Raw genomic sequence first — 1132411 nt, forward strand, 5'->3', positions numbered from 1 at the left:
TTTTGACATAACAAAAATTCATTTTTAACTTAATCATTTTTGGTCGTTAGAATCATCTTCCGAAAACATAGCTTCGTCGTCACACTTTTTTTTATTAATGAATGCTTGTTGCTCTTTTTGTTTTGATAAACTTTTTAAGTCTCGTCTTCCTTATCACTTTATTTTTTATCATTTTTGGGTTTTTCTTCTTCTTCGTCTTCATTTTCATCTTTATCATTATCCTCCTTTTTTGTTAAATTATGAATGATATTTTCTGTGCAAAACACTTTGTCATGTTTTGTACTAAATTTAAAGAAACATTTTTGGATAACTAACCGCAAATGCTCATTTTTACATGGATATTTTGCATCAAAAACATGGAATGAACTGAAACATGTTCTGAAGGCATCTAACAAAGAAGACAACTTGTAAAATGTTTTACCAATAGAAACATAAAATCCGCTAATTCTGCTTTGGGTCCAATAACAATTATCTAGGGTTGTACCGTTAAGTTATAATTATGCGTAAACTCAGTACGCTGATGCCTAAGGTCCTCTATATTACTCACAAGCTAAAAGTCAAAATTCAATTTATAATATCGAATAAACAAAATTATTAATCAGAATGGAATTTATTAGCTCATAAAATGCAAACTTACTGCTGTGTATTGGACAATGCTGTTAAAGCATTCTGAATAAGATACTTTCAGTCTCTTCCCAACTGTTTGCTCTTACTTTTTAAAACTACCTTAGATGGTATTAAATGACACAGGGGTTCTAACTCTGCTGCAATGCAAATATCTGTAATAGAATACATAATTAAGTCTTGATGTATAATATGCAGAAAATGATGTCGGATGGGCGATGGATGTACATCGGGTCTTAGCAACGATCCCGTTTAGAGAACAATAGTGCTTACAGAGAAATTTCTTACAGAGAGAATCAAGGTAAGTGTAAAATATGTTTGGTGTCTAATGATATATAATATATTAATAAGAAACATAAAAAGTGAAATGTTACATGAAAATTAAAATATAAAACATGTGAAAGTGGGACGTGAAAAAATGTAACAATAATATGCGTTAATAATAAAGACGATTTCTATGAAAATTCTATGTGGCACAAAGAAGGCTCTTGTGTGATGTTAATAATTTAACCTACCTGCCGATTCATTTGGAGTATTTCTTAACTTCTTCAGCTTTTTAGCTGTTTTATTTTTATTATTTATTTCCGTTATTTCTACTATTGATTGTACAAAACTTGAAAAACTTTCATTTGTTATTAACTGATTTGCCAAATTTAAGCTTCCAAAATTGGCATTTATTAAACAATGAGCCTCTGGCTGCCGTAGTATTTTCCAATTGTTGAAAATGTCTTCCAGGGAGAAATCATCTCTACGAATCATCTGCATCCTTCTGTTAAAAGTAACTTTCCAATGCTCCATAACCGTATCTAACACAGCACATTCATTTGCATGTAACCATCTCATACTATGATCTACATTTGCAAGAGTTGTTATTAATTTCAGCATTAATAGTTTATATGACTAATAGTACATTTCGATACAAGTGTCGTATGAGGCACATTCTGGCACGGCGAGGTTAAGCACTCGAGCGTAGCAAGGGTGCTTACGCCGTGCCGGAAAGTGAACATACGACTCGATTATCGTACAATATTTTATAGCACTGCTTGATTAAATCCGCCAAGTCACGCAAATTTGTAGCGTATGTAGTTCTTTCTGGTAGCGTAAGGTTAGCGCACGAGCGTAGTGCGATATAGACGGTGTCAGAAAGGGATACTTACGCCACGGATTTAAGTCACTCAATACTATAAATTTAATTCTATTTGTTACCTTCATCAGCGTCTACTTCTATTGGATCATCTACTTTATCAGCTAATTTATGAATTTTTAATTGTGGTTGCAGATTTCTCCATTTTATCGGTATTTTTCCTGTAGATAGTATCGATTTATGCTCTGCATTATCTTATTTCGTACAGGTGATTTGTATGAGTCTTCAACATTTCTGATGAAAAAGTTTTACAAATGTTTTATCCTACACTTTTGAAAATTGTATTCGTTGGTCTAATCAACAAAAATTATTTATTTATGTAAAAAATTAAATAAATATATGTAAAATATAAGGCTCTTCCGTATAGCGGTCGTGCCTAAAAACCCTGGCATGAAGTTTACTTACTTTTTTGTGTGACGTGACAAATTTCTCACCACAATATTACCTACTTTCGACCTATTTCTTTCGGTAAGAAATTGTTTTATTTTGTAGTTTTCCAAAATAACTATTCCTTTGCTTGATTCATTTAATGTTTCTTCGATTAGTGACAACAAATGCTTTATTACGTCTGTATCAAAGATTTCCTTTGTGGTATTTATTCTTCTTTTTTTGGCCACGGGGACTTCACTGCCAATTAAGCAATTAAGCAAAACGTAAATATAGTGCAGAATATATAATATTATCATATTAAGAAAATTAATTAAGATTACATTTTCTCTCTTTTTTTCAAGCACTTCCTTGCATTTTTGTCGAAGGATTATCGTGTATCCTATTGGTGGGATCAACTCAGAAAGTTCACTATCGTTTATTAGCGGAAAAAGATCGACACTAAGCTTATGTTCTTGAAAAAGCGGTAAAAGTATTTATAAAAGCAATTACTATAATTAACACTTGATAAATGAGCAAAGAACTTACTGATAAAATTATCAACGAATTTCGTTAAATCCCAATCACATGGCAATTTTTTCATTTTGTCTTTATCAGTTTGAGACATTTTTGCAAGTTATATACTTCTGCGGTTCAAACAACGTGAGTACACACTCGTAATTTAGTCAGTACGTACACGGAGAGAAATGTATCACTAAAAATTTCTATATTTTCTCCTAATCGGGAGACAAACTTAACCTATGCAGAAAATATAGTATGTTTGTGTGAATATTTACTATACATTCATCAAAAATTGCTATACCAGTATAGTAAAAATTGCACTACGCTTTGACTCGCTGTGTTCCGTCAGTAAAAAATTACCGACAGAGCTGAAAAATTCGTCTTTACTCAAACCGATGACAGGAATTCGCCTGATCACTTACTGCCACTAGGGGGCGACTCGTAAACTCCACTTGCAAGTGACGAAAAACTGTTCGGTTAGTATATAAGGAACTTCCAGATCGGAACATAATATATAAAATATAAATGCGATTAGTCTAGCGATGCGTTGATAGGTTGCAACATGTATAATAATTAGATTACGATGTATGTAAATTGGGATATCATGAAATTCTATGCAATGCGGCTTCAAGATTAAATGTAACAAATAAATAAATGAAAATTCGCCTGCAACACCCCACAAACACAAATAAGAGAATATAAGCACCAACAGACCATCCATAAACATCAAACATAAACATATGCGGTACAGTAAAAATTGCTATGTAGTATAGTAAAATCTGGTGATCTGAAATGTCACTATACCGTATACTAAAATTTAATATAAGTCGAGTTTGTCTCCTCGTTACTATACAGTATAGTAATTTTTTATGGAAATTGTAGGAATATTGAGTGATACATTTCTCTCCGTGTAGCAGCGGATAGCCACAACAACAGTAAGAAAGCGGCTATGTTTTTCGTAGTGGGCATGAATAAGATGTAATTCTTAACTGTAAACTGTAATATTTATTGACTTTCGTTCTTGACTTCTCAGTTGCGTATGTGAGAGCATCGCGGAAAGTACTATTTTGTTTTGATCGCTCACCACTGAGCCACTGACGGGCTACAGCATCGGTACGTACGCTATTCAATAATAAAGTCAAAAGGTTGAGTGACAGTTGCTTATACAAGCTTTGTTAATATGAGAAGAGAGACGCGGAATTTTTAACGTACAGCGTGGTATTGCATGTTCACATGGAATATACCTGCCATGTGCGAACTGCGAAAACCATAGCCGCCGTTGGTCGCATATACGCATTCACATGGTAGAAATCCAGGTGAGTGAATTAAACGCACAGTATCACTATAGAGCGTTGTGTGAGGCGTGTATATGGTCCGCGATATATATATATATATATATATATATATATATATATATATATACGTGTATCGCGCGACTCTTTTCATCTTGAAAAGCCAACGATTTAAATTACAAATTTCAGATTTTTATTTTACTTTCAAATATAAAAAACAGCAGTTTTATGATATTTTAATGTCGAGAAACGTTGTGGTTTTTTTTAATTGTCGGTTATTATTTAATAGAAAATGTTAGAATCCGTTTAAAAACTATCACGTTCAGAAATATTCATAACATTTTTCATTGTAAAGTTCCAAAATAAAGCTACTCGTTATGCACCTATTTTATTCTTTACTTTTCGTGATCCAAGAGGATTGTTTATTTTAAAATCATCGTTATATAATAAAATAAGTAAGATTATTTTTCCTTCATATCGAAGTTCTATCGACTTATATAATTCACTGTTGAATACTGATTCAAAACGAGAACTTTCTTTACAGGTAGCAATATTATTCAAAATTTTTTGCAGTACATTTGGTTGTTGTAAAAATTTTGCTAAAACGGATTTAACCGATATAAATTGTAATGTATCGCGTGTAATAGTCGGTAGAGTGACTCCTTGGAGCGTTTTAATACCATGGTTGTAATTTAGAGTTATACTTTGAGGCATTATCAAGGTGCCTTGCTCTTCGAAATATTTAAAAGCTTGATGCTCCGATTTAAAAGTTGCGATTGCATTCTTTACGACTTTTTTTCTCACTTCAATATCCGTTCCTTTACAATTAGAAATGAAGTACGATATAAAGGAAGAATTGTAGACCCTACTCACAGTATCTAACACATATTCTACTGTATTTCTAGTTAAACCTGGTTTAACATATGCTTCGCCTGCAACGAGTGAAACATGCTTATAGTCACTGTCCATAAATTTTACAATATCGTCTAAATTTTGCGGTTCCGAAGTCAATACAATTGTGAAACTTGAAATATCGTTTTCGTGAAATTCAGTGTCCGTAAGATCTGAATTTCCATCTATTTCTACATTATTTTCGTCGATTTCAATGTCCAATTCTACATTACATTGTTCGTTATGAGACTGATTTGCAACTACGCTGACATCCATGCAGTGATTACTCAAAAAATGTTTTCTGTACGCATAGATGCGTTAAAACTTCCTACCACAATTAAGATATTTACAAATTACTTTCAGTCTAATAAGGCTACTGTGATTATTTCTTACGTAAAACAAAAACTCTGCTTCAGGGTCCAGTATTTTCTCGCAAAATAGACAATCAATCATTTTAACAAGATAAACTCCTTCAAATTTTTCTAAGACGATTTTCATTAAACATCAAAAAGAATGTTTTCTCTGGGACCGTATTCTGCAGGCTATATGTGGACCAACACTATGTGGTATCGAAGACATAACTTGTCGCGACGAATGTCGTATAGTTTGTCGTTCACATAGCTCATGTGATGTCTTTTTGACAATCGACGCGATGACGGTCATGACCGTCACGAGTAGATCGCAAGTTAATAAGTTTTCGCGCGCCAATATGAAAATACGACAAATAAACTATATAATTTAATTATTAAAGAAGTAAACTTTATTAATGCAAATTAATACATGAATACATTAACTATTCTTAACTATTATTAATATAAATTACCAGAAAAATCATGTTAAAAAAATCAGTCCAAGATACAAAATTTTGTTAAAGTCGTTTAAAATTCTTCGCGTAGAAATATGAAAATGCGCGTTAGCTTTTCATCTTTTGAATAAGGAAGTAGGTATTTTGATTCATATTTTGTTGTATATGAAAATGCGCATTAGCTTGTCATCTTTAGAATAAGGGAGTAGGTATTTTGATTAATATTTTCTTGTAAAAAAATTATTCCATGCCTTTCAATAATACCTATGTACAGGCAACTTGTTTGACTCTATAGGAAGCCTTAAAAAGGCTTATGTATATGGTCATACATAAATAAAATAAATAACTAAATACTACAAATTCTGATTAAAAATAATATGTCAAAAAAATAACCATTGTGACAACAGGTGGGTAATCCTGAAGAAACGAAGCCATATTAAAATACGCTGAAGACAATTCCCAAACAACAGTATCCCAGATTGCCGGATTGCTTTTGTGATCATCACAAACATCTTCGTAGCTGTGCATAAACGTGTCGATGTAAATCAATAATTGGAAAATCTTCTAACAAGTACTTTCTCTTTTTTTGTTTTTAAATATAAGTAACACTTCCACTCTAAATTATAAATTTAAAACCTAATGTATGAAAAATCAGATCAAGTCGGATCAGTCGTACGAATGCACATATCTTGCATTGGTGTGACGAAGTGTCATTCCTTGAAAATGACTGTACTGGTGGTGATTTTGATGTTCGTGGCAGATGTTGCTGCAACAGTATAGACGGCTGTGAGTCTAACGCATACATTTCTTGCAAAGGTGCGAATGTCTGTGGTATTGATATAGATTTGAACTCTTGCAAATTATTGGGCAACTGCAGTACTTCAGTATGTGCTGATTTTGATGTTCCTGTCAGCACTTCTTCTTGGTAATGTAGCAATTAGATGGGTGCTTCAGTGCATAGTACAGTACTATTCAATGGTACAGAGTTAACTATGTTGCTATTGTTTTGTTTATTTTTAAGCTGATTAGGAAGCTTGTACTGAATATAAATCTCAAACGCCTTTTGATGATAGTCAGTGAGATTGCAACATTCCACACGACTAAGATTACTATTCTTCTTGCACAGCAAGATTTATTTTTTGTATTTAAATTTCTGTATTTTTTGTTTTGTTAAAACAATAGGGCCAGTGTTGCTGTGCTGGATCTAGGGCCAAAGTCCTCAGACATACAGCGCTTCTTGAGTTTGTGGATGGAATTCTTGCAAAGGTGCGAATGTCTGTGGTATTGATATAGATTTGAACTCTTGCAAATTATTGGGCAACTGCAGTACTTCAGTATGTGCTGATTTTGATGTTCCTGTCAGCACTTCTTCTTGGTAATGTTGCAATTAGATGGGTGCTTCAGTGCATAGTACAGTACTATTCAATGGTACAGAGTTGACTATGTTGCTATTGTTTTGTTTATTTTTAAGCTGATTAGGAAGCTTGTACTGAATATAAATCTCAAACGCCTTTTGATGATAGTCAGTGAGATTGCAACATTCCACACGACTAAGATTACTATTCTTCTTGGCATTCGTCAGAAGATTATTCCGTGTCTGTAAAATAAATATATATGTATATAAATATTACAGTTTAGAAAATGTATTATGTAATTTTGTATGTGAGAGTAGGAGTTAAAAAAGAAGTACTGGAAATAAATACTACTATAAATATTACAGTAGCATATAATTGCTCCCCTCTTAAAAAAGTAATACGACAAAAGTGAAGAAATATTATGACAGTTGTCAACTTACTCTTATCCACCCAAGGGAATTTTTCATATTGGCCTTGTTGCCTTTATTGTTAAGTTCAGTTGTGATTTGGTTGACAATGTCATCATTGGACATGACATCATTTTTTTTTTCTTTTAACATACCAAGAGCACTTCAGTATTTGTAACCAATGCTATACGCTTTATAAAAAATACAATATTATTATAATTAAAGTGATTAATCTTAGTACACACTTTGCAGACTTTGCACATTTTACAGCGCCGATAATCTTTGTTTAGGAGTTTTAGATCGTTTGAATCAGAGCGCAATCTCATGAAAGTATCTTTTTTTGGGTGGGATATCTTCTCCCTGACATCAGGTGTATTGGACACTAGTTGAAGTACGAAGTGTTAAAACACTTATAACTGCTTCTCTAAACTTATATATGTAATCTTTACCTATTGTTATAAATATCAAAGGTACAAGTATTGAATGACATCGATACAGCATCCAGTATATTGTAAGAGTATGTATAACAAATTGTTGGGCCAGTGCGTATAACAATGTATTCCCACTATCAATGTCTTCCGTAATATCTGAATCCTTCTTCGATGTCAGGAGTGACAATGGAAACGTTCAAGTACCTAAATTTATGTATTAGAAAAAGAGCACATACGTTTATACACAATTGTATTTCAACCATCAACATCAGGACAAGACTTACTTGACATAAAACAGCGGATCAGCATCGCTGAGGACCTTCTCGTTGGCTTTAACAAGCTGCTTGATTTCGACGTTTATGAAGTAATTGAAGGAATCGATGTGCTGCTTCACTAGACCCAATTCTTTCCATCCACAAACTCAAGAAGCGCTGTATGTCTGAGGACTTTGGCCCTAGATCCAGCACAGCAACACTGGCCCTATTGTTTTAACAAAACAAAAAATACAGAAATTTAAATACAAAAAATAAATCTTGCTGTGCAAGAAGAATAGTAATCTTAGTCGTGTGGAATGTTGCAATCTCACTGACTATCATCAAAAGGCGTTTGAGATTTATATTCAGTACAAGCTTCCTAATCAGCTTAAAAATAAACAAAACAATAGCAACATAGTCAACTCTGTACCATTGAATAGTACTGTACTATGCACTGAAGCACCCATCTAATTGCAACATTACCAAGAAGAAGTGCTGACAGGAACATCAAAATCAGCACATACTGAAGTACTGCAGTTGCCCAATAATTTGCAAGAGTTCAAATCTATATCAATACCACAGACATTCGCACCTTTGCAAGAAATGTATGCGTTAGACTCACAGCCGTCTATACTGTTGCAGCAACATCTGCCACGAACATCAAAATCACCACCAGTACAGTCATTTTCAAGGAATGACACTTCGTCACACCAATGCAAGATATGTGCATTCGTACGACTGATCCGACTTGATCAGATTTTTCATACATTAGGTTTTAAATTTATAATTTAGAGTGGAAGTGTTACTTATATTTAAAAACAAAAAAAGAGAAAGTACTTGTTAGAAGATTTTCCAATTATTGATTTACATCGACACGTTTATGCACAGCTACGAAGATGTTTGTGATGATCACAGAAGCAATCCGGCAATCTGGGATACTGTTGTTTGGGAATTGTCTTCAGCGTATTTTAATATGGCTTCGTTTCTTCAGGATTACCCACCTGTTGTCACAATGGTTATTTTTTTGACATATTATTTTTAATCAGAATTTGTAGTATTTAGTTATTTATTTTATTTATGTATGACCATATACATAAGCCTTTTTAAGGCTTCCTATAGAGTCAAACAAGTTGCCTGTACATAGGTATTATTGAAAGGCATGGAATAATTTTTTTACAAGAAAATATTAATCAAAATACCTACTCCCTTATTCTAAAGATGACAAGCTAATGCGCATTTTCATATACAACAAAATATGAATCAAAATACCTACTTCCTTATTCAAAAGATGAAAAGCTAACGCGCATTTTCATATTTCTACGCGAAGAATTTTAAACGACTTTAACAAAATTTTGTATCTTGGACTGATTTTTTTAACATGATTTTTCTGGTAATTTATATTAATAATAGTTAAGAATAGTTAATGTATTCATGTATTAATTTGCATTAATAAAGTTTACTTCTTTAATAATTAAATTATATAGTTTATTTGTCGTATTTTCATATTGGCGCGCGAAAACTTATTAACTTGCGATCTACTCGTGACGGTCATGACCGTCATCGCGTCGATTGTCAAAAAGACATCACATGAGCTATGTGAACGACAAACTATACGACATTCGTCGCGACAAGTTATGTCTTCGATACCACATAGTGTTGGTCCACATATAGCCTGCAGAATACGGTCCCAGAGAAAACATTCTTTTTGATGTTTAATGAAAATCGTCTTAGAAAAATTTGAAGGAGTTTATCTTGTTAAAATGATTGATTGTCTATTTTGCGAGAAAATACTGGACCCTGAAGCAGAGTTTTTGTTTTACGTAAGAAATAATCACAGTAGCCTTATTAGACTGAAAGTAATTTGTAAATATCTTAATTGTGGTAGGAAGTTTTAACGCATCTATGCGTACAGAAAACATTTTTTGAGTAATCACTGCATGGATGTCAGCGTAGTTGCAAATCAGTCTCATAACGAACAATGTAATGTAGAATTGGACATTGAAATCGACGAAAATAATGTAGAAATAGATGGAAATTCAGATCTTACGGACACTGAATTTCACGAAAACGATATTTCAAGTTTCACAATTGTATTGACTTCGGAACCGCAAAATTTAGACGATATTGTAAAATTTATGGACAGTGACTATAAGCATGTTTCACTCGTTGCAGGCGAAGCATATGTTAAACCAGGTTTAACTAGAAATACAGTAGAATATGTGTTAGATACTGTGAGTGGGTTCTACAATTCTTCCTTTATATCGTACTTCATTTCTAATTGTAAAGGAACGGATATTGAAGTGAGAAAAAAAGTCGTAAAGAATGCAATCGCAACTTTTAAATCGGAGCATCAAGCTTTTAAATATTTCGAAGAGCAAGGCACCTTGATAATGCCTCAAAGTATAACTCTAAATTACAACCATGGTATTAAAACGCTCCAAGGAGTCACTCTACCGACTATTACACGTGATACATTACAATTTATATCGGTTAAATCCGTTTTAGCAAAATTTTTACAACAACCAAATGTACTGCAAAAAATTTTGAATAATATTGCTACCTGTAAAGAAAGTTCTCGTTTTGAATCAGTATTCAACAGTGAATTATATAAGTCGATAGAACTTCGATATGAAGGAAAAATAATCTTACTTATTTTATTATATAACGATGATTTTAAAATAAACAATCCTCTTGGATCACGAAAAGTAAAGAATAAAATAGGTACCGTTTATTTCTCACTAATGGGTATACTGCCAGAATGTGCAAGTCGAGTAGAAAATATATTTTTGTTTTAACTACACAAATATGTTGATCACAGAGATTTCGGTAATAAAATAATTTATATAATTATTATCCAGGAATTAAAAGATTTAGAAGATTCTGGCGTTTTGATCAAGTTGAATAATGATTCAGTACAAGTGTACTTTCCATTATTTGTTATTTTAGGCGATATATTAGGTCTAAATACTAATTTAGGATTTTCTAAAGGTAGTAATGCAAATAATCAATGTCGGATATGCGATGCACCTAAAAATTTAATTCAACAATCAACCGTAGAATGTGAAAAGTCATTACGTATGCTTACAAACTATAAAGAAAAATGCCATAAAAATCAAAACGATGGTTTAATAGAAGAATGCGTATTTCATGAAATACCACACTTTAATCTTTTCGATCATGCTATTCTTGATGCAATGCACAACTTGAACGAAGGTGTATGTAGATATACATTGGGCTTTATTTTGAATCGTATGATATATAATGAACAAATGTTTTCTCTCGATTTTTTAAACTCAAGACTTTCATATATTAATTATATAAATCATGTAAATAGTGTACCTGCTTTGACTGAAAAACAAGTAAAAGACAGTTACTTAATCGTATCATCTGAAATGACTTTTTTAATTGAAAATCTTGGTTTGTTGATTAGAGATCGCGTAGCAAAAAAAGAATGGAAACTGTATAGGTTATTAAATAATGTGCATAGTTTATGGTGTATATTTTAATGATAACATTTACAAAAAATTACAAAATATTATTACTGAACACCATAAATTATATATGCATTTAAGTGGAAAGAACCTAACAATAAAATTTCACAATTTGCTTCACTTAACACGTATTATGAGGTATGTGGGCCCACCACGTTATCTGAGTTCTCCCCGATTCGGAGGGTGTCACAAATGGTTCAAACAGTATGCTAATGTTTTAACTAGTCGCACAAATCCACCGCGCTCGCTAGCACTTAAAAATTAATTGTTATCATCATATAGATTATCATTAAATCAGGGAGTTGCTAATAGATTAACAGTAGGAAAACTCACAAGTAACATAGAAAACTTAAGTAATTTCAATGATCTTGATCAAGAAATAAAAAATAATTCTTTAAAAAATAGCACCTTTGCAACTTCGGTCAGAGTAAGTTGTACACTATACAAAGAGAACTATGTTATTTGTTTACAAAAAGAAACTATGATCGAATTTGGAGAAATAAAATGTATTTGTATCAACAGTGATAATGTCATTTTTCTTTATTATAAGTTGTCTTGTACGAAAATATGAAGAACATTTGTGAGCATACTGTGTTCAGGAATCAAAAGATGTAGGTATAATAAACCAACAGAATTTAGATATATTCTTGCCTACTGTAATCAACGAGTTTAGCGATGGATGCCAATATGTAACAGCAAGAATGTATTATTACAACTAACGTTAAAAGTGATGTGAATATGTGCATTTTAATAAATATTCAAACGAGTAAAAAATAATCTATTATTTCCTTAATGTTAAACCAATGCGAAACCAATTATCATGGCCGAATTTCTCACTAAAATCCGGATAGAGTTGTTAATCATCGCTAGATTCAAACTTATTTTGCATGCGGTTTCAGGTAAAAACCAAAATATGTAGTAAACATTGCTAAAAGCAAATTTGTTTGCAATATTTGCATGAGGTGCTCGCCCTTGAAACGGTCGCGACTTATCTCGGTCCTGTAGTAATTAAATTTATGTAAGAATACAAAATCTATTGATTTTAATATCTGAAAAGTCGCGAACATTTACTAATCTGCGTCGTGATTCTGACAACAGATTAAATAGAAAGATTTTAAATTTTTATAATAATTCTCAATTATGATAGAGTGAAGGTTAATCGCAATAAAGAGATTTTTGTTCTTTATAACAAAAATAAATATATTCAAATAAATAAATAAATAAGAGAATATTGCGTATATCTTGCATGTATTCTAAGTATCACAAAAATTAAATGGGTAAATCCGCTTTGATTTTTACAAACAAAAATAAAGAGATACGCGTTTAAGTTGCGTAATCTGATTTGAATCGTATTGTTACAAGAAGAGATTTTATGCAGATACGCTTAAATTTGCGTTATCTGATCGTATACGAAATTTTACAAGTTTAAATTAGGTAACGAAATTTTTCTAAATTATTCTATATACATATATACATGGTGTGTTGCGCGCTCTCCCTCTTCTTTCGGTGTTGCTGCTACCGCCGCTCGCTGGCTAGTGGCGCTGCTGAAATTGCGCTGTGACACTATTAACTTCTATATTGGTGTTCTGATTTTTCATAATACAAAAAAAATACTTATCATTACTGTTGGTAAGGTATTTTGGCTTATTGGAATGTTTCCTAGCTGAACTATGATTTCCAACAAAAATATTAGTAAAACGGCTGCTTATTTTTATAATATGTGAGTGTATAATCCACAAATGCTGAAATCACGTTTTTCTTCTACAGCCCGAAATGTGTTTAGACCGTTAAGTTAGCCGCAAGATCTGTTAGGACCGTAAAGTTGGCCGCACGGCTATATACAGATGGTAATTGCTTTCTCAAAAAATATAATAATATATTATTACGGTACTTAGAATTAAGAGGTTGCCGGTGCATACTCACGTTCCGGAGCAGTAACAGTTACTAGCTTGCCAGGGTAGCCGATGACAAGGTTCAGGTTGTTTTCGGTGTCTTGGTATAAAAATCATTTAAGTACGGTGTCTAGGTGTACAGGCAGGCCGATGACGATGTCTAGGTATTTCGCCACGTGGTTTTTGATGTCTAGATGTAAAAATCATTTGAACGCGGTGTCCAGGTGTACAGGGTGGCCGATAACGAGGTCTAGGTGGAGCGCTCCATGGTTTTTTGTGTCTAGATGTAGATATAATTTGAGAGTGGTGCATATCATAACAATCAGTGATTTCATGTTAGTAATAAAAATGTTACAAAGAAGCTGCAGTCGAAAGGTGCTAGTATTATATTACAACACTAGCGCGGTGAAGCAGTTTCACCATCGTGGGGACGTTAACGCCCGAGCGAAGCGAGTCCTCACGAGGGTAAAATTCCTTTACCCGCCTAGTATCGTACGATATTTCATGACACAACGTGCGTAAACCGAGATTTAGCGAATGCATTTTTGCACGAGCGTGGCATAAATCGTGGTTTACGCCACGGCGTGTCATTATGATGCTTATATTTTATTTTTACAACGTCGAATATGAAATACTCAAAAAAATTACTGAAAAGAATTGAAATCTCTAAAAATAATTAACTTCTAAAAAAGTAGAAGGTTAGGCATGTTTGATATATTCCGCAACGAAATCACAGATAGAAAAGAACTGAGATAATATAACCAAATACCACGGGGTGAACTACCTAGACGTCGTCATCGGCCACCCTGTACATCTCGACACCTTCCTCAAATGATTTTTACAGCTAGAAACGAAAAACCACGAAGCACTCCACCTAGATTTCGTCACCGGCAACATTGTACACCTAGACACCACCCTTGAATAATTTGTATACTAATAAATTTATTGCACAGCTTTCAAACCCCTATGTTTCGTAAGATATTAAGGTTTCAATATTTTGTTGAAAATTTTCTGATTCTTTATATCTCTAAAACAATGTAGTCAAATGTATTAAAATTTCATTCGGTGATTTTCCATAAAAAAGTTATCTGCTGCTAAAATTTTAAACGATTTTGTCGAGTGGTTTTCAACTAAAGAGCTAAAATGTAAAAATCGTTTTCTCGAAAATTGCGCGAGCGACCAATCTAATGAATAGCCTGTTGTTTTTGATAGTTAGGTTGATTAGGAACACATGTAAACATGCGTGAATTTCTGTGAAAAAAATTGACGACAGTGTTCGTATTCTATAATAAAAAAAACAAAGGGGTCTGCAAACTGTTGGACATTGAACCATCCAAAACTTATATTAAATTATGTATCCAAAACCGTCTCATACATTAGCAAGCAGATATATGGATATATTAAAACAATATTTTATTTATTGGACCAATAAATTTAGTTGAAGGAAGCTACGTGCCAAGGAATTGACAGCGGTTTTTTAAACCGTTTTTTTTTTGAAAATTCGTTAGTAAATTTTTAAAAAACACCTTTTACAAGGTAAAATGTTGGCAACTAAAAGTTTCGTACCCATCCTCACCATTATGTATCTTACTATATTATAATTATGATTTCTCCTCTAAAAAGTTATGCAATCCTTAAAGTTTTATATAAAATGAAAATTCGCTTTGTGTTTAAATGATTCTTCTATAAACTTGTGAAAAATTTACTTGATTTTCTTATATTTATGATTTTGCTCATTTTTTGCACAAGATGATTTGGTTTAGTTTTAGAACATTCAGATTAGATGTGAGAGAATCATGAAACACAAAGTAGATTTTCACCTTGAACTTATAGTGAGATTCTTCTTGGAGTAAGTAATGATTTTTGTCAGTGTGCTGATTTTTAACACTTGACATTTTTAAAACTGGTTTCACTACATTCATTAGCGTATATTGATGAGAATACAGAAAAACTTTTGTAAGCTATAAACATCAAAGAATTTCTCTAAGGATCGCATAACTTTTTAGAGGAGAAATCATAATTATAATACAGTAAGATACAGAATGGTGAGGATGGGTACAAAACTTATTGTTGGCCAACGCTTATCATGAATATTAGCCAACATTTAACCAACGATTCGGGAAAATTTTAAAGTAGTAATTTAAGGTTATGAAATTTTAATACTATTATAGTGATTTATAATTTTGGTTTGTGATATACCTATAATAAATATATAGAATATGCTAAGCTCTTGATGTCTACGTGAATGTTCACCGTGAGTGTTGTTCAGGTCACGCGGAACTCTCAAAAATGTTGTCCAGGTGTTTATTATGGGAAAAAATGTTAGGCTTAGTAATGCGCTTCGTGGTTTGCGGTGTGTAGGTATAAGTTCTGCTCGAAGATGATGGACATGTTACCCGCGAGTTTCGTAGACGATGTCCAAGTCTCCAAGAATCTCAGCGGCTAGTAATGATTCCTATACCCAGTCTAGTTCTGAGTACAAATCGCAGTTTATTAGTGAAATATAAAATTAAGAAAATTTTATACACTTTATTTTATATTATTTTCCTTTCGTCGAAGACCTAGACATCGTCTACGAGAGACCCGAGAGTTTTGACGTGCTCATTATCTTCAAACAGAACTTACATCTGCATATCGAACGCCACGGAGCGCGCCAACTAGATTTCATTTTTTTCCTCCGCTGGACACCTGGACATCGTCAGCGAGAGTCCCGGGTAACGTGTTCGTCATCTTCAAGAAGAACTTACATCTACACATCAAAAGTCACGGAGCGCGCTACGTAGGTTTCCTAAATCGAATCTAACATCGAACGAGTATTTCAAATTTAACCATCTGTTTACCAACCGAACCGCTTGTAATGTGACGAAATAAGCAGATTTAAGGGTAACTGTTGGTTAAACCGTTGGCCAAGTCGTTCGGATTTGGCCAACCGATAGCGAATCAGTTCTTTACGTTTCTACCAGGCTATATAATAGTTAAAAGTTTAGGTTTGATTCTTGCAAAATCTACTACACCTGCACTAAAATGCTTCAGATAATACTTTATGCACTTTGTCTTCAACGAGTTTTAATAACTTTATTTGTAATAAGAGCAGTCGTTTTTTGAGTTATTGTTGAAAAACCACATTTTGACCATTATTATTTTTAATAATAAATAAAAAAAGTATTTGACAATTAGAAAACCAAATTATTTGTAATAAGCTGCTCGATTACAACAATATCCAGTTGAAAAATTTTAGGGACAATGCCAGGAGTTACGTTTTTGCAAAAACTGCTTCTATGCAAAAATGCGTCAGATAATAATTTATGCATTTCAATATTTCAAGCAACTTTCTATCACGATGGTTTTTTTGTAGGTGCAGTAGTTTTTGAGATATTTTCAATAAACCATGAATTAGCCGTTATTATTCGTAATAATAAACAGAGAAAGTATTTACTAGGAAGAAAACAAAGTTATTTTCAATAAGCGCTATAAATAGAGCCATAGCGAGTTTAAAAATCCAGGGGACGATTAAAAAAGTACAGAAAGGAAGCTGGCGTCTGAATTAGTATATAAGTAAGACTTCTCTATCTATATCTACTGAATTTCGATTGGAATATAGACTGTTCTGCTGCTCAATCAGCTCAGCTGGCACTGAATGATTATCTTCCGGGAATAAGAATATTCTGGAACTACAGGCGGTTTTCTGCCAGTGTCGGCTACTAAGCATGGGCTTCAAAAATTGTATGTCACTGCATAGCATATGCATATTCGACCCTTGCAGCGATAAAGAAACAGCCGCAAGCCGTGAGATGAGAAAAAAACTCGTGCACTCGCGTTCCGCGCAGAGTGTTTACTAGCATTAACTGATCAATTAACCTTTTAAATTAAATTAAATTTTTAAATGTTTAGTTTAAATGTTTAGTTATGTTTAGTTTTTATAAACATTAACGGTAAACATTAGCTAAGTAGCGTACGTACGTACAAACATGAATATCTTTTAATTGATGTGAAAAAAAATAATTTTTTTTTATACATTAATTGTACAAGATTATATGTATAAAAATGAAAAATAAAAATGATCAGATGTGGTCCAGCCCTATCGAAAATATACAGCTGTGATTACAGCTGTAACTACAGGTCAAATTTACATCTGACGAAGATCAGGAGTTATTCATATGCAAAATTGGTTTTAATCAATTAATCTTGGTATAAAATCATTGTGAAACTGTGTATTATCGGATAAAAGAAATATATTTTCATGAAAATTTCGAGTTGGTTGAAAGAAGGTCCCGAAAATTTCCTGAGCCAAAAAATTGAATAATATGTCATATTAATCACATTTAGAGAATCCTAAATCCATGTAGCTAATATGGACAAGCACAGAAATAGTGTTTTCACAAAAATTTTTGATAGTTTGACCAAAAAAATACCAGAAGGCATTCCAGACGATTGTCAATGGATGTAACTAATTTAATTTGGAAGTCCGCAAAATATATAGGTTTCAAGTCAACAATAGCTCTAAAAAGACAATACTTATCATTTGTCCTCAAGCTGCGTTATGCCAGAGGAGATAAAGGTTTTTTTTTGTTTAGGGAATTAATTTAAAATTATACATAATAAAGAATGGAAGTATCTTTTATTAACAATTTTATTCACAAACTAGTATTTTAGCAAATTTGGTAATGGACAAATGTACATGTTATCGTATATATTCATACAAATGCAAACTACTTTTATAAATGTTGTTTGCACCATTACATTTATTTCTTCAATTTTATCAACAATTTGGAATTTATTATATTTGTTGCTAAAAGTAGGATGCGTATGAAGCACGTTAGAAATGGTTATTTCAGCATCTGTTTGATCATCAACAACGAAACACAGAATTCGTATGAATGTATCGTCGATTAGTTGAGCTATAGAATCATTTGATCGCTTCTTTTCCTTCATCGCCGTTTGATACAAACATGAATTTTGCACCATTTTTGCGTAGAACATGGCAGTCTCTGGTAAATTAAATTCTTCAATAATACTATGGCCCATATAAGAGCCTGTACCGAAATATGTTCTACCATTCATTTCTTGGAAATTCTTAACTCTGGCTGAAAGAATATCATCGCAAAACGTCGTGATGGTAGCAGAAGCACGTGGATAAACACGTTCTTGTATCAATAAGATGTGATGTTGAAGGTTAACGTATCGACAAATTTGCTGCGTAATTCCCCTGACACATTTCGTGGCTCTTAAAATATAGTGATTTCCTGCCTCAAACGAAAATGTTGAATGAGCCCATAAGCGCCCCCAATCGAGAACGCTGCGACCGAGATGCAACAACTGATGGACATTGTACGTCATCGCTTTAATTCCGAAATATTGTTGAGTTTTGTCGACGAATTCATGTCTGCTTCGTTGAGTTCTGCAATGGTAATATTTTCTTGCAAAAGTATGTACAAACTTTCAACAAGAAGCAGCCAATGATAAAACCTTTCTTTACTCAGTATATGTGAAAAAATTGGAACGCTATAAAACAACGCGAAGTTTTCGCGCTCGCGTGCACTCCAATTTCCTCTGCTACTGAATCGCCGGGTATAACGAGCGTTTTGATTGCATGCAGTAATACTCATCATGATGGAATCAACTTCTTTAATTTGATTTGCATTCATTGTTTTAGCGTAATATTCAGTGAAATGCTTGATTACTCCTTGCAGAACGCAGTGTAAATAATCAGGCACAAATCCAAATACAACATCGAAATGCGTTAGAGTAGCTAGAGGTGATGGCCCGATGACGCCATTAATTGGATCATCCGGTGTTGCTGTAAGCATATCAGTTCTCATACTTCCTGCATTTCGAACTTCCGGAGTACTTTCCAGTACGGGATATCTCATGCTGCCTTCGGCCCATACACCAGGATGCTTGCACCAACTATATCCACATTTGCCATTAAATTGATGAATTCCTTGCGCACCACATCGGGCTGGTGAATCTACAACGCATAAAGGAACATACAATCTAATAGAGCGTTCTTCACCTCTTATAGTAGATTTAATGCCCACATGATTTAGTCCATTAACAACATCGACAAACGGATTTAGAAATGCGTTCATGTCTGGTTTTTTGTTGGAAAACCATAAGCCGCAGGTTATCAATTTTTTTGTTCGAACTTCAACAGAGAGTTCATTGATCATCAAAAATAATGGCCAAAGAGTACAATCTGTACATTCAAATTTTCTTGTTCCATCGAAAATTACTATTCCAGTTGCATAATTTTTTTTTCATCTTTCGGCAACGATGCTTTGAAATGACGATATGCATTACTATCGTAAATATCGCTAATGTTATTATCGTCACAATTTCTGTCGCTAACAACATAATCATAATGATCCTCGTAAATATTCAGTAATTGAGCTATCTGATGTTCTGTATTTATTATGACAAAAAAGCTTACATTAGAAATATTTTACAAATCTAATTTTTCATGGCAAACCGAACAACTTTGCACAGATTTGACATCCTCAAATTTTCCGATATATGCTGAGCAATTCGTACAGACAGCATGAAATTCAGCATTGCCTTGAGGATTCAATAGCTTATCCAACATATAATGGGTATCAGGTAATATTGGTTCTGAAAATTCTCGATTAAACATTTTAAATAAATTTGTCATAGCGCTGACAGATAAACTATTTACCAAACTAAATTATAGAAGCATTAAAAATAATTCCCCTCTAGTTTTGTCCATTGGGATATCAATAGGCTCAAAGAATTCTTTACTTTGCATGAAATCCTCAAGAGTTCTAAATTTGTTATTGAATGTTCCATTAGCATTTATTCCTTCATCATGCTCTAATACTTCTTGTATACAGTCGTGCATTTCAGCATTTGCGACGAATCCCTGTGAAAGATAAATAGTTCATGTTAATACCGATTATTCCGAACCTTCTATTAGTCCCTTACAGACATATACAGGTGAATTATTTCAAATTATTTGGAATTGTGTTTTGCAAGAAAGGCTATGTCAAGGATGCTGTTTGGGTTCGCGTGTGATACTAAATTTCCGGGGGTCTAAATTACACAAACCCAAATACCATCCCTTTTGATATGACCGATTTGGTTTAAGTTATTATTGCACATGTGTCGAAGACAGGGAAGAGACTGGCACAACATTTTTATTTTCGGACAATAAACTAGTAAACAAATAGAATGTCGGGTGTATTGCTATGATTTTTTTATACCTATGTCTATATTTCAATAAGACGAAAAATGTCGTCCCGTGTACTTGAAGAGTAACTTTATAAATAGACTAATAACGTTATTCACATGATTCAATGACTATTACTACGTTACATGAGGCGTCTAGAATGAACAACAGTCAAATCAGAATCACAGCGTCCATACTACACACGAGGACCTGTATCTAGAAAACGATAAAAGATTATTTATTTTTCAACTTTACGATACAGTAAAACGGTATTTTTGCAACACGAAGTTCGACATTATGACTTTATGACCATCCCAAATGTTCCTTGAGAAAATATCCAACAGCATGAGTTTTTAATACAAAATTAAAAATATATTATGTACATTAATAAACTCAATCGACTACATAACAATTGTTATGCAGTGACAAAAGATAATGAAACCTATAACAAAACTGTACATTCATAGACATGATCGATTTTGTAATCGCACCGGTTTTCGCGCCCTATTGCAGACAAATAATTTTTTTAACTTTCATTTATAGAGCACACGTAGCAGTTGTCCTATATTATAAATCAGAATCACTCGATTTTTTTAATATTTAAAATGACTTAACGGTTTTTCATACTAGATCCCTCACGTAATCGATGTACAAAACTGAAATATATGATTACTTTAATTAATTCTGACGTAGGAGGTGGTTCATTTTCTGACAATTCTTTTAATGGTACTGCTGTACAACGATCATCAACTTCAATCGGCAGATTATTGTCTGATTCTTCTCTGATTTCAAACTGAAAATGAAAAAATGTTCATTTCGACACAATCTAAACGTATGTATTATATTCTAACATAAAATACTAATTTGTGAAATAATTTATCTACCTGTGTGTGTGTGTGTGTGTGTGTGTGTGTGTGTGTGTGTGTGTATGGTTATCTGTGAAAGCAAGAAAAAATATTCTGTTAAACTGTGAATAAGCACAAGTTGTTATAGATTTTCCTGAGTATTTGGAAATTTTTTCCATTAAGTATCTGTTAATTACAAAGTATCAAAGGTGGCAGTTTCAGCAATTTTTGTATTTTATGCCTATTTATACTATTTTATGACGTACAGATGTATTTTCCGGTTTTTTCATACGTGTTAAGAGTAGCTGAATTGATTGTTTTTAAACACGGCAACCACGCTCTTCCCTATAAAAATTTACCATGTGGTATGCCACGTGACACGCTGACCACTAAAATTAGATTGATTTTTCACGTGACTTGTCACAAGATTTGTCACGTGATAACTGTTAGCAGTCTGTCACGTGATGTGTTGCCGAGTTTGAAAACATATGTCACGTAACGAGTTGCCGATTTTTGTAACACGTTACACCATGTTTCATACAGTCACGTCGTAATAGATCACGTAACATATTACGTAATAAATCACGTGTTTAATCACGTAACATGTTACATCGCGTGTCATATAGTCACGTAACATTCCCCGCTAATAGCCGAAAGTGTAATTCGGATTTATCAACTAAAAATCACAAAGAATTAAAGTTTATCACTTTTAATTGCGTTATAAGCAGTTGAAAATGATTTCAATGATTTGCATTAAATACGATCAAAAATGATAGAAATTAGCTTTCATCAAAATATGACTCATGGTGATTAACAGCTATAAGATGTATTATTTGCGATTTTAATACTGTATATTAAAAACGATTAAAATGATTTCAATTATATGAGATTAGAAACAATTTTATTTGACTTATCATTAAGTACGATTAACTAACAAACAATCAAATATAATTAATCTTTATTACTTTTAGTTATAATATAGTCTTTTAAAAACGATACGATTACTTTTGATTTATAAACCTGACATTGCCGCATAACTTTCAGCGATTTCAAGGACATTACAATAGATTATAATAGATTAAATCAAATTGTTAGTGATAATGCGGATAAAAAATGATTAAAATTAATGCTAAAAATAAGCATTAATTGCTATACGATTAAAATGTATTAAAATTGATTCTTCTAAAATGATCAAGAGGATTAGAAGTATAAAGAACGATTAAAATGTGATTAAAATTAATCAAATTTTATCGCTTTTAATCTGCAGCTATTAGCAGGGTTATGACACAATACGTGGCACGTGACAAGTAAGGTTGTATTTCATAAGGTCACGTAATTTGTGTCATAAAGTAATGTGACAAATCATGTGATATGTCATGTGACGTGTCACGTAATATGTTATGTGACATGTCACGTGATAATCTTTATGAATATTATTATAGAACATTTAATTAATTTTACAATTATGCATGTAAAATTAGCAAAAAACCTATTTAATTCTCGGATAATTGGTAAACGACGAATTATTAGAAATCTACTAAATAAATGTAAAAACATCAAATTTAACGTTTTCAGAAAAGCGAGCAAAAACAGTCATTTAAGTCCCTATTAATAGATACGAAAAACTTGAAAATGGACGTGCTTGTCTCACAAAAAGTTATTAATAATTGAAATATAATATTTTTAATTTTTTGTATTTTGTAATAATTAGCGATTTAATTCAGACGCGCTCCTTGAGTATTTATTACAATATTTTTCCAATTTTTATTTTAAATGGATAAATTGTAGAAGTAAATGGATAGAAATTCGTGTACTACCTGTCAGAATACAATATTCTAGAATTAAAAAAGTTCACTTTTTGAGGTTAGAAAGACTACACAATTGCGAGTTGCATTTTCTTATAATAAGATATGCCTTAATTTTTGAAATATTTAGTAATTCATAGGGTTTAATTTTTGAGGTTACTAATTTCAATAAACATAGACATCGCTCACAAAATCAATAGTCAATCACAGATCAAATATAATGTTGTGAATGAATTTTTTGAATATAATTTCATGAATTTTCTTTTAGATAAGTTTATTTTTTCAATTGCTCATAAACAGGTAATAACTTTTTTTAATTATCTTATTTTGAAATCACCACACACAGACTATAATTATGTGTTTCCAGCATACGTTAAGTTGTGCTCTTCGATGATCAGAAATAAAATGATACGTCTACGGAAAGTTAAATTATTAAGATTATGAATTTTGACTTTCGAAGAGATGTTATACCTGGTATACGGTATCACAGAAACTGTTTTAAAATTTGTACAGTATTTCTAAATTTATCATCAAAAAAATATATACTATAACACTCGGTTTATACTTTTCTACCGTGTTATAACCAGGGCCAGAAGGGCCCTGTTTATTGTAAATTAACGTCGGGCGTGCAGAAGGCACGGCTCGGCCGACTCAGATCATCGCGGAGGCGGCGAAGGTCGGGTCGTAAGAAATAACACACGAGAAGTTTAAATAAGGAAATGTATTTCGATTGTACTATACACGGAGGTGCAAACGCCGCACACTTCGACGAACGATAAAGAGAGACGAGAGATATTACCCCGTCGACGTGAGAGAGTGAGAGTGCAGGTACTTACAACTCAGTAGTGGCAGTAGTACTTGACGCAAGCGGACGTGGTCCAGTCTCGGACGTGGAGATGCAACAGTTCGGACGGGCGTCGCAGCGGCTCGTCGGTAACGCACGGACGAATATCGTTCGCTCTCGAGATGCTCGCAGGACTCACAACAAACCCGCGTATAGTACAGAGAAGCTAACTCGGACCGGGATCCGGAGCATGCGCAGTATCCTGCTCCGCTGCCACGCTCTCATTGGCGCTCCGCACTCGCGCGCAGTTTGAAAAAGATGGGGGGCGGGGCTTTGCGTCAGCCGTTTTTCGGAAGGACCGAGTTCAAGCCCCGTGAACGGAAAATTTTTCTTTTACTCTTTTCTGTTAGTTGATATTCTAATTGACGTGAAAAACTCTTTGTGTACTAAAAAAAAAAAAACAATTAGAAAGCTACACAACAATTTTCACATAGGGATATACATCAGTAGGTAGCATATATCCAAGCAAACTCCTCATGACTATGGAAACATAAATATCTAAACTCTATAAAGCCTAAAAACTTAAATATCTGTTAACAAATCATGTTTAAGCTTAAACAAACCCAATTTAAACAAACAAGCCACCCCACCCTCTCGATAAACATATGCTACTTTCAATCTTTTTGCTCCAACGACGTTCGCGGCGGCGCGGTCTACGTCGTCGCTTAGTAATCTTATGCTCCCGTGTTCGAGTCCGATACCCGGCGATTTTTTTTTTTATTTTTTTATTTATTAACAATTAAATATGTTTACGACGGAAAATTTATATCCTTTTAAAAAGCGATCAGTAGATAAATTAGAAACAATTAATATATAAAATTCTTAGTCATTTCAAAATTATTATTGATTATTAAAGTTGCTAATTTAATTTTAAGAGGGTCATGCATGTATTATATTTTGTATATTGTATATTTTTTAAATATAAATTTACTTTGTTCTAGATAGATTAGAAGCAGAAAAACGGAAATTAGTTTAAAATTAATAAATAGTAATATAAATACATTTTTCATTTATTTTAGATTATCGTATGACATGATGCGATAATAGATTCTATTTGGAAGTGGTATTTGTATAATTATTTAATGTAAATTCGATTGAACATTGTATAAGTTTCTTTTGTAAAATTGATAAATTCTTTTTTTTAGCGTTTTGTATTATTTATTGTTTAGACTCATGAACTTATTTTTATTATTATATACAATATTCTTCAGTCGAATTTACATCAGGGCGAAAAAGACTCTTTTTTATCTCTTGCTATTATTGTATACATTTTTTCTGTCGACGAATTTTAGCAGGAGATTTTTAAGAGTCTTTTTCGCCCTCCGTGGTGGACTCTTTGCGCAAAAAGGCTCGTTTACTGTGCTCTTTTTTATCAATATTCTAAGCATTAAAGTTTTATGAAAGTAATGAAGCTTTGGTTATTAGAAGATTGTTAAAAAACATGTTCGTTATTGAGACTTTTGCGTTTAAGATTGGAGGCAAGTAGGGAGGAGCGTGGAGGAAGGCGGAGCTCCTTTACGTGGTAAAGTAAGGCTACTGGCGAGGCTTCCACGTTTATAAATAATCCCAGTTGTAAATATTTTTTTTTAATATTGTAAGCAGTTTACCATGTCGTTTAACTGCTTGCAATAAAATATAAAAATTAATATTAATAAATAGGATAATTTATATAAATCAAAAAGCAACGCGCATGTGGCAGTACCTCCCGGGTTGTGTGGAAAATTGCCAATATTATATTTATTTTATATTTTATATTTCATATTTATAAATAAAGTGTAAATTTAATGCAGTGTGTGTAATATAAAAAATTGTTAAAACTATAAATTTATTTGTTAATTTTAATCTTGCTATTTAATAACTAAAAAACTTGTGGTTGTTGATTTTATACTAAGAATTTTATAAGAAAGTAGAAAAAAAATAAAAAAAAAATCGCCGGGTATCGGACTCGAACCCGGGAGCATAAGATTACTAAGCGACGACGTAGACCGCGCCGCCGCGAACGTCGTTGGAGCAGAAAGATTGAAAGTAGCATATGTTTATCGAGAGGGTGGGGTGGCTTGTTTGTTTAAATTGGGTTTGTTTAAGCTTAAACTTGATTTGTTAATAGATATTTAAGTTGTTAGGGTTTATAGGGTTTAGATATTTATGTTTCCATAGTCATGAGGAGTTTGCTTGGATATATGCTACCTACTGATGTATATCCCTATGTGAAAATTGTTGTGTAGCTTTCTAATTGTTTTTTTTTAGTACACAAAAAGTTTTTCACGTCAATTAGAATATCAACTAACAGAAAAGAGTAAAAAAAAATTTTCTGTTCACGGGGCTTGAACGTCCTTCCGAAAAACGGCTGACGCAAAGCCCCGCCCCCCATCTTTTTCAAACTGCGCGCGAGTGCGGAGCGCCAATGAGAGCGTGGCAGCTGAGCAGGATACTGCGCATGCTCCGGATCCCGGTCCGAGTTAGCTTCTCTGGACTATAGTAGCAGCGCGAGCTACACGTGTGGATAGCGCAGCGAGACTGACTCTAGTCGCGGCTCTCCCGGCCGTCGGCACATCGTTGTCATATCTCGCCAACGCTGTGCGGCCAGGCGGCAACCGCGCTACCTATGCTCTCACTCTCTCTGTCTCTATCTTGCCTCGTCTCCCGTTCTCGCTCGTTTCGGCGCTCGTTGGCAGCTTGCTGAAACAATAATCTTATTACAATTAGTACATGATTAGCCGTTAGACATTTGACGTGCACTCGGCCGTCACAATACTTTTACAGTTTTAGAAACAATTTAAATAATTGCACTCGATTTCACAGAGAACAACCCTATATACATATATAGTTTGTTATAATATAATATAATTTATGATTTTTTACATCATGTACAACATCGGCATCAATGTTTGTGTAGCAACTTTACCTTGAGTCTGGGGCAATTTTTCAATATCACAATTAAAATTATAAATAATAAAAATACTACACAATCATATTAGCTAATTCTATAAATAATTAAAATATGTAATTTACTTGTATAGAATTAGATGCACTATACTTCAGCTGATCAGTTTCGTCATTACTGTTATTAATCCCTGGTCCCAATTGAATATTCGAGGCTACATTATGCCTTTTCAGTGTCTTACGTGGTACGGGAACATCGGACTCTCGAAAATATTTTTTATATGGCACACGATGATCAGCCATTAGGATTATTATAAAACAACCCTTTTTTAAAATAAAAAACACTTTTTTCACTAAAAAACGTAAGGCCGGTGAGGCTCGATGAAAGTAAACAAACACGTTTTAAGAGCATAGACTTTGAGACTTAGTTGGAGAGTGAACTCACATATGAGATGAAAGCGTTCCGCTGGAACTGGAACGGTAAATTCCACGTTCCGGTAAGATTGTTAATATATATATATATATATATTTATAAATAATATATATACGCTATAATTTTAAGTAGTTTAAAAATTATTACATACACATATACGAAACCACACATATTTATATATTATACGTGCCTATGTTCGGTCTCCTCCTCGCGCGAGTACGGATATATATATATTCATATACACACACATACATCATCTCTTAAAGCATAGCATAGAGCAGGTCAAGGAAAGTCTTTAACATTTTTTTTATAAATAAATAAATAGTTGAAATCCATCTTTGAGAGTAATAAATTCAGAAAATACTTACGGCTTTGGGACTGATTCTCTATAATTCGTGCAGCAATAAGAAAACAAAAATAAACTGCTGATTCTTTGTTATTTTAAGCTTTGAGGTTCTATTTTGTATTGGCTTTTTTAAATGTGTTTAGCTAATCATGGAAATGTCTCAAAAAATAACATTTACTCACGCTCACGTGAAATTTATAAAAGAACCAGACAGAGCATGGTTTGTTCATCTTGACATGATAAAAGAGTTTGAAAAAGATTGTCCCAAATATGTCAATGACTTTTTACAAGATAAGTGGTATCATGTTAAGTGGTACGATGGTAGTGTTTGCAAGCGTGTTATCGTCAGAGCACAAATTTCATCTCTAATAGGTAAGTATTAGTATTATTTTTATTATTTTAGCTAGGCTTATGAGACAAAATTTGATTATTGACGTTTCTGATTTGCAGCTAGTGGCCAAGAAGAGATAGAAAAAATTATAAAGTCACGTAGTCGATTTGCCCCGCTTACTCAAATGGCAGATTTTGATAGTTCATCCTTTAATACTTCCACGGACGATGAAGAGACAATTGCCAGCGCAGCACCGAAGGTCAGATCCCTAATTTTGCTATGTTTTCGATAATCTGTTCTTGTTTTGCTTTCAATGTTTAAGTCATTGATAGATCAGTAGGGCAGATTAAGGCAGTCTTGGACACGGATCAATCTTAGCCATACCAATAATCTCTCATTTAGTGGCCAACATGGTAGCTTCATGCTATATTGGTTTTTGGTAGCTTTACCTTTTCCAATAAAATCACTCTTCCCTACATGTATTTTTCTCTTTGGCATAGCAAATATTTGTCAATTCTTCTCTGTTGAAACTATTGACATAAACTTTTAAATCCGATTTCATGTAAAAATTTGGAACTGATACATGTAAATTTTTACAGGAATCAAAAAAAAATTGTAAAACTTAACGCTAAATTCTACATAAAAGTATGCGTCAAGATGAGTATGTAAATTTGTACGTGAAATTTTACATGTAACCTTAATTACATTATAACCTTACTTAAACATACCGTATATGATTTGCATGATAAAAATTGAAACAATTATCAATAATAATAATAATACATTATGCAACAAGAAATGAAACGAATAATTGCAACGGGTTAGAGTTTCATGTAATTTGGATAATTCATAAAAAAATTGTTTTATTGTACGATAAATTCTTATAAGACAAATGTAGATACTTGTAAATGAAAAAATATTTTAAGCGTGGCGCAGAGTTACAATGAGGTTTTTAGTGTTATATATTGCATTTTCTAAATCAAAATAAGCAGTATATGTTACAAAAATTTGTTTTTATAATTCTATGAATAATTAGCGTTGAAGTTGTTTTAACATTTATATACAAAAAATGCAACCATCATGCCTTAAGGAGGTATTACCGGTATTGGTAGCTATTCAAAACAAAGTCCACTTTTATTTTCTCAAATATATGTGGGATATACTTAATAATAAAAGTTACATAAGTCAGGGTACGACAAATATTGATTTGAAATTCACATTAAACGATTTTATTTCTCAGAATTATGAATAAAAAGTTTCACAGTAACTGATTTCACTATTTTTTTTTTTTTTTGAGGTTAAGTGTACATTTCTTAACTTTTATTTGTTTATTGCTACGCTCACAGGTTCCAAACCATTTTTTACAAGTACTCAAGTTATTCGTTAGTTATTCAACTAATGTTCTTTCTCAGGCTCCAAAGTTTCACTATACTTAAACTCAGTATTTGTTATAGTAAAATCTACTTATATGCCGAATTTTATCATTTTCTGAACCGACAATCTGTTACGGGTAGGACCTACTTTAAAAATCATTTGATTTGGCAACTTTTACAAAAATGTCTGAATTCTGCAATTTTAATATATGGCTTAATTTTGCATTGATGGCACCTTATGGACTCCAAATTTTTTTTGGGTTCTGTTAGGGGTATGACAAACTCATACAAAAATGTTCCCTGTTGGAAAAAGTTGATTAGTCGATTTTTGAACAATTTTTCCACATGTTGGTGTGGAATAATGCAATAGTCCATAATAAATAAATATAAAAATATACATGCACACACACACACACACCCATGTATATATATATATATGAATGAGCTCCTCCACGCCCATACCCCCACCTCATTATATAAGAGCATAATCATCAACATGGTTATTATAAAAACCATAACATCTAAATGTGGAGCTATAATTATCTGGAATACCTGACAATTATTATATTGGCATCTCCCCTAAGAATAACGGAAGATCGCAGCATCGCAGCATGGCATCACATGATTGATCCCAAGATTCGCATTCGCCTGATTTATTACTGGAAAAATAACGCCAAATCGTCATGTGACAAATCACATGACTAATCGCGCGATTTTTCTCTCCCGGGTATGCATATTTAAATTAATTATGACAATGTATGGTCAGATGAGATTTTGGCACGAGATCTCACGTGCGATATAGCAATAGGACAAATAGACATTTCTAGCGCATTTTTGTCAGAAGCTTTCGAAATAAGAGGACATATTCTCTCCAGCAGAATAATGAAACTCATGCATCGCAAGCTTAATATAACAAAACTAGATATTATAAAAAATAATTATTTACAAAAAAGGCTGTAAAATGACATACAATGTTCTTTAATAAATTAAAATAACGTTTCTTTGTAATGATGTCTACAAAAAGTTAATGAAGTTTTATCAGTATTTTTTGCCAGTCGAATTTTGCTATGCGCACATTTGCTGTGCCATTTCCCTTAGAAAATTACAAACTTTCTGTTGTAAATCCGTACCCACTGGTTTAAAAGGCCTGAAAATTGACAGAAAACTTTGTTTTTAGTGATTATAAACACGTACAAACATAAAAACGACTGGAGCATAAAAAAATAGTAAAATGATACGTATTTTTGTTACAAATCTGCATGTAGACTTAAGCTGTTGTGATCGTGTGAATCTTGTGCAAATCATATATGGTACAGTTCTATGCAAAATTGATGTATATAATCTTCTAAATTTTTCACGACAAAAATGTTCAAATTGGAGGTTTTATTCGGATGATAATATCGTTTTTATAGGTCAGAAAGGATAGTTTTCAATTGAGGGGTCGGATCGCGAAAGGGTGTACTGCATTCATAATTCTAATAATTCAGCAATCATTTTTAAAAATTTTTTGATTACTTCGCGCGGTAAACGGGCGACCCTCAGTGAGGCCGATGGATGGAAAAAGGGAAAAATTTAAGCTTCATGAGAAAAAATCATTCAATAAGGCCCTCCCCGCAGGAAAATGGTCGTTAAGTAATGTATTTTGAGGATGCGAGTCCCCCAGAACGTACCTCAAAGCTAGTAAGTACCCCATAAACTTAAACCAATTTTTACGAAATTCGCTGATTTTAGTATATTTCCGTTACTCATTACTTTTTATTACAACATTTTTTAAAGAATATAGTTAGATTTTATCTTATTTTATGCCAGACCAATGTTATTTTTTAAATAATTATATACGAAAATCAGCAATTGTCGCAAAAATTGGTTGAAGTTAATAGGGTACTTACTAGCCTTACTTTTTGGACCCATCGGCCACACTGTGCGACCGTATACCGACAGAGAGTTACCTTACCGATATCGGTATCATTTATTGTTTGATAATGATTTTCGAAATTCCGGGAACAAATGACCAAAGGTAATATATGTCCTACCACCATACTAAATTTGAAGTCGATTCATTTAGAATTTCTATATCAGCCCCGTGTTCAAATTGGCCTGGTCTTCCCAACATATGTTTTCCATTCGGGAATACCTCTTATGTTACTTATTGAACTTGTAATTTCCAGAAAAATGAAAGCACTATTTTGAAGGAAGCAAAAAGAAAGAATGCAGAAATAACCATTCATAAGATGAATTCTAATACGTTGTTGCAAACGAGAGAAGAGCTGACTTTTACCGCACTCGACAACAATAATAAAAATTCGGAGAAGAAAACAAAAAAAGCGATGTGAAAACGTCGATGCCGAAAAAAGTTAGTTTATGTATTCAAATAGTAAGTTACTTAGAGCATGGCGCTATAGGCTAAAAAAAGCAGCTAATGCAGATAAAATCTAACAGAATGGGGCTCAAAAACAAGCTAAGACCGGGTTAGTGAATGGTATTGCGCTCGGGAGTCGATATAAAATATTAAGTGTAAATATTGTTTAGTTTTTTTCAAGACATCAATTAAAATCAAATGAAATCAGAAGCTATCGTTCAATGGCTTTATTAATATATTTTGATGCAGCTATCGGTGTTTACAAACAAAAATATTTTTTATTTGAAAGAGGTGCATATACTCTCTTCTGACAATTAAGTTCTAAAAGTGTGAGCTCCCTTATTTCCAAATTATTGGATACAAAATAAACTCCTATGTGATTAATTTACATTAAATAGGACTTGTCCAGTTTTTTACTCCGATTCTGTCAAATTTTATCTGGATCTATGTATTCCTAACTCTTTGCAATCTCTATCCGGATTTCCTTTGAACGTATTTTGCGTTAAATCAAGCATTGGCGTCATGATATCTAAAGCCAAACTAACTCTAATGGCATTTCATGTAATCAGGGTTGCTCCATCTCGTTTCTTCTTGTTCGTGAGCTGTCTCTTACGACTCACTATTTAATTCTGACACTACTTTAAATCACTTAGAGCTCATTGGTATCATTCATGTGTTTACAGGAAAGACAACCTTTGGCAGACATAAGCAATCAACCAAAAGCTAAATCGCTAACCAAATTTTCTTTGATAACACCCATGTATCCGTCGTTAGAACCTTTGCGACAACTAACACCGTTCTCATCGCCACTTCGCACAAGCATGCAGGTCGGTCCCAAAGGTCGAGCTGCAACATGCGATTTCGATGGCGAAGGTAATGTGGGATCGCAATTAAGCTTGCAATCGTCGCCTCGTCGAAGTCCATCGAAAGCACACCCGCCATTGGTGCTTCACTGCCGATCGAAATCGCATTCCTCATCGGTACCTCAATGGAGCCATTTGCCATCAACGCCTCGTCTGAGCCCATCGCCAAACCAAAGTCTCTCTCTATCACATTCTAGGAGTTCGCGGTCACGGTCACGCTTTAACAGTTCACGCTCAACATGATCCGACTCCTCCGTGCTCTCAACCTGCACCGTCTCTTACGCGCCCTCAACATGTACCGTCTCCTACGCGCCCTCAACATGTACGGTCTCCTACGCGCTCTCAACATGCACCGTCGCGTTCGCGCTCTCAGCGTTCACGGTCCCGCGCACATTCGCGTTTTAGGCGTTCGCGATCACATTCGCGCTCTAGGCGTTCGCGGTCTCGGTCACGCGCACGCTCTCGACGTTCGCGGTCATGGTCACGCGCACGCTTGCGGCTTTCGTGGCGTTTGCGGTCATGTTCGCGCTCTCAGCGTAGATACAGATCGCGAACTCCACCGTGGAAGAGATTCGACTTCAGAAGAAAAGTTTTGAGCTCATCGGATAGACAAAATGAAGGTATATATTTAAACATTTAATATAAGTATATGCAAGTATTAAATTGTTATAACATTTTTGAAAAAATCCGAGGATATTTCTCGTCCCATAAAAATCGTCAGGCATGATTGGGAATAATTTCTCACAAAATTTTTATTTTCTAACGATTCATTACTCCTTATTGTTCAAAAGAATATAATTTTTGAATGGCACATAAGTAACATGAAATATTGTCACAGATGCAGCGACCTACTGGATTATTCTCAAATTTTGGAAACCGAGATTGTATAAGATGTACGCAAAGCGAAACCTTTTGAATACTCCAGGTATGCAAATGAATGTTTTAGATGTTTGTATGAAATAGTCTTGTGGAAATAGTTTTTGACAAAAAATTGATATGTTTGATATTAATTTTAGAAGAAGCAGAAGCACATCGGCGTTATAAAATATTTGATGAAGGAAAGGTATTGATCCCGTGTTTGTTAGTTATTCATAACATTTACGATATGTCAGAGTAAATAAAACATTACAAAATTTGTTTGCAGCGCATTTATTTGGGACAGGGTATTACTTCACGAGTAGATGCTTGGAGAACGCTGCGAACTACAAAACCATTAAGCACTTTTGCTGCGGGGGCAGCTCAGCTGATATGGAAAAAAGAGTTGCCGTATTTTTGTTTGGACCTCAAAAAAGTAAAGAAAATTGTTTCCGGAGAGAAGTCGATTCAGCTTTTCTGTCCAAATAAGTTAGAATTATTTTTTGGTGAGATATATACGTACAAAGTAGTTAATATACATGTATACATCGACTACTTTATTATATATATATATTATATTATATCATATATTTATCAATTTAACAGGTCTGTGCGCAGATTATATACATAATACAAGATCGTATAAAAATTATCCCATTGATAAAAGGCAGTATTTGATGAATGCATGTACGACAGCTTTGACTTAAAAAGTTAAATATGAAGGAAGTTTTGAAATAGAGGTTCAGAGTAGGCGTACTTAAAGCCTTGTTCAAAACTAGTTTGGCGATGATCATTGAGATAATCCAAGATTACAGAATAATATATGTTGTTAATAACAATGAGTTTATAATAAATATAATTAATATATAAATAAATCGATATAAGTTCGTTAAGAGTATTGTGTATTTTCACGTAAAAATGTTTGTGATAATATTTCAATTGATTAATAAATGAAACCTATATATTTAAATATAAATTTGTTGTAATTGATTCTTAATTGATCGGCCGCATATTAAAATGAGACCCAATTAAGTTTAATCCAATACTGCTACTCACAATCAGTATTAATAGTTATAACTTATACTACACCGTAATACAATTAATTTTTTATACTTATACTCTGCAATTAACGTTCTTTTATCCGATTATACGTTCACATAGTTTTATGATTTTCTACCATGATTAATTGATTAAAACCAATTTTGCATATGAAAAACTCCTGATCTTCGTCAGATGTAAATTTAACCTGTAGTTACAGCTGTAATCACAGGTGTATATTTTCGATAGGGAGATTACATGATGCTGGGGATAATCATGATAAGAAACATGAAAGAGATATGATATACATATGTTCATCACAATATATTTCAGTAAATAAGTTGACATTTCTGATCTTTATAAGATATATACACCTAGTGCTTTTATTCGTAGACGAAGTCTCGTCTTCCTGAGAGTCATCCTGACACCTGGGCATCGTATACGAGATATGACAGATATTTGACGATAATTTTAATTGAGATCTTGTACTCTTATTTGTAGATGATGTTCCGTCGTCCTGGGAGTCGTCCTGGCACCTGGACATCGTCTATGAAATATGACAGATATTTGACGGTAATTTCGATCGATATCTGATGTACTCGTTTGTAGTTCACATCCCGTCATCGTGAGAGTCTTTTTAGACCCAAAGTATATATTTCATTTCAAACTATAATAATTAGTGATAAATTTTGGATTGTAGTATAAATAAAACTAGCTCTCTGGCTATAACAGGGTTGAGACTATTGTATTTATTAGATATAGATGTTCTGATAAAAACACCCTCATTTAAATTTTTTTATTATACTAAATAATTGATTCATTATTCCATGTGCTATATTTTAAATAAACAATTGACATAAAAAAACGGTATTTTTACTGGTAAATTATCTATTTTGTTCACTAAATTTTAATGTGAAACACGTTTTAATTTAATGAAATATTGAAAATTATTATATTGTCCAATAAAATATGTTAATGAAATGTTTAAGTATGTTAATATATATTAAACAATATGAATATGTTTTTATATGCTATTCATTATCACTACATATTTAAATCAAATAAATATAATAATGGATTTGTCGACCTGTGTAAATATTTTTTACTATGAATAACATAATTTATAATTGGAAATAATATAAAAAATAGTTAAAATCTCACACTTGAATAATAATGATAAAATTTATGATCATAATAACACATCCAGTATCATAACTAATATATGTAATACATTTTTTGATATCTTCATCAAGCAGTTATTATTATTGTTATTTATAAAAATGACAATAGCAATAATTCACCAAAAAAAAAAAAATTAATTCGTTGTTATGGTATATATTTAGGAACAATAATGGCGATAACTTAGCCAAACAATTTGTATACTGGTATTATATATTTAGACTTTATAAAAGCGATAAGTCAGCCAATCGATTTGTATATTATAGTATTATGTATTTAAACCTTATAATGGCGATAACTTAGCCAAACAATTTATTTATTAGTATTATTTGTTTAGACTTTATAATGGTGATAACTCAGACAAACAATTACCAGTATACATAAAATTTATTTAATTCTTTTTATTATTTAAAAATTTAATTGATTTGAAAAAATGTCCGAGTATACTATGTTTTTTGTATATATTTTCGTATTAATATCTAATTTCGTTCGTTTTTTTATCGTCTTATAAATCGCCATTGTGTTTATAAATAAACTTTTTAGAAATAATTTAAAGTTATTTCTCGATGTCGCTCTCGATTCCAGCTTCGTCAAAAGATTAACCTTGAGATTTATTTATAGTCATATAGCAAAACTTTATCTTATCGTAAATTGCCCTGTTATTATACGAAACGGTATTTCATTTAATGATGAACTCAGATTAATTTGTGACAATAAGATTTTACCAGAATACTTACCAGTTATGATTTCTCCAACTAATACAATTTTTTTATATTTTTAAGAACCATTACAAAGGCCGCCATCGATATCTAAATTTCTTAAACAACTGTTTATTGCCCCTTTTTTCAAGATTAATTTATGTGGTAGTAAAGCATTTAGTGACAACTGATTCAGAAATTCAGTTGATATTGCGTTTACAAGATTGTAATCATTTTCACTTTTGATTTTATCATCAAAAGACAAAGCTTTTTCGATCAATTTTTAATATATTGGGATTTAGAGTTGATAAAATTACTTTGTTTCTTAAAGATAAATCATTTGTATCAATTTTATGACCAAAAAGTTCTGTGATTGAATTGAAAAATAGATTATTTGCTGTTGTACGATAATCTATGATACATTTATGATACTATAGATTTAATTATTTTAAAAGGAATTATATATTATTCTCATTCTAAAAGTCAATGAAATGATAACCATATACTTGAATTCAACAACATTTTAAAATTTTACTCGATTTTTGATATGCAATCTACAGTTAATTTTCAGAGATTGTCTAATATTCAACCTATAAATAGACATAAAGAATGTATGCGAAAACTTTTTTCTAGTTTAAGTACAAACAGACACTGGATTTGTTTTTGGTACAAAGACAATTTATTACGAATTTTTGATAGTATTAACAAAAAATGTCGTGATGATGATCATTAATTTTTATTGATAGGCTGTTTCCAAATAAAGATAATTTACGCATATCTTTTGAACAAGTACAGTATCAGACAAACTATTATGATCACGGTGTTTTTGCTATAGCATTTGCAGTCGCTATTGTATTTAATATTTGCCCATACAATGTTCAATTTAAACTGCGAGAATATTTGATTAGAATGTATGATACATTAACTTTATAATTTTTTCCAATACATCAAGCGAACGAGGATAATACCACGACATAGAGAAAGAACCGTTCGGCGATTGATACGCCTATGTTACACGAAAGATGGGCGAAATGAAACGCACGGAACCTATGGAAGCAGAAACGATGGAAAAAGTAATCGATCGGCTGTTTTCCACACATCCCATCAGACTACAGGCAGAAGCGAAATACAGGCAGACAAGATACCTCCTTTCCCAGAAGGCGAACTTATCGCGGCAACTTGGTCCCTCAAGAGCGTTAGGGCACCGGGATTGGATGGCATCCCTGCGAAGGTGCTCAGGATCGTCGCGTTGCAGTAGCTTAGGCTGCTCTTGGAGATGTACAACCAGTGTCTAGTGCACGAAGTTTTTAGCTCGCGGTAGAAAAGAGCGAGACTGTTACTGATTGAAAACCCAAAAAAAGAAGCAGACGAGGACACCTCTTATAGACCACTGAGTCTCTTAGACACAATGGGAAAGACGGGGGAAGCTCTGGTTAAACCGCTAATACTAAGCACCGTACGCGAAGCAGGAGATCTTTACGATAAGCAGTGTTCCGGATAGAATCGAGCGAAAGAGCGCAAAGATACTGAGAGCGGCGAATTAGAATAGCGGGCGTTCCTCCGCGGTTAAGTCGGCATCGGCATGGATCGGCAGTGCGATCCATGGCTGTCTGGCTATCCTGTTGGTGGTCAGACCACCCTCAGACTGTCTCCGACCACAAGGAGCTTGCTCCGCGTTACTGAAGGTCACCTCTGCGCGGGGAGTAAAAATATGCCTAAATTAGTATAGTTCTCGCGCTCGGTTATCTTCGGGTTCCTTCGGCGTCGCGATTTAGCGATGAGACGCGCGATCAAGTGGAGAGACTGATCGACATGAGTAAGTCATCTCAAGCTCTTCGACCGAGATATATTGTCGCGAGCAATTAACATTCGTCTTTATCCCGAACAAGCAGTATGGCTTTAGAAAAGGGCGATCGACCATAGATGCTATTAGAGAGGTAACAGACACGGCAAAGAAAGTAAAAGAAGTTGGACATGCTACTAGAGATATCGTTATTCGGGTAACGTTAGACGTAAAAAATGCGTTCAACTCGGCAAAATGGGCGAAGAAAAAGACTTATAAATGCAGAAGTAGCACAGGGTTCGATTTTGGGGCCGAACTTCTGGGGTATCTTGTACGACAGGCTTCTAAATCTCAAAATACCGGAAGACTAGGTGGACCAAACTTCCAAAGGCTAGGTGGACCAGGACCCTTATCAAAGATGTAGGCCCGTGGGTCGACAGAAAGTGGGAGGACGTCAATTTTTATCTTACACAGTTTCTCTCCGGTCTCGGGAACTTTAGGAGCTACCTTTTCGCGATGAACAAAGTCGCAACACCGGATTGCAAATACAGCGGTGATGAACGGACAACGAGACACACGATTTTTGACTGCCCACGCTGGGTAATAGATCATCAATAAATAATTGATTTGATTTTTGATATAGCCAATACGTATCATTTAAATTTAACTGTCACATTAACCTTGAAGTGTGTTCAACTGTATACTGCGTTTAATATTTATTCAAATGTACATTTTTGAAAATGAGATATTGATGTGATTTTTAGTATTAGATACACTCAGAATTGTACATAATTTTTAATATTTTGATATTTCAACACTAAAATGTGTGTTTTTTTTTATGTAGCGTAGGCAGAGCAAGCTCTGCACAAGTGGCCCTTCGTCACCGGATCCACACAGGTACTATCTTTGAACAATACTTTCATGGAGCCCGTTAACTAGCCTAGTTGGCTTCTCCTTTGAAGTTTGACATTTCCATACATCCCCTATCCACCAAGGTAATTAGGAGTTCAGGATCAATCTCGTCTTCTTCACTCTGTATCGTCCAGCCGTCTGCTTTCTGCAGCATCGATCTGAGGAGCACTTAGAGATACTTAACCCTAGCTCCTACGTTCCTCTGCATCGGGCAGGGGAATGAGAGCTCTGTGACCTACGTCCCTCTGCATCAGTTCAAGGAGCGTTTCGTATCTACTACCTAGTGGCCTTTGTCTAGCATCAGTCTTACTTAGCTGTTTCGCCTTGTCCTTCTTCGTCATTTCTAACCTTCTCTTTGTCATTTCTAACCTTCTTGAGAATGGTCCTTACGTAGTTGTTTACTGCGCACCAGCTATCCTTTGACGCTAGCATAGCTGTCATCATTGACTCAGGGGTCACCATAGCCAGAAGGTAACACTCGAGTTCTTCTCGTTTCATTTCGTATCGCGAACAGTCACAGAAGACATACTTCGCATCTTCGTTTGCTTTCAAACATACTGGACAATTTGGATTGCCCTCTATCTTGAAGCGGTGTAGGTAGGCTCGAAAGCACCCATGTTCGCTCAAAAACTGCGTAAGGTAGTAATCCACATCTATGTGTCGTCTATTGGTTCAGCCAATAATACGTGGTATGAGGCGGTGCGTCCATCGCCCTTTTCCACTGGAATCCCATCGTCTTTGCCACTCCGCTAGGGTTTGTTTCTTCTCGGATTTCCAAACTTCCTCTTGAGTATTGTCACCACGCCAGCTTTCTTCCGTGCTAAAAATAGCCCATCTAAGTACATTAAAATCGATAAGACATCTTATTGAATTGAATGGTAATTCTTAATCGCCATTTTCGCATTCAAACTAGATTAAATTTGATAGGGTCAATAGAAGTCGATTTAATTCTATATGAAAAATAATAATTAAAATAAATAGATGGAAAACAGCAATTAAAATCCATTGATTTCTCTATAGATTTCAATCGATTCCCATTGACCCAATCTAATTTAATCGAGTTTTATTGCAAAAATCGTAATAATGACTTCCCTGGCGAGAAAAATCACGTGATTTATCACACGATTAAACACGTGATCAGTCACTTGAATACTCACATAATTTTTCACGTGACTATTTGGCGTGATTTCTCACGTGAGAAATCACTTCAGAAATTACTCAGAAAATATAATTTGTTTTAATTAAAATAAAATTATTTTGTTTTAACTAAACAATTATGAAAAATAGATTTGTTGATAATCCAAAAATTGAAGGCAAAAAAAAACGTTGCCCTAACCGAGGATTGAACTCCGGTCCTCAACTTCACAATCCATTATCTTACTGCCTGAGCTATTTTTACTTGCCCTAATGATGAATCTCAGTAATCTATCGTTTACGTGTATAGACTATCTGCTGCTAATTGATAAAATAAGGAAAATAATTCCATTAATAAAATATAAAAATCTAATTGAACAATTGAACATAAGTTTATTTTGCGTTTTCATCTTTATAAATTAGAATAATTCTTCTATGCATAAATAATATAATGTTAATATCAAATTTAGATTATAAATATCAATCTTAACTTTGAAAATATTATAAATCTTTTTAATTTTTATCTTGAAGTATATGTGTAAACTGTACAAAGTTATAAATCAAACATATTTTAAGTAAAAACAGTATGGAATTTCAATACTTACAACAGCACAAATAGCTCAGGCAGTAAGATAATGGATTGGGAAGTTGAGGACCGGGGTTCGATCCTCGGTTAGAGCAAATTTTTTTTTAATTTTTTTGCGGTCAATTTATTTGGATTATCAACAAATCTATTTTACATAATTGTCTAGTAAAAATAAAATAATTCATTTTAATTAAAAGAAATACTTTAATTTTATGAGTGATTTCTGACGTGATTTTTAACGTGATTTATCACGTGAGATATCATGTGATAAATTACATGAGAAATCAAGTGACTATTTACGTGATTGATCATGTGATAAATCACGTGATTTTTCTCGCCAGGGTTACCATTCAATTTGATAAAAGGTCTGATCGATTTCTATGGACTATTTTTAGCAGGATTTCGCAACATTTCGTTTTGTTGCTAGAAGGTCAATAGGCGGCATACTTGAGATAACGCACAGTCCATCTTCTGATACTGTTCGGTATGCAGAAGCGAACCGCAATGCACTTCTCCTATAAACTGTTGGCAGCTTTCGTGCATAGGACTGCACCAACATAGTGTCTGCCCATATTGGGGAGCTGTATAACATAATTGATATAGTTACACTGGATACGATTAACCTTCGACCATGCGTTGGTCTACCCACATTTGGCATTAGTCACGATAGTGCAGCACCGACTTTTGCTGCCTAATTGCTCACCTTCTCGATATGCTGCTTAAACGTTAGTCTGGCGTCTATTGTGATTCCCAGGTACTTAATGGTGGGCTGGGAGTCTATTTCGTGTCCGTCCACTGTCAGTGGCTAGCAAGCTCAAGTCCAGTCTGCTTTAGCCAATCGTGGGTTATACCTACTGCCTCGTTAGCTTTGCTACTACCACTACTACAATGTCATCTACAAACCCTACAACCGTTGCCCCTTCGGGTAGCTCTAGCCTAAGTACTCCATCGTACATGATGTTCCACAATAATGGGCCAAGCACTGACCCTTGTGGGACCCCTCCGGTTACTTGATAGGTTTGTGTACCGCATTTTGTGTAATGCAAAAGGGTTCTGTCTTTTAGGTAGTCAGACATAAGACATATGCGGGTACCTCTTCATCCGTAGTGCCTCGCGTATCTTGCCCAAGCTGGCTGAGTTAAACGCATTTTTAACATCTAGTGTAACAATAGCACAGTACTTTTTGGCTCCTCCTTTCCGTATCTTCCCTTCTATCGCAGTTCTAGCGGTGTCGACTACTAAGCTTACGGCGTCATAAAACTAAATTATTGACGTTTACTAAACCATTATAATTAATCAATTTAAATCTTTAGTAATATTGCATAAAAGAAAAAATTGTTTGTTTCATCTCATTAGAAATTGTATTAAAACGATTAAAAATTACATTAACATATTTTATACAAAAGAAAATAAATTTTTAATATTTTATTTTTTTAAAACATGCTCCATACAAAAATATGATAAATATTATGTCAGCCGCTATCGAAGCAAGCATTTTTGCCAGTTTTATTTAAATATTTAATATCAATATTTTAAACGATCTTAAGAAAATTACATATGTGTTTGTTTTAGGATTGGCTATCTCTTAAAAATATTACAAAAAATGTTTGGCAAATATTTTAAAATGATTTTCAAATATTTTTTGCATTATTTTTTAGAGATGTTTTCACCCTCAGACAAAAAATCTTGTGGAAATGTTTTGGAAATTTGCTTGGAATGATTGCAAAAATATCTTATATAAAAAAAAATGCTTAATATTTCAAAAAATTTTCTTTGCTATTAGGGATTGTTTTATTCATTATATTAGATGTAACATAGTATAATTTTATTTAATGTATGCATTATATGTGAACAAAATGTACTTATAGGAACAATACATTAGCTGTTGTATCAAAATAAATTTGTTGTAAAAAGTATTGTAGGGTTTTACGTATGTTATGTACAGCGGATCAATATTATCGTAAAATGTCAAGAATTTTCGTTGCTGGAGGTCATTACTAATCATCGGTTGTTATTAATAGCGATAATACTGTTAGTACTAATTCTACTGCTTCTTCTACTTCTGCTATAAAGCCAGCGACTTCTATGATGAACAGTAATAAGAAGAATGAGAACCAAGCATCGTCTGCAGATGACACTTTCGTAATAACACCAAACCGACTATTAAAGCAGACTGCTGCAGCGCTTCGGTAAAATTCAATCCTACATCCAATTTACTTGAGTGTCTTGACGGCCTCGCTTTCAAGACGTAGATACGCTTTCATTTCTACTGCTGCATTTAAAGCTTTGGGGTAAAACGTACACGGAGAAAAATATTCTGGAACAAACTCAATCAAATTTTAATATACTGCATAATTTTAATATAAATATATTTTAATATACTATATAATTTTAATATCCATTTTCGATTTTCGTACATGCTACGCAGCTGGGAGAAATCGAATTTCGCACACAGAGTGTCTTAAAAAAATGTCTTTACGATCTTCTTTCTATAAAATTTACTATGTAGTATAGTAAAATTATATTTTTGCGTAAAAAATTTCTCTTCGTGTACAAAGTATTTTTATTGCATTCAGTACCAAACGTAGTATAATCTTTAAACTGGAAAATATTAATTTTGTTTATTTGATCGCTCCCCTAGTGAAAAAAATCAGATGATAATCATGCCAAAACGTCAGCTGATTATCAGGTGATTTCGGCTCAGTATTTTTGATAAAGCTGATAGTTATAAATATGCGTTTATGTGAGATAAAATGTTGATAATAATCAGGTGATAATCAGGTGATAATCATTCAAAATTTGTAACCTTTCATATATTTATTATAAGTTGTTTAAAATAAGTAAAATTTATAAATTTCAAATAATGAGGGCCAGTACTGGTGTTACCATCAGGATGATAACACAAAAACTTTAGCTGTGAGCTCCAATATTTTTGTTTTTCAATAATTTAATTTAAACAAATTTTTTTTTAATTGCTTAAAAATAAAAATTTTGGAGCTCACAGCTAAAGTTTTTGTGTTATCATCCTGATGGTAACACCAGTACTGGCCCTCATTATTTGAAATTTATAAATTTTACTTATTTTAAACAACTTATAATAAATATATGAAAGGTTACAAATTTTGAATGATTATCACCTGATTATCATCAACATTTTATCTCACATAAACGCATATTTATAACTATCAGCTTTATTAAAAATACTGAGCCGAAATCACCTGATAATCAGCTGACGTTTTGGCATGATTATCAGCTGATTATCAGTTGATTGTCATCTGATTTTTTTCAGTAGGGTCTTAGCTTCATTCTTGAATTTTCTTTCTTTATTTTTTTATCATTAGATCTAGATGGTAATTTTTCAACACTAATTATATTTCAAAAATTATCGGAAATTAGTACTTTTAATATGTCGATGTATTAAAACGAAATCTGTTTTGAATTATTATTAAATTAGTTTTAGTACAACATGCATGATTTTCGTGCTTTTCCTATTATTAAAGGAAGATGAGTTGTAGTGTAGCGCAATATTGGATCAGAGAGCAGCCATATTGCTGAGCATGAAATATAATTGGTGGATTTAAGTCAGGATTTTATTTAGGATGTAAATTTATTCTGTATAATACATTTATTTTATATGAACGACAAAAGTCACGCGCGTGTTTATGCGCGCTTACCAAAATAATGTGCAGAGATCTATGCATAGATCTATGTACAATTTTTCCGTATAGGTGAACTTCTAGTTAAATTGAAAATTAAAATAAAAGTAACTGTTAACTGACGAAAGTTTAAAAAAAGAAATTGGTTATATTGAAAAGAGAAAATTTTCCAAAAGTTTTGAAAATGGCTCTAGATAGTATGAAAGATGACAAAGCCACCGTCATAAATGGATTCACGGCTGCTGGGCTTATGTCATTTGATAGTCAAGCTATAGACTATGCTGTTATGCAAAAAAGAGTAAAATCTAAAAAATATCTTGAAACTACGATAACTGGAAATGAGAAACAAGCTCCAAACTAAACTACTGAAAATAAAGAACAGTTAGTGCAACTTTTTGAAAAAAATAATCCTGTTGACTTGCTGCAAGAATTTCATGAAGCTCTAGAAAATAGAACATGGAGTGGAGATGGTAAGAAAAAAGCTCTTTTTGAGTACTGGCTTAAGATCAAGAACAAATCTCTCAGTATATATACAGAAGTATCTCAAATTTCTTACAATTAATTGACTCAAAATTAAATTTTGATTTTATATTTAATTCAATTTATTTATAGATGATATATACACATTTTTATGATGAATTTTATGTAAAAGTGATTTTACGATAGCAATTATTTAGAATTGTTAATTCTTTTTTAATGCATTTATAAATTATGTATATAATAGTTTACTAAGAACCGAGCCTGAGAATCAGCGTAAGTGGAAACTCAAGTAATCAAACTTATATACTCTCGTCTTATTTGGCTAATAAAGAGCTGACCGAACACATCGACGCTTTTAATAACACTGGCTAGACTGAAAATAATCAAATGTTTTAATAGTGCTCTATAGCTCTAAAACAACCTTTAAATTACGGATTTATTATCAAATATTTTAAATAATAAATGATTGCAGAGTATTCTTTATATTTTTCCGCACGTTGGATGATTCCGTGTTTTTGTAAATAATTATTCTGAAGAGATGAGAGAATTATTCTGAAAATTGTTGATATAAAATTAATCTCAACAATTTCTTTATTTGTTTTAGCTTTCTCTTCTAAATTAATAATCGCTCTTAAAACTTGTAAAATATAATAAATAATAATGTATGATGAGAATATAATAATTGTTCTCTGACCATCAAGAGCTTCTTCCTAAGGAAGAAAGCAAAAGGTGGTTAAAGAACAAAAAATTTCTTTACGATCTTCTTTCTATAAAATTTACTATATAGTATAGTAAAATTTAGTATCGTCAAAATTTATTATTTTGTGTCGGCGAAAATTCTACTACACTGAGAAAACTAGATATTAAAATTTACTACAAACACATTAAAAATTACTATATTTGATAGTAATGCCAGGTCATACTTGTTTTATAGAAAATTTTAATACAATAATAATAATTTTTAATATAAGTCCAGGAAATTTTACTATATAAAATAGTAGAAAGTCTTTTTAATAGTTTTTAATATTCAATTGGTTATAATTGAACTATATAAAATAGTAAAAAGTATAAAAAATACGTATAAAACATAAGTATAAAAAATACGGAGCAGCGTGTTGCGGCGCGAACATCGACTTCGTTCTTACGTAGGTCAAGGATCGACGCCGTACGCGGACACGTGCACGCCAAAGCAATTGGAGGATTCTAAAGATTTTACTCAGTGTAAGTACATTTTGGATACATTATAATGCAAAGGAGTGTCGGGTTTTTCATTTTTTATAAATATTGTATGGTGTCATTAACTTGCATCATCATAAAATCGAATTTAACTTGGGCCTGTATCCTAATCTTATTTCCTTAGTTTTTTTTTCATGTGTTCATTGCATATCATAGGTAAGAGGTGATTTTATGTCCTCTCCCTTATCATTTATGCGTGCTTGACTGCTTATACAGTATGGCAGATGAAGGTGACGGTCAGGTAACCCTGATGTAAGCGGGCTAGTCGGGGTGGTCTAAAAAGGTCGGTGAAGAGAAGGAGGCACGTGTGCTTGTTGCGACATGCAGCTCGCTGATGTCAGTGGAGTTCGCTCCTTGGAGAGCGGAGTGATGAAGAGGCCTGCTGTAGAGCAGGCGGTGAGGAGGTAGGCAGGCCGAAAGGGCTTGCTGAGGCTTACCGTCCTTGGCTTCTTCGTTGCCTAGAGAGCGGACACTGCTCGGACCTCTCTAGGTCGACTCTTGGATCGAGTCTGGACGAGGGGGTGGCCGCCCAACCCGGTGTAGGTTGCAACTCCCAATTTACAAAGGGGAAAGTGAACGCCACCAAGGCCATGGGTCCCGGAGGAGTCTTCTCTTGACCAAGGGTGCTCTCCCTAGGGGGAGTAGCATTGGAACCTTGAGGATCTCATTAGAGGTGATCTTCGATTTGCGACGTTGTCCTGGGAGTCTGGGAGCAGCTGGCCTTCGATTCGTCGGCGATAGTTTCCCTGGTGGCGGCCTCCTCTTCCGAGGGGAGATGGTGATGCTCCTGCGTCGTGCTGTTTGCGCAGACTGCCTGGCCGCTATTTTCCGACTGACGATTTGTAACTGCGTTGTCGGATTTGTGGCTGCCGGAGTCGGGGTTGTCCGATGGTAGAGACGAATGTCCTGGAGCTCTGGATCAGTCGTGGGCTGCACAGGGATATCTATCAGCTGTAGATGTTCGGGCCATTCGGCGTTCAACACGTCGGATGATGATCCTGGGGTGTGTGGCCTTGACCCAGGCGGTGGAGTGGCGGGCGGCGGCAGATCCGTTTAAGCACTGCTGTGTCGGCGATCTGGTGTGGGATCGGTCTGGTGGCGGCGTCGGCAGTGGGAGGCTTCCGATGCTGGTGTCGCTCTGAGATGAACGATCGGTTGGACTCGGCAAGCAACAGGTGCAACAAGTTGCGCTCGGCCCTCAGCTCCTGAAGAGTTTCAAAGGTCGGCATCGATGTGCGCCGAATTAGCGCTGAGAAGTGCTGATTAGGAAAGGGGGAAAAAAGAAGTACACGAAGTATTTTCTTTTTAAAACAAAAATCAGATTTATTGCGCTAGAGTGTACTGTGCAAGTAGCCTAGGCTCCGTTGCTGCCACTCAGACGCGGTCTGATGCGGGGTGGGAGAGGTGCCTCGGCCTGGAAACCGGCCCGCTTATATGCCCTCTAAGGCGCTGCTCCTCTTTGGGGATTACGGCAGCCGCCTGGCGGCCGCGCGTGGTACTAGCGGCGCTGTGGGCGCGCCGCGGCGCTGTCGAGCGGGTTGCCGGCATCCAGGGGCTTGTGCGAGAGAGCCTGCGGGTGGGTTATAACAACCCGTCTAATGTCTGTGAGCATGTACATTTACTCAATTTTATATAAATAATCTAATCTTTATTTGATATATTTCTTTAAGGATCAATTTGATGCTGAGTTTGAAGTAGAAGCAAAAGTAGTAATAGAGCAAGAGAATCCTGAAGGTGGCTCGAGGTGCACAAGAAAGAGAACGAGGAGTTGGTGCTCGAAGACAGGAAGATCTTGTACGTGGTGCTTGAGGTGCACAGGAAAGGGATCCTGAAGGTGATGCTCAAGGCATAGAGCAGAAAGATAATCAACAAGGGGTTCAATTACAAATAACAACAGTACGTATGAAACTATTAATTATTATCATATTATATTACCAAGAATTATTTTTAATGAGAATGTTTCTTATCTTAGGGACTAAAGGAATATTTACAAAAGCGGACTAATGGAAAGATAATTTTTAAAGAATATAAAAGAGCTCAGACAAGAGACTGCCTCTAAAAAATAATGTAAAGTCCATGCTTGTACGAGAAATGATTGCTCAAGAGCGGAATTACTTACTAAGAAATGTCAATGCTGACCAATGTTTGGATAGATTTGTGTAGAGATGATTGATAGTTAAAAAATCACTCTCTAGGTTAGTTTCATCAAGTATACAATGTGTACTAAACCATTCTCTGTAATAATTCCAAAGAATGGCTGATTTTCAGTAAATCATCCTTTGTTCACATTTTTCAAAATCAGCTATACGATGAAACTGACCAACCACCAACAAGTATTTCATCGAATAGCTCATTTCTGAAAATCATTTATTTGGTTGAATTGGACTCTTCGGATAGCTGATTTGTGAAAATCAGTTATTGAGCTCATCACATAGCTTATTTCTGAAAATCTTTTATTTGATTGAACTAGAATAATCGAATAGCTGATTTGTGAAAATCAGTTGAGTTGATCAAATAGCACATTTTTGAAAATCTTATTAGATTGAATTGAATTCATCGTATAGCTGATTTGCAAAAATCAGTTGGATGATAAAAGTGAAGCATAATTTTCATGTATATTTTTTTCAGAATAACAAGAGAACGTTTCGAGATACTTGCTAATGAGATTTGCAGTATCTTTATACATGAACATCCAAGTGTGTACTTCACAGCATCTGTTAAACAAGGCGAGCAGATTTTAGTTACCAGTGGTAAATTGTGGAACCACTACAACTACTCAAAGTCGGTTCTGCGGAAAGCCAATTTGCTAAAAAATTTGAAAAGAAATGGACCAGCAAATCTATTAGATGCTGAGAAACTTGAACAAATAAATGGTGAGTAGTTTTTTTAATTTCCGATATGCTAATCTTAATTTTTGTATTCATCAATATTATTTTTCAGAGAGTGATAATATCAATTGGTTGTCTAAGCACCTGGAGCCTTGGGAAGAAGTACATAGGAAATGGACTGAGTCATATGCTGAACGGAGATCATTGTTAGTCGAAGCTAATCTATCAGTGTACGAGTACATAGACAAGTTTGCATGCTTAAAAGTGCAACGAGCATATGAATTGGTAAACTACTAGAATAATTAATAATTGAATGAATTTTTTATTGGCTTATAACGCTATTTAATTTAATATATTTTGTTTTAGTTTCATATTGATTTCAAGTTGATGTATCCGGACAAACAACAAATTACTATAGAACAATGGACAAAAATTAAACCTGTTTTAATTGAAAACTTAGCTTCATGTGGAGTTAAGGGGTTGGACAAATCTGTTTTAATAAATATCCTAAAAACTAGAGAATGAGTGCAGGTTAAAAAAATAATATAATTTAATTGATTTTTAATTATATTATTATTTATTTTGGCTTTTTTTAACTTTTAAAAAAAGAAGATTTTATTATATTATATCTACTATGCCATTTAATCAAACCGAAAAGAAATAATAAAAGGACTAAAGAAGCAGCTGAGAACGGTGATCCACCTCGAAAATTAACGTTTCAAGAGCGTCGAGAGACGTTTATTTTAAGAGTCGAGGTAATTTTGTTTTTACATAAACACACGCACAGACGGTAGGTAGATTGTACTGTCACATAGCAAGTGCAAAACTACAACTGAAGATATACATACAAGTATGTACAAATCAGTATTTTTACTGATAAAAAATTCTATTATAGGTATCCAACGATATTCGACCCAGGTTACTGGATTTAAAACAACGGTACATGCAGAGTCATGAAACATTCCAGCCGGTAATCTTTGCAGTTGGCGAAGTGTTAAGAATATCAAGTTATTCGAAGTCAAGACGGCGTTAAAGGCATTGGATTTGGCGTTTCATGTGTTTTTTAGTTTAGATTGTAAATACCCAAAAAACTCCGAAACTATTTGGGTATTTTTACAACAAATATTGTATAATATAAATCTACAATTCGATAACATTACTTTAGAAGTCAAAGGTCTTATAGCATATATACGTGGATTGTAAATTTGTTGTCGAATATAGATGAAATAACGTGTGATACTTGCGAATGTTTGTTCGAAAATTATAAATCACTTCTTGACCATGTGACAACGTATCATAAAACATCTGATACTTTTCTTTGTTTCATCAAAAATTGTAATCGAATTGGTCTAAGAAAACATGTTTTACGTAAACATAATTCGCTTCTTATAAGTAAAAACGTAGATATTCAAGAATCAAAAGATCAAGCGATCTGTCAACCAACGGCAGCTTTATTTCAACCTCAATCTGAACATGAAATGATCCATCAACCAATGATAGCTTCATTTGAAAGTGAATCTAGTGATAGTGAATCAGAAGAATCCATAATTTATGATTCATCTGATGAAATTGATATAAAACCAAATTGTTTAATAAGCAAAGATCTTGAAGAGATTGTTATAAACTATAGTGCGAAAATTTCAAATTTTAAGAAAATGCCAAGGAAATATGTAAATGATATCATAAGTGAAACTAAAGATTTACTTAGAGGTATTTTTAAACTTTTAGAAAAAGAAGTCGTACGAGAAGTTGATAAAAAAATACAGAGAAGTCAAAAAATGTTAGTACGTTATTAGGTAGTTTTTCAAATTGCTTGGACATTATAGACTCAGAGTTTAAAAGGTTAGAGAATTTCCGAAGTCTAAAAACGTTTATAGATCCTCAGAGTTATCACATTGGTGAACGAGAAGAATATCGTAATGTAAACTCGATTCAAACCTTGATTCACATTCCGATACATGCCCAATTTATTCCGTTAAGACTAGTTTAAAAAAAATTTTTTGAACTGCCAGGATTATACGATCAAACTATTGAGTGCATGATGTGACGGCCAAGTGCACGTCAAATGTCTAACGGCTAATTATGTACTAAATGTAATAAGATTATTGTTTCAGCAAGCTGCCAACGAGCGCCGAAACGAGCGAGAACGAGAAACGAGGCAAGATAGAGACAGAGAGAGTGAGAGCATAGGTAGCGCGGTTGCCGCCTGGCCGCACAGCGTTGGCGAGATATGACAACGATGTGCCGACGGCCGGGAGAACCGCGACTAGAGTTAGTCTCGCTGCGCTATCCACACGAGTAGCTCGCGCTACTGTATACGCGGATTTGTTGTGATTCCTGCGAGCACCTCGAGAGCGAACGATATTCGTCCGTGCGTTACCGACGAGTTGCTGCGACGCCCGTCCGAACTGTAAATCTCCACGTCCGAGACTGGACCACGTCCGTTGCGTCAAGTACTACTGCCACTACCGAGTTGTAAGTACCTGCACTCTCACTCTCTCACGTCGACAGGGTAATAACTCTCGTCTCTCTTTATCGTTCGTCGAAGTGTGCGGCGTTTGCACCTCCGTGTATAGTTACAATTGAATATATATTTCCTTATCTAAACTTCTCGTGTGTTATTTCCTACGACCCGACCTACGCCGCCTCCGCGGGCTCGTGTAAAAACACGTGCATGATCTGAGTCGGCCGAGCCGTGCCTTCTGCACGCCCGACGTTAATTTACAATAAACAGGACCCTTCTGACCCTGGTTATAACACGGCAGGACAGTATTAACCGAGTGTTATAATGAAAACATTACAATCAAACAGTAAAATTATAAGCAATTTAGTGCAAGCCGATTATTGGAAAGAAAGAGCGTTAACGTTTGGAAATAGAACTGTACTGCCTTTAATTATGTACTTCGATGATTATGAAAACAATAATCCCTTAGGTACTCATAAAGGAATTGTAAAAGTCGGTGCAGTATACATAAATATACCTGTTTTGCCACCAGAATATCAATCTAAAGTCGAAAACATTTTTTTGTTCATACTTTTTAATACACTCGATAGACAAGTTTTTAAGAATCCCATCAGATTCAGTAAAGTAGTAGAAGAGTTAAATTGTTTAAACAATTTTGGAGTGGAAATTGAGTCATCTCATGGTCTAAAAAAAATTTACTTTGAATTAGTTTTATTTGTTGGAGACAATCTTGGACTGCATTCTATACTTGGTTTAATGTAAAATTATTTTGTCATCATTGTCTTACAACACAGTCTGAAAAAAACGATATCTTTAGAGAAAAAGAATGTAAACTTCGTACTAAAGAAAACTATGATACACTTTTAGCTTTAAATGATCAAAAAATTTCAGGCATAATAGAAACTTGTGTTCTACATGAGATTAATCATTTCCATTTAACACAAAACGTTGCTGTTGATGCTATGCACGATATTTTGGAGGGAATCTGTAGATATGATGTAGCGTTCTTACTCCAAAATTTTATCGACGATAGGAAACTTTTCACATTAGAAGTATTAAATATAAGATTACGTGGATTTGATTTTGGAGGACGATATAATGTAAATCATCTAACAGAATTGAATGAAAAATCTATAAAAAATGGTTGCGTCGTTATGTCGTCTTCGGAAATGTTACATTTAATTTAATAATTGGTGATTTGATACCAACTAATGATGAATACTGGAATATGTACTTACTATTAAAAGAATTAGTAAATATTGTAATCAGTGATATTTTGCATCCATCAACATATAAAGTATTAGAATCGGTAATATTTGAATATTTATCAGTAAGTAAAAGTCTTTCAAACAAATTTAAGCCAAAACATCACTTTCTTATTCACTACCCGATATCTATGAAATTGTTTGGTCCCTTATGGAAAATTAGTTGTATTCGCTTTGAAAGTAAAAATCAAGATGGTAAAAATACATCTCAAAGTACGACAAGTCGTGTGAATATTACTAAAACAATTGCGATGAAGCATCAACTAAACTTAGGTTGTAGATTTGTGACGATGAAAGTTAGCCAGCCGATATTTAAATCAAATTGTTATAAAAACAAATTCATTGCAGAATTAGTAGATTACAAGAAAATTTTTAATTTAATTCTAAAGAAAAATATTGTAAGCGTTAAATCGGTTAAATACTACGACAAAATAATAAAAACAAATAGTGTTTTAGTTGAATTTTCGTTTTCAGGGCCTATATTTCATGTAGTTCAGGAAATTATTGTTGGTGAATCGAAATTCATTTTTATTACAAAAAAAATGAAGGATTGTTTTTATAACGAACACTTTCAAGCTTACCAAGTTTTTAACGTTAATGAATTTGATTGGGCGAAAGTAGACAGCGACTTATTATTATATTAATAAACTATGGATCTAAATAAATAAGGTTTTCTCAATGTATTCATTTTTTATTTTCATTTGTCAAATATCCTTTTCCTAATATATACATACTTGCAATTTCGCGATGATAATTAAATTTTGTCATGATATCAGATATATAAATCCTACACCTAGGTGGCGTCGTGTCTAACTCTTAACTCGCAAGCGGTGAAAATAATGGACGATTACTATATAAGAAAATTTCCGTACATCTTCGACAGCGTAACACATGTAAGCGACTTTATCATATGCGTGCGAATTAGTTAGGTTAGGTTATAAATAGGGCTATAAACTGCGAGCGTCATCGAAATCTCCATGAAACCTGATCTGTGTGAATGAATTTGTGAAAAGTGCGAAAAGGCGAGTGCCCATTGCGAGATGAAGCAGGCATAAAATAATAAAATCAACCCTAATTTTTTCAAATTTCATTTATTCAAAAAAAAAAAGAAAAAAAATGTACTAACTTATATAGTAATTTTCAATAGGCATAATTTTTACTACATAAAATAGTAATTTTTAATAGAAAGCAAGTATGACCTTCCATTACTATATTATATAGTAATTTTTCGTAGGTTTATACTAAATTTTACTACATAGTTTTCTCAGTGTAGAACGATATCATCCTACGTACGGAAGAACCTGCACAGAAAACGTCGTAACTCTAGCTAGAGCGAAAGTTGGCGAGCAGATACGATATCTCGATGTCTGTTCTCTATACCCATATATCTGTAAAACGGGTATCTTTCTGATCGGGAATCCAAAAATATACGTCAGAAAATATGTGTCGCGAGCTGGTCGGCGATAATTTCGAGCTTTTCACTAAAAACGTCGAGGGCCTTGTGCAGTGTGAGATACTTCTACCGCGCAATTTATTTTATCCGGTATGACCTTTTAAACTGCATAATCGCTTACTTTTCCCGCTGTGTTGCTCGGAAATTATGAATCAGGGCGACTGAGATCACAATAACGAGAATGATTGTATTTTGTTGGGTCACGTTAGAAACAAAGAAAGTGCTAGAATACGGTTATGTACCAAAAGCAATAACGGTTATTTGGCAGTATGAGATTACAAAATACGATCCGGCAATACGTACTGGCGGCTTATTCGCAAGGTATATTGCGGGGCAATCTACCGCAAACGCATGTGAATTGATCGCGAAAAGAAATGTTGGAATTTGTCACGAATCCCGATGTAGTAATCTAAAATTTTCTCTCCGCAAGCGGTACGATTATGTACTATACATTTACGTATAGCGATGAGTTAAAATCCAACTCGCCTTGCACTGACGTTGTCATCGCCGTACATACGACAGCGCAAGCACGATTTATTCTGCTTGATTATCTAATTAAATTGGACGAGCGTGTTTTGTACTATGACATGGACTTGGTTAGTTTTAATACTAAAATCGATGGCTCGTACGGGTATGAACCGCCTACGGGGCCGTATTTGGGGCAGCTTATGGACGAGTTGGAAGAATACGATCCTGGGGCCTATATAGAGTGTTTTACCTCTGCGGGTCCTAAATTTTATGCATACCACGTGTAAAAGAGCGATGGAAGCATTACAGATGTTTGTAAAGTAAAGGGCTTAAGGCAAAACTACGAGAATGGAGAAAATAGTGCATATAGTGCTTCACTCACGACTGAACTGTGTAGCCACTTTATTTTTTAAAAGTAGGACCTACAACAGCTAAATTGAATAATTTAATAAAATTTTTTTTAAATATTTAAAATTTTTTCATAATTTTTCTACTTTTTAACATTTTTTCAAAATTTTGCGGGAATAATGGGTTTGTTTCCCGCATTTTTCGAGAATAAAGAGTTTATTTCCCGCAAATTTACTTTATTCCCGCATTTTGCGAGAATAAAGTTCTTTGCGGAAAAAAGAGGGAATAAAATGCTTCTTTAGTCCCGATTTTCAGGGAATAAAGTGGCTATTATAGTTCAGTCGTGAATAAATTAAATTTCGGCAGTATAGTTAAATTGCTTAAAAAGCATCACAATATGAACAGTATTCATCACAATGATGAATACTGAGGATTCAGGTGGTAATACCGTAACGAATAATGTATTGCGCCAGACAGCTATACACGAAGTAATATCTGTTAACGAAGAGATTGTAGTGCTAAAAAAGAGACGCTTTGTTAATCCGACAATATCGTATCCCAAAGGTTATGAAAAAAGTAAACTGTTTTTCATGATACGTGCACGAAAAATGCCACTTTCTATGCATGTAAAATGAATAAAAAATCGAGTTTTTCTTAGCAGCGGGAAACGGTGGTTATAGAAAAATGACAATTTCAATTAAGAGAAAATTATAACGTCGAATTACCTTTTCTGTAGCGAGGCCAGAGGTCAAGTGACTCGAGCGCGTGTGGCGCTGCCCTTATAAGCACTCGCCCGAGATTACCCCTCTCTGGGTTTCGTTTCGTAGAAATCCCCGATCGCTTAGCGATCATGTCACCTCCGAACCACTGCCTGTTATCACGTCAGCCTTTCGGCCCGAGCCCTGACATTGTCAGCAGGTTCCTGACCCATTTTTCCTAATTTTGAAAACCAGAGATTTTCCGCCTGGGAAACCACCCTCGCGAGACTACAGCTTTTGAGAACCATACGTTCTCTCGGCACGGCATGGTCTGTCTCGCAAGGGTAAATTTTCCAGATCACAGAAAAACCTCGGGTTTTCCTGGCACAGCACGGCATATTTCTGGCGATGGCTCGGAGCGCATTTTCCAACGTGGATTCCCCCGAGTTCCTGGCGTCGCTTTACATAGTTTTCAAAATATTAGCAAGTGGCGCGGTATCGCCACGTAGGTGAGTTTGAAAAGCCTGCGGCGACTGCGACACTATTTACTTCTATATTGGGTTTTCAAATTTTCAATTTAATAAAAACAAATATTTACATTATTGTATCTAAATTTTTTTGGCGTAAAATCATATTTGTATGCTTAACTATGATTTCCAATCGATATATTGCCAAGAATGCAGCTTTTTTTACAATAAACAAGCATGTCTTAATAAAAATGCTAAAATCCGTTTGGAATTCTTTCGCCCAAATGTTCAGACCATGAAGTTGGCTGCACACGGCTAGTGTTAAGGCCGTGAATTCAGCCGCACATATTGCTTTCCCACATACTTATACAGACCAGTGGGATCCCTGATGTGATCACACATATACCGACCAGCGGGACTACGGATATTATTTCATTTTTTTTTAATTTAATATCAAGTGGCGCGGTAGCGGTAGCCAGGGTAGCCGATGACGACGTCTAGGTAAAGTGCACCGTGGTTTTTTTATGTCTACGTGTAAAAATCATTCAAGGAAGGTGTCTAGAGGTACAGGGTGGCCGATGACGACGTCTAGGTAGTGCGCTTCATGGTATTTTGTGTCTGGATATAAAAATCATTCAAGGCCGGTGTCTAGGTTACAGGTTGGCCGATAACGAGGTCTAGGTAGTTCGCCCCGTGGTTTTTGGTATCTAGGTGTAAAAATCACTTGAATGCGGTGTCTAGGTGTACAAGGTGGCCAGTGACGAGGTCTGGGTGGCGCGCTTTGTGTTTTTTTGTGACTATATGTAGAAAACATTCGAGGAAGGTGTCTAGAGGTAAATACCGGCCCGATTGAAGGGTGTTTAGCTCCCAAAGCTGAAAGTCTATCTGCTATTTCGTTACCCCTGATCCCGGTGTGCCCTGGGACCCAAAGCAGCCTGACCTTGTTGTTGTGAGCGGTCAGCTGATTTACAACCACTTTGCATTCCCAGACCAGTCTGGAGGTTGTCCTATGAGCCATAAGTGCTCTAAGTGCCACCTGACTGTCTGAACAAATGGTGATAGTTCTATCCCTTGCGCCGAGTTCAATGTTCCTCTGAGCGCCGGTCAGTATAGCGTCTATCTTGGTCTGAAAGACCGTAGCATACTGCCCCAGAAAAAAGAAGGTTCCCCTTCCATCCCTTCGGCAGTAGTACCCCGAACCAGTGCCAGTCTCTGCCCAAGAGCCATATGTGTATCAGACGTCCCCCGTTCCTGGTAGACTGTCCTTGCGGGCCTTCTATTCCTCTCTCGTTGGTATGACGACCCCATATCTTCTTCCAAAGAAGTAGCGCGGGATCATCATATCAGTTTTAATGGGAAATTCCAGCAAGAGACCCACCCGGGAGCCGGGTGTGCCTCGTGCCTTGTGTCCATTGTCCATACGCATTAAGTCTCTGCGCTGCCTTAGCAGCCATCCAATGATAGTAAAATAGAGTGGTTCAATTTTCACAAGGATTCCAAGTGCCTTAGTAGGCTTGGTCCTATAGGCCCCTGTCGCCCCCTCAGCACCTGTCCCCTGAGTTTCTTTAGTGCTGCCCTAGCACTCACCAGCTCCGCCCTTGGCCACCAGACCAATGCGACGTAAGCCAGACGGGGTACCAGAAAAGCCTTGTATAACTACAGTTTAATCCGGGGACTTAGTCCCCATGTACTACCGAATGCCCTGCGACATGTCCAGAGAGCCGCCAGGAATTTATCGCACTGGGCCGTGAGATGCTTTTCCCAGGTCAACTTTTTATCCAGAACAATGCCAAGGTACTTAGCTAAGTCCTTTGCCTGTAGGACGACTCTAGAGAGTTTGGGCGCTCTGTAGGTATCTAACTTGTACTTGCGGGAGAAGATCACCATCTCGACTTTATCCGGGTTAACCGAAAGTCCCGTCAAGCAGCACCATCTCTCCACTTTCCTTAATGCAAGCTGCATGGTGTCCATGACTGCGCCAATTTCGCTTCCTTTTATCAGTATCAGGAAATCGTCCGCACAGGCTTGAGCATAGCAGCCCCACCCATTCAGCACTTCCAGCAGCCCATTTGCCACCAGGCACCAAATGGTGAGCGACACCACCCCGCCCTGCGCGCATCCCTTACTGATTTTGCCGGAGACCATTACGGTTTTGAGACTCGAGATCACAGTCTTGCGGGTGAGCATACGCTGAAGCCATTTTATTAATGGCCCGGACATCCCATGCAGTCCTGCCTCTTTGACAACTGCTTTAATAGAGGTGCAGTTAAACGCTCCCTCTATGTCTAGAAATACTCCCACCATTAGCTCCCCCCTTTTCAGCTGCTCCTCAATGCGCCAAACCGCCGAGCGTAAGGCAGTCTCTGTAGAGAACCCTGCCCTGTACGCATGCTGGTTAGGGTAAAGAGAAAACACGGTTAGGATATCGTCTTCAATAAATCTATCTACCAATCTTTCTATTGTCTTGAACACAAAGGAGACTTATAGGTTTGTAATCCTTGATGGTAGTGTGACTTGGCTACCCTGTCTTGGGAATAAATACAACCTTGGCCGTTTTCCATATTTCAGGTACATGAGCCAAAGATACACTTGCTCTGAAGAGCTTTACCAAGGGACCCACTAGTTATTATATTCCGCAACGAAATTACAGATAAAAAAGAACTAAGATCAATCAAACAAAGTCAAGTTTATAATATAGCGCGGCAGCGCCACGAAGGCGAGTTTGAGAAGCAGATGAAGTCGCAGCGCCCTCATGTTTTTTATGCCAAACTATGATTTTCAACAAATATATTGATAAAAACAGCTACTTTTGATATAATACACGAGTGTGTCATTCATAAAATGCTCAAATCAAATCAAAAAATGTTAGGACCGATAAGTTAGCCGAAACAAGTGTTAGGACCGTTAAGTTGGCCGCACACCTATATACAGATGGATATTGCTTCCTCATCGGTTCTCTGCATGCTCGCTCACATGTAGTTTTTAGTGTCTAGCTGTAGAAATAATTCGAGGGCGGTGTCTAGGTGTACGGGGTGGCCGATGACGAAGTCAAGGTGGCGTGCTTCCTAATATTTTATGTCTATTTAAATACATCATTCGAGGGCGATGTCGAGGTGTACGGGGTGGCCGATGACGAGGTCTAAGTGGTGCGCTTTGTGGTTTTTTTGTGTCTAGGTGTAGAAAGCATTCGAGGGTGGCGTCTAGGTGTACAGGGTGGCCAATGTCCAGGTCTAGGTGGCACGTTCCGTGGTTTTTTGGTGTCTAGGTAAATAAATCATACGCGGACGGCGTCTAGGTGTGCGGGGTGGCCGATGATGAGGTCTAGGTGGTGCTCTCCGTAATTTTTTATGTCTAAGTAAATAAATCATTCGAGGACGGCGTCTAAGTGTACAGGGTGGCCGATGACGAGGTCTAAATAGTTCGCACCGTGGTTTTCAGTGTTTAGGTGTAGGAATAATTCGAGGACGGTGTCTAGGTGTATAAGGTGACCGATGACGAAGTCTAGGTGGTGTGCTCCGTGGTTTAAAGTGTCTAGTTAAATAAATCATACGAAGACGGCGTCTAGGTGTACAGGGTGGCCGATAACGAGGTCTAGCTAGTACAGGGTGATTTCATAGTGATAAAAATGTTACAAAAAATCCATGGACGGAAAGTGCTAGAGATGCTTATATTTTATTTTTAGAAGAAATATGAAATACTCAAAAAAAATATTACAAAAAGAACTGGAATCTCTAAAAAAATTAAATTTTAAAAAAGTAAAAGGTTAGGCGAGTTTGATATATTCCGCAATGAAATAACAGATAAAAAAGAACTGAGATCAATCAACCAAAGTCAAGATTTTCGTGGTAAGGATTTTTTTTTGTTCAAACGTTCGCTGTAACGTTTTGAAGCAGCAAGTCTTGCACCTTGCTCCAAAGTCTGAACGCTCTCTGAACTATCTCTTTTACTTAAAGGAATTTTGTTTAAAGCACGTTTAAAATTTTCACTAATTGACAATACAATGGGATTACTTATAAATTTAGACGGAGTGTCAGACGATGCTATAAAATTAGCAAGTTGAAATCTTCCAGCAGGTTCTTCATCTGTTGCCTTGCTCTGAACAGCATCATCCACCAAATCTATAATATTTGACTAAGGTATAACTTTATCGTCGATGCTGACTATACCCGAATTATCCCATTTGATACGGTGAGGTACACTTGATTTCCAATGTTTAAGCAATAAACGAGCTTTCCTCACAGAACCCTCAGGTATAATTGTCAAAATTGCCTCATCAGACAATGGATTCAGTGTGTCCTCATTTTCAATCCCTACACCACCAGCAGCAGCATTACCATCGGATAAAAGTTCTTGACATTCTAAAATTTTAAAATTAAGATACCTTCTTAAAATGTGTAAATACTTTTGACAGTTTTCTCTCTCGTCTGGAATACTTTTTGAAAAAAGTATATCGTGCATCTCAGCATCAACACGTGATAAGTTATCGCATTTTGTCTGTACACTCGGCTGTTCCAATCCATTACTCGATTCATCTGGCTAATGTTGTTGTTTCATTACACGTTCATATGTTCCCTCCGGTAAAATATCATTTTACGTGCATGTTCCATACTTAACTTTTAGAACTACCGAATAACTTTGACACTAGTGCGCCAATTATAGGTGCAAGTAACATAGGCAAAAAAGCACCACCGTCTTGAATAATCACCCGTTTCTTCTTCTTCAACGCTTTTTCATTATTATCACTGCTCATATTCAATAATTTACGCAAAATGTATTTATGTTTCTTCAATCTTGACTTGTGAGAATTTTTAATTTTTATGACACCTTGTAACACATTTAACGCACACTCACATATACTTTTGATGAGTTTTTTGTCCGCTGAGCGAATTAAGGCTAAACGTTGCTGTCCGTCAGCGTGACAAAGAGCATTCAATATTGCTACACGCTTTCTTGTAAAATGTTTAGGTAGACAGCCACACTCTGTATTGTCAGCATCAGCAGCAGCACCACGCTGTCTTCTACCTATTCTCCTTCTAACTTTGTCCTTGTTTTTCTGCTTTGATGCTTTCCCCGCCATCGTTCTCCTCAGACTAATGTTCAGTTATACTACGATCTACTTTTATCGAAATTTGTTTTTCGGTAAATACACGTAGCGCAACCTATCATCGGGAAATATACAGGTTCTGAAACGAAATTCTTTGCCAGTCGACTGTTTTAAATCCTAAATAGCGTAATAGAGTAGCATACAATCGAAAGTTGCATTACACATAAGCGGTAGATGCTTAAGAAACCGTTTGAAAAGTCGGTTTTACCACATCCCATAGGACCACTTACAATACAAGTGAACAAGTGCTTGAAACGCGTATCCATTTTAGATACACACTAGCCAAAATTACAGATACACATAAGCGGACGGGCGGTGGCGACGCGGCGCGGCACACGTAAAAATAAGCCAATTTTACGTGTGCTGAATCACAAGCTGTTATTTCCGCTATTCAAGCTGATAATCGCGAGCAATAAGCTAAATAACACCGCGAATAAGCTGTATTATGCGTTAAAATAAGCTAAATTTCCATAAGAAGCGTTCTCTTCGATGACAGGAGCTATACTGATGGTAAACATATGTGTGAGAAATCTTATAAATGAAAAATAAGTGAATTATATAAAAAATTTCTGTTAATTTATTTACAATAGAAAGATACTAAAGTTAATTATTCTTATCCAAATCGTAGCGACTTACGTGACGTAAGGTATCGTCGTTTTTTTAATACAACACAACATGTCTTTGATTCATCACGCGTTACAACCTCATGTGTTTTAGTTATTTGATAGCTTTGAATTTCAATCGTATTTTACTACATTCACCGTTTATTTTTTCAGATTCTTGATCTTCGTTGACAAAGGCATCGTTGATCAAATTCTTAATGCTTTCAAAATTAATTTTTACACCGTTTGAGAAATTTAGTGAGATACCTATTATTTCACAACATTCAATTTTATCATTTTTATTGGGCGTTACAGCTGTGTAAGCGTGAAACTTTGGTCCATCTGAAACCAAATTATCTATATACGTATTCTCACCGTAGCCGCAAAGTTCATCTGTCATATCACCTAATTTAGAACCGATACAAGGTTGATACTCATCCGGAGTATCATTATGCAAATTAAATATACAGGAATCTGTGTCGTAATAAAGAACTCGATTATCTCACTTTTCCAAGTATTCATACAGTTTTAAACGTGCTTGAACTGTGGTATACGCTGCAATTACGTCACTAGTATGCGGTGCAGGCGTTACAGCTTCATCTCTATATTGCCAATTTACGTATAGTATCTCATCGTTTATTGCAAGTAAATCAATTACCTCTCTCTCTCTGGACAAGTAAGAAGTTTTAAAAGAGATTCACGTGATTTTACTACTTCAGTTTGCTTCAAATTACTTCGTTGTCCGAACTTGCCCCAAAATGAGTTTAAGCATAGTTTAGCAACTGCACGTAAACCTGCAATTTTTCTATGTTATTTTTATCTAAAATCATACCCTCATCACGTTTGTACTGTTCTATATATTGCGATTTTGTTGTTTTATCAGTGCACCACGAAGGCCAGCCGCTAGCCTCTTGTTTAATTTTTAAAAATGTATTTACATATTCAGCAAAAAGACCAACGGTACCGTTAACTTGATTATACCAAGTTACCTCATAGTGCCAAACTATGTAAATTTTCATAACACTATAGCCAAGTTCTACAGCTTTACGCAACTCATCGACAACCCAAGTACCCGTGAATTCCCGCATTTTTGGGTCCTCGTGATCGCAATCCGACTGCTGCATTTCTTCACAACAAGTACGACAGAGAGCAAAAAGAAGCCGTGCATTTTAATTGGTAATAGAGGAATGTGTAAACTACGTGGTGGTTAAATGCTGCATTTAACTAAACCCTCGATATCATTTAGGTTGTTATTTTCCCCATGCGTTAATTCATCGCACTTTCTATCAATCAATATTCGCGAATGTTTTACAGGAAACTTTCCTCTCTTGCATACGTACGGATAAAAAGAGCATATATCGTATATTGAATTTTTTCATTATTGTCGATCTTATACTCAGTAACTAGATTCTCAGTTATTCATCAAAAAAAAAAGCATCGCGAGGGTTCAACATTACACGACTCATAAGTGAATGATACGTTACATTATCGTTGATTTCGCGATTTTCCGATTTTATTCGATCAAAAGTACATTCCCACATCTCTCGAACCTCGTATCCTATAGATTTTATTTTTTTCTATTTTTCGACAAGTATTTTCATAAGCTTCATCCATAGTTTTTTCGTAAGCCATTGTTTTATCACTTCTTCTATCAAAACAAATTGGACAACCGTGCGTGTAACACCCTTGGTATTCAAAGACAACACCTTTATTATTATCATCATTCGCGTTTTCGGGCGGTAAAAACCCATCCACGCGAAATCCTTCAGGTAACATAAATTAACGCGCTCTTCCGGCGTGCACGATTTCCCGACCAATCTCACGTTCACACTGTACTATCCATTATAATGATTTTTGCGAATGCTTATCAGCATGACGATATCCGGCTGTAGAAATAATACCTATAGTCTTTTCGCGTAAGAAATTTTTTCTGTATAACAGAGCATGCTGAAGCTATTGTCGTAGCCTCTGTAAACGGACAAGTATTGCCACATTTAACGAAAATTTTCCGAAATGCTATATACGAAAGTCAAAAAAGTCAATAAAATTTCTACATCTATACGGCAATATTCGACAATTTCTCGTTTAAAATCAAATTCATAATTATAGCGATTCTCCTCATACCAAGCAAAAAATGCTTCTCGCTCTGCTGCGGACATCGAATTAGGCGCGTAGAAAGCTGCATCGGGTAAGGGGCCAATATAATTTTGATTATCTAGTGTATTAAAAAGATGCGGAAAATAACCCTTTTTACTAGCTGGAGGTAGAGCAAAAGCTTGAGGAAGAGCGCTCAACTTCATATGAAAATAGTTTAAACTGTCAATAAATTTCATTTGTCCGCATTGAAGCATAATTATATTTTGACCGTTCAAAATTACATTTGGTACTATTTTTGTATTTTCAACGATTTCTCGCAAAATAAATTGCGCATCGAATCCGCGCGAATTGTGAGCAATGCAGATAATTTGACCGAACGATGTTTTCTCGTGAACAGTCAATCCCACCAATTCTCTCACAGGATCGTCTCGAAATATATATTCACGTACCCCACACGTATGACAAAGTACATTTATATTTTGCTCTAACATACAATTATCACAAACCTGCTGCACGATACACGGATTTGGGACATGAATTTTTATAGAATCATGATCTCGGTAAGAGGAATCTTGCCGAGTCTCAAAATCATAGAAAATGAATAAGTTCTTCTTCTTAGGAGTTTTCCGAATATTACTAACGTTAATTTCACGCCCGATAGGTTCAACGTAACATAACTTGTTTACGTTATATTTTTTGTGACATAAATTACACCAATTACCACATTCATGCTTCGATTTAAGAAGATTAATCCGTTTACAACATTTTGTACATACCTTTACAATGTCACATACTTTTTTGTTTTTCTTTTTATACGAACCGTCGTTTTTATGGTTTTCAAAACATACCCGACCTAAAAAATCTCGGTTGCAATCATTACATTTTATTAAATCAACGCCGGAATTGCACGGCGGTGTACAAAAACACATAGAGCATTTCGCTGTACACCGTGTTCATCTACGTAACGATAACTCCTGTTACAATGATCGCAGAAAAATCTGTTACCCGCTGCACCGGTCAAGTTTAATATCGTATCAAAATGGCTTAAGCGAGCATCGTATAAAATATATATTATATCATATGAAACGTCATTTAACATTCGCCTACCGTCATAAAAAGGCGGTTCACCATTTCCGAAAGATGCACTATCATAAATTATAATTGCAATATTCCGCTCTGCATAATAATGTTAAAATGCCTCTATCTCGGGCATTCCGCAACCGTTTAAAGGGATCGCTACGTTTGCGGTAAAAAGCAAATGATTAGCACGACTTTTTGCAGACAGCGTCTTCCATCTTTAACAGTTTTCCAAATTTCATGCTCCTCGGGCCTATCGGATTTTTTATAGGTTATAAATGCCTCTCCGACAACTAGAGCTCTAGGTAAGCATAGGTTATCGTTGTTACAAATAGAAACAATTCATCTCTTGCTTACTGAATTAATACTTAACGTTTTACCTCGCTCGCCGATCAGTACGTTAACTAAAGTTACGGTTAATATAAAACTTTCGTCTATTTCAAAATCAGCATTACTTTGCGATAATCCACTAATTAAACCCCCCAGATCATTGTAAAGAAAGTTGTTGACTGGACATAAAGATAAACCGCCCGGGCCACGCGCGAAATTAACACTTCTAACAGAAATACCAATCATGTCGTTTTGATTAGTTAAAGAAATTAAATATGCATAAATGTGGTGTATTTCTAATTCTAACCAAATGATAGGATTAATATTTTCCTCTGGCAGAGAATGTATTTTTAACAAAAGTCGCCTGCCATCTAATCTATACTTGGCTACATAATGAGTCTCATGACCATGTATAATAAAACGCTCACCGGGTAGCCGAATAACGTTTTTTGCTCGACATTCATTTCTTCGTCATCTCTATGATCCTCCTCCTCTTCTTCAGCAGTCTCCTCCTCCCCTTCGCCATTGAGCTCCGTCAACTAGGCGGGTAACTTTAAAAAATCGATAATTATAAAATATACATAATTGCGGATCCGTTAGCAGAGTTTGCAAACGCAATGCAAAAAACTGCGGAACTTTTAGTTTTTTTATAATAAATAAAAAACTTTTTCCGCTAAGATAAAGTAAAAAAAACAGTACTCTTACAAATTAAGCATCTCTCGTGACTAAAAGTTGTATGAATCGTTAGCAAAATAATTGCGGATTATGTAAATAGTCTCGTCGATATGAAATTCGCAATAATTATTTAATAAATCAAGAAAGATATTTTTCCATAAGCGAAGCTGCGAAGCGTGAACTCGGTCATGAATCGTCACGTCTAGAGTCTAGACTCTATAGTCACATCCAAGCAAAAAGTGGCTACTTAATCTTAAATTCAATAAATTTTGTTAGTATTTCTTTACAACAAGTTTTACAAGTGAATAATTTATATAAGTGATCTATATGCTGACACAATGAGCTGAGGTATCATCGATATGCTGTCCCAATGAGCCAAGGCATCATCGATCAACCCTGTTGAAAATAATAACTTCATTTTATGACGTCATTGACTGACGTCATTAAATGACGTTAAATGACGTCATTATATTGCTTCATTTGACGCTACAAATTGGAACCTTTTATGACGTCATCATTTTCAACAGGTTGTACTTCTAAATACTCTTAAATACTTCAAAATTGATAAAATGGTTGCCTATATAGGTGCTACCATCCGGATGGTAGTACGGAAAATGGGGGCTAACGCCAAAGAAATAATGTTTTTTAAATATTTTTTGTTTAATAAAATAATTAAAAATTATTAATTTCTTGGCCATTAGCCCCCATTTTCCGTACTACCATCCGGATGGTAGAACCTATATAGGCAACCATTTTATCAATTTTGAAGTATTTAAGAGTATAAGTATTTAGAAGTTTAAATAGAACAACCTGTTCATATTTTTCAGTCCCATCATGCAATAGGGAAGCAATAAAGCATCGTAACTCATCCATGAAGAAATTGTACGTGCTCCAAATGATTAAAATAGAGATTTCAAACTATTATTGAGCGTCAATGCATGCCTAAGAAAAAGGATGACAAGATGCGTAATTGTATATCTCAATTTTGGACAACGGATCTTATATTTACAAAGTAATAACATAAGTTTTTTATTTTAATGTGATATCATGCTGAATTTATCGAACAAATTGTCTCCTAAAAAGACGGAGTGAAGAACAGTGTGCTTTAAAGCTTCGCGGTAAGTCTCTAAAGCTCACCCAGTAACTTAAAAGCTCTTAATTTTTATTTTTATTTTATTGTTTTTTTTCAGTGATGTCTGTTAATCCTGTAAACTTACCTGAATTACATCACAAGAAATTAGAGGAATGTTGGTGTTTGAAAAGAATTGTACTTCTAAATTGTATTATTAATTTCAAGGTTTAATTAATCTCTGTGTAGTGGAACAATAATAATTAATTTTGAATTCGAATAATGGATAACAAGTTTTTGCATTACATTTTATTCATATTAAGCTGATCAAATTATTATCTCTTGAAAGATAGGGTTTGGAATCTTCGAATAAGAGATGTATATAAAATTACGAATATTTTACAAAATAAAAGTTTTATTTAACATATCTTACACATAAATTTTGGTTTATTCACACACATATATATTGTATACATATAATAATATTAATGATGTGTCAGAACTTTGTCTCCTATTTAATGTCTATTATACGTAGTCTTGGTGCAAACCAACATTCGTTAAAGAAGAAGCTGTTATAAAGTCTATTGAAAATGTTATGCCGAACAGAGTGAAGCAAGAGAAATAATTTATTAAACATCTTGAATGTATATTTTTGGATAAGGTCATCAATAACCGTATACAGTCGTATACTAGTTTCAGTAATATTTGTGGACAGAATGATCTTTCTTGTAGGTTAGGTCTGAATACTTTTTTCTGATCGCTTATGTGCATCCTAATTTCTTCATTAATTTTTTTCCCTCTTAGTAATAATATCGTCACATCCTGGTGAAAACACCAAAATAAATTCCATAGGTATTTGCTATTTACAAGTTATTTTTTAACTTGTTTTTTTAATTAAGTTTTTAACAATAGCTTATCTGAATGCATAAGCAGTAGCAGGTCCCCTGTGGGCAGAGCTGTGGGGTTACTGTTTTTCTTGTACTTGTACAGGTACGTGTTCAATATAAATTACAAGAGCTGCGTTTATTTGAATTTTAGGATTTTTTATATATGTTGCCTTTACAGATACATTATCAGAATCATCATATTTTGACCACTTCCCTTCTACACTTCTAGAATAAGAAATATAATGTCATAAAACATTGTCTCCTATAGGTTCTTGAAATTCAACGGGTCCAATTAGTATGAGTGACTTTTTTTCCATAGTTAATGTAGGTGGTATCTTGTCTATTGAAAGCTTACATTGATTAGTTCCATTATCTATCAACTCCACATCCAGAAATAGAATATGTTGAATCTGCACTTGAGAACTCGATAATTTGGTTTCACACTGACCACACAAACTGGTTTGTTTTTCCAAGCTATTATAAATATTTGTTGGTAAATCTTGATTTATTTCTTTACAACTTAACTTAACTCGATTAAAATGTTGGTAAGTACTTATGTGACAGATTGAGCATTCTATTATGTTTGAGTCTTTGATTTTCTGTTTCATATATTTTATTTAAAAATTGAATCCTGGATTTGTACAATTGAGTAAGATTAAGAGTAGACACATACACGTGAAGAATGTACATGAACTCTGTTTGTATCTCTTCCATCACATAATTCGTAATGCTGTTAATAAAATCTTGAAAATGTTGTATCTCGAAGAATGCTGTGGTCAAAATTTCTAAAATACAGTCAAATACACATGAAATTACAACGGATTTTTTCTTTTTATCTATTTTTTTGGAGGCAAGTAATCTGTAGTTTTTAATAAGTTGACGATGTAAAAACTTTCTACTAGGCTTCTGGACTAATAGATCTATTTCTTGACATGGTTGCAAATATTTACGTCTTGCTTTTTTAAATTCTTTCCTATTTTTTACTTCTGGCATACTAAGTTTATCATTTGAGTTTTCATTTTCACAAATTGATTTTTCATTTTTATCATCAAGATTTGTGTAATTAGCTGGTTCAGAAACTAAATTTGAAAATGGCTTTTGTTCATACAGGGATTCACATACTGAATCAATAATTGTATTAATATCAGTACTATCATGTTCAAGAATATTATTTTCTTCTTCGTCGCCTTCAACTGATGTATCAAGGTCACTGTTTGAGCTGCAATCTGAATCATCAGGCTCATCACAAATTGTTTCATCATCTGCAATATCTGCACTCTGTTTATTTTTACCCTTCCAGTTTTCTTCATACTTTAAGTAAGAGTATTCATAGCATACTTCTTTTACCTTTTCTTTTTTCTCATGAATCATTAAAGTTTTAGCTATTTGCAATTGCTCATCAGCATGATTGATATTTTTAAATAAGTACTGATCTATCGAACTTAATCCAGAAAGGTGTTCTTGAAACCCTGCTTTATATTGTTCTAATAATGTAATAAAGTTGTCATTGATACAATGATCATCGCAAGGCAAATCATTGAAAACGTCAGATCATACCACAAATTGCAGACAAAGCTCTATTATAGACTTACAAAAATTTTCATTATAAAAGGCATTTCTTTCATTTTTGGCTGTCTCAGAGACACTCGAGACCTGATTTTTTGCTTTTATAAAAATGCCTTTAATATAATCAAGAATCTCTTCACATTTGTTATACTTTAATTTTAAAATTGTTTTCTGGATCCATGATGCTTTTAAATTCACTTTCCATGCATATCAAATTATTTTTCTGGTATATTGAATCGATTTTTAGTTCACAAATTTTTGATTGTATGTTTGAAAAGCTAGAACTTGTACTTTTAGTTTGAAATTTACTGTACGTGAGAATAAATATTTTTTCCAAAAGATTTTCAAAATCATCTAAATTTTTTGAAAACTTAATAAAATAACACAATAAATATAAAAATATTTAATAGTGTCTAGTTTCACATTGGTGACACATTCCCACTGCATAACTTTAACACGCATAACTCTCTAATGATAGCTTTGTGGAAAACATCGTTCTGAATTGATAATAAAAGTTTTTCTGTATCAGCTGTTATTGTTGCATTACTGCTTTGTGAGCAAGAATCAATTTCATTGTTAACCGGTACGTGATTGATTTGCAAATCTCGTAAAATCTGGCTTCTATTTTGATACACATATTGTTGTATGTTTCGTACATTGATCTTCTTTTCATTGTCACTTTTGTGTCTATTTAAATTTTGACAAATTAATGTCCAAACTGGATCACTCTCAGTCCTTACTTTACCAATATCATAAAAAAGTTCGTGTTTTCGTAGCTCTTCCAATCGTTCTTTGTACGAAAATAACGGCTTTGGTCCTCTCTTACCCATTTCTAAATCTGCATATAAAGATGTGACGAGACAAGAGTCTCGCACATATAAATATACATGAGGACGGCCGTGATAAACGTAAACATGCGCAACGAGCGAATACACACGACGCGAAATGGGCGCGCGCGCGCAACATTCACAAGGCGAGTCCGCACGAAGCGAAGCGAGCGCGCGCGCGCAACAACCGCAAGGCGAGTCTGCACGAGCGCGAAGCGCGACAGCCGACGAATAGCTTAGCAACGACGCGCCGTACGCGCTCATACGTATCCGCACCGTGCGCCTTTATAAGGCGGACAGCGCAACACGGGACAGAGTTCTACTCGAGCACCACTCCAAGTAGCATCGTGCGCACACGTTACTACAGGGAACAGCGAGAGATAGATCTGCGCCGACGAAGTCGTCTCGTGAGCACGCGTGACGAGTTGGTAGACGAACCGAAATCCGTACCTCCGAACCCCGAAACTCCGAATTGCCGTCGTGAGCACACGAGGCAACCCGGAACACCCGAGCGACATCGAGCCTCGTCTACGTGAGCACACGTGACTATACCCGGTGCCACCGTAAAAATCCTAACCAACAAAGCCAGCCTTACGCCGACATCTCACGACTCGCTTTATATCTGTGCGCACACAGGATAAAGAGAGAAACGAGACGAGCGACGAAGATTTGTGAAGCCGTGCGCACACGACTTCATAAATCCGAGGGATAACCTCAAAATCCCGTTACACTATCCTGGCCGCTACTGTGCGCACACAGGGCGGTCGAGATTATTGTTACGCAAGTCACCCGGATCGGTGTAGCCGACTGAAATCCTAACCTTCAAACCCATCACCGATCCGCCATACCGTCACCGTACCGAAACACCGTAGCCGTAACCACCGACTCATTGTTATAGCGAAGTCGCGTAGATATTTTCGTAAATTGTTAACAGCGCTAGTTTAAACAATTCCATTTGTAAAGGCGAAATATTCTTAACCAAGCGCATAATTGATTTCTGTTTCAGACGGGATTTAACAACTGATTCCCAATCACTATTATCTATTTACGGAAATACATTTTGTTAACATTAAAAACATAAGAACAGACTCTTTTATTGCCCCTTTCCTCAATCCAGATCCTGGAACCGACTGACTGTCCAACATCCTGGGGAAAGTTGAACCGTTACAAAGATAAACACTACTTTCTATCTAGTTATGAAATATTACATCGATTTAAGCGAGATTATAAGTCATACATATATTGAAGCTTCACTAACAAATATGTACGAAATCGCGGGATCGATTCTTAGAACACACCAAAGTCGGATTTCTATGAGGCTACAAACTCGTTAGCTGACGGTAAATGATAATGATATTAATGACCGCGATGTAAATGTTACAAGGATTTTATCAGAGACTCTAGCGGCCGAAATTGTTACTATAATACACACGTCTTCATCGGAAAAATGAGTGTGTTCACAAATTACATACATACCTATCGTTGATTGTGCCTTGGTCATGGACGTCATCTAGATTCTTGATGCATGTATTTACAGCTAGGTCTAATAATCAAAACTACTCATGAGTTGAAAAATTCAAATACGATTGACGTAAATTGATGTAAATAAGATTAACAACTTTTTTAAGTGTTACAATCGTTAAAAAGAGTTCATTCGATTCTAGGATGAATATACGTATTTTCTTATAAGGATGCCTCGAAAACCTGAAAAAACACCTGAATTTCTAGAAGAAGAGTTAAAAATGTTTCCTATTTTTAATAACAAAAGAGAATTAAAAGGCGAAGATGACTCAGTATGGAAGGAGATAAAGAAAACACTGGAGTTAAAAATGGCTGCTAAATCAATTTATTTATACGTTTATAACAATCGTCATGGATGCAAAAATAATTAACAAAATCATTGTTTTTCCCTGAAGCCAGTAAAGCAAGCAATCAAGAGAAAGGATGCATTGAGCACAGATCCTGATTTCATTTGTGAAGAAAAAACATTGAACCCTTATAACTGCGAAACTTTAGAATTCAAAATAGTTTTACCTGCTACAGACATTTTTCATCATGATTTCAGTAAAAAGAAAGGATGGCAACATACAGTTAGATCTAGCATAATTAGTGAAAAACAGTTACCTTGTGCATTTGGAATTAAAACCGATTATTTAACAATTGACAGGTGCTTCAAATTCAGTGGATTTTGTGGTGACTGTTTATCAAGTATCAGGGCAGAAAGTTGTTCAATTGTTAATCTTAGAGAAAATATTACATTTACCATAAAAACATTTTCTACCTACTCGATTCCGCATACAAAGAAGTCTAAGCTTTCAGAACCCAGAAGAACAAAAGTAAAACAAATTTTACTAAATAAAAAAGCAATAGAACATAGAGAAGATGAACTAGAAAAATTGGAAACAAATTACGAACCACCAGATTTAAATACAACTGAGACATTAAGAAAAGCCAGACAAGAAGCAATTGATGAATATATTGAGTATAAACAATTTAAAGGCTTGTCTATGTCTAAAAAAGAATTTAGACTTTTTTGTAACTTTCGAAAATTATGTTTTAATCCGTTTTATGTTTGGTATTGGTCTGAAAAGCAGGTAGAGCTATGGAATATTTTACAAGATCAAGATTTACCTTTGTCGTTTGAACTGGCAACTTTAAGTTTTAACAGTATGACATACAAAACGTATAACTGGAGTTGTTACAAAATTTTATTGAATGAGCCTGAAGATTTGCCTGATTGTTATTATAGAATAGATGTAGCTCATCTATTAAATTCAGTGCGATATTGAAAATGTTTCAAAAACTCCAATCCCAATATTATAAGTTTTTATTTAAGGTGTATAGGTTATCTTAGTCAAGTAGATTCAATTGAAAAATTTGTCGAAGTCATCACATCTATTATCATTGCTTCTAACAGTACAGTAATTGATGATAACTCTGAAGGTTCTAGAAGAAAACCATTACTAGTTAATTTGTTTAAAACTTTTAAAAAAGAGTTGGATGATTTAGCATTACAGGCAGTTGATGATCATAGTATTTCTATAGCTGAAGCCAAAGATGCATTTGACGATGAAGATGATAATGAGTATATCAATGAAAAAGACTCATTAACATTATTTATTGACAACATTTTTGAAAAGGGGTTATCCCCTATCTTGTTCGACAACTAAGATCTCTGAAAAAGCTAACTTCTATTATTGCCCAGATTTCATTCAAAATTTAAAAATTTTATATTATACATTCCCTTCATGGACAAATACTATGATGAGTTATTTTGGTTGTACGAATGAAGTCGCAACATCTGCTAGGTCAGAAACTCATTTTAAAAATGTTAAAATGCGTATACCCTATCCGATTTCAATACCAAAGTTCTTGCTTAGAGATCGTAAGAAAATAAAATCATTGATAAATTTTGCATTCGTGGACCTACCTACAGATAGGGATGGAAAAGAAACAAAAAGATTTCTCACTAGTTTTGAATTTAAAGGACTTATGCATCTCTAGTAGAGCGTATCCAATTACTTCACCTCAGAATGCAGAAATCATAAGTAATGAAACATATCAAAAAACAGATTTACTTAATTTTACTAATGAAACTAAATTAAAACCAGAACCTGAACTTCAAAGCTTATTGCAAGATATCGTATATACTAAATTTGAACAAAAGAAAAATATACTTGATTCTACTATCGATAATACAACAGTTTCATCATTAGAACTATCTAATGAACATATATGTGACTTTAATAAAGAATATAATATCAGTACGTCTTCACCTACACCTTTCACATGTGATAATAGCATTTTCGAAAATCGTAACTTGATTTTAAATGGCTTAAGGTTTCCGCATAAAACTTACAATATAAATAATGCAGTATTGACCCTGAAATTTGTAAACACTTGCCCATTCGACAGCTTATTTGAAATTTTCGTTACAGCATACGTACAAAATAGCTATTTGACAATTGATGTCAATCGTAACTAAGTTAACAATACTTCAGGTTTTTTAAAAGCCATTGTTGATTATGCAACCAATTTTTACACAACAAGCTTTCTGTATGAGTATAGAGCCAAAATTTTACATTCTGCATATAAAGATCAGCCGAGCTATTCTCAAAGTGTGATAAAATGCCAAGATAACATTATAAGTGCTTTTGCAAAATATCTAGAATCGTTTCCTAGTACTCTAGCGCAAAGTATTTGCAGCACTTGCAAACTAAGAAATACTGAAAATATTTATTCTTTCACTTTGTCATCTGAACAATTCTTTGATATTGGCATCAAAAATCTTGAAAATTTTCTGAGTGATTGTCTTAATGATAAAACTATGTACTGCAAAAAATGTCACATTAAAACTGCTGTAATAAATTATCATTTAAAGAGTTATATAGCAATTGACGTAAAATATTTACACGAAGAAAAAAATAACTTAATTTTTCAACGAAATGGAAGACAAATTTTATCCTTTAAAACTGATCTAAATGAAATACCAATTGAGACAAAATTGAAAAATAAAACATATGAATTGAAAGGCATTGTTTGTTTTGAAGGAGATTCACCACTCCAAAATAATGTACTTGTACATTATAAAAGTTACATATTATTACCCTCTAAGATTTGGGTTTTATTTGATGGCTTAGTTAGAGAAATACAATTTACTAATGAACCACAAAAAGAAAAAATCAGTCTCACAATTTATGTTAGAATTTAAAATGTAGTATTTAAAAAAGGTAGAATTTATAAAAATAAACCTCTATAGTACTGAGGTTCAGCAATTACAAACATTTGTTCGTATTTATCAACGTAACAAGTTTAATTTAAAAAATATTGAATAGTGATTACGTTATCATTAAGAGAGAAATAAATTCACTGCATATAGAGGTTACGTAAATGTAATAAGCTATACAAAAAAGATACTACCCTGTTAAACAGATCTAATCCAAAAATGTACATTTAAGATGTTTCATAAATGAATCTTTAAAATTCATTGATATATTTTTATATACATCTGTGTAAATAGACTGAAATTCGTACGTAAGATATGTTCATTATACTATCTGTTCTATTTTTCTTAAATAAATTGTTTGTTTTGTAAAATCTTTGTTTTTTTATACAGCCTTTATTCCAAGATTCCAAACCCTATAGAAATAAGATATATTGCAAAAACGTATTATACATTGTTTAAATGTGAATTGTATAAAAGTGCATTTCTTAATCTTGTCTTGGTATGGTTTTACTTCATAGTACAACTACAATCCTCATCATGTCACATGGAAGTATATGTATCCCGAGCAATTCTATTTTAATGAATTTCATTTTTATTCACACTTTATGCGTACAGATAAGAATGGCTTTGACGTAGAACATGATGGAGCTGCAAGGCCAAATGTGTCTTGCAGGCTTATAGCTAAGTCTTGTGATATTCTAATCTTTAAAACATCGATCTCCTTTAATTTCGATTGGATTAGGTGTTATTAAGTGTCCCAAATATGATTTCTGATTCACTATGATTTTCTGTATAACAAGCAGTTTCTTTCTCGTAAACCTTTAATAGCGATATTGTTTTAAATAACAGAACAATAAAAAAAGAAACTGCTTATTTATTATCATTACAAGAAATTGAAAAGAAAAAGCTTTTGAGATCCAACTCTATGTAGGCTCTACGGAACTTACATGCATCTGTACACTCTTGTCGAATGAGAGAGAGAGAGAGAGAGAGCAGGCTTCCTCAGCAGTATGTCGAGCTCTTCTTTCGGAAGCTAGCGCCTTGGAGGCTGCACGTTGTCTTCTTTTGTCAGCTATTCGTCGCTCCAGAAACGACATTGTCTGTTTGTCCTGTTGTCGAGCCGCGACTAACCTGTATAATCTGAAAGAGTACAAAATTAGTCAATGATTGATTGTTTATAATTTTTGAGTTACGTAAATAATATTACTAATTTCAAAAATAATATACTTGTTGAATATCACCTTATGCTTGTTGTTCACCATTTAATAAAGTGTTTTGAGATCGTAGTTCTTGTTCAGCCTGTCGACTTGATTAAAAATATGATTTTAGGCGTTTAATATCTGCCTTAAGCTTGCGACATAATTTTGCAACAATTAAATACATTATTTCTGCTGCTTAAATTCATTACTGTTGCTTTTGTTGCTCAATTATTATCTCAGTCACTGCTTTTGCTTGTGGTACTTTTCTTTCTCACCGGTTGTTTGTTTTGTTTGACATATTATTGCTTCCTTCAACATTATTCCATCTTCTGCCGACTGAGCCATTTGATTGTCCTTAACAGAATTATGTCCTTTGACCAATTCGATTTATTTTTTTCTACTTCATTAATGTCAAAATAGTTTACACAATTGCAAAATATAATTAAAATTTATGAGATTTTAAAATCATGCTAAAACTATTTTTATTTCAACTGATGATATGATTACTCACCTAATTCTTTTTATACGTTGTATTAAATCATTGGAAGATACAGTAGTACCATTTGTGTGTGGATACTTTTCTAAAAATCCTATTCCAATTTAAGTATCTAACAAAGTGTTCATAATTAATAGTCTAATAGATCGACAAAAATTATTTTGTAAGTATTTGTACTCACCTGACATTTGCTTAATATTGTTCGGTAATGTCCGGGCTCATCGAAACAGCGTGTAAATCACTTATATAATTTATTTACTTGTACAACATAAATAATAATAAAATAATCGAATTTTAGGTTAAAGTACCGTGTTTATAACGCTTTTCGGTTGCACCATAATATATATATATATATATATATATATATATATATATATATATATATATATATATATATATATATATATATATATATATATATATATATATATATATATATAAGTATAGACGAGTGACGATTCTTTCATACAGAGAGATGGACCGTTGAGACTGTATAGATCACTATAAATTATTCACTTGTAAAACTTGTAAAGAAATAATAACAAAATTTATTGGATTTAAGGTTAAGTAGCCACTTTTTGCTTGGACGTGACTATAGAGTCTAGACTCTAGACGTGACGATTCATGACCGAGTTCACGCTTTGCAGCTTCGATTGATTAAATAATTATTGCGAATTTCATATCGACGAGACTATTGACATAATCCGCAGTTATTTTACTAACGATTCATACAACTTTTTGTCTCGAGAGATGCTTAATTTGTAAGAGTACTGTTTTTTTTTACTTTATCTTAGCGGAAAAAGTTTTTTATTTATTATAAAAAAACTAAAAGTTCCGCAGTTTTTTGCATTGCGTTTGCAAACTCTGCTAACGGATCTGCAATTATGTATATTTTATAATTATCGATTTTTTAAAGTTACCCGCCTAGTTTACGGAGCTCCCCGACATTTGCCAGAACGAGCGAAGCGAGTGCTGCTGCTCGGGGGGCAGGCATCGAAAACACATGCAAAAGTCAAATATAAAGAAATAAACACTGACTCGCAACACCGATAAATCCAAAGCGGCTTTAAGGTTATATACACTAGCTATAGTACGGATCAGCAGACGACAACGCGAAACGCGAAATCGCTAGATTTATCGAGTGACCAGACGAAGCGAGCAGTTTGAATAATTAACTGCTACTTTAGAGCACTTTAAGAACTACTCACAGTAATTCCGAATTAAAACATTCACGTACTAATTTTGATATGAAAAGTTAGTTGAATCATGTCAGCACAACATTTCCTATCAGGGAACATAAACTAACAACTGTAGCACTCATTGCAATTTTATAATGGCGCGCGATGCACACTGCACACTCTGATGGTACGTAGCTTGGAGAAATTGACAAAAATATCACGGTTGATATCAACCTTGATATCAAGGTCGATACTACCTTGATTGAACCTTGATTTCATCTTGATATCAACCTTAATTTCATCTTGATCGAAAAGAATATCAAACGTGAATTGCAGGTTCAACAGCATAAATGTTGATAATGCATAAAAGGCATCGATTGTTAAAATTTATAATCTATACGAACAACAATTTAAGAACAAAAATTCAAAATAGCTGATCCAAAATGGCCGACCACGGCATGCGTTTTTGTACTATATGGCTCTGAAAATTTGTTTCTTGTCGTATTTTTATTAATAGGAAAGTACACAGAAATAAACGACAAAGCACATCAGTCCTAAGGTTTTTAGAGTTACTGAACACGAAACTGATATCAGATTTGCAAAATTATTTATTTAAACAATGTTGTTGATGCAAATTATTGCAAAATTGAGAATTGAACCAACATTAGTGTTATTCTGGGGGTTTTGAAGGTCGCTGATCACGAATCTGATATCAGATTTGCAAAATCATTTGTTTAAACCATTGATTTTACATAAATTATGGCGAAATTCACTCTTTTACATACGATTCACAAAGAGTATCAAATATATACCGTTTTTGGGGTTGCTAAGCACGAATCTGATATCGGAATTCCGTTTTTGTGGTAAAAAAAATATTAGTTAATTCATATTGATAATTTTTTTATTTTAAAACTCTATTGGCACATCGGAAAGAGGCAAGGATAAAATGTAAGGCCAAAATTGTTCAACTAACGTTCTCCACGCGCCCTTTTTTTAAAAAAACATTCACCAAAAGACTACGTTGGAACATCGAAAGAAGGCGAGCAAAGTGAGGAATAAATCTAAACCCAAAATACTAAAACCAAAGTACCCCACGCGGCCCAAGTAAAATAATTTATTCGAACTACACCACGACACATCGAAGGAAGGCGAGCTGAGCGAGGAATAAATCCAAAACCAAAATGCGTAAACCAAACTACCTCACGTTCTCCAAGTTTAATAATTTATTTAAACTACACCTCGCATATCGATGGAAGGCGAAAAATGCAAGGAGTTAATCTAAATCCAATTACCCTATACTCTCCAAGTTTATTAATTTATTTAAACTACACCTCGGCACATTAAATGTTTCCTTACTTCGATGTACAGCGATGTAGCATAAATAAATTATTAAATTCTGGGAGCGTCTTGTAATTAAGTTAATGCACCTTAGTCTTAGATGTATAGACTACAGATATACTGAAACTGCGCTCCTAATGAAACTAGCAAGTGAGGGTTTATACGGCCCGTAAGCGCTGACAATATACAAGTAAATTATGCTTTTAATATTGTTATCTATGAAAGTCTATCAAGTTCACGAATTATAGCGAGTATATACTTGAGTAACGGTGGTAAAATAACATTTGTCATTTACACCATTATTCCACTGAAAATTGCGACGCGTGCGGAAATTTTTTTAAATTTTTGCGAAGTATATTTAAATGTTAGATCATATAGTGACAGTGGCGCATGGGGTATTTCGCGGTGCGTAGTGTAGGTGAGTTTGAGAGCGCTCGTTTCAAACGCCACCTCCAATTTCACTCGCCCCCCTTCGATATGCGGTATATTTTTGAAATAGAAATATTTTCCCGCAGAGAACTCAAGACGCGTAGTGTTCCGGACGTAATCAAGGGCTACTAGGAATAAGGGCAGTGCGACGTATTAATTAATATTTACTTTGCCTAGTATTAGTTTAGCAAACGTTTTTACGCCACTCGATTCTCACATGCGCGAATCGACAAGGCGATTCGTGGCTTCAGGCCAATACGGTTAGGAGTGATTTTATAATCATTCCTAGACTGCCACGACCCCCTCTAGGAGTTTTACTCCGCGGATTTTGAGGGTCACTCTCAGTGCGGAGAGGCCAATGGGCCAATCTGTGACTGCCAGGCTAGAGAGTCGAGTGGTGGGAGGCGTTCGCACGTGTATATGACTTATACGCTTATAGATATAGATATAGAGGAGAGCGCGCATTGCTTCGAGTGCCTTCGGTAGTCCTCGGAAAAGCACCTTTGTTTTAGTGGGCCCGGGTTTTTCGGCGGCTCGAGTGCTCGGGTCTGCAGGGGCGCGAGTCTGCGACGCGTTGTCACTTCGCTCTAACTCCTCATCCAGTTAGCTCGAATCCTAAATTCATTTACGTTTTATCACTCATTTTTTAAATTAAGTTCTTTTAAGTTTGCGTTTTAGTTATTTTTTTATTTTGCGTAGTCTATTTTCTCGTTTTTGTATTAAATTTATAGTTAATTTCAATATATTTTATAATTTCATAATTATTTGTTTGAGTCTTATTTATTGACCTTTTTACTTGACTTTATTAACTTTATTCCTGAACACGTAGGGTATCCTATTTCAATTATTTTAAAAATACTGTCATTGTTGTAGTTCGCCTCCCTTGGATATGCCGGCGTATTTTATTAAGTAATATATTTTTGCCTTAAACATTTGCGGCAAGTGGAGTAGGCGGGTGCGGAAACTTTTGTTTTAAGCGACGGTTTGCTCTCGCCCGGCTCTCTTTAAGTTCTTTCTATTATCTGTCTATTATTGTTACTGCGCTATGTATATTTATAATACTACCGCATTCTCATACTGGTGATTTAGTATAAAATATACACAGTCTGTAATAACATATACTTCTTTGAGCAAATAGCATGGAAAATAAAATATTAATGTCATGAATTTTGGTTAGTGATTTTGTATGGTATATATATGATATTTCTTGGCAGAAATAGTGTATAGTGTAGATATTTACAGTAGATAAGTTTTGTTTTACAATTTACGTAAAAAATAAAATTTTTCATCGGACGAATATTTTGTTATTTTTTTTTTGCAGGTTTTAACCCAGGCTGGACCCCTTAAATTTAAATTAGCAATCATGTGACTTAATCCTTAATTAAACACATATATTTTTTGATGCGCTATTATGAATAAAAACTATGTTTATAAACTTGCCTTTGTTTGATTTATCACTGAAGTAAAACCACGGATTATTTTGCCGTAACATATTTGTATAATGTTATTTGTAGACTACAGAAACTTGTGGGAAAGCGATACCCGATGACTGCACTACAAAAACTTGTGGGAAAGCGATACCCGATTAATGCACTACAGAAACTTGTGGGTAAGCGATACCCGATAACTGTACTACAGAAACTTGTGGGAAAGCGATACCCAACTGTATTACGCATAATAGCTTGTGCGGCCAATTTCACGGTCCTACCACTTTTGGGCTGAAGCCAACTTCACGGTCCTACCGTATACTGAAGAAAAAAGTAGAGATACTCTTTTGAGCATTCGTGATATATTCACCCGTTTATTATGAAAAGAAACAGCTTATTTAGAAATATTTTCGTTCGAAATCATAGTTCAGCCTAGAAAAGACTAATAGCCAAAAAAACTCACGAACAGTAACAATAAGCATTTTTTTCTGTATCACGAAAAATCCGAACACGAATATAGAAATAAATAGTGTCACGAGCGCCGCGGCTTCATTTGCTTCTCAAACTCACTTTCGTGGCGCTACCGCGCCACTTGATAATGAACGTGGAGGTTGGCGAGCGAAGCGAGCAGGGGGGGTACCGCCCTAGTTTTATATAAATATAAATGCGATTAGTCTAGGGATGCGTTGTTAGGTTGCGACATGTGCGATAATTAGCTGCGATGTATGTAAATTAGGTTATCATGAAATTCTATGCGATGCGACTTTCGTTCTTAAGCTGCGAGATTAAATATAACAAATAAATAAATGAAAATTCTCCTGCGACACCCAAGAAACACAAATAAGAGAAATAGCACCAACTAACGACAAAATAAGAGGGCCAAATATATTTTTAAAAAGATTTAGTATCCATAAACTTTAATATGCGGTACATTAAACATTGCTATGTAGTATATATAGTAAAATTTGATGATCAACTGAAATTTTGCTATATCGTATACTAAAATTTTACTATACCGTATACTAAAATTTACTTCAAGTCGAGTTTGTCTCCTCGTTACTATATACAGTATAGTAATTTTTGATGAAAATTGTAGGAATATTTAGTGATACATTTCTCTCCGTGTAATATTCAAAATGCACGATTACGAGTATGGTTTTATTTAGTTTCGAAACTACAATATTCCGTTTGAGGCAAAATTTATTATTATAGATTTTATCTAAAGTAAATGTGCATAATATACATAAATATCAATAGATTTTTGTTTAAAATTTATTGTAATTGTATATTTTATTTTCCATGCTATTTGCTCAAAGAAGTATATGTTATTACAGACTGTGTATATTTTATACTAAATCACCAGTATGAGAATGCGGTAGTATTATAAATATACATAGCGCAGTCACAGTAGCGATAGCGCTGGATGAGAACACGTGAGCAGCCTCAAACGTTGTCGTTTATTAAAAATTTTATTATTTTTATTAAAAAACGTATTAGTACATTATAATTGTACATTATAATTGTAATGTATTTTCTTTTATTATTAATGCATAAATATAACAAAACTTCTATATTAAAATGAAATGTATCGTCATATCTAAAATAAATTTACACTTATGCGGGTGGGATGTCAGTTATTAATACAGTAGGTCTCGAAATAGATGAATTTTTAGCTTATGCGACTAAAAAATTATTTATTAATCGAAAGAAATAGTAGATTTTTGTCTCAAAAGTGAGAAATCATTTAAAAATGTATTTCTATGGCATAGTAATGCATTAATATAGTAGTAAAAGTAGAACAAGTAGAAAAACTTTATAAAATTATATTTGAAGTAAAACGATTTTGATATTGGATCACTACATAATGTTGTAGGAAGCTACGCGCTAAAGAATTGGCAGCAGTTTTCCAGAATTTCCAATTACGATATCTATTAGATCGAGTAACAAATAGATATTATGTTTTATCTAGTTTTGTTTTTTATTTTTATAAATTTGCAATAACAATATCTCTGAAGTATAATAACATACGCATTAGTTTGATTCTAAAATGAATATTCTGGTTTATTAATTGCGAAAAATCTTTCAAGGCTATGAAGAATTGTCTGCGTTCTAACAATTGAATAGTTTCTTGCAATATTATCTATAATCCATTCAAAGTATTCAAGAAGCAGAGCAGGGGGAAATTGTAATAAGGGAGAAGAGAAAGGGATAGAGGAAACAAATTTTTCAATCAGCATTCAATTGCACACGGCTTTGTTCGCTGTAGTGACGCTTTATTGCAGACTCAGACAACTTGCTCTTCTCCGTACGTGTATATGATGCCGACATACCACATAGCTAACATTGTGTCACGAAGTCTTGACGGTATATTGTATTACTAAGCATCCCTCGTACTCCCCACTAGAACATTCCAGGATTATGACGATACTACTCCCTAAAAGGGCAACTGGCATTAACACGCTTTCTTTTATTCGTTTCAATTATTCCTCTCCATAATATTTGTGCTATGTTTGTGCTATATGTTGCTATTATTGCTGATATTATTTATTTGTAAAATTCGTACAAAGTTTGCATCGATAATTAAAATAAATGAAGTGCTTAATAATTGAGCACATATAGATGAAATTTCAAATTTTTCATACAAGTTTTTGTTGTATTTTTAAAAGACTTTTTAACGTTTGCAGCAGATTATTACGAAAGGTAAAATATAGCTAACAGGAACTTTTAAAATTTTCTAGAGGATAGGGTAAGAGTAAGTAAGATGGTCGGGATCTTTCACAAAGCCGTGTCAAGTGACTACCCACACAGTATGAAATATTTCAATGAAATATTTCGAAATATTTCAGTGAAATATATCCACGGAATATTTCTGAAACCTTCCAGTAATATTCCATAGAAGAGATATCAACCGACTCAATGGAAATATTTCGTGAAATATTTCAAAAATATTCCATAAATATTTTGTTGGAATCTATGAAATTCCTTTTTAAATATTTCAATATGTTCTTTAGGAAATCTTACATAAATATTTCATAAAATATTGCTCAGAATTATTTACTTAATAATACACTGAAATATTTTGCGGAAGATTTTTGGAATCTTTTTTAAACATTTCTTTGGAACTTTTGTAACGAATTTTTAAACATTTATCAAAAAATTTATGAAATATTCCATAGATATATCTTGTAAACTTTTACATAATTATTTCTTCATTATTACAATGGAATATTTCTTAAAATATTTATGAAATAATTCTTTAATATTTTATTGGAACTTTTCAAATAAATTTTGGATATTTCTTGAAATATTTCAGGATTATTCCATAGATATGTCTCGAAAACTATCATGTAATTAGTTCGGAAATATTCCAATGGAACATTTCTTGAAATACTTATGAAATAATTCTTTAATATTTTATTGGAACTTTTAAATCAAAGTATGAATATGTTTTGAAATATTTCAGAATTATTCCATACATATGTCTCGCAAACTATCATGTAATTATTTCGGAAATGTTCCAATGGAACATTTCTTGAAATATTTATTAAATAAATCCTTAATATTTTATTGGAACTTTTAAATTACAGTTTGAATATTTCTTGAAATATTTCTGAATCATTCCATACATATGTCTTACAAACTTTCATGTGATTATTTCTTCAATCTTTCTTTAATATTTTTTAAAATTTTTTTGAATTATTTGAAGTCGCGACTCCATGAATACGTAATTTTTTATATATTAGTGAATGTGTAAAAGCCATATGTCGTCAATGCGTCATTGGTTTATGTAAACCAGTACATATATTTTTTATAAAAATCGTATATCGAATCGTGTATCGAAAAGCCCTTTATTTTAACGCTAGCTGCCTGCGCATGAATTCACACTGGATCAATTATGTGTTTGTACCTGCTGTCAAACTATGGAGTTATTCTTTATATTCAAAAACAAAAGGGGTTCGAATTAACGAATTAACAGTTTATCCGCTTACATGATTTCAATTATTTTTCGTATAATTTGATCCAAAAGTTTAATATTACTAACATTAACTAGTTTACGAAAGCCGATGGCGTAAAAGCAAAGATACAAACTGTTTGTGTATTTACTATAATTATATATATAAAATAAGATATATTCACGGTGTCGTGGTACAGTCGCCGGACACAATAACTTTGCTTTACGCGCCACAACATGGCGGCGGGTCTCTTGTTGATTGGGCTTTCAATAGTCAAATATTTCTGAATCATCATTTCACTAATAACTTATAGTGATTATTAAACTTAGAAACATTTCAGAAGTGTTTCTCAAATCTAGGAAAGAAATATTTTATGAAAGCTTTCTTGAATGTTCCGGAATTATTTTACTGCAAATTTTCCAGTAAATATTAAACACTGAAATAATTCAGAAATAAATCAGAAATATTTTAAAGAAATATGTTACGGAAGCTTGCTTAAATATTCCAGAATTATTTCAAATACAAATCCCAGGAGACTGCGTGCCACAAAATAATAAAGAAACATTTCAGAAATATTTCAAGGAAATATTTCATGAGAGATTTGCAAGGCGGGACATTTTATGAAATGATATTATTGCAGTAATATTTCTGAAATATTTCGTGAAAAATTTCAGAAATATTTCTGAATTCTTTCAAAAAATATTTCAATATAGGAATTCGAGGGACATAACATTATTTCAGAAATATTTCGTCGAAAGATTCCTGGAAGATTTCAAATATTTCGTTCCAATATTTCCGAAATATTTCGGAAATATTTCATGCTGTGTGGGTAAAAACACTTATTTATATAGTGAAATGTCATGAATTCTGGTCAATGATTTTACAAGGTATATACATGTTTTTTCGGTAAAATGTTGTATATTTTATATTTATATGGTGTATATTTTATATAATTTTCAATATAAATATTTTTTAAATTACTTCAAATAACACACTTTTTGATAAGAAAAATATTTTTTTTTTGTTTTCTGCAGGATTAGTTTAATTGTTGATCCATGGCGGATTAACGTATTCGTCGCTGGGAAATTAGTCACAACGATCATAAGAACTAAAACTACACCTTTACAACACTTTATATTTAATTTTTCTTTTTCCAGCAAAAACTTAGTAAGAGTAAGATTTTAGATTTATAAGAATATACTTTAGAGACACCTTTTGAGATGTTTGGAATTCAAATCACGTGCTTTTAGAAAACATACGTATGCATGCGTGCATGCGTGTGTGCGTGTGCGTGCGCGTAAATGTATACTGTATTTTTTTTTAATTATTGCATCAATACCAATATAATTCAATATTTATTTACATTATGGATTTCGAAAACAAGATTAGGACGGCCATGGCGTCATATACCTGTTTTTTGACAGTACCCCGTTGAAACGATCAACGTTGAATCAATGCTGAATCAAAGTTGAATTAGTTCGAAAACGCAACGCGTGGATTTAGCGTTGATTTCAGACTGAATACAGTGCTGGATTTCAGGGTTCAATCAGAGTTGAAATAAATAATTATAAAAAAACAGATCGCCGAGACCTGAGCTCGAACCCGAGACCTTTTGAATAGTAAACAAATGACTTGACCACTTAGCCATTTCGACACTTACATTTATATCTTATAATGTAACATAAACGGAATCCTATAAAGAATAACCGAAAATTAACCTACTCTATCATGATTTTTATAATAATACTCGACTAGACCCTCGACTGGACCTCTCTGTGCACTCGGGAAGGTACCCAACTTCGAGACTATTTACCACCTATAGGTTTCCGTGTATGTTACATTATGAGATATACATTGCAAGTGTCGAAATGACTAAGTGGTCAAGTCCTTCGTCTATTAATTAAAAAGTCTTGGATTCGAGATCAGGTCTCGGCGGTTTTTTTTACAATTTTATTTCAGCCCTGATTGAACTTTGAAATCCAGCACTGAATTCAGTTTGAAATCAACGCTGAATCCACGCTGCGTTTTCGGACTAATTCAACTTTGATTCAACATGGATCCAGCATTGAATCAATATGGAATCAACGCTGATTTCAGACTGAAAGCAATATTGAAATCAGCATTGATTCAACGTTGGTCGTTTCGACGGGGTAATGATCAATCTGAGTAGTCCGATTAACACGGGGCCTGTGTTATTTTGTCCGGTGACTACATCGTCGCTCCTTACGAAAAATAGAATGTTTCAAATCCCTCTTGAAGAGTAGTACTTTTCACTTTTCGCCGCGAAAAGTAGCACAGGTCAAGCTTTTGCCACAAAGACTAGCATTTTTCACAAGTTTGCCGCGAAGACTAGCACTTTTTACGGAAACACTATAGGTTTTAGGGCTTTATGCTTAAAAAATTGATAATATTTATGAACGCCAAAGTGGTACATACTAACATTCACATGCAGAGTCAGCTAGTACAAAAGTTATTAAATTATCATAAGTTTTTCTCATACTACAAAAAGCATTAGTTTGAGCCATGAAACATATTATTTTTTGCAGCAAACAACGAAACGTACTAGTCTTCGACGCAAGTTCTGAAATCTACTCCTATTTGTCGGGACCGACGACATGTACAAGTGAAATTTTCTTGTAACAAATGAATTTTTTTTCGTGCCAATATGGTCGTACGTTTCGCAAGTTCCAATAATAATTGTCATTCTTTTGAAGTTATGAGTTTATATTAATTCTTAAGTAAATAGGCAGGTGTTATAGCTTATAGGTTAGCGTTAGCGCGATTGCGCAAAACGCACTTCTCAGCATTAAATTTGCAAATACAATTATTTTTATTCATTTATTAATAAAGGAAAGTGGCGCTGGTAAAAAAGGTACTTGAGCAATTACACGGAGATAAATGTATCATTAAATGTTCCTACAATTTTCATCAAGAAATACTATACTGTATAGTAACGAGGAGACAAACTCGACTTATATTAAATTTTAATATACGGTATGGTAATTTTTTAGATCACCAGATTTTACTATACTACATAGCAATTTTTACTGTACCGCATATCAAAGTTTACGGATACTAAAGCTTTTTAAAAATATTTTTGGCCCTTTTGTTTTGTCGCCTCTTGATGCTTTTTCTGTTATTTGTGTTTGTTGGGTGTTTGCAGGTGAATTTTCATTTATTTATTTGTTACATTTAATCTCGAAGTCTCATCGCATAGAATTTCATGATATCCTAATTTACATACATCGCGAGCTAAGTATTATACATGTCGCAACCTATCAACGCATCGTTAGACTAATCGCATTTATATTTATATATAAGGTTCCGATCTGGAAGTTCCTTATATACTAACCGAACAGTTTTTCGTCACTTGCGAGTGGAATTTACGAGTCGCCCCCTAGAGGCAGTAAGTGATCAGGCGAATTCCTGTCATCGGTTTGAGTAAAGACGAATTTTTTAGCTCTGTCGGTAATTTTTTACCGACGAAACACAGCGAGTCAAAGCGGAGTGCAATTTTTACTATACCGGTACAGCAATTTTTGATGAATGTATAGTAAATATTCACACAAACATACTATATTTTCTGCATAGGTTGAGTTTGTCTCCCGATTAGGAGAAATTATAGTAATTTTTACTGATACATTTCTCTCCGTGTATGTGCAAATTCACGACCGACAGTACACAACTTGGGTGTTGGTGGTTGCAAATTTCAAATTGAGAGCACGCCTACCAGACCAACTTCTTTTGGTTCTTTGGGTTACCTGGAGTGAGAAAATTCCCGCTTGCATCACCTATCGCTTGCCAAACTTTTTGCGGGGCAGTTGAAATTCTCTTATGGGAATTTAACACGGGGAAAATTAACGAAAACCAGAAAATTGTCACTTTTTGTCTGGAGACGCAATCCAAAAATGTATTTTAATAAAATCAAAGTATTAAAAAAAAAGAATTAATTTCAGGGCTGGTAGGTTAAAAATGATTGCTTAGGTCAAAAGTTGTCTAGGCTTAAAAATGGCAAAAAATCACGATTTTTTACGAAAATCAGCGATTTTTCTTATTTTTAAAATCCTTATAGATTTTGATCCGAGCAGTCAATTTCGACGATCTGGGGCTCAAATTGTAGCTCTTTTCTTCCGCTTTCGGTTTGAAAATTTGGATTAACATTTTTATTTTACGATCAGCTATACCCTGGTAGAAATTGGCCGATTTAAAATGGTGAAAAAGCTAAGAACTTGGTGTAGTTTTCTTTGTCAGTTCTTGTTACAAGATGTAACGCTTTTTATCCTAGTTCTTTGGCAGTTCTTAGATCGAGCTGTTTTTGAAAAGTAATGCCCAAGATAGTTGGTCAAATGACAACGTTAACTTGGCTCGGTTGGCTAAAGCGCGCGGCTATCCTTGTGCAGGGCTCGGGTTCGAGTTCCCGGTCGCTCGACATTTTTCGGATGATTTTTCGCATGCAAATCATTATTCTATATACTTTCATTAAAAAAAATCTTGAATACAAGCCTGCTAGTAATGATTTTCCAATTCTAACCTCGAATCGCCATTAACCACGTGCACCTGTGTCTTATTATTTCACCAACTATCTTTGGAAGAAAATAGTTAAGAATACTTAATCTAAAATCTGCTAAAGAACTAGGATAAAAAGCGTTACATCTTGTAACAAAACTGACAAAGAAAACTATCAAGTTCTGAGATTAACAACCTCAGAACTTCTAAATAACTTGGATACCCTTTCCACCAGGGTATATATGACGATGAAAACGGCCAAAAACATCCATAATTGATAGGCATATATATAGCTAATCGTAAAATTGAAATGTTAATCTAAATTTTTTTAAAGAAAACAGAAGAAAATGTCTTTAATTTGAGCCCTGGATAATTAAAATTGGCAGCTCGGATCAAGTTATAAGAATTTTAAGAATAAGAGAAAAATCGCTGATTTTCGTCAAAAAAACATCTTACTCTTCGTGACTTTTTACTATTTTAAAGCCGAGACAACTTTTGACCTATAGGCAACTATTTTTAACCCACTAGCCCTAAAATTAAAGTTCTCTTCTGATACTTCCATCCTAGTCATACACGTGTTTGGATTACGCCTTCAGACACTGAATTAATAAAGTTGAACCATGGCTAATTTTCGTTAATTTTCCCCAATGTTAAATTCCCATAAGAGGATTTCAACTGCCCCGCAAGAAAGTTTGGCAAGCGATCGGCGATGCACGCGGAAATTTTCTTACTCCAGGTAATCCAAAGAACCAAAAGAAATTGGTCTGGTAGGCGTGCCCTCAATTTGAAAATTACAACTTCCAACATCCAAGTTGTATACTGTCGGTCGTGGATTTGCACATATATTCGACTTGAGCAGTTTTTTAATGCTTTAAGCAGTTCCAAATATTGCTTACATCAAAGGATATGACGATTTTAAACTACAGATAAATTCATTTTTATCTAATTTTTCTTATGATTTTTAAGTACGTAATTAAAGGTAAGTAATTTCAACTGTTTACATAGCTGAGTTGAGCAATTGAATTCCTATCATTTAGTATTTGTTTGTTGTTCCTGATAACATTATTTGCCGGCTGGAATAGGATAGGTAGTTATATACACGCGCTGTATGTAGACTAAAGTCGGGCGGTTTGTTGACAATTTTTCTACATATTGACGTCAGAGCTATGACTCATCGATACTCTCCTCGCTTTAATTTATGTATCAGGTGTGTGTATACGTTGTCTAGCTGTTGGGTATCTTCTTAATCGAAGCAGTAATCGATTTTATTTATGAAATATCTAGAAAAATTTCGTATGTGATCTCGTTATTACGTATCTTTAAAATTGTTCTATTATTGAAATAAACGTTATTACAGTAGTATACGTATTGATATTCATAATTGATTAATTTTTCTTTTGCTAACATTGAAGGGATGTCGTCCCAAAAAATATTGTTTTTCTATTACATAAAACTTTTTGAATAAAGTTTGCAAATGAAAAACCGAGTCTGTAACGTCGTAGTGTTAAGTTTAATGAATCATTATTTTTTTTTTTTTTTACGTGGAATTTGGAACTCGAAAGTTCATCGCCTCATCTACGCAAGCCTTCCACGCTGCCCTATCTTGTGTCAACCCCACCCAAGATGCACCTCTCCGATCGACACCCACCCGTCCTATTTCTACTAGATCCGCATTTACGTTGTCCTCCCATCTACTTCTAGGTCTACCTAGAGGTCGCGTTACCATCGGCCTGCCCTTCATGACACGCGCTGCCGTACGGTCGTCCCCCATTCTCGCTACGTGCCCTGCCCATCCCAATCTGCGCGATTTTATTATTCTGTTAATATTTGGTGACGCGTACAGATTGTGTAACTCATCATTGTGTAGTCTCCTCCATTCCCCGGTTTCCTCATCTTTCTTCGGCCCGTATATTTTTCGCAAGACTTTATTTTCAAATACCCTAAAACGGTTGTTCCCCTGCTTAGTGAGAGCCCACGTTTCGAACCCGTACAGAACCACCGGTAGTATTATTGTCCTGTATATTCTTATTTTAACGTTTTTAGACAACAGCCTCGACTTAAGTAAATTACTCACGGCGTAGAAGCAAGCATTACCCGAATGGAGTCTCTTATTTATTTCGACATTAATCTCGTTTCTATCATTTATGGTCATACCCAGATACCTGAATGAGCTAACCTTTTCAAAAGTAAAGTTCCCAACTCTGAGATCTTCCTCCCCTCTGCAGATGCCTAGCTTATCCACAATCATGTACTTTGTTTTTGATTCACTCATTTCTAACCCTGTATACTCCACCGCTTTTATGAGGATTTCTGCGTTTCTTGCTACCGTTTCCCTACAATCCCCCAGTATATCCAAATCATCTGCGTAGTCTAGTATCTGCGTTGTTCCATTAAGCGTTGCGCCCAGCTGGCTAACCTGCATTTTTCTAACGGCATACTCTAACGTTAAGTTGAACAGCACCGTAGAAAGCCCATCCCCTTGTTTTAAACCATCGCGTATCATGAAGGGTTCTGATACATTACCGCCTACTCGGACCTTTCCCGTGCTTCCGTTCAGACATATTTGAATTAATCTCACGAGTTTTTCGGTACACCGAGAAGTACTAGAATTTGATACATTTTGCTTCGCTTAATAGAGTCGTACGCTTTTTGAAAATCTATAAATAGTTGGTGTATGGTTTCGCAAAATTCCCACTTTTTCTGTAACAACTATCTTATGGTAAACATTTGATCGCTCGTCGATCTGTTGCGCCGAAATCCGCACTGATAATCTCCTACTATATCTTCCGCGAATGGAGTGAGTCTAGCTTGTATTACGTTTGACAGAACTTTGTAGCACGTTGCTAAAAGTGAAATACCCCTATAGTTATTGCAGTCTGTCTTATCCCCCTTTTTAAAAATCGGTATAATGATAGATTCCTTCCAATTTTCGGGTATTGTTTCATTTTTCCAGATGGCACATACTAGTTTATAGATTTTGAAAGTGAGCTCGACGCCCCCATATTTGAGTAACTCATCTGGTATAGAGTCATTTCCCGCGGCTTTGTTGTTTTTTAGTTTTTTAATCGCGGCCTCTACTTCTTGGTAGCTCGGTTCCTCCACGTGGGGTTCAGCAGTGTGAATTTCGTCCCCTAATTCTTCGCTATTTTCGTGCACGTTTAATAATTTATCGAAATAATTTTTCCACAGCGACAGTAATTCGTTGTCATTTGTTACGAGGTCCCCGTTTTCGTCCTTCATCAATTGCGCTCTACTCCTAAAACCCTTTCTGTTGGCGTTAATCCCTCTGTACATTACGCGGGGGTTATTTTCCTTACTGTTAGTTTCTATTCTCCTAATAAGATTCTTTTGATACTCCCGCTTCTTATTTCTGTAGATCGCGCTCGTCTGTTTCCTAACGTTAGAATACTCTTCTACGGTCCTATCGCTTCTATTTTGTAAGCTATCTAATTTAGCCTTTTTGCGCCTATCAAACCAGAGTTCGCACTCTTCGTCAAACCATGATTTGCTCTTTGGCTTTTTCTTTTTACCCGGTACTTTGTTCGCGGCCTCTTTTACCGTTTTTTCGATGTCCCCCCATAAGCTATTCGGTTCGTCATTCCCCTCCGGCGATGTGTTTGCTTCTTCAAGTGCCTGAAACCTGTTATTAATTTCTATCTGGTACCTAATTCGCTCTGTTCTATCTCGTAGCTTCTCAATATCGAAGCTTTCTACCTTGTTTGCTCGCTTACTATTTTGATTCGCTACTAGTCTAGCTCTTAATTTTGACTACTACTAGGAAGTGGTCCGAGTCGCTATCTGCCCCTCTGTAAGCCCTTACGTCAAGAACGTATGACGTCTTTTTTCAATGAGGAAATGATCAATTTGGTTCTGTGTGGCCCCGTCCGGCGATGTCCACGTTGCCTTGTGTATGTTCTTGTGCTTAAAACACGTAGTTTTGATTATAAGATCTTTTGCCGCCGCGAAATTTATGACCCTAATACCGTTATCATTGCTGGCTTCTTGCAGGCTTTCCTTCCCTATAGTAGGCCTAAACATTTCCTCCCTACCTATTTTAGCATTGAAATCGCCTAATACTATTCTTGTGTCGTAAGACGCGAACTGGTCGATTACCTGCTCTAAATTTTCGTAATAGAGATCCTTAGCTTCTTCTTCTTTGTCCTCCGTAGGACAGTGTACATTAATAAATACATATCTATACCATTCATCTTCGATAATGATGTACGAGAGCCTATCATTGACGGATTTGTAACTTTTAACCGAATGTATGATGCTTTTGCTTACGAGAAATCCGGTACCTAGAGATCCCCCACTCCCGGCCCCATACAGGTACGTGAAGTTACCCGATGCTAGTACTCCGACATCTGGCCACCGCGATTCCTGTATTGCTACTAAATCTAGATTGTACCTATCAGCTTCCTTTACGAGTTCTTTAAACGCACCTGCTCTGTATAGACTGCGAACATTCCAAGTTCCGACCCTTAAGTCCCTTTTGGTTCGGATTTGATTTTTTTGAGCCATGATGTTATGTTAAACCCGCGCGCTTCGGATCCTGTTCCGATCGCAGGTGAGTTCACCGTTCTAGAGGTGATAACCCCCATACCTCTCTAGAACTAAGTATGAGAGCTTTCCGACTTTGACGAGGACAGTGTCAATTCGTCGTCAGACACACTACGGTTTCATTCTCGCATCCTAACGCCCCCCTGCAAGGCAGCGCACCTTCGCTGGCATCGTTACCGCGTAAGACCAGGTGACGAATCATTTTACACATCCCCTTTCGGGGCAGTTGCCATCGCTCCCTCATCCTCCTCGGCAGCAGGATTTTTGCCCATTTTTGTAATGTGTGATGAAAGAGATAGATTGAGAGATAAGAGATAATGTGAAGTGATTTTGTTGTTGTGGTGCTTGCGTAGTGTTTCTAGATGAATGCGTTCGACAGTGTGGGCTCATCACACCCACGCCTGTTCCTATCGGCTGTCCGCGGCTGCTTATTGAATTTATTCGCAGCTAACCTCTTTCTCAGGGGCTGTTCCTCTATCCGCAACCTAAGGACGCGCTGTGTAGTGGTGATAGGCACCCACCCGTCCGATCTGGACGACAACGCCCAAGACCCGCTTAGGGTAGCGGCATTGTAACAGTAATGAATCGTTATACCAAAAGAAAATTTCAATCAAACTTTTTGCTTTTCTAAAATCTTGGAAATACGAACAGGTGTTTACCCAACCTTAAAATTACGCCAACCTTAAAATCTAATTTATTTATTTATGACCATATACATAAGCCTTTTAAAGGCTTCCTATAGAGGCAAACAAGTTGCCTGTACATAGGTATGGCACAATAATTATACAGATAGCTTAAAAACTAAAAACTAAAATTAATCTTTTCGTACTGTTCTTTTTTGTACTTCCCTGGTAGAAATGTTCAGCAGTTTATTAGCAGTCACTGCCCAGTTCAGATTGAACTGGGCAGTACGTTCAGCAGTGAGTCGCCAGTCGCTGTGCCTATTTCGTCAGATTTTTTAAACAGTCACTGGCCAAGGACTGGGGAATCAGACTTGAAATTATAACTAATGACAATTGTGCGTTTCTTACTATTTTTAGCATTGGAAATTAATATTAATGAATTATAATCAAAAGAAATAATCTAAAATATGTTTTTTGACAATGTTTCAATGTAAACTTCTAGTATAAAAGCTATGTGCTAACCTAACCCTACAGATCCATATATGAAAGTATGTACAAGTATGCGGTACTGACTGACTTTGTGTTGTGTAAGTGCAAGTACTGTGTAAAAAGTGTCATCGATGTGCTGAAAGTCACCAATGATGAGGTTTTTAACAGATATTTCAACCTCATCAGTATGCGAGCCAGTTTAAGTTAAGCAATACAAATTAAGTTGCAAAATTTCAATGCTCTAGGTATGATAGTTTTCAAATAAGAGCAAAAATAAAACTGTGAAACAAGTAATCGAAACCAATAAAAATTTGATTTTGCTCTCATTTGTAAACTATCATACCTAGAGGACTACAAATTTGCATCTTAATTTGTATTGGCATGTTGAAATAATATATTTAATTAAATTCATTCTAGCTGATATGAATTCGTCTTTCATGTATATAAACCCACCTGTATATTTTGCCGCCAAAGCCATAGGGTTCAAGATCAAAAGCCGAACCAAGATGGTTAAGTAAAAACTGACATGGCAGCCAGTTTTTAAATAATTTAACAAGTCTTCACACAAAAGAACTGACATCCAACTTTAATATCATGGATTTAGCATGATAATGACAGATTTGGACATTCACAGTAACTAGCTCGCATACTGATGAGATAAAAATATTTGTGCAATTCACTTTGCAGACCTCATCAATGGTGGGCACATAGCTGACACTTTTTTATAATTGACACTTAATCAACAATGATTGAGTCAGTGTAAACCATATCATTTTTAACATTGACTGAGAATGTGAGAACTGCGTGTGGTGTTATCTGTCATTCTGCTGTATAGCATAGCAGACAACATATACAACCTGAATACTATATGTGGTATATACTCTTATATGTATGTGTGTATGGTTAGGTACTGATTGTGCTGCTATATGAGTATAAGTAAGATATGAGCAGGCAGCCTGTACCACCTGTAGTATACACTACGTAGCATACTAGGTTAGGTTGTTACTTTTTGCCTCTTTAACACGTACACTGTGCGTGAACTGATCCACGGTATCGTGACCAAATCCATGACCGCCGCGTTCTCATGAGAAGTAGCCTTTAAAAAAAGATGGCGACTATGAGATTGACTGAAAGCAGAACGCGAACTATAGAATTCAGTCCCGTAAATTTCAAATATTCAAAATTTGAGCTTTGATAGATTTTACAAGTATTTTCTTTAAAATAATTGCAAAATATTAATTTTTAATTGTTATACGTGTAATATGATATAATTTGAATAAAAATAAAACATTACTTCAATAAATTCATTGATTTTATTTTTAAATTTATTTCAATCCTTTTATAAAACATGAAAAAGATGTGATGATAAAAAGCATTACACAAAGTAAAAAAACATTCAACATATTTCAATAAATATCATGCGGTTTACAATTACAATTAGATGTAATAAAATAAAATAATAATGAAGGAACTTTATGTAGACTGTGCATATCAAAAATATAGTCTGCGTATCGAATACAAAGTTTGGTCATCATAAGGAACTACAGTAACTACTGCTTCGACAACTTTCTAAAGCTATTACAATAAAAATTTACAATACATTACTTATATAAGAGAAAATAACATGAATTAAAACTTGGAAACTTTATAACAAATCTTGGAAATCTTGGCATGATTGATGATGATCAGACTTTGTATTCGATAAGCAAACTATTCACTTGATCTTTGAAGTTTCCCTCTACTGTAACCAGCATACGTATACCAGCTGGGTATAATGTTCTATGGACTTGGCTGCACGATACCAGTATACGCAAACTGGCCTCACTGTAACTGTATGTGTTTTTGGAATCTAAAAAGAGTAAAAGAGAATTAATGTGAGAATTGGTATTATAAAATGTAGCTTTCATACTTTAATGATTTATTGTTACCTTGAATCATCATGATGTTAAAAACAGTTGTAAACTTTTCAAAACTCTATGATAATTATGAAGTGATTTCATAGCATGCCAATTTCTCCATAGAACATTATACCCAGCTGGTATACGTATGTTGGTTATTATGCCAAGATTTCCAAGATTTGTTATAAAGTTTCCAAGTTTCAATTCATGTTATTTTCTCTTATATAAGTAATGTATTGTAAATTTTTATTGTAATAGCTTTAGAAAGTCGAAGCAGTAGTTAATTCTAATTGTAATTGTAAACCGCATGATATTTATCGAAATATGTTGAATGTTTTTTTTACTTTGTGTAATGCTTTTCATCATTACATCTTTTTCATGTTTTATAAAAGGATTGAAATAAATTTAAAAATAAAATCAATGAATTTATTGAAGTAATGTTTTATTTTTATTCAAATTATTACACGTATAACAATTAAAAATTAATATTTTGCAATTATTTTAAAGAAAATACTTGTAAAATCTATCAAAGCTCAAATTTTGAATATTTGAAATTTACGGGACTGAATTCTATAGTTCGCGTTCTGCGTTCGGTCAGTCTCATAGTCGCCATCTTTTTTTAAAAGCTACTTCTCATGAGATCGCGGCGGTCATGGATTTGGTCACGATACCGTTGATCAATTCACGCGCAGTGTACATTTGAAAAATTATCACAATTATTTGAGTAAACGGTAGATTTAAGTAGATTTTTAATTAAAAATAATTTTCGTTATTAAATATGGTTTGATTGCTCTTATTATACCTGTTTATTCGTATAATAGATTTGTATAAATTATACTTGGCAGTTCTTAGCCAGTGACATGTACTTCGTACTGGCCAGTAGCACTGGCCAGTTACTAGTCTGCTCACCAGTTTCGCTGCTCAATTTTCTACCAGGGTTATAACAGAAGTTAAACTAGTGTCTCTAATATTTCTTATGAAATCCTTTACTTTATTTTTATAGTTACTTTTGTAACTGTTAACTCTTTGAGATCATTAGAGAGTAAATTGAAAATTTTCACAGCCATGTAGTAGCTGCTTTTCTTACTTATAGATTTATTAATTTTTAGCAATGATATACTCTTTTTCCTAGTAGTTTTCGTATTTTTACTATAAATATCACTTAGTTTCCCATAGTGATATGTTATTACTTCAATTTAGAACAAATGCCTAACTGTTAGTGGGGAATTTTGTGTTTCAAAATGATTTCTGTTAATAATTTTTAATAACTTCTTTTGTACTCCTTGAATCGAGTACATACAATTGTTATATGCCCCACCCCAGGCAATTGTTCCATAATTGACTAGGCCCTGAAAGAATACATAATAGATCATCATTAAGATTTTTCTATCCATTATACTTTTAATTTTTGCAAAGACAAAAATTAAATATCTTATTCTTTTTACAATGGAATCAATGTGTATATTCCATTTCATATTGTAATCGAAATGCAACCCTAAATATGTATGGCTTTCAACCCTATTTATAAAGTTGCCTCCAATTTTAATATTTATATCCTCTGGAACACTATCACAGTAGTTGCCATAGCTTCTGTATACAGTTTTATTTACATTTAACGATAGTTTATTTAAAATCAGCCATTTGGCAACCTTGCTAAGATCAAAATTCATCTTGTCCTGTGCTGCCGACCACGAGTCATCACTCGAGATGATGACTGTGTCGTCTGCATAAGACATTATAGAGTCTTTTAGAATATCTATCAGTAGGTCATTTACATATAGGATAAAAAATAAAGGACCTAAAATGGTTCCTTGCGGAACACCTATGGAAATATCTTTGTATTCACTTTTGAAATTATTTATCTTAACGCATTGTTTCCTACCTGATAGATATCTAGTTGAGAGTTTTAAGGCACATCCTTTTATTCCATATCTTTCCAACTTATCCAATAATATTCTGTGATCAACAGTATCAAAAGCTTTGGCTAGATCTAAAAATGTCGTTATTATTGGTTTACTTTTGTCTAGACTTTTGTATATAATATCCGCAAGACGATCAAGCGCATATGTTGTTCCTCTGCCTCTGACGAAACCAAACTGTCTCTCTGATATAATATTATACACTATAAAATTGAAGTCTGTTGTGTATAATTTTTTCAAATATTTTAGCTATATTAGAAATCAATGATATTGGGCGATAGTTTGCCATATATGTACAATCTCCAGACTTGTGAATTGGTACTATATCAGCTCGTTTTAGCGCATTCGGCCAAATCGATTGCTGTATACTTATGTTAAAAATATGTTCCAAGGGTTTTGCCAGAAACATAGCAATGCACTTGATTGTACTTGCATTGATGTTGTCTACCCCACCAGCTTTTTTCTTTATTTCGCTTATTACTAGCTCCGTGAACTAGGCGGGTAACTTTAAAAAATCGATAATTATAAAATATACATAATTGCGGATCCGTTAGCAGAGTTTGCAAACGCAATGCAAAAAACTGCGAAACTTTTAGTGTTTTTATAATAAATAAAAAACTTTTTCCGCTAAGATAAAGTAAAAAAAACTACTCTTACAAATGAAGCATCTCTCGAGACTAAAAGTTGTATGAATCGTTAGCAAAGTAATTGCGGATTATGTCAATAGTCTCGTCGATATGAAATTCGCAATAATTATTTAATAAATCAAGAAAGATATTTTTCCATAAACGAAGCTGCGAAGCGTGAACTCGGTCATAAATCGGTCATGAATCGTCACGTCTAGAGTCTAGACTCTATAATCACGTCCAAGCAAAAAGTGGTTACTTAACCTTAAATCCAATAAATTTTGTTATTATTTCTTTACAAGTTTTACAAGTGAATAATTTATATAAGTGATCTATACAGTCTCAACGGTCCATCTCTCTGTATGAAAGGATCGTCACTCGTCTATACTTATATATATTAATTATGGTGCAACCGAATAGCGTTATAAACACGGTACTTTAACCTAAAATTCGATTATTTTATCATTATTTATGTTGTACAAGTAAATAAATTATATAAGTGATTTACACGCTGTTTCGATGAGCCCAGGCATTACAGAACAATATTAAGCAAATGTCAGGTGAGTATAAATACTTACAAAATAATTTTTGTCAATCTATTAGACTATTAATTATGAACACTTTGTTAGATACTTAAATATATTGGAATAGGATTTTTAGAAAAGTATCCACACACAAATGGTACTACTGTATCTTCCAATGATTTAATACAACGTATAAAAAGAATTAGGTGAGTAATCATATCAGTTGAAATAAAAATAGTTTTAGCATGATTTTAAAATGTCATAAATTTTAATTATATTTTACAATTGTGTAAACTATTTTGACATTAATGAAGTAGAAAAAAACAAATCGAATTGGTCAAAGGACATAATTCTGTTAAGGACAATCAAATGGCTCAGTCGGCAGAAGATGGAATAATGTTAAAGGAAGCAATAATATGTCAAACAAAACAAACAACCGGTGAGAAAGAAAAGTACCACAAGCAAAAGCAGTGACTGAGATAATAATTGAGCAACAAAAGCAACAGTAATGAATTTAAGCAGCAGAAATAATGAATTTAATTGTTGCAAAATTATGTCGCAAGCTTAAGGCAGATATTAAACGCCTAAAATCATATTTTTAATCAAGTCGACAGGCTGAACAAGAACTACGATCTCAAAACACTTTATTAAATGGTGAACAACAAGCATAAGGTGATATTCAACAAGTATATTATTTTTGAAATTAGTAATATTATTTACGTAACTCAAAAATTATAAACAATCAATCATTGACTAATTTTGTACTCTTTCAGATTATACAGGTTAGTCGCGGCTCGACAACAGGACAAACAGACAATGTCGTTTAGCTTCCGAAAGAAGAGCTCGACATACTGCTGAGGAAGCCCGCTCTCTCTCTCTCTCTCTCTCTCATTCGACAAGAGTGTACAGATGCATGTAAGTTCCGTAGAGCCTACATAGAGTTGGATCTCAAAAGCTTTTTCTTTTCAATTTCTTGTAATGATAATAAATAAGCAGCTTCTTTTTCTATTGCTCTGTTATTTAAAACAATATCGCTATTAAAGGTTTACGAGAAAGAAACTGCTTGTTATACAGAAAATCATAGTGAATCAGAAATCATATTTGGGACACTTAATATGCTACAAAACAAAAATACTCATTGGGAAAAAAGTTTGACTGCGGATACTCATATCAAACTGGATCTGTTTTCGGCTCTTGGTGAAGCTAAACGTAAGTTAGAAATTAAGGAGAGCGAGTATATTTTTGCCATTGATAAAAGAAATTAATTTAACTTTATAAATATTTGAGTTGACTAATTTACTGTTATTTTTTATTTAGGCCTAATCCAATCGAAATTAAAGGAGATCGATGTTTTAAAGACTAGAATATCACAAGACTTAGCTATAAGCCTGCAAGACACATTTGGTCTTGCAGCTCCATCATGTTCTACGTCAAAGCCATTCTTATCTGTACGCATAAAGTGTGAATAAAAATGAAATTCATTAAAATAGAATTGCTCGGGATACATATACTTCCATGTGACATAATGAGGATTGTAGTTGTACTATGAAGTAAAACCATACCAAGACAAGATTAAGAAATTCACTTTTATACAATTCACATTTAAACAATGTATAATACGTTTTTGCTGTTACAATGCCGCTACCCTAAGCGGGTCTTGGGCGTTGTCGTCCAGATCGGACGGGTGGGTGCCTATCACCACTACACAGCGCGTCCTTAGGTTGCGGATAGAGGAACAGCCCCTGAGAAAGAGGTTAGTTACGAATAAATTGAATAAGCAGCCGCGGACAGCCGATAGGAACAGGCGTGGGTGTGATGAGCCCACACTGTCGAACGCATTCATCTAGAAACACTACGCAAGCACCACAACAACAAAAACACTTCACATTATCTCTTATCTCTCAATCTATCTCTTTCATCACACATTACAAAAATGGGCAAAAATCCTGCTGCCGAGGAGGATGAGGGAGCGATGGCAACTGCCCCGAAAGGGGATGTGTAAAATGATTCGTCACCTGGTCTTACGCGGTAACGATGCCAGCGAAGGTGCGCTGCCTTGCAGGGGGGCGTTAGGATGCGAGAATGAAACCGTAGTGTGTCTGACGACGAATTGACAGTGTCCTCGTCAAAGTCGGAAAGCTCTCATACTTAGTTCTAGAGAGGTATGGGGGTTATCACCTCTAGAACGGTGGACTCACCTGCGATCGGAACAGGATCCGAAGCGCGCGGGTTTAACATAACATCATGGCTCAAAAAAATCAAATCCGAACCAAAAGGGACTTAAGGGTCGGAACTTGGAATGTTCGCAGTCTATACAGAGCAGGTGCGTTTAAAGAACTCGTAAAGGAAGCTGATAGGTACAATCTAGATTTGGTAGCAATACAGGAATCGCGATGGCCAGATGGCGGAGTACTAGCATCGGGTAACTTCACGTACCTGTATGGGGCCGGGAGTGGGGGATCTCTAGGCACCGGATTTCTCGTAAGCAAAAGCATCATAAATTCGGTTAAAAGTTACAAATCCGTCAATGATAGGCTCTCGTAAATCATTATCGAAGGTGAATGGTATAGATATGTATTTATTAATGTACACTGTCCTACGGAGGACAAAGAAGAAGAAGCTAAGGATCTCTATTACGAAACATTAGAGTAGGTAATCGACCAGTTCGCGTCTTACGACACAAGAATAGTATTAGGCGATTTTAATGCTAAAATAGGTAGGGAGGAAATGTTTAGGCCTACTATAGGTAAGGAAAGCCTGCACGAAGCCAGCAATGATAACGGTATTAGGGTCATAAATTTCGCGGCGGCAAAAGATCTTATAATCAAAACTACGTGTTTTAAGCACAAGAACATACACAAGGCAACGTGGACATCGCCGGACGGGGCCACACAGAACCAAATTGATCATTTCCTCATTGAAAAAAGACGTCATACTAATGTTCTTGACGTAAGGGCTTACAGAGGGGCAGATAGCGACCCGGACCACTTCCTAGTTGTAGTCAAAATTAAGAGCTAGACTAGTAGCGAATCAAAATAGTAAGCGAGCAAACAAGGTAGAAAGCTTCGATATTGAGAAGCTACGAGATAGAACAGAGCGAATTAGGTACCAGATAGAAATTAATAACAGGTTTCAGGCACTTGAAGAAGCAAACACATCGCCGGAGGGGAATGACGAACCGAATAGCTTATGGGGGGACATCGTAAAAAACGGTAAAAGAGGCCGCGAACAAAGTACCGGGTAAAAAGAAAAAGCCAAAGAGCAAATCATGGTTTGACGAAGAGTGCGAACTCTGGTTTGAAAGGCGCAAAAAGGCTAAATTAGATAGCTTACAAAATAGAAGCGATAGGACCGTAGAAGAGTATTCTAACGTAAGGAAACAGACGAGCGCGATCTACAGAAATAAGAAGCGGGAGTATCAAAAGAATCTTATTAGGAGAATAGAAACTAACAGTAAGGAAAATAACCCCCGCGAAATGTAAAGAGGGATTAACGCCATCAGAAAGGGTTTTAGGAGTAGAGCGCAATTGATGAAGGACGAAAACGGGGACCTCGTAACAAATGACAACGAATTACTGTCGCTGTGGAAAAATTATTGCGATAAATTATTAAACGTGCACGAAAATAGCGAAGAATTAGGGGACGAAATTCACACTGCTGAACCCCACGTGGAGGAACCGAGCTACCAAGAAGTAGAGGCCGCGATTAAAAAACTAAAAAACAACAAAGCCGCGGGAAATGACTCTATGCCAGCTGAGTTACTCAAATATGGGGGCGTCGAGCTCACTTTCAAAATCTATAAACTAGTATGTCCCATCTGGAAAAATGAAACAGTACCCGAAAATTGGAAGGAATCTATCATTATACCGATTTTTAAAAAGGGGGATAAGACAGACTGCAATAACTATAGGGGTATTTCACTTTTAGCAACGTGCTACAAAGTTCTGTCAAACGTAATACAAGCTAGACTCACTCCATTCGCGGAAGATATAGTAGGAGGTTATCAGTCCGGATTTCGGCGCAACAGATCGACGAGCGATCAAATGTTTACCATAAGACAGTTGTTAGAGAAAAAGTGGGAATTTTGCGAAACCATACACCAACTATTTATAGATTTTCAAAAAGCGTACGACTCTATTAAGCGAAGCAAAATGTATCAAATTCTAGTACTTCTCGGTGTACCGAAAAACTCGTGAGATTAATTCAAATATGTCTGAACGGAAGCACGGGAAAGGTCCGAGTAGGCGGTAATGTATCAGAACCCTTCATGATACGCGATGGTTTAAAACAAGGGGATAGGCTCTCTACGGTGCTGTTCAACTTAACGTTAGAGTATGCCGTTAGAAAAATGCAGGTTAGCCAGATGGGCGCAACGCTTAATGGAACAACGCAGATATTAGGCTACGCAGATGATTTGGATATACTGGGGGATTGTAGGGAAACGGTAGCAAGAAACGCGGAAATCCTCATAAAAGCGGTGGAGTATACAGGGTTAGAAGTGAGTGAATCAAAAACAAAGTACATGATTGTGGATAAGCTAGGCATCTGCAGAGGGGAGGAAGATCTCAGAGTTGGGAATTTTACTTTTGAAAAGGTTAGCGAATTCAGGTATCTGGGTACGACCATAAATGATAGAAACGAGATTAATGTCGAAATAAATAAGAGACTCCATTCGGGTAATGCTTGCTTCTACGCCGTGAGTAATTTACTTAAGTCGAGGCTGTTGTCTAAAAACGTTAAAATAAGAATATACAGGACAATAATACTGCCGGTGGTTCTGTACGGGTGCGAAACGTGGGCTCTCACTAAGCAGGCGGACAACCGTTTTAGGGTATTTGAAAGTAAAGTCTTGCGAAAAATATACGGACCTAAGAAAGATGAGGAAACCGGGGAATGGAGGAGACTACACAATGATGAGTTACACAATCTGTACGCGTCACCAAATATTAACAGAATAATAAAATCGCGCAGATTGGGATGGGCAGGGCACGTAGCGAGAATGGGAGACGATCGTACAGCAGCGCGTGTCATGAAGGGCAGTCCGATGGTAACGCGACCTCTAGGTAGACCTAGACGTAGATGGGAGGACAACGTAAAAGCGGATCTAGTAGAAATAGCACGGGTGGGTGTCGATCGGAGAGGTGCATCTTGGGTGGGGTTGACACAAGATAGGGCAGCGTGGAAGGCTTGCGTAGATGAGGCGATGAACTTTCGAGTTCCAAATGCCATGTAAAAAAAAAATAAAAAAATAATACGTTTTTGCAATATATCTTATTTCTATAGGGTTCGGAATCTTGGAATAAAGGCTGTATAAAAAAACAAATATTTTACAAAACAAACAATTTATTTAAGAAAAATAGAACAATTATTATAATGAACATATCTTACATACGAATTTCAGTCTATTTACACAGATGTATATAAAAATATATCAATGAATTTTAAAGATTCATTTATGAAACATCTTAAATGTACATTTTTGGATTAGATCTGTTTAACAGGGTAGTATCTTTTTTGTATAGCTTATTACATTTACGTAACCTCTATATGCAGTGAATTTATTTCTCTCTTAATGATAACGTAATCACTATTCAATATTTTTTAAATTAAACTTGTTACGTTGATAAATACGAATAAATGTTTGTAATTGCTGAACCTCAGTACTATAGAGGTTTATTTTTATAAATTTTACCTTTTTTAAATACTACATTTTAAATTCTAACATAAATTATGAGACAGATTTTTTCTTTTTGTGGTTCATTAGTAAATTGTATTTCTCTAACTAAGTCATCAAATAAAAACCAAATCTTAGAGGGTAATAATATGTAACTTTTATAATGTACAAGTACATTATTTTGGAGTGGTGAATCTCCTTCAAAACAAACAATGCCTTTCAATTCATATGTTTTATTTTTCAATTTTATCTCAATTGGTATTTCATTTAGATCAGTTTTAAAGGATAAAATTTGTCTTCCATTTCGTTGAAAAATTAAGTTATTTTTTTCTTCGTGTAAATATTCTACGTCAATTGCTATGTAACTCTTTAAATGATAATTTATTACAGCAGTTTTAATGTGACATTTTTTGCAGTACATAGTTTTATCATTAAGACAATCACTCAGAAAATTTTCAAGATTTTTGATGCCAATATCAAAGAATTGTTCAGATGACAACGTGAAAGAATAAATATTTTCAGTATTTCTTAGTTTGCAAGTGCTGCAAATACTTTGCGCTACAGTACTAGGAAACGATTCGAGATATTTTGCAAAAGCACTTATAATGTTATCTTGGCATTTTATCACACTTTGAGAATAGCTCGGCTGATCTTTATATGCAGAATGTAAAATTTTGGCTCTATACTCATACAGAAAGCTTGTTGTGTAAAAATTGGTTGCATAATCAACAATGGCTTTTAAAAAACCTGAAGTATTGTTAACTTGGTTACGATTGACATCGATTGTCAAATAGCTATTTTGTACGTATGCTGTAACGAAAATTTCAAATAAGCTGTCGAATGGGCAAGTGTACAAATTTCAGGGTCAATACTGCATTATTTATATTGTAAGTTTTATGCGGAAACCTTAAGCCATTTAAAATCAAGTTACGATTTTCGAAAATGCTATTATCATATGTGAAAGGTGTAGGTGAAGACGTACTGATATTATATTCTTTTTTAAAGTCACATATATGTTCATTAGATAGTTCTAATGATGAAACTGTTGTATTATCGATAGTCGAATCAAGTATATTTTTCTTTTGTTCAAATTTAGTATATACGATATCTTGCAATAAGCCTTGAAGTTCAGGTTCTGGTTTTAATTTAGTTTCATTAGTAAAATTAAGTAAATCTGTTTTTTGATATGTTTCATTACTTATGATTTCTGCATTTTGAGGTGAAGTAATTGGATACGCTCTACTAGAGATGCATAAGTCCTTTAAATTCAAAACTAGTGAGAAATCTTTTTTTTTCTTTTCCACCCCTATCTGTAGGTAGGTGCACGAATGCAAAATTTATCAATGATTTTATTTTCTTACGATCTCTAAGCAAGAACTTTGGTATTGAAATCGGATAGGGTATACGCATTTTAATGTTTTTAAAATGAGTTTCTGACCTAGCAGATGTTGCGACTTCATTCGTACAACCAAAAAAACTCATCATAGTATTTGTCCATGAAGGGAATGTATAATATAAAATTTTAAAATTTTGAATGAAATCTGGGCAATAATAGAAGTTAGCTTTTTCAGAGATCTTAGTTGTCGAACAAGATAGGGGATAACCCCTTTTCAAAAATGTTGTCAATAAATAATGTTAATGAGTCTTTTTCATTGATATACTCATTATCATCTTCATCGTCAAATGCATCTTTGGCTTCAGCTATAGAAATACTATGATCATCAACTGCCTGTAATGCTAAATCATCCAACTCTTTTTTAAAAGTTTTAAACAAATTAACTAGTAATGCTTTTCTTCTAGAACCTTCAGAGTTATCATCAATTACTGTACTGTTAGAAACAATGATAATAGATGTGATGACTTCGACAAATTTTTCAATTGAATCTACTTGACTAAGATAACCTATACACCTTAAATAAAAACTTATAATATTGGGCTTGTAGTTTTTGAAATATTTTCAATATCGCACGGAATTTAATAGATGAGCTACATCTATTCTATAATAACAATCAGGCAAATCTTCAGACCCATTCAATAAAATTTTGTAACAACTCCAGTTGTACGTTTGTATGTCATACTGTTAAAACTTAAAGTTGCCAGTTCAAACGACAAAGGTAAATCTTGATCTTGTAAAATATTCCATAGCTCTACCTGCTTTTCAGACCAATACCAAACATAAAACGGATTAAAACATAATTTTCGAATGTTACAAAAAAGTCTAAATTCTTTTTTAGACATAGACAAGCCTTTAAATTGTTTATACTCAATATATTCATCAATTGCTTCTTGTCTGGCTTTTCTTAATGTCTCAGTTGTATTTAAATCTGGTGGTTCGTAATTTTTCTAGTTCATCTTCTCTATGTTCTATTGCTTTTTTATTTAGTAAAATTTGTTTTACTTTTGTTCTTCTGGGTCCTGAAAGCTTAGACTTCTTTGTATGCGGAATAGAGTAGGTAGAAAATGTTTTTATGGTAAATGTAATATTTTCTCTAAGATTAACAATTGAACAACTTTCTGCCCTGATACTTGATAAACAGTTACCACAAAATCCACTGAATTTGAAGCACCTGTCAATTGTTAAATAATCGGTTTTAATTCCAAATGCACAAGGTAACTGTTTTTCACTAATTATGCTAGATCTAACTGTATGTTGCCATCCTTTCTTTTTACTGAAATCATCATGAAAAATGTCTGTAGCAGGTAAAACTATTTTGAATTCTAAAGTTTCGCAGTTATAAGGGTTCAATGTTTTTTCTTCACAAATGAAATCAGGATCTGTGCTCAATGCATCCTTTCTCTTGATTGCTTGCTTTACTGGCTTCAGGGAAAAACAATGATTTTGTTAATTATTTTTGCATCCATGACGATTGTTATAAACGTATAAATAAATTGATTTAGCAGCCATTTTCAACTCCAGTGTTTTCTTTATCTCCTTCCATACTGAGTCATCTTCGCCTTTTAATTCTCTTTTGTTATTAAAAATAGGAAACTTTTTTAACTCTTCTTCTAGAAATTCAGGTGTTTTTTCAGGTTTTCGAGGCATCCTTATAAGAAAATACGTATATTCATCCTAGAATCGAATGAACTCATTTTAACGATTGTAACACTTAAAAAAGTTGTTAATCTTATTTACATCAATTTACGTCAATCGTATTTGAATTTTTCAACTCATGAGTAGCTTTGATTATTAGACCTAGCTGTAAATACATGCATCAAGAATATAGATGACGTCCATGACCAAGGCACAATCAACGATAGGTATGTATGTAATTTGTGAACACACTCATTTTTCCGATGAAGACGTGTGTATTATAGTAACAATTTCGGCCGCTAGAGTCTCTGATGAAATCCTTGTAACATTTACATCGCGGTCATTAATATCGTTATCATTTACCGTCAGCTAACGAGTTTGTAGCCTCATAGAAATCCGACTTTGGTGTGTTCTAATAATCGATCCCGCGATTTCGTACATATTTGTTAGTGAAGCTTCAATATATGTATGACTTATAATCTCGCTTAAATCGATGTAATATTTCATAACTAGATAGAAAGTAGTATTTATCTTTGTAACGGTTCAACTTTCCCCAGGATGTTGGACAGTCAGTCGGTTCCAGGATCTGGATTGGGGAAAGGGGCAATAAAAGAGTCTGTTCTTATGTTTTTAATGTTAACAAAATGTATTTCCGTAAATAGATAATAGTGATTGGGAATCAGTTGTTAAATCCCGTCTGAAACAGAAATCAATTATGCGCTTGGTTAAGAATATTTCGCCTTTACAAATGGAATTGTTTAAACTAGCGCTGTTAATAATTTACGAAAATATCTACGCGACTTCGCTATTACAATGAGTCGGTGGTTACGGCTACGGTGTTTCGGTACGGTGACGGTATGGCGGATCGGTGATGGGTTTGAAGGTTAGGATTTCAGTCGGCTGCACCGATCCGGGTGACTTGCGTAACAACAATCTCGACCGCCCTGTGTGCACACAGTAGCGGCCAGGATAGTGTAACGGGATTTTGAGGTTATCCCTCGGATTTATGAAGTCGTGTGCGCACGGCTTCACAAATCTTCGTCGCTCGTCTCGTTTCTCTCTTTATCCTGTGTGCGCATAGATATAAAGCGAGTCGTGAGATGTCGGCGTAAGGCTGGCTTTGTTGGTTAGGATTTTTACGGTGGCACCGGGTATAGTCACGTGTGCTCACGTAGACGAGGCTCGATGTCGCTCGGGTGTTCCGGGTTGCCTCGTGTGCTCACGACGGCAATTCGGAGTTTCGGGGTTCGGAGGTACGGGTTTCGGTTCGTCTACCAACTCGTCACGTGTGCTCACGAAACGACTTCGTCGGCGCAGATCTATCTCTCGCTGTTCCCTGTAGTAACGTGTGCGCACGATGCTACTTGGAGTGGTGCTCGAGTAGAACTCTGTCCCGTGTTGCGCTGTCCGCCTTATAAAGGCGCGCGGTGCGGATACGTATGAGCGCGTACGCCGCGCGCGCCACCTGGCGCGTCGTTGCTAAGCTGTTCGTCGGCTGTCGCGCTTTGCGCTCGTGCGGACTCGCCTTGCGGTTGTTGCGCGCGCGCGCTCGCTTCGCTTCGTGCGGACTCGCCTTGTAAATGTTGCGCGCGCGCGCCCATTTCGCGTCGTGTGTATTCGCTCGTTGCGCATGTTTACGTTTATCACGGCCGTCCTCATGTATATTTATATGTGCGAGACTCTTGTCTCGTCACATCTTTATATGCAGATTTAGAAATGGGTAAGAGAGGACCAAAGCCGTTATTTTCGTACAAAGAACGATTGGAAGAGCTACGAAAACACGAACTTTTTTATGATAATGGTAAAGTAAGGACTGAGAGTGATCCAGTTTGGGCATTAATTTGTCAAAATTTAAATAGACACAAAAGTGACAATGAAAAGAAGATCAATGTACGAAACATACAACAATATGTGTATCAAAATAGAAGCCAGATTTTACGAGATTTGCAAATCAATCACGTACCGGTTAACAATGAAATTGATTCTTGCTCACAAAGCAGTAATGCAACAATAACAGCTGATACAGAAAAACTTTTATTATCAATTCAGAACGATGTTTTCTACAAAGCTATCATTAGAGAGTTCTGCGTGTGTCCATTCACAATTTTCGACTGGTCATCAGAAGCTACAGATTTTCTTTCAGATTATTTCTCAAAGAATACACCGTCGATTTTTGGAAAAATGGGATCAATTTGTGAAAATTTTGTTACGCCGGATGGAATAAGTAGTGATAAGATATTCCTGTATTCTCTTGGAACTGCAATAGCTGATGAGTTCATTGCAATATGTCAATTTTCCTCTGAGGAAAGCTCATATTTATTGATATATAGATTTTTCAGTGAATGTTGTAAAAGTGGTTTACGACCACCAACAAAATTGATAGTAGATTACAACGCTAATCATTACACTGCAGCCAATTCGGTGTTTAACGTAAACCTAACCTATGAAAGGTACTTAGTGAAATGTTTTTTATATCTGAAATACAATACAAGTAATTCTGGATTGCCAAAATGTTTAATAAAAGCTAATATGAGGCTTCTCATCCTAAAAGTTATGCAGTGGGAATGTGTCACCAATGTGAAACTAGACACTATTAAATATTTTTATATTTATTGTGTTATTTTATTAAGTTTTCAAAAAATTTAGATGATTTTGAAAATCTTTTGGAAAAAATATTTATTCTCACGTACAGTAAATTTCAAACTAAAAGTACAAGTTCTAGCTTTTCAAACATACAATCAAAAATTTGTGAACTAAAAATCGATTCAATATACCAGAAAAATAATTTGATATGCATGGAAAGTGAATTTAAAAGCATCATGGATCCAGAAAACAATAATTTTAAAATTAAGTATAACAAATGTGAAGAGATTCTTGATTATATTAAAGGCATTTTTATAAAAGCAAAAAATCAGTTCTCGAGTGTCTCTGAGACAGCCAAAAATGAAATAAATGCCTTTTATAATGAAAATTTTTGTAAGTCTATAATAGAGCTTTGTCTGCAATTTGTGGTATGGTCTGACGTTTTCAATGATTTGCCTTGCGATGATCATTGTATCAATGACAACTTTATTACATTATTAGAAAAATATAAAGCAGGGTTTCAAGAACACCACACTAAGATCTTAGCGGAAAAAGTTTTTTATTTATTATAAAAAAAAACTAAAAGTTCCGCAGTTTTTTGCATTGCGTTTGCAAACTCTGCTAACGGATCCGCAATTATGTAAATTTTATAATTATCGATTTTTTAAAGTTACCCGCCTAGTTCACGGAGCTCCCCGACATTTGCCAGAACGAGCGAAGCGTGTGCTGCTGGTCGGGGGGCAGGCATCGAAAACACATGCAAAAATCAAATATAAAGAAATAAACACTGACTCGCAACACCGATAAATCCAAAGCGGCTTTAAGGTTATATACACTAGCTATAGTACGGATCAGCAGACGACAACGCGAAACGCGAAATCGCTAGATTTACGGAGCTCTTATTACTCTATGTATTTCACAAACATTAGTTGCTGGTATAAATATGGATTCGCTATTTCTTGCTGGCAGTCTTATTTGATCATCACACTTATTATTTATTTGGTTACTTAAGTCTATTCCAACTTGATTAAAATAATCATTAATTTCATTCGCTATATTTGTCTTGTTTACTATTTTTTGATTATTTACCACTATACAGTGAGGCGATTGCATTTGTTTGTTGCTTTTGCCCATTTTACTGTTTATGATGGTCCATAGCTGTCTTGGATTATCGCCACTTCTTCTAATCTCATTGTTTTCGAATTTGTATTTAGCATCTTTTATTGTTTTATTCAAATTTTTTTTTAAATTTTTATATTCATGCTTTAGAGTTATATTTCTAGAATTTTTTTTCCATATATTATATAGATTTTCTTTATTTTTACACGATACTAATATTGCTTTAGTTATCCATGTTTTCCTAGGTAATTGTTTATTCATAGTTTTTTGTTACAAGTGGCTTTTCCAACACAGCTATGTATCATTTTTATTAGTTCATCCAAAGCAAGATTTAGATCCTGCAAATGCAAACATGAATTCCATTCTATTTTCTTTGCATAATCCTTTAACTTTCTATAATTAATACAATTTTCTATCTTTTCTTGCTCATTCTGCACTTTAAGCTGATCGATACTTATTACAAGCGGATAGTGGTTGTTAAACGGAGTACATAGTTTATAAGATTCAATGTTAACGTCTCTAGTCTTTGCAAAACGATTATCAATACAAGAACCCGATTCGTTATCTAGAGAGGGTCTTGTTACACCCCTATAGTACGGAATGAATTCCTGTTCAAAGAAATTAATTAAGAATTCCTGACTTATTGATATTGCACGTATATTATTATTTTGTACATTACTTTCTATTATATCTATATTGAAATCTCCTATTATACAGTGGTTTTTGGTTCTAATGTGTTTTGATAGAAATTTTTTTACACTATTAAGAAATTGTGTTTTGGGAACATCATGACACCTGTACATAGCCGAAACTCTTAATGATTCACCTGATTGAAGCTTAAGATCTGAGCTAACAACACTCAATTTATCAATTACTTCTACTTTAGTTTTTTCATAAATATTATTTTTAATATACATAAGGACACCATCTTCCCTATTAATATTACTCTCGTTGTAGCGTAATTTATACCCATGTAATTGATAGAAATGAGGGTGCTGTACGATCCATGTCTCCGTACAGATTATCACACATGGCTTTTTTGACATACTTTCTACCAATGGTTCTAGTTTTTCAAAATTTGCATTGAGACTTCGTATATTCACACATAAAATTAAATTTTTCTTCTTCACGATTTTCCTGATTTGAGTTCTCTGATGTTTTCTACTTCACACTCTGCCTTGCATACTTCTTCAATGTTAATATCCTTATCCATGGTTAATTTTTGTTTCTTCCTTTATTTGGTATATTATCGTTGAGTGTGTTAATCGAGGCTGTTGACATCCCGATATTTCTCCATCCCGCTGCTTTAACTGTCGTGGCCCCTGCCATGCCGCCATATCTTGGTAATATAGGTTGCATTGTATAGTCGGTAAAGTCAATAAACTTTCTTATCTTGGCTTGCAAAATTTTGCATTCGTGGCTGTCTGTTGCCATATATTCTGTCTTGTATTCTGTATTGTATTTACTATTACTGTATATACAATTCGGACATTTCATTATGTTTCCTTGTCTTTCACACTCTCTAGTTGTATGGTTGTCCGTACACTTAAAACAGATAGGCCTCTATTATTGCATTTCAGACCATTATGTCCAAATCTGCCACACTTGAAGCATGGTTTAATATTGTAATAATCATAAACTCTGCAATTTTGATATCCTACAAATAGTTTATTATTGCTTTCTCTGACACTTTGATACAATTCTGCTGGCCAATTAACGATGTTTGCAAGTTAGTCTTGTTGTTCTTATATGTATGTAGAACTATACATTTTTTTGAAAATTTACTAAAGTTTCTTTCATTTATATCTTCTTCCAATTTTTTATCATCTAGGTTTTCAAAATTATTAATTCCAACTACTTTTACATTTGAATTTTCTACTTTTTCTTTATTCACTTCACATTCATCAGCTAGTTTTTTCTTTAATATGCTAAAAGCTTTACTTGTACTTTCTTAATTCAAACAATTAACAATCACTTCATCCTTTTTCTTGTGAACTTTTTTGGTCTGAATTGTCTTATCCTTATTTGATTAGTGTGCTACAAACAAGTTTATCTGATCAATGGTTTGTGCTGATTTGTTTTTTATTATTATGCTAGGTACCCTTTTTGACCTGGTACTAGTTTTTAAATAAGACAAAAGTTTTATTTTTCACTGTATTTGTGTCACTTTTTTGTTTCTCCAGTAAATCTCTTAGCATCTTGTTTTTTTTTCTGTTAATTCTTTATTTAGTTCTCTTAACAGTGAATTTTCTCTTTTCAAACTATTCTCATATACTTTTCCTTCTTCTTTATCACTGATGATTTCTAAATTATCGAGCAATTTCTTTCAAGGTTCCGAGTTATGGTTTGATTTTATCTGAGCGACTATATGTTTCGCATCATTATTCAGCGTTTTTTTACTTATATTTGAGGTTAGATCTAGATCATGATGTTCGTTGCATATTCCCAATACACTACTTAATTTAATCGCACCATCTAATCTTGCAAAATCACTTGTGTGCTACACACTTTCACAAATTAGACACACAACTGTTTTCACTTCTATTTTATGATCACATTTGTAATAAATTGTCGCTTGAGCACACGACGAGCCTGCGCTCGTTTCCGCCATGTCGTCGATTTAACATAAAACTTTTCAAACAAAGCTTGCTAATAAAAAACCGAGTCTGTAGCGCCGTAGTGTTAGTACACTTTTTCGATAAAGAATGATTTACAAAAAGTGACCAGGTCATGAAACATTTCACATAAATTACATATAAGTATAAAATAATAATAAATATTTATGTTTATGTGATTTTTTTTTTGGTAGTTGATTAGAAATAAAGTATATGTGTATACATATATCAAAAACGCAGTAAGCTTGGGCCAGATGTGTCGGAAGCTGTAAATTATAATCTTTTTATAGAAATATGGCAAATATTTTATTTGTATTTATAATCTGAATTATTTTTTTAATCATATGCGCCACATAGATACATATGTATGTTTTACATATATCATTGGTACAAGATTTTCGATATTATCGATATCGAATTCATGTACAACATATCGTAATAACTTTAGTAAAAGATTTAATATTTAAATAAAAACAAATATTTGTCTTTTCCTTAGTGGCTTCTACGAGTGACAGATGAAGACTGGCATACGTTTGACTTTTCACTACTGTCGCCTTTGTCTTTCGCGTCGTCTGCATAAATCACCATAAACCATAAACGACCAAAAGTGTCTAGGTTAACGAATTAACCACTGCTTGAATCTTGGCTTAAATCTTGTTATTGATGTTTATTGATTTTTAGTAATAGAGAACTTAGGTGGGAAATTCTATTAAGTCCGACATGTAGAATAATTCCGATCATTAATCTACACGTATTTTTCTTGTGTGTGTTTGTGTGACGTCACAAATACGGTCGCGTTATCCTCTTACAGTATAACTATTTGTTCCGTGCAAATCGTTGGAGGGATGGACTGGCGCTACCAGGGCGCCACCAGCTTCAAACAAAGCGAATATCAGGCAGAATTTCGTGATCATATTTGCGCTTTGTCTTAATTGAACTTGCTGATGTACTTAGGTTGGTTGGTTTTTGGGGGTTTAAGCTTTTTCTATTAATTGTCGTCGGCTAAAACTCGTTGTACATGGGATAGTTAGGTTTACGAGCTTAGCCATTTGGAATTGTTATTTATAGATTGTTGATTTGTTGATTTTAGTGTTGTTTATTTTTTAAAAGTTGTATTTTAATGGATATTTTTCGTTTTTTTATAAAATTTATAAAAAATTATGTTTTTATCGATATTATCGATTTGATATGATATTCTTCTTAACGATATCCAAACGATATTAAGATGCCCGATATTTTTCGAGATCGATATCGATATTTGCTTAATATCGTATCGTATCGATATCGTGAAGCTTGTTACGTAAATATACCGTCCGCCATACTAGAAGCGTGAATATTCAAAATAAAAGAATAAAATCTATTTGCTAATATAACTGACAATCTTTCCTCGATGTTTTTCCACATGAATCCGAGAGTCGCACTTTTACTGCCTTTACGATCCTTTTTGCCACCCGTCATAAAACGTACGCAGGGATTTTCCCAAGCGCACTAATCCTTAGGACCTCAGCACCCGAGCCCTCTGCCTGCAGCACATCTGGGTCCTTACCCCCCCCCCCCCCCCCGCTTTCTCTCTCTCTCTCTCTCTCTCTCTCTCTCTCTCTCTCTCTCTCTCTCTCTCTCTCTCTCTCTCCCAAAAACTACTTGGTGTGCAGCCGAGGATGAAGCTGCTTGGATCTCAATCTACATCTAAGCTTCCACCCGGAATGATCTACCTTGTCCCGTACTATTTCCCGTACACACTTTTAATGCGGCCTATTGTCGGTCTCAAGCCCGAAGAAAACGCAGAGAGAAAGTGTTGTTAATAATTGTAAAATCGTCCTCATTTAACAAATCATAATCGCGCGCTTGAAATCGAATTATAAGTACTAAAGACGAAACGAACCGACGTTATATTCCCGGACGCGGAACGCGGGAGGAAACCAGACGTTTCAAACTCTAGGCTTAGCGCGTAAATACCCGCCGCCAATTAAAATCGAATCCGAGCTGGCGATCCGAGGAATCGTAATCCACAAAAATTAACCGACCCTTCATATTAATCCGCGCGGCTACACACACACTCTCTCTCTCTCTCTCTCTCTCTCTCTCTCTCTATAAGAAAAAAAGTAAATTGCTCATTAAGAGAGAAAGCCCCTCGCGCGCTACTTTCTTTTCACATCCCGGGAATCGAGGGAGAGGCGCAGGCGACACCGCGTGATTGGAGCATCGTCGCCTTATTTCATCTTCGAGTCGTTGGGGGATACACAGTACGAGTTATATAGTATGTGCTATACAGGGACGAGGGGTGCAGTATGTGAGAAAAAGACAGCGGCGCCCGCGTTCTCTATATGAAGTTCCTTGCAGTAATTAAATTCTCCGCGAGTAAACTCAACGACAGATATTGCACTGACCGCGCGCGCTTGTCATTGATGATTGAGCCCACGTGTCCGTCTCGGGCGCCTGCGGCGCCTTTGACTCCCACTCGTGCTCAATCATCCCCGCTTGAAAAAGCCAACTTTCGCCCCTAGTTGTGTAATGTACTATTGTATGTATTTTATGTAAAGATTTTAAACTATTAGATATAAAATTTCACATGCACGAATAAAATTGTAAAACTTTACGTAATATTTCAGATAAAATTTTACGTAAAGATTTACAATTTAATTGATTTATGTAAAATTGTACACGAAAAAGTTCAATCTGGTGTGAATATTTTTAACAGGGTATCATTACAATCCCTAAAATGTTTTATATACACAAATCAATGGTCATTAAAATTCAACATTACTGTTTGCTGCAGCAGATCAATAAAAGTATTCGAATGAAACTGACTAGTTTTATGTAGATTATGCAATGGACGAATCTAAAAAATTGATCTGTTTCATAAAAATACGAATTTCTTCTATACAGCATGGTCAGTATATTGAAAATATCATCCGATAACACAACCGGTAATTAGAAAAAGAAAAAAGACGATGTTTCCTCTCATCATCAAGTCTTACCCCATTACAGTTTGATGAATTTATCAACAATATCAAGTGGCGCGGGAGCGCCACGAAGGCGAGTTTGAGAAGCAGACGACGCCGCGGCGCCCGTGACACTATTTACTTCTATATTGGTATCTCGAATTTTCAATTAAGGAAATAAATTATTTATCATTCATGTACCCAGCTAATTTTGATAAATGTTTATACTGGTATGCCAAACTATGATTTTAAACCAAAATATCAGCAATAAACCAGCTTTAACATAATAAACAAATATGCAGGTGAACAAAAATGCTGAAATCACTCGCTTAATTTTTCTTCAGCCCAAAAAGTGGTAAGACCGTTAAGTTAGCTGCGTGCAGTTTTACCGAGTGGTTAGACTGTGAAGTTGGCCGCACAAGCAATGAATTATAAATGTGTGCTCCGTAGTATTCGGTGTTTTGGTGTAAAAATCTTTCAAGGAAGGTGTCTAGATAAATAGGGTGGCTGATGACGACGTCTAGGTGGTGCGCTTCGTGGTTTTTGTTGTCTAGGTAAATAAATCATACGATGACGGCGTCTAGGTGTACAGGGTGGCCGATAACGAGTTCTAGGTAGTTCGCGCCGTGGTTCTTTGGTGTCTAGGCGTAGAAATAATTCGAGGGTGGTGTATATCAGAACTATCAGTGATCTCATGTTAGTGATAAAAATGTTACAAAAAAGCTTTGATCTAAAGGTGCTAAATATGCTTATATTTTATTTCTACGACGTCGAATATGAAATACTCAAAAAAATTTACTAAAAAGGATTGAAATCTCTAAAAAAAATTAACTTTTAAAAAAGTAAAAAGTTAGGCAAGTGTCGGTATATAGGGATCCGGACGCGATAAGGTGGCACGAAATAAAGAAGCAAAGACAGAGTATCAAGTAATAGAGCGTAGCGTAACTTTATTATTAAAGGTTAAACTTAGACAGAGCGGGACAAGAGCCGAAGGCGTGCGTGCAGCTCGACTATCTCGTAGAGAGTGAGGCGGCGAGCGGAGAGCGCCGCCGAGCTCAGCGCCGTATCACGTGGTTTTTGGCGGCGAGCGCTTCTAGAGTCGCTGCGACGCGAGGGATCTGCCGTCGGTGTCGGGGGAGATCGTGCACATATTCCAACACTCCCTCCCGATTGTCCTCGACATCGTTTCCAGGCTGACCCTTAGTTATTCTGTAACATGAAAGATCTGTTAATTTCCTAGCAATAATCTGGATAATTTGTTATGGCTATCAGAGGGCAAAGGCTTGGTAAAGATATCCGCTCTTTGCTCCTTTGATTCTATCCATTCTATTTTTACATAATGTAACTTGACACACTGCTTAACATAGTCCTCATACACTCCAGCCATGTGTCTCAACTTATTACTTCCATCCATCTTTGTGCAAGCGACTGCTGCTTTATTATCACACCATAAGATGATTGGAAAGTATGTCATTTTTGGAATCACTTTCAGAGATAAACTTATGCTAATTGATTCCCTACAAGCATCACCCATTGCTACGTATTCAGCTTGACAAGTTGATAAAGCTACGTAGCTTTGCTTGTGGGTTCTCCAGGCTATTGCATCTCCGTACAGCGTAACTACATGTCCGCTTGTCGTGAGCGAGTCTTTACAATCTGCAAAACTTGCATCTGAGAATGTTTCCATTCCGTCCTTCAGGCCTTTGTAGGTCAGCTGCCAATTCTTTGAGTAAGCAATGTACTTGAATACTCTTGTTACCATTTTCCAGTCGTGTTCAGTCGGATTTTGTTGGTGTCTGCTTAACATATTGACTGCGTATGCCAAATCTGGCCTGGTGCCGGACATCAAGTACATGAGAGATCCAACCACTTCTCTGTATCCACGCTGGTTTATAGCTTTGTCATTTGTTGATTCTTCCTCTCGTTGTTTTCGTTGTCTGTTCAGCACTTGATTTGTTACCATGGGGGTTGATTGACTTTTAGCTTGTGCATATCCAAATTTCGTTTGCATCTTATTTATGAATTTAATTTGGTCCAGTTTTATGGTCCTTTCCTTACTGTTTCTTGTTATAGTGATTCCCAAGAACTCTTTAGGTTCACCCAGGAATTTCATATCAAACTTTTTACTCAGTTCTTTCTGTATTTCTCTCATCTTTGGCTCGTCATTGCCTGTCAGCAATATGTCGTCAACATACAGCAGCATGATTATGCGGCTTTTGTCTTCGGCGTATATGAACAGGCATGGATCTCTACTGTTCGCTTGGAATTTTAGTTGTTTAGCGAATTCTGAAAAGTGTTCATTCCAATTCTTTGGACTAGTTTTCAAGCCATAAAGAGATTTGTGAAGTTTCCAAACTTTCGTTTGTTTCTGATTTTCGTATTCTTCAAAACCGTCTGGTATTTCTAGAAATATATCCTTTTTTATAGGGCTGTGAAGAAACGCTGCTTTTACGTCCAGTTGCCACAGCACATAGTCGTGTTTATTAGCAATAGTCAGTACAGCTCTTACTAGTGCAAGTCTTGACACTGGTGCGTACGTTTCACAAAGATCATACAAATTTGAATCCTTAAAACCTCGTATGACAATTCTTGCTTTGTAGTCGGGGTATTTTGTTCCACTGTCTTTACGTTTGAATACCCATCTCGAATCCAGGATGTTTAACTTTTTACCGTCGCAGCTAGTTCTACTGACTACTTCATATACTCGGTTTTTCTGAAGTGCTTCTCTCTCTTTGTTTATGGCTTCTTGCCATCTATCTGCTTCTGGTGATGATACAGCTTCTCGGTAAGATTTTGGATCCCCATTAATACCTGTCAGTAGTGTATACAATTCATATTCACTTAGGCCTTCAATTTTATCCTGCATTTTTTCTGATTCTGACGTACCAAACGTCATCAGTGCATCTGGGTCGTATATGTTTAGACCTTCTGTTTCACCCTGTGCTTCTTCAGCTGATACAATTTTCTTACTTTGAGTCTGCTTCCGAGTCACTGGTCTGTGATTTATTTTTGAAATAGGTTTCATGGCTGTTTTCTGATTTTCTTTACGTGGTCTACCCTTTTTCTTGGGTGCCTTAATCACCACTTCCGGTTGATCTGGGCTTTCTTCGTCGAATTCAAAAAGCCAGGTTTCTTTATTCAGAATATCGTTTGTTATTGTCCAATTCTTTATATCTTCGGGCTTGTAAATATCTCCAAATACTTTGCTTTCGATGAATTGCACGTTCCTGCTTTCGTATACTTTACCATCTTCTGGGTTTAGTAACAAGTATCCTGTGTCAGTATATCCTACTAACACTGTTTTATTCGAGAGCTTATCGAACTTAGTTTCCTGTTGTCCTTGGACCTTGGTAAAAGCTACACAACCAAATCTCTTAATCTGATTTATGTATGCTTTTGATTCTGGGTTGATCATTAGCAAAGGTGATTTAAGACCAATGGACTTGTGAGGCGTCAAGTTATATAGGTAGGCCGCTGCTTTTACAGCCAGATCCCAGGCATTTGCTGGTAGTCTAGAATCGTACATTAGGGCCCTGGTGATTTTCTGTATGGTTTGATTGTAGCGCTCTGCTATGCCGTTTAACTGTGGAGTGTATAGACAAATTGTTCTGAGTTCAGCACCATATTTATCCAATACCTTCTGTGTCTTTCCACTGGTAAATTCTGTTCCTTGATCACAGTCTAGGTAGCAGAATTTTTCATCTCTTCCGCATATATTTCTACATTTCACGACGAAGTCATCTATGCATTCGGCGGCGTCCGACTTTTGCTTAACTGGGTAGGCCATGGCAAAGCGTGAATAATTATCTACTAATACAACTATGAACCTACAGCCTTTCGGATGGGTAGCCGGTGTAATCGGTCCCATAGTATCAGCACTGACCCGTTGCAATGGTTTCTTGGCCATCTCTTTGTTATTATCGAATTTCGGTCTATTCATTTTTGCTACTTTGCATATTTCGCAATCTTTCAAACACACACCATGATCATTTTCTCGGAATTGTTTAATGTCGGGGTATAATCCTTTCAGAAGCTTTATTTTATTCAGAGCCGTATGTCCTAATCTAATGTGCCATAAATTAATGGTATTTATTATGGTAGATTCGTCACCGTTTTCTTTCCTTTGATTTGCTGAATCTATGACTGGCTTTTCATCAGCGAATGTCACCTTTTTCTTAACAATCTTTTCATTGCTTTCATGGGCAATTAGCGCACCCGAGGGCATCTTTTGTATGTTATCTAATTTTGGCTTTAAATCGATTATCCAGAATGGATTCTCAAACTTTCCTTCTAGAATCTTTTCTCTCGTATTTGGTTCGTAAACGTTTATCGTTTTGTTATCTAAATACACGCACAGGCCCTGATCTGTAAAGCGTTTGAGTGACAGCAGGTTTTTTCTCACATTTTCTGCGTATACAACATTATCTAGTTTTATTACGTTACCGTTAGATAGTTCGAATTTAACTTGGCCTTGATTGGTTGCGGTTATGTTAGATCGTTTGTCTTTATTGGCACAGCCTATTACGCGCTCAGTCTTTTCGTGCAGCTGAGTCAATATGAATTTAGAATTTGTCATATGATCTGTCGCGCCTGAATCTACGATAAATTTTTGCGTCTCGTCGTCCCATTCATTCAGACTCACATTCATGCATACTGAATCAGTATTGGTCGTACCTTTTGCAGGAGTGCCAGGTCGTCTGAAAGGTGACTTTGATCGAGATCTGCTATGCTCTCTCCTCTGCTTTCTCTTTGGAGAGATACTTCTGTTGCGATCAGTCGCTCTCTTTCGTGGTGGCCCTTTCCGTGGTTCAATGCAGTCTACGGCGATGTGCCCGAACTTATTGCAGTTAAAGCACTTAGGCTCGTCGTGCTTGCAGTCCTTGGACAAGTGCGCCGTGCTACCACATCGCTCGCACCGTTTGTTGGGCCTTTCCCTACTTTTGGGTCTTTCATCAGAGGAACGGTTTCTTTCCTCTGCGAATCCGAGCAGGGCTGATTTTTCTGGGGTTCTCTGCTTCGAGTTGTCAATCTGGAAAATTAAATCTTTTAGTTCATTGTAAGTATATTTCCTGCCCGTACCATGGCTTGAAACGTTCTCTGCCGTAATGATCTCTGGGTAGGCTTGCTCTACTGCGTTGAACAGTAGACTTTTCTTTGCCGTATCGCTCATTTTTTCTATGCCTTCATTACTTTCATACTTTCTTACGAGGTCTTCAAACCTCAAGCAGAAGTTAAAGGCCGTTTCTTTATCTTTGTTGAGCTTTAAGTTGAAGAGTCGTTTCTGGGCTGTATGAGCATTAATTCTCAATTCATTCTTTTTAATTTCTTTAATCTTATCCAGTAATTCAACTGGATCTTTTATGTTCATCGTGTATAGGTGATACTTATCATCAATTCTGTTCAGAATTATCTCGCGTATGATATTCTTATCGTGTTCGAGTTCATCTGGACAGATCAGACTTTGATTGTTCTTTTCGAAGACGTAGAACAGTTTTCGCGACTTTAGCTCTGAGAATAAGAAATCCTCAAAGGGGGCAAATTCCGAATCTAATTTTAACTTGTACATTCGCGTGATGTTAATCTGTTTCAATTTTGCGTCATTTATACTCGTGTTACCTGAGTTCATTGACTTGAACAAATTCAGCTTATTCAGTTGCGTTAAGTCTTGATCAGAAAAACGTCTACTTACATTCAAATCGTCGAGCGCGATTCCAAGACGTTCGGCGGATTCAACGCGCCAATCTTTATATGGCGACTGTTCTCTCCTTACTTCATTTTTCTCGTTCCATTCGTACGAGTCGGCCACTAGTGTGGACGAGCACCTGGGTTCAGCAGGTCCGAACTCCCTTGGTCCAGGAGCCAAGAGCGTGAGCGGATTGCGGTTTGCTGGTCGAAAGCCACGTCCGCGTCCTCGTGGATGCAGCTTGATCGGTTCTGCCGGGCGTGTACAGCTGACGATGCTTGGCTTGTTGTTGGCTGAAAGAGTTGGCTTCTCCTGCCAATCTTTTACTGCCTGTCCATCCTGCCCTCTGAGCTTCAGACTATCAACGGACCTCATCAGTTGCTGTACATCTCCGCTGATCTTGGTTGTGAACCTTTCGAAGTTTTGATTCATCTTAGCATTCTCCTCCACGAGGGACTTCATTCCTTCTACCAGCCTTTCGCTGAGCTTGACTTGAGTCATGGTGCTCTCACGCAACAGCTTGGTGATCTCATTCATGCTGTATGTCTGGTCGTCATCCCTGGGCGTGGACGTAGTGGCTCCTGCTCTCCCTGCGTCGCTGTAGTGGCTTACGGGTCCTCTCAACCCTACCACTCGATCCTCTGTAGCTTTCAACACTTCCAGGAGTCTGGCTGCTTCTTCCAAACTGAGGATGTTCATGTCTGTAAATATACAAAAAACGTTAGTCTGCGGTTGAGAGGATACCCCTGCAAAGCTCCCTATACTTTGTGCACAAGTATCGGGCCACCTTGCTGTCGGTCCAGTCACTTTTCGACAAAGTTCCCAAACCGACTTAGTCTCTTTTTGCGGAATGTGTGCCTAAGCACGGCTCCCACAGTCCGAGACCCACTAAGCACGAGAGCAGGTTTGGCAGATCTGTGTGAGGGTCTAGTTTTTGAGCGTGGGACAATGACTAAGTATCTGTACGTGCGCACGTACCAAGTCACATTCGTGGGTTCGTGTTAAACCTCTCACAGATCCGCACAGACTTCGTGTCGTACGTTACGTTGGCTAGTAGCCCGTCAAACTTTCCGTACAAGTGTAGACTTACATATAAATATTGTTATTTATGACTTTACTTCATTACCTAGTTGGAGTGTTTCATCCCTAGAATTCATTAACCAAACGCCTCCGCCGTAGAGTTGAAGATAGAAACTCTCATTTGGTTCTTTGTCCTTCAGGTCGTAGTACTCCAGAATCTTGGCGCGTATGTCATCCCAGTCAGTACTTGTGCTACGTGCTGTCGAAAGATTTTGTAATTAATATTCAAACTTAATTTATTTTGATAAACCAGAGTCGTTGTGTTGAATTAATTCTTCGCTTAATTTATTGCAGAGTGAGCTCGCGCACCAGCAGCCCCACCTGCGCGGTGTCTGTAAACAGTGCAGCTCGCAGGCAGACTTACACTAGATGCGAAAGCCGACGTTCGCGTTTATCGCGTTAAATTTCTTTATAGATGATTTTCTGCTAGTTTAATACGTTAAATGATTGCTTAGTTTACCCATGCATCAGCAGCCCCACCTGCGCGGTGTCTGTAAACAGTGCAGCATGCAGGCAGACTTGCACTAGATGCATAGGTGTGCGTTTAAGAAATTCAAAAATTGCCGCGCAACAAGTGAGCGGTCACGTGAATTCGTGTGCGCTTGCGCACAATCTTGTATTGACTTCGCTTTACGTTTGAGTTGACTCAGCGCGAACTTTTTGTGCACGTATGTATGTGTGCGCGTCCGTGTATCGTTTCCGCTACGTGTGGTTGTAATGACCGCAACTCTCCCTCCGTTTTCATGCACGCGCGTGTTAACCTATTACGAGCCAGGTTAAACTAGCGTCGTCTTTTTCTGCGTGCGCCTGAACTTGCGCGTCGTCGTCGTGAGCCGAGAGCGCGGCAACGGCGGCTCTCCCTCCGTTCCGTATAGCTTACGTGCAGGAGAGAGATGAGGCGGCCATGTTGGCTCGGTTGCCTAGCAACCCCCCTTTCTTTCGCCTGTTGCTTCGTACCGGGAATTTTTACCGCGCGTTTCTGTTCGTTTGAACTTCTCGGAAATGCGTTTTTGTTTTGGTCGACTTTCTTTGTTTAAGCGCGTTCGGATTTTCGAGTTCTGACAAGCCGAACTGATGCAACACTGATTCGCGCCTTTCTCTTTTCCGCGATTTTCGCGCCTTTTCTTTTCTAATGCGGCTTTTTATCTCGCGATTTTTATTTTTCACTTCACTTTTCTTATACACTCGCGTACCGCTGATTTTACTTCACGAGTTTCATAAGCACGTTTTTATTTTTATGCGTACTTACGTGCAGTTTGCGGGTTTGCCCATTTGTAGGATTTTCCGGCCATCGTGACTTTTGCCTTTGTTTTGTTCACCGTTTACCAGGGAATCGAGTGCTGACCTTCAGGCTCTGGACAGCGGGGCGTGTTGCTTGTTGGCTGCGTGACTTCCTTCTTTTGTCTCTCAGCTTAGGTCGTTCTCGTGTCTTTGTACAGGTGTCAACTCGTCTCGACTTCTCTTGGCTTTTCTTCTATTTTTTTTTTTTTTTTTCGTGTCACTTTTCACTAATTCGCGCAGTGGAAGCGTGCTGGGCCCATAACCTGTCGGTATATAGGGATCCGGACGCGATAAGGTGGCACGAAATAAAGAAGCAAAGACAGAGTATCAAGTAATAGAGCGTAGCGTAACTTTATTATTAAAGGTTAAACTTAGACAGAGCGGGACAAGAGCCGAAGGCGTGCGTGCAGCTCGACTATCTCGTAGAGAGTGAGGCGGCGAGCGGAGAGCGCCGCCGAGCTCAGCGCCGTATCACGTGGTTTTTGGCGGCGAGCGCTTCTAGAGTCGCTGCGACGCGAGGGATCTGCCGTCGGTGTCGGGGGAGATCGTGCACATATTCCAACAGCAAGTTTGATATATTTCGCAACAAAATTACAGATTGAAAAGTACTAAGATCAATCAAACAAAGTCAAGTTTATTATATTTAATCGTGATGAAGCAAGGAACAACTCTCAAGATAATTACTACGTAACTTGCCATGCCCGTTTCATTGTACTTATGGTGTTTGTATAACGTTCTAATACATAAAAGGAAATTTTAGTTGTTCACCAATAAACAAAATTAAACGGGCATGGCAAGTTACGTAGTAATTATCTTGAGAGTTGTTCCTTGCTTCATCACGATTAAATATAATAAACTTGACTTTGTTTGATTGATCTTAGTACTTTTCAATCTGTAATTTTGTTGCGAAATATATCAAACTTGCCTAACTTTTTACTTTTTTAAAAGTTAATTTTTTTTAGAGATTTGAATATCTGCATACTTTGTGTGTGTATGTACTGTGTCTATGTGTGTGCATGTATGCGTGTTCATCATCGAACCTTTAAATATCGGCGAGTGCCTTATGTGAAAAGCAAAGCGTTTCGCTTTTAGCGATGTTTTTAAGATGATTTTTCTGGTAATGTATATCTTTAAAAAAAATTAACTTTAGAAAAAGTAAAAGTTTAGGCGAGTTTGATATATTCCGCAACGAAATCACAGATAGAAAAGAACTGAGATCAATCAAACAAAGTCAAGTTTATTATATTTAATTGTAATAAAGCGAGAAACAATCTCTTAAGATAATTACTACGTAACTTGCCATGCCCGTTTCATTTTGTTTATTGGTGACCCTGCTAAAAAAAGTTAATAGAAATTCATAGAAATCAATAGGATTTTTTATCGACTTTGAGTCTAACTTTTAATACCATTTTTTGCATTAGACCTGGATAAAACGCGATAACATCGATATAAGTCGATAAAATTCTATATGAAAAAATGATGATGATTCTATATGAAAAAATGATGATGATTCTATATGAAAAAGTGATTTTTCACATAGAATTTTATCGACTTATATCGATGTTATCACGTTTTGTTAAGTTCTGATGCAAAAGATGGTATTAAAAGTTAGACTCAAAGTCGATAAAAAATCTTATTGATTTCTATCAACTTCTATTAACTTTTTCAAGCAGGGGAACAACTAAAATTTTCTTTTTATGTATTAGAAGGTCATACAATCACCATAAGTTCGTTGCGGAATATATCAAACTCGCCAAACCTTTTACTTTTTCTAAAGTTAATTTTTTTTAGAGATTTCGATCCTTTTTAGTAAATTTTTTTGAGTATTTCATATGCGACGTCGTAAAAATAAAATACAAGCATCTTTAGAACTCACTGATTATTCTGATATACACCACCCTCGAATTATTTCGGCACCGAGACACCAAAAACCACGGTGCGAAATACCCAGACCACGTCATCGTCCACCCTGTACACCTTCCTCGAATGATTTTTATACCTAGACACCAATAACCACTAAGCGCGCCACCTAGACCTCGCCATTGGCCGCCCTGTACCTCTATATTAATAATTATTATAAAAACACTTCTGAAATTTCCATTATTTATCTTAGAATATTCATATAAACTATATAAAGTGATAAATATAATTATATTTTATGTATGATTTGATTAGGTGTTCGAAACGTGCAACAGCACAAATAGCTCAGGTAGTAAGACATTGGATTGTCAAGTGGAGGACAGGGGTTCAAGTCTTAATAAGGAAAATTTTTTTCTATTTTTTGCGATTTATTTATTTGAATTATCAATATCATCAACTATTTTATAATTATTTAGATGAAAAATAAACAATTTATTTCAATATAAACAAATATTTAAGTTTTATGAGTGATTTCTGACGTGATTATACACGTGATATATCACGTGATAAATCACGCCAAATAATCACGTGATATATCATGCGATTAATTACGTGATTTTTTCGCCAGGGGCTCCGTTTGCTTCTTAAACTCGCCTTTGTGGCGCTACCGCGCCACTTGATTAATAATAGTTAAGAATAGTTATTGTATTCATGTATTAATTTGCATTAATTAAGTTTACTTCTTTTATAATTAAATTATTTAATTTATTTACTTTATTTTTATGATATATTTGGTATGAAATATCGTATTAAAGGCTATTCTCATATTGGCGCGCGAAATAGTATATTACGATACTAGTGTCGCAAAGTAGTTTCACCCTCGTGGGGACAATATTGCCCGAACGAAGGGAGGGTGATAAGTCCCCACGAGGGTGAAATTCATTTTCCCCCCTAGTATCGTACGATATTTTATGAAACAACGTGCATATACCGAGATTTAGCGAGTGCATTTTTGCTCGAGCGTGACTTAAATCGCAGTTTATGCCACGGCGTGTCATTAAAATTGTAATTGATAGCGATATTTACACCGTTACAAACAAATTAAACCCAAAAATAGAACTACATATTGCGTCATTTATTTTATCTTGTGAAATAGATCTATAAACCTCTTACTTCTTCTGAGTGCTTTTGTCTTACTTCGTTGCTGCTTTGAGTTACTGTATGAATCGCATCACATATCTATGTCTAAATTATAAATTATAATCTATACCCACTCCATATCTTACTCCATGCTTTACACTGCAATATTGGTAATATTGGAAGGAAGGAAAAATGATGGAGTATGGACCGGAGATGATCATTGAGGGAAGAATATACATTTAAATCTGGCGATCAACTTCAATCCTTGTTCTTATACACCCTAGTAGAAATAATTGGGTGTGCCAAAGTATGCTAAAGTGTGTCAAAGTGTGCCAAATTGTGCCAGTGTGCCATACTGTGCCAAAGTGTACCAAAGTGTACCAAAGTGTGCCAGTGTTCAAATTCGGAAATTTGCTGCACTTTGGCACACTTTGGCACATTTTGACACACATGGGTTTTTCGGAAACAAACATCTCTTTTTTGACAAAGGATGGCACAGTATAGCACAGTTTGGCACGGTATGGCACAGCATGGCACACTTTATTACACTTTGGCACACTGTGGCACACTTTGGCACACTTCGGTATACAGTGAGATATATCCAGCCGCCCGCGCGCCAAAACATTGCCACTGCACGATGCCGTCATATCGACGGCACGCGTGGAGCTTGAAGTCCCGCAGTTATAGAACGTAACAAGAACCCATGGGCCCCCAAACCGCAAGGCTCGGCACAATGACGGCAACACGACGACATTCATGCCGCACGCGAGATTGCCAGGTGCCCCGGCTTTTGACCGTCATATGACGAGCATGTGCCAGAGCGCTGTGCCCGCACGCAATGCTCAGGGTACGCTACATTCGTGCTGCAAATATGCGGGCATTTTGCACATTATATGCGCGCATTGTGCCGGCATTTTGCAAAATGAAATTTTTATTTTGAGCACGCGCACCGGCTGTATGCGGATTTATTTTTGTTATTAAAATTAAAAATAAACTATTATTAATAAAATAATCAAAATTTATTTCTGGAATATACATATTAATAAATGTAATACATAATAATTACAATAATTATATATCAAAACACGTATTTGAATTTTTTCTTCCTGTTAATTGCTTGCTCATAGTCCTGCTGCCTATAGTCCTTTGGTTCCTGTAAAAATTCAAAATACAAATTAGTAATTTATAAATAGATATTATTTAAAATATAATGAGAAGGATTGTATACATAATTTCCAGTCTGTTGAATGAATCAGGTTTGATAAATTCATTTTTTTCAACATTTTTTAAAACTGATGTATCGTACAGACTTAAAATTTTGTGTTGAAGCCCTCTGAGTGTATTCCAATTCATATCTATTCTTTCATGACATTACACCAAGTAGAAGGTATACTTTTATGAAAACCAGTGTCGCTAACGGTACTTTTTTAGTACCAGATCCACCTTCTGCTTGGTGTAATTTAATAAAAGAATAGATATAACTCAGAATATACTCAGAAGGCTTGCATACAAAATTTCAAATCTGTACGATACATGAGTTTTGAAAAATTAAAATGTTCAGCTTAAGAACATTGAAAAAAAGTAATTCATGAAAAATTACCCATCGTACAAACTTAATGAAAAGTGCAGATGTTTACCTGAAAATGAAGAACAGTGTTCCAAGGATAATTGAACCGAGGATACGGTTTCCTCTCCTCTGATGATCCTTGAAGCACTAAGGTAGTAGTTGCAGGTGTATGTACCTGCAGAAAATAACATAAAATAATTAGTTTTTTGAAAGAAGAAGGTGTATCTGGTACTCAAAAAGTGCATTTTCCGGGAGCACTTCTGATAAAAGTGTATCTTCTGCTTGGCGTAATCTTATAAAAGAATAGATATGATTAAGAATACACTTGGAGGGCTTGCATATAAAATTTCAAATCTGTACGATGGATCTGTTTAGTAAAATTAAAATTTGGAGATTAATAAATGTTGGAATTAAGAAATTTATGAAAACTGATCTATCGTATAGACTTGAAATTTAATATGCAAGCCCTCTGAGTATATTCTAAGTCATATATATTTTACCTGACATTACACCAAGCCGAAGGTGCATCTGGTACTCAAAAAGTGCATTTTCCGGGAGCACTTCTGATAAAAGTGTATCTTCTGCTTGGCGTAATCTTATAAAAGAATAGATATGATTAAGAATACACTTGGAGGGCTTGCATACAAAATTTCAAGTCTGTACAATGGATCTGTTTAGTAAAATTAAAATTTGGAGATTAATAAATGTTGGAATTAAGAAATTTATGAAAACTGATCTATCGTACAGACTTGAAATTCAATATGCAACACTTCTGAATGTATCATGATTAATAAATGACATATTACAAAAATTATTACTTACAATTATAAGGGTGATTGCCTGATGTTATTCGTCTTATTGATTCTGCCGTTGTCCTTGCTACTCCTGAAACGAGAAAAATTTTCAAAAAGAAACATTTATAACAAGATAAAAATATAAATTGATGCGATTATACTTATCTTATTTCAATGTTTTCCATGTGTAAGGGACCTCGTATCCTTGCCTTGTCGATGATTTAGAAGAGGGACCTGAAAAAATAAAATTCCATTTGTCGTGATTTGTATATTATTTTTTAGAGTGAGTGAGAGGGGCCCCTGTCCTCGCCCCTCTCGTGTGAGGCTCAACCACAGCAATCAGCCCCTCCAACGCTCGTTAACATTTTTTAAGACTACATTAAATATGAAATATAAAAAAAGTTAAATGTAAAAAATGTGAACGAGCGTTCAACCTGAAAAAATATTAAATTAAATGCATAGTAATGTAAATAAGAAAAACCCATTAATCTGCAAACATGTCTTGCGTCTCGTCCTCTTGGTACTCTCCGCGGTCGTCCTGGCCTCTGTAGTTGTTGTGGTCCTGGCCTTCTCCTCCGTAGTACACGTCCTGGACTTCCAAAACGTCGTCGTGGTCCTGGTCTGCGTATTTTTCATCGTCGTTCTGACCGCCGTAGCCGCCGTCGTCGTCCTGACCGCCGTAGCCGCCGTCGTCGTCCTGATCGACGTAGACGACGCCGTTGTCACCGTTGTCCTGACCTTCGAAGTTGTCCTCGTTCTGGCCTCTGTAGTTGCCGTGGCCCTGGCCTCCTCCGTTGTAGTCCACGTCCTGATGACCTTCCAAAACGTCGTCGTGGTCCTGGTTTCCGTAGTTGCCGTCGTCGTTCTGACCGCCGTAGCCGCCGTAGTCGCCGCCGTTGTCACCGTTGTCCTCGATGGGAGCTACGTTGTCGTTCCTCTCCAGTTGGTCGTTGCGTTGCTGCCACTGTTGCTGGCAGGGCCTTCGAGGTTGTGGTTGCAACGCGATAATATCCTCATTGAAGGTTGGCTGTTTTCTCTTCCTTCTATAACCCTCCTTAGCACTTTCCAGGGCCTTTGTCATGGCCACGGAAAACTGATCCTCTGTCGGCTTCGTCAGCGTGATCGGGTTTAACGGCATAGCTTCTGTAAATATATAATATAAATTGTTAATTTGTAAAATAAATAATATTTGTAAGAAATTATTCATACCTGCGCAAGCTTTCGCGAACTTTGTGCTCTTCAAAGCCATCAGATGGTCGTTCGTTTTGGAGCCGTGCCATGTCAAATTCCTGAAGAGGTCCTCGTCGATAATAAAGCAGTTCTTGATGAATTTAGCTGCTGTATCCGTTGGGTTCAACCCTTTTATGTAGTCGAGGTAGTCAACCTGCAAACAATCAATTAATTAAGTAATAGAAAAAAAAAATACAAATGAAAGTTTAGATTCAATATATGTACTTACAAGGTGTCGAAATTTCTCTTCACTGCAATTGTCAAAGGCTACGAGGTCAGCGGTTGACTTGAAAGGAAGGGAGGCAGGTCGCGTTGTTGCCCTTCTGTTATTATTCCTGGTAATATTAGCCAATATCTCGTGCATCGATCTACAAAGATCAATTAATTTTCAAACCTACTACAGTATATATTTGAAAATATAACGTAGGATTGAAAATCATTTTACCGAGCTACTTGCTCCACGCTCTTGATGCCTTGTTTGATGTCACTGAAAGTAAAACATGTAAATTAATCAACTTTATAATGATTAAATATACGATTAAAATGAAATAAAAGTAATACGTACCTGGCAGTTTTCTCCAAGTTGGCGAGTCTGGTATTCATAGCGCTGTAAATTAATAATATATAAGTTAATAATATATATATGAAATAGTTAAAAAAAATGGAGTTATTATTAGATATATTAAATTATTGTTACGATAGTATTTCACGTACTTGTTTGAGCCTTCCAACTTGGCAATTTTTCGATTTAAAAAGCTGAAAATGAAATTTATTATTTTATTAGGATATACAGCGGTAAATAATGATATCGAATCTTACTCGATTTTGCTGTTGAGTTGTTGGATCGCCACAGAATCCTGCTGCACCACTACATTTTGTCTCGCTAATGATTGGCCGCGGCTCTGATCACGAGACGTTGATGCTGTAAAATAAATAATAATAATATTACAATAAATGGACAATCTATCTATACAAAGAATATTATAGTCGTATAAAATATTTTTAAACGCGGTTGAAATTGCGTGAAAGATTGAGATGTCGATGATGGTCGTGCTGGTGCTGTTGGTCGTGCTGCTACTGCTGGTCGTGGTCGGTACGGTCCAGGCGTCTTGGAGATCAATGACTGGGATTGATAATTGCTCGGTTGAGCTGTCGACTTGTAGCGTTGACCTTTTGAAGAAGGTGCAGGTTTAAAGCCTTCTTTGAGGGACTGCATACTTCTATTCAAATTCGCAGCAGCTTTGCGAGGAGAAATAGAACCGGAGTTTTTCGAATTCATCTGAAATATTGATGGATGATAATAATGGAAAAAAAGTAATTGACATTATTATGAAAAATATGGAATAATGATAGAAAAGGAAATTTTATAACCGAGCGGATAGGATTTTAACTACGGTGCAATACGTTGAAGAGATGCGATCGTCAGCTGACCAGTACGGCATTCTGAAACACTTGTCAACCACTCGTTCGAGTTTGACAATAGTTATTTGACGATTCAGATTAGAACAACGAAAAATTCCAACCAAAGAGGAGCTACAAGGAAGATCAAAAATATCCTCAATGTTGCTAAAAAGATTGATTACCAGATGACATCCCTGATCTTTTAATTCGATGACATTTCTTATGATGCCTATCGAACCATCGTCCAGCATGACCGTACTATCTTTTTTTATAATTGATAAATGAGTCGAGCCTTTTACAACCTTCTTGTACTGCATGCATTCTCCACAACCAAGAATAAGAGGACCTCTCAAATGATTGGAAATATAACTTAAGTGACCTGGATCGACAAATTTTTTGGATGAAGTGCGGCAATTTTCAGCCAGTCTCCTGGAAATTTGCTGCAAATGCTGATCGTTCTTACGACATAATTTCCGACAAAAGGACATGTTATTCTCGTACGGAAAAGCGGAGAAATTATCCAAAGGACCATAACGTTTTACGTCATCTGGTAAATGCAACAATGTGTGAACATTGTACGAAAGAAATTCAATGCCGTATACATCCGAGGCAGTCTCCACGAACAATTTGATACATTTTTCAGCAAAATCAATGGACTCCATAGAGACAACCGGATTTGCGAGGATTCGAATTGCTGTACTAAGCAGAATGAAATGCTTGTACATAGCAGGGTTCATAAGTCCTCGAAAAATTACTGGACCACTGTAGAGAAGAATCTGACGGTACTCGGTGGCTTTAAACTGGCCATGCCTTAGAATATTGACAGGCTTCCGAGCGAAATCCGACGGACAAAAGTTTTTCACGTGCTCCAGTCTATTATCCAAAATTTGTAGACTGCACTTATCAGCGATTTTTGCTGATGCAATAAATCTACCGTCGATCAATCCTTGTAAAATTTTTTCCATTACACCGATACATACCTGGTGCATGTAATCGAAAACCGTGCTACCAACTAAATCAAATGGAAGATTAGCGAGAGCGCAATCTTCATCTTTGTGATGATCTAAATCTAATTTAGAACGATACTCTTCATCCGTGCGAAGTCTGTGATCTGTCCCCCTGTAAACCATAACACCAGCTCTAACGTGTTCACCCCTGACCCAACACCTTGAACAGGGTGCTCGTGAATTATGGCTACGATGTCCTAGAGTAAAAGCGCGAGCAAGAGCGTCAGCGATGAAGCATCTTAAAACAACTTGCTTAATTCCATTCAAGAAATTCAACCCATTACGAATGATGGAATCGACTTCGTCAACAAAATATTGAAAGAAAATTAAGGCACTCGTGGGTTTGGATGAACCTTTGAATATTCCAATTGTTTGTGGAGCACTGCCGGAAATATTCGCCACCCTGATCTGTATCGGCCACATTAATATTTTTCCATTTTTATCGAGAGATGCCTCATCGGTGCTGAAGTCAATTTCAAGAGCACCAGCTGGATGCAAACGCAAAGAAGTGGACGATATAATTGAGCAAATGGCCTCCTGGACGCCCAAGTGCAAATATTCTCCTCCAGCTACTTTCTTTATACAAGCCGAATGAGCTGGCGTGCGCAATATCGTTCTAGGATCCACGTGAAGCCCAGTGAAACAAGCATGACTTTTGAGGAGTCGCAAAATAGTTCCAGCTTGCTGATGGTTGATGTTATTCTCTGTGAATAGTGTACGTAATTTAGCTTCGAACTGCTCCACGTTCTCAAATCCTACGGATGAACAATCTGATAAACGATCAGATGAAGAATCAACATCCCTCACATCATCGAAAAGAGAACGAGAATCGTTCGATACTATAGAAGGAGCCCTAGCCACCGCCTGCTGCTGCTCCTGCTGCTGCTGCACATCATCATAACGATCAGCATGTAATTCAGGAAGAAGCGAAGCAAATCCTAAATCGCTTTCAAGAGCAGGCTCATCTACGCCTGGCAAACTGTTTGTAAAATAATCCGATCGTGCTCTCTGCATCAACCTATTTATACGAGCTCGATGATCCGGCGTACAATCGAATAAATTTTTTCTCGAACGAATACCTTCGAGCCGGTACATTTTTCGTACCGTTAACACAATGCAATATGAACGCAATATAATTATAAGAGAATGAGCAACTTTATGATGGTATACAACCGAATGAGTCGAGATCAATCCAGAAATCGGTAGTACCTCTCTACCGCTGTCTGTTGCTCAAAAAGTCCAGAAGCTGTACCTACGAAACAAAATACATTGATATAATGACAGTTTCTTTCAAATAAAATAAACAATTTATAAGTATCAACACATAAATTCTAGTACCTTCAATATATAAATTTGAATTTTACACATTTTATCCACCGTAGAGACTTGAAATTAAGTATGCAAGCCCTCTCACTGTATTCTGATTTATATATTTTCTATCATGACATTACACCAAGTAGAAGGTATTCTTTTATGAAAACCAGTCTCGCTAACAGTACTTTTTTAGTACCAGAACCACCTTCTGCTTGGTGTAATGTCATGAAAGAATAGATATTTCTTAGAATGCACTCTGAGGTCTTGCATATAAAATTTCAAGTCTGTACGATGGATCTGTTTCAAGATATACAATTTTTTCATCATATTTTAGGTCAACATTTGATTTCTTTGAAACAGGCTCATCCAACAAACATGAAATTGTATATTCAAGCACCCTGAGTGTATTCTAAGTTACAGATATTCTTTCATGACTTTTCATTTTACACCAAGGAGAAGGTAATCTTTTATGAAAACCAGTGTCGCTAACGGTACTTTTTTAGTACCAGATCCACCTTCTGCTTGGTGTAATCTTATAAAAGAATAGATATAACACAGAATACACTCAGAGGGCTTGCATACAAAATTTCAAATCTGTACGATGGATGAGTTTTAAAAAATTAAAATTTTGAGCTTAAGAACATTTAAAAAAAAATTCATCAAAAATTACACATCGTACAAACTTAATAAAAAATGCAGATGATTACCTGAAAATGAAGAACAGCGTTCCAAGGATAATTGAACCGAGGATATGGTTTTCTCTCCTCTGATGATCCTTGAAGCCCTAACGTAGGAGTTGCAGGTGTATGTACCTGCAGAAAATAACCAAAAATAATTAGTTTTTTGAAATCAATGAAAAAAATAAGATTTCTCATTTTGCTATAAAATAAAATACAATTAGTATAATATATATTGATCTTTCATATCTTTACACCAAGCAGAAGGTGTATCTAATACTTAAATAAAGTATTTTTTGCGGAAACGCTTCTGATGAAAGTTGACCTTCTGCTTGGCGTAATCTCATAAAAGAGTATAAATGAAGTAATTTGTTAATAAAGATTGTTTTTTTAACTTACCTAAAATGTTAATAAAAAAATCCTTCCAGCGCAATTTAGCCCAGGAGATGGTGCTGTGCCCCTTGAAGCCTCTTTTTCTGGATCCTTTGGAGCACATAAATAAACAAATTTGTTATTTTTCTTAGCATACACGACCACGTGTAACAACTTTCGTACCTTATCGTAGAAGTATTTGGAAAAGCAAATTCCTACGAAAAAAAGGAGATTAAATGGAAATAAAAATTATTAATATATAATAAAAAAAAATGAAAAATAATATTGAAAAATGGAATAAGGTTATCGAAAGAATTTCGGCAAAATTCAGCGATTATACAGCAAGTCAATCTTCTCTCGTAGCAAGACAAAGGAAGAGTGAATTCAACAATGCCCTTATAAATTTCGTTTGTTCAAAAGAAGTGAATAGCGATCGGTCTATACATATATCTATAGTAAGCGCATCGTAATGAATATTTGGTTTGTTATGAATATTTGGTTGTTATCGATAGGCTTACATGGTTATTAGAATGTCTTTATGACGCACAAAAATTATTTGACATATTCTGGTGCATATATGTGAAAATTAACCTAGATACAGTATTTATTTTTAGCTTGCTCATCGCTGAGCAGTCTGTTTTAATAAGCGCTTCAATTTTCTTATATACTATCAATCTAACTGTAAATGGTTATGTATTATACAAGTTATATTGTCAAAAGTATAAAATTGAAACGGACTTAATTGTATTTGATTATGTATTAGGGCGTTGTCCATGATAGTACGCAGCTTGGCTTATTCGTAATTGATAATCATAGTTATAGTTAAAATATAGAGCGGATAAGAATTTTCTTTTTTTTTTTTTTTTTTTATTCTTGATTCCGCTCGGCGCGTTTTCTCTCTCGTGAATACCTGCTCATCTGCTCTAGCATAAGGAGAGACCCTTGCTGTTTGACAAAGCGATTTATTGCTCCGTTCGAACGCCGCCGATAGATTATACAGCCGATTGTGATTATGATAGCTATAGATATTACGGCTGAAGTTAAGGACCACCCGAAGATTGCAGTTGTGCTGCCCAAATTTTCGAGCTCGAGGGCGGTCGCCTTCCTGTGCGCGATTTCACGTGCTTTACTTGCGATCTCGTGTAATCTCGCCCCTGCTTTTAGGTTTTCTAACTTGACCCCGTGCAAGCTTTTTACCCGATTCGCTGCTTCGGATGCGATTGCGTTTCTGAATTCCGCTTCGGCAATTTCTGATTCGTTTAGAAGCTTAATTACTTCGGATACATTAAACTCTATAGTTTCGAATTTTGATTGATTTGAGTTAGTCGAGAAAGCGCGGGACGCGGTTAGGCGAGCGTTTGCTGTATGCGCTGCGCATCCGGGTTGCAGTTCGAGTATGCCTGCACCACTTATTTTCGCTGCTACGTGCTCGGATCGCAGGCATTGGATAAATATATCTTCCGGTGATTTGGCGGAAAATATCCACGAGTTCGCTTTATGCAGTCTCAACCAGAAGGTATCTCTCAACTGCCTGAATCTGATGTCGCACACTTCGGGATTGGAGACTTGTCGACCCGACGCGATCTTTACCTCGCAGGCGGCATTGCTTCTTATTTCCCGCACTGGCTCTGGGTTTACCGCGATCATTAGCTTGTCGAGCCTTCGAAGGCTTGTTACCTCTTCCGGTAATAAGGGCATGTAAGTGCGATTTGACTCACTAACCGCGAAGTAGTTGTACTCTGGCCAGATGTAGGCTGCCAGATAAGGAATATTAAAAACTTTTTGGATTGCCGGTAGCGGTGACGCTTTGAACAAATTGTATCTCTGAATGTCGAGTAACGGTATTGCTATCTGATAGATTAAACATCCGTCTGATAACAACACCGTTAATTTGGAAATCTTCATAATAGGAATGATTGCAGACCCTTCCTCCGGCATCGGAAATCTGGCATTGGTTACGGAGTTTGCGACGGTTCTAGCTGCGTCTCGAATTGTATCTGGGGGTACAATGCGCGGATGCACCATTCCTTTCGCTGCGAATAAGATTGCATCCGTCAGGACTTCCGAGTCTAGGCTAAACTGTCTGAGTGCATCCCTCATTTCTGCTATTGCGTTTAGAGCCCCCAATTCTCTGAAAATAGAAGCGGTCTTGTCTTCTAAAACTTCTACGATAGCCTCTAGTTTGCCTACTCTATCGCCTAGGTCAGATAGCTCGCGTTCGACGACCTCCGTCTGCTCAGCTAATAGCGCCGCTGTTTGGCGCGTATCGTCGGCTATGAGTTTAATTGATGCCTGAATTTCTCTCTTGTCGTCCTCATCTAGGGTCCCGTATAAAAATTTATGGATGGAACCGACGAAGGGGAGTAGAGATCGGCGAGCGCGATGCTGCTCTCCGTTTGCCGCGTTGACGAGCATCAGATCCAGGACACGTTCCGCTTGACGCGTGACTGATGTCGCTTCCTCGATTAGACTTGAATTTTGGCCCCTAGGACCGCATGCTTGTACGACGTTCGAAGCTGCATTCACCAAGACTGCGCTTGCTTGGAAGATGGACGCAAATCCGTCTTGTGAATGATTTTCCAGTCTGTGCTGGAAGTCGCTAGCGGCGCGATCTTTTCTGTGATCAAGCCCAAGTTTTCTTTCAATAAATAGATTGGCTGGTTGCGGTTCCTTTCGGCGCTGTCGTTTTCCGAGTGGGCGCGGGTACTGATCGCTCTGAAAAACGAACGATGTTTTTGACCGATTTTAGTTGGAAAAATAAATGTACCGCTTGGCTCACCGGGCTGTTTTGATGGCTTCACCGTTTTTTTTTTTTTTTGTTTAGGTGTTTAAATAATTTTTGCGTAGTACCGCGCACGCCCGGTGCCGCGCAAAAAAAAACGGTAAAAAAAAACAACTATTCCTCGGGCTGTTCGTCGAAGCTTTCCGACCTAGTTGCAAGTTCACTCGGCCGGTGAATTTTATTAATGTGTACGGTTTTTACTATTTCACCGTTTTGGATTTTTACGTTGTTCGTTGCTCGGTTGATTTTGATTACCTCGAAGGGGCCTTGGTATTCGGTGGCAAATTTACCCTTTCTGGGTTCTTTTAACAAGAATACCAACTCACCCTCCCGGAAATGTTTCATGTTTAGCTTTCTGTCGTAATAATGTTTTGACCTGTACTTTGACTGAACGAGGTTCATCGCCGCCGTTGTTTGGAGTAAGGTCAAATTCGACGTCATATTATCTATATATTCGTTGTAGGACAATACGTTTGCAGCACGAGGAAAGCTCGATGGAGTACGCGGCTTAAATCCAAACAGCAACTCGTGCGGTGAGTAGCGAGTACTTTCATGCTCGGTTGAGTTGTATGCGTGCTGGCACAATGCAGTCCATTCATCCCACTTGTTGATTTTCTTTACGTATTTGCGCAAGTATTCGGTTAGAGTGTGGTGCATCCGCTCTATGGACCCATTTGACTGCGGATGGTATGCCGTCGTGCTGAATTTCTCTATACCGAAAATTGCAGCAAGTTTTTCCAATACTTTATTTTGAAAATGGGTTCCCTGATCAGTTACGATGGCGGCTGGCGGCCCAAACACGCATATTACCTTTTCAGTCAATACTCGCGCTACTTCTTTCGCGTTGGCGTGCCGAGTTGGAGTAAGGACTATGTATTTAGTGAGCATATCCTGAATTGATAAAATATATTTATTTCCCTTGTCCGACGCCTCCAGGGGCCCGTAAAAGTCCATGGCAATCTGATCGAAAGGCATGGCCGGAGTATTGCTAATTAGCATTGGCAATCTGGTTTTTAATCGCACTAACTTGTTAGTCATGCAAGTCGGACAGCGGGCGACAAATTTCTTTATGTCTTGCCGCATGTTTTTCCAATAGAAGTCGTTGGCGATCTTCCCGTACGTCTTGCTCACGCCGTGATGGCCGCCCATAGCTGCCTCGTGGTATTGCTTGATTACTTTATAGCGCAAATTCACCGGTGGTACTGGCAGGTTATCTTTATACAGTACGGCAACTATTTTCTCGTTTGCAAATAAGTTATCGAATAACTCGATGCATTTGTCCCATTCGGCTTGAGTTAGTATTTCGAGATCGCGGATTATGGCGAAGCTGTTAATGTTTTTTGACCTCAGCACGTTTTTGAGCGTACGTAAGCATTTACGGATTTCCGCTTTTAACGGTCAGATGTCTATGTGCGCTTTGATGTATACGCCTACCAGAGCCAACCCTTGACACGATGTTACGTTTATTTCTCCGACTTTAAATCCTTTATTTTGCAATTCATCGCTCTTTAGGTAACCCCTTTCGATGAGGGATCTCTGGACTTCAGTTCCTAAATAATCGTCCGCCGAGACCAAATACACCATATTCTCTCTATACCGATATGGGTGTACGTTGTAGGATTTCAAGTGTACAAACGGCGATATCACTTGCCCGTTAGCTATCGCCCATGGTGGTTTCTCGCGTGGCGGTCTCGCTTTTGCGACGACGCACTGCTTAAGTTTGTTGCTACTGTCGAGTGCGTCTTTGATCACAGCAGCCGCGATCGCGTCGGTACGCCCATCGCCCCTGTTACTAGCGCCGATGTCGCATGCCGAGACAGCTGCTGCGTTTGTCTGCAGCGGACCGTGTGGGCTTTGCTCGTTCGGCGACTCATTGGGCTCTTGTGCAGGATACACCTCGTCCTCGGTTGGGCTTCGCTGAGGATTGTCAGCGGGAGGTTGACACGCGCTACTTCGTTGATCGCCGTGATTGTTCGGACTTGCTCCTGGTGATGATTCGACAGGCGATTGATTAGCGATCGATTCTTGATTGCTTCCGCAGCGTTCGCCCTTTTCGTTATCTTCGGGCTCGCGAGTTTTGCTTTGATTGTCTATCACCCATCCTTTAGGTTTTCTATTTCGTTTTCTTCCGAGCACTGGGGAGCGTGGCATCTCCTCATCGCTGTCGCCCGAGGGCGAAGGCGCGCGTCGTATCTCGGGTAGTTTGGCGGTGCGTTGTCGAGCCTTCACGCGGTCGTATGGCGTAAAGTGTAGTCCCGATAGAATTAAATGTGCCACGTCGGTAGCGCCGTCCACTACGAAATGACAGATAATGCGTTTGCTCTGTGTTACGTCGTAATGTATGCACACGTTCATTTTAAAGGCATGCGCGAAGAGGAACGCGCAGTCGATGTTTCCGTATTCGGACTCAGAGCGCAAAATCCTTTCAGTTTCGGTCGGTTCTCCACAAGCGTGAAGCATTGGCGACTCGAGGAGGAGCTCTCTTAACTCGGTCGCTGATAGATGCAATTTTGCTAATTTTATTAAGGAGAAGAACAGGCAATTACCGGCGGGAGAGTTTGGAATGTCGTCCGAGCGCACCAACTCGACCAGTGGTTCTGCACAACGGTTTTTACGTATATATGTTTGTATTAAAACGTTCCCCGAGCTGACGGAGGAGTTCTCGTCTGATGGTTCCGGCTTCCTTTCATAATTCCTAGATATCCCTTCGAAGCTTTCAGCTGGGCCGACACCCTCGTAATCTGAGAGTGTGCTGGAATTCGCGGTACCGATGGCTTGGTATTCGAGCTGCTTTGTAGGGATCAGATTCTTCTCTTTTCTGGGGCCGAGTTTGTTTTTGTCGATAACTGCTGGACCAGCATTCAGCTTATCTTTAGCATTATTAAGATTTTCAGAGCACCCCCCGGTTCTTGGTATACTGCAACTCGGAGCGACGGTTGATTGCCGCTCGTGCACCAAAATCTGTACACCGTTTTTTCCATTAACCACCTGTCCTTCTACGGTGATCGCCAGTTTTCTCTTGGTACCGTCGCTTCCCCATGGCCAGCTTGCCGGCATATTAGATACCTTCTTAGTGCCTAACAGCGGTTCTATACGGGGCGACCCGATCGACATGCTCTATCTTGCGGATTCGTCCGACGAAATATGCCGGTCCGTGCTTACGTTCGATGAAGCTTTGTTTACCGGGGATCTAGCTTGACTCGAATTGCTTGCCGAGAATTTAAAGCTCTGCAGAGATTCTAAGTCTGCATGCGTTTTTCCTGAGGGCGGTGCTGCTCTCTCGGTATCGCTGCTACTAGATGCACTAGGTTCGTATAGCTCTGTTGCTTTTGCGCTTTGTTTCGCACTGCGAGTTACGGGGCCTGCTGGCTCGACGTAGCTTAAATATTTTTGAAGGTCGGGAGGCAACTTTACGCCACCCCTGCTGCTTGCAGCGACAGAGGTGCATATCGATTGCATCGATATGTCTGAGTCAGATGTTTCGTCAATTAAGCTTTCGTTGACTTCACGCCGGCCAATTTTCGCTGCCTCGCAGAATTCGATCGACTCTCTTAGAATACTTTCGATGCGCTTGCTCTCGTTTGGTCCTAAGCGATACATGTTTTTTCCCACCTGCTTGATGACCACGCACGCCAAAATGCATTCTACGTTTATTTTTCCGCAATAATCGCGTCTGTACGTACCTTTACAGTCATCAATCTCAGTTAACCAGCGCAGATTCACAACCTCGTCGCCGTCGAGGACGTCTAAGAGTATGCGGCCTATATAAAAGCTATTTTCGACGTTTCTTATCGCTAAGTATTCGCCCGCCTTGTAGATCACGCGCTTCGGCTTGCGCTTCGCTCTTATACGCGTGCTTTTGTTTGAGCTTGCTGAACTGGTTGTCGACAATTTTATTTTACGATCTTTATCGATACCTTGCCTTTTTATGGCGCGAGTCCGAAATATTCTTCCCGGAGGGGCACCTGCTTCTTCATCGGGGCTTTCTAAGATTTGCTTATTGGCCAGCTTGTATAACTCCGCTCGAGGAAGGTCCGGATTAATTTGCCCCTCCGTGATCACCGGATTTCGCGAAAGAGCATCTGCGTTGGCATTCTTTTCGCCGGGGCGATACACTATGTCAAAATCATAACCGACCAAGGCGGCTTTGAGGCGATTAAACCTCAAGTCCGGCTTTTTAGTGTTATGAAAATGCTTCAAGCTCTCGTGGTCCGTCACGACTGTGAACTTCCTACCGTACAGATAATAGCGGAATTGCTCTTTTGCAAACACTATTGCCAACAGCTCCTTGTCGTATATGGGATATTTTAGTTCGCTGCCTTTCAAGCAGCGTGAAGCGTAGGCACACGGTTGGTCTGCGCCAAGTTTTCCCTGGCTCAGAATTGCGCCGAGGGCCCAATCACTGCTGTCTGTCGTGACAATGAAAGGCTGCGACATATCGGGAGCTTTAAGCACTGGTTCTTTCGACATGAGTTCTCGCAATATGTTGAACGCGGTCTCTTGTTCCTCGCCCCAGACAACCCTCTGAGCGTGTTTTCTTTTAGGGCTGGCGGAAATCGAAATCGATTGCTTTTTATCGGTTTGTCTGACTTAAGTACAATCTTGTGTTTAAGCAGGTGCGTAGCTGGCAGTGGCTCGCCGTCTAGCCCAAACACTCCTGGAAAATCGCTGATGATTTCCCGTATATAACCGATTTCCTCGTCGTTGCATCCCTCCAAGTCTGCCAGTTTTAGGATTTTTTCGACTCGTTCTATTCTAGCTTGTTCGTCGGCGAGAAGTCTTCTATTTAGGGACTCTACCTCCTTATATTTTTCGACTTTCTTACTTATGTCGAACATTCGCCGCAGATTTGCCGTGAACTTGGCGGTACTTTCAGCTGAGCCGTCCCCATCGGCCTGATACAGCGGATTTTCTTCCATTGTCTCGCACTCGAGAAGCTCGATTACTGGGTTTGCTATCGAAATTTCTTCATCGCTAGTATTGATACATTCCGCATAGACTCTGCCGTTTCTGTTTTCGGCTACGAAATTACCAAAGAGGATGTCGGGATGGATATTTGTTATGGGCACCCACCCGACTTTCACGTCGCTATTTTTGACGCGAGCTCCGATTATCATCTTCACCCTTGGGGGTATCGTCACACGCTCATCAGACTCGAACGGAATTTGCTCTTTGCCGAGTCTTAGGCATTGGTCGGCTGCATCTACGCAACCTCTGTGCGCGTCTATGATGTCCCACCCAATGATTCCCGAGTTTTCTATAGGGAAGTCATTGGGCACTATGTGGACGTTGCAAGCCAACCCTTGCAGTTTTATTACTGCTTGGCCCAGCGTGTGCGATGCTCCTGGCGTTACGCCTTGGATCTTGATAATTTTGCTCGTGTCTATAGGATAGCATGCCGCTAATTTTCCTCTTTTTAAGACGGAGATGTCCGCCCCTGAGTCCGCGTAGAATGTACCTTGTCCCTCTTTTAGCTGAGGGCTATTTAGTTTAACGATTGGAGGTTGTCTTCCAGCTAGTAAAAATCTAACCTTAGCAGTCTCGAACCTCTCGTTTAACGCGACTTCGGATTTTTCTTCAGATTTTGATTTTATATTCTGTTGGGTTTCCACTACCATTGGATTTTTTGTGGGGTGATTATTAGTTGCGGCTTCGTTCACAGCTTTTTCTTTTTGACACTCGTCGCCTGGGGAACGTGGCGAGCGTCTATCTAGTTTAAATTTTTGCCGTGTTCTGTTGCGTTGTCCGGGCTATTATTACCATTTTTCTGCTTGTTGTTATTTTTATTATTGTAGCGGCGATCCCTGTTGCCATTCTTTTTAGGTTTGCGAGGGGGCCGCGAGATCATTCCGTTTTTTGCATGAAACATCAGCGTACGACAATCTTCCGTATTGTGCGTGTCTGTTTGGCAGTAACCGCACATTTTCTCTGCACCTTGCTGATTCTCCTGCGTGGTACTTGTTTGTGGCGGTGGTTCGTTGACAGTCTGTGCTGATTTAGGAAGAATTCCCTCGCTTAATAATAACCGCAGTTGTGCCACCGGATCTACAGGACTCACGATGTTACTAGGCGCGTTTCTCGTACCCTGTTTACCTTCGTATTCGATGGCGAATGTTATTGCTTGGTTTAACGTTTTTGGCTGCTTAAGCTGTACCAGGAAATTGAGCGGAGACTTTAGGCCGAGTAAAAATTGCTCGAGGGCTTCGATGTCTGCTTGCTGTAATTTAGACGCCCTATCGGATTCGGATATGTCCGGGGCACATCCTATAATTGTTCTCAACCTATTATATAATTTTTCGGCACGCATGCCGTAATCGTTTGCCGATTCTAATACGCCCTGTTGAAGCGTGCGAATTTCACCCTGTATTTGGTGGGCGACGCCGATGTTCGCGAAATGTAGGGTCAGATCTCGCAAAAATTCATCGATAGTTTTATAACGGGCTGTTCGTGAGCGATATCCCTCCGTGGCCTTTCCTTGCAGCCTATTAGCGACGTGCATCAAAAGGAACTCCTCATTTTCGGGTCCAAACTTCTTTTGCACTTTGCGGACCGCGTTGCAAAAAATTGACAGATTGTCGGGGTCTCCGTCAAAGTAAGGTACGTAGCTAGCCGCTTGGTGAAAGGTCATTCGCCTTACGGCAGCCTCTGCAACCGAGGGATGTACTAGTTCGGCTTCGCTATCCTCGTCATCCGAATACTTCTTTTGACGAGAGGGATGGCTATGCCTGGATTTGTCTCGGCGCTTGCGACTTGCATCGCTTTCACTCTCGCTGCCGCGCCTACGCTTATCGCTTTTTAATTTTCTATCTTCGCGCCTGTACCTATCGCGATTACCGGACGCGCTCCTGTCCTGCTTTGGTCGATCGCGCTTTCTATCCTCGTCGTCGCCGTGCTTGCGCCGTCTCTCGTTATTTTTGTCCCCGCGCTTTCGATATTTATCGTCGCCATCCCTTTTGTTACCGCGGCTGCTATCGGTATCACTACGCCGACGACGACTGTTGTTGCTGTTGCCGCTATGTCGGCTGTACTCGTCGGACTCGCTGGACGCACTCGCGCTTCGACTGCGCTGGACTCGCGTGTTTCTCGCGCTTGTCCTGCCTGGCCGGCGGCTGTACTTCTCCCGGTAGTTAATCGCCCGCTGCGCGTCGCATTTGCCCTCCGCGGGAGCTAGGGTATAAAAATTTACTTCGCGACAGTTGCTGCGGGTCGGACTACTGCGCAAGCTAATCCGTGATTTGAGTTTCGGCGCGTACTTCACTCCGGTTACCCGTGGCGCGCCTCGGACCTCGCTATCACTCGGGTAGGCCGTTCGCTGAATCGGGCGGCTTCTGCGCCTATGTGAGCGAGACTCTCTGCGGAGATAGCTGCTCGTATCTGAACAGCTGCTTGACTCGTCCGACGGAGAGCTGCTTCGCTTCCGCAGGTCTTTTCCGCGAGCTTTGTGGCTTGCGCAGCTGATCGCACTGAGCTCGAGCTCCGATTCGAATTCTAATTCGCTTTCGACGATGGCCTTGTGCTGATAGACATGCAATCGGTGATCTTTGCTTAAATTTGGGATCGTCGAGCCGGCGTGGGCAACTCGCGGTTTCCTCGGGCTAGAAATTTTTTTTACTGCTGCCGTTGGTAGGCAGGCGTGCTCTTGGACACGATTTACGCACCGGGTTTTGCGCTCATCCTTTCGCGTGGGAATTCTGCTACTCACTGAGGACCTCCTGCTCGAGCTACGGCTCAAAACCATTTGCTCGATTAATTCTTTCACCTGTTCGATAGTGACGCCCTGTCTCTCACCCGGCGCCTGGGTTGCAGATTTTTCGAATGTGCGTGGGCTATATGGTAGTGTCTCTGGGCATGCCGGTGCTGAGCCTTGGTCGATCGCTTCCTGCTCTGCAGTGGCTGTGATATTTTTACCGCTGCTGGGAGTTGGCCCCCCCCGCGATTAAATCCGCATTTTTCCAAACGATGTTTTTAATGCCCATTAAATTCGTCATTCCGTTCTGACATCGCTCGTTAATAGCAAGTCGCTCGGGCACCTCCAACGGATTCCCCATATCGCCGAAAAAATTTTCGCGAACGGTGTTCTCGCTTAAGCATAGATTGCCTAGCCTATTTTCCAGGCTCTTTAATTCATTTGGCTGTGCCGCGCTTCCGAGCTTCAGCGCGCAGTTATTTTCATCGTTCGGGAGTATGCTAGACCGTAGCATAACGCTGTTTTCTCTGAGGCCTTGTTCGGGACTCTCTTCGTCCGATAATTCCGGTTTATCGGTGTACCGGCCCTCATTCATGCGCTTTTCTATTGCGTCCCTTTGAGATGCCGTCCAACCCCGTTTCGATCGACCAGAACAAAGGTGGTCATTGCACGCGCTGCTGGAGTCGCTGACCGGGGACCTTAACGCAGTCGCTGTGGCTCTTTGCGATCTGGGCGACATTTTTCGCGTAATTCTAAAAACCGCTCTAGCCCGTTTAAACTGCTTTTTTGGTCCGGTGTTCGGCTGCATTCTCTCTTCGGTTTTAGAGCTTTTTACCGCTTGCCACGCCGCGTGAATGAGGCCAGACGGGGCCATGTTCGCTGCGTTACGCGCACTCAGTTTATGCTAAAGACTCCCTAAACTTACGCAAAGACCCGGAAATGATAAAACAAAGTAAACAAAATGCGGCTGTACCGCGACCTACCCGGAAGCCAAGCTACGTAAAAATATCATGGACAACTTACATTGCGATGATAAGCACGAAGGTTGGGCGCATGATGTCTTGATGGTGGATGTTATCTGCGAGATGTTGTCCGATGGATCGCGCTCGCCGACGGCTAGTCCGCGCCTGCTATTGAGCGCGCGTGGTGGCTGCTTCCGTGGTTGACCCGCGCACCGACGGCTGGTCCTCGGTGGCCCAGATAGGATGGTGGCCAGTTGGCTTCGCTGAGGCCCAGGTAACGCACGCCGGCGGGTGTCCGGTGCTGAGGCCGTTTGACTGATTTTCTTCAAAGTCACACGGGCGAGTTGGAGCCACTTTTTTTTGTGACCTCAGCTTCCTTTTCGTGGAGCCCCGAGTTTTGTTTTTGGAGCTTTGGCGGCACGAGGCTTACGAGCTTCTTAAGATTCTTGCGAATTTACACTCGAATATTCACAAGCACTGCTTATCGTTCTTTCTTTTATTTAGACTCGGTAACCGATTAATTTAAATCGATTGCAGGTGTCGTTTTTCGGGGCCCCGCTAAGGGATGCCAGATGTGACGGGTGATGACGGGGTCCTGCCCCAAAGACAACGACTGACCTTGCTCTAGTAAACTTTATTGCAGGTTGTGAGCTCCGCTCGCGAGCTCTGCCGCCGATCAACTGCCCGCTTTGCCATCGACGCGGCTCGTCGACGGTTAGCGGTCGCACGCGCGAAGGTGCAACCCGATGCACCTTTGCCCGTGCGAACTCTCCGAGTCCGCCGTTCTCTGCTGACGGAGCATTGCATGCGCCGTCGGCAGCGGCGACCCGAGCCGTCACCGGAGAGCCTGGGGCTCGTCCGTGACACTATTCCTCGATTAATGCTGCACCTGCAAAATTTACATACATAGTATTAATATAGAAATGAAACAATGATTTGTTATACTATTAATTAGACCTACTGTTTCCTTGCCTCGAGTACGTCGGTTATCCTGTTGCTGCTACTGCTAATACTGCTGATACCGCTACTGCAAATAAATTGCAAGAAGCTGAGACTGAACTTTAAAGATAAGTTTATAAAATAAATAATACTTATCTAATAATGACGACTGCAATGATGACAACTGCAATGATGACGACTCCAATGATGACGACTCGAAAATGTGCAGTTGAAATGCTTGAAGACGATTCGATGGTTCTTGAATTTTTTTGTAAAGAAAAAAACAGTTAATATAATGTCATTGATATCGTTGAAAGCCATAAAAGAAAAGAGCCTATCAACATAACCTCGAAACATGACTTATTGAAAATTATACGTCTTCTTGAAAATCACACTGCTTCTGGGACGAAGGATTCGACACGTTATAAATAATCACTTGTAATAATTAAAAATTCTAGTTTTCGTGTATTTTGCTACTACAAAACATGACTCCGAAATGAAACTGCATCGATCATCACGGGGAGTAGACGATAGATAGAGAGATAGAGAGAGGAGAGAGACAAATATAACAGACAGATTGATGGCATCCTCGATATAAATAATTATAGTTGAAACTAATCACAATACGTTTATATTAAATAAATAACGCATTTTTAAAAAATATACGCGATTATTATCGCGCATCAAAAGCAAAATGTCGGTACATTGGCGTCAAAAAGCGGAAAAAAATATTATATATATATATATATATATATATATATATATATATATATATATATATATATATATATGGATCAACGCGGCATACGTTCCGAACATCCGTGTCGCCAAAATGCCGACCCCAAATGCGCGACCCCCAGATAACAGCGTGCTCTGAAAATGCTGAAAACGTGCCGGCACGAAATGGGCACGCATGACGGTCCACTTGCATCCGCACATGAAAGTCATATGACGAGCATATGACCGAGCATTTTGCTTGCTTCCGTGGTGGATCTGTCCAGCACGGGTGCCGATAAAATGCGAGCATAATGCCGTTCGTATGCAGGCATTTTGCGCGCATGTTCCCGATTTCGTGGACGCGTATTTTTCGCACGGCACGGCATGCTCCTCGTATGCAGGCATATGCAGGGGTTCGTGCGGGCATAATGCGAGCACTTTTCCGGAAAATCCGGAAATGCGTGCTCGCATTTACTGGAGGCCGAGCCTCGCAAATAAATGATCGAGACAGATGAGGATTGTAGGTAATTAATATGTATGATTTATTAAAACATTAATATAAATAAATAAATACAATTGAAACAATAAAACTATAGCGCAGTACAAATATAAAAATATAACAATGATATCGAATAAAATATACATAACAATTTTTGAGCTTTGATCAATCTAATATAATGATAACAAGAATAATAATAATATTAATAAACGAACAATATTAAATAATAATAAAGCAGTTGAAAATTGGACGACTCCTGGAGGCGAGGAGAACAATCGGCACACTTCCTTGTTATTATTGTTGACTTTGCTGCTGCCGCTGCAAATAAATATAAAACAGATTTAAATTTGTAATTGAATAAATTATAAACGCTAGATAATATACTTATCTATAAAGATAATCCTAATTTTGACGCATATTCCTGGCTGCGCTTCTGATGGTGCTTAAATTTAAAAATAAAAATAATGATTAATATTTTTGGGTGAGAGGGGCCCCGACCACCGCCCCTCTCCGTGAAGCTCGACCACAGCATCAGCTCCTCCGACGCTCCCTGATCTTTTTTGATTTAAAAATATACAAAAATAATAAAGCACTAAATAAATAAATAAATAAATAGAGATATAGAAATATTAACAATATCTATACATCTTTGAAAAGTAAAAGATCAGAGAGCGTTGAATAATATTTGTAAATAGATTATTAAAATCATTTAGAACAAAAAGTCCCTGAAGCATTTTTGTTCCCAAGTCACTGGATTTTGAAAAAAATTACTCTATACCAATCACATGTTTATACCATCATCTTTCTCTATCTCAAGATCTATTGACTTTAGAAGAAAAATACTTGAGGGACTTTTTATTCTAAATCATTGAAATAATCTATTCGAAAATTTAAAATGATTCTAGACCTCAAATTAAAAAAGTTCAAAATGGCTGCCAATTGCCAATGAATGAAGTTTTTCAAAAAATGACATTTTCAATAATTCTAAGAGTACTTATAGGTTGATATTGTTATTCTAAACAAAAAAGACCTCTTTCAATTTTGCTCTACATTGAATAGATTTAGAGATAAGTTCACATTTTGTATCTCAGTTATAGTCATTAGCGTAGAGTCACTTTTATCTAAATACGAGTATGGATCTCTAGGCAAAGACTAAAAAATAACAGAGTTAATCGAATATATATGATTTATCTTGTTGTACATGATTTATCTAATATATGTTCAGAATTGAAACACAATGGTTTATCAAAATCAAGAAACCCGGGTGCTGCCTTTCTGGTAAACATGTATTCAAGATGCATTGAAATAAAATGTGGCACGGTAATAAGTTGTGTAATTACATTTGAAAACTGTGTACAAAATTTGATATCTCTATTTCAAAAATTAATGACTTTTTACTGACATCATGTCTGCCCAGAGATCATTATTGTCAATAAAAAGTCAATGATTACTAAAATAGAGATGTGTAAATTTGCATACATGTTTTAAAAGCAAATTTACAACTAATTACCATGATACATTTTATTTTAATGCAATCTACATATATGCTTACCTGAAAAGCCACACCCGGCTTTTTTCTTTTTGACAATAAATTGAAACATGATATATCATATGAAGTCTTATATCAACTTTTGAACTGTACAATGTAATAAAATGTTATAAAGAAAGTCTCAGATGTTAAGATATCTTGTATAACACTATATCTTACAATTCCTTGTCGAAAAGGCAAAAGCCGGGTGTGGCTATTCAGGTAAGCATATATGTAGATTGCATTAAAATAAAATGTATCATGGTAATTAGTTGTGTAATTACATTTAAAAACTGTCTACAAAATTTGACATCTCTATTTAAAAATCAATCACTTTGTATTGGCAATATGGCTCTCCAGAGATCATTATTGTCCAAAAACCATCTATTATTATTAAAATAAATATTTATAATTTTCTACTGATACTTTAACAGTACTTTGAAAAGTAATTACTGTGATACATTTTATTTAAATGCATTCAGAGCAGATGTTTATCTGACAAGCTACACCCGGGTTCGACCTATCAGACTTAGACTTTGAAAATGTTTTATCATTAAAAATCTCTTACTAGCTGGGACTTTGATAAAGAGAAGTTACTTGATTTTAGTAAATAAATAAACATCCTAGCTTACTTTTTGCTATTCCAACTATATTGGTGAGTACGGTGAGCTGAACCTGTCGAAGTACCTCAGAAGAAAAAAGAAAAAAGCCGGGTGTGGCTTTTCAGGTAAGCATATATGTAGATTGCATTAAAATAAAATGTATCATGGTAATTAGTTGTAAATTTGCTTTTAAAACATGTATGCAAATTTACACATCTCTATTTTAGTAATCATTGACTTTTTATTGACAATAATGATCTCTGGGCAGACATGATGTCAGTAAAAAGTCATTAATTTTTGAAATAGAGATATCAAATTTTGTACACAGTTTTCAAATGTAATTACACAACTTATTACCGTGCCACATTTTATTTCAATGCATCTTGAATACATGTTTACCAGAAAGGCAGCACCCGGGTTTCTTGATTTTGATAAACCATTGTGTTTCAATTCTGAACATATATTAGATAAATCATGTACAACAAGATAAATCATATATATTCGATTAACTCTGTTATTTTTTAGTCTTTGCCTAGAGATCCATACTCGTATTTAGATAAAAGTGACTCTACGCTAATGACTATAACTGAGATACAAAATGTGAACTTATCTCTAAATCTATTCAATGTAGAGCAAAATTGAAAGAGGTCTTTTTTGTTTAGAATAACAATATCAACCTATAAGTACTCTTAGAATTATTGAAAATGTCATTTTTTGAAAAACTTCATTCATTGGCAATTGGCAGCCATTTTGAACTTTTTTAATTTGAGATCTAGAATCATTTTAAATTTTCGAATAGATTATTTCAATGATTTAGAATAAAAAGTCCCTCAAGTATTTTTCTTCTAAAGTCAATAGATCTTGAGATAGAGAAAGATGATGGTATAAACATGTGATTGGTATAGAGTAATTTTTTTCAAAATCCAGTGACTTGGGAACAAAAATGCTTCAGGGACTTTTTGTTCTAAATGATTTTAATAATCTATTTACAAATATTATTTTGAAGGTAGCAATAGGTAATATTTGTTATTTCAAGCAAGAAAGGGCTCTTTCAATTTTCTTGTAGAATCAAATTAATGATACTCACTGACATTCTAAATTTTCTTGCAGATATTAATTTATTATTCTTTTTACATAACGATTTTTTTTCTTCTCATCACATATAACGTAATGCTATCCTTTTCTGCCATGTACATATTTTAATGCATGTTTACGTATGTTTATGCAGCGGTTCCAGAATCTTATCTGCCAACTACATTCTTCACGTCTTCTGTACACGACTACGTTCTGCTGGAAAATCAAGTTTTCACGGTACCTTCACTGGGACGTACGAATTTATTATTAGTTTCTATTAGTAATAGTAGTAATTGTAATAAGTAGTATTGTATCGGACGTTATTTGAATATCGCGATGTATAGGGTTCGAACATTCCGTTCGAGGAAAGCTTTAAGGGATTGCGTGCCTCAACATAGGGCTCGCGTTCAAAGAATTCTGAAAAGAGCTTCCGAAGAACGTTCTCTTCCAAGTTTTTCGAATAATTCTTCGAATGTTGAAGCAATCGCACGTCTTCCTATCGATTGCCCATCTCCTGACATTTCTTATGTCTCCGATTCGAGCGAATCTGGTGCGAATGAGGAACAAATGTTAGCTGCTGCTTCTTGTTACGGACGGCGGGTGGTCGAGGGTGCTCTCCGGACACGGAGAAGGAAGAAGAAAGAGATGCTGTTCGAGCTTTATTCGACGCTTGAGCTCCTCTCTTAGTCGTGGTCGCCGGTAGACTACCCGCTACGCCGTTGTCGCGACTAGGCAACGGCTAGCGATCCCACGTGCAGAAGTGCATCCACTGCACTTCTGAGCGTGAGAAACGCAGGCGACGGCGTTCCCCGCTGACGATGCAGGACCATCGTCGGCTTTCGTCACCGGAGAAGCCTAGTGCTCCTCCGTTACACGCCCTTGGGCGCGCGGGTGACGTCCTCGGCGCCCTCAAAAAACAGGGTCGCCGGCGGAGCCGTGCGTGCGTTGCTTGAGTGTGTAAGGCGACGGGGCGCGCTGTCGCGCGCTCCTCGCCTGAGGGTATATGTATGTGTACATGTTTTTACTTCTTTTTTTTTTCTATTTTCTGGGATGCCAGTGCTTGAGCACAGCGCATTAGAAGCGCATTGGGTTTCTAAATCCTGCTGACTCCGTAATGTCAGTTCTCTTTGTTTTTCTCTTAAAAAAAAATCTGTTAAGCGTTGATATGTGTGCGTATGTGTGTGTGTGTGTGAGTCGGCGCGGATGTTGTCTTTCGACAGCCGCTGCTGTCTCACAGAGTTTTTTTTTTAGAGGCGGAGCTCGATACATATTTTTTTTTTTTTTTTTTTTTTTTTTTTTAATATTAGTATGTTTACATTTCTTAATATAGTTATAAGCCTCATGGCGTACTTGCATTCGCCACTTACGGTATTGCCTTATAAGCTATAACATAGTGTGTTTACATTTATTAATATAATTATAAGCCTCATGGCGTACTTGCATTCGCAACTTACGGTATTTCCTTATAAGCTATAACATTCTAATTTGTAGGATATGGCATATAAATGTGTATATTTTGTTATTTTTCTTATTATAACCTACATGCATATATGTATATATAACAAAATTGCGCGTTATGCAGCGCATCATATCGCTTGGATATTTTTCTTGCCATAGCGGCAGCTTGGCTATTTTGGCGAATAGATTATTCTTATAGAAATAGAGGCACGCGTTATCGGCCCGCGCGATAAAACTCCAGAGCTCCGTAGCTCCGTTCGTGCTTGCTTCGCGCGACGCGGCGTTACCGGTATTTGGGTATTATATTTTGTATTAAAATTTTAATTTATTGTTTTCGGAAAAGTGGCGCGCGTTTCTTTGTCCCTGGCCGTTTCGCGCGTTCTTTTTTTTTTTGTTTTTACACGAGGGCCCTGAAGGGGGGAGAAGGGAAGCTATTGCGCGTTCGCGGCTTCGGCGGCCCTTCTACTGGCTGACAGCTGTGCAAAGCTGCGTGCGGCCTCCAGTTGCATGAGGTCGCGCTGCTGGCGCGCAAGGTCGCGCATGGGTTGCTGAGCACGATAGCGCATGAAGCACCATACTGCGACGACGCAGATGAGTACGATGCTCAACGAGGACCAGGATACCCAGCTCAAAATGCCGGTGTGTCCGCTTAGGTCCTTGAGTTCGAACTCTGTTTTCTTCCTGTAGGCAATGTCACGTGCTCTTGCCGTAATCTCGCGCAAGCTCTCGCCTGCTTTCAAGTTGTCGAGGTCCGAGCCGTGCGCGTTATCGGCGCGATGCTCGGTGCCGATAGCGATGGCTTGCTTGAGATCTGCCGCTGCGGCAGAAGACTCGTTTACATGTGCCCATATTTTGGACATGTTGAATTGCAAGGCGCCGAGAGATAGCGTCTCTAGCTGCTTTGTTATTATATGAGAGGCGACCAGGCGCGCACTTGCCGTGTGCGCTGCGCACCCCTCGCGGAGTTCGAGGACTCCTGCGCCGCTTATCTGTGCGGTGACAAGCTCCTTTTTTGGGCACTATATGTAAATATTTTCCCGTTCTCTGGCTGAATACACCCAGGTGTTAGCTCGGTGTAGGCGCAGCCAGAATGATTCGCGTAATCTTTTTAAGCGGATGTCGCATACCTCCGGGCTTTCTATCTTACGGCCCGCGGCGACTTTGATCTCGCACGATACGCTGTCACTGATCTCGCGCACTGGTTCCGGGTTGACCACAATCAGTGTGTCCTGCAATTTGCGCAATTTGCGCACTTCTTCTGCAGGGATCGGAAGGTAGGTGAGATTTGACGTGCTTATCGCAAAATAGGTGTGCACTGGCCATATGTAAGCGGCCGTGTGAGCACTATTAAGGATGCTTTGCACTGTGGGTATCGGAGATGCCTTAAAGAGATTAAATTCCTCGACATCTACCAGCGGTATTGCAATGTGATAAATTAAGTATCCGTTGGAGAATAGGATTGCCACTCTCGATATTTCCATTATCGGAATGACGGAAAAATCGCCCGGAGATAATGGAAATTTCGCGTGAGAAAGTGAATCCTCTACCGATTTCGCCGCTTGGGCGATCGTCTCCGGCGCTAGGATTTTTGGGTGAATCAGACCCTTGACTGCAAATAGTATTGCTGTATTAATCAGCTCGGTGTCGGCTTTGAACTGCAATAGAGTTGTCTTAATGTTCATTTCGACATCCAGGCTATTAATGTTGGCGAGGTTTTTGGCCGAATTATTTTCCAACACTACTGCAAATGATTCAAGTTTGCGCATCCTCTTTTTCAAGTGTGATAACTCGTGTTCAACTATTTCGGTCTGATTCGCCAATAACGCGGCTGTCAGACGAGTATCTTCTGCGATCCTTTGCACTGCCGCTTGAATCTCAGCTTCATCGGCTTCCGTTAGTGTACCGTATAGCCATTTGTGGAGTGAGCCAATAAAGGGTAGTATGGCGCGGCGCTCCCGTGGGGCTTGGTGTCCGCTGCTATCCGTTTGTATCAATTTTATAACGCGTTCAGCCTGCGCGGTGACGGATTCGGCTTCTTTGATCAACCCGGCGGCATCGCAACGCGGATGGCATGCTCGAGCGGCGGTTGACACGCGATCGACCAAAACTTTACTCGCTTGGAAGAATTCGTTCAGGTCGATTTTTTCTATTAACTTCCAGTTAGTACTGGATGTTGAGAGGGGTGCAATCTTCTCGGTGATCAACCCCAAGTTCTGTTTTAACTCCTGCACGAAACGCCCTGGGCTGTGGACCTGGGGAGTTTCCTCGATCCCTAGCACGCAGGCTGCGCATAGCCTGCAATTAATGGTAAAAGCACCTTATATCTATGTTGCTGAAATGAGCAGCTGGCTTTTGACGCGCTGGGAGTGTCTTTCATTTATTCATTTTTAAATCTTGAGGTTAGGACGTTGTTTTTTTTTTGCGCTACGCCCGGGGGCGCGCAAAAAAACAGGAAAAAAAACGTCCTAACTTGCACGGTCGGAATCCGATAAGTCTGCGTTTCTTGCTAGCTCGCTCGGCCGTTCGATTTTGTTGACGTGCACGACTTTTGTTATCTCGTCGTTTTGCAACGTCACGTTATTAGTCTTGCGGTTGATCGCAATTATCTCGAAGGGCCCGCGGTATTCTTTAAGGTATTTGTTTTTCTTGGGCTCATTTATCAGAAAGACGATTTCGCCTTCCCGAAAATGCTTCGAGTTTAATTTACGATCGTAGTAGTGTTTTGACCGATACTTGGATTGCACCAAGTTCATGGCCGCCGTCGTTTGCAGGGCCGTGAGATTGTTTGTCATCTCGGTCAAATAATTGTTATAGGACATATCGTCGCTGACTCGGGGGAAGCTGGATGGCGTTCTTGGCTTGAAGCCGAAGAGCAGCTCGTGCGGCGAGTACCGAGTGCTCTCGTGCTCGGTACAGTTGTATGCATGCTGGCATACGGCCGTCCATTCATCCCAAGTATCGGCACGTCTTACATACTTCCGCAAGTACTCGGTCAGCGTATGGTGCATACGCTCGATCGAGCCGTTTGCCTGCGGATGATATGCCGTAGTGCAAAATTTGTTTATTTTGAAGATCCTAGCGAATTCCTCCAGAATTTTATTTTGAAAATGGCTACCTTGGTCCGAGACCAATGCGGCAGGTGGTCCAAAAACACAAATAATTTTCTCCGTGAGAATTCGCGCGACCTCGTCCGCATTCGCATGCCTTGCTGGCGTTAGGACTATATATTTTGTGAGCATATCCTGCGCCGACAAAATATATCTGTTCCCGTGTTTGGAACGTTCCAACGGCCCATAGAAATCTATGGCGATATGAGCAAATGGCATCGATGGCGTGTTGCTGATAAGCATGGGTAGCCTAGTTTTTATTCGGACCAGCTTATTGCTCTGGCACGTTGGGCAGCGAGCGACAAATTGCTTTACATCGGGGCGCATATTACGCCAATAAAAATCATTGGCGATTTTGCTGTATGTTTTATTTTTGCCCCGATGCCCTCCCATTGTTGCCTCGTGATACTCTTTAATGAGATTAAAGCGCTCAGAGACTGGGGGGGCTGGCAAATTATTTTTGTACAGAATTGCAATTAATGCAACTCCGGCAAAAATATTGTCGAATAACTCGACGAAGTTTGTCCACTCGGATACCGTGAGCATCGCCAGATCTCTAATCAGAGCTATGCTGCGGATATTTTCCTTTAATATAACGTTTTTTAAGGTTTTTAGACATTTTCGCAAGTCGGCGCGAAGCGGCCGATCTTCGAAGTGATTTTTGATATATACTCCGAACAGCTTAAAATTCCTGCAGGCCGTAACATTTATCTCGCCCAATTTGAACTCGTTTTCAGTCAAATCGAATGGGTTTATATATCCTCTTTCGCATAAAGCTTCCTGAATTTCGGTGGACAAAACTCCGTCGGCCGAAACCAGGTAAACTAGGTTTTCCTTGAAGCGAAAGGGATGTTCGTTGTAGCTCTGCAAGTGAACGAAAGCTGGGGGCTCTTGACCGTCCGGGCATGCCCACGGCGGCTTTTCGCGAGGAGGTCTCGCTTTTGCTACTGTGTAGCGCTTTAATTTGTCATTTTTAACAGCAGCTTCTCTAGCAGCTGCGGTGCGCTCGTCGTCGGACGATGCTGCGTTGTCGCTGCTGGCGCTGCAGTTATTTATCGCTGATGCTGCCCTGCTATGTGTTCGCGGTGTGGCCTGCAGCGACTCATTGCCATCGGTGCTTGCCCTGCTCTGACCTTCGGTGGCGCTCAGCTGGGTGCTGTCTGGCGCTGCCGGCTCGAGCAGTGGCGGGCTGTCTTCGAACGGTGCAGCTGCCGATGGAAAATCCAGGTACTCATACGACATTTGGTCTGCTTTCGACTGTGCTGAATGATTTTCCTGCGCGGCGAGCTCCGCGGTTGATGCTGCTTGGTCCGGAACGACCGGGGGCACAGCTGCGGGCGACGTAATTGCCGAGCTTGCGACCTGCTGGCCGCCGAACTTGCCGGTTTTACTATGCTCAGCTGCCGGTGGTGAGGTGGCGCGCCGATTTTTCTTCTTCGAACGCTTTTTCAACCCGAAAACTGGCGATTTTGCTCGCCCATCCTCGCTTCCGCTAGAAGGCGAGCGGCTTCGCCTTGGACTTAGGCGTTTCCTTTGCGCCTCGGGGGTTTTTTGGCGAATATAGGGCGTGAAATGCTGCCCTAAGAGATTTAAATGGATAGTGTCGGTTGCGCCTGGCACTAGGATGTGACAAAATATTCGCTTGCCCCCAGGGAGGTCGTAATCAATGCACGCATTCACTTTGAATTCGTTCGCGAATATGAATACGCAATCTATATTGCCGTATTCAGAGCGAGAATTCAGGATTTCGTGTGCCAAAGACGGCTCTCCGCATGATCCGAGCCATGGGGAGTCTAGCAACATGCGCCTCAGCTCCGTAGCCGATATACTCAGCTTCGTAATTTTTATGAGCGAGTAAAACAAACAATTTCCTGGCGGAGCACTAGGAATCTTGTTTGAGCGTCGCAGTTGGGCGAGAGGCTCAGCGCAGCGCTTTTTGCGAATATATACGCATATGCACGCGTTGCCCGAGCTTGCTGACGAATTTTCGTCAGACGGCTGCGGGCCGCGCTCATAATTCCGCAGTATTCCCGCAAAATCCTCGTTTGGACCCACTGACGAGGGGGGGGGGGGGGGCGGAATCATTGCCGGGTGTGTCATGCACGCGGCTGATTTTGGCGGTGATACGACGGCTGGCGTAAGGCTGCCCGTCTCGGGTGCTTTTTTGCCGCTCTCGTTGCGACCGTTCTTGGAGCTGTTTTTTCCGCTAGGCGCACTCGCGTTACCCGCAGCAGTCTCTTTTTCCGAGCTGACTGGGCTTTTGCTTATCGCCATGGCGTTGTCTTTCCTTGCGGACAGCTCGCGCGCGCGTGTACGCTGCTGGGAGTTTTCCACTCGTGCAGGTATTATTTTATCCTGTGGCGCGACGCTTGAGTTTAATTCCCAACATTCGATGCGGACGCCGCCTTTTCCATCGAAGTCTTTCCCTTCGATATTTACCCTTAGTTTTTTCTTGGTTTTATTACCTGACCATGGCCACGTTGAGCCTGACTTGGGTCCCGGCGGCTCAGCTAGCGCACTCTCAGCACGCGGCGCGTTGCTGCTATCGCGCGGTTGGCTGGCTTGAGTGGACGCCGGCATTTGAAATTCGGCAGCCGTAGGACGCAAAGGGCTTTTAGTCATTACGGGTGGTTCAGGCGTGACGCGCGTCTGTGGGCTCTGCGGAGGGCTCGGGCTTCGCGAAAAAACCCTTTGAGGGAAAGAGAAGATCTGCGGCTCGTCGATCACGTTTGCGATTTTTCCCGACGGCGAGATCCGTATGCTTTCCTCGCTGCTTGAATTGCCCAATTCGCGCGATTTTCGCGATACTGTCATTTTTGTTTTTTCCGACCCGCGAGTTTTTCGCTCGGAGGGCCACACGTATTTTGCAACCGGGCGCAACTCCAGAGGGAGTAACGAAAATCCCGAAGAGCTAGAAAGCGCTGATGCTACCGACTTCATTGATTGGTCGGAATCCGAAAATTCGGCTGCAACTGCCGAAATTTCCGGAGGCTTCGGAGCTGGTGCGTCGGCGATAAATTCAATGGCTTCGCGTAAGATTGCGTCTATGCGCGTAAGTTATATGAGCCGTATTAGTCGTCACTTATTCATCGCTTGTTATCGATCGCCTTCTGCATGCCGTATCGATCGCTTTGGCTTCTCGAGATCTGCAACAATAAGGTGTTTATGTTGGCACATACGGCGAAGCACGCATCGAGCACGCATGGAGAACAATGGAGGAAAGATTAAACAAACAAAGTTACAAACCTTTTAAAAAGGCTCTTGCACTGGTAACGAGTTAGTCTCTGTCGGGTTTCCAAGCTGTAAAGACGGATTAATAAATCTGAACAAATCCATATTCAATTTATTTAATTACTTACCTGCGAATCTACGTACGCTCTGCAATACGTACACTTAACTGGCGCTGCGGACAGGATACTGCGAGGCTGCTGAATCGAGATTCTCCTCCAATACCGTGACGGAAATCATCAGAGAGGAAGCGGCTGGTGTTTCAACCCCTTCGTCGCAGTACTTTTGGGACGTCAAGTTTGAGGCCCACCTTCGAACAGAGATTCACCTGGAATCATCAAAGAAGAGAGTAAGTCTTTGAAATTCCCTATTCACCTATCTTTACCTTATCCCTAAATACGACTGATTTGAGAGCAAAATGGCGCAGCAAATCACAGTGGAACAATTTAAATTGAGGTTAGCCATATGGCGTGACGCGATACCAATTTATGAAGGAGGAACAAAGCTCCTTTCTCACTTTCTCCAAACATGCGATAAATTTGTTGAAAATTTAGTCACTGCAGAGGAAGCATTAAATACAGCGCTATTTGCGTTAATTAAATCAAGAATTCGCGGAGAAGCTTTAAATTTAATAGTCGCGAATGATCCAGCAACATGGAATGATTGTAAAAATCTCTTAATAAATAGATATAGCGATCCCAGCTCGGAGGACCTGCTATACAATAAACTTAGCTCTTGTTTTCAACTATCGAATCAAAATTATGAAAAGTATGCTGATGAAATTAAACAACGTTTAAATAAGCTAAAAGAACATATAAACTTAAACAATCAAGACCGTAACTTGATAAGTATGAAGATTGGGTTTTACGAAAATGTTGCGAAAAATACGTTTATAAACGGAATAAAAGAGCCGTATCACACACATCTTACACATTTCGAGTTGGCGGATATAGAGGCTTGTCTGATAAAATGCAGAAAGCTTGACAATCACGAGCAACAAGCTGCATGTTTAAATTTCGCGAGACAACGCGAAAGTAAACCAAAAACCAATAATGTAAACAATAATTCAAAGGGTACAAGCCCGTTTATGAATCAGAGAAATAATAGTCCGTTCAATAACTCTGGAGCAAATAAAAGTCCGTTTTCATTTGCACCTAGACCCGCAACTGCACAAAATAATTTTGTACCGACATTTGCAAATAATTTCGGACGACCTATTCAGCAAAATCGACCGACACCGATGTCGATTAATACCAGAAACACCAATCGGCCAAATAATAATCAGAGCAACCGGTCAAATAATTTTGTCCTTCAGAATAAATTCTTTAGGAGTACCGGACCACCGAATTTCATTTCCGAAGAGTTGCATTATCAAGAGGAGCAGCAACCGGAGGAAGATGCTTACAATGAGGAGCAAGAAGATATTAACGTGAATGACGACAATTATGAAAATCAAGAGAATTCAGAAAATGAAAATTTTCAACGGGATTCCGATCCAACCGAAGAAACATAGTAAATTTAAATAACATAGGCAGTTCGCCCGAACTACCACACATAATAACTACAAATCCATCGCTTAAAATACTAATAGATTCGGGAGCATCATCATCGATTATTAACCCTAAAGTAGCCTACGATTTATTTTCAAATTACGTTTTTCCATATAAATTCGAAATTAAATCTTTGCATAAAATAACGCAAGGGACACATGCACTCACCTTTCCGATTTTGCAAGAGTTAGGTGACAATACACCAATTACATTTTTAATTGCTCCTTGGCATTCTACATATGATTGTCTAATAGGTCACAAGGACCTACAAAATTTAAAAGCAAATATTAACTATAGAACTCAAATATTTAGCACACCGAGATTTGAAATTAATTATTTAAACAATATGCCGGATAAATGTAAAATGGTTATACTGAGCAATCATCAAGAGACAAAAGTGCAAATCCGAACGGAACACATGAATGAAGAGGAAAAGGAGAAAATTATAGCTTTGTGTCAGAAATTTAGAGACTGTTTCTATAATGAGTGTGAAAAATTAACAGCCACAAATGCAGTCACACATAAAATAAGGACAAAGGACGAAAATCCGATTTATGTAAAAAGTTATAAATATCCATATCACCTGAAGGAGGTTATTCAAGATCAAGTGGGAAAATTATTAAATGACGAAATTATTCAATCAAGTAATTCACCTTATTCATCACCTGTCTGGATAGTACCCAAAAAGCAAGATGCAAGTGGAAAGAAGAAATGGAGAATGGTTATTGATTATCGTAAGTTGAATGATAAAACCATTGAGGATAAATACCCATTGCCGAGAATGGACGATATTTTAGAGAATTTAGGAAAATGCGCATATTTTACAACATTAGATCTAGCACAAGGATTCCATCAGATACCAGTTGATCGAGATTCAGTAGAGAAGACAGCATTCACAGTAGAAAATGGACACTACGAATACCGTCGTATGCCCTTTGGTTTAAAAAATGCACCAGCTACATTCCAGCGATTAATGGACAAAATTCTCAGGAAATATTTACACAAATTTTGCTTTGTATACATGGATGATATAGTCATATTTTCAAAATCTCTCCAAGAACATCTACAACATCTAAAATTAGTATTTGAAGAACTTCGGGAATACGGTTTGAAAGTGCAATTAGATAAGAGTGAGTTTTTAAGGAAAGAAGTACCTTTTTTGGGACATATAATTACACCAGGAGGAATTAAACCAAACCCAGATAAAATCAAGGCCATCGTAAAATATCCCATCCCAAGGACACAAAAAGAAATTAAAGCGTTTCTAGGATTAACAGGGTTTTATAGAAAATTCATAAAAAACTACGCTAGAATATCAAAACCACTAACGAAAGCGCTTAAAAAGGAAGAAAAAATAAACATAGAGGATAGACAATATATAGAAGCATTCAATAGACTTAAAGAATTAATCGTCAATGCACCAATACTAGCTTATCCAGATTTCACAAAAATGTTTACTGTCACAACTGATGCGTCAAATGTCGCTATTGGTAGCGTTCTATCGCAAGATAAACACCTCATATCATGTTTTTCACGAACCCTGAATTCAGCTGAGCAAAACTATTCGACCATCGAAAAAGAACTACTAGCTATAGTCGAGGCGTGTCGACATTTTAGACCATACATATACGGGAGGAAATTTACAATCGAAACAGATCATAAACCACTAACCTGGCTCTGGTCTTTAAAAACACCAAATTCACGTTTGATTAGATGGAAAATAAAATTAGAGGAATATGATTATGAGATTAAATACAGGAAAGGAAGTGAAAATTATGTAGCTGACGCCTTAAGCAGAATAGAAATAAATAATCAGGAAGAGAATGATGACTCACTTTCAATGATTCCTCAAGTCTCGGATATAACATCGCGCCGAATCGAGGAAGTGGACGAGAGCCCCGGCGATGATCTAGAAACAGCTCACACTGCTGTAGAAGATCCAGTGTTTTCATTGCCTATAACAGACAAAAATATTCATGCATTTAATTATAGCATTATAATAAAATCGGGAAGGGACTACAATGTGAAAGTAAATAAAGATAAGCTCAAGATTCAGTATATGGTAAAGATAAACAAGGATGAAGCTGAAACACAATTATTAAAATTTCTAAATGAAAACGTAAAACCAGACAAACAATACGGGATTTACTTTACGAATGATGATTTGGAAATGATCGCTTACAGAGTACTGCTAAAACATTTCAATGAAAAACTAAAGTTGATTAAAACTAACACTTATACACCCGTAATAGACAAAAATAATTTTTTGAAGAAACTTGAGGAATATCATAATAGAACCCATAATGGAATTCAAGAGAGAATAGCCCATTTTAAGAAAGAGTTATATACACTAAATATGGATAGGCTCGTACAGAACTATATTAACCAATGCGAACTATGCTTAGAACACAAATATGAGAGAAAGCCTTACGAAACAGGAAGGTATGGACCCATTATCGCTAATAGGCCCTTACAGCACATACATATGGACGTTTTTCATGTTGGAAAAGAAAAGTTTCTGACAATTATTGATATATTTTCGAAATACGCTCAAGCTTATCATCTACTGGATGGGAATGCTATAACAGTATTAAACAAACTGAGGCATTTCGCATCACATCACAATTTCCCAGATAAAATTACTACGGATAATGGGAGTGAATTTAACTCTGCTGTATTTAAAGAATTTTGTCGGATACACAAAATCGAATATCATCAAACTACAATCAATAGACACACGTCAAATGGACCAATAGAGAGATTACATTCAACTTTAAGAGAAAAATTAAGTATTTTAGTCGATAAAAATCCTCGAGAAACAATAAAGAATCATATGACTACAGCAATCCTAATATATAATCAGAGCATTCATTCATCAACAAATTTTGCACCGTTTACTCTACTGTATGGACCATATGAGGAACTGCATAAGCATGTCATCGAACCTGGAGTCGACATAACCGAGGAATATAATGAAATACGGAAAAATGAAATTTTACCGTTCTATGACGAATTGTATAAAAGACAGAAAGAGAAACAAAAATTACCTAATGATTCAAATAATGAGTTGGAAAGTAGAGAGGTATACGTTAAAACCCACCAACAGCAACGAAATAAAATCGCACCCCGTTATCAAAAGTTATTAGTTAAGAAACAACAAGGTCCCTCATTGGAATGTTATATACACGGACAACCACGTCGTTACAATCTAAAGAGCGCAAAGAGATTAAGAAAAACTTCTTCTTTGCAGAAAAATGATGACGATCCTGGGGATGGCGATGATTATGGCCATTTCGACGATAACCGTAAAAAGTGATGAAATTAATCCTGATGCGACACACTTTGATTATCAGCAAGGAGTTGGAAGAATTATAGAAAATTATCATTACGTACATTTCTTCATAAACACATCGTCGCTCAAACGCACCTATGGCAGAATTTTGACTGACTACACCATATTATCCTCAAGAAAAGAACTCAAGAACTCAAGTCTATTAATGGAAGCAAGATTATTATGTCAAGAAATCTATCAAGATCTGCAGGAGATAGCACCATTCGGTGGAAGAAGAAAGAGAGGATTAACAAATGGAGTAGGAAAGATGATCAAATATATATTTGGAAATCCAGATTCAGATGACTTAGAAAAGATTAATAATTATTTAGAAAATTTTGAGAAACAACAAAATGAAGATATTTCGGTTTTGAATAAATCTATAAGTTGCATGAATCAAATTAGCAGAATGATAAATAGCAATACTGAAATAATTAACAAAAACTTACGGAATCTTATGAAAACTCTTAACGATCAAAATACGCGATTTGAATTAATTGAGACAGTTGTAACTCTTATTGTGCAGGAGCAACATTTTCTAAATCTATTAGGGAAAATAAAAAGATCATTCGTTTTCATCGATGAAAAATTTAATTTGGAAATATTAACCCATGAACAAATACTAAGTATAAAGACACATCTATTAGAACTTTATTCCCAAAAAGAGTTAATATCACATTATCATAATTTGTTAGACTTTCGATTTGCTCAGGGATCAGTCGTAACTATCCATGATTCCATAATTTATACCATAAAAATTCCTATCCTAAATTCCATTGAATTCTCCCTTTTTCAAAGACTTGCTATAATTAACCGAAATAACCAGACGGAGATCGTAACGATACCGTGGAAGCTGGATGGCTCGATAATAAAATTATTTTCAAGAAGATGTCAATTGATCTATCAGAGCGACTATGTATGCTATCAAATCCTCGCAGAAGACGCAAAAACAATAACAATTTCAATAAATGCGCCTCTAGCATTGGCGTATCCACTCCTAAACAACTTGATACTGATATCCAGTAATTATAAAACAGAAATCGAAAATAACAAGAACAAGGAAACATTTTTTGGAACAAAAATCTTTGGAGGAAACAATCTGTTGATACAGGGACATAGGGTGGACGACAATCTCGGAGAACTTAAGGTGTCGGAAGTTCAACCATTGATCATCGAGAATCATCAACGGAGATTCGAACCGCTAAAAACGCAAGCAGTACCTACGATGGAGACACCAAAATTCACAAAATTCGGAATCGAATTCCATACATCAATAGCGTCATTTATAATTGTCATGCTGATTCTAATAATTGGAATAATTTTCATTATCTATAAATATAAATGTAAAAACAGGGGTTCATGTAAAAGCAGGAGTCCAAACGGGAGCCCACAACATACCGAGATAACAAATAACGAGGACGTCATTCAACTTGGGCATGGAGGAGTTATATGAGCCGTATTAGTCGTCACTTATTCATCGCTTGTTATCGATCGCCTTCTGCATGCCGTATCGATCGCTTTGGCTTCTCGAGATCTGCAACAATAAGGTGTTTATGTTGGCACATACGGCGAAGCACGCATCGAGCACGCATGGAGAACAATGGAGGAAAGATTAAACAAACAAAGTTACAAACCTTTTAAAAAGGCTCTTGCACTGGTAACGAGTTAGTCTCTGTCGGGTTTCCAAGCTGTAAAGACGGATTAATAAATCTGAACAAATCCATATTCAATTTATTTAATTACTTACCTGCGAATCTACGTACGCTCTGCAATACGTACACTTAACTCGTACGTTCCGCGGCGCCCAGCAGATAATGATTTTTGTCGAGCCGTTTCAAGGATGCGCTGGTTAATATGGAATCAAACCAAACCGCGTCGCGGTAATCCGGCGCGTACATGTGTTTTAGATTTTTGGTTTCCGTAAACCATTGAACAGCGATTTTTTCGTCGCCTTGGTGAACATCGTGTAACGCGCGACAGATGTAATATCCGTTGAACTCGTTTCTAACCGCCACGCACTCGTTGCGCTCGTAAATTAGTGCGTTATCTTGCCGAGGTTTTTTGCTTAAACCGCGATTTGATGCGTCGCTAGAGCTTGATTCAGACACGCGTTCTTTCTTTCCCGCCTTTTGGTTTTGCTTTTTTACGGCGCGTGCACGGAAGACTCTTCCCGGAGGGGCACCTGCTTCTTCGTCAGGGTTTTCCTTTACCTGCTGGTCAGCGAGCTCGTAGAGCTCGTAGCGCGGCAAATCCGGGTTTACTTCGCCTTCTGCTAGTACCGGATTGCGAGAGAGCGCGTCGGCGTTCGAGTTTTTAATGCCCGGCCGATACACGACGTCGAAGTCATAGCCGTTTAGCGCAGCCTTGAGCCTATTAAAGCGTAGGTCTGGCTTTTTGGACGTATGAAAATGCTTCAATGGTTCGTGGTCCGTTACCAAGGTCCATCTTCTGCCGTATAAATAAGGCTTAAACTGCTCTTTAGCAAAAACAACGGCAAGAAGCTCTTTATCGTACGTCGGATAACGTAGCTCGCTGCCCTTTAAGCAGCGCGATGCGTATGCGCACGGGTGGTCCGCGCCTATTTTTCCTTGGCTTAAAATTGCGCCAAGGGCGTAGTCGCTCGCATCCGTCGTCACGATAAAAGGTTCTGATAAGACTGGTGCTTTCAAAACCGGCTCCTCCGCCATTAATTTTCGGAGATTTTCGAATGCAGTTTTTTCTGCTTTCCCCCATTGGAATTTTATATCTTTTTGTAGGAGTTTGAATAGGGGATATGCGATTTTTGAAAAATCGGGTATGAATCGCCTGTAGTAGCTAAACAAGCCGAGAGCTTGTTTTAGCTTTTTGGCGTCGGTGGGCGTCGGGTAATTGGCCATGGCGTGAGTTTTCGCCGGATCTGTTTTGATCAGACCGCCCCCGACTATATGCCCGAGCACTTGGGCCTCTTTCTTCAGAAATTGGCATTTCTTTGGCTCGACAGTCATATTTGCTTCGAGTAGCCGCTTGAGCACTCGTCGCAGACGCTTATTGTGCTCGTCGAATGTCCCGCCGAATACCATGAGGTCATCAAGGTAGATTTCGACTTCGTCGCCCTGTAAGCCCTTCATGGCTAATGACATGGCGCGAGTAAACGTTATAGTTGCTTCCTTCAGGCCCATCGCCATCCTGTTGAATTGCAACAGCTGGTTGCCATGGTTGCCGTCGGGAGCGTAAAACGCTGTAAGGTGCGCCGAGTCGGGATGCATCTCGATCTGGTGGTACCCTTGTTTGAGGTCCATGACGGTTATAAAATTAGCCGTCGCGAGATGCTCCAAAATGTCGCTTGTGAACGGGAGAGGGTGGCAACTTCCCTCTGTTTCCTCGTTGAGTCCTCGAAAATCAGTTACTAGCCGGAATCGTTTGTTTCCGCTGGCATCTGGTTTTTTCGGGACTATCCACAGCGACGACGAGTAATTAGAGTTAGAAGGCACCACGATGTTTTGCTCGCGTAGCTTTGCTAGCTCGCGAATCATGTGCTCCTTTATAGCAGGCGGGAAGCGAAAGCGGTGGTTCCTTATAGGCCTGTTTGATTTCAGCATTATTTTGTGCTGTAACAGGTGGGTCGCGGGAAGAGGTTCCCCTTCGAGCCCGAACACACCGGCGAATTCGTCAACGATTTCGCGGATTATGTTTTTCTCCGCTTCGCTGCATCCCTCGAGGTCTGCTAAACTCATAATTTTGTCGACTCTGGCGCGCCTTTTTTCGGCGTTCGACTGCAGCTCGCGGTTGAGGTTAGATACCTCGCGATATTTTTCATTTGGGTTTTCTGTGCCGAATAAGCGTCTTAAGCTGGCAGTGAATGTGGCGACATTTTCGGCTGAGCCGTCCTCATCGGCCTGGTATAGCGGGTTAGCGATTTCTTCGCATTCGAGTAACTCGACCATCGGGGCAGATATCGTTATTTCAGAGTCACTGACGTTTATGCACTCACCGTGCACACGGCCGTTCCGATTTTCGGAAACGAAATTGCCGAATAATAGGTCGGGGTGAAGGTCGTACAGTGGGACCCACCCGACTTTTACGTCGTGGTTTTTTAGAGGTGCGCTGATGGCCATTTTGACACGCGGAGGGATTGTGATTTTTTCGTCAGCCTCGAAAGGTAGGTGGGTCGCACCTAGCTTGAGGCTTTTGCTGAGCACATCGACACAGCCATTGTGCTTGTCGATTACGTCCCAGCCGATGATTCCTGCATTTTCTATCGGGAAATCATTTTTTACCACTTGTACACTGCAGGGTAATCCATTTATTTGGATTTCTGCTTGGCCAAGTGTGAAGGCTGTGCCTTCGGTCACTCCCTGAATTTTCACTATCTTATCAGTGTCGATAGGATAGCCCGGTGCCAATTCCTCGATTTTTATTACTGAGATATCCGCTCCCGAATCGGCGTAGAATTTGCCTCTGCGTTTTAACATTTGCGGGCAATCTACAGCTACGATCGGCGGTTGCGTACCCGTGACGATGAATTTTATGCTAGTAGCCGCTGTCAGCTGATATTCGTCCTTCACTTGCTCGGCGTTTTTACGCTCACTACTTGAGGATTGTAGCGAACGTGTTTTTAGTTTAAATTATTTTTGTTATTTTTGTCGGCTTGCTCTCCGCTCTCTTGGTTACGACCATTGCTGTCGCTAGAGCGGTCACGCTTGCCTTTTTTGTTGTTGTTTTGGGAGTCTTTCTTGTTATACTTGCGGTTATTATTACTGCCGCGATTGCTAGCGCCGTTGTTGCGATTATTGTCGCCGCCACCTTGATTATCATCGTTGGAGTAATTTGGATTTTTGATCAATTGCAACTCGACATGCCGGGCTATTGTCTTACATTCGCTAAGCGAATGGTTATACTTATTGCAGTACGGACAATACTTCTCGGGGCCATCGCCCGAGACCGGTTGTGGCTTTGGCGAGCTATCTGCAGCGCCTCGCGCGCCGTTGTTTGGCCGAGCTTGCTCAGCCTTCGCACGACGCACCTGCGCCTGCCCATTTTCGGGGCCCAGCGAGGTGCTCAGGGCTCCTCGACCGCTCTGTTTAGCCTCGAAACCGATTGCCGTGGTTGTCGCGGCTTTCAGGCTGGTCGGGTTTTTACCTCGCACCAGGTGGTCTAGCGGTGCCTTGAGGCCGAGCAAAAATTGCTCTAGTGCATCTTCTTGAGCTAGGCGCTCGCGCAGTCGCCTTTCCGCTTTGGATAGGTCTGGCGCCGATTCGATAATCGTCGAGTAACGATTGATTAGTCTCTCGACGCGCAGACCGTAATCTCCTGCTGGCTCCGCACTGCCTTGCTTGACAGCGCGAATCTCTGCCATTATCTTGTCCGCTACGCTCACATTTGCGAAGTGTAGGGTCAAGTCGAGCAGTAGGGCTTCCACGGAAGTGTAACTTCCGATGCGCGTGCGGTAGCCCTTGGTTTTTTCTCCTGTGAGCTTTTTTGCGACATACATTAGGATGTAGTCTTCGTGCGCCGGGTGTGATTTTAACACGTTGCGCACTGCTCGGCTGAACAGGCTGAGATTGTCTGGGTCTCCGTCAAAATCGGGCAGACTCCCGATCGCCTGGTTAAATGACACTTTCGGGGGGAGCAGATTTTTCTCGCCCTTACTCGTGCCGCTCCCAATTTCATTTTTGTTTTTCTTTATGCGCGGGGTTTCGGGACCCTTGTCGCCGTCGTCCTCGTCGCTCTCGCTCTCGTCGCTGCCATCCGACGGATCATCGTCAGGGTCATCTGACGGTGGCCGATTATCGCCGCGGCGCGGCTGCCGACGTGCCGGGTTTCTGGCAGCGTCCTGCTTCCGATTACCCGGCTTGTCCGGCTTTTTTCCCTTGCCGTCTTTATCAGACGGATCTGATTCCGGATCGTCGTCCGACGGGTAGAAGCCGCCAGCGTATGCGTGACGTTTATTTTTATTCTGGCCCGTCGTACCGCTTGACACCTCGCGCACTGCGGTTCGGGCTGCTGCTTCGGCCTTGGCCCGTATTTGCTGCGCCGTCTTTTTATGCACGAGCTTTTCGGCGCGAGTCCCGCCGTTTCGCCGCGTTTCCGTGACCGCTTCGATGTCAGACTCGGTGTCTGCCGCGCTGTCGCTGCTCGAGGATTCTGCGAGTTCAATGAGCTGCGCGGTTTTGGGGTCTCGATTTTTCGTCGGCCGCCTGTCGAGACCTGCCGATTCTTTGCGCGCCGGTGTTTTGCCCGAGGAATTCAGGTGTACGGGCTCTTGGCGCCGCGGCTCCTGACTCGTCAGCTTTCGACTTGGCGGCGTTTGAATCGGCATGGTGCTTGCTAAGCTTGATTCGCGAATTTCGCGAAGGATGTCGACTTGCTTTCCGACTTCTTCCCTTATCGCTTCGTGCACGTTAAGATTTTTCGCGTGGCTGGGCCCGGCTCTACTATCGATCTTTTCCGCCAAGCTGTCGATCTTTGCTGACAGCTTTGCCTCGATAGACTCCATGTGCTCGGACAGGGCTGCGAAATCCGTGCCACCCTGGCTGCTTCTGGCGGTGCGCGCGCTCCCGGTTACTGTGCTCGCTACGCTGGCGGTACGCGATACTGGGCGCTCGGATGCGTTGGAGAGCCGCCGCGTCTCTTTCACAACAAGAGCTGGACCGTACGCACCAGTGCTCCTTGCTTGTCGCTCGGGCGCGCCCCTTTGCAATTCGTTCGCGAACGCGTTTGTGTTTTTATTTAACTGTCCCATCGTATTTGGGACCGATGTGACCGGAAACATGAACGGGGGAAGCGGGTTTAGTGTGCTGGCGAGGTTATGCTGGTTAGCGCCAGCTCGCGAGAATCGCGCAAAAGCTCCTTGCTTACTGCGCTCAAATTTTCCGCCGGCTGGATTGCTCGGCATAGGCAGCAAAACCTTTTGCGACTTTCGCTTAAATCCGTCGTTCGGCGCGGTGGGGAGCGGCGTGCCCGCGTTAGGGGCGCTCATGGGGCGCATGTCGGTCTTTAGATTCCATGCCGCCAGTTTTTGATTTAACCCGATCCAATCGAGGCCGCTGGTTGGTTTTCTTTGTGTCGTCGGGACCGCACGTGCTCCGTCCACCGAGTCTACGGGGCTAGGCGCGACTTGTCGCTCGAATTCGCCGCTTTCGTCCTCCGTGCGACCCGCGGATTATTAGTATGTAAATCAATAATTTTATTTATTCGCTTTACAGCTTTAATGTTTTCGCGGTCTAGGCTTTCGCGGCTCGCTGGGCGAGATTTCGTCTTGAATGTTTTTCTTCTGGTTAACATCGTTCACGAGAGAGAAAGACAAAAAGAAAAATTCTTATTCTGAAGATTTTACTCGACGCGAAATGTATTGCGGCGCTCGCGAGAGAAACGAAACACTTTTTTTTTTATTTTCTCGAATAAATCGCGACGCGTACTCCCGTGTAGCCAAGCTGCTCAAGAATAATTGGCAAGAAAAACTTACATTAGAAGAACGCTCGGATTCATCGTGAAGTGTTGCTGCTGGGCGAAGACCTGGGCTGGCAGAGCTGGCTTGTGGAGCTGGGCTGCTGCTCGCGCCGGGGTCTGGTTGCGCGCGCTGTCTGCTTCCTGCGGCTGCTTCGCACGTCAGCGTCTGGTCCGCGCTGACGGCTATCGTTGGCCCAGGCGGGCTTTGTTGGCCGAAGGTCGACTTTGAGGCGCACGACGTGCGTTGATTTTCGTGTTTTCTGTTTGTTTTTGTAGAGCGGCGCGTATTTTTAGGCTGCTGCTACGGCTGGTTCACCGCCGCACCGGAATTCGATCACGTAGCGGAGGCAATGGCTCGCTGCGTTCTCTGGCCTTCCTGGTGCTAGAACGATCGGTGACCTGTGCGCTGGTGAAGATGTGGTTGCCCGGTTGCTCTGAAGGAGTTTTTCGATTTCCTGGGCAACTTCTTGCTCGAACTGCTGGAGCTGAGGGCGTCTCACCAGTGCACTAGACTTTATTTGCCGCCGTCTATCTCGTGGACGGAGTCCTGCGGCTGGCTGTTGGCCTTGATGATTTTAGCCCGGACTAATTATTATTCCGAGCCTCGGCGACCGAAATTTTTGTAAAAACGATCTATTCGTTGGTAAACTCAACGAATAGTTTTAATATTCTCCGCACTTTACGTTTACTGTGTCGGAGACCCACAAGGGATGCCAGAATGTTACGGACGGCGGGTGGTCGAGGGTGCTCTCCGGACACGGAGAAGGAAGAAGAAAGAGATGCTGTTCGAGCTTTATTCGACGCTTGAGCTCCTCTCTTAGTCGTGGTCGCCGGTAGACTACCCGCTACGCCGTTGTCGCGACTAGGCAACGGCTAGCGATCCCACGTGCAGAAGTGCATCCACTGCACTTCTGAGCGTGAGAAACGCAGGCGACGGCGTTCCCCGCTGACGATGCAGGACCATCGTCGGCTTTCGTCACCGGAGAAGCCTAGTGCTCCTCCGTTACATTCTTCATCCGTTATAGTTAATGCAAGTGCTTGCGAGAACGCTGCGAGTGAGTGCGATTCAGTTGAATCAGATCGTTTCGAGAGCGTTGAGGATTTCGAAGAAAAGTTGGGTATCCTTTTTGCCGAGGAGAATCTGACGCACACTCAGATAAAAGCTGTTTTGCGATTGTTAAAAAGTCACGGGTGTTTCTCCAGCATGCATATAGATCCGAGAACTGTTTTGAACACTCCGAACGTGAGTGTGTCTCCGGACCAAGTTGCTGGAGGAGAGTATCTTCATCTAGGTGTAAAGCAGGCTTTACTGAAAATCGTTTCTTCGACTCCACCGCATATGCGAAGTAATCATATCGAAGTAGATTTTAACACAGACGGAGCTTCCCTCGATAAAGTAGGTAAAATTGTCTTATGGCCAATGCAAATTCGAATAGCGAATTTTCCAAATAGCTTTCCAGAAATAGTTGGAATATTCAAAGGTACAGCGAAGCCATCGAGCGCGTTAGATTTTTTTCGGTCGTTTATTCTAGATTTACTGGAGGTTCTTCGAAACGGTTTCGACTTCATGGACGAGAGTTACCATGTTGCCTTGAGATGCTTTATCGGTGATGCTCCAGCTCGTTCATTTTCGTTGGGCCATCGTAGTCACGGTTCCAAGGCTCCTTGCTCTAGGTGTTGGGTTCGAGGCAAAAACATACGCCCAGGCGTTATGGCTTATTTTGGGAGTAATCATATGCCTCGTACGAAAGAGGAATATATGTCGAAATTGGACGTGGATCATCATAGTGTAGGAATAGATTGTCCTCTAGCTGATTTGAATCCTTTTGTCGACTTGGTCAAGTCTACGGTGTTTGATTACATGCACCTTGTATGTCTGGGTGTAATGGACAAAATTTTTGCCGGTGTGATAGACGGCAGGTTCGTCGAGTCAGTCAAAATCTCCGACCCAGCTGCTATACGAGTCCTCAATGATCGTCTGGAGCAAGTGAAAAAATACTGCCCGCAAGATTTTGCTCGTAAGCCGACGAATATTGAGAAGCATGGGAAATTTAAGGCCACCGAACAACGGCAGTTGCTTCTTTATACTGCTTCTGTTATTTTGAATGGTTTGGTTAACCCCGCTGTTTACCAGCACTTGCTTCTACTTCACGCGTCTATGAGAATTTTGACTAATCCTGACGTTCATTTAGAGTCTGTCGCTTTCGCTGAAAAATGCATAAAGATCTTCGTCGAAACAGCTCCCGATGTATACGGCGTTGAATTTCTATCGTTCAATTGTCACGCTCTTTTGCACCTTGCTGATGATGTCAGGGCTTTCGGACCTTTAGATTCATTTTCAGCTTTTCCTTACGAAAGCAATATGAGCTATTGCCGAAAATTATGTAGAAAGCCGAACCAGCATTTGCAACAGATTGCAAACAGAAGGGCCGAAAACTGCAAGACAGCATCTTCCAAATACATTGATCCAAATGCTTTGAAATTCGTTGGTCAGCATGCGAGAGGTCCTACACCGCCAATCGATGGCTTTACGAATTACATTCAATACAGAAAAGTTGTCACCGGGGCCATTCACTTGTCGATTCTTCACCCGGATTAGTACCATTTGTCTCAGAGACGCATCCATCTGTGTTATTCAAAATATTATTAAACACGATGGATGCTGCTATCTTGTCGTCAAAAGTTTTGCCAAAGTCGAAATTTTTTTTAATCGACCCTGCAATTCTTCCTTACTGGGTGTTTTTCTTTGCTCTATGATGAGCACAGAGGCAAAAGTTATCACACTCGATCAAGTCTCGGACAAATGTTTTAGAATGCCATATTGGCCTGTAGACGCTCGAAGGATGGATCGGTATTCTGACTTTTTTGTAGTCGTTAAAATTTTGTCCACTCATTGTCCAGTCGATTAATTCGTTCTTGTAATAATCGTTGTTGCTGTTCCGATTATTCTTATTATTATTATTATTACTATACTACTATTATCATTATTGTTATAATTTTTATTATTTCCAAAAGCAAAATGAAGAAAAATCCCGGAGCGTCGTCTGTAGACTCGGCATTAAATAAAATGTGCGGTATGATGCCTTCCGATACGCACAGTTTCTCGGCACCCGCACTCGCTCAGCCATCCACGTCATCCGCGCATGACAAAAAGAAGAAGAAGAAGAAGAAGAGTAAGGAGGTGGACAAAGAGCGGCCGAAAGGACCATCAAAGAAGCAACCTTCAAAGTCACAGCCATCGGACAGACCACACTCAAACTCGCCACAGTTATACCCACGACGTTCAGCCTCACAACAATTACACAAACAAGACTCAAACTCACAGCAAAACTCACAATTACACGCATCACAGTCATCCTCACAAGATCCATACGAGAAACACTCAAACTCACACGTAAACTCACAAGACCACGCATCACAATTATCCTCACAAGAACAGAACAAGCAACACTCGAACTCACAGCTAAACTCACAATTACACGCATCGCAATCACCCTTACAAGAACCGTACAAGCAACACTCAAACTCACACGTAAACTCACAAGTACACGCATCACAATTATCCTCACAAGAACAGAACAAGCAACACTCAAACTCACAACGAAACTCACAATTACACGCATCGCAATCACCCTTACAAGAACCGTACAAGCAACACTCAAACTCACACGTAAACTCACAAGTACACGCATCACAATTATCCTTACCACAATCAGGCAAAGAACGATCAAACTCACACATAAACTCACAATTACACGCATCACAATCATCCTTTCAGCAACCGCAGCATTCAACGCAAAAAAAGCCAAGAAAAGAAACAAACGTGCAGCAATCGACACAGCTTCAACGTAAGAACATTTTCAATGTTATAATAATAATATTCTTTAATTGTTAATATTAATTTTAATTATACTTTAACTTTTATAAATTTAATAGCATGCACTTCAACTGAACCACGTAGAAACGTAACACCGTCAGCGCCGATAACAGTCGATCTGTCGAAAATTTTGGATAGATTAGAGTGAGTAATAATTCAATTATTTATTTTCTTTTTTTTTACAATGAAACAATATTGAATACCTCAAACTCGAATTTTACAGTTCACTTAACCGAAGAATGGTTAAAATCGACGGCAACATAACGTACGTATTCTTTATTCATCATTTTTTTATTGTGTATATTTATTTATTGTGTACTTCATTTATAGAGCCACGAACGCGAGAATGGTCACTTTGGAGAAGGATATGAAGTACATATTACCAAATGAATATTGTTATTGACATTTAAAGTTATATCTTATTTCAATTTTTAATTTTCAGATTGGTGAAAGAAAGTCTAGCTCGAGTGGAACAATTAGACACGTATGTAAAATATTTTTTATTTTTGATATGTATTTTAGTTGAAAAATAATACAAATATTATATAACCATTCGTTTTCCAGATCCATAGACAGAACGCTGAAGGGCATCGCCAAAAAGCAGAACAGAAAGGCCGTACCTCGTCCTTCCTTCCTGCCCTTTAAAACGTCAGCGGATATTCTGGCGTTTAACTATGCCAGTGAGGAGGACTACAACACTCTCGTAAGTATCAAAATTATTTATTAACCTTAACACACATTAATAATATAATAATTTTAATCAAGTCATTGAATATATTAAGGTGGAGTATCTAAGCAGCCAAGGTGGCGCGAATTTCACTGATTCAGCGGCCATATACTTCAGGGAATGCATCGTCATCGACCAAGATATTTTCCGCAACGTCACCTGGAGTACTTCCAAAGCTGAAGGTACAATGGCCTTAAAGGACACACGCTTTGCAAATGCTTGTAAAGGTACGCAACATATCTGTATTTCATAAATTTCATTCTTTGCATTATCTTAAAAATGTTTCATTTTTCAAATGTTTTGCAGATTCGATGCCAGCGGACAAGACGACCTTGCGAGCACCCGAGCCTACTGATTTCAAAGTGGCTATGATGAAAGCCTTGAAAAGTGCCAAGGAAGCTTTTCGGCGCAAAATGAAGCGACCTGCGGATAATCCTATTGAACCACCGCCGCCGATACATCGTCCGCGCGTTGTCTTGGCATCGGACCTAGATGAGGAGCAAGACGGAGAGCAAAGCGCCGGCAGCGAGGACGACAACGACGAGGAGCAGGATACCGAGAGCAAGAGCGGGACAGACGACGAGAGCGGCACAGAGAGCGAGGTGGACGATGATGATGCTGGGATCACCGACGGCGAGATCAGCGACCAAGGCGACGACAACGATGATGACCACACAAAGCGTGACTACGCCTCCGATGCCTCGGAAATTTTTAATAATTTCTAATTTCTTTTCAAATTTTACTTCTTTCTTTTCTTGTGCTTCTTCTTCTTTCTCTTTATTATTTCACTATTATGCTCTTTGATGTTTTAGTTTTTTCAGTTGTTCATTATTTGAGTTTATTTTCTAATGGAAATGTCAGGGAGCATCAGTGGGGTTTTCGCGTGGTGGAGGTCTTCCGGTTTCTAATTACTTTCATAAATACTGTTGCTCATTTCTTCTTCTTTCGCTTTACTATGTTTTTGTTCTATTAATTAATTTGTTTTCAGGTCTATAAAAATACACATGGTTGCCTTTCATATTATTCTAATTATTAATTATTGTATTAGTGCACATGTGAATTTTTGAACGCTCTCTGATCTTTTACTTTTCAAAGATGTATAGATATTGTTAATATTTCTATATCTCTATTTATTTATTTATTTATTTAGTGCTTTATTATTTTTGTATATTTTTAAATCAAAAAAGATCAGGGAGCGTCGGAGGAGCTGATGCTGTGGTCGAGCTTCACGGAGAGGGGCGGTGGTCGGGGCCCCTCTCACCCAAAAATATTAATCATTATTTTTATTTTTAAATTTAAGCACCATCAGAAGCGCAGCCAGGAATATGCGTCAAAATTAGGATTATCTTTATACATAAGTATATTATCTAGCGTTTATAATTTATTCAATTACAAATTTAAATCTGTTTTATATTTATTTGCAGCGGCAGCAGCAAAGTCAACAATAATAACAAGGAAGTGTGCCGATTGTTCTCCTCGCCTCCAGGAGTCGTCCAATTTTCAACTGCTTTATTATTATTTAATATTGTTCGTTTATTAATTAATATTATTATTATTATTCTTGTTATCATTATATTAGATTGATCAAAGCTCAAAAATTGTTATGTATATTTTATTCGATATCATTGTTATATTTTTATATTTGTACTGCGCTATAGTTTTATTGTTTCAATTGTATTTATTTATTTATATTAATGTTTTAATAAATCATACATATTAATTACCTACAATCCTCATCTGTCTCGATCATTTATTTGCGAGGCTCGGCCTCCAGTAAATGCGAGCACGCATTTCCGGATTTTCCGGAAAAGTGCTCGCATTATGCCCGCACGAACCCCTGCATATGCCTGCATACGAGGAGCATGCCGTGCCGTGCGAAAAATACGCGTCCACGAAATCGGGAACATGCGCGCAAAATGCCTGCATACGAACGGCATTATGTTCGCATTTTATCGGCACCCGTGCTGGACAGATCCACCACGGAAGCAAGCAAAATGCTCGGTCATATGCTCGTCATATGACTTTCATGTGCGGATGCAAGTGGACCGTCATGCGTGCCCATTTCGTGCCGGCACGTTTTCAGCATTTTCAGAGCACGCTGTTATCTGGGGCGAAAAAGCAAAAAAATTAAAACACTAACGGGGATCGAACCCTGAACCTTTCAGTTAGCAGGCTGACACTTTACCACTCGACCACGAACACTTGTTACAAGTCATGGACAATTGTGTCCTTATATACTGCGAGTAGCTGTTGACCCCAAAATGCCCGGCACGCGATGTTATCGGGGACGCGATGTTATCTGAGGGGTCACGCTTGCTGGCCGCTCGTGCCGTCATTGTGACGTCCCCAAGACATCTTTCGTTGGAATTTTCAACAATTTTTTTTTCCTGCCATTCGGGAAGTCATAATGTTGACATTTTGGCGGCACAGCGTGCCAGCACGCGTGCTCACATTGCGACGGCACGAAACTTTGTCAGAATGACGGCCATGAGTGCCAGCTGTATGACACCGGTACGAACGAAGGCAAAATGTCGGCATTTTGCGGTCACGCCGTGTTGGCACTCATGGCAGCATATGACGACATTTTGAGGAGCTACATGACGGCATTGTACCTTCGACCCCTGTTCAAAATTTATTAACATTTGGTGCTGTCAGAGTACTGGCAGAATGTCAGCTCGAAATTCCAAATTCCCGCAGAATGCCGGCTTTGTTGGCTGCGAAATTTAGAAAATTTTCGGTCGCACAATTCATGAAATAAGGCTTTTCAATGTATTCTATTGTTCAGGCGGTTGATTTTGTTAATTTGGGCTATTATTTATTCACCGGACTTTGTTCGTTGTCAATTTTCACTAATCATATTATTATGACTACTCTTTCATAACTACCGAATTTATAGCAGCCTGCAGGTTTGGCGTCTATACACGAAATAAGCGGCGAATATCGATGTTGTTATCGCGTTGATAATAATTCTGGTTATTGTTTATTACGATTACTTGCAACTTTATTATAATCACGGAGACATCAACAAAAATGATGGTGTTGTGGTCTATGTAAATAAAAATGTTAAACATACTAACGAAATCATAGCTATAGGTAAGCTTAAAATATTAAACACTACTATCCCTGTAAATAATAATAAACTACTTGAGATCTCATCCTTATATAGATCACACGGACTGAGTAGCATAGAATTTAATCAGAACCTAAAAACTTATCTAGAACATAAAAAAAAAGCAAAAAACCATATTATAATCGGTGATTTTAACATAAATATTCAAGACTATAATCATGTAAGCATGGAATTCATGAACAACCTTCAGGAAAAAGGTTTCCTCCCAGGTTTTACTAACACCACCAGACCTAAAAACATAACTACAAATGAAGGAACTTGCATTGATAATAATTTTGTCAAAACTGATTTTCTACGTACAAAATCACTAACTCTCATGACGCCCATTACCGATCACTACTCACTTTTCCTAGAATTAAAAAATGGAGTATTAAAACAGAATAAAAAAGAGTCAGAAGGAGATATATACTATTACAACTATAAAAAACTATATAACACTGCTAGGCAAATAAATTGGTCAAAATTTAAGAATACAAATGATGCAAATGAGAATATAAACGAAATGATAAAAGAAATCCAATATTGCGTGGAGAGTTCGAAATATAAAAAACCAAATCTGCGGAAATCCAAACAAACCTCCAGGAAAGACTGGATAACAAAAGCGATTCTAAATTCCTGTAATACAAAAGAAATACTTTACAACAAACTCAAACAAAATCCGAATAATGAAGAACTAAAAGCAAACTATAAACATTTCGTTAAAACACTAGATAAAGTTATTAAAGAAGCGAAAATCGAACATGAAAAAAAAACAATTGAGAAAAATAGTGATGATCCCAGAAAACTCTGGGCCTGCATTAATAGCAAGATAAGCAAAAATAAAAATAAAACAGATACTACTATCAGTCAACTAAAAACTGAAAACAATACTACAATAACCGACAAGAACGAAATTGTCAACAATATGAACCAATTTTACTGCAAACTTGGAGAAATATTGAGCAATAAAATAACTACATCAAGAAATAAAAAACTAGAATTACCTAAAACCAATCCAAAAACAATCTACATCAAGCCAACCAGCGAAATTGAAGTTATAAAAATAATAGACTACATGAAACTTAAAAAAGGTGGTATTGATAAAATAAGTGCAAAGGCACTAAAAACTATAGCTACTATTATTGCAGATCCCCTTGCCCACGTAATCAATCAATGTATCGAAATGGCAATCTGTCCTGATATATTGAAGGCAGCTGAAGTGATACCAATATACAAAGCTGGGAAAAAAAACGAAATGGGAAACTATAGGCCTATATCACTAATATCAAACATTGCTAAAATCTTCGAAAAAATTATACATAATAGAATAATAGAATTTATATGTCAAAGTAAAATATTAAGTAAAAATCAATATGGATTTAGAAAAAACATTGGAACCAAGGATGCATTAAACACGATCTCAAAAACAATATATGAAAACCTGGATCAAAGTACACCGATAGCTATTACATTTCTAGATCTAGCAAAGGCATTTGACACTGTCAATCATATACTACTTCTAGACAAGCTTTATGCATATGGTATAAGAGGCAAGGGGCACCAACTTATTACAAGTTACCTAAACAATAGGAAGTAAAAAGTAAGAATAGGTTCGCATACAAGCGAATTCAAAAATGTAAATACCGGCGTCCCCCAAGGTACGATACTTGGCCCTTTGCTATTTATACTTTACGTAAATGACTTGCTAATAAATATGTCAGAAAACTCCATAATTTCTTATGCAGATGACACTGCAGTAATAACTACTGGGAAAACTTGGTCCGAGGTTGAAGTAAAAATGAACAAACATCTCGATGATATCTCTACATGGCTCAGGCTAAATAAATTGACACTCAATGTTCAAAAAACAGTATACATGACTTTTGGAAATTACTGCATTAGTGTGCCGAAAAAAATTGAATTTAAAATTAATAATGAAATAATAAAGAGAGTAGAAGAAACGAAATACCTAGGCTTAATTTTTGACACGAACATGAGATGGGATAAACATATTGAATAACTTATAAACAAGACAAGATACCTTGTTTTTATCTTGAGTAAAATCTCCAAATTCATGGACACAACTACTCTAAGAATAATTTACTACGCATTCTTTCATAGCCTGATTAACTATGGAATAGTTCCGTGGGGTGGTGCGTATCAAAATAACCTACAACTGTTACAAGCGGTCCAAAAAAGAATCATAAGAATTATAAACAAAAATACCTTTCAAAGTGTTAACCCACTTAACCTTCAACAATTATTAGCCTACGAAAGCCTACAGTACCACTACAATAGCCTCAAAGATCAGTATACCAAATCACCAAGCATAACAAGGAAAAAGCTAATAATCCTACCGAAGTATGCTAAAACTATTAGTACAAAAACCAGCTACATTAAAGCTATCAACATCTACAATAATCTACCAAATAATCTCAAAATCATAGATTTACGGAAAAAATCAAACATCAAGAAAATACAAGATTGGTTGAGAAATAATGAGTGAGATAAGTACCCCCACTACAATTGATTGCAAGCAACTTAAATCATGGTTCTTAGAGATGTCCAATCAGGAGCATGGTGAGCAACAGAGAGTAATATCTTCATTAATACAGGATTTAATGCAGCGCAGAAATGATATGAAAAGTAATAGACAAAAAATTGAAATAAATTCTGTTTACTTAGATATTAGAACTTACATTTGCGCTAAGGGCAAATGTAACTCTCACAAAATACGTAAACATCGACGCATCTCCAACTACAACTATAAAAAAATGATTTTAACATATCAGAATATTACAGATAGTTTAGACAACATAACGAATGAAATAATAAATACCTGCATGGTCAAAACTACAAAAAATAAAGCAAATATAAAATTCATTAATTTCGTAAAAGCAACTGCAAATGAATGGGATGATAACAAAAACGTAAACACTGAAAAATACAAACCAATAGAAACGGTCTTCTCTATGATAGATGAAATATGGCTGAAGAAAATAGCAACAAAACAAGGAGTAGAGAAGCGATGGCCGCACCGGGCCTAAAAATCACAGAATCAGCCAGTCTCAGAATGACGTATGGCGATATCAACTATCTAGGATTCAACAAAGCTTTTTTCTATTTTGATAGAGGAATACGAGGAAAACAGCTTTTTAAGAACTCAGTGTCCTCACTTAAATTACATTCACCCTACAAAGACATAGTAATCATAGATGATATTGTTTTTCGTCAGACTGTAAATGTGACTCATCTAATCAGCACAAAGAAATGTTTCCACACTATAGAGTTACCTGTGCTGTCGGACTCACATGCCCGGCTAGACTCACCTCTACAGAGAAACTGTCATACATAAGAGAAAAAATGCAACAACGGACAGATTTATGACAGCAAGACAAATGTTAGTTCGGAACTGGTGAAATTGTGAAAGCTGTGAAAAGTGCCATGATACAAAGTAGAAATTTTAATCTTCAAATGTTTTTACCGTTAAACAACATCAAATTATAACACAAAAGTATAGAATCTTAGAATCGTGCAATATAATCTTATTTAATGTGATATTTAATGTCGTCGTAGCATTACTGGTTTAAAAGACAAAAATATAGAATCATTTACGAACACTTTAGAAAATACCAACTAATAACTTATTTTTTTATATACAACTGTTAAATGGATTATATGTCATTGTTAATTTTTTATGTAAATACTAATATTATATACTGTTATCAGAGTTGGGGCGAATAGAGTCCAGGGACTCCTGTAACCCAACCTAGGTTAAGTGTGAATGAAAAGGATGGTATGATCTACGTCTGGAAGTCCGACAAGGATTTATGCTATTCCTACGTATGAATGGAGGCTGGACTGTATGTAGTATGACTGGAGGTTATTGCTGTAAAGCAATAACTAACCAGTATTTATATGTATTCTCGTTATCACTGTTATCCGGACCTGCGAACAGGAAATACTGTTTTCCTCTGCAGGATTTGCGGCGTTATAGTGTGTTATTGTGTGAATAATATCAACTCTGTATCGGATGCAAATGTTTGTAACTCTGGAGTTAAATAAATAAATAAATAAAATCAACAGCTACTCGCAGTATATAAGGACACAATTGTCCATGACTTGTAACAAGTGTTCGTGGTCGAGTGGTAAAGTGTCAGCCTACTAACTGAAAGGTTCAGGGTTCGATCCCCGTTAGTGTTTTAATTTTTTTTGTTTTTTCTTAATTTAAGTGCTGAGCACAATGCCGTCATTTCCGTGTCCCGGAGCAGGGGTACCTGGACGTCACGCGTGGCCCATTCCGTGCAGTCTCCGTGCCGTCATTTGGCCGACATCATGTTATCAGAAGGGCGGGGAATTTATTAAAAAAAAAAAAAAATTCTAGCGTCGGTAAGACTTGAACCCGGATCCTTTGGGTTAGTAAGCTGAAGGTCTACCACTGAGCCACAAGTACAAGTTAGTTAATACAAAAATTTAAACTCATGTACTTCAAGCAGCTTTAGATACTTAGTACTTTTACAATATTACTTAACAATTGCCCGTAATTGCCTTAAAGCTGCTGTCCGCCGTAAATGTTGGAAAAACATGCCTCAATAGAGGAATCCGTCGGGAATACAAGTTTTCTAGATTTCGTGCAAAAATTTTCTAAGTCCTCAATTTCCGAAAAACCCATGTGTGTCAAAATGTGCCAAGGTATGCCAAAGTGTAATAAATTTCCGAATTTGAACACTTTGGAACATTATGGCACACTATGGCACACTTTGGCACAATGCAATCCATTTCCACTAGGGCATCTACTCTAACCTACAAATCACCAGCAAAGATAAAACAGAGTACACATCGAACCGAGGGTCAACTTTTCGCAATCATACAACTCAAGATTATAAATAATCATTATACCAGATTAAAATTGGTAATGAGCACATACAGGACTATTTTAGCTGTCCTGTAATAGCCAGAGAAGAAAAAAAATGCAGGAATTCTACCTTTCTGCCCTTGAGGCATAATGTACAGTTATTTAAAAAAACAGAAAATTTTACAATAATGCATGTCTATATTTATAGTCAATAATGTTAGAAGATATAAATTAATAAAAATAAGCACAAAATATGCTTCTAACACCAACCTTTATCTTCTGTACTCGAAGACACTTATTTGGACATTTTAATGGAGGAAAGGTAACAAAATCAAAATCTACGGCCGATTGCATAACATATTATGCAAGTTAAAGCAAAAAAAATTATACATAGTTTTTTTAAATACAATAACTAATTTATATAGTAACTGTTACAACTCACCATTTTTTATTGAGGCTCTTCTTTGACGTAACACGAAAATAAATATTTATGGAAAATATATTCAGACTTTTTATTTACTCTAAAATCAATGATAAATAAATATATAGTGTATTAGTTACAAATAACTTAATAATAGATAAAACAAAAAAAAACTGTTGAAAACTGAATGTGTACATTATTATTTTTTCTTAAAATTAATCATATTGGCAAAAATATTATAATTACTTTTGCACCATTGAGTGTTTACTTAAATATTTTATAGTTATATAAGATAAGATTTTATAGTTCTATTGGAATATTGGACTGCATTTGATACTCGCGCACACACATATAGCAGTCTAAAGTTACATTATTAATATTAGATCGATTTAGTTATGCTTCATTCTCTGTATTAGCATCTCCTTCCATAATAGGCACAATCAAATTATCTCTCGACATCAAATTATATTTAGTTACAAATGCAGTGAACCTGTTGAGTATGATATTTTTAATTTATAAATAATCTTATATATTTTGAAAATCTAGAAAGACTTGTTTTTACAAAATTTACATACCGACGACATAAATAAGTTTCATTTTCAAATTCGTCAAATATTGTTCTATGGTGAAAGTAGGCATGGGAAAAAATTCTGTAAACTCTGCGACAAACTGAACCAAGTTTAGCTACGGATGATTCTTTTATACTTACTCTATTAAAATTTAAAGAATAAGACATTACAAAACTTTAACAAAATACAATTCAAGCTTAAATGATTACCTGCTGGGAAAGTATTTGTTACTATTTAATAAACATGCAGCTCCATCTAATGTATGCCTGGTGTAATCAATAGCAGGACATTCTTTTGGTGTTTTGTGTGCCGCACACAAAAATATCCATTGTTCTGTAGCTGTCATTTGTGTGCATGTTTCAGGATGACACTCCTCTTGTAGCCGCACAGCCAATCCATTTAATTCCATGCAAAATTGTCGAAGATGTTCGTATTTCCAAACACCTTCATCTTGTGATTCTGGCATAGTCAGTATCAGATCAATGTTTGCTGGATCTCTTCGGATAGTTTGTTGAATGTACTGTTGAACAGCTAATGTGCTATCCATTTCTTCAAAAGGTTCATCTGGCCACCTATTAAAATCCTATAATGAAATAATCACTGTATAAAAGTTGTATAATAAAATTACCTGTAAATCTAACATCAAAATGCAGTAACCTTAATGAAAACAATATAAAAGTTCTTGACTGATTATTAGATCGTGTAATAGAGCGTTTTTGAATGTAATATAGATGTTTAAACTATAACATCAAAGTTTTAATTGTTTATGTGAAATTATTTTATACCAACCTTAGCTTTTGTACCAGGTCTAGTTCTTCTTATAACTGGGGATCCTTCGGCCATTTTCATCTCGCTTTTTATTTCTACAATTGATTTATGCAAATATATATGAATATAGAATGTTTTTGTTGAGTGTTTAAACCATACGTATCTTAATATAGACAACCAGAATTCAATAAGAGCAAGATGAATCAGAACAGTGAAAAAGTTAAAATTATGGAAAGCACAAATGAGGCTAGAGCAATAACAAAAAATATATTCTTAATGTAGCTCTTAAACTTGCTTGCACCTGTGGAATGCACAGCACTATAAGTATTATTATTAATTTAAAGCTAACATATGCGTTTACTTGTTTTGTGTTGCTTATTGCTAATTGCAACGTAATAGCGATTATAGTGAAATAGCTTAATCGACGTAGTACTAATTATATATATATTGAAAAGTCCAAATCCTGCTTGGTAGCGCTGCGGTCATATACTTATAATCGAAAGATAGAAAGGCCGTGACAGCTAAAAAAGCATAGAGCACAACCACAAGGCACAACGGACTTGTGTGGCGCTGGAGTACGGAAGCGCCTAACTGCAATGTCACGACACACGCCAGCTTGTCTACAATGCGTTGTTCCCTTGTTCTGTGAGTTCCGTTGCGTTGTGCCGTGTTTTTTTGCTCTGCACAGAACAGAAACGTTGTTTCCAATCTATTGTTGCAGTTCATGTCCGTACTATTTCATTTCAAAATTTTGTCAACAAAAATGTTAAAAGAAAAATCAATTGCCGTGCTAAATGTATTAAGCTTATTGATAGATTTAACAAATTTCCACAACAAGATAAAAGATAAAAAGATATGGAGGTGGTGCGGGGGTGAAGCCACATTAGCAGGCTATGTTTAGAGACAAATGGGGTGCGCACAGTTATTTATTTGCTTAATTTGCTTTAAATGGCCATGAAGAGTTCTTTTCGATTCATTTTCACTATTTTCAGCTGCCTTTTTGTTGACAAATTTTGAAATGAAATATAAGTACGGATATGGGCTGTTCAGTTCGTTTTATTCGTTCAAGTAGTGTAGGTGTAAATTTAGGCTTTTTGAATTTCGCGCCGCTGCTCGCTCTCCGTTGCGACGTTGAGAGCGCGCGCGCATGCGTCGAGTTGCGCGCCGCCGGCCCCGCTTGCGAGCGCGCGAAGGGCCCGCGCGCGCGGATTCCTGTTCGGACTGCCTAGCGCTTCGCACGTTTGGCTTCCTTACGCTTTTCGATTTTTTTTTCTTCTGACGGTGAGCCAGTGACGTGTTCTTCTCAGAGCTATCACTGTTCACCTCGTTCTGCGCCGTGTTGGTAGTGTTTAGCGGAAAATTCGCGATCGCGTCGTTCGCGTGTGTGTATTTGTGCGAGTGTGCCGCGAGGCGATAGTCTTAAGGTTTGTTGGCGAAGGTGTCCACGTGTTGTACGTGACTCCTTCGGGGCGAGCGAACAGCGGCAACACCCCTTGTTGCCCTCGTGCCAACCGTCTGGCTCCCCGAGACGTCGGGGCGCGCTTGGTGCACGGTTGCGGACCATCCTTTCGCTCCCCAGGCCCGGCTTCCAGACCTCCAGGACCAGGACGGAAGCAGCGGCGGACTACGACGAGGCCTGCTCAACGCCCTCTTCAGCGGCGGTTTTTGCGTTCGTCTTTGCGGTAAGAGAGCTCTCTCTGCGTGCGGAAAAGGTACCTCGCGTCTTTGCGTTTGCGTGCGTTCTTTCACTTGAGTTTTTTCTCTTTTAGAGTCACTGTTCTCTTTCTTTTATTTGTATAGTTTCCCTTTCCTTATTTTCAATAAAGCTTACACTTGCTGAGGCTTTTCCCTCTAAACCGTGAGGGTTTTTACGCCAAAGCAAGTGCTTTTTGTGTACCGCGAAATCGTGTGTTAATTAAAAAGAACCCTTCACTCACTCAACCCTTTCCTTTTGTTGGAACTCACTCTGAGTTCTTTCATTCGTTCTAAGATTAATATTCATGGGCTATAACAAAAGATTGGAAGCAACGTTTCTGTTCTGTGCAGAACAAGAACACACGGCACAACGCAGCGAAACTCACAGAACAAGGGAACGGAACGCATTGTAGACGGTCTCCTGTGCATCGTTGTGTGTTCTATGGCTCTCGTCTTAATAATTAATTTATTCAACTATTTACAATCTTAGAATGAACATATCAATTTGTTTTCATGTGACTTTTTTCATTTCAATTATTTGTGTTAAAATGTAATTATTTTTCTTCCAATTTTGATCTTGGATTACAATAGGTTAGGACGACTACGAGAGGCATAGAACACACAACGATGCACAGCGCCACAAAAGTCCGTTGTGCCTTGTGGTTGTGCACTATGCTTTTTTAGCTGCCACGGCCTTTACGGCCTCTGGTGCTATTCACGCTCCCTTCCATCTGTATTTTTTTCTTTTTTTTGTAGATTTGGAACGGTTGTGTTCCGTTCCTCGGCTGGACCAGAGGTCAATTCGCCGACCCGACTGCTTTTTTAATGATTACCAGGGAAGAGCACCTAGAAGTTGGTACCCGAAATTAATTATCAACAATATGACCATATCTAATCGATAGCGCATAAAAAATGCATTAAGAATTTACAAGTGAGACGGTTGCGCAAATTTTGGTTTTGAAGAAAAATCAAAAATTCTTCCGGGGGCTGGGGTTTCTTATATTTCTATAGTTACCATATTAATAAAATAGTTATAACACTATAAAAATGCTAATCAATAGATTTTTGCATGCGCAATCAGCACCCGTAAACGGTTAAAATTTTAATATAGTAGTTTGAGGCGTCGGGGCTAGGCCAAAAAATCCTTGGTGCGCATGCGCGTGCAAGGAATTCGGCAGTCGGCTGCAGCGGAGTATATCTTAGTGTATAGCTGCAGACGTTATACGAAGATATCGCGTCTGTAGCTGCTGATGCTGATGCTGCTGCTGATGCTGAGACTTCTAGTGCGCGAAGGTAATTATGTATTCATTATTTTCTAAATCTTATCGAGACGTATTATTTTCGTATACAATATAATTTATCCGAAATAGACGCGTATGATAATCTTAACCTCTCTTATATTTTATGAAAAATGTATTTTCATTTATGAACCATCATACTTTTATTTTTACAAAAGTAATGGATATTTCCCTGCCTCTAACTCTCTAAGAATAGCTAGAAGATTACATAATCAAGCTTTGATGTTCTGTGAAGATGGGATACCATTTATATTCTCTATATCATTTCCTCATGGCACTGTCTTGGTATACTCCCAACCGTGTACCTGTGCACAGTACAATGTACATGGTACGGAGTAAACAATTTTATGGTGGCTTCGGTGCACAATATACGGTAAACACTCTGTTTGTCAGAAAATCTATGTACCATGTACTTTGTGTAGTGTATAAAGGTACACGGTTGGGGGTACCTAGACACTGTTTATCTTATTAGAAAATGACCAGGTAAAACTGTGTCAGGACTACAATGATAAAGTAAATTGTATTTTATAGGTTCCCCAGTTTATTCCTATCGACTGGATTATCAATATGAGGGAAGAGAGCCAAGAGGACGTTGAAACAGTATGTACTCAACTCAGAAGGATATGTAAGAAAGCGACCAATCAGTCAAGGCAAGATTCTGGCAGTGGATAAACGATCAACCCAATCTTTCATAGTTCAGTGGAAAATGGTTTGCATATGTCTGATATTGACTGTTTACTTAGGGAGCAATATGATGTCGAACTAGACTTTCATCATAGTATTGTATTAGATGGAGGAATTAGAGAAGGAATAACGTGAGATATTTTTAATAATAATGTGTTAAATTTTAAATTCCCACATTTTATTTTATTCATTGTTTAATGCATTTTATTTCATCTACAGGCTATGCGTGATAGGAAAAAGTTAACTCGGCAGCAGCAAAAAGGCTTGATGAAATTTATCCCACCCAATATGAATCTTAACGAGCTTGGTCACACAGTGGCCTATGGCTTGATGCGCAATAATACTTCATGGTTGCATTTAAATTTAACTAGTATATTCTGGTGGATCAAAGGTGATGCTCACAACGCTCTAGAATGTGCCCGAAGAGATGGCATTCAAGATGAAAGTTTAAACTCCATTTTAACAAGTCGTGGACAATCCTGTATGCAAAGAAGTGGTAATGAGTCAATACTTTCCTGTGATATTATGTCTGAGAGACAGATGTTGGCGCAGAAATTCCAAATTGATTTCGGTGTTAGTTTGCAAGTTTTGAAAACCGTTGAAAACCAGGCTAAAGAAATCACAAGGGGTTAGTAGACAAGTAATAATTTTTAAAAGAAATAATTTTTAGAAAAATTTTATTTTTGTTTAGTTTGCAGAAAATTTAGATCATTTTAGTAAAACTCCAGATTATACAAAATTTTCCACTGTTTTTATGGAACCAACTGGTAGACCAAAATACCATAATTTAGAAATAAAGGTCATCATCAGAACCTTTTGAAAAACCAGATTGGCCATCTGAGTCTTATTGTGAAAGTTTAATGCCTTTTTTTCTTGACGTAAAGCAGTATGTGCCAGTGTACTTGCCACCTGAAAATAATAGCTATGTGTAAGTATTTCATGTATTTACTTACAAAATCATAAGAAGTTTTTGTACGTTTGTACATTTTTAGTTTTAGTTTACTTTTGAGCAGTAGACAGTGTTGTAGAGTTGAATAGAGTTTTTATTATGTTGTTGTCTTGGATAATTTTTAAAACATTTGTTGACTCCTGGCTGTTTTACCGATGACTTTTTAAGTTTTTCATCTCTCATAGAATTACATGATAATTCCAACAATCTTTCTTGCATGATTGTCTTTTTTGTCAGTTGCATTCTTCTTTCGGATTCTGATCATGAACTAACGGGTATACTGACCATCATTCTTTTTACCTCTTTCAAAGGAGATTGTTCAATACTCATAACTCTGCTATTGTCAGATTTTTCATTTTGCAATAATAGATATACATTACCGAATCATCATCATAATTGACACATTGACTAGGCGATGAAAAACAATGAATATCTCTATTTATCAAGTTACAGAAAAGTTTATTTTTCATTTAAATGCAATTGACAAGTTTAATATTAAAATTTTTATACCTGAAATTTTGAGGATTTTTTGCCAAAAACTTAAAATCAGGTGTAGTGTAAAACACCCTTAAATTTAATGTCAAATCTGTTTTATCGACAATCGCGGTGTACATTCTGTATTGATATAGCAGGCATCTGAAACAGTCGGGATTTCAAACTATACACATCTTCCATTTACGAAAGTAAGTACTAAGTATATGAGCAAGTATAAAAAGAGAATGGTACAAAAAACATTATTAAAATGTGATTAAAATGAACGAATCTATATTTTTTATTCATCGATAACAAGTGCTTAGTGTTAAGGTTAGGATCTGGATTTCTTCAAACCCCGCGCTCGCGTCTTTTGTTTTAGTTATATTTTTACAAAGTGCATGATTATCCTTGTGGCACATGCTGCTCATTATTCAAACAATTGAGAACAAATAAAACTTGCTTTTCATCTTTTCAAAACACCACTAATTTGCTTTTGATTTCGTCCTAAAAGTAAATGCTTCTATTTTAAGATTGGTAAAATCAACAATTGATTCTATTCGCTTATTATAGTCATTTGTTGATTGTGGACTGACATTTAGTCAGGATCAGTATAACGATTACAATCTTATTATCAAATATTTCCTAGCCATAATAGATATTTTTCACTCAACGACCAGTCTATCGAGTCCCAGAAAAGTCTGACTGCTCTGCATACTCATCGTGTAACTTCATCAGCAGCAACCTTGGTGAGCATCGCTTAGAGGGTGTCAACAGCATGGAAATTGATCACTGATTACCGATCCAAGGATATCTTCAAGTAAAACTTGTGTAATCGAGTGAGTAATAATGGCACTATACGTATACTTCAAGTGTATTTTTTTAAATTCTTGATTCTCTACATCATTCTCAATATTTTTTAGTATATCATTTTAATACTTTAATTATTAAATATAAATCAATTAAAATAGTTGCACAGTTTGTAATTTATTCTAATGTCTTTTTGATAGAACTACTATAGTCTTGGCATGTGGACACCGAGTCTCAGGATTGTCTGGCGAGTGCATACACATCTCATCGCAGGGCTTCGTGGTGCAAACTGTATACTGTCTTCAATCTTCAAAAGTTCTACAAGGGCATCGATCAAGCTGGCTGGTCAACTGCTTCAAATAAAACATTTTCACTTGGGTAAATTACAATATCTTTAAATTTTTTGTTTCATCTTCCCCTTACAGTTGTGATAACTTTGGATTCTTCATGAATGAGAGAAAAATCATCATGTATCATCCCAATCTCAAACTTATAGGCTCTACTATGAAATATACTACTTGAATCTAAATTGTTTTTTATTTTTCTAGGATTGACTGGATTGCTTGGCATACGTTTCATTTTGTCTACTAAATTTCTAATTGATTGATTTGTCAGAAACAATCTGCTCAGTACATGCTCGAGAAACTGTAACAAAATTTTTGCTCTAGTATAGCTATCGCAGTCTGACGTTGAAAGTTCGTATCCTGTATATTACAAATATTACAATCATTCTTCGCTCTGTCTTCACAAATCTCTCAGCAAATCTCTCAAGGTGAGTAAACTTTATTTTATACTGCTACGGTTATTAGACTTAAAAAGTTTATCCCCTATATAAATGATGTATGTACTTCTGATTCAGGGACCAGTTTGATCAAATTGTCATCATGGAATCATCCAGTGGTTCTGAATCTGATAACGCAAAAGACAGTGATTGGGATAGTGACGAAGTGACGGTGATACCACACTAAAAGCAATAGAGTTTGACATAGAATTAGACTTAAAATCGTGGGACAAAATTAAGCCTATACAAAAATTATACAGAGATAATCGTATTTATGATAAACTAAAAGGAGATTGGACTGATATCGTCGCTGACAAAATGTGGAGATTGTTAAAGAAGTAAAAGATTAAGATAATACAATAAATGAATCAAAAGAAATAAATTATGATAAAAACGAAGTAAATGCTGAAGGAAATTCAATTGATGATAAGAACGTAGTAAATGCTGAAGAAAATTTGTTATGTGACAAAGAATTTTATGATCAAAATGAGTCTGCTTTTCATCAATATCAAGAAAACGAACAATGCAATATTCTTGATGCCACTCCAAGTTTGGAGAGTGAATTTCCTGACAGTGCATCTCATTCAACACCTGTACAAACAAATCGTAGCCCAGCATCTGAAAATAATAATTTTCAAATTCAAACTGAACCGAAAATAAGTACAGAATGTGGAAATGACTATTATAATTTGATTGCAGTTAAATCAGATAATAAAGACTTGCACAACTATAGCGTTGAAAATGCAATTATTTTGTGTAGCAATTACATTGCTTTGGATGTTGAAAAAGTATTTGAAGATGCTTACGATAATAGAGAAACTGTTTCAATAGATAATATTATCCAATCTTCCCGATATTTTCCAGCACAAGTAAAAATTCAGGGCAAAACTTGTGATTTAATAGGTCTTGTAGGTTTTACTCCTGTAATCCAAAAAACAGGCAGCCACTACATTAGTTATATTCTAAAGCAAAGTTACTGGGAAAAAAGAGATGGCTTAAATCCAGATGTCCAGCGCATTTCGCTAGAATGCTTAAGGGTTTTCATAGCTCTGATTGTTTATGTTCAATCATCTTAACTAATATATATATACAGGGTGAGTCATTTTAATCTTTAATCTCAATTATCTCGTTGGCAAAGCATGCCAGCGAAAAAAGTTTCGGGTAAAAGTTTTAGGATTTTTCCCTGGCTATCTGATGATGACCTTGACAATGTCATTGAGCATGACCTTCAAGGTCATTTGAAGGTCAAGTCGATTTTTTCAAATAGAAACCCCTACTTTTGGCACCAGAAATGGAAAGCGCGGGAAATTTTACGTTCGAACATGTGATTTTGGATTTTCAAAAATAAATTCTTCAATAATATTTTCATTTTCTTCACTTTTTGTTTCGTATTTCGATGTTTCATTATATTCTACTTTAGTTTGCAATACATCATCGGTTTCAATCACAAAATAGTGATCAATTGTTTTGAAATACTTATTTGTAACTAATGGTGAACAGGAACAACTATGTTCTGACAAAATAATTGCATTTTCAACGCTATAGTTGTGCAAGTCTTTATTATCTGATTTAACTGCAATCAAATTATAATAGTCATTTCCACATTCTGTACTTATTTTCGGTTCAGTTTGAATTTGAAAATTATTATTTTCAGATGCTGGGCTACGATTTGTTTGTACAGGTGTTGAATGAGATGCACTGTCAGGAAATTCACTCTCCAAACTTGGAGTGGCATCAAGAATATTGCATTGTTCGTTTTCTTGATATTGATGAAAAGCAGACTCATTTTGATCATAAAATTCTTTGTCACATAACAAATTTTCTTCAGCATTTACTACGTTCTTATCATCAATTGAATTTCCTTCAGCATTTACTTCGTTTTTATCATAATTTATTTCTTTTGATTCATTTATTGTATTATCTTAATCTTTTACTTCTTTAACAATCTCCACATTTTGTCAGCGACGATATCAGTCCAATCTCCTTTTAGTTTATCATAAATACGATTATCTCTGTATAATTTTTGTATAGGCTTAATTTTGTCCCACGATTTTAAGTCTAATTCTATGTCAAACTCTATTGCTTTTAGTGTGGTATCACCGTCACTTCGTCACTATCCCAATCACTGTCTTTTGCGTTATCAGATTCAGAACCACTGGATGATTCCATGATGACAATTTGATCAAACTGGTCCCTGAATCAGAAGTACATACATCATTTATATAGGGGATAAACTTTTTAAGTCTAATAACCGTAGCAGTATAAAATAAAGTTTACTCACCTTGAGAGATTTGCTGAGAGATTTGTGAAGACAGAGCGAAGAATGATTGTAATATTTGTAATATACAGGATACGAACTTTCAACGTCAGACTGCGATAGCTATACTAGAGCAAAAATTTTGTTACAGTTTCTCGAGCATGTACTGAGCAGATTGTTTCTGACAAATCAATCAATTAGAAATTTAGTAGACAAAATGAAACGTATGCCAAGCAATCCAGTCAATCCTAGAAAAATAAAAAACAATTTAGATTCAAGTAGTATATTTCATAGTAGAGCCTATAAGTTTGAGATTGGGATGATACATGATGATTTTTCTCTCATTCATGAAGAATCCAAAGTTATCACAACTGTAAGGGGAAGATGAAACAAAAAATTTAAAGATATTGTAATTTACCCAAGTGAAAATGTTTTATTTGAAGCAGTTGACCAGCCAGCTTGATCGATGCCCTTGTAGAACTTTTGAAGATTGAAGACAGTATACAGTTTGCACCACGAAGCCCTGCGATGAGATGTGTATGCACTCGCCAGACAATCCTGAGACTCGGTGTCCACATGCCAAGACTATAGTAGTTCTATCAAAAAGACATTAGAATAAATTACAAACTGTGCAACTATTTTAATTGCTTTATATTTAATAATTAAAGTATGCGACGTTGCAAACGGACGTCCACCAGGGAGAGAGCGAGTAAGAAAGTATTAGAGAGAGAGAGAGAGAGAGAGAGAGAGAGAGAGAGAGAGAGAGAGAGAGAGAGAGAGAAAGGGAGAGAGAGAGAGAGCGAGTAAGAAAGTATTAGAGAGAGAGAGAGAGAGATCCAAGAGTGAGGCGAGTGTGGTGCGGGCACACTAGAGAGAGAGAACTCGAGAGACCAGGGTGTTGGTGTGCAGTGCGGGCGCACACCAAGACGTCTTCTGCGTGAGGCGTCTGGCCAGCGCACGCGAGAGAGAGAGAGAGAGAGAGAGAGAGCAGTGCGAGGAGACGCGTGTGCGTGAGATAGAGACAGCGCGAGAGAAAACCCTATAGCTGCGCGGCTGCAGCAGGTCGGGCTTGCCACAAGCGGGAGGCATAGCCCGCGCGCGCGAGAGAGAGAGAGAGAGAGAGAGATAGAGAGAGATCACACTGGCCGCGCGGCGACCGGCGAGAGCCGAGTCGAGCGCGTATTTGTGCGAGCGAGGCCGCGAGCGCGTACCACGTGACACTACAGGCTACAGCTTGGGGGCTAACGTGCAGACGCGAGAGAGAGAGAGAGAGAGAGAGAGAGAGAGAGAGAGAGAGAGAGACAGCCGTCAGCGGACTGGACCTGGGCCTGTGGCCCGCCGTCTGCTGCACGAGCGTGGCTCGTGTTTGAGCGTCCCAGCGTAAGCCCTGCGTGGCTAAACTGTGCGCGGGAGGCACTACAGCCACCGTGTTGTAGGGAAGGGCTGGGCGAAATACATGTGCAATAAAACTTAACCATTGTGTGTGATCATTTTCCCCTCTCCCTAGCGTTCTCTCAAACGTGATGATCGCGGTCAAATCCTACGTTTAGAAAAATCCTACTGCATGCGAGGCTCGAGGTGTTGCGCACCTGTGTTGGGAGGCACAGCGTCGCAATTGGCATCCCTTGTGGGGAATTCGTGATCGCCGAGGTGGAGAGGAGGAGAAATTGGGAGTGTAGAGAGCGTGCGTGAGAGTGAGAAAGCACGATGAATCGAGCGGCAAGTAACGAAACACATGCAGCCGTAATGCAACGGCTGATGCATAGCTCGCGCGAATTTCGCGCGATGAAATTTAAAATCGGCCGTTTGTCAGAGTACGAACTCGATGAAGAGCTCGAGGCCAGAGGTTTTGGCTTGCGTGGCTCTGCTGAGGTTCGTCGCGATCGATTATTACGCGCGTATATTTCGGAAGCCAACCCGACTTTGGACGGAGTGCCGTGGTATGAGTGGGATATCGAAGGCGCGAGAGTTGCGATATCCAACGAGGAAATAGAGCGGCGTATTTTGGGAGAAATTCCACCAAAGGAGGGAAAGAAGAGAAGGGTAAACAATGACAACCCGGTAAGGTTGATCAATCCACGTTCTAGCGAAAGCGAGAACGGAGGAGACGATCACCGAAGTGGTGTCAATTTAAACGTGCCACCGAGTACGGCAGTGGCGACTACGACGTCGTCGAGTGTAGTCACCTCACGGGCTGGAGCGGCCCTGGTGACTGCTACGGCGGCGCTATCAGGACGACCGATTACCTCAGCAGTAATTGGAAACTTGATATCGCCTCCTACTCCAGCACCGCGTGGCTACCGGTTTGAGAACCGCATGCCAGTGAGACATCCGGGAGCGTGGGAGTATTTCTCTGCTCGAATAGTACGAGGTATAGGCGAATCACCTATTGCCCGACCGGGACTCAGAGAAATTCCGAGCAGAGTTCCTGTCGCTGAAAGCCGACCTCCGCTAGGAAGAGAGCGGTGGTATACACCATCGACCACTCTAGCGGGAGGAAATGTTTCTGCGACAGCCAACTGTAACGAGCAGAGAAATGAGGAAAGTTCGCCAGTAAGCTCAAGAGCGGGAAGAAGTTCGGCTGAAAGCGATAGAGAGAGTGAGAATCGGTATCGGGAAACGAACGAACGCTTGAATGAACGCGTGACTCGTATAGGGGAACTCCGCGCGAACGGAATGACCTACGAGCAAGCCAGAGAGAGGGCCCTTGAAGAGGAGCTCGAACTTGAAGGCCATCGCGTTTTCAATCAGGTGATGAATGAGTTCGATATCGAGGTAGAGGAAGAAGAAGTGCAACGACGGCATCAACGCAATCTCCAACAAGTGTGTGAAGAAGCATGGAACAAGGCGTGCCAAGTGATTCGCCAGCAAAACAGTTTGCGTAGAGAGGAAGAGATGAGATCGGAAGGTCTCCGACGAACCTCGACGCAGGCTATAAAACGGCCAACATTGCAGTGTCCGAGGTGGGGGAAGGAAAGAATAGCGGAGCCCGTTAGTCAGTCAGAGAACCAGAGAGAAGAGAGAAAATTGTTCTTCGACAGAACGAGGCCAACCGACAGGAGTTCGGAGAGTCAGTCGGAGGTCCCTCACACGAGCGAGAGTCGCGCGAAGAGGACCAGGAGAAGCGAGCTAGGGCAGGCAGGAAGGAAAGAGGGTGCCGCGAGAGTACGAAGTCCAAGAGGAAGCTTGAGTCTATTGAGCGGCAGCGACAGCGAATTCGAGCATAGCTCGAATCATGCGTCGACGGGAAGACTCTCGGTGATAGGTTGTCGGAACGAGAGGATGGACAGCGCCCGAGATATCACCAAAAAACTCAAGGACTGGGGTTTCCAGTTTTCCGGCGAAGGACGAAACGAGGACCCAGAAGAGTTTTTGGAGAGGTTAAGTGATTGCCGAAGAGGTACTCGAGTTTCGGATATCGATTGGATAAACGTGTTGCCTTGTATTTTCCAGGGCGAGGCGGGCCGTTGGTTCCGAGCCAAAAGAGAGAAAATTCAGACGTGGACGGAGTTTTGTCGAGAATTCAGGCACCGCTACGTTACTGAATATAACAGGGAAGATTTAATGGAGGATTTGAGGAGGAGGACGCAACACAAAGGTGAGAAAATCACGACGTTTCTCGCCAAATTTGAGTACATTGTGTCACGCTTCCATCGACCCCCATCCAAAAGAGAATTGTTGCAGATAGCGTATCGCAATATTCTACCCGAGTATCGGAAGGCTATCGGTGATAAGCTCATTGATAGCTTGGAAGATCTCGAGAAGTACGGTCGCCGGTGGCAGAAGCAGCGAGACTTGGACAGTCGATATGCTCCGCCATTGCCAGCTGAGAAGATACACGTTCCCGGCGCGGCATATACAGGAGGGGTGACTAAGCCCAAGGTCGCTGCAGTCGAGACGGTAGACAAGGAGAAAGAAAGTGAGGAGACTCAGAAGAAGGGCAAGAAGTCGAAAGCTAAGAAAGCTACGATTTCAACGTCCGCTTCTGAGTCGGAAAAAGTCGCGAGCGCAAGTACTAACGTCGGCTCTGGTAATAAATCAAAGTCGACGGGAAAAGATGCTGCATCAAGCCAGGATTCGACCAATAAACCGAAGGGCGGAGGAAATCAGCCACGCACCGGAAGGAATCCAGCGGCGGGGGCGGGTAAATCGCCCTTAGGACCAATCAACGTGAGCGCGGGAGAGTTTCTCGGCGCGTGCTTCACGTGTCACCGTGTAGGCCATCGCGCCTCACAGTGTCCCGAAGTAGTCTGCTATAGATGCAGAGAGAAGGGGCACACCTCGAGGAACTGCACAACTCCTCCGACGGCGCATACAAATTCAACTCCTGCGCACTGGATTACGGACGCTCCTAAGACCCATTGTCAGTGGTGCGGACGAGAAGGCGTCACTTTACTCTCGTGCCCCGACTGTCGTGTGATAACTACAGCTCTGGGAAACTTGAAGTTGGGGGCCCAGAAATAAAGAAACCGGCGCCCCCAGAACAAGGAAGAACGGGAGGAAAGGAGATTAGAGGAGTTACGTTCGCTCAGCCACTCGTGAAGCTCGACGAAACCGAGAGGAAAGACGAGGAAGAAGCGCGTCGGTTTGCCGAGTTGAGAAAGGTTGAGGAGAAGGCCACGAGGTTACTGAGCGAAAACGAGAAGGAAGAGAGGAGAAGGTGGGACCTGACCGCAGTCCAATTAGACATTAGAGGCTGCCAATGGTTCAAACCGTTAGGAGTAGAGAAAGAGAGCGACAGACGGAACGCTGCGAGTAGCGAAAGACTTCAAAGCTCGCCGAAACCGCTTTTTGTACCAGGCATTAGCACGAGGGAAAGTGCGGATGAGGGAGAAGTGGTGGCCGGAGCAAACTCGGAAAATAGAAATTTCCTATCAGTGAGCCTAGGGGGGCATGTGTATCAGGCACTGCTCGATCCTGGGGCAACTCTATCGTTGATTGGTCCAGAAATCGCCGAGAGATTTCGGGAGCGGTTAATGAAGAGCACAACTAAGCTCGGCACAGCCACGGGGCACATTCACTCAGTGCTTGGAGAATTGGAGATGATACTCGATATAGGAGGTAAAGAACAAGCTATATCTTTCAAAGCCGCACCGTCGCTCGAACAACCAATGATCCTCGGAATGGATTTTTGTAAGAAGTTCGATTGCGACGTGCGACTGGGAAGAGATTTGTGGCGTACGGAAGAGGGCGAGTGGCGACCATTTGCTGATACAAACAACAAAGAGGAAGCTACCGTGTACGCGGAGTGTGCCGGCCTGTCGACTATCACGGAGGAGGAGCGTGCGAAGGTGAGAAAGCTAGTGGAAAATATCCTTAAAGACCAAGGCTCATCGATAGGACTCACGCATCTTACGGAGCACCATATCGAGCTGATGGATTTCACGCCGATTCGGTATAAGCCTCGGCGTGAATCTCCAGCAAAACAGCAAGCCGCGGTCGAGGAAGTTGAGAGATTGTTCCTTGAAGGAATCATAGAGAGATCGGCGAGCGATTATACGAGCGCACCTGTCATGATCCGCAAAGCCGACGGAACATGGAGGTTTTGCGTCGATTATCGAGATTTGAATCGAGTCACTATTAAGGATGAGCATCCAATCCCTAATATGGACTCGATTACAGATAGGCTACGCAGTGCTCGGTATCTATCAAAGATCGACCTGAAGCAATCCTATTACCAGATCACGTTGTCGCCAGAGAGCAGGAAGTATACGGCTTTTTCTGTGCCGGGCTTGGGCCTGTGGCAGTTTAAGCGTATGCCGTTCGGTCTGTGTAACGCGCCCAGGACCCAACAGAGATTAATAGATGCTTTGTTTGGGCCTGCGTGCGAGCCAGCAGTGTTCGCCTACCTCGACGACCTGGTGATCGCCACGGAGACTTTCGAAGAGCACCTAGAGTGGCTCGAGTTTGTCCTGAAGCGACTTACGGGCGCGGGGCTAGTCGTGAATGAGGAGAAGTGCGAATTTTGTTGTTCACAGATCAGGTGGCTGGGTTTCTTATTGGACAAGGAGGGACTGCGTCCTGATCCCAAAATGGTAGAGCCAGTGAAAAACTTTCCGGCACCGAAAAACGTCAAACAATTAAGACGATTTCTGGGTATGTTGGGCTGGTATTCGCGCTTTATCGAGCGCGAATCCGAGCTCAAAGTCCCGCTCGTCCGACTGCTGCGAAAAGATCAGAAATGGGAGTGGGGAGATGAGCAACAAGAGGCTTTTGAAGCTCTCCGACACGCGCTCACCGTGGCCTCTGTACTTGCTCGGCCTGATTTTACAAGGCCGTTCAAAGTGCAATGCGATGCCAGTGGCGCAGCTATCGGGGCCGTTCTGACTCAAGACGATGACGATGGCGAGCACCCGATAGTGTATATTAGTCGTGTACTAACTTCTGCCGAGAGAAATTACACGACGACGGAGAAAGAATGCTTGGCAGTGGTCTGGGCTATCAGAAAGCTGAGGCCGTACATTGAGGGATACGACTTCAGCGTGATAACAGACCACAAAAGTCTGCAGTGGCTGAGGAATTTGAAAGATCCCAGCGGTCGCCTAGCAAGATGGGCAATTGAGTTGCAACAGTGGCAATTTGACGTGATTTATTGAAAAGGTGAACTAAATCATTTTCCGGATGCGTTATCCCGAAGCGACGACAATAGCGAGGACGCTGTTGCCGCTTTTGAGGAGGTACAAGATCCGGAATATTTAAAATTGCGAGAACAAGTTGAAAAATTCCCGGAGAAGTACCAAGGATGGCGTATCGAAAATGGAGTGCTTTATCGTTGGCACAAGGATGCCTTGCTGGACCCAATAACACACCGCGAGGAAGCGTGGAGATTGGTAGTGCCGGAGGAACAGAAGGAGAGAGTAATAAGAGATGCACACTGTCCGCCTTCCTCGGGTCACTTGGGAATAGAGAAGATATATGACCGAGTGGCTCGAGAGTACTATTGGCGAGGAGCCTATCACAACGTGTACAAGTTCGTACAGTCGTGCGAGGAGTGCCAAAAATATAAAACGGCGCAAAGCGGAGCGAAAGGGCTCATGGGACGGCGAGTCGTCGAGCGGCCTTGGGCCATCGTCGCAGCTGATCTCATGGAATTTCCTCCGAGCAAAAATCGATTCAAATATCTAGTCGTGTTCCAAGACTTGTTTACACGCTGGATCGAATTGAAGCCGTTGAGGAAGGCGGATGCGAAGTCAGTAGCCAGAGCGTTTGAGGAGTTGATTTTATTCAGGTGGGAAACCCCTGAATATTTTTTAACCGATAACGGAAAGGAGTTCGACAACCAACACTTGAAGAAGGTGTTGGAAGTCTACGGTGTGAAATATATCACCACTCCGCCTTATCATCCTCAGGCAAATCCCGTCGAGCGTACGAATCGCACGCTTAAAACGATGATCGCGATGTAGGTAAAAAACGATCATCGCGACTGGGATTTGCATCTCCACGAGTTTCGCCATGCCATTAACACGGCGACGCAAGCTTCTACTCGAGTCTCTCCTGCGTTTCTCAACTACGGGCGACATCCTCGTCCGGTGTTGAGTTTGCGACGGGAGATCGAGGGAGGAAAACCCATGGAAAGAAGGGAGCCAGATGAGTGGGTGGACAGGATGAAGAGATTAGATATGCTGCGAGATTTGGTGGGGAAATACACGAGCGCTGCAACCGAAAAACAAGAACGCGTTTATAACAAGGGACGGAAAAACGCGCAATTTCAAGTAGGAGATGAGGTCATGCGAAAGACCCATGTCCTATCCGACGCAGCCAAGAGTGTTTCTAAAAAACTAGCTCCGCACTGGGAAGGCCCGTATGAGATTGTCGAGGTTAAATCCCCGATAGTCTATGTACTAGGCTACAGTGACGGAAAATCGCGACGGTTGACAAAGGCTTACGTGGATGAACTTAAGCGCTGGGTCCCGCCGCGAAAGGCTAAGCAAAAATACTAATTCATTTGTGTTTTTAGGATGAAGCGAGCAGAGGACGAGAGAGAGACGGTGCCGACCGGCCCGCCACCGACCAACATTGCACCGCCACGACCGACGTTCGCCCAGGTAGCAAGATCACCAGCAAGACTGCCAACGCCAGCAACGTCGTCGACGCCTCTGCAGGTTTCAGGGGCGGGGATAAGCAGCCTGAGAATCGGCGCGACCACACCAAGGCTGCGCCTGCGCCAATCCACAGCTGGACTGATGACGAGGCCAGCGAGCAGCCAGCAGCGAGATGGGAGCAACGAGGAGAGGCCAAGGACGGAGACGATCACAAGACTAAGCCAGGCGATCTCGACCGGGGCAATTCCCCGGCGTTTGGGCTTAATCCGAGAGGAGGTCGCGAGAGAGAAGGAGAGTAGGATTCGGATGGAGAGGCAGAAGCCATCCGCCGAGTCACGAGGGAAAGAGAGCTCGGAGGCAGAGGAAAGCAGACGGGCGCAGAGGGAGTTGGAGTTTTACGTCGCCAAATCTCCTGTTGTTCCCGCTGCCGCCCCTACTCCGAGGGGCCAGACCAGAGTAAACTCGGGCGGGGGTCCACCGACGAAGAAGAGCAGGAAGAATAAGAAGAAGAAGAGCAAAAATCCTCCTCAGCTCACGAAAGAAGATTATGTCTCGGCATATCTGTCCAGCTCGGACGACGATGAGCCGGGTTCGCCGATCAGAGGCTTCTTCGGCGGTGTCTATTCTGGAACGGCCGAGATAGATTGGGACAACTGGTCCGATCCGTCATCAGGAGGAAGAGAACCAGACACCGGAAAACAACGAAGACGAGAGGAGCAACAAGGAGAGGAAGAGAGAAGTCGGCGAGAAGAAATGGAGCAGAGAGGAAAAGAGGCCAGAGAACGAGAAGAAGAGCGGCGAGCCCGAGAGGAGGAACAACGACTACGCGAGGCCCGCCAGTGCTGCCGCAGCAGAGGAGAGAAAGAGAAAGAGCGAGAAGGAGAAGAAGGGGAGAGAGAAAGCTTTTCGACGAAAGTCGGAAGCGAGGAGACTACTCGGTCTCGTTGTCGAGTGACAATGAGAGCCAAGAGAGATCTTCGAGTTTGTGCTCGAGTGAGAGAGACAGTGTGTGTACTGTGATCGCGAGGTGCAAACGGACAGGTTACTTGCGGTTGTCCGAAAGGACGATAGCAGGAACCGCGGCCTGCGCAACCTCCAGCACAGTCAGTGACGTGGCCGAGGGAGATGTGTTGCGAGCAGGCTCGGGCTCAAGCATAGACGTCAGCGTAGACAGCGGCTATGCGAGCCAAGTGAGTGTCGATCGCAGCGAGAGAGACGCTCGTGTGAGAGAGTTGGAAGAATGCGGACTCACTCTTGAGGATGCGAGAGCTCGAGTCTTTGAGGAGGAGCTTTCTGTAGCTTGGCGAGAAGCTTACGAGGAAGCCCTCCTGGAAGCTCGAGCGAAGCTGCGGGACGAGTTAGCCACGCTAGAGCATGAGCGGCGGCTGCAACGAGTCCGTGAGGAGGCGAGGGAGGCGGCGCGAGAGCAGGTACGGGTCGAGGCGATAGAACAGACGCGTAAAATGGAGGAAGAGCGAATAGGGCGAAAGCCATGTTTGCGAGCCCCAGTCAAAACGACTGATTCAGTTCGCCCAGCTGGGTAGAGCTACTCTAGACCAGCTGAGAGGCAGACCGTCTGTGTTCACGAGTGATATTGGTGACGCGGACAAAGAGATGCTAGAGCCAGAGCGCGAAACGGTGCGACGCCGCATCTCTTGGGGCAACTCTGGAGGTCGGCCGAGTATGCAACGGAGCTGTGTGAGCTCGGGTGAGGAGTCGGAGGAGGAGAATGGACAAGGAGAGAAGAGTGCAGAAGAGGAGTCGGAGGAGGAGAGTGAGAGGAGAGAGAAAAGTGCGTCGAGAAAGAGACGGAGACAGAGAGGTTTGCTGAGCAGTGACAGCGAGCTCGAAGTTAACTCGAGCTGCGAGTCTAACTTGCGACGTTGTACGTCGCAGCCGAGCAAATCGCGTGTTGTTGTTTGCGCGGCAACCTCACTCGATGCGAGGAAGAAAAGGCGATCGGTTCCAGCGAGGCCCGCGTTTTCTCGGACGCGAGCTACGTCCCGGGAATTCGTGGAATTCGCTGGCCGACGTACCCAAGGGGGGAGCTCGCCGGTTCGAGCTGGCGCGAAACGAGCAGCCAATTAGCACTTCTCGCGCCTCGCGCAGCTAATCGGGCTACGTTATCAGCCGGGCCCGACGGACGACGGCGAGACGCCGAGCGCGCGCGGCAGAGCGGCTCGGCAGTTCCTTTCCGAGCCTTGTCGATAACACTTCGACGTGACGAGAGCGCGCGAGAGGGAATCACGAAAAGAGTGAGAGTGAGAGAGAGAGAGCAGCAGCGCCACGACCTGGACCATCGCCCCGAGGAAGAGATCCCTCCCCGGACACGACCGTCCAGCCGTTCAGCCAGAGGAAGGAAGCCGGAACGGGAGCCAGGCCTTCATTCCCCTGTCTGCAGAGAGAGAGAGAGAGAGAGAGAGAGAGAGAGAGAGAGAGAGAGAGAGAGAGAGAGAGAGAGAGAGAGAGAGAGAGAGGAAGAGCGAGAGAGAAAGCGTACGGGAAGCCAGCACCTCCTGAGCTAGCGAGGCTTCCACTGGGGGACGAGAGACTGGTGTTCGTCTCTCCTACACCAGGTAAGAATTCTTGGGTTGCTCGGGATACTCTCGGTGCGAGCCATTAGGCCGCCGAGAGAAGAGAGAGAGAGAGAGAGAGAGAGAGAGAGAGAGAGAGAGAGAAAGCCGCGGGTGTGTACGAGAAAGAGTGAGCGAGACGAGAGAGCGGTGTACGGTGCGGGCGTACACCTCGACGTCATCTACGCGGGGCATCGGGCCAGCGTGCACGAGAGCGGGAAAAGAAGAGAACAGCGCAACGTAGAAGGAACGCGGGAGAGTGTGTGTGTGCGAGAGAGAGAGAGAGAGAAGCATCGGGGCGTCCGAGAAATCCTCGCTGCTCGGTAGCAGCAGGTCGGGCTTGCTGCCAACGCAAGGCAAAGTCGGTGCGCGCGAGCTCCGAGAAGAGCGGGAGAGAGTAGAGAAGGGAGGGGGTAGCAGATAGCTACGCCGGCGTCGGTTCAGGCATCGCCAGGCCGGGACCGCTGGCGCGAGCTGTTAGTGAGCGCGCAGATACGTGTGTGCGTGCTTGAGAGTAGAGAGGGGGGACCGCGTTGGTTCGGCCGACAACGCTGCCGTGAGCGCGCGCTGTGCTCGCGAGTATACGTGCGGGAGAGAGAGAGCGCGTCGGCCGTGTCGCTACTAGAGCGGGTCGCGCCGAGCCGAAATTCGGGTGTGTGTGAGAGAGAGAGAGCAGACGGGTCAGACTGCGCGAAGTCAGAGGTGAGAGCTTCGAGGCGCGCGCGTGTATATGAGAGTAGAGGTGTGACGGCGAGCCCTGCGTGGCTATTGTGTGTGGGCGGCTACGGCCACCACGTTGTAAGGAAGGGCTGGGATAAATATACGTGCAATACAATTTAATAAATTGTGTGATTACTTCCTCCTTCTTTCCCCCACGTTCTCCCAAACGTCGGCGATTACATTAAATCCCGAGATTAACGAAAAATCTTGGCGCGTACGAGGCGTCAAGTGTTGCGCACCTGTGTTGGGAGGCACAGCGTCGCAAACTCAGCGAACCTAACGTCATCCGAACGCCGGAAAAGATCAGCCGACTGGCTCAGGGCTTTTGAGTTCCTGAAGCATTGGGAGCTCCAGTTCTCGGGCGAGAGTGATCACGAGGAGGCGGAGGAGTTCTTTGATCGACTGTGTGAGTGCAGAGTAGCGTTAGCGGTGCCAGACCGCGAGCTTCTAGCGGTGTTGCCGTGCATTTTCAAGTTGCAGGCAAGCCGCTGGTATCGGGCGAAGAGAAAGAGCCTGCGAACATGGGAGATATCCTGCCGGGCCTTTCGTCGCCGATACATGGTTCCGTATTGTCGGGAGGATTTGGAGGAAGATCTGCGCAAGCGAACGCAGCACAGAGAAGAGCCGAGGAAGCTAGCCGTCACCAGGTCCACGAGAGTCAGGGAGGCGCCGGCGGGAGCACCGACGGACGTCCACCAGGGAGAGAGCGAGTAAGAAAGTATTAGAGAGAGAGAGAGAGCGAGTAAGAAAGTATTAGAGAGAGAGAGAGAGAGAGAGAGAGAGAGAGAGAGAGAGAGAGAGAGAGAGAGAGAGCAGTGCGAGGAGACGCGTGTGCGTGAGATAGAGACAGCGCGAGAGAAAACCCTATAGCTGCGCGGCTGCAGCAGGTCGGGCTTGCCACAAGCGGGAGGCATAGCCCGCGCGAGAGAGAGAGAGAGAGAGAGAGAGATCACACTGGCCGCGCGGCGATCGGCGAGAGCCGAGTCGAGCGCGTACGTGTGCGAGCGAGGCCGCGAGCGCGTACCACGTGACACTACAGGCTACGGCTTGGGGGCTAACGTGCAGACGCGAGAGAGAGAGAGAGGGAGAGAGAGAGAGAGAGAGAGACAGCCGTCAGCGGACTGGACCTGGGCCTGTGGCCCGCCGTCTGCTGCACGAGCGTGGCTCGTGTTTAAGCGTCCCAGCGTAAGCCCTGCGTGGCTAAACTGTGCGCGGAAGGCACTACAGCCACCGTGTTGTAGGGAAGGGCTGGGCGAAATACATGTGCAATAAAACTTCATCATTGTGTGTGATCATTTTCCCCTCTCCCTAGCGTTCTCCCAAACGTGATGATCGCGGTCAAATCCTACGTTTAGAAAAATCCTAGTGCATGCGAGGCTCTAGGTGTTGCGCACCTGTGTTGGGAGGCACAGCGTCGCAAGTATTAAAATGATATACTAAAAAATATTGAGAATGATGTAAAGAATCAAGAATTTAAAAAAATACACTTGAAGTATACGTATAGTGCCATTATTACTCACTCGATTACACAAGTTTTATTTGATGATATCATTGGATCGGTAATCAGTGATCAATTTCCATGCTGTTGACACCCTCTAAGCGATGCTCACCAAGGTTGCTGCTGATGAAGTTACACGATGAGTATGCAGAGCAGTCAGACTTTTCTGGGACTCGATGGACTGGTCGTTGAGTGAAAAATATCTATTATGGCTAGGAAATATTTGATAATAAGATTGTAATCGTTATACTGATCCTGACTAAATGTCAGTCCACAATCAACAAATGGCTATAATAAGCAAATAGAATCAATTGTTGATTTTACCAATCTTAAAATAGAAGCATTTACTTTTAGGACGAAATCAAAAGCAAATTAGTGGTGTTTTGAAAAGATGAAAAGCAAGTTTTATTTGTTCTCAATTGTTTGAATAAAGAGCAGCATGTGCCACAAGGATAATCATGCACTTTGTAAAAATATAACTAAAACAAAAGACGCGAGCGCGGGGTTTGAAGAAATCCAGATCCTAACCTTAACACTAAGCACTTGTTATCGATGAATAAAAAATATAGATTCGCTCATTTTAATAATGTTTTTTGTACCATTCTCTTTTTATACTTGCTCATATACTTAGTACTTACTTTCGTAAATGGAAGATGTGTATAGTTTGAACTCCCGACTGTTTCAGATGCCTGCTATATCAATACAGAATGTACACCGCGATTGTCGATAAAACAGATTTGACATTAAATTTAAGGGTGTTTTACACTACACCTGATTTTAAGTTTTTGGCAAAAAATCCTCAAAATTTCAGGTATAAAAATTTTAATATTAAACTTGTCAATTGCATTTAAATGAAAAATAAACTTTTCTGTAACTTGATAAATAAAGATATTCATTGTTTTTCATCGCCTAGTCAATGTGTCAATTATGATGATGATTCAGTAATGTATATCTATTATTGCAAAATGAAAAATCTGATAATAGCAGAGTTATGAGTATTGAACAATCTCCTTTGAAAGAGGTAAAAAGAATGAAGGTCAGTATACCCGTTAGTTCATGATCAGAATCCGAAAGAAGAATGCAACTGACAAAAAAGACAATCATGCAAGAAAGATTGTTGGAATTATCATGTAATTCTATGAGAGATGAAAAACTTAAAAAGTCATCGGTAAAAGAGCCAGGAGTCAACAAATGTTTTAAAAATTATCCAAGACAACAACATAATAAAAACTCTATTCAACTCTACAACACTGTCTACTGCACAAAAATAAACTAAAACTAAAAATGTACAAACGTACAAAAACTTCTTATGATTTTGTAAGTATATACATGAAATACTTACACATAGCCATTATTTTCAGGTGGCAAGTACACTGGCACATACTGCTTTACGTCAAGAAAAAAAGGCATTAAACTTTCACAATAAGACTCAGATGGCCAATCTGGTTTTTCAAAAGGTTCTGATGATTCCTTTATTTCTAAATTATGGTATTTTGGTCTACCAGTTGGTTCCATAAAAACAGTGGAAAATTTTGTATAATCTGGAGTTTTACTAAAATGATCTAAATTTTCTGCAAACTAAACAAAAATAAAATTTTTCTAAAAATTATTTCTTTTAAAAATTATTACTTGTCTACTAACCCCTTGTGATTTCTTTAGCCTGGTTTTCAACGGTTTTCAAAACTTGCAAACTAACACCGAAATCAATTTGGAATTTCTGCGCCAACATCTGTCTCTCAGACATAATATCACAGGAAAGTATTGACTCATTACCACTTCTTTGCATACAGGATTGTCCATGACTTGTTAAAATGGAGTTTAAACTTTCATCTTGAATGCCATCTCTTCGGGCACATTCTAGAGCGTTGTGAGCATCACCTTTGATCCACCAGAATATACTAGTTAAATTTAAATGCAACCATGAAGTATTATTGCGCATCAAGCCATAGGCCACTGTGTGACCAAGCTCGTTAAGATTCATATTGGGTGGGATAAATTTCATCAAGCCTTTTTGCTGCTGCCGAGTTAACTTTTTCCTATCACGCATAGCCTGTAGATGAAATAAAATGCATTAAACAATGAATAAAATAAAATGTGGGAATTTAAAATTTAACACATTATTATTAAAAATATCTCACGTTATTCCTTCTCTAATTCCTCCATCTAATACAATACTATGATGAAAGTCTAGTTCGACATCATATTGCTCCCTAAGTAAACAGTCAATATCAGACATATGCAAACGATTTTCCACTGAACTATGAAAGATTGGGTTGATCGTTTATCCACTGCCGGAATCTTGCCTTGACTGATTGGTCGCTTTCTTACATATCCTTCTGAGTTGAGTACATACTGTTTCAACGTCCTCTTGGCTCTCTTCCCTCATATTGATAATCCAGTCGATAGGAATAAACTGGGGAACCTATAAAATACAATTTACTTTATCATTGTAGTTCTGACACAGTTTTACCTGGTCATTTTCTAATAAGATAAACAGTGTCTAGGTACCCCCAACCGTGTACCTTTATACACTACACAAAGTACATGGTACATAAATTTTCTGACAAACAGAGTATTTACCGTATATTGTGCACCGAAGCCACCATAAAATTGTTTACAGCGTACCATGTACATTGTACTGTACACATGTACACGATTGGGAGTATACTAAGACAGTGCCATGAGGAAATGATATAGAGAATATAAATGGTATCCCATCTTCACAGAACATCAAAGCTTGATTATGTAATCTTCTAGCTATTCTTAGAGAGTTAGAGGCAGGGAAATTTCCATCACTTTTGTAAAAATAAAAGTATGACAGTTCATAAATGAAAATACATTTTTCATAAAAAATAAGAGAGGTTAAGATTATCATACGCGTCTATTTCGGATAAATTATATTGTATACGAAAATAATACGACTCGATAAGATTTAGAAAATAATGAATACATAATTACCTTCGCGCACTAGAAGTCTCAGCATCAGCAGCAGCATCAGCATCCGCAGCTACAGACGCGATATCTTCGTATAACGTCTGCAGCTATACACTAACCCAGATAACAGCACGTGCTGTCTCCACCGAGACTTGTTGTGCCGCACGGCGTGCTGTCCGTGTGCCGTCTCTGTGCTATCAAGCGGGGACATCTGGCGGGCGTTTTTTTGCAGAGCATGCTCTTGACGTGCCGCACGTCGTGCTGTCACTGTGCCGTCCAGTTGCTGTCTCGACCTAGGGCGTCTGTACGCGACGGCACAGAGACTGCACAGCGACAGCACGCGTGCCGCGTGCTCAGAATGTTGCATTATTAATAATTATGGACTTTAATTAGTAAAGAGCATACATTTATTACTTTTTTTATTCTCTCCAAACCGAATTACATTTAAACATTATTTTATTACATAATTCTAATTATTAGCGATGATTATTAGGTGCAATTGTGCATCAAATTGTAAGAAGAGTTGTGGCTCAGAGGCTAGAGCTTCGGACTTCTGATCCAAAGATCGTGAGTTCCAGCCCTACACCCGGCAGATTTTTTTTTCTTACATAAAATTTTTTTTATACTATATAACAAAATTTATTAATTATTTATGATGTAGATGCTTAGTTATGCGTTCTAACTAATTTTTATTTAGCGTTATTTTTATATGCGATAAAATCGCTCCCCGCCGGTAGCGTTTTCTGCTGGCACAGAGACGGCACAGAGACGGCACGTCGTGCTGTCTCGCCGTGCCGTCACGTGCCGTCTCTGTGCTGCGGCAGCTGGACGTCGCGTGCTGTCGTGGATGCCGCTATCTCGTGCCGTCACGGGGACGTCTCTGTGCCGACACGTTGTTATCTGGGAAGATATACTCCGCTGCAGCCGAATGCCGAATTCCTTGCACGCGCATGCGCACCAATGATTTTTTGGCCTGGCCCCGACGCCTCAAACTACTATATTAAATTTTTTTTTTTTGCAATAAATAATTATCATAGGCATAACCCGTTTACGGGTGCTGATTACGCATGCAAAAATCTATTGATTAGCATTTTTATAGTGTTATAACTATTATTATTATGGTAAATATAGAAATATAAGAAACCCCAGCCCCCGGAAGAATTTTTGATTTTTCTTCAAAACCAAAATTCGCGCAACCGTCTCACTTGTAAATTCTTAATGCACTTTATACGCTATCGATTAGATATGGTCATATTGTTGATAATTAATTTCGGGTGCCAACTTCTAGGTGCTCCAGGGAAGTTACCCTGTTGTCCTTGAGGAGATCCTTTTTTAGAATCAGGGAGTGAATTTAAAAGTGGTTCTTTGTATAGGGTAGGTTTATAGATGAGTTTTTGAGAACCGAACACAGTCAGGGAAGGAGCCCGGAGGCACATATCTGCAATAACAACGTGTCGGCACAGAGACGTCCCCGTGACGGCACGAGATGGCAGCATCCACGACAGCACGTGACGTCCAGCTGCCGCAGCACAGAGACGGCACGTGACGGCACGGCGAGACAGCACGACGTGCCGTCTCTGTGCCGTCTCTGTGCCAGCAGAAAACGCTACCGGCGGGGAGCGATTTTATCGTATATAAATATAACGATAAATAAAAATTAGTTAGAACGCATAACTAAGCATCTACATCATAAATAATTAATAAATTTTGTTATATAGTATAAAAAAAATTTTATGTAAGAAAAAAAAATCTGCCGGGTGTAGGGCTGGAACTCACGATCTTTGGATCAGAAGTCCGAAGCTCTAGCCTCTGAGCCACAACTCTTCTTACAATTTGATGCACAATTGCACCTAATAATCATCGCTAATAATTAGAATTATGTAATAAAATAATGTTTAAATGTAATTCGGTTTGGAGAGAATAAAAAAAGTAATAAATGTATGCTCTTTACTAATTAAAGTCCATAATTATTAATAATGCAACATTCTGAGCACGCGGCACGCGTGCTGTCGCTGTGCAGTCTCTGTGCCGTCGCGTACAGACGCCCTAGGTCGAGACAGCAACTGGACGGCACAGTGACAGCACGACGTGCGGCACGTCAAGAGCATGCTCTGCAAAAAAACGCCCGCCAGATGTCCCCGCTTGATAGCACAGAGACGGCACACGGACAGCACGCCGTGCGGCACAACAAGTCTCGGTGGAGACAGCACGTGCTGTTATCTGGGATGCTCTCCCCAATAACATCACGTGCTGGGCATTTTTGGGGCATGCGTGCTCGTCACGCGTGCTGTCGATGTGCAGGCAATGTGCCGACATGCGTGGACAAAAATCTTTAAAATTTTTTTCCCGCCACGCTGGACGGCACGTTGGCGGCATAGTGCGAGCACGCGTGCTCAGCACGAGTGCTGTCAATATGACGACACGAAATGTTGGCACATTGGCGACACAAAATGCCGATCCATGGCCGATTTTTCGAACGTTTGCATGCCGGCAATGTGCCAGCATTATGACAGCACCGCGCGCTGCATGCGTTGAGCAATTCGTGAGCATGCGTGCCTCGACACGCGTGCTCGCACAGTGCTGTCATTTTGATGGATTACCGTGCTCCGCGCGAAAATTTGAACCAACACGCGAGACAGCACGTTGGCGGCACGCGCGTGCTGCATGATTTCGGCACTCGTGCCCGCTTTTCGATGGCATTCCAGGAGCACGCGTGCAGACACTTGAAGAAGCTAGGTGCTGGCATGCGTGCTGCATGCGTGCGGCACAGGTGCATCATATACGGGGCATTTGGACGACACGCGTGCGCATCTTTTAAAATTCGGCTAAGTCCCGAGACCGATAATTGTCTATGGAAAAAACAGCTTCAGGGCGCTGTGTACTATCAAAATGATTTAATTACGAGTTGTACCCTATGATAGATGATTGCTCAAACGTACATCAGTTTGAAAATTACTATTTTCACAATTAAAATTTGATTAATGTAACACATCCTCTTGACGTGCCGCACGTCGTGCTGTCACTGTGCCGTCCAGTTGCTGTCTCGACATGCGTCCTAGGGCCCAGATAACAGCGTGCTCTGAAAATGCTGAAAACGTGCCGGCACGAAATGGGCACGCATGACGGTCCACTTGCATCCGCACATGAAAGTCATATGACGAGCATATGACCGAGCATTTTGCTTGCTTCCGTGGTGGATCTGTCCAGCACGGGTGCCGATAAAATGCGAGCATAATGCCGTTCGTATGCAGGCATTTTGCGCGCATGTTCCCGATTTCGTGGACGCGTATTTTTCGCACGGCACGGCATGCTCCTCGTATGCAGGCATATGGCCGGCGGGGAGCGATTTTATCGCATATAAAAATAACGCTAAATAAAAATTAGTTAGAACGCATAACTAAGCATCTACATCATAAATAATTAATAAATTTTGTTATATAGTATAAAAAAAATTTTATGTAAGAAAAAAAAATCTGCCGGGTGTAGGGCTGGAACTCACGATCTTTGGATCAGAAGTCCGAAGCTCTAGCCTCTGAGCCACAACTCTTCTTACAATTTGATGCACAATTGCACCTAATAATTATCGCTAATAATTAGAATTATGTAATAAAATAATGTTTAAATGTAATTCGGTTTGGAGAGAATAAAAAAAGTAATAAATGTATGCTCTTTACTAATTAAAGTCCATAATTATTAATAATGCAACATTCTGAGCACGCGGCACGCGTGCTGTCGCTGTGCAGTCTCTGTGCCGTCGCGTACAGACGCCCTAGGACGCATGTCGAGACAGCAACTGGACGGCACAGTGACAGCACGACGTGCGGCACGTCAAGAGGATGTGTTACATTAATCAAATTTTAATTGTGAAAATAGTAATTTTCAAACTGATGTACGTTTGAGCAATCATCTATCATAGGGTACAACTCGTAATTAAATCATTTTGATAGTACACAGCGCCCTGAAGCTGTTTTTTCCATAGACAATTATCGGTCTCGGGACTTAGCCGAATTTTAAAAGATGCGCACGCGTGTCGTCCAAATGCCCCGTATATGATGCACCTGTGCCGCACGCATGCAGCACGCATGCCAGCACCTAGCTTCTTCAAGTGTCTGCACGCGTGCTCCTGGAATGCCATCGAAAAGCGGGCACGAGTGCCGAAATCATGCAGCACGCGCGTGCCGCCAACGTGCTGTCTCGCGTGTTGGTTCAAATTTTCGCGCGGAGCACGGTAATCCATCAAAATGACAGCACTGTGCGAGCACGCGTGTCGAGGCACGCATGCTCACGAATTGCTCAACGCATGCAGCGCGCGGTGCTGTCATAATGCTGGCACATTGCCGGCATGCAAACGTTCGAAAAATCGGCCATGGATCGGCATTTTGTGTCGCCAATGTGCCAACATTTCGTGTCGTCATATTGACAGCACTCGTGCTGAGCACGCGTGCTCGCACTATGCCGCCAACGTGCCGTCCAGCGTGGCGGGAAAAAAATTTTAAAGATTTTTGTCCACGCATGTCGGCACATTGCCTGCACATCGACAGCACGCGTGACGAGCACGCATGCCCCAAAAATGCCCAGCACGTGATGTTATTGGGGAGAGCATCCCAGATAACAGCACGTGCTGTCTCCACCGAGACTTGTTGTGCCGCACGGCGTGCTGTCCGTGTGCCGTCTCTGTGCTATCAAGCGGGGACATCTGGCGGGCGTTTTTTTGCAGAGCATGCTCTTGACGTGCCGCACGTCGTGCTGTCACTGTGCCGTCCAGTTGCTGTCTCGACCTAGGGCGTCTGTACGCGACGGCACAGAGACTGCACAGCGACAGCACGCGTGCCGCGTGCTCAGAATGTTGCATTATTAATAATTATGGACTTTAATTAGTAAAGAGCATACATTTATTACTTTTTTTATTCTCTCCAAACCGAATTACATTTAAACATTATTTTATTACATAATTCTAATTATTAGCGATGATTATTAGGTGCAATTGTGCATCAAATTGTAAGAAGAGTTGTGGCTCAGAGGCTAGAGCTTCGGACTTCTGATCCAAAGATCGTGAGTTCCAGCCCTACACCCGGCAGATTTTTTTTTCTTACATAAAATTTTTTTTATACTATATAACAAAATTTATTAATTATTTATGATGTAGATGCTTAGTTATGCGTTCTAACTAATTTTTATTTAGCGTTATTTTTATATGCGATAAAATCGCTCCCCGCCGGTAGCGTTTTCTGCTGGCACAGAGACGGCACAGAGACGGCACGTCGTGCTGTCTCGCCGTGCCGTCACGTGCCGTCTCTGTGCTGCGGCAGCTGGACGTCGCGTGCTGTCGTGGATGCCGCTATCTCGTGCCGTCACGGGGACGTCTCTGTGCCGACACGTTGTTATCTGGGAAGATATACTCCGCTGCAGCCGAATGCCGAATTCCTTGCACGCGCATGCGCACCAATGATTTTTTGGCCTGGCCCCGACGCCTCAAACTACTATATTAAATTTTTTTTTTTTGCAATAAATAATTATCATAGGCATAACCCGTTTACGGGTGCTGATTACGCATGCAAAAATCTATTGATTAGCATTTTTATAGTGTTATAACTATTATTATTATGGTAAATATAGAAATATAAGAAACCCCAGCCCCCGGAAGAATTTTTGATTTTTCTTCAAAACCAAAATTCGCGCAACCGTCTCACTTGTAAATTCTTAATGCACTTTATACGCTATCGATTAGATATGGTCATATTGTTGATAATTAATTTCGGGTGCCAACTTCTAGGTGCTCCAGGGAAGTTACCCTGTTGTCCTTGAGGAGATCCTTTTTTAGAATCAGGGAGTGAATTTAAAAGTGGTTCTTTGTATAGGGTAGGTTTATAGATGAGTTTTTGAGAACCGAACACAGTCAGGGAAGGAGCCCGGAGGCACATATCTGCAATAACAACGTGTCGGCACAGAGACGTCCCCGTGACGGCACGAGATGGCAGCATCCACGACAGCACGTGACGTCCAGCTGCCGCAGCACAGAGACGGCACGTGACGGCACGGCGAGACAGCACGACGTGCCGTCTCTGTGCCGTCTCTGTGCCAGCAGAAAACGCTACCGGCGGGGAGCGATTTTATCGTATATAAATATAACGATAAATAAAAATTAGTTAGAACGCATAACTAAGCATCTACATCATAAATAATTAATAAATTTTGTTATATAGTATAAAAAAAATTTTATGTAAGAAAAAAAAATCTGCCGGGTGTAGGGCTGGAACTCACGATCTTTGGATCAGAAGTCCGAAGCTCTAGCCTCTGAGCCACAACTCTTCTTACAATTTGATGCACAATTGCACCTAATAATCATCGCTAATAATTAGAATTATGTAATAAAATAATGTTTAAATGTAATTCGGTTTGGAGAGAATAAAAAAAGTAATAAATGTATGCTCTTTACTAATTAAAGTCCATAATTATTAATAATGCAACATTCTGAGCACGCGGCACGCGTGCTGTCGCTGTGCAGTCTCTGTGCCGTCGCGTACAGACGCCCTAGGTCGAGACAGCAACTGGACGGCACAGTGACAGCACGACGTGCGGCACGTCAAGAGCATGCTCTGCAAAAAAACGCCCGCCAGATGTCCCCGCTTGATAGCACAGAGACGGCACACGGACAGCACGCCGTGCGGCACAACAAGTCTCGGTGGAGACAGCACGTGCTGTTATCTGGGATGCTCTCCCCAATAACATCACGTGCTGGGCATTTTTGGGGCATGCGTGCTCGTCACGCGTGCTGTCGATGTGCAGGCAATGTGCCGACATGCGTGGACAAAAATCTTTAAAATTTTTTTCCCGCCACGCTGGACGGCACGTTGGCGGCATAGTGCGAGCACGCGTGCTCAGCACGAGTGCTGTCAATATGACGACACGAAATGTTGGCACATTGGCGACACAAAATGCCGATCCATGGCCGATTTTTCGAACGTTTGCATGCCGGCAATGTGCCAGCATTATGACAGCACCGCGCGCTGCATGCGTTGAGCAATTCGTGAGCATGCGTGCCTCGACACGCGTGCTCGCACAGTGCTGTCATTTTGATGGATTACCGTGCTCCGCGCGAAAATTTGAACCAACACGCGAGACAGCACGTTGGCGGCACGCGCGTGCTGCATGATTTCGGCACTCGTGCCCGCTTTTCGATGGCATTCCAGGAGCACGCGTGCAGACACTTGAAGAAGCTAGGTGCTGGCATGCGTGCTGCATGCGTGCGGCACAGGTGCATCATATACGGGGCATTTGGACGACACGCGTGCGCATCTTTTAAAATTCGGCTAAGTCCCGAGACCGATAATTGTCTATGGAAAAAACAGCTTCAGGGCGCTGTGTACTATCAAAATGATTTAATTACGAGTTGTACCCTATGATAGATGATTGCTCAAACGTACATCAGTTTGAAAATTACTATTTTCACAATTAAAATTTGATTAATGTAACACATCCTCTTGACGTGCCGCACGTCGTGCTGTCACTGTGCCGTCCAGTTGCTGTCTCGACATGCGTCCTAGGGCCCAGATAACAGCGTGCTCTGAAAATGCTGAAAACGTGCCGGCACGAAATGGGCACGCATGACGGTCCACTTGCATCCGCACATGAAAGTCATATGACGAGCATATGACCGAGCATTTTGCTTGCTTCCGTGGTGGATCTGTCCAGCACGGGTGCCGATAAAATGCGAGCATAATGCCGTTCGTATGCAGGCATTTTGCGCGCATGTTCCCGATTTCGTGGACGCGTATTTTTCGCACGGCACGGCATGCTCCTCGTATGCAGGCATATGGCCGGCGGGGAGCGATTTTATCGCATATAAAAATAACGCTAAATAAAAATTAGTTAGAACGCATAACTAAGCATCTACATCATAAATAATTAATAAATTTTGTTATATAGTATAAAAAAAATTTTATGTAAGAAAAAAAAATCTGCCGGGTGTAGGGCTGGAACTCACGATCTTTGGATCAGAAGTCCGAAGCTCTAGCCTCTGAGCCACAACTCTTCTTACAATTTGATGCACAATTGCACCTAATAATTATCGCTAATAATTAGAATTATGTAATAAAATAATGTTTAAATGTAATTCGGTTTGGAGAGAATAAAAAAAGTAATAAATGTATGCTCTTTACTAATTAAAGTCCATAATTATTAATAATGCAACATTCTGAGCACGCGGCACGCGTGCTGTCGCTGTGCAGTCTCTGTGCCGTCGCGTACAGACGCCCTAGGACGCATGTCGAGACAGCAACTGGACGGCACAGTGACAGCACGACGTGCGGCACGTCAAGAGGATGTGTTACATTAATCAAATTTTAATTGTGAAAATAGTAATTTTCAAACTGATGTACGTTTGAGCAATCATCTATCATAGGGTACAACTCGTAATTAAATCATTTTGATAGTACACAGCGCCCTGAAGCTGTTTTTTCCATAGACAATTATCGGTCTCGGGACTTAGCCGAATTTTAAAAGATGCGCACGCGTGTCGTCCAAATGCCCCGTATATGATGCACCTGTGCCGCACGCATGCAGCACGCATGCCAGCACCTAGCTTCTTCAAGTGTCTGCACGCGTGCTCCTGGAATGCCATCGAAAAGCGGGCACGAGTGCCGAAATCATGCAGCACGCGCGTGCCGCCAACGTGCTGTCTCGCGTGTTGGTTCAAATTTTCGCGCGGAGCACGGTAATCCATCAAAATGACAGCACTGTGCGAGCACGCGTGTCGAGGCACGCATGCTCACGAATTGCTCAACGCATGCAGCGCGCGGTGCTGTCATAATGCTGGCACATTGCCGGCATGCAAACGTTCGAAAAATCGGCCATGGATCGGCATTTTGTGTCGCCAATGTGCCAACATTTCGTGTCGTCATATTGACAGCACTCGTGCTGAGCACGCGTGCTCGCACTATGCCGCCAACGTGCCGTCCAGCGTGGCGGGAAAAAAATTTTAAAGATTTTTGTCCACGCATGTCGGCACATTGCCTGCACATCGACAGCACGCGTGACGAGCACGCATGCCCCAAAAATGCCCAGCACGTGATGTTATTGGGGATGTCCCGAGACCGATAATTGTCTATGGAAAAAACAGCTTCAGGGCGCTGTGTACTATCAAAATGATTTAATTACGAGTTGTACCCTATGATAGATGATTGCTCAAACGTACATCAGTTTGAAAATTACTATTTTCACAATTAAAATTTGATTAATGTAACACATCCTCTTGACGTGCCGCACGTCGTGCTGTCACTGTGCCGTCCAGTTGCTGTCTCGACATGCGTCCTAGGGCGTCTGTACGCGACGGCACAGAGACTGCACAGCGACAGCACGCGTGCCGCGTGCTCAGAATGTTGCATTATTAATAATTATGGACTTTAATTAGTAAAGAGCATACATTTATTACTTTTTTTATTCTCTCCAAACCGAATTACATTTAAACATTATTTTATTACATAATTCTAATTATTAGCGATAATTATTAGGTGCAATTGTGCATCAAATTGTAAGAAGAGTTGTGGCTCAGAGGCTAGAGCTTCGGACTTCTGATCCAAAGATCGTGAGTTCCAGCCCTACACCCGGCAGATTTTTTTTTCTTACATAAAATTTTTTTTATACTATATAACAAAATTTATTAATTATTTATGATGTAGATGCTTAGTTATGCGTTCTAACTAATTTTTATTTAGCGTTATTTTTATATGCGATAAAATCGCTCCCCGCCGGCCATATGCCTGCATACGAGGAGCATGCCGTGCCGTGCGAAAAATACGCGTCCACGAAATCGGGAACATGCGCGCAAAATGCCTGCATACGAACGGCATTATGCTCGCATTTTATCGGCACCCGTGCTGGACAGATCCACCACGGAAGCAAGCAAAATGCTCGGTCATATGCTCGTCATATGACTTTCATGTGCGGATGCAAGTGGACCGTCATGCGTGCCCATTTCGTGCCGGCACGTTTTCAGCATTTTCAGAGCACGCTGTTATCTGGGTAGCACAGAGACGGCACACGGACAGCACGCCGTGCGGCACAACAAGTCTCGGTGGAGACAGCACGTGCTGTTATCTGGGGGGCATGGTAGCAGAGAAGCTAACTCGGACCGGGATCCGGAGCATGCGCAGTATCCTGCTCCGCTGCCACGCTCTCATTGGCGCTCCGCACTCGCGCGCAGTTTGAAAAAGATGGGGGGCGGGGCTTTGCGTCAGCCGTTTTTCGGAAGGACCGAGTTCAAGCCCCGTGAACGGAAAATTTTTTTTTTACTCTTTTCTGTTAGTTGATATTCTAATTGACGTGAAAAACTCTTTGTGTACTAAAAAAAAACAATTAGAAAGCTACACAACAATTTTCACATAGGGATATACATCAGTAGGTAGCATATATCCAAGCAAACCCCTCATGACTATGGAAACATAAATATCTAAACCCTATAAACCCTATAAACCCTAAAAACTTAAATATCTGTTAACAAATCATGTTTAAGCTTAAACAAACCCAATTTAAACAAACAAGCTACCCCACCCTCTCGATAAACATATGCTACTTTCAATCTTTCTGCTCCAACGACGTTCGCGGCGGCGCGGTCTACGTCGTCGCTTAGTAATCTTATGCTCCCGGGTTCGAGTCCGATACCTGGCGATTTTTTTTTTCTACTTTCTTACAAAATTCGTAGTATAAAATCAACAACCACAAGTTTTTTAGTTATTAAATAGCAAGATTAAAATTAACAAATAAATTTATAGTTTTAACAGTTTTTTATATTACACACACACTGCATTAAATTTACACTTTATTTATAAATATGAAATATAAAATATAAAATAAATATAATATTGGCAATTTTCCACACAACCCGGGAGGTACTGCCACATGCGCGTTGCTTTTTGATTTATATAAATTATCCTATTTATTAATATTAATTTTTATATTTTATTGCAAGCAGTTAAACGACATGGTAAACTGCTTACAATATTTAAAAAAAATATTTACAACTGGGATTATTTACAAACGTGGAAGCCTCGACAGTAGCCCTACTTTACCACGTAAAGGAGCTCTGCCTTCCTCCACGCTCCTCCCTACTTGCCTCCAATCTTAAACGCAAAAGTCTCAATAACGAACATGTTTTTTAACAATCTTCTAATAACCAAAACTTCATTACTTTCATAAAACTTTAATGCTTAGAATATTGATAAAAAAGAGCACAGTAAACGAGCCTTTTTGCGCAAAGAGTCCACCACGGAGGGCGAAAAAGACTCTTAAAAATCTCCTGCTAAAATTCGTCGACAGAAAAAATGTATACAATAATAACAAGAGATAAAAAAGAGTCTTTTTCGCCCTGATGTAAATTCGACTGAAGAATATTGTATATAATAATAAAAATAAGTTCATGAGTCTAAACTATAAATAACATAAAACGCTAAAAAAAGAATTTATCAATTTTACAAAAGAAACTTATACAATGTTGTTCAATCGAATTTGCATTAAATAATTATACAAATACCACTTCCAAATAGAATCTATTATCGCATCATGTCATACGATAATCTAAAATAAATGAAAAATGTATTTATATTACTATTTATTAATTTTAAACTAATTTCCGTTTTTCTGCTTCTAATCTATCTAGAACAAAATTAATTTATATTTAAAAAATATACAATATACAAAATATAATACATGCATGACCCTCTTAAAATTAAATTAGCAACTTTAATAATCAATAATAATTTTGAAATGAATTTTATATATTAATTGTTTCTAATTTATCTACTGATCGCTTTTTAAAAGGATATAAATTTTCCGTCGTAAACATATTTAATTGTTTTTTTGACGGTTCAAACGTTAAACTACTGATATTGAAAGCGGCGTTATAAGATCGTAAAAAACAACGAGCGTTAAGTAATGCAGTACTTGTTTTATTGCCTTTCAAATCTTTAACTTCATTGACATCAGAAAAAGTTCGCTCCGGTTCCGCATTGGAATGTGGAAGCGAAAATATGGCCTGAACAAGTTTTGTTAAAGAAGGGAAAAGCAATTCCGTTCCTGCATCATTTTTAAGATTAAAAATCACAGACCAAAAAGACTCTACATCCGATTCCCTATATTTCGCGATTTCATCAGGACTAAAATGCAAAGGTAAGGTTCTCCATTCAAAAGCTAATTTATCTGAATCAATATATGAAAAATATTTAGTAATTCCTTCTCAATATGGAGAATTTTTTCGTTCGTCTAAATCTAACGCGATTTTTGGCTCTACAAAAGAAATACAATTCAATAATTCGCGATGTTCCAAAAATCTTTTTCGCATCTCTTCTACACAAGTTATATTATAATTTAAAAAATTTTGTTTAATTTCCGAAACAACATCAGCTGCTAATCCTTTAAGAAGGTCAGTTGCAGATTCACCTAAAAAAACATCTTCTAAGGGCTTCAAATGATCTTTAACAATGAAGTTATCAGAAGTTGTTTGAGAAAGCGATACGGTATTAAGAAAATCTTGGCCAATCAGCTTAAAGATTTTTTCAATTGAAAAATATAATGTATGGATCATTAATCCCTTAGTCTGATAAAGAGCGTTAAAAGAATTATGATAATTTAAAGCATACTTCATAAAAGCTACATAAACACGAACAGAAGGATCTAATAATAATTCTAAAATTCTTTGCGCGCTACTGACTTTAACTTCGCCTTCATCCGTTTTTACGATACTTTCTTTTGCGAGTTTCGGCGCAACAATTTCAAAAGCTTCTATGGAAAAATAATTTATTAATGCTGGATATGCCAAATTTACTCTGTCACAACAATAATAGGCTTCTAACCAACGCGTTCCCGATAGTTTCAACATTTTCAAAGGTGGCAGCTCAAGAAAGCGAGCAATTTCTAAATATTCAGCAAATCTTTTGGGGCTATTTGAAAAATAAAGCGAAACGCTTCTCAAAAGTTCTTCAACTTCTTGAGGGATCATGCGGCAACTATTTTTTGCAACTAAAGCCGACCAATGTCAAATACAATTTAACAGAAGGCAATGTTTAACATCTTTTTTTAAGAGAGCGTAAAATCCCTTAACGTTACCGGTCATAATGCTGGCATTATCACACGCTAAAGCGACAATATTTTGCATGTTAATATTGTTGGAATCAAAAAATGCTTTAAAATCTTGAAAAATATCTAAAGCTGTTCCTTTTTTACCATCTAACTCTATTAATTGTAATAAATGTTGAACTACTTTACTTTTTATTTTACTAAAATATTGCACAGAAACACACAAAACTTTAACGTTGCCGACGGCCGTACTTTCATCGACTAAAATTGAATAAAAACAATTATTTAAACTTTCTTTCAAATCATCAAAAGTAGATTTATATAAAATTTCTTTAATTACTTGACTGCATTTATCTTCTTTTAATTTAATACTTTGTACAGCCTCAGGATCGATACACATACTTTTCATGAATGGAACTAAATCATCTACTAATCTAACACCAACATTATGCTCAGCAACAAAAAGGGATGTTTTTAATTCTACAGCATGAACCCTGTCTCGAAATGATGGCCCTTCTACTTTGGTTGTTACAAAAGTACCAAACCTCATAGCAGCTTCAATATTATCTAAATGTTTTTTCGTTTTACAATGATCTGTTAAATGCGTTTTACGCGTGAAAGAAATATCATCAGTACAATATTTGCACTTAGCTTTTTGAATGTCAGTTGGGTGCTTTTGTAACCAATCTTTCAAATTTGGATCTGCTAACCAATCTGGCTGGAAAGGAGTTACATGTCTTTTTTTTTCGTAGGAATATCATTTTCGGCGATACCACCATCTGATTTCCTTTTCTTAGTATAACTCGTCAGATTATATATTGCTCTATTCAGATAAATTTAAATAATCGTTAATTAATAAATAATAAATCTAATTTAATTAAGTATCACAGAGGAGACTAGCTTTTGTTAAAATAAAAGTTGAAATAAAATAAATACTTTAATTTAATTGCACAATTTATACTTATTTATACTAAGATTTAAAGCTCTAAAAATACTGATAATTAAATTAATTCTCTAATAATATTTTTTACTTATTATATTATTATTATTTTTATTATTATTATTTACTTAATTCTTAAAATAAATATCATAAATTTAAAATTACTTTTAATACTGTATTTTTTAAATAATCTAAATACTTAAATTCTAATAAAATATTTATGTATGCATATATATACGTATAAATACACAGATTTATTTAAAAAAATTAATTTATAAACTACAAAGTCGACAAAAAATATTTAATCACGTGGAGAAAAAATAAAAATTCAAATTTGAAAAATATTACAAAAGAGACTAGATTTTATGAAAATAAAAATTGAAATACAATAAACTCTAGAATTCAATTTAATACTGATAATTAAATTAATTTTATAATGATATTTTTATTTATTTATTATTATTATTAGCTAAATTATTAAAATATATCACAAATTTTAATTAAGTCTCACTGTTTTTTTTTTAAATAATCTAAATGCTAAAATTCTAATAAAATCGTTATATATTCATATATAAATACGGAGATATATCTTAAAATAATGGTTTTTTAATACAAAATACCACAACGAAATATTTAATAACGCGGAGAAAAACTAAAGAATAGCAACTTTTCCAACCAGATATAATTAAACTTAATGCGATGTATACGCGGATGTCTAAGTTAAACGAACTAACTATTTTACCTCAAACGCAGAAAAACTCAACGGCTTCCCCAATTTCCCGGAAGCCCGTCACAACAGTCGCGTGGCGCGTGGTTTCGCGCGCTCGGCCGGATTTGATGTATATGCGCTGCTCATGATGATCCTCGACGAAGTCTTGCTGCTCCCTTGCTTCCTTCCTTCCTTCCTGACAGCTCTTCGTTTTCCTGGCCTGCGTCCTCGGTTGGAAATCCTTGAAATCCGTTGAAAAGTGGATGTAGTCGTTGGAGCACGAACGTCGTCTTCTTCACTGCTTTTCGACTGCTGCTTTCTTGCTAACTTGCACTCTTTTTTATAAACTTTTCACTTCACTTATTACCAGACACACTCACTATGCACTGAACACTAACATTAACATAAAACGCTAACACGACCGAAGAAAAGTGTAAACAAACTTCTCTGCTCGGAGATGCTGCCGCACACGTAAGTGACAGATCGGGAACTGTCGAAGTGGGGTCGGCAACATCGTCTGCTACATCGTGATACCATCGCGATCGCGTGTGTTTTATGCATTTTGCCATAATACTATGATAAAAAATCTCGTTCTAACTAAGTAAGTTGTTTAACTATAACATGAAGAATTAAAATAAAAATAGCTAAAATAGTGCCCTATTAACTTGTGGTTGTTGATTTTATACTACGAATTTTATAAGAAAGTAGAAAAAAAAATCGTTGTTGGAGCAGAAAGATTGAAAGTAGCATATGTTTATCAAGAGGGTGGGGTGGCTTGTTTGTTTAAATTGGGTTTGTTTAAGCTTAAACGTGATTTGTTAACAGATATTTAAGTTTTTAGGGTTTATAGGGTTTAGATATTTATGTTTCCATAGTCATGAGGGGTTTGCTTGGATATATGCTACCTACTAATGTATATCCCTATGTGAAAATTGTTGTGTAGCTTTCTAATTGTTTTTTAGTACACAAAGAGTTTTTCACGTCAATTAGAATATCAACTAACAGAAGAGTAAAAAAAAAATTTTCCGTTCACGGGGCTTGAACTCGGTCCTTCCGAAAATCGGCGGACGCAAAGCCCCGCCCCCCATCTTTTTCAAACTGCGCGCGAGTGCGGAGCGCCAATGAGAGCGTGGCAGCGGAGCAGGATACTGCGCATGCTCCGGATCCCGGTCCGAGTTAGCTTCTCTGGATGGTGGCACTGCTCGCTTCCACTTGGAAAACGTAGCCTATATTACGTATATGGCTATTTTAGGTGAGGTTAGGTGTTGCGCGCTACATTTGATTTAAATTCTTACACCCGCTTTGATGAAATAGTCACAGAAACTTTGTATAATTTGGACATTCATCGAAACCAGAATAGTCTTGGTTGATGTTAATTTGTTGTTATTTTTTTCCAGAGTTTCTATAAATTCATTTCTCAAGACTATGTACTGATTACATTCCCAGGCCAAGTGCTGTAAATGACACCATTCATGACCACAAACACATCTCATGGAATCAATAAGGTTTTTGTCAAAGAGATGGTCTGGTGTACAGTTGGAGTTGGTAAGGATTCTTAAGTAGATGGTGATCGAGTTGGGCTTTACTTAGTTCATTGAACATTTTTTTGAAATTTTTGGGATGCGTGAGAGCTATTTTTTCTAGGTATTTCTGTCCTTTTTTTCTTAGCTGGGTTGTGTGTTCGTTGTGCCATTTAATATCGTATAGTAGGGGTTGAGCTTTAAATATTTTATGCCAATGAGATTTAAACGGGGTTATTTCAGTGATTTGAAGGGCCTTTTTGGCCTCTGTGTCTGCTATTTCGTTTCCTATAATGTTTCTATGACCGGGATTCCAAGAGAAATAAACTATATTGTTTTTTCTGTTAATAAAGCTCAAATTTAGTATGCATTCAAGTTCTAATCCGGATGTTTTGCAATTGAGATTATTTGATTTTATTTTTTGTATGGCCTCTTTTGCATCCGAGTAGATAATTGATTTTTTGATATTGTTAAATTTGATGTATCTGAGTGCTATTAGTGTGGAGAAGAGTTCAGCTTCTGTGCTGGTTGAAGCATTGGAAATTTTATTATATGTTATTTTTTTAAGGTTCTCGTGATATAGTACGGTGCCTTGAAATTCACTATTCTTGGGCAAGGAAGCATCAATATAGATGGAATCAAAATCAGGGAACTGCGGTATTGAAGATAGGTTGAGGAATGAACCCTTTTCTTGCAGATCCCTGTTGATATCCACCATGATGGGTTCTGTGTATTGACATGTAAGAGGAAATTCATATGGAATTGGTAAGTCTGTTTGAATGATTCTTGACAGGTTTGGTTGAATAGTTCTAAATCTCTCAAGAACTGTTTGCATAATAAATTTAGACTTTGATTTTTTGTTATTTCTGATGGATTCTTCTAAAAGTTTTAGGTTTGACACGAGGGGATATTTTCTAAGGCTGGAGACTTTGTATAAGTATTTGTCGACTAGGATTTCTCGACGATGTGCAAGAGTGGTTTCTCCTGTTATATTGAGAACAAGGACATTTGCTGCGAATTTTGGTAGACTGAGGCAAACCTTTAGTCCAGAGGTGTGTACTAATTCCAGTTGTTTTAAATGGGAATTGGCTGCATTCGAGAAACATGGGTAGCCCCATTCCAAGATTGATCTCGTGAGGGCCTTATATGCATTTATTAGTTTTCGAGGTTTGACGCCGAATGTTTTATTTGAAAAGGCTTTAAGAATGTTAAGAGTGTTGGTGGCCTTAGCTTTAATGTATTTTATATGAGGTAGCCATTTGAGCCTGGAGTCGAAGATGACTCCTAGGAACTTGACTTGGTTCGATGGATGAATTTCGGTGTTATGTATGTTAATTGATATATTTGTCAAATTTGTTCTTCTATTGTTGAATAGGATGAAGTTAGATTTGTGGGGAGCTATATTAAGTCGCCTGTTCTTAAGCCAGGTCTTAAGCATGTTAGCACCGTTCTCTACAGCTTTAGTTGCTCTGTCAAGATTACAATCTGAGAAAGTAATTGCACAGTCGTCTGCAAACTGTAAGTTACTGCACAATTCAATGTTTTGTTCTATATTTCTGACGTATATGTTAAATAGAATGAGGCTGAGAACTGATCATTGTGGTAATCCTTTATGTGTGGTACTGTCTCTAATGTGCCTTTTATTTAGGTAAAAGGAGATTTTTCTGTAATTAATTATATTTTGTATAAATTAGGTTATTTTACTTGATATTTTTAGTTCGATTAAGTCCCTGACTAAGGTGTTTGGGTCTACATTATCAAATGCGCCTTCAATATCGAGCATTAGGACTGCGAATACCTGTTTTTATTTTTATAGGGCCCTATAGGCTCTGGTTGCTAGGGTTGTGCTGTCTTGTGTGGATTTTTGTTTTCTAAATCCGTACTGTGAGTTAGGGATAATGTATTCGTTTTCTATGTACCAGTCGAGTCTAATTTTGATGATTCTTTCGAGGAGTTTGAGAAGGTTTGGAGCTAAGGCTATAGGTCTGTATCCCTTGTTATCTGGTTTCGGAGTGAGTATTGTTATGTATTCTGACCATTGCTTAGGAAAGGCTCTCCTTTCCAATAAGTCATTGAATGTTTCGCTTATTTTTTCTTTTGTGCTGTATGGAATTTTTTGAATTATTTCATTTGAGATCATATCTTTACCCGGCGAAGATTTAATTTTGATGTTTGCGATAACTGAATGAAACTCTTTAGGCTGGGTTTGCTCGCTGGTGCATAGTTTATCAATTGTATGTTTTATTTTAGGGTCATCATATTCAAATCGTTCAATACTCTTTGGGGAGTTAAGATAGCCCTTCAATCCTTTAATGGAGTCCCATATTGAGTTTGTGTTTGTAGTTGGGCCGAGTGTTTGTAAATAGTCTATAGTATATTTTTTTTTTTTGAGCTGCTAGTCTCTTAAATGATTCATTTGCTTCCTGGTATTTTCGAAGGTTTTCTGTGTTTGGGTTTTTCCTATAATCACTAGTAAGGTTTTATCTTTTTTCAACCATTATATCTAAATCAGTTGTCCACCAGACTGGTTTAATGTTTTTAATGGATCTAGTGCCCTTGGAAATTTTTGCTCCAGAGTCCAGGAGCGTGTCAGTGATAAGTTTAGTGATAGAATCATAAGTCTTAATAGGGTTTTCTTTTGAAGGAATTAGTTTAGAGATTTTTTCTTCTAAGTCTGTCTGGAATTTCTCCCAGTTAACCTTGTTAGTGTTTAGTTTTTTTCTATTTGTTAGTGTGTCCGGTTTCTGAACTGAGATTGTTACGCTGATTGGGAGATGGTCACTACTATAACCCATACCATCTTCCAATACTTGCCATTCTGTTTTATGGGTTAGATTGAGGGATATGATTGTTATATCGGGAGAACCAGGTTTGTTATGAATGTTGTGTATTAGCGTAGCCTGAGAAGGGTCGTTTATGACTATCAAACTAGAATTTGTAATTTCCGAAGCTAGGAAATTTCCTATGTGTTCTTGTTTACCGGTGCTCCACATAGTTTTATGACTTAAGTCCTTTTTGACAGCTGTTAGTAAGCCACCTCTGTGTATCTGTGACTATCCTTTCTTACGCAATTAAAATTTTTAAATCGCATTATATCTGAATCGTTCAACCAAGTTTCCTGAAGACATAAAATGACTTAAATTTGTCAGACTAATGATATTAAATTTGTTTGAAAGTATATCTAATTCATACCTTTATCCTCTCAGACCACGACAATTCCATTGCAAAATCCTTATATTGTTGCTATCTTTTCTTTTCATGTTTGTAATTGGATAGGGGTGAGTCATCGGTTTTATTAATGTTTGTTTGGGTTAAGTGTAAACTGGGAGAATATACTGGACTTAGTTGAATAAGGGTTTGAAACTTAAACTTAAAATTAATGATCGAGCTTTTTTCTCCAATCAAGTCAGTTTTATTAATGATTGATAGTTTAAAAATTATAGTGCTTATGTCTGGTTTCCATTTATTATAAAATAAACATTTACTTAATTCTAGTTTATCACAGATATATAGCTTTATTTTATAGTTAGTAGTAACTTCCCTTAATATTTTGAAATTGCTACCGTTAGCATAAAAACCGCATTTTGCTTTTTGGCATTTTGGTCGACTAATAGTTGAATAACATTGATAAGTGAGTCTATTTTCTGATCAACTTTGAGAGAAACACCGAAAAATTTTACGTTTTCTGGTAAGTTATTTCCTTTGAAATAGATTTTAATCGTATTGGTGGATACTAGGATTCCATCTGTTTGTTTGAAAATGCGCTCTATTTGAGCGTCCTTATATGCGGATTCTATAGCGATTTTAAGTTTAGGTATATCGTATGTCGAGTCGATGCCGTGTACTTGTCCTATTTTAAGAATTTTAAAATTGGGTATGTAAAGAATCCAGCCATCTGGGAGATTAGGCGGCTGTTCTACGGTGTCATTCGCTTCTACATAAGTGGAGAACACGATTTCGATTTTGCGCGGACCTATCTTCCTAACATTTTCAAAATCTAGTTTTGCTTTTATGAGTGTCTCGCCGAGTTTGATAGGATCAATTTTGCCTATGATTTGTTTGCTTTCACTTTGTGATTCAATATGGATAATGTAGGGTGGTTTGGATTGTTCGCTATATCGGTTTTTCTGGAGATTCAGTAGGTTGGAGTTTTTCACAGGCTGATTTGTTTTATTCATGGTGTGATTTTAAAAGTGTAATTTGTGTATGCAAGTAAATGTATCTTATCTATTGACAAGAGTATTTTGGCCTCGATGAATGTCTTTTTTAATTTTAGCGGTATCACTAGAAGTGTCAGTTAGGCGCATTCAAAGCTAATGAAGAGCGGGCGTTTGAATCCTCGATAGAAGCACGCACATACCTTAATGTAATTTTGTTTTTCGTTTTCAGCAAGGAAGTGTCGATAAGCAGCACCCCTGGTTTCTGTGGAACGGAGTCGGACCTCGGGATCAAGTTTTTCGATTCGGCTGTCGGGAGACCTGGGAAGGTGTTGTCTGCTCGGCTTTCCATCTGTATGGATGGAGCCATACAGATGGAAGGGAAAAAGAAGGTTGGCAGCAATTAACGGCGAGCGCGAAGACAGTTTGTTTACAGTGGCTCGACTATAAATGATAGGTTCGTTTCGAGATGGAGCGTGTTCAGAATTTGATGGTCAGCCTGAGACAAGACGATCATATCCTTCGACAAAAAGGACGATATTACATCATCGTTATAACAAATTTAAACAATTCAGTATCGAGTACTACATTGTATTATATGCACGACGAATTTCTAATATTTTGGCGGGAAAGAAATAATGTTTTTTAAATATTTTTTGTTTAATAGAATAATTAAAAATTATTAATTTCTTGGACATTAGCCACCATTTTCCGTACTACCCTCCGGGTGGTAGCACCTATATAGGGAACCATTTTATCAATTTTAAAGTATTTAAGAGTATAAGTATTTAGAAGTACAACCTGTTGAAAATAATGACGTCATAAAAGGTTCCAATTTGTAGCGTCAAATTACGTTATATAATGACGTAATTTAACGTCAATTAATGACGTCAGTCAATGACGTCATAAAATTACGTTATTATTTTCAGTGACGTAACAAAATATCGACACATAATAGTGAACCTAGACCGGCAAGTTATGCCCTGCGTCTCCGACATCGTAGCCGCGTCACCCGCTACCGAGAAATACGAAACAATAAAAAACCGCATCATATCATCCTTTGCGGAAACGAACGAGTCAAAACTAAGAAGACTACTTCGCGGCATAGAATACTCGGACGAAAAGCCATCCACGATTCTACAGAAAATCAGAAACCTTGCAGGAGGAGAGTGCAGTGAACCAGTGCTATGCACCCTATTCTTAGAACAACTGCCAGATCAAGTACGCGGCATTTTATCGGTAAGCGAGCTAACAGACCTCGCGAAGCTTGCCCTACATGGCATTTGGAACTCGAAAGTTCATCGCCTCATCTACGCAAGCCTTCCACGCTGCCCTATCTTGTGTCAACCCCACCCAAGATGCACCTCTCCGATCGACACCCACCCGTCCTATTTCTACTTGATCCGCTTTTACGTTGTCCTCCCATCTACGTCTAGGTCTACCTAGAGGTCGCGTTACCATCGGCCTGCCCTTCATGACACGCGCTGCCGTACGGTCGTCTCCCATTCTCGCTACGTGCCCTGCCCATCCCAATCTGCGCGATTTTATTATTCTGTTAATATTTGGTGACGCGTACAGATTGTGTAACTCATCATTGTGTAGTCTCCTCCATTCCCCGGTTTCCTCATCTTTCTTCGGCCCGTATATTTTTCGCAAGACTTTATTTTCAAATACCCTAAAACGGTTGTCCGCCTGCTTAGTGAGAGCCCACGTTTCGCACCCGTACAGAACCACCGGCAGTATTATTGTCCTGTATATTCTTATTTTAACGTTTTTAGACAACAGCCTCGACTTAAGTAAATTACTCACGGCGTAGAAGCAAGCATTACCTGAATGGAGTCACTTATTTATTTCGACATTAATCTCGTTTCTATCATTTATGGTCGTACCCAGATACCTGAATTCGCTAACCTTTTCAAAAGTAAAATTCCCAACTCTGAGATCTTCCTCCCCTCTGCAGATGCCTAGCTTATCCACAATCATGTACTTTGTTTTTGATTCACTCACTTCTAACCCTGTATACTCCACCGCTTTTATGAGGATTTCCGCGATTCTTGCTACCGTTTCCCTACAATCCCCCAGTATATCCAAATCATCTGCGTAGCCTAGTATCTGCGTTGTTCCATTAAGCGTTGCGCCCAGCTGGCTAACCTGCATTTTTCTAACGGCATACTCTAACGTTAAGTTGAACAGCACCGTAGAGAACCCATCCCCTTGTTTTAAACCATCGCGTATCATGAAGGGTTCTGATACATTACCGCCTACTCGGACCTTTCCCGTGCTTCCGTTCAGACATATTTGAATTAATCTCACGAGTTTATTCGGTACACCGAGAAGTACTAGAATTTGATACATTTTGCTTCGCTTAATAGAGTCGTACGCTTTTTTAAAATCTATAAATAGTTGGTGTATGGTTTCGCAAAATTCCCACTTTTTCTCTAACAACTGTCTTATGGTAAACATTTGATCGCTCGTCGATCTGTTGCGCCGAAATCCGCACTGATAATCTCCTACTATATCTTCCGCGAATGGAGTGAGTATAGCTTGTATTACGTTTGACAGAACTTTGTAGCACGTTGCTAAAAGTGAGATACCCCTATAGTTATTGCAGTCTATCTTATCCCCATTTTTAAAAATCGGTATAATGATAGATTCCTTCCAATTTTCGGGTATTGTTTCATTTTTCCAGATGGCACATACTAGTTTATAGATTTTGAAAGTGAGCTCGACGCCTCCATATTTGAGTAACTCAGCTGATATAGAGTCATTTCCCGCGGCTTTGTTGTTTTTTAGTTTTTTAATCGTGGCCTCTACTTCTTGGTAGCTCGGTTCCTCCACGTGGGGTTCAGAAGTGTGAATTTCATCCCCTAATTCTTCGCTATTTTCGTGCACGTTTAATAATTTATCGAAATAATTTTTCCACAGCGACAGTAATTCGTTGTCATTTGTTACGAGGTCCCCGTTTTCGTCCTTCATCAATTGCGCTCTACTCCTAAAACCCTTTCTGATGGCGTTAATCCCTCTGTACATTTCGCGGGGGTTATTTTCCTTACTGTTAGTTTCTATTCTCCTAATAAGATTCTTTTGATACTCCCGCTTCTTATTTCTGTAGATCGCGCTCGTCTGTTTCCTTACGTTAGAATACTCTTCTACGGTCCTATCGCTTCTATTTTGTAAGCTATATAATTTAGCCTTTTTGCGCCTTTCAAACCAGAGTTCGCACTCCTCGTCAAACCATGGTTTGCTCTTTGGCTTTTTCTTTTTACCCCGTACTTTGTTCGCGGCCTCTTTTACCGTTTTTTCGATGTCCCCCCATAAGCTATTCGGTTCGTCATTCCCCTCCGGCGATGTGTTTGCTTCTTCAAGTGCCTGAAACCTGTTATTAATTTCTATCCGGTACCTAATTTGCTCTGTTCTATCTCGTAGTTTCTCAATATCGAAGCTTTCTATCTTGTTTGCTCGTTTACTATTTTGATTCGCTACTAGTCTAGCTCTTAATTTGGCTACTACTAGGAAGTGGTCCGAGTCGCTATCTGCCCCTCTGTAAGCCCTTACGTCAAGAACATTAGTATGACGTCTTTTTTCAATGAGGAAATGATCAATTTGGTTCTGTGTGGCCCCGTCCGGCGATGTCCACGTTGCCTTGTGTATGTTCTTGTGCTTAAAACACGTAGTTTTGATTATAAGATCTTTTGCCGCCGCGAAATTTATGACCCTAATACCGTTATCATTGCTGGCTTCGTGCAGGCTTTCCTTACCTATAGTAGGCCTAAACATTTCCTCCCTACCTATTTTAGCATTGAAATCGCCTAATACTATTCTTGTGTCGTAAGACGCGAACTGGTCGATTACCTGCTCTAAAGTTTCGTAATAGAGATCCTTAGCTTCTTCTTCTTTGTCCTCCGTAGGACAGTGTACATTAATAAATACATATCTATACCATTCACCTTCGATAATGATGTACGAGAGCCTATCATTGACGGATTTGAAACTTTTAACCGATTGTACGATGCTTTTGCTTACGAGAAATCCGGTGCCTAGAGATCCCCACTCCCGGCCCCATACAGGTACGTGAAGTTACCCGATGATAGTACTCCGCCATCTGGCCACCGCGATTCCTGTATTGCTACCAAATCTAGATTGTACCTATCAGCTTCCTTTACGAGTTCTTTAAACGCACCTGCTCTGTATAGACTGCGAACATTCCAAGTTCCGACCCTTAAGTCCCTTTTGGTTCGGATTTGATTTTTTTGAGCCACGATGTTATGTTAAACCCGCGCGCTTCGGATCCTGTTCCGATCGCAGGTGAGTCCACCGTTCTAGAGGTGATAACCCCCATACCTCTCTAGAACTAAGTATGAGAGCTTTCCGACTTTGACGAGGACAGTGTCAATTCGTCGTCAGACACACTACGGTTTCATTCTCGCATCCTAACGCCCCCCTGCAAGGCAGCGCGCCTTCGCTGGAATCGTTACCGCGTAAGACCAGGTGACGAATCATTCTACACATCCCCTTTCGGGGCAGTTGTCATCGCTCCCGCATCCTCCTCGGCAGCAGGATTTTTGCCCATTTTTGTAATGTGTGATGAAAGAGATAGATTGAGAGGTAAGAGATAATGTGAAGTGTTTTTGTTGTTGTGGTGCTTGCGTAGTGTTTCTAGATGAATGCGTTCGACAGTTTGGGCTCATCACACCCACGCCTGTTCCTATCGGCTGTCCGCGGCTGCTTATTCAATTTATTCGCAGCTAACCTCTTTCTCAGGGGCTGTTCCTCTATCCGCAACCTAAGGACGCGCTGTGTACAACGCCCAAGACCCGCTTAGGGTAGCGGATTTGTAACAGGAAGCTTGTCCTACAGGCCGATAAAATCATCGAGCTCTCCGGCCCAAACATGGCGGCCATCAGCGCAATGCCCGGCACTGCCAGTGCGCGCGCACAAACTACCGACGTGGCAGCCATTAGCCTCTCGAGCCTGAACGACAGCATAACCGCTCTCGCACGCGAAGTCGACAAAATTCGCAGACACGCAACGCTCGCGATCGCAGTCCCGCGGCAGATCTCCTACAAGAGATACATACAACGCCAATGCTACAGGCATGTGCTATTATCATACGAGGTTCGGCGATAATGCGCACAAATGCCGTATCCCATGCTCAAAGTCATCGTCATGACTAGAAGAGGTAGCATCCATCGAGGCGATAGATGGCAGCACGAACACGACTAGAGCAGAATACCGCTTACACGTCACAGACAAAGCATCAGGAAACAGATTTTTTATTGACTCCGGCTCTGTAGTATCCGTCATACCCCGAAGTTTTTTCAAACAAAAACTCGCCCGTACTACAAACCAACTGTACGCTACCAACTCTACCTCGATAAATACGTACGGACAACGACTCTTAAAGATTGATCTCGGCTTACGTCACGATTTCTCCTGGCCTTTCATAATCGCCGACGTCAAGTCAGCCATAATCGGAGCCGACTTCATCGCGAACTACGGTCTGCTAATTGATCTCCGACGTCAACGTTTAGTGGACTCGATCACATCACTGTCGTTAAAGGGGAAATTTATAAAAACAGCGCTCCACAGCATCTCAACAATCAACGATGCGCATGCACAACCACTGCCTTGCACTTCAGTGTACACCCAGCTACTTAGCACATTTAAAGACATCACCAAGCCACTAAACGCTTCAAGGTCAATAAAAAACACGACTTATCGACACCATATAGTAACCGAAGGCCCACCTGTCGCAAGTCGCCCTAGGAAGCTCAGCGGTGAAAAACTGATAGCAGCCAAATCCACGATAAACACGATGATCGATCAAGGAATTCTACGACGCTTCGATAGTAACTGGGCTAGTCCACTCCAGATGGAAAGAAAGAAAAACAACGACTGGCGCCCATGTGGCGATTATAGAGGCGTCAACAAACGAACCGTACCTGATCGATATCGTCCGCCTTAGATTGAAAGTTTATTCGATAAACTACACGGAAACACTGTTTTTTCAACGCTGGATCTTGTCAAGGCCTACTATCAAATACCCATGGCTGAGGAAGATATTCCCAAGACTGCCATAACAACTCCGTTCGGGCTATTTGAATTTCTCGTCATGCCCTTTGGCCTCCGAAACGCCACACAAACGTTTCAGAGATACATTGACTCCATATTTCGTGATCTAGATTTTATCTTCTGCTACGTTGAAGACATCTTGATAATGTCACATTCGCACGAAGAGCATTTAGAGCACCTCCGAATCGTCTTCGACAGATTCCAAAAACACGGACTGCTCATTAATCCCAGCAAATGCGTGCTTGGTCAAGAAGAAGTTCTCTTTCTGGGATACCTAATCAACGCAGAAGGTTACAAACCTCCCCAAGACCGCATTCAAGCGATTTTAAACTATCCAAAACCTGAAGACATCAATCAGCTAAGACGTTTTCTAGGCTTAATCAACTATTATCGCAGATGCATTCCCAATGCCTCTGAACTTCAAGCTCCACTCAACAGCTACCTAAAAGACTCCAGGAAAAACGACAAACGAAAAATTCAGTGGACAGAGAAAGCAGACGAAGCATTTGTGAAATGCAAAAATAGTCTGGCTTCCGTCACAATCACAGAACATCTCTCTCCAACCGCACCCTTGGCCCTAGTCTGCGACGCGTCAGACAAATCAATAGGTGCTTCGCTCGAACAACTCGTCGACGTCGCATGGAAACCTGTCGGATTTTTCTCACGCAAACTAAGCCCAGCAGAACAAAATTACAGTACGTACGACAGGGAACTCCTGGCTGTATTTGCTGCTGCAAAACAATTCGAACATCTGCTGGAATGCAGAAACTTCGTCATCAAAACAGACCATAAGCCCTTGACGTACGCCTTCGCACAACGACCAGAAAAAGCCTCACCACGTCAGCGCAGGCAGCTCGACTACATTTCGCAATTCTCAACCGAGATACTCCATGTAAAAGGCGAAGAAAACGTAGTCGTAGACGCTCTTTCACGCATAAACGCAATAAATATGCCAACCGTACTCGACGCCGAGACCATTCAGGAAGAGCAGGAACGCGACGAAGAACTAAAGACTTTGGTTCAAAAAACTTCTCTCAAGCTCCAACGCCTATCCTTAGAGAAAGGAAGATCCATCTACTGTGACATTTCTACAGGCCTTGTCAGACCATATATTCCTGAAAATCTACGCAGGGCAGCATTCGACTCCGTCCATGGACTTTCGCATCCGAGCGGCAGGAATACTTCACGACTACTGAAAGAAAAGTACATATGGCCTGGCATCAAACGAGACGCTCTCAAGTGGGCACGCGAATGCACTGCCTGTCAACGGTCAAAGGTACAGTAACATAACCGCCTACCACCCCAAAGAATCGACGTCCCGGACAATCGATTTAACCACATCAACGTCGACATCGTACACATGCCTGAAAGCGATGGATTCAAGTATTGCCTCACGATCATTGATCGGTTCTCGAGATGGCCAGTAGCTGTTCCGCTCAAGGACATTACAGCAGAAACAGTCGCTACTGCACTAATCACGGAATGGATAAGCCATTATGGCACGCCACTGACAATAACAACAGATCAGGGAGCCCAATTTGAATCTAATCTTTTCAAAGCTTTGTCCAGATTCATCGGCGCCGAGAAAACGAGGACTTCCGCATACCATCCCGCATCCAACGGTATCATTGAACGCTGGCATCGATCTTTCAAGGCCGCACTGATGTGCAAGACAACATTGCCGTGGACTAAATCACTACCAGCGGTCATGCTGGGACTCAGAACCTGCTATAAGGAGGACCTTGACGCATCACCTGCTGAAATGCTGTATGGGACCACACTACGAGTACCCGGAGAGTTCTTCGTTCACCAAGAACGACCAGCGAACCCTCAACCCTTCGTCGAAAAACACCGAGAAGTCATGAACAGCATACGACCAACGCAAACAGCACATCATATAAGACCACGGCTATTCAGACAAAAGGATATTGACACATGCAGCCACGTCTACCTACGCTCTGACCACGTCAAAGCACCTCTCGAACAACCATATACGGGACCACACAAGGTCGTAACTCGGATCACAGACAAGCTCTTTAAGATTAACGTCAATGGAGAGGAAAAAAACGTAGCTGTAGAGCGACTCAAAGCAGCCTACACAGCTGAAGAAACTCCAGTGCCGCAGCAGACACCCACGCATCAAGATCAACGACAAGCTTCCACAACAATCTCCAAGCAAGTTGGCCCCACCAGGAAAATCAAGAAGGTAACATTCTCGCACAACTCTGCTGAAGATTCTGGAGAGGGAGTGAATGTGGCCCCTCCGTCTTCGGTTCTCCCGGGACCCGACGAGCGGCGCCACAGTCCCCAAGACGACAGCGCTTCTCCCCACCAGCGACGACGAAAGCATCGGCTTGTTCCGCGCCCCTTCTTCGAGTGAAGATAGAGATTCCTTCCGAACTTCGAGTCAGCCACAGCTCTGGCGACTTCGCATCTTTTTATAATCATATTTTACTCAGTTGTCTTATTTTCAATAAAGCATTTCATTTAATCTTAGCCGCTTATGTATAGACTTTATTGATAGCGAGTACGAATCTAACCGCTACAGACCAACTATGACATGATGTTGATTATGAACATAAGAATTTTACACATTACGATTGTGCACAGAAAACTATGGATTTAATTTTGTACACAGTACATTTTTGATTTTTCACAATATTTTTAATTAAATTTAGAAGTACGAAAGGAATATTTTACACATAATTATTATATACATAACATTCACAATAAACTGATACTGTGATACATTGTACATAAAAGATCGTGCACAACATTAATTATATAAGTAAATTATTGTGCACAATATATAAACCAATTTGTTTTGCACACGTTGATAATCTGTCATTGTCTAGTTCGTATATTGTACACAAAATATTGCGCACAAAAAGAATGATATGATCTTTCGTTTTTGATTGTGCTGAAGATGTTGTGTACAGTGGCTGCAACCAATTTTTTAATACATAATGTGTTATGCACACTCACATAAGGAGGTTGGATACCAAAATGAAAATGGTTAGAATGTTTTGAAAACAATTAAAATCTGTTAATAAACATGCGGTACACCTGTTGGTAAAAAGTTAGATCGATTGTCAGTATATTTTTTGCAATAATTGACATCAAAGTTAGGCTTTTATACACAGGCTCTTATGGGATAACCTTAAAAATGATCAAAACATTTAGAGTGCAATTGCTCAAAAATGATAAGAAGAAAATAAAAAACTTTGTATATCATTGGAAAATGATTTAAAAACATGTGCACGAAATTGTTAAACGATTGACAACACCAATTCTGATGTGTACTGAACGAAAACGTAAACAAAACCGCCAGTTGTTGGCTGTGAGCGGGGCTGCGCGGTGCGGGGGGCCGCGCACGGGGAGAGAGGGGAGTCTCTCTATCTCTTCCCCGCAAGCCGTGAGCTATCGAACCTCCTTAAATACACTGTTTATTGTGCACAAAAGCACTTTATTGTGCACATTGCACTGAATGATTGTGCACAAATTCTATCTTTCGATGTAATAGCTTATTGTGCACATCATTTCTTTTTGCATTCATAGATGGCGTGAGTAATGCCTTTACATTGCGTTACTGCGTATCCTGAAAATCCTTTCATGGCTTAAGTTAAGAAATCATACTATAATATAAATAATTATAATAATAATAATAATGATTTAATTATGTGATGTAAAAATGTTTTAAGGTAGGTATTTGTTAATTATAATTTTTTGTAATATTGTTTATTATGTAGAAAAGTTGTAACAACTATATTGTTTAAAAATACAATATCTACTTTTAGTCCTAACTGCTCTATATGCAATAACTTAACCTCATCAAGGGGCGCGGCAGCGCCCCGAGGTCTAGTATAAGCATTATACATTGTTCCGTTGGAAGCACCGCGACCCTCTTATACTTTAAATACTTTTAATACTTTGAATTTGCTAAATAACCTATTTACGTTATACGAATTCTGTATATATTTTAATCGATCTGTTGTTGCCGCTTATGTATGAATATCCGTTTTCAAAGATTTTCATAAGATCTTATTATTACCATATTATTTTGCTAAAAAACAGTTCTTTTACCAAAATAATCAAATGCATTTTGCTTACTGCTGTGCCACTTGGAATCAACAAGTTGTTTTGGTTTTTAATATGAAATTTTCTATATGATTTTCAACTTGTAGTGTAGTATAAGTGTCGCATTTCAAGTGTCGAAGCTGTGGTAGTTCTCCTATAGGTGCTTCATGGTAATAAACTCCGGCGGGTTTACTGGAAAAGCTAACCAAGAAATTCGGCTGCAGCGACTGTCGAGTTATTATACAAAGAAAATGCTTGTGCCACCGGCCAACGCTAATGCATCGCCCGTCAAGATTTGCATGTCTAAGTGCCGAGCGCCCGTCAGGATGACTCATAAGCACTATAGCGCCGTTGATTGTCATCAGTGACACTAACACGACGTATGAATGTTGAATACAGAGACTATAGATTCAGCAGCATTCTGCAGAATCAGGGAATGGCCTGCGACATCGAAAGCAAGATCGACAACGTGATCGGCGGTCACTCCAAGCTCAGCTTCTACTTTATCGAGCTCACGCCGCTCGATCTCGATAACCACCCCGTTTGTTGGAATGACAACCTCACCGGATGGTTCGACTCACACCAGAACCGCTACTCTATCCTCTTCTTACATAACCTCATTCGCTCCTCCTCGCGCAGTGCGTTGAATAACGAAACCAAGAATAAGTTCAAGGAACGTAACGCAACTAACTCCCGAACCTGAAGCTTCTGCAGACCCCCGACACCGTGTACTAACGACGCCGATAGATATACAACAACAACAATACTTAACTAGTCAAGCAGCAGTATTGGCAACCATGATACAGTAACAGCCTCTCGAAAAGTCATTTGTGTCGAGGTCATTGCTTCTGAATTTTAATTAAACGCATTAAAAGGGTTAATGATCATCATTTAACGTGTCCACTCTCTAAACCATAATTATTTATTAATCAACTCAAGCAAACCTTTTGACTTTTCATTTTATCTGAATAACATATGCATTTTTAGTATTTGCATTACTTATTAATTATTATTTATGAAACAGCTAGATAAACAGAAAACTAACAAATCCTTGAAAATATTTTTTAAAATCAAGGGTATTTTTTATACTATTGTAACTCTCCGAGTCCGCCGTTCTCTGCTGACGGTGCATTGCCTGCGGCGACCCGAGCCGTCACCGAGGAGCCTGGAGCTCGTCCGTGACACGCCCGGAACGTGCTGGCCGACGCCCTCGTCGCCTGAAAAAAAAAACAGGCTATCCAGGAACGACGCACAAGAGGTTGCGTGTATGCTTGAGTGTGTATATGTTTTAAGTGTTAAAAAAAAAATTTCTGTCTTATGTGTGTAACGGTTCAACTTTCCCCAGGAGACTGGATAGTCAGTCGGTTCCAGGATATGTATAGAGGAAAGGGGCAAGAAAAGAGTCTGTTTTTATATTTTTAATTATAACAAATATATTTCTTAAGTAAAGAATAGCAATTTGGAATCAGTTGTTAAATCCCGGCTGAAACAGAAATCAATTGTCTTGTTAAAAATATTTCGCCTTTACAAATAGAATTGTTTAAACTAACGCGGTTGACAATTTATAAGAATATCTACGCGATTTCGTTACAAGAATGATTCGGTGTTTCGGTACGGTGGCGGTATGACGGATCGGTGGCGGGTTTTGAGGTTAGGAATTCATTTGGTACGGTGGAGTCGTGTACGCACGGCTACACCGATCCGAATGTGTCGCGCAACAACGATCTCGACCGCTCTGTGTACGCACAGTAACGGTCGGGATAGTGCAACGGGGTTTTGAGGTTGTCCCTCGGATTTGTGTAGTCGTGTGCGCATTATCTTGAGAGTTGTTCCTCGCTTCATTACGATTAAATATAATAAACTTGACTTTGTTTGATTGATCTCAGTTCTTTTCTATCTGTAATTTCAACGAATATATCAAACTTGCCTAACCATTTACTTTTTTAAAAGTTGTTTTTTTTAGAGATAGAATAGAACTCAATTTGCAGGACCCAAATCTTGCTTTAGATGAACTAATAAAAATAATACATAGCTGTGTTGGAAAAGCCACTTGTAACAAAAAAAAAAAAAAATAATAATAATAAGCAATTACCTAGAAAAAAATGGATAACTAAAGCAATATTAGTATCGTGTACAAATAAAGAAAATCTATATAATATATGGGAAAAAATCTTACAAATATAACTCTAAAGCATGGATATAAAAACTATATGAAAAAATCTAGAATAAAACAATAAAAGATGCTAAATACAAATTCGAAAATAGTGAGATAAGAAGAAGTGGCGATAATCCAAGACAGCTATGGAGCACCATAAACAGTAAATCGGCAAAAGCAACATACAAACAAATGAAATCGCCTGATTATATAGTGTTGAATAACCAAAAAATAGTAAACAAGACAAATATAGCGAATGAAATCAATGATTATTTTAGTCAAACCGGAATAGACTTAAGTAACCAAATAAATAATGAGCGCGATGATCAAATAAGACGACCAGCAAGAAATAGCGAATCCATATTTATACAACCAACCAATATTAGTGAAATTCATACAATAAGAAACGAAATGAAGAAGCTTCAGAACAGCTTCAGATAGTTACATGAATGCTATCAAAATTATATCTCATGATATAAATAAGAGTATTTTGACATCTATTTACAATGAAAATGTAAAAAAAGTACATTTTTCATTGTTAGACTTATTGATGCCTTATAGATGTATCATAAAGAGAAACTTTTAGAAATACATGATTTCTTAAAAAAAAATAAAATAAGTTTACACAATACATTTAATAATGTACAACTTTTTGAAGATGCTGAAACAGTATTTTATAAAGGTATTTATTAATATTTATTTCATAAAACTAAATTATCAAAAAAAAACTGTCAATCCTATTTAAAATAATTATTTAGTTTAGCTATTTAATTTTGTGACGTAATAAAATCATTAATTTTGACAAATATGTATTATGTATAATAATTTAATATTAAATGTTGAAATGAATTTTATGTAATACTAATTGTACTCTTATGCCCCAGGGGCTGTATTCCATAGGGAGTTAGTGAGGGTGAGAATCAGACTGACTTGGTAAGAACGATAGCACTGTGAGAGTCGCCTATTGAATTTACACATACTGTTCTCATTGTCATCGTTCTCACCAAAGTAGTATCTCACTGTCACCAAGCCATTATACTCATTTTAAGGTTAATGCAACTAATTGTTGGCGTAAAAACACAGTTTTGCATTGCCTGAATGTTTTTTCTGAAAATATTACGACCGAAGAAACAGAATATTTGAAAAAAAATAATATAGACTATTCTGTAGTAGCTGGCAATAACAATAAAAGCAAGTTATGGTTAGGACCTGCCACTTTTGTAAACCAAGATTGTGCACCAAACACAGAATTTTACTGCTGCAAATCTAAAAGCGAAGTTTGTTTAAAAGCTATATGCAATATCAAGGAAAGTGAAGAAATCACAGTTTTTTATGGGAAAGACTATTTTCAAATTGGAGAATGTGAATGCAATACTTGCATAAGTAAAAGTACTTAATATGTTAAAAATTATGTAACAATAAAATAAATAGTAACAATTAAAAATTGGAAGAGCAAAATTACATAGGTAAATTGCCATGCCCATTATTAAATACTTTTACACTTAAAAAATGTCATGTTCTTGAAATAACAATTCTATAAGTTTACATACGCAAATAAAATATGCAAAGAATTACACTTACAATTAAACAGACATGGCAATTTACGTATGGTAAGTATATCTTGAGTTTTTTGGGATTATAAGCATAATATGTGGCATAGTGCGAACAACGGTAGGACCATGCACTTTGCTGCAGACCAGGTATGAAGGAGTGGGGTAAGATATTTCTTTTCTACACTTTTCTTCATACATTGCTTGAATTAAAGGTTATGTTTTTGAACAGCTGCTGCATTGTCGCTGTACAAACTCTTTTTGACTGTTCAAAGTCCCTATAATAACGGAGCCCAAGTAGTGCATTTTGTCACTTTTTGAGCACATATGCAAATATCCTTTCGCAGTCGCCCCGGTCATGCGTGCTGTTTAGGTACCCATCAAGGTCTTTAATAAAAAAGACGAAATATTGTGTGCACTATAGATTTTTGTATTAACATGTCAATATCGGTCATAGGTGCAGTATCGAGGGTAGCCGATAAATAATTACAGACAGTGTGCACCGTACTTCTGAGAAAATCATAAAAACATTTACGATATGGAGACGAGTAGCACATTTTGCAGTCTTTCAGTCTTTAATGATTGGGAATGGCTACTTCTGAATCTACTATTCAAATAGTGTGGAAATATTAGAGAAATGAAAGTAGTTTTAGAACTCTTAACTTTTTTAGAACTTTGCTGCTATTAAAATTTTTTATTTTAAGTAAGGAAGTAAAAACGGAAAAATAAAAAAAGAATTTTCAATTTGAGCGACGGCTCGCCTTTTTGTTAACCGTGGTTGAATATAGCACTTCTAAATCATTTATCCTATTGATTTAGGACTTAATAAAACGAAATAATAGATTTAGAATAATAAAATCTTAGTGATAAAGCTTCTTTCCAAAGGCTTAAGCATACCAGTCACTTGGTTCACAGTAAGTTTTGAAGCCTTGCAATAGAGTGCCGATAAAGCTTGTAAACGCTAAATCTATTCTGGTACAGGCAGAGTAATGAAAATATTAACAATCTTACGACAAGTAGTTCATCTTGCTGTTATAGCCTTCGAACTATTTATGATCGCAAGATTGATCCTTGTAAATCTATTATTCTAATATTATAGACATTTGAGAGATAAGACAATAGATTTAGAATTACTTATTCTAAAGCTTACGAAATGTTTTCTAAGCGTCAAGTATGCTATTAATTTCTAATCTCTTGGCTCAAAATTAAAAGAAGTTACGCGAGTAGTAAGTAAGCCGGTATGGGGAGACATAACAAATGACGTCATCACTGGCGCATCCTTATCTTATCAATGTAAACAAGTAATTACATGTAATATAGATAATTTTAATTAATTATTTATGTAAACAAACAATACCTTAACTAAATTATTTGTTTACATTGATAAGATAAGGATACAATAGTAATGATGTCATTTGTCTCCACACACCAAGTTAGTAAATAAAAAAAATCATTTCTTACAATGTATAATGGTTTTTATTATAAAAAATATTATTATTCGAATTATCATAAACAATATAAATCCAATCACGCATGTGTACACATACGTACACTTACGCGAGCACACACACACACACACACAATCGTATCGTCTGCTAATGCACAAGGGACACTAGCTTCTTACACTGCGCTCGCTCTCTCTCTCTCTCTCTTACTCACACGCACACACTCTTTCTTACGCACACGCTCTCTTTTTCTCCCTATCTCTTTCTCTCTCACGCACAAGCTTTCCTTCCCTCTCTCTCTCTCTCTCTCTCTCTCTCTCTCTCTCTCTCTCTCTCTCTCTTACGCACACGCTGTTTCTTACGCACACGCTGTTTCTTACGCACACGCTGTTTCTTACGCACACGCTCTCTCTCTTACGCACACACTCTCACAAATCACTCCTTACTCTTAATTACTAATCTAGGCACACACACACACACACACACACACACACATACACGGGTAAATATAATTAATGATAAAACTTACGCGTTCACTATACACTCACGCACATAAACACAAAATTTCACGATACGATGTCGATTGTCTCTTCTTCAGCACTCGCCTCTATCTTCATGATGACAAGCTTTCCCCTGTCAGCTATGTTGTTGGGAGATGCAGGCGAGTCGAACTGACAAAATTCTTCGCCTATATCAATCTCCGTATCGACTTCATCACCCTCCGCTTCCTCCTGCTGCAACTCCGCTTCCTCCTGCTGCATCTCCGCTTCCTCCTGCTGCTCCTCTCTTTTCACAAGATCTAGCATAGCAGCATCTTCATCGGCATGCACCACCTGTGTAAAGATACACATAATTAATCTATTGTGACAAACATAAGATATTCACCTTATTAACTAACTAACCTCCTGCTGCTGCATCACCTCCTCAGCAACCACCTCCGTCTCCTCCCTCTTCTCTGTTCCTACGCTGCAACACGACAGCTCTCTTCTGCTGCACGTCGTACAGCGTGGCGCCCTGCACTCCGTGCAGTACGTCCACCGTGTGCGTATGGTCATCCGCTTCATCACCCGCGCACACACTTCACATACATCCCCAAGCTTAGGGATGTAGTAATTGACGGGGCCGATGGAAGGTGAACTTTTCATGATATGCAGCGTGCGTTTGATTTCTTCACGCTCCTCCTACAGCACAGCATACGTGTCGCGGTGCTGCTGTATGAGCCGCGACGTACGCTCCATCCGTGATTTTAGGAGAGAGCTTTTCTCCTCCAACTGACGTAAAACAACACTTTTCACAGACATCCTAGTGGAACTACGATCAACTTGGAACTGACGATTGTAGTCGAAGCAGTCATCTGTAGGGCCTAGGAGGAGAAGGAAGGACGAAGGAGAAAAATTTAGACTTGTGCTGATTATTGTTCGATACCTCACGTGTGCTCGTACACCCGATATCCGAACGAGCTGGCTATACTTCTTGCTTTTTTTTTATTAAAACAATGTGTAATCAAATATCGGTTAATATTTTGTTTTAATTCATTCGACATCAAAGAGATTTTAATATTCATGTGTTGTATGCATCACTACCTTCGAATACATATAACGTTTATTATAAAAAGTAAGCTCTGTATTTTTAACATAAAATTGTTTTACATTTCAGCGTTAGAAAATTTGTTAGCCGACATAGCCTCTGATGAAGATGATGATAATATTACAGAATACACAGTAAGTGAATATGTTGAACCTACGTCATCGGATGAAGGTGAGGAGGAGGAGGAGGAGGAGGAGGAGGAGGAGGTGGAGGAGGAAGAAAGAGAGGCAAGTGAGACGGAAGAGGAGGATGCAGCGCAAGCGCTGAATGCTGTAGCCGATGTACAGTTTGTACCGGCTGAAATGGTGGGGGGTGAGCGCTGCCGATGCACACGGAGAGGAGTTGCGGGCGGAGGAGAGCGAAGCCGTAAGGAGAGAAGCAGCAGCAGCGGTGGTTGCGGCGCCTGCAGCGGTGCGTCTTCAGGTGAATGAGGCGATGGAGGAGGAGGAGGAGGAGGAAGATGAAGCAGTACAGAGAGCGCAGAATGAGCACGATGCTAGAGCGGAAGAGGCTGAAGATGTATCTGCCAATAGGGATTCTCAGCGCATGGTTAATGTTGACCACCTTCTTGCCACATGTATAGAGCCAACAGCTGCTGCTAATAATATTCTACAGCGCTATTCTACCATTGATGGAACGAGCAGCTGATGAAAGCGAGAATATTATTGAGTATGCGGAGCATCCATGTGTCAAAAGACGGCAACAAATCCTCGACTTTTTGGCCCGACCAGTAGAACCCGAAGAAATGCGGTACACAAGAAGAAGCGCTGAAGGATTGGTCACCGAGCATTTTTTTAACCAGGGAAATCCAAGAGATCGTCAAATTAATGAACGTGAGTATTATGCTGTATTTAAATATACATTTTCCTTGAAATAAATTCTTATTTTTAAATATTATTTAAGTTATTCGACGTGGTCTCGAAGGATTTGCAAAGTACCCCAGGGCTTTGAAACAAGATATCACGCGTATCATGTATGTTCGAAGAGCACAAGAAATACGTTGATTTTTCAATGCTTGTAAAGATAAAAATTCCATACTGTTAGACACTGAAAATTTACCTGAAGTGTTTAATCGCCTGGGACAGAGTTTTTTAGGACCACCAGAAGAATAATTTAAAAATAAGAAAGTGTAAAATAGGGTATTCAAATATTTTGTATTCAATAAATTTTTTCAGAACATAATCACTCTGACGATTCATCTTGCTCTTCTTCTACAACCATTTTTCCCTTATCTACATCATCTTCGAACACCAATACTTCTGTAGAATCGCAGGATTACGAGGCCGATGAAAGTGATTTTTCTATTCAAGTTGGTAGAGGACAAAGAAGAAGAATTGAAAATTCAAGCAGCAATAATGATGATTTGTCTGACTACGAACAAGAGGATAATCATCCCAGTGAGGAGAATGAGGAGGCGGAGGAGGAGATCAGCGAGGAGGATGAGGAGAGAAGCGAAACAGACGATAATATGAATTATCAAGGAGTCGATGAGGAAGGAGATGAGGATATCCAGCCTCCTGGTAATCGTTTTGATATTTTCCAACAAAATTCGCATTATATATCTAAGTATAAAATAGAAGGTAGACGTATTGTGCTAATAATAAGATCTCCACCGAAGGATGGATCTATAAATCCGATAGTTTGGTTGGAGTTAGTTATTCGCGATATTTATTCTTATATAATTTCATTGTGTAATGAAAACGACATGATTGGCGTCTCCGTTAGAAGTTTAAATTTTGCACGAGGCCCGGGTGGGTTATCTTTACGCTTAGTAAATAATTCTTTTAGAATGATTTATGGAATTTAATAAGCCGATTAGCTCAGAGTAATGAGGATTTTCAAATAGATGAGAGCTTTATTCTAACATTAACACTTGTTAATATACCTAATGGTGACCGAGATGGAAGTAGAAAGAGGATGAGTGTTGATAGCTTATCTCAGAGATCGGTTGTATCTATAAGAAATAACGATAATTTATGCTTGCCAAGAGCTTTAATTGTCGGGGAGGCTTTTATGATGTATAAAAAATTCTTTTCAAACGAAGCCATTGATACTTGGAATATTGTCAGAGATAGCAGACGTGGTATGCAAAAAGAGCGCGCAAATCTCCTTACTATTAATGCAAACGTCGTAATTCCTGCAAACGGGTGCGGTATACGAGATATAGAGACGTATCAGCGGTATTATGTTGCAAAAAATATCGCTATTGTAATATACGATAGTTTATCTTTTGGAAGTGGAGAACCGTCCTTTTACGATGGAAGACCTCTGTTAAATTCAAATTCTTTTGACGTTATAAATCTTTTGTACGACGCGCGAAGGCGTCATTTCGATACAATATTAAATTTAACCAGTGCTGCACGCAATCGTTTTTTCTGCGAACATTGTAATAAAAGCTATAGATACGTAGATGAGCATAGATGCACAGCCAAATGTGACAGGTGTTTTTGTGCACCAACGTGTAATTCTAATATAGATATTATAAAGTGTGTAGAATGTAACCGAGAATTTTACGGACAAATATGTTTCGACCGTCACAAAATAGATGGGTCATACAAAAAAAAAAAATAATAAAAAAATATGCGATGTAGTAAAAGTTTGTAATATGTGTTGCAAACGAATTAATATCTACAAGTCAAAGCACGAGTGTGGAATCAATTGGTGCAACTTATGTCGCGAAAAACATGATGTAAATCAGCTCTGTTATATTCAACCCATTGGACGTAATGTTAACGCACAGATTATTCGTAAATCCCTAAAGAAAAACTTATTTATTTTTTATGACTTTGAGACGCGTCAAGATTCTGCTTACCGTGAACATACAGAGATAAAAATACACATTCCAAATCTATGTGTTGTACAACAGGTTTGCGATGATTGCATGGATGATGAAAATATAAATATACTATGCCATACGTGTGGTGTAAGAGAGCATATATTTCGCGATGATCCAGTTAAACAATTAATAGGTTTGGCAGTACGCGAGAAAACTACCTTCGATCAAATAATTTGTATTGCTCATAACTCTCGTGGGTTTGATGCGCAATTTATTTTGAGAGAAATCGTTGAAAATACCTCAATAGTACCGAACGTAATATTGAATGGACAAAATATAATTATGCTTCAATGCGGGCGAACAAAATTGATTGATAGCTTAAACTATTTTCACATGAAATTAAGTGCTTTACCACAAACCTTTTCTCTACCGCCAGCTAGCAAAAAAGGATATTTTCCTCATCTATTCAATACTTTAGATAATCAAAATTATGTTGGGGCTTTACCCGAAGCATCGTTCTATGCGACTAATGCCATGTCGACGTCTGAGAGGGAAAAGTTTATTGTATGGTATGAGGAGAACCGAAATACTTACGAGTTTGATTTTCAAGGTGAAATACTCGATTATTGCCGTATGGATGTAGAAATTTTAAGACTTGCATGCATGGCTTTTCGGAAAATTTTCATTAAGTGCGGGAATACTTGTCCGTTTACAGAGGCAACGACCATAGCTTCTGCATGCTCCATTGTGTATAGAAAAAATTTCTTACGCGAAAAAATTATCGGTATCATTCCAGCAGGTGGATATCGACGCGCTGATAATCATTCGCAAAAGTCAATACAGTGGCTGTTACAGTGTGAACGTGAGATTGGTCGGGAAATCATACACGCGGGTAGAGCACGTGAATTTATGCTCCTAGAAGGGTTTCGTGTAGATGGCTATTTACCTCCGGAAAATAATAATGCAAATAAAGGTATTGTCTTTGAATATCAAGGCTGTTACACACACGGTTGCCCTATTTGCTTTAATAAACGACGAGATAAAATAATGTCATACGGCAGAACTATGGATGAGTCGTACGAGAATACTTTTCGGAAAATTCAAAAAATAAAAGCCCTGGGTTACGAAGTTCGAGAGATATGGGAATGTACTTTTGATCGGATAAAAGCAGAGAATCGCGAAATCTACGAATATGTAACACAGCATCCTCTTGTGAGTCGTATAACGTTGAATCCGCGCGATGCTTTTTTTGGAGGTAGAACAGAGAATATAGTTACTGAGTACACGATCGGAAATAACGAAAAAATTCAATATACAGATATATGCTCTCTTCTTTTTGCTCTTTGCCGCTCATGCTGCGAAGAAATGCAGCAGTGTGACTGCAATCACGAAGACCCAAAAATGCGTGAAAATAATATCGAAAAAAATTCAGGGTTACGAGCTGTTGCTAAGCTCTGCTTAAATTCATTTTGGGGTAAGTTTGGACAACGGAGTAATTTGAAACAAACTGAAGTTGTAAAATCACGTGAATCTCTTTTAAAACTTCTTACTTGTCCGGGAAGAGATGTTAATGATATACTAGCAATTAATGATGAGATACAGTACGTGAATTGGCAATACAAGGATGAGGCTGTCACTCCTGCCCCGCATACGAGTGTCGTGATTGCGGCTTACACCACTGCTCAAGCACGTTTAGAACTATATAATTACTTGAGAAGGTTGGGTGATCGTGATCTTTATTATGACACAGATTCTTGTATATTTGTTTCGCATGACGATGCTTCGGATGAGTATAAACCTTTTGTTGGCTCTAAACTAGGTGATATGACAGATGAACTTTGTGGTTATGGTGAGAATACGTATATAAGTAATTTTGTTTCGGGAGGACCAAAGTTTTACGCTTACATAGCTGTAACACCCAATAAAGATGATAAAATTGAATGTTGTAAAGTAAAAGGTATCTCATTAAACTTCTCAAACGGTGTAAAAATTAATTTTGATAGCATTAAGAATTTGATTAACGATGCCTTAGCAAACGAAGATCACGAATCTGAAAAAATGAATGATGAATGTAGTAAAATACGCTTAAAATTCAAAGCTATCAGAAGAACTAAAATGCATGAAGTTGTAACGCGTGAAGAATCGAAAACATGTTGTGTTGTATTGAAAAAACAACGATACCTTACGTCACGTAAGTCTCTACCTTTTGGATATAAGAATAATTAACTTTTTGGATGTATTTATTGTAAATAAAAATAAACACAAATTTTTATATAATTTCCTTATTTTTCCATTTAAAAGATCCCTAACACATTTTTATATCCTCAGTATAGCTTCTGTCATCGAAGAGAACGCTTCTTATGGAAATTTAGCTCATTTTAACGCATAATTCAGCTTACTCGCGGTGTTATTTAGCTTGTTGGACACGAATATCGGCTTAAACAGCGGTAATAACAGCTTGTGATTCAGCACACGTAAAATTAGCTTATTTTTACGTGTGCCGCACCGCGCCGCCGCCGACCTCCCGCGTGCCATAAGCTTATTTTAAGGAAAATCTCTCGTGTGTGTGTGTGTATGTGTGTGTGTGTGTGTACTCGGCGAAATGGATATGCGATTCAAACATCCGTGTACGTGTATCGTTAGCGGACCCACGGGATGGGGTAAAACAGTTTTTGTCAAAAGGTTTCTTCGACATCTTCCACTCATGTGCAGTGTAACTTTTGATCGGATATTACTCTATTATGCCGAGTGGCAGTCTACGTATGAGACAGACTTTGTTCCAGGAGGCATAAGTAGGGAGAGTAGAAAAAAAATTGTTGAATTTCACGAGGGATTACCTCAGCCTTCAGATTATTCTCAAGACAATAAAAAGAAAAAATTATTAATTACACCGGCACACAAAATAAAAAAAGTTGTCTGCGCGAGAAATCAGACCTATCTATCTTTATGTTTTTCGGGTCGCTAAATTTGAATATAAGGTCAGTTAGGCCCCATCTTGTCAGGGTCAAGGTCAGTTGGAGGTCAAATTAAGAAGAAAAGGTTTAAAAAAATTAAAATGCCATATATTTATGTTTTTTGGTCGCTGAATCCTAATCCGGAATCAGTTTGGCCCCATCACGTCAGGGTCAAGGTCAGTTCAAGGTCAAACTGAGAAGAAACAGTTTAAACCGATTAAAATGTCATATCAAAAGTTTCCAAAAATGGAAAAAGATACCGAAAAATTGTAAAAAATCTTATTTAATCACATAATATCTTCCTTGTGTACAGAGAAGTTGCTTTTGTTTATATTTTTTTCTTATTTTGCTTTCTTTCCACTAGCTTAGTAACTCTCGATGTCTTTCTTTACTCCTTTTTCTCTTGTAACGAACTCTTTTTACTTCAAATGACCTTTGCAATGGGTTTCTTTTTCTCTTTTTGTTATTTGTTTTAATGTCTCTCTTCAGTGTCCAGCAAAAATCTGCCATCATGTTGACATTCCATCTTCCTTGGTATCGATTCTCCATTACACTTATATCTTGATGAAATCGTTCTCCCTGTTCTTCACTGACATCTCCTAGATTAAGAGGGATGTAATCAAGATGAGAATGTATGAAATGCATTTTATAACTCATCAAGCAACCCAAATTTTTGAAATTCTCCAACATTTGTTCAACTAGTTCCTGATAGTTCTCACTCTTTTTATTTCCTAAAAAGTTCTCACGAACAGTTTTAAAACTTTGCCATGCAGCTTTTTCTGTGTCGTTTATTTTTGTGATAAATGTTTCGTCTTCAAATAGAGTACGAATTTGAGGACCACCAAAAAACATTTCTTCTACTTCGCCTGAGCGGTCCACATCCATGGGTTCGATACTAACAGTTTTATCCCTGACTTTTATTCTCACAGGTTTCACTACCTAAGAAACGTCTGCGTATACAATTTTAGATTTAGTAGCCGTGTTAAAACCTATGGTATTAGTCATACAAAAATAGAAGTAGAAGAAATGCAAGTTGATGAGTCCTGTGACGAAGAAGGTTCTGAGGTTGAAGAAGAATCTGACGAAGAATCCTCAAACGAAGAATACCTGCCAACTGACCTTGAACCTGACGTGATCGGGTAAAACTGACCCCAGATTCAGATTCAGCGACCAAAAAAACATAAATGTATGGCATTTTTATTTCTTTTAACCATTTCTTCTCAGTTTGACCTTGAACTGACCTTGAACCTGACGAGATGGGGACAAACTGATTCCGGATTTGGATTCAGCGACCAAAAAAACATAAATATATGGCATTTTAATTTTTTTAAACCTTTTCTTCTTAATTTGACCTCCAACTGACCTTGACCCTGACGTGATCGGGTAAAACTGACCCCGGATTCGGATTCAGCGACCGAAAAAACATAAATGTATGGCATTTTTATTTCTTTTAATCAATTCTTCCCAGTTTGACCTTGAACTGACCTTGAACCTGACGAAATGGGGCCAAACTGATTCCGGATTTGGATTCAGCGACCAAAAAAACATAAATATATGGCATTTAAATTTTTTAAACCTTTTCTTCTTAATTTGACCTCCAACTGACCTTGACCCTGACGTGATGGGGCCTAACTGACCTTATATTCGAATTCAGCGACCCGAAAAACATAAAGATAGATAGGTCTGATTTCTCGCGCAGACAACTTTTTTATTTTGTGTGCCGGTGTTATCGATGATTTAATGAGAGAATCTTCGAATACCATTATTCTCGATTTATTTACAAAGGGAAGTCATCATAAGAATTTAAGTGTGATTTTTATTACACAAAATCTTTTTCACAAAGGAGCTGGTCAACGCGATATCTCATTAAATAAATTACCTCGTTATTTTTAAAAATCCACGTGATCGTTCGCAAATACAATATCTAGCGCGTCAAGTCTATCCCGAAGACCCAAAATTTTTACAAGAAGCGTATCTCGATAGTACGTCAACTTCTCATGGCTATCTTTTGTTGGAAACAGTCGACCGAGGATGAATTTCGTTTCCGTACCTCTGTTTTTCCCGATGATAAATTGAGTTACGCATATGTACCGAAGAAGAATAAGAAATTCCGATAAAAGTAGAGGATTCTATGATTAAAGCTTCAGTCTGATTGAAACAATGGCAGGGAGAGGAGCGTCTGCGAGAACCGATAGTCGTAGACAGCGTAGAAGACAGCGTGGAGGTGGTGGTGCTGCTGCTGCTACTGAAGAAGAAGAAGAAGAAGATACAAGATGTGGATGCCTACCAAAGCATTTTACAAAAAAGTGTGTTGCAGTATTGAATGCTCTTTGTCATGCAGATAGTCAACAGCGCTTAGCACTGTTACGTGTAGCTGATAAAAAACTCATTAAAAGCATATGCGAGTGCATGTTAAATGTATTGCGCGGAGTCGTTAAAATAAAAAACTCACACAAGTCAAAGTTAAAAAAACATAAAAGTGTCTTGAGAAAATTATTAAATAAATCCAGTAGTAATAACAGTGAAAAAGAGTGGAAAAAAAGAAACGCGTCCTTATTCAAAACGGTGGTGCTTTTTTACCAATGTTACTTGCACCAATTATAGGTGCACTTGTGTCAAAAATATTTGGAGTCTCTGGAAATTAAAATATGGAGCACGCTCGTAAAATGGTCATTGTACCAGAGGAAACATACGAGAGAGTAACGAAGCAACAGCATCAACAACAACAACAACAACATATAGTAGAAGAGTCGAGTAATGCTTTAGAGCCAACGATACAGACAAAGGGTGATAATTTAAGTCGTCTCGATGCTGAGATGCACGATATACTTTTTTCAAAAAGTATCACCGATGAACGTGAAAAATGTCAAAAATATTTACAAATTTTAAGAAGATATCTTCATTTTAAAAATTTGGAACGTCAGGAACTTTTATCAGATGCAAATATACTTGATGTAGAGCATGAAAATGAAGATTATCGAGTCCATTGTCCGATGAAGCAATACTTGCAACCATTTCCAAGGGTTATGTGAGAAAAGCACGTTTATTGCTTCAACATTGGAAATCAGCATCGCATCGTATTAAATGGGATAATTCAGGTACAGTTAGCATTGATGATAAAGCTATACCACACTCAAATATTATAGATTTACTAGAAGACGTGGTACGGAGTAGACCTGTTGAAGAACCTGTAGGAAGATTTCAATTAGCTAATTTTATAGCAACAACTGACACTCCACCCAAATTAATAAGTAATCCAGAGGTGATAAAAATTAGTGAAAGTTTGAAACGTGCATTAAACAAAATTCCTTCAAACAAGAGAAATAATTCCGAGAGCGTTCAGACTTTGGAACAAGGTACTAGACTCGCGGCCGCACAACGCTATAGTGCACGTTTGAATACGAAAATTCCATACCGCAAAAAGCAGACAACAAGTGGCTGGCTTATAAAATTTAACATGTCTTATGAAAATCAATACTTTGACACTAGAGACGAGACTGGATACGCTGGTGCACGTAATCTGTTACGAATCAATGGTAAAAATAAGAAGAAGAAAAGTGTGGTTAATGAGTGGTTAAGTAATCAAGATGCATACACACTACACAAACCTATTAAACGAAAATTTCCTAGATTGATGTACAATGTCACTAATGTGGATGATTGTTGGGAAATGGATTTGTGTGACATGCAATCTCTCAAAACGTATAACGATAATTTTGCGTATTTACTTGTAGTCATAGATGTTCTCAGTAAATATGCTTGGGTCGAGCCTTTACGTGACAAAAGTACAAAAAATGTTGTAGCTGCTTTCGACAAAATCTTAAAAAGAGCCTATGGGCGACGCCCAATTCTTATACAAACTGATCGAGGAAAAGAGTTTGTCGGATCAGATTTTCAAAATTATATAAAACAACACAAGATTAATTTTCTAGTAACACGTAATCCCGATGTTAAAGCAGCCGTCGTCGAGCGTCTAAATCGCACGCTCAAAGAACGTATGTTAAGATATTTTACTCACAAAAATACTCATAGGTATATCGATGTTATTGAAAATATCGTTTACGCGTATAATCACACTATGCATAGTGGTACTAAAATGGTTCCGGCAGTTGTAAATATTCGTAATGCAGTTGTGGCAAGAAAAAATTTAGAAAAAAGAGCTCTTAGTCAGAGAAAAAAGTCTAGAGCACATATATACAGCGTGGGTGATCATGTTCGCATCAGTCGGTTGAAAGGCACCTTCGATAAAGGTTACGAAAAGAATTACAGTGAAGAGATCTTTAAGATTACCCGTGTCTCACGTCGTCAAAATCTGTTCACCTATGAATTGACTGATTTAGAAGGTGAAATAATCGACGGGTTTTTTTATATAATATTTTTCTGAAAATACAACATCTTGCTTCACCACGCACTTATCGCACGAAGTACGTCTGCATGGTAAGTGGAGTGTTGCTCTCACGGAAATCAGCATACCATGCACGATGATACATATTCAGAAACAGGAATGTAATATAAAGTTTGTTAACGCACGTAGAATAGCAGTTGCAAGAAAGTGAGACATATCTGAATATTTACCGGATTGGACAAACGACAAACACAACGATGCCATATTTGCACCAGGTGTTTACGAGAATCTCAACAATCTCACAGAAGCTAGAAACAATATACCTAAATCTCACTTACGTATTGAACAGGCAAAGAAAAAAAAGTGGTTATTACAATTTACATAAAAAGTGTGAATGTAAGGAAACTCATTTTTTCAGCTTGAGCGAAAAGGTCAAACGAATATTTGGCTTTGAGAATGAAAAATATAGAAATCAGGAATTTATACCCATGATTCCATCTGTAGAGTCGAAAAAAAATGCAACATTGGTAGGAAACAGACCTGGTTGTTTGGCAAGAGCGATAGCTGATCAATTTTTCGTTTACTTAGATATTTGTATTCCGTACACAGTCGGTGACGTTCAAGCATCCCTTTTGCGCATAGTAACACTTGATAATTCAAAATATAAATTTGGTGCGAGAGTGGTCAAACAATTTGCACCGGGAATTTATCTACCTTTGTTAAATAGCACATTTCAGAATATAATAATAGATATAAGAGATGAAAATGGGAAGCATATACCATTCGCAGAATACTACGCAGAATACTATGCCGATCAAATCGGTGGTGGTGATGGTGGAGGAGGAGTACATCGAGTGTTTGCAGGTTCAACTTATCAGCGAGGTCATGGTGGAATCGGCAGCTTTTTGAGTGGATTATTTCGAAGAGTTTTACCTTACATTACGAGTGGTGCTAAAGCCGTTGGAAAAGAAGCTATCAGAGCAGGAATGCATGTACTAGATGATGTGGGAAATCACGGAAGCAATTTTAAACAACCTGTAAATATGCGCATGCGTGAGTCCGGTAAAAATCTTAAGCATAAAGCCGCTGATAAAATTGCCGCTATGATGAAGGGATCAGGATATAAGATACGCGCTAAAAAGCGGAAGCGTCAATCGTCCAAGAACAGTTCAGCTGTACGCATCAGCAGTAAAAGTGGCCGTGTAAAGAAGAAGAAGAAGAAGAGCCGTGTCAGTGTTCGCAAATCTACGAAAAAGAAAGCGGGTAAGAATAAGCCAAGGAAGAAGAGAAAACAACGCAGTGTGAGCGATATTTTTGGATCTACATAGATATTATTTAATATGGCTTTTCTACACTCAAACTCATGCGAATGCATGAAATCAGAATTAGATTTATTTACATTAACACCTACACAGACTTCGGTGGAAAGCTCTCAATTTATACATTATAACCAGTTTCTTCGCTAACAGGCGATGGGCCGTTGGAATTCGTCGTTCCAGCTGGTAGTGATTATCTCGATCTTGCACACACAATGCTAAGCATTCGTATGCAGATAGAGCCAAATGTTGAAATAACAGAAACAGCTAAAGCTACAGAGTATCCGAAGGTAGCATCAATAAATAACACGTTACATTCGCTATTTAACCAAATAGACGTTTTCTTTAATCAAAAATTGGTTTCACCACCAAACAATGCTTATCCTTACTGAGCTTACATCGAAACACTGTTAAATTATTCAAAGAGTAGTATGGAATCACATCTCACGAGTGGACTCTGGTATGCGGATACCCCTGGAAAATGGGCAGCGCCTCCCAATACCAAGCGTACTGATGTAAATGCAAATATTGGTCAGTGTAACCGTCAGTATTTTACCCAGAATGGTAAAACTGTCGATTTACTCGGTCATTTGCATTACGATGTTTTTAATCAAAATAAATTTCTGTTAAATGGTGTTGAACTGCGATTACGATTGGTTAGGAGTAAGGATGCTTTTTGTTTGATAGATTTTACAGATGATGATAAATTTACTATACGCATTAAGGAAGCTTCACTGATTGTGCGTCGAGTTAAAATAAGTTCAGGTGTTATACTAGCTCATGCTAATGCACTTACAAAAGCCACTGCTAAATACCCAATCAATCGTGTGGAGGTGAAGGCATTTACAATGCATAGAGGTATTCTTGGCGATACACTGAACAACGTTATTCTCGGTCAAATACCCAAAAGAATAATCATTGGATTTGTGGATAACAAGGCATTCAATGGAAATAGAAAGTTTAATCCATTTAATTTCCAACATTTTAATATAAACTATATTTCTCTTTATTTTATTCGATAATATTTATAAAATACGGCCTTCATCTAAAAAATTATTCTAAATCAGTAAAAAATAGTTTAATGTTTGATAATTAAAAAAGATGCTAAAATAATTTATAACTTACCATAACAAATCATTATAAAACTGCACAGTATTTTTTCCGGGATTCTAGACAGAATTTTTTGCGATCCCGGAAATAGAAGAAGATTTTTTCCGGGATCCCGGAAACCTGTCTTGCATATAATATTTTTCCGGGCACACCCGGAAAAGTCCAAAAATCCCGGAAACATGTCTTGTATACTAAAAATATGACCGGAAACTTGCGATGCATATATATATATATATATATATATATATATATATATATATAATTTGAATTCACTAGCTTCTGTTCATGGTGCCCCGGGTGAGGAGTGAGTGATTGTTTGGGTGTTTAAAATCAATAATTTCAAAGCGAACTTGTAAGCGAGCGAGTCCTGTCGGCGTCGGTCGGCAGTTCGCGGAAGCGGCCATTGTCGGCGAGCGGGCTACGGCCTCGTGCGTTATTTTCGTGTTTCAGCTTCGCGCCGTAGACTTGCGACGTAAACACAGCGATTCTGGGAATCAAGTCGTGAGTAGCACACTCATACAGCGTATTCTCAATTAGTATTGCGAATTTCACTCTCATTGTTGCATTGATAATTCCTCTCGAGTTCGTTTGTCGGTTATATTTCGGTGTTTTCTTTTCTTGTTCGAAATTTGATTTTGTTCTCTCGTTTGAGTATTTCAAGACCAGTCTACCATGGCTCCACCGCTGAGGAAGTTGGTAGCTTCGCAGGCAAGACGCTTGACGGAAATCAGTGGCTTGCGTAGTCGTTTGCTCGCTAAGCAGCAGTCGCCCCCTGCGTCGTTCAACAAAAACATCCTCCAGGCTCGAGTCGACGCTTTGAAAGTGGTCTGGGATGAGGATCGGAGGAATCACTCGGAGATCGTCGCCAGAGATGACGCTGAGGCGGATGCGTACGTCACCGAGGATAACTTCGGGGATCTCCAGGGGGCTTATGAGGAGGCTCTCGATGAATTCTTGACGTTGCTGTCGCAGTTTGAGGTCGCTGATCAGTCAACACTTCCTGGCGGATTGCTGAATTCTACTACGTCAGATGCTGGGTTCACGAAACTTCCCAAAATTAACCTTCCTTCGTTTTCAGGCAACTACGAAGATTGGGCTAGTTTTAGGGATAATTTTAGGAACATGCTGCATGATTTGCCTCGGATTTCTGATGCTACTCGGTTACAGTACTTGAAAATGTGCTTGACCGGTAGCGCGGCTGATTTAGTGAAGGAAATTCCAACTACTAACGCTAACTATGCAAGCACATGGAAGGCGTTGGAGCTTCGTTACCATAATCCGAGGCTCATCATCACCAGGTACTTGACGGCCTTTATGGCTCTTCCTCATCTTAAGAAGGAATTAGGTGATGAGTTACGCTTTTTCATTGATGAGGCTACGCGTATCGTTCGTGCTCTGGAGAATTTGAAGATGCCAATATACCAGTGGGATGTATGGTTCGTTTTTCTCTTGTCTGAGCGCTTAGATCCGGAGTCTCGTAGTCGATGGGAGTCCTTGCTAGCGAGAAGGAGCGAAAGAAGATAGAGTCAGGAGCAGGTGTAGAGCAGGAGGTCACTGAGTCGTCGTACACTCCGGCGACATTCCACGAGTTTATCGAATTCCTTGAAACTCGAGCAAATGCTTCTGTTGATATGGAAGTTGAGAGTTGTGTTCGATGCTTCTCGGCGTACGAAGCACGGGCACTCGCTCAATGCCTTTTTGTTGACAGGACCTCCATTGCAGAGTGACCTCTCTTTGATTCTTTTAAATTGGCGTAGGTATCGCTTCGTATTTACTGCCGATATAATCAAGACGTTTCGGCAGATTCAGGTGGAACCAGAGCATCAGGACTATCAGAGGATCGTCTGATCACCCGATGCAGCATCGGAACCAGTTGATTTTCGTCTGACTACGGTCACCTATGGGACGGCTTGTGCTCCTTATTTAGCGATTCGCACTCTGTCTTAGTTAGTTAAGGATGAAGGTCATCAGTTTCTTCTCGGGGCTCGTTGTCTAGAATCGGAGACGTACGTTGACGATACCTTCGCAGGGGCTGATGATCGGTCGGTTGCAATTCGGAAGAGAGTCGAGCTTACCGAATTGTTAGCTTCTGCTGGAATCGAGTTGGACAAGTAGGCTGCGAACGATCAGGAACTGCTTCCAGATTCAGCACAGCAGGTATCGGAGAAGCAGATCGGTGAAGATGAGTCGGTCAAGGCTTTAGGCGTTCATTGGGTTCCATCGCAAGATAATTTCAAGTTCAACGCTGTTAACCTCGAGAACGTGGCTGCAGCTTATACGAAAAGGTCTGTCCTCTCGAACATCGCTCGTTTATTCGACTCGTTAGGTTGGCTCGCTCCAGTCACGGTCATGGCGAAGATTTTCATGCAGGATATGTGGATTCTGAAGTGCGATTGGGATTCACCCTTACCAGCTGAGATTCGTGAGCGCTGGTATGATTATTGCAAGGGTTTATCCGCATTGACATCTTTGTCCATCGAGCGTTGGTTAAGTGGTCCGGTGAATTGCTCTTACCAGATCCATGGGTTTTCGGATGCTTCTTCTCGAGCATATGCTGCTGTGGTGTATCTGCGAATCGACGAGGGTAATGGACGTTTTCGGGTTTCGTTATTAGCGGCTAAGACAAAGGTAGCTCCGGTGAAAACGGTGAGCATTCCCAATTTGGAGTTGTGTGGTGCAGCTCTTCGATAGTCAAATCGTGCTTACGTGGCTTCGTAAGCATCCGTGTCACTGGAAGACCTTCGTAGCTAATCGAGTTTCGTTGATCCAAACTGAGTTGCCATCGGCAACGTGGGCTCACGTTCCGACAAAGGAGAATCCGGCTGACTTGGCGACGCGAGGAGTTCAGCCGGGAGAGTTGGCTAACTGTGCCCTTTGGTGGCAGGGCCCGGCGTGGCTATCACTGTCTCCAACTGAGTGGCCTCGGCCTGCTGACCCGGTTCTAGTTAATCACGCTCGTCCAAGATCCGAGGAATCCGAGATTCTGACTCGATATTCGTCTTTGACTCGGCTCGTTCGGATTGTAGCGGTTTGCAGACGTGTTCTCGATCGAATTCGGATCAGAGGAACGCAGTCAGAGAGCGCTTCGTCTCCTTTCTTGACCACTGCTGAGCTTTCTGCAGCTCGGGTGGCAGTCATTCGTCTGGCTCAAGCAGGGGCGTTTGCTGAGGAAATTAAGTTGTTGAGATCGGGAAAGAGACTGCCGAAGGGCAATCGACTCAGCATATTAAACCCATTTTTGGGCGAAGAAGATGGAGTCTTGCGTGTAGGAGGTCGATTGGCTCACTCCGGTCTCTTTCGATCGGAAACACCCTCCGATCTTGCCGCAAAATTCTGCTCTTATTTTGTTGTTTGTACGACACGCTCACCATTAGTGCCTTCACGGCGGTCCCACCTTGACGTCGAGCATTCTAATGCCTCGGTTTGGATCCTGGGTAGAAATCGGATTGTAAAATCGACGATTCGCGCATGCGTGCCTTGTCAGCGGGTTAAGCCTCACTCGGCTTAACAATTCATGGATGAGCTTCCTGCTAATAGAGTGACAAGTAGTAGGACTTTCTCTCATTCTGGACTCGATTACGCGGGTCCCTTCCAAATTCGGATGTCAAAGGATCGTGGAAATCGTTCCTTCAAGGGCTACATCGCGTTGTTCGTATGTTTCGCTACTCGTGCTATCCATCTGGAGCTTGTTGGTGACCTGACTTCAGCGTCATTTATCTGTGCGTATCGTAGGTTTGTGGGACGTCGAGGCATTTGCCAAAATCTTTACAGTGACAATGGCACCAACTTCCAAGGAGCAGATAATGAGCTAAGGAGTATGTTCCAGCGTGCCTCAGACTTCTACAAGAACATTGGCGCTGTCCTTGCTAACGATGGAACCAGCTGGACGTTCATTCCCCCTAGTGCGCCTCATTACGGTGGTTTGTGGGAAGCAGGTGTCAAGTCGGTGAAGCATCACTTGAAGAGAGTTGTTGGCGAGCATACTCTCACTTTCGAGGAGTTTTCTACAGTTCTGGTAGAGATCAAGGCCTGTCTCAACTCTCGTCCACTAGGTGCGTTGAGTGCTGACGTCAACGATCTACGGGCGCTCACTCCCTCTCATTTTCTCAATGAAGGAGTCTCGGTCTTACTTCCGGAAGATAATTGTTCAAAGTTGCCAGAAAATCGTTTGTCCAGATTCCTGCTGCTTCAGCGCATTCGAAACAACTTCTGGAAGCGTTGGTCCACGGAGTATTTGCTTCATTTACAAGAGCGAGAGAAGTGGAGGGACCCTAGCAAGAACTTTGCGGTAGGTCAGCTCGTCTTAGTCAAGGATGATCGGTATCCTCCATCCAAATGGCCATTGGGCAGGGTCCTTGAGGTGTACCCTGGCCCAGATGGTTTGGTGCGAGTCGTTACCATCAAGACGGCTACTTCATCTCTCCGACGACATGTTGCTCGGCTCTGCCCTCTAGCCTTGGACGAGAAGGTGAAGAAGGGCTCTGCGAACTCGGTTAGGGTCTGATTTGTCTGTCGGACGAAGGCGGGCGGAATGTTCGGGTTATGTAAGAGCGGGAGGGTGAATTTTGAATTTCGCGCCGTAGCGCGGCGAGTGCTGCAGCGAGAGAGGTTGAGCGCATGCGCGCGCTGATGTGGGTCTCTCCCGTTTGCGCGGGCTCCGGCGCGAGGGAGCCCGTGCAGTTCAGTTCTGACAGTTCCTCTCGAGTAATCAGTTGACATTTTGCGCTTTGTACTTGCAATTGCAAAGGCCTCTTTGTAAACTGCGTGCGAATAGAGTCGTCATCATCGTCCTTTTCAGGACGATCGACACTCATTATTGTATCACCGTGCGTTGCGTAGTGTGTGTGCATTTTGCGTGCGGTGTGCAGATTGTGTGAATTCCTCGAGTGTTGGGATTTCGGCCACGTGTGAGCTTCCTCGCCGTGTCGATCTTCACCCGGCGATTGCTACCTACGCGGCAGGGCTGAAAAGGCCTGCCCGTGGTCCAGGATCGGTTCCCTCGAGACGTCGAGGCGTCCTGCGACCGAGGAAGGTGCATCCTACCAACGTGCGGCCAGGACATTACGTCGCGCCGTCCACGTCTCGTTCTGCGAATAAGGTAGGAGAGCTCTCCAGCGTGCCAAAGGTACCTCGTGGCGACAGAATTAAGCTACGTGCGTTTCTTTCTCTGTTGTTGTCTATAGTAGAGTCTCTCTTTTTTTTTGTATAAGCGTACATTGTAATTGCGTTTCTCTCCTTTTGTTAAGGGGGCACACCACCTTTGAAATTAAAATCAAAATTTTTCATTAAAAATTTATAAATACTTATATAAATGAACCAAATTTTTATTACTATCCTTAGACATAATTACCTTTATTTTGATGGTTTTAGACCTTCTATATACCTCTATAATACCTACGTATAGTAGGGAGTCCATAATTCATGATAGTTATGTTAAAATTAATCAAAAATTGATAAAAAAAGATCAGTAATATGCTTATAAAACTTTTTCTATGAAATTAAAACCAAATCCCCTCATTCATACCATAACTAATGTACTTTTAAACAATATCCTAGAGTTTGAGCTCATTTGGGCCATTCGTTCCTTTGGAATCTTACGGTAAGTGAATTATGGACTCCCTACTATACGTAGGTATTATAGAGGTATATAGAAGGTCTAAAACCATCAAAATAAAGGTAATTATGTCTAAGAATAGTAATAAAAATTTGGTTCATTTATATAAGTATTTATAAATTTTTAATGAAAAATTTTGATTTTAATTTCAAAGGTGGTGTGACCCCTTAAGTCTATCCTAGAGTCACTTTTCTTTGTATAATTTCCTTATTTCTAAAATAAAGCTATAGGCTTGTCCCGGCTTTTCTCTCTACTCCGTGAGAGTTTTTACGCCGCGGCAAGTCGTCTTTCTTCTCCCGCGAAATTCATCGTGTTTTGCGTTGATTTATTCATCCAAGCTTCCCTCACTCATTCCACCATTTTAATGTAATATATATATATATATATATATATATATATATATATATATATAATTTGAATTCACTAGCTTCTGTTCATGTACTTAGGATTTAATATTTTCGTTTTATGTTAGCAACTTGCTGTGCCTGGTGTGGATGGTTTTAGGAGATTTTGGTTTAGTATTATTTTTTCATTTGCATCTCGCTGTGCATGGGGTAGGTAGATTTAAGTTTATGGGGTATATTAATATTTACGTATGATATTCAAATCTTGGGTAACTAGATTTGGTGCTTAGGGTTCTTGTTTTTTAGTCTTAGTTTGACATATTCTTATTTATCGGTGTAGCTACCGGTAATTCGAACATTTTCGAATTGATGCAGTATCGCCCGATGGCTGACTTCAGAGGACGCAGCGGATTGCTCTTACCGCGATGCCCCCTGAAGTTGGCATTTGAGCGACCCTCCGAATAATCGTGATCCCAGCACTGCACTGCAATTTGGTGGTGGGGGAAGGACAGTCGGTCCATCTCTTGATCTTACACCGTGGTCTATGCTTAGCAGTGTTTTCTGCCGTAAACTTGTGCATACATAGTTCAAACTTAATTTTAAGCAAAAATGGTAAGTACAGTTCTGTAAAACTAATGGATAGTCCAAATCTCTGATAATATTCAATTTAAGTGATTAAGTATGAATTGAAAATAAATTATAGAGTAGTAGAGACACAAACTATAGGTTATGAAATTGTCAGGTTCATTAATGACAAAGCATATTTTATTTTGGAAAATTTTCAAAAAAACTGCTTCTAGTAAAATTACACTACGGATTGTGCATTTATATTTTTCTTTACATAATATGCAGAAATTTTAATATTTACATGAATAAAGTCTAGTTTGAAAAATCAACATTGTTTATGATAATTAAAAATATTTTAAATTAGAGTAATGAATCCTCTATGCTTTTCGTTAATAAACCTTTTATACAATTTTTTTCAGAGTATTTTAGCATACAATGGTGGTGCTATCATAGCTATGAAAGGCAAAAACTGTGTAGCTATAGCAGCTGATCGGAGATTTGGTATTCAAGCTCAAACTATATCTTGCAATTTTCAAAAAATCTATGAAATGGGACCACATTTGTATTTAGGCCTCCCTGGACTTGCCACTGATAGCCAAACAGTAATGGAAAGATTGCGCTTCCGATTAAATCTTTATGAACTTAAAGAAAGCAGAACAATTCATCCTAAAACTTTTGGATCAATGATTTCTAATCTTTTATATGAACGAAGATTTGGTCCTTATTTTGTAGAGCCCATAGTTGCAGGATTAGATCCTGAAACATTTGAACCTTTCATTTGCAATATGGATTTGATAGGCTGTTTGAATCTTCCAGAAGATTTTGTAGTTGGTGGTACTTGTTCAGAGCAGCTATATGGAATGTGTGAAGCTTTATACGAACCTAATTTGGATGCAGATGATCTTTTCGAAACTATTAGTCAAGCACTGGTTAATGCTTGTGATAGAGATGCTATATCTGGTTGGGGTGCCATTGTTCATATAATGTTAGTATTTTGTCACTAAAAACCTTTAACATTTTTGCATTTCTTGCATGAATAACTACAACTTTGTTTTTATTTTCAGTGAAAAAGATAAAATTACCACAAGAACTATTAAGACTCGTATGGATTAAATATTTTCTATTAAGGATTACTTTTTATAATAAAATCTTAATATGTGAAATTGTTAAATATCAATATAAATTATCAAAGGCATCTTCTCATTTTAATAGAATTAAACTTCCTTTACAATGTATCCCATGTTTAGCCAATAGACTATGCAGTAGACTTTGTTTTTTATTTTTATTAAGAAACAGTTTCTTGTGGAAGAAAGAATTACATGTGATTAAGAAATATTAGAAACAGGATTTTTTTACTCGCAACTTTCTATATTTTTTTACAATTTGTGTTGAGCATATAAGTAGTTAATAACATTTTTTAACACTTGGGGTTTATCAGTAATGATAACCGTAAATCTAGGAACATTTTTGAAGAAACTGATATTTGTAAACAAAGCTCTTGATATCTAAATTTTTAGAAAATCTGTACTTAATTAAAATACATCTAATCATAAACCAATGTAAATCAATCAAATATAATTAAAATCCTGCTATAGTATAAGCTTTTACTCCAAACTTGTTGTATTTTGTGGCTTTTGTTAATTAAGTTTTTAATGAAATAAAATAAAGTTTCAAAATTCAATAAATAAATATAAATTATTTTAACTTACTTTTTTCAGAAGCTTAGTAACTTCAGACACATCTTGTGTATTCGTCTTATAGTAATTATAAATATTCAAAATGTTTTTATTTTAATTCAATCAAGTTTTTGAGTATATTAGATGCATTCCAATATTAGCATTTATAAATTTTGCTTTAAACAATCCATAGTTTCAAACACACATTTTAAAAACAATGTAACATTCTTATAAATAAAAAGTAGAATATGTAATAATAGTGTACGTTACGTAAGTATCTCTTGGCTGCCTAATGGATTCTTTTTTAAATATTCCCTAGTGAAAATAAAAAATGTAGTAAAGTGTAATAAATTATAAGAAAATGTAACAAATCGTACCATTTTGTACATTTTTGTTGGATTTCGAACCTTTTTTACGTTTTATTACAGTTTGCTACATTTTATTACATTTTGTTACGTTTTATTACAATTTATTACAAATCCATTGATCCATGATTTCATCGGGGTCTCTTCTTTGAAAAGACAAATGTAACAATACGTAAAAAAGTATAACAAAATGTAAAAAATTGTCTGTAAGCGTAATATTATATAAGAAAATGTCGAATTTTTATTTTCTTATTTCTGCTTACATTCTTTTACTTTTTTTTTACAATTTCTTATGCATTGTTACATTTTATTATAAAATTAATAATTAAAAAAATATATTGACTATATTAGGCGGAAAAATAACATATGTAATAAAATGCAAAAAAAGTTAACAAATCTAAAAATGTAAGAAAGTGTACAAAAACGTATGAGAAAAAAGATCCGAAATCCAACAAAAAGGTACAGTTTCTTACATTTTCTTACATTTTTTTATGTTTTATTACAATTTATTAGAATTTATTACATTTTTTGTTCCACTAGGGTTGGAGTCCTATATATATACGCGCAGCAACTCATATATAATCACTCGATAAACAAAGTTTTCTTAAAGTGCTTTTTCAGATGTATTCTATCAGACAAATGTTGACTTGAAAAGATCTAAGAAAGACTAATAGGCGACCGAAAAGATTTCTAATGTCCAACTGAAAAGAGATCCAAAAGCGCATTTTTTAGATCAAAAATTTTGCAAATAGCATATGTGAAAGATGACTTTATGAACGCTTTAGCTTACGTTAAATATGGCTTTAGGATATCATTTACGGTTTGTTTTCAAATTTAAGTGAAAAAATCAAATAAAATCAAACACAGAAGAAACAATTATATATACATACTTATGTTCCCTCTTTCTTCGATTTCATTTGATTTTTTCATATTTTGTCTGTAAAATAAGCATTTAATTGAAACAGGTAGCATGTACAAAAACTTTTCATCTTTTGTCAAAGCACTGTAAATCAACATTGTAACACAAAATTTTGCCACTCTGGATGAGTTGAAAAACCTTCATCAATAAACTTATTAAGAGAAAGGTTCTAGAATAATAATGTTTGAGTCCACAGATTGAGCATCAACGTTCAGATTCATTGAATCCCTATGAGTATAAAAATTTCATTTATTTGCGCATTCAAGTTTTTCTTTATCTGAGAAAGCATGCAAAGGTATATTGCCAAGCAAGACAATAATAACTTGACATGCAGTATAAAATAGTATTTAATTATAATCGAGTAAATCTAAAAAAATTATTTGGACCACCTATTTTATTATTTAACTATTTTTGTTGATTTTGATCCGCAATTATTTTTGCTTGTACTAAAAGTATAATTTGGTTAAAACGTGCAATGTTCTATCTACTAAAAATATAACCATGATATATAATAGTATATTATATATGTACCAAGGACGTAAAGTGGGATTTTTTAGACCGAGTGTGTAGTAGTAGTACGAGTCATGGCAAGTGAGCCCGAGGCGAAGGCGAGGGCGTTATGAGCTGTAGACAAGCACTGCAACCTCACGAGGTCGAAAAGCCCACTTAGACCTTGGCCCCACTAAAAAAAATCGTATAGTATAGGTGTTACCATCCGGATGGTAACACTTAAATTGGCTACCCCGCTTAATAATTTTCCTTTTTAAATAGTTTTATTTTATTAAAAGATTTATTTTAGATGAATCGCGCGATTAGTCACGCGATCAATCGTACGACTAATCGCATCGATAAAAGTTCGATAAATTAACGCGATTATTCCCGCGATTAATCACGCGAATGACCGCGCATTTTTTTCAGTAGAGGGTGCACACCATTTTTTATGTCATACACAAATACGGATTTCCGCGTTTTTTTTTTTGTCATATTGAGTGGGACTAATGCAACTTTTTTTAGATTTTGCAACGACAGTCTTAAAATGTGTGTGTATATGTGTGCGTGTGTTATATATCTACCGATATTATATAGTTATTTTGTGTATACTCCCCCCCGCACCCCGCAGCGTCCCCGCAAAATAAGTAAAGATTCTTTCATTTTCCATGTGATTTGAATAATGTGAAAGCCCCCCCCCCCCCCACAATATAACGTAAAAATCGTTCATTTTTATGTTATTTTTGAAACACATTAAATAGGTACCTTAAAGAGAATAAAATTATTCATCTCCATACCGCAGAGAGTTTAGATTACTGTTCATTAGAGCAAAAAGTGCAAATTTTTAAACCATTATAACTCAAAAAGTAAACTATAGAACTTCTCAACGCAATCATGTTGATGAATCACGATAAGAACTACCTTCTGTATAAATATCGTGATATTCTACTTATTCTTTCCTGAGAAAATTCACTTACTGAAAATACCCGTATTGACGAGCGTGATAACTGAATAAAAAGGCATGAATCAAGTTAGAAACTTGGCTACTGAAAGCTAGCTGAGATTAGTGGACAATTCGGGTAGAATGAAGGCAAATGTTGTGCACCCGGGATTTTTGTCTGGATTTGTTTTAATTAGAACGAAGCTATGGTGACGACCTTGGAAGTCTTATTAAGGTTGACGGTAGCAGGCTTTATTAAGACATTCAATGACTCGGTTTAGGCCTGTGTATCATGATTAGGCTAAAGCAGATTCTTTAAGCTAAAAATATCAGGATAGAAACAGAAGCTACATTGGAAAAATGGCTTAGTAAGCAGTACATGTGCTGAGCTTGGAGTGGCTAAGAGATCGTGAATTACCAAAAGGTTGGCGCATGGATGATTAGGTTAGGCTCTTGGTGCTCAATTGCTGCGATGGTCAAGTAGCCATTTTTTTAAAAAAGCAAAAAAATTCATATAGGGGATGTCGGAGCCACGCTGATTGGTCGACATGTTCTGGTTTTCCTAACCTCAAAAAGATTTTTGGATCATGAATAATAAGTACATACACTCATTTATTGCACATTAACTCATTTATCGCACATCAACTCGGTGCTCCGAGGTGCGTATAATAAAACCATATATTTACAAGCACCTTAATATGTACACCAATGTATGTAATTTAGACAAACAATGCGAACTACGGCGCAAGGTGGAGGCGACGATGAAAGTGAGAATCAGTAAGATGACCGACACTTTTTCGCACAATATTTTATAATATAAAGTTTTTTAATAATTAAATCACTAAAAACTCTGTGTTCCGAGGTCACTTACACAATAAGGAACAATTATCAATTTGATTTTGATTAATTTAAAGTATATTGAAAGCAAATAATAAGAACTACGGCGCAAGGTGAGGTCACAATCAGTAAAGTTCGCTCCGACAGCCCCTCGACTTCCAGCATATCTTTTATTAGTTTGTAAGCGCAACGTTTCAATATGGAACAGATATGGGTTTGCTATATACATATAAATATTTATATACAGTAGAAAATAGGATAAGAATTTATTATATATCAATTTTTTGCTGATAGGTCTTTAGGCCTTAACATGATTAATTAAAAATGTATATGTTTAAGTAGTTTTTAAAACGGAAGTTTTTTAATATGCATGGAGGCTCGAAGGATCAAGATCTCATCATGAATCTATTTTTATTTTGAAGCATTGTATCTCTCATTAATCTGTATTATGATTTTGGAAAAAATAAAAGGGGTTATGTTATGTATTAAAATTTATATGCATTCCCTAGTGGAAAAAAAATGTTAAAAAAATGTTATATTAATAAATTGTAATAAAACGTAAGAAAATGTAAGAAAATGTAAGAAACTGTACCTTTTTGTTGGATTTCAGACCTTTTTTCTCATACGTTTTTGTACACTTTCTTACATTTTCAGATTTGTTAACTTTTTTTACATTTTATTCCATTTTATTCCATTTCATTACATATGATATTTTACCGCCTAATATAGTCAATATATTTTTTAAATTATTAATTATATAATAAAATGTAACAACGCATAAGAAATTGTAAGAAAAAGTAAAAGGATGTAAGCAGAAGTAAGAAAATAAAAAAGTCGCCATTTTCTTATATAATATTACGCTTACAGACAATTTTTTACATTTTGTTATACTTTTTTTACGTATTGTTACATTTGTTATTTCAAAGAAGAGACCCCCATCAAATCCCGGATCAATGAATTTGTAGAAAATTGCAATAAAACTTAACAAAATGTAATAAAATGTAGCAAACTGTAATCCTCTCTTAAAAAAATGATGGACTTGGTTGTGAAGCCTTTAATACGTGATTCTGATTGGTTGCTATGGTCGGTTGCCTAGGTAACAGATGAGAACCCGCACGCTTTAAATTCATAACCCTCATAACAGTCATAACCCTGGTAGAAAATTTTCAGGTCCTCTCTTAAAAAAATGATGGACTTGGTTGTGAAGCCTTTAATACGTGATTCTGATTGGTTGCTATGGTCGGTTGCCTAGGTAACAGATGAGAACCCGCACGCTTTAAATTCATAACCCTCATAACAGTCATAACCCTGGTAGAAATTTTTCAGGTGTTTAAAATAAAATGAAATGAGGTTGAATAGTATGAAATCTGAATAGCGGATTCAGAAAAAAATATATGCAATATTACCAACAAGAAATCTTGATAAATTAATCATTACCAAAAGTGTAGTATTGAAACATGTGCATTGAAAAGTGTCACCCTAACCCTATTTGAAGTAGGTAATAATGTGTGTGTGTGTGTATGTTATTTAGTTTTTTTTTAAATATAAGTGAGAAGTGCAATTAAAAGAATAAAAAGTATAAAGACATATTGTGTCTCCGTGCCCAAAGTCGCCCACGGTGAGGTTTAAGAAGTGAATTTAAAGAAAAGTTCAGTATCTGAGTCAGTGAATTTGAGTTTATCACTACAATGCCCTTTAAATTTTAAAATATGTAATCTAGATAATTGAACTGTTTTCATTCATATTTTCACACCAACGGCAATGTGAATTTTTTAATTTAGCGGCTCACATTTTGCTTATAGACAGTCACGCAGTAACTACTATCTCTAGCACATTGTATTTCCGGTTTCCAGTGTATTTTTACCTGGAGAAAATGATAAATATTTTGGCTTTTTTGTTAAGGCATTAATGAGAATATTTACTTTTAATAGTTGTGAGAGATTTTGAGATTTTTCCATTGCATTGCATTTGCTCTCATTTAAAAACTAATTTCTAGAGAGCTCATTTTTTGCATATATATTTCTGTTTTAGTTGTGAAAATATTTAAAGTTGAATTGACCTTAACTGAAATACTTTTGATTTCGACTTCAACACCCATGATAATTATTTAGTCGTATAAGTTATTCACATCAGTGTCGGAATCGAAATAAAAAGTATTTCAGTTAAGGTTAATTGAACTTTGTATATTGTTTCATTGACACAAAATAAATCTATATGTAAAATATGCGCTCTCTAGACCCGTTAGTTTTCGAATGAGAGCAAATGCAAAAATAGAGAAATAGGCATCGATCTCAAAATCTCTCACGACTGTTAAGAGTTAAAATTCTTATTAATGTCTTGACAAGAAAGGCAAAATATTTATCACTTTCTTCATGTAAAAATACACTGAAAACCAAAAATACAATGTGCTAGAGATAGTATTTACTGCGTAATTGCCTATAAGCAAAATGTGACCCGCCAAATTAAAAAATTCACATGTGCCTCAATGTGAAAATATGAATGAAAACAGTTAAATTAAAATCATCTGGATTACATGTTTTTATAGGTAGCATATCAAGTATCTGTGTAAAATTTCAATTGCCTAGCTTTTTTACAATGCAAATGAATAGGGTTGTAATAATAGGTTTATACTCACTGACTCTTCTACTGAACTTTTCTTCAAATTCACTTCTCAGACCTTAACGACAACGACTTTGGGCGTTGTTAATATATTTATATTAAAAGTATTACAGAATATGGTAACATATGGTAGGTAATATGGTAAAAATATTAGCAGAAATTAGTGTACCCAAAACTTATGTTGTTTTTTCTACCAGGGTTATTAGACATAGATAGAATAAGGAGCGCGCGAAGCGCGCCTTCATTCCTAGTAAACCATAAAAAAGGTCCGAAATCCAACAAAAACGTAAAAAATGGTACGATTTGTTACATTTTCTTATAATTTATTACACTTTACTACATTTTTTATTTACACTAGGGTTTATACATCTATATGTATTTTCATCCTTTGTGCCGCCATATTGATTACGTGAGCTCTCAATTGTTCAAATGTATCAATAAAACCGAATTTACAAAACAATATCACTTAAAAAATATTGGAGTAAAAATCGTAACTCATGTACTTTGGTGAGATTTAACTTCAGGTTTTCGAAAAAATATTGACAAAAAATAAATCGAATACAGCTAATAAGCAGCTACAAGTAAAGATTTAAGAAGTATATTTAACTTGCAGAGATCGATAAATTCATATAAAAATAAGAATTAAGATAACAAAAAAATCCGTCTAGGTCAAAATTTTTTATATGATTTATGCCTTCTTTCTTTTATTAACTTGGTCTGTAAAATGCAAAGCTTCCATAGGTAGGAAACAAAAACTTTATTTTTTAATAATTGAGTTTTTTCTCAGGAAATAATTAGTGAAATAACTTGATATTTACGCGGTAAGTATTATTTATAACAATCATAATTTTGTAGAACTTATACAGTGTAGTGATCGAGTTATAACGGTTTAAAACAATTTCACTTTTGGTGCATAACAAAAGAACGATAAACGATAATCTAAATTATCCGCGGTGAAAAGATAGGAAATATTATTCACGTTTAGTTACACATTTACTATTTTTATTAACTCTTTCGATAAAATTATCACAAAAAAGTAAATCAAAGAATCGCTATGAAACCAAAACACATTAATAAAATGAAAGACAGATTTTTTTTCCTCATTATGCTACGTAAAAACAAAAAGATCGATCATCAACATATATTAGAGGCCACAGGTCATACAACAAAGCCGCAATGGTTATTATAAGAAAGAGTGGTGGACCATATTTATTTATAATTGTAACATATAATCAAAAATAAGAAGAATCAAAATTAATTTTAAAACAATTTCCGAAAAAATGGAAAAAAACTATATATTTTAAATGCCATTAGCAGTAGAAGTTCGACGTTAATTCAGTACTTTTACTTTTTTTCTTTTGATTTTCTCTATTTCGACAAACATTAAATTCTTGACTTTTTTATGATCTACAAATTTGATATAATACAATAAGATAGTTTTTAACCAACTAGAACGTAATCATCAGACCATTAAGGTAACATTTTCAAAATAAAATTCACACAGAAACTAAATTGGGGGGTTGTCGAGCGAAGCGAGCAGGGGGGCGAAGCCCTACTAGTGTATATATATATATATATATATATATATATGTATAATTTTCCAAAAAAATTTCGATACTCAACCCGGCTGAAAATAATCATATGATTATCATATGAGCAATCATATGAGTGCTCATATGATAATCTTATGATACTTTCGACCGAATCCTTATATGAGAATCACATAAGTGTCATATGATATATCGTAAATTCTCATAAAAATATATAATTATTCTACCCCTATTTAATACTTATTAATTATATCTTTCTTTGTACTGCTAATTTGTAAGTTGCATCGAGAATTTATTTTTTCATAAATATTACAATGAAAAAAATCCGGACTTTTGGAGATTTGAACCCGGAACCTCAAGATTATGAAGCAAGCGTTTTACCACCGAGCCATCATGATCTTTGATATTGTCGATTACTTTAGTAGAATGAAATCGTCATTATAACTTACGCGTCCGTGTATGTTTTATTTATTATTACTCTGTTACTGTTAGTGTGTTTTAATAAAATAAACTTATTCTAATTAATTAATAATAAATAAAGCATACAAGGACGTGTTAGATAATATAATGACTATTTGATTTTTTTAATGTAATATTTATGTAAAAATATATTCTCGATGCAACTTACAAATCAATAGTACAAAGAAAGATAATTAATAAGTATCAAGTAGGGGTAAAATAATTATTTATTTTTATGAGAATGTACGATATATCATATGACAATCATATGATACTCATACAAGGATTCGGTCGAAAGTATCATATGATTATCATATGATTATCATATGATTATTTTCAGCCGGGGAGCACTGGGCGTTTTGCAATTTTTTTTGCCTACCAGTCTGAAAAAAGTTACTTAGTCCCGCTTCATAGGCCAGAAAAACGCGAAAATCGTTCTTGTATTTAAAAAATTAGTTAATTATTTTCCCCAGTAAAGTAAAAAATTAAGGGCGTCTCAAATTTAATTAAAAAGTCTAATTTCTGTATTATGTAATTACCCATCATTGTGCAAAGTTTCAAGTTATTATAACAACATGTCGCCAAAAAAACCTTGAAAAATATTAAAAAATCGCACTTTTTAAGGTTTTTGGGCGACATTTAGTTATAATAACTTGAAACTTTGCACAGTGATGGAAATTACATAACAGAGGGCAATTAACTCTTGGTTTTTCGTAATTTTGCTTTATTTAATTGTTATAAGTAAATTAATTGTTTTTTCTTCTGCTATTTTGTTGCGCGATATTTGAATTTTTAATTGCCTTTGAGACCCCTTTAACATACCATATTTAGTTAATGAGTTAATATTTGTCCATCTTATGCCCCTGAACTATTTTCTACTAGACTCGAGAAACTGGAACTGACAGCAATTAGACAATTGGTATTGTTTGTTGTATAATCTACTCGATGGTGTCCTTGTAAATATAATTTGATTATTAATAATTTAAAAAATGAATAAATAAAAATAAAAGGATAAATAGATATATATAATCTTACTCATTGTTGCTTGATGCAATGAGTCCTCAGCTAACTCCAATGATAATTATTGATTTATCGACTTATTTACAGCATTCATCGTTATAGAGCTATTTAAGTTATAATTTTCGTAGAAAAAAGATAATACTAATAATAAAAAACGTTTTTTTTTATAAAATTAAAAAATAATATTGATAATTATAATGATGTATTATATATAAATAATACTCAGGTATATAAATATCTCATATTACATCAAGCTATTCGACTTTGCAGTTGATATTAAAGTTATTCTTTCCCTGTAATTTAAGGTGAATATAAGATATCAGCAATATATCGGTATTTTATTAAACATAGTAATTTAGTACTTTAGTACTTTTCTGCAACAAATATAAATTAATTATTTATTTTAAAAGTCCTTATTATATGCATTATAATATCGTAACCAAATATAAAACTTAATTTTTGACTCTCATAGCTCTACTCACCTGAGATTTGATGTGAGATTATTCAACGGGGATTTTTATCTGTTTTTTATACGATTTTATATCTATTGAAGAATACATAAAATGTAAACTAGAATTCATAAAGCCACCTAATTTTATTTGTGTAGAATCGATATTTCCTGATTCGTTTTGAAGATAATATTTGAAGAAGCATTCTGCTAATTTAGTTGGTATAGTAGCTCTTACATACAAACGCATTCATGTAATCATACTCTTACGTTTTACAAGATACTAATGATTATTTATAAAATAATTTTTGTAATTGTAAAAACTAAAATCTTACGAGGATAAGAAAATTATATACTTGCTTTTTATTTCTATAAAATCTACTAATAAACACAAACTTAGCCATTTAAATTTTTTTTAAAATATCAATTACATATGATCAGTCTGTAACTTACGTCAATACAGTATTTCAATTTGTATAAAGTATATACACAAGATTAAAAGTTTGTTCTTTTTGGATCACCTATAGCAGCATACTTTTTAATGTTGAAGATACTGTTCAAACATTCAATTAATATTTAAAAAAAAGCACATGTACTTAATTCATAACTTTCCAATTTGGCAATGCCTCAGCAATCATTGTTGAAAAATATGCTGATACATTATACACTACTGTTTCTCCTGCAGACAAAACTGCACCAAAAGAACCATACGTACCATAGTCTATAATACTGTGATTACAAGCAGATATTATTGCTAAATCTTTTCCAGGTCCTTTTGCATCGTTATTAGAAATAAAATTTACTTTCCATTTATTGTAGCGTAAATGATGTTTACACCATGCTATATTGTCACTTGCAACAAAAAAAATGACATTTTTGTACTTTTGATCAAAGTAATTCATTGCATTCAAGTAATAATCAACTGGGGCTGGGCGAATTTTCAATTTCTGCCAAAGATAATCAATGTAATCTGTTCTTCGCACATGTATGCTCACATATGTTGGTTCTGATAAATTATATTGCGCAGATGTTTTCTTTAAAACTGTATCAGCATGATTTCGCAAACTTTTTTTGAATGTGAATTCTCGACGCACATCATCCAACCATACCAAAATAAGAGACCAGTATGCTGCATGTCTGTAAATAATTTGATTATTATTCATTATTAATTAACAATATATATATATATATATATATCAAGTTATTTCACATTATTGTTTAATATTTACTTTGGAATAATAATACTTTGTTCAGTACTATTCCATTTTGATAATGAATCAACAATTTGTCCTATATCAATAATGCATTGACCAATGCTACTTAAAGGTGGTATGCTTAAATTTTCAAAATATTCTTCTAAGGTTTTCAATATACATCTAGGCATAAATGGTTCAAGTCCAGTTCTTCTGTAACAGAAATTTAATTTTTAATGATAAATAATCAAAGAAAGTGCAAAGATTGACTAATCAGGGAAGCCCACAATCTTTGGGTCATGTATGTATTTAGCTAAAACAGTAGAATAGTATTCTTCCAAAAAATACAGATTGGGTGTTTGTGTTTTATCTTACAGCCTTATTTTTTAAGATATTCACTTACTTACATATATTATATATGTGCATGTTGATAAGTATATATCTTGATAAATAGGGCTTACAGAATGAAACACTCAAGCATGACTTCCGTTTTTCCCCAAAAAAACCTTTCCTACAGTTTCAGCAAAATCCATGAAAACGTGGTTTTTTCTTGTTAGAATAAGCAACTTACCTAGCAGTTGCCCAAACTGATGCATATTCCCAAATTTGATTGCCTAATCTACCACCTTGTACAACTGAAACTATACCATATTTAGGACATGATATTATTTTATGTTTGTGATGGTAAACTTTAAAACCTCTTGAATAAATATCATGACATAAAGCCTGTTCATACGAAGATATTTTTATTCGTCTTGTTGCAGGGCTCGATGTATACATAGGAAAAAGAAAAACATGAATACCCAGAACAACTAGAAGAGCAAGGACAATTGCACTTGCAAGTACATGCTGTTGAGCATGACTCATTCTAACTTATACCTATTATATTGAAATATAATATAGATCTACATTTAAGAGATTATATCTGCCTATTCTAAAACAGTTACTCTTTTAGTAATTTATTTATCCATCGTTTTGAATTTTTATTGGTATATGATTCAATAGACACATAACCTTTATCTTATCAATCTGTGATTTTGTATGATTACTAATGCACTCAATCAAATGTTTTCCCATATAAAAAATATTTTTCTTATGACTAAAATACAACCAGGTCGACTGGTAAGTTGCTTTGCGATGATTTAACATAATTTTCCACATGATCATGAGAATTTCTAAAAAAAATGAACAGTTTTTTTAATACTATTCAGTAAGTGCTAGTATTTCAAAACTTAAATATATTCAAAACTAAAAATATATGATTTTAATTCATACATACAAATTATTTGATGATCAAAAAACGGCGTTGACGTTCATTTGTCAGATTTTTTCATTTATCAATATTGTTTCTTTTGAACTTTAGCTCATACTAATGTTTCAACTTCAAACAAAAAGTAAAAGTTTATTATATGTGAGCATAAAGTGCAGAATGTGCATACTTCTGGTACCAATCAGTAATTTCAAATATGCTGTACCCATACTTGATAATACATTTTTTTATCCTGTTATAATAATAATAATACTGTTAGAAAAGGGATCCTATCCTATCCTATCCTAATATTATCCTATTATCCTACTATTTCCTATTCCTACTATCCTACTATTATAAAAGGAAGATGAGTTGTAGTGTATTCAACGAATATAGACTTGGTATAGAAGGACGGTCAGTATTGGCAGAGATTAGAGGAGAGATTGCCGAATGCCGATGAGCATGGGCGAAAGCGTGCCGTGCGATATGCAGTCGTAAGCTAGCGCCGCCCTGCCGTTTTCGCTCCGAACTATACGCATCTAGAAGCAGCGGAGAAGTAGGGGCGGCCGTACGCAACTAGCTTCCCCACCAGCAGCAGCGGCGAAGAGGCCCTGGCCACATAGACGCGTATGCGAGCGTCTGCATGCGTACGCGTGCGGAGAAGTCACTAAGAAAATGTGGTGATTTTTCATGGAGCCAACTCTCCAAAATAACCATGTTTCTGGTAGTGTATGAACGAACGCTCCAACTGTGTCGATCAGTTTTGACGGCGATTTCATCTTCTGCTTGGATCTGCTTGTATACACCTAACCTCAAGCGTAAATGCTCTTCCAAAAATACGTATTTAAATAGACACAGCGTTGTTTACATTTACAAATTGGCCTTTGCGTAATTACTGAAGTAAGTTAAAATGAATTATTAATGTATTCATTAATTTAGCATGGGATCTAATTTTTAATACTGCATTAGTATTCAAGAAATGAATAATGAAAATTATCTGGAAATCGGAGTACTACTAGTAGAATTGAGTCAACAGGTGATTGAATTGAAGCAATACCTTGCTCGAAGAAGAAATAAGTTCAGGAAATGGTGGAGCAAACCACTGATTCGACAAAACTATCTAACAGGATATGGTGGTTACGCAATGACCTTTCAGTATTTTCAACTTAATGATGAGGAGCAATTTATAAATTTCACCCGGATGAATGTTCAGACATACATGTATGTGTATGAACTTGTTAGAGAAAGATTGGTCAAAAGAAGTCGAAGACCACCTTTGCCACCAGAGCTGAGATTTTCTTTAACTTTAAAGTAAGGGAAATAATTTCTCTGATCAATTATGTGATTATTTGTAACATAAAAATATAAATTGTTTCTTTTAGCTATTTGGCGCATGGTGATTCAATTAGAAAAAATGAATGGTTTTATAATATTGGATTGTCTACTGTCAAACAAGTAATACCAGAAGTATGCACTGTTTTATGCGAAGTACTCATGCCACTATTCCTCCCATTTCCTTCACGTCAACAATTTCAAGTCATAGCAAATGAATTTATGGAAGATTTGCATTTCCCAAATTGCATAGGAGCTCTTGACGGAAAACATTGTAGAATTAGGAAGCCTGGAGGTAGTGGTAGCTTATTTTTCAACTTCAAAAATTTCCATAGCATAGTTCTGATGGCGTGTTGTGATTCGAAGAAACGTTTTATTTGGGCAAATATTAGAGATTATGGTGAGACATAGTTAATATTAATATATATTTACTAGACTTATATTATAATTTTATATTTTAATTGAAATACGTTTACAGGATCTTGCAATGATGCAAGCGTATTCGCTGAGAGTGATTTTGGAAATGTTTTATTAAATAATCAGATCCAGCTACCGCCTTCACAACCATTGCCAAACACACACATCCAAAGTCCATATGTGTTAATTGGAGATGGAGGCTTTCCATTGAAAGATGGAATGAAGCCTTTTCTAAGAAATGAGAACATAACAATACCGCACCGAGTTTTTAATTACAGACTGAGTCATGCACGTAGAATAATTGAAAGTGCTTTTGGAGAAGTGACTGAAAGGTGGTTAGACAACGAATCAAGTTTAAAATGGAAGCTAGCAACATCAGAAAGGATAATTATAAGCTCACTATGTCTTCATAATGTTATAAAAGACAACGAGGTAGGAAACAGATGGAACAATAATCATGGAATCGTACCCATTTTTCAACACCAGGATATTAACAGAGATCCCCTTGGAGCACATAGAATACGTGAACAGTTATGTGATTATTTTATTTCTCCTGCTGGGTCTGTCCCATGGCAGTGGGCAAGAATGTAAAAATGTACCACAAAAGAAGAGTAAAGCAGAATGTTCAGTGCAGCTAAAAATACAAGAGGGTAAATTTTAAGAAAATATTGTATTTGATTTTTTTTAATATAACAAACAGATGAAGTAATAATTTATAAATTTTCAAAAATGTGCAACTCAAATTATTGCAATTTTATAATAAAATGGTAAAAATCATGTTTTTGTATTAAAATTAAATATGTATTCTTTTATTTCATAGTTTTTATTGATAAATTACATTGTGATGTTGCGCTTTTTATAACCGAACCGGTAACGCAAACAATCAGATTACACTTGTTTTTACATCGATCTTCGTACCGCGGACTCTTACATCTACAGAATGGGACAACGTGTAGGTCTAGGAACAGGTATGCCTAGCGTGGCATAGGTGTAGAATTAAAGCTTGTTACATACTGGTTCTTCTGAACAACAATAATCGTATATTCTGCAACCCCCATTATGGATCAGACTTGATCTGATTACAAGGTTACCCGTGATAATTCCGCCTTAAACTCGGCGCGTTATGTTACTCACTGTTAAACTAACTCACAAAATAAACATGATAATACCCGGTTACTAGTTTGATGAACAATAACAAACTTTTATTGGTAAACAAACAAGACCCTCCGTGCTTCCGTGACTCTAAATCCCGTATTTAAATCGTCCCAAAATAGCGTCGGAGTCGCACTCAAAGGACGCGGCGTCCGTCAAGATGGCGTTCGGTCGTTATAGTTGCCCGCAGGGAATCGCTGGCATTATTTCCTCGTCGTATTTCTCGCAGTGGGAATGTATGCTGAAAATCGCGAAAATCTCCTACAACGTCGCGACAATCCTCGCAATAAGGGATACTTTGATGGCGAGGCGAACAGCGGTTATTCGTAAGGCGAGACTGCGAATACTGCTCGTTGAGAGGGTAACGCTACCGCCGTTCGACCGGCGACGGCGCCATGCAACTATTTTACGGGAATTTCGGGTTGCTGGACGGCGTCCTCTCTACTTAATATTCTCCTAATTGCTGGATCTGTTGATCGACAGCGGCTCGGCGATTGTCTATAAAGAAATTGGATCGCTTAGCAATCAACAGCGGCGCTACACAGTATTGCTGCAGGAACAGGGTCAGCTGCCATACAGCATGATTTTCCTTACTATGAACATTTGTTGTTTTTAAAACCTGCTTTTGCCCACCGTAAAGCATTATCAACTCGCATCATTGCTCCTGAAAGTATGCAGGCATCAGGTAAGTTAATATAAAAAACATTCATTCAATCAGTATAAAACTAAGTAGTAAAAGTTATACATTTGCAGGAACAATTTGTATAAAACTAAGTAGTAAAAGTTATACATTTGCAGGAACCTCTCTGTCCAAGGAGATGCCGGAGGTTGCAGCATAGGCATCGTCGACTGCAACTTCTTCATCGTCCAGCTGTTCATCTGCTGCTGCAAAAGAAAATGATTTAACGTTTGGTTCTCCAGCTCCAAGATCACAACATCTGCCAGTGTATGATGTGGCATCACGTAAGTTTACACAAAAATATTAATCCAATCAGTATTACAGTAAGTATAGTATATGTTGTACCTTTTCAGGGACCTTAGTGAATAAGAGTATGCCAGGGGCTGCAGCAAAGCCACCATACACTGCCACTTCTCCATCGACTAGCTGCTTATCTGCTACCAGGATAAATCAGAATTTCAAGTTGGTTCCTCCAGCTCCACCAAAAGTACCAGTTTTCGATGAACCTGATGAAACTCAAGATTATGGCAGAAGATGATAAACAAATATAGATGCTGCAAACTCAGATGCTTTTAACTCTACAGCATGTTCAACAAAAAATGGGGAATCCAGAAGCAGTACAACCAGTATCAGATCAATCTGGTCAATCAATAATTGATTTTAAACATCATTTGAATGCTGCATTTACTAACGTTCCAGTTAGTTATGAAGAGCAATGCATGGAATACGTATTACAACAACTGGAAAAGTTCGATCAGCAGCAGAATGCGCACAAAGGTAATTGATAAGAATACTAATATGTGTATAATACTAATAAATACAAATATTTTTGCAATTAATATTATCTCTGAAGAAAAAGTAAGCTATCAATGGTGCTACTAATCATTCCATAATTCATTTCTTTTTAAATAATGCATGCAAAGTTTATTATATCGGCTAATGTGTGTTTTTTTATAGTTTTGTACAATGAAAAATAAAATCTGAGGATACATGATACTCACTGTTCCTTTTATTTGAAACATTTTTTTCCTGTTATTTTTTAATACATCGATGGTCATGATGGCTGTGAACTATCCTCTATTATTGCACATAATTATTATGCATTATAATAAATAAATATTTTGATTTCATCCAAATTGCGAGCAGCTCCGATTTTCTCCAACTCGACTCCAAAATAGTCGCGTCTGGAGCAATATAAAATGGCGGACTTTCTCAACCTATAGCTACTACTATAAGTATATGGAAGATACAGTCAACAGATGGCAGCTTGGCAGCCACAAATGCCAGAGTGAGAGAGACAGAGGAAGGTATTCGGAACTAAACGGTTGCAAATCATGCATAGCTTATATGGGAAAGTGACAACAAATATTTCTTATAAAATCCCTAGATGTTTAGAATGCTTGTAAAGTTTTATACGTATCAAGTACACTGATATTTATCCTACAAAAAAGTTTGCGTCGGTTTAAAGCAATAGTAATTTTTTATTAAATTGTTTTGGATAACTTTCCATATAAGCCAATGTAGTTTAGCAAACCAACAGTTCTTAGCCTTGCCGCAAACAGTGGCGCTGATAGTAAACTGTGCACAGAGCGAATAGAGAGATTTGAATGAGAACATTGAAATCAATATAGTATGTATAACATATGTAGGTGGATCAGTCTATCCAAGTTTTTACTTAATTTTGATATTTAAAGCTTTAAAAGCATATATTGCAAACTGTTACTTTTTCTTTGATACGTATACAAATTGGTATTGATCAACATATAAAAAGAATTAGTTAAACACATTTTTAATTATAAAATTTTATTTAAGTGCTTTTTTACATTTGTTTACTAATACAAATTTTATTGTTTACAAAGTATGTTCTACATGTTTTTTAAAAGCTATTATCGATTTCAAAATGATACAAAACTTTAATCTCTGCAACACGTGTAACAGAGTTCTCCTGTAATTTTTTATTTAAAATATTAACATATTTATTTGGCATCAATTTTTGTGTGTTTATACGATATGCTTTAAGTTCTATAAAAGCTTTTGAACAGGTCTCAGAAGATTGAATATTCCTCTTCACTTCATACGTAGATTTAGGTTTAGTTTTTGGATTCAGCGACAAAAATGGTTGTATGAAGTACATCCTTTGATACAAACACTTTTGTAAATATATAACATCCTTTTTGGCTTCAACCAACTTATCGGTCTTTACAAAATTATCACTAAGAGATTTGTATGTATCTTTAATGTCTTTCTCTGCAACATCAATAATTTGTATGTAATATCAATTTTTTCATTTATTGATTTAATTTTTAATATATGGATTAATTATACTTGACATATTTATAGCTTGCTCTTCCAAAATAACTCTTTGTATTTTTGATAAAACATTATCTTTCTCTGACAATGAGTAGAACTTTTCATCTTCATGATCGAACATAAAAGTGTTAGCAGCATAATATCTGATAATGATCCTTTCTACTGGGTTCATGATTTTATGCTGTTATTGCTTTAATAGAAAAATATAATTGATTAATATTCTATTACAAGAGATTTTGCTATTTTAACATTTTTATTTACTATTATCTATTCTGAAAGAGTGAGAACGTGTAGATAGGTAGACATTGGAACGTTGAGGTTATGATTGTTTGCGGTGTATTTGTATTTTCGTCTTCTCTTCTAGGAAAGTGACTTTGGATAGTTGGCAGTATGAAAAATCACCACATTTTCTTAGTGACTTCTTCGCACGCGTACGCATTATGCAGACGCTCGCATACGCGTCTATGTGGCCAGGGCCAGAGGGAAGTAGAGAGTACACGATCACATTGCGGCGCGGCAGAGCATAGAGGAGAAATATAACATAAGCGGCGTGAATATAATTCATAAACAATGATATATTTATAAACAATCACCGATAAACTCTATTACAGACTAAACTCTAAGCCCTTAATGTCAGTGGCCATGATCGTCTTTATGAAATCAACCCTCATAATTAAAAACTTTAATTTTTTAGACGGATTATGGTTAAACCGACACAAACACGTTAAGCTTAAGCTTAAACAAAGCTAAATTAAACTAACAAGCCACCCCAGCCTCCCGATAAACATATGCTACTTTCAGTTTTCGCGGTCTACGTTGTTGCTTTGGTATTCATATGCACTCGAGTTCGAGTCCGAGGTTCGGCAATTTTTTTTCTTTTTTTTATTTGCTTATAAAATGTTTATAATGCGTAAAAACAATAAGAAATATATATTATTATTCTTTTAGTACGTAGGGGACGTGCAATGTGTAACTACAATTATTTATAGTTTTATGGGTAACGAAAAAATACAATTTTAAATAAATTTACATTATTTTATTAGTACGATAACGTTTTCACAATTACATTAAAACGAAAAAATTAAGCTTAAGCTTAAACAAAATTAAATTAAACTAAAAAGCCACCCCAGCCTCCCGATAAACATATGCTACTTTCAGTTTGTCTCCATCAACGATGATTGTGGCAGCGCGGTCTACGTTTTTGCTTGGTATTCTTATGCACTCGGGTTCGAGACCGAGTCTCAGCAAATCTTTTTTTTTTCTACTTGCTGATAAAATATACAGTATACAATAATAACACAATATGCCATTCTGCTTCTGCAATTATATTTCAATTTAGGTAAGTATACGGTGGGCCTGCAATAAATATAGGTATAATTTACTTCTTAATCGTTTATGAAAAAAAAGTATACAATGAAACTTCTTGAATTTTAGGAATACAAATTAATAATTTTTTTTTGTAATATCAATGTAATTAATAAAACGTTATCGTACTAATAAGATAATTTAAATTTATTTAAAATTTTATTTTTTCTTTACGTAAAAAACTATAAATAATGGTAGTTATACATTGCAGGTCTCCTCTGTACCGTATACTTACCTAAATTGAAATATAATTGCAGAAGTAGAATGGCATATTGCGTTATTATTGTATACTATGTATTTTATCAGCAAGTAGAAAAAAAAATTTTGCTGAGACTTGGACTCGAACCCGAGTGCATAAGAATACCAAGCAACAACGTGGACCGCGCCGCCACGATCATCGTTGGCATATGAAAACTGAAAGTAGCATATGTTTATCGGGAGGCTGGGGTGGCTTATTAGTTTAATTTAGCTTTGTTTAAGCTTAAGCTTAACTTGTTTGTGTCGGTTTAACCATAATCCTTCTAAAAAATTAAAGTTTTCAATCATGAATTTTCAAAAGTTTTAGATTCTAATTTTTTTACACTTATGTTGTTGTTTAAATATTCTTTTTAGTCCAATAATATGCCCGAATAGTTATTTGGCGTTGGTTGAAACGAGCGCGAGGTGTGGATGCGCAAATTCGACAGTCGCCGTTTGTCACTTTTCCTCCGCCGCGTCAGGCGCGGTAGACCTAAGAATATATGGCGCCTCTCCCTTCTCCTCCACTGCCGCTGGATGCGTATATTTCCCCTACGCTCCTTTTCTAGATGCGTATAGTCTTCGATCGCAGGCCCCAAGTGGCGTCATGATCGAATTCGCCACGCATTTTTAACACCGGCATCGGGAATCTCTCCTCTAATCTCTGGTATTGGCGGCGGGGTCCCATTTTGAAATACACGCAGAGCCTACACAGTATAGCTGTCCCCCAAGACTGCACAGGAGATACCTATAACACACTATACCTGTCCCCCAAGACTGCATAAGAGAGACCTATAATATACCCAAGTTTTCGTCCCTTCAATTTAACCCGTGACCGTTCTTCTATTCGCCTTGTTAACGCACCATCAGCGCCAACTAGTGGCCAAAAATGTAAACCTAGGTAGGTTGTAAATTTCGCGTGAGTACACACGTTTTCACATAAACAATGGAAAAAGTTAACAAAAAAATATTAGGACATTGGTGTTGTGTGCCACAGTGCAAATTTTATAAAAGTAGGTCACTCCACAGATTCCCTAAAAATGAAAAATTGCGCAAGAAATGGGTAATTGCTTGCAAGATTAGGAAAAATATAATCTCCAATATGTGCGTCTGCTCCAATCATTTTCGACGCAAGGTTTATATGTCCCGTAAGTTTGTTTCAAAAAGTTTTTGTTTGAGATCAGTACACGTAGCTTCTAAGAACACCCACACAGTGCTTACATTTTCCACTCTGCCCAGCTGGACACGAACCCATTTCTTGCGCAATTTTTCATTTTTAGGGAATCTGTGGAGTGACCTACTTTTATAAAATTTGCACTGTGGCACACAACACCAATGTCCTAATTTTTTTTGTTAACTTTTTCCATTGTTTATGTGAAAACGTATGTACTCACGCGAAATTTACAACCTACCTAGGTTTCCATTTTTGGCCACTAGTTGGCGCTGATGGCGCGTTAACAAGGCGAATACCAAGTCTATATTCGTTGGTGTAGTGTAGCGCCATATTGGATTAGAGGACAGCTATATTGCTGAGCATAAAATCTCATTGGTGGATTTCAAGGACTTATAGTGAAGATATCAGGGAGTAAGAGAGAAGAGACTAAATTCTATGTTGTCGAAATGGCTGGCTTTTTCCGACGGAGATCGTCAGGTCCACTAGCAGGAAAATTTGGTTAAATCACACATCGAAACTTTGACGAATGTTTTAAAAAATAATCCCATAGCAAAAAATTATAAACATTTGCACCAAATTTCAAATATTCAAAATCTTCCGAATTACAAAATGATTTTTTTACGAAAAGACGGAAATGAGAAACTTGTGTATAACAAACCAGTGACCGCTGAGTGTGATGCATCCACAAAATACATATTTGAATAAATTATCGCAATTCCTCGATCCAATGGTTAATCCTTACGGAAAATACCTCCAAATTTTGGGTGTTAACCCTCAATTTTCAGTGTTTACTCCGAAAATTAAGAGTAAACTCTCGAAGTTGAGAGTAAACTCCCAAACAGTCTAGTGCTAACTCCCCGAATGGAAATCAAAACCGTAAATTTGCAATACATTTCACTACGTAACTGTTGAAATGCTGTACATTCGCGTACGTTCGCGTACGTTTTGGGTGAAATTCGGACATTTTTTACACGATTTTACAGAAACGTACGCGAATGTACGTGGATATATGTCGTTGTACACTATCGTGCCGAATTCTACATTTAGAGTACATTTGCAAAAAAAAGGATCTAGATCAGCATGTATGGCAACATATGCAAACGTACGCGAACGTACGCAAATGTACGTGAACGTACGCGACCGTACGTAGATGTAGGTAAATGTATATTATTGAAAAATTATATGGTAAACAGCTTACAATATTCACGTATTATTACATTTAAAAGATATAGTTGAAAACTGGGGAATAGTAGATATAGTTGAAAACTGGCTAATAGTACATTTGATTTTTAAAATAAAAACAGATTGTTACTAAAAAAAAATGTAATAATATTATTGCGCAGAAAATTGTTTATAGACTAATGGTATATCGGCAATTACCTTTACTTTAACAACAACATTATATGAGACGATACAAGTAATATAAGTAAGAATATATCGTCGGTCTCTACGAAAACTAGTACAGTTCAGATTTGCCGCGAAGACTAGTACATTTCCGATCTTTCCCACATGGAAAAAACCCATTGGTTTGGATAATAATCAGCTGATTGTCATCTGCTTTTTTCAGTAGGGGGAAAAATTTTTGAACTTTCAGATGTGGAATTGTTGTATTTAATGTTTAAACTTATTTAAAATTACAATGTATTGCGAAATTATTCTCAATGGATGTCGATACACTTCTTGCACATACAATCAATCGAAAAAAACCGATGATTCAGTCTTTCGAACAGAAGATGGTTATTTTAGTATAATTAAAAAGATTTGTAAAATAAAATATAGTGATACAATTAATGTGTTTATATTTTTTAATAAAATAGAAATTCAAGACACTTATCTAGTTGAAAATGCTGACTTATGTATTAAACATTTAAAACATTGTATAATACCACAAAGAAATGATTTAAATGTTATAACTTGTAATGATATATATCAACCAGGTATTTTAATGAAAATAAAAAAACGATCTATTTATAAGTTCCCTTAACCAAGCAATGCTTACTAAATATGTAAATTAACTAAAGATTTAATTATTAAATAAATGAACATTTTATACAAAACATTTAGTATGAATAAAATATCTCCCGCAAGTCATTAAAAATTCCCTCGTGCACTTCTATATAAAAAAATTAGAAAATTAAGAAAAATTACTTTTCTGTACAATTGTGTACAAACATGCATAATTGTGTATGTTCGCATACATTCGCGTACGTTTACGTAAGTTCGCGTACGCTTACATACGCTTATGCACAAGCGAGTATATTTTAGAACCGTAAAATTTTACGTATAAAAATTGTTTTATCTTTGAAATGTATAAAACTGCACATTTTTGTATAAATAAGTATATTTCAGCAACTTTTCGTATGGTCACGCACGTTGGCGTACGTTCGCGTACGTTCGCGTACGATTACGTATAATGCTGTATAAAATGTCCGAATTTCACCCAAAACGTACGCAAACGTACGCGAATGTACATCAACGTACACAATTCTACAGTAATGTACCGAAACGTATCATAATCGTACGGTGATTTGCGTTCCATGGCGAAAAAAATCACGCGATTTATCACACGATCAATCACGTGATCAGTCACTTGATTTCTTACATGATTTATAACGTGATTTCTCACGCGAGAAATCACGTTAATAATCACGTCAGAAATTACTCATAAAATAGAATTTCGAAAATATTTTAAATCTTTTCAATTTTTATCTTGAAGTATACGTGTAAACTGTACACAGTCATAAATCAAACATATTTTTAGGTAAAAACAGTATAGAATTCCAATACTTACAACAGCACAAATAGCTGAGGCAGTAAGATAATGGATTGGGAAGTTGAGGACCGAGGTTCGACCCTCGGTTAGAGCAATGTTTTTTTTTAATTTTTTTGCGGTCAATTTATTTGGATTATCAACAAATCTATTTTAAATAATTGTTTAGTAAAAAGAAAATCATTTATTTTAATTAAAAGAAATACAGAGAATATTTAAGAAGACTTAGAATATTTTCGAATATTTCTCAAACTTGTAAAATTTTTCTATTTTCAAATCATTTATAAATTAAACCTGTCAAACCTGATACGCAATTTACGCGTATCAGGGAGATAAACTTAGAATTATTTCGAATCGTTTATATACTTATAAAATTTCGAGTAAGGCACGATATCGCATCTTAAAGCGTATCAGTCCTATACTTATAATAAAATCAAAGACTTGTCAAACACTTGTAATATTCTCGAACTAAAATAGATAACGCAAATTCAAGCGTATCTACTCAAAATCTTATTTGTAAAAATCAAAGCGAATTTATTTATTCATATTGTGACATAGAATATCATCGCTCTTCTTAAAAACTAAAATTAAATACGCGCACAAGACCTTGTATAGAAGAACCATCACGGGTTATAAAGGGGGGACAGAATCTTGGGTAACAGGCGGTTAGTTCTGTTATCCATCCGTTTGGCGCCGCTACATATTATTTTCCCGCGACTCAGCGCGCATGCGCTAGCTCGTATTTGAAGATATGTGTTTTTATGTATTTTTTACAATAAAAAATTATATAAACAATACAAAAATGATTATTTAATGTTTCTATATACCCCTTATGCCCCTAACAACTATTAGTTGGTAAGATAAAATTTTCTCTTAAGATAATAACCACGAAAACACAGCACGTACCAGTTTCCCGCTCGATCTTGCTATGTAAATAGCGCGAAGAGCTTATAATCAATGCTATATGCAGCGACGAGTTGCTCGCAGTTTCTAAACATTTATTTTGCATAAAATTGTGTCTAGTTTTTATAAATAATAATAGCGCGATTTAGTTTAACAATCTGTGAGATTGTATTTATACCTGTGCTGTTCTCAATCGGTGAAAAAACTGTTTGGGGGTTATCATCATGCCACCTCCACGAACCAGATGTGTTTACAGCGACTGCGAGAGTTCAAAGGCGAAAAATCCTGGACATACTTTTCACCGATTTCCCATGGATGAGATACGGTAAGTTTTTTAACTAGACAATCGTTGTTACTTACGTCAACAAATACAATAAAAAAGATAGTAACGGAACGTTATATATATATATATATATATATATATATATATATATATATATATATATATATATATATATATATATATATATATATATATATATATATATATATATATATATAAACTGCTTTCATTTCAGTTAGACCAAACTGAATTACAGAATTTTGCGGAAACTTTATTTCATGTTTAGATTAATCCCAGGTAAAAGTTGAATGAAATGTTTGTTAAAACATATCTAAAAAAAGAATTATTTTCTGAATTTCGTTTTTGCATGGCGTTGTTGCTTTTGAAAATTGTTTCACCGAGTGATTGATTTTTATTTTACACTGGATTAATTACGGTTATCTATTTTTTTTATAAAATATTAAATATTATTACGTAACACTGATTTCGTTTTTCTTTTGAGGCAATGCATGTTGGTATTTACTGTCATTTTTTAAAATAAATTACACCTTTTTTGCACATCACTGTTTCCAGTTATATTTAAATGCAAATTTTATAGTATAATTTATTTAATTATATATTATTATTATAAACAAATCATTTTTTGCTATAGCTTAATTAAATATAAATTTAAAATAAAAATAAATTTTGTACCCCCTCTAATGAATATGTACCTTTTTCACATTTAAAAATATACAATGAATTAGTGGTCGAGCGGTTAAAGGAGATCTCGTATATTTTGCTACATTTAAAGATCGTGAGTTCGAATCCACCCCATTTTTTTTTTTTTTTTTATATATAATTAATGATTACAAGATATTTTAATTATTATTGTTGTATTTTTTAGTGAAAAAGGTGCATTTATTAATTGGTATAGTGTTATTAATAGTAGTAATATCTTTATTTCTTGTACAGATTTTACATCTATTTACATTTCTTAGATAATTACATTTCTTATAGTCTTATTAATATTTTAAGCGCGTGATGTGTGATTATTTATTTATAGTTTGGGATTGTTTCTTGAAGATTGGTTTTTTGACTATGTATTCTATTCATTTTTTGGTTATTTATTATCAAATGATTTACTGCACAAACGTAAAATGATACGTCCACTACGAATGTATTTTTTTGTTAATCAATATAAAAAAGTCACGTACTCTTTTATTTTAACTACCTTGTCGGCAAAAAATTTAACTATCTATATAAACAAATTTTATTTATTTATTTATTCCACTAGTATACATTTACTTTACAATTAAGCAAACCCACAGAGAGAAATGAATCTCTGTACGTGGATCGGTCTAACAGAACTTAAAACTATCGTATAAAACTATTAACAAACTTAATTAGTATTAAATTACCGCTCATACATTAATTAAAATTAGATAATACATTACAAGGATAGTGTCTAGACTCATATTACTGAATTCTATAATTGTGCTCATGAAGTAAATTATTAAATAGTTTAACAGCCATTATTGGTCTATTGTTAAACCCTATCGTTTTATACAGTTTCGGTAGGACCAACTTCTTATTTCTAGTTTTACTATTAGAGTTGATATACATTGATGACTCGTACGCAAATATTTAAGTTGAGTGGTTTTACATTATCGTAACAATATCCTAATTTTGTAGACGGTCGGAATGGATTCTTCGATCTGGAAATTTCAGTCTAATTGACTTGACAACGCAGCGGCTAGACAATAAGCGCATTTGCTCTCTGCATTTTGCAGTAGACGATGTCGCATATACAGATCAGGCAGGTACGCGAAAATTAAAAAATTCTGCAGTTCCAAAAAAATATCTGTCGGATGCAGTTTTAGAAGACTCTCAAGAAGTTGATGAACATGTCACTCATGAGGTGGATTTGCCTATTAATGATGGATTATCTCATGATGATTTAAATTTTGATTCGACAACATTAATTAATCTAGAGCCGGCGTTAATCGATTTAAATGAGCCATCATGTTCTACTTCATTAGCTAGGCACAAAGTAGATTCCGTTAACACCGATGACAATTCTTTTCACACCACTAAAACATCCACGTTTGAAAACTCATTAAATTTTTCATTTTTCAACATTTTTCACTTATATTCACGAATATTCACATTTTTCAATTATATATAGTTAGATTCACTTTTACTTATCTATTTCTTAAATATAATCCTCTCAATTTATTTTCAAGCATGTTTAGTACATTTTCAATTAATGCAATAAGTAATTTTTTTATATTTCCTATAAAGTTTATTGTGGTATTAGTGCATATAAAGTTTATTGTGATATAATTGCATGGATTTTAGATTATATATATATATATATATATATATATATATATATATATATATATATATGTGTGTGTGTGTGTGTGTCAACATTGTCATTCCTATACCTTTTTTCCTTTTAACCTATCCTTTTCCTGATGGAAGACAACTCTGCCACCTTCCCGATTGGTTTCCATCGAATAATATTAGTTTGAAGTAAATTTTGTATTCTCTGTATACTTTATATTGCCATCAAGACGCTACCGCGCCCCTTGATACTATATTATTTTAAATGTTTTCAAACTAATATTAACAAAGAGCGAGTTCTTTTTGTACTTAAAGAAAGAGAAGGTAAAGTATTTCACGTTTTAATGTTTTAAAAATTCTTTATTATAAATATTAGAGCAAATACGAGAAATAAATAAAAAATAGAGAAAAAAAAAGTTGACCATGAGATTCGAACCCCAGCATAAGAATTGCTAGCGCAACGCCTTAACCATACGGCTACCGACGACGTTACTGTTGTAAGATCGAAAGTCGCACATGATCATCGCCCCCCTTTGGGGTTTAAGTTTAAGCTTAAGTTTAAGTTTAAGCTTAAGTTTAAGCTTAAGTTTATTTTATTATAATTTCAACTTTAGTTTAAGCTTTAATTTAAGTTTTAGTTTGACACTTATTACGTATATATGCTAATCTTCAAAGCGTCTATTGACATTATTCTACGATATCACTTTAAATTTAATTCATTATGCAAAATATTTATACGAGCTTTTTTCTTATATATTTTTATTGTATTTACTAATTGCAATTAATGTAACTACAGATATTTACTATTTTCTGATGCGAAGTTCATGAAATTATGCAATCATACATTTACTAGATATTTACGTTTTAACAACAATTAAATAAAAATCGGGTTGAGGGGTATTACCAGCTTTATTTTATGTAAAAATCTTTTAGATATTAAGCTAGTTACAAGCTCGGCCAAGTTTATCGCGCCATTAGTGCGAGAGAGATAGCATGATAGAAATTAGCAATAGGTGCCATCTCGCGGAGATGATGAAACTACAGATCTCGGATCCATCGCCCCCATTAGCATGGTGCTTCTATACAGGTCTATATTCGTTGATTATACTCTTCGAAAGCCAAGTTTCCCACTAACAAAGAGCTGCGGTCGCTCGATGACGACGCCTGCGGGCCCGCTTGCTCACCCTGACCAGACCCCTAAAGCCTTCACCCAGGGGTTTAGCCGACCGAAAAAAAGAATCGGTCGTTTCCCACCGTCACCACGTGGAGGTACCCTGGGAGCAAACAAACAGCATATTCATATCCATTCGTATCAAGTAGGAAATACAAGTGATACAAGTGAGATGAAGATTACTGTAACATGACTTTTGGGAAATAAGTCCTTAACACAAACCCAAGATAGTCAACATCAATCGTCTTGGGACTTACACTGAGAGAGACACCCGATAATGAAGACTGACTAATGAATCTAAAATTACACTTTATATTCGCATGTTGATGAGTTTCCAGAAACCTAGGTGATTACAGCGAAGAGCAGGGAGAGAGATTTCATCAAGATATCAAGGAAATGGAGCGCAGGTACCAAGGAAGATGGGACGTAAATATGTTAGCAGATTACTGTTGGTCGTTAAAAAGAGATCTGCCATCAACATCGGAGAAGCGGAAGCGTAATCCACTTCGTAGATCATTTGACAATAAAATAGTTCGTTACCATAAAAAAGAGGGCTTAATATTTTTACAGGTATTTTATTGAATTGCATATACATCTAACAAATTTAAAGTAAATGAAGGAGCAGCAAACTATGATATAGTTTTAAAGGATACGACAATTTTTTTTATTGTGGGGCTGCGTAATCATTCAAAATTTGTAACCTTTAATATATTTATTATAAGTTGTTTAAAATAAGTAAAATTTATAATTTCACATAATGACGGCCAGTACTGGTGTTACCATTAGGATGATAACACGAAAACTCTAGCTGTGAGCTCCAAAATTTTTATTTTTTAACAATTAAAAAAAATTTGTTTAAATTAAATTATTGAAAAACAAAAATATTGGAGCTCACAGCTAGAGTTTTCGTGTTATCATCCTGATGGTAACACCAGTACTGGCCCTCATTATTTGAAATTTATAAATTTTACGTATTTTAAAGAACTTATAATAAATATATTACAGGTTACAAATTTTGAATGATTATCACCTGATTATCACGTGATTATCATTAACATTTTATCTCACATAAACGCATGTTTATAACTATCAGCTTTAATAAACATATTGAGCTGAAATCACCTAATAATCAGCTGACGTTTTGACATGATTATCAACTGATTATGAGCTGATTATTAGCTGATTATCAGTTGATTGTCATTTGATTTTTTTTTCAGTAGTGGAGTACAGATTGTCTAAAAGACATGATATATTTATAAGTGTCCGGCATTTAAAGAGAATTTTACAGTGTCTTGGTTTAAGAAGAAAAGGTATTAAGGAAAGTAGCTTGGAAGATATTTGTGCTGCAATAATTGAAGAATTGGATGGTAGTGGTTGCTGCGTGGGTTATAAAAACATTGTGGCGACGTTTACAGCAATTTTATGGCCTTAGTGTATATCGCTACACAGTTTTGGAGCCGTTACATGTTTTAGATCCTGAAGGCTTTAATGATAGGCTACGTCACAGGCTGAAAAGACGAGTATATCATGTACCCGGTCCCAATTTCTTGTGGCACATAGATAGGTACGATAAACTCAAGCCCTATGGCTTTGCAATCCATGGTGGGATTGACGGATTTTCCAGGAAAATTCTATGGTTAGAGGTAGCCAGTACCAATAACAAGCCAGAGGTTATTGCATACTATTATTTAAAAACCCTACAACGGATGAACTTAATTCCAACTTTAATGCGATCTGATCATGGGACTGAGAATTGTTGGGTCGAATCTCTTCATCAAGCTCTGCGTCACAAACACGAAGATCAGTTAACCGGACCCAGAAGTTTTATTAAAGGCAAACGTACTTCAAATCAGAGAATCGAGGCATATTGGTCTCAGATGAGACGTCAAGGTGTTCATTTCTGGATCAATTTATTCAAGGATTTGATTGATGCTGATTTGTTTCATGACTCTGATCCTGTACATGTAGAGCTGTTGAGATACTGCTTTGGCCCTCTTTTGGCTTACGATTTAGAAATGATAAAAATAGAATGGAATCGACAGCGAATAAGAAAACAAAAATGTCGTGATTTGGTACCAGGGAAGCCAAATTGTTTATATTACAATCCAGAAATGTATGGGAGAAGAGATTATAAAAAATCAGTTGATCAGCATGAAATTATAACATACTTACAAGAATTCACCATCAAACCACACCTTTTTCAATCACTCACTGAAGAGTTGGTAAAACTTTTAAAAGAGGATGTAACGGTACCAACTAGTATAGAAGCAGCCTTATATCTTTTTGTCGAACTTACAACTTTAACAGATGAATACCAACAGGAGAATAATTGAAAGGTATAAAGTGCTAAGAATGTTAAAACGCTATTTCGCCTCTTCTATTTATATGTTTATTTATCGTCATTTTTAATATAATTTTTATTTAATTTTTAAGCAATATAGAATCAGAATGCCACCAGTTTAAACCATCGCCTATTAGGCTGACTAAAAATATGTACCAAGCGTCGTTAGTCTCTGCTGTAACTACTTTAAAAACGTTAAGTATTCAATAGCTATTTATTATTGTTTTTTTATATATTTACTTGGTTATTTGTCCTAACTAGATAGCCTACCCGTAGCCGAATTATAATCACAAAAAAGTGCGTTACGGCAAGTTCGAGAGAGAGAAAGACACAGACGAAAAGGGATAGTAAGAGCAGATGCTCCGAAATTACAGTGTGTACCAGCCGTCCTATACTTGCCGAAAATAAGATTCAGAAGGGAGAGAAAGAGAGGAGCTCAGCGCCGGAACTCTGTGTGGCAGAGTCGTTTTTCTCTCGTTTCCGGACTTTGACTTTGAGCTCAGTGAACCGCGAGTGAGAGTTGTGAACTCTGCGACGCGGGATGAACTTAGAATTTTTGGATTTTTGTTTTGTCATCGGAGAGACACGCGCGCGAAGACGAATCAGTTGGGTCGTTGACGATCGAGTTTGGAGTGTTTGCTTTGAATCCGGTCTTAATGACACGTTCTTTATGCTCTAGCGAAAATTCAGCTTACTTTGAACTACGTGAAAAGAAGTTATTATACTGTAGCAATATTTTGAGATGCAATATCTTTTTGTACTTTAGAGAGAGCGATTTTGATAACTTTACAGTAAATATGAAGGGACTAGTCGAGACGCTGGCGGTACAAAGATATAACTTTTGAAATAATAAACGATGAGAGATTGTAGTTAAGACCGGATCGGCCATGACGCGTAAAATTTTTGTCGGATCGGTGATAATTGTACACTTTTGAAAACTAATAACTTTCTCTCGATGTAACCGATAATAGTTGTACGTGTAATTTAATTGTTATGTCAACGTGCAATCTATAATACGTAAGCAGATAGGGCCACCAGTTCAAAACACTGGAGTTATCAGCCTGCTTGCAATTTGTTATTTATTACCGCTACAAGAATTTTGTGAGAATCAGTCTGATGATCTCATCACATCTTGGCTTAAGATCAAATAATCCTTGTCCTTGTTTGCCTGGTCTCTTAGATTTGTTTGTGATGGTATGCAATTTTCTGTTTCTTTGGAAAAAAAATGATAACGTTTTCCAGTAAGTGGTAGGTTACCGCACTGAAGCATCGCAAACATTTTTTCCTTGAGCGCTGCACACAGGGGGGAAATACTACAAAAGACGCGACGACGTTTCGAGGAAAAATTAGGGCTGGATTCCAAATGTGAGTTTCATTCAGTGCAAACATGGAACTAAAGAAGCGTAAGCGTGCAAAAAGTGTATACGCTGTGTGAGGGAGAGTGAACAAAAAAATGCGCTTGGAGCAACACAGAACGACGGGACAAAAAATCGTGAAAAAAGGTTGGAACGAGATTACGAGATAGAATGTGTACAACGGATGCGAGCTTAGCGAGAAGAGCTTGAGGAATACACGGTCAGGCAAAATGTATAAATCAAATTATGAGACGTGCTTCTGGCATAAATAAACAAAGGAACGTATACGTGAGTGGAAGCGGATAAGACTGATTAAATTGTGATGTCTTTGTAGTCCGATAGTCTTATCTTTATCCTTTGCTGGATGCAATTATAAATAGATTTGAAAATATAACAAATAATAATAAGTAGGTCATCGTTTTATTTCTTTCGGTTCAGAAATCGAATAGTCTAAGAGCTGGCTACATAAAAATACAAGGTATAAGGTACATGCAATATTTATAGTTAGAGAGGTTCTATTAGCTCTCCCGAACATTGAGTGGCCAGTCTAGCAGCGCGCTCAGGAAGATTAAAGCGGGGGCGGGCGGTCAAACATGATAAATTTAATAAGAAAAAAAATGATAGACCTCACGGATAATAATTATACAAATATGAAGTATTTGTTATTACAAAACGCGGAAAATTATTGGCAGACGATTTCGTGGAAGAGAAATGGCCGGCAGACTGCAACAAAGTGGCGGTAATATATGTGACAAAAAAACGATAAACCTCATGACTAAAAATTATTGGAAATGATTACTGAGTTATTAACTAAACTATATGCTGAATGGCAGACGAAAAAATGGAAGATAACATTGAGGCAGACAGTGATGAAGAGCGCGGTCTCGATCGCACTTAACGAGTTGGTTCCGTACAATGCGGTACTACGATGTTATTTTCTAAATTATATTATTGATGTTGATAATAAGATATCAATTCCTATATATATTATATATAAAGTGCTACAGAATATTTTAAATTTTTATTTTTTTTTATTAACAAAACAACACTATACAAATTTTATGATTTATTCAATTTCGCTGTTTTCATTGGACTCATCATACTGCATATCTTCTTCGCTTTCATAATCAGTATCCTCATCTTCAGATTCGATTTCATCAATATCCGCTGAAAATCAACATTAGAAATTAATTAAATATGACTTTTAACAAATATGATATTGAAAGCATGTGCAAAAAGTTGTTACCTTCAGACTGATCTTGATCAATTACAACGTCTTTAACAGTAGATAGCATCTGCGGTCCATCGAACCATTGGAATTGGTATTTAGAGTCGATTATAACCCATCCGCAGTCTTCTGGTACCAAAGATGTTGGAATTTTTTTGTGAGCATGGCTCCATAATCTAGCGATATACATTGCTCTCAAGAATTGCGGTCTTAATTCAGCTGCACAAGGCGGTATCGATGAAGCGTCAAAATTTTGTAGCTTTTTTTTTGAAACGGTTCGTTAACGTCCTTTACTTTATAATTTTTTTAAAAAAGCGAAAAGCGTGCACTATTTACAGATTCAACAGTTTTCATCGCATACATTGAACATACAAATTTTTCAATTTCTCGGTATACACTCTCTCTATCGCAATCTTCACTGCCTAATTCAGCAAATGCGCTTTGACATTGTTCGCTTAATATTAATATTTTTAAAGGACGCTGTTTTCCTTTCCTAAAAAAAGCTGGGTTAAAATCACACCCAGTCAGCGCATGAAACCCTGTTAATGATTTACAAAATAATTCGCCGTGTCTATTGTACAGGGCCGACACGTCAATTACACGCTGTTTACTTAAAATACCGGTTTGAATCCAAACTTTGCTATTTTTTTTTAGGTGATTCATATTAGCTAGCATTATAATAAGTATGTCCGTGTCGGAACATTTTATTATAATGTTAGCTTCTTCCGGAATATTACACGCGTGATAAACTATTTTAGTATCAGCTTCTTCATGACCTTGTAGCGTATACATATCATTTATCGAAAATAAAACAGTTTCATTATAAACTTTATATTCATAACACTGATCAAAGTTCAGTAAAACTGTTTTATTTTCAAAAAATGGTATCATTTCTGAACTCTGCCAATGTACAATTAAAAAATGCACAAGAGCTTCCTTAAAATTGCTATTTCTAAGCTCTTTGACAAAATCTACGGGTCTCGTTTGATCAGGCCCAGAAATTACGTACGCACGCTCATCACCGTTACCGCCTCGAAGCGATCTTTCGTAATCTTTAATTGAGGGAGTGAAATATCTATCAAAAATAATGTGTATTTCTCGAGCTTTATTATTATTTGTTACCATCTGCAATATTTTTTTAGATATATTTCCGAACGTTTTTGGTATGTCTTTCATGCTGTGTACTAAATAAAAACCGTCGATCAAACAAACGTCCGTGTGTGTCGGAGCTACGCTTTTCACGTCATTTTCTAACAGCTTCATTAAAACTGATTTATCGGTTTTGAATATTGATCCATCTAAATGGCACAGAGACATCGGAACGGGCGTTAATGGAAATGTAAGAATTTTTTCTATATTAGTATTTTCATTCATTGAAATAGCTAACATGCGGCCACATAAATCGCGTTGCAATCTCACCTCTTGAACTTTATTATTTATTTGTATTTTTTTCTTTGCGGTTGAATTTGCAAAATTGAGTATTTTGTTTTGTTTTATTGTAGCTTCAAATCTATCTCCCGATTCTACGCATTCAGAAATAAATTTCTCTTTATGCATTGCCATTTTGTTCCGCTTTCAATAAGAAGTTGGTAACTTCTTCAGAAGCTGCTCGTCCAGTAGCAATGTTATACAAAAAATTACTTTCTATACTTTCAGAATTAAATGGATTAAAATTTTGTTTTAATAACTTAATGAAGTTTTGTAACTGAACAGAATCTTTCTTAATCTGGTGTTTTTCCAAATCGCCGGTTATATCTTGCGCTTTTTTTAAACCAATTTCTTCGTAGGTATACGATATTAGTGTTGATCGAATGCTGTGGCTTTTTGACCATCTTTGACGAGCATTAATCGAATTCGTAAAATGCGTTACACCGGTTAATCGTCTTGCAGCATCCGCGTTAACTGTTTGCTCAAGTGTCAAATCTACAGGACTTCTAGAAAACTTTTTATTCGTTCTTTTGACACCGAAATACCCATTCTTAAATTGAATTGCTAAATCTGGATGTGTTTCCTCAACTTTTAATAAATTGTCGTGGTATTTTAATAACCACCGAGAATAGTTGCCTTGATTGAACATAAAAAACAAATTAGCCATTTTTGGAATGACTTCTTTGAACAGTTCAAAATCACCAATGCGGATGCTGCGCGTAAACATTAAGTAATAATCTACAAAATTAATGTAATTAACATAGTACTGCGGCGTTTTTCCGAAGTCTCCATTTAATGCTTTTTTTTTTATAATCTAAAAAATCTTCTAACAATTTTTCGAGAGTTGCATTTGTAATTTTAGAGTTTGAAATCTGATTAGACTGAAATTCTTTTACGACTTCGGTTACACTTACTTCTATACTGATATTTTGCTTCGTTACAAAATCTTCAAATAATAAAACCTGCAAACCTAGCGACACTAAGGGATGTAAACGTTTACATCGGTTAAAATGTTTGCCACTGATGAAGCCATTAACCGAACCGGAAGCTAATAATCTGCTTTCTACCATAATATAAGTGAGCCCGCACTCATTTATAAATTTTCCAACAGCCATCATTATATGAAATGCGCCAAGATGAATAAATAAATTACTAAATTGCGGATACTCAGCTGATTGAATTTGATAAGCAACTTTAGCTATCGCTAAATCGTAAGTGACTTCAATATATTGTTGTTGCAACTCTTCGGCAATACGTTGACTTTGACGCATCGTTTCATATACAACGGAAATATTTGTCGGCGAGGCATTGATTGGTGTAAGGTATGATACTTTTTGTTTCATTGATTCATCTACAACGATCTTACTATTAAACCCAACCCACATTGGCGTGTTTGCAATTTTTAAATGATGAGATAAAACCCACATTACATCTAGCTTTTCGTAAAAATTGTAATTACTGTTATTAATTGTACGCAGTTCGCTATCAATGGGCAGCAATTTGTCAGTCATTTTTGTTTTTTTTTGCGTAAGTTTGAATATCCGGACATATAGCGTCAAACGTCCGTCTCCTTTTAGCGAGAGGCTCATTTACAGCACGTTCTATTTCGCACGTTTGCACATTACTAATATTTGCATCAATATTTTGGTAAATGATACCTACAGTATCATGCAAGGTATCAGAGCCGTTATAAGTTTCAACGAATCTATCGTAATTGTCGAAGGCTACTCCTGTACAATAATTAGGCGCTAAGTGAATATCTTCGGGACAAATGCTCGATTTACTACAAGAAGCAAACGTAGCTTCCGTTTCTAATTCCTCGATAATGTTATAACTACAGCAGTGTCCGTATTTATTAATTATATCTATGACTTTCCTACTGCTTGTTATGCTTTTTAATGTCATTCCAAGCGTTATGTGCTTAGAAGTTTTAATTTTTCCGTGGCTTACTGCGTAAATAATATCTTGCGCGATAGACTTAACTTTGCGGGCACAGTTGCCACTTTTTGAAGTTCTTGGATCATTCCCGCAAATCACGGACCGTAAAAATTGCGAAAGATCAGCGGGGATTTCGCATTCCCCCTTCATTCAATCTTGTGCTGTTATATTTCCTGACAAAGGCTGAGCTTTAATCGACAACAGTTTGTTTTTTTTAATATAAATGCCGCACGCTCTAATACTTCCAGCTCCTCACACTCGCTGAAAGTTGAACTTGTAATCACAGAGCCGTCTCTTGCTGCAATAATTTTGTGATTGTAAAACGTTATCACTTGCAACTCATCGCCAAATTTTTTTTTTAATTTCTCTAACAAATAAGTGCTCGTTAAGCTTGATTCGTAAGATTCGTAATTATCTACACCTAACTTATACAAAGCATTTTTGGCATACTCAACAAGATATTTCAATGAATAGCACTCCTTGTTTGCTATCGTATTATTTGATATTAAATCATAAATTTCATTGTCGATTATGACATGAATATCTCGTATAGCATGCCACTCTGATTTTTGAATAGGTTTAGATACAATTTGCTTAAAATAATTTAATTTACACATATTGTGATAAGAAATGACATTTTTCGACCGGGCATTTTCAATTTTAGTTAATATCTGTTTATCGTTTAGAGCAATGGCATGTGTAACGATTTTTTCGATTAATATTGGCAATTTACAATCACATTTGACAATTGGAACTACTTTGTAGTTGTGAATTTTACGCGATTTATCACAAAAAAAACAAACTACATTGTCGCTATCTACTCCTTCTTCCAAGTTTTGAACATTTTCTGGAAAATGAAATACAATTTATTATTACATGACTTTACTGTTCAAATATACGCTTTGATTTCAAAAATTTATATATTTCGAAAACGAAACTAAGAAATATACGACAGGTTTTCCGGAAACCTTCCACGTGAGGGGGCGGAGAAGCAAGCGACGCTTTCCTTGAGTCAAGGGAGGGGGAAACAGATGCCAAGCCGGGCTCATAGCGTTACTTTTCGTGGCTCTCTCGGCGTCTACTTCTACACTAACTGAAATATAAATAAATTGCAATTACCGTTACTTGTGCTGGAATGACAAGGCAGTGTACTTTGACTCTCAGATGACGAAGCAGTCGATTCACTATTAGCTACATAAAATAAATAAACAATTATACTCTCGGCGTGTATTTCTATAATAAGTTAAATGTAATAAAGTGTGATTATTTATATGTACCTGACGAACTCGTGCTTGGTTGACAAGACAGTGTAGCTTGACTTGCAGAAGATGATTCGTCATTAGCTACATAAAATAAACAAAAAATTATTTATATTATTTATCAAAAATCTATTGAAAAATTGATATAAGAATATATATACTTACGGAGATCAGGCTCTGGTAAATTCAATGCATTATATTTGTCAACATAATTCCTTTTAACAGCAGTGAAATTACTGTAACAATTCGTATGGTACCCGTCGATTTTATTCGGTGATCCCGGTAAATGAACTTCATTATACTTTAGCTTACAAGTCACAAGAATTTTCAAAATATGTCTGCATTTTTCCAAAACGTCATGATTGAAAAACGTGATTTTATTTTCACTATCACTGTTGCAAAACACACACTTTGGTTCTAAACTCATTTTGCGAGTTCAGTAGAATTTCAAGAAAAATAACATTCGGCCCGATACGCAGCTGATGCTACTGAAGAAAAATAAAATTCCGCACAATACGAGAGACGTCTGTTCACTGTTGAGTTTTGGAATACACTGAACCCTCGTCTAATGAACGACCTTCGCCAACCCCCCCTACCATACGGCCGTTTCTCGGCCGCTGGGATCCCTTTTCAAACGGCTGTTATACCTGCGTTGAATTTGCGAATATAATTTTCGAATCTCTCAATCTTTTAAAAACTCTATATATTATTTTAAAATTAATCGAAAAATGTTCATACATTTTTCAACTGCAGTCAAAAATTCTATGACATTAATTAGTAACCATTTAAATTCAATATTATTATATTGTTTATTTATTTATTAATAAATAAACAATTTTATTTTTCGCAATAAAAGAATTAACAAAATAAATCCATTACTGAAAAAAGAAAGACTTAATATATTCATATAAATAACTAAATAACATCGTCGTACCGCATTGTACGGAACCAACTCGTTAAGTGCGATCGAGACCGCGCTCTTCATCACTGTCTGCCTCAATGTTATCTTCCATTTTTTCGTCTGCCATTCAGCATATAGTTTAGTTAATAACTCAGTAATCATTTCCAATAATTTTTAGTCATGAGGTTTATCGTTTTTTTGTCACATATATTACCGCCACTTTGTTGCAGTCTGCCGGCCATTTCTCTTCCACGAAATCGTCTGCCAATAATTTTCCGCGTTTTGTAATAACAAATACTTCATGTTTGTATAATTATTATCCGTGAGGTCTATCATTTTTTTTCTTATTAAATTTATCGTGTTTGACCGCCCGCCCCCGCTTTAATCTTCCTGAGCGCGCTGCCAGACTGGCCACTCAATGTTCGGGAGAGCTAATAGAACCTCTCTAGCTATAAATATTGCATGTACCTTATACCTTGTATTTTTATGTAGCCAGCTCTCCGTCTAGAAACAAGGACCAGGCATTTTCAACTGCAGAACTGACCCCTGGGGCATCAGTGCTGGTACAGGTGCAGGTGCACCTGGAGTTCTAGAGTTATTCATGTATTTTATTATTTTAAAATTCTACGAATGTAAAATATATATGTTTAAATGTGTTCCCAGGAGTGACAAATTGTATAATTGGTTTTGATAAATAAAGTGTAAAAAAAATATGTGCAATGATACATCCAGTTACCTATAAGTAGATTTATATATATATATATATATATATGATTACTGTCAAACCTATTCAATTAAAAAACTGATATTGAACTACTCTCTGAATGTCACGATTATAGTCGAATAATTAGTTCAATGATTTTTTTTATTCATGTAAGATAATTTTTTTAAATCGCAATAATATCCAGTTAATATTTTATTGCTTAGTATTTTAATTGCTTTTCAAAATTTGACATTTTATAAATGTTTGACGCTAACTTTAATTCATGAGGATTACATAATTTATAAATTAAATAAACTTCATCTAGGAGTGATAATTTTGTAAGGGGAGGAAAAACAATATTTTTAATTATTACGAATGTCTGTTTTGGTATGTATCTTAAACAATTGTTTACGTATTGCTACTAAGACTGCGTTAATGTTCAACTACCTTTTAGTTTTATAATAATTACTTTGATGATAATAAAAAGCTTTATGTTACCGTATTGAAAAATTTGTGTTTGTAAAAATCTTATTAGAGATTCAAATTAAATTCGAAAGGTTTGTACTCTATAAAAAATGAAAGTTTTGTTAAATAAAGTTTATTTTGTTCTCGTTCTCATCTACCTACGTATACACGCTTGAGAGGACTTCTAGCTGACTAAGAATGAAATAATAAAATAAAAACAAAACTGCTATCTATAAGAACTAAAGACCCAATCACAAAATAAAATTCCAAAACAGACATTCGTAATAATTAAAAATATTGTTTTTCCTCCCCTTACAAAATTATCACTCCTAGATGAAGTTTATTTAATTTATAAATTATGTAATCCTCATGAATTAAAGTTAGCGTCAAACATTTATAAAATGTCAAATTTTGAAAAGCAATTAAAATACTAAGCAATAAAATATTAACTGGATATTATTGCGATTTAAAAAAATTATCTTACATGAATAAAAAAAATCATTGAACTAATTATTCGACTATAATCGTGACATTCAGAGAGTAGTTCAATATCAGTTTTTTAATTGATTAGTTTTGACAGTAATCGTATATATTAAAAATCTACTTATAGGTAACTGGATGTATCATTGCACATATTTTTTTACACTTTATTTATCAAACCAATTATACAATTTGTCACTCCTGGGAACACATTTAAACATATATATTTTACATTCATAGAATTTTAAAATAATAAAATACATGAATAACTCTAGAACTCCAGGTGCACCTGCACCTGTACCAGCACTGAAGCCCCAGGGGTCAGTTCTGCAGTTGAAGATGCCTGTTCTTTGTTTCGATTTCTGAACCGAAAGAAATAAAACGATGACCTACTTATTATTATTTGTTATATTTTCAAATCTATTTATAATTGCATCCAGCAAAGGATAAAGATAAGACTATCGGACTACAAAGACATCACAATTTAATCAGTCTTATCCGCTTCCACTCACGTATACGTTCCTTTGTTTATTTATGCCAGAAGCACGTCTCATAATTTGATTTATACATTTTGCCTGACCGTGTATTCCTCAAGCTCTTCTCGCTAAGCTCGCATCCGTTGTACACATTCTATCTCGTAATCTCGTTCCAACCTTTTTTCACGATTTTTTGTCCCGTCGTTCTGTGTTGCTCCAAGCGCATTTTTTTGTTCACTCTCCCTCACACAGCGTATACACTTTTTGCACGCTTTCGCTTCTTTAGTTCCATGTTTGCACTGAATGAAACTCGCATTTGGAATCCAGCCCTCATTTTTCCTCGAAACGTCGTCGCGTCTTTTGTAGTATCCCCCCCCCCCCCCCCCGTGTGCAGCGCTCAAGGAAAAAATCTAAGAGACCAGGCAAACAAGAACAAGGATTATTTGATCTTAAGCCAAGATGTGATGAGACCATCAGACTGATTCTCACAAAATTCTTATAGCGGTAATAAATAACAAATTGCAGGCAGTCTGATAACTCCAGTGTTTTGAACTGGTGGCCCTATCTGCTTACGTATTATAGATTGCACGTTGACATAATAATTAAATTACACGTACAACTATCATCGGTTACATCGAGAGAAAGTTATTAGTTTTCAACTGTACAATTATCACCGATCCGACAAAAATTTTACGCGTCATGGCCGATCTGGTATTAACTACAATCTCTCATCGTTTATTATTTCAAAAGTTATATCTTTGTACCGCCAGCGTCTCGACTAGTCCCTTCATATTTACTGTAAAGTTATCAAAATCGCTCTCTCTAAAGTACAAAAAGATATTGCATCTCAAAATATTGCTACAGTATATTAACTTCTTTTCACGTAGTTCAAAGTAAGTTGAATTTTCGCTAGAGCGTAAAGAACGTGTCATTAAGACCAGATTCAAAGCAAACACTCCAAACTCGATCGTCAACGACCCAACTGATTCGTCTTCGCGCGCGTGTCTCTCCGATGACAAAATAAAAATCCAAAAATTCCAAGTTCTTCCTGCGTCGCAGAGTTCACGACTCTCGCTCCCGGTTCACTGAGCTCAAAGTCAAAGTCCGGAAACGAGAGAAAAACGACTCTGCCACACAGAGTTCCGGTGCTGAGCTCCTCTCTTTCTCTCCCTTCTGAATCCTATTTTCGGTAAGTATAGGACGGCTGGCACACACAGTAATTTCGGAGCGTCTGCTCTTACTATCCCTTTTCATCTGTGTCTTTCTCTCTCTCGAACTTGCCGTAACGCACTTTTTTGTGATTATAATTCGGCTACGGGTAGGCTATCTAGTTAGGAAAAATAACCAAGTAAATATATAAAAAAACAATAATAAATAGCTATTGAATACTTAACGTTTTTAAAGTAGTTACAGCAGAGACTAACGACGCTTGGTACATATTTTTAGTCAGCCTAACAGGCGATGGTTTAAACTGGTGGCATTCTGATTCTATATTGCTTAAAAATTAAATAAAAATTATATTAAAAATGACGATAAATAAACATATAAATAGAAGAGGCGAAATAGCGTTTTAACATTCTTAGCACTTTATACCTTTCAATTATTCTCCTGTTGGTATTCATCTGTTAAAGTTGTAAGTTCGACAAAAAGATATAAGGCTGCTTCTATACTAGTTGGTACCGTTACATCCTCTTTTAAAAGTTTTACCAACTCTTCAGTGAGTGATTGAAAAAGGTGTGGTTTGATGGTGAATTCTTGTAAGTATGTTATAATTTCATGCTGATCAACTGATTTTTTATAATCTCTTCTCCCATACATTTCTGGATTGTAATATAAACAATTTGGCTTCCCTGGTACCAAATCACGACATTTTTGTTTTCTTATTCGCTGTCGATTCCATTCTATTTTTATCATTTCTAAATCGTAAGCCAAAAGAGGGCCAAAGCAGTATCTCAACAGCTCTACATGTACAGGATCAGAGTCATGAAACAAATCAGCATCAATCAAATCCTTGAATAAATTGATCCAGAAATGAACACCTTGACGTCTCATCTGAGACCAATATGCCTGATTTGAAGTACGTTTGCCTTTAATAAAACTTTTAGGTCCGGATAACTGATCTTCGTGTTTGTGACGCAGAGCTTGATGAAGAGATTCGACCCAACAATTCTCAGTCCCATGATCAGATCGTATTAAAGTTGGAATTAAGTTCATCCGTTGTAGGGTTTTTAAATAATATTATGCAATAACCTCTGGCTTGTTATTGGTACTGGCTACCTCTAACCATAGAATTTTCCTGGAAAATCCGTCAATCCCACCATGGATTGCAAAGCCATAGGGCTTGAGTTTATCGTACCCATCTATGTGCCACAAGAAATTGGGACCAGGTACATGATATACTCGTCTTTTCAGCCTGTGACGTAGCCTATCATTAATACCTTCAGGATCTAAAACATGTAACAGCTCCAAAACTGTGTAGCGATATACACTAAGGCCATAAACGTTGCTGTAAACGTCGCCACAATGTTTTATAACCCACGCAGCAACCACTACCATCCAATTCTTCAATTATAGCAGCACAAATATCTTCCAAGCTACTTTCCTCAATACCTTTTCTTCTTAAACCAAGACACTGTAAAATTCTCTTTAAATGCCGGACACTTATAAATATATGAGTGTGTCTCCTCGGCCGATATCGCGTACGCGAAATGTAATTTAGCGTGCGCGAAAACTTTGTAGCGTGTGAAATCAACTAATAAATTTTCCGGGAAAATTTCGCGTGCGCTAAATCTGTCGCGCACGCTAGAAAAATCAACCTTTCGCGTACGCTAGATCTTTCGCGCACGCTAGATATAAACTTTTCGGGCACGTTAGTATTTTTAAGAGCAATTCTTTCGCGTACGCTAAAGTGCTCCAAATTTTCTTATAAGAAGCAAACGGAGTACTTATACATAGAGATGTTCCATTCATCCTTCATAAGTCACTTCTGTTGCTTCTTTTATATATAGGAAATGTAGAGCACTTTAGCGTACGCGAAAGAATTGCCAAAACAAGATAAACTCTAGCGTATGCGAAAATCTCTCGCTCCATCTCTCATACAAGTACTCCGTTCGCTTCTTACAAGAAAATTTGGAGCACTTTAGCGCACGCTAAAGAAATCAATAAGGAAATCAATAAGAAAAATAAAACCAGAAAGTATAGAAAAAACTCCCAAATATTAAAAAGTTATACATTAAATATTGTATGGAGATAGTCTGACGTTGAAATATATATTATTTACTATTACTTGTTAATAAACTAACCTTACATTTAAATAGATAATGCACAATGACCACGGATTACAACAGCGAAAGAATACCTTATATCCATGATGGCTTGCTTTTAGCCACAAACTACATGGAACATACAGACACTGTGTGTATGTATGCCGATGTCCCCACCGGGCTTCCGTATCCGTAACACAGCAATGTACGACAGTCCCGCTATCTACGACATGTTGTATGACACTTGTAACGGTTTATGTCACGTTGTTGCGGCCTATAGTTTTGGACTTGTTGAACGACAACAGCGCCACTGTGTGCTCTCTCTTAAAAAGATGTGTTCTTATCTAAATAGTTCTTAATTCTGTTACTAAGGTTTATTGAGATTTATATTTATGGAGCAAATTATATAATTCTGTGCGTTAAAAGTATAAGCTAATGTATTTTAGCAAATTAAGAATTTTTAGATTTTCCGCAAAAGCCATAGAGTCATGCTAGCAAATTATGTAAGGAGTGAAGTTGCCTTTGATTACTAATAGTGTTATTCTATAGTTATATTTATGTAGTTTATGATTCGAATCGTTTGTCCAATTTTAATATTGAAGTTTACACTCCATATTTAGTTAGTATTTTAGATTTTAGTTTGTTTTGACTTTTCAATTTTAAATTGTAAATTATATTGCATATATTGTTGGTGCATAATAATATTGTTTAATAGTTATTATTTTTCTCTAATTATTAGTGATATATGTGCGTGTATGTATATAATTTGTTGAATTGCACAAGTGTTCCATGTATGCGTATCCTAGCCTTCAATAAAGTACTTTAATGGAATTATTAGATAAATGATTTATTATAAATTTAAAACAAAAACTATTGTTTAAAACTTTTTCTATTATGCATTTACTGTGTGGAATTTATTTTATTGTTGCAGGTTCTTCAATACTTATGATGTTTGTAGCAGATGAATTTTTCTATCAGCCTCTTGACTAGTAAAGTATATTATTTTTAATTTATTACAATTATTATTTATCTTGTATATAAATAATTTTGTTGCATTTTATTGCAAAGTATAATGTCATTGATATTTCATAATAGTAAAAAATTGCATAATAATTTGTTTACAGTTAAAATTATGATTAAAATATTGTTCTTATTTTAATTTTTATTATTATTGTTATTAATTTTTCGATGAAATAATGATTGTTATTTATGATTGTTATAATTTGCTATGTATAATCTAGTTACAATTTAATTAATGTATACAATGCATAAATTACAATTTAGTAAAATAGTATCTTCTTCAATATCCCTATCCCTATCCCTATCCCTATCCCTATCCCTATCCCTATCCCTATCCCTATCCCTATCCCTATATAAAAAAGTCATGACTGGATGAAGTGAAGCCGAGCATGGATCAGTATGATTGGCTCATGTAGTGCGCATGCGTCAAAAGTATTGTTAGAGTTTTTTGATTTCTAAAATTGATTCTAATATTAAAAATGTAATATAATACTATAGTACATATCAAATTATAATTTGTGTATTTATAATATTCTATTGTAAATATTATTATTGTTACAAAAAGAAACAGGATGTGAACGTTGACACGAACTGAGTTGCGACATAACCTTAAAATTTTAAAAGGGAGTTGGAGACGAAACCGCGGCAATTTTGAAATTTATATGAGCGCGAAATGAATCATATATTGTAAAGTTTAATATATTTCCCTGATAGAAAACAAATATTAAAAATATCAATCAAGCATTAATATTTCATTTAATAAGTTAATGGATCAATAGTCTACTACAGTGCTGCGCGAAGTCTAGTTTGTTTAAGAAGTCGATTCTGTGATGCAGTAACCATATATCATTGACTTAATGATTTACATTTTTATTATTTATATGTATTTTTATAACTATGAGGCATAGTATGTGTTACGTTCAGAGCAAGCAAGTTTAAAGATTTATGGTTTTAGACTTTGTGTTTATATGCGGTAGTTGTATATGTATGTTATACACATCTACACACATGTAAGTGTTTAGTGGACGCAAGAGTATAATAAAAAATTCACCAATTCAAGATTTTAAGTAACATGCAAATATTAAATCTTTACACACACACACACATACACACACGCGAGCATATATTTTATATATATTATATATATATACATATATATATATATATTTGATATTTTATCCCTCTGCATAACCTTAAATCTTAAGAAAATATGAGTTGTTTTCACTCTAACTACATTAAACACTTGCACTGTAACTGTATATTATCGTTAACATGTATATATATACGCATACTTTTACTAACTTTTATACGAAGCGACCTTATATTACACTTCATACTTCTTGAACGAACTTTTTGCACTCAAACTCACTATATGTATTGAATATACTATATTCTACACTATGCCTAGCCTAAATTTTTAAAAAAACCTTTTATTACATGTCATACTTGCTTGAATCAAGTTTTTTCACTTAAACTCTACACCATGCCTATACTAAATTTTTAGAATGATTTTACCCTACTTCCTTTTACCTTTTTTCTGAATAAACCTTCTCTTTCTTCTGTCTTCGTGAATTTTGTAATCCTGTTACTTTCTTATCACTCCTTTTTTTTTAAAGCACACGCTTCATCACAATATATATATATGTGTATATATATATATATATATATATATATATATATATATATATATATATATATATATATATAGACACACACACACACACACACACACACACACACACACACACACACACACACACACATTGTAATAACGTGAAAGGAGCACTAAGGTATAAGACGTATCTGAAAACAGGTATACTTTCTTGAGATCACATAGTACATGTGCAGTCGACATGAAAGCTCGACATAATCTGAGCGATGCGACGCAGCGTTCGCCGCTCACGCACGCTCGATCAGGGCCGCCAACCTACCAACCTTACAAGCTATCTCTACATACATGTGGCGGTTAGTGCTGAGAAGCATCAGCGCCGGCGTAAGCAGACGCTCCAGCCGAGGCCCGACTTCACGTAACAAGTCTGGCCGTCATCGAGCTGAGAGGGCCACCAGGCCGACGCTACGCCGTGTCGAACGGGCAGCGCGCACTCGTTCGTTATTCTGGGCTCGGCCGCCGAACAACCTAGTCGCTTTTAATTCTAAGCTTAAATTTTATTGCAATAAAGTCGTCGTCTTTTTCGATTTTTATAATTCGTGTGAAAAGTTACTTCAACCCGACTCTACCACATTCTACGCGCGCCAAGTATAAGATAGAAACCTCGATTTCCAAATACATACTTCGATATCCTACATTCCTCCCTCCCAAGACAACAAATACTACTGGTTATAAGTTTAATCTTTCCGGTCTTTTAATAGTACGCTTAGGACGTTTATTCACATTAAGAGGTTTATTAACCATCGCCAGTGTCATATTTGTTGTTTTTGGAGAGTCACTTTCACACATCCCTTCATTTACATTTTTTAACCCTTCATTCGGTCGTGTTACAATAGCAGTTGTTTCGCTTGTACATTTCGGTTCGCTACTCTCTATTAATACAGCGGATTCCATTGGTAAAGAAATTTCTGCTTTACAATTTTTAATATCGGATACGAACTCTTGTACATTTTCTGACATTCTCTTATCTTTATCCAACGCCTCCGCCAGTACTTCCTTGCACACATTTTCAAAAAAACTGCCCTTTGGTATCATTTGATTAATATGCCTTTTCCATATTAAAGTTTCATCATCGCTTAATTTATATAGATAGTTTCTAGGTCCTAAGGCCTTACAAACAGTAGCCTTGGCCCATTTTGGTTTATTTGGCGTTCTATAATCTCGCACGTACACTACATAATTAGGTTCAAAGTATAACTCTCGCTTCCCTTTATAATTTTCGATTCGCCTCTCTCTATTTAACTCACTTTCGTTACACCTTGGTAAATCTAATCTGTTTCTTAACTCTCTATTAAACATTTTTTTTTGCTGGTGATTCTCCCGTCGTGCAATGCGGCGCCTTCCGGTAATGCAATGAATATCGCGAAATCGAGGTTTTTCTGCATAGTTCATTATTTCTAGGATCTGAAAAATATTTTTCAATCCATTTTTGAACAAACGCAAGGCATTTTCTGCCGCTCCATTGGTAGCGAGATGCACTGGCGCCGTTCTTACATGCTTAATCCCATTCACTTTTAACCATTATTAAAATTTTTTTGTAAAAATGTTCTTTGAACGTAAAACATTTAGATTACCGAAAAAAATGTCAAATGTATCAAATTTCAATTAGTTTTTAGCAATAACAGAACTTAAAAATGTCCGTCTGTCCGTCCGTCAGGATTTTTTTGCATTTATTCCACAAAACTTAATGTATTTTATAAATAAAAAACTAACTAATGGTATAGACAGATACATATGATAAAAATATACATTCCTATTAAAAACTTTTTTAAGATTTGGTCCAGGTAGATTGGAAGCTGTTATAACAAAAAAAAAATAAAAATAGACGCAATTAATTAATTTTTTTTTATATTTTTGACATATATTAATATATATATATATATATATATATATATATATATATATATATATGGATGAATAAAGATTATTTTAAAATTGGTCCAGATGAAAGGGATGCTGCGATTAAATATTTGTGTAGATATCTTTTTTTTAGTTATTTGTTTGTGAATATGAAATGACGATTTATGTATTCATGCATATCACAAAATGTTATCTGCAGATTCGATTTACATAAAACGAATGCTACAAATAATTACTCGTGCAGATATAATCGTTTTGTGTTCGTGACATATAATGACGAATGCTGTAAGTATTCATTCATATCACAAGATAAAATTTTCAACTTGCAATATTAAGTTAATAACTTAATATTCTTGAATGAACCTTTTATACATGAAAAATTAGGATAATAATTTAAGTAGATACCAACAGATTGTGCATACCCGCAATAATAATGATTTAAATGCTATCGAGATTTTTAAGGTTAGGAATACCTAATTTCAAAGTATATAGGGTCGCGCCGCACAGTGGGAGAAAATGGACAAAATTCGAGCCACCCGTCATTTTTAATCGTAGAGCCATGAATTTTTTTAAACTCTTTAAAAAAGCATCAAGTTTAAGCTACAGGTGCGGAAATTATTGTATCACCTTCCCCTAAACCCATGCGACCCCTAGAAGCCACCCCTACCAAACCACAAGCAGTCTAACTCATCTATCCCAGGGAACAGCGAGTTAAATCGCTTTATTTTTTCTTAAAATAATTAAACCATACACCATGAGCCAGCTAATAACCTAAATACCTCCCCCTAACCCGCTCAACCCCTACAAACCACCCCTACCAAACCACAAGCAGGCTAACTAGCCTAACCCTGGGAACAGCGAGTTAAATCACTTTATTTTTTCTCAAAATAATTTTTCACATTGAAATCATTTAAGATTTAATGTTTAGAGCGAAGAAATCGTGTCCTCGAGACTTAAACTTCAGTGTCACAGTTTAAATTTTGAAAAAAAAGATAAAAGCACATAAAATGGCGGCTAACACGGGAAAATCGTGAAAAATTTCCAGAATTTTTTACTTGAGAATGATAGACCTAAAAATTTATTGAAGAAAAAGTTCTTAGATTAAATAAAAAAATACGTTGAAATTCTATCAGAATTTTTTGAAGATTTCTCGAATTTATTATATTATAGTATAATTTAATATAATTAAATCTATTGATAATACGAGTGTTTGATAGTTAAATGTTTATTTTTGAATTTATTAGATTATAGTATAATACATACAAATATTGATCATACGATTTTTCGATGGCTAAATGTTTACTTTTTGAATTTATTAGACTATAGTATAATACATACAAATATAATTAAATCTATTGATCATACGATTTTTCGATGGCTAAATGTTTACTTTTTGAATTTATTAGATTATAGTATATAATATAATACGTACAAATGTTTATTTTATCATATTGAAAAAAATAAGTTTAAATTTAAATTAAGTTTTCTTCCGTCAAATCTAAGAATATTCTACATGTTTCTACATTAATAAACACATGGACTTCAATTTTAATTGAGGATGTAAAATTACTTAACTTTTTTCTTATATTTCATATCAGCAGTTGTGATTTTTAAGATTTATTTAGAAATGAAATAATGGATACGGACATCATATTGATTTTCTTAATAAAATAAATACTTAGGTGAAAACGAAATGGTATTTACTTTGTCAATAATAATTTTCTGAAGGGGTATACAATTTATTAAATAACTACAACATAGAATTATTTAAGAACTAATATAATGTTACTCAATATAGAACACTCATATTTACGTGAATTAATATGGAATCATCCTAATGAGCAAAATTGTATTCTCGACATAGTTGTAAATGATGTAAAAATAAAGTATGCACTTTCTGAAAGACATACACAGTATCTAAGAAACCAACTAATCAAATCATTTTTTCCAAAATATAAACTAAAATGGCAAGATGTTTCTCGAAAGAAAGATAATAAATACGTATATAAGAATAAGAATATAAATACTTCAACATCAAATATGAATACTTCAATATCAATCATGAATAATGAAGCTTTAACATTATTTACTAGTAATACTTCACGTACTTCTGAAAAATTTTCTAATGTTCGTAATATAGGTCGACCTCATATAAGTTATGACAAAGGATGTTCAAAAACAAAAAATAGACGAGCTCGTGAAATCTCTGTAAAGCATTCTAAAGAGGAGCTATCGTTGGCGCTAAAATTAAAAGAACAAACATCTTCAGCAGATAATACTACGGATACTATAGAAAATTTATTTAGTACCGAATATACAAATAAAGTATTAGCGATGTTTATGGACTTAGATTTAACAAAACGAACATATGAGAAATTAAGGAACTACACTTACAATATGCATGGAAATAAATTATATCCACCATATTCTGCAATCGTAGAAGCTAAGAAAGCTTGTTACCCTGAGCATATTACTTGTTCTAATAGTGGAGCGAAAGTTCATTTTATATCTTTGCTAGAAAATACTATAAAACGGATTCTAATCACTTTAGATAAAGAAGTATTAACAAATGCAACGAAAAGTTTAATATTTGTGGGCAAGTGGGGTATGGCTGGAGCTTCAGGACAACAGACGACAAGACAAAAATGGAATTTTGGTGATGTCGACTCCACCGATCTTGAATCAAGCGATAATAATTCTGTTTATCAAACTACAGCCACTGACGCATCTGTATTTATTTGTAATTTAGTACCTCTGCAGCTAAGGACTACAAAAAACGAAATTTTATGGGTTAACAAAAAACCTTCATCCGTGTTTTATTGTCGTCCAATAAATTTCAAATTTCTTAAAGAAAGCGATAAAGTAACCGAGAAACATTACGAAAATATTTCAGCATTGCTAAAGAAAATAAAAAATTATAACTTTGAATATGGAGATGGCATTTGACGTAGCATTTGACATAAAATGTACCATGATAGATGGCAAAGTATGCAATGTTTTAACTAAACAAAAGGCTTCTTCTCGCTGCAACATTTGTGGAGTTAGTCCTAAAGATATTAATGATATGAATTTTGTCTTAAAACTTCAGGGCAATACAGAGTTTTACCAATGGGGATTTCCTATCTTACACACCTGCATTCGATCCATGGAATATATTTTACATATTTCTTACAATCTAGATTTTAAGAAAGGATCAGCAAGAGGTTCAGATAAAGATTTGAAAAAAGAGAGAAAATCGTTAGTTCAGCAGTCTTTAAAGAGCAAACTTGGTTTAACGGTAGATGTAATCAAGCAAGGTTCTGGAACAACTAACACAGAAAATGTGGCACGTTCTTTTTTTGGCCAAATCTAAAGCCGTATCTCAAATTATCGGTGTAGACGAAGAGTTATTAATTAGAATGCATGTAATTCTACAAATTATATTTTGCACAAAAGAAGTTAATTTAAACGCATTTAAAAAATATTGCTTGGATACTGCTAAAAAATGCACAGAAATTTACCCGTGGTATAAGATGCCACCTTCTGTGCATAAAGTGCTAATACATGGATGTGACATTATGAGGACATTTGATGGACCTATTGGGTATTTTTCAGAAGAAGCCCAGGAATCCAACAACAAAATATTTCGCCATGCTCGAGTTCGACATAGCAGAATGTATGAAAGAAGAAAGACGAATGAAGATATAATTCATTATTGCTTAGTTTTATCAGATCCAGTAATAAGCAGCTTGCGAGATGTTGAAGAAAAAAAAACTAAAGAATTAACTTCACAAGCTCAAACATTTCTGATAAAATGATAATTCAGTAATTCTAATCCTCAATAAATGTCTCAACTTTGCTATGTAAAAATTATAAAACATTACAGATATAAAAACTAAAAAAAATTAAAAACAAAAACAAAAAAGCGCAGATGACTAATAGCAGTTCATTCAACAATTACAGCTAACAAATAATGTGACTAATTTACTTGTAATAATGTCTTGAATTACGTGGTTATACAATTCTGCGTGTTTCCGGTCTGGCCTATGGAGTGGGTTTTTATTATTTTTAGAAAAAATAAAGCGATTTAACTCGCTGTTCCCAGGGTTAGGTTAGTTAGCCTGCTTGTGGTTTGGTAGGGGTGGTTTCAATGGGTTAGGGGTAAGTATTTAGGTGATTTGTTGGCTTCTGGTGTGTGGCTTAATTATTTTGAAAAAAAATAGGGGTGGCTTCTAGGGGTCGCATGGGTTTAGGGGAAGGTGATACAATAATTTCCGCACCTGTAGCTTAAACTTGATGCTTTTTTAAAGAGTTTAAAATAATCATGGCTCTACGATTAAAAATGACGCGTGGCTCGAATTTTGTCCATTTTCTCCCACTGTGCGCCGTCGACAAATCGTACTTCGTACATTTTCTTGCCAAAGCGGTGCTATCGCGCCGCTTGATAAGGACACGTTAAATTATTAAGGGGATGTCGGCGCAAAAGCTTCGCAAATCCACCACGGAGTATTTTGTATTTTTAAACTTTTAGGAAAACAAAAAGTCTGATCGAATTTTTCTCTTGGTAGAACGATTCATTCTGTTACAATGCCGCTATCCTAAGCGGGTCTTGGGCGTTGTCGTCCAGATCGGACGGGTGGCTGCCTATCACCACTATACAGCGCGTCTTAAGGTTGCGGATAGATGAACAGCCCCTGAGAAGGAGGTTAGCTGCGAATAAATTGAATAAGCAGCCACGGACAGCCGATAGGAACAGGCGTGGGTGTGATGAGCCCACACTGTCGAACGCATTCATCTAGAAACACTACGCAAGCACCAGAACAAAAAACAATTCACATTATCTCTTATCTTTTAATCTATCTCGGAACCTGGAATGTTCGCAGTCTATACAGAGCAGGCGCGTTTAAAGAACTCATAAAGGAAGCTGATAGGTACAATCTAGATTTGGTAGCAATACAGGAATCGCGGTGGCCAGATGGCGGAGTACTGGCATCGGGTAACTTCACGACCTGTATGGGGCCGGGAGCGGGGGATCCCTAGGCACTGGATTTCTCGTAAGCAAAAGCATCATACATTCGGTTAAAATTTTCAAATCTGTCAATGATAGGCTCTCGTACATCATCATCGAAGGTTGTAACGCCTCGTACAAGCTCCGCAAAAAACTAAAATTTATTGAATACATTTTTAGATTTTACGCGAGTATTGCGCTCCCCCATTTTCAACTAGGATACGCATGCGCTACAGCTGACAGCGCAACTGCAGCAGCGCCACGATCCAGTGAGCGGCGGTAGCAGTAACACCGAAAGAAGAGGGAGTGCGCGCAACACACCATGTATATATGTATATAGAAGCGGCCAGCGCAGCGACGCAAGAGAAGGAGAAGCGGTGGCGGCGGCATAGAGCGCGCATATTATAAATTATTTGTATGAATAGGTTTTGTACATAGGTGCGAATGTCTGTGTGAAAGTGTGAATGTGAAAGTATTTTCGGCGGCACGATCCCCGCTCGCTCCGAGGCCTATAAAAGGACCCGCACAGCCAGTATGAGCTCACTAGCTCCAGCGCAACTTAGGCGCCTAGTCAAAACTCCCGAGCAACTTATGCCTCAAGTAAACGACTTAGAATATTTTCGAATATTTCTACACTTATAAAAATTTCGAGTTAGGCACGATATTGCATCATAAAGCGTATCAGTCCTAGACTTAGAAAAATTCTAATTCTTGTCAAAATAATTTAGAAAAATTTCGTTACCTAATTTAAACTTGTAAATTTTCGTATACGATCAGATAACGCAAATTTAAGCGTATCTGAATAAAATCTCTAAATCTCTTTATTGCGATAAACCGACACTACCTGGTATCCCGGATCTGAACTATCATAATTGAGAATTATTATAAAAATTTAAAATCTTTCTATTTAATCTGTTGTCAGAATCACGACGCAGATTAGTAAATGTTCGCGACTTTTCAGATAGTAAAATCAATAGATTTTGTATTCTTACATAAATTTAATTACTACAGGACCGAGATAAGTCGTGGCCGTTTCAAGGTGAATGGTATAGATATGTATTTATTAATGTACACTGTCCTACGGAGGACAAAGAAGAAGAAGCTAAGGATCTCTATTACGAAACTTTAGAGTAGGTAATCGATCAGTTCGCGTCTTACGACATAAGAATAGTATTAGGCGATTTCAATGCTAAAATAGGTAGGGAGGAAATATTTAGGCCTACTATAGGGAAGGAAAGCCTGCACGAAGCCAGTAATGATAACGGTATTAGGGTCATAAATTTCGCGGCAGCAAAAGATCTTATAATCAAAACTACGTGTTTCAGGCACAAGGGCATACACAAAGCAATGTGGACATCGCCGGACGGGGCCACACAGAACCAAATTGATCATTTTCTTATTGAAAAAAGACGTCATACTAACGTTCTCGACGTAAAGGCTTATAGAGGGGCAGATAGCGACTCGGGACACTTCCTAGTAGTAGCCGAATTAAGAGCTAGATTAGTAGCGAATCAAAATAGTAAGCGAACAAACAAGGTAGAAAGCTTCGATATTGAAAAGCTACGAGATAGAACAGACCGAATTAGGTACCAGATATAAATTAATAATAGGTTTCAGGCACTATGGTTTGACGTAGAGTGCGAACTCTAGTTTGAAAGGCGCAAAAAGGCTAAATTAGATAGCTTACACAATAGAAGCGATAGGACCGTAGCCTATCGCAGTGTTGACGTTATGATTATACAGTAATACGCGAACAATGAATATTAATGTATTAGACTGTCTTGAATTAGGCTTGAAAATTCTGTTATTATCGCAAATAATAATGGATAGACGAAGCAAAATGCGATTTCGGAGGTGGTGGACTCAAGAACACTTGACAAAAAATGCAAAACAGTTACTCGGAGGATATCACAATCTGTTTAAGCCCGGGAAATCACCCTCACGAGACTACAGCTATTGAGAACCATACGTTCTCCCGGCACGGCACGGTCTGTCTCGCAAAGGTAAATTTCCCGGATCACGGAAAAACCTCGGGTTTTCCCGGCACAGCACGGCATATTTCCGGCGCTGGCTCGGAGCGTGCATTTCCTACGTCGATTCCCCCCGAATCTCTGTCGTCGCTTCACATCATTTTTAAACTTATTACAATGAATTTAAGCTTAAAATTAGATTGACAAAATGCGCGCGGCTCTAAGAATATTCGTGGTTATGGCAAGTGTCGTGCGAGAGGCTTTATCCGCCTCATATCGAAGTTCATATTCGCAGAATCTCTTTCGGCTTTGTCTCGAGCCTCTCGAGCTTGTTTGCATCTCGGGACTCGATTCGTGATAATCGGTCTTTTGATTCGCTAATCTCACACACGGCCGGTGCCGATATGCGCCGCTGCGAAGTACATTTACACTTTTTGATTATAAATTTGAACGCTTAAATAAAAATTGCAATGGCGCACGCTACATATATATTATATTAGAAAATATTTTGTACTAATACTATTTGTATGTCTTAGGTATACACAATCCAGAATTTATTTTTATTTTGTAGATATTTAAATACATTTTTTATTATTTTGAAAATGTGACTTTTTATTATTTGAGTTCTTTTAAAAAATGGAAACTGCTTCTAACAATATACAGGGTGTCATTTTAATCTTTAATCTCAATTATCTCGTTGGCAAAGCATGCCAGCGAAAAAAGTTTCGGGTAAAAGTTTTAGGATTTTTCCCTGGCTATCTGATGATGACCTTGACAATGTCATTGAGCAAGACCTTCAAGGTCATTTGAAGGTCAAGTCGATTTTTTCAAATAGAAACCCCTACTTTTGGCACCAGAAATGGAAAGAGCGGGAAATTTTACGTTCGAACATGTGATTTTGGAAACAAATCATCTTTTGTGCGGAAATTACCTTTGACATCAGCCGAACCCAGGATGCACCATCGAGGAGGTTGTCAAAAGGATTTAGCATCCCATTTTTTGTTTTTTGTTTTATTTTTGTTTGTATTTTTTTTTATTTGTTTTTTCCCTTTTTGTTATTTTTTTGGTATTTTTATGGAATGTTAACTGGAGTTAACCATTGATTAATTGTTCGAAATTACCGCCGCTTTGTTGGATGCAAAGATCAAGTCGAGCTCTGAATTGTCTTATGGTTCTAAGTAGAACATCTCGAGGGATTGCTGCACAAGCTGTACGAATGCGTTCGATCATATTATCTCGCGTTGTTGGCCGTTGAGCATAAACAACATTCTTAAGATATCCCCATAAGTAAAAATCGGGAGGGGTTAAATCAGGTGAACGAGGGGGCCAGGCAACTGGGCCACCTCGCCCAATCCACCTGCCATTGTAGCGGGTGTTTAAATAATCACGAACAATGCGTGCATAATGTGGTGGTGCTCCATCTAATTGGATCCACATTCTTAGCCTTGTGGCTAGGTCTACATTTTCTTGTAATTCAGGTAAAATGTCTCGAAGTAATCTCAAAAAGTTTACCCCATTCACGTTCTCTTCAAAGAAATAAGGACCAATCAAATAGCCATTGATGATTCCACACCAGACCATAACACTCCAGCGGTGTTGATTGTCTATGGGCCTGGACCAATGAGGATTTTCATCTGACCAATAATGGCAATTATGTCTATTCAATTCTCCAGTGTTTCTGAATGTTGATTCATCTGAAAAAAGAACGTGCCTGAAAAAGTCTTGATCTTGTTGAATCATTCGTATTGCCCATCGACAAAAACGTACTCGCAAAATCATATCATTTGGAGTTAACTGTTGTGTTAATGTTATGTGATAAGGATGATATCTTCTCGCTCTCAATATTCGGGATGCTGTTGATTGAGGTATACCTATTTCTCTTTCTATTTGTCGAGTACTAATGTGAGGATCAAGATGAATAATCGCTAGAATGGTAATAACACGAGGATCGTTTTCGTCGTATTCATGATGACGGCGTTGACGAACAAAAGCTCCATTTCGAGCTCTCTGAGTTAAGGTTTGAATAGTAACATTACTTGGGTGTCTCCTATTGGGATAGCGTTCAGCATAAAGTCTGGCAGCTGCTGCATAATTATTTCGACTTTCTCCCAAAATCATGATCATATCAACGATTTCGTTGGGACCATAATCAGCCATGATCAAAATCAAAATAATTTGTTACAGACCAGTAAACAGGGAAACAGATTTTTTTCAATAATAATTATCGATTTACAAGAAGTAAAAAACACGATTAAGCTTTTCTGCACTAATTTGCTATCTACATAACTGTTAAGAGTAGTTCACTCTCAAAAATTGACACTAATACAAAATAATGGAATGACTTAACTACATCAAGAATTTTGAAAATTGACACTAATACAAAATAATGGAATGACTTAACTACATCAAGAATTTTGAAAATTGACACTAATACAAAATAATGGAATGACTTTGAAAATTTTTGAAAACTGAAAAAATTACGAAAATTTCTGGAAATATTGAAAATTTTTTCATTTTAGAACGCATGTCACCCTCTTTTCATTTATGGGGCTAAAAGTAAGGGTTTCCATTTCAAAAAATCAACTTGACCTTGAAATGCCCTTGAAGATCCTGTTTAACGACAGGGTCAAGATGACCATTCGTCAGCCGGGGAGAAAACTGAAAACTTTTGTGGGTAACATTTTCTCCTTGAATGCATTCGAGTTCAGCTAACCAGTTATACTGTTATCGGCATGACCAATGACCTTGACCATTGAATTCAAAGTCAAGGCAAGGTCATATTCAAACGTAAAATTTCCCGCTCTTTCCATTTCTGGTGCCAAAAGTAGGGGTTTCTATTTGAAAAAATCGACTTGACCTTCAAGGTCATTTGAAGGTCAAGTCGATTTTTTCAAATAGAAACCCCTACTTTTGGCACCAGAAATGGAAAGAGCGTGGCTTTCAGCTGATCTTGTATAGTTGTTACCTGGTGGTTTTTATCTATGTACATACATTTGAAAATATCCGTTATAATTCCAGATACTGATGTTGCTAAGAAGTGGAAATATATCAGAGATTGTTTTTGCACATGCAGTAGATAGCTTGCCGACAATGTAAAGCTGTCGCAAAGCAACAAGACCTTTTTAGAAGATGCCAGTTTCTTTTACCATACATTAAACATAATAATACACGAAAAGTGTTTATTTCACCTGAGGGATACAATCATTTGTTACCACCAAATTCACAACTTACAAAAATCTTAGGTAATTATGAAATTTCATTCACTCACTTGATTTCATTGTTGATAATATACAGGGTGAGTCATTTTAATCTTTAATCTCAATTATCTCGTTGGCAAAGCATGCCAGCGAAAAAAGTTTCTAGAAATAAAAGTTCTAGAATTTTTCCCTGGCTATCTGATGATGACCTTGACAATGTCATTGAGCGTGACCTTCAAGGGCATTTGAAGGTCAAGTCGATTTTTTCAAATAGAAACCCCTACTTTTGGCACCAGAAATGGAAAGAGCGGGAAATTTTACGTTTGAATATGACCTTGCCTTGACCTTGAATTCAATGGTCAAGGTCATTGGTCATGCCGATAACAGTATAACTGGTTAGCTGAACTCGAATGCATTCAAGGAGAAAATGTTACCCACAAAAGTTTTCAGTTTTCTCCCCGGCTGACGAATGGTCATCTTGACCCTGTCGTTAAACAGGATCTTCAAGGGCATTTCAAGGTCAAGTTGATTTTTTGAAATGGAAACCCTTACTTTTAGCCCCATAAATGAAAAGAGGGTGACATGCGTTCTAAAATGAAAAAATTTTCAATATTTCCAGAAATTTTCGTAATTTTTTCAGTTTTCAAAAATTTTCAAAGTCATTCCATTATTTTGTATTAGTGTCAATTTTCAAAATTCTTCATGTAGTTAAGTCATTCCATTATTTTGTATTAGTGTCAATTTTCAAAATTCTTGATGTAGTTAAGTCATTCCATTATTTTGTATTAGTGTCAATTTTTGAGAGTGAACTACTCTTAACAGTTATGTAGATAGCAAATTAGTGCAGAAAAGCTTAATCGTGTTTTTTACTTCTTGTAAATCGATAATTATTATTGAAAAAAATCTGTTTCCCTGTTTACTGGTCTGTAACAAATTATTTTGATTTTGATCATGGCTGATTATGGTCCCAACGAAATCGTTGATATGATCATGATTTTGGGAGAAAGTCGAAATAATTATGCAGCAGCTGCCAGACTTTATGCTGAACGCTATCCCAATAGGAGACACCCAAGTAATGTTACTATTCAAACCTTAACTCAGAGAGCTCGAAATGGAGCTTTTGTTCGTCAACGCCGTCATCATGAATACGACGAAAACGATCCTCGTGTTATTACCATTCTAGCGATTATTCATCTTGATCCTCACATTAGTACTCGACAAATAGAAAGAGAAATAGGTATACCTCAATCAACAGCATCCCGAATATTGAGAGCGAGAAGATATCATCCTTATCACATAACATTAACACAACAGTTAACTCCAAATGATATGATTTTGCGAGTACGTTTTTGTCGATGGGCAATACGAATGATTCAACAAGATCAAGACTTTTTCAGGCACGTTCTTTTTTCAGATGAATCAACATTCAGAAACACTGGAGAATTGAATAGACATAATTGCCATTATTGGTCAGATGAAAATCCTCATTGGTCCAGGCCCATAGACAATCAACACCGCTGGAGTGTTATGGTCTGGTGTGGAATCATCAATGGCTATTTGATTGGTCCTTATTTCTTTGAAGAGAACGTGAATGGGGTAAACTTTTTGAGATTACTTCGAGACATTTTACCTGAATTACTAGAAAATGTAGACCTAGCCACAAGGCTAAGAATGTGGATCCAATTAGATGGAGCACCACCACATTATGCACGCATTGTTCGTGATTATTTAAACACCCGCTACAATGGCAGGTGGATTGGGCGAGGTGGCCCAGTTGCCTGGCCCCCTCGTTCACCTGATTTAACCCCTCCCGATTTTTACTTATGGGGATATCTTAAGAATGTTGTTTATGCTCAACGGCCAACAACGCGAGATAATATGATCGAACGCATTCGTACAGCTTGTGCAGCAATCCCTCGAGATGTTCTACTTAGAACCATAAGACAATTCAGAGCTCGACTTGATCTTTGCATCCAACAAAGCGGCGGTAATTTCGAACAATTAATCAATGGTTAACTCCAGTTAACATTCCATAAAAATACCAAAAAAATAACAAAAAGGGAAAAAACAAATAAAAAAAATACAAACAAAAATAAAACAAAAAACAAAAAATGGGATGCTAAATCCTTTTGACAACCTCCTCGATGGTGCATCCTGGGTTCGGCTGATGTCAAAGGTAATTTCCGCACAAAAGATGATTTGTTTCCAAAATCACATGTTCGAACGTAAAATTTCCCGCTCTTTCCATTTCTGGTGCCAAAAGTAGGGGTTTCTATTTGAAAAAATCGACTTGACCTTCAAATGACCTTGAAGGTCTTGCTCAATGACATTGTCAAGGTCATCATCAGATAGCCAGGGAAAAATCCTAAAACTTTTACCCGAAACTTTTTTCGCTGGCATGCTTTGCCAACGAGATAATTGAGATTAAAGATTAAAATGACACCCTGTATATTGTTAGAAGCAGTTTCCATTTTTTAAAAGAACTCAAATAATAAAAAGTCACATTTTCAAAATAATAAAAAATGTATTTAAATATCTACAAAATAAAAATAAATTCTGGATTGTGTATACCTAAGACATACAAATAGTATTAGTACAAAATATTTTCTAATATAATATATATGTAGCGTGCGCCATTGCAATTTTTATTTAAGCGTTCAAATTTATAATCAAAAAGTGTAAATGTACTTCGCAGCGGCGCATATCGGCACCGGCCGTGTGTGAGATTAGCGAATCAAAAGACCGATTATCACGAATCGAGTCCCGAGATGCAAACAAGCTCGAGAGGCTCGAGACAAAGCCGAAAGAGATTCTGCGAATATGAACTTCGATATGAGGCGGATAAAGCCTCTCGCACGACACTTGCCATAACCACGAATATTCTTAGAGCCGCGCGCATTTTGTCAATCTAATTTTAAGCTTAAATTCATTGTAATAAGTTTAAAAATGATGTGAAGCGACGACAGAGATTCGGGGGGAATCGACGTAGGAAATGCACGCTCCGAGCCAGCGCCGGAAATATGCCGTGCTGTGCCGGGAAAACCCGAGGTTTTTCCGTGATCCGGGAAATTTACCTTTGCGAGACAGACCGTGCCGTGCCGGGAGAACGTAAGGTTCTCAATAGCTGTAGTCTCGTGAGGGTGATTTCCCGGGCGGAAAAGCTCTGGTTTTCAAAATCAGGAAATATGGGTCAGAAACCCGCTGACAAATGTCAGGACTCGGGCCGAAAGGCTGACGTGATTACAGGCGGTGGCTCGGAGGTGACGTAATCGCGAAATGATCAGGGGTTTCTGCAAAACGAAACCCAGAGATGGGTAATCTCGGGCGAGCGCTTAAAAGGGCAGCGTGACACGCACTCGGCTCATTGACCTCTGGCCTCGCTGAAAGAAAGGTAATCGCCGTTGTATTCTTTTATCCATTAAATTTGTCCTTTACAATATAATTACGGAACAGGCATGATATTGGGATTATTATAACCATTACTTTTATTTCGCGCTACAAATGATAGTTAAGTAAAGTAATTTGCAATGAAGTTTTAATCATCTAATGTTTCTACTATTTTTTTTAAATAAAAGTTTAGTGATTCAAATGTAACGTCATTTGGACCGCGCACATAAGATTGATGTAATAGGGAACAGACATGATTTTTAAAACCTTTTTTAAAATAAAGTTAAGGATAAATCTTAAACAAAAGTACAAGAGTTGCGATTTTTACTGCAATATTTGTTAAGTAATATTGTTTTGAAAATTCAGTTGGCTAATGATACGTTTAAACGATTGAGAGCTCACGTAATCAATATGACGGTAGGAAGGATGAAATTATATATAAATGTATAAACGTATGTAAATTTTGGTACATAAAATAACCTTATTGCTTTCTCCAAAATCATAATAGAGATGAGAGATAATGTTTCAAAATCAAAATAGATGCATGATGACTCAATTTATGTACTCAAATGCCCGTACGTTAGGTTAGGCCTCTATCCTTTGAGCTGCCATATTGAAGAGCTGCCGTTCTGAAAACAACTCAAACCTATGAATTTTCAATTAATCATTTTAGGGCATATAGGTACTAAATCAGCAAAAAATTGATACATAACGTTTTCTTATGTTATTTTCTATTATATATAAGTATTTATATGTATATAGCAAAACCATGTCTGTTCCCTATTGGCTGCAAAATCAAAATGGCGGTGTTTACTCAGTACAATACATAAGTATGTACGCTCATCGGTAATGTATGATTGCGGAACGTTTTGAAACAAATGACAATGTCGAACGATTTTTGAAAGTTTGTGACGACTTTTGACAGTTTTGACGATTTAAGATTTGCAGAGGTTACCTGTGCCGGTACCATCAAAAACCATGCGACGTTGCCATAAAATTCGAAACGTCTCGCAAGAATACCTTGATGAAATCGCCATATTAGGTTCCGTGAAGAGCCATGGTTTAAATTCCTGTATGATGATAAGAATATTTGAAACAGTCCTACAAATACAATTTTGAGCATACAAAATGAATTTCTTTTACTTTCGTGCATATAATTTTAATTATTTGTACTAAACCAATTTTATTTTTAAATTAATTACGAAATTTATGTACAGATTTTTCGTTCATACCTCGGTATATTAAGAAAATATTGTTTAGCATAATGGCTAGTTTTAATTAAAATTGTTGGTAATTGGACTTAAAATAATAAAATTTATCTGACAGGTATGCACTTAAATTCATAATTATCTCCTTCATACCTCTATAAGTGATTCTGGTTCTTCATAAATTTGCACATATAGAATCATTACTCATATTTAATTTACATTAGATATATCATAGCTCATTTATTTCAACAATCATATATACATTATTTAATGTTATATAAATTCAAAATCCAATAATTGATTTTATTAATTTGGTTGAAGTACAGTCAATTAATTGGTGGGATCTCAAACTTGTTTCCATAAGTTAAAGAAAATAACCTTTTTAATGTTTCAATAACATTATTTACAGTGCAGCATGGCATTGGTACATTTTTAATCAGAATAGAAGTAATTTTAGATAAATCTTCCAATAAATAATGCTTACTTTCGATATCACCTGCCTTTGCATATTCAACGTAAGCATTAAAATTTTGAAGAGTTGTTTCTATCTCCTCTTTAATTTTTTTATTTGTTATCAATTTCTGTAATGCAAAATATATATTATTTTAAATTTGATGTGTATCCATAATATTCAGTTCGTATTAGATTCTATAATTTTTTTTACAACCACAATATTTTTATGGAATTAATTATTCAAGGTACAGGTATATATAGGTGACGAGGAAGGAGCACACATACATACGGGTTGCTCACACGTGTGTGTAACAGCCGCGAAAAGCTACTGTGACACGTCACACTGAAAGAGCTATTTTTTAATTCGACACATAGCGGTTGCGGGACCGGATACTTCCCCGACTTCTATGTTCATCGTAATTGTGTATACACGTAGAGAAATTCACGTAAACATTACTATACTTCTCATGAATGAGGAGACAAACTCTACTTCTAAGCTTATTTACTATACTGATACTAAAAATTACTATATATTCGCCAATTTATGATACTCATTGTATCAAAAATTGCTTTGCAGTATAGTAAAAATTGTGAAAATACTTTTTGCTATCTAGTATAGTAAAATTTAATTAAGTTTGTTCCAGTATTCTGTACCTAAGATAGCAAATATTCGCTAACCTATCTTAATGTTTACATTTTGATGCAAATCAAAAAGTCTGTTCATACATAATAAATAATTAGATCAGCATATTGGAATAAGTGTCATTACTAAATTGTGACGCGTGTATATTTAATAGGTGCAAAATATAACCTGGCAGCTAAAACAATGGATATTTGTGTAGTAGATTGCCTTCAATTAAGCTTGTATTGCTTATTATTATTGAACATTATTATTAGCAACCGAAAAAGAATTCGATTTTGAAGATGGTGGACTCAACCACACTTAACTGAAAACCAAAGGCGATTTCATGGAGCATATAGTCTTTTCCGTTATTTCAAATTGCATAACCATGAAGAGTTTTACAAGTTTGTTGGTCTGACCGTTGTTCAATTTGATTATTTACTGGATTTAGTTCAAGCAAGACTCAGAAAGCATAGCAGGAGACCATCTTTATCGCCAGAAATAAGACTAGCTGCAGTTTTAAAGTAAGTATCATTTAAGAGACATATAAAATTATTAAGATACGTTCATCCATCATGTATACTATAATCAATTATAGCTATTATTTGAATAGTTTTTTAGCTATGGGTAAAAGTATTCCACAGTGTTCGTGGTTCTTCAGGATTGGTCGATCAACTACGAAATGACTGGTTGTCTATCGCTGGTGGTTTTTTAAATGAATATTCTTTTCCCAATTGTTTGGGATGCATTGATGGAAAGCATTGTAGAATAAAAGCCCCAATCCACAGCGGCTCTTGGTTTTTTATGCCTAGAATGTTGCCAGATACCAAAATCCCATCTCCATTTTATTTTATTGGTGATGGAGCTTTTCCATTAAGAAATTATCTATTGAAATCTTATGTTCGGACACGTATAATGTCTGTGGAGCGAAGAATCTTTAATATTCGCTTGTCACATGCACGTAAAATCATTGAGTGTGCTTTTGGGTTGCTTTGCAAGAGATGGAGAATTTTTGAGTGTGCCTTAGATTTTAATTTGAGAACGTCAGAAGCAATCATTATGAGTGTAATCTGTTTACACAATTTTATAATAACAGAAGAGTTGACGTTGCCAGATAATCAACGTAGGTATTCTGCTACAAATGAAGATATGACTGATAGTGATAATTCTGAAGATGATTGTGATGACAGTGATGATTCTGAAAATGATTGTGATGACAGTGATGATTCTGATGACACTGAAGGATATGGTAGCAATATAAATGATGCACATATTCATGATTCTTTATTTCATGTAAATAAATTCAATAATGATTACTATGAATATAGTGACAACGATATGAGTGATAATGAATATGTAGATGATAGTAGTAATAGTAGTCAAAGTTATGTAAGCGATGATGGTGATGAAAACGTAGAACCTCAACAAATACGAACAATGTTGGAAAATTATTTTGCATCACCTGCTGGAAAGGTGCGTTGGCAATGGCGTAAACTAAGATAAAACTGCTGTATTAAAACATACTTCTTGTGTATATGCGTTACACGTGTAAAATGGTTAAGAATATTTTGTACTTTTATATAAATAATAAATTATAATCTTGAAAGATATATTTTGAAACTTGATTCCTTTATCCTTACTTCAGAAAAAATAAAATATTTATTCAAAAATATATATATTTGTAGCTTTTTTGTTTTATTATACAATTAGGTGATAAAATGGTTAAACGTAGATATAGGCTACTAAAGTGATACAAAGATCATTTTACAGAAGATTCCTACATTTTTATTATTGAAAAATAAGTATAATATAAACAAAGTATAAGTAGTAAAATACAATATATGGATATAGTAAATTCTGTAATCATAAATGCTGCTTAAAATGTGTACTATGCTTAAACAAACAATCCAAAATGAAAGAATTTTTTAAAAATAAAACTACATTTATACATTTTAGTTTGTATAATTACTTGAAAAAATACTATCATGTTTTCAATTAGAACAGGAAATGGCCAAAGTTTGAACGTTAAAATTTTACAATAATGATAGAAGCCTTCTTTTAAGGCATGTTAAATATAATCTTACAATAGGTTACAATAATAATAAGAACATATTATTCTAATTTTTGATAATCATCTAAAATTTCTAGAATTTGAATAAAACTTTTATCAACGTCAGCTGCTGAAATTCTAGCCAGTTTGTCATAAATAATTGTGAAATAGTCATTATCTATATTATTTCTGTTTGAATTACATTGTGTGGCAGCTTCAGTTTGTTTATTCAAAAGAACTTGGATATTCTCCATTGCTGTTTCTAAATATTTATCCTGTTCCACTTTTTTTTTCAGCAAAAGTATCGAGTTTCGGCATTTTTTTCAACTTCTTTGTGATGATCTTCTTACTTTTATTCTTCCAAATTTTATCGTCCTTTCTTTTTGGGATATCAGAGGTTGATGCATGTCGATGTGAGAGATGATCTAACATAAAGACCATGTCCAGAAAGTAATGGGGTATTGTTGAAGAGCTGCTGTTAGAAGGATCTTTATTCGACTTGAAGTTTTGAAGACACTTTTTCCAAATTTTTTCAACAGTCTCACCTGTAAGTATAATTAAACATGTTATGTAGCTGTGCGATGTCTGTACACGTATTTCATCAATGAATTATGAAATAGTTCATTTGTACATAACAAATAGTACACAGTATAGTTTTACTTGGAGGTTATAAAAGTGTCAAATATTTAACAAATTTACGTTACATCTCAATTTACTAGATTTCGTATAATACGATTCTCAATTTACTACATTGTTAAATACATTTTACCTGGAATCGGAATTTTCATCTCGTTCTCAATTTCTATACTTATGTCGTCGAATGCAAGTCTTTCTAAATCCTTGCAATTTTCAGTAGCGTGAACAGCTTTGTCGTAAATTATTGGCCTTTTCTTCACCTCCTTTATTATAAATGATTCCATCTTCTAAAAAGTAGATCGTGTAGACAAAGAATATCACTTATGATCGTTCGAGCAACGTTCGAGATACTTTGAAAGCTCACCACGAGTTTTGCCGCTCAACAAACGTTGGATACAGTTTTACGGAGGCTGAATAAAGACAGACATATTGTAAGTACACTAGCGCCACCAATCGTACAAATCTCCGAGAGAGCGCCAAAATACTTCTCACTGTACACAGCGTCGAACTTGTCATATCAAGGCGTGCGTCCTTTGTTTAGTTTTCTACTCTTTCATTTACCGAGACGCGCACAAAATGAATCAAGAGGAAATCTTCATCGTTGAGTTTATTAAACAACATCGCTTCATGTACGACACAAGCGATAATTTTAATAATCCAGATCGCCGTCGAATGACATTCTTTTCGTTACCTAGCGAATTTAATAACAAGTTTTAGAAAAACTTGTCAGGTATGTACATTCAACGTGCTTCTATATGTACCGGTAATTAATACACATTACTTAGAAAATTTTGAATTTTAGATACTGATATTGCGAAGAAATGGAAGTATATAAGAGACTGCTTTTGCACGTGCAGCAGGAAATTATCGAACAACGTAAGACTGTCAACAAAGCAGGCAGACATTTTTAAGCGGTGCAGTTTTTTATTGCCTTACATCAACCACAAAAATCCTAGAAAAGTATTTGTGCCGCCAAAAGAGTATGCTCATCTTTTGCAACCGAATAACCAACTGGCATTAATTTTAGGTAAATATAATTAATTGTGTGTGTGTGTGTTTGTGTGTGTGTGTGTGTGTGTGTGTGTGTATATATATATATATATATATATATATATATATATATACACATGTGTGTACCATTAAAAATGTTTCTTACTATATTATTTGTATTATGTTTAGCTGAAGATTATGATGATGATAATGGTGATGAGCAACCCAAAAATCACGCCAGTCCATCAAAAAACAACGAGAATGTCGATGACGACCAATTCCTAGCTGGATTGCCAGACTTGCGAGGGTTTCTAAATGGCGATTTAGGTAAATAATACTTTAATCATGTTATAATACTGCGTGTGCTTGAGCAACTGTGCCGCGACGCTGTACAAGCTGTATTGAAAGACCGATACATTGACGATCACCTAACAGGCGCCGATGATCTTGAGAGCGCGCAAGAGCTGAGGAACGAGATCATCTCCTCACTGAAGGCCGGTGGCTTTCCGCTCGGTAAATGGGTCACCAACACTCCAGAGCTTCTTGAAAACCTCGCCAACGAAGACCGTCTACGACCAACGTGGCGCCATCTCCGAGCCGAGGGTCCTGTGAACGAGCTGAGCATCAGCTGGAATCCGGTGGACGACATTTTACGCCTCACCCCTCCACAGATCAGGAGTTGCCAGTGGACCAAGCGCGAGGTCCTATCTGTGATCGATGCTCTGTTCCATCCGTGAGGCTGGCTCGCACCCGCCGTGTTGCTGGAAAAACTGTTCATGCAAGACCTCTGGAGAGCTCACCTCGACTAGGATGAGACGCTTCCTTCGTCTTTCGCCCATCGGTGAACGCCATTCAAGAAGGATTCCAGAGCATATCAGAGATCGTGATCCCACGTTTGATTCAGACCGGCGCCGAGTGAGACGTTCAGCCAGTCGTCAGTATTCTCGCTGCCAAAACTAAGCTGATGCCAATACGGAGCTTGAAACCTGAATCAACTCCAACCTCGAGCATACTAAGATTAGAACTGTGGGCCGCTCTGATTTCTGCTCGGTTACTGCAGACTCTGTCGGCGGAGTTGGACATCCCTCTGAACCACTGCCACGCATGGTGCGACTTACAGATCGTGCTGAGCTGGTTGAGATTGTCGGAGCCAGTGGGAAACTCCCTGGTGGACAACTACAGAAGTCACATCCAGAAAACGCTGCCCTTCAATCTGTGGCGCTACGTCCCACCCCGCTCTAATCCTGCAGACCTGGCCAGTCGCGGAGCAGACCCACCTCCACCGATCGCCAGAATAGTGGAAGGGGCCTGTGTGGTTGAGCGAACCCTTTGCCGCCTGGCCTTAAGAGGAGCCACGGTTGCCAGTCGCCGACATCCATCAGCCGGCGTCTCTCATTCTGGCGTGCACGCTGCAAGGTAACGGCGCAGACTTCACAACTCTATTTTCAGACCTCAACACCCTGATTTGATTTGTGGTCCGACTTCGGCGCTGGGTCCGCCGACGCCTGGTCAGGACTCAAACGGCTCCAGTTCTCGATTCCAACACCGTGCAAGAATATAACGCCGCGTTCGCAGCGTGTGTAAGCTTGAGCCAGCAACAATTCTTTGCCAACGAACTGGAGATGCTGCGCCGGAATCAGGCACTTCCTGCTCGTCACTCATTATGTCTTTATTAGCCCGGACGGCCTTCTGAGAGTCGGCGGTAGACTCGAACACTCCAATTTGTCGTATGAGCTGCGGCATCCACCAATTCTACATGGAGCTTCCCATCTGGCGCGTCTGGTCATCCATTGGGCCCATCGCCTCTCTCTACACAGTGGCTTTCGATCCACGTACGTGCACGCCGGTTGCCGCGTCTAGATTGTCAGAGGTCGCCGACGCATTCGAGCTCATGTTCATGAGTGCGTGATCTACGCTCGAAATCGAGCCCAAGCATTGCAGCAAAAGATGGCCTCGCTTCCTGCAGAGCGCGTGACTCCGGCCCGTTTCAGATGTTGGCAGCCAAAGGACGTGGATCACGGACGACGAAGGCATATGTAGCCGTGTTTGTTTGCCTAGTGACCAAGGCCCTCCATCTCGAGTTCGTGAGTGATCTCACCACTGAGAGCCTAATGGACGCTTTGACCCGATTCTGCAGCCGACGCGGCCGACCGCGGGAGATATGGAGCGACAATGCGACTCACTTCCATCGTGCGGACCTCGAGCTGCGCGAAGCACTGGCCCAAGCCACTCTACGATGGATGCACCTCTCTGAGAAGCTAGCCGAGGAGGGGACAGCCTGGGAATTCATCCCCCCTGCTGCTCCTCACTTCGGTGCTCTGTATGAGGCTAGAGTAAAGTCTTTTAAGACTCACCTGAAAAGCACGATGGGTCCTAGGCATCTCACCTATGAGGAGTTCTCTACTTTGTTGGCCAGCATCGAGACGATTTTGAATTGCCGACCGATCACCCCTCTCTCAGGCTATCCAGAGGATCTCGACGTGCTCACCCCTAGACACTTTCTGGTGGGCAGCCCTCTGACCGCCATTCCGGACCTGATTTTGGAGCCGGACAACGTGAACCACCTCTCTCGCTGGAAGCTTGTCACGGGCCTGCGGGCCCAGTTCTGGCACCGATGGAGTCGCGAGTACTTGAATCTCCTTCAGCAGCGTCACAAATAGACTCAGCCGCGGTACAACCTTCGCGTCGGCGACCTGGTCATCATCCTTGACACCTCTCTTTTGCGGCTGAACGGAAAATGGCCTGTGGGTCGTGTCACTCAAGTCCATCCCGGTCCCGATGGTCTCGTTAGGGCCACGACCGTGAGGACCGCAAGCGGAAAATACACTGGCCCCGTCGTCAAGCTTTCGGCGCTTCCCGTGCCCACAACCAACGAGATCAATCCATCGGCGTGCCCCGAGGAGGTAGCTGCCCGGTCGACTACGGCGGGCGGCATTTAACTCTTCGTTCAAGGAACAAGGCGAGCGGATTGTTGCTTCTAAAACGCTGCAGGGAGTCGTCGGCTTTCGCTTCAGCTCGAAACCAAAAGATGGCGCCACTAGCGTGCCGAGGCGCTATGGCGGGCGGCGACGCTCTGCGCGCTCATTCCCGATTCAGTCTTTCGAGCGGACGCACGTGCCTGATCTGCACTCCTCGATCCCAAGTCACTACCGCTAAATCAATTCAGTGATCGGTTTATGCATTATTTTGTAGTCCATCAGTGGCCTCTCCATATTTTTGTGTCGCAATAAACCAGTTTTTCTTTCATCTTTAACCCGAGTTTAAAAGTGTAAAAATAAAATATAAGCATCTTTAGCACCTTTCGACCATGTTTTTTTTTGTAACATTTTTATCATTAACATGAAAACACTGATTGTTTTGTAGCAAAATATTAGTATGGTGGCTATGATTGATAATGTATGTTGAAAAAATTTAAATAGGTATACATTTTCGCTGTCCACAAATATTATTATTACACTAAGACACAAAAAACTACGAAGCACACCACCTATACTTCGTCATCGGCCACCCTGTACACCTAGACACCGCCCACACCTACACACGCCCTCGAATGATTTGTATACCTAGACACAAAAAAACCACGGTGCACTCCACCTAGACGTCGTCATCGGCTACCCTGGCTACCGCGCCACTTGATATTGAATGAAAAAAAAAATGAAATCACATCCGTAGTCCCTCTGGTCGGTATATGTGTGATCACATTAGTAATCCCACTGGTCTGTATAATTATGTGGGAAAGCAAGATATGCGGCTACATTCACGGTCTTAACACTAGCCGTGTGCAGCCAACTTTATGGTCTGAACATGTTGGGCTGAAGAATCCCAAACGGATTTTAGCATTTTTGTTGAGACATGCTTGTTTATTGTAAAAAAGCTGCTTTCTTGCCAATATATCAATTGGAAATCATAGTTAAGCATACAAATATGATTATACGCCAAAAAATTTAGATACAATAATGTAAATATTTGTATTTATTGAATTGAACATTTTAAAACCCAATATAGATAATAAAAAACCCCATATTTTAAAACCCAAGTAAATAGTGTCGCAGTCGCCGCAGGTTTCTCAAACTTGCCTTCGTGGCGCCACCGTGCTACTTGATAAATATACGTTTATGAATGTAGTGGAATAAGTTTTATATATGTTAAGCATCAAGCATTAAAGTTCAGCAGGTGAGATCAGATCAGTTGACTAATGGTTATTAAAAAAAAGGTTACAATTTTCAAAAATATTATTTGAATGCACACTTGCCGTCCCGTGGTCTTATAGTCTACGATTTGTACTAACTAAAAACAACTCATTGATTTCTTAACGATAATTCCCTACACAAATATACACATTTATCGGCATTTGAATGAAAACAGAGAAATTCAATAAACACTTCCTCGATACGCAAAAGTTTATGGTAAAAAAAAATAATGATATGGTTCCAAAAATACTTCTTATTTTTGCAAATTATTAAATTTGGCTTGAGATTTTTTTTTGCTATAAACTTTAACGTATATATTTAAAGATTTTGACAATAAACCAAAGCTCCTTTTAGATTATAATAAAAAAATTTTGTAATTTTAATATAATTTAACAGATTCACACCTTAATAATAACAATTCGAAAGTTTTATCGCTAAACTACAAGACGGGATGGTAAGCGTACATTAAAATAATATTTTAAAAAATTGTAACCTTGTTTTTAATAACCACTAGTCAGCTGATCTGATCTCACCTGCTGAACTTTAATGCTTGATGCTTGACATATATAAAACTGATTTAACTACATTAATTAACGTATATTTATAAGAATATACAGAAACTTTGCAAGCTGCTAACACTTGGCAATTTTTTCAATGATTTTATAAAATTTGAAGGAGAAATTAGAATAAAATTCTTATACGAATATACAGATTTATGAAAATGCCCTGGTAGAAATGCTTGCCAACGGTAAACTGTTGGCCAAAGTGACGTTTTTAGCAAGTTCGTTAGCAAACCATAATCAACTGTTGGGTTATTCTTTACCAGGGAGGAGACCAAACTTATAGTTGCCAACATTTTACCTTGTAAAAGGTGTTTTCAAACCGATTTCATACCCGCTAAATGCGTTTAATTAAAGTTCAGAAGAAATGACCTCGACAGATAAACAACCTCTTGAGAGCCTTATTATTTTGCGTATCTTGTCTTTGAGGATCTGCTGCTGTTGCTATTGAGCAACCCTGATCATCTGGGGCATGAGGGTCTTGATGATGCTGGCGGGCAGCAGCGGTAGGCTTGGATTTGTGTCCGGGTGTCACGGGTATGCTCAGTTTCAGTTTGATCGGACCTCCGGTACTGCCGATCTATGGGGGCTGCGTCGGCTCCTCGTTGATGTCTATCGCCTCCTTCTCGTCCTCGAACTTGATAAGACGTTCCGTCGCAAACTCGTTCTCGGGCTGTCGTTGTCTAACGCGCCGTTTTCGGCTTGATGGTCTTGAGTGCCAAGTGTCGTTTCCTGGTCGTCGGAGCAGTTCCGGCAGTCGTCGTTTTGGCACTCGCCAATTGTGGCGAACTCTGCTCGACTAATATGTGAGGGCTGACCAAGTTCAGGGGGGGCGTGATCTAGGTGGCGTCGCAGCCCGCCTATGTTGAGATTAAAGCCGCTTTAACAGAAGAAGAAGGAAGACCTTGTCGTTCATTGTCGACTTATTCCCAAGAAACAAGCGTGTGAGGTCTTGGAGCGAGCATATAGTTGCCGTTGAGGAGGCTGAAGTACGAGTCGAACAACCATAGACGAGGAGTTCGGCATTTCAGGGGACGAGGTCGTCGTCGAGCTCGAGCGGTGCAAGCTTGTGAAGTTGAAGACGAGCTTATAGATTTTCCGTGGATCACGGTATCAATCTCGCTCGACTCTGTCGTAGCAGTCTTGCATGTGCTGAAGCAATTGGCCGGTGCCCAGTTTCCAGTCCACCGATATGAACCAAGGGTCATAAGATGCTCGCTGATGTAGAGCACGCCGTTGATTATCACGACCTCTCTGGATTCACACGTCGTGTTCGTGATGATCCGCGTGAGTGCTTGCATCGAGTCTTGGCAGGTGTTCGGCGCCTAAATATTAGACACATTAATTTGGTCGAGAGGTACACTAGCGGCAGCGCGAAGGTTCTTAGATAAACGCACGATCATGCACAATCACGCACAATTGCGCACAATAGACAGATTCGCGAGAGTTTGTGCGCGCCAAGCAACTCCGAAACACTACTGTTTTAGGCTATGATTCATGTTTACACAAGGCCGGACGTACTTTGCTGCTGCGTGTGCTTCTGTCCTCTCAAATAAACATTGACGCACGTTCGTAAACGATGAAAGAAAAAATTGAATAAAGACAACTTCTAGCCTAAAAAATCTGGTCTTCTTTCCTCAGAATCTATGTGTAGATAGATGCTGACTCCGTGCGTTCGGCTCTCTGCAACTGCGATTTGTTTCGTAAAAGACAGCGATGCTTAGCGGACACCTTTCTCACTCTTTCACCATTAGAATTACACATAAATAATATGTTCTGAAGACATTCGCGGCGTAGTATAGCACTGATTTCTGAAGATAACCTAGTGTAAACTATTATCTCATGACATATTCTTGTATTGTTGTACTTAAAAAGATGAGAATCGCATAGCCAAAATTTTAAGAAATTATCGCAAATTAATTTTCAATCATAATTGTTTTGCTAAAAGAGAAATTATTTAAGCAAAATATTATGATCATTAGAAAGTTCTCATTAAAATCTTCAAGATTAGCACCGAAGACTTATCAGACAAGAAATCATTGGAGACAATAAAACGCATTTAGGTTAAAAAGCAAATTCAAAGTATAATGGGGTCGTGTTGCTCCCCGACGATTCAGTGTATAAAAAACGTATACTTGCCATCAAGGCGCTACCGCGCCCCTTAATGTTTTTATCATATAAATAGTAGTAAAATTATGTTTACATCTTATGAAAAAACATTTAATAAAAACATGTGTTTATTCTAACCAGGATACCATATATACAAGAATTTTTCATCTGTGGAAGTGTAAAATGTGGGATTTGAAAGCACACCTAGAAAACCAATTTTTTTTAGTTCTTTAAACCTTTTGTGACGTGGCCAAACTCGGGGAAATTTGAAAGTCTCCCACGAGGCCCGAAGGCCCGCACAACTAATTCTTTATACGTTTTCTCCGCGTTTTCTCGGAGGAGGTTCCGCCGAATCCTCTCTCCCTCGCTCGGGTTTGCAAGGGGGTAATCGGAAATTATAACTCTCGAGTTCTCTATTTACAGCACTTTATTCTCTGACCCGTCCTCCGATCCGTTACAAAATTTCTATGCATTCACTCTCTCTCTCTCTCTCTCTCTCTCTCTCTCTCTCTCTCGTTCTCTCTCTTTGTTCTCTCACTCTCACAGGCACACTCTCTCGACCACATTCACCTTCGACGCCTAAACTGACGTTGGCAGCTCGACTCGGTATGACAACTTTCTAGAGATGACCTTGGCGCAGCTTCCTCTGTCGTTCCTTCGGTTAAAGTGGCCTCGGAAGTCCAGGTCGTTCTCTCGATCTGGCTGCTCGCTTCGTCTTCTTCTAGACGTTCCCGCGATAACCCTCGAACTCTATACCCCACAATAAATATTACAAAGACTCTAACTCAAATTTCTCCGGCGCGTGTGTTCCGCTCGGGCGTCACACAAAAAGTGCGCGAACGGGAGAAAACTGCACTCTTCACCGCTCGCTCCCGCTTCTCCCACACCTCGGTTCTCCTCGCGCGCGGTCCCATCGGCCGAAAACCGAGGCGTATCAGCCTTGCACGGCTCATCTTCCCCGCTCCTCGATGCCCCGACAGCGCGAAGCTCGACTCGGCTCGGCGATTAGCGCACGCGCTCTTCTCTCAAGCTCATATCCACGTGCACTACGCGCACTCGCGATGTACCTCGGGAAAAATAGCACAAAATTTAGAAGAGCCCTGGCAACTTAGCTGTCGCCAGTGGTTCTCCGCGTTCGGCTAACTTGCCTTCACGCGACGTGCAAAAGGCACCGTCGCAATTCCCCTCCCCTAGACTGAATCTGTCGAGGACGAGGGTTTAGGGGAAGGTGATACAATAATTTCCGCACCTGTAGCTTAAACTTGATGCTTTTTTAAAGAGTTTTAAAAAAATCATGTCTCTACGATTAAAAATGACGCGTGGCTCGAATTTTGTCCATTTTCTCCCACTGTGCGGCGACCTGGTCAGGCTTTGCTCTCCGTAGTAGTCCTCTCCTGTCACCTTTTTCTCGTCCTGGCCGTTGTATTGCAGCTATGCTCTCTCCTCTGCTCCAGAATCTTCACTTCTTGTAGTACCTCTGCTCCAAAATCTTCTCACGTCACCCCTTTCTTCCGCTCCGAGTGTTCACCGCCTTAACGAGGTTGGTCCCAGTACGTGCGACGCAAGACCGCTTCCCGGATCTCTGCAGGCATTCCGACCAAATTCTCCAGGATAGTCCGGGTGTCGTCGACTGAGTCACGTCGATTCGGCGATGCGGGTTGTCCCAGGAGAGGTGGTGCTTGCTGCCCTTGTAGAGACGGTGCTATGTTGAGCCCCGGAAGTGGCTGACATCCCCAAGAGTTAAAAGTTCGCGCCTGTTGCAGCTGTCTCATAGCTTCTTCTCGACACCGAGCTTCCACCTGGGCCAACAGCTGTTCTCTTAGCGGCAGCTCGTAGCGCCTGAGCTGATCAGCTTCCGCTGCTCTCTTCCACTCGGCTTGACGCTGCCTCTCTTCTTCCGCCCTCTGTTGCAACTCAAGGTCTCTTCTCCTGTGCTCCTCTGAGACTCTACGGAGATCTGCAGCTTGCTGAAACTCCTCCATTCGTCTCGCTTCTTGCCGTGCTCGCTGCATCTCTCTAAGCCTTGCTTCTTCTTGGAACACGAAGTCTCTTCTCTCTCTTTCAGCCTCTCTTTGTCTCTCCTCCTGCTCTCTTCGCTCTTGCTCTCTTCTCTCTTGTTCTCTTCGTTCTTGTTATCGAAAATCTTGTTCTCTGAAATCTCGTTCTCTCCTCTGATCCTGGTTGTCGCGGACGTTGCTTCGCGAACGACCTCGAGGATCTTCTTGACATCTCTGCCTTGAATGATCGGCTCGGCTGCTGTCTCTAGAACGTCGTTCCCTCAACTCCGCCTGGTGTGCCTCGTACAAGTGACTGCAGTGAGGGCACGTCCTCCACTCCATTCCTTCCACAGTTGCGGCAATAGCTTCGCGTTACTGATCGAGGGCACTGTCTCACACGGTGTCCTTCTTGCCAGCAGTTAAAGCATGCGAATGGAGGTGGATCTACTAGGGGATTGATCGGTACGGGCTGAAGATCGCCGGCCAATGTACCGTGCATCTTGATCGGAAACTGCGATCTTGTCGTAGCTCTATCCTCCTCAACTCTTCTCTCTCGTTCCGATCGGAAATCGTCCCAAGGAATTTGCTCCTGGTTGGTACGTCTTCGCGTCGGACCAGGTGGCGGCGTAATCGACCTTGGAGGAGATGGCTGCCTTGAAAAATAATCCTCTTTCGTTAGTTGTCGTCGAGGATTCTCCTTCTTCTTCTTCGATTTTCTCGCCGGCGAACGATGACTGCCGAGTTCTCTCTCCTTCGGCACGATCACCACCGATCTGATCGATCGACGAAGAGGCTCTCTTGAATCTTCTTCTCCTTCTCAATCCCAGGCTAGTTCGTCGTTATTGCTGGCGTCAACAACGACTGGCAACCATCCCTTAGCGGGTTGACCCTTGCTGTTACGTTGCATCGGTGACACTCTCAAGATATGAGTTTTCTCTCCCGTCGCCAAGTCGTTGACGATAGCGGGCAGCTCTACAGTCTTTTTCTTCTCCACTTGCTCTGGCGACTCCTGCTGAAGGATATACTCGTCGAGTCCCTTCTGAGCTTGCAAGCTTGCCCACGCCTCGTCCTGACTGTGCGTCTCCTCTGCATCCATCGGCTCCTCTGTGAGCAAGCGGGCTTCATCTTCCGCGTTTAGTTCGACCTCTGCTGAGATCTCCACATCTAAAACGTTTACAATCTCGTTGACTCTTCTTTCTTCTCTTCTCTCTTCATCTCTTCTCACTTCCCTTGATTCTTCGGTTGTGTCGACGAGAGCTCCGTCGATTCCGACAACTCCAGCGACTGTCGCAATCGCTGGCCTACGCAGCGGACCCAGGTATCGCAGAATTCCGCCCTGCTGGATCGACTGCATCAGTTTTGTTATCGGGTTAGGTAACCCCGGAGTAAACCAGGCATTCTTGTCAGGATCAGACGGGAAATACTCGTCCGACAAGATGCTGATTATGGCCTTCTTCTCCTCTACTACTTGTTGTAGCTGCGGGTCTGGCTCGCTCCTCGCCCTTAGCTGCAAACTCTTAGTCGGCTCTGCCAACAACTCTTCTGTCTTCTCGGTCTCAACATTTATAACTCCTTCTGTCTCCCCGCCTCTGATCCCGACGACTGACTGATTCTGGACTGCTTGCTCGAGTGCCAGAGTTTGCTCCGCGCTATGCCATTTCAATGGCACATTCAGCATACGTAGCTCTTCCGGCTCTGGTGGCTCCACGGCTGCCACAGTCGGTGTCGAGGACTCTTCTCTCTGATGACTCTTCTCCGTTGACTGGTGTTCCCTCGGATGCCGGCGCCAGGGCCTCCGGTAAGGCTCTCTCTGCGTTGCTCTCTCCTTGGATGGCCTGGTCAGGCGGCATCCGGAAGGGCGGCTCCTTAGCCATGGTTGGAGTTGACGGCATTCGGACGTCTCTCGGCTCCTGGTACTCCGAAAAAGGAACGTGACGGCCCACGAATCATTCTCCCATTCGCTGCCAAGCTCTCGGCATCTTCTCCGATCCACCTGCAACTGGTAAAAAGATTCAGAGACGAGCCAGTAACTACGACTTCCTAGGGGGAATGTGACGTTTTAACTCCGTTACGTCCACTTTCGCGATCCGTCTACTCGGTCCGCTCCCGTTTCCCAAAACGTAAACAGTCGGCGAAAGAACTTCGATTATCTCGTACAGCCCTACATACTTCGGTGCCAGCTTCGCGGAGAACTTCTTTGCCGCGTCTGACAGAACGTGCACCCTTCGCACGACTATATCTCCTACTTGAAACCTAACATCTCGCCTCCCTTTGTTATACTGCTTCTCCTGCTTATCACGCGCCTGATCTATAAATTTCGCAACTAAACGGTTAACTTGTTCTCCTCCTATTTCAATTCAGTTTATAACTGTACGCTATCAGTCTGTCAGAATAAATAATAGTGTGTCTCAAGCTGTCTTGGTGTCGTCTGGCGTACCTCAGGGCTCTCACCTGGGTCTTTTACTGTTTTGCATCTATATTGATGATCTTGTGAAGCAATTTCGCTTCGCGAATGCCCTGTTGTACGCTGACGATGTCAAGATTTTTATGCGTATTCATTCGGAAGATGATGTGGAGAGACTGAGGGCTGATCTTAATGCTTTGGGCGTTTGGGCGTGCGAAAATGGCCTGGTTATAAACGCGGCCAAGAGCCAGGTTGTGTCATTTTATTGGGGCAAGACGCAACTACAGTTCCAGTACGAGCTTGACGGATCGGTTATTGCCCGCACGGAGGTGGTTAGGGACTTGGGGATTTTATTTGACTCGCGCTTAACCTTCGGACCTCATGTTGATTACGTGGTCTCTAGGTGTCGTGGGCTGATCGGATTTGTGAAGAGAACTACTCGTGACTTTTCCAACATATCCGCTATTCTTTATCTTTATAATACTTTGGTCATGCCTACTTTCATCTATCGTTGTCAAATTTGGTCTCCATACATTCAAATTGCTATTAACCATTTAGATTCCGTTCAACATAAATTCATTCGTTACTTGGCCTACAGGTCCGGCCAGCCCATGGCGCCTATTGATCACGATTATTCACTCATTGCGACATCGTTGGGTATTCCTTCGATACAGTCAGTGCATCGGTACCATGATGGTCTGCTTACGTTTAAACTTTTGCGTAAATTTATGATTTGTCCGACGATTTCCGACCTTTTCTCAGTTAGACAATTATCCTATAATCTGCGTAGCCATAGACCTATACACGAGCATCTGCCGCATTCGAACTTTGGGTTCTATTCAACCTTACCCAGACTAAAGCGTGCCTGGAATTCTCTCACTCAACGTATTACTGTCATTGAGCAATTGTCGGAATTTAAAGCGAATCTCAAATCATTTGTATCGGCATTTAGTTAGGTAACTTGGTTTATATTATCTTGTTGTTTTATATTGTTCGTTCTATTCAATATTTTATGTATCTGAATTCTATATTTTTGTAAGGGCATTCTTGCGCGTTTATTTTTAAATAAACAAATAAATCTCGCAGCGCATCTAACCTCTTCATCCTCTCGATCCAGACCGATGGGTCGATTTTCGCGACAGGCGGTTTGCCCTCGACTTCGCGACGCAAACTAGCTACCTGTCTCGGATGACGGCCGAAATTTAAGAACGCGGGCGATACTTTCGTCGACGCCTGCACCGCGGTATTCACCGCATGCCTATATTCGTGCACGTGTACGTCCCAATTTCGGTGATCTTGCTTAACGAAACTCGCAATCATCGTTTTTAACGTCCTATTACTCCGCTTTACGGTATTCGCCTGCGGATGGTACGGCGGCGTCGTTATATGCTTCACTCCGTACTCCGCCAGCGTATCCTTTAAGTGTTTATTGTCGAATTCCTTTCCGTTATCAGTTAAGAAATAATCTGGCGTCTCCCACCTGAATAAAATTAATTCCTCTAACGCCCGCGCGACCGATTTGCCGTCAGCCTTACGCAACGGCTTAACCTCGATCCATCTCGTGAATACATCCTGAAAAACGATTAGGTATTTATGCTGAGATTTGCTCGGCGGAAACTCCATTAGATTAGCTGCCACTACGGCCCATGGACGCTCTACTATTCTCTTACCCATTAACCCCTGCTTTCCGGTTTGTGGCACATTATACATTTGACAAGTTTCGCACGACTGCACGAACGCGTGCACGTCGTGATATACACCCTTCCAGTAATAATCGCGCGCAACCCTATCATATCTTTTCTCAACTCCAAGATGGCCGGTTGACGGTGTGCAGTGTGCCTCGCGCAACCCCCGTTCCTTGCATTCATCGGGGACGACGAAACGCCACCCTTCTTCACGGTCTACGATCGGATCTAACAACGTCGTTTCTATACCGATGCAAACATCCGTCCTCTACCTTCCAATTCTGATATTTCTTCGGAGATTGCAACACGTCTTTCATCATCTGCAAATACTTTGGATCACGCACCTCTGAAAATCCCGCAACTTCCTCCTCCTCCTGTTCCGTAGCACGCGATAACGCACCGGGAAAATGATTCAGCGCGCCCTTACGGTGTATAATTTCGAAGTTGCATTTCTATCGCCCAGCGTGCGAGTCTGCCCGTCGGATCCTTAAAATTACGCAACCACTTAAGCGCGCTGTGATCCGTGATCACGCGAAACGGATACCCCTGTAGATACGGTCGCAGCTTTTTAATTGACCACAGAACCGCGAGTACCTCCTTCTCGGTTACTGTATAATTCTTCTCGGCCGCTGTCAACACTCGACTCACGTACACGATCGGATGCTCTCCGTCATCTTTCTCCTGTGTCAAAACGCCTGCGATTGTATGATTGCTCGCGTCGCATAGTAACGTGAACGGCTTCGAAAAGTCCGGTCTCGCGAGCACCGGCGCCTCCATCAAGGCCTTTTTATACGCCTCGAACGAAGCCTGTTGCTCCTCTCCCCAGGTCCATTTCTGTCCCTTGCGTAAGAGTTTCGCTAACGGTACTTTTAATTCCGAATCCTTCTCGATAAACCGCGCGTACCAGTTGACCATTCCCAAAAATCTTCGTAGCGCTTTTACGTTCTTCGGTGCCGGATAATTGACTACCGGCGCAATTTTCTCCGGATCCGGTCGCAACCCTTCTCGATCCAAAAGAAACCCCAAGTAACGCACGCTCGAACAACAAAAATCATACTTCTTATTCACTACTATCCCTGTGCTATTCAACTTCCGCAACACCTTCTCGGTCCAATATAAGTGCTCTTCTAACGTTTTCGTCGCGATTATCAGATCGTCAAAATAATTAAATACGTGCGGCTCATATTCCGGTCCGAATAACACTCCCAGCAACCGTTGCAGTGTCATCGGCGCGTTACACAGGCCAAATGGCATGCGTTTAAACTGCCAAAGTCCCGAGCCCGGTACAGCAAACGCTGTATATTTTCAACTTTCTTTCGCGAGCGGAATCTGAAAATACGCCTGTTTCAAATCGATTTTGGACAGGTAATGTGCGTTTCGTAGCCGATCTAAGATTGAATCCATATTTTTCATGGGATACGCGTCTTTTCTCGTTACCTTATTAAGATCGCGATAATCCACGCAGAACCTATACGTTCCATATCCTTTGGCTATCATAACCGGCGCACTCGTATAATCACTCGCACAACGCTCGATAATTCCCTCATTAAACATCCTCTTCACTCCCTCCGTAGCTACTTGCATCATCATCGGCGATCTGCGGCGGAATTTATGCCTAATCGGCCGAAAATCCGTCATGACGATGTGATGTTCTGCTAAATGCATTAGACCGATGCCACTCGGTTGGTCGACTAACACTCGATCTACCAGTTCTTCGACTCCTTCACGCTTACTTTGCTCTAACTCTAACTAGGCAGAAGCAACTCGCAATACACTTCTCTTGTAAACTGTTGTGCGTAGTATTTCACCAACGTAGCGTCCACCCATATTGAGGCACTGTATAACATAATTGATGTAGTTACACTCGCTAGGAGTTACCTTCGACCCTGCGTTGGTCCACCCACATTTGGCATTAGTCGCGATAGTGCAGCACCAACTTTTGTTGCCTTATTGCTCACCCTCTCGAGATGCTCCTCAAACGTTAGTCTGGCGTCTATGGTGATTCCCAGTTACTTAATGGTCGGCTAAGAGTCTATTTCGTATCCTTCCACTGTCAGTGTTATTGTCTTCCATTTTCTTTCTACTAGATATAAGGATAGCTTCCGTTTTATGGCTAACAAGCTCAAGTCCAGTATGCTTTAGCCAATCGTGGATTATACCTACTGCCTCGTTAACGATTTCCGTCACCTCTTCTTTTAGCTTTGCTACTACCACTACTGCAATGGTATCTGCTAATCCTACAAACGTTGCCCATCGGGTAGTTATAGCCTAAGTACTCCATCGTATATAATGTTCTACAATTATGGGCCAAGCACTGACCCTTGTGGGACCCCCCGGTTACTTTATAGGTTTTTGTGCCGTTCTCTGTGTCATACATAATCATTATGTCATACATAGTCAGACATAATCATTCTTATATATGCGGGCACATCTTTTCCGTAGTGCATCGTGTATCTTGCTCCAGCTGGCTGAGTTAAACGCATTTTTAACATCCAGTGTAACAATAGTACAGTACTTCTTGGCTCCTTCTTACCATCTCTTTCCTCCTATTGCAGTTCTAACGGTGTCGACTACTAAGCTTACGGCGTCAAGAGTGGAGCATTTTTTTCTGAAGCCGTATTAATATTCCGCTAATCCGCCTGGTTCTTCAATGACTTTTGGTCCATTCTGCTTATTCCAGTTCTTAGGAAACGTTCCTTCTTTGCGACGTGAGTTGTACAGGTTCACAAAGACATCGGGCGTGCCTGTATAGCTTCTTTCAATGCAATATTGGTTACGCCATCCAGGCCTGGAACCTCGTTGTTCCCAATTCTTTTGCATGCAGCCAGTAATTTCTGTGTGGCGATTGTTGGAATAATTTCGTCATTTGCTTCCGCTTCAAGGATAGCTGTTACTTCCAGTTGAAGGGGAAACAACGTAGTCACAATACGCTCCAGCAATTCCGGGATTTTAGAAGGGGGAATATAACCTCCCTTTATCTTCTTCATTATTACTTGGTACGGTCGCCCCCAGGGATCCAGCTTAACCTCGTCCTGTAACTCTTTAAGGCACCGTTGTTTATTTTCTCCGATTTTTTTTATCTTGAGTATCCGTTTAGCATCCTTCATTTCTTTGTTTCGGGCGTCTACTACTTTTTGACCTTGACCATTCTTGAAGTATTTCTTCCTGGCCCGCTGTTCTCGACTTCTGGTCTCACTCGCTGCCGGCAGCGTCAACTTCTTTATCCCACTAGTATACTGGCGGTCGTCTATTATTGGGAGCCCTCCTCGGCATCGTTGCGTTGCAGGTTCGGGTAATATTTTCTATTACCTGCTCGACCTTATCATTCGCACATCCAAACAGCTGTATTTCTTCTAGAGCCAGCAGAAATGTTTCTTTATCAAAATCCTTCGTTTTCCATCCGACTTTTTTCGTCGTTGCACCCCCATTGGATGATATTCCTATCTTTATTATTATCGCTTGGTGGTCACTATTTGTGTAATGATCACCAATCGTCCACGATCGAACTAAGCCAATCAGGCAGCTGCTAACAAACGTGAGATCTATAATGAACCCTGCGTCTCCTCTTTGAAATGTGTAAAAATATCCTTGGTTAACTAATACCAAGTCAAGGAGGGCGAATGCTTTCAATAGCGCTCGTCCTCATTTGTTCGTATTTTGGCTGCCCCACTCTACTTTCCAGGCGTTGAAATCGCCTGCTATCAGCAGCAGAAAAGCGGCGTCCTCGCATGCCCATATCGCCGCTTTACCAGTACTGTCCATATCCCACGATGGTTCGTCCAGGTCTCTACTCTAGTCTCTACTGCAGCTCAATAAACTGGGCATGTGTAGCTACCAGCTGCGTGGTCACTCTTCCCCCCTCTGCAGAGTACACAGTTGGGTTGTTTCTTACACTTCTTCGCTTTAAGCTAATCTTTTCCACATTTAAAGCAAAGATTAATTCTATCTCCAGTTACTGTGCAGTTTTTGCTGATATGACCAAAACCATAGGCATTTGTAACACCTGAGCGGCTCGTTTTTGCGGTTAGCCACCCGAATCCTACAGTTGACCCACCCTATTCTGATCTTCTGTAGCTCAGTGATCTTTGCCGCTATCTGATCTGGTACCCGTATCACTGTACGTCTTTCGCAGAGATCTTATTGTAGAGTATTCTATGATGCTTTTTTCGCCAATTTCCTTCTGTACTGCTTCTAGTACCCCATCTTTTCAGGTAAGCATGTCTAGATCTCTTATTTCAATGGTTTCTTCTTGCTAAAGTGCTTTTATTGTGGCGCCTTCTACTAGTACTGCTTTAACTGCTTCTTGGAAGTCCGAGGTTTTGACTTCTCTTGTGCGTTTAAGCTTTATAAGAAGATCTCCTGCCACTGTTCTGCGTATTTTATTTACACTATTTCCCAGCTTGTTAAGTGTCGGAGCCGCTTTCATTTTTGACAAAATCTCTGCTTAGCTCTTTCCTTCTACAGCCTTGATCATTAAAGCATCCGGTCTGAGGGGTCTTGACCGCTTCGGTCCATCCTTGCTGGTCTTATTCTGGTTTGTAACGCCAGAGACACTTTTATCCTCATTGCTTGCCTTTTTCTCCTTTTTTTTGACTTTCTTGTAACGACTTCCTGCCACGCTGTCTTTTTAGGTTGATTATCCGCTCCTTTGTTTTCTCCATTTCTATCCTGCGGAGTAGTTGGGGCTTCCTTTGTTGTACCCGCCTTCCGAGATCTAAGACTTAGGGTTATCTGGGTTTCCCTCCCCTGAGTTCTTGGGCGTTGGCATTGCTTTAAGTTATCATCTGCCATACAGAAATTCCTATAGCTTGCTTTTATGATTCAGGCGTGATCCTTAATTTGTTTGTGCACATTATGCCTACCCTTGACATAGTCTATCAATTCCTTGATTCTGCTGCCGAGGCGGTCCAAGTGCGCATTCCTTTGCTTTAGGCAAACAGCTCTTATCTCTGTTTGCATCAAAGTATGTGTGTATGAACGTGTGAGTGTTAAGGCTACCTTATTTGCATTTTAAACCTTAAAATTTGAAAATCGAATGTTTGATCCAAACTCTGACCATCTATTTTTTTCAGTTTAATCACCAGAAATAATATTACAAAGCATTTCACTTTATGAAATATTTAGACCTTGCAGAGGTAAACAGTGTTACCTGTGTGCAAGCTGGTGTTACAAAGAAATAAAAAAATAATACAAAAATAAAAAACTAAAAAAACTAAAAAGGAGAAAACATAACAAGATTGTTTTAGATATCGCATTAATAAATTTTAGATAAGAACAAAAGACACCGTGTTACACTGAGAAAAAAATAAAGTTAGGGTTACTTGATAGCACAAAGTAGTACCAACCGGAGTAGTCTCTGGTCGTCACAACCGGAGAGTCCGGTAGCCAGAGCCGGAGTCCAACATAACCTCTAAATGTACCTACGCTGCCTTGCTCGTTAATAGCATTTTGCTTCTGGTTATACTGCATTATTCGATCATATTATCAATCATTAATAATATTCTAGTTTACGAACAATGTAGATGCGGTAGCACGAGTTCGAAAATTCATCTACTCTGGCCTATGGATTTTTCATCATACGTGAACGAAAAAGGCCACTTTCCATGCATGTAAAATGAATGGAAAATCGTGTTTTTCTTGAACTGGTCTTAACGCGTCAGCCGTATATAGCCCCGTAGTGTGGTTGCGTGTGTCGGTATCCGGTCCTCTAAAACAATGTAGTCGAAAACTTCAAAATTTTATTTGGTGATTCATCATAAAAAAAAGTGTAATATTTTTAAAGGCGACTAATCTTTGGAAGTCAGTGTAAGTTAAATATATATATTTTTACATATTTCTGATATTCATAAATGCTATCTGCGCATTCGTGTATATACATATATACACGAATATATATATATATATATATATATATATATATATATATATATATATATGTGTGTGTGTGTGTGTGTGTGTGTATAACACCTGTGCGACTGCATTTGCGAATTCGTACAGACGACGTATACTGCATCTCATTGCGCCATTGCACAACCGAACGCCGAAAATCGGAGCGAGTACTCTGACCTCTGTGTCAGCACTCCTCGTGTGCGTGAATGACGACTGTAAGGCGTACGCGTCGATCCTTTGTGGCGAATGCTGATTGGATTACCGCGATCTTTTCCATCTCAATTTCATAACTGCGTGAATCGATACCGAGGCTTTAAAAAGCTCAGAGCCGATCCACGCAGGGCTTTTTTGCGTAGCGACTTAATTCCTGGCGGTTACAACTGATTCTAAGGTGAAGCGGCGGTGTTTGCTAGTGTTAGTGTTTGGAGCGTGCTAAATACGTCCAACACCTTGGAAGCGTGCTAAATCCGTCCCTTGGCGTAGCATACACCGGAGAACCCTTTGAATATAGATTCGTGCCACAGAGATAAGTACAAGCTAAGGACCGTCGAGTGGAATATCCGGCGTTAGCAAGAGCAGTTGACCATCCTTACTTTAAATTGCCACGTGAACGCGTGTAGATCGTACTGTCAGCATCTGCCACAAAGGGTGATTAGAACTATCTGAAGTGCGCAGGATTATAATAATTGTAAGTTGTTAAGATAAATCATAGGTACATTACAATTAATAAATAAATAAGACTTAACTTGCTTAAATACTGCTGTAAAACGACAACATCCAAAGCTTATAATACAATATCAAAACTCCGTCAAACTCTGTAAACCAAACGTCTGTGAGTGCTCTGGGCCAATAAAAACATAACAATCAATATAAATAAATCTTCAATTAAAACAAATAAATTCAAATCAGCTTCGCAGTCACGACGTGCAGGTAAGAGCACATTACTTGTGGACGAACCATTAGTGTCCACACACGAGGCGAGTTAAGCGGACGTAACGCGGAGTCCGCAGGACACAGAAGTGTCACAAGCAACTAGCCTGCAACGACCGTAAGTACAGCGGACACTCCCACGTCCGCCAAACGCAGTCTCGGAAAGAACACCGTCCGCGCAGACTAGTAGCGCGGGACATACTCAATTCTACAGTCCGCGTGTAACTCTAGTAACAGAACAGGCTCCCGAGCCGAAGGCTAGTTCTCGCGAATAAATAATTATTTGTAAGACTCGCGTATCCCGTCCTTCTATCAAGTACGGTCTTTACAACAGCAAGCACAAAACGCACAGCGTATTCTAAATAAAAACAAGCAGCAGATAAAATATGCATTAAAAAAATCAATCTCAGTTTTCTTAGAAAACAATTTATACAGAATTTACTTACATCAAAAGGTAATAAATTTTCGTATGTAGGCCAATCTTCTTTGCATGCTCTGCATTCACATTTAAAGTAGTATTGCTTCAGCTTTACTTCTCTTTCAAATTTATTCATGACAGCATAGTGACTTCCATAATTATCAAAAATCTAAATATCACAATAAATAACAATTAAAAAAAAATAAAAAAATAAAACTAAATATGTTACATTTTTACTTGTGAACCGGGTTCTATCGGAACAAGAGCATAAATAAGCATGCCATTCCCTGTTGAGCATCTAGATACATTCGGATCACAACTGTGGTTAATAAGGCTGCAAAATGGTTGAGCTGATACTCCTATGTCAATTGTATTAATTCTACATTCTTCTTCATACTAAAAATTTAAACAATGAGAAAATTATTATAAAAGTTAAGGTAGTATATTGATAATATTTTACTTTATAGTATTAAGAGTACACTGTGAATATTGCTAGGAATTATTTGCATATTGCGCAAAATTAATCCACCGACATAAGTAGCATCTTTGTTTGTACTTATTTGGCTTATTTCTGATTCAAATTTTTTTCCAAAGAGTGTTGTATTGGTGCATAAATAATAAAGGATGAATGCAGCATTTAATGCTCTTTCAAAAAGATCGGATATTGACCTTTTGCCCGTATTAGTTACAAGTGTAAACAAACTATGATATTTATTACTTTGAAATATTTCTTCAGAGATGGCATCTTTATGAGAACCTAAAAAAAGTGTTTCAATAAAAAATTTTTTTAAATAAATTTACATACTATACATCATTAATATAAACTTGTACAATTGTTAATCTGTTCTAAATTACTTCTTAAATTATTTACACTTCCTAATTCTCTCAAAGCCAAAATTGATAATCTCATACTAAACAATGCACATTTATTAAAATCTAATTCCAACAAATATCCAGCAGCAGCACACTCTATGTCATGATATTGTTTCCAGGCTTCATTTTTACATCTTTTAGAACAATACATTGCATGAATACAAAATTCACAAGGAATTAGCGCCCAATAAACATTTAAACACTGTGAACAATGAGTATATGCCTTTTCAGGTATCAACATAGTTGCATAAGGTTTTTCAATAATCAATATATCGCCTGCATTAATTTTCCGTGTAGTTATAATGTGTCGTCCAAATTTATCACTATATTTAACATCTAAGGCATCTGAAGCACACGGTATTAATTTATTATAGACAATATTAGGGAATATTGTTTCTTTTTTATTTTCATTTTTAAACAATGGTATCAACAGAGCACCCTTAGACTCCATAATTTGCAACTTTTCTTCTAACTTATTTTTTTCATTAATAGATAAATTAATGTCTTCAAGCCAGCATTTAGCTTCCTTAATAGTACTTTTTATATCAATAACATTGCTCAGAAAATACAAACATTCAATTTTCCGAAATAAAAGTTTACCTTTCAGATGAGTCGGGTAATTTAATTCTAAGGCGTGGTTAATGTCTCCTATACATTCTTCAAATTTCTTGAAACAGAATAACACTGCTGATCGATTAGCATATGCTAAAGAAAGCTCTTGGGATGTATTAGGAGCTATAGCAATAGCTTTTGAATATAACTCCCATGATGTAAGCAGCTTATCAACATTATTTTTGTTTGATATAAAAATTCTGTTAGCTTCATGACGTAAATTAATTGATGTCTGCGAGTCTTTAAATTTACACTTATTTTGTGGTAATATTTGAAATACTTCCATGATATTAAGTGCTATTGCAACTCTTGATTCATCAGTAGTCATGATTTTAAATTTAAAAGTCATTTCATTACTTTTTCCTGTTGCTTTCATTTTAGCTAATAATAGATTTCTTACGTCATCCATTTAGATGATTTTTTGAGTTCAAAATTTTGAGATTTGAATTCCTTTAAGACTCTTTTGATTGAAATCTTCAATGATTTTCTGGAACCTGAAACCATTATTATAGTTAATATAAAGTTGTATATCGCATCATTTATATAATACACTATCCTTTTAGAAAAATAAAATTGTCTGAAAACTATGAAATAACTAGGATTATAGCCTAGGACTAGCTTGTAGAAACGCTTTTTTGAACATTTGTTGACAAAAAATACGTGTGACGATATGGTTCTTTTTTACACGGCGCAGTTAGCACCCGAGCGTAGCGAGGGCGCTAAGCGCAGTCTAAAACGCAATGTGAACCATTTAAGTCAAGAGTATCGTATAAAATTTTATAGCACAAACTGCTAAAGTCCGCAAGTCTCGCCTATTCGTGACTAAAGTAGTCCTTATTTGCACCGTTATAAACACGGTGCAAAAAAAGGACTACTTTAGTCACAGATAGGCGTGACTTAACAGCGGATTTTAGCCACACTGTGCTATAAACGTCATTTTTTAGACTATGCTTTGAGTAAAAGTTTTTGAAAAGAATATTTACCACGGTTAACTGTTGTATTTTTAAAATTTATACAACTTTTACATTTAACTTTTTTATATATAAAATGCATGACCCTTTAATTTTCACAGTAAAAAATTGATTTATTGCTGTAAAAAAAACGGTTTTGGACTGTTCACTCGAATTATAAGCATTTTCATGGTTTAATTTTAATAGAAAAAAAATTGTATTTTTCAAAGATTCACAACTTTTCTACTTTTTTTGTGAAATGCATAAAATTTGAGTTAAAACCAAAAACCAGTTTTTTGTAACACAAGCACGATTCTCGCGTTTTTTGTACCTATTAAGCAGACGTATAAAAGGGTTGTCCAACGGTAAATTTGTAGGGTTTTGTATGTAGAATATGAATCCAAGTCCCTAGAAAGGATTCGCCAAGCCAAAAAAAAGTTATAAGGTCCACAAATAACCTCAAATTTGCAGAAAAATGTAGAACATTATAGTAATGAATTAATATTCTACAAAAACCATTGAATCTTGTAAAATGAAATCCCCCGATATGGAGAAAAATCATGAAAACCCCTATTTTATGTTTACTGATATTTATATACATATACAGACATATATGTATAAATGGGTGTACACACACACACACACACACACACACACACATATATATATATATATATATATATATATATATGGCCTACGTTTATCCGAAAGTTTATTAAAATTTGACAAAATGAATAAGATTTAAATTAAAGGAACAAAATGAACTACAACAGAGTAAAGAAATGTTAAAGGAATTTACTTAAAGCACCCCATTTTTTTAAACATATATTCAATTTTATTTCCTATTAATATTCAACTATTTTTGTACAAAATTATTTTGATTATTCTTCTGCTGTTTCATTTGTTACGACCAACATTTTTCAAAGATTCACAACTTTTCTACTTTTTTTGTAAAATGCATAAAATTTGAGTTAAAACCAAAAACCAGTTTTTTGTAACACAAGCACGATTCTCGCGTTTTTTGTACCTATTAAGCAGACGTAAAGAAACTTTTTTAGTCCGGCGTGCAAAAAAAATTTTAGCGGGCGATTTTCATTTTTTTTGCCTGGTGGGCTTTTTTTAATTTTTTTCAGCCCTCATATGCGGCATATGCGGGCCAAAAAAAAATGAAAAACGTCCGCTAAAATTTTGTAAAGAAAATGGTCAATAGCTTACATCAAATATACGTATGTGTGTGTGTTTGTATATGTACACATGCGTGTGTAAACGCAGAAATCAGTACATGCACAGAGAGAAATGTATCACTAAATATTCCTACAATTTTCATCAAAAATTAATATACTGTATAGTAACGAGAAGACAAACACGACTTATATTAAATTTGAGTATACGGTATAGTAAAATTTCAGATCACCAGATTTTACTATACCAGATTGTAATTTTTACTGTACCGCATATCAAAGTTTATGGATACTAAAGCTTTTTAAAAATATTTTTGGCCCTTTTATTTTGTCGTCTATTGGTGCTTTTTCTCTTATTTGTGTTTGTTGGGTGTTTTAGGCGAATTTTCATTTATTTATTTGTTACATTTAATCTCAAAGTCGCATCGCATAGAATTTCATGATATCCTAATTTACATACATCGCAATCTAATTATTACACATGTCGCAACCTATCAACACTACGCTAGACGCTAGACATCAACGCTAGATTAATCGCATTTATATTTATATATAATGTTCCGATCTGGAAATTCCTCATATACACCGAGAAAAATGTATAGTGACTTTTAACTGAATTTAACTATAAACTCTAGCAGCATAGGTATACAACAATAATTTATAGTAATTATTACTCATAAATTTATAGTAAACATTTTTGAAAAAATCGGTTTGAATCGATGATTTTTTTACTATATTCGAATAGTCAAATTTACTTTATTAAAATAGTTAGTTTTACTATAACATATTTTTGTAAAACGTTTTAAAGGACAATAGAAATATTGAGTTCTAAACATCATGTCTGGGGTTAATGGGTTTCTACACATTATGAATGTATGAAAATTAATTATAAATATAAATTAAATTCTTGCCTAAACCAAAAAAAAAGTAGAATAGGTATTTGAAGATGGATATATATTTATTTATTTATTTATTTATTACAACCACATACATATGCCTATAAGGCATATCCTATAGAGGTAAACCAAGTTACCTATACATAGGGGTGGTACATACATATATTGACTATAAATATTAAGTACCTATTACAATTTTTATAGTAAAAAATACTATATCATTTAGTACGCTGTACTATGCTCTAATAGAAAATATAACTAGACAATTTATAGTAAACCTGACTATAAAAATTGTACCATCGATTTTACGAAAAAGGCCAAAAGTTTTACTAAAATAATATAGTAACAATTACTGAAATATTGTTACATTTACTATAAATTTTGTGATTACTACTATATTTTAAATTACTATGGTATATAGTCTATGTCTATTTTTCTCAGTGTACTAACCGAACAGTTTTTCGTCACTTGCGAGTGGAGTTTACGAGTCGCCCCCTAGTGGCAGTAAGTGATTAGGCGAATTCCTGTCATCGATTTGAGCTACGACGAATGTTGTAGCTCTGTCGATAATTTTTTACCGACGGAACACAGCGAGTCAAACAAGGTGTGCAATTTTTACTATACTGGTATAGCAATTTTTGATGAATGTATAGTAAATATTTACACAAACATACTATATTTTCTGCATAGGTTGAGTTTGTCTCCAAATTAGGAGAAAATATAGTAATTTTTAGTGATACATTTCTCTCCGTGTGCATTACAAAAAATAAGCGCATTGTTTGGCCTCGTGTGGTTGCAGTACTCGTCTGTGTCTCGTAAACGCCCTCGCCTTGACTCGTACTGCAAACTCCACACTCGGTCAGAAAAAGCCCACTTTACGCCCTTGGTACACAATATACTATTATCGATTTTTTAAGGTGCCCACATTCTGCATATATATTCGGGCTCAGGCTTAGAATAAAACCATATGCCGTTCTAGTTATATGGGGAGTTCCTCAGACAAAATTTAGTTTTATAGACTACAGTTTTTCAGAGATAATCGAACATATTGTGCTCGCATTTTAAAACAAAGTAGGCGATCAGAATGAAACAAAATTGTTTTTCAGTTTGTGTTAAAGGAGAGTTATTCTAAAATTCCAGCCTGATTAGCTAGCGAAAATATAAGGCACTTTGCGTACCGCGGTCGTGCCTAAAAATATATTACAATTTTATGTTTCAGGGTCAATGTCGTGTTGACGCGCGATGTTGCGCAACCGCAAGGCAAGATTGGGGGCCTCGCATATTAAGGTTCGCCACTTAACTAATTTTTTTAGGTGATTAATGAAACTTCGCACATTGCTTTTTAATGATATTGTCAATTCACTCCAAAAATTCCAGATCGATTTGAAGTCTAGAAGTTGAGATATAAGCCTCAAAGTTTAACACGTGATGTTTGACTAGCGCAAAACGTATAGTTTCGTTCATTGTAGCCGAACGCTTCTTACGATCTTGTTAAAAAACTTTAAGTAAGGACGATATTACGAATCTTTTGAGAACTCATGAGCAATGATCTGACATTTAGTTCCCAAGTTATTGTAATCTAAAGTCAGCCGCGTGCACATATATACTAACCCTGCTGGCATGTACGTAGAATATAAGGACAATAGTTTTAGCGCGATTTCCGGCGATAGAACATTGTTTATTGCGCATAATCTTAAAACCCGCATAACCTAAAATAAATCGTTTTTTGAGCAAAACTTTTGAACCGTTGATGATATTGAAAAAAAGTTTGATACTTTTTTCAAGTATTCAAAATACCTAAAATATAAACTAAATCAAAATTCAATCATTTGTTTACTCAAAAAACGAAAAAAAACGCCGATTGTAGCGTTTTTTAAACATTTTCTATAATTAATTTAGTTTTGCTTCAAAGAAATCGTAGTTTAACTTTTTTTGAAGGGCTTTGTACACTTTATAAGTGGTATAAATTTTAGCTTAAAATATTCATATCTTTTTGTTCATTCCTATTTGTTATGTAAAAAAGGCTCTTGCCAGATTTTAATTAAGTTTTTTTGAGACGTCGGAGAGACTTCTCCGTGGGTATATTTTACTCGTAAAGAGTTACATACAACGTACAATAAAGGAAAAGTTGATTACTAAAGGGTATGATAGAGTTTCTTTCGAGTTTTTCGCGTGTAAGCCCCCCCCCCCCCCCCCCCCCGCCTACGCGCGAGCGGCGCAGATCTCCCTTCTCGTCCGGCAGCTGCAGAGATCGGATGCTCCCCAGCTCGCAGTTCCTCAGTGACCTAATCAGACTCCAGCACGAGTGCTCCTGCTGCGCCAGGGTAACCACGACGGAACTAATTGTAATCCGTGAATAGAGTGTAGTGCCGGGAGTGAACAAGTCTTCAAATAAAAGCAAAAAAGGCCAATTGAAGCGAGTTCTCTCTTCGCCCCTCACATCCGTCCCATCCTCACTCCTTCATTTTGGAAACATTGGTCCTTCGAGCCAGATCTTCGGACGAAGAGAGAACTCCTTGCCTACAAACAAAGCCTCGTGATCGCACCACGCGACTGAGAACGCGCCGGCGCCATCTCAATTTTCGTGCTTCCACACCGACGTGCCACCACGCTAGCGTGCCTGCCTGGAGATTTCGCTTCCATGCGCAAGCCTTCGCCCGAACAAAGCCGCACGATCATGCCACGTAGCTGGGGATGCACACGCGCCATCATCATTCCCACGCTTTGGCGCCAATGCACCGCTATAACGGCGTGCCTGCTCCGAAACCTCACTCTCGCGCACGAGCCTGGATCGCACGACTCAATTCTTGGTCAAGCGCGTCCATGCGATTCGGCCGTGAGCTGTCCTAATATCTGTCACCGCCACGTGCTCAACGACGCACGGCGCACAGTGGTGCGAAACGGGATTTTTCATTTAAAAAATGTTGATTCAACTGGATTTTCGATATAAAAGGGTTGTCCAACGGTAAATTTGTAGGGTTTTGTATGTAGAATATGAATCCAAGTCCCTAGAAAGGATTCGCCAAGCCAAAAAAAAGTTATAAGGTCCACAAATAACCTCAAATTTGCAGAAAAATGTAGAACATTATAGTAATGAATTAATATTCTACAAAAACCATTGAATCTTGTAAAATGAAATCCCCCGATATGGAGAAAAATCATGAAAACCCCTATTTTATGTTTACTGATATTTATATACATATACAGACATATATGTATAAATGGGTGTACACACACACACACACACACACACACACACATATATATATATATATATATATATATATATATGGCCTACGTTTATCCGAAAGTTTATTAAAATTTGACAAAATGAATAAGATTTAAATTAAAGGAACAAAATGAACTACAACAGAGTAAAGAAATGTTAAAGGAATTTACTTAAAGCACCCCATTTTTTTAAACATATATTCAATTTTATTTCCTATTAATATTCAACTATTTTTGTACAAAATTATTTTGATTATTCTTCTGCTGTTTCATTTGTTACGACCAACATTCTCGTTTCTTCATTTAAACTCATACGTTTCGATGCAGTTTTATTACTGTTCAAAGAAATAAGTGGATCCGAGTTTACCAATAGTCTTCTCATTAGGTCAGTCAATTTCGCAATGCTAATAATGAAATATTCAGTATAACTTGATTTGATACAAATTGAGGTTCAGATTTTCGTGGTATAAAATACGATTCAAAATTAGTGTGTAAGGGGAAATTTAATGAAATCAGTAATCACCTTCCACACTCTTTTTAAAATGTACAGATTACAAATTGGACTATTGGTAAACTCTGTTGTAGTTTATTTTGTTCCTTTAATTTAAATCTTATTCATTTTGTCAAATTTTAATAAACTTTCGGATAAACGTAGGCCATATATATGTATATATATATGTGTGTGTGTGTGTGTACACACAAATTTATACATATATGTCTGTATATGTATATAAATATCAATAAACATAAAATAGGGGTTTTCATGATTTTTCTCCATATCGGGGATTCATTTTTGGCTTTTTTTACCTAATATGTTTACTTTTCGTTTTATATACAGCAATAAGATGAGTGATCAACATAAATTACAAGATTAAATGGTTTTTGTAGAATATTAACTCATTACTATAATGTTCTACATTTTTCTGCAAATTTGAGGTTATTTGTGGACCTTATAACTTTTTTTTGGCTTGGCGAATCCTTTCTAGGGACTTGGATTCATATTCTACATACAAAACCCTACAAATTTACCGTTGGACAACCCTTTTATATCGAAAATCCAGTTGAATCAACATTTTTGAAATGAAAAATCCCGTTTCGCACCACTGTGCGGCGCCCTGCATTCGGTTCTACATGCACTCTCTCGCCTTGACGCAGCGCAGCTCGCCTTGACGCAGCGCAGCTCGCGTCGTCTTCGACCTTCCGTCTCTATATACCCGGTTGGCGCCAGCCACTTGAAATCGCAAGCGTGAATCGACGATGCTCCAGACGAGGGCTGCTATCGTTAGTCCCTAGGATCGTGTCATACGCTTCCCTGTTCGTTGCCGAGCCATGGCGGGCGGTCGTCCGCGACATTCTTCTACTCTCCACCGCCGAGGCATGGCGGGCGGCCATTCGCGATGTCCATCAGCACTGGGCAGTCCATCATGCCGACGAGTCAGTGTCTGTTAGCACGGCTCGTCGCCCTGGCTCTCTTTCCATCGTTCTCGCTCTGCCGCCTTTCGCAACGCCAGGGCTGCAGCCCATTCTTGATCACCCGAGTCTGCTCCACTCTTGTCGCGGAGTCGCGCCCTACCTTACCAGCCACGCTGCTTTTGCAGCTTCGTCTTTGACTGAAGTTTACCGACCGAGTTCTCGATTAACTAGAAGCCACTTGCCTCTGCGCCTAACGACACATCTGACTCTGTCGATGCTTGCCGCCTCGCTCCAACACGTCGGTATCAGTGAGCTCATGATCAATGCTTTTCAGAACATGGACGATACCCTAACGACTCAGCGAGGCCTGCTCGAGAGGATCAAAGAGGCCGCTGCTGCCATCCGAGAGACACCTGAAGTCGACTGAACTGCCCGCACCATCACCAGCCGCCTTGGAATGCTCGATCGATATTGGGCGGATTCCAAGGCCAATGACGTGGAGCTGCTTCGGTCGACAGTATCCAGAAACCACCGCTACTTCACCGAAAAGGACTTCTCTAAGGCCGAGCGCCTTATCCAATCTGTCCATCTTCTTGCGACGACGGTGTCGCACTCTACAAGCCATGGAGACAGCACGTCGAAGGTCTGCGCTAAGTCCTCTGCTCGAACCTCGACTCAGGTGATGGCTCCGCTTTCTGCTCCCAGGGTCACGCCTTCAAGACCGTTCAGTTGTAGTGGAGTCGACTATGCCGGACCATTTCAAGTCCTCAGCTCCAAAGGCCGTGGGATCCAATCATCTAAAGGCTACGTGGCGGTCTTTGTGTGCCTGTGCACTAAGGCCATACACCTTGAACTCGTGGGAGACCTGACCACTGAGAGTTTCGCCAAGGAAAACCCGACGAGCTGTGGAGCGACAACCGGCCGTAAAATATAATTAAAAGTATCTTCCAAAAGGGTATATGTAGCTTCACCAGCTTCATTTTCAATTAACCTACCGACGTTTGCAAAGTTTTGTTTTAAATAATCATGGCTCTCTTATTTGCAATCACAAACTTTTACACACGAGATCAATAATAGATGTACATACTTTATGACAGGCCGTGGTATAAACCTTGATTTAAGTCACGCTCGTGCAAAAATGCACTCGCTAAATCTCAGTTTATACATATTTTTTCATAAAATATCGTAAGATACTAGGGGGGTAAAGGGATTTCACCCTCGTGAGGATTTATCACGCCCGCTTCGCTCAGACGATATTGTCCCCACGAGAGTGAAACTACTTTACCGCACTAGTATCGTAATATATATATATATATATATATATATATATATATATATATATATATATATATATATATATATATATATATATATATATATATATTATATATATATATATATATATATATATATATATATATATATATATTATATATATATATATATATATATATATATATATATATATATATATATATATATATATATATATATATATATATATATATATATATATATATATATATATATATATACTAGTGGGGCTCCGCCCCCCTGCTCGCTTCGCTCGCCAACCCCCTATTGTAGTTTCTGTGTGATTTTATCTTCAAAATTTTATTTTCATGAACTGATAATTATGTTCTGGATGGTTGAAAATGATCGATCTTATTGTATAAGAAAACCTGTTACTGGAAGTAAAAGTATTGTTTAACATTGAACTTCTACTATTAATGGCATTTAAAATAGTTTTAGCTAGTTTTTGAAGTTTTCTGACGCTTGAAATTCATCATTTGAATTTATATATATATTTTTTTTTAAATTAATTTTAATTTTTTTTAATGTTCTTAATGTTTAAATCTTTGTGCCGCAAAAGGCATCTATAAAATGATAGACTTTTCGAGTTGCGCGCCATTGGGAGACGTGAGGTGATCCTGAAAATTAAATTATTTGGAAAACTGTCTCTTTATTCTGTCTCTCTAGTTCTGTCTGACTACTCATATTACCTGAAAATTCATCGAGGTCTTTGATCTCGCTTATCTTGTCCATTTTGTTGTTTATTCAATCAGTGAATCATCTATAATGATTATACTTTCTGATGGTTCTTTGAGTTCTTTGAACTCAATTATTCCCTAACATATTTACACGTTATTAATAATTAACTTTAATCTTATAACTTAAATAAAATTAGAGATCTTCAATATCTGGTTCTCTTGGAACTGATACTTCTTACCTTAACCTAAACCTTAATTCTATTTAATATTATCCAATTTAAATCTATCATAATATGTTATAAATTTGTATTTAATTGGACTGTTAATGCGGCCTTATTTTACTACGCAATAGCGTTGTGAAAGTATGACGGTCTCAAGCCCGATAACGCAGAGAGCAGTCATGTTATTTGGTGGGGGGGCCAGGCGGGGGGGTGGTGGAGGGGCGATGGGGGGGTGGTGGGGGGCGATGGGGGGGCGGTGGGGGGGGGGTGGTGGTGGGGGGGTTTTTGTGATTTTCGAAAATAACAGAAAAATGAAAGAATTTTACGTGTTTTGGTGGGGGGCCAAGGTGGGGGGGTGGTGGAGGGGTGGTGGGGGGGGTGGTGGAGGGGTGGTGGGGGGGAGTCTTGCCAAAATGACTATATAATATAGGAAGATATATATATATGCGAAGCATGCGAAAAACCGTCGTGAAGTTCGCGAAAATAGGCCGAGCGCGCGCTCGCAGTCGAGTGGTGGGGAACGGAGCAGCGCCCGAGGAGAAGCGTATATATAGTAATAGGGGCGCGCGGCGCGCACGTTACCTACCTTTGCATTAACATTTCTCAGCATCTACTGTAGCTATTTGAATGATTTTTTTTGGGGAGGTAACGTAACCAGAGGAATTACATACCGAAGTTATAAGCAAAAAAAGACCAAAATCGCGCTTTTTTTTGCAATAAATTGTTAATAACTAACAATAAGGAACGGAAATGCGAGTGAAAAACATGGATTTTGAATAACCGATTGTTATAATATTAAAAATCTTTGTATTTGACAGTTGCGAGAAAAAGTGGAAAGACTTTAAGCAAGCTTACACGAGAGAGAAGACATTTCAGAAATTAAAAAGTCGAAGTGGCTCAGGAGCTTCTACAAGAAAAAAAATGGATTTTTTTTTGATAAAATGAAAAACTTATATTTTCTACAAACGGTTCAGGACAGTAGAGGACATAAAATTCTATTTAAATAATCACATATTTTACATAGAATTGTACATTATAATTTTTTTTCAGTTCCTATACCAATATTCCTCCAACCAAAAAAGTTATTGATAATATACATCCTGTCCACAAATCAAACAGAAAAAGGAAAATCATTATTCCAGTTCAATTATCAATAAACAAAATTGAAACAACAATAGCATCATTAAGTTCACTAGTGCAGAGTGCAAGTAATCCCAAAGCGGAAGCTGAAAAAGAGTGGTGGCTGCGAGCCTCAAGCGCTGGAGCCGGTATTCGCCTGACCCGACTGTTCCTGGACGGACGTATTCCTTGTGCCCCTGTTTCGCCTGGTGACGATCTTCGGTTCAACTTCGCTCTCGAAGGGATTATTCTTGTAAGGTCAGTGAGTCATTCCTTTTCTCCGGTCGAATCCGTCTCATGGGTGAAAAACAGTTCCACGTTTCGGTCTCGCAAACGGTTCGGGCTATCTCACGTGCGCATGGATTACCTTTAGATTGCTGTCTCTCTCTCCCTCTTTTTACCTTTATGTTTCCGTTACGAAGAAAGAGCTATCTCATCCGTTGCGTAAATTACAGGTTATCTCATCGCGTAGAAACAAGAATTCAGTTGGAATCGTAGCATAATATCTGGCGACGTTTGCGGAATTCACGTTCGACGAAAGAGTGAAAGTGAGTGCGTAGTGAAGTGATTTATTGAGTGTGTTCGCTGGTTGTTCCTCGAGCCTTGAGACGCACGCGAGTCACGCAGAGTATCTCCTTCTATACGGATATATGTTTGTTATGGTTATCTTTCTTTGCGGGTTATCTTATTAATCAACTATCCACGTGTTTTGATTCTCCCGAACCACTTTTTCTCCTTACCGTTCATGGGACTGCAGCTAGCCGAGCAAAACCGTCCGCAAAAATCACATACACGGAGAAAAATGTATCACTAAAAATTACTATATTTTCTCCTAATTTGGAGACAAACTCAACCTATGCAGAAAATATAGTATGTTTGTGTAAATATTTACTATACATTCATCAAAAATTGCTATACCAGTATAGTAAAAATTGCACACCTTGTTTGACTCGCTGTGTTCCGTCGGTAAAAAATTACTGACAGAGCTAAAAAATTCATCGTAACTCAACCCAACAACAGGATTACGCCTGATTACTTACTGCTGCTAGGGGGGCGACTAGTAAACTCCACTCGCAAGTGACGAAAAACTGTTCGGTTAGTATATAAGGAACTTCCAGATCAGAACATAATATATACATATTAATGCGATTATTCTAGCGATGCGTTGCGACGTGTGTAATAATTAGCTTGCGATGTATGTAAATTAGGATATCATGAAATTCTATGCGATGTGACTTCGAGATTGAATGTAACAAATAAATAAATGAAAATTCTCCTGCAACACACAACAAACACAAATAAGAGAAAAAGTCACCAACAGACGACAAAATAAAAGGGCCAAAAATATTTTTAAAAAGATTTAGTATCCATAAACTTTGATATGCGGTACAGTAAAAATTGCTATGTAGCAATTTTTACTGTACTGTGCACACTTACAGTACACTGTATACACTTTTACTGTGTTTTAGTTAGTATATAGTAAACCCTGGCGAGAAAAATCACATGATTTATCACATGATCCATCTCATGATTTATCACACTATCCATCACGTAATTTATCACGTACCTATTTAGCATAATTTCTCACGTGATGAATTACCTTCAAAATCACGTCATAAATCACTCATAAAATTAAAGTATTTGTTTTAATCAAAATAAATTAAATTATTTTATTTTTACTAAACAATTATGAAAAATTGAATTGTTGCTAATTCAAATATATTAACCACAAAAATCATCTTACTGCCTGAGCTACTTGTGCTGTAGTAAGCCTTGAAATTCTATGCTATTTTTACCTAAAAATATGTTAGATTCATAACTTTGTAAAGTTTACACGTATACTTTAAGATAACAGTTGAAAAGATCTAAAATATTTTTGAAGTCAAGATTGATATTTATAATCTGAATTTGTACTACTAAATAATATATATTATTTAGTATAAAAGAATCACTACAATTTATAAGGATTAAAACACAAAATAAACGTATGTTTACCAATAAATTAATTTTTTTTATTATATAATAAAATTGTTTTCCTTATTTTATCTAATAACAGCAGATAATCTATATTGTAACACCCAGTACAAGCTCTGCAAACAATTATAAAATTTATTAAAACTAAATTTTGTTGAACAAAATTTTAGATTTACGGGAGTATATCGCGCTCCCCTACTCTTCACTTCAACGCTCCAAGTCACAGCTGTGATCATACCAGCAGCATAACATCAGCAGTGTCACGAGCCAGCCAGTGGCGGCATCAGAAACAGCGATAGAGCTCCCCGCTGATAGAGCGATAGAGCAACACACGCGTATATTTGTATATACCGAGCAGCGAGCGCAGCGGCGCGAGAGATAGGCCAAGCTATAGAGCATTTTTACATGACATAATTTGTTGCAGCAAAGCGATTGTGTCATCATGTAAAGGATGATAAGCAGATGAAAAGGTATATGTTTTTCACTCTCATTTCCGTTCCTTATTGTTAGTTATTAACAATTTATTGCAAAAAAAAAACGCGATTTTGGTGTTTTTACTTATAACTTTGAAACTAAAGGCGCTATCTGAATGTCTCAACAAGATGATTTGTAAAGAATACTAAATTATATACTAAATACAATACGAAGCTACGCGCCACAGCTGACAGCTGAGCTCAAAGCAGCAGTACAACAGCAGCGCCACGAGCCAACCAGCGGCAACAGCGGCAAGCAGCAAGAAAGCGGGAAGAGCCAGGGATGTTAATGCACCCAGCACGGGTGTAGTACACGTGTATTATACGTGTAATACACGTGTAATACGTGTGTATTTCTGTTGCGAACAACGTTGTGAATCGCCGCAATCAGAGCTGAATCACACTATTTAAATAAGTCGAGTTGATTCAATAGCATTATAAATCAAATATAAACTTCTTTAAGATTCCATTATTAAATTTTCATTCAACTTCTACAATATTCTGATCATTATTTATAATGGAATAATAAGTATATATAGACAAAACTATTATAACTTTCTAAACGTAAAAATTCAGTGGAAACTAGAAATATAACTGGCAAGAATTTGCAGCTTAAGCGTGCCAATCAATGTTTGTAATATGGCTCTGGTAACGCAGAATTTCAGATACACCTGGACTCGCCAACACCAATGGAGAAAGTTAAGAGTACACTGACCTGGTAGCATGTTTTTAAATAACAATTAAAGCAATGTCTGCGCAAAATTTCAATAGTCAAACTGATTCTAGTAGCACTATGCATAAAATATAAAATTTTTCAAGAGTGAATTAAACTTATATTAAACTTCCACAATTTACAGTATTTTAATCATTTTTTATAATGTAACAATTATGATAGGCTCTTTTACTGCGATAAACTATAAAATGAATGTTTTTTTAAGTATCAGAACTGTTGAGATCAGAAAGTAAACATCAAACTGATGATTGTTGTTGACGTATGCTTAACCTATTTCACGAGTACTGGAATGATTTTTTTTATACAAGTATATTTTTCACTTCAATAAGAACCTAAAACGTGCAAAAATGTCCTCTTTTCTTTATTATTATTTGTATGTTTACTTTATTTAATAGATTTAGTAGACTAACCTAACCAAAACATTTGAAACGGCAGGCCCAGCCCGGGGGATAAGAAAACAGCAACAGATAACTTGCCTGGCGTAGGCAAGTTACCGACCGAGTGGCGCTAGTAGACACATATAAATAGTCTACCTAAGCGCTGGTAGAGGGCGTGCGCACAGATAACACAGGAGAGAGGGAGCATCCCGGGTATATAAGGAGCCCCGGAGTCAGCAGCGAGCATTCATGATCTGGCTCTCAACTGAGCATCGTGCGAATGGTAGTACTTGCTGCTTGCTCCGGTCTCCACCATACCCAGTAGTCCATGAGCCCCAGGCTCTCGAAGAGTATGTGTGCAGTCCACACCCTCTCCTTGTAGACTGAGATCCAGCATCGCTTATCATAGAATATTGAATGATTAAATAAATAAATGAAAGACATTTAAAACATATAAACCCTTGTTTAGTATTACCCACTCCCATCCCCCCATCAGTTGTGTCACCGGTGTAGGATGGTAGTACCCTGCATTTAAGTGGCGCATCTGGTTCTAGACTCATGGTGAGATGGTAGTACCTCACACATCAGTCTAATAGCTACGTGGTTTACCTAAGTGCGCGGGATATGCGTAGTGGGAATACCCTACTCATCTCCCTCTACGCACAAGCAGCTCTCCTCTGGTGGTTCGGCCATTACAGAGGATAGGGAGGTCTTTTGTCCACTCAATAGATATTACCGGGTGGATCAAAGACTGCTATCACTCTTCGAATGTGCTTCTCTCCCGCTTTACTAACCTCGGGTCTCGAATCCTTCGCGTTCGCGTAATAACCATTCGCGGACCGTTTCACATTGCTCTTTCACGGGTTTTAATAACAAATTTTTCTCGCAATAAATCGTTATTTTTTCATAAAAATGTTGTTTTACTTACCTAAAAAATCCACTGGATCGCAATCCTTGATCACAATTATTTATTTAAATAGTGTGATTCAGCTCTGATCGCAGCTATTCACAACGTTGTTCGCAGCAGAAATACACACGTATTACACGTATACTACACCCGTGCTGGGTGCGTTAACATCCCTGGGAAGAGCGCGCAGTGCTGGGGTCACGATTATTCGGAGGCTCGCTCAAATGCTAACTTCAGGGGGCAACGTGCTAAACGCGATCTGCTTTGTCCCCTGAAGTCAGCCATCGGGCGACCCTGCACCAATTCGAAAATGTTCGAATTACCGGTGGCTGCACCTATAAATAAGAATATGTCAAACTAAAACTAAAAAACAAGAACCCTAAGCATCAAATCTAGTTACCCAAGATTTGAATATCATACGTAAATATTAATATATCCCGTAAACTTAAATCTACCTACCCCATGCACAGCGAGATGCAAATCAAAAAATAATACTAAACCAAAATCTCCTAAAACCATCCACACCAGGCACATCAAGTTGCTAACATAAAACGAAAATATTATATCCTAAGTACATAAGCCCACGCAAAAATCAAATTAAATTTTTAAATATGTCTGCACATTGAAGGAAGATGAGCGAGCGCAAGAGTGAGATTAAAAACTAAAATCCTTAATCCCACCTACCCCATTCAGTAAGAGTTTGAGACGTAAAATATTATTTCAAATACGTCGGCATATTAAAAAGAGGCGAGGGAGCGTGAAAGTAGCTTCAAAAATCAAAATTCCTAAACCTACCAACCTCACACAGCTAGAGTTTTGGTTTTACCCAAAGGTAAGAGTTTGATTAAGGGACTCTTGCTAAATTATTCTCTATAAATGATATTATCATCTTAGTTAATATTATCCTCTCTCTCTGGCTCGCCTCCCTTTGATGTCGACGTTTATAAAAAAAAATTTTCTTAGTCAATCTCTTTTTCCTTAAATTTTAAAAATAATTGCATTAAATTCCACATCAAATTTTATGTTGTAATTTTAGAATTTTTAAACGTTTAAACAACAATATAAATGCAATAAAACGATAAAGCCCCTTTTACACTATGTACTGGAATTGTAAAATATTTTAATTACGCTTCAACCTATGTACTATAAGGGGTTTTTGGGGTCGCTAATTACAAACCTGATATCAGATTTGCAAAATGATTTGTTTAAACAACTTTGTTTAATGCGAATTACTGCATAACTCGAGTATTGTAAAAAAGCTATATACTACCAGGGGATTTTAGGGTCTCTGATTACAAATTTGTTATCAGATTTGTAAAATAATACATATAACAACATCATACGAAATACATTGCGTCATTCAGTCCTTTATTTTTGTTGAACCAAAATCTTGCGTACTAACAAGGATTTCGGAGTAACCGATGATGAATCTTATATCAATTTTGCAACAAAATGCAGCAAGCTTTAGTCTCAACTTCATATGCTCTGATAAATCATTCACTCTACGCACCGTAAATTTAATAGCGTAGCGAGATAAATCAAAAACCAAAGAGCTTAAACCCAACTACACTACGCTCCCCGAGCTCAATAATTTATTTAATCAACACCTCGGCACATCGAAGGTAGGCGAGCAAAGCGAGTATAAAATCTAAAACCAAAGCGCTTAAACCCAACTGCACCACGCTCCCCGAGCTCAATAATTTATTTGAAAAAATACTTCGGCACATCGGAGGAAGGCGAGCAATTGCGAGAATTATATCAAAAACATAAATTCTCAAACCCATCTATCCCATGCACTGCGAGTTTACGTACTCGAAACAACGGAGTATGGCGGGCGAGAGGTATAATTATATGTAAATCTAAAATCCACCAACCCTTAGGACTGCGAGTTTTCGTACACGGCACAGCGGAGAAAGGCGGGCGACAGGGAAGATTTAATTTTAAATTAAAACCCCTCTCACGGCAAGTTTCAGTACTCGGCATAGCGGAGAAAGGCGTACAAGTGCGAAGATATAAAAAACATAAACTCTTAAACCTACTACCTCTAGAATTGCGAGTTAACTTACTCGTCACAGGAAAGGAAGGCGGGCGTGAGGGATGATAACATGTAAATCTAAAATCCACCTACCCCTCGCACTGCGAGTTTCAGAACTCGGCATAGCGGAGGAAGGCGAGCGAGGTTTACAGCAATACTACAGCTTCGCAGTCATTTTACTCTCGCATTTTTTATTCTAGAAAAACAAATTATGTACAAGTTACGTAAAATACTCTTCAAAATTTTATGATTTGAGAGTACTCATTTGAAGCATCCATTCATTTTCAATGCACGCGCCAAGAGAATTTTATAGGAAATGCGCGGCTTGTGTCGATTACAATAGCTTGTACATGTACAAATTATTGGACAACTACAACATATTGTATACATGCTCGTATACAATAATTCTCGCAATTGCTCGCTTTCCTCCGCTGTGCCGAGTACGGAAACTCGCAAAGCATGGGGTAGATGGGTTTGAGAGTTTACGTTTTTGATAAAAACTTAGATTAACTTATTAAAAACTACGTTTTTGGGTTTAAGAGGTTATGAAATTGTCGTGCGTGGGGTAGCTGGATTTAAGCGCTTTGGTTTTAGATTTTATCCTCGCTTCGTTCGCCTTCCTCCGATGTGCCGAGGTGTTTTTTTAAATAAATTACTGATCTCGGGGTGCATGAAGTAGCTGGGTTTAAGCGCTTTGGTTTTTTATTTATTCTCGCTTTGCTCGCCTTACTCCAATGTGCCGAGGAGTTTTTATAAATAAATTATTGAGCTCGGGGAGCGTGGTATAGTTGGGTTTAAGCGCTTTGATTTTTGATTTATACTCGCTTCGCTAGTAAATTTACGGTGCGTAGAGTGAATGGTTTATCAGAGCATATGAAGTTGAGTCTAAAGCTTGCTGCATTTTGTTGCAAAATTGATATAAGATTCATCATCGGTTACTCCGAAATCCTTGTTAGAACGCAAGATTTTGGTTCAACAAAAATAAAGGACTGAATGTCGCAATGTATTTCGTATGATGTAGTTATATGTATTATTTGACAAATCTGATAACAGATTTGTAATCAGAGACCCTAAAATCCCCTGATAGTATAAAGCTTTTTCACAAAACTCGAGTTATGCAGTAATTCGCATCAACAAAGTTGTTTAAACAGTTCATTTTGCAAATCTGATATCAAATTCGTAATCAGCGACCCCAAAAATCCCTTATAGTACATAGGTTATCTCAAAACTCAAATTATGCAGTAATTTGTATAAACAAACTTGATTAAACGAATTTTGTTGCAAATCTGATATCAGATTCGTAATCAGCGACCCCAAAAACCCCTCAGAATACATAGGTTGAAGCGTAAATAAAATATTTTACAATTCCAGTACACAGTGTAAAAGGGGCTTTATCGTTTTATTGCATTGATATTGTTGTTTAAACGTTTTGATTATTCTAATAATGTCTTAATAATTCATACTTTTCATATAGTTTATTATTCAACCGCCTGTAATGTCAAAATTTTTTACGATTTCAATAATGCCATTCGGGTAAAAGTACGTAAAAAGTTCAATGAATGTTTGTAACTGTTATCGAAGTTAAAAAATTTTTTATTTTTTTACAGTAACTTTTATTCTTTTAGTACCTAATTAATTGCCCGATATTCAAAATTTAATTACAGACATTTTTTTTCGATTTTAAAACTATTCAAATTTACCGCTTTCTGTTCTGCCACTTTTGGCATCGCTGTTTTTTAGTTTTAGTTTAGTGACATTTTCTTATTTTTTGGTGCAGCCACCGGTAATTCGAACATTTTCGAATTGATGCAGGGTTGCCCGATGGCTGACTTCAGGGGACAAAGCAGATCGCTTTTACCGTATTGCCCCCTGAAGTTTTGAGGCATTTGAGCGACCCTCCGAAAAATCGTGACCCCAGCACTGAGAGCACGCAACACGCGCCTATATCTATATAGACCGAGCGGCGAGCGCAGTGGCGCTATTATAATGAGAGTAGGAGTAGAGAGCGAGTGGCGGCGCGGCCTGCGCATTATATTATAAGTGTGAAAATGATTTTTGTATGTAGGTGTGAATGAGTGTGTGCAAGTATGAATGTGTTTTTCCGGCGGCTCGATTCCCGCTCTCTCCGTGGCCTATAAAAGGACCCGCACAACCTAGTAATAGAAGGAGACCCAACTCCTATAGGCTCGGGTATCCAAAAGTGCTCCGGTTTTCCGCAGAAGATCCGGGCGCACACTCGGCGAAATGACTAAAATTTTACTGATATCAGAGCCCCTAGTGGTCACCGAACGTACTGTATCGCTATGTTTAGCTTTTTACTCGAAGCGGGAGTTCGAATCCTGGAAAGGAAAATTTTTTTTACACATGAACAACGTTTTTATGACATGATATAAAAAAGTATAAATTATGCACAATTTATCTTTCATTGATTTATTTTATGTAGGTATGTTTAATTAAAGGCATCGGAAATTCTTTCTGCGAGTGTTCAAATTACGAATAATTTTAATTTTTTGTTAAATAAAGAAAGAAATTATACTAAATCCCATGCCATACAATAACCTAACAAACGTTAAACAAACAAATTATATCCAAACTAAAACCTTGACTCTCCACGATAAACATATGCTTCTTCGAAAATTATATACTTCAATGTCGTTGTAGCCTATGGCTTAGAGTCACTGCGTGGTAATCCTTTTGACCGGGGTTCAAGTCCACTCGACGTTTTTTTTTCACATGTTCATACCTTTTTTTTAAGTGACAATGAAACGCACATAAATGTGCCAATTATTATAAAATATAAGAATCAACATTTTTTATTTGTAAAAATCAGTTAATAATATTATGATATGTATGGAATAATTTTTTATAACTATATTTTGAGGTAAGTAAATTATATTTCTACTTTTTAGTACATAACAATAAAGTTTATTACACAACAATAAATTACAAATTCTTGCGCTGCTTTTTGGTAGGTATAGAGCTTTTTACTTCTCTTTTTTTCGTTTTTTTTTATCTGCACCGAATCACTGTTTTGGATTGCTATATTTTCGTTATTGTTTGGTGCATATAACAGCTTCGATAATTTTCTTTTTTCTCTCATCGTTTCCTTCTCAATGCAATCATTCTTGTTGGCCTGCTTCGTAATGAAAAGCATTCTCGTAGTGAGGTAAAACGATACCACTCTGTGCGTGAATCTCATTTCATGCTCTTCACAACCAACAAATGGAAGAGGTGTTAAATTTTCTAGAGCATTTGTAATTTCAAACAACGTATCGGTGTTAATATTACCCTCATTAAAAACTTTCAAAGTTGCTCTTTCTAATGCAGAGATTAATAAAAATAGTTTAACAGAAGGCTCACACAAAGAACCTCTTGATTTCATTTTGATAAGCTTGTAATGCTCCGACTCATGATCTTCATTCTCCGATAAATGAAGAGACGCAACGCATTTTTCGCAAATTTCTATTTTTTATTTATTTGTAATAATCTAGCAAAGCGATTACCTTTGCGCGCAACAAATCCTGCTACGTACGCTGTTACGTAGTCTGAAGTTGAGTATTTAAAATAATCATGATCTTCCATGATTTTCGCCGCATCTGGAAGAATATCGGTATTCAGACCTTTGTCGAGGATTGTACCAATTTGAGCATTGCATTGCTGCTGTCTTTCATCGATATTCTGAATATCTTTAATTTTAAGCAGGATATCGATGATTTCGCCGCCCGAAATATTCGACCCTTTCTGTGGCTTCACCAAGGAGTACGTCGAAACCAGCTTATGCATTTGAATAAAAAGGGCCGAATCGGGATAATCATTTGATCCGCAACAATTGCGCATCATTCCAAAGAATCTCTGAAAAAACAAATTCTGTTATTAACATACAAGATGCAATTTTTTCACGAGTATCTCAATATTATATTATTTACATAGAGAGTAGAAGTAGAGACTGTTGCAGATCGAATACAATTGCCGCAATTCGCCTTCGGCTCGGGTCACACTGTGCGATCTGAGGCATTCTTTACTTACTCTCGTAGTGCGCATACTATTTTTTTTTCTCGAGGACCGTAAAATGCGTAGCCGTGTTTCCGATCGGAGGTCTTACAGTACGCACACACTTTACGTGCCGTGAATAAAAATTCATATTATGCATGCTGGAATACGTACTTCTAAATTGTCTTGATTTAACCTGGCAGTCATCAAGTATTTAAAATTGCAGTCCTTAGCCAAAAATCTACAAATTTCCAGCGCTCCTTGCAAGGAAACCTTCAACCCATAGCAAGTTTGATCTGTGATAAATTCGTACTTATTTATCTCCTTCTTAGCTTTACTTTCCCATTCTCGAAGAAAGTGCAAAAAGCTTTCAATATTCTGCAATATATAAAACAATATTATTGTTATTGATAGAATAATATATTTTAAGGTAACGTGTTGCTCTCTGAGCAGCAACGGCAGCGCACTTTTTTCAAATTTGCGCACGCATATACTTAGCAGCAAGGGCAATAAAATGTTTACACCGACAAGTCGACCGCAAGTTCGAGGGAGCAGTTGCTCGATAATTGGAGCGCTTGTACGCGCGCGAGAGATTGCATTTTAAAACAATGAATTGCGCGTAGTAACTATATTATACGTAATCTCTCGCTCTCTCTCTCTCTCTCTCTCTCTCTCTCTCTCTCTCTCTCTCTCTCTCTCTCTCTCTCTCTCTCTCTCTTTCTTTCGTCGGCTGCACGGCGACTACTCAAACGTTTAGCATCGGGTAATTAAAGTTTCATATATATGAATGAAAACACACAAGCGACGACTAATCTATATCGAGAGCAACTTGCATAAGTCGGAGATTTTTAGGAATTTACTACTGCTGCCGTGCGCCTAAAATAAAGAGCGCAAAAGAACAATATATATATATATATATATATATATATATATATATATATATATATATATATATATATATATATATATATATATATATATATATATATATATATATATATATATATATATATATATATATATATATATATATATATATATATATATATATATATATATATATATATATATATATATATATATATATATATATATATACAGGGTGAGTCATTTTAATCTTTAATCTCAATTATCTCGTTGGCAAAGCATGCCAGCGAAAAAAGTTTCGGATAAAAGTTTTAGGATTTTTCCCTAGCTATCTGATGATGACCTTGACAATGTCATTGAGCGTGACCTTCAAGGTCATTTGAAGGTCAAGTCGATTTTTTCAAATAGAAACCCCTACTTTTGGCACCAGAAATGGAAAGAGCGGGAAATTTTACGTTTGAATATGACCTTGCCTTGACCTTGAATTCAATGGTCAAGGTCATTGGTCATGCCGATAACAGTACAACTGGTTAGCTGAACTCGAATGCATTCAAGGAGAAAATGTTACCCACAAAAGTTTTCAGTTTTCTCCCCGGCTGACGAATGGTCACCTTGACCCTGTCGTTAAACAGGATCTTCAAGGGCATTTCAAGGTCAAGTTGATTTTTTGAAATGGAAACCCCTACTTTTAGCCCCATAAATGAAAAGAGACTGACATGCGTTCAAAAATGAAAAAATTTTCAATATTTCCAGAAATTTTCAATATTTTCTAAAATTTTCGTAATTTTTTCAGTTTTCAAAAATTTTCAGTCATTCCATTATTTTGTATTAGTGTCAATTTTCAAAATTCTTCATGTAGTTAAGTCATTCCATTATTTTGTATTAGTGTCAATTTTCAAAATTCTTGATGTAGTTAAGTCATTCCATTATTTTGTATTAGTGTCAATTTTTGAGAGTGAACTACTCTTAACAGTTATGTAGATAGCAAATTAGTGCAGAAAAGCTTAATCGTGTTTTTTACTTCTTGTAAATCGATAATTATTATTGAAAAAAATCTGTTTCCCTGTTTACTGGTCTGTAACAAATTATTTTGATTTTGATCATGGCTGATTATGGTCCCAACGAAATCGTTGATATGATCATGATTTTGGGAGAAAGTCGAAATAATTATGCAGCAGCTGCCAGACTTTATGCTGAACGCTATCCCAATAGGAGACACCCAAGTAATGTTACTATTCAAACCTTAACTCAGAGAGCTCGAAATGGAGCTTTTGTTCGTCAACGCCGTCATCATGAATACGACGAAAACGATCCTCGTGTTATTACCATTCTAGCGATTATTCATCTTGATCCTCACATTAGTACTCGACAAATAGAAAGAGAAATAGGTATACCTCAATCAACAGCATCCCGAATATTGAGAGCGAGAAGATATCATCCTTATCACATAACATTAACACAACAGTTAACTCCAAATGATATGATTTTGCGAGTACGTTTTTGTCGATGGGCAATACGAATGATTCAACAAGATCAAGACTTTTTCAGGCACGTTCTTTTTTCAGATGAATCAACATTCAGAAACACTGGAGAATTGAATAGACATAATTGCCATTATTGGTCAGATGAAAATCCTCATTGGTCCAGGCCCATAGACAATCAACACCGCTGGAGTGTTATGGTCTGGTGTGGAATCATCAATGGCTATTTGATTGGTCCTTATTTCTTTGAAGAGAACGTGAATGGGGTAAACTTTTTGAGATTACTTCGAGACATTTTACCTGAATTACTAGAAAATGTAGACCTAGCCACAAGGCTAAGAATGTGGATCTAATTAGATGGAGCACCACCACATTATGCACGCATTGTTCGTGATTATTTAAACACCCGCTACAATGGCAGGTGGATTGGTCGAGGTGGCCCAGTTGCCTGGCCCCCTCGTTCACCTGATTTAACCCCTCCCGATTTTTACTTATGGGGATATCTTAAGAATGTTGTTTATGCTCAACGGCCAACAACGCGAGATAATATGATCGAACGCATTCGTACAGCTTGTGCAGCAATCCCTCGAGATGTTCTACTTAGAACCATAAGACAATTCAGAGCTCGACTTGATCTTTGCATCCAACAAAACGGCGGTAATTTCGAACAATTAATCAATGGTTAACTCCAGTTAACATTCCATAAAAATACCAAAATAATAACAAAAAGGGAAAAAACAAAAAAAAAACAAATAAAAAAAAATACAAACAAAAAACAAAAAATGGGATGCTAAATCCTTTTGACAACCTCCTCGATGGTGCATCCTGGGTTCGGCTGATGTCAAAGGTAATTTCCGCATAAAAGATGATTTGTTTCCAAAATCACATGTTCGAACGTAAAATTTCCCGCTCTTTCCATTTCTGGTGCCAAAAGTAGGGGTTTCTATTTGAAAAAATCGACTTGACCTTCAAATGACCTTGAAGGTCATGCTCAATGTCATTGTCAAGGTCATCATCAGATAGCCAGGGAAAAATCCTAAAACTTTTACCCGAAACTTTTTTCGCTGGCATGCTTTGCCAACGAGATAATTGAGATTAAATGTATATTATATATATATATATATATATATATATATATATATATATATATATATATATATACTATATATATATATATATATATATATATATAGTACGGTTGAATCGCCGAGCAATTGAAAAAGCTCTTTTGATATATACACAGACAGCCGGCCATGCATTGTTCTATCAGCTGCGAGCGGCTATCGAAAAAGTGCGCGCCAAAAAAATGTGATTCAGCGAAATCGCATAATCAACGCAACAAAAGTCCGATCGGGAGTAACGGAAAACAGATTTCAGCGCATGGTGCACAGAGTGTCTCTTTCTGTGTATTCATATAACCTATACCTGTACATAGGTACACCATATCTAGGTGAAAAAAAGGAGACGCGGAGGAGATAATTCTTTACATAGTATCCTCTGTGTGTATGTGTGTGCGTAAACGTGATATTCATATAGTAAGCGGCTATATATGGATCTCCAAGTTTCATAAAATTTTAAAGAAATTTTTAAATGTTTATACGCACCTTCCACATTTCATTATCTGGTCTTAAGGTGTTCATAGGTGTTCGACTATTCATAGCTGTAATAAGAGCCTTAACCCTTCTACAAAGCTTCATCGATCCCTCACAGTCCTGTAAATCTGGATGCTTATCTTTTAAAAGATCGATTGCATCGGCTACACCAAAAAACTATAAGAAAAGTATAATTTAATATGATATTGTCGTTTAAAATACAAGTCCCAAAGAGTTGCTTGCCACGCGAAGGTGAAGTTGACGCCCGAGCAAAACGAGAACAAAAATCATACGAGTTCGCAATAAACTGTACGTATATCGAATAGTATTATTTTATTGTGCGCGTGTAAATATAAATTTTTAAATCTGTATAACACTAAATTGGCAGCCTTTTCAAACGAGATCAGAATTAGTTATTACAAAATAACAGTAAAAAAATCATTAATAACTGTACTTGTTAATATCCAAATATAGTGTAATATATGTATAATTTAATTTTTATTGATTATATTTACCTGGAAAGCTAAAGCAACATTCATCTTCTGGTAATACTGTGGGTTTATATGTTCTTCTCTTAAATTATAATTAATTTTCAAATTGAAAGCCTTGGGGTTTTCAATGGCCAATAATGCGTACCAATGTTTCAATGACACTGGCCCATCAGGCGTCTGTAAATAATAACCTCTGTAATAATATGAAACGACACTAAACATGGGTCAGGTAAAAAAATAGCTTGTGTGTATCATACTCAGATTTTCGCGTATTTGTTCCGCTTTGAAAAAAAATTCCAGAAGCACTTGATCAAATGGGGAAATCGGAAAAGAACCATAAACGTCTTTGTGGATCAACGATATGTTCAATGCTAACGTTTTGTTCATTATAACACCAAACAAATCCCACATTGACCTATTCCATGACGCAGCATCGTTTGCTATAGCGTCTACTTTTAAGCCAGCTTGTTCGGCTAAAATAATAGCTTCCATCATTATCTGATGGAGAACAGTGCCATTTGCACTTCCCTTGCTTAAAAAGCAGCCTAATGTTTGCACCCATTTTCCTTTGAATGGCTGAAACATGACACCCAATGCATGGTCTCCTTTTTGTTGCTCCTGGTGCTTTGGCGTGTATTTGCCGAGGTTTGTAAATCCCTCCATTTGCAACTTCGCCTTATTAAAAGACAACGTCTTTGATAATCTCATCTCATCAACTAAAAGTATACATAAAAAGAGTAAATACTTATGACTCTAACAATGAACTAACAAATGTAATAAACGATAATTTAACTCCGTCCGAAAATTATATTTTAACACAGTTTCTGAGTAAGACTAGTTTTCGCGGGTACAGTAAACCGTATTAGTGAAATATATGATTTTGCTTCCTCCTAGAGGAAGCTTTGTAATAGTAAAATTTTCGAGTCTCTCTAAAATAGGTTAGAAATACATTCTGAGGTTTGTACAGTTCAAATAACGTGTTTTTAAAAAATGTCCGTATGGATGTGTGTGTGAGTGTATGCATACCGCAATATTTTCGAATCAAGAATATGAATGTCTACAAAATTTGGCATGTTTATCCATTTTTGAATTCTGAAGTGGGGAAAAGAAGTTATTTTTCATTTCACCAACTATATTTTTTTAAGGCCATTTTTTGATTTTTGAAAAGCAATATTTCGCGTTTTTTCAATCATCCCATTAATACAAACAATTCAGCTTTAATGCATTTGAAAGAGAATTAAATTACCTTCCTTTCCTCGTTTGACCCTCCAGATCGACCGCACCGTTCGGCAGCAAAAGCAAAAATGGTGATTTTTTCAAAATAAGGCATATCTTTGAAACGAAATATCAGAACCTCGCAAAAAAAAAATACCATGATAGGTTATGAGTCAAGCTATGTACCACAGAAATTTCAATGTATTTGACTACGTAGTTTTCGAGTTAAAAATCGAAAACTGAAAAAAAATGAGTTTTCTATGTCCAACGTTTACGAGAGTAAAAGGCTTCAATTTATCTACAATTTCGTGAAAAGGTAGATTTTTTATGCATCTCGGCTAAGTTCATTGCGCAGCTTTTAAAACCCCATTGTTCTCAAGATATCGATGATTCAAATTTTTTTTATTTCTTGTATCTTCAAAACTAAACGGTTAAACTCTTCCAAATTTTTTATTGGTTTACCACAACGAAAACTAATTGCTGTTAAAATTTCAAGTGATTTTGTTGATTGGTTCATGAGTTATGAGCCAATCTCTAAAAGCCGATTTTAATATACTATTTACTTTTCGCGAATAAGTTTTTAAAGAGGGGATATTCTTGATTACAAGCCTGATGTTTCTATTTTGTAAATATATACGTATTTTTACAAAAAATTATTGCATGAGATAACTTACCACGCACATCGCGTTCATCCATTTTATCTGTTTTTTTCTTTAATATTTTAAACATATTGTTGTCGAAACCATATGTACCTTTAATTGATTTCAGATAACGACTCAACGTCTCTAAACAAGGCAAAGCTAACATTGTATGCGAGCGTAAATGATTATAAGTCTTACGACTTTTTATGCGTAGGAGCAAACATTCGTAAATCCATTGATTGGTATATCGAATGCCTCTCGCATCTTTGATTTTAGCTGCATTAAAGCACGCTTCAACAGCAATTTTCTGGCTGTCAGGTAACTGCTCGCAAGTTTTCGTAAGAGCGTCACGATTAGCCTTCGCACACTTATCTTTGATGACTTTCATCTGTTCTCGTAATAATTTAATCTAAAACGAATGATTATAAAAATAAAATGACCTTATGTACCAGCGCAGTAATATATCTAACATAAATTTACGTACCCGTTTTTGAAGCCTCACTGATTTTCAATGAAGGCTTTAGATTTTTGTACCATAAATTAATCGACGCTCTCTAATTTTACGGAGTTTTTCTCGTACATTTACTTGCCTCTTTAAATTCATGCTACTTTTATAGCAATACAAACAATATTTTTTTATTGGTCCAGGCGACGATTTACTTTTTTTTAAAAAAGAAAATAAAATGAAGCTACGATTTATATACGCAATTTAAAAATTGTACATAGGTATAGTAAGCATACCTTTGCACGTCGTTAGTCCTCTGGCAAGGAAACACGTTATTCGAAACAAATGATATTAACTGTTTAATATCCTCTATATTTTTCAATTCTGTGGTGCTGTTAATATCAATTAATTTCTCCTCAATGTACTCCTAAAAATAAGAATAAATATAAAAATGTAAAAAATTTGACAATTTTCCGTTCTATGAACTCAGGATGATTATCTGGCATACAGAACTCGAAATTAATCACGTGCAAACAAGGTTAATTGTTGCGTGTACGTGGGGGAACAACGTTGTACAATGTACAATTGAGTATACGTGCAGTCGTACTTTGCCGCCAGCAAAGCTGCCTATCGATGATTTTAATACTTATTAATACTGTACCGATGACTGCTTTCGGCTGTGCGCGTATATTCTCGGTAGCGCGCAGCCGCAGTAATAAGTAGACAAAAGCATATACTATTTGAAATTTCAGCGTATACACAGCCATAAGCCTAAGTGGTGGTGCATCAAGATTTTCGTTAGCAGCAGTCCTCGTAAAGTTTTCGAGAAATAATCAGCAAATCGGACTTTGCATTCGCCACTCGCTTGGCGCTTGCTCTCTGATGCTTCTTTATTGTGAGAAAGACTAGCTGCACTTTTTGTCCTCGCGCTCAGCTTTTACTCATGCGCGCTTAAATCGCCAGAGCAAGTTGCGCAAGATTGTTCGCGCGCGAAATCGAATCTGCGATAAATTTAGCGCTTGCGCCTAACTCGGCGATTCCTCCACTGGCATGTAATTGTCCGCAGGTATAATAATAAGCGGCGCGACCAACGCGGATCGCGGATAAGCGTTAAACCGTTAAAAAGCAAGCCAGCTCTCGGCCGCTGCCACCGACGCTGCTTTCAAAAGGCTTCTGTCTATCCGCGAATTACTATCTTTGTGTGTATATAAACTTGGGCGCAAAACTTCCGTTTACGTTTGTGCAAACTCAGAGCTGACAGTTGCCAAAGTTTTATATATAATATACGAATTACATTAAGATATGCTATGTTTCTTGGTTTTGTACTTGTTCTACATATATACGAGCAATGGAGCCCCTTTATGCAAAGAAAATAAAATCACCAAAAGTAGATCGACTCTCTCGACTCACGCACTGGCTGACTCTAGATAACTTATAACTTATATGCTCATCAATAGAAGCGACATACAAAAAAAATGTGGGTTACATTCTATTGATATTGATTCCAATACAAAGCTTCCTCTATAAGGAAGCAAAAAATGCAAGAAGAATTGACAACCTGCTCCTTTTTGAAGTTGTTAAAAAAATATTAAAGGGAAAATATTAAGCGATGATAGGCATCGGCATCGACAGCTTAAGCAACATGCGAAAAGAGTATAAAACGAGAGACGAAATAGCGGCGGCGGCGAATGAACGAGTCTGAGAGATACACTCAAGTGTGTGCGTGCACTTGCCGAGGAATTACACGGCTTTTGACAGACGTTGACGATTGCAGTATTATATAGTATATATACGGCGGTGCGGGCCGATTATGGCGCAATTACGCCGGCGATTGTTATTTAACGTCATTTAATGACGTTAGTCAATGACGTCATAAAATGACGTTATTATCTTCAACAGGGTAATAATCGCTGGGGTGAGCCGCCGACCCCCCCCCCCCCTCCCGGGGGAGCGATGTTATAATATTTCCGTAGCAAGCTCTTTTCCATTCTTTCGGGGTTGCTAGCCTCGGATTAGTACCAGTACCAGTACCACCTCGTTAACAAAATGCGTGTATTCATGATATACACATATCGTAATGTGCCACACAATCCCACACCTGACCGCTAGATCAAATTCACGCGTATTATACATATACCAGGTGGTTTATAATCGAAAGGAAATCAGTAAAATTGAGCGAGGAACGTGCCCGAAAGAGAAAAGCATTGAAAAGCGCGCATTATTGTATTTAAATTAAAGTCGCGCGCATAGTTTTTAGTCAGTTAATTATTGCGTAATTTCATTGAAAAATAGCGCCGTGTGCTTCTTGTTTGCATGTATACATATCGCTTGCAATTCAACGTCAATTAAAAGCAGTTTCAATATAAATTACGACACACGGACCGATAAAGCTGCGGCATATCTGCCGATGTTTTACATGCGCGGCAATTTTAAATCTACAGCTGCTATGGAGCTCGTTCGGGTTGCTCGAGACCGTGTTATATAGATGCGTAAATAAATTTAAATATATAAAAGAAATATATTTCGACTATATACCCGCACTTTTTATTTCTATTGGCCCTATTAAGTAGTGTTATTTAGACTTACGTTAACCTTCATGTTAGAAAAAAGAACTATTCGTTTATTTATTCTTGAATAATTTTTTGCCCATTCTGACCACATAATAAATTCCACTCCTGCACAAATAACTTAAGGTATCCATGTTGCTGGTAATGGTATTGATTGTGGATTCCCTTCTAAAATTTTACAGATTTGCGAGAATGCCGATGAAGTATCTGTAACTCGTTAAATATTATAACTGCGATTCATTTAATTAAAATAATACGAATTTTGCTCCTTTGGGCATAATCCTCACCTTGCTGGTTGCTATTAACATTATCCGTTACTTCTGAGATTTGTATGCAAGGAAGATCCTCAATATTGCGTTTTCAATTGTTGTTAATATTGGGGTTGATATTGCAATATTTGCATTTTCCAATATATTACTGTAATCTTGCAAATTTTCAGGTACTACTTCAAGTGCCGTGATGACTTTATTCAGATTAAATTTGTAATTAGCAGTTGTATTTATAGACAATTAAATTAAAATTATTCTTATTAAGTATATACCTATATTCTGTATACCTTCATTACTTTGGTTTGCATTACATGACGATGAACAAGGAATTGCAGAGGTCGTAGGCTTTGAAGATTCGAATGTAACGCAATTGTGTATGGATTCCGATGTATTCCGGATATTATCTGCATTATTTTGCAATAACTTTGATACATCTGAGTTTGAGCCACTTCCTACCATTATATATTTTATTAGGATTGAAACTTTAACGTGTTAAAACTTAGCTATGGTGCGCCTACTTTGTAAGACATCCGTAACAGGAGCTCGAACAGGACATTCGAAATAATACTTGTTTGGCTTATTTTTCGTGTCTATAGCGGGGAAAATGCATGGTACCGAACCTTTTTTTAATGTGGCCCTGACTCTTTTCATTTCGAATGTAGTACCGTCTGGCATCGACTGTCTAAAATGGGTTATTACATCCTCTTTTTTGAAATGCAGCTGACACACTGCATGATTTTTCTGTTTACAGATGTGGACTTGAATAAAGCTAAATTGTCGTCGCTCTTTGGAAGGACTCTTTTTGTAGTGCAGCCGGAAATAAAACACGACATTTTCGTAATAAAAATACGACAAACTTCACATAATCATAAATATATGCACACTTTTTAACGTATCACTTAAATGCAAAAAAATGAACTGCTGCCCAGATTAGAAGTATAAGAACCTTTCTTTCGAAGGACTAAGAAAGTACTGGCAAGTTAATGTTTACATCTGCCGATGTTCAACTAATATTCCATGAAACCCGTGGGCACTCTACGTTTTTGCGAAAAATATGCGCATTGCGAAAAGAAATACTATTTTCTTTTTCTTGGATTAAGAACGTTCGCTATGTTTTGTCATATATTTCGTCATATATGTATAATGTATATTTTTCGTTGCGCATAATTACAATTTCTTATTAAATATTACAATAAACTTAAAATAATGTAGAAGTATAATAAATAAACTTACCTGTAAATATATTGTTATACCAAATATATATATATCATAATATTATTAACTGATTTTTAAAAATAAAAAATGTTGATTCTTATATTTTATAATAATTGACACATTAATGAGCGTTTCATTGTCACTTAAAAAAAGGTATGAACATGTGAAAAAAAAACGTCGAGTGGACTTGAACCCCGGTCAAAAGGATTACCACGCAGTGACTCTAAGCCATCGGCTACAATGACATTGAAGTATATAATTTTCGAAGTAGCATATGTTTATCGTGGATAGTTAAGGTTTTAGTTATATTGTATATAATTTGTTTGTTTAACGATTGTTGGGTTATTGTATGGCATGGGATTTGGTATAATTTCTTTCTTTGTTTAACCAAAAATTAAAATTATTCGTAATTTGAACACTTGCAAAAAGAATTTCCTACACTGATGGAAAGAATCGTTTGCGAGAAAGTCCTCAATCATTTGATTAGCGATTTTTTCAAATATTTGCCACAAATTAATATTTTTTAATAACCAACAAATATTCATTAACAGTTAATGCGCGATTACTTCTTATGGCAAAAAATAGTTGCTGCAAATGAATCGTTTCTTAACTATTAATGCCTATTTATTTGGCTGAATTTAAAGTCACACTCGTTAACTATTAAGTCGGCGACATTATGCCAAATGATTCTTTCTATCAGTGATATGCCTTTAATTAAACATACCTACATAAAATAAATCAATGCAAGTTAAATTGTGCATAATTTATACTTTTTTATATTTCTATCATGTCATAAAAACGTAGTTCATGTGTAAAAAAAAATTTCTTTTCCAGGATTCGAACCCCCTCTTTGAGTAGAAAGCTAAACATAGCGATACAGTACGTTTGGTGGCCACTAGGAGCTCTGAAATCAGTAAAATGTTAGTCATATCGCTAAGTGTGCGCGCCGATCTTCTGCGGAAGATGCGGGTAACTCTCAGTGTACGGAGTTGGGTCTCCTTCTATTAATCCCAATATAAAAGACTTAGAATTATTTCGAATCGTTTCTATACTTATAAAATTTCGAGTCAGGCACGATATCGTATCTTAAAGCGTATCAGTCCTACACTTGTCATAAATTCAAAGACTTGTCAAATACTGATACAAATTTCGAACTAGAGCAGATATCGCAAATTCAAGCGTATCTACTTAAAATCTTATTTTATTCATTTATTTTGTGACACACACAATTACACGGCTTTAAATATTAATTATGATACACTTAGAATAAAAGTGGATGAATTTCTGGATTCGGGACCAAACTGAATTTAAAGTACAACTCATTTATGCACTCATAGTTAAAAAAAAAGTATCGAAATTTTGCATTTTTTCTTTTAAACGTCGCCATATTGGATTTTTGAGTGAAAAATACGCAATTCTGATACCAGAAATGGAAAGTAGAGAAAAAAATACTTCAGAAAAAGTATGTTTGCTTTGAATATATTCGTGGAATATGTGATAGATTTACGGTTGAAAATAGAGTTACGATTTCTCTGTTTTGGACGTTAATGGGTTAAAACCGCCAACGTTCAAAGCCGACAGCAAAGAAAAACCTATGCGGTGTTTACGCGATCTCAAAAGATATATTGATGTTTTGAATGTAGACGGCGACGAAATGAACATAATAATTAGCCAAACATTAGAAAACACGGCTTCCTCGTGGTTCGATATTACACAGCAAACAATTAACACTATATCCGATTTCGAGAAAAAATTTAAATCGCGATTCTGGAACGAGGATATTCAAGATGAGTGGTCTTGGAAAGTAGAATACAACCAATATAATACTGGTTCAAAATACTCTCATCTCGAATATGCTACGTACGTCTGAGGATTCGCCCAAGACTTAGAACGAAATTTCTCGGAAGCCGAGCTTGTACGAAAAATGTCCAATCATTTCGACTGGGATATTCGGTTCAACGTAAAATCACAAAATATTACTTCTCAAGATAAATTTTTCAAATTACTTGCATTTAAAGATAACGGTCACAGTCAAAGACAATCCATATCCATAAGAAAAAAACAAATCCTGATGATTCAAATACAGAAACCTCTGGCAATTATCAATCAAGGAAACCTACAAATCAACAAGCAAATTTTCAAAAGAAACCTCCACAAACACAAATTTTGATTGCAACCGAGGCGAAAGCGAGTGACACAACAAAAGCCCCTGCTAAATAAACGGGTACAAAACCCAAAACAATACCCTGGTAGCCGCGTTCCCGAGAAAGTACCTGGAAACTACAGAGATTTTTCAAATCTAGCAGGTTTCCAGAGTAGAATCTAGATGAAAACCTCGGTAGAATTTTTTCTCCGCTATGAATTGTTCATATAACCTTATTTTTCACACCAATGATCCTGCTCTTCATTGACATTGTTTGAAAATATTCATACATTGATGAATATATATACCCTATAAATTCATCTACAATGTCTTTTAAAGGGGAAACATGATTTTTAAGGTGCACATTAATAGTGAAAACCTAACCCTACACATGCATGCTCTCAAACATTACAGTATGTACAGCAGTGTGTACTGACTAACTTTGTATTATTCAAGTACAATCACTGTGTCAAAAGTGTCATCGATGCTCAAAGTCACCAATGATGAGGTTTGCACAGGTATTTCAAATCTCATCAGTATGCGAGCGCAGTCACTGTCAACCACCAAATCTCTCATAATCATGCTAAATCCATGATATTGAAGTTTGATGTCTGTTCTTTTGCATTAAGACTTGTTAAATTATTTAGAAACAGCCTGCTATCTCAGTTTTTACTTAACAGTCTTGGTTCAGCTTTGCACCCTGAACTCTATGGCTTTGGCGGCAAAAATACAGGTGGGTCTATACATGAAAGTTGAATTCAACTTAATATACTGTTTCAACATGCCAATACAAATTAAGTTGCAAAATTTCAGACCTACAGGTATGATAGTTTTCAAGTGAGAGCAAAATCAAATTTTTATTGATTTCGATTACTCTTTTCACAGTTTTATATTGGCTCTCATTCTGCTGTATAACATAGCAGACAGCCTCTACAATACGCGTCATATATATAGTATATACTTCTAGTATGCCTGTGCCTGGCCTGAACCGTACGCGCATGCGCAAAAAATTAAGATAACTTCTGCTACTCGGGTTTCAGCTTAGAAACTACGCATATTTCTCGACGGATTCAAAGACACTTGGGGATTGTCAAAAAACCAATAAAAGTTGTTTTTTGTGCCTCAGACAATAATATAAATAAAATTCCAAATACACAAGAAGCAACAAATTTCAATTTGCACGATTTTTAACAATCCTCGAGAGGATTTATTATATGAATCGGACAATAACACTACAAACGATAAAATTTGTGCTTGCCCGGAAATTACAATTAAAATCAACAATATTCCAGTAAAAGCCTTAATTGACAACGGTAGCGAAGATACATGTATTTCTGAAAATTTTTACAATTCTAACCTAGAAAATTTTTAAAATGTTGTGACTTTGCCTATCGTAGGTACTATAATCAGAGGTGCGACGGGATTAAAATCGACTCGGTTAAATAAACAATTGATGTGCCCTACAGAAATCGGTACTTATACAAAAGACTTGATTTTCTTATAGATACAAAATGCGATGAAATAACAATTCTGAACAAAAGCTAATAAGTTCAAATTATATATATATATATATATATATATATATATATATAAAATTAAAATGGTGGAATGAGTGAGGGAAGTTTGGGTGAATAATTCAACGCAAAACACAATGAAGTTCGCGGGAGAAAAAAGGCGACTTGCCGCGGCGTAAAAACTCTCACGGAGTAGAGAGAAAAGCCGGGACAAGCCTATAGCTTTATTTTAGAAATAAGGAAATTAGACAAAGAAAAGTGACTCCAGGATATAATAAACAAAAAGAGAGAAACGCGATTACAATGTACGCTTATACAAATAAAAGAGAGACTCTACTATAGACAACAACAGAGAAAGAAACGCAAGTAGCTTAATTCTATCGCTGCGAGGTACCTTTCACACGCTGGAGAGCTCTCCTACCTTATTCGCAGAACGAGACGTGGACGGCGCGACGTAAAGCCCTGGCCGCACGTTAGTGGGATGCACCTTCCTCGGTCGCAGGATGCCTCGACGTCTCGAAGGAACCAATCCTGGACCACGGGCAGGCCTTTTCAGCCCTGCCGTGTAGGTAGCAATCGCCGGGTGGAGATCGACACGGCGAGGAAGCTCTCACGTGGCCGAAATCCAAACACCCCAGATAACGTCGGCGCATTGATGGCAACATGTTGACATGCATGGCCGCACGCGTGACCGCTCTGTACCCCGGCTTTTTGCCGTCAAATGCTCGTCATATGCCGCACGCCAGAATTGGAGAAAACGCAAAAGCACGCATGTCAGCAATTTTCCATTATTTTGCTTCTTATGCGGGGTCAACATGCAAGCACGGAGCTTTTTTATGCGCTCTTTCGGCGGGGTATCCCTAACCTATATAAAGAGGTTTTAAAATTTATTTTCAAACAAGAAAAATTAAAAATGAATTTAAAAATTGATTTATTAAAAATACATAATAATAAATATCACATTACAAACGTAGATATACAAATCACGAACGTAAAACAATCAACCTAAAATAGAATCGCAAATTTAAATAAAATATTGAAAATACTGGAATGCAACAATATGTTTAGGTCTTAATGATAATAATCACTTTGTCTTTTAGCTTAGTTTATTAATAAGAATTTTAAGTTTTAAGTGCTCCGGTAGCTTTTATTGATATAGACAGGCCAATGACAAAGTAATTATTTCATTTTGGACCTACAATACAGCAGAAAACATATTCATATTGAGGACTCATAGATCCTCTTTATCTATATTTATGAAACACTGGCAGTGGACTCTTAAATCTTCATGTTAGTGAGTCCTCGATGAAGATCCTTAGCTCCTGGCGAAGAAAACGAGCAGTACTCATGTCCTGCAGCGACATCCAGCATGGCTTGGAGGGTTTTTCATTATATACACCTCCTGGCCACCTAATTTAGCCTCATTGCTCATTCCTGTAACTGCAAAAAATTATTGTAAAAAACTGTTGAGAGCAACAGAGTAAAAAAAATTAGGTGCACACTACACATATGATATAGGCGAGTAAGTAATAGTAGAAAGAAAATTAAATTTTTTGTTTAGGTGTGAGGGGGCCCCGACCGCGCCCTTCTCTGCGAGGCTCATCCACTTTCGTAGCCCCTCCAGCGCTTTCTTACATATATACTAGTGTCTAGAATAAATTAGTTAAAATTACAAGCAAATACAACAAATTTAATTTTAATTCAAAACGATTACAAACAAGTAAACTACCGAAACTGTAAAAAAGCGCTATTATAAAATAAAAAACGGACATCAATGAATGAAATTGAAAAAGAATAAAAAGTAGTTCGATGTCTGTTTTTTATTTCCTGTGAGAAAACATGACAATAATAAATAAATAAATGAATAAATAAATTGAAAAAAGGAGGAGAAAGTGCAAAACTATAAACATATTAAACTATAATCACAACCTTTCTCCGCCTTTTATAAACCTGTACACGGGATCGTCCTCCTGATCCAAATACTCGGTTGCCCAATCGTCTTCCTCATTGATGTTGGCGTCTTTATTTGCCTCATTCTCTTCGGTGCGGTCATCCTTCTCGTAGTCGTTACGGTCTTCGGGGTGATGTTCAGGAATGCTCTCTTCACTGTGTTCCTCAGTCCTGAAGTCATGATAGCCACCGATGCCGAAATCATCTCCACCACCGCCGTTGAAATCGTATCCATCGTACGGAGGATAATCGCCGTCGTCCAGTTCATCTTCTCCGTTGCCCTCTCCACCGACGTCCAGTCCATCTTCGCCGTTGCCCTCTCCACCGATGCCCTATTCGTCTTCGCCGTTGAGTTCTCGACCGACGTTATCATAGTTGTTGTCACCGTTGTTGCCGTAGTCATCGTCTGGATTGTCGAATCTCTGGTTGTTGCCAAGGATGCCTTCATTCTCCCTTCATTTATCTGTAAAATATAAATTATTACAATATTAGACCGAATGCAGGAAATAAAGGCTATACTAACGCTTATACCAGTGATCTTATTGACCAGCTAAGACATATCAATCAAGTGAGTCGCTGATTTATCAATTTTTTTATATCGATTCATTTAAACATAGTTTAGCTCGGGATAATTGTTTCATAAAGAAGAGACAGCAGACTTTTTCTGCGCGCATAGTTCACAACCGCTATTATACGTTTATAACGTTCAAAAATGCAAGCTTTATATATACGTGACGCTTTTCTTTATATGGGCAAGTGCGTTCTTGAGAAAAATGGATGCGAGTTTTATGCTTTTAAATCTACTAAAATCACCAATAATCAGCATCAAGCAACCATCCAAGCGCCTGCTTTAATGTTCCTTTTTTAGTGTTCACGGTGTTCAGCAGCCTTTTTTAGTGTTCACGGTGCAGTTTTCGACCCGAGGAAGCAGCAGCATTACGGAGGATCCCTCGTCGTAAAATTTTTTCATTCGCTTTTCATTGTAGAGATAAGTATAAATAAATTAAGTTTTGCGAGGTTAGGGTTGCATCAATTTAGTTATTTTTTTCATTGTAACTTTCGTTCACTAGCATTGAACAGATTTTTATAAAATATCTTCACATATTTTAATATTTAATCATTCTAATTTAGAGTTGCAAGAGTCATTTGTAAAATTTTTTTTAATTCCATTAATTATCTAAACTGGAAACTTGCAATTACAGTTATTGGTTTATTGTAGTGTTAAATATTGTTAGATAAAGAATGTATAGATTAAAATCAATTCCTTGCAGTCGTAAACCATTAGAAGATTGTTCACCAGACCATAGAGCCCGTATAACTCGATTATTAGAGAGAGAGAGCACGTAAAGATCATTTTAGTAATGTTAGATCTAATGTACAAGTTGTACCTGAAAAAGTTACAGATACCGTGTCTGATGTTAAAAGTACAGTAGATCATTCTGATGTTAGTGAACGTAGTAACTTCAATGAATTTTCTCCTAATATCAGCTTGTCGCTCAATGATATGGTCCATGAGTTTGGATCTCCAGATGAATTTAACAATACAATAAGTGAAAGTGACTCTAGTTCAGTATGTGGTGAATCAGATAGCATAGAAGATTTTGAAAGTAGATTAGCTGTTGCTTTTACTGAATCCAATATGTCTCACATGCAAGCAAGATGCGTTTTGCAAGCTCTTAAAACACATAAATCCTTTTCAGCTCTACATGTGGATCCTCGAACCATCCTCAAAACTCCAGCTCATGCTGCTTCGACTGATCAGGTAGCTGGAGGCGAATATATTCATCTTGGTGTCGAGCAGGGTCTTGTTCAAATTCTTCTAGAGACTCCTGCAGACGAAATCCCTGACATTCTTGAAGTTGATTTGAGTACGGATGAGGCATCGCTCGATAAGTCAAGTAAGGTTTTGATGTGGCCTATACAAATTAGTATAGCCAACATCCCAAGAAGTTCTCCACAGATTGTTGGTGTTTTTAAAGGTTCAAGAAAACCTACTAGTGCTTCTGAGTTTCTCAAACCATCTGTTGACGAATTGCTTAGAATAATTCAAACTGGCATTGTATTTAATTTTAAACAAAAATTTGTTGATTTAAGGTGTTTTGTAGCAGATGGTCCTGCTCAGCCTTTGTTTTAGGCCATTCTGGACACAGTTCTCGAGCACCCTGCTCTCGGTGTAAGGTGAGAGGAGAATGGATTCGAGCAGGAGTAATGGTGTATAGAGGAACTGATCATCCTCTTCGCACACAAGAAGGATATTCTCTACGGATAGATAGTGATCATCACAAGACTGAAAGTGCTATTGCTGCTTTACCCTTGAATGCAGTTTCGAATGCAGTTTCGAATACAGTGTTCGACTACATGCATTTAGTGTTGCTTGGTGTGATGGCAAAAATTTTCCAAGGAATCATCGATGGCAGATTTGTGAAATCAGCTAAACTTTCTCCAAATAATATTAAAGTTTTAGGTGATCGATTAGCACTAGTGGAGAAGTATTGTCCTCTGGATTTTGCTCGGAAGCCTGTCAATATTGACAAGTATGACAAATTCAAAGCCACTGAGCAATGCCAAATCCTTCTTTACACTGGGCCTGTGATATTTCTTGGTTTAACGAATTCTGCTGTTTATGAGCATTTTCTTTTGCTACACACAGCAATCAGAATTCTTGTCAGCCCTTCGTGTTCTATAGAATCTATCAATTTTGCTGAAAAATGCATAAAATTGTTTGTTGAATCTGCTCCTGATGTTTATGGTATAGAATTTCTTTCGTACAACACTCATGGACTGTTACATCTTGCTGACGATGTCAGATCATTCGGACCATTGGATGGCTATTCTGCTTTCCCGTTTGAAAATAATATGACCTATTGCAGAAAATTGTGCAGGAAGCCAGGTCAACATTTGCAACAGATTGCAAATAGGCGAATGGAAGATTGTCGAGTCAATCGCCATAAGAGAGTTGATAGTACAATGTTCAAATTCGTTGGAAGACATTCGAAAGGACCTTCTCTACATAATAGCAACTTTGATGTACAGAAAAGTTGTTAAAGGGCCACTTCAATTATCAATTCTTCAGCAAGATAACACCATTATTCTTCAAAATGGATCAATCTGCGTCGGTCAAAACATAATTGAAATTCCAGATGATGGTTGCTACTTGTTGGTGAAGTCTTTTGTTTCGTTTCGTTTCGTTTCGTTTCAGTAGAAGATTTTTATAATCTTCCTGTGGCTTCTTCAGAGATTGGTGTTTTTCTTTGTTCACAGCTATCTTCTACAGTCTCCCTCGTTAGTTTTAATACAGTAAAAGCAAAATGTTTTAGAATGCCATACTGGCCACAGCTTGCAACAACAGATAATCAATCTGAATTATTCATTGTTGTTGAAATTTTGTCTTCTCATCAGTCTTTGTAGTGCTACTTACAAATCTTTTTTGTTATTTAAGAAAATACATAGCATTAATATTTTCATTAGAAATTAATGATAAAAATATATAATTTAGATGGGTCCAAAAAAAACCAGGGAGCTCTACATCCAGATGAAGCAGCAAGGATGCTCCGTCAAAAGATGGCATCATTATCAGGAGGCAGAAACCCCGAGAAAAGGAAGGATGAAAGAGCCTTCCAGACAATGAGCCATGTTGACAGGAGAATCAGTCAACAGCAGCAGCATCACGGAACGCCGCAATCACACCCACACGCATCAGGAAACCGACAGCAAGACCAACAACACGCACATCAACACTCATCTCATAATCAGATTACACAACAAAAACAACACGCTCATCAACACACATCACACAATCAGCATACACAACAAAAACAACACGCACATCAACACATATCACACAATCAGCATACACAAGACAAACAACACGCAAATCAGCACATATCACGAAACCAGCATGCACAAGACACTAGACAACGCCTACTGAATGATCCTCACATCCCGTCACACACATCCTCATTCAAACAACCTTTATCACGCGCATCCTCATCCATTCAAACTCAACGCGCACACTCACAATCACACATGCAATTGCCATCAGCACAAATTGACAAACTTACACCTTTGAAAGGTTTACAGGCACCACCTCTCGGTTCGAGTACGCCCAAGCGTGATCCACGTGAATCATCAACATCGACGTTCAACAAGTCTCGGCCCAAATTCACGATGCCCCACGGAGAAGCCCCACGGTGAAATGAAGCAGGCGAAAACAGCATAATTGCAGAGCAACAATTACGTCCATCTTCTCGTACTAATAACCCAGGTAAATTAGTTATGTACAATCAAAAATGATGCATTAGTCATGGTATTCATGATATTTTTTATATTTTTGATAGCTACGTCATATGAAACCAGCAACTCTTCAGCACCGCCGTTAAATCTACAAAGGCCTTCATCGTCAAAAATCGAGTACATTTATTTCCTGTGAAATGTAATGTATAAAAATGTGCCTATAATGCGTTCCTCTCTTTCAAATCTTCAGCTTGATTCTTCAAAAGTTGACTAATTTGGAAGAATCTTCTAAGTAAGCAAGCAAGCTTTTATTGTATAACATTATTAGTTTATTTTTCACAATAATTTAATAGCACTAAAATTTGTAATTATTTTATAGAAATATTGAAAATACCTTGAAAGCCACCGAAGAACGAATGAAGTAAAATTTGTTCAAGTTTTACTTATGAATCTAATACTGAAGTTATTGGAGAAATGTACTAACAAAATTTCGTTCAATTTCAGTGAATATGGAACAAGATTAGAAAATTTGGAACAAACTGTGAAGTGACACAAGACATTTTCTGGCTGGCAACGGGCAGAGGGACTCTACCGGACCTTGGATGCTCCGTTATTATATTGCTCTTGCTCTAAAAATTGCGCGACGATCGACGGAAGAATCGTAGATTTCCGCGCATTTCGCAGCACCGAACATTAAAGCAGGCGCTTGGATGGTTGCTTGATGCTGATTATTGGTGATTTTAGTAGATTTAAAAGCATAAAACTCGCATCCATTTTTCTCAAGAACGCACTTGCCCATATAAAGAAAAGCGTCACGTATATATAAAGCTTGCATTTTTGAACGTTATAAACGTATAATAGCGGTTGTGAACTATGCGCGCAGAAAAAGTCTGCTGTCTCTTCTTTATGAAACAATTATCCCGAGCTAAACTATGTTTAAATGAATCGATATAAAAAAATTGATAAATCAGCGACTCACTTGATTGATATGTCTTAGCTGGTCAATAAGATCACTGGTATAAGCGTTAGTATAGCCTTTATTTCCTGCATTCGGTCTAATATTGTAATAATTTATATTTTACAGATAAATGAAGGGAGAATGAAGGCATCCTTGGCAACAACCAGAGATTCGACAATCCAGACGATGACTACGGCAACAACGGTGACAACAACTATGATAACGTCGGTCGAGAACTCAACGGCGAAGACGAATAGGGCATCGGTGGAGAGGGCAACGGCGAAGATGGACTGGACGTCGGTGGAGAGGGCAACGGAGAAGATGAACTGGACGACGGCGATTATCCTCCGTACGATGGATACGATTTCAACGGCGGTGGTGGAGATGATTTCGGCATCGGTGGCTATCATGACTTCAGGACTGAGGAACACAGTGAAGAGAGCATTCCTGAACATCACCCCGAAGACCGTAACGACTACGAGAAGGATGACCGCACCGAAGAGAATGAGGCAAATAAAGACGCCAACATCAATGAGGAAGACGATTGGGCAACCGAGTATTTGGATCAGGAGGACGATCCCGTGTACAGGTTTATAAAAGGCGGAGAAAGGTTGTGATTATAGTTTAATATGTTTATAGTTTTGCACTTTCTCCTCCTTTTTTCAATTTATTTATTCATTTATTTATTTATTATTGTCATGTTTTCTCACAGGAAATAAAAAACAGACATCGAACTACTTTTTATTCTTTTTCAATTTCATTCATTGATGTCCGTTTTTTATTTTATAATAGCGCTTTTTTACAGTTTCGGTAGTTTACTTGTTTGTAATCGTTTTGAATTAAAATTAAATTTGTTGTATTTGCTTGTAATTTTAACTAATTTATTCTAGACACTAGTATATATGTAAGAAAGCGCTGGAGGGGCTACGAAAGTGGATGAGCCTCGCAGAGAAGGGCGCGGTCGGGGCCCCCTCACACCTAAACAAAAAATTTAATTTTCTTTCTACTATTACTTACTCGCCTATATCATATGTGTAGTGTGCACCTAATTTTTTTTACTCTGTTGCTCTCAACAGTTTTTTACAATAATTTTTTGCAGTTACAGGAATGAGCAATGAGGCTAAATTAGGTGGCCAGGAGGTGTATATAATGAAAAACCCTCCAAGCCATGCTGGATGTCGCTGCAGGACATGAGTACTGCTCGTTTTCTTCGCCAGGAGCTAAGGATCTTCATCGAGGACTCACTAACATGAAGATTTAAGAGTCCACTGCCAGTGTTTCATAAATATAGATAAAGAGGATCTATGAGTCCTCAATATGAATATGTTTTCTGCTGTATTGTAGGTCCAAAATGAAATAATTACTTTGTCATTGGCCTGTCTATATCAATAAAAGCTACCGGAGCACTTAAAACTTAAAATTCTTATTAATAAACTAAGCTAAAAGACAAAGTGATTATTATCATTAAGACCTAAACATATTGTTGCATTCCAGTATTTTCAATATTTTATTTAAATTTGCGATTCTATTTTAGGTTGATTGTTTTACGTTCGTGATTTGTATATCTACGTTTGTAATGTGATATTTATTATTATGTATTTTTAATAAATCAATTTTTAAATTCATTTTTAATTTTTCTTGTTTGAAAATAAATTTTAAAACCTCTTTATATAGGTTAGGGATACCCCGCCGAAAGAGCGCATAAAAAAGCTCCGTGCTTGCACGTTGACCCCGCATAAGAAGCAAAATAATGGAAAATTGCTGACATGCGTGCTTTTGCGTTTTCTCCGATTTCGGGCGTGCGGCATATGACGAGCATTTGACGGCAAAAAGCCGGGGTACAGAGCGATCACGCGTGCGGCCATGCATGTCAACATGTTGCCATCAATGCGCCGACGTGATGTTATCTGTTGGGGGGGGGGGGGGTAGGACTCGAAGAATTCACACAATCCGCACACCGCACGCAAAATGCACACACACTACGCAACGCACGGTGATACAATAATGAGTGTCGATCGTCCTTGAAAGGACGATGATGACTCTATTTACAAAGAGGCTTTTGCAATTGCAAGTACAAAAGCGCAAAATGTCAACTGATTACTCGAGAGGAGCTGTCAGAACTGAACTGCACGTGCTCCCTCGCGCCGGAACCTGCGCAAACGGGAGAGGCCCACATCAGCGCGCGCATGCGCTCGACCGCTCTCGCTGCAGCGCTCGCCGTGCTACGGCGCGAAATTCAAAATTCATCCTCCCGCTCTTACATAACCCGAACAAATTCGTATAGAGAATACAATTGAAAAAATATCTTATAAAAATCAGAATTTATTAGAATCGAAAATGGACCATCGTTATATAGAAATTATCGAGGAAGATACAACTAATGATGTTGATCTTCACTCACCACTCCGGCTAATGCTAAATAAAGCTCGATGCCAAAAATCTTTAAATGAATTAACGAGTTCATATAATAACCGTAATTCATTAGTCGATCCTTACGATATTTCCGATAAGGATATCGACAACAAACTAAAATTCTGTATAACGAAAAGTACAGAAACGATCAATGAACTCAGAAATTTATTGCAAAAATATCGAAAAGTATTCTATAAGAAATCGGGCAGATTAGCATCATATGAATACAAAATCAAAGTAAAAACCGCTGCCAATTCTTCGGCACGTAGCTTCCTTCAACATTATGTATTGCTTTAATATCAAAATTATTTTACTTCATATATATTTCTATAACGTTTTTGTACTTTTTCGTTTGATAGATAAAATTATTTCTTATTAATTGCATAAACATAATCAATTATAATTCTCTCTCTCTCTCTCTCTCTCTCTCTCTCTCTCTCTCTCTCTCTCTCTCTCTCTCTCTCTCTTTCTTTCGCATATAGCTATAATTGTTAAACTTATCTCCAAGAGTCATCACCCTCTCTTTTTTACCTGACACTCTATTTACTATCTTATATATTTGTAAACAGGGTGTTAGTTTTATTAGTTGATATATTATCTCTGCCATTATGTTTCATTTTCTTACACACTTTAATAAAATATATTTTACGTGATCTTTGTAATAATTACATTTTGATGATATCGTTTCCTCACCACCAAGCGGTAGATATCTCGGCGCGTTTTTTTTTTTTTTTTGAAGTTAATGTAACAGTTTTTACCTTTCTCAACATTTTTCTATTAACTAAACTGAAATTATTTTTATATCTTATCATTTAATGAGATTTACATATAAAAGTGTTAAAATGAATGATATAAAACTTTGTTTAAAGTGGTATCCCCAATCGCATAATATTTTCTAAATTAATTAACCAATAGTGTGGAAAAGTGATACTTTCCACCCGATTTACATCAATTTAATAACATATTTTTAGTGTAATAGAACAAAAAAAAGTAATATAATGGACAATATTATGCAAAAAAGCCTAATCCACTTTTTTTTTTTGATTATTTAGAATCATTTCTCAATTGTTGATAGATACATATTATTTAATGAATTATATTTCTTCTAATAAAATAAGATAAGCATCTTTGCTGTACTTAGGCCAATTTTGTTTTATTACATTTAAGTCGTCGACCCTTATCCATTTATTATTTTGCAGTAACATGTTCCTATAATGTCCTGAATTGATATTATTACCATGGTGGAATATTCATTTGTAATTTTAACTGCGAGATTTCATTTCCAGCCACGAAAACCATGAGATTTCACGTCTTTGCCACGAAGAGTATTAAATTTCAATAGTTGTCGCGAAGAATATGAGACTTCACATTTTCGCCACGAAAACTAACGAATTTCACGTTTTTGCCACGAAGACTAACAAATTTCAGATTCTGATAAAATCTATGAACATCAAAGTGCATACAATAAAATCTAAAAAGGGTTCAAATGAATAATAAAATAGTGATCGAAAAATCGCCATGAAAAAACACACATGCGTAACTGAAAATCTTGTTTTTAATGAATTGGTAAAACAGAAAAATAGAAAAAAACGAGCCTAGGTATAGATTAAAATCCATTCAATAGAAGCTGAGATCGAAGCGATGCAGTTTTCAGTTATATAGAGTATACAGGGTGAGAAACAAAATTTTGAAGCTTAATATCTTTGAAACTAACTGGTTTCATAAACAACCCAAGGAAAGGGATCAAGGTGCTATATAATGCTAACTTAATCCAAAATTTCAAATGGATTATTGCCTTTTTACTCCAGTTATCGCGTCACGTAGAAAAAACGACTCATAGTATACAGGGTGAGAAAATAAAATTTTGAAGCTTAATATCTTTGAAAATAACTGGTTTCATAAACAACCCAAAAATAGGTATCAAAGTGCTATAAAATGCTAACTAAATCCAAAATTTGAACTTGATTATTGCCTTTTTACTCCAGTTATCGCGTCCCATAGAAAAAAGACTTCAGTTTTTGATATTTTTCTCCGGATCTGCTCCATAAAATGACTTAAAATTAAAGTGATATATAGTTATAATTACCTTCAATAATTATATAATTTTTTAGAAAGATTCGACATTTACTTTTCGAGTTATAACGGTTTCAAAAAATTGCACTTTATAGTGTATAATAAATGAACGACGAACAATAATATGAATTCTCCGCGGTAAAAAGATAGATAATTTTATTCTCTTTCATGTGCATATTAAGCAATTTACTTTTATAAACTTTTTCAATAACTTTATTGTAAAAAACTGGATTCTCAAAACTAAAAAATCGCTATAAAAAAAACGCGCCTACAAAATGTAAAACGGACTGTTTTCCCATCATGTTATAGTAAAAACGAAGAAAATTAGAGTTGGTGGATTAAAATCCACTGAGTAGAAGCTGAGATACAGATGTCTACGAACGAACGCACACACACACACACACATCCGTACGGACATTTTCTAAAAACACTATTTTTCGACTAAAAATGCATCAAAACACACTTCCTACGTGTTTTTACACAAACTCAAAAATGTACTATTACAAGGCTTCCTTAGGAAGGAAGCAAAATTCCTGAAACATTTTTCATCCGTCCATATCCTGTAGAAACTAATATCAAAAGTAAACTCAGAGAAGAAATCGGGAGGATGTTGGATTGGAAAATCATACGACGATCAAGTAGTAATTATATAAGTCCGATTGTACCGGTATTTAAAAAAGACGGGTTTAATTCGTTTATGCATAGACGCACGTAACGTAAACGAGATGTTTGAGGATGATCTAGAATCACCTCAAAATATCGAGGAACTCTTATGTTCGAAGGAAGATTATATGAATTCGAAGTAGTCCCTTTCGGTACAAAAATATGCAGCGCTGCTTTATTACGCGGTATATTTCACGTAACTAAAAATCTAGGTGATTCCATATTAAATTTCGTAGATGATTTCTTATGTATCTCAAAAAGTGAAAAAGATCACCTGAGGCATTAAGAAGAGTTATTTCAAAGTTTAATGAAATGAAATTTCTCTTCAAGTTTCAAAAAATCTGAATTTTTCAAAAATGAAACTAGGTTCTTAGGATTTATTCTATCAACAAAGGGGATAAAACCTCAAGAGAATAAAATTGAAGCGATAAAAAACTATCCAATTCCTAAGAATCTAAAACAGTTACAAGCCTTTTTAGGCAACATAAATTTTTACGCGAAATTCGTAAAAAATCATGCGCATGAGTTAGTACCGTTATTAGAGCTACTAAGAAAAGAAAAACAAAAATCCTGGGAGTGGGGGGACAGTCATCAAGAAGCTTTCAAACGAGTCAAAGAGCTCTTTAAAAAAGACGTTTGCCTTGCATATCCCGATCCTTCCAAACCTTATATCCTTCGTTGTGACGCGTCGAAATTCGCAATCGCCGGTGCATTATCGCAAATTGACGATAACGGGGATGAACGGGTTATTATATACCTGCTTTGAGCGTTCTACTGATATATAAATATATATATATATATATATATATATATATATCAGTAGAACGCTCAAAGCAGCAGAAAGAACATACTTTACAACAGAGAAAGAACTCCTCGCGGTTGTATGGAGTTTAGAAAAATTAAGTACCTATTAACGAGCCGCAAAAATTTATATAAAAACGGATCACAAAGCTTTAATATGCTTATTCAAATGCAAATTTGTTGGCAGCCGAATCCGTCGGTGGATTTTGGGTACTCAAGATTATAAATTAGTGATTGATCACGTTTCGGGTAAAGAAAACGTTGTAGCCGAGATGTTAAGTCGACATCCTAACTTTAATTCAAAAGAACTACAGAAACCGGGAGAGATTATTATTGCAATCTTTAAAAGATATAAATTCACGAAAGATTTTATGTTTAAATTTAAACTTTTGTCAAAGTTACAACACGATGACGAATATTTAAATCAATTATTTACAAAAAATTCAGATAAAAAAAATCAGAGTATTAATGCTACTTATTTAGAAAATGATATAATTTATAAAAAGAATCAAGCAAATCAATACAAAATTATGGTTCCAAAAGAATTGATTAAAATACTTATTCTCGAAACACACGAGACTTATGGCCATGTAGGCGCGAAAAAAGTCATTCGTATGTTACAAGAAGATTTCTATATTAAAAATTTAAGACATATAGCTCAAAAGCTTATTTCATTTTGTGACTCATGTCAGAGAAATAAAATTTCCACACGACCATGTACAGCGCCAATGGAGTCGATAATTCCGGAAGCGCCGCATGATTTGTTATCTATTGATTTCTATGATCCGTTCTCGACAGGGCGCGGCGGTATGAATTATATACTTGCAACTATAGACGCGTTTTCAAAATTCGTTGTTTTATATCCGATTCGTAGACAAACCTGTAATACAGCGATAAAGAAAATTTTTAATGATTATGTTTTGTTATACGGAAAACCGAAGCGTATTTCATGTGATCGCGGCTCACAGTTGACTGCAAATGCGTGGATCGAGAAATTAAGAGAAGAAAATATTGATTTAGTTTTTTCATCCATCCGACATCCACAAAGTAACATCGTTGAGCGAGTTAATAAGGAACTCGGTAGGTTTTTTCGTACATTTACTAATGAGAAACACACCGGTTGGGTCGGATATATTAATATCAACCATTATTGACGTGACTTGTGTGAACAGAGAGTGATATTTGCTTTAGCACAATGGGTGTTGTGCAGACACTCTTATACATACGCATATCGTCGGTCCCTACGAAGAGTAGTAGATTTCAGAACTCGCGTTGAAAACTAGTACATTTCGTTGTTTGCCGTGAAAACTAAATCATTTTACTATTTACCGCGAAGACTAGCATTTTCCACGTTTCTCCCGCGAAAACTAGTACGTTTCATATTTTTGCCGCGAAGATTAGCACTTTTCAGTTTTTTGCCGCGAAGACTACAAGAACTTTCCTTAACGTTTACCGCGAAGACTATAAGAACTTTTCACACGTTTACCGCGAAAACTATAGCACTTTTCACACTTCTGCCGCGAAGACTAGCACTTTTCACACTTCTGCCGCAAAGACTAGAACTTTGTACACTTCTACCACGAAGACTAGAACTTCTCGGAACTTCAAAATGCCAATCTGTGAAATTTGCTGTGCGTACTTTTCTGTGTGCTTGATCTCTCGCTTGCTGAGCTTATGGAACTCGACTTCCACTGGAAGAATTTAAAAATTACGCCAGTCAGAGAGATTTGTGTAGAGTACACTACTATAGTCAATCAAGTACGATTCAGCGTTAATATGATTTTACAGCAAAAAAAGAATGCCTTAAATCGTTAAAAAAAATGTTGCGATGTCGGCGATAAAATGAAATAAAATCCGGACGGACATTTTTTAAGCGCTTTTATTGCTAAAAACTAATTGAAATTTGGGACTATTAAAATTTTTGTTTAATGACCTGAACGATTTATGTTCAAAGAACATTCTTGCCGTAAAATAGATTTAATTTTTTTATTTTTGCGAGTTTTGGAGGGTTTTTACAAAATGGACCAAATATAAAATCAGGTGGCGCGGTAGCGCCACGAAGGTGAGTTTGAGAAGAATGCGGCGATCGCGACACTATTTTCTTCTGTATTGGGTTTCCGAATTTTTAATTCAATAAATACAAATATTCACATTATTGCATCTGAATTTTTTGGCGTATAATCATATTTGTATTTGTATGCTTAACTATGATTTCTAATCGATGTCTTGGCAAGAAAGCAGCTTTTTTACAATCAACGATCATGCCTATGTGTCTATGTGTGTGCGTGTGTGTGTGTGTGTGTGTTACTTTGTTAGTCCATAAAGGCACATGTTTTACATGCATTTAATTGAAACGTTAATGAGAAAAAAATGCCCTGTACCCTGGTAGAAAATAAACCAACTACGATGGCCTATTCACCAACGATTGGCCCACGGCGTTGTCCAACCACTGCCCAACCAAATTTATCTATAAGAAGCCTGCTCTGTGTGTATTAGCAAACATGCGCTCTGCAGCTGATGCCGCGCATGCGCACTATTGGGAGATTAAAGTTGCAATGCGATACTAGCGGCAGCTTAGGGAATTAAGAAACATGGCGTCAACAAAGTCTCTGTTTAAATTGGTGGTATATGGGAGTTCAGTATTTTCAGTCAATTTTTGAATAACAATCACTGTAAATTGTATGTGAACTCATTATATCAACTTCTAAAGTTGACCATAATCTAGAGCGAAATGTATTTTTGTACTAAACACAGAAAACTTACTAAAAAAAGAGTCGGCTGCTCTTATTCGTTCCTCAAAGACTGTAATTCCAAAATGCAAAAACTCTGACATTGAGTTTTTACTCAGTACTCAGCAAAGGAACGATATTTACCACAAATTGACTTTAAAAAATGTATTTTGAGTATCTGAGCAAAAGTACAAACAGTTCATTTTTAAACTACCACTTCTACGTCATTTTTATCCTTTTCATTTTAGTAATAATATCCCTGTGACCAGATAAGGCTTAGATTTCAAATAACTTGTTTGTAAAACTGATGAATATAGCTCAATTTTGTCCTTGTTGTTGCGTATGTGTAGTGTTATATGTCTATGATTATGTGGACAGTCGGATTATCACGCGGTCTCTTTTATATGGGGTAAAATGAAAGTTATTGATTTTGTATGAACAAATTGGATCAAAAACTTTTAACACCAACATTTAGCTAACACAATTATCTTTTAATTTGAAAAAATGAACCTTAAACAATCAGTTTTTACAGTAAAATTAAAAATAGTAAAATTAAAAAAATTAAATTGTTTAATATTAGTCTTTTATGCCTATGACCTTCCCAATCGTAGGCATTACACTATAAAAAATATATTCGTAATATTACTACTCTGGGAGTAGTAAACGCATCCGACGTACTCTATGAGCAGCAAAATTACAACAAAAGTTAGTGAAATAACTACTTTCTAAGAAGTAATTTTATCAGCTTGTGTTGTAAATTTACCAATTTTTTTGTTGTTGTAATTTTACTTCTCTGGGAGCAGGTCGGATTTGTTTACTACTCCCAGAGTAAAAATATTACGAATATATTTATTACAGTGTATTGAGGCCCAATTATTTTACATACTTAACATCTCATCCTCCATGACCTTTTTGCTCGAATACACATGCATACGTGAATCTAAAACAAATAAAATACTTATCAATCAAATTATGACAATAAGAAAGAAAGATAAAATATTTCATAATTTAAAGTAACAATTTTACCTTTCAAACATATATAAAAATTAGTCGACTTTAAGATGTTTCTTCGTACTACTTAATCTTTGTACAGTGTGAGACGTAAGTATTTTATATTGCACAGGTTATGTTGCATTTTTTAAAGACATGCTCCTGCAACGCTATGGCAATAATACGTGATACAGAAAACTTTCAGCATTAAGGGAGTGTTCCGGCAACTATGCGGAACTGATTAGAAAAGAATTTTTTAAACGAAAATCCGGAGCAGGACTGGATCTTTGCGGGGTCTTATGCCTGATGTAGCGCCTGAAGTTTCATTCAGGCGAGCCTGATCAGGGCCTAATTAAAACTAAGGTAAATTGGATTTACTTTTGACTCGGAAAAGTAATGACCGGATGTTGTGAAGCCTACCCGATCAGAAATTACAATCCGGTTCCGGAGCGAAACATAAGGCCCTGATCAAGGGGAGTTAGAAGAATAGAATAGAAAAACTTTATGCACCTTAACAATGTGTAATACGATAACACGTATGGCTCTTATCAGGTAACTTTATTAGCATAAGAAAAGGGAAGAAGGGAGAACTGCTCCGGAATAGAGCCGTAACAGTACCTGCACTCTTACTGAAGTCAAGCGTGTGTCTGATATAGATCATGCGTAACCTATGCGTATTTCGGTTGTACGTAAAAAGTAATTTTTTAACATTTTATTAGACAAAATGAGTGCAATCATTAGAGCGTCAATATGCAATAAATGGAGAGTTCGAGCATTTCGAACAAGGAAAAGAGTGCAGTCTGAGAAAATCAGCAGTGATTATTTTTGTAAAAATAACTGAAAACAATGATATTGCATGTGTAAAGGTTGTAGCTGATACAAATATTCCTCAAATAAATGAACCCACAAACGTTTCAGGTAACAGTTTTGAAACTGAACCAAAAAAAAAAGATCAAAATTAATTCTAATATTGAATTTGAAAATGAATGTGAGATCAAATCAAAAGTTTCACTGGTACTCCAGACAACAATTAAGCTGATATTGGATATTGATGGTGGAAACGTAGCTTTTCTCAGTACTATCCATAAAGACAATTCAACAAATAATTTAAATGAAAAAACAACTGTGGAGAAAAATTCTGCGGAGCCAATGCCCAGCGTGCTCAATGATATCATTAAACATATTGTGGAAAATGAAATGAATAGTAAGTTCTATCATCTATACCTGCATAACTTTTACATTACTTTATAAATTAAAATCACTAACTTAGTATTACAGAAGTATGCCTCTCAATAAAAAGTCACATCGATGGAAAAGTGAAGGAACTAGACGATAAAATCACAACTATAGGCAATGATTTTGATCAAGTGAAAGTTTTGCTAACTGAAAGAAGTCCGTTAATGGAGCAAGAAAATGTCATGTCACATAATACATTCAAGAGGACCTATTCGCAGTATGCATTTCCCTTACAATCGATAGATAAATTTACAGAGTTGAATAACAACCTAAACGAGAATTATATTTCAATCGCCTCGTTCTCAAGATTACTTGTAGTTATCATTTCATCCGCCAGATATAACAACGTTTAGAGTCCTTAAAGAAACTCGGGGAGAGAGCGCTCCCGCTCTGACTCGCCGTTCTAGCTCTCATATTCTTTCGTTGTGCACTAGGGTCAACACGTGTTTTTCTTGTGTGACAAGAAGAAGCGATTCATCGTCACCATGAGCAAGAGAAAGTTGGAGAATTTAGATAGAAAGGCGGCAAAGAGGCAGATGAGCCTTGTTAGGGATTTCCTGGATTACATGCAAGCGAATCGGTCGGGTGGAGGTTATCCAGCGGATGACTTGGAGTATGACTCAGAACCCGGCGATTTTGATGACAGGACTACCCCTTGGATGAAGAGAAGGATGGTTCCAAAGGTATGTGAAGTTTTTTCGCGCGGTGTATTCTTTGGCCAATTTGGCCATGGGTGAAAAGTTCTCTATACGTGCTCGTAGGACGCGTGTCTTTTCTTCTTTCTTGGAATCTCGGCTCAAGTAGCGAGCGACTTGGTCTGGTGTTTATAGCTTATATCTCGATATGCTCGTAGGACATATCCTTGTTTATCGAAACCTGTTTTTTCTTTTTTTTTCCTTCCGAGTCAGCTTGCGTGATGTCCCCAATGCTCTGATTTAGAAAGAAAAGTCATACATGGAAAATGTTACCCTCACGGGTTCTTTCTTGTAAGGCATGCCGTTGAATTTTGACGTTTCTCGGAAACGCTCTGTATTGGGAGATTTTACAAGCTTGAGTTATGCGCCTACAGAGGGCGACGTAAACGTATACGGTATGACGTGAACAGACGCTCGCACGAGGTTTGCCCTTTTTCTGATCCTCTCTGTCGTATCGATCGAGTTATTTACATAAAGCTTTCGAGCCATATTTTCGACCTATCCCTTTTTCTATTTGAGACTGATGGTCGATCTCTGTTTACAGAGAACCGGAATAAAGGACGGTGATCTGGCAGAGAAGACATTGGACGAGGATATTAGAGCCGTTTTGGGAGACGATCCCACATAATCTAAGGGTTTGGAAATCAAACTTCACACGTCAGTACAGGAGAGGTGGAAATTTTGGTTTGAGAATGGTTTGACAAAAAAGGATAAGGAGAGCCTTCTAGAGAAATATGGTTGCTTTCACGGAATAGAGGTTCTAAATTTGAATACGGAGATTGCCTTGTTGCAAGCTCATGCTAAACGAGGGACTCTCTGATGTCCATGAGGCAATTGCTTGCCGGATCGGCCTTAAATGTTATTGGAGCTTTGTTGTCAACTTTTATAGAGGAGAAGGAGGATGTAGATAAAATAGATTTTCTATAGAAGTTGAAGGATGCTGCAAAGCTTATCGCAGAGCTTATGAATAGTCAGACAAAGTCTAGAAGGGTCCTTATCCTAGCAGGCGTGGATAAGCAAACAAGAGCCTATATGCCTGAGGAGGCCAAGCCTGACAAATTACTCTTTGGAGAGAAGCTAGGCGAGAAGGTTAGGGAAACAAGGACCTTGGAAAGCGTGGCCAACGTTCTGGGAAAGTAGCCTAATCAGAACCCTCGAGCTCCCTTCACAAATCAGCAGCATTTAAACTCGTTCAGCCTGCAGGGAAGGAAGCCGTCCCAATTCAACACAGGCCGTCAATAAGGCTTCAATTCGTTCCGAGGCAGGGGACGAGTAGGCTTCAGGAGCAACTATCAGCCCTTCAGGAGCAATCAGCCCTTCAACCAGAGAACATCGTACCAAGGACAGTACCGATTCAGGAACCAGGATCAGCGAAACTAAATAATGTAGGTACAGTAGTAGGTTGTCTCAGGTTGTTTGCGAAATCGTGGAAGAATTTTACTTCTGATAGATTTATACTAGGTTGCGTAACGGAATTTAAAATTGAATTTTATACAGAGTTATTACAAGTTAGACCTCCAGAGCAGAAGGAAATATCGCTGAAGGAGATCAGAGCTTTAGAAAGTTCGATTAGCCATTTATTGAAGAAGGGAGCAATAATTGACCTTGGCGAGAAAAATCACGTGATTTATCACACGATCAATCACGTAATAAATCACTTCAATTCTCACGTGATTTATTACTTAACTATTTGGCGTGATTTTTCACGTGATAAATCACGTTAAAAATCACGTCATAAATCACTCATAAAATTGTATTTGTATTTGTTTTAATTGAAATAAATTATTTTGTTTTTACTAAACAATTATGAAAAATATATATTTGTTGATGCTATTTCAAACAAATTGACCGCAAAATAGTGAAAAATAACTTTGCCCTAACCGAGACTTGAACCCTGGTCCTCAACTTTACAATCCATTATCTTACTCACAGAGTCATTTTTACTTGTCCTAATAATGATAATTTGCAGATCATATATAATTCTTAGTAATATATCATTTACGTGTATAGACTATCTCTAGTTATTTGATAAGGAAAACAATTTTATTACATAATAAAAAAAATTAATTTATCATGTAAACATAGGTTTTTTTTGTTTTTTAATCCTTATAAATTATAGTGATTCTTCTATACTAAATAATATATATTATTTAGTAGTACAAATTTAGATTTTGAATATCAATGTTAACTTAATATATAAAAATATTTTAGAACTTTTCAAATTTCATCTTGAAGTATACGTGTAAACTTTACAAAGTTATAAATCTAACATATGTTTAGGTAAAAGTAGCATAGAATTTTAAGGCTTACTACAGCAAAATAGCTCAGGCAGTAAGATAATGGATTATGAAGTTGAAGACCGGGGTTCAATCCTCGGTTAGGACAAAATGTTTGTTAGTAGTTTATCTAGACGATTTCTGTATCGGGAGTGATTCAGTAAGCTGTAAAAGAAATTTGAATGTCACCATGAAGCTGCTCGTTTCATTAGGTTTTATCGTAAATGAGCGTAAATCTTGCTTCGTACCAGTAACTAGATGTGAGTTTTTAGGTTTTATTATAGACTTTTCCCAATACGTTCTCGGACCACCCCCTAATAGAAAGAAGGCTTTATTGGACTTTGTAAAAGGCGTAATAAAAAAACGATCGTGTTCAATCTTAGACTTTGCTAAAGTAATAGGTAGATTAGTGGCGGTCTGCCCTGCCGTGAAGTACGGAGTTTTGTGTACGAAGGTGTTAGAGAGGGAAAACACGTTAGCTTTAATTTGTAACGAATTTATGTATGTTGAGAGGATGTTAATTCCAAGGTCCATCCTGCCAGATTTAGCTTGGTGGGTCAAGAAGATTCCTGTGGCCCAAAATAGTTTTAAAACGTTTGATTTTGCAATGGAATTATTTACAGATGCGTCTAACACAGGTTGGGGCGCCATGACAGGGTCGGAAGAGGCTCACGGTTTTTGGAGCGATCGCCAAAAGTCTTTTCATATAAATTACAAAGAGTTTCTTGCAGTGAAACTAGCTTTAAAGACTTTAGCATGTCATTTGGAGAATTGTCAGATTTTATTGACAGTGGACAACACAACAGCTATCGCATATGTGAACAAGACCGGGGGCGCCCGTTACAAGTCGTATAATAACCTGTCTAAATAAATTTGGCAATGGGCGGAAAAAAGAACCATTTTTCTTTTCGCCTCGTACATTTCGTAGTCAGAAAATTCAGAAGCGGATAGGCTATCTAGGTTAGTCAACAATGATATTGAATAGGAGCTCAACGACAAGGTTTTCGAAAAAATTGTGGATACCTTTGGTAAACCAAACGTAGATCTATTCGCTAGCGGGACTAATACAAAATGTAGAGATTTCTTCTCTTGGACACCTGAACCTGGAGTAGCTGGGCTAGACGCATTCACAATATAATAATCATTTTCATCTGAGAACCAGATTGATTTTGTCGCACCGAACAGAGAGGGTTTGATTAGATTTTTATCAAGAAGTTATCGCGAGAGTGTGTCATTCGGTACTCTGAATACATACAGAGCAGCAGTCTCACTTATCTTTAAAATAAAACCTTTCTTAAAAGGTAAAAGGTAGGCAAGTAAACTAATTTTTATTCACTATTAATTTTTTATTTGATGATGATATAATTCATTCAAATAATTATTTATATAAGTGACAAACTATGGTAAAAAAGTATATAAAATCAATAGTTAAATAGCAATTACGTATTTGGAATACATTTATCAAATTATTCTTTAATACGATTTATAATTTCATTGTTTTCCTAACGTCATTGTTAATTTACGGGCGGTATTCTACACTACTATAAACATACTTGATAAACCCGTCGCTTAATAATTTTACGGTGAGATAAAAAGAATAATTTTTCAATGATAATTTTTCATTTTTCAATATCTGCTTTATTATTAATGATGTTGTGTTTCACTAAATTTGAAAGATGTTATAAGTTTATTTGACAATGTTATTAATTTTTATCAAATCAAACAATTCACATTAGGAACTATCAACCGATGGGTTTATCAAGTATGTTTATAGTAGTGTAGAATACCGCCCGTAAATTAACAATGACGTTAGGAAAACAATGAAATTATAAATCGTATTAAAGAATAATTTGATAAATTTATTCCAAATACGTAATTGCCATTTAACTATTGATTTCATATATTTTTTTACCATAGTTTGTCACTTCTATAAATAATTATTTGAATGAATTATATAATCATCAAATAAAAAATTAATAGTAAATAAAAACCAGTTTATACTTGCCTACCTTTTACCTTTTAAGAAAGGTTTTATTATAAAGAATCACGAATTTTTAAGGGTAATCAATAATTATAGTAAAAACTATCCTCTCGATGGATATATTACATTACACCTCACTAACTTAAAAGAGAATCATCAAACTGTTGTTGAAATAGTGAGTATTAGTTTTAGTTCAAAAGCAACCGTCAAATAAGATTTGTAAAATAAATAGATGTACACGCTAGACTCTATCTCCACAGCAATACCTACAATCGATATCCACACATACCTCATAAACTACGAAGTGATAAGTGACCTCCTAAACCCTTCAGTACCGAGATTCGACTAATTATGCTACAAATTCGCATAAAACTCTTGGAGACGATGTTCATACTGTCCACCATGGGCACCAGGTACCTTGGAGGCCGTTAAAGTCGCGATATTCGTGTTCCGCGACCCCAAAAACCACCTAGTAACGAGTTTCGACTGATTATGCTACAAATTCCCCTGAAACTCTTGAAGACGACGTTGATACTGTCCACCCTGGGCACCAGATACCTCGGAGGCTGTTGCCATCGCGATATTCGCGTTCAGCGACCCCTAAAACCCCCGAGTAGCAATACTGGACTCATTTTAATAAATACTATGCACCGAATGCGTTGTTTTATTATATATACATTTTATTTCTAATTTGATTTGATTTTTCGCGCCACGGAAGTTTCGAGGATAAGAACGGAAGTCGGGAGAAGAAAAAAATATTGAAAAGAAAAACACAATACAAAATTTTGGTCAGCTATATAATGATAACGGATCGTTCATTTTTTACGAAACATTTTTTAAATAAAAGTTCTTTTAATATCTTTGAAAGTAACATTAATTCGCCTGATAAAACAACGTATTTCAATAAGATATAAATGTTTGAATATTTTGTAGAGGTTAGAAAACTTCATTTCAAAGAATATAAGGTTGCGGTACGCCAGACAGCCCGTGTATGTAGGTACCCCGCCGATAGGTGGCGGTACGTCCGACCGCGGGGAGAGAGAGAACAGCGCTAGCTGCGAGCGAGCGCCTACGCCGCCGCTCAGTTCCGTTCTAATCACAGGACATGTCAGACGCGCTAGAGAGAGAGAGAGAGAGAGAGAGAGAGAGAGAGAGAGAGAGAGAGAGAGAGAGAGAGAGAGAGACAAATAAAGTGCCTTAGTCCAGGAGAAGATCATGGAATCTGTCGAGCACAAGGTAAAGAGTGGCATAGAAGAAATGAAGGATTACATGAATAAATGCTTCGCCACCTTGTTCGCGCACCAACAAGCCTCATCCGGTAAAGACAAGGGTGTACCCACAACCTCGAGTTCACCTCAGTTCACGACGACAGCGAATCTGTCAAACTTCACTACAGCAAACACTACTTGCTGGACACAAGGAGCATGCGGAAGCGCTCAATCGACCGGATTTCTTCCTCAGCAGCCTTACATGCCGCCATACGCACCAGTTCCATTCCCAGGCACACAGCCAAACATGGGAGTAGGTTTCCCAACACAGGGAAATCCAGTATATGGTCAATAGTACAACGCATTTGCGGCAGCAAGCACCAGGCACTTGCTATTTTGGTCGTTCTATAAACACAACCCGCAAGGCTGGTTTAGGCAACTAGAGGATCTATTCTCAACAAACAATATCACGGAAGACGAAGTAAGATTCAACTTTGTCGGCAGGTACCTCAGCCCAGACATTCACCACGAGATCCAGTACAAAATGAACACTCTCGTCAGAGGACAAAAGTACCTGCAACTGAAGAAAATTCTCACCGATAAATACGCTGAGACTCCAGAGCAACAGGTGACAGGCTCTTCAAAGGCCTTGAAATCGGTGCAAAACGACCATCAGATTTTCTCGCAGAGATGATTAGCTTGGCACAAAACCGAGTGCCAAGATACACAGTCATCCAGCTCTGGAAAAACAGATTACTATCTCAGGTTTGCCTGATGGTATGGAACTAAAAGGAAGAATCAGAGCTTATCAAGAGCGTAGATATGGCATATCAGGTGCTACAACAATCTCACAATATCAATGCCATGGAATTCGGCAACCAGCCGGATACTTCAATCAGAGACACCATGGAAAGGCTGGACGAGCTCATTGCGGCAATCAAAAAAAAACGCCGAACACACAACCAAATGGTCGCTCATGACCCAATTGGCGAAACAACTCTCGCAACAACGCGAACAATAAGCGCGGTACCACACCGAATAGATCTAAATCCAGGTCACGTACCAACGGCTTATGCTTTTTCCACAACAAGCATGGCAAAAAAGCTCGCAACTGCCAGCTTCCCTGTACCTAGAAACGTGGTCCTGGACAAGACTACAGGGTGAGAGATCCGGCAGACTCTAAAACGCCGGAAAACTAAAGCATCCTGCTGTTAACGAGCCTGACAGCCACGAGAGACATTCTCTCAACCGACCTGTTCTTAATAGATACAGGTGCGAATATTTTGGTGGTACCAAAGCCAACCAACTGGCAAGGTAAGCCAATTGACCTCAAGCTCTACGCAGTCAATGGCCCCACTATCAACGTCTACGGTACCGTACTACGTGAACTTGACGTCGGATTGCCCTACAGACTTACATGGAACTTCACAATCGCAGATGTAACGCATTCAATCATCGGAGCTGATTTCCTCACACATTACCATCTGCTACCAGACCTCAAAAACAAAAGGCTGGTAGATGGTAATCAATTTACGCATACGCCTGCGTTTATTAAGTCAGCGCGCCCTATGCAAATTTCGTTTCTGGCACCAAGCCACAAATACGCCAATATAATCAACAAGTTCCCGAAAATTTTTGGCCCTGATCAATTTAGATCGACCAATAAACGTGGCACGGAAGGAAGTATTTCACCATATCTTAACGACGGGACCTCCAATCGCACAGCGAGCACGGCGTCTCAAGCCAGAAAAGCTCAAGATAGCGAAAGCAGAATTTCGCAGGATGGTCGAGCAGGGCATCTGCCGCCCATCAGACAGCAGCTGGGCAAGCCCGCTGCAAATGGTACCGAAGAAAGACGACAACGTACGGCCGTGCGGCGACTACGGCAAAATTAACACTGTTACGGTACACGATCTCTATCCAGTGCCACACATGCACGACTGCATGGCATTTTTACACGGCAAAAACATTTTTTCGGCTCTGGATCTGCGTCAGGCGTATCATCAGATACCCGTTCATCAGAAGACATTCCAAAGACGGCAGTCATTACGCCCTTTTGACTCTACGAGTTCCCAGTCATGACGTTTGGCCTCCGCAACGCGTCACAGACGTTCCAGCGCTACATCAACTCAGCGCTTGGAGATCTCGATTAGACGACATTTTAATCGCTTCAACATCGGAAGAAGAGCACAGAAAGCACCTGGAAACAGTGCTTAGTCGTCTCAACGAGCACGAGCTGCAAGTCCATTTAGAGAAATGCTGTCTCGGCGTCTCAGAGCTCATTTTCCTAGGCCATCTCATCACACCAAATGAGTTCAAACCAAACCCAGAGAAGGTCAAAACAGTCAACGACTTTCCCCTGCCGAAGACGATAGAAGAGCTTCGCAGATTTTTAGGCCTAGTCAATAGTTACAAGCGACTTCTTGCGCACTCAGCAGAAACTCAACGTCACCTGAACGAGTTTCTCAAAGGTACCAAGAAAAAAGATAAACGTCCTGTCCCATGGACCAAAGAAGCTGAGGCAGCATTCCAAAAGTGCAAAGACGACCTCGTCAGCCTTACATTTACGGCTTTTCCCAGTGAAAATGCAGAACTGCGTCTCATTTCGGATGCATCTGACACTGCCATGGGGGCAGCCCTCGAGCAGCGCTCGGGCGACTCCTGGCAACCTCTGGCATTTTTCTCGCAGAAATTTTCACCTGCGCAGATGAAATATGCCACCTACGACAGAGAGCTTACAGCGATCTATGAAGCCATCAGGTATTTTCATCATTACCTCGAAGGTGTAGAGTTCAAGACTTATACAGATCACAAACCGTTGATCTATGCTCTACAACAAAACCACGACAAAATACCTGCCATTCGCTCACGCAGGTTGTCATACATCGCCCAGTACAACACGGAGATCTACTACCTCCCAGGAGAGGAGAATGATGTTGCGGACGCGCTGTCCCGAATCAAAGCTTTCACCTCCCCTACAATTTTCAACTGGAGCGATCCGGAACTTTTTGCTGATCCACAGATAAAAAAAGTTCTCGCGAACATCAGCGCATTCAAGCTGCCAACTATATTCGACACCAAGCAACTTAGCCAGGAACAATGACGTTCAACTCAAGGAAATCCTCGAAAACGCGAATCACCCGCTAAAGCTTCGTAAGCTCACATGGGGCTCCGGTCACGCAGAATTTTACTGCGACATTCACGAAGATGTCATTCGTCCTTACATTCCGAAGAAGTTGAAAAAGGAAGTTTTTAACTTCCACTTACCGTCGCATCCTGGAACAAAAGTGACAGTTCGACTCATCCACCAGCAGTACGTGTGGCCTAACAGGAGTCGCGACATAGCTAACTGGTGCAAAACGTGCACAGTTTATCAACAATCCAAGATGACAAAACACAACAAGTTTTTGCCAAAACACTTCATAGCTCCAGACGCAAGATTCGACCACGTCCACTTGGACCTGGTAGGACGATTCGCAAGTAGTCACGCTTACACATCTCCTCACTATCATCGATCGCTACACGAGATGGCCGGAGGCGATTCCAATTGCAGACACAACTGCAGCAACTGTGGTTCGTGCATTTTACGACCACTGGATTTGCCGCAACGGTGCACCAACGACGATCACCACAGATCAGGGTGCGCAATTCGAATCCAGGCTCTTCACTGAGCTACTGTCAATTCTAGGAATCAACAGGATTCGCACTACTGCATATCATCCTGCTTCCAATGGCATGGTGGAGCGCCTCCACCGGGACATCAAGACAGCCCTCATGTGCCATGGAGATAATCAAGAATGGGTTCGTTTACTGTCGACAGTCATGCTCGGACTACGCTCACGCATTCGTTTAGAGACGGATGCTAGTCCAGCTGACCTGGTTTTCGGCAAGACAATGAGAATTCCCGGAGACTTCTCTCCGTTCACCAACGAAGAACCCAACGTTCGCACATTCTACAATGAATTTCGCGACGTAATGCAGCAACTGAGACCAGTCCCAGTTAATCACAAAACGGCAACCAAGCCATTCCTGCATCAGGACATGAAGACTTGCACTCACGTCTGGATGCAAGAAAAGCCGATCAAACCAGCATTGACACGGCCATACACTGGCCCTCACAAGGTCATCTCTCGCAACATGGAGAACCAGACCTTCAACATAGACGTAAATGGAATGCAGAAGACTGTATCACTACAACGTCTAAAACCTGCATTCATTCTTCAAGAGGATCCTGATGGCACTAAGGAAAATGCTAGATCTGAACTGATCAAGATTCCCAAAACCATAAAGGACAACAGTGCTCAACGAGCATCAGAGACATCCAAACGCACGCAGCTTCCAGCAGATGACATTCAACCTGCACCACCTGCACCTCCTTCTCCTCCTATCATCGATCCTCCGGATCAACCGCTTCCTGTTCCTCAACCACCTGCACCCAAACGCGTTGGATTTGCTCCGAATATCTTAAGACGTAGCAAGAATCAACCTAGTAAAACTGTTCCGTCTGCGGAACCAGTGCCAAAACGCACAAAGTTCGTCCCAAACATATTGGAACGAAAAACGAACGCGAATTCAATCCAGTCACGCAATCCCACACCGAGAAGACTCAACTCCTTTGCGGGGGGCGCAGTGCCTAACAAAAACTCAGTTGACCTGCTCATAGCAGCATTTTCTAGTAATAATTGTATAGAAGAATTGCAATTCGATTATTCAAGCATAAAAGAATTCCGCACTCACTTAATTCCCAACATGGTGCTGAATCAAGCTACCTCACTAAGAGCTTTAAACCTAGAAAATAATGATTTTTTTAATAATTGGATTCCTCCAATTATTGATAACGCGTCCAATCTAACCGAGTTGAACATCGTCGGATTAGAATTCGAGTATTCGCTTCCGTTACATAGGTTATCATTTTTAGTTTCTCTTAAAATTAACTACAATCAGGCTATCGAAACCACGTTAGCCAAGCTAGTCAATAAAATCAAACTTGATGTAGTAGTCAACAACGCACGAGGTAAAAAAAGAACCCGTGCAATCAATCTAGCTTCATTAAAAGACGTAATCTTTGGTTGTGCTAAATTAAGTTTAAGATTCATTAACTGTAAGTTCGTCGCTTTAGCATCAACGCAAAGAGCTTTGGAATCAGATGGAGTTATTTTACAACGTTCAGAAAACTTAATTATTATTTGTAAGCGCTAAGCGACTCTAATATACTACCAAGAAATCTCTGTATTCATCTAATGTAAACTACTCTCTAGCCGCTGACAGAATCTAAAAAGACATGTTCGTATCGTCGTAATCACAACTATCTCGTGATTCATTTAATCACTCAGTTATTGAAAAAAAAAATCTACTCATTTTTTTTCCTTTTCGGGGGGAGTACTGTAGGTACCCCACCGATAGAAGGTGGTACGTCCGACCGCGGGGAGAGAGAGAACAGCGCTAGCTGCGAGCGAGCGCCGACGACGCCGCTCAGTTCCGTTCTGACCACAGTACATGCCAGACGCGCTAGAGAGAGAGAGACAAATAAAGTGCCTTAGTCCAGGAGAAGAGCCTTCTTCTTGGTCTCCACTCGACGAGCTCGAGTCGAGTACCGAGTCGAGTCAAGTTACTCGAATATTTCGAACTACTCGAATTTTCCGAGCTACTCAAATTTTTCGGGTTATTCGAATCTTTTCAGTTACTCGAGTTTCTTGCACTACTCGAGATTATTTTTTAATCATATATTTATCAAACCACTCGAAATTTTATAATTATATTTACGCATGGCTTTAAGACAGCCTTAGTAAAGCAAGAAGCAATGAAAATGAGAGCTCATAAAGCTTACCCGCGTGAAAATATTATATGAGATCTTATATCTCTCTCTCTCTCTCTCTCTCTCGCGGCCTGCTCGTCGGCCGGCCCTCCCCTTCCCTCGGCCAATCGCGCGCGCGCGATTTCTCGAATTGAGCCCCGCGGCGCTCTCTCTTTCTCTACTCCTCTCGCACACGTGAACGCGCTCTCCTGAAACACTCACGATTTCAACGACCTCGAATTCGTAATGCACAATGAAAGCTCGTGTGACTGTCACTCTGATACGTACGTCTCGGGCAACGGTCAGACAAGAAATGGCGCGTCGCGTTGGCCACCGCAGCGATGCGGGCTATCTCAGCTTCGGCCCCGCCAATCAGCGCTCGCGAATCGGCCAGACCTCCACTACCGCACTCTACTCGCACCCCAAATAGCCTGAAATCAGGCTAGTGGCCGTCGATGCGGCCCCTACCTCCGACGGCTCGAGTCCCCGCTCTCCTACGACGCTCAACGCGCTTTCCCGCTCACACACGCTACAGGTTTCGACGAATTCTCTGGACGTAGCCAGAGTTACAGAGATTCCGCGAACTCTCTCGCACTCAAAGTGCTTCTTCTCGAACTCGCTGATTCCTTGAATCCTCGTCGTAGCTTCTCGTTCCTCCGGCTTCTTGGACTCCTCACAAAGACACTCGCACAGAAACAAAAGGAAAACACGAGTTCGAAACAAATCGCGCACACACAACTAGCACGCCGAAGGACACGGTGCACGACGAGTCGCCTCGTCGCAGATGATGGAGTGGAACAATAATTTTTAACTATTGTTTCTTTTATTTTGAATGATGAATAAGTAATACTATGTACAATTAATATGTATTTAAAATAAATATAAAAAAAATGTCAATATCAATATGTTTAATAAATTAATAATTTATGTCATATAACATTCAGCAATTTTAAAGGTCGGATTCAATGACTTCAGGCTATTGGACCTGGCACTGCTAAAGGCCGGAAATATCTACCAAAAACCGGAAAAAAATGTTTAATTGAGTACCGGATATAGTCCAGATCCGGTCTAGATCCGAACATCAGAAAATCAGCTTGATTCCGGTGTCTTATAAGGTCCTGTATAATTGCCGTATTACAAATACCATAAGGCCCTTATCAGGTTACCTGATCCGGGCCGAGAATATTACTTCAGGTACCTGATCAGGCCCTTATAATAAACGTATTACGATTTTTGATCAGGTATAAATGAAGTTAGCTTTGAACGTAATTGGTCGACAGATGTATATATTCGGTTAAGATGGTACCAAGATTTAAAATTTAATATTTGAATTTGAGTTTAATAAGATACAAATCGTATTTAGCTTCTATTAAATTTTGAGATTGGGTTTGTAACAATTAATTATATGCCATAAAATAAATATCAAATATCTAACCTCAAAAATTAAAGAGCACGTAACCTACATTGTATTGGATGATACATGATTTTTAAAAAGAATACAAAATTAACCAGATCTATACATATATCATATAGAGTGTGGAAAATGTTAACGTTTGAGTGTTTTTTTTAAGCGCGCAAAGTGCGCTGGATATTGCTAGTATATAATAAAACCAAATTGTGGATGGGCAAATACTATTCGAAGACGGCGTCTAGGTGTATAAGGTAGCTGATGACGATGTCAAGGTGGTGCGATCTGTAGTATTTAGAGTCTAAGTATGTAACCAATACTATTTTTATACCTAGATACCAAAAACTATAGAGCTCACCACCTGGACCTCGTCATCGACCACCTTATACATTTCGATGCGCACTAACTGGACATGGTCATTGCCCACTCTATAGAACTAGACGCCACCCTCGAATATTATTTACACCTAGACACCAAAATCTACGGAGCGCACCACCTGGACCTCGCCATCAATCACCCTATGCAGCATAGACGCGGCCCCTAGTTAAAAAAAATGATGAAACGGTTTGAAACGTGAAAAAAAATGAACAAATAGTTTTAATCCGAAATCGGTTTAAAATTTTTCAAAATTGCCAAATCCGTTTAAATCATTTTCAAACGTTTAAATCCGTTTTAACCCTGTACATTATTAAAATTCTTAATGTTTTAAATCTGTTTCAATCATCTTTTTAAATGATCATGCAATGCTTTTAAATCCGTTTCAATCCGAATCCATTTTAATCCGCATCCATTTCAATCCTAATCCGTTTTAATCGATTTCTCGATTTCTCATGTAACTAAGAGTGACGCATTCCCGCAAAAAAATTTACGTCCGGTCCGACGTTGGCTAAGGTACACAAAAAAATTAAAATACCATATTTTTGCCATTTTCAGCCGATACTGCATCGGTACTGTGCCAATGCTGCCCACACCGTCTGGTACAGCGCAGAGGGCCCTATTCGGTATGCAGCGTATCAGGGTGAGTTTTTTCATCATTTTTTATCAGGTGACTAAGACCCTTAAAAGTGATCTAAAAATTAATGAATTTATGTAAAGTATTATTTTTAATGGAAAAAACTCACCCTGGGTTGGATTTGAACCCAGAACCTTTAGATCCGGAGGCAATCACTATAGCTCGGCGCCACGGCTGTATTCGACAAATTATATTATTATGGTTCTTATATAGTAATTAAAGCCCGACATCAGACCAGTACAAGCAGTTTCCACTTCATACAAACTAGCCTCGTATTTGCGCTCGGGAAAACGCATCACTCTTTTCATTGGACTAGTCATTTTTAATTTTCAAGATTGTGAAATTGGTCATAATCACTCTTTAAAGAGTCATTCGGGTAGTCACTCTTGAAAAAGTGAAAATTCAACTCTTGGGATTTTAGGGAGTAACGAACGGCAACTATGACGTGGTACATTGTGATTTGGTTTTTTTGTTTATTAATAAGCAAAATAAAAAAAATTTGTTTTATATTAGCACGAAATTTTTGATTTCAACTGACATTTAAAAAGTCTGCATGATTTTAAAATAAATCTACTGAAGCGGATTTGTAAATTAAAGGCACTGATTGTAATGGATTTATGAGATGGACTATCTATCATTTTTAGAAAGTTTCAAGTTAATTCGTTGGGGTTAAATAAAATAACAAAATTAAATGTGACAAATCTTGTCTTTTGTCAACTTTTATCTACTATTTTGGAAGAGCATTATGGTTATAAATACTTATATACGTTATCACACATAACGACGTATATAACAGATCATAACGGATTATAACAAATTGATACGAATGGATAAAGTAACCGAAACGGATTGGTAACGTTTATTTTAAAACTTTTCATTAAATGTTCTAGAATGTATTAATTAAAATAAATCTATATTAGTTCCTGTATATAAATATAAAATTGCAACAAATTAATTTGTGTATGTTACGGATTTAAACGAATATCACACCTCTGAAAGTTTCATATAATTGATATGGATTACAATGTATTGTAACGGATTGAAAATGTCCAGGTGTACAGGGTGGCGGATGACGAGGTCTAGGTGGAGCGCTCCACGGTTTATGGTGTCTATGTGTAAAAATCATTCGAGGAAGGTGTCTAGGGGTGCAGGGTGGCCGATAATGACGTCCAGGTGGCGCGCTCCGTGGTTTTTTGTCTCTAGGTGTAAAAAAAATTTGAACGCGGTGTCCAGGTGTACAGGGTATCCGATGACGACGTCAAGGTAGTTCGCACCGTGGTTTTTGGTGTCTAGGTGTAGAAATCATTTGAACACGCTATCTAGGTGTACAGGGTCGCCGATAATGAAGTCTAGGTGGTGCGCTCCATGGTTTTTGGTGTCTAGGTGTAAAAATCATCAAGGACGGAGTCTAGGTGTAAAAGGTGGCTGACGACAATGTCCAGGTGGCGCGCTCCGTGGTTTGTTGTGTGTAGGTGAAAAATACATTCGAGGGCGGTGTCTAGATGTACAAAGTGGATGATAGCGATGCCAGGTGGCGCGATCCGTGGTTTTTTGTGTGTAGGTGAAAAATACATTCGAGGGCGGTGTCTAGATGTACAAGGTGGATGATAGCGATGCCAGGTGGCGCGCTCCATGGTTTTTGGTGTCTAGGTGTAAAAATCATCAAGGACGGAGTCTAGATGTAAAAGGTGGCTGACGACGATGTCCAGGAGGCGAGCTCCGTGGTTTTTTGTGTCTAGGTGTAAAAATCATTTAAACGCGGTATCTAGGTGTACAGGGTGGCCGATAATGACATCTAGGTAGTACGCTCCGTGGTTTTTGGTGTCTAGGCGTCAAAAACATTTGATCACGGTATCGAGGTGTACAAGGTGGCTGATGACGATGTTCAGGTGGAGCGCTCCGTGTTTTTTTGTGTCTAAGTCTAATGATCATTTAAACGCGGTATCTAGGTGTACAGGGTGTCCGATATTGACGTCTAGGTGGTGCGCTCCATAGTTTTCGGTGTATAGGTGTAAAATACATTCGAGGGCGGTGTTTAGATGTACAAGGTAGCCGACACGAGGTCCAGGTGGCACGCTCCGTGGTTTTTTGTTTCTAGGTGTAAAAATCATTTGAACGCGGTGTCCAGGTATACACGGTTGCCGATAATGACGTCTAGGTGGCGCGATCCATAGTTTTTGGTGTCTAGGTGTAAAAATCATTCGAGGGAAGTATCTAGGGGTATAGGATTGCCTATGACGACGTCCAGGTAGTTCGCACCGTGGTTTTTTGTGTCTAGGTGTAAAAATCATTTAAACGCGGTATCTAGGTGTACAGGGTGGCCGATAATGACATCTAGGTGGTACGCTCCGTGGTTTTTGGTGTCTAGGCGTCAAAAACATTTGAACACGGTATCGAGGTGTACAAGGTGGCTGATGACGATGTTCAGGTGGCGCGCTCCGTGGTTTTTTTGTGTCTAAGTCTAATGATCATTTAAACGCAGTTTCCAGGTGTACAGGTTGGCCGATAATGACATCTAGGTCGTGCGCTCCATAGTTTTCGATGTCAATATCATAGGTGTCAAAATCATTTGAACACAGTATCGAGGTGTACAAGGTGGCTGATGACGATGTCCAGGTGGCGCGCTCCGTGGTTGTTTGTGTCTAGGTGTCAAAATCATTTGAACATGGTATCGAGGTGTACAAGGTGGCTGATGACGATGTTCAGGTGGCCCGCTCCGTGGTTTTTTGTGTCTACGTGTAAGGATCGTTTAAACGCAGTATCCAGGTGTACAGGGTGTCAAATAATGACGTCTAGGTGGTGCGCTCCATAGCTTTTGGTGTATAGGTGTAAAATACATTCGAGGGCGGTGTCTATATGTACAAGGTGGCTGATAGCGATGTCCAGGTGGCGCGCTCCGTGGTTTTTTGTGTCTAAGTGTAAAATACATTCGAGGGCGGTGTATAGATGAACAAGGTGGCCGATCACGAGGTCCAGTTGGCTCGATCCGTGGTTTTTTGTGTCTAAGTGTAATGATCATTTAAACGCAGTTCCAGGTGTTGCGACGCTGTGCCTCCCAACACAGGTGCGCAACACCTAGAGCCTCGCATGCACTAGGATTTTTCTAAACGTAGGATTTGACCGCGATCATCACGTTTGGGAGAACGCTAGGGAGAGGGGAAAATGATCACACACAATGGTTAAGTTTTATTGCACATGTATTTCGCCCAGCCCTTCCCTACAATACGGTGGCTGTAGTGCCTCCCGCGCACAGTTTAGGCACGCAGGGCTTACACTGGGACGCTTAAACACGAGCCACGCTCGTGCAGCAGACGGCTGGCCACAGGCCCAGGTCCAGTCCGCTGACGGCTGACACTTTCTCTCTCTCTCTCTCTCTCTCCCTCTCTCTCTCTCTCTCTCTCTCTCTCCCTCTCTCTCTCTCTCTCCCTCTCTCTCTCTCTCTCGCGGGCTATGCCTCCCGCTTGTGGCAAGCCCGACCTGCTGCAGCCGCGCAGCTATAGGGTTTTCTCTTGCGCTGTCTCTATCTCACGCACACGCGTTTCCTCGCACTGCTCTCTCTCTCTCTCTCTCTCTCTCTCTCTCTCTCTCTCTCTCTCTCTCTCTCTCTCTCTCTCTCTCTCTCTCTCTCTCGCGTGCGCTGGCCAGACGCCTCGCGCAGAAGACGTCTTGGTGTGCGCCCGCACTGTACACCAACACCCTGGTCTCTCGAGTTCTCTCTCTCTCTCTCTAGTGTGCCCGCACCACACTCGTCTCACTCTCGGATCTCTCTCTCTCTCTCTCTCTCTCTCTCTCTCTCTCTATCTCTTTCTCTCTCTCTCTCTCTCTCTCTAATACTTTCTTACTCGCTCTCTCCCTGGTGGACGTCCGTCGGTGCTCCCGCCGGCGCCTCGTCGGGCCCGCGCATCTTCCTCGCGCCTGATTGGCTGGCAGTCCGCGCGGATAGCGAGTCGCACATCGGCGCCCACTGATTGGCTCGCGACATGCGGAGGACCAATCAGCGCGCGCGCCGTCGAGGCTCACTCTCACACTAACGTGGACGGTTAGCCGGCCCGTTCCTCGAACTCGAGGTCAGGCTGGCACTGACAACAACAATCCAACTCGCTTGTTTCTTCCGCGCACTCAGAGCTTGGCCGCATCGAACGAGATTCCTCGTATCGACGCGGCTGCGACGTTTGCAACGTCGCAATCCCCTCCCCTTAACAATGCTTCCTCTCTCGGAGAAGTTGGCCTTAAACCTTTTACTGGGTCCTGGGTCCAAACTTTCCTCTTTTCGCAGCATCTCTCCAGCTCCACTCTCTCACTTCCTCTCTTCTCCATTCTCGCTGACTCCTCTCTCGAAGAAGTTGGCCTTAACCCTTTCACTAGGTCCCAGGCCAACACTCTTCTCTCCCCTGCACATCTCTCTAGCACTACTCTCTCACATCCTTTTCTCTCCACCTCCGCTGACTTCTCTCTCTTCTCATTTCCTTCCTCAGCTCTCCGTCTTTCTAGCATTGCCATTTTTCTCCGGCAATCTAGACACAGACCTGAGTGGCTCACTCGTCTGCAAAGTTGTCATGATGTCTGTGGCAATTGCCTACGCGCAGGACATTCCCTTCGTGAATGTCCTTTTTGTTGGCATGCCCAGCCGATCATCTCCGGGCAATTCAATCCCCGGTGCCCCACTTTACAGCAGGTGAAGCACGCACCATCTCCTCGCCTCTCCCCTCGAGCCACGGCAATAGCGGTCGGACGCACCAGGCCGCGCCATACGGTAGCTCTCTTTCTCTCACTCGTCCTCTCCTCAACCTCGATAGAAGGCAACTCGTCACCAGGGCCTGCATGCTCTGTCCTCTCGACTGCAGCGGCTCTCTGGGTCTCTCCTTCCTCCTTGTACGCCGCACCGGGAACGCGCATCTTCTCCGCTGGCAGCGGAGGTGCGTAACGGCTATCTAACTCTTTTAGCCGCTCCCAGCGTCGGCCGTACCTCTCCAACTCCTCCCAGCTGTTGACGCACTTTTCGCCAATAGCTCTCCGGTATTCCGGAAGGAGGTTCTGATATGCGATACGAAGCAAATCACGTTCGGATGGAGGTCGGCGAAAGCGCGAAGCCAGATACTGAAGACTCGCGATATACGCCGCAATCTTCTCTTCTCTGTGCTGCGTTCGCTTGCGCAGATCTTCCTCCAAATCCTCCCGACAATACGGAACCATGTATCGGCGACGAAAGGCCCGGCAGAACATCTCCCATGTTCGCAGGCTCTTTCTCTTCGCCCGATACCAGCGGCTTGCCTGCAACTTGAAAATGCACGGCAACACTGCTAGCAGCTCGCGGTCTGGCACCGCTAACGCTACTCTGCACTCACACAGTCGATCAAAGAACTCCTCCGCCTCCTCGTGATCACTCTCGCCCGAGAACTGGAGCTCCCAATGCTTCAGGAACTCCAAAGCCCTGAGCGAGTCGGCTGATCTTTTCCGGCGTTCGGATGACGTCAGGTTCGCTGAGTTAAACTCGCAGCTCGAGTTAACTTCGAGCTCGCTGTCACTGCTCAGCAAACCTCTCTGTCTCCGTCTCTTTCTCGACGCACTTTTCTCTCTCCTCTCACTCTCCTCCTCCGACTCCTCTTCCGCACTCTTCTCTCCTTGTCCACTCTCCTCCTCCGACTCCTCTTCCGCACTCTTCTCTCTTTGTCCACTCTCCTCCTCCGACTCCTCACCCGAGCTCACACAGCTCCGTTGCATACTCGGCCGACCTCCAGAGTTGCCCCAAGAGACGCGGCGTCGCACCGTTTCGCGCTCTGGCTCTAGCAACTCTTTGTCCGCGTCACCAATATCACTCGTGAACACAGACGGTCTGCCTCTCAGCTGGTCTAGAGTATCTGGGCGAACTGAATCAGTCATTTTGACTGGGGCTCGCAAACATGGCTTTCGCCCTATTCGCTCTTCCTCCATTTTACGCGTCTGTTCTATCGCCTCGACCCGTACCTGCTCTCGCGCTGCCTCCCTCGCCTCCTCACGGACTCGTTGCAGCTGCCGCTCATGCTCTAGCGTGGCTAACTCGTCCCGCAGCTTCGCTCGAGCTTCCAGGAGGGCTTCCTCGTAAGCTTCTCACCAAGCTACAGAAAGCTCCTCCTCAAAGACTCGAGCTCTCGCATCCTCAAGAGTGAGTCCGCATTCTTCCAAATCTCTCACACGAGCGTCTCTCTCGCTGCGATCGACACTCACTCGGCTCGCATAGCCGCTGTCTACGCTGACGACTATGCTTGAGCCCGAGCCTCCTCGCAACACATCTCCCTCGGCCACGTCACTGACTGTGCTGGAGGTTGCGCAGGCCGCGGTTCTTGCTATCGTCCTTTCGGACAACCGCAAGTAACCTGGCCGTTCGCACCTCCGGATCACAGTATACACACTGTCTCTCTCACTCGAGCACAAACTCGAAGATCTCTCTTGGCTCTCATTGTCACTCGACAACGAGACCGAGGAGTCTTCTCGCTTCCGACTTCCGTCGAAAAGCTTTACTTGCGAGCCCCGCCGACGACGCTTATGACTAACTGTGTGCCAGTCGTCGCCGTTGGCTGACTCGCTGTCGCTAGAGCGCACGCGTCGCAGCACATCTCGTGGGGACACGGTAGAGCCTCCCACGCTATCACGTTTAGCGTTGGGCTCTACTCCGAGTCCCACTACGAACGGCCGTTTCGTCAGCTGATTCATCGCACAATACGGTGCGACTTCAACAGCTGACGACTGATCGCTGAGCTCTCTTCGCCGTCTCTCTCCACACGAAAAGACGTCAGCAGCTTGCCTCGTGGCCCGCTGCGCATCTTTCCGTCGCTCACACTCCGCGCACTTTACACTAACACTCGCGAAAACACTTTACCTCTCCCTTTCGATGATCGCGAATCCCCACAAGGGATGCCAATTGCGACGCTGTGCCTCCCAACACAGGTGCGCAACACCTAGAGCCTCGCATGCACTAGGATTTTTCTAAACGTAGGATTTGACCGCGATCATCACGTTTGGGAGAACGCTAGGGAGAGGGGAAAATGATCACACACAATGGTTAAGTTTTATTGCACATGTATTTCGCCCAGCCCTTCCCTACAATACGGTGGCTGTAGTGCCTCCCGCGCACAGTTTAGCCACGCAGGGCTTACACTGGGACGCTTAAACACGAGCCACGATCGTGCAGCAGACGGCTGGCCACAGGCCCAGGTCCAGTCCGCTGACGGCTGACACTTTCTCTCTCTCTCTCTCTCTCTCCCTCTCTCTCTCTCTCTCTCGCGGGCTATGCCTCCCGCTTGTGGCAAGCCCGACCTGCTGCAGCCGCGCAGCTATAGGGTTTTCTCTTGCGCTGTCTCTATCTCACGCACACGCGTTTCCTCGCACTGTTCTCTCTCTCTCTCTCTCTCTCTCTCTCTCTCTCTCTCTCTCTCTCTCTCTCTCTCTCTCTCTCTCGCGTGCGCTGGCCAGACGCCTCGCGCAGAAGACGTCTTGGTGTGCGCCCGCACTGTACACCAACACCCTGGTCTCTCGAGTTCTCTCTCTCTCTCTCTAGTGTGCCCGCACCACACTCGTCTCACTCTCGGATCTCTCTCTCTCTCTCTCTCTCTCTATCTCTTTCTCTCTCTCTCTCTCTCTCTCTCTCTAATACTTTCTTACTCGCTCTCTACCTGGTGGACGTCCGTCGGTGCTCCCGCCGGCGCCTCCCTGACTCTCGTGGACCTGGTGACGGCTAGCTTCCTCGGCTCTCCCACGCCAAGGCTGCTGGTTGCTCTGGTCCTCCGGACAATGATGGCGGACTGGCTAGCTTCCTTCCTCTCGTGCGGATGGTTGCTGGCTCGTCCGGGTGTCGGCACTTGCTCGTGCCAACGCGCTGCACCTATGACTCTCTCACACTCTCGCACACTCGCACAACCTCGGGAGACTCTCCCGATTCTCCTCGCAACAGAGGAGGCCACGTATCTCTCTCGCACGTCGACGTACTCCGTCGACAGTCGTGAGAGAACTCCCCGATTTCCCGCTCGTTCTCGCGCTCACTCTCCACTCGCGCTCGTCGGGCCCGCGCATCTTCCTCGCGCCTGATTGGCTGGCAGTCCGCGCGGATAGCGAGTCGCACATCGGCGCCCACTGATTGGCTCGCGACATGCGGAGGACCAATCAGCGCGCGCGCCGTCGAGGCTCACTCTCGCGCCAACGATGCTCACTCTCACGCTAACGTGGACGGTTAGCCGGCCCGTTCCTCGAACTCGAGGTCAGGCTGGCACTGACAATAACAATCCAACTCGCTTGTTTCTTCCGCGCACTCAGAGCTTGGCCGCATCGAACGAGATTCCTCGTATCGACGCGGCTGCGACGTTTGCAACGTCGCAGTGTACAGGGTGTCTGATAATGACGTCTAGGTGGTGCTCCCCGTGGTGTTGTTGTGTCTAGGTGTAAATAATATTGAAGGGCGGTGTCTAGATGTACAAGGAGGCCGATTACGAGGTCCAGTTGGCGCGATCCGTGGTTTTTTGTGTCTAGGTGTAAAAATCATTTAAACGCCGTGTCCGTGTCTACAGGATCGCCGAAAGGCTTCGAAAGGCGCTTTTTTCTTTATGGATCTACTTTAAACACATATTTTTATGGAGTGAAAGTGGGAATATAAAAAAAAATTAAATATAAAAAAGTTTTCTATAAGTTAAGCATAATTTTTGTCATTTTCTAAATATTTAAACTTATCAAATTTATTTACTTATTTATTTATGACCATCTATACATAAGCTTTTTTAAGGCTTCCTATAGAGGCAAACAAGTTGCCTGTACATAGGTATGGCACAATAATTATACAGAAAATAACTTAAAAACTAAAAACTAAAATTAATATTTTCATACTGTTCTTTCTTGTGCTAATAACAGAAGTTAAATTAGTGTCTCTAATTCATTTCATACTATTAGATTTCTTATAAAATCCTTTAATTTATGTTTTATAGTTACTTTTCTAACGGTTAACTCTTTGAGATCATTAGAGAGTAGATTGAAAATTTTCACAGCCATGTAGTAGCTGCTTTTCTTACTTATAGATTTATTAATTTTTGGCAATGGTATGCTGTTATTCCTAGTAGTTTTCGTATTTTTACTATAAATATCCTTTAGTTTCCCATAGTGATATGTTACTGCTTCAATTTGGAACAATTGCCTAACTGTTAGTGGGTAATTTTGTGTTTCAAAATGATTTCTGTCAATAATTTTTAATAACTTCTTTTGTAGTATGGAGTACATACAATTGTTATACGCCCCACCCCAGGCAATTATTCCATAATTGACTAGACCCTGGAAGAATACATGGTAGAATGCATGTTAATTACAGATAAAACAGAACTGATATCAATCGAACAAAGTCAAGTTTGTTGTATTTAATCATAAAAACGCAAAAAAAAGTAGTCTTGTTTAATCAAGGACTTACTTACTTACGTAGTAAGTATCTTGGGAGTTGTTTCTAATGGATCAACATATAACTTAATTTTAAGTTAAGTAAGCTCTTGATTGAACAATACTATTTTTTTGCTTTATTATAATTAATATAATAAGCTTGACTTTGTTCGAATTAATCTCAGTTCTTTTTTATCTGTAATTTCGTTGCGGAATATATCAAACTCACCTGACCTTTTACTTTTTTAAAAATTTTTTTAGAGATTTCAGTCCTTTTAAGTAAATTTGTTTTCGTATTTAAACTAATCTAAAAACTACGGAGCGCACTACCTAGACGTCGTCATCGGCCACCCTGTACCCCTAGAATCCACCCTCGAATGATTTTTACACCTAGACACCAAGAACCACGGTGCACTCCACCTAGACTTCGTAATCGGCCACCCTGTACACCTAGACGCCGTCCTCATATGATTTTTACACCTACAGAAAAAAACACGGTGCATTCCATCTAGACTTCGTCATCGGCCACCCTGTATACCTAGACGCCGTCCTCATATGAATTAGTTACCTAGACACTAAAAACTACGGAGCGCACTACCTAGACGTCGTCATCGGCCATCCTTTACACCTAGACACCGCTCTCGAATGATGTTCACCTAGACACCAAAAACCACGGAGCGCACCACCTAGACCTCGTCATCGGCCACTACGGAGCGTACCACCTAGACCTCGTTTTCGACCACTACGAAGCGTACCACCTAGACGTCGTCATCGGCCACCCTGTACACCTAAACACCGCCCTTAAATGATTTTTACACCTAGACACAAAAAAAAAACACGGTGCACAACACCTAGACGTCGTCATCGCGGCTACCCTGGCTACCGCTACCTCGCCATTTGATATTAAATAAAAAAAAATGAAATCACATCCGTAGTCCTGCTGGTCGGTATATGTGTTGTCACATCAGTAATCCCACTGATCTATATAAGTATGTGGGGAAGCAATATGTGCGGCTAAATTCACGGTCTTAACACTAGCCGTGTGCGGTCAACTTCATGGTCTGAACATGTTGGGCTGAAGAATTCCAAACGGATTTTAGCATTTTTGTTGAGACATGCTTGTTTATTGTAAAAAAAGCTGCAAATTTTCAAAATTTTTATACACTATTGTTTTACTTTGAAAAGTCCTCGAATTTCTCATTCCTTTCATATGTATAATAAGTGGCCTATTCGTGCACTTATCATAAAAAGTATGGTGTGCAGCAAGGGGGAAATGGCTTTTTCAGACTCGGGTGATGTTTTGAGCACTCGTGTTCGTCTCGGGCGCCTACAGCGCCCTCGACTCCCACTCAAAACATCACCCTCGCTAGAAAAAGCCAATTTTCCCCCCTAGTTGCACAATATACTATTGTATTCACTTTTGAAATTATTAATCTTAACGCATTGTTTCCTACCTGATAGATAACTATAGTTAAGAGTTTTAAGGCACATCCTCTTACTCCATATTTTTCAAACTTATCCAATAATATTCTGTGATCAACAGTATCAAAAGCTTTGGCTAGATCTAGAAATGCCGTTATTATTGCTTTACTTTTGTCTAAACTTTTGTATATAATATCCGCAAAACAATCAAGTGCATAGGTTGTTCCTCTGCCTCCGACGAAACTGAACTGTCTCTCTGATATAATATTATGCTTCATTATAAAATTGAAAAGTCTGTTGTATATAATTTATTCAAATATTTTAGCTATATTAGAAATCAGTGATATTGGGTGATGGTTTGCAATACATGTACTATCTTTAGGCTTAGCGCAAAATTCACCCGACACGTCAAAAACGCGACTAACGAAATTAATCGAATTCCTGGAGGCAGAAGTTAGAGGTGAATTTCGTATTTCCATAACAGTGCATGGTTTTAACTTGAAAGAAAAGAGTGAACCAGGATCTGCGAAAAAGACAAAAGAAAAGGCCGCAGGAAAAGAAGTTGCTAGTGCGCGAAATTTACTGACTTCAAAAAGCAAGGAGACCGTGTGCCTATTTTGTGGAAAAAGCGATCACGAAAGTGCAAAGCCAAAAATTTGACGATAACCGAGAGGCAAGAAATAGTAAAGAAGAAGCGCGCTTGCTTTAACTACTTGAGAGGAGGACACGGTAGTAGATTATGCCACGCAAATGTGAGGTGCTCAAAGTGCAACCGTCGACATGTGAATATTATGTATTTTGCAGAGGTAAAACTCACGAATGAGCCAAGTGAGAAGCCTAAAAATTCGGTGAACGCGGTAAATATTCAGGAAGAGTGTAATCTAGCTTCATCGAATGAAACGCCATCTACGTTTATGCAAATACTCAAGCTCAGAATGAGAAACGATACCACTGAAGTGATTGTGCGCGCAGTAATAGATGCGGGATCACAGTACTCGTACGTATTGAGAGATGTAGCTGATCAATTGAATTACGCACCGATAGCGCAACAAGATATGATACATTTGCTTTTCGGTGGAGACAAATCAGAGATCGCGACGCACAATAAGTACCAAGTTCGCGTTGGCAACATGGACGGCAGCTTTTGTTGCAATTTTGAAGCGCTAGTCCAGCAGATTATTTGTGCAGATGTGCCCTCGGTGACCAAAGGTAGCCGGCTGCAAGAGTTGGAGCCGTTATCGATAAAATTAATAGATGTGTGTAGCAAAGAAAAAACGGTAGCTCTCCTTATCGGCGCCGACATAGCAGGAAAATTATTCACTGGGAAGATGCACGTTCTAAAAAGTGGCTTGACCGCAATCGAAACGTGCCTCGGCTAGACGTTGATGGGCAAAGTTTCAAAGAAGAGGCCCATAATAGATACGCATACTAATTTTGCCGTAGCGTCTTTCTCAATGTATGTGAAAGATGCGGGCATTAAAGACTTATGGTCCTTAGATGTACTAGGGATAAAAAGACCATAAAACTGAAGAGCAGCACAACATCGAGGTAGTGAAAGCATTTACAGAAAGTATAATAAATGACGAAGGCCGGTATGAAATAAAACTGACATGGCAAGAGTGTCATCCAGAATTGAAGGATAATAAGATGATGGCAATTCAGATATTGGAGCCCATGGTGAAGAAATTGCGCGCAGCTGATAAACATACAGAATACGACGGGATTTTCAAAGAATGGCTGAAAGAAAGTATTATCGAACGCGTCCCGCCAGAAGAAGAAGCCTATTGGGCTAATTATCTACCTCATCGGCCGGTCTACAAGGAGAACTCGACGACGAGGACTAGGCCCATTTATGACGCATCGGTCGGTGCTCCACCCCTCAACAGCTGCCTGGAAAAGGGCCCGAACTTGATAGAGCAGGTCATCAACATTTTATTGCGCTTCAGGCAAGGTAATATAGGTATAATTGCGGAAATTAAAAAATCTTTCTTACAGATTAGTGTAAATCCACCGGAGCGCGACTACTTACGATTTTTGTGGTACGAAGCGGATGGCAATTTGATTATGTATCGACATTGTAGAGTAGTGTTCGGAGTGTGTAGCAGTCCATTTATTTTAGGCGCGCCGATTAATATACACTTAGATAAATATTTGAAAGAGATTAAAAGTAGACATAGTGTAGACGAGCGTAATTATATGAACGTGTTGAAACTTAGGCACAGTCTTTACGTGGACAATTGCGTTGATAATCAACAAGACTTAGATAGTTTTAAGCACGATGCAAAAGCAGTGATGGAGATGTTCTACAAATATGGATGAAGTTCTACAAATATTAGCGGAGTTCTCGGATTATTATGGAATAAGACAAGCGATATGCTATCGCTCAACGTGTCAAATTTACAAAAATTACAATTCGAGAAAGTTACAAAGAGAACTATTCTATCAATAGCTCACCGCATTTTTTATCCACTCGGTATTATGTGTCCGGTATCGCTCGGTCCAAAAATCTTGCTACAAGAAGCTTGAGCAGCTAAACTAACTTGGGATGAAGAGGAAAGCGATGACATAAAAAAGTATGTATGTATGATAAGGATGACCGATGATGACACCGACATTAGTTTGCACACATTTGTTGACGCGAGTACACTTGTATATGCCGTAGTAATTTTTATAAGAGTACAGAGAGGAGCAGATGTTAAAGTTAACTTTATGCAAACAAAAACTAGAGTCGCGCGGGCAGTTAAGAGTGACGCGAACAAAGCTACTAACGTCCCGCGACTATAGATTTATTAGCAGCAACGATCGGAGCGAAATTGGCAAGTCAAGTTCTAAAAGCAGTAAATTTCAAAATCGCGAAGACGTATTATTGGACAGATTCGTCAACAGTAGTCGCGTGGATCAATAGAGATGATAATTGGAGTATTTTCGTGGTTAATAGAATCAAAGAAATTAGACAATTGATACAAGCACGCCAATTGCGACGTGTACATGGCAATCGGAACCCTGCTGATTTACCGTCGAGAGGTTGCACGGTAAATCAGCTACTATCTTCTAGGTGGTGGGAAGGTCCGGATTGGCTTCATAAGAATATAGAGTACTGGCCTGCGGCAGAAACGAATATAAGCTTTGACAAGGCGGAAGTCAATGCAGAGTTAAAAAGTCGTCTCAATTGCAAAATGCCGCGATAATTAGTATTAAAACAACAGTAGACAAAGATCATTTATTTTACAAGTTTTCCAGTTACGATAAAGTCATTCGAGTCATCGGTTGGATAAATAGATTCTGCTTTAATTGTAATATTAAAACTCAACTGAGAAAGACGGGAGATTCCAACCGCTATGAAAAGAAAACGGAAAATTTCATAACAGTAGAAGAATGCAAAAATTGCAGAGATTAAATTAATCAAATACGTTCAAAATAGTTATTTTAAAAGTATAGAAGATGAATGTATCAAGGATTTCGCGCCTTTTATTGATAATAAAGGGCTAATTAAAACCAAATCGAAACTTTTAAATCGCAAGACAGCTTCAATATTCGCTGCCCTATTATTCTACCGGACAAAGAACAGCTAGTAGAATTATTAGTCAGAAAATATCACGTGGAGCTAAAACATGCAGGAAGCTCAATGACGCTAAATACTCTACGTGAAAAATTCTGGATATTAAGAGGGAGGAAAATATGCCGCGAAATTATAAGAAAATGCGTAGATTGTCGCCGGCACGATAGCAAGCAGATAAGTACACAAGCCGCGCCTTTGCCAATCAACAGAGTAAGAGATACCGCTATATTTGAAGTAGTAGGAGTAGATTTCGCGGATCCAGTGTATTTAATAGGGGAGCATAAAGCGTGGATTTGTATTTTTACATGTGCCGTTTATAGACCAGTTCACTTCGAATTGACTAACTCGCTGAACACAGCATCATTTTTAATGGCTTTAAGACGACACATAGCGAGACGAGGTCGGCTGAGTGTAATTTTTAGTGATAATGGCACTAATTTTGTGGGATTATATAATCGGTTAAAATCCTTAGATTATGAGAAGATAGCAAATGATACTTGCGTTACAGCAAATCGAATGGAGATTTAATCCTCCTTCCGCACCGTGGTGGGGAGGCTTTTGGGAACGACTCGTTGGTGTGCTCAAACGATTATTGAGACGAACTCTTAAAAAATCTTCTTTAACTTTTGAAGAAATGTTAACTATATTGCTAGATTGCGAAGCAGTCATAAATTCACGGCCGATTACTTATATGCCAGATAGTCATAACGAGATCATGCCATTACCTCCATCTATGTTTCTACAAGAAGTTAGAGAAATTGGGATACTAGATTTAGATAAGATAGAAAAAGTATAGATGAATAAGAGATTCGCGTACCGCCTTAAGGTAAAGCAATACTTGCGAAAACGATTTAGAATAGAATACCTAGGCGCGCTAGCTTATCAAAAGTGCAAAAGGAAAAGCGTTAATGTAGTGAGTGTAGGCGATGTTGTATTAATAGGAAGTGACAATGTTAAGCGTATAGATTGGCTTTTAGCAAGAGTTAAGCAAATTTATACAGGTAGAGACGGACATGTACGGGTCGTGCGATTAACGACAGCCTCTGGCGAAATCTTGCAACCGATACAACGATTATATCCGCTAGAAATTAACACTGACTGTAAAAGCGAAAAAGAATCATCGATTGTAAACGATAAGTTAAGAAAAACGCAAACAGCTAGAGCAAATTGTAAAACAACGAAAGAAATAGAAGCTAAATTTGACAAAATCGTGAAAGAAATTGCAACAAGAACCCGGCTGAAAATAAGCATATGATAATCATATGATAATCATATGATAATCATATGATACTTTCGACCGAATCCTCATATGAGAATCATATGATTGTCATATGATATATCGTAAATTCTCATAAAAATAAATAATTATTTTACCCCTACTTGATACTTATTAATTATCTTTCTTTGTACTGCTTATTTGTAAGTTGCATAGAGAATTTATTTTTACATAAATATTACATTGAAAAAAATCTGGATTTGTGGAGATTTGAACCCAGAATCTCAAGATTATGAAGCAATTGTTTTACCACCGAGCCATCGTGATCTTTGATGTCGATCACTTTAGTAGAATCAAATAGTCATTATATTATCTAACACGTCCTTGTATGCTTTATTTATTATTAATTAATTATAATGAGTTTATTTTATTAACACACACTAATAGTAATTGAATAATAATAAATAAAACATACAAGGGCTCGTAAGTTATAATGACTATTTCATTCTACTAAAGTAATCGACAATATCAAAGATCTCGATGGCTCGGTGGTAAAACGCTTGCTTCATAATCTTGAGGTTCAGGGTTCAAATCTCCACAAGTCCGAATTTTTTTCAATGTAATATCTATGAAAAAATAAATTATCGATGCAACTTACAAATCAACAGTACAAAGAAAGATATAATTAATAAGTTTAGAATAGGGGTAGAATAATTATTTATTTTTATGAAAATTTACGATATATCATACGACACTCATATGATTCTCATGTGAGGATTCTCATAGATGGCCGTGTTTCTAAACAGCCTGAACGGTTAGGATATTAATGAAATTATTAGTTTTTTTTCAGATTTATTATTTAGCAGTTCTTGTTCTTTTTGTAAGGTTAAGTTAGACTATGATTTTGATATTGTCTGCGACAAATCTTTGAAAATATGTGAAAGTAGATGTAAGAGCGCATGTAATAAATAAATATTGTAAACACCTTTTTCGGGGCGGAGGATGTTGAATCTCCGTAGCAGCGACTACATGCGACGTAGTTTTAGAAAAAGTACCGCTAGAATAAAAATCCCCGAGCTCGAAAGAATCGACACGTACAAGAGCTTTAGTTTATCACGGGGGGAATTAGATATTACGGTAGAGACGGCTTCGGTGCCCGACTGGCCAGTTTATGGTCAGCGCCTAGCTGGCCAGCTCAGACCGAGGCCGGAAAAACCCCGGAACCGACAGACCGGGGCATTTATGGCTAGGGACTAATCCCCGGACCCGACGATCCCTGCATGCGCAGGTATGCCTAGCGAGAATCAGCAGACTGCTTTTTCTCCACACCTGCACCGAAAGTACCACATTCCCTCCCGGGTGCCTAGAGAGAAATGTGCATTTTCGGTGCTGGTGTGAAGAAAAATAGTATACGCACCACGGGAGGAAAATTGAACAGCCCATATCTCGTATTTGCCATCCGAGCCGAAGGCCGACAATTTACACGAGATATGGACTGTCCAAGTTTTTTCCTCCCTAGGCGCGTAATATACTATTCCTTCCAAGGGAGTAAATTTTTCTGGAAAAAATGGGTGACGAAAAAAATTCTGCAGCCTATGCGATGGATGTGTCTATATAGGTATTTTCAAAATTTTCAAAACTCAAAATTTGTTTAATTTTCAAAATTTTCAAAATTTTCAAAAATTTCAATATACTATTGTTTTACTTTGAAAAGTCTTCGAATTTCCCATTCCTTTCATATGCATGATAAGTGGTCTATTCGTGCACTTATCATAAAAAGTACGGTTTGCAACAAGGGGGGAGTGGCTTTTTTAGACTCGGGAGATGTTTGGAGCACTCGTGTCCGTCTCAGGCGCCTACGACGCCCTTGACTCCTACTCGTGCTCAAAACATCACCTTCGCTAGAAAAAGCCAATTTCCCCCCCCCCCCCCCTAGTTGCACAATATACTATTCCTGAATTCAGAATCCAAAAATATATATGCATGTCCAATTGTATTAATATTGACGGAGTAGTTCCAGAAATATTACGGTATACATACACACACATACTCTTACACACGCGCGGACACATATCCATATGTAAATTTTCTAAAAACACTTGATTTGAACTTCTAACACACTAAAAAGTATTTTCTAGAAGTTTTGACGAAACTCAAAATTTTACCATTACAAAGCTTACTTCCTGTAGGAGGAAGCAAAAGTGCCCTTCGAAGCCCAAAACTTAAGTAAGTCTGTGGTAGCTGAAATAATGAAAATTGTGATTTTTGGCCTTCGAAGACCTATTGTACCTAACATATGATATATAAAAATATTGTTTGATGATTCTTACAGTATTCCTGAGTTAATATAATTGTTAAATTGATTATTTAAACAATTTAAGGTACTTTAACACAAAAAATCAATATCTCATTTTTTTTTAATTTAAGATGATGAGGTCCTTTTAAGGTGGTTAGGTCCCCTTAAAAAGCGTTTGATAGTACGTGCAAATTTTCAGCAGTGTTTCGCGAGTTCGTTCACAAGTTCATGCAATTTTCCTTAATTTTTAGGTAGAAAATCGTGAAGCTTTTTACCAGGATAATTTTACCAAGAAAATCTGTCATAAAACATTTTAGAAATAATTCAAAAATATTACTAGGAATAATTTATGAAACATTTTTGTAATATTTTATGGGCTAAAACATCGTTAATCCCATATTTCATGGGGTGAGGGTAAAAATTTTGAAAAATAAAAATCAGAAAGTTATAAGAAATTGTAAGCAATAGCAGACAAAGTTAGAAACATTTTCTACCCTCCACGTAGTTGAAACTTGCTAGTCCGATAATGTCATATCGTCGGTCCCTACGAAGAGTAGTACGGTTCAGATTTGCTACGAAGAGTAGTACAGGCCGCGAAGACTAGTTTCAGATCTTTCCCACATGAAAAAATCCAATTGTTTTGGAGATAAACAAATATTTATTTTGGTTAAAATTAATAGTATTACAATATTTTGAAAGTTGCCAAAAACCCTTAGAAAAATTTCTAAATTTAAACAATTTTTATTGAAAACCTTAATTGGAAGAAAAAAATTAATATTAGATCTCATAACAACTTTTTAAATTTCGAAATTTTAAAAAAATTTTTTGGCAACTTTAAAAATATTGCAATTCTATTAGTTTTAATGAAAATAACTATTTGTTTTTCTCCAAAACAATTAGATTATTTCATGTGGGAAAGATCTGTCTTTGCGGCAAATCTGAACCGTAATAGTCTTCGTAGCAAATCTAAACCGTACTACTCTTCGTAGGGACCGACGATATAATCACCAACATATATAATGAAAAGTAGAATCGACTTAGTAACTCATATCAAAAAATCATCTTTATGTCTTTTCAATATATATTTAGGTATATAGATAGCATTATCTTTTAGAGCGCTTTTTTTAACCTCTATCTGTAGGGTACACAAAGTTGCTAACTTGATTCACTATTGCTTACCAAGGGAGCGTTCGAGTCCCTTAAAATAGCGAATTGTTCATGAAGCATTTTAGTATTCCAATCAATGAAATTCATTAATAACTGTTTGATGTTTTGTACGATATTGATTGAAAAAAAAATAAAGAAAGACATATTATAATTATGAAGTAGTTTTTAAACATTAAAAACATAACCTTAATAATGCTATTATAATAAACAAAAGCAAGAACCCTATTTTAAAGGCTCATCGTCTCTGGAAATTATTTTAACACAATTCCAAAAATATTTGAAAATCACATTTTACGTTTCGTATAATTTGGAACAGCTGCAAACACGACAAAGCTACAACGATCAACGGCGAGATCCGAAGTTATCCGTTCGAGATCGATTTGAGCGCTTGCTTAATTATATTATCGATGCAATTTCTAAAAAGAAAAAAAACCGAATTGAACTATTACGAAATAGAAAATATCACGAGTTCAAAAAATGTTATAAGTATTTTATTTTTAAATCTCGAATTTAAAATGTATTTTTTCAATAATATTATTTTCCTAATATTTTCACTTTCAAAGTTTTACCTTTCATTATTAATTATCGCAAATCTTTATCTTTCAAAATGTTTACCCACACCTTTTATATGCTGTATGGGAAATTTTTTAATGTTTACCTACCATGTAAGGTAACTTAACCTCAAATTATTCTTTGTTCCATAAGCTACCTAACATTTGCAAGAAAAAGGATAGCTACAGTAAAAAAGAAATTTATAATTTAAAAAACAATTTAGACAGTTATTTACTAACAGTGAGAGTGTAGGCGCGGATTAACATTTATTACAGCCTTTGCCACTACTCATATCATTACGTTTTTGACTATTCTATAAAGGGTAGTCCGGACGTAACAATGTGTATGAGATTGCTCTATTATTATGAAACATACTTTCGAAGTTATATTGGCCGCTTATGATATTCGTTTCTTATATTATATTATAAGGAACAGACATTTTTACACAAGTATAATATTTTGCACTTAATTTTATACATTTACATAAACACTGATCGTAGTAAAATTACTCACACTCGCGCACGCACACACACACATACGAGCGCGCGTGTGTGTCTGTACACATACACTTTCATTTAACTTCTATTAAAGATTTGAGAATTTCAAGACAAAATAAATTAAATGGTAAAAGCTTAGTAGAAAATAAAGTGTATTGTTCATCATAAAAAAAATGATTCAAGTGAGTTTTATAACAAAAATTTTCTTAATAAGATATTCTCGAAACTCTGACAAATCGCATAACTTCTTGCTATTTTGATCTTAAAAGTTTGATTGTATACTACTTATAATTGTTATTGCTAAACCACTGTCGTACCATCAGTCCACTTTTGCATTAAAGGATATCTGAGACTAATTGTGTCCGAGTGTAACCGCTATACTGATTAATTTATAATTTTCAAGAACACCTAGATCCTAAACAATGATAAACTTTATTAAATCACCAATTCAAGATAAAACTTCTATTTATGATAGGTATTCTTGTAGGTCTTCAAAATATATTTTAAACTAGCATCCCGTTCGTTGATTCACAGTAAAAATCTCTCAAATTCTCTAAAAATTAAGTAAGAAGGAAAGAAAAGAAAGACAAGACAAAAAATAAAAATAGCAGATTTGGTAGCGTGCAAGCACTGACCGAAAAAAGAAAAAGGAGAAGTTTTGGTGCCGCCTACAAAGATTTTATTTTAAACACACACAACCATCCGACTGTAAGGGCCCCCGCACGCTAAAAACTTAACTTCAGGGGAATAGGAAATAAAGAGGAATAAGGGGAAATAAGGTGGAACAAGTTATTTATTCCCCCTTTTCTCGCTTATTTCCAAGCTTGGCGTAACCTAACCTGCAGGAGATTGTTTTTCAAGAAATTAATTGAAATTAAATTAAGTAAATTAAACATTCAAAATATATATGATAAGTAGTTTTAAAATTAATTTAATAACTGATTTCATCAAACAAGTGGATAAATACTACTGCTTTTTATTTATTTATTATTTTTTTTTTAATTGAAAAATATAAACCAATTTAGTTTACAACCAAAGTTTAGAGAAACTGTCCCGCTGTGTATGTACTTTTTGTCAGTATAAGTCCTAATTCATATATAATTAGTATTGATATGTCCGCACAAGTATCTTTTCGCAAAAGCAATCATCACTCGTTTTATGCGGATGTCTGTATAAGTACCCTTGAGTCTGCACAACTCACGTTGCAGTTCCGATTTGGTCAGCATAAGTCACGGTACATAGAAATATATATAATATATAAATATATATGTATATATATATATGGGACATTCTTTGCCAAATCGATCACCCCACCCCACCCCCCCCCCCTGCCCAAAAATGAGAGGTCGGAAAAAATTCCTACCCGGGCTTAAAATTTAGCTGAATACATTTAGTTTCCATTTTAGAGTGGCATATGTGAAGAATTCAGAATGGTGGGCCGGTACAGCTCCAACAGTACACCGATGTCACTACGGAATAGCAGTTACATGTCCTTAAAACTTGCAGGGGCAGAGAAAAAATTAGTAACAAAGCTTATTCGCATGTATTTTTGACCGCTGAACACGAATCTACCGTTAGTTTTTGCCTACGGAGCCACCTTTCGTCCATAACCTCAAAAAAGAGTCCAATAATGCCCTATTACGTGGCTGAAACTCGAAAAAATGGTCAAAAAATTTGGAAAGAGGCTTATTCGCGTGTATTTTTGACCGCTAAATACGAATCCACCGTTAGTTTTCGCCTACGGGGCAACCATAGACATAATAAGTATAGACTGCGGGTCAAATGTACGGAAAGTAGCTCCTGGTGCGAGAGAGAAAGACTGATCGAACGTGAGCATTCTGAGAGACAGCTGACTGCAGACGCACGCGGCCGGTAATTCAAATCGCCGTGTATATAAGAGTATGCAATAGTACATTACGCAACTAGTGCGAGGGGAACACGATTTACGCACGCGTGGTAGTTCGAACTACCACGAGTGCGTAAGTCGTGTTTCCCTCGCACGAGTTGCGTATACTATTTTCCATAACAAGTGCCGCGGAGCTCGACATTATACTAAATTAGTATATTATACAAATTAAATGTACAGTCTGTCTAGGGGACCCCATTCGCATACGCGAACAATTGGACCCCAAAACTCGCGAAGGCCCCACCACAATCTACCCCTCTTCGCGTACAAAAGAAAATTTTTCCGGAAAATCTTCGCGTACAATAAGAAGCTTGCAAGCTCTTCCAAATTCGTACACGCGAAGAATTTTCCGTGAAAAGTTGTACGCGAAAATTTCTACGCGAATAATTGTACGCGAACAATTCCACGCGAACAAAATTTTAGCAGGTTTATATGCATGCATGCATAATGCAATAAATTTGAGGTTAGAATTAGTTTTAAATGAGCTAGCAGAAGGCACTTAAAGCTAGAAAAAGTTGAAATTTTTAAATTGATACATAGTAAATTAAACATAGATTACAAAAAATTATGCATGAAAATATTAAATTTATTTTTGAAATAAATATGTTTATCTTTATAAATAAACAAATATGTATTCTTTATATATATTCTTCATATATATATATATATATATATATATATATATATATATATATATATATATATTTTTATCAGAGTTGTTCTGTTATTCGTGTATATAACAGTGACATCTGCATCATGCTGTAGTTAAGAGTTTGATCAAGTTGATTTACTCGTATAAAGCCTATTCTTCTTCTGTAGCAATAGAAACTTTCCTTCTTATTCTGAGATTGTTCAGCTTTTTATCCAAGTGCTTTGTTTCATTTTAGAGCATTGGCAGCACAACTCTCCTGTACATTTCTATCAAATCTGACTTTTTCAGACTCTCCACGTTTGGTAGCTCTATGTACCTATGTACCTTTGAAATAACACTTCAGCTGAAAGCTGCACAGACCAAATTATGTGATGCCAAATGCGTGATGCCTCAAATTTCATGGTGCATCAAGCGTCTACAGCTCTGTAGAAGTGTAGATACCACCAATAGCACTGATAAGGAATGGCATTAATTAATTGTACTAGATCCTTTACCAGTAGCACATATTTTAAAGGTATAGAAGTGCATAACTTGATGAATTGCATAATGCATAGTATAATTGGCATGATGAATATACGTGGAGATCTTAGAAAATATAAACTAAATAGATTTTCTTTTTACTTTTTGCCTGCTGAATGGCCATGTAACCTGGTATAAGTATTTTTAGTGATTCTCAAGTTACTGGTTGACGCAAATTGTGCACCCAGGGATCAGAAATAAGTTCTTAATTGTTACTGCTTAAAATGATTTCTTCTTAATTTTCATAAAAATTATTTAATATAAATATTATATATATATTTTAAATACATACTTTTATTTTTTCTTTGTCTTCATATTGATAGTGCTTTTAGTGATACCTTTTGGTCGCCCTGAAACTTTCATTGCTGGTGATATTACGTAACTATCATTCAAATTTTCTCTGTCTTCACTATGAATATTTTGTACTTCATACGTCACAGCAGTGGTATTTTCACAAATTTCAACTTCTACATTCGCTCTCCATGCCGACTCTATCATTCTCAATAAATCAAGTCTTTTTTGAAAATGCTGGTTAGTGGATGAACTACCAATATGAACAATATTATTAGCTACTTCTCTCATTATTTTTAATCTCTGATTAAATGTAGTTGGTTTTGGCGAATCTATTTTATATGATGTATAGACAGGTGGCAAATTTAATTGATCTGGTACAACTGGAACTGGTGATTGAAGCACAGGATGCTGCAGTTGATTGTACTCTTTTGTCCACCTAGTCGGACATAAGCTATTCTGATATAGTGGTAGATTAAATTGTTTGCGTACAGCAAATATATGTCTACAAGGTAATTTGCTACTTGTATAATCTGTACATTCACAAACTGTACTAGTGACTTTTAATACTGCATAACCACATCTAATGAGGCAATATTCATATGAATTGTTGACTTCAAAAAACACCATCGGGCTGTGTCGTTTATATTGTAACATAACTAATTGAAAAGCAGTGGGTGTTAATATTTGTTGATAACAATATTCCACAGAACTTTTAGAATATGGTTTTGTAGGTCTCTTAAAAATATCTTGACCTATTTTTTCTTTAATCGTCTGATTTCGACGTTTATAATATCGAAAAACCATCAATGTAATCTTTAAATGTACTAAAATGTTTGATTTCATCTTTGATTCGAGCATTGGTTGACTCTACGGGATTATTCGTGTAATTTCCGTAATTTTTTTGACTCATAGCGTATCTTACCCACTCATCTCTGTTCTTATGCCAGTTTTTATTGTAATAGTCTAGAACACCATTTTCAGGCTCTTTGATGGTCGAGCAGAACTTCTCAAACTTTTTGTATACTGCATCATATTTTTCTACTGAATCACATTTCGTCAGTGTATCTAGATAATTCAAAACTGTATCTCTTTCAATAGGAGTAACTTTCATTTTTGCAGTGGTAATTTTTTTTTTTTTTTTTTTACATGGCATTTGGAACTCGAAAGTTCATCGCCTCATCTACGCAAGCCTTCCACGCTGCCCTATCTTGTGTCAATCCCACCCAAGATGCACCTCTGCGATCGACACCCACCCGTCCTATTTCTACTAGATCCGCTTTTACGTTGTCCTCCCATCTACGTCTAGGTCTACCTAGAGGTCGCGTTACCATCGGCCTGCCCTTCATGACACGCGCTGCCGTACGGTCGTCTCCCATTCTCGCTACGTGCCCTGCCCATCCCAATCTGCGCGATTTTATTATTCTGTTAATATTTGGTGACGCGTACAGATTGTGTAACTCATCATTGTGTAGTCTCCTCCATTCCCCGGTTTCCTCATCTTTCTTCGGCCCGTATATTTTTCGCAAGACTTTATTTTCAAATACCCTAAAACGGTTGTCCGCCTGCTTAGTGAGAGCCCACGTTTCGCACCCGTACAGAACCACCGGCAGTATTATTGTCCTGTATATTTTTATTTTAACGTTTTTAGACAACAGTCTCGACTTAAGTAAATTACTCACGGCGTAGAAGCAAGCATTACCCGAATGGAGTCTCTTATTTATTTCGACATTAATCTCGTTTCTATCATTTATGGTCGTACCCAGATACCTGAATTCGCTAACCTTTCAAAAGTAAAATTCCCAACTCTGAAATCTTCCTCCCCTCTGCAGATGCCTAGCTTATCCACAATCATGTACTTCGTTTTTGATTCACTCACTTCTAACCCTGTATACTCCACCGCTTTTATGAGGATTTTCGCGTTTCTTGCTACCGTTTCCCTACAATCCCCCAGTATATCCAAATCATCTGTGTAGCCTAGTATCTGCGTTGTTCCATTAAGCGTTGCGCCCATCTGGCCAACCTGCATTTTTCTAACGGCATACTCTAACGTTAAGTTGAACAGCACCGTAGAGAGTCCATCCCCTTGTTTTAAACCATCGCGTATCATGAAGGGTTCTGATACATTACCGCATACTTTTCCCGTGCTTCCGTTCAGAGATATTTGAATTAATCTCACGAGTTTTTTCGTTACACCGAGAAGTACTAGAATTTGATACATTTTGCTTCGCTTAATAGAGTCGTGCGCTTTTTTAAAATCTATAAATAGTTGGTGTATGGTTTCGCAAAATTCCCACTTTTTCTCTAACAACTGTCTTATGGTAAACATTTGATCGCTCGTCGATCTGTTGCGCCGAAATCCGCACTGATAATCTCCTACTATATCTTCCGCGAATGGAGTGAGTCTTGCTTGTATTACGTTTGACAGAACTTTGTAGCACGTTGCTAAAAGTGAAATACCCCTATAGTTATTGCAGTCTGTCTTATCCCCCTTTTTAAGAATCGGTATAATGATAGATTCCTTCCAATTTTCGGGTATTGTTTCATTTTTCCAGATGGCACATACTAGTTTATAGATTTTGAAAGTGAGCTCGACGCCCCCATATTTGAGTAACTCAGCTGGTATAGAGTCATTTCCCGCGGCTTTGTTGTTTTTTAGTTTTTTAATCGCGGCCTCTACTTCTTGGTAGCTCGGTTCCTCCACGTGGGATTCAGCAGTGTGAATTTCGTCCCCTAATTCTTCGCTATTTTCGTGCACGTTTAATAATTTATCGAAATAATTTTTCCACAGCGACAGTAATTCGTTGTCATTTGTTACGAGGTCCCCGTTTTCATCCTTCATCAATTGCGCTCTACTCCTAAAACCCTTTCTGATGGCGTTAATCCCTCTGTACATTTCGCGGGGGTTATTTTCCTTACTGTTAGTTTCTATTCTCCTAATAAGATTCTTTTGATACTCGCGCTTCTTATTTCTGTAGATCGCGCTCGTCCGTTTCCTTACGTTAGAATACTCTTCTACGGTCCTATCGCTTCTATTTTGTAAGCTATCTAATTTAGCCTTTTTGCGCCTTTCAAACCAGAGTTCGCACTCTTCGTCAAACCATGGTTTGCTCTTTGGCTTTTTCTTTTTACCCAGTACTTTGTTCGCAGCCTCTTTTACCATTTTTTCGATGTCCCCCCATAAGCTATTCGGTTCGTCATTCCCCTCCGGCGATGTGTTTGCTTCTTCAAGTGCCTGAAACCTGTTATTAATTTCTATCTGGTACCTAATTCGCTCTGTTCTATCTCGTAGTTTCTCAATATCGAAGCTTTCTACCTTGTTTGCTCGCTTACTATTTTGATTCGCTACTAGTCTAGCTCTTAATTTGGCTACTACTAGGAAGTGGTCCGAGTCGCTATCTGCCCCTCTGTAAGCCCTTACGTCAAGAACATTAGTATGACGTCTTTTTTCAATGAGGAAATGATCAATTTGGTTCTGTGTGGCCCCGTCCGGAGATGTCCACGTTGCCTTGTGTATGTTCTTGTGCTTAAAACATGTAGTTTTGATTATAAGATCTTTTGCCGCCGCGAAATTTATGACCCTAATACCGTTATCATTGCTGGCTTCGTGCAGGCTTTCCTTACCTATAGTAGGCCTAAACATTTCCTCCCTACCTATTTTAGCATTGAAATCGCCTAATACTATTCTTGTGTCGTAAGACGCGAACTGGTCGATTACCTGCTCTAAAGTTTCGTAATAGAGATCCTTAGCTTCTTCTTCTTTGTCCTCCGTAGGACAGTGTACATTAATAAATACATATCTATACCATTCACCTTCGATAATGATGTACGAGAGCCTATCATTGATGGATTTGAAACTTTTAACCGAATGTATGATGCTTTTGCTTACGAGAAATCCGGTGCCTAGAGATCCCCCACTCCCGGCCCCATACAGGTACGTGAAGTTACCCGATGCTAGTACTCCGCCATCTGGCCACCGCGATTCCTGTATTGCTACCAAATCTAGATTATACCTATCAGCTTCCTTTACGAGTTCTTTAAACGCACCTGCTCTGTATAGACTGCGAACATTCCAAGTTCCGACCCTTAAGTCCCTTTTGGTTCGGATTTGATTTTTTTGAGCCATGACGTTATGTTAAACCCGCGCGCTTCGGATCCTGTTCCGATCGCAGGTGAGTCCACCGTTCTAGAGGTGATAACCCCCATACCTCTCTAGAACTAACAAGGAAAGGTACCCAACCCGAACTCACCGATTTTGATGATTTTCATATATGTTGTAGAACATAAAAAAATAAGAGACACGTATTTTTTTTTATCGGCTAACTTTCACTTTTAAGGGGTAAAAACCTCCCCTAAAGTTAACCCCCAAAAAGCGTTTTTTTTTAAATATCTCGACTTAAAATTAATATTTTTCAATGAAACAAATTGGAGGTTATTTCTTACAAAAAGAGCAAGTATTTCATGGTGATTTGAAGAGTAAGAGTAGCATCCCCTATTTTTTAGGGGTTGAAAACATATATTTTTTGGCATAATTTTATAATAAAAATGTTTAAACCGACTAAAAAAAATTGGAAAAAATGTTTAAACATCCTTAATAACAAAATTTAGTTGACGTCTTTCGGTGTTTTCATAAATATTACCCCTAAGGGGGTAAACCACCCCTAACACAAAATAACTGTAAATATGTAATTCAATACATAATATTTCGTAGAAAGTTTGTATATAGAGGTTTTCGAGGTCGCTGATTACAAATATATCAGATTTTGAAAATTCAAAATGGCGGATCCAATATGACGGACGGAAATATCGAAAAAAAATTTTATATAATAAAAAAGTTTTAAACGACTAAAAAATTTGGAAAAAATTTGTAAACATCTATAATAAACAAATTAAGTTTTTCGGTTTTTTCATAGATACTTCCCCTTAGGGGGGTAAACCACCCCTAACACAAAATAACTATAAGTATACTTCAATCCATAATATTTTGTAGAAGGTTTGTATATAAGGGTTTTCGAGATCGCTCTTTGCAAATCTGATATCAGATTTTGAAAATTCAAAATGGCGGAACCAATGTGGTGGACGAAAATGTCGAAAAAAAATTTTAACTTTCAAAAAAACTTGTTTACAAATGTGTGATCTTTGTAGCCTGTACATGTGAACTAAAGAGCCTTAAACCCTAAACCCCTAAAGAACAATTAGGCTAAATGGTTGTGCTTTTTAACCAAACCACCTCAAATTCCTAAATTCCTAAAACAAGAAAATTCTGTGTGTGAAGCAGTTTTATAATTTCCGTAGAAATTGTTATCAGAATGTTATTGAAATTCCTTTATTGTAAATTCAACTTATAATGTATTTTTGTTTATAATATTAGAGTATAATAATAATCTACAATCTTTTATCTTTTGCCATAGTGCATTTTTTGTATTGAGCATAAAATATATTATTTTACGATGTTTTTACAATAATGGTAGTCCTCATAAAAGTGTTTAAAGCACAATGCTTTTTTGCACCAACCACATCGTACAATTGCAATGTTTGTGCACCCTTCTATTTCACAATGTGTTGCACAAGACTTTCCAAAACTGAAATCTATAGGATTATCAAATTTATCTGGTTTTTCATTGACGTAACCGCTTTTATACCAGGAATATTTAAACAAATCTATATATCTCGGTGAAGACAGTTGGTTGTGAACCAATGATTGAAGTTTAATTATATTATTTCTCACATGTAAATTCATATCATGATATTATTCCAAATACGGAATCCATAGACATCAAGTGGTTGTATTTTTCCTGGGTTCCAGTTGGAATTTTTTTATGTTAATAATTTTATTTTATGGCATTGTTTCTTCTATAACTTTGTCACAATGACCACTCCAAGAATCAAGTAATAGTATTGAGTGATGGCCTACATAGGGATAAAATATTTTTTCCAACCAGATTTTGAAGTGATCTGCAATTAAACGACTTACTAATTAACTGATTAACGATATTACAATGTAAAAATTGTTATCAGTTCCCTTACTTGTTGTTAATTTTCCAGATTTGGATGCTTCCACGTACACGTTTTCTGGTCTAAATATGTTTTGTTCTACAATAGGGCCAAACTTGCCACTTGGTTCCTTTAAAACAAGAAATAGCGGTGACAACAGTTGTCCAGTAGCTGATATTAGTGGCTGTATAGTATAACTATGCGTTGTTGCTGAAATTGACTGTACCAGACATTGCACTTGTTTTTCTCCTTCTACTGCTAATGTTCTTCCAGAATGCATTTCTAGCTGAAATCCGCTCTGATCTGTATTATACAAATTTTCGAGTCCAATCCTTGGTATACACGATTTAACGTCATCGATAAATGCTTCAGCTTTAGCCGTAAGTTCTGCACTACTTTCTAGTGTTTTTCTTGTTATGAACTTATTTATTTTCCTAGAAACTATTCGGTGTGCTTGCTTAAATTTGAGTAACCAATGTTTAGAAGCTTTGAATCTAATATCATCAAAACCAATTTCTTTTTTAGCTTGTAAGGCCCATCAAATTATATGTTCATCATGGATAATTGAACCACTGTCGAGAGCTGCTTGAAAATTATCCAGGGTATACTGACAAATTTGTGCTACTTTTTCTCTATACGTGCCACCTTTATTAATTGAATGAGCCCAACGACGTAGCTGACTAATAGATGATACTTTTTTGAATCTGTTTTTCACTGTTTTGAGACTTAAATTTTGCTTCGTTTTGCTACTTCTCCAAAATTCGACAGCTCTTTTTTTGTATTCAAAATCTAGTTCTTCATTATCTGCTGTACATTGATTTGTTGGTGCTATATCCGGATCAGGAAAATGATGTTGCACTTCATCTTCAATTATTTCCACATTATGGTCTTTATACTCTTCTTGAAAATCCAAAGAGTCATCAGTAATCATTTCTACATCGTTGAAATCATGTGTTGCATCTATTAAAATTTCTTTTATTTTTTCGGCCAACTCTGTTTCGTGATAATTCGTGACACTATCTGGTATGTTTAACGCTTGAAAGTATGCTAATAATAAGTTTAGAACGTTTAACGGATTAATTTTCATTTTTCAATCTAAAATGAAAACAAGCGGTAAAATTTATACAAGCTGTGTTTTTGCATGTAAGGCACGACTGCTACATTTCTACCAGAATAAAACGAGTGAATGTAAATTGAATCAAATCATTAATTTATGCATTGGAGAAGAATTCTCGTTCCACTTTGTGATGTTCGGAAAACTCTATTTTTGGTTTTATTCAACTTTTATTCACTTTGAAATTGAATAATGTAAATCTATATAAAATCACTAAAGAAAATTTTCTACAACTGTATGATACCACTGACAAACAAAAAAACGTACTATTCGTACTTTCCGGCATCGAACTAGAATACCCACAAAACTCACTCACTGCCTAAAAAATAACACAGGCAGCTGAGGTAAACACTCGATGAAAACAATCTAAAAAAAGAACATACTGATTCGCACATATTGTCAACAACTTTTATGAGTGAAAGACATTTATCTGTGGAATTATCATTGAATGTACGATAACATTCATTAAACTAATGAATGCATGTAAAATTCCCTTTCAATAACAACGTGTTCTTTAATTGCAAATGAAGTTCGAGTATTAATATTCTTTTATGTATTTTTACCAATAACAAAAATTATCATAGTAATATAATAATAATAAGAAGAAGAAGAAGAATAAGCATAATTGCAATAGCAATAATAACAGTAATACTGATAATAGCAATGATAATGAAAAATAATAATAATAATTAGAATAATATTTATTATTAAATTTAGATTTTTTGATAAATTCATTAAATCGTATCAAATAGTATTATTATGGAATTCCAGACTGTAAATATTTTACTATAGATACAATAATCATTACTTCGAGAATTCATCTAAAAAACGTTTGGCTTACGAAATAATTGTAACAATGAAAAACTCCCAAGTTTGACAACATTAAATTTTATTACAAAACGCAAAAGAGTTTGATAAACTAATTTTATTAACCTATGTTTTTTCATTTGCAAAAAAGTGTGGACTTTTTGAATTTATAAAATTATATAATTATGCAATTTATGAAATACTTTATAATTTATGAAATTACTTTTGAAATTATGCTAATTTATAAAAGCAGAAAAATAAATAATCTTTGATTGAAACATAAAACGAGACGTTATTTGTTACATACAAAATGATGGAATAAAATATCGGTAATATGTCTATACTCGTGTCTACGGTAAAGCATAGGCCTTCGGCTTGTCTGGAGGTTAGGGGTTTGGAGTCGTTTGGTTAAAATGCACAACCATTTAGCCTATTTGTTCTTTAGGGGTTTAGGGTTTAAGGCTCTTTAGTTCACATGTACAGGCTACAAAGATCACACATTTGTAAACAAGTTTTTTTGAAAGTTAAAATTTTTTTTCGATATTTCCGTCCGCCATATTGGATCCGCCATTTTGAATTTTCAAAATCTGATATATTTGTAATCAGCGACCTCGAAAACCTCTATATACAAACTTTCTACGAAATATTATGTATTGAATTACATATTTACAGTTATTTTGTGTTAGGGGTGGTTTACCCCCTTAGGGGTAATATTTATGAAAACACCGAAAGACGTCAACTAAATTTTGTTATTAAGGATGTTTAAACATTTTTTCCAATTTTTTTTAGTCGGTTTAAACATTTTTATTATAAAATTATGCCAAAAAATATATGTTTTCAACCCCTAAAAAATAGGGGATGCTACTCTTACTCTTCAAATCACCATGAAATACTTGCTCTTTTTGTAAGAAATAACCTCCAATTTGTTTCATTGAAAAATATTAATTTTAAGTCGAGATATTTAAAAAAAACGCTTTTTGGGGATTAACTTTAGGGGAGGTTTTTACCCCTTAAAAGTGAAAATTAGCCGATAAAAAAAAATACGTGTCTCTTATTTTTTTATGTTCTACAACATATATGAAAATCATCAAAATCGGTGAGTTCGGGTTGGGTACCTTTCCTTGTAAGTATGAGAGCTTTCCGACTTTGACGAGGACAGTGTCAATTCGTCGTCAGACACACTACGGTTTCATTCTCGCATCCTAACGCCCCCCTGCAAGGCAGCGCGCCTTTGCTGGCATCGTTACCGCGTAAGACCAAGTGACGAATCATTCTACACATCCCCTTTCGGGGCAGTTGTCATCGCTCCCGCATCCTCCTCGGCAGCAGGATTTTGGCCCATTTTTGTAATGTGTGATGAAAGAGATAGATTGAGAGATAAGAGATAATGTGAAGTGTTTTTCTTGTCGTGGTGCTTGCGTAGTGTTTCTAGATGAATGCGTTCGACAGTGTGGGCTCATCACACCCACGCCTGTTCCTATCGGCTGTCCGCGGCTGCTTATTCAATTTATTCGCAGCTAACCTCTTTCTCAGGGGCTGTTCCTCTATCCGCAACCTAAGGACGCGCTGTGTAGTGGTGATAGGCACCCACCCGTCCGATCTGGATGACAGCGCCCAAGACCCGCTTAGGGTAGCGGCATTGTAACAGTTTGCAGTGGTAATAGTTCTTGAAAAAGTTTTCAACACGTGGAAAGTACAAATATATAAATCTACGTGTGGAAAAATGTCTTTTATCACAGATCTTTCACATAAATCCTTATCTGTCATGAAAGCTTCAATTTTCTTGCTAGCTTCTTCGTTCTCTTTTCGGAAGTGATTTAACATCACGCGCAAAGTACAAGCAGCTTCATTAACTAATAACGCAACACCAACTATATGGGTGTGACTGCTGGAATCTCTGACAGCTACTATTATAGTTACCAATTTTCTTTTCAGTAAACTATGAGTACCATCCATAAAAACGATTTCTGGCCATCCCAATAAAGCTTTTCTCATTTCTGCCGTTGAAAAATATAGTCCTAGTTTTTTGTACTTTTCCATTGCTTAAAACTTCTTCATAAAAAACTGATACATTTGCATCTGTAAATAAGAAATTTTGTGTTATAGGATAAAAGAATGGATCTATTAGAATTTAATTTTGCAAATTATGTAACATAATGTAGTAAATAAATATTATTCGAATATTTGTAAAATAATAAATAATGAAACATAAAACTTACGGTAAGTCATTTTTAACAGTTTCACAGCTTCATTTAAATTGTCATCAGATTCAGATTTTAACTTCTGGGTTATATTTTGTACATCTTTAGCATTCATGTGAATGTTTCTCGTATTTAAAATCTCATCTCGAATACGAGTTTTAGGGCAATCCATTTTAAGTAACTTAGTTACTAATTCTTTATTTTCAACTTCTTTAAGCTTTCTATTATCGGGCAGGTGTACATAGAATTGCTGTAATAAAAAATAATTTATTAATGCCAATGTACTGATAATGGAAATATAAAAAATGGTAAGTAAAAAGTTTGAACCTCTGAACCATCATGTCCATTGTGTTTCAATTGTAAATCTCTAATAATAAGTTTTTGATTATCATTCGTCAATGTTATGTACAGAAAAGCGTCACAATCTAACTTGAAAGTTCTGATAAAGTTACATCATGTATAACATATAATAGTTTATTATTATAATCATAGATTTGAAAATCATAACAAGTCAATATAAAAATAAATACCTAGTTTCTCTGATATCCTTACTTCTACTTTTGTGCTTCATTGGACCGTATTTGCACTTTAGCCTTATCCATTTATATTTACAACTATTGTTGCTTCCAGGCACCGGACTGTTTTCTAACGTGCAACAATTAAAAGTTGTAAATTTTTGTTGTGTGCATTTCTCAAATAAAGCCAGTTTGGCAGACAGATCTTCCCAAGAAGAAAATTCATTATTTATTCTTATTTTCGATTCTGACATTTCGTAAATTTCTTTTTTTTCTTGAGTATGTAGACTTATTTGAAAGATAGCGAAAAGAAACCAACTTTACACTTGATTATATGTAAATTCTTTCATCCTTGAATTGAGTCGTATCTTTTGCTCTAAAAATTCACCATCAGAAGCCAGAGCCAAAAGTTTTAAAAATCTATTATGCAAGAAACTCACCACCAGGTTATGTTATAAATTGAAATTTTTCTTGGCTAAATAACGGATTTGCAGGTGTTTTCCTTATCTGAAAACGCAATAAGTATTGAGATAAACATTGACATTACCGTCGGAGCTTTCACTGCAAAAACATTTTTTGTAAAATTACTATTATGAGCATAGTAAATGAATCAGATCTATGCTCAGCACAGTTAAATCACTAGACTAGTAACAATTTTACAACTGTAGTAGTAAAATCGCAAACAGTCTAGTAATTTTACGACGACTCTATTTTCTTCTTTAGAGGTTACCAGCGCGGTAGTAAAATTAATATCGTAAAGGCGAAATCGCAATTAAAATAGCAAATTTACCACATTTTCAAAATTTTTATGTATAAAAATAAAAAATCAAGTAACTAATTAATTTATTCGGAGAATAATATAATAATAATATACAGGGATAATTTATTTGAACATTTATTTGTATTATTCTTGTTGAAATCTAGTGTGTATTTTCGCGTTTTCGATAGGCTAAGTCCTACACATATTCAGACTAGTATAGCGTCCTCCGATGAGACCCGACAATAAGAGTGGGGATGACACGACATCGCGCGCTCCTAGCGGCGTTTCGAACTCCGATCTGTAAGGACCATATTCAGTCGAACTCCCGAGCGAGTAGCACCTCTCGAATAAAGCCTTTTTGTATTTCAATAAGTGTCTTGCATCTTTACTTCGCGTTATCCTCCCGCATACCCTCAACAGGTTATGGGCCCAGCCACGCAGCGGCTCGAGGAAGGAAGTTTCTTTACGCGAAGTGTTCAGTGAGAGTGCTGAAAAACTTTTTGGACATACGTTTGTTCAAGCAACGTACTCCTCGCTCGTTTCTTTTGGTTTGACAAGTTCACGTTATCTTGGCAAATCAACGACAATGTCGGACATCAGCTCCCAGGATTTGCGAAACGTGACGAAGTTTAACGGACAAAATTTCCAATTGTGGAAATTTCAAATGAGAGTAATTTTCGTGTCTCAAGGCCTTATCAAGATTGTTGAGGGCGCCGAAGTTAAACCTGAAGACACCGAGGCAAACGCCGCTGCAAGGGCGGACTGGATCAAACGAGACGCGAAGGCAATGTTCATATTGTCCTCATCGATGGATTACAGTCAACTCGACTATTTGATTACGTGCACGTCTGCCAATTCCATGTGGGAAAAACTTTCGAGCATCCACGAACAAAGAAGCGCTGCAAACAAGCTCTCTTTGACGACGAGGTTCCACGAATACAAAATGACGCCAAGCGACTCAGCGGCCCAGCACATGGCGAAAGTGGAGAACCTCGCGAATCAGCTCAAGGATGTCGGGGAGACGATTTCTGATGTCATGATAATGGCAAAAATCATCGGGACCCTGCCGTCGAAGTACAGCCCGTTCATCTCAGCATGGGACAGCGTTCCAGAGGCAGATCAAACCCTGACGAAGCTACGTGAGAGAATTCTACGCGAGGAATCCCGGCTCTAAAACGTGGACGACGTGACCAGCGCGCTCGCGACCACCAGCTTCTCTAAGAACAAGGGCAAGAAAGATTCTTCATCTAACAACGGTAATCAAACGAAAAGTAAGAAAGATATTATATGTTACTTTTGTAAAAAGAGCGGTCACATCGTAAAGAATTGTAACGAGCGTAAAAATAAGAAAAAAAAAGGCAATGCGCCTGACGACTGTAAGAATCCCCCCAAGGACGGGCAAGATTCCACAAACTTTAGCACGTTAGTCGCCTCGTCGAATCGCGAAATCCGTGGAACAGACCGAAAACAAATTTTGTGCTCGAGTCGCGACGAGAGTTGGTTCCGAGAAACGAGCGACGACCAGCTCTGGATTCTCGATAGTGGCGCCTCACGCCACTACTCGTGCCGACGCGAGTGGTTTTCAGAATTCACGCCTATGCGAGACGAGTACGTTTTGCTCGGTGACGATACGCGTGTAAAGGTCGAAGGGCGTGGGAAGGTTGAGATTCTACGATTAGTAAACGGTCAGTGGCTGGAAGGCGAAATAAATAATGTTTTATACGCTCCGTCTCTTAAGAAAAACTTGTTGTCAGCCGGAGTATGTACCGCGCTGAACTATGCTGTAGTTCTCGCCGGCGATCAAGCGTGCGTTTATTCTAAGAACAACAAGCTCATCGTACAAGGCCTGAAACAGCGTAACAATCTGACAACGATGTTCATAAAATCGAAGTGCGCCGAGGTAAACCGCGTATGTATAGCTTCAACCAAATTGTGGCACGAGCGTCTCGGCCACGTTAGCACTAGCACGATCGAAAAAATGGTCAAATGCGAAGCGGTCTCGGGCATATCGCTCGATAAAGAGAACGATTTTTTTTGCGATGACTGTCCATCCGGAAAACAGTTTAAACTACCATTTAAAACGCACGAGAAAAGCGCGAAGGTGAATCCCGTCGACGTAGTCCACACCGACTTATGCGGGCCTATGCAGACAACATCGGTCAGTGGTGCTAGATTTTTCGTGTTATTTAAAGACGAATCATCGGGGTTTCGAAGTGTTGATTTTCTGAAGCATAAAAGCGACACGTATGACGCTTTGAAAAATCATATGCTGCACGTCAAAAATCATTTCGGTAAGGACGTAAAAATAGTTCGCGCGGACAACGGTACTGAATACACAGACAAGCGTGTCAAGGATTTCCTGTCATCCCAAGGCATTAAGATTTTGTTCTCGGCTCCTTACACGCCGGAGCAAAACGGACGAGCCGAACGCGAGATGCGTACCATCGTAGAGTGCGCTCGGACGATGTTATTAGCGCGGGGCTTGCCGCGTCGCCTTTGGGCCGAAGCGGTTAATACCGCCGTGTATACACTCAATCGAACGATCGGGGCAATGTCACCGACGAAAACTCCGTACGAGTTATGGTTTAACAAGAAGCCGGATCTGTCGCACATGCGGATTTTTGGGAGCGATGCATATGTATTAGTCCCAGACGTTTCGCGAAAGAAATGGGATGCAAAATCCGTTCGATTAACCCTTGTTGGATACGAAAACGATTCGCAGAACTACAGGTTGTTCGACTCGAACACAGGCAGGATTACTGTTTCGAGAAACGTGCTTTTTAATGAAAACTCGTGGAAAAACGCGGCAGATGGAGCGACTTCAATCCCGATTTGGGACGACACACTAAATTATGACAATGTTCAAGAACAAGATGAACGCGTAATAGACGGCGGCGATGAGCGCGTAGCGGACGATGACAACGGGCGCGAGATCGGCGAGAATGCTGAGCCAGCTGTAAAAGTGCGGGGCAGACGACACAACGAGTGCGGAGCAAACGCCGAGGCAGCTCGCGACGATCAGCCTCAAGTCGAACGAGTTCGATATGATCTGCGACCTCGCGAAAACATTCGATCGCCGAACCGCCTAATTTGTCAAGTCGCTTACGATAAACTCTACGAAACACCTGAAAATTACAGAGACGCGTTGAACTGTGAAGATGCTCCATTTTGGGAAAAAGCTATAAAAGAGGAGCTTGACGCCCACGCGAAAAATAAAACTTGGAAAATTGTAAAGAAACCGGAAGGGAAGAAGCTTGTTGGTCACAAGTGGGTTTTTAGGATTAAATCTACGAAAGAAACTGACCAGTGTCGCTATAAGGCATGACTGTGCGCGCAGGGTTTCACGCAGGAGGCCGGTGTGGACTATAGCGAAACATTTTCTCCCGTGGTTCGTTACGAGTCCGTGCGAATATTGTTATCGATAGCTGCAGAAGAGAAGCTTTGTTCTCTACATTTCGATGTAAGCACTGCGTACTTGAACAGCAAATTAAATGAAGATTTGTACATGCGAGTCCCCGACGGACTAAATGTAGACTGCAAGAAATTTGCGCTAAAACTTGAGAAAGCAATATACGGTTTAAAACAGGCCGGTCGATGCTGGAATGAAAGATTCGATACTTTCATTAAAAGCCTGGATTTCGTGCAAAGCAGTGCTGACAAATGCGTATACACGGGACTATTTAAGCGTTGTAAAGTGTATCTGGCATTGTATGTAGACGACGGGCTTTTGTTATGTCGCGATCAGAATGTACTCAACGAATTAGTTGGCGTTTTGATGGAAGAATTCGACATCACCGTAACAAACCTGAATTTCTTCGTCGGCATGGAGATTTCACAGCACGATGATTGTATTTTTATCAGCCAAGAGGCTTATATTAATAAGATTTTAAAACGGTTTGAAATGTTAGACGCTAATGAGGTTAAAACACCCGCTGACCCTAGTGAGAAATTGACGTATCCGATCGTCAAAGATGGACTGAAAGTCCCTTATCGCGAGTTAGTTGGGTCATTGTTATATCTATCAGTGATCTCACGACCTGATATCACGTATGCGGTCGGTGTGGTCAGCAGGTATCTCGACAATTATGATGAATCGCATTGGCGCGCAGCTAAACGTATCTTGCGATACTTAAAAGGGACGCGTTCCCTCGGATTATTATTTTGTAATAATCGCGCGAATAGTGGACTGGTCGGATATTCCGATGCGGACTATGCCGGAGATATTGCAACTCGTCGATCAACAAGCGGATATGTATTCCTGCTGAACGGAAATTGTGTAGTCTGGTCGTCCAGAAGACAAAGTACTGTAAGCCTCAGCACCACCGAGGCAGAGTTTATTGCGGCCAGCGAGGCAACGAAAGAGGCTATTTGGCTTCGTAAACTATTATACGACATCGGACGCCAATGTGTTGGACCAACGATTTTATTGGTGGATAATCAGAGCGCGATTAAACTGACCCGAAACCCGGAGTTTCATCGCAGATCCAAACACATAGACGCCCGTTATCAATTCATTTGCGAGAAACAGCGTGATGGTTTGATTGATATGTTAATACGAACGAGCAGTGTGCAGACGTGTTCACGAAGGCTCTTAGTTTTAAAAAATTCAACTCAATGTGTTCTACGATTAATGTAACCAGTTTGTAATATTCAGTTTATTATATTCTTATAATTTATCTGTGGTTTTCAATATTGTACTCAATCGAAAGTTCTATGTAAGAAAAGGAGAGACATCAAAAACACTCAAATAGTGGGGGTGTTGAAATCTAGTGTGTATTTTCGCGTTTTCGATAGGCTAAGTCCTACACATATTCAGACTAGTATAGCGTCCTCCGATGAGACCCGACAATAAGAGTGGGGATGACACGACATCGCGCGCTCCTAGCGGCGTTTCGAACTCCGATCTGTAAGGACCATATTCAGTCGAACTCCCGAGCGAGTAGCACCTCTCGAATAAAGCCTTTTTGTATTTCAATAAGTGTCTTGCATCTTTACTTCGCGTTATCCTCCCGCATACCCTCAACAATTCTTGCAGTAATAAAAACAATATTGTTCTTAACAGAATCTTTACATTAATATTTAAATATATAAGTGTAATGACACATAACATTACATTAAGAAAGTGAATAAGTTATTAATAATATTAAGATCACATCTCTTTACTTAACCTAACACTTTTTGAACGAGGAAATTTTTTAAATTTTTATATTCTGATTAACATTTCGCACAACAAAATTGCATCATGCAAATTAAGTTACTGAGATCATTTTTTAACAAATTTAGAAACACTTATTAAATAATTTGTATTTTAAACTTTAAATCTACATTTGTAAATTAGGGATGCTTCATTGCTCCAATGAAAAATTTTCCAATTTTCTAAAAAACGCATTGACCTTTTCTGTAATTTTTTTAGATTTGCTTCTGGTTTTGTCGTCTATAACCTTCATGCATCTGAAGGAATTCTAGAAAGCAGCTAACCGCTGGTGGCCATAATCGGTTAAAAACTAAATACGATGCAAGTAGTATAAATACGATATTTATAAAACTGTCTATTTCAGTGACACGTATACGATCCATGAAAAGAAAATATTTCTCTTCATCCTCTGCATCATTATCATTTTCTCCAGCTTTTTCTAAAATGTTTTAATAAATTTTGTAAGTCATACAAGCCAATAATTAACATACACATGCATTGATGCATACATTATATATAGATACCTGTCATGACAATTGTAGGATATGCTTCACTGAGTTTTATAGATTCAATATCTGTGCTTGCCTATAGAATATATTTATATATATATATATATATATATATATATATATATATATATATATATATATATATATATATATATAATTAATTAATAAATTGTAATTTATTAAATAAAATTAACTTTAAAAGAATAAAATTTCTTACAGGTGATGTTAATAATAAGCTCTGAAATTTTTCATTAAAATGCTGAAAAATAACTGAAATTGCACCTAAGTTTTTCTGATTATCTGTTTGAAGTTCGTCCATATCTACAAATTGCTTGAAATGCCCATACTGAAGAAGAATTGGTATACTCTGTGCGTCAATAATCCTTTTTCGTGGAAATGACTCTTTTATTCGACTGCAAACGCAAATAAGTTATGCACGATCTCCCGTTCTCCCGTTGAAGTAAAACGGTTATAAATTTTCAAAATGGCGACGATGGCGTCCCATGCGTAAGTAGTTGTAAATTCACTATATCATATCTAATTTTACAAGACTGGTTGTAATTTCACAAAATTCCACACTCACAACGAAACTTTGACCAGTTGTAAAATTACTACCGTCATGCTAGTAAACGAATACGACCTATGCTGGAGATAGCTATTTTACTACCAGGTAGTAAAATTGCTAGGGAAATATTTTAATTTACTAGATTTTGTATTTTTACAATTTTGAGAGTAGTGAAATTGTCTTACTCAAGATCAAAAAGTGGTTGTAATTTTACTACCACGTTGTATTTTTATAAAGCATTTTTTACAGTGTTGTTTTGAGAGTAAAGAAAAATGCACTTACTTCAAACAAGGGTAAAAACTTGTGAACTATAAAGTGTCTGTCAGGGGCCATATCCTCTAGCTTATATGTGGAATATAACTTTGTGGTTATGGAAGACATGACTTGTCGGTGTGGATCTTTGTCGATCACATGTTTTATGGTAGACGATAGACGGAACGCGACCCGTGACAGTCATGACTGTCACATCGCGCGCCAATTATGAAAATGGACTCGACTATAGGCGGAAAAGAAAGAATAATTGAATTATTTTATTTCCTTTTAATAAAATTGACGATGAAACGTTTTAAAAATGTAATTATGAATAGTTATGTTATTAAATAAAAAGAAATATGGATACCTTAGCTCATAATAGTATTTGTAAATTTATTGTATTCCCAGCCGCAATGAAAAAAGTTTAATATAAAGTTTAAGAGCTTTAACAACCTTATACATTATTATTAAATTACATTAATATTGATATATTTATTTTGATTTTACTGTCATCAAGGATAGTACTTGTTTTTACCTCCGTAGATGCGTAATATGCTATTATAGAAATTTAAATAAAAAAGGTTTTCATAATAAATAATACTTAATATAATATAATATAAATTGTTGAGCAATTCGCTTTAAACTTATTTCTTATCCTTTGTCAAGTCTATACAATAAATATATCTCTATGGCAGAATCAAGTGGAGTCAGCCATTATCGCAGAAAATATCAATGGTTTGAGCCTTAATTATATATATTATTGATACATAATATTTATTTTTAATTATTATTATATATGTTTTATAAATCTTTCAGTCAATGTAGATATAAACCTAGAAGAGAAAGATTCAAAGATGTTTACAGAGGAATTAAGAAAATTGAATAATGTATTTAGCTCTACATTGTTAGATGATGAGGAGGCTTCCGAGGGCAAACTTGTGTGCCAATCTATAAACAACATTTCTGTTTTAGAAGATATAGTCGTTATTGATAATAATAAAAGAACTCGTGGAAGACCAGCTGGTACACAAAAATTACAGCCATATACAAACAAAAATAAAATGCAACAATGTATACTTCTTCTAAAATTGTTGACTAAAGAGGATTGGATTCCAAATATTTTGGAAAGAAGTTATACATTAAAACTAGATGATTTGAAACATTTAAGTTCTTCTGTGTTGACTGATACGTTTATGGATAGAGAAGTAAACATAAAAGTTCTTGATAAACATCTTGATAAAGAAGCCTCAACATTTCTTAAACAGATAATTAAACAAAAGAAGTTGAAAAAATTTTACACATGTAGACTATGTGAAAAAGAAGCAGAAGGAAGTTAGTCCAGTGTGACTTATGTTTATATTGGCTGCATTATGAGTGTAGAGGAATAAAGACGAAGAAAGAATTTTAAAAAAAACTATTATTGCAGTGAGTGTACCAAACTGTATGCATAAAGAGTTTGCGTTATATCTATAAACCAGTAATGTGAGAATCACTAAATATACTTATACCAGGTTACATGGCCATTCAGCAGGCAAAAAGTAAAAGGAAAATCTATTTAGTTTATATTTTCTAAGAACTCCATGAATATTTATCATGCCACTCATACTACGCATTGTACAATTCATCAAGTTATGCACTTCTATACCTTTAAAATATGTGCTACTGGTAAAGGACCTAGTATAAAACAGTAAATAAATGACAATTAATTAATGTCATTCCTTATCAGTGCTATCGGTGGTATCTACACTTCTGCAGAGCTGTAGACGCTTGAATCGCCATGAAATTTGAGGCATCATGCACTTGGCATCGCATAATTTGGTCTGTGCAGCTTTCAACTGAAGTGTTATTTCAAAGGTACATAAAGCTACCAAACGTAGAGAGTCTGTAAAAGTTAGATTTGATAGAAATGTACAGGAGAGTTGTGCTGTCAATGCTCCAAAGACGGTACAGTGAAACAAAGCACTTGGATAAAAAGCTGAACAATCTCAGAATAAGAAGAAAAGTTTCTATTGCTACAGAAGAAGAACAGGCTTTATACGAGTAAATCAACTCGATCAAACTCTTACTAGAGCATGATGCAGATGTCACTGTTATATACAAGAATGACAGAACAACTTTCATAAAAATATATATAAAGATATATATGGGACGTTTCACGTCAACCGGACCATCAGTGCACCCAAAATTTGGGTTAACCTAACAAGACGTTTGAGGTCTCAAAATGATCGTCTGGTCAAGGGCTTTTGAAAAAGTTCTGGCCTTTTCAAAAATCCAATGTGGCGCATAAAATATGGAGCCTGAAACCCACGTTTTCATAGCACATTCAACAAAAACAATAGTAAAAATATTCTAATTTGTGAAATATCCCACCAAAAAGCATGTACAACTCATGATAGGACATATTATTGACAATGCTGACGGAATTCCAAAATCAAAAATGGCGGAATCAAAATGGTGGACATTATACCTCCACCAAACCCATTTTACCGCAACAAATGATTTTTGATCAGTTTAAAGTATCGATATGGGGGTTTTCAGGGTCACTGAATCTTGTTTTAACCTCGACATTTCAAAATCCGAAATGGTGGATCCAAAATGGCGGACATTATACCACCACCAAACCAATTTTACCGCAACAAATGATTTTAGATCAGTTTAAAGTATCGATATGGGGGTTTTCGGGGTCATTGAATCTTAGCTTGACCTCGAAATTTCAAAATTTAAAATGATGGATCATTATACCGCCACTAAACCAATTTTACCGCAAGAAATGATTTTAGATCAATTTAAAGTATCGATATGGGGGTTTGTGAGGTAAATGGTTATAAATGTATTATCGGAATCAGTATTTGTGCACATGAATCTTATATTTTTCCGGTCTATTAGATTTAGAATTATCTGTCTGCGGATTTTGCACTTACATTTTTCTATTGTTCTGTGTATATGTATATGCCTGCGTGGATGAAAAAAATATATAAATTAGCCAAATGAATCAATCTTTAATGACATTTTGTGCACTCTTATCAATTCTGGCTCCTCGTTCGTGGAGTTTTTACTGGTGATAAATGGCTTTCGCCGATATCATAAATTACTCTGTTCCTAGGTTCATTGGCATTTGAGTAATGCATGACTTTCAACGTTTCATTATTTTCTGGGATAAATCCATGCCCCATTTGTATGTTTGTGACAGGTGGACAGTTTTTAAATCTCTTTGTTAGGAATTGACGAGTTTGTTCGTGATCTTTTTTGGTGTATAAGAAAAATTTTATATTGAATGATCGCCCATTAGCCCATGAATAAAGAGCTTTAACATCTAGAATTGCTTTATTTTTTGCAGCTTGTAAGCTCGCTCTTGTAGCTTCTCTCTTTACTATCGCTCCAACTTCATCGCAACTACCTTTTCCGTGTGCTGTTGCAAAACAGTGCCATTCAGCATCAATGCCAAAATCTCTCTTATGACTCATTAAACTACTCATTTGATAACGATTTTTAAAATGCTGTTTAGCACCATCAGTAGCATATATTACCTTTTTTACTGTGGGACAAACCTTGCGAATTTCAGGTATAAGCTTTTGCTGGATTATGTATACTGCAGTGGCATCATGAGTAGTACAGTCGGACATAGATACTGTACTGAAATGCTTTAGCTTGCCTTCAGATTTATAATAAACAACAGCAGGAAAAATCGTACTTTGATCATTATTAAAATGAAATGCCTGTGCAGCATCTTGGGCTGTAAAAGCATAGATCTCAGCAAAATCCAATTGAGTAAGAACCTCTTCATCTGAAAGATTATTTTTCTTCCCAGAAATAAACTTTGATTGTTCCTTATCGATGAAGTGATGAGGTATCAACTTTTCTAGGCTAGAACATAAAGTTTCAATAAATTCTTGCGATGTTAGGCATTGTTTTATCAAAGTGTATCTATCGGTTGATTGCCACGTGCTGAAGATTACTTGATCAATATTGTGCTCATCCATAATGTTCTCAACGTAATTAGAAAACTTTTGAATGTCCGGACAAAATTTGCATTCATTCAAATAACAACTTGGTTTGGGGTCCTCACATAGAACTAAATTCAAACAATCTTTATAATTCTTCAGAATATTGTTTAAGATTTTTTCTATATTTACTGCGTCAATCATCGCTTTGAAATTTTGGTGTATCGTACATACACATACATTGTGTGTACCAGAGGATCCTGCAAAGACACAACATTTTGGTCTCAGTTCCGCAAACTTGGTAAGCCCAATCGGATGTTCAGGAAACTATTCTTTAAATTGATTATGAAGGTTCTTAATATCAGTAAGTAATAATCTTTTCTGCACTTTTATTTGTTCACCATATAAATAAATACTGACGGTATCTTTTTTATTTGGCATAATTCTGCTGTTAAGATCATTTTCGTAAAAATCTTCAACTTTCTGAGTAGTTTCTGCAGGTAATGTTTTTCCACGTTTTGCAACAGGAGAAGCCAAAACTCCATCTGATTCTCTTAACTGTTTTGCTTTACGAGTCATTCTGTGAGACACACCAAATTGGTTCATAATTTTACGTATTGCCCAGTGTTCGGGCAAAATAGTAAGAATACTGACACGTAATGGATCGTTCTCCGGCAGGGATTGGAATTTGTTTTTAAGTCCAGTTAAAATATCTGTAAGATTATCTTGCATAGGTGCATCCGTGTTTGAAACCGAAGGTGAGTCAGTCTCTGATTCAAAATCAACACTCATACTGACGTTTGGAGATGACAAATCATGTAGTTTGTAAAAGGATTTTCTACATGTATCACAAATCAGTGAAGATGTTGGATAATCAGGATAGACATCTTGAAATTCTTTGGAGATCTTCCTAAGAGATTTGCTGTGTCCTATATTAATATCAAATGGATTAACGCATCTATCGATACGATATTTTTTCGCAGGAAAAGACATTGTTGTAGGATATGAGAAAGCATAACCAAAACAAAAAATATGTTAGAAATAACAAAATTACGGCTAGTACAGTTGAACAAGGAGTTGCCGATAAAGTAAGACTTAAAAAGGATGTTGAAGAAGAATGTACATATATACTATATTATACTATACATATATATATATATATATATATATATATATATATATATATATATATATATATATATATATATATAAATAATGGAAGAAAAATGATTAAAATAAGAAGAGAAGCGTGCAAGGAAAATGCAAGAACAAGAGAATTTAAAACAAGAGGCCTTAGCTGTGCCTGCTGTTCAAGTGCAGCAACTAGTGCTGGTAGAGGTAGAGGAAGTCTACTGGAAAAACTGTGCAGCAAAATGACACCAGGAGTATAAGATACTTCAACACCTATACCGTCTACAACAGCCAGTTACATCTGTGCAAACCACATCTACCGCAACAGCAGGCCGAGGAACACTCCTTAGGGCATTGATGAAAAAGTATGTTTTCTACTGTATATTTTTTATTTATATGTTTTATGACTATTACTTTTTTCTCGCAGGAATCACTGATAGCATAATAAGTGATTTCCTGATATAGCTTACTTTCTTGATATAGCCCAACATGCCTGATTAGGCAATTCTGGGTAATTTTCAATTATTATGTTGCACTGATTCTCGACATTCATTAGAAACTTGATCCTTCCTTAATATACTGCTATTTGACAAATTTCATTTCATCATATTGGTTTTAATTGTAAAAAATATTGATGTAACCTAAATTAATTGTTTTTTATGATATATGGTACTTATCGCTGCTGCAGTGTGCAAGTGTGATATTGACAATTTATACCATCCGCAGTTTTTATTTACTAATTTACTAATCATGATTATGAAATGTTCTGTTTAGCCATCATCTCTCAGCCATTTGTTGAAAACACCAAGGCAAGAATAGAGGGTCTGCCAAAACTAATGAGTATTGGTAAACATTAAACAACATACGTGTGTTAAAACTGAATCAGTTTGCTATGCTTATAAACCATTGGAAAAACTTTGCATGTTACTCATTACAACAAAAGTTAGTAATATTTTGGCGGATCTGGAAACATTACGTCTCTTTGCTACAATAGTAAGTGTCCTTGTATTTGATCATTTTTTAAACTTTTAAGCTGAATATTACATTAGAGTAATAATCATTATTCTGTCTAGATTCCAGAGTATTGTAAATCCATGGATGAATTGGAAATTGCTGAAAATGCATTCAATTTAATATTTGCTTTCGATGAAATAATTGCTTTAGAATACAGAGAAAGTGTTAATTTAGCGCAAATCAGGACATTCGTATAGAAATGGATTCGCATGAAGAGAGAGTTTATCAAGCTGTTAGATTTACGCAAGAAAGAGAAGCTAAAAACAAAATGAAAGAAATGCCTAATTAGCCAGTTCTGTGCACACAAAGAAATCAAAGGAATTGTAATGATTTTGTTGAAACTCTCAAAGCTGTTTGTCAGAAAGTTAGCATCTGAATTGGTGATCCTCGGTTGGGATAATTTTCCCTGCGTTCAGACGAGATAAATAGCAGAAGTTAAAAAGTAAATATACAGCTTTGTTCATAATTAAAGTTAATTTTTTACGGATTGTTAATATTACTATTTTATATTTCTAGAGTTTGCTGTATGTGTTGCAGTGGACAAGAGGGGAGTGCTAGACAGAAATTCCAATTACATATATGTTCATGCAATGTTTTAATGGTGTTTAAATCCACTCTAACCCAAACTTTGGACAACTTGTGTGATTTTTATAACAGACTAAAAACAATTGTACTTCTCGAACAAATAAAACAAAGCCCTCGAAATTAATGAGTCACAAAATTGTGTAGTTACAAACATGACAATTTCAATAAACGTAGATCTTACCTGCTATGTGATAAAGACTTACAAGGAAAGGTACCCAACCCGAACTCACCGATTTTGATGATTTTCATATATGTTGTAGAACATAAAAAAATTAGAGGCACGTATTTTTTTTTATCGGCTAATTTTCACTTTTAAGGGGTAAAAACCTCCCCTAAAGTTAACCCCCAAAAAGCGTTTTTTTTAAATATCTCGGCTTAAAATTAATATTTTTCAATGAAACAAATTGGAGGTTATTTCTTACAAAAAGAGCAAGTATTTCATGGTGATTTGAAGAGTAAGGGTAGCATCCCCTATTTTTTAGGGGTTGAAAACATATATTTTTTGGCATAATTTTATAATAAAAATGTTTAAACCGACTAAAAAAAATTGGAAAAAATGTTTAAACATCCTTAATAACAAAATTTAGTTGACGTCTTTCGGTGTTTTCATAAATATTACCCCTAAGGGGGTAAACCACCCCTAACACAAAATAACTGTAAATATGTAATTCAATACATAATATTTCGTAGAAAGTTTGTATATAGAGGTTTTCGAGGTCGCTGATTACAAATATATCAGATTTTGAAAATTCAAAATGGCGGATCCAATATGACGGACGGAAATATCGAAAAAAAATTTTATATAATAAAAAAGTTTTAAACGACTAAAAAATTTGGAAAAAATTTGTAAACATCTATAATAAACAAATTAAGTTTTTCGGTTTTTTCATAGATACTTCCCCTTAGGGGGGTAAACCACCCCTAACACAAAATAACTATAAGTATACTTCAATCCATAATATTTTGTAGAAGGTTTGTATATAGGGGTTTTCGAGATCGCTCTTTACAAATCTGATATCAGATTTTAAAAATACAAAATGGCGAAACCAATGTGGTGGACGAAAATGACGAAAAAAAATTTTAACTTTCAAAAAAACTTGTTTACAAATGTGTGATCTTTGTAGCCTGTACATGTGAACTAAAGAGTCTTAAACCCTAAACCCCTAAAGAACAAATAGGCTAAATGGTTGTGCTTTTTAACCAAACCACCTCAAATTCCTAAATTTGTAAACAAGAAAATTCTGTGTGTGAAGCAGTTTTATAATTTCCGTAGAAATTGTTATCAGAATGTTATTGAAATTCCTTTATTGTAAATTCAACTTATAATGTATTTTTGTTTATAATATTAGAGTATAATAATAATCTACAATCTTTTATCTTTTGCCATAGTGCATTTTTTGTATTGAGCATAAAATATATTATTTTACGATGTTTTTACAATAATGGTAGTCCTCATAAAAGTGTTTAAAGCACAATGCTTTTTTGCACCAACCACATCGTACAATTGCAATGTTTGTGCACCCTTCTATTTCACAATGTGTTGCACAAGACTTTCCAAAACTGAAATCTATAGGATTATCAAATTTATCTGGTTTTTCATTGACGTAACCGCTTTTATACCAGGAATATTTAAACAAATCTATATATCTCGGTGAAGATAGTTGGTTGTGAACCAATGATTGAAGTTTAATTATATTATTTCTCACATGTAAATTCATATCATGATCCACATGTTGAATATTAATACACGAACTTCATTTGCAATTAAAGAACACAAACGTGTTCTTTAATTGCAAATGAAGTTCGAGTATTAATATTCTTTTATGTATTTTTACCAATAACAAAAATTATCATAGTAATATAATAATAATAATAAGAAGAAGAAGAATAAGCATAATTGCAATAGCAATAATAACAGTAATACTGATAATAGCAATGATAATGAAAAATAATAATAATAATTAGAATAATATTTATTATTAAATTTAGATTTTTTGATAAATTCATTAAATCGTAGCAAATAGTATTATTATGGAATTCCAGACTGTAAATATTTTACTATAGATACAATAATCATTACTTCGAGAATTCATCTAAAAAACTTTCGGCTTACGAAATAATTGTAACAATGAAAAACTCCCAAGTTTGACAACATTAAATTTTATTACAAAACGCAAAAGAGTTTGATAAACTAATTTTATTAACCTATGTTTTTTCATTTGCAAAAAAGTGTGGACTTTTTGAATTTATAAAATTATATAATTATGCAATTTATGAAATACTTTATAATTTATGAAATTACTTTTGAAATTATGCTAATTTATAAAAGCAGAAAAATAAATAATCTTTGATTGAAACATAAAACGAGACGTTATTTGTTACATACAAAATGATAGAATAAAATATCGGTAATATGTCTATACTCATGTCTACGGTAAAGCATAGGCCTTCGGCTTGTCTGGAGGTTAGGGGTTTGGAGTCGTTTGGTTAAAATGCACAACCATTTAGCCTATTTGTTCTTTAGGGGTTTAGGGTTTAAGGCTCTTTAGTTCACATGTACAGGCTACAAAGATCACACATTTGTAAACAAGTTTTTGTGAAAGTTAAAATTTTTTTTCGTCATTTTCGTCCACCACATTGGTTTCGCCATTTTGTATTTTTAAAATCTGATATCAGATTTGTAAAGAGCGATCTCGAAAACCCCTATATACAAACCTTCTACAAAATATTATGTATTGAATTACATATTTACAGTTATTTTGTGTTAGGGGTGGTTTACCCCCTTAGGGGTAATATTTATGAAAACACCGAAAGACGTCAACTAAATTTTGTTATTAAGGATGTTTAAACATTTTTTCCAATTTTTTTTAGTCGGTTTAAACATTTTTATTATAAAATTATGCCAAAAAATATATGTTTTCAACCCCTAAAAAATAGGGGATGCTACCCTTACTCTTCAAATCACCATGAAATACTTGCTCTTTTTGTAAGAAATAACCTCCAATTTGTTTCATTGAAAAATATTAATTTTAAGCCGAGATATTTAAAAAAAACGCTTTTTGGGGGTTAACTTTAGGGGAGGTTTTTACCCCTTAAAAGTGAAAATTAGCCGATAAAAAAAAATAAGTGTCTCTTATTTTTTTATGTTCTACAACATATATGAAAATCATCAAAATCGGTGAGTTCGGGTTGGGTACCTTTCCTTGTTAGAACTTTAGAAAAATAATAGGGAAAACGTTTATGTCTGCACTTAGAAAGTTTTCGATCATAGCAGTTATAATTTATTGAAAAAAATAAATAAATAAATGAAAAATAAACAAAATTACATATAAGGTCAAATGAATCGTAAATCACAATTTTTGAACTCGTTGCTAAGAGAAGTAAAAAGTCAATAAAAATGAAAATTACACATAAGAATCAGCAAAGCACATACCGCGTGTAAATAAATAATAATTTTACAAATTTCACAATGAAATTTTTCGACTCAACGAAGATTAATGTATAAATGTATGTTATGTACGCGAGTACAGAGAATCAAAGACGAACACAATTTTTAGTTTGATTATTCTATAATTAAAGCGGTGCATGTAAACGTCACAACAACGCTCTGCTCATTGATCTAAAGATCGCGCCTGTTCATTAAATTATGTACATACATATATTATAACACTTGTAAGATAAAGTATACATTTTCATTTACCTTAATAAAGAATATACAATAAAAATTTTCTTTTTTTATTGAAGTCGCTTGCTCATTTTTCCATTTCGAATTCCCTTTGTGGTGAACACTTACCTCAGAATGACTGGTGCATGCGCATTGTTCAGTTATTGTTTATTCATACTCATTTTTGTCTCTGCTCTCAATATGAGTGAGTAACAATGCATGATATAGGTTTCAGAAAAGTTGAAAAAAATTAATCAAATTTGATGTATGTGTTGCAGTGGACAAGAGGAAGTGCTGGACAGAAATTCCAATTACATATTTATCACAATTTTTTGTATTGCAATGTATTTTATTTAAAAAAAAAACTGTTAGGATCATATAAAATTTTACATTTTGGCTATGCGTATAAAAAGTAAATTTGATATTAGGGACACAATATTTGAAATTATAAAAATCTATAAAACAATGTACTATTAAATGATATAAAAAAAATGTTCAGTATAAAAGATCAAAGTTTATATAACTGCATGCTTAAATCTTCAAATATACGAAGAAAATCATCCCTCGACTCTTCAACAGTTGAATTCCACAATTCTTTTAAAAAATCTGTTCCAATACATGCTGCACAAGATTCATTTATTCCTTCTCTAACTTTCGACATCAAGTTTTCTATAGCTTTATTTATTAAGTTTAAATGGCTTGGCAATAAAACTAAATAAATTTTGGTTTGCTTTAAATACCATGTGCTCATATGACCTTGGTAATTAAATTCATTATCTTCTTGGACAATGGCTATGATTACATCCTCCGACAATTGAAGTATTCTTTTGATATTTGGAATAATGCTGTAATCCATCTCAAAGACAAAATCAGGTTCTTCATCATCTTCATAACAATAAATTGGAATGAATCCATACTGAGCGCATCCAGTGACAAAAAAGCAATATCTCTGATAATAATTGTTCCCTAGATTCACAGTAATTGTTCTTGTATAGACTTTTATGAAACGTGTACTATGCACTCGTAGAATGAATGTTAATGCAAACTTCATTCTTTCGTCATAGTACTTGCAATTGAAACGTTTATTGTTTAAAATCAACTGCAGTTCTTGTGGATCCATATTTTTTATAAAATTGTATGTACAACAATCACACGAACTGAATAACGTCGAATTTTTGAGACGATTATAAAATTTCAACAACATAGAAAAATTGAAACAATTGAAAATCGCATTGTGATTCGAACGCCACCTAAGTTCGATTTGAATTAGATTTGAATGTGTTACATTTTTATACTTTATTTGTAATACAAACATCATATAACATTACATAAATATATATTAGATAATAGCGATAATGATGAAACAATTTTAATTAGATTAATGTATCGCGAAATTTAACGCCTTATCATTATTTGCAAGGACATACTTTTTGGCGCCATTCGCAAGACGGAAAAGAATTTAAAAAATTTCGCTCCTCTTTCTGGTTTATGGAAAAAACAAATGAATTAAGTTCACTATTGTTTCTTGAATTCATGCACATTCTTGACTGCATTACACAAGCTCTGTGTAAAGAATAGATTGAATTTTTATTTAAAGTGAAGTATTTGTAATTGAAAATAAATACCAAGATTGTTTTTTTCTCTTAAAAAAACAAAAACTTATTACTTAAAAGTAATTGCTTATAATATTTTGGGATGAATGTAATTCCAATATATTGGTACGTAGTTGTAGTTCTTATAAGAGTTTGCAAAATTACGATAAATATTATTAATTGTAAATAATATATTTTATGCAGATAAACGTAAAATGGTTGGCCGCAAAGCTGCAGTTAGTGCAGAAAAAATCATTGAATCAATTTTAGATTTTGACCTGTACGAAGGAGAGACTTTAAAAGGTCCCAATGATAAGGTATGGGTCGAAATTTGTGATTCTCTGGATAATTTGATCAAACCAGTGAATTTACATCATATTGTTCATCAAAACCGGCACAACACATTGACTATTTATAGAAATTATAAAGGCTTACAAGAATGCATTGAGGATGAAGACAAAAGTGGAAATTCAGGTGATTTTCAGCTAAGCGATGAGGATGATGATGATGAAGAAAGTGGTGACAGTGAGACAGATGAACCTGTGTTCAAAAAAAAAAAAAATGCCAGTCAATAAGAATAAAATGTACAAACTTACCTTTACAATTGACTTATCAGTTGAACAATGGCATGCGATAAGTCCAATTGAAGTTCAGTTTAAGGATGGTCGTAAAGTTGAATCTTTAAAAGAAGTTTGGCCTACACTTATGCGAAAACTAATATATCAAACTGCAAAGTTGCCATATTCATACAGTTTTCATAGACATGTTATAGGAAACTATGATTTTTACATAAAGATGACAGGTACCTGTATAGTATGTGATGGTAAAGTTCATATCTTTTGTGAACAAATACCTACTATGACAGAATCTATCAAGTTTACTGTAACTGCTGTAGACGCAAGATCTATACCACATCCACAGAATATTAAACCTCGATTACAAAAATCAGCCAAACGAGAGATAGAAGAAGAACTGATGAATATAAATCCCAAGCAATGGAGGCGAGATAAAGCTAGAACTGAAATGGTAGATGGTAATCCTGAACCACCATACCTCTATAAATTATCTCAACTCCAAAATGCAAAACAAGATGCAAAAAATAAAAAACTGGGGATAAAACGTGGATCCAATTTATTTGACTCCTTAACTGACATAAAAAATAATGTCGAATTTAACAGATTTGTTAAAGGTATAGGATACGACAAATTCTTTCTGATGTATTGGTCACCAGAGCAAATTAGTATTCACAATGATATTTTATCTAAACTAGGTAACCCTATAACATTAGATGCTACAGCATCTGTAACAATGAAAATAAATAGACCAGAGGGGGACTCTAGTGATATTTATTTGTCAGTTTTGTGCACACATATTGGCAACATGATTGTTCCACTGACACAAGTTTTATCAGAAAAAAACGATACGGCTTTCTATACTTTCTGGCTACAAAATTGGATTCAATCAGGTGCAAAACTTCCCAGAGAAGTTACAACTGACATGGAAAAAGCAATCCAAAATGGCATTTCCTTATCCTTTAATAACATGACCTTCAGTGCCTACAATGACTTGTGTCTACGAATTTTACTAGGACAAAAGACACTTGAAGCCTACACAAAATCTACCTATGCAGCTGAAATGAACATTAATGCCCAAGAACTAACGACTAATTTGAATTCAATTTCAACGAAAATAATTGTGAAAAATGAGACCTTTATTTTATGTGGAGTAGTAAAGTATCTACCACCTTTCGACGAAAGAGGAATGGGCCATTATATCGCACTTTGTCATACCAATAACAAGTGTATAGAAAGAAACGATTTAACAAAAAATAAGAATTTTCTAAATGCATTATCAAATATTAAAATAAGTGGAATATTTTATGTCAGAGTGAGAACCGAAAGCGCTTAGATTGCTTTAATAATTTATAATAATAAAATAAGTTTTTGATGACATTAAATTTATTATTTTTCTAAGATCCCTTTTCATTTAGCAAATAGAATAGAAAATCTAGAGATATTGATGAACTAAAAAAAGAGCTATCTAGCTATCTCAATGCCACTTCTAGTTTCGAACCAACTCCTTTTCTTCTTGTTAAGGTCCTCTCCACCTAGAAACGATAAATAATATTTGCGGGAAATAAACGTGCTCTCCAGCCTACCCAAGTCCAGCTTTGGTTGTATAGTCCTGGTCTCGTTGATTACATCTATTCCAGCATATATGAGTAGGCGTTCAAGATAAACTAGTGTTATAATGGCACATTCAGCCGTTATGCTCATTGTCAAATGAGTCTTTAAAAAAGTATACTCACTCTCAATAGCTTGTTTAGAGCGCTCCATGAAAATTGTGCCAGCACTTGGATGAAAAGATGGATCAGAGTCCCAATCCTAAGGCTCTCTTTCGCTTATGTGTTGGAGATTGTTGCTACTGATTTCACCTTCGGGTAAGTGTTCCTCGAGTCCCCTGGCACCTCCATCGACTGACAGCTCTTTCCGTCCAAGCTGTGGACTAAAATAGGCGCAACAACTATTCTTGTTCCCCATCTTCTCTTCTTCTTCTTCTTCTCAGAGTAACTACCCTTGGCAAACCTGCGCACTCCTTGGCTCCTGATAGTCATGGTCCTGTCAATTCAGCCCCGGACATTGAAATTCTTTCAAAGAAACCGAAGAGACTTACTTGACTTCTTAGATCATCTCGGACTCCTGCGTTGGTAACCTAAAAGTATAAGAAAAAGATTAAAAACTAGCCAAGTAGATATCATTTTTGAACTTAGCCTTTTTGGTGGAGATTGTGAGAAGAGTCATAATCTGAAGAAACGCTCCAGCTGTTTTTGAAAGACAGCAGTCTTTCTGCATTTATTGGTTGAATTTCTTATGATGAAAAATGCACCACCGTTTTACACCACATTTTTTAGAATCAAATCACTTTGGGTTGAACTAGTTAACTTTATAGTTTTACTTATCACTTTCACTCATTTTGCATAAACAACACTGTGTTGTTTTTGATGGCTGGGCAAATTAAATTAGGTCGGGGCAATTTTTTTAGCCATGGTAATATAAAAGCCCACTCTTGATTAAAAAGTTGTAAACAATCAAAGTTGAGTGAGTCAAATTTTATTTTATTTTTATTTTTCCTGAAAAAACTAAAGCTGGGCAAAATAAAAGAATAACGTAGGCTTGCTGCGCAAATTAAAAACCATCGACTAGTATTTTTATAAATTAAAATCCAGCAAAGTCGCAGGATGGGCCGGGGGGGTAATAGGCCACGCTCCTGTGAAAGCTTATTCATACAAAAAGTTCGTTAAATCACTGTTCGAAAATTAGTTTAATATGCGAAGAAAGAGCGAGAAGGTTCGAGAAGCTTGTCATCTAAATTTCAAATTCGACGGTTTTCGCTAGCCCGCACGGCACCAATGAGGTTGCCATGGCAACGCGCGCTCGCTCGCTCCTACTCTATCTCTCTCCGCCTGTTTCGCGAGCGGTCTTCTGCCGCTTTCGCTGATTTGTATTATTCAGTTTTCGTATTGCCGAAGCGCTGTGAGGACTCGCCTCACAGTATTGACCGTTAAACAATATTGTTTGTTAACGCGTCAGTACTTTAATACTGTAACCTTCATTTCTTTTCCGTAGTTTAAACACTTGTAAATGCACTCTATCTTTCAATAAATATCAAAGCCTTTTCTTACGGCATATTAATTCAAGTTAACGGTTGAGAGTGTTTTTGTTTATTGCCAACTAGTTCGAGATCCACAAGTCTCTAACATCAGTTCGAGATACTATAAATAATCACACATTGTCGCTATATACGAGTGTAATTATACTAAACTAAAATATTTTTGCAAATTTAAAAATGAATAATTTTTAATAGAAAATTATTACATCTTTTATCAAAAAATATTACACTAAAACACAAATATAGTGTATCGTACATTGTAGTTAATTATGATGATTATGTACATTAATTGTAACATTAGAATTATTAAAATGAAAAGAAATATTTTTGTCGATGCTTTCAATAGTAAATGATTGTTCGCTTTTTTCATCACTGTTTTGTCTGCGTTTTTTCAACGGTGAACCACATGTAGCTTGCTGTGTTTCAGTTAATTGATAAAATTCATCCTCAGCGTGTGGTTCATTATCATCATCTCGACCTTCTGAATCAAATTTGGTTCTTTTTAACGAAACTGTTACAGATTTTTTGGGTTGATTAACTGTAATTTCTGCTCCAGAAGTAGATGCTACTTGATTGTCACACTGCGGTATGCGATGTCGGGTGGAATTTCATTTCCATAATCGGATATATCGTCTGTATCACAAGAACTGTTATCACTCATGTTTACTTTTCGGTTAGGTACCAATAGGTTATAAACAAGACATCTTGCACTAATGAAACACAATTTCGCAATCATACATATGTAAAACAAATGACAGCGACAGGATAGGTATCCCCGCGCACGCTTCAAATATTCCCGCGCACGCTGTGAGAGAGCGTGCCTAAGTCGATGACTTTAGCGTCAAAACAAATAACTCTAAAATCGAGCTCCGCGCACGCTGTTGTGAAAAAAAATTTATGTTATTACTTTATTATTGATTGCATAAAGTAATCGGCCAATGATACGATGAAAATTAACAACTTCATTCATGCGTGTATGTATGGTTGCTCAAATTTCGACAAGCAAATCGTTAATAATTTTATTATAATGCCAAATCCAAAAAAAAATTTTTTTTTACGAAAACAAATACACTTAAGTCCTCAAACAACTTATGATATTATTTAAGCCTAAACTTTTAAGTTATAATTAAACCCCCGTGGTATCGATGATCATATGCAAGTTTTCAATTGTCATTTCCAAATGAGATCGTGGCCGTGAGGGCTAAGGTGCGCTGCAATTATACCTTTTGCCAAGCTGAGGTTCCAAGTTCAAGCAGAGATTAGAGGAGAGATTGCCGATGACGTGTTAAAAATGCGTGGCGAATTCGATCATGACGCCACTTGCGGCCTGCGATCGAACTATACGCATCTAGAAAAGGAGCGTTGGGGAAATATACGCATCCAGCGGCAGTGGAGGAAAAGGGAGAGGCGCTATATATTCTTAGGTCCACCACGCCTGACGCGGCGGAGCAAAACGGCGACTGCCGAATTTGCGCATCCACACCTCGCGGTAGTTTCAACCAACACCAAATAACTATTCGGGCATATTATTGGACTAAAAAGAATGTTTAAACAACAACATAAGTGTAAAAAAAATTAGAATCTAAAACTTTTGAAAACTCATGATTGTAAACTTTAATTTTTTAGAGGGATTATGGTTAAACCGACACGAACAAGTTAAGCTTAAGCTTAATCAAAGCTAAATTAAACTAATAAGCCACCCCAGCATCCCGATAAACATATGCTACTTTCAGTTTTCATATGCCAACGACGATCGTGGCGACGCGGTCTACGTTGTAGCTGGGTATTCTTATGCACTCGGGTTCGAGTCCAAGTCTCAGCAAATTTTTTTTTTCTACTTGCTGATAAAATATATAGTATACAATAATAACGGAATATGCCATTCAACTTCTGCAATTATATTTCAATTTAGATAAGTATACGGTACAGAGGGGACCTGCAATGTATAACTACCATTATTTATAGTTTTTTACGTAAAGAAAAAATACAATTTTAAATAAATTTAAATTATCTTATTAGTACGATAACGTTTTATTAATTACATTGATATAAAAAAAAAAAATTATTGATTTGTATTCCTAAAATTCAAGAAGTTTCATTGTATACTTTGTTTTCATAAACGATTAAGAAGTAAATTATATCTATATTTATTGCAGGCCCACCGTATACTTAGCTAAATTGAAATATAATTGCAGAAGCAGAATGGCATATTGCGTTATTATTGTATACTGTATATTTTATCAGCAAGTAGAAAAAAAAGATTTGCTGAGACTCGGACTCGAACCCGAGTGCATAAGAATACCAAGCAACAACGTAGACCGCGCCGCCACAATCATCGTTGATGGAGAAAAACTGAAAGTAGCATATGTTTATCGGGATGCTGGGGTGGCTTGTTAGTTTAATTTAGTTTTGTTTAAGCTTAAGCTTCTAAAAAATTAAAGTTTTTAATTATGAGGGTTGATTTCATGAAGACGATTATGGCCACTGACATTAAGGGCTTAGAGTTTAGTCTGTAATAGAGTTTATCGGTGATTGTTTATAAATATATCATTGTTTATGAATCATATTCACCGCGTAAGCCCGAATCCTTGACAGTTACCGCCGCTTATATTATTTCTCCTCTATGCTCTGCCGCGCCGCGATGTGATTGTGTACTCTCTACTTCCCTCTTCGCCGCTGCTGCTGGTGAGGAAGCTAGTTGCGTACGGCCGCCCCTATTTCTCCTCCGCTGCTTCTAGATGCGTATAGTTCGGAGCGAAAACCGCAAGACGGCGCTAGCTTACTACTGCATATCGCACGGCACGCTTTCGCCCATGCTCATCGGCAATCTCTCCTCTAATCTCTGGTTCAAGTCCCACTTTTGTCTCCGCTTCTATGAAAAACATTATAAAATATAATTTTTTATAAAATAATATCAATTTTAATACGCCGAGATTTGAAATTCGCGCGTTACTGAGGTCTGTTCTTTGTTTGAATTTTTACGTTTTTCGTATATACAAATAATAGATATACTAAAAGTATATTTTTAAGAAATCGCGTGATGGGGATCGTGCATTATCAAATATTAAAATAAGTGAACCACATGTAGCTTGCCACCACATGGGGATCGTGCAGGTAAGTGCATGTACAGTTCTGCTAAACAGACGCGAGACAAAAGAGCTTCTCTTCGCAGGTAAGCAACACGTACATCGGTCAGTGGAAGCTGTTATCTCCTCAGCGTTGTTTTTTTTTGTATTTTTGCTGTTGTGTTTTGTTTTTGTTTGATTATTGTGAAAATAGTGCGTTTATGCTATATTTGCGGAGTACAGCAGCTGAAATCAGATGAAAATCGATCGTTTCATGCGTAAGTACAAGTTTGTTGTTACGTTATTGTAAAAGTTGAAGGAGCATAAACCAAACTTCGGAAGACTTGGCTATTATACAATTTAGAAGCTATATAAAATCATGTATTGTAGTTTTCCATTTTCACAAGAAAAGAGACAATCATGGTTGCAAGCTATTGGAAAGCACGAAGTCGCAAAATCAGCGGCAGAATGTAGCAATTACTTCAATTCTGACGATTTTTTCGACATAAACAGTGGATTGGTTCTCCGACGACAGATAAAAAAAATGCAGTACCATCATGTAACTTAAGCAAAATTCCTGTGTGAGTAATTATAATTTACATATTTCATTGCTTATGTTTTTAACGTTTATTATTATTATAACGATACTTTTTTGATCGTATGAATTGTACATGTTGTATAAAGCAGGAGCAAGTTAAATAACGTTATATAATGCACAATTACAGAAGTGTCACACCTGCCGCTGCAAAAACCGAGCAAAATGAAGATTCAACGATTTCTCAGCATGCTTCGGCAGAGCCTGATAATCTTTTAGCGGACACGGATGCTTCCTCCCCTAAAAATGATTCGCCAGCGATTTCTGTGTCAGCAGATGTATTGTTGATTAAGAATGCACCTATTGCTCTAGCAAATAGTGATGAAACTGATGCTTGTGATAATAAAACACGGAAACCGTATATATTTATATCAATCATTGTAAATACAGGCGATAATTTTTTAGTATAACGGAATGTATGATTCTATTCTACAGAAAGGCTGAGAGTGAACCGGAAGTACCAAAAAAAAGAAATATCGGATCACTGTTAATGGGAGCGTGCAATGGTTTTCTGAACAAGATTTTAAATGCAAAAGTAAGTGGAAATCATTCGAAAAATACGTTGTAAACAATCGAATACAGTCCAATAATGCTCGTCATCGAAATCGACGTATTAAACAAAAATGCAACAATTTGATGAAGTCGTTGAAAACGTCAAATTTTTTATCTAATGCTGCTGGAGAATTCGTAAAAGTAAGATTTTTCATCTTTAGATTATCGCTATTCGCTTATTTTTATTTCTTGTTTATTATATCAATTATAACGCTGCGCTTATATCTATGTGCTTTGTATTTGTCTAATCATGCTTTTTTTATTCAAGTTCTCGAAAGAGTTATTTTGGCTCTGCATCGCTTACGCAAGCGATGGGGACCTACACTTTATAAAGTGAAATCCAAACCAGTGCGATGATGCTTTAGTAATGCTTTAATAATGCTTTATAATCTTATACCTTCTAAAGCAGTTAGGATATGTGACTAACACTTTTTTTTAAATGTTCGAAATTCGCGCGCTTATTGTGAAGTGTTATACATTGCGTATGTATGTACATACCCTGGTAAAAATAACTTATTAAATCCGATTCAAAAGGTAATAGGTTGTAATTGGTTTTCTTAATCGGAAATTATTTAATTAAAACCAATTTAATCGATTAAAATCTATTTAATCTGATTATAACTTTTAGTCGGTTTTAATCGGATTCAATCAGTTGTATTTTTCAACAAATATAACATTTTATTTAAAAACACAACTGTTTAAATCCAATTAAGACCGACTAAAACTTATAATCAGATTAAATAGATTTTAATTGATTAAATATGTTTTAATTCGATAATTTCCGATTAAGAAATCCAATTAAACCCTATTATCTTTCGAATCGGATTTAATAAGTTATTTTTACCAGGGTACATTTGCATACGTATCGGAGTCCATATACTATGAATTCGTCATCGAAATCGTAAGTATAGAAGTAGTGTACATGTTGTAGTCTGTAGATTAGTACAAAACCAATGTGTCGTTGTAATGAAATGCTGAAGTATAAAAATATATATATACAGCATGAGAAGTTGAAATGTAAGTAATGAAAACATTTCTTTTACTGTAATAGTATAAAACTTTGTTGTACGTAGATACTTAACAATGTGTTGTCTGAAAAAATATACATATATTTATTGAGTATTTAGTAGATCTAGATAGATTTATATAGAAGTAGTAGTACAATAATTTTGTACGTTTTAATGAAACGATTTTGCTTCTTCCACGCCCATAGGACTCACTTCCTTCTGATGTGCAGCAATTGATTGGTGCACTTTTAAAAGGCAAAAGAGTGAAAGAATTTCCAGAAGAATTGAACAATTTCGCTATGACACGTTACATTTTTATTCGCCAAGCGGCTATAATTTTGTACGAAAAAGATTTTTAAAAATACTACCACATCCAGCGACTTTACGCCAATGGCTGAAATCTGTTAATTATAAACCAGGAATTTCAACAGAGGCTTTAGCAACAGTGTCGAATCTCATAAAAACAGCTAAGGATCAGTCCAAGAAATTGTATTTTAATTTAACAGTGTATGAAATGGCGATAAGAAAACAAATTCAGTGGAATAAAAATTAACAAAAATTTGAAGGATACGTTGATCTAGGCAGAGGCAACACTGATGGAAATGATAATTCTCCTGCAGCTACTAATGCGATTGTTTTTATGCTTATGTGTGCATTAATAGCCATTTTAAGATACCAGTAGCAATTTATTTTATAAACGCGTTGTCGGGGGTAGATAAAAGTAATGTTGTAAAAGAAATTTTAACTGAATGCTGCGCATATGATATTGATGTTCGCAATATAACGTTTGACGGCGCTTCCTCAAATATTAGCATGGTGGGAAACTTAGGTGCTGATATTTATGATAATATGCCCTGTTAGAAAAATAACGAGTGAAAACCGTTAAAAAGTTAAGTTTAGTTGACCATTATTATCAAATTTGAATGTAAAAAAATAAAGCAAAATATTGCTAATATTTTAGTGATGCGTGTCTATTATACCAACACAGTATTATTTTTTCCTTTTTTTTCTTGCATTAAAACGTTTGCATGTTTTATTACAAATATTTGGATTTTTCACGATTGCAAGATATCTTTCTATAATTTCTGGATTGTAACAGTCATTTGACAAATTTCAAGCAAATGTTCTGTTTTATCTTGAGTTAATGCGTATATCTGTGCATTTATAATGTTTAAACTCTTATTTATTTAAATTGTTAACCACAACTTAGCTAAGTGGCCCAAAACTTAGCTTATTAACCGTTAACGTTTCTACCAAGGTGTCCACTGCATTTTTCAAAGACCCTGCTACAAAAAAGTCTATTTATGCATCACTTGATGGTTGTCACATGCTTAAATTAGTGAGGAATACGTTAGCATCAACAAATATTATTGACGAAGATGATAACGAAATCAGCTGGAAATATTTGGAATCTTTGGTAGAATTGCAAGAGAAAAACGGATTACATTTGGCTACTAAAATACGTAAAAGGCATATAGCATTTCAGAACGAAAAAATGAAAGTAAATTTAGCAGCACAGACCCTAAGTGCGAGTACTGCAGCAGCTTTAGAAACTTGCGAGTTTGACTTTGAGTTAGAGCAATTCGAGGGAGCTGCTGCAACTGCGCGATTTTGCACAGTCATAAATGAATGCTTTGATTTGTTAAATTCCAAAAATAGATTCAACAAAAATCCTAATAAAACTGCTATTAATAGAGAAAATATAAAAGATGTAAAAATAAAAGTTAATGCATACGTTAATTACATTAAAAGCTTAAAGATTGACGGAAAAAATATTTTAAAGCCCAATAAAAGAACTGGATTTTTAGGTTTAATAATAACTTTGCAAAATACTGTAAAACTCGCGGAAGATCTGTTTTTGGAAGATACAAATATGCAATTTTTATTAACCTATAAGCTATCACTTCGAAACATTTTTCTCTTGCATCAGACGATTTGGCGGATTTAATAATAATCCTACCACGGTTCAATTCCAAAGTGCGTACAGAAAATTACTGAGCTATGTAAGCATTAGCGTTCCTCTCAGTGCAAACTGCATTCCCGAAGACGACACACTTCTTTTGCATGTAAACTCTGCAGTTTCTGATAATGCGATAGAGAAAACTGCAGAAAACGATATACAACTGGACGAAAATCAATTAAATGATATTTGCAGGACAATCCCAGAAATGCGTTTAAACGATTATCTAGACGAAATAATTGCTTATATCAGTGGCGCAGTTGTCAAATCAATAAAAAATAAAATAAAATGCGATTTGTGCTTGAAAAGCTTGGAAAGAGGGACAGGTGAAGAAGCTTTATCAGCACTTCAACGGCGAAAAACTTATGGCAAACTGATATCTGCTTCAAACGATGTCGTATTTGTTTATAAAATAGCAGGAAAAGTTTTTGTCTTCAACAATCGTTACCGAAAATCACTTGCTCGAAAAACTAATTGCTTATGCGATGCATTCAATACCGGTAAATACGCTGTTTGTAAAGTATGAACATGTTTTCAATCAAGCACCATTATTCGATCATCGAAACCAATTAATAAAATTAATTCTTAATCAATTTTTCCAAATAAGGCTTCATCACGAAGCTACCCTGTTAAAAATAGTCCATAGAAGTACATTGGAATCGATAAGACATCTTATTGAATTTAATGGTATGTCCTAATCGCCATTTTCGCATTAAAACTAGATTAAATTCGAAAGGGTCAATAGAAGTCGATTAAATTCTATATAAAAAATAATAATTAAAATAAATAGATGGAAAACAGCAATTAAAATCCATTGATTTCTCTATAGATTTTAATCGATTCCCATTGACCCAATCTAATTTAAGCGAGTTTTATTGCAAAAATCGTGATTAAGACTTACCATTCAATTTGATAAGAGGTCTTATCGATTTCTATGGGCTATTTTTAGCAGGGTACTACCTTGCACGTAATTCAAGAAAGAGTACGAACCAAATATAATAAGTTGACATTATTTTATAATCAGTGAAAGTTATTCATAACATGTAATAAATAAAAAATAAAAGACAAACTTTTTACTTTGTATACCTTGTGTCCTTAATTCTTCTTCATGAAAATATCTTAATTTAGTGAAATGACAATATGTTTAATTATGTATAACTGAAGAAAACGTACATATCTACATAACAGCTAAAAAGATTGCAGTAGTAAAATTGATATTATTTTATAAAAAATTATATTTTATAATGTTTTTCATAGAAGCGGAGACAAAAGTGCAGTATACGAAAAAAAAAATCAGTGGGATTTGAACTTGGAACCTCAGCGTGGCAAAAGATATAATTGCAGCGCGCCTTTGCCCTCATGGCCACGATCTCATTTGGAAATGACAATTGAAAACTTGCATCGATACCACGGGGGTTTAATTATAACTTAATAGTTTAGGCTTAAATAATGTCATAAGTTGTTTGAGGGCTTAAGTGTATTTGTTTTAGTAAGAAAAATTTTTTTTGGATTTGGCATTATAATAAAATTATTAACGATTTGCTTGTCGAAATTTGTGCAACCATATACATACATGCATGAATGAAGTTATTAATTTTCATCGTATCATTGGCCGACTACTTTATGCAATCAATAATAAAGTAATAACATAAATTTTTTTTCATAACAGCGTGCGCGGAGCTCGACTTTAGAGTCATTTGTTTTGACGCTAAAGTCATCGACTTAGGCACGCTCTCTCACAGCGTGCGTGGGAATATTTGAAGCGTGCGTGGGGATACCTATCCTGTCGCTGTCATTTGTTTTACATATGTATGTATGATTACGAAATTGTGTATCATTAGTGCAAGACGTATTGTTTATAACCTATTGGTACCTAACCGAAAAGTAAACACGAGTGATAACAGTTCTTGTGATACAGACGATATATCCGATTATGGAAATGAAATTCCACCCGAAATCGCATACCGCAGTGTGACAATCAAGTAGCATCTACTTCTGGAGCAGAAACTACAGTTGATCAACTCAAAAAATCTGTAACAGTTTCGTTAAAAAGAACAAGATTTGATTCAGAAGGTCGAGATAATGACAATGAACCACACGCTGAGGATGAATTTTATCAATTAACTGAACAACAAAAATTTTTTTGCATACTCTTATATACACGGCGATTTGATTTACCGCCAACGTAAGCTCCGCCCATTAGAAAGAGAGAGAATGCTCTCGTTCGATCAGTCTTTCTCTCTCGCACCAGGAGCCACTTTCCGTATATTTGACCCGCAGTCTATACTTATTATGTCTATGGGGGCAACCTTTCGTCCATAAACTCATAAAAGAATCCAAAATTTCAGTATTACGCAGTTCAGACTCGAAAGATTGGTCAGATAATTATAAGTCATGTGGCTACTGTACATACACAATGGCACACTGAGTGTGCCATTTTGTTGTTGACGCCATGTTGTGTATTTCCCTTAGCAGCCACTAGTGTCGCATGACAATTTTAAACTCCCAATAATCTTTCCCATAACTTACACTATAACTTCCCCATTGTTATTATCGTTTACTCAAACAAAAGTAATCGTAATATTTTTTATAATTATTTATCTACAATTATGACATACATTATTGTTGTAAGTTTCTAAAATAATTACTAATATATTTACTTTTCTCATACTTACCAGGCGGAAATACAATTTAGTAAATGATTATTAATAACTATTTATAAATACAGTATTTGAGACTATAATAACAGTTTATAAAAGTTACCAGCAGATTTTTTTGTTAGGAACAGCTAAAAATAGTTTATAACATGTAACGAGTTGAGCACCGCGGCTAACTCGTAGCGGTATGAGTACCGCTGTGCCGCGACGAAACAGGGTAGACTCGCGCGCGCGAGGAAAAACACATGTGAAAAGTGTCATTGATGCTCAAAGTCAGCAATGATGCGGTTTGCACAGGTATTTCAATCTCATCAGTATGCGAGCCAGTTACTCTCAACTACCAAATCTCTCATAATCATGGTAAATCCATGATTTTAAAAGACTATTCTTTTGCGTTAAGACTTGTTCAATTATTTAGAAATAGACTGCCATGTCAGTTTTTACTTAACAGTCTTGGTTCGGCTTTTCACCCTGAACCCTATGGCTTCGGCGTCAAAAAATACAGGTGGGTCTATACATGAAAGTTCAATTCATATCATCTAGAATGAATTCAACTCAATATATTGTTACAACATGCCAACACAAATTAAGTTGCAAAATTTCAGCTGTCTATGTATGATAGTTTTCAAGTGAGAGCAAAATCAAATTTGATTGATTTTGATTACTTTTTTCACTATTTTATTTTGGCTCTTAACAACTTATTCCGGAGATAAAAGTAACTATTAGGAATGTTAAAAAACTTATACATGACAGATGGCGCGAAGCAGCAATTTAAAAATCGATTCCAAATCGCTTATCTGTTCAACCACAAAGAAGATTTTCAAGTGGATGCGGAATGGCATTACTGTGTAACTGCACACGGTAAGAGCATATGACGGTTTAGGGGCTATATTTAAGCGAGAAACTTATCGAATAAGTCTACTACGAAAACCAACGAGAGCTATATTGATACCACAAGCTCTGTTCAATTGGGCGAGAACCCATTTTGAAAATATCAAGATATTCTATTTCAGTAAGGTTGATCACGATAAATCAACTAGACACTTAAATAAAAGATTTGCAGAAGCTCCCCCTATACCCAAGATTTTAAAGAATCACTCGTTTACTATCAAACAACCAAAGACTTTGATAATCAAAAGATATTCAAATGCTTCGAGGTATAGAATTCACTGTGTGAGGTGACGAATAAATTTCTGAGATCAACTACAAAAAAAAACTGTAAAGAAAAAAAATGTTTAATATTATGAAAATATATATATATATATATATATATATATATATATATATAAAAGTAAAAAAAAAACAAAAAAAAGAGAAATGTGAGCACAACGTGACTTAACACTTCATGGCAGTCCCAACCCTGCTAAACACAGATAGCTCTTTTTCAAATTATTATTTCCCCAGAAGATCATATCATGATTGATAATTTAATCACTATTTTTATAGTCAGCTGCAGGATAATTGCATTTAGACCATAAGAGTGGTTATAGAAAAACATGAATTATGATGATCAATCAGTGATCAGCGATCTCAAAAACCCCTATAACCGTATTATAATGCCGGTAATACTCTTTTTTCACGTCACGAGAGAGATTATGCAGATGTTTAACCCCTATATTAGATAAACTATATTGTTTTTCAAAACTTAAGTATACAAATAAAAATGGGATGCTAAATCCTTTTGACAACCTCCTCAATGGTGCATCCTGGGTTCGGCTGATGTCAAAGGTAATTTTCGCACAAAAGATGATTTGTTTCCAAAATCACATGTTCGAACGTAAAATTTCCCGCTCTTTCCATTTCTGGTGCCAAAAGTAGGGGTTTCTATTTGAGAAAATCGACTTGACCTTCAAATGACCTTGAAGGTCATGCTCAATGACATTGTCAAGGTCATCATCAGATAGCCAGGGAAAAATCCTAAAACTTTTACCCGAAACTTTTTTCGCTTGCATGCTTTGCCAACGAGATAATTGAGATTAAAGATTAAAATGACTCACCCTGTATAATTCGTAATAAATAATGCCATAAACCCTCGTAACCGTACTTTGAAGTCGATTGTACCCTTCTTTAAACGTATAATAGGCATTTTGGGGGTCCTTGGCCGCAATGTTAGATACCCCATTTTAAATTTCAGAATTCTGATGCAAGATTAGTTGTCAGCGCAACCAAAAACAAAGAATCAAGCCCTAAAAGGAAATACTTTGCCGTCACAAAAAATGCTATGACTGTTTTTCGTAACACAAGTACGATTTTGGCAATTTTTTACTCTGTTTCTTGAGGTTATGGACAAAAGGTGGCCCCATAGGCAAAAACTAACAGTAAATTTGCGTTCAGCGGAAAAAAATACAAGCGAATAAGCCTCTTTCCAAATTTTTTGACCATTTTTTCGAGTTTCATCCATGTAATAGGGCATTTTTGGACTATTTTTTGAGGTTATGGACAAAAGTTGGCCCCGTAGGCAAAAACTAACGGTGGATTCGTGTTCAGTGGTCAAAAATACATGCAAATAAGCTTTGTTACTAATTTTTTCTCTGCCCCTGCAAGTTTTAAGGACATGCAACTGCTATTCCGTAGTGACATCAGTGTACTGTTGGAGCTGTACCGGCCCACCATTTTGAATTCTTCACATATGCCACTCTAAAACGGAAACTAGATGTATTAAGCTAAATTTCAAGCCCGGATAGGAATTTTTTCCGGCCTCTTATTTTTGGGCAGGGGAGGTGATCGATTGGCAAAGAATATATATACAGATTAATTATTAAAAAAAATATTATGTTTGATTTAATTAATTTAATTTCAATTAATTTTTCCCAACACGAGCATGAAATGGGCCTTTTTTCATGCCTAAAAGTAGCGTAGAAAATTTCTTTCTTCCCTCTGTTAATACCTGTTTTTCAAATCTCTCAAATTTTCTCAAATTTCTCAAATTTTTCAATTTTTAAAAATTGTTCAATTTTTTTTAATTCTTCAATTTTTTTTAATTTTTAAATTTTTTAAAATTTTTAAATTTTTTGTGCACTACTTGAAATGCACGATCTTCTACCCAACTTTCACGCATAAAAAAAGTCACTTTCATGCCCTTGTTGGAAAAAACACGTTGTCGAACACGGGAATAAAAGCTATGTCAGACTCGGGTGAGGTGTTTTCAGCACGAGTTGGAGTAACACCTCACCCACGTTTGACATAGCTTATTTTCTCCCCTTGTTGCACAATGTACTATTCTGATAAACAATCTCCGGCAGGTTAGGTTACGCCGAGCTCGGAAATAGGCAGGAACAAAGGAAATATAATTAACTTGTTCCGCCTTATTCTTCCTTATTCCTCCTTATTTCCTATTACCCTGAAGTTAAGTTTTTAGCGTGTGGGGGTCCTTAGCGAGAAAGAGCGAACTTTTATGAACTTACCTTTCCAAAATGGCTATCTTTTCTCGACGAAAATCGCTATATAACCGCCGTGACCTAGTGAGTAACAGAGACACCTTTTATGCCTTTTCGGGGGATGACGGAAGAATTATAGTAGAATAATATTATTCCCTTGTCATCCCTTAACTGCCACATCGACCCCTTCACTACCCCCGAAGAACGATAAAGTCAAAAAGAGGTCATGAAAGAATAAAAACAATTGCGTATTTTGTAGCTTATTAGTTGCTTCAAAATAGAAATTTGAACAATTCATAAGCAACAAAATACGCTATTGTTTTAATTCTCTCATGTCCTCTTTTAGACTTTATCGTACTTCGGAGGTAGTCTGGGAATCGATGTGGTAGAGAGGGGATGGTGGAGGAGAAATATAAATATTGTTTTTTAGCAGCAACTTATTAGCAACAAATCACGCCGTAGTTTATATTCTCTAATGACCTAATTTTGACTTTATCCTACTCTAGGGTTAGTCTTGTAGCAGGTATGGGATGACGGTGGAATAATATAAATATCGCTATTATGCAGCAACTAATTAGCAACAGAATACGTCGTAGTTTATATTTATCTTTTTGACTTTATCGTAGTTTGGGGGTAGTCTTGTAGCAGTTGGGAGATGACGGGTAGTAATATAAATATTGCTATTTTGAAGCAACTAATTAGCAACAAAATACGCCATAGTTTATATTCTCTTATGATCTCTTTCTTTATCTTGTAAAAGCACGATTTCAAAAACGTTCCACGAGAATTAATTACCTTCGAGTATAGATAAATATAAGTTATGGCTCCACCCTCACAAATCTGTATCTTTGTATTATAATTCTTATTTTTCTTAAAAATTGTCTATATTCTTACAGAAATTGTTAAATGTTTGTAGCTTACAAAAGTTTCTCTATATATTCTCATAAATATATACGTTAGAGAATGTAGTGAAATCAGTTTTGAAAAGGTCAAGCATTAAAAATCAGCAGGTAAGCTAGAATCAATCATAACAAATAGTTATGAAAAATAAGATACTTGCACTTTTCGAAATTATTATTTTAACTCACACACGCTAATCCTCCTTTTCCTTCTATAAAATGATCCATTCAGACGCAGATAATGCGTTCCAGAATCTTCCCTGGGGTATCCAACATGCAGAGTGGTCTGTATGATGAGGACTCCTCGGGTGGTTTCTTTCCTTTTGGCAGAAGCACTAGTCGCTGTTTTTCTAGTTTGTGGGAAATGTTCCCTCTTCTAGACATGTATTGTACAAGTCTACGAAGACCTCTGGATGAGCATAAATGGCATGCTTCAACGCAATATTTGGAATGCCATCCGGCCCTGGGGCCTTGTTGTTTCCTACCCTTCTGCAGGCGGCTAACATTTCCTCAATCGTGATCGGTGGGATAGCCTCTTCATTTAAACCTCTTTCGATGACACTTGGCTCTCCAGTTGCCTGGAGAACAGCGTTGTCACTACCCGGTGCTTCCTTCAATCTTCTTCATTACTATTTTGTATGGTCGACCCCAAGTATTTATTCCTGGCCCATTGTTCTCGCCTTCTTAGCCAGTGGCACTTGCTACGTGCATTCGCAATCTCCTTGTCCCACACGGAAAAATGAGCCTGTGGGGACACCGGCGCTCGTGTGCAGAATCAGGAAAGCTGAATTATGCCGATACAGCGCATACGCGTGCCATTAGAGCACACAATCGTGCCGAATGAGAGCGGTCTGAGCGAAGCCGATGCAGCACAGACCCGTTGCTGTTTTGGCACCAGTTCTTGTGCTGCGCGCTGCCTCGTTCGCAGGGCGCTCTCTCCAAAACATGCACGCGCATAGTGTCACAGAGACATTTTTCCATTTGGTTCGGCGTATAGCATCAGAGTTTTAGTTGTGGCTTATTATATATTTGTTATAATTTTGTTCAAAGGTGCATCTGCCGCAAGAACTGTTAGGACCGTGAAGTTGGCCGCAAAGCTATATACAGATGGGAATTGCTTTCTCAAGAAAATATAAAAATATATTACGATATTTAGAATTAAGAGGTTGCCGGTGCGTACTCCGCGTTGCAGAGCTGTAACAGTAACTAGCTTGCCAGGGTAGCCGATTACAAGGTTCAAGTTGTTTTCAGTGTCTTGGTATAAAAATCATTCAAGTACGGTGTCTAGGTATACAGGGTGGCCGATGACGACGACTAGGTGGCGCGCTCCGTGGTTTTTTGTGTCTAGGTAAATAAATCATTCGAGGGCGGTGTCTAGGTGTACACAGTGGCCGATGAAGAGATCTAGGTGGTAAGCTTCGTGGTTTTTTGTGTCTAAGTGTAAAAATCATTCGAGGGCGGTGTCTAGGTGTACAAGGTGGCCGATGACGAGGTCTAGGTGCTGCGCTCCGTGCTTTTTGGGTCTAGGTGTAAAAATCATTCGAGGAAGGTGTAGGTGTACGGGGTGGCCGATGAAGAGATCTAGATGGTAAGCTTCGTGGTTTTTTGTGTCTAAGTGTAAAAATCATTCGAGGGCGGTGTCTAGGTATACAGGGTGGCCGATGACGAGGTCAGGTGGTGCGCTCCGTGCTTTTTGGGTCTAGGTGTAAAAATCATTCGAGGAAGGTGTCTAGGTGTACACGGTGGCCGATGACGAGGTCTAGGTAGTTAGCCCCGTGGTTTTTGGTATCTAGGTGTAAAAATCATTTGAACGCGGGGTCCAGGTATACAGGGTCGCCGATGACGAGGTCTAGGTGGTGCGCTCCGTAGTGTTTGGTGTCTAGGTGTAAAAATCATTCAAGGGCGGTGTCTAGGTGTACAGGGTGGCCGATGACGAGGTCCAGGTAGTTAGCCCCGTGGTTTTTGGTATCTAGGTGTAAAAATCATTTGAACGCGGGGTCCAGGTATACAGGATCGCCGATGACGAGGTCTAGGTGGAACGCTACGCGGTTTTTAGTGTCTAGGTAAATAAATCATACGAGGACGGCCTCTAGGTGTACAGGGGGTCGATGATGAGGTCTGGGTAGTTCGCACCGTGGTTGCTGGTGTCTAGGTGTAGAAATAATTCGTGGGTGGTGTACATCAGAACAATCAGTGATTTCCTCGGCGAGAAAAATCACGTGATAAATCATGTTAGAAATCACTAATAAAATTGAAGTATTTGTTTTAATTGAATTATTTTATTTCTACTAAACAATAATGAAAAATATATATTTATAGATGCTAATCCAAACAAATTGACCGCAATAAAGTTAAAAATATGTTGCCCTAACCGAGACTTGAACCCTGGTCCTCAACTTCACAATATATAATCTCACTCACTAAGCCATTTTTACTTGTCCTAATAATGATAACTTGGAGATCATATATGAGTCTTAGTAATGTATTATTCACGTGTATAGACTATCTGCTGATATTTGATAAAATTGGGAAAACAATTTTATTACATAATAAAAAATTTATTTTGTTTTAATCCTTATAAATTATAGTAATTCTTCTATACTAAATAATATATATTATTTAGTATAGAAGAATTACAAATTATATTAATATATATTATTTAGTATAATTATAATAATATATATTATTTAGTAGTACAAATTTAGATTATAAATATCAATTTTAACTTCAAGAATATTTTAGATCTTTTTAATTTTTATCTTGAAGTATGCGTGTAAACTTTACAAATTATAAATCTAACATATTTTTAGGTAAAAATAGCATAGAATGTCAACCCGGCTGAAAATAATCCTATGAGAGCTCATATGAGCGATCATATGAGCCATCATATGAGCAATTATCTGAGCGATCATATGTGATTTTCGACCGGATTCTCATATGAGCTCTCATATGATATATCGCGATTTTTTATAAACATAAATAACCACATTACTTACTTTACCGCGCATTCTGACTTTTATTAGATTCTTTTTTATTACCACAGCTTTATAAGATACTTCTAGAATTTAATTTTAAATAAATATTATATTGAAAAAAACTTGGAAAAAAAGGAGAGTTGAACCCGGAACCTTAACGGACGTGTAAATCATAATGATGATTAGAATCTAAAGATATCAAAGATGATGATGGCTGAGCGGTTAGGACGCTTGCTTCGTAATCTTAACGTTCCGGGTTCAACTCTCCTTTTTTTCCAAGTTTTTTTCAATATAATATTTATTTAAAATGAAATTCTAGAAGTATCTTACAAAGCTGTGGTAATAAAAAAGAATCTAATAAAAGTCAGAATGCGCGGTAAAGTAAGTAATGTGGTTATTTATGTTTATGAAAAATCGCGATATATCATATGAGAGCTCATATGAGAGCTCATATGAGAATCCGGTCGAAAATCTCATATGATCGCTCATATGATTGCTCATATGATGGCTCATATGATCGCTTATATGATGGCTCATATGAGCTCTCATATGATTATTTTCAGCCGGGAAGGCTTACTGCAGCACAAATAGCTCAGGCAGTTAGATAATGGATTATGAAGTTGAGGACCGGGGTTCAATCTCGGTTAGGACAAAGTTTTTTTTTCATTTTTTGTGGTCAATTTATTTGAATTAGCAATAAATCTATTTTTCATAATTGTTTAGTAAAAATAAAATAATTCAATTTATTTTAATTAAAACAAATACTTGAGTGATTTCTGACGTGATTTTAAAGGTGATTTATCACGTGACAAATCACGCCAAATAGTCACGTGATATATCACGTGAAAATTCAAGTGATTTATCACGTGATGGATCGTGTGATCAATCACGTGATTTTTTCGCCAGGGTTCATGTTAGTAATAAAAATGTTACAAAAAAGCTGTGGTCGAAAGGTCCTAAAGATGCTTATATTTTATTTTTAAAACGTTGAATATGAAATACTCAAAAAAATTTACTAAAAAGGATTGAAATCTCTAAAAAAAAAGTAAAAGGTTAGGCGAGTTTGATATATTCCACAACGAAATTCCAGTTAGAAAAGAACTGAGATCAATCAAACAAAGTCAAGTTTATTATATTTAATCGTAATGAAGCAAGGAACAACTATCAAGATAATTACTACGTAACTTGCCATGCCCTTTTCATTTTGTTTATTGCTGAACAACTATAATATTCTTTTTATATATTAGAACGTCATACAAACACCATAAGTACAATGAAACGGGCTTGGCAAGTTACGTAGTAATTATCTTGAGAGACTGAGAGTTGTTCCTTGCTTCATTACGATTGAATATAATAAACTTGACTTTGTTTGATTGATCTCAGTTCTTTTCTAACTGGAATTTCGTTGCGGAATAGATCAAACTCGCCTAACCTTTTACTTTTTTAAAAGTTAATTTTTTTTAGAGATTTTTAGATTTCAGAAGGATTGAGCTTGAGAGAAAAGAGTGTATCTTACGGAGTATGTGAGATATAGGTAGGTTTGTACATATACAGCTGATACCTACATCTATATACACAGCTATAGCCCGTCGGCACATACACTTGCCCCGATAACATGATGTCGGCCGAATGACGGCACGGAGACTGCTCGGAATGGGCCACGCGTGACGTCCAGGTACCCCTGCTCCGGGACACGGAAATGATGGCATTGTGCTGAGCACAATGACGGCACTTAAATTAAGCGAAAAAACAAAAAAAATAAAACCCTAACGGGGATCGAACCCTGAACCTTTCAGTTAGCAGGCTGGCACTTTACCACTCGACCACAAACACTTGTTACAAGTCGTAGCTAATTGTATCCTTATGTACTGCGAGCAGCTGTTGATGTTAATAAAGTTGCAAGTTATTGTAATAAACAATCACCAAAATTATTATTAACGCGTTTAACAACATTGATATTCGCCGCTTATTTCGTGTAAGGCGCGAAACTGGCAGGCTGCTATAAATTCGGTAGTCATGAAAGAATAGCCATAATAATATAATTAATAAAAATTGGCAAGGAACAAAGTCCGGTGGATAAATAATAGCCCAAATTAACAAAATCAACAGCCTTAAAATATAATACATTGAAAAGCCTTATTTCGTGAATTGTGCGGCTGAAAATTTTCTAAGTTTCGCAGCCAACAAAGCCAGCATTCTGCGGGAATTTCGTTCCGACAGAATGCTGTCATGGCGAGCAGCACTCCCAGCAGGCATTCTGCTAGCACTCTGACAGCGACAAATGTTAATAAATTTTGAACACGGGTCGAAGGCACAATGACGTCATGTAGCTCTTTAAAATGTCGTCATAATGCTGCCATGAGTGCCAACACGGCGTGACCGCAAAATGCCGACATTTTGCCTTCGTTCGTGCCGGTGGCATACAGCCAGCACACATGGCCGTCATTCTGACAAAGTTTCGTGCCGTCGCAATGTCAGCACGCGTGCTGGCACGCTGTGCCGCCAAAATGTCAACATTATGACTTCCCGAATGGCGGGAAAAAAAAATTTTGAAAATTCCAACGAAAGATGTCTTGTGGACGTCACAATGACGGCACGAGCGGATAGCACGCGTGACCCCAAAATGCCCGGCACGCGATGTTATCAGGGCGATAACATGATGTCGGCCGAATGACGGCACGGAGACTGCTCGGAATGGGCCACGCGTGACGTCCCCGTACCCCTGCTCTGGGACAAGGAAATGACGGCATTGCGCAGAGCACAATGACGGCACGGATGCTGTCGATATGTAGGTGCCCCACGTTAGGTGGCAGCACCTCCCGACTGCAGAGAGAGAGAGAGAGAGAAAGAGAGAGAGAGCGGCCATGCTGCGAGCGAGCGAGCGCCGACGCCGAGAGTGTTCCGCAGACCACGGCACGAGTCGGTCGAGTTGGAGAGCGAGAGAATAAAGTGATTGTTTGAGAGAAGAGTGTCCAGTCTCTAGCCCAGCCTAGACTTCCTCTTCCTACATTGGTGACCCCGACGCAGGCTTCTCGACGACGAGTCAACGAGCGCCGACGAGAAGAAGAAACGCACATCTCGGCAAGTCTCTCCAGCCGCGGAGTCTTTGTCTCGCACGTCGCAACCAAGTCGATCTCCTCGACACACGTTTTTTTTTTCGTATCGAGGGCGGCAGCAACAAGTCCTAGCGACGTGCCGCCATTTCAAGCTATACGCGCGCAGGCACGCCGGCGCGTATAGTTTCCCCGCAACTATACGTTGCACAACGTGGAAGCCCTCGCCGAGGGACTAAATCTTCTGCGCGAAGCCACCGTCACCGGCGCCTTCTCATCGTCAAGGCCGTGACCTTTGGCGCTCTACAACAAGGATTTGCGTGAAGCCATCGACACCGGCGCCTTTCGTCCACCCAACCAACACCTCCTCATCGGCAGCAGTAGTGGCGAAATTGTAGCGTCGTGTGTGGCGAGACGTGCGACAATCTCACACAGGTAATTTAGTGCGCGCGAGCGAAATTTCCACCACAAAGCCGCCATCTTGGTTATGAAGCGGCTCTGATTCCGAGAACTGTTTGTGCGAATCGCAACAGTTCGTCGAAGTGTCACGCATACGTTGCGTCAACGAATAGATTCAGTAAATCTATATATTTTTTTTTTTTTAGAATGCGTAATTAACACAAGTGCGTTATTTCTTTTAGTTTCATAAGGCTTAGGGCACGTCAGGCCTCTCACGTGCAGACACGTTGCTTCCTTCTCCCGGACGTTGGTTCACGCAGAAGGAACAACAATCATCTCTAGTTGAGAGAGTCCTCTTACACACGCCGCAAGGTCAACTCAGCGCCGCGGCATATACAGGTTACAAACTTTAATTCTATAATTTTACGTTTCCTATCTAGGAACTTAGTGATTTCAATCATTTTCCTCTTTTATCAAATAAACAAACGACGTTAACAAATAAATTCAAGCAACAGGCTCCCTCGCAAACAGACGCTGTTGCTTCCTCCTCCCGGACGTTGGTTCACGCAGGAGGGACAACACGTCTTTTCCGAGAGCCACGTCGTTTGGCAACGCAGCGTAGCGTTAGCCTTTGCATTTGCACCTAGCAATAAGTTAATTTAGTTGGCGATTGAACAAGTCTTTGCCTTGCTAATGTATGTACCTGCGAGTACACTTTAGTCTACCAATAATTCTGTACGGCTTGTTTCAACGTAGAGTTAGGCTGGTCGTTGCACCCCACCGTTTATGAGCGATAACGAGTTTAGCTTACAATTAAGGTCGGGCAAGCTAGTCCCCAAGACTTTCCTTCCAACTTCGCGTAATTCAAGGTCACTCAGAAGACCCGGGAAAATGTCATTATTCCACTCTCCAGTCAAGACAACGAATACAAGCACCAGCAACGAAAGCACTCAAGATACCACCACGAGCGACAGCCAACCAAGCATCTCTCCATCGCTCACCACCCACGTGAATTCGGGTTCGTTACCGAGCACTTCGTCAAACACGATTTTTGACTACGTAGAGGTAACGAATATGGCAACCGGCTTTGGCCTGCAACCTAACGGTACGGCAAACGCCTTTCAAGATGGCTTTCGCCAGCCACCTCAAGCACCACTGGCACCATTACCAACTACACTGGTACCACCAACAAAAACAGGCACTCAGACGGCCAGCGACGAGCGCCTAATGCCGACCAAATCCTGGAATCGATCGACCAGAAGATTGACAGCAAAATGGATGAATTTAAAAGGTACATGGAGGAATGCTTCGCCTCGTGGTCGCAGAAGCAACCCACGGATCACGTCATTGAAAACAAGGCTGTAATGACAACGACCTTGACCTTCGCAAGCTCGTCTCTGGCAACGACAACAACTGCTAGCACTACCTGCTACAGTTTTTCCAGCTGGACGCCCAACGCCTTCGGCAAGATTCCCTCAACTGGTCAAACCTTTCAGTCTGACCTACCTCTTGCTTCACATAGCAATCCAAGAGCAGACTTCCAACAACGAAATCAGTTTCAAGGAAACTCCATGCTTGGACAGCCACACTGCCTTCCAACGGCACCAAGCACCAAGCATCTTCAATTCTGGAACTTCCACAAACACGATCCTCAAGGATGGTTCAAGCAATTGGAAGATCTGTTCTTGACTCACAACGTCCATGACGACGAAGCCAAATTCAACTTCGTCGGCACACGCTTGAGTCAAGACATTCACCACGAGCTCCAGTACAAGATGAACACTCTTGTTAGAGGCTGCAAATATGAGGAACTAAAAAAAATCCTCACGGATAAATATGCTGAGACTCCGGAGCAACAATTAGACAGGCTTTTCAAAGGTCTAGAAATTGGTTGTAAGCGACCATCAGACTTCCTCGCTGAACTGCTCAGCCTAGCGCAGGACCGAGTGCCCAGAGATACAGTAACTTCGCTCTGGAAAAGCCGTCTTCCAGCACAAATACGACTGATGGTGTGGAACTACAAAGAAGAAGCAGAACTTGTCAAAAGCGCAGATATGGCCTTCGACATCCTTCAACAGTCACACAATATCAGTGCTTTGAAGGACAATAACCAGCCTGCCACCTACCCGGTCGACAAGTTCGAACAACTATTAGCTGCACTTCAGAAGACAATCAATCCTGAACAGCAAGGTCGTTCTAGGCCAGACAAGCATCACAACAGGTCGCGTACTAATTCAAAGAATAGACGCGATTCGACCTCGGGCAGATCAAAATCCAAGCCGCGCTATTCCAACAACACAAATTTCTGCACCTTCCATCGGAAATTTGGCAAGGAAGCGCGTAATTGTCAGCTGCCGTGTGCTTGGAAACGTGGCCCCGGTCAGGAGTACAAGATAAGGCAGCCAAAAACAACGGACAAACAGGAAAACTAAAGAATCCTGCTGTTGAGGAGACTGACAGCCGGTCCAATCTCACCGCACGTCTCCACGTGAGAGACAATCTCTCAAATGAAGTCTTCCTGATAGACACCGGCGCGGACATTTCCGTAGTCCCCAAGCCAGACAATTGGCATGGTAAGCCAGCTGACTTCAAGCTCTATGCGGTCAATGGCTCCACCATCAACATTTATGGCGTCAAACGTCGCGAGCTGGACGTTGGCCTACCTTACAAAATCGCTTGGAACTTCACCATAGCGGATGTTCCGCATTCAATCATAGGAGCCGATCTCATGAAGCATTACCATCTTCTGCCAGATCTCAAGCTCAAGAGACTGGTAGATGGAGATCAGTTTACGCACGCTCCCGCTTTCGTTAAGTCAGTGCAGCCAGTGCAAATTTCCTTTTTGGCTCCGAACCATAAATACGCACACATCGTGAACAAATATCCCCAAGTCTTTGGCCCTGACCAGTTCAGAACGGTCAAGAAAAGGGGAGTTTTTCACCACATTGTCACCAAGGGCCAACCAGTCTCGCAGCGAGCCCGTCCTCTCGCTCCAGCGAAGCTCAAGGCAGCGAAGAAGGAATTTCGGAAATGGTGCGAGCTGGGCATCTGCCGGCCTTCCAACAGTGCATGGGCCAGTCCACTTCACATGGCGTTGAAGAAAAACAACCAATGGCGTCCTTGCGGCGACTTTCGCAAATTAAATCTAATCACAGTCCCGGATCGTTATCCGATTCCGCACATGCATGATTGCATGACCTTCTGCCACGGCAAGAAGATTTTCTCGGCCCTAGACCTACGCCAAGCCTACCATCAAATCCCGGTAGCACCAGAAGATGTGCCCAAGACGGCAATAATTACACCTTTTGGACTTTATGAATTCCCAGTGATGACTTTTGGCTTTCGAAATGCCTCACAAACCTTCCAACGTTATATTCACTCGGCGTTGGGAGACCTAGACTTTGTCTTCGTCTACTTAGACGACATTCTTATCGCCTCCACATCTGAAGAAGAGCACCAGAAGCACCTAGATATAGTGCTCAATCGCCTCAACGAGTACGAGCTGCAGGTAAACCTGGAGAAATGCAGTCTCGGGGTTTCTGAACTCGTTTTCCTGGGTCACCTCATCACGCCTAACGGTTTCAAACCTAACCCAGAGAAAGTTAAGGCGATCCAAGAATTTCCATTACCACGGACCATCGAAGAATTAAGAAGATTCTTAGGTCTTGTGAATAGCTATAGGCGTTTACTCGCGCACGCTGCCGAGACACAACGCCCTCTTAATGAATTCTTGAAAGGTGCCAAGAAGAAAGACAAACGCCCAGTTCCCTGGACTCCGGAAGCTGAGGATGCTTTCCGCAAATGCAAAGAGGATCTCATCAACTTAGCTTTCACAGCTTTTCCCAGTGAAAACGCTGAACTGCGCCTCATCACAGATGCCTCCGATACCGCAATGGGAGCGGCCCTCGAGCAACGCTCGGTTGATGCCTGGCAACCCTTGGCATTCTTCTCGCAGAAGTTCTCTCCTGCGCAAATGAAATACGCCACTTATGACCGGGAACTAACGGCAATTTATGAAGCAATTCGTTACTTCCATCACTACCTTGAAGGAGCAGAATTTAAAATTTATACGGATCACAAGCCTTTGATCTACGCTCTGCAGCAGAGCCACGACAAAATGCCAGCAATTCGCTCCCGCAGATTGTCATATATCGCCCAGTATAACACGGAGATTCTTTATCTCCCAGGGGAGGAGAATGACGTTGCTGACGCATTGTCAAGAATCAACGCTTTCACATCGCCTGCATTTTTCAACTGGAGCGATCCTGAACTCTTGGCTGATCCACAAGTCAGGGAAGTCCTCGCTAACATCAACGCTTTCAAGCTGCCAACACTGTTCGACGCCAAACAACTCAGCGAGGAACAGGGAAAGGACGAAGAGCTAAAAGAAATTCTGCAAATGCCGGACCACCCCTTAAAGCTGCGCAAACTTACGTGGGGATCCGCGCACGCAGCATTTTACTGCGACATCTACGAGGACGTCATTCGTCCATACCTTTCCAAGAAATTGAGAAAGGAAGTTTTTAACAACTTTCACTCACCCTCGCATCCTGGAGTCAAAGTCACAACCCGACTCATCCACCAGCAGTATGTGTGGCCGAACATGAGTCGCGACATCGCCTCTTGGTGCAAAGCGTGCACAGCATGCCAGCAATCTAAAGTGACCAAACACAATCAGTTTTTGCCCCGGCATTTCATTGCTCCAGATGCTAGATTCGATCACGTCCATTTGGATCTCGTAGGCCCCTTCACCCACAGCAACGGCTACACGCATCTCCTCACCATCATCGATCGCTACACGAGATGGCCAGAGGCAATACCAATTACAGATACCACTGCGGCTACGGTAGCTCGTGCTTTTCATGACAACTGGATCTGTCGTTACGGTTTACCCACGACGATCACTACAGATCAGGGTGCCCAGTTCGAATCCAAATTGTTTTCAGAATTATTATCGATTCTAGGAATCAACAGGATCAGAACCTCGTCATATCATCCTGCTTCCAACGGCATGGTGGAGCGTCTCCACCGAGACATCAAGTCAGCTCTCATGTGCCACGGAGACAACCAAAACTGGGTTCGTTTACTGCCCACAGTCATGCTTGGACTACGCACGCGCATCCGTTTAGACACCGATGCTAGTCCAGCTGATTTAGTTTTCGGCAAGTCAATGAGAATTCCCGGTGATTTCTCTCCCTTCACCAACGAAGAGCCGAACGTTCGTGTTTTCTACAACGAATTTCGCGATTACATGAGACAACTGAGACCAGTTCCAGTTAATCACAAGACAGCTACCAAGCCATTCACACATCAAGGTTTAGATACCTGTACACACGTCTGGCTACAGGAAAAACCTATTAAGCCTGCATTGACGCAGCCCTATACTGGCCCTCACAAAATAATTTCGCGCAATCTAGCGAACCACACCTTTAACATAGATAAGGATGGCACGGTCAAAACAGTCAACATTGAACAGGTGAAGCCCGCGTTCATCCTGCAAGATGATCCCGACGGCACTAAGGAAAATACCACTCCTGAACCGATCAGGATTCCTTCACCGACGGACATCAACCGCGTTCAACCAGCAGACGACACACGTCCAGCACCCCTTACCACTGATCCGGTGGATCACCCTATTCCTTCTCCACAACCTCATACACCCAAACGTACGAAGTTCGTGCCGAACATTTTAAAAAGGAATAGGCATTCGGACTCGATTCTGTTAGAAAACGAGACTTCTAAGAAACGAATCTCTTTCGCTCGTAAACCTCAAGTCAGAACGTTCGTTTCAGAAACTCAACCAAAGAACAAATTAGATTTAGTTTACACTGTTAACACGTTACGAAAAATTTTCTCACGTTAGTTAAGCTCATTTGCGCTGGGGTGTAGCGACTAAGTCCTCTCAAGCTCTTTACTTATTTAATTTATCTAATAATTATTATTTAAACGTCTAGTCATGGACAAGGTCAGAGAAGCTCGAACACAGCTGCAGGCATACAGAAATGCCTCTTCCGATGAGCAACTGCGGGCGGATTGCTTTCGAGTTGATTTAGACCTCGAGCAATTCGAAGTCTTCCTTCAGCAAGCCCTCGAACATCGCGAAACACGAGCACTCACCACCAGATACGCGAGTTCGTCAAACTTTCCGGTCATCCAAGATGCTCAAGTTCCTCAATTGTTCGTTAACAACAAACCTGTATTGCGACTTTTCCTGCGTGACATCCTGTATCGCGTTACTAGGAAAAAGCTCTGCGAATACTTGTCAGCACAAGGGTGCACCGATTTTTCCATAGATAGTCTTAAGAATACAAGAAAGGGCTCCGTTGCGGTCATTTCTTGCAAGTTACTGTCATCCTCATGCGCTATTCAGATCAAATCTTGTAAAAAAGAACTGACTTTCACAGATCCTAGAGGCAGAATCTCATACATCAAAACGAGACCCGATCAATTCACTCAGCAAGAACCTTTACCGAGCACTCAGCCCGCATTCAACAAATTAACGCTTCTTCCCACTCCTCTTGTAGACATTTTACAATGTGGAGATGTGATCAAACGCTTAGCTCACTATCTTACTTACAATGATTTCCTAAATCTTTACACAGCTTGCCATGATGACCCCCAATTCCATGGCACAGCACTTCCATTCGACTCTTGTTACGATCGGTACTCTCACTCCAATGGTCTGAATAGAATGCTTGAGGATGTCAACAACTTCAAATTCACCAGTATTTCATTCAATACGTCAGTCAATATAATAGAAATTCCGTTTATTAACAAATTGTTATGGCGCTGCGTCAGCCACAGGCCAATTCCCGACAAGTATCTTCGTCTGCGCGAAATGGACCTATCAGCTGTCACTGTCTCTAAGAAAACTTTCGATCTACTCTCGGACAGTTTTGCAATAAACAAGCTCACGTTGGGCAGCACCCCAGGTGGGTGCGACGAATTTCTAACAGTGGCCAACTTAGAATCACTGAACTTTGTAAATAACAAAAACTTATCGCTTAAGTTTTTAACCAGAGAAAAATGCAGTTCTCTGCGTTCTCTATCGTTTAACAACTGCCAAGAAGTGCCTATCGAACGTCTGTTCGACTTCGTAAAAAACAACACACACCTTGCAGAATTAAATTTCTCAAATTCTCAAGGTAGAAAGAGACACACAGTCGATCTTATTATGTCAATTTTCTCTCCGTCCAATGTCACTGAAGCATTTAGCTTCAACTATTCAGCCTGTAAAGTGTTCCGTACTGAGATCATTCCTCGAGTAGTGTTCTTGCGTACGAATACTCTCAGGACACTTAATCTCGAAAACAACGACTATTTCAAAGATTTTGTTACAGACATCATAGACAATGCGCCAAACCTAGTCGAGTTGAACTTATTAGGATTGGACTTCAATTATCCGTTACTTCTTTCAAATTTACCTCAATTACGGTCGATCCGGATAAATTACAACTACCATATTGTAAATGCACTCATCAGTGCTGGTCCTAAACAAATCTTTGAAGTATTCATAAACAATACGTGGGGAAAGAAAAGAACTCGAGTAATCAACCTAGCTAACTTAGCTGGAACGATTCACGCCTGCGAACAAATAGATTTTAAGTTTGTTAACTGTCGAATCAATGTTCCGACGCACGTTCGCCAAGATCTCGCTACACACGGCGTTAGTCTACGAGCGTTAGACAATACTGTCTCTTTACTAAAGCCTTTGTAAATATTCTAAGTTCATATTAATAAGTTCATACCACGAATTGTTACCATTAGAATTTACACAATCGTTATATTGTAATCTCAGATTCTAATATCTTTAGTTTTAATGATAACTTCTGTAAACGCTCTCCAGCTACCGACACTTTGCAATCATAAAAAATGTTGTAATCTCTCTCCGTCATAAATTCATGGATCAAAATAATAAAAATACTTTTCCGTTTTTTTTCATTTTCGGGGGGGAGTACTGTAGGTGCCCCACGTTAGGTGGCAGCACCTCCCGACTGCAGAGAGAGAGAGAGAGAGAGAGAGAGAGAGAGAGAGAGAGAGAGAGAGCGGCCATGCTGCGAGCGAGCGAGCGCCGACGCCGAGAGTGTTCCGCAGACCACGGCACGAGTCGGTCGAGTTGGAGAGAGAGAGAATAAAGTGATTGTTTGAGAGAAGAGTGTCCAGTCTCTAGCCCAGCCTAGACTTCCTCTTCCTACAGATATGCCAACATGAGATGTGCTCATTATGCCGGCATTTTCAAAACATTTTAATTCGCGAGGAAATCGCAGCTTGCGCAGCATGTTGCCATTGTGCCAGGATTATGCGAAGCTGTATGAAAACATTGTGCCTACATTTGCGCATTTTCGGTACCCGATATATATATATATATATATATATATATATATATATACAAATAAAACCTCTGAAAATTTATTTTAATGAAATTATTTTTTATTAATATCAAGTAAAACAAATTTAAATAATGATAAAAAATACAATTATAATAAACAAGCGCAAGAGCAATAAAATCAGTTAATTAATAATATCACGCCATATATAATACATATATATTACAATCTTAACACCTGCATGCGCTTAGCCAGAATAAGTCTGTAATTTCTTACAATAGTTAATGAAGTGAATCTCTTATGGCTGCAGACACTATTGTATTTTTTATTCTTATTCGATTTTTTACTATAAAAATATATATCACCTTTGTATAATAGTCAGTGCATAGAAAGAATAGGCAAACTTAAATAAAACTTAAAAGATCACTTTATCATTCATTGTAAGAATCATAGGCTTTTTCTGGCTATAAACGCGTGTTTAACTAGCCTACTCCCTCACATGCTAATCCCTAATAATTTTCCTTCCCCGCACAAGACTTGCACTAGCTTTTACTAGACACTTTACTTCTGTGTTGCGCATCAAGAGAGACATGGCGGGAACATACCAGATGCACAGCCACAGTCATCTGCACAAAAAAATAAGTATAGGTAAATAAGACCTCAGAATATTGTACTACTGCTGAAAATTAAAACAAACTAAAGTTAAATAAAAAAAAGATAGAAGAATATTTCACAATCAATTTTAAAATGTACATATGCGAAATTTCAAAGCTCTACTTCAAAAACTGTATAAATAGCATGTCCAACAAAGATTGAAACTTATCACTCGTAAGACATAAAAGCCAGTCTGATGATATTTTCCTGTCATTCATACAGTTTTTGAAGTAGAGCTCTGAAATTTGGCATACAGGTTTTGTTAGTCATTGCAAAACTAATTACTTTGACACATTTCATGTAGCTTCATTGGTTAGCGAGTTGACCTGTAAACCATTACGCGCTAAGCCAGATTCCAAAGTGTATTTGATATAATCTTTTGTTGTAAAGGGACCTAATAGTTGTATTTATTAAGAGTATGTTTTTTGACAGTTTTCTCAAGTACACAAACTCATAATAATTCTGTCTGTTACTCAGTATATGAACGATAAGGTTGAATTCACATTAAACCTGACACATACTGGCACAATGAAAAGTGCCAAATTCTGTTCATGTACTGAGTAACAGACAGAGTTATTACAAGTGTCTGTACCTACAAAAACAGTAAAAAACTATAATACATGTGTCCCTTCGACTAAGAGATACATCACTTATGATACATGCGTGTAAAGTGGCTAAGCGGATGCAGGCTTACAGGTGAACTTGCTAATAGGATGAAGCTGAAGAAAAAGTGTCACTGTAATTAGTTTGCATTGAACCTTTAAAATAGTTATGCCAAATTTCAGACCCCTACTTCAAAAATTGATTAACTGTTTATGTCAACTTATCCTTCATGAGAGGGATGTTGTCAATGACATTGTATTTGTTTAATTTGCAGAGATCTGAAATTTAGCATACAGGTTTTGTAAGTCATTGCAAAACTAATTACTCTGATATTTTTTATGAAGCTTCTTTCTGTTATCAAGTTGACCTGTAAACCACTATGCGCTAAGCCAGATTCCAAAGTGTATTCGTTATAATCTTTTGTTGTAAAGAGACCTAATAGTTGCATTTATTATGAGTATGTTTTTTGACAGTTTTTTCGAGTACACAAACTCATAATAACTCAGTCTGTTACTCAGTATATGAACAATAAGGTTGAATTCACATTATACCTGACACATACTGGCACTCTGAAAAGTGCCAAATTCTGTTCATGTACTGAGTAACAGACAGAGTTATTACAAGTGTCTGTACGTACAAAAACAGTCAAAAGCTATAAAACATGTGTCACTTTGGCTTAGAGATACAGCTCTTAAGATACATCTGTATACTGGCTAAGCGCATGCAAGCTTTCAGATAAACTTGGTAGCAGGATCAAGCTTAACAAAAAGTACCAAGTAAGCAACTTGTGACACTTGGGCAAAATGTTATACCTTTATCAAGGAACTGCTAACAAAGAGATTGACAGCGAATGTCCTGTAAGCTGCAGTTTCCCAGTCCAGAAGTGCAGAGTACCTTGATGGCCTTGGTGTTTCGTTGAACTTCTAAGTTTTGAACCTGTAAATACAACTAGATTAGTTTACGCACTTGCATAATTGATCAGGAAAGTGCAATATAAAAGCACATCCCTGACAAAAAAAAATAATAATATGCCTGAAGATAGTAAAAAATCATTAAATACAAATCAAAGTAATCAATGAAACATTGAAATATGATATAAATTTAAATATCTTTATATGTTGTATACCTTTTTTGTTGGTGTAACTTTGAACTTGTTTTTTTGAAGTTACATGGACAGCTAGATGTTCCAGAAGAAGAGCAGCTTCGTTCAGCAATCCCCAAGAAGATAATGGTACCTCGACAAAGAGAAATTATTTCAGAAATAAGAGAAGAGAGTTCACATCTATTGTTATAATAGTTGAAAAAGGAAAGTAAATAATTAAGAAAAGGAAAAGAAAAGAAAGATGAAAGAAGTATCTGCGATGATGCTGCAGGTACAGCTTCCTGGACCCGCTTCCTATCAGCCTCTGCTGGTGGATGTAGGCAAGGACAGCTCGTGCACCAGGAGTTGTTATTTGAAACGATATCTGAAACTGTGAGGACAATAGAAAATTGTTGCACTTAACCTCACTTTTTATAAACTTTGTCGAGCGAGTATAATAAAATATATTGATTTTAGCAACAATTGTTTCTAAAACAGTCAAAAGTTTAAGTTTATAATTTGTTATGAAGTACGTTAATACTAATGATTTTACATATATTAACGTGAAAGTGACATAAACTTTGATCAATATCATTACCGCGACCTTTTGTTAACATTAATATAACATACAATAAAACACTAATTATAAATATTCATTATGAAAAAACGTTGAATATAAATATTGTTATGCTTACCAAAGATAATGTATTGCTGTAGCTGCTTAAACACTCAATAATTATATTGAAATTCAATTATTATTGAGTGAACAAAGATTTTTGCTTTTCACGTGCGAAACGTCAAAAACAAAAGAGCGAAATCGACCGATTTTCCTGCGAGTATAAAAATGTCGGAATCACATGAACGGCGCGAAATTCAAATTGAATTTTTGATTTTTCGAATTATCTAACTATAAAGACAAAATTTATTAACAATAAAAATTCTTACTTATTAATAATCTATATGTAGATAAGGGAATTGTTAATTTAATAATAACAATTATTAATTAATTTCACGATGAATTTACAACTATTCTAATTGTTCATTAAACGTCATAAAAACATGTTTCTATACATCTATTGATAATTCAAAATATATCTTAAATGTTTATTATAAATTAATAGAAGCGGGTTATATCCCTCTTATAAAATCGTTAATAAATTAATTGTTAAACTTTATTTGCTAATAAAACTAACAATTGTCAACATTATGCTACATATAATACTTGTACATATAATTACCATCAATTCACGTAATTTTGTTATTTATTTCGTTATATATTCATTTATAAACGAATAACAACAACATTTTGCGCAGCTCTCAAATTGGGCCGCCCAACAGCCGACAGATTGCTGACACGATTATTTAAATTTTGTCCGCATGTTGTGCCAACTGTGTGCTATCACAGGGCAAACATGTACGCTGGATAAAAATTTCCAAAAAAATACGCCCTCATTCTGCCTGATTTTCGTGACAGCAAAATGCTGCCACGCCGCGCGGCACGCCGAGCAGGCATTCTGCTACCAATCTGACAGCACCGAAAATCGCGAAATTTTTGAGCACGCATTGAAGGCAAAGTGGTAGCATTTTTCTCGTCGAAATTTCGACATAATGCCGGCATGCATGCTCGCAAGTCGTGACCGCAAAATGCCGACATTCTGCCTTCGTTCGTGCCGGTGATGGGCGATCGCGGGTGCGGGAAGACATCCCACCCCGATGCCTGCATACGAACGGCATTATGCTCGCATTTTATCGGCACTCGTGCTGGACAGATCCACCACGGAAGCAAGCAAAATGCTCGGTCATATGCTCGTCATATGACTTTCATGTGCGGATGCAAGTGGACCGTCATGCGTGCCCATTTCGTGCCGGCACGTTTTCAGCATTTTCAGAGCACGCTGTTATCTGGGTTAATTGTCGGTGTGGATCTTTGTCGATCACATGTTTTGTGGTGGACGATAGACGGAACGCGACCCGTGACAGTCATGACTGTCACATCGCGCGCCAATTATGAAAATGGACTCGACTACAGGCGGAAAAGAAAGAATAATTGAATTATTTTATTTCCTTTTAATAAAATTGACGATGAAACGTTTTAAAAATGTAATTATGAATAGTTATATTATTAAATAAAAAGAAATATGGATACCTTAGCTCATAATAGTATTTGTAAATTTATTGTATTCCCAGCCGCAATGCAAAAAGTTTATTATAAAGTTTAAGAGCTTTAACAACCTTATACATTATTATTAAATTACATTAATATTGATATATTTATTGTATAGACTTGACAAAGGATAGGAAATAAGTTTAAAGCGAATTGCTCAACAATTTATATTGTTATTTACAAAAGTATTATTTATTATGAAAACCTTTTTTATTTAAATTTCTATAATAGCATATTACGCATCTACGGAGGTAAAAACAAGTACTATCCTTGATGACAGTAAAATCAAAATAAATACTATTATGAGCTAAGGTATCCATATTTCTTTTTATTTAATAATATAACTATTCATAATTACATTTTTAAAACGTTTCATCGTCAATTTTATTAAAAGGAAATAAAATAATTCAATTATTCTTTCTTTTCCGCCTGTAGTCGAGTCCATTTTCATAATTGGCGCGCGATGTGACAGTCATGACTGTCACGGGTCGCGTTCCGTCTATCGTTCACCACAAAACATGTGATCGACAAAGATCCACACCGACAAGTCATGTCTTATATACCCAGATAACAGCACGTGCTGTCTCCACCGAGACTTGTTGTGCCGCACGGCGTGCTGTCCGTGTGCCGTCCAGTTGCTGTCTCGACATGCGTCCTAGGGCGTCTGTACGCGACGGCACAGAGACTGCACAGCGACAGCACGCGTGCCGCGTGCTCAGAATGTTGCATTATTAATAATTATGGACTTTAATTAGTAAAGAGCATACATTTATTACTTTTTTTATTCTCTCCAAACCGAATTACATTTAAACATTATTTTATTACATAATTCTAATTATTAGCGATGATTATTAGGTGCAATTGTGCATCAAATTGTAAGAAGAGTTGTGGCTCAGAGGCTAGAGCTTCGGACTTCTGATCCAAAGATCGTGAGTTCCAGCCCTACACCCGGCAGATTTTTTTTTCTTAAATAAAATTTTTTTTATACTATATAACAAAATTTATTAATTATTTATGATGTAGATGCTTAGTTATGCGTTCTAACTAATTTTTATTTAGCGTTATTTTTATATGCGATAAAATCGCTCCCCGCCGGTAGCGTTTTCTGCTGGCACAGAGACGGCACAGAGACGGCACGTCGTGCTGTCTCGCCGTGCCGTCACGTGCCGTCTCTGTGCTGCGGCAGCTGGACGTCGCGTGCTGTCGTGGATGCCGCCATCTCGTGCCGTCACGGGGACGTCTCTGTGCCGACACGTTGTTATCTGGGATATAGCTTCCATAACCACAAAGTTATATTCCACATATAAGCTAGAGGATACGGCCCCAGGCATATAAGTATACTTATTCTGTGCAGGAAAAGAGAAGATTCCGATGATATCGATACCTTGTCAATAATTCAATGAGTCAAAATGTATGGCTACGTAATGATTTTAAACGCCGACTTAAAGCTCTATAACTAACGACTCAGTCTGAGCACTGAGTCTGTAGAGTGGAACAATAGAAATTTAAATAGATCCAAGCCGATTTTAGCTAGGATTTTCGAAGAAAGTTAAAGAAAGTGCATGTGGAAGCCATACGGTAAACATCTGAAATCCGGACTATTCCTCTTTCTTCGAGGCTCAGTAACCTTGAAAAAACGCGCAAGGGATGTCTGTGTATAACCAGTCAACCAAATCTAAATGTCATTCATCTTATTGCAACAGGGAATGACTCGTGATATCCCAAAAATAAACGGTCCAGAACTCTCCGACGCTAAACAGCACAGGTTCATCAAGATTTTCATTCTTACTTGATGTGGTGTTTGACCTTCTAATTCTATTTTTGTATAGTGGTTAGTAAGTAAGGCTTGCAGTAAAGCATAAAAATCAATGCATTGTTAAACCAAAGCAATCTTATTTTTTATTTTCTCTTTTCAAACCTCTTGTTATTTAATTCTTCATACTTTTTATGAAAGATCTTTCATTTACAATAAGAAAACAAGTTTTATCAATCATGTAAACCTCTTTAACTTATTAAAAAAAAAACAGTATAGGTGTCATCACTGGCCCTCACATTTTAAAAATGGTCAATTTTAAATTTTATTTTCTATACCGCTGATTAATGTAAATTTTGAGTATGAGTTTATTTAAGTTGATTTTTAATTAAATATTTTAACTAAAAGAATGATTTTTTTTTATTTGGGTGCTCTAAAAAGCACTAGTTATAATTGGCTTTTTCTAAAATCTTCCAAAAGAATTTTAAATGAAATTTGTTATACCAATAAATTCTCCATTCTTACAAAATTAAGAAATACAAACAATAGAAACTGATGATATAGTAGGGAGCAAGAACATTCCTTTCTATAAAATCAATCGACAAATATTTATTTATTCGCATTATTAATGACAATTTTGAATTTCAGATTATTTAACCTCGTTTATTTTTTCACTTTTATGAGACTCAAGATATTATAAATATGTCTCTGAAACCCAAAGTAGTAGACTTTCGTCAAACATGGGATGTTTTACAAGAGACTGTCAAAGGTGTGATAACACTAGCCGATGTTCCACGAGCTACATGGAATGATAGATTTAGGTTAGTGGTGTATTAATTTCATATAAAAACCTAAGTACGAAACTTTATCTCTCTTTTATAAAATTTAACTTTACAGTGATGTTTATTCATTGTGTGTGGCATATCCTGAACCATTAGCCGACCGTTTGTACAATGAAACTGAAAAATTTTTAGATGATCATGTTAGTCAATTATTAGTTAAGGTTCAGTCTCAAGGAGAAAATAGTCTATTACAGGCATACCATCGTGCCTGGACTGAATATTCTCAAGGAATCAATTACCTCCACCAATTGTATTTATATTTGAATCAGCAACATATAAAAAAGCAAAAACTTACCGAAGCTGAAATCATTTATGGAACATCGTCTGCTTCCTCTCCGGACTATCAGGAACAAAAAGAAATTGGTGAATTAGGTTTATACATATGGAAAAATAAAATGATTGAATCATTAAAAAACTCCCTGGTTGCATTACTCCTTGAAGGGATACATGCAGATAGATTGGGAGAAGCACAACCAACGACATCAGATGTGATTTGTGGGGTTATTGAGAGTTTTGTTAGAGTTGAAGAATATAAAATGAAAGGCCAGTTAAATGTAAGTTGAAAATATTCTTATACAATTTTTAATTTTGTCCACTCTTATCATCAATACAAATGATTCTATACTTGAAAAATGTACTTCTAGCTTTATCAAGAAATTTTTGAAGGACCTTTCTTAAAACAAAGTGGGGAATTTTATTTAAGAGAAGCTTCTGAACTATTGCAACAGTCTGATGTAACTCGTTACATGGAAAGAGTAACTTGGCGCCTTAGTCAAGAAGAATTAAGAGCACATAAATTTCTTCACATCACATCAGTACCTAAGGTAAATACTGAAATTTTTAGCGTTTTGAAATATATAAATAAATTAATTAATTTGTAAAAGATCCTTTAAAATGTTAGGTACGACAATGTTGCGAAGAAAAAATGGTTGCAGCACATGTTGCTTGGTTACATACCGAGGTTGATGCCATGGTAGAGAATGAACGAAGAAAAGATCTTGCACTTATTTATCCTTTGTTGAGGCCTCTTCCATCAGGTTTAGCACATCTCGTACAAAAGCTAACTGAGCACATTACAAATGAAGGACTACAAGCAATTGGTTCTTTACATGGTGAAAATGTAATAATTAAAATTCTTGTAAATTTTTTATTACATTTTTAAGCACCAATTTCCATTAAGCTTTTTATTGATTCACAGGTTCATACATTATTTGTCGAAAGCATGCTGGATGTGCACTCTAAATATTCTGATTTAATAAAAGAATTATTTAAGGGTGACCAGGCGTTTATTGGTGCACTTGATAAGGCATGCTCGGCTGTTGTTAATCATAGACCAGCACCAAGACAACCTGCGCGAGCACCAGAATTGGTAAATATTGCGCGGTGTTTTTGAAATTTTTTAATTTATTCATTTCAACTGTCATTTATGAATTTTACAGCTAGCTAAATATTGTGATTCATTGTTAAAAAAATCAGCAAAAGTAGCCTCTGAAAGTGAGATTGAAGAAAAATTAGCACGTTCAATTACTGTATTTAAATATGTGGATGATAAAGATGTTTTTCAAAAATTTTATGCTCGCATGCTAGCAAAACGTCTGATCCATCAACAATCACAATCTATGGATGCTGAGGAAGCCATGATCGATCGATTAAAGCAAGCTTGTGGCTATGAATTCACAAATAAGTTACATAGAATGTTTACAGACATGTCCGTATCAGCAGATTTAAATACAAAGTTTACAGCAAGTTTACGAGAGCGAGAAGGTGAAAAGCATCAGTTTGGCATTGGCTTTGTTGTGTATGTATTACAAGCTGGGGCTTGGCCATTAGGTCTGCCACCTTCACCTGGTCCATTTCATGTTCCTCAACAACTTGAAAAGTCTGTACAAGCTTTTGAATCTTTTTACCATGCACAATTTAGTGGTCGAAAGCTTACTTGGTTGCATCACTTATGTCAAGGAGAACTCAAATTAAATTACCTTAAAAAACCATATTTAGTAACTGTACAAACGTATCAAATGGCTTTATTGCTATTATTTGAACATTGTGATTCAATTTCCTGCAAAGAAGCAGCTGTGTCGTTGCGCTTATCTCACGATCAACTAGTAAAACATGCAGTTAGTCTTGTTGATTGTAAAATTCTCAAAAAGTCAACGGAAGAAGATCTTGAGGAAGACACAATCCTTACACTAAACTTTGAATATTACAACAAGAGAACAAAGTTTCGTATAACAGGAGCACTTCAACGAGATGCTCCACACGATACAGAAGCAACCCATCGTAGTGTAGATGATGATCGCAAATTATATTTACAGGCTGCAATCGTTCGAATAATGAAAAGTCGTAAAGTCTTAAGACACAATCAACTTGTGCAAGAGGTAATATATATCCATGAAATAAGAAAACATTGATGTTAATGGTTATATTCATACATATAAAATATAAACTTTTGTTCATAATACCTTTTCTAGGTTCTTGGACAGTCCAAAGTTACATTTGCTCCTTCTATTGGTATGATTAAAAAGTGTATTGAAAATCTTATAGATAAACAATACATTGAGCGAACATCAAATAGTGCTGATGAATATTCATATGTTGCGTAACCCTAATGTAACAATTTAAACTAATTTATATTTTAACTTGAGATGCTCTCTGTTAAAACGTAAATGCCAGCTTTAAAAGAACCAAATGTGGAAGAAAAATCTTGCATGCTCAAGAAAGTTATAGAAAGTCGTTATTCATTCATGCATTAAAATTGGATTTATACTAGATAGCACTAGAATTCTAAATTTTTGATACATAGGTTTTTTTACTTGATTTTATACATGAAAATTGTAAAGTAAAATGATTTAATTAATTTAAATCATTTTCTTAAGCTTAAAAAGATAAAGCTAAGAAGCTGGTTTGAATATTTGGCAGAAATTGTTTTTATTATATTCTAATAAAAATGTACATACTTGAATACTTTTATTAGTATATACCAATTTATAAAAGATTTTTTTTTATTAGAAAAAAAATCTGCTAAAAATAAAATTCAGTGTACTCTTGCCTTAAAAAACAAAACTCAAGAGCATCTTAATTTTTTTAACCGTTTTTATGTTTGCTGCTCCAATATCGTAAGACATTGAGCAAATGAATTGTAATATATGCACACTGAATAAAAATGTTACTATTTTAGACGAGTCATTTTAGCCACATTAAAGGAGTGAAAACTACATATTGTCAGATGTTACAAAGTCTAGCACAACTAAATAATGGCTTGTTCTAATTTGTCTTTTTAAGGCACCATATAGTAAATTAAAGGAGGATGTCCATGAATGTATAGAGGAAAACAGAATATTGTACAAAACTAACTATTGCTTAAAACTAGTAAAAGTATCAATATTAGAAAAAAAAATTAGTCCGAGAAAATGCAAGCAAATAAAAACAAGAATCAAACAAAATTTATTCATAGCTCATCCAGTAGTGTAAATGTTAAGAATTAGAGAGTTGTATTTCCCAGTAAAAGAAAAGGCAATTGTTTCAAAATACTTGCACCAAGTTTGGCGACGGGCTGCTGTGGCCGACCCCCTTTAAGTTTATCAGCTCTTGGACAAATTAATTTTACTTTGGTGCTCTAAAAATAGCAAATTAGAATAGGCCTTTTTAAAATTCTGCTATGATTTTGTAGAAACCAACAATATTAAAGAAACAATTGATAAATAACAAGAATTAAGGTCCCTCTCCACACTCAATATAGATATACTCATATATCTAGTAAACGGAGAAAAACTATGGTCTCGTTGCTCCATTGAATCTCGGCGAGGAAATCATATTTCGACCTCAAAAAATTACCAACGACAGATTATGATGCGCAGATACCGCGAATACGAGCTCCAACTGCAATTCTTTAATAATAATCCAGGAAAAATCTTTAAAATTTGCATCTTCATAGAACCGTGTAACCTCTCTCGTGCCGATTTTTTCGCCGATGCGCATTTTTTTTTTGTTGTTATTGACAGTTAACCCAAAAAAAAGTTCTATGAAGATGCAAATTTCAACGATTTTTCCTGGATTATCGTTAAAGAATCGCAGCCGGAGCTCGTATCATAATCTATCATTGGCAATTTTTTAAGGTCGAAATATCATTTCCTCGCCGAAATTTAATGGAGCAACGAGACCATAGTTTTTCTCCGTTTACTAGATATATTAGAAATCATAACTTTTAATTCCATTTCCTTTATTGTTATTTTCTATTAAAAATTAAGAAAATTTCTAGTTTTTATTTTCACACTTATAATTTTAAGATAAACATTGTTTTCTTAAAGATTTAAACTACAGATTAAAAGATAATTAAACTAAAGAAAAATATAATAATCAGAAATAATGATTGCTGATAAGTTATAATCAATATGCAAATATCTTCTGACTAACCATTGCATTGTTCAATAACAAAATGTGCAACTTAAATTTATAGCTCTCATTAATTGGGACAGAATCACTGGTAAAGATCAAATATTATATTATGATCGTGGTGTTTTTAATTGAAGTAATTCTGGGTCCAACAAAGTATTATCATCTGGCTCTGGTGGCTTATTTATTCCATTGATAATGAGAGGGGAAGCTGTGGTTGCATTATTGTAAGGCGAGAATCCAGCCCACTCCATCCCAAGGTATATTGGTGGTGGGCTTCCCAAAGGTGTCTCCAGCAAAAGATGGTCTGTCTGCTGGGATAGTTGTTGCTGTTGCATGTCTTGGCAATCGGATGCAAGATGACTTGTTAGGTGTGTATTATCAGTTTTGCATTGTTTTTCTTGCTTTCGCCATTTTGCCCTTCTATTTTGGAACCACACCTTATGCAGAATGAAACGAGGTAATCGATAAAATTAGTAAAAAGGCCAGAGGCTATAATTAATTGCAAGTACCTGAACTCTAGCCTCAGTTAACTGTATTCTCAGCGCTAGCTCTTCTCTAAAGAAGACATCTGGGTAATGTGTCTTTTGAAAGGCTCTTTCGAGCTCCTCCAATTGGAAATTTGTGAAGGTGGTCCTGTATCTACGCTGCTTCCGTTTGCCGATCGCGCCAGTCGGCGGACGTTCTTCATTTCCAGGACTTGTGGAAGTGAAATCATACGCTGTAATTATGAACAGATATAAATAGAAGATGCGCGGAAATTCGGTTTGAAGCTCGCAACTTTCAATAATATTCTTTGCAGTTACAGGCACCTGTGATATGATGTATATAGTATATTTATAGCCCAAGCGTTTTATATAGTAGTTGCTTATGTCAATGGTAAAGAAGTTCATAACTGTTAAACAGATTATCACTAACTTTATTTAAAAGAGACGACGGTACTGGCTGCTTAATGCATTTAGCAATAATTTAATTGAATACTACCCCAACTTGAAAGAGAAAGGGAAACTGCGGGTTAATTAAATCAGGCAAGGGACCAGGCTGACAGTGTCCACTTACTGAATTTAGCAGGAAAGCAAACCGAGGAAGATTGCGCTCCTATTAGTCCGACGAGAGCACTGGGCTGCAGGTCTCCTCCAGGGCTCATCTCGTCAGCAGTGATGCTGCTTGCTACGATCGCACCAGCGGAAACCAATGGATCCCGTGGCGCGCCAACCAAGAAGAGCTGCCGGCTTGTCTCGCTCACATTTTCCTCATCCTCTTTCAACTCCATAATAGTGTATTCTTGCTTGTTTTCAACATTAAGTATTAGCGATTCCTTCAATTACATACCTTTAAAACTACTTGGTCTACATTTACATATAGTCTAGGTTTTAAAAAAATATATGTTATAGCACCATGCTCTTCTTCCGGCCGGCGGCTAGCGATAAAATGCTTCTTCAAAACAACTTTCGGATCCCTTGATCTGAAGCGACGCGGCAACACGGGACAATTCTTTCTTCTTTTTCCTTTTTCTTTTCCTTACACCTGTGCAAGCTAGACAGAGTAGGGGATCGAATATTTAACGTGAGCTTCCCCAAGAGGGATAGTGAAGCCTCAAAAATGTATTGCTTCTACACCACGAATCAATAGTACAACGACGAGAGAACGTTAGAAAAAGGTATATACACTTTCTCGCTTGTTAGGCTTTCCTATACATTGCTGTAAACAACTTTGTCATCATATTATTCTTATAAATAGAAAAAAAAAAATAATGCAATCACCGTTTTCTTGTGTCAGAACAATATCTGTCCAGCACCAAGATTAACTTACTTATAAACAAAATTAAGAAGCAATTTTTTACTGATGATTGATTTATTTGATGATTTTGCATTGTTACATAATTTTTAATGGATAACAAAAACTTTTTCCTCGTCCTTTAGAAAATTCAATTTAAAATTTTCCAAATAATACTTTGAGGAAGGTGTCAAGGATCAACAAGTGCTTAATTTTATTATTTTATATTTTATAATATAAAAATGTGCATTAATGCTTCCTTTATATAAAAAATTTGTACAGGGTTCAAACATTTTACATGAATTAATATTTTTCAATATGACATGAATAATGCATAAACGCAAAAAAGCATATAAATGCACAATGACCAGCAGAAATTATAAGATAATTTAAATGATAAATTAATTTCTCTTAAAACTGGGATTTACATAGAAGCTCATCACAATTTGTTTTTCTATTACCTTCATTTTCGTATAGCAGTAATATTCTTTTCTATAGCTTTAGCTTAAATATACTATTCAAGTTTTTATATAAAAAATATCCATTGTTAATATTTAACTTAGTATTTTTAAAATTTACAGAATAATTAACAATTATAATAATACAAAATAATTAATCATAAAATAATCGCAGTCGACTTGTTGCTAATAAGAGATTATCATCGTAGAATTTAGTTTCAATCACCATGTTCCCACTAAAACAATAAAAATAAAAGTTACACTCAATATTTTAAATTTTATATATTAGAAATAAAAAAAATGTATTAAAAAGCATACTTTAAAACATTTGCTGGCATCATTTGACTTTCTGGTGCAGCTTGAAATAAACTTTGCCATGTATTAGTACTATTAGGAATAACAAAGCCAAGTTCAAAGAACCACTCTTCTAAGCAGCGTCCTTTAAACAAAACCTTTTGTTCCAATCTAAATCTTTCCATTGGTTCTGCTGTACTGAAATTGATTTCTCGAGATACTGCACGACAACGTAGTATTTTTTTTGGCACATGTGCTTCGTGTTCAATATCTGGCACTGACCTGTATACAAAAGTATAAGAATATATAATTATATATTCTTAATATATAAGTATAAGAATATATATAAATAAATGAATTTCATCAACTATTAAAATATGCAACCTATAATAATATCAATACTGAATCTAGCTACTTACAAGTCTTCATTTCCTTGCCACAAGAGTTTTCCAGTATCAGCATCACGTAAATTTATCCAATTACTATTTAATCAACAATGGTCAAAGAAAATATATCAAGTTTTCACATATATTTATGAAATAAACAATAGTTACTGGAATAGATGGAAAAAAATAAATTATCGAGGTCCTTCTCTAAACTTGATGCAGTACTTCATGTATATGTATATATATATGTGTGTGTATATATATATATGTATACACACACACACACATACACACACCTACGCATAGTAAATGGTAAAAACTATGACTATGTTAAATACTCCATTAAATCTTGACAAGGATACAATATTTTTGTCTGAAAAAATTATCTGAATAGATTTTGATGCAAACTTAAAATTTGAGTTCTCTATTAATTAAACAGAAAAAAACATTGAAATAGGCATCTTAGTTTATTAGTTGAGTTAGCATTTGAAAACATAATGTATCATTGGCGATTTGTTGAGAGTGAAATATTATTTCCTTACTGAAATTTAATAGATTAAAGGGAATGCAGATTTTCCCCTTTTAATAGACATCAGTAGTACTATATTAAGGTAGTACCGTCGTTAGCTAAATGCCGTTCAGATATTAATGGTATTCAATATATCGATTTATATTGGTCTAAAAGTAATGCAAAAAATTTTTGCGAGGCCAGGGTACTTGAGAAAAAAGTTATAAGCATCGTAAATATTGCTTATTTAACACTTTGTCTTATGGGAATTGTATTTCCAGTGACATTTATATTTATATTGTATAAAAACTACCGTTCAGTTTTTGATGAAAATTTTTGTAGTAAAAGATAAATATTTGAAGAATGTTTATCATTTTTAAAAACTACGATTAGGTAGCTATAAGTAGTAGAAAGATTGAATGCACAAAAGTTACATTTAACCTCAAAACATAAGTCAAATCAGCTTCTGTATGGAAGTCTAGGTTAATAATTAGGACGAACAGAATCATTTAATGTTAATGCATAATCATTATTTGGTGTATGCTTAATCATGCAGCTTCTTTAGCAAAGTATATATCGTTAATAGATAAGAAATAAAAAGTGCGCTTATTTTGACTAGAGATGTAGCGACGGTACTACCTTAAGTGTAGAGAGGGACCTTACGGGGCCTTTTGGACTATACATTATATATTGGATTACATAAAGTACAAGCAGGTCATTTTTACTTAGATAGTAAGTAAAAATGACTAATGCAAGCTATCCTCTAAATCTAGGAAAACATAATAGAAAACTGCAAAACTGTGTAAGTAGCTTTATTTTTTTATTTGTTAATTCTTCTTAAAGGTCCCTCTCTTCAGTCATAATTCAATGAAGCAAGAAAATCGTAGTTTTTCCCATTTACTATACATATCTATAAATATTCCCATTTACTATACATATACTATATATATATATATATATATATATATATATATATATATATATATCATTTGTACTATATCGAGTGTAGATAGAGACCTTAATATACATTGGATGATTGTACCTCTGAATAAACAATTAAGAAAACTCCAACCCTTATAAAATTCTTGTAATTCTAATTAAATATAATTGTAGTAGATTCTTTAAACATTAAATTAATTAGTAAAAATACTACTTGTTTTGTAAATAAAAATGAAATAACTATAATGTATGTGTCATGAGAAAATTACCATAGAACCCAACAAATGAATCTGCATAACCTAATGTTATTTTAAGAGTGAAATTGTTCATATCTGCGAATATCTCATGATCAAATGCTTATGTTTAAATAAACAATCTAAATATTTTTGAAATGGTATGTAAAATGATAAAGGATGGTTAAATGATTGCAAAAAGCAATATAAAATATAAAGGATATAATTTTTTAACATAATATTAGCTTATTCTGTCATCAATAAGTTTAATCACTAGGGCGGGTGGCATAATAGACATGAATTAATTAATAAAATGTAAAGGATACATTTGAAATCCTCTCAAAATATCTTCTGCACGAGGCATATTTTGTTCTTAGGGTTGTCTGCTTTCAAACAATTACACTACTATTCAGAAACTGTATTCTTCTTTTTTGTGGTTAGTGGCACCAGAGGTCTGTACAACCAAAGACGCAGCTGTACTAACTGTATAGTACATAACTGTTACTTAGAAATATAAGTATAGACCTTCTGCAGGAGAACGCTAATGATGGTTAAGGCCGCAGTACAAGGCTATCTTAAGGCTTCGGGCACGCTAGAAACATAGGTGTCAGACATAAGTTTTAACACTGGTTAGGTTACTATTTTTATATAGAAAGAAATAAGTGGATTTAACTGGAAATAAGTTACCTATTCCGCTATATATAGATATAGTAACCAATGTTAAAACTTATGTCCCGCGACTTATGTTTTTTGCGTGTCTGGGCCCTTAGTGTCGTAGATGGCGGGACTGCCGTACGGCTCTTCTGGAGCCTTTCTACAATAGGTTCAGTTCAGTTGTTCAGTCGTGTCTTGTTCAAAACGTAGCAAAGAAGAGGTCTACTATCTATATGGCGGTCCCCTCCTACCACCACATGCGGCCCGACGCGTCGCCTAGCGGAGCACCACGACGTGACGAGCGCGAGGGGAGCTTGGAAGCTCACTTTCATCAGGCAGTCACGGCTTGGCCGCCGGTGCGAACAGACCTAGTCAACTTGTACATAGTTTAATAAGTATACTAGAAGTTGGCTTAGCGATTCTGTTGTTGTTGAACTCTCGGAAGTTACTCCCTATTTCCACTGTACCCACCAACGAAATTTTTTGATAACGGTCTGAATTGGCTCTGTAAGAGCTTCAATTCGATACTATCGCAATCTTCCTTTTAGAAATGGAATCTAGTCTCAACCAGCACTCAGTATTATCTCTATTCTTTGTACCCTGTCTGTTTGTCCTTTCCTACCTTATCTCCTATCAGGGAGCGTAGAAGAAGAAATCCAATCATCAATCTCTAAATTTATACGATTACCATTCATGATTGTTAATTTGTCTATTAAATTAATTGAATTTTGCATTAATATAGTACATTTTAAGGCAGTTCGGTCCTTTCAGCTGGCGAAGAGAGAGACGTTATGTTTATGTTACTCTTAATTTCTCAAAAACGAATTCGGTAACACAATTTGAAATTCCGCGTCAATGTGATCGTTACGTTGCTCCGGCTCCGGCATTGTTGATTGTCGTGGCTGCTGGAAGTGCTGGACCTGGAAGGTCTGGAAGAAATGACGTATAACAACTGACGTACAGACGTTGAAGTCGCAAACTCTTGCCGTGTCCGAGCGTGAAGTCGCCGATAACGGGTTACTGCAGACAATACATTCTATAATTTTGATATATATAATTAATATAATAATAGAATAAATAATAAATAATAGGAAATAAATAAAAAATAATTTGTTTAGTTATAGGGTTTTATTGAATCCATAATTTAAATGTTTAAACACTATAGATTAGATTTTGCATTTCAAGATTCATATTAATAATATAGAAAATTATATAAACTATTACATATATCATTAAAAAATATATTTGTGTACTTTGTAATGTTAAGAGGTAACAACTACGTAAAAACAAACTTAATCAGCTGACACGGAACAATTTTATAACAACAGCGCAGCACCGGAATATTAAACGCGGACCGGACTGTTGTACCGGTGCTGGCGTTCCCAGTGTAACACATTTAGCACAGAGGTAGATAGTTATATCAACTTTAAGTGTGTGAAAGGCAGGCACTGTCGTACCAATAGTTTTTGCGCAATTGCAATTTCAATTGTATGCATATTTTTATCGGAAGCCTTCTTGCGTTACAAATGGTCAGATTTTAATTCTAATACCAGCATTCAAAAGTATAAGTAAAATACTAAAAGATGTATATTCCAAGTTTTTGTAGAAATGTATTGAAATGGTCGAAACATGTAGTTAAAAATCGGCAAAAGCGGCCGAGCGCGCGCGAGCGTGCGAGGAGTGGGGGAATGAGGGGAAGCGCGCCTATGTATAGATATACAGGCGCGCTGCACGCAGCGTCGCATCTTTTCACTCGCTTTTTTCGGCGACTACTGCACATTTTTGGATGTTTTTTTTTATTTCGGGATAACTAAATATAGAGAATCTGATACTCTACTCACATTACACGAATAATCGAAGATGCCTCCAAAACGGTCGCAAGAGGAGTTAGAGGAATTCGAACAAGAGCTTATGGAGCGGGAAAAAGCAAACAAAGAAGAGCTGGAGCGACTGAAGGAAGAAAAGGCAGCTTTAGAAGCAGCAAAGCAATAGGGAACAGACATGATTTTGCTATATACATATAAATACTTATATACAGTAGGAAATAGCATAAGAATACGTTATGCATCACTTTTTGGCTGATTTAATACCTCTAGTCCCTAATATGATTAATTCTTATGTTTGAGTAGTTTTTAAAACGACAGCTCTCCTATATGGCGGCTCAAAGGATAAAGACCTAACCTAACGTACGGGCATTTAAGTACATAAATTCAGTCATCATAAATCTATTTTGATTTTGAAGAATTATCTCTCATCTCTATTATGATTTTATAGAAAACAATAAGGTTATTTTATGTATTAAAATTGACATGCGTTTATACATCCATATATATTTTCATCCTTCGCGCCGCCATATTGATCACGTGAGCTCTCAATCGTTAAAACGTACGAAACGGAACGTATGAAACGGAATTTTCAACGCAATATTACTTGACAAATATTGCAGTAAAAAATCGTGACCCTTGTACTTTTGTGTAAGATTTATCCTTAACTTTATTTTAAAAAAGGTTTTAAAATTCATGTCTGTTCTCTATTAGCGGATTTGGCAAATAGTGATAGCTTCCGTCGTGTCGAAACAATAATAAAGTACACAATAGGCTCACTCATAGAGTGTTCATTCAACGATGACTGGTCGTTATGGATTGAAAGACTCGAACAGTACTGTATAGACAGTACTGTTCGAAGTTAGAAATGACAAGTAGAGGTGTGCGAGTAAAAAGTCGAGTTTTACATTTGGTTACGACATTATGGTGCGAATAATTAAACCAAAAACATAATAATATATAATAAGCGTTTAGATTTTAAGTTAATATACGGATTTAACAGATTCAATAGATTACAAAAGCAAAAAATGTTGATAGGCTGAAAAATCAGTCCAAATAACCAATCGAGTTATTTTTTAGGCAAAAGCTCGAAAAAAAACTCGAAAAGGACTCGAAGCTTTAAGCAACATATCATTGTTACGAAACACGGAAAAACCATAGTATTCGTCGGAAAAACCATAGTATTCGTCAGATATGTGGAAAAATTCGACAATCGTAGTATATAAGTAGATTTTTAACATCCCAGGTTTATTTTGCTATCAAAACAAACAAAATTTCAATTTTGACTCGCACAGACCTAGTGACAAGCATGTAGTCTTATTTTTGACAATGTTGGGTACGAAAGGGTATGCCCTCATCAAGGATTTGGTCTCTCCAAGGATGCCATCGCAGATGTAAATAACCGAGCTCACAGAAGTCATGAAGAATCACAAACAGTCAACGCCAAGCGTCATCATGGAGCACTACAAATTTAAGGAATGTAGGCAGTCTCAAGAAGAAGATGTCAAAACGTACGTAGCTAAGCTAAAGAAATTGTCAATCTATTGCGATTTTGGAAACAATTTGGAAAGCCATCTTTGTGACCAATTTGTTTGGGGAGTCGCCAGTGAAAACATAAAGAAGAGGTTGCTAGGAGACACCTACCATAAGGCCGTCGACTTAACATTAACAGAGGACACCGTCAATTTCATAAGAAAACAGAGGGACGCCCCGGCTGAAAATAATCACCCTACTGAAAAAAATTAGATGACAATCAACTGATAATCAGCTGATAATCAGCTGATTATCAGGTGATTTCGGCTCAGTATTTTTAATAAAGCTGATAGTTATAAATATGCGTTTATGTGAGATAAAATATTGATGATAATCAGGTGATAATCAGGTGATAATCATTAAAAATTTGTAACCCTTAATATATTTATTATAAGTTGTTTAAAATAAGTAAAATTTATAAATTTCAAATAATGAGGGCCAGTACTGGTGTTACCATCAGGATGATAACACGAAAACTCTAGCTGTGAGCTCCAAAATTTTAATTTTTTAACAATTAAAAAAAAATTTGTTTAAATTAAATTATTGAAAAACAAAAATATTGGAGCTCACAGCTAGAGTTTTCGTATTATCATCCTGATGGTAACACCAGTACTGGCCCTCATTATTTGAAATTTATAAATTTTACTTATTTTAAACAACTTATAATAAATATATTAAAGGTTACAAATTTTGAATTATTATCACCTGATTATCACCTGATTATCATCAATATTGTATCTCACATAAACACATATTTATGATTATCAGTTGATTGTCATCTGAATTTTTTCTGTAGGGTATATGATAATCATATGAGTGTTCATATGATTATGATATGAGCAATCATATGAGTGCTCATATGATACTTTCGACCGAATCCTCATATGAGAATCATATGATTGTCATATGATATATCGTAAATTCTCATAAAAATAAATAATTATTTTACCCCTACTTGATAATTATTAATTCTCTTTCTTTGTACTGCTGATTTGTAAGTTGCATCGAGAATTTATTATCTATATTTTTTTATAGATATTATATTGAAAAAAATGCGGACTTGTGGAGATTTGAACCCAGAACCTCAAGATTATGAAGCAATCGTTTTACCACCGAGCCATTGTGATCTTTGATATTGTCGATTACTTTCGTAGAATGAAATAGTCATTATAACTTACGCGCCCTTGTATGTTTTATTTATTATTACTCAATTACTATTAGTGTGTTTTAATAAAATAAACTCATTATAATTAATTAATAATAAATAAAGCATACAAGGACGTGTTAGATAATATAATGACTATTTGATAGAGAGAGATAGAGAGAGAGAGAGAGAGAGAGAGCGCGGAGTCATCTTCTGTTTTTTTATATTCCTGCTATGACTTTTTTACAAGCATAAGATAAATAAAATTAAAATACACAGGAAATATATAATTTTGAATCTAATATAATTTAATTATATTTTATTTTTAGGTTCAAATAGAGCAAGATGAAAGGGGGTATCTCGTCTATCAGCATATTCGTTCTTTCTGCCTGAGGTCTGATGGGGTGTGTGGGAAACAGCCCATCGATTACCTTTTCTATTACTTCTGCCTCCATAGGCTCCGTTTGTTTCATTTCGCCTATCTTTCGGTTAACGATCGCATATCCGTCGCCAAACGGATCTTTCTCCACTTCGTCGACGATCTTTGCCCAACAGCGTCGCTTACTTTCCTTTATCGCGTCCCTCAGCCTTTTTCGCGCCCGGTCGTGTCTCTCGTACAAGTCCTGGGATTCAGGCCTTTGTCTTTTCAGAGCTTTTTGAGCCTCCCTCCTAGCGTGAAAGCAATCTTTTCTGAGTTTTGCAATTTCCTCCGTCCACCAGTATACAGGGTGTCTTATATGGACGCAAGACACCCTTGGCATAGCTGCGTCGCACAACTCCGTGATGAGACGTGTTGTACTTTCTACTAGTGCTTCGGCTTTTTCGCGTCCGCTCAGTTGCTGAGGGAGCCCAATTGATGGGAGCTCCGCCCTTTGCATCTCTTCAGCAAGTCTGTCCCGGTTCATGCGCCGGGTATTCCACCGTGGCGTCTGCTTTTTTCTTTCTCTGATCCTGTTTCTGTGGTCATCCTGGATGTCAAAAAGTATATACTGGTGGTCACTTGCAGTATATTCCTCCATGACATGCCAATCCCTGATTTTGCGGATTGTCGTTTCGCTTGCGAAAGTTACGTCCGGTATAGCTTCCCCAAAGTACGTAGTCATCCCCCGTCCCTGATTCTGCGATTCCGCGCCTGGGCACCCAGACTGCGATGGTCCTTGCATCGTTGGACACCCACCCTGGTGTGTCTCGATCCGTGTACTGTTCGCTTATCAGGAGGATGTCCGCTTTCTCCTCTGCGACCAATTGCGGTAGGAGATGCAGGTTGCCTTGAAGTATCCCCGCCATTATCCTTGCGATTTTCCCACTTTTAAGGCCGCCCGGAAGACCGCGCACGTATCGGTGCCTGGTGCATACACCGTCTTGTCCTCGGCCATCTTAGCGTCTTTGCATAAGAAACACCACCTTTGTTGGGCGGGCACAGTGCATAGTGCTGCCTTGTGCCCACTCGCGCCACACTTCCAGCAGTTGACGCTCCTGTCGGGTCCTTTACATCTCACCTTTACGTGTCCGTAACCGAGGCAGCGATAACATCGCGTGGGGTTCGCGCGAACCCTCACTCGGCAGTTTATACAGCCGATACGGATCTTCCCTTTTTTGAGCAGAGCGGTGGTCTTAATCTGATCTATTTCGACCACTGCCACCCTCTGCTCCCTCGTGTTCGGCTCGAACAGATGGACTTTGGCATCTTCTTCGCCCGTTTCGGCTGTGATAGCATTGCGGACATCGTCCTGCGTCGTAAGACTGTCGATGCCCCTAATTTCCAGTGTGATTCTGGAGATCTTTCCCCTGCCTTTGCCTGCCTTTCCAATGGCGGTTTGGATGGCCGTTTTAAGTGATTCCATTTTATCATCACTCTTACCTACGCCAATCAGAACGCCGCCTTCTTGATCTGTCTCAAGATCTCGGCGTAGGTTTTTCCCGGTTCCGTCTTACGACGATTGCATCTCCTCTCCGCCGCGGGGTCCTCTCTGCCTTTTTCCTCAGTTGTTGAGGCTGGTCTTGCTCCTGATTTCTCTTCTCCTTCTTCTATGTCTTTCTCCCTGCCGCTAGTTGCTAATGCACTTGTGCCTCTGTAGTTTTGTTGCTCGTGGAGGGTGCCCTTCTGTCCTCTTTCTTGTCTTTTTTTGCGGGGGTACCATCTCCTCTGTCGGATGATGCCCGTTCCCTCTTCTTCGACTTTGTCGTCCTCTGAGGCTTTTAATTGTCCGCTCTAGGTTGTTGGGGGAGGGGGGGGGGAGGCTGCCTCTTTGCAGCATCTTCCATTTTGTCGAGGGTCGTGAGAGCTTCGATTATGGTGGATCCTATAATAGGTAATCCATCCTTAATCGTAATATTCACGTTCTTCTACTTCTCCAGAGTTTTCATCATTTCTCTGGTCGTGCGCCTTATTTCCAGTAGCTTGTCTCGCAGGCTGGCATGATCTTTTAGCCATTCCTTTATGGTCTGGCTTTCTTCATATACCGGTGCCTTCTTCTCGAACCGGTACTCTGCTGCGCTCATGGCGCTGGCTATGCTGGTACTGCTGATTGCTTTGTGGATTGGATATTCACCCTCTTGTGCTGTTGGCACCTGAGTTGTCCACTACAGTGTGTAGATATATAATATTTATATGGAAATTATCCAAAAATTTATAAATTTTTTAAAATTTTGAAAGTTTTTTGCCAATTTAAAGTTTTAATGAGGAAATGAAGCAAAAAATAAAAACAGAGGAGCGAAAATGGTCGTTTTCGCCCCTAGGACGAAACGGCCATTTTCGCTCAACTTGTTTTCTGACGCTTGGAAAACTATATTTTCGGTCCTCTTTATAGGTGCCGAAATGTTCTTTTCGATGGACGTGTTATAAGAAAGATTTCAATGATTTGCATTAAATACGATCAAAAACGATAGAATTATGTATTATTTGCGATTTTAATACTGTATATTAAAAACGATTAAAATGATTTTAATTATATGCTATTAGAAACAAATTCATTTGGCTCATCATTAATTACGATTAACTAACAAACAATCCAATATAATTAAAATTTATTACTTTTAGTTATAATATAGTCTTTTCAAAACGATACGATTACTTTTGATTAAACCTGACATTGCCGCATTATTTCTAGCGATTTCAAGAACATTAAAATAGTTTAAATGGAATTGTTAGTGATAATGTGGATCAACAACGATTAAAATTAATGCTAAAAATAAGCATTAATTGTTATACGATTAAAATGTATTAAAATTGATTCTTCTAAAATGATCAAGAGGATTAGAAGTATTAAGAACGATTAAAATGTGATTAAAATAAATCAAATATTATCGCTTTTAATCTTCAGCTATTAGCAAGGAACGGAGAAGAAATCTTGTCACTTGCGAGTATGAACATTTGAAGCGACACCAAGCGGTTATATTAAGAAACATAGGGTCTATTAAAATCGACTAGTTTCGCAATGAATTTAATCGATTCTAATCGAAATATAACGGTTTTTTTTCATAAGGAATATTACAAAACTTTGATCATTAAGGTCACTTAAAATGTTATCAAAATTATTTGTAAAATTAAACTGATTTAATATCGACTAATAAGTTGATTCATATTTATTGAAAGAATCCCAATTGAACTGCATTAAAATAATCATCGCATAAAAGTCGATAAAAATATCTTCATTTTGATATTTAGATTGCGATTGAGACCGATTCACCTCGATAATTTAAAACGTCGATTAAATCAATCTAATATTTTTAGCAGGGATTCTTTTTTTGATTATTTTAATCGATTGAAGTATAATTGAATCTAACTGTAAAAAAGTATCGAGATTACGTGAAGTTCGATTGTAATTATACACCATCTAGTTCGAAGATATTACTATGCAGTTCCACTTCGCCCCGTGAGATGTCACAACCTTTAGCGAAACTCGAAAAAGGGGGAGGATCGGCACGTTGCCGTCTCCCGACTACTTGCTTCTTCATATTCTTTAGAGGAGATAGCGTCTTGAACTTTTCTAGGGTGGAAGTATGAGAGATAACGAATATTTGTATCTATGATATAGAGGGAGGGTTTGATAATATCTTCGAACTAGATGGTGTATAATTACAATCGAACTTCACGTAGTTCGCTTGATTGATCAATTATACACCATCTAGTTCTCAATATTACTATGTAGTTGTTTAGAGAACATATTTTGTAATTCAAGGGTATTTATTGTTTTATTAAAAGTATCAACTTATTTGTAACAAACATTCTTATTCTATTATTATTATAATCTCACATTTCGTGTACAAAAGCAGTCTCATCTTTGCTTAGTGATCACAAACTTTTTTTTTATTGCCCGAATGAAAATAAAAGGTGTACATTTTTGTTTAATTTCAGTACGCTGTTGTAAATTTGTGTACGTTCGCATACGTTCGCGTACGTTTACGTACGATTTGTTTACGTTTCGAACATTTTTTACAGCATTATACAAAAATGTTCGAGAACGTACACGAACGTACGTAGGAGTACGCAAACGTACGAAAATGTAGTATACCAAAAATAATAATATTGATTGCGTATCCGCTCCCAGGTGGCGTCCGGTTTTTCATTCTCGCAAGCGCTAAGTTTTTTGCTGGTTGGTATATAAGACCGATAACGTTACTACAAACTAAGTTAATTATAGCGGTAAGAAATAAAGGTTGTCTTACAAGTGTGTAATGAAGTTTTGTGTAAATAATTTGTAAACATTTAGGTGTGAAATATTTATTTTATTCGTACGTTTTCGTACTTTCACGTACGTTCGCGTACGTTCGCGTACATTTGCGTACGTTTGTGTACGTTAACGTACGTTTCTGTGTAATGCTGCAAAAAATGTTCGAACCGTAACCCAATTGTACGTAAACGTACGCGAACGTACGCGAACGTACATAAATTTACAACAGCGTACTAAAATGTAACAAAATTCTACGGTGATTTGCCTTATAGTATCAGCAAATTTTTCCACTCGGGTTATTAGAGCTAATGACTGATAATGCAAAGTCATGCGTATTTAGAGGTATTATCGGTCTATTATAGAACTTTGCAAAAGTTTCAGATCTTGTCGTCCAGCCAGCTGTACGCTTAATTGTGTCTAAGTCTATATATACGTTAGCTTTAGCCTTTGATGTGGCCGCATGCCGGGTTGAATAGCAGTAAATTTATTGAGATCAATTCCACTCATACCAAGTATCAACTTGACCCACCTACTTATTGTCTGCGCTCCTATGTCCTTGTGAGGACGCTTTATAGCTACAAACAGTTTCGAACTATCTTTTCTAAGGTCTTTTGATTTTTCTAAATAAACTTTTAGTGCGGTAGCCACACAATTCTTTGGAAATTGACTACAAAAGGGGATCGATAACTAGGGTTGGTATCGCCCAGGGGCTGATGTTTTAATACGATCAGTGATGTGGATTAGGATACCATCCTCATTGACTTGAATATTATCTAACCTGATGTTTGCTATGGTTTGTGCTCTGTGAGCTGTGCTTAGAATCATTAACATCATTGTCTTATAAGTAAGATTTGTAAAGTTAATCGTTTCTAATGAATATAGTGTCTCGAGATAGTCTAATACTATAGTTACATCCCACGTAAAGGGATATTTGGGTTTTGGAGGGCGTAATTTAGATACACCCTTCATAAACCTAGAAATGGAGTCATCTTCTCCTATTTTCTTATTTGAAACTAATGAGATCGCACTCCTAGCTGAATTTAACGTTCCATATGTGGCCTTTTCGTGGAATTTTTTAGTAAGGAACTCTAGGACCTGAGAGACCTCAGGGTTGTAGCCATTATAGTTCTTTATCTTGCAGAAGTTAAACCAAGGACGCAGTACTGAGTTGTATTGAGAAATGGTAGATTTCTCTAACGATGCTGTCATAATCTTTGCTGCTTCAATTGGAGTATCTTTTAAGATGAATGCTGTCCTGATATCAGTGCTCCGATCAGCGATAGTGACGCTGCTCTTGGATGCGTAATTCTCCTGCAAGGTGATAGGAGTAGATTGATTCTTGGTCTAAAAACTATTTGTTTTAGGACTAGAGTTTTAAATAAGGGGAACCAGGATTGGCTGGGCCAGTCTGGAACCACTATAATACCCTTAGCTTGCTCTCTTATTACTTTCGATAGGGATCTCGCTATTAACGCGAATGGAGGAAAAGCGTAGAAAAAATAATGAGACCAGTCTGTCGTAAAAGCATGTACGTCGATAGCTTGTGAGTCAGGAAATCGTGAGAAAAATTTCTCACATTTTCTGTTGTAGTCATTCGCAAACAAGTCCACGTCTGGTCTACCTAATTCGTCTACTATACACCTAAAAACGTCGTTGCATAATTCCCATTCTGTGTCTAGATTACTAGCCCTCGAAAGTGCGTCAGCTTCGAAGATGTCTTGAGAAGATATATATGAAGCGAAAAGAAAGATATTCCTCCTTTCTGCCCATTGCCATATAGATCTAGCTAGCTTGTTGTATTTTGAATGACGAACACCACCCATTTTATTAATATAGGAAATGGCTGTGGTGTTGTCAATACGTAGAAGAATTTGTATATTATCTAAAATATTTGGCAGTTTTTTTATGGCTAGTAAAACCGTAAGTAATTCTTTGTAATTAATATGTAATTTACTTTGTTCGGTGGACCAGAAACCTCGAATATTTCCAACTCTGTTCGTGGCACTCCAACCTGAGTTGGAAGCGTCAGTGTATATAGTCATATCAAAACTTGTTGATCTAATAAGACCTACACTATGCGGTATGTTTTTGGACCACCATGCTAAGTCGTCTCTTACATATTCAGGAATATAAATCCTAGCTGAGTATTCGAAATTGTTACAGAGAGAGATATTTTTAAGATATTCTAATTTCTTGGTATATAACCAGCTGTAGTTTATAGCTGGGCAAGAAGAAACTAATTTACCATTTAGCTTTGCTAGTTCTAAGATAGAACAGTGCTTTTTCTCTAAAAACTGATATTATTTTTAGCAAATTATCTATTTTTTCTTTCGGGAGTTCTATTGTAAATTCTTTGGTGTTTATAATGAAACCTAAAAATTTGCATTGTTGGGATGGAATAAGACAACATTTATTTTCGTTAATGACCAGTCCAAGAGAAATAAATAATTTGCAAGTGGAGTTGGCGTAATGCAGGCATGTTTTCTTATCTTTTGCGATAAAAATCATATCGTCTAAATAAATGACCATTAATATGCCTTTAGATCTGAGATCTTGAATGGGGATTTTCATTATCTTGGTAAAAATATAAGGAGCTGTGGAAAGACCAAAGGGTAAACAAGTAAATTGGTAAATAGTGCCATCAAAACAAAAACGAAGAAATTTTTTGCTAGATTTATGGATTGGTATTGTGAAATAAGCATCCTGTAAATCGATGGTGCACATGTCACATTCAGGTGATATGAGGTGAGTAAGCGAGCGAAGATCTTCTATTTTGAAGTGCTCTGTTGTAATATACTTGTTTAATTTCTTTAAATTTATTATAAAACGATCTGTGCCATCTTTTTCGGGATTAGAAAGAAGGAAGACAGAAACTGATCGCGGGAAGGTTCGCAAAATTCCACAGCACCTTTTACAAGTAATTTATCAATTGCATTACGAAATTTTGAAAGCTCAAAATCTGTGATTCTAGGAGCAGTGTAGCTGGCCTGTCTAGGTTCTACAATGAAGGGGATCTTATAACCTCCTATTACATTCCGTACAATTTGGTTGTCTGAGAGTTCCAACCATTTAAAAATAATTTTAGCCTGCCTGCTATTCTTACATTTATTTTTTCTGCGACGGACCCTCGTCGTTCTTCTTCTGTGTGTTGTTGAAATGTTGCTGTTTGCTGTTGTACTGAGGTCTGTACTGGCCCTTGTTCTGGTTCTGGCCTTGTTGCTGCGAGAGGGGTCTTCTCTGCTGCTGGCCTTTCCGGAAAAAAGATTTTTTAGGAGTATTGTTCTCCTTCGGTTTTTGAATATCCAGCGCCAGTTTGGTCAGGGCCTTGGACTCTTTGATTCGATCAGCCAGCTTATTCCCAAAAAGGGTGTCGTCCATCTCTGCTTTTTTGATGAGGTCGCCAACTTGTGGTGATAAATTCGGAATGAATATATTGGTTCTGCGAGATACAGAGACAGCGTGATGTATCTCGATGGCCATCTTTGCGATGTCATTGAAAATTTTTACTATGACCATTTTATCGCAATCTTCATCGTTCATCATAATAGTGAGAGCGGATCCTGCCACTATAAGCTGGGATCCAGCAAGCTTTTGCAGTTCGGCCATGTAGCCATCATTCTTAATATTCTTCGCTGCTAACGAAGCTGCGATTTCCGGATTCAACTTCTTGGGTTTGAAGTCCGGAAAACTATATACATTTGTAAAAATGTATAAGAATAATTATCATTACGTTAATATGATCATCATCATTTTGTGCCATATTTTTACTAGGCTAGGATCAACAACTGTATGGTTGTCCCCATCATTATCCTCTTGTAGGCCTATTAGGTCTGCCACCTCTTGGTCGACGTACCGAGGTTTTTCTGGCGTTGGAGTATTTGTCTTCTTCTCTTTGTCTAAAATATTTTGATGTTTTAGAGAATTTCCTAGTACAGGTTTGCGACGATTATGAAAATAGTCGCATTTCGAATTATAGCTATTGCTAAAATTCGATATATAAATGGTGTCGACCCATTCGATTTGTTATCGAATGTAGACTATAAAAGGATATAACCTCTTATGTCCTTCACATAATGGTAATTATGTAAAGATTTGTGTTTACGTGAGAAGACTTCTCGGAATAGCGCTCTCGAACAGGTCTGGTCTTTAAGACTACGGCCATTTCGTAGAAGCGCGGGGGGGGGGGGGGTCTTGGGAGAAGAAACGAGAAAAGGTATGTTTGGATAGTTATACCTTTTTTGTCCTCGTTCTCCTCGTCGTCCTGGACATATGAAGTCTCGGATTCCTCTTCCTCGTCTGATGTGTGTGGACTCTGAAGAGGTGGTACATTCTCCATCTCTTTCTCTTTCCATTTTGGCGAATTTAGCTTGAAAAGCCAACTACTTTTCATAATCCCCAGGTCCTATTGCAGGTCTCTTCGGCATCCTTGTGATGATCGTGGATAAAACAGAAAAGGAAATCGCGACGTCTCGCTGCAGGTCTTGACGCTCGCGCACTACAAAGCGATATGAAGAAGCAAGTAGTCGGGAGACGGCAACGTGCCGATCCCCCCCTTTTTCGAGTTTCGCTAAAGGTTATGACATCTCGCGGGGCGAAGTGGAACTACATAGTAATATCTTCGAACTAGATGGTGGATGACTCCCTCTCGAACCACCGACTGGAGAACATCGATTGAGCGATCGACTAACAACCACAAGACAATTGAACGAGACTTCTGGCAAATTCAAATAACGACAAACGCCTCGACACCCCATCTTGAATACACATCCATCCACCAAAGATAAAGGCCAAAGAAAACTACTCACTGACGCTAAAAATTAAATTCTTATAAGGTACGTGCAAATTGGTTAAGATCTTGTTACCGGTAAAAAATTATACAGACTGAAATTAGCATCTGAATAATTAACGGAATTGTAATCAAAGGGGCTTGAGTGTTCATGCCACTTAGAGGTAGATCGTAGACCTACCAACCAGATTCAAGATCCGGATAATTTGTTAAAACAGTCGCCAAAATTCGCTTATATTCAATCTGTATAAACAATATGCCTACAACCCAAAACATGAGCGAAACTTTATCCTGTAACCCTAGAATAACAGAATTTCAAACAAATAGATACCATCTACAGTCTCAAGCGCCATTCATAGTCCATATAGAATCTCAAGCTAGCAATAAAAACATCGGTCATATCGATCCCATCAAGTTAGGGGAAATTTTAATCAAAGCGCAAATAAATTTTGACAACGTTCGAAAAATCGGACCGAAAAAAATAGAACTCACGTTCGCCACTTTGACAGAAGCTAATAAAGCGGTTGAGAACCACGATTATATTCCCCAAGACTGGGTATCCTATATACCCAATTTTAAAGTCATTAAAATCGGACAAATTCATGGTATTGATGGCTCTTATACGGTGGAAAAGCTCCGACTAGCAATCGAAGATAAGCATAAGAACGCGAAAATAGAAAGAATCTTTAAGAGGGAGAATGAACAACTCGTACCAACGAATTCAATTAAAATATATTTCAGATCTATCTCCCTTCCGGAGACGGTAAAATTTTTCGGGATAGCTATACGAGTGTACCCTTACGTATTTAATGTCCTACAGTGCAAAAACTGCTTCAGATTCGGACACGCCGAAAGCAACTGCAGCCGTAAACCCACCTGCCCGGAGTGTTCCCTTGAACATGAACACCCTCCTGACCAAATCTGCAGACTATCAAAAAGATGCGTTAATTGCAAAGGGCATCATTCTGCATTAGATAAATCGTGTCTTAAATATATCGAACAAAAAGAGATTAAATTCGCAATGGCGACCAAAAATATATCCTTACACCACGCCAAAAATTTATTTTATTCGGGATGCTTAAATCACTATCGCAATCCGAGCACGCTAAATCCATACTCACAAACCGTGTCTAACAATGTTGGTAAACAACAGGGAGCAGATTCGTATATCGCGCGCGTGACCCAAGAACAAAACAATAAACGCAGAAGAGACAATTCGCCTATCATTCAGCTTAACGAGGATGAGACTCAAATAATGTTAGCCGAAAATCAATTACGCACACCACATTCCAACCAAACACAACAAATCCAACAACACATAGACTCAAAATTCGACAATTTAATAAAATCCATTCAAGACCTTGTTCAACAAAACGCCAAAATGCACAGCGCGGTTTTTTCCCTCACAGAAATACTAGCGAAAGAAAAGGAAACCGACTTGAGCAGTTTAAATTAAACACTTCAATCTATCATGACACAACTAAAATCAAAAATAATAATCTTCTGAAACGTAGCTTAGATGAAAAACCTTTATATAATTTCTTAGCGGTAATATCAGTAACTATAAACCACACTGTGATACTAGAATATAACTTTTTACTGACAAAACAAAAAGCTCTAATTTTAGTTAAACTAAAGGTAAATACATTTTATTGCAACATACGCGTAAACAGGAAACTCCAAAACTCCAAAAAATGTAATAAATTAAGAAACAGAATTTTACCGCACTCAGAGCTACCCCCATTTAACTTTAATTTTAATTTTAAACAACTTATCAAACCAATAATCTTTGTTAAAAAATATCGGTCATCTTTTGAAAAAAAACCTCTCTTTAAAAAACTCACACTACAAACTAAAGAAATCAACCAAACATTCCTATACTCTAACCCCAGATGGACCTGAACAATAAATTCCAAATTCTGCAGTGGAATTGCCGTAGCCTGATAGAAAAAAGAACCGAATTAGATAACATCTTAAACGATTTTAATATAGCTTGCCTGCAAGAAACGTGGCTAAAACCAAACGACATTGTACGATTAAAAAACTTTAACATTTGTAGAAAAGATAGAATCACAGACACACATGGCGGAGGTTTAATAACAGCGATCAGAAACAATTTAAGCTTCACTAAAATACCATTGGGACAAGAATTCAATGGATTTGAAATTTTAGCAACTAAAATAAATAACAATAAGGAAATAATTAACTTATTCAATGTATACAGAGTTCATAGCATCAGATTAGAAAAAAAGGTGATAAATAAATTATTTGAATTTATCACTAAATTCAAGAACGTGATTGTATGCGGAGACTTCAACGCACACCACCCTATGTGGAGTACGGGAAAAACAAATAAAATAGGAAAGTGGATTGTTTCTGAAACAATAAATACAGAGCTTCTAATTATTAACGACCCTAATCAGGCCTCGCTAATTCCAAAACTGCAGAATACCCCTGGCTCTCCTGACATTTCTATGATATCCCTCAGATTAATCCACAAGTCAACATGGTCGATATTGGAGGATGCTTTGGGAAGTGATCACCTCCCTATTTCGATTACAATAACTAATCAAAAAAATAATCCGACAACAAACCGAACAAAACTGAACACAAACAAATTAAACTGGGACCAATTTAGAATAGATATAGAAACGGAAACCGAAAATACTAAATTTAAAAAAGATGATCCGATAGCTTCATATAATGACCTGACTGAACTCATTCTGAATACTCTCTTAAAAAACGGTGCCAAAATATCTAAAGGAGAAAGAACAATTAAAAACCCCAAACCGCCGTGGTGGAATTCCGAATTAGATAACGCAGTGGAAACCAGAAAAAAAAACCTTGCGGAATACAGACAAAACATAAATTCAAAAAACTATACTAAATATACTGAATCGGTAGAACATCTTAAAAACCTAACCAAGTCAACCAAATCAAAATATACACAGAACTACATGCAATCCTTGGGAACAAGCACCCCGGTAAACTCAATCTGGCAGATGATTAAGGGACTAAAGGGATACCTAAACACAGCCCAAAACAATGATAAATTTGATTACAATGATCCAAAAATTCAAACCACAATAGACAAATTATGCTTCAACTCTCCGGAAGTTTCTGTCGAGATCCCTTATTCCTTTACCAACCAACACCTTGACGGCCCAATAACCACTCAAGAATTACGCACAGCCATTAAAGAACTAAAAATCAAATCATCCCCTGGAAAGGATTTAATCTCAAATGAGGTTATTCAAAACCTCCCTAGTAACACTATAGAAAAACTAAAAGACGTTTACAACAGCATACTTGAAAATCGAGTCTTTCCAGAGCAATGGACTGAGTATATAACAATTTTAATCCCCAAACCGGAAAACAAGGGATTTAGACCGATAGCTTTAACATCCAACTTGTTAAAACTTTTAGAAAGAATAATAAAAGTACGTCTGGACTGGTATGTAGAGAACGATTATTTGCTCCCGATCTCCCAATTTGGCTTTCGCAAACAAAAGTCAACGCAAGATAGCACGACTATACTGACAACGGAAGCTTACTTAGCACTTCCAAAAAAGCAAGTATTTGCGATCTTAATGCTTGACATAGAAGGCGCTTTTGATAACGTCAACCCCCAGATCTTAATTAAAGAACTACTTAAATTGAAAATCTCAGAGAAAATTACAGCCTTTATTCAAAGAATCATTAGTTTTAGAAAAATATCATTCTATTTAAATAAAAAACATATCATGGACAATACCACCACTAAAGGACTCCCTCAAGGTTCAGTCCTAAGTCCAATTTTATTTAATCTCTATGTGAGAAATATAATACATAAAGTTGGTGAATGTAAAAATTTCCAATTTGCAGACGATTGCGCTTTAACGTTCTCTCATTCCAGTCCGGAAATAGCAACACTAAAATTGGAGGAAGGAGTAAAACAGTTAAGAAGTTGGTTGAAGAGTAGGGATCTTAACATAGCACCGCATAAATCAAATTATATAATAATACATAATAAAAGGTCAATTAAAAAAGACGCTATACTTACAATAGGCGACACTAAACTACACACGGTTAAAAAGGTAAAATTTCTAGGAATAATTTTTGACGATAAACTTAAATGGAATGCCCATATAGATAACATTAAAAATAGAGCTAGTACCACATTAAATATAATCAAAGCTTTTGCGAACAAAAATTGGGGCGTGAATCATAAGACTCTAATCAACACCTATAAAGCACTTACGCGGTCCATACTTGAATGGGGATATACTTGCTTTGGGAATGCAGCGGAATCACACCTTAAAAAACTTGAAACGGTACAAAACGCGGGATTAAAAATTTGCTTAGGTCTTCCAAAATACACCTCCAATGTCGTTACCCTAAACATAACCCAAGAGACCTCATTAGCACACCGCAGAACAAACTTGATTGACAAATACCTTCTTAAAACAGCCAGCCTCAAAAGCCATCCTCTAATACCAAAACTCAAACTCTTGTCTGAAAACATTGCAAAAAATAAAAAAAAAACAAAATCCAAATTTATTATGAGAACTGTAATTAACAGATATAATAAAGTTAAAAACAAACTTCACCAAATTGCCAAGACTGAACTACCCTTAAACTATGAATTCCCTTTACAATCTCAAATACAGGAAACTGACGTAAACCTAAATATGCAGGAAAACAGTGAGAACCCGAACCAAAATTACGAAAAACTAATCCTACAAAAATATAAAGAACATAACAGATTTTACGTCGACGCTTCATTTGTAAACGATAAGAACATTCAAGGCGCAGCTTTTTATTTTGAAAACCAAAACATAACGAAAAAAATTAAAATAACAAAATTATCCACGAGCACAGAGGCCGAGTTATACGCGATTTTAATGGCGCTACAGTACATAAAAAATAATAGAGTTAAAAATCCCGTAATTTTGACCGATTCAAAACAGGCCTTAACATATATTAAATGTAACAGAATCGATGCAAAATTGCCTGCTACCGCTTTGGATTGCAAGCTAAACCTATTATTTATTAAAAGATACATAGGGCATATTGAATTGGCTTGGATCCCTAGCCACAAAAATATTAAAGGAAACGAAACAGCAGACAGAGAAGCTAAACTTGCGCTAAATATGTTGGAGGTTGTAGAGATAAAATCACATTGGTACCAAATATTCCAAAGGTCAATGAATGGAGCTGAGATTGAGTGGCATAAAGAACACTGTTTTGAAGTAGAAAAGAGATGTAGAAAATACACCCGCAAAATCTCCTTCACAAACCCTAACAACCTCTCTAAGATTTACCACTCCCTCAACAAAAAACAACTTACTATATACTTAAGAATCCTGACTAACTCACAACGCACTCCGGACAGACTGTATAAATTGAATCTAAGCGAATCCCCAGCGTGTGTCTGCGGTCACGACTACTGTGATCTTGAACACTTGATCTGGGACTGTAATCAGAATATTGTATTGAGAAAAGATTTTACTGAATTTTTACAAGTCACGGGAATCTATCAATGGAATATTGATTCTATTATGGCAACCATGGACCCTCAAGTCCTAAAAGCCCTGACGAACTTTGTGATAAGGTCCGGTATAGAGATCTGACTGAAATGCAAAAACGATACCACACTCCATATGCCTAATCCAAAAAGCCCGCTTTTATGTGGAAGTGAGTGGTTTTAAAGGCAAATAACAGAGGGCGACACCATCGGACTGAGTGACGAAAGAAGGCAAGACTGTGAGGGAAAAGAAAAGATAAAGCCAAGACAAAATCCATAAAGAAGAAAATCAAGTCAAGTTAAGAAACCATATTACCAAGAAACACTCAAGAACACAGGGTTCTTTCCCTGCCAAGACAAAAACAGCTGTGGGGTCGGCGTTTTGGCTTTTTGAGCCCAGCCGCGGAACGCGGAAAACTTGAGATTTTCCGTTCCAAAACTTACAAAAAAAAAAAAAAGATGGTGGATAATCATATACTGATACTAATCAGTGCCCTCTAATTAGGCATATACGATTTTGCCAAAAACTGATTCATTGCGTAGTTTATCTCGTAGTTAACTTTGTTTTTGCTACATAACTTTTGACAAGATATTCCAGATAATACCTCACTTAAGAATTAAAAAAATTAGAAAAAATATAAACCATCAAAGTGCATTCATAATTATTTAATTATTTAAACTCTTGCATAAAAACTATTTACAGTTATTATTATGTCAAACTGACAAATCTTTGAAAGCAATAAAAATAATTTCTGCACAAGTTTTTTTTACACTAGAAAATAAACACGATTATGTTTCACATAACCAGTCACAAGGAAGCTTTGGCATTTTATTTGCTGGCCACGGAAGATATCCAGCTGTTTTGAATATCCAATAGTCATAAGACACTTTTGCTATGAGGCTTATTAATAATAAAACTTCAGTAGCGATTATGTAATAAATGTAATCAGTCCAGTCTCCAGGGTAGACACACATCTTTGATGGTTCTAAATCAATGACCTTTTCTTTAACGTTCTCGCACAATACTTCGTCATAATCTATTATTTTAGTTTGCAGCCAAACCTTAAAAAGTAATACATTTTTAAACTTCAAATTTTACTGCACACAATTTTATTTATTTATAAATTTTAGTTATCAACTTAAAACGTATCTTCGTACCTTCAAAAACTTTGCAGTATTGCAGTCACAATGCAACTCATTGCCTCCAAATTTGACACCATACCTACTGCTACTATAACTTTTATCACCATAAGCATTGGTTGCCAAAATATATGTGGGAAGCTGCAATAAATAATCAATATTAATTTTTAATAGTGCTTTATACTTAAAATTACTACCTAATATTTGTAATTCTCACCGATTTTATTTTATTATGTCTTAGGCTAAGAAAAGCGTAGCTGTCCAAGAATTTAGAGCCCTCTAATTTATTTATAGATGATATATTATTGTAATCAGCAACAAACTCTCTCAGACCATCGTAGCTTGGATTTGAGCTCAATTCGTCAAGAACTGTAATCTAAAGTGAAAAACTTTTCTGAAATCAGTGATTTCAATACTGAAATGAACAAAATAATATCGTAGCATTGCATTATCCACGCCGAAGACTAAGATATTTTAATTCTCGCTAAGACTAACACGTTTCACGACTCAAATTTACATTGATTGTATAGAATGAGAACAACTTAGTATAATGGAATAATTTTTGTACTAGTTGGTTCTTTGCATGTCAATGTTATTATTTACCGCCAAAGACGTGAAATGTGCTGGTCTTCGTGGCAAAGTTGTGAAAAGCTAGTGCTAGCAGAGATTAGAGGATCCTCTAATCTCTGGTGCTAGTCTTCGCGGAAAAAGCTTAAACTTTGCTACATTTTACACCGAAAAATAAAATGTACTGCACTTGGTCAGTAATTCGGGATGTGCTAGTCTTCGTTGGGAGTGACAATATTCCCTACTGAAAAATCTCACGTGAGATCTCACGCCGAAATCTTATTTAACCAATTTTCTGTTTTTTACGCGTTTTAAACTATTCTTAGTCGATTGGTGACTTCTTAAAAAAATTCAAACTTAGAAAATTTTTCGAAAATTGGACTTCATTTTTTTTAAGTTAAAATTTGTGTAAATTTTCTATGTTTGAATTTTTCAAAAAAGCCACTAATTGACTAAAAATGGTTTGAAACGCGTAAAAAACAAAAAATTGGTTAGATGAGATTTTGGCGTGAGATTTTTCAATAGGGTTATCTTTAAACTGAAGATTTTTAGTTTAGTGATAAATATAGTAATTTTTACATTATTGTAGGAAACATTTAAAGCAATTGTATTGCGAGGTAATTTTTCTGGAAGTTGGATCAACTGAATGTTACTGCAATCAACTCTAACTGCAAAAGTCGGTAATTTATCTTTAAGAAGTTCCAACCTGCTAAACTCGCAAGCACACTGCCAATTTTTACCCTTGGGGCATTCAGTTTGTAGCTAAAAATTCATAATATCATATTCAGTTAATTAGCAATAAACACTTCAACTATAAAAAATTTAGTTCGTAAAAATAAAAATTTAAGTACGAAAGAATGCACTTACAGAACTGAGGTAACGCACTTGTTTTAAAGGAACTTGGGCAGTAGCATTAAACCAATGCCAAGTTTTGCTTGACGAACAAACGGTTTCGTTCTCTCTGTTAAAAATAATTTGATTTTCTCCTGTTTTATTTATATTTTGATAAATATCATGACATAATAAAGTGTTCGATCCTTTAAACAAAAAATTCTTTTGTTGATTAACTTTATTAATAATATTTTAACCATCCTTAAACTATGATATGTAATAAATTAATTATACCAGAAATATCCAGCCAGAATTCTCTACCATTCATAATGTTTAAGGCAGGTAAGTGAGTCAAATTATTGTAGGAAAGATCCAAAGTCGTTAGCTGAGTAAGTCTGCTTAATGAATTGTTTTCCATTTCCAAAAGAGCGTTATTTGAAAAATTTAGACACAGAATGGGTGTCATCATCAAAAATTGGCCCCTTATTCGATGAATTTTTCCATCTGTTACAGCTAATGATTTTAACATTCTCCACCGAACTTCAGTAACATTAATAAAATCCAGTGTGGCATTTCGAATGTGAATATAAGACACATTATCTGGAAAATCTAACAAATTTACTTTTAACTAAACTCAAATTTTAGAAATATAAAATTGATTATTTGAGTATTTGCGTCATAACCCTATTGACAAATTTACGTGAGATCTCACGCCAAAATCTCATCTAACAAACTTTTTGTTTTTTACGCGTTTTAAACCATTCTTAGTCGATTGGTGATTTTTAAAAAAAAAAATCAAACTTAGAAAATTTGTTAAAAATTGGACTTCATTTTTTTTTAAGTTAAACTTTGTGTAAATTTTCTATGTTCGATTTTTTCAAAAAAGCCACTAATTGACTAAAAATAATTTGAAACGCGTAAAAAAAATCGGTTAGATGAGATTTTATTGTGAGATCTCACGTGAGATTTTTTAATGGGGAAGTAGTCCTTTCTGGCACAGGGCTTATCACTTAAGTTGCCGTGCCAGGAAATGCCACTTACAACACTTATACAACATACATTGTAATTTACTATTTAATAAATCAGTCTCGTGTATAAGATAATATATAGCTTTTTTTTAATCATATAGTGATTCCTAATTTCAAGTAAAAATAAAAAGCTTGCATATTTAGATTTCTTATAAGTCTTTTTCAATGTAAAAAAAGTTCACGTACTTGCACGAGACAGAGCGAATTCGAATTCAGTAAGACTTATCAAATTGCAGCAGAAAATAGCATCATGTTCAGTGCTGATATTAGACAATGTTATTCTTCTACATGGATTAGCACCAGGTGGAGGACATTCTGAAGGCAATCGATAAAAACACTTTTCTGGTATTGTGTTGATAGTCGTCTGCTCATGTGCATTAGAAGTAAGTGACTGATCCTCCTCAGTACGAGCGCTGGTCATGTATAGGCATGTCATAACAGTGAACCACTGGATCTACGACACAAAATTAATACAATTATTATTGTAGATTTATTGATAACTATTACTAGGCCCAATAAATTATATAATTTTGAAAATTACAAAGATTTATTGATTTCATCTCTTGATTTGTGATTATTATAAATAAATGAATATATATATATAATAAAATATTTCCTCTTATGACAATTTCATATAAAATAGCCTTGTTTAAAATCATGGTAATGTTTATGGCATGAGTACTATATATTGTATATTAAACCTCTATCTGGAGGGTATACAAAGCTTCTATCTTTGTCCGTTATTGCTCCCTGTTGTAAATAAATACATATTTTTATTACGTATTTTTTTGCATCTTATTTTTGTATGTAATAAAATTATGTACCTCTGCATGTACCAGTTTGAGACTACACACGGAGAGAAATGTATCACTAAAAATTACTATATTTTCTCCTAATCGGGAGACAAACTCAACCTATGCAGAAAATATAGTATGTTTGGGTGAATATTTACTGTACATTCATCAAAAATTACTATACCAGTATAGTAAAAATTGTACTCCGCTTTGACTCGCTGTGTTCAGTCGGTAAAAAATTACCGACAGAACTAAAAAATGCGTCGCAACTCAACCCGACGACAGGAATTCGCCTGATTACTTCTGACGCTAGGAGGCGACTCGTAAACTCCACTCGCAAGTGACGAAAAACTGTTCAGTTAGTATATAAGTAACTTCCAGATCGGAACATCTACTTCTGCTATTATATCGTCGGTCCCTACGAAGAGTAGTACGGTTCAGATTTGCCACGAAGACTAAGTACGGTTCATATTTTTGACAATTTTCGAAATTTGAAAACTTTAATTAGAAGGAAAAAAATGAATATTAAATCTCATAACAACTTTTTAAATTTCGAAATTTTTAAAAATTGTTTTGGCAACTTTAAAAATATTGCACTTCTATTAGTTTTAACCAAAATAACTATTTGTTTTTCTCCAAAACAATTAGATTATTTATGCGGGAAATATCTGAAATGTACTAGTCTTCGCGGCAAATCTGAACCGTGCTAGTCTTCGTAGGGACCGACGATATTAAAGTACTTAATGTCCTCGTGTGTCGTGAAGCCTTTTACATCTTTTCCCAATAATTTAACATCCAGGATATAATTTTAGGCCTTACAATTTTTGGGCCTTAAAATGTTTAGACATTAAATATTTTTGGGCCTTAATAATTTCAGGTTATTAAAATATTCCTGTGTGCCGTGAAGCCATCCATATCTTTTCTCAATAACTGACATATTTATATCTATTAGTATAATTCTCATCTCATTAGAATTTTTTGAAGTCCTATAAACTGTGTAACAACATAGACTTAAGGGTAACAATTTCAGACCCGTCTCCCCAGCTAGCACCACGTTATCCTATAGATGTCCGATAGATAACTTAAACTGGACAACAGTCATCCATTTGGATATCTATATTGTGCCGAAATGTTGTCCGTTTGTACACTAAAAGGATGGTATAAGTTCAACCAAATGGATAACTAATAGACATACAATGGTGGCGAATGGACATTCGATTTTGAGGGTTTTTTTTTCTATTGTGTCCGCACTGTGACAACTCATGGATAGCATTTGTATGTCTTAAAACTAATAAACAAGGTATCTTTTGAACATCGCTATGATATCTTCTGGATATCCGTCGGTTATCTTATTGGTTATCTTAGGGATACTCTTCAGTGGATGCGTTTTTGATGGCTAAATTTAATGATAGGCATGCCAATTGAACTTTGCGCTCAAAAGATCTGGGTATAAGAAACTTACAATTTAATAATGTTTAATTAAAAACTTCAATAAGATATCCAAATTAAACATATAAATTGTAATTTTCACATGCAACACAGATCTTTGGAGTGCAAAGTTCAATTGTCATACCTATCATTTTAGCCATCAAAAAGTCACCAAAAATAAAATATTTTGGAGATTTTTTGAAGTAATTATAGCATACTTTTTTGTTTACGAGATAAGAAAATATTTATTATAGAATCTATGATACTATTTTTTCACAGAATGTTAATCGCATCTTAATTTTATCATACTTTTGTACTATATGCTCAGTCTTTTGATTTGACTTAAATTTTAAAAGCGCAGTATACATTTCAAGTATAATCATAAATTTCTTTATAAATGTTTAAACTTCTTATAACTATGAACATATCTTTGTGTTTTACCCTTAAGGAAAAACCCTGCAAGATTTATTTTTTTGCAATAATTTTTGTACAGAATCTTGCAGGAAGTCCTACAGGCGAAAAACGCTCAGGATATCATGCAGGGTTTTTCCGTAAGGCTATACCGTAATGCAGTCTTTTGATTAATCATGTAAAAAATGATTATGCGTAAAAGTAGACACCCTGTACAAACTTGTTAACTACTTTATGTAACACGCCAACGATTTTCGCGTTTTTCGTACCTATTAATAGGGACTAAAGTGACTCTTTTTTGACCGGCGGGCAAAAAAGTTATTTTAGCGGGCAATAAAAACCTTTATTGCCCGCATATTCAAACAGCGGGCAATAATGGCCTTTATTGCCCGCAAAATTTTTTTTTTGTAATTTAAAAAAAAGTTGATTTTGAAAAATTTGCATTATTTATTTATTTTATATAATGTTTGAACAAGACAAGAGCACGGTTGCCGTGTCAAAAAATAGTCACATCAGTACCTCTTAACACGTACGAAAAAACGCGAAAATACGTCCGCGCGTTACATAAAATATGGTGTGCACCAAGAGCTAAGTGGGCTTTTTGCCTCGTGGATTTTGCAGTACTCGTCTGCGGCTCGTAAACGCCCTCGCCTTCGGCTCGGGCTAACTCGCCTTGACTCGTACTGCAAAATCCACACTCGGCCTAAAAAAGCCCACTTTACGCTCTTGGTACACAATATACTATTTCGTAACAAAACTTATCGAAACAGCATTCTTATATGTCTTATCTATCCTGTAGTATCACATCTCCATTCACTGATTATTTTCTTGGTTTCCTTTCCTTTCAGCTTTCAATCTGTCTCCTGATCTTCGCAACCAATCCTTAAAATTATCCTCGATTTTGGTATTAGTCGCTCCAGAACCTTTAAAAGCATCTGAAAAAATTTTAGTAAAAAATTTACTTATCACGATAGTAAAACACAATATAATATAGGTACCTTTTACACATTGTACAAATTTCAAATCAGACTTTTTTCTGGTCATTTATGACAACCCAGTTGTATTGCGGCCAAGCTCGTTTGAAATTATTGCTTCAAGTCCGTTTCTCATAGATTTCTCTAATGTCTTTCCTCCTATAGATGTCATAAAGTTTTTCTAAAAAAATAAAAAAATATATAAAATTACTCTGTAAAGATTTGATGTTAATAAAAATACAATAAAATCTTGCCAATTGAGTTTGCATCAAATCGTTCGTCTCTAAATCGCGGTTAAATTTATCAAAAACCTCCACATCTTTAATTGGTAACTGTGGCAAAAGATCGATTGGTCGATCTCTACCACCTGCACCTACTTTACCTCTAAACTGATTTTCTACAATTTTCTTCAAAGTACGAAAATCAATTTTAATTTGTTTTATTTTCTCACACATATCATTCAATTTTTGCAATTGCTGTCGATTGTTTTTGAGCAATTTACCCAAGAACGAGAAAATAATTTTATATGATTTCGGTTTGCATGACATTATTTAAAAAGCTTGTCAAATATACTTACGGCAACCATTACAACGTGCAACATTTTCCTTCTCTTCTCCATTTTCAGCTGCCTGGTTATTAAGTTCAAACACAGGAAACTCTTCCTCGGATATTTCTCCTGGTTGATCTTGGAGTTGCTCATCAACAATCTCTTCCTTCTCTTCACCATCCTCTTCGAAATCCTCGTCATCTTCTTCGTTATTTGCTTCGACATCCTCTTCTCGCTCCTGATTATTAGAATTCTCTTCGAAAACCTGTTCGAGATCCTTTTCCAAATTCTCTTTGCCATCTTTTTCCACTTTCTGTAAGACTTCTTGTCTGTTATCTACGTTATTAATAAGGACAGTTTCATCATCTTCATTCATACTCTGGTTCACAGGAAGATTATTATCTGACACGAAACCTGTGAATTCGGGCTCGGTTGATGACTAAAGAACTGAAAAAAGACAGGGTAAGTTCAAATATAAAACAAATGAAATAAAAGAGTTGTCTTACTTTCTCTGGTTTCAAGATATTTGGATCAAGCAGCTGATTATTGCCAAACAAATTATTATCTTGATTTTGAAGTAGTAATGCATTTAGTTCTGGATCCATTGGAATAATGTACTCGAATGTGTATTCCGGTTGATGCAGTTCTATTGCATTGGCTGTTTTTTGTTGAGCTACAGAGGTGACTAAAGTTTTTGGAGTAGCAGACGTGACCGTCGATTTTCGAGTTCCAGAGGTGATCGTACATGTAGCATTTGGATTAGGCATAACTTTGAGTTGTTCTGGAGGCCAAGGGGAAGCAGTAGAACGTCTCAGATGTTCAGCGGCTGAAAAGAGATAAAACAATACATAAATTATGTATCACTAAATCAGGACAAGTTTGATAAGTAAATTATTATAATTATAAATTAAGGACTTACATATTTGTTGACATTTTTGTTGAATCATAGGCAAGGTAAGTGTACCTGCCGAGGTAGAGTTGAATGATGAATTTGGATAATCGAACATCACAGATTTAGAAGAAACTATACGTGGTTTCTTTGGAGCTAGAAAGAGAAATGTGTAAAATGAATATTTGTAACAAGTTTTGTTTTTTTGATGTACAAAGTTGAAATTATTTATTACCAGGTGGACTGCAAAATATTTTTTATGGAATTTCGAACTTTGGATCGCTATCTACTTGTTCTACTGTAAGAAAGAAAAAACATGATGCTAAGCAATACATAAACAAAAAACTTAACATAAAAATTCATGATTTTATTTCCATTTAATTAATATAACAAATTTTAATTAAAAAACCAAGTCATTTTCATACTGACCTGTTTGTGGAGTTGTCGGCTGATGAGATGTCTGTGTCTTTGTCTTTTTCCTGATTATATTGATTGCTGGAGAAGGTTTCTGCTTTAGAGGTAGTTGTGCACCAGATTTTTGGTTGCGACCTTTGCTTGTTGATGTCATTCTGAAAAAAATGTTAAGCTATAATATATTGCACGTAGTATAAGATCAAAGATTTGTCATTATAATTTCAAATTATAGTTTAAAATTCTGCTATCATGAAATTAAAAAAAAATGATTATTCTTTTAATTATGAATTGATTGATGAAGTCTTTATTTTTGAATCTTCCAAAAAATAAATAATGCTTTTAATTGTGCGTGTTACAAAATTCAAATAAAAGCCATACATAAAACTTTAAATGGAAAGTACTTAAAAAATATATCATTAATTATGATTAGAATGAAGAATGGGAAATACGTAAAAATAATTTTCAATGGGAATCATAAAACCTTTTTTTTCAATTCTGTCTATAGGCCATACCTGCAAATCATCACTTAAATTTAAAACTTGATATATGTATTTTCAATTAACGTGAATCACATGGATAATCTGGTATTGAAGAATATTGTAGAAAAGAATAACACATAATAACCGGTGATTCACGTTGATAGCAAATATAGTTAATTAATATAATGACATCATCAAATAAATAACAACAATTATTGAATTGTTTGTCTGGCAGTTTAATATTATTGAACTGTATAAATGAGTATGCCGTGTGAAAACCAAGGGGAAATCGAAAACCTGAAAATTTTTCACCTAAAAGATTGAAATGGCGTTTAAGCTGTAATATGCGAGGGGGAACTGCCTGATTTTTTTCTTCGATTCTCCTAATTATTTGAGCCAAAGGTGATGAACAGCTGCGAACCATTTGCTTCAAAGTTTGTAGGTAATTTTCATCTGGAAAAGCACTAAAGCTTTCTAAGGGTCAAAATTTTAGAACATCAGCTGACAGGTGAATTAAATTGTGAAGATTAAAAATAACTGTTTCTTCATCATACAGACCTACCATTTGTTCGACAAAATATCTCAGCAGTTGGTCTGCATAGGAATGATTATTAATGCATTTATCTGCATCGCTGAGAATTCTGATTGTACAATTGAGAGAATTGAAATGGATGACTCTATTGGTATCTAGATATTTTCGAACAGCAACAGGACCTATGTAGAGTAAAAATAACCTGTATTCTGTAACCTTCCAATTATTTAACTCATCCAAACCTCTGGGTTTTCGAACAAACTCTAACGGAACGCATGAAGCAAGAGAAGTATAATCAGAACTAAATTTTTCATTCATTTCTCGAGCAGTCATGCCAGATCCAAATTCAGTACTCCAGATACCTATTAACTTTTTCATAACTCCCATATACAGGGTGACCCAATGTAAACGGGCACCGGTAATAACTCATCGGGGACAGCCTTAATTGAAAAAATGGTAGAGACCAAAGTTGTAGGATATCGAGGGGGAAGTCTGATGGTGACCTTGGATTTGACCTTGAGATTGATTTTCAAGGTCATTTTAAGGTCAACTTTAATTTTTTAGATAGGAACCCTATTTTTTTATTGCGGGAAACGAAAGAGCGAGAAATTTTACGTTCTGAATGGTATTTTTGGTTGCGGTATCAAAGGTTATCTCAAGGTCATGCGGCCAGTTCAACACGATCCATCTGCGTAATTCTCCTGGCAACGTCAGAATCAAAAAAATGGTAGAGACATCAATTGTACGATATCAAGGGGGTGCGTAACTGCGACCTCGAATTTGACCTGTCCTTAATGGTCATTTCAAGGTCAAATTAATTTTGTCTTCTTTCAAAGAGTTCTCATATTTTCGACTCCGGGTTCAGAAAGCCCGTGAAATTTTGTTTTAAACAAAGTCGTCTACTTAACATCGAAGAAAGAAATTTTAACATCTAGCGTACCATTTCCTGCCATGACCATGACTTTGAAAATCGATCTCAAGGTCAAATCCAAGGTCAGCATCAGACTTCTCCCTCGATATCCTACAACTTTGGTGTCTACCATTTTTTGATTAGGGCCTTTCCAGAGGAGTTACCCTGGTGGATCGTGTTAAACTGGCCGCATGACCTTGAGATGACCTTCGGTACCACAACCAAAAATACCATTCTGACCGAAAAATTTTCCGCTCTTTCCATTCCCGCAATAAAAAATAGGGTTCCTATTTCAAAAATTAAAGTTGACCTTCAAATGACTTTGAAAATCGATCTCAAGGTCAAATTCATGGTCACCATCTGACTTCCCCCTCGATATCCTATAACTTTGGTCTCTACCATTTTTTTCGATTACCCTGTATAACAAGTGCATGGGATCCAATGGTATTTAGGAGACCATTCCAACTCCAACTCCTTCGAGGGGACTAACTATTTGCCTAAACTGATGTTTTAAGGAGCATCGAGGTATAAAAGAGGCATTCTTCCACCACGTTTACAACCTTTACACGTACACTTTTGGCAAGCATCTTGCGAATTATAAGCAGGATGGCGTATGACCCAGTTCCTGGCTACTGTATCCGCTATTATTGATCTAATTTCAACAATATAGTGCTTATTTTGGTAGTCAAATCCCTCAGTATTTAAACTATTATATTCTATGACAAAAGACAACAAATAATCATTAATATCTGGAGATTTTTCACAACCAAGATAAGCACCAATGAGAAATGGATCGATGATCTGAGGATGAACAATTTTTCCTAAAATAGGAATTATGTGTATGTCAACACTAATAACAGATGACTTCAAATTAAAATACTGCAGATAATTAAGCAAGCCTTTCTTTAAACCAACATGCGTATAATGGCCTTGTCCTAAAGTTTTGATCTCTGTATGTCTTGGAGTATTTAGAAGAGTCCTAACATCTAAAGGAAGTGACGATAAAGAATCTTGAGGCCAAGTTTTTAAAAGTTTCAGAAGATCATTCACAGCACTATGGGGAATATTATGTTGACAAACCCATGCAGCAAGAGACGTACAAGGTTTACATGAATTGTCAAGAACAGAAAAAAATTCTTGTCTAAACAAATCTACGTTTTCTTGTGTGCCGTCATCACTGTTATCATCACGATTATTGTTGATAGAGTGAACATCTTGGTCATGATCAAACTGCTCTATCGGAACACATTGTACATTGTCGTCTACGCTAATTTGATTGGAGTGAGGGTGATTAACTTCAACCTTATTACTTTTCTCATTCTTAGCACAAGTATTATTAAGGGGCAAATTAAGTTTTTTATCAGCTAAGCTATTAGCGATGTATGCAAGCCGTCTTCTTTTCTGACGATTTTCTAGTTCGTTAAAAGCTTTTCTTCGCCACATATTATATTGATTCAAACGCTATTGAAGTTTTTTGAGGTTATGATTTAACAATGATTAGCGTTACTTGTTTTTTAAGTAAAAAAATGACATAAACAGTACTTAAGAAGTAGGTTAAGTCGATTATACTCAGCTTTATGATGTTGATCGAGTTGTAAATCATTCGTAGAATCGCTAAATTACTCCAAAAATCGCATAATTAAATTGCGATGTAGCCTTACGGACCGCTTGTCTGCAACTGGACACCGTAGCACTCGCGACGCCAGCAATACCGACGCGACTTTTTTTGAAGTTTTGATAGACACCCAATCGATATCTTTCTATGGCAAGAGCATCGCGCATCGGATACTTTCATGATAACCATTTGGTATCCAAACAATCTTCGTAAAAGTTAATATTTTACGGATCGACAAATCTCGTTGTATAACCTATAGAATGTAACTCATGGTTAACTATTTTTGGACATTTCTAAAGTATCCAAAAATGAACAACTTTGAGACGTAAAGCGGACAACCGTTTTTGGATTCATTATAAAAATTTATACAAAAAAATTCATATTTAAATATCATTATCGGCATATCTATTGGTTAACTACAAAGTAGCAACATTTTGACAACCTTTTTTTGACATTTGTGTATTATCCAAAACTTGATAACTTTTGGACGTAAAGCTTACAACTGTTTTTGATATCATAGAAAGTTGCCTGAAAAAGAGCGTCTTTAGAACAACTTCTTTAGCATATGCATTGGTTAACATAACATTTTGGTACCCCTATTTTTACATTTGATTTATTATCCAGAACCTGACAACTGATAAACGCACATGTCGTCTGCGCGTCTCCCTCCTCTACATTTAGGTAATTTCTTTTTTATTTATTATCTCGAAACTTTGCACTCATCGAAATCGAGTAAAAAATCGATTCCAATGCAAAATTGAACGTGGTGCAGGTCATTTAACTGTAGGGGAGAGTGGGGCATAGCGTGGCAGGCAGGTTGGTTTGGCACCTCGATATTTAAATGATTAATCGATATTTTGAAACAAATAATTGTAAAAATCTAAACAAAAATACTTCTAGTTTTTATCTCTGAAATATAGTCGAAAAAGAAAGTCCAACTAATTAATTAAACGAGCTCGAAATTTGCGGCTGAAATAATAGCTTGGCTTCATTAATCATTTAACTGGTACATCGCAAGAAAAGAATGAATCCGTTTGAAACAAAGTCTATTTGATAGTTTATACTTTCAATTTTTAGGCCTGGCTTGATTTTTTATCTTGCAGCGCTTTATAATTGTGTATATTAACAATCGGAAAAAACATTGAAAAGGGGGCATGAGTGGCACCCAGGATGGGGCACAAGTGGCACACGAAATCCGTTGCGCAGCGCGTCAGCTGTTGTAACCTAACCTAAAAAAATTTTCACGGACGGTAACACAGAACATGACAGAACCCGTGCTCTACGTGCCCCACCTGTGCCACCCGTGCCCTACATCGCGGGGCTTGCAGAACATTTTTGATCGTCTTAGTCTTTATTTTTTACAAAAAAATACAGCTTCATTTAACTTTTTTTATCGACTGATTTTGTTTTATGGTGTCATTGCCTATCACTTATAGTCATTATTTAAAGCTCCCAATTAAACGTTAAAAATTGAAATAAAGTTAGGGTGCCCGTATTGCCCTACCTTCCCCTACGTTAAGCCGTTTTCGAGATACAAGCAAAATTAATTTTTGCACACTGTTTTCGCATAGAACCCGTTGACCTAGGAAGCTGCAAATTTCAGATTCGTTTTTTTCGATCTCGATTTACCTAATAACCTAAATGCAGCCATTTCTCTCGCATGATGATTTCAAAGCTAATTTTACTTGACTACATACTATATCGAAAGATTCAAGCAGACTGATCAATGAAACTTACTTTCACGCATATATACGCACACACGCACACACACACACACACACACACACACACATATATATATATATATATATATTTATATATATATATACTAGCGGGGCTTCGCCCCCCTGCTCGCTTCGCTCACCAACCCCCCAATTTTATATTTATAAAAGTTTATAAGCTGATTTTAATATAAATAAACCCAATTATCTTTTTATGATAATCGATTAACGTTACGTATTAATATAGTTTATTATAAATAAATTAATTTACCTACTAATGTATTTAGTGGGTAATCAATTATTTTTAATATAATAATTTGTTTTACAATATTATTTATTTTATTTAATTTGCGAAAATTCTTATGTTAAGTCTTATAATATATTTATAATTTTTGCTGAGATTTCGATTAAATATTCTAATCGATTTTTATGAACTATTTTCACGAATATCAAATTTTACTATATTCGTGTTTTTTATTAATCGTTAACCACTATTAATCGTCATCTGTCTAGTGTCTACGTTGATTAACTAAGGTAAAATCTTTTTTTATTTTAATTTATAAATATTCTTTTTAATTAAATAAAATATTATAAATTTAATTTAAGATGGAAAATCAAGATACTTCACATTGTCCTCCGTCATCTCTCCGGCCTCCGCCTTTACAACAACCTCAGCGGCCACCTCCTTCACAACTTCCGCCGCCTGAACAGGAGAGACGCAATACCGCGAGATTTAAGACCTGTTCGGGGTCGCAGAGTTGCCCATCATGAATCACGAAATGGTTTGTATTGAAATACACTTTCTATTATACTTTAATGTTCATTAAACTTATTTTTAAAATATACTTTTTGTTTGACAGCTGATGTAAGGATTAATCCTTATTTCACAGAAATTTGGAAAATTCCACGGTGTTTATTGCTAAATTTATTAGTGCTATCAACAAAGAAACTGAGAATGATTTAATTAATAGAAGAAATAGACAACATCAAGAGGAAGATAGAGAGTGAAATTGTAGTTATACAAAAAATAAACACCTCAGTAAAATATATTTAGTTTGTTAATTATAAACATAATGTTTATTTATACTTATTTCTACTACTTACTAATACTTACTTCTAAATGTATAAATAAATAAAATTATAATTTATATTTATATATTCATGTTATAGATATTTGTTAAATTATGTGAATGAAACTTAATTTTATCATCGTATTATATGTAATTGAAATTATAATGACTATTTGAATCAATTTTTATGTTTTAACGATTATATAAATCTTTTTTTTTAAGTTTCTTTTTTGATTGTTTTCTTTAAATTTATGTTAATAACTATATCAATAATAATTAGGAATATACATGTTTGAATGTAACATAAATTATATGTTTAAATTTATGTTATAAACTATGAAATTTATTTAATTTAATTAAAAAGCAAATTTGAAGAAGAAAAAATTGATTCATATAGTCGTTTGGTCATAAAGATTGATTCATATAGTCATTATAACCTTAATTAAATTTATTATGTACACGTATTTAATTTAAAAAAGTTGCTTTTATATAATTTTTTACGTGTCTGTAACACGATTATAGAAATATTAACCATAACAACTTTTTTTTTGTATACTTTTTCTAGCAATTTCTTTTATTTCATTTGTTATAATGACTATATGAATCAACCTGTTTGGTCATATACAATATGACCAAACGGCTACACGAATTTTTTTTAGTTATTTGTTTGTTATCTTTAAATTTATATTAATAATAATAACAAAAATTCATTCCTTTAGTCGTTTATTGGTCTTATAGTCATTATAACGTTGATTGATTCATATAGTCATTATATCCTAAATAGTATATAATTTATTGATTCAAAATGTATAAAAATAAATAAAGATGTTCTTATTTATATCTATTATTAAAGTCATGAATTGTACTTATATTGTTAAAGTAATGAATTTATGTTTTTGCAACTTTATTTATTTATTTATTTGTTTCAACTTATTATACGTATTTAAGGTTATAATGACTATATGAATCAATCTTTATGTCATAACGACTATATGAATCTTTTTATTTTCAAAATTTCCTTTTTGATTTTTATCTTTATTTTTATGTTAATAATTATATCAAAAATAATCAAGAAATTACATATTTGAATGTAAAATAAATTATTTGTAATTTATATATATATTTATATATGTGTATATATATATATATATATATATATATATATATATATATATATATATATATATATATATATATATATATTCTGTTTATTTGTGTTGTTTTAATTCATATAAACATTTTCGTTGCTATGCCGGCTACTTTGTGTGTGTGTGTGTGTGTATATATATATATATATATTCATATAAACATTTTCGTTGCTGTGCCGGCTACTTTGTGTGTGTGTGCGTGTCTATATATATATATATATATATATATATATATATATATATATATATATTCTGTTTATTTATGTTGTTTTAATTCATATAAACATTTTCGTTGCTATGCCGGCTACTTTGTGTGTGTGTGTGTGTGTATATATATATATATATTCATATAAACATTTTCGTTGCTGTGCCGGCTACTTTGTGTGTGTGTGCGTGTCTATATATATATATATATATATATATTATATATATATATATATATATTATATATATATATATATATATATATAATATATATATATATATATATATATATATATATATATATATATATATATATATATATATATATTATATATATATATATATATATATATATATATATATTTTATATTATATATATTATATATATATATATATATATATATATGTATCGTGTATTTCTTTTTTTTGATTCACATAAACATTCGTAGACGTTTGGTAGCCTTGCCGGTTACTTAACCAATAAGTTTATTACTGATTATGATAAACATCTTTATTTATTTTCGTTTGTGACATTTTGCGATAATCTCTATTGTGTTTTTATTTCTTAATTTGTAAGTATCATATATATGTATCATTATCTAAATGCAAAAATCCTAATCGATTGTTTATACAAATAGAAAGTGATAATAATTCAGAAATCGAAAATATAGTTTAGAATGAAATTTTTGATTAAAAGATTAATTATTGTTGTTTTATGTAATTTATTTTGTTATTTTACAGAAATGGAATGAGATATAGTTCAAAATTCTTTTGTTATAGTAGAAAATAATGAACATAGACAGTATTTACGTGCATTAAATAATCAAGTAGAACAATATGAAATTGATCAAGTAAATTATGAAATTTATTTACAAAGCATGATGGATGAATATGATATAGAACAATTACACAAATTAAATTCACTCATTAAATTCTACGAATGTTTTGATAATAATAAAATCATAAAATCTTATTTTACTTATTTAGATGAAATGCCTACTAATATTACTATTACTACAAAACAAATATTAGATTTTCGTAAGATAAACAATCAATTGCCATCATCATTAAAGAATGATAATGTCGCTTATGTAAAATATATTCTAAATATTGGCAATATTATCAATCATATTCGTGAGAATGAACACACTGAACATTAATTTTTTTTTAAATTAATAATAAATAATAAATGATAAATAAACATTAATAGATAAATTATTAGTAAACAACGATTTTTTTATTAAATTTTTTGTTTACCCATAATAAAAAATTCACATCAAATGTAAAAAAAGATATAGATAGAAGAATATAAAATAGATAGTACACAAATTATTAGTACACTTTTTTTGTCATTTTTTTGGTCATTTTGAACACAAATAATACATGAACAAAAATAGCTTTTTTATGAATATTATTAGTATACGTATTCTTTTTTTTCAATTTTTGTTTAACACATTAATATTATAACTAAATTTATTTTAAGTTTTCTTATTTTCTAGAACTTCTTGAATTGAATTAACTTGAACTTCTTCGTAACTTGAATTAATTTTATTAAGATATTCATATTAATTTAAAGTATGTTTGCTTAAAGTATTATACATTTACGAATAAAATACGTGAGCATATTTAAATTTATATGAAAGACTGAATACATAAAATTCAAAGAAAAAATTTTTAAATAATCAATCTTAAAACAATATGTGGATTAGGCCTACTGGGGATACCACATAACAAAAAAAAACGCGCCATTCTATTTACCTCATAGGTGGTGTGGAAATAGTAGAAATATTGTTGTTTAAATTATTTCTATACTTTATCTGTATTTATTTTTTTCTAATTTTAATTTTCTACTAATTTAGATTTTTATAGATTTTAGTTTTTAAACTCATTTCACTGTTAATTAGTATTTGAAATACATTAAAAACATGAAGGAGTATGGTGGGGGGGGGGCTAGTGGAGGGGTGGGGGGGTAGTGGGGGGGTATATGCATTTTCAATAATCACGTATAAATGAAAGAATTTTACGTTATTTGGTGGGGGTGGTGGGGGGCCAAGTGGGGGTGGTGGGGGGAGTGTTGCAAAAATAATTATATAATATAGGAAGATATATATATATATATATATATATATATATATATATATATATATATATATATATATATATATATATATATATATATATATATATATATTGTCGCAGACTAGAAAAATCTACAAATATTATCCTATAAAATATTTGTACGCATGCGCAGACTGCTATTGTAATATATGAATATTATCGTACAAATGTTACATGTGAGAGTCGATGGTTTTGTTCTTCGTGAGGTGTTAAGTTCATGATTGCTGCGAAAATATCGGGGCGATGAAATGAGTACAATAGATTATCGGTAAATGCGTTCGTTTATTAATCGTCATTCACAATGTATGGTTTAGTTTTTTTAGATGTATATTAGCAACATGTGATGCCTCTCATATCTTTTTCGTGCAAATAATATAATAGTGCGTATTAATTTAATCACGCGCTGCGAGCTTACGTCACTGACATAACTGATTGAGTCAGAGCCCGCAAACTGAAAATTTGAGAATTTTCTGCCGTTGCAATATACAGGGTGTCATTTTAATCTTTAATCTCAATTATCTCGTTGGCAAAGCATGCCAACGAAAAAAGTTTCGGATAAAAGTTTTAGGATTTTTCCCTGGCTATCTGATGATGACCTTGACAATGTCATTGAGCGTGACCTTCAAGGTCATTTGAAGGTCAAGCCGATTTTTTCAAATAGAAACCCCTACTTTTGGCACCAGAAATGGAAAGAGCGGGAAATTTTACGTTTGAATATGACCTTTCCTTGACCTTGAATTCAATGGTCAAGGTCATTGGTCATGCCGATAACAGTACAACTGGTTAGCTGAACTCGAATGCATTCAAGGAGAAAATGTTACCCACAAAAGTTTTCAGTTTTCTCCCCGGCTGACGAATGGTCATCTTGACCCTGTCGTTAAACAGGATCTTCAAGGGCATTTCAAGGTCAAGTTGATTTTTTGAAATGGAAACCCCTACTTTTAGCCCCATAAATGAAAAGAGAGTGACATGCGTTCAAAAATGAAAAAATTTTCAATATTTCCAGAAATTTTCAATATTTTCTAAAGTTTTCGTAATTTTTTCAGTTTTCAAAAATTTTCAAAGTCATTCCATTATTTTGTATTAGTGTCAATTTTCAAAATTCTTGATGTAGTTAAGTCATTCCATTATTTTGTATTAGTGTCAATTTTTGAGAGTGAACTACTCTTAACAGTTATGTAGATAGCAAATTAGTGCAGAAAAGCTTAATCGTGTTTTTTACTTCTTGTAAATCGATAATTATTATTGAAAAAAATCTGTTTCCCTGTTTACTGGTCTGTAACAAATTATTTTGATTTTGATCATGGCTGATTATGGTCCCAACGAAATCGTTGATATGATCATGATTTTGGGAGAAAGTCGAAATAATTATGCAACAGCTGCCAGACTTTATGCTGAACGCTATCCCAATAGGAGACACCCAAGTAATGTTACTATTCAAACCTTAACTCAGAGAGCTCGAAATGGAGCTTTTGTTCGTCAACGCCGTCGTCATGAATACGACGAAAACGATCCTCGTGTTATTACCATTCTAGCGATTATTCATCTTGATCCTCACATTAGTACTCGACAAATAGAAAGAGAAATAGGTATACCTCAATCAACAGCATCCCGAATATTGAGAGCGAGAAGATATCATCCTTATCACATAACATTAACACAACAGTTAACTCCAAATGATATGATTTTGCGAGTACGTTTTTGTCGATGGGCAATACGAATGATTCAAGAAGATCAAGACTTTTTCAGGCACGTTCTTTTTTCAGATGAATCAACATTCAGAAACACTGGAGAATTGAATAGACATAATTGCCATTATTGGTCAGATGAAAATCCTCATTGGTCCAGGCCCATAGACAATCAACACCGCTGGAGTGTTATGGTCTAGTGTGGAATCATCAATGGCTATTTGATTGGTCCTTATTTCTTTGAAGAGAACGTGAATGGGGTAAACTTTTTGAGATTACTTCGAGACATTTTACCTGAATTACTAGAAAATGTAGACCTAGCCACAAGGCTAAGAATGTGGATCCAATTAGATGGAGCACCACCACATTATGCACGCATTGTTCGTGATTATTTAAACACCCGCTACAATGACAGGTGGATTGGGCGAGGTGGCCCAGTTGCCTGGCCCCCTCGTTCACCTGATTTAACCCCTCCCGATTTTTACTTATGGGGATATCTTAAGAATGTTGTTTATGCTCAACGGCCAACAACGCGAGATAATATGATCGAACGCATTCGTACAGCTTGTGCAGCAATCCCTCGAGATGTTCTACTTAAAACCATAAGACAATTCAGAGCTCGACTTGATCTTTGCATCCAACAAAACGGCGGTAATTTCGAACAATTAATCAATGGTTAACTCCAGTTAACATTCCATAAAAATACCAAAAAAATAACAAAAAGGGTAAAAACAAAAAAAAATACAAACAAAAATAAAACAAAAAATGGGATGCTAAATCCTTTTGACAACCTCCTCGATGGTGCATCCTGGGTTCGGCTGATGTCAAAGGTAATTTCCGCACAAAAGATGATTTGTTTCCAAAATGACATGTTCGAACGTAAAATTTCCCGCTCTTTCCATTTCTGGTGCCAAAAGTAGGGGTTTCTATTTGAAAAAATCGACTTGACCTTCAAATGACCTTGAAGGCCATGCTCAATGACATTGTCAAGGTCATCATCAGATAGCCAGGGAAAAATCCTAAAACTTTTACCCGAAACTTTTTTCGCTGGCATACTTTGCCAACGAGATAATTGAGATTAAAGAATGACTCACCCTGTATAAAAAATAACTTAATGAGAAACTTCAATTAATGTAATTTTTTTTTCATTAATCGAACTACATTTTTTACATAGTTCGATCACATGAAATAAATTATGATTGAAAAATTGTCAATGTTGAATCCATTAACTGTGTTTTGTTTGTAATTAAAACTGTTTATAAAACATACATTTTATTTCTAGACCATATTTCAGATACTTCTAATAAGTTTAATTGAAAAAAAAATGTAATGTCTCAAAAATATTAACTTTCAACAAAAGTAAATGGTTAGCCAAGTTTGATTTATTCTATATTACAGTGCATGACAATAATATTTATTTATTTTATTGACCAGAAAAGTATTTACAGAGTATTTACATCTAAATAACAGCTGCAAAAACCTGCAGAGGTACACGTAGGTACCTGTGGGCAGGACTGGCATTTTACAAAATTTAGAAACTTAATAACCTTAAAACTAAAATCTTACATAAGTATTATAACAAAAAATATAAACTTAGCAACATGGTCTAAAGACCACGTTGCCTAGTGAGGCCTCCAGTAAATAAAGCTGTATCACGATGAAAATATATAAAATATTTGAGATAAATTCAAAAGATAACTGACAAAAAATTACTAAATTACGTGTAGTTTAAGAGTATCCAATTTTTTAGTTTTTTCTTTTGCCAATTATTTACAATATTAACAGTTTTTAGTTCATTCGGGAGATCATTGAATACAGATATAGCCTTAAGATAGCTCATTTTGTTGCTAACCCTTTTATTAAATTTGGGTATAGTTAAGTTCTTATTTCTAGTAATGCTATTAGAGTTAATATATTTAGTTCTAAGATCACAGTAGTGTAGTAGTAGCGATTCATATACGAATAATTTAGCTATATTCATAGGATTTTTTTGTACAAACTTATTTTTATTTACAATCTTTAATATCCTAAACTGCAAATTTTGAAGTAGGTAACTAGTAGACTTATATGCACCTCCCCAAGCAATAATTCCGTAAGAGAATATGCTATGAAAAAAGGCATAATATATCAACATCAATGTTTCTGTTGACATGTACTGGGAGATCTTGTAGAAGATGTAAATTATGTACTTGGTTTTATTGATGATATTATGTATGTGTTTATGCCATCTTAGGTTATAATCGAAAATAATCCCTAGGTATTTCCAGCTCTCGACTCTACTTAGTTTTTTATCTCTTATTTTGACACAAGACTGTATAGGCACGCTATCACAGTAATTTCCAAAATTCATATAGACAGTCTTATCAACATTCAGGGATAATCTATTACTCGCTAACCAAGCATCTACTTTTAGTAGATAACTGTTCATATTATCCTGGGCATCTTTCCATGAAGACCCAGAGGATATTATGACAGTATCATCAGCATACGATGAAATGGCTTTGGAAGGGATTTCTTTTAAAAGGTCATTTATGTATATCAGGAATAGGAGAGGACCAAGGATAGTACCTTGGGGAACCCCAATTGTTATTTGCTTGCTAGCACTCTCGTCTTTACCTACTCTAACTTTTTGCAGTCTATCATTGAGGTAACTTCTCAGCAAATCAAGTGCCTGACCTCTAACTCCAACGTGGTAAAGTTTCTCAATTAAAAGATCATGATCAACAGTATCAAAAGCTTTAGCAAGATCCAAGAAGGTACCAATGGTAGGAGTACTAGCATCGAGATTATTATAGAGAATATTCACCAAATAATTTAGGGCATTTTTAGTACCAGTATTCTTCCTAAAGCCAAACTGCTGATCAGATATCAAATTGTGTTTTTCAACAAAATCTATAATTCTAATATATACAATTTTTTCCAGGATCTTTGCCAAGTTGGAGATTAAAGATATAGGCCTGTAGTTAGATATATTATGCCTTTCTCCTGATTTATGTACAGGAATTATCTCCGCGTTTTTCAATGCGTTTGGCCACATAGCTTTCTCAATACATAAATTAAAAATAAAAACTAACGGTTTAACAATAAAATTACTCAAAACCTTCAGAGTTTTGGTGTTAATCTTATCGACTCCACCATTTTTAAATTTCATATTATTTATGATATTCAAAACTTCAACAGAATTTGTTGGAATTAAGAAAATGGAATTAATGTTCATGTCGGGCATTTTTCTCGCATTATTAGTAGATTTGTCAAACTTGACACTCAACCTATGACCAATTTCACAGAAAAAATTATTCATACAATCAGCTATTTCAGCCTTATTAAAAATCTTACTATCATCTATTTTAATATAACTTATACTATCATTAACTTTACTATTTTTCCCTATTTTGTTGTTAATAATACTCCATAATTTTTTTGAGTTGTTTACATTACTTTCGATTAGGTTCTTTTCATGCTTTATTTTAGCATCTTTTATTACCCTATTCAGAACTTTGGTATAAGTGAGATATTCAAGCTTGAGCTGTTTGTTATTAATGTATTTACGCCATATGTTATACAGTAATTCTTTAGTGGCACATGATTGCATAATAGCATTAGTTATCCAGGTCTTTCTGGGCTTATGATTCACATTTCTTTTTATAATTGTAGCATGTTCAATACAGAATTTGATATCATTTATCAGTTTATCGGATGCTTTATTAGGATCATGGATTGACATAATTATATTCCAATTTATAGTCTTAGCAACATTAGTTAATTTCTTATAATCAATAAATTTGATGGGCTCAAAATTTTTAGTTCTCATTTTTTCGAGAGTAATAAATATTGGATAGTGATCAGTTAGAGAGTGTTTAAGTTTGAACGTAGCAGTTTTTAGATTATCTGTTTTTATGAAAATGTTGTCAATGCATGATCCTTTGCTACTTCCAATCGATGGCCTGGTAATACCTAAAAAGCCTGGTATGTATCCTTTGTCCAGGCAGTAACAGAGAAACTCCTGGCTATCCTTTTCTGTATCAAGTAAATTGATATTAAAATCCCCCACTAGTAGATGATTTTTAACATTTCTTTTTTTGTTTAAGAAATTATTAAGAGCTAAGATAAATTCACTCTTGGGAATTCCATGAGATCTATAAACAGAGGATATATCAATTCCTTTATTATTACTTAACCTAATATGAACGTTGATCAACTTTGCCCTACCACACTCAATAATTTTGGTCTCATGGACAATATTGCTATCAACAAAGACTGTAACTCCATCATTTTGATTAAGATGGCTATCATTGTAGTAACTTTTGTATCCATCTAACTCAAACATATTGTAATTAATTTGAACAAAAGTTTCTGTACATATTAAAATCGATGGTTTAATAGTTAAGCTATTAAATAAAATTTTCAGTTTATCAAAGTTAGCTGACATACTACGGATATTTACATGCATTATGAAATCTGATTTGTTGTTCAGCGCTTTGTTAAGACTAGATGCCGTTTCGAAAACTCTTTCCATGATAATAGAATCGTTGTTTATTTTATCCAAAATTTCAAAATCCATAATTCAATTAATTTAAATTTGAGACCAGTTACCGGGAAGAGATAAAACTTTACCTAGTCTTAACAGATTTTGCAGTCGTTTTAGTCTTGGATGAGTTTTGTTGGTTACGAGTCGGTAGTTGATTCCTAGGTTTTTGTAGATTTTGTTCAGCATGTTGATGTTGATTCCTTATAGGCTGTTTGTCAGTAACTTTTTGAATGCGTAGGTTTGCTTCAGTGGATTGATCATGGTCACTGTGTAGATCACTTGCGTTCGAGATATTATCAAGTTGATTATTTATCTCCATATGGTAATTTATCGGTATTGGTTTAACCGTCGGTAACTTAGGTTGCACCCGATAATCAGTTGTCTCAATGTATTTCTTAATGTTGTTTTTTAATATAATACACATATTATAATCCGTAGCTTCATGATTGGTATTGTAATTGGTTTCAAACTTGGAGTTGCTGAAACTACAATTAGGACAGGCTAGCGTGGTACTGGTGCAACTAATTGTTTTATGCTTCTGTGAACATCCGAGACAAGTAGATTGATTAGTACATTTAACAGTACTATGTCCAAATCTCCCACATTTCAGACATGGTTTGATGTTTATTAGGTCGAATACTCTGCAAGATTGCCATCCGACAAAGATTTTGTTTTTACTTTCTCTGATATATTTGTATACTTCAGAGGTAACTTCAGCTAGTACACTAGTGAGGTTAGTTTTGCTATTCGTATACATGTGTAAAACATTTACTTTAGAGTCAAAATCAGGAAAGTTTCTGATATTGATGTCTTCTTCAATGCTTTTGATGTCCAGATTTGAACAGTTTTCGATTCCAACAATTTTGATTTTTGGGTTGTTTAATTGTTCAAGTTTTATTTCACATAAGTCACTTAACTTGGTTTTCAGCAGTTTTTCAGTCTTGTTTACACTTTCAACATTGATACACTTCACCATTATCTCGTTACGTTTTTTTAGGCAGTAGACATCATTCGTTTGAATGCTATTTTCTTTGATTAAACACTTGGTAATGCACTCTTTGATTTCCATTTTTGTACAATCACTGTTAGGTTTAATGATAATTTTAGGGAGGTGCTTAGGTTGCGGCTTGGTGCTACTTGCAATCTCAGCATAGGTTTTAGAGTTAGTTTGTCGATTTGACTGTTTAAAAATATCCTGGTTTAGAGAATCTCGCAACATAGCGTTCTTTTCTTCCAATTCGCTGTTCAGTTGCCTTAAAAGCTCATTTTCTTTATTAAGATGTTCACATTCACCTTCAAAATCTCTAATTGAAGCATTTAGTTCATTAATTATTTCTTCAGATTGTTTCAGTTTAATGGTAGCAATAAAAAATCTGGCCGAATCGCTTAGTAGACTTTCATCAACTTTTGAGGTTAACTTGGGATGATCTTGGCAAATCACCAATCTATCACTTAAAAATACCAGGTTTTTTTGTCGAGCACAACTCTGGTGGAAAGCACCGTCACAAACTATACAGATTACCGTGGTAGCCTCACAATTACTGTGGCACTTCAAAAAACTTTTCGTGCCTTTGTCGGGAGATCCTTTCCCTCCCGCCATATTTTTATTTTGAATAGTATGTAATGTTCCGTCGAGACCCGAGGTGTAAGTTCCGCCGTGAAAACGGTGTCGAGCGAACTCAGCGAGGTCGACGTAGAACATGTGGCTCCATCTCCCGTGCTCGAGTTGAGCAAGCGGAGTCGCGACTTGCCGCGCTTGCCGGCAGCGCCGCCGGCCTCGTGTCGCGCACGGCCGGACGAGCGCCGAGTCAGTTGACGATAAGACGCCAAGCAAGTGACAGCTCGTGCAGTCAAGCTAGCGAACGATCGAACGACACTTTGGCTCTTGCGAACCCGTCCGTACGTCCATCGAGTGTTTCTGGTGCTGGTGCTTGTGCTACTCTCTCTCTCTCTCTCTCTCTCTCTCTCTCTCTATCTCTCTCTCTCATTCTCTCTAAATCTCTCTAAATCTCTCTCCTTTGTCTCTTTCGCTGCCTGCTACTCGCGTTCGGCTCGCGCCCGGTTCCGCGAATCGTATCTCGCGCGCGTCGAAACGTGCAAGTCGGTAGAACTGCGCTACCGACTTGAGTCAGTGGAACTGCGCCACTGACACGAAGCGAAGATTCTCTCTGAGAATCGCACGAACACGACACACACACGAACACGACACACGTTCTTCTTTTTCTTCGCAGCTTGTAAGATCTTCGAGAGGGGTTTTATGCCTCACGGCTTTCCCCTCTCAATTTGAGCGTGATTAAATATTCTCGATTTTCGCTCAATCGACTTCTTTATTTCTCCCACACCTCACTCCTTGCGAACTCGAACACACACGTAAAAAGCGGGAATATTCGCCTAAGAATATTTCGCGCGCGACAATTCATGGTGCCTCCTGTGAGGTGTGGATCGACAGTTCGGCCAGTCAGCCAAGGACAAAGGGTTCATCAAGGTTCCCCAGGTCATCGCATAGACGTCTTCCCCTGGGGTCACCTCTCCAGCTGCCGCTTCAAGGTCTACGCATACAGAAAAGATAAGTAGCGTTTATCTTTTTCAAAGTGACTCTACGCGTGTGTGAATTTCGAACACAGCGCGGCGTTTGTTTGACCTCGCGCGTAAACACGAGGTCGCGCGTTGCGGCGAGCGGCAAACCGTTGTTGTGCCGGACGAGCGAATTCCGAGAATCCGAGCGCGTCGAGACACGTGCTCGCGCTTCAGTCCGTATAAGGGATTTCGGTATTTATTATTTAGCGTGCGTATTCACTGACCACTAGGCAACATGGACGCTTTAGTGGTACAGTGGAACAACCAGACCGAGCAACTTAGGGATTTATTGACAGACCTGTCGATAGTTATTAAGTCGAAATCTGCTGTTCTTCACGAGTGTAAAGCGCGCATGGAGGAAATCGTCATGCACTACAAGACTCTCGGTGACTTATTCTATAAATTAGATGCAGTCCACAATGAAGCCGAGAGGGAGAAGTTCAATGACTTGAAGAATTTCTACTTCAAGGTAACCGCGTACCTCCGATCCACCGAGGATAAGCAGAGCAAGACTCTCGGTAGCGATACTACCGTTCCATTAGGGCATTCGACTCTTCTAGACATCTCTCGATTTTCTGGGTTGCCGACTATTGACTTGCCGAAGTTTGATGGTCGTCTAGAAAAATGGAACGCGTTCAAAACGACTTTCAGGAACGAGATGGTGCGATTGAATATCGACAACATCACAGCGTTCCACTATCTAAAAAAGTCGTTAGTCGGAGCGGCCGCTAATTCGCTCCACATCTTGGATCCAAGCGATGGCAGCTACGATGAAGCCTGGCGACTTTTGGGCACGCAGTACGAGCACGTTCGGCTCATTGCTGCTTCTCACATTGACGCAATTTTATATTATCCTGTCATCACGGATGTCTCCCATCGATCGCTAAAGGACATGGAAACTTCGTTCCGGCAGCATCTGGCAGACTTAAAATCTCTCAAGGTCGTTCCTTCCGATTACGTCGTGATCCGCACTCTCGAACGAGCATTGCCCATTAACATCAAGGACAAATGGATCAAAAGGATGTCCATCGATGCAATTCCCGATCTCGAGTCGTTTTTCAGATTTTTGCAGGAAACTAGCAATTATCTATATGCCCAGGAAGGGGAATCCAAGGACGCCAAGGCTTCAGCCAAGCGGACTGTGGCGCAGAGCGAGAAAGGGACCAAGTTCCGGCGAGGTAACGGGCAAGCTCGAGCGCTTGTAACGAGCTCGTCCATTTCCTGCTATTATTGTAGCGGCGAGCATACGATCTATCGGTGTTCGTCGTTTGCTGCGTTGTCCGTCCAGCAACGATGGGATGCTGTGAGGACGAAAAAACTATGTAGGAAGTGCTTGCGAACGCACGAAGGCAAATGCGAATCCCGCAATTGCAAAAAATGCGACAAGGATCACAATACGCTCTTGCACGAGGATCAAAAGACAGATTCCTCAGGCAAGAAGCCGTGACTAGGCGTAGGAGTCCTTAGCACCGTGTCCAGGGCTCTCCAGTCTCAGCTCATGATGAGTGCTGTTGTTTTGATTAGAGATGCCGATGGGGCGTACATAGAGGCTCGCGCGCTCCTGGACACGTGTGCAAATGCGAACTTTATGACCGCGGATTTAGCTAAACGATTGCGTCTCCCTACTAGGCCTTGCTCGATTCCGATCGGAGCAATTAACGACTTGCGAACTACCACGAAACATTGCGTCGATGCCCAATTTAAAGCGTTACATTCGGACTTTAATAAGCGTTTAACTTTCCACACCGTTCCCAACATAACTAGCGTCACTCCGGAGGAACCGTTTCCTCGCGATTCGATCAGGCTACCCAAGAATATCAGGTTAGCGGACCCTCAATTCCATCTCCCTCGACAAGTCGACATTTTAATTGGTTCTGGAGCAACGTTGTCCATGCTTTCTATAGGTCAAGTTAACTTGTCTAGGGAAGGAAGCGAGTTATATCTTCAGAAGACTCAGCTAGGATGGGTGATCGTTGGTGGTATTGACACCGACAAGATTTCAACGGTGTCGTGTCATCTTTCTCAGTTAGAAAAGCAGCTGGTTCAATTTTGGTCTCTGGAAAAATGCTCCAGTCCGGTTGAGCAGGCTGACGACAGGTTAGAATGCGAGAGGTGGTATGTCGACACCACGGTTCGACTGTCTGACGGGCGGTACATGGTGAGATTGCCGTTTCGGAAAAAGGACCCGGTACTAGGGGACTCGAGGGTGCAAGCTCTCAAGCGGTTCCTGGGATTGGAACGGCGATGCAGCCGTTCGTCCGGCATGATGGAAGAATTCAGTCGTGTCTTTCAGGAATATCTCGATTTGGGTCATATGTCTTTGGTGGTCGACGAGAATGACTCGGAATATTATCTTCCATTCTTGATTGTCGTTAAGATTTTGAGCCTTACTACCAAGTTTCGAGTCGTTTTCGACGCATCCGCTAAGTCGTCGTTAGGCGTGTCTTTAAACGATCTGTTGTACGTTGGACCTACGAGTCAGGACAAACTTTACGTTCATCTAGTAAGGTTTCGATCGCATAGGTACGTTCTCACTGCTGATATTGAAAAGATGTATCGGCAGATACTTATCCATCCCGATGATCGCCGATACCAACGCATTTTCTGGTATCGCGACGGGAAACTACAGGTGTACGAGTTGAACACAGTTACGTTTGGCGTATCTTCTGCTCCATATTTAGCGATTCGAACTATTCATAGGCTCGCGGACGACGAAAGCGCGCAATACCCCCGAGCGGCCGAGATTCTCAAGAGGGATATGTATGTAGATGATCTGCTGACAGGCTCAGATTCTTTAGATGAGATTTTGAAGGCGCGTGATGAGATAATCACCGTCTTAAAGCATGGTGGATTTAACATCCGGCAATGGGCCTCTAACCATAACCATGCATTAGATAATTTAGATGAGAAGGTTCTGAGCTTGGCACCAGATAGCGAGGACGCGGTTTTAAAAACATTAGGCGTTTCCTGGGCCTCTAAACGCGACGAATTGGCTATCGTAGTCAAGCCCGTAGAAATCCCCCCTAACGTAACTAAACGCGTAATCTTGTCGGAGATTGCGAAGATTTTCGACCCAGTAGGTTTAGTAGGACCGGTAGGTTTGCACGCGAAGTGGATCATGCAGGAATGTTGGAAGGAGAAAGTTTCTTGGGACGAATCAGTTCCACAGAGTTTGTTTACGCTTTGGATGGACTTCGCGAGTCAGTTGTCATCTCTCTCCAGCGTTTCTGCACCACGCCATGTAGTTTGCGTTAATCCCTCGCGCATAGAAATTCACGGTTTCAGCGATGCGAGCAAAAAGGGCTACGGCGCTTGCCTGTACGCTAGGTCCACCGATAAAGACGAAAAGATCACTGTGCGATTGATCTGCTCCAAATCTAGAGTCGCCCCTTTGAAAGAGCAGACTATTCCCCGTTTAGAATTATGCGGAGCCGTGATCCTTGTAAGACTTCTTTTAGAAACTCTTCCAGCTTTAGAATTTTCCATTGACCGGATCGTTTTATGGTCCGATTCCACTATAGTCTTACATTGGTTACGGAAATCCCCGCAAGATTTGAAGCTATTCGAAGCTAACAGAGTACGCGAAATTCAAGAATTAGGAGAGCGTGCCAGTTGGCGATACGTCCCTACCCAACACAACCCAGCTGACGCTTTATCCCGCGGGCAACTCCCGAAAGAATTCCTGCGAAACGAAACGTGGTTTACCGGGCCTACCTGGCTACGGCAAACGGAGGCTTCATGGCCCGCGAACATCGTCGAATCGTCTCCGGATATACCCGGATTGAAAAAAGGAGTCTGTCTCTTCGTCGACAGTGCTAAGGATCGCATATTCCTATCGCGTTTTTCTAAGCACCGCATGATGCTTAATGTCGTTGCAATATGCTTACGATGGCTTCCTTCGGGCCGACAGTACCGAGGAGAACCCATCACGGTCGCGGAGAAACGCGATGCTGAAACCCGCGTGTTTCGAAGCATTCAGCAGGACGCGTTTTCAGATTCAATTGCATGCTTGACGAAGGGTATTCAGGTGAAGGGGTCGCATATTGCGGCACTTAACCCGTGTTTGGACGCGAATGGAATTGTACGTGTGGGAGGACGTCTGAAGAATGCAGATATCCCTATAGCTAGTAAGCACCCCATACTATTGCCTTCAAGGAATCATGTCACGGATTTGATCATCCGTGAAGCTCACGAGTCGAACTACCACTCCGGTGTTCAAAGCACTCTTTTCTATTTGCGACAACGTTTTTGGTTGATTGACGCAAAAAATCAGGTTCGTCATGTCATCCGTATTAGAGTGTGTCACGTGTATTAGACACAAGCCCCCTCCAATTCACTGCAAGATGGCAGATCTCCCGACCGCTAGGGTCACCGAATCTCACGCTTTTTCTCACGTAGGCGTAGATTTCTTTGGTCCCCTTTCCATTAAAGAGAAAAAGCGATATAATCGTACAGCCCTCAAGGCGTACGGGTGCGTTTTCGTATGCATGGCCACAAAAGCGGTGACCATAGAGATAACCAGCGATTTGACCACCGAAGGTTTCCTAGGCGCGTTCGCTAGATTCGTAGGACGTAGAGGTATCCCCCAGCATGTATACTCCGACAACGGGACCAATTTCGTTGGGGCCAACAATCAGCTTAGGGAACTTTTCGCACTCCTCAATTCAGAAGAGTTCAAATCTAAGGTGAATGCCAAAGCTCTTTCGTTAGATATTCAATGGCATTTTAACCCGCCCTTATCTCCGCATTTTGGTGGTTTATGGGAGGCCGCGGTAAAATCATTTAAGCATCATCTCAAACGCGTAGTGGGTGGGCAACTTCTCACATTCGAAGAGCTCTATACTCTCGTGATAGAGATAGAAGCAATTTTAAATTCTCGACCCCTCTGGTCAATCTCTGCCGACCCCAATGACCCGATAGCGTTAACCCCAGCTCATATTCTGATAGGTAGGCCTATTACAGTTCTGCCAAGCGCTGATTTAACATCTATTCCAGATAATCGACTGTCCATTTGGAAGTTCATCACCAAAGCCCGACAGGACTTCTGGAAGCGGTGGCATTTGGAATATCTCCACGAGCTTCAGCAGCGTCAAAAATGGCATGACTCTACTGGAGAACTACGGAAAGGAATGGTCGTCATCCTCATCGATAAAAATCAGCCTTGTACGCAGTGGCAGCTGGCAGTCGTTCAAGAGATGCACCCGGGAACCGACGGACTAGCTCGAGTCGCCACCGTTCGAACCTCACGAGGGACTCTGAAGCGGAACATCACTCAGCTGTGCCCACTTCCCACGTCTTCAACGGAAGAAGCTGAATGAATTATATATATTTACACTCACATACATACACACTCAATCACATGTACAACCATCGAATGTACACCCTCTCGAACGATGATTTCGTTTGCTCGTGTTACTCGCAACGGGGGGAGAATGTTCCGTCGAGACCCGAGGTGTAAGTTCCGCCGTGAAAACGGTGTCGAGCGAACTCAGCGAGGTCGACGTAGAGCATGTGGCTCCATCTCCCGTGCTCGAGTTGAGCAAGCGGAGTCGCGACTTGCCGCGCTCGCCGGCAGCGCCGCCGGCCTCGTGTCGCGCACGGCCGGACGAGCGCCGAGTCAGTTGACGATAAGACGCCAAGCAAGTGACAGCTCGTGCAGTCAAGCTAGCGAACGATCGAACGACACTTTGGCTCTTGCGAACCCGTCCGTACGTCCATCGAGTGTTTCTGGTGCTGGTGCTTGTGCTACTCTCTCTCTCTCTCTCTCTCTCTCTCTCTCTCTCTCTCTCTCTATCTCTCTCTCATTCTCTCTAAATCTCTCTAAATCTCTCTCCTTTGTCTCTTTCGCTGCCTGCTACTCGCGTTCGGCTCGCGCCCGGTTCCGCGAATCGTATCTCGCGCGCGTCGAAACGTGCAAGTCGGTAGAACTGCGCTACCGACTTGAGTCAGTGGAACTGCGCCACTGACACGAAGCGAAGATTCTCTCTGAGAATCGCACGAACACGACACACACACGAACACGACACACGTTCTTCTTTTTCTTCGCAGCTTGTAAGATCTTCGAGAGGAGTTTTATGCCTCACGGCTTTCCCCTCTCAATTTGAGCGTGATTAAATATTCTCGATTTTCGCTCAATCGACTTCTTTATTTCTCCCACACCTCACTCCTTGCGAACTCGAACACACACGTAAAAAGCGGGAATATTCGCCTAAGAATATTTCGCGCGCGACAATTCATGTAACATAATAATTTCGATTGAAACAAAATTACAGATCTAAAAAGAAATATGATCAATTCAATAAAGTAAATTATAGTATATTAAATAATATAAGTTATACAATATTATAGTAATATTTCAATATTATTGATGCGTGATTGTGATCCTCGTTTAAATGCCCAGTAAATGACAATGACATTTTTTTTTTGAAAATAACGAGCATTTTCTGCCCAAATTTTGGTGTATTTTTTGTGTAATTAAAAGCACCTAATACCACTATTTTTCTGTTCAATAATATCCGCAACGTCACAATTAAGTATCTGACGAAAACCGTCGTATACAGTACGATTATTAACAAATCTTACATTAATACTAACATATTAAGATGGATATTGCTGTATCATGTAAAAGTAGTTCCCAACGTGTATGTCAATTTTGTGCTAAATTGGAAATATCGCGAAGAAGAAAACGTCTAAGGTTAGGTGCTTTGGTGCGTAGTGAAAATCGTGCAATTTCGGAGTCGAGCAGTTTAAGTGAACAAAATAATTCTGATGAGGGAGAACTGTACAGTGAAATTTTTTACCATGAATTAGATGGATTTCAACAAGAACAACAGTTTGACGTTCCTGCAAATATGGACAACTTTCAAGAAGCTTATGAGTTGAGAAACAATAATCAAAATTGGAGTCCAAACGATTTTGACGAAAGTGACGAATGTGATGGTGATGATGATAATAATAATGATAGTAATAACAGTGAATATGAAGGTGAAAACAATGCTCAAGACGTAATACCAGAAGATAATGATCCACCAGAAATCCAAGCTCTCAGAGAATGGGCAGTACTTTCTAGAACACCAGACGCCACTTGGATTTCGTTGTTAGCTATTTTAAGAAAAAGATTATTACCACAACTTCCAAAAAGCTCCAAAACTTTTATGCGTACCACAGAAGCAACGTATGAGGTAAAGACTATGGTTGACGGAGACAATCTACCTGGGGAATACGCCTACTTGGGTTTAAAAAATGGATTGGAGTCATGTATTAACGTCAACTTACATCCAAATAATCTAATTGAACTGGATTTCAATATTGATGGAATTAAATTGCAAAAGTCTAGTCCTGAAAGTGTTTGGCCTGTGTTATGTAAAGTTCATCATGATCCAGATATATACAAGCCATTTGCAGTTTGTGCTTTTTACGGTAATGGTAAACCAAAATCTATGCAACAATTCATGAAGCCATTTGTAATTGAATTAAATAAATTATTATCAAATGGTATACAAATTGAATCAAAACAGTTGTTGATAAAAGCAAGATGTTTTATTTGTGACTCACCTGCTCGTGCTTCTGTAAACAATGTTAAAGGTTACATGGCTTTTGCTGGTTGCGAGAGATGTGATGTGAGAAGAGAAAAAGTTGACTGCACGACAGTTTTCCTTGGTGTAGATTGTGAAAAGAGGACCGGTGAAGGATTCAAACAGTTTGCTGATGTAAATCATCATAATGGTGCTTCACCTTTACTTGCTGTTAACCCTCCATTAGATTTAGTCAAGCAATTCATATTGGATCTGATGCATTTGCTCTATTTAGGAGTTATGGCAAGATTATTCGAAAATTGGATGACAGGAACTATAGATACCAAGTTGAGTGCAAATCAGAAAACTGAACTTAACCGTTGAAGCCTACTCATTAAAAAAGACATTCCATATGAATTTCGAAGAAAAATGCGACCAACAAATTTTTATGATAAGTACAAAGCTGTCGAATTAACATTTTTCTTATTGTATTGTTCTCCAATCATTTTGAAAAAAATTTTGAAAGATGAACTTTATGAACACCTGTTACAACTGCATATAGCTTGCAGATTACTGTCGGGTTCCAATTCAGTCAAATATGTTGATCAAGCAAGAGATTATTTAATATCTTTTGTAGAAACTGCCCAAATGCTATATGGACAAAAATTTGTCACTTTAAATGTACACAATCTGATCCATCTGGCTGGCAACGTGGAAAGTTTTTAGTCAGACTTAAGTTCCATAAGTGCTTTCCCATATGAGAATGAATTGGAAAAAATAAAAAATATTCTACATTCTCCATACAGAAAAGTTGCTCAGTATTGTCGCCAATTACACGTTCAAAGAGCAATAATTAATCAAGTACCAGAATTGCAGAAAGACCTTTATGTTATAAAAGAAAGTATCTTAAAAGGGATTCTAAAAGTAAGTTATAAACAGAATTTTTATACTACCAAACACCCGGATAATACAGTTCTATTAAATAATGGTACAATTGCAAGAATTGATCAATTTACTCGTACCAATGATAGTATTTTTCTTAAAATAATAAAGTCTATTTATACTAATCCGTGTGATTCATCACTACTAAACTGTTATGAAATAAAAAAAGATATAAGACAAGTTAAAAGATGCATTGACATAAAAAATGTGCGATCAAAATTAGTTAAGTTTTCATTAAACTTCTCAGAACATGACAATCAACAAAAATACGTTGTACCACTGACACATTAATCAAGTAATTTTATACTGAAGGTGCGTAAATTACATTATTTTCAATATAAATTATAAGGATCAATGCTTGAAACACACCAAACCAGTTGAACTGATTTTATTCACTTTGGGTTTACATCAATTTTCAACTAAAAACAACACTTTATTTAACATTCACTTTTTTATATAAACATAAACAGTTGAATATTTGGAAATTTTCAAAAGTCACTAAATAAAGCACCAAGTTTGTAAATCTTTTTCTTCATACAGGTTAGTAAAAAAGAATTGTTTACACACCTTGAACTTTGCACTGGTGTAGTATTTTTTAATAAATTCATGTTCACTGAAAACTTTTTGAAAACCAGTCATTTCTCTTTTCACCTTTGATGTTTGGGTCACTTTTGCGTAATTACAAAGTCGTACAAGTAATTGCAATCTCGGAGCTCCGGATAAACAGCTGACTTGCAACTACATGTCTTATACGTTTAAAATAAATACACGTAATAGACACCCTTACAAGCTGTGTCAAAACTAAAGTTAGTAATTTATTACAGCACTTTCAATAACTATTTTATTGCAAGTTGTTGTTTACTTGATGTATTGTGATTCAACTATTTGTAGGTTAAGACTGCTATTTGCTGATTGCCGTGTATACAATTTTTGTAGTTGCGGTTCGTGCCAAGAGATGTCTCTACGGTCGGAGCGTTGTAGGGATTCTCCCCTCTTCCGCCGAGTGGGGGTAAGCCGCCATGTTGGCGAGGAGAATTCGCCGCCTGCGCGCGGGCAGAAAGTCGTTGGCTCTCGAGTCGAACGGATGTACGTTCGACACTTATTCTAATAAACATTCTTCTTGCAGAAGTCCTGGCTACGTCATTATCCTCTCCAATTATCTCCTAGAAGAAGTGGGCCTCTTCCCAGGTCCAGCTGGACCAGACGTATCCCACATTGGTGACCCCGACTTGGAGAGGGCTGCGCGGGACCTCGCCGGATTTTCGCCGGCCTGATGGTTTGCACCCGCTAGCTGCTCGCTGGACTCGGCGTCTCCGCCTCGCGGTTTGCCTGTTCAGGCGACCGCCCTTCAACGGTTCATCGTCGCCGCGGCCAGCCTGTCCAGGCGACCGCCTTTCGGCGCAGCAGCAGTATCATCAGCAGCTCTCAACGCAGCAGCGTCATCGGCAGCGGGGCGGCCCGGCAACCTGGACATCGTCTCCGCGGCAGTTCTTCACCACCTGGACGTCGTCACCGGAGCCTCCAGGTCTGCCCCGCTCTCCTCATCGCATCATCGAGCGCCCCAGGTACTTCGCGGGAATTTCTCGAGTGCGCGTCGATCATAAAAAAAGCGCGCGTCAATTAGTAAAAAGCGTGCGGCGGTTCGTAGGAAAGCGCGCCAACGGAATTCGTTTCCGAGAATTCGGCGGCCATCTTGCCATGACGCAATTGTTTCGTTCTCTCAGCGCGCGCGTTTTTCTGGCTCAGTAGTGCCAACCTTAGCTTCGCGCATCGATTTACAACTAGCTAGCGCGTTTCGGTGATTCATTGATGCCAACCTTGATTCGGTATAACTAGCCAGCACGTTTTCGTGGTTCAGTGATGCCAACCTTCGCTTCGCGCAGTAGTTCGCGAGCAACTAGTGTTCTTATGGCTCATTGATGCCAACTTCAGCTTCGCACGATAGTTCGCGACTAGCTAGCGCGCTTATTCAAATTTTCTTTTCTTTTCTTTCATACACGTACTCTGCACGAGGTATGCGTAATTTTTTTATTGTTTGTATACAGTGCCTGCGTGCACACTTGCGCTAGTCACACTGTAAACCTCGTAGCAGAAATCTAGTTAGTAGCGTTTAGTTTTATGTCCCTGCGTATGCGTGCGGCTCAAGATCCGTATACAATTAGTAGCGTTTATATTGTGAGGTGCCTGCGTGCACCCAATAGGCAATTTTGTCAATCTTGAGCAGCTTTTCCCAGCGTTCATGAGCGCCAGCGGGCACTCTGCGAGCAACAGCCAGTCTCCTGGTAAGACCCGATCAGGCACAATTTTCGGCTCCAACATGCCTTTAGTACACAGTGATTCTGAGGATGAACCCCTGGGCACGGGGTCTGGCAAGGACAATCCTTCCTTGGGCCAACCAATCTCTGATGCTCAGGCTTTTTTAAAAGCTACGCTAAGCAGTCTTCAGCTCGAGCTTCCCAATTTGATTAAGGGAGCAGTTGCTCCATTGCAGACTCAGATCGACCAGCTGTCGGATAGGCTTCGTTTATAAACTTCTCTCGCTTCCGGTGTAGAAAATGACAGAGCCTCTGCTCTCAGCACTTCAAACCAAGCGTTTTCTCTCAATCCGACTGCTCCTTCTTTTTCGGCATCAGCTAGAGTTCCTGTTTCCAGTGCATCATTGTCTCTCGATAATTTTAAGAGTAATCCGATTCACACGGATACTCAAACCACTATGAACCAACCTGCAACCAATGCTCCTGGCAGCTTGGTCCCTGCAGATTTGATTCCAACACACACGGACGCTTCTCGTCCTCACTCAGACGCCTTTCTGGCTCAGAAAATCAATCCAGGTCCTTTCTGGACTCACAATCCAGAAGGCTGGTTCGTTGGTCTCGAAATCAACTTCGAGGTTCTCAACATCACTGATGACAAGCTTAAATTCGCCACTCTCTGGCGCAGCTTGAGCAGAGATGTTGCCCTTAGAATAGACAGCACCATTCGTAACCTTCCCCTTGAAGGCAGGTACGAGGTAGTCAAACAAGCTCTGCTAAAGGAGTTTTCCGATACTGTTGAACAGCGTCTTGACAAACTTTTCGAGAGAAGCGCTCTAGGTAGCAAGAAGCCCTCTGATCTTCTTAAAGAGATGTACATTCACGCCGGTCCTAACATCGATAAGGACGGTGTGCGTAGCTATTGGAGGAAACTTCTCCCCAAGGACGTGCAGTTTGCGATTGCGTCGTTAACGGATCTTCCTGACGACAAGTTATTCGAGCTTGCGGACAGGATTCATCACATTCATAACTCCGTCCCAGATCAACGTCTCAATGCGGTAGAAACGGATAGATCTATTTCTTCAGTCGACCTTCAGGATCTCAACAAGCGTCTAGCTAGCTTAGAGAAATCTCTACGCGAATCTCGCAACTCTTCTCGCTCTAATAATAACTCCAACAGATCTAGGAGCAAGAGCCGTAACACTAAGTCCCGCAAGAGTGCTTCAGGGTTGTGTTTTGCGCACTCTAAATATCCAGACAATCCTACCTCCTGCAGGGATTGGTGTAGTAAGAACGCAGAATGGAAAGCAAAAAACCAGTAAGACCTGCGGACTTGGAGGCCGTCTGTCAAGGTCATTCCTCTAAGCGTCTCCACATCCAAGACCTTATTCCAGGTCAATTCTTTCTAATCGATACAGGAGCAGACATCTCTCTGCTTCCTGCTGTAAATAATATTAGTTGTAAGCCCGATAGTCTTAAGTTATTTGCGGCCAATGGCACCAAAATTAATACGTATGGCGAATCTTATCGCACGCTAGATCTCGGTCTTCGCCGTCCATTTGCGTGGAATTTCTGTATCGCCGAGGTTCCGTCCGCTATAATTGGTGCTGACTTTCTGTCACACCATAGTCTCACAGTCGACCTGGCTAGCCGGCGACTGGTTGACACCCAGACGAACATTTCTTCGGCTGCGACTATCAGAGCAGCACCCCTCGTTGCTATCTCTACTATCTCGCCTAATAGCGAACATGCTCAGCTGCTAGCGGAGTTTCCAGAGATCACTGGTCCCGCTAGAGCTGGCCTCAGTGGCAAAGCTGATGTGTATCATCACATCTACACCTCGGGTCCTCCCGTCTCTCAACGCCCGCGTCGGCTTCATCCCGACAAGCTCAGAGCCGCTAAGGCCGAGTTCCGTGCGTGGCAAGAAGCAGGTATCTGCAGACCTGGTAGCGGTCCCTGGGCCAGCCCTTTGCACATGGCGCAAAAAAAGGATGGTTCACCCAGACCCTGCGGTGATTACACGGGTCTTAATGCCATTACTATTCCGGACAAATATCCGACTTCGCATCTTTATGATTGCAACAACAATCTTCACGGCAAAAAGATTTTTTCCGCGCTCGATCTTCACAAGGCATTCAATCAAATTCCGATTGCGCCTGAGGACATCGAAAAGACGGCTATTATAACGCCCTTCGGCTTATTTGAATTTTTATTCATGCCGTTTGGTCTCCGCAATGCGAGCCAAACGTTTCAGCGCTATATCAATCGTGCTTTGGGGGATTTAGACTTCGTCTACATATATATTGACGATATCCTCATCGCTTCTGACTCTCGTGAGCAACATCAGAAGCAGCTGCGCACCGTTTTCGAGCGCCTGAAGAAATTCCATCTTCGGCTCAACGTTGACAAAAGCGTCTTTATGGTAGAGGAACTCGAGTTTCTTGGTTACCTCATCAACTCTCATGGAATCAGGCCTACTCGAGCCAAAATCGATGCCGTCTTGAATTTTCCCAAACCTCGCACGATTGTAGAACTTCGTCGCTTCTTAGGGATGGTGAATTTTTATCACCGAAATCTTCCGCACGCAGCCACCTCTCAGGCTCCTCTCAACGCTTTCTTTCGCGACTCTCGCAAAAATGACAAGCGTTTGATTCAATGGACCCCTGAAGCTGACGAAGCCTTCGAGAAAGTCAGATCTGAATTTGCAGAAGCTGCACTCCTGGTGCATCCTCGCTCAGGTGCAGACCTTCGCATCGTATCTGATGCTTCAGATTTTGCGGTAGGCGCGGTTCTTGAGCAGAAATCGCTCGATGGTGTCTGGGAACCTTTAGCTTTCTTTTCTCAGAAGCTATCCCCTTCGCAACAGCGTTACAGCGCGTATGATCGCGAGCTCACCGCTGTTGACGAAGCCATCAAATATTTTGCACACATCGTGGAAGGTTGTGACTTCTCTGTGCTTACAGATCACAAACCACTTATTTACGCATTCCTGCAAAAAACTGACAAGGCTCCACCTCGTCATGTGCTACAATTAAACTACATATCGCAATTCACTACGCGCATAGAACACGTTAGAGGTATCGATAACACCGTAGCTGATTCTCTTTCGAGAATCGAATCAGTGCGTTTCCCTCTGGAATTCGATCTTGAGGAACTTGCAGCGGCGCAAGAGGCTGATAAACAGCTTCAGGAGATACGCGAGTCACCTGAGCACTCACTATCCTTGAAGCGCATTCAATTCGGTCCGAATCACACAACGATATGTTGTGATTCAACAGGTGAAACTCTTCGACCTTTTGTACCAGTTTCCATGCGAGAATCCGTCTTTGCGTTCTTTCACAAACCAGCTCATCCTGGGCCCAAGGTCACTGATCGTCTGATCAGGCAGAGGTACGTCTGGCCAGCGATGCATCGCGACATTGCTAACTGGTGCAAGCTTTGCCTCGACTGTCAGCAATCAAAAATCTCACGACATGTCAAGCTCACTCCCAGTCAATTTGTAGCACCAGATGGTCGATTTGACCACGTGCATATTGACATTGTTGGTCCGTTACCAATCAAGGATGGCTTGCAGTACGTTTTGACCATGATTGACAGGTTTTCCAGGTGGATCGAGGCTGTTCCTCTCCCCGAAACCTCGGCTCAAACGGTCGCACGAGCTTTCTTCGATACTTGGGTTGCGAGGTATGGCGCGCCCAAGGTCATCACTTCCGATCAGGGTTCACAATTTGAGTCTCAGTTTTTTTCTGCTCTTCTCTCGCTCATAGGATGCGAACGGATTCGCACCACCGCCTATCATCCCGCCGCTAACGGCATGATAGAGCGTTGGCACCGCTGTATGAAGGCTGCAATCATGTGCCACAACGACACAGATTGGCCTCGTACTCTTTCCACAGTCCTTCTCGGACTACGTTGTCATCTTCGGGCTGATACCAACGCTTCCCCTGCGGAATTCATGTTTGGCACTACCCTACGCCTTCCGGGCGAATTTTTCATACCCGAAGATCAGACACCGGATCCCAATTTCTTCTTAGAAGAATATCGGGAATACATGCGTCAAATCCGACCTATACCTGTCGCTCATAATTATAAGAAGCGCGCGTTTTATTTTAAGGACCTTTACAAATGTACCCATGTGTTCATGCGTAACATGGCTAAAAAATCGTTAGAAAGGCCTTATTCAGGACCATTCAAGATTGTTAAGCGAGTTTCCGATCGCGTCTTCGACATAGATGTAAACGGTACCACGAAAAGCGTTACGGTTGAGTTGTTAAAACCAGCTTATTATATTCCAGATGATCTCGACGAACTAGTCCCGTCAGATAGTACTAATGGCAATCAGCCACTATCTAATCCTAGTGATAAGCCTAGTTGCAATCCTTCTAATACTAGTCGTCCAGCTTTAAAAACTTATGCGCGCAAAAAAGTATCTTTTGCTTCTTAGTTTGCGTCAGTTCTCTTTAGTTTTCAAGAAATACATTTTGTTGTTGTTCTCCGTTTAAGGCTGCCTCCCAGCCAATAAAAAAAAAAAAATGTTAAAACTTATTATTTAAATAAAGAATCATTTGCGTTAACACTCGGGGGGGAGTGTGTAGGGATTCTCCCCTCTTCCGCCGAGTGGGGGTAAGCCGCCATGTTGGCGAGGAGAATTCGCCGCCTGCGCGCGGGCAGAAAGTCGTTGGCTCTCGAGTCGAACGGATGTACGTTCGACACTTATTCTAATAAACATTCTTCTTGCAGAAGTCCTGGCTACGTCATTATCCTCTCCAATTATCTCCTAGAGGAAGTGGGCCTCTTCCCAGGTCCAGCTGGACCAGACATATCCCACAGCGTCGGAGCTGGGGGCAGAGTGACCAGATGTGGCGATTTTTCGCCAATTGTGCGATATTTCAGGACTGACTGCGATAATTTTTTTCATTTGGCGACTTGCGGTATTTGTGCGATTTTCCACTTGGGTGGCGACATTTGCGAGATTTTCCATAATTTTGGCGATTTTGTATAGTTTCACACGCATGCGCAGTGCGCCATGCGCGTTAATGTCTGCGAGCTTCCGCATGGCAACTCGCGATGGCGCTCGCGAAACGAAGCAAGGTACAAGAACCTAACCAATACTGTTTCCTACCTTACCAATATGACCTACGGCCCGTCAGCCCCGAGACGGAAATATGTGCTTTGTCTTTCTCCGTACAAGCAAGGACAGGTATCGAGTCTCGTGTTTCGTTGCTGCTATAAACTCTCGCTATTGTGAACGACGTTTATCGCGGCTCGGGCTAAGTAGATTATTGCCATAACCATCGTCGATCAAACAGAGCAGCTGATAGTATTCGAAAGAAGTCTTAGTCTGTTTGAAAATGTCCGCAAAATCAAGAAAACCCATAGACGATAAAGATGACGAAAAGCCTCGACCATACCACGCTGACTGGGATAAAGAGTCATGGGCTCAAGGTAACCACATTATTTTCTATTTTCTGTTTAATAATAACATGAAGGATTCAACTAGTATTTGCTACGTTCTAAAACATATTAAAAAAAACTAATAAATTTAGTAATTCTCTATGTATATTCAATACTTACAACTTGTAAAATGCATTTATCATGCCTTAAATTTGGCTGCATCCTCAGCTGCAGAGGAATTCCCCACATCGATTGAATTCCTTTGTAAGCAAATATTCAATTGGTTTTCCGTTAGTGCGAAACGCAGATACGAATACGAACTTCTATGGGATGCTTTGAACAAACTGGATGAATCCGCTGATACTACTATATTAAAAAGTTGTGTACACAATTAGCTTCAAGACTACCGGACAATTTAAAACACTTTCAGAAATTCAAATACATTTCCCCTACAATCTGTTTAAGTAAAACCAATAGACCACTTTTTAAAGAATTGCCATTTCTCGATGTATTTGCAGAGAAACAAAAATTAGGTATAATGGAAAATCAGTATAATAAGCTGACAAATGTGAATTGGGATGAACGATTGACTAAGGAAGAGCAATCGCATGTCGTTTTTGGGCTGAAGCGTATGTGTATCAAAATGCTGGTGGCAAGTTTGTATTTCGAGAGTTAGCTCTATACGCTTTGACACTGTTGTCTTTACCAACTAGTAACGCAGTATCTTTTCTGTTATGAACAGTACCAAGACCAAAACCCGTAACAGAATGCTCACCGAACTATTAAATGCAATTTTGCGAATCAAACTGCGCCTATATACAAACGGTGGATGTTGTAAAAACTTTCAGGCAACTGATGCAATGCTAAAAGACTTCAATTCAAAGAAGCTTTATCCAAATGCAAATGCAGAAGATGACGAAACTGAATTGGAAAATGAAGTTTTTGAATTAGTCGAAAATTTAGAAGATTCAGACATCCCATGCATAAGTCTAAAAGAACGACTGTAAGTGTAACAAGCGGTCTTACAGTTACAAATATTATTTTAAGTCAATGAAAATAATAACAGATATATAATATATTTATTTGAATATAGTTTATTCAAAAAGTAATATTGGGCAAATACCCCTTATTAAGTTTAAAAAAATGTGTGTACTGAGCATTTACCAAAAATTATTTATTTAATTTATCTATATATGTTAAGATAATAATTGTTAAAAAATTTACTAACAAAGTGAATTTAAGCGACATGTATAATCAACGACAAAAAAATGTTTTTTTCTTTTAAAAACAAGACTGCAAATGTGTTCGAACTAATTTAAGCCTACTGTGTTGGCTTATGACGCCTAATTTTGGCGCCAAACTTGGCTATTTTCGTATTATAGTTTGGCGACTTTGTGCGATTTCTCTCCTATAGGTGGCAACACCGAGTTCCCCCCATCTGGTCACCCTGGCTCGGGGTGAGACGAATCTTTTCGGCGCCCGAGGCGCATGCGCATGCCTAATATCTTAAATCATAGAATTAAAACTTGCCAAAAATTTGCCAAAACTGCACAGATTTTTGAAGATTGAGGACAAAGAACTCATCTTCCTTTTTTACTTGTCGCTGCCATCAAGACTGTACACAGAGAATACTAATTGTTCATAGAATAATCTAGTAACGTAAGTTGTATTCAAATTATTTACTATTTTTATTTAATACATTTATGATACTATATGACTGCTAAATATGACAAAAACAAGGAAAACTTGAATAATTTAGTGGCATAACCTATAACTTGATGAACTGCCCTTAAAATGATTTAGATTATTAGATCAATTGTAATGATAATAAAGTATTATTTTACATGTGTTTTTAATAGATATCATGGAGGAACCAGAGAAAAGTAAAAATGACTTGAGACCTTACTATCTAGTAGAATTTGTAAGCCGAGGAAGAAAACCTGCTGTAAAAAAGTAGATGTAGTCGTGAGTACTTGGCTTTTTGTTAATAGCAAAACTAAAACTGCAGCAACAAAGTTTCCTGAAGAGCCCTACGATCATTTGCACTTGTATTTGGAAAACCGTTTGCCAGCTCCAGCTTCTTGGCCATCGTACACCATCAAAGTAAGAGGACGAGCAGGTAATGATATATGACAACTTAAATATAGAAGATAATAAATTGATTGATTAAAAGAATTGAATCACACTAAAATTTGATGAATATAATTTGTTTATTTCAGATACATTAGATGAAGCATTCACAAAACTATCTAAAATAATGAAAGATGGTGAGTCGACTCTTACAATGTCATCTGAAGAAAGTGCAGCAGAAGCTGAGAAAAAGGAAATTGATAAGATCCAGCAAATGCAGTTTATTGCTGAAGCGAACCAGTTCAAAAGTACTGTATCAGGCGTATCAAAGGTTAATCGAACTTCATTAAACGCTTCTGCAGGTGAGACATCTAAATTATTTATATTTTCTGAATGCATGCTAATTTTATTATGTTTAATTCTTAAATTCTTGACACTTTTATAGCTAAAAAATCAAATAAAAAATGCTGTCACTATCTAACGCAACTAATCAAGATAATCTAAAACCATTAAAATCCACCCAACCATGATTCCACTAATGTTAGTCTTTTGAAGAATTCATAATCTGGCAGCAATGATGAACTATTACCAGGTACTTCCAGTGAGGAGGAACAAATAGTAGAAGAAAATTCTAAAGCGTATCCTGAACAACAAACAACATCAGCCACAAGTCAAGATCAGTTTACGCCTGACTATTCTGATGATATCTATTCTCAACTGAGTAATAATGCTTTGACATATAATTTCATAGTATTGCATCCTTTAGTCTCTTATAATATTCCATTTTTACAGGTTTCACACAAGAGAGAACTGTACCTGCATAAACTTACAAGCAAGCAAGATCCACTGGTTCATTTTTATGACGAGAAAAAGGTTAAAAATACGTTTCATTATCGTGAGATAACTGGCTAAAAATAATGCCCAGTTCCTACGCAGTAGCACATTGAAAATGGCCAATTCCTACTATAATACTATTTTGTTTTTCTACCAGGGATTCTTGTGTACTTACTACGTATCTTACCATGCCTATTTCATAAATAATAAAACTGAGTGTTATATTATATTTGCAAAAATATTGTTTTAAACTCGACTTACTTTGATTAATCTCACTTTATTTTTAATATGTAATTTCGTTTTAATTGACATACATACATACATACTATTATATTACATTTGTAACTCATTACACATTATGTTATTAACATGCACAGAAAAATAATCAAACTTGCGCAACCTTTAAATTTTTTGTGTATATCATTACAATATCATTTTCTTTAAATTTTCCTTGGACCCTGGTAGAAATCAGTCTAAGAACAGGCTAGTAACTGGCCAGCTCTTAGGATTTAACTTAGTTACTACCTAATAAATGGCCAGTTTTTAGGGTCATTTCTACCAGGGGAGCTATGAACATTTATACCTAACATCAACCGAGCGACGTTAGGAGTGAGGTGACCCTGCTAGTTATAATATAAATGCGATTAGTCTAGCGATGCGTTGTTCGGTTGCGACATGTGTAATAATTAACTTGCGATGTATGTAAATTAGGGTATTATGAAATTCTATGCGACGCGATTTCGAGATTTAAGTTGTAACGGGCGGAGATAGCGCCCGTAAGAGCTAGTCGCACTAAATATTCCTACAATTTTCATCAAAAATTACTAGTCTGTATAGTAACGAGGAGACAAACTCGACTTATATTAAATTTTAGTTACGGTATAGTAAAATTTCAAATCACCAGTTTTTACTATACTACATAGCAATTTTTAATGTACCGCATATCAAAGTTTATGGATACTAAAGCTTTTTAAAAATATTTTTAGCCCTTCTATTTTGTCGTCTGTTGGTGCTTTTTCTCTCATTTGTGTTTATTAGGTGTTGCAGGCGAATTTTCATTTATTTATTTGTTACATTTAATCTCGAAGTCGCATCGCATAGAATTTCATGATATCCTAATTTACATACATCACAAGCTAATTATTATATATGTCGCAACCTAACAACGCATCGTTAGACTAATCGCATTAATATTTATATATAATGTTCCGATCTGGAAGTTCCTTATATACTAACCGAACAGTTTCTCGTCACTTGCGAGTGGAGTTTACGAGTCGCCCCCTAGTGGCAGTAAGTGATCAGGCGAATTCCTGTCATCGGTTTGAGTTACGACGAATTGTTTAGCTCTGTCGGTAATTTTTTACCGACGGAACATAGCGAGTCAAAGCGCATTGCAATTTTTACTATACATGTATAGCAATTTTTGATGAATGTATAGTAAATATTCACACAAACATACTATATTTTCTGCACAGGTTGAGTTTGTCTCCCGATTAGGAGAAAATATAGAAATTTTTAGTGATACATTTCTCTCCGTGTGTACAGATCTGAATACTACCGGGAATGTCTCCCTGCAGGACATATTCCTCCCGAGACATTTAAGTACCTGGATGACAACCACTTACATTGTAAATGGCGAAGCTATACCCATTATATACTACATGCCAAGAAATAACAATAACAAATCGATTAGTTATGATCCAAAGAGAATAAACAAAATGCACTTAGTTTATAATAATGAAGTAACACCTCTAGAAAAGAGTTGCAAAATTTTAAAAAATAATAAACTACTGTATCTCCGTCCTGGCGTCATTGTAAATATGTACATAATAAATTGTTACCTCATGCACATTTTAAAATTACTTGTTTCTATAACTAACAAAATTTCAAGCGAATATAATAAGGCTAGTTTTTTTACTATATTTTTCTAGCGCAAGCCCAAGTGATGTAAGCTCTATTGAAAGAGCAAAAAAATAATCCTATGAAAATATTTTTTTATATATAGGTATATATTGATAGATGGATTTAATTAATTATTGAAGGTTATTAAAACTGCACACCACTTTAATTTTAAGTCATTTAATGAATCAGATCCGGAGAAAAACATCAAAAACTGAAAAAAGTCGTTTTTCTGTGTCGCACGATAACTGGAGTAAAAAGGTAATAATCAAGTTCAAATTTTAGATTTAGTTAGCTTTATATATATAGCGTCTTGATCCCTTTCTTTGGGCTGTTTATGAAGCCAGTTAGTTTTAAAGATATTAAGGTTCAAATTTATTTATATTAACTAATAGAACAGCCTGTTTACAAATATATAGGTTGGTAAACAAAGTCTCAGGTAAAAAAGGGAGGGTGATGTCTCCCGGAGCTTAGTTTAACAATTATAGCTATGAGAGAGAAAGAGAGAGAGAGAGAATTATAATTGATTCGAAATAATTTTATCTATCAAACGAAAAAGTACAAAATTTTATAAAATTCTATATGAAGTAAAATTTTGGCAATTTTGGCACTCGTGTGCAAAATGAAAAACGCTCAATTATGCCGATACAGCACATACGCGTGCCATTAGTGCACACAATCGCGTACGATATCCAATTTCGAATAGTTACTAAAAAAATAGCCTTTATTGCGCCCCCGGATAATCTATTATCTGGCTGAGCGAACATTATTTTTTCCGACATTACTGAACAGCTTAGCCCGAGATTCAGTAATATCCGAAAAAATAATGTTCGCTCGGCCAGATAATAAATTACCCGGGGCACTATAAAGGCTATTTTTTTGGTAACTTTTTGGAATTGGATATCGTACACGATTGCGTGCACCATTTTACTAGCTGTATTCATATTTGTTTAATTGATTTTAATGCACCGAATGCACTTTATGGAAAAAATGTTAACGACAGGCTTTATTAGATCAAAAACAAGATCCCAGCTGCTAGTCAAGCTGTGAGAGTCGTTATTATCATCCCTGGTAGAAATGAATCTAAGAACTGGCCAGTTACTTGGCAGAAACTAGATTGAAACCTAAGAACTAGCCATTTACTAGCCAGTTCTTAGGTTCATTCAACTAGGAATCCTTCCCTCGTAGGAAATTGAGACTAGTATGGCCACGATATGTCAATTTTTATGCCCAGTAGACATATTATGTGGCATATCGTGGCCATATGTCCCTGTTAACAGGCGACGTTAAGTAGGCATAATATGTCAAAAAATTATGGCAAGCGTTTTAAGAATGGCAACCTAACCTTGCACATATTTATGCATATGTACAAACATGACTACACTCAACACTCACACTCACATGTACACTTTTTATATAGGTTTAGATATTAAAAACATCAAGTAAAATTTGTGTGTTCAAGATTTTATCAATGATGAAGTGTAAAAGTGATCTTGACAGATATTCCCAACTCAGTGTTTGAGTCAGTCGCAGGCAGTATCTATCATTATAATGCCTTATATGCAGTGTATTCATGCAAAATGTTAAATTTGTGGTGTAGATGCTTATTTTATAATGCAGAAATAGGCTAGCGTAACAATTTTTGCTTGTCTGTCTTTGCTAACTGATCTACACCAAAGCCCATGGCTCCGGGGGCAAAATTTACAGATGGGTGTTTACATGAGAATTTAAACTACAGCACTTGAGGTAAAGACAAGTATATATATATATATATTGTTTCAACAGCTTGAAACAAATTACCTTGCAAAATTTCAGCCCTCTGAGCCCAAAAAGAAAAATTGAAAAAAGTAATCGTACAATCATTGAGAATTTGATTTTGCTCTCAATTAAAATCTATCATATTTAGAGGGCTGAAAATTTGCATGCTGATTTGTTATAAGCTGTTAAAACAATATATCCACTTGTCTTTATCTCTAGTGCTGTAGTTTGGAACAGTTTTGGCATAGGTTGGCACAGAATTTTTTTTCACTAGGGAAGTTGTTTAGAATTATTAAAATTCACATAATGAAAGCCTAAATAGGTGTTACCATCCGGATGATAACACCAAAACTCTGGTTGTGAGCACTAAAATGTTTATTTTCCAATAATTTTATTTAAACAAAATTTTATACCGAATGCTAAAATGTGTTGATTTGTGCCAAACTGTGCCTATGTCATGCCAAACAGTGCCAATATCGTCACAAACTGGGCCAATATCGAGCAAAACTGTGCCAATATCATTCCAAAATGTGCCATAATGCACGAAAATTGAGTAAAACTAATTATGTCAAACTGATCATGCCAAACTGTGCCAAAACTGTGCCACAGCTGTGCCAAAACTGTGCCAAACTGTGCCATAAGTGTGTTAAATGTCCAAAATGTTCACAGTTCCACTGGGGTGGGTGTTTACATGAAAATTTGAACTACAGCACTAGAGATAAAGACAAGTGGATATATTGTTTTAACAGCTTATAACAAATCAGCATGCAAATTTTCAGCCCTCTAAATATGATAGATTTTAATTGAGAGCAAAATCAAATTCTCAATGATTGTACGATTACTTTTTTCAATTTTTCTTTTTGGGCTCAGAGGGCTGAAATTTTGCAAGGTAATTTGTTTCAAGCTGTTGAAACAATATATATATATATATACTTGTCTTTACCTCAAGTGCTGTAGTTTAAATTCTCATGTAAACACCCATCTGTAAATTTTGCCCCCGGAGCCATGGGCTTTGGTGTAGATCAGTTAGCAAAGACAGACAAGCAAAAATTGTTACGCTAGCCTATTTCTGCATTATAAAATAAGCATCTACACCACAAATTTAACATTTTGCATGAATACACTGCATATAAGGCATTATAATGATAGATACTGCCTGCGACTGACTCAAACACTGAGTTGGGAATATCTGTCAAGATCACTTTTACACTTCATCATTGATAAAATCTTGAACACACAAATTTTACTTGATGTTTTTAATATCTAAACCTATATAAAAAGTGTACATGTGAGTGTGAGTGTTGAGTGTAGTCATGTTTGTATACATGCATGAATATGTGTAAGGTTAGATTGCTATTACTAACATATTGCCTCTTATTTTCCAAATTTCTTGTAAAAATCTTCTTTTAAACGTCAATGATTTTAAAATTTACTGCTTTAAAGTAAATTTGATATTAAGTTTATGAATTTTAGGTTATAAACCCATTAGTGGAGTCAAATACTTAACATATATGATTGGTACACATTATATATTTTGAAATATATTACTATTGTGTAGGGTGTAGGTAATTTAAGTACCTTCATTATAGCATGAGTTATTATAAGCGTACTCTATGTTGGTGAATAACGACGATTGCTCTAATAAGTAGGTAAACAGACTGATACATGCCTCGTTTTTCTTTGGTACGGCAATTACGCGTGAATACATAATTTAATACACGGCAAGGATTCAATATTGACTGTTAGTAATCGTTTAACGGGTGCGCCTTTTTACTCTCTTCAAAGCGACGAAACTAATTATAAACGCAAAATTCATTAATAGTGCTCTATTTTGGAAACAGTTATGAAGAAACGCTCAATTTTAATTCAATTTTAATTTTTGCAGACTAGAAAACAAAAGAATATACAATGGATTGTTTACAATAATAACCCTGTACTCCCCTCAAAAGTAAACATAGTTACCTGTCCGCAAGATCTTACTGCAAAAAATGCGTTCACTGCTAAAACAGTGAAAATGTTCACTGTTTTACTTAGAGAGAGTGCCCTGTTGAAAATAATGACGTCATTAAATGACGTTAAATTATATGACGTCATTTGTTGCTACAAATTGGAACATTTTATGACGTCATTTTATCACGTATTGAGTGTAATAAACACGGTGCAAAAAGGACTACTTTAGTCACAGATAGGCGTGACTTAACAGCGGATTTTAGCCACACTGTGCTATAATAGTACATTACGATACGTGTGACTTAAATGGTTCTTTTATACACGGCGAAGTTAGCACCCGAACGTAGCGAGGGCGCTTAACGCCGTGTAAAACTGAACCATTTAAGTCAATACTATCACATACAATTTTATAGTACAGACTGATAAAATCCGCAAGTCTCGCCTATTCGTAACTAAAGTAGTTCTTACTTGCACCGTGAGGTTAGCGCACGAGCGTAGCGAGTGTGATAAACACGGCGCAAAAAAGGACTACTTTAGTCATAGATAGGCGTGACTTAACAGCGGATTTTAGCCACACTGTGCTATAAAAAGACTTTTCCCAACACGCGCATGAAATGGGTTTTTTTTTCATGCCTAAAAGTAGCGTAGAAAATCGTCAATTCTGAGCGTGTTAGAAAAAGTTTGAGCTCAAGCGGGGAGAAAAAATTTACCCACGTTAACCCAAGTTGGGTTAAATTAACCCAAATTATCTCTGCCAATACCCGTTTTTCAAATCTCTCAAATTTTTTAATTTTTTCAAATCTCTCAAATTTTTTAATTTTTTCAAATTTCTCAGATTTTTCAATCTTTTCAAATTTCTCAAATTTTTTGTGCACGAATTGAAATTCACTATCTCCTACCCAACTTTCACGCATAAAAAAGTCCCTTTCATGCCTTTGTTGGAAAAAACACGGTATGCAACACGAATAAAAGCTATGTCAGACTCGGGTGAGGTGTTTTCAGCACTCGTGCTTATTTTCTCCCCTTGTTGCACAGGTACTATTAAAAAATATTCTGAAACTAAATAAGCATTGAAATTTCGTCTCAAGACCGCGCTAATTTCGCTCCACCGGACCACTGACCTGCCAGTTTTACCCCGCTATAGGCAAAAGTGCGGGGCATATTTGGCAGATTTCTTTTTGATGAATACACAAAAAATATTGCGCTTATATGTTCTTGTAGTAATATGTTTTACGGTTCTAGGTAACAAGTAAAAGTGCTACTCTTCGCGGCGAATAACCAAATGTACTAGTTTTCGGTGCGAGGACTACTAAAAAAAATCGCGCGATTACTCGCGTGATTAATCGCAGGAATAATCGCGACATTGATCGTGTCAATTTATCGAACCTATATCGACGAGATTAGTCGCACGATTAATCGTGTGACTAATCGCGCGATTCATGTAAAATAAATTTTTCGATAGAATAAACGCGATTTATCGCACGATTATTCCCGCGATTAATCACGCGAATAATCGCGCGATTTTTTTCAGTAGGGAGATCTGAAATGTACTACTATGCGTAGGGGGCGACGATTTGATGTATTGTTATATTGTTATATATTCATTATTATTTTTTTTTTTTAGACTATAAAAGTGACGATTGAATGTTGTGAAGCCTAAAACATCGTTAGTCTGAATTTTTGAGGAAAATTCAAAATTTTGAAAAACGAAAAGTAGAATATTGATGGAATGATTAATTTTGAATGTTTCAGCCAAAGGCAGTGTAAGTATAGGTTTAAGTCATATGTGTCATAGATTGGTTGGATCTATGTGTTTACAATTTATTATGTTTGTTATAATATTAAGAGGAAAATCCTCGAGTCAATCACAGTCAGCTAAGACTCATACATATATTATAAGATTTAGAATTTATATTTTGATCTGAGGAGGCTGGATATCACACTAACGAAACGTCATCATAGAACAGAATTTCGTGTGAAATTATTTATTATAAGGATTAACTCACACGTTTGTACTTGATTATTAATTTCTGGTAAATATGGAGAGTAACAAGTATAATTTTGTTACTACGAATTAAGTTAATTATAGCGATGAGGAACGAAGTAGTAAGTTGTAAGTCGTAAGCCCTACAAGTGTATGTTGAAGACTTCTGCAAATAATCCGTAAAATTTTGGGTTTTAAATATTTATTTTATTCATACCTTTTATGTACTTTTCCGTACATATGCGTACATTTACGTATATTTCCGTACGCCGCGGTACAAAATGTTCGAATCCTGACGCAAACCTATGCGAAAGTACGCGAATGTACTAAAATGCAAGAAAGTTCTACGTTCAGTTGCCTTATCATGCTAATAATTTTTTCCATTCGGGATTTATCAGATTTGAAGTAAAGCCTCTATGATCCCCCAAAAGTTTGTAATTGCCCGGCGTATTGTAATACTTATTTTACTCCAAAAACATGTCCTATTTGTTAATTTAAGCGATTTGATGAATTATGCAGGTGAATGATCGTCTAAATACGTTGAAAGCGTAAGTGTTTTCACTTCTTGCTACTTATTTTACTGCTTTCTACTCACTATTTTATGATTTAATCAGATTTTGAAATTTCATCTAAAATAATCAAGATTTCGATATGCAATGTAACATATTGCATTCATACACATTTATATACTACTCAATTAATATAAAATATGCTATATTTTCCAACTTTGCAAACGGCCTTTCGGGAAGTCTTGGAGGGTTTACGTGAAAATCCGCTGGAAGCGCATCACTCGCCTAACATGACGAAATTCACACGTAATTTTAATTAACTTCTGTATAAAAAATTTGGATTTCGGACCGTAGCATTGGAGGTATAATGCATTTGCTGGTTGCAATGCAAAGAAACTATGTATAAAACGTAATTTTTACACAAACCTTAAAGCTACTTTTGAGCATCATCTTCAATGATGTAAGTATGTAGTCGCAACGACAGGTGTTGCTGCTTAAAAAATCCTCATGCGCAGCCAACGAATTCTATCTGCCTTTCGTCGTCTGGCGCCAGACAAACTTTCGATAAACAACTGCATGCGCTTTTATTACTCTCCCAGATTTTAAAGTATAATAATAATATTATTATTTTTAGTACAATAAAATCTTTACACAATGAAGCTCGCCGTGAGATCATGAATCCCGTAATCGTGATACCATATTCTTCCAGTTCACACATTAAGTTTGTTATAAGCCGTGCGTGGACGTCAAGAAATACAAATTTCTCTCAGCGTTGATTGTTTACACTTTCGATGCACTGGGTTTTGTTCTTGAATTTTATTTTTATACTCGGCTCTCCCGAGTGCTCCCTTGTAGCTATGATTTTTCACACATTAATTCAAATGGTTACGCAATGCCGTATTCTATATAAAATAGGATCCAGCTGTGAGTTCACTGAATGATCAACTGAGTTTTATTTTAACTTCTATTGAATGTCTGTATTAACTTAGTACATTGTATAGGCTATCGACTAGCTAATACCTAATTATATACTCCTACTCATAGCGCAACGAGAGCCGAAAAAAACAAGCCCAGCAATACTTGCAGAATTTTATTCGTTCGCGAATACAGGCGCGCACCAACACCACTGAACTAATGACCAATTGCAAGGGATCGGTGTGATTGTGCAGCAGTGCGGTAGATCTTGATAGCCGCTACAGTGCTTGTAGACTTTCATTTTTATTTTTCCCACAGAGAGCCACACTATGTCGCAGTTGCCACGACAAGTAAAAACACGAATATAAAAATGATCTATACGTAAAACTTCTATTGTCTTTTGCAAAAAGAGCAACAAATAAATATAACTAGGTTTATGTACCGTCTTATATCAAAAGAAGAAAAGCAAATAACTATAGCCAAGCAAGCATGCATGCGATGTGCTTCGAGCGTAGCCACACCGCGAACTGTCGTCTCGTCTCGCTAGCTCTCTCTCTCTCTCTCTCTCTCTCTCTCTCTCTCTCTCCCTCTCTCTCTCTCTCTCTCTCTCTCTCTCTCTCTCTCCCTCGGACATTAGTACGTGCATAACTCTCGTGCTTTGAACGATCATAACGATCACGCCGGGAGAAGAGAGAGGAAGAGAGAGAGAGAGAGAGAGAGAGAGAGAGAGAGAGGAGGGGATAAGGATCATGATTCATGATACGGAACTATCAACCACACGTATGCGTATACTTATGGGCTCTATGGGAGACTGGTGTGTGCGCGTGCGTGTATGTGTGTGTGTGTGTTTTTTCTTATGGATGATGGAACCGATAAGTAACATAATTTGAAATTTTTATGTAACTCATTTGCTATAGTCACTCTGCATGCGATAATGGGATGGCACATATTAGGTTCATATTTGTTATTCCAGCCATTTTACTTTTTTATAATAGTCATTACTTATAGTTTTCTCATATTACTTATTTATTTCAAATAGTATTTAAAATATTAATTTTTCAAGATTCATTTATGTTTTAACAAGTTCATAATATAACATACATAACCTATACATCCTATAAGATAGAGTATACCGTAGAGATGCGATTCCAAACTTGCCAAAACTACCATCGCTGCTTTTATTGATAATAGTCGCTAAATAAACCCAGTAAAATATGCCGGGCTTTATTTTCAATGCATAAGCCCATTACATAGTTTTTTCCCCCAGAGTATTTACTGGTCAGATCGATTGTGTTGTTTTTTTCGAGATAACCTTTGAAATTATGCCTTTACAGAGACTACAAGTCTTGTAATTTGCGTAATTTACGATTCCGAAATAAGAAAACAAAATAGTGAAGTAGTGCTTTTTAGCCCCCGAAGTGAAACTTAATTTTCACGACAAATATTTGATCTATATAGAAGATCTAAAATTGTTATTAAAATTTTAAGATTCTTAAAATTGCTCTATATATGTTTATAGGTGCAACTGTTTTTAGTTGTGAATTGCCTCCAAAGGTCACGTGATTTTAGTATAACTTATAGAGCTCGTAACAGCGACCTCTTAAGGAGGGTCCGAAGATATACCAGTGATGAGAATCTCTCCAAATGAGTATATATCTTTTCCTTTATGCATCCCACACGACCTGCGAAAATTTCAGATCGATTTATCGATCCGTTACCGAGATATTAAGAAAAACATTAACATTGGAAACGCTCTCCTCTTATGGGATGACAGCAAAATTTGAGATTCAGATCGTTTTTTTATATGCTCAAAATAATGGGTCAGTGAAAAAAACACACTTTTAGCAAGAGAATGGCATGCTGAATCGATTAGTACCCTTAAAAATTCAGTTTACCGGCTATTTCAATGAGAAAAAGACCAAAACGTAAATGGAGCCGAAAAAATAGAGTACTACAATGGCTATACTAAGCGCCTACTGACTTCAACGGTCAACCACGGCCAGCGACGAACGCATAACTCATAAGTACGCACGGATACTGATATTGTACAGCAAGTATACGACTAGTACGAGGCACGAGCGACGAGTGAGACGAGTCAAGTCGAACATATATATACACACACGCGCGCGCGCGCGCGCGCACACTCACACATTCACGCACATACGCATACATAGCATAAGCATCCGATATATATATATATATATATATATATATATATATATATATATATATATATATATATATATATATATACTACTTGGGTTTTGGGTATAGGCTGCCAAAACCTCATCGATATAAGAACGAGCACGAACCCCTGCAGCAGCAGCTCCATTTCTCCGCGAGCGTGCGTACTGGGCCCTGCTCTAAGCCCACTATCGAGAGAGTCGAGACGCTCCATTCTGAGTGTCGTGTCGTCCTTCGATCTGCGTCATTTTGCCGTCAAGCCCAAGGTCTGCCACAAGCCAGTTTATCCTCCTACGTTTGATCGTGCCCAAGAACATTATTATCGCGTAGAGCTTACGAGTTACGAGTAAAGCAGCAGCGGCGATGTTCACCAGAAGTAGACAGAGTCAGAATTTCAACGCCGGTAAGACATGATTGGCCCATCTATCGTTGCCGACTCCAAGCTCTTAGCGTTTAACTTCTACTTGTTATAATGTTATTTATCCATCAGTTTGTCTTTTAATCTTGCCGCGATCGATAGATGCCTATAAGTACTTGTCGTTTAGAAAAGGCTCGTATAACAGCTTGAAAAAGTGAAAAATCAATAATCGACCTTGCGACAACATGGCCGCGCGTCTCAACGCTAAGCGTCTTTTTCGAACTCGTGTGCGCCTGCTTGTTCGGCTGCATCGTGGTGCCGGAGATCTCCGACTTTTTGCGCCTCATGGTCTTTTAAGCATTCGTTTTTCTCTCCAGCTTGGTATTCTTGTAGTCATATGAGGTGAGCTGCTTGAAGGCTATCGGTAAAAAAATATCTACGCATAGGTATTTTCTACAAAATTTGTTTTAAAAAACCAAAAGAATGACTTTACCCCTTTATTTTGTGACGCGTTTTAAACTTTTTCTGTTTCCACAAGACTATTTTACTGAATCAAGTATATAGACTTGGTGCATGGAAGATTTAAATAAAGTTTAAATGTAACTTGCTACAAGTAGAATTGCTCGAAAGCTTTTTTTATACTTTTTTTTTCTTGAATTTACTGGAAGTTGTGAATATGAATAAGAGGAGCTTTGACATGTATGAATAAATTTTAATTTATCCAACAGGAACTCCCCAACGTAATCAAGGTGGTGGAAGTAGTCAACAGCAGCATTACCAACAGCAACAGGGAGGACAAGGCGTAAGTTGAAATTTCATCCTGTTACTTCTGCCATTCCTGTAGAGCTGATGCTTTATCCATTTGTCAAATTCTTGATTTGTTGTTATTGTTGAATCCTTAAAAAAAAAGTTAATTTCATTTCTACAATAATACAATTTAATAGTTTTATTAATGGTTTGGAAAAATGAATCAACATGATTAATATAAAATGACAATTTAGAAAAAATTTTTTGATTTATCCTTTGCAGTGCATGACTAAATGTAGATTTTATTTTGTTAAGGGGGCCACGGTATCTTTTATATAGACATACTACCAATGCTAAATTTACCTCCTCTTTGCTTCCAACTTGTAGACTCTCAAAACGTTACAATGAATAGTTTTTATCACTACCTGTGCAAGCAAGCGAACTCAATAGCATTCATCAACGGGATCCTAAAGAAAATTTGAATGAAAAAATTATTTTGCCAGTTTACCAGTCTATCAAAAAATTGACAATCTGATGTATCACTAAACTGACAGGTTGAAATAGTGTACTTTTAATTATTTTTTCTCCGGGTTCCTGAGATGAATGCTATCTAGCTTGCTTTCGTGTACAGGTAGTCATGAAAACTATTCATTATAATTTTTTCAGAGTCAGCAGAAAAGAAGCCATTTTCTAGTAGCAAAACAAAGCTAAATTTAACGTTGGTATATCTATATACAAAATAGTATATCTATATACAAAACACAGTGGCCACCTAAGGGGATGTCAGAGTCACGCTGATTAGTCAAAATGTTCTGGTTTTCTTAACCTCAAAAATATTTTAATTCATAAATAATGAATGCATACACTTATTTATTGCACATAAACGCAGTGTTTCAAGGTGCATATTATAAAACTATACATTTACAACTGCTTAAATGTACACATCTATGTGTAATTTGGTCAATGAGAACTATGACGCAAGATGAAAGTGGCAATGAAAATGAAAATTAGTAAGATGAACCTCATTATCTTGTAATATTTCATGATATAAAATTTTTGAATAATTAAATAATAAATAACTCTAGCAATGAGAACTACAGTGCAAGATGAGGTCACAATCTATAAAGTTTACTCTAATATCCCCTTGAACAAAAAAAAAAAAAAACTAATAGCCAACCTGTAATAATTTAATACAATTTTTATTTTAAAAATATTTGCTTTTACTTGATCAATACTGCTCAAAAGAAACATCGAAAATTTCATTTCATTAAATCTCTCTATTTAATGAAAATACATTGCTCCCAATTCGCGATTGTATAAAGAAAGTGTGAAAAAGGATCATTCTTGCATGTACTAATTAGTGGTCTATATCTCCCACTCCTGCTGTGCAGGTCCTAGTAGCTATACAACCATACCGAGGATGTGCGTTCCGCCAAGGGCAAGTCCGCCAGTTGCCCACATAGCAAAAAAACCAAATGCCATTCCCTGGGTAATTCGTGCTAAACTCGTGCCTAACCAAGTTAATTAAATGCATGCTCTCTGTTGACTAGAATGCACTGTCATTTGCTTTTCGTTCGGTACAACTAGCTTACCGAGACTGCATCAGTCATGAATATGAAAATTCTTTTGCGTAATCAAATGGACTCGGCTTGGTCATGAGTTAAATTAATAAAAGCCGTAGTTAGAGGGAAATCGGCTGGTAAAAACTATGGGGGCAGCGATAGAGTTGCTGCATTAATGCAGATGTGATGCTGGGCCTTGGTGGGATAGCACAACCGTCGAGGTTCCTTGTGTAGCGCCATCCCTTCCCTGTGTTTTATAGTACAACCAGCAAGGAAATTATCAAAGTGGAAACCAGAACCAACAAACTCCATACAAGCAGGGCAACAACACACCGCTCAAATTGCAGCAGCAGCAACAACAACAAACACCTCAACCACAGCGAAACATGCAGCAAGTTAAGCAACAATCACAGACTCCCCAGCAACCACAAGTAAAGCAGCAGCCTCAAACACCACAAGCAACACCTCAACCCCAGCGCTTAAAGCCTATTTTAAAGAGTAGCGCCGTCAACAATCAGGCTAATCAAGGACAAGCACAAAGTCAGAATCAGGTATTTAATCAGAATTCACAAAATCAGCAAAGTCAACAAAGCCAGCTGAACCAGCAGAACCAACAACACCAACAGAATCTTGGGCAAATGCAACAATCAAATAATGGAATGGATAGCAGTGATGCAACAGAAACAATTGACAGTGAAGTGCCAGAAGTACCAAAATGGAGGCGCAAGACTCCAGGATGTAAGTTATTTGTTTTTTGCGTATTATGTCAAAAATATATATATAAATCAATAAATAACAAGTAATATGGACCAATAAATGATGACAGATCACTGCGCAAATTTGAAGACCATTCTGTCTATGTACTCCAGTATAAATACTGTTGAGTTGTATCTATAGATTAATCAATGTGAATTTGTATTTCTGAATCTTTGTAATATCAATACTTTACTTTTTATTTAATATATTTGAATAAAAATTAAATTTTGTTAATTTTTCTGTTTTTACAGTAAAAGTCAATCGCAAGTTAAAACGATTACGCATGAACCAGAGATTGAGAAAAACTTTGCAACCAAAGAATGCAATCATGGTGCTCAACGAAATGAAAACTGGAGTCCAGTTCACATTCCCTGAAACGCAATCTGCAATGCCTAATTCTCTATTCCTTGTACATGCTGAGGTATGCTAAATTAAGAGCATTTACAAAATTTCAAATTATCAACAGTTTGGAATAATGAAATATTTCGAAACTTTTTATAGATTGAAGGTAAAACTTATGTTGGACAAGGAGTCTCTAAGCCACTAGCTCGTCAAAATGCTGCTGAAAATGCGTTAAAGAGTCTACTTTTAGAAAAAATGACTGCTGCAGCCATGAAGGCTCGTATGGATGCTGAGAATGAAGGAGCATCCAATAGTGTAGTTGATACTTCGGAAAATAAAGAAGGTGACGGGACTGTTATGGAAACGACTTCAGAAGAAACCGACGAAATTCCGTGGAGCTCATTGGCTAGCTTTGCTCTATATAAATTGTTCCTTGAATGGCAAAACCAGGGTACTGTAGTTCCGGTTCCGCGGCCAGGAGTTTCTCCAGGAAAGGTCAAAAAGGATAGCAACAAAATAGTAATACAAAAAGAATTACCTCCAAATGCTACTACCATTCATCCGGTTATGTTATTAAATCAAATGAGACCCGGTTTGACATATACCGAAGTCAGTCGTGTTGGTAATCCTCCAAACACAATGTTTACACTTGCAGTAGACGTTGATGGGCAACAGTATACAGGAACAGGTAAACTCAAAGAAATATACGCAATTATACAACTACAATACAATGTTATATTTACTGAGATTTATATACATACACAAACACATCACTTTTTTTTTAATTTTCAGCTAAAAATAAGAAGGATGCCAAGAAGGTAGCAGCCAAAGCAGCATTACATGCTTTATTCAATCTTGTATATCCAGAAGAGAAAGAAGGTGAAGATCTAAATATGGGTTGAAGAAAACAACGGATTCATTGAATTTTAATCAACCTATAGACATATGCAATCTGCATAGATAGTAGAAATGACGAATAAAATAAATAACAAGTTATTACAGTATTTATATGACATAAATGAACATTGAGAACAAAACCATTTTAAAGATCTTTATGTTTATAATCTTCAAGTCCATCAATTTTATCCTAGCAGAATTTGATAAGTATTTTAACAAAGCTGTCATTAATACTTCCGATATACACCTTTTAGATAAATAAGTGTGATCTTATATTCCAAAGTAATTTGACATTGTTACAATGTTGATAAATTTTGCAAAAAATTCGAAAATAAACTGCATTTTTTGTATTGCACTTATAGGTACTATATTCCTACCTAAAATGTATGCAAAAAAATAAAAATATAAAGTATTTGTCACAATTATTGTTATTAGCATATAACACAGAGATCTTTTACATTCTAGTTAAAAGCTTGATGCTACTTTTATTAAATTTTTCTAATAAGTTACACTGAAAGTAATGTGTGTGTATATATATATATATTTTTTCAGTCACATAAATAATTAAAGTCAAGTTTGTTATCCTTTTTGAATGCGTACAATTCTTTAAAATATTCTAGTAACAAGTTCATATTCTTATTTGAAAATTCTGTAAATTACAATATTTTACAATTGAAATGAATAACCCTGTTTCAAGCAAAATCTGCACTTTAATAAGCAAACAAGCACAAGAAGCCACCATGCTTTTTATATAGAATATACTAATAGCTTAAAATTTGCCAATTCATCGCTTCCAAATCCTAGAAAATCAGTTACTTTTCTGATTACAACAAAGATTACAGATCCTAGTTCTTATCACTGCCTTTGCGTTGATTATTTTAACAGTACACCTTTGCGGCTGGTAAAGTAAACTTGAAATCAATTGAGTAAGAAAACTTTTTGACATTTTGTCTCCAAGATCTGGTTGATGAATGCTATCCAGTTCTGTACAAAACCAGGAGCAAGAGCTATGATGTTATGTTTTTATAAAAATAGCCAATTTTCTAGGAGTTGGAAGCAAAGAAAAAGTAAGTTTAATGTTGTTTGTATATCTATATGAAAATTATGTTAACTCCATAAATTCAAGGTTCGCAGGTATATAGAATAGACTAGCTTTTAGCATGATTTTTCAAATCTTTTTGTATTTCATCCCAAGCTCTTTGAACTTGTTGCTGAGTAACTTCATGACTCCACAAAGTAGAAACAACAACATGTGCATTAGCAACTTGCTCAACATTACTTGGTTGCACCAGAATTCGAGTCTTTGCTTGTTCTTCGCTGAGTTTATTTCTTTCTATTAATCTTTTGATAGCCTAAAAAATATTTTCATAGTTAAAGTTAGAAAAAAACAATGAATATGCATAGTATGTTAATATAATTGAATATTCACTTCTTGTTGTGGAATTATACATGTCCAAATTTCATGAAACATGCATTGCCAACCAGCCTGGATCAAAACTGCAGCTTCCACAACTACAACATTAAAGCCTTGTTGGTATAAATCGTTGACTTTCCTTTCTGTTTCTTTGCGTATCACAGGCCATAGTAATTTATTTAATTTTTCTAATTCATGCTGATAGATAAAATAAACAAAGTTGAAAAAAATTAAAAAATCTATATTTTTTATTTTTGAACCATTGCTTTTACATACCTTATCATTAAAGACTAGATTACCCAATGCTTTTCTATTTATTTGGCCATCCGGAAGTAAATAATCATGTCCAAAGGCTTCAACAACTAAATTGTAACATTTTTCCCCAGGGCTGTACAAAGCATGAGCTATTAAATCACAATTAATAAGTCCAGCACCTAATTTTTCTAATTTGTCTGCTATTGATGATTTACCACTTGCTATACCACCAGTCAAACCAATTACATAAGGCCTGATTGGTTTTCCATCAGTATTCTACAAATTAATAAGTTAATTTACACAAACAAAGTTCATATGAAAATGATTGAATAACAGAAATAAATAAAAAAATTGATTTTATACATACAGGCTTTTTCAGTCTTGTGCCAAGTAAGCGCATTCTGTGATTACTAGAACTAATTTTTGCTTCCTCATGCTCTTGATGATTTGAATCTTCAAGTAATTTAACAACATGAATATCCAGTAGTTTTAGGTTGTTTTCTTTTCGTTTATCATTTACCAATTTGCCACCTTTTTCTGTTTCCTCGCTTACGACAATCATATCCATATTAGGATCTTCTTTTGTCGGCCCATATAGATCCGAAATTGGTACAATGTTATAGCTTAAAGAAGGGTCTACATCTTCTGCAAAATCTTTTAAGCAAGCTATACGATTTGAACATGGTTCAATCAGTTCCCAGAGAATTTTTCCTAAAGATAGAAGGATAAAAAAGTTTTAAAATGTTGCTTGAAAATCTTTTTACGGTGATGTAAGTACTAATTACTTTCTATCATATTCAAGTCTGTAACGCCAACTGTACATTTTTCTGTGCATCGAAGTATTGCATCACTTATAAATATTTTATGCCCATTGTGCAATCTGTCAAAAGTACCTCCGAGTACAACACTTTTATACATTTTACCTTCTGAAACATCATTTATATTGATCTCGCTGGAATTATTTTCTTGATCTTTTTCGTCAAACGTTAGAAATTTGCAACCCATTGATGTGTTGGACAGGCAGTCCTGCATAAAACTATTCGCATCATTGTTGCTGTAAGTACAATCAAAAATGATCAATTCCACTGGTTTCTTTGTGTGTATCATATATCCATTGGGATTTTTTAAACTAGATAGTAAGACTCTGACATCCAAATTGCTGAAATAATTTGAAGCAAGTGCATAGATACTTGCAACAACTTGAGAATATCGAGGACCTTTGAGTTTTGCTGCTGGCAAGGTATAGTTACTGGAGATGATATTTTTTTCTGGAAAATATTGAATATACAATGTCTTTAACACATGTTTCCTTATAACTTGCACCAACTTAGCTACTTTTGCTGGGTTTGTTAAAATTAGGAGCCCTGTATGAGCCATATTTTCGTTTGGTTGCTAACTATTTATAACCTAATGGTATAATCTGTTTCTTGACTCTTCTTTTTCCTTTTAGAGTGTTACCAAGTATATGTTTTGCCTCTATAGCAACTGCACAGTTTTCACTCATCTATATAATAGGTACTTAATAAATTATAATATAAGAGTATGTATCAAGTGTGCCACAAAATTTACTTCTATATTGGTGTTCGGATTCTTTATGAGTTACTGATGTATGTATGTACTGTGGTTGGTGCTGGAGATATATAAGTATATGCCAGTATGCACAACATGCGAGTCCCAAATCAGTAAATATTCCAGCACGAACAGTCGATTTAGCATGACTAAGAAACCGAATGTTCATCAATAATTAATCAATATACTGATAGTGGTGAAAATGATGTAAGTAAACAGCTCGACTCGCTGCGGCAATAATTATTTTTCAATTTTTAATTTCTGACATAAAAATCTTATTTATTCCGACAATTAGATACAATGTTTATTTATTCTTTAAATATATACGAAGGAAATTTAGTCGTAAAATTCATTCAACGCGTTCACACATATTTTGTGTGTGCGTGTGTGTGTGTGTGTGTGTGTGTGTGTGTGTGTGTGTGTGTGTGTGTGTGTGTGTGTGTGTGTGTGTGTGTATATATATATATATATATATATATATATATATATATATATATATATATATATATATATATATATATATATATATATATATATATATATATATATATACACACACACACACACACACACACACACACACTCACACACACACACACACACAGATACATATCTTAATGCCTAACCTAATGGACACAATATACATATACTTATCCACACAAAGTTGTTCCCTATTTAATTTCCACTGTATTAGCATATACCTACCCACCAATGAAATTTTTTGATAACGGTCTGAATTGGTTCTAGGTATAGCTTCAATTCGATAGTAATCGTTAACTCCTTTTTGTAGATAGATTATATATTAATCGCAGTTTTCTTTTTATAGATGGAATAATGGAATAATATATAAAAAAAATAACAAAAATAATAATAAATAAATAAATAATACATAAATATATGGATGGATGGATGGATGGAATATATGGATTTATATGTAGAATATGGACTATGTACATAATATGTACGTACACATAGTGCATATATATACCGATATATGGTATATTCCAAAATACTTCTTTATCGACCGATATCTCTACAAAACACATTGTTGGAAGTACAAACAGGAAGTACAACATTTTGATTTGGAACAAGCATGCAGTATCGCTTACGCCTAAATTGCTGAAGCTTGTCATAGAAATTTTTCTATTTTAGAATATAAAATAGTTTTTAAATTTAATGAACTATTATATTTATACGTGTAGTTAACATTTGCGTAAGTAAATTTTCTTTATATATAAATAGTATTGTTACTGATTACTTGCTAAATAATTTATTGTAATAATAATCGAGTAGACGCTGCTGCTCTGTGTGTGTATATATGTGTCTGCGTGCGCGCGCGCGCGTTAATTGTGTGTGTTCGATATTAAACCATATGAAGCAGGGAAATAGATCGGATCATTCATGCATCAAATATGTGAGAATCTTATCTGTAACATCAGATTAACTTATTTATTGACACGTCTAGAGGATAGAGCTAACTCGTAACTTTTTTTCGGAGCAGATATCTTTGCAGTCTATCTATTATTAATCGCCCTATTATTGTACAAACATCAAGTTAAGTGATTAAACTAACTGAAAAAATTCTTATAGACCCTTTTGCAAGGAAAATATTGACTTGTTCTCGATATAGAAAAAATGTCGGTATTTGCTTATAAATTACCCGGCCAGTAGACGTACTCACGACGAAAAGCTCTGCACTTTCATATATAATATATAGAAATTTAGACCAGCGTTATGTTAAATTTTGATGTTAACGTGTTTGAAATATGATTATTATTACTATTATTATTCTTTTTTTTTTATCATTCTTAAAATAATGCTATGAATTTATAATATAACTAAGAATATGGTTTTACGATGTTATTTACTAAACAAACATATCATGTAAACGTGTCGAGCGAGACGGTCTAACAACGATACACGCCAGTGTGTCGCTCAAATTCGTGTAAATTCGCTCTACTTTAGATATTATGGTCGATTTTCATGAATTTCTTTCTACCTTATTTACTTCTCACACCTACGACTTGTCATTGTTTTTGCAGTGACACATGACCTTGTGTTGTTATGTCGCAAGTCACGTCGATCAGCTCTCGGTCCTCAGTTTTTATGATACATATATAAAAACTGAGTATCGAGACTCATAATGGCATCGTCTGTCTTAAGCTTCTAGAATTTTTCTGAAGCACGTACTAACATGAATTTGCCTCTTGAGTTTTTTCATTCAGAACACAAAAATGTATTTGTAATTTCTCAATAATGATTTTATGTATTTATCTCATTTCAATATCGTGCCTTAATTCGATCAAAGTCACATGATAATGCCATACATCACAAAATGTATTGCTTCCTCCTAGAGAGAGAGCTTTGTAATAGTAAAATTTTCAGTTTTCCTAAAACTTGATAGGAACGTATTTGGAGGTGTTTAGAGTTCGAATCACTTGTTTTTAGAAAATGTCCGTGCGGATGGTTCGTGTACCGTCAAAATTCTGTAAGTACGCGACCGATCGTCATAAAAATTATTTTTATGATTCTGACCATTTTATGTCCATTTTTCGATTTATGAAAAAATATATTTGCTTTTTTTAATAATATGATTAATACAATGTATTTCACAATAGTGTATGTAAAAGACTATAAAATTGCCTACTTTTTCCTGCAAGATTTTCAAGATTGGCCGTTCCATTCAATTGTTATCCCTATATAAAAAAAGTCATGACATTCTATATTGTGAATATTACTATTGTTACAAAAAGCAATATGATGTGAACTTTGACACGAACTGAGTTGAGACATACTTAACCTTAAAATTTTAAAAGGAAGTTGGCGACGAAACCGCGGCAATTTTGAAATTTATATGAGCGCGAAATGAATCATATATTGTAAAGTTTGATATATTTCCGTGATAGAAAACAAATATTAAAAATATCAATCAAGCATTTATATTTCATTTAATAAGTTAATGAATTAATAGTCTACTACAGTGCGCGCAGCGCACTGCGCCAAGTCTATATATTATAACAGCGAGGAATAAGCTCAGTGCTCCCCATAGCTATAGATATGGTAGCCGATGTTAAATTCGTCGTTGATTCTTGTTATTCCTCTGAATCCTCCGTTTCTATGTACATACATGTAGCTCTTTATTCCCGACTCGCCGGGGATAAAGTACTAACTTTATGGTGAGGTGTGTTCAAAAGTGTTACTTTTTATAATATTGGATCTGATCTATTGCTTCCTCCCAGAGGAAGCTTTGCAATAGTAAAATTTTGAGTTTCGTCAAAACATCTAGATAATACTTTTTGGTGTGTTAGAAGTTCAAATCAAGTGTTTTTAGAAAATATCCGTATGTATGCGTGTGTGTGTTTTTTTTCTCTCTAGGAGAAGAGGTGTTTGGGAAAATCTTAGAAAGACCATAGCGTCACTTTGTTTATGGGGTCGTCGAAACAGCTCCATCCGTAATGTCAGCCATGTGTCGGATTCACACCGACTATAAACCCATCCTTTTTACGGCCAGATGAGAAACACCCAACCGTACCAAGGAACGCCCTCTTTGTCTTTATCGACCCTCGGTAGAGGCGCACCTAGCTCCGTCTTCTGTGCCCTCCCTGGTAAAAATAACTTATTAAATCTGATTCAAAAGGTAATAGGTTGTAATTGGATTTCTTAATCGGAAATTATTCAATTAAAACCAATTTAATCGATTAAATATGTTTTAATTTGATAATTTCCGATTAAGAAATCCAATTAAACCCTATTATCTTTCGAATCGGATTTAATAAGTTATTTTTACCAGGGCTTGTTCCCCGCGGTACAACCGTCGAGTAGTGCTTCGTGGGGAGAGGGGTGGGGGGGGGGGGGCGAAAGGCTTTTACGGCCTCTTCTAATTGATGTGGTCGTCATCACGTTTCTTCTTTCTGCGTCGTCCGGGCGTCTGCTTCTTTCCGCATCGTCCGGTCGTCTGTTTCGTGCGGCATCGTCCGGCGTCCTCTGGACAGCCTCAACCCCGACACGGCTCAATGACCTTCGTCTAGCTACATTTTTATTCCGCTGTTTCGCCTTGTCTTTGCCTTCTTTTCTCTTCGTCATTTCTTACCTTCTTGAGGATAGCCCTACGTAGTTTTTTACTGCGTTCCAACCATACTCCGATGTCAACATAGTTGTCATCATTGACTCAGGTGTCACTCTGGTCTGGAGATAACACTCGAGTTCTTCTCGCTCCATTTGGCATCGCGAACAGTCACAGAGAACATGCTCCGCATCTTCGTTAGCGTCCAAACAAGCTGGGCAGTTCGGACTGTCGTCTAATTTAAATCGATGCAGATAAGCCCGGAAGCATCCGTGCCCGGTTAAACAATGTGTGAGGTAGTAGTTGACCTTCCCATGTTCTCTTCCAGTCCAATCCTCTATTTTTGGTATAAGGCGATGTTCATCGCCCTTTGTCACTCACATCCCATCTTGTTTGCCATTCAGCCATTGTCTTTTTTCTTGCTGCATCCTAGATCTCCTTCTGAGTTTTGTCACTTGTTCTTCTTTTAGTTTAAAATACTTCCTTACTTTTCATCGCCAATAGGTCAATCAGCGGCATACCAGAAATAATGCACAACGCATTGTCCGATACTGTACGGTAAGCGGACGCCACTCTTAGTGCACTTCGTCTGTACACAATGGTTAGCATTCGGGCATACGATTTCACCCGCATGGCATCTGCTCATATTGAGGCTCCTTATAGCATAATCGATGTGGTTACACTGGCTAAGAGTAACCTTCGTTGGGCCTCCTACATTTGGCACCAATCGTGATAGAGCAGCACCGACTTTTGCTGCTTTATCGCTGACTATTTCCAGATGTTATTTGAAAGTTAGTCTTGCATCGATGGTGATGCCCAAGTACTTGATGGTTGGTTGAGAAGCTATCTCATGTCCATCTACCGTCAGTTTAATTTCCTCCATCTTCTTCCTACTAGAGATAAGAATAACTTCCGTTTTGTGGCTGGCTAGTTCCAGACCCGTCTCCGTTAGCCATTCGTGTATTATACGGGTCGCCTCTTCCGCTATTTCTGTCACCTCTTCTTTATGTTTCGCTACTACCACTACTGCTATGTCGTCAGCGAAGTCCACGACTGTTGCTCCTTCAGGTAATTATAGTCTTAGTACCCTGTAACTTTATAGGTCTTGGTACCGTCCTCCGTGTCATATAATAGGATTCTGTCCTTCAAATAGTCGGACATCATTCTTCTTATATATAAGGGTACATCCTGTTTACGGAGTGCTTCGTGTATTTCACTCCATTTGGCCGAATTGAATGCATTTTTGACATCCAATGTAACTATGGCGCAATACTTCTTTTTTCCTCCCTTCCATCTTTTCCCCTCTATCGCTGTTGGCGCAGTGTCGATCACTAGGCTAACTGCGTTCAGGGTTGAACGATTCTTCCTAAAGCCATATTGGTGTTCCGCTAATCCACCTTTTCCTTCTATAAAATGATCCATTCTGACGCAGATTATGCGTTCCAGGATCTTACCCGGGGTGTCCAACATGCAGAGTGGTCTGTATGATGAGGAATCCTGGTGTGGCTTCTTTCCTTTTGGCAGTAGCACGAGACGCTGTTTCTTCCAGTTTGTGGGGAATGTTCCCTCTTCTAGACATGCATTGTACAAGTCTACGAAGACCTCTGAATGAGCATGGATGGTATGCTTCAATGCAATATTGGGAATGTCATCCGGTCCTAAAACAGCCTCTTCATTCGCACCTCTTTCGATGACACTTGGCTCTTCCAGTTGCCTGGGGAACACTTTTGAATATGTTTAACCTTTTCTTTTAAATGTACATAGAAAATAGCTTACGTTCGCATGCTGTCATGAATCGTGTGTTGAGTAATATTAAGGCATTTTTAGAGCCAGTCCAGGTCATGTTAGTGAACAAATCATCGGTCATCTTGATACAATTTTTGAAATAGTTTGCTGCTGTAGCTCCTGCATTCCCTTGCTTCAAGTAATCTAAATAATCTACCTGAAATGAATCATTTTTGTTATGGTACGTGACAGAAATATATAAATAATTTTTGATGTGTAGTAATAATGCGGCTTTAAACGCGGCTTTGTTTTTGATGCCCGCACAGGGAATTGACAATATTAAAATAGCAAATAAAATACTTACAAGATCAGCATACATTTCGCCATCGAAATGTTCAACAATAAGGATGTCATCTCTTGTTGAAAATGGGAGATATGGCGGTCTATCTCTCGCTGTGGTTCGTTACCTCTTTGCTGACCTCTCGATTGTGCTGTTTACTTGTCTGTAATATTTAAATTATTTATCATTATTCTTTTCAAAATAAGAAAATAAATTGTAGATGTGCGATGCGTACTTCAGAACTTCTTGAACTTGCTTGAGTCCCTTAGTATTTTGTCTAAAATTATACATTATTTATTATTCAATTGAAATTTAAATTATTTATAAGTATACAAATGGACAAAATTTACCTCACTTCATTTTCCAGTGTTGTTATTTTCTGACGGTTAAACCTACAAACAAATTTAATAATTGTATATAATTATTTATTTGTCTTATTGAATAATAAATAAATATGTAAATACCCAGTTGATTCTTCGATTGTCTTACGCGACTCGTCAATCTGTCTTCAAATTTAAAAGAATATAGTTGATTAAAAACAATTTCCACGCATTATGTTTATACTATATGTAGGCATTAGATAAATTAAAATTTACTGCAACGACGTCGATGATTTCTCGATGTAATTTTCAGTTTTCGTTAAAGATTGCTGTAGAAGTATAGAAGTGGCTGATCCACGAAAGCTCGATGTAACTAATTTGGAAAATTTATCATCTTTAAAAGCTTCCTTCAAGAAAACGTTTTTTCATGAGTAAAAATTTATTACATTTAGTATTATTTACCTTCATTGAAGTTTCCAGATGCGCATGCAGATCCAGATAACTGAGGCTGTCTATGGCGAGGTACATTTTCCTTTTGTGACGATGTTAGTGTATTTGGTGTCTGTTTCTCAAGTTGTGTATTGCGTGGGAGTGTTGTAGGTAGTGTCTTATCTTGAAGTGTACTACGAACTTTTTTATTGTGCGAAAGTGCTGAATGTAGTGTTATCTGTGAGAGTTTTAGATCAGGTCGTGTTTTATGTGGGGGTGTAGAGTGTAATGTTTTGTGTTTCGGTATCGAAGTTACCAATTGACCAGGCGGGAGTCGCTGACGCAGAGGTGATTGTTCGTCACGTACTCCAGGTGGAAGTACTCGACGAGGAGGTGACTGTGTTCTACTTACTCCAGGCGGAGTTGGCTGTGCTTTACGCACTCCAGGCAGAGTTGGCTCTGCTTTACGCACTCCAGACATAGATGGCTGTGCTGTACGCACTGCATGCCGAGGTGGCTGTGCTTTCAACTTCGTAGACATAGATGGCTGTGCTTTACGCACTCCAGGCGGAGGAGGCACTTGTGCTTCACGCACTCCAGGCAGCGTTGGTTGTGCTTTACGCACTCCAGACAGAGGAGACACTCGTGCTTCACGCACTCCAGGCAGCGTTGGCTGTGCTTTACGCACTCCAGGCGGAGGAGGCACTTGTGCTTCACGCACTCTAGGCAGCGTTGGTTGTGCTTTACGCACTCCAGGCAAAGGTGGTTCAGTTTTACGCAGCCCACTTCTGTGATGTCCGTTGTTCAGAGTCCCTTGCTTGTGGTAGAAAGAGACCTTATGGTTCAGTGACATTTTCCGTCGAAGATTTTCGGCAGCAACACCAGGCTCCAACGCTCCAGTATTTTTTTGCTGACTCATCTAGATTCAAATTTTTTGAATTAATAAAAAATATTGACAGTATAATATTTATAATAATAAGTGGAACAAAGTATGTGCTGCTAGATAAATTAACACTGACAGCAATGCAAAAAACCAATGCAAAAGATTTTACAAATAAGAATAAATATATAGAAATAAGATAAGGTTTAAAGCTTTATGTTTGTGTTTGATGAGAAGACAGAATTTTAACAACCATCGAATATTCTAAGTAACTAACTTTTTGGATTACATGTCCAATATGGCATCCTAAAACATTTCGCGTCTATTTCATCGAGACTAACAAAAGACATTACGTCAGATAGCTGCGAACATAGAAAAACGCCTAGTGCAGAGGAAGCACAAGGAAGGTGAAAAACATCTTGAACTGCTGTAAAAGGCTTTACTAGTGTAACATCCAACGATGCTACAGCGCTTATTTAATATAAATTACACCTTTAGCCTGCACTTTCGTGCAATAGCTGGGTGCTTTTGAATGCTTGTTTAAAAAAGAATAGAAATGAAAAGAAATCTTCTAGAAAATAACCCGGACTTACTCGGATTTAAGTTCTAGATGAGTGAGAGAGGGATAAATGACCCGGTGTTATCGGTTCATTTACCCAAGCGATAGTTTTAGGCAGGGGTAGAGAAGGTTAGGATAGATAACTAATAATTACTTACTTTTATTTGCTGTTGACTGGACCTCGTTGAAAGATGTTGGGTTTGACAAATAAAAACACCGAACACACGCAAATTCTATTTGATTTGATTTATATTTTAATAAAATTTATGCGACTTAGCGCAAATCTAATGCTAAGCGTACAAGCGCGTGAATCTAACTATTCGCGTACTAGCACGAATCTAACCGTGCTGACTGAGAGCCGGGACCGAAGTGATCTTGAATACTGAAGTTCAGCAGCACGAAGGGCCTAGAATCCTCCCTCCTCGATGTTGTTGGGGTCTCGTTCCGCCTAGATGCCGAAAATTAGCGAGTGAGAGAAGCCGTTATATTTCAGCTTTCCCTCACTTACGCCGATTTTCCGCATCTCTCCTCCTATGTATCGTAGGTCAGGCCCTTCGGTCCGCCTACGCCCTCTCCTCTACAACCGTGGTTCACGCAAATACCGTTGCTAACGCGCACGCCAATTTGTGTCGAATTTTCCAAGCATTCTGTTTATTGTAAATGAAGGTTAAATGAAATTTTGTGTGAAATAATCAATGTTAAAATGTTAGTGCTTGTAAAATTCTCTACATACCGATACCAAATAACTATACTTAAACTTAAAAGTAAAGCCTTTATGCGCATTATTCTTAAGAAAAATTATTATGAATTTATTATTGAATTTACTAATGAAAATTATACATTTTATCTGTCCGCAGCCTCAATATTTAATTTAACTACTTTATTATTCTTAGAGTTTAATAAATTTACAATGCATCGTTATAACAATCGTAGCTTCACACCGACCGACTATTATAACTCTGCCAAATAATATACCTTACTGTAACAATCGTAGCTTCACACCGACCGATTATTACAATAAAATATAAGACAGAAATAAACAAATAGACATTTGATCCATTCATAAATTATGCACAAGAAGCGAACTGTATAAATCGAAAAATATACAGTTTAGTGCCAAATAATAAATAAATAGATCGCGTTATCAGTTTGTTGTTTGAAAAATTATAATTATACTACAAGCTGCAAACAAACTATGCATTTATATATATATATATATATATATATATATATATATATGTAGAACTATCCCACCAAATCTGTTGCTAAAAGCGAACGTATGCAATTCAAAAAAAATGCATAGTTTATACAATAGCCTGATGTAAAATAATTCTAAATAAATATTTCGAATTTTAACAAAATAAGTTTTCAGACTTTGACAAAAAGCGGAAAATTCCGGGATCAGTACACAGCTGCAAGCGTGCGTACTTTCCGAAACTGTCCCTGCAATAAAAAAAAAGGTCCGAGCCTCGTAGGCTGTCTTAATTACGGTCGCTCTAGACGCTGCCGATAGCTTGAGCAAACGCAGCTGCTCGTCATAAAATTGCGCTCGGTCCGACGCCCCGAAAATTTTCTCCTGCCGACTAATGCGCAGAAAAACTTTACTATCGCTATTCTAATGCATCCGCTGATGCCTCGCGTCGATGCGCGCAGCTCAAGAGATTTACGATAGGGATATCTGTCCCTCGCTTTCTCTCTTCAGGCCCGCATTTTCGAATCTATTTTGAAAATGCGTCACGTACGCATTTATGCATTTAAAAAAAATAAAATTTTAAGATTTTGAAAAAATTGGAAAAATCGCACGACGTGACACTAGAAGATAGCAACCGTTATCTGGAATCTCAATTATTTTTTCAACAAGACAGATGGATCCATTTTTTAATATAATGGTGTTATCTTGTTGAAGAATAGATATCTGCAATGCCCCTTTAATAACTTTCCTATACTGATTATAGTGACAATTATCTACTACAGGTATTGGACCGTTCAAATGACGTCCAATAAATTTCAAAGAATCTCTATCAATTCGCTTGCGTCGATTAACTTGGCAATCTTCTGTTCGCCGGTTTGCTATCTGCTGTAAATGTTGACCTGGCTTCCTACACAATTTTCTACAGTAGGTCATATTATTCTCGAAAGGAAAAGCTGAATAATAATCTAATGGCCCAAAAGACCTAACATCGTCAGCAAGATGTAACAAAGTGTGGGTGTTAAAAGAAAGAAATTCAATACCATACACATCAGAAGCAGTTTCAACGAATAATTTAAGGCATTTTTCAGCGAAATCTATTGATTCCATCAAACATAAAGGACTCACAAGAATTATAATTGCTGTGTGAAACAAAAGAAAATGACTATAAACAGCAGGATTCATCAAACCATTAAATACAGCTGGACCACTATAGAGAAGAATCTGTCGCTTCTCAGTAGCTTTGAATTTACCATGTTTTTCAATATTTACAGGCTTACGAGCAAAATCAAGTGGACAAAACTTTTCTACCTGTACCAGTCGATCACCTAACACTCTTATATCATTTGGAGAAAGTTTGGCTGATTTGACGAATCTACCATCTACGATATCTTGAAAAATTTTAGCCATTATACCAAGACACACTAAGTGCATGTAGTCGAATACAGTATTCGAAACCACATTCAATGGTAGAGCATCGATAGCACATGCTTGTTTGTGATGATCAACATCTGTTCGCAAAGAATATTTTTCTTGAGTATGAAGAGCATGATCAGTCCCTTCGTAGACCATTACTCCTGGTCGAATCCACTGACCAGTCACCTTGCATCTAGAACAGGGAAAACGTGAATTATGTCCAGAATGACCTAATACAAAAGCTTGAGCAGGTGCATCTGCTGTAAAACATCTTAACTCAACAGACTTTGTACCATTGAATTCAATACCTGTTTCAATAATCGAAAGTAAATTATCAACAGTTGGTTGTAAAAAATCTACAGCACTGGTTGGTTTTCTTGAACCTTTGAAAATACCAACAATTTATGGAGTAATTCTGGGTATGTTGGCTATACGAACTTGTATAGGCCACATCAAGATTTTACTGGATTTATCCAGGGATGCCTCATCCGTACTGATATCCAGGGCATCCCTGACATCGCATGACGGGCATTTTGGGGTCACGCATGCTGGCCGCTCGTGCCGTCATTGTGACGTCTCCAAGCATCTTTCGTTGGAATTTTCAAAAAAAATTTTTTCCTGCCATTCGGGAAGTCATAATGTTGACATTTTGGCGGCACAGCGTGCCAGCACGCGTGCTCACATTGCGACGGCACGAAACTTTGTCAGAATGACGGCCATGAGTGCCGACTGTATACCACCGGTACGAACGAAGGCAGAATGTCGGCATTTTGCAGTCACGCCGTGTTGGCACTCATGGCAGCATTATGATGACATTTTGAGGAGCTACATGACGGCATTGTGCCTTCGACCCGTGTTCAAAATTTATTAACATTTGGCGCTGTCAGAGTGCTAGCAGAATGCCTGCTGGGAGTACTGCTCGCCATGACAGCATTCTGTTGGAACGAAATTCCCGCAGAATGCTGGCTTTGTTGGCTGCGAAACTTAGAAAATTTTCAGCCGCGCAATTCACGAAATAAGACTTTTTAATGTATTATATTTTAAGGCTGTTGATTTTGTTAATTTGGGCTAGTATTTATCCACCGGACTTTGTTCCTTGCCAATTTTTATTAATTATATTATTATGACTACTCTTTCATGACTACCGAATTTATAGCAGCCTGCCAGTTTCGCGCCTTACACGAAATATGCGGCGAATATCAATGTTGTTAAACGCGTTAATAATAATTTTGGTGATTGTTTATTACAATAACTTGCAACTTTATTAACATCAACAGCTGCTCGCAGTACATAAGGACATAATTAGCTATGACTTGTAACAAGTGTTCGTGGTCGAGTGGTAAAGTGACGCCTCAATACCCGACTGCGACTTAAATGATCATACGAGGCTCTCACCCAAATACTGGTGGCTATCCGAAAATAGCAAGTTTATTAATGATCTGCGTCATAGATTAACAAGAAACTAACCCCAAAATTAATCTCACCAAAACCTAACGTCTCACACATATTCTCCAAACTAATCTACGCCGGGACAAATTATCCCAAATGTAAATAATGTACATATAGTTCTATAAGATGTTATTTATTATTAATTTTATGGACTTGGCTAGAGGGCGTGTATGAGAGTGGTCGTGTGCGACAGCGTCTCCGTGAATTTTCGCGTGCTTTACCTTAGTTTGGTGCAAGATAATTACAAATAAGTGTATCGGAGTGTTAATTAGTGCAAACGTGATAGGCGGTGATAATAATTTTATAGTTTTATTGTACGGGCGGACTGCAAAAAGCGATTGCAAAGTAGGGTCGAGATTGCAGGTTAGGTAGGTTGCGGAGAAGCGTGCTCTCTTTGTTTCGAGAGCGTGCGAGTTCCAGAGAAATGGCGGGCAAGTCGACGAGGACCAGCGACGAGATGAAGGAGAAGGAAGATAAGAAGGAAACAAGGACGAGAAGCGGTTCGAAAACTACGGTAGACTCGAAGCAAACGACGTTGGACAACAGAATCAAGAAGCTGGCATTCACGGAGAAGGAACAGGAGTTCAAGGAGAAAATTGAAGAGGAGGTAAGAAAGATTATGCAAGAAGCGTTAGCGATGGAAAAAATGAAAATCGAAATGAAAACGCGCGAAGTAGAATTGATAGAAAGAGTAGAAAAAGTAGAGAAAAGATTGAAAGAGTTAGAAGAAAGGGAAAGCGAGCGGGAAGCACGCTGGCGCGAGGACGTAGATTCGAGGCTAGACGCGATCTCGGGAGATGGCGCCTCGTGTCTTTCTTCGTTGCGTGGATCGCTGCGAAGCCTCGCGAGCGGCGGCTCGGGGGAGAGCGGGCATACGGGAATAAGCGGCGCGAGTCGGTGGAGCCGTGCGAGTTTTTCGGAGAGAGAAGTTGCGCAAATGAAAAGGATGTTATCGGAACGAGAAAGAATGGAGAATATGAATGTAATAGCAATAAAAGGATTAGCGTTTGACGAAAATAAAGAAACAGTAAATGCGACGGTGCTGAAATTTTTAAGGGATAGATTAAACGTGGAAGTATTAATAGGTAGCAATAATATTAGAACGAAAGGCAAAGTGATTGTAATAAAACTTAGTAGCGCGGAGGATAAAGAGGAGATAATGCGGAACAAAAGTAAATTAGCGGGAACTAAAATTTTTATTGAGCACTTTAGAAGCTATGAGGATAGGAAAAAGCAGGAAGAAATTGCCGCGTGGGTTAAGGAAAAAAGAGAAAAGGGTCTGGCTTTTAAAATAGGGTTCGGTAAAATTTTTTATAAGAATGCGTGGTATAAATGGGAAGATAAGGATAAATTGCTAGAGAGAATAGATCTAGAAGAAAGGAAGGATAAAGAAGAAGAGAACTTGAGATTAGCCGCGGAAAATAGGGAAGCAAACAATTGGACGGTTCGTAATGAGGGTTTGCATTTTCATTAGATCAGGAATGGAATCAAGAAGAGAGGTATGATGACAAGTTTGATAGGGATAATGTGAGGAAATTTATTTTCTGGAATGTAGCAGGGGTTTTTAATAAAGATAGAAATTTTTGGAATTATATTGAACAAGGGGATTTTATAAGTCTTACGGAAACTTGGGTGGAAGAAAAACATATTGAGGGATTTAAAAAGAAATTAGCAAATGAATTCGAATGGAGCCTAATACCGGCTGAAAAGGTTCATAAGAGGGGAAGAGCAAAAGGCGGTTTCTTAATAGGTGTTAGAAAAGACTTAGTTATTGAAAAAAGTAAAATAGGAGTGGTAAGCGATGAAGGGCTAATAAAATCAGAAAAAACAGATGGGGGAAAAAATGACAATATGGTCAGTCTATAATACAGGTAATGGGGAAAAAATATGGAAAAAACTCGATGAGGAGGAATTGGTAGAGGTAGGGGATTTAATAATTGGAGGGGATTTCAATATACGTATAGGAGAGGAGGGAAAAAATTACAACCTAGATGGAAGGATAGGGGTTGATAAGAGGGTTAGCAAGGACAAAATTATAAGCAATGGGGGTAAAAAATGGTAGGTTTTATAGAAAATAAAGGATGGGTTATTTTGAACGGTAGAACAGCAGGGGACGAAGAAGGGGAATTTACTTTTATAGGACTTAGGGGAAGTTCGGTAATTGATTACATAATAGTGAATGAAAAAATGAGGGAAGGGATAGTCAGGTTCAAGATAGAGGAGAGAGTGGACTCGGATCATGCCCCTGTTTGTATGATGATGGCAAGAAGTAATATACTCAAGGGTTACCAAAAAAAAAGAAGGAATGAAGAAAAAATATAAAGAAGCAGAAGAAAAAGAAGTGCTGTCATGGAGCGAAGAGGACATAGCGGAATTTAAAGAAAAAACATCGAATATTGAAGGAGAAATAAAAAACGAGGATTCAGCGCAATATGCATGGGAAGAAATAAAAAAAGTTGTCAAGGTCTCAGTCAAAAAAAAGAAGATACAAATAAAAAAGTGGAAACTAGGCATGAGAAAATGGTGGGCAAAGAGCTGCACCAGAGAGAAGAGAGCTGCAAACAGAGCATTAAAACAATGGAAAAAGGGTTTTATATCTAAAGAAAAATATATAATGAAAAGAAGAGAATGGCAAGAACACTGCAGGGAAAAAGAAAAACTATATAAGGAACTAGAAGAAGCAGAATTGAGAAGCATAAAAAATTAAAACGACATTTGGAAGTTTTTAAACCGATTCAGAGGAAAAAAAAGAGAAAAAAAGAAAACAACATTAAAGAGGAAGACTGGATCAAACATTTTAAAGAACTACTACAAGGAGCAGAAGAGCGCCAATTGGGGGAAAAAAGAAAAAAAGAAGAAGTATTAACAGAAGAAGAGAAAATTACAGGATTAGAAATCAAAGGGGCATGGAAAATGTTAAAAAAGAAAAAAGCAGCCGGAGCAGATGAGATTCCTAACGAAGTTTGGATGCACGGAAGAGAAGATCTGACAAATAGATTGATATGTGTGTTAGGAAAAATCTGGGATGGTGATGACATGCCTGAAGAGTGGAAAACGGGATTGATAGTGCCTCTTTTTAAGAAAAACGATGCAAATGACACCAAGAACTACAGGGGAATATCTCTACTATCAACGGCGTACAAATTGTACACGGAAGTGATAAGAAAAAGGCTAGAAAAAGAGGTGAACGAGAAAAATATTTTGCCGGAAGGGCAAACAGGTTTCAGGAAAGGAAGGTCAACTTTAGATAACATCTATATTTTAAACTACCTGGCACAGAGGGCAAAAACAAGGAAAAAGAAGTTATACTCAATCTTCGTGGATCTAAAAGCAGCTTTCGACACTGTAGGTAGAAAAATCTTATAGGAAATTATGAAGAAGTTAGGAATCAGCAACTATCTAATAGAGAGAATAAAAGGAATTTATGAAGAAACCAAAGTTAGCATCAGGATGAATGAAGGAAACTCGAAAGAATTCTGGACCAACATGGGCTTAAGGCAGGGGTGTGTGCTGAGTCCACTACTCTTCTGTCTATATATTGCGGGATTAGAAAATAAATTTGAAGAAAGAAATATAGGAGGGGTAAAAATAGGAGAAATTAGAATATGGTCTTTAGCTTACGCGGACGATATTGTGATGTTAGCAGAAAATAGAGAAGGTCTAGTAGATATGTGCGACACGCTCAAAAGGTTTTTAAAAAAAAAGGAAACTTATTTTAAGTGCGGAAAAAAACAAAAGTATTAGTTTTTAACAAAGGGAAAAATAGTAAAAAAGAGAAATGGTTTTGGGAGATAAAAAAATAGAAGAAGTCAGGAGTTTCAAATACTTAGGTTTCGTTTTCAATACGGAAGGAAATTATAAAGACCACATCGATGAATTAAAAAAGAAAGGAATATGCTCAGCAAAAAAAAAACATGGGGATTAGGAGAAAAATGCTGTAAGGGGGACTTTGAGAGGAGAATAAAACTGTTCAATTATCTAGTAAGAAGCGTAATGGATTACGGGGTAGAGATATGGGGATGGGAGGTTAAAAAAGAGTTAGAAAAAATAAAAACTGATTATATAAGATGGATTTTAAGGCTTGACATATGGACTCCAAAATATATATTATATAAGGAAACGGGTTCAAGAAAAATGAATCTAAATTGGGGTGCGAGAGCGGTCAGATTCGAACAAAAAATAGCAAAACAGGGCGAAAACAGGTTGACTAAAATATGTTGGAGGGAAATGCAGAAAGAAAATTACGAGAATCTTTATAGTATAGAAAGGAAAAGGTATTACAACGAAGCAGGGCTAAGTGTACAATACATTTTAGATAAAATTGCGCAGAATATCGTGGTAGAGGGCGAAGTATTTAGAAGGAAAGTTGATATAGAAAATCAAATGATAAACGAGAATATAGAGAATTCCAGATACAATGTAAAATACAAAGAAATATTATGTGATAAGCTACCTATGTACCTTAAAAAAGGAAAAAACGGAAAAGTCATGTCTGTAATAGCTAGGGTTAGATGCGGTAACTTCGAAAATGTGAATAAATATTGGTTAGGCGAAAGAGAAAAACTATGTTACCTATGCGGGGAAGATTGGGGAACGTTTGATCATTATATTGAAGAATGCGAAAAAACTATTGAATGGACGGAAAACTTACCGGGGGAAAAATACGAAAGATTAAATTTATTATTTCAGGGAGAAGGTAATATAAAAATTGTAAATGCGATTGAAAATATTGTAAAGGCGATAAAAGAAAAAACCGAAAAAGATTAGGTATAGTAAAACGAGTTTCTTCAAATTATAAAAATTTAAATTGTATTGCGGTCTAAAATTCACGGAGACGCTTCGGTGTGGTGGTATGTTCTGTATGAGTGTGTAGTATATCAAGGTTTAGAAAAAATTTATATGTATATAGGATAAATAACATTCATTAAGTATAAATTGCAGGTACTGTAGAATGCGTCAACTATATTGTATAAAGGATATTTAAGACTTTAACTGTGCGCATATGTACAAATGTAAAAATGTAGATTATATAGTGTAAATATGTAAATAAATCAAAAAAGGAAAATGTAAAAATTGTAAAAACGTAAAAAATGTAAAAATGTAAAAAAAAGCGAGCAAATACAAAGTTCAGACATACACCTGTTATGTGAAATACCAGTAGAAAAATAGATAAATAGAAAAAGATAATATGTAAGAGGTATGTGTAGGATTACGAGGTATGAATGAAAATTATTTTTTCACATGTAACTAGCCAAGTCCATTTCTGGGCCAAGAGGCCGAAATAAAGATTATTATATATATATTATTAATTATATACCTTTGTTTTCCACAAAAAAGCTTGTAAGCGTGACAAGAATGCCTCCAAGATTTTTGGTTTTTATTTTTTATTTAAAATTTTTCTCCAAAAACCAAATCACGCAGCGATGTAACAATGTATTACACTGTAACTATTGTATACAAAACCCCCCATTGTACAAAAAACCAAAACCCCAGATATGCAGCAGCTGTAGCTCTCTTTACTAGAGACATATGACTCCGTGCAAATTGTTTTCCAAACCAATGTTGTACTATTTTTGCCTCGTTTTGTATGTACCCCCAACTTCTGTATATGTTAACCTATTTTGAATAAACGAAGCTATAAAAAAAAAGTGACAGCCTGCTAACTGAAAGGTTCAGGGTTCGATCCCCGTTAGGGTTTTAATTTTTTTGTTTTTTCGCTTAATTTAAGTGCCGGCACGATGCTTGCACCGCGTGCCGTCATTGTGCTCAGCACAATGCCATCATTTCCGTGTCCCGGAGCAGGGGTACCTGGACGTCACGCGTGGCCCATTCCGAGCAGTCTCCGTGCCGTCATTCGGCCGACATCATGTTATCGGGGTTGTATTTCCCCTCTTTCCTATCCTTCTCCGCTCTACCCGTGCCTTTTTCTAGCCTTTTCCTACTGTTTTATTTCCTTAATTAATCTTCTGTATAATTCGTTTCCTAACCCTTTTCCCCCCTCTCGCTCGCATCATCTTTTCGCCTACTGGCCCTTAATCTAGCTATTTTTTCAAACTGGTGCTGTGACGAGAGTCTCGCACATGTAAGTACGTGTGAAGGCGGCCGCAATAGACGCGGCATGCGCAACATCATCGAGTCCGCACGAACACGGAGCGCGGCAGCCGGCGAGCGACTCAGCGACGACGCGCCAGGTGGCACAAGCGGTGCACCGTGAACGCACCTATACACATCCGCGCCGCGCGCCTTTATAAGGCGGATCGCGCGGCGCAACGGGCAGTTCTACTCGAGCTCCACTCCGGGTAGTATCGTGCGCACACGTTACTACAAGGAACAGCGAGAGATAGATCTACGCCGATGGAATCGTCTCCTGAGCCCACGTGACGATTTGATAGACGAACCGAAACCCGAAACTCCGAATTGCCATCGTGAGCATATGAGGCAACCCGGAACATCCGAACGACACCGAGCCTCGTCTACGTGAGCACACGTGGGCGACACCCGGTGCCACCGTAAAATCCTAACCTACATTCCGACACATTGCTGCCTCCCTCTGCCACTGTGAGCCCACAGGGTTAAGGGAGTAACAATAGTTCCGCTGGCGATTCGCCCGGTCGTGCGTTCACGTCCTGGTGAAACAAAGGTAAATTCCTAACTAACAAAGCTAGCCTTACGCCGACATCTCATGACTCGCTTTATCTCTGTGTGCACACATGATAAAGAGAAGAATGAGACGAGCGACGAAGATTTGTGAAGCCGTGCGCTCACGACTCCACAAATCCGAGGGATAACATCAAAAGACCGTGACACTATCTCGGCCGTTACTGTGCGCACACAGAGCGGTCGAGATCGTTGTTACACGACACATTCGGATCGGCGTAGCCGTGCGCACACGACTCCATCGCACCGAATGAATAACCTAACCTCAAAATCCGCCACCGACCCGTCATATCGCCACCGAACCGATACACCGCAGCCGCGAACACCGAATCATTCTTGTAATGAAATGGCGTATATGTTCCAGTGCGCAAACATGCATATTTTTTCGTTTGGCTTTCCTTTTAGTATCTTTCCTAGTTCCCTTACGTTCTCTCCGTCCTCTTCTGTTAGTTTTTTTTCATCTACTTCCTTTATCCATTCCTCCTCTATTTCTTTTCTCGCTTCAATACAGATCCAGATGTGATCCAATGTTTCTTCCTTTTCCCCACATACCCTACATTTATTATTTGTGAAACCTTTGCATTTTCCCAACCTATGTTCCCACATCTCAGTCTTGCCCATTGTTCGTTTACAAAGCCGCTTATTTCCTTATTTTTCCAGTATCTTTCCTTTCCTAAATCTTCTTTCCAGTTTTTATAATCTGGACAGTAGTTTGACTTTTCTATTTTTTCCCAGTCTCTTTGGATTTCATGTTCTAATTTTATCCTTATCCCTTTTACTAGCCTTTCCTTTATTTCTATTATGTCTTCCCTATTTTTGCAGTCATACATTAGTTTGAGCAGGTCCTGATCCCCTACCTCTTCCATTGCTCTCTCTAACTCTTCTCCCCACTTCGATGGATTTTTATTTAGTATTTCCCTTAGCTCTTCTTTTAGACATATTTTTGGCCATCTTTCCTTGCCCATTCCTAGTGTACACAATAGGTACTTGCTTGCTCTCTTCCTAGTCACTATTTCTAGGCTGTGCTTTCCTGCTTCCCTTCTCCATATATACCCTGGCGTATCATTATTTAGTCCCATTCCCATCTTCATGTACTTATTCTGCACTTTCTCTATCTTTTCTCTCCTACCCTATCCCCAAATTTCTGCTCCACACAAGCAGCTAGATTTCACTATAGACTCCAACAGGAAAGTTCTTCCTTTTAAACTCCGTATTTTTGCCCTTTTCCAAATTCCCCACACCATATTTGTTGCTCTCCTTACTTTCCTAGCTAATCTTTTTACATGAACCCCATACGAGTTCGTCGACGTGATCCACTGGCCTAAATATTTATACTCTTTTACTATTTCTAGTTCTTTCCCTTCATATACCCATTTGTCTCTCCTATTCCTTCTTCCTCCTTTCTTAAAACACATTATTTTTTTCTTTGTGTTTAGTGTCATACTGTTCCCTTTACAGTAACTCTCTAAATCATTTAACATGCTTTGTAGTCCCTCCCTTGTTTCCGCTAGTGCAATCACATCACCCGCAAACTTGAGACAGAACCTTTCCTGACTTAAAGCTCTCCGTTGTCTCTCTTCCCACTATAACCTCGTTTTTTCTCTCCATACATTCCCTTTATTAAATTTAAAATTTTCCCCTTGATTCCTTTTTTCTCTACCTTTTCTAACAGTAGCTTTCTATCCACTGAATCAAACGCCGTTTTGAAATCTATCAATACAGCGTACAATTTTCCCCCTTTTCTCTTTATCTTATTTCCTATTTTTTACTATTTAATGTGAAAAGATGGTCTCTCGTTCCCCTCCTTCCTCTAAATTCTACCTGGCTTTCATTTATTTGCCTATGTAATTCTAACCATTCGTTTAAACTGCTTGCTATAATATTCGTCAGAACCTTTTATCCTGTATCCAGGAACGACACTCCCCTGTAATTCGTCACCTCATTTTCTTTTCCCTCCTTGAATATTGGGCAAATCCTAGCTGTCTCCCATCCTTTTAGTAATTTTCCTTCCTTTAATATATCATTCATTATATCTGTTAGCTCTGCTATCCACTTAATTGACAGCCCTTTTAAAAACTCTATCGTTATCCCATCCTCCCCTGGAGCTTCTTTATTTTTCATCTCTCCTATTACCTGTTTTATGTTCCCATGGCGTTATCTCTTTATTCAGTTCCTCTACCTCTTCTCCCTCTAATCCTGTTTGTTTTTCTGATCCTTCTTCTATTTCCTGCTCCTCATTTCCTCTTAACAGTTTCTTGAAGTGATCTTCCCATTCTTTGTCCCCTACAGCACATGAGATGAAGACAAGTAGATATATTGTTTAAAAGCCTGAAACAAATCAACATGCAAAATTTCAGCCCTCTAAGTATGATATTTTCTAATTGAGAGCAAAAAGAAAAATTGAAAAAAGTAATCGTACAATCATTGAGAATTTGGTTTTGCTCTCAATTAAAAACTATCATACTTAGAGGGCTGAAATTTTGCATTGTGGTTTGTTTCAAACTGTTAAAACAATATATCTACTTGTCTTTATCTCAAGTGCTATAGTTTAAATTTTCATATAAACACCCATCTATAAATTTTGCCCTCGGAGCCGTGGGGTTCGGTGTGGATCAGCTAGCAAAGACAGTCAACTAAAAATTGTTACGCTAGCCTGTTTCTACATAATAAAATAAGCATTTACACCACAAATTAAACATTTTGCATGAATACAATGCATATAAGGCATTATACTGATAGATACTGCCTGCGACTGGCTTGAATACTAAGTTAGGAATATCTGTAAATATCATCACATTTACACTTTATCTTTGATAATCTTGAACACACAGATTTCCCAAACCCACATAAAAAGTGTACATGTCGGTGTAAGTGTTGAGTGTATTCATGTTTGTATAATGTAATTGAATATGTGTAAGGTTAGGTATTTTAGACGAAATAAGTGAGGTTATCTCTGGCGTTTTAGTACATATTCAAATATTTTCCACCTAGACCAGCTTTACACGCGATTAATATAGCATATAACATTGCCATTTATGATATCTTACTATGAATCGCAAATACTTGGCATAGAAAATATTTTTTTTTTGTCAGAAAACTAAGTTCGCTCCATTTAACTTTGTGTTAATCGCTCGGATGGTGACGCCATCTTGGTTAGCTATATCTATGGACTCGTCCCCGGTGTCAGGTCCCAATACTTATCCCGTAATTCCATTCTTTTATTTCTACATTTTTGGCCAGTTCTTGTTTTATTCCTACCACTATCCCTCCTTTTGCCCTTCCTCTATTGCTTTCTCTTTCTGCTGCTTTAGTCTTAGGTCTAATGTTTTTAATAATTCTCCTTCCTCTTCTCTTTCTAGCCAAGTTTCCTGTAACATTATTATATCTTGCTTTCCTAAAATGTCCCACACTTCACTTATTTTACTTATTCCCGGTATGTTCCACGTTATTATTTTGATCGTCCTCATTCATTAAAAATTATAATTATCTTAATAATTATTGTAATGAATATTAGATTGTTATAAAATCTAATTGTGATAGTATAATAATAAAATAACGATTTTGTTCTATACTTTATATACAGATTTATTTTACAAAACTTTTTTTCTTAATTGTAAATACCTTTGTACACAATATTTATTTATAACATACTATACATTTAAAAGCGTTCAATAATTAATAAAAAAACAAGTTTGGTGTCGCTATTATATACATTTTTTTTCGTATTTGTATTAAAATTGCAATCCTATAAATTCGACTACTTCCCTGGTAGAATGAACCTAAAAAATACCTGGCTAGTAAATGGCTAGTTCTTAGGTTTCAATCTAGTTTCTGCTAAGTAACTGGCCAGTTCTTAGGTTCATTTCTACCAGGGTTTCCACTGATAATATTTCATCATTAATACTTGTGATTTCTTTAATAGCATTATAACTAGCATAACATGTTGTATTAATTAATTGATAAAAAGTTTTTTCACATTGTCTTTCAACGTCCCTATTGATAAATCTCAGGTGAGATAGATCTCATGACCAAATCTGATCTGACCACGTGCGTGATTGAACCAAGTTCCGCAGCTGAAAAATTCTAAGTTCGGTAGGAAAAAAATTATTTTTAGAATTATGTTTTTTATGCGTTTTAGAAGATTTCCGATCGTTCTAGATTGTTCTCAAATAAAGCAATTAAATAATTTTTAATTCTGGAAGATTCGCAAAACCCGCCAAGTCCCACGGCTGAAAATATTATAAATTCCATGGAAAAAATTCTACTTGTAGAACCGTGTTTTTTATGCGTTTCAGACGATTTTGAATCATTCTACGATATTTACATTTCGAAAGTTTTTATTAATAAAAAATTTACTTATAATGAAATATGCATCTAATTTTTATACAAATATCTTGCAAATTGTGTAGAAACGTTCTACAATAACAATTTTTACTCAACTGCTTTGGTTCACACTTTCGCAGTGGACTCTATGGCTGTGGCAGCACATGAGTACTGATATGAAAACCATATATCCATTAGTTGAGATAAAAACCACTTGATTTCTTGTTTTATTAAGTTGAAACAAGCCTACATGAAAAATTTCAGTCCTCCAACTGTGATAGGTTTCGAGTAACTACAAAAACAATATTCTTGATCAACTCCGTGTACTTGTTTAACAATTTATTTTCTGTGTTTCTCGAAAACTATCAGAGCTACAGAGCTGAATATTTATATGTAAGATTGTTTGAAAACTAAACAATAAATCAAGTGGTTGTTATTGTAACAAATAGATTTATCTTTCACATATTAGTACGTATATGATTTTTTTGAGCCGTCACAGCCAAAGGGTCCACTGCGTAAGTGCCAACCAAAGCAGTTTAGTAAAAACTGTTATCGTAGACTGTTTCTACACAATGTGTAATACATTTGTGTAAAAATTAGATGCATAATTCACTATAGTACATATTAAACCATAATATCAAATATTTAGTATATTTGTGGCGGTCCCCTCCTACCACCACACGCGGCCCGATGCGCCGCCTAGCGGAGCACCACGACGTGGCGAGCGCGAGGAGAGCTTAGAAGCTTAGTCACTTTCGTGAATCAGTCACGGCTTGGCCGCCGGTGCGAACAGACCTAGTCATCTTGTACATAGTTTAATATAATCTAGTCACAATCAGCACTCAGTATTATCTTTATTCCTTTGTACCTTGTCTGTTCGTCCTTGCCTACCTTATCTCGTATTAGGGAGCGCAGAAGAAGAGATGCAATCATCTAGTCTCTAAATATTACGTTTGAACAGATCTTACACTGACATGTGATTATTTTTATAGAATCACGTCACTGGTTATAAATGACACATAGAGATCGCCAGTTTTTTGTAATAGAAGATAAGTATAATTTATTTTGTGCTTAGCATACATTTCTAACGTCAATTTCCAATTAAAGCTTTATTGAATTTAAAATATTTCTGATTTTTAAAATAAATTTATAGAGTAACGGACGTGGTGCACTGAGTAATCAGAGTAAAATCAAAGAAATTATTGTACTAATATCACATGAGAATCAACGCAGAATTATTCACTAATCTCAACGTGTAATAAAACAGTATAAAATTTTTTTAACTTTACTCAAGAATAGTAAAATAAGGGCAATTATCACATGACATTTTGCGTTTGTGGTGCAAATTAAAATATAACAAATGAAACACATTGCAAATGAATATTAGAACCTAGTGTAGTTTTTGGGGTGTTAATTAAATAAATGATCAGACGCACCATGAAAACTCTTGCCCAAGAAAATTCAGCATATACGCACGAAACCGTCCTCTAGATGCATAGTATCTCTAATAAGCTGAAAAAATAGAAGCTGGCTTAAACACAGAGCAACAAGCTCTTGTGCCACTCATAAGTATTAATAAAATACTATGTAAAATGAAAGACTTATCTGATAGCAGAAACAGGTTTACACTGGGAGATTTTTTTATCTTTGCAGAGAGAGAGAGACACTTTTTTCTCCTTTGCAGTTTACTAAAAAAAAAACTTGAGAAATTGCCAGCAGTGTAGAAAATATTACAACGAACATTTTGACTACGGGTACGAACAACAATCATCGCACTTTGTTGTCAATAACTTAGTTGCAAATACACGACGCGACGCGAGTGAGAGGTTAGCCGCATAGCAGTGGATACCATGCATGGGTGTGTGTGTTTGTCCTGCAGTGTCTATGACTCTCCGTCGAGTCAAAAAGCGTGAATCCTACATTGGAAGTCCATGAGGATGTAAATCGTCGGTAGAGTAGTACGGTTCAGATATCCTACGAAAAGTAGTATTCGCCGCGAAGAGTTGTAAAGTTCAGATTTTGCGGCGAAGAGTAGTACAGTTCATATTCGCCGCGAAGAGTAGTACAGTTCAGATTTTGCGGCGAAGAGTAGTACAGTTCAGATTCTTGCGGCGAAGAGTAGTAAAGTTCAGATTTTGCGGCAAAGAGTTGTACAGTTCAGATTCTTGCGGTGAAGAGTAATACAGTTCAGATTCTCGCAGCGAAGAGTAGTACAGTTCAGATTCTCTCGGGGAAGGCACCGTATAAACCCTACAGAAAAATATCCCTACACTCTAAACAATAGTATATTTCGAAATATATGTGTACCAAGGATGATAATAAGGACTTTCACAGCTTGACTAGCAGCTGGGATCTTGTTTTTGATCTAATAAAGTCGGTCGCTAACGTTCTTTCCATGACGTGCATTCGGTGCATTAAAATCAATTAATTAAATATGAATGCAGCCAGTAAAATGTTGTAATAATCATGCAATCATTTTAGGAAAAGTGTACATAGGGATCTGCCATGCTATATACTGCCATGCTATGCTCTGCTATGCTATATAGCGGCTGTGTCACAGAGGCATTTTTTCCGTTAGACGTGTGGCATGCGAGTTCTAGTTATGGCTTACTATATTTGTTATAATTGTATTCATAGGTGTATCACTGGTACGATATCCAATTCCAAATAGTTACCAAAAAATATCCCTTATTGTGCCCCGGGTAATTTATTACCTGGCCGAGCGAACATTATTTTTCCCGGCATCACTAAACAACTTAGCCCGAGATCTTGAATTTAAAAAAAAATTGTTGAAAATGACCGGCTCTATAAAAAATGCGAGCTATTTGAAATAGGATGAAATTCTTCGAAAATGCCTTCGAAACGAGAATTTTCAGTATTTTATCGGCTTTTCTCGTTTTAGACTATTTAAAATAGGGTACCACGACTACGAGCAATTTAAAATGGGGTAAAAATCGTCTTTTACTCGTTTGAGTAGAACAGAGACGAAGTAGACGGAGTATAAAACGAGTACACAGTGTTACAAGAAACTTGAAATCAGCTATAGGAGGCAGCACAGACTCTATATTAGCAGTCACGAGGTCACGAAGAAGAAGCGCAAGTGCAACATCAACGGCATAATGGATCAAGATCTAAAACTGAATGAAACAAGCTTATGCGATATACCGTCTCTAAATAGTAGGCTAAGATACAATGATAATATCATACTAAATGTCAATGTAAGAAGCTTAAATGCTAATACTGAAAAACTGGAATGCTTGATCGAGAGCATGGCTATGAAACTATGTGTAATTCTATATTATAATGATAGTAAAATAAATAAATCAGACGGAGTAGTAGTTTATGTACAGGATAATTTAAAAGAAACATCTGAGACCTTGGCGTTTAGAGACTTGAGGGTTCTTAACACTACAATTGAAGTTCATAAAGAAAATATTATAATATCAGCTATATACAAGTCTGAGCTCGTATTGTATCTCAAAAATTGTCTAAGAAACAATATCTTTGGAAAGAATTACCTAGTCATAGGAGATTTTAACATTGATACTATGGACAATAATACCACATGTCAGGAATTCTTGGAAACTTTTTTAGAAAGAGCCTACAGGCCCAACTTCGTAGGTATTACAAGACCAACTGTAAACAATCCTACTAAAGTAACATGTATAGATAATGCTTGTGCTAAAATTAGTACAATACAAATACAGGCTTATAACATTTCAAACACATTCACGGATCATTATCCATTGTTTATAATTTTTTAAGAAGGACTAAACAAAATAGAAAAAAGTGTTGTCGATAAGAGAATCAAATACAAAAAATTACGCAGTTACGCATCTACAATGAATTGGCTACACGTCATTGAATTTAATAATGCTAAAGACAAATTAATCTGCAATATAAATAATTGCATTACAAATGCAATGAGTAAAAGTAAGAATAGTTGCAAAGGGCTAAAATCAAGAAAAAATTGTATCACAAACGCCATTATGGTATCCTGTCGGAAAAGAGATAAATTATACAACGAATGGAAAATGACCCAAACAATGAGCAGCGTAAAATTGAATATAATAAGTATAATATGATTCTAGGCAAAATAATTAGGAAAGCCAAGATTAACTATGAACAAAACGCCTTCTTTTGGAGTAAGAATAATCCTCGAAAATAATGGCAATTAATTAATGACAAATTAGGAAAAAAGGCAAAGAAAAGCAACGGCATTGAATATATAATTGATGATAGTAACAACAGAGTAGATTATGTAGAACAAATAACAAACAAAATGAATGAATTTTGTGTGAAAAAGGGAATAATTAAAATAATTGCTACAATGAAAGAAAAGCGGGCGGAGTTGATGTAATTAGTATAAAAACACTAAAAATATTATCAAACTACATAATTGAACCTCTAGCAATAATTTTAAATTTATGTATGGAAAAATCAACCTGGCCTGATACTTTGAAATTGCGGAAGTTATACCAATTCACAAGAATGGCTCCAAGTGTTGTTTGTAGAATGTTGAATTAAATATTTTATAGCACTGCGTGGAATAAATCCTCACTTATGTCAAGCTTATCCGTGGAATAAGTAGCCCCTTTTGCACCGTGATAATCGCACTCGCTATGCTCGTGCGCTAACTTCACGCTGCAAAAAAGGGCTACTTATTCCATGGATAAGCGTGACAGAGGATTTATTCTAGTCAGTGCTATAAAATATCGTAAAAATGCGACTTATTTCACTAGTATCGTAATGTACTATATGTATTTTAAATGTTCGCGCTCTATTTTTATAGCATGTACATCGATCATACTGATCAGCTATCGATAGGTGATAATCGATGTACACGTCGAAAAGCTAGTACAGGTACGCGGAACCCTTTATCTAGTTCACTAACGTTTCCGCCGTGCTCCGAACTACAAGTGTGAAGCAGTAGCCACAGAAGATAACGAGAGTGCTGATGAGGATACAGTGTGTGTGTTATTATCCTCTACGTTGTCAGCAAACAATTCTTTCCTCACTATAAATGTACCGAGCAATGCAAACAGAAGTGAGTGGATATTGGACTCGGGAGCGTCGCAACATATGTGCCACGAATGCCAGTATATGCAAAACTTGTCAGCCCCCAGAATCAAAAGTGTAACTACAGCTAATAAGGAGAAAGTGCCAGTGGAAGGTGAAGGCAGTATAATGCTCCAATTTAAAGGGCCCACAGGTACACGGTTAGTGACATTAAACAAATTGTTGTATATCCCTCAATTGAGGACGAACTTAATATATATTAGTGCCATCAGTAAAAAAGGAGGTAAGGTAACCTTCTTTGGAACCGAGTGTCAAGTTTATGACAGAAAAAGTGTACTCGTCACTCAAACACATGAAGTTACTAGGTTCTGAGACCGGTATTAAGGTTGCGACTCCAGAAAGTATCAATTTATTGCACAGACGTATAGGACGCTTGAACACAACCTACCTTAAGCAACGTCATGCAGCAGTGGGTGTGGACTTTACAAACAGTGATAGTGACAAATGTGAAATTTGTATCGCTGGCAAGCTAGTGCAAAAACCTTTTAGATTGAACAGCACGCGTGCTATTGGTTTACTTGATTTAGTGCACAGTGACGTTTGTCAGTTAGAAGAAGCTTCTCTAGGCAAAGCCTATTTTGTTACATTTTTAGATGATTATTCAAGAAAAATATTTGTTTATTTCCTTAAACACAAGGATGAGGTTCCGGATACTATCATCAAATTCATCAAGTATACAGAAACTCAAACAGGCCAGAAACTAAAACGACTGTGATCTGACAACGGGCGTGAGTATAAAAATACAAAGCTGAGATCATCATTGGAGCAGATGGGAGTGAAGCACCAGTCATCCATACCCTACCAGCCCCAGCAGAATGACAGGGCTGAACGTGTCAACCGTGTTTTACTCGAAAAGGCCAGGTGCATGCTAGTGGAAGCTGGACTCCCATACAAGTTCTGGGCTGAAGCCATCTCAACTGCCTGCTACGTGTCAAACTGAAGCCTAAAGAGAGTGATAGATGGACGTACACCAGAGGAGCTCTGGTTGGTTCACAACCTAATCTGTCCTAGTTAAGAGTCTTTGGTTGCAAAGCCAGAGCCTATATCCCAAGTCATCTACGAAGAAAGATGGATCCTAAATCAAGGTCAGCTATCATGTTGGATTATTGTGAAGACCAAAAGGAATACAGACTGTGAGACGCTGAAAACCAGAAAGTTTTTGCGGCAAGTAATGTGGAGTTTTGAGAGACAGACTCAAAAGAGTCACTGCCGCTTGAACCTGCTTATCTACCTTTTGATGTGTTCCAACAAGAGGACTACGATGATGAGAAAATACCTACAGAACCTCAAAATCAGAATCCCAATAAAAACTTATCTGTAGAAGATGTACCTGTAAATAATAAATTAAGTTTAGATGTACCTGTAAATAAAGAATTAAGTGTAGATGTACCTGAAAATAAAGAGGTTATAGAAGATGTACCTGTAAATAAAGAGGTTACAGAAGATGTAAATAAAGAATTTAGAGAAGATGTACTAGTAACTGTTCCTAAAGATTTTAGTAACAGCCTAGTTAAAGCAAGAAAAAGGCCAATATCGTCCAAACAAGATGAAGTGGCCCACAAGATACCCAAGAGATCTGATCAACCAGGGACTTTTATTCCACGTCATTTATTCCACAGTGAGTGAGATGGGTGAGCCAAGGACATACGACGAGGCCTTATCCAGCCCAGAGGCTCATCAATGGAAAAGAGCCATGGACTCCGAATATAACTCTATCATCAAGAACGGTACATGGGAGTTACGTGACCTTCCTCAGAATGAACCAGTGGTTGGTTCTAAGTGGGTTTTTAAAAGGAAGATCTCGTCTGATGGATCTACTCACAACAGTATAAGGCTCGACTGGTGGCTCAAGGCTTTGCCCAGATTAGAGTCAATTTTGAAGAGACGTATGCTCCAGTCGTGAGGTTCACGTCACTCAGGCTCCTATTCAGCTATGCTTTACAAAGAGGTTTGGACATTTTTCACTTGGACGTTGAAACGGCTTTACTCCATGGAAATCTTCAAGAAACAATTTTTCTTCAGCAACCTCAAGGTTATGTCATCAGAGGTCGAGAGGGTATGGTCTGTAGACTCTATATAAGTCAATTTATGGGCTCAAGCAGGGGAGTCGAAATTGGAATTTAAAACTTGATTCAGCCCTCAGAAGTCTCAACCTCACTCAACCAAACTATGACTCGTGTATATATAGTTTTTATAATCATAACAAGTGTATAATCGTTCCTCTTTTTGTAGATGATCTTGTAGTGTTCACTGATAGCATAGACTTTCTTCTGATACTAAAACATTGACTAAAGAACATCTGTACTAAAGAACAACATACTGGCCAACTACGGTATGCTGAATTGTAGATCAACGAGCACACCCATGGACCCTGTTGGGAAAAACAGCAGATCATCATCACCGCAGACAGCCTTCAACCCGGAAGGTTGAGTCTAACTGTATGTGCCTGTATCTATTAATTCATTCCCTGGAAACATCACCAAGCATACAGAAAACAATTATAGACCAATTTATTTGATTTCAAATTAATTTCACATTAATTTCAAATGCCAAAATGTTTGCCACACACACACACAGCCATCCGCGCGGACATTTTCTAAAAATGCATGATTTGAACTCTAAACACCTCCAAATGCGTTTCTGCGAAGTTTTAGCAAAACTGAAAATTTTACTATTACAAAGCTTCCTCTAGGAGAACGCAATATAGCCATATATGGCTATATTGCAGGGGAGAGTGTGGTAAACTTATAAGTTTGCCACACTCTCCCCTGCATAAAATTAATTGTATTGTTGTTGTTTTTTTTTTTAAGGAAATGCTAACAAAGGTGTGAATAACAATAAAGAAGCAGACGTTTATAAATAAGCCATTGACATACATATATACATGTATAATTCAAGTCGTAACGATGGAAAAGGACATTGTTGTATCACCGAACGCATCATTTATTCACGATGTAATGACAAGTTTGGCTCGAAATTTCTCATCATACCTTGCTAATATAGATCAGGAAGCGTATAGGACAGCTATATGTGTAGCTTTTACAATAATTGGGACCAGCTCATATATGTTTTACAAGATTAAAGGTTGGTTTTGTACAGCTTATACGATTGTTGTTTTTTTCATTTCTACACGTGTAAATGTGTTTAACTATATAATATAATAAGTACTTTTGAAAATGTTTTAGGTGAAAACCGCAAGAGAATTGAGAACAGTTTTAGAAGTAAGAAAGGGAGAGAATCTCTTAAACTTTCACATCGCTCATCAACATCCGATTTTGATTATAGCAAGGTTTTGAACGAATTTCATAATGCGTGTAATGTACGTAAGTCTTGGCAATAAACGAATTGTTTGTACTAGCTGCCATAGTCACAATTTTATATATATATATATATATATATATATATATATATATATATATATATGGGGGAGGGGGGGGTTCTCTGTCAAATCGAAGATCAAAAAATTTTTTCTTCAACTCATCGTAAATATGTTCCAGAAACAGTTTCCAATGCACCTAAATTTTTTCAGATTTTTAAATTATTTTTTACCAAAATGGTAGGGGTGGCATTTATAGGCATAGATGTAAAAGTTGAATATTCATTTTCATCACTTTTTAATTAAAATTATATCATGATATGTTGCTACGAGCCAAGCCCAGCTTCGGTAGTTGTAATCTAATTGTTGTGTATTGCTTTTCTACACAGTTCGATAAATTAACGCGATGAATCGCGCAATTTTTCTCGCGATTACATTACTGTAGACTTGTGTACGTTGACGTACATTCCCGTACGTTTTGGGTGGAATTCGGTCATTTAATACAGCATTATACGTAATCGTACGCAAACGTACGCAAACGTACGCAAACGTACGCAAATGTACGCCAACGTACGCTAACGTACGTGACTGTACGCAAAATTGCTGGAATATACTCATTTATATGAATATGTACAGCTTTATACATTATCAGAGATAAACAAATTTTTATACGTAAAATTGTATGGTTCTTAAAGATACTTGCTTGTGCATAGGCGTGCATAAGCGTACGCCAACGTACGTAAACGTATACAAACGTATACGTGAACGTACGTTTAGGAGTGAGATGGCGCGGGAGAGCGAAGGAGAATGTGAGGTGAAGAAATCGTGAATAACGCAGAACTTGACGTTTAGATGCGTGTTTTTATTCGTTGCGGTTTTTCGCGTTACAAGGACTGGATGTGATGCGACTCGTGTGGTGTCTCTAGTTGAACTGTTTTTGGTCGGCTCCAGCGTCGACCGTCGACGGTCTCGATTGTTCCGCCCCCGGTACCGATCACCGATCGGACTGGCAGGGACGGAGCGTGCGCGGTCCGGATAGCGCGTCGGTGGTGGAGGCGGCTGGCCCAAGCGGCCGGTCGTTTACTGTTTTATTACGCCGGGGATTCCCCGCGCCGGCGAGCTTTAGCCGCCCGCATCGAAGTGCGGATGGCCGCAATAAAAAGTTCGAGCGCGAGCCCGAGAATTTTACTGCTCCCTCGATGCGGAGGACTTATCTGTCCTAATGCGCGGGGCCGGGCCGGAAAAACCGAGTTCTAATTCGGGCCGCGTCGTTTGAGGCACGAACGCTAGAGTCTTCGCGTGCGCGAGCGTGTGAGGTTTGTATGTGTGTGCGCGCGTGCGTGCGTGCGAGTGTGTAAGCGTGTGCGAGTGGGTCAGCGGTGTGTTCAGAAAAATTTCAACATGGCCGGCGGTGGCACTCTCCCTAGATTTCACTAGGTGCCAGCGCCAGTCGTGAAAGGAAGAAAAAGGAAGTTTATGCAAAATCTGTAGTTAAAAGCAAAACGAACACCTAACGCGTATTAGGCACATTAAAATGAACTAAAATCATGTATAATACACTCATAACAAAACTTTTTAACATTTACCAACGTCTATAAATGCGATTTTAAGTGATCTTTTACGGGTTTTCATGGTTTTTCATGGTTTTTCACGGGTTTTCGCTATTTACCCAAAATTCTGGGGGCGTGCGGCAAAAACAGACACCGAATTCGGATTCAGCGCGTCAAAATACATAGGGATATATGGGTCTAGTCAAAAGTACTCCCCACTTTTTTTTCTTTGTGTGTCGGTGTTATTATTACATATATTGTTACTTATATTTCTTGTATTGTCTGAAATATAATGTTTTTGATAATGGTAATTGCTGATATATCATTAGTCTATAAACAATTTGCTGCGCAATACGATTATTACATTTTTTTTTAGTATCAATCTTTGTTCATTTTCAAAATCAAATGTACAGTTTTCAACTGTATCGTTTAAATGTAATAATAAGTGAATATTATAATACATGTACTGTTTACCGTATAATTTTTCAATAATATACATTTACCTACATCTACGTTCGGTCGCGTAAATTCACGTACATTCGCGTACGTTCGCGTACGTTTGCATATTTTGTCGTACATGCTGATCTAAATCCTTTTTTGTAAATGTACTCAAAATGTAGGATTCGGCACGATACTGTACATTGTAATTTTTCCTGAACTTATAATGACTTTTATTAGATTATTTTCCTCAGTGTAAGTATTTGTACTTAAAGCTTAGGTAGCTGCGTAACTTTTTTGGTATTGATAGACATGAAATGTACTAGGTTATAAGTGTCAATTTTGCATATAAAACCACTTATTAGCCATTATATCATGTTTTTTTTTACATAACTTCTAATAGAAGGTCAGGCCCATTCTGAAACTTTACAGCTACTTTTTTACTATAAAAAGGTATCTTTTTACTGTATTGAGGTTCTCGGAGTCCGGATCAAACATTTAGATTTTCACATTTTAAGGTATAAAATGCAAATAAGGTAGCCTTAAGGTAGTTTACCGGCTGCAGTGGTGCTCAATCAGAGTTTTTAGTAGAAAATTCCTTTTTTAAGATATTATACGGTGTTATCTAATGTCAAAACCTTACAATTCATAGTATCAAACATTAGTGTTCAGTTCGTTTTATTCGTTCAAGTAGTGTAGGTGTAAATTTAGGCTTTTTGAATTTCGCGCCGCTGCTCGCTCTCCGTTGCGACGTTGAGAGTGCGCGCGCATGCGTCGAGTTGCGCGCCGCCGGATCCGCTTGCGAGCGCGCGAAGGGCCCGCGCGCGCGGATTTCCTGTTCGGACTGCCTAGCGCTTCGCACGTTTGGCTTCCTTACGCTTTTCGATTTTTTTTTCTTCGTACGGTGAGCCAGTGACTTTTTCTTCTCAGAGCTATCACTGTTCACCTCGTTCTGCGCCGTGTTGGTAGTTTTTAGCGGAAAATTCGCGATCGCGTCGTTCGCGTGTGTGTATTTGTGCGAGTGTGTGAGTGTGCCTCGAGGCGATAGTCTTAAGGTTTGTTGGCGAAGGTGTCCACGTGTTGTACGTGATTCCTTCGGGGCGAGCGAACAGCGGCAACACCCCTTGTTGCCCTCGTGCCAAGCGTCTGGCTCCCCGAGACGTCGGGGCGCGCTTGGTGCACGGTTGCGGACCATCCTTTCGCTCCCCAGGCCCGGCTTCCAGACCTCCAGGACCAGGACGGAAGCAGCGGCGAACTACGACGAGGTCTGCTCAACGCCCTCTTCAGCGGCGGTTTTTGCGTTCGTCTTTGCGGTAAGAGAGCTCTCTCTGCGTGCGGAAAAGGTACCTCGCGTCTTTGCGTTTGCGTGCGTTCGTTCACTTGAGTTTTTTCTCTTTTAGAGTCACTGTTCTCTTTCTTTTATTTGTATAGTTTCCCTTTCCTTATTTTCAATAAAGCTTACACTTGCTGAGGCTTTTCCCTCTAAACCGTGAGGGTTTTTACGCCAAAGCAAGTGCTTTTTGTGTACCGCGAAATCGTGTGTGTTAATTAAAAAGAACCCTTCACTCACTCAACCCTTTCCTTTTGTCGGAACTCACTCTGAGTTCTTTCACTCGTTCTAAGATTAATATTCAATTAGAATGGCGATATAAATTGTTTAGAGTACAAAATACTCTCAAAACTTGTAAGTGGGAGAAACACTGTACACCTGTATAGATATATTGATAACATGGGATGAAAACTTTGAATGGTTGTATCTTAAAAAAAGCCTCGTTTGCCCTATCCAATTTTTTCTCCATGATTTGTATTGCTATTTTACACCATAAGCTAGTTTTTTAAAAATATTCTAAGAATACTCGCTTCGCAATTCACTAAACGTCCTCAAAATTCGGACTCGGTATAGGCTTCCCATGTTAAAATAAAAAATTTCAAGGTTCAATATCTCTAAAAATAATGTCGCTTGGGGGGTAAAAAAAATACCGCGTTGTAGAGGACACTTAATTGAACATGTAAACAAAGTTTGAGGGATATCCTAAGAAAATAAATACTCCGATAACTACCTTAACACACACACACACATATATATATATATATAGGGCTTTAAAAATATATTTATTAAAAAATTTAGAAAATTTCACAAAAAAAGTATATGGGTAGTTTTAGTTAAAAATACATCCCTTATGAGCTACAAATCATTGAAAATAGGCAAAAAAATACAAAAATTGCTTGAAATCCCAACTTTGACCAACTATAACTCGAACCCAAGTGAAGGAATGGCGCTGAATTTTTTTTTTTGTGAATAAGGTACAACATGTGGAACATATATATACAGTGTGGGCAAAAATTAAAAATTTTATCTTTGATTTCACAGAGAACCACTCATATATATATATATATATATATATATATATATATATATATATATATATATATGAGTGTGTGTGCCTGTTAGGATGTTCCTTATTTCCCAAGTTGCAGGAATCTTTGCTCCCCAGCCTTGAATCACTTCTTTTGTACAAAAAAATAAGAGAGGAACAGGTCCGGGATTAAAAAAAAATTTTTTAACCGTGCCTGTAAGGTCACCTTTTTTCGCAAATATTGTTATTTGCGAAATATCTTGCGAAATCGCGTTAGCTTAAGCATCTACCTAACAAAAAAATAGAGGGTTCTAATCTATCATTTCTTATGTAAAATTCGATGCAGAATCCTAATTTATAGTTAGATTTATCAACAAATAAATTCTGAAGCCGAAAAATCTCGTTTTACGTGGAAAAACTTCCAATTTTTAGTGCAAAGCGGAAAAGAAGCCCTTTTCTCATCCTCGTCAGATGCTTCAAATGAGTTTAGTAGATAAGCTATGGTGATACCACTTCATGGTGATACCAATTCATCGTGATACCACTTCATGGTGATACCACTTTATGGTGATATCACTTCATGGTAATACTACTTCACTTCACAAAATTATTTTCTTATTCACCGCGAAATGAGAAATTTTTTTTTTGATATTGCGGGGAGTTGAACAGGAGATCGTTGCGATTCGAGCGTTTTACCAACTCACCCATCGAACACTGTTATAAATTCAAAATAGTTATTTATTTTTTAAAACGAAATAATAAAAAAAAAGTTTGGCTAAGATTTGAACCTTGCAACTTAGCCCTCAGAGTCAGGCGTCTTACGTTTTTTTTTTAAACATCGTTTATTATTTTAAATGAATACAGTTGTTGATAATTAGGTACTTACAAAAAACGAATAAAAAAGGAGTACAACATAGAGGAGATATAACTAGCATAAACCCGCGTAACATTCACCTAATAAGTATAAATATTCGATAAAATAAAGGAATGATAACATTTTTTAATTTACAACGGTTTGGTAGGACGGATGCCTAGCGTTTAGGCTTACTATGCAGTTTAAGAGTACTTTAATACAAGGTTGTCTTACATACTAAGTTAAGATGCTACTTATTTATAAGAGTATAAATATGTTTGAAGTGTGGATTAAGTTAGGTTTTTTTGCGCGTTCTTTTTCTTATATCGTCTATAAACATGCTATCTTCATTAAGCCACCAGTATTTCTCATGGTTGAGGTGTTGAGTGCTATGGTGATCACAGTCAGGTAACGCAGTGGAGTATTTTAACGGGGGTATTTTGTGTACGTTGCGGGGTATTTTTTATTGCTGTTATGCCTGGGCCAGTGATATATAATCGGTACGTTGATATCATTTTGAATTAGACCCTGATGATCTAATAGAGTAAAAGCCTCGGGAGGGAGATAACCAGATTTTTTGCATTTTTCGATATCAGTGTTATCTACGTTAGCTATGTTCGTTATGATGGGATTTGCAGTTACTTTTGTGACATTTGAATAATAGTCTCTATTAATTTTTATCATAAAGTTATCGATTCTGGGTATTTTCGCTCTGGTATACAATTTTTTATTACTAACGAATTTTTGGTAATCTGATTCAACGGATCTGTACTGCTTAGTGCAGGCTCTTAGACAGGATCTTTCAAAGACACGGATTTTCTCCATAGCCGAGGCGCTCTGATTGTACCATAGGGGTGAGGCGTACGTGATGATAGGCCTTATCAATAGACAATAACAAATAATTTTCGCAGTTTCGTAAAGGTACTTATTGTAAAATAATTTACTTAAACTTAGGAATTTGTTTTTCGCTTTTTTCAATTGGATTTTAGGGTGCAAGTTGAGTCTTAATAATTGGTCGAATTGCATTCCCAGGTACTTGACGGAGCTTTTGTGCGGAATCTCTAGTGGTTCGCCGTTTTTTTTGTTCAACTTTTATGCTAAACTCGCGCCAGTTCGCTTTTTTGTTTTTACTTAAGTAATGTACCGGTAGTCGGATGAGAATCGTCTCGCATTTTTGTACATTGATTTTTAAATTCCATTGTGTATAATAGCTATTGATTTTGTTTACAATAATTTCTAGTTTATCTTGCGCTTTGTTAGGCCGTTCTTCGGCACAATACACGAGGAGGTCGTCGGCAAAAGCTATGGCATAGGTATTATTGTTTGCATTTAGATTAAATAAGTTAAGGATATCCGCGTTATAGATATTAAATAGTAGAGGGGAATTCACGGTCCCTTGTTGGAGGCCTTCCTCGATATTGAATGATATGGATGATTGCGCAGTACTGGAGACTGTTACAAATGTACGGTTTTGCATCATTGACCAAATCATACGAATTAGGTATCTAGGGAAACCTTTTTTTGACAATTTATAGAAGAGACCCTTGAGCCAAATAGAGTCGAATGCCTTTTCAAGGTCTATAAGGTACGCTGCAACCAACTCGTGATTGTTGAGGTGCTTGGTAGTATCGGTGAGGAATTTATTGATAGTGTGTACGGTGGAGTGTTTGTGTCGAAAGCCAAACTGTTGGTTTGGGATTATGTTGTGAGTCTTGCAGTGTGAGGTGATGGTGTCATTTAAAAGTGCTTCGAACGTTTTGCTGATATTAGGAAGAAGGCTTATGGGCCAGTATGAAGAGGAGTCCGATGGATCTTTATCTTTTTTTAAGATCGGTAAGATTTTGGCGGTAGTCCAGCGATTGGGGTAGTGATTGTTATTGATAATGTTATTAAACAGGATAGTAAAATATGATATGTAATTTAGAGGTAGATGTTTTATGACGATATTTGGGATTCCGTCAATTCCGGAAGATGTTTTGTTTTTAAGGTGTTTCATGACTAGGATGATTTGGTTCAATGAGTAAAAGCAGTTAGGTTCTGCTAGGCCGGGTGTTTCTGGTTTGGAGGCTGGGTTTGCTTTTGTGAATGTAGTGAATGTAGATTTCGTCTGTGAGGAGCTGGTATTCCCTGTCGACAAATTCAGTGAGTCTATTGTTTGGGTCTTCGGGCTTTTTCGCATTGATTTTTTCAAAGTGACAACCTATAACGTCGAGTATTAATGATTCTTCGGTGCAGATGTAGTTGTTGTGTTTAATTTGATGGTTTGGCGTGTCTAGGTTTAATCGTTCTATACAGCTAACGTTGTCGCGGTTGAGGTTAATTTGGGAGAAACTAGTGTGGCTCTTCGGCCTGAACATTTTGTTGATGTCGAGGAAGAAAGTATCCGGATCTCTGTAGTCTATGTCTTTGGCTTTATTTGCCCAGAATTTATTGCATGAGATGGAAAATTCTTTGGTTAATTCGTAGGTGGTGTTATTAATGGCAGTTTTCAAAAGAGAAATTTCGTTGATTGTATCCTGAAGGTTTGGGTTCATGGTTTTTTTTATTCTATTGAGTTGCGAGATGAGACGCGATTTTTTGTTAGAAAGTTTGCTGATTTTGTTATTAATATATTTCGACACGCTGTTAGTGCTTTTGTACTTGGGGACCGTAATTTCGATACTTTCGAGTATGTTTTTTTCAAGGAGATCAAGAAAAGTATCAATTTCCTCATTGGGGAGATTTCTATCATCCGGAATATCGATATTTTTGAGTTTAAGATTGTGAGAGAATTTCGACCACCTGGTATTTTTATAATTTTTTTGGTAAACGATGCCTTGAGTGTTAAACTGTGCTTCTATTGATTTTAAATTGATATGCATGAGAAGGGCTCTGTGGTCACTATCATAATCGATTACCGGGATTTTATTATTGACAGTGTTGGAAAAGGTGATGCGAGAGTCCGCGGTCTATATATCGAGGAATGAGTTGGATCTGGGCAAGGTTGGTTCAGCAGGAGGTAGCGCTCTTAGTCGCAATTCGATTGATTTAGCGTTGAGCCAGCCGTTTATATAACCACCACGGTTAATCTGGCATTCAGGTCACCTGCTAAAATGAAGTAGTTGTTTACATGAGTGATATTGTTTTGAGAGAAAAAGTTATTAAGTTCGCTTATTATACTGTTTTTGTTGTGTCCGGCTGCGTATATACTTACAATGGTTAAGCTATTGTTATTGCTACAATTAATCTTAATATTAGTGGTTTCAAGCGTATTGTTATTTGATAAGTTTGTAAAATAGATAGGATTGAATTTAATCTGATTTTTAACTAAAATACCGGTACCACCTCCTTGTATTGCGCCTGGCCTATCTGTTCTAACAAATTTGTATTTTTCAAACGAAATTTTATGCTTTGGATTTAATTTGGTTTCGCTGATTAGAACTATATCTGGATCATGCTCATTGATAAATTTTAGTAAGCTATGCCTTTTGCAATTGGTTATAATTGAATTTACATTGACTGCTATTATTTTTAATTGATTGATCTCTACTCCCATTTTATTTTGAATTTGGTCTCTAAAATTTATCAAGGCGCTATTTTGCTTTTGCATGTAAGTAAGGATATCGTTTCTGAAGCTCAGAAGCATAGTATGTAGATCCTCGGGTTGAGTAGAATGTTGGTGGGCCGTTGTTGGGTGCGTTGAGGGCCATGTTGTCGGAGGGAAATCTGCGTCGTATCGCTGCTGTTCAAGATGCGCCGCTCCGCGCGTGGTGTGGTCGACGGTCGGTAAGGTAGTGCTCCTAATTGGCTCGCTTCTTCCGCGCGCTGTCTTGGCTAGCCGGGCCGTTCTTCGGTCGGTTTTGATGTCGGATGAGATTTTCTGGGCTAGCTTCAAGTACGGGCAGCCTCGGTAGTTGACTGGATGACTCTCCTTGCGGTTCACGCATGTGGGTTTCCCTGCTGAACTAGCTGCTGCTTCGTTGCAAGAGCATTGACCTGGCTCGTGACTTTCGGTGCATTTGATACACCGATACCCGAGGTTGCAATTAGCACTGGAGTGACCCACGCGTTGACACTTGTAGCACTGGAATACCTTGCTTTTTCTGTACGGTTCCCACTTTATGGCTTGGTACGCTAGATTTTTTATTGCTGTTAAGTTTTGAGCTTTGCTCTCAGGCGAGATTTGCACAATAAAGTGGAATCTATTGGGAGATTCCTTGTTAATGATTAACTTGTCAACTTTTTCAATTTGCACATCAGCTATTTGTTTGCTGACGAGCTCAGCTTTCACTTCGTCTGTATCGTACTCGTAGTTTATGCCTTTAAGTACAAAAAGCTTTTTCCGTTGTGTTTGCGGTGTGTATGTAAAAAAGGCGATTTCCGCCTCTAGCAGGTATTTCTTGGCTGCTTGGTAGTCGGCAATGCTATACGTGTGGATGATCGTTTCGTTGTTATTTGGTTGGTTGACGATGAAGTTTGCCATTCCAGATTTATTTTTAATTTGAGCGATCAACTTTTTAGTCGACATATTGTTGCAGTAGATAGGGGGGATTCTGACTTTTTTGTCGAAGGTGTTTGTTTTGGCGCCATTCACCTGGTCGGTTGTCGCGTCAGGCTGTGAGGAAGCGTCTTGAGACGGCGCTCTGACGGGTGGGATGTTTCCGAGAAGTGCGAATTTGTTGTCGAGCTCCGTCCCCTCCAGCCGTTTTTGGGCGTTTTTTTTTTGAGAGATTGTTTTTCTAGGCTGCAGCCAAACAGTTCTATTCTCGTCCTTGTCGTTATCATTCTGTTCGGATATATCCATATCGTCATCGTTGTCGCTGGGTAGTGATGCGTTGATCTGGGTGAGGTTAGGGATCCTCTCTCTCTCGCTTTGTTTAGACGGTTGGCGAGGTTGGGTTTGGGAGCGCGTCGGCTCTCGGCTGTTTCATTTTGCAGTGCCTTGAATTGTTTCTCGAGCTGGCTTGTGAGAGGACCAGCACGACCCTCCTTCAGAAACTTCAGCACTTTTGAGGGTTTCTTAATGTTGATCCCATTTTGTTCGGGGGACTCGTCGTTGAGATGCGATCTTTTGCGAGGTTCGATGTTAGTAGAAACGGGAGGCGCCATGTTTCTCTGTTCGTGAGAGAAGCCTCGCGGCGAGGAAGCGCCTACCTTCCGCGACCGTGGCACTTTATATTGCTGATTTTCACTGACCGGGTCCGTAGCAGTAACACTGGGGAAACGAGTACTATTCGAAAAACGGAGGGTGCTCGGAAGTACAGTAATTTGTCGAGAATTGGAACTCAGCTTGCTGTATTTAGCGGCGAGACACAATAGAGGTTCAGTCAGGCGTCTTACCGACTGCGCCATAGAGACTCTTAAAATATTTAAAAAGAAAATTCATAGCTCTGAAAAGAGCTGATTAAAATAAGCAATTGTTCATAGGTTAAAAAATATTTGGTAGCCCTAAAAAGGGCTGATTGTTAAAATTCTCTACTGGCGAATGTAGAGAAACTCGTCGTCATCATCGTTGCTGTAAATCAAGCATCTTCTGATAGGCAGACGGCCTGGCAAAATTGGGGGCGTTTGCGGCCATGATTCATCAGATGAATCCTCCTCAGAAGTGTTGAGAATGGATATCTTTTTTTTCTTCTTCTTCTTTTCGGCACTCTTGTCTGCATGCAGATTCTGAGGCGAAGTGTCAGGCGATCTCTGGAGTTTTCTTCCTCGGAGTCGGCAAGATTTCAACTTCCGGAGAAGACGCGAGGTCGATCACCTCTGGCTGGTCCGAAGAAGGCATGCCTTCGAGAGAAGACCCTATCTCGATCAAGTCCACTGGTTAGCTCTTTTTATCGCTTCCTATACCAAGTCCCACGATTCCTCTACCGGCGAGTTCAAGAATTCTCTTGAGTGATCCATCTTTTTCCTAGAGAGATCCAGAAAAGACTGACTTCTAAAGCCGAGAATCCTCGCTTTTATCCGTGCGTTGCCTATCTTGACGGAGTCATAGAAGGAGTAAAATTTCCCCCTCCACAGTCATTGGCATACGTGGTGGGAGTCTTGAAATTGCACAAAATTTTTCTTACCATTCCGTATACAATATTAAATTCTCAGAGTTTTTAAGAAATATCTTTTCTTAAAGAAAATAATAAGTTTTTTTTTTAATTAAAATAATAGTTTAGACTACGTTATTATAATATGGTGGCCCTGAAAAGGGCCGATTGTTTATAGTGGCCTTGAAAAAAGCCGATTGAGCATGAGATTTATTTTTTAAATTTAAATAGAGCCGTCTTCGAGCAGCGGGGCGTTATTGACCTTCGTCATCATCCTCTCTAGGTCTCCTTACCTCAGACAGAATTTTCACCTCTGGAGAGGAAGAGAGCTCGATGGTTTCCGGCTCTGGTGAGGAAACGAGATCTGTAACCTCGGGCTGCTGCCGCGGTGATTGCTCCGGTGACAAAGTTAGGTCGAATACCTTGGGCTGCGTTGGCGACTGCTTGGGCGAAGATGGTTTGTGCTGGGGTGATCCGTCAGAGACATCGCTCGACTCGTCTTCACTGAGGTCGATCGCTGGAGGCGTTAATGGTGGAGTAGATGTTTCTGCCATCCACCATGGCAGACCTTCGTCTTCAAGCGAAAATGCCTGCATTTCTCTGTACAGCTCTTCCAACTCTGCCCAGTCCATCAACTGGAAGTCGTTTTCAAATGATGAATTCATCGTTGGAGTTCAAAACTGAATGTGAGAAGAGCCTCAGACCGCCTCGCGTATATGCTCGCGAGGTAGCACGCGATTGGTTGTTGAACTCGAGGAAGGGGAAAATATAATACGAGTGATTTGATTTGTCTTTATATCGTGGTGTGGGTAATTTTTATGCATACTGAAACGATCTTTATTATTTTTTAATCTTTCATTCTGTTTTAAATGATAGATTTTTCCATCAGCTTCGAAAGAAAAGCTGATTTGGCTTATAAACTTGAACGTTTACATAAGTTAAAATTCAAGGTCATTTTTTGAATTTTTTAATAGCCATGCAAAAATACCGATTGATTTAAAATAGAAACGATTTTTTTCGTTTTACATAAAAGAAACTTAGATTAATTTTCTTTTCACGCTTAACCTTGAAAAAAGGATAATCAGTTGTAAGTAAAAAAAAATATATAAAGTTCTAGAAAGAACGGAAAAACTGTGCTTCTACAAATTTGACGACCAATAGCGCGCCAGCTCGTGTTACCTCGCGGGGAGACATAAGCGAGGCAATCGGCGCGTTAAGCACAGTTTTTCCGAATCTCTCTCACGATGAGAATCATCAGGAAAGAAGGCCTTGCAAAAGACTATCCGATGCTGGACCTAGATTTTTCCATCAGCTTCGAAAGAAAAGCTGATTTGGCTTATAAACTTGAACGTTTACATAAGTTAAAATTCTGATCCCTGGCGAAAAAATCACGTGGTTAATCACATGATTATTCGCGCGATGAATCACTCAGTTTCTCACGTGATTATTTGGCGTGATTTATCACGCGATATATCACGTTAGAAATCACTCGGTAAATTTAAATATTTGTTTATATTGTAATAAATTGTTTGTTTTCCATCTAAATAATTATTAAATAGTAGATGATATTGATAATTCACATAAATAATTCGCAATAAAATAGAAAAAAAATCCCCTGACCAAGACTTGAACCTCTGTCCTCCACTTAACAATCCAATGTTTTACTACCTGAGCTATTTGTGCTGTAGCAAACACCTAATTTAATCATACACAAAAATATAATTATATTTATCATTTTATATAGATTATACGCATACAGCATATATTAATAATAATAATATAAACACTTTTGAAATTTCCATTATTTATCTTACAGTATCCATATAAACTATATAAAGTGATAAATATAATTATATTTTATGTACGATTTGATTAGGTGTTTGAAACTTGCAACATCACAAATAGCTCAGGTAGTAAGACATTGGATTGTCAAGTGGAGGACAGGGGCTTAAGCCTTGGTCAGGGAGATTTTTTTTCTATTTTTTTGCTATTTATTTATTTGAATTATCGATATCATCAACTATTTTATAATTCTTCAGATAGAAAATAAACAATTTATTTCAATATAAACAAATATTCAAATTTTACGAGTAATTTCTGACGTGATTTTACACATGATATATCACGTGAGAAAGCAAGTGATTTATTACGTGAGAAAGCAAGTGATTTATTACGTGAGAAAGCAAGTGATTTATCACGCGATGACGATGGCAATTTTCGTAGTTAATTAACTTAATTTCACAGAGGACTTTAACCTCTGGAGAAGACTGGCGAAGACGAGATCTCGATAAGCTGTATTGGCGATGGCGATGACGACCTTGTGAGGCCAACCACTTCTGGCTGCTGCTGTTGCGGTACGGCTGTCGGCGGGATCGACAACTCCTTTGGGCATTGGCGCACGTCCGGCTTCTCGACGATTTCGTATTGCCGTGATACGAGGCTGTAGAGGAGAAGCGGCTCGTCCTCGGCTGTATTCGAGCCGACTTCCATCAGAATTGGTGATGTAGAAGCAGCGGTTTCAATGTCGCTTATGGAAGTTGGAGACGATTGTCCAATGCCGTTGACGTCCATCTCGTCGACTGAAGGTGGTGGTTGAAAGAATTGCCCAATGCCGCTGACCTCTATCTCGTCGATCGAAGGCAGTGGTGGAGACGATGGCCAAAAGCTGCTGACATCCATCTCGTCAATTGATGGCGATGTGACCTCCAGATCCAAATCTTCGATAAAAGGGAACACTTCCCGAAAAGCGTCGTCCAGCATCGGATAGTCTTTTGCAAGGCCTTCTTTCCTGATGATTCTCATCGTGAGAGAGATTCGGAAAAACTGTGCTTAACGCGCCGATTGCCTCGCTTATGTCTCCCCGCGAGGTAACACGAGCTGGCGCGCTATTGGTCGTCAAATTTGTAGAAGCACAGTTTTTCCGTTCTTTCTAGAACTTTATATATTTTTTTTACTTACAACTGATTATCCTTTTTTCAAGGTTAAGCGTGAAAAGAAAATTAATCTAAGTTTCTTTTATGTAAAACGAAAAAAATCGTTTCTATTTTAAATCAATCGGTATTTTTGCATGGCTATTAAAAAATTCAAAAAATGACCTTGAATTTTAACTTATGTAAACGTTCAAGTTTATAAGCCAAATCAGCTTTTCTTTCGAAGCTGATGGAAAAATCTATCATTTAAAACAGAATGAAAGATTAAAAAATAATAAAGATCGTTTCAGTATGCATAAAAATTACCCACACCACGATATAAAGACAAATCAAATCACTCGTATTATATTTTCCCCTTCCTCGAGTTCAACAACCAATCGCGTGCTACCTCGCGAGCATATACGCGAGGCGGTCTGAGGCTCTTCTCACATTCAGTTTTGAACTCCAACGATGAATTCATCATTTGAAAACGACTTCCAGTTGATGGACTGGGCAGAGTTGGAAGAGCTGTACAGAGAAATGCAGGCATTTTCGCTTGAAGACGAAGGTCTGCCATGGTGGATGGCAGAAACATCTACTCCACCATTAACGCCTCCAGCGATCGACCTCAGTGAAGACGAGTCGAGCGATGTCTCTGACGGATCACCCCAGCACAAACCATCTTCGCCCAAGCAGTCGCCAACGCAGCCCAAGGTATTCGACCTAACTTTGTCACCGGAGCAATCACCGCAGCAGCAGCCCGAGGTTACAGATCTCGTTTCCTCACCAGAGCCGGAAACCATCGAGCTCTCTTCCTCACCAGAATCCTCTCCAGAGGTGAAAATTCTGTCTGAGGTAAGGAGACCTAGAGAGGATGATGACGAAGGTCAATAACGCCCCGCTGCTCGAAGACGGCTCTATTAAAATTTAAAAAATAAATCTCATGCTCAATCGGCTTTTTTCAAGGCCACTATAAACAATCGGCCCTTTTCAGGGCCACCATATTATAATAACGTAGTCTAAACTATTATTTTAATTAAAAAAAAACTTATTATTTTCTTTAAGAAAAGATATTTCTTAAAAACTCTGAGAATTTAATATTGTATACGGAATGGTAAGAAAAATTTTGTGCAATTTCAAGACTCCCACCACGTATGCCAATGACTGTGGAGGGGGAAATTTTACTCCTTCTATGACTCCGTCAAGATAGGCAACGCACGGATAAAAGCGAGGATTCTCGGCTTTAGAAGTCAGTCTTTTCTGGATCTCTCTAGGAAAAAGATGGATCACTCAAGAGAATTCTTGAACTCGCCGGTAGAGGAATCGTGGGACTTGGTATAGGAAGCGATAAAAAGAGCTAACCAGTGGACTTGATCGAGATAGGGTCTTCTCCCGAAGGCATGTCTTCTTCGGACCAGCCAGAGGTGATCGACCTCGCGTCTTCTCCGGAAGTTGAAATCTTGCCGACTCCGAGGAAGAAAACTCCAGAGATCGCCTGACACTTCGCCTCAGAATCTGCATGCAGACAAGAGTGCCGAAAAGAAGAAGAAGAAAAAAAAGATATCCATTCTCAACACTTCTGAGGAGGATTCATCTGATGAATCATGGCCGCAAACGCCCCCAATTTTGCCAGGCCGTCTGCCTATCAGAAGATGCTTGATTTACAGCAACGATGATGACGACGAGTTTCTCTACATTCGCCAGTAGAGAATTTTAACAATCAGCCCTTTTTAGGGCTACCAAATATTTTTTAACCTATGAACAATTGCTTATTTTAATCAGCTCTTTTCAGAGCTATGAATTTTCTTTTTAAATATTTTAAGAGTCTCTATGGCGCAGTCGGTAAGACGCCTGACTGAACCTCTATTGTGTCTCGCCGCTAAATACAGCAAGCTGAGTTCCAATTCTCGACAAATTACTGTACTTCCGAGCACCCTCCGTTTTTCGAATAGTACTCGTTTCCCCAGTGTTACTGCTACGGACCCGGTCAGTGAAAATCAGCAATATAAAGTGCCACGGTCGCGGAAGGTAGGCGCTTCCTCGCCGCGAGGCTTCTCTCACGAACAGAGAAACATGGCGCCTCCCGTTTCTACTAACATCGAACCTCGCAAAAGATCGCATCTCAACGACGAGTCCCCCGAACAAAATGGGATCAACATTAAGAAACCCTCAAAAGTGCTGAAGTTTCTGAAGGAGGGTCGTGCTGGTCCTCTCACAAGCCAGCTCGAGAAACAATTCAAGGCACTGCAAAATGAAACAGCCGAGAGCCGACGCGCTCCCAAACCCAACCTCGCCAACCGTCTAAACAAAGCGAGAGAGAGAGGATCCCTAACCTCACCCAGATCAACGCATCACTACCCAGCGACAACGATGACGATATGGATATATCCGAACAGAATGATAACGACAAGGACGAGAATAGAACTGTTTGGCTGCAGCCTATAATTTCTCTATGGACGGCTAGGTGGAGGACACCCGGAATAAAGATATCCGATCTCGCATGTGTGCTATTAGCCCTACTGAAAAAAAATCAGATGACAATCAACTGATAATCAGCTGATAATCATTCAAAATTGTTTAAAATAAGTAAAATTTATAAATTTCAAATAATGAGGGCCAGCAATATTTTTGTTTTTCAATAATTTAATTTAAACAATTTTTTTTTTTAATTGTTAAAAATTAAAAATTTTGGAGCTCACAGCTAGAGTTTTCGTGTTATCATCCTGATGGTAACACCAGTACTGGCCCTGATTATTCGAAATGTATAAATTTTACTTATTTTAAACAACTTATAATAAATATATTAAAGGTTACAAATTTTGAATGATTATCACCTGATTATCACCTGATTATCATTAACATTGTATCTCATATAAACGCATATTTATAACTATCAGCTTTATTACAAATACTGAGCTGAAATCACCTGCTAGTCAGCTGACGTTTTGGCATGATTATCAGCTGATTATCAGTTGATTGTCATCTGATTTTTTTCAGTAGGGAGTTTTTTAACTCTCGCGCACGTGTGCAAGCGTTGCCGAGCAAGAAGTTATCAGCGGCCAAGGAGATGTCTTGGCTATTCACAGATGCCACGACAACGAAGCCGGCAAGCGAGAAGGACGAGCACACCACGACAAAGAAGCCGGTCGGCGACGAGTGTGCCGACCAACGAAGCCGGTTCGCAGTCTTCAACATCGCGACGAGGAAGCCAGGCATCGAAGATGAGTTCTGACGCGACTACGAGGAAGCCGGCTTGCAGAGTCGCAGCGCTCAACACCGACGCTTCGACAGTAAAGCCGACCGTGAAGTCGATCAGCGAGCCGGCCAGCGCATAGCACCGACGCTTCAACAGCGAAACCGACCGCGAGGATGAGTTTCAACGCTGCTGCAACGTAGCTAACAGCGTCGAAATGTCTCGGCGATGACAAGCAGTATAAAATTGTATGTCGACGTGGAAACCGGCTATATGTTCCTCTTTTGAGTAAAAGCCCTTTTTAGGGCTTTATATATATTTGTAAATATATTTTTTTTTGGGGTTTCTCTTTCTTTTTTAAATTTAGGTTACAACAATGAATTGGACGACAACAGTTATACATAACCTCTGATTCAGCTCTTTTTAGGAGCCATAAAGCGTATAACGAGCAACAGTCCTTTTTAGGATTTTATATATTCATTTCAAACGGAGGAACAAGCGATGGAAATAATGTTTTACTTTGTCAGGTTATGAATGCTTTTGTGTGTGTGTGTGTGTGTGTGTGTGTTATTAGCTTTTAATTGTTAGGAGTAGCTTTGTAACATGCATAAAGCATGATACATAATTCATGATAGGAATCTGAAATGAACATTTTTTTATTCAAAGTTGGCTCTGCAGTGAGAGAGAGAGAGAAAGAGAGAGTTGAGTTATACATTCTTATGAATATCTGTACATAGAGACACAAGAATGTACTTCATAGTATATTTTAATGTCAGGAACATTAAAAAGTTATCCTGAATCATCCAGGACACTTTTTGTGTCATCTAAATCAAAAAATGTGAATTCTGATTCAAAAGTTGGCTTTGCGGTGAGATCAGTTTTTACATTTTTGTGCACATCTTTAAATCTATGTTACATAGAGACATAAAAATTTATATTAAAGTATATATCAATGCAACAAACAAGAATAAGTTGCTTTGAATGGTCAAAGTCTTCGTTTTATCTCAACTGAGTCAAAAAATTTGAATTTTGATTCAAGTTGGCTCTGCGGTGAGATCAGTTTTTACATTTTTGTGTATATTTCTAAATATATTGCAGATAGAGTAATGAAATTTTACATACAACTTTAGTAGGCATTGTTACAATAGAAAACACTTCTTTCAGGTGGTTTTTATACTTTATACTTTTTATTTTCTAAAAAACTTGACATTTTATCACTGATTGAAATTGCCGCTAAGTATCATTTCAATACATTACGATATTGATAGTAGAAATGGTTTGTTCATATGTTTTAAATAATGTATAAGTCCTGAAAAGAAACATTTATTTCTGGTATAATTTCTTGCTATGAAAGATGGCAAAGAGCCCTTCCATGCTCTTTACCTGTGAAGTACTCCCCGTTGAATCAGCGTTTACCTCTCCATGAATCTTTTATAATTAGAGTTTATTAAATCAATTGTACATTAAAGACTCTTGCATCTTCTTTTATTGAAGCCACGACTGTCTCAGTGCTGTTGCATTTTGGTATGCACAAGATGGTTGAGACATGCATGCAACGTGATAAGTGCAGGAAAGATCTTCGATTAGCAATTTCTTAAGCGAAGGGCATTTCCAGTCTTCTAAGTTGTAGATGATTGTAGTTGGAAGAATATCTCGAAGCCATTGAGTTTCCTCCAACCGCTTGACGTACATCTCAGCGTCCTTGAGATAGCTGTTAAGGACTCCTGGTAGATGGAAGTACATAATGCGGCCAGACTTCCAGAGTATTCCAAGTAGTCAAGGTGCTGAGCACTTTTCGTCGGACTAGAATGGCCAGTAGATCACTAAGGTATTTTTATGTATTTTTGCCTCCTGAATACGAATTTCGAGGGTGGAATGCCCAAAAGTGGTTAGGTAATTTGTTATTAACAAATTAATTGTTAATATTCAATAAAATTATGTTATTTACCAAAAACTTCAACCCAAAAACAATTTTTTAGATTCTTTATATGATTCTAAATGGAAAATGTTCTTATAAGATTTTTTGATAAAGGCTTTGTTTTCGAGTAAAAAAGTACTAAAATCCGGTCAAAATCGCGATTTTTTTCTCAATTTTATCAATCTTGATCAATTTTTACTCAAAAACAAAGCCTTTTTCGAAAAAACTTGTAAGAATATTTTCGATTTAGAATCATATAAAGAATCTAAAAAAATGTTTCTTGGTTTGAAATAATATAATTTTGTTAAATATTAAAAATTAATTTGTTAATAACAAATTACTTTACCACTTTTTGGCATTCCACCCTCGAAATTCGTGTTCAGGAGGCAAAAATATATAGAAATAACCTTGGTGATCTACTGGCCATTTAAGTCCGACGAAAAGTGCTCAGCGCCTAGACTAATGATAGTTCAGCTCAAGCCAACGGTTCTCGCTCTGATACTTAGGCGGCAGCTCCTCCCAAGGATGCGGAGGCTTGAAGAGCATCACCGTACACTCTAAACCCCAAAGTAGAAAAATTGACGTTAGGAAGTATAAATAAATTAGTTTATACTTAATATCGCGATGTTAACGCTCTCCGAGGTACCTGGTTCCCAGGGTGGGCAGTATCAACGTCGTCTTCTAGAGTTTCACGGAAAATTAACGACATTTTTTGTCGAGACTCGTTACGCGGGAGTTGTTAATTATTCATTGCCTTTTTACAATGCACTTGTAAAATGCATATTTTTAATGCACAAATGTATTTTTCAAAAAGTAATTTATCACTATAGGTCAGAAAGTTTTTGGACGCTTTCACGAATCGAATGCAAAAAACCGCATTAAGATCTAACTTACTGTTAAAAAAATTGACAGTTAAGCCGTTTTCAGTGCTTTGTTTCCTCTACAGAAAATATAGGTTATGGTTTCACGGGACTTATTTTTTACGTGAATATGAAAAAAATTATTATTCCTACAGTTCTAAACAATCCTTTGAATCGTAAATTATTATTATAACATATTTAAATCCATTTATAAGGAATAAAAAGCCTTATATTTATTACTTTTATTTGTTCTCAATATTCTACCGAGAACGACGTGCAAAATTCATGTGACCAGTATAGGGTTTTCAGGTAGATCAACCAGACAGAATGTCTAGAAATGAACATTATCAGTAGTCTGCTAGAAAACCCGTCAACGTTCATACCAGGGATGGCCCCGTGAAAGTTTAAAAGTATAAATTCAAACTTTTACTAAAGTTTAAAAACTTATTTTTTTCAGAAGTTTAGATTTTCTTCATTGCACTTTAAAAATATTTTCATGCGATTCCAAAGTATAAAGTCATCAATTAAAACTTTCTTAAAGTACAAATCTAAGGAGTTATTCTATTCCTAAAGTATAAACTGATTTATTTATACTTCCTAACGTCAATTTTTCTACTTTGGGGTTTAGAGTGTAGGCAGACAGTCATCCTAGATAGGTACCAGAGCTGGGCCACCTCCTTGAAGACGAACTGGTTGTTGGGCATCTTGAATCCCTGGACGTCTACGATGTGCTTCATCTTGAAAGAGGAGCTTCTTCTCGGTCGACGGAGAATGAAAGAATAAGCTTGAAATTTTTTTGAACCCTTTTTATATCCTGATCAACTAGCTCTGAAAAAAAAATTACCCCTTCCACAAATTTTAGAACCAATCTGATTAAATTACCCCTTCTACAGTTTTTAATCTTCTCCCCCACTCCTCTTCGAATCTCAATATAAGGCGACGTTTCGACCGAGATAAATCATTCAGTCCTCTCAATGAAGCTTGTGAACTTCAACCTCTCTTGTGATCAAGGTACATCGAAGACTTTTCCTGTCATCAAGGTACATCGAAAACTTCTCCTGTCATCATGACTCAATATTTTAAGGAAACATCCCTTCACTTGTGGAAGTGCCATCTTAGCGCGTTAGCTGGTGATGCTAGCCTCGAAGATATTAGAAGATGGTTGGATCTTGGTCATGCAGCTATAATTAATGCGAATGATTACGTTCACTCTTCAACCCTTACAGTAGCAGATAAGCAAAAGCTTCAAGCTGCTATTGCTCTTATCAAGAGCGCTGTTCGGTTGATGAGTAGACATGAAGTTTTTGGAGCAGGCGTCGGTACCGCGAATGTGGAGAACCAAGTAAACGTTTCAGCGATTGAATGGGATGACGTTAGCAGTGCTTTTGAAAATCGAATCAAAACGGGTGTGATCACTAATCGAAAGCATCTGGACATATCAAAGTTTTTAAAAGATGCTCGGCAACTGTTCACTTCGAAAGTTAATCAGACTCTTGAACAAGAGCATACTCTTAAAGTGAACGCTGTGTTGGCTGCCGGATATGTGAACACGAAAGATGGTGTAGAGATATCGGACATTAAGTACTTTAATACAAAGACAGTGCCGATATACTCAAGCACCGACTTAAACGACTGGTTTATGTCGAACATAGTACAGTGCATAGACGCGGACACTGAAGAGTTTCAAGAACGAGAATCAGGCTGGACTCTGCGAACAGTGTTGAATTTGGTTGTCAACGTTAATAAATACAACCCTATGCGAGGAAGTCCTTACATTGATTTACCTCCAGTCATTAAGAACAAGAGAGCATGCATCAATGTAATGAATACGAATGATGACGAGTGCTTCAAGTGGGCGATCCTGTCGGCGTTGCATCCTGTCGATAGAAATTCACATTGCGTATCGTCTTATAAAACACACGAGGACAAGTATGACTTTAGAGGGATTGAATTTCCTGTCGATCCGAGAAACGTTGCAAAGTTTGAGAAGCAGAACGATGTCTCGGTAAACGTATACTTTCTAAAGAAGAAAGTTGAGCAGTATAATGTTTTACCTCGACACTTAACTACTCAAAAGGAAAATAAACACGTTAACTTGCTCCTGGTCGAAAGTTTTTATTGTGACGAAGATGACGAGATGGAAAAGAATAAAGAAGAAATTGAAAAGCCCTATAGTTTCCACTATGTATGGATTAAAAATCTTTCTCGATTATTACTGAGACAGCTAAATTCACACTCGAGTAAAGTTCATATCTACGATCGCTGCTTGCATTATTTCCACAGTGAAGAAAAATTAGTATCTCACACGATTGATTGTACGAAGCTTAATCAATATAAAGTAGTGCTGTCAAAGAAGAGGGATAGTGTATTACAATTCAAGAACTTTGTGCATAAAAATAGAGTATCGTTTGTGGTGTACGCCTCGCGCGAGCGTCAGGTAATCAATTAAAGCTAGATAGGGCTCATCACACCGAAATTGTTATTCAATTATATGTACCAACTTTTACATTTAAGGTTTTTATGTAAAATATATAGCCTCAAAGTTTTATGATAAATACTGGTTTATTGCTATAAAAAATCGATTTTGGCCTGTAAACTCGAATTAAAAGCATTTTCACGCTTAAGTGTTAATAGAAAAAAGTTGTATTCCTTTGAGATCTATATTTTTTCTATTTAACTTTTTTTTAGAATGCATAGAATTCGAGTTAGAGCCAAAAAACCATTTTTAGCGATTTTTGGATGTGACTGCATTCTGCGTATACATGCAGGATCAAGCCCAAAATAAATTTGGCACCTTACTATTACGAGGGGAGTTCGTACACAAATTTTTAGCCCAAAAAGATTGATAAAAGTCTCTCGGAGATAATCGTGTAACACCAAAATTTTTATTCTAAAAATACGCAAAAATTGAACAAATTGTGCCCGCATTTAAAAAAAACGTAGACGATCGGGATAAAGAAAATAGTTTTTAGGTTTGTGCGAGAGGAGACTCCTCCCAAAATTTGGGCCCGATCGGTTGAAAATTGCGCGAGATATCGCATCTCACACATTTTTCGATGACAAAACTATAAGGCACTTCTGTGTCGCGGGCGTGCCAAAAAATCTAGTAGCGATGAGAGTTTTGACTGAACAAAAAAATTCGAGTTCACCAGGGCCTGTATATGTCACATATGCGAGAAGCCTTTCACGGAAAAAGATAGAAAAAATCGCGATTATTGTCATCTCACAGGAGAGTAAGTATTTCTCTCTCTCTCTCTCTCTCTCTCTCTCTCTCTCTCTCTCTCTCTCTCTCTCTCTTTATGTTGATTAAATATCTATGTATACAGGATTCTAGGATCATTCCTGTAGTTTTCCATAATCTTAGTGGATATGACGCACATCTGTTTATCAAGGAGATCGCGACGTGTTTCCCTGGACGCGTGTATCTGATGCCTCAAACTAAAGAGAGATATATATCTTTCACAAAGTTTGTAGAAGGCACAGATATAAATTTACGCTTCATCGACTCGTTCCGATTTATGCTGGCATCGTTGGACAAGTTATCGTCATACTTGACAGAACTTGGCACACTAGAACGAGTTTTTGCCGAAGATGGATTCTCTCGAACAGATTGGATTGCTGAAAAGAAAAGGTGTCTTTCCCTATGACTACGTTTCCTCGCTCGCTAAACTCAACGAGGTGAATCTTCCGATGAAGGATGATTTTTTCAGCAGTCTTTACGATGCTCAGATCACCAATGAATACTATGAGCACGCCAAAAGAGTATGGCAGGATTTCAACGTACAGACCTCGGGCAATACTCTGATCTGTATCTCAAGACTGACGTTATACTTTTAGCTATAGTCTTTGAGAACTTTAGGAGTAATTGCCTGCATGCGTACGATTTAGATCCAGCTCACTACTACACTACACCGGGTCTTTTATGGGACGCGATGCTGAAATATACGCAGGTAAATATAACTAAGATAATCAACAGCCATGGAAAAAGGCAAAATATTTATACTATTAATTATTTGCAGATTCGATTGGATCTCTTGACAGACACTGACATGCTCATGTTTGTAGAGCGTGGTATACGAGGTGGAATCAGCCAGTGTTGCAAATGGTATGCGAGAGATAACAACTCGTACATGCAGGAAGGTTACCACGCCAATGCTGCAGAAAAGTACCTCATTTACTATGATGCCAACAACCTGTACGGCTGAGCAATGACCGAGGCGTTACCCTATGGAAAATTCAAATGGGTCACTGATCTCGAGACGCTCAACTTCTTCGACGTTCCCGACGACAGCTGGAAGTGAATCTCGAATATCCGATAACGCTTCACGACACACATCGAGATATGCCTTTCTGCGCCGAGCACATGTGTCCACCGAGTTCGAAGCAGAAGAAATTAATGACCACCCTTTACGACAAGAAGAATTATGTCATACACTACAGAGCTTTGAAACAAGCTCTGGCACATAGACTGCGTCTTAAAAAAGTTCACCGAGCTCTAGAATTCGAGCAGAGCAAATGGTTGAAGCAGTACATAGACCAAGCGAACAGCAGCCAAGAATGAGTTTGAAAAAATGCTTTTCAAACTGTTCAATAACGTTGTGTACGGCAAAACCATGGAAAACGAGAGAAAGCACGTCGAAATCAAATTGGTGACAAATTGGAATGGACGCTACGGCGCTGAAGCTCACATTGCGAAGCCAACGTTTTATAATTGTACCATCTTTGATGAGAACTTAGTGGCAGTACAGATGTTCCGTGCCGAAGTGTGTATAACAAAGCCGATATATATATATATATATATATATATATATATATAGGGCTGAGCGTTTTGGACCTATCCAAGACACTGATATACCGCTTTCATTACGATTACATGCTCAAACGTCCTGGTGACCAATGCAAGCTTCTGTATACTGATACAGATAGCTTGGTCTACAAAGTGTCAAATCTCAACATGTACGACATAATGCGCACAGATATCCATGAGTTTGACACTTCCAACTACGCCGAGGACAATCAGTTCAACATGCCACGCATCAATAAAAAAAATAGCCGGTCTGATGAAGGACGAGTGTAACGGCGACATTTTGCTAGAATTTGTTGGACTTCGAAGCAAAATGTATGCCATGCGTGTCCAGAATCAAAAGCCCATCAAGAAAGCGAAGGGTGTTAAGAGCTCGGTAGTCAAGGCCACACTATCGGTTTCGAAGACTACATCACGTGTCTGCAAGAAAACACGATCTTGACTCGAGAGCAGCGGAACATCAGGACGAGATGACACAAACTCTTCACCGAGAAAGAGGTGAAGATAGCTATGAGTGCTCGAGACGACAAGCGTTATCTTCAGAACGGAAACACAGATACGCTACCCTTGGGCCATTACAGCATCATTGAGGACGAGCAGCCAATAGCAGCAGTTCTATCTTCGGGAGAGGAGGAAGAAGTTATCGCTGTTGAAGGACTCTCAAGAGAAGGGGAAGAAGCAGCAGTTGAGCTGGCTAGGGAACCAATCACTGTCACCGCCGCAATCGAGCCGCCGAAATTCTAGGAGGGGAAAATAGTAGAGCTGATAGAGATCGGCCTATATGAGTGGGACCCTTGGAGCCAGCAGCTCATACTGTCTCCTGAAGAGCCAACGAAAGGATCCACTCATCAGTCACCACCAATAAGGAAAAGAAAGACCACCGACGATCTCCAAAAGGAAAAATAAATCTGCAAAGGTAAGTAACATAAAACGCGCACACATTCACCTATAATATGATTATTAATAAGAATTGTTAACTTTGTGTGTTACAGATGGATATGGAAAATCTAAACCGCATCGCGAAGGGAGGTTTCCTTCCTACAAAGAAGCTGGTTGAGTTGGAAAAAGATCGAAAGCCCGAAAGAAAGTTCGGGCCGAAAATCGTAGCAGAGCTCAATCGAGAATTCGACATTTTTCTCCCGAAGAAGATTTCCGACAGCTTCCTGGCGAATGAGAGCTTCTATGAGAATATGCAGGATGCGGCCACCTAGCTCGAGCTGTTTCTAATGTACCGTGGTGGCTACGTAGTCGAGTTTTCCGGCAAGTGAATCCATCGTGAAGTGCTTGAACTAGTCAGAAAGTGTCTGAACTAGTCAAAGTGTCTGAACTAGTCAAAGTGTCTGAACTAGTATAAACTAGCCTGATCTAGTCAGAACAGTGTATGAACTAGCCCGATCTAATCAGAAAGTGTTTGCGTTCTTAGTGATTAGTTAAGTGTGCGCGTTTAAAAATAGTTGTAAGTTAGTGATGAGTCGCTAGCACACTATGAGCTGCACGCTCATCAACCCTACACGGTCTCATCTTACAACAACAGTCTCATCTTACAACAAATCCCCGTGACTTCATTTTTTTTCTGCTTGCCATAATAACATACTTTCACAATGTATCAATTAGAATCACCGAAAAGTCATTAGTAGTAGTAGTAGTAGATAAGCTATATCACTGATTCAAACTTTACTTAACAACAATGTCCAATGGGTGAGTTGGTAAGACGCTCGACTCAGAGCGCGCCTGACTGCCAACACGAGCGCATCGACTCCGTGATAGTCAGCACACAAAATCCGATCTACTGAAAGGATTAGCCAGAAAAGTGACCCGAAGGGGATTAACCACAGCAAATCATCATGGGCTAGTCCCAGTGAGTATAAAAACCAGATTATCGTAGTGCAAGATTGCATTAAAAACAAGAATCAGCAAGACCTAACCTCGGCGCAGAGGAAACATGGCAGATCGCCACGAGGCGTGATGAACTCACCTCAAGTTTCACAGCCCGCGGCAGGTGAAAGCAAGAAAAGAAAGGAAACCTCGCCACTGAATCCTACTCTGGACAGATCAAAGAAACTACCGAGGACTAACCTCATGAAACTGGATAACAAAACACGTAATCTGGTCAGCAAGATATATAACAAGGGAGCAATTGCAAGTGACATAAAAAAAGACAAAGGAATGGCGAAACCCCAGACGATAACGCCAGACCCACAGACAACAAAACAATACAACCGGACTTGCACGGAAATTAACTCTTAAAAAAGTAAAAGGTTAGGCGAGTTTTATATATTCCGCAACAACATTACAGATAGAAAAGAACTGAGATCAATCAAACAAAGTCAAGTTTATTATATTTAATCGTAATGAAGCAAAGAACAACTCTCAAGATAATTACTACGTAACTTGCCATGCCCGTTTCATTGTACTTAGAGTGTTTGTATGACGTTCTAATATATATAAAAAGAAAATTTAGTTGTTCACCAATAAACATAATGAAACGGGCATGGCAAGTGTGAAACGCTCATCACTTCTTCTTTCTGGTCCTTGGTACTTTTTTAATATTAGATTTTAATAAAAGATATAATAAGTCTAATATTTATTAGAAAAAGTAATAAACATTTGAAAATCTGAACCGTGGATCCGAATTCAGATTTGGAATAAATCGATTTTACTTTAAATTATTATTTAACGAATAATATAAAAAGAAAATTGATTTTAAATGAATTAAATAATAATAATAATAGTAGGTCCGGGATTGTGGGTAATGGATATGCAACGCAATAATTATAAACTCTTGTTTATATTTAAAATAGTGTGTATATTAACAAAAATAATTTAACATAAGCATAATGCCTATTATTGCTATTATTCTCTTTAAATCAGATTTAGTTACAATTTTGTTTATTTTTTGATGAAGACTTCTGTTATGCGATTATTAAATATTCTCAAGTGGCGCGGGAGCGCCACGAAGGCGAGTTTGAGAAGCAGACGACGCCGCGGCGCCCGTGACACTATTTACTTCTATATTGGTCTCTCGAATTTTCAATTAAGGAAATAAATTATTTATCATTCATGTAACCAGCTAATTTTGATAAATGTTTATACTGGTATGCCAAACTATGATTTTAAACCAAAATATCAGCAATAAACCAGCTTTAACATAATAAACAAGTATGCAGGTGAACAAAAATGCTGAAATCACTTGCTTAATTTTTCTTCAGCCCAAAAAGTGGTAAGACCGTTAAGTTAGCTGCGTGCAGTTTGACCGAGTGGTTAGACTGTGAAGTTGGCCGCACAAGCTATTGAGCCTACATTGTCTGCTCCTCTGCTTGAATTATAAATGTGGGCTCCGTAGTATTCGGTGTAAAAATCTTTCAAGGAAGGTGTCTAGATAAATAGGGTAGCTGATGACGACGTCTAGGTGGTGCGCTCCGTGATTTTTGGTGTTTAGATAAATAAATCATACGAGGACGGCATCTAGGTGTACAGGGCGGCCGATGGCGAGGTCTAGGTAGTTCGCACCGTGGTTTTTGGTGTCTAGGTGTAGAAATAATTCGAGGGCGGTACCTAGGTGTACAGGGTGGCCGATGACGAGGTCTAGGTAGTTCGCTCCGTGGCTTTTGGTGTTGAAATAATTCGAGGGCGGTGTCTAGGTGTACAGGGTGGCCGATGACGAGTTCTAGGTAGTTCGCTCCGTGGTTTTTGGTGTCTAGGTGTAAAAATCATTTGAACGCGGTGTCCAGGTGTACAGGGTGGCCGATGACGAGGTCTAGGTCGTGCGCTCCGTGGCTTTTGGTGTTGAAATAATTCGAGGGCGGTGTCTAGGTGTACAGGGTGGCCGATGACGAGGTCTAGGTAGTTTGCTCCGTGGTTTTTGGTGTCTAGGTGTAAAAATCACTTGAACGCGGTGTCCAGGTGTACAGGGTGGCCGATGACGACGTCTAGGTGGTGCGCTCCGTGATTTTTGGTGTTTAGATAAATAAATCATACGAGGACGGCATCTAGGTGTACAGGGCGGCCGATGACGAGGTCTAGGTCGTGCGCTCCGTGGCTTTTGGTGTTGAAATAATTCGAGGGCGGTGTCTAGGTGTACAGGGTGGCCGATGACGAGTTCTAGGTAGTTCGCTCCGTGGTTTTTGGTGTCTAGGTGTAAAAATCATTTGAACGCGGTGTCCAGGTGTACAGGGTGGCCGATGACGAGGTCTAGGTCGTGCGCTCCGTGGCTTTTGGTGTTGAAATAATTCGAGGGCGGTGTCTAGGTGTACAGGGTGGCCGATGACGAGTTCTAGGTAGTTCGCTCCGTGGTTTTTGGTGTCTAGGTGTAAAAATCATTTGAACGCGGTGTCCAGGTGTACAGGGTGGCCGATGACGAGGTCTAGGTCGTGCGCTCCGTGGCTTTTGGTGTTGAAATAATTCGAGGGCGGTGTCTAGGTGTACAGGGTGGCCGATGACGAGGTCTAGGTAGTTTGCTCCGTGGTTTTTGGTGTCTAGGTGTAAAAATCACTTGAACGCGGTGTCCAGGTGTACAGGGTGGCCGATGACGAGGTCTAGGTCGTGCGCTTCGTGGTTTTTGGTGTCTAGGTAAATAAATCATACGATGACGGCGTCTAGGTGTACAGGGTGTCCGATAACGAGGTCTGGATAGTTCGCGCCGTGGGTTTTGGTGTCTTGGCGTAGAAATAATTCAAGGGTGGTGTATATCAACAATCAGTGATCTCATGTTAGTGATAAAAATGTTACAAAAAAGCTTTGATCTAAAGGTGCTAAATATGCTTATATTTTATTTCTACGACGTCGAATATGAAATACTCAAAAAATTTTACTAAAAAGGATTGAAATCTCTAAAAAAAATAACTTTTAAAAAAGTAAAAAGTTAGGCAAGTTTAATATATTTCGCAACAAAATTACTGATTGAAAAGTACTAAGATCAATCAAACAAAGTCAAGTTTATTATATTTAATCGTGATGAAGCAAGGAACAACTCTCAAGATAATTACTACGTAACTTGCCATGCCCGTTTCATTGTACTTATGGTGTTTGTATGACGTTCTAATACATAAAAGGAAATTTTAGTTGTTCACCAATAAACAAAATTAAACGGGCATGGCAAGTTACGTAATACTTATCTTGAGAGTTGTTCCTTGCTTCATCACGATTAAATATAATAAACTTGACTTTGTTTGATTGATCTTAGTACTTTTCAATCTGTAATTTTGTTGCGAAATATATTAAACTTGCCTAACTTTTTACTTTTTTAAAAGTTATTTTTTTTAGAGATTAAATTCTACGCTTAATTTTGCAGTAGAGTATGTGTTAGAGCGCTTAAAAGTGCAGCCAGAGTAGACTAGGGCGCTTGAAAATGCTGCCGCTAGTGATTGAACACAGGCCTCGCATGGCCTTTTATAGGGCGCTAAGCGAGCGCTGATCGAGCCGCCGAAAATATTCGCACATTCACACAATCATACTATCATTCATTCATATTTACATTTATCATTCATACAAACATACTCGGATGCGCACGACTCGCCGTCGCTCGCTTACGCTCACACACACACACACACACACGCACACACACACACACATATATATATATATATATATCGTGTATAGGGCATTACAAGTGCATACGTAGTAATTATCTTGAGTGTTGTTCTTTGCTTCATTACGATTAAATATAATAATTTTACTTTTTTAAGAGTTAATTTTTTTAGAGATATCAATCCTTTTTTAAAAATTGTTTATAGTATTTCATATTCAAAGTCGTAAAAATAAAATATAAGCATCTTTAGCACCATTCGACCACAGCTTTTTTTTAACATTTTTATTACTAAGATGAAATCACTGATTGTTCTAATATACATCATCCTCGAATTATTTCTACACCTAGACACCAAAAACCACGGTGCGAACTACCCAGACCTCGTCATCGGCCACTCTGTACACCTAGACGCCGCCCTTAAATGATTTTTACACCTAAACACCAAAAACCACGGAGCGCGCCACCTAGATCTTTTTTTTAATTTGTTTATTTAAGGTCGCATCCCCTGAGGTATTAGCGACTTTTACAATGGTTTACAATGTTGAAATAAGAGAGAACATATAGTACAAATGCTTTTTACATAATTATGATATAAAATTGCGCTACAAATGTAGTTACATCAGTTTTATGAGATTGTTAGATGTGTAATATGGATGTAAATGTATATATAAATAGGTAATCGATGTTTGTTACAATAATAATGTTAATATATAAATGATACAATATAATAATCTTATAATATATGTATGATACAATATATGAATGATACAGTATATGTATGGTACAATATATGAATGATGCAGTATATGAATGATACAATATATGAATGATACAGTATATGAATTATACAATATATGGATGCTGTAATATATGAATGATACAAGTTTTATAAGAGTTAAGATAACTAAATTAGATTCGTAAATTTGATTTCTTCTAAGAATTTTAAGACGTTCTACATTGTTCCGCATTGTTTAGTGTTTCTTTTAAACTGTTTTTCAGCTTGCATTTTTTTCTTTCATTGTTGAAGGATGGACATTTTAAAAGTATATGTTCGATATTTATTGTATTATTGCATTGTAAATAGATTTGTGGAGTCGATTTTTTGAGTAAGTGCTCGTGTGTGAGTATGAGCTTTGTGTGTCCAATCCGTAATCTAGTTAAAATTATCTGTTCTATTCTATTAAATATAGTTTTTAATGCTGGATTATAATCATATATATTTGTTTTAATTGTTTTAAGGTTGAAATTTTTTGGTCAGTTCTGCCAATTATTATTCCATTCTTCTTTGATTATCTTATCGATGATGTACTTTAGTTCTTTATAGAATTTTGTGGGTGTGTGGAATTGTAGTTGCGTTGCAAGTTTTGCGTATTCTTCAGTTAGACCTAACATATTCGCTGGTAGTATAGATTGGCAGAGTATAATTTTATTTTCGGTTTGACTGAGTTTTGTTAAGATACAGTTGTTGATGGACGATTTAGTAGAGTTCGTATTATGTATATCTCTGATCAGAGCAGGGGAGTAGAAGTGTATTATAAAATATTCGGGTATATTAGAGAAATTGTCCATTGTTTCTATTATTAACCTTACCATTGCTCCATACTTGCTTAGCCAGTTTGGAAGTTTTAAAAGAATTTTTTCGTTATTCGGTAATGTTGCTACAGCACCAATCGCGTTTGTTGCCTCGATCACGTTTAAATATATGGGTTGTGCTTCATAACGGAAACAGGTTTGCATCTATTCCCATAGCTCACTCGACTAAGCTGAAAGAAACTTATGAAAATTTAGAAATTGTATTAGAAAAAATAAAGTACTTGGAACATCAATGGAAAATTTGTGGTGATCTTAAAATTGCAACCATGATCTTAGGACAACAATCAGGTTTTACTAAAAATCCCTGCTTCTTGTGTTTATGGGATAGTAGAGACAAGGTAAATCACTACGTTAACAAAGTATGGCCAACTAGAACACATTTTGAACCAGGATCGAGGAACATTATACGTACACCATTGATTGGCCCATCAAACTATCTGCTACCACCACTTCATATCAAACTTGGCCTCATGAAGCAGTTCGTCAAAGCTCTGGATAAAGATGACGATTGTTTCCAATATTTAGGAGAAAAGTTTCCCTCAATAAGTGATGCTAAATTAAAAGAAGGTATTTTTGATGGTCCTCAAATTCGTACTCTATTTGAAGACGAAACATTTATTACAAAAATGAACGACACAGAAAAAGCTGCATGGCAAAGTTTCAAAACTGTTGGTGGGAACTTTTTAGGAAATAAAAAGAGTGAGAACTATCAGGAAATAGTTGCACAAATGTTGGAGAATTTCAAAAATTTGGGTTGCTTGATGAGTTATAAAATGCATTTCTTACATTCCCATCTTGATTACTTTCCTCTTAATCTAGGAGACGTCAGTGAAGAACAGGGAGAACGATTTCATCAAGATATAAGTGTAATGGAGAATCGATACCAAAGAAGATGGAATGTCAACATGATGACAGATTTTTGCTGGACGCTGAAGAGAGACATTAAAACAAATAACAAAAAGAGAAAAAGAAACCCATTGCATAGGTCATTTGAAGAAAAAAGAGTTCGTTACAAGAGAAAAAAGGAGTAAAGAAAGACATCGACAGTTACTAAACTAGTGGAAAAAAAATAAGAAAAAAATATAAACGAAAGCAACTTTGCTCTGTACACAAGGAAGATATTAAGTGATCAAATCTCTTGAATAAGACTTTTTACCATTTTTGGTATCTTTTTCCATTTTTGGAAAGTTTTATATAACATTTTTATCGGTTTAAACTGTTTCTTCTCAGTTTGACCTTGAACTGGCCTTGATCCTAACGTGATGGGGCCAGACTGACCCCGGATTCGGATTCAGCGACCAAAAACACATAAATATATGGCATTTCAATTTTTTTGAACCGTTTCTTCTCAGTTTGACCTTGAACTGACCTTGACCCTGACGTGATGGGGCCAAACTGACACCGGATTCGAATTCAGCGACTCGAAAAACATAAGGATACATGGGTCTGATTTTTTGTACAGACATCTTTTTTTATTTTGTGTGCCGGTGTTATGTTTGTTTGGATATTTTCCAGTTCTATCTCATTTTTTTTTAGTAATGTTACGGCTTTATAGTAGAAGGGTATTTCGGTTTTAGTATTGCTATTTATATGACTGTGTATTAGTTTATTTATGCTTTCTATTATTGTGTTATGGTTTTGGTTTTTTTTCAGAAAAAAGTAGTTTTAATACATAATTAGCAGTCAGTTTTTCCCTTCTTAGATTTAGTGGCAGTACATTGCTTTCGTTTATTAGACTAAGTGTAGGGCTAGTCCGAAAGGCTCCCGTGGTTATTCTTAGACATGAGTTAAGTACTGGGTCTAGTATTTTTAGGATACTTTTTTTGGCTGTGCCATACACTATGCTACCGTAATCTATTTTGACTTGAATAATTGCTTTAAAGCTGTTGGTTAAAATCTGTTGGTTTGCTCCCCAGTTTCTTGCTGCTAAAGTTTTTAGAATATTAAGCCCGAGACGGCATTGTTTTTTTAAGTTTTCAACATGAGGTTTCCACGAAAGTCTAGAATCGAAGATGAGTCCCAGTATTTTGATTTCTTGTACTATTTGAACTGTATCGTCGGCAATCATTAGATTTAGATTTTGATCTGAATTTTTCGATTTAGAGAAGACTATAGCTTGCGTTTTATTTTTGGAAAATTTGAATCCTGAGATATTTGCGAATTCGGTGATTTTATTTAGAGTTTGTTGTATTAGTCTTTCGCTTGTTTTGATATTCTTTCCTTGAACAAATAGCGTAACGTCATCTGCACAGATTGTGCATTTAACGGGAGGAATGACGCATTTTACAATATCGTTGATGGCTAAGAGAAAAAGGGTTACACTACGGAGCCTTACTCGAACTTTTGCAGTTCTATCACTAAGGAAATTTTTGACAAAATGGTACATGTTGCCTGTTATTTGGTGTTTGATGAGTAGTTTTAAAATTCTAGTTCGCCATACTAACAAGGAAAGGTACCCAACCCGAACTCACCGATTTTGATGATTTTCATATATGTTGTAGAACATAAAAAAATAAGAGACACGTATTTTTTTTTATCGGCTAATTTTCACTTTTAAGGGGTAAAAACCTCCCCTAAAGTTAACCCCCAAAAGCGTTTTTTTTAAATATCTCGGCTTAAAATTAATATTTTTCAATGAAACAAATTGGAGGTTATTTCTTACAAAAAGAGCAAGTATTTCATGGTGATTTGAAGAGTAAGGGTAGCATCCCCTATTTTTTAGGGGTTGAAAACATATATTTTTTGGCATAATTTTATAATAAAAATGTTTAAACCGACTAAAAAAAATTGGAAAAAATGTTTAAAAATCCTTAATAACAAAATTTAGTTGACGTCTTTCGGTGTTTTCATAAATATTATCCCTAAGGGGGTAAACCACCCCTAACACAAAATAACTGTAAATATGTAATTCAATACATAATATTTCGTAGAAAGTTTGTATATAGAGGTTTTCGAGGTCGCTGATTACAAATCTGTTATCAGATTTTGAAAATTCAAAATGGCGGATCCAATATGGCGGACGGAAATATCGAAAAAAAATTGTATATAATAAAAAAGTTTTAAACGACTAAAAAATTTGGAAAAAATTTGTAAACATCTATAATAAACAAATTAAGTTTTTAGGTTTTTTCATAGATACTTCCCCTTAGGGGGGTAAACCACCCCTAACACAAAATAACTATAAGTATACATCAATCCATAATATTTTGTAGAAGGTTTGTATATAGGGGTTTTCGAGATCGCTCTTTACAAATCTGATATCAGATTTTAAAAATACAAAATGGCGAAACCAATGTGGTGGACGAAAATGTCGAAAAAAAATTTTAACTTTCAAAAAAACTTGTTTACAAATGTGTGATCTTTGTAGCCTGTACATGTGAACTAAAGAGCCTTAAACCCTAAACCCCTAAAGAACAAATAGGCTAAATGGTTGTGCTTTTTAACCAAACGACTCCAAACCCCTAACCTCCAGACAAGCTGAAGGCCTATGCTTTACCGTAGACACGAGTATAGACATATTACCGATATTTTATTCTATCATTTTGTATGTAACAAATAACGTCTCGTTTTATGTTTCAATCAAAGATTATTTATTTTTCTGCTTTTATAAATTAGCATAATTTCAAAAGTAATTTCATAAATTATAAAGTATTTCATAAATTGCATAATTATATAATTTTATAAATTCAAAAAGTCCACACTTTTTTGCAAATGAAAAAACATGGGTTAATAAAATTAGTTTATCAAACTATTTTGCGTTTTGTAATAAAATTTAATGTTGTCAAACTTGGGAGTTTTTCATTGTTACAATTATTTCGTAAGCCGAAAGTTTTTTAGATGAATTCTCGAAGTAATGATTATTGTATCTATAGTAAAATATTTACAGTCTGGAATTCCATAATAATACTATTTGCTACGATTTAATGAATTTATCAAAAAATCTAAATTTAATAATAAATATTATTCTAATTATTATTATTATTTTTCATTATCATTCCTATTATCAGTATTACTGTTACTATTGCTATTGCAATTATGCTTATTCTTCTTCTTATTATTATTATTATTATATTACTATGATAATTTTTGTTATTGGTAAAAATACATAAAAGAATATTAATACTCGAACTTCATTTGCAATTAAAGAACACGTTGTTATTGAAAGGGAATTTTATATGCATTCATTAGTTTAATGAATGTTATCGTACATTCAATGATAATTCCACAGATAAATGTCTTTCACTCATAAAAGTTGTTGACAATATGTGCGAATCAGTATGTTCTTTTTTTAGATTGTTTTCATCGAGTGTTTTCCTCAGCTGCCTGTGTTATTTTTTAGGCAGTGAGTGAGTTTTGTGGGTATTCTAGTTCGATGCCGGAAAGTACGAATAGTACGTCTTTTTGTTTGTCAGTGGTATCATACAGTTGTAGAAAATTTTCTTTAGTGATTTTATATATATTTACATTATTCAATTTCAAAGTGAATAAAAGTTGAATAAAACCAAAAATAGAGTTTTCCGAACATCACAAAGTGGAACGAGAATTCTTCTCCAATGCATAAATTAATGATTTGATTCAATTTACATTCACTCGTTTTATTCTGGTAGAAATGTAGCAGTCGTGCCTTACATGCAAAAACACAGCTTGTATAAATTTTACCGCTTGTTTTCATTTTAGATTGAAAAATGAAAATTAATCCGTTAAACGTTCTAAACTTATTATTAGCATACTTTCAAGCGTTAAACATACCAGATAGTGTCACGAATTATCACGAAACAGAGTTGGCCGAAAAAATAAAAGAAATTTTAATAGATGCAACACATGATTTCAACGATGTAGAAATGATTACTGATGACTCTTTGGATTTTCAAGAAGAGTATAAAGACCATAATGCGGAAATAATTGAAGATGAAGTGCAACATCATTTTCCTGATCCGGATATAGCACCAACAAATCAATGTACAGCAGATAATGAAGAACTAGATTTTGAATACAAAAAAAGAGCTGTAGAATTTTGGAGAAGTAGCAAAACGAAGCAAAATTTAAGTCTCAAAACAGTGCAAAACAGATTCAAAAAAGTATCATCTATTAGTCAGCTACGTCGTTGGGCTCATTCAATTAATAAAGGTGGCACGTATAGAGAAAAAGTAGCACAAATTTGTCAGTATACCCTGGATAATTTTCAAGCAGCTCTCGACAGTGGTTCAATTATCCATGATGAAGATATAATTCGATGGGCCTTACAAGGTAAAAAAGAAATTGGTTTTGATGATATTAGATTCAAAGCTTCTAAACATTGGTTACTCAAATTTAAGCAAGCACACCGAATAGTTTCTAGGAAAATAAATAAGTTCATAACAAGAAAAACACTAGAAAGTAGTGCAGAACTTACGGCTAAAGCTGAAGCATTTATCGATGACGTTAAATCGTGTATACCAAGGATTGGACTCGAAAATTTGTATAATACAGATCAGAGCGGATTTCAGCTAGAAATGCATTCTGGAAGAACATTAGCAGTAGAAGGAGAAAAGCAAGTGCAATGTCTGGTACAGTCAATTTCAGCAACAACGCATAGTTATACTATACAGCCACTAATATCAGCTACTGGACAACTGTTGTCACCGCTATTTCTTGTTTTAAAGGAACCAAGTGGCAAGTTTGGCCCTATTGTAGAACAAAACATATTTAGACCAGAAAACGTGTACGTGGAAGCATCCAAATCTGGAAAATTAACAACAAGTAAGGGAACTAATAACAATTTTTACATTGTAATATCGTTGATCAGTTAATTAGTAAGTCGTTTAATTGCAGATCACTTCAAAATCTGGTTGGAAAAAATATTTTATCCCTATGTAGGCCATCACTCAATACTATTACTTGATTCTTGGAGTGGTCATTGTGACAAAGTTATAGAAGAAACAATGCCACAAAATAAAATTATTAACATAAAAAAAATTTCAACTGGAACCACAGGAAAAATACAACCACTTGATGTCTATGGATTCCGTATTTGGAAAAACTTTATCCGAACATTTTCTGATAATGTAATGTTAATGGATCATGATATGAATTTACATAAATTACATTTATGTGAGAAATAATATAATTAAACTTCAATCATTGGTTCACAACCAACTGTCTTCACCGAGATATATAGATTTGTTTAAATATTCCTGGTATAAAAGCGGTTACGTCAATGAAAAACCAGATAAATTTGATAATCCTATAGATTTCAGTTTTGGAAAGTCTTGTGCAACACATTGTGAAATAGAAGGGTGCACAAACATTGCAATTGTACGATGTGGTTGGTGCAAAAAAGCATTGTGCTTTAAACACTTTTATGAGGACTACCATTATTGTAAAAACATCGTAAAATAATATATTTTATGCTCAATACAAAAAATGCACTATGGCAAAAGATAAAAGATTGTAGATTATTATTATACTCTAATATTATAAACAAAAATACAATATAAGTTGAATTTACAATAAAGGAATTTCAATAACATTCTGATAACAATTTATACGGAAATTATAAAACTGCTTCACACACAGAATTTTCTTGTTTACAAATTTAGGAATTTGAGGTGGTTTGGTTAAAAAGCACAACCCTTTAGCCTATTTGTTCTTTAGGGGTTTAGGGTTTAAGGCTCTTTAGTTCACATGTACAGGCTACAAAGATCACACATTTATAACAAGTTTTTATGAAAGTTAAAATTTTTTTTCGACATTTTCGTCCACCACATTGGTTCCGCCATTTTGAATTTTCAAAATCTGATATCAGATTTGCAAAGAGCGATCTCGAAAACCCTTATATACAAACCTTCTACAAAATATTATGGATTGAAGTATACTTATAGTTATTTTGTGTTAGGGGTGGTTTACCCCCTAAAGGGTAGTATCTATGAAAAAATCGAAAAACTTAATTTGTTTATTATAGATGTTTACAAATTTTTTCCAATTTTTTAGTCGTTTAAAACTTTTTTATTATATAAAATTTTTTTTCGATATTTCCGTCCGCCATATTGGTTCCGCCATTTTGAATTTTCAAAATCTGATAACAGATTTGTAATCAGCGACCTCGAAAACCTCTATATACAAACTTTCTACGAAATATTATGTATTGAATTACATATTTACAGTTATTTTGTGTTAGGGGTGGTTTACCCCCTTAGGGATAATATTTATGAAAACACCGAAAGACGTCAACTAAATTTTGTTATTAAGGATGTTTAAACATTTTTTCCAATTTTTTTTAGTCGGTGTAAACATTTTTATTATAAAATTATGCCAAAAAATATATGTTTTCAACCCCTAAAAAATAGGGGATGCTACCCTTACTCTTCAAATCACCATGAAATACTTGCTCTTTTTGTAAGAAATAACCTCCAATTTGTTTCATTGAAAAATATTAATTTTAAGCCGAGATATTTAAAAAAAACGCTTTTTGGGGGTTAACTTTAGGGGAGGTTTTTACCCCTTAAAAGTGAAAATTAGCCGATAAAAAAAAATACGTGTCTCTTATTTTTTTATGTTCTACAACATATATGAAAATCATCAAAATCGGTGAGTTCGGGTTGGGTACCTTTCCTTTGGGTACCTTTTTGGGTACCTTTCCTTTGGGTCGTAGGCCTTTTCTAAGTCTAAACAAACCGTCAATTGTGTTGATTCAAGTTAAAGGCATTACAAATGTTCGCTTGCAGTCGTGCTAGGCAGTCAATGGTAGAACAGTTTTCTCTGAACCCAGCCTGTTCATTATTTAGTATATTATTAGACTTTAGGTAGTCACGAAGTCTTATCTTGCATAGGCAACATGTCAATGAGATAGGTCTATAGCTATTTTTGTCTTTTTTACTTTTTCCTGGTTTGGATATCGGTACAACAATCGCTTCTTGCCATTTTCTTGGAAATAGATAGTTAATCCACATTGTGTTATAAATAACTAAAAGTGTTTCTTGAGCTATTTTTGGTGGGTTTTTAATAAAAAGGTTGGGGATTGTGTCTGGCCCTGGGCTTGTGTTTTTGCTATATTCAATTACCTTTTTAAGTTCAATAAAGGTTATAGGTTCGTTAAAGGTGTTGTAATTATTAAGAGTGGTTTCGTGTTCAGTTACTTCTTGGGATTCAGTTTCGTTTTTATGTAAAATAAATTCTTCTGTGTAGTTTGCGTCGCTTAAGTTTTCGGCGAATTTATCAGCTAAGATTTTGGCTATCTCACTGGGATTATATATGACTTGATTATCTTCTATAAGTACTGGTATATAAGAATATTGTTTATTTTCTATTGATTTAATTTTATTCCAGACTATTTTGATGGGTGACTGATAGCTTATAGAGTTAAGGAATTCTAGCCACGATTTTTTCTTTGCTTCTTTAACTGTACGTTTAGCAATCGCTTTATATTTTTTAAAGTTTATCTTATTTTATTCCGAGTTGTCTTTTTTAATTTTATACAGAGCTTTTTTCGATTCCTTGATGGCCTTGTCGCATTCTTCGTTCCACCAGGGGATGCGTTTATTTCGAAAGGTACGTTTAACTTTGGGAATAGATTGATCTGCTGCAGAGAGAATTAGTTCTGTAAATTTATCGACTATATTGTTTATATCAGTGTTCTATTTTGTGGGGTTTTCGGGAATCATCTTATTTATATCGTTTACTTGATTAGAAATAATTGTTTTATATTTTGTCCAGTGAGCTTTATCATATATCCATTTCTGGGTGTTGTTTTTTGTGGGGAGATGATTTTGGCTGTACTTAATGATAATAGGGAAATGATCACTTCCGTTTAAATCGTCTAGAGTATTCCAATCTAAGTCGAGAGCTATGTCATTACTACATAGCGTGAGATCTATAGCACTAAAGGTGCCATGTGAGCTATTGAAATGCGTAGGTGAGGAGTTATTTAGTAAAACTAGATTGTTTTGGCAAAGTATATTTTCGATAATTTTTCCTCTTTTATTAATTTGTATTGACCCCCATAGGGGGCTGTGACAATTAAAATCTCCTAGGATAATGTATGGGGTTGGCAGTTGACGGATGAGGTCATCGAGAATTCCGTCGCCTAGTTTATATTTATTACTAAGATAAACGTTACAGACCGTTATGTTTTTGTTATTTATTAGAATTGTTACAGCTACTGCTTCTAGTGTTGTTGTTAGTTTATTCTCGTAGCTGTATAGATTGTTTTTGACTAATACACTAACTCCGCCACTGGCAATGAGACAATCTGTATGGTTTTTGTTGTAACAAGTAAAATTTTTAATTTTGATATTTTGATCTGCTTTAAGATTTGTTTCTTGTAAGCAAATAATGTCTGTATTTTCTGTTGAATTAATTCTTTGTAGGAATTCGTATTGCGGTCTAAGACCGTTTAGATTCCACTACAAAATATTAGCCATTTCAATGTCTTAATTGAATCTATTCTGTGTCAGATTGGATAGGAGTAACTTCTGTCGTTAAGTCAGAATCGGTTTTGTCGATATATTTTAATAATCTAGTACATCTTGATTTTATGCTTGTATTTCCAACATTTGGGTATACTTCTTCTTTTATAAATTTGGCTAGAGCATCAAGGTTGTCTGTGTATTGAGTAATAATATCGGTTGGGTTCCTAACACCTTTCGTGGACTCTAAGAGGTTTTTAAATTGTGTGTAGTTCAATATTCCGTTAATTCGATTGAGGTAATCTTTTACGCTTAATAATTTTTTGTCCAAATCGTCTAGTTCAGTATCGTCCAGGATCTCATTTGAGTTATTCTTTTTAGGTGTTAAAAGATTGGTTGGATTAGCGATTTCCTTTTTAATTTTTTTGTTACTCGGTTTATTTTAATTTAGGGCTATTTCAACGTTATCGATGCTTCCTCCGGAGCTAACTTCGGACCTCGTTCTCTTGTTGTCATTGTCTATGTTTTTGTTGTGGAGATTTCCGTTGGAGATATTAAGAGGATTTATTGGTATGACTTCATTTAGAATGTTTGGAATGTCTGCCTTGTTATTCATTGTCTCGTTTTCTTCCTGGAAATTTTCGTCGGTTACTATGCCAGAGGTGTTTGGTTGGGAAGGTTAAGAGTTGGAACTACAGTTTTTCGCTAAATGTCCCTCTAGTTTACATAGGAAACATTTTAGTATGTCTGTGCTGGCATAGATGAAATAATTTATTTCATTGAAATTTATTTTGAAGGTTTCGGGTATGAGTTGAACGTCTGTGGGGTTCACAAAGACTTGTCTCCTAAAACTAGCTACATGATTATATCCTTCTTTAGTAATTGTGGCTTTAAGGGTCATTACGGGAGAGCTTCTTTTAACATTTAAATTATCTAGAATGTCTTCAAATACGAAGTTGAGGATGTCTGGAGATACGTTTGAAAAAATTACTCGTTTCTGTTTTGAGACTAGGGGATTCTGATATTGACTTTCTTATTTTCGATTAAGATGTGTTGGTACTTATCTGTGAGATCATTTACGAGTTCTTTGTCTGAGAGATAGAGACAGATCCTATTATTGGAAATTCTTGAATCGTAGAGCACATTTTTAGGTTGAACGATGTTTCCGATTGCACATGCGTAGTCAGTCAGGTTTAAATCTTCCACGTAATCCAAGATCAGCCCTTGCTCTCTCTTGGGGACCAGGCTCTTTTGGGTTACTGATGCATAGTTCGATGACTGTTTCACTATAAACGTTGGGATTTCTTTTGAAGTTGTAGGGCTATTCTGTTGAGATTCCATGGTCATTGATTTAATCGTTGCACTCACAGCAACACTGATTTGAAGCTCAAGGCCTCGGTTTTAGTCTACCGTATACAGTAGGAGATAGTATTCTTACGGAGCGAATGTAAACACGTGTTTACTCGACGAGCGCTCGATATGAACTGCACCTAGACCTTGTCATCGGCTACCCTGGCAAGCAGGTTACTGTTACAGTTCCGGAACGCAGAGTATGCACTGGCAACCTCTTAATTCAAAATATCGTAATATATTATTATATTTTCTTGAGAAAGCAATTCTCATCTGTATATAGCTTTGCGGCCAACTTCACGGTCCTAACACTTCTTGCGGCTAACTTAACGGTCCTTTCACATTTCGGGCTGAAGAAGAAAAACGTAATTTTAGCATTTGTGGATTATACACTCACATATTATAAAAATAAGCAGCCTTTTCACTAATATTTTTATTGGAAATCATAGTTTAGCTCAGATAAAATACTAATAAGCCAAAAAATCTTACGAACAGTAACAATAAGCATTTTTTTCTGTATCATGAAAAATCCGAACACCAATATAGAAGTAAATAGTGTCACGGGCGCTGCGGCTTCGTCTGCTTCTCAAACTCGCCTTCGTAGCGCTACCGCGCCACTTGATATAAATAATCAATATATAATTATCAGTGACTTGAATGCTAAACACAGCATTACAGGAAACATTTCTAGCAACATGATGAGCAGGCATCTGAATGACTGGCTGAACAATAACAGCATTCAATACAGGACAAAACTAATCATACCGGATAAACCTATATTTTAAAATAACGTAAAAGCATTCCTTGATATAGCATTGATCGACTGTAGGCTAAAATTAATTAACCAAAACTGATTGGTACAAGATTATGATAGTGATCACAATGCTACTAACCTATTCATAAAATTAGACGAGTCACCGTCCACCAATGCTAATGAAACACACTCACACAAAATCTTACTATACAAAAAAACTGGGGAAAATACAAAAAAAACTTGAGCAATAACTACCAAACGATTATACCGGACAACAGGAATCTCGCGGTAGAAGAAATCGAAAATTACCTGTTTGAAATAGAAATGGCTATAAATAACGCGATAGATGAAACCACACGTAAACTTAAACAAATTAATAAATTAGAATCACTGACTAACTTCAAAATTAAAAATTTACACAAACAAAAGCAAAAGCTGAAAACACGCAAAATTCTGCAACAATACCAAAACCCACTGGATGAATGAAATCAAGAAAATAAACTACAAATAATCTGCTAAATTCTTCCCAAATTTAAATAGAATTTTCAGAAAAAATAAGTCGCAAAACATTGAAAACATTATGAAAGGATCATCAATAGAACAATAGTAAACTTTTCAGAAACAAAATTATACCAGAACAGCAATTTGGCTTAAAAAAAATAACTCGACAATACACGCAATTAATAAACTAATTTCAGATATTATTTGGCATCAAACTAAAAAAGAAATGGTGGGAGCATGTCTGATAGATCTGAGAAAGGCATTCGATTCAGTCTGGATCGAAGGCCTGATATTCAAATTTATTAAACATAAGTTCCCTGGTCACCTAATCAAAATAGTTCTTAACATGATAACAAAACGTAGATTCAAGGTCACAGTAGGGAGAAACCTATCCAAAGAGACTTTCGACATCTAAAGGGAACGGTGAACTCACCAACGCTGTTTAACATCTATAACGCAGACCTCCTTAACCTATTTAACTTAAATAATAATAATAATACTCATGCAATAGCATTCGCGGACGACTTAATTATATACATGTAGCTGTAATTGTAGCTTAATTATATAAATGTATGTAGCTGATAAAAACCTCAAGAAAATAGAATTAAAACTTCAAGTAATTTATGATAAAATCAAAGCTTATTACGCTAACTGGTTACTAGAAATCAACCCCAAAAAATGCGAAACAATACTCTTTATACACAACCTAAATCTAAAATCTAAAATCTAAAATCACAAAAAAAAATTGGAGAAACTTTGCCATCTATGACGATGTAAATGATGCAAGTACACAAATTCCTCATAAAAGAAACGTAAAGTACTTAGGGATCATCATAGACGATAGACTCAACTATAACGAACATATTACCACACAATTGGAAAAAGCAAGGAACTCCTTTTATGGTCTACACAATTTGTTTTATAATAGACATCTAGACAATAGATCAAAAGAATAATACAACATTAGTGCTTGCCGAATGGAACAGATGCGTAAATTTGAGAGGAAATGCCTTAGAGTCTGCCTTAACTATTACAGAGAAACAGCAGACAATTATAAATTTATGATTAAAAACAGAAAAGTATACAAATGGCTAACACAATCAGAATAGACATATTCCTAATAAAACTGATAAGAAAGCATATCAGAAGTGCTATACACAACAAATCAAACAATCTAATTCTTCCCAAACGATCTGTTCCACGCGGCAGCCCTAAAATCTGGGTTAGTCTCACCTGAAACATTCCTTTACTTGGATACAAACAACTATATAGTTAATGAATTATTTAAACCGATCATCTACCATATCCCAAGAAATAACTACAATAAAAAAATACTATACGATCCTAAACAAACTAGATATAGATACAATTAGCAAATTTAAGTATTACAAAGAGTAAATATAAATTATGACAACAATTATAACGAACTAGTCTACACATTGTAGTTCTGCCTTACAGACATTAATGTACATATGTATATACTGCGCAACAACAAATATTTATTTTATGTTAATATAAATATAATAAGAGAAAAAACACGTTTTTTTACAAAGAGATTCTAGTTATTCTATGTACGTCGCATTTTTCTAGGAATTTATAAACAAACATACACAACACCAACATTGTGACCACCGAAAATCGAACACATAAAAAATACTGTAACACAGCGAGCGTCTACGGACCATTCTGATGTACACAATAATCAATCGGTTTACCTGTTTATTTAATCGAACCAATGTAACATGTATCGACAATAAATAAACAATTATCCAAAAAAAAAAGACGCTCGACTTGCAACCCAAAGGTCCCCGGTTCAAATCCCCGCTGAAACAAACATTTTTTTCTCACTTCGCGGTGAATTAGAAAATAATTTAGTGAAGTAAAGTTGTATCATCATGAAGTTGTATCACCATGAAGTGGTATCACCATGAAGTGGTATCACCATAGCTTATCTACTGAGTTTAATATAGCTTTTTCTTATGCAAAATTTGATGTAGAATCCTAATGAATTGTTTAAAGGTTTTGGTTTTTTTCGCTTGCCTTCGTCTGATGTGCCGAGGTATTTTTTAAATTAAGCTACACTCATTAAAAATCGCGACGCGTGGGGTAGCGGTTTAAGGGGATATCGTCCCAAAAATTTCGCAAATCCGCCACGGGGTATTTTGTATTTCCAAACTTCTAGAAAAATAGAAAGTCCGATCGAATTTTTCAATCGATAGAACGATTCATTAAACTTAACACTACGGCGCTACAGACTCGGCTTTTCATTTTCAAACTTTATTCAAAAAGTTTTATGTAATAGAAAAACAGTGTTTTTTGGGATGACATCCCCTTAAGGGTTTTGGTTGTAGATTTATTCCTTGATTTCACTCGCCTTCCTCCGATGCGCAGACTTTTTTTCAACTGAATACTTATTCGCTCAAAAATAGTAGCAGTGGTGCGTGGGGTAAGTGGATCGAAGGTTGTGTGGGTTATTTAGTTTTAAAAATTTATTTAACCCTCCCCCCTTGATTCAGCACTGAGAGCAAATAATAAATAGCATGTTTGCAATATCTCTTTATACACAGTGTGGCTAAAATCCGCTGTTAAGTCACGCCTATCTGTGACTAAAGTCGTCCTTTTTTGCACCGTGTTTATCACAGTCGCTACGCTCGTGCGCTAACCTCACAGTGCAAATAAGGACTACTTTAGTCACGAATAGGCGAGACTTACGGACTTTAGCAGTCTGTGCTATAAAATTTTATACGATACTCTTGACTTAAATGGTTCTTTTTTACACGGCGCAGTTAGCACCAGCCAGGGGGACCAGATGGGGGGAACTCGGTGTCGCCGCCTATAGGAGAGAAATCGCACAAAGTCGCCAAACTATAATACGAAAATAGCAAAGTTTGGCGCCAAAATTAAAACCATTTACCCCATACAAAAACGTTAAATAAAATTTGTTTTATACTTAAGCCATATACTTGAACTCGCACAAATCTTTTTTTTTCGAAACAGTGATCATGGAAAAGTGAAGCATTTTAAAACTATAACTAATTGGTTCGCCTATATGAAACGGCGCATAATTTGAAATTTTAAACTGTACATTCTTAAATACCCAACATATATAATGTTCAAAAGCGTGATTTTAAAATGGCAAGTTTCTATAATAAATATTTAATAATTTTTAAGTTCAATAATGTGGTAATAAGAGATAAAATAATGTATAAAATCGAATAGCATGAATAGATTAAAAATAACAAATACAACTAATTGCAAGAAGTTATTAAGTTATATTGCACGTATATTTGACCCAGCCCTTCCCTACAACATGGTGGCCGTAGCCGCTCACGCACAGTAGCCACGCAAGGCTCGCCGTCACACCTCTACTCTCATATACACGCGCGCGCCTCGAAGCTCTCGCCTCTGACGTCGCGCAGTCTGACCCGTCTGCTCTCTCTCTCTCTCTCTCTCTCTCTCTCTCTCTCTCTCTCTCTCTCTCACACACACACACCCGTATTTCGGCTCGGCGTAACCCGCTCGAGTAGCTACGCGGCCGGCGCGCTCCCTCTCCCTCTCTCTCTCTCTCTCTCTCTCTCTCTCTCTCTCTCTCTCTCTCTCCCGTACGTATTTTTGCGATCACCGCGCGCTTACCGCGGCGTCGTCGGCCGAACCCACGCGGTCCCCTCTCTCTACTCTCGGGCACGCACACACGTAGCTGCGCGCTCACCAACAGCTCGCGCCAGCGGTCCCGGCACGGCGATGCCTGAACCGACGCCGGCGTAGCGATCTGCTTTCCCCCGTCTCTAATTCTCTCTTTCTCTCTCTCTCTCTCTCTCTCTCTCTCTCGCTCTTCTCGGAGCTCGCGCGCACAGGCTTTGTCTCGTGTTGGCAACAAGCCCGACCTGCTGCTACCGAGCAGCGAGGATTTCTCGGACGCCCCGATGCCTCTCTCTCTCTCTCTCACTCACACACTCTCCCGCGTCTCTTCTGCGCTGCGCTTCTCTCTCTCTTTCTCGCTCTCGCGCACGCTGGCCCAATGCACCGCTCTCTCGTCTCGCTCACTCTTTCTCGCACACACCCGCGGCTCTCTCTCTCTCTCTCTCTCTCTCTCTCTCTCTCTCTCTCTCTCTCTTCTCTCGGCGGCCTAATGGCTCACACCGAGAGTATCCCGAGAAACCCAAAGGTTCTTACCTGGTGTAGGAGAGACGAACACTAGTCTTCCGTCCCCCAACGGAAGCCTCGCTAGCCCAGGAGGTGCTGGCTTCCCGTACTCTTTCGCTCTCTCTCTCTCTCTCTCTCTCTCTCTCTCTCTCTCTCTCTCTCTCTCTCTCTCTCTCTCTCTCTCTCTCTCTCTCTCTGCAGACTTGGGGATGAAGGCCTGACTCTCGTTCCGGCTTCCTTCCTCTGGCTGAACGGCTGGACGGTCGTCTCCGGGGAGGGATCTCTTCCTCGGGGCGGTGGTCCAGGTCGTGGCGCTGCTGCTCTCTCACTCTCACTCTTTTCTCGCAATTCACTTTCGCGCGCCCTCGTCACGTCGAAGTGTCATCGACAGGGCTCGGAAAGGAACTGCCGAGCCGCTCTGCCGCGCGCGCGCCTCGGCGTCTCGCCGTCGGCCGTCGGGCCCGGCTGATAACGTAGCCCGATTGACCGCGCGAGGCGCGAGACGCGCTGATTGGCTGCTCGTCTCGCGCCAGCTCGAACCGGCAAGCTCCCCCCTTGGGTCCGTCGGCCAGCGAATTCCACGAATTCCCGGGACGTAGCTCGCGTCCGAGAAAACGCGGGCCTCGCTGGAACCGATCGCCTTTTCATCCTCGCATCGAGTGAGGTTGCTGCGCAAACAATAACGCGCGATTTGCTCGGCTGCGACGTACAACGTCGCAATCCCCCTCCCTTAACTTTGCTACCCCCAAGAGAGACGGACCCTATCGTAGGTCCAGGAAAAGGTCCGTCCAACTCATTCCCATTGGAGTGGGTTTTAAGTTGGGCGGGAGCGCTACCCTACATCCTCCCACTCGCCCCGGAGTTGCGTTTGGAGCACAACCGCAACCCCGACTTCTCTTCCCTCTTGTCTCTCTCGTGGCTCTCTTCTCTCTCCTCTCGGCTCTATTCTGCTCGATCCTCGCGACGTCCTCCGTAAATGCGCCGAAGGACAAGCTCTCTCGTCTCAGCTGATACTCCTTCTAAGCCTCGCAATATTTGAAAGAGTATGTTTCTCTCCTCTTGCTGGCTATAGTTAGGAATCTCCCTGACTACGTGGATCTGGCGATTCTGGGTGTCTTCTTCTGGGCGGAGACAGCGGAGACGCTCCCTCTCCTGCTGTTGGTATAGCTGTTGATACAACTCTCGTGTCACCAGCTCTTCGACCTCGTTCCGATACCTCGCTTCCTGCTGTTGCCTCTCGTATGCGGCGATCGTTCGCTTCTCGTTCCTCTCTCTCTTCTCTCTCTTGACGCTCGCGAGCCTCTCGCTCTTCCCGCTGGCGATGGTCCCGTCTCTCCGGCTCCTCTCGCTGCCGTTCATCGGGTTCGTCCCAGTTCTCTTCGGCGATGTTGACGCCACTGGCCTTCTCGATGGGGACGTAACCTCCTCCTCGCTGCTGGCGGCTCCGAAAGGCCTCGGCGCATCGCGGGCAGCTGGTCACCTGGACTCCGTGTCTTCCGCAATTGCCGCAGAAGTCACGGATGTTCCCCTTGTTACACGTGGTAACACCATAGCCCGGCTGCCAACAGTTAAAACAACTGTACGGGGCCGGGTCGATCGTCGGGTTTGTTGGAATCGGTCGGAGTCCTCCGAACCACGCTCCCCTTTCCTTTACGGGCAAGGTCCTGCGGTTGGAGGAGCGACTCCTTGTTCGATCCGCCGATCGATCTTCGATGACGTTCCTAGCGTCTCTTCTCTCTCTCTCTCTCTCTCTCTCTCTCTCTCTCTCTCTCTCTCTACCTCTCTCGTCGGAGCCGTTGGCCGCTGTCCTCGCCACAGGGACTGGTTGGTCTCGGGCTGGTAGGCAGGCGTCGGTCTCCTCTCTCGTCACTCTCTTTGTATACGCCTCGGTTCTCTTCTCCGGGCGGCTCTGGCTGCGTTGCATCGTGCGTTCCTCGCTGCTACAGCCTCCTCCCGGCTCATGTCGTTCTCCGGGGTTGCAGCGGATGCTGGTAGATCGGTTTCCATCTGCTCCTGGTCGACGGGCGTGGAGGCAGCTTCGTCTCGTGTTCGCTGCTCCTCTTGGTGACGACGCTCAGCTTCCTCTCTCTCCTTCTTCTCCTTCTCGCTCTTTCTCTTTCTTTCCTCTGCCGCGGCAGCAGCTCGCTCAGCTCTGAGCCGCTTTTCGTTGTCGCGGGCCTCGCGTAGTCGCTGCTCCTCTTCTCGGGCTCGCCGCTCTTCTTCTTTTCGTTCTCTGGCCTCTTTTTCTCTCTGCTCCATTTCTTCTCGCCGCCTTCTCTCTTCCTCTCCTTGTTGCTCCTCTCCTCTCCTCCTCTCGTCTTCGTTGGGTTCCGGTGTCTGGTCCTCTTTCTCCTGATGACGGATCGGAGACCAATTGTCCCAATCTATTTCGGCCGTTCCAGAGTAGACACCGCCGAAGAAACCCCTGATCGTCGAACCCGGTTCATCGTCGTCCGAGCTGGATAGATATGCCAAGACGTAATCCTCTTTCGTGAGGTGAGGAGGATTTTTGCTCTTCTTCTTCTTATTCTTCCTCCTCTTCTTCGTCGGTGGACCCTCGCCCGAGTTTACTCTGGTCTGGCCCTTCGGAGTAGGGGCGGCAGCGGGAACAACAGGAGAGTTGGCGACGTACAACTCCAACTCCCTCTGCGCCCGTCTGCTTTCCTCTGCCTCCGAGCTCTCTTTCTCTTGTGACTCGGCGGATGGCTTCTGCCTCTGTATCCGAATCCTACTCTCCTTCTTTCTCTCGACCTCCTCTCGGATTAGGCCCAAACGCCGGGGAATTGCCCCTGTCGAGATCGCCTGGCTTAGGCTTGTGATCGTCTCCGTCCTTGACCTCTCCTCGTTGCTCTCATCTCGCTGCTGGCTGCTCGCTGGCGTCGTCATCAGACCAGCTGTGGATTGGCGCAGGCGCAGCCTTGGTGTGGTCGCGCCGATCCTCAGGCTGGTTATCCCCGCCCCTGAAACCTGCAGAGGCGTCGACGACGTTGCTGGCGTTGGCAGTCTTGCTGGTGATCTCGCTACCTGGACGAACGTCGGACGTGGCAGTGATGTTGGTCGGTGGCGGGCCGGTTGGCGCCGTCTCTCTCTCGTCCTCTGGTCGCTCCATCCTAAAAACACAAATGAATTAGTATTTTTGCTTAGCCTTTCGCGGCGGGACCCAGCGCTTAAGTTCATCCACGTAAGCCTTTGTCAACCGTCGCGATTTTCCGTCACCGTAGCCTAATACATAGACTATCGGGGATTTAACCTCGACAACCTCATACGGGCCTTCCCAGTGCGGAGCTAGTTTTTTAGAAACACTCTTGGCTGCGTCGGATAGGACATGGGTCTTTCGCATGACCTCATCTCCTACTTGAAATTGCGCGTTTTTCCGTCCCTTGTTATAAACGCGTTCTTGTTTTTCGGTTGCAGCGCTCGTGTATTTCCCCACTAAATCTCACAGCATATCTAATCTCTTCATCCTGTCCACCCACTCATCTGGCTCCCTTCTTTCCATGGGTTTTCCTCCCTCGATCTCCCGTCGTAAACTCAACACCGGACGAGGATGTCGCCCCTAGTTGAGAAACGCAGGAGAGACTCTATTAATGGCATGACGAAACTCGTGGAGATGCAAATCCCAGTCGCGATGATCGTTTTTTACATACATCGCGATCATCGTTTTAAGCGTGCGATTCGTACGCTCGACGGGATTTGCCTGAGGATGATAAGGCGGAGTGGTGATATGTTTCACACCGTAGACTTCCAACACCTTCTTCAAGTGTTGGTTGTCGAACTCCTTTCCGTTATCGGTTAGAAAATATTCAGGGGTTTCCCACCTGAATAAAATCAACTCCTCAAACGCTCTGGCTACTGACTTCGCATCCGCCTTCCTCAACGGCTTCAATTCGATCCAGCGTGTAAACAAGTCTTGGAACACGACTAGATATTTGAATCGATTTTTGCTCGGAGGAAACTCCATGAGATCAGCTGCGACGATGGCCCAAGGCCGCTCGACGACTCGCCGTCCCATGAGCCCTTTCGCTCCGCTTTGCGCCGTTTTATATTTTTGGCACTCCTCGCACACCTGTACGAACTTGTACACGTCGTGATAGGTTCCTCGCCAATAGTACTCTCGAGCCACTCGGTCATAGGTTTTCTCTATTCCCAAGTGACCCGAGGAAGGCGGACAGTGTGCATCTCTTATTACTCGACCACGTTTCCTCGCAGTGTGTTATCGGGTCCAGCAAGGCATCCTTGTGCCAACGATAAAGCATTCCATTTTCGATACGCCATCCTTGGTACTTCTCCGGGTATTTTTCAACTTGCTCTCGCAGTTTCAAATATTCCGGATCTTGTACCTCCTCGAAAGCGGCAACAGCGTCCTCGCCATTGTCGTCGCTTCGGGATAGCGCATCCGGAAAGTGATTTAGTTCACCTTTTCGATAAATCACGTCAAATTGCCACTGTTGCAACTCAATTGCCCATCTCGCTAGGCGATCGCTGGGATCTTTCAAATTCCTCAGCCACTGCAGACTTTTGTGGTCTGTTATCACGCTGAAGTCGTACCCCTCTATGTACGGCCTCAGCTTTCTGATAGCCCAGACCACTGCCAAACACTCTATCTCCGTCGTCGTGTAATTTCTCTCGGCAGAAATTAGTACACGACTGATGTACACTATCGGGTGCTCGCCATCGTCATGGTCTTGAGTCAGAACGGCCCCGATAGCCGCGCCACTGGCATCACATTGCACTTTGAACGGCCTTGTAAAATCAGGCCGAGCAAGTACAGGAGCCACGGTGAGCGCGTGTCGGAGAGCTTCAAAAGTCTCTTGTTGCTCATCTCCCCACTCTCATTTCTGATCTTTTCGCAGCAGTCGGACGAGCGGGAATTTGAGCTCGGATTCGCGCTCGATAAAGCGCGAATACCAGCCCAAAATGCCCAGAAATCGTCTCAATTGTTTGACGTTTTTCGGTGCCGGAAAGTTTTTCACTGGCTCTACCCTTTCGGGATCAGGACGCAGTCCCTCCTTGTCCAGTAAGAAACCCAGCCACCTGATCTGCGAACAACAGAATTCGTACTTCTCCTCATTCACGACTAGCCCCGCGCCCGTGAGTCGCTTCAAGACAAACTCGAGCCACTCTAGGTGCTCTTCGAAAGTCTCCGTGGCGATAACAGACCGAACGGTATACGCTTAAACTGCCACAGGCCTGAGCCCGGCACAGAAAAAGCCGTATACTTCCTGCTCTCTGGCGACAACGGGATCTGATAATAGGATTGCTTCAGGTCGATCTTTGATAGATAACGAGCACTGCGTAGCCTATCTGTAATCGAGTCCATATTAGGGATTGGATGCTCATCCTTAATAGTGACTCGATTCAGATCTCGATAATCGACGCAAAACCTTCATGTTCCGTCGGCTTTGCGGATCATGACAGGTGCGCTCGTATAATCGCTCGCCGATCTCTCTATGATTCCTTCAAGGAACAATCTCTCAACTACCTCGACCGCGGCTTGCTGTTTTGCTGGAGATTCACGCCGAGGCTTATGCCGAATCGTCGTGAAGTCCATCAGCTCGATATGATGCTCCGTAAGATGCGTGAGTCCTATCGATGAGCCTTGGTCTTTAAGGATCCCTTCCACTAACTCTCTCACCTCCGTCTAATGTCTAATTGGACTGCGGTCAGGTCCCACCTTCTCCTCTCTCCCTTCTCGTTTTCGCTCAGTAACCTCGTGGCCTTTTCGGCAAACCGGCGCGCTTCTTCCTCGTCTTTCCTCTCGGTTTCGTCGAGCTTTACGAGTGGCTGAGCAAACGTAACTCCTCTAGTCTCCTTTCCTCCCGTTCTTTCTTGTTCTGGGGGCGCCGGTTTCTTTATTTCTGGGCCCCCAACTTCAAGTTTCCCAGAGCTGTAGTTATCACACGACAGTCGGGGCACGAGAGTAAAGTGACGCCTTCTCGTCCGCACCACTAACAATGGGTCTTAGGGGCGTCCGTAATCCATGGTGCAGGATACGAATTCGCATGCGCCGTCGGAGGGGTTGTGCAGTTCCTCGAGGTCTGCCCCTTCTCTCTGCATCTGTAGCAGACTACTTCGGGACACTGTGAGGCGCGATGACCTACACGGTGACACGTGAAGCACGCGCCGAGAAACTCTCCCGCGCTCACGTTGGTCGGTCCTAAGGGCGATTTACCCGCCCCCGCCGCTGGATTCCCTCCGGTGCGTGGCTGATTTCGTCCGCCCTTCTGTTTATTGCCCGAATCCTGGCTCGATGCAGCATCTTTTCCCGTCGGCTTTGATTTATTACCAGAGCCGGCGATAGTGCTTGCACTCGCGACTTTTTCCGACTCAGAAGCGGACGCTGAAGTCGTAGCTTTCTTAGCTTTCGACTTCTTGCCCTTCTTCTGAGTCTCCTTACTTTCTTTCTCCTTTTCTACCGTCTCGACTGCAGCGACCTTGGGCTTAGTCACCCCTCCTGTATATGCCGCGCCGGGAACGTGCATCTTCTCGGCTGGCAATGGCGGAGCATATCGACTGTCCAAGTCTCGCTGCTTCTCCCACCGACGACCATACTTCTCGAGATCTTCCAAGCTATCAATGAGCTTATCACCGATAGCCTTCCGATACTCGGGTAGAATATTGCGATACGCTATCTGCAACAATTCTCTTTTGGATGGGGGTCGATGGAAGCGTGACACAATGTACTCAAATTTGGCGAGAAACGTTGTGATTTTCTCACCTTTGTGTTGCGTCCTCCTCCTCAAATCCTCCATTAAATCTTCCCTGTTATATTCAGTGACGTAGCGGTGCCTGAATTCTCGACAAAACTCCGTCCACGTCTGAATTTTCTCTCTCTTGGCTCGGAACCAACGGCCCGCCTCGGCCTGGAAAATACAAGGCAAGACGTTTATCCAATCGATATCCGAAGCTCGAGTACCTCTTCGGCAATCACTTAACCTCTCCAAAAACTCTTCTGGGTCCTCGTTTCGGCCTTTGCCGGAAAACTGGAAACCCCAGGCCTTGAGTTTTTTGGTGATATCTCGGGCGCTGTCCATCCTCTCATTCCGAGAACTTCGCACCGAGAGTCTTCCCATCGACGCATGATTCGAGCTATGCTCGAATTCGCTGTCGCTGCCGCTCAATAGACTCACGCTTCCTCTTGGACTTCGTACTCTCGCGGCACTCTCTCTCCTTCCTCCCTGCCCCAGCTCGCTTCTCCGGGTCCTCTTCGCGCGACTCTCGCTCGTGTGAGGGACATCCGACTGACTCTCCGAACTCCTGTCGGTTGGCCTCGTTCTGTCGAAGAACAGTTTTCTCTCTTCTCTCTGGTTCTCTGACTGACTAACGGGCTCCGCAATTCTTTCCTTCCCCCACCTCTGATACTGCAATGTTGGCCGTTTTATAGCCTGCGTCGAGGTTCGCCGGAGACTTTCCGGTCTCATCTCTTCCTCTCTACGCAAACTGTTTTGCTGGCGAATCACTTGGCGCGCCTTGTTCCATGCTTCTTCACGGACTTGTTGTAGATTGCGTTGATGCCGTCGTCGCACTTCTTCTTCCTCTACCTCTATATCGAACTCATTCATCGCCTGATTAAAAACGCGTATGCCCTCAAGTTCGAGCTCCTCTTCAAGAGCCCTCTCTCTGGCTTGCTCGTAGGTCATTCCGTTCGCGCGGAGTTCCCCTATACGAGTCACGTGTTCATTCAGGCGTTCGTTCGTTTCCCGATACCGATTCTCACTCTCTCTTTCGCTATTAGCCGAACTTCTTCCCACTTTTGAGCTTACTGACGAGCTTTCCTCATTTCTCTGCTCGTTACAGTTGGCTGTCGCAGAAACATTGCCTTCCGCTAGAGTGGTCGATGGTGTATACCACCGTTCTCTTCCTAGCGGAGGTCGGCTTTCGGCGACAGGAACCCTGCTCGGAATCTCTCTGAGTCCCGGTCGGGCAATAGGTGATTCGTCTATACCTCGTACTATTCGAGACGAGAAATACTCCCATGCTCCCGGGTGTCTCACTGGCATGCGGTTCTCAAACCGGTAGCCACGCGGTGCTGGAGTCGGAGGCGATATCAAGTTTCCAATTACTGCGGAGGTAATCGGTCGTCCTGATAACGCCGCCGTAGCAGTCATCAGGGCCGCTCCAGCCCGTGAGGTGACTACACTCGACGACGTCGTAGTCGCCACTGCCGTACTCGGTGGCATGTTTAAATTGACACCGCTTCGGTGATCGTCTCCTCCGTCCTCGCTTTCGCTAGAACGTGGATTGATCAACCTTACCTGGTTGTCATCGTTCACCCTTCTCTTCTTTCCCCTCATTGGTGGAATTTCTCCTAAAATACGCCGCTCCATTTCCTCGTTGGATATCGCAACTCTCTCGCCTTCGATATCCCACTCATACCACGGCACTCCGTCTAAAGTCGGATTGGCTTCCGAAATATACGCGCGTAATAATCGATCGCGACGAACCTCAGCAGAGCCACGCAAGCCAAAGCCGTGCATGTGTTTCGTTACTTGCCGCTCGATTCATCGCGCTTCCTCACTCTCACGCACGCTCTCTACACTCCCGATTTCTGCTCCTCTCTGCCTCGGCGATCACGAATTCCCCACCAGGGATGCCAATTGCGACGCTGTGCCTCCCAGTACAGGTGCGCAACACTTGACGCCTCGTACGCGCCAAGATTTTTCATTAATCGCGGGATTTAGTGTAATCGCCGACGTTTGGGAGAACGTGGGGAAAGAAGGAAGAAGTAATCACACAAGTTATTAAGTTATATTGCACGTATATTTGACCCAGCCCTTCCCTACAACATGGTGGCCGTAGCCGCTCACGCACAGTAGCCACGCAAGGCTCGCCGTCACACCTCTACTCTCATATACACGCGCGCGCCTCGAAGCTCTCGCCTCTGACGTCGCGCAGTCTGACCCGTCTGCTCTCTCTCTCTCTCTCTCTCTCTCTCTCTCTCTCTCTCTCTCTCTCTCTCTCTCTCTCTCACACACACACACCCGTATTTCGGCTCGGCGTAACCCGCTCGAGTAGCTACGCGGCCGGCGCGCTCTCTCTCCCTCTCTCTCTCTCTCTCTCTCTCTCTCCCGTACGTATTTTTGCGAGCATCAGTTGCATGAAAGTTTTTACAACATCCACCGTTTGTATATAGGCGCAGTTTGATTCGCAAAATTGCATTTAACAGTTCGGTGAGCATTCTGTTACGGGTTTTGGTCTTGGTACTGTTTATAACAGAAAAGACACGCTCAACAACTACGATACTAGTTGGTAAAGACAACAGTGTCAAAGCGTATAGAGCTAACTCTCGAAATACAAACTTGCCCCCAGCATTTTGATACACATACGCTTCAGCCCAAAAACGACATGCGTCAGATTGCTCTTCCTTAGTCAATCGTTCATCCCAATTCACATTTGTCAGCTTATTATACTGATTTTCCATTATACCTAATTTTTGTTTCTCTGCAAATACATCGAGAAATGGCAATTCTTTGAAAAGTGGTCTATTGGTTTTACTTCAACAGATTGCAGGGGAAATGTATTTGAGTTTCTGAAAATGTTTTAAATTGTCCGGTAGTCTTGAAGCAAATTGTGTACACGACTTTTTAATATAATTAAAAGCTCTTGTTTCTATTTCATTTTTTGTTTTCAAAAGTAATGTTTGTCTCTAAAAGAGCTGCGTTATAATCAATACCATAATCTGCCTCGTTCACTAAAAGATACGTTTCTTCATTTTTAAGGCAAACAAGCACGCTTTCAAAATCGTCATTAAAAAAATATGGTTTCAAAATTTTTCGAGCGAGTAGCAGAATTAAATCTTTTAAGTCGTCATACGCATAACCAATATTAGCTTGGGTGCGTCAAACGCCAAATTAACATCATTGATTTCGCAAAGTATCGGCAGTATAATTTTAAAATACAAATAATTGGAATCGTCGTTTAGCATTTGGCATAACATTCTTGCTGTATAGCATTTCTCTTTTTTAACAACGAAATCGAAATGAGTTTTTATTTCAAAATAATGTTCCATTATTACTTTTACAAACTGATTTGCTTGCAACGGAATTCAATCTATGTGGGGAATTCCTCTGCAGCTGAGGATGCAGCCAAATTTAAGGCATGATAAATGCATTTTACAAGTTGTAAAGAAGGGACGTCTGCTTTTAACAATGTAAAGAGAGAATGTTTATGACCACAAAGGTTTAGACCTCCATCAGTCCCAAAACCGGTCATATTTGTAATGGGAAGCTTTATTTCATCAATGAAACTTTTGACTACATTGTATAATGTATCAGAATCAGCTCGCTGTATTTCTAGCAGCCCCAAAAAATCAGTTATCATTCTATTTTGTTGCGTATTAAAATATTTTATACAAAGACATATATATTTTGTTGTCGATACGTCAGTCGATTCGTCAGTCGATTCGTCGACAATAAGCGAATACGGCATATTCCCTACGTCATTTATAAGGTCAGTTAACAAATTAGGCGCTATTACATACTTGATGAGATTTGTGCATTTGGTCCTGTGCAATTTTAAATTCACTTTAAACTCGTCCTTTAAAATTTCGCAGAGATGATCAGCGCTGCGCATGCTACTGTGACAAGCTAAGTGTACAGATAGTTTTAGGTCTCTCTTATTTTCTTCTGTTTATGAATTAGAATTGCACGTAGACATAGACGGAAGCTTCATTTGATTTGTTGATACACTCTCCATATTCTTGATATGCATTTTGGTTTCGCTGTGTTTTATCAAATCTCCGTGATGTGCTCTGTAATCCTTACGACAAACCGTACAGTATGCCTGCTTGAAAGGATTGCCTAGATTACTTTTCTTCAACCACCCTAAGAAACAAACAAAAGAAAGTTTTTTTGTGAAAATATTAACCTTAACCGCATGTAAGTATTGAATATACATAGAGAATTACTAAATTTATTAGTTTTTTTTTTAATATGTTTTAGAACGTAGCAAATACTAGTTGAATCGTTCATGTTATTATTAAACAGAAAATAGAAAATAATGTGGTTACCTTGAACCCATGACTCTTTATCCCAGTCAGCGTGGTATGGTCGAGGCTTTTCGTCATCTTTATCGTCTTTGGGTTTTCTTGATTTTGCTGACATTTTCAAACAGACTAAGACTTCTTTCAAATACTATCAGCTGCTCTATTTGATCGACGATGGTTATGGCAATAATCTACTTAGCCCGAGTCGCGATAAACGTCGTTCACAATAGCGAGAGTTTATAGCCGCAACGAAACACGAGACTCGATACCTGTCCTTGCTTGTACGGAGAAAGACAAAGCACGTCTCGGGGCTGACGGGCCGTAGGTTATATTGGTAAGGTAGGAAACAGTATTGGTTAGGTTCTTGTACCTTGCTTCTTTTCGCGAGCGCCATCGCGAGTCGCCATGCGGAAGTTCGCAGACATTAACGCGCATGGCGCACTGCGCATGCGTGTGAAACTATACAAAATCGCCAAAATTATGGAAAATCTCGCAAATGTCGCCACCCAAGTGGAAAATCGCACAAATACCGCAAGTCGCCAAATGAAAAAAATTATCGCAGTCAGTCCTGAAATATCGCACAATTGGCGAAAAATCGCCACATCTGGTCACTCTGGCACCAGCTCGGGTATCGTAATGTACTGTTTTATCACTTTGCATATAAAAACTAAGTTGATAAGCATGACCGATATGTTACCGACTAAGCTGCACTCTGTTACCGCCAGAACACAAGAAACTAAACTGACGCGCCGCGGTGGTTAGGGTACGTACTTGCGCTGGGGGGGGGGGGGGGGCCTCAATAATCACTTTAGGATGGGGCTTTGAGCTTCTATTAAGATCTATCTTCTTTGGTGTTATGGCCTGCGAGCGAGAACAGCGCAAATAGCCACAGAAAGGTTGTTTCACGTTTCTTGACAGCAAGTAAAACAAGCGGATAGACCGGAACAAGGAAATAGACCAGAACGATAGAAATTTTATCAGAATTCGTAAAAGTTCATAAAACTACGCTTAAATTGTATTTTAAAGCATTATTAATCAATAAATAATTACATAAAATACTTAATTATTATAATATGCTCGTTTAAAGAAAAAAGAAGTATGGAATATTAATAAAATTTAAAATCACCAAGAAGTATATTGACAAAAGATTTGGACATAATAGTTCTGATTTATTATGTTGTTTGTGTGTTAACTGTGATTAATAATGCAACGGTACGATGTTCGTCGAAAGGCCGCTCTTTTGTGCGAGTGGAGAAGAGAAGAACATCAACGTGGAGACAAGGGAATTCGAAGGAATCGCCGACAAGCGTGGAATCGTCGAGAGTTCGAAGAAGACCAGCGAGGGGAGATGATTCCGGGAAAGAGTGTCGCGGGCGCAAAGTGTAGTTCTGCTGCGACAGAGCGTCGAAATCTTGTCGGTGTGTGTGTGTGTGTGTGTGTGAGAGAGAGAGAGAGAGAGAGAGAGAGAGAGAGAGAAGACGCGCGCGGCAATGGGTAGCTAATCGGGCGGGCGAAGAGCGCGAGGTCCGCGAGAGAAGGGGCCCGCGGAAATATCGCGATTTCAGATAATTCAGACTCGCAGCGATCTGCGAGGCTCGTCGGCCGACGTCGCGGCCCGAGGAGAGAGCGCACTGATTGGTCGCAAGCGGAGAGCGGGACTGAGCGCGCGAGTCAAGACATTGTTCAGCAAGCAACGAGCCGAGTCGGTCGTGTCTTCGAGTTTGTTGTTTGTTCTTTTCGTGCGTCACGATTTTCGTAGCCGAGGATATTTCCCGAGAAGCGTCGAGCCGGTGTGTTTGAAGCGTTTCCATTTCTAATTTCTTATCGTTCGATGGACTGTAACGCGAGGCTAGAGGATCTCGCGGAGATGCTCGCCGAGCGGGTCGACCGAGAGCGGGAGAGAGTGGTGTGTGGAGAGTGTGGCGGGGTACGAGCGGAGCCGAGGAAGTGGGCGAGAGCCACGAGTGTCGAGAGAACGAGCGTTACGTTGCTGAGGAAGTAGATAAGAGGATTAGGGATATTATTATTATTCAAATATCTCTTGCGCTTTAGCGCTTAATAGAACAACCGAGTCCTGCGCTAGAGGTCGAATTTTCATTTATGTATGGGAAACAGAAAAAATGTATTGTATGTAATGGTTTTTATGTAAAATCTATAGTCTGAAAGTTTTATGATAAATACTGTTTTAGTGCTATAAAAAAATCGATTTTGGCCTGTTAACTCGAATTAAAAACATTTTCACGCTTAAATGTTGATAGAAAAAAGTTTTATTTCTTCGAGGTCTACAACTTTTCTATTCAACTTTTTTTGTAGAATGCATAGAATTCGAGTTAGAGCCAAAAACCCGTTTTTAGCGGTTTTTGGATGTGACCGCATTCTGCGTATACATGCAGGATCAAGTCCAAAATAAATTTGGCACCTTACTGTTACGAGGGGAGTTCGCACACAAATTTTTAGCCCGATTGATAAAAGTCTCTCAGAGATAATCGTGTAACACCAAAATTATTATTAAAAAAACACGCAAAAATTGAACAAATTGTGCCCGCATTTTAAAAAAACGTAGACGATAGGGATAAAAAAAATTAGTTTTTAGGTTTGTGCAAGAGGAGACTCACTCCAAAATTTCAGCCCGATCGGTCGAAAATTGCCGGAGATATCGCATCTCATACATTTTTCGATGACAAAACTATAAGGCACTTCCGTGCCGCGGTCGTGCCTAAAAAAATTTTTTTTTTCAAATCCCGGACCTGTTTCTCTCTTATTTTTTGTACAAAAGAAGCTATTCAAGGCTGGGGAGCGAAGATTCCTACAACTTGGGAAATAAGGAACACCTTTTATATATATATATATATAGTATTATATGTGAACGATTTCTGTCTTCTAGAATGGTTCCAACGTTTATAGTTCAATGAAATGCATTCAAATGGCTTCGAATTATCCAGAACTAATAAATGTAAAGATGTTTTCTGATGGAGTAACTCCATTCCATCGTGTCTGCTTTCACGGCAACGAAGCTTTAGTTGACTTTATGCTGGCCAAGGGTTGGTATACCGCATATATCGCAAGAAATGTGCAAGTTCATATACAAGTGCGAGGTAAAAAGTCAATCGATAATATCATGTGCAAATTAATTTTACTTCAGGAGCGGATCCCGAATTAAAAACAGTGGCCGGCGAAAATGCGCTCTGTATGGCTCTTTATTATTACTTATATACTGAGAAGAAGGACTTGAATTGTTTAGACACTCTGTACGAAAAAGGTATTATAATACATCATATTATGTACACACGGCAGTTTTTCATTGCGATATTATATTAACAATCAAATTATTACTGTTCTCGTAGGTTGCTGTTTTAAAAGTGAAGATGAGTGGTACAGAACCTTTTTAAATCTTTCAATCAAAAGTAACAACCAGAATTTGACTAGATGGCTGCTCACACATTCAAAAGCAAAAAATAATAAATCCTTTACTAGAGCTTCTTCTGCACCTTTGTAATAAAAAATGCCAGAATATAATAAAAATACATTTTAAATTTATATATTTCGTTGACATCTCACATCAGCTACTTGTAAAGGAATTTGACAAAATTCCATGAGTTGCACATTAAAGAATAGTACGATCATAATCGCCGAGTGTGTGCGTGTTTATTTGCGTGCGCGTGTGCGCGCGCGCGTGTGTGTGTGTGTGTGTGTGTGTGTGTGTTTTTTTGATTAATATACCGACGATGCATGCCTGTATAAGTCTGACGAGCACTGTACGTGTAAATTATTATATTTATAATACTAGAGCTAAATCCAGCGCTCAGTCATTTTTTGAGGTTCAAAGTTCAATGTTATAACTAGATTCAGACCCGTATACATGTTAGTTTGTCAACCGCAATTAAATCACTTTATTGTAACGGCTTCACACGCAGTTATACTCGAGGAAAATCGTCAATTGAAACTTGAGTTGGTACTTCAGTATAAAGATCTGCTGCGCGGTGTACAATTTAGTTCTGCAAACACAATAGTCCATAGTACATGCCCCTTTGTTCGATAAGCTCCTCGTGAGTGCCGCTTTCAGCGATGGATCCCCGATGTACCACGCAAATTTTGTCAGCATCCTCAACGGTTGACAATCGGTGGGCTATAAGAATACATGTCCTGCCGGCCTTTGCTTCGTCGAGGGCGGCTTGAACTATCTACAAAATTGCAACAACAAAAGTGCTGTATACCGCATACACTGAGAAAACGAAATATTAAAATTTACTGCATATCTAGGAAAAGTTACTATATTAGATAGCAAAGGCAGGTTATACTTGCTCCATGACGATTTTTACTATATTTATGGTAAAAATTGTTAGACTTATATTAAAAATTGTTACGTGTTTATTAGAAATTACTGCATTATATAGTAAAAATTATTTTAAGAATTCCTCCAAGTGCCAGAATTTGAGGTTATAAAGTTGGTTTATGGAGTAATCAGAGTTTAAAAACGATAATTTTTCGTTTGTCTGGTATTATTAAATGATTAAATATTATTCCCTGCCATTATTTATTAATTTTGGTCAATTTATTATTAATATTAACTCATGAGTAAAGGTGATTAATATATCAGATTTGAAATTCAGTACGTAACAGTTCTGTTTAGGTAAGTGATCAGAGCGCTCGACTCCCATGCCGGAGGTCCAGGTTCGATTCCCGTGATTTTCGCGTTTACACACACGCTCACACACATGTGGGGAATTCTACGGGAAAAATGCCATTTTCTGTTTGGAGAAACCGATAAAAACAAATGTTGGGGCACGCACCTGCCAGGGGTTAACATTAAAGGGGCCTATAAAACAGTGTCACAAGGCACTTTTTCGGCGTTGGAGCGTGGTTTTGCATTGTTCTAAACATGTACAATAAGAAAAACAAGTTGCAGGCGCGTGCCCCAACATTTGTTTTTTTCGGTTTCTCCAACCAGAAAATGGCATTTTTCCCGTAGAATTCCCCATATGTAGTAAATTTTAATATGTAGTTTTCTCAGTGTATATACTTCATAAAATAAATATATATTTGACTACAAATTTTTTTGTAAATCGTAAAACCGCATAAGCCTTAATTTGTATACCTTCTCGCTCTCGGAGTCCAAAGCTGAGGTCGCCTCGTCGAGCAGCAGAATCTTTGGATTTCGGAGCAAAGCTCTGGCGATGGCGACGCGTTGCTTTTGACCGCCGGAAAGTTGCGTTCCACGATCACCGAGCACTGTCTCGTAACCGCGCGGTAGCGACGAAACGAAGTTGTGTATGTTGGCCTTTTTGGCGGCAGCGATTACCTCTTGCATCGGCACGTCGCGATCGTTGTCCCCGTACGCGATGTTCTCTGCTATGCTTCGCGCGAAAAGAGTCGGTTCCTGGGAAACTAAACCGAGTTGCTTCCGTAGAGCCGATTGCCTTACAGCCCGGATGTCATTCTTGCTCAGCTCCTATTCGGCAGAATGTTATCGCATTATTTTCTTTTATTAAACCAATAGAATGAATAATCTGCTCTATACTTTTTCACCACAATTATTTTACACTGGATTCTTATTTTATCGAATCGAATTATAAATAAATGATATCGCATTTACTATGGAACCAGAGTCAGGGTCGTAGAATCGCTCAAGCAACTGCACTGCTGTGCTTTTGCCGCAACCGCTGGACCCGATAAGAGCTATGGTCTGTCCACTTGGAACCTTCAGATCGAATTCATTTAGAACTTTCGTACTCGGCCTCGTTGAATATACGAATGTCACCTTCTTGTAGTCTACATTTGCATCGGACACCTTCAACGAAATAAATTACCCCATATCGCCCAATAATTGCAGACTTTGAAAGTATAATCTTACAATTTTACATACCCAAGTAGCAGGAGCTGGATTTTTAGGGTCCTGGATTCTAGGTCTGCGCTCTATCAGGTTAATGATCTGCTCAGCCGCTATCAATCCTTTCTGCAGATTAGGCGCGAATGCAGATGCGTTCGCCACCATTACCGTGCCCATAATTAAGGCTTGAGATACTCTGCAAATGTTCATTTTAAATAAACCGCGTGTTATATAATCTATAATAATCTGTGGCTGACAGTCAAAATGACGCAAGTACAATTTTCGTGTTTTCGAGGGGAAAAAACGGTGGTATCGAGAAAAAAAATGCAAAATCACTTTCCAACATGCATGAAAGTGCGCAAGAAGAGCTTCAATTTAATAAACGAATCGTTTTAAACGTAAACTCTTATAATTAACTTTTACCCGATAAAAGAAAAAAATTCACGCGAAAGTCAAACTCGTCATTTAAGGGTCCAGAGCGTCCAGACTGGGTTAAATCCTGAAAAAAAAAATATATATCTACTGAAAATATATACATTATACACTATTTCTACCAAAAAATATCATACATATACCATACAAAATCCCTAACCAACATTTTTTACGAAAAAATTTACTTCCTGCCCGACGTCGGCCCAGTACGGCGCGCCGATATACCGATGTCGGCGCAGTGTTGGCATTGACATCGGTCGGAATGATAACGCCGAGTCGATACTGGCTTAAGTTCCGGTAAAACTAACGGGTCAACATCGGGCCGAGGTTGGTTAACGGTCGGCCCAGTGCTGGCCCTGTACTGTCTAAGGTGTGCCAAAAAAAAAAGTATATATATAAATATGGGTGCAGTACTGGTCCGGCACCGGGCCAATGTTGTCATGCCAGTATCGGCGTGCCGATGCTGGGCCAGTGTTGAACCAGTACCGATTAGCCAATACTAATTTTGAAAATATGTGGAAAGTATTGGCCCAACTACGGCCCAGAGTCGGCATGCCAACACTGGCGCACCGATACTTGGCCAGTATCGATTCTACAACCGGGCCAGTGCTGGGATTTTCCCAGAGTCGGCGACTTTTTCGCGGGTAGTCACTTGCCACGGCTTTGTGAAAGATCCGGACCGTCTTCTTTACTCGACCCGGGCTTAAAATGTACCTTAAACATGCCCCCTGTGTAAATGCTTTCCCTGCGGGAACAATTGAAGCCAAAGCAAATGAAAAGTCAACGTTATTCACATTCTCTAAATAAGTATTTGCAGTCGCAAGTCCGCATTTGTCCCCAGATAAACCACCCCACTCGAAGGCTGGATCGCGACTCATTTCATTAGCTCCGCCGATCTTGCAGATCAGTACGAACATTGTACGGAGTAGCGGTTTCTCGAAAGCATGGAAATCAAGCTTGGGCGGTTATCTTCTGTCGGGGAGCCAGTAGCCGCAGATTTACAGTATAGTTATGCATAGTTACTTGAATACTTTGGCGTAGAATAGTCCCTCAGTTTCGATTAGATGTCCACCATAATACATGCAGGTAGCATAGGCGAAAAAGCTGATGGATCTTGCCATACCGAAGACCAAGCCACGATAGTGCGTGTTTCTCACGGCGATTCTCAGAGACGGTCTTATGGAGTTCATATAAGACTGGCAAAATGTGTCCTCGCGACTAAGACCTATCACTGTGCGCACGTTACCCACTGCTTCAACCGCGATCTTAAACATCATTCAATTGTTCAAATATGTTATAAACAGCTAGTGCAGGCGTAAAATGCCTACGCGTCGTTCGTCGTTCTGGATTGTACTTAGCTGTGAAGTGAACGCACCTTTGTCGACGACTCGAGAGAAGTATGATAATTCAAGGTTTCCTTTCTAAACAGCAATCCTTGAACGTAAGTAACGATCATAATCAGTGGTATGAAGGCCATGCCCACGAGTCCTAAGCGCCACTCGTAGTACATGGCCAGAGCTATGGACAGGCATATAGTACTGCAAGACTGGATGATCGTTCCTATACGCTGTCCTATCGCTCCTTGGACTGCCGCGGCCTCCGTCGACAACTTGGAGCACAAAGCACCGGTACCGTTCGACGGCTCGTCGTACCAGCCCACCTCCTGCCGCAGCATCGCTTCGAACAGCAGACTTCGCAGACGCATCGTCAACTTTTCGCCGGCGATGCGAAACAGATAGACCTGTGCGTTATATGCAACATTTATCACTGTCATACATACAACATAGCTGAAATATACTGAGTAGCTGTGCTAGTGCTAGTCCTCCGCGAACTCATTTCGTCGGTCATTTGGGCCCAGTGTCTACACCGCAGTCTCTAGAGCGTGGGGGTCGTCATTCGTCACTTAAACCAACATGATTTTTTCGCGTGATTACTGCGAATTTCGCAAAACCCATGGGCATTTTTAGAATCCGCTCGAAGTGCAAGCGTCTGATTGCGCTAATCAATATGCCAATATAGAGGCCATTTCAGTATGGATAATTTTATGTCGTATCTATTGCACAGTAGATCAAATCGGCACCATGCCTAATCATATAGGGCTATTTTAGGAACAAATTCACTTTAAAATATTTTATTTTTGTCGAGGGTAAGTAAATAAGTCGTTACAGCTAAAATAGTTTTAAGATTATCCATACTGCACTGAGAAAAATGATATAATAAAAATTAAAATAACTTGAATAAAAATTGCTATAATTTTAAGTAATAGATTTGTAGAAAGTGCCTCTAATTCTGCGAAAAGTCACGTTGATTCAAGCGGCAAATGATGATCCCCTCGCCACGCTCTCTGCACCGGGCACATAAACATGAGATCGCGGCAGACTATCGGCGTTCAGCACAGACACACGAATATGATAGGGAAGATGCAGGGCAACTTTGGCAGATTGATAGCTAACTTTGGCATTCAAAATTTTGGTATTTTAAATGAAAGTTTTTTTCCTTTTTTCTACATATTGTTCTTTAGCCTAATGTACTTCTTTGCTCAACTTGATATTAATATAATTTCAATATTTTTTTACTAATGATAAAGCCAAGTTCAAATCACGAGCTCTGCAATGAGGCGGCGAGAAATAATTTTTAATCGCTGGGATTCAGTATGTGAATTAATGCTTTTAGTTATCCATAGCTACAATAGACTAAGTAGGAAGTATATATAGCTCACGAACTTTGACCCCCCTTTTTTATACCTGAATAATGAAAAATAAAAAGTTATCGACAGTGTAAAAAAAATTTCGAAACGGAGCACGTCTGGCAATAGGTTGATATGTCGTCACGTACAACGACATAACCTCTTTTACGGGTTTCAGATTAAATGTCAGTTGCGCATGATTTATGAGCAAATCTTCCAGGTTAAGCAATTTTCACGGTCCTGATCGGAATTTAAGTAGCGAAATTCCCTAAGTAGTTACTCTCAGAGTATTTCGGACTATTTCTGCCAGTCGTGCCCCACTATATCCCCTATTATGTGTTATGCGGCGTCCATTACAGTTCTAATGTATGCGGCAAACAATGTATGTATGTACCTGAGCAAAATTTGAAAGGCCTATAACGATGCCGGCGACGACAAAATACACACAGTAAATATTGGTCTCACTGCGAACGTCATCTGGATTTTGTATTGACAGTACCTGCACACGGGAGAAGTTTTGTATTCACTAGATTGATTGCTATTATAATGATTTTCTGTGTGTGTGTGTGTGTGTGTGTGTGTGTGCGCGCGCGTGTGTGTGTGTAATACTTACACCGATTATATCTCCGAATAGAACAGAAAACAAAGGCATCGAGAATCCAGTAGCAATGGATGTCAAGCATGCAATGGTATTATACGGCCATTCACTCCTATTTAATTGCAAAATTCGTAACGTTGATACATTTGGCTCCTGTTTAACTGGCACGGCCTCATCGACAGTCTGCACGATTTTCAAATTGATTAATAGTATATTCTACGGGAAAATAGTACATTACGATACGTGTGACTTAAATGGTTATTTTTTACACGGCGCAGTTAGCACCCAAGCGTAGCGAGGGCGCTAAGCGTCGTGTAAAACTGAACCATTTAAGTCAAGAGTATCGTATAAAATTTTATAGCACAGACTGCTGAGGTTATAGCGCACGAGCGTAGCGAGTGTGATAAATACGGTGCAAAAAAGGACTACTTTAGTCACAGATAGGCGTGACTTAACAGCGGATTTTAGTCACACTGTACTATAAATGCCATTTTCTGGTTGGAGAAACCGAAAAAAAGAAATGTTGGGGCACGCGCCCGCAACTTTTTTTTCTTATTGTACATGTTTAGAACTATGCAAAACCACGTTCCAACATCGAAAAAGTGCCTTGTGATACTGTCTTCTAGGCCTTTCAAATTCGTCGAAAAATAGCCATTGTTCAACGGCATCCCTCGTAGGAAATTATTGAGGCTAATATGGCCACGATATGTCAAATTTTATGCCCAGTAGCCAGATTATGTGGCATATCGTGGCCATATGTCCCTGTTAACAGGCGATGGTAAGTGGGCATAATATGTCATAAAATTATGGTGAACGTTTTATCCATGGCAACCTAACCTAGCACATATTTATGCATATCTACAAACATGACCACACTCAACACTCACACTGAAATGTACACTTTTTATGTGGGTTTAGATATTAGAAACATTAAGTAAAATTTGTGTGTTCAAGACTTTATCAATGATGAAGTGTAAAAGTGATGATCTTGATAGATATTCCCAACTCAGTGTTCAAGTCAGTGGCAGGCAGTAATCATCATTATAGTGCCTTATATGCAGTGTATTCGTGCAAGATTCGTTTAATTTGTAGTGTAGATGCTTATTTTATTATGTAGGAACAGGCTAGCGTAACAATTTTTGCTTGCCTGTCTTTGCTAGCTGACCTTAACAGTTTGAAACAAATCACCATGCAAAATTTCAGCCTTCTAAGTATGATAGATTTTAATTGAGAGCAAAATCAATGAGACAATCATTGAGAATTTGATTCTGCTCTCAATTAAAATCTATCATACTTAGAAGGCTGAAATTTTGCATGGTGATTTGTTTCAAGCTGTTAAAGCAATATATCCATTTGTCTTTATCTCAAGTGCTGTAGTTTAAATTTTCATATAAACACCTATGTGTAAATTTTGCCCCTGCAGCCATGGGGTTCGGTGTGGGTCAGCTAGCAAAGACAGGCAAGCAAAAATTGTTACGCTAGCCTGTTCCTACATAATAAAATAAGCATCTACACTACAAATTAAACGAATCTTGCCCGAATACACTGCATATAAGGCACTATAATGATGATTACTGCCTGCGACTGACTTGAACACTGAGTTGGGAATATCTATCAAGATCATCACTTTTACACTTCATCATTGATAAAATCTTGAACATACAAATTTCACCTGATGTTGTTTCTAATATTCACACTTACATAAAAACATGCATGTTAGAACAGTATACATATAGGTTAGTGAGTTTTGAGTGTGATTATATGTAAATTTGTATGTATGAATATTCAAGGTTAGGTTACTGCTCTTAACACATTGCCTTGTATTTTCAAAATTTATTGTAAAATCCTTTTTTTAAACGTAAATGATTTTAGAATTTACTGGGTTAAAAGAAATTTGATTATTAAGTTTATGGATTTTAGGTTATAAAGTAGTAGTTATTCACCGGCCATATCTTATGGCGTATTTTCTATGAGGGATGTACCTAATGCATAAAGGCACAAGCGGAAAATGTATTACGGTAAAATAAAAGAACGGGAAAAGACCTTGTACCTAAAGGATAAGGGCACAAACAGAAAAAGTATTATGGTAGAGTAAGAGAACGGGAAAAAAGCTTCAATTTAAAAAAAATGCGTTGGAAATGCTTGATTTGGTCCCAAGTTACGCACAATTGAAAATGTGGAAAAATCATGAAAATTGCAGGATTTTTCGAAGTCACGAAACTTGGACTTTTTCATGATTTTTCCACATTTTCAATTGTGCGTAACTCTTGACCAAATCAAGCAATTCCAACGCATTTTTTTAAATTGAAGCTTTTTCCCGTTCTCTTACTCTACCGTAATACTTTTTCTGTTTGTGCCCTTATCCTTTAGGTACATGCCGTTGAACAATGGCTATTTTTCGACGAATTTGAAGGGCCTAGAAAACAGTGTCACAATTAAGGCACTTTTTCGATGTTGGAACGTGGTTTTGCATAGTTCTAAACATGTACAATAAGAAAAAAAAAGTTGCGGGCGCGTGCCCCAACATTTGTTTTTTTCGGTTTCTCCAACCAGAAAATGGCATTTTTCCCGTAGAATTCCCCATATGTACATAATCATACACACGCACGCACGCACGCACACACACACAAGCACGCACGCACCCACACACACACATACATATGTATATTTGATGTGAGCTATTGACCAAAGAAAACAACTTTTTACAAAAAAAAACTTTTAAAATGCATTGGTACTGATATACTGTATACAGCGTACAGTATTTGCCGGATCAATGAATAATATTACCACATATCTCCTCGGCATCGTCTCTATTTTATCTTCATCCGACTCATCGTCTTTGTTCGCCGGACAATTATTATTATTATTATTATTACTGATGGTTTTCGTGAAATCTGAAACCTTAAGCATTACAATTATTGCACTGAGAAAAATAATATAATAAAAATTAAAATAACTTGAATAAAAATTGCTATAATCGTAAGTAATAGCGGGACATACTTGCACTGTTATAAAAATTACTATATTATATAGTAATTTTTATGCTGAGATTTTTTTTCTTGGTTTATCTATTTTACACGCTTATCGGATATTATTATTTTATTATTATTGTTATTTGATTTAATATTATTTAGTGAAAGAAATAAATGAAAGAAAGAAATTTTTTGCGGCGATGAGAATCGAACCTGGACCTCTGGCATGGGAGTCGAGCGCGCTGACCACTTACCTAAAGAGAACTGTTATGTACCGAATTTCAGATCTGATATATTAATCACGTTTACTTGTAAGTTAACATTAATAATAATTAATGGAAATCAATAAATAATACCAGCGAATAATATGTTATGACTTGATAATATCAGATAAACGAAAAATAATAGATTTAATAGATCTAATTACTGCATAAACTAACTTTCATAAAGACACATAACCTCAAATTCTGACACCCGGAGAAAGTCTTAAAATGATTTTTACTATATAATATAGCAATTTTTAATACACGTCTAACAATTTTTATGGCCGAGGATGTCAAAAAAAAAACTTATAAGAAAATATCTCATAGAGCGAGTATGTCCCGCCATTACTCAAGATTATAGTAATTTTTATTCAAGTTATTTTAATCTTTATTGTATCATTTTTCTCAGCGTGCAATTAATTTGCAATTAATACTACTGCTATCTGCAGATGACGGTGCTATTGTACCTGCGCGGTTACTAGTGAATAGTAATGCCCTTGACGTTCCATTAGCTCGTCGTGCTTTCCTTCTTCAACTACACCTCCGTCGGATATCACGATAATTTTGTCAGCTCCTCTGATAGTCGTAAGCCTGTGAGCTACGATAATTGTTGTTCTTCCCTTGTGAGCCTATACGTGACATGTATGTACATAAATATAAATATATTATATTAATCCATCAACTGGCTTACTTTATCAAGAGCGGCCTGAACTTTGGATTCACTTCGCGTATCGAGGGCCGAAGTTGCCTCATCCAGAAGTAAGATCCGTGGATTTTTTATCAAAGCTCTTGCGATAGCAATTCTCTGCTTCTGCCCTCCTGATATCTGTGCTCCCCTTTCGCCGACCAGCGTGTCGTATTTCTGAAATCACAACGTATGCGTGTACAACATGAAATTGATGCCAAAAAAATGAATGAGTGCACTAAATGAGGTATCTCACGTTCGGTAATTTCATGATGAAATTATGCGCGTTCGCTTCCTTCGCTGCTTGCACTATCTTCTCCATAGGAGCATCGAGATCGCCGAATCTGATATTTTCGGCAATCGTGGTATCGAATAGCACTGGCTCCTGACCGACAATGCCGAAGCAATTTCTCAGCCACTTGACATTGAACTCTCTCAAGTCGTGGCCATCTATGGAAATCTACGAAAACGGCGTCGGTCGAGCCATATAGGAGCTTCTTACAATGCGATGCACGTAGTATAATATTATGTGTGTGCGTGTGTGTGTGTGTATGTATATATATATATATATATATATATATATATATATATGCACACACACACACACACACTCACACTTATGCGTAAGCTACTAATGCGCACACCTGTCCGCGACTTGGGTCGTAGAATCTCTGGAGCAACTGAATGCAAGTGGACTTGCCGCAGCCGGAGCTGCCGACTAGAGCGACCGTTTCCCCTTGATTCACAGAAAAATTCAAGCCCTTTAAAACCTGTCGAAGAGAAAAAGAGAGAGAGAGAGAGAGAGAGAGAGAGAGAGAGAGAGAGAGAGAGAGAGAGAGAGAGAGAGGGAGAGAAAGACAGACAGACAGAGAAAGAGAGAGAGGTTAGGGGGGGGGGGGGAACAAGAGATGGGAGAAACGGGGAGTAAACAAGCATATTATCCATATGTACCTTAACGTCCGTCCGGGAAGGATATTCGAAGCAGATGTCCTTGAATTGAATCGAGCCCTGAATGTCGCCGGGCCTGCGACCCTCGTCTGTCTGACTGTTAATAGCCGGCTTTCTGCGAATGACGGAGAAAACTTTGCTCGCTGCCGCTTTCGAGATTCCGAAGGCCTCGACGAACGGTGTGGCGGCTCCTAGATTGATGGAGCCCATCATTATGCTGAAGAAGACCTTCGCTCAAAGATCAGCGAGTTAATTTGACATCATAATAGCGCGTATACTAGCCGCAGCCTATACAGGGTTGCAGTTCTCGTCGGCGCTCGCTCACCGTTATCATGGTAGTGGCGTTGTAGGTCTGCTCCTCCAACGGCTTGGCCCTCTCGTCGATAATCAGCGTGACTCCGTACCAGAAGGAGAGCGCGTAACTCGCGTACATGCTCAGCCAGAGCACACCCTGGCCGACGCCCGACAGCAAGCCCTTCTTGATGTTGTTCCTGTAGGTCATGTCGAGGTTGGCGGTGTAGCGAGTGAGCTCCTTGGCCTGGCCGGCGAAGGCGACGACGGTCCTCACGCCGGCGAGAACTTCCTCGGCTATGGAGCCGGCGACCGCGTAGACCTCGACCTCGCGGCGAGTCAGAGTCGAGCTGACGCGCACGATGCAGGCCAACACGAGGGTCATCACTGGGACACTGGCCATGCAGACCAGCGTCAGCTGCCAGCCTGTGAAGAAAGCCAGGCCCAGGCTACCGATGAACGCGAACACGTTGTGCAGAAACATCGGCACCTTTTCGCCCACGCCGTCCTCGTACTTGATCACGTCTCTGTGAAATTCATTTCGTCATCGGCCATCGCCATTGCAACCAAGTGTGATGATATATATGCGAGCTGTTAACTCACTCTGTCAATCTGCTGGCGACCTCTCCGCTCTTGGACAGATCGTACCAGGCGATGTCCTGGTGAAGCACCGAACGGAGGTACATTGTTCTCACGCGAAAGCTCTGCTTGTGGGCGACATAATTGAAGAGCATGACGCCGAAGTAGGTGAACACGAGGAGAATCACGCCGATCGCGCTGTTCCCGATCGCGAACTCCGTCACCGCCTCCATCACGAATCCGTTCGTGATGTTCATATCGCCGGCAATGCTGACGTTTTCCGGATTGATGCCACTGCCCATTTCGGCCTTGACCATCGAGCCGACCAGCTTTCCAAAGATGTAAATGTTGGCCGGAATCGCAAGGCCCGAGATTATGCCGCATACCACGCCAAGGCACATGAGCATTTTCTCGAAGCCGGTCGTAAACTGAAACTGCGTAAGCATAGGCGCGTGCACCTCGTAATACTTGATGTATATTACAATCTCTAGAAAAAAAACTTTTAAGCAAAGAAACAGGTTAGGCGAGTTTGATATGTATTGCATATTATCATGCATGTCAATAAAATAATGTAACATAATAATATAATTTTGTCTACTATGTAATTACAGATTAAAATACAACTGAGATAATAAAAAAGTCAAGTTTCTATCCATATTATTTTATTATTCATAATACAGCAGCATACAAAAAACCATTGTGTTGAATTGAGGGTTGAGTCGAATGATTGCTAATTAAAACTCTAAAACAACTCTAAATACAAACAACTCTCAAGGTACTACGTAACTTGCCATGCCCGTTTCATTGTATTGATCATGGTGATATTGTCTAATTGTAAGTGCAACTTTCTGCATATTTTATTTGTGTACACAAACTCATAAAATCATTATTTTTAGATAATGATACATGTCCAATATAGATTACTAATTGTAATTGAACAAAATAGTATTTAATATATAACATATTTTCCTTATGTAAAAAAATATATAAAAATTTCAGAGTCATGAAGATTTTATTTATTTTGAAAAATATGTATTATTTAGCAATTTAAAAAGTCTTTGTAAGAAGTTAGAAACATTAATAAATATGGTATCACGTTGTGATGTACAAAAATAAAATTGTAGTTGTTCACCTATAAATAAAATGAAACGAGCATGGCAAGTTACGTAGTATCTTGAGAGTTATTTGTAATTGATCAATATATTACTTAAGTTTAAATAAGCAATCATTTGACTCAACCCTTACTTCAACACAATGGTTTTTTTGTTTGCTGTATTATGAATAATAGAGTAATATGGTTAGAAACTTGACTTTTTTATTAATCTCGGTTGTATTTTAATCTGCAATTTCATTGTAAATAAAATTGCCTTCTTTGATTGATCTCCTCCAGAGACTCCGACTCGTGCTGATCACCTTACCCTTGCATGAAATAGCCTATTTTCTCCCCTTCATGCACAATGTACTATTTTTGCCCACTTTTTTCAGGCCGGTCAAAAAAAAAGCCACTTTAGGTCCGCTTTTTAGGTCTAGAAAACGCGGAAATCGTGCATGCACGTTACAAAACAGTTTTTACACGTGTAAAAGCAAGTATAAAGTGCCCGCATTTGCCCTGGTAGAAGAATTAGATTAGGCGTTGGTTTGCTTAATAATGATAACCTTATTTCTTTCGTTAAAAATAACCCAATTATTAACCAATTTTTAATTTATAATGAGTTAATATGCGCGTCGTTTTGTGGGAATCTGAAATATTATCAGACAAAACTCGTTACTCAGGGGTTTTTGCAGTCGTAGAATACGAATATAGCGATGGCAACGTTCCTTGAGGTACCTTGAGCCCAGGGTGGATAGTATCAACGTCGACTCCTAGAGTTTTGTAGGAATTTGATAGTAATTAAGTGAAATACGTTGCTCAGGGATTTATGGGTCCAATGAGCATGGATATGGTGTTATATTTAAGATAATCCCAGGAGACGACGTTGATACTGTCTCCCCGGACACCAGGTACCTCGAAAGTCATTATCGTCGCTTTATTCGTATTTATAGCTACCTCAAAAACCCACAATCAACGAGTCTCGATAAAAAATGTCGTTAATTTTCTGAGAAACTCCATGAGACGACGTTGATACTGCCCACCCTGGGCACCAGGTACCTCGGAGAGCGTTGCCGTCACGATATTCGTATTCAGCGACCTCGAAACCCCCGGAGTAACGAGTTTCGACTAATTATGTTTCAAATTCTAACAAAACTCCAGGAGACGACATTAAAACTGTCTACCCTGGGCATCAGGTACTTCTGAGAGTATTGTCTTCGCGATATTCGTGTTCAGCTACCCCAAAAATCCCGAAGTAACAAAACAGGACTTATTTCCATAAATATTTACCGAGTTTTTTTGCTTCGCTGCATTATTATCTACATTTAAAGTTACGTATCTCTTCTTTAAAAATAATATGGGTTAAAATATAACCTTATGCAATCATCTGATAAATTTTTTTGCCCCATTCTGTATTTAAATTCAATGTGTATAACATTGCCCCGAGACCGTTATAGGATTGCCTCACCCTGAGGGGAATTTTATAAATTTTATGCTTTGTTAAAGTTGTAGACGAATTTATATAATAGCCGTTAAGGCAGCTGAAAATTGGTATATAACAATTTTCAACCAAGTTCTTGGAATCCAATTATTTGATTTTTCATTATGTAACTGTGTTACAATATATAAAGCGACAAAAAAAGCATTCAAGTAAGCTCCCCTTTCTACACACACACACACACACACGCGCGCGCGCGCGCACACATACATACGCGCAAGCACGCAAGCAGAAGCACACGCGCGCATATACACTTACGCATACTCAGAACAAAAGAAATTCTTTTCTTGCAAAACAAAATCTAGAAAAGCATTACGTACTTTTGTTGTTTATATGCACATATTCTAATTATATTAAGACCGACTGAGGTTCTCGGATGCCTGGACATTGTCTACACTGAGAAAAATTTGACAGTAAAAATTACTATCTTGGATAATAATTTGGTAACAGACTCGGAAGCTAGTAATTTTTACTATCTTTTATAGTAAAATTCACTATAAGAGATATTAATTTTTACTATCTCAGATAGTAAAAATTGTTACGGCTTTCAAAAAACTTAATTTTTACTACCTAAGATGGTAAAATGTACTATAAAATGTGGGAAACATTATAATATTCTCAGTCGGTAAGGTTTGAATTTAATTTTTTTTTTCTGCGGTAATCAGTATTTTAGTTGACATTTTACGTTTATTTTATTATAATGAGTTTCTGTGTCTATTGATTTAACTTTATTATTTATTAATAGTCGTTAATTTTTATTAACTTTAGTTCATACGTCAATTAATGCATGAGCTAGATCTGAAATTGTGTACGTAACAGATCTGTTTAGGTAAATGGTCAGCGCATTCGACTCTCATGCCGGAGCTCCAGGTTCGATTCCCGTCGCCGCAAAAAAATCTAATCTAATCTAATCTCTTCTTTCTTCCAAACAGCCTAATAATAATCAATATAAATAATAAAGTAATAACAGCGCGAAGTACCTAAGAGGTGTAAAATATAGAACTAAGCCAAATTGAAATTAAATTTTAAAAAATTCGATTTCATCAAAAATTACTTGTCTTTGGATAGTAAAATCTAATATCTTAAAAGTCTGTTACCAATTTATTATGAAAAGCAGTAAAAATTACTATCTCAAATAGTAATTTCTACTATCAAATTTTTCTCAGTGTACGATCTGGTCCCGGTGTACACATTGAAGACCTACACTGATGGAAGTAAATACTTTGATGTATATAAAATAATAACACTGAGGACCGGCCGAACAGTCCGAACACGCAAGTCATCTGAACCCGCACACTCCGATATACTCCGATCTCGAGTTGTATGGTATACATATACTATGATTGCATATTTGCATGATACACCGATGGCTTTCTTACTTCCCGGTATGGCAATTGAAGGCGGATTAAAATCTTACACTCAAAATAAATTCTCTTGTAACAAGAAAATTTAAAGGATAGAATTTTCTTTCGGTTCAAGCATGTGTAATTTTGTTTTTATTCGTTCTTTGTTTTTTTTTTTTTTTTTTTTTTATGCAAAATGAATGTCATCTTGCTAAAAGATTTTATTGCTCAAGGAATTATCCTGATGTCGCAAGAAAGTTCATTTTCTCAGTGCAATCAATTTCTCATCGTTCATCATCGTGCGGCCATCGATCATCTTATATTTATGCGCAGCAGTATTATCACGAGGAATTATTGTACACACACACACACACGCGCACGCGCACACACACACACACACACACACACACACATATATATATATATATATAATCCAAATCGTTGTTATTACCAGTTTGAAGAATGTGATTGGCTGAATGGTCGCCTTTTTCTCCCCCTTCTCCTCTCTGAAATGCACGAACGAAGATTCAACATGATAGTATATATAATAATTCACTTTGAAATGGACTATTTTGTATATATAGTAATGGATGAGATAGCTTATTATCACCGGCCGAACAATAAAAGTTTATCACCGAGCGTGCATCGTGTGTCTAAAAATGATAAGGATTGCATCGCAAATATCGGACTGTGTGCGCGCTGTTGTGTGGGCTGTGTGCAGGCTAGCGTTTTGTCCAAAAACAGAACGATTCATATAATAAGCGTGGTTATATATTTTAAACATTGAAAGACATACAGCTCAGCTGAGATCTGATTTTTTTCTCCATTGGCCTCGTGCCCCTCCTTTCGATAATCGATGTTTTTAACCGGATGTTGCAGCACCACGTTGCTATCGCCGCTGCCCGGTATGACAAGTCGCAAATTCTTGTGATTCCTCAATTCATGCTGTTTCTTCGTCATCGTTGCATGCAGAGGGTGAGTTGTCGATGAAATAACAAGTGTGACTGTGATTGCGAGGGCCGCAAACATCGACTGATGCGGAACCGCACGTTCGGCTTATTCAATAATCAACCAAATCTACTCGCTCGTTTAATCTTATCGTTTACAATCTTCTGCCTTCTAGCGTACTTTTATCGCAGCGTCATGCAGCGGATTGTCTTTATTTGTAAGGATAAGGCGCGTCGATGAAACGATCAAATTTGGAACTTGTCTACATATAGGTGATAAGGAAAACCGCTGCTGACTGAATTATAGCGACATGCTTCCGGTGCAATTCTTGCACTGAGCTGTCAGACAAGTGCGCACAGACACATGCAGGAGAATTGCAACCGCATCATTGAAAACCTTTACTGCTGTCAGACGCTTTGCAGCAGAATTACGCGAAACTTACAATTTGGCATCCAGCAGGATTGCATTTATATTGTTAGTGCTAAATTGCAAATTCGCGCGTGCAGCTAAATTAAGTACGTTAGAATCGCGATCTTAAAAATATGGCGCACGTATGGGAGGCATATAATATAACTGCGGAGGTGACGTCACCAATATGGCGGTGCATATGGCGTCCGAGTGTAGGATTGGTATGCGCGTGATACACGGCGATCGTAGTTTTATACAAAATTATTAATTATTAATAGCGTAAACTACAAAACTTTTTTTGTATAAGTGTGTTTCAAGTTAATTAACAACGTAGTGCAAAAGGTTTGGTGAATCTTGTTATATTCGACCAAAAAACATTAATAGCAGTTTTGGAGCGAACAGCTGATCGGACTTGAACACGATCGCTGGTCTTCCAACCTTTGAACATTTGTATTTCTTGGAAAATGTTGTAAAAATTGTATCTCCTACAGTGGCATTCTCTTATAGTAAAAGTTGGTCTAAACTATCGGTTAGAGATAGAATAGTTTTAACGTTTTTTTTTAAATTGAAACAAAATGGAAGTTACGCGATTTTGAGCGTCATGTTTTAAGTTTATACCGAAGAAAATTGCCGATAAATATTTTTAAGAATGATTGTTCTATTGTTGAAATGTTTTATTCATTGGCCAGATAAGGAAGAAATCCTAAAAAATATTCCTAAGTGTTTCCATGACTCAGTAATGTTCAGTTATTGATGTGATTGAAATAAATATTCAAACTCCAAAAAACTTATGTTGTCAATTAGCATCATACTCAAGTTACAAAAGTGCAAATACATATATTCGCTTTATGACAGCTGTGACACCTGCAGGTCTATTATCACACGTAAGTGATGCTTATTTAGGACGGAGTTCTGATAAAGCTATTTTTGAGCAAAGTGATTTTGTAAAGTTATTCGAGGAAGGTGATGGACTCATGACGGACAAAGGATTCCTAATAGATGAAATTTGTTTAAAATATGGCGAAACATTGGCGAGACCTCCTTTATTAAGGGACAAAAAACAATTTTCAAAGGAAGAAGAATTTTTGAATGCGAAAATCGCTAAGGCTTGGGTGCATATTGAAGGTCAAATCAGCGTATTAAACCATTTAAAATCTTAAGTACCAATGTTCCTGCTTACTTAATTCCTAGAATAGAACAAATATTTATAATTATTTGTCCTATGATTAATCCAAGTTCTGCTATTTTGAAAGACAATAAATTTCATGCTTAATTTATTTAGATTAATATGAGTGATATGTGTAACAACGTACTGAACAAAATTATTTACAAAACAAATAAATTGATATTTTTATACGACAATAATAAGATGTCCTCTTTTTAAATTATTATGACAGGTAAAATTATGTATATGTATAAAAAAGGATTGAGATGAAAAAAAAATATTGTAATGAAATAATTACTCGAAAAATGATTACTGGTTGTTTCGTGTATTAGAATTATCCTGTAAATTTACATTTTCTTTTATACAAAGATAGTGGAGCATTTGGTTACAAAAACTTTTCTTGACTACAGTAAAAACCTTTAAAATATAACTTTCATTCAATGGTACATTTAAAATAAGAAAACTAGAATCATGGGACGCATAAATGATAAAATCGGTAGACTTAACATTTAAAAGGGCCATCCCCATCTGTATTTGACAATAATACTCATTTCTTTCCTTGAATGTTGCTGTGTTATCCTTATCAAATACTTAACTTTTGTTAGAACATCATCGACTTTGTCTACATAAGTATTGCTACAGATTTTTGGAAAAAAAATATAAAAAATAAGCATTGTCATGCGCACTTTTACTTTCATTTCATGAGATTTCGTTGGAGCATCTTAATTTGTCAATTAGGCAGGAATAACTTCTGCCTTGTTATCTTTGGTTACTAACTGTAAGAGACTGCCATTGATGGGTCTTTCTTGTTTTTGTGACCATTTCCAGAAGAGAGTGAAAAATTTCATAAAGCGTTATTGGACGAATTACATTTAGAAGTCTTATTATTTTATGAATTATTCTTACTCGGAAATGAATTCCAAAGGAGTCCAAGTTGTAGTATCAGCTTTTGGCATCCATTTGCGATTCATAGGAGTATCTAAGGTGATGGGTAAGATGCTAGCAACCAAGGAGTCAGCAATTATTTGAATATTGCAAAAACTTTATTAAAAATGAGGCTGACAATTTCAAACAAACGCGACCTGCGCGAATTACGAATTACACGGTTCAAATATATTTACGTGCTCTGCGAACGAGCCCAAACGATTCGCGTGGCGCATGCGCGTCCTTAACCCCAGTTAACAATCGGGCCGAAGTTGGCAGTGTCATGGCGCCCGCTTCTGGAATTCAAAGTTTCAATTACCGGCCGGTGTCCATGTGTAATACTTTGCCATTGCTATTATATTGTCTGAAGTTCCTTGTGTTTATGTCATCTTCAATATCCTGTTCATCCATATTTACAACATTGTTTATACCAGTGATTTTTATTTTCGGATGACCTTGTTGTTCAACCTTGAACTGGCAGGTTTTGTTTAGATTCGTGTTTAGCACGTTCTCAATTGTTTCTAGACTTTTTGTATTCATGCAGCTGATTTCAATTTCGCTGTCATTCTTCTTGCAGATATACCCATAATAGTAAATCCCCCAATAACATCACGTGCTGGGCATTTTTGGGGCATGCGTGAGTTATATGAGCCGTATTAGTCGTCGCTTATTCATCGCTTGTTATCGATCGCCTTCTGCATGCCGTATCGATCGCTTTGGCTTCTCGAGACCTGCAACAATAAGGTGTTTATGTTGGCACATACGGCGGAGCACGCATCGAGCACGCATGGAGAACAATGGAGGAAAGATTAAACAAACAAAGTTACAAACCTTTTAAAAAGGCTCTTGCACTGGTAACGAGTTAGTCTCTGTCGGGTTTCCAAGCTGTAAAGACGGATTAATAAATCTGAACAAATCCATATTCAATTTATTTAATTACTTACCTGCGAATCTACGTACGCTCTGCAATACGTACACTTAACTGGCGCTGCGGACAGGATACTGCGAGGCTGCTGAATCGAGATTCTCCTCCAATACCGTGACGGAAATCATCACGTGCGCATCTTTTAAAATTCGGCTAAGTCCCGAGACCGATAATTGTCTATGGAAAAAACAGCTTCAGGGCGCTGTGTACTATCAAAATGATTTAATTACGAGTTGTACCCTATGATAGATGATTGCTCAAACGTACATCAGTTTGAAAATTACTATTTTCACAATTAAAATTTGATTAATGTAACACATCCTCTTGACGTGCCGCACGTCGTGCTGTCACTGTGCCGTCCAGTTGCTGTCTCGACATGCGTCCTAGGGCGTCTGTACGCGACGGCACAGAGACTGCACAGCGACAGCACGCGTGCCGCGTGCTCAGAATGTTGCATTATTAATAATTATGGACTTTAATTAGTAAAGAGCATACATTTATTACTTTTTTTATTCTCTCCAAACCGAATTACATTTAAACATTATTTTATTACATAATTCTAATTATTAGCGATAATTATTAGGTGCAATTGTGCATCAAATTGTAAGAAGAGTTGTGGCTCAGAGGCTAGAGCTTCGGACTTCTGATCCAAAGATCGTGAGTTCCAGCCCTACACCCGGCAGATTTTTTTTTCTTACATAAAATTTTTTTTATACTATATAACAAAATTTATTAATTATTTATGATGTAGATGCTTAGTTATGCGTTCTAACTAATTTTTATATGCGATAAAATCGCTCCCCGCCGGCCATATGCCTGCATACGAGGAGCATGCCGTGCCGTGCGAAAAATACGCGTCCACGAAATCGGGAACATGCGCGCAAAATGCCTGCATACGAACGGCATTATGCTCGCATTTTATCGGCACCCGTGCTGGACAGATCCACCACGGAAGCAAGCAAAATGCTCGGTCATATGCTCGTCATATGACTTTCATGTGCGGATGCAAGTGGACCGTCATGCGTGCCCATTTCGTGCCGGCACGTTTTCAGCATCTTCAGAGCACGCTGTTATCTGGGACGCTGTTATCTGGGCTTTATATAGTTTGTGCTTCCTTCTCTGAAACTATAAGACACTTCGTGACCAGCTCCATTGTGTTTGTATGGCTAGGGTCATTGGCCATAACTATTATACTTGGAACTCTCTTCGGCTTCGGTTTTATATCTCTCATCACTTCAGCATAAGTTTTTATGTTTGTTTGTGTCTCGTTACTTTTTTGTTTTTGCAGTTCAATGATTTCTTTTTGTAGTTGGTTTTTATCTTGCAGTTCTGTAACTAGTTGCTGGAGCAAGGTGTTTTCTGCTACTAGATTCTCCATTTCACTTTCATCGTTCTTTATTGTTGTATTAAGCTTTTCCACTGTCTTGTTATGAAATTCCTGGAGCAATTCACTTCTGATCTCTTCAGACTTTTTCATTTTTATCAGTGCAATAACACTTCGTGCCACATCACTTAGCATATGCTCTTCAACATTTGAGGTTATATCTCTCAGTACGTGTTCAGGACAAATTATAAGGTTTTCACCAACATATTTCGGGTTTTTAGTCTTCTCAAAGTCACTCTTATGGTACGCACTCTCACAAACTATACAGATTACTGTTTTAACTAGTTTATTTGGATGGCACTTGTAATTACTACGGTCGGACTTATCGGGAGGGTCTTTCACGTTCGACGCCATGTTGGCATATGAAATGTAAAATATTATGTAATAGGTATAATATGCAAGAATCATTGACAAATGTGATGAAAATGTAAAAATGTAAAAATGTATAAAGATATATAAATTTAATAACGTATAATAGCGAAGCGAAAAACACGTACGCTAACAGTAGCCAGGGATAGGCAGGTGATGTGATAATGCATTTGTATGGTTTGTGTGGTACGTTGAATAGGGTAAGAAAATTGTAAACCAAGTCCGTTTCTGGGCCGCGAAGGCTGAAATAAAACTTTTATATATATATATATAAACTTGCTTTTTTGCCCGAAAAATATGGCGGGCATTACAATTTTCGTCCAATTTTTACATTTGGATCATTTATTCAAAATGAATGTATGAATACTTTAACTCATTTGAAGGAATAAATTAATTTTTTTCCACAACCCTGAAATCCCAAAACCCCATGACCCCAAAACCCCAAAACATCATAACCTCAAAATCCCGTAACCCTAAAAACCTCAAATCTCTCTAAACCCTCAAACTCAATGACCCATCAAAATTTTCTCAAGGTTTAGAAATTGATTTTGTGTTGGTTAATAATATTGCACTAATATTACTATTACTTCGAAGTAAACAAGAGTTAAATATTGAAAAGTTCGAAACACTATGCGCTGAAACATATAATAGAAACTACACGGTATATCCGTGGTCACAGATGTGCCCTTCAGTACATAAACTACTGAAACGTAGTAGTGACATTATACAAAATTTTTCCTCTACCAATAGCATTTTATTCAGAAGATGCAAGTGAATCGTGGCACAAAATCTATAGAAAAAATTTAATTTTCCATTCACGTCAAACAAGCAGAATCAATCGCATTTCTGATACATTTAATAGAGCTATTAGCTGTACAGATCCCTTGCTTTCCTTAATGTATAACAACAATCGTTTAAAAGGTCAATTGAAACATCAAACTCTAGCAGAAATGAGTAAATATTTTAAAGAAAGGTAAAAGTATTTCAAATGGAATATGAAGAACCTGTCAGCAGCGATGACAGTACAGACGATTCTTATGATAATGACAGTGAATAAAAAATTAATAAAAATCTTTCTTATTTCTCACAAAATCAGCTTTATTTTTTCGTATGATAAAGAATTTGAAATACAGTATTTGAAAGGCCTTTAAGGTATAAAGACCTGTTTGGCTGCCATTTTTTAGTAAAGGTTCGGGCTCTTGAGTTTGAGGATTTCGGGGTTTGATGGTTTAGAGAGATTTGAGGTTTTTAGGGTTACGGGATTTTGGGGTTATGGTGTTTTGGGGTCATGGGGTTTTGTGGTTATACGGTTTTGGGATTTCAGGGTTATGGGGAAAAATTAATTTATTCCTTCAAATGAGTTAAGGTATTCATACATTCATTTTTAATAAATGATCCAAATGTAAAAATTGGAAGAAAATTGTCATGCCCGCCATATTTTTCGGGCAAAAAAGCAAGTTATATGTCGTGTTACCAACAATTTATAAAATGTAAAATGCTTTCTATAAAAATAAAAAAGTTTATAAATATATATACATAACTTTTTACCAAAAATACACGATTTATCATATTTAAGTCGATTTTCTTGAAAACTGAAGGAGCTCAGATAACTTTTCTTGATAAATGTAAGTTCAGTAGACAAAAATTTGCAAGTCGAATAGTTTTTTTACCAAAAAATATTATAAATATTGAAAAAGGAAAAGTATTCCATATAGTTCAAACTATACTCTAACCAAATTTCATCCAATTCCATTCACTCAATCATGAGATAATAGGTTTTAATACAAAAAAAAATGTTTTTTTCACACCGTGCGGCGGCTCGCAAGTTCGATTAAGAATATTGTAATAAATCATTTTATAAAGTCTTATTAAAAACATTATCAGCTACTTTTAACATTATTTGGAAACCGTATACATGGATGCGCTACTAATATAAGAAAGCAGTATAAACAGCCGTAAGAACGAACTCTCACAGACCATAAATGACACTAGACTGAGTTTTAACGAGTCCTGCAGAATGTTTATTCTAAGTATTATAAACAAGTATTAACGCGTTCGCGCCGTCACGTGCTGCTGTCTATACCGCGCCGCCGCCGCCGCCGCCACCACCATCGCCGTGCACGCATTTTAATGTAAACTAAAATAACGGCCTTACTTTAGTCGTAGAAAAATTTTGTTAAAATCAAACTTATGTAAAATTTTCTTATCTTTTTAATGCCGTCACCAAAACTGCAGTACGACAATAAATAAAAAACTTATTCGCCAAAAACGGAAAAATTTGCAATAAATTGTTTATAACAAATAACTGCACCAACGGACGGTCTGGTAACCGAGATATTTGGATTATACGACCCAAAAAACATAAGAATAGACTAAATTACCGACTGGACCTCAAAATGCATGCTCCGGTGCCACCAGCTCCCGGACTAATAATATATTCAAGTAGATACCAACAGATTGCGCATACGCGCAATAATAATGATTTAAATGCAATCGAGATTTTTTAAAGGTTAGGAACACTTAATTTCAAAGTATATAGGGTCGCGCCGGCTACAAATCGTACTTCGTACTTTTTCTTGACAAAGCGGCGCTGTCGCGCCCCTTGATACCTTATTGATAATAGATCAATAGATAAGATATTATAAAATACACAGATAATAGATCAATAGATAATTGATTTGTTTTTTTATATAGCCCATACTTATTATTAAAATTCAACTGTCACATTAATGTTGAAGTGTGTTCGACTATATTATACTGCGTTAGATATTTATTTAAATGTACATTTTTGAAAATGATTCATATTTATGTGATTTTTCATATGATATACAATTAGAATTGTAAATAATTCTAAATATTTTGATATTTTAACACTAGAATATGTATGTATGTATGTATGTATATTCTATTTCTAGCTGGTCAAAGTTGAGGTTTCAAGCATTTTTTGCCTATTCTCAATGATTTGTAGCTCATAAGGGATGCATTTTTAACTAAAACTACCCAAATACTTTTTTTTGTGAAATTTTTTGAATTTTTTAATAAAAATACTTTTAAAACCCTATATATATATATGTGTGTGTGTGTGTGTGTGTGTGTGTGTGCGTGTGTGTGTGAAGGCTACCTTATTTGCATTTTAAACCTTAAAATATGATAATCTGAATGTTTGATCCGGACTCCGACAACCTCAATACAGTGAGAAAATAAAAAGATAACATTTTATAGTAAAAAAGTAGCTGTAAAGTTTCAGAATGGGCCTGACCTTCTACTGGAAATTATGTAGAAAACAAACATAATATAACGGCTGATATGTGGTTTTATGATTAATGGTTTTAATCTTTTTTAATTTTATAAAAAAAACGTTACGATTACTGCATGATTGCTTAAACAATTAAACAGGAATAAATTTTAAAGTTATAATCATGATCTGTTATGGAGCATACGACTACACGTAAGGCCCTTATTCAATAAGCGTTACACGCCTGGCCAACGCCTCGCCAGGCCCTGATGTAACGTAAGGGAAGCCTTAGGATTTTTTTATTCGGGATCAAAAGGAGTCGAGTTCAAGTCTTGATTGTGACACTTTTTTGTTCATTTTTTTTTTTTTTTTAACAATTTATGCTTTGAAACGTTTTATAATAAACAGCAATACAGTTTAAATATATAAAAACTTATTTAAAACGAAATTTCAGCCGGGTGCACGTGCCAACGCACCTCTGCAGACAGTTCAAATTTCCTGCAAAGATATCTGCAGAGATCTGCTGAGTATTTAGCAATTTCGTCTGCTAGTCAGGAGGCTATATCGCTATATCGCTATATGACTGCGGAGGTTAGCAGTCAAAATTTTTGTCATTCGCCAAGACGAATCTATTGTGACATCAAAGGGGCGGTAAATTTACTGAGGTTCTACTGTTTGGCGTAATAGGGCTGGATAGACCACTTTGTGCATGTTCCGGGAGACCCATCGGGCCTAAGAAGTTTTATTTTTTCGCAAGGATTCGAATGAGAGTGGTTAGAACAGGTAGCTTTGACCGGCGGGTGCGCTATTGTTATAAAGGATTTTTTGAGCATTAAAATTTTGCTTAGATAGGGAGAAAAGTTTTGAAGGGTTTTCCGAACGTCAAAATTTCGCCAGTCTGCGTAATCGGGCTGGATGGACCTCATCGTATACATACGCGATTCCTGAAATCCACCGGGTCTAGAGCGTTGTATTTTTTGCAAGGAATCGTATGCGTGTGGTTAGAACACGGAGTCTTGATCGGGAGAACCCTACTGGAAAAAATCAGATGACAATCAACTGATAATCAGCTGATAATCAGCTGATAATCATGCCAAAACGTCAGCTGATTATCAGGTGATTTCGGCTCAGTATTTTTAATAAAGCTGATAGTTATAAATATGCGTTTATGTGAGATAAAATGTTGATGATAATCAGGTGATAATCAGATGATAATCATTCAAAATTTGTAACCTTTAATATATTTATTATAAGTTGTTTAAAATAAGTAAAATTTATAATTTCACATAATGACGGCCAGTACTGGTGTTACCATCAGGATGATAACACAAAAACTCTAGCTGTGAGTTCCAAAATTTTTATTTTTTAACAATTAAAAAAAAATTTGTTTAAATTAAATTATTTTAATTTTGCCGTGTTCCGGGAGATCCGTCGGGTCTAAAAAGTTGCATTTTTCCCATGCGATCAAGTAAGAATCGTTAGAACAGAGAGTTTCGATTGCGAGAAAAGTTATGTAGAATTTTCTGATTATTAAACAGGCTGTTTAAACCATTTTCCCGGTTTTCGGGCGACTTACCTTACCCAGAAAGATGCATTTTTTAAAACAGAAAGCCTCGATTACGACCAACGTGAAGAAAAATGAAAATTTTCAAGGCGGAACGGCGGAACGGCAAACTCGAGCGTCCGTCTGGGCCGGAATCCATTTCTAAAAGGGAGCTTGGGAATTTACCTCGTGACCGTTCTTCTATACCAAGTCTATATTCGTTGGTGAGCACTGAGCAGTCTACACTCTACAGTCTATACGCTGGAACGGCTGAAGTATCTGGGGCTCGAGAGAAGAGTCGTTGATGCAACGTATAAATCAATTCTTTTTATCGCGCTTTATTAGTTTAAAACTAAGTACATTACATTTCCGAGCGCACAGAACTTGACGAAACCTTACATTTTCCTTCCACCCTTTTCGTTCTAACGTTGCTTATCTGGCATGTCTAATGATCTGGTGAGTCTCGATGATATAATTAAGAAGTCTAAAACATCAACGTCTACGATGCGAGGCCGCGGTGTAGGGTAAGCAAAGTTTTTCAATTTGCCTAATATTTATAAGACTGGAGGTAACTTATGCTCCGTCCCCGCACACGGACTTTAGTATCCGGATTTCGGAGCGCTGAGGTTAGGGCGTGTATTTTGATCCGGCGTCCCTTTTGCTTTATCGATTTTGCGCTTGCTATTCTGAAAATAATGCCGCTATTAAACGTATTTGCGCGTATTCCGCTTCTTTGTTTTATCTGATTGATCTAATAAAGTAATTCATTCAAAATAAGAGCCTAATTGAACATTGTAATTTTGATGCAAACAATGCCTAGTGCAATCAACTTTCGACTCAGGCTTGAGAACCATAACCTATATTATGGAGCATCAGTCTTTTCGAGATTGGTAGCTCGTGGCCTCGTGTAAACGAAACCGTTTGAATTCCAGACCTCGCAAACCAGTACTGAAAAATGGCCCAAGAACAAATGGTGCTGCTCCACTCCGGCCCAATGCAAAACCCATTGAAGATGCTAGATTCAAAATAATTCAGAAGAAAAGACGACACATTGCTGATGCTAGGGATAAGCTTGCTCAAATTGCAAAACAGAGCGATGCTCGTTTGAAGTTGCAAAAGTTGCGAGCAACCAATACCAAGAAAATAGATTCAACTATTATATCTCGCAAAACTGGTCGCAATGGTCGCATGTCGCTATCTACTAACAAACCACTGCCACCACATGCTCCACGCTCATTACCTCCGACATTTATTCCGCCACCAGCAAGAACAATGGGCTATAGGCCGCCACCCGGGCCAGAGTCGCACTATGTCAATGAAATGATAATGACTTACAATGACGGTATGTTTTAACCTTAATATTTTTTGACAATATCATTTTCATAATAAGTGCATGAAAAAAGCCTTTTCTCTTTGCCTGAATAGCAAAAATTGAACAGTGGAGGTAATAGTACCTTTTTATAAGTATGTGAATTTTTTTTTATAAATAAAAATCGAAAAAGCCTGTGCATGCCCTTATTTCAAAAAGTACGGTATGTGACAAGGGTAGAAGTGGCTTTCTAAGACTCTGGGATGATGTTTCATTCACTTGTGCATATATTGGATACCTATGGTACCTTTGACTATCATCATTTATACTCTCTAACATTAATCTTACTTAAAAAAAAACAATTTTCCATCCTAGTTGCCTAGTTTATGTTATATACCTTATACATTCCATACGAGATAGTAAGAACGTTTTCTCTTTGCAGTTAGAATTCCAAAACCAAAGGAGTCTGAGTATTTGCAATATCATACAAAAGGTATGATATGGCTAGTTTGTTGCTAAGGTTTACGTCTTTTTAACAAAATCACTATAAAGTTTGTACTTGATTGAATAAACTTTATGCTGAGTTATGTTAAAAAGTGGCATTAAATAGCAAAAAATATATCATAACATTTATTTTCCAGATTACTTGATGGATTCGCATCACCATCATCAAGCAGCATTAAGACGCACTGTTAGCAATGATTATGCTCCAGCAATGCCGCCACCTCCGCCATTGTTCAATATTAAACCAGTACCTTACGATTGGGATAAACCTGTGCGCAGCAGCACTTTATCCAGAAGTCAAACAGTTCGAGCATCTGATCATAGCAGTAGACCAAGGGATTATAAAGTTATTCCACGTTCAGGATTGGTAATATTGCGCACGTTTGTGTACACTTATACCTTGTAACCGAAGTATTTTAACTTACTTTTCCTCAAATGGAAAATATTGTCATTTCAGATTACTAAAGCTCAGTCACCACCACCGTACAGGAATGAATGGACTTTTGGTTCAAAGTCAAGGTAAGATAAATTTTGAAGAAAAACTGTTTGATTGGATAGCTATATAACAAAGCTTGAATCACAAATCAAAATTTGTTTATTTCTTATAGAACGATAATACCAGATAATTCTATCGAAGCCAAATATTATACTATGAGGAATCACAGAGAAATCGGAGTTAAATCTCGATTAGACTCACCTCCCCCAAAAGCAAGTCGCACTGCATCAAATTCGTCCAGACCCAAGTCCAGCTCCACTGCTGCTGGTTATAGAATTGTTGTATCTAACTTGCAAGCAAACGTTACTCAAGAAGATATTAAGGTACGTTATGATAGTGACTAAGCAGCAGATTATTTACGTATTTCGTCCAACTGTTTTATTTTCTGCCTGCAGGAATTGTTTGAAGACGTTGGAGAGTTGCTAGTGTCTAGGTTAGTTAGGCCAGGTATCGCTGAAGTAATATATAAAACTTTGAAAGATGCAACCAAAGCTGTAGAGACATACCACAACCGACAATTAGATGGTCACCCAATGAAATGCCTTCTTGTCAATCCTCGGCCAAAAACTTCGTCATCTACGTCATCTTCAAGCAGAGTGCTTACTCAGTAAGTCGATTGTTTTTGCAGCTACTTAACTTCAATAATTGTATTTTCGCCGAAAATTATTCAACTGTTGTTTCTGTATTTCTAGCTCTAGAAGTTCAAGTAGCTATTCACAGCCGAGTTTAGGAACGGTCCATCGTGCTTTATTCGATGATTAGTGACTTATGATATTTTTTTGAATCAGAGGACCTTCAATATTTTACACTAAAAGACTTTGAGAAATGGTAAAACTGTATAATTCCATTCGTATTTAGAAATTTATTACATAATTTCTTAAACGTTTTTCAAGGTTGCAAGAACGTGCATTCTCATTTGTATCAAAAGATAATAAATAAATAATCTGTTTTTGTCGATTTGTAACTTGAAGCTTGTTCGTTTCCTGCGAACCTTAATTAATTTGAAGGTAAAGTGACGGGCTTTTAGAAATACAAGATAAAATTTAATGTTGCAGCTTTCTGGTAAAGAGTTTATTTACTTGTGTTTTTCATTTTTATGTATGTTTATTATATGTATGTATGCGTGTGTGTGTGTGTGTGTGCGTGTGTAAATATTAATTTTGTTGAAGACAATCACAACATTGTAGTCCGTACCTGTAGAATACAAAAGCTAAAGTCTACATGCGCTCTACTTGACGAATTAGGCAAAGACCTACAAATACACAATCCAACGAGCAATAATCGTATGTAAGTAAGATCATATGAACTTGATTGTAATTTATAAATATTTAATGGCACATAAGTAATTTAAAGTTCTCCCCGTAATCTCTGTCGCGCGCGTTGTGTCCCATAAAACGTCACTCGAAACATAAACTCCAATGATCTTCGAAGGTTTTCAGTATAGACAAATGTATATTATATATAAATACATAGGTAAGTGTGTGTGAGCGCGCGCGCGCGCGTGTGCAAATTTTGACGATTACAAATTACAATGATTCTCATCCACCTTACTGCCGACGGAGCATATACACGTCCTCGGGAATAAAAGACATACAAGATACAAAATATATCTAAAAATTTATCGTTATACACCACTTTTTCTCGTTAAATACTAAAAGACTACCAGATTCGAACTCAGCAGCAGGTATCTGTATTTACAAAGCGGGATTCCTGAATGGCGAGCGAGCCGTCAATACTGAATCAGACTCCCGCAACTCTCGTTCGAACAATATAATCTCTCGTTTACGCTCGCAAAGTAAGTATAAGGTTAGGTGCGGGCAAGTTGAGAGAAGAGGATGGATAGCTGGCGACGGATGACGAGAGAATAGGGAGTATACTGCAGCTACAGTTTGCATCGCATACTCGACTCGAGAGAGAGAGAGAGAGAGAGAGAGAGAGAGAGAGAGAGAGAGGCGCCTCGGATCATCAGTTGTTCACTCATTGATGATAGTCGTTCTTGCGGTGCCTCGATCCGCCGTCGCCGCCGCTCCCTTTCGACTTATTTGGCATGCGCAGTACCTCCGCGTACGACATCTCGAGTCTGCGGAGCTTGGCGACCTCTTCCGAAGCGGTGCCGCGCTTGTAGCTTTCGGTCCCGGCTTCCGTCGCGGAGCCCGGGTGCTGCTGCTGCTGCTGCTGCTGCTGTCGAGCGCGCGGCGACTTGCTCGGGTAGAAGTGCGTCGTGTTGCCGTTCCAGACGAATCCGTCCGTCACGTCGGAGGCCTGGAGCGGCCGAAAGCGGCGCCGGCTCCCAGACCTGAGCTGGACGACGCGAGGGTTCGGCGTCGGGATGACGTCGGCCGCTGCGCCGGGCGACGTCTCGCCGCCGGACTGGAGGCGCCGCGACTTCTTGGCCGAGGTCTTCTTGCGCACCTGAACCGAGAGGTACTCGAGGGGCTGTCGCCTCGTGTTGCCGTGCAGGGGCGCCGGCTTCCTGCCCTCCGGCGTGGCCCGCGTCGCGTCGTGGCAGTGGTCGCCGCCGCCGTTTCGGCAGGCCTCCTCCTGATGCTGCTTGCGCGATGGAGCCACGAGGACGGGCGTGTGCACGCGAAAGACGGGCTCGGAAACGGCTAGGGAGACGATGCTGCGCGTGTCGTCGGTCATCTCGCTCGGCGCGTCCTCGAGGACCGAGAGCATCGAGCCGTCGCAGTTCCCGGCCTTGGGGGTGAGCAGCCCGCTGGCCGAGGTCGGCGAGTCGTCGCCGAGGAGGGGTAGCTGGGTGCCCTCGTCCTTGGCGACGGCCGCGCGCTTCAGAACCTCGAAGATCTCGCTGAAGAGCTTGCGGTACTCGGGCGTCTGGTGGAAGCGGCCGTCAAAGGTGCTGCTGTCGTCGTAGATGCTGAACTTGCAGTCCTCGCCGTCGGCGATGGAGCAGAGGAAGGAGCCGGGCCGGCCCTCGGTCTGCGTGGCCTTGTTGCTCGTCTCGTCGCTGAAGCCCGAGGAGGAGGTGGTCTCCGCCTCGGAGAAGTCGGTCGGCGTGCCGGCGAAGGGCTTCCTCGGGCGGCGCGCCCTCTGCGCCTCGTGGCCGCTGCTGAACGCGCCGAACTCGCCGGACATCTGCAGCTCCTCCTGCAGGGACATGGCCGCCGCCGCCGCCACCGCCGCCGCCACCGCGGGGGCAGCCGGGCCCGGGGCCGCTGCCGACGCGCTGCTGGGCTTGCGCCGCTGGCAGGCCAGGTGCTGCTGGACCTTCAGCAGAGCCTCGTACTTCTCCACTAACACCCGGTACGGATTTCCGCTCTCCTCCTCGACGAGCTCGGATTTGCTGCTGAGTTCCTACAAAAGCGATTCACCGTTAGTATGATATGGTACACACTACCCGCCTCGGGCCATGCGACACGAGACATCAATGCTTGGTGCAAGTTATACATCTACGTCGTTTCTCCTTCTCGCGGACCAGCCATTTGAGAATAGGACGTCGTTATTCGCGCCAAGATTCACGGAATTACGTGACTCTACGTTTTTTTTTACAGTCACGTCCATTTTCTACAAAGAGTAATTCGGTCTACTGTTGCTTGAGCATACTCATCTGTTCACTCGGATGTGCTAAAGCAATCGTATTCTATAAAAATGGCCAAACGTTGAATCGGAACAACTTTGTGTTTTCTTAATTTACGTGGCCCTGAGAATGCGACCAAAAAGCTAGCCTTAGCGAGTCACGTAGAGTCACGTAATTACGTGAATCTTATTGGTGCGAATAATCACTTTGTTGAGAATACTTAATTATTAGTAATAAGCCGGGCTGTTTTCGGAGAGCGAGGAGCGAGGAGCAAGGAAGAGGGCGAAAGTGAGGAAAGCCGGGATGCGGAACGGGCGCCAGATTTATAGGACGTTTCGTTTAAGTATGTACGTAGTAGACGCAGAAAGAAGTAAAAACGTGAGAGTTTGGTAAACAAGCTTTTATTGAAAATCGCATATAAATCTGGCACACATACAATCATGTATACACGATGCGCTCGAGTGAAAATCCGACTAGAGGCACACTACTAGCAGTAATCAAGTACAGTAATATACTCACAAACATGCAGATTGAACGGGCGCGCAAGCGAATAATCGAATAAGATGAAATTTAGCGCACTGCCTTGATTCCCGCGACTCGGCACATACCTACTTATGCGTGTGGCGTGTGGCGTGTGGCGTGTGCGTATTATACATATGCGTAGCATACGCACACAGAGCGTACAGGCACCACTGCTGATGTATAAATGTCGATGTATTATTATTGGGCGTGCGTGAGGAATGATGCGAGATTAAAATTAAGCGATACGTTAGTATACTCATAGTATGCATTAAGTGTTGTGTTATGCGTGATGGCTGCGCGCGGGACTGAAAGTCTTGGAGCAGCTACTGTTATTCAAATGGCATTACAACTAGTTTGTACTTGTGGAGCACTGCGGTCAAGGGAAGAGCTTCCGTACGCGTGGCCGTATATGAAATAACCTTTCCAAAAGCGGGCGAAACTTTGATTGGTCGCGGAAGCGAATCGAGGTGACGGCACCGCCAATTACGCTTCCAAGGAGCGAGCGACGAATCGCAGTAGAATTGCGGAATAGCACATTTCATTCGCGGCTTTTCTCCGGAATAAGTACTCAGTCGGATCAGGATGTCCAGTCTCGCAACGCGCGTGATGCGGGTCATTTGCTCCGCGGTCGAGATAGCATCTTGCGGTCGGTTAGAGTGTGCAGGACGCATTGATGCCTATGGATGTATCATTGTATAATGAATCGTCGCGATCCCCGCGAGCACTAGCGTCTAGCGCCGTTCGGAAACGTATTTTCCAGCGATAAGGCTGCCTTACTGCCGACTCTCCATTGGCTTGTTGGGCTGGGCAAAATTTGAAAATTGCGAAAGCAGAAAAAAGCGTCGTCGACGTCGACGGGAATTGCTTGCTGAATAACTTTGAGTTGCGCTAGACGCGGTAGGGATCGAGCGACGATACGTGAGTGTGCGCGTCCAGTCGTCAGGTTGCTGCATTAAGTCATTCCATAAATGTACAGGTTCAATGTTGATGCGCGTCATATCTGAATGGCTTGCGTGATTTCTTGTGCGATGATACACATCATTTGTCGAGTTGATTATAGTCGCGAGGTAAAATCGCTCAAGTATCCGGCCCTCTCGCCTCACGAGAGTCTCACGAGCATGCGTCTGGGAAGCAAGATGGCTTTCAGCGCAATGACGGGATAAAAGAACGGTCTGATCAGCCTGTGAAGGAACTTTGGCACGATTCTGTGACAATTGAAATAGCCCATTTTGTCCGAGAAGAGAGAGAGAAGCGAAGGCGGATTCCACAAGCAAGTCATTATCTTCCAGATGAGACAAGTGAAATTCGAACGTTCTCTAATAGCTGTAGGTATCCTACAGTTCGTGGCAATTGTTTCCTAAAGAAGCAAATAAAAATCATTACTGTAAGAGAGCTGGCATGCGGCAAGTCTCTCTCTCTCTCTCTCTCTCTCTCTCTCTCTCTCTCTCTCTCTCTCTCTCTCTCTTCAAACCGCGCCACGTCCTTTCGTACTGTAATACTTACACTTGTGGCTCGAGCCAGCTAGCAGCCAGCTTGCTGCAGTTTGTTTGGAAAGGGAAAAGCAATCGCATCGTCGCTTCCTCTCGACGAGGCGCGGCTTGAAGAGTTTGGCGATTGCGAAAAAGATGAGCGTGCGAAGCGCATGGTAGAGCAGGGTTTTGGAAAGCAAACTACAGAGCAGGAGCATGCAGGTGGATAGCAGTCGGGGAAGATTGATATCGGAACAGACTGCATGAGGGCTGGTGGCTCGTCGTTCTCGCAAGTCTATAACCGTGATGGTGTTTCGTTCCTCTTTGCTCAGCAGGCTTCGTTGCAGGAGGAGTTGCTTTACCTGGAGTGTGCTGTCGACGTCGCGGAGCGATTCGGCGAACGACTCGGCGAGACTGACCTCGTCGTCCTCCTGGTCCAGCATGACCGAGAGCTCGTCCTGGGCGCGGGAGTCGGTGCCGCGCAGGCAGCGGCCGCACAGGTGGCCCTGTCTGTTGAGAAAAATGTTCGTTATGCCAGGTATGCCAGGCTAGGTATTCGCAGCTGCAGCGGCGCACAGTACCTCACTTCCTCGAGCGTGTTGATCTCGTCCTGGAGATTCTTCATGTCCTCGGCCTTGGACTTCCAGTGGCCGAGCTGCTCCTCCATGTGCGCGTGCTCCTGCAGGATGGCGTCCATCTGCTCGCTGAGCTCGGCCACCTTCCTCTGCTCGCGGGCCCTCTGGGATCGCGCCTCCTGCAGCTGCTGCAGCAGCTTCGTCACGTCCTCCTCGCTGGCCATCGCCGTCGCCGGCTGCTGGACCTGGGCCTCCTGCATATCCGGACTGATTCTCCTCGGTGACACAGCCATCTGCAGAGCGTTACGCGCGTCATAAGTACTGTTGGTTGGTTCTCTCTCTCTCTCTCTCTCTCTCTCTCTCTCAATCCATCCGTAATAAGCATGCAATATAACACCTTACATTTTGCGTGCTGCCATCGCGCGTGGGAGCCGTCCTCGCGAGGTTGACCTGCGCGCTCGGGGCGGCGCTCGCTTTGGCGACGGAGAGCTCGTTCCGCGCCTGCTGCTCGCGCAGCAGAGCCTCCTGCCGTTTGTTCAGGTCGTCGCACTTCTTCTGCAGCTCGTCGACGCGAGCCTCGAGTGTGTCGATCGTCGAGCACTGACTGCGAACACGAGGGCCGAGATCGAGTTCAAGTATACGGCTGTGACAAGTATAGAGAGGCGTCAACGCGGCCGGCTTACCTCTTTATCTGCTTCTTGTCGTTGGCGTTCTCGAGAGCCAGCCTGTGATTGGCCCGCTCGAGGTCCTGGATGCTGACTTCCAGCTGCTCGTAGATCTTCAGCCGAGAATCGTTGACCTCTCTCAGAGCGGCGGTCTGCTTTTTCATATACTGCACATGCGGATGTACGAATGCATCGTCAATTAATTCGTTGGAGAGAAGAAGAATTCGGTTTTCCGAAGAAGAGCTCTTTTTCCGGCTACTCACCTCTATCTCCTGCGCCTGATCGTCGATCGTGCACTGGTGGATCTTTATGCAATTCTCGAGCTCCTTGTTGCGCTCCAGCAGCGTCTTGCCGAGCTCCGCAGCCAGCTGGAGATCTGCAACGAGCAAAGCAAAAGGTCCTCGCTTTAGATACCTCGGCACGGATTTTTAGATTTAATTGTTCAACCAAGCTCAATGACTCCTAACGCTGGAATTTTACGATTTTACGATTTTACGATTTTACGATTTTACGAAACCAGAATTTCATTCGTTTCTGCAGTCAGCATGCATAGTACATCACAAAGTGAATCGGAGATGCCGAACAAAAATTTAGCAGGTAATAATAAGTGAGGAATAATTCGGCTCTTCAGCCGGGTTTCGCCGGCGACTCCGAATGAAATGCGAGACAGTCCGATACGGTCGATACAATATCTATAAGCGAAATTATCGTCAGGTCCTGTACCGCGACGGCTCTCGGGGCGTTGGCGTCATTCCACAAACGTGCAGAGTTCAACTATACTACCTATATACTATAGCTTATAATACAGCGTCGAGCGCAATTTCGAAGCGCGCCGTGGCCGACGCTACTACCTTCGGGGCCGCGAAGACAGTCGAGTTCGATCGAGTAATCCCAGCAGTCGAGCGAGCTGAGCTGCGTCGCCGGCTCCCAGACGATGTCCAGGCTCGTCTCGCCGCTCATCTTGGCGCCGCCTTGCTCTTCGGTTCAACGTTCAACGGCCGACACAACTGTCACAAGGCAGATGTCACAAAGTGATGGTTCGGTTCACTCGTCAGTCGAATCGCGCGCACTGCACGAGAAGGGCGACGCTCCCAGCGCTGGGTTGCGTCGAACCGCGCACTCGGTCCGCTCGCTCGCGTCCGTTCTCCTCGAGCGCAGCGCCGAGACTGCGGGACCTGCGGGTTTCGACTTTGAAGACGGAAAGACTGAAGGAGTGAGGGACGAGGGTTGCTCGCGGCAATGCGGCCCGGGCAGGCCTCGCTCGCGCGCCCCCACCTCCGGTCCCGAGTCCTGATGCCCCCCCCCCCCCCCCAGCGAGCGAGCGTGCATACCTGCGCGTGCGGCATGTTCCTATGTTGCGCACCTTCCCGGCATCTTCTTCTCTCGACAAATTTCGCGATGTGCCGTAAGCAGCCGTTATCGACGCAGATAGCGTGTCGCTCGGCAAGCCGCCCCCCCCCCCTCTCTCTCTCTCTCTCGAGTTCAGAGTCTGAAATCTGAATCCGACTGATTGCGCGGAGTCAAAGGTCTTGCTTGCCGATATCTTTTCTTTTTTCTCCGCGGAGATGTTGAACTCCGCCTATCGTCGCAAGCAAATTCCTCGGATTGAAAATTCGCCTGTGCAAACGATACGACCGAACAACGACAAGCAGCGCCGACGCATCGTCGTCAGCTCTGCTGTAACGAGTTGCTCGCGGGAGTAAACATTATAAGAGAAAGGAGCTGACTACTGCGGTATGGCCTTTCTTTTTACCTTTTTCCCACGAACTGTAAGCGTCGCAGGAAAGTCGCAAGCCCTCGACGTACATACATTAAATTAAGTAAACGCTGCACAGCTCGGCACAGAGGTATATGGTAGCGAGCTAGTACCGCACGAGGCTTTTAAATGTCTGTATTATACTATTATTATTATTATCATTGTTGTTGTTGTTGTTGTACAAATACCCGTACGCGCGTATTACGGCGTGGGGAAAATGTAACTGGAGATCCCCGGCTGATGCCTAATTCATCGCTAAACTAAACGTCGCTCGCCGATGGTTGTAACCGCGCTGAGCGCTCCGCTAAATTAATATCGTTTGCATCGTTGTTGTCATCGCCGAGGCCGCGGTCGGAGCAGGAAAAAATTGCGCACACGCGTCAGCGTGTCCTCGCAAGAAACTCGGTATGGTTGACGTGCGCGCCATGCGAATCCAGCAGATATGTTTTCCTGCGCCGAGAATCTCGGCTCGAAGAATGAACACGTGCGCGCGAACAACAGCGTCGCAGATAAATCACTCATTCAAAAGCCCTGTCCCCGGCGGCTTACACGGCTTATGCGGCTAATCGCGAAAGGTAAACGCTGGCGATAAGCCCATGATGAGCATCGTATACTTGCTTGGGAAATTCAGAAAAACTGCGATGCTCCCCCGTAGGGGAGAGGACTTTACAGCTCCGCGCGAGGATCGACCTAATCCTCCGTCGGCGATCGAACGGCCGGCGCCGACGCAGGAGACGCATAAGTATAAACAGATGCGCCCGCCGCAGCGAGATTCCTCCGAGCGGTTGTCTATTATATTCATATGTTGCCTCTCGCCGTAAAGTACCCCTCCCCCTCTCTGCCCCTCTCACGTGTCGCGGGGAGTGAAACGGAGAATGAAAACGGCAAAATTACAAGTGAAGCTCGGCACGAGCTCAGCAAACGTGCCAAAAGGTGAAAAACGAAATGGCGCTCGTTAGTTACAAGTTATTAATAAGCGCGAGAGCATGATATGCCGAGGGAAAAGTAACGAGAGAAGAAACCGTTCGTCAAAGCATGACGAGATCGCATGGAAATGCACAACCTAATTGCTCCCGCCTAGTTCTCGCTCTGCTCTGTGCGCGTATACGTTGTACAAGAGAAAATTCTCTCATTGAATCGCCGGGCCGCGCAAAAAGCGTCAGATAATCTTCGCGCGACATCGGTGGCGGCCCTATGCCAATTACATACTTACACAGCCGAGCGCGTGCGCAAGCACTTCCGGCATACGCGTACGCGCGTTATATGTACGCACCGCGTCACGAAAGAGAGATACTTTCTCGAAAAATGTAGCTGCGCACTCGGAGCTCTGAAATAACGCCCGGCGCGCGAGATGGATTATTACTATACTAGGAATGAAGGCGCGCTTCGCATGCTCTTGATTCTATCTCTGTCTAATAACACTGGTAGAAAATTGGTTATCTACCATAAGTGTTGGGCGGCACACTAATGTCTGCTAATATTCTATAAACATGTAACATGTTACTAAATCCCTCAAAACTATTTTTTAATAAATATATTAATAATGCTCCATGTCCTCATCATTGCTTTGAATAGTGGATTTGAAGAAAAGTTCAGTATAAGAGTCAGTGGGTTTGTCTATCGTTACAATGCCATTTATTTGCATTATAAAAAAGCTATACAACTGAAATTTTACACCGATACTTACTATGCTATCTAGAAAACATGTAACCTACATGATTATGATTTAACTGTTTTCATTCATATTTTCACATCGAGGCCCAGATGAATTTTTTAATTTAGCGTATCCAATTTTGCTTGTAGACAGTTACACAGAAACTACCATCTCTAGCACATTGTATTTCTGCTTTCCAGTGTATTTTTACATGAAAAAAGTGATAAGTATTTTAGCTTTTTTGTCAAGGCATTAATTAGAATTTTGACTTTTAACAGTTGTGAGAGATTTTGAGACCGATACCTGTTACTCCATTTTTGCATTTTTTCTCTCTCGAAAACTAACAAGTCTAGAAAGCTCATATTTTGCATATAGATTTCTTTTGTGATTGTGGAAAGATATTTAAAGTTGAATCAACGTTAACTGAAATACTTTTGTGTTCGACTACAACACCCATGATAATTATTTAGTCGTACACAACTGTTAAAAGTCAAAATTCTAATTACCTAAAACCTTGACAGAAAAGCCAAAACATTTATCACTTTCTCCATGTAAAAATATGCTAGAAACCAGAAATAGAATGTGCTAGAGATAGTAGTTTCTGCGTAACTGGCTATAAGTAAAATCTGGATGTGAAAATATGAACGAAAACAGTTTAAAAATCAGAATTATCTAGGTTACATATTTCTAGGTAACATAGGAGGTGGCAGTGTCATATTTTAGTTGTCTAGTAGCCTTTTTACAATTCAAAGAGCATTGTATAATGATAGACTTAAACTTACTGACTCGGATACTGAACTTTTCTTTAAATTCACCTCTCAAACCTCACCGGGACGACTTTGGGCACAGAGACACAGTATATCTTCAAACTCTTTATTCTTTTAATTGAACTTCTCACTGACATTTCAAAAAAAAACTAAATAATATTCACACACTTTATTACTACTTCAAATAGGGTTAGGAGTAATACTACACACTCTTGGTAATGATTAATTTTTACTAAAATTTCTTGCTAGTTATATTACATATATTTTATCTATTATCAAGGTTTCCACATTTCATTTTAAACACCTTAAACATTTCTACCAGGGTTACGAGTTATGACTGTTTTGAGGGTTATGCATTTAAAGCGCGGTTCTGATCTCGTTGCCTAGGCAACCAACCAGCAACCAATCAGAATCACGTATTAAATGCTTCACAACAAAGGCCATCATTTTTTTAAGAGAGGAGGATGGGATGAGCGCTACTAGAGTTTTCACGCTGTTTTCAACGGCGGTGTTTCAATCATCCCGCGAAGCCTAGTGTCGCTGTAGCGGGCGATGCGAATGATGCGAATGATGCAACGAACTGCGTTTATGAGCTGCAATATTAGAATAATAAAAATTACAGGAATAAAAGACTCGAGACAGAATAGTAGAAGCTCTGCAGCAGGCGCTATGAAAAGTTGTGGCCGCATCAGCACCTCCTCGCCCCCCCCCCAAAAAAAAAAAATATATATATATATATTGCGCTTGTGTTGTGCACAGGCGCCGCTCGCTCGACTTACCGCGCCCACCTGTGGAACTGGCGCCCGGCGAGAGGGGAGGAATTAAAGGCTCGCGGCTAATTATATTAATACCACTCCGATTATATCACCGCGCGCCAGAGTAGTCACGCGGCTCGTTTTTCCCCCTTGCCCGTCTATACTTGGCCAACTGGCTCGATCCCGTACAGCAAATTCGAAGTTGCGTAAGTCGCCAAACCAAAGTGTTACTAATTTGACCATAAACGAAAACCGCGAGTACCGACGACAAAGGACAACTGCGAATTTCGTGTGCAGTTCTGAATTCGTGTCAAGTTCTGAAGAGCGGGAGCTCCGTGTGCACCGAAGACCGCACTGCTTATGACTTATATGTGACGATGAAAGCAACTGCGAATAATGCACTGAAGAGGATCAAATGCACTTATAGCGGTACGGCGGTTGGTATGGCGATTCATCTGCCATAGTAATGTTTTCATCGCTGCGATTCGTTGGGCCTATAATTGAGCTAACGGCGCGCAGGAAAGTGCGAAAAGTCCAATGGCACGCGTGGAATCAAATAAAGCTCGACTATAATTTATAAATAGGCTCTACACAGCTCATCGTGCCCCCGCACACGCTAGCTTCATAAATTTCTTCAAGCGGCGTAAAGGTGAATAGCCTGCGCAGAAAAAGAGCCGTCTTTGCGCGCGCAGTGGAGGAGGCCCGGAGCAAGCTGCTCAAGAGAGCGTCATCAAGGGCTTTCGCTAACCCGTTGGCCGCGTTCTTTTTTTCGCGCAAGCCTGCGCCGTGTATTCGACATTCGAATGCCTTTTCACGGAAGAACTTTTATTAATGCGAGTGATGAAGTGAAGCGATGGCGATGCTGATGCCGAGCTGAAGGAGGCGCTGGGTGCATCTGCCGGTCAGCGGCGCGACGTTCGAAAGTAATATTTATTTAGTTATTACTCCCGCACGCGTATTCAGCGTAACAAGCGCTTTCCTCGCGAAATCAATCACCTATACTGCAGCATGTTGCAGTCCAAGCCGTGGAAAAATCGCGAGCGGCTCGAGTCGCTGGAGCAGTCCCCCCCCTCTCTCTCTCTCTCTCTCTCTCTCTCTCTCTCTCTCTCTCTCATGTGTCGGAGCGTCCGGCTAAAGTGTAAACTTGTCATGCGCGAACGAGCATTCCTTCAAACTGCCGGTCCCGCGACTTTGTCTCCGCGCACACTTTCCCCCCGTACCTTTTTAACTTTCACGCGGAGCGAGGAGGTCGAATTCTCTTTCGAATTGGCGCTTCTCACGCGGCTTCGGCTCGGCGGGCCCTCGCTTTGCTGCGCGAGAAGAAAGGCCCGCTTCCAGTGGATGTACATCGTGCGTGTTCAACGACCCCCTGCAAACGAAATCGGCGCAGGCACGAATCACGTCTGTAACTCGCTGAGCTCGCTGAACAGCGCCGGCGCGCGCACACACACCCGTGTGAGGGAGAGCCGGCCGGGATCGAGCTTTCTCCTATAGAATCGCTGAAAGCAGAGCGAATTTATCTCGAGAGCGCGAGGCAATTTCGATGTGCATGCGAGAGAGGGAGTAGAGGGCTGCAGCGTGGAGTTGTGATGATGCTATACCGATCTCGTCCGCCGCGCCGTAATTACGCTCTTTCATAAAATTCGCCATTTCGAAAGGAGCACAGGCGCTCCAGCTTCTTCGCCTTTCCAGCTATGGTAACCTGCGCGGAATTCCAATTTCTCGCGGGGAGAGAGACGCTCGCCTCCGTCGCCCTGCGCCTCGCTCGCTTTTGCACCGAATTCATCAGGAGTCACGCGAATCGCAACTGCGCAGCGTCGAGAACATTGGCCGCGAACGATCACCCAGTTCGCGCGGCGGACTGAGAACGAGGCACTTTTCTCGACCAGCGACACTGCACGCGGGCATCAGTCGTATATTGTTTCGTTCCTCGGCGCTTCGAAATCGCATCTGGCGGCCGCGATCGATCGCGAACTTCCGCAGAGGAAACTCCCGCGCTTCCTTTATACTTTCATGCGCCCCGGCGACCCCGATCACTGCGGGCCCAAATCTCTTATGCATATGTAGGGGTGTACGCGCGCGCGCGCGCACACACACACACACACACACACACACACACACACACGCGCGCGCGCAATATACATAGTATACAGGCAGAATCGAGAGGGCTTGATTATGTATTAGGTGTGTATAGAGACGCGGCTGCGGTAATGAGAGAAAATGCCGCTTACGATTTGTCAGTCAAGTATCGTCTCGGAGATTGCGATTTCCTCTCGCATTAAATCGTTTGAACGCAGAGCTCTATAGCTCGTGCTCGAATAATAATAGTCGCCGCCGCTTTCACCGAAATCCAAGCGACCATCTCCGACGATTAGCTGGGGAAAAATGAGGAGAAAAGAAAAAGAGAAAAAAAGAAAAGACGCTACGGCCAGCGAGGCGAAAGATGAGCTTGCGCGCGACAAAAGGCATGCGCCGGGATGCAAGTGTCCAGAGTCCAGCTGTGATATCCGGTGACGTCGCGTCGAGACACACAATGACGAGCAGAATGACGTCCGAGGTGAGGCGAGGCGGACGGAACCGGCTGTCGAAATAATGGCAAAGCCGTACGTGACGAGGCTACTTTTTCATTTTGCATTTCAATCGCTCTGCGTGCGAGAGCGGAGAAAATTGCCCAGGCGATAAACGCTGAGCTGCAAATTTATAATTTTTCGGAGGGAGCGGGTGGCGAGCGGTAGGTTATTGCGGAAAGATCGCTCGACTCGCGCAATACTTTCGCGTTCGCAGCTCTGTTATAGGCGCGCTGTTGGAAACCTCTCCCTGCATATCCCGCAGATCGAGCGCGTTGCCTTGTGCATTCTCATTTGGCGCACCGGCTAGATATATAAAGTAATCTCGTTAGGTTAGTTCCGGCGCGATAAAGCTGGTAGCAGCTATCTTATCCGCGTCAGTTTATTAAGGACATTTTTCCCAGCTGCCGTGTAAGGAAGCAGCGCAATTAATGTACTCTGGCGATAAGGCGAAACAGCGCGCGCACATCTGACGGTCGGCCGGATAGCTCGCGGTAACCGCAGCAGGCTCGATCCGTGCCCTTCTATGATTCACGTCTCAAGTCTCTAAGTACGGCTGCATTTGAATCATCGATCGCCTCGTCGCCCCGAAGGGGAGCCTTCCCGCTGCAGGGTGGACGCCGTGATGCCAGCTACGCTAATTTTCTACGATTATTTATTACGACGCGACGCAGCTTCGTTTCGTTAACGATGGCCGTTCGGAAAAGGGATGGGAGAAAGCCTGCGCTGCAGAGCTGTCTGTTCGGAGCGGACTTTCTAAACTGAAGTTTCATTCGAGTTCGGAGTCTGCGCGGCAGTCGTGCTTTGCGAAATTTTCATCGCGCGAACGGTTCATCACGATTGCTAAATTTCGAAGCTTCTCGTACGCTCGTATGACTTATGCAACGAGGCAGGGGCTCGAAAATCGGAGCTGTTTTTCAGATCGCAGCCGCTGCGCGGCGCGTTGTGCGCACGCCTCGCAGTACAAGGGGGCGGGGCGAGAGGAGAGCGTGCGTTCGTGCAGCTGAAAGGCGAAAACCACGTAAGTTCATATTTTTCGCATTTATGGCTGCGTCCACAATTGAGCGTATACGTTAGGGTTTACAAGGGGTTTACGTAGAACATAACGTTTTGGGCAGTACTGCCAATCCACTGTAGCAGACTGCAGTTGAAACGAAGGAACACACCTGCTCAAAATTTAACCTATAAAAATGTTTAAATTTGAATTGTATGGTAATAAATTGTAAAATTATAATTAGTTAAAAATAGCATAGGCTGTATGATTGTATGATTATGTTCTTCATTGTATAAGTAAGCGATTAATAGCTTCAACCTGAAAGACGAATCATAGGTATTTTATTTTAAAATAACTTGAAATTTTGCTCATGCTAAAATTTTGTCCAGCATATAGTTTATAATTAATTGAACATAGTTTTGACATTAAATTTGGTTTACAATATATTGCTTCAATCTTCAAAAAAGCCATTTTGAATTGATGTCTTGCAAATAAGTATCGATGGGCAGTTTTGTTTAATTGTTCTCTATGACTCTTTACTATTCGATATTCTTGATGATAAAAACTTTGGGCTAAGTTGTATAAAACATGCTCTAATCTAAACATAATCATACAATCATACAGCCTATGCTATTTTTAACTAATTATAATAATAAAATTTTCATTTGGAAATGTGCGTTATTTTTTATTCTCCTTTCCTTTTTGAGACAGTGGTAGACCTTTTTTTTAATCAGAAACTAATTTATTATAATACATTCTCTTACAAAATTTTATAATTTTATTTGAAAAAAGAATTTTACAATTTATTACCATACAATTCAAATTTAAACATTTTTATAGGTTAAATTTTGAGCAGGTGCGTTCCTTTGTTTCAACTGCAGTCTGCTACAGTGGATTGGCAGTTCTGCCCAAAACGTTATGTTCTACGTAAACCCTAACGTATACGCTCAATTGTGGACGCAGCCTAAAACCCGCCGGTAAGAGTATATATGTATAGGTATACTTCAGGCCCGTTTCAATTAGAGGTTATATTGTCGGACGATTGCTTCACGAATAAATAAATGTCTCAAGTATGCATCAGCTATCTAATGCGCTACTTAGTTTTTCGTGTCTACGCATAAGAATCGCATGTAGATGGTGTCTAGGTGTTCGGGCTCGGCGATGCGACGGGCTCTAGGAAGTGTGCTCCGTAGATTGTTGTGAAAGGCTCACTGGTAGACGTCATTCTCTAGCTTTATGGCGTTGTAGGAAAGGAGCATCGTTTCAAAAACGAAAAACGGATTCCTAACCTCAAAATCCAAAAAATGTTTGTTTACTATCCCGAATGGAAATTCGATGTTCGTGCCCCATGTATAGGGCGAAAATTTTGTCCGTTTTTCACGAAAAGACCCCCTTTACGAGATATCGACGAAAAATGCATTTCTATTATCCGGACCCTGAATCCCGCAATCGGCGAGCCTAAAGACCTAGACATCATCTTTTTGCGATTCGTAATTTTACTTTCTCCTGGCGAAATATCTTTCAGATATTAACAGGATAGTATCATGATATGTTTTTCCTCACATAAGACGTTATAAATGACGTCAATAAACATTTTTACTCCTTGTCGGGTTTTTACCTAGAACGGCATACAAAATTCATGTCGCCAGTACCGGGATTCTTGGGAGATCCGTTCGCTGGATTCTACCGATATTGAAACATACTAGTGCGTTTCTAGCCGAAAACCCGGCAACGATTTTACCAGGGCTGAAAGAGCGCGCGGCATTCGCGCATTGTAACGCGAATTTTACAATGCCGCTCGCCAGGCCGGGTCACGATCGTTCCAGTTAATCAGCGTGAGCCTTGGATTTTTCGGCTGCCGCATTGTTTATGTTGCAGCTCTCGAGGCTATCTATTTTCCGCGCCGGAGAAACTCGATTTTTCATTTTCGCAAGTCCGCGCCGTGAGTAGAGAAAGAACGAGCTGCACATTGGTCATTGTAATTTTTGCGCAGGGTCATTAGCGGCGCCGATAGCATCGTCGCGCGCGAGGCCATGCTTATCAAGAGAGACGACGCGAACGAGTACATAAGCAGTCGGATTTTTTTATTTTATCGCCGCTTGGGAGGTACAGATTAGGGGGAGAGGAGAGATTTTTCAGCGCACTGATGATCTGCGCTTATCCGTCGAGAGGCTTTATCGGAGCACTGTTATCAGGGTCCGAAGATAGAGCTGAGATTTTGCCCAGTTTCGAGGCGGTTTACAGAAAAACCATACGGGGTTTCGTATGGCGCAGAAAGGAAAGAGCCGCGAGTCGCATACACTGACAGATATCCCTTATCATTTTAATGGATTCTGTTTACTCTTTATACACAAAAATGGCCTTTTCTATAGGATATAGAAGTTAAAAGAAAAATCCTTTTGGCAGAAATTTTGATGAAAAAAAATCATTTCTCTCAGTGTATAAGCATGCGGAGGCTGAGAAGCTCGAGAGAGGTCGACTGCTGTGAACTGACGGCTTGTGTACACTGAATCGAGGAGAAGCGGCTGATTGGGTCAACGGATCAAAGTACAATGCGCCTCTTCACTCGCCACTCTACTCTTGCTTTTGCTTGTGTCCCAGCGATCGGTTTGGAATTATCTGCCCGTCGCATCAGCGTCGGCCGATTACGAGAAGATTACGCGACGAACTTGAGCTTCTTCGAACGACTGAACGTCCGAGTTTTTGTTCCTCCGGCTCTAAAAACACGCGGCGCAAAAACGGCGCATTATAGCCAGAGGAAGGAGCCTCAAGGCTGCGTTGCGAAATCCTCGCAATGGCTTTTCGTCACGGCGCACGCGAAAGAGGCATCCTTGTTAGAAGCGTCAGAGGCCAATCGTCCGTGACAAAAGGCCAATCGTCCGAGTTGCGCTCTTTGTGCGCGGGCAATTAAAGGAATGCGCATTGTACGCGTGCGGCGCGATAAAGAATTCCAAAAGTGCATTCACCGCGCGGAGCGTTAGAATAGATAGTCCGAAAGGAGAGAGGGAGGGGGGAGAGAGAGAGAGAGAGAGAGAGAGAGAGAGAGAGAGAGAGAGAGAGAAGCAAGAGGCAAACCAGTTTTCGAGGATGAAACGCCGTCATATCGTTGTACCGCGATGCCCCCTCTCTCGGCCTCTGCCCCGCGGACTATGGAGAGTGAAATTTACCCTGAAGCATGTTGTGATCGGCCTCCTCGTCCGCGAGACAGCGAACCCTGCCGATGGACGACGACAGCAGACTCATGCTGATGCACTGCTCCGCGGCCGGAGGAGCTCCTTTCGCATTCGAGATACGGTCCTGTAGCGGCGGGACTGCGGAATCCGGAGCGAGGACGAGTTCCCAGCGATCGATGCGTTTTACACAGCCGCTTTATTCTTCTCCGCCTTCCTCCTCCTCTTCGGCCGAGCGTGCAGCGCGCAACATGGAACCGGCGCGAGCTAGGTGTGGTACTCGCGCGCTACTCTCCTCGTCGGCCTCGTCGACTCGAGGGACCGGAGCAGCCTCCTCGAGCTGTCAGCGGACAATCTCGGCTCCCCTCGCTTTCACTCGGCCAGACTCGCGCGCTCTTCTGCCTGTCGCTCTTGTCCACGGCTCGGCTGCGCGGCGTCCTCGCTCCTCCCGCCGTCAGGCCGTCATCGCCGTCGTCGTCGTCTGGATGCTTGAGTCGCGCGGACGAGGCTATGTCGAGCGGAGCCCGGAGCGTCGCGGCTGCTGGAAAAAACACCACTGACTGGCCGAGCGCGTCGAGTTCGGCGGCGGGGGAGCTGTCCGCCGATCAATATTCGCCCGACGACGCGGAGGGACAGGCGCAGTGTACACTATACCAGTATACATCTATACCGGATTATTATGGATACGCCGGCGCGGTGCACGCCGCCGAGAAAGAGCGAGAGCGAGAGAGACGCGGCGAGGTCGGTCGGCAGTGCCTATAGCGCCGGCGAGCGGCTTGCGCGCTTTTGTCTCGCGCGAGCCAGTGCTAACAGGCGAAACGGCGTGGCGCGAGTTTTTGAAACTGGCTTTGAAACAAGAGCCGGCCTCTTATGCCTGTACCGCTCCGATGCTATTATAGAATTGCAGAGTAAAGTGAAGCTGCCGCTGAGACTGATTCGTACGACGATCATTTATCAGTCTGCAGAAGTACGGCAGTATACAACTGCTGGCGCTCGTTAGTTAGAAACTGTGGGGGCTCTAGTTCGTGCACGACCAACTTGTCATGAATCTTGTTCAAGTTTTATTGTGGCTTTGTTAAAAGTATTGTTCAGTTGGAAAATTAATTTACAGAAACTCTTCACAACAGACAACAACAACAACACCGAGCTGCGAGTCGGCCTCTACTGCTGGACCGCGAGAGAGTTGCCAGTCTCTCGCGCGCAAGGGCCGGAGAGAGAGGGCTAATGCCCTATCCGTTGCGCAACCAGTCGCGGCGCTGGTTTTGAAAAATGATCGAGGAAGTAGGCGGCAATGCCATCGGAAACATTCAGTTTATTGTATTGTTCGCGAAGACACGATCGGCTCGGCCATCAATCAAAACGCGCTAATCATTATACCGCCTCGAATAATTATCCTGAGGTCACGTTACGCTGCTGCGGAGCGAATTGTAAAGGAAAATCTTACGCAAAAGCCATACGTGCAGCGTAGATAGCAGCATTACAGATCGCTTGTTCTCGAGTGAAAATCTGCCGCAGTCCCCCCTCTCTTTCTCCCGCGCCGATACATTTTCAAAAGATACTCAAATTCACGGAGAACTGAGGCGCGACGAGGATCCCCGCGTATAAGGGCAGCGATTATTACAGGTGCCTGGAGCACCTCTCGGCTCATTGCGCAACCATCAGGCGGCAATCACCGAGTGGCTTTCCGCGCGAGGGGGCCAACTATTGCGCGGGTCACAGCGCAGCGCCGGCGTTTATCTTGATTAGGGTAAGTCCGCGGATTTCCAACGCTGCGGTCCCCGATGTAGGAGAGCCTTTATATCAGGCAGCCGCACATTCGGAGAATTGCTGGTTCGCCCGCTTCGGCTTTCCGTACTATACCTCCTGAAAGGGTGTCCCGCCGGCAATCGCGCAGCGAAATGCAGCTAGACGCTCGTTTGATAAAAGCTCGCTATGTACGTATAATAGATTATAGGTATATTGAGCCGCTCGCCGGAAAGAAACGCAGGTACATGCAGGCGCGAGCAGAGCTCGATCCTCGCGCGGTCTACGCGAATCCATCATATCGAGCTACTTTGCCGCCGCCGTCGCTAAACCGGCTCGTATATAAGGCGCGTCTCCTTCGTATATTTATCCACGGTACATAGGTCGTCGGCGATGATTGTTTGGCTGCACTAGTCGGTCAGGAAGAGAAGGAAAGCATCGTCGGGCAGATTGCATTCGTGCGCGCCCGCATAACTCGATCGATCGCGGCATCGATTTTTCAGCAGGTGCCCAGCCCGTTCCTCGCTGCTTGGCAATCTCGAGCGATCGGCAAACGCCCGCGGTGAGTGCTCGCTGATGGGCTCGTGCGCGCTGTGCGCGAGCTATCGGGAACCGATTTTCTTTTCGGCCGATCGAAATTGTTTGCCGTAAACAAGCTCCGCGGGAGGTACCTCTCAGCTCCCGTACATGAGATAATAATAACTCTCTCTCTCTCTCTCTCTCTCTCTCTCTCTCTCTCTCTCTCTCTCGCTCGCTCTCTCCCTCTCTGTCGTCTTTTGCAATCTGTCCCGCATACAACTGATATTCGACAATTGAAGTGCGGCATTCTTCGTAGGAAAATTTCGCTGAAGATTCCTTTTGTCGACTATGGTCGGTAGTCAAAATGTCTCGAAGACCGAGCGATTGCTAAATGTAGCGCACTCCAACAAACTTGATAACAACCTCCACGTGCTTGGCATAAGCGAGTCGAGATAGCAGACTTCAACCTTTACCGAGTCGATAGATTAATGGCGTCGCCATATACTCTGTTAAAGAGATCTCTCGCTCCGCACAGCCACCTGTATATACTCCAAGCGCCTCGAATTCCTATTCCTCAAGCTCACCCTGGAGCATAGTAAAATATTCTGTGGCACAGTGTATAGTCCGCCCAATGCTGGTTTCTGGTCGGACGTCGAAAAGGCAATTCTAAACTGCAACACCTCGTACGATGCTTATCTGCTCATGGGTGATTTTAACATAGACTGGCGGTCTAGTTCATCGCCACGGTCTACTCTAGCTGACTTTACTAGCCGACGCACCACACAGACCATTCTCACACCACCATTGACTACATCTGCGTGTCAGACATGTTCAGGGTTATCGCTTCTAGGCAGCTGCATTTCCCTAGCATCTCCAAGCACGATATCCTCTTCGCTACTCTGTCGTTCGCCGTACCACGCTACATAACGCCCATAGTGTTTCAAGAGACATCGTGCGTCTGGACCGGTCAACCTTCTATCGCGCCCCTAACGTCGACGCCAAAGTAAAACTCTTCACCGAAATACTGGCTGACGCATGCGATAAGCACGCACCGTACGTAGTATTTACCCCCCGTGGTAGGCCATCTCCCTGGCTCACTAGCGACGTCAGGGAGCTGATTTCTGTCAGGAATAAGGCTTGGAGAGATTTCAAATGGTGCCATGATGCCGCTTCTCGCCGACTATAAAACAAGCTTCGTAAAGGTAAAGGTAAAGGTAACTCGGTAAAGGTTGCAACTCGCAACGCAAAATTTAACTATTACAGAGCTAAACTGATGAACTGCGCCGATTCTAGGGAGATGTGGGGAGTGATTGACGAGCCTGCTCGTTGAAAAGCTTTAATCGCTGAACTTTCTTGACTCTGCCTGTCGCTGGGTGCGCTCCTTCCTTTCGGATCGGTCCCAAGTTGTAGTTTTTCGCAGTGGCAAAACGTCGGCATCCCTAACCAGGACTGCCGGCGTCCCTCGGGGTAGCCTGCTCGGCCCCCAATTTTTTGCACTATTCATTAACGATCTGGCTCGCACGTTACGGCACTGCTCCTACCACCTTTGCGCGGAAGACCTGGTTATTTACCTCCACGGCAGCCCATCTAACGCCGAAAATATCATCACGAGAGTAAACCAGGACCTCGCGAGCATTTCCCGGTGGACTGTCGAGAACGGACTCGTCATCAACGCCGCGAAAACTCAAGCGATGTGGATTGGCTCCCGAGGATTTATGTGCCAGTTCCAGGATCTAAATTTGCCCGATATAGTCCTCAATGGCACTGCCATCGAGCCCTGCGACTCCCTTAGGGTCCTGGGGGTGGTCCTGGACAGCACGCTTTCATGGCGGAGTTAGTGCAACACTGTGGCTAGAAGAAGCTTCGCGTAAATGCAGCATGTTTTTACCCGCCCCAACGCGCCTAACGCCTATTAAAACGCTTGTGTTCCCCTACTTTAATAACTGTGCTGGGATTTTCCTGGACCTTTCCAAGGAACTCAGCACATAACTATAGCACGCTGCAAAAACGCGGCAGTGCGTTTCGCTACGGGTCTGAAAATATTCGAGCATATTTCCCCCACGTATGAACCCTGGTAGAAATGAGTCTAAGAATAGGCTAGTAACTGGCCAGTTCTTAGGATTTAATTTTCTTAGGGTCATTTCTACCAGGGAAAAGCTTGAGAGATTTTAACCTTCTCAGCTAGACGAGATTTCCTAGCAATCTGCCTCCTGGCCACAGGCTTGCGCACGAAATCGTCAAAGTATCTTGCGGACAAGCTCTCGTTAATCCCTATAAACAAACCGGGTAGCAAGAGACGCTCCGAATACGATATCGTCACAAGCCATTTCAACACACAGAGTACCTTAGGTACTCATTTTGCATAGGTGCCGCGTATTTGTGGAACAATATCCCACACGACTTGCGAGTATTGTACAAGCAAAGCTACTTCAAACATCACTTGTATCGGCACCTCCTAAACAGTTGCAGCTAATGCGTTCCTAGTCATTGCCTCGATCTCGCATTTATTTGTTAACTCCTCGACTTTCACTGCGTATTCTACTATTGTTAATACTCATGCGTGTACCCGTGTGTTGAGCAGCGAGCCCTATTCTTATAATGTTTTTAACTCTGTACACAATAATGTAATATACCTTCCTTGCCTGTGGCTATTATGGACCTGGAGTCCCTAGCCGTGAAATAAACTACTACTCTCTCTCTCTCTCTCTCTCTCTCTCTCTCTCTCTCTCTCTCTCTCTCTCTCTCTCTCTCTCTCTCTCTCTTTTACAATCTGTCCCGCATACAACTGATATTCGACAAGAAGCTGAAGAATGCCGCCGAGAAATCTTTTTATCGGAGGGTCGACGGTCTGTTCGCAGCCGCGCGACGCCCGCGCACCAGTAGCTTGACGAGCCGGGAGCTTGAATACGCGCCGCGGAGCCCGTGTGACAATTTCCGTAAAGTCGCCGGAGATTATTAAGTATTTGCCTGATTTTTCGACAACGAGCCGTTTTACACATGGCCGGGAGCACATGCTCTCACACAGCGCGCGAAGCGTGAAAGGTCGCGCGAGGAGCCGAGGAAGAAAGTGAATCGAGCGCGCGAGCGCCACGTAGCTGGGGAAATAAATGTGTAGGCGTAAGTGATACATAGAAAGTCGCTCTGGGCTATTAAGGAGAAACTATCCGTTAAAGGCAAATAACCCTTCCGCTTATTGTATATATTTGAGCCGGCTCCGTCTAATTTCTGCGCAATTAAGCGCGCTTTTCCAAATCGCCGATCTACCAGCCCGATAACGATATTGCCGCTCGCGTTATATTTCAGTTCAGCTATCTCGACTGCTCGCGGCCGTCGGGGCTTTTTCACAAAGTCCGCCTATATGTATAGCGCGCCAGCTTTGCTGCGGCGTTAGCATAAGCGTATATCTCGCGATTAGATTAAAACTTTCATTTCCGCGTTGCGCTCGCGCGCATACGACGACTCGTCAGGACGATTTGTCAAGCGCGCGCGTCCAAGCCGAAAGATCGATTCACGCCCTTTTTCGACGAATTTGACCTCCGACCCGCGGAGAACGGCTTTCAAGCGAGAACACCTATTTCGCTCCTCGGCAATGCCATGATTGATGTTGTCGTGTGATTTGCATCTATTCGGCTCATTCCACGCAAGGCCACCACGACCACGTTCGACACTGCGATGCCCGCTCGCGTGATTGATTAAACGTAACACACGCGAGGCCGCCTTGCGGTATTAAGATACTGCGCGTACTTGTTCGTACGTTTTCTGTGTCGCTCAATTTATTGCTCTAATTACACGAACTCGCGAATGCAGCCCGTGTGCGCGCGCGCGCGCGTGCTGCAGAGACCGTTACGCCGAGATAATCATCGACATTATTTGCGTAAAGGACAAGCCACTCCGGGGTACAGCAACATTAATATTCGGCTTTTACCAATTTGTCCCCTATTGAAAAGTCGGCAACTTTCATTTCGGATCTCCCATCGATTTATAAAAGCAAAACCGGTAGCTGACCGGGGCACCGGAACTCCAAATCCCGCTCGATCCGCAAAACTGGGCGCCATCAGTTGCGCATGTAAGTCGGCACGGCGGGCTTCTTTGGCGCCGCGTGAGCTCTTTCGACAGTATAACGTAAAAAGTCGCGAAATAATTGGATGACCCGCAGAACTTGTGTGCGGGAAGCCCTGCTTTGCTGGCATCGGGCAAAAACATCGCTCCGCAGCTATCCGTAGATTGCGCGCCAGCCGAGATTTTGCCCCATAGGAGAGAACATGCGCTTCGCAAATAATGCAGTATCGAAGTATCGAGTCGTGTGGAAATGGCTCGAAACTCGTTGATATATAAATATACGTTACAGCTTTCTCGACGCGAAGCTAATGACGCGATTGTCCGATAGTTTTGGTTGAATTTATTATTGATATTGCGAGAGCGCGTACCTCCTCGCGTACGCGCATTATATAAAGGCGAGAAGCGGTGGAAAAAGAGGTAATCTCACTCGCGCACTCTCCGCCGACAAGAAAACCATCGAAAAGTCCGCTCCTGTTGTTCCCGACTCGAAGCCATTGGAGCTGCTCTCTGCAAAAGCGGCCACCAATGCCCGGCGAAAAGTGTGTCAAAATCGAAAGAGGCACCTCTCGCTCGCCAAATTAATCGCAAAAGTTTCTCGCACCGAACCCCCGTCGTCTCTCGAGGGATAAATTGGTATAGTCGTTTCCCGCGGCGGCAGACTCGCACGCGCGCGCACGGATTACTTATAGGCGCAAAAACACTTCCCATGGCTCGCAGAGACAGACGCCGCGCAAGAAGTCCGGGTAATGAGACTACGCCACTTTCTCCTTCAGCTGTATTAGCCTAAATGTGTCATTTGCAAAAAACACCTGCCCCATCTGATCCCAGACGGGCAGACGGACAAACGCGTGGCTACGCTAGATGTATGCAGCTCCGGCGCGCACGATCTATCCCCCTTTCCGAAGCGTCACGCGCGCCAGCTCGCGCCTCTGCCAGTCCCGGAACACACGCGACTCTCGAATCTAATTAGCTTCCGAATATATACAGCCCACAACGTGTGATACAATGCATACGCGCCGGGAATAGGAGCCATAGCGAAAAAACAATGGGCCTCGCGCGCTCTTGCGTCGCTGTGGGAAGAAAAGACTCGGCGTGTACAATAATAAGCCATTATGATACGCCGCGTATATTAGTGAAATTTGCTCCAAATCTAGACGCCGGTAAACAATGATTTGTCGGGCTCTCTGTGTCTGTGTGTGGTATGCACAGGTCTAATAGGTATGTACATACGAGCACGTAGCGCCGACGCGACGGCGACGCTCGGAATATAATTAACAGTGAAGGGATTCGCCTTTCTCTTACGTGCCGCGTTGTCGGCACTAGTAGCCCATTCGAGTACAGCCGTGGTTCGAAAGATCGATGCTCCTAACTTCTGCTTACGATTGTTCAAGTTGCGGCGACCTTGTGTCAAGCGAATAAGGCCGATTTGTATTCAAGAATCGCACGATCAACATCTGAATGCAAAATACAATAAAAGTTTATTGATTAAATATAGAAGCTTAATAAAAAACGACACGCTTTTTTACGGATATTTATTCTTTCTCGTGTACAAGCAACATAATCTTGTAGGCACACTTGTCAAGTCACAAAGTCAAACTTTTGTCACACTGAGAGAAAGATATCATTGCCGTAAACATGTACACACGTTGGGAGCAATGCTTGCTAATATATTCGTGTACATCTTACAAATATTCTATACGAAACAAAAACAGTTTGTATGTATACTATAGATTTCTATCGAGTGGCGCGGTTGAGAAGCAGACGAAGCCGCGGCGCCCCTGACACACTATTTACTTCTATATTGGTGTTCGGATTTTTCATGATACAGAAAAAAATGCTTATTGTTACTGTTGTTGCGTAATATTTTTGGCTTATTAGTATGTGTTCTGAGCTAAACTATGATTTCCAACAAAAATATTAGTGAAAAGGCTGCTTCAAAAATTCAAATCTGAAAAATCAATGATTACGATATGATGTTTTTTCTACTGAATTTTTCCAATAACTTTTGAACTAATAGTGATAAACTAGCTGACATATACCTTTTAGGAAATGCCAGAGGCATCAGTTGGAATCACACTCATTATTTTATCTCTAGAACTATCAGATCTAGTATTTAGACCCAAAAGGCCGATGATGAAACACAAAATTTTGAATTTTGACATTATATCACTGTAAAGTTACTCAGCATTAATAAAATTCATACAAGTCTGTTTTATAATAATTTTTATCTAATTACTTCATAAAGTCTATGAAAAATCGACACATAACATAGAGCTACGTCAACTATTAACATACGTATTATTGGCTCAAATCGAACATGCCTATGTTAACAGTTAACATATATGTTTGCTGCGATGTTACTTTTCTCTCAGTACAATTCCATCGTAGCGCATAACATCAAGATTCACGCACTGATATTAGTTACTTAAGATTAAACAGCATCTCTCTCTCTCTCTCTCTCTCTCTCTCTCTGTTCAAAAAGCCTTGCTACGAAACTCGAGAAATATTTCCAGCAGAGCTCGAAAAGGAAGATCGCGATAGCTGTGAAATTGCCCACTAAGCATACAGTCATAAGTCTGTTCGCAATTGACGCCCTTTCTCTGTCAACGACAACAGGTACTCCCTTCATTTTCTGCAAACACGGCATATCGAGGCCTCCATTACCAAAAACATTCTCGTTTTTAGCCACGTAGAGTTTTAAGCTGAAGTCCGCCCACCTATCTATGAGTCCCGCTTCGAAGCATCGACGCAGAATCGCATTAAACCTGGAGACGTAGGGCGATGTTTTCGAGAAGATCATTACAGAATATCCAGGCACGATTGGCTCCTCGATGAACTTCAAGATCCAGCCCTTTTTACCCGAGGAATACCTGTAGCTCAGCATCTTACCGATGGTAAGTAAACTCATACGAGAAGTAGTCGCTCTTGTTAGGTAGTTGCATGCGAAGTATGTGTTGAATAACGGAACTGTCAAAGTAATATTTATCGAGGGCCTTTTGGCCTCTTAGAGGAATGTAAGGTATCAGATTGCGATCAACTATGTCTTGCAAAGAATCCAAATTCTCATATATCATTTGCGAAAAATTCATCATAATAAACTGCTCTAAAATGTAAAAAGAGAAGCACGAAGACACGAAAATTATGAAAAGAAAAAGGAGCCTCTCTGACCTCTGTCACGCACGATTGGGAACAGGTTTCGAAATTCGATGTCCGTTTGAAGATCAAAATGTGGATTACACTGTTTATTTCCCAGATGGCGTTGGAGGATATAAAATTCAACATCTTAGATAGAAACAATATAACGAGCACAATTAAAACGCTTGCGACCATGACCATGTAGGAAAATACTATTTCCACCTTCCCATACAGCTTCACCAGCGCATTTCCAGTAATCGGGTACAAATAAACGCTTCTCTCTACCTTGTCATTGACACCGAGAGCAGCGTGAATATTCTTAACAAGTTCTTTCTTCACGTCCGAAGAGTTAGTTAGGTTGAACCGAGTCAAATTCGGAAATCGTTCAAGTTGCTCCAGTACTTTGAAACGCACGGTAAAATTTGAGTAGTTTGCTGCTGCCCAGGCGATACTTGCATCCAAGCCGCTGATCGCATGCCACATATTGTCTCGGTTGTACTTTTCATCAATCATAACCCTAAAGTTGTAGTCGAATAAGCCTGCTCTCAATGTGTATCCGTACATATTTTGCAGATAATCAGTAAATAAGTCAACTTGCTTTGAAAAAGATATGATATGATAAGTATCGTTGAATGGGTTGTAATGATGTATTGTGGCGTCGACACGTTGTTGGTTGATTCTGCTATGGATATCCTTGATGCCTCTAGATTTTACCATTTGAATTACAGTAATGCCGAGGATTTGGTTTTCCCACATCATGCTGAAAAATCCTCGTAAATTCTCTTGTTTTTCTTGATTGATAAGGAGCAAAATATGCTTTGGTCGATTCACATTGCGGTCGAAAAGATCAAATCGTTGAAGCATCTCAATTAGGCCATGCGTTGTATTCTTTTCGAATTCGTTATTGTAAAACATTATGTGCGAGGAATGTCGTTGCGATGAATTTACAAACGAACTATTTGTGTCCTGAATTCTGCTTTGATTATTTGATGATGTGTTAAGAAATTCTGTCACATCTATAATAACGATGGGAAACGATGCCGCTACTTTTTTAATTAATATATCTGATGCAACAGAGGGATGATCCAAAGCTCTGACTATCAATATTGATTTATGAAATAACAACTTTTTTGCGATGTAATTGATCACATGATTTGTAACGTCAGTTTCCGTATACGTTTTCGAGCAATGACAAAAAACGATACTGGAGGTAATGTACAAAAGCAGTTGCGTCACAATGCATTTTAAATTGTATTTGGCGCAAGTAATATAGGTAGATATAAATATCTGGCTTCATTTTCGACTTTAAAAATCCGTGGACACTCAATGTTGAGTTTCCTGTTTTTGAACAAATTTTAACGTTTAAAAGTTTCAGTTGCAAAAAGTCGGACTCAAATTATTAGAACCGATACTGCAATTCCTCTGGCATTCTAGAACCTTTTTTATTACAATCAATATACTTATTTTTATATATTAGAAGATATTAATTTCACTTAGAATTTTAGTTAAAAAATTTGCTCACACATGCGGGTCATTCTTAGTACTGATGCAGCTCAGTTTTTAAATTATATTTTTCTGCTTAGCTATATATTGATACTTTTTTTATGGGAAACCTATAAGGGTCACATTCGCAACCTATAAAATATTAAGCATCTGAATAACTTACTCCGTGCTGCTAACTGAGTCAGCAGAATTCTTTCTCAGACTGCTTTTCGAAAACCGAAAATGATCGTGAAATACAACGAAAATAAGTCAATTTTCAGCATACTTAGAAAATTTTGTTTCATTACTACATACATAGATATACGTACATACAATTGCTATTCCATGCCATGACACTTTTCATGTATTTCTTACGTGAGGTGTTATTTATGGCTGACATTCCAAATATTCAAAGTTATTTTTTCCGGAGACTGTGCATAGCAAGTGTCATGTCTAACATTCGAAAAATTCAAAGATGATTCAAAGTTTCATTAAACGGCGCGGGAACCCCAAAAACATGAATATTCATCAAAATCCTTGATTCAAACGTATGCACCATTACAAAGATTTCTTTTTGAGCAATAAGCAAAAACGGTTATTTGAATGACGTCTTCGACGATTTTCTCGCGATTCGTACCTCCAAATATAAAGAGTCTTTTTTAGCTCCGGTCAAGCCGAGCGAGAGAGATGCATTGTATCAATAGCCTAGGGGCAGAGACGGCAAAGGCATCATCGAGGGTGGAATTTATATGATTCTAAATAGAAAATATTTTTACAAGTTTTTTCGAAAAAGGTTTAGTTTTAGAGTAAAAAATTGATCAAGTTTGATAAAATTGAGAAAAAAGTTGCTATTTTGACCGGATTTTAGTACTCTTTTACTCGAAGAGAAAGCCCTTTTCAGGAAATCTTATAAGAATATTTTCGATTTAGAATTATATAAAGAACGATTTAAGTCCGACGAAAACTGTCTCTGCCCCTAGACTAGAAAGGAAATCCGATGGAACTGGCTGGATGGAAAAGAAAGCAAAGAGCGACTTTTTGCTTTTCTCAGTGTCCGGCGATTACGCACGTTTCGATTTATTGAAAATTCGAAACATGAAAAATCACGTAAGCGTTGCATTAAATAACACACGCAGCGCGCGGTTATTTAGAGGTTGTACGCGACTCTCGGGCCTGTCGATCGTTGCAGCTGGCAATCAGGGCAAAAATAGACTGGAGCGCGACGCTGATGTCCCTGAGAGGGACGACCTTACAGTCCGATCCGACGCGTGTATCCTATAAATTTACGTATATGTATATACGTACATTTTACATGGTCGGGGAAAAAGACAGAGAGAGAGAGAGAGAGAGAGGCGCAGCGTGGGCCGCCAAGCGAATCGTCCGATATCGGAGCAAATAACGATTGTCGAACGGTCGTATGCGTAAGAGTGCGGGCGAAAAAGAAAGCCCCGCTGCGTCTATTACATACTATTATACACCGGCGGGATGGCTCGGTTGGCTGTTGCGCGCTTATCGCAACCGGTGCTGATGATGGCTGTTCCTGTTTTTATCATCATCTTCCTTTCGCCCGCGAGTAATTACACGTCCCGATAAATATCGCCGCCGCCGAGATCTCCGGCCGGATAGAGCGCCGCCGGGGAGAAAGATTTCACGCTCCTTAGATGAGGAAATTGCAGCTTACGCGTCGTCCATCGAACGTATTTAATACGCGCGGCGAGGTGCAACGACGAGTCACGGACAATGGGCCCGCGCACCTATACGGGCTGAGCTTCTCAAGCTTTTTAATTGCGCGCGAATCAATACACTCGAATTGAGTAATCGAATTAGCCGCGGCGAGCCGGACGGCTTGCGGTAAGGGTATACGCGCGCGCACGTTGCGCGGGCTCGAGGCGCATGCAGGTAATGTTACGTGGCTGGCGCCTGGCGGATCCGGCTCGTTACTACTGAACCGCTGAGCTGACTGTTCCTTCTATTCGCCGTTTTTTTCGTTTTTTTCGCAGCGCCTAATGAAAGCTTTTCTGACCTCCATCGCGCTACAATGCGCTGCGGCTCGCCTTTATAATTCCAGCTGATGATTAAATTCTCAGAATGAGCGCTAGAATGGAGATAAGCCCCGCACGATTATTTCACAGCTAGCAACGCGCCCGGGAAAAGCTGTCGTGCGCGGGCTCCCTTCAATGGGCCTGACAAGCGAGCGTGCGCGCGCGAGAGACAATGCTCGACATTTAAAACGGCGGTCCCTCTATCTCGCGACAATATGCGCGGCATCCGACCTTCGTAAAGGCTCCTCCAAATTGATATTAGAACTATTCTCGAACGAGTCACTTGCTCGACTTGTTCGAGAACTGGTTACGATATCTGATGGCTCTCTGTGAATAATAATAATAATAATAATAATGCTGCGTTAGCGTTCCAAGCAAATTGACTCGCCCGGACCGGGACGCGCGCTCGCCATACTTTCTCATCGCAATAATGAAAGAGCATGCAACTTTTTGAGCCTCCGAAAGTACCGAGAGCACAAACGAGAGCTCGACGCAGCGCGCGAAGGCTGCAGCAAGAAGACCAGAGGCAGTCTCTCGCGCCGCTTCGATAAGGAAATTCCAACACGGCGCCGGTGCACACCGCCCGGGGGGACTTTGCGATTGCGGCTCGTAACGGTACAATGCGCTGCCCTCGAGAGCGCGGCTGCGGGAAGTCCAAGGAGCGCGAGATTATCAAGTAGGCTAGCATTCTCGGCCGACAGCGCGGCGGGATGCTGAACTAGCAACGACGAACGGCGATTCTGCAGCTGCGCGCTTTTCCGACGAGCGAAAATTTCATCAACCGCGCGCTTTCCACGTACTTACTTTGGTCGTATACCAGCGCTTAGCCTACTTTCTCCGCGTCGAAAATTATGCCCATACCTCTCTCATTCATAACGCTCAGTGCTTGCGTTGCATAAATCCGCGAGCTGTGCAATTAAAATGTACGACGCGGCGAGGAAAGCAGCTCCTATCGAAAAGCCATCAATCCTCGGCGAGACTTGTTGACCCTTTGAAGAGCGCGGCCTCGGACAATGAGCGGAAAAGAAGTCGACGGTCTGGACAGGTGGCATCATCAGAGGCGGAATGTCGACCACGACGTCCCGCGCCATGCATAATCGCAGTCAGTTACGTTGATTACGCCGCCGCCATAAATTACCATTGCTGGCATCACTTTCGCCTGCCCCGAAAAAATCGCCCCCCCCCACACACACACACACACATGCCTCGAGTACGGCTCGGCGCAACGACGCAACGCTTTCATCTCCGAATGGAAACGACGATAATTGCCCTGCACTTAAGAGTCGTTAATCCAAAATAAAAAGCCGGCCGAATAAAATTGCGGCACAGCAGCAGCCCGCGGTCATTTTCGTAGTGCGATCTCCTGCAGCTGCTGCACGTTAAATAGTGACAAACAGCGCAGAGTGCGCAGGCGGCGATTCGAGTCCCGGATAGCAATTTTATTTTTAAAAGAGCTGCGCGCGCGCACACAACTCCCAAGTATACGTCATGGTGTATAATACACTTACGTCGAGTGCGCGGTGAAAGAATCCTTAAGCGCGCTTTGCGCGAGACCGGCGCTGCGAACTTTGGGATGAAAGTTTGGGAACGGGGTTACCGATTAGAAACGCTTATGAAGGTTCAAGAGTTCGAGTAAGAGGCGTTAATTTCAATCAAAACGCTGCACTTGAGCAATCCCGGGCTCATAAGTAAATGCTTCAATTTATCGCGCGTATTGGACATTCTTTGATGAGCTTAATTAGCTACATGTATGCGCCGTCGCCGTGAAGCGAGGCAGAACAATGGTGCGCACGCACAAAATCCCTCTCTATCTCGCTCGCGGCGGGCGAAGGAAAGGCACTCCGAGCCGCGTCGCGTATAATACCTTATACACATAGAAAGTCGTTCGATCCGCGAAAACGAGAAAATAGAGAGAGAGAGAGAGAGAGAGAGAGAGAAAGAGAGAGCCGAGAAGCAAAGATGCTCCAGCAGGTATAATGAGGCCCATGCTGGACGTGTACGAACGCGCTCCAATTCCCGCTGCTGTGTGCAGATATGGCCGCGACGCAGTCAGCTCTAACAGGTGCAGGTTACACAATCCGGACTCTGGCGCATTACTCGCACGGAGCTCGGGACATTTTTAATGACCAGGCCGACCTCCCTGCACTGGCCTGCGATAAATCATCGCTTGCACTCAAGCGAAAAAGAGTCGTTTCGACGTTTCAAGGGACCGTTTGTGCATTCGCAATTTATCAATCATAGATCACAAAAGATCTGAATTGAAAAAATCAAAACAAAAAAATCCGCGCGCGTTTTTGCCGCGAGAAAACAACTCTCTCTGCGAAAAGGACGCCAGCTCTCGAGCGCAGTAAACATCAACATCAACGACCACGTACATACTCGCGATTCGAAGCCGCTTCCAAATTCCAGACGCAGCTCGCTCGCACGCGGCTCCGCTATTTCCTTTGTAAGTACAATTCCTTGTGTAAGCATAATTCTTCCATTCCAGCGCGTTCCCGCGCGCAGCACCGGATCGAGCCTGATGGCGGCCGCCGAAGCCTTGACGTCGTTGCAGGACCGCATTGGCCGGCCGTTCGTCGCTCCCCGCCTTTATACCAAACAAACGAGGCTATCTCTCGGCGGAAGTGTACGAGTGCTCGCTACGCGTGTGTACAGATAGGAAAGCCGCGCGCGAGCGAGCGCCGTTACACAATGCTCTCGAGCGAGCTCGTTCCCCTCGATTTCTTCGACGCAACTGCAGCGCGCGGAAGAGGCTACACGACGGCCAGCATACCTATATATGAAAAGGCCTCGCATTCGGCTGCGATTCTAATAAGCCGATTTCGATTTACGCCAGACGCGCGGCCCGGGGGCGGGGCTGATGGATATCGGATTGATCGCGATCGACGCGTCCTTCCAATCTCGCCCTTGAACCCTAAAGACTTTTTCTACTTATGGCCGTGCACGCGCGATGTCAAAGTTCGAACGATTGACCTCTCTAATATAAGTATAATCGCGCGCATTGAGGCCTGAGGGGGAACACTGTTTCGCGTTGATGCGACGATCGGCGAGGGTGAAAGTCTCCGGCGGCCTTTTTCCGATTTTACAAGCCAGCACCGAACCGAGAGTCCCGGCTTTTTCCCAAGCTAAATAATGTCGTTTGCCGGCGCGCGCACGAACAGACGCAGGCATGAGGCATACCTGCCCCTCCCCCCCACAGAGGCGAGCGCGCGCGCGGAACGTAAACAAACACACTGTAACTCGGCCTGTATAACTGACCTTCCTCCGACCAGTCTCTGCTGTCCGGCTTCAGCTGGGACCACTCGCCCTTCAAGTCGTCGAAGCTAGCCATGGCTCCTATACTGGCTCTCGCTCTCCTCCGTATAGCTGTCCTCGAAATTCCTCCACAGCTGCCGCGGCTGCTGCTGCTTCTTCTTCTGCTGCTCGCAGCTACAGGTTGCACTCGCGTCCAAGAGTCCACGTCCGCGCGAGGAATTCCGCGGGAAACGAGCCTCGCCGCCGCCGCCGCCGCCGCTGCGCGCGAAGCATGGACTTATTGCGGAGCCGAGAGAGAGAGAGAGAGAGAGGGCGAGCGATAACGACTTTTTCCTCCTCCACACGTACCTCCCGTGTTATGCGGTCCTGTACCTGTACTCCTGCGCGTGCCTCTCTCCCTCGCTCGCTTCTGTGCGCCAGTGCTGCGGTTAGCGGCTAGGCTGCATAGGCCTTATAGCCTTAATTATAATACGGCCTATGGATATACATGTGCGCACACTATTCCGGCTGCCGCTCCGGCTCGACTGCTGACGCGCGCCTCTCACTTTAATTCCTGGCTTCTATGCGCGAGCGCTAAGGTAGCTCTGGAGTCTGCGGCCTCTGCTGACACTTGACTTGACTTGCCTCTGACGCTCTCTGCGTGTGTGTGCGATTTCCTGTTTTCTGGTGTGTTCGACACGAGATTCCAAATTTAATTTTCGCAGATCCAATCGTGTTATTATATGAGTACTCGCGCTGAACTACACTGAAACTCGAAGCAACAGCTTATGGTCTCTCTATTTTTCAATCAAGCTATACTTATTATATCTGAACCTAACATATGACCAATCGTTATCGTGGTGATTTAATTTAAGTTAAACATACAGTTGGATAATAAATAAATGTCATCGCCGCGCGGTCACACTCGTCACACTCACCGGTATAGCCGCACGTATGTGTAGGTATTACACGTATATGGTTCGTGCGCTTTTTTGCAACCAGGTGGCTCCAATAATGCAACTGTTCTCGCAAGTGGAAAGAAATGCCGAGGATCAGTATGTAACAGCAAAGTACAACTTGTACCGATTAGGGTCGATGCGCGGCAAAATCTTCGCTCTGATGTTATCTGTTCTTAGGACATTTAAGAGTGTAAGGTAATAACCCCCAATAACCCAATAACCCTTCCAATGTAATAAGGTTTTCTTGGCCGTTTGGGTCCTTTGTCTGACGACAAAAAACCGGGAAATGGCGGATGCTCGCGCCCTGATATATCGATCTTATTTTGCAACCGTCGATACAAGTGCCTTACACCTATTAAACCGGCTCCTTATTTATGGCGCTCAAGTATTTCCAAAAGATTGAAACTTAGGATTGTTGCATCTCGATAAGAAGCACCGCTTGCACTATCAAACTTTTTCCCCTATGATTCGTACTGTTATTTTACAGCGGGTAACATGAGCTCTTGTCAACAAATCAACTATGACAATTCGTTCAACTAAACGAGATAGGTTACTGTAACTTGATGCAGAATAATATCGATTCGAGCAGGGGCGTCTTTGTATAGAGGCCTACTAGGCCCAGGCCTAGGGCCCCGAAATCTGAGAATTAACCCAATAACCCTGAATATAACCAAATATAAATATAAAACCTTTACAACAAGCTAAATAACAAACCGTGTCGAATCGCAGATAATACGAAATAAGCTTTAATATATATAAACCAGAAGCATTTTTGAAAAGTGTTATTATATTATAAATATGAAATTTGAATTTCTACTCTTGACTTCGAGAGCATGTTACTAAGATGTCGCGCCGATAACGAGTAAGTGTATATCGTCGCTCCTTACGAACAGTAGCACTGTTCAAATTTCCCGTCATAAGTAGCACAACTCATTTGACGCACGCTAGGCTTATAGCACAACTCAAAATAGCCCGCGAAGACTAGCACAGCTCAAACTTTAAACAACGAATTTCTATAAAAATTTGCCGATTTTTGCGAAACTGTTCCTGATGAACATTTTTAAATATTCACAATTTACAACTTTTTACCGAATTTAAACTTGTTTTCACAAGTACAATAATTTTTTACAAACTTTTTTTAGAAATCTTCTAAAATTTCCGAAACCTTTTAAAACTTTGTTGGTTTGTCTGTCTTTGTCCAAGGTTTTCATGAACTTAACCAACAAAATAACCCAATAAAAACGTAAAATACTCACATTTTAAGTAATATAAAGTCGCAAGTTGTGCTAGTCTTGACGGCATTTCTGAACTGTGCTACTCTTCGCGGCAGATCGTGAGTTGTGCTAGTTTTCGTAGGGAGCGGCGATATAGAATAGCTCGTTGTTGCGTATCCATATACGCGGCGCGTAGCGGCGTCTCACGCACCGCAAGTTGCAAATATAAAACGTAAATACTAAAATAATTTGCAACTATAGAATTTAATAATTGATATATTATAAAAAATACATTTTTATTTCTTGCTTTTTTTTGTTGCAAAATCTGAGATTGCAAACTCTTCAAATGAAATAAAATTTAATACATCAGATTCTATATACATAGCCTATACATACTATTCTTGCCTGGGATATTTAACTTTACAAAAGGCAGTTCAATTATTATAAATTTATTTTTACTTACTCGTTACGTATTATATTTTTCTAAATAAGAAATTTGAATTTAATATTTCGATGAAATTTTGGGGGGCTCCCATATGATCTGGGCCTAGGGCCCCATGAATCGTAAAGACGCATCTGGATTTGAGGTATCTTTGCTGTATTATCTTTCCAATTGTTCAACTAATATAAAAGTTACAATGATTATTTTATTATTTTATTTATACAAAGTCAAATAGCTTTTTGAGCAAATACAAGACTTGAAAAAGTTACGTTTTCTTGACTTTCAAGAAGCCTGCGGTATTGGAAAAGTATTTTGCATTTGCCTCGCTGACTTTCTTCTCTGCAGCTTGTGGGTTCACAATTTCCAAGCCCTATTAATTGAGAAAAAAAACATTATTCCTGATAAATAATAATAATAATACGAATTGTCTGTACATAAATATATAGCATGTACCTGAAGTGGTGTGAATGCTATACTAGAAGCTGTTCCAGAAATTTGCTTTTTAACAGTTGTGCTACCGCCCCACTGCTGTTGTTTTTGTAGATTCTTCTGCAGCGTTTTTGAAATGCGAACTTTGGTCTTCTCATCAATTTGCGGTAACCTAATTCTTCCAGTGCCTGCTTTACCAATAGTACCTCGAGTGTATCCAAGATCTTCTTGATAAGCATCGCTTTCAATCTAGGCAACGTCAAAATAATCATAAATTTGTTCAAATATCTCCATTGTATTTTAATAATTTCTTTGCAAACTATTTCTAAAATACTTACATCAGCGAAATTCATTCTGTTGGCTTGTTTCCTAAATTCTGTAATAGCGTAGCGTTCCTTCATTTTACGGACCCTTTTACCACCACGCTTCTTCCTGCCTGGATCAATTGGCTTTGGCAATGGCTTGATAAATTTAACGGGTGGTGGTTCCAAAAGTTTGTCTAATTTTTTTTCAATTTCTTCACGCAATTGTTGACCAATTGTACCATCCGTACTTTCATGACAGGCATCAACACGAGCAGCAAGTGTACTTTTTGCAGCTACAAGTCTTGCAGCTTTTCTTCTCAAGTCCTACAGATTGAAATAAATAATATTTTAGTTACGATTATCAGTGAGATAATGATTATTTAATTTGCAAAAATTTATATACAATATTGACTTACTTCTGGGGTATCCTGTACAATTTTTGAATAATAAATAAATCCTGTGTGAGGTAATGCTGCGGTTTGTGAAAAACCAGATAATGTAGTCTTTTTAGTTCCTAAAAGTAAAATATTGCAAGCTGGCATTTTTGACAGCTTTGTTAATCCTCCAGCAACACCTATGAAAAATAGAACGAATCAGTAAATTAGTTGATTAAATTAACACATCAAAAGCAAAATCGTATACACCACATACCCATCAGCTTAGCTGCAGTTGAGGCACCAACAATTGTAGATAAATTTGGAGCAATAAATGCCATTCTACTCTCAACATACTCAAATATTCTTTGTTTTAAATTACTTAATTCGATAGCCATATCGCAGGCTTCATCAATTGCTGCCTTTTCTGCATCCGTTAACAGCTGTCTAAAAATCATAGCTTCATTTCAGTTACTGACATTCACCAAGTGTTTTTTAAAAATTAAAGGTATTGATTAATAAAATGGTAGGAATAAAAATATGCAATTATTACCCCTGTGTTGTTGATGCAGTTACAGAAACAACCATAATTGTTGCTTGAGTGAGGAACTGCTGTAAGATTTCGTTATTCTTTGCTCTGTCTAAATCATTTCCTAATTCTTTGACGGTCATCATATACTCCAAGTGTTCAACGACCAGAGATTCTAATTCTGGAAATCTTTTTGAGTATTTGCTAGTCGTAAACCTGTGTATTGTTGCTGAAAAACATGAGAATCTATTAGCTGATGAATCCACGTTGAGCATCTGCAAGAAAATCAGGTATCAATTGTTGAAAGATCTTACCTATTTCTGTGTCTATTTCAACGGCTAAATTGTTGGCTTCCACAATCAGCTGATATTCTGGATCGGACTCAACAGTACCTATAATGTCAGAGGACTTTCGAAGAATTTTGCTGTACTTATCGATCTGCGACGTGACCCTTTGCATCAAAGGTGAGTCCCATAATTTTGCTAGTTCTCTGACCGAGTCGACTTTAATATCTGGTAAACGAGAAAAACAAGAAATGCAGTTTTATTATCCCATTGTTATGTGCGTTGGCGATGAAACATTGGAATACTCTAATGCTACAAAGCTGTAAACTAACCTTTTTCCGTAATTTTGTTCGTCAACGATGTGGGAATAAGTTGTTCCGCCACCACCTGCTCCTCTGGCTCCTTGTCATCGGCGTCATCTTCAAGATCAGCTAATAGTTCGTCAGCCAAAGACATTGTGAGAAATATATGAACAACAATCAGGTAGGACTAACAAAATTACCTTTGTCAAGTCACGCCTCGGTCCCGCCAGGACTTCCTAGCTGTCAACTATAGCGAACTGGACTCACTGACTCACTAGAGACCTCAAACCAGGACTGAGTGAGAAACTGAGAAGCCCGAACAAGATAGGAATTAAAGGAAACTGGAAAATCGCTATAGATTTCCAAGTTGAAATTTTGTACAGGCAGAGGGCGATGCGGTCAACAGTGCTTGAAATTTGAATCAATTATTTGCAATGCTCATTTCATTAAGCCCTAGAGAACCGTAGAATGTAGGATTATCACTCGTCTCTCAGGAGGCTATATAGAGCAGTAAAAGCGTGGAACGAAAAAAAGCATAAGCAGCCATAAAACAGAGAGCCAAGCCGAGGACTAATAACGGTCTGGGGAAATCCCAACGCCGTGTCGCCGTCCAACGGCGCGGAGAGCGCAGCAGCACAGCAGAGCCCGCCGCCAGGTCAACGCGGGCGTTCGCCGCCGGCTTTTATTTGCGAATTGCGACGGACCTTTTCACCACTCCAGCCACCCACGCGCACCCTCCCCAGGGCCTCAAAACACCATCGAGGAGGGGGAAACCGAGGGGAGATGCTCCAGAACGAGAGTGCATCAGCAGACCACTCCGAGACGCGTTCCGATCCACATCATATTTTTGTAACCTGCAGTCGAATATACCCAAGACCTTTCTAATACAAGTCCTGTTTACTGTCAATTCAGTTTGTTTCCATTACCAAATATAATCCTGCTAAGATCAATTCCTATCTTTTACACAACTTCAGCTCGGACGACAAATATAGTCAATTTGAATTGCGCGCGCGAATCACGCTACCATTTTGGCCAAACGAACGCACTGGGTTATATATTATATAACGCAATAAAATATTATAACTGTCGCTGAGAGCGCCCTCTGCCGTATGAAATTTCAGAGCGCACATGTGGATTGAAATGTCAAATGTAAATTGTAAATGTGGAAAAAAAGCTACATTATACTATATATAAGTACTTATAGCTCTAAACTCTAAACTCTAAAGTCTAAAGTCTAGACTATAGTGTGGTTTTCTGCGGCGGTATGAACGTATTATTGTAAAGAATTGTAAATTGAATACGTCTTGCAGAAAATGTCGCCTTTCAATCAATTATGAATTACATGTTACTTACGTTTTGACACCGTACAAACTCTACACAAAAATAACCCTACACGCTAAACAAAATAATTCTGTAGTAAAATTACCAAAAATATGTGTGTAGGGAATTTCCGTGCAGTTATTTCCTGTGTAGAATTATTTTGCGTAGCGTGTAGGGTTATTTTTGCGTAGAGTTTGTACGGTGTCTACGTTTTTACTGAATGATATAATTCAAAATTCTCACAAACTGGGGAATACTTATCAATCAATGGCAAAAGGTGGTAATTTTGCAAGACTCGAAATTCAAATTTATTAGCATGCTTACAAGTTTCCCGACCAATCCAGTGCAGCGGCATAAATCGAGCAAATAAAACTGAAAATAGAAAAGCTCGGTGTGCGCGGTGTAAGGCACAAGTGTCATCGTGTGTGAACTAAGCAAACAAACGAGTAAGTAATAATCGGCGGCTCGCGATCGGGCTCCGCCGGCGTGCATCGCTTTATCTCGTCGTCGTCGGGGCGCGGTATACCTACTTACGAATCTGCTCTCCCACGTTGTAAGGCTGGAAAGGCAATAAAGGGAAAATGAGAAATGAAATCACGCGCTCTCGCTCTCTCGCTCTCCCCACGCAAACGTAAAGAGAATGGCTTTAGTCATCGACGAGAGAGCCGCTCCTCGTGAAGAAAATAGAGTCAGCTCTGAGAGTCTGATAAATTACGCGGCGCGGGGGAAATTTACACGGGCGGCTGCAGGCAGAGAATGAAGGAAACTATAGGTGTCAGCGCTGCAGCACCGGTTCGCTCGTATAATCACCCACGCAGCCTGACGAGAGAGAAAACAAACACGCGCGCACACGTCTCTCTCTCTCTCTCTCTCTCTCTCTCTCTCTCTCTCTCTCTCTCTTTGACTATATCGTCGCTCCCTACGAAGAGTAGCACCGTTCAAATTGCCGATTTTTGCAAAACTGACCCTAATAAACATTTTTAAATATTCACAATTTACAACTTTTTACCGAATTTTAATTGTTTTCACAAATACAATAATTTTTTACAAGCATTTATTTAAATTGTTCCCTTTTTTTTGAAATTTTCGAAACTTTTTAAAACTTAGTAACTTAAAGTAATCAAAGTCGTGAGTTGTGCTAGTATTGGTTTGAAAATTTGAACTGTGCTAGTCTTCGTACGGAGCGACGATATATATGTGTGTGTGTGTGTGTGTGTGTGTGTGTGTGTGTGTGTACGTATACCTGTGTGTAGAGAGAGAGAGAGAGAGAGAGAGAGAGAGAGAGAGAGAGAGAGAGAGGCGTCGCGCGGTGAGAATATAATTCCGTGCCAGCTTATATAAAGAACGGCCGCGCATCGGGCTGGTGCATCGGGATATTTAAGCCCACGCGACGAGACGACAAGTATGTAGAGTGTGCAGCGGCGGCGGCGCTTCAGCTTTTCCACCTCGTCATCGTCTCGACTGTCGCGGGGAAGGAAAGGGAGATGCAGGAGAGCGAGAGAGAGAGATACCAAGCGCGACCGTCAAGAAGGAGGAAGTGGCATGTACAGTATGTAGGGAAGGATGGGACCATTTCGTAACTTTTTTTTCGGAGCAGATATCTTTGCCGTCTTTCAATTACTAATCGGCTCATTTTATACAAATATCAAGTTAAGTGATAAAACTAAGTGACGAAAAATTTCGTGGCCCTTTCGCGAGACATTTTTGTAGTTGTACTCAATTTTAAAAAATCTCGGCTTTCCCGAAATTGCCCCAATCACGGGGCAAATTCGTACAGCGTCTGCTATAACATGTGCTTAATGCATGGAGGCGCAAATGGAAAATGCATATCAGTAGGATCAAAATACGGGAAAAGAGCTTCAATTTTAAAAAAATCCTTAAAAATGGTTGCTTTGGTAAAAGGTTGTCTGCGTCCGAAAAAGGCGAAAAAGTCACGAAGAAACAAGGGAAATGTTGTTATCCCCATTTGAAAAATCTTGCGATTGTCAGTATATGTATAAGCTCAGCGAGTCGTACGGAGTACGACGTGTAACCGGCGTGAAAAGTTTAGTCTTGAATGACATTTTTAACATATCGTCACCCGTGGAATCTCTTCGTGCGCGTTGGGTATGCAAACCGACTTCCAAGAAACTCTAAAATTACAGAATCGGCTTTCAAAAATAGGGGGTGTCGATTTACAAGCTCGCGATTCAACTCATATCATCCGGTACAAACGTCCATCTCTATCAATAACTCAAATCTGCATTACCGAAGCAAGATTAAAAGTCGTGCATTGAAAGCTAACTTCAATATACGAAAGAAAACATCCTCAGCTCCTATATAGCTCTCTCTCTCTCTCTCGCTCGCTCCTCCTGCGCGGGCCGCTCTGCATCGGAAAGAGCTATACCTAGGTATATTGCTTCTCAGAGCTCGTTCGCGCGCGTCCAGTCACGGATTCGCCCTTTGATCTCCTCCTGCTGCTGCAGCCGCTGCAGGTGTGTCGCGTTCTTTCATATCCTTCTCTCTCTCTCTCTCTCTCTCTCTCTCTCTCTCTCTCTCTCTCTCTTTCTCGACTCGAGAGAGCGCGCGCATCCGGTGCTGCTCCGCAGTGCATGTACGTACAGTATCCCTGCATACTCTTTACCGTAGAGTACACTCGTACGCCTATACAGGCGGGAGAGAGGATCCTAGAAACAAGAGACCGACCTAAAAGAGAAACCCGCAGCTCGCACGCACAGCTTTTCTTTCCGCTCGATCATGCAGTCGTCCACTCGTCCTCGTCGGCGCCTCCCCGGCGACCAGCGTCACCGCATCAACGGTCGCTCTAGTAGTCCAGCCGATTTCGCTGCTACTAGTGCTACTGCCGCCAGTGCTGCCTCACCTGATGCCCCTGCCTGCCCACTAGCGCGCTCCGCCTGAGCCAGAGAAAGCCCCGTGTAATTTTCCTCTGCGGCAGCTACGCTATATCTCTTTCTCACTCGCTCTCGCTCTCCCGAGAGTCCCGAGAGAGCTGAGTTTGGTTTGCCGAGCCCGCAAGACGCAAGTGTGTGTAGTTCGGACTCGACGGCTCTGCCTGTCTCTCTTCAGTCAGTGCTGCGGCGACTACTTTACAGAACTCCGCCGAGTGTGTGTGCGAATTCCTCGGCGGCGGCGGCGGCGCAGCAGCACGACCTGCATCGGAGACGTTTCAACGCAGCAATACGTAGTACGTACCAGCAGGGCGGCTACGAGGAGGGTCAAAGAGAGAATCGACGGCGGTGGCTAAGAGGTGCGCGCGCCACATACACACGCGCCTCGCCTGCTGTCTTTCTCTCTTCTCTCGCAACGCGGACGGACGGCCAAAGAGAGAGAGAGAGAGAGAGAGAGAGAGAGAGAGAGAGAGAGAGCCAAGTCCAGCAGCCAGCCATCAGCAGCAGCAGCAGTGTAGGAAGACGAGCCAAGAACAAGAGAGGCGCAGGCTGCTGCCGTCTCTCTGAAAAATGCCCTGAGTAAGAGAGAGAGAGAAAGAGAGGACGAGCGAGAGCGTATGTGTGCAGTGCAGTGCAGTGCTTTCTCGTGTGCAGAGCCGAGTTATCGTCGATTATCGGGCACCGCCGCCGCGTAGCCGCCGCCGACACAGCGCGCTCCGCCCTCGCAGACCGCTCGCTCCTTTGTGCCTTCCTTCCTGCCTGCCTGTCCGACTGCCGGACTCCGATCTTCCTGACGGTGACCCAGTGCGCTCGGACTTGGATCGAAAAAGAGACGGGCTGAGAGTCTCTCTGCGTCGTTCTCTCCTACTCTCTGCAGCGGATACGGCGCACCTTGGACGTCCGGCCCCTGAGTGAAAGGGCGGCTGCGGCAAGATGGCGGGCCCCCTAACGTGGTCCTGTACCTGGTGCCTTAGGTTCAAGTTCAGCCCCGAGGAGATAGAGCAGAGGTACAAGAGCCAGGAGATCGACAGGATGCTGGAGAAGGACCGACAGGCCTTTCGCAGGCAGGTCAAACTCCTGCTGCTGGGGGCTGGCGAAAGTGGCAAGTCCACCTTCCTCAAGCAGATGAGGATCATTCACGGCATCAAGTTCGAGGTGAGAGAGAAGCAGAGTGTCTGTGTCAAATTGACAGTTGTCTCTGTCTTTTGAACTAGTTCGTTGCACTTTACAAGCTTTTCTCTCTGCAAACATGAGCTATTCTCAGTTTTTTTTTTCAATCAATGATTCTGCTTTGCTTGTGCTCTGCGTTGACCCATTAATCATCGCAAACAGATCCATCTTATCTCGGGGCTTTTGAATTCATGAACGTGCGCACAATTTTCACGCACTGATAGAGCTATAAAATCATTCTGACGTTTGTCAGGTTTAAGTACTACTATTTTTTTTGACACCCTAATCGGAGAGTCGCATTGTATCTATTGTAAAATCATTAGTTTGTGTAATTATGTTCTGCTTTGAAGTCTTTACAATAGCCAGCTCCAATGTACTTTTCTTATTAAGCCAGCTATCTGTGTTATGCCTCTAAGAGTACAGATTGCTGTCATCCATGTTCCATATCTAGAACCTTATGTAAAAGCACAATACCAGATTAGAGGCTCCGCTCCCATGTAGTACTTTATCTCTATTTTTTTGCAATGTATGATAACTTGAAATTAAATGACCTCTTCTCACATTGTTTAGTTAATAATTTATTTAATGGGCATTATTTTTTCACTTCTGTAGCCTGAGCTGGTTAAGGAATACCAGCATGTCATTTATCAAAACATTATAAAAGGAATGAAAGTCTTGGTGGATGCTCGAGACAAGTTAAATATTCCTTGGGAGCAGCCCAAAAATTATGACATCGGCTACCAACTGCTGAAATTTGAAAATACCATGATACTGGATGCCCGACTTTTCCTCCACTATGTACCAGCACTCCAAAGTCTATGGAAAGATGCTTCAATTAAGAAGGCATTTGATAGACGAAGAGAGTTTCAATTGGTAAGTTTTAGAAACTTACCAGAAAATTCATTCCTTCCATGAAATAAATATTTTTACTTAGTTTATCAACATCCATCACTTCATTGCTTACATAAGTACATACAGCACCATAAATGATACTATTTGACACCTACTGGGTTTTGTTATATTTCAGAGTGACTCAGTGCAATACTTTCTGGATAACCTTGATAGGATTGCCAGAGTGGTGAGAACAAATTAATTCAGATCACAATCCAAATAGAACAATGTGACTATAGATTAATTTTGTTTTGCAGGATTATGTTCCCACACATCAAGACATTTTGCACTGTAGAAAAGCCACGAAAGGAATATCCGAGTTTGTCATACAAATTAACAACATCCCATTCTTATTCGTTGACGTAGGTGGGCAGAGATCACAAAGGCAAAAGTGGTATCAATGTTTTGACTGTGTAACTTCAATACTTTTTCTTGTGTCTTCTTCTGAATTTGATCAAGTTTTATTAGAAGATAGGTAAGATTGTAAACATTAACAAATGTACAATTCAATGACAATTTCTATACAATAGACACTACGATATCATCTTTATTTTTCAGGCGAACTAATAGATTGGAAGAGTCAAGGAATATATTTGATACAATTATCAATAATATGATATTCTACGGAGTATCTGTCATACTATTCTTGAACAAAACCGATCTGCTTGATAAAAAAGTCAGATCTTCAGACACGAACGTTCGCTGGTACTTCCCGCAGTTTACGGGCGATCCACATTCCATGAAAGATGTTCAAAATTTTATATTGGACCTATTTGTATCAGTGAAAAGGGACCCAAAAAAGCCGTTATTCCATCACTTCACCACTGCTGTTGACACGGAAAATATCAAAGTTGTCTTCAACGCTGTGAAAGATACAATTCTGCATCGTAACTTGGAATCACTCATGCTGCAGTAACAGCGTGAACGTAGATTATCCAAGGCTACAGTTAGCAGCGATCGCGATCGAGGTATGCGCTGATTTTTTTTTAGATAAACTGAGCTAAGACTCCCCGTTTTTATATGAATATTGCAATACGAATTAGCAGCTACTATTTGAAAGACAATATATTTATATTTATGGAATTTAGAGAGATAACGAGAGCTTAGCTTAACGTCATTCTGTTCAACGTTATATTTACGTAATGACGATTAAAGTTGCGTGGTGAAAATTGCCTAATAGAAGACAATTTTGAGTTTATGGATTTTGTAAGACAAATCTTCCATCCCCTTTTTTTGATAAACATATTGATGAATGAATGTGAGTTATTGATTATTATACAATATTTCGTGTAAATAGCGAACTCTAATCTATACGTTGTCAATAATCGATAGTGGATTTATATATATTTACACGAATAAGAAATAATTCGAAAGAAATTTTGATAGCCCAAATTCTTACGTTTTGTACAGATGTTTTGTGACTTTCTTAACATTTTATATGCGATTTATAAGAAAAATACTGGTAATTTAATCGGATTTCAAGTGGAATAATTTATTTCTTATGTAGAATAATAAATAATAATATCTACCATTAAAATCCGTTGTAATGCTAGGTAACAAAGAAACCAAATACTAGATCCATGCCATAAAAACCAAATGAAACCAACCAGTTTGTGTTCAAATTATCACGAAAAAATTCACAAAATTTTCAATTAATTTACAACTGAGAAAAAAAATTCACCAACATCAAAGCAGAAATATTTTAAGCATATACTGTATTGTCTTGCTCGGAGAATCTACAACTATACAAATCAAGTAACAAGCAATATTTTTTGGAATATTCTGTCTTGACTACAATGTTTATTACACACACACACCCACACACGCACACACACACACGTGTATTATTATGTAAAATTATCATTGCTGTCGTACGTTATTTCTTACAAAAATTTACACTCACAAATTGGTATTTTCTAAAGGCTAGAGCTCAATTTTTAAATTGTGATAGTAGCTCCGAGGCTTCCAAATATACACATAGGTAACTGTGCCATGGATAAAAGTCTTTGAGGTTCAAGAATCTCTGATTGATATATTTGCATTGTATTTACTGTATCAAAACGACCGACCTATAAAAGGATCGTAATTGGGAATGTCTCCGTTCAAATTAAATTCCAATGTTGTTGCTAAGTATAAATTGGTTGATTCTTTATTTTTTTTTTAACATTGTAATCAGTATTATTGTCGCGTCCCTTATTGGACGACGGATCCTCCGTTTCTACTATTGAGTATTCCAAATTGAAAATTAGGCAACAAATTGTTAAACGTTTGTTCATAATTTCCTTACGTTGCAATGCAATCTAATTGTTTAAATGCACATTGATAACATATTTTTTGTCACTCATTAAACAATTAGAATGCACGACACTTGTTTGCGTCAGTAGAAATGTACCTATTTCTACCAATTTCGTTTAAATTGTTATTTTTCCACCTAATGTATGAGAAAAAAACCTCTGGCAGCGATAAAATGAATCGAACTGGATTTGCGCTTACAGAAATCGATAGCTAGAGATTTTACGTAGTAACATTAAAACAACCAAAGAGTTCTCTGTAGTATTCATATTACTGCACCATTTTGGTCATTTACTAATTTATTTCATCGTGTATTTTCTATTTAGAAACAGCTCTTTAAAAAATGCTAACTTAAATAACTACAGAGTCATCGATCAATTGTATTAAAGTCACGTATAATCTTAGCTCGATTTTCATAAAAAAAAATTGCAAAAGCGCGTTGCGGTAAATATTGACAAGTTTGTTTGTCAATTTAAGTGGTAATATATAATATGAAAAAAAATTTGTTTATTATTTTTGTACATATATACATATAAATCGTTGAAAGTAATTTAATGGTGTGGAGCTTTATAAGATTTTTAACCCCTTTGCATGCTTTGTACTGAGCGTAAAAAGAAAAAAATCTAATTTTTATAATTGGTCTATGAAATATTTCTGTAGGGGGAAACTTCAGTGATTTGATGATTAATTGTTGAATAGTATCTGAAATTTTACTATATTCTTATTTTTTTACATCTTCAACTGGTGCTACTTTTGTAAAAAGTTTTTAATAACTTTTCTGTAATTTCTTAAAAATACTTATAAATGTATTAATTAATTTCATTTTAATTATAAAACGCATGCATACAAATAACGCAGAATCTATCTTATTTAATAGTTATTTTAAAATGTTTACTGAAGTCTCTCCTTTAATATTCAAGTGTACATTCCTTAGAAGCCGAAAAATTGGCTTGCGATTTTTGGTAGTCTTACTTTTATACTACTTGATACGAGGAATTTTTTTGAAGTCTAAAATTATTGTTTTGTAGTATAAGCTGCGCTATTAATTTTGGTGGAACGTTTTATTGACGCATTTCCGACTCCGTAACGTATTCTTAGCAATTAATCGAACAAATCGAATGGGTTTTGAGTTGGAATTATTTTTACGCTATTTTTACTTTAGCATTGTGCACAATGTCCGCCCCGAGTTTTGTAAACATATTAAACGGCTTTATTAAAACGTATACGCTGCGTATCCTTCGATAACGACGTTAAGTAACCTCTGTAATTTTTATAACAATTTTTAGAGCAGATATTTGTACTCTTATATTCTCGATATCCGTCGACTGATAACGAAAACACGACTGCAATAATATTACTGTTGTGTATCTTTGTACATTAGCCAGCGAATAATATATAAGTAATGAGTATATATGTATTAAATTTACCGCTTGTAAATAGTGAAATTAGTATGGGTTTTTGCAACGACTTTCATCAGCATGGCTCTGTAGCATTAGACTTTTTTGCGATGCGACGCATTTTTGGAAAGTTTATACTTCAAGAATTTGTTGTACGATATAAAGACTTTAAAATAAGGCTACATTTTTCGTGTAACTACGATGCGAGCCAACATTATTTTGTAAAGTTCACTGCGATTTGTTATATATGGCTGCTAAAGATTGAGATTTGTTGGAGAACATTTTTTTAATATTTCCATAGTGTTTGTACTCACGTAACCGCAACATACGTCATTCATATACGAAAAAAAAGATTAAATCTTAGAACTATGAAAGGAAAGTAATTTCATGAAACAAAAGTGGTGATGGTATTTTATGAAAATTAAAAGTAGTATTCTAAATAACCTTTTTTAATTCCAATTTTCATATATGACTAGGGTTTTTGTATGAATAGAATGCAACAACTTTGTGAAAATTTGCTTCAACAATAGAAAAAAAAAACAGTGTTAACTGTTTTATCGAAATGGTACCATTTATTGGCGATATTTGTCTGTATACGAGATTTTATTTTGTTATGTTGATTACATTTTATTGTATATGATCTGAAGTATGTAGATATATCGTGCCTTTTTATATATTGTATATTTGTAAATAAAATACTTTACATGATTTATTATAATAATGTAGCATACTTACGAAAATAATAAATGAAACTCCTAAATACCAATGTATTTTTTAATGTTCCTTTAACAGTATCATAAGGGTAAAAATTAAACGTATACTTGAATTTTTGAATATATTGCATTTATTTGCCATAAGCAATTTATGCAGCTTTCTGCTTTTTTTACAAATGAAAAAACCAACATGCTTAGGGCGTTTTATGTAACTTATCAATAGTAAAATGCACATTATTTACAAGTCCGCAAAACATACAAAAGACTTTTCACCTTGTTGAACTATAAATTGATATTACACCAAATTATAGATTTGTAATGGTCTGAAATACACAGTGATAATATGTAATCTACATACCGTTTTCGTTTAAACATCACATTGGTAAACTAATCATATGATTGGCGAATATAAAGTATGCAATATAATTACTTTGCATGACGCTCGTTATTTTATATATTACAAAAATATTTACAAACTTGCATTTTAATATCAGTTTGATGTATAAAAGTACATAAGAATTTCTATTTTACTTTTTCTTTGCAAAAAGTATGTGCGCGTATTATTTTTTAAAGGCAACTTCTTTGTTGATTACATTTCTTTGAGCATAATAGTACATTATATGTGTAGCAAAAATGTTTTTAAAAATTGTATTATATAAGTATGCAAAAACGATTTACGCCAGGAAATGTTCCACAGGACCAGTTACATCGTTTAAAATTTGGTGATTAATAAATCTTAAAAGACATCTGGACGGTTGTCTCGTGATAACGGTATACATTCATCAAATTCTTTTGAAGGTATTGCCTTGAGCTTGATATAAAAAGTTGTGCTTCTAGATACTGCATATATATATATATATATATATATATATATATATATATATATATATATATATATATATAACCTGAGCTTTTCAAAGGAATGTATTACTCTTCAGTATAATGGCAATATTCATCCGATATATAAAAATTGATGTACGGGTGTACAAACATCTTTATACTTAGTATTCTTGTATGTATCAAATCTTTCTTTGTGTATAGTAAAATATAAGAATAGCACACTTTCTTGAAAAATCTGTTTTAAATAAGTTTGAAAGTTAGCCTTCTTTTTATATACTGCGCGTAAAATCTAGATGTTTAAGCACAAAATATCAGAATATATTGCGTGCAATTTGAGCTTATTTATGCGCATAATAGAAAATTATTCGTTTTCATTTCGATTGACATCCGTATGCGTTGAATCACATTAGAGCGCGAAATTGCACTTTCATCATTGTTGCGTGATACATATACTATTATAAATTGATTTTTTGACGGAATCGGTATCATAATGGACGCCTAAATAGGCATTCAAATATATAAAAAAAATAGTCGGAATGTTTACATCAAACGATGACTAATTTACATAAATATGAAGAGAGCCATAATTAGAAAAAGTTTATATCAATAAGAAATAAATCTTTTAAAAATTTCTTAACAGCCAACAAGGAATAAATTTAATAAGTTTAACGGCTCTCGAGCATGCAGCTATAGTAAACTTTTGCATATATAGTAAATAAGAAAATCGTCCGTACGGGAGGGTCTCTTTGATGCGATGTATTTTTATTTTTATTTTTTGTAAATTTTCTAGCTTACGGAGGCATTTCAGCTCGTTTCCGCGCGCAAAGTGTATTGGGAGTATAAAGTTAATTCGCGGTCAGAAAAATGGCGGCGACAAAATCGCTAGTTATACATTGCAAGAGCGTGTTTTTTCAAGATCCTAGGTATAGCAATTTGTTCAAAAATGCATTGCAAAGAGACGGACAATTTCCTCGATCGCTGTATATCTATAACGACATGATCGAGGGCCCTTAACGCTTGATTTCGAACAAAATTAATTAATAATATCAAGAAAACAATAAAATCTTGCTGTTTAATAAATCAGAAAGAAATCGTATAAATTAACGTTCATCCGAACTACGCTGCATAAGAAATTACTCTTCTTTATACAATACATTTGTTTCTACATGACATCATCTATTTCTTCTGACTTATAATATGTAGTATTATTAAAATACATGATCGCACTATTAGATCTTTCAAAAATCTGCCGATATTTTGACTGATTAGCAGTGTCCGCCTTTACGTATGTGTATAATAAGAGATATACACAGGTCAATAAATTCGTTACTTTCTATACAGCTTCTAGCACCAATATAATGACTTGTGCATTTTCAATGAAAAGTCAAAAATATCAAGATACCTTTCAAAACCTAGTTTTACGCAGTTTTGAAAAATAGACAATTTTCACACTACACTCAACTTGTCCCAGTTGATATGTACTTTTAAGCTTTTTATATGTACACTTTGTACACTAGAAAGACAATTGTCATGAAATGTCTCGTAAGGAAAACAAAAAAGAAAATTAGGATATAATAAATTACAATTCTAATTCTTCGGCGGTACGAGAAAGTCTGTGGTTATCAATGCGTCGACGCTGACTCCGTCGGACAGCGTCGGCTCTACGATAAGGCTCCGACCTCAGGCCTAGAAGGATATCTTCGAGTGCTCCGTTGTAAACCTCATCTTGCTGCAACAGTTTCTTCTCTTGAACCAATCTGGTTTTATTCTTCAACTCGTTTATAACAGCATCCTATTAAGCAAAAGACAAATTGAAAATGGAATTAATCCAATTCAAATTCCTACTGTCAAAATCATCCAAGATTCAAATAAATTTTGTTTGAATCTACCATGATTTGTTAGAATGTAATTATAACAAATTTTCTGAAAATAAGTATAACAAATGAATGAATCTTGTAAAGATATATTTAAATAATTCGTATAAAATATTTTGATAGAGCTATTTATATAATAAGTGGATAACAAATTAACGTTGGCATTAAAAAGTATATTTCTCAAGCAACATCAATGCGCTTCGATACATGCTGCTGCACATACTTTGAAAATCATTCCATGCTCCAAACGAGTGGAATGGAATAATGTGTCTCTGTGCTTGTGAGTTTTGATCGATAACTTTAATCAATTAGTGATTGGAATTTATAATGTAATATGCAATAGTGCATTGTGTAAATGAGAGTTAGGCAGTCATTTCTAGACTTTAATATTGAAAAAATATTCTTATAGCAGGATATTAGTGAGGAGGAACTTACATGTTGTGATTTGTTTAGACATTGTTACGTTTTGAGCTCCAGTTCATTTAGATGTCGATGTAACAATGACTTGTTCGAATTACAGCAAAATTTCGGTGACTTTAAGTCGGAATAAATATGCAACAAATAAAAAACAGGAATTTTTAAAATTTACTCTTTACAATACTAAATTACACTTTACATAAAATATGGCAGTGGAGTAGCCATTGTTTATTCGCACACTCATTTTAAAAACCCCGATATATATATATATATATATATATATATATATATATATATATATCATCATGCGATTTCACAACGTGCAAAGACTGAATAAATTCCGTTATAACTTGAATGTTCATAAAAGAAGTTACACTTAAGTTAAGATGTATATATAAATATATGTATTTAACTTTTTAAATCACAACTATCAGTAAATTTCTTAGTTCATTTTTATTACAAATATGTTATTGCCCCCCTTACGTGCTTATACTTTGTAGGTTTTTGAAAGGAAGAAGTTTGTGATCATGAGTAAGTGTGATAAGTATGAAGAGTTAAAACAAAATCATGCAGTTAATTACTAATAAAAGCTAGCAAATGATAAATACAGTGAGCTAGTATATAAAGTAGGACAACGAAATAAGCCAACCAATTGTGTTAAGATATAAATGTTAATAATACAAAGGTTGTTAAGTATAAATTGGGAAGCAGTAAAACAAATTTTAAAAAATCAATCGAAACTAAGCATTGATGTTGATAGAGAAAAGCTTTATCGATGAACAAAAATTTAATATTTATGTATTATCTAGATAACGTTTTGATTATTATTCTTAAACAATTCGTCTTAAAAATAAATTCCAAATAATGAATAAATGTATGATCATTCAAAGCAAAACATGCATGATGAAAAAGCTGCCGTTAATTTGTAGAAGAAGACTTTAATTATTAAGGTAGCGACAACGTTGTAAAATACCTGTTGCTTCTTTTGGTTCAATTTGTTCCTTTTGATAACTTCCTCCGAGGTATTCAAAGCTTCCGCTGCCGCTAATTCTAATCTTCGACGCTGTTCATTCTCTTGATCTGCAGCCTACAGATTTTAAATGTAAAATTTTAATTTCACGTAACTCTGTACGATCGTCATTTATGATTTACCAAAATTGCGACGAATAAAATACCTTAAATGCTCTCGCGAATCGAACGAGAAGCGAAAAGAACGTATTAGCATCAGCTTGTCTGGGACTTTCGCCGAAGAACTCGACACATTCCCTGAAAGCATCTCCGGCGATGCGGGCATCGGATTTTAAGCGGCGCAGCTTTTCTTCGGAATTGTTAAGGAAATCTCGAAGCACCGTATTGTGTTTCTCCTTGCCTCGCAATTCGAACTCCTTGCGAACGAGGTCCATTCCTTTCTCTAATTCGTGCACGTCGGTCGTTACATTCTCAAGAGACACTGAAAAGATAAAAAAAATTTAACGAACCATCCAGCAGCATACAGCTATTATGCGTGGCGTTGCATAGTTGTCGCCCAGTACCTGTCGCAGCCTTATCGATGTACATTAATTCGGATTCAAAGTTCACGAGTTCAGGAAATTTGAGTCTTATCGTTGCCACAATATAGTGCAGAAGGCACATCCGTTTGTCAGTCGACTTGGTATCCAAAAGTGTATCCAAACTTTGCAGCTTGAAACCGTAAGCGGGGCCACGCTTACTGCTATTCAGATAATTTCCAAAGGCAAGAATTATTTCTAAAACGGCCCGTAATTTCTTTGAACACTTGACCGAACTCGATGCAGATATCACAGCGTGTATTTGGGGAGCGATGAGGTGCACGTTGTCGAAGAAGTTCCCAATGTAGTTCATGATGGACAATTTCGTAGATATTCTTTCGACTTTGCCAAGCTGTAGCAGGAATTTGTCTTCCTCGGTTAAGAGGTTCACATTCTTCTTCTCGATAATGTATTCTCGGTACGCTTTCGTCTAGAGAGAAACGAGAAAGAAAAATGAACATTAGTTTCCGGTCGGTGAGTTTGGAGTGCACGGCGATTCCGCACTCACTTCTTGTTCCGTCGGCACCATTCTTTGCAGCAATTCCACGTTCTCGAGCGAAAGAACCTTAAGATCGAGTGCATTGACTGCCGTAATGACTTTCTCTACCGGCATCTCCATTTTCCTCCTCGAGATCGCTGTAATAATTTGAGAAGGCAATTGAAGCGTGCGCATAATAGTGCGATGCGTAGGTAATCGAAGGTCGCGCGGCAATGTACTCACCGATATTTCGCAACCTGGTGTGTTCGAGGAGCGAAACGTTCTCGGGCTTCTTGAACCTTTTGCTGGGGAAGCTTTGAAGGCCGTCGATTTCGCTGGTGCCATTCGTCAGGTGAGTGCCCAAGCCGATTTTGAATCTCTCCTCGAAGTCCGTGAAATCGATGTAGCTGTGTAGTCGGTCGTCGTCCAGCTCATTGAAGATGGTGCCCCGCACTTGGTTGGGTTTGAGGGCGATCCAATTCAATGTCGGGAGCTTGTATTTCGTTTGAACCTGGCCGGGAGCAGAGAACGGCGCTCAGCAAAGGGAGTACAAAAGGCTTCACCTCGTCATTCGCGGGCAATCTCACCTTTCGTTTGATGGTCATCGCGCCGTCGGGAGCCTGCATCATTCCGGCGGGCGGCGGCGGGATCGGGGCGGGGGGCGGCGGCGGCTTGTGGTTGCCCGAGCTCGCGGGATCCCTGGGCATCGGCGGCGGGCAGGGGGGCGGCGGCGGGGCCGGCGCTGGAGGTGCGACGAGTTCCGGGGGCGGCAGCGGCGGCGGCGGCGGCGGCGGCGGCGACGACGTCGAATTGGTCGTCGGCACCGGCCCGTCCCGAACTGGCGAGGTCGCAGCCGAGCCGTTTCGGAGATTGGCGGCTGTCGAAGGAATGCGGCTGAGCGTAATGCGCAACTGGCGTGGCGGCGATTTCAAGCGGAAGAAAGTGTCGGCTTACCCGAAGAGCCCTTGGTGAGCGTGCCGGTGAGGGTCTCCAGCTCGATGATTTTGCTCTCCAGGACGCTCTGCCTCCTGGCGGAGTCCTGGCGCTGCTTCTTCAGCGCGGCGAGCTCCTCTTCGACGAGTCTGCGAGCCTCCAGCGCCTCGGCGTACTCGACCTTCAGCGCGCCGAGCTCCGTCTCGAGCTCCGCCAGCTTCGCCAAGGACTCCCTCTCGAGCTCGCCCATCCGGTCGTGCGCCTGCGTCGAGAGAAAAGAGATGAAAGAGATTTCCAATTGCGTAAATCAGGCGAAGCGTGTACTAACGTGTCCGAGTTCGTCCTCCAGCTCGGCCACCTTCTCCAGAGCGGCGGTCTTGGTCTCGCTGTCCTCCATCAGAGCAGCCACGTCGAACACGTTGTCCAAGTACGCCGAGATTTGAACCTGTCGGGGCCGAACTCGTTATGGCGCGCACAATTACAAGTAGCTAAGTACGCGGAAGAGCGCGAGCGCACCTGCAAATCTTCGCTCTCGGTGTGCCGGAGCTTCTCGAGGTACTCGTCGAGGCCGAGCTTGGTGAACTCGTACTGCAGGTGCACCCGGAAGTTCATGTCGTCGACCGAGTGGACGACGATGTTGACGAACTGCATGCAAGCCACCATGAACTCGATGTGGAAGCTGTCGTACTGGGTGAAGTACTCCATGAGGGTCGTGAATCTCCGCCTCTCCGAGCAGACCTCCTTGAAGTTGTCGAACGCCGAGAGTATGATCTCGTGGCCTCCTTTCACGAGGCAGATGGCTGCCAGCAGCTCCAGCACGAGGGCTTTTGTTCTGTGGCAACAACGGCCGCACCGAGCGAACGGCATTACGGCATTTTCATCAACTCGACTCGCGCTTCTCATTTATTTTTCATCTTACAATCCTCGCTTACCTCAAGCTCTTGTGCATCAGGCTCAGGGCGATGCAGTTGATGGCCTCCCGATGCTGGATGACCATGTTGAAGCCGTACTGAAAAGGAAGCACGAGCGATCAGTCGGGCACATCGTCGAGGCGCGCGGCGCGACTAATCTGCTGCTCTCCGTTTGTAACAACCCTCACCTTGTTATTCATGATGGCGCGCATGCAGAGTATGCACACGTGGATGTCGTCCTTAGCCTCCCCCATGTTGAGCCGCGCGACGTGCCTCGAGCGCCTCTTCACGCCGGGGCTGTCTTTCAGCTCGTGGAGCGGCGGTCTCAGGCATCCGTTATTCAGCGGCGAGTTGTCACCCGTTCCCGCTGTTGTTCGACGAAAAGTGCGACGATTGCATAGGCGAGAAAAGCATCGCAGTGAAAACTAGAGAATGTAAATAATAAATAACAGAGTCGAAGTCGCACTCACTCGTCGCCTGGATTCTCTCCTCGGAGTTGGCTCGTGACTCGAGAAGCCTCTGCTCGTGCCGCATCATCAGCAATCTGAAGCTGAGGTAGTCTATCAGGGCGTCGAGGCCTTGGTTCTCCTCGTCCAGGAATTCCCTGACCCATCTGCAACCGGTCGCAAAAACGCGTCTGATTAAGCGCTCCCGCGCAGAGCTACCTTATCGGCCGTCCCCGAGAGTTTTACAGGAAATTAATAACATATTTGGTTGAGACTCGTTACTCGGGGGTTTTCGAGGTTGCTCAACACAAATACAGCAGCGACAAGGTCCTTCGGGGTACCTGGTGCCCAGGATAGAACACCATATCCACGTTCCGTGGCCCGAGAAATTCCTGAGTAACGTATTTAACTCAATAACTATCAAATTCCCAGGAATATTCAGCCTGGGCACCAGGTACCTCGGGGAGCGTTGCCGTTACGATATTCGTCTTCTGCGACCTCGAAAACCCCCGAGTACAGAGTCTCGACGAAATGTGTTGTTAATTTTCCGTGAAACTCTAGGCGATGACGTTGATACTGCCCAACCTGGGCACCAGGTACCTCGGAGAGTGTTGCCCTCAGGATATTTGTATTCAGCTACCCCAAGAACCCCAGAATAACAAAACTGGACTCATTTCCATTAACATTTACCAAGTTAAGTTAGCTCATTTATCGATTGTACACTATTTTATAATTTAAGGTTAGGGGCTCTTTTCAAAATTAACTTCCCGGCCAGATTCAGAAAATAGTTCCAGATCATACGGCCAATTTTCTACCAGGGGCTTTCGCCGATAATTAACGGCGGAATAGCTGAGCTGGATTCGCGTCAGTGCGCGCAGAGGAAGGGGGCCTTTAAAGGCTAATTAGGTATATAACTTGCTTACTCGATGTGATTTGTGCGCAGGGAGATCTCCAGGTCCCGCAGTACTTGCGTCGAGGTCGACTCGCCGACCATCTTCCTCTTCTGGAAGAACGTAAGGAAACGATACGACTGTGTAATAATTAGTAACTTTTCTGTTTTGAATCCTCGAAATGAAACAAAATAAAAAGAAAAAGCAATCGAAACGAGGAAGAAAAATAAGGGGGAAAAACAAAGCCGTAGACTCGCTGCTTACTCGATGACTTCTCGATGCCTTGGGGTCCAGGTAGGTCCGCAGTTTCGCCAGGTAGTGAGACGGCGGATCTTTCGCTTGTACCCTTTCCTGAAATTGAACATTTGCATTTAAAACTTGTGCGCGTCTCGTCTTTCGAACGAGCTGCAGGGAGATAAAAGGGGAAATTATGCGCGGTATACACTCCCCCCGGGGGAGGGGATTAGGGGAATCGGAATGCCCTTCGATTCCGCAATCGGTTAATCGAGGCATTTAGAGTGAAGATTTCCATTTTTTGTAGACTCGTACGAGCACTTGCGGGAGCGCAAGCTGGCCGCCATGATTCGCAGAAGGACAGAGGTGAGAGGGATGCTGCGCATTTTTTCGTAGCCGGCTCTCTCGCTTGCATTGCGTATAATAGCGTGGCTTGCATTACATCCGTCTCGCGTTACCCGCACATGCGCGCAGAAGGCCCTTTCAGAATAACCGGCGAGAGAAGGCGAGCGGTCCCTGACACCGACGGCAGAGCTGCCGCGCGTGCAGCATTCGAGCCGTGCACACTGCACGTGTGCACGCCGCGTGAACATCCTCAACTTATTTGCCCTGAGCGATCGCGGACACTTTGGTATATAACGGCCGATTGACTTTTTCAGCAGTTTTTCCGCGATTCACGGAGAGAGAGAGAGAGAGAGAGAGCAAAAGTATATTGAATTCAAATGTACTAGCAGTCACAGCGCTCGGCTCAAAACACACTTCGCCGAGAAAGCGTAAGTACACATAGAAGCTATGACTGCGCTTTCACTTGCTCAATCATATGCGCCCGCGTGGCTGTTATGTGTGCGCGCAAAGAAATACGCGGGTGCGCGAACGATGGGAGGAATGAATATAAAAAATAATACACTATGATTCGAAAGACGCCTCCCTCAGATTTGAAAATAATTTTCCGAGTTCGCAATTCCATTAGCCATCTCTGATCGATGTCGCGTTCTGTGTGCTCGTAATGAAATGCTTTTTACAAGAGACGACGGCGGAAACCCGTCACCTCTTTCCGCGGCGGATGACAAATGACGTGCGGTTGATTTTCCGAAACGTTGGTTCGTCGAAGCGTCGCGGCTGTTGCTGGAGAGAGAGAGAGAGAGAGAGAGAGAGAGAGAGAGAGGCCGAGCGCAGCAAAATTTAATTATTGTAATTTGGAACAATTCAGCAGATCAACGATTCACACCTACTGCCTACATGAGCACTGCCCGCGCGCGGTCGAAAAAATAAAAAGGAGCGAAGAAGCTCTTAACGGGTTCCAAGTGTCGCGATCATAAATCCATCTTCATTCCGCGGCCTCAAGGAGGAACTGGCGAGAGATGGCGGGAGAGGAGCAAAGGAGAAATAATAAAATGTTCGCTCTATGTAGGCGCGCATATACTCACTTGATCACATATGATGTCCCATTTCTTCTCATTGTCGTACTGCTTCAGGAGCTTCGCCTTGTCCGGTGGGAGATCCATCGAGGCCTGAAACACAAAGTGACAAGGGCTCGATAAGTCCGCAGCCGCAAACGACGCTCTTACTCGAGCGTATCTGCTTACAGGTACAGGCTATGGTACGACGCGTGCATGTGCAGGGCCAACTCTATAGCGGGTAATTTTAACGCGACCGGAGAGCCTCATGAGGATATGTTTGTTGAGCTGCTGCTCCATCGCCGTCCAAATTGCTAAATGGCTGAATTGTTGTTGAGTCGTGTTTAGACTTTCAAATTGTCTGCGATTCCTTATAATTATCTCGCCATCAACAGAAAGAAGAATCGTTGCGCGCGGAGAGTAAATTGCGAAAAGCCATTACAATCGAGCCGATTCCACGCGTTTGATCATTTCCCACGCGGGGAGAAAAGGCCGAGGATTTCTCTCAAGTCGCCTGCATGCAGAAGTTATCCCCCAGAGGGAGAGCGAGCCACGACCCGCCGCACGATCTCGTCGTCAGAAGCAACGGCGCTTCGGCCTTCGCGCACAAATGTGCATAATATCTAGTCGGCAGCGCGGGGAGGAAATAATGAAATCATCTCTGGAGCCGCGACGCCAGCGGCGGCCGGTATATTGCGCAATAAAAGTAGTAAAAGTAGCGCATAAAAGTGCTGATGCTCTCGTCTTGCTGCTCTCTGCGCATCGCGTAATGTGCCGGCTGTGACGTCATCGTAGAAAGGGGTCTGCGCAGAGTCGAGCAGTCGAAGGCCGCTGGCCGAGGGACGGCTTTTCAATTGAAGTGAGTTTTTGCGCTCGACGCTTCGGCGGGGACTCGGACCGTTGAAATCTCTGATGGCTTTCGTAACGACCACCTAATGGGACAATTATGTATATGCGGAATTAATGAGACGGACCGATCGGCGGATTATTGCCACGGCAATTATTCAAATAGAAAAGCCGAAAGACAACATATCACACACATCCTACGGTCATAACGCTCGGTGCAAAAATCCTCCCAGCCCCGCAGCACGACCATATTAACTATATATTATTAGATCACTAGACGCTATTAGCACACGCTATTAGACGCGCTCTTCACGGCGGAGCTGCAGCTGCTAATCGCGCTATGTACGCGCGGAATAATTAATAGAATTAATCCTCATCGTCGGAGCCCGCAGTTTTTGCGCGCTAGAATATCAACGAGGCCTAGCTGCAACCGCGTCTGTTTCTCTCGCGGACGGATAAGGAGCGCGCGCGCTCGACAGGCGAATATCTATTGGAAATAATGCTTTCGAAAGCGCGCGCGCGCGTTCTCGTCGCACGTCCGTGTGGGAGCGAAACTTTATCGTGCTCTCGAGATCCGATCGCAAAAGCTGAGCGCGTTCATGCCACGCAATAAATGTTGCGCCGCAGCGCAGGCAGCTCGACAGCACTGGCTGTGAAAAGCTCGGCTCGGCGAGGTGTCACTTTTCGAGCTGCACTCGACGCGACGAAGCGACGCGAGCAGCAGTTCGGAAGAATAGAAGGAAAGTCGATAAGCCCCGGCGGGCGACGGTACAACTTCGTCGACTCGACGGGACAGGAAGGAAGAAGGAAAAAGCTCTACGTGACTCGCCCGCCGAATGGCATTAATTTTACGCAAATTTATCATTCCGGGCGTATATTTTCGTCTTCCTTCGCCGACGACACGCGTCAAGTGTACAAACCAACCAAGCCTAATTCCCCTTCTGGAAGAGGCTTTTTTGCTCCTGTGGATACGTAGACACGAGTCGTGAAGGGGACCGCGCGGTCTACCAATCGACCGGAAGCGCGTTGCGACAGATTTTCCGGTTACATCATTTATATATGATAGGCATTGAAAATGCGCGATACGTCAATGACTCGCGCGCTCGGCTATAATTAGACTCGACGCCGATGGAGCGAAGGTTTACACGCGCGCGCACTCGAGCCATTGAAAGCCGCACTGCATCGACTCTGAGGAGAAGCAAGTGCTCGCGCGTTGGGAAATACCTACATCCCCCGATAGCGCATTGCGTCGGCGATCGCATGGCCGCGCTAAAATCCGAAAAATTGAATACAGCTCACTGAGGCTCTCTGCGATCTTCACCGCTGCGGACCTGGGATTTTCAAAAGGCGAACAATGAAAAGATGGCGGAGGCTATTAAAAGGATCGAACAAAGTGGCGGGCCATTGTCTCCTGGCCGCGCCCCGAACGCCGCTCTTTCCCATCGAAATATCTGTGTTTTGACCGGCGGAACGGCCGAGTCACCCATCTCTCGTCGCTCGAGGAGAAAAAAACATCGATACGCATTGTTAGGCCGCTCCTCGCCTCACCCCTCGACTGGCAGAGCAACAACACCAGCAACAGCAAACGGGACAATAAACCGAATCAACTGTACAATAATCGAGTAAACGTTCGATCCTGCAAAAATCCGCGCGGCACAGTGCGTGATGTATGGAGAGGGAGAAGGCGCGCGTAGGAGTGCAATAGCGCTGCAATAAATCATCGGGCTGTCAAAGAGGCTCGCGGGCAGAGATCAACGCAATGGCACACTGCACTCGGCGAGTCTGATATAGCCGCCCGGAAACTCGACCCGAACTTGACGGTGCCCCGCGGTTGACGGACCTCGCATCGCGCACGTCCGTTGACTGAAATTTCAGTACGCCATGGGAAGCGAGCCGCGATTGCCCATTGTTATTGACGCGTAACAGCCGAGAGAAGAGCCAGAATTACTCGTGTAAAAATTTGATGGACGTAATGTATTCACAAAAAACGCATCGACATTCTCGGAAAGCGAACAAAGCACCCACTTGAGTCGCTTCGTCGTCCACTGATCTCTATCACTGCTCCTGCGCTTCGGGCAACGCTCGCATCTCCGATGGTTCCACGCGCGCGTGTTGTTATCACATTTTTGTTACGGCCGCGTCCGCGCGACATTGGACAGGGGGAGAGAGAGAGAGAGAGAGAGAGAGAGCGATGCGAGTTCACTTCCGACGACGAGCGCAAGAAGCGGAGCAGCTGCACCGGCTTCTCTCGCTCTCTCGCGCTCCTGATAAATCAATCAGATATGGTAATTAGGGGGCAAAAAGTAGTGCGAGGACCTTGGAAGTTATGCGCGCGCAAACGCGGTCAGTCGCGGAGAAACGTGACCGTGCATAATGTCAAGCGCTCGTTTCCGTGCTTCGGAGAGAGAATGAAGGGGCTGCGTGGGAAAAGTCCTCGAAAAGGCGAATCACGCTGCGGTGATTTGCATGAGAAAGCGCGACTGCAAAAGGGAAGCTGCTTTTACCGACGCACGCGTCTGCATCTGGAATTGAAAATGTTTGTGCTGCACTTGTCGCGGGAGACATCGAGTGCGTTTTCTTATTCAGACGCCTATATAGGTGCGACGTAAAAATCAGCAGCGCCCCGTAAACATTCGCTCATTAAGCGTGTAGCAGCAGGTCGGAAAAAATCGCGCATTTACCCAAGCGGACGCGTCATCGACCCCGTCGCCGCGCCAAATAGGAGAGAGAGAGAGAGAGAGAGAGAGAGCAGGAAATCCACCCCGTTCGCCCGGCGCAAATTTCCGAACAAAACAACACACACATGCGCGCTCGCGCCGCCCCCCCCCCCCTGCGAGAAAAATTCCCCCCGTCGCGCACCAATTACGCAGTTGAACTTGAGTCTCTCTGCGCCAACCGCAATAGGGGCGAATGTGTATAGCATGTAGACTGTAGAGTGTAGACCCACACAAGACACGCGCACACTCCGACTCGTTCGGAGAGCCTCCCTCTCCCGTTCGCTTGTGCGCGACAATCGATATACTTTGCGTATACTCGAGCGCGTCCGTGTTGGTGCAGCGGACGTATGCGATTACGGTGTGCGTGTGGGACGAGGGAGCAAGGGTAAATGGACGTATACTATATAGTATGAGAGGTAGTGAGGCGCCAGGAGGGATGAGGGATGGATGTAATTTTTTCGCCGCTCCGGCAGATCCATTTCTTTTCGACACAGTTCCTTTTGACACGGAGCGGGAAATCGCAGCTCCTCGCCGCTACGCCACTGAGCCGCACTGTAGCCGCACTGAGCGAGATTCAATTAACACAGCTCGCTCGAGAGTGTTCAACTTCGTGCAGTTTAGCGACAAAATTGAACTCATTCATGATAACATCCGAATTTTCCGGCACTCATTTCCGAGTATACGTCAAAAGGAGATTTCCCGGACAGCCGGCAGCGATAAGATAAGCGCTATAGAAACACTCGAGATAAAGGCCATAAGCACCGGGAGAAATAAACCGGCGGAGGAGATACAAGCAATATGCATAAGTGTACGAGGATGCGGTAGTTTCCGAAATTCATTTCAGGGTAGAGATCGTCGCGGGGAAATCCATCAGCGACGAGTGGGCAGTGCAGGGTACAGAGTCGCACGGTGAGAAGTTCGAGTCGGTCGAGAAAGAGGAAAAGCATTGTTGTCCGCAGACTTTGTACGAAGAGAGGGGGAGAGAGGAATGCTATTGCAGCTCTTTTATTGCTTGCTATTCGTCTGGAATTCGCCGCGAACAGCGAATACGAATACGCGCGTACGTGTGAAGGGGAGCTACTACACTAAACAAAATAACTCTCATTTATTTAACTGGTACAGAAATCACGTCAGTTAAACACTCGACAGAGCTAGGGTCTGCAGTATAGGCCTTCGACGTGCCTATATGCGTAGTTTTCTCTCTTTCTATACTCAAATTTCACAGTACAGTTCTCGTAGCAAGTTACACGACTTACTTGCAGCAAGTCGAGTCGTTTTGTATGGTGTGTAACATCGTCAAACTATGTTCTTAGTGATATTGTAAATTATACTCTTATAAATAATATTTACCCGAGAGATAATGGCAAGGATTCAAGGATCACAAGTATTGTGTGCGCATTTGTACGGCACCTCGTGAAAAAAGCCATAGAAAGGCGAAGTTTATCGGCACTAAAAACGAGCTTTTCATTAATAATACATATTATAATACATATGGGCCGACTCGACGACGCGGCGGCATAATCCCGTATTTATATATGCAGGTCGTAATCCGAGGAGGCGCGGGCGTATAAATTGCGAGAAAGTTACTTCCAATTACATATACCGAAATGTTATTTTTCGTCGACTTTCGCGTTTCCGACACGCGTTAATTGATTTCGACTTTACAGCTCAATTCCATTGCCATCATTGTCGCCGTGTTTACATACACAGCTAGGCAATTTCCTGTTTGCGAGTCAACACAATCGATCGGTCGAGAAATAAGATACAACGGCGCATCGAAACACGTGCAGTGATAATAAGCGCGCGCAGGGACTTCAATTACTGCAGGGAACTTCATATAGAGAACGCGGCGGCGCCGCTGCTTTTTCTCACATATTGCGCCCCTCGTCCCTGTATAGCACATACTGTATATAACCCCCAACGACTGGAAGATGAAATAAGGCGACGATGCTCCAATCACGCGGTGTCGCCTGCGCCTCTCCCTCGAATCCCGGGATGTGAAAAGAAAGTAGCGCGCGAGGGGCTTCTCTCTTAATGAGCAATTTACTTTTTTTCTTATAGAGAGAGAGAGAGAGAGAGAGAGAGAGAGAGTGTGTGTAGCCGCGCGGATTAATATGAAGGGTCGGTTAATTTTTGTGGATTACGATTCCTCGGATCGCCCCCCAGCTCGGATTCGATTTTAATTGGCGGCGGATATTTACGCGCTAAGCCATCAGCTTTTTGTGCCGCTGGTCGAGGGTTTTGATTTTCCTCTCTTATTGAAAAAGTGATGGCCAGATGCTCCGAAGCCTCGAATTCAATTGGGCGGTTGTACGGAGCTTTGCTAGAAATCCGCGTTAAATGTTGTCGCCAACAAAATTTATAATGTTTTCCATAATTTGAATGTAGGCATGCGTGAATTGCCAAGGACTTTTTGAAATTGAAAAAAAACGAGATCATATCGATTAAGAGAAGCAAACGGCCTGGATACGGCTGTTCGACGAGCCGATTTTCACAACAATCGGACAACGTTCGCAGAGAGGAGATAAGGCGTAATTAATATCTTCCGCTTCGTCTTCGCATCGCAACAACGGACGTCGGTAAGTTAAATATCGCGATAATGCGTCACTGTAAGCGCCTCTAACTACTACGCTATATACGACTGTGGCGGTGTGTGGTGGCAGCTCTCGCGCGCGCGCGTATTGCCGGGTCAATTGTTATGCTCATTGTCCGACGAGTATAGCGAGTCATGTCTTTCGCGCGCTTCTTCGGATAATTTCGACTCGCGATTCTCGCACCGACGGTCTCTGCCTCTCCCTCTCTCTTTCGCCGACTAGACGTTCCTCGAGAGACTATATTGTACGTGTGTGCACGAGAGAGAGAGAGAGAGAGAGAGAGAGAGAGAGAGAGAGAGCGGCATAACCTCCCTAATGCGGACTTGACACGATTGACATCGCTTGACCGCACAATTCATCACACAGCCTCGAATCCGACAACGAATTTGTCCGAGAGCTAGTGAGCGAGCGCGGCTGCCTTCTATAACTATCTCCAAAGGCGGATCGCGCGAATGGATGTCACGTACTTTTTTCGCGTTCCTCGCTGGATCAGATTTTTCGAAAACGTCGCTGCAGCGCGTAAAAACGTGTTATTCTCTCCTCGCTCTCTTGTATGGTTCGCCGCCTCAAACTTTGTCGCCTACGCAACAAAATCTCCTAATAAATATTGTTTCTCACCGTTCGCACTCTGGATAAAACCTTTTAGATCATAAAAAGTGCAAAGTAGCGACCTCCGCTGTATACAGAGATCAGCCAAGCTTCCGAGCCGTTTAATTATAGTCAGGCCCATGATTAACGAGCACGGCAATCCCGATCGTCAAACAAAGCCCGGTAGTAGTATAGAGTAGCAGTCGGAGTCGACTTTCCGATAATCTCAAACACGGCAGCGGCAAACGAATCGAGTGCACACGACTATCAGTTAATGTGGGTAGTCCTCGAGAGAGGGAGCGGGAGATATCGAGAGCTGCGCGTACAACTCGTCTCGTCGCGTCGCGTTCAATGACTCAGACAGCTCCGCACGCTTCGTAAAACTTGAATGAGCAAGAGCTGCCCCGCTCAGTCTAAAATTAAGTAATAACGTCACTGCAGCTGCTGTGCGCCGAGCAGCAGCGGCCGATAGCGAGGCAACCGGTTGTTAAGTGAGAAATAGACTGAGACTGACTCTCTTTTCTTCCTCGCTCTCTCGAAGGAGGGAGAAAAATGAAAAATGAAAAATGAAAAATGAAAAATGAAAAATGAAAAATGAAAAACGAGAAGAGAGCAGACGAGCGCTCTCGCTACTACTGCAACAGCCGAACGATCGCCAGTGGAATATGGGAGTTAATAAAAAGAGCACACGGATGCGAGCGCGAGTGCAGCATCAACGGAGACGGAAATACAGGCGCGCGAGCAGAAGAGGTTGGCGAAGGGAGAAAGGCCCGAGAACGGGCTTCTTTGTGCCGGGAAGCTGGGAATGGTATACTTGCGGCGAGGGTACGCAGTTAGAAAAAAGAGCAATCGAGAGAACAGCAGAACACAACAATGAGCTCAAATCGTGGCTCGTCATACGTTGAATCAACGATCGACGTCGTATTCGATCAAGGAGAAAGAACGTATTTAACAACAAATAACAAATTCGAAAACAGCAACTGCTGCGCTCAAAGCTAAAAGATAACTGCTTGGAGAGAGGCGGAGGGAAGCGCAGAGTTACGTGTGCATGCGCAGGAGTTTATGCGGTAATTAAAATAAAAGCTGCTTCTTCGAGATTGCGATCGACTTTAAGCGCCAAGTGGTAGTTTGCCGGGATTTTTTCACAATACACTGTTGCCCGTTCTGCTCTCTCTCTCTCTCCCTCTCTCGTAACAGGAGGTTTTGCAACTGCTCGCGATAGCAGCGTGTACGCTTAAAAATTGGCGCGTAACGCAAAGTCGACGAGGAATCCGCCTGCGAGCCCGCACTGACTCTGCACACAAAGCTCGCCGATTTTCCGACCATCTGATATTATTGGGCGCGATTACGTCTTACATAACGCCGTTCAACGTCCTGCGCTCAAAAGCAGCCAGTCCGAGCATTCGAGAGCCAACCGGCCCGGCTGATTCGAATTCAGCCACTTGAACGCGCGTCAAGTGGTCCGGTCTGTCATTACTCCGCACCTATTTAACACACCGCTCGCTGCAGCAGCAGCTGCGGAGAACTCAGCAACGTCGTCGGCGCAGATGAATATCTCCGTTTGGCGGCATTCGCGGAGGGGACGTATTATATGCGGAGTACTAATGCGCATAATGGCGAAATATTCGGTCATCGCCTCATGCGAGAAAGAGCGAGATCCAGCTCCTTCTTCAATCAAGCTCCTAAGTATACGGAAAGCACGACACGTAGGCGACATCGGCGGTATAATGACTCGCTGCAGCTGCACGGAGCGATCGTACCCGAGTTATTCTGAGCAGCAAGAGCGAACCGGCGGCGAAGGCCAAGAGTGGCATTCCATATAGATTTTCCGAGAGCGGGAGCGCAGTGAACCTGGCGAGGAGCAGAGGTCGAAGGTCAAGACCGCCTCCCTCTCGCCCTCTTGGCAAGTCGATTGCGGCCGCGAGAAAAGTCGAACGCGCGGCTCTTCCTTCCCACCAGGTGGACGTGCGTAGCGTACACTGTGCACACACACACGAGAGGGAGAGGGAGAAAGTGCGCGGGCAGCAGGCGCAAGCGAGATTCGCAGAGGTTGAGGCTCGATTGGTCACGGGCAGCCGGCGCGTGATACTTTCGAGCAATTAGGCTTTTTTCTGCGGCGGCGGAGATTTTTCGTCCAGGCCAGAAAAGGCGCGGCGCGGCTTCTCATCCCGCCGCCGCGCACCTCTTCGTGAGAATGAGTCGAACTTGGAGAAGAAGGAAATTCAGTATCCAGCGAATAAATTAAGCCGAGTTAGCGCGGGATTAATGACTCCTCGACATGGGTATACGATGAAAAAAGGCCCTTCGAAATTTCCCGATAAGACCTAACGACTCGCGCCGTAAATCTCGTCTCCCATCGGCGTTTTGAAGTCCATGCCGGAATCCCGATACCGAGATCAACAGCTGCAGCAGCGGCGGCCTTGCAAGTCTTTTAACGAGAAGCCCGATCAATCCGACAGAATTCGCGCGGCTGTCGAGAGCATCTGCATTATGCAGCCGCATTTCCCCGAGATATAATTACGTCGCGGAAACTTTTATAATGAGCCGATCTGCTGCAACGAGCAGAAAGGAGACACGACGGGACTCGAACTCGCGGACCCGTGAGCCAGAGGCCTGTGCTCTAACCGCACGGAGTTTTCGACAAAGGGGGAAAGAGAGGCGCGCGTATATATAGGGCTTCTCCCTTTAATCCGCGCGGCTCTTTATCGGGAAAGAGTCGGACCGATGCGAGACACACCCTCCCGAGCGCGGAGCGGAAGGTCACTCGAGGTCAGCACGGGCAGCATCCCCCCGAAAGGGTCGAAGGCGGGCGAAATTGAATGACGCGAGTGTGGGCTACGGAGCCGAGGACGAGGAGTCCATATTTACACGGGGTTACGCCCATCCATCTCCTCTGTACATGCTATAGCCCCGAAAGCTCGGCCCTTCAAAACACACACACACACACACACACACACGAGGACGACGGCGATTTGACTCTCCCGAGATATGTAATCCATAGCTTTTAGCTGCGCTCTTGCTTGTCATATCGTCGCCGACTCGATGCATTTTCCTCGATCACCCGCGCATCGGCGGGATATGGCGACGCTTTTTTAAGCGCGATACCTATAGCCTGAATACCTGTAGTGGTTTCGATGTCGATACAAATGGAGCCGCGACGAAGAAAACGGCAGGTTAATCAAATCGACGCGCCGCTCCCTTGACGAAAGAGAGTGAGAGAGAGAGAGAGAGAGAGAGAGAGAGAGAGAGAGAGAGAGAGAGACAGCTCCAGTGCAGGCACAATGGCCGGAGCCCGCGTCCCGTCGTTTCACGCGTCTCTCAAAAAGCCACAAAGAGAAAGTCCGGGGGACGGGGAGCAAAAAGCCAAACACACGAGAGAGGAAGAACGGAAGCAAGCGAAGGCACACAATGTGGAAGAGAGTCGTAAATTTGTGGAGAGAGAGAGAGAGGCGCCGTACGCTCGCGCACCGCTAATCGCCGCCGGCGCAGCGAGTGTGTGTGTGTGTGTACGCTGCACACAGACTGAGAAAACTATAAGGTAAGCTACCTTTACTGCCGGGATGCGCGCGACCCTTCGATTTCCCCCCTACGCGCGTCTCGCAAACTGTCGGTTAGTTACGCACTTGCGATTTCCCGCGGCAGCCCTGTCCGCTCGCACGAGTCGCCGCCCCCGCCGCCCCCATGCTTCAATGAATCCCGGAGAACCGGACCGACTGCAGGGCCGCGAAGAGAGGGGAGTGCCGGTGCGCGCGGGAGGGCGAGCCGCCGCTCGATGATTATTTATTAAGCATGTCTGCAGTGGCACCGCGAGTGGCTTGTTGCCGCTGCCGTCGCCGAGGCGTAGGGAGCATAGGCGATTATACGCTCTATGCGCAGCCACAGGACGACGAGACGACGACTCAAGAGTCGCCCGAAAAGCGAAAATCCGTACGGCGTTCGCTAATTGCGAGAGAGCAGCGAAGCAGAGAGAGAGAGAGAGAGAGAGAGAGAGAAGGTGGATACGCGGGGCAGACGATGAAGATTAAAAGAGAAAATATAAGGAGAAGCGGGTGGAGGGTCGGCAGTATACAGCTGAAAGGTTCGCGAGCGAGCGCAACCCCGCGGACGTTTCATACGCGGGTTAGCTCGCAGCTCTCCTGATCGTTATTCGCTGTCGATGATTTCGCGGACTTTTCCAGGGCTCCTCTCGCGCCTGCGCCGTTTCGTCGCCCCTCTTCTTTTATACAACTTTTTTATACGCAGTGCGTCGCCCATTGTTGCGAACGGTACTCCGTGTGTCCCTTTTTGTACCGCTGCTTCGCGTGTCCCGTCCCCCGCTTCTTGCTTCGATTACGCCCAACCTTTTGTCGCGCTTAATTAATACCATGCCCTCCTCCTCTTTTCCCGTATCCTCTTACATATTACGACATCTCCGCCTTTCTCGCTTCTCTTTCTTCCTCTTCAGCCCGTCAAGTGTCCGCGGGCCGAGGCGATTCCAGTCTAATCAAGAAGCTGTAACGAATTCGGCCGTGGAGCGAAGATTAATCTTATGCTCGAGATGGAGGGAGATTGCACTAAATGAAATTGTACGACAGCCCCATTATATGATTTCAGCCGAAAGGCGTGTGCAGCGACGATTGATCTCGGCGAAAGATCTGCCACGTTACGACCGAATTTCGCGCAAACAGTCGTCAAAGATTACCGAGAATACGTTTCGTACCCCCCATGGCCCGGCGCGTATTACAAAAGAATTCCGGTTAGCTCTATGCGTCTGCTGCGTTTTACCTTCTCCTATACTATATACAAGTGTAAGCTCTAAGTATCGCCAGCAGGGCGTAGAAATTGTTTTGCAGTGGGCGAAAAATAAATGTCCAAAGCAGCTTTAAATTCTGCGGCAGTGACTACAATAACGCCGTAACGGCTTCCTCTGCCGATTTCCGCATTGTTCGCGCATACAATTATCACCTCTCGCCAGCCACCCACATGCACATCCCGCAGGACTCGTCGATTCTCCAAAGTATTACAGGTAGGCCTAATGGCTCGGCGCAATCGTGAAATAACTTCCAACGCACGCATGCGGCGGCTCTTCCCTCATTAGCATACAATGCCGCCCGAGGCGTGCCCGATAATCGATTCATTATCTGCTGCGCAGCATACTGCGCCATGATGCTTTCCCCTTTCGCCGGGCCCCAATTACGAGCCGCAGCTCGCTCGGGGAGAGAGCTTCTTCGCGCATTATAGTACCTGCCGCCTGAAATGGGGACTTTGCACGAGAGGATTGTTGCCAATTGCTCTCTCATGGGATAATAATCCCTTTGCTCTTTTGCCCTGGCTCTGCCGCGGCACTGTGACGCTCTCGAGATTATTTCTTTCGGCTCGGACACTCGCGTCGAACGATTGAATGACGAGGTGCTCGGTAAATTTACGCTAGACATCGGGCGTGACATCGGGCGAAATGGAGACAAAATGACGACGACACTCACCTGTAACAAAAGAGAAAGAAGGTGCGAAGAGATTTTTTTGTTGTTCAGTTTCGTCATTCGATGGTCATTCCAAGTAAAAGGGAGTTTAACTGTTGTTAAACAACTCGATAGCTGCAAATCGATCGGAATTTACAAACAACGGTGCCCATGACACGCAGGGAGTACAGTGTCGTGTCGTGTGAACACGCCGTTATACTCTCTGCTTACATGTAAATTCAGTTTGGACGAGTTGTTTCTGCAACAGTTACACAGGCTCGCCAGAATTAAATTCAGCCATACTTTTAACTACGCAACGGTTTCGTAATGCTCAGTAAAGCGCGAGAGTTAATTTCAGAATGGCTGTAATCAAGCACACACCGAACACGCGACAATAATTAAACTTCGCACCGCCGTTTCTTCGGAGAAACAATAACAAGAGACTCGTCATCCGGTCGTTAACGCTTCCTCCCCGCGCACACATTCTTCTGCGCGATGAAGATATATTCAGTTTCGACGAGTAGGTGTCTAATGGACATATATGTATAGACGCCGCCAGATAATAAAAAAGGTTTAAAAATCGCACGAGGATTGAACACGCACGCACATTCCACATGCCCAATTAGTGTAAAACCCATTCCAGCCGAGCGGCGCGTAGAATCGCTCGTAAAAAAGCTCATTACCACGCACTCTTGCGCCAATAAAAGCCAGCGGCCCGCGTGGAACGCTAAGCGAGCATAAAAGGAGAGCACTTTCAGCATTCCTAGGCCTGTGGCGCACGAGCGAGAGAGCAGGCGAGGCATTGTAAGTGGAAAGATCGAGAGACGACTAGCCCAGGGCTCCTCTGCTCGGTTCTCCCCGCATCAGCAGCAGCGGCGCATCTAAAAGCGGTTCCGTCCTTGAAAATTAGCCCGGGCAATCGCTCATACGCGTCGCGTCTGCTATGCCGCGGAGCGCAGCGCTTTCCGTTCGGAAGAAGGAGCGAGAGAGGAGGTACGCCCCCGTACCCGACAATCTCTCTCTCTCTCTCTCTCTCTCTCTCTCTCTCTCTAGTTCACAGCCTCGTTAAAGGCGAGATTAAGGACGCGCCATGCAGCGCTAGTCGGAACGAAGCGACAGCCCCTTTATTTGCACTATGCGGAAAATACGCGCGCGCGCACGTGCAGGCCATTTGGCCACGGGCCATCCTCGACGAGCTCGAGCGACTCCTACGCGGCTATGGCAGCTTGCCTTTCGCGCTATCTTTGTGCCGTCTTGGCTCGAGCTGCTGTATGCCAGGCTGGAAGCGAGAAATTCGTCCGATGAGAAAACTTTTCGCCCCCATCATCATTGGGAATGCTCGCCTAATGGATCCTCGAGGGGCTGGAAAACACGCGGAGAAAATATGACCGGCAGTCGGATTAGGAAGACCCCAAAGGGTCTGAGCAAGGCAGCGCCTCTTGAGTGTGCCCCCGGGGGCACAGTACACAGGAAAAGCAGCATTTTTGCGACGCTTATTCGAACAAGTCCAATCGATAACTCATCGCGGTCGTGAATCATCCGCTTGGGTCTGAAAACTGACCCGCGCGACACTTTTACAGCGTCCATTCTATAACAATGTTCTACGATAACACTGGGACATTTGCGTGCTCGTTATCAACGCAAAAATTTATAACACTCGAGTGTGATGTACGCTAATGACTATTCTCGTTCAGCATTCGTTGTATGCTGTCACGCACAGAGAGCGTACTTGCTATTCTAAAAACGGCGGCTATAAAAGCCTTTACGAGCGTTTTAGTACGATTGAAAAAGAAGCGAGCTTGAATCGCAAGACTTTAACTGCGCAAGCTCGCGTCCGTGGCGTGTGGGTGGATGAATGGCGTTTCGCGCGCACAGACAAAAAGCCAGCGGTCATTGACCAATCAAAGTGCAAACAACGAGCTACAGAGCCATCCTTTCAACTCGTACAAAGCTCCTGCACCTTTTATTCCGCTACCATCCGCGGGCTGCAAGAGCCACGCGATAGAGGTGTCATTTGCTCCTATTGCATATAAAGTGTAATTTGCATAAGACGGCGTTCGTTCGCTTTCACAAATTCCAGCATCTTTTGTCTTCGACAGGTTTTTGGTTTTTAGCGCTGGCGCACAGTGGCCGGGAATGTCGCAAGTTACTCGTTTCAACATCGAAAACATATACAAGTACTTGATTTCGATCATCTCATATAACTCGTAACCGACAAAATATAAGAAAATAAACTACTCTTACCATTGCCGTGAACGATTCTCACTTTCGAGTGCATCCGTTCCTCGTCATATGGCACGATAAGTGCTGCAGAGAATTCCCGGCTCGAGGACATTCGTCTAGTAGCAGGATAAGGCAAAACCGCTGATACGCGTCACACAACTCGTCGCCTCAAAAAAGGCCCGTCGGAGAAAGTTTTCCCGTTCGAACTCGAGAGCGCTATGCTACTGCGATCTGAAAGGAGCATTCTTCATCATGGCAAATAATTGTGCAAATTGTCTGCCCGATTGAAATGAGCGGTTGCGTTAATGAGCGGCTTTTCGCCTATATAACTCGACGGAATCAGTCGCGCTTTGTTGAACAATCCTGACTAGCCAAGCAGTTGCTCCGCTTTCCATCCTCTAGCTGTTTTATCGGAGATTGAGTCGTCGCGCAGGATGATAATAAAACATCCGCGGGCCTCGCAGATGTCAAAGAACCCGGGGCGGCCGCTGCACCTTGACATTAAAGCGCAGGGCGAGCCCACGCGCACGCGATGCATCCGACTGACGACTCCCCGGCATGAGAACCCCTGTCCCCAAATCTCCCGCGCTCCCTCTCTCGTGCGGACTAAATTTAACCTCCCGCTCGGGCCCCGCTTTATCTTAATTCCTGATGGAGATATTCTCGGGTCGCCGCTGGCATGGCCGTGGGCTCAGCGTAGCGCACGGGCGGCGCGCGTACACGCGCGAGGCCTGCAGTCGATATTGGAGCGCGCAACACGTGACTTTCGGCGAAGTTGTGCATCAGCCGCCGGCGACGGGGCTAAGCGTACGCGCAGCAGACTTTAATGCCTGGCGCCTGCGCCTCGCGGAGGGAGAAAGACCACGAGAGCGAGCTTTCGAGCGTCGTCGGTGAATTACGCTCATGAGACTACGCAAATTAGTGACCGCTCGAGTCGCTTTGAACTCGTGGAGCGATGCCAGAGTCGCCAGTCTTCTTTGCCGGAGCTTTTTCTCCTTCCCATGGAGGATACAAGGAGGTATTTTCTCTGGAAAAAAGAGCAATTTTAATCGGAATAGAAAGCTGCAGCATGTCGAAAGCAACTTCGTCTCTCTCCCTCTCTCTCTCTCTCTCTCTCTCTCTCTCTTCGTAGTATACACGCGTGCACGTATGCGTCGCGCTGCCTCTCCTTCTTTGCCCTATCTCGCTCATTCATCGCGCGCGACAATGGGATCCCGCGGCCGGCGCCACGGGTCTCTCCCTCGGGGCCGGGGGGTCGTCGTCACGGTCCTCCTCCGCCTTTCATTGATGCGACGCTCACATCCTCCGCAGGCGATGGCCGCGCAGCTATCCCCGCGTATTTCAATTGCTTGCGTAATAGCAGGAAGGCTATTTATATTGATGAAATTGCGCGCTGCGCACGAGCAAACGGATGATTAAGTACAAAAATGCAGTAGAGCCGCGGCGGGTATGTCGATGGGAGGAGGAGAAGGAAAAATAAGAGCCTCTGCTTCATCGCCGCCTCTTCGTTTACCATTCGCATAATGCCTGCGCGCGCGCCAGAAGTAGAGAGAGAGAGAGAGAGAGAGAGAGAGAGAGAGAGAGAGAGAGAGAGAGAGAGAGAGAGAGTGGGCGTTGGCGCGTACTTTGATTCCTCCCCGACGACTGTATGGCTCTATATCTCCTTCGTCCATCCTTCTGTCCGTTCTTCTCCCTCGTTTATTTTCCACAGCTCTTCGAGAGCAGGTATACACTGGTGAGGGAACGGGTGTGTCAAAACCCTTTAAATCTGAATTTCAAGGCCGACCGTGCCGCTGCGCTACAATTGTCAATTATCCCTGGTCAAAAGTTGCCGATATTTTCTAGTCAGTAATCTAGAAAGTACGTAGAACGATTCGCGAAAATCAAGGCTCAAATTCACACACACGCGCGTGACAGCTAAAAAAGCATAGAGCACAACCACAAGCCACAACGGACTTGTGTGGCGCTGTGCATCGTTGTGTCTTCTATGGCTCTCGTACTAATTAACTTATTCAACTATTTACAATCTTAGAATAAACATATCGATTTGTTTTCATGTGATTTTTTTTTATTTCAATTATTTGTGTTAAAATGTAATTATTTTTCTTCCAATTTTGATCTTGGATTACAATAGGTTAGGTCGACTACGAGAGGCATACACTGAAAAAAAAAAACACAGCCGGTTCGGCTGTAGAACACGGCAGTTTTAGCGAGTGTCACCACTGTAGCGACTTTTCAATAAAAACAGCGAGTGGCCACTGGTAGTTTTGGCAGGTCTCGGCGAGCTGTCTCTATCTTGAGGATATTTAGGTTATGTATCACCTTTTATTCATAATCTGTGATACTCCAGCTCAAAGCTTTGTCAAATGTACTTGCGTTGTAAAGTAGTAAGCCAGAAAGTGGACAAAGTGACAGTGTTTTTGGACTCACATGCAGAACGAATGTCTGATAGTAGTTTCAGATCATATAAAAATGCAGCCCATCGCAAGCTTCTTAAGCCACCTATTGACATGGTGAGACAGTTTGTATTAGATCCAATGCACTTGCTGTATTTGGGAGTTACAAAAAGAATTTTAGAATACTTGCTTCAATCCAAATCTAAACATAAGGTGAGGATTAGTGCTGGTTTGAAAAGTGAATTGAAGCGGCAAACAAGAATGATCATTCAAGAAATCCCTGCAGAGTTTTCAAGAAAAATGCAACATTCAGGAGAGTACAGCAAGTATAAAGCTGTTGAATATAAGTTTGTCACCTTATATGCTGCCCTGCTTGTGTTCAAAGGTTTGCTGTCTGAGAAGATATACAATCATTTTATGCAGTTAACTAGTGCGTGTAGATTGATGACGTATCAAAATCTAGTGCCTCACATTGAAAGAGCAAGAAGTTACTTTCATAGATTTGTAGACGGAGCAGCAGATATATACGGGCCATCATTTTTATCGATCAATGTGCATAATCTTGTACACTTGCGTGATGATGTTGAAACAACAGGGTGCAATTTTAATGAACTTAGTGCTTTCTGTTTCGAGTCACATCTTGGATCTATCAGTAGAGCACTGAGGTTACCAACGCATCTCCTAGCTCAATACTGTCAACGAGACCTTGAAAAAGAAACTTGTGGAACCATTGTGTCAACATCAAGTACAGAACTGGAAATTCTTATGCGACAAAGTGGAAACATTCACAAACTGGAATACAAAGGCATAATATTGTCCACTACCAATCCAAACAACACAATTTTATTACAAGATGGGTCCTTTGCACAAATTTGTGAATTCGAAAATGATAATTCAGACTATTTTGTGAAAGGGAATACATTAAAAAAAAATCAGTTTTTTCATAACCTTGTGATTCAGGATTTCTAAAATTTTTGGGAAGTGAGCCGTATATCTCCTGTGACTATGAAAGTTCCATTGCAAAGCATCGGACAAAAATGTGTCAAATTTCATCACAATTTTTCAACAAAAGAAGAGATCAAATTATATGGCATACCACTACTGCATTTGGATCCATCAGAAGAATCATCAAATTAAATTTAATAAGGTATTTTTCTAATACTTTTCACATTGTTTTTAATAATTGCTGTCACATTTTTAAAATGGTTCTTGAAAATCAACTTGAAATTGAAATTCAAATGAATATTCAAGACAGTATATTTTAACCTAAACTAACCTTACTTTTTTAAAATTCACGCGATTACGCGCATTGCTGAAAACAAAACTCAATGTCATCTCTATGGTTTTTCATTTTCAAGCTTCTAACAGAAAATTTTGACAGAAAACTTTCTGCAGTGTTTTGAGGTTATTATTATTAATAACAGTTTTTTTTCTTTTAAGTAATCTTAACTATTTTAAATTGATACTGTCTGAATTGATTTTTTTTTATTCAACATGATCAAAAACTAACTTCTAATTGTAAGGTTAATTTTGACTTATTCAAATAGCAATGTTGTTCTGTATATTTCAGATACATGATGAGCTCCAGTGACAGTGGGTCAGAAGAAGAGGCTGCAGCCACTGTACAACTATATAACTATAGTCTTGTATAGTTTGTATATAGAGGGAAGAAGAGGTAAATAGAGGATATAGATATTGTTCCCAGTAAATGGCTGCAGAATGTTTACAGTCGTGGGAGATGCACAACAAAGTATGCCCCCGCTGATTCCAATCAAGAAAATTATCAGGTATTGCAGGATTTGGTGAGATTGCAAGCGGATGCACCACAATCATACACAACTTATACTGTTGATCTCAAAGGACGAGCAAGTGAGTTGATACACTTCAAAAACTGGAAAGACTTCAGGAACAGAGTGCATCTGGAGTGCAAAAAATGTTAGAAAATTGTGTAAAGCAGCAGAATCTACAGCAAGAAGCTAAAATGCTTAAAGAAATCATAGAAAAATGAAGCAGATGAAGAGAACGATGAGGAGTAGGTTTCGCAAAAGCAAAGAAAGAGGGACCGTGGAAAAAAATCTTCCACAACAACTGAACCAAAAGGTATGTACATTGTAATCATTTTCATTACATAATTTCAATTATCACCTTTGTTTGTTTTTGATGCAATATATTTATAAGAAAATAATCCTTCAAAGAAGAATGTCAACAGTATTGCCTCGCGTACTACTGCTCTTAATGCAAGTCTGGAAAAATCTATTGTACCGGAGCCAAGTACTTCTATTCTACTAGTTTCAACGATACAGCCCACTTACAAGGAAACGAACCTTTAGAAGCCAGTTCATCGAGTGAGAACATAAGTGTAGGTTTATCAAGTGCTTCTACTTCAAATGGCCAATCAAATGTTGTTGCTACATTAGATTTACCAGTCATTGATTGGCAAAATATTAAATGTTCTACACGTAAGTAAGCTGCTAGATAACCTTGCATTATAAAATTTTGTCAAGATTTTGAATAAATTCCATATTGTGATTTCAGCATTTGAATCTGCTACTCTGGCTCAACTTATTCGTTTCACCAATATTGTTGAGAACATGGAAACTCAACAAGCGAAGATGGGGAATTTCTTACTTGACAAGAGAGTTGTGAATGTAATAAACAACATAGTCGATTTTAGTTTAAAATACAACTACGATATACCTTTTTCCACAAAGGAAAAATTTAACGAGATCTATGAAGATTTGAAAATGAATAAGTATCTAAAAAATGACACTGTAAGATAATTTTTATTTACATACTTAAAACCATACTTAATTATCAATATTACAAACATTTTAATATTTTTCAGTGTTACGAGTTGATGCAGCATGTGGACAAAAATTTTGTTTTAACAAGGTCTTACGTTAGTATGCTGAAAAGGTTTTTTACTAAAGACCTAGTTCTCCAGTACACTGCTATGAGAGGGCATCGAAGAAAGACAAATCTAAGGAACAATTTAGAGGCGACGAGTTATCGAAGTGCATGGATGGTAAGTCTTACACATTATGCATGATTTTTCATTTATATTTGTAATTTACATCATAAACATGAGTTACATTTATTTTCAGTTGTCATCGTGGGAAGTAGAGCTGAAAAATCTTCAGCTACTAAGCCAAAAGACTTAATTTCAGCATTGAGTGGTGTCTTGTGTAATACAAGAAGTGGACTTAATATGTATACCTATTGCTAATGAAATAAGTTACTTATACGTGAAATTATTTTGATGATAAATAAAATGTTTAAAGATTATAAAATTGTATACGATACTCTTGACTTAAATGTTTCAGTTTTACACGGCGCTACGCTCGGATGCTAACTGCGCCGTGTAAAAAAAGAACCATTTAAGTCACACGTATCGTAATGTACTAATTATTTATTACCATATATTAAAAAAAATTGTTAACTTTTATGAATAAATATTAATCTCTTGTTCGAAGCTTTTTGACCAGAGTAAAATAACGCTAAGATTAATCATTTCGTGATTTTAAGGTTATGTAATGCAGATTGCATACTTCTATCGCAAAGGAAGTTAATTTATAAAACGAACATTTGTAATTTAATTACGCGCAATCTACATTACTGTTCGGGAAGGCTTACATTCATTTATTGTCGAGAAACAGCATTAATTGCTATTTCACCGACGGCATAGAATACGCTCGCCTGAATATCGCGATATCTCGAAATTCTAGCCGGATTACCCCAGATTACTAGCTGATTCTATCAGATGAGTGCAAGGGTATTTTCGTTTGATTGATTCTAACGAAATGTATGCAAAGTTCTTTGATAATTTCTGACACTCGAAATCCCGGCTCTCCCGAAGAATCCAAATTGAACCCAAACTGAAGGACTCGCCTAACATCCTCCTGCACACACGTCGATTTCTCACAGCCAAGCCCTCTGCTGCCTATGCAGCGACTGCGCCGCACCGCAATGTATCCCATCTGCCGCGCTATCAGCGGCGTCGGCGGCCCCAATCGCGCTCTTCCTCCTCGTTTCGCGCGGCGATATAAGCCAGGGCACGGCCCCGTGCAGTCATGTGTACATACGGGCACGCGAGGTATATATCAAGCAGCCCTCTCGCGTATTATGCAACTTTCACGTTCTTTTCAGCGCGCCACATATTGCGCAGACTTTCACGCGGGCAGCAAAAAGTATCTCAACTATTTGGATCGCGCGAGCGCAGTTTCCTGTAACGAGCGGTCCGAGTAGCGCGCTTCCACGAAACGTCGGGCGACAGCTGAGCCTACTTATATAAAAAAGAAGTCGCAGAGCATCGCGCCTTGGCCTCGCGATCTGGCACGCAACAAGACAAAGCCCATTCCGTCGTCCATTAAGCGGAAGAAAAGAAGAGACAAGGGAGAGACGAAAGTGTGCTCCTCGACTCTGCGGCTGCAGCAGGAATCGAGAGATAAGAAAGCGACGGCGCTGGATTCTATCCTCTCTCTTTCGCTCTGTCTCTCCGTGTGCCAAATGGCAAAGCGCGCTTTTCCGGGTTTTGTAACTCGATGTGCCGAGCGCGCCAAAGTGTGCGGCTGGAAAAGGACTGCACTGAAAGACAATCCGAGAAACTTTTATTTTCTGTATCCTTGTGAAAAATTTCGCAACAGTGTCCAGCGCACAATGCGAGAGCGTGCGAGAAAGACTGTCGCAGCGCAGAGAGCAGCAGAGGGGAAGGAGAAAGAGGCGCGACTGCTCTCTTGTCGCGGGAGCCTCGCGTCGACGCTTCGCGCGTCAAATGAACGAACAATGAGCGCCGGTCGCCCATAGCGCGCTTTTATTCCTCTCTCTCTCTCTCTCTCTCTCTCTCGCTGGAACACGCACGCATGAATTGCCCCGGCTCATGTATACGTATAAAGAGAGACAGCGAGAGAGAGAGAGAGAGAGAGAGGAATATGCACGCAGCGCTCGAAACGCCTGGCCGCCTCGCGGTGCTTTTCACGCGAAATTTCACTCTGCAGCTAGCGCGCGGTGTGTACTCCAATTCGTTAACTGAAGCCTCGCGCTGTAATTGCGACGATGCAAGAGAGACTGGTTAGATGGGGCGTCTTGCGCGTGTTGCTTTCTTCGATTCTATACCTATAGTATCATATACATATTTTGCGCGCGGCGCCGTCTTATTTTCTCGTCAAATTATTGACATTCAGTTTGGAAGTGTCGACAGGTGTTACGAAGTCGTCACAATACACGCGATTAGCGCGACGCACGATGCAATTATGAAAAGATTGCCGCACGCGAGCCACCATTTAGTAGCTTCACACAGCAATCAACTCGCTCGCCCGCTCTCTCGCGAGTGAAACAATAACGACAGCGTCGCCCGGAGAATTGCGCAACAAAACGAGTGCGGAAGAAAAAATCCGCTTCCTGTCTGCATAGACGCGAGCGAAAAAGAGAGCGCATCCAACAATGGTCCCGCCGATTCACGCTTCGCCGTTTGGGCTCTTTCGCCTAGGTCCCCCGAGTGGATCGCCGAATGCAAATGTCGAGTGATTTCCCTTTCTGCTCCCTCTCTCTTCAATTCTAGATCGCGATAATGCCGCCGCGGTCGGAAGCGATTATACCATTGACGCGATGCTGCGGGGATTAAAGGCTCTCTCTCTCTCTCGCTCTCTCTCTCTCTCTCTCTCTCTTTCGCGAGCGCGCGGAAAGGGAAAGGAAGAAAAAGCGAAAAACGAGAGCGTAGTGGCGTCAGCGTCAGCGGCGCAGGAAGTGCGAGCCGGTTTTTACAATCCGGCGACGACGCGACTCGGCCTGATTTATCGCACCAGCGGCGCGACACCACTCGCGCTTTCTTCGGCTCGAGAAAATTTTGAACGCGAGAGAGAGAGAGAGAGATAGGTAGATAGATCTTTATTTTGCTCAAAGCAAAAAACAATACAATTCGTTGAGATCACATAAGACTGTGTCTCATACAGACTAACAAAGAGAGAATATAAAAATATAATTACAGCATTTTAGAAGGTAAAATTGTTTGTCCTACACAGAGAGAGAGAGAGAGAGAGAGAGAGAGAGAGAGAGAAACGGAGTCTGCATCGGTGTTCGAAGGATGCGTACTTTCTAATTGCAAGTGTGTGTAGCGGCGCTGGCTGATGGCGGTGCGGGAGAGCAGCTAGCATAACGTAATTACTAATCAGAGATCGGAAGGGGAGTCAAACAGCCAGACGGCTGATTTGAATTTTTCGCGCAACGGAGGAGTCTGCCACTTTCGAAGTGATTGATAGGTTTTTCCACTGCTGGGAATCTATTAATACAGAGTCAAAATTAGCCACACCAACTGCAATGTCGGGGAAAGTGTACTTCCGGGAAAATAATATTTGACTCCCATGCGCGTCGCTTTAATACTTCCCTCGAACGTAACAGTCGCCGAGAGTCAATTTGTCGCCGCCGTCAATTGGTGCAGCGTAACGCCCTCGTCCGCAGCAGATCTTTCTTTCCGAACGAGCTTCAGTTGCAAAAAGGAGTCGTGAAAGGAGAGCAGACTAGGCACACAGTGTCTCGTCGCGAGAGCGGAGGTTGCCATCCTGGCAAAACTCGGAGGAGAGCCGAGAGAGGGGGAGGGACCTTCGACACCGCGCCTCGAGCAAACGGTGACTCAAGCCTCCGCGCGCGCGAGAGAGAGAGAGAGAGAGAGATGAAGAACCGTGTCGATGGTGATTCACGCGCTCTCTCGCGCTACACTCTGCACAGTGTTATACAGCGTACACTGATGCGCAGCCATATTCCCCGATTTTCGTCTCTCTCTCTCTCTCTCTCGGCCGCAAATTGCATCGAGCGTTTTTTCACGCCCGCAGTTCTCACACGAGAGCCGGCTACAAATTCTCTCTCCGAGCGCGCGGTATCAAGATCGAGGCCGGACTCTCTCGTGTGTTGAGATCCGCGGAGAGAGCTGTGGCTGCGGGCGCCGGACAGCTGACTGACAATGCGCTCCGCTGTCCGTGCACTTTCTTCGGCTGTGAGAGATGTGCGTGTGGAATTTCCGCGGGGGGAGATTTCGAACGTGTGTAACGTAATCTCGATATCGACTTCTGTAATACAACACAGCACGTATGGAGAGTAAGTCACGCCGAAGTTTGCCAGAAAACACAGACGTTTTACCGAGAGCACTCGGTGCAGCCTTGGACAGTTTCTCTCTCTCTCTCTCTTTCCGCGCAGTTAATATTATACAGCCAGCCACACAGGAAAAGCAGCCCAACGCACTCGAAACGCGCGACGTCGTAAGAATGTAGAATTAGGCGCTGGGACAACGTAAACATTACTTATGCGCCTGGATGCGCACGAGCTGCGCGTGCACACGGTGCATCGACTGCGTTCCTATCAAGTATATACTTTGGAGAGAGGAGAGTATTTTTATTTTTGCCAACAGGATCCGGCGCTTTTGGGCCGGGATTTGCATTTTTATCGATCGACACTCTTGCTCGCCTATATACCTGATGCAGTTTGTGCCGCGAGCCGAATTTGCATCGCAACGCGGCCCCTTCGGATTCGCGATGAGGGCTATGAAAGTATTTCTCCGCACTGCACACGCGGGAAGAATTATCGCGCCGCAGCCGAGGCCGCCGTTTAGATTTTCTGTTTGCTGCTGGTGGATTTTTAAGAGCTCGGGCCTGCGTGGGCATAGTAAGCGAGTTTTTCGAGGTGCCCGGTACAAAATTTTACTTCCATTATTGCGAAGGGATATGCTGATTCAATTTCGCGGAAACGTTACTGTACACTGTCCACGCACACACACACGCGCACTCTCTCTCTCTCTCTCTCTCTCTCTTTCTATAGAGTGAGTGCGCGCGCGAGCAGGAAACGGGAATTGTATGCTAATTTCAGTTTCATCTATATGCATAGATGCCGCCTCCGCAACGGGCTCGTCGTATTCATTCGGAAAAATACTTTGCCCGAGCGTTTGCGATCGAAAACGAAGAAGCGATTATTCGCGACGTTCGTTAGTCGAATGCGCGCCAATTGCTGCTCGTCAGATAACTCGGTACACAAAGAAGTGCTCTATCCGGGCGCCCAATCAGAGAAGGAGACATAATATAATATAAGAGAGTGTGGAACATCTATTCATTCGACCTTGGGAGCGAAATGAAACACGCATATAGTGGTCGTCGATCCCTCGCTCTCGTTTCGCCTTGTTTGAGCTCGCACAGCCTCAGCACAGAACAGCGATATAAGTAAGTACATGGTTTGCTAAAAAGTAAAACGACGTCAAAAACGCCCGAGGGGCGAACCGGCGCAAAGAGCCGCCGTCGTATCAAAGTCAAAAACGGAGGACTGCAGACTGCTGCAGAGAGCAGCGCACGAGAGGACACGCGCGCATATGCGTCGGTATAAAAACGCTCCGCCGCTGCAGCTAGGCTGTCATGGATGAAGGGGCTCTTTGTTTCGAGACGCGCATGCAAGCAAGCGCTCGCTTAAAAAAGAAAAAGAAACACGAGGAAAAAAGGAGCGCATATGCAAAGAGAGCTCGCTCTCGAACTTTATGGAGTTCCGTATTTGGGCCGGGGGAGAGCCGTATAATCTTATCGCGATTATTTAGCGAGTCGAGATTCGCTGCGCGTCGAGCGCGGAAGAAAGAGCGAAGAGAGCGAGAGAGGGAGGGGGCAGATTAGCTACCGGTGGAAGCAGCCTCGGCCCGATTGTTTACCAACATGCGCGCACCGGAGTGTATAACGCGACGAGGATGATCCGCCGAGAGATGCGCCGTGTGTATACAAAGGTATAGCGGGAGAGGGGGGGGGAGAGAGTGAGAGAGAGAGAGAGAGAGAGAGAGAGAGAGAGAGGGAACTTCGTCGAGGTTTTACTCGTGTCCCGGTTGGGCAATCGCTGCCGGCTTGCTCGTCTGCGTTTGTATGGCTCTCGCTGTGTCTGCTTGCATAAATAAACGAATGAGCGGAGGGTGCATTACGGGGCGTCTGCGACTCTTTATCCTCGTCTCTGTCCGTTGATCGTAGTATCAGGTGCTCGCACTGTTTTGGTTTTTTCGCTTGGAAATTGTGTTTCTTTCTCATTTCCGCCCGCAGGCTCTATAATAGGAGGTATGACGGAAGTGCCGTCGCAGAGAAGAGTTCCTATTTTTGCGATCGGCAGACACTTGTACCCAGCTAGTTGTAAATCAAGTATCGTACAGTTTGCGCATGAATACCAGCGCCAATTATATACTAGAACATTAATCAGCGGCATAAGGCCTAATCACAAGCAGCAATTCAACAACGGAGCCTTACTTATTTCCGTCCATTAGCGCATATCAACTTTCTAGCGGCTGCTCACAAAAGCACTCGTGCGAATCGGGAAAGTTTGCCGAAGCTCGAGCTGGATTACGCTTACGCGCGCGATTCGATACGCGAATGTAATACAATGGATCCAGACGAACGGACAAAGATGCGAACAGCGAAAAGCGAGCGATGAAAAAGCAAACAGCAAGGCAAGCACAGACGTGCAATTACCGCCGGCTGTGCGTGTGCGTGGCAGTTCTCCTGCTCTCGTCTAGCCTTGCGCCCCAAACTCGTATTCTTATTGATATCACGTGTGCGGATGGAAATGGAATTTAGTTTCAATCGAGCAAACAGTTAATCATCGAGACCCGATGGCGGAGTGTGTTTACACTATTCGTCATAATTCTTTCGAATCGAGGAGTCTCCTAATAAGACCGCCCGACAGCGCAGCAGAGAATTCCACCACAAGGAAGGCAGTCAGTGAATGGAAAATAATGTGCACGCCTCGGAGTTTCGGGCTGCCCTCTCCCGTCCGAGCTCCCGGCGTCTCTCCGTCATTACGGTACTGTAAATTCTTGAAATACGTTCCAGTTTTAATCCGAGTGCCAGAAATATCTGCCCGTGCACGCGCATTTGTCCGGTCGAGATTTGATCGAGTATGTGCGCAGCGTTAAGATCAAAGTCAATCCAGCGAAGGAGAAGTTGAAAATCAAGAAAGGAGATGAGCTAAAGGGGAGAAGGGAAAGGAAATTGGTCGATCGAAGGAGCGTCTCTCTTGGCTCGCCTACGCGTGGCGCGCATCTCCATACCTGGCGATGCGCCCAGAAGAGACACGGAAAATAAGAGGAGGAGGAGGAGGAGGAGGAGGAGGAGGAGGAGGCGGTTCGGCGGCGCACGCACGTGTTGATAGGAATCGCAGAGCCCGGCAGCAGCTGAAGCGCTCATCTATGTACACGCTTTCGCGCTCGTTAATGGCGAGGATGCGCCGCGGCTAATCGATCCCGAGACGCGGGTTTCCCGATCGGCCACGACGATTAGATGGACGATAGGCAAATTGCGAGCGTGCAAGGCCGATGTTCTTATACCGCGACGAGAGAGCGCGGAGAGAGAGCGCGCGAGAGAGAGAGAGAGAGAGAGAGAGAGAGAGAGAGAGAGAGAGGCAAGTTGTTGTTTACGAGAGCACGAGAGCGGGAGAACGAATTGGATTATAATGGACGTTAATTGATCCGATTTGCTGCGGGAGGAAAGAATTACTACGTTCGTTTCGCCGAGTTCTCGCGAGGAAAATTGATCGATCATCGACTGAAAGCGTGTTATTGGAAAGAATCGCGCTCGTTTCTGTTTACGAATGCCGAAATATTTCCCGCCGTGAGCGCGCGAGCCTGTTGGGAACACCTACGTAGCCGACGCATCGAGCACCAAGATGCACTGCTTCGAGCGGCGCCAGAATCGAAGAAATCCTGGTCTATGCTAATCAGTCTCGACGCTTACCTCATTCAATTGTAAATCAGTGAAATTTATGCCTCCAGATGCAAAGGTCGAAAAGAATAAACGTTGGTGTACCTTCGGAATCGCTTGATTGCCTGCTCTTTAGAGCAGTTATCTGCGCGACAGATACATTAATTTTGATAAACAACGCGGCTTTTCAGATAAGCCGAGCCAGGTGTCAATCCGGCGCGGCGGCCTCGGTAGCATGGGCCGCTCTGAAAATTCTCCTCATTTGAATATATGCTAATGAACATCGATCTCCATGACCGGACGTCTGCTCCGCGCGTGAAGTTATGGCCGCCGCTTCCCATTAGACCATCGGAAGGAAAACACGTCCTCCAGCATGCCGACTTTTGTTTGCGTTCTGCCCCGCAAATGCGCTGCTGTCACAGACTCGAGCAAATCACGAATTTCCTAATTGAGCATAACTTGTCGATAGCACGCGCGCGCGCGCGCGCGCGGTATAAGTTAATGCCCGCGTTTACATAACGTGGCTCTCGCTCGCTGCACATTTATCTCGCTCGTGTGGAAACACAAAACGCAAAGTGCGTCTCTAATTAAACAAATTCTCCCCAGAGGCTGCGATCCCGACATTAGAATATCGCGTAATTAATCTCGCATGCGGAGTACGCGCGACACTTTCACACGGAGCGCCAACGTTGCTGACCTCTCGGCGCTGCGATCGCGTGCTGCAAATAGCGGAAAAAGAATTTATCTGCCCGAGCATATTTCGCGAATGAATTTTCCGCAATTTTTCCAGCCAGTCGGGAAGACAATTGCGGCACAGTCGTAAACATGCGCACCTTGGAATAGAACAGTTTACTGCTAAAAATATAGAGAAATTCAACGACAAGTCCCGATCCACAGGCCTAGATTCAGGCCATAAGCGAGCCTGCGAATGAACGTCGCGTGCAGGGAATCGCCGCGTTGTCCCCGTTTTCCATGTCTGCGCTCTCTCTCTCTCTCTCTCTCTCTCTCTCTCTCTCTCTCTCTCTCTCTCTCTATGTGAGCATAATGTACAGGATGGTATTTACCACCGGCTCGGGCATAAACAATGAGCGCCGCCAGTCAGCTTTAATCTTCGCGAAAATCTCCCGCTATTATCGCGTTCGCCGCGATAATAATTCAAACTCATTATTCGGCTCCACGTTCAGTGCAGGTAAAAGTGTCTCAAATTGTGTAACCCTGCGCGAGATCCGTGATGTAAACTCTTGAAAATGGAGCTGCGCATACGCGAATGCAGTGAAAGATATTATTCGCGGCGTGGCGCGGTGCGATTGTGAATTACGTAAATGCAGCGTATAATAGAATTCGAAACATCGTGACGAATAGAAAGGAAAATTTCACGAAACCAAATAAAGTTTGTGTACTCGCGAGTGTATTACGCCTATGGTATGTACTATTTGCTATGTTGAAAAATTCAAGTGCGGCCAAATCAAACATTAGCGACACACGAGCATAATCAGCGGCGTTTTTCTATTATTAGAAGCACACTCATTCTCCTTTGTATCATCAAGGTCATCTAATGGCCGCAGTAGCGAGAGTTAATGACGATTATTACGCGCGCGCAGCTGAAAAAACCATTCGGTATTCGAATTGTTCGATGGAAGTCGTATTGTAAGGAACTATAAGGACCCGCACGCGGAGTTTGTTTTGAAAAAAATACTATCGACGCGCGTGAGTCACTCGCATAATTGAGAAGGCAATCAAAAATTTTCAGGCCGTTTCTCTCTCTCTCTCTCTCTCTCTCTCTCTCGGGTTTTGACTCATCGCTTGCTTTATCGCGCTTATTTGTGTCAGTGGTTGAAAAATTTTTCTTTTGCTTTTTTCGAATCGTTTATGCAAACGGATGACCTTGGCGAGGAAAGAAACTTTTTAACGATCTGGGAAAAACTCGGCAACGTTGCGTAAGCGCAGGAAAGAGAAGCGATTCTTCTTTGTTTTGATCGGACACCTGCTGCGGATTCGAAGAACGAAATCTACCTCTCAATGACACTGCGTTCTCGGGCGTTGTACAGGTACGGCACATGCGAGTCTAAAAATTTGGCATGAAAATTCAGATAAGAGTGAGCACCGACACCCGCCGAATTTCGCGCTCACGTGTAGAGCGTGCTCGGCACTCCGAACGTCACGTGTCGGAAACGAAGCCCGCAACAGCGCGGAGCTAGCGCAAATGTCAAAACGTCAACAGACGGAGAAAGACACTGTCCCCCAGAAGCCGAACAGGTGCGCGCGAAACATAAACACACATCAGACGCAGAGATCAGCGGACTCACCAGGACTTTGGTGAAGCGGCGCTCGAGCTCCTGGGCGTCGGGCATGGGCTGCCTGGGCGCGCCGCGCACGCTGCCGGTCCTCGTGTGCTGCGAGCCGGTCGTCCCGGAACTGTTGAGGCTGCCGCCGCATCCTCCGCCGACGGGGCTGAGATACGGCTGGCAGTTCTTGATGTTCGCTGAGGCGAATTCCCGCTGATGGTGATGATTGGCCTGAGGCTCGGCCTCGGCCAGCCGGCTCCCCACGAGGCCCATCCTGCACTCGGGCCGCGCGAGCTTCTACGATGCACGACTGGAGCGCGACACAGGCTGACTCTGCTGCACGACACGTATATGTATTATTAGGAGTCGGGAGCGCAGCGCTCGGCCTCAGCGGTGTCGGGCGAGGGAGGACGAGGGCGACATGTTCTCTCTCGCTCCTGCAAGACACACACTCACACTGCGCGGAGAGAGAGAAAGGAGAGAGAGAGAGAGAGAGAGAGAGAGAGAGAGAGAGAGAGAGAGAGAGAGAGGCACACACAGACACGACTCCTCTCCCGCTCGCGCGCGCGCGCGCGCGTTCCTCGCCTCTGACTCAGCCTTTCGCCGCGGTCTTCTTCTCCTCGCGGGCTGCGTTAGGCCGACGAGCACTGCTGCATCTGGCGCTCGAGGAAGCCCCTGAAAGAGCTGGCTCCGAGTGCAACAGGTACCGGAAGGCCCATACTCGAGGCTGGCTCGCCTCCGCTGCGCCACGGGATAATGGATACCCCCGCGAAAGTCGTATAGGTTATGCGGACGCAGTCCCGGAGCTCTATGGGAGTGCGGTGATTGGCGACTAGCGAGGCACAAGCGGAGCGCCTATACGCGACGAACGAAACGACTGGCGGCGGCGATTGTACGAGAGGACGTGAGCGTTGCTGACGCCGAGCGAGCCTAGCGGCGCCGATGCTCTCGCGCGCGGAGATGCGAGCGGACTGCCGCGACGGCGAGTGCCGAGCTGCCGAGTAGCGAGTTCCCCAGCGCGCAGCAACAACAGCGACGCGAGCGTGATGGAGGAGGAGAGTTGCGGGCTTGCGGCTCTCGGCCGGCGCTCCGACCTGTACGTGTGTGCGAGCGTGCGTGTTGTGTCTGTGTGTAAGCCGACAGTACGGAGTCCGACTTGGTTCGTCCTTTGGAGTTTGGACTGACGGGCCGCTAAGCGACAATGCAACTGCGCAACGCATCTTTTCCTCGCGACTTCGTTTCGGTAGCAGTCGCTCGATGGCGTCGAGTTTGCGACTCCTCTTTACGATTGCGTGAAATGCACACACATACACCTGCGCGCGTGTGGAATGCTGTGCTGTGCGCTGTGCAGTGTGCGCCAGTGTTGCTTTTGCTCGTTGTTTTGGTGCGCGCGATGACTGCGGCGCTGCCGTCGCTGTGGCCGGTGACTTTGGAAGATGGCCGACGAGGGACACATTATTGCGGATTTTTATGGGCTGGTCTGGGCCCAGTTTCCGAACGGCACGCTGCGCGTTTCGCCGCGCCAACCCTGGCATTGATCGACCCTTTTACAGACTTACAGTCCAATAATGGAGCTGCCGTTGTTGTTTTGTTTTTCAGCGAGAGGCGCCCGAATTCGAATTCTCGAGCGCGACGGCCCGACGGGGGTTTTCGTTATCCCTCGCCTCTAGCGACTCTACGCTGTTGTAGTGAAGCAATGGACGTTGAGATTTGGTGGCAACGTGTTATCCCGTAGCATCGACCTCTATAATCACAATGTTCATTTTACCAACTAGGGACACGCAAAAATCAGCCGCAGCTCCGGATTCGATAGCGATCTGCTCCGAAAAGTGAAACAGCGACCTGCCATCCCGGCGGCGTGTTCACGCTCTTGGAGCTTCCGCGATTCTCCGCTCGCGTCGTCGCGATCAGTCCGAGAAAGAAAGCGCAGCAGGCCACCTCCGCGGCTCCGCAGCCGCACAGCGAGCGGCGGCCTCAACGCTCTCAAGCTCAACTCTCGCGTGTCCGAACTCCGAAGTATACCTCCGCGATGCCCGCTTGTGTGCGTGTGGGCGGTCGCGAGTGAGAGGAGGCCCGAGTGTGCGTGTGCGTGTCGTCGGTGTCGTACTTAGTTTGCCTGTCGACCAAGAAAATCCGCGGACGGACAGTAGTGCCAGGCACTCGGCCGACCTCGTCGCCGACCTAACTCGCGCGCGGTGACAACAACCTCTGACCCGCGGCCGCCTGTCCACGTCCACGCACTCTGCCGGCGCACGGACGACGGGCTGGCGCGCTGCCGGAGGCGGCGTCTTGCCCGAGCTGGTGTGCCTGGACTGCGTGCGACTACCCGGAAGGCCGACATCGCGAATTGTCAGTGGTAGGTAGGTACATGCGAAGTGTGGCTGCCTTGGTGCGTGCGCGTGTCGTCGCCGGCGTACGCTCTGATTGGTCGATACGAAAAAATCCGCCAACTTCGGAGGCGCGTGCAGCAGCAGTAGCAGCAGCGGAGCAGCGGAGCAGCGGTGCGGAGGCCCGGAGAGAGAGAGAGAGAGAGAGAGAGGACGATACAGCGGAGCGAGTCGCCGGTGCACTGCTGATGTCTACTGCTCGGCTGATTCCTCTGCCGTCTGCTGCTATTTCCGAGCGACCGAGGTACTTGTGGCTGTATTTGTTTTGTTAAGCTCGCTGCTGCTTCGAGTCGAGTGTACTGGGCTTTCTTACTGGTGCCCCATCCCATCCCATCCCACAGAGTAAGAGGCAAACGAACCTGGCTCTGTACGCGGCCGTCGCCTCAGCGCGGGGCAATAGACAATAAGAATAGTAAAAGGCTGCGCTACGACAATATGCATTTACACGACTGCGCGCCGGGAGAAACGCGAGCTATTATGTGACGAGCGGCGGACGATAACTCGTAGATTAAATAAAATTACTGCGTTTCTTTTTGAACCTCGATCCTGGCTTTTCCTTCTTTTGTCTTTCGAGCCTTTCCAACACTCGCTCGAGATCAAGAGCGCGGTAATAAGATCGATTGAAATTTCGAACGTCTTATCTCTCGTGAAAACAAGTTGATACGTGCGTGTGGAAATCGCTCATGTAAATTGAGGCGCGATAAAAAAGATCGATCGCCGTATTGACAAGCCGATGCATAAATCGTGGACACGAGGTATACAGATTTTGCCGCATAAATAAGGCTATTTAGAACGCGCAGTGTATTTCGGAGCAATAACTCTTTCTCGCGCGGTAACGCGGGCGAAAGGCGTTACGTAAAATTAAACAAAGCGAATACTATCGATCCACGCGCTATTATCAGCGAGTTTCCCTTTTTCGCGCATAAATCAATCAAGCCCATTAGCAAATTTCATTTACAATCTCCTCGCGCGGCTCGTTCACACGTGAACGGACGCTGTCGCAACGCCTGTGCGAGCAGGAGGAGGAGGAGGAGGAGGGAACAAATTGCACGCGCCCAACTTTTTCGCCGATGCAATAGAAGCGTTTTCCGTTGCGACTCTCCTTCGCCGCGGCGACGACGGGGCTCCTTTTCCTTCTCTTTCTCTCGCGCGCCCGATCAGTATAGTGTGTCCCGCCGTCGTCGGTGCAAGCAGGCAGTTTCCTAGAGGTCACTAGCCTCTGCGGCTCTCTCCTTTTCTCTCTCTCTCTCTCTCTTCGCTCGCCGCCGCCGCCGCCGCCGCCGCCGCCGCCGTCGTCGTCGTCGTCGTCGTTTTCTTCCCCGCATGTGTGTGTGCGCGAAGGCCGAGATTTTTGCTAAAGCTCTGCGCGCCCATAGTTGCATGGGAATCACGGGCCGTCTCTCGTCGTGACGGCTCTTTTCGACGGACAACCGCGCTGCTTGAGTCGTCGGGCTCGCTGCTGGCGCGCTCCGCTTTGCAGCGCTGCTGATCGACCGCCGCCTACTTTACGTGCAACTACATAGCTCTATACGCTGTATCTCGAAGGCTGTGGATTTCTCCGGCTGGTATGCATTTTAACGGCGCAGAACCGACAAGAGGCGGAGGGCAGGCTGGATAGGAGGATAGGAGTCCCACCGCTGCAACCTTGCGTCTCTCGCAAAGTGCGGAGGCGTTGATTTCGTGACGATTCGCAACAAGTATGTGTGTCGCCTCTCTCTCTCTCTCTCTCTCTCTCTCTCTCTCTCTCTCTCTCTCTCTCTCTCTCTCTCTCTCTCTCTCTCTCTCTATGTATAATTTTACCGCTCGCGCAAACTGCGGCGCGTCCGTCGTGACATTCGTCATTTGTCATTTCTCTCTGTGCGGCGGTAAACAATGGTTTACGTCGCGACAATCATTGTTTCCGCGAAGTGATTAAAAAAATGAGCGGAGCCAACCTGACCCGAAAGGCACTGTGCACGGCCTCCCACCGACCTAACCTCTCGCGGACAGCAGGCGTGGAAAACCTCGTGGAGTGAAGTGCAATGCACGCGCAAACTGCTGCACGCACTGCGGTCTGCGTCTACTGCGCCGCGACGACCAGTCGACAACTCTCTCGGCTCGGTCGTTGTATACTTATACTTTATCCGCCGAGGTCGAGTACAACGAACCCGAGGCGGGCGGTCGGTACGCTAGGTCCCTGCTCGGTGGAAATTTCCTATATTTACCAACAACAAATGCGGCGTTCGACGGCGGATCACGCGGGCAGCGCGGCGGCGCTCGCACTCGCCGCGAGCTCCTTCTCTCCATATATATTGATATCCTCTATTCGATCGAGCCGCGCTGCTTTGCGTGCATTGCAAGTTAAATTCGCACTGGCGCCGGACGATCGCAATACTCGTACCGAGTCGCAGTCGAAGCTATTATTACGCGCCGCATTTACATGTATAGCAATTCTTCCATTTCTGTTCCAGCGAGCTGCGCAGCAGTGCCGAACCGGAGCAGATAAGCCGTGACGAGTAAAAGAGCTGCAAGAGAGTACACACGCGGACGAGAGAAGAAGAAGGAAGGAAGGAAGCAGGGGGAAAAGCCTCGAAGCGCGCGCGTCATAATCGTCCGTTTGACATTTCTGACCCCCCGCCAAGGACACGGCGCGATCTCGATCGCGGCCTCGGCCCTCCTCCACGCACACAGGCGCACGAAAATAGCCGCCAAGGTCCCTCGAAGAGGCGATGCGCTGCCGGCCGTCGTCGCCGCTGCCGCCGCCGGCGCAGCTGCTGCTGCTGCTGCTGCTGCAGAAGCGCAATCGGGAGCCGTGAAGGCCCAAGCTCCGACTGCCAGTGTCGGCGTAGCTCAATAGAGGAGTCGCAGAGACGGAGATGGCCGAGGATCTGGGCGAAGCCGGTCAGACGGCCCTCGGCTCGGCCGACAAGGAGAAGCCGACCGAGAGTCGAGGCACCGAGGAGCAGCCGAAGCAGCCCGAGAAGCCGGCCGAGCCGGTCGAGCCGGTCAAGGAGACGCACGAGGATGACGACCTCGAGAGCAGCCAGTCCTTGAACCTCGTGCTCGAGGACCCCGAGGAGAGCGAGGAGCAGAAGCCCGCCGCCGACAAGGCGAGCGACCCCGAGGAGCCCGAGCTTGCGGGGAAGCCAGCCGACGCGGACGCTGGATCGTCGAAAGTCGACGACGCAGAGGAGAGCAAGCTGCTGGCGTGCGAGGCCGAGAAGACCGAGAAGACCGACAAGACCGACAAGACCGAGGTCCAAGTGTTGAAGAGCGAGAGCCAGGAAGCCGAGAAGCTCGCGGAGGATGCCAAGCTGGGGGAGGACGACGTCGCTTTCGCCGCCGGAGAACCGGAGACCAAGAGGGACGACGCCAGGGCCAACAAGGAGTCGGCAGTCGAAACGGAAGCCCGGGAGCCCGAAGTCGCGACCGAGGGCGAGGACAAAAAGGAAGCCGAAGGCGGCAAGAGCGGAGTCGAGCCCGAGCAGGAGAAAGCCGACGGCGACGTAGCAGAAATCGAAGCCGAGGATGCGAAAATCAAAGAAGCCCTCGCGACGGCAGCGGAGTCGGAGGTCGGGATCGTTGGTCCGCCGACGGCAGCTTGCGACTTGCTGAGCGACGCGGAGCTGGTAGCGGAAAAGCCTTCCTTGCCGACCGGCGCCGCCGGCGCCGCCGGCGCGCAAGTCTCCGAGCGGGTCGTCCGCTGGGTCGAGAACACCGCCGCGAAGGCCGATGACCCGGCGGTGGCGGCTGCGGCTGCGGCGGCAGGGGCGCAGCCGGAGGGGGATGCCGAGGGGGAGACGGACGGGGACGACGACAACGAGGAGCAGGAGGACGAGGAGGAGCTCGACGGGGACGAGGACTGCAGCGGGGCGCGGCGGACCAGGGGACGGAAGAGGCGGCCGAGCAACGGGACCATCGGGCCGCCGGCGAACCGGAAGTCCCAGAAAGTCGTCGGCAGCATCATCCGACGCAGCATCCGATGGTGAGTGTCGTCGTTGTTCCCGCAAATCCCTCCACACGTTTGAAAACGTTCTCCACTGGCGCACAGCGACTATCAATAGCAGCGCGTTTCTCTCTCGCTTCTGAGCAGGTGTGCGCGAGCTGGCGTTTTTTTCGTCTCCGCTATGGAGGACGAGGGAAACCGTTGAATTTCGAAGCGGGGCATTGCGGCTCAAGGAGCTTTTCCGCGCGCGATACGACTCCTGCGGTAAGAATCTGCGAACGAGGTCGAGGTGAGTCGCGTGAAAATAAGAGCGGCCGCCGCGTTATCGCAGTGCAGGCGTACGCGAGGCGGAGAGGAGGTATTTTTGGACGGCGGGCTTGGTGGGCCTGGAAAGGAAGCACCGGCTAGTGGGCTGGTGACTGGCGATATAGCGAGTTGGCCCGCGGTGACGCCGAGTGGAGAGAGGAATTTACGTGCAGCGGCGACGCGTGGAGCGAAAGGTCGAGCGAAAAAGCCTCGAAAGAAACGTCATCCGCTCGTTCGAGAAGTTCTTCTATACGCATAGGCGCACGGCTGTCGGTTTCTTCCGAAATTTTTTGCGACGCACTCGCAGCGCTCAGCTTTTCCGCGCGGCCCCGGCGACAGCAACAACAGCTGAACAGCAGCGAGGCTCCAAGGCGAGGCCGACATTCGCCGTGCATTCGCGACAAGTAAAAATAATTTTTTACACCCGATCGACCTCTGTCTCAAGGAAAAGCAGTTGGTCTACGCAATGCCGATGGCCTGGTTTCAGGCTCGGCTCGATCGAGCGCGACGACGCCGCCGCTGACGGCGATAAGAGCGCCCGTGTGTACCTTTCGATGCCCTCGAGCTGCGAGTAGCGCTAGCGCTGCGCACGTATAACGAGATGGGCTTTAGGCATCGAGAGCAGCCTCGATAAGGCTGAGCCAGCGAGCCAGCGAGCCAGCTCCGTCTCCACTCCACTCTCCGGAGTTTTCCCACGTGACGGTCAATATTTCCCGACGCCTCTCCTAACACAATGCGCGCCATTTATCAGCGCCAGAAAGTCGTAGTAGCATACATAGGGGGAGCGGGCGGGTAATTCATAAACTCATCGACAAAGAACGCCAGTCAGCGAGAGCGAAATTTCGGCATTGTCTCGCTCTGCGCGACGCGTTGTATTAGTTGTATTAGTTGTATTAGTTGTATTAGTTGTATTAGTTGTATTAGTTGTATTAGTTGTATTTAGTTGTATTATATATAGGGGAGAAGCCAAGTATAACGCAATTGCCTCATACGGATCGGAATTTCACGTCCCCATGGCCAGCGCATTGTGTGCCTGTACACAGAGTGTACAGTGTATACGCGCACCGCTGGCCTTGGCATCGAGTATCTAAGCGGCCGCCAGGAGCGGAGAGGACGACGACTCGGGCTGTCAGGGCTCGTCGCTCGTCGCTCGTCTCCGCGCGGCCTCCCTTGCTATGTCGTCGGGCCTCGTGTTCGGGAAAGGGATGCCTATAATTGAGCTGACGCGTCAGGCAATTTATTCCGGGCGTATTCCGCATTCGTTCGCCGGATGACAGTCATCCTTATTTATCGATCGCTCGCTCCGAGATGTTGCGATGCTGTTCTTACTTCGAAGTTGGAAACGGCAGCAGGCGTGCAATCGTAAGAGTACAATGGGGGCCGGGCTCGTTTGCCCGCAGCCAACTGCGGCGCATAATAGAGAGGGCCGCGCTAGCTGGCTGCAGTCGAGCGAGTAGTTGGCGTCATTTGCGTACGCTAGTGTACCTATACTATACCTGTAGAGTGCTCGCGAGGGTGCTCGTTCTCCGGGCCCCGGCAGCTCGCTGACGCAGTGCTCGCGGTCAACGCCACCGCGCTGCGACTCCCCTGTGCTATTCCGAATCGTTATGCTCCTTTCGGGCGAGGCGAGATCGATATATCATCGTCCAAGATCGCCGGCCGAACGAGTTGCAATAACGCGCCTCGAGGACCCTCGCGCGCGATATTGGGAGAAACTCAATTGTCAATTCGAGAGCCTGCAGCATCATCGTCCAGAAAGACGACGCCGCCTGCGCGCGCCCTTCGGCGCTGCGGAGTCTGAGAGAAATGCTCTTTCTTCTTCTTCTCACACGTGTTCCTCGCTCTCGCCCGGGCCATGCTTGCGAGCCTCGGCAAGTGGGGGCGTAATCCGGGTACGGTACCATAGAAACGGTAGCACCTACGTTGTTTTTCACGTCGCTATTCGCGAGCGGGGCCGCTCGCTGGATTTTCCTTCGACGTGCGCCCGCGTGCAACAATGGAGCCCGTAGAACCTGCAAAGGCTGACTAATGGCCGCTTTTTTTGGGGGGGGGGGGGCTGCGGTACGAAAGAGCCTGCAGACAAATGGTTTGTGCGTGTACGATCGAGAGAGAGAGAGAGAGAGAGAGAGAGAGAGAGTGCGCTCGACGCTCGAACAACGACTCGTCCTCGTTGCGATGCGGACGGAGCCTCGTTTTAATTGCCCCGATGAATGCGCGTCTCTGGACGACAAGAGCGCCGCGCCGCGCCTCTGTATTGTCGCGCTGGCGATGACGGCATCGAGCTGCTGGTGCGCTGGGTGAGCGGCCGGAAGGAAGAAATTTCGGAAACCGAATTCCGGGCGTCTTCCAAGTAAACTGTTACGTTATACCCGCGGAAACGCTGCACTGCGCCATCGATAAGCTTGCTCGCCCGTTCATCCATTGATCCCAGCACAGCGTGTCTGCCGCGCACTATTTACGCAGCCTCGATCCCCTCCCGCGCTCTCGAGCCGAGGCGCGCGCGAAGGAATAATCGTCGCTCCCTTTAACATTCGGCCTCTCGAAGAAAGGGGAGAAGGAGAGGGGGCCTTCTTTGTGCGCACTCTTGTGCACACAGACACGCGCCCGCGGCGAGGATCATGTCCGCCCCCCCCCCCGCCGCCGCCGCGCGACAGATGTCGAACGCACCATACGTGTCGGTGTGCGCGAGAGTGTCTATTAATAATAAGTAAAATTAATAACGGAAGTCATATATTGCTAAAAAACGAATGTCAAAAAATTTTGAATGGAAAAAATCGGATCAAAGTTGCTCTACATCACAGTTTCATTAAATTCTTTTTAATATTCATTATGTTAACAACACTTTATCATTATCAAAAAATATAGTAAAAATATATACTTATTTTTCTAAATTTATGAACAAGTAAAAATTAGTTGAAGCCTCAAAAGCATGATTAAAATTTTGTAAAAATTATTTTTAATTTGCAAGAACATTATTTAAATTTACTCTAAATAAATATAATAAAAATGAAGGCATGTATTTTGCACTTATTTTTCTCCTATAATATTGAGTATCAATTATACCTTATATTTATTACACACGATGTAAAACTATTTTGATCCGATTTTTTCCGTTCAAATTTTGTTGACTCTTGATTTTTTAATACTACAAAAGTTAAACTATTATTCGCATTTACTATGAACAATTGAATTTACAAAATTTTGGATAAGTTATTTATTTAAGTGTGAATGGTCCGGGCTGAGCTGCGATACACATGTGATTTACAAGCAGGATCGGGGCCCTTCTTTGCTAGGATTACTTGGCCGTCGAAGCTTCGATCATAGCCTAGCGAAGGTCGAAAAGTGGGGGTCGAAAAGGAATTGAGGGAGGGCAGCTACGGTATAGCAATAAATGTGCGGCGACGGCGGTGGCGCATGTCCAGAAACAGCCGAGTTTTCGGCGCTGGTACCGGCAGTTCTTGCTTGGCGAACCGGCCTCCCGGAAGCCGACATCCTCGAGACTAAAGTAAAAGTAAAAGTAAGAAGAGCAAGAGTAAAAGAAAGCGAAACACGTGTACGCCTGACGAGTCGGCGGCCCCATCGGCGCAGCATAAACAGGCCCTCATTCATAACGGCCCATCTCTCCATCTCTCTCCCTCTCCGATCCCCCCGGCGCGGCGTCTCGGCCTTCCGGGAAAGGAACTGGTATTTTTGCTGGCCCGGTGCGCGCGAGAGCCTTGTCATGCTACCGAATGGGAGCCGATTTTTACGGCTCAGCTTGACTGACCTGGAGAGCGCTCTGGCGGGACGCTGGCCGTGGAGTTATTCGCGATTGGCGCTGCAGACGCCGTTTTCACCTTCGCGAACCGTCGCGCTTTCCCAAGCATAATACACACGTCACGAACCTTTGCATTCCCGAGGCTCGCACACGTGCTCGCCAGACGCACGGGCAGCCGCCGGCTGATGCATTCGCATTGAAGAACGCCGCGCATCTCCTATTTTTAACTCGCGCCCGCGTCTTCTGGGAATGCGTTGTTAAACGGCACCGAAAAAGTTTTTCCGACTTTGTCCACTCAAGGCCCGCATCATGTGCGCCCGGCCTCCGAATCTGCAGGTCTGCATGGGAATTGTGACAGGAAATCGTGTCGAGGATCAGACGCGCGGGCCGATAAAGGAGCATCGGTCTCTCTTGACGATCGAGAGCGCGTCGCACTATAGCGACATTAGCGACGACGTGCCCAATCCATAGTGCGGGCTCATGCCGCGCGTCCAACACGTCCCGCGCTCGGCAATCGCAGTCGCGGAGCCAGACTTACTCTCTCCCTCCCCTACATCCTCGCTCGGGGGGATAAAGCCAGGCCAGCAGCCGATCGATGCTGCTGCAGACGGCGTCGCGCGCGCAAAGAGCTACCAGCCTGCCATCGGATGCGCACTGCGCGCGTGCGGGACTCGGCTCTATGGGCTCGGCAGCGTCGCTGCGGCTCTCTGGAAGTATGAAAATACGTTACTGAGACGACCAAAATTCCGCCGAGCATTCCCGGCTTCTATTCCTCGACTGTCGGCTCTGCTATACGCAGGCTCGCGCGAATCGCATTGCAGTATAACGACTTCGGGGGAGCAGACCCTACGGCCCACGTAAATAATTCCTCCCATGATCAGAGCGCGCGATAATCGACCCGCGAGAATCCCTTCGAAAGACCAACGGGGGGTCTCGGTCGAGTCACCGGGAAAAACAGCGCGAAATCGGCGTACGTGACCGCCGATCTGTGTGCAGTACACGAGCTAGCGGATGAATAATCCAGAGTCGGGCTCATGAGGAATGCACGCGGCGCTGTGTAACACGAGTACTCGGTACACCCACAGCATTGTACGCGACGCATGCGCGGTGGGGGGGGGGGGGGGGCGGGGGGGGGGGTGAACGCGCGCGCGAGCTTCCGCCCGCTTTTTGAACTTGGCCGTGTCGCGTCGCGGATCCGCTCATCCAGCTCCGCATCGGCGAAGGCGATTCCCCGAGACGCAGCTGAGACGTGAGTCACTAACGACTTGACCCTTCCAATCAGCGAATTTTAGCGCGCGCGCGCGCGCGGATGAGAAAGGGACGAGTGGCATCGAGGCGTTTTCGGAAGCCGGCAAGCCTCGCCCCGAGAAAATCGCCGCGCTATATACGTGCAAATCCACAGAAAACCGCTCTCTAAATCTGAAAGAGTGAACTTAGGCCACCCAGAACCCGAAAAACCTTGGGCTCCCGCGTTTTCGAAATACTTGATTGTTTTTCCGGGCACTTCAAATTCTCTTATGGGAATTTAACATGGGGAAAATAAACGGAAATTAGCCATGGTTCAACTGTAGGTACTCAATGTCCGGAGGCGCAATCCAAAAATGTGTATTAAAGTACCCGAAGAAAGCTTTAACTTGAGGGCTGGTGAGGTAAAAACGGTTGCCCAGCTAAAAAGTTGTCTAGGCTTGAAAATAGAAAACAATCACGAAGACTTTGATTTTTTACGAAAATCAGTCATTTTTCCCAGTTTTGAGGAGTTTTCTCAAATTAAAGCTTATTACTTCTGACAGACCCCCCCCCCCCCCCCCCTAAAGTGTCCGGTTTGCTGTGGATCTGCACATATAGATATAGGAGCCGAGCGAACGGACCACCTGCGTGCCATCCACCCTCCGCATCCCTCGACATTCCACTCAGACCTATCGCTGTATAGCTGTATATAGAGCGGAGGAGCGTAACGACGAGATTAGGACATCGAACCGCGGCAGCAGCGGCGCGTGCGAGACGCCAAAAAGAGCGTCGGCGTATCGAGTCTCGCTTGCTCGCTTGCTCGCGCGCTCTGCGGGTTTTCTCTTAATCCCGCGGCGAGGGCGAGTTCTCTATACAGGGCTGTGCGTATACGATTACGAGACGGCGACGACGACGCCGGAGCCCTGTTCTCTCGCTCTCTTTCTCGACAGGAGTCTCTCGATATAAAATTGCGCGGGACTTGTATCTGGCGCGCAGGGTTGTACGACAACCGAATACCTTATAAAGACACTGGATTGGATGAAGAATGGAGTTTTGGCTTCGTTCGTAAGGAGACATCGCACACTCGTCAGTCACCGAACATGTTTGTTCCTCGGGTTATTCCAAACGTAAAGATCGGAGGCGCGCTATTAGAACCATGACATTACACCACGTAAATAACTCATAGTATAGAATAATAGAATAATGTGATTGCTACGCCTTGTTACTTTATTCATTTGTAAGAATTATCTGGATGAGCTTTTGTAACTTTGTTGAAATCCCGTGGAGAAACTCCTTTGAAGGCATCATTTTGTCTTTCCAAATATTTTATATATTTTATAAATATTCGAATTCTTTTCGATGTGCAAATAAAGGACTGATAACTGCATCCACGAGTGCATATAGTTTGATATCTGATGATAACAAAAATCGCAAAAACCGATGTGGGTATGTTGTAATGAAATCAAAGCATTCTCAACCACGAGTCGCTCTGCGAACTCTACACTCGAGCTGAAAAGGCCCACTATTTACGCAATATACTTGCGAGCGTTTCATTTTGTTAAGTGCGAGGAGGGTTCGGAAATCTTTCGATAACCATAACAAACCAAAACAAGAGTTGGAGCGTCCAGAAATTTGACGGCCGAGAAAAGCAATCCGTTTATTAAATCGCGCGGGGTCGGCAATTCGCCTCGGAGCCTCCTGGTCCAGCTCTCCTGGACCAGGCCAGGCGCGCGTCCTGCAACATGGCGTCGTCGCTACCACCTACTTCTCTCGCGCCCCGCATCCGGCGGCGTTCCAGCGGGTGGCCGCCGCCATTTCTCCGTCTCCCCGACACTCTTTGCGGGCTACGCGGCGGCGTCCGCACTCTGCATGCACGATATATCTGTATGCAGGCGTAGAGCGACGAGGGAGCCTTGCCTGGTTGCCTGCGCCGTGCGCGCCCCAACGCGTGCATGTGTGCGCTGTGTACTCGCGGACTGTGACCCCGGCGACCGAGCGCGCGCGCGTCACCCCGCAGCCCTCCGCCGCCGCCGACACCGCCCGAACGAGTCATTGACTTGCCGCGAACGACGAAGCGCTGGTATCGCGGCTCCCCTTTTTCTCTCTCTCTCTCTCTCTCTCTCGTGGAAAGAGCACGTTACACAAATGTGTAAACGTGCTCACTCTCTAATGTATCGGCTCTACTTTTTTCGGAAGAGCACTAATCTCAGATTGCGCCAACATTTGGTGCAGGCACTCCTGTTTCCAATCATAGATTACTGCGCACTGGCTTACTGTGACCTGACGCAAGACCTCGACCTGAAGATACAGAGACTTGTCAACACCGGGATCAGATACATCTACGGTGTAAGAAGGGACGAGCACATCTCCCCTTATAGGCGTGAGTTGCAATGGCTTACCACCGCCGGACGTAGGAGATACTTTATGGCATGCTTCCTCAAAAAACTTTTTACTACTTCAATACCATCTTACTTGTTAGCCTATTTCGATTTTCACGTCGCGCTCAGGCCTGTGAGGGGGGAGGTGACCCCCCTGGACATCCCGCCCTTCAAGACGGAGGCGCTGAAGAACTCATTTTTCATCAGCGCGTCCTATCTCTGGAATAGCCTTCCATCTCATCTACGCAACATATCATCTATTTCACATTTCAAACAGGCGGCGAAAACACACTTCTTTAAATTAGAAAACACTTAAACATGATGTAAACTTATCATCTCATACACACACTTTCACCTCATCTCACCACATTTCATCATTCACTTTCTCACACACACACACACTTACACAACTATTACCTTTTGTGTTAACCTAGTCACACATCACTATAAGTATTTATATGTACAACATAATGTACAAAAATAAAAAAATTATTAAATCTATTAAATCTAAATCTCTCTGCTCTGCTCTCTCCAGCGCATGCAGCCGTCGGGCTATTTCGTGCGTGGACGTGCGCTTTTTTGGCTTTCGACGACTGAATTCGCCCAGCAATAATGCAATAATGCTGATGGTCGAGCGGAAAGCTCATTAGCGTGGCCCACATAGGATCGCGCGCGCGCGCGTGGTGTTGGTAATTATACGGCCATCGATCGGCCGCTCGGCGGGCTGTTCGATCGCGCATCGGCGAAACATGCGCAGCAACGGTGCGGCGAGAGTAGCGCGAGACAGTAGATTTTTCGTAGGGCTCGCAGGCTGTGACGGTGGCCGGGAGCCACCCCTCCGGCATTAGGTGCAATGACTCGTGCGGGCCGCCGCCTCCGCACGCACACACGCGGAGAGCGCCGGTCCATCCATCGATCTGTTCGCTGTGCGGAAGGCAGCAGGCGGCAGGCAGGCAGACAAGCAGGCACATCGGAACCAGGGCTGCTGCTGCCGCCGGCTCCTCTGCTCTCTCTCTCTCTCTCCCGCTCACCCGCTCCCCCGCTCCCCCGCTCCCCCGCTCTCCCTCCCGCCCCTTCGGCCTAGGAGGCTTGCGGACTTGGCTTCGGGGATGTTGCGCCGGGTATTGATCCTACGCAGCGACGGCGGCACACCCCACCTCAAGGATGAAGGGAATTCCGCCCCCCCGACCCCCCCCCGCCCCCTCGCGCGCGCTCTCCACGCCGTGTGTGCGCGCTTCTTCTTCCCTGCAGCGCGCAGCGTAGGCGCGCGAGCGGTTTCGCCCTTCTTCGCCGCATCTTCTGCGCGGGCGCGCCCGCTCGTATTTCGTGCGGCGCAAACAAGTGGGGGACGCCGACGCCGGCCGGGCCGGGGTGAAGCACCTTGTGCACCAAAGCTACCAACCCCTAGGAACCAACGCGCCAGCGCGAGCGAATCTACGTGTCGAGGGCGAGGCCGCGTGGATGCCACGTGCTGCGGGGGCGGCGAGGCCAATTTCCGTCCGGTCCCCGAGTCTTGCGTAGGTCCGAGCGCGGGCTCGCCTGGCGCTCGTACACAAACGCGAGCAGCGAATCCAGCGGCTTCGATTTTCATGGCCGCGACGGCCGGCTATAATTATCGCGATCGTCACGAGCCTGGTCGGCTGCGAATAAGTACGCGAGAGGCTGCTGCAGCCGCACAATGAGCGCGTTCCCTCTCCCATCAGCGCCGCAGACGCGCAGTGTGTTCTCCAGCGGAGCCGACTGCGTTTAGAGCACGTCGTCGCGGTATCGGTTTATTTCCCGCAGCAGCAGCTGCCTCCTCTTGCTCTGCTCTCCGGAGAGTGGAGAGGGGCGCGCGCGTGCGACGACTCGTCTCGATGCGACGCAGTGCTGCTGTGTGCTGCACTGTGTACGTCGCGTACGCGTGCGGAGGAGAGGGACCACCACCGGAAATCGGTCCGTCCTTATTCGAGGCTCGCGTGAACCACCGCTCGGCTCTCTCTCTCTCTCTCTCTCTCTCTCTCTCTCTCTCCTCCTTCTCCCCCTCTTCTTCTTCTTCTTCTTCGGCGAAGCCTGCAGTGTGCGGGCCGCTACCAGATCGCTCGCCGGGGACTGAGTGGCTTTTGTGTAGATCACGAGTGCGACGCAACGCCCGGGTGTGGAGGGAAGGTTAATCGAAACCGCGTCTTCCTCGCCCGTACACGAGGGGAGATTATTATTATTCTCCGCGTCACGAAGAATAAGAGAGAGAGAGAGAGCGAGACGGGGGCGTGGGCGCGGGGCTTTCGGGAAGAAGCTATCAGCCGTCATGAGAATCGCTAATACCGGCCCGGGCTATCGATCCCCGGCAGTTATTTTTATCTCGGCTCTCCCGCGGCCGCGTCTCTGTGTGCCGGGGGAGCGACCTCTCTTTGTAGGAAACATACACACACACATCCGCGCTTATCGCGACGCACACGCGAGCCGAGGAGAAAATGGCCGCGGCCTGGCGAACGCGCGGCTTTACGCAAGCTCGAGGCCGAGCTCGTTAGCGTCGCGCGACCAGCGGAGGCTCGAACGCTGAGGAAGAACGCCGCGTTTATTCTGTACAACTGATCAACAGTTGGAGAAAAAATCAGGGCGACGGGCGATCGATACTCCAATCGGAATAATGAAAGTCGCTCGTTCGCCATCGGGCGTCGTACACGCATATGCGCTGTGGAGCGCGCGAGGGTCGCGCAGACCCGTGGGACCAAACGACGGGAGGAGGGCCAGCATGAAAAGACCTAGTCGACACTCTCGACGACTGGAGCCCACGGTATACCCGCAGCACGGCTCTCCCTCTCTTTTTGTGCTCGTCGTCGCAGTCGTCTCGTTCCCCCTCTATGTAGTCGGCGCGTATGAATTGATCCGTGCGGGGCGGAAGAGCGAGTTAGCGGGACGAGCAAGCGAGCGAGAGAGATGCAAATCACGGCGAGCTTTTATTGAGGAGCGTCAAGACAGCGGCCCCCCCCTCTCTCTCTCTCTCTCTCTCTCTAATTTCTTTATTCGACGTCCAGCTACGCGCTCGTTGCTGCCTCGACAATTCAACGCTCCAATGAAGCCATTATTGCCTTTCCTTCTTTTTTGCGAGGCTCCGAACCGATTTACTTTCCAACTGGTCGCCTGCATGTGCCGGAGAACGTTCGATTGCGTAAGCGCGACGAACGCGCACTGCGCTGGATGCGTGCTTCGCTCGACTCAGCGCTATCTTATCGCCTCGCTCTTACATCGCGCGGCCCGAACTTTTCCTTGTCGCTTCTTCGACGGCAGCCTCGGGGAGCATCAAAACACGCAAGCATCCTTGCAAGGTTAATCAAGAGACTGCGGCTGACGCAACGGTGAACCTCGACGCGTAACCCAACGCCGTAAAGAGAAAAGAAAGGATCGAGACTTTATCTCTCGCGTGTGCGCGAAGCTGCCGCTACTCCTGCTGTATCGTCTTTCCGCCGTCGACAGCGCGGCTCGACGATATTATTACCTTGCTGTGCTGTGCGCTCTCGCTCTGCGAAAAAACTGACGAGTCGCGAACAATATAAGTACGCGCGATTTACGTAAGCTTCCGTCCTGCAGGCGACACACGCACGCATCGCGGTTTCCACGTTGTTGGTCTCAAGGCTAGCTCATATGGAAATGTTGCTTTCCTGGTAACGACGAGGGCTTTTCTCTCTCTCTCTCTCTCTCTCTCTCTCTCTCTCTCTCTCTCTCTCTCTCTCTCTCTATCTATCTATCTCGCCCTTTCCCCAGCTGCGCCCAGCTGTAGTCGCACGGCGAGCATGTGCGGCCGTTCTCCGGACGTCCTCGGCTTTACGAGCGCGATCGAGTCCAATAAAGTTAAAATAAAGACTGCGCGCAGCGCGATACCAAACAAACAAAGTCGCGTTCTTTGGAAACGCACTGATCTTTGAAGTGCTCTTTTTTCTCTTTGCGATCGACTTTGATGATGAGGCGTAAAAGGTACAGGGCCCAGCAGAAGTTTTTCAAGTCGGATGATGACGCGTGGCACCACGCAGCAGCGGTGTTAACCCCGTTTTCCTCGTAAACGGCTGATGTACAACAGGGCACGTGTGTGCGTTTATGGGCACAAGTGGATATTTATGCAGTTTCATGAGCGAAGGTGAACGGTTGTAAACTCTGCTGACTAAGTGCATAATTTTCTCCGGAGGCGCGCACATCGGATGGAAATTTATGCTGGTTTCGGTATCGTTTCGTTAGAGTAAAAAATGTGAGCCCGCACGGCCTCGCGGAATTTAAATGTATCCCGGATCGATTCCCCCGACTGCTCGGCTTGGGGGCCAAGCCTCGCTTCCTGCATCTTCCCGTGACGCCACTACGTCACACGGACAGGCCGTATCGATCCGCATCGTGCGGTTCCGAAGCGTCAATGGGAGCACTTTGTGCGTGCGAGCTAGCCGGCCGCGCGCAGGGGGAGTCGGCACTGTCGGCAGGCAGCAGAGAGACGTCGTCGAGCGCGCCGAGGGGGGTGCGCGGACTGCGAAGCGATCCGAGAGAGAGAGAGAGAGAGAAGGAAACAGTCGCCGGGACCGGGTATCTGCCCGAGCGAAGGGTGGCGAACCCCCTGAACGATTCGGCGCCGATGACCTTCCACCCTCCGCTTCCCCATGCGCAGCCCGCCCAGCTCCTTCTTTTCTTCTTTCGCTTCGATTTCCATCTGCAGCCTGTTTACCTCCACTCCCCCTCCGCTCGCGCGCGATGCTCATCTCTGAGTCTCAATCTGCGATCGAAGAGAAATGCCCGCGAAACGCGCGCAGCGAGTGACTCAATAGAGTCATCCGCGCAACGACTCTCCGCTGCCGATTATTCAAAGCATTCAAAAGCAGTCGTGAGTCGGATAAAACGCATTGCTCGACTCGCTTATCTGGCTTAAGTCGCAGAGACGCCAGTCGCCGGTTCGCCCGGAGCACGATCATTGGTTCGCCAGCGCACAGCTGCGCCCGCAGCGCTCGCAGCGCTCCCCGTCTCCCGCACTCTCGTATGCTTAGGCGCTTTTTCATTTCTCCTCGGCGTTGCTGCCTCCCCCTCCGAGAGAGCCTACTCGTACGGACTCTTCCCTGTGGCAATTTTCCGTGCGCAACGTTGCCTTCCTCCGCTGCGTAACTATCGGCCAAGGCAGGCTCTCGTGGCCGGCCAAGCAGCTTCGTGGCTCGCAGCGAGACGGCTGCTACGGGGAAAGAAAAGCGAAGCCAGGGAGGCTGCAAGTTTGCGCGAAAACGTCGGCGCGCGCCATCTTGCATCCGCGAGCAACGCGCCATTGCGCGTACACGAGGTGTTCGGACACGAGTGTGGCAATGGCGCAGCATTCTCGGTAATCATCCCCGCAGGTATGCACGGAGCCGAGATCGGCAGAGCGACGCACCGGTCCCCGCAGCACGTTTCGCGCCGGCGTCTGCACAGGGCGGTACCGCCTCTCTCTCTCTCTCTCTCTCTCTCTCTCTCTCTCTCCCTCTTTCTCTCTGATGCCCTTTCGACCTTTTCCTCTCTCGCTCTCTTATTCCACAATAGCCATCCATTTCCAGCCATCCCCCGGCTGCCGGCCGAGCAGGCGCGCAGCTGCCGGTGTATACGCCGTCTCCCGGCGTGTCTCCCCGTCTCTCTCCCTCTCTCTCTCTCTCTCTCTCTCTCTCTCTCTCTCTCGGGGCTCGGGCACACACCACACGCGCAGTGCGAACGAGCGCCGCGTGCCGCGCTCCGTGTCTCGGCCGCCGTGACTACGAGCCGTCACGAGCCAGGCGCAGCCGCCGCCGCCGCAGTCCGCTCCGATCCGCGCGCGAGAGCGAACCTCTGCGCAGGCCGCTTTCCGCCTCGACTTTACGAGTTTACGCCTTACACGCAGCTGCACAGCCCTTGGGTGCGAAGCGCGCACGTGCGGTGGGGAGGTTAGGAGACGGCGACGTTCGCCAGCAGCAACGCCACCAGTCCGCGCAGCCGAGTGTCGGTGCGTGCGTGTGTGTGTGCGCGTGTGTGTTTGATCGGGTCCCGCAGGATCGGCACGTGGAGAGAGCGCAGAGGTAGAGGAACGGCTCCCGCACTTGCGGCTTCTTGCCATGAGCGCGCCGATCCCCGCTCAGGGAGTGTAAACAGACGAGAGCCGAGAGTCTTGTGCACGCCCGGAGGAAAATGGTAGCGTCTCGGCGCGCCAGATAGCCGGACAGCAGCAGCAGCAGCAGCGCATCGATCGCGCCGCACGCGAGAGCCCGCGCCGGGACACACCTACGTGCTCGCTCGCCGATACGCAGCCAAGACAGCTCGGCGGAAGCACAAGGGGAAGGAAGAGAAGAAGATGCCGCAGTGCGCGGTAGCGACATGCCGGAACAGCCACCGGCGCACGCGGGGCCGGCGCATCCGGTACCACCGCTTCCCCCAGATACCGGAAGTGCGCTCGCGCTGGGTGCGCGCCTGCGGCCGGGTGCCCCTCTCCAACGGCGACATCCCCTTCAACATCCAGACGGCGCGCATCTGCTCGCTCCACTTCACCAACGACAGCTACGAGAAGGACATGGAGCACCTGGTGCTCGGGCTGCCGGTCAGGTCGAGGCTGCGCCGCGGCGCCGTGCCGACCATCGGCGTGCCCGTCAACGTCCAGCCGGTCACCAAGATGCTCGTCGAGGACGCCAAGAGGTCGCTGCTCAAGGTCGCGCATGCCAAGATGCTCAAGCAGGGCAAAGCCGGCGCTAAGGGGGCGCCGCCGGACGGCAAGAAGCCCGCCAAGAACAACAACAACAACAACAACAATGCTGCCGCCGCAGCCGCAGCCGCAGCCGCCGCCACCGCCGGAGGGGCGCTCGCCGCCGAGGAGATCGACGGGATCGACGTGCTGCTCGCGCTCGGGCTCAAGCCTGCATCACAGTGAGTCTCTCCCGCCCGGTTTTCATTTTTCGCCGCCGCGTCTTTGTTCTCGGTCAACCGATAGCCCTGCTCGGAATCCAGTTTTTGCTATAGGTTATATAGGTCGCACTCGCGTTCGGAGTTTTTGTTTGCGGTGCCGTCCTCCTTTCCGGTAATCCGTGCGGACATCGATCCGCCTAAACGTGTACACTATGCACGCATGTTTTCCTCCCGTATCATCCAGCCCGACCGTCTCCCCCTCTTCTCCATGCGCATAGGACGCAGCCGATTCGAGCACATCGCGGAAAAAAGAGCTCACGCTCGCCTTGGAGAACGTTTTTCAGGCGCTCGCGCAAGGATGATGCAACTGGTTTTTTCGTCTCTCTCTCTCTCCGCTGGCGAGGATGAAAAATAAACGCTCTCCGTGCCTACGATGCGCGCGTCGTTCTAAACAAATGGCGCACAGAGCGCAGGAGAGGGCCTCGTATACAAATACGCGCGCTGCTGCGCTGGCGCTGCACGCAGCGCGCAAAGGTAAACAGGAAACGAGGTTATGGCGGCCTTGGCCGGGGCCCGCTGTTACCACGTGCCCCGTATTTCTTTCAAGCCGAGCAGACGATTGTTTACGAGAGAGAAATTCTTCCGAGAAAGCCGCCGATGCGTGCGTCCGCGCCTCTGCGTACAATGCGCGCTTTATGAATTGGAGAACGCTATGTAGCGGAGCTTATAAATCAGGCGCGAGCGAGCGCGGCGAATCCGATTTCTCAGGCAGTTGAGCGCGCAAGAAACGTAAGCGAGTTGCACGATGCGCGCCGATAAGTCCATCAGCGCTCGTTTAGCCGCTCGCAGACACGCACGCGGCACGCACACACAGCGCCATTATCTGCGCGCGGCGTCATCCTGGAGAACCGGAGCCTATAGTACTCGGAATCGCTCGGCTCCTTCGTCATCGCGTCTTCGAGCTGGCTCCGCTTATCTCGACCGATGCTTTTCACGCCGAACGATAAACGCGAGCCCTCGTTTCCGCCGCCTCGAGCTTTGTTTATTTAGTTTAATGCTCCCCGCGGCCCCATAATCTCGAGTGTGCCCGATAGCAGGCCTTGCGCGGCTCTGGAGAGCTTCTCGGGCTTTTTTCTCGTCTTTCGGGGAGTTGCACTGCTGCCTGCGCCGCGGCGGGGCTCCACCAAACAAGCCGAATACGTATTTTCGGAGAGCGCGCACGGACGCGCGGCTCATGGAATATGCATGCGCGCTCGCGCACAATGCGGCGAGAGTCTTCGATAACAGCCTTGAGCAGAAACTCGGACGGAGCGCGAAGCCTCGACTTTCGAAAGATAAGGCGCGCGCGCGCGCGCGCTATATCCGGCAAAGATCTCTCGCGCAAAACACAAAGCTCGCGATCTAATGTATAACACTAGCTGCGCTTTTTCCTCTCGCCCTCTCTCGATTTACCGTATTTACAGAGCTCCTCGTTGTCGGATAAAAATCGCAGCCTTCCACGAAGCGAGCAACGGCGCAGCTGCGCGCAGGCCTTGTCCCACGCTCCGTCCGTCGAACGGACTGCTTTTTTTCTCTCTCGCCTGCGCGCACTGCATGTGTGGTTATACAAGTGTCCCTCGTCTCTCTCTCTCTCTCTCTCTCTCTCTCTCTCTCTCTCTCTCTCTCTCTCTCACTCGAGTGCTCCGTTTTCTTGCGGCTATCGGCAATCGTTATCGCCGGAGGGACGAGAGAGGCGCGACCGCATCGGTTCGGGGTCGCGGGCTTAAAATATAAGGAGCTCCTCATATTCTTAGTACGTATCGAAGCTGAGGGCAATGCCGTCCTCCTTTCCGGTGAATGCTGTTGGTCGATCGATGAACCAGGTAGCCGCGAGCAGCTGCACCGCTGACCCACAGCGGGGGGGGGGGGGGGTGCGCTTGCGGAGAGCTCCTAGTCTAGTTCCGACGGCGGATTACGGAAAGAGCACGCGTCCTATATACTATACCTGGTACCAAGGGCTGACTCATCAGCGCCGCGCAGCAACCGGCCAAATGCGAAAGAGCGCGCCTTGGGGGGGGGGGGGGGGGGCTCCGAAGGTGACCGGCAGCAGGCGAACAATGTCACTATAGCGTGGACAACAACAGAGTGTACGCGCTACTGCTGCCGCGGGGAAGGAGAGGCTTCCGAGAAACGCGTAGACCTGTGGAGCGTGAAAAAAATCCACCGCCTTCCGGCAGCGAATGCAATCTTGGCGAAAGTTATTGGTATCTGTTGCGCGAGACGTAAAGCGCGCCTCTTATCTCTCGCCGAGCAAACATTTCATCGAGTTGAAAACAACGACGGCGCTGTGTTGTTAAACATAATGAAAATCCGAGCGCAGCCGATAAAATAAAAAATTGCGAGGCGCGCGAAGTTGAAGATTGACAGCATCGAGTCCCCATCGTGTCTCGCTTCTCGTCCGCGGCTAACGGCGATCGGTTATCGCATCCCAAAGGAGAGTTACCGCTGCTATCCTTGGAAACGTAACTCTCGGCCGATCGATCGAGGCCAGCTCGTTGTAAAAGGTTCCGATCTCGTCCTTGGCGAATTCCTCTGAAAGGAGGTAAACGGAGGAGGAGACGAGGGAAAAAGCAGCGTTCGCCAGGTGCATCGCTCGTGCGACGATGAGGCAAGCGTATCGGCATTTAATGGCCCGTAAGCGCGCGGCGATTATAATTGTAGAACTCATCGTCGTCGCGTTTTCATGACGAAATTGTCCCGCGGCGCGCATTAATTAGCATCTCGCTCGGCTTGATAAGCCGGCAGATAAACAAGTCAATTTTCTGAAAGGTCGATGCGTCACTGCCTCGTTACCCTCGTTAGCAGGGAGCGCGCGGCGACGCTGTGAGAAAGGAGAAGATATTTCGAGAGACCGGCAATGTCCTCGCGAACTGCACGGGCGCGCACTTGGCTCGCTTGCGTTTTATTTCTTAATAAGGCGCGCGCGGATAGACGCCAGTGCGTACGCGAGGCGCATGCATGCATGCTGATGACGAAAGGACGACAATGGAGGTCGCAGCCGTTCTCCGCGCTCTTCCCGCCGCGAGTCGTCGCTGAGGTGGACGCCGCGGCGGCGCGACCTATACGCTCGACCTCCCCGATGCCATCGACTGTCCTACTTTTCTCCCGCGACTCTTGATGGAAAAGCAGGAGCGCGCGCCGCGAACACTCGAGACGGAAAGATTCGCTGGTGTATATATTCAACGCTGCTGAAATAACTCGTATACATCCCAAAAAACTGGTTCGCTCGATTATCGAATTATGCGGCGACCTTCTGTGCGCGCGAGTTTCGGGCTTTTCAGTGAAACGTTGCGCTCTCGGAAAAGGAGCGGCAGGCGTTTCTCTCTCCTCTCGGATCGAGCGTCGGGAACAGCTGTGCAGTCGTGGATCGATTCCGGCGAATAAACGCCGCGCAAATTGGTCGCATGAAAAGCACTGATTGAGTGACGTCGGTAGCGCGAGTCGCGCCGACTACTCGAGTATCACGTACGCCCGGTGGCCGGTACCACAGCGCGCTCAAGCTGCCGCCACCTGGCGAACGACCTTCGAAGACGGCGCACTTATCGGTCGAACGCGCGGCTGCTCCGCGGCTCTTCTTATCGGGTCATGCGAAACGTTTTCTCTGACTCTTTTTATCCGAGAGTCTATGATTTTTTTGACCTAGTTCCACGCTTCGAGCAGTTCGCGAGAGTTCACTCCGCGTCGAGGTGTCGTTCAGCCTGGCCGATTCCAATAGGCGACAGTGCCGGAGGATCTCCGTACTAAAGCGCATGATAATCGTAGACGTGCGTGACGCGCGCATGCACGCGTTATACACACATAACAGCTCCTCATCTAGAGGCGGAGATATGCGGGGTCTTTGAACTCTTTCTCTCTCTCTCTCTCTCTCTCTCTCTCTCTCTCTCTCTCTCTCTCTCTCTCTCTTTTTTGCGCGACAACCTGGCCGCTGACAATGCGTCCAGCGAGCCGGGGCCGAAATAGGGGTCTAGCCAGATGCTTCTGCTTTCATCGGGCTGAACATGATTCTTGCTGCAGATTGATTTAGTGACTCACGCCATCGGCTCGTTCATTTTCCTACACAATCGAGCGACTTCTTTACGCGTTGGAAAGCACGAGCGAAAGAAGAAAGAGTTGGTAAGCTCGTCGGGATCGTATGTAGGCCGGCGTCGAAAAGCTCACTCGATCGACCGAGCAGCAGATTTTTACTCGGCTTAGAAGCGAAGCAAATCGCATCGGTTCTCTCTCTCTCTCTCTCTCTCTCTCTCTCTCTCTCTCTCTCGATATGCGAATACTGGCCGTGTGTACGGCAGTTTACGCGGGTCGATTGCCCAACGAGGAGCTGCGCGCGCGTTGCGAAAGCAGCACGTATAGGTAGGTTAAAATAGGCCGGAAAAAGGTCGTCGACTTCTGCGCCAAAACTACCGCTGCTCTCGGCCGTGCACTTTCACTGCTGTGCATCAGGGCGGCGGGATCGAGGCAGATCTTGTTGGCTCTCGCCCCTACTCCCGCGGACGAGGTGCAGTATTTCTTTTTCGATACGTCCCCCCCCCTCTCTCTCTCTCTCTGTGCCGCCGTGCACTAGCCTCCGCCGCGAAGTTGGCTGCGCCTAAGCAGCGCGGCGAGCTCCGCGATTAGACGTCTCGGCGCGCCCGCGCGCTCCGCACGTGCTGCATCAGCGCGAGCACCTTTTCCCCCGCTCTCTCTCTCTCTCTCTCTCTGTCTCATTTCGCCAGCTGCGTGCGGCGAGCACTTTCTCCGCGGAAGGGACCATCCGCCGAGAGCCGGGAGAGGTCGTCGGTCCCGCCGGCGCACCGCGCGCTCTCACTCTCGACTCGACGCTCTTCCGGGGTGCACGCGCGCGAGTCCGAGTTTCTTCTCGTGCACCGACTAGACTACAGCGACTCTGTGCAGTGCGCCAGTGGTTCCGCGAGTGCGGGCTCATCGGATCGAGGACGTCCATAAGTCAGCCGTGCGCTGCTGCTACGCCTCTGCAGCTGGTACGCCTTCTCCTGCTCTGCAGTTCTCGCTCTCGCAAAAGGAGGCGCACGTGGCCAATTTTCGGAGAACGCCGCAGTCGCGGAAAAGCTACGCCAAAGCGAGACGCACCGAGGAGAGCGAGAGAGAGAGAGAGAGAGAGAGAGAGAGAGAGAGAGAGAGAGTCTCGCGACTGCGCGCCGCGCCAAGTGCACTGAACGCGACCGAGTGCAACGAACTCCGTCCGCTCCGTCCTTCTATCTGGCTCTCTCTCTCTCTCTCTCTCTCTCTCTCTCTCTCGCGCGCGCGAGCTGCGGTTTGAGTATAGTCGCGCAGCCACCCTCGACCTCTCGCTCCTACTCTCGCCGTATGTCACTTTCTAGTTTCCAGTGCGCACTCGCTTTCCGCGCGGATTTTTTTGCCGGACGTTTTTTGCCTCCCCGATGAGATTTTTTCCGATTTCGACGACGCGCGACTTTGGCTGCTCCTGCTCTCCGGAGCGGCGAGGAATCGCGAACCGGCCCTCTTTCCTCAACCTCTTCACGCTATTCCCAGAGTCTGATTAGTCCGCTGCTATACGGATTCGTTCGGCCGATCGGCGTGAAAAAATGGGAAACGCCGTTCGAATTGATCCAATGAAGAGCAATTGAGCGCAAGATCCAAAGCGCGTGCAGCGCCGTGCTCGAGGCCATGGTTCTGTGCGCGCTGTCCCTCGTACCTCAGTTATCCGCGCGGCGTGCACAGCCCCGAGCGACGAGCGGCAAATAATAAAAGCTCTTGATCTGTCCACAGCCTGAACAAGATGCACGCGATGGACAGCAGCGGCGGCGGCAACGGTAAGAACGCCCTGGAGAGCGGCGGGCCTTCGGAGCTGAAGCAGCGCGACGACGAGGACTCGCGCAAGTCGCCGAAGGTGCCCCAGAGCCAACAGAACGGCGCGGCGCTTCCCGAGGAGACGGCCTCCGCCGACCGCAACCTCGTCCAGTGCGTAGCCGCCAGCGGCTTGCCAGCCAAGAAGGAGAAGAAGGAGCCCCTCGACGACGCCGAGGCCAATCTCCATGTGCAGGTGAGGCCCGAGGCTCGACCTTAGCTCTCTCTTCTCCCGACTTTCCTATATAATTCCATTCCCCGCTTCAATCGGAAAACTCTGACGTTTCGCAGTCGCCGACGCGCAAGTCGTCGAAGCTTCAGGCGGAGCAGCCGACGACGTCGCCGGGCAAGGCCGGCCGGCCGAGCGGCCAGCGGGGAGCCCCGGCCAAGCTGCAGCTGGACGAACAGCAGCAGCAGCAGCCGCACTGCCGGGAGACCAGGAAGCGCAGATCGGCCGAGTCGGCAGCCGCGCCGGCCAGCCTCTCGGCGAACGGAAGCGGCCCGCCGAAGAAGCTCTGCCTGGACCAGCGGGAGCAGTTCATCAACTCGCTCATCGGCTCGGACAAGTACACCGCGGAGCAGCTGGCCAGCAGGGCCGAGCAGCTGCGCGCCGAAGTGCAGGTAAGCTGCTCTAGCATTACTATACAAGTCACTCGAATCGTCGGGAATGAGCGGCCGACTTTGCTGGTTTTCAGGAGCTCGACGAGCTGGCCCGCGCCAAGGAGATGGAGTGGAACGAAATTCTGAGCATGCGGAAGCTCAAGGAGGAGGCCTACCTGCGGATCGAGCGCCGCCGCCAGATAATGGGCTTCATGGAGGGCAACGGGCCGCTCGGCGCCGAGGGCCTCATGCCGCCGGCGAGCCTCTGCCTGGCCCAGCAGCACTTGGACGCTTCCAACAGCCAGAGGGAGCCGAAGCTCCTCGTGGTGCCGAAGGAGGAGCGCTCGCGGGACAGCTCGCCGGCGTTCAAGCGCGAGAGGGCCTCCAAAGCGCAGCCGAGCTACCTGCAGCCGGGCCGGCCGCAGCAGCTCGGCGAGAACGGGCCGAAGATGCAGCAGGCGGTCGACGCGCAGAGCCCGGAGCACAGGCAGATCGGGGAGGGAAGGCAGGGGCCGATCGTCGACGTCAGGTCCATCATCGCCGACTACAGGCTCCGGCACCCCGAGACTGTTCCCAGACGGTGGGCATCGCTCGAGATTCTTCTTTTCTCTTGCCGAACACGACCGAAATCTGACGCGTCGTATTGCCGTTTTCAGTAGGGGCCGCAGGATGAGGAACTCCGTGAACGTGGGCCTCGGAGCCGGAGGCGCGATGGTCGAGACCGTGGGGAACATGGACTCCCGGCCGTCCAGCACGGACTCCTGCAAGAGCAACTCCAACCTCAGCGATCCCAACAACGCGATGAGCTTCAAGGACGTGCTCGTGCAATTCGCAAAGTTGAGCCAGCAGCAAGGTGAGAAAGCAAAGCAAAACCTGTCCGTTGACGTTCGCATTCTCAATGTAACGGCCTGTCTCGTGTTCTGCAGGAGAGCCAATAAAAACACCTCAAAATTATCCAGACGTGACGCTGCACCCGGTCGCAGCGACGCCCACGACGCAAAACTCCGCACCGCAGACGGGCTCGGGCTCGCTGCTCCACGGCATCCTCACCAAGTCCCAGTCGCCGAGGCCCACCACTTTCTCGCCAACGCTGGCCAGGCTGCTCACGGCGCCCGAGAGGGAGAGGAGCGCGCCCGCGATCACGCCCACCCCTCACCAGAGCGCGCAGCACCTTCTGCAGGCCTATCAAGGCGCCAATCCTGTCTCGATCAGCGACTTCCTCTCCTCGTCCAAGGTCAGTTGCTGGCGCAGCTCCTCGCTCCTCGCTCCTATTGCAAGTGCCCCCGTCGCTAACTTCAACTCTCATTCCAGGCCCGAACTGAAATCACGATAACTCCAGTTGTCAACAATCCACTGCCGACTCACGCCAACAACTTGATTCACGTCGTAAGTAGAAACACGAATCTTCTGCCTTGCGATGAACCTAACGTATTCCGACACGCTCAACGGCATGACCTCTTGCAGGACGACGGAGAGGACGAAACCTCGATAATCGAAGAGCGAGATTCGCGGCTGCCCATGGGAGCCAGGGATAACGCAGATGACAGGGACAGCCCACCGCGCTGCCAAGGCTGCCACGAGCGCGCGGCGCAGTTCGTGTGCGCTGGCTGCGGCAATCAGTGGTACTGCAGTCGCGAATGTCAGGTAAATTACCGAATCCTCTTTTCACCATCCCCGAAAAGTCTCGACGACGAAGCTCGATGAAGCCTGCAATAACGCTGTTCTGTTTTCTGCACGATTTTCAGGTTGCAGCTTGGGATGATCACTCGGAGGTATGTTCTGGATAGGAAGAGGCCGAACAATCGAAAGTGAAATCGCAAATGAATCTAGTCAAGAGGAAAAAGCTGAGAAAGAGAATGTAGGCAGAGGAAGATCTGACGAAGAGAGAGAGAGAGAGAGAGAGAGAGAGAGAGAGAGAGAGAGAGAGAGAGAGAGAGAGAGAGAGTATGCAATCGTGGGCGAGTTGTATATTTTTATGAATCCTTATTGTATCTGTGACTGAAATAGCTCGTCGTCATTGCAATGGACCATGTTTGTAACGAGCTGACCTAGACTTCTAAGTTATGCGTTTTACCCCACATATTGAAAGTTTTTTGTGAGCGTTCATTAGATGTGCATTGTTCTTTTTTGTTTTCTTCGCACTTTAAATCAATGTGATCAGTTTTATTTTATAAAAAAATTACGTAGCTCAATACGCCAAAATAATTTTAGTATACATTCTATGTATAAATCTCATGCGTTTAAATGGAATTACCTTCGCAGGTGAAGAGTTTAAACGCGCAGAGCGATAGGTTTAATGACATGTAAATAATTCTATACGAATTTGCTGATTCCACGTTCAGCGTAAGAAAAATTTCTGAGCGTTGGTTAACAAAGTGCCATGTGTAAGATTCGTTCATTATAATTGGACTATCAGGCCAAAATATTTCTTTCGTTCATCAGCCAGAATTTCAGAAATGATTACTCTTCCAAATTATTATTTAAGGGAGATCGTCATCAATTTCATCAACGTTTCTTTTGATTAATGCACTTTACTGCATGCATATGAGAGAGCGATTTAGTGACATTGTAGTAAGAGTGAAATGACGCGCAGTTCAATGTATTGCAAATATATTATGATTAAACATTTTCTCTTAATGTAAATTACTCGAAAATTGCTCTTCAAATCAATTTTCAAAATTGCATAATGACGTATAATACAGCCGTTCATTAAACATTTAAGTTTGTAATGCATGCCAGGGGGCATGCAGTAGTACCAAACAGCTATTTTATACCATATTTGTTACCAACGTAAAAATTTAGATTTATCGAAACATTAGTCTTAGTTTAGAATTAAGGACCTTTTGTAACGTTGTTGATGATGTGTTGCTGCGTAAGAGACACGCCTTCAACGCTAGATTATCTCATCGACGATTGTCCCAGACATAATCTGTAGTCCAAAGTTCCTACAGGTACACGCAACATTACATATATTTTTCCCATTTATGAAGCAAACCAAAATAAAGTTTTTAATCGTGTTCACATGTTGTTCATTTCTTGCATTGATATATTTTCTTTTAAGTTTTTCATATGCAAATATGCAAATAAGTAAATTTAAAAACTCGATCGACAGGTATTTCAATTCCGCGCGTAGATGGCGCTTCTAGCAGAAAGTTTCCTTGCTCAGCTGATTTCTGTATTTACGTAAATTGTTTGAGAAAAGTAATATCTATACTGTCAAGTCCGTTAACGCGTCAAATACTCTTCAACCCTTATGAACTTTAACGGCTTATGAAAATGTCGTATTCACAGCAGGATTATGCTGAACTAATGGCTCTAGCTGAATTGGCTGGAGTTCATGCAGTTCCGGGAGTTTACAGGTGAATTGGAATAACATAACCTTGAGACTGAATCCCTGATGGTTTGAAATGAATTTAGATTTTTACAAGAACTATACATTATTGTTTTACAGAGTACTGATTGAACTGCTGTCACTTCAAGTTTCACCAGAAGACTTATACGTATTACTTAGGCAAATATCTCCTCTGACTCAGCAAAGAAAGAGAATTTCAAGCACTTCAAAACCAAAACCAGCTGGATAGTTATACCTGAATAAATAGTATTTTGCTCTTATTTTTTATCATAAATATATCAATTCATATCATTTTTTGTACAAACTTTCAACATCAGACAATAAAAACATGAAGCAATTTGAAAAATCTTAATCTAACTAATTATAAATAATATCTATTTTTCACCATAACGTTCAGCACCACTTCTAGCAAGCCGATCAGCCATCTCATTGCCATGAATGCCAACATGACCTCTAACGTGGTTCTGAAACAATTTTTCTACTTTAGAATACCGTTATTAAAAGTTCACATGCCAAAGTACACCAGAAAAAGAATAATTTTTCATACCCATGATACTTGCAGAGGTGCAAGCGCTTTTTCCATTTCTATCAGTTCTGTTTTGTTTATCACAGGCTTTCCAGTAGAAGTTTGCCAACCACACTTTTTCCATTTGGGCATCCATTGTGTTATACATGATATAAGAAACTGTGAATCTGTGTTTATTTTGAGTTTCTTTATACCAGCTTTTTGTGCTTGACTGGCAGCGATTGTGACAGCTTGTATTTCGGCTATATTATTTGTTGCTCGACCATCTACTGGTTGGGATACATTACTAGAAACAAATTGTTGAAAATTATGCTAATTGTGCTTGCAATATTCATTTTTGCAACAATGATGACTTACTAAGCATTTCTTTCAGAAAACCAGACTCCAATACCTGCCTTTGCATTTCTCCTACCATTGGATGAACATGCACCATCAGTGTAAACTTCTGTATAACCATTTGAATCAATAGAAAAACCATCTTTGTTCTAAAAATATCATTTATCGATTAATTATATTTCCATGATCTCAATGTTAAATTAATACCTGTGCAGTAGAATTATCACGTTTTATTCGTTTGTGCTTCACATTTTCCAAGTCACTGTCGCTATCACTGGCAGTGGACAGAACTCGTTTCAGTGTTGTACTGCTTGCTGGAGAAGCACAAATTTTACCAAGAGCAAAAGTTTTTTGTGTTAGAAACGAGGAACTTTTGATTGATCCTGATGTTTGTGGGTAAGATGAAGTTGTACCAGAGTTTGCCTTTATGAAGCTCTCTGCTTCGCTTTCTGAACCAAATTTTTTGTACTTTGGTCCTGGGAATTTGTGGACCTGTGCCTTACACTCATCCCTGTTAATAAATTTCGAATGATGAGCTTTATTAAAAAATCAGACAGTCTTAAAATAAAATAAAAGTGAGCCTCACCAGGTTGAGTAAATTCCAGGATTTCGACCTTTTGCCACCGCATAGTAACTCATGATTCCTCCGAGAAAATCCGAAACAACTGAAAACTGAAACGTGCGTCCATGGAACAAAGAAAAAAATAGCTTAGACATGCGATATTTTTTACTGTAAAAGTAAACCAACTTTCGAATAAGCGACTACTGCATTTCGTGTATAGTTTAAATATAATTTTCGAGATGCGTTAGATGATTTTACAATAAAATAAAATATGCTCATGAACTATTGCGAAAAAATGCACGATTCTCGAGAGATGTATGATTAAAAAAAAAAAAAATCGTTAGAAGTGTTCGCATGGAATCGCGTAGGTATAAGTATATATATGCTTTGCGTATCGCAGTCTCTAGAATATGTAAAGGAAAAGCTAGGTCTCTTTGTAATGGAGCGAATATGTCGACTATCGAAAGCAGATATTTACATTTTGCGGAAAAGGTTAGGTTTACCAAGAGCTGGATGGCGGCACTTTCAATTTTTTTTGTAAATAAGACATAGCCTTATGTAACTATGTACTTTGTTACTATAAATTATGCAAATCTTATGGTAAAATTAGAATTAAAAAGAGGAAAACGATTTCAAGTACAACATTGTTTGAGTTTTGGTTCATCAAAATTCAACTTTGGCCATTAACAGCATGTACGAATTAAAGAAAAGGTTGCATGTTTTAAAAAAATCTCATTTAATCTAACAATTCGTGACATTTTTATTCATACATAATGACCTTGGTCTATATACAGGAAAGAAACAAGTCGCAATGAAGTGCTTGCTTTTGCAGATCATCCTCTTTAAGAATAAAACTGCAATAAGATTTTCTTAAGCAATGAGACGTTGACTAAGATTTTCTTATAATTAATGAGAGCAGTATTATTCATAAATATCTTCTTTGTCTGCAACATAACGCGCTATGGCAGCTGGTGTTACAAGTCTTTCGGCATCCATATCTGGTATTTCGAAACCAAATTCATCCTCCATAGCCATAATGACTTCAACGTGGTCCAAGGAGTCCAGACCAAGGTCGTTTATAAAATGAGAGTCTACGGTGAGCTGTAAAAATTATACGAGTTTAATTTAAAAGACTAAATACAAGTGTGGCAATACTGCAACACAAATGTACACTTTTATTCTAAGAGAACTCGAAAGGGTGACAGCCATCAAATAGGAGTTTTACCACATAAAAGTATACATTGGTGCGATCAGCAGACACCACGAATCAAGCTAGGTGTTAGCCATTAATCCTTTTGTTGAAAAAGATGTTGAGTGACATTTTTACTTGTACTTTTCAATTTCATTTCAAATGAAAACAAAAACTACGTCATCAGCTGTGTGTAATATTCGCAGAGAGAATATCAGAGGGTGAGGAAAGTTTAGGCAAAACATCAAATCAAGCCTCAGAGTTGTAAAAATATCTCTGCAAACATCTTTAACAGACGCTAATTGAAGGTAAGTAAGTACCTTTGAAGCATCTATTTTATCATAAAGCTTAAGCACCAAAAGGACTCGGTCACGGATAAAATTCAATGTGAGCGGTGGTTTTTCACTGTACTGGCGCACCTGCTTGACGCATGGGTCCGCTAAGCTCTGAAAAAATATAAAGTACATGAGAATGGTAATTGAGTGTATTAACCTTGTCAGCAGTAACTTTGTCGTAGGCAGCCACAACTTTTAAAACACGATCCTGAATCTCTTTCATCGAGGGTTTTTCTCTGATAACGTGGTCATATCGTCGTGCCTCGTAGTTAGCAGTGACCTGTATTTATCAAGATTCATTGGGGTTAGGCAGTGCTTGTGGCAAGTTGCATGGATGCATAAAACGCAAATAAGACAATGAACTTTGACAGCAGTTGACGGGGAGAGGCCGTCCGAGCTAAGTAGCAATCGATGACGTCATCGATGAAGACGCGCGCGTTGAGAAATAAGAAAGTAAAAGAGACAAGGCCGATGCATAAGTACTTATGATCACGTGTGGCAACACTTTTTCGCCACAGCAGAACCGTTGACCAGCAGACGTGCGCGAAACGTAAGTGGAGGAAGTCCATCGCGACACGAGAGTCAGAGAGAAAGAGATAGCACGGCTCGCGCGAGCGGTTGCAATAAACACGGCGTGTCCGAGCTTCCCGCAGTTACGTAATGCGCGATCGTCAAAATACGAGACAGGGAAAAGGAGAGCTAGCCGCGGTCGGGGAGCCATCGGCGGCCTGCTCTCGGGGCCGACGTTTGACAAGAGTGTACGGCTTACCTGGCCGAGGATCGGCGCCGACGTTCGCCTGATCGCGTGGACGAGTCTCTGGTTGAGCTGACTCGAGGTAGCCGGGGCCAGGACAGCCAGTCGGCTCGTCGTGTTTCTGAGCAAACCGGCGCTTCGCGCAAAGACTCGTACGCCCGCGATCGACGCCATTTTCAACCGTGCAGAAGGAAATTCGTGTAGACTGCGCGAGTCGTCAGTCGGCTCTTTCGTCGCGCAGCGCCGCGGATAACTGAGCCACTGGCCACTGACGATGTGCTCGCGGATAGATGGACGACGACGTGCGATATGCGATCATGCCTATTGCCTGCGCGCGCGCGCGCGCGCCAGGCCAGCGCCGCAGCCGCAGCCGCAGCTGATAAGGCGTGTTTTTAAACAACCCGCGCCACACAGTGCTTGTATGTTTGTAATTAGCTGTTTTTCAGACTATAATAATCGACACAACGTGGTGTCGAATGACACATTCACAACAACGCAAAAGCTGGGTGTTTTATCGATTGAAAATATTCCCGAATAATGAAATGCAATGGCAGTTTAATTTTATAAATATAACATAAGCTTTATTTGGCTTATACCCATACTGGATAGGATACATGATAAAATCAGGCGTATAAAAGCTTTCAACCAATTCGCTGATTAAGCAGATGATGGACAAAACTTTCACGTAAAAATATACATATAACCATGTAACAATAGTATAAAAATAATTATTTCTTATGTACGCTGTACACGAAATCGTTGTAATTTACAAATATTATCTAGACATATAAAAAGGCTAAAATTTATAGGTATACGCAATATGAGCTATTTTCATTTTTGTTATATATTGCGCACAATTAATATTCTATTACTTTACTCTACTACTAAAGTTTGAATTTCATTCTCGAGTTTTAGCGCTCCTGGTGGAAGTAGGTATTTTCAGATTGTAAGAAATAATAACAAATAATGGTACATCAATATAATAATCGATATTCGAAGTACTATAGCGAATAATGACAAACAACAGCAATAACAACAAATCGAAAAATAGTTATTACGAGATACATATGCGTCTTAAATATTTCTTTTTTGCACAACACGTATAGTTAGCACCTGCATGTGTGGCGTGGCCGCTAAGCGCTGTGTAAAACGAAACCATTTAAGTCGGAAGTTATATCGTATATGATTAATTTTTGAATTTATCATACACGGTTGACATTTGTGGTCTGTGCTCTGCTAATTTATTTGAACACCACTTCCCAAGTAACAATAAGTATTTATATACTTCGATGTACTTATCCCCTGCTTTTTTATCTCTCAATAAATGCAAATCTTTATCCTCAAAACTGTCCACGTACTCTTTCAATTTTTTGTTCGTTGGCCTTGATTTGTCATAAGCAGACAGACCAGTAGCCAGTTCGAACAAAACAATGCCATAACTGTATGTATCAATCTTGGTTGATAAATTCCCTTTAAAGATGTATTCTTCGGGTAAATATGGCCGAGTACCTTGAATTTTGCTCACCTAAAAGGCAAACATTATTATAGTTAGATCATAATGAGTAATATTAAATAGTACAAAAAAAAAGTTATTTTATACCACTTCGACCTAAAAATCACATTTAAATTGAATTTTAGGTTCTCGTGATATAAAATACGGTTCGATACTGATGCGTATATAAGGTGATTTTAAACCTCACGTGACAAACGTCTTATGAGGCAAATAATTACCTTCCACAGCCGTATCGAAATGTGTACTACTTAAAAACTAACTTTAAGAGAGTCATCTGATGAACCTTCCCGCGCTAGTCCAAAATCGCCAATTTTTGGTTCAAAATTTTTGTCCAATAAAATATTTGCACTCTTGATGTCTCCATGAATTAAAGGTTTCTCATGTATAGTATGCAGATACTGTAATCCTCGGGCTATACCTTTTGCAATTTCTCGCCTTTGGATCCAGTTAAGCGGATAAGATCCATGTTTCAAATGTAACCGATCCTCTAATGAACCATTTTTCATGCACTGATATACGAGGCAAGGTGCTTCACCACCTATACTGTATGCATACAATGGTAATATATTTTCATGCGGCAATGAGTTCAAAATTTTAATCTCTCGAAATGATTGCTCCAATTGTAATGCATAGCTCTCATCATAATCAGAACCCCTTGGTTCAATCTTCTTAATAGCAACTTCAGTATTTTTCCAAATACCTATTTTTAATAATAAATTAAATTATTATTAGTCGAATGAAAATTTCATCTTATGCAGCCAGTCGTACATATGACGCATACCTTTGAAAACAGTTCCGAATCCTCCTTTGCCAAGTAAATGCTCTCTTTTCCAGTTGTCAGTTGCAGCAGCTAATTCGCTATACGGTATACGAGGTAATAGTGTGGAAAAAATTGCAGGCAATGATGCCAATAAATTATTTGAATTACTTGGGGTTTCATTTTGTTGATCATGTGGCATAGGTTGATTCAATATTTTAGACGACTCATCCTTAAGGCTATTATTGACAAGTATTTTAGCGGCATTTTCTTGACATTTTTGCTTTTGATTGAAGTTTTGTGCACCTATTTTGAGATCCTTAGTATCTTTTCTAAGCTCGCCATTGCGCAGGAGTTTTTGAAGATTACCTTCGCCATTGTACAGTAATGTATGATATTTACTATCGACAAATGACTTTATTGGCAGCATTGCCTGATAATGATGCATTCTGGCTAGTAACATAAATAATTCTAAAACTGTATGATTGTGCTTTTCCCATATGGCTAAAAGTTCTTCCGTAGGATTTTGTTCTTTTCTTAAATTTTGAATTTCAAGATTATTGAAACCCATCCAAACACCTATTCGAAGATAAAAAAAGAGTATTGGCTGATGTACTGGATAAATTATAATTATGATTCATAACATATTATGCATATATACCTGCAAGTTCTTCCCATTTGTTATTTTGATTCAAAATTTTACATAATTCCACTCGTTCAAGATATGGTAATTGATAGATAAACTTAATACTTTTAGTACTAGAAGCCATCTCAAGTAGTATACTTTTTTTACTTCTTTGTTAATTGTAAATAAGATAAAATTGCTTATTTTAATAGAGATCCTAAGATAAATTGTTTAGTAATTTATTTTTTTGTATTAAACAGTCACTTTGATACAAGGCAAACAAAGTACGAGTGTTGTGCTTGTTATTCCTAACCTAGATATTTTGAAAATATATTGTCTCAAGTCAGACATAATAAGGCCCCAAAACACTAAAAAATTAGTTAGTTAGTAAACGAAATAGCAAGATAATACTACATAAATGAATCATTGTTAAAAATTAATAAATACATTTTTATTTAAAGTATGTATGTTATGTTGTCATAAGTAAATCTACCATGCATTTCAAAAATTAAGCTGAAAACCAAAAACGTATAGATAAAATTATAACATCATAATGATATTATAGCGAATAAGGCACCTAAAAAATTTGTTTTGTTATTATTGTCATTCTTGACTGGCCTGGATGTTTTCAACAATATAACAATGAATCTTTAATGTATATAGACTTTCCATTCCAGTGCTAGATTTGGGATTATTCAGAAGGATGCTCAAATGCCAACTTCAGGGGGCACCATTATAAGAACAATCAGTGCTAGGATTTCCAGGGAGTAAAAGATGAGAAGACCTGTAGGGGTCCTCTATTAGGAATGTTAACATGCAAGCTCGGCCCAGAGGGCGTCTTGGTTCCCAGCCCCAAACCCGTGTTACATGTATATTTATATATATGCTCACGGGCACGCTCTTGTGTATGTGTGTGTGTGTGTGTATCACGTGACCTAATCCACACATGCAAGAGCGTGTCCGTGAGCATATATATACACACACACACATATATATATATATATACACACACACACATTTTCACGGGTTTGGGGCTGGGACCAAGCCGCCCTCTGGGTGGAGCTTCCATGTTAACATTCCTAATTGCCACAACATGCAGACCGACGCGCCGCCTGGCGGACCACCACGATGTAGCGAGTGCGAGGAGAGTTTGTACGTTTTTTCAGTGACGTAAGCAGCATTGGATACCGGATGTGCAGAAACGCACCCGATAGCTAACTTCAGACCGCACTGACATTCGGCGTACGAAACTATGGCATATAAACATTCGCCGTTGCGCTTGATAGGAGATTGTAAAATTAACAAATTAAAAAAAGTAAAAGGTTAGGCGAGTTTGATATATTCCACAACGAAATTACAGATAAAAACGAACTGAGATCAATCAAACAAAGTCAAGTTAATTATATATTTAATCTTAATAAAGCAAAAAATTGTTCCGTTCAATTAAGGACTTACTTAACTCAGAGTTAAGTTATATGTTGATCCATTAGAAACAACTCTCAAGATACCTACTACGTAACTTGCCATGCCAGTTTTATTTTGTTTTCTGGTGATCAACTAAAATTTTCATTTTATGTATTAGAACGTGATACAGACACTATAAGTCCCTATATAAAAAAGTCATGACCGGATGAAGTGAAGCCAAGAATGCGTCAATATGATTGGCTCATGTAGTGCGCATGCGTCAAAAGTATCGTTAGAATTTTTTGATTTGTTTTTGATTTCTAAAATTGATTCTAATATTAAAAATGTAATATAATACTATAATACATATCAAATTATAATTTGTGTATTTATAATATTCTAGAGACATTCTACTCTCGAGACTATTCTATTCTCGAGACATAACCTTAAAATTTTAAAAGGAAGTTGGCGACGAAACCGCGGCAATTTTGAAATTTATATGAGTGCGAAATGAATCATATATTGTAAAGTTTGATATATTTCCGTGATAGAAAACAAATATTAAAAATATCAATCAAGTATTTATATTCCATTTCATTTTTTTTTTACATGGCATTTGGAACTCGAAAGTTCATCGCCTCATCTACGCAAGCCTTCCACGCTGCCCTATCTTGTGTCAACCCCACCCAAGATGCACCTCTCCGATCGACACCCACCCGTCCTATTTCTACTAGATCCGCTTTTACGTTGTCCTCCCATCTACGTCTAGGTCTACCTAGAGGTCGCGTTACATGGTCGTCTCCCATTCTCGCTACGTGCCCTGCCCATCCCAATCTGCGCGATTTTATTATTCTGTTAATATTTGGTGACGCGTACAGATTGTGTAACTCATCATTGTGTAGTCTCCTCCATTCCCCGGTTTCCTCATCTTTCTTCGGCCCGTATATTTTTCGCAAGACTTTATTTTCAAATACCCTAAAACGGTTGTCCGCCTGCTTAGTGAGAGCCCACGTTTCGCACCCGTACAGAACCACCGGCAGTATTATTGTCCTGTATATTCTTATTTTAACGTTTTTAGACAACAGCCTCGACTTAAGTAAATTACTCACGGCGTAGAAGCAAGCATTACCCGAATGGAGTCACTTATTTATTTCGACATTAATCTCGTTTCTATCATTTATGGTCGTACCCAGATACCTGAATTCGCTAACCTTTTCAAAAGTAAAATTCCCAACTCTGAGATCTTCCTCCCCTCTGCAGATGCCTAGCTTATCCACAATCATGTACTTTGTTTTTGATTCACTCACTTCTAACCCTGTATACTCCACCGCTTTTATGAGGATTTCCGCGTTTCTTGCTACCGTTTCCCTACAATCCCCCAGTATATCCAAATCATCTGCGTAGCCTAGTATCTGCGTTGTTCCATTAAGCGTTGCGCCCAGCTGGCTAACCTGCATTTTTCTAACGGCATACTCTAACGTTAAGTTGAACAGCACCGTAGAGAGCCCATCCCCTTGTTTTAAACCATCGCGTATCATGAAGGGTTCTGATACATTACCGCCTACTCGGACCTTTCCCGTGCTTCCGTTCAGACATATTTGAATTAATCTCACGAGTTTATTCGGTACACCGAGAAGTACTAGAATTTGATACATTTTGCTTCGCTTAATAGAGTCGTACGCTTTTTTAAAATCTATAAATAGTTGGTGTATGGTTTCGCAAAATTCCCACTTTTTCTCTAACAACTGTCTTATGGTAAACATTTGATCGCTCGTCGATCTGTTGCGCCGAAATCCGCACTGATAATCTTCTACTATATCTTCCGCGAATGGAGTGAGTATAGCTTGTATTACGTTTGACAGAACTTTGTAGCACGTTGCTAAAAGTGAAATACCCCTATAGTTATTGCAGTCTGTCTTATCCCCCTTTTTAAAAATCGGTATAATGATAGATTCCTTCCAATTTTCGGGTATTGTTTCATTTTTCCAGATGGCACATACTAGTTTATAGATTTTGAAAGTGAGCTCGACGCCCCCATATTTGAGTAACTCAGCTGGTATAGAGTCATTTCCCGCGGCTTTGTTGTTTTTTAGTTTTTTAATCGCGGCCTCTACTTCTTGGTAGCTCGGTTCCTCCACGTGGGGTTCAGAAGTGTGAATTTCGTCCCCTAATTCTTCGCTATTTTCGTGCACGTTTAATAATTTATCGAAATAATTTTTCCACAGCGACAGTAATTCGTTGTCATTTGTTACGAGGTCCCCGTTTTCGTCCTTCATCAATTGCGCTCTACTCCTAAAACCCTTTCTGATGGCGTTAATCCCTCTGTACATTTCGCGGGGGTTATTTTCCTTACTGTTAGTTTCTATTCTCCTAATAAGATTCTTTTGATACTCCCGCTTCTTATTTCTGTAGATCGCGCTCGTCTGTTTCCTTACGTTAGAATACTCTTTTACGGTCCTATCGCTTCTATTTTGTAAGCTACCTAATTTAGCCTTTTTGCGCCTTTCAAACCAGAGTTCGCACTCTTCGTCAAACCATGGTTTGCTCTTTGGCTTTTTCTTTTTACCCAGTACTTTGTTCGCGGCCTCTTTTACCGTTTTTTCGATGTCCCCCCATAAGCTATTCGGTTCCTCATTCCCCTCCGGCGATGTGTTTGCTTCTTCAAGTGCCTGAAACCTGTTATTAATTTCTATCTGGTACCTAATTCGCTCTGTTCTATCTCGTAGTTTCTCAATATCGAAGCTTTCTACCTTGTTTGCTCGCTTACTATTTTGATTCGCTACTAGTCTAGCTCTTAATTTGGTTACTACTAGGAAGTGGTCCGAGTCGCTATCTGCCCCTCTGTAAGCCCTTACGTCAAGAACATTAGTATGACGTCTTTTTTTCTTGTGTATGTTCTTGTGCTTAAAACACGTAGTTTTGATTATAAGATCTTTTGCCGCTGCGAAATTTATGACCCTAATACCGTTATCATTGCTGGCTTCGTGCAGGCTTTCCTTACCTATAGTAGGCCTAAACATTTCCTCCCTACCTATTTTAGCATTGAAATCGCCTAATACTATTCTTGTGTCGTAAGACGCGAACTGGTCGTTTACCTGCTCTAAAGTTTCGTAATAGAGATCCTTAGCTTCTTCTTCTTTGTCCTCCGTAGGACAGTGTACATTGATAAATACATATCTATACCATTCCCCTTCGATAATGATGTACGAGAGCCTATCATTGACGGATTTGAAACTTTTAACCGAATGTATGATGCTTTTGCTTACGAGAAAGCCGGTGCCTAGAGATCCCCCACTCCCGGCCCCATACAGGTACGTGAAGTTACCCGATGCTAGTACTCCGCCATCTGGCCACCGCGATTCCTGTATTGCTACCAAATTTAGATTGTACCTATCAGCTTCCTTTACGAGTTCTTTAAACGCGCCTGCTCTGTATAGTCAATTCGTCGTCAGACACACTACGGTTTCATTCTCGCATCCTAACGCCCCCCTGCAAGGCAGCGCGCCTTCGCTGGCATCGTTACCGCGTAAGACCAGGTGACGAATCATTCTACACATCCCCTTTCGGGGCAGTTGTCATCGCTCCCGCATCCTCCTCGGCAGCAGGATTTTTGCCCATTTTTGTAATGTGTGATGAAAGAGATAGATTGAGAGATAAGAGTTAATGTGAAGTGTTTTTGTTGTTGTGGTGCTTGCGTAGTGTTTCTAGATGAATGCGTTCGACAGTGTGGGCTCATCACACCCACGCCTGTTCCTATCGGCTGTCCGCGGCTGCTTATTCAATTTATTCGCAGCTAACCTCTTTCTCAGGGGCTGTTCCTCTATTCGCAACCTAAGGACGCGCTGTGTAGTGGTGATAGGCACCCACCCGTCCGATCTGGACGGCAACGCCCAAGACCCGCTTAGGGTAGCGGCATTGTAACAGATATTCCATTTCATAAGTTAATGAAATGATAGTCTAGTACAAGTCTAGTACAATAAAAAGAGCATGACAAGTTACGTAGTAGGTATCTTGAGAGTTGTTTCTAATGGTTCAACATATAACTTAACTCTGAGTTAAGTAAGCCCTTAATTGAACAGAACAATTTTTTTGCTTTATTATGATTAAATATATAATTAACTTGACTTTGATTGATCTCAGTTTTTTTTATCTGTAATTTCTTTTACTTTTTTAAAAGTCAATATTTTTTAGAGATTTCAGTCCATTTTAGTAATTTTTTTTGAGTATTTCATATTTCTCCTAAAAATAAAATATAAGCATCTTTAGCACCTTGCAACCATGGCTTTTTTGTAACATTTTTATCACTATGAAATGAAATCACTGATCGTTCTGATACACTACCCTCGAATGATTTCTACACCTAGACACCAAAAACCACGGAACGCACCACCTAGACCTCGTCATCGGCCACACTGTACTCCTAGACACCACCCTCGAATTATTTCTACACCTAGCGAGCATGCAGAAAATCGATGAGAAAGCAATATCCATCTGTATATAGCTGTGCGGCCAACTTTACGGTCCCAACACTTGTTGCGGCTAACTTAACAGTCCTAACATTTTTTGATTTGAATTGAGCATTTTGTGAATGACACACTCGTCTATTATAATATATAAAGGTAGCTGTTTTTATCAATATTTTTGTTGAAAATCATAGTTTGGCATAATAAAACATGATATAAGTCAAAATATATTAGAGACAACAAAGAAACGCATTTATTTCTTTGTAATGAAAAATGCGAACCCCAACATAGAAGTAAATAGTAGCGCGGGCGCCGCGGCTTCGTCTGCTTCTCAAACTCGCCTTCGTGGCGCTGCCGCGCCACTTGATACAAAGCTTGACATCAACCACGCTGCTAAAGATATAAACCAATGCAACATCCTGAAGAAAAAAATTAGCATATACATAAACCACTGGTTATCCTATGAGGCCTTATACCTTACCAGCGGTACATCAAGTTTATCGAGAACATGATACTACTAAAAATACACATAACCCAATTACAAACAACACAATAAAACAGCCTTCACAAGAACCACCTAAATCTACAAAACATAAACGTGAAAGGAGTGAGGCAGTCAAGCAGCAACAACTTCAACAATCAAAGATGGCTCGAACACCACAACAACATGCTGCTCATGCAAAAAGTACAAGGTTAGAAGCAGTAAATCTTAAATTAATAAAATGGATACTTTTGATTATCTAGATATCGTCGGTCTTTACATAGAGTAGTACGGTTCAGATTTGCCACGAAGACTAGTACGGTTCAGATATGCCGCGAAGACTAGTACATTTTAGATCTTTCCTAGATGAAAAAATTCAATTGTTTTAAATAAAAACAAATAGTTATTTTGGTTAAAATTAATAAAATTACAATATTTTCAAAGTTGCCAAACATTTTTTGAAAAATTCCGAAATTTAAAAAATTTGTATTAAAAACTTTAATTAGAAAAAAAATTAATATTAAATCTCTTAACACCTTTTTGAATTTTTAAAAAATTTTTGCTACTTTAAAAATATTGCAATTCTATTAGTTTTAACTAAAATATCTATTTGTTTTTCTCCAAAACATTTGAATTTTTTCATGTGGGAAAGATATGAAATGTTCTAGTCTTCGCGGCAAATCTGAACCGTACTACTCTTCGTAGGAACCGACGATATAATACAAACGGATTCAATGCAGAAATAAAAAACATACAGTGGTATTAGCGATCTAAACAATACGATTAGCAACAAAAATGATATAATTATGCACTTAAATGTAAGAAGCATGAATGTAAATTTTGACAAGGTAAAAATATTTTTTGCAAGTTTGATCGTTAAGCCATCTATTGTTGTTCTTTCTGAAACATTTGAGCAGGCAAATCATAATTTTTTTGAACTGATCGGAAGTAACTATGAATACGAGTCTTACTACAACGATAGTAGGATTAATAGGAATGACGGAGTTATGGTATTCGTAAATAGAAACTTGGTTCAGAGCACAGAAATTGGGCATCAGTAGGGTGGGATTAGAATTGTAAATACAAACATAAGGTACTCGCCGATATTTAAAGGTTCGCTGATGAACACCCATATGTACATGTACACACATTGTACATGTACACACATAGACACACAAAGTATGCAGATATTTAAATATTGTTGATAAATTCATTAAACTGTAATAGAGTAAGACTTTACGATGAGAGGAAACATCGTATTTTTTTCCTGTTCTAATTACTGGTTGTGTTATCGGATGGTATTTTCAATATACTTGATATGCTTAATAGAAGAATTTCGTATTCTTATTGAATTGTCGCGCGGGAAGCCCCTTAGGCGTGGATTCCCGCTTGTTCTCGTTTTCGAATTTCGCGGAGGAGTGAGGTGTGGGAGAGAAATAAGAGAATTCGATTGAGCGAAAAGGAGTGTGTTTTTAATACGCTCAGAATGAGAGGGGAAAGTCGTCCGGCATAAAACCCCTCTCGAAAATCTTACAAGCTGCGGAAATTAAAAGAAGTGTGGACTGTGTGTGTGTGTGTGTGTCGTAATCGTGTCTGATTCTCGGAGAGAATCTTCGCTTCGTGTCAGCGGCGCAGTTCCGCTGACTCAAGTCGGTAGCGCAATTCTACCGACTTGCACGTTGTCGACGCGCGCGCAACCACGTTCGCGGAACCGATCGCGAGCTAAACGCGGCGTGCAAGCAGTGATAGAGAGAAAAAGAGGGATAATGAGAGAAACCAAGAGAGGACGAGAGATCCAGAGAGAGAGAGAGAGAGAGAGAGAGAGAGAGAGAAGTTCGATTCGTCGCTAGCTAAAGACAGCACGAGCTGTCAACGGCTTGGTGTCTTATCGAGAACTGACTCGGTGTGACGGCGTCGTCCGACCGCGCGCGACTCGAGGCCGACGGCACTGTCGGCGAGCGCAGCAAGTCGCGACGTCGCTTGCTCAACTCGAGCACGGGAGATGGCGCCACGGGTTCTAGTGTGATTGTAAATATTGTAAAATATTTTAGGAATATTTAAAAAAAATATATTTTAGTTTGATTTGGGCATATTTTGTGAAAAATATTTTATATTATTTTATAATATTTTATTAAAATATTTGCATAAATCGCTATAAAATATATCTAAAACATATTTTAAAATATTTTGTAAATATTGCTTAAAAACATTTTAATTTAGTTCACAAAAAATATTGAAATGAAATATTATAAAAAATGTTAAAAACATTTTAAAATTATGATTTTTAGACATATTTTGAAAGGCTAGTAAAATATTTTGAATAAATATTAAATTACGAGATTAGGATACATTTTATTTTCAAGATTTTAAAATATTTTATAAATATTACGCAGATCCTTTTTTTATTTGGTAGAGGCAACATATATTGATAAAATATTTTGATACATTTTTATAATCTTTCCAAGTCATATTACTAAGCATTATTTTACAATATTCATAAAACAATTTTCAGAAATGTAAAATTACAAGATTATATAATACATTTTCTTAGAAATATTTCAAAATATTTTATAAACATTTGAGGAATAATTTTTTTTATATTTAAGACGAGATAAATAGAGACTACATTCTGGTAATGCATGTTTTTTTTATTTTGTTTCCTACTTAAATAAGCCTTGTAATAGTAATTTTTAGAATTTGTGTAAAAACATTTAGGAAGTGTGTTTTGATGCATTTTAAGTAGAAATGTAGTATTGTAAAATATCCGTACGGACAGATGTATGTGTGTTTGTTCACAGATGCCTATATCTCAGATACTTATATAACTAGATTTTAATCTACTAAGTCTTATTTTCTTTGTTTTTACTGTAGCATAATGGAAAAGCAGTCCGTTTTTACATTTTGTTAACGCTTTTTTTTTATAGAGATTTTTCATTTTTCAGATTTTAGTTTTTTCTAATAGAGTTATTGAGAAAGTTAATATAAGTAAATATGGCCTGATGATATGTACCTTAAAGAGAATATAATTGCCTATATTTTTACCGCGGAGAATACGTATTATCGTTTATTTTTTAAAAATATCGTTTATTTAAGTTTGTACGTAAAAATTTAGGTCAATGGGACGGTAAAAGAAAGTTTCTCAAATTGACAGAGCTTAACAAATATAGCATCAAATATTACAAAATATTTTTTAATACTTTCTGCTCAAAACGCGGTTTTTTGGGCTCGTATTCTGTGCCGAAACACAAGAATTTTTAACTAGTGCGTGAAAAAAATAATATGGCACGAGATATCCCGTTGCTATATATATTAGTGTTGTTTCGCATATGCTACACAAAAAACGTGTCCCATGAAAACCACGTATTTAGCGCACAACTTGTCAAAAAATACAGTTCGATACATGTGCACGGAGTAAGCGATCCTCGCACGGGTGTTTTGTCACCCGAGCGAAGCGTGCGGGAATCGCTTACTCTGCGTAATTGTTCGAAATAGACTATACAACTTTACAGTAAAAAATTATATCTTCTCATTATATTCCATAATGTTCGGTACAAATATAATAATATCACTAGGTTTTCAATACATTTGCTTAATTAATCTTAAAATATATTATAAATATTTTGTAGATATATATTTTGATTAAGTTGGAATGAAATATATCGATAAAATATTAAACAATATTTTATAATCTTTTTAAGTTAATAAAAATGTTAATTAGTCAGCCTCGCATATTGCAACTTTTTAAAAATATTCCTTAAAATCTTGAACCGATAATCTAAATTTTCTTTTGAAATATATTGACTCTTTTAAGAAGTATGTTAGCAAAATCTCTCGCTAAAAAGGCGCAATTAATTTGCAAAAAAATTAACACATTACAGAACTCTGTGTTACCGACACCCTATTTTATATTTGAGATATTGTAACGAGGAACAACTGAATTACCCACAGGCGTGGATAAGGCAGATTTCCACGGTTCTCCAGGAGTTCCACGAAGCCTGGCTACGGTCTTCCATAGGATGGAAGAGGGATCGAGCGGATCATCAGCTGCAGCGGCGGCAGCACTGCGGAGTACGACACGAGGTCAGAAGAAGAGTGCACGAGGTGCGGGGATGTACGAGGTTGGAGACATCGTCGAAGAGCTAGTCGGCGAAGAAGAGTTCCTGCATTACCGGCGATCCTGCAGTGAATTGGTAGAGTCGAAATCGGGACGATAATCTGACTCTAGCGGGGGGTTGTAACGAGGAACAACGTCCCTCGCCACGCCGGTAATCCAGGCAGGATAGAGAGTGACGAAATAGGGCGGCGTTGGCTCAAGTGGTAGCACGTGCACCTAGAGATCTCGGGAGCGCCGGATCGATTCTCGGTCCCGGCGTCTCCTTTTGTGATTTTCTCCTCTCATGTCAGTCTCACCCCGTTACAATATTTATTATACCAAAAATGATATTTTGAATCTATCTACTTGTAGAAATAATTCACAAAAGTACATAGTAAGTATACAATTGCGAAATTATCGTAGTGGTATATGAGTAACATTTTTTAAAGTGATTTATAAGTTGATCCATAGCGTAACGAGTAGAGAGCCAGACTGTCACGCAGAAGATCGCCAGTTCAAATCCCCGTCGCGTCAAGGTTTTTTAATTCTTTCGGATATATAATCATAAAATATTTCAAAATATAATATTCATAATATATGAATAATATATAAATTACAGAAACTTGCATGTCTCAAAAACATAAATAAAATGTTCATAAAACCTTGCAAAAATAAAATTTACACATAATTAAAATTTTTTTTGTACATATTTTAAAAATATTTTATATAAATATTTTGAAATATTTCATTAAAATATTGTATATAAATATTTTAAGAATAATTTATTAATATTTCTTCGTTACTCAAGGAACTAAAAATAATAATATGATATTTCATAAATATTTCAAAATATTTTAATAGTGACCGTAAATGAATAATAAAGACCGTACTTGATAATAGGATGGGATAATGTTGCTTGCCCTTACCTTCTGTGTGTTTACTCCTTCTGTTCTCGTTTCGATGGTTTTAAGTTGTTTTATGGATATTATTGATTATTAATAATAATTATACACTGATTAATTGTTATGGTTTTTGCTTTATTGGAGACAATCCGGAACTCAGCAGATGTTACAGTTTTTGTATGGTTTAGTTGTTATAGTATCGTTGTTACTACATTGTTCGGTAGTTTATTTATAATTACTTTTGACGCTTGTACAATTAAACTTGACTTACGATATATTTATATATTAGTTCTCTTTCGTGATCTGGAAACTGGGTAGTCCTTCGTGGCACGTCCGATACTGATTGGCTTTCACTCTACACGATTACTCGTGGCAAGTTTTATGATCCTATCTAAGCTTTCTTACCACTAACTGTCTAACGCCAGATTTATTGACGGGCCCTTTGTCTATTGCAAGATGCAAATTCTCTACCAGAAAACAAGGAGTCTACTATATCTCGCAAACAGAGTTTGAGTTGTTTGCACACACTCAATAAGCGATGCGTACTGAGAAATAGCACTCGTACTCGCTGACCGGGTACAGCTACACGACAACAGGTTACTTGTACAAAAGGCGCTCCGTGGATCGTTTCCTGGCTTTTTAAAGCCTCGGTGCGATCTCGGTGGTCGATCCGTCGAAACAAAATTGAGAGAGGCGCCCAAGTAATCAGGTGTCTTAGTGGTAAGCACCTTCGCAAGTAAACAAAGCGCAATAAAGTAGCATCTATTCTTAAACGGTAAAATTTCTAGATCAACGTAGTTCGGCGTAATATGCTCAAAAATCTTTCTGCGCGTAACAAACCGTATCGCCGCATTTTTGCACCTGCCTAATTTGAGTGACAACTCGTTAGATAGACTTAAGAATAAACCAGCGCAGTAATCGAGGTAGGGAAAAATAAGACTCTTAATGAGAAGAAGTCTAACATCATACGTTAGATAACCCTGGCACCTTCGGAGTCGGGAAAGCGCAGCGAATGTTTTCCTAGCGGTCCATGTGCATGAGCCCTCCAAGATAAAGTGCAGTCAAACATCACCCCCAAGACCTTTAGCGATTCCTCAGGACATACGGCAATTCCGTCTAGTAGGATTGGAGGAAGGATGCTGCTGTTAATACGGCCCATGAAAGCCCGGGAGCCTATCCACATTGCCTGCGTCTTACTCGCGTTAATAATCAGGCCATTATTGACTGCCCAGCGCGAAATCCTATCCAGATCGATGTTGACTTTGTAGATAATCTCCTCTAAATCCGTGATCTTGCCTTTAAGGAAAATTACCAAATCTGTTGGAATCCGTGGGTAAATTGAGAACACAGCGAAACAACACATTCTGCGAAAGTAGAACATTTTGTTACTGTAGTTTGTTTATGTGTTTTGCAGACAATTACATTACCATAAAGTCTTATTACAAAACCTGTTGTACATTTTCTATCTACACTATCTCCCGCGTAATCAGAATCTACCATACAATCTAATATTTCGCTATTTACATTGTCGCAATAAGTTAGTTTTAAGTCTTTCGTTTTATACAGATACTTTAGAATTCGCATTGCATATTTATAATGTGTTTGATCATAACAACTTTCGTATCGACTTAAATGGTTTTCGCTATATGCAATATCTGGCCTAGTGCCTGTACTTATGTATAATAATTCGCTAATTAAATTTCTGTATTTTATATTTTCATCAATTTCACTAGCTTGTTCTAGTTTTAGATTAGACTCCATTGGAGTATCATACAGTTTGGCATTTTCTAAATTATATTTTACAGCTAAAGATTCAATGTATTTTGTTTGACTTAAAGTCATCTTATGTCTATCATCACTATAATCTATATCAATACCTATATATTGGCTTATTTTGCCTAAATTTTTCATTGCAAATCTTTTCATCAGACTAGCTTTGACTTTGATTATTTTATTTTTGTCTGCAACAAATTAAGAGATCATCAACAAAAACTAGTATGTATATTGAATCTTTGCTTGTATTATTTACGTATAGACAGTAATCGTAGTTACTTCTCACAAAATTTAATTTTTTAATGTATTCGTTGAAACAATTATACCAAGCTCTAGGGCTTTCTCGCAATCCGTATAATGCCTTTTGCAACTTGCAAACGTTATTGTCACCAGTCTTATAACCTTTCGGTTCATTAATATATACTTCTGTTTTTACATAACCATTTAAGAAAGCAGTTTCTACATCCATTTGTTCTATAAATAAATTGTTTTTACAGCTGTATGACAATAAAATTTTCAATGTTTGCATTTTGCCTACTGGTGAATAAACATTTTCAATGTATTATCTTTGTTGAAATCCTCTTACAACTAATCTCGCTTTATAAACATTGTTATTTTTCTTTTTATAGACCCATTTTACATCAATTACTTTTTTGTCTTTTGGCCTTTCAACAATTTGCCAATTATTATTTTTGTTTAAACTATTTATCTCTGAGTCCATTGCAATTTTCCATTGTTTATATTCGCTGGAGTTTAGCGCCTCCTCGAATGTATTCGGTACATTTGCATCAATATAATTTACATAAATAAAATGTGATACTGGATTTCCAAATCTATTTACATAATCCCTCGAGATGTTCTACTTAGAACCATAAGACAATTCAGAGCTCGACTTGATCTTTGCATCCAACAAAACGGCGGTAATTTCGAACAATTAATCAATGGTTAACTCCAGTTAACATTCCATAAAAATACCAAAAAAATAACAAAAAGGGAAAAAACAAATAAAAAAATACAAAAAAAATAAAACAAAAAACAAAAAATGGGATGCTAAATCCTTTTGACAACCTCCTCGATATTGCATCCTGGGTTCGGCTGATGTCAAAGGTAATTTCCGCACAAAAGATGATTATTTCCAAAATCACATGTTCGAACGTAAAATTTCCCGCTCTTTCCATTTCTGGTGCCAAAAGTAGGGGTTTCTATTTGAAAAAATCGACTTGACCTTCAAATGACCTTGAAGGTCATGCTCAATGACATTGTCAAGGTCATCATCAGATAGCCAGGGAACAATCCTAAAACTTTTACCCGAAACTTTTTTCGCTGGCATGCTTTGCCAACGAGATAATTGAGATTAAAGATTAAAATGACTGTATATATTGAAATAATTATAAATATAAGAAATAAAATTACAAAATATATTCGAAACATTTTTATTTTATTTAGAAAAATATTTTTTTTTTTGGTGATGAACACATTTATCTGAAACAATTAAAATAATATTATTTATTATATATATGTATACTTATAATATTTTACTTATTCACAAAAATAAATTATGAAAAAAATAAGTATTAAACATTTTATGTTACATTGACTCTGTATACAGTTAAAAAATGAATTCATTTATAAATTATATCTCAGTATAAATTGATACAATATAATTAATCTATATGGAAGGTGAATTCAAATTATTTTTTTATTGAGATATAATTTATAAATCAATGCATTTTTAAAGCTATAATAAGAGTCAATGTAATACAAAATTTTGAATAGTAAAGAACAATTGATATTAATATCAGTTAAATAACGTACCTTTTATTTATAAATAAATACTCAAAAATTGCAGCGTTATCAGGATCGTTGCTGCGTTCCTTGTCGTGATCGCTGACAAGGGCAGTGCGGTCGCTCTCGTCGTCGTCATCGCCGTACTCGCCTTCGCCAGCGTCATCGCCGTACTCGCCGTCATCATTGCCGATCTCGTTTTCGTCGTCTTCTTGCCCGCCAACGCCCAGTTCCTCGGTGTCGTTCCCGTTGCCGATGATGTCGTTCTCGTCGCCGCCGAAGTCTCCGTCGCTAATCTCGCCGTAGCCGTCAGTGATGCTCCCGCCGCCAAGTTCGCCGCCAATGCCAAGCTCGCCGTCGCCAAACTCGTCATTGCCAAGTCCGCGGACGTCTCCAACCTCACCGTCTTCGACCTCGCCGTTGCCAAGACCGCCACCTCCAACTTCGCCGCCGCCAGGCTCGTCGTCACCGAGCTTGTCGCCGTCGTCGATTCCTAAATAAAATAATATAGAAACAAAAAATTTGTCATAATTTTTTATGCAACTTTCTTACCATTATTTTTGGCCTCCTCGACCCTCCTTCTTTGTAGGGGTGGCCCATTTTCCAAAGGTATGCCAGCAGCACGCCTGGCCTTCCGGCGGCGGTACTCTTCTTTTACGCACTTTAGTGCTTTTGTCATCGCCGTGGCTAAGTCCGTCTTGGTGGGCTCCCCAATCCTTTTATTTTGTGTCATGGCTTCTGCAAAATAATAAATATTATATATATATATATATATATATATATATATATATATATATATATATATATATACCTTAAAAAGGCTTATGTATATGGTCATAAATAAATAAATAAATAAATATTTATGTATATGTGCAGAAATTATACTGATTCTGATTTAGACTCTTGCAAGGGAAAGCCCTACAACTAAATAAATTGTTTTTACCTTCACAAGCTTGCACAAATCGCGTATCTTTTAACGCGCTTATGCCGTATTTCCGCGAGCCAAGCCAAGTCACCTTCTCCACGAGGTCTGCCGTTGGCTGAAAGCACTACTTCAAGTAGATGGCAGCGGCATCAGAAGCATTATAGCCTCCTAAATACTCCAAATAGTCAACCTACAATATATTAATAATAATAATTTTGCATTTTCGCGCCCTTTTAAAAGCAGCCAATCAAATCTCGTTTTAGTCGGCTTCACTTTTCTCGTATCTCTTTTTTAAGAAGGGAGGATAATTATACTTACAACGTCGTTATAATCCTCCGGGGAAATTTCTTGGAATGCCAACAGTTCATCCACCGTTTTGAACGGCAAGAATTTTGGCAGCTCCTTTTTCCCGGAATTCTTTTTTTTCGCCATCCGCTTCAACGTCGCTGAGCATTCTCTGAAAGATACATTATGATTAAATAAAAATCGAAAATAAATTAATAGTATATTGTGTACCGAGGGCGTAAAATGCGCTCTTTTAGACCGAGTGTAAAGTTTTCTTGTACGAGTTGAAAGCGAGTACATCTCTGATTCCAAAACGAGTACTAAAAAATACAAGAGGTAGAAAGGCCCAATCTACGCCCGTGATATCAAGCATTTATTTAAAAAATTATTTGTAATTTTTTAGATGGTTTAACTGACAATTTTCATGGATCTTACTGTATTTTATCAAATTTAAATTTAAAAAATGGCATTAAAATTTAGATAAATCAACGCAATTTTGAACTATATAATTATCACATTAGTGCATCATTCTACTGGAAGAAAATGTCGATAACGATATATTTCTTTACCTTTTCAGGCATGCTAACTCAGGCAGCTTTTTAAAGATATAACGAAAGAACTCACGTCTGTTCTTAGGAGAGAATATTTAATTTTAATCATTGTTTGTAAGATGCGATGACAACATCTTAACAATGATAAAATACCCTGGTTGACAATCGGTACTCATGGTATTCGCCCATTATGGCATTCTGAAGCACTTGCTTTCAATGTCATTGACGTTTATCAGGGACATGTCCGAGGACAAAGAAGAACAAAGAAAAACTTCAATTGATGAAGAAGCACAGGGGAGTTCGAAGAAATTTTCTACTGTCAAAAAATTTTTTACAAGCACATAACATTCTTATATGTATATATATTGAAGTTAATTATTATCAATTTTATGATAATTATATACAAATATATAATTTTTGTATATATCTAACTATTAAATTAAATTATTACGCCTGAAAAACATAAAAAACCATTCATTCCCGACGAATATCGTCATCAGCTGACAGCAAGACGGCACAGTGCAAGCATGCCCTGCTTGCAGACATATCCCCCGCCGGCCCCCATAACACGATCATCCGCAAGAAGTATATAATATATATATACCGGTACCATGAAAGCACAGTGCCAGCACGATGTGCTGACAAACGTGACGACACCTCGACAGCACAGAGACGGCACAGCGTGCGCGTCATCTGGCGTCTCCGACATGTCCGGCCGGAGCAGGGGTACCTGGACGTCACGCGTGGCCCATTCCTAGCAGTCTCGGTGCCGTCATTCCGCCGACATCATGTTATCGCGGGGGGTACAGTGGCCTTTTCATGACCGGCCTGAAAAGAGCGGACAAAAATAGTATATTATGCAACAAGGGGCGAAAGTAGCAGATGTTTGCCGTGGGTGGGTTGCTAGTAGATTTCTCGCGAGGGTGTGTTTAATTACCCGAGGAAAAAATATTCTCACGAGGGCGGTAATCAGTCGAGGGATAATATACTTTCGTCCCGTATTGCATATAGGTAGTATTTTTTTCTACTTTTGATCGAAATGCCTCTTTTTGAACCTAAAAAACTAAGTAAACATTTTTTTAATTTTCAAAATTTTCTTAAAATTGAAAAAAAAAAATGTTTTTTCATAACACTTGCATCAAAAACGCGCTTTTTGCCTACGATAAAGTTGAGCGAAAGTACAGTTTTTCAAGTCTGAGGCGAAAGGCCTTTTTAGTGTTTTTGTATGCATATATACATATAAACACACTTACACATTCATATATACATATATCTTAGGCAAACGTTTTTTTTTTCTAGTGCTTACGCTTTCGCTGCCAATTCTTTGGCACGTAGCTTCCTTCAACTAAATATACAGTTCCAACAGATAAAATATTGTTCAAATATGCAGTGTACTAATTCTTTTTGTAAATATTTTTAATCTCAATTATTTACTAGCAAAAAACTATCGTAATCAGAATCCCGAAAATCGTAAGACGCACGCTCTTACCGCTGAGCAAACCAAGCACTACCTGTACCTAAATAACACGATTACACGGAAAAAGGTGAGCCTGGGAGGACACCGGCACTCGTGTGCAGAATCAGGAAAGCTTATGCCGATACAGCGCATACGGCGTGCCAGTAGGGCACACAATCGTGCCGAATGAGAGCGGTCTGAGCGAAGCCGATGCAGCACCCGGTCATGCTGAGTAGATAGGCTATAGGCATACCAAAACATAGGCATACTAAAACACCCCCCTCTCCTCTCAGAGTGTTTTGGTACCCGATGGAAGAGGAGGGATCCCCTCTCTCTCTCTTCAAGATACTAAAACACCCCCTCTCCTCTCAGAGTGTTTTAGTACCCGATGAGAGAGTGGGATAATTTTTCCTCTCTCCATTATGTTTTGGAATGCCTATAACTTTCTCTACTTTTTTTTCATTTTTTCTTTAATTTTTTTTTTTTTACTTTACAGTTTATGCAGATAGAACAATTTCATAAGTTTGACGTTGTGCAATGCACAGGTCGTCTTATAGCTTGGATTATGATATGTGCATACTGTGACGCACTTAAAAGATGGTTTTGACGGATAGTCATATTGTTCAATGTTGTGAACTGGAAATTTGAATCGTTGAAGCCATTTCTGTTTTATTGTACCCATGACAAAAATTTTTGATGCATCATGCAAAGCGTCACGAAGCAAGTTTCCAATTTGAGAGTAGTCATGTCCATCGGTTTTCCAGTTCATGCCATGATGATTATGTTTAAGCCAGTTGTTTTCCCTTTGTATTTTGTCAGAGAGTTTTTTCCAGGGGAAGGGATTTTTAAATATTAGAACAATAGGCTCACTATTATCGTTGAGAGGAATGATTGCAATTTCCTTTAGAATATAATCTTCTCCGGTTTGCTTGAAACCAGTCATGTCTACTGCATACTCCATTTTTTTTTTTTTTTTTGTGCAACCTAGACGAGTTTCTTGACATCCCCACTGATGGGATTGTACTGAACGATACGATCGTGTAAGATCATGCAGTAGGCTGAAGTGTCTGCGGGAAAATCCTTTTTAGCCTCAAACTCTAGACGTACATCAACAGGAGCGTTCTTGAGAGATTCGTTTTGTCGTGAACAGTCAATAACTATTAGCGGTTCATTCTCGATGAACATAGATTTTGTCAGCATCGGCTGTGGATCTCTTTCATAGTATGATTTTTGAAAATTAGCATACATATCATAGAGAATCGCATACTGATTGTTATATATGTCGAGATTCATATTGTTGTATGGATAATATTGTGAATTTAAGAAAAGTTTCACATTACTTATCTCGCAATGATCAAATCTACTCGCATTTGCAGTTCTTACAGCTTTTCTCTTTGTTTGTAGTCCGAGAATTACAAAACGTGGTTTCTCCAGTTGATTTGATGTTTTCACTGTCCAGACGTGTTTATTCGTGCTTGGGAGAAGAGGATATTCAAATATCTCCCAAGAACGAAAACACATAGAGATGGGATTATCTTTACCAATGAAATTCAATAGCTGAATTTTTTGTTTATCAGATGCAATGACATATGGCATTAACCATTCTATCTTCGATATTTTTACTTCACAATCTTCATAAGCAGTTACACCAGATGTCGTAGTACCTTCCTGGATTATTGCGTTCAAGTCACTTCTCGATCTTGTAAGAATGAGCTCATGCTTCATGTTAACTATAATTTTTTTATAGTCTTCTGCAAAGCCCATGATCATACTCAGCGGAATCGCAACGTCAAAGTTTCCCTTTTCATCGACAAACGATTTGACGTTTTCTTCATTGCCAAGCCAGCCTGCATTTTCTAGCATATTACTCTGATTCGAATTAAATGAAGTCCATCCTTTCATAAGACTGCTCAAACCAACATTTTTACTTTTATCTATCTCCACAGCATTAATTTCATAACGAATTTCATCAAACAGATGACAAATGCCATTGTTCACGAATGTAGTTTTAGCTGGAGCTGATGAACCAGTTTTGAGTTTCAATTTTCCACATACATGGATAGAACTACGTGATGGCAGGAGACATAGATCTTGATGTTGGATAGAAATACGAATTTCATCGCTGTTGTCAAAGCTTAATGATGAGTATGGCTGATGTGCGTGTACTTCGTAATGAGCAATAGACTCATCGAATACGACACCTGATTGAATGCTTAGAATTTCGTCCATTTTTCTGGAAGCAGCAAAAAATTATACACGTGAATTTTTTCCACGAACTTTTAGTCCTAGACTTTTCAGAAACTGAATGCTCTTGCGTGTTAACGGTTTGAGTTTCTTCGGTCGACTGATGACTGGTTGCCATGATGACTGACTTATATATGATCCAGAATTGTAAACGATGCCCATTATACAGATTTGATGTGGAGTCTAATAGTGATTTCCTCTCCTCGAAAATTCACCAAATTTCCATCCTGATCGACGATTCGAATTTGTAGATGATCTATGCACTTGACGCTGAGCGGTAGATATATGACATGAGACGGAACTTCTATGATTTTATATCCTGGAGGCACGCGGGGAAAGAACTCATGGATTGTGTGAACTCTTTTGTCATTGATGTAAGCACCTGCAGTGATGTTGCACTCTACTCGCAGTGCGTTGATTTTCAATATTTTCACAGGTAAATCAGAGCTGTGAAGATCTTTAACTTTGAGAATACGAGGAGTGAAGCCAAGGAGACGACCTATTGAATCGTGTGGTCTGAAATCTAAGGGATGACTGCAAGTAATTTCACTTCTGAGAGTATTGTTGTTAGCTTTCAAGGAAAAATTAATTCCTTTAGCTTTCAAAGCTGCTTGTAAAAATTGATCAAGAGCATCAATCTCGTAACTGCCAGTTGGAATAGTAATAAATTCACCATTCAAATGAACTTTATTGTTTGATGAGTCAACGTTTGGAATAGAGTTGAATGTTAAAAGTTCAACTAAGCCCAAAACAAAATTTTTATCCTCTGGTAGTTCGATTGAAGGGAAATATTGTGCTTCTAGAACAGAAGATTTTCCCGTTAGACTCAGAGTGAAACTATCTTCCATGACTGATCGGATGATAATGAATTCATTCGGCTGCGAGCACCTCTTTTTATAGTCTTCCAGCTAAGAAGTAGAGACAAAGATGGCCACATATGAATGAGTCAAAATTTTGATATCTTTTGTAATTGTATTTCACTTCTTTCACGTTAAAATACATCATGAGATCCTTGGGAGGTTTGAGATCACCAAAACTATCAAAATAAAGCACTTCAGAACCTTGCTTGCGATAACAAACCCAGTGAGTACCTCTATTTTGATAGTCATCCAAGTTAACCACTGCAGATTCATTATACCATGGACCATTGGGAGGCAAATTATTTCTCATGAAAACACCTCGGAAATCTGAGATTTTCATCATATGAACATATTTTTTTAGATCGTAGTCAGTCAGTGGACGATTCGGCAAAGTTAAATCGAAGTTTTTTTTTTCTATTCACTTGATTGCTGCCACAACCAATATGAGGTGTCATAAATAATCCCATCCCAGTTTTATAGGGCTTAAGATGGAGTCCTTTGCCTAAAGCAATAGCTTCCATGGTCTTATTATGCCTCTTACTTTCTTCATGATTTTTCTGCGCGGCTTTAGCATCATTAACAGCTTTAGCTATTCCAGCAGCACCTCCTGCTAGAACACCGGTGGCACTTAGTCCTGCGAACAATGGAATGAGAAAAGGAAGAACTCCACCAATTTTTGCTGGAAGCGGCAGAACACGTGGAATGATAACTTTTTTCTTTCCTCCTACACTTTTAACAGCTTGACGTGCACCCTTCAACGCTGATTGAATAACCTTGCGAGAATGTTTACTTGCTGTCATTGATTTTTTAGCTACAGTCACTAACTTATTAAATTTCAGTCCCATTCCAGTTTTTCCTTTTAATTTCATAGCACTGTTAACAGCAAAAGCAAACGCTTTTTCACCAAGACTCGCATCCTTGGCTCTGACACGCTGCATAGCTTCCTCAGCAAGCTTCTTGTCAGCAGCTTTACGATCTCCGTTTTTATCGGAGTAAGCTATGTCATGTTTTTTACATGCCTGATCAAGCGGATTAATACCAGGATCTCCTCTTTTCATTCGCTTTTTTAATTTGGTTCCGGGACCGCAGTATTGATATCCAGGAAGATGCATTTCAACAGGTAAGTTATTGATAACTTTATCAAGCAATCCATAGCCTTTCGGCTGTTTCTGAGTTTTGTGTATGATCATCTCTCTTCGAGTGTTGATTCACAACTGACGTTTATGGTATAAAACGAGCGTTTATATTTCAAGAGCTCAATGTTGAATGTGACTTTGTTGCGTGAACATGGATTTTACCGAGCAAAACGTCAAACTCCCTGTCACGAATTTTGATTTTGGAAAAGAGAAGAGAAAGAAGCGTCATGGGGAATTACTACCAGATAGTATACGAGCAGTATTCTGTGGTCCATCAAACTGTGGAAAAACAAATAGTTTATTGGCTCTAATTATACCCCAATGGTCTTAGATTTGAGAATTTATATGTATACTCTAAATCCTTGAATCAGCCAAAGTATCAATTTCTCAAAAATGTCTTGGATCCGATTGAAGGAGTATCATATCTTCCGTTTAGTGAGCATGAATCTGTAGTATCTCCAGATGAAGCCCTACCAAATTCAATTATGATTTTTGATGATGTGGCATGTGAGAAGCAGGATAACGTCAGAGCATTCTTCTGTATGGGAAGACATAAGAGTGTAGATAGTTTCTATCTATGTCAATCTTATGCTCATATAGGAAAACATCTCATTAGGGATAATGTCAATTTGTTAGTAATTTATCGACAAGATGATGTAAATCTTAAACATATCTATGAAGATCATGTGAATACTGATTTAACTTTCAATGAATTTCGGAATCTTTGTTCTGAATGTTGGAAGAATGATAGATATGGATTCATCGCCATTGACAAAGATAGACCGATGAATGAGGGTAGATACAGAAAAGGATTTGACTGTTTTGCAATAAAAAAGGAATTATGAGTCTCAAACTTGCAGTTCAGTTGTAGACATCGCCACGTCAGCATGTCAGACTTCAAGAAAGAGAAGAATGTTCTTAGTGAGCTCTTGCGAGCTCGTGAGGCTATTAAAAAAAAATACACTTTATTAAAACAGGAGAAAGATGATTTTGAAAAAGTCATCGGCGATACTCTAAAACCAGTCGTCACACCACTTGAAAAACTTGTTGAGATGAAAAGTGAAAGTCCACTGCAGCAACCATCCAATCACATTTTTGTTAAAAACAGCAGTAAGAAAATGAAAAAACGAACAAGAATCGATCGATCAAGTTTGCTCAACGATCAAAATAATAATAATAATAAATCAAGTTTAATGGATTATACTGTTTATGATTATGATGATGATGATGATGATGATGATGCTTTTAACACAATAACCAATTCTACATTTAAATCTACGAGTGGAAAAAATGAATCAGCTGAAGATTTTTTATCATTGTTAGATAAAAGCCGTAGAACAATTGACAATATATACGGAGTGCGAAAGGTTGATGGAGTGTATATGATTGGTGATTCAGAAATAGAGTTTGATGATAAATATGTCAAAGTCAGAAATGAAAGTTATCCTAAAACGAATGGACTAATGGAATTGCTATTTAAAAAATATCCGGATGATCTTCTTCTGAGTTCAGCAGATCGTGAAAATTATCGCAAGATTCTGGAAGCATCAAATGCTCATCGGAAAAAATTCAGCAAAGATGAATCTATAAGAATGTCGAGAAGTAATAAATATAAGAATATTTTAGCTCCAATGTTCCGCAGCACTCCACGTAAAAAGAACAACAGCAGCGGAGGAGGACTTGTACCTAAATATAAAATAGCTAAGAAAAATTCTTCCATAGATCTTGTCTACTGGGACGATCCAAATGAGCTTGTCGAACGACTTCGATTATTGATTGCCGAACGATCTGCTGGAAATAACAATCACACCAACGAAATTCATTCAATTATTGAAGAATTGCGTGAAGCTGGGCATATATATTGATACGCATCTTTCTTCTTTGCATCAGTACTACCATGAGTCTCGATGTGTTCGGAAGAAAACTTGGGAGCTCGCAGCAAGTGAGTCGCGGGCCTCCAGGAAATGGTTTTAATTTTACATCAGACGGCGATTTTGACTTAGAGGAGAAGCGACTCTGTAATCTCGGAGAGCCACGCAATCCAAAAGATGCAATCACTTTGCATTCACTGCAAGTTATCCTGCAGACGGAAGTAAATTATATATCTTCTAAAATTACTGGAATTGGTGAACTTATAGACCAATATAGGGAGCAAGTTGAAAGCCTTAAATCTGATGTGGACAAAAAATTAAAATATCTTAATGATATTTCTCAACGTAATTTCGCAAGCGTTGAATATATTATTGGTCAATTGAATAATTTTATAATCAAAGAAGATGGAAAAGCAAAAAGTAGCTGAAGAGCTGCATAAAGCTGCACGCCGCAGGTACAAGCGAAGAAAATATGATATACGCGGAATAGATGAGACTTGGCAAGGTGATCTTGTGGAAATGATTCCTTACGCTAGCGAGAACAAAGATTTCCGCTACTTACTCACTGTCATAGACATATTTTCAAAGTACGCGTGGGCCGTGCCAGTCAAGTCGAAGAGTGGTCAGGATGTTACTGCAGCTATGAAGTCAATACTGAAAGAAGGACGAGTACCGAAGAATCTACAAACTGACCAAGGAAAAGAATTTTACAATTCAATTTTTCAAAAACTTATGAAGAAGCACAATATACACTTATACTCTTCACATAGTAATCTTCATGCAAGTATATGCGAACGATTCAATAGAACGTTAAAAAATGCAATGTGGACAGAATTCAGCAAACAAGGAAGCTATAAATGGTTGGATATTCTACCTAACTTGCTCAAAGCATACAATTCGAGAAAACATCAGACAACAGGAATCGAGCCTGAAAATGTTACACAGGCAAATGAGAGAGAGGTCAAGAGACGTTTTCCTACTGAAAAGTCGTCAGTGAAAGAACCGAAATTCAAAGTAGGAGATAAAGTACGAATAAGTAGGTTAAAAAATGTTTTTGAAAAAGGTTACACACCAAATTGGTCTACGGAAATTTTCACAATAACGCGAGTTGTAAAAACAGATCCAGTAACTTACCACCTCAAAGATTATTATGATAAACCCGTCTCTGGTGGCTTTTATGAAACGGAAATTCATAAAACTATGTATCCGGAAATTTATTTAGTAGAAAAAGTTTTAAAGAAAAGTGGTAAACGCGTATATGTTAAATGGTTAGGATTCAGTAGCGATCACAATAGTTGGATAGATAAAAATGAGATTGTATAAATTATTCAAGGTTCTAAAAAATAAGAAAGCAATTGTTATTATATTTAATAATGTATTTTTATTCATGTGAATTGTAGTTTTAACAAATAAATAGTATTTAATAATTATCAGTCTTTGTATTTCATTATTTTAGCATGTGGTGAACTTAAAAGAAGTTCCACCCTGATATGTTATAAATAAACTAAGTTTATTTGCTGTGTTTGAAAGATTATTGAAAAGTTCTTGATCTTTCAAGATTGCTGATGAGATCTTTTCTGGCAGAAATATTTGAAAGCTGTCATCAATCTCAGCCACGATCTTCGTGCCGAATCTAGTCTTCACCTCCTTGAGTGCAGTCACCATGTACTCATGATCTTTTTCTAAGTCCGTGACTTTCTTCTTAGGCAAGAACTCGCGCTCAGCAATTTTGTTAAGTGCAGATAGATCCATTCTGAAACGTGAAAAAAATAAGAATTTGTGTGTTAGAGAAAAGATTTTCTTTGAGAACAAAAAAAAATAGTGAGAATCAGCTATGAACTTACTTGAAAATGTTAAGTGAGTCTTGGTTTCTTCTCCAAAGGTAGGTAATTTTCAAGCTCGACTGCTCGAATGTGCTTTTCACCGTGGTGCGTCGGTTCATATAGCCCATTCCCCACCACGATGTCTGCCCCTTCCATAGCCTCTTGTAGAATATCTCTTCTATTGGAAGATGCCCCCTCCATCGATGGATTCCATTCGTGCATTAGCTCCTCACAAACATCGTATTCTATAAAGATTTGTTCGCCTGTATCGCCATAAAGTGTCATCCCCACTCGTGCTGCACTGTTTTCATTGGACAATTCGCTCCCCCTCTCCATTGCTCTCTCGCTTTCTTCTTTAGTATTGGTCGCTTCATACCCCTTCTCCAATTCCATCTCCCCCACTCTTTCTCCTCTTGTATCAGCCATTTTTTCATCCTCCTCCATTTGACTTACAGCCAGTGCCATCTGCTCCTCAATAATTCGGTAATGACCCCAAGGCAAAGTGTCTGTGCTATGAGGTAATAAGTATCTTTTATCATCATGCGGACTTAGTGCTATTTTGTTCTGTTTTTCAGTATGCACTATGTGTAATTTAGAGCGAATGTTGCACTGCTCACGTTTAACAATAATTTGTTCTTCAAGACATTTTCGATAATCTTCGAACGTGATTGTTTTCTTCACAACACTTGACTTTATGCCTTTGGCTTTTTTCACAGTCTCAGATCCATCTATCAAAATACTATACATTTTGCTACGTAAACCAATAAATTCTGTCATAATCTTGCCATTGCATTCATCTTTCATTAATCCAGGCACTTTTTTATTGACACGTGGAATTCCAAATTGATTGTTCTCTTTGTAATCAGAAGTATCAAATTTGTGCAAGTCTTCTTTCATTATTTTATACATATCCACGTCATCAACTTCATATATTAGACTATCTGTGTCGGTGTAAAGGAGTTTACATTTTTTCCCAAGTCGCCGCTTCATATACGAATAATGAAAATCGTATAACAATGTTTTAGACATATCGAGAATGCTGAGACCAACGTATATTGGTTTTTTAATTGTAATACTTGTTCTCTTTAGCTGTATAGCAACCAAATTTTCATCAAAGATAGCACAACTATGAAAATTTGGTTGAGCTATACGTGCTTCTGCTCCATATCGACCAGTAAATTTATTCACTAATCGCACATCAACGCGAGATCGTTCTCGCTCGATGCACTTACCATATACTGCATTAATTAATAACTTGTAGAAAAGCTTCTCAAACTCATTCTTGGCCTGCTTTCTCTTCTCTGTATTAAATTCAACATATGGTTTGAGCCAAGGCTTCTGCTCAAAACTCAGAATCCTATGCACTTTTTTAAGTCGAAGTCCATTATCTAGTACCTGTTTTAACGCAAGATAATGAATGACATACCTTTTCTTATCGTTCAAAGTAGTCAGCAGTTTCTTCTGCTTTGAGCCAGGGGGTGTACGATGCTCTGCACAAAAAGGCAAATCTTGATGATCATCATGTATTTCTTCAGGATACTCTAAATCTACTTCAGCAAAGTAGCCTGTATCAGAGTCTGGTGGTGCATTGAAAAAATTTGAATTTGTTTCATATTCAATCCATTTGAATTTTCCCACTGGTAAATACTGCACCATGGCCCATCCATAAAGATTATTAATATCAAAATATAAGAGCGTCTTCGTTTTCTGCTTCTTATCATATGATGATCCCATGTAGGGATTGTTTGCCTTAGCATACCGATTGCAACATTGACTTATTCCTCCTCGAATGCCTGCTTCAATAAACATCAGCATATCTATATCTGTGAGAAGCTCCAATTCCACTTTTGTCATTTTTAGAGCTGCTGAAAATGTGAGACCTGGAGTCGTGTAAAAGTGTGTAGGACATAAACTATACGCTTTCAGTGATGTCTCTCGAAAACTTTCAAAGACGTCAGCTAATAATAAAACATCTGTTTTCAAGTACAAATCAGAATATTCACCCAAAGTTCTTGTAGAAAACATATTCCACACTGTAACAGCATGATGATAGTCTTCATCAATAATGTGAGAATCTGTTAGTTTATTGTAAAACTCATTCTTTTCTGGCAGTTTTGTAGTCATCAACTTGTCCAATCCATCTACGAAATCATATGGAAATACACCTTTTCGTCTCAGAAGATTGATTTGCTCATCTGTAAATCCATCAGTTTTGAACTCATTTACTGCTATCGGCACTGTTTCCAAATATGATGCAAGCTTTTCCAACGATGATGGTAAAAAACGCCATGAATCAATAAATCTAAAACTGATGTCACAGTCATCTATAAACTTCGTAAATGAAATATATTTTTCTTTATTGTGAGGTATCAGAGATACTCGTCCAGTCATTATTGTAGAAGTAGCAATCTCTTTCAAAATGAAGTGTGTGTCATAATTGAGGTTATGAAAGATAACCGGCACAAACCTCGAATCCTTGTAATTTAAATTGCATGAATTGTGAGCTGCCCCTCTGAAACTAAATAGAAAAAAATGTCTTACATGTTGTACAGCATTAAAGTCAAATATTTGTATACATTAAAAACTAACGTACCGTCCTGTTAGATGACAATGGTCTCGTACTGCGAGTTCATCATTTTTAATAGGCTTTCGACATATATGACAAACAGTTGACCCCCGAAAAGATAATTCTTCTAGATCTGTAAGTCTCATTGGTTTTGGATTTTTGTAGAGTAGATCAATCTTTTCACTAATTCCTTTCAATTCTCGAACAAACCATTTTGCCGGTGTCTCTTCATCTTCATTTTTTTGTCTGTATGATTTATAAACAGATAAACTGTCATCAAAGCTGCACTTTATATAATAGCCTATGCTATATGCTTCATGAAGCTGAAAAGCATTTTCATTTTCAGTAGGCTTTAACAAACATTCGAAATCTGCATAAATAACAAAAGGAACTTTTTCACTTTTATTATAATCTTCAAATTTAAGAATGTTATTCTTAAAGTCGGGCAAATTAATTCGACATTTATTTATATTTTTGCAATAATTTTCGTGCATTTCCAGCCTTTCTTTACAGTAAAAAATTTGTAAACACCTTTCGCAGTGGTATGATTTTACATGAGATTTGCTTAATTGAGAGCTTAAAATTCGAGACAGATACTTAATCCAAACGTAGTGGTATTTAGGCAGGCTTCCGCCAACATCATGATTATTTTCTTCATTTTCATCTATGTAAAAATCTTGAATGAGGAGTAGATTTACATGTTTTTCTTTCTTTTCTTTTGTAATATGGCATGGCGATACTTCAAACTTTTCATTATACTTTTTTAACATGTATACATTTACTGAAATATCATTTAATTTTTCAAATTTTGGTACATCTTTAAGTTTGACTGGAAATTCTATATCACCAAAGTTCAGCTCGTTCTCATACATACGATATTGATTAACTCTATTGGGATTAGTTTCACTAGGATGCAATGCTGAAAGTATAGCATACTTGAAACACTGATTATCATTATTATGAATATTAACACATGCCTTTTTCTTTTCTATAAACTTTGGAAGTGGAATGAAGGAACTCCCCTTGATTGGAGAATATTTTTTCATATTGATACACAAACTGATAATACTCGTCAGGGTCCAGCCAGAATCTTTCTCCTGAAATTCTTCAAGCTGGGTGAGAATAGGTTCTTTGATATGATCTTTAAACCATTCTTCCAAATTCGTTGACATGAATGCTGTAACACTTTCACTTGTAAAATATTTAATGTCAGTCGTTTCCTCTCCATTTTTCTGCATAGAAAATTCTGCGATAAAGTCAGAATTTATTTTTACAGCGTTATATTCCTTCAAGCAATCTTCTACTTTAACCTTGAAAAGCTTTTGCGCATCGTTAAAAAAACTTAGAATGTCCACATGCTTTATATTTACAACTACACCTGTTCTAATTCGATTTTGAAAAGCTGATTCTACATCACGCCACTCAACTCTAGCTTCAGTTTCTTCCGATTGTAGACTTCCTCCTTGCTGAAGATGTTGTTCGAGTTGAACTTGCACACATGAAAGATGTGTCATACAAGTTTGATATTTCTGCTTTTCTCCTCTTGAAAGATTAGATTTATTGATTTTTTCGTTCAATTCCTTTATTGTAGAATTGCACATGTCTAGCCAATAATGAATATCATTATTGCTCATTCCGTGTATATTTCGTGAAGTATCACGCACTACTTCGACAAGACGTTCGAAAAGTTGAATTGAAGCCATATTTACTTTTTCCAACTTAAAGTAACACTCACAGACTCGTAAACGAAAAAAGGACTAGTTTTGTGTACTGTGGTAGTAGTAGTAGTAGTAGTAGTAGTAGACGAAGACTGCTGCTCAAAGTAAAGTTTCCCTTTATATAGGGAAGACCATGAAAGAAGAGGTGGATTTTTTTATGTCTGATCCAATGAGAAGCGTCATCTTCTGAATAGAAAAGCTGAGGAGCAAGATATGTTGAGGGGGGGGGGGAATTTTCTTAGGGAGGGGTGGTTTTTCTTGGGAAGGGGTGAATTTTCTACTTTTAGACCAATGAGAAATCGTCTTTCAGACCCATCCAATCAGGGCCTGTGCTTCTTTTAAGCATCCAATTGTAAAAAATCATAAGGTGGAGTTTCTTCTTATATAAACCAGGGTGAGGAAAGTCATCTGTTCATTTTCAATCCACACTTCTTACTGAAATTCTAACTCTACAAAGCTCCAAGATGACTACAATGTGTGAATACAAAAAGATGTTCGAAAATACCATACTGAAATATCCAGAAGAAAATGTTTATATTGTTGACATTCAAGGATTTCAAAGAATTGCTGTGGATACTTTTATTTTCAAGGAAATTAGTTTCCTCAACGTAAAAAAAACAGCTTTACCAACTGCTTACCTCTTCAAGTCTCCTATGCCGTGGGAAGAACTTACCGAGGAAGAAAAATGTATGATTCATTGGCTAGAAAAAAGTTACCATGGAATCGAATGGAATTCTGGTGACATTCCATACCATCGACTTCAACAAGTCTTACAAATCTTTACGCGAGGTGTTAAAAAAATATTCGTTAAAGGAGAACAGAAAGCACTGTGGTTAAAAAATTATTTGCCGAATACGTAAGTATTTATACTTTCCTTCAGTTTTTTTCCATGCTCTTGATACTTCAATTTATCCACATTTTTTTTTTTTTTCAGTCTAATATCCAATGTCGAAGATCTCGGATGCCCTCCACTGGAGAACATAAAAAGTAATAAAAATTACTTTTGCTTGCACCATCAACTTTCTATTAGAAGAAAACCAGCATGTGCCGTCCATAATGCTCTTTCAATAAGAGCATGGTTATTAAATTATTTGTCTGGAAAATTTAGTCAAGACGAAGTTGATTAAAATGTATTATGAAAAAAAAAATGATTAAATAAAATAATTTAAAAAAAATTATAATTCTTACGATTCTTTTTTATCTTTTAAAACAAAAAAAAAATGTTGAAAAGGGATTGAAATTTATCTTAACATATAGTCAATTTATTTATTTATTTACACTAAAAGGAAGACAAAGAGCAGAGTATATCAATTTAAAAATCATATCTAAATTTTCTGAAATATTTTACAATTTTTTAATTTTCTAAATAAATTTGGGAAAACTCAGTTTTAATAAACGATGAGGTGTCCACAATTCTTTAAATTTATTTTTTTTTATAATTTTTGTAAATTTTGTTTACATTGATGTGATCTATTATTATCTCATCATCTATAATCCGCGGTAAATTGCGTTGTTGTTGCTGCTGAGGTTGCTGTTGTTGCTGTGACGGCTGTTGCTGCTGTTGCTGTGGCTGCTGCTGTTGCTGTTGCTGATGTTGTTGCTGCTGCTGTTGCTGCTGCTGTTGCTGGTGTTGCTGTGGCTGCTGCTGTTGCTGCTGCTGCTGTTGCTGCTGCTGTTGCTGTTGTTGCTGCTGCTGTTTACTATCAGTCCTTTTTAATTGCAAAATACCACGTCTCGGTACTGGTCTCGTAACCTCTGAAAAATTAAAGCAAACAAAAAATAAATTTATTGTATACAAAATAAAACTAATTTATAGTTAAAGCATTTTTTTACCTGAAGTCATTGTAGATGTTCCTGGTTTTGGTGACGTCTCTCTCTCTCCTACCTTTTTCTTCTTCTGCTCGTTGCCTTTTTGATCTTTAACAATAAAAAAACAGATTAGCATTTTTTTAAATAAAGTTATATAATTTTAAGAATAAATTTAATATTTTTTACCATTTACTTTTCTCTTCATATTCGAGGACGCGATCTTAGGAATCGGCTTGAGATCGCGTATACTTTTAACAGATGTACATGTTCCGCTAGAGCTGGAGCTCGAACTAGAGCTCAAACTAGAGCTCGAACTCGAGCTCGAACTCGAGCTAGAACTTGAGCTCGACCGAGACCGTCTTCTTCGGGTCACCGAAGATTGTCGAGGCTGCTCAGCCGTCAAAGATCGCCGAGACTGCTCAGCCATTGGGGATCGCTGCGCCGGATTAGCCGCCGAGGATCGTCGAGGATGCTCAGCCGTCGAAGATCTCTGAGGCTGCTCAGCCATTGGGGATCGCCGTGGCGGGTCAGCCGTCGGAGATCGCTGCGTCGGGTCAGCCGCCGAGGATCGTCGAGGATGCTCAGCCGTCGAAGATCTCTGCGGCTGCTCAGCCGTCGAAGATCTCTGCGGCTGCTCAGCCGTCGAGGATCGTCGAGGCTGGTCAGCCACCGGGGATCGTTGTGGTAGGTCAGCCACCGGGGATCGTCGTGGCAGGTTAGCCGCCGGAGATCGTCGTGGCAGGTCAGCCGTCGGAGATCGTCGCGATGCTAATTGCTGCAAAGCAGCATTTGGTGGTTGTGGCACTGCAACATTAAAAAAATTTTAATAAATTAATTTAAAGAAAAAAACTTTTGAATAGTATAATAAAAAAAAAAAAATTCACTTACGTGTTTCGACCACGTCCATTGCCCAGGAGACGTAGTCGAGCATTGTTAGGAGAGTTGGTGCGTTGGCGACCAGCCAACGTATACGCTCCTGGGCGACCTGCAGACTCCGTCGGCTTCGAGAAGGCTGCATTGGTGAATTTAGCTTCTTCGGTGACATTTTCTTGTCAGCTTGCAAGAAAAATCCTGACTCCGGTGTATCTTGAGGGGTTATACTCGAAGGCGGGAGAACACTTTTCACTATTTTGCCGAATGAACTTGGAAACGAGGAGTGAATTGACTGACGAAGCATGCACCGGGTCCTTAAATACGGTGGACAGCGAAGCTTCCCTTTCCACTTCAATTGCCAAAAGTCCTTCGAATTGCCGAAAAATTTCCACTTTCTTCTCATAGAACCTCCCTTAGACACTTCCCACCGGAATTTTTAAAATCTCCTCCCTCTCAACAAAATTTGACCATCCCTCAATCACTCGAGTGCACACCTACGCTTTCTTGGAGGGAGAGAGAGAGATTGAGCGTAAGATTATCTCTTCAAGAATCGTCAGTTTCAAGTGTGTGCGAAAATTATCTCTAACGTGGAAAACAGCTTTGAGGGTTCATCACTTCACCAACCTGCACACACCCACGTTTTCAAGAGAAACATATCGCTCATTCCAAAAATTGGCAACGGTCTGAGGATGCCTTACACAGCAATAAGGATTAATTTCTTATTCGACCTGCACACGCCTGCATTTTTCTCAAAAGGAATATGAAGCTTTCGCATGAGAGGTGTAACTGATCACTATACAATGCTTCATTGTCTACCACCTGAGCGGGGTCCTTGGCGTGCGCATCAACCTGCACACGCCCACATTTTTTCTCCAAAGCAATACGCAGCATTCGTATGAAAGGTGTAACGCTTATTCTAAAACTAAAGGGCATCGATCAGTATACCATGCTGCATTGTCAACCACCTGAGCAAAGGATGTCGGTGTGCGCACCCGGTACACACCCACATTTTCCTCAAAAGCTAATCCCGAAATTGGCATCGGTTCGAGGATGCCTTACACGCGTCAATAAGGATTGATTTCTAATCCGTGAAACAGGTGTGTAAGAAAGCAAACACCTCAAAGGATTATCTTTTTCTACGGTACACGCCCACATTTTCCTCAAAAGCTAATCCCGAAATTGGCATCGGTTCGAGGATGCCTTACACGCGTCAGTAAGGATTGATTTCTAATCCGTGAAACAGGTGTGTAAGAAAGCAAACACCTCAAAGGATTATCTTTTTCTACGGTACACGCCCACATTTTCCTCAAAAGCTAATCCCGAAATCGGCATCGGTTCGAGGATGCCTTACACGCGTCAGTAAGGATTGATTTCTAATCCGTGAAACAGGTGTGTAAGAAAGCAAACACCTCAAAGGATTATCTTTTTCTACGGTACACGCCCACATTTTCCTCAAAAGCTAATCCCGAAATCGGCATCGGTTCGAGGATGTCTTACACGCGTCAATAAGGATTGATTTCTAATCCGTGAAACAGAAAATTAGAGAACGCTATAGGCATTCCAAAAACATATTTGAGAGAGGGAGTACACTTTTTCATCGGTTAGCAAATCACTTAGAGTGGAAGTGTTTTCGTGTGCGGGAGAGAGGGAGATCCATCCCACTCTTGAGAGGAAAGGGAGTTTTCTGGTATGGGGAAAGAGGGAGAACCATTCCCACTAGTCCATTGGGTACCAAAACACTTTGAAAGGAGAGGGAGTGTTTTAGTATGCGGAAAAGAGGGAGAACCATTCCCACTCTTCCATCGGGTACCAAAACACTTTGAAAGGAGAGGGAGTGTTTTAGTATGCGGAAAAGAGGGAGAACCATTCCCACTCTTCCATCGGGTACCAAAACACTTTGGGAGGAGAGGGGGTGTTTTAGTATGCCTATGTTTTGGTATGCCTATAGCCTATCTACTATGCTGTTTTGACACCAGTTCTTGATTTTCATATTTTAAGGTTTAAAATGCATATAAGGTAGCCTTAACGTACATATAGGGCTTTGAATAATTATACATTATTATTTATTATATTTAACAAGTTTTAAGAAATTATTAATTTAGAAGAGAAAGCTGAAACAAATAAAGAAATTAAAATTTTTGATGCGGCGGCGGGCGGGATCGAACCTGGGACCTTCGGCGTGCGAGTCGAGTACACTGACCAATTGACCATTTAATTCACCTAAGAGAAGATTTGTTCAAAAATTTGAGAGCTTATTAACTACCTAAACATACAAACTAAACTAATTATTACTTATGAATATAGCTTTATGGAAATAATCATGTAATAAATTTAAACTGAAGATATTTAGATATTTACCACACGTATACGCGCATATACGTACACACTGGCGAGCGAGCGCGTGTTTATACGACCAAAAATTTTGCTATCCGTCCTAACCTCAAAAGATCCTTTTCTCATTTCCAATAATATTTGCTAACTTACCTACAGAATATTGGAACAAACTGAAACTCAAATTTTACTATACTAGATAGCAAAAAGTAGATTCCCAATTTTTGCTACAGTGAGCATCATAAATTGGCGAACATATAGTAATTTTTAAGTATAAGTATAATAAATAAGCTTAGAAGTCGAGTTTGTCTCCTTATTCGCGAGAAGTATATTAATGTTTACTTTTGACTTTTTCATGCAAACTATAAATACATGGCATTAGTTAGCATTAAAAAGTTTGTTCGCTGTCACAGGTGATACTGAATAGTAATACTTTATTTAGATAATTTTTTTTTTTTATATTTATTTTTATCAATGAATATAGACTTGGTATAGAAGAACGGTCACGGGTTAAATTGGAGGGACGAAAACTTGGGGGACAGTTATAGTGTATAGGCTCTACGTGTATTTCAAAATGGGACCCCTGCGCCAATACTGACCGTCCTTCTATACCAAGTCTGTATTCGTTGTTTTTATGTAAATAACAACTGATTACAAAGACTCAGGCGCAGGCTATCTCTTATGGCGGGAGACAACAATTTATTTTATTCTAAATGTACAAAGTAGAATACTGCGCAACGAGTGCGGTATAAGTATCAATGATGCTCTCAAGCGTATTAGCTCGCACGATCAAAGTCAGTACAATATGGAGACCGCGTGCATGATTGTAATTACCACACTGGTTACACACTATTTCTTATCGGGCGTTCGAGGATAAAGCACAGCATAACGTGAGGTTTGGCCAGTCTGAAAGCTTTCTATAGATTGCGAAGATGCTGCGAGAAGCGCTATGTTATTTTTCATAATAAGCTGTAAAGCGCTCGAGAAATTCCTTATTATTTTCGTTATTTTGCAGTACGAATTTTGTATTTTATATTTACCCGTATTCGATTTTCACTTAATTATGATCTATATTAATTAAGATTATATATTTGCCAAATATTAACACGCGATCCTATATCTTGGACTGTTCACATTTTTTTTTGTAGTTTAAAATTTAATATGGATCACGCACAAAGGTTTATTTCATTATTGCACGAGATACTACTCATGCATGTTTAAAGAAGCCTCGCTAATGATTGAAAAACTTAAATTTCGAACCAGGTGACGGGTTTTATTCAAACAGCATATCATCCGTCATCGTCCCCTACGAAGAGTAGTACATTTCAGAATTTACACTGGATACTAGAAAATGTGGTTATTAGCCGCGAAGACTAGCACTTTTTCACTTTTTGCCGTAAAACGTAGCAGGTTATACAGCTGAAACTAATAGCTTCTGTACTAGCAAACATCAATCGTTTAAATGTAAAGAGCCAAAATCGCTAGTGTCTTCATGAAAAGTGCTAGTACCGAAAATGGCCATTTAAACCGATCGATCGATTAGAGTCTTTCAGAAATAATCACGCCAAAATTTTTGTTTGCATCCCACACATTTCTCGCTTATACAACTATAAGGCACTTCCGTACCGCGGTCGTGCCTAAAAAGGAGGCATTTTTCATTATTTCCATGTATTCACAGTCCGACTAAACTCGCCGCGATGGTATTCTATATAATATTTAGAAAATGTTGCCACCTTTCACTGCTGTGAAGTAAAGCGCAAGTCCTGCTTGCGACTTTTGATTAGATACTATAAGCGCAATTTCCAAATGCATCACAAGCGATAGAATATTAAGTGGAATAGAACGTAGATCGTAGAAACGTGCGCATATTGCAGACTATATTATCACTTGAAAAAATAGTTAATAATACTTAAAAATCTTAAGCTTAAGCCAAGCGCTCAATAAAACATGCTTTCTGAGTTCGAAGCACGCAGCGACTGGTCAACATGCACAGGACATCTGCTGAAGCACCATAAAACGTCACAAAAATGAGACAAGGGACGATGTTCAAAAGGCTCCGTACGATTGCGGTAAAACCCGAAGAAAACGGCGTCGTCGGCCATTTGATTAGCAGACCGACACAGGAAACAACGTAGGCAGGGGTATGCACGCGCCGGCCACATGCCGTCTCCCTCCACAACCACCACGAGTCCTCCCTAATCCCCACGACGGGGTAGTGAAGGCGATCTGTCATTGGCCAAAACGGCGGGGTCTCCACGCCCACATCGAAAGCTTCTTCCCACGACACGGCCCAGACCAGGCCGCATCACCGAGGATCCACAAACGCTAGATCAAGTCCGGCAGCCGCGCGCGCAACTTCTCTGAAAACATTGTGATTCCTGATTGTGATACTTAGAGATCCCGCTTCGCGATACTATACTCCCCTTCGCAAAGTCGTCAACCTTGTCGAAATACGCGATATCACACTACACTATAATAATACTGGCTGGCTTTCTGGCTACTCCGGCAGGTGAGAAGCCTAAAAGAAGTAAAGGCCAATACACGAACGCCTCCTCAGTCACGAGCTGAATCTGGACCTGCAAACAACAAAGCCATAACAAAAGAAAGCAACACTCTGCGATTGGTAAGTTATACATTACAATTTACAATTTTATAAACTTGCATCCTAGTTGACATTTTTTTCTTATACGTATACGTTTGTTTGTTATTTTATAATAAGTTTTTAGTTTGTGATTGTGTGACGTAACACACACACACACACACACACAGATATGTAATTAAAACGTATTTTAAACGTTACCTCTTTTTATATATTTATGCACGCAATAATTAGTGCCAGATAAGAGGCAATTAAACATAAAGTAAAAATTATTTAAAAACCTTAGATTATGCACAGTATAACCTGTTGAAAATATTAGCCTAATATTGTGATGTACTATTATATATATTTCGCATGACATCATGCAATTTTTATATGTGGTTTGAGACGTAAATTTGATTACTTATTAATTTTGAACATTTTATCACGTGATTTTCATCATGGCTTATTAAACATTTTTTTTATTCCTAAGTACTATGGAGTTTTTACATCATTTTAGTTTGTTATTCTATCAAATAAATAATTTGTTCTAAATATTTATACTCTTAAAATCTTAGAATTATTAAAAAAGAGCCCTTATACGTGTTACCCTGTTTTTTTTTGTAACACAAGCACAATTTTCACGTTTTTCCGACCTATTTAGCAGGACTAAAGTAACATTTTTCAGACCGGTAGGCAAACAAAAAATTGTAGCGGAAAAAGAAATTAACAAAGCCTGCTAAAATTTTTCGAAAAATATTTCGGATAACATTTATACATCATACATACATATATATATATATATTATTGGAAATGGGTGAAATAATTTATATTAAACTCAGAATATTCTCTTTTAAATAAGACTTTTATTCTGAGTAGCAGAGAGAAGGAGTACGGAGCACATCTAGACTCTATGAGATTCTGTCGCAGACTAAACTCCTAGCGCATATCGGCGGTGCATAGCGATGCAGGAAAACTGCCTAAAACAATGGTCCTATTCTAGCCCTACAGACAGACTCCAGATGGCTAGACCCTCCAAGAAGTCCGCGTCGCACTACGTGCCGCTGCACCCCGCGTCGTAATCCGAGCGAGCCATAAAATATAAAAACGCATGAATGGACCTTTCTTAAGTTCGAGTATGGTCCGAGATTTAGTTTTGTAACCGGAATATTTCAACACGCCCCCTCAAAAGTAAATCTCGTAATCTGAAATTGCAGTATTAATTTAAATATAAACTAAACACACGCTTAAGTACATAAATTTCTAATTTCCTAGTATATTATATACATGCTTAAAAATACACACAAACAAACGTATATCTTCTAAATTACAAACAATAATATTAACTTCAATGAACTATAATTAATATCTAGATTAAACCCTATGTGCTCTCCTTCTTTCTACTCTCAGTTACTGGGGAATTACATATGGTCCAACATTTGTTGCACGGATTAGGAAAACCCAGAAAACCTAATCAGACCATTTCTCTCACGCTTATTATACATTTACATAACTATCTTAAAATCTAAGTACAAAATATTTTTTTTTTATTCTAAACCCATCTCTGTTCTGAATTCCAGAAACTTCACTGCAGGTAATGGCTTGGTTAAGGCATCTGCTAGTTGATTACCTGTAGGAATATATTTTAATTTTATTACATTTTTCTCAACTTGCTCTCTGGAAAAATGATATTTTATATCAATATGTTTTGATTTTCGATAGCTAGTTGGATTATTTGCAATACTAATACAGCCATTATTATCTTCATAAATTATGATTGGCTTTTCAATCGTAATATTGATGCTACTAGCTAATGACTTAAGCCAAATAGCTTCGCTTACAGCCTCATACAGAGCCATATACTCTGCTTCTGTTGAAGAAGTTGCAACAGATGCTTGTTTCTTAGTATTCCAACATATTGTGCACTGTTCATACAACTTGAAGAAATAACCAGTTGTACTTTTTCTATCAGTTCCAACTGAACCTCCCCAATCTGCATCAACATAACCAGACAAAATATCATTAAATTCACCTCTTTCATAAGTTAACTTTAAATTAATTGAACCTTTTAAATATCTTAAAACTCTTTTCAAATTTTGCCATAGTTCTTTATTATTTTTATTACAATATCTACTCAAAACATTTACTGCTGTACTCAAGTCTGGTCGGGTACAAATCATTATATAAATAAGACAACCAATTAAATTTCGACAAGGGGCATCATACTTTTCATCAGAATTAAGAGCTTCATAATCAAGTTTACTTGGTAAAGGTGTATTTACAGAATTACAATCACCCATGTTAAATTTATTTAAAACAGTTTTAATGTATGAACTTTGATCTAAAGTTAATTTATTATTATTTCTTTCTACTTTAATTCCAAGGAACATTTTTATTTCTTTCAAATCTGTCATACTAAATTGATTCATTAAATAATTTTTAAAATTGCTCATTGTAGTATTACTAGCAGTTACTATAACTAAATCATCAACATAAAGTACAGCATAAATATTTTGTTGTATATCACCTCTATCTAAAATATAAATACAACGATCGACTGACGAATTTTTAAAACCTTTCTCAATCAAAGTTTTTTCAAAAGTTTGAAACCAGCACCTTGCTGCTTGTTTTAAACCATAAATAGCTTTATTTAATTTACATACTTGATTGCTTTTACATTTAACACCTTCTGGCACTTTCATATAAATTTCTTCATTTAATTTACCATTAAGAAAAGCAGTTTTTACATCCATGTGATGAATTAACAAATTAAATTGATTTGCGAAAGCTACAATAAATCTAAAACTCGAAATTCTAGCTACTGGAGCAAAAGTTTCGTTATAATCGACTAAGTATTTTTGAGTAAAACCGCGAGCAACTAATCGCGCTTTATATCTGATTGGATTACCAAATTCGTCATTCTTTATTGTAAAAACCCATTTGCAATCAACAATATTTTTATTTTGAGGTCTAGTTACTAAAGTCCAAGTTTTATTTATTAAAAGTGAATTTATCTCGTCTCTAACAGCCTGTTCCCAATTTACTCTATCATTACTGTTTTCAATGTCTTGAAAAGAACTTGGAATGTTATAAATTGTAGACAATGCACATAAAATATGATCATCATTTTCATTATAAGAAATTAAAGGCTTTTGCTTAATCCTCTCACTCCTACGGGGCTTTATTTCTTGTTCATTCTCAGAGACAGACTTATTGGTTGTTTCTGTATTGATTACAGATTTTTCATTTACGTTTAATTTAACGATTTTCTCTGAACTGTGATCATAACAATCACCAGATTCAGGCACTGATTTTGACAAATTGTCAGATGCATCAGTTTCAATTTCTAAATTACCATTTCCAGTTTTTACTGATTTTGACAGATTGTCAGATGCATCAGTTTCATATTCTATGTCATCAATTATTTTTAATTGGTAATCTGGCCTTGATTTAACAAAATTTGTTTCGTCGACAATCACGTCTCTTACGACAACAAACTTTTCATTCCTCACGTCCCACACTTTATATCCATTGGGTTCATATCCAACTAATATACCTTTCCATGATTTATCATCAAATTTTGATTGTTTTACTTTATTATGAACATAAACAGTACTTCCGAAAATTCTCAAATATTTTAAGTTTGGCTTTTTATTATGCCACATTTCAAATGGAGTTTTATTAGATTTTAAAGCTTTAGTTGGCGATATATTAATTAGATATGTTGCAGTTAAAACTGCCTCTCCCCAAAATACTTTCTCTAACTTAGCACCGCTTATCATCGCACGTGCTTTTTCAGTTAGTGTTCTATTCATGCGTTCTGAGACGCCATTTAATTGTGGGGTACGTGGAACTGTCAAATGGTAACTTATTCCTTTTTCAACACAATAGTCTTTCATCTCATTCGATAAATATTCTCTGCCATTATCAATATATAAATTTACAACTTTTAAGCTTGCAATAAAATCTTTAAAAACAGAAAATACATCCGATTTATAGGATATTAAATATGTCACACAATAATGTGTATACTCATCAACAAATATTGCAAAATAGTTTTTATTATTAACCGTCGGAGGAGTGATTGGACCGCAAACATCAGAATGTATTATGAACAATGGTCGTTTAATATAAGTCTTATCCTTCTCTCTATTGAAAGGCAACCTTGACTGTTTACCATTTAAACATGCTTCACATATATTTTCATTAGGCATAATGTTTTTAATTTGACTTATATCATCAACCATTTGTTAATTTTTAAGTTGTAAAAATTTCTGTTTACCTATGTGACCAAGTCGTTGATGCCATAATTCATAATTATTTTTAACAACATTATACACTTTAGAATGTGTATTTCTTTTAGACGCATCAACGATAAAATCAACAATAAGTAAATTATTCATAGGCTTACCTCGAATTATGGTTTTACTACCTTTCGTTACCTCAACACCATTTTGATTGAAAACAATTTTCATACCAGCCTGCTGCATTTTCTGCACTGATAATAGATTATTTGGTACTTCGGACAGTAAAGGACACCCTCAAGAATACCATTTACTCCCATGTTGCTTGTAACGTTGATCATTCCTTTCTTCGTTGCTAATATATATGTGCCACTTTTTGCAACGTTTATTTTTATCGGTGGATTTAATTCTATATAACTAGTAAACATTTCATCGTTGTTGATAATATGATCTGAAGCACCAGAATCAATAATAAATCGCATTTTATGGTTTGTTTCTTCAATTTGAATATTATTAACCATAAAAGCATAACTTGAAGTATCAGCAAAAGATGTAGTCGCTTCTGGCTCTTCACTTTGAACTTGTTGCACAGTTTTGTTTTTATTTTTCATTCTTTTAGCTAAAAATTGCTGTCTTCTCTTTTTAAAATGACAGGTGATTTCTTTATGTCCAATTCTTCCACAAAAATGACATTTCATTTGTTGATCTTTGTTATTAATGTTATTTTTAAAGTTGCTATTATTCTGTGAATTATCTTTATTTTTATAACTAGATTTATTTCGAAAGTGAGATTTATTTTGAAAGTTCTTTTTGTTAAAATTTGTTGTTTGTGGCTCTTGCTGAGTTTGAAGTACTTTTGCACTCGTATCACTTGATTCACTCTTTAATTTAACTTCATGATCTAATAATCTTGTTTTTACAAAAACTAATGTAATACTGTCTTCAGTCAAAGTTTCTATTGCAGTTACTACACCATCATAAGTATTTGGAAGTGTTAAAAATAAATGTGAAACTTTATCCGTTTCTTCTACTCTTGCGCTTGCAGCTGATAACTCTGTTATTAAATTATCAAAAACATTAAAATGACTCATGAGTGTAGAATCGCCTTGCAATTTCAAACTCAATAATTTCTTGCGGATCGCAAGTTGCGTAGCTAAACTTTTTCTCTCGTACACACTGTCTAACTTATTGAAAATCTGCCGTGCTGATTGCTCAGTATTGGCAAAACCAAGCATAGAGTCAGACAGATATTCTATAATAACACTCCTTGCAATTCTCTCAGCTTTTCTCCAACTTCTCGAGACTGGATTCGGCTCTCCATCAATCACTTTGAGTAAATTTAACTCACTTAATAATGCACGAACTCTAAATTTCCATACGTTATATTTTTCACCGTCAAACGGTTTAATGTTTCTTTTCGATTTAGAGTTATCCATTTTTAATTTAAATAAAAAACTAGTCACTATTAAAATAACACAACACAAAGACAGCTAAACGTTATCTGGGCCCATAACCTATTGGAAATGGGTGAAATAATTTATATTAAACTCAGAATATTCTCTTTTAAATAAGACTATTATTCTGAGTAGCAGAGAGAAGGAGTACGGAGCACATCTAGACTCTATGAGATTCTGTCGCAGACTAAACTCCTAGCGCATATCGGCGGTGCATAGCGATGCAGGAAAACTGCCTAAAACAATGGTCCTATTCTAGCCCTACAGACAGACTCCAGATGGCTAGACCCTCCAAGAAGTCCGCGTCGCACTACGTGCCGCTGCACCCCGCGTCGTAATCCGAGCGAGCCATAAAATATAAAAACGCATGAATGGACCTTTCTTAAGTTCGAGTATGGTCCGAGATTTAGTTTTGTAACCGGAATATTTCAACACGCCCCCTCAAAAGTAAATCTCGTAATCTGAAATTGCAGTATTAATTTAAATATAAACTAAACACACGCTTAAGTACATAAATTTCTAATTTCCTAGTATATTATATACATGCTTAAAAATACACACAAACAAACGTATATCTTCTAAATTACAAACAATAATATTAACTTCAATGAACTATAATTAATATCTAGATTAAACCCTATGTGCTCTCCTTCTTCCTTCAAAAAAACGCAAAAATTCATACTTGTGTTACAAAAAATATGGTGTGCACTAAGGGATAGGTAGGCTTTTTGGCCTCGTGTGTTTGCAGTACTCGTCTGCGGCTCGTAAACGCCCTCGATTTTCGCGTTTTTTGTACCTAGTAAGCGGACATCAAGTACCAGTTTTTTTTACCGGCGGCAAAAAAGTTGGCAGCGGGCGAGCTTGCTGCCGACTTTTTATGCCTGCTGACGAAATTTTGCTGTAAACTGCAAATTTTGAGTTCGTGAGGGTTTTAAAAATTTTGAAAATTTTAAGGACTTTAATAAATATTAATACTTGGGTTAATTAATGAAAATGTGAATAAACAATGATATATTATTTTTAAATATTCATGGCTGAGTGCCCGTGTAAAAAACAGCCAATTTACTCCCACTTTATAGCCATCAAAAACGTGAAGATCCATACATGCGTCGAAAAAACTATGTGTGCACCAAGGTCTAAGCGAGTTTCATGATTTTTCACTATTTTCAAGCCTAGACAACTTTTTACCTAGGCAATTATTTTTAACTCACCAGCCCTCAAATTATTTTTTGCCCGGCAAAAAAATAAGTATTTTGTAAACGTGGAAACCCAAGGTTTTTCGGGCTCTGGGTGGCCTAAGGAACCAATCTACATGCAAATTTAAATATCTAGCACCAGTATAAGTATAATGAGAGATTTTGATTTAGTGATACTTAGTGGCAGTTCTAAGTACTGATATTAGGTTATGTTGCTTACACTTACAAAAATGCTCATTAATTAAGGGAGTACCGACGGTACGTAGCTATAGTCAGTTGAGACAGCGCTCCGACTCGTCGTTGACTTACGTTGTTACGGTTGGCAGTATGGCAACGTCGCGCTCAATCGCGCTTCTGCTCGGCTTTATAATCTCGATGGTCGTGTATAAAAGCGTGTTGTTCGTCATGTCTGTTGTATTTTGATCACCGAGTTGTTCGTTATATTTATAAAATATGAGTAAGATGGACAAAAGTAGTTTCGGAATGGAAAACGAATGCGGGGGCACGTGGCGAAGGCGCGACGTTGCCATATCTCCAACTCGCTGTTCTTAATTACATATATCGGACAGAGATTATTTAATTTCTCTTGTTGTAGCTTCTGAATGACAATTCTGCAAAAACATACTAATCCGGGATAATTTTCTACATATCTCTGAATTTTTTCTGATAATTCTTAATTTTGAATGCTTTTCTAGACAGCAAAAAGTATACATTCCCATAAGATCGCATGTTATTTTTAATTGCTAATTTCTCGTCTTACAGGTTTTGAAGGGTCACGAAATTTAAACCACAGTTTCTAAGCACTATAATAATGCCCTTATGATATAATTTTCAAACGATTCTCATTTACAGATCACTTTTCGACGGTACTCTCTTAGTGCAATATTAACACCTTGATGTTTTAAATTTTATTTTTATATAAACAATAATATAATAATATTCAGTTAACTTACACAAGTCAATATTTAATACTGGAATTCTTAATTGCAAAATCAGTTTAATGTCAGCTTATATCCCCTCAAAAACTATAGCCTTAAATCGTAAGCTTTCATACACTAATTGTGCAACAATAAGTTTGTTTCCAATTAAAAATCAGCTGGAGTTTCTACCAGGGCAGCCAGAGTTTTTTGTTATCATCTAGAACACCCATATGGGCAATCATTATATTATGTTTTTGCTTTTAAGAATATTCTGGAAATTAAAAGGATACGGTCCAAATTTTGTGCAGAGACCTGTGCAGATATCTGTGCAGAAATCTCATAGATCTCTGCACATTATTTTCCTAAGGAAGTGTTGGAAAAAATGTTGTGTTCCACTGGACAATAGAATGTAAAGCAGCTTTTAAAAGAAATAAAGTGCTTTTTAATGAACGTAAAGTATAAAATCCAAGTAAGCTTGATATATTGACGATGGATACGTCAAATTACTAATTAAGACCCCTTTTTGCATGAGAAACGAATAAAACTTCGAGTTTTTCTCTAAAACAAGAGAAAAAATCTTCAAAACTTGAAAATTTTGAAATATTCAAAAATAAGCTTAAAAAGTTAGTTTACAATCTTTTATAGAATAGGCGAGACTTGCGGATTTTAGCAGTCTGTGCTATAAAATTTTATACGATACTCAAGTATATACATAATATCAAGTTTATACATAAGTCACACGTATCGTAATGTACTATTTAACTTCTTTTTCACATTAACTTCATATGCATGAAAAAGTCCTCAATTTCCAATCCGTTCTCTATGAACCAAAAAGGGGCTATTTAGGACCTTATTAGGAAAAGTACGGCGTGCAACAAGGGAGAAAATTAGCTTTTTTAGGCTCGAATGATGATCCGTCTCGAACGCCTACGGCACCCTCGACTTACTCGTGCTCAAAACATCATCCTCGTCCTCATTTTGATACGGGTGTAGGAGGTAATTATTTGCCTCATATGACGTTTTGCGCACAAGCGAAGCGAGTGAGAAGTCACAAAGGTAAAAATCATCTTGCTCACCAGTATCGAACCATATTTTTTATCTTAAGCTAAAATTCACACAATTTTAATATGTGATTTTTAGGTTTGAGTAGTATAAATTATATTTGTTTTTTAAATTCGTAATTTTTTACGCCTTATTTTATGAATAAGTCGACAATTTTCCAAATATCTCGAAAGTACGATTTCTAGTAGTAGTCATTACCTACATTTCGATATAAAAAACTGTGAAAAGATTGTTAATAATTAATTAATGTAATTTATAGAAATATTTAACACTTCCTATCGATCCACAGTGGCAAAACTTAAGGTGAGGTGCTACTAAATATTTTAAATTTTTTATGTAATTGTAATATTTTCTTAAGTTTTGAGTAATTTTCATACATTTTTTAATGAAGTATTGTAAAAAAAAACGTTTAATAATAGGGTTACTTGCAAAAGTCTCTTGCGCTCTAGGTTTTGACTAAAGACAAAAAATGAATGGTGAATGTTTTAATTATTCTGAGATGAAGTTCAATACTCTGACTTTAAAAAAAGCTTTTGAGCAGTTTTGACATAGAAAAAACTGATTTTTGATCCAAAAGTTTCATAGTTTTTTAGCGCAAAAATTAAAACTACTCCAAACTTTTAAAAAGTCAGAGTATTGAAATTTGTTCATCTTAGAATAATAGAAACATTTACCATTCATTTTTTGACTTTAGTCGTTTTTTTGCGTAGTGCGCTAGAGACTTTTGCAATTAACCCCAATATTTAACTTTTTTTTTTAAATACTTCATTAAAAATGTATGAAAATTACTCAAAATTAAGGTATCTTCCTCTTTTTTAAAATCAAATATAAGTGCTAAATTTGAGAAAATATTACTATTGAATACAAAAGTTGAAAAAAGGCAAAATATTTAGTAGGACCCCGCCTTACAAAATATTAAGCGAAAAATTGAAAATCATTAAAAACGCGCACTAATAATTTGTTAATATGCCGCTATTTCGCATTTACAAAAATCGTCTTATATACTTATTTCATGACCCAAAACGCATATCCTGATAAAGTTTGTAGATAGTTAAACAAAAAAGTTGTTATTTAGACCAAATGAGGAGTTCCATCTTCGGCTCATGCTAGCTCGCCTCTACTCATTTACAAATGCAGTTTAAGATTTAATAAGCATATTTCTGGCAACTATCCAAAGATTTTAATATTTTGAACACAGATTTTCGGAGATATTTTCCAAACGGCTTCATTTGGACACCTTGGATCCCAGAAAGTTGTCATCCCTTTAAAATATTAAAAAATCACTACAAAAGGTACAAATTACTGCATTCCAATAAATCCTCGGAATATCAGGATTTTTCAATATTTTAAATTTTAGACAACTTTTTATCAAATAGAACATTTTTCATGATTTTATTTTATTGGGACTTTACTATTTTATTATTTATTTAATTTGTCAAACTTTTATTTTAGTGATACACATTTTATTTTCGGGTTCTAATACAATGGGCAGATGTCATTAAACAATAGCTAGTTTTTGTAGCCAAAAATATATATTCATAAGACATTTTCTAGCGTATTTGACGGTAGTTTTGTATATTTGTAAACATGTAGAAGTAAAAAGACAAAAGCTTAATTTATTACAGATTATAATCGCCGCTATTGTCCCACAAAAACCAAGCTGCAAACAAACGAAAAAATATGTAAGATATTGGGAGTTTAAAGTTGCAATACACCTTCTGGTGGATGCGACTTTATCGCCGCCATATTTCTGACCGCGAATTAACTTTATACTCCCAATTGGTAAAAAATCTGAGACGATATCGTGAAACAAGAACATTGATAAATAAATTAGGGCAACATGACAACAAAAACTGGTATAGTGTAGAAGCGCTAGTAGTTAGCCACGCCCTAGTAGTTGGCCAGTTTTATTTTAACTTTAATTAAATAAATTTCGGTTATTAGGCAAAATAATTAGTTCGATACAAATTCATAGAACTTGTCTGCTCCATTGAAACTTATTTCATTGCGTAAAAAGATTTAAATTTACTTATGTGAAAGTATAAAAAAGTGTCCGACTACCGGTACATGAACTTTCTGATTAAGACCAGTGGTCGGCCATTATACGAATGGAAATAGAGGTACTTTTTTGTTTTATTTCGTCGTATAACCTTTCTCAAATTGTGCTACAGTATCTACTGAACAAATTTTCGATATTACTTTTTTCGTTTAGTCTTTTAAAACTAAATATACATCAGAAATAACCGACCACTAACGGCTTAAGTGGCCGACTACTAGTGCCTTTACCCTATAATACAAAATGATTGAGTATTATTATACAATTATTGTTCAAAATTGTAACACTAATAAGCGTATTAAAAATTACTGTAAATGAAGTACTTACATAGCACCATAAGCTTATGCAAAAATATAAGATAGTTGTCAAGGCACCAAGCTGACAACAAAAAAATACAGAGAGCTATCACAGCCGATTAATTTACACATTATCTTGATGTAAAAGCTTGACGAGCTACCTCTAGTTCTATACATAGACTATATTTACCTTGGAGAAAAGAGTAAAATCGTACTAGAAACGATTTGTTATAACAACAGACAACTAATTTCACACCGAGTTAATTATACTTCGGACGCGAATCCACACAGGTATTTTTATACTACCAGAAAATGAATATATAGATATATATTTTACATGAAATAAGGATCTTGCGTACAATATATGCGTACATATGTTATTTTACCGCCTAATAGTCAATATATTTTTTCAATTATTAATTTTAAAATAAAATGTAACAATGTATAAGAAATTGTAAGAAAAAGTAAAAGGATGTAAGCAGAATTAAGAAAATAAAAAGTCGCCATTTTCTTATATAATATTATGCTTACAGACAATTTTTTACATTTTGTTATACTTTTTTACGTATTGTTACATTTGTCGTTTCAAAGAAGAGACCCTCATGAAATCCTGGATCAATGGATTTGTAATAAATTGCAATAAAACGTAACAAAATGTAATAAAATGTAGCAAACTGTAATAAAACGTAAAAAAGGTCCGAAATCCAACAAAAAGGTACAAAATGTCACGATTTGTTACATTTTCTTATATTTTATTACACTTTATTAAATTTTTTATTTCAACTAGGGTAAGACAAACTAAGAAGGCTAGATTAAGAGTATAGATTTTATTTGTCAATAGAGTAATTAAAAAACATCAAAGAAAATTAATAATTAAATTTTAAATCTAATCCAACAAGGACAGAAAAAATGTATAGAAATAAAACAAATAATCTAAAAAGATAAGAAACATGAGAAAACTTAAAATTAGAATACACTATTAAACTCACAAGAGTGAGGGAGAAAAAAAAGAATGCGTATTTGACTCCATAATAAACATGCAAAGAGACGATTTCGGATTCTAGAAAACTGCAGTCACAAGTAGCCGTTTTAGCCAAGTTCCTTATGCTAGCTATAGGAATAAGAGCACTCGCGGGTCATTAGTATTGAAATGCTTAAAATGAACGGATCTGCAAAGCAGCCTCGAAAGCTACAGGTATATAGAAGCTATTTATCAGGCGCCAGATAAAACCTAACGTCGTCTGTTATCAGGGGACACAAGTAAGTGAGCTGCTTTTAGCAGAAGGCTACGCCGAGTGCTAAACGGTGCGTCACAATCTATCAAGCCAGTGAGTCTGCACCAGCAGAATGAGCCATTTACTAAGCGACAGCAACAGTTTTGAAAAGGACTAGTACTAACTCCTTGCAATTGTGAGTCAAGTCAGCCAGGCAACTAGCACGCAAGATGAGCATTGAGCTCCCATCATCTGGATCTCACCCTGGGCATTAACACTTAGGCCGAGGCCTCCCATAGCGCCAACCGTGTTTTATGGTCCCTTATCAGTACAGCGGCATTGAGAGCCATAGTTATGATGTCACCCCTGCCATCGCCACCGAAGCGTAGATGAGCAGAAGCAATGCCGAGACCGCTTCCCTGCCAGCCATCATCTTTAGCTCAGCAAGCTCCACCACCACTGCAGCAACTAAAGTACAAGCCGCAAATTCTCGCGAAGGCTCAGGCGAATGCAGAGCAGTGGCGGGAAAAAGTACGGCTCTCGTTGGCGGAGAAGAGAACGCTCAAAGCCTTTACGCCACTACTCACACCGTCACCAACACCTTCACCACCCCTTTTAAAGCAGAAAATTCTGGCGAAAAGATACACGGGGTAGAAAAGATCAAGAGATGCTAAAAGAATTTGAGGCCTTTATCGAAAAAGATATCCACTTTAAAAAAAATCTGTTTTATGTTGTTTTTACATTTCGTCAGTTTACTGTTGCACTGAAAATTTGTAGTCTCTCTCTATAAAAGTGTTGTAGCTATTTAGATAGCTATTATCTTTAGATGCAGAAAAATAGTTTTTTCATGTTTATAATTTTTTTATTTTGACGTAAAAGGAATTTATTTATATTCCTTATTATTTGTCATGCGGAAAAAAGTTTACGTTTGTATTAGTTGTAAGTCTAAAATAAAATATTGTACTTTTAAATAAAATCAGATTGTTCTTCGTTGCTGCTCTCTTGCTCGCCTTTCTTTTGCCTTGTAAATAAATATTCTACTAATTTCGTTTTGTGAATTTTCATTGGAAGGCATTGAGACAGCAACCCACAATCGTAGGTAAGAGAGCAGGAACAGATTTTTTACCGATATTTGATGTAAGTTACCGACCGTGCGAATGTCACTATGTAATAGTCTACCTAAGCAAAAGTTAATGACGTGCAAGCATACAGCATTGAATATGAGGGGCAGCCACAAGTATAAAAGAAGAAACGCAACCAGCAAATAATTACTTATGGTCTGGCTCTTATTCCGAGAGTAGCAGATAAACGGAAGTTTTCAACTAATGTCTAATCTCCTCTGTCCCTCTAGTACTAAGAAGTCTAAGCTCACAGTTCACTTCAACGATACTCAGGGAAACCTTCCGTTTTTCATTAGTATATAATAATCAAATAAATGTATTTGTTTAAAATTCAATGTATTTTTATATATTTAACTCTTTGTTAATATTTCTGTGTTATTTTCTTTCTCTACTAAGATATCCTTTGAGATCATGTTCTTAAGTAGGTTATTCGATATCTAGATTGAGCAATAACCCAGAAATTTTAACATAGGCGGCTTTTTAGAAATTATCAATCAAAATACTGTTCGAGGGCTTCAAGTTTTTTAAAAGTCGTTAGGATATAGTGCCCAAAGTCTGGTTCAAATTAGAGTAGAAGAATTTCTTTAACAGCATAAAATATAGACTTCTGTATCAAGCTATGAAATAAAAATTCTGATAAACGTTTAAATTGCAAAAAAAAAAAAAATAAATCGTTTGTCTTGCAAATAACTTTTTTGTTAAAAAATCTATCAATGCAAAACTTGATCAGGACGTATTTTAGATCATAAAGTAAGTATGCAGATGTTTTTACTTTTTCCACAATTTTTTTAACCACGGTAGATTGGTAGAAAGTATTCTACGTTTTTATGAACTGCATTTATTAATTTAAAGAAAAAAATTTAGCAGTTTTTATAACAAAATTCAAGCTTTGGCTTCTAAAAATCGTACTTCCGGGATATTTTGATAATAACCGTCTTATTTATAAGATAAGATAAAAAAATCATAAATTAAAAAAACGTTACTGTTGCAATTTGACCTATTAAAGCCGACACACGTTAACTTTTAAGTTTTGAGTGATTACGCCGTTACTTAATCACGTATATGAGCCGTTCTACCAAAAGTTGGTCGAATAATCGAGCTCTTGTAATTTTGAGGGCACTCGCACAAGACCAGGTTTTTTTCACGAGTTTGGGATTATAAAATGTAAAGAAAAAGTGTAGCACCTTGACACCATAATATTTGAACAAAAATTTACGTACCAATTACTAGTTACCAAAAAACAGTCTTTATTACGCCTTGAGTAATTTATGACCTGGTGGATCTACTATTATCGACTTGGAACTAACAACTGTAGGCCAAACAGTCATCTGTAGGGCCTAGGAGAAAAGAGGGAGAAAAATTTAGACTTACGAATAACGATAATTTTTCGTTAGCGCACGTGTGCTCGTTAACCCGATACTCAAACGAGCTGGCTGAAGCATTCTGCAGCGAAATGCTCGACGGACATGGGATATTTTTTATACTTTTTACTAGCGCGAGAGAGTATACCTTTGACTCTCGAGTGCTCTACATATGAACTTAATAGTTTTAGTATCCGCTCACGGCTATGAGTCTTAACAGGTGATACCTATGCAACGAAAATGGATCACTGTGACAAAACAATTTTACGCTTCAGAGTAATCTAAAAAGTAAATAACACGTGGAATCTCGGAGACATATACTCGATACTATTTGTGTGAGAGACTGACTTCCATCTTGACGACGTTAGACACCTTATAGTTTCGTGTGCGAAAAATGTGTGAGATGCGATATCTCACGCAATTTTCGATCGATCGGGTTGAAATTTTAGGAGAAGTCTCCTTTTGCAAAAGCTAAAAAACTATTTTGTTTGTATCCCGATCCTCTACGTCGTTTTGAAATGCGGGCACAATTTGTTCGATTTTTAAGCGTTTTTTTATACAAATTTTCCTGTGATGCGATTATCTCGGAAAGACTCTAATTAATCGGGCTAAAAATTTGTGTGCGAACTCCCCTCGTAATACTAAGCTGACAGATTTATTTTGGGCTTGATCCTGCACGTATACGCAGAATGCGGTCACCTCCAAAAATCGCTAAAAACGGGTTTTTACCTCTAAGTCGAATTCTAGGCATTCTACAAAAAAAAAAAAAAAAAAAAAAAAATTAAATGGAAAAGTTATAGATCTTTGAAAAATACAACTTTTTACCGTGGCAAACATTTTTTTTTAACTTTTTGACATACACAACCCTAAAAGCGATTTTTTGATACATAAATTCATTAATAACTTCGGTGCAACATGCCCCATCCAACCCAATTATTTTCAGCAATTTTCCTATATTATTAAAAGCTGAAAGTTATATTTTGGCCTTTATCTCATACATATACACAAAATTAAACCACTTTTTAAATTAAATTATAAAAAATGTATAATTTAGGAAATACGTAATCGCTGAATACAATCCGTGTAACTTGGCATCATATAACGACGTACGCTACATTAATTAAATCTTTTAAGCTGAATCAGTAAAATTCACTTTTAAAATTCAAGCGTATATAATGAACTAGAAAAATCTAAACTCAATAAAGAAAATTGCTTAGATTGAAGAAAAGCTCTAAGTAGCTTACTACATCCCTCTAAACTATGCTAAATACCTAAACAATCAATATTCTAATTGAAATCCTACAGACGAAATATCATCCTTTTGTTTACTTCCTCTTGAAAACTGCGATACAAAAGTGTTGTATTATTTATCTGAAATTACAATAGAATAAAATTAAAATAAGATATATTTTAAGAATATCTACAAACAAAAATAAATAATTGATACAAATACAAATAAGTTACTAATTTTCCAGTAGTTTTGATGATAGTGTTGATGACCGCCAGAAGAATACCAATAAAAACTTTGACAACAATATTGAAAAAAAAACAGGATAATACTGTATAAGCACCGACAGGCATTACGAACGCGAAGCGCGAGCGTCGGACGGCGTGGCGAGCGCGAAGCGCAAGTGCCTTATGCGCAAAACGCGAAGCGCGAGCGTTTTGCATGCCTTGCATCGCGAAGCGGCAAGCCAACGCGGCCGTAAGACCGCGCGTGGCGCGCTAGTTATAATCTTATAACCGAGTTTAAGAGCTGTCACGTACGCACATTAGTGTGCATATGTGTAGCGCAGCATGGTAACAGCGAAAAGGCATTGCGAGCTCGGACGAACCGAGCGGATGACACTTTACACTCGCCTTATCACTGCATACCGATGTGAGTAGAATAATAAAGTCCACTCAATCAGATTCACGCTAAGACTTCCTTGCACCTTTCCTCAAGTCTCAGGACTAGATCCTCGGATGCTGCAACCACCCATATCCCGATTATCCCACGTAACAGATGGCATCCCTTGTGGTTTCGCAGTAGAAAGGTGTTTTTCAGAAATCTTGCAGAAAATACATTCAAACAAAAATTTGCAATCAGATAATATTCGAGAAGATATACACAGGTCATTCATTTCTCTATTACAAATTAAGGAGAGAATATTATGAAGAGTGAAAACAAAAATTAATACTACATTAAAGAAAGAACAAAGCCAAAGAAACAGGAATCCAAACAAACGAGAGAGGTTTTTTTTCCAAAAACTCAAAAGGGCAATCAATCTTGGACATTATGGAACTATGGAATGTTTTAATTCTGATAAATTAAATTTAAAATTCTTTTTGTATATCACTGTATCCCGGGGGAATCGGATTGCGCATATAATTGAAATTCATAGATTTAGAACCGAACATTAAAAGCATGCCATAATAGTCAATCATTTACAAAAAAAGAGAGAATTTTTGTTTCTGCACACGTAGTTTACGCGCGCTCAAGATAAAAATAACACTATCCCATCCTCGAGCCTGCTTCGTGGCGACCTACCTCTCGGCCTGCTTTGTGGCGGTCTTCTTTCACCACCCAACGGCCTGCTTTGTGGCGGCTGCTGTTTTAGCGGTCATCTTTCCTGGGCCAAATTAATTGCGGCCTATCCTTCGATCTGTTTAAAACAGATCATTCTAACCATACAAAAGTGTATTTTATCTCGAGTGGCGGAACTTGTGGCGTAAACAAAAACAATACAGGCGAAGTGGAACGGAAGCACTCCTGTTAAAATTAAAACAACAGAAAAATCAACTATTGGAGAAGTTGAGATCTGTCTATAAAAGATTGATAAGCTTTCTTTACCTTGCGAACTTGACAACAAAGAAACGACATTGCTAACAAACAGCCCATTCGAGCGCTCTGAATTTCAAAAAGAAATAGGAGAAATATTTGATAAATTATACAATTTTGCTATAACTCAATTAAGATAGAACAAATAACACTCAGTCGAGCGGTGTTGAAAGTAAAATAGCTCTGAATCGCTTGAACGCAAGTAGTAAGTAAGCCGGTATGGGGAGACATAACAAATGACGTCATCACTGGCGCATCCTTATCTTATCAATGTAAACAAGTAATAAAGATAAGGTATCATATTTATACAAACAAGTAATTAAAATTATCTTTATTACATGTAATATAGATAATTTTAATTAATTATTTATGTAAACAAACAATACCTTAACTAAATTATTTGTTTACATTGATAAGATAAGGATACAATAGTAATGATGTCATTTGTCTCCACACACCAAGTTAGTAAATAAAACAATCATTTCTTACAATGTATAATGGTTTTTATTATAAAAAATATTATTATTCGAGTTATCATAAACAATATAAATCCAATCACACATGTGTACACATACGTACACTTATGCGAGCACACACACACACACACACAATCGTATCGTCTGCTAATGCACGAGGGACACTAGCTTCTTACACTGCGCTCTCTCTCTCTCTCTCTCTCTCTCTCTCTCTCTTACTCACACGCACACACTCTTTCTTACGCACACACTCTCTTTTTCGCCCTATCTCTTTCTCTCTCACGCACAAGCTTTCCTTCTCTCTCTCTTACGCACACGCTCTTCCTCTCTCTCCCTCTCTCCTACACACACGCTCGCTCTCCATCTCTCCTTCTTTCACGCACAAGCTTTACTTATCTTTCTCTCTTACGCACACGCTCTCTCTCTCTCTCTCATGCACAAGCTTTACTTCTCTCTCTCTCTCTCTCTCTCTCTCTCTCTCTCACACACACACACTCACACACTCTCGCTTAACTCATTCTCACCTTATCATCACACTACACATCTACCACAACAGACATCTTATACTATTATTATGCCTGTACTCTTACTACTCCTGCTGTACATAATTGATCGTACATCACATTGTACGTAAAATAAAACCAATTAATCTAATCTAATCTAATCTCGCTCTCTCTTACGCACACACTCTCACACATCTCTCCTTACTCTTAATTACTAATCTAGGCACACACACACACACATACACGGGTAAATATAATTAATGATAAAACTTACGCGTTCACTATACACTCACGCACATAAACACAAAATTTCACGATACGACGTCGACTGTCTCTTCTTTAGCGCTCGCCTCTATCTTCACGATGACAAGCTTTCCCCTGTCAGCTATGTTGTCGGGAGATGCAGGTGAGTCGAACTGACAAAATTCTTCGCCTATATCAATCTCCGTATCGACTTCATCACCCTCCGCCTCCTCCTGCTGCAACTCTGCTTCCTCCTGCTGCATCTCTGCTTCCTCCTGCTGCTCCTCTCTTTTCACAAGATCTATCATAGCGTAGTATATAAGTGTAGTACGTCCACCGTGTGCGTATGGTCATCCGCTTCATCACCCGCGCACACACTTCACATACATCCCCAGCTTAGGGATATAGTAATTGACGGGGCCGATGGAAGGTGAACTTTTCATTATGTCCAGCGCGCGTTTGACTTCTTCGCGCTCCTCATACAGCTCAGCATACGTTTCGCGGTGCTGCTGTATGAGCCGCGACGTACGCTCCATCCGCGATTTTAGGAGAGAGCATTTCTCCTCGAACTGACGCAAAACAACACTTTTAACAGACATCCTAGTGGAACTACGACCAACTTGGAACTGACGACTGTAGTCCAAGCAGTCATCTGTAGGGCCTAGGAGGAAAAGGAGGGACGAAGGAGAAAAATTTAGACTTGTGTTGATTATTGTTCGATACCGCACGTGTGCTCGTACACCCGATACCCGAACGAGCTGGCTGACGGGTTGTGCAGCGAAATGCTTGACGGATACTTTTTACGAGCGCGAGAGAGCATAACCTTTGACTCTCAAGTGCTCTTCGCAGGAAGTTGATATTGTTTAGTATCCACTTGTCGCCATGAGTCTTAGCAGGCGATACCTATACAGCGGTGATGAATCAGTATGACAAAACAACTATACGTGTTTGATACTGCTTGCTGCTCGACGTACACTGGATACTTTTTTACGATTGTGTGTGTGTGTGTGTGTGTGTGTGAGAGAGAGAGAGAGAGAGAGAGAGAGAGAGAGAGAGAGAGAGAGAGAGAGAGCATGATCTTTGCTCTTCTTTCTTTACTCCCGACTGCTCTAAGCGTGAACTTGATATTTTTAGTATCTACTCGGCGGCAAGAGTCTTTGCAGTCGATACCTATGCGAGGAAAAAATGGATCAGTGTGACAAAACAACGGTTCAGGGTAATCTCAAATGTAATTAACACGTGGATTCTCGGAGCCGTATACTTGATACTGCTTGTGTGAGAATCGCTATGGTCATCGCTTTGAAACAAGATATCATGCGTATCATGTATGTTCGAAGAGCACAAGAAATACGTTGGTTTTTCAATGCTTGTAAAGATAAAAATTCCATACTGTTAGACACTGAAAATTTACCTGAAGTGTTTAATCGCCTGGGACAGAGTTTTTCAGGACCACCAGAAGAATAATTTAAAAATAAGAAAGTGTAAAATAGGGTATTCAAATATTTTGTATTCAATAAATTTTTTCAGAACATAATCACTTTGACGATTCATCTTGTTCTTCTTCTACAACCATTTTTCCCTTATCTACATCATCTTCGAGCACCAATACTTCTGTAGAATCGCAGGATTACGAGGCCGATGAAAGTGATTTTTCTATTCAAGTTGGTAGAGGACAAAGAAGAAGAATTGAAAATTCAAGTAGCAATAATGATGATTTGTCTGACTACGAACAAGAGTATAATCAGCCCAGTGAGGAGCATGAGGAGGCGGAGGAGGAGGAGGAGGATGAGGAGAGAAGCGAAACAGACGATAATATAAATTATCAAGGAGTCGATGAGGAAAGAGAGGATGAGGATATCCAGCCTCCTGGTAATCGTTTTGACATTTTCCAACAAAATTCGCATTATATATCTAAGTATAAAATAGAAGGTAGATGTATTGTGCTAAAAATAAGATCTCCACCGGAGGATGGATCTATAAATCCGATAGTTTGGTTGGAATTAGTTATTCGCGATATTTATTCTTATATAATATCATTATGTAATGAAAACGACATGATTGGTGTCTCCGTTAGAAGTTTAAATTTTGCCCGAGGCCCGGGTAGGTTATCTTTACGATTAGTAAATAATTTTTTTTACAATGATTTATGGAATTTAATAAGCGGATTAGCTCAGAGTAATGAGGATTTTCAAATAGATGAGAGCTTTATTCTAACATTAACACTTGTTAATATACCTAATGGTGGCCGAGGTGGAAGTAGAAAGAGGATGAGTGTTGATAGCTTATCTCAGAGATCGGTTGTATCTATAAGAAATAACGATAATTTATGCTTGCCAAGAGCTTTAATTGTCGGGGAGGCTTTTATGATGTATAAAAAATTCTTTTCAAACGAAGCCATTGATACTTGGAATATTGTCAGAGATAGCAGACGTGGTATGCAAAAAGAGCGCGCAAATCTCCTTACTATTAATGCAAACGTCGTAATTCCTGCAAACGGGTGCGGTATACGAGAAATAGAGACGTATCAGCGGTATTATGTTGCAAAAAATATCGCTATTGTAATATACGATAGTTTATCTTTTGGAAGTGGAGAACCGTCCTTTTACGATGGAAGACCTCTGTTAAATTCAAATTCTTTTGACGTTATAAATCTTTTGTACGACGCGCGAAGGCGTCATTTCGATACAATATTAAATTTAACCGGTGCTGCACGCAATTGTTTTTTCTGCGAACATTGTAATAAAAGCTATAGATACGTAGATGAGCATAGATGCACAGCCAAATGTGACAGGTGTTTTTGTGCGCCAACCTGTAATTCTAATATAGATATTATAAAATGTGTAGAATGTAACAGAGAATTTTACGGACAAATATGTTTCGACCGTCACAAAATAGATGGGTCATACAAAAAAAATAATAAAAAAATATGCGATGTGGTAAAAGTTTGTAATATGTGTTGCAAACGAATAAATATCTACAAGTCAAAGCACGAGTGTGGAATCAATTGGTGCAACTTATGTCGCGAGAAACATGATGTAAATCAGCTCTGTTATATTCAACCCATTAGACGTAATGTTAACTCACAGATTAATCGTAAATCCCCAAAGAAAAACTTATTTATTTTTTATGACTTTGAGACGCGTCAAGATTTTGCTTACCGTGAACATACAGAGATAAAAATACACATTCCAAATCTATGTGTTGTACAACAGGTTTGCGATGATTGCATGGATGATGAAAATATAAATATACTATGCCATACGTGTGGTGTAAGAGAGCATATATTTCGCGATGATCCAGTTAAACAATTAATAGATTTGACAGTACGCGAGAAAACTACCTTCGGTCAAATAATTTGTATTGCTCATAACTCTCGTGGGTTTGATGCGCAATTTATTTTGAGAGAAATCGTTGAAAATACCTCAATAGTACCGAACGTAATATAGAATGGACAAAATATAATTATGCTTCAATGCGGGCGAACAAAATTTATTGATAGCTTAAACTATTTTCACATGAAATTAAGTGCTTTACCACAAACCTTTTCTCTACCGCCAGCTAGCAAAAAAGTATATTTTCCTCATCTATTCAATACTTTAGATAATCCAAATTATGTTGGGGCTTTACCCGAAGCATCGTTCTACGCACCTAATGCCATGTCGATGTGTGAGAGGGAAAAGTTTATTGCATGGTATGAGGAGAACCGAAATACTTATGGGTTTGATTTTCAACGTGAAATACTCGATTATTGCCGTATGGATGTAGAAATTTTAAGACTTGCATGCATGGCTTTTCGGAAAATTTTCATTAAGTGCGGGAATACTTGTCCGTTTACAGAGGCAACAACCATAGCTTCTACATGCTCCATTGTGTATAGAAAAAATTTCTTACGCGAAAAAACTATTGGTATCATTCCAGCAGGTGGATATCGACGCGCTGATAATCATTCGCAAAAGTCAATACAGTGTCTGTTACAGTGTGAACGTGAGATTGGTAGGGAAATCATACACGCGGGTAGAGCACATGAATTTATGCTTCCAGAAGGGTTTCATGTAGATGGCTATTTACCTCCGGAAAATGATAATGCTAAAGGTATTGTCTTTTAATATCAAGGCTGTTACACACACGGTTGCCCTATTTGCTTTAATAAACGACGAGATAAAATAATGTCATACGGTAGAACTATGGATGAGTCGTACGAGAATACTTTTCGGAAAATTCAAAAAATAAAAGCCCTGGGTTACGAAGTTCGAGAGATATGGGAATGTACTTTTGATCGGATAAAAGCAGAGAATCGCGAAATCTACGAATATGTAACACAGCATTCTCTTATGAGTCGTATAACGTTGAATCCGCGCGATGCTTTTTTTGGAGGTAGAACGGAGAATATAGTTACTGAGTACACGATCGGAAATAACGAAAAAATGCAATATACAGATATATGCTCTCTTTATCCGTACGTGTGTAAAAGAGGTCGATTTCCCGTAGGACATCTGCGAATTTTAATTGGTGAAGACTGCAACGAATTAACGCAGGGGAATAACAATAATCTCAACAATATTGAAGGATTAGTTAAATGTAGTACCAAAGTTTTACGCTTACACAGCTGTAACACCCAAAAAAGTTGATAAAATTGAATGTTGTAAAGTAAAAGGTATCTCATTAAACTTCTCAAACGGTGTAAAAATTAATTTTGATAGCATTAAGAATTTGATTAACGATGCCTTTGCAAACAAAGATCACGAATCTGAAAAAATGAATGATGAATGTAGTAAAATACGCTTAAAATTCAAAGCTATCAGAAGAACTAAAATGCATGAAGTTGTAACGCGTGAAGAATCGAAAACATGTTGTGTTGTATTGAAAAAACGACGATACCTTACGTCACGTAAGTCTCTACCTTTTGGATATAAGAATAATTAACTTTTTGGATTTATTTATTGTAAATAAAAATAAACACAAATTTTTATATAATTTCCTTATTTTTCCATTTAAAAGATCCCTAACACATTTTTATATCCTCAGTATAGCTTCTGTCATCGAAGAGAACGCTTCTTATGGAAATTTAGCTCATTTTAACGCATAATTCAGCTTACTCGCGGTGTTATTTAGCTTGTTGTACACGAATATCAGCTTAAACAGCGGTAATAACAGCTTGTGATTTAGCACACGTAAAATTAGCTTATTTTTACGGGTGCCGCGCCGCGCCGCCGCCGACCGCCCGCGTGCCATAAGCTTATTTTAAGGAAAATCTCTCTGTGTGAGTGTGTGTGTGTGTGTGTGAGTACTCGGCGAAATTGATATGCGATTCAAACATCCGTTTACGTGTATCGTTAGCGGACCCACGTGATGTGGTAAAACAGTTTTTGTCAAAAGGTTTCTTCGACATCTTCCACTCATGTGCAGTGTAACTTTTGATCGGATATTACTCTATTATGCCGAGTGGCAGTCTACGTATGAGACAGACTTTGTTCCAGGAGGCATAAGTAGGGAGAGTAGAAAAAAATTGTTGAATTTCTCGAGGGATTACCTCAGCCTTCAGATTATTCTCAAGACAATGAAAAGAAAAAAATATTAATTATCGATGATTTAATGAGAGAATCTTCGAATAACATTATTCTCGATTTATTTACAAAGGGAAGTCATCATAAGAATTTAAGTGTGATTTTTATTACACAAAATCTTTTTCACAAAGGAGCTGGTCAACGCGATATCTCATTAAATGCAAATTACCTCGTTATTTTTAAAAATCCACGTGATCGTTCGCAAATACAATATCTAGCGCGTCAAGTCTATCCCGAAGACCCAAAATTTTTACAAGAAGCGTATCTCGTTAGTACGTCAACTTCTCATGGCTATCTTTTGTTGGATTTGAAACAGTCGACCGAGGATGAATTTCGTTTCCGTACCTCTGTTTTTCCTGGTGATAAATTGAGTTACGCATATGTACCGAAGAAGAATAAGAAATTCCAATAAAAGTAGAGGATTCTATGATTAAAGCTTCAGTCTGATTGAAACAATGGCAGGGAGAGGAGCGTCTGCGAGAACCGATAGTCGTAGACGATGTAGAAGACAGCGTGGAGGTGGTGGTGGTGCTGCTGCTACTGAAGAAGAACAAGAAGAAGATACAAGGTGTGGATGCCTACCAAAGCATTTTACAAAAAAGTGTGTTGCAGTATTGAATGCTCTTTGTCATGCAGATAGTCAACAGCGCTTAGCACTGTTACGTGTAGCTGATAAAAAACTCATTAAAAGCATATGCGAGTGCGTGTTAAATGTATTGCGCGGAGTCGTTAAAATAAAAAACACACACAAGTCAAAGTTAAAAAACATAAAAGTGTTTTGAGAAAATTATTAAATAAATCCAGTAGTAATAACAGTGAAAAAAGAGTGGAAAAAAAAGAAACGCGTCTTTATTAAAAACGGTGGTGCTTTTTTACCAATGTTACTTGCACCAATTATAGGTGCACTTGTGTCAAAAATATTTGGAGTCTCTGGAAATTAAAATATATAGCACGCTCGTAAAATGGTCATTGTACCAGAGGAAACATGCGAGAGAGTAACGAAGCAACAGCATCAACAACAACAACAACAACATATAGTAGAAGAGTCGAGTAATGCTTTAGAGCCAACGATACAGACAAAGGGTGATGATTTAAGTCGTCTCGATGCTGAGATGCACGATATACTTTTTTCAAAAAGTATCACCGATGAACGTGAAAAATGTCAAAAATATTTACAAATTTTAAGAAGATATCTTCATTTTAAAAATTTGGAACGTCAGGAACTTTTATCAGATACAAATATACTTGATGTAGAGCATGAAAATGAAGATATATCGAGTCCATTGCCCGATGAAGCGATACTTGCAAGCATTTCCAAGGGTTATGTGAGAAAAGCACGTTTATTGCTTCAACATTGGAAATCAGCATCGCATCGTATTAAATGGGATAATTCAGGTACAGTTAGCATTGATGATAAAGCTATACCACACTCAAATATTATAGATTTACTAGAAGACGTGGTACGGAGTAGACCTGTTGAAGAACCTGTAGGAAGATTTCAATTAGCTAATTTTATAGCAACAACTGACACTCCATCCAAATTAATAAGTAATCCAGAGGTGATAAAAATTAGTGAAAGTTTGAAACGTGCATTAAACAAAATTCCTTCAACCAAGAGAAATAATTCCGAGAGCGTTCAGACTTTGGAACAAGGTACTAGACTCGCGGCCGCACAACGCTATAGTGCACGTTTGAATAAGAAAAAATCCATACCGCAAAAAGCAGACGACAAGTGGCTGGCTTATAAAATTTAACATGTCTTATGAAAATCAATACTTTGACACTAGACACGAGACTGGATACGCTGGTGCACGTAATCTGTTACGAATCAATGGTAAAAATAAGAAGAAGAAAAGCGAGGTTAATGAGTGGTTAAGTAATCAAGATGCATACACACTACACAAACCTATTAGACGAAAATTTCCTAGATTGATGTACAATGTCACTAATGTGGATGATTGTTGGGAAATGGATTTGTGTTACATGCAATCTCTCAAAACGTATAACGATAATTTTGTGTATTTACTTGTAGTCATAGATGTTCTCAGTAAATATGCTTGGGTCGAGCCTTTACGTGACAAAAGTACAAAAAGTGTTATAGCTGCTTTCGACAAAATCTTAAAAAGAGCCGATGGGCGACGCCCAATTCTTATACAAACTGATCGAGGCAAAGAGTTTGCCGGATCAGATTTTCAAAATTATTTAAAACAACACAAGATTAATTTTTGAGTAGCACGTAATCCCGATGTTAAAGCAGCCGTCGTCGGCGTCTAAATCGCACGCTCAAAGAACGTATGTTCAGATATTTTACTCACAAAAAGCCTCATAGGTATATCGATGTTATTGAAAATATCGTTTACGCGTACAATCACACTATGCATAGTCGTACTAAAATGGTTCCGGCAGTTGTAAATATTCGTAATGCAGTTGTGGCAAGAAAAAATTTAGAAAAAAGAGCTCTTAGTCAGAGAAAAAAGTCTAGAGCACATATATACAGCGTGGGTGATCATGTTCGCATCAGTCGGTTGAAAGGCACCTTCGATAAAGGTTACGAAAAGAATTACAGTGAAGAGATCTTTAAGATTACCCGTGTCTCACGTCGTCAAAACCTCTTCACCTATGAATTGACTGATTTAGAAGGTGAAATAATCGACGGATTTTGTTATCTCGAAGAACTAGCTCGAGTTGGCGATGATCGTTTGTCACAAAATAAGGAATTCAAAGTGGAACGTGTGATCAAGAGTAGGGGACGTGGTGTTAAAAAACAAGTTTTTGTAAAGTGGCTTGGCTATCCTGATAAATAATTCGTGGATTAAAGCAAACGAAATCATTACACTTTAAACATGGCTGAGGACGAATTTTATTTGATATTACCGAGTAACAGTAGTATGAAATATTTTTCTGAAAATACAACATCTTACTTCATCACACACTTATCGCACGAAGTACGTCTGCATGGTAAGTGGAGTGTTGCTCTCACGGAAATCAGCATACCATGCACGATGATGCATATTCAGAAACACGAATGTAATATAAAGTTTGTTAACGGACGTAGAATAGCAGTTGCAAGAAAGAGAGACATATCTGAATATTTACCGGAATGGACAAACGACAAACACAACGTTGCCATATTTCCACCAGGTGTTTACGAGAATCTCAACAATCTCACTGTTAATACTCGCACGAGAGTATTCTCGCGCAATTTGTGAGGAAGGATGAATAATTTGAACACAAATAGAAAAATAAAACTATATTCAAAATAAAAAAAATTGCGAAGCGCACTGCTCGGAGTTCAGCTCTCGACTCACTCCCCCGCAGCCGCCCTCCTAGACGATCGACGCTCGACACCACCGCTAGCCGCCGATCGTTTACAAAAACTGGGAATTCCCCAAAATTCCCCTCTCCACACTTATACATACAAAACTGTAAAACACAGCACTCATTGTCTAAGCTGTCCCCGCCGCCCACGTTAATCCGACCCGCCATAAACCTCGAGCCCAACATCCGCGCCGCACAGCTCGGCTCAACAGCGCGGGCCCACACTCGAGCCGATGCTATGCTTTCCAGATGTGCGTACTCGAGATTCGGATTCGAGCCTACGTACTTTTCCTACAAAGAAAAACCATAACTCGAACCCGAAAACAGCGCGGCCTCACGTGCGCGGCACAATTCGTCCGTTGTCCTTCACACTTTCTGCAGCCGAAAAAATACACATAAATCGCGCGCTTGCTGTTCCCACATTTGTCCAGACCGAAGTCTGTGACGTAGGAAAAACTCCACGTATTGTCTCACAAGGAGAAAACCTACGCCGAGAACAGCAATTACAAAATATATTATAACTATACGCGAACACTATCAACCAAATATTACCCGCGACATCTAAAATGCTTCCTTCGTAAGTTAGCTGTCCCCGAAATACAAGCGAGCCGCTACTACAAGGCAGGCTACCCTTCCAGACGACAAAAATTCCTTAAGCCATCTACGCCAAAAAGAATCAGCAAAAAATTGAGCGATTTGCCACTGTTTTCGAGGACACGTAGCTTGTAATTCACATCTAGTCAATTTAACCTGCCCAGAAGAAGAACCTAATAGAAAATGATTGGGCGTCAAAGCCTCTTCGTCGCGAGAATCTACAGGTACATGCGTAAGTGGTCGAGAATTTACACTATGTTCCACCTCTGCTAATACTGTTAATAGCACTTCTTCTATCGGCGCTTGTTCTTTTAATACATAGGCTAACGCAGTTTTTACCGACCTAATCATACGCTCCCACACTCCACCCATGTGCGACGCAGTCGGCGGGTTAAACTTCCATTCTATATTATTTTTAAGAGCAAAACTGTCAGTGCGGTTGATTTCTTTGATCGCGGTCGCTAACTCTCTATTCATGCCTTTAAAATTAGTACCGTTATCAGAATAGACACACAGAGGCGTTCCTCTGCGTGAAGAAAACCTTCGAAATGCCATAATAGCAGAATCGGTAGTCAAACTATGAGCTAATTCTATATGTATGGCTCTCGTTGTCATACACGTAAACAACGCGCCCCAACACTTTTCTCGTCTTCTACCTATCTTAACTTGCATCGGCCCAAAATAATTTAAGCCGCAATGACTAAACGGACGTAAAAAATACGCTAATCTAGCAGATGGCAGATCCGCCATTTTTGGATTGGCCGGACGCGCACGACGTAATCTACAAATAATACATTTCGATGCTAAACTCTTTAACCCTGTTCGCAAACCTAAAATCCAATATTTCTGACGCAACTCGTTTATTACACTAAGAGAAATAGTGCGTAAATTTTACTATATGTTCATGATAATTTACTGGAAAGTTTGGTAATCTCGTCACAGACTGACAAAACAGACCTTTTTACTAGATTTATATCAATTTTTACTAAACTTCCATATAAAATTTACTATACTCAATAGGAAAAATTAACAGAAACTATAGTGAAAATCGCCAATGTATGAATTTTTACCTGACAGTATAGTAATTTTTAATAGAACGTATAGTACTTTTCATCTGAAAATCGGAACTGATGCGTATTCACGCGTTATGCGCATGCGCGTTTAGCAAACATGGCGGCCGCGAGTAGAAGCACCTGAAAATAAGCATCATGGCAAGACTCGACTTCAGAGCAGCAGTTTGAAGCCGGTGCTGTTTCAAATAAAGTCAAACTGTTTTGTGTGCTGCCGCTAGGGGGTGCACGGGAAATAAAACCCGCAAGCGGTAAGAAGTTAGCTCAGTTAGTATATAAGTCCGTTTAGCAAGCCTGTTGTAACAATTGCGAGCGTATAAGCATATGTACTGCGAATTGCAAATATGTATAATAATTAAGCGTTTAGTTGTAGGAATGTATCTAGGTTAGTTTAATGTCTCTAAAAATCAACTGCGGCGAGTGAATCGATAATGTTCTCTGAATGCGTTAGAAGAGTAACCCTCCATAACCATAAAAATTTAGAGCCATATAATAATTGAAAATAATTTTTCCACTATGTGCATTTTTATATTTAATTTAGTCAGGGTAAAAATTACTACTCAGTATAGTAAAATTTATAGTTTTATAAAACTTACTATACAGTTTAGTAAAAATTACTAGACTGTCAGTCTGTGAGTGGATTACCAAACTTTTTATTAAAATTTCCTATCCAGTATAGTAAAATTTACTATAAATTTCTCTCAGTGTACAGTTTCATGGCTCGCGTGATAAAACTTCTCATGATACTCTTTAATTAAAAGTTTAGTAAACGTTTCTTTCGCGTCTAAAATAATCGGATGAATTGAAAGAAGATCGCCCGACAAATTCTTTAACCGGCCTTCCGCACGTAAAACACCTGAATCATCTAAAAACGGATTTAATGATGCAATTTTACTTTCTTTCGAAATTTTATTAGATCGCTTAGTAACCCGCAACTCTTCAAAAAATGAACTTGATTGACTTATTCTAAAACAAATATTTTCCGCGTTAATTTTTCTTTCGATCGAAGATCTATTTCGTTTTAATTTTATATCTATAAATTTTAATACAAACGTTACCGTTGATATAAGCCTAGAATATAATGAGAATCGTGTAAAATCAATCACTGCTTTTTGCTTCACTGTCGTAGTCAATATCGGTTGTTCAGTGTTTTTATATTCTAAATCTACTGTATTAACTTTGAGTTGAGCTTTATCTAACGGCCATGAAGATTCTACTTCACGCAAGAAAGGCGGCCCCGCGAACCATCTGCTATTCTTATCTAGCGCGTTCGGAGCGGTTCGCGTTGCGTCATCTGCGGGATTATCTTTCGTGGGAATCCATCTCCATTTGCTAACTTCTGAATTTTCCCTAATTTCGTCTAAACGATTTGCAACAAAAATTTTAAATTCTCGCGGATCTTTTTTAATCCAATGTAATACTGTTTGCGAATCTGACCAAAATACTCTCCGCGTGATCTTAAAGTCGTGTTCTTTAGCAATCGTACTTGCTAGTCTAGTCGCCATAAGGGCTGCTTGCAATTCTAAACGCGGAATAGTGGATGGTTTCATGGATGCTACGCGACTTTTCGCTATTATAATAGAGACATGAAATAAATTATCATTTAATGTAAATCGCCAATATGCTACCGACGCATATGCCTTTGTACTCGCGTCGCAGAAAACGTGAAGTTCGGCTTCTCTAATTTGACAGTTTAAATTTTGGTAACACCGCGGAATACTACATAATTTTACCTTTTCTAACTCGCGTAACCACTGTTGCCAGTGTAAAAATTCTGCTTCTTTCAGAACTTCGTCCCAATCTATTTTACTGTTCCAAATTTCCTGCATTAAAATTCGCGATTGAATAGTGAATGGAGTTAAAAACCCAAGAGGATCAAATATAGACATTATTATTCCTAAAAACTCACGTTTTGTCGGTTTTGTCTCTCCGCTATAAAGATCAGCTTTTATTTTCGCGTGAATAAAGTTAAACATTAATTCGTCTGAGGAGTTTGACCATTTTAACCCAAGAATGTTTTCACTAACCGGTTCATTTACATTTTCTTTCACTAAGTTATTTGAATCATTACTAACGTTTAAATTTTCTAAAACTTCCGGTGCGTTACTAGAACAACCGTGCATTTCCCAGTTAGCAAATTCATTTATAACTATGGCTTGATCAATTCGTTCCGAAGCTTCTTCTATCGTCTCGCAACTGTCCAAAAAGTCGTCCATATAACAATTTTCTATTAAACTATTAGCGGTCGCGGGAAAACAAGATAGATATTGAGATGCGTTTCTGTTCTTAATATATATAGCTGTACAAGGAGACGATTTGGCCCCGAATAAAAGTGACGTAAAAATATATTCTTCCGGTGCGTCCGTTCGGTTCGTGCCTCTCCATAAAAAACGTTGAGCGTCTTGATCCTCTTCGCGTATTTTTATTTTTAAAAACATATCACGTATATCAGCTTTAATCGCGTATCTAAACTGCCGAAAACGCATCAATACTTCCAATAGAGATTTTAAAGATCCGGGCCTGCTAACAAATATTCATTAAAGCTTTTATCTTTGTATTTTGCTTTTAAATCATAAACTACTCGTACTTTATTTGGTTTATTTATATGGCGAATTCCAAAATGAGGTAAAAATCTAACTCTTCGACCGGTCGGTTTAGCGACCGCCTGTTTTGCAAATCCTTTCTCTAAAGCTATCCATTTCTTTGTAATATAAATTTCCGTACTCAGTATCGCGGTCAATTCTTTTTTCCTGTAATATCAATCGATGAAAAGCGAGAGGGCGGCCGTCTTCGAATATGCCATCGTCATTTTTCCATAATAAACTTACTTCCCATTCTTTACCGTTATGAAAACTAGTCTTATCCAGAATTTCTAATGCGTGACGATCTTCACGGTTTGCTTTTACGCGAGTGTTTATGCCTAATCCGTCAATAGTAAAATAATCCTGAATCATTTTATCTAACTTTTTATCGAATTGTGAAGTTTCTATACTTTTTTCTTTCGGTTCATTTCTTGAAACCGCACATGTCGAATAATTCGTAGAATGATAACCATGAATCGTCCGTCCGAGCAAACATCGCGATACTATTAATGCATTTTTCTCTATTTCTTTAAATTCACGTGTCAAAATCAATTTAATGTTGTCTTGTCCGATTAATATATCTGGTGCTGCTTCGTATTCACTTGTACTAATACCGGTATTGACCGCACAAAGATTGACAATTTCCTTCGTTATGCATTGTGAAGGAAGCTCAAGATTTCTTACAACCAATACATTTCTTAAAAAATAATTCGCATTTTCTACGCTTATTTCTAAATTAATCTTACTACTGCATAATGTGGTCGCATCACCTCCTACACCTTTCAAATATACATTAACATGAGTACTTTTGACACCTAGTTCGTCAACTATTTTCGAATTTATTAATGACACGGTAGATCCATCATCTAGTAATGCAAAAATCAACTTCGATCCGCGCGGTCCAAAAATCCTAAGTGGAACGAACTTTAAAAGAGAACGACCTTGTAGTCATTTTTGCCGTTCTGTACATGTCGCTGACTCTGCATTACTATGAAAAGCGTTAATCGATTCTTGCTCCTTGTTTAGAGTTTTATTTTGATCTGAAGATGTTTTAAAAACATGAAGTAGTAGGTGATGAGTTCGACCACATCTTTCACACGATGACTTTTTGCAATTATTTTGCGAATGTCCCCGCGCGAGACAATTAAAACATAATTTATGCGCTCTTGCCACACGCCATCTTTCGCTCACTGGCAATTTCTCAAAACTCACGCATTTTTCTATATAATGACTCTTACGTTGAAAATTTACGCAGTACGTTTTGTTATTTTCATTTGTATCCCTATCATTCTCTTTCGTTGCGTATACCCCTCTATCTCTATGGCGAGTACTTTGGTTCAAATTTTTCGCATACCGCGGTACATCTAAAGTGTCGAGAGTGACCACGCCCGCTGTAATCTTCATTTCTGCCTCCTTGTAAACGTATTCTGCAATACGTAACAAAGCCGGTATATTTTTCCCTTCTCCAATCGCGTAATTACCATAGTTATAAGCGATGGTCTCAGGCAACTTCCTAAGTAGCCCGTTTACAAGTTCTTGATTCTTTAAATATCCCTCGTCGATATCTAAAGATTTCACTGCTAACACGGCGGCACGTAGCCGCGTTGCAAACTCTACAAATGTAATTTTACGCTCGAACACGCTCGGCAAATCTTTGATCTCACGAATCATTTTTTCCAATATAACGGTAGTATTGCCGAAACGCATTTCTAATGTACGCATTATATCGTCGGAACTATTGCCCGAAATAAAAAGAGCGCGCACAGCGTCGTATGCGTCTTCTCTTAAGGAATCGGCTAGCCGCGTTACATTCTCACGATCTGAATATTTGCCGAGCGTCGTTGACATTTCGAAAGATTTTTTAAATCGGATCCAGTCAAACGGATCGCCCGAAAAGGTACGCAGTGTTTTCACTGACGTCATTCGTGTCAACAACTGTGTATTGCAATTAGATAAACTCGACTCTCTAACCGTGGCCAAGGTGTTCTCGATTGCGCGAGATAACCGATCTTCAGCTCGAAAGTCGTTTCTATAATCGTCGATATCTCGCGCCCGCGTGCCTCTACTCAATTCGCGCGTACTTTCGTGATCGCTCTCTTCACTGTCCCTACTATCGCTACTTAAATCTTCGCAATTTTCCTGCTCGCAAAACTGAATCCTACCGCGTTTGGTTGACAGTGTATGAGACGCATCGCTTACATTTAACCGCTTTGATCCGCTCTGACAGACGTTGATCGAAGAAGTTGGCGCCTCTCTCTCCGCCTGAGCTGACGCTGTGGGAGGCGGCCTGCGTCCTCGCACTACCGCTGAAGATGCCGTCGTTCTAAGCAGTGTGCGTCCCCGCACTACCGCTGATGTTGGTTGAGACTGCATGCTCGTTGGTGATGGCTGGGGCGGCGTGCGCTCTCGCACTGTCGCTGACGATGACCGTGTTGGCGTGCGTTCACGCGCTGCTGCTGTAGATCGAAACGGCGAGCGATCCTGCACCGCCGTTGATGTCGAATGAAGCGGAGCGTGTCCTCGTTCAGCCGCTAAAACTGCATGAGTAAACGACTCGCTCCCTTGCCTAGTCGCTCGTCTGGTCAGCTGCTCCGTTGGTGTTGGTGGAGACATGCCCCTTCTCGGTGTTCCACGATAAGCGGAAACGTGATGGCGACGCGCTGTTGATAGTGCGCGCCTTCGCGCTGCCAAACCTGCTTCGAACGCTGCTTTGACATCTTCAAAGCTCCATTCTCTTCTGAACCTGGAATTTGAAAAACCGCTCAGATGCTCATTGAGCTTCTGGCTTATATCGTTAGTCGTCTCGCCAAACGTGTCAAATTGAGCGCGTCGCGGGGGCGAAAGCGACTCGGTACTTTCTTCATCGTGTTCCATAACACGACTGTTCAGTGGGTGGTTGCGTCGGTGCTGTCGTTGTGCCTGCTCCTCATAGTCGGACCCCTCCGAAGGCGGAGTTCCTTCGCGTTCCACCCTCGGACGGACACGGCGGCAAAATTCCCCTCTCCACACTTATACATACAAAACTGTAAAACACAGCACTCATTGTCTAAGCTGTCCCCGCCGCCCACGTTAATCCGACCCGCCATAAACCCCGAGCCCAACATCCGCGCCGCACAGCTCGGCTCAACAGCGCGGGCCCACACTCGAGCCGATGCTATGCTTTCCAGATGTGCGTACTCGAGATTCGGATTCGAGCCTACGTACTTTTCCTACAAAGAAAAACCATAACTCGAACCCGAAAACAGCGCGGCCTCACGTGCGCGGCACAATTCGTCCGTTGTCCTTCACACTTTCTGCAGCCGAAAAAATACACATAAATCGCGCGCTTGCTGTTCCCACATTTGTCCAGACCGAAGTCTGTGACGTAGGAAAAACTCCACGTATTGTCTCACAAGGAGAAAACCTACGCCGAGAACAGCAATTACAAAATATATTATAACTATACGCGAACACTATCAACCAAATATTACCCGCGACATCTAAAATGCTTCCTTCGTAAGTTAGCTGTCCCCGAAATACAAGCGAGCCGCTACTACAAGGCAGGCTACCCTTCCAGATGACGCATCTCCCTAGGGCAAACTGGCCACAGCGAAACGCTCCCAAGTTTTCGTCTGTTCCGGGCCTCACCAATTAATCAGCCGTAACCGGCTGGGGGTGAGGGAAGCGGCCCCGATCGATCCCATTTGATCGTCGTGCACGCAGCCTACGCTGCCGGTTTCCATAACCGTAGCGCTGAGATGCTCGCCTATAGAAGTTTGTATTTCAGCAAGCTTACGTCGGTAACACTCACAGAAGCTATAAACAATATACCTGAATCTCACTTACGTATTGAACAGGCAAAGAAAAAAAGTGGTTATTACAATTTACATAAAAAGTGTGAATGTAAGGAAACTCATTTTTTCAGCTTGAGCGAAAAGGTCAAACGTATATTTGGCTTTGAGAATGAAAAATATAGAAATCAGGAATTTATACCCATGATTCCATCTGTAGAGTCGAAAAAAATGCAACATTGGTAGGAAACAGACCTGGTTGTTTGGCAAGAGCGATAGCTGATCAATTTTTAGTTTACTCAGATATTTGTATTCCGTACACAGTCGGTGACGTTCAAGCATCCCTTTTACGCATAGTAACACTCGATAATTCAAAATATAAATTTGGTGCGAGAGTGGTCAAACAATTTGCACCGGGAATTTATCTACCTTTGTTAAATAACACATTTCAGAATATAATAATATATATAAGAGATGAAAATGGGAATCATATACCATTCGAGTACGGGACATTGACCGTAACACTACATTTCAAGCGCATTCTCTGAGAAAAAAATGGCTTACTACGCAGAATACTATGCCGATCAAATCGGTGGTGGTGATGGTGGAGGAGGAGGAGGAGGAGGAGTACGTCGAGTGTTTGCAGATTCAACTTATCAGCGAGGTCATGGTGGAATCGGCAGCTTTTTGAGTGGATTATTTCGAAGAGTTTTACCTTACATTACGAGTGGTGCTAAAGCCGTTGGAAAAGAAGCTATCAGAGCAGGAATGCATGTACTAGATGATGTGGGAAATCATGGAATCAATTTTAAACAAGCTATAAATATGCGCATGCGTAAGTCCGGTAAAAATCTTAAGCATAAAGCCACTAATAAAATTGCCGCTATGATGAAGGGATCAGGATATAAGATACGCGCTAAAAAGCGGAAGCGTCAATCGTCCAAGAACAGTTCAGCTGTACGTATCACCAGTAAAAGTGGCCGTGTAAAGAAGAAGAAGAAGAAGAAGAGCCGTGTCAGTGTTCGCAAATCTACGAAAAAGAAAGCGGGTAAGAATAAGCCAAGGAAGAAGAGAAAACAACGCAGTGTGAGCGATATTTTTGGATCTACATAGATATTATTTAATATGGCTTTTCTACACTCAAACTCATGCGAATGCATGAAATCAGAATTAGAATTATTTACATTACCACCTACACAGACTTCGGTGGAAAGCTCTCAATTTATACATTATAAACCAGTTTCTTCGCTAACAGACGATGGATCGTTGGAATTCGTCGTTCCAGCTGGTAGTGATTATCTCGATCTTGCACACTCAATGCTAAGCATTCGTATGCAAATAGAGCCAAATGTTGAAATAACAGAAGCAGCTAAAGCTACAGAGTATCCGAAGGTAGTAGCAATAAATAACACGTTACATTCGCTATTTAATCTTTAATCAAAAATTCGTTTCACCACCAAACAATGCTTATCCTTACCGAGCTTACATCGAAACACTGTTAAATTATTCAAAGAGTAGTATGGAATCACATCTCACGAGTGGACTCTGGTATGCGGATACCCCTGGAAAATGGGCAGCGCCTCCCAATACCAAGCGTACTGATATAAATGCAAATATTGGTCAGTGTAACCGTCAGTATTTTACCCATAATGGTAAAACTGTCGATTTACTCGGTCATTTGCATTGCGATGTTTTTAATCAAAATAAATTTCTGTTAAATCGCGTTGAACTGCGATTACGATTGGTTAGGAGAAGGATGCTTTTTGTTTGATGGATTTTACAGATGACGATAAATTTACTATACGTATTAAGGAAGCTTCACTGATTGTGCGTCGAGTTAAAATAAGTCCAGGTGTTATACTAGCTCATGCTATTGCACTTACAAAAGTCACTGCTAAATACCCAATCAATCGTGTGGAGGTGAAGGCATTTACAATGCATAGAGGTATTCTTGGCGATACACTGGACAACGTTATTCTCGGTCAAATACCCAAAAGAATAATCATTGGATTTGTGGATAACAAGGCATTCAATGGAAATAGAAAGTTTAATCCATTTAATTTCCAACATTTTAATATAAACTATATTTCTCTTTATGTGGATGGTGTCCAGATTCCCAGCAAACCATTGCAGCCTCGATTTACGGGTGAAAGTCAATTATTTATCGACTCGTTTCATACACTATATTCTGGGACTGGAATTCATTTTCTAAACGAAGCATTAATTATCTCACGATCGGACTACGATGAAGGGTATACATTATTTGCTTTTGATCTAACGCCTGATTTATCAGCAAATTCAGTTTCTCATTGGAATTTAATCAAGCACGGTAGTGTTCGTGTAGAGGTAAAATTTGAAAGAGCACTTGAATCTACAATCAATTGTATAATTTACGCCGAATACGACAATGTCTTGGAAATAGATTCAAGTAGACAAATAATAACGGATTTTAATGCATAATACCGTTCAAGCGATGGAAAAGTAAGAGGAGAAGGTGGAGAAGGAGAAGAGGGATGGGGAAAGAAGCAACAGCAGCGCCTCTATGCTATAAATGAGCAAAAAAGCTAAACGTCATACTCTCAATGACGTTTGAGAAGTGAGCGAGTTTGGATCGACTGTGTGAATTTTTTATAGTATCATGGATTACGTTATCAATATTCAGGGTTTGAGAGACCGTAACAACAAGTTTACACCTAAAGAAGTTGGTGTACTTGGTTTAGAGCACAGAATCGTCCAACATTGGGTAGTTAAGGAACCCCATAGATTTGAAGAACTTGCAACTGGACTTAAAAGAACTAACGACTACATCTCTAATCATTTTCATGGAATTCGTTGGCATGAAGGTGATATCACCATTGAACAACGACAGTATCATTTACAACAAATAGCCAAAGTGGCTATACTTATTTTTACACGCGGTCATGACAATTGGAGATTCCTGGAGACTGTAATGTGTCGAGAAGTTGTGAACGTTGAAGAAATGTATGCCCCGAATTTTGACGAATTGAAAATAAATTATTCAGGTAACTTCATGTGTTTAAATCATGGCATTCAAGGTATAAACTCCAGTCGCGATTGTGCTCTCAATCATGCATATGTGCTACGAAAGTGGTTATACTCTATAGCTGAAGGTATAACGCAAGATTCTGCACAGAAATTGAGTGATGCATTGTACTGCAAACTAAACTCGCGGGTACGTACAGCTACTTCTTCGTCTATTACGCGACACACGAAGAGGACGTAGTCGATCATTGCTGAAATAATAATAATAATAGAATGAATACACAAGAATTACTAAAAGCTCTTGATCCGTTAACCGTCAAGACAGTTGGCGTGTATGTTGCGGATAGAATTCCAAATGTTTTGGAATACCCCGCGGCCATCATAACTAATACAGATGATCATACGAAGAAAGGAACACATTGGATTGCTATCTACATAGACTCAAACGGTTATGGAACATACTTTGACAGTTACGGACTACCACCAATGTCTCAACATCATCTTAAACGACTCAAAAGAAATTGCAAGCGGTATCAGTGGAATAAAAAAAAGTTGCAAAGTTTTGATTCACAGGTGTGTGGCCAGTATTGTGTTATGTTCCTTTACCATATGGTTAGGCTACCTAACTTACGCACGTTTTGTCATAAGTTCTCGCGAGATTCACGAAAAAATGATGACGTAGTTGTATCGTTCTATAAAAAGCTGTTACGAAATAATAATCATCGTGTACGCTCGAAAGATGTTAGGAGGTTTGGAAGTGAAGCCTCGCGCGGCTCAGGATTTTGTAATCAAACATATACTTCGAGAATGTATGTAAAGTAATAATAATAATTGTCAGATATCATGTAGTAAAAAATATGAATAAAGTGTAATCTTTCATAATATAAAAAATGTTTTCATTTATAGAGCCTTACTCATTCCTTTAATTCCATACTGTAGTACTATGATATATTTTTTCCTGTTGCATCACACCTCGCAGTATAGTTCTAAGTACATATACATCGGCATTTATTAACGGTTATAATACCAACATCCAGTGATATTTACTGTTTAGTTTTATATTCCATTTCAATCTTTATCTGTAAGAGAAAGAGAAGCTGATAAAACTGACGGTTGTAGTAGTAGTAGAGTAAACATCCTGTTCTTAAAAACTCGGAGAAATGTAACCGTAGCCTTTGACGGTTAACGAATATGATACTTCCTTTGTGAAGTTCTGAGAATACACGCGCAGAAAATCTCTCCCTACTGCATTCGATCATTTTACTTTGAGGTAGTGGGGGGTAAAATGTATAAAAGAGCTTGAAGAGTGAGGAGCTCCATCAGTTCTTTTGTGAAAGTTTGAGAGATCGTTTGCTAAGTGTAACTCTGTATATTGTGCCTCTTGTTTTTCGTACCATGGCCCAATCAAGTGTCAGTGCTCCATCTCGTGTGCAGAACGTTCTGCCAAATATGCTGCTCTCCACGTCCTACGCCATTAATAAGTCAAACTCGAAACGCGTTACTCTTGGCTTAGAAAGTTACGAGGGAAGCTATCGACCAGTGGTGAAACTCTCAACGTCTACAACATGTTTTAAATCCGTCAAATTTGATGCATCTGGCTGGAAGGTCTTCAAGAATTACTTTGATCTTATAAATTGCTATTTCCAAGATGCGTACAGATTCCAAAGTGAATACGCTCGACCAACGAAGGTGTACATGGAAAATCATGATCTGATGTTTACTTCTTCATACAATACCAAATCCATATTGATAGAAGAAAGACCTGTCGGAACATCCATCTTTCCAAATCTTTTGATTGACGAAGAAAACGATGATGTACTGTATACAGTTAGTGCTTCCCATTTCAATGACTACACTGGTGGTGGTGGTGGTGCTGCTGCTGCTACTGTTACTGATGGTGAGAATCTACGTCATCAACCACCACGAGCAAAGAAACAAAAAACAGCTTATCATCAACCATCGATATGCATGCAGCAAGTCACTTTTGACGGGTTAAAAATTGTCTCACAGTGTATTGACGAACGTATGAGTAAACTTGAAGAGTGTGTTGATAAAGTGAATGAAATTGTTTCTCATATTAAGAAGTTTATAATTGACTGTATTAAAAACGATGGTATTGAGAAAGACCCTAATTCTATACTAAAGACGTATGAGATGTTTCAACAATATTATACTTTATACACTGAAAATATTAAAATTATAATTCACGACAAGTTTAAAGATACTATTGAGGAAATAATTTTAAATAAAATCTTATGTGAAATAGCTGCTTTTCAATTGTTTGATATATATATAAAGACATTTATACTGCCATAATTAAAGTATAAATATACATGCTATTTTTTGTCATTACGCTTTGTACATATGTCTTCCTAACTTGTAATAAACCAGAAAATATTAAAATATTCACTTTTTGTGACATCATCTAAACCTCCCATACTGCCACTCCTTACGACTCTCTATAAATATAAACTGTGCATAAGTATGTTCTCATTGCTTCGCGTACACTTGACGGGTCATAATCGTAATATAGACAAACACAATATGGAGAAGAAGAAGAAAGAAGGTTCAGGTCGAGAGGAAGTGAAATATAAACCGGCTTCTGGATTCCAAAAGTATCTACCTCAATATTCTTCCAATAGTGGATTATTCCCGAAAAAAGAAGGGTACAGGAGTTATTGTCCTGACATGGAAGCAAATAAAGATTCCAAATATCAAGGACACAACAACACTGATTGGGGATAGCAACAATAAAGTCTTATTCTAAGACTTTTATTTATCAATTAAAATCGGTCCTTTTTAGGACCACAATATTTCTATAAACGTACTACAAACTCATCATACATAAAAATCTCATTATCTTATGACGTCATAAGAGGTGTACATGACGTCAGTAACAATCCATATTTATCTTAATTGTTTACAAGATAAATGCTTAAGACGTTGGCGATACCTTATCTTTATTACCTGTTTTCATAATAAAAAAAAGTATCATCATGGATTATTATTGCGGTAAAGATAGCTTCTTTGTTTATGTAAATATGATATCTTAATTACACACGTATAAACAAGATATCCTTATCTTAATTAACTGTTTATAAACATGATACCTTATCTTTATGACTTGTTTACATGATAAGATAAAGATGCGCCAGTGATGACGTCATTTGTTATGTCTCCCCATACCGGCTTACTTACTACTAACGCAGTACAAGAAATTGACACACATTATTTAACTAAATCAGTTTTGCAAAATGGCGTTTTTAGGCATTATTAATTTAAACAAGAACAAAAGGTCACCCTATAGAAGTACGGCACCGTCGCGCTATAACAGTCTGAATGACCTTGATCCGGCAAACTTTGTTAATCAACAAGATCCGCTAGTTTAAAAAATAATATCGCGCTTAGATCCGGAAGATGCAGCGGAATGTATCCGTCGTACAGCTACTTCTCGCCCCTCCTCGGTAGCCGGCGCTTATCCGGATCATACGCAGTCGTAGCCACCGACGCCAAAGCCAATGATAAAGTCAGAATGGGACCGATTCGCGCAAAAATACGAATCCGCAGCTAAAGAAAATTTTTCACTGAACCCGCTACCACTCACGGTGACTATTAAAAGCGAACCGCAATTCACCATACCTATCGTAACGTCCAGCACAATTAAATCTCCAAATTCATTTACTACACACACTACATCCGTGCATCAGGGGAGTGCTTTTACATTCCCAAATACATCGACCTCTGGCACACTCACACATTTACCTTAACAATTTACCACTTCAATAGCACACCATACGAGCACCATACAAAAGCATTTTACGCACGACATACCACTTTCTAGCCATGAAACTCAGTCGCCTTTTATTCCAATTTCCAGTATTCAAAAAATACAATAGCCTCACACGACAGAGACAAACACACTACGTATTTCTACTCACATTCCGCAAGCGGATTGGCAGAGCAATCAGCTAAATCATCCACGCCAAGCGAATTATTTCCACCCAATAACTTACTCGTAAAATAGTCATATATTAAACAATATGCGTAATGCAAGCACTCCCATACATGCGCCACACAGCTCTACCTTTCCGTATCAAAATGTAGTTTTTACAGCCGACCCGACACACACCTATAATAACACGGTTAACCAGCAAAATTCAAATGCAAACAGGGACATAAAAATCACTTGGGATAGCAACATGGCACAACCACTTTTATACACGCCAAAATATTCACCTGAATCACAATTAAATAATACTAACACAGTGACGACTAATATCGCTTCAACGTGAATGTATAATAAAAGTGAAAATATTACAAATATGCAAGAATACAATACTTGCAATCAGAGGCGTCGTGCCTGGCGAATGCATGACTCTGGATACATTAAACATGGAAACTGGTCACGGTTTTACGTGTAAGTAGTAAGTAAGCCGGTATGGGGAGACATAACAAATGACGTCATCACTGGCGTATCCTTATCAATGTAAACAAGTAATAAAGATAAGATAAGGTATCATGTTTGTTTATACAAACAAGTAATTAACATTATCTTTATTACATGTAATATAGATAATTTTAATTAATTATTTATCTAAAAAAACAATACCTTGACTTAATTATTTGTTTATATTGATAAGATAAGGATACGATAGTAATGATGTCATTTGTTGTCTCCACACACCAAGTTAGTAAATACAAAAAAATCATTTCTTACAATATATAATGGTTTTTATTATAAAAACAAAAATTATTTATTTGAATTATCATAAACAATATAAATCCAATCTCACATGTTAACACATACGTACACTTACGTGAGCGCGCGCACACACACACATACACACAATCGTGACCACGCTGTGACGTTCGTATTGTATAATTTTCGAATGTATCGTATCGTCTGTTAACGCACGAGGGACACTAGCTTCTTACATTGCGCTCTCTCTCACTCACACGCACACACTTTCTTACGCACACGCTCTCTCTCTCTCTCTTTTATCCCTCTCTCTCTCTTTCTCCATCTCTCCTTCTCTCTCTCACGCACAAGCTTTCCTTCTCTCTCTCTCTCTCTCTCTCTCTCTCTCTCTCTCTCTTCACCTCTCTTTTTTTTCTTACGAACATACTCTCACACATCACTCCTTACTCTTAATTACTAATCTAGTCACACACACACACACACACACACACACACACACACACGCGTACTGCTCCTCTCTTTTCGTGATTTCCACCATAGCATCTTCATTGGTATGCACCTGTGTAAAGATACACACAATTAACTTATTATGGCAAACAAAAAATATTTACCTTATGAACTAACCTGCTGCTGCACCAACTCCTCGACAACCTCCTCCATCGCATCCCTCCTCGCTATTCCTACGCTGCAACACCACAGTTCTCTTCTGCTGCACGTCGTACAGCGTCGCGCCCTGCACTCCGTGCAGTACGTCCAGCGTGTGCGTATGGTCATACGCTTCATCACCCGCGCACACACTTCACATACATCCCCAAGCTTAGGGATGTAGTAATTGACGGGGCCGATGGAAGGTGAACTTTTCATGATGTGCAGCGTGCGTTTGATTTCTTCACGCTCCTCATACAGCTCAGCATACGTGTCGCGGTGCTGCTGTATGAGCCGCGACGTACGCTCCATCCGTGATTTTAGGAGAGAGCTTTTCTCCTCCAACTGACGTAAAACAACACTTTTCACACACATCCTAGTGGAACTACGATCAACTTGGAACTGACGACTGTAGTCGAAGCAGTCATCTGTAGGGCCTAGGAGGAGAAGGAGGGACGAAGGAGAAAAATTTAGACTTCTGCTAATTATTGTTCGATACCGCACGTGTGCTCGTACACCCGATACCCGAACGAGCTGGCTGACGCGTTGTGCAGAGAAATGCTTGACGGATACTTTTTACGAGCGCCAGAGAGCATAACCTTTGACTCTCAAGTGCTCTTCGCAGGAAGTTGATATTGTTTAGTATCCACTTGTCGCCATGAGTCTTAGCAGGCGATACCTATACAGCGGTGATGAATCAATGTGACAAAACAACTATACGTGTTTGATACTGCTTGCTGCTCGACGAACACTGGATACTTTTTTACGATTTTGTGTGTGTGTGTGTGTGTGTGTGTGTGTGCGCGTGTGTGTGTGTGTGAGAGAGAGAGAGAGAGAGAGAGAGAGAGAGAGAGAGCATGATCTTTGCTCTTCTTTCTTTACTCCCGACTGCTCTAAGCGTGAACTTGATATTTTTAGTATCTACTCGGCGGCAAGAGTCTTTACAGTCGATACCTATGCGCGGAAAAAATGGATCAGTGTGACAAAACAACGGTTCAGAGTAATCTCAAATGTAATTAACACGTGGATTCTCGGAGCCGTATATTTAACACTGCTTGTATGAGAATCGCTATGGTCATCGCTTGCACAGGAAGTCGAATGCTATTAAATGTGATAGAGCATTGCTTTCAGCCGCCTTGTATCGTGCGAGAATCGTCGACGGTATCATTATTTCAGATTGTTATGCATCTTGGACCCGTGAGAGCGTAGGTAATATAATACCTATTAATCAGTCGATCCTCTTACCGTGTAAGTGACATTCGGCGAAATTTTGATACTCGCGAATAATAAAGCTGAGGCAAAACTTATCACAGGATGTTATTTTTTGTGCTTTATATTGTTGCGCGAATCCACACATCCCCCCACTAGCAAGACGTTTTTTATACTATATAAACCCTACGTTGACCTCAGGAGCTCAGTAGTCATGAGAGTAGTTGCATTAAATCAAGAGCTCGCAAGCATGTATAACGTAGCCGAGGAGTCTTTACGCAGTGTAGTGCTTCGCATCGCGGGCAATCTTTAAGCAAATAGTGTTGTTAGACGCAGGTGTACAAGAAGCTGGTGTCTACGCGTGAAACGCATGGTAGCGTGCCAATTATGGCGCGAGTTTTCACGTCTTTTACGATGCTGTGGGCCACGGAAAATTGCACAGCTTCATAGACGCATTTTAAAAAAATGCAACTTAGCTGTGCGATGCGCAGCAGAATTTTGTATGCAACAGAATTTTGCGCATTTACCTGTGTTGACGCGGTTAATGACAGCATTCGAGGAGAATAATCGTGAGTACATTTTTATTGATTGCAATTTTTCTGCACTATATCGCGTTGTCATTAATAAAAATCAAACAGCACTTGTACTTGGCAACGAGGTAAACGGTACCACAGCTGATAGCGTCGTCTGCTACTGCTGCTACAAGCTCTGTTTCATTCGCTCGCGCGCGCGCGCATACAGACATTCGTAACGCAGTGTCGTCTGCTCTTGCCGTAGAACGCGTCGACTGGTACGTATGACGCCTAGTGTTTTCAAGTCGTCTGCTTCAGCGCTAGGGATATTAGCTTCTTACATCTGTCATATTACATAGCATGCGATGCGTATCTCTTTATCATTACAGTAATATAACGTATAATTATAAAATCAAAGAATATACATCCGCTATATTCTATGACAGTGAGAATACTTTTTTAAACAACTGTTTTTCTCACTATACTTTTTGCTTTTTTTTATTAAAAAAATGTGTAATCAAATATCGGTTAATATTTTGTTTTAATTCATTCGACATCAAAGAGATTTTAATATTCATGTGTTGTATGCATCACTACCTTCGAATACATATAACGTTTATTATAAAAAGTAAGCTCTGTATTTTTAACATAAAATTGTTTTACATTTCAGCGTTAGAAAATTTGTTAGCTGACATAACCTCTGATGAAGATGATGATAATATTACAGAATACACATCAAGTGAATATGTTGAACCTACGTCATCGGATGAAGGTGAGGAGGAGGAGGAGGAGGAGGAGGAGGTGGAGGAGGAAGAAAGAGAGGCAAGTGAGACGGAAGAGGAGGATGCAGCGCAAGCGCTGAATGCTGTAGCCGATGTACAGTTTGTACCGGCTGAAATGGTGGGGGTGAGCGCTGCCGATGCACACGAAGAGGAGTTGCGGGCGGAGGAGAGCGAAGCCGTAAGGAGAGAAGCGCAGCAGCGGTGGCTGCGGCGCCTGCAGTGGTGCATCTTCAGGTGAATGAGGCGATGGAGGAGGAGGAGGAAGATGAAGCAGTAGAGAGAGAGCGCAGAATGAGCACGATGCTAGAGCGGAAGAGGCTGAAGATGTACCTGCCAATAGGGATTCTCAGCGCATGGTTAATGTTGACCACCTTCTTGCCACATGTATAGAGCCAACAGCTGCTGCTAATAATATTCTACAGCGCTTGACGGAACGAGCAGCTGATGAAAGCGAGAATACTATTGAGTATGCGGAGCATCCATGTGTCAAAAGACGGCAACAAATCCTCTACTTTTTGGCCCGACCAGTAGAACCCGAAGAAACGCGGTACACAAGAAGAAGCGCTGGAGGATTGGTCACCGAGCATTTTTTTAACAAGGGAAATCCAAGAGATCGTCAAATTAATGAACGTGAGTATTATGCTGTATTTAAATATACATTTTTCTTGAAATAAATTCTTATTTTTAAATATTATTTAAGTTATTCGACGTGGTCTCGAAGGATTTGCAAAGTACCCCAGGGCTTTGAAACAAGATATCATGCGTATCATGTATGTACGAAGAGCACAAGAAATACGTTGGTTTTTCAATGCTTGTAAAGATAAAAATTCCATACTGTTAGACACTGAAAATTTACCTGAAGTGTTTAATCGCCTGGGACAGAGTTTTTCAGGACCACCAGAAGAATAATTTAAAAATAAGAAAGTGTAAAAAAATAGGGTATTCAAATATTTTGTATTCAATAAATTTTTTCAGAACATAATCACTCTGACGATTCATCTTGTTCTTCTTCTACAACCATTTTCCCCTTATCTACATCATCTTCGAACACCAATACTTCTGTAGAATCGCAGGATTACGAGGCCGATGAAAGTAATTTTTCTATTCAAGTTGGTAGAGGACAAAGAAGAAGAGTGGAAAATTCAAGCAGCAATAATGATGATTTGTCTGACTACGAACAAGAGTATAATCAGCCCAGTGAGGAGCATGAGGAGGCGGAGGAGGAGATTAGCGAGGAGGAGGAGGAGGAGGAGGATGAGGAGAGAAGCGAAACAGACGATAATATAAATTATCAAGGAGTCGATGAGGAAAGAGAGGATGAGGATATCCAGCCTCCTGGTAATCGTTTTGACATTTTCCAACAAAATTCGCATTATATATCTAAGTATAAAATAGAAGGTAGATGTATTATGCTAAAAATAAGATCTCCACCGGAGGATGGATCTATAAATCCGATAGTTTGGTTGGAATTAGTTATTCGCGATATTTATTCTTATATAATTTCATTATGTAATGAAAACGACATGATTGGTGTCTCCGTTAGAAGTTTAAATTTTACCCGAGGCCCGGGTGGGTTATCTTTACGATTAGTAAATAATTTTTTTTACAATGATTTATGGAATTTAATAAACGGATTAGCTCAGAGTAATGAGGATTTTCAAATAGATGAGAGCTTTATTCTAACATTAACACTTGCTAATATACCTAATGGTGGCCGAGGTGGAAGTAGAAAGAGGATGAGTGTTGATAGCTTAGCTCAGAGATCGGTTGTATCTATAAGAAATAACGATAATTTATGCTTGCCAAGAGCTTTAATTGTCGGGGAGGCTTTTATGATGTATAAAAAATTCTTTTCAAACGAAGCCATTGATACTTGGAATATTGTCAGAGATAGCAGATGTGGTATGCAAAAAGAACGCGCAAATCTCCTTACTATTAATGCAAACGTCGTAATTCCTGCAAACGGGTGCGGTATACGAGAAATAGAGACGTATCAGCGGTATTATGTTGTAAAAAATATCGCTATTGTAATATACGATAGTTTATCTTTTGGAAGTGGCCCTTTTACGATGGAAGACCTCTGTTAAATTCAAATTCTTTTGACGTTATAAATCTTTTGTACGATGCGCGAAGGCGACATTTCGATACAATATTAAATTTAACCGGTGCTGCACGCAATCGTTTTTTCTGCGAACATTGTAATAAAAGCTATAGATACGTAGATGAGCATAGATGCACAGCCAAATGTGACAGGTGTTTTTGTGCACTAACGTGTAATTCTAATATAGATATTATAAAATGTGTAGAATGTAACAGAGAATTTTACGGACAAATATGTTTCGACCGTCACAAAATAGATGGGTCATACAAAAAAAAAAAAAAAAATAAAACAATATGCGATGTGGTAAAAGTTTGTAATATGTGTTGCAAACGAATAAATATCTACAAGTCAAAGCACGAGTGTGGAATCAATTGGTGCAACTTATGTCGCGAGAAACATGATGTAAATCAGCTCTGTTATATTCAACCCATTGGACGTAATGTTAACGCACAGATTAATCGTAAATCCCCAAAGAAAAACTTATTTATTTTTTATGACTTTGAGACGCGTCAAGATTCTGCTTACCATGAACATACACAGATAAAAATACACATTCCAAATCTATGTGTTGTACAACAGGTTTGCGATGATTGCATGGATAATGAAAATATAAATATACTATGCCATACGTGTGGTGTAAGAGAGCATATATTTCGCGACGATCCAGTTAGACAATTAATAGGTTTGACAGTACGTGAGAAAACTACCTTCGGTCAAATAATTTGTATTGCTCATAACTCTCGTGGGTTTGATGCGCAATTTATTTTGAGAGAAATCGTTGAAAATACCTCAATAGTACCGAAAGTAATATTGAATGGACAAAATATAATTATGCTTCAATGCGGGAGAACAAAATTTTTTGATAGCTTAAACTATTTTTACATGAAATTAAGTGCTTTAACACAAACCTTTTTTCTACCACCAGCTAGCAAAAAAGGATATTTTCCTCATCTATTCAATACTTTAGAAAATCAAAATTATGTTGGGGCTTTACCCGAAGCATCGTTCTACGCACCTAATGCCATGTCGACGTGTGAGAGGGAAAAGTTTATTGCATGGTATGAGGAGAACCGAAATACTTATGGGTTTGATTTTCAACGTGAAATACTCGATTATTGCCGTATGGATGTAGAAATTTTAAGACTTGCATGCATGGCTTTTCGGAAAATTTTCATTAAGTGCGGGAATACTTGTCCGTTTACAGAGGCAACGACCATAGCATCTGCATGCTCCATTGTGTATAGAAAAAATTTCTTACGCGAAAAAACTATTGGTATCATTCCAGCGGGTGGATATCGACGCGCTGATGATCATTCGCAAAAGTCAATACAGTGGCTGTTACAGTGTGAACGTGAGATTGGTCGGGAAATCATACACGCGGGTAGAGCACGTGAATTTATGCTTCCAGAATGGTTTCATGTAGATGGCTATTTACCTCCGGAAAATGATAATGCTAAAGGTATTGTCTTTGAATATCAAGGATGTTACACACACGGTTGCCCTATTTGTTTTAATAAACGACGAGATAAAATAATGCCATACGGTAGAAATATGGATGAGTCGTACGAGAATACTTTGCGAAAAATTCCAAAAATAAAAGCCCTGGGTTACAAAGTTCGAGAGATATGGGAATGTACTTTTGATCGGATAAAAGCAGAGACTCGCGAAATCTACAAATATGTAACACAGCATCCTCTTATGAGTCGTATAACGTCGAATCCACGCGATGCTTTTTTTGGAGGTAGAACGGAGAATATAGTTACTGAGTACGCGATCGGAAATAACGAAAAAATTCAACATACAGATATATGCTCTCTTTATCAGTACGTGTGTAAAAGAGGTCAATTTCCCGTAGGACATCCGCGAATTTTAATTGGTGAAGACTGCAACGAATTAACGCAGGGGACTAACAATAATCTTAACAATATTGAAGGATTAGTTAAATGTAGTATCTTACCACCGCGCGACTTGCACATTCCACTCTTACCAATTAAAATGCACGGACGTCTTCTTTTTGCTCTTTGCCGCGCATGCTGCGAAGAAATGCAGCAGTGCGACTGCAATCACGAAGACCCAAAAATGCGCGAATTCACGGGCACCTGGGTTGCTGATGAGTTGCGTAAAGCTGTTGAACTCGGTTACAGTATTACGAAAATTTATATTATTTGGCAATATGAGATGACACAGTATAATCAAATTGATTGTAGCGGAGGTCTTTTTGCCGAATACGTAAATACTTTCTTAAAAATCAAGCAAGAGGCTAGCGGATGGCCCTCATGGTGTACTGACGAAGCAACTAAATTACAATACATTGAACAGTATAGACTCGATGAGGGTATAACTTTGGATAAAAATAATATCGAAAAAAATTCAGGGTTATGAGCTGTTGCTAAGCTCTGCTTAAATTCGTTTTGGGGTAAGTTTACACAACGGAGTAATTTGAAACAAACTGAAGTTGTAAAATCACGTGAATCTCTTTTAAAACTTCTTACTTGTCCGGAAAGAGATGTTAATGATATGCTAGCAATTAATGATGAGATACTGTACGTGAATTGGCAATACAAGGATGAGGCTGTTACTCGTGCCCCGCATACGAGTGTCGTGATTGCGGCTTACACCACCGCTCAAGCACGTTTAGAACTATCTAATTACTTGAGAAGGTTAGGTGATCGTGTTCTTTATTATGAAACAGATTCTTGTATATTTGTTTCGCATGACGATGCTCCGGATGAGTATAAACCTTTTATTGGCTCTAAACTAGGTGATATAACAGATGAGCTTTGTGGTTGTGGTGAGAATACTTATATAAGTAATTTTGTTTCGGAAGGACCAAAGTTTTACGCTTACACAGCTGTAACACCCAAAAAAGATGATAAAATTGAATGTTGTAAAGTAAAAGGTATCTCATTAAACTTTTCAAACGATGTAAAAATTAATTTTGATAGCATTAAGAATTTGATTAACGATGCCTTTGCAAACAAAGATCACGAATCTGAAAAAATGAATGATGAATGTAGTAAAATACGCTTAAAATTCAAAGCTATCAGAAGAACTAAAATGCATGAAGTTGTAACGCGTGAAGAGTCGAAAACATATTGTGTTGTTGTTCGAACATTAGTTTGATATGCGGAGAGAGCGAGAAGGTTCGAGAGGCTTGTCATCTTAATTTGAAAATTCGACGGTTGTCGCTAGCCCGCACGGCACCAATGAGGTTGCCATGGCAACGCGCGCTCGCTCGCTCCTACTCTGTCTCTCTCCGCCTGTTTCGCGAGCGGTCTTCTGCCGCTTTCGCTGATTTGTGTAGTTCAGTACGTATTGCCGAAACACTGTGAGCGTACGTACTCGCCTCACAGTGTCGTCCGTAACAATATCATTATTCACGCGTCGGTACTTTAATACAGTAGCCTTCATTTATTTTCCGTAGTTTTAAACACTTGTAAATACACTCTATCTTTCAATAAATATCAAAGCCTTTTCTTACGGCATATTAATTCGAGTTAACGGTTGAGAGTATTTTTGTTTATTGCCAACTAGTCCTTCGAGATCCACAAGTCTCTAACATCAGTTCGAGAGACTATAATTATTGGTAGCAGAGCGTGCAGTATCGTGGCAACAGGTGTTTTGTGTACGGAAAAGTTTTTTTTTTTTGCAAAGTGAAGGTGTGTTAAAGCACTTCGGCAGCCGTTCGACTATTCGAAGACGCAACGGTCGGAGAGCGTCCAGAATCTTCCTGGAATTCGCTCGCGCAGTTGGCCGCATGGGGGCTAGCTGCCTGTTGTTGTTGTAACAATTTAGACGTTTAGACGATTAGAAGTACTTATTTGTTTACAGGTTAGACGTATTAGAAGTTTAGAGGATTAGAGGTTAGAGGTTTAGAGGCTAGAGGTCATCGATCAAGATTTGAACTTCGAGGGACGCCAAGAGTTCGCCATTTGGGGCACAACGAGGGGAAATAAGAAGAAGACGGCCATATTGATACCGCATTCCCGTCAACTTCGGACGACGCGACCAGTACGCAAAGTCATCACGGGAGTCGACGGCACCGGCGTAAACGAGGTTTGAATTTCATTCTCGCTCTTTCTCTGTCTCGCTTGCTCTGTCTCGCTCTCGCTCACTTGGCGTCGTTAGGCCACGTTGAGGCAGCGGCAGAGCGGTATTCGCTCTTAGTCTCGCTCTCTTTCTCTCTCTCCCTCGTTCGTGCATTCACACTAGCAGCTGTGCGCAGTTCAACGGCCGGCGCAAGCTCGCGCGCTCGACGCGTCGCTCGTTGCTAGGCTCGCCGTCCGGACGGGACGGACATTTTCGCTGTCGTGCGACGGCCATATTAATTAGTGTCCGTGTGTATGCGGACCCTCGGCGGCACTTAAGTATCGTTTTTATTTTTTTTTGACTCGCTCTCTACTCGTAGTCGATCGCTGCTGGAAATTCTAAATCAAGTTTCGGTTTATTCGTATTATTCGTATTTGATCGAGTTGGCACTCTGCAACAATGGCTGATGCGGCTGCAGAATTAGTTAAGCAGAAGCGCATAAGCGGGTTCTTGCTGAATTTTAAACGTAATACGGCAAGATTAGCGGTATCTGCTCGCACACTGCCGCACATGCGCACGCGTTTGAGCTTGTTAGAGTCGTATTGGTCCGAGTACACTCAAAGGGATCTGGTCCTGCAAGCGAATAGGTCGGCTTTCAAAGGCGAGGCGTACTTCGAGAACGACGAGTATCTCGAGGTTGAGTCGAGTTATGCGGAGAGTAAAGCGGATGTGCTTCAGTCAATTGAAGATTTAGAAATTGCCGCGAGGCCACCGGTAACCACTGCAAGCGCGCAAAATGATCAGGTCGTACACGCACCACCTGTTCCGGGTCCGTCGGAGTTCGCGAACATGCCGAAATGTCAAATCCCGAAATTTTCCGGAAAAGCCGAGGAATGGGAGACCTTCAAGGAGCAATTTTCTTCGATGGTGAAAAACAAGGCCAACTTACCGGATGCTATCAAGATGCAATATTTAGTAGACTCGATTGAAGGGCCTGCAGCGCTCAGAGTAAAGGACCTTCCGTTGACGGGTGCTAGTTTTGAGTTGGCTTGGCAAAAATTGATGCGCAAGTACGATAGCCCTACGAGACGCATGCATACGTATATGGATTTGCTGATAGATATGAAACCGGTTAAGCGGAAATCTTCGGGAGAGTTGATCGAGTTACTGGATAAGGCGGAAGCCGCGCTTAAAACCTTCAAGGATGTAGGTTGCCCGTGCGAACATTGGGACAGTTGGCTTATCCATATGGTCGAGCGCAAGTTGGATAATGAGACGCGAGAAGGGTGGCGTATTTCACAAGAGTCGGTGGTAGGTTTTTCGATATTTTCAGCTCTCACAAATTTTCTCGAAACTCATGCGTCCTCGATTGATCAGGATGCAGATGGTGATGCGGAGTCGCCTACCAAAGAATCTAGTCAGAAGGGTAATGGTTCGAATCGTTCGTCTCGGCGTGAGCCAGTCTCAGCCAACGCAACTAGCACGTCGTTTGCTAAAGGCAATCGCAATGCCTCTGTAAAATGCAGCTTATGTAAGGGTCCTCATCATCTTCAAGCGTGTCCAAGGTTCAATAGTATGTCGACTTCCGCTCGTTTTGAACATTGTAAAAAGGAGAGATTGTGTCTTAATTGTTTGAGATCTGGACATTTTTTGGCTGATTGCACCTCTCAGAATCGTTGCGCCAATTGTAAGGGCAGACACCACACGAAGATTCACTCGGATCGACGACAAGGAGGAGAGGCTGCCGATTCTTCAAATTCAACAGGTCAGAAGGGCTCTTCTAGCGCGCCTGGCAAGTCAAGTATGCTGGAGGTATCAGCAAGTACAACAGTGGTGGGTAGGACCCGGTTGATGGCCACAGCCAAGGTCTTACTTCAATCCGTAGATGGTAATTCAATGTACGCTAGATACTTGATTGATCCCTGTGCAGAGGTCTCTTTTGTCACGCAAAGAGTTGTGTAATGTTTGTCCGCAAAGATTAAGCCTGTTTCTGTGTCTGTGGTTGGTGTCGGTGCAGGTCCTTCTGCAGTGTCAAAGGGTGAAGTTTTTCTCCGATTAAAGTCCAGGTTGATCTCAGAATTTTGTTTGGAGTTTTCGGCGTTGGTGTTGAAAGAGGTAACGGGATTTTTGCCGCGAGAGGAGGTCGTAGTGTCCAATTGGGATCACACCAGGGGCTTGCAGCTTGCTGATCCAGACTTTGCTCGCTCAAAGCGTATAGACTGCGTGCTCAGCGCAGAGGTGACGCTGCTATTATTCGGCCAGGGCTCAGAGTTGGTGCAACTGATACTCCTGTTGCTCAGGAGACCGTATTTGGGTGGATTTTGACGGGTAGAGCGTCTTCTGCTCCTGAGTCTGATAGAGCTCAGAGCGCTCAGGCCTGTCATGTGGAAGTAGAGCCATCAATTTCGACGTTATTAGAGAGGTTTTGGGAAATGGAGATTTCCACCTCTAATGTTTTGTCCGAGGAGGATCAGTATTGCGAAGATTATTTCGCAGATACTGTTTATCGGGATTCCAAGGGCAGATTTGTAGTTCGCTTGCCATTCTCTGAGAAGTTGTCAGAGGTTTCTTTTGCACTCACGAGGCAGATTGCTGTGGCATGTTTGCTCCGCTCAGAGAAGCATCGAGCGCAGGATTCTAAGGTAGATGGTGCCTATAGGAAATTCATGGAGGAGTATCTGAGTTTAGGTCATATGGAGCCTGTAAATAGTTCGCATCGAAAGGACAATACGTTCTATTTTGCTCATCACCCAGTTTACTCGGCCGAGGTGGGACCGGAAGGCAAATTTCGTGTCGTTTTTAATGGCTCTTTTGGGAAAATATCGCTGAACGACGTTCTCTTGACTGGTCGCAAATTACAGTCGGATGTCACGATTATTATTTCGATATGGTGATTTTCGAAGATTGTGTTTACGGCTGATATCGTCAAGGAGTTTAGGCAGATCCTCATTCACTCAGATGACGTTGATTTGCAAAGATTAGTCTGGCGTTCTAACGCTTCGAAGCCTATCGAAGATTATAGGTTGTTGACGGTTACGTATGGTACGCGCTCCGCTCCATACCTCTCAATTCGAACTCTTGTTCAGCTAGCGAGTGAGGGAAGTGTAGAGTTTCCCTTAGCTGCGCAGGTGCTCAGACACAATATGTATGTAGATGACGCGTTTGTAGACGCTGACAATGAGTCTGAGGCAATTGAGATTCGGAATCAGCTGATCAAGCAATGGTATCGACTGGGACTCACCTCTCACAGGAGAACTTCTAGAGCAGTGGCAAGCGTTGAGGTCTGATCTTCCTGACTTGGCTCAATTGCGAATTCCTGGTTGGTTTGGCTCTTCCTCGCAAACATCATGGGAGTTGCATGGATTTTCTGACGCATCGCAGAGGGCTTTCGTCGCTGCAGCGTATATGGTAATACCAGGGCAGAAATCGGCGCTGATTATGTCCAAGACGAAAGTAGCTCCTATTAAGACGGAGAGTTTGCCTCGATTGGAGTTGTGTGGCTCGGTGCGGTTGGTTAGATTGTTGAAGCACCTATTAGATGTAATTTTATTGAAGCCTGTTTCAGTGCATTGCTGGACAGATTCCAAGGTAGTGTTAGATTGGTTGAAGGGCCACCCATCGAGATGACAGACTTTCGTGGCAAACAGAGTGAGTGAGGTGATCACTACTCTGCCTGGGGTGCAATGGCGTCATGTTAAGTCCGAAGACAATCCAGCCGATTGCGCAACTCGAGGGTTTTCGTCGGAGCAGCTACAGCAGTCTTCCCTGTGGTGGGAGGGACCTGAGTGGATCAGGAATGATTGGAGGAAGGTAATTGATAGATTGCCCGTGGATGTTTCGCCAGATGTAGTAAATGCACAGGTTGCTGTCGAGAAGAAGGTTGACGAGAATCAAGAATCACAAGCGCTATCTTATTTGGAGAAGTTTTCGAGTTTTCCAAAGATGTTGCCGATTTTGGCTTGTACTTACAGATGGCGTTCGAATGTGGTCAAGCCCAGAGAAAATCACTGCACTGGTCATTTTACTGTTGAGGAGATGGAGGCTGCTCGAGTCGGTCTGATTCGTTATGTGCAAAGTCAGCACTACGAGGAGGAATTGCGGTGTCTCAGAAGTAAACAACGGTTGTCATCTCGCAGTCACTTGCTGCGACTTGTACCATTTATTTGTCCACAGGGTTTGCTCCAAGTTGGAGGCCGATTGCAGCATTCGTTCTTGCAGTACGATGAGAAGCACTCGATTATACTACCAGCATCTAGTATCATAGTCAGTAGGTTGATTGAGGAGGTACATCGTCAGACTTCATAGAGGCGTTCAGCTGATGCTCAGTTCCCTCAACAGGACGTATTGGATCTCACGTGGGTTAAGAGTTGTACAGGGAGTTTATCGGCGCTGCCATAGATGTATTCGGTACGCTGCTCAGAGTGTACAGCAGCAAATGGCACCGCTTCCATCATATCGAGTTACTCCCCAGTGAGTTTTCGCATACACCGGTCTGGACTATGCGGGACCGTTTCCAATATTGTTCTCCAAGGGCAGAGGTGCCAAGTCTACAAAGAGATATATAGCGATATTTGTGTGTATGGTTGTTCGAGCCGTTCATATTGAAGTTGTGTCAGATTTGTCCACTGCTGTGTTTCTAGCAGCGTTTCGCTGATTCACCACTCGGCGTGGACTTTGTAAGATGGTAGTCAGTGATAACGGCACCAACTTCAAGGGCGCTGCCACAGACATTGACAAGTTATTCCAACGGGCTTCATCAGTATCGCAGGAGGTGGCAGCTGCATTGGCGAAGGACGGTATAGTATGGTCTTTTATACCTCCTAGAGCTCCTCATTTCGGAGCACTATGGGAATCGGCAGTGAGAAGTTTTAAGCATCACTTCAAACGTGTCATTGGAGACACGTCATTAACGTTCAAGCAAATGTCGACAGTTGCTGCTCAGATCGAGGCATGCTTAAATTCTCGGCCGCTCTGCCCACTGAGCTCTGAGTCCACTGATTCGGTGGCGCTTACGTCTGGTCACTTTCTTGTGAACGCTCCTCTCAAAGTCTTACCCGAGCCCTTTGAAGACGTGAATCTAAAATCTCGCACTTGCAGGTGGAAGCTACTCTCGGTTATGAGAAACCATTTCTGGGAGCGATAGCGACTGGAGGTATTGCACCATTTACAGCAGAGAAACAAGTGGCTGACTCCTGGACGCCAGTTGGTCGTGGGCGACTTGGTGCTTCTGAAGGACGAGCTCTGCCCTCCATCCAAGTGGCCACTGGGTCGAATTACAGCGGTACATCCAGGGAAAGATCGTCTAGTTCGAGTTGTTACCATCCGTACTGCCAATTCCGAGTTCCAGCGACCAGTTGTGAAGGTCATCTTTCTGCCCTCAGACGAGAGTGCGCAGAGGGCAGTCTCCAGCCTTCAACCTGAGTCCAGTCAAGACTGAAGAGTTTCCCAGTGTCATCAATCGAAGAGATTTTACACACAACACCAACACTGTAAACTCACTTAGCTCGTGTATAGATAGCATCCTAGTCGAATGTTTAAATGTAGATTCATTAGAGTCAAGTTTTTATTTTGTTCTTTAGTATTAGCTTTGCTAGAAATTTTGCATTAGATTATTCAAGTATATAGGCGAATTTAACCTTGTATCAAATTTTATTGTAATGTTGTTAAACTTAAAGCATTGTAAACTTGTTGTTGATCGACTGTTCGTTGAGGAATTGATTCCAAAGAAATTTTAGTGAGAACAGTTCGATCGGTAGAGTCATGGTAGGGATTAGCTTCTTTCGAAGTAGGCTTTCCTATCTTTAAATTTAATTTATTGTTATTGCCGGTCTCTTTATTGCTGCGAGACAGCAAGAGGGGCGGTATGTTCGAAATTAGTTTGATATGCGGAGAGAGAGCGAGAAGGTTCGAGAGGCTTGTTATCTTAATTTCAAAATTCGACGGTTGTCGCTAGCCCGCACGGCACCAATGAGGTTGCCATGGCAACGTGCGCTCGCTCGCTCCTACTCTGTCTCTCTCCGCCTGTTTCGTGAGCGGTCTTCTGTCGCTTTCGCTGATTTGTGTAGTTCAGTACGTATTGCCGAAACAATGTGAGCGCACGTACTCGCCTCACAATGTCGTCCGTAACAATATCATTGTTCACGCGTCGGTACTTTAATACAGTAGCCTTCATTTATTTTCCGTAGTTTTAAATACTTGTAAATACACTCTATCTTTCAATAAATATCAAAACCTTTTCTTACGGCATATTAATTCGAGTTAACGGTTGAGAGTGTTTTTGTTTATTGCCAACTAGTCCTTCGAGATCCACAAGTCTCTAACATCAGTTCGAGAGACTATAATTAGTTGTATTGAAAAAACGATGATACCTTACGTCACGTAAGTCTTTACCTTTTGGATATAAGAATAATTAACTTTTTGGGTGTATCTATTGTAAATAAAAAATAAACACAAATTTTTATATAATTTCCTTATTTTCCATTTAAAAGATCCCTAACACATTTTTATATCCTCAGTATAGCTTCTGTCATCAAATAGGACGCTTCTTATGAAAATTTAGCTCATTTTAACGCATAATTCAGCTTACTCGCGGCGTTATTTAGCTTGTTGGACACGATTATCAGCTTGAATAGCAGTAATAATAGCTTTTGATTCAGCACACGTAAAATTAGCTTATTTTTTACGTGTGCCGCGCCGCTTCGCCGCCGCCGCCGCCGACCGTCCGCTTATATGTAGCAGTGATTTTTGCTAGTACGTATCTAAAATGGATACGCGTTTTAAGCACCCGTTTACTTGTATTGTAAGTGGCCCTACGGGATGTGGTAAAACAGTCTTTGTCAAACGGTTTCTTAAACATCTACCGCTTATGTGTAATGCAACTTTCGATCGTATACTTCTCTATTACGCAGAATGGCAATCTACGTACGAAACAGACTATATGTATACCAGGAGGTAGTATAAACAGCAAAAAGAAAATTGTTGAATTTCACGAGGGATTACCTCAGCCTTCAGATTATTCAAACGATAATGATAGGAAAAAATTATTGATTATTGATGATTTAATGAGAAAAGCTCGAACAATGTTATTTTCGATTTATTTACAAAGGGTAGTCATCACAAAAATTTAAGCGTAATTTTTATTACACAAAATCTTTTTCACAAAGGAGCTGGACAGCGTGATATTTCATTGAACGCTAATTATCTCGTTATTTTTAAAAATCCACGAGATCGTTCGCAAATTCAGTATCTTGCACATCAAGTATATCCTGAAGATCCAAAATTTTTGCAAGAAGCATATCTTGACAGCACAACAGCTGCTCATGGATATCTTCTGCTAGATTTAAAACAGTCCACTAGCGAAGAATTTCGTTTCAGAACCTGTATATTTCCAGATGATAGGTTGCGCTACCTGTATGTACCGAAAAACAAGTTTCGATAAAAGTAGAACATAGTATGGCTGAAGCATCAGTCTGAGGAGAACGATGGCGGGGAAAGCATCAAAGCAGAAAAACAAGGAAAAAGTTAGAAGGAGAATAGGTAGAAGACAGCGAGGTGCTGGTGCTGATGCTGTTGCTGCTGATGCTGACAATACAGAGTGCGGCTGTCTACCTAAACATTTTACAAAAAAGTGTGTAGCAATACTGAATGCTCTTTGTCACGCTGACGGACAGCAACGTTTAGCCTTAATTCGCTCAGCAGACAAAAAACTCATCAAAAGTATATATGAGTGTGCGTTAAATGTGTTACAAGGTTTTGTAAAAATCAAGTGGCGCGGTAGCGCCACGAAGGCGAGTTTGCGAAGCAGACGAAACCGCGGCACCCGTGACACTATTTACTTCTATATTGGTGTTCGGACTTTTCATGATACAGAAAAAAATGTTTATTCTTACTGTTCGTAAGATTTTTTGGCTTATTAGTATGTTTTCTGAGCTAAACTATGATTTCCAACAAAAATATTAGTGAAAAGGCTGCTTATTTTTATAATATGTGAGTGTATAATCCACAAATGCTAAAATTACGTTTTTCTTCTTCAGCCCGAAATGTGAAAGGACCGTTAAGTTAGCCGCAAGAAGTGTTAGGACCGTGAAGTTGGCCGCAAAGCTATATACAGATGAGAATTGCTTTCTCAAGAAAATATAATAATATATTACGATATTTTGAATTAAGAGGTTGCCAGTGCATACTCTGCGTTCCGGAGCTGTAACAGTAACTAGCTTGCCATGGTAGCCGATGACAAGGTCTAGGTTGCGCGCTTCGTGGTTTTTTGTGTCTAGGTGTAAAAATCATTCGAGGAAGGTGTCTAAATGTACAAGGTGGCTGATGACAAGGTCTAGGTGGTGCGCTCCGTGGTTTTTAGTGTCTAGGTGTAAAAATCATTTAAGGGCGGCGTCAAGGTGTACAGGGTGGCCGATGACGAGGTCTGGGTAGTTCGCACCGTGGTTATTGGTGTCTAGATGTAGAAATAATTCGATGGTGATGTATATTAGAACAATCAGTGATTTCATATTAGTAATAAAAATGTTACAAAAAAGCTGTGGTCGAATGGTGCTAAAGATGCTTATATTTTATTTTTACGACTTTGAATATGAAATACTCTAAACAATTTAAAAAAAAAGGATTGAAATCTCTAAAAAATAATTAACTCTTAAAAAGTTTTTTGTTTATTGGTGAACAACTAAATTTTCTTTTTATATATATTAGAACGTCATACAAACACTATAAGTACAATGAAACGGGCATGGCAAGTTACGTAGTAATTATCTTGAGAGTTGTTCTTTGCTTCATTACGATTAAATATAATAAACTTGACTTTGTTTGATTGATCTCAGTTCTTTTCTATCTGTAATTTTGTTGCGGAATACATCAAACTCGCCTAACCTTTTACTTTTTTAAGAGTTAATTTTTTTTTAGTTAAAAATTCCTCACAAATCAAAGTTAAAGAAACATAAAAACATTTTGCGTAAATTATTGAATAAGAGCAGTGGTAATAATAATGAGAAAGAGTGGAAGAAAAAGAGACGGGTGATTATTCAAGACGGTGGTGCTTTTTTACCTATGTTACTTGCACCTATAATTGGCGCACTAGTGTCAAAGTTATTCGGTAGTTCTAAAATTTAAGTATGAAGCATGCACGTAAAATGATTATCTTACCGGAGGAAGCATATGACCGTGTAATGAAAAATCAACAACAACATTAGCCAGATGAATCAAGTAATGGTTTGGAACAGCCAAGAGTACAGACAAAAGGCGATAACTTATCACGTCTCGATGCTGAGATGCATGATATACTTTTTTCAAAAAGTATTACAGACGAGAGAGAAAAATGTCAAAAGTATTTACAAATTTAAGGAAGGTATCTTCATTTTAAAACTTTAGAATGTCAAGAACTTTTATCCGATGGTAATACTGCTGCTGCTGGTGTAGAGATTGAAAATGAGGACACATTAAATCCTTTGTCTCATGAGGTAATTTTGAGAAGTATACCTAAGGATTCTGTGAGGAAAGCTCGTTTATTGCTTAACATTGGGAATCAACTGTACCTCATGGTATCAAATGGGATAATTCGGGTACAGTCAGCATCGACGGTAAAGTTATACCTCAGTCAAATATTATACATTTGGTGGAGGTTGCTGTTCAGAGCAAGGCAACAGATGAAGGGCTTACTGGAAGATTTCAACTTGCTAATTTTATAGCATCGTCTGACACACCGTCTAAATTCATAAGTAATCACATTGTATTATCAATTAGTGAAAATTTCAAACGTGCTTTGAACAAAATTCAACAAAAACAAAGGAGACACCAGGTGGCGCAGAGGTGACTGGTCGTGTAAAGTGGTGCTCCGCAGTTTTCGCTAATTTTTAATAATAACCTTTATTTGTCAACGTAAATAAGTGCTCGACTGTATTCCTGACCCTCTCGGCTGTGATTGAAGACTATTTTCCGAGGTTTTCCGCTGAAGATCACCGCGATATCGGAGATCCCTTTGCCGCCGGGTCTGGCCTCGTGTCGAGCGCCTACAGCCGAAGCTTCGTGGCTGATTACGTCACCCCGCCGCCGCTGAGCATTTGAGCCTACTCTTGTGGAAGTGGTGTTTCCTGGGTGCTGTGAGTGACCTGCTCTTTTTTTTTCTCTTTCACTGGGAGGCAGTGGTGCGCTCTGGCCCATCATTTTGTGTGCAACGGTGTGGAGCGGTTGGACGCGGAAGCAGCTAGGAGTCCGCCATATTGTCATCGCGCGGGCTCTACCTTCTCGCTCGCTCCCGTGCTAGCTACGGGTGCATGGTGCGGCATAACATTTGATAATACTTCCCAAATCCGCTAAATCTGATTATTCCCTCGATTCGTGATCAAAATCGAAGGTGTTTTCAGATTGATGTACAGATTTGACGTCGAAGTTTACCTATCTGTTCGATCGTGCGAAGGGTACGTAAAATGATAGAGACTAGTAAAATTAAATTTGACACGAGTTTCGTGTTTTCACAAAACTACCTGCAGGTTTTGATGGAATAACATTTGATAATACTTCCCAATCCGCTAAATCTGATTATTCCCTCGATTCGTGATCAAAATCGAAGGTGTTTTCAGATTGATGTAGAGATTTGATATATTAACATTAATAAATTTAATCTTATTTTAATAATAAGGATTTTTTTTTTAATTTATAATTTTGATGAATAAAATTATATTTAATATAATTATTTTAATAAATTATTAGAAGAATTTACTTCTTTCTTATGAATTCAAATCATAAACTATTAATAAGCTAAATAATTAATTATATAATACTAAATCTATTTGTTTTGCAATTATTGGGCTTAAAAAAAATATAAAAAATATATAATAGATAATATTTGTCCAATTAAAATATAAGGATCTTCAACTGGTCGGGCTCCAATTCAAGTAAGTATAATAAATAAATTAATGAATATTCAAAATATAATTTCATTAAAATAATAAAATTTAAATCCTTTTATTTTATAAATTTTATTAAAAGGAAGAATTAATAAAATTAAAATTGATATTAATAATGCTAATACTCCTCCTAATTTATTAGGAATAGATCGTAAAATTGCATAAGCAAATAAAAAATATCATTCAGGTTGAATATGAATAGGAGTAATTATAGAATTAGCTATATTACAATTTTCTGGATCAGATAAAATATAAGGTTTTATTAAACAAATTATTAATAAAAAGGTTAATATAATAATAAATCCAATTAAATCTTTGATAATAAAATAAGGATTAAAAGAAATTTTGTTTATATTTCTATTTAATCCTATTGGATTACTAGAACCTGATTCATGAAAAAAATCAAATGAACAATTACTAATATTATTACTATAAAAGGTAAAATAAAATGAAATGAATAAAATCGATTTAAAGTAGCATTGTTTACAGAAAATCCTCCTCATAATCATACAATATATTCTCCAATATAAGGAATAGCAGATACTAAATTAGTAATGACGGTAGTTCCTCAAAATGATATTTGTCCTCAAGGTAAAACATATCCTATGAATGCTGTAGCTATAGTAAGTAAAAAAATTAATACTCCTATTATTCATGTTATTATTATAGTAAATGAATTGTAGTATAAACCACGACCAATATGAATAAATATACAAATAAAAAAAAAGATGCTCCATTTATATGTAATAATCGAATTAGTCATCCATAATTTACATCTTGAATAATATGAATAATTCTATCAAATGCTATAATAATATTAGGAGTGTAATGTATTGATAAGAAAAATCCTGAAATAATTTGAATTATTAAACATAAACCTAATAAAGATCCAAAATTTCATCAAATATTAATTGGAGTGGGTAAGTTAATTAAGGAATTATAAATAATATTTATTAATATATATTTTTTAAAAATTGATTTTTTCATATTAATTAATTTTTCGTAAAGTTAATTTATTATTAATAGTAATTTTTACAATTATAGTTAAACATAATTAATAAATATAATATTGAAATAATTATTCTAATATTTTTATTATATATAAATATATAATTAATATTATTATAAATTCTATTAATAAAAAAAAAATTCTATAATCTTATTATTTCAAGGTAAGAAAATATTATTCATTAATAATATTATAATAATAAATATTAATAATATTATTAATTTAATTGGTAAGGAAAGAAATATTATTCAATTAATTTTTATTTTTATATTATTAATAAATCTAGTAAAATATAAAAAAATAATTATTATTCCACCAATTATAATTAGAAATAAAATGTAAGAAAATCAATGAGTGTAATTTAATAAGCTAATATTTATAGAATTAAAAATAGTTAATAATAATAATAATAAACAAAAAATTAAAGGATGAATATTTTTATTATGGGATGGAAGAGAAATAATTAATATACTAATAAAAATGATTATAATAATGCAATAAATTTGAATAGTAATCATTGTTTTTATCATAAATTATCCAAAAAATAGTTTATGAAAATATTAATTTTGGAGATTAAAGATATGTTTATTATTTTTTTGAATAACTATAAGAATTTTTCTTATTATTGTTATTTCTTATTGTTTAGTAATTTTTTATCAAAATAATTATAGGTTTAATTCAGGAATACTTACTATTTTATTAAATCGAATTGGAGATGTTACAATTTTAATAAGAATTAGATTGATAATAACTATAGGAAGTTGAAATTTTACATTTATTAATAAGATTAATTGAGTAATTATTTTAATAATTATAATCTCAGCATTTACTAAAAGAGCTCAATATCCCTTTTCTTCTTGATTACCTGCTGCAATAGCAGCTCCTACTCCTGTTTCTTCTCTGGTACATTCATCAACTTTAGTAACAGCAGGAGTATATTTATTAATTCGTTTTCATTATTTAATTTATGAAAACGAATATATTTTAAATATTATTATAGTAATTAGTTTATTAACAATAATAATAGCAGGATTTTCCGCTAATTTTGAATATGATATAAAAAAAATATTGCTTTTTCTACTTTATCTCAATTAGGATTAATAATATTAATCTTTGCTTTTAAAAATTGAGAATTATCATATTTTCATTTAATTACTCATGCAATATTTAAGTCTATAATATTTATATGTTCAGGGATTTTAATTCATAGAATATTAAATTATCAAGATATTCGATTTTTAGGAAAATTAAAATATTTCATACCTTTAACTTTTAGAATATTAATAATTTCAAACTTATCTTTATGTGGTATACCTTTCATATCAGGATTTTATTCTAAAGATCAAATTTTAGAAAATATATTTATAAGTAATAATAACTTAATTATTTACTTATTTGTACTTATTAGTACTGGATTAACTGTATCATATAGAATTCGATTAATTTATTATTTATTATTTAAAACTTTAAATTTCAATAATTTTAATAATATTAAAGAATATAAGTTAATAAATTATTCTATAATTTTTGAATTGTCGCGCGCGAAATATTCTGAGGCGAATATTCCCGCTTTTTACGTGTGTGTTCGAGTTCGCAAGGAGTGAGGTGTGGGAGAAATAAAGAAGTCGATTGAGCGAAAATCGAGAGTATTTAATCGCGCTCAAATTGAGAGGGGAAAGCCGTGAGGCATAAAACCCCTCTCGAAGATTTTACAAGCTGCGAAGAAAAAGAAGAATGTGTGTCGTGTTCGTGTGTGTGTCGTGTTCGTGCGATTCTCAGAGAGAATCTTCTCTTCGTGTCAGTGGCGCAGTTCCACAGACTCAAGTCGGTAGCGCAGTTCTACCGACTTGCACGTTTCGACGCGCGCGAGATACGATTCGCGGAACCGGGCGCGAGCCGAACGCGAGTAGCAGGCAGCGAAAGAGACGAAGGAGAGAGATTTAGAGAGAATGAGAGAGAGAGATAGAGAGAGAGAGAGAGAGAGAGAGAGAGAGAGAGAGAGAGAGAGAGAGAGAGAGAGTAGCACAAGCACCAGCACCAGAAACACTCGATGGACGTACGGACGGATTCGCAAGAGCCAAAGTGTCGTTCGATCGTTCGCTAGCTTGACTGCACGAGCTGTCAAGCTTGGCGTCTTATCGTCAACTGACTCGGCGCTCGTCCGGCCGCGCGCGACACGAGGCCGGCGGCGCTGCCGGCGAGTGCGGCAAGTCGCGACTCCGCTTGTTCAACTCGAGCACGGGAGATGGAGCCACATGCTCTACGTCGACCTCGCTGAGTTCGCTCGACACCGTTTTCACGGCGGAACTTACGCCTCGGGTCTCCACGGAACAATTTTATTAATAATTATATCAATTTTTTATGGATACTTAATAAATTTTCTTGTTTTTAATAATATTGAAAATGTGTTTTTAAATTCTATAGAAAAAATTTCTATTATTTTAATTTGTAGAATTTGTATTATTGTAATAAATTAATAAATAAAATTAAAAATTTTAAGATCATATATTTTTTAAAGGTTTTTTTTGGGAAGATATGATTTTTATATAATTTTATTCCAATATTTATTATTGTTCCTATAAATTTTTCAAATAAATATTTAAATTATTATGATAAAAGTTGAAGAGAGATATTTTTTAAAAATTCTTTAATTATAAAAATAAATAAATTAAATAATTTAGATATTTTCATTAATAATAATAATATAATATTAATAATATTAAATATAGTAATTTTATTAATAATTATATTAATATTATTATAATATTTATATAGTTTATTAAAAATTTAATATTGAAGATATTAAGATAATATTTATATTTATAAATATAGGTAATTATTTACAAAATTTAATAATTTATTTATCTTTATAATAAAAATATAAGGTTTTATTTAAACTATATAAATATGAAAATATGATTTTTTTCTACTAATCATAAATTTATTGGAATTTTATATTTTATTTTTGGTATATGATCAGGAGTATTAGGATTATCAATAAGAATGATCATTCGAATAGAATTAGGTAATCCAGGATCTTTAATTGGAAATGATCAAATTTATAATTCTATTGTTACTACTCATGCATTTACTATAATTTTTTTTTTGTTATACCTGTTATAATAGGGGGATTTGGAAATTATTTAGTTCCAATAATTTTAGGGGCCCCAGATATAGCTTTTCCACGAATAAATAATATAAGATTTTGATTGCTACCTCCTAGGTTAATTTTATAACGATAACAAATTGACCTCACAAAAAAGTGTTATATAGGTTTTCGTCTCGATTTTACCTCCAGAATCGATTCCCGCATTCAGAATTTGAAAATTATGAATTTTTTTGTAATTTGTTTAAATAATTTGTTATAAACAATTGCAAATGACATAAGAAAAAATACGTATATTTTATTTTTCACTTATGCAAAGGATGGCACAGTTTGTTTTTTGCTATTCCAGATAGATTTTGCTTGGGACTTGACATGGTCACTTTTTCTCCCCAACATGCAATTGTTTATTCCTACATTACACTAACAAATTGAACTCTGACAAAAAAGTGTTATATAGGTTTTCGTCTCGATTTTACCTCCAGAATCGATTCCCATATTCAGATTTTGGAAATTATGAATTTTTTTGTAATTTGTTTAAATAATTTGTTATAAACAATTGCAAATGACATAAGAAAAAATACGTATATTTTATTTTTTACTTATGCAAAGGATAGTACAGTTTGTTTGTCGCTATCTCAACCAGTCTTAGCATGGGCTTTAATGGGTTAATTTTTAGAGAAATAATAAGAGTTAATTATTTTATTATTTATTTTATTATTTCAATATCACTATGTTTAATTTTTAATAATTATAACATAAATAATATAATAGATATACAAATAATAAAATTTAATAATATTATTTCTTACTATATTATAAATTTTAGTATTTTTTCATTAGCTTCAATTCCTCCTTTTTTGGGATTTATAATAAAATTAATTGCCATTAAAGAAATATCTACTTTATTATCTGTAACTACTTTAATTATTATAATTTTTAGATCATTAATTAGAATATTTTTTTATTTACGAATATTATTTTTAAATATTATAATTAATGCTTTTTCTAAAAAAATGAATTATAAATTTATTAATTATAATAATTTTTATAATTATAAAATTATAACATTATTATGAATAATAATAGTAATATTAATATTAATAGAATTAACCTAAAATTTTAAGTTAAAATAAAACTATAAGCCTTCAAAGTTTAAAATATAAAATTAATTTATAAATTTTAGTAACAAGAATATTTAATATTCTATAAATAAATTTACAATTTATTACCTTAATTCAGACATATTACTAATAGAAATATAAATAAAGCTAATTATTTATTTTTGAATTAGAAGTTCAAAATTTAATATATTTCATTAATTGAATCCAAAATAGCGGAAAATTATTGTTAATAATTAAATTGAATATACATATCTTTCCAATTAATATATATATATATATGTATATATTTTTTGAAAATTTTAGAAATAATTAACTTTATTATATATATATATATTTTTATTTAAATAAATAAAATTCATTTTATTCTAATAATATAAATAATATAATTTAATCTAATTGGCAGATATCTCATTCATGTTAAATATATTAAAAAATCATATCGTATTCGAGGATAAGTACCTCGAATTAAAATAATTAAGAAAAAAAAATATAAAATAAATATTATTTTGAAATTTAATCATATATATTAAGTTAAATCTTTCTACTATTAATAAGATCCTTAGTATTAATAAAACTATTCTTACTTCATAAGAAATAGTTTGAGCGATTCTACGAAGTCTACCAATAATAGAATAAATAGAATTAGATGACCATCCTGCAATTATTATAGGATACACCCCTATTCTTATTAAACATAAAATTATTATTATTCTAAAATAATTATTAATTATTTCTGTAACAATAGGTATATTATTCCATAAAAGTAATATTAATAATATTCTGAATATAGGACTAAATAAATAAAAATAATAATTAGATTTTAATAATATAAAATTTTCTTTCGAGAATAATTTAATTGCATCACTAAATGGTTGAAGTAAACCCCTAAAACCAACTTTATTTGGTCCTTTTCGAAGTTGAATATAACCTAGTACCTTTCGTTCTAAAAGAGTCAAAAATGCTACTGAAATTAGTACTATTACTATTATATTTAAAGAAATAATTATTCTATTAATTATTAACAATATTACTTAAATATAATAATATTTATTTTTAAATTCTAAATTTAATACACTAATCTTTCAAAGTAATATAAAATAATTTTATTCAATAATAAAAAATTATTATTTATATTAAGTCCTTTCGTACAAAAATATAATTATTATATAAAGATAGAAACCGATCTGGCTCTCACCGATCTAAACTCAAATCATGTAAAATTTTAATAGTCGAACAGAATAAATTTTGTTATTATCTACAATAACAATTAAATTTAATTCAACATCGAGGTCGCAAAAATTTTTATCAATATGAACTCTTTAAAAATTTAACGCTGTTATCGCTAAGGTAATTTATTTAAATTCAATAATATTGGTTATAATGTTCTAATATTTTAGTAATAAAAATATAAAAATTATTTAAATTTTATTATCCCCCCAATATAATTATTAAAATAAATTAATTTATTAATAATAAATAAAAGTAATAATTTTAATAATAAAATTCTATAGGGTCTTCTCGTCTATTATAATTAAGTAAGAATTTTTACTTACAATAAAATTTAAAATTTATTTATTTTGAGACAGTTTTTATTTCATTATTTCTTTCATTCTAGACTTTAATAAAAAGACAATTGATTATGCTACCTTTGTACAGTCAAAATACTGCAGCTATTTAAATATATTCATTGAGCAGAATTGATTTATTATTATAAATATATTCAATAAACCATGTTTTTACTAAACAGGTGAATAAAAATTTTTTTGCCTAATTCCTTAAAATAATCTTTAAAAATAATATAATATTATTAAATTTATTTTTACTAATTTTATCATTATTAATTAAATTAATTAATTAAAGTTAATAATTTTATATTTAATTAAATTATATTGTTAAATCATATATTTAATAATTATCAATTATTATAAATTATTTATAAATAAAAATTATTATTTTTATTATAATTATTTTATTAATAGTATTAAAATATTAAAATAATTATTAAGTTTATCCCTAATAATTTTAATAATGTTAATTTATATATTAAGAATTAAATATATAAATTATTAACTTTAATTAAATTAAATTTATTTAGAAAATAACTAGATATATAAATTATGGCTAACCTATCACTTCTACTTAATGATTAATAATAATAATTTTACATTAACTATTATAATTAAGTAGATCAATTTATTTCGAGAAATTAAAAATATATTTATTAAATTTAATAAACCCTGATACAAAAGGTAAATAATTTTAATAATTATTTTATTATAATAAAATTATTCTTTTACAATACTATAAATATAAAATTATTACATTTTTTTATTAATACTAAATAATTTAATTAATTTTAGATATTATTTTATTTAATTTATTTAAATAACAACAAATAAAAATATATAAATTAATTTAATATTAAGAATAATTTTTAAAGTAATAACTTTTATTAGCAAAATAAATATTATAAATTAACTATATTCCTGTCTATTTACTAAGTACACTTTCCAGTATACTTACTTTGTTACGACTTATCCTATTTCTAGAAGTGACGGGCAATATGTACATATTATAAAACTAAATTCATAAATAATTATTTTTATTTATTACTATTAAATCCATTTTAATTAAATTATTTAAAAAATAATTATATATATTACTTATTAAATTGTAACTCATACAACTTATAATATATAATTTCATATTGATCTGAAATAGTATATTTTAATAAAATTAAAAAATTCAAATTATTAATAAATTTTTTTATAACGAACATACAAAAATATTAAATATATTAAATTTATCCTATCGTGGAATATTTTAATTTATTAAATTTAATAATTAATTACTATAAATTGAATACTAATAATAGGGTATCTAATCCTAGTTTATTATAATATTTAATTAATTTAAATTAATTAATTTTAATAATAATATGAACAATTTTTATTTAATCTAAAACTTATAACTATTAATATTAATAAATTATTATTATAATAATAAATTAATATAATTAATTTATATATCATTGTATAACCGCTGATGCTGGCACAAGCTTCACCTATATTTAATAAAATTTCTAAATAATAATTTCTTAAATTTTTAATTATTTTTATTAAATAAAATAATATATTTATTTAAAATATAATTTTATTCTTAAAATTATATATAAATAAAATTAATAATTAATTATTAAACTAAATTTAAATTTATTAAAATTTAATTCAATAAAAATTATTTATTTTTTGTAAAAAAAAAGTTTTAAAATTAAACTAAAATTTTAAATAAAAAGAATATTTAAAATTTATATTTTAAGATTATGAATCTAACGACTTAAACATTTAGTCTATCTTTTTAAATGCAATATTTATATTATTTAAAGCCCCCCCTCCAAACATCGTATATAAATTTACAAGTATTAATTAAATTAAATTTTAAATTTTTTAAATAAATTAGAAAATTATTATTTTTAATTTTAATTATAATTTAATATATATATATATATAATCTTCAATATATTATTTTATAATCTAATAAATTATTAATGAAATAATAATAAAATTTATTATTAATCTAGAAACCCCTTCGATTTTGATCACGAATCGAGGGAATAATCAGATTTAGCGGATTTGGGAAGTATTATCAAATGTTATTCCATCAAAACCTGCAGGTAGTTTTGTGAAAACACGAAACTCGTGTCAAATTTAATTTTACTAGTCTCTATCATTTTACGTACCCTTCGCACGATCGAACAGATAGGTAAACTTCGACGTCAAATCTCTACATCAATCTGAAAACACCTTCGATTTTGATCACGAATCGAGGGAATAATCAGATTTAGCGGATGGAAAGGAGCGCGTGGATGCTGCTGGAGGTAGCGGCGTCATTGCTGTTGGAGGTTTGGAGGACGGTTTGGATGCTAACTGCAACGATCGTTCCGCGCCTAATCGTAACAGCCTGTTGGGCCTTAAGCGTCGTAGCTGGAGAGAGTTAGATGCAGTAGCCGTGAAGAGCATCTGCTTACCGGAGCCCAAGGATTTGAATTCGCTGCAGGACAATCTGGCCTCTCTCATTAACTCTGGCACGGGTGATCTCCGGGATTCGATCTCCTCCCTGAAGCAACAACTGGGTGGCTTTAACAATCAGCTCGTAAATCACAGCTCCGAACTAGCCATTCTTAAAGGCAAAGTCAACTCCTGGGAGGCCAGGATTAAGATTGTTGAGGAGAAACTCGCTGGATCTGGTGAGGCTGTTGGAGATGTGGGTGCTGCCGGATCTAGCATTCCCTTGAACTGGTGCAGCGACGACTTTAATGCGGAAATTCAGGACCAGATGTACCGCTCCTTCAACCTCTTGCTGTATAACGTGCCTGCTAGTGACTCTGACCTTGATGAGGTTAAGAGAATTCTTTTTAAAATCCCTAATCTTGACCTGGGGAGGATCCAAGTGCGCAGATTTTCGAAGCCCACGGCACGCAGCGCAATTCCCCCAGTCATCGTCAGGTTCAGCACCAGCGCAGAGGTTATTAGGGCGGTAACCTACAGGAGCGAGTTGCCCGTGGGGATCAATGCGGCGGCTGATCTCACACCAGCCCAGCGGGCTCGCCGCTCTCGGCTGCTAGAGGCGGCCAACCAGCAGAATCGGGCGCACCCGGACCCGGACCAGCCCAAGACGGTAAAATTCGTGAGGGGTAGTCTGGCTCTCGTGGATGCCAGGAGGCGACAGCAGCCATTTCGTGGCGGCAGTCAACAGCAGGGCCTTATCCAATAACACAGCGTCGAGGGAGGCCAGGCTCTGCGTTTACTACCAGAACGCTCACTCTCTGGTAAACAAGCTGTCTTATCTACGAACCAACCTTCTTCAACTTACTTGTTTACCAGACATTATCATCTTCACAGAGACCTGGCTGCAGCCCTCCGTGTTATCCAGCGAGCTGGGCCTGGCAGGATTCCGCATCTACAGACGGGACCGAGACTTGGAGGCCTCTGGTGTCTCTAGAGGCGGTGAGAGACCATATCAATTCTACGATCTTGAATGTCGACACTTCACTGGAGCTTATTGCTGCTGGGTTCCGTTTACCTACGTCCCGGCTTAGATCCCAGGCTCTACCAGGAGCTTGCGGACGTTATCGAGGCGGCTGTCGACGCCAATAGAGACTGTCAGCTCTTCATGGCGGGTGATTTCAACCTCCCGTCGGTTACGTGGAGCTTCGATTGTGGACCCTGCTCACAGGCTTAGCGCTGAAATTGTCAGGGACAGTTTCTCTATGCATGGCCTAACCCAGCATACACCGCCTCCCCTGCCAAGGGCTACTCGCTGGACCATATCTTCGCGCCCTCTGGACTTGTATCTCCGTTGGACCTGCAAGAGCAGCTGGTTGCTTCGGATGAACACCATGTGCCTCGATTTTATGAACTGAACGTGTCTAGTGTTTGTAACTTTGTTCCGGTTTCCAAGAGAAACTTTTACTCCGCAGACTATGATCTTATTGTTAACCGCCTCCGGGATGTGGACTGGGGCTGGGTCTTGTCAGATAATTGCTTGGACAGCAACGTGCACAATTTTTACGAGGTTTTAAATGATTGCATCGACAATTACGTGCCTCTGACAAGGTCTAGACCCACTTCATATCCCGAGTGGTATGATCGGGAGTTAATTTTAGCTATTAGGGATAAAAAGTGTGCTCATATGACATGGAAGGAGACGCGTGAGTCACGAGATGAGATCGAATTTAAAAGGCTGAGGGCCACTTCTATTCGATTGTCGCGTAGTAAATATAAGGATTACGTTTGCTCTGTCGAGTCGGGGCTCAAGCGTAATATGGGCCGTTTTTGGTCTTTTGTGCACAGCCTCAACAAGGAATCAGGTATTCCGGCTGATACTTTCTTGGGTAATTGTAGAGCGACGGGTGAGTCGGAGACTGCTAATTTGTTCTCTTGCTATTTTGGTTCGGTCTTTGATGGCCAGGCGGCCGACCCGCTCGATCGTCTCTTGAGCCCTGAGGAGCTTATCTCCAGCGCGACTGTCACGGCGGCTGACCTGCGGTCCATTGTCAGTAGTATTAAGGATTCCGCAAACCCTGGGGCTGACGGGGTTCCCGCTCTATTCGTTAAGAGTTCCTGGGCAGCCCTGGAGGAGCCAGTATTGTGCCTGTTTAACAAAATGTTAAGTTCGGGTTATTTTCCGAGAGCATGGAAACTCTCGAATATTTTTCCGGTTTTTAAAGGGGGCAATAGGCACGATGTTAGTAATTATCGTCCTATTTCCCTCATCAGCAGCATTCCGAAGATCTTTGACGCGTTTTTAACTAATTACTTATCAGATAAATTACTTTTTATGATCTCGGACCGTCAACACGGCTTCTTGCCTGGTCGATCGACTCTCTCTAATTTAATCATCTTCAATGACTTTGTCTCTGAATCTCTGGAGAGTTCTATTCAGGTTGACTCTATTTATATCGATTTTTCTAAGGCCTTCGACCGGGTTGACCACGGCAGGTTGCTCTCTAAGCTTTGGAATGCTGGTGTTAGGGGCAGTGTGTTTGGGTTGCTGTCGTCGTACTTGACCGAGCGATTTCAGAGGGTTCTGGGGCTCGATCGAAACTTTCGAGATATCGCAAAAATGACTAATTTCTCACTAACAGTGTGGAAGGCACCTTCAAGAAAGATGGCCGCTACCAAATGAAAAGAAGACTTTATGTTTCATGTTTTTCAGGTTATAGAAGTTCGAATTGTCCGAAATTCAAATTTGCATATTGCAATCATCACAATAATAATTATTACAATTAAAAATTATGAATAATAAAAATTTATAACTATAGCTTTATCACTCAAGAAAGTAAAGTGATTATTACACTGTGAGAACTGCATGAAATATTAACTGTAGATTTTTTCTATTTTCTAATATGATAAAAATTAATAAAGTTAAATATAGTTTTTAATTCAACAGTTTATTGTATCTGCTCACAGTGCAACAATCACTCTGCTTTCTTGGGCAATGAAGCTGAATTACTTATTTTTACATAATTACATAAAAAAAGCTTGCGACGTATTACATATTAAGATTTATTAAACATCTTATGGCACAAACTGATCATGAGATCTACATAATTACAATTCTGATGAGATCTACATAATTATAAATAAATTATTAATAATTGAACACTTAAGAGTGGTGAAACTAGAGAGACTACTAAGTGAAACTAAACAAACTTGTGAACATATATAATTTAAAATATTAGAATTATTATCATTCAACTCAAACCTAAGCAAAATGATTGAGGATGAAATTCCTGCGTACTTGTAGTCCTTGGATATAGTCATCGTCAACAAAGTCCACCATTGGAATGGCTCTCACTCGATGATTTCTTAAAGGCACTGGCATAGGCATCCTAGAAATATAATTACAATTATTTTATATTATTTTTACTAGTAGAAATGTTTTTTTTTAATATACAAATGATAAAAACAGCTTACCCTTGGTGTCTTAAGTAGTTGTATAAGACAGCAGTAGCCAATACTATTTGAGAAGAAAATTCTGGTATATAATGGAGACTACGATCTCCATTGATGCATCTGAATACTTGTTTCCAAATGCCAAAGGTCTGTTCAACCCTACATCTGGTTCTTCGTACTCTGTCTGAATAGCGAAACTCTGGAGAACCTGGAGCAGCTTCTTGACAAGGTGTCAGCAGCACTGGTGATGGAGTGTAGCCTCCATCTCCTGGAAAATATGCAAAATAAGCATGAATACATCTAAAAATACTTTTAAAATGAAAAAAAGTGCAAATATTGCAGTGATAATAGAATATTCTATTATATTAAAAGCTGAATATTGAACAAAATTACCGATCAAGTAGTATTCGTTGTTCATCTCTGCAGGATCAGGATTATTTCGTAGCTGGTATATTGTCTCCCTCATTTGGCTATGACGCCATACAAATTTATCATTACTGGACCCATTGGTAATTCGGATATTCAATATATTATAATCCATATCTAAAACCTGAAAACAGAGCAAAATAATAATTAAAATTTTAAAACATGTGTAAAAAAAGATAACTGAAAAAATTAATAAATTAAATAACACACCACTTGTACATTTAATTTAATGGTCCTGGTTGTGATTCACATAGGCCTCCTCGTGCTCATGTGGTGTGTGAATTTTTGGAAGAGTACAGTCGATAGCACCAATAACCCCTGGGAAGCCAAGCGACTCTTCAAATCTGTTAAGTTAGAAATGAAAATAATGTGGACTGTATAGAGTAATGTAATGCAAAGTTGTATGAATAATAGTACAAGTAAACAAATAATTTTCTACAATGCCTACCTTCTTGACATTTCTTGGCGTTCCTCCATATTTCTGGGAAAGACAATGTATTCATCTGCTAGGCGTACTATTGCTGGAACCACTTCATGTAGATATTTGCTATAGGTGTTCTGGCCCATGGGGTGGTAGCAGTCGTGCGCCACACCCTTTTGATAAGATCCTTCAGCAAGGAAGCGTAAGACTGATAATACTTGCAGGTGTACCGGAATTCCTTGCTCATGTTCAACCAGCTGTGGTCTAAGCAACTCGATCAGGTGTATGGCAATTGCAGGAATCATTCTATAATGTTTCCTAAAAACATTATCTCCCATTGTAAATGGATCGCTCATGTATCGTACAGTGCGTTTCCAGGCCATGTGCATCCTTTGAAATTCCATCTCAACATCTTCCTCATCGTCATCAAGTAAAAAAGCAGCTACTGCTAACATTTTGTGCTGAAATATTACATTTCATCAATTAATATCTTAATTTCAGTTTTAAAATATACTATATTTTTGTATAAACATCTTAGAAACAACAACCCTCAAAAAATTGTTAAAAACATATACTAAAATAATGAATTTTACATTATACCTACCTGAGATTTTTTAGGATTTTCCTTCTGCAATATAGGTTAACGAATGTCCTGCTTGAGTGTTTGGTTCCAAAACATTGGCTTCGAAACTTCGAAATACTTGATGGAAACCCAATAGCCGTGCTATTTCGTCCTTCGCACAATTTACTTGAGCTTTCCTTTGGCTTCTCCGAGAAGAAAAGGAGGCGAGAAAATAATCTGCACTAACGTTAATTCACTCCCGCGCATTTGACCCTCGTCACCGGTTACTTTTTGTCTACATGCACTGTACAGAAAGGAAGGGAGTGTGAGAGAGCAAGAGATAAGCGTGCCGTCTTTGTCGACTCCAAAACGCGTAATAGGTTAGGTTAGTAGTATAGCTATATCACGCGCGCAATAGTGCGCTTCGCGAAGGAAAGAGAGAGAGAGAGAGAGAGAGAGAGAGAGAGAGAGAGAGAGAGAGAGAGAGAGAGAGAGAAGGGGGGAGTGAGTGAGACAGAGAATCAGTGGTAAACATAAGACTAACGAGAGACAAGCACACGACGATTCTTGTATGCCGAGGCAAAATTTCGGAGGAAAAAAAAGAATGTTTAAATTCTTTGTAAGTGCGAGTAAAGGTGACGAGGAGGAGGAGGAGGAGAGAGAAAAAGGCGATCAGTGTGCGGTGTTTGTGAGTGCAAGAAGAGTATTTGTCCGGCATTCTGAATCTATCGACGGAGAAGGCTAATTCATTCGCTTCCAAGCTTTTGTTGAAGCATTTTGGAGCCCAGTACAAGGTGAAGGTGAACTTGCTGAACTATGGATAACGAGAAAATAGTAGAGGAGTAAGTACAATTTGTTTGGGTGTGATAACTCTACTTTTGTGAGAAAATAGCTTCGGTAAAAGTTTAACCTCAACTCTCTTTTTTTTGCTCTGCTTCATTTTGACTATTACAGTCCCTTCGTTCAAGGCCATAAAAATTATGTTTCCAGTTAATTGTAAAGTAATTGCACTTAATTGATAAATTAATCATTTTAATGCCAAACAATTACAGCAACATTGATTAGATGTTATATACCATTCTAACCTCAAAATTTATTTGGCTATACTAGTACTTTGCATGAATGTAATTAATGATTAATTAGTTGTAGTGCACTCAAATGTAAACAACATTAAGTTTAATCAATCATAGCAGTATGAACATTATTGCGAGCATTAGTCTCTCATAGCCAAAAATCATCCTTTCTATTACATACCACTCCAATTGCTAATTTAATTTGGTTTTTCATACAGAAATGCAAATGGGGAAAGTCAGGCGGAGGGAAGTGCCAGAATCACACCTGAGAAACTTAATGCAATGCTCTATTATATGGAACAGCATAGTGAATTCGCATCTAATAAGCTGCTTGGAGCAAATGGAAAGGCGAGCAAGAAGGCGCAGTGGCAGAGATTGGCAGATCTCGTCAGCTCATGTGGTCCAGCTAAGGATATCAAGCAATTGCAAGCTGTAAGTAGACTTTCGCACTAATACAGTCAATTTCTCAGTTAATTTATACCGTATACGCTCCAAGAAAAAATAAATTTTTTCTACTTTCTAATGTAATTTTTGGATTCCAGGTCTTGTCAAGACAAAGAGGCAAGGCAAAAGAGTACAACGCTGAAAAGGTTAGAGCAGCAAGGCGAACTGGAAATCACACTGAAGTCCGGTTTATTGAAAATCCTATAATGGAGAAGATATTGAAGATAGTAGGAACAAAGCACAAAAATGGTCTGGAAATTGTTCCAGAAGTTGGTATCGCACCAGCAAAGTTGAAACGTATGTAGAAAAGTTTTTTATTTTTATTCCTATTATTCCTGTGTACCAAAAATATAAAGTTCACCTGAAACTATTTTGTTTTAGGAAAGCCAAAAAAGAGCATTATTGTCTACGAGCTTCCACTTTCTCTAACAACCACTTCAGGAGCATCTCCAGTGACTGCAGCTGGTGAAATCAAAATGAAGAATGCATCGTTCACTTCACCTGTTACTCGACCTCTGCATTCTGCAGCAACTACTAGTACACGTACTAGTGAATCTGCAGCAACTTCAGCTAACAGTGCATTGTTCACTGCGTCTGCAACTCCAGCTCTCCATCAATCAGCATCTGCCACTGGTTCAGGAATGAAAGATGCATCAATTCCACCTAACAAGGAGGCATCCACTACGTCTGTCACTCGAGCTCTTCTGAAATCACAATCTGCCAGTCTGTCAGCAACTAAAGCTGCAGCGACTCTAGACAACCCAGTGATCAATACCAGACGAGCTCTCCATCACTCAGCACATGTCAGTGCATCTGCAGCTCATCATAGCAAACCATATGATACGTTTGCTGTACCACCAAAGTACACTTCAAGAAGGTTAAAAGTAATCAATCCTACGAAAGAAATGACATTATCAAGGTGTGTCACTCCAGCTCCTCGCCAATCAGAATCTTCCAGTGGTTCAACAAGTGAAGCTGCAGCGACTGTAGACAAGGAAGGGATCAATAGCTCTATCAGACAAACTCTCCATCACTCAGCATATGTCGGTGCATCCACAGAACAAGCTCCACCGAAGTATACCACAAGAAGCAGCTCTAGAGTAACAAAGCTCACAAATGATACGCAATCAAACTGCAAGTCTGAAATGGAAGAGACAGCAGAGAACAAATTTTCAGCATCTTTGGAATACAGCAAAATCTACAGCAGTTATGTTAGTTCTTGGCAAAAGAATGCTAAAGGTGAGATTAATCTATGTTCCACAATCAACTTTTCTAGTTAGCTTCTTTATTAGTTTATTAGTTTAGTTCTTAGCTAGTTTACTTCTTTATTATTATAATTATAATATAATTATATTATTATAATTAAATTACATTCAAAATCTTTTTTATTTCAGCTTCTAAAGATGCTAAGAAAGAAGTGGCATTGGCTGCGGTGGCAGAAAACTCAAACTCCATCAACAAACTTGTCGAGACGGTAATTGAACTGAAAGAGGTGCAAGCGAAAAAGTGTGAGATTCTTCGAAGGCATTGTTACAAAACGGAGCAATATTATGAAGAAAGAATGAAGCTTGGGAGGTCCAATGGATTCATTTCAGATGATTTTATTTAAAAAGTATTCTAATATTTTCAATTATATGCGTTTGCAAGTTTTATTTCTCTAGTTTCACCACTTTTAAGTGTTCAATTATTAATAGTTTATTTATAATTATGTAGATCTCATCAGAATTGTAATTATGTAGATCTCATGATCAGTTTGTGCCATAAGATGTTTAATAAATCTTAATATGTAATACGTCGAAAGCTTTTTTTATGTAATTATGTAAAAATAAGTAATTCAGCTTCATTGCCCAAGAAAGCATAGTGATTGTTGTATTGTGAGCAGATACAATAAACTGTTGAATTAAAAACTATATTTAACTTTATTAATTTTTATCATATTAGAAAATAGAAAAAATCTACAGTTAATATTTCATGCAGTTCTCACAGTGTAATAATCACTTTACTTTCTTGAGTGATAAAGCTACAGTTATAAATTTTTATTATTCATAATTTTTAATTGTAATAATTATTATTGTGATGATTGCAATATGCAAATTTGAATGTCGGACAATTCGAACTTCTATAACCTGAAAAACATGAAACATAAAGTCTTCTTTTCATTTGGTGGCGGCCATCTTTCTTGAAGGTGCCTTTCACACTGTTAGTGAGATATTAGTCATTTTTGCGATATCTCGAAAGGTTCGATCGAGCCCCAGTGATGATACATGATACATTTTCTAAGTTAGTAATAATTTATTTTTGTTCTAGATGGAACTTCTTAAAGTGGAAAAAGAAATAGACAATTTGCGCAAAGAGATAGTAAAAACCACAAGTTTTACTCCAAAAAATCAACAAGATCTTAGTTGGCCAATTGGTAATCAACCAGGAAGTAATGCTATGAATCGATTTGATATCTTAAGATGGACATATTTTAATATGACTCATGTATTTCTTGATAATGCCTTTGGCTAATAGCAATGTAACTATATTGCGTTTAAAAATACCGAAATTGATCATGATTATATTCATTATCTGCAAAATACATTATGTTGAAAAATGAAAATAAGTTCTTTACTGGTATAAAAAATTATCCCCATCATTTTACATAAGTAAAACTTTATAGAGTTTAGGCATTCAAGTATCGAGGTATTATTAGAATTACTTAGACTTGTTAAAATCTTCGAAAGTTCTTTTTTACATTAAATATTATTAGTATCACGGAAGACTTCGAAAAAACCAAAGCTTTTATTTTAGTTACTATAATTAATATAATTTTCGTTTGAATTCATGCAATCAAAGCGATAGTGATTATAAAAAAATCCTTATGATTGTAAAAAAATCATTCATTTTTCATTGTTCAACTGTGTACAAACGAAATAAAGTCTTTAAAAAGTCATAATACTTAGTTCTATTTTTCTCTTGCCATAATTGAACTTTACATCGAGCTTACAACTAATGTTACAGCCTTAAAGCTAAAAATTCTATGTTACAGTCGATATGTAACAACCCTTTTACGCCCAAAGTATCTTATTACTCGCGTTGCAGATAGCGCGGTTGCGGTTGTGTGTAGAGTAGTCGTCCGGGTACATTAGCACTGGCCACACTGACATAAGTGCCCGATGGTGGTGGCGGATACGGCCCTTGTAGTGGTTGAGGAGCTCTGACTGGATAGCCCGTCATGATCTCGGCCGCCGCCTCAAGGCCACCCTATCTCGGTGCGAGCTAATTTTTTATACTTTTGTACGTCATTTATATGCCATATGCGATTAATGTTTTACAATTTTTTTTTTTGTAGTCTAACACCGTTTGAAAGCATACAGGATTACAAACAAAAATGGTAAAACATTAAGTGCATATGGCATATAAATGACATTACCCAAATCTCAAAATTCCTCACAATAAACAAATATGCTGGAGGCTTTGTTTCAAAGCAATTTATTTAATTTTTACATATAAATAAAAACTTATTTTCTGAAATATCGTTGCCGATTCCGCTTTACCTCCCGGGCAGCATCTATAAAAATTATTTTAATGTATTAAGCATATCAATGTTGATCGTACGTGAAGCGTGCATAACATTTTTCTCCAATGTATACCTCTTTCCTCCTGTAGTATGCGCTCCTTTTCGGCTTCATGAAGCCTTCTACCTGCTTCTTTATTTAGCCACTTCTGCTGTCTCTTGGCAGCATAACATTCTCGCCTTCCTCTGGACCCACTTTCCACCGCGCTCTGTAATTATATTGTAATGTAATTATATGTTTGTTACTTTGTGCAATGTCGCAATAGTACATTATGCAACAAGGGTCGAAAGTAACAGATTTTTCCCGCTGGTGGGTTTACTGCCCGAGCGAAAAGATTTTTCACGAGGGTGCGTTTACTGAGCACCCGAGGGAAAAATCGCGAGGGCAGTAAACCCACCAGTGGAAAAAATCTACTTTCGTCCCGTGTTGCATATTTTAGTACTTTATTCCACTCTTGACTGAAATGGCTACTATTTGTCTCTGAAAATCGAAGTCGAGTTTTTTTATATTTTTGTTTCATTCATTAAACAAAAAAAATTACTTTTGCCCCACTGATTTTACTTTCGCCCCGCAAACAGGTTTACGGGAAAAATATACTACTTTTGCCCCGATTTTCAGGCGCAAAAAGTGGACATTTCGGTCGAGTGTGGAAAAAAAGTATTAATTTCATGCCATTGATCCGAGAATTCTAGACTTATGTGTACATTGCGGTTCTCGCCCGCGAAACGCGTACTTATATTGCAAGACTTATTGCAAATCGACACACCGACCATACAGCGTTATCTGAATGCGTTTTTAAAAAAAAATCACAAATTTGTACTTGCCGCTTATAAGTGCATGACTGCAAAACTAAAGAACATAAGTTCATTATTGCTTTTTTCAGAGTATTTACTACATTCAGATCGATTATCAGTTTTTTATTTCAGAGACAATCTTTGGAATGTATGAAAACAGGTTAAAAGGCCATATTTTGTGTAAATAAAATAAACCACGTCCTAGAGTATGTATATATCCTTATGAAAACTAGTACCGTTCTAGATGTCTTATACTAGCACGCAACTTTAAATATTATATTTCAATTCTGTAATACTATAAATAAAGCTAACTTGACTTAAAAGAAGCGTCTAATTTCATCATACCTTGATGTCCAGCACGCTTTCCAGAGGGATCACTGCTACGTTGTTTATCTGCTAAAGTAATAAATAATAATAATTAATTACAACAAAAATATACACGTTTTGAAGAAAAAAATGAAGCTAATCATCATATTTACCATCAGAGTTGTTATCTGGAGCAGGTTTTTTTGAATTCTCTGAAATATTAGTATTAATTATTAACAAATGTTTGAATAACATTAAGATTATTATAGATCATTCATAATAATATTACAGAGGGTATCTACATTGGTAAAAAGGGAATGTGATTAAGAAATTGATAATAATGCTTCATTGATGGTCAGAAATACAAATTAAAGTGATTTGACAGAAAACCATCTATACATATCGTCGCTTCGTTATACGAACTAGCACAGTTCAGAAATGCCGTCAAGACTAGCACAAGTCGCGACTCTATATTACTTAAAGTGTGGACAAAGACAGACAAATCTCAAAGTTTTAAAGATTTCGGAAATTTTAGAAGGTTTCTAACAGAAGTTAATAATTTAAAAAAATGTTTGTAAAAAATTATTGTATTTGTGAAAACAATTTTAAATTCGGTAAAAAGTTGTAAATTGTTAATATTTAGAAATGTTCATTAGGGACAGTTTCGCAAAAATCATGAAATTTTTATAGAAATTCGTTGTTTAAAGTTTCAGTTGTGCTAGTCATCGCGGGAAATTTTGAGCTGTGCTAGTCCAGCATGCGTCAAATGAGTTGTGCTACTTATGACGAGAAATTTGAACAGTGATAATTGTAATATACCTTTCAACTCTTCGATGGCTTTAAGAGCCTCAGCTAGCTGTTTTTCAAGCTGTTCAATTCTCTCCTTGTCCTCAGCTTCAGATCCGCCTGCCATTTTCTGCGAAACATATTAAGATATTTACTATTTATAGATATTATTTGAAATAATTTAATATTTTTTAAAGCGTGCTTGATTACATTAGTAATAAGATACCGATTCAGCGCGTAATATTATAATTCTTTTTAATTTTGGTTTGATATTAAGTAATTTCCTGTTAGCCACAAGTTTCCTTAATGATAAAAAAAAACCCGGCAGGTTTTTGTAAAAAATCGAAAAACACTCCGTTGCTATTTTATGAGCATGGACATGACGAACAATGTTATTAGGTGTGTGTTAAGTTGTAAATATTTTTATGTCAGAATCTAAGAAACATTAAAACTTTTTATTTAAGAAAAACAATTCTTTTATTCATCATGTCTCTTGGAGCATAATGCTAATGAAATTGGCAGCGCTTTTTTTACATTTTTCTGTGAGATTTTCGAGATCGATCGCACCATTCAATTCTTATGATAAAAGAGGTGATTTTTTGAAAAAAATTAATACTCTTAAAACGAAATTGTCAAACGTTTTGAAAAAATGTATGACAATAACAAATAATAATACACACGCTCAGATGCAGGCACGACAGGCGGTACGCGGCGAGGGGAGGGGGGATAGCTTTCGCGAAAAATCACTGATTTGTTTATTTTTTTCTGCTTGCATTAGCTCGGAACTACAAACTCTAAAAACAAATCAAAATCAGCGTATACACGATACTTATATACACACACGCTCAGATGCACGCACGCACGACAGGAGGTACGCGGCGAGGGGTAAGGAGTGGCTTTCGCGGAAAATATCGATTTCTTTTTTCTCTATCACAAGCTCTCGCGCTAACAAAGCCACGAGATTGGCTTCGTTGCTCCGAACACATGTAGACAAATATATAAACAATGCAGCAGCAGCTTCAAAAAAGATGCCGTGGCTGTAGCACGTGTGCATGTACATATGCCTAACATGCTTGTATTCCGTACATTTAATAATATCAAACCAACTGCGCGTACATAAACAAAAGAACTTGAAATTCTTACTTTTAATGCTCTTATTGACAGCAACTCCTCCAAATTCTCCTCTTCCTTCAAATCCTGGAAAGCCGAGTGGTCTCGCGTCCAGCAGCTCCTCCAAATTCTCCTGCTCTTATAATTTGAAATGGTTGAGTGTGTCACGGTCACGTTCAGCAGATCGCACGAAGGTATCCTTCAAGTCCGGATATGATGTTGTACACCTGGTGATGGAACACACGTTGTTTGCTTGTGCTCGCGACGCGTAGTCCAAATGACAACTAAGGGATGATGCGTCGAGACTGATTAGCGATTGCGACTCGCACTCACTGATTGGCCAATCAGTACTCATCAGCATTAGTAAAAAACGATGGCGGGAAATTAGCAGTGGTTGCAATTAATTTTTGAATAATAAATACTTCTACTAATCATTAAATTAAAATTATTAAGATAAAATTTTAAAAATTGTAACATTTATTTATTTGCAAAATTCGAAAATTTTGTAACACTTGTTTTTGGAATTTAAAAATAAAAAAATTAAAATTGTTTGAAATTGTTTAAAATTACTTGTCAGGTACTACTGTTCGTGAAATAGGCTTTGTAAAAAAGCCATCATTTATGCTATATTTATTTCAAACATAATTTAATGCAGTTATTGATGAAGTATCACTTAATTATACTATTGTTATCTTTTAAGTGTATCATTACAAAATAGTAATTTCTTATCAAATAAAAACAATTACTTATAAAGGCATTCAAACTTCTGAGTTACTGAAATTATCTTTTAGAAAATAAACTAGTCATTTATTTAACACGAAGAAAAAACAGATGACTTAATTCGCTTTCAAAATCGATTTTTTTATTACTTTTTTAGAAGGTCATGCATTATTCATTATTTAAAATTTATTCACCTCTTAGTAGGTGTCATATAGTTCAATAATGTAGTTGTACTCGTTTGAAATACGATTTTTTAAGTTATGCACTGATCACTCAACAATCATTAATTCATTGGTTGATTTAAGAAAATATTAACGTAATTGTTTCTAATTGAATTCAAAATAAAAATTATTTATTTGGGTTGAGATTCGTTGTATTTTATTTCAAATAAAACGCCCTCCAACTTAGCAATGGAAACATTTTATTGCTTTATATTACTTTCTTCTTTTACATAAAATGAGTAGCTTCATGGTTTCTTACAACAATAAATTCGTATAAAATTAACTTAAATTTAACTTAAAACAACTTAAATTCGTATAATATAAACACTTCTTCAGAATGTAGTATAATTAACACTTTTGAATAATACAATTTCAGTATGTCTTCCTTGTTGATGAATGTTTTTGACATTTTTCTTAAGACATCAGGCGCTATTTTTAGCACTGGGTTAGAGTATTCACCCAAGAGCCACAGGATAGATGCTCTGGCTTGTGGCACAGTTATAAAGTACATCAATTTGGCCATACGAACTATTATATCCTTATATTCGTTTGGTTTAGTTTGCAGAAGTTGCTTTATCACTACTACGCCTTCTGCTACAATAGCTTCTGTAAATGTAAATTACTTTTTAATAAATATTTATTTATAAAATTAACTAAATTTGTCATCAAATTTTCTCACCATCTCTATTTCTCAATAGAGAGACTAATCCATTTAGACATGTACCGGTAACTTCCTTAATATTACTAGCACATCTTCCAACAGCTTGGATACAAGTACGAACTAATTCTTTGTCGCTACTTGAGATATAGGTTTGAAATTAAAATTAAAATTATTGAAACTTCAATAATTTTATGTGAGTTGAATCAGACGTTCTGACAAAGAAAGATTTTAGGAAAGGCTCAAACATTCCCTGAAAAATACGTAGAATTAAGTTTATGTTTAAAAATTGTTTTCATACTTTAGTTGCAGGAATTACAGTTCAATAAATTATAGTACCTTTCTAGGAATCGAAATGCTTGCTATACAGTGGAGAACCACACTTTGAACTTCTCCGTGACCTCTGAGTAATCTAATCAAGGCCTTTGAAGGAATTATGCCTCTCCTCAAGGTGCAGCATGGTAGTACAATTAGGCCACTGCCATTACAACTGCAGCATTTCTACATTCTAGGAGTGGTTTTGTGTTACGCAGTAGTAACCTGTCATCTACCTGAAGAGTGAATTTAGGTATCTTTACCTCTAATGATTCTGAAACAGAATCATCAGAGGTATCATTAGCACTGTTTCCTTCTTATGCATATGATCTATTCTATCTGGACAGACTTCTTCAAAGGCCAGGACAGCTGATTCTACAGCAAGAGTAGTCTTCTTAGACAGCAATTTTTCCAGAACAATTGGAACAACTATCAAAATTATCATGTGTACCCTGATACTAGAGTGGACTCTTAAAGCACTTGGTCTTATTGATTGAGAACTTTTAGAGCTCGTTGAAATGTAGAAATGGACAATAGATCAAGATTTGCAGATGAACTTTGTAAATCTCATACCCTATTGCTGGTATTTTATATCCTGAAACAATTATAAACATGACTAATTAGAATGAATGCAAACAAAAGGAAAGAAATGCATAATATAGGTAATGTCAGTAGATTATCAGAAAATCTTTGGATAACCTAATATTTACTCACCGATAAGATCTAGTTCGTGTACCCTGCAGGTGCAACCGTTGTATAACAGTTTCAAAAGGATAAAAAATTATACTAGCTGTGCACATGGAAATTAATGGAGCTTGTATTTCTATATCTTGTGCAGCAAATTCAGACATGTTATGGCAATATGTACTCTGAAAAAAAGAGAAAATAAAGGCCTTAATTTGTGTGCCTTATAAAATTTTGAAAATATAGACATTTGTAACTTACTCGTGACTCCTGAGTGTATTTGTGCCTAGTTCTCATTATGTAACTTGCAATTCTTTTGACAGAAATAGCAAATAGGTACTTGACGAGTCCATATGCAATTATTGGCAGTAATAATGGAGATATTGGAATGAGACGACCTTTGCTTTTTACTTCAAGTAACAGTCTCAACTAGTGAGGCTGCGTAAAAAGGTGTGACTATTCCAATAGAAACACATTTCAGAACGATGTGCTGTCCCAGTGCCTTGAACAATAAATGTGGAAAAATTAGAGTCTTTCATAAATCCTTATGCGTGAATCTAAGCTATAACTTAGCAGATCAAAATAAAATCAATTCTAGATAATATTTATGCATTAAGAGGGTAACTGCAGATGAATTTTTAACGTAAAACATTTTCTCTATCTGATAAAACTGATTTTAAGTCTTCATCCACAAGTTCAAAGCATATATTGGAAGAGTTTTTGAATTCTCCCGTAGTCAAATGAGTACCAAGTAAAAAGAAAATGTATAAAAAAACAAGACGCATAAGAAATTTACAAGCTGACATTGAAACTCTACGTTATAAAAGATCTGAACTTCTCAAAGATATCAAACTCCAGAAGAAACAGATAGATGAATTACAAAATAACTACGACATTTGTAGAAATGCAAAATTTTGGTCAACATGGTTAATCCTCTGACCACGAGAACCGACCCTATACCTTTCCATAGTGTATTCAAATCTTGAGTCTGATGCAGCCTTATCATCACCGGTATCGAAGTTATCAGTCCCACATGATACTTTTTGGAAATAGGATTAACTTTGCACTGTCTCCTTAACGCGAGAAGCGGATGTATCAGCAGATTCTCTGTTATCAGACTGGCAAGGCCACTTGCTCGACCTATATAATGTTTGACCACCTGATCTGTAATAAATAAAGCATTAGTCAACAACTTTCTTGGCATTGAAAAATAAAAAGAAAACAATAAAAGACAATCGACAGATCTTACCATTGTCGTGAGATGGACTGCCCTCGACGGAGGGATGTTTGTTTGGTACCTATGTCCAGGGGTCGCATAACCTCGCGGCCGCGGTAGACTGACGGATAACCAGCTGCACCTTCCCAGGACATCTCGTGATTGCCACGGTAGTTCAAATCAGAATAATTTAATTCGCCCATCCTCTTACATAATAGATAAAATAAACACCTCTAAGATTCAGTTCACGATCCCTGACGAGGTTACACTGCTGTCTGCACAGCTGTTTACGTGCGCGTAGCAGAACGCACTGCAGAAGAGCAGCTCTCGCGCTACGGACTATAGAAATTTATTTTCTACTCCGCGTGGTCTGAAGTGAGCCGCTTGGTGCGTTTTCTGCACTTCCGGTCGCCATCCCTGGTAGATGAAGAGAGCCAGACCATAAAGGAATGGCTAAAAGATCATGCCAGCCTGCGAGACAAGCTACTGGAAATAAGGCGCACGACCAGAGAAATGATGATAACTCTGGAGAAGCAGAAGAATGTGAATATTACGATTAAGGATGGATTACCTATTATAGGATCCACCATAATCGAAGCTCTCACGACCCTCGACAAGATGGAAGATGCTGCAAAGAGACAATCCCCCCAACAACCCAGAGCGGACAATCAAAAGCCTCAGAGGACGACAAAGTCGAAGAAGAGGGAACGGGCATCATCCGACGGAGGAGATGATACCCCCGCCAAAAAAGTCAAGAAAGAGGACAGAAAGGCACCCTCCACGAGCAACAAAACTGCAGAGGCACAAAAGCCTTGGCAACTAGCGGCAGGGAGAAAGGCAAAGAAGAAGGAGAAGAAAAATCAGGAGCAAGACCAGCCTCAACAACTGAGGAAAAAGGCAGAGAAGACCCCGCGGCGGAGAGGAGATGCAATCGTCGTAAGACCGGAACCGGGAAAAACTTACGCCGAGATCTTGGGACAGATCAAGGCAAGAGTAAAGCCGGAGGAGCTGAATACGGAGGTTAAGTATCTCAGCAAGACAAAAGAGGGCGGCGTTCTGATTGGCGTAGGTAAGAGTGATGATAAAATGGAATCACTTAAAACGGCCATCCAAACCGCCATTGGAAAGGTAGGCACAGTCAGGGGAAAGATCTCCAGAATCACACTGGAAATTAGGGACATCGACAGTCTTACGACGCCGGACGATGTCCGCAGTGCTATCACAGCCGAGACGGGCGAAGAAGATGCTAAAGTCCATCTGTTCGAGCCGAACACGAGGGAGCAGAGGGTGGCAGTGGCCGAAATAGATCAGATTAAGACCACCGCTCTGCTCAAAAAAGGGAAGATCCGTATCGGCTGTATAAACTGCCGAGTGAGGGTTCGCGCGAACCCCACGCGATGTTATCGCTGCCTCGGTTACGGACACGTAAAGGTAAGATGTAAAGGACCCGACAGGAGCGTCAACTGCTAGAAGTGTGGCGCGAGTGGACACAAGGCAGCACTATGCACTGTGCCCGCCCAACAAAGGAGGTGTTTCTTATGCAAAGACGCTAAGATGGCCGAGGACAAGACGGTGTATGCACCAGGCACCGATACGTGCGCGGTCTTCCGGGCGGCCTTAAAAGTGGAAAAATCGCAAGGATAATGGCGCGGAACTTCAAGGCAACCTGCATCTCCTACCGCAATTTGTCGCAGAGGAGAAAGCGGACATCCTCCTGATAAGCGAACAGTACACGGATCGAGACACACCCGGCTGGGTGTCCAACGATGCAAGGACCACCGCAGTCTGGGTGCCCAGGCGCGGAATCACAGAATCAGGGACGGGGGATAAATACGTACGGGTAAGGGTGGGCCGCATCACTTACTTCAGCGTATATCTCTCATCGAACCTTACTGCGGCGGATTTCGCGATACGCCTAGGGGTGCTAGAGGACGCAATAAGAGACGTATCCGGGGAACTCGTCATTGGGGGCGACTTCAACGCGAGGGCCACGGAATGGGGTATGACGACAACGAATTGCAGAGGCTGGGCCATACTCGAGATGTCAGCTCGACTAAGCTTAGTGGTAGCAAACGAGAGAAACACCACTACTTATCACAGACCATGTCATGGAGGAATATACTGCAAGTGACCACCAGTATATACTTTTTGACATCCAGGACGACCACAGAAACAGGACCAGAGAAAGAAAAAAGCAGACGCCACGGTGGAATACCCGGCGCATGAACCGGGACAGACTTGCTGAAGAGATGCAAAGGGCGGAGCTCCCATCAATTGGGCTCCCTCAGCAACTGAGCGGACGCGAAAAAGCCGAAGCACTAGTAGAACGTACAACACGTCTCATCACGGAGTTGTGCGACGCAGCTATGCCAAGGGTGTCTTGCGGACATATAAGACACCCTGTATACTGGTGGACGGAGGAAATTGCAAAACTCAGAAAAGATTGCTTTCACGCTAGGAGGGAGGCTCAAAAAGCTCTGAAAAGACAAAGGCCTGAATTCCAGGACTTGTACGAGAGACACGACCGGGCGCGAAAAAGGCTGAGGGACGCGATAAAGGAAAGTAAGCGACGCTGTTGGGCAAAGATCGTCGACGAAGTGGAGAAAGATCCGTTTGGCGACGGATATGCGATCGTTAACCGAAAGATAGGCGAAATGAAACAAACGGAGCCTATGGAGGCAGAAGTAATAGAAAAGGTAATCGATAGGCTGTTTCCCACACACCCCATCAGACCTCAGGCAGAAAGAACGAATATGCCGATAGACGAGATACCCCCTTTCACCGAGGGCGAGCTTATCGCGGCAACCTCATCCCTGAAAAGCGGCAGAGCACCAGGACGGGATGGTATTCCGGCGGAAATGCTGAAAGTCGTCGCAATCCAACGGCCGGAGCTGCTACTGGAAATGTACAATCTGTGCCTGATACAGGGTGTATTCAGCTCGAGATGGAAAAGGGCAAGATTAGTCCTTATCCAAAAACCGAAAAAAGAAGCGGACGCGGACACTTCTTATAGACCATTGAGTCTATTGGATACGATGGGAAAGACGGAGGAAGCGCTGATTAAACCGCGAATAGTTAGCGCCGTACGCGAAGCAGGAGACCTCTCTGATAAGCAGTATGGCTTTAGAAAAGGACGATCGACCATAGGGACCATCAGTGAGGTAACAGACGCGGTAAAGAGGGTAGAAGAGGTTAGACACGCGACTAGAGACATTGTAGTTTTGGTAACGTTAGATGTAAAAAACGCGTTCAACTCAGCAAGATGGACCGACATACATGATGCCTTAGAGTCTTTCGGTGTGCCGCAATACATTATGCGTCTTACGGAAGATTATCTGAGGGATCGGGTTATAGAGTATGACACGAAGCAGGGACGTAAAAGAAGACCTATAACTGCAGGAGTAGCACAGGGTTCGATCTTAGGGCCGGACTTCTGGGACATCTTGTACGACGGGCTTGTAAAACTCGAAATGCCGGGAGGCGTGATGCTTGTAGGATACGCAGACGACGTAGTCGCGGTTATAACGGCACGTAACGAGGACATCGCGCAAGCGAAACTAAACGCGATTATGAGTAGAGTGCTATGGTGGATGTCGAAGCATGGCTTGACTTTAGCGCTTAATAAGACCGAAATAGTCCTCCTGACAGGAAAGCGGATACCTACCATCATACCGATGAAGGTAGGCGGCGAGACTATAACGACGAAACCATCAGCAAAGTATCTAGGGGTAACTCTGGACACGAAGCTGAACTATGGAGAACATCTAAATTGCGTCTATAAAAAAGCCATGACTAGGATAGGTCAGCTTAGCCGACTCATGGCCAACGTGCGCGGGCCTAGGCCAACAGTCAGACGGCTACTCATGGCGACCACCAACTCTATTCTATTATACGGAGCAGAGGTGTTGGCCGACGCGATGAGTATGAATAAGTATCGGAACAAGATAACGGCTGTACAGCGAAGGGGGGCCCTTAGAATAGCATGCTCCTACCGGACGGTCGCGGCCGAGGCATCGATGGTAATCGCGGGGGTAATCCCCGTGGATCTTCTTGCGACTGAACGCGGATCTACGAGGCTCGCTTAGCGTCGAATAGCATCTCGATCGCCGCGGAAGAAAGAGAAAAAACAATGCGCAATTGGCAGACTAGGTGGACCGAATGTCCTAAGGCTAGGTGGACTAGGATCCTTATTTTTTCTACATATCCTTTAATTTTTCCTTTCGGACAAGGAGCATGGCAATCTAATTATCAAAGTGAAATTAAAAATAAAACTCAAGTTATAGCGTTGCAATATTGTTCCTTTCTTTTAAGTGTACGAAATGAATTTAATCCTTGTTTAAATTTAGGGAAATTAACTCAACAATTTATAGTTGATTCATGGTGTAAAGTTGAAGGAACAAGATTATTTTATATTAGAAATCAGCAAGTGAAATTAAGAACTAAAATGAATCGTGGATTAATGGATTATGTAACAAATAAAACTCAATCAATTAATGTCAATATTGGCAAAATGATTATTTTACCATCAACATTTATAGGAAGTCCGCGTTCTTTGCAACAAAATTATATAGACACAATGACAGTCGTTCAAACATTTGGAAAACCTGATTTATTTGTTACTATGACTTGTAATCCTAAATGGATTGAAATTGTAGAAAATTTAAATAAAAATGAAAATACATTAGATAGACCTGATTTAGTAGCTCGAGTTTTTCATCTGAAAGTAGCTGCTTCTGGAATGAATTACAAAAAAAAAATTTTTGGTAAAATTATTGGTTACATCTATGTAATTGAATTTCAAAAGCGAGGATTACTTCATATGCATGCACTACTATATTTAGATTTTAAATCTAAATTTCATAGTTCTGATCAAATTGACAATATTATTAGCGCTGAAATACCAGATGAAAGTAATTATCCTATCCTGTATGGTCTTGGTAAACAACATATGATACATGGACCATGTGGAATTCAGAATAAAAATTCACCATGTATGGATAAATCAAAATTGATGTGTACTAAAAAGTTTCCTAAACCGTTTGCTTCATCTACTAATTACAATGCAGAAAATGGATACCCAATATATCGTCGACGTAATGATGGATGAATAATAAAATACGGATCGAATCGTACTGCTAATAATCAATTTGTAGTCCCATATAATCTTTATTTATTGCTAACATTTAATTGTCATATTAATGTCGAGATATGTATACTGTAAAATCAATTAAATATTTGTTTAAATATTTATATAAAGGTCCCGATTCCGCTTTAGTAGGTTTTAGAAAAGAGAATAATTTAAATAATGAGTCTGATATTACATCTAATAATTCAAACGAGATCACTAATGTTTTAAATTACGATGAAATAGAACAATATTTAGCTACGCGGTACGTATGTCCGCCCGAAGCAATATGTAACGGTTCAACTTTCCCCAAGATTCGGTTCCAGGATCTGGATTGGGGAAAGGGGCAATAAAAGAGTCTGTTCTTATGTTTTTAAATGTTAACAAAATATATTTCCTTAAGTAGATAATAGTAATTGGGAATCAGTTGTTAAATCCCGTCTGAAACAGAAATCAATTATGAGCTTGGTTAAGAATATTTCGCATTTACAAATGGAATTGTTTAAACTAGCGCTGTTACCAATTTACGAAAATATCTACGCGACTTTGCTATAACAATGAGTCTGTGGTTACGGCTACGGTGCTTCGGTACGGTGACGGTATGGCGGATCGGTGATGGGTTTGAAGGTTAGGATTTCATTCGGTACGGTGGAGTCGTGTGCGCACGGCTACACCGATCCGGGTGACTTGCGTAACAACAATCTCGACCGCCCTGTGTGCGCACTAGGGTGGACCTTAATTATTTTTTTTTTTTTCACTTGGGCCGGGCAAATATAGCTTCTATATACCTCAAGAACCATGCGCATATAGGTTTTGAACCCACAGCATCGATTTTTCACGTGCCTCAAAGCACCCGAAGTTTCTTATGGGATTTACATGTTAAAAAAGGGTCAAAACGTTTATCGTTCTGAAAACCTGTGAAAATTTTGGAATTTTAACTTTGGAAGTATATTTTCCCATGTATTTTGAGCCGCTGAATCGAATGGTGCTATTAGTTTTTGCCGTAATAGTGAAATAAAAAAGTTATAAGCCAAAATCGTTGAAAAACTCAAAAAGTCGCAAAAAAATATGTAAAAATGGACTTTTAAGGATTATAATCAGTTATAAGTTGCAAAGTTTTTTCAAAAACATACATTTTTATGTATTTTGAGCTCATTAAACAAATGGTGCAATTGGCGCATGGTTTTTGAGGTATATAGAAGCTATATTTGCCCGGCCCAAGTGAAAAAAAAAAAATTAAGGTCCACCCTAGTGATTTCGAACATGAGACATCTGGACATATCCACGTTCATGGATGACGCTAGAGCTCTCTTCGCCTCGAAGATCGAGCTCGCGCTCCGTGAACATCATGCTGTAAAAGTGAATACAGTGCTGGCAGCCGAGTACGTGATCATCAAGAATGACAAGGAAACGAAGGACATCAAGTATTTCAACACGAAGAGTGCGTCGATTTATCAGACCACTGACTTGAACGAGTGATTCACCGCAAACGTCCAACAGCCCATTGAACGCGACATGGAAGAATTCCAAGAGCGAGATTCCGGCTGGACCCTGCATTCCATTCTGAACTTGACGGTGAATGTGAACAAGTTGAATCCGATGAGAGGAAGCTCCTACATCGATTTACCATCCCTCATCAAGTCGAAGCACGCATGCATCAACGTTAAAAACAACGACAACCAGTGTTTCAAGTGGGCTGTGCTATCCGCGCTGCATCCAGTACCAGATCATGTAGATAGAGTTTCAAAGTACCAGGAATTCGCGGACGAATTAAACTTTGAGGGTATTGACTTCCCAGTGCCGCCGAAACATATCGTCAAGTTCGAGAAGCAGAACGACGTGTCGGTGAACTTGTACATACTCAAAAAGAGGGGTGAGAAATTTGAAGTGTCTCCGTGCCACGTGACGGTGTCGAAGAAGATCAAACACGTTAATCTTCTCTTCGTGCAAGATTACTACGTGGACGAGGACGAGGACAACGACGACGACGACGAAGATGACGACATCGAGCTATTGCCTAAATTCCACTATGTGTTGATAAAAGACCTGTCGAAGCTAGTGAGTGCGCAGTTGTCGAATCGAACACACAAACAATATATCTGTGAAAGGTGTCTCCATTACTTTCGTAATCAATTAAAACTGCGGGCTCACGAGGTCGACTGCGCACAAGTCAACTAATGCAAAGTGAAACTGCCCACGAAACACGACAACATCCTCAAGTTCAAGAACTTTGGGCACAGAGAGCGAGTGCCTTTCATCGTCTACGCCGACTTCGAGTGTCTGTTGCGACCTATCGACGACGACGAGCGTGCGTACCAGCAGCATGAGCCATTCAGTGTCGGCTACTACCTTAGATGTAGTTTCGACGATTCTCGTTCCGAGTACAAGTGCTACAGGCAGATAGACGAAGGCTTGCAAAGTTCAGCCGAGTTGGTGGTGGTTCTTCAGCAAAGTTCAGTGGTTCGTCAAGAGCCTGCAAGCTTTGACTGTAGAATTGAAAGAGATATACAAGAACCCCAAACCTATGAATGCTCTCACAGATTCGGAGAGAGAGAAGAGTTTGAGAGAGCTAGAGTCTGCCACGTCTGTCGGAAGCTATTCTCAGCTAAGGACACGAAGGTCAAGGATCATTGTCACCTCACGAGAAGGTATGTATACTGAATTATGTCATCACAATTTGATTATTTCTAACCTCACATTGTTCTGTGTATGTGTGTTTCAGGTACAGAGGTCCAGCGCACAATAAGTGCAACATCAACTACAACGACTCGAGAACCATACCCGTGATATTCCACAACCTCAGCGGCTACGACTCTCATCTCTTTATCAAGGAGATAGCAACCTGCTTCAAGGGTCGAGTGTCGCTCATACCACAGACCAAGGAGCGATACATCTCCTTCTCCAAGTTTGTCGAGGGTACGGAATTCAACATCCGATTCATTGACTCTTACCGCTTCATGGCATCCAGTCTGGAGAAGCTCGCCTCCTACCTCGAGAAACTGAGCATTGCAGAGGAGGAGTTCCAGCTGGATTACACAACTGATCAGACGGAGTTGTTGAAGAGGAAGGGGGTGTTCCCCTACGACTACATCAGCTGCTTCGACAAGCTCAAAGAGACTGAGCTACCTACCAAGGAGGAATTCTACAACAAACTGAATGATAGTCACATCTCCGACGACGAATACGAACACGCCAAGGCAAGCCTTCGACATCCAGACTCTTGGAGAATACTCGGACCTGTATCTCAAGACAGACGTGATCCTTCTCGCTGACGTCTTCGAGAACTTCAGGGACAACTGTCTCGAAGCTTACGGCCTCGACCCCGCACACTACTACACCACCCCTGGCCTCACGTGGGACGCTATGCTCAAGTATACGAACATTGAGCTCGAGCTGCCGACTGACGTCGACATACTCCTGTTTGTCGAACGGGGCATAAGAGGTGGTGTGAGTCAATGCTCCAACCGTTACGCCAAGGCCAACAACCGATACATGGGAGAGACCTACAACGAGCCAGACGAGTCCAAGTATCTCGTCTACTACGACATCAACAATCTCTACGGTTGGGCGATGCGGGAGTGTCTGCCATACGGCGGCTTCAAGTGGGTCAACGTCGCCGTCGAGACGTCTGACTTTTTCCAAGTGCCAGACGATCATCCCGTGGGCTACATTCTCGAGGTCGACTTCGAGTACCCTGAGGCACTTCACGACGCCCACAAGGACCTGCCCCTGTGTCCCGAGCGTATGCCAGCTCCAGGCACCCGACAAGAGAAGCTGATGACGACTCTCCACGACAAGGAGAGATACGTCATCCACTATCGTAGTCTCAAACAGGCTCTCAAGCATGGGCTGCGACTGAAGAAGATCCACAGAATCTTGAAGTTCGACCAGAGGGCGTGGCTGTGATCGTACATCGATTTGAACAGCGAGAAGAGGAAGCAGGCTAAGAATGACTTCGAGAAGCTCCTCTACAAGCTCTTCAACAATGCCATATATGGAAAAACGATGGAGAACGAGCGCAAGCGAATAGACGTGAAGCTCGTCACAAAGTGGGGTGGGCGATACGGTGCAGAAGCACTAGTAGCCAAGCCCAACTTTCACAGCTGCTCCATTTTCGAGGAGAATCTCGTTGCCGTGGAACTTGCACACACAGAGATCACCGTGAGGAAACCCATGTACATCGGTCTCTGTGTGCTCGACTTATCGCTCGTCTACGACTTCCACTACGAGTACATGCGAGACCGAGTGGCTGATCGTTGCAAGCTCCTGTACACTGACACGGACAGCCTCGTGTACGAGGTAACGGATGTAAACATGTACGAGGTCATGAGGCAGGATATCGACCACTTCGATACATCGGACTATCCCGAGACGAATCAGTTCGGCATACCTCGTGCCAATAAGAAACTGGTCGGCCTCATGAAGGACGAGTGTTGCGGCCGTGTCATGACGGAGTTTGTGGGCTTGCGCAGCAAAATGTACAGTGTGAAGATCGAGGGCCAAGATGTCATCAAGAAGGCCAAGGGTGTGAAGGCTGCCGTCGTCCGAACGACCATCATGTTCGACGACTACGTGGAGTGCCTACGCCAGAACACCAGGCAGATACGACAGCAGTGCAACATCCGCTCTCGACTTCACGTTGTACGCAGCGAGAAGGAGAGCAAGATAGCGCTGAGCCCACACGACAACAAGCGCTACCTCGTCCCCGGCGAGACAGACACACTGCTCTGGGGGCACTACGCCATATCGGAGGAGCAGCTCCTGATGAATCTTGTCGGGGCGCACGTGGACCCGCCAGCGCGCGCGAACCCGCCGGCCGAGACACGCGCGGACCCGCCGCCCGAAGAAGTGGTGGGGACAGCCCTACATAAGGCGGAGCGCCGCGGACGGGCATCATTGAGTCGTCCGAAGAGCCAGAGAGCAAGAGGTCTCGAAAGGAACATTGAATACCATCTACGAGTTTGATTAGAGGTAAAAGTGTGTGTGTGTGTGTGTGTGTTGTTTCAGAAAAATGGACATCACCAAGTTGAACCAGATCGCACATGGAGGCTTTTTGCCCACGAAGAAGTTCTCCGAGTGTGCGAAGAATCAGCAATTCCTGGTGACGGCGCTGAGGAAGGTCAGCACCAAGTACGGCAAGAGAGTCATCGCGGAGCTCAACAACGAGTTCCAGATGTTCCTACCCAGCCGAGTGTCGGATGCACTCAATAGGAATGAAGACTTCTTCGAGAGCCTGTAGGAGTCTATCCAACACTAAATTGATAAACTGTATTATTTAGTGATGTTCAATACAAAAAAAAAATAAATAAAAAAATAAACTGTTTTATGTATTCTTTTGTAAAAATAAAAAAAAAGAGATAAACGGAGAGGTATACGAGTCGCGCGTGCGCCTCTCACCACTCGTGGTAAGAGACTCATTAGTGACGTTGAACTGGAAGTACTTCACAGGTCAGAGCGAAGGTGGGGGCTCTCACCATCTCTAAAAAAATTTAGGATTAGAAATAATACTATCATATAAGTTTAAAAAAAAATTCTTTATTTCAGTCCTTTTTTTTACACCGACGATTTGTCAGTCCAGCTGTTGTGAGTGCTGTAGAAACCCCAGCCACTTGACATAGACTTGATTTCCTCGTCTCTTCAAGACTTTCTCCACGAGGTATACGTCGGGATACTTGGTCTTCGAGAGTTCTTGTTCGTAGAATCCACCAGCTATGGGCTCGTCTCGATAGTCCTTCAACTTGTAAGTCACAGGATTGTTAGGAATCACGTGGCTGACTGTGAATATCTCCGTGGACCAGTTGGGTGTGTATCCTTTATCGAACACTTGCGCGTTGATCACTCGTACTTTGTCGCCAACCTTGAACTTCTGCTTTTTCTTCGTTACTCCGGACTTTTTACGAAATCGTTTCAAAACTTGGGCTCGATGGCTGGAGACTTCGTTGGGTTTTATACCGATAGTTCGATGCTTGGTATCTTTGTACTTTGCTACTTTTGAACCACTTGTAGTTTCCTCGTAAGCTGAACTGTATCCACATCTTGTTCTTGAGAGTCCGATTGAAGCGTTCACATATCGAAGCTTTGAGATTGCTGTATGTGGAGTAGAGATTGATGTTGTAGAGCTTCATGAGATTCTGGAAACTCTTGTTGTAGAACTCCTTGCCTCGATCTGTCTTCAAATTTGTAGGTACTCGTTTTTGACGCAGTACAGACTTCATCGCTGCAGTGACTTCTTCTTCGGATTTTCGCTTGACTGGGACAGCCCACGCATACTTGGATAATACATCCATGATGGTTAGCAAGTATCTGAAGCCTTTGTTCACTCGAGCGTAGTGTTGCATCTCCACGAGACCAGTTTGCCAAGTCTCATCCAATCCTCGTACGTTAAAGTTTCGTCTGGGATAGTTGCGTCGTGCTGGCTTATGAATTTCCTCTACTATTCCCCGATGTGTCATCGTTTGCCTCGATATTCGATTGTGAGCCAGTGAACAGTAAGTTGTACAATTCCTCAATAGCCACGTCAATTTTCTTCACTTTCTCTGCACTCTGGCCTTTGAAAATTTGTAGCTCTAATTTTGTATCGTCGAGGTCCTTTCTCAAGCGAGCTGTAACCTCGTACACACTGCGTACTTCAGAATGAAGCGAGCGTTGCAAGATGTCGAGGTTCACTGCATCGCTCGACTCCTGAGGCTCCGAAAGGTTGCACAATCTCTTATTTTGCAGATCGTACTGACCGTCTGCTGTCAATTGGAAGCCGATACCGGGAGGACCTGGTCTGCTATTGACTTGTTCCAGAGTGTGACCAAACACGTCGACGCTCATATTGGAAATGATTAAAATCTTTGTACATGCTCAGTTTATATAGCCTCCCTCGTGCAACTCTTCTATAATAGAACGAATCTCATTGGTGTGACTGGGATTGCCAGCTGTTGTCTCAGCCATCAATAGGTGAAGTCTATCCACGAGTTCGTTCGGATAATCCCAGTAGACGTAATCCATTCTCGTATCTCTTCTTGCGATTTTGTACGGGGGTGGCCGTTGTAATAGTCCGCCTGTTTTCGAAGTAGATTTTCGTTTTCTCGAATTATCCACAACAGTGAAAAGAGGGACAATGAATTCACTGTATTTCTTACTATTGTGCATGCGAATAGATTCATTGGAGTTGAATTTCTTTTTGTGTACGCTAGACGTTTCAAGAATCTCTCGATAATTCTTTAAGTCATCGCCAGTAATCATCTGTCTATTGGGATGCTTTGATATAAGTAAGTCCAATAATCCTTGAGTTTTTGTATAATTTTTCTTATTCACTTTGACATGCTGTTCGCGCATTATACGTCTCCGCATAAAGTATGTATCACCTAGCACGGTTTGATTCTCGCGCCTCTTGATGACGAGTTAATTATGGCGCGCCAAGAAAAGAAAGAGCGCATGCGTAAGCCCTTCTGCGGTCTGAGATCGATTAGTGCGCGCGAGAGCGTCAGATTCGTTTCGGCATCGATCGAGAGCAGTGTGATCCGAAGCCTACCTCTATACTCGTGTAGCTTTTGTATTGTGCCTGTAGTAATCGCTGTAATTTGAATTATATTTGTTAGTGAATCACTCGCGTGTGATTCCTCCCTTATTTCTATAATTCGTGTAAATAAAGTGCCTGTAATTCCGTGTGGGCGAGACACAAGCGTGCTGTTATCGCATAGCGAATCTTCGCTATAGTTCCCGGTCGCGACGACTCGACGAGTCGTCTCAAGTCGTTCACGGAGCGAGGGCTGGACCCGTTCCCGAGACGTCGGGGCCCTGTGACGTGCTGGGCGTTGCCACCCCGGGATATCTCCATCTTCTCGATCGACAATCTACCCAGAAGAGAGGGTGGTCCGTCACGTACAGCGCACCGATATTTGCGATTTGCGGCGTTATTGTAGGGGCTGATCCCCGAAATATTAGGTAAGCGAGCGCTCTGTAAATATAAGGATCGATTATCCACTGCGTAAGTTAAATTAGATAATAAGTTTTGACTTTTGTATTTATGCTTACATAAATTCATTAATTTACTTGATCAATAAATAATTTCTATTTCACTAGCTTGCTCAGGCTTTTCCCTCTATTCCGTGAGGGTTTTTATGCCTAAGCAAGTTACTGTTTATATTTAGTTTAACCGCGAAATTGTTGCATTTTTTTAATTTAAGAACCCGACTACTCATTCCTTTTCCCACTTCCTTCATAAATGTAATTTGACTGTTTTCACATGCAGATCATCGAATAGTATCGGAGAATTCCCAGTCATGTATGCCCCTTTCTCCTTGCGCACTCCATAAATTGTATCCAAATGCTTACTATATCTTAAATCAAGCATGAATGTATTTTGACGATCTTCTTTATTTTTTGAATGATCAACTTATTCATCTTCTTCAGCTGTTTCAAAAGATGTGTCGGCTCCCTTATAAATCTGTGTCGCATCATTGTCAACTTTATAGGTATCGTCGAGGCTGCCAGTCGATGAAACGCTCTTATAGTCATCCTCGATTGGTTCATCACGATCGAGTGCAGGCTTCATACACTTGATTTCATGCTTGATATCGTTGCTGCTGCTCTCCGTAACATTGATAAGTTTCTCTAGTGGATTGACGATGGGCTTGAAGGGTTCCTCCAGTTCTCGCGGTATTCTCTCTTTACCATACTTCAGTAGTCTATGTTTCCGTCTGATCGCCTCTCTCGCTCTCGCAATTTGACGAAGAGCATTTTTTTCTCGTCGAAACTCTGCTGATATGTTGATGGTTCAACAGTTCACACTCAACTGCTGTCTACTCGATTGAGAGGTCTTGTATTTATAGCAAATCAGTCGAAGCCCTTTCTGTACCGTCCGGCATTGAGTGGTCTGTCTTTATCTATCACGAGAAATACATACTTGTCATCTGTCCAACACTTGGAGCACAATTCTTTGAACTGCGTATATGTCATATCGGTATTCACGTGATCGTTGTAGATGTGTCTCAAATTTACATCGTCTTGTCTGAATGCTGCCAACAAATTGATGTTGTCTCTCATGAGATGTTTGGGAATATGCGCGTAAGACTGACAGAGATAGAAACAATCGACTTGCTTGTGTCTACCCATGCAGAAGAACGCTCTCACGTTGTCCTGCTTCTCGCATGCTATGTCATAGAATACGATGATGGAGTTGGGTAATGTGTTGTCGGGAGATATCACTTCGTCATGCTCTTTGAAAGTAAAATACTGCACTGCATCTATGTATATTTCGGCTGATCGAGTGATTTGGAATAGATGTAGATGTTTTCGAATCTCAGTCCGTTGGGATGTGTGATGAGTGACAGTAGACTGTTAGTTTTGCGGCAGTTGGATGGTCCACAGAATACAGCTCGTACGTTACTCGGAAGTAATTCACCATGTCGCTTCTTAGGTCCAACATCCTGCTGCGCTATATCGTCAAAATTCAATACCGGTAGCTTGACAGTTGGTTCCTTGAAATCCATGTTTGCAGCGCACTGTCTCGATCACGACTGAGCCTCAGCCTATAAATAGACCGCTTTTATAGTCGCGTCCTCAGTCGTGAGTCAACCTCTGAAGCGTAATGATCGTAAAGAAGAGACGACGACAACGAGGACGTGGCTTACTGAACAATCTCATCAACAATTTACCAGTGGAGCTTCATCTGCCTGAATACCAGTACTGTGGACCCGGCACCAAATTGAAAAAACGCCTTGCCCGAGGTGATCCGGGTATCAATCCTCTGGACGTAGCGTGCAAGGAGCACGATATCGCCTATTCGCAGAATCGTTGAGGCTAGAAACGCAGCAGACAGAGTTCTAGCTGACAAAGCCTGGCGAAGAGTTCTAATCAAAGACTCGGGTCTTGCTGAGAAAGCAGCTGCCTACACTATAACCAACGCTATGAAGCTGAAGTCCAAACTCGGTATGGGGTTCAAGCACAAAAAGAAGAACCCACCTGTCTTGTTGAACAAGGTGATCAAATCTGTGTCAACCGTACCAACTAGTAGTGCACGCAAAGCCATTCGTGCTGCTCTGGAAAATGCTTGCGATGCCGTCAAACAGGCTGGGGGTAAGAGTAAGGTCAAGGTGCCGCGTATTCTACCAATCCCAAAGAAGCTAGGTGGATTCTTACCTTTTCTCATACCTCTGTTTGCCGGCTTGAGTGCAACGGGTGCTTTGGCAGATGGTGCTGCTGGAATAGCAAAAGCTGTCAACAATTTCAAGGCAGCTCAGAAACACTTGGCTGAGAGTCAACGCCACAATCAGACGACTTGGCCTTCACATGGTGACGAAAACGAAGAAAAAAAGATCCTTGAAGTGAGATTGCCGCAAAGAGCACTCTCCAACATCGACTTGATGAAATTCGCCAAACTGCTGAAGATTCCTCACTTCCGCGGAGTGTACATGCGTGACTTGTTGCCTGATGGTCCGCAGTATCGTGAGTCAGCGATCGTTAACCTGGACAACGCGAGTGGACCTGGAACGCACTGGGTGGCCTATCGCAAACGTGGCAACCATGTCGTCTACTTCGACAGTTTCGGTGATCTACAACCACCTCGGGACTTCATGCTGTATCTTGGCGTCGATGAGATCCATTACAATCACGAGAGGTATCAGAATTTTGTGCAACGAGCTAGAGAGGGGTAAGCTTATATAAAGACCAGCGAGAGTAGATTCACCTCATTATGAGTTCATCCATGGAGCAGTCATCACTGACTCTGACTCTGTCAGGCTACTCCTCCGTACTCGAAGCTGAGTATTTTCCGCCTATCGAGCTCTCACCGAACGAGACGTACGTTCTCGGTTTAGTTGAACTTCTCACCTTCAATACCATACCGAACATCGATACAGGTGAGAACAAGTTCTACGTGGGCGCAGAGGAAGTTACTGTAGCGACGGGTAGCTACGAGATCGAAGACATAGAGAAAGCTCTTCACGAGTTACTAGCTCCAAAAGGTATATCAATCAGTCTGAAACCAAATAGCAATACCTTACGCAGTGTCGTGAAGTGCAGTCATTGATTTCCGTCCAGCTGACTCCATAGCTTCGCTACTGGGCTTCAAAAGGCGCATCCTCGAGGCAAACGTCACTCACAGCTCTGATCTACCTGTGCGTATCCTCAAGGTCAACGGCATACGTGTCGAGTGCAACATCACATTGGGTGCCTATATAAACAGTCAAGGAGTCCACACGATACACGAGTTCTTCCCAGCAGTACCACCAGGATACAAGATCATCGAAGTTCCATCGCAGGTAATCTACCTTCCAATCGCTGTCAAGAGCATAGATCACTTGCAAGTGCGCATAGTCGACCAGGACGGTAATTTGGTGAATTTTCGAGAGGAAGTCATAACTATCAGATTGCATGTGAAGCAAGTCTGAGGATGGGTATCGTGTACAATCACAGTAGTAGCTATATAAGGAGCTCGAAACCTCGACCAACGATCAGTCGTCGACGAGCAGTCAAAGCGCTAACACGGCGAAACATTCAATTTCTGAAAAGTTTAGGCTTGCGAGTCGTTGGTGGAAAAGATTGAAGTGTGTATTCATCTGTCACTGGCATGGAAGAAATTCTAAACATTCAGACACCCGTCGCGTTTGACGAGTCAGTCTCGCACTACGAGATTCACGCGCACCAGCCGTACACAGCCAGCACTTACAACAACAGCGACGAGATCCGCATCTCCATTCAACATCAAGATCTCTGTCTTCTGCCAGCACGCAGTTCATTGCACGTGTGCGGTCGAATCGTCAAAGCTGATAATAGTGTGGTAGAGAATACCAGCTTAGTCAATAAAGTCATCTGTCATCTATTCGAGGAAGTTCGATATGAGATAAACGCTATCGAGATAGACAGGTGCAAGAATGTTGGCTTGACTACCCTGATGGAGGGTTGGATATCCATCAATCCCAATCAGAGTTTGGAGAACGCGGGATGGCTCGACGTCGAGGAGACAGCGTTGAGTTTGAGCAACAACGAGGGCTACTTTGACGTGCTATCCCTATGAAAATCTCAATCTAGATATATCTCGCAACCAGTATGCTGTACTCTACGAAATGTACACCAACTTCCAGAGTGCGTACTATGAGAAACAGGCCGAGCCTGTACTGAATAAAACTGACTACATCACGCACTTGCCTCTCATTGTGAGAGACTGCTCCAAGTAGAACGAGTCATTGAAGAGCGCTCCAGCGGACGTTCGTCTAGAGTTCGAAGCGAGAAACAATTTCCCAGCTGGAACGTCAGCTTACTGTTTGATACTTCACGATCGCATTGTGCAGTACAATCCTGTGAGTGGAGACGTGAAGAAACTTGTCTGAGTCACTTCGAGAGAGATGGAGTTCATGGTGGACATGCAGGGCTTCAAGAAACCTGTGGATGACTTCATCCTCAAAGAGATGGCGATAGTGCCTCTACACGGCGAACCTCTAGTCTGGCTATTCAAGGAACCCTTTCCCTGGCGCAGACTCTCGGACAAATACAGAAAGGAAATTTCATGGCTCGAGCGCAGCTATCATGGCATACCTTGGACTTCGGGTAATCTACTCTACACTCAAATCGAAGATATTCTTCGATCAACTTTACGAGACGCCACGAAAATACTTGTGATTGGTCCAGTGAAAAGTGAGTGGTTGGAGCGCTTTAAATTCCGAGTTCAAGACATCGAAAAATTAGGCTTTCCCTGTGTGGACCAGCCAAAGTTGGTGACAATCTGCACCAATCACAACGGGGCGTACAAAGCCACATGCGCACTCCACAACGTTATGATGATGAAAAAATTCTACCTGGACAACGTTTACATGGATTGGACATCTATAAATACTCTGTGATTCTCCTAGCATCCCGCATCCCTAGAGAGATTAGATTAGATTAGATTAGATTAATTGCTCTTTATTTTTGTACATTTTGTTGTACATATAACAAATATAGTGTATTATGATAAAGGAATAAATAAAATTTGTGTAAGGGTATATAGTATAAGGTGTGTGTGATGTTGAGAGATGACATGAGATGAAAGAGAATGTATGTATGTTTGTGCGATGTTTATGTGTTTTCCAAATTAAAGAAATAATTTTTGGCTGCTTGTTTGAAGTGTGATATGGATAGTGTGTCGCGAAGTTGAGATGGAAGGCTGTTCCAGAGGTAGGAGGCGCTGATGAAAAATGAATTCCTCAGCGTCTCCGTCTTGAAGGACGGGATGTCCAGTGGAGTCACCTCGCCCCTGACAGGCCTGAGTGCGACGTGGAAGTCAAAATAGGCTAGTAGATAAGCTGGTATTGAGGTGTTGAAAATTTTTCTAAGAAAACAGGCCATGAAGTACTTCCTACGTCCGGCGGTGGTGAGCCATTGCAACTCACGCCTGTAAGGGGAGATGTGCTCGTCCCTCTTTACACCATAGATGTATCGGATTCCCGTATTGACAAGCCTCTGCAGTTTTAAGTCAAGCTCTTGAGTCAGGTCGCAGTAAACAAGTGAGCAGTAGTCGATGAGGGGAAATAGGAGTGCTTGCACCAAATGTTGGCGCAACCTGAGGCTAGTGCTCTTCCGAAAGAAATATAGCCGATACATTAAAGAGTGAGCACGTTTACAAGTTTGTGTAACGTGCTCTTTCCACGTAAGTTTTGAGTCAAGCACCAGCCCCAGGTTGCGCACAGATGATTCAAAGTTGACCTGGGCCCCCCCTATATTTATATAGGTGTTAGCAGTAGAAGGTAGAGCATTGATATAGTAGGGTGAGCCCAGGACGATCGCCTTAGTCTTACTAACATTCAGCTTAAGTCTGTTTAGTGCTGCCCAGCCCATTATCCTCTCGGCGTTAGCACTCATCTTGTCAGAACAGGAATCGAGCTCCTCAAGGGGGCATTGACAGTAGATTTGCAGATCATCCGCGTAGACTAGATGGGATACATCTGAGTCAAGGCAGAGGCCAATGTCATTGATGTATAACGCGAACAATAAGGGGCCCAAGACTGACCCCTGTGGGACACCGGTGTTTAGTGGTAGGAATGTAGAGAGTTCGTTGTTGTCACCAATGACGGCCTGTTCTCTACCAGAAAGGTAAGATGCAAGTCAGCGGATAACCTGCTTGGAGAAGCCGAAGGAGGGTAGCTTTCTGAGTAGCCTGACGTGACACACTGTATCAAACGCCTTGCTAAAATCAAAAAGAAGCAGAAGGGTGACCTTCTTCCTGTCCATTCCAAGCCTGACATCATCAGTCAGCTTAATCAAGCCGGACTGCGTGCTGTGGCCAGTGCGAAAACCAGTTTGGAAACTATCAAGATAGAGTCTAGTTTCAAGGTATTCAGAGATTTGATTGTGCACCAGCCACTCCAGCGCCTTGGATAGAAAGCAAAGTAGGGAAATCGGTCGGTAGTCAGTTACAGCTGTAGGAGAGTTGATCTTGTTTAATGCTCTTACGAGCGATGATTTCCAGGCAGAGGGAAAGCATGCCTCACTCAAAGACAGGTTGAAAATTTGACAGATTATAGGAGTGAGTATTGGTAGTGCTTTAGAGATTACAACCTGTGGGATGCCATCGCTTCCCCTGGCCTGGGTATTGAAATGTGAAACTGCAGCTAACACGTCCGATTCTGTGATGGCCCTGAAGATAAAGTGTTCAGGGAGGTCTAGACTCTCGAGGGTCCGCAGATACTCCTCGACAGATGGAGCTTGAGGGTCATTTGAGATGGAACTGAAGTGTTCGTTGAGAGCATCTGGAGAGAACCGAGCAGGTGGAGAAGATTTAGAGGTGGTAATGCCAAGATTTTCAAGTTCTCTCCATATCTCTGCAACGTCGGTTAGAGTAGACAAGCGTGAATAATAGTAATTCAGCCTGGCTTCCTCGACCCGTTGATGAGCGTCATCCCTTGCGATTCTATAAAAGTATAGATCCCAAGGTAGACGACTTCTGCGAAAACGCCTGTAGAGCCTATTCCTTTCAGTTAAAAGGTCACGAAGAGCCGCGGTGAACCACGGGTGACGTTTACGTCCAGGTGTCACAGTCTTTAATGGGGCGAGATGATTTATGGCTTTTGTGATGTTTTCGTTGAGGATGGTGATGCATTCGTCAAGTGATGGTGTGGTGAAGGATGACCAGTCGCATGCGCTAAGGAAGTCCCTTAGCTTCTCAGCACAGATTCCTTTGTAGTTTCTGTAAGTGTAGGTATTAGGTACGTAGCGTGGAATCTGTACGTCGAGTGTGGCTGTAATAAGGTCATGTCCATTAATGAAAGGTGTGTCAGTCTTTCAGTATGAGAGCAGGCGATCCTGCTCATCGATTAAGCAAAGGTCAAGCCAGGTGTCAGAGTCTTGTCTATGATGAGTTGCACCATATGGCACAGAAATAAGGGAGTTCTCGTCGATGAAAGCCTTGATGAAATTGGCGTCTTCAGACGAGGAAAGTTGGTCAGCATTGAAATCACCCATGATGACCTTCGTGGAGTAGTTGTGCATGTGTGTTGTTAGTTGCTCAATAAAGTTAGATCCCTGGATAAAGGGAGAATGAGGAGGGCGATACACAACCCCCACGAAGATGGGCGATATTCCCTTAGCTGTGATTTCACAGAAAAGATACTCCGGCTTACCTGGTTTGCCCGACCATTCACCATCAGATGACGAGATGATACAAGCTGTCAGTGAGTGATGGATGTAGAGAGCCACACCTCCACCGTTCCTGTTTCTGTCCCGTCTGTAAAGAGTGTAATCGTCCAGTGAAGGGATGGACGATATCTTGTCGCTTAGCCAGGTCTCGGTCACAGCCACTACGTGGAAGGGGGAACGAGTGGACAAGAAGAACCTGATCATCTCAACGTGACCCGTAAGGGAGTTCGCATTGAGATGACAGACCCTGAGACCCCCAGACAGAGACGCTTTAGATGTAGATGTGGATGTGTTTGATGTTTTAGACGGTGGTTTTGGTGGAATGATGTGTAAGTGTTTTAATGTGTGGTGTCCGTGTTGGCTATTGGCGGTGTTCGGGCTAAAAAATCTTCCAGATCAGCCTCTGTAGTGATGATGGTGGCCCGTTCATTGTCTTCGCCAGAACGGATGAGGATCCTACCATCCCTCACAAAAGAGCGGCATCCTTTCCTCCTCTTTGCCTCCAGCCTTGCCCTGATTCGCAGCTTGTGAATATCTGGAGGAAGCAGCTCATTTATATTGATGAGTCCCTGATGGTCTGGACAGAGAGCTCTCGCTTCCTCCAGTAGCGCAGCATCCAGTTCACTAGTGTGAAGTTTGCGCTTCCTGGCTTTGGCCACTATAATGGAGCGGGCCAGTGCACTGGAAGAGAGGGTGACAGCAAGTGGTGGAAGTCTGCTGTCACCCGGCGCACTGATGTTCGTTGTGTCCAGTCTCCCCATGATCCTGACGGACGCCACATCCCGCTTCAGGACCGTGGGATCCAGTGCAGCCAGGATCGAGTAGGCCAGGAGCTGCAGTGATGTCTCCTGGGTGTAGCCCAGGCCGGTGATCACCACCACGTTGTTGGAAGTACGCTCCTGCTTCCTCTTTAAATCGGCCAGCTCGCTGCGGATGGTATTGAGCTCCTCCGAGGCCGGCGCAATGCTGTTGTTCTGCTGCTCTACAGGGCTCCTTGACGACAGCTGTTGAATTTGTGCCTGCAGCTCAGAGATGGAGGACTCGGCTTTACTTAGCCGAGTGTTGAGCGCAGGCAAGTCGTCAAGGGCTTTGAGGCGTTTCTAAAGCGGGCCAAGTCGCTTCTCGATTTTTGAGACCCGTTCAGACACGGTGTTTTGCGCCTGAAGGGCCTCATTTTGGACCCGCTTGATATCATCCAGTGCCGCAATGATGTCCTTGAGGGACGCCTCGATTGACGCCTGTGTCCTCGCCGGCGACTGCGCTCTGGAGCCGGCAAGAGATGGAGGCGCAGACCTATTCTTCTTGGGCACACCTGTTAAAGGAGTGCCCTTGGTGGATGTGCTTGCCGTTGCCGCTGTCGCTGCCGCTGCCCTTGCCCTCGTCTGCGTGGTCTTGGGCGTGCCGACGTCTGTATATTCTGCTGCACAGGCAGCACAGACGAGTGTGGCATCATTCCCCACCATTATGGACCGAAATGAGACACATATGGTGTGGAAATGGTCATTGCACAACTCGCATGTCTTCATTCTTCCCCTGGCTGCTTTGTTGCATTGAGCACACATAACAGGTGTTTCGGCACTTTTTCCACCAATTCCGCTCATTCTGGACGAGGTTATGTCACTGTCGATAACTTACTGACAGTCGATAAAGTAGAGTATGTTGGAGGATAATAGCTGGTGGTAAGTTATCGACTGTTTTTGATGGTAGCGACGCTGACGGAGGAAAGAGAGACGCCGTGCAGCGAGGAGAAAAGCCGTGTGTGTTTGCAGGTTATGTTTCAGCGACAGATGTTGTAGCAGGAAAAAAAGCAGAGTAGTAGATTGCAGCCTCCAGTGAATAATATGTCACAATGAAGGTTGCAGAATAGCGCATGCAACAGGCTACAAAAGAATAGGCCCGAAGGCAACGTGCGGCAGTAAGAGTGCAGAGAAAAATGAGTAAAGCAAAGCAGGACTATATGTACTCACGTGAAGTTGGCAGAGAGAGAGAGAGAGAGAGAGAGAGAGAGAGAGAGAGAGAGAGAGAGAGAGAGAGAGAGAGAGAGAGAGAGAGATAGAGAGAGAGAGAGAGAGACATGGATCGAGAAACGAAGAGCAACGTGAGGTATACTTCACTTCCTGATTGTGAAAATAAGGATACTTCTCAGAACCGACAAGAAGCAGATGAGAAGAAAAGTAAGCTGACCGAGAAGTACTCCAGCAACACACGCTCTCTACCTGAACGAGAAGGATACAAGAGATTCTGAGAATATCTTTAAAAAAAAATTTATAAAAAAAATTTGTTTTCAATTTTTTTTGTATTGAATTAATTTTCACCTTTAGGATTCCCAGTCTTGGGTCCTATCTAAAACTTATACCCCCTCGGGGATTCCCCGGGCTTGGGTCATCAGCCCGGTCGATAACGTGGGTGAGCTGCTCGGTCGGTAACTTGGGTTAGAGATATACCTTACCGACGACAGGTAAGCGCTCCAGGACAGACCAGTAAGTTGGGTTAGAGATATACCTTACCGACGGTAGGTAAGTGGTCCAGAACCGGCCTAGCCTACCTACTCTAAGTAGTCCTTTATTGCACCGTGCTTTATCGACCTCGCTACACTTGGGTACTAACCTTACTTCGGCGTGAAATGGCGGACTTAGGTTGGGCAGATGCTATAAAATGGTATAAGATACTCGTAACTTAAGCTGGCATTTTATTATATGGTGCTGCGGTATTGACTGTGCGTAGAGAAGCAAGTACGCGCTATGTAATAAAGTGTCACTTAGGTCACATGTATCGTAATGTACTATTGCCTGCTATTGGCAAGCGTTAGTCTTGAATGCAAGAATTTTCTTAACTTAACCAAGTGTCGTAAGGGAAAAACATGCAGCATCAGGGAGAGGAAAATAAGAGAGAAATATCCACTGCACTGGTTCGATTAGTACACGCCGCTCGCATTTCAGGATCCAGTTAAAGATGAGCTTCAAGAGAGTTATAGAGCAAGTGGCAAACCATTGAAATTAAACGTAACCCTGTAGATACTGTAGTACATCATGATACGTGTAACCTAAGTGGCACTTTATTACACGGAGCGTATTTATCGCCCGAGCGTCGTGTATAAAATGCCAACTTAGGTTACGAGTATCGTATACTATTTTATATCATCTGACATAAGCAGTCCTGTACTGCACCGTGAGGTTAAATACAGCACGATGCAATAAAGGACTACTTAAGTCATGGATAGGCGTGACGTGGCTGACTTAGGGCAGGCAGTGATATAACAGAAGTTTACTACTTCAAATATTAATTGTATTTTTTTATTACCTGCTTTGCCAGTTGAGTTTGCAATTCCAGTTTGATGTTTATGGTTAGTCCTTTTAGTTTTTTCTTCATCTTTTTGAGGAGTGTTAGCATCATCTGGTACTTTTTCATTCATATTATTGTCCAACATATCGTTACTAATATCTAAGTTTGTCATTCCAATATCATTTAGTACTAAGTTTGTCATTTTGATATCATCTGGTACTTTCTCATCAATGTTATTATCCAACGCATCCTTACTTATATCTAAAGTTTCTATTTCTAGGTCATAAATTAGTTCTTCGTTATCACAGTTGATTTTTTTTTATTTCGATTTCAACATCAGACATATTCTGGACATTACCCTCTTCATCTATAAATATTATAGGAAGATCATTCAATTCTAAAATAAAAATAAAAAAGTGAGTTTATTAATATATCGACTGACATGTGACTTTTAAAGATGTTTTTTAACTGGATAACTATGTATGTAAACAATTTATTACCTTTGCCATTCAAAGGTAAATTTTCTGATTCATTTTCTTTATTTTGATCAGCATTTGAGTCATTTTCATCGACAAACAAATTATAATTATGGATGCTTATTCTTGAAAATTTTTATTTTATTATATTTTAATGTAAAATATATGAATTTAAACATATTAAGGAGGCTTTGGCGTTTAGTGCTGTATCAAGTTAGAGGTGCCATACCGGTACATATTACACAAATGCTCATTGGTGCTTATTCATTTATTTTATTCATGTATTTATTTGGATAGTATGTATTGCATGCATGTATTAAAGGAAGAAATAGCGAAAAAGTCACCCAAAATTGTGAAAACATGCGTATTAGCAATAGGGCACATGCGCCCAGCATGGAATGTCATCATATTACGGCCCTTACGCCCGATAAGTTAGCAATTTTTGACATTTTAAAAGACATACTCCGAGGCCGTATTGCTCGAGCGAGAGGGGAAAATGTTGATTAGAAGATATTGTTTTTCGCATTTTTGGAGTTATCAAAAGATATAATTTTTGCTTCTTGGCAGATCGATATTAGGCAAATTTAATGAATTTTACTTGATAGGGGTTTAGTTCCAAGTTTTAACTTTTAAAAAATTCCGCAGTTAGCCTTATATCTTACTCCGCCGCATAACCTCAACGCGTGAACTCACTTTTTTTCTAGTATGGACCGCGACATGTTTATCTAGTATGGAACCTGTATGATTGCCATGGGGATTTTTTGATTTTTTAATGTATGACTTTCAAACACTTACAATAGCTTTGAAAAAAAACATTGTTTAGCCTGGAAATGCCTTAAGGGGAGCTCGAAGAGAAACTGCGATCGATTTCGATAAATTTTGAAAATATTAATAAATTCCACGGCAAAAAAGAGAAACGAAATTTCTTCGCATAAAACAAACAGTTTTAATAGTTTTTAGACGATTACAATGCATACGTATAATAATTATTGTAAATATCAATGGCGTTCCATACTGGGCGACACTTTTTCCATATCCAAAAAAAATTAGCTTCCACAGTTTGGCTTCCCATTTAGTTATTTTGCAAAATTAATGGCCCTATTAAAAGCCCCTATGACAGCAAGTAAATCCTCCGATTTGAGCAACTTTTACGGCCCTAATCGAAAGTTATATTCAAATTCGCTAAGTAGTTCCATACTGAGCGCATCTCCCCTAAGCGTGACATCATATCTTCACACTACAAAAATACGCTACTAACTAGGTGATTTTATAGCGGCGAAGATTAAAGTTAATTCTTATGAGTTTATGTAAAGGTTCTCTATAAATAATCAGCAAAAATTTATTTTAAAATATTTATATTAAGGAGGTACTTCCGGTACTGCAATAGTCAAAATGTGTGTTTTTTTATTTAAAGTTTATTTATGAAATATACTTTGATAACAAGCCGCGCAGATAAAGTTACATAAAATAATGATTGCACATTTCATTTAAACAATTGTATTTGTTTTAATTATTTATGAACAGTTCATAATTATATTCATAATAGTACATTACGATACTAGTGGCATAAGTCGTACTTTACGGCACGGCGTGCCCTACTGAAAAAAGCAGATGACAATCAACTGATTATTAGCTGATAATCTGCTGATAATCGTGCCAAAACGTCATCTGATTATCAGGTGATATCAGCTTAATATTTTTATTTAAGCTCATAATTACACATATTATGCGATAAAATGCTAGTGATAATCAGCTGATTATCAGGTGATAATCATCAAAAATTTGTAACCTTTAGTATATTTTTTCCAAGTTGTTTTAAATTAATACAATATATAAAATTCACATAATGAGTGCCAATACGGTTTTACCATCCAGATGATAACACCAAAACACTGGCTGTGAGCTGCAAAATTTTTATTTTTTAATAATTTGATTTAAACAACAAATTTTTTAAATAATAATAAATAAAAATTTTGTAGCTCACAACCAGTGTTTTGGTGTTATCATCTTAGCTAATAATCAGTTGATTGTCATCTACTTTTTTTCAGTAGGATGTATAAGCGCCTGAACGTAGCGAGTGCGCTTAACGCCGTGCCATGAAGATCGACTTATGACGCGTGTATCCTACGAAATTTTATAGCACTGGCTAGCATAAATCCACTGTCACGCCTATCCATGGCATTAGCAGTTATTTTTTGCACCGTGCGGTTAGCGCCCAAGCGTAGCGTGGGCGATAAGCACGGTGCAATAAAAGACTACTTAAGTAACGGATAGGCGTGACATAAATGCGGATTTATGGCACGGAGTGCTATAAAAGCTATTTCTCCCAACCTCCTCTAACAAATCTTACTTTTTTTTTATAAGGATATGAATAAACCCATTTGTATGCATAAAAAAGTACAAAAATTGTATATTTATGCATATTAGAAAAATAGAAAATTAAATAGAATTTTTAAAAAACTTTTCTAAAATTTTGTGTAGAGTTTGTTTGATGTATTTTTGAGAAACGAAAGGGAACTCGATTTTCTATTTGTTTAATTTTTATGCATAGAAAAGGGCCTATTTATGCTTATATTAAAAAAAAATGTATTAGTATACCTTTCTTATCTGATAGAATTGATTTTTTCAATTTAGATATATCTATTTTTTCAGTTTCTTTTAAAATCTTATTGCTTATAATTCTGGCTTCAGACTTTTTAGGTTTAATAAAACTCTTATCTACAATAGGACTAGACGTCACTAACATGCTTTCAGTAATACCTGTAAAAAGAACTTATATTAATTTACAAAATAATAGAGATTTACATGTATATCCTTGTAGTTAATTTTACTTTACTGTCAAAAACATAGAATGAGTTTTGAACAAAATATTAAGGAGGTGTCGGAGCCATTAGGTTCAAGTGTTACCTAACTTCAAAAATTGTATTGATCATAAATAGTAAATCATTACACTAGCTTATAGCGTCAAAGTAATCAACAATCATCAATTCGATTTCTGATGGTACAAAGAATATTAAAAGCAAACAATGTAAACTGCAATTCGAGGTGGAAGTCACAATTGGTAACATTAACTCCGACATCCCTTAATGCTGGCTTTTCCCAGAGTTTTCTGCTACTGCATTCATAAGCAGTAGTTGACGAGGTAACAGTAGATGCATCTTTAAAGCTCTCATTGATTTCAATAGAGACTGAAGGCAAACTTCTGTTTAAATTTTTGGCAACTTCTGATAAAATAATTTTGTCACTGTCGGTATAAAGGATATTTCCTACGCGTGATATGATAAGGAACAGGGTATGCCACGAAGAGAATACACTTGTATAAAGTAAAGAATTAAACGTGGCTTTATTAATCTAAACGTGGCAGAGCGTAATGATGATAAGTGTTGCGTGAGTGCGAGATATTGCTTGCTCGGAGAGCTGGCGAACAGTGAGGCGGCAGGCCGGCAGCCCGCGCGCGCCGCCGAGCTGAGCGGCAGATCACATGACTGAGTCGACTCGACGTCGTGGACGCTACGAGCAGTCGGTACGGGTCGTATATCGGGTGTTAGCGCCTATATTCCAACAGTCACCTAAAATGATAATATTAAGAGTGCTCTACCCATCCTGACAACCAATTAGAACGCGTGATTTTTCTCCACGAATTACGGCTTTATTTAATAATAAATTATAAATCCGTTTTTTGCAACGTTTTCTTTGGATTTTTCTACAGGTGGCATGTTATCAAAATTTAGCAACAGAATTACACCGATATGTCGTCTGCTCGTGCAGCAAGAGCGAAGAAATTTGCTACAGTTTCTGCCTTCTGTCTCAAATAATACCGCGAAGTTTGAAATCGAAACATGATTAAATTTTTAACCTATGTAATGATATGTAAGACCGCAATTTTTTAAAATAAAAACTACAATTTTACATAATTATTAAAAATTGCATACCTCATATAATGTGATACTCGATTATCACTGGGCATGCAGTCAGTAGCCGAGAAAAAACGAGAAAACGAGGAATTAAGTAGACGATGAAAATTGTTTCAAAATTTATTTAGAAAACTTAAAAGTACAATTATTAAAAATTAACTTGCCATTCTCGTGATTTTTTATTTTATTTTTCTCTTCCCTTCTTTCTCTATTTTCTATTTCTCTTCCCTTCTTTCTCTATTTTCTATTTCTCTTCTCTTCTCTCTTTCCTTGATCTTTCTCATCTTTTCTCGCGCTTCTATCTCTCTTCTCTTCTCTCTTTCCTTAATCTTTCTCATCCTTTCGCGTTCTTCTATCTCTCTTCTCTTCTCTCTTTCCTTGATCCTTATCATACTTTCTTTTATTTTCTTTTCTTTTATCTGATTTAACTTGATTCTCAAGTCGGTAGCATCGTTATTGATCTGTTGAACGAAAATACATGGTATTTATTTATTCGGGAAATCGAATGAAGTTTAGTATAATTTTTGTTTGTAAATTAAAATTTAATCGAGCTAAAAAATGCAACGAGAGTAGCAGTGAAAATCGGGCACCAAAGAGTCGAGGCATATATTCTCTCCTCCTCCCCCCTCTCTCACTGTTCCTCAACGCGCGCGGGGAAAAAGCTTCGCGCGCGACGTGCCGACAGTATGGCTTACCTCTCCCACGTGCTGCGCTGTATGATCGGCGGCTGCAAATTTCGCCGCTCGAGTCTTTCTAGTCGCGCCTCCACTGCGGCTTCTTCTGGACACCATTATCTAGCTACAATGTAATCATCAACATTACGTATGCTACTACATGATACATCGTATAAACAGCACTGCTAACCTTTTTGTCGACTGCGCGATGCTACCTGTCACTTGGTCCTGTCGTTTCGTCTGTACTACTTTTACATTAGCGGTTTTATGCAAGTTCATGCGCGCCACCTTGCCAACAATGACAGTATCATGAGAGCCAATGGAATTAATTTTCTGTCGTTTGTCTTCTGTTTTTTGGGGGCGGGGCTATACCATGTATTTACTTATAGCTTTGACATTTCACTACAGCTTTTACTGCTGGCTGTAATAGATCGATTATTCGTTTTATATCACATACGTAAAAACGTGTTTTATTTTCCATTATCTGTGAATCACTACATTCATAAGTAGTACTTTTTAGTATAATTTATGAGCTCCGTGATCATGGATGAAGAAGTATTTTCGGAAGTGAGAAAAGTTAATAATCGTTTGAGGAAAGGTGTTGACAAGAATGAGAAGAAAAGATATCGACTCAGTGGTAAAAGGATGAATGTCCGCAAAATTGCTCTCCGTTGGTGAGATTATTTATCATGTTCTACTGCATATATGTGTGTGCGACCGTGCTGATGTATTTCGTGAATAGTACATATACAACTGATACAATGCAGCAAAGCTGATTCCTTTTTTTCTTGGTGTCCGATAAGCGGAAAGACGTGGATTTTTCATTTTATCGTCCCGTATTTAGTCACGACTGCGGTACGGAAGTGCCTTACAGTTTTGATACCTCACAAAATTTTGCGACCGATCGGGCTGAAATTGTAAGAGAAGTTTCCTCGTCTTTGGCTCGGAGACGCCTTGAGCTCGTGCTACCTCGCCTTCGACTCGTACTGCAAAGCACACAAGGTCAAAAAGCCTGCTTAGCCCTTGATGCACACCATACTTTTTGTGACGCATGTATGGATTTTCGCGTTTTTATAGCTATAAAGCGGGAGTAAATTAGTTTTTTTACACGGCCACTACACAGCCAGAATTTTTTAGAAATAATAGTTGTTATTAACATTGTTGAAACCCATAATTTTCAGTTTACAGCAAAATTTCGTTTGCGAGTGAATTGTATTGATCAGCTTATAATTAAATAAGTGGTTTAATCTTGTATTTATTCCACACCCGACCGAAATGGCCACTTTTTGCGCCTGAAAATCGGGACAAAAGTAGCATATTTTCCCGTAAACCTATGTTTGCGGGGAAAAAGTAAAATCAGCGGGGCACAAGTAAAATTAGCGGGGCAAAAGTATTATTTTTTTTTTTAATGAATGAAACGAAAATATAAAAAAACACGTCGACTTCGATTTACAGAGACAAATAGTAGCCATTTCAGTCGAGAGTGGAGTAAAGTACTATATGCAACACGGGACGAAAGTAGATTTTTACCGCTGGTGGGTTTACTGCCCGAGCGAGAAGATTGCTCACGAGGCTGCATTTACTGCCCGAGCGAAGCGAGGGCAGTAAGCACCCGTGGGAAAAATCTTCTCGCTCGGGCAGTAAACCCACCAGCGGTAAAAATCTACTTTTGTCCCGTGTTGCATAATGTACTATTACGTACGAGATAAAGGCCAAAATACAACTCTAAGCTTGTAAAAATATGTAAAAATTCTTTAAAATTTTCGGACTACATGAGATATGTTTCACCGAAATTGTTATTGAATTTATTTGCGCCCTTGGTACGCAATATTTACTACTATATGTATTGGGTCGTCAGGATTTAAATACCCGCGTTTAATTGGAGCCTCCTGAATTTCGGTAGAAATGAAATTATCTACCGAAATTAAATAAACCAGAAAGCGCTGCTCCTTGTACGACTGCTGATGTACAAAGGGAGGCGGTGTTTGTCCTTCGGGAATTGCCCAAGTTAGTTTTTCAGATCTCCACAAAAAAATTATTAAAATTGGATCGTTACGAAATTGTTGAAGCCAGCAAAATATAAGCCGTGCGTGCGATCGAGCAAGCATCATCAGCGCTTGGCGCGCTTGATAAACCTGCGTTCAACGAAGCTCCGCCCACTTTTCAGTCAAACACTTAGAATTCCCGTATAACATGCAATGGAGGCGTGTGTTAGGATATGCTATGAAATTTTTTGAAAATATAGATGATTGTTTGTCATAGATAAAAAGTCCTCTCACAAACCAAATTTTTATGGTATGTAATAGCATATTACATACACATCGCACATTTTCAGTCAGATTTTCGACAGCATGGAGGCAACTTCGTGGACTAACATCTTCGCGTGCCCCTGTCGTCGTCCACCTCTCACTAACCTTGTTGAATTCGATCAGTCTTTTCAACTGTTAACTTGGTTCTTTAACATGCAATAATTGCCATAATTTGATGTTTATTACCTCTGAAGAGGGACGATTAATCGCCCGCAACGTCAGTAAATAAAATGTCTTAAAAATAATTTAGTTCGCTGCGGTCATTCCCTTCTATCTTTAATTAATATTATTTAATTAATAACAAATGAAGTAATCATGAAAAATTTATTACAGTTTCATTGCGATAATTACATGTTTTAAATGTAAATATGTAATTTAAACACTTCATTATTATAACTCTTATGCTAATAATTATTTTTGCAGAACCGATATTTAATAAGTTCAATGGAAAAAAGTAATATCGTTCACTGCAAATGTGATATAAAAAACGCGTCCACTATTTTATTGTCGGACTTTTCGAACTTTTAATATTTCAGGAGAAAGAATAAACAAGATGTGATTGAATCTCCGGTTGAATTGATGACTCCAGATGATATAGAAGAGTCAAATTACGCTACAGACGTACGTAAGGATGGATAAACTACAGATGTTCTTGGAGAACCTGTAGAACCAATTACTTGTTCTACAGGGGATGAAATATCAAATGAAAGTTGCGCTATACACTGCGATTCAGTAGAAACTGATTGCATGATCCGCGGATCAATCCACCAAAGGGATCAACGGTTTTCACTTCCATCGAGAGAAATTCACTGTACTGCAATGTCAGCAGCAGCAATTATTATGAGTCAAGTGAAAGATCCAAGAAAATGGACAACTTCAGATATTGATATAATTTTGCATTGTGGTGACGGCTTGTTCAACGAGAGCTTGAACGCACGCAAAAGCAATCCAGATGGAGAAGAGAATCCACTTTATCTTATTGCCGAAGAGTTACTTTCAGAAGTAACTCTTGCTGATCGAAGATATGGGATATTGATTCGAGAAATTATTTACGGACACATGACTAATGATTTCACTGAGATAAATTTCCCTAGCTTGAGATTTCTTTTGCAAAATATGAATTCCACAACTGATATTGGTATTTTTACGTGCAATGGAATTTCTATAGCGTTATTCAAGATCGATGGTGCGATAGGCTATTTTGATCCTCACTCTAGAGGACCGTATGGTGAACCAACAAGCGATGGAACTGCTTGCGCTATTATTAAATGTGATCATACAAAATTACATGATCATCTACAGTCTATTTTTCCACAAAAGTGAGGACATTTAGTTGATGGCCAATTTCAATTTACTGTCCTGGAAGTACAAGCATTAAGCGACAACGAAAATATGTCGACTGAAGAAAGAAGCCCTGTCATCGATAATCCATCAGCTGCGATTGACAATTTAACGAATAATGATGATGGTGTAGAACTTAGCGACGTCGCAGAGGAAAATGAACAGCATGACATAATAACATCAACAGTGGCAGAGGCTAATACAGCAGAAGAATGTTGTATTTCGTATGATACACAGGTTCAAAAAACTGGTATGAACAGCATTGTGAATTTCATGTGGGTATGGAATAAGCTTAAGGAGGCTTACGATGATCACGATGATAGAAACTCTTGTACATTGCAGGATATCAACATGATATCGATAAAGTATAATGGTTTGATTCAATATCTAACATTCGAATGTGAAAAATGTGGCAAGCAGTCGAAAATTTGCGCTGTACCAGATGGAGAAACCGACATGAACCTGAATGCAGCTAGTGTTATGGGATGCCAAACCGTTGGAATAGGTTTATCTCAGTTCCAGGAGTTATGTGGTGCTATGAATCAACAATATATGACTTATAACAAATGGAAAACAACGCATGACACCATAGTTAAAGCAATTAAGAAAGCTTCTGAAGCAGAAATGGCACAAGCTGCAGCTGAAGAAAGAAGTTTGGCCTTCAAAAGAGGTGATGTTATGAACAGCATTCCGTGGACCATGGTTGATGCAGACGCGTTGTACATGAAGAGATCTTATCCAAATGGCAGGTACGATTCACCAGCGTGTTGTCTAGTGTTAATTGGTAGATACACAAGAAAAGTTATTGATATCGTAGTTCTACAAAAGACTTGTAATATTTGTGATTATGCAAGATCTACACAAAGTCAACCTGCAAAGCATGCATGCTTCAGTAATTTTTACTACACTAAAGCATCAACGCTTATGGAAAGTTCAGCCATTGTAATAGCTTTTAACCGTAGTATAAGTAAGAATGGCTTGATTTATAAAATACTTATCTCGGATGGTGACAGTAGCAATCACTCAAGTATTTTAAATGCAAATCCATACGGTGAACATGCAATAGAAGTTCAAAATATTTTATGTTCGAATCATATCAATAGAAACATCTCTACAAATTTAAAATCCGTGTCTAAGAAGAAAGGAAAGTATGGAATGGCTATAAGGAAAGCTATCGAAAAGAGCGCACCTTTATGCATAGAATGTATTACACAGTCTGTAAACGCGATTAAAAGCAAGGAAGACTGGTCATGGGAAATTAAATGTAGAGCATTGATGAATGACATTGGAAAATTAGCTAATCACATACTGGGAGATCACTCACTTTGCACTGATATCTACTACACGTGTGAAAAATTACCAGAAACAAATATGGTACTAGCAATCGAAGCAGCTAATTTATTCGTAGAGGTTCAACAAGCTTTATTTAGAGCTAAGAACAATGTAAATAGCTTACTATACCAAGTGACAACAAACGATGTAGAAAGCCACCATAATCTCATCGCAAAAACTATCGGAGCAAAACGTCTTCATTTGGCAAAAAGGAACGGTTACGAGAGTCGGTGTCATGTTGCTGTAATAAAAACCAACAATGATGAAACATTTACTCCGATTTGTACTGCTCTTAACGTTAGTCCTCCAGCAACTGGTGCATACTTGCAACAGAAGCGAGCTGCTAAAAATGCTGCGAGAAGAGGTCGAATAGCAGAATATGGTAGGAATAAGAAAAAGGCAAGGTACGCTCCTGCCGATGCCAATTATGGACCCAATGCTACTCAACCGGATGCTAATCCTGAAGTATATCTAGCTGCAATTCATGAGCACTATCAACTCCTGGAAAAATGGAATCTTGAAAGAGCGATCATCGAAGCAGAAACTAGAGATCAAAGTGACTCGACTAAGTGGAGAAATATGCGAAAATGGCTGATTACAGCTTCTAAGATTGGAAGGATATGCAAGAGACGAGCGACCACGGCTTATGCCAATTTAGTTTGCGACATTCTATACTCTCGTTCGATAAAAGGTAATGAAGAAATAAACTACGGGATTGCAATGGAAACCGTAGCGAAACGTAAGTTACAAGACGAAGGGTATAACATCCAATCTTGTGGATTAGTTCTCGACGCAGAAGTGCTAGGAATGGCTGCTTCACCAGATGGTTTGTTGGACGATGATAAAACGGTTGAAATAAAATGCCCTTTCACAGCTAAAGATATGCACGCAAATGATGCTGTTAGAAATAAAAGCTCTATATAGGGAAAGCTTTTATCGTCGACAAGAACAATCAGTTAATGATGAATCCGAAGCATGACTATTACTACCAAATTCAATGGCAAATGAAAGTTACAGGTAGACGTTACTGCTGTTTTGTGGTATGTACTTTGAAAGGTATGTTCATTCTAACTGTCGAGAGAGATAATACATTTATTGAGAAAATGCTAAATAGTGCTAAAAAATTCTACGAAGATTGTCTACTTCCTGAAATTGTTGACAGCAGAAAATTGAGACGTTGCCTTTTCGTGAACCAGATTATATTTTACAAGCAAAGTCAAGTTCAAAACAATTACAAAACGCTAAGAAGTTAAAGAAAAGTAATGGCCAACGAAGTCAGAATATCGAGGAATGCATAGAGCCTGATATTTTTCAAGATCAATCGTTTGTAGATGATAATTCAGAATACGAAGACATTGACAATGATGTTGAAAATTCATTTTTAATGAACGAGGAAGAAGAATCTAGGAGTAATATCGACCTTTATAGCACAATGGATTATAATGAAAATGAAGTGATGTACTAAAATTACGAAATATAAGGCACATATATTTCTTGCGTAGAACTATCGCGCAAATTTTATGATACTTATTTCTTGCGTTGAATTATCGCGCAAATGCAGTGATTAATCAATTCTTGCGTTGAATTATCGCGCAAATACAGTGATTGATCTATTCTTGCGTTGAATTATCGTGCAAAGAAAGGGTTCCTATGGATTATGATGCGTCTCCGATTATCACGAGTAATCGAAATGTCATGACGTTGTTATGTTTGAAAAAAATATTTAAATATGACACAAACTGACAAATTAATTAAACAATTGTAATATTTTCTCAAATATATTGAAAATTCGAAGTATGTTATCAAGTATTTTATACAAAATATAATTAATTTTAGGTATTGTTAAAGGGGGCGGTAAAATAGCGTTTTAATTAATCGTAATTTATCTATTGATAACAGTTATGCTGTGAAAAATTTCATTTAATAAAATACGTGAAAGCTCAAATTATAATGAAATATGTTTTCATAAAAACAATAAAAAAATTTTAAAAACAATCAAATGCATATCTACAACTAATAGTCGTAAAGATTTTCATACCGAGTTATTATTATTTTGTGAATATAGAGCTTTACATTAAACATGTTTCTGTATTGAGTCAAAATAATACAATTGTTTTATTATAAATAGCCTCTCTAATCCAAACATCAACCTCACCGACAAGTGGTGGAACCTGTTTTCACAAACGAGGCTCTGATGATTGATAATACATAATAATATGTATTATATAAATAAATAATTTCAAAATATCTGTTTCTTTTAAAGATCTGTTGATATTTATATTACTTACATTTTCTAGATATCAATTATCTTTCATTGTTTTTTTTCATTTTGTAATAATATTGTATTGTTATATTATTGTACTTATAATTTTTACAAAATAAATTTTGAAACAATTTGCATTGTCTAATTCCTTGTTTTCTCGTGTTTTTCTCGGCTACTGATAATTACTGTGCATACCCAGTGATAATCGAGTATCACATTATAGAAGGTATGCAATTTTTAATAATTATGTAAAAAACCGCTACCAATTCTTTGGCACGTAGCTTCCTTCAACATTGTGTAACGCTTTAATATCTGAATTGTTTTTACTTCATATATGATTCTATAAAGTTTTTGTACTTTTTCGTATGATAGATAAAATTATTTCAAATCAATTATATACACATAATCAATATAGTTCTCTCTCTCTCTCTCTCTCTCTCTCTCTCTCTCTCTATTTTTCTCGCATAACTATAATTATTCAACGAAGCTCCAACGAGATATTCTCTCTCCCTTTTTTACCTGACATCTTATTTACCAACCTATATATTTGTAACAGGGTTAATTTGTTATTGAAATACGGTTGAGAAGTAGAGTTCAACATTTAGTTTCCAAGTTATAATGATTAAGATAGTTCGTGGAATGTATCTTAAATCACTAGTGATTGAAAAATCGCCATAAAAAAACGCAAATGCGTAAATGAAAATCTTGTTTTTAACAAATTGGTAAAGCAAAAACAGAAAAAATGAGCCTTGGTATAGATTACAATCCATTAAATAGAAGCTGAGACGTAAGCGATGCAGTTTTCAATTATGCAAAATATACAGGGTGAGAAACAAGATTTTGAAGCTTAATATTTTTGAAACTAACTGGTATCATAAACAACAAGGTACTATATAATGCTAACTAAATCCTAAATTTGAACTTGATTAATGCCTTTTTACTCCAGTTACCACGTCACGTAGAAAAACGACTTTTTTCAATTGTTGATGTTTTTCTCAAGATCTGCCCCATGAAATGACTTGAAATTCAAGAAAAGTATGGTCCTAATTACTGTCAATAATCATGATTTTTTTTAGAAAGATTCAAAATTTAGTTTTCGAGTTAAAACAATTTAAAAAATTTGCGCTTTATGGTGTGTAATAAAAAAACGACGAACGATAATATAAATTTTCCGCGGTAAAAAGACAGGTAATTTTATTCTCTTTTAGGTACATATTAAGCAATTTACTTTCGTCAACTTTTTCAATAATTTTATTAGAAAAAACTGAAATCTCAAAACTAAAAAATCGATATAAAAAAAAGAGTTGAAAAAATGTAAAAACGGACTGTTATCCCGCTGAGTATTCGCAAAAACAAAGAAAATGAGACTTGGTAGATTGAAATCCAGTAGAAGTAGAAGCTGAGCTAGAGGCGATACGAACGAACACACACACACACACACATACAAACACACATCCATACGGACATTTTCTAAAAACACTATTTTTCAACTTAAAATACCTCAAAACATATTTCCCACATGTTTTTACACAAACTCCAAAAATTGCTATTACAAGGCTTAGGAAGGAAGCAATCGTATTTTTTATTAAAAAAATTGCGGTCTTACACATTATTATAGGTTAAAAAATTTAATTAGATTGAAGAAATTTATAAAAAAGAACTCACCTTATGTCGAGCTTGAACCCGGAACTATCATAATAGTATGCTGATACGTAACCCACTCGGCCACGAACATCATTGAGACATTACGATCAAAATCGCATATGTTCATTGAGGGGTAGAGGATATTTTGTGTTAAAATTTGTTAATTAAGCATATTTTATAAATAGAATTTGTTTTTTTTTCATGTAATACGTCGGACAATTATAATAACGTAAAAAGTCATCCTATTATCGTCTTGCTTAGTAGACATTGAACAAAAAATTATTTGTGATTATAGCTAAATTATAAACTAGAAAGAAAAAATGTAATCAACCGCGAATTCAACTAAATTTTTGATATATTTAGAAATGACAACAAAGCTCTATTGAATACAAACATTGAAAAATATTTGCTGAAAAGAGGTTTTTTTAAATTTTGACCCTTGTTCCTACAATGATTTAATAATTCAATTATAAATAATTACTGAATTGCATTATAAACAATTACTAGTCCATTAAATTCACAGAACAAATACTCATTATTACATTCATTCATGTTTCGATTTCAAACTTCGCAGTATTATTTGAGACAGAAGGCAGAAACTGTAGCAAATTTCTTCGCTCTTGCTGCACGAGCAGACGACATATCGGTGTAATTTTGCATTGTTTATTTCGCCGCGTTAGAGTATTCTGTTGCTAAATTTCGATAACATACCACCTGTAGAAAAATCCAAAGAATACGTTGCAACAAACGGATTTATAATTTATTATTAAATAAAGCCGTAATTCGTGGAGAAAAATCACGCGTTTTGATTGGTTGTCAGGATGGGTAGAGCACTCTTAACAGTGAAAATTAGTTTAATATTTTAATATATTAATGTATCGTCTAGTTTGCAAACATTTCAAATAACGTGAGTGTAAAGCTAGAACTTGACAGAAACAAAATTAATAGAGATTCGTAACGTGATCTACTTTTGAGGTGAATTGCTATAATTTTAATTCAATAAAATAAAAATAATGTAAGACGATGCACTAAAACAAATGTCTGCGACTTTTTAAATTTTCTAAACAAGAGCGAACCAACTTCAAAATATAGTGAATAATCATACATATGATACAATACTATGATAATATGAAACCTTGAATATCTTTACGCATATTGTTGTAATTTTTATGCATTCTAATTCTAGCTTTATAAAGAAAAATTATCTTCAATATTATTTTTGTAAGAAACAAACTTGTTCTAATAAAAATCTATAGAATTTTTTGGATATATTTTTGTAGTCTTAGTCGCTTACATTATTTTTATGTTATTTAAATAAAATTACAGCAAGTCAAGCTGTTGTACTCCTAAGGTAGGTTATGTGGGCTTGTAACATCAGACGTGAAAAAGCCTAACTGTATGAGGCTAAGGATGAAAAGCAACTAAACTCTCATGAACAGAAAGAAAAAGAGTATATTGTGTAAAACGTATAAATTAACAGCTTTTTTGGTAGGATGGTTCACTAATATAAAATGTATGGCATTATGCTCATTACATTGATGAATATTCAAATTATAAAAAGTCAAATTATAAAAAGTTTAGAGTAAAATTAATGTTCTCTATAATTTTAAGGTTAGCTTACAATTTTTAAACAAACTGAAAGTCTGGTTGACATTTTCTTTAGATAGAATAATTTATTAAACTTGACACTTAGTTTTTTATCGCAAGTTTTATTTAAAAAATTTTATGAAGTCAAAAACAGTGTTTTTAGCTCTGATATTCCCTTAAACAATAGAGCTGTAAAATTTCAAAGAGAGTAAATCTGCTTTTGTCAGGGAAACCATTTTTTCTCGTGTTTACTATTTTTTTTTCTTATAAATATACCCTGTGCATTAGTTATTGTCAAACTGCAGTCAACGATGCTGAAATTTACAGTACAATAAAAGAAAGCATAAAATTCTTGATTGTACACAATTTCAAATACTAAGAGCTTTAGAGCGCACTTCACATAAAAAAGTTTCCACGGAAAAACCCAGATAATACGCAAAAATTTTAATTATTCCCTGGTAGAAAATTAACGGTTCGGATTTACTAAGACCTTTAGACTTAGCTAACTGCTTTCAAGGTTGCTAAGTTAAAATTGAACAAAAAATGTGGCTTAGGAACCACTAAGTTTTCAAGATGTCTGCCGGAGGTTAATTTGAGGTTAAGAGGTTTCAATCAGTTACATTTTATTAATATTCCAATTGTTTATATTTGATACAGTCCTACTCCACTATCTGAACAAGATTTGTATGATATGCATGCACTGCACTTCATTTCACTTAACCGTACCAAGTCATCAACTGTATTTTCATAATGTCATGCTGTCTGATTAAATAAAATAAATAGAAATTGTTTGTATTAGCATGATAAAAGTGCAAAATGCCCTGTTCAACAAAACTAAACTAAAAACGAACCCATTTAAACACTCATTGTGGCTGCGAGTACATTAGATAAGAATTTCACATTTTTCTTGTCATCTGTGATATTGGACCAAAATCTCAAATCAGTCAATTAAAGTGATAACACAATAAAGATTATTTAAACTTATTCATCAGCTCTTGGCATTTCCAAAAATAATACATTTCAATACTTTTCCAATTGCAGTTCAAAAGTTATTGGAAAATTCTTATCATCCAAATTGAAAAGCATGTCCCAAAGCATAAAATACTTTTGAATCTTCTGAATAGCTTCTAAACTGTAAATTCAAAGGTACTGATATGTATTCTTTTTAGAAATGCCAAGAGCTCGATAAATAAGTTTAAATAATTTTTATTGTGTTATCACTTTAATTGACTGATTTGAGATTTTGGTCCAAAATCACCGATGACAAGAAAAATGTGAAATTCTTATCTAATGACTGTATGAAATGTAAAAAATTTGAATATTAATAAAATCAAACTTATTCATTAAGCTGATAATTATCCTAACCTCTTAACCTATCTAAATATAACTTGAATATATTTTCTACAAATTGTTACATGTCCTTTGCATTTCCTAACCTTTTTTCAATTTTAATCAATTATATAGGTAAATTTATATTTATTAATAAAAGTTTTAACCTCACAATTGTATACACATGACTAGTAAACTGGAATTTATTAGTAAAATGAACTGTAAGGAGGTAATACACGGTACAGTAAGCGGTTATTTAGCGGTTTCTAAGCGGTTCATTAGCGTTATTGGTTAAATAAGCCATTGCTAAGCCATTGACCTGTTGACATTTCTACCAGGGTTATTAGATTATTAGTATACTAAACTGAAACGGTCCGCGAAGGGTTAATACGCGAACGCGAAGGATTCGAGACCCGAGGTTAGTAAAGCGGAAGAGAAGCACATTCTAAGAGCGATAGCAGTCTTTGATCCACCCGGTAATATCTATTGAGTGGACAAAAGACCTCCCTATCCTCTGTAATGGCCGAGCCACCAGAGGAGAGCTGCTCGTGTGTAGAGGGAGATGAGTAGGGTATTCCCACTACGCATATCCCGCACACTTAGGTAAACCACGCAGCTATTAGACTGATTTGTGAGGTTCTACCATCTCACCATGAGTCTAAAACCAGATGCGCTACCTAAATGCAGGGTACTACCATCCTACACCGGTGACACAACTGATGGGGGATGGGAGCGGGTAATGCTAAACAAGGGTTAACATAGTTTATATGTTTTAAATTTCTTGCATTTATTTATTTAATCATTCAATATTCAATTATAAGCAATGCTGGATCTCGGTCTACAAGGAGAGGGAGTGGACTGCACACATACTCTTCGAGAGCCTGGGGCTCATGGACTACTGGGCAGTGAAGCTAACTCGGACCGGGATCCGGAGCGTGCGAAAAGATGGGGGGCGGGGCTTTGCATCAGCCGTTTTTCGGAAGGACCGAGTTCAAGCCCCGTGAACGGAAAAATTTTTTTTTACTCTTTTCTGTTAGTTGATATTCTAATTGACGTGAAAAACTCTTTGTGTACTAAAAAAAAAAAAACAATTAGAAAGCTACACAACAATTTTCACATAGGGATATACATCAGTAGGTAGCATACAGGGTGGGCCATTTTAATCAAACCAGTCTAATAACTCCTAAATTAAGCCATGAACAGAAAAATTGTTCAGATGAAAGTTGTCCAGGATCAAGGGAGACATCTTTTTGTGCAATTAGTTTTGACCTTGAACTCAAATTTCAAGGTCATTTGAAGGTCAAATTTTTTTTTAAATAGGACCCCCTATTTTTGATAGCAGATTCGGAAAGAACAGGAAATTTTACGTCCGAAACGTCCGAAAATCAACATCCTCTAAAAGTTCTGGCAGTCGATCTCTGAGCAATGCCAAATAGCTATTCTGGTTAATATTTTGACCGAAAAAATATGGCCCAATAAGGTAACCATTAATAATCCCACATCACACCATTAAACTCCATCGGTTTTGATGGTCAATAGCCCTGTACCAGTGGGGATTTACAGGTGACTAGTAGTGACTATTGTGCCTATTTAATTGACCATCACTGCGAAATATAGCCTCGTCAGAAAACATAACAAATCTGAAAAAATCTGGATCATTTTGTAAAACTCCTAAAGCCCACTGGCAACAGTTAATATGCATTAGAAAATGGCGTGGCCTCAGCTCATGAACTAATCTTATGTGGTAATCGTGATAGTGGAGATTATTGAGAATTCTCAATGCTGTTCTTCGTGGTATACCGATTTCTCTTTCAATTTGTCGACTACTAATTTGTGGATTGAGATGAACAGCTGCTAAGGCGGCTATAACATTAGGATCATTTTCGTTGTATTCGTGGTGTCTGCGTTGACGACGAAGATGTCCATCACGAGCTCTTCGAAGTAATCTGAGTAATGTGTCGTGAGTAGGACGCCTTTTTAGAGGAAAGCGTTCAGCGTAGAGTCGCACCACGGCTCTGGCATTGTTTTGGATTTCGCCTAAGATCATTATGATATCAACAATTTCATTGGATTGATAATCGCCCATGTTGAAAATTTTGTTTATAATAAGAAAAACTATTTTATTTACATTCACTCTTTATTGAAATTGAAACTAAACCAAAATAAGAAAGTGAAAACAAAAAAAGGAGGAATTTTCAAACTGTATAATTTTTAAATCAAATTTGTAACTTCTTATTTTCTTACGTTAAGACATTGTGATTTAAATTGAAGACAGCGTGAGAACAATCGTTACAATTCATATTAGATTAAAGAAATTCAACTTAAAAAAAAACATCTAAACTGGAAGTGATGCACTTTGGCAAATACAATTATTAAAAATTTTTTTTAATATTACAAAAGCAAAATGCTGTTTAATATTTTATCTTAAATAATGTATTTTTTAACATCCTACCTTTATTGTTTAACCATTTTTTACGCTTTTGAAACGTTAAACTTTTACTTGACTCTGCTTCGACCGTGAATGAATTGACAACATTGATTTTTAACGTTCCATTTCCCATTCCCATTAAGAACTCAGATATTTAAAATTATCATGTTTACTTCAAAATTTACTTTTGACCACTCAAAATTTGTTAACGAATGTTAAAGAAGCATCCTAATGAGAGGCAAGGGGACAAGGTCAAAACTAATTGCACAAAAAGATGTCCCCCTTGATCCTGGACAACTTTCATCTGAACAATTTTTCTGTTCATGGCTTAATTTAGGAGTTATTAGACTGGTTTGATTAAAATGGCCCACCCTGTATATCCAACCAAACCCCTCATGACTATGGAAACATAAATATCTAAACCCTATAAACCCTAAAAACTTAAATATCTGTTAACAAATCATGTTTAAGCTTAAACAAACCCAATTTAAACAAACAAGCCACCCCACCCTCTCGATAAACATAGGCTACTTTCAATCTTTCTGTTCCAACGACGTTCGCGGCGGCGCGGTCTACGTCGTCGTTTAGTAATCTTATGCTCCCGGGTTCGAGTACGATACCCGGCGATTTTTTTAAAATTTTTTTCCTACTTTCTTATAAAATTCGTAGTATAAAATCAACAACCACAAGTTAATAGGGCACTATTTTAGCTATTTTTATTTAAATTCTTCACGTTATAGTTAAACAACTTACTTAGTTAGAACGAGATTTTTTATCATAGTATTATGGCAAAATGCATAAAACACACGCGATCGCGATGCTATCACGATGTAGCAGACGATGTTGCCGACCCCACTTCGACAGTTCCCGATCTGTCACTTACGTGTGCGGCAGCATCTCCGAGCAGAGAAGTTTGTTTACACTTTTCTTCGGTCGTGTTAGCGTTTTATGTAAATGTTAGTGTTCAGTGCATAGTGAGTGTCTTTGGTAATAAGTGAAGTGAAAAGTTTATAAAAAAGAGTGCAAGTTAGCAAGAAAGCAGCAGTCGAAAAGCAGTGAAGAAGACGACGTTCGTGCTCCAACGACTGCATTCACTTTTCAACGGATTTCAATGATTTCCAACCGAGGACGCAGGCCAGGAAAACGAAGAGCTGTCAGGAAGGAAAGGAGGAAGCAAGGGAGCAGCAAGACTTCGGCGAGGATCATCATCAGCAGCGCATATACATCAAATCCGGCCGAGCGCGCGAAACCACGCGCCACGCGACTGTTGTGACGGGCTTCCGGGAAATCGGGAAAGCCGTTTAGTTTTTCTGCGTTTGAGGTAAAATAGTTCGTTCGTTTAACTTAGACATCCGCGTATACATCGCATTAAGTTTAATTATATCTGGTTGGAAAAGTTGCTACTCTTTATTTTTTCTCCACGTTATTAAATATTTCGTTGTGGTATTTTGTATTAAAAAAACATTATTTTAAGATATATCTCCGTATTTATACATGCATATATAAATATATAACGATTTTATTAGAATTTTAGCATTTAGATTATTTAAAAAAAAAACAGTGAGACTTAATTAAAATTTGTGATATATTTTAATAATTTAGCTAATAATAATAATAAATAAATAAAAATATCATTATAAAATAGATTTAATTATCAGTATTACATTGAATTCTAGAGTTTATTGTATTTCAATTTTTATTTTCATAAAATCTAGTCTCTTTTGTAATATTTTTCAAATTTGAATTTTTATTTTTTCTCCACGTGATTAAATATTTTTTGTCGACTTTGTAGTTTATAAATTTATTGTTTTAAATAAATCTGTGTATTTATACGTATATATATATGCATACATAAATATTTTATTAGAATTTAAGTATTTAGAATATTTAAAAAATACAGTATTAAAAGTAATTTTAAATTTATGATATTTATTTTAAGAATTAAGTAAATACTAATAATACAAATAATAATAATATAATAAGTACAAAATATTATTAGAAAATTAATTTAATTATCAGTATTTTTAGAGCTTTAAATCTTAGTATAAATAAGTATAAATTGTGCAATTAAATTAAAGTATTTATTTTATTTCAACTTTTATTTTAACAAAAGCTAGTCTCCTCTGTGATTTTTTAAATTTAATTAAATTATATTTATTATTTATTAATTAACGATTATTTAGCTTTATCTGAATAGAGCAATGTATAATGTGACGAGTTATACTAAGAAAAGGAAATCAGATGGTGGTATCGCCGAAAATGATATTCCTACGAAAAAAAAAAAGAAATGCAACTCCTTTCCAGCCAGATTGGTTAGCAGATCCAAATTTGAAAGATTGGTTACAAAAACACCCAACTGACATTCAAAAAGCTAAGTGCAAATATTGTACTGATGATATTTCTTTCACGCGTAAAACGCATTTAACAGATCATTGTAAAACGAAAAAACATTTAGATAATATTGAAGCTGCTATGAGGTTTGGTACTTTTGTAACAACCAAAGTAGAAGGGCCATCATTTCGAGACTGGGATCATGCTGCAGAATTAAAAACTGCCCTTTTTGTTGCTGAGCATAATGTTGGTGTTAGATTAGTAGATGATTTAGTTCCATTCATGAAAAGTATGTATATCGATCCTGAGGCTGTACAAAGTATTAAATTAAAAGAAGATAAATGCAGTCAAGTAATTAAAGAAATTTTATATAAATCTACTTTTGATGATTTGAAAGAAATTTTAAATAATTGTTTTTATTCAATTTTAGTCGATGAAAGTACGGCCGTCGGCAACGTTAAAGTTTTGTGCGTTTCTGTGCAATATTTTAGTAAAATAAAAAGTAAAGTAGTTCAACATTTATTACAATTAATAGAGTTAGATGGTAAAAAAGGAACAGCTTTAGATATTTTTAAAGATTTTAAAGCATTTTTTGATTCCAACAATATTAACATGCAAAATATTGTCGCTTTAGCGTGTGATAATGCCAGCATTATGACCGGTAACGTTAAGGGATTTTACGCTCTCATAAAAAAAGATGTTAAACATTGCCTTCTGTTAAATTGTATTTGCCATTCGTCGGCTTTAGTTGCAAAAAATAGTTGCCGCATGATCCCTAAAGAAGTTAAAGAACTTTTGAGAAGCGTTTCGTTTTATTTTTCAAATAGCCCCAAAAGATTTGCTGAATATTTAGAAATTGCTCGCTTTCTTGATCTGCCACCTTTGAAAATGTTGAAACTATCGAGAACGCGTTGGTTAGAAGCCTATTGTTGTTATGACAGAGTAAATTTAGCATATCCAGCATTAATAAATTATTTTTCCATAGAAGCTTTTGAAAATGTCGCGCCGAAACTCGCAAAAGAAAGTATCGTAAAAACGGATGAAGGCGAAGTTAAATTCAGTAGCGCGCAAAGAATTTTAGAATTATTATTAGATCCTTCTGTTCGCGTTTATGTAGCTTTTATGAAGTATGCTTTAAATTATCATAATTCTTTTAACGCTCTTTATCAGACTAAGGGATTAATGATCCATAAATTATATTCTTCAATTGAAAAAATCTTTAAGCTGATTGGCCAAGATTTTCTTAATCCCGAATCGCTTTCTCAAATAACTTCTGATAACTTCATTGTTAAAGATCATTTGAAGCCCTTAGCAGATGTTTTTTTAGGTGCATCTGCAATTGACCTTCTTAAAGGATTAGCAGCTGATGTTGTTTCGGAAATTAAACAAAATTGTTTAAATTATAATATAACTTGTGTAGAAGAGATGAGAAAAAGATTTTTGGAACATCGCGAATTATTGAATTGTATTTCTTTTGTAGAGCCAAAAATCGCGTTAGATTTATACGAACGAAAAAATTCTCCATATTTAGAAGGAATTACTAAATATTTTTCATATATTGATTCAGATAAATTAGCTTTTGAATGCAGAACCTTACCTTTGCATTTTAGTCCCGATGAAATCACGAAATATATGGAATCGGATGTAGAGTCTTTATGGTCTGTGATTTTTAATCTTAAAAATGATGCAGGAACGGAATTGCTTTTCCCTTCTTTAACAAAACTTGTTCAGGCCATATTTTCGCTTCTACATTCCAATACGGAACCGGAGCAAACTTTTTCTGATGTCAATGAAGTTAAAGATTTGAAAGGCAATAAAACAAGTACTGCATTACTTAACGCTCGTTGTTTTTTACGATCTTATGACGCCGCTTTCAATATCAGTAGTTTAACGTTTGAACCGTCAAAAAAACAATTAAATTTGTTTACGACGGAAAATTTATATCCTTTTAAAAAGCGATCAGTAGATACATTAGAAACAATTAATATATAAAATTCTTAAAGTCATTTCAAAATTATTATTGATTATTAAAGTTGCTAATTTAATTTTAAGAGGGTCATGCATGTATTATATTTTGTATATTGTATATTTTTTAAATATAAATTTATTTTGTTCTAGATAGATTAGAAGCAGAAAAACGGAAATTAGTTTAAAATTAATAAATAGTTATATAAATACATTTTTCATTTATTTTAGATTATCGTATGACATGATGCGATAATAGATTCTATTTGGAAGTGGTATTTGTATAATTATTTAATGTAAATTCGATTGAACAACATTGTATAAGTTTCTTTTGTAAAATTGATAATTTTTTTTTTTTGGAGTTTTGTATTATTTATAGTTTAGACTCATGAACTTTTAAGATTCTTTTTTATCTCTTGCTATTATTGTCTACATTTTTTCTGTCGACGAATTTTAGCAGGAGATTTTTAAGAGTCTGTTTCGCCCTCCGTGGTGGACTCTGCGCAAAAAGGCTCGTTTACTGTGCTCTTTTTTATCAATATTCTAAGCATTAAAGTTTTATGAAAGTAATGAAGCTTTGGTTATTAGAAGATTGTTAAAAAACATGTACGTTATTGAGACTTTTGCGTTCAAGATTGGAGGCAAGTAGGAAGGAGCCTGGAGGAAGGCGGAGCTCCTTTACGTGGTAAAGTAGGGCTACTGGCGAGGCTTCCACGTTTATAAATAATCCCATTTGTAAATATTTTTTTTAAATATTGTAAGCAGTTTACCATGTCGCTTAACTGTTTGCAATAAAATACAAAAATTAATATTAATAAATAGGATAATTTATATAAATCAAAAAGCAACGCGCATGTGGCAGTACCTCCCGGGTTGTGTGGAAAATTGCCAATATTATATTTATTTTATATTTTATATTTCATATTTATAAATAAAGTGTAAATTGAATGCAGTGTGTGTGTAATATAAAAAACTGTTAAAACTATAAATTTATTTGTTAATTTTAATCTTGCTATTTAATAACTAAAAAAAATTATTCAGTACGATTTCATTTAACGTTTATTAAATTACATTTTAAAATAAAAAAAAATACTTGTTAATACAATTAGTTTTATTTTTGTTTTTATTTTAAATATACGATTAAGAAATAAATAATCATACTTATATTTATTTGAAATAAAGCGTGTATTGGGTTTGTTTAAGCTTAAACATGATTTGTTAACAGATATTTAAGTTTTTAGGGTTTATAGGGTTTCGATATTTATGTTTCCATAGTCATGAGGGGTTTGCTTGGATATATGCTACCTACTGATGTATATCCCTATGTGAAAATTGTTGTGTAGCTTTCTAATTGTTTTTTTTTTTTTTTAGTACACAAAGATTTTTTCACGTCAATTAGAATATCAACTAACAGAAAAGAGTAAAAAAAATTTTTCCGTTCACGGGGCTTGAACTCAGTCCTTCCGAAAAACGGCTGACGCAAAGCCCCGCCCCCCATCTTTTTCAAACCGCGCGCGAGTACGGAGCGCCAATGAGAGCATGGCAGCGGAGCAGGATACTGCGCACGCTCCGGATCCCGGTCCGAGTTAGCTTCACTGCAGTACTGGGTATGGTGGAGACCGGAGCAAGCAGCGAGTACTACCATTCGCACGTTGCTCAGTTGAGAGCCAGATCATGAATGCTTACTGCTGGCTCCGGGGCTCCTTATATACCTGGGATGCTCCCTCTCTCCTGTGTTATCTGCGTGCACGCCATCTACCAGCGCTTAGGTGGACTATTTACATGTAGCTACTAGCGCCACTCGGTCGGTAACTTGCCTACGTCAGGCAAGTTATCTGTTGCTGTTCTCTTATCCCCCGGGCTGGGCCTGCCGTCTCAAAACCATGAAAACTTTTTTCTGTGCACGTACAAGTGATACTTGATTTACTGCTTAGCTATCCTAACAATTCTGAAATAACCGCTGGTGGTGAACTTGTAGTGACGTTTTGGTGACATTATTTTTTGCAAAATTAATCATTAATTTAATATTGACGTATTTTAAGTCAAAAGTTATTAAATACTGCGAGTTATAACATAAAAAATATGAGTGACATACATACAGTATCCAAATTAGAAATTGAAAGACTTTATAAAGCAAAAAAAGTATAATTTTTCGTCAAATCATAGCTATAGAAATTATGAAGATGTTATCACTTTTGTACATTGATAAATGATAGACTGATAAAGTTTGAATGACTGAATAAGTTTTAAACAGTTTTTGAAAATACATCGGGATATAAGCTATTAAGCACAGATAAGATTAAGAATCTGCTGTACCAATAATGGCATCAGCTACAGAGTCGCTTAATTTTCTAAAAATCTGGTAGATTAGATTAATAGAATTTATCCAGAAATTATTAATGAATTTTTCTTGGAATCTCAGTTGTGAAATGATTGATACATAAATAAGAGGTTATAATGTAAGGTTAATATAATATAGGTAATATAATATAAGGTTAAGATTAGCTCAATGCACTATATTTAAATATAATCTTAAGAGCTAATAAATTATTTAATTTAAAAGATCAGGTTATCCTTTCGTGCATCTTGATAGCACCGGGGAGTGTTGCGTGTTTGGAATGGGGTATAATTAGTAGTGATTATTACTAAAGCTAAATTGTAGTTAGAACAATTAAACTTCTAACTAAAAAATTAGTTAGAAGAATCAAAACATTAAAGAAATATTTTTCGCTTATTCTTTACATTTACTTAAAAAAATAATAATAATTAAAACAGCAGTTATAAATCAAGCTAATTAATGAAAAGAATGATACATGATATCAAATTCTAAAAAATTATCAATATCAGGCCATTCTGTCTTTTTACTATTAGCTCATCTTAATTCTTATCTATAATATTTCTACAAGACTTTTACAATATATTACTATACTTTTATAATACTTTACTAGAAATTTCTTTTTTTATAGAGTTAAAGAATAATATTTCTACAATACTTTTACAATGTTATGCTTTTTGAGAATGCTTTTTTAAAATTGTCGGAAGAATATAACGAAATGATCACCACAATTAATAAAATTAACCATAACATATACTACTAGCTTTAATACAAAAAAATCGACATATTAGATGCTTTTTATTAGTCATAATTTAAATTTATAGCCAATATATAAATTAATAAGAATAGAGAAATAAAATAACAGAGGGATAACTCTCACACGTTTGTAATTTGTAGTTAATTATTATTTTCGTAAATATGGAGAGTAATAAGTAAAATTATGTTAGATATTTAAATTAATGTAGGGTAGAATGGAGAAACTGACTTTTTTGGAAAATAAACTGCGGGCTATCATAGAACAAAACGCAAAGTAATCTATTTATTTAATTTTAATATTTCATAAATAGAAGTTCTATTTATTGTCATCTGTGATAATTAACACATTGAGTTGTTATTAAGTCTATAAAACCTTTAAAATTAATCAACTATCGAGTTAAGAATGAATTAAGAATGAATGATTTCTTTAATAACAATTAGAGAAATCGTTGATTCTTAAATTGTCACTCGGTATATCACTTCTTATCTAACTCTATGAATATTTAATGACAACTATTTTATTTATTTGCTTATTGATATTTTTTTTTTTAAACTTGACTTATTTTTGACGTTGAAAGATATTTAAAATTAAAATAAGGCCATAATGATATGCAACTTATTTAATCACCTTCTGGAATTATTTGAGGTTGGTTTCACAAACATAAATATATAAAAATCATGTAAATATAAAATATAAATAAAATAAAAAATATATACCACTGCAAACGATCAATTTGCAAAATTCAGATTTTTTGCGTTTTGATGGTATAAATGAATAATGATTTTGGCCAACGTTTGTTAACTTTCTTTGTTGTATAACCAAATTCTTTTTTTTGGGACTTAAAGTTTGAATCAAAGCAAACATATTGCATCTGCAAATAATCTATAAATAATCTGTGAATTGCTTCTTTGCAAATTTTGTTTACTATCTGAGAATTTAGATGAATAAAATTCTGTGTCATGTTTTCTCGACTGTATAATTTTACAAAGAATAATATCTGAGAATTTTAAATAAAAATGAAATTCTGTAAGGCACGTGTTCTCGACTGTACTCAAATTTACAAGGTGATTCAATGAACTGATCGACTTGATGATTTTTACCCGGAATGATGCAATGCGTAAACTGAATGTCACCCAACGTGCATGGATTCGTTAACTGAGATTTGAATTTAAGAATATGGAACAGGAACTGAAACGTCATGTTAGGTTAGGTATTCGAAATCGGAGCGGGGAGCTGGTTTCAATCTAGGTATGACTATGCTTCGTGGTCAAGTCTGAAAAATTCAAATTTAAAAATAGGAAAGTCGGGTCGAGATTGATAATGTTAAGGAAAGTACTGTATAAGTCAAAATGACTTGTATATATATATATATATATATATATATATATATATATATATATATATATATATATATAGGTTAAGAAAAATAAAACCTGCATTAAAAACATTATTAAGCTGTTTTTATAATTAAATGCAGAATTATGATAAATTTTCTCACACCCACATGAAATTTAAGAATTTTCGATACGTGCAATTTTTAAATAGGTCACAGCTGCAAGTAGTCACATCAATAGTATAAAGAGAATACTTATATTAAATCCTCACATATATTTTAACAGAAGTATAATAGGAGCAGTTATGAAGGTGAAAGAAATCAATAGTTTTACCACAATTTTATTTTTATATATCAATCAACAACGTTTAAATGAACAAAGACAATAAATAATATAAATCGTCGTATAAAAATACAAACTAACGTAAATATGCATCGAAGCATTGTAAAAAATACATTGAAGAAATTCTCTTATAGCCTACATCGAAAATAGAACATAAGAAATATACATTAACATAATATAAATTTTCTTTTACATTGACTGGCTTATGTGTTATTGTATCGGCTATCCACAGTTTGTCCCCTCACCATTGCAAACTGGTCTTGTAAAAAAGGTGCATAAGCAACATTTTATCTGAAAAAAATAACTTAATGAATGACATGTAATGGTTAATATATTTTTCATAAAAAGTTCAATTGCAATAAAGCTTGAATAATTTTTCATCTAGAGGTCTGAAATTGAAAATAGGCGTTATAACAATGACTAGAAAACTAACTATCATGGAATTTTTCATTCAAATATGTCCTGTATATGGGTTCACCTGATAACCTCCTCGCGGTTCTTCATTTTGCGGATATGATTTCTTAGATTTATTATTTTACATACTCCCTTCACCCCTGAGTCATTGATTATTATATTCTACTCAATTTTTAAGCACAGAAAGTTGTAATCACTTTGCCTCTTACTCAAGTATTCAAAAAATAATTTTCACTTTAGAAGTTCACTTGTAATAAATTATTTTAACTTGAGTAAGAGACAAAGTAATGAAAACTATCTGTATATAGTTAAAAATACAACAGAATATAATAATACAATTGTTTGGGATGAAGGAAGTTTGTTGAACAATAAAACCAAGAGATCACACACGTCAAATGGCGAACCGCGGGTAGGTTTTCAGGTGAACATTGATACAGAACATATTGCAATGAAAACTACCCTGATAATCAGTTTTGTATACATTGTTACAATACCTGTGCCAACTTACAGACCTCTAGATGAAAAATTAATCATACTCTATTGGCAATAAACATTTTTCAAACTGTCAGATCCACTTATATCAATGCTTTTCTTCTATTTTATGACTACAATTACATATAGTAATTAAGCTAGTAGACTGATGAGTTTCCGCCAAGCCATGTGAAAAGTGTGAACTAAATACTCCAAAGTAATTAAAAACTTGTTGACAATTGTCATAGATCTGTAAAATAAGTATAAATTATATGTAAGTTATATTTTACTATAAGAAAACAATGAATTAATCATAAAATACTTACTTTCTCAAAATACTAGTAGAACTGTAAGGTAAAAAAACACGTGCTAACATAATATTTATGTTAAATAGTGTGAAAATCACCAATCTTGATGCTTGAACTTTGATTTACGGTAGGCAGCTTTCAAACGTTCCAGCATTGTAAATATCTCTGTAAGAAATAAATAATTTGTAATTTCACAATACAAAACAATATTGAAAATGAAGTATTTCAATTCGCATAATACTTAGTCTGTACTAGTAAATCAATAATTAATAAATGCCCCTCCGGCATCTATGACTTTTTGTAATCTTCTATTCATTGAGTGGCTTAAAGTTCTGAAGTATGCTTGTTCGTTGTTTAGTGCAGCCCAACTATTCCTGATTCGTAGCCTCATTTCAAGTAGATTATGGGCAGCGCTGGGTACCCATTCTGGGGCGTCGTTACCGGTATGGTCGCTATGGTCGAGACCATAGCTCGTTTTAACGAGGTATGGAATTCCATACCTCAGATCGGCGGATGAAAAATTTTTTTTTTTTAGAAAACGACTAATGAAAAACGCGAATGCTAAATCCACCTACCCCACACACAGCAAGTAGCCCATAGAAATCGTAAATCATAAATCAGCAGCAAACAACCGATGGAAAACTTAAATGATCATAAACCATAAGTCCCTAAACCCACCTACCCCACGCAAAGCAAGTGGCTGATAGAGAACGTCATTTTTGAACCATAAACCCGATTACCCCATGCATAGCAAGTCGCCGTTGGAAATATTATTAAACTCAGACAAAGAATAAACATTTTTGTTATCAATAATATCTGATTGGGTTAAGAGAGTGGAACAATAGTTTTAATTCATTTAATAAATAAAGTTTTTGAAACTCGCGCTGAAATAAAGAAAAATGTCTGCACCTGCTTTGCGCATGCGTGCTGCCTTGGTAGCTTGGCCGCCTGCGCTGTCCCGCATGTGATTGGTCGGCACCAATCACGTATACGTACTCACACACGTCGCTGCCTGTGGAAGTTTACTTGTGTTGGACCGGTCTACTCGTATGGACTAGGTTATGTTCTGTGTGTTAGTAAGTGAATGGTACACAATACAATGGACAAATACGTTACTAGAGGGAAAGATCCCTCAAAAGTATCAGAATGTCAGTCGCAAGGGATTGCTGCCCAAACGAGTACTGCATCTTCAAGTCGAGCTGTGGAAGCGTCAGTAGAAAACAGTGAACAATTTTCACAAGATAAGACATATGTACATCACCAACAAAATTTGGATCCTCAACTTACTCAAAAAGCAAAGAGTAACCCTTGTAAGTTTTCATACGCATATAAATCATTTTATAGAAAATACAAGAACGAAAGTGAAATAAAAACTAACATGTATTGTTGACCGAGATTTACACAAAACTGTTTTATTTTTTTTTTTTTAATTTTCAGTTAGCGATAAATTGTTTGAGAGTTGGAAAAAAGATTATAGTTGGATAAAATATGATGAGTCAAAGAAAGCTATGTTTTGTACTATATGTTGCGAAGCAGTAAAAAATAAATTGCCTCTCCCAAACTCTCAAAGTTGTAACGTGTCGAAAAAAGCTTTTGTAGAGGACGGATTTCACACATGGAAAAATGCTACTAGTATTTTTAATAAGCATCAGATTTCTGAATTGCACAAAACAGCTGTGATACTAACATTAAATGCTAGAAAACCGAGCATAACAGAGCATTTATCGACTGCAAAAAGAAAAGAAATGATGGAAAATCGCACTGCTCTCAACAAAATATTTTCAACTATAATGCTTTTAGCCAAGCAAGGTCTAGCTTTCCGGGGGCATGAAGACAAATACTCTAATCTACATCAACTATTATTACTACGATGTGAAGATGTTCCCGAATTGAAGACATGGATGGCTCGAAGTGGTCATAAATGGTTACACCACGAGGTTGTTAATGAAATAATTGCTTTGATGGCAAATGAAATTAGAAAATTAATTTTAAATAAAATAATGCTTGCTAAATATTATTCGATTATGATCGACGAAACTTCCGATATCACGAGAGTAGAGCAGGTCTCTATATGTATACGAATAGTAAATGACGATTTCTCTGTTAATGAATATTTCATGGGGTTTTTTGAGACTAAAGACACAAAATCAGAAACTTTATACGAACTTGTAACTGACTTTTTGGCTACCAACAATTTAAATATAAAGCATTTAAGAGGGCAATGTTACGATGGTGCGAGCAACATGAGCGGAAGGATTACGGGTCTACAAACTCGCATTCGGGAAACCGAACCAAGAGCGTTATTTGTTCATTGTTCCGCACACAGTTTGAGCTTATGCGTGCAGGATTCGTTAGAAGATTTAACAGTTGTGCGTAATGTGATCGGAACCATAAAAGATCTTATTAATTTTATACGTGACTCACCTAAACGACTAAACGAGTTTAAAGAGCTTAAAGAAGACGATAGTCCACTTTTATCTGCGTACTGCCCAACGAGGTACGTTGTATTTTTTTTTTTTTTAAGACATTATATTTTTATTTATTTTTGTATTTCCTACGGATTTGCTTTTAAATTTCAGGTGGGCTGTACGAATCAGATCATTAATAAATCTTTCTAAAAACTACACCCCTTCTATCAATTATTTTGAAAAAAAATCAACAGAGAACTCGATTCTTCTGTATCCGCCAAATCACAGGGCTTTCTAAGAAGCTTACTCTCGTTTGACTTCTATTTTATATTGAATATGATAATCGAAATTTTTCAGCAGATTGAGATTTTAAATGCTGAATTGCAAAGAAAAGATCTTTGCGTAAATGAATCTCATGCAAGTGTTTGTCTTGTAAAAGATAATATCCAGCAGATGAGAGATGAAGAAAAATTCAACAAGATTTGGAGTAAAATAACGAGTAGTGCTGAGGACCTGGGTGTAGAAGAGCCTTGCTTAAAGCGCCCACGAAAGATTCCGAAACGCATTGACTCTGGCAGTCAAAGCCATGTTTTTTCAAACGTTCAAGATCATTATGTAAAACTATACTATGAGGTTATTGATCAGACCATGATGTCATTAAATACAAGATTTGAAAATGATACTATGAAATTGCTAAATAAGTTTGAGAATTTTGTTACGGGATTTGCGCATGTAAATGTAGAGGAAATAACTAATTTCTATAATAGAGATTTGGAGGAGCAAGAGCTAGATGGGCATAGGCTTGTAAACGAGCGAGATTTATTTTTAAATGCTATCAAAAATGATAAAACTTTTATGAAAAAGTTAACAGATTTAAGAAAAGCTAAGGTTTTAAAAAAACAAAATAAAATCTCTAAAAAAGCTAAAGGTGCGCCTTCGGAATGCGAAACCACTATTGAGGAAACGGAAACAATTGACTGTATGCAATTAAAACATATAGTAATGTATCTTCAGGAGAAACCAGAAGTTCGTGCTATTTTTCCACAGTACTCAAAGCTTATAAAGTTATTATTAACCATACCTGGCTCCTCCTGTAGCAACGAGCGCTCTTTTTCATCTTTGCGTCGATTGAAAACCTACCTACGATCTACGATGTTGCAACAGAGGTTGAATGATACAAGTATTATGCATATATATCGTGATATGGTTAGCGAATTAGATCTCGATGAACTATTAAATACGTTCATTAAAAGGCAAAATTTGAGAATGTCGACGTTTGCCATGAAATACAAGTCATAATTATAGTTTTTGTCATGCGAATTAGATTTAAATTTCGGACTGATTAGTTTAATTGAAAAAAGAGTTTAATAAATTATTGCTACTTTTATTTTCGATTATACATTCATTTTTACCTATATTCCATAAAAAATATTTCCATCAACCACTTGATGTGCGTGGGGTAGGTGGGTTTAGAGTTCAAGTTTTCCATAGCATTTAAATTTAACATCGGTTATTGGCTGTGAGTGGGGACCGTGGGGTAGGTGGGCTTATGGTTTAGTATTGAAGTTTTAAATTGGTCATTTGCTGTGCGTGGGGTAGGTGGGTTTATGGTTTAATATTTATGGTATCCATCGGTCATTATTAACCCAACCCCCCTCCAAAATTCCATAGCTCGAGAAAAAACGTAACGACGCCCCTGTACCCATTCTTGAACTATTTTCGCCCAAACATTCTCAATGGGGTTTAGATCAGGTGACCTAGGCGTTGTATTTGCGAATGTGCAGCATACCAGTCCCTAACGACTCGAGCAGTGTGGACTGGACTATTGTCTTCTATTACCCACACGGTTTCTTCATTTGGGTAACGTTGCTGAATACCTGATAGAAGATAGTTTTCAAGCAGCTGCACATACAATGTTCTGTAGATCTGCATCCGTAAGTTTAAATTTTCCACCATTACGACGTCGAAGATCGTGTACTGGTGCATTTTCATTCTCTTGAGCAAATCGTCTGGTCCACTTCTTTACGCATGCAGTTGTGCAGTTGAAGAAAAATGCGATTTGATCAACTGTTTGCTGACGAGTCCACAAATCCCGCATTTGTAAAAGATTGTCTCTTGTCGGTCGAAACGGCATTTTCGCGTAAAGCAAGATACACTTTGCTTTGCGTTACACACAACACTACGTAGCACTTTGTCGAAGTATACTGTCCGTCAGTACTTACTAGCCAAAGCTTAAACACTCTCTGAACGTCCGACGCGGAAAAATATAAACACACGGTGCGTACTCGTATGTCGTCTGCGCTTTCGACAAAATTCCACGAATTACAGAATGCCGAGCGCGAGGCGCGTTTGCCGATGTGACCGCATCGACCTTCCTATGAGCCCATAGACAGTAGCGCTACAGTCGCGCGCGCATTCGGCAGTCGGCATTCGCTTTCGATCAGAGAAGGTTTCTCGTACTGATATTTCAGTACTTACTGCAAGTATATTTACGCTGTGTTAAGCTATTTCATTATTACGATGAACAACATAGAAAGAGTAGTGGCACAGGAAGTGCATGAACGGGTTTTCTTGTATGACTTGTTACATCCGTCTAATCTTGATCAACAAATGTGAGCTCAAGCTTTTCAAAAGATGAGTCTGACTATTAGACAAGAATTTCCTGAAGTTGCAAAGGTGTATGATGGTAAGTCAATTGAATCATTATCTAATAACAAATATATAAATAAATGTAATACATTAATTCTCGTAACTTTTATAGCTGACAGAGTAGTCTCAATTTATAATAATCTTAGAAGGACATATGTCCTCATTAAACGAAAGATTATTGCTGGTGATTGGAACTTCCAGACTTTATCAGAGAAGAGGAAAGATATATACGATGCCATGTCGTTCTTAAAATATTTTATCCGACATCGAAGTGGACCACCAATGATTAATCCTCTACGCTAGCTACTTATATTTTGTTACAATCATTAATTATTAGACTGTGAGTATATAATGCAATTTAAAATACTTCATTTTGAATCTCGTTTTATTCTCACGAATCATTTATTTATTACAGATTTGTTGCGGTAAATCAATGTTCAATCATCAAGATTGGTGATTTTAACACCATTTAATATAAATGTTATGTTAGCACGCGTTCTACCTTACAGTTCTACTAGTATTTTGAGAAAGTAAGTATTTTATGATTAATTCATTGTTTTCTTATAGTAAAATATAACTTACATATAATTTATACTTATTTTACAGATCTATGACAATTGTCAACAAGCTTTGAATTACTTCAGAACAGTATTAAGTTCACACAGATCACATGGCTTAGCGGAAACTCATCTGACTACTAGCTTCATTACTATATAGGTAATTGTAGTCCGAAAAAAGAAGAAAAGCATTGATATAAGAGCATTACATGGCTTGGCGATAACTCATCAGTCAGATTCTACCAGTACTAAAGGCAATTTGAGTCACAAAATACAACAAGAGTGTTGATATAAGTGGATCCGACAGTTTGAAAAATGTTTATTGCCAATAGAGTATGATTAATTTTTCATCTAGAGGTCTGTAAGTTGGTACAGGTATTGTAACAATGTATACAAAACAAATTATCAGGGTAGTTTTCATTGCAATATGTTCTGTATCAATGTTCACCTGAAAACCTACCCGCGGTTCGCCATTTGACGTGTGTGATCTCTTGGTTTTATTGTTCAACAAACTTCCTTCATCCCAAACAATTGTATTATTATATTCTGTTGTATTTTTAACTATATACAGATAGTTTTCATTACTTTGTCTCTTACTCTCAGACCTTTAGATGAAAAATTATTCAAGCTTTATTGCAATTGAACTTTTTATGAAAAATATATTAACCATTACATGTCATTCATTAAGTTATTTTTTTCAGATAAAATGTTGCTTATGCACCTTTTTTACAAGACCAGTTTGCAATGGTGAGGGGACAAACTGTCGATAGCGATACAATAACACATAAGCCAGTCAATGTAAAAGAAAATTTATATTATGTTAATGTATATTTCTTATGTTCTATTTTCGATGTAGGCTATAAGAGAGTTTCTTCAATGTATTTTTTACAATGCTTCGATGCATATTTACGTTAGTTTGTATTTTTATACGACGATTTATATTATTTATTGTCTTTGTTCATTTAAACGTTGTTGATTGATATATAAAAATAAAATTGTGGTAAAACTATTGATTTCTTTCACCTTCATAACTGCTCCTATTATACTTCTGTTAAAATATATGTGAGGATTTAATATAAGTATTCTCTTTATACTATTGATGTGACTACTTGCAGCTGTGACCTATTTAAAAATTGCACGTATCGAAAATTCTTAAATTTCATGTGGGTGTGAGAAAATGTATCATAATTCTGCATTTAATTATAAAAACAGCTTAATAAAGTTTTTAATGCAGGTTTTATTTTTCTGAACCTATATATATATATATATATATATATATATATATATATATATATATATATATATATATATATATATATATATATATATATATATATATATATATATATATATATATATATATATATATATATATATATATACAAGACATTTTAACTTATACAGTATTTTCTTTCATATTATCGATCACGACCCGACCTTCCTATTTTTAAATTTGAATTTTTCAGACTTGACCACGAATCATAATGTTTCTAGATCGAAACCGGCTCCCCGCTTCGATTTTGAATACCTAACCTAAAGTGGCGTACGTTTCAAGTTCCCGTTCCATATTCTCAAATGAAAACCCCGCGAAACGAATCCATGCACGTTGGGTACATGAAAGAAATATAGCTCTTATACATTCACTTATTGCGCGGCGGTTTTACTTTTTTTGGTTTGCGAGTCTTTGAAAGATTACGCTTTCTTTTAGAGTTTTTTGTTGCATTCGTGTTTTGCAATTGTAACTCTGTAGTATTGTCTGGAGCGTATGCCAATTTGCTTAGCTTTCGTTTTTCTCTCGTTCTTTCCTTCTCTATACAGTCATTTTTATTTTCTTGTTTGGCTATAAAATACATTCTGGTAGTAAGAAAAAACTAATTATCCGGTGTGTAAATGATATTTTATGTCGTCACAACCGACGGACGGAATTGGAACAAGCTCGTCCAAAGCTTTCGTTATATGGAATATTGTATCTGCGTTTATAGAACGCGTATTTAATACATTTAATGTCGCTTGCTCCAATGAACTTATTAAATTAAAAATTTTGATCGAAGGTTCCTTCAGAAAGCCCTTAGTTCGCATGCGTATCAATTTATATATGTCTGATTCCTCGTCACTTTTTGATCGTTCCAACGACGTTAAACAATCCTTACAAACTAAAGGCTTTCCGTCGCTCGATGTATATTTCGCAAATCTCGTAGCTTTTCGTACTACGAAGCCTGCTACGTACGCTAACACATAGTCTGATGTAGAACACTGGAAGTAGTCGTGCTCTTCCATCAATTTTACAGCGTCAGATAGGGTTTCGACGTGCACACCCTTATCTAAAATAGTGTCGATTTGTTGCATTCCACTGCTCCCGACGATCATCCACATTTTTAATGTCTTTTATGCTGAGCAATACATCCACGATCTCTGCACCAGAAACATTAGAAACTTTGGGTGGTTTGATTAGGGAATATGTCGACACAAGTTTATACATCTGTATAAATAATGTTGAGTCGGGATGATCGTTCGATCAGCAGCAGTTGCGCATCAAGCCAAAAAATCTCTAAAAAAATGTCATAGTTTAATAAAAGTAAGGTTCAAGAATTAAAAAATGGTTTATGAATTAAAGTTGATTGGTGTGCCCGAAACAAGAAAGCATAGTTATACAAGCACGACATACGGAGATATTCGTGATTTTCTTATTTTTTCACTTTTTTGACCCGACTTATTTTGCGTAGTACTTTCGTAGCCATCAACTAGCTATCACCTGTGCTTTGCTTTAGACAATGAAATCTGTTAAATCTAAAATCTAAATCTAAATCTATCTCTCTACAAGCTTGAAAATTCCTTGTAATACGGTATGACTCTATTCTTACTCCAATAAATGCGTAAAAAATGTCCGAAAAAGCGTTTCATCGCTGGTCGAAAAATGGACCTATTTTTCGCCCATCTCTAGTAATACGTGGTATGCTGTAGCTTTAAACTTATATAGATTTCTACCAGGGGAAGAGTATACTTTAAAAAAAATGAACTGATGCAAATTTATATATACTTCCAAGTTATCCTGATTAAACTTAGATGTCATGACGTATTTGGAATCGCACTTTTCAACAAGAATTGTAGAAAGCTCTAAAGCCGCTTTCAAGGACACTTTCAAACCATAAAATGTCGAATCAGTTATAAATTCAAAATTTCGAGATTTTGCTTGCACTTCCCATTCTTTTAGATATACCAAGAAGGATTCAATACTCTGAAAAAACATAAATTAATAGGTTAGTAGATTACAATCAATATTGCATAATATATTTGATAGTAATATAAATATTACGTATTTATTATTTTGGAAATGTACTTCGATATATTATATGATTTTGAAAAAGGATTTATTAATAAATAAATATTTCGGAAACTCGGATATGACACCGCTTAAAAGCTAACGAGTTGATATATATATATATATATATATATATATATATATATAGCAACTCAACTATTCATTGCTTGCAGCGTTGATAGTGAAATGACATAAAAGTCGTAAAAATAATAATAATCACCACATTTCGTTGCCTGGCTTTAAGCTATTTAAAGGCGTTCTGCTATTCATGGCGGTAATAAGTGACTTAATCCTTCTACAAAACTTAATAGATCCCTCACAATCTGTAAGATCCGGATGTTTATCTTGAAAGATTTGCATACTATCAGCAACTCCAAAGAACTGTGCGGGTACATAAAATAGTTGTGAAAACTTATTATTATAATTGAATTGTAAATAGCGTAGCATAATTATAAATTCTTTTTAAATTGCCCATCAAATTAAAATGTTATAAAATGTTTTGCTTTACCTGAAACGCTAGAGCAACATTCATTTTTTGGTAGTATTGCGGATTAATATGCTCTTCCCTTAAGTGATAATTTACTTTTAAATTATATGCTTTGGGATTTTCAATAGCTAGGAGAGCGTACCAATGTTTTAAACATGTCCATCGGGTGTCTAAAAGAAAGTAAATCAGATGGTTCAATAACATTCTTTATTTACTCACTCATATATATTTACCCAAACGTTAGCATGTTTTTCTTGCTTCGAAAAGAAATTGCGCAGACACTTTATTAGATGTGGAAAGTCCGAAAAAAACCATAATCTGCGTTTTGGATCAACGATGTGCTCTATACTGACGCAATCTTCCGTAACACCAAACAAATCCCACATCGTACGGTTCCACGATGCACCATCATTGGCAATTGCATCGACTTTTAAGCCGGCTTTCTCAGCTAAGGTGATGGCCTCCATCATTATATGATGTAAAACTGTGCCGTTCGCAATACCTTTACTGAGAAAGCAACCTAGTGCTTGCACCCATTTCCCTTTGAAGGGTTGGAACATGATTACAAGCGCGTGGTCACCTTTTTGTCCCTTCTGATGTTCAGGTGTGTATATGCCCAGATCAGTGAAACCCTCCATTTGTAAATTTTGCCGATTGCAAGAAACGCTTTTCGACAGCTTCATTTCATCGACTAGTAAAACACCTATTGATATATAAAATCAGTTGAAATATTTTGAAATATATGTTATAAAGGTAAAATTATAAAGGGAAAATATCTCTTATACAAGAGAACGATGTTTTATCTTTTTATAAAGATATTAATATGCGTGTGTGTGTGTGTGTGTGTGTATACATACATATATAGATATAATTATGCATGCCTACGATAAATGAACGGAAGGAATTTTTTCATAACAATCGTCGCGTTAAGCAGTAAAATACACAATAAAGAATAAACCGTTTTTTTCGTCATAGTATAAGTAAAAGCCTGACAACGGTTAACGTTTTGCGTACGTAAAATTTAACTTCTGCCTTTGATTATAAATTTTTGTTCGGATTTCGGGCCTTTAACTTGACACCACTCACTCGGGGACCAATATCGTTCGCTCAAATTACAAACATATTATAGGGGACACAAAACCTTCAGGCCCGCCAAATAACTGAATGAACATTTTTCTGTCATTTCCGATTAATATGACGATAAATATTTTCCGTAAGTAGGGGTAGTAGAACGATATATAAGACTCGTATGATCATACATCCCTGGGTCGGCTGTACTTATCGGCTCAAGTAATACTGCCTAATCAGGAAGATCGACAGAGTCAAACACAATATATGAAAAAGTAATATTAAATAATTATAGCCAAGCTTCCTCGTAAACTTTCCTTGAATTTGTATTCGTTCGTGATAAAGAGTAGTAGGGCGCACGTTAATTTCATCATGAAGTATTTCGAATTAGTGACTTTAAATACATAAAAAGCAGCAAATAATTATAGCCGCCGATAACGATCGTAAAGACATTGAAACTGTTACTCTGTTAGAGCCTAAGCACAGAGGTTTCATTACATATTCACGCATGCAGTGATTAAAATATAACTTTAACAAGTAAATGCATTGCATATATTACGGAATTCAATGCATGGAGCAAAGAGAATTACTACCTACTTTTCGTTATTTTATTAACGCAGTCTGTAAATATTGCGCACCTTTCGTTATTATTTATTCAATTAAAAATAATTACAATTATATCAATTTTTAATTAACACTTACCATGTACATCTGATTGATCTATGGACTCGACTTTTGTCTTCAAAACATCCAAAGTTTTCGCATCGAAACCATAAGAACTTTTTATTTCTCTCATGTAGCGATTTAATGTTTGTAAAGATGGCAACACTAATATATTATGATTGCGTAAATGATTGTACGTTTTTCGACTCTTAATTCTTAATAGAAGGCACTCATATATCCATTGGTTTGTATACCTAATACCTCTTTTATCTTTTACTTTTGATGCGTTAAGACATGCTTGCACGGCAGTCCGTTGACCTTCGGGTAACGACTCACAAGCTTTTTGTACTGCTTTCCCATCTGCCATAGCGCATTTACTTTTCAAACTTTGCACTTTATCTTTCAGATCAGCAATCTGAAATTCATAGAATTATAAGTGTCATAATAAAGTTATATAGTTGATTATTCATCCTGTTAAATTAATAACTTCTACTCAACGCAAAAACATACATTTTTTATCATTCTATTTTTGTTTCTTTTATAATTACGACTTTGGAACGTACACCTTCTGCGGAATTCTCTAAGCTTGCGAATCTGATCAGTAGCAGTAAGTATCTTCTTTCGATTCTGTCGTAGAATTGTGCAATCCGTGCATGTACTTAATTTTGGACCAGGTGCAGAAATCTTCGTTACAATATACCCAGGGCAAGTCGGTGCTCTGAAAATTGAGATACGAATATTAGTAATAGATTTTTCACGGATATTGAAACAAATGCAAGGTAAATAATTATAGTGACATAAAAAAATATTATACTTCTTTATGCCGTCAATTTTCTGGCAAGGAAACACTGCCTGGGCAACAAAGGATATTAATTCATTAATATCATCGACATCTTCCACTTTGTTGATTTGGGCGATAGAAATAAGACATTCTTCGATGTAAATCTGTCCAAAGAAACATAAATTAATGTTATTGTAATGTTATTTTTAGACTGTACCTACTCAATAATTTTATGACTCATTACTTTTACACTCATCCGGAAAAAGGATGATACGTTTATATATTCCACTGTATTGTTTTTTCCATTCCGCCCACATTATGCATGGTAGTCCAGTACTTATTACTTGTGGAATCCACGTTGTAGGTAACGGAATTGCTTGAGGATTTTTGATGAGATCATTACAGATTGTTTGAAACTGTGCATTCGCCGCATGAGGTTCCGATTCACGTAAAGTACCAGCAAGATCGTGCAGTGTACCACGTTGCCGACAACTATCCGCAATTGTTGGTGTAACTGTTGAGGTAAAATATATTATGGTTGTAATTACTGTCGATGAACAAATATTTTTTTTTGTATAAGAAAAATATAAATGCATTTTGAGGCAACTTTGAACAATACTCACAATTGATTTCAGCGCTATACGTTAATTCTTTCGCAGGCTCTATTGCAGTTTCGTCTAAACATTGGCTTTTAAGGGGTCAAGCCTGGGTTAAATCCTGCAAAAAAAATATTCTTCTTACCAAAAAATTTTTGATTTGATGTAATTTGAAAAAAAAAATCTATTGAAAATATGTAAAATATACACCATTTTTATCGAAAAAAAACATGTATATACCTTGTAAAATCATTGACCAAAATTCATGACATTTCACTATATAAATAAGTGTTTTCAATCACTTGCCACGGCTTTTTGAAAGATCCGGACCGTCTTCTTTACTCTATCCAGGCTTAAAATGTACCTTAAACATGCCCCCTCGGACCAATCGAGAGACATTTCTAAAAAATATGAATTAAATATAATTAGCAACAAATTTTGTTATCTAAAAAATATCAATTAAACATTGCTAGCAATATATATTTTCAATAGAATTTTTTTTTCAAATTACATCAAATCAAAAATTTGTTGGTAAGAGGAATATCTTTTTGTTTTTTTTTGCAGGATTTAACCCAGGCTTGACCCCTTAAATGTTTTGTCTAAAAATTATAATGTGTTTTCATAATGATTTTAATGCAATAAGGATACTTCAGAAATGGATATACCTAGTGTAATCTCATAACTTCGTGACTTTCCGTTATTTTCAAGGACTACATTCTCTTGGCTAATACTTCGTAAATATTCCGTATTTTCTGCAGCTTTGTTAACTATTTCATTTCTTACTTTTCCGGCATTTTCAAAAACTTCGACCTCTTGGTTACTACTTCCTGAAGGTAACAGCGAACTAGTTGACGAAGCATCTAACATATATTAATTAACACAGTAATTATTATGATACACATTGTTACTCCGCGTAATATCTATAGATTAGTTAACATTTTCAAGTAAAGAGGAGCACTATTGATTGAGAATGTCCCACAGAAAGTGGCACATTTAAAAAATGCTACACAAAACGTAGCACGTCTCACGAATTTGCAGCAAAGACTAGCATAACTCGCGGAATTTCCGTGAAAAAGTAATTTACGCATTTTCTTAGACTACTGGCTCGAATTCATTTTTTTTTTGTTTCATTCAAATTTTTGGGGTAAGCTATTTTCTCCGATACTCCGACATATTTTTTAAATCACATACTGCAGTCCATTTCAAATTCTGGATGTGGTTTGCCACTTTTTAAAAACATATCTTAGATTAAAACTCGCTGTGGTTAAATCATACATACATTTTTTTTAGGATCTAAATTGTGCAACTTTTCAACGCTGGATTGCAAATTCTGCTAGTAACTGCAAGCAGGTGCAGTGATCTTCGCGAAAATATTTAGCTCTGATGGTTTACCACGTTTAAATGTGCTAGCTTTAATAAAAACTTTTCAACTGTGCTTCTTTATAAACCGATAACATACTGTACTTTTCGATATACGGTGTGGAAGCATATAAAAATAAATATCTGTTCACCTGTTCGCAAACTACTATAAAATAATTATTATTAATATTTATATAAAACCACATACTGCATGCACCAATTGCTTTCGGAAAATAATTAACTTCTACAGAGACTACAGCACAGCATACTGGTTGTCGATCTTCTGCATTGGTTTCTTTCTCAATTAATGGAAAAATAGACGGCACCGAACCTTTTTTTAGGGAACATTTATCCTTTGGCAATGTATATCTACTGCCATCGGGAAGAACGTGGATGAATTCTTTCTCGACTTCATCTTTTTTAAAATGAAGTTCACACATGCGATGGTGCTTTCGCAACGAATTGCCGTTTGGAATAGCTTTTTGCCACAAACGAAAAATTTCATCCTATAAAACAAATATATTACATCGTCATTAAATAGATACTTATCGATGCGTAGAAAGTCTGCACAAAATCCTAGTGTATTATTGATGTGGCCCTAAACATAGCTATACGCAGTTCACTGTCGTTGTCCTTTTTTTTTATTTTTGATTTACATCCATTTATAAAACACGACATTTTTATAGTGTCACGGACGTAACCCACCACCACTCCGTAACAATAGTAATGCAATTATCGAGTCTAGTAACGTAAAATATTAAGCACTCATGTATTGCACATTAATATAACCATGTATTCTTCCTTTAACGCACTCACGTCTGAACTGATAGTCGACTGTACTCTTGCAGACCTACTGTATTACTGTGAGAAAAAAAAAAGTCTAATGTTTTTGATCGGAGTTGCAATGTTTGGCTGTATACTCCACTAACGCTGATCTGGAGTCGCGAAATTCCCGGACTTCTCGAACGAGCGAGCTGCTCAACATTTCACGGAAAAACATTTTCCCAGAAAGTCGAGACAAAATACGATCGTTTTAAAATATGATTGAAAATAAGTTAGAATATCTATCCTTTTTTTCAATGTTATTAATAAACTTATTATGTTTAATTTAATCTTTCTTATCGTTATAAGAAAGATTAAATTTTTAATATATGTATATGTATATGTATGTAGGTACTTACCATACATTTTACAATTTAAAAAGATACTTTTTTACGTGAATACGTTTTTAAAGCTGGACGATTAGTATCGGAAGGGTTACAACTAGGTGTATCACTGGGACTAGATAGTGGCTGATTACAATTAGTACTATCTAAAGGGACTAGTTCGTCGAGATCATCTGGAATATGATAAGCTGGTTTCAATAACTCAGCTGTGACGCTTTTCGTGGTACCGTTTACATCAATGTCAAAGACGCGATCGGAAACTCGCTTAACAATCTTAAACGGTCCTGAACTGCCTTTCTAACGCTTTTTTTGCCATGTTGCGCATGAATACGTGGGTACATGTATATAAATCTTTATAATAAAATGCGCACTTTTTATAATTATGAGCGACGGGTATAGGTCGAATTTGACGCATATATTCCCGATATTGTTCTAAGAAGAAATTGGGATCAGGTGTCTGATCTTCGGGTATGAAAAATTCACCCGGTAAGCGTAAGGTCGTACCGAACAAGAATTCCGCAGGGGAAGCCTTGGTATCAGCCCGAATATGACATGTCGTTGTGGCACATGATTGCAGCCTTCATACAGCGGTGGCAACGCTCTATCATGCCGTTAGCGGTGGGATGATAGGCGGTGGTGCGAATCCGTTCGCATCCTATGAGAGAGAGAGAGAGAAGAGCAGAAAAAAGCCGAGATTCAAATTGCGAACCTTGATCGGATGTGATGACCTTGGGTGCGCCATACCTCGCAACCCAAGTGTCGAAGAAAGCTCGTGCGTCCGTTTGAGCAGAGGTTTCGGGGAGAGGAACAGCCTCGATCCACCTGGAAAACCTGTCAATCATGGTCAAAATGTATTGCAAGCCATCCTTGATTGGTAAAGGACCAACAATGTCAATGTGCACGTGGTCAAAGCGACCATCTGATGCTACGAATTGACTAGACATGAGCTTGACATGACGTGATATTTTAGATTGCTGACAGTGGAGGCAATGCTTGCACCAGTTGGCAATATCGCGATGCATCGCTGGCCAGACATATCTCTGTCTGATCAGGCGATCAGTGACCTTGGGCCCAGGATGAGCTGGATTGTGAAAGAACGCGAAGGCGGATTCTCGCATGGAAACCGGTACAAAAGGTCGAAGAGTTTCACCCGTTAAATCACAACATATCGTTGTGTTATTTGTACCGAACTGAATGCGCTTCAGGGACAGTGAGTAAGTGATCAGGTGACTAGCGTATCTCCTGAAGCTGTTTATCAGTCTCTTGCGCCGCTGCAAGTTCCTCGAGATCGAACTCTAGAGGGAAACGTACTGATTCGATTCTCGAAAGAGAGTCAGCTACGGTGTTGTCGACACCCCTAACGTACTTGATGCGTGTAGTGAATTGCGAAATGTAGTTTAGCTGTCGCACACGACGAGATGGAACTTTATCTGCTTTTTGTAAGAACGCATATACAAGTGGTTTGTGATCTGTTAGAACATAGAAATCGCAACCTTCAACGATGTGTGCAAAATACTTGATGGCTTCGTAAATGGCGGTAAGCTCGCGATCGTACGCGCTGTAACGCTGTTGCGAAGGGGAAAGCTTCTGAGAGAAGAAGGCTAAAGGTTCCCAGACGCCGTCGAGCGATTTCTGTTCAAGAACAGCGCCTACTGCAAAATCTGAAGCATCGGATACGATGCGAAGGTCTGCACCTGAGCGAGGATGCACCAGGAGTGCGGCTTCAGCAAATTCAGATCTGACTTTTTCAAAGGCTTCGTCAGCTTCAGGGGTCCATTGGATCAAACGCTTGTCGTTTTTGCGGGAGTCGCGAAAGAAAGCGTTGAGAGGAGCCTGAGAAGTGGCTGCTTTCGGAAGATTACGGTGATAAAAATTCACCATCCCTAAGAAGCGGCGAAGTTCTACAATCGTGCGAGGTTTTGGAAATTTCATGACGGCATCTATTGGCTCGAGTAAGCTTGATTCCCCGTGTGTTGATAAGATAACCAAGAAACTCGAGTTCCTCGACTATGAAGACGCTTTTGTCAACGTTGAGCCGAAGACGGTACTTCTTCAAACGCTCGAACACGGTGCGCAGATGCTTATGATGTTGCTCAAGAGAGTCGGAAGCAATGAGGATATCGTCAATGTATATGTAGACGAAGTCTAAATCCCCCAGAGCACGATTGATATAACGTTGGAACGTTTGGTTTGTATTGCGAAGACCAAACGGCATAAATAAAAATTCAAATAAACCGAAAGGCGTTATAATAGCCGTTTTCTCGATGTCCTCAGGCGCAATCGGAATTTGATTGAATGCCTTATGAAGATCGAGAGAGGAAAAGATCTTTTTACCATGAAGATTGCTACTGCAATCATAGAGATGCGAGGTAGGATATTTGTCCGGAATAGTAATCGCATTAAGACTTGTATAATCACCGCAAGGTCTGGGTGAACCATCCTTTTTTTGCGCCATGTGCAAAGGGCTGGCCCAGGGACCGCTACCAGGTCTGCAGATACCTGCTTCTTGCCACGCACGAAACTCGGCCTTAGCGGCTCTGAGCTTGTCGGGATGAAGCCGACGCGGGCGTTGAGAAACGGGAGGACCCGTGGTATAAATGTGATGATAAACATCAGCTTTACCACTAAGGCCAGCTCTAGCGGGACCAGTGATTTCTGGAAATTCAGCTAGCAGCTGAACATGCTCGCTATTAGGCGAGATTGTGGAGACAGCAACGAGGGGTGCTGCTCTGAGAGTCGCTGCAGATGAGATGTTCGTCCGGGTGTCAACCAGTCGCCGGTTAGCCAGGTCGACTATGGGACCATGGTGAGACAGAAGGTCAGCACCAATTATAGCGGACGGAACCTCGGCGATGCAAAAATTCCACGCAAATGGACGGCGAAGACCAAGATCTAGCGTGCGATGAGATTCGCCATACGTATTAATTTTGGTGCCATTGGCCGCAAATAACTTAAGACTATCGGGCTTAGATCTAATACTATTTACAGCAGGGAGCAGAGAGATGTCTGCTCCTGTATCTATAAGAAAAAATTGGCCAGATATGAGGTCTTGGATGTGGAGACGCTTAGAGGAGTGACCATGACAGACGGTCTTCAAGTCCGCAGGTCTTATTGGTTTTTTGCCTTCCACTCGGCATTTTTAGCACACCAATCCCTGCAGGAGGTGGGATTGTCTGGGTACTTAGTGTGCGCCAAACATAACCCTTAAGCACTCTTGCGGGACTTAGAGTTGCGGCTCTTGCTCCTTAATCTATTGGAGTCGTTATTAGAGCGAGAAGAGTTGCGGGACTCGCGCAGAGTCTTCTCTAAGCTGGCAAGGCGCTTGCTGAAGTCTTGAAAGTCGACTGAAGAAATAGATCTATCCACTTCTACCGCATCGAGACGTTGATCTGGGACGGAGTTATGAATGTGATGAATCCTGTCCGCAAGCTCAAATAGCTTGTCGTCGGGAAGATCGGTTAACGACGCGATCGCAAACTGCACGTCCTTGGGAAGGAGTTTCCTCCAACAACTACGCACACCGTCCTTATCGATGTTGGGACCGGCGTGAATATACATTTCCTTGAGAAGGTCAGAAGGTTTCTTGCTACCAAGAGCGCTTCTCTCGAAAAGCTTGTCAAGACGCTGTTCAACAGTGTCAGAGAACTCTTTTAGTAGAGCTTGTTTAACCACCTCGTATCTGCCTTCGAGGGGTAGGTTACGAATAGTACTATCAATTCTAAGGGCAACATCTCTGCTCAAGCTGAGCCAAAGAGTGGCGAATTTAAGCTTGTCATCAGTGATGTGAGAGTCTCGAAGTTGATTTCGAGACCTACGAACCAGCCTTCTGGATTGTGAGTCCAGAAAGGACCTGGATTGATTTTTTGAGCCAGAAAGGCATCTGAGTGAGGACGAGAAACGTCAGTATTTGTCGGAATCAAGTCTGCTGGGACAGAGCTGCCAGGAGCATTGGATTGAGAGAGCGCTGCAACTGGTTTGAGGTGCTGAGAGCAAAGGCTCTGTTATTTTCAGAGCAGGACGCAGGAGAAGTTTGCAAATGAAGCCTATCCGACAGATTGTCGATCTGAGCCTGCAGCGGAGCAACTGCTCCTTTAATCAAATTGGGAATTTCGATTTTAAGATTAGTTAGAGTGATTTCTAAAAGAGTCTGAGGATCAAAGATGGGTTGGTTAGAGGATGGTTTGTCCTTGCCAGAGGTCTCCTTGCCATGGACTTCATCCTCAGAATCGCTGTGCACCAGAGTCATGTTGGAGCCGAAAATTGTGCCTGATCGAGTCTTACTAGGAGACTGACTGTTGATCGCAGAGTGCCCGCTGGCGCTCATAAACACTGGGAAAAACCTGCTCAAGATTGCCAAAATTGCCTACACGCAGGCACCTCACAAAATGAACGCTACTAATCGTAAACGGATCTTGAGCCACACTACGCAGGGGCATAGGACCTAACGCAGCTAGCTAGAATTCTGTCACGAGGTTTAAAGAGTGAATAACGCAAGCGTGCACGCAGGCACTGAACACAAATAAAAAAGTATGCATACCTCGTGCAGACTACGTGTATGAGAGAAAAGAAAAAAAATTCTGAACGAACGCACTAGCTAGTCGAGAAAATACCTGGGGCGCTGAATGATGCGACAAGATGAGCGAGGCAGGTCCCAAGGCTCCCGAGTCGATGTCATGGTAGTTGCTGGGCTGCCACGGTGACGGTGATGCTGCGCTTTGAAGAGTTGCTGAAGATGCTGCTGCGCTGAAAGGCGGTCGCCTGGGCAGGCTGGCCGCGGCAACGACGTTCCGTCGAAAGGCGGTCGCCTAGATAGGCTGGCCGCGGCAACGATGTTCCGTCGAAAGGCGGTCGTCTAGACAGGCTGACCACGGCGATATTTTTCCGCGGCAGAGCGGTCGCCTGCATAGGCTGACCGCGGCGAAGAGGCCGAAGATTTGCTGCGGGGCGGTCGCCTGAACAGGCGAACCGCGAAGCCAAGTCCCGGGATCAGCTAGCGGGCGCACAGCATGAGACCGGTGAAGATGCTGCGAAGTCCCGTGTTGTCCTCTCCTAGTCGGGGTCACCAATGTGGGAGATTCTGGGTCCTGCTGGACCTGGGTATAGTCCCACTTCCTCTAGGAGATGTTCGGAGAGGCAAATGATGAAGCCAGGACTTCTAGAAGATATAAGTTTATTAGTCAGAGGTGAGGTAGGTACATGTGTACGACTCGAGAGCCAACGACTTTCTGGCCGCGCGCAGGCGGCGAGTTCCCCTCACCAACATGGCGGCTTACCCCCACTCGGAGGAAGTCCCCACATAGGTCTCGTCCGTTCCGCCAAGCGGATCTGGCGATCTTCGACGGAAAAAGCAGTCCACTTTTGCGAAGCGACCCCATAATAGTTTGGTCTCCTTCTCTCTTATTCCCTGGTTTCCTCTTGCAATAGTTAAATATATTAAAATGACGAAATATTATACTGCGTATATAAATATTCACAATGAGTCGTTCAATATAATTTACTAACAATCTAATTATTAAATAAACAAAATTTTATAATACAGATATTTGTCTTAAAGAAATTGGTTATAAATATTAGCAATATTATACAAAATCGTACCCTATATGTACCTTTCAACAAAATGCCTTTATTTAACCATTCGTTGTGAATATTTTGAAATCTCATCAAAACTGTGCAAGCGTTACTTTCGCGTGTTACACCTAAAACCATTTAATACTGTAAAATCTTAGAACTATATTTATAAAGAATTGCTAAACATCATTATTAACAAAACTACTATTAAATTACTGCATCTGCTGTTGATTTTCCAGATTTACTTAAAGAAAAGTAATGTCATAATCACTAAAACTTAAAATATTTAACTCTCAATGTATAATAATTAGTATATTACTATATAAAATAGTAAACAGCTAAATTAACAATTCTTTATAAATATTTAAACATCACTCGTAAAAAAATAGTACAAGCGTCACTATCTATCTCAGGGACGGGAAACTACATCACCCTCTCCCCGAAAAATTTAGTCAAAGAAGGGGGTCTTCGGACCCATGCGTAAGAGGAGTCCCGGAAAATCTCTTTCTCTTATTGGGAAATCGCTCTAAGGATCTCCTCGGAGGGGCATAGAGGGATGGGCCTAAGGTGATGAGTTTTCCGAGGGGGCACACAGAAATCACTCCGGTCCCGGCTCTCTAGTAGCTCGGAAGTTCTCTCGTGCTCGCTCACGATATACGCGCTCAGTCCACATTTTTACATCACGCGCTCAGCCCGCCTTTTGAATTTATACATACGATCTTGCGCTCAGTCCGTATTTTTACATCACGCGCTCAGTCCGCCTTTTGCATTTATACATACAATTTTGCGCTCAGTCCGTAAAACTATTCTTGTATTCTTTTTTTTCTGTCAGATTATTACATAAAGAAAATCTTTTAAACTCAACTCAGTGTGTCGCTATTTCTACAAGTTTTCCCAACCACTAACGCGCTCCAAAAATTATTACATTCATTACACGTCATCAATAACTCTGTGTGAGTTCATCAGCAGCCCACATCACAACCAAAAGTAAGTAAAGTATATCAACACCTATCTCTAACTATTTCTTCCTTTACATCTACCACTGTGAGATTTAATATCATTTCTTCCGCTAAGAGTAGAGTCAAGTTCCGGTTGACAACAAATCTTTCATTTAGAGTTGCGTAACTAATAACTACTACAGTATTTATACTGCCGATCAGGATATTAGTATCCAGTTTATCACAGTGCTAAGTGAAAAATACTAAAAAAAAAATCGGGTAACTTTATTTCGTCCCTAAAAAAAAAAATATACTTACTTTGCAAGTGACTATTCAGGACTTGTGCCTGTTTAACAGTTGCCCTAAAGTTTAGTCAAAAATAACATTGAGGTATAACAAATCTACAAAACCTAAATACTTTGAAATCTGCCTAATTTCTCTTAACAAGTTTTCACTTTCTCTAAACAAACCTTTCTTTTTCCGGGTATTTTATTTATCGAACAATAAAGCTCATCCCTATCTATTTGCGGCAACGTAAGGGTAGAAAGGAGTGACGTACATTCTAGAGATTTTCTACCGAGAAAATTTCTAGAATTAAAACGAACGGATTTGGTCTGAAAAGATTAAATCCGACGTAACATACCGCTGAAGATGGAACAGATACGGAACCGTCCGATGAGACGGAGGACGAAGATTGCGCACTCTCAGAAGAAGATGATGCCGGGGTAGGCGGCGGAACAACCACCCTAAGTTCAACGTCGTCGGTGCGGTTAGGAACCGAGCGACGCGTGAACCACACACACCACCAACAGGTCAAAAGATGGAAATTACGCAAATCACTGTTAAAGTGGAGAGCGACATCTTGAAATGCTCCGTACGAAAGTTCGAAGGAAAATGAGAGAAAAAAGGAGACTGGATGACAGGACCAGCTACAAGTCAAAAGGAAAGGAGTGCACAAAGGAAAGAAGAGGGAGACCAATCAGAAAAAAAGGAAAAACGAAAAGAAACTCCCCTATGGAAAAGAGAAAAAGAAGAGAGACAGCACGGAAAACTAGCAAGCAACACCTTACCCCCACTTTGGAGTGACACTAGTACGTGCGCATGGGCCTGAAGGATCTGAAGAACACGCCCCCGCTAAAAAGCCGAGGGGTAGATGCAGGCCGAAAGGTCATTACGAATTCAGCTGACCGTCGAGAAGGACCCAACCACACCGCAGAACCATGGCACCGAGGAGTTTAAAGAGGAAGCGGAGCGAAACCGAGGAAGTAGAGAAGGCCCTACTCTGCTATTCGGGACACAAGCACGCGAGAATAGAAGGGCATCGAGAAACGCACGCTCTCCATGGAGGAAACTACGAACCGGCAGCACACCGATTCCGGAGGTGTGACCATGATTCTCAGGCCCACAGGGCAATTTATCAGGGGTGCGCGATGAATTCAGATTTGGCATGGGAAGCAGACATCAGACGTGCCCTGAAGCGCTATCCCAAGGAGGACGTAAGGAACCAGTACAAAGAAAATCAATATCCAACCTATCCCCGGGAGAGAGAAGAAGAGGAGGACCTCGGACTCTGGGAATATGAAGGAAATGACCCGGAGGCCCGAGCTAGGCAGGACCAGGTCAACGGAAGGATGGTCCAGCAATATCTCTTTAACTTATGGGACCAACAAGCCCAAGAAGAGGAGATGGGGACAACCTATGCAGACAGGTTGGAACTACTAAATTACGGATGGAAAGAAGATCGTGACAGCGAGACAGAAGAAATCTGGGATTAGTCATCAAAACAAGAAAAAATGAATGAATAATGTTTTTATGTATTCACAGGGAAAAAAATTCTTTTTGTAATTGAAAATAAGAGAAAATAAAGACAAAAAACCTTACACATTGAACACACACAAACAAACAAAAAATACTCATATACAACAACACGCACAAAAATCAACAAAAAAAGAGAAAATAAAACTAAGACAGTGCTCTGAAAACTGAGCACAAAAAAAAGAAAGTTTTTACAAAAACAGGTTAAAACAATTTTTTTTTACCTGAACGGGAGTCGTGCACGCTAGCGCGAGGCTAACTGGCACCGGGACTCGATCGCATCTCTTTTGAAACGGGAGTATCGAACAACACACAGCAAACAAACACTACCAAACACAACAAATTTTTACACAAATAAACGTTGTCGCGGGGTCTCTCCCTCTCCGATTTTTGGTCGTTGCGGTGGGCGTACCTCCTTATTCTCACTTCTTGACCGTGGCGTTTTCCTCTAATTGGTTCTCTTTGGGGGGGTGAGTCCCTTCCTTTGGGTCTACTAGGAAAATTTGTCGCCCGATTGGTTTCTCACTTTTCTTCGCCCCCTCGGTCCTTCTCGGGGTTCGCCTACCCGTATCCCTTTAAAAAGCCCCGGACCGCTCATTCCGCACTCAGTTTCTCACCTTCCGCTCTTCCGTGATTTTCCTACCTGTTCGAGATGTTCGCCACAGTAGTGCTTTGTGCTGGTGTCCTGGTTCGGTTTGTGAGGGCTGTGATCTCTACTCTGGCTCCGATCTTCGATCCAGTGGTTCGTGTCCTTAGTTGACGTCGTCCTGCCTGGGTCCCATAAAAGCCTGTAGGCTGGGTAAGTTTCGTTTTTTTTTTGTTTAAATTATCCAATGTGTGATGTTCCCCTTTTTGGGTATTACTTTCTCCTATTTGTGTTTTTTTTATAGGCCGACCGTCAGGTCCCGGCTACGCCACCGCCCTTTCCGGCTTCTGATTTTGAGGACTTCCCGGAGGAAGAGTCCTTTATTTACTCTACCTTGCCATACGCAGACTCCCTGGTGGATTGACATTGGGTCTTTTTGCCCCTTATGCCGTCAGCCAAGCCACACTCCTCCGACCATCGAGCGGGAGTACTACCGTGATTATGACAGGGTAAGATGTAGTGTTTTTTATATATATATATATAAAGTTGACCTCTCATTGTTGCTCGGTATATTTAATCTTATTTTCTTTTGCAGTTCGTCTTTGATTCCCGGTCCCCTGTTGTTCGGGAGTCCTTCCCCGACTCCTGGATTGAATGTCACCACGAGTCCTGGGAGGATCACGCGGCCTGGAGGATCTGCTCGATCTGCCGTTGCCGCTTTGATCATCCACCCCATATGAAGCGTCTCCGGGGCAAGGGTCTAAGTATTTATGTTTTTTTTTTGTTGTGTCAGCTCTTTAAATGATTGTGGCTAATAAGAAATTTTTGTTTTGTTTACAGAACTGGATCCGCATTCCCGGCAGCAAGTGCTGTCCAGCGATGAGCGACGCCGACTTATTTTAAGATTTTGTAATTGCGTTCTGCGTGCGATACTTTGTCATAATGTTTTCTGTACTGCGTACTATGCTTATTGTCCGTATTTCGTATGAGTCTGTGTGTTAGAGTGTCGTTTTTTTGCATTTTTATGTACTCATATGTATTTGTTTTTGTGTGGTTCAAAATAAATCTTAAAATGAAAAGAATTTCCTGAATGTCTCATGTTTAGTCTTATCCGCCCGCATCTTTTCTCTCTTAGTTTGTCCTAGTCATTTTGAATTCCATTTAGCAGTTTTTGTCAAATTTAATTTTAACTTTTTTTACTAACGTCTCCGTTGTTTTTGTATCATGTATAATTTATAACAGTTGCTATATCCTTTTGTAATTATTTCTTAGAGTTTGCTGCCTTGCGTCTTCCTATTATTCTTGGCGTCGGAGTCAATGGGCTGGAGGTCCCCTTTTTTTGTTCTAGCCGTTGGCGTTTCTTAATATATGATGTACTAAGACGAATCTGCTTTTAGTGTTTTCTAAATAATATATATATATATATATATATATATATATAATGGCATGTAATAATAAATTAATGTTTTATATAAAAACGTTTTTCCCGAACCTCCAGGTATATCAATGAAATAAATTTTGTGTTTATTGTCAACTAACTCTTCAAAAATTGCCTTTTGATCATCGGTCAATTGATTAAACATACATTTAAAGATATCGGCACTTTGTAAGACATTATCTATAGATGTTGCATCATCATTAATAATACTATTTGGTTCTGATAAACTAAAATCTTTGCAAGATTTTTCTTCATTCTCTGATATAATTTGAATATGAGATAGAGCATTATTCTCTTTATTTATCTTAAAATCTTCGGTGAAATAATTTTTAAATTTGTTCCAAATTGTATTACCCTGTATGTTTTCTGCTAAAATAAACCATGCAAAAAATTTACGTAATTGAAATGGTAACATGATGTGACAAGCTTCTTCAAAAATAATAAAAATATGTGAATCATCTTCTATTAAGCCCATTGCAAGTGCTGCGTCTTTATATGTTTGATACTCTACATCTTTATGATTTTTCAAATCTTCAAATGAAGTTGGACCTCTTGCTCGATTTAGTATTAATTTAAAAAAAAATCTCTCAGTATCTTTTGGTGATACGATATTAAGTCAAGCAATAGTATTGTATTGAGAAGAACGTGAACGTTTTATCTAAGATTTTGATTTTTTATTAAATATTCAGGCAGTTCAACATATTTAAGTGTTTTTGAAAAATCATCAATCTTATTTAATTTAAACCATGCTGTTAAAGTAGTTTCTTTATTGTTTATGGCTTGCAATTCTTTATTTTCTTTGTAAACTATATGTTGTTGATCTTTTGTATGGATTCCTAAACGTTCTACAGCGGGTATTTTACCACAAAGAGGATATCCTTGTAGACGCCAAGCAGCTTCCATTGGGCTTAAATATCTACCATCTACATACTGAGTGAGTTCATCATCAAATTCTTTTCATCTTACATAATGCTCTATCTCCACCTTTGTGAATATAATTGAATATGTATTTTATACTTTGAATTGATGCACAATATTCGACATTAATATGACACTTATACTTTTTCAATAAAAAGTTATTATAAGGAACAACCATTGTGTTGTCAACTGGAATAATTTTTCTAAATTTTTTAATTCGATAAGTATAGTTTTGTGAAATGTTATTTCTTCTTCGATATTCAGGATAACCATTTTCTTTAAAAATGGTGATATCGCGGAATGGTTTTGGAAATTTTTTTTTACAAATAGTCTTATTTTTGATGATGCAAGGAGATTTATCTGTATGTGGTCCATGTAACATATGTTTAATTACTAATTTTTATAAACCTTTATCTGAATTATCAGGAATTTCAGCAGAAATGTATTTGTCAATAGATTGAGGTGTCATGAGCTTGTATTTTGGATGTAGCGTAACTACAATATGAGCGTGTGTTAATCCTCTCTTTTGAAATTCTATTGTAAAGACATAAGCTATTACTTTTCATCATAAAGGTAACATTTTTAAATCATTTATTATAAAATATTTTGGTCATTAAGTAAAATAATGAATTTCTATTTGAATACCAAATTGATTTATTTACATTAATTTCAGAATATATCAGACAATAAAAACGAGAGTTAAAATATGGTTTCAAGATTAAATTCCAAAAAAAATCTACTATATAAATTGACTATCTACGGATGAACTGTCCTTTTTTAATTATTTACAATACTTTTATATAAATAAATATTTACATTTTTTATACTCAATTTATTATTTATCAATACAATATAATAAAAACCAAAATTTGGGGGTTGGCGAGCGGAGCGAGCAGGGGGGTACCCCCCCTAGTATATATATATATATATATATATATATATATATATATATATATATATAAGTACATGCTCTCCCTCTACGTATCACTGTCATCGAGCAATTGTCAGAATTCAAAGTGAATCTCAAATCATTTGTGTCGGCATTTAGTTAGGAAACTTGGTTTATATTTATCTTGTTATTTTTACATTGTTCGTTCTTTTATAATATTTCATGTACCTGAATTTTATATTTTTGTAAGGGTACTCCTGCCCGTTGATTTATAAATAAATAAATAAATAAATAAATAAATATATACATATAAAAAAAGGGAATTTTCTCGTCTGTTGATTTTGTTCGTCCGTATCCCTCTTCCTCTGGATTATTTATTTACGTTTCGGGCAGTTCAAGTTGTGAGGTTATACATTTTTTGCTACGGATCCTCAACGTATCGATGCCTCTATTATTCATTTTATTCGCTTTCATGACTCTTAAGCTTTAAATTCGATTTTTACAATATACATACAAGTAAAGCGTCTGTTAATGCACGTATTACTATTTAAGTTGCTAGTACTACCGCAGTTCCAGATGACATATGTACACCTCCCATTACTGCTGGTTACAGTGTGCAAGTGCTGCTCTTAATGATACTAGTATTTTATCTTGACATATTACTTGAAATGCTGGTGTGATATTAAGAGCCTTCCAATATTTCACGTAGTAATTGCTGGCAGTTAATTAGTCTGACTTGTTTGTGAAATATTATTTAGCCTAGCATACAAGATATAATACTTAAAACTAATAAAAGAAAAAATTTATAAAGAAACTAAACAAAAAATCATACATGAATATGTTCTACGTATCGGTATTTTTCAAAATATTTTCCTGTACAAAATTTGTAAACACATTTCGATATTTTTTTTTATGAGTGCATTTTTGTTACTTATGAAACGTTATTCTACAGAGTTTATTTTATTGATAACAGACCGTCAAAAGCCATTATTTTTTAAATACTACCACTAAGTATAATGCTTTCTAAAATCAATTTTTTTTCCCTGCTGCGGTGGAAACGCTATCTTACAGAATATTACAAATATAATCTTATTACTAAAACACACGAAGGGTCGCAAAGATTACATAAGTGACAAAATGAGACATCCTAGGGTGGTAATCGCAGTGACCTGTACATATCTCTGATTTATATTCTATATTAAAAAAATATGGATGTTTTAAGACATAAAATATAGTTATTAGCGCAATTCCTAACCAAAAATTTAGTATAATTAACTTTTTCCATTGCTTTTTCGTCAGTAACAATTGTACGCTGATATAATCAATAACGTGTTTTTAGATCTTCATGACTGTCGGAAATGACTGGTATTACATTTTCTTACATTGTTCACTATTTTTTGATTCGTAGTGGGTGGGTAGGTATTTATACTAGATAACTGTCTGTATCGCAAATAATCATAGAATTCACTTTGATAAAAAATATATAGCTCCGTAAGACGTGAATACTATATAGATTTATAACAATTGTTTTGCGGTATATTTCTCGTAATAAAAATATTGATTTATAAGGACATGTGTCTATAAAATCTAAAGTTTTGTGTAATTGATCCCACATGTTGGTATATTCTATGATTAACTTATGCTGAACATTCGCTTTCTGTTATTCGTAGTTAATAATCATTAAGTCTAAAGCTCGTATTTCAGTATTGAACCATCAGTGTCTAATTCTCACGTATCCGCTTTAAAATCAACAATGATTACCTTTAGTACTTGATGAATTTAGCCCATAACATGCGACCTGAGCCATTTATTACAAGGGGTGATATCAATATGTCATTTTTATAACGTTTAAGTAGAAAGCAGCAAGCTCTCGCAGACAGGTAGAGGAGTTAGTGAGGGAGGTTTTGTATCAGTTATCATATTGCGCGCAAGTCTATAGACCTGCGCTCTGGTGTGATCGCGAAATTTTATATTTTTATGCATGACATTCTAGAGTTCGAATTTCTTTTAATTCATCACGCAAGAGATTTTTTTTGTCCATCCTATGAACAGTCAGAAAAAAATATTCTAACATATTTTCACGTATTTACACATGCAGATCCTATTGGTCTTAATAATTAAGATATTTACTTATTGCTAGCGGGACCTCTTGCATTTAAAACACAAGTCACATTCTGGAACTAAGAAGCCCTGGCCAATTGTAACATTGTGGTAGCCTAAAGTCGCAGAGCGAGCAGTTGGGTGTTCAGTGAATCAATGCATCGATAAGCACGAGAGCCAAACACAGTGCGATAATTTGGGGCAAGTAGCTGGAAGTCTGGCACAAACAGGCTTGATTATCTTCCTAGCAGAACTTTTTGAGCGCAAAATAAAACCCTACTCATTCTCCCTGCCCATGCGTTAAGTTTGCGATAAAATATATATATATATATATATATATATATATATATATATATATATATATATATATATATATATATATATATATATATATATATATATATGTATGTGTATGTGTGTAAATCACTTTAATGACAGATGAGTTCGATCAAAAATAAAAAAAAAACATTGATAAACCACGTAGGCAGTTAGTTTACGTATAGAATGTTCTAAATGCAGTCTCTACATGGGCAGTATCACTTACGTAATAGTACAATATGCAACAAGGGACTAAAGTTGTTAAACACCCCCGCGGGTGGATTTACTGGACAGTAATCACCCTAGGGAATAATCGACTTTATAGCACAGTGTGGCTTAAATCATGACTTAAGTAGTCTATTATTGCACCGTGTATATCGCGGTACAACGATGGACTGCGTATAGAACGCGAATAGACGTGACTTGGCGGATTTAAACAGCTGTGCTATAAAATTGTATACGATACTCGTGAACTAAGCAGCCCATTAGTGCACGGCGTTTTATCACCCTCGCTGCGCTCGGGCTAATACACGCCGTGCACTAATTGGCTACTTAGGTCACACGTATCGTAATATAGTCACGTGTTGCATATAGAAGTTTATTCACGACTTAACTGTGTAGCCACTTTATTTCCTTGAAAAGTGTGACTTAAGTCAATGCAAATAAAATTTTCAAAAGTTTTTTAAATCAGATTTTTTTTCAAATTTTCAAAAAATTAAAAATTTTACTTCCGCAAATGAGGGAATATAGTTACTTTATTCCCACAAATGGGGGACAAAAAATACACGAGAGAATAAAAACCTACTTTAGTCCCGCTTTTCAGGGAATAAAATGGCTATTATAGTTAAGCCGTGAATAAAGAATTTATATCCCGCACTTTGCGGGAAAAAAAATATGAGGGAATAAAATGCTACTTTAGTCCCGCTTTTCAGGAAATATAGTAGCTATTATAGTTCAGTCGTGAATAATTCAATTGTAATGTAAATGATGTGTTATAGATTTATTTTATTACTAAAACCAGTATACAAGCGAAATACTACTGCTATAAAATCGATTATCAACAAGCTTGGTATATTGATATATATTACGCAAATATAATACGTAAACTAGTATAAGGATAAACTTCAATCTAAAAAAATTAATATTTCCATGTACTAGCGATAACCAAAAATTCATATTTATTCTAGAGAAAAATATTTAAATCGCGATTGGGCATAGACGTCGCTATCTCAGTATGAACTTTAAGGTAGAAATATACTTCTACAACTTTAAAAACGGCGAATAAAAATTGTTGGGGCACACGCTTGGACCACTTATTTTCTAATTGTACATGTTTAAAACAATGTAAAATCACTTTTTAACACTAAAAGAGTGCCCTATGAAACTGTTTTCTCGGCCTATAAAATACGTCGAAAACTAGCCATTGTACTTAGTCTACGGTACGATGAAAGGGCGGGAAAAAAACTTAAATTAAATATAATATAAAATGCTTGATTTGATCAAAAGTTCCATAGAATTGAAAATATGGAAAAATTATGAGAATTTCAGGTCAAAAAATTCGTAGCTTTTTTTCGCGATTTTTCCATATTTTCAATTACACATTTTTAACACAATTTTTTTAAATCAAAGCTCTTATCCCGTACTTTCATCCTATCAATATTCATTTTCTGTTTGCGCCTTTAGAGACTAAGTACAATGGCTAGTTTTCGACGAATTTGAGGGGCCGAGAAAACATTTACAAGGCAGTTTTTTAGTGTTGGAACATGGTTGTGCATTGTTTGAAACATGTAAAAATAGAAAATAAGTGATTCGGACGCGTGCCCGTACAATTTTTTTCACTATTTTTGAAGTCAAGAAAGACTATTTTTCCCGTAGAATTCCCCATATACAGTCAGTCTTCTCTTAAATAACTAAGAATTCTTCACGTCATACTATTACAATAAACCACATTATAACAACTTAGTGTTCTATTTATTTCACAGACAGTTTTTGGATCAGCCGCCATAAATACGGACGGCAGAGCAAAGTAACTAAACTCGGTGAATAACCAACCGGACTAACCTACCCCTACATTAAAATGCTACTATTGGTAAAGGTGAAAAAGCAATATGTTGTTACCGACTACCGGAGAAAGTAAAGATCCTACCTCACCATCGCTTGAGCAACATAGTCTGTCTATATAGCCCCTAATATCGATCCAAGTACTCACATCTTACGGCTCTGGGATTCAAAATACACATACACACATATTATAAATTATATTTTGCTAAATTTTCTTGTTGACTTATTATGATTTTATGCGAAGATGTTGAAATTAGAAAAGTATTTTGAAAGTTAAATAATAATCGTGGTTATGATTATTACATTTAAAAAAAGATGAGTTGCTAATACTAACTACCAATACTCATGTGGATCCTAAACAATACGATAATCAATCAATATAAAAATATGTGTATACTCACTGTAGCTAAATATTTTCGTTTCTAAACTATAATAAACGGTAGGTGCGTTATAATCTCTCATCTCTGCTAATAGTTGAAAATGAGAACCGATTAAAATATTAAAATGGAAAACAAACGCCAATTAAAATCAATTTATTTAATCTATTTTAATCGACATTCATGCTCTATTTTAATCTATTCTGATCTCCAACTGTTATTAGAGATTGATCACGACCATCTCCCCAATATTAGTCAAGTAAAAATAAAAATATTTGCTCTTTTTTCCCCGTAGATTTACTGGACTATATACGCCTATTTATTGGATGGTCAATTTAATTTATTTTTTAATTTTCATTCTTATGTTTAAAATCTGAAAGAGCCGGCACTTTTACCTAACTATTAGCATTTCTTATAGAGATCAGATAGGATTTTTATAGAAAAGACTTTGACAATTTTTTGTGGACTTATAAACAAAATTTTCCATGACCGTTTTTGGGTAGGACAAATCTTAATCAATAGTCGCCTTATATTTAAAGATATCATCTTGTCTTTTCGTGCGCTTTTTCAATATTTTATTATAGCTCCCTGGTAGAAAATACACCAACCACGATGGCCCATTCACCAACGGTTGGCCCACGGGGTTTGCCAACCGCTGCCCAACCAAATTTAACTATTAGAAGCCTGCTTTGTGAGTATTAGCTAACATGCGCTCTGCAGCTGATGCCGCACATGCGCTCTATAGTCACTCGTGGCGATTCGTGCGCACACCTTTTCACATAAAATCTAATTCTACGATGTCAAAACTGTATTATCGTTTAATCTAATGCTTTTTTATCAATAATAGAGTCATATTAATAAATTATTTAAGCAGGCATTGATGATTTATTATCTTTTTGTACAAGTTTTAAAATTGGACAACCGCGTATTTTTGGCCAATGGCTGCTGGAACTCTTGGTCGGACTTCATAAAATAGGCCCGCCGTTGACGAATGGTTCGTGAACGTTTCTACTACGGCCGTATCATTACGAATAGGTAATGAAAATTTCGTTTATTTTGCTAGTGCTATATTCTTGCAAATATTCGCGTGTATGAGGCATTAGGCATCAATCGTATATGAGCCATTCTACGAGAAGTCGAACACTTTAGGATCGAAAAGTCGAGGTCCTGTATTTTTGAGGACACACTGAGCAATTCAAGTTTCCCCCGCAAAGTCCCAAAAACTCGAGTTCCCCTTCCCGGGTCTCGTCCGCCGGTTTGAATCGCCAGATGCCGATGCATCTAAATCTCGAAATTTTCCCTCCGCGAAAAGCTATAAAAAATCGGACCCGACTCCGCGCCCGGCGCTGAGTAAACACGGTGACGCGCGCACTCTCGCCGCTCGGAACCTGACCCGGCACCATGCGCAGCGCTGGACCGTAAACGCTGTGCCGCGAACAAAGACCCTCTGTTCCCGAACGCGCACGTGCTCCGCAGTCGTAGCCGTCTTCACATTTCGTCCCTGCTCTGTTCCCACATTCACTCAGGCTTTCGCCCGCGACGCAGGAAAAAACTCTTGAGAGAAAAACCTACGCTAGGAACAGAGCGCATACATAAAAAAATATCTTAGCCTAAACGCACGCCAACTCGTTGTCAACTATAAATCTAACAATATTTGAAACTCCCATCCGCACGCCCGCTCGACCGAAGCGCAGAACAACGACTCCATGCTTTCACTTCATGGCAGTCGATCCGGACAACATGCTCCCAACAAGCTTCGCTTGTTTTAGCCTAATCATGTCCGCGCAGGAAAATCTCGGCTTTTCCTAGCCCCGCGGTATCTCCAATTACCGGTTGTATGCACCTGAGGGAGAGAAAAATACTCAAGTATTCAAGTAGCCACACATACCACGAGGCTTACGCGACATTTTGCATGACGCGCTGGAACACTTGTCCGCCAATCTTTGCTCTCACTTCGATCCGCGCCCGTACGTCGGGAACAGTTATGTTATAAAAGGTGATTTAAAAAAAAAATGAATATCCCCAAAACTAAATTGTCAAACGATTTGAAAAAATGTATGACAATAAGAAACGATAATATCTATTTGCTGTATGAATTTTAAGCTGTTTTGGCGACTAGTTTTTGAAAACAGTCAAATTACATTTATGAAGGAAGTGGGAAAAGGAATGAGTAGTCGGGTCCTTAAATAAAAATGCAGCAATTTCGCGGTTAAACTAAATATAAACAGTAACTTACTTAGGCATAAAAACCCTCACGGAACAGAGGGAAAAGCCTGAGCAAGCTAGTGAAATAGAAATTATTTATTTATCAAGTAAATTAATGAATTTATGTAAGCATAAAATACAAAAGTCAAAACTTATTATCTAATTTAACTTACGCAGTGGATAATCGATCCTTATATTTACAGAGCGCTCGCTTACCTAATATTTCGGGGATCAGCCCCTACAATAACGCCGCAAATCGCAAATATCGGTGCGCTGTACGTGACGGACCACCCTCTCTTCTGGTAGATTGTCGATCGAGAAGATGGAGATATCCCGGGGTGGCAACGCCCAGAACGTCACAGGTCCCCGACGTCTCGGGAACGGGTCCAGCCCTCGCTCCGTGAACGACTTGAGACGACTCGTCGAGTCGTCGCGACCGGGACCTATAGCGAAGATTCGCTATGCGATGACAGCACGCTTGTGTCTCGCCCACACGGAATTACAGGCACTTTATTTACACGAATTATAGAAATAAGGGAGGAATCACACGTTGGAGGGAGCTATGTGCCAAAGAATTGGCAGCGGTTTTTAAACGCGTTTGGAATTATAAAATGCAAAGAAAAAGGGTAGCACCTTAGCACCATATGTGAACAAAAAGTTACGGGACAATTAGTAATTACCAAAAAATAGTCTTTATAGCGCCCGGGTAATTTATTACCTGGCCGAGCAAACATTATTTTTCCGGCGTTGATGGGCAGCAGAGCCTGAAATCTTCGATTTTAATTCTTCTATGAAAAGTTATCAATAATTTAAAATAGAGAAAAATTTTTCGAAAATACGGAAATCTTATAAAAGAAAAGTAAAAATTGTGGCTTTTCAGACATTTTTTCACATTTTCGACGAATTTTTCTCTATTTTAAATTGCTGATAACTTTTCGCCTTGCCGTTTGTCTGTAACTTTTTGTTCACATATGGTATCAATGCGCTACAGTTTTTTTTTACATTTTATAATTCCAACTACGTGTAAAAAACTTGGTTTGGTCAGTGTGCCCTCAAAAATTAGAAGACCTCGATCGTAAAGTGTCCCACTTCTTTTAAAGTGGCTCATTAATAAGCCGTGTTGGCCATACCATAATACCTATCTTTAAAAATGTTTAATGTGTCCAATATGTGTATTTTTCAATTGACATTTTACAATCGAAAAGCATTTTAGTAATATTTTTTGGAATAGTTGAGATCAAAAGCTGAGCATTTTTGCCGATAAAGCGTAATTTTACAAACACTGTGCTTGAATTGAAAGCATTTCAAAAGCTAAAAAATATTTTAAAAATGCTGACTGGCTACTTCCTCCAAGGAAATTAAATATTACAAATTGACGCCTGAGATTAAAAACGGCGTATCTCCGCGGCGGCTTTGGTAATGAAATATCTCTTAAGACACGATTATCTGTGACGTGAGTAGTACTTTCTAGCACCTTGCTTATTACCCTCGCTACACTCAGATCCTAACCTCATGGTGACAGAAATAACTGCTTACGCCACGGAAAAGCGTGTCTTGGCGGATTTCAAAATATTGTACGATACGCGTGTCCCCAATGAAATTTTCTGGAACTGGTTAACTCGCCGTACCAGAAAATGCCACTTAAGCCATTAGTATTGTAATGTACATTTACGCCATTTATTTCGTAATACACTATATTGTTACGGCTATTTCAAACGAATAAAGTACCTTTCAAAATAGCCTTAGCAAAAATCTACTCATAAAATTTATAAATAAAAGTGAGTTGAGATACAGCGTTCTTGAACCCGCTGTCAAGATGTGGCGTTTTCAAAGCCATCGCCGTAGTGTGCCGTTTTCGAAGCCTTTGACAAGCCTTCAACGTTATTCTTTCTCTTACGGGAGACTGTTCTGGAATAATGCATTGACAGCTGAGCATGAACGACATATTTAAAATGACGCCTTTAAAATAAAAATTTTTCATGTATTTTTCGTGTATAGTCGCTTGAAATAATAGAACAAACTTACAGAACGACTATTTGATTACGTTTCTAACTTATGTGTAACGGTATCCTTAGATTTTAAATGCCGTGGCTTCCGGAATATTCGTGTCTGGAACCACATTGAAAAAAAGCTACCTTGCAATCTTACACTTGTTTCTCGAGATACACACTTTCACAAAACACTAAAAATTTTACTAGTATTAGGACACCGCGACAAATTATTTTTAAATATTTGAATGAGCATATGTAACGAAGTCCTTTGAGTCGCGAAACTTGTCTGTACCAAACATAATAAACTGCAGTTTTTAGGTTGAACGAAAACTTGTTATACTAAAAAGATTCACTCAGTCGAAAATACTTGAAGTTGAAGACAGCTTGTCTGCGCGACCGACGGGATCAGACTGACTTTCTCTCCCTCTATTTGTTGATGGGCACCGTGCAGTTTTCCTGCGTAGAGGCTGGAGTTACGGTAAGAGGGCGGCATCCCGTTTTACCTGAGCCAATGAGAGATATTTTGTGCAGCCTCACTTCGGAGAAAGTCTGGGCCTTAAAGAAGAGATGAAATAAGAGATATTTTATGCCGCCCCATTTCAGAGAAAATAGAAGTGGAGGATTATGCGAATTCCAACCTGCGCTTCTAGTTTATAGCACGCCGCTGAACCATTCAGGGCATCGATCCGATCCGTTCAATTTTAATTACTTTATGACATACCTTTGCCGGCAGGTATATACTGTGATAGTTCGTTCCAGTGTCGAAAGTAATTTCTTTATAATAGACTAGGGAATCTAAGTGCGCTTCGCGCACTTCTTATCATATCATAGATATAAAATTTAAATTTTGCCGGCTTTTTTTGTAAATTAAAAAATTTTTTTTTTAATTTTAAGGATTTGAATAAATATTAATACTTGTGTTAATTAATAAAAATTTTGATAAACAATTGTACTATTATTTCTAAATATTCATGGTTGTGTAGTGGCCGTGTAAAAAAACAGCCAATTTACTTCCGCTATATAGCCATGAAAAATGTGAAAATTCATATATGCGTCACAAAAACTACGGTGTGCGCCAAGGGTTAAGCAGGCTTTTTGGCCTCGTGTGGTTTAGAGTACTCGTCCTCGGCTCGGAGATGCACTTGCCTTCGGCTTAAGGTAACTCGTCTTGACTCGTACTGCAAACTACACACTCGGAATCAAAAAGCCCTCTTTACGCCCTTATTTTGTATCACTCGTGTGATTTGGAGAACGCGAGAGCAAGCTTCAAACGGCGAGGCACCAAATCTTTAAATAATCGAACAATTTTTGAATTTTCTTGCTAACATTTTCTTATTAAGAAAGGAAAATACACAGTTGAAAAAAATGTTACCATTAGTAATTATTTATCGTAAAATATAGTTTAATGTGAATAATGAAAATTCATCTTACAATTCGTCATCTAAAATATTAAAATATGTTCAAAATAATAATGAACGTTCAACCCAACATACATTTTTGTTCAAATAAATGTACGCATGGTTCTTGAGATTACCAAAAAAATATTTAAATAAAGATTTTTAACTTTATATGTCCTCAATCATTATGTCATAGTCTTCATCTTGACCATAATCATCATAATCGTCTTCTACAAGTTTCTTAGTTTCTGATGGACAGTTTGAGCATCTGGATTCATTTATACCATAGTTAATGCACGATTCACCAATGCATTCACAACATCCATCGTGAAACCACCTGTAGCTCGTTGCTCCCATAGACTGACAAGACTGTTTGCATTTACTCCAAGAATTACACTCAGCTAAAAAAGAAACTGTGCAGTTCGTAGTTGCTGCCTGGAGTTTCACAGTCTTGCTATTATACTTTTTATCAGCTGATTCTGAAAACAAATATTATTAAATTTAGATTTTGCGCATAGTTAATTTTATATAGTTATTAATATTACTCATTAATAAAAGTGTATTAACAAATGCACGATTATAGAATTGAAAAATTCAATTGATCTATGATATAATGCAACGATAGTGTGCTAGCATAATATGTGTACATTGTACACTATACTAACGCGATGTGTATGGGTTTGAAAAAATACTTATAATTTTATCATAGCGATTCATCCCATACAACACAAAAAATATATACTTTTTTATTAACCAGAACTTGTTATTTAAAGAATATAATTAATTATTTTAGTACAGTCGCACTTTTTTATGCATATGGTAATATATCTCATGAAATATATTATAGCTAAATGCATATACTAATTATTTTAATATGCCTGTGCGGTGATTACTTTTTTACGCTTAGAAGTTATTTAGTACTTATTATGTGTAATTAATTATTGAAACAATGAATAGATATCGGATCGTTTTATCTAACATAATGTAAACCGAAAAATTTGAGCGTTTTTATAAATTATACTGTTTCATTTAGAATCAGCCACATTTACCTATTCAGGCAACTATTTTTTAATATTTTTGACATCAGTTATCAAATAAATCAATAAGATTTGAATAAAATTTGAAATAAATCTTACGCATATAATATTCGAAGTTTTTCTCTTGTTGAGGCGAAAGTATCCTATTTGGCAAACTGATTGGATATGTAAAACTATTCCACCGTTTATGTTCATCTGGTTCTTCATTCAGTGCTCGAAAAAGTTCTGGGAACGGTTCATCAAAGTCTTCAACGTGAGATTTTTTACTTAATGGAACAGTCTGTGTATCGTTCGATTTTGGACAAAGATCTGCAATATGATAATTTCATCAGTTAGATATTTGCCTTTAGTAAATAATTACTGAGTATCAAAAATCATACAATGGCAAAATTAAGTTTTACAATAAATGCGCGTATTTTTAAATTATCTTGCATCTACCTATTTGTCACTATATAATATATTATAAGTATCAATAACTTGGATCAAATATAAAAATTCACGAACCAAAACAAGAACAGCATTCGTCATAAAGAAGGCTAAGGCAAAGAAAACAATCTTTGCAACAGCTGCACGTAGTCAAGTCGCATTTGCAGCTGTTTATTAGCATGCACTTGCTCACGGTACTTGCGCAAATTGCTTCGTTGCAACCATAAGCCTGGCTTCGTGAAAATATAATTAACGGCACTATCGTTATTGTGATCGCCTTTAAAACTAATAATAACATCTTCATAACTACACTTAACGAAAATGAATTAATAGTCACTTAAACTGTTTCGTACCGTTTAGAAAAACCGTAATCCAAGCAATTTTTATCTATTTGCACATTCAAATAGGATTGTATTAGCGCGACGGTCAATCGGCGGACAGATCAGTCGCTCGATATCACGCACTGTCTTCGAAGATCGCTACCTTTCTTTTCACGCGCAAATGCCTATATTCTATACTTTTACCTGAATCCGAAATACAGACTATAGAGCACACTAGTCTATAGATTTAAATTATTGGAACAGACTTATTCATGGCAATATTCGGTGTGATTTCTAAGAATACGTATACATGCCGGTACATCCTATACTTTCATATTTATATTTACCAAATTAGCGCTTGTGTGTTGAGGAATATTATAACAGTCAAAAGAAGCATTTATTACTCGTACAGATAATGTTCTCACTAAAAAATTAAAATTAGTTATTGTCAACAAATCAGATGGATTGCCTGTAGAGATTTTTGTCAACAAATCTCGTTTAACTTGTTGATAATACAATTCTTCCATGGATCAAGCGGCGCAGCAGCACCCCGATAGCAAGTATCATAAATACTGCAACAAACATGATGCACACACAAGAATCCGAGAACGGTATAATTTGTGAAATTATACATATTTTCTTAGTTTTAGACAAACCGACGGCGCAAGCAACTTTCCGAGCGCAATAGTCTACAAAATAATTGTTCACGCATTCTTATGTAAATCCAATAATACCGTAACTTTTAATATTTCTTTAAACATTCATGGGCATATTACAATCATTTTCATATTTTCTTACATTTTTAGTCTCATCAAATTTGTGACCTTGGAGATGTTTGTAAAAGTACAAATGCAAACTTTTGTATCGCACTCGCCTGCGTCAGTCATCATTAACAATGATGCCCGTAAGCACCAAAGCGAACAGTACAATTACACGTTTCGACATTGTACTGTTAACAGATAATATTTCAATCACATTCACAATAAAAGGTGTTACAATTTATTTAAAACTTATTATATGCGCATAAAATTGAAAATAATGAATTTTAATAATTTGTTGCTGCAGTCGAAGTTATTTCAACAATAATAATGTATAGAAAAGTAATATGTTTTTAACTGCAAAGTCAAAATGATTTCACGATCTAGTAACTGGATTATGTATAAAGACCGTAATTTCTTACCTTTACTCACAATGATTTCAATAGTAACTGACAATTATCTTTTCCGATCTCTTTATATATTCGTAAAGAACGATTCTTTCTTCATATTATTCAATATGGATTTAATGAATGCAAACTAACATAGCGGATGTGATAAGCATTTCCAGGTATATCAGATAAAACAAACAATGTTTTGTAAGCGTTTTTATTGTAATAAGAGCACGGAGATACGTAAGTCATATCGCAATAATATCGCATAATTTCATTTGAAATATTCAATGATTGATCTTGCGAAATGAGTAAATTGCTTTCAAACAATTAATAGTATGAAATTTGACAGCCATTTTGTAATATGCAAAATGAAGAATTATCGTTTAAGCTCAATTTTTTTTAATTTTCGTAATAATTGTTGCTAGAATTTTATCTCGAATGAAAGCTTTATGGAATAATTATATGATAATAAAGTATAATCTGTACGAAATTATATTGCAGGAAAGTAAATTTTCGAAGCCGCGGCAGAAGCGTGAAATAGAAATCGAAACTATGGGTATGGCATTGACAACAATGCGAGTGGCAGGACACTTTGTTTTTTATGACAAGGTCTTTATGGTTTTCATTCCCGGCCTGTCTATCAGGCATGGTGTCACTTTTTCATAGTTAATAAAATTGTAAGGATGGTTTGAAAAAAAATTCAGGTACGAAAGGTTTTTTTTATTGAGCTGCAGAGAAAGCTTCGAATATTGCCGCTTGTGTGTTTTTGTGTTATACGGGCGAGCTACAGTAAGCCATTTTTCGGCTTACACTTGTACACTTGTTTCGCTCTTGCATTTTTATTATAAGCATCATCCACGGCATACAATATGATACAGTAGAACTTGATAAGAAAACGACGACTAGAAAATCTACCCTGACTTCGAATGGTAAATTGGTGACGTTGCTGTCCTGCACACCCTATCAAAAGATTCGTACTCGCTCTCAAAGGTGGCGCTACAGGGGTCGATGTGTGACAATTTCATGGTACTCGAAATTACAAGTGTATCGCACAACAAATAACGCGCTAAATGGAAGTACTATGAAAAATTAATATTAAAGGCCTGTTATAATATTAAAAGCCATTTAGCCGCTTGGATAAAATGCGAAGTCGTTGATTTTTGTCTACAGAATCTAAGCTTGAATTATTACGATTCACGTGGATATCTTATTGAAAATTGAATAATCTTTTCAGCATACAAGTGAACAAGTTAATCGCGTGATAGCTTCGAATTTCCCTCAAGCCATCTCGAAAATGCCATCCTCGGCGAAAAAGAAAACGAGAAAAAAAGGAATCTCGGCATCTGTTTGCTCAGCCGTTATCAGCCAGCAAAGAAACGACAAAAGCATTAGGTCGAACTGGCCGTCTTCGTTTCCGGCTCCTTTATCGTAACGCGCGCTCGCGCGCAGGCCGATCGTAGCTCGCCGCGCGCTTTCGACGGCAAACTTACGCTAACTGCCGGCGCAATTTTCTTATCTACGAGCGAATCTATCGCACAGCTGTCGTAACGGTGGTATCAGGGCAGAAGAGAGCGGCAGCAAAAATAGCTTCTCCTCGCTCGCGATATCCTGGACGTCATATACCTCGTGTCCTCGTATACACGTATAGACTCGCTCGGCGCGTCAAAAGGATCAACCTATCTGGCTTTTCTCGCGGCCGCACACCTGCAACAACGCGCGTATATATAGCATATGCAGTATACACATATATTGGACCGGCGCGTTATCCGAGGAGCCGATCGCGCGACGTCGACTCGGGCTTATAAGGACCGCGCAGTCGGCCTTTTCAGCAGCTCTCTCTCTCTCTCTCTCTCTCTCTCTCTCTCTCTCTCTCTCTCTCTCTCTCTCTCTCTCTCTACATTTCGCAAATCCTTGCGGCAATGATGTCGCAGTTGCATGTATCTCGGTCGCGCGCTGGCGGAGGAAGAGCTTAGTCGATGTCGCGTCGACGCCCGCGCCACTGCCAATACGCTCGCGCAATATGCAGCTGCTTTGGCTTCGAATTTCTCAATTATTCGGATCAGCGATTATTGCCTGGAAGAGCCAGCTGCTTCCATGCGTAGACGAACGCTATATGCGCCTGTATAGCGCACCTACCACTGCTGCAGCTAATGCGCCCGGGTATTATCGGCCGGCTTTGCATTTCTATATATTCTCGTTACTTTCCGCGAGCGCGCCTATAACGAGGTGCGCATCGAGTCAATTTGTAAATCGAGTACAGCAGCATCCTTTCTCGGAAGCGCGGCGATCTACGACCGAAACGGTATATCCTACAACGAGCCGATGATTCGCGAGCAACTCTGAGATCGCGAGGGCTCTAATCTGAAAGGAAAAAAAGAGAAAGCAGCCTTATTTTATGTATATTATAATGGTACACGAATAAAGCCGGCCTGCGTCGAGGCTGCGAGACTCGCAAGCTCCAGCACTGTGTACATCCTTACGAACAAAAGATGATGTCGAACGGAAACCGCAGCAGCACCGGCGCAATGAATCTGGCGAGCATTATAATGAGGTACAATTTGGAAGTGTTTGAAACAATAGCGTGTCCTGCAGAGCGTGAATCGCATTGCATCGCATCTCGGCCCGCGGGAGCAGAGGCGCGCTGTAAGAGAAAACGATATCGCGCGCGCCACTGAGCAAAAGAGGAAGGCACGATCGTAGTCGCGCTCTGGCGAGCGAACGCGCCGCAATAAAGCCCGGAGAAATTGAGAACAAAGCGGCTTCGCGCATCCGGATACCTCAGCGGCCGGACGGCTCGAAATACGCGAGTGCCGCATTGTTGACTAAATATTTTCGTTTGCTCAATTTTTCTTCTGCGCTTTATTGAGATCTCTGCCATAAGCCTATAAACATGAATATGCGAGGGATGTGAGTAGCGGAAATAACATTCGGCGAGGCTTCGAAGCAGCTCTTAACGAAGATCCGTAAAGAGGTAGGAAGTGCGGAGGCGAGAGGGGCAGGGAAGGAGGGGGGGGGGTGTAGCAAGCGCCTGCAGCGAGTGAAAGAGAAGATACAGAGAGGCGCGCGACGGGGACGAGAAACAGGAGGAAAATGGTAGCTAGGAGTGCATATCTTAATTACAATATTCCCACGGGTTGAACACGACACTCCTGGTCCCCGGCATAAGCTGCAACGCGCTCGCGCTCTCGCGGCTTAGGCAGACTGTAGGAATTTAATTAATTTACCAGTAGCACAGTAGCAAGACGACTTGCTCCTTGTCGCCGCCTTGAAATATCGCATCAGCTATGCTAAGCTCTCTTGCGTGCGCGGCCTTTTAAACCGTTAGACGCGACGCATTCCGTGCGTGCGCGCTGCCTCTCTTTCGATTCTCGCGGAAGATAAGTTGCCGCTGCTCTTTCTCGTCCTCTGTGCGCGCGTGTTTGTGTAAGCACGAGAGGACAAAAGGCGCCGAGAGGGTATATCCGCTTACCCGAGACTTCCGAGTAGTTCTCGCTCCCCGTCTCCGTGCGTACTTGCAGCGCGATTGTCGGAGGCCGATTTTAAGGGGGCGATGCCACTCGAGATTCGCGCTGCTATACCTATCACTCCGCCGGTTGTATGTCGGAAAGACTGGAAGTGTCTCGGCTCATTTTTACCCCCTCGATGCACACAACGCAGCTAAGGAGCTTTGCGCGGGTATATTGTGTTGCGCGCGAATGTCGATGCTCCTCTTACTTAATTTCAGCTATCTCTGCGGCCGCGTTCCTGATGGGCGCTGCTGTACTCGAGTGTCGCTGCGTCGTCTTGAAGCCTACTTTTCGGCGCCGAATCGATAGCATCGAATTGAGCTCGCCGTAAACAATGAGGCTCGAAGCCCGGCACGAATTGGCGGATTATCTTGAACGTCGATCTTTAAGTATCACAGCGGCGCACTCGGAAAGGCCATTTCTCTGGGTTTGATCGATATAGCAGCCGCCGCTCACACTGTTATACGTAGGTACTTCCCGCCGAACGTGTGCTTGACTGATCAGTTCATTACACCTCGGCCCCCTATATAATGACGCTTTGAAGCGAGATGAACTGCCGATGCTCGAGAGATAATTCGAACCGCCAATTATTATGCTAAACCGGAATTTTTTCAATTTTTTTGCCCCTCCTATACACGCACATTAAATTCCGCGGAATTGCTAATTAGCTCGGAACGACCCCAGAGCCTATACGTCAGTATAAAAATCAGAGGGCGAGAGAGCTCGCCCCAACTGGAAATGATGAAGACGGATAATGAGGGCAAAAAAGGAAACGAGAGACGGGGCGAAAAAAGTCGGAAAACGGGATAGAGAGCACTCTCGCGAGTGATGGATAAACAGGGGCCGTCGTGTCTCGCGCACACACGAGCGCCGCGCAGAGTCAACGGCGAGACACACACACAGCTGAGAAGAAGAAGGAGGAGGCGGTGAGACAAATGGACAAGTTGAGCGGAGGGAGAAGGTGGGAATCTTGATTTGAGTGGCTCTCCAGCTCTCCTCGGCGGCGCGATGGAAAACTCGTAAAAAGGCGCGACTAGCGGCCGGCAAATCCTTCGGCGAGCCATTAACGCCGATTTCCCCTTGAGCCGCCGCCTTCTTTCGACACTTCAAAGCCCCTCTCGGCAGATGGCCATATTGGCCCGATCGGAAAAAAAACGAGGAAAAACGCACGAAGATCGATCGCCGATGGCCGAGAGCCGCGAGAGGCAGGAGGCTGTGCGCGCGACGACGAATCGCAGGCGGAAAAATAAAGCGGTGTACGGCCAGCTCAGTTGACCGCTCGCTGCGCTGCGCGCCGTGTTTGGTATAAGCTCGGAAGGATGAATGCGCGGCGCGCTGGGCAGATTTGAGAACGGCGGCGACGACTACGACTGGGCTCGCGTTGATTAAAGCGTCCGGAAAACCTGCGTTGCTGAACTGCTCCCTCTCTCTGTGCGGGATTCGAAACAAAGCTCGCAGCTGGTGGACGCTGATTTGCTACCGCAAGCCCGGCTCGCGGATGCGGGAGCAAAATAATGACGCCGGTATTCTTCTTTTTGGCATGAGAAAAATGCGCCCCCGCCTCGCACAACTCGATGAGCAAAACGCGCATAATTAAATCGAGTCATAGCGGTCGTCGCGAGCGCGCGCGCGCAATATAAGTTTGCTGTTTCCATTTCCTCGGCGAAGCTAAAATTACGCTGCACAAGAGCGGAACAATGGCAAGCCGGCGTGCATTCAATTATGGTATAGAGCTAGCTGTATACCGTTCGACAGGCATCCTCGCCGGGCGCAAAAATAAGTCGTCCATCCGCGGACATCGGGTATTAGTTCCTTATCGCGCTACTTAAATAGTTGGCCGCGCCCCGCATGTAGAAGAGGCGGCGGCCGTGGAAGCGCGCACCTAACAACAGCGGAATACTAATGACAAACTTACAATGCGGGAATATGCGCATCGGAACGGCTGCAGCGTCGAGTGAGAGAGAGAGAGAGAGAGAGAGAGAGAGAGAGAGAGAGAGACAGGAGAGAGTGAGATAGAAATTGGATCTTGCAGTTCGTCGTCGGGAAGCCAGGCTGGAGCCGCTTGTACGGCTGCTCTCTCTCTTCTCTCTCTCTCTCTCTCTCTCTCTCTCTCTCTCGTCCTAGATATAGGTATAGCTTCGTCGCCGCAGAGCGAGAGAGGGGGGAGGGAGGCAAGGAATCGCGTCTAGTTATCGAGCATCCCCCGACCGGTCCGCAAGACGACGACGACTCTCTAGCACTGGCAGCGACGTTCATTGGAATATTCAGTCGGCTCCCTGCACCGCGACTCCTTCCTTCGACTTCCTTCCCGAGCGTTCGACGACTCTCTTGTTATTCTTCGGCGCTAGGACTTGTGTTCTCCCCCCTTTGACTTTTCAGCTCTGCTTTTTCGCGGACTACAGACCGTTTGGCTGTGGCACCTGCTTAAAGGCCGGATTCCGGTTCTTTTTTTTGAACGAATCGAATGTAACTTTGTATATTAAACCACTTGTCGAGTCAATATTCAAACAAGATCCAGAAAAACCCCAGTCGCATCAAACAGGCAGGCAAACTTCCTCCGAATAAAAGCCTTCCTCCCAGAGCCCCTCCCGCCCCGCGCGTCTGCAGGCGAACTCTTCAGTTGAGTAAATAAAAATCGAGCGAAAAGAAGGAGCTTGCAGCCGGCGCGTCGGGGTGAAAAGAATCCCGGGCGGCTGCAGCTCTCTCTCTCTCTCTCTCTCTCTCTCTCCCTCTCTCTCTCTCTCTTTCTCCCTCTCGAGTAAAAATATTCGGGACTGTGTGAGCGCGCGCGCGCGAGTTCGGCGACGCCTAGCATTTGATTGAGTCGTCGAACAGCAAGTTCGCGAAGCCTACAAAAGGCGGCGGCAGCCACCGAACTTGAATTTGAAATGAGATTCTCCCTTTCAAAGTGTATCCAGTACCCGCGGCGCGCCGGGAGGAAGGGCTACCGAGGCGCAGCGGCAGCGATTGCTTCCGAACAAAGAAGGCGCACACTTGAAATTCGCGCGCTCGCTTCCCCGCCAGCTCCTCGGAGGCTCAGTGCGCTGTGAAACCGAGTCCGGATTGCGGAGGAGAGCTGATGCGGCGACAAAGAAGAAGCCCCTTTCCCTCGGAGCTGGAGCGGCTTGAGAATCGGATTGAGTAGCAGAGCTCGACGAAATTCATGGCGTATCACCACTGTTATCAGTGTTATCAGCTCACTGATAACGCAGCCTGTTAACTTTGCCGCGCGCGGGCTTGCAGCAAAATAAAGCTCGTGCACTCGAGCCAGCGAAATCCATTTTCCCCGCTTGCGTGCGGAGCGACGCTCGCTCGAGAGCAAACATCGCCTCTCCCCCGCGCGGAAACTGTATATTGTTCGGCCACTTATACGGGAGAGAGACTCGCCAGTATAGATATAGCATACATAAACGCACGAGAGCATAGTCTGGCAAGATATATCCGGCGCCAGCGTTACGATTCACGGCGGCGTCTGTGCGTCTGCTAACTGGCGCCAACTAGGCGCTCGTCCCGCTTATCCGACCAAAAACAGCCCCTTGCTCTCTTTCCGCGATTCTTGCCTTTCGCTTTCTCTCGCTCGCTGCTTTTTCTTGCGTGCCTCTCGCCCAAAACCCTCGCGTCGGTTTTTATAGCGCGCGCCTCGACCTTTTCGCGATGAAGTTAACGTTTGATGCATGCCGTTATTTGGGCCAACTTGCTTCGTCAGATGCTGCCTCGCGCTCTCTGTGCGGGCTGAATTTTAAGTGCGCTTTGAGCTGGAGAATGCTGGGTCATTTCGGCGGAATTTCGAAATTTTTGACGAGGGTGAGCTTTCGAGCTTGCGCGCTGTGACTGTACCGAGCGAGTGAAGCCTGCTTTTTGCTGCTTAATTAATTGAGAAATTGTTGAACAATAACGCTGTTTTTGTGAAAAGCAAGAGTTACGCAGATTATCATATCGGGTTTCATAATACAGTATCGTAAGTTAATCTTAAAAAAATTATGTCGAAAAGTACAAATTGAACTACCGGAATATGCAGTGTCAATATCAAAACCATCCTACATACGATCTTTACTTAAACTCGAAAGCTCGAGAGCTCCTGCTGGCAACGAATAGAGGAAATAAAGCGCCATAATCCAACTTATTCTCATAGAATACAGCGATAAGAGTTCGATACTCCCGGCGCGTTGAAATCGGCCGCAGTGCTTTATTTAGATCTCCCTCTGTCAGCGCCGCGCGCGATTCTATTTCCCTTTATTCAGCTTATACTTCCCTCCCGCCCTCCCGCCCTCCCGCCCTCCTGCATCCGGCATTCCACGGCGTCCCGGCGGTCTGCGCTATCCAAACACCGCAGGCCTCCCCCGCGCGCCCGCAGATGAGTATTACAGCAGAAGCGAGCGCACACGGAGCGGCGCCAGGGAAAGGCCGCCGAGGGCAGAGTGTGTACGTACGCTCGGCCGGTTTGGCAGCCGGAGAAGCCGCTCCTAGCAAAACAAAATCCTCGACTCGAAACTATGATCCATAATACAGCCGCCGCCACCGCAGCGCCTTCTCTTATCATAACAATTTGCCCCCTGCCTAGCCTCCGCTATCGATCGACCCACGCGCGTATGCACGTACAGAGCAGTCTGTGGAAGAAAACGTTTGCTCAAATCATACCAGTCCCGGCGCTGATTCGCAGCCGCATTCGCGAATGCAAAATCAGTTTGCCGCCGACCGCCGCTGCTTCTTTCGCGCAGCCTTTTACTTACACGTAGCCGCGCCGCGCGCGGGGAGCTTAAGGAAATTCACGCCACTGTGCAGAGCCGAATAAAGTACACACGCAGACGAGCGTTGCTGGCAGCTAGTCGGTCTGCGGGGCCACTGAGCCACTGAGTACTGACGAGAGCGCGCAGGGAATTGCGCCGGTTGACTGCTCTTCGTTATTCGCGCAGGCTTAATTAGAATAAATTGAATTTGATGAAGGCGCGGCCCCGTTACCGCGAGGAGCTTTCGCCCGCGTCTCGTGGGTGGAAGAAAAATATTCGAATTTTCGAGGAGGAACTTGCGCACGTTTGAACGTACAAATTTGTGTGCCTGCACTAGCAATGAGTTTCTTCGCCTCCCTCGAGAGCGGCGTCCCTTAAATGAGATGCTGTATACATTGCCAAACTGCTTATACGAGCAGTCAAATTCGATGGATGAAGAGACCCGCGGTATTCACACGGAGGTCGAATAATCGTGTTAAGGCTGCACGACTTTTTGATACTTTTAACCTTATCAGCGCCACTGAATCGGGGCGTGCAGTTTTTTCAAACACGCACCATCCCCATTCGTTGGCTTCCATGCGCGCGTCTGAACGAGGTCTCGTCGTCTACATGCATACATGCATACATAAGGCAATACGTGAAGCTTTAGTCGTCGTTGACACGATAACTTTCGAGTGGATTATCTTATCGCACTCAGCTTTTATACGGGGATATTTTCTCATCATATGAGAGTCGATCCGAACGTATATGGATTTTCGAGGGCAGGCGTGCAAGCCAAGCCGCCTTCGCTGAGTTTTAACGCTTTGGACTCGGGCTTTTTAGATATTCCAGAAGTCAAATGAAATATTTATCTGACCCTATGTAGTATATTAATTACTTCGTCGTCGTAAACTGTGTATTTATAATTTTGAGGAAAATCGCTTTATATATTTGCATATAATTTACGCCCTTTGCTCGTAATATCCCCCTTCTGTTATTTAACACATTTGAAGACAAATTATCGTGTCGCATCCTAAAATGGCCACAGCTATAAGTCCAAAATACAAAGTAATCAATTCGCAACCCTCCATCCAATCCAGCCCATCTCTTCCAGTTTAACAATGTGCTTAAATATTAAAAACGCGCAGCCCGCAAACCAGATTGGCAGCAGCTCCGCATTAATTGGGCATTAACCGTATACATCGGATCCTGCACGTGCAGCACGCGGTAAATAATTCGCGGACGTCTCGCATGCAGCTCGGGAGGCCGTTGAAAGCCGCTAAATTTTTATCCCCTAAAACCCAGAATGACGCCCTATAAATTTCGAATGGCATCATTTGGCCGGCTCTCCGCGTTTATAAATCGCGAGGCGGCTATTTGCGGACAGATTTGACAGGGCAGTAGGCTCCGTTTGATTTGCGCGGACTTTATGAACGATCCGGCTGTCGGGAGCTTTCGCACGCACGCGCGCGTGCGAGCCGCTCGACTGTCGTGATTAATGCCCGCGGGTCCCGGACGTGTGGAAAAGTTTTGCGAATCTTCGACATCGCGGGCGATCGAGGATTGGGCCAGTTCGAGTGAGGAGAGAATCCAGAATCGGGACCATCCTCCTTATAGCCTAGGGCTCGCCATTGATATCAATTTCTGAAGATCCTTTTTATTCTGTGATGATTATCGATTTTTAGATTTTAAATTGTGGTTTATTGGAGGAATTTAAAAGGCGTTTCATGAAATTTTAAAACCAAAAAAAAGAGTCTGTGGTTTGTCGTCTGTACTCGTACAAGCAAAGCCAGTAAACTTGTGCATAAAATGAAGCACTATTTAACAATAAAAAATAATGAATATTTATTCAAACAACGCAACAATCGAACATTATCTCGATATTTCTTTACAGGATCGTGATGTCGGAGCAGCTCCTGAAGACTTCCTTGGGTCCACAGCCATTCTCACCTTTGCTGCCGTTGCAATAGCCCCAGCAGTTGCCAATGCGGTAGTGCCACCTGAAGGAAGGTGCAGCGCCCGCAGGTCAGATTACCCGTCAGAACTACGTCGACGTCGATGTTACCGTCGACACCGGCCTGGATAGTGAATCTGTCGGAGCCGTCGGCAAGCTTCACTGGGTGTTTCTCGAAGCACTCCTCGGTCTCGATATCCTTCGCACTCTCGAGTGGACAAACAGCGAAATGAAAGTATCCCTTGTGGTTGGCAGAGAGGTTCACGGTCACGGTGATACGGTCTCCTTTCTTGTAGCTGCAGTTTACATTTTCGTTAGTTTGCCGTGAATCGGACAAGTACCTGAACGATTCGTTTCAGGATTTGCGGTTACTCACTTCTTGACGATGATGCCTGTTCCGTAAACTCCTCCGTTCTCGTTCTTCCTGGGCAGTGGATCGGCGTAATTGTCCCCACAAGGTCCGCACTTGCAAAAAATTTTTTTTGTAATTTAAAAAAAAAGTTGATTTTGATAAATTTGCATTATTTATTTATTTTATATAATGTTTGAACAAGACACGAGCACGGTTGCCGTGTCAAAAAATAGTCACATCAGTCCCTCTTAATACGTACGAAAAAACGCGAAAATACGTCCGCGCGTTACATAAAATATGGTGTGCACCAAGGGCTAAGTGGGCTTTTTGGCCTCGTGGATTTTGCAGTACTCGTCTGCGGCTCGTAAACGCCCTCGCCTTGACTTGTACTGCAAAATCCACACTCGGCCTAAAAAAGCCCATTTTACGCCCTTGGTACACAATATACTATTATTCACGGCTTACCTATAATAGCCATTTTATTCCCTGCAAAGCGGCACTAAAGTAGCTTCCCTCGTATATTTTTTCCCGCATTTGTGGGCATAAAGACTTTATTCCCTCATTTGCGGAAATAAATTTACTTTATTCCCGCAAATAAGCGGGAAAATTTTTTTAATCTTTTAAAAAATAATAATATATTGTGTAAAGGTTTTTATTGCCCGCTAAAATAACTTTTTTGCCCGCCGGTCAAAAAAGAGTCACTTTAGTCCCTATTAATAGGTACGAAAAACGCGAAAATCGTTCGCGTGTTACATAAATACATTTTTGTAAAAATTAAAAAATCAACACCTTTTTGGAAAAATGAACAAATTATAATTTTAAAAATGTTTGAAAAACTTAAATTTTAGAAACTTGAAAATTTTGAAAACATTCAATTTGTATTGACGTAAGTCCCACTTTTCAAAGGAACAAAGTGGCTACACAGTTAAGTCGTGAATGAAGTTCTATATGCAACACGGGACTTAAGTCGATTATTCCCGCGGGTGGGTTTACTGCCCTCGCTTCTCTCGAGCAGTAAACCCACCCGCGGGAATAATCTACGATTTTAGTCCCTTGTTGCATAATGTACTATTATTCACGACTGACCTATAATAGCCGCTTTATTCCCTGAAAAGCGGGACTAAAGAACGTTTTATTTTTTTCCCCGCAAAATGCGGGAAATTTAAAAAAAAATTTTTAATTTTGGAAAATTTTGCAACAATGTTAAAAAGTAGAAAAATTATAGAAAAAAAATTTTTTAAATTTGAATATTTAAAAAAATTGTATTAATTTATTCAATCTAGCTGTTGTAGATCCCACTTTTCAAGAAATAAAGTGGCTACACAGTTCAGTCGTGAATAAAGCACTATATGCAACACAAGAGTAAAGTCGATTATTCACTGAGAAAAAATCGACATAGTAGAGATTACTATACGCCATAATAATTTGAAATATGGTAGTAATCACAAAATTTATAGTAAATGTAACAATATTTTACTAATTGTTACTATATTATTTTAGTAAAATTTTTGGCCTTTTTCGTCAGGTTGATTTTACAATTTTTATAGTCAGGTTTACTATAAATTGTCTAATTATATTTTCTATTAGAGCATAGTACAGCGTACTAAATGATTTAGTATTTTTTACCATAAAAATTGTAATAGGTACTTAATATTTATAGTCAATATCCATCTTCAAATACCTATTCTACTTTTTTTGGTTTAGGCAAGAATTTACTAAAGATATCATAGTACAAAAAATAACCATAGAAATTCAACTAAAATATGCGCTTTCAATACACAAGTATTGATTTTATGCTCGTTATACCAATGACAAAGAATTTTATAACAGCTGTTTTTTAAATATATAATGTGATATTTAGACTGCCAGCTTATCATAATACTTTAGGTATACAATGTATTTAAAGTTATCCCTATATTAATTCTATAAATACCATTTATGCATATGTATAGTTAATTTTTATTCATTCATGTGTAGAAACGTGTAATGTGTAGAAACTCATTCATGATGTTAACTCAATATTTCTATAGTCCTTTAAAACGTTTTACGAAAATATGTTATAGTAAAACTAACTATACGAATAAAGTAAATTTGATTATTTGGATATAGTAAAAAAATCATCGATTTCAAACCGATTTTTTCAAAAATCTTTACTATAAATTTATGAGTAATAATTAATATTAAATATTGTTGTATACCTATGCTGCTAGAGTTTATAGTCAAATTCTGGTAATGGTTACTATATATTTTTCTCGGTGTTCTCTCGAGTGATTTACTGCCCTCGCTTCGCTCGGGCAGTAAACTCTCACCCACGGGAATGATCAACGACTTTACTTCCTTGTTGCATAATGCACTAATTATACACGGCTTAACTATTATAGCCACTTTATTGCCTGAAAAGTGGGACAAAAGTAGCTTTTTATTCCCTCGTATACTTTTTTCGCAAATGCAATCACGGGAAAAAAGTTTTTGGAAAAAATAAAACACAATAAATTTTCAGAAGGTTTCATGGCACACAACCGAAAGTATTATGTTTTCAATTTATGCCAGTATTAACAAGGATCTAATGGGAAATTGCGATTTCCTTTCACTTGCGCGTTACAATGCGATCAAAAGTTCAATTTTGTTCAAATGTTTATTGTAATAAAAAATGAATGCGCGATAAACATTATTTACCCCTCAAAAATATCGCTCATGAGTTCTGTAAAAGTTTAGTAAATATATCAAAAACCTACAATTAACCTCAAAAAATTAGTCAAATCTGCTTTGATATGGAACTTTTTATAGAAAATTAGAATTGGAATGTATAATTGTTAATTTGTGTGAGTATATCTCGTATAGCTTCATCAGCAAAGTATGTCTGATAAAACAAGGTATACATTTTGACTAGTGAAGTATTGAAAGAAGCCCCTTTAATGTCGCTACTGTCATGATTATTTGCATATCGTCGCTCCCTATGAAGAGTAGCACTGTTAAAATTTCCCGTCATAAGTAGCACAACTCATTTCACGCACGCTAGACTAGCACAACTCAAAATTTCCCGCGAAGATTGGCACAACTCAAACTTTAAACAACGAATTTCTATAAAAATTGGCCGATTTTTGCGAAAATGTCCCTGATGAACATTTTTAAATATTCACAATTTACAACTTTCTACCGAATTTAAAACTGTTTTCACAAATACAATAATTTTTAACAAACATTTTTTTAAATTATTCACTTTTTTTAGAAACCTTTCAAGATTTCCGTAACCTTTTTAAACTTTGAGGTTTGTCTGTCTTTGTTCAAGGTTTTCTTAGACTTAACCAACAAAATAATCCAATAAAAACGTAAAATACTCACATTTTAAGTAATATATAGTCGCGAGTTATGCTACTCTTGACCGCATTTCTGAACGGTGCTACTCTTCGCGCAAATCGTGAGTTGTGCTAGTTTTTGTTGGAAAATTTTAACTGTGGTAGTCTTCGTACGGAACGACGTTATGTACACATATTGTGCAAAAGAAAAAATGTTGTGGCCTACAGGCAAAACGCGATAAGTCCGCTTTTTGTCAAAAAAAAGTCCGCGTTTTGTTTTAATAATATAAAGACTTATTTGTGAGGTCAGAACAAACAAGGTGCTGCACGATATACACGGTACACATCAATTCGCTCATTCAATAATACATAAATAACCGTACGGTTCACAACAAACATTTTATATATTCGTTGCTTTGTGGAAACTTGCAAAAATACGAAGTTATCCCTTATTGCGGGAACTGTATGCACTTATCCAACATTACCGTTCTTGTTTATCTTTTGTGTATTAAATATTTAAAATCTAATGGAAGATAGTACAACAACGAAATATAATAAAATGTAAATGTTGGTAATAAAGTATAAAAAAATTATATGTCAAACTGTAATACAAACCATAAGAAATGTACAAAGTACCAAATCGGTACACAATATTATATATTTTTTTTTGACTTTCCTACATTATATTTTTCTTTCAATATGTTTGTTTTAAATAAATCAATAGAAAGTCTGAACATGACTGAAAAACAACATTTCAAAAAACCATTGCAAAATGGACATAATATTATGTCGTTGTTATACGACTAGTACAAATCAGCAATAACTGGACTTGTTTTAGCCATTTCTGACATTTTTTCATGAAAGAATGTATTTAAAGATACGAAATCCACGTTCATAGCGATTTACACGAGAAATAAACGTATTCCGGATCGCCTGGTGTATAAACAGCCGCATATATTGTTTGGAAAATATTCACAGTAATTTTTATCGTTTAATTTAAGATTTAAGAATGAAAGAATGAAGATTGAAAGCTATAGAAAAGCGTACATTCTAATTATTAGTAATTCTGCAGTATGATTAAAATATAATGATGCAGAATATAATGCAATAATATCGTAAAAAGTATGGTATACTTTTCGGTCACAGCGCGGTAACGCAAACTAAATTTTATCTGTGTACACAAGTGTCTCGATGAACAGCATGGACTGCGAATAATGCGGATATAGATCTTTCCATAAGCCGCATAGTATAGAATATGTTCCACATAAAGAGATGAAAAAAATTAGATCAAAGCATAACAGTGAGCCAAGAACGAGGCGTGGCTGTCAGGACACTTTATTTTACAAGCCCCTAACAGCCTCGTAAAAAGTCAATTTTCCTCCGACATGCTTTTGCGTTTCTTCGCACCTTTTTACCCCCCAGTCGAGCCTGCTCGCTCAGCTCAGAAATCCCGACGACAAGCGAGCGGGACGAACCTAATTATCCGCCGCGTACAGCTCCCCTCCTGTCGGCGGGGGCGAAATAAAAAAGCAACGCCGGCAAGAAATCCCCTCGTCGAACATCTCCCTTCGCGGGAGGAAGCGGCGGGGGGTGGGTGGGTGTGTGTGTGTGGGGGGGGGGAGGCGATAAAATTAGCCGGCGCGGCAAAACACACAGCCGCCGCGTCGCGCATAACTCGGCAGTTACGATGCAAAGATCGCGGCCCGGCTGTGTGCTACGTGCGCCGAGATTTAACGCCGACCTCCGCCTTACGTACAGCCACATAGCCAACCAACGTCCCGGGCCAAAGTGGGAGTTACACGCGTACTGGAATTAGCCTAATGTATATGCTCGTGTAATGCCCTCTCTCCCTGAAGATATATCCGGAGCCGGCTGGACGGCACTTTATGCGCGACGCGATAATGCGAGAGTAGGCTGGCATAAGTACTCGATGTGACAGGCGGGAATCGGAGACAGCATGCGACATTTGTTTCTGCACTTTACTGCTGGCCAGAATTGAATGGGAGATGCTCGCGCGCCTAATGGCTCCCGCAGCACGCTTGTGTCCGGATCGGTTTATGGGAGCGTAACTCCGCGTTGCTCTTTTTCATACAAGGCGCGCACTTTGAGCGTTTTATATTATACCACGCCAGCGAGCCCGCGTCCGCATACTCGGGCGAGCTGGCCCCTGAAAACTCGAGCCTCCCGCAGCGTGATAGCTGACGCGTCGAGAACGAGGCTTGCTCGCGTCTCGCATGCTCGGCGGTCGTGTCCTGGGGCAGCAGCAGCACCTTGCCATACCGCAGCGATGGGGTAATACGCGCCGGGCATCTTCGAGTCCGGGTAAGGTTCTCGGCCTGCAGCTCACCCCCGAGTGAGACGCCAGGCTCGAAAACAATGCGGAGCGCACCGCGAGCCCGGAATCAAATAGCGCGGCTCCAGGATACCGAACAACGCCATGCGCCGCGCGCGATATCCGCCGTGCTCCTGATTATCCGCATTGTTTCTGCTCCTCTCCTCGGCTGGTATGCTATTATTTCCGTCGCGATGTAAGTATCGCGACCTTTTTCTTACTCATTGATCGTTTCGCCTTTCGAAATTAGAGCGCTCGGTAAGGAAGGGGAATAAGCGCGGGCAGCGCGAGCTTTTGCTTTCTCAGAAGTCACGTTTTCGGTATAAAAAAATTTGCATACTGCGCTGACTTAGTGTTACTGCACATATATATATATATATATATATATATATATATATATATATATATATATATATATATTTATATATATTTATTTATATACATCTCTCGCTCCCTGCGTTTATCGATATTCACTCAACTCGTGAACTTAAAGCTCTCCCGTTAAAAGCCCGCACACCCTCATCTTCGTTTCGTACTTGCGCGCGTGCGGTAATTTCTTTAAAAAAGAGCTCACTCCACTTGTTGAGGAGTCCTCAAACGGGCCGCTGTATGCGCAATCAAATCAAAGTCACCGAGTGGTGCATTGAAAAACAAACACATACACGCGGCAGATGTGCGCAAGAGCTGGAGCAAAGGCGGTGGAATTCGAAAAAGCCGAAAAAAGGGCGCAATGAAAAATGCGGGGGTGGTCGCGCCGCGGCTTTTGCTCGTGGCATTGATTGAGGCTCGTCGACGTGAATCGTTAAAGGCAAACCAAAGTGACGTGCGACGCTCCAATGCTAGCTATTTTCTCTGCAGCCAAAGCCGCGAAATTCTATTACGATCAGTCGCGCGTCAGACGCGTCAAGCAACGGGTAAAGAAAAAATCCCGAGAGTGCGCGATGGAGCTCCATGGGACGTTGTACATGTACGTGTCGGCGATGGAAGCCGCCAAGACGACAAACGTCTTCTGACGTCTGTCAATCTTTAGACACTTCGCTGGCTCTAAGTGTACGTGTCAACGTGAAGTATACCGGAATATTGAAATATTGCCTTTGCAATTTTCTCACGTGGAATAATGATCTGGAAGGCTCGTGTCTCGAGTTTATCGCGTGTACTCGTATACTAAATATTATATTGCAATGATGAAATAATCGAAAAAGATCCTCCCCGTAGCCGTCGTGATTATGCAAATCAATGGCTTTGTGATTCGCTTTGCCGCGCGCGCGTTTCCAATAAAAGTCCAATCCGTGTACGATCGGCCAGTTTCTCGCAGGATCTTTGCAAAGGACGCGGACAAAATAAGATCCACCCTCTGCCGGTTTACTCGTTATACCGCTGCGTCCCACCCGGCCAGCCGCTCCCGTCCCCATATAACAAACCTAATTCTTTCCCATCGGAATAACAATCGCGAATAATTGGCATTTCCTTTGCCGCTCGCGCACCGAAGCTTTTATCATTTTTCCTCGCTCGGCCCCTCCTCTGCCCGCCGGAGCTTCCCTCGTCCCGCCGTCGAGAAAAGCGCTTTAGCGTCCCGACGCTTTTTCTCTCTCTCTCTCTCTCTCTCTCTCTCTCTCTCTCTCTCTCTCTCTCACTCACTCTGCAGGCTCGTCTCGCGCGCGCCGATATATTTCAAAGCATTGATAAAGAAGGTGGTATTCGCAGTCGGGCCGAGCTGCCGCCGGCTTCGACGAAGACGAGGAGGAGGACGACGACTATGAGACACAAAGACGCGCCGCCGGCAGCTCTTGCCTATAACGTAGAGAGAGAGAGAGAGAGAGAGAGAGAGAGAGAGAGAGAGAGAGCTGCAGCGGCGACTGCGACGAGCAAAACGAGAGCTGCAGGGGGGGGGGGAAAGGAGGTGGAGGCCCGGAACGCTTCTAATGATGCTGAAAGAGCCCGCGGCGAATACTTCTCTCTGCCGATATGACGACGGGGAAACCCGACCGCCGGGCCCCTGCGATGGTCTATATACACATCGGATGCATGCGCCCTAAATGCATATCTTATAATCTTATACTATCATGTTCGCGAGAGTTTTATTTTGGACCTGAAGCTCCTTTCTGCAGCTGCGAGGTAGGCATGAGTTCGACCAGTCCAGTTTGCGCGACGCAGCTTCTATTTGTATGAGGTATAATTCCAGAATGGTAATATCAATGGGGGCACGACGTTTTCTGCTAGGAAAATCTCCATTTCGTCGAACGATTTTCTGTCAGTCTACTGTCTTTGTATCAGAATTTATAAAAAATTAGCAAACGATTCAGTGTACTGTTTCGTGATATTTCAGGAATGCAGTCGAAACTCGAAAGGCGAACACTGCTCATGCTTGGAATATTCGCAGGATTGTAAAGCCTCAGAAAGAATGTTTGCTTTTCATACGGTTACACGAATAAATGAATAATACAAACGTACTTTTTAGCATAAGCCGCTCGCTTCTAGTATAAAGTGCCGAAGTTTGCCTTTATGTCGAAGTAATCTTGTTTTACGACGTTTACCCTCTAGCTTCTGTCGCGTGGCAGCGTGAATTTATAATGTGCGTTTATGAAATTTGAATTCATATTTAAACAACAGGATCGTCGAGTCGCCCCGCAGTGAAAATAATCGTTATATTCGCGCAGAAAGAAAGGATCATAGAAAGCGACGCGCTTCTATATTTCCGCTCTTTAATGATAATATCGAGCTCGCGCCATCCGATAATGCACGCGATTTCTTTCCTTACAGTCCTTACAGTCATTATTATTTGTCGAAGGTCCACCTTTTTCTGGCTTTCATCGAGAGCTTCTGTATATATTCAATAGGACGGCTGATCGGTCCTTGGGGCCTACCGTTTTCCCTTCGTTAACGATATTTCTATCGTCCCCCGCGCCGCCTTTCTTTTCTTTTCTGTCTGGCTTCATCGTCGTCAACTTGGTCGGCCGTTTCTGCGCCATGCGACAATCACGCTTTCATCGTGTTCGCTGCTGTGCTATTCACTTCTTTCTTGCGCGCGCGCCTTCCTATATGATTGCGAGCCGCAAGCTCCTGGCGTTTATTTGCCGATTGTTTGCGCAATACGTTCTGCTTATTGCATTATCATGGCTTCGCTCACTCGTAGATTGGACGTTCATCGCCCTTCATCGCCGCTCGATCCTCGCTTTCAAAAAATTTGGAAAAATGATTGCCAGTTGAATTTTTAAAATGAATATTAAAGGCAATCATTAAACGGGGCTAACGAGTTTAATGAATATTAAACGCTCCGCGAGGCTGCTGGGCTTATAGCGCATTACGAATTGAGCCTGCACTGTCAGCACTGCTTCATATCATCCCTCGCCTTTCACAGCAAGCCACGTACTCTTTGCATATCTTGTAAAAGTGCCTCACATTTTGCTCTCGCTGAAAGCATGCATTAAGGCTGCCTAGCCGTATCAAATGCGCAAGAAGTACCCGACTCAGTCATTTTTAGCCCGGCTTCATGATCGCTGCGTATAATCTATAAACGTATCAACAATTCTGGTGAACTTTTTCATTGCAACGAAGCGATTATACGATTCACTCGCGAGTTCTGATTTAAGGCGATTCAAGACTTAAGAACCTCGTGGGGACTACTGAGCGGCATGTAGATGGGGAATAGTCGGAGTAGTGAGGAGCCCTCAAAGGCAAATTGGCATAGTCTCGCATCTCGGCGGCGACCACTTGGGACTTTGTGTACATGTCAGTTTGCGCACGCTATGGGAAACAATATAATATCCCTGCACCGTCTTACGCTCTCGCAGCGATCGATACGCGAACAATCGTACTCATTACTTCCCGACGAAAGTACCAATTCGAATGAGACGACTGCTAGTGTGCAGCAAGCGCAGCGGAGCAGGAAAATTCAAGGCGTGTAGAATCGTCACTGCTTGGCGATAGCATTTTTCCCCGGTGAGATAGAAGGGGAGCATTTAAAATTCAATATCTCGGAAACACGCCGCCGGTATTATATGATATTTCTAAACTGCGTAATGTTCGAGGAGGCCTTGTGCTCTCCTCCTCTCGACGACCTCGAGGATGAGGAACACGTTTTTCCATATTGGAAGACCTCTAATGTCAAACCTTTTCGCGGCAGCCTGGCGAGCTGAGCGTTTCGAATACGCTTAATATCCGCAGGCGCGAGTTCCCTCGTCGACGCGTGAAAAATCGAAGGCCGATCTTCCTCTGTTTTCCCCCTTATATCGCACGCCGCGAACTTTGGCCGTTTTTCTCGGCCGTATACGCCGCAATAAAATCGTAATGTAATCGTAGTGCGCGCAATAAAGGAACGAGTCCCTCGCGACGATCGGCTGCCGGCAGTACCGTTGAAAGATTAAACCCGCCGGGCGGCGTTGAGACTTTTCTGCTTTTGCGACGCGAGAGGCCGAGGAAGTCATCTTGGGAGAAATGACTTTAATAAGAAGCTAGCGCGCGCAGCGATAAGCAGCGCACGGTTTTATCGCGGCGAATAATCATATCTCGCGCCGCGGCTGTATTCCTAACGGCCGCCGCGTATCGAGAAAAATGAATGGCATCTGGAGTAGCGAGATTGCAATCAAAGTCCGAAGACGAGGGGCAAAGTTTAAATGAAGTTCCGAAGCCGCGAAAAAGCGAATCCGCGACATCGGACGCAATCCCGTGTGGCAATATTGATATACCTCGCTCGCGGCGGCGGCAGCAGCATAGTAATTACAGCTCTCCTCGTCGTCTGCAACTTTCCATAATAGATGTAATTACAAGGGTGCGCGCGGCTAGCACCTCATCAATTTCTTCGCGGCGGAAATCCCAGGGCGGTCCGGGCACTTATCTCCGCGAGGTCCGATGAATTCTTAACGGCTCGCAAGGTCCCGGCGCAGCCGCAGCAGCAGGTGCACGCGTCCTCGCATCACAATTAGTAGTCGATGGGGACGTCGGCCACTTACGGCTCCATTGCTCATTCGTGGCTTGCTGCTCTTGCGGCGACTATTACGAGTTAATTACAATTCGCCAACAGATATTAAGGGGGCCTCGTTTTAATCCAGCCCCGCGCTTGTATAGACTCGCGCGCGCACACCCACACACACACACAGACGGAGACGCGTGCGAAATTGAGGAGAGCGTCGCGCGGCGTCAAGTTTCGCGGTTGATGGCTTGCGAACAAGGAGCCGCCGTCGTAATTCATACCCTCCGAAACTGCGCGGCAATTAGGCCGCCCATTTCTATAAGCGGATATTAAGATCCTCGTCGAAGACCGTGTGTATAATATTACGCAGAGCGGGAAGCTTTATCGGCGCACGGCGGCTCTGTAAACATCGTCGACAATATAACGTTATTCTGCACGTAGACGCAGGTACGCGTAATACCGGCGCTGATAGAGGACCTTCATAATCTCGGCATTCACCTTAGCTCAATAAGCCCTCGCAAACTTGCTCAGGCTGATTTCGGAGTCGCATTATCCGAGCTCGCTTTTTCCCTGGGAAATTTCATCGTGCTCTCTCCTTAATTCCGCCGATGGTATACGCAACCATGATAATCCTTCGCCGAAGCGCATTATCATAGTTGCGTACCACTCGGTGCTATGGACGCGTGCCGTACGTCATCAGAGCGGACAAATAGATTCCCACAGCCAACACACAGCGCGACGATGATCGCGAGCGCGGACAGAGTCACGCACGCTAATTGTAGCCGCTTTAGCCCGTACTCAGCTGTGGCGCCAACACACGGGCACACCCACAGGGGCGACATGCAGAGAAACATACAGCCTTCCAAGGAGGACGTTAATACTGTACGCGCCAGAGCTGCTGGCTTAAATTTCGGTATACGCGAGAGACGAGAGGGTAATCCCGAAGCCGCGGCTGCAGCCGAGAGCAGCTAACTTGTAAAGTGGTTGGTAATCGCTTTCGACTAGCTTCTTGGAGGTCCTTGCTCGCGCGCACACACACGCGCGAAGCGATCGAAATATCCAACAGCAGCAGCAGTAGCAGCCTCGTTTTCCTTAATGACACGTAATTGCACGTCGAGAGTGACTTGGAAATCGGCGCGTTCTGTACGTTATATAACGTGAGCGCGCGCGTGCACGCCCCGCTCGCGGGTCCGCGTCTTCGCAAGCCCTAATCGCTTCGAGCTTCGCTTACTTTGTCGCTATGCATGCGAGCAACTTTGGATTCTTTGCGCGGGGGAAACATTGTTTGTTTGCTGCTCCGCAGGCTTGTGTACGATACGCGCTATTAGAGCAATTATACCGAGAGAACTGTGCGCCACTCTCCCACGTCGTCGAATTTCATATTTCCTGCGCCAATGCAGAGGGATCGCGTTACGTGTAGAGGCAAACCAACGAATTTACCCTTTATTTTTCACGCACACTGAGAAAAAAAATTCATTGAATCAATTAAATCAATTTCATTCAATTAAATAAAAATTTAATACAACATGCATAATATCCCAAAAATTGTTCAATTCAATTAAATATTTCGTTAAAAAAAATAGCCTTTGCAATTAAATATTTAATTCGAACAATGTTAATCAACATTGAATTGAGTCAGTGGTTATGCTAATTGAGAAAGTTTAAGAGGATTAAACACTGATGAAATATTTGATTGCCGCAATTCAAATATTATATCAGATTATTCCAATAAAATATTTCATCAATTTTGTTCGGGCCGTTTGAATTTGGCGCGTCGACTTACGCGTAGCACCGAGTTCGCGCAGGTTCTCTGCGTGGCCGTCAGGACAGCGTGAGGACGTGCGCGAAACGTTTCGCGACGAGAGTGGCACTCCCACTACCGGAGCCTTTCTACAATGCGTTCTGTTCCGTCTGTTCTGTTCTGTGCGTTCTGTTCCGTTGCTCCGCGGAACGCGCTTTGCAGTTGCCAATCTACACGTTTATATAAGTTTGGTTATTCACATGTAACCGTAACAGTTTCTCTACTACAACTCTGTCATTGGTCTATGCGTATCACTTGTGCTCCGAAAAATGCATTACAATCAAAGTTATAAACAAATAAAACAATTAGCTTTGATATGTCAAAGTCAAATTTTGATTGAATTGTTGAAAAAAATAGAGAAGAGACGAGTTAGAAGATGGTGGACAAAACCACATATTTATCCTCAATTAAGGGATCAATATGGTGCATTTGACCAAATATTTAAATATTTTGCTTTAAAAGATCATGAATAATTTTATAATTTTATGCACATGAGTATAAACAATTTTATTCAACTGTATGATCTTGTAAGCCATCGTTTTTTAAAACGTAGTATTAGAAGGGCATTAAGTCCAGTGTAGCTGTGATTTTCTAGAACATATAAATATTTGACATTAAACTTGAAAATAAATAAATAACTGTAAATCATGTCACAAATCTAGTTACACATCAATAATCTTACACATTGCAAACAATAAAAAGTTTAAAATAAATAAATCAGTACTATAATTAAATATATTATGAAAATAATTGGGCCTGTTACAATGCCGCTACCCTAAGCGGGTCTTGGGCGTTGTCGTCCAGATCGGACGGGTGGGTGCCTATCACCACTACACAGCGCGTCCTTAGGTTGCGGATAGAGGAACAGCCCCTGAGAAAGAGGTTAGCTGCGAATAAATTGAATAAGCAGCCGCGGACAGCCGATAGGAACAGGCGTGGGTCTGATGAGCCCACACTGTCGAACGCATTCATCTAGAAACACTACGCAAGCACCCCAACAACAAAAACACTTCACATTATCTCTTATCTCTCAATCTATCTCTTTCATCACACATTACAAAAATGGGCCAAAATCCTGCTGCCGAGGAGGATGCGGGAGCGATGACAACTGCCCCGAAAGGGGATGTGTAGAATGATTCGTCACCTGGTCTTACGCGGTAACGATGCCAGCGAAGGCGCGCTGCCTTGCAGGGGGGCGTTAGGATGCGAGAATGAAACCGTAGTCTGTCTGACGACGAATTGACTGTCCTCGTCAAAGTCGGAAAGCTCTCATACTTAGTTCTAGAGAGGTATGGGGGTTATCACCTCTAGAACGGTGGACTCACCTGCGATCGGAACAGGATCCGAAGCGCGCGGGTTTAACATAACATCATGGCTCAAAAAAATCAAATCCGAACCAAAAGGGACTTAAGGGTCGGAACTTGGAATGTTCGCAGTCTATACAGAGCAGGTGCGTTTAAAGAACTCGTAAAGGAAGCTGATAGGTACAATCTAGATTTGGTAGCAATACAGGAATCGCGGTGGCCAGATGGCGGAGTACTAGCATCGGGTAACTTCACGTACCTGTATGGGGCCGGGAGTGGGGGATCTCTAGGCACCGGATTTCTCGTAAGCAAAAGCATCATACATTCGGTTAAAAGTTTCAAATCCGTCAATGATAGGCTCTCGTACATCATTATCGAAGGTGAATGGTATAGATATGTATTTATTAATGTACACTGTCCTACGGAGGACAAAGAAGAAGAAGCTAAGGATCTCTATTACGAAACTTTAGAGCAGGTAATCGACCAGTTCGCGTCTTACGACACAAGAATAGTATTAGGCGATTTCAATGCTAAAATAGGTAGGGAGGAAATGTTTAGGCCTACTATAGGTAAGGAAAGCCTGCACGAAGCCAGCAATGATAACGGTATTAGGGTCATAAATTTTGCGGCGGCAAAATATCTTATAATCAAAACTACGTGTTTTAAGCACAAGAACATACACAAGGCAACGTGGACATCGCCGGACGGGGCTACACAGAACCAAATTGATCATTTCCTCATTGAAAAAAGACCGGTTTGAAAGGCGCAAAAAGGCTAAATTAGATAGCTTACAAAATAGAAGCGATAGGACCGTAGAAGAGTATTCTAACGTAAGGAAACAGACGAGCGCGATCTACAGAAATAAGAAGCGGGAGTATCAAAAGAATCTTATTAGGAGAATAGAAACTAACAGTAAGGAAAATAACCCCCGCGAAATGTACAGAGGGATTAACGTCATCAGAAAGGGTTTTAGGAGTAGAGCGCAATTGATGAAGGACGAAAACGGGGACCTCGTAACAAATGACAACGAATTACTGTCGCTGTGGAAAAATTATTTCGATAAATTATTAAACGTGCACGAAAATAGCGAAGAATTAGGGGACGAAATTCACACTGCTGAACCCCACGTGGAGGAACCGAGCTACCAAGAAGTAGAGGCCGCGATTAAAAAACTAAAAAACAATAAAGCCGCGGGAAATGACTCTATACCAGCTGAGTTACTCAAATATGGATGCGTCGAGCTCACTTTCAAAATCTATAAACTAGTATGTGCCATCTGGAAAAATGAAACAATACCCGAAAATTGGAAGGAATCTATCATTATACCGATTTTTAAAAAGGGGGATAAGACAGACTGCAATGACTATAGGGGTATTTCACTTTTAGCAACGTGCTACAAAGTTCTGTCAAACGTAATACAAGCTAGACTCACTCCATTCGCGGAAGATATAGTAGGAGATTATCAGTGCGGATTTCGGCGCAACAGATCGACGAGCGATCAAATGTTTACCATAAGACAGTTGTTAGAGAAAAAGTGGGAATTTTGCGAAACCATACACCAACGATATAGATTTTAAAAAAGCGTACAACTCTATTAAGCGAAGCAAAATGTATCAAATTCTAGTACTTCTGGGTGTACCGAAAAAACTCGTGAGAATAATTCAAATATGTCTGAACGGAAGCACGGGAAAGGTCCGAGTAGGCAGTAATGTATCAGAACCCTTCACGATACGCGATGGTTTAAAACAAGGGGATGGGCTCTCTACGGTGCTGTTCAACTTAACGTTAGAGTATGCCGTTAGAAAAATGCAGGTTAGCCAGCTGGGCGCAACGCTTAATGGAACAACGCAGATACTAGGCTACGCAGATGATTTGGATATACTGGGGGATTGTAGGGAAACGGTAGCAAGAAACGCGGAAATCCTGATAAAAGCGGTGGAGTATACAGGGTTAGAAGTAAGTGAATCAAAAACAAAGTACATGATTGTGGATAAGCTAGGCATCTGCAGAGGGGAGGAAGATCTCAGAGTTGGGAATTTTACTTTTGAAAAGGTTAGCGAATTCAGGTATCTGGGTACGACCATAAATGATAGAAACGAGATTAATGTCGAAATAAATAAGAGACTCCATTCGGGTAATGCTTGCTTCTACGCCGTGAGTAATTTACTTAAGTCGAGGCTGCTGTCTAAAAACGTTAAAATAAGAATATACAGGACAATAATACTGCCGGTGGTTCTGTACGGGTGCGAAACGTGGGCTCTCACTAAGCAGGCGGACAACCGTTTTAGGGTATTTGAAAATAAAGTCTTGCGAAAAATATACGGGCCGCAGAAATATGAGGAAACCGGGGAATGGAGGAGACTACACAATGATGAGTTACACAATCTGTACGCGTCACCAAATATTAACAGAATAATAAAATCGCGCAGATTGGGATGGGCAGGGCACGTAGCGAGAATGGGAGACGACCATGTAACGCGACCTCTAGGTAGACCTAGACGTAGATGGGAGGACAACGTAAAAGCGGATCTAGTAGAAATAGGACGGGTGGGTGTCGATCGGAGAGGTGCATCTAGGGTGGGGTTGACACAAGATAGGGCAGCGTGGAAGGCTTGCGTAGATGAGGCGATGAACTTTCGAGTTCCAAATGCCATGTAAAAAAAAAATGAAAATAATTGGGCATGATATCTTATAAAAACAATTTATCGATAAATTACCTTAGAAATAATCCTTTTGACAAAAAAGCATTTCGGAGCAAGAAACTTTTCGGAGCACAAGCGACACGCATAAATTAATAAGAGTTGTAAGTAGAGAAACTGTTACGGTTACATGTCAATAACCAAACTTATATAAACGCGTAGATGGGCAACTGCAATGCGCGTTCCGCGGAGCAACGGAACAGAACGCACAGAACAGAACAGACGGAGCGGAACGCATTGTAGAAAGGCTCCCGCGAGAAAGGCTTAAAACCGGAGCGCATCCCCGGTTCGCTCTCTTTCTGGTTCCGGCTACTCTCATGAGAAGAAGCTCGCCCGCGTGGACCATCTCGAGACGCGAACCACGTTTTTCACACATTCAACACACTCCCGAACCATCGATCTATAACACTTCAATTGTTTATTAAGATCCGCGTTTTTCTTTACACTCACACCTGTACTCACACTTTTGAGCAATAAAGGCTCCAATTCTGTTTAAATTTAAACGACAGTGTACAAAGTGCTTTGCCCATCTCTCTGCACGTTCCCGTCGGTTAACCGAGCCTAAGCCGAGCAAAATTTCAACACGATCGCGAATATCCAATTATCTTTTAAGTGCAGGATTCGCGGGTCGAAACAAATTTCATAAATTATTTCATTAAATTAAATAAATATATGAATTCAGATCAATAAATATTTAATTAATTGTAATTAGAATATATTAAATTTTACTAACCATAACTAATTATAATAGTATATTCATAAAATATTTTTTAGATACAGTATAACATTTAATTATAAGTTAGTATATTTAATTCAAGTAGAATAATTAAATATTTCATCATATAATATTCTAAGTAACTGATATTCATAATATGCCATTGCAAAATTCACGCCGGAATCGTTGAGCCCGATAGGCTGATGCGATTTTGCTCGATAGGTGGCGTCTGTCTTCTCGGACACCCGAAAGTGCACAAAATCGTCGTTGGTTCATATATATATAAGGAAGATCAAAATTTACAGCTTGAATGTGAAATTTGCAAATTGCGAGCGTAAGGGCGTCTGTATGCGTATGGGTATTAGGTGGGATAAATATATATGTTGAGTTAGATAGATGCGATAAGATGCGTGATAAGAATTTAAGTAGGTCGAAAATAGCGATAATATGGTTTCAAGTTTGTCTAGTTTGTATTTCAAATAAATATTTATTTATACCAATCGAATATATGTATTGGTTCGAGGTATATATCGTTAATCTAATTAAATAATAGTTTCTACTGATTTATATTTTATTGTCTATCGAGAGACAAAAAAATATAACATTTACGCACTCGCAACGTTTATTCAAATGATAAGTTAAATCAATGAAATATTACATGTATGTAACTATTGATCGAGTTCCGAAGATTATTCATCTTACTTTTTGGATGTCATATTTAATTGAACAAACTATATAAATTATTAGTTAAATAGAGCTGTTGTATTAAAACAATTAAATATTTAGTTACTGTAACTAATGAGTGTTCAGGAATAATTAAATATTTGTTGAAGTAAAAATATATTTATTCAAATCTAAGTTATATTTCATTTGATTAGCTAAATAATGTTATTTTTATAAATTTGACTCAATTAAATGTTATATCGGAATAATGTAATACTGCCATTTAATGGGTTCAATTAAAATTTCATTGATCGCAACAATTTTTTTTCTTAGTGCATCCGTACTGAAGATCGAAATCGCAGAGCGATACTGCAAGTACTCGATACTCGCGGAATTCGAGCGCCGAGAAAAACAGACGAATATGCACAAGTAGACCGCGAGCTTCTCGACTGAACTTGGAATAACACGAGCTATACGCGGGCGAGCATCGCGAGAGGCGATTGATAGGTATAAATCTCTGTTTGACCAGTAGTCCGCTGTGCATTGTTATAGAGAGCCGAGCTCGAAACTCCGCGACGACTCCTGCAGGCGCAGCTTGTGTACTTTGCGGTCTCTATCGCGTCGGTCAGTCGGATCTTGGCCGGCGTAATTCCCCCGTCCAACAATCCGATCTCGGGAATCATTTCGGTCACGCGATATGCGCAGCCCTCTTCTGCTCGACGGAGCTTTTTCGACGTGTCTCTTATTATCTCATGCCCAACGCAACTTTCTGACCCTATCAAAGCGCGGCCGGCGTTCGAGTGACGAATCGGTATAAAGCGGAGCGAATTTTAAACAACAATTATCTCGCTCGCACCGCCGCTCGTTAAAATCGCCCTATGCATTCGCGGAATGAATGAATTGCGCAGCGCGCGCTTATGCATCAAGCAATTAAAAGGCGGTTAATCTGCGTTAGGCGCGCGGAGCTCGGTAAATTAGCTAAACAAAAAGCTGCTCGATCGGCGGCCGCCGGCCGCGCTCGCGACAAAAGCCGGGAGATGGAACGAGCGGCCGTATAACTCGGCTCGTGCGATAGGCCCGGATGCGCGTCGAAAGGAAAGCAAAGTCGGGCCGGGGGTGGCCCCTCCCCTCCGGCTCTTCCTTGAATTACGATATCACGGAGTTTATCTCTCGTTATGACCACGATCCATTATGCAAAAGGTCTAATTACTCGCGCGGGAAGCAGAGAGCGACCCGGCGGCAGGGGATCGGGAGAGACGGAATACTCTGTACGTGCAGGTTGCCTCGATCCTCTCACCGACGGCCGCTTCCGTCCGGAAGGGATTTACATTAGATAAGACGCGCGAGCGGCTATCGCTCGTGTCTATGCACTTATGTATTCCTTTTGAAGCGACCATTTAAATTTGCGCCTAGCCCCCGCCCCTACCCCCCCCCTCTCTCTCTTTCTCTCTCTCTCTCTCTTTCTCTCTCGCTCTCTCTCTCTCTCTCTCTCTCTCTCTTTGTATAAACGCTAAAACACTCTATGCTAATCCCGCCTGGACGAAGCGCCGCCGCAGATTTCAAGGGCTATTTCGAGAGAGCCGTCGTATCTGCATAAACTTGGAATTTCAGCGCTCGAAATAATGCCACTTTCGAGACGTTTAGCTGAACGAGACCGTTCGGCCACGGACGGAGAAGATGTTCGATCGGAAATTGATCACTTACAGAGCCTTATAGTACATTAGGATTATAAATAATCTTGAAAACACTGATGTCAATAATGTGAGATGGAATCGTAGCCTCAGTTGCACGGTATTGCAAATCTATTATACTATTGATTGAAATTCATCGATTCGGCTTAATCCAAAATCTGTCAAACATATATCGGAGGTATACAATGTACGGCGTACAGTCACCGCAAATGAATATTCATGATTCAGTTGCTAACGTAAACATGCTCTTGTTGTATATAGGTATATGTGAATTGAAACTGATAGTTAAACAAACATTCTATTCTCGCTTTGCGATCAAAGTTTGAAAGTAATATTTCCTCGTGGTGAAAAATTCATGAATTTATTATGTGTTGGAAATTGATAATATGATTACGGAACTTCACAATAATTAAAAACTCTTATATTATTTTGCTGCTATACAATCGACGATCTACAATTGATAATGGCGTCTTTAAGCGTTTTTCAATTCACGTAATCCAATATAAGCAGCACCATTTTGAAAAGAGCATGAAGAGATACAGGCTTCCCACTGTTTATATAAATTGAAGTGTCAGTTGCGAAATTCTTTAAAAAAAATATCCTGTTTGCTTCGATCGCGCACGTTTGTAAGCACGTCATTGTAATAACTCGAATTTTTCTTCAATTATTCATCAATTTGCAATTCAACTGAAAAGCATCATGGGAAGAAAGTTCAGCAGAGCTTATATTCTGCGCACTGAGGATCGAGTTCTAGTTTCGAGATCCTGCACAAGATAAATTTGAAGAGGCATCCTCTAAAAGTAGGTTAAAAAAAGGGAGGAATCTACGCGGGATGATAACGATTACAAATCCAAGCCATATATTGCACTGGAGATGGTCTGTCTGTGACTTCTGTGTTCTACAACGAGGGCCGACAATTCAACTCCGATGCCAGGCTCTTAAAACAAATTTCATCGAGCTTCAGCATGGATTTGAAAGGTACAGACAAAGTGTAATAAAAACCTTCAGTTTGGTACAACTATGTTTCCGTGCATCAGAGACAAGTTTTTGGTAAAATTGACTAAAAAATAATCTATGCAAAATGTAGTATATTTCAATTAACGTTCCTGTAACTTCATATTATTGATTGTAAATAATAACTGTCATTCAAAATAAATCTATCTTTGAGTAAACATCTTTGCACTTTCTCTAAGTTTACTCTATACATATACAATACAAAAGTATCAAAACTTGTAGTAATCGAAGGGTGAAAATCACAGAGAACTCATAATAAAATCACAAAGGTTTATCGAGCTAGTCTAATAGTTTCATTAAAATTAACTTCCAGTACTATACGAATTTTTTCATTAAAAAGCGCGATTTGAAATGAGCTAGCAATGACAAACTTCTGGCCAATCTCTATTTACATGAGATTCGCAAGTTCGTAAAACGTATCAGTGGCTTTGGAATTGAAATAATTATCGATCGCGTTACACATCAACGAGAGCTCAAGCGGTTTTCTTGAAAGTGCAGCCAGCTCTATAGCTGCGGTTAGGATTCAACAACGACGACTCGTTCGCTATCGAATTACAGCAGCGCCGATGAAATTCGAGCTCTCGGCATTAAATAAAGTACAAAAAGCTTCGGAAAGTTTCGGTGATTCTTGTAATTTCAGCGCGACGCGGTGCCGGAGCTGCAGAGACGCGCGCTTAAAAGTCAAATCGATGAGTAGCCAAGCTCCGCTGTCTCCCCATCTCGTATAGACATACCCCCTCTCAAGTTTGCTGAATCAATTAAGAGTTCGGCGATGTGATAAAACGCGGGCGCGAAAGTAAGGGACGGAGAGTATGGCCGCGCGATCCTCTCCGTCTATATTATCGTCGGACTCGCGACGGCGGCAGCCAAATAATCGCGCGGCCTACAACGGGAGATCGGAGAACGAGTTTCTCCGAGTGCGGCACATTTGTGTGTGGAGAGAACGACTGCGTCTACGACGACGAGGACGACGAAGAAGAAGAGTATATCCGATAAGAGCTGCCGGCTATAATGAGTAATAGTCCTGCTTATTTCCGAAGTTAGCCCCTCGCGCGATCGGCTGTACGAGCTGCCAGAGGTGCGGCCAGATAATACTATTAATTTACTTCCAAGAATCGTAAAATTACGATGAAACTTTAAATTGGATATTTTATCGAGCCGGCGATCTCGAGCGGGAGCCGTACTTTCCGCTTCGGCTGGCCCCGCTTTTTCTGCTGCCTCGCTCGCTCGCGCTCTGATTTTGCGCCCCTTTCTTTTTGGGAGGACTGCTGAATTGATGCGCGTGGCGACCTTGACGCGATTTCACACGATTGCGTTTTCATTACGAATGCTCGGGGTGGCGCTTTTTTTTCTCGCGAGCTATGGGACGATAAGCAGCGTCTGTATAATTCAATTTTCGAAGAAAAATTAATTTTCCCGGAGATGAAATAAAAAATGCCAAGCCCGACAGGAGCCTTTACCGCAATCAGCATTAAAATTGCTAAAATAATTCCGAGCGACGCGCGCGCGCGTAACATCGAGCAAACAACTCCATAATTTTCTTTTCAAGCCCAGCGCGCTGAGACGTACGGTATAGCTGCAGCAGCGCAACGAGATATTCAAATCCTCTCTTTGAATTTAAAGAACTATATCTACATGAGCCGCGAACATAAAGCGCCGGAACAAAAAATCAGCGACAAGCGCGTAAAGCAAGCAGAGCGCGCTGCAGCTTTTCGCCCTCCGCGTCTTCCCGCAGTCGGTCGAAAGCGAGCTATCGTTTGAAAAGCGCGGTGGCGTACTTTTTTCGTGCCGCGCACACATCCGCGCTAACGACGTAATTTTTTCAAGGCCCGCCCAGCAGCCGGGAGACAAAAAAGCTCTCCGCCCGGCGCTAGCTCCGACGAGGACAATGAATAGCGAGCTCCGACTTTATGAAAGCGAAACGGCGCCGAAATTTACATCGCTCCGTGATGAGCTCGGGGCGTAAAAAGCGTTTAACAAGCAAGGCCCCGGCAGGTTAACCGAGCCACTCCTGCAAGCGGGCGGGAGAGACGCACCGGAAGAAGTCGACATTAAGAGACGCTGAGTCGACGACAAGGAGTAGAGAGCGCGTGCTGTAATCTCGGCAACAGTTACTGGCCGCCATCGCACTAGCAGCGGCAAGAGGAGGAAAAACTCGGCTCGCTAAAAGGTCGTTAAGGGCTAATGCGCCCCATCGTCGACTGTATATCGCTTCCCTCGCGTCACTCTCTTGGCGCTTATTTGCCCCGCGCTTCACCTGTGCCACCGCTGCTGTGCTTCCGAACGCGTCGACGTGTATCGCGTTTGCGCGGTGCCTGATTTTTTCTTCCTATACGCGCTGCTATGTATAGGTATATAAATTATATGCGCAGGCAGACTCGGCGCTGCCCTACGCTGTCTTGACGTCTCTGACGTTTACGAGACGAGAGCGAAAACTCCGGCGCTTTATGCAAATGATGTATGGAGAGCTGAAAGCCCGCGTCGCGACCCTCTCGAATACGTACACCGGCAAGCTCTCTCGGGTGAAAAAGAAACGAGCCCGAATGTGCGCTCGTCTGCGGGCTTTTTACGAGCGGCGCGCGGAAGTCGCCCGGCCTTTTCATCCCGATTTCGCTGTATAATGTAAAATAAGAGTGCGGCTATTGTGCCGGGAAGGACTTTCGAGGCTTCGATTTTCGGGGAGATCGAATGCTTCTAGTCCCGTGGGCGCGGCCGTAAAACATTTATGACGGAAGTGACTTAATGAAGTGTCGATTTTTTGTGTCGAAGTGCCGTCGGATGGATGGCGGAGAGGCTTTTTAACGAAAGGGGAGAGCGTGCTTTTGCGTGACACTCGCGGAATACGAACATACACGAGTACAGTTGAGGGTCTGTGAGCGGGGAAATTATGACGACCATTCTGAAGTGACAAAAATTGCATGTTTATTTATCAAGGCTTGGTGAATGAATCGATCGTATAAAAATATTAATCAGTCATACATGTAAAAATAGTTAAGTTTGTAATAGCATATTACGATTATTCATGATTACTCTTGTTCACCATTATGCGTACAAATAATATATATATATATATATAGCGTGTGTATTAATACCACATATGGGTAATAAACAATATTTCATCTGAGACCATTAGTTTACTGTTATAGTAACGTTCGTTTTGTGTCTCACTTCTCAAGCAACGTGCGATACTCTACACGTTCTGTTACAACCGTCGGTTGGAGTGAACAGGCGCACCAAGACGCGCCGAAGCTCTCTATTAACTCGCCTATTCAGCAGGACCAGTAGTTTCCTCGGTCGCTAATTCTCGACGAGCTCGTCGCGCTTTCTCCTGCACTTGTCTTATGGCTCTCACCAGACGCTCGACCAAATACGGAATATCTTGCGTATTCATGTGATAAGCTATAGCCTGAATAATGGGTTCTGGCAGCGAGTCATAAAATACCCTGTTCAGGTGCTCCTCCATGCTACTTAGTAGGTACTTCAGTAAGAGGGCACACATAAACTTGATGCAGATCTCCCTTGCGAAATTCGGAACCTCAAGCTTGAGCTTGATCGACTGGAAACCGAGGACAAAGTCGCTGTTCCTCGTCAAGGCTGCCAATTTCATCGGGCGCTCGTCGAGCACGGTGCGCAGCGTGTATCTGAGGTAGAACGGCTTCTTTTCGATGAATTTCAATTCCGCGAGGCACTGGTTGAAGTGCTCCATCAGCGGCACGATCGCCCAAATCACTTCCATCGTGCTTAGTTCGATGAACGCGCCCCTTGCGTGCATGATGGCGATCTGCTTAACCAAGACCTTCGCTACATCGCTGTGGAAGTTTTCCAGCCAGCCCAAAGGGGTGCTGCCTCTCAAGTCGAGGCTGTTGATGTTGGCACCGCATCGCAATAGAACCCTGACTTTCTCGGCTGAATTGCGTCGCGCAGCCACGTGAAGCGTCGTTCCGCCATCGTCTGTTTTGTCGTTGACATTTGCTCCCCTGGCAATCATGAGTCTCATGGTCTTAGCGCTGCAGCATAAGTTGGCGAGGCTGAGTGGAGAGACGCCGTTGGATATTTTTGCCGTCACGTCGGCTCCGTGCCGCACAAACAGTTTCACCTGCAAAACGGTTCGAGCGTAATATAATTGAATCTCAATTTTTCTATGACGATTTTCTCTTTTTTGACGTCATACGCATTTCTTCACGTACCAGCTTATCCTTTCCGGTGAGAAGTGCGACGTGTAGCGGTCCCAAGTTGCGTTTGAACTCCTTTTGATTGATCCTCAAGCCCATATGCAAAAGTTGCTCGGCGATTTCTATGTTCTCCACGTTGGACTCCGCGATAAAGTGGAGTGCAGTTTTGCCGCTCTTGTCGACGGCCTTCACGTTGGCGCCGCGCTGTATGAGCATCTTGATGAGATCCACGTCTCCGATGATCAGCGCTGTGTGCAGACTGGTCATGCCGTCGACGTTGGCGCTCTCCAGGTTTGCGCCCCTGTAGATGAGGATAGTCGCCAGCGAGATGAATTTTCGAAAAACGGCGCACTGAAAAGACAAACATTTCGTCACTTGGCGCATCTAGCTCGATTGCATAACAAGCAAGATCGTTCGCCGAGCTTACCTGCAAGGCGCTCTCATTGCCGAAGGTGTCCTGGTAGTTGACGTCGGCCCCGTAGTCGAGGAACAGTTTGACGTGAGCCTCGTGGTTGCGAGCAACGGCCAAGTGCAGCAGTGAGGTCTTGCCCCCGTTAATGCCGTTAATGGTGTAATTGCTGCATATGATCAGTGATATCATGAAAAAAAAATGGTTTGTTACATTAACAAAATCCTTGGCAAAATACGCACCAAGTATATCTTTGGTTATTCTCACCAAGTACTTGGCAAGTAGAATATAAAAAATTGGTAACTTGGTAACATCTTTACTTGGTGAGGTTAATAATAAAAAAAGATAGCTGGCGCGTATTTTGCCAAGCGCTTTTTTACTGTTACAAACCGTTTTTTTCCGCAAAACTGTAACCTGAAACGTTCGTTGATGTCGGCTCCAGCTCGCACCAGAAACTCGCTTATTTCGTCGTAGGAGTGAAGCATTGCCATCCAAAGTGGCGAGATCGCGTCACGGGCTGGCAGGAGTGGATTCAAGTCCGCCTTGAACATGACCAATAGCTGGACCATGGCCAGGTCGCGTCGCGCGATGGCTGTGTGTAGGTAGGTGTCGCGACCATTTGGAGTGAAATTGACGTCGAGCTTGTCGACGGACAGCAGGGTCTGAACGAGCTGCCGATCGCCCGAATTTACGGCTTTGTTCAGCTCAATAGTTTTGTCTTGAAGGAAGATGTTCCTGTAGGAGATCGTATTCGCCGAGAAAGTCATCCTGTATCGAATGCAGCTACCCTCTCTGTCCGGGTAACTACGATGAAAATTGTGGAATTCGAGTAAAAGAGTAAACGAGTAAAATTTATTCTGAAAAAACTTTGCGCCACATTAAAAATCCAAACCATCTCACCTACAGGAAACTTCTGGATTTCACAGATCAGTGATGCGCGCACTCATCACTGTTATTGAGCTCGAATCCACGAATAAAGGTAAACTGTTGTCAGAATCAAAAGCAGGAATGATTATATCCGTACCCATCATAAACTTTTCCACGCCTATACGGGCCTCCCATCCTCTGCCCCTTCCCCCTGCCTTATTTACTCTCCGGACGGTATATCGATACACCTGACGCAGGTATGTACAAAATATTTTAAGCCTGTAGGTCATTACACGGCGCGCTCTTCGGAGAAAGGGGCGACGTTGTCCTAAGCCGTCGACTATTATACTGACTCATTCACTGCGTAGCGCCAAGGCTAAACAAAATGGGCGGTGTAAAATTTTGTTAAGTACAGAAACAGTTTAGATAGCAATAGACCGGCCGCTTGGCATGCTCGAAGAAGCGCTTCATTTACCACCCCGTGTAAAAATTGGCAGTGAGCGCCATTCGAGTGCCATTAGAAAAATAAAATCATAAAGCTCGAACGAGCGGTCATTTCAATAACCGAGCCGAAATAAGTTTTACTACAGCTATGGACGCGCCGGGCAGCGGCAAAGCAAGGAAAGAAAAGAGCCGCCGCAAATGCGCATCGGCACGGCCACGGTCCGCTATACAAAGAGGAGATGCGGAGCAAAGGGATCAAAGTGTATTCTGCCCGTGATCCAGCGCAGATACACACACACTCGCGCTCACGGGCAACAAGAACGATTAATTTCAGCGGAGCGGCCGCGCGCTCGCGGTATGATAATTAAAATTTGTTGTCGAATCACAATTATATCCCGTCGGCAGCCGAGAGGACTTCCGTTTCGTTAAGCAATTTTGGCGGCTCGGTTCCCTCGGCTCGCAAATGAATTCATTAGCGTCTCTACTCCCTCTCCGCCCCATTATCGTGTTCATTCCTCTGGCGCAGCGTTTATAACGCTGCCGTTGCGTAGATAGAGCGAGAGAGGCAGAGAGCGATAGAGAGAGAGAGAGAGAGAGAGAGAGAGAGAGAGAGAGAGAGAGAGAGAGAGAGAGAGAAACTCGTCGCTGGCTCGTCGCATTTCGCAAATAAAATTTACGACCGCCAAGACGGACGATTTAGCCATGCCGCGGAGCATTAGAGGTATACGTGTATAATATAAGCGCGTTTAGCCGTTCCCCGAGCAGCGCTGCGCTCGCGGCTTTTTAAGAGCCTCGAGCTCAGCGATAAGCGCGGAAAAAGCGGGGCAAAAATGTGCTCGGTCAGACGGCATCGTTGCCGGTAGAGTCTGCGCATATACTTGCCGCGCGAGAGTCTAGTCGTTCCGCGCGAGGCCGGCTGTCATTGTCGTGCCGGCAGCAGATTGGATCTTTATGCGCGAGCGGTCGCCGCCGGAAGTTTCATAGGGCGCGCGCTTTTGAAGATTGCGACGACGCGGCGGCATCAGCCGGAGGCTAATACGACTTTACGCGCGCTCGCCGTGCATTTTCAGAGGCGCGCGTTTCTTTACGCGGGATAGCGACTGCTTTGTCGTGAGCGGGTAACGAGCGTGAAATTCGGTCGACGCTGGAGCTTCACGATCCGTGCACGCGCCCTCGTGATGCGCGGATGGTTTATTCGAGTCCCGCATTATGCGTGCGATTGTTCCAGCAGCGTCTTACTTTCTCGATGATAATTAATAACCGAGAGGTAAAAACGATATGCTAAGAGAGCGAGAGAGCAGGAATGAAATATAGAGTATTTGCGCTCGACGTCACGGTGGGGGGAGTAATCTCGTTAAAATCCAGGACCTATATTCCATTAAATACTCTGCGCGCTCGCATCTCGAGCGCGCAATGCATCTGGAATGTACAATATTTAAAAGCCGTAGAAGAATATCGGGCCACAACGTCACTCGCTCCATATTTCATTACCGGATGCAGCTACTGCGTGAGAAGACGCGAGGCAAATCAGTTTACGAGGGTTCGTTTTCGAGAGAATTTGACGAAACCCGCGGGAGGAGGCTCGTCGCTCCAATCTCTTCCTTCTGCGGAGTGCAGTCTCGGGCCGCGAGCGCGCGAAATATCGATAAGCCGAGATTCCCGGGAGCCTCTCTCTCTCTCTCTCTCTCTCTCTCTCTCTCTCTCTCTCTCTCTCTCTCTCTCTGTCTTTTTTTCTCTCGCCTATATAGCTCCGGCGGGCTGCAACACTGCACTTTATTTGATGCAATCAGCCCCCGAGTCCCGAGGCTGCGCGCGGCCGAAGCCATCAGCAGTCGAAGGTATAAGTAATGCGACGCGCTGCAGCGGCTCGTTCGCTCCGAGCATTATTATTCATGGCGGCGTATCGTATTACCGGGAAGAACGTATGATGCGAAGATGGCCTCCGAGTCTTCGAGAGCGAGAGCCCCGCGCGGATGTAATGTTATGTGGTCGGAGGAAGACTTCGCGATTCCCGCGGTTAATTCTGTCGGAGTTATGTTTCCATTCGTCGAACATCTATGGATTTCAATTGGAATCTCTTCCAGCACATACGCGTGTGTATTGAATTCGAACGGGAGACGCCCGCGAGCTTCATCATTGAAATTTCGCCTTGCGTAAAATGAATGAATAAATATACGTCGCAATGAACGAATTTAATCGGGCCGCTCGAAATGACCGGCCACGTTAAAACCGATACTTTTTCAGCTTCGAGCATGTACTGTGTATACATAGAGTTCCGCGTATCAATCGAGTTTTCATTTTCCGCCGGGCGTTGAGCAAGCGGATTTCGATGGTTTTCAAGGCTATAATCGAATTCCCGCGAGCCAGTCGTGATGAAACAGCGCTTGTTCCCCGAATCCGTGTGTCCGTGCTATTTTTAATTCACACTCTGTAATGTGTGCATGATGAGTATTGGTTTCGAGAAAATACAATTCGAAACTTTGAACGGGTTGTTTTTTTATCGAATCGATATCCCGCTTGCCGCGATTCTTCATGAAAAGCGTAAGTCTACCGAATGATAGTTTCGTCTGCGGCATCCGCAATTGATGTATCTTCTATACTGCGCTGTGTACACTGTGAGAATTAATCGAGCGATGAAATCGAAGAACGGGAACTTATGGCCTAAGTGCCCGGCTTCTATTATAGGAATGTTTGGCGTGTACGAGCGTGTGTATACACGGAACGGTGCGCTAAAGTAAACAAAGCGACTGTTGAAAGGTTATGTCAATAGCGGAAAAATATAAATATTGAAAATGATTATTATCGCACATAAAATTAGAGAAATTATTCTGAACGAAGGGCATGCTTCCGTTGTATGTAAACGATGGAAAGGATTTTGTAGATGAATTAAGAAAATATGTTATAGAGTATTTCTCTCAAAGCATCACTGAACTTGCTTTTGGATAAGAATCTATGACAAAAATGACGAAAACATTATAGACTTAAGCTAGCATAAGCACATAAAATCTACCAAACTGGACATATCATAATAGCGCAAAGCTTCTGATGAACAGAGATTCCAAAAAACCGGCAGCCATAAGAAATATCGACTTTGCTCCAACAACGTGTGTATGTGCAAATCCACGACCGACAGTACAAATAAGAACTCCATAAATATTTATGGAAATAACCCTGGTAGATATTAATGTAGAAAATGGCAAGTTCTTAGGATTTTAACACAAGAACTTGCCAGTTTTTAGATTAATTTCTACCAGGGAAGTCCAGTTTTGCTAGTCGGGGGTTTTTGCGGTCGCAGAACACGATTATCGTCCTTATAGGTACGGTCCTTGAGGTACCTAGTGCCCAGGGTGAATAGTATCAACGGCATCTTCTGGAGTTTTGTGGGAATTTAATAGTAATTAAGTGAAATACGTTACTCACGGATTTCTGGAGCCACTGAGCATGGATACTTAAGATAATCCCAGGAGACGATGTGGATACTGTCTTCCCTGGACACCAGGTACCTAGAAAGCCATTCTCGTCACTTTACTCGCATTCAGTGACCTCAAAAAACCCCCAATCAATGTGTCGTTATTTTCCGTGAACTCCAGGAGACGACGTTGATACTGCCAACCCTGGGCACCGGGTACCTCGAGGAGCGTTGCCGTCGCTATATTCGTGTTCAGCGACCTCAAAAATCCCCGAGCAACGAGTTTCGACTAATTATGTTTCAAATTCTAACAAAACTCCAGGAAACGACATTAATACAGTCTACCCTGGGCACCAGGTACTTCTGAGAGTATTGCCGTCGCGATATTCGTGTTCAGCGACCCCAAAAATCTTCAAGTGACAAAACTGTACTTTCTCTCATCAATATTTGCCGCGTTTTTTTGCTTTGCTGCTATATATATATATATATATATATATATATATATATATATATATATATATATATATATATATATATATATATAATAAAAATGTTAATCTAAATTTTCAAAACGAAAGCAGAAAAAAAGCTACAATTTGAGCCCCGGATGGTCGAAATTGACCGCTGGAATCAGAAGTTATATGGACTTTAAAAATAAGAAAAATCGCTGATTTTCATAAAAAATCGAATAATTGGCGATTTTTTGCCATTTTTAAGCCTAAACAACTTTTGACCTATAAGCAACCATTTTTAACCCACCAGCCGTCAAATTAATTCTTTTTTAATACTTCGATTCTATTAAAACATATTTTTGGATTGCGTCTCCAGACAAAAAGTGGCAATTTTCTGGTTTTCGTTAATTTTCCCCGTGTTAAATTCTCACAAGAAAATTTCAACTGCCCCGCAAAAAAGTTTGGCAAGCGATCGACGATGCACACGGTCATTTCTCACTCTGAATGGCCCAAAGAACCAAAAAAAGTTGGTCTGGTAGGTGTGCCCTCAATTTGAAATTATCAATTTCCAACACCCGAGTTGTGTACTGTCGGTCGTGGATTTTCACTTATACCATTTTTATTCTATTTTATTGGTATCCACATCGTTTTTAATTAGAAATGAATCAATGAAGAGTCAGCGAATCGCTACAGCGTTTCTAAGCAAATCAGAAACCCCGGCACGCCAACAAAACTTTGTCCATAACAAAAGACCATTTAAATGAAATCTCGAGCTCGGCAAGCCAGGATTTTTGCTCGCGGTATAGTATAACAGCGAAACCCGTAAAAAGCTCCGCAGCAGCAAGCACGCGCTTGGTAATTCCGGGCTGGTAGCATTCCGTCTAGCCAATTGACTCGTATAATTGACAAGTCTTACAGCAACTGACACGGAAAAAGGGGAAAAAGAACAGGTCGAGCATAAAAAAGGAAGAAGAAAAGAGGGAAAACGTCGCCTGCCGCGCGCAAAAAGGCCGAACTAGGAAACTTGCGCGCGCGAAGCCGTAGTCGTGCGCCAAAGAAAAGTTAAAAGCCAGGAGAGGGGCAGGAAGTATGCAAAAGAGGAAGAAGAAGAAGAAGGTGTTAAAAAGCTCACAGAGATTCGCGCGTACGGCGGTAAGGAGCGCGTGGCCCTCGAATGTCTTTCTTCTGTTTCAGCCCTTCATTTTCAATGCAGATATAGCTGGGCCCCGTGTCGCCGCGGTGTCCGCCTGCGCGGAATGAAAAATAATCAGAGAAGACGGTGAAAGGGAAACGGGCGAGGGCGCGAAATAAAACGCCCGCCGCCGAGTAGACTGAAAAAAGTAGGAGCATAGCTTACTCGGAACTGACGAAAAACGCGGAGGTTAGCTTTGTCTGTGTTTGTGTGTGTGTATGTGTGTGTGTGTGTGCGCGCGCGCGCGCGAGTATCATACAGCGAGGCTCCGCCTGTGAGTGTGAAAGGGAGTGCGCAGCGGCGCCTGGAATAGAGGAAGAAGGCGGAGGAGGAGGAGGGGGAGGGAGAGCAGAACGGAAGAGAGGAGAATCGACACGTGGTTCGACAGAGAGAAACTTTAATGACATTTCTTATTTCCAAGAGCAGCAGTAGCAGCAGCAGCCTCTGCGCGTACTTGCCGACTCACCTCGACGTCGGGCGCGCGTCTTATCCCCTGCACGCGCGAGCCAGCCCTCGTCTGTACACCTCTCTCTACCTTTCTCTCTCTCTCTCTCCCTCTCTCTCTCTCTCTCTCTCTCTCTCTCTCTGCACTCTGCCTCTCTCCTTCCCTCTTCCTCCCCCTCAGCCCGCTCTCTCCGACAGGCTTCTCCCCCAGAGTCGCTTTTTCGCGCTCGACTTTTTGCTTCGCAAAGTTATCCCGCGTTAAA

At 39.0% G+C, this 1132411-nt stretch overlaps 56 protein-coding genes, 12 long non-coding RNA genes and 2 pseudogenes across 189 annotated transcripts; 32 read left to right on the top strand and 38 right to left on the bottom strand.

Moving 5' to 3' along the window:
* Positions 1 to 18086: 18086 nt before the first annotated feature.
* LOC116416557 lies at positions 18087 to 27453 on the bottom strand. Its single transcript, XM_031925435.2, has 3 exons — positions 27164 to 27453; positions 21331 to 21450; positions 18087 to 20351 (listed from the first exon to the last, which is right to left on the bottom strand). Exons 1-3 carry the CDS (start codon positions 27335 to 27337, stop codon positions 20157 to 20159), a joined length of 489 nt encoding a protein of 162 aa, XP_031781295.1. The 5' UTR covers positions 27338 to 27453; the 3' UTR covers positions 18087 to 20156.
* A 357-nt stretch (positions 27454 to 27810) lies between these two features.
* Positions 27811 to 35947, top strand: LOC116416558. 2 transcript variants are annotated; one of them, XR_004345206.1, is made up of 7 exons: positions 27811 to 28403; positions 31686 to 31870; positions 32560 to 33359; positions 33578 to 33664; positions 33756 to 33802; positions 33884 to 34100; positions 34201 to 35947. XR_004345206.1 is itself a non-coding variant. In XM_032601611.1 (5 exons), the coding sequence occupies exons 2-5, from the start codon at positions 33631 to 33633 to the stop codon at positions 34299 to 34301; spliced, it is 399 nt and encodes a 132-aa protein (XP_032457502.1). In that variant the 5' UTR covers positions 32897 to 33359; positions 33578 to 33630; the 3' UTR covers positions 34302 to 35947. The 2 variants fall into 2 exon arrangements, 1 of the variants encoding a protein (XP_032457502.1); XM_032601611.1 differs by lacking the exons at positions 27811 to 28403; positions 31686 to 31870 and having other exon boundaries at positions 32897 to 33359.
* A 10670-nt stretch (positions 35948 to 46617) lies between these two features.
* Positions 46618 to 49650, top strand: LOC116416569. The gene is made up of 5 exons (XM_031925495.1): positions 46618 to 46692; positions 47967 to 48040; positions 48925 to 49169; positions 49237 to 49409; positions 49491 to 49650. The coding sequence occupies exons 1-5, from the start codon at positions 46618 to 46620 to the stop codon at positions 49647 to 49649; spliced, it is 726 nt and encodes a 241-aa protein (XP_031781355.1). The 3' UTR covers position 49650.
* A 25970-nt stretch (positions 49651 to 75620) lies between these two features.
* On the bottom strand, positions 75621 to 77252 carry LOC103316450. Its single transcript, XR_004226912.2, has 3 exons — positions 77124 to 77252; positions 76489 to 77054; positions 75621 to 76387 (listed from the first exon to the last, which is right to left on the bottom strand). It is a non-coding gene; the product is annotated as an uncharacterized LOC103316450 (long non-coding RNA).
* Positions 77253 to 100734: 23482 nt separating this feature from the next.
* LOC116416539 lies at positions 100735 to 102025 on the top strand. Of its 2 annotated transcripts, XR_004226922.1 has the most exons (4): positions 100735 to 101084; positions 101186 to 101387; positions 101456 to 101621; positions 101730 to 102025. It is a non-coding gene; the product is annotated as an uncharacterized LOC116416539 (long non-coding RNA). The 2 variants fall into 2 exon arrangements; XR_004226921.1 differs by having other exon boundaries at positions 101186 to 101621.
* A 17273-nt stretch (positions 102026 to 119298) lies between these two features.
* LOC116416552 lies at positions 119299 to 126622 on the bottom strand. 2 transcript variants are annotated; one of them, XM_031925424.1, is made up of 5 exons: positions 126389 to 126622; positions 125186 to 125338; positions 124066 to 124760; positions 123051 to 123405; positions 119299 to 119585 (listed from the first exon to the last, which is right to left on the bottom strand). In XM_031925424.1, the coding sequence occupies exons 1-5, from the start codon at positions 126429 to 126431 to the stop codon at positions 119581 to 119583; spliced, it is 1251 nt and encodes a 416-aa protein (XP_031781284.1). In that variant the 5' UTR covers positions 126432 to 126622; the 3' UTR covers positions 119299 to 119580. The 2 variants fall into 2 exon arrangements, with proteins under 2 accessions (XP_031781284.1, XP_031781285.1); XM_031925425.1 differs by lacking the exon at positions 123051 to 123405.
* Positions 126623 to 130420: 3798 nt separating this feature from the next.
* Positions 130421 to 138079, bottom strand: LOC103316108 (protein PFC0760c-like). Of its 3 annotated transcripts, XM_031925423.1 has the most exons (13): positions 137810 to 138008; positions 137441 to 137545; positions 136629 to 136671; positions 133831 to 134290; positions 133726 to 133767; positions 133577 to 133618; positions 133457 to 133498; positions 133241 to 133379; positions 132991 to 133165; positions 132263 to 132924; positions 131810 to 132015; positions 131058 to 131162; positions 130421 to 130573 (listed from the first exon to the last, which is right to left on the bottom strand). In XM_031925423.1, exons 6-10 carry the CDS (start codon positions 133612 to 133614, stop codon positions 132266 to 132268), a joined length of 1053 nt encoding a protein of 350 aa, XP_031781283.1. In that variant the 5' UTR covers positions 133615 to 133618; positions 133726 to 133767; positions 133831 to 134290; positions 136629 to 136671; positions 137441 to 137545; positions 137810 to 138008; the 3' UTR covers positions 130421 to 130573; positions 131058 to 131162; positions 131810 to 132015; positions 132263 to 132265. The 3 variants fall into 3 exon arrangements, with proteins under 3 accessions (XP_031781283.1, XP_031781282.1, XP_031781281.1); XM_031925422.1 differs by lacking the exons at positions 137441 to 137545; positions 137810 to 138008 and having other exon boundaries at positions 131810 to 132924; positions 136629 to 136985; XM_031925421.1 differs by lacking the exons at positions 130421 to 130573; positions 131058 to 131162; positions 131810 to 132015; ... (3 more) ...; positions 133457 to 133498; positions 133577 to 133618 and having other exon boundaries at positions 133831 to 136671; positions 137810 to 138079.
* Positions 138080 to 151519: 13440 nt separating this feature from the next.
* Positions 151520 to 154130, bottom strand: LOC116416540. The gene is made up of 2 exons (XR_004226923.2): positions 153529 to 154130; positions 151520 to 151810 (listed from the first exon to the last, which is right to left on the bottom strand). It is a non-coding gene; the product is annotated as an uncharacterized LOC116416540 (long non-coding RNA).
* Positions 154131 to 177666: 23536 nt separating this feature from the next.
* Positions 177667 to 181798, top strand: LOC100678210 (SUN domain-containing protein 2). Its single transcript, XM_031925400.2, has 8 exons — positions 177667 to 178522; positions 178611 to 178695; positions 178775 to 178816; positions 178882 to 178923; positions 178994 to 179035; positions 179116 to 179254; positions 179334 to 179505; positions 179585 to 181798. Exons 1-8 carry the CDS (start codon positions 177694 to 177696, stop codon positions 180001 to 180003), a joined length of 1770 nt encoding a protein of 589 aa, XP_031781260.1. The 5' UTR covers positions 177667 to 177693; the 3' UTR covers positions 180004 to 181798.
* Positions 181799 to 187734: 5936 nt separating this feature from the next.
* On the bottom strand, positions 187735 to 189509 carry LOC100116408 (MOB kinase activator-like 4). Of its 6 annotated transcripts, XM_032601612.1 has the most exons (6): positions 189362 to 189509; positions 189179 to 189247; positions 189022 to 189095; positions 188442 to 188815; positions 188239 to 188373; positions 187738 to 188153 (listed from the first exon to the last, which is right to left on the bottom strand). In XM_032601612.1, exons 3-6 carry the CDS (start codon positions 189079 to 189081, stop codon positions 188057 to 188059), a joined length of 666 nt encoding a protein of 221 aa, XP_032457503.1. In that variant the 5' UTR covers positions 189082 to 189095; positions 189179 to 189247; positions 189362 to 189509; the 3' UTR covers positions 187738 to 188056. The 6 variants fall into 6 exon arrangements, with proteins under 6 accessions (XP_001599193.1, XP_032457503.1, XP_008213797.1 ...); XM_008215575.4 differs by lacking the exon at positions 189179 to 189247; XM_008215577.4 differs by having other exon boundaries at positions 189022 to 189247.
* A 1949-nt stretch (positions 189510 to 191458) lies between these two features.
* On the top strand, positions 191459 to 202588 carry LOC116416526. The gene is made up of 6 exons (XM_032601613.1): positions 191459 to 191988; positions 192525 to 192808; positions 192897 to 193305; positions 193369 to 193605; positions 194747 to 194928; positions 198614 to 202588. Exon 6 carries the CDS (start codon positions 199653 to 199655, stop codon positions 202407 to 202409), a length of 2757 nt encoding a protein of 918 aa, XP_032457504.1. The 5' UTR covers positions 191459 to 191988; positions 192525 to 192808; positions 192897 to 193305; positions 193369 to 193605; positions 194747 to 194928; positions 198614 to 199652; the 3' UTR covers positions 202410 to 202588.
* An 8283-nt stretch (positions 202589 to 210871) lies between these two features.
* LOC116416542 lies at positions 210872 to 214559 on the bottom strand. Its single transcript, XR_004226924.1, has 5 exons — positions 213737 to 214559; positions 212917 to 213200; positions 212420 to 212828; positions 212121 to 212356; positions 210872 to 210990 (listed from the first exon to the last, which is right to left on the bottom strand). It is a non-coding gene; the product is annotated as an uncharacterized LOC116416542 (long non-coding RNA).
* On the top strand, positions 210989 to 212387 carry LOC116416543. The gene is made up of 3 exons (XR_004226925.1): positions 210989 to 211589; positions 211692 to 212064; positions 212140 to 212387. It is a non-coding gene; the product is annotated as an uncharacterized LOC116416543 (long non-coding RNA).
* A 5293-nt stretch (positions 214560 to 219852) lies between the features above and the next one.
* LOC116416545 lies at positions 219853 to 223166 on the top strand. The gene is made up of 2 exons (XR_004226926.1): positions 219853 to 220247; positions 221971 to 223166. It is a non-coding gene; the product is annotated as an uncharacterized LOC116416545 (long non-coding RNA).
* A 26116-nt stretch (positions 223167 to 249282) lies between these two features.
* Positions 249283 to 251197, bottom strand: LOC116416556. The gene is made up of 2 exons (XM_031925434.1): positions 250308 to 251197; positions 249283 to 250238 (listed from the first exon to the last, which is right to left on the bottom strand). Exons 1-2 carry the CDS (start codon positions 250548 to 250550, stop codon positions 249972 to 249974), a joined length of 510 nt encoding a protein of 169 aa, XP_031781294.1. The 5' UTR covers positions 250551 to 251197; the 3' UTR covers positions 249283 to 249971.
* Positions 251198 to 256618, top strand: LOC116416555. Of its 2 annotated transcripts, none has more exons than XM_031925432.2 (2): positions 251198 to 251825; positions 252168 to 256618. In XM_031925432.2, exon 2 carries the CDS (start codon positions 253538 to 253540, stop codon positions 255992 to 255994), a length of 2457 nt encoding a protein of 818 aa, XP_031781292.1. In that variant the 5' UTR covers positions 251198 to 251825; positions 252168 to 253537; the 3' UTR covers positions 255995 to 256618. The 2 variants fall into 2 exon arrangements, with proteins under 2 accessions (XP_031781292.1, XP_031781293.1); XM_031925433.1 differs by having other exon boundaries at positions 251600 to 251825; positions 252168 to 253558.
* Positions 256619 to 269922: 13304 nt separating this feature from the next.
* On the top strand, positions 269923 to 271561 carry LOC100116439 (proteasome subunit beta type-3). Of its 2 annotated transcripts, none has more exons than XM_001599168.5 (3): positions 269923 to 270063; positions 270438 to 271003; positions 271083 to 271561. In XM_001599168.5, the coding sequence occupies exons 1-3, from the start codon at positions 270061 to 270063 to the stop codon at positions 271129 to 271131; spliced, it is 618 nt and encodes a 205-aa protein (XP_001599218.1). In that variant the 5' UTR covers positions 269923 to 270060; the 3' UTR covers positions 271132 to 271561. The 2 variants fall into 2 exon arrangements, with proteins under 2 accessions (XP_001599218.1, XP_031781262.1); XM_031925402.2 differs by having other exon boundaries at positions 270062 to 270130.
* A 9907-nt stretch (positions 271562 to 281468) lies between these two features.
* On the bottom strand, positions 281469 to 284237 carry LOC100116336 (galactoside 2-alpha-L-fucosyltransferase 3). The gene is made up of 4 exons (XM_031925331.2): positions 283813 to 284237; positions 283105 to 283708; positions 282570 to 282746; positions 281469 to 282477 (listed from the first exon to the last, which is right to left on the bottom strand). Exons 2-4 carry the CDS (start codon positions 283398 to 283400, stop codon positions 281937 to 281939), a joined length of 1014 nt encoding a protein of 337 aa, XP_031781191.1. The 5' UTR covers positions 283401 to 283708; positions 283813 to 284237; the 3' UTR covers positions 281469 to 281936.
* LOC100679215 lies at positions 284190 to 286343 on the top strand. Its single transcript, XM_003427890.5, has 4 exons — positions 284190 to 284682; positions 284752 to 285093; positions 285165 to 285514; positions 285593 to 286343. The coding sequence occupies exons 2-4, from the start codon at positions 284762 to 284764 to the stop codon at positions 286120 to 286122; spliced, it is 1212 nt and encodes a 403-aa protein (XP_003427938.2). The 5' UTR covers positions 284190 to 284682; positions 284752 to 284761; the 3' UTR covers positions 286123 to 286343.
* Positions 286330 to 288888, bottom strand: LOC103317497. 2 transcript variants are annotated; one of them, XR_004226910.2, is made up of 4 exons: positions 288364 to 288888; positions 287708 to 287877; positions 287429 to 287568; positions 286330 to 287347 (listed from the first exon to the last, which is right to left on the bottom strand). It is a non-coding gene; the product is annotated as an uncharacterized LOC103317497 (long non-coding RNA). The 2 variants fall into 2 exon arrangements; XR_512885.4 differs by having other exon boundaries at positions 287708 to 287868; positions 288364 to 288867.
* Positions 288889 to 289148: 260 nt separating this feature from the next.
* Positions 289149 to 945730, bottom strand: LOC100115042 (SET and MYND domain-containing protein 4). 12 transcript variants are annotated; one of them, XM_032601622.1, is made up of 8 exons: positions 450535 to 450595; positions 450217 to 450314; positions 361445 to 361950; positions 360803 to 361189; positions 360451 to 360728; positions 360209 to 360367; positions 360000 to 360140; positions 335248 to 335619 (listed from the first exon to the last, which is right to left on the bottom strand). In XM_032601622.1, the coding sequence occupies exons 3-8, from the start codon at positions 361863 to 361865 to the stop codon at positions 335365 to 335367; spliced, it is 1641 nt and encodes a 546-aa protein (XP_032457513.1). In that variant the 5' UTR covers positions 361866 to 361950; positions 450217 to 450314; positions 450535 to 450595; the 3' UTR covers positions 335248 to 335364. The 12 variants fall into 12 exon arrangements, 11 of the variants coding, with proteins under 11 accessions (XP_032457513.1, XP_032457514.1, XP_032457515.1 ...); XR_004226915.2 differs by lacking the exon at positions 335248 to 335619 and adding exons at positions 289149 to 289609; positions 289688 to 289862 and having other exon boundaries at positions 360803 to 361950; positions 450217 to 450590; XM_032601623.1 differs by having other exon boundaries at positions 360827 to 361189; positions 450217 to 450591.
* On the top strand, positions 301099 to 302388 carry LOC116416531. The gene is made up of 2 exons (XM_031925389.1): positions 301099 to 302239; positions 302337 to 302388. Exon 1 carries the CDS (start codon positions 301268 to 301270, stop codon positions 302234 to 302236), a length of 969 nt encoding a protein of 322 aa, XP_031781249.1. The 5' UTR covers positions 301099 to 301267; the 3' UTR covers positions 302237 to 302239; positions 302337 to 302388.
* Positions 304611 to 310787, bottom strand: LOC107981648. Of its 2 annotated transcripts, none has more exons than XM_031925381.2 (5): positions 309618 to 310787; positions 309471 to 309536; positions 309313 to 309384; positions 304846 to 309040; positions 304611 to 304766 (listed from the first exon to the last, which is right to left on the bottom strand). In XM_031925381.2, exon 4 carries the CDS (start codon positions 306388 to 306390, stop codon positions 305134 to 305136), a length of 1257 nt encoding a protein of 418 aa, XP_031781241.1. In that variant the 5' UTR covers positions 306391 to 309040; positions 309313 to 309384; positions 309471 to 309536; positions 309618 to 310787; the 3' UTR covers positions 304611 to 304766; positions 304846 to 305133. The 2 variants fall into 2 exon arrangements, with proteins under 2 accessions (XP_031781241.1, XP_031781242.1); XM_031925382.2 differs by having other exon boundaries at positions 304618 to 304766; positions 309618 to 310772.
* Positions 313038 to 315738, bottom strand: LOC116416532. The gene is made up of 2 exons (XM_031925393.2): positions 314071 to 315738; positions 313038 to 313973 (listed from the first exon to the last, which is right to left on the bottom strand). Exon 1 carries the CDS (start codon positions 314689 to 314691, stop codon positions 314074 to 314076), a length of 618 nt encoding a protein of 205 aa, XP_031781253.1. The 5' UTR covers positions 314692 to 315738; the 3' UTR covers positions 313038 to 313973; positions 314071 to 314073.
* On the bottom strand, positions 381829 to 388729 carry LOC107981268. Its single transcript, XM_031925390.1, has 6 exons — positions 388622 to 388729; positions 387633 to 388091; positions 387400 to 387552; positions 386897 to 387061; positions 383119 to 383322; positions 381829 to 382806 (listed from the first exon to the last, which is right to left on the bottom strand). The coding sequence occupies exons 3-6, from the start codon at positions 387421 to 387423 to the stop codon at positions 382417 to 382419; spliced, it is 783 nt and encodes a 260-aa protein (XP_031781250.1). The 5' UTR covers positions 387424 to 387552; positions 387633 to 388091; positions 388622 to 388729; the 3' UTR covers positions 381829 to 382416.
* Positions 434358 to 435683, bottom strand: LOC116416570 (acrosin-binding protein-like). The gene has a single exon (XM_031925496.1). The coding sequence runs from the start codon at positions 435681 to 435683 to the stop codon at positions 434358 to 434360; it is 1326 nt and encodes a 441-aa protein (XP_031781356.1).
* Positions 469370 to 471543, bottom strand: LOC116416534. The gene is made up of 3 exons (XM_031925398.2): positions 470579 to 471543; positions 470377 to 470437; positions 469370 to 470291 (listed from the first exon to the last, which is right to left on the bottom strand). Exons 1-3 carry the CDS (start codon positions 470678 to 470680, stop codon positions 470068 to 470070), a joined length of 387 nt encoding a protein of 128 aa, XP_031781258.1. The 5' UTR covers positions 470681 to 471543; the 3' UTR covers positions 469370 to 470067.
* Positions 476439 to 477998, top strand: LOC116416536. The gene is made up of 4 exons (XR_004226918.1): positions 476439 to 476615; positions 477025 to 477243; positions 477324 to 477706; positions 477781 to 477998. It is a non-coding gene; the product is annotated as an uncharacterized LOC116416536 (long non-coding RNA).
* Positions 506354 to 520078, top strand: LOC116416530. 6 transcript variants are annotated; one of them, XM_031925359.2, is made up of 5 exons: positions 506354 to 507349; positions 507556 to 507712; positions 513268 to 515658; positions 516176 to 516288; positions 518063 to 520078. In XM_031925359.2, exon 3 carries the CDS (start codon positions 513270 to 513272, stop codon positions 515028 to 515030), a length of 1761 nt encoding a protein of 586 aa, XP_031781219.1. In that variant the 5' UTR covers positions 506354 to 507349; positions 507556 to 507712; positions 513268 to 513269; the 3' UTR covers positions 515031 to 515658; positions 516176 to 516288; positions 518063 to 520078. The 6 variants fall into 6 exon arrangements, with proteins under 6 accessions (XP_031781219.1, XP_031781220.1, XP_031781221.1 ...); XM_031925360.2 differs by having other exon boundaries at positions 516225 to 516288; XM_031925361.2 differs by having other exon boundaries at positions 513268 to 515622.
* LOC100114184 (cullin-2) lies at positions 520711 to 525914 on the top strand. Of its 5 annotated transcripts, none has more exons than XM_008216340.3 (9): positions 520711 to 521720; positions 521846 to 521973; positions 522544 to 522716; positions 522793 to 523291; positions 523382 to 523561; positions 523639 to 523857; positions 523936 to 524106; positions 524177 to 525115; positions 525209 to 525914. In XM_008216340.3, the coding sequence occupies exons 3-9, from the start codon at positions 522598 to 522600 to the stop codon at positions 525338 to 525340; spliced, it is 2259 nt and encodes a 752-aa protein (XP_008214562.1). In that variant the 5' UTR covers positions 520711 to 521720; positions 521846 to 521973; positions 522544 to 522597; the 3' UTR covers positions 525341 to 525914. The 5 variants fall into 5 exon arrangements, with proteins under 5 accessions (XP_008214562.1, XP_031781211.1, XP_031781210.1 ...); XM_031925351.2 differs by having other exon boundaries at positions 521846 to 521907; XM_031925350.2 differs by having other exon boundaries at positions 520711 to 521977.
* Positions 526159 to 535907, bottom strand: LOC100114143 (retinal rod rhodopsin-sensitive cGMP 3',5'-cyclic phosphodiesterase subunit delta). Of its 10 annotated transcripts, none has more exons than XM_032601657.1 (7): positions 530586 to 531456; positions 530077 to 530210; positions 529682 to 529939; positions 528527 to 529599; positions 528189 to 528417; positions 527642 to 527850; positions 526159 to 527569 (listed from the first exon to the last, which is right to left on the bottom strand). In XM_032601657.1, the coding sequence occupies exons 4-7, from the start codon at positions 528527 to 528529 to the stop codon at positions 527240 to 527242; spliced, it is 771 nt and encodes a 256-aa protein (XP_032457548.1). In that variant the 5' UTR covers positions 528530 to 529599; positions 529682 to 529939; positions 530077 to 530210; positions 530586 to 531456; the 3' UTR covers positions 526159 to 527239. The 10 variants fall into 10 exon arrangements, with proteins under 10 accessions (XP_032457548.1, XP_032457550.1, XP_032457551.1 ...); XM_032601659.1 differs by having other exon boundaries at positions 531191 to 531451; XM_032601660.1 differs by having other exon boundaries at positions 531251 to 531450.
* LOC103317698 lies at positions 538164 to 538721 on the bottom strand. The gene has a single exon (XM_008216347.1). It carries the CDS (start codon positions 538719 to 538721, stop codon positions 538164 to 538166), a length of 558 nt encoding a protein of 185 aa, XP_008214569.1.
* LOC100114357 (protein halfway) lies at positions 552494 to 610056 on the bottom strand. 14 transcript variants are annotated; one of them, XM_031925371.2, is made up of 9 exons: positions 606988 to 608053; positions 560881 to 561020; positions 555595 to 555862; positions 554675 to 554989; positions 554417 to 554586; positions 554129 to 554311; positions 553200 to 553358; positions 553001 to 553123; positions 552494 to 552904 (listed from the first exon to the last, which is right to left on the bottom strand). In XM_031925371.2, exons 3-9 carry the CDS (start codon positions 555842 to 555844, stop codon positions 552632 to 552634), a joined length of 1473 nt encoding a protein of 490 aa, XP_031781231.1. In that variant the 5' UTR covers positions 555845 to 555862; positions 560881 to 561020; positions 606988 to 608053; the 3' UTR covers positions 552494 to 552631. The 14 variants fall into 14 exon arrangements, with proteins under 14 accessions (XP_031781231.1, XP_016842054.1, XP_031781233.1 ...); XM_016986565.3 differs by lacking the exons at positions 560881 to 561020; positions 606988 to 608053 and adding exons at positions 555950 to 556158; positions 556233 to 556432; XM_031925373.2 differs by lacking the exons at positions 560881 to 561020; positions 606988 to 608053 and adding an exon at positions 609789 to 610056.
* LOC107981267 lies at positions 559067 to 559473 on the bottom strand. Its single transcript, XM_032601664.1, has 2 exons — positions 559270 to 559473; positions 559067 to 559196 (listed from the first exon to the last, which is right to left on the bottom strand). The coding sequence occupies exons 1-2, from the start codon at positions 559468 to 559470 to the stop codon at positions 559086 to 559088; spliced, it is 312 nt and encodes a 103-aa protein (XP_032457555.1). The 5' UTR covers positions 559471 to 559473; the 3' UTR covers positions 559067 to 559085.
* On the top strand, positions 564940 to 567276 carry LOC116416537. The gene is made up of 4 exons (XR_004226919.2): positions 564940 to 565082; positions 566636 to 566656; positions 566729 to 566904; positions 566983 to 567276. It is a non-coding gene; the product is annotated as an uncharacterized LOC116416537 (long non-coding RNA).
* LOC100116235 (transcription factor SPT20 homolog) lies at positions 608117 to 614465 on the top strand. Of its 20 annotated transcripts, none has more exons than XM_032601635.1 (8): positions 608117 to 608256; positions 608996 to 609124; positions 609751 to 610063; positions 610747 to 610820; positions 612588 to 613065; positions 613335 to 613504; positions 613585 to 614113; positions 614218 to 614465. In XM_032601635.1, the coding sequence occupies exons 3-8, from the start codon at positions 610024 to 610026 to the stop codon at positions 614325 to 614327; spliced, it is 1401 nt and encodes a 466-aa protein (XP_032457526.1). In that variant the 5' UTR covers positions 608117 to 608256; positions 608996 to 609124; positions 609751 to 610023; the 3' UTR covers positions 614328 to 614465. The 20 variants fall into 20 exon arrangements, with proteins under 20 accessions (XP_032457526.1, XP_032457527.1, XP_032457523.1 ...); XM_032601632.1 differs by having other exon boundaries at positions 608150 to 608375; XM_032601631.1 differs by having other exon boundaries at positions 608150 to 608352.
* LOC100116195 (bifunctional coenzyme A synthase) lies at positions 614463 to 617942 on the bottom strand. Its single transcript, XM_008219710.4, has 6 exons — positions 617561 to 617942; positions 616777 to 617495; positions 616359 to 616702; positions 616013 to 616267; positions 615752 to 615934; positions 614463 to 615674 (listed from the first exon to the last, which is right to left on the bottom strand). Exons 2-6 carry the CDS (start codon positions 617366 to 617368, stop codon positions 615471 to 615473), a joined length of 1578 nt encoding a protein of 525 aa, XP_008217932.1. The 5' UTR covers positions 617369 to 617495; positions 617561 to 617942; the 3' UTR covers positions 614463 to 615470.
* LOC100680384 lies at positions 617654 to 711973 on the top strand. 4 transcript variants are annotated; one of them, XM_031925391.1, is made up of 7 exons: positions 617654 to 617767; positions 618387 to 618773; positions 648800 to 649073; positions 649175 to 649308; positions 711321 to 711477; positions 711579 to 711695; positions 711781 to 711973. In XM_031925391.1, the coding sequence occupies exons 3-7, from the start codon at positions 648896 to 648898 to the stop codon at positions 711930 to 711932; spliced, it is 738 nt and encodes a 245-aa protein (XP_031781251.1). In that variant the 5' UTR covers positions 617654 to 617767; positions 618387 to 618773; positions 648800 to 648895; the 3' UTR covers positions 711933 to 711973. The 4 variants fall into 4 exon arrangements, with proteins under 4 accessions (XP_031781251.1, XP_003425228.1, XP_032457554.1 ...); XM_003425180.4 differs by lacking the exon at positions 618387 to 618773 and having other exon boundaries at positions 617674 to 617767; XM_032601663.1 differs by lacking the exon at positions 617654 to 617767 and having other exon boundaries at positions 618658 to 618773.
* Positions 618266 to 627038, bottom strand: LOC103316800 (serine/arginine repetitive matrix protein 1-like). Of its 2 annotated transcripts, XM_031925383.2 has the most exons (9): positions 626035 to 627038; positions 624471 to 625356; positions 624285 to 624381; positions 624153 to 624194; positions 624039 to 624080; positions 623924 to 623965; positions 623713 to 623851; positions 621348 to 623565; positions 618266 to 621162 (listed from the first exon to the last, which is right to left on the bottom strand). In XM_031925383.2, exons 2-7 carry the CDS (start codon positions 625354 to 625356, stop codon positions 623812 to 623814), a joined length of 1149 nt encoding a protein of 382 aa, XP_031781243.1. In that variant the 5' UTR covers positions 626035 to 627038; the 3' UTR covers positions 618266 to 621162; positions 621348 to 623565; positions 623713 to 623811. The 2 variants fall into 2 exon arrangements, with proteins under 2 accessions (XP_031781243.1, XP_031781244.1); XM_031925384.1 differs by lacking the exon at positions 618266 to 621162 and having other exon boundaries at positions 623227 to 623337; positions 623400 to 623565; positions 624471 to 627038.
* On the bottom strand, positions 699231 to 700679 carry LOC116738650 (vicilin-like seed storage protein At2g18540). Its single transcript, XM_032601650.1, has one exon. The coding sequence runs from the start codon at positions 700627 to 700629 to the stop codon at positions 699319 to 699321; it is 1311 nt and encodes a 436-aa protein (XP_032457541.1). The 5' UTR covers positions 700630 to 700679; the 3' UTR covers positions 699231 to 699318.
* Positions 711959 to 728725, bottom strand: LOC100115608 (ATP-dependent translocase ABCB1). Of its 5 annotated transcripts, XM_031925341.2 has the most exons (18): positions 728445 to 728725; positions 728100 to 728154; positions 723742 to 724151; positions 723173 to 723665; positions 722851 to 723075; positions 722544 to 722669; positions 722156 to 722359; positions 721906 to 722076; positions 721682 to 721843; positions 720767 to 720880; positions 717995 to 718162; positions 717776 to 717880; positions 716071 to 716436; positions 715719 to 715960; positions 714300 to 714459; positions 714030 to 714224; positions 713532 to 713885; positions 711959 to 712617 (listed from the first exon to the last, which is right to left on the bottom strand). In XM_031925341.2, exons 1-18 carry the CDS (start codon positions 728675 to 728677, stop codon positions 712426 to 712428), a joined length of 3975 nt encoding a protein of 1324 aa, XP_031781201.1. In that variant the 5' UTR covers positions 728678 to 728725; the 3' UTR covers positions 711959 to 712425. The 5 variants fall into 5 exon arrangements, 4 of the variants coding, with proteins under 4 accessions (XP_031781201.1, XP_016842193.1, XP_031781202.1 ...); XM_016986704.3 differs by lacking the exon at positions 722544 to 722669; XM_031925342.2 differs by lacking the exon at positions 720767 to 720880.
* On the top strand, positions 732066 to 741822 carry LOC100115530 (polymerase delta-interacting protein 3). Its single transcript, XM_001600181.6, has 9 exons — positions 732066 to 732149; positions 738614 to 739073; positions 739482 to 739891; positions 740301 to 740351; positions 740500 to 740729; positions 740820 to 740881; positions 740971 to 741181; positions 741254 to 741465; positions 741551 to 741822. Exons 2-9 carry the CDS (start codon positions 738991 to 738993, stop codon positions 741618 to 741620), a joined length of 1329 nt encoding a protein of 442 aa, XP_001600231.2. The 5' UTR covers positions 732066 to 732149; positions 738614 to 738990; the 3' UTR covers positions 741621 to 741822.
* On the bottom strand, positions 741901 to 776106 carry LOC100115491. Of its 3 annotated transcripts, XM_008219708.4 has the most exons (8): positions 759288 to 759399; positions 748479 to 748802; positions 747891 to 748003; positions 747646 to 747794; positions 747365 to 747566; positions 746969 to 747255; positions 746750 to 746897; positions 741901 to 744173 (listed from the first exon to the last, which is right to left on the bottom strand). In XM_008219708.4, exons 2-8 carry the CDS (start codon positions 748585 to 748587, stop codon positions 742836 to 742838), a joined length of 2346 nt encoding a protein of 781 aa, XP_008217930.1. In that variant the 5' UTR covers positions 748588 to 748802; positions 759288 to 759399; the 3' UTR covers positions 741901 to 742835. The 3 variants fall into 3 exon arrangements, with proteins under 3 accessions (XP_008217930.1, XP_001600204.2, XP_008217931.1); XM_001600154.5 differs by lacking the exons at positions 748479 to 748802; positions 759288 to 759399 and adding an exon at positions 775529 to 776106; XM_008219709.4 differs by lacking the exon at positions 748479 to 748802 and having other exon boundaries at positions 759288 to 759985.
* Positions 777985 to 780650, bottom strand: LOC100115350 (U4/U6 small nuclear ribonucleoprotein Prp31). 2 transcript variants are annotated; one of them, XM_031925380.2, is made up of 10 exons: positions 780543 to 780650; positions 780373 to 780471; positions 780071 to 780268; positions 779781 to 779985; positions 779505 to 779674; positions 779270 to 779427; positions 778887 to 779177; positions 778573 to 778797; positions 778389 to 778489; positions 777985 to 778298 (listed from the first exon to the last, which is right to left on the bottom strand). In XM_031925380.2, the coding sequence occupies exons 3-10, from the start codon at positions 780213 to 780215 to the stop codon at positions 778295 to 778297; spliced, it is 1299 nt and encodes a 432-aa protein (XP_031781240.1). In that variant the 5' UTR covers positions 780216 to 780268; positions 780373 to 780471; positions 780543 to 780650; the 3' UTR covers positions 777985 to 778294. The 2 variants fall into 2 exon arrangements, with proteins under 2 accessions (XP_031781240.1, XP_031781239.1); XM_031925379.2 differs by having other exon boundaries at positions 780373 to 780643.
* On the top strand, positions 784225 to 791018 carry LOC100115318 (guanine nucleotide-binding protein subunit alpha homolog). The gene is made up of 5 exons (XM_001600026.5): positions 784225 to 785705; positions 786333 to 786593; positions 786748 to 786798; positions 786869 to 787086; positions 787170 to 791018. Exons 1-5 carry the CDS (start codon positions 785484 to 785486, stop codon positions 787525 to 787527), a joined length of 1110 nt encoding a protein of 369 aa, XP_001600076.1. The 5' UTR covers positions 784225 to 785483; the 3' UTR covers positions 787528 to 791018.
* LOC100115286 (formin-like protein) lies at positions 791127 to 831276 on the bottom strand. Of its 5 annotated transcripts, none has more exons than XM_032601614.1 (17): positions 830786 to 831276; positions 801011 to 801094; positions 799614 to 799700; positions 799383 to 799489; positions 798484 to 798626; positions 798202 to 798380; positions 798035 to 798111; positions 797619 to 797934; positions 797431 to 797547; positions 797124 to 797364; positions 796757 to 797046; positions 796413 to 796680; positions 796200 to 796327; positions 795677 to 796121; positions 795320 to 795594; positions 795118 to 795231; positions 791127 to 793645 (listed from the first exon to the last, which is right to left on the bottom strand). In XM_032601614.1, the coding sequence occupies exons 1-17, from the start codon at positions 831035 to 831037 to the stop codon at positions 793433 to 793435; spliced, it is 3336 nt and encodes a 1111-aa protein (XP_032457505.1). In that variant the 5' UTR covers positions 831038 to 831276; the 3' UTR covers positions 791127 to 793432. The 5 variants fall into 5 exon arrangements, with proteins under 5 accessions (XP_032457505.1, XP_032457509.1, XP_032457506.1 ...); XM_032601615.1 differs by having other exon boundaries at positions 793433 to 793645; positions 799383 to 799462; XM_032601616.1 differs by lacking the exon at positions 830786 to 831276 and adding an exon at positions 815408 to 815857 and having other exon boundaries at positions 793433 to 793645.
* LOC103318142 lies at positions 816179 to 821072 on the top strand. Of its 9 annotated transcripts, none has more exons than XR_004345208.1 (7): positions 816179 to 818929; positions 819353 to 819457; positions 819570 to 819882; positions 819981 to 820241; positions 820318 to 820553; positions 820628 to 820807; positions 820887 to 821072. XR_004345208.1 is itself a non-coding variant. In XM_032601655.1 (7 exons), the coding sequence occupies exons 5-7, from the start codon at positions 820374 to 820376 to the stop codon at positions 820941 to 820943; spliced, it is 417 nt and encodes a 138-aa protein (XP_032457546.1). In that variant the 5' UTR covers positions 819094 to 819186; positions 819353 to 819569; positions 819643 to 819882; positions 819978 to 820241; positions 820318 to 820373; the 3' UTR covers positions 820944 to 821072. The 9 variants fall into 9 exon arrangements, 7 of the variants coding, with proteins under 7 accessions (XP_032457544.1, XP_016842201.1, XP_032457542.1 ...); XM_032601655.1 differs by lacking the exon at positions 816179 to 818929 and adding an exon at positions 819094 to 819186 and having other exon boundaries at positions 819353 to 819569; positions 819643 to 819882; positions 819978 to 820241; XR_004345207.1 differs by having other exon boundaries at positions 819353 to 819882.
* On the top strand, positions 832700 to 861070 carry LOC100115141 (midasin). Of its 6 annotated transcripts, none has more exons than XM_031925348.1 (10): positions 832700 to 833395; positions 835602 to 837115; positions 857372 to 857645; positions 857741 to 858070; positions 858145 to 858629; positions 858706 to 858902; positions 859009 to 859283; positions 859361 to 859435; positions 859514 to 859693; positions 859795 to 861070. In XM_031925348.1, the coding sequence occupies exons 2-10, from the start codon at positions 836007 to 836009 to the stop codon at positions 859834 to 859836; spliced, it is 2967 nt and encodes a 988-aa protein (XP_031781208.1). In that variant the 5' UTR covers positions 832700 to 833395; positions 835602 to 836006; the 3' UTR covers positions 859837 to 861070. The 6 variants fall into 6 exon arrangements, with proteins under 6 accessions (XP_031781208.1, XP_031781204.1, XP_031781206.1 ...); XM_031925344.1 differs by having other exon boundaries at positions 832702 to 833395; positions 858976 to 859283; XM_031925346.1 differs by having other exon boundaries at positions 832702 to 833124; positions 858976 to 859283.
* Positions 861441 to 863261, bottom strand: LOC100115073 (ribonuclease H1). 7 transcript variants are annotated; one of them, XM_032601656.1, is made up of 8 exons: positions 863012 to 863232; positions 862850 to 862935; positions 862677 to 862774; positions 862471 to 862577; positions 862285 to 862412; positions 861949 to 862213; positions 861787 to 861865; positions 861441 to 861636 (listed from the first exon to the last, which is right to left on the bottom strand). In XM_032601656.1, the coding sequence occupies exons 1-8, from the start codon at positions 863102 to 863104 to the stop codon at positions 861557 to 861559; spliced, it is 936 nt and encodes a 311-aa protein (XP_032457547.1). In that variant the 5' UTR covers positions 863105 to 863232; the 3' UTR covers positions 861441 to 861556. The 7 variants fall into 7 exon arrangements, with proteins under 7 accessions (XP_032457547.1, XP_008217918.1, XP_016842208.1 ...); XM_008219696.4 differs by having other exon boundaries at positions 862471 to 862774; positions 863012 to 863245; XM_016986719.3 differs by having other exon boundaries at positions 862471 to 862774; positions 862850 to 862928; positions 863012 to 863234.
* Ndufab1 (NADH dehydrogenase (ubiquinone) 1, alpha/beta subcomplex, 1, 8kDa) lies at positions 863541 to 865349 on the bottom strand. 3 transcript variants are annotated; one of them, NM_001167849.1, is made up of 4 exons: positions 865119 to 865349; positions 864543 to 864629; positions 864335 to 864460; positions 863541 to 863926 (listed from the first exon to the last, which is right to left on the bottom strand). In NM_001167849.1, exons 1-4 carry the CDS (start codon positions 865275 to 865277, stop codon positions 863747 to 863749), a joined length of 552 nt encoding a protein of 183 aa, NP_001161321.1. In that variant the 5' UTR covers positions 865278 to 865349; the 3' UTR covers positions 863541 to 863746. The 3 variants fall into 3 exon arrangements, with proteins under 3 accessions (NP_001161321.1, NP_001161322.1, NP_001161323.1); NM_001167850.1 differs by lacking the exon at positions 864543 to 864629; NM_001167851.1 differs by lacking the exon at positions 864335 to 864460 and having other exon boundaries at positions 864507 to 864629.
* Positions 865658 to 868663, bottom strand: LOC100115010 (pelle-like serine/threonine-protein kinase pik-1). Of its 6 annotated transcripts, none has more exons than XM_008219691.4 (5): positions 868576 to 868663; positions 868035 to 868168; positions 867398 to 867952; positions 866877 to 867316; positions 865668 to 866628 (listed from the first exon to the last, which is right to left on the bottom strand). In XM_008219691.4, exons 2-5 carry the CDS (start codon positions 868141 to 868143, stop codon positions 866290 to 866292), a joined length of 1443 nt encoding a protein of 480 aa, XP_008217913.1. In that variant the 5' UTR covers positions 868144 to 868168; positions 868576 to 868663; the 3' UTR covers positions 865668 to 866289. The 6 variants fall into 6 exon arrangements, with proteins under 6 accessions (XP_001599847.1, XP_008217913.1, XP_032457539.1 ...); XM_032601648.1 differs by having other exon boundaries at positions 868035 to 868311; positions 868576 to 868650; XM_032601646.1 differs by having other exon boundaries at positions 868035 to 868366; positions 868446 to 868645.
* LOC103317375 (TATA-binding protein-associated factor 2N-like) lies at positions 882917 to 884555 on the bottom strand. Its single transcript, XM_031925497.1, has 4 exons — positions 884143 to 884555; positions 883843 to 884014; positions 883452 to 883637; positions 882917 to 883392 (listed from the first exon to the last, which is right to left on the bottom strand). Exons 3-4 carry the CDS (start codon positions 883630 to 883632, stop codon positions 882917 to 882919), a joined length of 657 nt encoding a protein of 218 aa, XP_031781357.1. The 5' UTR covers positions 883633 to 883637; positions 883843 to 884014; positions 884143 to 884555.
* Positions 893855 to 898513, bottom strand: LOC116416529. Its single transcript, XM_031925340.1, has 3 exons — positions 896644 to 898513; positions 894072 to 896568; positions 893855 to 893980 (listed from the first exon to the last, which is right to left on the bottom strand). Exons 1-2 carry the CDS (start codon positions 898317 to 898319, stop codon positions 894081 to 894083), a joined length of 4164 nt encoding a protein of 1387 aa, XP_031781200.1. The 5' UTR covers positions 898320 to 898513; the 3' UTR covers positions 893855 to 893980; positions 894072 to 894080.
* Positions 898609 to 899461, top strand: LOC116416571. Its single transcript, XM_031925498.1, has 2 exons — positions 898609 to 899190; positions 899269 to 899461. Exons 1-2 carry the CDS (start codon positions 898799 to 898801, stop codon positions 899459 to 899461), a joined length of 585 nt encoding a protein of 194 aa, XP_031781358.1. The 5' UTR covers positions 898609 to 898798.
* On the bottom strand, positions 899746 to 902952 carry LOC116738649 (ras-interacting protein RIP3-like). Its single transcript, XM_032601649.1, has 4 exons — positions 901032 to 902952; positions 900330 to 900947; positions 900168 to 900251; positions 899746 to 900089 (listed from the first exon to the last, which is right to left on the bottom strand). The coding sequence occupies exons 1-4, from the start codon at positions 901417 to 901419 to the stop codon at positions 899758 to 899760; spliced, it is 1422 nt and encodes a 473-aa protein (XP_032457540.1). The 5' UTR covers positions 901420 to 902952; the 3' UTR covers positions 899746 to 899757.
* LOC116416572 lies at positions 932850 to 933260 on the top strand. Its single transcript, XM_031925499.1, has one exon. It carries the CDS (start codon positions 932850 to 932852, stop codon positions 933258 to 933260), a length of 411 nt encoding a protein of 136 aa, XP_031781359.1.
* Positions 945731 to 952564: 6834 nt separating the features above from the next.
* On the top strand, positions 952565 to 953659 carry LOC116416533. The gene is made up of 2 exons (XM_031925394.2): positions 952565 to 953270; positions 953341 to 953659. The coding sequence occupies exons 1-2, from the start codon at positions 952994 to 952996 to the stop codon at positions 953547 to 953549; spliced, it is 486 nt and encodes a 161-aa protein (XP_031781254.1). The 5' UTR covers positions 952565 to 952993; the 3' UTR covers positions 953550 to 953659.
* A 16575-nt stretch (positions 953660 to 970234) lies between these two features.
* On the top strand, positions 970235 to 973453 carry LOC107982135 (annotated as a pseudogene).
* An 8514-nt stretch (positions 973454 to 981967) lies between these two features.
* On the bottom strand, positions 981968 to 984139 carry LOC103315889. Of its 2 annotated transcripts, XM_016987528.3 has the most exons (6): positions 983825 to 984139; positions 983248 to 983681; positions 983010 to 983143; positions 982767 to 982923; positions 982395 to 982641; positions 981968 to 982309 (listed from the first exon to the last, which is right to left on the bottom strand). In XM_016987528.3, the coding sequence occupies exons 4-6, from the start codon at positions 982912 to 982914 to the stop codon at positions 982183 to 982185; spliced, it is 522 nt and encodes a 173-aa protein (XP_016843017.2). In that variant the 5' UTR covers positions 982915 to 982923; positions 983010 to 983143; positions 983248 to 983681; positions 983825 to 984139; the 3' UTR covers positions 981968 to 982182. The 2 variants fall into 2 exon arrangements, 1 of the variants encoding a protein (XP_016843017.2); XR_004226916.2 differs by lacking the exon at positions 981968 to 982309 and having other exon boundaries at positions 983825 to 984074.
* A 139-nt stretch (positions 984140 to 984278) lies between these two features.
* Positions 984279 to 988079, top strand: LOC100119127. Of its 2 annotated transcripts, XM_016987531.2 has the most exons (6): positions 984405 to 984624; positions 985074 to 985287; positions 985398 to 985596; positions 985681 to 986538; positions 986694 to 986911; positions 987607 to 988079. In XM_016987531.2, exons 1-5 carry the CDS (start codon positions 984599 to 984601, stop codon positions 986906 to 986908), a joined length of 1512 nt encoding a protein of 503 aa, XP_016843020.1. In that variant the 5' UTR covers positions 984405 to 984598; the 3' UTR covers positions 986909 to 986911; positions 987607 to 988079. The 2 variants fall into 2 exon arrangements, with proteins under 2 accessions (XP_016843019.1, XP_016843020.1); XM_016987530.3 differs by lacking the exon at positions 987607 to 988079 and having other exon boundaries at positions 984279 to 984624; positions 986694 to 987089.
* Positions 988080 to 992976: 4897 nt separating this feature from the next.
* Positions 992977 to 995996, bottom strand: LOC100119161. The gene is made up of 7 exons (XR_004226937.2): positions 995703 to 995996; positions 995414 to 995617; positions 994715 to 994955; positions 994484 to 994638; positions 993794 to 994364; positions 993476 to 993707; positions 992977 to 993402 (listed from the first exon to the last, which is right to left on the bottom strand). It is a non-coding gene; the product is annotated as an uncharacterized LOC100119161 (long non-coding RNA).
* Positions 995997 to 996182: 186 nt separating this feature from the next.
* LOC116416573 lies at positions 996183 to 997139 on the top strand. The gene has a single exon (XM_031925500.1). The coding sequence runs from the start codon at positions 996183 to 996185 to the stop codon at positions 997137 to 997139; it is 957 nt and encodes a 318-aa protein (XP_031781360.1).
* Positions 997140 to 1002309: 5170 nt separating this feature from the next.
* On the top strand, positions 1002310 to 1004700 carry LOC116416574. Its single transcript, XM_031925501.1, has 4 exons — positions 1002310 to 1002852; positions 1003015 to 1003442; positions 1003517 to 1003991; positions 1004044 to 1004700. The coding sequence occupies exons 1-4, from the start codon at positions 1002310 to 1002312 to the stop codon at positions 1004698 to 1004700; spliced, it is 2103 nt and encodes a 700-aa protein (XP_031781361.1).
* A 45629-nt stretch (positions 1004701 to 1050329) lies between these two features.
* Positions 1050330 to 1052937, top strand: LOC100679840 (zinc finger MYM-type protein 1-like). Its single transcript, XM_031925502.1, has 4 exons — positions 1050330 to 1050540; positions 1050668 to 1051727; positions 1051810 to 1051816; positions 1051996 to 1052937. The coding sequence occupies exons 1-4, from the start codon at positions 1050330 to 1050332 to the stop codon at positions 1052935 to 1052937; spliced, it is 2220 nt and encodes a 739-aa protein (XP_031781362.1).
* A 456-nt stretch (positions 1052938 to 1053393) lies between these two features.
* Positions 1053394 to 1055974, top strand: LOC107980654. The gene is made up of 4 exons (XR_001728818.2): positions 1053394 to 1054324; positions 1054400 to 1054627; positions 1054703 to 1054817; positions 1054894 to 1055974. It is a non-coding gene; the product is annotated as an uncharacterized LOC107980654 (long non-coding RNA).
* A 16790-nt stretch (positions 1055975 to 1072764) lies between these two features.
* LOC116416551 lies at positions 1072765 to 1074263 on the top strand. 2 transcript variants are annotated; one of them, XR_004226932.1, is made up of 3 exons: positions 1072765 to 1073403; positions 1073495 to 1073699; positions 1073786 to 1074263. XR_004226932.1 is itself a non-coding variant. In XM_031925420.1 (2 exons), exons 1-2 carry the CDS (start codon positions 1073445 to 1073447, stop codon positions 1073993 to 1073995), a joined length of 465 nt encoding a protein of 154 aa, XP_031781280.1. In that variant the 5' UTR covers positions 1072765 to 1073444; the 3' UTR covers positions 1073996 to 1074263. The 2 variants fall into 2 exon arrangements, 1 of the variants encoding a protein (XP_031781280.1); XM_031925420.1 differs by having other exon boundaries at positions 1072765 to 1073699.
* A 12605-nt stretch (positions 1074264 to 1086868) lies between these two features.
* Positions 1086869 to 1088853, bottom strand: LOC100119935 (twisted gastrulation protein homolog 1-A-like). 2 transcript variants are annotated; one of them, XM_016981623.2, is made up of 4 exons: positions 1088701 to 1088851; positions 1088426 to 1088632; positions 1088021 to 1088230; positions 1086869 to 1087363 (listed from the first exon to the last, which is right to left on the bottom strand). In XM_016981623.2, exons 2-4 carry the CDS (start codon positions 1088526 to 1088528, stop codon positions 1087053 to 1087055), a joined length of 624 nt encoding a protein of 207 aa, XP_016837112.1. In that variant the 5' UTR covers positions 1088529 to 1088632; positions 1088701 to 1088851; the 3' UTR covers positions 1086869 to 1087052. The 2 variants fall into 2 exon arrangements, with proteins under 2 accessions (XP_016837112.1, XP_016837111.1); XM_016981622.2 differs by having other exon boundaries at positions 1088426 to 1088853.
* A 109-nt stretch (positions 1088854 to 1088962) lies between these two features.
* On the top strand, positions 1088963 to 1089669 carry LOC116416554. Its single transcript, XR_004226933.1, has 2 exons — positions 1088963 to 1089385; positions 1089474 to 1089669. It is a non-coding gene; the product is annotated as an uncharacterized LOC116416554 (long non-coding RNA).
* A 10235-nt stretch (positions 1089670 to 1099904) lies between these two features.
* On the bottom strand, positions 1099905 to 1108932 carry LOC107980634 (annotated as a pseudogene).
* A 14724-nt stretch (positions 1108933 to 1123656) lies between these two features.
* Positions 1123657 to 1126401, bottom strand: LOC100679694 (putative ankyrin repeat protein RF_0381). Of its 2 annotated transcripts, none has more exons than XM_031925401.1 (5): positions 1126241 to 1126401; positions 1125731 to 1126144; positions 1125359 to 1125509; positions 1124947 to 1125282; positions 1123657 to 1124855 (listed from the first exon to the last, which is right to left on the bottom strand). In XM_031925401.1, the coding sequence occupies exons 2-5, from the start codon at positions 1126105 to 1126107 to the stop codon at positions 1124025 to 1124027; spliced, it is 1695 nt and encodes a 564-aa protein (XP_031781261.1). In that variant the 5' UTR covers positions 1126108 to 1126144; positions 1126241 to 1126401; the 3' UTR covers positions 1123657 to 1124024. The 2 variants fall into 2 exon arrangements, with proteins under 2 accessions (XP_031781261.1, XP_016837069.1); XM_016981580.2 differs by having other exon boundaries at positions 1126245 to 1126362.
* Positions 1126402 to 1132411: the final 6010 nt, after the last annotated feature.

Source organism: Nasonia vitripennis (assembly GCF_009193385.2).
Source record: "Nasonia vitripennis strain AsymCx chromosome 2 unlocalized genomic scaffold, Nvit_psr_1.1 chr2_random0010, whole genome shotgun sequence".
Taxonomy (NCBI): domain Eukaryota; kingdom Metazoa; phylum Arthropoda; class Insecta; order Hymenoptera; family Pteromalidae; genus Nasonia; species Nasonia vitripennis.

Bases quoted from the DNA above. Each gene is read 5' to 3' on its own strand.
- LOC116416531 (XM_031925389.1), top strand. From the start codon at position 301,268: ATGGTAGTGGTTGCTGCGTGGGTTATAAAAACATTGTGGCGACGTTTA.
- LOC116416551 (XM_031925420.1), top strand. From the start codon at position 1,073,445: ATGTTCCCCTTTTTGGGTATTACTTTCTCCTATTTGTGTTTTTTTTAT. The intron at 1,073,700-1,073,785 runs GTAAGATGTAGT...TTTCTTTTGCAG, and splicing joins ACTACCGTGATTATGACAGG to TTCGTCTTTGATTCCCGGTC.
- LOC100679694 (XM_031925401.1), bottom strand. From the start codon at position 1,126,107: ATGACTTTCTCGGCGAATACGATCTCCTACAGGAACATCTTCCTTCAA. The intron at 1,125,510-1,125,730 runs GTTTGTAACAGT...GATCATATGCAG, and splicing joins CAGTTTTGCGGAAAAAAACG to CAATTACACCATTAACGGCA. The intron at 1,125,283-1,125,358 runs GTAAGCTCGGCG...TTGTCTTTTCAG, and splicing joins GCAATGAGAGCGCCTTGCAG to TGCGCCGTTTTTCGAAAATT.
- LOC116416552 (XM_031925424.1), bottom strand. From the start codon at position 126,431: ATGGCCGGAAAATCCTACAAATGGGCAAACCCGCAAACTGCAC. The intron at 125,339-126,388 runs GTAAGTACGCAT...ATCTTTCGACAG, and splicing joins GGCAAACCCGCAAACTGCAC to CACGTAGCACAAGTACTGAC. The intron at 123,406-124,065 runs GTAAGTAGACGT...TTAATTTTCCAG, and splicing joins TCGCGCTCGACGATTTGAAT to ATTGACAACTCGAAGCAGAG.
- LOC116416557 (XM_031925435.2), bottom strand. From the start codon at position 27,337: ATGGCTGATCATCGTGTGCCATATAAAAAATATTTTCGAGAGTCCGAT. The intron at 21,451-27,163 runs GTAAATTACATA...TTTCATTTTCAG, and splicing joins GTGCATCTAATTCTATACAA to TTTGAAATCAGAGAAGAATC. The intron at 20,352-21,330 runs GTAATCATATAT...TATCTTTCACAG, and splicing joins CTACGTCAGAATTAATTAAA to GGATTCGTCGCAAATGCTGA.
- LOC116738650 (XM_032601650.1), bottom strand. From the start codon at position 700,629: ATGAACTTAAGCGCTGGGTCCCGCCGCGAAAGGCTAAGCAAAAATACT.
- LOC116416571 (XM_031925498.1), top strand. From the start codon at position 898,799: ATGACTACAATGTGTGAATACAAAAAGATGTTCGAAAATACCATACTG. The intron at 899,191-899,268 runs GTAAGTATTTAT...TTTTTTTTTCAG, and splicing joins AAAAATTATTTGCCGAATAC to TCTAATATCCAATGTCGAAG.
- LOC116416569 (XM_031925495.1), top strand. From the start codon at position 46,618: ATGCAGCTCGCTGATGTCAGTGGAGTTCGCTCCTTGGAGAGCGGAGTG. The intron at 49,170-49,236 runs GTGAGTAGTTTT...ATTATTTTTCAG, and splicing joins GAAACTTGAACAAATAAATG to AGAGTGATAATATCAATTGG. The intron at 49,410-49,490 runs GTAAACTACTAG...ATTTTGTTTTAG, and splicing joins TGCAACGAGCATATGAATTG to TTTCATATTGATTTCAAGTT.
- Ndufab1 (NM_001167849.1), bottom strand. From the start codon at position 865,277: ATGGCGTCGATCGCGGGCGTACGAGTCTTTGCGCGAAGCGCCGGTTTG. The intron at 864,630-865,118 runs GTAAGCCGTACA...TGATAAATACAG, and splicing joins CGGCGCCGATCCTCGGCCAG to GTCACTGCTAACTACGAGGC. The intron at 863,927-864,334 runs GTACTTACTTAC...TAATTTTTACAG, and splicing joins ATAAAATAGATGCTTCAAAG to CTCACCGTAGACTCTCATTT.
- LOC100679215 (XM_003427890.5), top strand. From the start codon at position 284,762: ATGAATAATGAAAATTATCTGGAAATCGGAGTACTACTAGTAGAATTG. The intron at 285,094-285,164 runs GTAAGGGAAATA...TGTTTCTTTTAG, and splicing joins AGATTTTCTTTAACTTTAAA to CTATTTGGCGCATGGTGATT. The intron at 285,515-285,592 runs GTGAGACATAGT...ATACGTTTACAG, and splicing joins GGCAAATATTAGAGATTATG to GATCTTGCAATGATGCAAGC.
- LOC100116195 (XM_008219710.4), bottom strand. From the start codon at position 617,368: ATGGCTCATACAGGGCTCCTAATTTTAACAAACCCAGCAAAAGTAGCT. The intron at 615,935-616,012 runs GTATGTAAAAGC...TTTATCTATCAG, and splicing joins ATCTAGTCTTTAATGATAAG to CATGAATTAGAAAAATTAAA. The intron at 615,675-615,751 runs GTGAATATTCAA...AATATTTTTTAG, and splicing joins GTATAATTCCACAACAAGAA to GCTATCAAAAGATTAATAGA.
- LOC100115010 (XM_001599797.6), bottom strand. From the start codon at position 868,143: ATGGCTTCTAGTACTAAAAGTATTAAGTTTATCTATCAATTACCATAT. The intron at 867,953-868,034 runs GTATATATGCAT...ATCTTCGAATAG, and splicing joins CAAATGGGAAGAACTTGCAG to GTGTTTGGATGGGTTTCAAT. The intron at 866,629-866,876 runs GTTAGTTTTTAA...TTTGCCTTTTAG, and splicing joins CATCAGATGACTCTCTTAAA to GTGAGCAAAATTCAAGGTAC.
- LOC100679840 (XM_031925502.1), top strand. From the start codon at position 1,050,330: ATGGACAAATACGTTACTAGAGGGAAAGATCCCTCAAAAGTATCAGAA. The intron at 1,050,541-1,050,667 runs GTAAGTTTTCAT...TTTAATTTTCAG, and splicing joins AAAAGCAAAGAGTAACCCTT to TTAGCGATAAATTGTTTGAG.
- LOC107981648 (XM_031925381.2), bottom strand. From the start codon at position 306,390: ATGGCAATGCATAAAGAGAAATTTATTTCTGAATGCGTAGAATCGGGA.
- LOC100115491 (XM_008219708.4), bottom strand. From the start codon at position 748,587: ATGAGCGGCGAGACGAGCCTGGACATCGTCTGGGAGCCGGCGACGCAG. The intron at 748,004-748,478 runs GTAGTAGCGTCG...TGCTCGTTGCAG, and splicing joins CTGTCTTCGCGGCCCCGAAG to ATCTCCAGCTGGCTGCGGAG. The intron at 746,898-746,968 runs GTACTGTGCGCC...TTTTCTCAACAG, and splicing joins AACACGCTCGAGGAAGTGAG to ACAGGGCCACCTGTGCGGCC.
- LOC103317698 (XM_008216347.1), bottom strand. From the start codon at position 538,721: ATGGAATCACTTAAAACGGCCATCCAAACCGCCATTGGAAAGGCAGGC.
- LOC116416574 (XM_031925501.1), top strand. From the start codon at position 1,002,310: ATGGAAGAATTCCAAGAGCGAGATTCCGGCTGGACCCTGCATTCCATT. The intron at 1,003,443-1,003,516 runs GTATGTATACTG...TGTGTGTTTCAG, and splicing joins CATTGTCACCTCACGAGAAG to GTACAGAGGTCCAGCGCACA. The intron at 1,003,992-1,004,043 runs GCAAGCCTTCGA...CTGTATCTCAAG, and splicing joins ACGAATACGAACACGCCAAG to ACAGACGTGATCCTTCTCGC.
- LOC116416555 (XM_031925432.2), top strand. From the start codon at position 253,538: ATGGGTCATACAAAAAAAAAAAATAATAAAAAAATATGCGATGTAGTA.
- LOC100115141 (XM_031925344.1), top strand. From the start codon at position 836,007: ATGGCCGAGGATCTGGGCGAAGCCGGTCAGACGGCCCTCGGCTCGGCC. The intron at 858,071-858,144 runs GTAAGCTGCTCT...GCTGGTTTTCAG, and splicing joins AGCTGCGCGCCGAAGTGCAG to GAGCTCGACGAGCTGGCCCG. The intron at 859,694-859,794 runs GTAAATTACCGA...CACGATTTTCAG, and splicing joins ACTGCAGTCGCGAATGTCAG to GTTGCAGCTTGGGATGATCA.
- LOC100116336 (XM_031925331.2), bottom strand. From the start codon at position 283,400: ATGAGTCATGCTCAACAGCATGTACTTGCAAGTGCAATTGTCCTTGCT. The intron at 282,747-283,104 runs GTAAGTTGCTTA...TTTCTGTTACAG, and splicing joins TCAGTTTGGGCAACTGCTAG to AAGAACTGGACTTGAACCAT. The intron at 282,478-282,569 runs GTAAATATTAAA...AATTATTTACAG, and splicing joins CAAAGTATTATTATTCCAAA to ACATGCAGCATACTGGTCTC.
- LOC103317375 (XM_031925497.1), bottom strand. From the start codon at position 883,632: ATGACACAAAATAAAAGGATTGGGGAGCCCACCAAGACGGACTTAGCC. The intron at 883,393-883,451 runs GTAAGAAAGTTG...TATTTTATTTAG, and splicing joins CGAGGAGGCCAAAAATAATG to GAATCGACGACGGCGACAAG.
- LOC100115530 (XM_001600181.6), top strand. From the start codon at position 738,991: ATGTCTAATGATCTGGTGAGTCTCGATGATATAATTAAGAAGTCTAAA. The intron at 739,892-740,300 runs GTATGTTTTAAC...TTCTCTTTGCAG, and splicing joins GATAATGACTTACAATGACG to TTAGAATTCCAAAACCAAAG. The intron at 740,352-740,499 runs GTATGATATGGC...TTTATTTTCCAG, and splicing joins TTTGCAATATCATACAAAAG to ATTACTTGATGGATTCGCAT.
- LOC100119935 (XM_016981622.2), bottom strand. From the start codon at position 1,088,651: ATGAAGATGTTATTATTAGTTTTAAAGGCGATCACAATAACGATAGTG. The intron at 1,088,231-1,088,425 runs GTTCGTGAATTT...ATCATATTGCAG, and splicing joins CGAATGCTGTTCTTGTTTTG to ATCTTTGTCCAAAATCGAAC. The intron at 1,087,364-1,088,020 runs GTAAGATTTATT...ATTTGTTTTCAG, and splicing joins AAACTTCGAATATTATATGC to AATCAGCTGATAAAAAGTAT.
- LOC116416570 (XM_031925496.1), bottom strand. From the start codon at position 435,683: ATGACTGATTCAGTTCGCCCAGATACTCTAGACCAGCTGAGAGGCAGA.
- LOC103315889 (XM_016987528.3), bottom strand. From the start codon at position 982,914: ATGGATTATAATATATTGAATATCCGAATTACCAATGGGTCCAGTAAT. The intron at 982,642-982,766 runs GTAATTTTGTTC...CATATTTTCCAG, and splicing joins CAACGAATACTACTTGATCG to GAGATGGAGGCTACACTCCA. The intron at 982,310-982,394 runs GTAAGCTGTTTT...TTATATTTCTAG, and splicing joins AACTACTTAAGACACCAAGG to GATGCCTATGCCAGTGCCTT.
- LOC103318142 (XM_032601653.1), top strand. From the start codon at position 820,374: ATGGAAACTCAACAAGCGAAGATGGGGAATTTCTTACTTGACAAGAGA. The intron at 820,554-820,627 runs GTAAGATAATTT...AATATTTTTCAG, and splicing joins AGTATCTAAAAAATGACACT to TGTTACGAGTTGATGCAGCA. The intron at 820,808-820,886 runs GTAAGTCTTACA...ATTTATTTTCAG, and splicing joins GTTATCGAAGTGCATGGATG to TTGTCATCGTGGGAAGTAGA.
- LOC100116439 (XM_001599168.5), top strand. The intron at 271,004-271,082 runs GTTAGTATTTTG...TTTTATTTTCAG, and splicing joins GGTGCCATTGTTCATATAAT to TGAAAAAGATAAAATTACCA.
- LOC107981268 (XM_031925390.1), bottom strand. From the start codon at position 387,423: ATGAATGTTGCTTTAGCTTTCCAG. The intron at 383,323-386,896 runs GTGCGTATAAAC...TATATATTGCAG, and splicing joins CAGATAATGAAATGTGGAAG to AATATTGAAAGCTTTTTGCA. The intron at 382,807-383,118 runs GTACGTATTCCA...TTGTTTTTTCAG, and splicing joins TAAATCAAGACAATTTAGAA to AGATTCTTTGGAATGATGCG.
- LOC116416558 (XM_032601611.1), top strand. From the start codon at position 33,631: ATGTACGCAAAGCGAAACCTTTTGAATACTCCAG. The intron at 33,803-33,883 runs GTATTGATCCCG...ATTTGTTTGCAG, and splicing joins AAATATTTGATGAAGGAAAG to CGCATTTATTTGGGACAGGG. The intron at 34,101-34,200 runs GTGAGATATATA...TCAATTTAACAG, and splicing joins TAAGTTAGAATTATTTTTTG to GTCTGTGCGCAGATTATATA.
- LOC107981267 (XM_032601664.1), bottom strand. From the start codon at position 559,470: ATGTGTGAGAAAATAAAACAAATTAAAATTGATTTTCGTACTTTGAAG. The intron at 559,197-559,269 runs GCAAGATTTTAT...TTATTTTTTTAG, and splicing joins ATTTGATGCAAACTCAATTG to AAAAACTTTATGACATCTAT.
- LOC100116235 (XM_031925375.2), top strand. From the start codon at position 608,226: ATGATTCATGATACGGAACTATCAACCACACGTATGCGTATACTTATG. The intron at 608,353-610,746 runs GTAACATAATTT...TTTATCCAACAG, and splicing joins ATGGATGATGGAACCGATAA to GAACTCCCCAACGTAATCAA. The intron at 610,821-612,587 runs GTAAGTTGAAAT...TGTGTTTTATAG, and splicing joins AGCAACAGGGAGGACAAGGC to TACAACCAGCAAGGAAATTA.
- LOC116416573 (XM_031925500.1), top strand. From the start codon at position 996,183: ATGATGATAACTCTGGAGAAGCAGAAGAATGTGAATATTACGATTAAG.
- LOC100115286 (XM_032601614.1), bottom strand. From the start codon at position 831,037: ATGGGCCTCGTGGGGAGCCGGCTGGCCGAGGCCGAGCCTCAGGCCAAT. The intron at 798,112-798,201 runs GTGAGGGTTGTT...CTTCCTTTTCAG, and splicing joins GCGCCATCATGAATAACAAG to TACGGCTTCAACATGGTCAT. The intron at 797,365-797,430 runs GTTAGTACACGC...CTCTCGACGCAG, and splicing joins TGGAGGACGAACTCGGACAC to GCGCACGACCGGATGGGCGA.
- LOC116416532 (XM_031925393.2), bottom strand. From the start codon at position 314,691: ATGAACTTAATTCCAACTTTAATACGATCTGATCATGGGACTGAGAAT.
- LOC100116408 (XM_001599143.6), bottom strand. From the start codon at position 189,081: ATGAAAATGGCCGAAGGATCCCCAGTTATAAGAAGAACTAGACCTGGT. The intron at 188,816-189,021 runs GTTGGTATAAAA...ATTTCATTATAG, and splicing joins GACCTGGTACAAAAGCTAAG to GATTTTAATAGGTGGCCAGA. The intron at 188,154-188,238 runs GTATGTAAATTT...CATACTCAACAG, and splicing joins GAAACTTATTTATGTCGTCG to GTTCACTGCATTTGTAACTA.
- LOC116416534 (XM_031925398.2), bottom strand. From the start codon at position 470,680: ATGGACGAACTTCAAACAGATAATCAGAAAAACTTAGGTGCAATTTCA. The intron at 470,438-470,578 runs GTAAGAAATTTT...TATATTCTATAG, and splicing joins GCTTATTATTAACATCACCT to GCAAGCACAGATATTGAATC. The intron at 470,292-470,376 runs GTATCTATATAT...AAAACATTTTAG, and splicing joins TCCTACAATTGTCATGACAG to AAAAAGCTGGAGAAAATGAT.
- LOC116416530 (XM_031925359.2), top strand. From the start codon at position 513,270: ATGGACAAGGTCAGAGAAGCTCGAACACAGCTGCAGGCATACAGAAAT.
- LOC100115042 (XM_031925354.1), bottom strand. From the start codon at position 361,865: ATGGATGACGTAAGAAATCTATTATTAGCTAAAATGAAAGCAACAGGA. The intron at 360,368-360,450 runs GTACTCTTAATA...TTAAATTTTTAG, and splicing joins TTCCTAGCAATATTCACAGT to TATGAAGAAGAATGTAGAAT. The intron at 360,141-360,208 runs GTAAAAATGTAA...TGTGATATTTAG, and splicing joins CGATAGAACCCGGTTCACAA to ATTTTTGATAATTATGGAAG.
- LOC100115608 (XM_031925341.2), bottom strand. From the start codon at position 728,677: ATGTTTGCGGCCCTCGCAATCACAGTCACACTTGTTATTTCATCGACA. The intron at 728,155-728,444 runs GTATGTCTTTCA...CGTGCATTTCAG, and splicing joins AATCAGATCTCAGCTGAGCT to AGAGGAGAAGGGGGAGAAAA. The intron at 716,437-717,775 runs GTACATACATAC...TATAACGCACAG, and splicing joins GCCTTTCAAATTTTGCTCAG to GTCTATCTGTTTCGCATCGC.
- LOC100114143 (XM_032601657.1), bottom strand. The intron at 527,851-528,188 runs GTAAGTGGACAC...TCATAATTACAG, and splicing joins TTGCTTTCCTGCTAAATTCA to CGTATGATTTCACTTCCACA. The intron at 527,570-527,641 runs GTACTTGCAATT...ATTCTGCATAAG, and splicing joins TAACTGAGGCTAGAGTTCAG to GTGTGGTTCCAAAATAGAAG.
- LOC116738649 (XM_032601649.1), bottom strand. From the start codon at position 901,419: ATGAGAAGAAAGTGGAAATTTTTCGGCAATTCGAAGGACTTTTGGCAA. The intron at 900,948-901,031 runs GTAAGTGAATTT...TTAATGTTGCAG, and splicing joins AATGGACGTGGTCGAAACAC to TGCCACAACCACCAAATGCT. The intron at 900,090-900,167 runs GTAAAAAAATGC...TTAATTTTTCAG, and splicing joins AACATCTACAATGACTTCAG to AGGTTACGAGACCAGTACCG.
- LOC100114357 (XM_031925367.2), bottom strand. From the start codon at position 608,646: ATGGTAGTTTTGGCAAGTTTGGAATCGCATCTCTACGGTATACTCTAT. The intron at 554,990-555,594 runs GTACGTGAACTT...TAAATTTGTTAG, and splicing joins ATTCGCTCTGTCTCGTGCAA to ATTTTCCAGATAATGTGTCT. The intron at 554,312-554,416 runs GTAAGTGCATTC...ATGAATTTTTAG, and splicing joins AAGTGCGTTACCTCAGTTCT to CTACAAACTGAATGCCCCAA.
- LOC116416526 (XM_032601613.1), top strand. From the start codon at position 199,653: ATGAATCGAGCGGCAAGTAACGAAACACATGCAGCCGTAATGCAACGG.
- LOC116416556 (XM_031925434.1), bottom strand. From the start codon at position 250,550: ATGAAAAGTTCACCTTCCATCGGCCCCGTCAATTACTACATCCCTAAG. The intron at 250,239-250,307 runs GTTAGTTAGTTA...ATCTTTACACAG, and splicing joins AGGTGATGCAGCAGCAGGAG to GTGGTGCATGCCGATGAAGA.
- LOC100678210 (XM_031925400.2), top strand. From the start codon at position 177,694: ATGAAGAAAAATCCCGGAGCGTCGTCTGTAGACTCGGCATTAAATAAA. The intron at 178,696-178,774 runs GTGAGTAATAAT...CGAATTTTACAG, and splicing joins AAAATTTTGGATAGATTAGA to TTCACTTAACCGAAGAATGG. The intron at 178,924-178,993 runs GTACATATTACC...TTTAATTTTCAG, and splicing joins ACTTTGGAGAAGGATATGAA to ATTGGTGAAAGAAAGTCTAG.
- LOC100115350 (XM_031925379.2), bottom strand. From the start codon at position 780,496: ATGTCTTTGGCTGACGAACTATTAGCTGATCTTGAAGATGACGCCGAT. The intron at 779,675-779,780 runs GTAATAATTGCA...TATGATTTTTAG, and splicing joins ACTGCATCAACAACACAGGG to ACAGCTGTTAACGGATGCAG. The intron at 779,428-779,504 runs GTATGTGGTGTA...TATTTTTCATAG, and splicing joins AACTGCAGCTAAGCTGATGG to GTGTTGCTGGAGGATTAACA.
- LOC100115318 (XM_001600026.5), top strand. From the start codon at position 785,484: ATGGCGGGCCCCCTAACGTGGTCCTGTACCTGGTGCCTTAGGTTCAAG. The intron at 786,799-786,868 runs GTGAGAACAAAT...TTTGTTTTGCAG, and splicing joins TTGATAGGATTGCCAGAGTG to GATTATGTTCCCACACATCA. The intron at 787,087-787,169 runs GTAAGATTGTAA...TTTATTTTTCAG, and splicing joins CAAGTTTTATTAGAAGATAG to GCGAACTAATAGATTGGAAG.
- LOC100119127 (XM_016987530.3), top strand. From the start codon at position 984,599: ATGGATAACGAGAAAATAGTAGAGGA. The intron at 985,288-985,397 runs GTAAGTAGACTT...TTTGGATTCCAG, and splicing joins ATATCAAGCAATTGCAAGCT to GTCTTGTCAAGACAAAGAGG. The intron at 985,597-985,680 runs GTATGTAGAAAA...ATTTTGTTTTAG, and splicing joins CGCACCAGCAAAGTTGAAAC to GAAAGCCAAAAAAGAGCATT.
- LOC100680384 (XM_031925391.1), top strand. From the start codon at position 648,896: ATGGAAAAGGACATTGTTGTATCACCGAACGCATCATTTATTCACGAT. The intron at 649,074-649,174 runs GTTGGTTTTGTA...AAAATGTTTTAG, and splicing joins TATGTTTTACAAGATTAAAG to GTGAAAACCGCAAGAGAATT. The intron at 711,478-711,578 runs GTTGGTATACCG...ATTTTACTTCAG, and splicing joins TGACTTTATGCTGGCCAAGG to GAGCGGATCCCGAATTAAAA.
- LOC100115073 (XM_008219696.4), bottom strand. From the start codon at position 863,104: ATGAGCATATTTTATTTTATTGTAAAATCATCTAACGCATCTCGAAAA. The intron at 862,936-863,011 runs GTTGGTTTACTT...CGCACGTTTCAG, and splicing joins CAGTAGTCGCTTATTCGAAA to TTTTCAGTTGTTTCGGATTT. The intron at 862,413-862,470 runs GTATTAATTTAA...TGATATTTTTAG, and splicing joins GTGATAATTCTACTGCACAG to AACAAAGATGGTTTTTCTAT.
- LOC103316108 (XM_031925421.1), bottom strand. From the start codon at position 136,514: ATGTACCGGCTCGAAGGTATTCGTTCGAGAAAAAATTTATTCGATTGT.
- LOC116416572 (XM_031925499.1), top strand. From the start codon at position 932,850: ATGGTTCCGGCAGTTGTAAATATTCGTAATGCAGTTGTGGCAAGAAAA.
- LOC103316800 (XM_031925383.2), bottom strand. From the start codon at position 625,356: ATGAGTCAGCAAAAAAATACTGGAGCGTTGGAGCCTGGTGTTGCTGCC. The intron at 624,081-624,152 runs GTATTTACATAT...ATTTGTTTGTAG, and splicing joins ACAATCGAAGAATCAACTGG to GTTTAACCGTCAGAAAATAA. The intron at 623,966-624,038 runs GTAAATTTTGTC...GTATAATTTTAG, and splicing joins ACACTGGAAAATGAAGTGAG to ACAAAATACTAAGGGACTCA.
- LOC116416533 (XM_031925394.2), top strand. From the start codon at position 952,994: ATGGTTAATGTTGACCACCTTCTTGCCACATGTATAGAGCCAACAGCT. The intron at 953,271-953,340 runs GTGAGTATTATG...ATATTATTTAAG, and splicing joins AGATCGTCAAATTAATGAAC to TTATTCGACGTGGTCTCGAA.
- LOC116416529 (XM_031925340.1), bottom strand. From the start codon at position 898,319: ATGGCTTCAATTCAACTTTTCGAACGTCTTGTCGAAGTAGTGCGTGAT. The intron at 896,569-896,643 runs GTACGTTAGTTT...TTTTCTATTTAG, and splicing joins CATTGTCATCTAACAGGACG to TTTCAGAGGGGCAGCTCACA.
- LOC100114184 (XM_031925350.2), top strand. From the start codon at position 522,598: ATGTCTCTGAAACCCAAAGTAGTAGACTTTCGTCAAACATGGGATGTT. The intron at 523,292-523,381 runs GTAAGTTGAAAA...ATGTACTTCTAG, and splicing joins AAATGAAAGGCCAGTTAAAT to CTTTATCAAGAAATTTTTGA. The intron at 525,116-525,208 runs GTAATATATATC...TACCTTTTCTAG, and splicing joins ACAATCAACTTGTGCAAGAG to GTTCTTGGACAGTCCAAAGT.